We start from the raw sequence: 1,058,102 nt of genomic DNA on the forward strand, positions 1-1,058,102 counted from the left end.
CAAGACAAGTTGATAGAGTTGTGGTGTCTCAGTGCTTTGAACAAAGTTGGTGTGCAAATGAATGGTTTTGTAGAGTGCGGAATGAAAAAATTCCTGTGTTAGGGTCGATGCTAAAAGCTAAGGATTTGGAGGTAACAACAGAAATGGATGTTTCAAATTTCAAGGTATCGAACGAGTGGTTAGAGAAGTTTCGGATTAGACACAAAATTTCTTTCAAAGCGATTTGTAGAGAATCCGCAGATCTCAACATGCCCACAGTCATAGAACGGTTTGATAAATTACCTTCAATAGTTCGTAATTACATATCACCTTGTTTACTAATTTACGTAAGAAAATATCGAAACCTCTCTAAGACGGACACCTCTCTATAGCGGACATTTTTTGATTCCCCGCGGCTGTCCGCTTTAGAGAGGTTACACTGTTATATATATATATATATATATATATATATATATATATATATATATATATGATCTGAGCACTTATGGGTTAATTTTTAAATGTAAAATATGAAAGGAAATCACTTCAAATAAATCAAATTCAAATAAAAATTTAATCAAAATGACTTCCATTCACATTCTGCCTATAAAAATAAATGAAATGTGTAGCTTAAACCTTTGTATGCACTACCAAAAGTCCCAAAACGAAACAAAATTATATCACCTCTTCAAAGACACTTGCACATTTGCAACCAAAATTCTCGGAATTTAATGCATGTGAGCAATAGTGTGGTAGTTTTCGTTTCAAATGCTTACAAAAAGAAGAAGAAAAAAGTTTATTTAAACAAGTGTGTAGAATTGGCCATTCCGTTCCTTAAATAACGTATCTGCAGAATTACAATGAGTGAGTGTTATAGTTTTTGTGAATATCCTTTGTTTGAATATGGATTTAGTCGGGGGGAAATGTTAAAAACATACAACACATTGTATAACTATATTCAGAAGGCAAATACGGTAGAGAAAAAAGTCGTAACGCCGGCTGAGAGAATGCACCTAGTAATTCATGTTCACCTTGAAGTTGGAAGCACATGAATATAGGATGAAACAGAGGAAGGGGTAACTACAGTTTGCATGTTAAATAAAAACAATCAAGACCTCGCTACTCATCATACTGATTATTTGTTCACATGATTTATAAAGAAATATCCTCTCCACTGAAATTAAACACACGCATGGCCACGTAAGGAAATGAGTTAACTTTCAGCAACAAGTATACACGCTCCACAGCTACTATTTCCATAGTTAAATGGGGTAATTCGCTTGAGGTCGTAATTAAACCAATGGACAACAACTTGTTAGGAACAACTATTATATTTCTAATAAGAAAAATCGTATATTAACTTACCAACAATCGAGTCTACAAGCTGGTCTTTAATTTGGCAATACAACGAACTTTCTTACCTGAAATGGAGAAAGAAAACGTCTATAGCAGTTCAAAATACAGACTCATTTTTATAGTCAATAACAGACTTGTATCGTTACTTATCCGTGAGGGAGAAATAAATTCTGAACAACTTTACACTGATAAAATTCGATATTTCTTTCAGTAAATATTAGGTCTTCATAAAAGTGGACAGCATAGTTAATTTGCGCAAAATACTGCAAATATTCAAGAACATTAAAATTTAAATCAAATGAAATACCAATAACCGATTGATCACCGTTATCTCTACTGAATGAACTGAAAATAAATCTTTAATTTAATGTATCATAATTATGCCTCGTAGGTTAAAGGAGACGGGTGATTAATGAAACTGAATGATGATATAAGATGAAACGAAAGAATCTGAGAAAACCTACGGACACAATGTCCTCCACCACAAACTTGCGTAAACGGGGATTGAACCAAACCAAAGATACCTCACAGCAGAGATGAGCAACCTACCACTGAATCACCGGGTTCCCTATAATAGCCTATTAAATATAGTTCTTAGAAATATTATGAAGTCTTCCTATATTAAAAATTAATGCAATGAAATTGAACAAACATTACACAAAAACATTTAAGATCCGGTAACACTCTTCGGACTCATCGGTATCTCTCATATTTTGCTCAACTTTAACAGGCTCGCTCGATTAAATTTAGACGATTCCTCGTAAGAAAAACATTGTTTTCTTTTCTGTGATTTTCACGCGTTTAAACTCGGATAGATTTTATAGTTATATTTCAGTGCATTGCTTTGACACACACATACACGCACAGAAAAAAAAAAAGAACGAGAATTAACAGAGAGAGACTTAGGGCACATACAGAGAGAAGAATGAATCATGTTTGTTAGAACCACCTAGGTAAATTAGTAGCCTTATACATATTCTCCATGAACATGCCTTAATTTCCTCTGTTTATTTTAGAGGGTGTTTCAAAATGAATATCAGGGTTTTAAGTCTTTGATATTTATTACAATTAACTTATAAATAATACATCAATGAAAAAGCAACTCAGTTTTATACGCATGCATACTCATGCACTGTTTCCTCTGTCTGCCGTTAGAACCCACTAATAGCGAAAATGGCGACTAGTGAGCAGAAAGATGTTTATGTTTTAATTTTGCAAAGACTGAATCTATAGTTACAATACAACAGTCTGTGTGGAGAATTTTAAACTACGTCCTTATCGTTTGCAGTTGCTACAAGCTCTAAAGCCTATAGACTACAGTTAGGGATGTATTCGAGTCGAGTCGAGTCGAGATTTAAGCCTGTCTCGACTCGACTCGAGAAAATGTTGTCTCGACTCGTGTCTCGACTCGAAAATATGTTGCTGTCTCGACTCGTGTCTCGACTCGACAGTCTCTGTCTCGACTCGACTCGAATTCGAGTCGAGACAAAATATACGAGTTAAAATATACACACACATCAGCCAGACCATTATGACTACCTACCTAATTGTTAGTATATCCACCTTTTGGCATGAATAACAACGGCAGCGCGTCTTGGCACGGTCGCAATGTTCCTCGGTGGGTCGCTGGAGAGAGTTGGCACCACATATGCACACACAAGTCATCTAATTCCCGTAAATTCCGGGGAGGGGGTGATGCACCCTCACGTCACGTTCAATCACATCCCAGATGTGATCGATTGGGTTCAGATCCGGAGAGTTTGGGGGCCAGCACATCACTTGGAACTCGCTCCTGTGTTCCTCGAACCACTCCATCACACTCCTGGCCTTGCGACATGGTGCATTATCTTGTCGAAAAATGCCACTACCGATGGGAAACATGGCCGTCATGAAGGGGTGTACGTAGTCTGCAAGCAGCGTGCGATACCTCGGCCGTCATGGTGCCTTGCTCAAGCTCCACTAGACACATAGATGCTCACCTGAATGTTCCCCAGATAATAATTAAGCCGCAGCCAGTTTGTCTCCGTCCCGCAGTACAGATGTCAAGGAGCTGTTCCCTATGAACACTACGGATTCGCACCCTCACATCGTCATGATGAAGAAGATATCGGGATTCATCAGACAATGCAACGCTCTGCCATTGTGCCAAGGTCTAGTGGCGATGGTCACGTGTTCATTTTAGTTATAGTTACCGATGTCGTGGTGTTAACATTCGTCATCGTTAGGAGTGTGTGTTCAGACTAGTGTTGTGAAGGCCTGTGAAGAAAACGGAAATTTTGGGTTAAAAAACAGTTTTTTTACTGTTTTTCCGAGCTGGGGAAAAAACGGAAAATTTGGGTATTATCAGAATCATCATTTAATCACAGAATCATTTTAGTTAATATGTTAAATCAAACATATATTTCATAGAGATATCTTGATTGTTCTATGTAAAATTCCGGAAATTTTGAAACCATTAGAAAAAATAGTTTGTTCGGAAATATTGGCAAAAACAGGAAAATGTAATTTAAAAACTATTTGTTAGCCTGATGCTAGTAATCTTACTTGCTGTAACATGTCTGCAACATATACAGTGGGAAGTCGAAAATCCGAACTAATTGGGACCACAGGTATTCGGATTTTCAAATTGTTCGGATTTTCGAAAATGACCAAGAAAATGCCATTTAGGCTTACATACTGTACGGTATGTTCTTCTATCGATACAGTGGTTATTCTGTACATACAGTAATTACAATACCGTACGTAAGGCTACTTACATTTAATGTTTCTGAAGAACTTGCTTGTACTCTAAATAACACTGTTCTTGTAAGTCACACTTAAAACTTATAGGCCTAAGAAAAAATAAAAATAAAAATACATGACAAACAATTACATATAAATGAACTTTTGTAAAAACACTGACTTCACATAACGTCGATGGACACGCTATTGTTTGTTTATCGCTAGCGTTAAGACAAAATGTAAAAAGCTTCTAGGGACCGCTTTCGGATTTTTGACGTTAGGATTATCGACGTCCTACTGTATATACAATGTATTTCGCTAACGGAAAAATACTTAAAGCAACAGGTTTTAATTCTACTTTACACACATATACCGCACAAGTGAGTAAATTTGAGCAGCGAGAAATATATTAAATGAAACTTCCGTTAGTTATTATCACAGACTAGCAGAATATCCATTCTTCGCACGGGGAGAATACGTTTCATTTTGGACACAAAGGGCAACAAAACTGTCACTAATGAACTTGTGGAGCCCCAAAACTATGAATTTGACATTAATATCGATAATTTTCAATTATCTTTACATGTCACCATCCTCCTTAGAGTACTAATGCTCAAAAAAATTAGGGGTTCAGCTGAAATATCACACAAGACCTTAAGATAGTGTATGAATAAGCTTGTGTTTGACTCATATATATCATACAAGAAGGAATGCTTTAAGATACACTAGAAAAATGGGGCATATACTGGTGTTGGGGCACGGAAAACCTTGTTCACATGGCTCATGACACAAGACGGTCATGTGTGCATCTCTCGAACTGCCCATAAACAGGCAAAGCAACAACACTGATTGTTCCTTAATATGTCATATGATCACTTCGAATAGCCAACAGAGCCTCGCACCTGCGTGGCATGGATTCAATCAGATTATCGATGAGTTCTTGGGGGATGTTGTGCCACTCATCCAGAAGAGCGACTTCCAGCTCTGGAATGGTTGTTGGATTTACTGGCCTAGCGGCAATTCGTCTGCCAAGCATATCCCAGACATGCTCAACTGGAACGAGATCCGGAGAGCATGCTAGCCACTTCATCCGAGCGATACCCTCAGCATCTCATCCACTAACCGAGTTCTGTGAGGACAAGTATTGTCATCCATAAAAAGGAACGAATCACCAATGGCACCAACATAAGGAAGAACAAGAGTTTTCATGATCTCATCCCTATATCTGAGAGCCGTCAAAGAGCCATTTCGGATGATGTGGAGCTCAGTACGCTCACCAATGCTGATTCCTGCCTACACCATTAGTCCACCACTATGATACTGGGATCTTTCTCGCACAAACATGGAATTGTGTCGTGTTCCACACTCTCTCCAGATGAAAACACGTCGATTATTAGGCTCTACACTGAATCGAGACTCGTCAAAGAACAAAACATTGCCCCATTCATTGCGTCCCCACCCACGATGTTCCTCCGCCTACGCTCATCGATCAACACGGTGTCGTGCAGTTAATGGGACACACACCATAGGCCTACGTGCGTAGAGACCACCTTCTCGAAGGCGATTGCGGACCGTTTGAGTAGATATTATGCGTCCTGTTGTTGTTCGGAAGGCTCGCGGTAGCAGAGTTGTATTCTGGTTTCGACGGGCTGTTAACAACAGATAACGATCGTCTCTGGCTTTAGTTGCTAGTGGACGACCCTGTCCTTGTCTACTTCGAACACTTCCAGTTGTTTGAAATCGATTCCACAATCGGGAAATCACACTTTGTGCCACTCCTATGGCATGTGCCACCTCCCGCCATGACTGACCAGCTTCCAACCTCATTGGGGGCCGCGGTGGCCCAGTGGTAGAGCGTTCACCTCTGGTGTTTGGGGTCCCGGGTTCGATTCCAGCCCCTGCCAAGTGAACTTTGTAGTGTACAAACACCGTGTGCGTGGGTTTTCTCGGGGTCGTCCCGTTTCATCCCACTTTCTTCATTCCACCCTTTCAATCATCTCTCATCATCACCGTCTCCTTTAGCCTAACCGGCATAACCGTGGGACGTAGAAACTTAAAGATTTTTCCCGGTCCGCATACAATTATAGCTGAATTTGCATATCATCGCTAATGGAATTGTCACCATTGATTTCAGCGACTGCGAAAACTATGGATTTGACACTAATATCGGTCATTTTGGATTACTTTTACTTGTCTCGGTATCCGATCCCCCCGGTGACCCCCGGCACGAATAGGGTGAATTTGTAAGTTAATGGGTGATATCAATAAAAATAAGTAACTACTCCTGAGAAGTCCTGCTCGAGAATCGGAGTAACTACACCTGGAGTAATCTCCTCCCTCAATTTCGTATCAATAAAACAAGCCACTACTCACGTCTAGTCTGCTCCAGATTTATGAACGTTTACTCGCGCTTCCTCTGCACGTAGCACTGAGTCGTATCAATAAAAGAAGTGATTACTCATTTCTCCCATTCATCGCGCAGTCATTTCGTTGTTTTTAACCTATGGCGTAGTATCTTAAAAGCCATGAAACGGGCATGTAGCAACGATAGCTTCAATCAAAGTGCATTTGTGGATATTGTAAAAGAGTTTCCAGTGGTACTTTCAAAGTCACAGCTACCAGAAAGTAAACAAAGGAAAGCCGAAGCTTTGAAGGCAATTACAGTGAAATGCAACGAAATATCAAATACATCTACGACTGAGACACAAATCCAAAAGAGAATCTTTAATATCCGAGCGAGCATTAAAAAAAAAGAAAAGAAAAAAGAAAAAGAAAAAGAAAAAAAAGAAAACGGGAAACAAGAAAGTAGTACTGAAACCACGGGAACGAACCTCTTGGAACTGATGAATGTTGATTGTAATCCAGCAATATCAAGATTAGCACGACAAGTGCGTATCACGTGTTGTCCAAGGTCTTGTCCAAGATTGTTTGGCTTTAAGAACAGACACTTGGTCCCTTTGTTTCCTTTTTTAAATAGTACAGCCAGTCAAATCGTAAAGCACGTCCATCTGATTGCGCTTTCCACACCATACGTGTCCCCTTTCACCTTGGGATAAAAAAATATACATTCTCATGTATACACCCTTCCTATCAGCGTTGAGTTGAGTTGATTTTGAGTTTAATGTCCTTTTCAGTAGCGAGGCTATATGAGACGGGACCCACTGATTAACTTGGAATCCGAACCATATGAGCTCTCGCCGGGAATCGAACGCGGGTCTCTCATGCCAAAGGCATATACGCTATCCGCTTAGCCACGAAAGAGCTCTTTCTATTAGCGTATTCGTCTCCAAAATACTAGGTTTCTTTATTGCCACGTGTTTATAGTCAAGTGCTTCGATAGCACCCGGAAATGTATATTGTTCTTGCCACTCTGCCTTTGCTGTTTGAATATTACACACACCTCCGGAAACAATTTTCAGATTTCGCAATAATCGCATACATTACACTTGTAGTAGTCATAGACACAGTACTTTGAGCCACAACAGAATCCCCTGACATTCAGACCTGGAATCCCGGATCACTCACGTAAAGTAAGAAAACCCGCATCTTTTCATCATTACGTAGTGCATCACCCCAAATTTCCGTTGATTCACCTAAAAAATGTTGTGCTAACTATACATTTTCTTTCATAAACCTATGTTTTTTGTAATCTCCATTTGCAACATTTCTGTGCAGTTTATAAATTTTGCTACATACCAAAACAATCATATACTCTGCCATATTCCGCACGGAGTCACCTATTTAGCTTGCTCCACAAATTTGGAGAAGTTACTAGCATCACAGAAGAGTCTTTGATTTTTATTGATACCAAACGCGGAGTAGTTACTCGGCACGAGAATAGAGGTGTGGTTACTTTAAAAGGGCGGGGCTTCTTCGAGGTCAGCCGAGACGACTAGTGCTCAGTTCTCTTTTTATTGATACCAATGCGAGTAACTTCAAAATTGGGTGTAATGAGTAACTTCTCCGTTTTATTGATATCACCCAATGTGATCAGAGTTTTCAGCGACCGCGAAAACTACGAATTCGACAGTAATATCGGCCATTTTCTACCACTTTTACATGTCCCTGTAAGCGCCCCCTGAGACCTCCTGGTCCGAATTAAAAAAAAAAAAAGATTCGTCTTGATCTGGGGCCTGGGCCAGGGTACCCCTGACTAAAATTTGGTAACTCTTGGTCCACTCGTCTGGTCCCCAGGCCGCATACAAACAGACAAACACAAACAAACTATTTATTTTATATATATTAGACTAGATAGATTCTTGCAAATTATGCCAGATTTTCATATTATCTTTCCGAACTCATTTTAAAGACCCGCTCCTACTTATCTTTATATATATATATATATATATATATATATACGCAGTATCTCTATATTTATATCTATCTATATCTATATATGTATATAACAAACGTAGGAATTACATCCTCATTAACGCTCCTGGAAGACCCCTTTCTCAAAAAAAAAAAAAAATGCTGGGGAAACACTTGTAGAAACTTCATTTTTCGTGCCAGACGATTACCGAAACCTGGTGAACAAAAAAAAAAAAAAAAAAAAAAAAAAAAAAGCGTTCGAATTAAAAAAATAGTTCTCCATAATAGTATTCACTGAGAATATTGTTATAAAATTTAAATTTTATGGGTAAATCAGTAGACTTTGAATACATCCACATCGTATCCACTAAGTTGCGAAATTGTGTACCTCCAGACATGGGCGGCCGAAGAAAATTTTCTAGGGGTGCATCTTCAATGTTTGCTATATTAGTCTGGCATTTAATGTGCATGATTTGTTATATTACGTGTACATTTTCGTGAGCCAGGGAGGTTCATTCTTATCAAACACGGAGATTATGAAGGAGCAGATCTACTGCACAAAATATAATAAAAACATCTCTTTCTGATTTCTATCATCCCGCAGTCCAACCCCGAGACGGAAACATAAGAGATAGGCTTTTTGTTTTTAAACAAGATAACGTGCCTAGCGAATGATTTACATTGTGAAGATTATATTAGTGAAAATTAAACGAATATAATTTTACAACTTAATATACATATCACTAAATGTTGAGCTCCCCGTTGCTATGTGGTTAGCGTATGCGCCTTTCTCGAACGAGGTTTGATTCATGGTAGGAGCTCATGTGTTTCAAATTCGACTTACAACTGTACGTTCACGTCTTGTAAAGCTTTGCTCCTGAAAACGACGCTAAACTATAATCTAATTTAATATTACTAAATATTAAAAAATAATGACTTATCAAGGTGACGTCAATTTGGCAGTCATCAAATCCATTTTATACTTTCACTTAATCCAGTGGATATTAATATAACAATTACAAGACACACGTCATCATCTTCTCATGTATCTGCATTATTTGATTCATCCATAGATTTGTTATTTGTACGCATCATTCATTTTTGCATTTTCGGGAGGGTTCAGGGTTCTTTCTTCATTTAAAGAGTCGGTTCTCTGTATTGGAAAGAGAATCAGGGGAAGAAATATATACAAAACATGCCACTTCCGACGCAGCACTGAAGCATTTCTTTTAGCGGTCATACCCCCCTCTCCTCTCAAGTTGTAAAGTGAGAAGGGACAGAAACATCCCAGACACTCAGGGTTCAGTTGACAATAATAAAACTATGGGTAAGTAAACATCTTGTACAGAGTCACGTTTTGCTTATTTTTGAACATTTCTGTGATTTCAACAATACAACAGCGGAAATACTAACTGGTTTTATTACTCCAACCATCGCTTCAACTAAGGGTAATTCCCAACGCTCAGTGAGCCATCTAAATTTTCGTTCTTTTTCTGTTCTCCAGAGGAAAGAATGAGATTTTGCCAAGATGCTAAAGTCAAGATGCTAGATGCTAGATGGGAGTGAATTATGCTAGATCTAGCACCAAGATGCTAGATATGGCTTCACTGGCGGGCTTCGATATCTACAGAACTTTCTGCCAAAGCATACAAAAAAAAAAAAAAAACACACACACAAAGCACAATAGTTTCGATAACATCTGTGTGGTCCTTCGGTAGGCTACACATCCGGTAAGAAGCTCAATCCAAAGAGTAGTTTGCACTGCACCCGTAGCCGGCTAACAAAATATCGTAGCCGGCTTGTATAGATAATTGAGTTCAAATTTTCAAGTATCCATTTACTGAATGCCCATATCGTGTATGCATGCATTTGCATGCATTATTTAATAAGTAAATAAAGTACACACACAATTAATTATGTCAGTGATAAACGGTGTTTATTTAAAAAAAAAAAAACCTCTCCAAACAATGAAGATTAATCTTAGACTGGAGAAATGGTTATCCTTCGTTTTCATTATCATTTGGCCATGAAACAAACGCCTGACAGATATACAACCCCTATATACAACTATGTGATGTTGAAATATATAACTCGTAGGGTATGATGCTTTACTTTTTCAAAAATTGCAGTACTTCTAGTGAAATGAAATCTTTAGTTTTACGTCCTACGGTTATGCCGGTTAGGCTAAAGGAGACGGTGATGATGAGAAATGAATGAAATGGTGGAATGAAGAAAGTGGGAGGAAACGGGAGAACCCCGAGAAAACCCACGAGCATGGTGTTTGTCCACCACAAAGTCCACACGGCGCGATCTGGGATCAAACCAGGGACCCCATGCACCGGAGGTGAACGTCCTACCACTGAGCCACCGCGCCCCCACAGTACTTCTTGTGTACCCCTATAAATGCAATATGGCCATTTTTTTTTGTTTTTTTACAAAAATATTCAATTAGAACTGGACAATTTGCATAAAATTTGGAATCGATAAATGAAAAGGGCACGTTTCTAGCACTTGTGGGTTCGAGGTCTCATTGTTGAAAGGATTGGAGACAAACATATAAACTTTTCTGTGAGGAGAAACATATACGCGTAAATCTAGTATTTTAATATATAGATAATAATTGGAATAATTTTATTTTCGAGTGCTATTTTTTAATATTCGCAATATTGAAATTTTTGAACTTAAATTTTTCCCGTGTTTGAAAAAAAAATATCATTACTAGTAAAATTAACCTAATAGAAACATTTATTTTTTTCAATTTTTCCAGAAAATCGAAAAAAAACGTTTTTTAAAAAAACAGGTTCAAAATTTCCGGAAATTTGACAAAACTAGTTCAGATACACTTGTACTTTGCCCAGCATTAAACTCTGATCTTAGTTCCGACGCAGTTCGCCGCCTGTTCTGTTTTACCAATCTGCCCAGACTAGAACGTTCGACATCTGTAATGAGGTGGGGGCACCCAACCCCTCGACATTTGGACGTCTTTTCCCCTTGGTTTCGCCACTTGCTGAAGACAATCACCACAGCACTCCTCGAACACCTGACAAGTCCTGCAGTTTCCGAAAGTAGTCGTGCCGAGTGTTTCTGAGCGAGCACTTTCTTCAAAATAATATTAAAAATTATAGAAAAATTTTCGAGACATTCGAGTCGAGTCGAGATTTTTAGCAACTGTCTCGACTCGACTCGAGTCTCGACTCGAAAATTCGAGTCGAGAAATACGTTTGTCTCGACTCGTCTCGAATTTTACAAAGTGTGTCTCGACTCGAATCTCGACTCGAAGTCGAGTCGAGTCGAGTCGAGTCGAGATTCGAGACATGTCTCGACTCGTGCGCATCCCTAACTACAGTTTATGCCTCAACTTTGCATGTGAAATGTTACTGCATGACAATGATTTTCTGGATCGTGTCGTCTTTAGTGATAAATATACATTTCACCTGAATGGCGATGTGAACACTAATAATGTTCGCACCTGGGGTCACGAAATCCCCATGAGATGGTACTGTTGCAACGAGACTCTCCTAAAACTGAACGTGTTTTGTGCCATATTCCGGCAGAAAGTTTATAGGCCTTTCTCGCTTATCCCGGCGCTTTCTCGCGCCGATCAATCTGTGCCATGTGACGAATGGTGCTCACATTGAACATTTGTAGTAAATACTTTTTGAGTTGTTCTTTCGTTTGATGTATTATTTATAATTGTACGTTAAATGTAATAAATAATATAAAACCTTAAAACGCGCTATTCATTTTGAAACACCCTGTATTTAAAATACGAAAACATCGTAGTCTGTAACGCCTATATCCTGGAATGTTACAGAACCCTACTTAAGAAGTTTGTAATTTTGGTTGTAGAAGGGCAAGGGGCAAGAGGATGAGAAATCCTTATAATAAACATCAAGTATCAGTATTTTATGATAATTCCTAATAGTAAACAATTACGCTAATAGATGTCACTACGAGCGCTATCACTTGTCTACTTCACGCTAATGGATGTCGCTAGTTGCGGGATTGCTTTAATGGATCCTTGAATAATAACATAAAAAATATGATACGGAGTATTGGATACCTGCTGGACAAATTCAATAAATAAATAAATTTCTTACATGCAAAGAATCAGAGCATTTAATTATCTATAATTTTAGTTGATAGTGTACAGCGGCCGATACCAAGTCTTACCACATATGAGGCGTATAGTTTCTAAATCCGCCATCTCCTTCATAAACGGTTTCGAGATAAACAGGAAAAACTGATAACTCAGAGATTATGTGAGATAAAATTTTCTTTTTATAAATACTTTATTGCTTTCTGGGCATTCATTATAACTACCAAATGACAAAAATCACTCTCATTCCATTTCTCGGTTATTGCAGAAATCAGTTTGGAGATGGCGGATTTTGAAAACAATTTTTGGAGATGGAGGACTTTGAAACAAAAGTACTTAAGTTTTTTCGAGTTTATTTGCTTCCAAGTCATTACTATTATAATTTCTGATAACTATTTCAGAACAGAACAGTATATGGAGATAAACTAAATCTAAACAACGATATTAACTTATTGGGTGACATTATAATGTGCACAATCAAGGAAAAAAATAAAGCTCTAATCATAGTACGTTAGCTCCATTAACGGGTCAAGTTCCGAAGTTCCCAGCCCGTTTAGAAATATCGTCTCCTAACATAACATAAGCTAACTTAACCTCACCTCGCTAACCTAATCTAACCCATTGGGACCTAACCTAACCTAACATAGCCTGACATAACAGGATGGGAACTTCGGAATAAATGCCACCTTTACCAACAAGAAAAGGATTGAAAGTGATCTTTACACTGTTTTCAGATATAGTTCTCATCAGAATCATGTTCGAAACACTGGCATTCAGCCTAATCCTCATCTACACTTTCTTCTGTTGACGCAGTCAGTCTCTTTTCAGCATCAACATAAATGGCTAAGTTTGAATTAGCACGTCAATTCTTCCCGAAGTGTTTCGTTAGGAGTTGAACAACATCTTGCAACTTTTTTTCATTAACGTCAATCTTCAATTCATAGCATAGAATAGAATAGAATCGAGATGATGGGGTTTACAAACACACTGCTGAGTGGAGATGGCGGCTTTTGAAGAATACCCTGAACTTTAAAGCAGTAATTGAGGGTGGAGGTGGCGACATTTCAAACAACTCTATTCACTATCATGTAGGGCATGGAAAGAAATACCGGTAAGTCTAGTTACCTCATTTTTTTAAAAAATTGGAGATGGCGGATTTAGAAACTATACGCCTCATATGTATAGTCTACGGTCTCGTTACATTCAATGCCGCATAGTGGACACTCATCCGATTCTCCATGAACTCTTCGACCAGATCACGTTACACATATTCACCATGGATCACCTTGATATAAATGAACATGATCAGGGCACCGCTCACTATAACCCCCATCGTCATATATATATTGTTACCATCCATTCATCCATTGCACATAATTTTATCGACGGACTCCTTTGTTTTCTAACCAGAGTTGGCTGGTTTTAACCAAGGTGGTTTAAACCATGGTTTAAACCAAGGTTTAAACCAGCTGGTTTTTTTAAAAAAAAACAACTGGTTTAAAACAATCTTGATGAACACACATTTGTGGGTTATTACGTTTCACTCCCGTATATTATTCGTATTATATTCAGATCTAAATTCCCCATTCATTACTCAAAAAGATTACGGTATACTACAAAAGCAACTTTTTTTATATATATATAAGTTTATAAATGTTTATTTTGTGATTTTTTGTAGTTATTATTATGTAATTGCAATCGAAGAAAAATTCTAAATATTGTTTCGTTTCAATGTTTACTATTGATAAAATACATCGAAAATGCCGTACTTTTTGTATGTGTGTGTGTGGGGGGGGGCGGTCATACAAACCCCACGAGAGGCATTTAGTGAAATAAGTATCTTTGGTATCTATTTATGTATAAATGAGTCTGAGCCAAAGTGGACCCAAATAATTCGTATCTTTATTCACTTTTCTTATTGATATGCAGATTAAGTCGGTGTATTTCTTTAATTTGGACCAATAAAAGTCATTGTTAACTAACTTGAACTAAATTAGTTCTTCTGTACTCTGTAGTACTTTGAAATTGTCCATATGTAATTCTGTATAATAGTTTCACTTGTGCAACTGTTTATCTTTTTGTCCTTCTGAAATGACTCTTTGACAGTTATATTAAGAAGCATGTAAAGATCAGTACAACGTATTTTTATCAGGATTCCTTCGTGAGTGAGTCGGCAGACGTATCGCATTTGTGGCCAATTAGTTCTGGTTCCGAGTTCAAATGGAGGACAATTTCTCTCGGATGTAACTCGAGAAGCGGTTTTTATTCCGCTTTAAGCTTATGTGACCCCTTCCAGCATAACCCGGTTGTTGCATAATAACATCAAGGCGAAACAAACTTATTTCTGTCCATATATGATATGAATATATAGAGCAAATTATTTAAACTATAAAAACCTGGTTTAAACAACAAAAAACCGTTTTTTTTTAATAAAAACCATGGTTTTTGCCAACCCTGTTTCTAACAGAGCTCCAAGTATTTGAATCCGCTCTGAGTAGTCCCAGAGCAGAAGATTAACACCCTTGTCGCAATTAACATAATATATATATCCTTGTGTTCTGTTACAACACTTGGATTCATCATAGAAATTAAATACCATGCTCAGGTCAGCTTCGTCTGTATGCTTAACCCCAGATAAACGTATCAATCAATAAATAAATCCTGATACCTATCTCCCAATGAAACTATCAATAATGAATCTTCATGGCCCCAGAGAAGGTGTTACCTCCTACGTCCCGCCATCTTCCGATGGAAATGAAATTGCACATTTAAAAAAGGCCGAAAGCTTGTGTGCAATAACTATTGTAAGTGAAAATAAATGTGGTCACTTTTGTGATCGCATCACGGAAAAACGGCTCAACCGTTTGAGATGTATTTTTGAACATGTAATTAGCACACACACTCACTTACGTTTTTATCATTACACTAACTGAAATGCGTAAACTAAGAGCGACAACGCGTTTTACAATTTTCACGAAAAATAACGGTTGCATTGTTTGAAAAATACATTCTGAGCATAATTAGTATTTGGATCGTTTCATTCCAATTTAAATACGCAACCTAACGGGGAGCAGGAAGAGGGGTTTAAGTACATTTTTCAAACATATTACAAGTCAACTTCTACTTATTTTCAGTTTGACGTACACTCATGTCCAAAATTATTGTCGCATGTCTATAAATACGTTGTTTTAGGAATATAATTTGATAACGAAATCGCCCGGTATTTCTTATAATGTTTGTATGTGTATAATTGGCAAAGGGTGTCTTCCCGTTGTGCCTACTTCCCGTTATGCCTACAGGCCCTCCAGCACTTTGTAGAAAATATTTTTAATGATCTTATCTGTAGGCAGAACGGTAATTCCCGTTGTGCCTACTTCCCGTTCTGCCTACTCTTTCGAGACGGGGAATTCTGTGCAGGGAGGGATCTTTTCTAGGGATTTTTTCTTTAGTAATTCTAATAGATTCTGTAAGAAGAATAACTATTCCTTTAAATTTCATCATATATTTTAAATGTTATCTTACTTGCTCTTCTCAGAAAAAATAACTAGGTACAGTTTTGTTATTAGCAGCGTTATTCACGTCTACTTTAGTAGAGATGTGTTTTTTTAATACTTACAGAGAAATGGAAAATTAATTGATTCAGTTACAAGAAAATAAACTTATTTCGGTCTAATATCAAGTCATTTCACAACAAAATTTTATTCAGTTTTCCAGTAGTTCATCTCCAACATTCTAAGGCTCGCAGTACGTAATAGGTGCTACAGTTCACATCCTCAAAATATATTTGGCCATATATTAAACAAACAATGCAAGAAGATGCATAATTCGGTCTCTTTTCTTTTTCTAAAAAAAAGCCTTTGTCTTCTACATCACAAAGAGGGTGCTTTGTCCTCTATACATGATTCTGTATTACACGCAATATGTCGTACTTATATTGTAATTGATTCAGTTACAAGAAAATAAACTTATTTCGGTCTAATATCAAGTCATTTCACAACAAAATTTTATTCAGTTTTCCAGTATTTCATCTCCAACGTGCTACGACTCATAGTACGTAAAATGTGCCACAGTTCACATCCTTAAGACATGTTTGATGGCCATATATTAAACAAATAGGGCTAATGCAACAGGATGCATAAGGGGGCCCTTAAGAAAGGGTCTTAGTCTCCTACATTAAAATTACTTTTTCGGCATCACCTTATCAGCTGATTTGTCTTCTATACGTGATTCTATACTATATGCCATAATATCATACATACTTCTATTTTCATATTTATATTGTCAATGTAAATAGCAGGAATACAAAATACAAATATCATAATTGAATGTTTTTGTAGAGTTTCAACTCAAATCAAAAGGTCAGATAATCGGGGAGGGAAAGGGATTTATAAGATTTTGTTTCAGTTTGGTACTCTTGAAGGTGATTGGCTACTGTGTTCACCGGTAGCCAATCAGCGTTCAGAACACCTGACGGCTTCGAAAAGTGAAAGTTCTGAGATCGAGACAGTAATCTGTATAAAATTCAATTCAAATTTTTAATCTGTCACTTTATAAGTATCAATAGGAATAGTAAGCAGCACAGAATGGCAGAATTTGTCAGTTCGAAATACGGGGGGAAAGTGCTCGCGTACGAAGGGTTCTTATACCGGATTAATAGACGTAGTAAAGAAAAGACATATTGGAAATGTACACGTGGGTGCAAAGCGACAGTTGTTGTTTTGGGTGACGATGTTTTATCAAAGAGTGGAGTACACTCTCATGAAACAGAAAGGAGCAAAATTGAAGCAAGATGCTTAATAGACAGGATGAAGTGTAAAGTGTCCGAGAATCCTGTAGATGCAGTTCCAAAAGTTTACAGGTAAGACTAAATTTTCTTTTTAAATGAGTAGTTATTTTATTGGTTAGTTCTATCTTCTAGTTAAAAATTAACTACTTTTTTCTTTCGTTTTTTAACATTACGTTAAGAGACACCAAATAGTTGATCTGGGTAAACTGAAGTCAGTTTCTTGAAGGTAGCCTAGTATCTCGCTAGTCGTGTGATACAAGTTCAAGTTAGCAGTACAAATAATCTCAGTTTACAAGTTTTGACTTCAAGCTTATTGCACTAGTCAGATGAATGTATTTTGCAGGTAAATTTTAACGAAACTATTCATGTATTTTTTTTTATTTATTTCATTTGTTTCTATCTTCAGAGAAGTGATTGCAAAGGAAGGGATACAGGAAGAGGTTGCAGCCGCTTTGCCAACATTTGAGGGAATTAAACATACCCTGTATAACTGTAGAAGCGCAGAAAGGCCTGAACTTCCCACAACAAGAAATTGTATTAGGTTAGAGGGCAGGTGGAGACAGACATTAACAGGAGAGGAATTTCTCTTAATTGATGATGGTGTTGATTCTGATCGATTATTGGTAACTGAATTTATTATTATTCAATTTTAATTACAATAACTTTCGTAAAGTACTTAATGTTAGCAGTGTTAAGTTTACAGACATTAATTAATATCATCTAGTTTGAATTTACTTAATAGGATCCTCAAAGTTTAGTTTTGGAGCCAGAGGTGTACTAATACAATTAACTGATTCAAATAAGGGATTTCAATTGTATTATATTCTGGGCACGAGCTTTAGATAACTTTAACATTCAAGTATGCATCCTTAAATTTTTAGCTAGAATTAAGTATGCTGGTCATCACACTTCAAGCTTGCAGCATGTCTGAAAATTCAATATTAAATATATATTTTGTTTGAATTTAATAAGTTTGTTAATATGTTAATTAGCTAATACACTAATAATTATCAATATATTAGGGGAGCTAAATATTAATATTATATTCTGCAGGTCTTTGGGACAACCGGAAATTTACGGAAGCTTTCAACCACAAAGACAGTTTGGATGGATGGTACTTTTAAAGCAGCTCCCCGTATATATCAGCAGCTGTACACCATACATGGGACATATTTGGGGCAGACTTTTCCGTTTCTATTTTGTTTATTGCCTTCTAAGAAAGAGGAAGACTATCGTAGGATGCTGCTTCTCATTCAAGATGCGGCTTCTGCAAATGGTCTTTCCTTTAATCCTACTACAGTGATTATAGACTTTGAAAGAGCGGTAATCAATGCCGTTACTGGTGTTTTTCCGGATGCAGCCATTCGTGGGTGTTTCTTCCATTACACCCAATGTTTATGGAGGAAAGTTCAGTCATTGGGGTTGTCCACTTTTTATGAAGAAGACAAAGAGGTCAGGAAGTGGATAAGACGTGCTGCTGCACTACCACTTGTGCCAGTGGAGCAAGTGGGTGACATGTTCCTGCATCTCCAGGAAAATGCCCCGGAAGTACAAAACGCAGAGAAGTTTCATGACTATTTAGTCGAAACATGGCTGGACGATGCAGACGCCATTTTCACAAAGTAAGTACGATATAGTAGTTACCTTATTTTCTACGCTATTTCACTATCTGTTTTTCGTTTGATTTTTTTTTTTTTTTTCAAATATATGTGGTTTTCGTTTGGGAAACGAAATCTACGTTAGCAGTGATTAGTATTTCATATATAGGCCTACTCATTCGGTCATTTTAGTCCTTTATGTTTTTCCATTAGTTTCGTTTGTCATTGTTGTATTGCCTATGTGTTCTACAATTGTGAGCTCAGAAGTGTCTGGATATGAAATGGTGCATAGTGTCTTTAATGGAGTGTGGTAAGCGTAATTATTATTCTCATTCCATAAAAAATCATTTCTGAGATCTGCATGCCAATACGAAATTTTAATCTGCTCATACCAGAGATCTGAAATTAACTCTATACTAGTGTAATGATTACAAAACTGAATACTTATAAATTTACCGTGTTACTAACAACAAACAACAGACGTTATCCTTAACGTTATCTACGACAGACGTTAACATGCAACTTCCAATCGTTGTTGAATGTCTATTGTCAAGCTTTGATTTGTTTTATGTAATTAATGTTTCTCTCTTTTCCAGAGATATATGGAACCAATATGATAATGTTGAGGGAAGAACAAATAATGTTGTAGAGGGCTGGCACTCTAAACAGAAAACTGACAAGAGAACATCCAAATATTTTTACATTTGTACAGCTGTTGCAGCAAGAACAGAGTGAGAATGAAGCTTGTATGCTGATGTTGGAGGTAGGAAAAAAGCCGAAGGAACCAAAGCTGAAATATAAGCGAATTGAACAAAAAATAAAATCATTGAAGGCACGTCTGGAATCACATGTAATAGACTTGGTGGCTTACACAGATGCAGTTGCATACTGTTTGCATTTAGAACAGTGATGGTGAGATGTTTTAAATATATTGGCTATATTAACGATATATGGTATTAACATTGACGATATGTAGTATTTACATTGACAATATAAGTATATGTAACATTGCATGTAGTCTAGAATCGTGTTAGAAGACAAATTACCTGTTAAGGTAATGCCAAAGAAGGAGCAGTGATGTAAAAGACAAAGGCTCTTTTTTTTCAAAAGGGCCGCCTTATGCATCCTCTTGCGTTGTTTGTTTAATAGTTGGCCAGACATGTCTTGAGGATGTGAACTGTGGCATTTTTTAGTACTGCAAGTCTTAGCATGCTGGAGGTAAACTACTGGAAACCCAATAAAATTTTGTTCTGAAATTGCTTGATATTAGATCTTTTTTTTTTTTTTTTTTTTTTTTTTTAATGTTTGTTTCACATACAATGTCTAACATTCTTGCAACTGAGTCAACCAATTTTCCATGTATGATGAAACTTGTAGAGGTGGTGGTTGTTTTTACAGAAGCTTTTAGAAATACTAAAGAAATATTCCCTACAAGAATTCCTCCCTGCACATAATTCCCCGTCTCGAAAGAGTAGGCACAACGGGAATTACCGTTCTGCCTAGAGATAAGATAATTAAAAATATTTTCTTTAAAGTGCTGGAGGGTCTGTAGGCAGAACGGGAAGTAGGCACAACGGGAATGAACCTGGCAAAGACATGTATGTGGCAAATTTCATGTCAAAAGAGCAGTAAATAATAATAATAAAACGAAAATAACACTTTCTTCTCCATTTATCAAGATTTTGTTTTATTCATTCTAATTTTCGTATTTATAATCCTTTCCCTATGAAATTTACCACAAATATACATTTCCCGATTATACACATAGTATCAGTATTAAAAGTACCCTGAAAAATCTTTATCAAATTATATTCTTACAAGAAGACAGTTATACATATGCGACAATCATTTTGGACATGAGTGTACATACAGGCAAGGGCGCCCATGTTGTGATTTCCAAGGGGGAGGGGGCAAATATAAGCAACGTTTCAAATATAGTTTCAAATTTTGTTGTAACTAATGTAAAAATTCTATTGGGTTTTCGATATTCCCAAGTACAATTTCCTCTTAGAGGGGGGGGGGGCGAGCGCCCCACCTTGCCCCCCTGATGGATGCCCTTGCATACAGGTAGATTTCGATAGAACGTAGATTACAACATCAGACATAAACCTCTTCAATTTCAGGAAGGGTGATCTTTAGAAATACGAAGCTTTTTATCCGCTCGTTGATTAGGATTAAGAAACTAGAGTTTTGGGGTTTTGGTATCTATGACCATGTTAGCCCCTCATGTATGAGGGATGACATCCTTCGGCCATCACACTATCCGAGGAAAGGGAAGGAAGGAAGTGCCCTGGGACCTGTATGTTAAGGTACCATCCCGGCATTTGCCTGGTGTGAATGAGGATAACCAGGAAAACCTTACTCAGCCTTGATGGCCACGATGGCTGCCTTAAAAAGCTTTTAATTCTTTTCGACTGTGTCCTAACTGGGACTGCTCGCACCGAGGACGAGAGCGTTAGCGAATACGCTACGTGGGACCACTCAGTTCGTCGAATAACAATAAAAATAACGAAAAATAACTTTAAAAATGTCTAAATTTTCAAAATGTCAAAGGTTATTTTAAAAGTATATCTTGTTTTAAGACCAAAGAGTCATGACCAGAGTTTGTACGAAATTACACTAAAGATGCTTACATAACAGTAAAAAAGACGAAACAATCTGAGCCCTGGTAACAAGAAACTGAAACACGAAAATAAAGACCGATTTTGTTGACAATGAATTTTTCTTTGGAGTTCTCGTTCTTTTTTGCATTCCATTGCAAGTATGTTTTTACTTATTGCATGTTGTTGCTGTTATTCAGTACTGTAATGTTGTAGATTCGCCTACCTGGATTTTTCGTTGCGACGAAAAGTAAGCAAAACCTTTACGAACTTCAAAGCAACGTTTTCTAGTCGACGGCGTTCCAAAGAGAAATTTCATTTCGGTATATAAAATGGGGAATGCTACAGACATTAAACTGCTGGTCCTTTATAACTTACACAAAGCAATTTATTACATTATTAATGGACACTGCCTGTTCTGCGTGGTTCATTAGAACCCCTGCCTTGTCTTTTCCATTTTAACTTTTTTTAACATATCTTTCTTCGATGTTTTAAGATGAATTTGCCTATTTTGAAGTTCAAGAAGAAATCAAGTTATCTGGAACTTTGATAATTAGTTTAGCTTTCTGTATCGACCAACGTAGAGGCAAAGACAAGTGAACTTCTCTAAAACTACTTTTCCTAATTTTGCCATTCACCTTCTTTGGGTTACACAATCTGTCAAGGATTTCCATTGTCTCACTATTTTCTTTGTTGCTGAACTTCAAACTAAAAAGTGCAAAACAAAATTTCTCAGAAGTTCGTAGACACAAATCCACAAACTATTTCCACATAAAAGAAGAAAAATGCATTACGAGCATGACGGTGCTAGTTATTACATCTTGGCACATCAATTAAATTTGTATAATTAATTTAATTTCTAATTTGGTTTACCATTTTCACGTATGTGCGAATTACATAGAAATTACGCAATTTCTTCCACATTCTAGAAACCCGCAAACTTGAACCAAACTTCGGTAAATGTCGAACCTGTTCTTTTTTGTTTGTTTGTTTTTTGCGTATACGGTATAAATCAACTAGTAATTCAACTGTGGTACTATTACTGAGTTTTATTCGAACAGTACCATTTATAGTATATTTTATAGGGTACAAGGTGGGAATTAGGCGGAAAACTTTTTAAAAATGTATATTTTGCATTTCAGTATATTTTTATGAAATTTAATTACACTCAAATGTTGGATGAGTAGATATTGATCGGAAAAAAAACTTTGATAGATTTTCAGAGGGTTTAATAATGACCTCTCCCCTCCCCCCCCCCCCAAAAAAAAAAACTGATTTGATTAAGAAATGACATATTTGGAACCGAGTTTCAGGTTTGTGTGTGTTTTGGTTTGAGTGACAATAAATCGTGCATCTGTTAATGTTTTGATCCTGATTTTTTACTGTTGCTTAAAAAAAATCATAAGGATGGTGTCGTGAAGAGCAGCAATCTTAAATTCTCGCTGTGATGCAGTTACAATGTTGTTAAAATTTGTACCTCCCAATTACTCCCCAGGAGGTAATTGGGTGCATGATGTGGGGATAAATGGGTGAAATCTCTTAAGTGAACATTTTTTGGTTAAATTTATTTAAATACTATGGTATCTTTGCCTTTTGTAGTGTACACTTTTGTTTCATAGTGCATTGTGCTTATTAAGCTATTTTATTCAACTTAGGCCCCCAGTAGCTGTAGCGTATGCCAATAGTGCTAATGCTGTAAATAGGACCTGTTTATCAATCCAGAGTTCCAACGCATGTTCAATTGCAATAGTTTATAGTTATTTAGTGTTAGTCTTATCACCTTCTCCTATGATTGTTTGAATAACAAGGCCTGTTCTTTTTTTATTTCATTTTTTTACGTTTTCGGCGAAAGTTTTGACGGCTTATAGTTTTTTCCATATGTGATACACTTTGGATTACGTTCACAGGACAATATAATATACTACAAACAATAATTGGAAGGCTTGAAAAGGCATTCAAATACTTTGAGACAGAAATAACTTACTCCAAACTTAGGCCTCCAGTGGCCGTTTCGTACGCCAATAGTGTTGATGTTGTAAGTGGGACCTGTTTATCAATCCAGAGTTCCAATACATGTTCTATTGTAATAGTTTATAGTTATTTAGCGTTAGTCTTATTACCTTCTCCTATGTTTGTTTGAATATCAGGGCCTGTTCTCTTGGTTTTTCTATTTAAAAAAAAAAATATTTTCGGCTAAAGTTTTGACTGCTTATATATATTGATACATTTTGGATTAAGTTCACAGGACTATATATTATGCTATAAACAATAACCGGAAGGCTTCGAAAGGCATCCTTTGAGACTTAGAAATAAGTTACTCCTTATTTTGCGAGAACAAAAGTATATTTTATTTCTAGGTCACATAAAACTATTAGTTTTTAAGTGGAATACAAGTTATATACATCAAATGAAAGCTTATGTTTTCTTCATTGACACCTAATCACTCCCACGGGTTTATGTGCACCGGCAATGGTTTTAATCATTTTGCACCCAATTACCCACGAAGGAGCTCACAGATGAAAGAACATGTAAAAACTGAAATCGACCTCTTTTAACGGAATCCAGGGTGCTTCGTGTATTTGAAGTTCGCCAGTGTCGACGATGCAAAATTCTTTCTCGTCGACTGCAGATTCGAAGTGGTTGCACACGTGAAGGAGCAGGGACATCTCGTTTGTGTACAATCCCTAAATCCGCGCCAGAATGCGAATAAACTCGATTTCTCCAGTAATATTCAAATCCAAAAATAAAATATAAAAAATCAGTACGAAATGAATATCCGACGAATTAGGTTTTAAATATCTTATTTTGCTCCGCCAACTGTGGATCGTGCCGTCGCGGTATAAGTTATTTTACGAAAAAGAGATTCTTCTGTTTCACATACGAAACCACTTAAAAGACTAGAGTGGATAATGATTCAGATCAAAACTTTTGAACAATATTATCAGAAACAGCGATATGAGTGGGTACGCGACGGCATTTTTAAGAGGTGGTTACGGTCACCAACAACTAACTCCAGAAAAGCATGTCCGGTAAATCAATGCTACGGTGGCCAAAAGACGGACTTTCACTGTATTGCAATGTATGCAGGATTCATCATCAGTCACAAGGGTGTCTAGTAGCGTCTTCGAATCTCTTCTACATGATTGAATTTATATAGGCTACATGTTCGTTATTTCCCAAAACAGTTGACATATTTAATTGTTTATTTATAAAAAAAAGAAAACAACTGAATAAAATTACTTGTTTAGAAGACTGCATATAAACCTGACAATAAAAATTACAGAAAAAAATGCGGTACGTAACGAAGGCATAAACACCCCCTCCTTCCTTGTCACATTTCGTAATGCAAGGCCTAACCTCCTCCTTCCCCTTTTCCGCGTTACGTAATATGTTGACGACCCCTGATGAGATAATTCATTATTGCACATAGTTTCCTTTAAAGATCTATCGCTCATGCCAACAGTAAAAGTGCCTAAGCTGGGATCATTCCTAATTGAGCTTTCTATACTAATTTGAGGTCACCGAATCCAAAGGAGCATAAAGGATGGAATTTTAATACATGTCCATCCATAGTCACGAGAAAAATGACCTCGAAGTTGGGATATGAGTAAATATAAATTAGGTCATTTTCCTCGTGACTCCATGAATAGACAACCTATGATTTAAATTGTTTTACTGGATACTCCATCCTCAAATTAGTTTCAAAATCCCAATTGGAAATTTATTCAAGCGTGGGCATATTGGCATAAGTTCGACAAGGACGCTGTCTCTCGCCAACATTATTCAATACTTATCTAGAATACATGGTGAAACAGAAGACGGTATTTCGGTAAAAGGTAAAATGATTAGGTGTAGGCCTATACAGTTTACAGGTGATATGGCGCTAGTTGCCGGATCGGAAAAAGAAATCAATAAGATGTTTTTTAAAAAAGCTTGAGGAAGGACTGCAAGGAACATGGGATGAAAATAAATGTTAGAAAAGACAAAAGCCATGATGGTCCGAACGAAGCGGTCGGTCTCAACTATAGAAGTAGTTGGGGAGAAAATAAAACAGGTAACTAGCTTTCCATACCTGGGTGATATTAATAATAACATGAAGTGCAAACATGAAATAAAAGCAACGACAGGAATGGCTAAAGAAGCCTTTAGGAGGTAGAAAATACTATTTTATGGGACTTTGAATAAAGAGTTGAGAAAAAGACTCATAAAATACTTCCGTGTGCAGTATTGTACTGTATGGATCAGAAACATGGACACTACACAAAAGTGATGAAAAACGATTGGAAGTTTCGAAGTGTGGGTGTGAAGAAGAATGGAGAGAATTATCTGAGTCGAGCGAAAAAGCGAATGAAAGGGTGTTAGAAATGGTCAATTTCAGATATTATTAAGAGGAAGATAAACTGCTTGGGACACTGACAAAGAAGGAACTGTATCATAAAGAACGTGCTAGAGGTTACGGTGCCAGGAAAAAGAGTGAGGAGGCGAAGACGATTGATGGACGACATGACAACAGAAAAATCATACGTGGTTAGCGGAAGACCGTGGAGTATGAAGCTTCTCAGTTGCGGGAAGTGACCTGTCAGTAATGGCAGAATAATAATAATAATAATAATAATAATAATAATAATAATAATTATTATTATTATTATTATTATTATTATTATTATTATTATTATTATTATTATTATTATGGTACGCGACAATTATCTGACAAAAATTGTAATAAAATAAAATAAAGCAAATATCTGATTAGAATTTCCTTAAAAACATTTGCAAAATTTACATATTAATTATGTTATTCTTTGATTAACATGTGTGTCTATATTAATACATAATACTTATTAATACATAATACATAATTACTTATTTTGTTTCATTCTCAGTAAAATGTAGTCCAATGTCATGTTCCAACTTGACTACTTATACTGTACTGCAATTTCCTCCGAAGAGTTACTGACTCTTAAGCAATCGGTTACTCACGGGTATTTACTTCTTGGGTAAACATTTCTCATTTCACAAAAACAAACAATATAACTAACAAGCTGAAATTTACATCAGTTAGGAACCATAATTTGTAATTTTGCTTCTTTTGATTGAACATAGATAAGACGCTTGTTAAAATATTTTTTAAAAAGTATTTTTTTAAGGTAGAATATATTTAGTTGATGTGGAACATATTTAAATTGCACCTTGAGCAACACATCTGGGTTGTAAACATCACTTCCAATGTTCTGTAAAGCAGAAAGTATTGGCGCTCTTCCTTTTGACGCAGATATTTTAAGCTTTTTGTCGATTTTTTTTATCCGTGTATTTTTATCTGTTCTTGGAAATCATCTTTCGAGGTCAAGCCGAAAAACTGGTTTAATTATAATCTTCGAAACTCGTCGTCGTCTTTGTTGGGAGCACTCTTGGAATGGCCTGTTATTTCGCCATACGTCATCATAAGAAAAGCAGATAACATCGAAACGTTATCCATCAGCTGTGAATTAATATAAAATGTCTCGAAATTGCCACTAGAACTTCATAAGCTGCTACTGTTTTATACTTATGCGAACCAGTTCTTCAGCCACTGATTCACAAGGATTTTTGACAAGGCAGAGTATCGAGTTTTCGTATTTCTTAGGGAATAAGCACATCATACTGAGTTAAGTGATAGCTTGGGTTTGGCTACTCTATATGTAGTTCTCCAGGTATAAGGCGTACAAGAAAATTTATGATTGAAACATATTGGATCTATTTATGAATTTTTGAATTAAGGGCCACAAAATTTTTGAACGCCCCCTAAATCGAGTTTTCGTGTTTATTACGGAATAAGCACTTCATATTGAGTTAAGTGATAGTTTGGGTTCGGCTACACTATACGTAGTTCACCAGATATAAGGCGTACAAGAAAATTTTTGCCTGAAATATATTGGATCTTTTGATCCAAAATGTAGGTTACTTTTATTTTCACTTCAGAATTTTTTGCATTTCTATTTCTTAAACCTTTGTACAGCATTTCGTGACAATCGTCTCTAAAATAATTTTTAACGAAGTCTATTTGGTTAGATTGCATCCTCATAACCAAAGTTCGAGGAAATAATATGAGATTAACAAAAATAACACACGGAGGTAACTTATTCGATTTTTCACGCACTTCACTCCATCTCTTGAAGATTAAATACAAGCATATACATTTAACGATCGACGATTATGCTTTGTATGTAAAAGATACGGATGATTAATTGACGTGAAAGAAATGGGGCAAAGAAAATGAGGAAGGAAACGGGAGAACCCCGAGAAAACCCACAGACATGGTTCTTTTCGCACAAAATCACATATCCTCTAACAGAATTAGGGACCTTCGTACCAGAGATAAGATTTTTACCACTGAGCCACTATGTTCCCTCTTGATTTATGTATTGGATTATTGGTTAATCCCACACAGGAGTCATAGAGTGATTATATTAGTCGGTAGGTTGGTTTATGATTTAAGGTTCCTTCTGAGCACTCGGGTCATAGAACAAGTGGAACTACAGCTTAGCATGTAATCCGGATTACTTGAGTTCTCATCGATAACCGGATTCGGGTCTCCAGCACGGAAGGAAAGTATACTGACAATATAACCATGAGGAGAGTCTATGTATACCGCGAGGTGGTTGTAACGTGAATTTACTCATTACCTAGATCATTACAGATGAAATTATTATTATTAAGGGTATTCCCCAAACGACAATAGGCGTAGAAGATATAGGTTTGCAAATACTATTTCAAAGATAAAGGAAAAAGAAAAAGAAAAATAACAGATGAGAATAAGGAGACATAATGTGTGTGTTCATTAAACTATTGACTACAGTAAATAAAAGAATTTTGCAATATGTACAGTCATACAAAAAGAATACTTCTAGTATTATACTTTTACCATTTATACTTCAAATAAAGTTAATATCAAAGAGTGTTGCATTTTGCTACTATAATTGTAACTTCTTACTTATATTCCAGAAACTTCTTAATTATATTTACCCAAACTGTTAAATATAAACCTTTATATGTAATACCGTCAAGCAGTATTAATTTAAACTATTTCCTTAATTTTTGATACATATAGTTAAAATGGTAAGGAAAAAACAAGATTTGAGTTAGATTGTATCAATTCGTTACGTCTTTTACTAAGCCTTATTACGGGTGAAAAGGTTCACTAAAATAAAGAAACCTTAATTATTTTATTGGTAAGCCATTGAAATTGAAACTTGTAAAACGAAAACTATGGAATTTTAAGAGACCCAGTAATTTTTTTGTGGATGGCTTTCGAGAAGCTGTCACAGAAAGACTTTCTTCATCCTTATTATTAATAATAATAATACGTGATACGTGTGTTGGAACCCGTTGCTCAGCTATGACACGTGTTGGAACTGTAAGAAGATGAAGAATATGTCTAAGAGGATTCTGGAACTTGGGGCTTGTCACGTAGAACAATGCTGGTTAAAAGCGACCACCAGGTATGTTGGAAAGAGCTCGTTAGGTGGGAATCTTGCGAGGATTAGGCTGCAAACACCTTTCTTTACTTTATCATCTTGCTTCTGCGTCCAATTCTCTCTGGAAACTCTTTACAAAAATAAACTTTGCTAGTCTTACACTTTTCACACTGGAGACACAGAGTTCCAAAGTATTCGTTACTCAAACTGGAAGAAAGTTAACACAATATTCTTCCCAAACACATGCTTTACGAGGCCCCATCATGACGAAATTAAAATACAGCTAATTTTCCAGTAATTATATGATATTTTCAAATAGATAAAAAATAATCGAAAAATGAAACAAGACCTCGCTAGACAATATTATTTTACATGCGATACCATTATCACGACTTGCTTATCTGCTTTCGATTTCCAGCCATTCAGAAAATCGGCATTTATTTTCGCGTTCCTAAATGGATACAAACGGAAAACTACTAGGTGGCTCGTGATAACGGTACCTCATGGAAAATAATAATGTCTAGGGCGCTTCTCTTCCACATTTCGATTATCTTTTATCTATTTAAATATATCACATAATTGTTGTAAAATTAGCAGTATTTTAATTTCGCAGTGATTAGGTCTCTTAATACTGAATAACAGCTTCAACTTTCACGCATGGCACAAGTTGAAGATTTTCGAAAAAGATATTTTGAAGTTGCAGCTCCGGGAAATATAGTTTCTAGCTTGTGTCAATAAAATCATGTGAGAATTTAGCTCGACCTCTTCATACTATTCGGACTTCTGTAAAGATTGATCGACTGCTTGTAGTTTAATAAGAAAGTTAGTAGCGAGGCTTGTTATCCTAGTCACGATAAGCCCAACACATGCTGCACATTAAAACAATAATAATACTTACAAATCAAAACTTCTACCCCCCCCCAAAAAAAAAAGAAAAAAAGTACAGTTGAAAAGATAAATTTGAAATCTTTGAGTTTGAGGTCCTACGGTTATGTCATGTGGGCTAAAAAACATGGTGATGATGAGAAATGAACGAAACGGTGCAATGAAGAAAGTGGGAGGAAACGGAAGAACCCCGATAAAACAAGGCACACGGGTTTATCCACTAGAAAGCCTGCTTGGTACGAGCTGCGAGCTAGGATCGAACCAAGGACCCCACATACCAGAAGGAACGCTTTACCACTAAGCCACTGCGGTCTCTTTAAAGTACAGTTGAAATATAGCCTAAAGTTCGAAAAAATGAGATATTTTAAAACAATTAAATTGAAAGAAAACAGGTTGCGAAAAAAAAACAATAAATAAAACATAAATACACGTAATTTAAAAAAAATAACTCAAATAAAAGGTACGAGCCACTGCACTAAATATTCTCGCTCCAATTTCTTGAACTAAATCATGCCATACTACAGTTATTACCACAACATTTATTTGTGAAATACGAACCAAACCAAAAATATCTCAGGAAAATTTTGTTCGAAGAAAACACTTCTAAAAGTACAACTACCTTTTGTGAAATACAAAGAAATGACTTTTATGTCATATATTAGAGTTATTAATTATATATTTCTTTAAGAAATAACAATAAAATCGCATGTGTTGTACAGGGTGGCCCAAAAGTAGATATACAGTCCAGTAATGATCAGCTCACTGTATTTCATTGTTATCAAACAGGTAGACCTAGCTTTTTTATTATTTGTTCTTGATGTCTTTTTACTTATACCTTAAGCTCGGTACAGCAGAAGCAAATAAACCCATAAACTAGAATGATATGCTTGATCAACGCAGGGGTGTGTGCATACTTACATTTGAGCCACCCTGTGTTTGAGAAAAATGTAAATAATAATAAACGCTCACCCAAGAACATTTTTTGTGAATATTTTGATGAGAAGTTATTTACAGAATATTATGACATTAGTAATGAAACATTTATTTATGAAATAAGAAAATCACCTTAGTTTTTGAGGAAAGCGTACGGAGAAACACACCCCAAGAGTAAACTATTTTATTTTTTTTCTTAGACAATTCAGTAAGGATCGCACTATCATGATTTTAGTGAAACATTTATTTATGAAATATGAACAAAATTGCTGGAATCGTTCCTGAGAAAACTGTCCGAAAATAACTTGCCCCAAGAGTAAACTACCCTTTCTGGATTTTATTTATTTATTTAATCACCAGATACAACTCAGAGGCCATTTTATACTGGATATCTAACAACAACAACAACAACAACAACAATGGAAAGGATTTGGGAAGATATCGGTCAGGGCCTGTTTAGTAGGTACCATCTCGGTATTTGCCTGGTAGAACTGAGGACAACTCTGGAAAATCCCAATCAGGATGGCCGGCGAACCCGCGATCTCCCGAATGCGAAGCCAACGCTCTACCACTTGAGCTACTTCGCTCGGCTTACTTTTTCAGAGAAATGACATACCACAGTATCAAGTTTCTAATGAAATATATATGTATCAATTATAAATAAACTCGTTAGAGCTGCCTTCGAGAAAGCAGCATTTTATTTGTTTTATTTTCACTCTTCGGTGAACTTACTTTTTTTTTTTTTTTTTTTTTTTTTTTTTTTTTTTTTTTTTTTTTTTTTAGAGGAAGAAAATTCGAAAACTTCATGGAGAATCTTCGCTAAGCTTGCTCCACTTTTAAATTTTAGTGAATAACTTAAAGACAATGGGAATATCAAAAATGTAGGAAATAAGCTAATTATTAGTATATTTAATAGCGTTTTGTAGATTCTGACTGCCTCCAAATCTTTTCTTACAGACCAGATCTTTGGATGCCAGTTTACATAAGAATTATTAGGGTCTCAATACGAGAGGTCTTGAAAACAATTCTAAGCTTATATAAAAGTCTCCAACACATTACCTGGCTTCCTTTCTACATTCTACTGTCTTGTAGATACTATCTGGTTTACTTTCTATATTCTACCGTTTTGTAAATACTACCTACCTCGCTTTCTACATTCTGCCGTTTTGTAGCTACTACCTGGCTCACTTTCTACATTCTACCGTTTGGTAGACACTACCTGGCTCACTTTCTACATTCTACCGTTTGATAGACACTACCTGGCTCACTTTCTACATTCTACCGTTTGGTAGACACTACCTGGGTCACTTTCTACATTCTACCGTTTTCTAAGTTAAACGTGGCTCACTATCTGCATTCTACCGCTTTGTAGATACTAACTGGCTCACTTTCTACATTCTACCGTTTGATAGACACTACCTGGCTCACTTTCTACATTCTACCGTTTGGTAGACACTACCTGGCTCACTTTCTACATTCTACCGTTTGGTAGATACTACCTGGGTCACTTTCTACATTCTACCGTTTTCTAAGTTAAACGTGGCTCACTATCTGCATTTTACCGCTTTGTAGATACTACCTGGCTCACTTTCTACATTCTAGCGTTTTGTAGATACTACTTGGCTCTATTTCTACATTTTACCGTTTTGTAAGTACTACCTAGCTCACTTTCTACATTCTACCACTTTGCAAATACTACCTGGTTCACTTTCCACATTCTACCGTGTTGTAGATACTATTTTGCTCACTTTCCAGTTTTTTTTTTTTTTTTTTTCAAAAACTAATTTTTAGGCATGTAGGAGCCACGAAACGTGTAAATCAGTTGAAATCTGATCATACTTTCTTCTCGCTATCGTTGCTCCAAAATAAAAGTAGGAACAGCATGGTAACACGTAACAGGTAAAGTCTATAACGAAAAATCTTAGAAAACGTTAATTATTACAATTCATGAATAAAAGCGAGAACATGGATATTAAGAACCGTATTATCCCCCAAGATATAAGATTTTTAGACACTCATAAACGTTCTCTGAGGTTTGAGTATTTTGAACATTTTGCATAAATGTGTCGAATACTTAGTGCGACGATATAGTCTTTACAATACGGACTGTTAACACACGAACTAAATAGAAATATAAAAGATAGGTGGTCCGATACGTAAGCGAGTCGGGATCACTTCATCTCGGTGAGCAGTAAGAAGACGTCTGTTAGTTCTTCAAAATACCTAACTAGGATTAAGAGAATGGTACTTTATTTTTGTTTAGACGGTTCCAATTCATTTACCAGTGAGAGTGCATCAGTTGGGCGGAACAACACAGAGAACGGAGCAGGAGCACACAAGAGCAACATCTACCAAGGCGGAGACCTTGGCTACTGTACCGGGACACACAGTTCTCCAAATAACAACATTCCCTGCACTCTAGAATACTGCAGGGTCCAATTAGCAAATGGAAACAAGTTTTCTTTCATGCATCTTGTATTGCGCTCGATTTCGATATATTAAAATTTCACAAATGACATGCACACTTACGAAAAGAAAGGCACAATGTTAAAACAACATGCGTTGAAACGATCCCAACTTTAGAATACGTAGCAAACGTACAATAAATTATAAATCTTTCTGACAATTGGAATGTTTGTATCAAATGCAGCCCTCGTTAAAGGTTTTCAGACCATGAGAAATGAAGTTTCTGTGAATGTGTCTAGTACAGGAAAAAGTTCCTACGCAATTTATGGGGTGCAACAATCAGTATTGAGTTTTTCTCTATTATCAACAGATTATAGAGGAGTACTATGTAAGAAACCAGGCACGAATGTACAAGCCACTACATTAAGCAGAAAGTTCATAGTTATTGCTACAATCGATCTATCATTAATATAAACTCATACGGAACTTGAACTAGTAGTTTAATAATAATAGCAGGTCACGTGTACACCATGTGAAGAAGTTTTCTTATATTAACTGAATAGTATGCAACGAACTTGACTTTAGTTGAAGTTTGGTTGTATACTACAAAAGGGCATATTATAACCAGCAGAATACCAGTTCTTCGCACGGAGAGAATACGTTTCATTTTGGACATTTGGGCTGGGCTGGGCTGTTCATCTCAGCGACCCCGAAAATTATGGATGCGATATAATATAGGTCATTTTAAATCATTTTCAAATATCTCTCTCCCTTCCTCTACTCTAAGTTGCACCGTCAAAGTGAAACTATAAAAACGATCCCAAGGCCGAACATCATCTATGTTGAAAATTTGATCGAGGTCGGTCGGGTGGTTCAAGAGTTGAGTCACAAAGGTAGTCACTTTCATTTTCGATCATTTTTAAATACCTCTTTCCCCCTCTTCTAAGCGAAATGATGAAAGCCTTCTCAGGCCCAAACCTTATCCATATGGCACATTTGATCGAGTCGGTCTCGTAGTTCAAGAGTTATCAAGTCACAAACATAATAACTTAGATAGATAGATAGATAGATAGATGGATAGATGGATAGATAGATATGTGTATTAAAAGAAATATAACATATCCTTTAGTATAACATATCCTTCTATCTAGGGTTGATCTGACTCAGTTGTCCGATGTTGAACTAATAGTGTTTTCTGCCAATTGGACAAAAAAAAAAGTGCAGGCATGCCCTCCTGTATTATTTCCGCTTTCAGTTACCTACCAGAATACTTCATCACTGGCTTTCTATGTTGTTACTGATATCTTTCTCAGGTTAGTTATATTTTCTTTTATGTATTCTCTACAGTTCTGGATATGTAAGATACTTCAATATACTTGTGTGACTCTCATGATCTCATCTAATCTTGATTTACCATTTTCTCTGATTATTCACTATTACTTGATATATACGCATACCTTCCTAATGGTAATTTTATTTCACGCCCAATAAACATTTTGGAAATATATTTGAATAATTCTGAACCGCAGCGTTTGATGGTGTCTGGACATCTTAGTTCAAAGTATTCCAATAATCTTTTTATTCTACTCTTGAGTACAGCATTTGTACATTATAATATCTATTTCTAGGATAATTATGAAGGATACCTGCAGGAAAATTACAAATAATGTAAACGATGTTACTGATTTACCAAATATTTCATGCAATGCAGGACAAAACTATTCCACTTTAATTGGCATGAAATTATTTTATATAAGCATTTTTAATTGAGGTAAACACATGTAAATATGGCAAAATACGAGCTTTTGTAAAACAAATATAGTGAAAATGCCATTTTTCATTATTATTTTCATGCTCCTCGAAGCGTGCCGATCAGGGCAAATACCCTGTTCACCCGCTCTCTTCCTTCGCTTCGCTTCTGACAATGCACGTTAACAACATGAAAAAAGTGCTAGTGATAGGAACAGTTATAATTGATCTGTCAAGTGAAGTTATTTGTTCACACATCTTCGTGTTTCAAAAGGTGCAGAACATTGCACCAACTTCTTAAGGAAAAATATATTTATTAATCCTTCCAATTAAGCTGTTATCTGTTTATCTCAGCACGAAGAAATAACAAAAAAATTAACACGATAACAGAGGAAGAGATCTTAAGTATTTCATTATATTATCTACATTAAGTGACATTAATCTTCCACGTTTATTTCTTTCAAATGAGAAGGAAGAAAACTGAGATATTCCCATAATAAACTTCTCGCCTTTTGAGTGCATGATATAATCATCATTTGTACACTATCTCGCAAAATATTTTTTTTTTCCAAAGTTTCGAAATCTGTGAAAAATCTCCCTATACAACGAGCAATACTTATTTATATACATAAAAATGAAAGTGACTATGTTAGTAACTTAACTTTTGAACCACCACCCGACCGATCTCGATCAAATTTTCAATATAGATTAGGTTGGGGCCTGGGATGGATTTTATCAATTTACTTTGACATTGAAACTTTGGAGGGGGATATATATATATATATATATATATATATATATATATATATATATATATATATAAAGGGCCAAATTTAAAGAGTGCAAAAGTGCATGTGCACTCCCCCTTTCGTCGTAAATATATACTAAAGTGAGAAGGTAGCAGTGAATTTTGCAAAATTAATAGTTTCAGTCAATTTTCTGGAGGCTGAAGGAACATGATTCATCGAGAACAGACATTTAGCATTTCTAGGGCAATTTCTTATTCACACCACAGATGCCTCAAGGCATTTAAAAACCTCGAATTTAATTCAAATGTACTGGCAATTATTTGGTGCACCCCCTCAGAAAATCCTGGATACGACCCTATATTATATGTATGAGCATAACTACGTAAAATTCAATATGAAAATACTCTATTTAGTATGTATTTGACTTACTGGGAGGGATGAAAAAGAAATTGATTTCTGTTAAATAGTATTATTGCTGGGGATGTGTTAATATATACGTATATTGCAAAAGAAAATGCGTGTATGGTAATAATTTTATTCCTATATGGGAGGGGAAAGTGGGAGGGAAAGCGCTTTTAATTTCTTTCAAATTCTCAGGACCTTCTCAAAAGATGCGTTAGGAATCAACTAACCGGTTAAACTCATTAGCAAGTGTCCTCTGAAAATCCTCAGTACAGTTGCGGAAAAAAATATGTGTGTGTATGTTTGTGTACTGGCGGAATGGATGAAACATCAAGTTATTGTGATTACATATGTTTATTGATTCAGCCCCGATCACAAAGAATATCTTCTTAGAAAAAGTGAAAAAGGATGCCTGGAAAACTCCAACCTAGACTTGTTCCAGTATCATAAGTAAAAGAAAAATGTTACTTTTCAAAAGTACGAGTAAATATTGTTCGTTGAAAATGTTATTGTAAAGTAAACAGTGTTTGTTTTGTTATCTATGAAATTATCGGGAAAAATTCAAGGCCCAAAGGAAAAAGGACTAAAGTTTTTAGGGAAGGGAAGATCTTTTGTATAGAATTCTTGGCCAGGTGTCTTCCCACTTGCGACATTCCTATTAGCGACAGGAACTGTTAACTGTCCTATGAGCGACCGATTCGATCTGTTAACTGCTCTATGAGTCACCGATTCGTTCATTCTAAGATAATGGAAGAAGATAAGGTTCTTTCTTCTTCAACTTGTTTCATGCTAATGTGATTTAGAACCTAACAAAATGTACTATGAAAAATTTCGCTCTACCTGAATTTAATACGTGAGAATACTCTCATTACATTAACAATCTTTTATACGTTTTTCCTAATATTATATTTTTGAATTAATTTCTATGAATACATTGACTCTGTCAAGGAGAAAACTAACTAAATACATTTAGAGTAGCTCCGCCTTTGTCTATAATTCTAATATAATTAAAAATTTCATGTTAAAATGATACGGAGCATAAGTTTAGATTGAATATGTTTATGGCATAAGAAAGAAATCAGAAAGAGGTAGGGGAGCCCGAAGAAAATTTTCTATGGAGGGGCATCTCCATGGTTGCTGTATCACGTATGGTATATCTGGTATTTAATATACGTGATTTGCTATATTATGTATACATTTTTGTGAGTCAGGGGAACGACCCCTGTCTTCCCATCGGGTGCCCAAGGAAAAAAGGTGTTCACCACTTGAGGATATCAAAGAAATCTAAAATACGGTGTATTTGAAGAAATTATTACACAAGTTACAAATCTCTCGCAGGACTTAACAGTTCGTCTAGTTATAAGGGATTATTTCAGATTGCTACACGACAAGCTTTTATGTATAAGTCAAAACAGGGGAGGGAAGGCAAATTAAGCAATTAGTTTACGTTTTAGTAGCTTACAATGGGGGGGGGGGAAGGTAGTTTAAAGAGTTTGTTTACCTTTTGGATTGTTTAGAGTGAACTGTATTGTAATTGGTGGGATTGATTGAGAATAGCCAACAGATGTAAGGAATCTCAAAAGCTGTCTTTTATCATTGCCATTTTTTTTTATTTTATTCATAGAGTCTTAGGAAATCTAAAAAGTAGATAGTTGGCGAAACTGTTATCACGTTTAAGTTTTTCAAAATAAAATATATTACTGTGCTTAGTGTGTGATTAGATTTGAATCAAATTAAATACAGAAAACAGAGGTTTTGAAGAAAGGGGATATTACAACTGGATTTTCAATAATTACATAGGAATATACTTTTCATGGAAATATCCTTGCTGTCTCGTTAAGTTATTTGATATGTTTTATGTCAAATTTAACTCAAAATTAAAATAAGTTTTATTTGCACTCACAGTAGAGGAAAAATATATTTGACGAACAGTATCACTGGCACGTACATATTTCATACCAAGGTTGTTCGGGAGCTAATAACGCCAGAGGCAAACATATTTTACGAGATGGAATCATATCATCTTCCACCATCTCAGTATAAATGAATCGGTCGCTCATAGGACAGATAACAGTTCCTGTCGCTAATAGGACTGTCGCTTCTGGGAGTAATTCCTTGGCCATACGACTGACCCTACATGAGTGTTATTACTTATTGAAGGTTTTCTATGATTTCCACCAGAAAGTAGTTTATTGAGGGCAGAAAAAAATAATTTCAAGTTCAGCTTGAAGCTGTTCTGTTTGATGGTTCACCGTCTAGACTCATGATAGATACACCTGTGGGGAAAAGACTTTTCTGTCTACTGTAATATGTCGCAGAATCGAGAATAATTCCTGTCCGTTATGAAGAGGTTATTGAAACGTTTGGGGGGAAAAGGACTGTCCGCGTCCGTATCTGAGAGTGTCCGTTAAGGGATGTTTCACTGTATATATATATATATATATATATATATATATATATATATATATATATAGTAGGACGTCGATAATCCGAACGTGAAAAATACGAAGCGTCAAAAATTCGAACGAGGTCCATAGAAGCTTTTAACATTTTGCCCTAGCGCTAGCGATAAAAAAATAATAGGGCTATCCGTCGGCGCTGTGCGAAGTCAGTGTTTTTACAAAAGGCCATTCAAGTGTAACTGTTGGTCATACATATTTTTATTTGTATTTTCCCTTACGCCTATACAAGTTAAGTTTAAGCGTGAGTTACAAAAACAGTGTAATTTAGTGTACGAGCAGGTTCCTCAGAAACATTAAATGTAAGTAGCCTTACGTACGGTATTGTAATTACTGTATGTATTGTATAACCACTGTATCGATAAAAGAGCATACCGTAAGTACATTTATGCCTAAATGGCATTTTCGAAAATCTGAACAATTTGAAAATCCGAACTACCTGTGGTCCCAATTAGTTCGGATTTTCGACTTCCTACTATGTATATATATATATAAATGACCGAAAATGACCGATATTAGTGTCGAATCTATAGTCATCAGGGTCGCTGAGATGAACAGTGATACTTCCGATGCCCTTTGAATCCAAATTCAGCCCATAATAGTAATATGTAATTTTTATTTATATAGATTACTTATTATTTTCTGATTTTTCATTATATTTTCTTTGTTTCTATCGATTTGGGAGCGCTTCAGTAATAGTAAAAAGTGACTGACTAACGGAACGTATTACTAAATTTTCTTATTTTAATCCAGCGAAGTGGGTAATTGACGTTACTGAAATTATAATAAATTGCAATCAAGTAACATACAGAAAACAATAGTCTTCGTAAGGATAATGGAAACTAATGTTGCGACTTCAATTGTTTGAACATAATTCTACAATATTGTTAGCGTCTTATTTGTACAAAGATGATACATACCAACCGATAAATTACATTGAGCTCACCAAAATGATATGCATAACTAAATATAAATGTTCATGCGTAGTGTAAATCTTCATGAGCTGTAATATTTTTTTGTATGTTAATGTTATACAAGCTCGCCGGCATGTGTTCGAGCAAGCATTGAGCCTCATTTTTCAACTCGTCGTTGTTGATCAAAAGCGTTCCGGCCAAATGCTCTTTCAACTTAAGAAACAGGTGCTAGTCACTGGTTCAATTAACCTTCACGACTGTTTCGTCGGAAATTGACAGTCTTCTGCTCTTTTTTTTTTTTTCCGTCGTGAATTTCAGTTTAACCAGTTGCGAATTCCCTACACCAATTTTTGACATTCATGCACGACTCTGCATACATTTCTACCAATTGGCGATGAATTTCATTCGGTTTAAAGTTTTGCGTTCAAACACCGAATAACTGCGCGAACTTCACACTTGGCGGTAGCGCCGAGCGAGAGCTCAGTACTAACGGCTGCCACGCCAAGTCTGAGTGTCCCAGTGAGGTGCGCGCAATCTTGTTGGGAGGAAATAACAAGCACAATAGTGTTGGCAATAACCTCATGGACAATTTCCCTGAGTTTCCAGCGCTTTGGACACCTTACTTCCAGATTACTCTCGTACTAAAAGATTATTTATTTTACTAATACAGAATTTACGTTAACATTCTACGTGCGTGAATATAGTGGGAAGAAAACTTCTTTTTTTAAACTATCAGCTTATCTGGGAAGAATCACAGTGTTGCATACAAGATTCGTGCGATTTTTCGTCTCGTATTTCGAACTTAAAAACTTACTTCTGTCTTCGTTTTTCTGAACAATACCAATGGTATTCCTAATCCTAATTCTCAACTTATTTTCCAACTTCAGCTCATAATTACCAGTTTCCCGTAGCAGTCTATGGACCTTATGGGAAAGTAAGAGACCACCATATTTCTGCCCAATGGGTCTCATCTAGCAACGATAAATGGGCTAGAACTTGTCGTCGTACAGAACACTCAAACATAGACATGGACAACTTGTGAATGACCACCTCTGTTATCTGAAAGATTAGAAGGAAAATATGACAGGCTAGGTATTTAGTAGCAAACCAACATGTCAGAGAAATTGAGCATACGCGCAGCATTTGTACCAAGTTACATAGGACACATCCTGTTCCAGTTGCTCATTACACAATAATTATGTACATATAAAGCAACGCAGCGAACGAGAGATATAAAACGAAAATTACAACGGCGAAAGAAAAATAAAAAAAAAGTGACGATACTACGAAATATGACTTGTTCTCTTTATGTCAGATGCTTTCATTCGTTTGTGTGTCATGACAAAATTACCAAGAAAGCACATTGAAGAAAAACTTTTTCACTAACATATGAAAAAAGAAAAAGAAAACACGATTCATGGTATATTTTCAACAGATGGAAGATGAATGCTTAGTCCTTAGTAGAAAATTACCCTTCGTACAGACATAATTGCTCAAGCCTCAAGATCACCTGGCCGTCGACAAAAGATTGGCTTCCATTATTGTCGCTACTCAACTAGGCACTGTACACTGCAAAATTCAATACCTATACAGAACATGATTATATCTCTTCACAGTTATTTTGCTGCACAAGGTTTCGCTCGCTGACTTATACAGGCAGCTGCCCAATTCTGCAACATTAAGCAACGCAAAATTTCTCAATACTGTGTGTGTATATATTTTTCTGCATTTGTAATAGGGTATGAGGTTCAAGGAAATGCTAATTTCTCTCACATCCAGTGCACGTTTCACTGAAAAAAAAAAAAAAAATATTCAGTTCGAATTTAAATTATACTTTTGTGCTGCCCGCTACAGATGCAAAAGAGCCGGTTTTGGGAAATGGATTTTATTTACCTTTTTGGGAAAATAAGCGTTTATTTTCAGGGAGGATTATTGTGATTTCTCATTCAAAATGAAATGAAATGAAATCTTTGAGTTTTACGTCCCACGCTTATGCCGGTTAGGCTAAAGGAGACGGTGATAATGAGAGATGAGTGAAAATGGTGGAATGAAGAAAGTGGGAGGAAACGGGAGAACCCCGAGAAAACCCACGAGCACGGTGTTTGTCCACCACAAAGTTCACTTGGCGGGGGCTGGGATCGAACCCGGGACCCCTAGCACCAGAGGTGAACGCTCTACCACTGAGCCACCGCGCCCCCTTATTTCTCATTCAATAACAACCTTTGTTATTGTCCTTGATTTAAAAAATTATGACGACAGTATATAGTCAACATAACTCATCAAATCTTGATCGAACCTGCCATGCAGTTATGCTTAGTACACATGTGAAATATTTTTCTATGCAGACCTTCATACCTGAGTTATGGGTCAAAGAAATTCAGGTTTGAAATTAGTCAAATTTTTGCATATATATATATATATATATATATATATATATATATATATATATATATATATATATATATATATATATATATATATATATATTAAAAAATACGTGAAATTTTTATTTCAATGTTTCAAATATACTACACACAAAGCAAGCGATTTTTGCCTAGTTATTTTACATTTAAAATTTAACAATCAAATTTAACAATTAAGATTTATTTTTTTTTTTTTTTACAATTTAAATTGTTTATTATTTTTTACACACTAATAAAATCAATAATTATTTAAAAATTTAAAATTACAGAAACAAATAAATTATACATACATTATATTATACATACAATACAAAAATAAATTTAAAAAATATTTAAAACAAGAATTAAAGAAAAATACATAGAACAAAACTGCTAAACGTTAATTTGCGCCCCGGGACTCAAGCACCCACTAGAGGTATTTAATGGGTGCTGAGCCCCCACTGATTTTCTGAGTTCGAATTAATTTCGAAATTACACTTTCATGCGGTGAATAATAATAATAATAATAAACTATATTGCATGTGATCCCAGGTTAATTTTAGATAGGAATGCATATGTGTTGAATAACAATTTATCAATACCTATTTTAGACTCTTCAGGTTTACGGCATATCGAGCGAAGTAACATTACAACGATAAATCCGTGAGTATAATTTTGTACAATTATTTCTTTAAAGAATTTGGTGTTTGATGCTATTTAGCCTATAGTTTTAAAAAAGATGCTTTACACTGAGAAAAAAAATGTATGTGGCGTACGTAAAATCTTGTTACATTTGTAAATCCTGTAGTTTTTGGACTTAATGTACAGCAAACGTATAACTGAAAATGCGTTTTATAATATTTTTTGTATAACTGTTCCATCTGTACGTACTTCCCGTATGAAACAATATAGGGAGTCAGGATCTCATATACAAATGGACGTATATAACATATAGCTGACGAAGGTAACATACATATATGTATGTAATATAAGGAAGATTGTTAGATATCAGACATCCTGCAACGGAATGATGTGACATCTAAGGGCAGTGTGTATGTAGCATACGGATAACGTAGGTTCTGTACTGCTTTCTATAGTAAGCAAGAGGGCTCCGTATATTTGTACAATATACCGCTGTCCGGAGAACGGATTTTTCTCAGTGTACGTAAAGTACAAAATAGTTGAAAATCATTTTCTATTTTCACTCAAATTATCATCAAGTGTTCTAAAGGTTTATCTGTAATCATTATTATTTTAATAATTTTCTGTGTCGTTGCCCTATTTTCCCCAATATTGGTAAACATGTTTGAAATTCACGAAGAAAATCTTAATGTTTAGGAATTTTGTTGAAAATCGTGCTAAAATAAATTTAAATAAAAGTTAATAGCCTTTGCAATTTAAAAATAATTTAAGTGTTCATTTCATTTCAAGCAGGTCTTGATAGTCTTTCTCGACTCTTAGGAAAAATTTGGGAACCACTGGTCTATTAGATCTATCTATCTATCTATCTATATATATATATATATATATATATATATATATATATATATATATATATATATATATATATATATATATATATATAGGACATTAGTGCCGAAGCCTGAGAACCCACTGACAAAATTAAACTCGGCGCCTATGATTTTAGGTTAAACATTACGTAAATGCAATATGCACTTATAGCAAAAACCAGCTGAAATGCTCGTTCTTCGCACACGCAGAACACAAGTATGAAAAATATTATAATCTCCACTCCCCTTAGGACACACATTTCAATGAAATTGTAATCACAAAAAATCCGTAAGATATCTACTTTTGGCATAAATGTTGAACCACTCTACTTCGAAATACCCGAAAATAAACCATTTAATCAACGTACTATGATAAGAACCAAGTATAAGGTCCAGCCTATGTTCCAAAAGTCATTTCAAAAGAGTCAGTCGATTTCCCGTGAACCCGAAAAATTATACATTCGACACTGATCTCAGCCATTTTGGACATTTTATTTTTCACCCTTCCTTTTTCACACTTCATGCGGATTGGTGTTAAACTTCGACTAAAACCGCATTGGAAGTATCACTATACACCTCAGTGACTAAAAACTTATGGATTTAAATTTCACCTTCTTCCCACACTCGCCTCCAGGGGTACTAAGGATAAATTCCCCCCCACTGTACGCTAAACCTGGAATAAAGGGCATCGAGACTGCCACTATCCATCTCAGTGACCCGGAAAGTTACGATTCAATACTAACATCAGTCGTTTTCAAATACTTTTTATACATCATCCCTTCTCAGTCCCATCCGTAGGGTTACCGTACTTTCACTGGATATTAAACCTGGATTAAAGAGCATCGAGAGCGCCACTATTCATGTGACAACAACGAAAACTAAGAGATCGACACTAATTTCGGTATTTTCGATCATTTTTACATGTGATCCCTTTTCTCACTCCCTAGGAATGATAATAGTTTCTTACCCCCATAGTATTTTTTTACAGATTACACCAAATTTAGCTGAAACTTTATTAGGTGTTCCAGAGTAAAGTTGGGATATATAACATAAGATATATATAGATGATGGAAAATATCCCCCGTACCCGCCTTAAAACGAACATTTTCAGAAACTCTCTGATATGTTTCCTCTTACTTTTAGTGAGGAATTTGTATACCAAGTTTCATCTTTCTAACTTGACAAGCTCATAAGACACTAAATTTTTCGCATATATTATCTCTTAGGAATGTATTTTAAGCTCATGTACTAAAGTAATATTGATATAAGAGTCTAGGAAGAATAAGCCGCCAAACATTGTTGTTTTCATTTATATAGGTCCCTATATGAATACAAGTTTTCATAAAAAAAATAGGTAGTTATGCAACTAAATCGACACCGGTGATATCCTGAGTTGCATATCTTAACCATGTATGCAAAGAAAAAGTCAGGCGGGTTTGAAAACCAATCAAGATAGCCGGCCCTACACTGAACATAGCACTCGCAAGTTCAGTAATACTGTGTGCTGTAATAGTACTTTCTTAATTGTAGAATCTATTACAAGATTAGCTACCAGTTTCTTGATTGTGAGAAAACTCGTCCTTTATTCATTTTAGCAGTTCAACCTATCTCCTCCCTATCTATCTAAATGGCGACACGACAATATGCTTCAACTTTGGACAAATTGTTTTTTCTGTTAAACGCTAATAATTTTATGTAACTAGAGTAAAACACATTTTGCCGTAACATCAAAAACTTCTAAAAGTAGCACTTCTTACCAAAAATCCTCCACGGTCTTGAAACGAACAATTACAAATAATTAATAAAGAATACAACTGAACACTTTTTGTTCTATTACGAAGGTTATGCATTGTATAAAACTAAAATCTACTAGTGTTGTAATTTATTTTTGTGCCAATGCTGTTTATCATAGCAGAAGACCTTTATGTTGCCGCAAATACCACTTAACTCACGTTCCATACGGAACCGAGCGTTCCTTTATTGTTCCCTTAGCGAGTAACTTTGCAGCATTAATCTCTTTCGGTGACTTCTTTTAATGAGAGAAGAGCTCCTTCACAAGCAGTTACTGGTATTTAGAAAAATGTCTACCTGTCAACAACTGTTCCACCAACCTGAATTCCAGACGTCGTTAGCTCTTAGATGTAACCGTACATTTTGAACAAAAGAAAAGAAAAGAAAACAAACAAATGCCTATAATAAGTTTACATAATACTCCGCTATGGCAGCACAATTCAATTAAAATCGCATCGTATCCCAAGTTAACACGAGGGCACTTCTTCGGCAAGGGTGGTCCATACCAAGTATTCTTCGTAACGACTAGAACCAAAGTTTTTCACGGTACAGAAGTCTGCCCGCATGCTCGCTGGCTATAAAACCCAAGCGTTGCCCAGGCAGGTTTTCGAAGATACTCAGCCAGTAATGGTTCTGGCTATTAATTACACCCGTGTTAGACTTAGCGACAGGTAGGTTGTAAAAGTCAGGAGTCGGAGCTCGGCTCCCTCGATTTATTTACTCCAATTAAGTAAAAATCTTCCTCTCCTCGTGTCCTCCATTCCACTGCAGCAACACAGTGAAAAAGAAAACATCGATTGTATTTTAAAGGTTGCTTTTCAAAGCCAAGACGCATCTTTAGTGTACTTTATTTTGTGTGCGGAGCTTGTCTGCATTCGGAGGAGCATACCAACTTCCGAAGGACGAATAATAATAATAATAACAATAATAATAAAAAACGATACCCTACCAGTTGGAGCAAGTTACGATATTTGTCGCCCTATACGAACTCGATGAGTGTTTATATATGTTGACATGCTTATATATGGAACTTCATAATTTTGGAACCTGTTTTCAAGTTCGGCATTTACACACACACACACACTCACATGAGCACATACGTATACCAAGAATGGAGAGGACCGAAAGAAATCAGGAATACCAGAATGGCTTCAATGCATTCGCCATGGCCCATTATTTGTCGTTGATACAAGGTTCTCTTTATTACTAATCCATAACGTCATATCACAGATGGCCACTGGAAATGTTAGCAAAATACAATTTTAGGCTGAAATATTTTCCCTGAATAAACATAAATGTTCAGACTTACGCAATTGACATTCAGAACATTGCGTAAAGTTGTTTGTATTCAAAATAGTTGCAAATCTGTTTGAAATCTTGAATACAAAGAATACCTAGATATAAATAGTACGGAGCTGACAGAAGCTATGTCCCAAGAGAATAATACAAATATAAGACATTTTTGTTTCCATTCGAGGAATGAATTCTTATACCAGAACAAAAACATCAAAAACAACCACTACAACCAATAATAATAATAATGAAAATGATAATAAATATACGGTAGTTAATTATCTTCAGAACAGCAAGGAGAGCGAAACTACATTTCATTTACAAACAACATCTAGAACGAAAGTATAGTTCAACTTAAAGAAAACAAAATATGACCACAGCAAGTACTTAATATTACGATTACGCAAGTGAGACTTACGATACGGACACGGTAGTCTAACGGTTAGAGCATTGGATTCACGTCCGAGTGGTCCCGGGTTCGATTCCTGGCCAGTGTTACCAATTTTCGGCGTCTATGTCGTGAGGCCAATTGGGGAGCCACGTGAATAACAGATGTGACAGCCACTAGGTCTAGAAAGCAAGTAATATGCCTGTTAAGAGACAGGGCGACGCAGCACGCTGACCACATGTTAGAAGCTAGTTTGGACGTAGTTCAGACATTCACTAACAGATGGCGTTGGAGCGGATCAGGCCCACAAAATGGGCTGTTACGCCAAGTGTTTTTTGGAAGTGAGACTTATGATACTATAATGTTAGTATGTTCGTCCGTTACTCCACACAACTCTTGAAAGGGAATGTTTATTTATTTTATTTTATTTTATTTATTTTTTTTTTTTGCAACAGACAGCTAGTACGACTATCTTTGCGGGATTCGTTAATGGAGACAATCAGTTAACAACTTCACGCGTAACGGCGACTTGAATGATAGCTATCCATACCCCATTCATTCACTCATAAATGTACGATTCTAATATGCAACCCTCAAAACAATTAAGAGTTACGGGGTTGAAAAGCTAAGATACTCTAAATCCTTATTATAAACGCATGCGCATTTATTCGTAAATGTACGCTTCGTGTGATCCTCTTCATTGTCTTCGACAGGGCTTACTCTTAATCTGAGTTACAGTTTCGGCAATACATCATTGCTTTCGTCAGATACATTATGAAAGTAAAATCTAAGGTTGCAGTTTATGTTCAAGAAACGAGAGGAGTCCTTTCGAACAAGCAACAAGATTCTTACTTTTATTCTTATAATTCTAAAGTTCTAATTTCTAAATGTTTAACAGACATCAACTTCTAACTAGGTTCAAACTGAATACAAGAAATAGAAAATTAGGTAAGATTTCTTACCTTTCTTGTACAGGCCTACAAGAATTAGAATATTAGATAGGTTTTCTTCTCCTAACTTGTATTCAAAAACTACCTAGGCAGAATATTAGGTAACTTTTCTTCCCTTAGCTTCTATATAAGAATTAGAACATTACGTAAGAATTCTTCCCTTAGCTTCTATATAAGAATTAGAACATTACGTAAGAATTCTTCCCTAAGCTTCTATACAAGAATTAGAACATTACGTAAGAATTCTTCCCTAAGCTTCTATATAAGAATTAGAACATTACGTAAGAATTCTTCCCTAAGCTTCTATACAAGAATTAGAACATTAGGTAAGATTTCTTCTTCTTGCTTGCAGCGATATAATTGTAAGTTCTATCGATGTGAGTTTCCTCATGATCCGCCACTAATAGGCTGTATTTCGAAATGAAATTAAATCTTTAAGTTTTACGTCCCACGGTTATGCCGGTTAGGTTAAAGGAGACGGTGATAATGAGAAATGAGTGAAATGGTGGAATGGAGAAAGTGGGAGGAAACGGAAATCCCGAGAAAACCCACGAGCACGGTGTTTGTCCACCAAGCTGTATTTGGAAATTTATATTGGAATCAGTACCAATCAGAGAAACAAAATGGAACACCAATCAGAGAAACAAAATGGAATAAAGTCGACAAGTCGAAAAAAGTCGAAGCTCAATATACTCCTAGCGTAACCAAGGAAAAAACTTCGGAAAATGCCAATGAAGCACCGGATTCAAATCTGCAATCTTCGAATACGAAGCAAGAATGCTAGTCATTATTAACCTACTAATTAGCTCAGTGAAAGCAGTGAACTTTCCAATTAGTAATTTTCTATTATGTATTTAATTTGGAAAAATCTACTAATTTATTAGATTCTAACTTTTGCACAGCAAATAATAATTTCAAAGTCTCTGTCACTAGTACTTGTGTATTAGATTTATCTGTTCTTTTTAAATACTTAGATCTCTGATACTAATTTTAAGAACTTATAGCACCATTATATACTTTTTATCTTTTTAAAAATTTAAAATCAAATGCTGCAAAAGGTGTCTTGCCAATTACTGTATATTACCTTGGAACAATGAATAATGTTAACAAGTTGGAAGTACCTGAATACATATATCAGTAGGTTTTTTAACTGTTATTTTTCTTATTTTTAATTTTCCTTTTTGCATAGCAAACTGCGAAATAAACTTGAATCGCACAATTTATAAGTTTTATCGCCGTTTCAACAGCGAAAGAAAGCATTATTGTTGTTTTATTATTTTACAAAGACATGAAATAATAAACATTTTTGTGTAGCCTATTGCAAATCGGCATGAAAACAAAAACGCAAATTATGGAGGGAAGTAATAAGGATTATAATTTTAGACATTCTGCCGATAGCTGGTTTAGAATGTGTCCAAGTTTTCATTATTATAAAGTTCTGAATCCTTAAGGACATCAAGAAACACGAAATTGCAGTTACGCAGTCCACGAAATGAAGCTTCATTTTGACGATAACAAAGTAGCATAATTTTCGCAAAAATTCTCATTTCCTAACTTGATACTGGAATCCTATTATTATTATTATTATTATTATTATTATTATTATTATTATTATTATTATTATTATTATTATCTATTCAAGATAGGGATGCGCACGAGACAAGATTTGAGGCTGTCTCGACTCGAATTTTGTCAGGAAAATTCTGTCTCAACTCGACTCGTGCGCATCCCTAATTCAAGGGTGGATCAAATATAAACGGTATTTTATTTTTTATTTAAATTTATTTATTGAATACCACGAGGCACTTACAATTTATTTTTCCACAGTTTCCACCTTTGGAAATGCATCTATCCGAGTGTATGGGCAGCTTTTTGATGCCCTCACTGTAAAAAGAACAGGGTCGTGTCACCAGCCAGTTGCGCACGAACTCTTCCATACTCTCGTCATCTTCAAGTCGTTGCCCTCCTATAGCTTCTTTAAGCAGTCCGAAAAAATGGAAATTGCAGGGCGATAAGTCCGGGCTGTAAGGAGGATGTTCAAGTGTAGTCAGTGCATTTCCTGTAGCTTCGAGACAGTTTGAGTTGCAGTATGGGGTCGCGCATTGTCGTGCAGGAGGAGGACCTGTCGGATCCGTCTTTTGTGGCGATATGCAACTCTCGCCTTGTTCAACAGGTCGCAGTAGTATTTAGCATTTATTGTGCGTCACTCATGTAACAAGCCAATCAGCAAAATGCCTCTCCGATCGAAAGAAACGGTTAAGAGAATCTTGTCAGCTGACAGTCGAGTCTTGGCTTACACTGGTGCTGCCTCCCCTTTCCTCCGCCACTCCTTACTGGCTTGTTTGGATTCAGGAGTGTAGTGGTGAACCTATATTTCGTCGCAGGTAACGATCCGACTCAAAAATGCATCACCTTCTTCCGCAAACCTTGCTTTAAGCCTCTGACAGACCTCCAAACGTCTCAACTTCAGATTTTCGCTCAAAAGGTGAGGGATCCATCTGGAACACACTTTACGGAACTGTAGGTCGTTTCTGATGATTACTTGACAACTCCCATAGCTGATTCCGACTTGTTCTGCAATTTCTGTTACTGTTACTCGTCGATCGTCGTCAATAATTTCTTTAACCGCACGAATGTTTTCGTCCGTAATGCTGGTCCGAGGACGGCGATCATGTTGCTGATTTTCCACACGTTCTCGTCCTTCATTTCAACTTTTTATGCCAAGCATACACAGACGTCCTTGATGTTTGATTCCTGAACTGTGCAGTCAATCTCTGGCAAATTTTTGCCGCTGTAACTCCTTCACGAGCAAGAAATTTTATAATTATGCGTTGCGCAGTGGAGGGGTGCACCTGTTGCTCTTACATCATGAGCGGTCCTGACGAAATGGCAGGAAATATCTAACTGCACGCTCTCTCCACTCCCAGCGGTCCCGCCTAAACATAGCAGAAGCGCGCGGCCAGTCCTGCCAATTGTTGATGTTCAGGAACAAAAATTCCGTTTATATTTGATCCCCCCTTGTATCAATAGCCGTGTCTGTGAACAAAAACCTTGAGATTCAAATTGAAAGCGACTATGTTTGTGACCCTAAATCTCTTGAACCACCCAACCGATCTCGATCAAATTTTTGACGTAGATGCAGTTCTAGCCTGGAAGTGTTTTTAGCTATTCACTTTGACGGCAGAAGTTAGGAGAGGGGGAGGAGAGGGTATTATAAAAAATAAATAAAACTTAACTCTTGAACCAAACGACCAATCTCGATCAAATTTTCAACATTGCTGACATTCATGCCTGGGATGGATTTTACCATTTCACTTTGACGGGTGGGGAGGAGAGGGAGATATACAAAAATCAATAAATATAAAAATAAAAGTGACCATGTTCGTGAGTTAATAACTCTTGAACACCCGACCGATCTCGATCAAACTTTCAACATAGATAAGGTTCGGACCAGGGATGTTTTCATCATTTTACTTTGACGGCACAATGTAGGGAAGGGGAAGGGGGACACATAAGTAAAAAAAAATAAAATAAAAGTGACTGTGACTTCATCACGCTTAAACCACCGAACCGATCTTAATCAAAGTAAAAAATAAAATCTCAACCGATCTCGATCAAGTTTTCAACATACATGACATTCGAGCCCGGGATAATTTTTATCATGCCGTGCCCCGTAACATGAGGAGGGGAGAGGGATATATAAAAATCACCGAAAATGACCACTATCAAAGAGCGCTTTAGTAATAGTAAAAACGGAAAATATTACTATTTTTCTTTAATTCAACCCAGCAAAATCGGGATGAGTCTTAGATTCGAGGACGTCTTAAATTCGAGTAATTATTGAGAAATTGTTAATCATAGATATTATTAACGTGTTATTAAAACAACTTTGCTAGCTATAAATATTTTTAATTTTGTATCACATTCAATCATTCAGACAATAGTAATGTCCTGCGCTTGCGCAGTACGTGGGGGTTTGCTAGTTATTATTATTATTATTATTATTATTATTATTATTATTATTATTATTATTATTATTATTATTATTATTAAACATTTTAAACTGAACACTAAGTTCCTTTAGTCATTTCAATGGACAAAAAGACAGCCTAAGAAAACCAATCACATTTTAGGAACAAACCTATGAAAAATCTAGGATAAAAGAAAGTTTTATGTTTTAGCTACTAATCTAGTTCCGAAAAGTAAGCTTGGGTCTTGGATTTCGAGAGCCTATTGAGTCGCTTACTCTACAGATTGAATAAAGTGTCGAAGTGGATATGATCTTTGTCGTCAGCTGCACAGACAGTTTTTAATAATTTAGTACGCAGTTCGTAGTAGATTGTGTTCTTGAGAACCTGACAAAGAGAAATTTTCGAGGGGATGTCTTTGAGCTTTAAATATATCAAAAGATCAAAAGATAACCGTTCTTTCATCCAAAGGCAACAATGATTAACTATTATCTGACTTTTTTTTTAAAAAAAAAAAAAAAAAGGCTAAGTCACTTGCATTATAAACTATGGTCATAAATGCATCGCATTTTGGGATGCCATTTTTCCTTTGTATCACATTTCAAGAATTTTGTGTGGCAAACTGCGATGCAAAACCGCTTAAATAAAACGCTTATATATATAATCAACTCAGACGATTTTGTATACCCTCCTGAGATACAGATTAACTCATCAATACATCTAACGTTAAGAGGATAGGAACAAAGGTCTGCAACGCACGTATAAGTGACAGGTTCTTTCAATCACTTGTTACAATGTTATTGATATTAAGGGGAAAAAAATCAGACATCTAGGGATGCGCACGAGAAGAGTCAAGACAGGATTTTTCTGACAAAATTCGAGTCGAGACACGGCTCTTCCAATCGAGAAATATACATTTTTCGAGTCGAGACATCACTTTTACAGCACATTTTCGAGACGAGACAGCCACAAATCTTGCCTCGTACTCATCCCTACAGACATCATAGAGCAAAATACATCGGTATCAGTGCAGAAGATAAAATATTTCGAAGTTATAGACAGTTTCCTATTTCACGCCGGGATCGGAGATGTGATCTTGTAATGAGTTGAGAAATATCTTGTCTCCTCTCTAAATTACACGAGAATTGTTTTTGTTTCAATTTAAGGTGAAACGAGGAATTTCTCAAGTCCCGTGGGCAACACTAGTTTACCCAAGTCTTAGATCTTAAATATTGTTTTATTGTAAAGTGACACATAGACGATAAATTGATACGGTGATGTGTAGAACACTATAAATTGATAAAGTGATATACGGAACATAATGAAGATCTGTAAACGTTTAACGATATGCAAGTGAATATACAAAATACTCCAATAATTAACGTAGTTTGAATGTTATCACTAGAGAGCGGATTTTAAGGTGCAGCACCCTTTCTAAAAAAGATAGTTTTTATAACGACCAAAGTTCGAAATATGTATTTCTAGGCACAAAACAAAATGAAATGAACACACTTTGTTGAACTTTTTTAGTGAATGTTGCACCTTTTTTGCTGGATTCACAAAATTTCACTTTTTCTTATTTCTTTTAGCCTTCAGCAATTTTATTGTCGAATTTCTCTCTTTTTCTTTTAAAAAATGGACAGAACAATGTGTTTTATTTCCAATCTAGTTTACACATAAATTTAGACGCAATCTTGACAACTTTGTTGGGCCGCGGTGGCTCAGTGGTAGAGCGTTCACCTCTGGTGCTTGGGGTCTCGGGTTCGATCTCAGCCCCCGCCAAGTGAACTTTGTGGTGGACAAACACCGTGTGCGTGTGTTTTCTCGGTGTTCTCCCGTTTTCTCCCACTTTCTTCATTCCACCATTTCATTCATTACTCATCAACACCGTCTCTTTTAGCCTACCTGGCATAACCGTAAACGTAAAACCGGGTGTGACGTAAAACTTAAAGATCTTTGACAAATTTGTTAGGGATAAATTTGAACTGAATTTGCGAAACAATCCGGACACAGAAACATTTGCAACGTCAACTCAACTTCCTGCCCATGTGCTTACAAAGTATGTACCACTGGTTTCCGTTGATTTCGAGCGAAGTTTCTCCACATACGCGAGCATCTTTCGTACAAAGATCTCCTGAGCTCCAAGCGTCAGAAACTAACATTCGGAAATATAGAAATGTTATGCATAATCAAGTATAACCAGTTTCTGAAGACCCAGTAGTATGTGACAGTTTCTCAAGCCACAATATTGCTGAATTAAAGTTTTCTTGTTTAAAATACCGAGTTGGTTTTAAACCACAATTTTATTACAAGAGTGTTGAATGTTGTACAAGTTTGGGATTAAATAAACCAATTTTACAATTTATGTCCAATGTTTAATGCTAAGATTTTAAAAATATTTGCTGATGTAATGAATAAAGTATGTTCATGTAATTGTACACTATAGAACTTAATAAAGATATCCTATTAGCACCTTTTTGAATGATTTTTCAGCCCCTTTTATTCCCTTTTTCCTACCACATTTTTGCACCTTAAAATCCGGTCCCTAGTTATCACACCCTTCGTATATCTCTTGTCACGCAGAAAGATTCTGATAGCCTACAGAGAAAATTAAGTTTAAAAAATAGGGCAAAAAATCGCACATGAATTTAGAAAACGAGACGACAATAGCATTTCTAGAATTTAAATGAAATTTTTAAGTCCCACGGTTAGGTTAAAGAATACGGTGACGAGAGATTAATGAAAATGGTGGATTGAAGAAAGTGAGAGGAAACGGGAGAACCCTGAGAAAACGCACACACACGGTGTTTGACCACACAAAGTTCACTTGGCGGGAGCAATGTTTGAACCCGGGGCCCCAAGCACTAGAGGTGAACATTTCGAGAATTGAGACGAAATATAATTCTTCGATAACAGAGACAAGATTTCTACAAAATTTACGATACGATTCGGAGAAAAAAATCTTGTCTTGTAGGTCACACTAATATCTAAGGAAACAACATTTCTTAAGGTATCTGAGGCTATGAGGCTTATGTTCGAAAATCCTGCGACAGTCGATTACAAAAGCAAAATAAAATTTGTGCCAATTACCAAAGAAAAGTCTTAAATAATATGAACATTTAGATGCTAGGAATTAATTAAATATTCGCATTCATACTAGTAAGGCAATAAATACAAATTGTTTCAAGAAAAAACTCCGAGTTTAAAGAGAAAGAGAGAGAAAAGACGATGACGATATTTGAAGAACTTGCAATGCAATAAAAGCAGTAACATGTGCAGCCTTCGCAACAGTAAAGCTTCTAACGCCAACTAGCGGAGATTGGTCGAACTATGTGTTGCAACGCTGCGTGAAGCTGTAACCCTGCAAAAACGCTCAGCGCACACGAAGTTTAACTTCCCGTAAGCGGACAGCAATTTTCTTCTCCGGTTCCCTTTATTTCCTATAAAAATATTTCAACTGTATCGGCTATAAATTTTCAAATCACTGAAACAACAACATGGATAATTACTCTCGTAAACTTCAATTTATACTAAATAAACACACCGGAGATTTATTTTCTCCAAATAGACAGAATTTCTTTCGTTTTTTTTTCTATACTTACGGTATACACATAAGTCCTTTGGAAGTGTCATTCCAAAAAAGGAACACTTTCTTTCCCTTCTTAAAAAACAATGAAAATGTTTGCACTGACTTTCCCATCTGCCTTCGATAATGATTATAGTCAGCAATTAATTCAATTAATTCGACAAATTCGTTTTTCTTTTTGTTGTTTTAATTTTCGCTTTCTGAAAATCACGTTTTAATATATTACATACGACGTCTGTAGAAAAAACTTAATTTTAAAGAAAGAAACTACATTTTAAAGAAAGAAAATTCTACATTATGTATTAAAGTTAAATTTAATTATGCACAATCCTAGTGCACGCGTCTTTGATGCATGTGGTGCCTTGTTCGATACTCGATGGAAGAACCTTGAAATTTGAACGCATTACGGTGGTTTGAATTCTACTTTAAAATGTAGGTCCACGTCTCATATAGCTTCAGTGCCGAAATAGAACCTGAACTCCAATAAACAAACATACACCATCATAGACTATTACACCCTATTTAGTGAGAGAGCACTTACTGTGTTAGATGTAGATGTATATATCAATAAAATATACATTTTAAAATTTGATTACCAGTATCCTAATTGCATAATAAAATTATCAAAAATCAGATACTGAAGACTGTCATAATTAACCACAAACTTCATTTTTTTTTTTTCGCTTGTAGGCACCTCCGTGAAGACAGCGCCATTCTCATGAGTAGTCAAAAATTAGTGTTAAATTATAGCTGACAATACCGCATACAAAGAAGAAAAGTGGTCTTGGCAGAAACTCGAAAAATATCCGAAAATTCTCTATGGGGCGCGATTTTTTTTTTTTTTTTTTTTTAATGATACCTTATTCTCATGATGAGATAAACAGCATCAAATTTATTTCTGTTCGGAATCTTCAGTACTAATGTAGTACTAATTGTTGGCATAGTTTCCAAAATTAGTGCTCCATTATAAAAGTCGGTGGCCCCACCCATAAAGAATGTAGAATACTTTCTTTCTGCTAACAGCACTATTTTTCTTCCTTTGCGGTATCGTTAGCACTTTGATGATGTGTGTGCGATGTTTAGTGCTCATGTGGGGAGCGCTGTCTTCACGGACGTTTCACAGGTGGGTGTGTAAAATTATTTGAAAATTTCACTATTAGGCTTGAGCACAAGATATTCGTGGCGAAATTAGAGACGAGGCAGAGCTCTTTCAATACAAATAGATACATTTCTCAAAACGTCACTTTCACGATATACAAATGAAACGAGATATTCCCAATTCTTGTCTCCTGCGAATTCCTCTCCGCCACGCAGCAAATTATGAAGTTAACACTATATTATACATTATACATGTACGCAGTGGCGGCGGTTGGACGTTAAAAGTGGGAGGGGGGAAAGACATGATCTGAATATTTGATATCAATATTAGTTTCCTGGTTGCTTGTAACACTATGACGAAAGTTTGTATAACTATTAGGATACTGTTTTTTTCAGTTAAAATGCCGTATATCTTGTTTCATATTTATTAAGTAAATTGACAAGAGCAACGCAAGTAGATGTACTCTCTTGTACTCTTAAACAACTAAGGTGTGAGAAGAGATTTGATTCCTTGCTCATGAATATCTGTCTGGAAAATTGTGTGATCAGATTAGGGACCTATTTAATAACATATTTGCAAAACAAATAAACAGAAAGGATAATATTAATCAAATAATCATAGTAATGAATAATGAGGGTTGTTTTCCAAAAGTTATATTGAAACTGGAAATTAATGAACAACTTATATTTTTAATTCCAAGCATGCTATTATATGTGTTATTACTCTTAGAATGACAGTGAATACTACAAGCATATTCTACGAATTTAAAGAAATACTTTTGCAGCTTCCCGAAACATGTTCGCTGCCATTAAGTACAGTTTTCACTTTCTTGGAATATATCAAAACTCAGCAATACTTAGTCACTGCACATTTCAGTTATACAAAATAATCCTAAAACCTAGAATTATGTTGAATTTACTAAATTTAATTGTATATACAAAACTGTATATGTACACCCCTAAACTTGTAAATTACACTGCAAAATTATATATTCCTTAATGAGCTCCTTCGTGGCTAAGTGGTTAGGGTACGCACTATTCACGTGGGAGACGTGGGTTCAATTCCCGGAGGGAGCTCACGTAGTTCGGACTCTACGTTAATCATTAAGTCCACGTCTCATATAACTTCGCTGCTGAAGAGGATGTTAAACTGAAAAAAATCAAATCAAAATATTCCTTATTATTAGAAAGAACAAAATACATTTTAGGAACTGTCGATTCTTGTGCAATTAAAGAATAACTTGTGAATGACTTCTTTTCTTGCAAAATGTTATCTCAATTAGTTCCAGAGCGGTTGACTAATATATCGATCTCTTGCAAGAAGAAATGAAAGTACGCTCGAATTATGGCGCTCCAATAGGTTAATTTTTGGGCCATTTTTAGAGGCAATTCAAATGCAATTCCTGTAGCTTTCTTAATTCCACGGGAAGACAACCAATACATACTCATGGAACGACAAAATATTTTATGGCACCATTTTTATTCTATGAACCAATAAAACATACAAAACTTTATATTTCCAAATGAAACTATATACATTAATGGGTCATTTCAAAAAAGTGGGGGGGGGAAACTGCCCCCCTTTGCTCCCCCTAATCGCCGCCCATGCATGTACGCATAAAATCAAGCACAGAATAAGAAGAGGAACATATGGATGCTGGTAGAACAATAGTTTCCAATACTGTTTACCTGCTACTCTCTTTCGTAAACCCTGCGTGGCAAAGACAAAATGTCCAACATGCAGTGTATGTGAAGTTAGTTAAGCTAAATTGTAAATGATCATTACAAGTAGTGCTTTATGCATGATTTCACAGTTTATTTCTCTCAGTATCTTGCTGTTGTTGAGTTAGGTTGAGTTTAGTGTTCTTTTCAGCAGCGAGGCTATATGGATGTGAACTTATTGATTCACCGAGTGAAGTAGCTTAAGCGGTAGAGCGTTGGCTTCGCATTCGGGAGGTTGCGGGTTCGATTCCCGCTGCCGACCATCCTGACTGGGGTTTTCCTCAGTCCTACCAGGCAAATGCCGGGATGGTACCTACTAAACAGGCCCTGGCCGATACCTTCCCAAAATCCTTTCCATTGTTGTCGTTAGATATGCAGTGTAAAATGGCCTCTGAGCTGTATCTGGTGATTGTTAAATAAATAAATAAAATAACGTGGAATCCGAACCACATCAGCTTCCGGCAGGAATGTCAGTACTTTGCATCAGTGTCGTCACGCAACTAGGGTTGGGAATCACTGTTTTAGAAGAACAACAGTGTCTGTGTTTGAATGATTTCCTATGAGCTTAGCTTTTCATCTTTTCACGCTACACTAAATTTACATAGTGGTGAAATTTGAATCTATCGAATGAGAGAACTTTTACTTCCAAGATAATCCGACTAGGGGTAAAACAGCATTTAAGTGATAATGCACCTAAATTCTCTTCTGTATTATAGCACGGAATTGGACAATCTCAAAATTAAATTTAACATTTTAATTATCACACACACAAAAAAAAAATATTTATTTCAGGTGCATTGAAATAAAATCAGGCCCGGGCCTATAGGCGCAAGCTCCCAGGGGGCGCACGGCCGAGAGAAAAAAAAATTAAAAGATATCTAGAAATAAAAATAAATAGCCATAACTTAACATATTTTTTGAATTGATTTTAAAAATCAGGCTAATAAAGCATTCTGATTTTGAAGTTCATTGGGGCAAATAATAGTTGGTAAAGTTCACCAATCTTTTGTTAATACATTAACGGTACCGGTATTTTGTTAAGCCCAGAACCAAGTAAATTCCTCCAAAAACTTGCAATGATAAAATTGCATCGTGGAGTGGTGTTTAAGCAATTAACATGTAGGCCTGATATAATTTTTTAATAAAGGTTTTTAGGAAAGTAACTTTAACCAGACTAGGGGCGGAAAAAATTATTGGGCCTAGGGGTGACAAAATGTTAAATCCGGCTCTGAATAAAATAAATATTAAATGAAATATTTAAGTTTAACGTCCTACGATTATGCCCGTTAGGCTACGGGAGACGATGATTAACGTAAGTAAATGGTGATGGAAAAATTGGTGGAATGCCAAAGTGGGAAACGGAGTAACCCAAGAAAACCCACGGACATGATGTTGTCTACCACAATCTTTCTTGGTCGGAAATCGAACCAGGGACCCCATGCACCAAGGATAAGCGTTCTACAACTGAGCTACGATGCACCCATCAAATGCATTAAGAATGACACTAAGATTTCAATTGGTTCAAGGCCCAACTATGTGATTAGCAAGAGTGAAGCAATATTTTCTGATATTAGATCTAATGCCTGATTTAAGACATTTTCACTTTGCAATTAATACAATATATGTATACACAATCACACAATAATACCTTCAAACTTTAGTATTACCGTACGTACTATTAGAAAATAATGAGTGCCGAAAGATATTTGCAATTATCCACAACGTTTCTTTTTGTATACATAAAACCTGAATATTTATATGTAGTTCATTGGATGAACAAAAACAAATGCAATTTGTATTTCTATGAATTATATTAACCTGCAGCTGGTTTGCATGTTGAAAACAAATCTACTTTTATTATCAATTACAATATTATTAAAATACTAAGTATGAATTTTTAAATTATACACACATATAGATACAAATGTAATTTCAAATCACAATTTTATCTATATTTAATTTAATCTAATTAGGGAAACAAGAGAAAAAGTACAATTCAATTTTACAGTTAAGAGATGAGAAGAAAAAAGAAAACAATGCATTATAATTAAAAATAATTTCATTTTAATTAATAAGTTCACAGTTCACATGCTATACTTGTAATTATTTCATATTTTCATTTTGATCAAAAACTACACACACACACACACACACACACGCACACACATTCTCATTAAAAAAAATACATATGTCATACAATGCTTTGATTCCCGATTGACACATGAATTGAAACACGCTATTAAAAAACCATATATGTGTGTTTTGAAATGAGAATATGGTATGAAATACTTATTAAACAATAAACGAAAACACATCATTTGCTATAATAATAATACTATATTTTTCTGTCTCTGAGACTGAGTGTACACAATGGTTAAAGAAAAATTCTCGTACACCATTTCAAAGAAGATTATACTCGGATAAACAAGCCGAACAGTCTATACAAAGTGTTTCAAAACAACACCGACAACGTTTGAGAGGTGATTCTTCACACCAAGATAAGACAAAAAGTATACAGCAACATGGGTGCACAAATGCTTTCTTTCGGAGTTATAGGCTGCCAAAAACATGAAAAAATGAACTTTAAAGGATCATAGCTCCAAAACTATGGGACCTACCGTAGTCGGATCATCCAAATATCCAAGTTTCAAATTCCTGTTGCACTTCCGTGACAATTTTTATAGAAGTAGTTGGTAAGTATTTCAAATTATATGTCCCTACACAAAATTTCTCTATAAAAGTTGATGCATAACTACCTTAGGATAGTGAGACTTGGATATTTGGATAGGGTACACAGTCTTGACCTGACTACGGTAGGTTTCATAGTTTTGGAGCTATAGACTTTTAAAGTTCAAGTGCACCCAGATTGGTCTATACTTTTTCCTTTATCTTGGTGTGAGAAATGACCTCCCAAACGTTGTCAGTATTGTTTTGAAACACCCTGTATAAGTGGTTTCTAGTCATTTCTGGTTATGCCCCACCTAGGCCTAACTAAAATAATGATTTCTGGTTATTCCTCACTGTAAACTTTTTCTCTTGCTTGCACTACTCATTTTTATTCGAAGTGTTTGTGACTGAAATTAATTAATATAAGAAGAACTTAGTACAGTACATAAAATTTTTTTAAAATATGCTAAAATACACAATCAGAAATACGTCTAAATAGAAGGTGACTTAAATCTCTAGCAGATAACTCTGGCCTGTTCTATTAAAGAGAGAGAGAAAGAAGCAAGGACCAATGTATTATTGAAGTCACCAATATGGAGAATATGATCTTATAACAAAATATGTATCGAACACAAAGAAATTGGCATCTGTAATATGAACTATATGTTTAAGAAAACTATTGTAAATTTATTTTGTAATACACCAACACTATAATTGGGTTTATGTCTGTTATGTTGATGCCAAATAAATAAATAATTATAATATGCGTGTGTATAGCAAATACAGTTCAACACCTGTAAAACTGTTTCTACTCAACCCGATTTACGGTAACCACTAGCTCCCTCGAACTATAGCATAAAAAATAGATGAACAACACAACGAAGTGTTGAAAATTAAGCATAATAGAAGCTCATATTGTAACAGTGGCAATCTGTAGAATAAATTTTTCAGTGTTTGCTAAAAAATTTTGTAGGTTTGTTAGGATCATCAGTCTAAAGTTAATCGATTAATTATAGTTTGTCAAGCGTTTCAAATTTCCTTCAAAGAAAAAGAGAAAAATCGAACAAACGAAAGAAAGAAAGAAAAAAGTGATGACTTTCATTTCATAAAATACAAACGGCTGCTGAAACAATTTATTTGGGAAGTTGTTTGTGAAAAGAAAATTTGTGTGTGCACCTTGAAATGCGAAACGAAACGTGGGTGAAGGTGGCTAAGCCCACCCACAGAGCACAAAAGAACACAATAACTTCCCATCTTGGCTCCTCTAATAGCGCCCAACAACAGAGAGAGACACTCAGAAGCAGCGTCCGTGACGGTTGACGCTGATCGCTTCCCATTAGAGACGTTCCACTGCCAGAGACAAGATCCAGCAGCTTCTGCACACCACCAAAGTTCCACCATGCATCGCCGCCTGCTTAATGAAGTTTCAAAGCTAACATATCTCTTGGACAGAGTTGCCACCTAGGACCTAATAACCTTTCTACCTAGTATAGAAGTTTCTTTAAAACTCGTAGCCAGATATAATATTTAAGGAAAAAGTAGACAGAAGAACCACTAAACACTTTGGACAAAATTTACGCGAAACTGGGTCAATTTTTAAAACAGAGCTGTCTATTCCAATATTGATAGTACAGATCGGATGTTTAGGTACTACATGGTTTCTATAGATATATTAGTTTTAATTTCCCTGACTTTAATATAAGCCTAAATTTTCTTCACATTTTTTGTCGGCTTCTTTTCCCCTTTATAGCTGACCATACTTCGCCTTTATGCTTTATCTTTTCAGGTAATTTTTAATATTACGATTTCAAATGAAATTACAAAGAAAAAATAGATCTCTCAAATATTTATATCATATTTTTAACATTCTTGTTTTAATTTCACCTGTTTTATGGACTATTAACAGAATCACAATACAACGCTCAGTTACACATTAAAAACTGACTACTGGTTTCAGAGTTGTTCCTGGTACTAGTTTTTCAAGGCTAAGTCAACCTTCGGGTCCATCTCAATTTATCTAGCGATTTAAAAATATTTTTAAAATATAAATTTTCTATCTACTACCAGCCTGCTGTAGCCTATTTTAAGTTTCTTTATACGTAAGATGTACACTCACTGAGAAAAATTTAAAAATAAATAAATAAAAATTTGAAGCACCATGAAGAAATCGTCCAATTCAACTACAATTCGGTAGATGTGTGGTACTATGGAGATGGTCTAGGAATTAATTCGTGCGGGTGGACAAGAGATGGCGCAACGAACGAAGCGTCCCACAGTTCCGTGTATCCACACATGTGTTGCAAACCCCTGTCATCGCGTATCGTTCGTAGTATAGGGCAGTGGATTAAAGCGTCAACAACACCAGTTTGTAGTTAAGTGAACATGGCGCAATTTGTGCCTGATAAAGTGTTTTTGCGGGGTGTCCTGCTGCATTACTTTAACATGCAGAAAAGTGCGACTGAAAGTCATCGTATTTTGGTGGAAGTGTATGGTGACCATGCTCTAGCTGAGCGAACGTGTCAGAAGTGGTTTGCACGGTTTAGAAGTGGTGATTTCGGCTTGACAGACCAAGAGCGAGCTGGACAGCCAAAAAAATTTCAAGACGAAGAATTGACAGCATTGCTCGAGCAGGATTCGTGTCAAACGCAGGAACAACTTGCAGCAGCATTAGGCGTTGATCAAACAACAGTCTCCAAACGCTTGAAAGCCATGGGAATGATTCAAAAGATGTCACATTGGGTTCCACATGAATTGAAAGACAGAGACGTTGAAAGACGAAAAACCATTTGCGAATTGCTGCTTCAACGACAGAGCAGAAAGGGGTTTCTGCATCGAACTATTACGGGTGATGAGTAGTGGATCCATTACGAGAACCCTAAACGAAAAAAGGCCTGGGTGAAACCAGGTGAACCAGGTCCATCACAACCAAAACGAGATATTCACTGTGCAAAGGTTATGCTGTGCATATGGTGGGATATGAAAGGTGTGGTGTACTATGAGCTGCTGCAACCGGGTGAAACTATGAATGGACAACGTTATCGACGACAATTAATGCGTTTGAAGCAAGCTCTGGCCAGAACACGACCAGAATGGGAGAACAGACATGATAAACTTATTGTTCAACATGATAACGCTCGCCCACATGTCGCAAAACCGGTCAAAACCTATTTAGAAAATGTCGGATGGGAAGTTTTACCCCACCCGCCGTATTCACCAGACGTTGTTCCTTCGGACTACTACTTGTTCGATTGCATGAACAACGATTTGAGTGGACAGCGGTTTACTTCTTCAGAAGATATCGAAACATGGGTCTCTGACTGGATCGCTTCCAAGGATGAGGACTTCTTTCGCCACGGAATCCGTACATTGCCTGACAGATGGGCGAAAGTGGTGGCTAGCGATGGACAATATTTTTCTTAAGGTATTTATGTATTTTGTGTTTGTACTACAGCTTCAATGTGTGCGTACCAACCGCACGAATTAATTCCTAGACCAAATAGAACACCGCGATTGGCCACCATTAGGCAGTACTGGTCCGTCAATCAGTTGTGAATTTTGCACGAGTGAGTCGGCACAGAGCAAAAAGCTCACGAAGCATACACTCTGTCTTGTCGCTACTACATATTACCAACATTTGACGGAATTCAAAAGGGGCCGCATTATGAGGTTGCAAGAGACCGGCTGAGCATTTTATGACTGTCAGACATGTGCAAATTCTTATGTTACTTTGGCCGACGTTGGGGCCAGTGGATTGTAAAGAAATCAACACATGACGTGAAAGCTAACATACGATGTAAAGGTTCAAGTCGACCACAACATACACAACACGGAAGACCGTCGCAATGTGCTTAAAGCATTATGTAACCCTGTAACGTCTACGTCAGCCATCCGGACACAAGTAATGGACTCTCAGTCAGCAACGACTGGCATCGGCTGGATTGCGAATGCACCGTTTCCTGCGTAGTTTGCCATTAACACCCATGCATAAACGACAGTGTGTGGAGTGGTGTTTCACTCGGAAAGAATAGAATCCTCATGAATGGTAACGGGTCGTGATGAGTCTCAATTCTGCATTACGATAGATGACCATCGTGTGAGTGTGTGGTGGCGTCGGAGAGAGAGAGGTCATATCCAGCCAATATTGTGAAACGATATACTGGTGTTATTCCTGGTATCATGGTATGGGGAGCCATCGCGTATGACTTTCAGTCACCTCTCGTAGTAATTGGCGGAACCTTGATACTACAACGATACGTAAGATTTTGTGTCTGCACGTGTCGTGCGAGAGCACGCTGGTAATCTTTCAACAAGGCAACGCTTGGCCACACATGGCACGTATGGACTGTCTACGTCATGCTGAAGTTCTTCCCTAGCCAGCAAGGCCACCTGATCTCCCCCAACTGAATTCGTTTGGGACCAGTTCAGACGCCAACTCTGTCATTGCTTATGTGAAAGATTTCAAGGTTCAGTTACAACAGCTACGGACTAACTTGCCTGAGACAACAATACGACGACTCTATGACTGTATCCATGCCCGAGAGGGTGCTACAACCTACTGATATGCAACATGTATTACGCTCGTACAACCAAACGCACTGTCCGATTAGTATGATATTATAATCATTACACACACACACACAAAAAAAAAAAAAAAAAAAAAAAGTTGTATGACCTTGCAACCTTTAAAGTTTTCTTTTATTCCCTACACTGCTATTGGGTGCTTCATTTTTTGTCAGTGAGTGTATAATTAGTGAATTTCATTGATTATTTGTATGCTTCCCTGACTTTTGCAGACGAAATTTAGTTTCCCCTGACTCTCGTTGACTTTCCCTGACCAAATGTTTTCCTGACTCTCACTGACTTGCCAGGCCTGTAGAAATCCTGTACTAAAAAAATGGAAAACATGCACCTATAACTCAAAACAAATAAGTTAAATTTTACATTGTGTTACGTGGAAACTACGGTAGACTTTCCAACTATGGGAACTCAATATTGGAACCAGAAATTGTGGATCTATTACTTCTGGTTGCAAAGGGATATGGTCAAAGATGAAACCTGCTCTTGAGACGGCAGAATCAGCATGGAAAACAAAAATCTTGCTATTACCGATTCTGCTATAAAGAGATCAGAACTGAAACCGGAAATTGAATCAGATATCTAAAGTTTTCGCTTATCTAGAAAGATAGGAGCTAAAGTTTGTATTCTTGCAATACTGTTTCCACTACCATTTTTCTTCTTTGTTGACAATGATCAGCGGTAAATCGGAAATCTTAAATTTCTACCATTTCTGGTTTAAATATATGGAGGGGTGAAAGCGATAAATATCCTTGGGATGCAGAATCTATATCAAATAGTTTCGCGCCTTCTCTGACCATTTTTGCTGGTCTATGGGGATCAATACTGAAAATATAAGTGGTGGTTTCTACATCTTCCACTTCTTCCAGAAAAATAAGAGTAGACACGAAAACCATTCTTGGATCCATTCGCTGAATCCGTATCACAAAACCATTCGCTGAATCCGTATCACAAAACAGTTTCCTGCTATCTACTACTGTTTTAGTTCTACGGTATTTTTTAAAAAATAGTTTCTCGCTATCTCTAGTCTCTTCTATACCTATCAACAGACAGATGGACATCCCTTCTACAAGACTTCTCATTTATGCATTAGCATAGTTTCGAAGTATAAAACAGATATTGAAATAAAAGTCGCAATAATAACGATAAATATGCAGTGATATACAAAACTAAGATCAGATCAGAAATACTCTTCAAATAATCTAGGAATATGCCTGATGGTTATTTTCAGAGAAAATACAGTATTCAGTGATGCCAACGTAAAACATTATAAAATCCCATCTCAAGATACAAAAATTCCCATTCTGTATAAAAATTCCTACGTAACACTAATTACAAAAATTATGAAATGTTAGAAATGAAACTATTCAATTTTCCAATATCTGTATGAATTGTCCGTACATTTTGACTTTCCATTTTACAAAATAGTTTATAAATACGTGTTTTTCTTAATTAAGAACAAGTACATTATGTTGTCAGAAATGCACTGTCTTTGTGCTATCACCTTCTACTGTGCGCAACGATACTTGAAAATCTTTGTTTTCCATACATTTTTCGTAGAGTATTTCAGGAACTGATTGCTTCTTGTTTAATATTTTACTTTGTTTATTTCATTTATTAAATTAGTTTCTTTTTCTTTAAAAAAGGAGAGCACAATTCATGCTCTTTGGCTCTTGATTTTCGAGAATTACACATTATTAAGAACTCTCACTCACTCACTCTATGGTTTATTGAACCCGGAGATTTAATGCCGCGTTCACAAAAGCTCTCCACTGACTTCTATCCTTCGCCAACTGGATCCAGTTTCTAGTTTGTATTACTATTTCTGCGAGATCCATCTTAATATTGTCCTTCCATCTGCGCCTAGGTCTTCCTAATGGTCGTTTTCCGAATGGATTTCCACTCAAAACTTGGAAAGCGTTCCCACTTTCTTCCAGTCTGGCAACATGACCTACCCACCTAAGCCTCCTAGACTTAATAACCCTAACAATGCTTGGTAAACGGTATAAATTATGCAATTCCTCGTTATGAAGTTTCCGCCATTCTCCATTCCCGTTCTTCTTGAGCCCAAATATTCGTCTCAGGATCTTGTTCACAAATACTTTCAGACTATATTCTTCCCTCAGAGTAAGTGACTAGATTTCGCAACCATACAGAACAACAGGCATGATTATCGTTATATTTTAAGCTACAAATTCATCGACAGAATTTGCAACGACAGAAGTTTTTGAACAGAATAATAACACGAATTTTCTACTTTCAGTTGACATTTTGTTTCATTATTAAGTCACTCCACGAGCCATTTGCGCACTAATATGCACTTTCCGAGATAGTACATACATAAATTCGGGCAAGCCCCACGGAATGAGATTTCCCCCCCCACACACACGTTGGCATCATTGACAGTATTTTAAAGAAAGAAGCTCGAAATCTCTTTCATGTGTATCAAATAAATAATTTACAACACTTTACTACGGCGCAAAGTTTTTGAACACTTTACAAACAACATACTGAGGAAAGAATTTGCTGAACAGATGAATTATTAAATATATTAAATTCAATGCATTGTGGCAGGGAGTCACAAGGGTCATTAATTACGACTGTACAAGGTAATAAGGAATTTTGAAGCTGTCAAGTGATAAATTACGTCCTCGGTTATACAACATACGCAAAAATATATTGGTCAAATTCACTTGGTACCATTTCTTCCCATGTGATAAAGGGCATTTGAGTTAGTATTAGAAATAATGTAGAAAATTTCTCACTCCTGAAAATTTCATGTTCCTGAAAATGACAAAAATGAGGATGGAGAAAACTTACATTTGGCTATTTAAAAAAAAAAATGGCAGGCAGTAATCAAATTAACACATAAGCACTTAATAGTTTTTTTTTTTTTTTAAAAAAAAAGAGATATTAATTGCAAAATTGTTTAGACACATTTACGCTCTCTTCTTTAAGGAAATGAAATCTTCCTGTCCCTATACAATGCAGTTATGTAGTACCACTAATATTTATTTTCTCGACTTCATGCTAAAATGGTTTTTGTCTGTTCTTAAAACGATTCCTTTTAGAAGACAATAACTTTCTAAGCGAGGTTAACCTGAGTTTTCGTTTCCTATCCCGTAAAACGAAGATCGTAATTTTTGTAAAAGCTCAGAGCAGCAGGAGGCAGGGGACAACATCAGCCACGATGAAGTTTTACTGCTCACATGTATTTTTAAAAAACACAGAAATCTTCCTGTGTCATCTAGACAGTGACAAACGCCATCCACATAGAACGGAAACATGTCCACTACAACCACAATGTTTCACCTTCAACAACAGACAATGTCCACAGCGGCATGGGGTAAGCTACAGCTTCAGCTGCCCTCTCCTCCTACAATGTATCAGACAGATTAACAACTATAGTCCCCGGAATTTGTTCACAGTTTGTTCAACAGGGCAATATTTTCACCACAATGTCTGAACTGACGAGAGACACCTGTTTTCCACAAGACAAGCCTATTTGTAAAATGTAGTTCAAAAGTGCATTATAGAATGGTAATTGTGAAAAACGACATCTGGACTGTCACTTCAACTGAAATATTTGGTTTAGTCCAACAGTTCACCACTAGGATACTTCAAATAGTTTTCCCTACACTGTTTCTATTAAGTTCCTTTCAAGCATTTCTAAATATTGCAGAATAAATAGAAGAACCTCAAAAAATTTCGCGCCGTATTCTTCGAGGAGGCTCTTACACAATATTAGTCAATTAGACATTGTATGAACAGTAATATTCAAAAGACTATTATATTCTTTCATTTCAATCTTTGCAACTGGCTTGTAATCTTGTTTCAATATTTAAACATATAATTACAGTGTTGCTAAAATGTCTTGAGCCGTAGCAAAAATGCGAACTAAACTCACACCCTCGACACACCCACACGTTGAGCCAATAAGGGCTCAGCTGTTGCTAAGCGAGAAAGCCTTAGCGAAAGGGAGCGGAATTCCTTCAGCCGATAGCAGCGCTTAAAACGGAAGACTAGGTGTCAAGTCAATGTGGTATATTTATAGTACTATAATGGTAGATTTTTTTATAGGTATACGATCAACAGTTTTCAAAAAAACACAGCGTATACGCACCACGGTATACGGTCGTTCTTTCGTGAATTAAAGGTGAGTGTACGTTGGATTTGAAAAATATTCGGTTGGTATACGGATTACATCCCTGTATATGACCGAATACTTAACGACATAGCTTTTAGGTATAGTTCATTTCTTGAACCGAAGTGCAGTTCGTATATAAAGAATTCCATCTTCTACGTACGGTGGCTCATGTCATAAATAAATTATCGTCCGAGGGATCTTGCGGAAAATATTCCCATAACTAAATGTCCAACCAGAACCCTTATTTCAAATAACTGACAGTCGTTTGTCAACTCCACGTGCAGTCTTCGTTGCCATAGTTCCAAATGCTGTCGTCGATTTCCTGTTCTCAACGCCAGCTTCCTTGTACTTATATTTGCCTGACATCTGTTTCACATTAGCCATAGTATTGGAGTGGGTATTAAGACGTTGCAACCCCGCAAATGCAGTCAAAAGATGGATGGACGGAGGAAGGGACGCTCTTTTAAAAATTAGTATGGGCACTTGAAAGAAATTTGCCTAACTGCATTTCTGTTGAGTAAATGCATTATACGACATTATGGAATTCGGGTCAAACTGGAACTGCACCCAAGAAAATCTCGAATAGGTGATGGGACAGTTGAGTTGATTAACAGTTTAGCATTCCCTTCAGTAGTGAGACGTGAGCCTGACGTGACGTGACACGTACAGCTTAACGTGGGATCCGAACCACATGAGCTCCCAGCGGAACACTAAAGACGCGTACGCTAATCGTTTAGTCACGAGGGAATTTAGGTGGTGGCAGAGAGACGAGTGACACGGTTGACGCAGCCCTTGCACGATTTCGTTATTGGACTTTTCCACTGAAAAGGAGGTTACGGAAGTTACCTGTTTGTCTGTCTTTCTTTTGAGAAAGGACTTTTGATCTACCCTGTAAGACCAAAGCGTGTTTTTCTTCATGTACATTTAAAAGTAAAATAAAACTGATTTTTAAACAAACAAACAAACAAACAAACAAAAAAAAACAGTAAAAATAAATGCATATATTAATAGCTCTAATTACGTACAGTTTTGTTCCAGATATTTCGCATAAATAGTTAATTCAATATACTAACTTGTACAGAGATAGCGAACTACCTCAAATTACTCCTTCTGTTACTTTTAATATACGAACATGGCATTCAGGCGAAAAAAATATACGAGGTCTGTCGAGTTGTCCGACATGATAATGCACGTTTGCACACAATAAAGAAATAAAGATATTTTTGCAGCCATTTTGTCATTGGTAACATATACTAAATGCGGCATTATAAAACAGTAATGAAGGTGTTACATCACACTGGTCAGCGCGAAGATTTTTATTTACAACTACAAGGAAAGTGATACATACGAGTGTTAACGAGGATCTTTTTAGAAGGCCATATAGAGCATCAAGTTCTCTTGTGTGACGAAAAAGACAAAAAGAAGTTTTCTTCTTAAGCAATAGAGCCAGTTAGAAGATTTCACCACAAAATTCAACTACTGGAAACAAGATAGCGGACAATATGAAACTCGATCTTACGGCATTCCTAAGGCAAGGCTAGGTACAGGGACAAAAAAAGGAGTATCGGGGAAGAGGATGCTAAAATAAGAGTGTTGTCCATCGGCCATTTATTCTGGTGGAGAGACGCCTTTTTTTTTTTTCCCTAATGAATAGACAAGTGTGTCACCTGTCACGCTTATCTAGAATACACAACCTTTGGAGCGATTGCAGGGAATTTCTTATTACTTTGTATTGTCTTCTATATTACCTCTCGTCGCCTGTTATCACAACTTGGTCGGTTGGTTCTGTCCCTTGTCTTCTTGTTTAACAGTACGATTTATGCCTGTTCCTTCAAAGAACAGTGACGAGAATCTACAGTTCCAGCTCCACGTTAGAATTTCAGTCTTCACTCACACAATAACACAATTTGTTAAACAGGGGAAAAAATATAATTTAATTTTTTTTAAAAAATGGTAATAATAAATTTTATATATAAGGATCAACGTTTGTCTTTTATACAAATTCACAAACTATGGCTTGACACACTTCTTGGTAATCCTCGAGAAGGGGTCTGGCGACTTGCTACAGATTAACCCTTTTAGGATTCCCACTTTTTGAGGTAAATTTTAGACTTTCAGTCAAACAGCTCTGCATCCTTACTATTTACTGCATCGTAGGAGCATGGTTCATACCTCTCTCTCTCTCTTTTTTTTTTTTTCAGAATAGAGCATCCTTTCCAACGGTACCACTTGCTTGTCCATAACATACACCTGAACCGGAAAATTTGGGAAAACCGGAATTTTTTTCTCTCACCCCCTCGAAATAGTTGCGCCCCTTGGGCCCTAGCCCGGATTCACGTAGGGATCTCAAAAAAATTAAGAAATAATCAAAAGTGCACACAATCCGTATGCAAAATTTCAGTCTGATACAGTCTGATATCTTAGAAACTATGGAAAAAAAGTCACGCCCCTCCGTCCCCACTTGGCACCGCCAAGTTTACCATCCGGTTCCAAAACGCATCTGGGATGTTCTTTGGCACATGCTTGATTTGGCCAATTAAAAACAAAACAAAAAAAGGCTTAAATACCTGTTATAGAACCTACATAAGAAGTCAAAGACAATACTACGCCATGGTAACAGAAGTTACCATAAATTCTAAAAGGGTTAAGTATACCAATACAGAATCACTAGCAATATTTTGCATTTCGGTAAAGCCACTCTTTATATATAGTGTGTTCACTCAATAGGAGTACAATTCATCAAATTTCTTTCAAGTTACCACGCTCTTATTTTTACAACAGCATCCCTTTTTCCCTCAATCTCTCTTTTGACCGCATTTGCGGGGTTGCAACGTCCTAACACTCACTGTTCTATGGCTAATATGAAACAGATGGCAGTCAATGTAGCAGAAAGGAAACGGATTTTCGAAACAGGGAATCGAGCACTAACTTAAAAGACAGCATTTCGCACTGTGGCAACTAAGACTCCACATGGAATTGACAAGCGACTGTCAATGGTTTGAAATGAGGATTCTGGCTGGTCATTTAGTTGTCAGATGTGTCTTCCGCAAGATCCCTTCAACGATTACTTATTTATGGCACTAGCACCACACACAGAAGGCGGCATTCTTTATATACGAACTGCACTTCGGTTTTATAAACGAACTATACCTTCAAAAATAGTATTTTATAAACAACGTTGGATTTCTAGGTGCAGATTTACTTTAGAAGGATATAATTATTATAGCTATAAATACAGAGTTATTTTACTATTTAGAATTTTGCCAGGGCAACATCGAATACTTGAGTTGCTACTAATAACAGTAATAACAACAACAACAAAAATAACAATCGTAAAAGCACTTAGTTCACATATTGCTAATACAATTGAGTCAAATTTCAGTAAGCACTTAGTTCACATCTCAGCAAACACAATCCTCAGCAAGCACTTAGTTCACATACTGCTAATACTATTGAGTCAAATTTCCTGTGTTCAACTTAGGGAAATAATTTCAGTTTAGAATATAAATTTTAATTTCATGACAGCAAGTGATGAATGAAACTTACTTGGATTTAAAAGAAAACAAATAAGATGATAAAGAAAACACTACTTCAGGTACGTCTTCTTGAGCTAAGTGATCCAACTTTTTAACATTGAGGAAATATTAACTGAACCGGTTAATGTTATATATATATTCGATTTCAATATATATAACAAACAAAAAAAATACCAAGTTCCAATAGAACATTAACACGTGCAACTCGTTAAATCGCTCGCGTGTCAATTTCTGTGGGCTACTAACGAAGGTTTCTCAAAAATCACTTAAACAATCTTTTGCGAGGGGTTTGACAGGATTGTTCGTTTAGCAGTACAAACGCAACCAGTCCACGAGACTTTCTAAAATACCATTTGAACGAATTGTTTTGTGGATTTGGTACTTCTTTCTTCTATTTTGCAAGAAAAACTTAGTTGTACTATGATTATGAATTGATTTTCAGAAATGTCAAACAATACAAAATGCTTGTGTTCACCTGCACACGGCACAATAAGAACAGAACTAATAGCATTCTTACAGAATAAAACAATAAAACTAAGACAAGATGAGCTTTGCTCTTGTTCTACACAAACTAGTAAATGTTTACAGCCAATGATAAAATCTTTCTGCCTTGATTACTTTCATTGAGTTCAGAAATTACGGAGAGACTAATGACACATATTGTACAGGGTGTCCGAGAAGTCCTTCCCTGATTACAGAAATTGATAACTCAGGCTAGAAATAACATGTCTGTGTTAGGTTTGTTCTGTTTTACCAAGTCTCATTTTTTTTTTTTTGTTTTAGGTTTGTAGTACGTAAGTAAGAAGCCCAAGTAAGAGCCTATCTCGATAGGACATTTCCTGGGCGATGGATTGGTCGTGATGGACCAACAGCTTGGCCTCCACGCTCTCCTGACATAACCCCATTAGACTTCTTTTTATGAGGTTATGTCAAGGATGAGGTCTACCAAACACGTGTACCAGATCTTGAAACCCTGCAGCAACGAATAACCACAGTCGTTGCATCGATCCCTCCAGTGATGTTGGCTAATGTGTGGATGGAAATTGAATATCGCCTAGATGTGCTACGTGCTACCAAGGGTGCTCATGTGGAAGTGTACTGATGTGTAAAAGTTACAAAACTTTTATAGTTTGTAAACAATTCAACACCAGTTTCATATTTCTATCTTATTTCTAGCCTGAGTTATCAATTTCTGTAATCAGGGAAGGACTTCTCGGACACCCTGTATTTACTTTCCAACTGACCCTGAGTAAATGTTACGAAACCAAACCAGAGCACTTGGTGTAACGTGAGCCTACGCCTGCTCCAGCGCCATCTGCTAGCGACCGGCTGAACTATGTCCAGCCTAGCAGCGAGCACGTGGTCAACGCGCTGTGATGCCCTGTTCCTAACAGATGCATCAAGAGCTTTCAAGACCTAATGGTCGTCACGCCTTATTTTCACATTACTCCCCAGTTTGCCTCACGACGCTGAACAGACGCCAAAAATTGGGAAGCACCGGTCGCGAATCGAACCCGAGACTACGCGGACATGAGTTCCCGGAGTAAATGTTGAATTCACAAAATTTTAGAGTTCCATGGAATCCTTCATTTACATGATTCATATATATAAAATGAAAGTGGCTATGTTTGTGACTTCATATCTCTTGGACCATCCGACCGATCTCGATCAAATTTTCCACATAGATGAGGTTTGAGCCTGGGATGATTTTTATCATTTCACTTTGACGATGCAACTTAGGGAGGAGAAAGGAGGATATATAAATAATTGGTCGAAAATGACCGATATTAATGTCGAATATATTAGTTTTCGGGTCACCGAGAAGAACAGTGACACTTTCAGTGCAGTTTATGTCGATAATGCAACTTATTCTCTTCGTGCGAAAAACTGGTATTCTGCTAGTGTATGTATATTAGTGCTAGTGCTAGTGTATATTTGCACGACCTCAAGTTCTTTCTCTCCAGAGGTTTTCCTCGGTCTCACCAGGAAAATACTTCGTAAGCCCTGGTTTGAAAGTTGCTTTCCATCTCCTAATGTTAATGCTGTTCTAATAAGTTAAGGTCTTGTACCAATTGTACCTACAGCAACAACTTTGTTAATAAATAAACAAAATAAGGATAATTTATTAGCTTTATTTATTGTACGTGGCAAAACCTGGAACAGTGATCATATGATTCAACAACCTGGGAATCGTTCACCCGTGGTCCTGCTGCCTTCGGAACAGTTCCAAACCACTTGAGAACCTGTTCGGAAGAAGGAAGATTAGTATACTCATACTTTCTCCATTTTCCTCTTGTCACGGGGCATCCAAGTAAATCTTCCAAGCAACAAGGACGACCAAACCGGCCGGTGTGGACATTTAAGAGACTGATAAAACAGAAATGAAAAGGCAGTAAAAAGAACAAATCAGCCTCAAGAGAGAAAAAGAAGGAAAAGGGAAGAAAAAAAGAAAAATTATAGTCAGATATCACGAAACCTGTCAGCTTCATTTAAAGCTTAACATGACTCTCTCAAATTTTACAAAGTGATGTTGATAACAGAGGACGTTCAGCCACAATGCAAATTAAAAGGAAAATAATCCAAGATACAGACTTTGGATATGGAGAAACACCTCTAATGCTTTGCTTACACATACATTAAACCTTTTACGAATAATGATACCCTCCTTTTTTGAAACACTGAAACACCAATACAATTTTAAACTAAGTAACGAGTTTTTATGTCACATACCTACATAAGTTGTTACTAAGTTGGGAAAATAACTGTACAGTCAGTATGAATATAGTTATAAATGGAAATTTTGTTAACGCTGAATACTTTCAGGGTTGCCACAAATTTTCAGAAGTAATTTTCTCTTATTTACAGACTCTAATGAAAAAAAAAAAGCCCTGAATTAATGGATACCATTCGAATACTAAAATTACATAAAGATCGTTTTCGTTTGTGGATTTTTATAGCTGAATGACTTGCCTATATTCTTTGATTCAAACTTATTGTAAAGTTCAGATTCTACATTGATGAACAACCATAAATGAGAGCAATCATATTCTAGGACTCATATCGTGATACTCTGATCGAATACCTGAAGCGTGGCGGTTCCGTAACTGCCGATTGTTATTGTGCAACGTTGGCCAGGTTACATGAAGTCATAAGATGAAAACACCCTGGCATGTTGAGTGAAGATATAATCTTCCTGCATGACAATGCCAGGCCCAGTACTGCTCGCCAAACTCAAGCACTGCTACTACAGTTCAAGTGGAAAGTGTGAAGCCTTTTAGCCCAGATTTGGTCCCCAGTGATTCTTTTCTTTTCCTGCATTGAAGAAGAACCTCTCTGGAATAAGATTCGCATCAGGCTGTGACGTGAAAACAGCTGCTGAGAACTGGCTGAATGGATAGAGACGTAATTTCCACCAAGCCGGGTTAGAAAAGTTGGTCCTGCGTTCTGATAAATGCCTGAATCTATTTGGTGATTATGTGGAAAAGTGATCGGCACATGTACCGGGTTTTTTGTTTGTATTTTCTCTCCCTTTTGTTAATACATACTTTTCTTAGTTTTGTATACAAACATATATATAAACATAAGCTCTCAACCTCAACAAGAGACCAAAATTTTTTATCCTTTTCAGTGCATTTTATAGAAGCACCATTTTTATAAATCATTATTATTTACGGTTATGTATGTATATAATTAATTATAGATTCAATCAGTTCTTAATTGACGATGTTCTAGTAGGCACCCCCGCCCCTCGTATAAATATGTTAATTTATAAACCCTGGTTATCTGTTTCATAAACTTATGATTAGAAGAATGAATCTTGAAGAGCAGAAGTCTCTTCTTATTACGAAAAGAAAAAAATAAACTTGATGTATCTCTTGTAAATGCTCTAACTTGTTGATATAAGGTCAACAGAACCCCTAGTAATATGCAACCAACTAAACTTGGGTGAGATTTGGAGTGTATAATCAGGAGGCGCTCGACAATTATTTCTAAATAATTACTTTTATTAACTTTACACTAAAATGATAACCTAGAATAAAGACTGTGAAAATATTGTGTTGTCAAAGGATTTAGAAATAATCTACGTATTTGTAGAAACTTTCAGGGCTCTAGTTAGTGTGGAAGTGTGCGAAATTTAAGCTGTAAGATTGGGTCCTAATAAGCACAAACTAACCAAATAAAAGCATGGGAAAAATTGAATTTAAAAGGGAGTTCTGGTTTTAAAGACCCAAAGTGACTTCGATGTATTGATCATATCTCAAAAACGAAGTGTGTCTGGTAGGAACGGCGCAATTTTTTTAAATGTCTTTTTTTTATGAGAATATTGGTACCATTTTGTTCAGAGATTTCTCTAGGTCATCCCCATCTCACTTTGACCGTTCTGTCATATTTCTAAAATTCATCCATCAGTCTTTAATTCACCCATTAGACTGTGTTAGGTACTCTGTCATCCTAAAACTTCTAACATTTTGAAATGAATATTTTAGATAATTTATAACACAGATATGCATTTTTGAAACTATTTTACTATAATAAGGATATTAATCACGAACATACATATTTTTATGATTAACGTAATTGAACATAAATATAGACAATTGTCCACTGTAAATTTACATTCAGTTAATATTTGTCCGAGAGTACCATATACATGACTGCACGAACAAAGCGTTTATGCTCGTGTTATCTGTTCGTTTTGAAAACGACGCAGTATGTGCTTTTTTAAAATTCGAGACGAGACGTCACAATTCTAGTCTTCTTTTCGAGACGAAAATCGAGAAATTTATCGAGTCTCATGTATAACATTAGTTTACCCATGTCTTAGATCTCAAACAGTGTCTTAGTGTTAAATGAGTCATAGCATAAAAACTATAAGCTGATCAAGTTATTGCACGAACACAATGAGGAGCATTTATCAACGCTTACAGATACGCGAGTCATTATACAATACACTCCAATAATAAATAAGTTTCAATATTGGTATATCACACTCTTCCTGGGCCTCTCGTACCCGTGGGTTTTCTCGGAGATACTCCTGTTTCCTCCATTTTTTTTCATTCCACCAATTTTCTTTCATCATCATTCATTTGCTTCAATCATTGTCTCCCTTAGCTTAAAGGGCATAATCGTGGAACGTTGAACTCAAAGATTTCATTTCATTTTTTTTTTCTTTCTTCCTGGACCTATCAAAACGCGGAAGGATGTTGACTTCTAGAAGATTTTTTTTTAAAATCAAAGCATAAATTTTGTACATAAATTTACAAAACAAAACGAGGGAGATTTCTTTGAGAAGCGAGAGAAGATCACACATTATAACCAGGGTTCGCAAAATCGAAAATATCCCTACAGCAGTGCTTTCTACTAAGTCAAGAGATATCTCTATATAACACTAAAAACTTCTTTTAATGGTCTTTTTGAATATTTCGTGGTTGGTTATCTGATTCCCTTGTTGAAAACCTTCGATCTAAATAAAGAAGTCTTGTCCAAATATAACTTCTACAAATACCTAGGTTACACTGGTTACAAAGAGAGTAACCTCACATCGTCTGACTGCAATCTCAATCAGTGATGCCAACCTGCGGGAAAAATCCCATATCGTGGGTGGGAGTTTTTGACCTTATTTTCTCGGAAAGGGATAATAAGTAGGATATACTTGTATGGGATTTTTCGAGAAGATCGACATTTACGGCTTATTCATTTAGATGTTGTAAAAAGTGAGTAACACAAAGAATTTTTAATATTATAGCATAGTTTTAATTAGTACAACGTGAGAAATTCACACGTAAAACGGGATTTTTTGCCTCTCGATATGGGATTTCATATTGTTTGAGATTGGCATCACTGACCTCAATCACCATCTTCTTCGAAAGGACACAAAATTGAAAAGACAGAAAAAATTTCAGATTAAATGATAAAAAGTATTTCAAAATTAAATTTGAGTTTATGTAAAGGATCATGTAGTTCGAAAATGAAATGAGATCTTTGAGTTTAACGGCCCACTATTATGTCCTTTACGCTAAAAGAGGCGATAATTAAAGCAAGTGAATGATGATGGAAGAATTGGTGGAATGAGAAAGTAGGTGGAAACGGGAGTACCCCGAGAAAACTCACGGATACGATGATGCCCACCACAAACTTACTTGGCTGGGGATTGAACTAGCGACCCAACGCAACAGATGTAAGCGCTCTACCACTGAGCCACCGTGCTTCTTATAGTTTGAAAAAACACTAACTATATTAAGTCAGATAACCGACCCGAGGAGTAATATTCAAATAAAAACATTACCTTGTGATAAACGTTAAAACATAGCCTAATAGTTTCATCACCTGTCGAAGAAGTGTATTTTACATCATTTATAGCTTTCTCGGCGGCTGAACATCCGCCATCCACTACGAACCAAAATAAAAACAAAAACACAAATGACATTTAGTACACGATACAGACGTATGTGTAATTCTCACCTAGGAGAATTTAAACAACTCGGGTTCTGTGGAAGCTTTCGGAAAGGTCGCGTCGGTAAAGGGAAGAATGTATATTCGGTAACATCTCTTACTTTCGCGTGTACCAATAAAATTATTACTGGTGTTAATTTCCTGAACAACAACCATTACTTGAATTGATGACGAACATACTTTTATCTATTTATTAAAAAAAAAAAAGGATAACACTCAAATATTATAGATGCGCTAATGCAAACAAAATTGCATTTAGGAAAGAAACTGTATTCCTAGTATGAACAACCTCTTTCAGTGTAGGCCCTATGTGATTTAATCAACCAATACCTTGCACGTCCCCAGGATTTTCTCTAAGGGGTGAGCAAAAGACCGACACACAAGCACAGTTGCGAACACACATATAATTCGATGCACGCGTGCACATTACACATAACATAAAACAACAAGTATTGTTTACGCACACATTCTTAACAACTAAAGTAAGTAAACTGTAGTACTTAATATAAATATATTTAAATTGATTACACTATATAGTTTCCAAGAATTGAAAATCCTTCGAAGGTCCAGGGATGGGCAAATTCCCTCCTTGCTCTCGCTACGGGTGGCCATGGTAATTGGTGTACATTGTTTTGACAGGACTCAAACTAACGATGAGTACATAGTAGGGTGTTTAACAATCCCTAGAGTAACTGCGGGTCCCGGGTTCGATTCTCGGTGGGGACACTCGGTCGAAAAAGTGTAAAAGCTTTTTCAGGCTAGATATCCTGAGTGAGGTTTTCCTCATTCACACCAGGTAAATGCCGGGACGGTATCTAACATACAGGTCCCAGGCCGCTTCTTTCCTTTCCTTCCCTCGGATAGTGTGATCAAGGGACGTCATCCCTCATATGTGACGGATTAACATGGTTACAGATGCTAAAAGCTCAGAAATCTTAATTTCGAATCCTAGAGTAACTGCGGAGTACATCGTTGATCGCCCAGTCTTGGCACCAGATTGGTACACCCATCATGTCTGTGCTCAGTGGCGTATTTAGAATTTTGTTTCAGGGAGGGGCATGTTCACTCGTGTCCAAAATTATTGTCGTATGTCTATAAATATGTTGTTGTAGGAATATAATTTGATAACGAATTCGTCCGGTATTTCTTATAACGTTAGTATGTGTATAATCGGCAAAGACATGTATGTAGCAAATTTCATGTCAAAAGAGCAGTAAATAAGAACAATAAAACGAAAATAAAACTTTCTTGTCCATTTAGCAACATTTTGTTTTACTCACTCTAATTTTTGCATTTATAATTCTTTTCCTATGAAATTTACCACAAATATGCATTTCTCGATTATACTGTAACGTGAATAGAGACTAGAATGAAATTTTTTTATTGTTTATCAAAACAATTGATTGAAAATAGACCTAGAAAGAATTCACGGAAACAATCCTCTTTATTTGAACAAACATAGTGTAGTGAAAGGGAAAGCAAGAACTATTTCTGACAATAGAAAGGTAGACCTGTGACGAGATAAACAAGGACTTCCTGATTGACGTCACAGAGAAATAACAATTTTGTGGTTAAGAAAGTCCAGAAGTAGAGAACAGGAAGATAGAAGAGAAAAACAAACTGTGTATAAAAACACTAGTAAAAATTTACTAGGGGTTCAGTTCGTTCAGTTGGTCAGTAAATCATTATCGGACGAAACTATACGAGTCGCGGTATCCGTACGCTGTACACGCGTAGACTTTGTCCGTCTATCCTTTCAACTGTTGGATGTACTTGGAAACATGTAAGTTGGAGTTGTTCTCTATTTGTTTCTTTACATGCATAAGATAATACCAGAGGTAACATAGATCCTAAACTAATTCCTCAAGCACCTTAGGCCCATGTGCCAGGACTGTAATTTTAATTTAACATTGTTCTCTAACTAATTTTGCATATGAAATTAATCCAAGGTTTTGAATACTCATGTCCAAAACTATTTGACTTAATGGTTCAAACTAATGTTATTTATTTTAGATAATGGACTGGAGTAAAAGATATAATTTCATTGTAAATGATTGTCAATGTTTAATGAGCTTGTTGGTCCAAGGTCTTGTGCCGACATTCGTGTCGTGCTTTATGTAAAAATTGATTTTAGTTGTGAGGGCCAACTAAGCTCATCCTTTCAATTCAGATTCATTATAAATAAATGATGGACTAGATTCCTAGTATCTTTATTTAGCCATATTACATAAATATAAATACTATTACATGTATATAAATATACTTGTGATCACTACTAGTGAATAGATCACCATAATAAGTGAATTACCATGTCACGTGAGAGAGAGGGGATTTGCATTATTTACTACTGGTAAATAAAGATACTAGGAATCTAGTCCATCATTTATTTATAATGAATCTGAATTGAAAGGATGAGCTTAGTTGGCCCTCACAACTAAAATCAATTTTTACATAAAGCACGACACGAATGTCGGCACAAGACCTTGGACCAACAAGCTCATTAAACATTGACAATCATTTACAATGAAATTATATCTTTTACTCCAGTCCATTATCTAAAATAAATAACATTAGTTTGAACCATTAAGTCAAATAGTTTTGGACATGAGTATTCAAAACCTTGGATTAATTTCATATGCAAAATTAGTTAGAGAACAATGTTAAATTAAAATTACAGTCCTGGTACATGGGCCTAAGGTGCTTGAGGAATTAGTTTAGGATCTATGTTACCTCTGGTATTATCTTATGCATGTAAAGAAACAAATAGAGAACAACTCCAACTTACATGTTTCCAAGTACATCCAACAGTTGAAAGGATAGACGGACAAAGTCTACGCGTGTACAGCGTACGGATACCGCGACTCGTATAGTTTCGTCCGATAATGATTTACTGACCAACTGAACGAACTGAACCCCTAGTAAATTTTTACTAGTGTTTTTATACACAGTTTGTTTTTCTCTTCTATCTTCCTGTTCTCTACTTCTGGACTTTCTTAACCACAAAATTGTTATTTCTCTGTGACGTCAATCAGGAAGTCCTTGTTTATCTCGTCACAGGTCTACCTTTCTATTGTCAGAAATAGTTCTTGCTTTCCCTTTCACTACACTATGTTTGTTCAAATAAAGAGGGTTGTTTCCGTGAATTCTTTCTAGGTCTATTTTCAATCAATTGTTTTGATAAACAATAAAAAAATTTCATTCTAGTCTCTATTCACGTTACACTCCTCCACTTAAAAACATACTACTGAGTGATCCTGAAATGGACACCAATAATTAATTTCATTCTAGTCTCTATTCACGTTACAATACATATAGTATCAGTATTAAAAGTACCCTGCAAAATCACTGTCAAATTATATTCTTACAAGAAGACAGTTATAGATATGCGACAATCATTTTGAACATGAGTGTACATTCTCCTGAGTGGCTGTATATATGCTGGGTCTATATAGGTATACAATTATTATATATACTATATATAAATTTATCTATTTCGGGGGGGGGGGGTGCTATTTGCAACAAGTGATTATAACAGTTGTCCCTCAAAGGTGAAGCACTACTTCAATATTAGCACGGGTTTTGAGCAACTACAAATATATAAGCTCATTCAAGGTATTGGCCACATTGAACACACGTTTTAAATATTACTCTTTACGTATAGAACTTTGAATTTTGCCTCACCCTGTACTTTGAGCTCTTTAGTTGGCGTTATATTAGAATAAGAAACAGCATTTTAAAAGCAATACTGAAACTGAATTACTGTTTCCATAAAAGTTAATGAAGGAAGTTGTAGTTCATTTAATTATTAGAAACAAAGAAGAAAAAAAAGTGTAATATACATATTTCAGGTCATAACAGTTACTTTGTTTAAAAGACGAAATAATGGATAAAAGAAAGAAAGAAGTTACATAAAAACATATACAAAGCAAACAGAAAAAAAGAGCATTCTTTTGAAAACCAGTCATGTGGATAATTGGAAAGCATATCATAAAGACAACAAAGCGAAAAAGAGACTTACAAACAATTATTTTTATGAAAATATATATCCTGAAAGAAAAAAAAATAAATGTTTAAATAGAACTGAAGAAGAAGAAAGAAGGAAAATATTTTAGCGTGTACGAAAAAAAAAAACTTATTCCTTTGAATACAATAATTTACTGTCATGATTTTTATTAGCAATTGTTGATATACTGAGAAATGTATACTCTGACCATATTCCATCCTTGGTATCAATATTATATTTATGTTTCCTTCTTTATAAACTGTAAAATCTTTTATTGAAATTACAACGCGCCACTGCCAAATTATAACATCACTGTTACATTACAATAGAACGGTTAACACTGCAGTGGTCGCGCGTTCTACTATTGTAGAACAGGTGTTTTATTTTTAGAATCCTGAGCAATTGGCAACACGCTCGATCTTAAGCGGTTATGTACCTTCCTCCGAAAACCTACTGTACATTCGTGTCAATTTAAAGCACTTGTTCTTGCACCTGCTCCGATTTGTTAACATGATTCCAATAGTGTTCTACTATTGTAGATCGCGCGACTATTGGCGTACAACTTTGTTTCGTATTAGTGATTGATTTCGTTTTACATATTCCCGTTATTTTCATGGAATACGTGTTTGTAATATATGAAATGTCAGTGTATGAAAGAGAACAAGTGCGTCTTTAGTTAGTGGAGGCAGAAAGTGACTATGAAAGTGCATTTGGGATTGAAGACATGTAGGAGCTCGAGGAAGATTTTGATGAAAAAAAAGTTGAGTGCAGTGATACCAAAGATGTAAGAGGCAATAAACCGGAAGAAGAACAAGAAGAAAACACACCAGTATAAGCCAATGTTGAAATCACGGATCTTGTTGCACCACCTTCTCTCGATACACGTGCGTTTTATATCGGTAGAGAGAAGAACGTAGGACCTTCCCGCTGGTATGTAGATCAGAAAATGCCAAGAAACTCACGAACTCGCAATTTTCAATATAATACCAGCTTTTCATAGGCTTGGCCCACAAGGCATCTTTTTTATGCCTAATTGATGATGAATTGATAAAAAACGTAGCTGGTGTTAATGCTCTTAATATATTTGGAGAAAATAAGAATAATGAGAATGTCAGACGAAAGAATTTCCCCCATGATCTAGGCTTTGATCTAGGTTTATAAAACTAGCAATAAGCCAACATTTAGCCGTGGAATCCTTGCGAAACGAGCTTCAACGTAGAGAAGACTTCTGGTTGGCTTCAATGAAGGTGTTCCATTACCAGAAGACGGAGATTCTGGGTTTGGAAAATGTTCCCTTAGTTGCCATTCTCGCAACAAGTCAACAAGTAAAAACTTTTGGAAAATACCAGAGATTTGTGTGCCCAGACCAGCAGAAAAGCGTGTGAGGCGATTGCTTGGAGTAGGAAGTCATTCAAAAAGAGTACATCAAATCATTCTTCATGTACGATGTGTAATAAAAAAGATTTATGCTGTTATATGAACACTTATACCAAAACACTTACTCGATTTTCAGTTCAATATTGTCATATATTAAATACGATATAACAAATGTTTATTTCTGTCGGTATTCTTGTTTTAATCAAACAAAATAATTTTAAAATATTTTAAAACGTGTATAATACTATAACTAACATACCCACGACCGAATATCGCTAAAAACCATATCGCTATAGAAAAATACTGATGTTCTACAATAGTAGAACGCGCGACCACTGACGTAAAGGTGGAGGGCGCGACCAACGCAGAGTTAATGGTAACTGAACTGAAAATGTTTTGGGTACAGATCCCAGAGCCTAAATTAAACGTTTTAGTGTACGGTGATTCTTTGGCAGAGCACTCACCTCTTGCTGCATGGGGTCCTTGGTTCTATTTCCGGCCAAGTAAATTTGTGAAAAAAATTAAATGAAATCTTTCAGTTTAACGTCCCATGACTATGCCCTTTAGGCGAAGGGAGACGATGATTAAGGCAAATAAATGATGATGGAAGAATTGATGGAACAGGAAAGTAGAAGGAAACGAGTGTACCCCGAAAAAAACCATGGCCACGATGTTGTCCACCAGAAATTTAATTGGTCGGGGATCAAACCAGGTACCCACGCACCAGAGGTAAGAGCTGTACCACTAAACTACAATGCTCTCTCCACATTATTCACTTGCTTTAATCATCGTCTCTCTTGGCCTCAAGGGCATGGTCGTGGGACCTTAAACTGAAAGATTTCATTTCATTTAAACGTTTTAGTTTTGTGTGTTGCCGGGAAATAACTGAAATACATTTGTTCACAAAACCGAAAACCGTAATACGGTCTGTTTACAAAAGAGAACTGAGAAATACATTTCGACATCATTATTTCCAGACAATATTGAGCAATAACACGTAGGAACAATCTGCAATAGAAAGTCAAAAATTATCCAAAATTTTGACATAACTCCTCTTCTTACATTTTTCATACTGACCTCTGTCCTCCTTTATTTTGTTGTTATGCTGTTGTGGTCATGCTATTAGTTTGATTCTAATTCCTCCATTTGTCTCTTTTGTTGCAGATAGATCCTACGTGTCCACTGAAGTACCACTGAATTATACAATGTTTTCTGTTTCTGTTGCTAGGACTGGTAGCTTTTTCCTTAATATGTGGTAATTCAGTGGTATTTCACTGCAATTATACATGCTGGTTCTTAAAACAACTAGATTTTAATCATAAAAGAGGTTTAAAAATAGCAATACAATAACTCTCGACGCTAACGAAACTCTACTATCGAAGCAAAGACAATCAACGGAATTAAGAATGTCAGCAAAATGGAGTAAAACGGACGAGGCTTAGGAAGACGCATTTAACCATTAGGTTGCAATGACATTTCTTCCCCTCTCGAAACGCTGGCTCGCATCACGTTCCAGCCAATTTGAACTAATGATTGCTTGTGACGTAAGGTCTCCCATCTTGATCAAATCGTATTGCTTTGACTTTCTCGTCAATCTCCCACGCCATTTTCTCAAGCTTCATCTCCAACCCCCCTATCTTTGACAAAGAACCTTCGTTTAGATTAGATTTGCCATCAGCACACCTCTCGAAGGAAAAAAAGGAAAGGAAGTAATCGCAAAGTCAAAAGAGGGGAATCTGAATAGTCAATAGGAATATCCTCTCAATAGAAAGGAAAAAGAATGGCTGAAAACACAAAAGTGAAATCATAGGGATGGGCGTTGGCAAAGAAAGGGAAGGGAAGAGGATCGAAGGGATCAATCGACCCTCACACGTTTGGAAATTTTGTTTATCATTATTATTTATATTGGGATTGCAAATAGAGCACACAGAGATGTTGGAAACAAAGTATCTGCAATTAAATTTAAGCCTTTGAATAAAATACCTCAGGAGAAAATTAATTTACAAAACAACGTATTTCATAATACTAAGCTAGTACTTATTCTAGATATTGCAAAATCTTGTGTTTAGTTATTGCAAATCGAAATAATTAAATAGAAACTTACTCATACAACAGAAACACCCTTTTAATATATCTTTTTCAGAAAGTACGTAATCAAGAATAAAAGGCCAAATAAATATATATATTATCTCTTGTACACTGATTCACTCTACGATGTTCAATTTATCAATCAAACATAACAAAACTACCATCTTCAAAAACACACGGTGAATAATGAGCTCAAGAGTCTTGATCAAGCAGTTTGTGCAAGAGTCTTGCATGAAAGACCAAAACCAAGACTCTTGCACAAATGCTGGTACTACAGTACTTGATTTTTTTTCTTTATATAGAATGTAAAAAGGAAGGGGAAAAATCATTACATCTTTCACTCGAATTTCTTGGCTTCAGTAAAAATGCCGCTGAAGTGAATATGTTCTCAGTAGCCTATGCAATCCGTTTGAATCGTACTGCCCCTGTAGCATATAGCTACAGTATGTCGTTTTCTTAATTGATTGTTCGCGTTTTCTGTAGTTATTACTCCTTTTCAAGCCACACAGGTGTCATTCTAATCAAAGCCTGTTCCACACAAAGAAATGTGTCATTGGTGCTGGGTTACGATGCATTCTCGGGGTCCTTTCGTTTCCTCCCACTTCCTTCATTCCACCATTTCATTCCTCCCACTTCCTTCATTCCACCATTTCATTAATTTCACATCATCTCCGTCTCCCTTAGCCTCGGTCGGTGCATAATCGTGGGACGTCATTTCATTTCAAAACATATTAGCCGTGTTCTTCTTCCAAAACTAAAGAGAAATGTAGTATTGAACATCGGTAATTCCGTACACCATAGGTGCTGACTACATGGGTATGGCCTTTGCTCCGAGGCTCAAGCATCCGTTGGAAATTTTTAATGTGTGCTCATAAAATTAAAATCGAAATAACATTTTCATGACATTGACAAAAACTTAGTGCATGTGACTGCAAGTTTGATTTCATGGACGAATGCTAATACGTTGAATGATTGTTTATCAATGTAACTTTCAGCCTCCTTAGGTATACGGCACATCGAGGATTGAGTGATATAACATTATAAAATAAATACTCCATATTCATAAGTGACAGTGACTTTGTACAGTTATTTCAAATAAGTTGTAGTTTGGTGCCGTTGTTTTGTATTTCTAATATAGGTCAAAAATATTTATATAAATTGAGTTTACACAAAAGACAAGACAGTTGAGTCGTTTTCAATTTTCACTCAAATTATTCTAAAATATTAAGAGGTTTGATTATTATTATTATTATTATTATTATTATTATTATTATTATTATTATTATTATTTTGGCGAATACTGCTAAACATATTATTATCATAGCTATTCTGCCATTATTGGCAGGTCACTTGCTGCAACTGAGAAGCTTCGATGCATAATGGTCCTCAGCTAGTCTCTTCATCTTGACAATTGCAATTTTCTGTTTTAACACGTACGTTCCTTCAACTGCAGTCTCCTTCGCCCCTCCTTTTCTTTCCTTCCATCATACCTTCTAGCATATCTCCCATAATACAGTTCCTCTTCAGCCGATATCCCAACCAGTTTCTCTTGCTCTTAATTACATTTAAATTCTTTTCCCCCCTACTGCTACTATTTCTAACACCTCATTCGTTTTCCGTTCAACCCAGCTAATTCTATCCTTTTTTTTTTATACCCACGTTTCGAAAGCTTTCAATTTTTTCATCGCTTTTGCATAATGTTCATATTTCTGCTCCATAGAGTACATATTGGAATCAGTAAAACAAAATCTCAATATTTAATTGGAAGTTTGATTAATACAAGGATTAACTAATCGAGGTTGAAAAAAAATCTGACGTCTTTATAGTGTAAAAATAATTTTGTAATTCATGGTATTTCAGTAATCTGTGCCGTCTTTATTTTCTTTCACGCATCTTAGGGGGTAGCCTCCCCAGTTTGGGAACCAGTGGAGTATTGGATCTGTTAAAAATATAAAAAGATTACGAAACGTTGTGATTTATCTTATAAGTAGTAAAGCGTGGGCATCAATTTAAAAAAAAATAAAAGGTCGTCACCTATGTTGTACACTATCATCATACTTACATGAAGGTAAATTATATCACATTGAGAAACATACACTGCATTTCCATTACTATTGGCGCATTGTAGAATTTATTACCCCTTACATCCAGAGTTAAATTTACCTATGAAAAGCATAAGATTCCTTAAAAGCAAGACTTGCAAGACACTTGCAAGCACGACCAAGACCAAGACTGGATGTGCAAGACCAAGACCACCCGGGTCTTGCATTTGCTCATCACTACACACGGTAACTAACAAAATAAACAACTTATTTGCAAAACACAGTATGTAGAACATTCACTCAGGGACAGTGTCTATTCCCAAAAGCATTTTCCATCAACACAAATTAATATACAGTTTCCTTTTTCTTTTTTAAAAATCCTATCGACCTGCTTTTTTTCCCAAAAAGCTTTGTGCTTTTTTTCTATAAACAGAAATAAACAAATGTGATTCATCTTTAGCTGTTTAAGGGATTGGGAGAAACGTGTTAAGAGACGTACGTGGTGGCTGCACTGAAAAGCAACTTTAATGTAAGCCTTTATTTTGTATATATTCTTGCTATGTTGCGTATTACATTTTCTTCTACATAAATTATTGTATGTTACTTCTTGATCCATCTTCAATATCTATTTTGAACTACTTTTCGTTGCTTTGTACATAAAACATGTCTCATTCTTTGCGACTTACTGCCCATCAGTTGATGATGATAATAATGCCTTAGGACCGAAGAAATATGGAAAATAGAGCAAATCTGAAAACCCGAATAGAATCGAATAATTTTGAAATGGAGTCAAACGGTACGTAATTGAAAATAAATTTGAGTAGGCCATAAACAGCTTTATCGAATAACACCTATAACGTTTCCATTGTGTAAGCCTAATTCACCCTACTCAGGTTTAAAGATTGGGCATAGCTGCGTTTCCCTGAATGTTAAATACTTTTAAAAAATCTTACTGATCGCGCCCCCTAATTCGGGTTGTATTCATTTTTGAACGTGAATTTCATATAATGCCTATGTATTCGAGTTATACCTTAGGCCTATAGTATTTACGAACCTTTTGAATAACCATATTACTAAATTCTTTGGAAATTTAGACTTTAATCCCTGTCGATTTATAAGCCCAAAATGAAATCAAATTCTGTCACATACATGACAAAAACTGAAATCTTTCAGTTTAACGTCCCACGATTATGCCCTTTAGGTTAAGGAAGGAAGCCAGATGATTAATGCAAGTGAGTGATAATAGAAGAAATAGTGGAATGAGAGTATGGGAGGAAACACGAGTATCCCGAGAAAACCCATGGACACGCTGTTGCTCACCACAAACTAACTTCACTGAGAATCGAACCAGAGACCCCACGCATCAGAGGTAAGGGCTCTACCACTGATCCACCGTGAACACCTCACATACATGAGAGCAAAACATTTCGACTGTCCACGTTCAAACACACTTTCACTGACATAAAGCAAAATATTTATCTCTTATGCTGAATGAAGCCTAACTTCAAATTGAGATGTTCTACAGACATGAGACAGTTAAACTAACAAATACTAATTTTAAACAAAATTTAAAAATATTGTCAATAGAGCAGTAGGTTCAACAAAATGCATTCTGTTCACTCTATTGAAAAAGGGAAAACACCCTGAGGTATGTGTTAGTTGAGTTCACCTCTTTTATGGGAGACGATCCTTCTCTTCTTCATTCTTCGCAGATGATGTTTAATATCCGGACAACAAAGGGAGTGAAATGGGTGTAGCAAGAGCCCGCGAGGGGTGAGAAAGAATGGAAACCATTCAGGTGAAAATTCTCAAGAGCCACTTCTGCTTTCGATTTCACGGTCATCTAGTAAAGTGCGAATGCGGTTGCTCCCTCAATCAATCTTGAGGCTTTTTTCAAACCTCTTCTATATTCCATCTCTTGCGGAGTGGACCCAAAACTTCAAGAAAATATGGTTGGAGGTGTCAAATCATTACGCTGAATACAAAAGATTCTCTCACTTTGGTTAACTGCAGACATTTTTTTTCTATGCTCTTTTCCTTTCTGAATTAACTTACCACGAATAGGTACAAAAGGACACTGTGTAACGGTAACCATACCAAGTAATCTTTTAAACAAAGAACTCACTGGGACACTTCCTGGTCCGCGTAAACTTGGTTAAGAGTATAATGCAAATTCTTTCGCTTCATTTATTGGAAATTGCTATATAAATACGGTAATCTGTAAAATGAAAGCAGAAACCCAAAAACCTGGCATATATATATATATATTTTCAATCACGAATAATGCATCCAATAATAATAATAATAATAATTAAAAAAAGTTAAAGTAAACAAGGCACTAGCGTGATCCTAAAATCAACAAGAATCACGAAAAATTATTTTTATAGGACACATATATTTGAAGAGCATATAAACCCAGAATAATGGTGTGTATTGCAAACTTTAGACAAAGTTGACCTATAACCAAGAATTCACTTTGAATATTTTAGGCTTGCTAAAATTTAATATGTAACCAAACTTTGGAGGCTTTAGCGTAGTTTACTTAAAAAAAAAGTAACACAAATGAGTGAGCTAGGTTAATATAAATTTAAATTACTTTTGGTACTTTTTAGGTACGGAGAGTCATCAGTTTAAAGCTATATTGGATTCTACATTATTTTCATTCCAATAATGTACGAATTATTGTAAATTTTTAGCACAGAAAAAATAATGCAAGGCACTTATTTCTATAAACTATTGTTATTAACTTTAATACTACCTTACTATTACTATTACGTTTATGACAATTATTTACTAATAACTTCTTTTCTGACTACTGTTGGACTCTGTAGCTACACTTCATACTTCTAAAGTTATTTTATTCCTCGAAAACTATGCATGGGAATTCAACCTGTAACACATACTTTTGTTCAGTTTAGTGTCATCAATCGACTGACATATCAGGGCTCCCACTTACTGGGGGAGCACCAATTCCCTGACTTTTACACTTTTTTCAGGTCACGATTTACAAATTTCCAAGTCTATATGTAATGTAAAATAACAAGTAACTATTTTTTCCCCATTGGGAGTTTCTTACCTAATATGTATGTTTATGTATAAAGTGAGTGTGTAAGCAGAGACGTTTTGCAAAACAAACGAATTTATTTTATAAAATATCCCCTATAAAAAAGTCGGGTAAAGAAAAAAGAGAAAGGAGTTCCGAGAAGTAGAAATCCATACTTAAAATTCTCTGACTTTTCCAGGTTTTACAGCTTTCCTTGATATTCCATGACTTTTTCAGAACTTTTTACAAGTAAGTTGCAGTCCCTGACTTTTCCAGATTTTCACTAGCTTTTCATGAAATTTCAGCACTTTTTACAAGAAAGTAAAATTTCCTGACTTTTCCAGTTTTAAGGCCACGATTTACACATTTCCAAGTCTATATGTAATGTAAAAAAAAGTAACTAGGGATTACCTATCTAATGGTATGTTCATGTATATAGTACGGGTGTAGGCAGAAGTTACAAAACTTTTTTTTTTTTTAATAAAATATCCCCTAAAAATAGCCGGGCAGGGCAAAAAGAGAAATTAATTCTGAGAAGTAGAAATTCATACTTAAATTTCCTTGAGTTTTCCAGGTTTATTTCAGCTTTTCATGAAATTCCCTGACTTTTTCAGTATTTTTTCTCCCAGCTTTTCATAAAATTCCAGCACTATTTACAAGTTGAATTTCTTGACTTTTCCATGTTTTCCAGGTCACGATTTACAAATTTCATAGTCTATATGTAATGTAAAAGCAGTAACCAGTGGGTCTCTTTTCTAATATGTATGTTCATATATAGAGTGTGTAGACAGAGAAGTTTTGAATTAAAAAAAAAAAAACTATTTTATCAAATATATCCTACCAAATAACTGGGTAAGGCAAAAGATAAATGGGTTCTGAGAAGTAAAAATTCATAGTTAAAATTCCCTGACTTTTCCAGAGTTTTTCAGCTTTTCATAAAATTCCCTGATTTTACAAGTTGAATTCCCTGACTCTTCCAAGTTTTTTTCAGTCTTTTTATAAAATTCCAGGATTTTTTACAAGCAAGCTAAATTGACTGACTTTCTCCGGATTCCTATATCGGTGGCTGGGAACCACGTATGTGCACATAGATAGGACATTATATTAGTTAAACAGAAATTAAACTCTGAGAATTAATCATAATTTTGGGCTATATATCTCATTAATCATTAATACGTAATCTCACCTTGCTCGTATCATAATAATGATGAGCTTAATTACTGCATCTTAACAGGTAAGGTAGCTCTCGCACAACATCCATTTTTTAAGTTCATAAATAAATTAAGTTTTCCGTGATTTTCTCGAAAACCACGCACAAGCTTTTACATTATTTTGTTCCGCTCAATCACATCTATCAATTGGTATGTGTCTCATGTTGAGACATTTTTCTTTTCCTTCAACGCTAAGAGTATTGTAGAATTTTTAGGATAGCTGATTTTTTGTGTATTTGAGTCGTGTTTAGTTCGGTACCTTATGAAATGCTTCATATTACTGTAGAAATACTTTTATACTTAAAGTGTAACGTTTAAAAAACTAGAAAGAATGTTATGCATATCCTAAGTTATAATATATGGTTAAATAAACTCTTGAATATCTAAGAATTTACTTTGAATCTGTATAATTAAAATGAAAGTGGCTATGATTGTGACTACATGCAGCTGGAACTACGCTACTGACCTCGATTATATTTGCCACATAGATGAGGTTCGGGCCTGTGATGGATTTTACAATTCCATTTTGATAGTGCAACTTAAAAGAAGATGAGGGGGCAGGTATTTAAAACTAATCAAAAATGACAGATATTCGTGTCTAACCCATAGTTTTCAGGGTCGCTGACATGAACAGTGACACTTCCGATGCCGGTTAAATCCAAATTCAGACCTTTATGTCCAAAATGAAACGTGTTCTCCCCGTACGATGAATCAGTGTTCTGCTAGTACTTTATAATAATTACTTTTTTTCTTTGTAGCATGTTAGCTTAACTAAAGTCAGTCAAAACAAAGAACTCTTTAAATGAGCTTTCAAAATGAAGCGATAGAGCTTGCTTCATTAGTTTGATATCAGATATTAAAAGTACAAACTGACATTTTAGTTCGAAATAAGACTATCTCTGTAATATTTCGTAAATTTACTTTGGACACAACTAACGCACAGAGCCTTGCTCGCAGTTGATGAAAAATTACATCACCAGAAGAAACAACGATATCATATTTGCAAGAAATCGGGTTCGTAGAAGTGAGTAAAAAACTGATTCAAAATTTCACCTAGATAGAGAATGCAACTTCAATTCAACAAAATTTTGCACTAGTTATAAAAACAATGCAGTTTAACCTTATTTTTCATTTACATTTGAATCAACTATGGAGAACGAAAAACCACATTAAAATGGCCGCTTTGTTCTACCTTGAAAGTAAGAGCAAAGAAATAATATTCTTATTCATTCTCATTTTGCGATTGAAGATAAAAACAACACGCAAAGTGGTTTGGACCCTGTTGAGAGGTTGAACAGCACTCAAGTCGTCCATCCTAAACTCATCACCTACGTGTACTGCAATCGAGGGCGGAACAGGTGTGGCGTCCGATGTTGAATACCGATAGCTAAACACTGCGGGACCAACATGTCCACCACTCTCATTCGATCAACAATGATAACGTCAATTAACGAGAACTGTTGCACTCCATTACTAGACACCACAAAGTGTCAAGACTTAAACAACAGAAGTTAGTGCGTTAAGTGGGGTAAAGAATTTATAAGCAGAACAAGTGCACAAGTGGTCCACTGCAAGATCACATTAGACAGAAGATGCGGCGTGGCAACTGATTATCTTCTTTTATGTGATTCTTGGATGATGAGGCACGTTTTTTATCCATTTGGCCTCCAACTTAGCAGTGGCATGCAGTTTCATATTAGTTACTTCGTGTTTTGACAAGTGTCTTCGCGAAGACCGTAACAGCAAATGTTTGGCCACCACAGTGTTACAACAAGACATTAAAAGCGAGAAAAAAAAAACCGCAAGCATAACGGACGAAGCGGAAGCAAAATATTCGTCACCTTTATCAATATAAACAGATATTATTTCTTTTCACGACTCATTAGTTAGAATAAATAATAATATTGTTCATGCATTACTGTCGACTTGTAACGCTGTATTATCAATACATCGTTAGCTCTCTTGGCCTTTTACAGATTGTATATTTGTTCACGATGTTTATTATTCTTTGATACAAACTCAGTTCTGTACAGTGAATACGAGTACGAGCAGGATTTTTTTAATTAACTTGAATTACATGAGTCTACATGGATGGTGTTTTTTCCCGTTCGGTTCCCAATGGCAACAGGAAATTTCGCAATTCTCCAGGAATTATGACTTCACTCATATTCCTGCTTCTAAATATAGTAAAAACTATACTTGCTATATCTTGTACAGATTCACATTTTCTACAAAATATTACCAAAGATATACATATTCAGTATCCCTCCATACAACGTACAACAATATAGATAAGTGGTTCTCAACCTAATTTCTATCACGACCCACATTTTATCACATCCTCTTGCCAGCGACTCTCTTATAATTTCTGGTTTGTAATAAGCTTGTGTGGGGTGGGTGGGTGGGTGATTTAATATGCCTATTGCGGAGATCTCACGATATCCACCTATTTCTATAACAGTAGAGGAAAGTAGCCAAATCCGGCACCCCATTTTGTTTTTCAGTCATAAAATTGGCAGAATTAGAACTTGTCATTTTTAAATATTCGATACAAGAAGTTAAATAAATTTCTTATGTCCATTTGGCAGTGGAAAGTTGATAGACCTGACATAGTTGAAGCTGTGAATTTTTTTTTCGAAACCTATCAAATTCGTGAGTCTGAAAAAAGGTAGCCTCGTATATTACTAGCATTGAGTTATCTAAAAATTACCAAATAAACGAAAGAAAATTAAATATGGCCAGATAATTATTTACTATGACTATTTCACAAAATACGTGTAATTCACGCAAACAACTATGATAATTAATTCACCACGCTCAGCGGATGTCAATGACGTAATCTGTCGTTTGCCACGAAGGTCAGTCACTTGAAGAATTTTACTCTGGACGACTGTCATCCTATTCTCATCGACGTTATAAACTCGATCAGGCGGTTAATTATGCTTCCGAAATTCCTCTTCCAAAATATTGAAGAATTTGGCAACATTTTCAAGTGTTAAACCTACCGCCCTTGCAAATGATGTGCCTGTAGGTCTACGCACAAAGAGGATGTGCTTATGTCGTTCAAGAAACAGGCCACTTTTTCTCCTCCGCCCTTTCATTACGGAAAGGATGTTCTAGGTTGTTTCCCCTAGCTAACTGGAAAGTATTTCTTCTTAAATCTGTTCTATTTAACCCGAAAAAAAAAAAAAAAAACTAGCTTCCATTGTAAAGAGTATCGCAGCAGTTTCTACTCAAGCGCTTCATTAAAAACTGCAGGATGACCCTTTTTGTCTAAGCCACTGTCATTGGATCACCATACTTTTCTTTACATAACCTTCTAAGAGTAGTCTTTGGGACATTATACATTTTATATGCTTTAGTTTTTGGATCAGGGGCCGACAATTAGTTTTTGGATCAGGGGCCACAAAATTAGCCATCTAGGTAATTGTATGTAATACTTATCTAAACAGTTTATCGAAATAAAATCCTTTAAAGAAAGTCAAATTTTCAATTTCTTGTAACTTTATTTCAACTTGTTCGAAACACGTCATATGATGATCGCAGTATTCGACACTAAGATATTTTGAATGCATTACCCCGTTAGTCTCATTTGTATTATTACAGTTATAGAAGCTTCCAAAATTTGATTGTTTTTCGATGGTTGTGATACTGTGGCGTACTTAGTTTGCATTTACAACAATGATATATCCGCGGATATCCGAATCCGTGCAGACTTCTATTTTATATACAGCTTATAAAGGTGTGTCTGTATGTTTGGTATGTATTGGTAATTCTTTTTATCGAAGTAAGAGGCGCATCCAAGTTGAATTTTAGAGAATCATTTATCTAAATGTAAACTTGAATACGTCTTTTTCTTGGCTCCTTCATATACATAAAGAAGCGGAGTTCATTCGTTTCCCATTTAAAATTTTGAGTATAGAATTAAGTATTTAGCTATTTACCAAACTAAGGCACAAACGTACCACTACTTTAATAATATATATATATATATATATTAGTGGCGGATCCAAGGGGAGGGCTATAGCCCCCCCTCGACGCTCAGGTTTACACTGGATAAAATGGGTTTCAATCTTGGTTTACACTGGATAAAACGGCAAACTATCAAACTATGGTTTAGCCCCTCCCTTGATCATATCCTGGATCCGCCACTGTTTATATAAGTTTAGTCTCTTGGTACCAGAGATGTGCGTCTACGCGTAAAAAACGATAGTTTACGTTTACGTGTCAACTATGCGTAGGCAATGTAAACAACGTAGACTATGTAGAATATGTCAACAACACGTAATTTAATATGGCATCGTGGACAGTAAAGGAGCTTTATTTTGTCGTTACCTTGCGAAGTTGCGTACAAAATAAAATGCCTAGACCAGCGAATAGTAACTTTCGAATACTTAGTAGTTTCATCTTGATGAAGGAAAATGAAAAATATTATGCATTTTGTAAAATATGCAAGAAAAAATTGGCAAATACAGCAGATTCAAGACTGAAAGCTCACAAGTGAGAATTAGTTTTGTAAATTTCATTATAAAAGCAGTGCTCGAAGTGGTATGTACAGAGCAGAGTAAACATACAGATTAGATAATTTCCTCTACTTTTTATATGTTAGTCGTTTCTCTAATCTTTCGCTGCACCGAAGCAAAACAACTGAATGAGGAAATAGGAACAAACGAGCAACGAAATTGTTCTTTACATTTGATAGTGGTTGTCTACATAGTCTACACGGGAAAAGGTGTCATGTAGATTACGTATAGATTACAGTAGACAATCGCGTAGACGTAAAATTATAGTTTACGGCACATCACTGCTTGGTACAGTTTCTTTGGAAGGAGGCTAGTAGCCAGCCACGAACGTTTGAGTTTGGAGGAGTAACATATTTCTAAGTTAAGGGCCAAATGATTATATTTATTAAAATTCTATAATTTGTTTACTAGAACTCCTACAATAAAAAATACACAATAATTTTTTGACGAGTTAGCCTAACCTTCCCGGTTGCTCCAGAAAGGTCTTATTCTTAGCCATTACTAAATGTGTCGCTGACTGGCATGCAAATACTGCAGGTGCTAGTAATAAAAAGAACGTACTTCTTTTCTATACACAAACAGTGGCGGATCTATCTCGGGGCCGGAGGGGCTAGGATCCTCCAGTTCTTATAAGTGACGAAAATAATTTAAGCTATTATTTATATATTTAAAAAAAAAATATACGATATACCTATGATAGTATAGGTTCTGACTGCCCTCCCCAAATTTTTACTTTCAAGATCCGCCTCTGACCACAAATCTATCATCTTTAATAAAAACTACACAGGGAAATTATTGTTGGAATAAATATGCCTTATTAGGTTTTAAAGGGAACCGGTCAAAACCCCCACAGCCAAAACCCCCACACTCAAGAAATGTCAAAACGCCCACACAAACGGTCATAACCCCCACACAAATGGACAAATCTCCCAAACGCACGAACGGTCAAAACCCCCACAGCCAAAACCCCCACACTCAAGAAATGTCAAAACGCCCACACGATCGGTCATAACCCCCACACAAATGGACAAATCTCCCAAATACACGAACGGTCATAACCCCCACAGCCAAAACCCCCACACTGGTAGTCGGTCATAACCTCCAACGGTCATAACTCCCACACAAATGGACAAAACAGCCACACATAGCAACGGTCACAATCCCCACATAAATGGACAAAACCCCCACACAAATGGACAAAACTCCCACATGCAGAAATAGTCACAACTGCCACACAAATTGAAAAAAAACCCATACTCATGTATTGCCCTTGTACTTTTTAATAACATTTTTTATTCCACTTAAACTGATGTTGCAACTATTCTTCTTGGGCGTTATAAAGAGCCGCAACAAAGACGTGAAATGACGATCATTTCAGAGTGTGGGGGATTTGTCCGATTTTGTGGGAGTTTTGTCCGTTTATGTGGGGATTATGACCGTTGCTATGTGTGGCTGTTTTGTCCATTTGTGTGGGGGTTATGACCGATTGTGTGGGCGTTTTGACATTTCTTGAGTGAGGGGGTTTTGGCTGTGGGGGTTTTGACCGTTCGTGCGTTTGGGAGATTTGTCCATTTGTGTGGGGGTTATGACCGATCGTGTGGGCGTTTTGACATTTCTTGAGTGTGGGGGTTTTGGCTGTGGGGGTTTTGACCGTTCGTGCGTTTGGGAGATTTGTCCATTTGTGTGGGGGTTATGACCGTTTGTGTGGGTGTTTTGACATTTCTTGAGTGTGGGGGTTTTGGCTGTGGGGGTTTTGACCTAGACCCGTTTTAAAGAGGTATTTCAGCTTCCATTGTAAAAGTAATATTTTCCTACAAATCCTGCATCTTCCTCGGACACTGTTTCATGTTTCCTAACGTATTTCTAACTAAAATCTTGACTTTATTTTCTTACTGCCGTTATATACACAATATGAATTTTGAGACCTCTATCTACACTAGCGCCGCATAGTATCTCATATTTAAACTCTCACAATGAAACCACTTACAATTCTATCCGCTAAAGTAAAATGAAGAAATGCGACTAACGAGGAAAAAACAGGGCGCTCTAATTGGTTCGCTCGAACTAGTGATGGAAAAAGGAACCGGCTTAAAAGAAAACAAAAAAAAAAAAATAAAGTTTAGCTTTTTAATTTTTTTTTATCACTTTCTTGTTCAAGTACCACTTCTGTTCACCTGTAGTAGATTCTACGAATAGGAAAGAGCTTTAGAGAGTGCTATGTTCAATCCAAGACTGGCTGTTTTCACTTTTTTTTCAAACTGACATTGCAGTTGTTTCCTGGAAGTGCAAGTTATGCAACCCACATATCCCAAGTGTCGTTTTGGTTGTATAAACAGTTTCTCAAATACCTAAAATTATACATCTAGATATATGTGTGTTTCACTGGTTGTCTAAGTTCAATCTGACAGTCAAGGAGAAGTAGCACAAACCATGAAAGAGATACAAAACCATTTTTATTTTGATATAAAATCTTTACATCTCGTTCTCCGTTCGGGAAACATTTTATCCTAAGCTCCAGAATTCAGTTTACAAAATTAAAGCCGTATACCACTGGGTATGATGTTAATTTAACATCATTATTCACAGAATTCCTTCTTTTTTTATTGTTATATCATGTCATTAAAGTAAGAAGCTTGTGAGTTGCGTATTAAACTTTCTATCCCTCCCTGGCCTCAATAAATGCTCTATATAGTTACAATGAAAATTCAGCTTATTCATATATTTTAAATAGGGGACACCACAGTCTAGTAGTTACAGCGTTGGACTCATATCCGTGTGATCCCGGATTCGATTTCCGGCAAGTGCTTCACAACTTTCGGCGTCCACCCAGCGTCGTGAGGTAAACTGGGGAGTCACGTGAATGAAAAACGTGACGGCTACTAGGTCTAGAAAGTTCCTGATCGCCTGTCAGAGACAGAGCGACGCAGAACGCTGACTACGTGTTCGTCGCTATACTGGACGAAGTTCAGCCGATCGCTAACAGATGTCGTTGGAGCGGCTCAGGCCCTTAAGGACTGTCATGCCAGTGGTTAGTTTTTGTATATTTTAAATGATAATTTCGCTCCACGAAATATAGGCCTACTACATTTTCAGAACAGTTATTATTAACAAAAACGTTTTACTGAAACATTGATAGACGGAAATGAAATCATTGAGTTTACGTCCCACGGTTATGCCGGTTAGGCTAAAGGAGACGGTGATGATGAGTAATGAATGAAATGGTGGAATGAAGAAAGTGGGAGGAAACGGGAGAACCCCGAGAAAACCCACGCACACGTTGTTTGTCCACCACAAAGTTCACTTGGCGGGGGCTGGGATCGAACCCGGGACCCCAAGCACCAGAGGTGAACGCTCTACCACTGAGCCACCGCGGCCCCATTGATAGACGGAGTAGATACCGGATGAGGGGAAACCTTGTATACCAATACACGCTATCTCCTCATACCTATTTTGTCTATCAAAACAAAACTCGGTACAGTAATTTCTTATTTCCTATAGTATTTGTCGAGATACATTTGGATTATGTTTTTTTTTTTTTTACCCAGGGTCACTCCAGAGGGGTCCAAAGTTGATGGTAGAGATTTCTAGAGGGAATTTTCCTGAAATTCTCCCAATTTTCCCTGGGGCCGCGGTGACTCAGTGGTAGAGTGTTCACCTCCGGTGCTTGGGGTCCCGGATTCGATCCCAGCCCCCGCCAAGTGAACTTTGTGGTGGACAAACGCCGTGTGCTTGGGTTTCCTCGGGGTTCTTCCGTTTCCTCCCACTTTCTTCATTCCACCATTTTCATTCATTACTCATGATCACAGTCTCCTTTAGCCTAACCGGCATAAACGTGGGACGTAAAACTCAAAGATTTCATTTCATTTCCCAATTTTCCCTGTTCAAGTACGTTATGGGCCCCAATATATAGCACCTCTAGAAAGCTTGTTTCATGCAGAAGAGACTGAACTATAAACCATGACTTTCCAATGAACTGTGTTCATGCAATAGCTATTTCACTGCGAGTCTACTATTTTCCTTATAATAACAGGGTTAATGGGCCCCAGAGACTTACTCCGTTGTCCATGGCACCTAACTTTATGTGCATGAACATGTCTTTGTTATGTTCATCGAATGAACTAGGTTTGATTCGGATATCCCGACGAGATGTTCATGTCCGTTCCTTGTCAGTATGTCGCTATAGTGCTGCCAAAATGTCTTGAGTCGTGGCAAAAATGCGAACTATAACTCACACCCACGTGTTGAGCCAATAAGGGTTCATCTGTTGCTAAGCTAGACAGCCTTAGCGAAAGAGAGTGGAATTCCTTCAGCCGATAGCAGCGCCTGAAACGGAAGACTAGGTGTCAAGTCAATGTAGTATATTTATAGCTTCGAAACAGGTCCGACATATCCAGCGCGTCGCTAGTTTTATATGTATCGAAATATTGGAACTAAAAATGATAGACAAGATGTGGTTGATCGTCTGTACAGATAGCGCACACAGTGATATAATGTCACAATCAGACCAGATAAAAAATTAATAAATAGAAATAACATCTACAGTAACACCCCTATATACTTCAAGCTTGAAAGGTTAATAACATGAGTAATTTTACCAGGAGCGTCATTTCAGATTTTGCTTGGGGGGGGGAAGACCCCTTGATATTAGTAAAATTTCGCGTTTCTCACTGATTTACTACTATTCTATTGATAAAATCTATATACATCTCAAACTCAGGGGGGGCAAATACCCCTCCCTGTCCCCCCTAAATGACGCCCCTGAATTTTACATATAGTACCAGAATCGAAAAAGATTCGAAAATTGGCACAGAGGAAGAAAAAGTTATTTACGGGAAGATACAATGAATACTTTAAGACAACCACGTACACTTAAAAAATGAGGTGTTGAAACAACACAAAATGACTACCACTTTAGCGTGTTACTTGTGTGTTAATTCAGCGCAAAGACATCGCCTTCCAAGCATATCAAAAATAACTCGTTACTACCTGAGAGAATTTGCATTGGTATTGATCGTTTAATATAAGCAAAGCTTTGCGAAATATCTTTGGCACTTCTGCCAAGTAACGAATAATGTTCTATGTTTTCAGTAATCGGTCATAATAATATTGTTGTAAAACTATGAATCGTCTGACAACAATAACACAGGCACCAGTTCTGCCATCTTATGTTCATATATGCTAAGACACAAGAATAACAGATAAAGAAAACAGATGGAAGCACAGTTATCTGTGTAACTGTAATCAGTTGATTAACAGGTTTACAACAATATTATTGTGACCGATTACTGAAAACATAGAACATTAATCGTTACTTGGCAGAAGTACCAAAGATATTTCGCAAAGCTTTGCTCATATTAAACGATAAATACCAATGCAAGTTCTCTCAGATAGTGACTAGTTATTTTTGATATGCTCGGAAGGCGATGGCTTTGTGCTGAATTGACACACAAGTAACACGCTAAAGTGATAGTCATTTTGTGTTGTTTCAACACCTCATTTTTTGCTGTATACAAACAGAAAACTGGAAATAAAATCGAAGTAAATTTTGAAGCAGTGCAAAAACCTTTCAGTTTAACGTCCCACTATTACGCCCTTTAGGCTAAGGGAGATGGATGATTAAGGCAAATGAATGATGGAAGAATTGGTGGAATGAGAATGAGGGAGGAAACGGGAGTACTCCGATAAAAACCCACAGACCCAATGTTGTCCACTACAAAGATACTTGGCCGGGGATCGAATCACAGACCGCACACACCAGGGGTAAACGATCTCTCACTGATCCACCGATGAAGCGGTGGAACTCGTGTATTGTCTTTTTCCTTTTTCTCCACGAAATTTTAAAGATACGACGTATTATCTGGGTAAATGCGGTACCATAACCTTTCCCTCTGTGTAACTAAAGCTTCACGAACTTCTAGGTTCCATGAGGATTCTATACATACATTTCTGGGTATATTTGGCAAAGAAGTACTTAGCGTCTATTTGGAACAATTAATTGACAGAAACAATAACGAGACAGATGTTAAAAGTCTTCATTGCTGTAATTATTGAACTCGTTTATGCCTCCACTGTTCAAATAAGTTATATTTCATTACGACTCTTTCATATATAGAGTAATAACAATAATAAATGTGAACATACTCTATCATCTCCAAGACATCTGGCGATATCTCTTAACACCGTATGTGACGTTGTACATATTCAAAACTTCCAAACAAGAACGATTAAAAAAAAGTACGCACTGTAGTTGAGCGTGTGTATAGACGTTGCGGTTTATGTTTGAAACAACTGAACCGTTCAACCTTGGTCGAGATCAAAACTGACAACTCCTGGTGTTACCAGTTTTATTAATTGTGCGAGAACAGATCACAACGATAAATCATATCGCGTCTTGGCGACACTCCAACCACTGCTGACAGTTTCTCATCAATACCAATAGAAAGGATGGGAGAAATGCTTTGTCGAAAAAAAAAAAAAGATGTTTTAAAATAAAAGCAAAAGAAGATAAATATGTAGGTATTATAAAAATTAACAGTGAAAATTCAGCTTCGTAATTTATCGTCAAGTTTTCTTCCTATCGTCTGTATCTTGTTGCAGTAAATTAGGAAGATCTCTTTAGAAGAGACATATTTGGTAGACAGAATAACAAATATATGATGCTCATTTCTCCATACGAAAAAAAAAAGGAAGAATGAATTTAAAATAGAATCTTCTGCATAATTTTGGAACTAGAACTTAATGTAAGCTTATAGCGATGAGGAAACTAATAATAATAAAGCATCTTTTTTCACCTACAAAGGACACATATACACCTACTTACGAGTAGGAATGCTGATTTGTAAACAATAGAATGCAGAATTACAATTCTGATACTGGATACAGCATTTAGATAATACTAGGCTTTATTACCTCTATTTCTAAATGACTAGTAAAACATTTCCCGATCAGAGAAAAAAAAAAATGCTTCTTCATCCACTCTTCACGCAAATCTTCATTAAAATTATTTTGCAAACATCACTAAGCCCAAACACCAAATTTGCTAGTCCATAACTCGAGAACCAAAAGCAAGGACATAATATTTACAACAGGTTAATGTCTACTTAACATGTCAAGTTCATTTTTTAACACCATAACCAGACTTTATTATGCATCATTAACAGATAGGTTTAACACAGAGCTCAAGAAAAAATCCGTGGAAATTTGTTCCAAAAAGTTCTCTATTTTCATGACAATGCATTCCTTCACAAGAGCAATGTCTCAATAGGCAAACTGCATTAGAGTTTGAAACCTTGAATCATCCATTCTAATCACCTGACGTAACCATGAGTCGCGGTGGCTTAGTGCTACAGCGTTCATCTCTCATGCGTGAGGTCCTTGGTTCTATCCCCGCTTGCGCCAAGTGGGCTTTGTGGTGGACAAGCACCGTAGGTGTGGGTTTTCTCGGGATCCCCTCGTTTCCTCCCACTAATCTTCATTCTTCCATTTAATTCATTCTTAACATCACCGTTTCCTTTAGTCTACTCTGCATAACTATCAGACGTAAAACTGAAAGAGATACCTCACGTAACCATATCTGAACCCTATTCCCTATTTAAAAAAAAAAAAAAAAAAAAAAGCGAAGAGACAAAAATTCAACAACATTTCTGAAGCGATTGCAGCTGCAAATACGGTTTGACATACGATTTTCTTTTAAGGTTAGTTTAAAGGGATAAGTTTTGCCGATAGATGTCGCTACAGTCTTCGTATATTTTTTTTATTTTTTTATTTTTTTTTACCTTTCACGAAAATTCACGACTTCTCTTACAAATTTCAAACTAAAGATTTCAATTTTTTTCGAGAAGGAACTTCATAACCTATCGAAGACAGCAATCGGTGCCGATTTTTTATTTAGAATTTTCTTCATTGTTGAAATGGTTTGTTTGTTGAAAGGGATATTCAAACCTTTAACAATATAACTCTTTCAACAATGGAGAAAATTCAAAATAAGAAATCGGCACGGATTGTTGCCTTCGATAGATTATCAAGTTCTTTCTCCAAAAATTTCAAGTCTCTAGGTTGAAATTTGTAAGAGAAATTGTAAATTTTCGTGAAAGGTAAAAAATACATGAGAGAGATACGAAGAGTGTAGTGACATCTATTGGCAAAACTTGTCCCTTTACACCAACCTTAAGGGAGTAAACAAGTTACAGGATTGAAGCAAAAATGCATCGAATTGAAGAAGAAGTATGTCGAATAGATCCATCATAAAACTTTGACTTCTTTTGGTCAGGGAAATTGAAGACTTTTCTGCACCCTCTCGTAAGTATAGGCTAGATGTGTGTATGCAGATGATAAACAACAACAAACCTCGAAATATCCAAGATGCTCTTATCTACGCAATACACAAACAACCAGTACCATGAATAATCTGCACGTACCAATCAGGAATCGTTTAATCGCTAAACACAGCGGAAGGGTAAATTATTGAGTTTTCTTACCACACAGTACAAGACGAATACCTATATATAATAATCGAATGATACACGTCACAGAAGCATAAGCATTACTTGATTCACCGCACAAACGATGCCAGACGTGGAAACCATCAATCAATCAAGTTATGACGGATCAGACAGGATGGAAATAGCTTTTGCGCCAAACGATATTAGCAATTTTTCGCCCCTTTTAAAGAATATTTTACTTACTGAAAGAAAGCAAAATAATAAAAAAAGTTTCTATTTTTACATACAATCTTTCTTTGGCTACCTTGTAAATAGACTATTAAGTTCGGAAAGTAAACTAAAGAGCGGAGCTTTGCTGAAAACACAGCAGAAACTTCAATCTGTCAGAGGTGATGGAAGAAACGTTAACGGTAGCATTTGAATTAACTCCACGGAAAGACGAGGCTAAAAACGATAGAATAAAAGGCCGAGAATAAAATAAAATAAAATAAAATAAAACTATATAGACACTGGAAGACAATCGTGTTGGGTGGGGCGAAGCACTGCAATTTGTAGCAGAGAGGAATTTTCGTTTTATCTGTGGGTGGAAATCAGACGCTGACACAAGAAAAAGGAAGGTGAGATGGAGTTCGTAGGGACAATACCACAGAAAGACAGGCAGGCGTCCCTCAGACCAACTACAAAATAGCTGTTTTGAATTTCATGAGCAAAGAAGAAGGGGATGAAACGAATGGAAAGAAAAAGAAAAGAAAATAGTAGCCAGAAAGAGAAATAAAGATAAACCACTGCCACTAGCCGTCCAGGCAAATGAATATTAGAATGCTTTCTGCTGTAAATAAACTAAAAATGTTCCACTTCATAAACACTTACACGCCTGGCACGAAATACTTTGACACATTGTCGCTAACAGCTTCATCTGAATTCAAGTGAATACTACTAACACTCCAGTTTTCCTTTTCTCTGCCCTTTCCCTCGCATTCTACACTGCAACTTTCCTTTTCGATATACCGCGACGGTGCAATGGCAGTACCTGAATTAATACGAAATGGCAGTAATTTATGGTGTTCGCAGAAGTGTATCAGTATTAGCTACTGCTCGCTAAAGCAAGTTTCAAGCATTAAAACACGTTCACGCACACAAATAATTTGAATATCCTTTGTTAAACGAGACAACCTGCAGTGTATCCTACTTTATAATTTATCTTAGCTCATGCAAATACAAGTACTTCATTCTTTTATATATATATATCTCCTTCTTTAAATGGCAGGGGAAAAAAAGTACACTGCATTAGAATTAATTTTGAACAAGTATTCAGTGCAAGAGTAATAGCTTTAATTTTTCTTCTATATATAGATACCGTGAAGCCTCAATTTTTTTAACTGTTTTTATTTTACAATATTATGGACACACAATAGAGATTAAATTATTTGGGAAGTTAGCTAAACGTATTTTCTCTAAACCCTGAACCCATAGGCGGCGCCAGGAATTTGATAATGTGGGTGCAGGCTGGGAAGAGATAAGACATAATAAAAAATATTAACATGGTACGCAATAAAGACTATTATGGATTTATCAAAAAAATATTAGAATTTTTAAGTGTATAAGGGTACTTTTTTTTTTTTTTTTTTTTTTTTTTTTTTGCAATGCCATTAATTACAAGAGCTTTTATACGGACCTTTTTCTGTTGAATGGAACCATAGCTTTAAATTCTTCAGTGACATCTTCAATATCATCCACTGAAATCGACGTTTCAACAGAAAGCAACATTATGGAGTTGAGTCTGTTTAAGCATAGTCGATCTTAGTTTGGACTTCTCATAATTCATCTTGGAGAAACTTCGTTTGCATGAGCAACTAGTAACCTGAATCACTAAAAACTCAGTCATCAATCTGTAGAAATTCACATCCACCCTTTCACTCAAATATATCCGTCGTCACTCAAAAATATTCAAAACACAGAAAACAACAAATACACAAAATAGGAAGGATCATTGTAGGAAATCTGAAAATCTAAGTTAATGCGGGTGCAGCTGCACCCACTGCATCCACTGTGGCGCCGCCTATGGCCCGAACCTTTTTTTTTTTTTTTTCAAATAATGCAGTTACAAAATTTACTTTCTAAACCCAGCGCGTCACCTATATGAATGTAAGACATAGTGTAGAAGGTATCTAAACACGTCTTAGAACACGAAAATATAACATTTCCCTCTATTTATTACACTTCAGCATATGGCTAAGAAATCAAAACATTTATTATTTCAATCAGGAGTGCACCTAGCAATTTTTGTTGGGAGGAATCCAAACTTTGAGAGGGGTCCAATACTACACCACTACGTCTAGGTAGTATTACACTGCTATTATTCTGCACCCGGAAAAACGATAAGTGATTGTGCAATACCTCTAACTATATTTGCAGGGAAAAAAATGATAGAAATAGATTGTTTTTATAAGAGAGAAAGAGTACAGATGAAATGTAAGATCAAATGTTCATGCTACATTGATCATTTCCCTCTTAAACAAGTATAGTACAGTAAAACCTGCCTTCAACGACCCTTTATTAAACGGAAAACTGTCTTAAACGGAAATATTTCACGGTCACATGAATTTTGGAGTGCAAAACGTGTAAAAGTCCCTTCATTAAGCGGAAACTGTGTTATGCGGACAACGGAAAGCAAAATAAACCTTTAACGGAAAATTCAGAGTTCCAGACTACAGCGTTTAGAAAATGTTTTGACATTCTGTGAGAGGGTAAATAGATACATTACATGTCTGCGATAAATTGTTCGTTCTTTTGTTAAATTTTTCTGGGCATTGTTGACCTTCCCCAAGCACTATCCATATTCACCCCCACAATTTGTCCGTAGTCCCCTCACCTTAATCAAGAATGAAACGGAAAGTCGGAAGGAGAAGACGAGGTGGAAGAAGAAGAGGAATACGGTACAGAGTTCGAAAAAGAGTGTAGAATATCAAGATGATCTCAGAAGTTTAAAGGAACTGCAACAATTTGCCTTACGGAAAAATGACTCTGATTTACTCAGTGTAGTTTATCAGGCTAAAGTGTGTACGGAAAGTAGAACAGCTAAGCAGCAATGTATACAGAAAACTCTGCTTGACTACTGCAAAAATAAGGAAAGCATGTGCATAGCATATTTTGTATTAATTTTAAACTTTTTGTGTATTAATTCGTAGAAAAAAGAAGCATTTGTAATTGAAAAAGGTACGTACAACGTACGTACAATATTTTCTCAGTATGTCCGTTATAAGCATGTATTTAAAAAAGACAGCGCCTACCTCCATTAAGCGGAAACCTGACTTTAACGGAAATTTCTGCGAGTCCCGCTCGATTCCGCTAAAAAAAGGTTTCACTGTATTATTGAAAAAAATACACAAATGTATGCTGAGTTACGAAGTTTAGAAGTGGTCCTTGTACAGTGGGACCACGTGGGTGCGTCTCTGATTTGAATACATCTCGTCAGTTAGTAAAGAGTCAAATGATTTTTGCGTTTGAGTCGACAACGATAACTTTAGTCAAGAAACAAAGTGTGGGAGACTCGGGTTCGATTACCGGTGGGAGCTTGTGCGGTTCGGATGCCACATCTCATATAGTCTCGCTGCTGAAAGGGACGCTAAACTCAAAATAAAGCATACAAGCAAATACATTTAAAGCGTACTCGATGGTTTCTAGGTTTTCCTGGCATCTACTCGTGGATTCATGATTTGCGTTTAACTTTCAGCACCTGTTCCTGTAAGCCATCCTCACCCCTCCGTAAATTATTGGGTTTTCTTGGCTCAGATTTTAAAACCACGCTTCTCTATAGTTCTCAGATTTTAGGTCTTATGCCTTTCTGGCACGTTGTTTATTTTCCTCGTAAAACGATTTTATCTGCTTTTCAATAAACAAAAATGATAGTCCTGAACACCATTAAAATGTTTTTATAGGTTAATGGGACAAAAGAAAATCAGAGAAACTGAATTCTCACCCACTGTCAACAATGCAACTTAACGATGTAACTTGGTATTTAGAGAGAAAATGCAATAGGCTGCGTTTCCATCTATGTACTTGACACTCCAATCCTACATTTAAGAAAAAAAAAATTAGCATCTTAGCCTTCATCTGTGAACACAGTCTTGATTAAATCAGTTTCAATCAATCATGGTATGGTGCGGTAAGGACAGAAGCTACTGTGAATAATAAAAGCTGCTACTGTGAATAATAAAAAAAAACAGTTACTTTAAACAATAAACAGTCACTGTAAATAAAAAAAACAGTTACTGTGAATAATAAAAGCAGCTACTGTAAATAAAAACCGTTACTGTGAATAATAAAAGCAGCTACTGTGAATAACAAAGTGACTATTGTAAATAATAAAAGCAACTACTCTAAATAATAAAAGCAGCTACTATGAATACTAAAAACAGAAGTCCAAGTGATTATGAATTCGATATGTCCTGCAAGGATTCTTTGAACGAATAATAAAAACAAAAGACGTGGAACTGCTACTAGATACAAAGTCTTTTATTAAAAGACAACAAAGATTTGTGTAGTATATTTAGTTGCTTGAATTCGAATTTAGCGTGCTTTCATCACCGAGGCTATACGAGACGATGATCTACAACATAAGATGGGATCTGAACTACATGGAACATCCACCGGGAACAAAAACATACATATTGTGATTTGTGTGTTGCAATTATTTTTAATGAATCTTTCCCACTATTCGATTATGTTACTATGGAATTAGGACTATATTACTATGAGAGACCTATGTATTCGTTATATGAAATTCTTAGTATCACACTTATCTTCCTTTTCCCTCCTACAAAGTGTAAAAAAAAAAAAAAAAATCCTTTTTTCTCTGAAAAATCTGACAACTCTATACGTCAGTCAGTTCAAAATGACTATCCTAACGTCGCTATGCCTTGAAGTCAAATATTTTTCTGACATCACAACTACAGAACAAACACATTAGAATCATATTTCATGTTTTTCTTTTCTTTTAACAAGTCAATCTTTTGTTTCAGTTTGACGTCCATACTAAGGGAGACGATGATTAAAGCAAGTGAATGCTGGAAGAATTGCTGGAATGATAAAAGTGGAAGGAAACGGGAGTATCCCGAGAAAACCCACGGACACAATGTTGTTCATCACAAACTTACTGGGCCAGGGATCGATCCAGGGACTCACGCGCAAGAGATAAGCGATTTACCATTGAGCCACCGAGTCCCCTTTAACAAGTCAAGGCAATTTAAACAATTCGCCAATATTCTGTGGTCCTAATGAAAATTAAGCCTGAGATTACACGCGCCATCAATTCGGTCACAAGCAATAACATTTGCTCGATTATTGAAAGCCAGGGGAATAACTCATATACGTCAGAAAATCCTCAAGGTTATTAACAGATATTGTATGCAGTATAAAATATACCTTGCCGTTTTCAGGTGAATACAGAATTCTTTTACACGTAATTATGTGACGGATTTTATTTATTTTTTGACAGTTAAAATAGTTAATTAAACTCTGTACATATGTTTCACTTTCATGTTATTTTTGGTTGTTTTGAAACTGTAGGTCATCGTTCAATAGTTATTCGAGATTTTTTATTTTTTAATCGTAGTTGTATGTATTGCACCTTTTCGACAAAAGTGATACAAGCACAAAACTTATAGTCCAAGCTCGTATCTCTTACGAGAAAAGTGACATAACGCGAAATTTGTCATTTTTATTTTAATACACTCTGATTTTGGGATTATTTTAAAGCTATATTTACAACACTTTTACACATAAAAGAACAAACCACTGTAATTATAAAATAACTTTAAAACAAGTTACGAGTTATGTTGTCATATATATAAATCGAAGTTTGTACAACTACACAAGGCTTAAAATGTTAAGTATTCAATATTTGAGAAACTAATTATATATATATATATATATATATATATATATATATATATATATATATATATATATATATATATATATATATATATATGCTCCTCGCTATTTCTGAATTTATGTTTTCCAAGTAAGCTCTGTAATACAGAACGTCATTTATAATCAGACTGAAAATTCGATACCGGGCTGGGAATCAACCTTAGATCGCCGTCTTACCTTGTCGACATGCTAGCTACATAGCTAAAGATTACCTTCACGCGATTAAAAGAACAATGCCACTTAAAACAAAAGAACTTAGACAATTTCAAGATCACTTAATGTTGATTATACACAACTAAAGTGTATTACCCGTTTCCCTGCGTTGGAACAAAAGTTGTGCCCTGATTATTTTCTATTTATCAGCACTCCCTCTCCCCCCCAAAAAAATTAATAACGGGGACTGTAGTTGATTATGACAAAAAAAAAAGTGATATCAATACTAGATATTATTCAATTTAGGAACTTTTTATCGTTCTTTAAAAAATATGGTGTAATTCAAATTTAATAATACAATTTTCAATGAAAAGTTATGCTCACCTCTCAAAAAAAAATCTCATGGTCGCAACCTATGCCCTAAATTTCGCCTGTGAGCACTTCTGTGACTATTATCAAAACACAAAAAGACCATAAACTTGTTTTACCAGAATTTCTGTATTTCATCATACTCATATTAAGCAATTAAAACGAATTTTAAAAAAATAATATTTAAAAGAATTCCAGAATACTCCTCACCTCTTACAGACCACACGAAACTTGATCTTCAGTATTCGGATTCGATATGATCCTACATCATAAAATACCAAGTGAAAGAAGTACTAGGTATCTTACTTTCGTTTTAACATTTGGTTTTAAAATAAGATAAATTATCACCAACTTGGACGAAATCATATCTTTCAGTTATGTGATCATAATGTACTGAAAAAGACTGAACCTTACCCCTCTACGTACGGTAGCTTTTGAAAACATATGTTACTCTCTCCCGAAGGATAGCATGTCATGAAGAATGGGTGAAATCGTGTTTAGCGAGATTACCTGAGGACGCATGTTGGTTGAGTAACAGACAGTTTCTTATGGAATGCCCCAAAGGGATGGGGGAGGAACCAAACATCCATTTAAATGATTTGCCAGTTTTGTTGCGTGCAGAGTAATTGAATAGCTCGCCTGATAAAGGCACGCGGGCATCACAGAAACATCAACGCTGACTCTTATTCTGTACATTGTGGGCATTAAACGTTTAACACGAAAGCCTAATATCCATTCTGAAAAGCTGAAATAAATAACGAAATATAACTGCTAAAGTGTTCTGAAGTCAAGTTTCCCTTCGTATCATTCAACTCGATCGTTGCATGGCAAAAGAACGGCTAAAATTTCTTGCAAGATATTGATAGAAGCCAAAGCCTGACTATCAAGCCATGTAACTACGAGAGTACCTAACAAATGAACTGTCCAGTTTATTTATTTTCTTGTTTTAAGGCGAATCAATGGAATAATATAAATCCTACGTTAGCGGGATTTTCATTCAAATAAATATAAGATATTCACTGTACTGTACTAACTAAAAAGAGTCTCCGATAAAGAATGCTGGTTCGGTGAGGGTATTGCAAAACATATGGGTCACGGGAAGACATCAAAAAGGGCGGATTACGGGTAACAACGAACACTTTAGGTCTGTGAAATACGAGGTGTGTTCAAGAAATCCCGAATTTCTGAAATCGCGTGCCAACCGGTAGAGGAAGCGCGCTACGGTTACTGAGAGCAGCTAGCAGCAGGTTTAGACAAAACACTGGCATTTACTTAATTTCGCTATGACTGTTAGTCGCCGAGCTACAGCCGCTGAAATGAGGACAAGCACAAGCTGTTCGTCGGATTAACGATCCAATGTTGCCACACCTGGTACAATTGTACCAAATTTAGCCCTTTTTGTCATTCATCGGCCCATTGGTACTATGCAGGCATTTTCAGCCTTTTTTGTGTAAAAGTTGGTACAATTCTACCCAATTCAGCACCATTTAACAAATACTTGTCACATTTTCAAAAGTGTCATGTGAAAAAAAAAACTTTATATTTTAAGATTTTATTATAACACTGTTTACACACGAGCACGAATATAATTGATGTGTCTCCCGTTTTATGTATTTTTTTCATATATGGCCATAATACCGTTTTGGGTTATTGGTCACTTTGAAATAGAGGCGCGTTTGGTTTCCTTACAATACATACCGAAGACAACTATTTTCCCTTTTAATTTGCGGCCTCTGTCATAGTTTCCACGCTCGAGAAAAGTTTCGTCTACTTTCACGGTTGTTCGGGGTCCTCCTATTTGGATGTTTTCAAAAAGTATTATTATTTCTTTTTAAAGAGCACTTTCTTTATTTGCACTCCTGGAAGAGGAGGAGGAGTGTTCTAGAACTTTACCTCCTTTAGTTTCGTATTATAGAGCCATGAATTAACATGGTATAAAATAATGAATTCAGCCCTTTTTGTTTCAATTTGGTACTATTTTTCAGCCCAGTTCAGAGCCAGGACTGTGGTAACACTGAATAATACAGTAACAATGAAAGAGTTTGAAAAACAACATGTGTTGTGTGAAATTTTGGTGCAAACTTATCGAAACGTTTACAGAGACATTTCAATTGATTTTCAATTCATTCAGGGTCTCCTTGTCCCAAAAAAGCATGCATGAGTCGGTCAAAGAGGAAGGTAATATTAGTTGTCTTTTCTGATTGAAAAGGCGTTGTCCATCACGAATTTATCAGATGGTAAACGAACAGTTGTACTATGACATTTTAGTGTGGCTGAGGGATGTTGTGGGCAAGGAGAGAGAGAGATGAATAGTAGGAAAACCAAATTTGGATAGTGCACATCATCTAGGCGCATTAGCATAGTGCACCAGTGGCGTAACTAAAGGCTTGGGGGGCCTCCCCGCAGATAGCGTGGAATGGGGCCCTTCTCTACGTCCCACTTCACGATTTGGGGCCCCCTTAGGGCTTGAGGCCCCTTCGCAATGCGGGGTCTGCGGGGCCCTTATTTACGCCCCTGTACTGCACCATCCAAGTTTGGTTTCCCACCAAATTTAGAATTATGCGACCACGAAGCGAACCTTCATTTTTATGACAAAAACTAAAACTTAAAACACGTAAGTATTATTTCCCAAACTTTTATGATAGCTAATTTCTCCGCACATACAGATTGTTCTTTTAAAAGTGCTATACTACTTTTCTTTCGCCAGTTCAATGGAAAACAATAGAATACAACAACAATATTTATGGGTTTTTGCTATGAAATATAACTATGAAGATGTGTTATTTCCTTGTTTTGGTTGGTATTATCTGCTTAATATTTACCAGAGCCTGAATGAATGAAACAATAGTACAGAAAGAAACTACTGCTAAAATCCCTATTTTTGCTACTTATCTTGCATTTCAAAGTGTACTGTGACGCTTTACTCGTATCTCACGTTGTTTCGTGGTCGTCAATTTTACGGGTAATCTCCAGTAATAAATGGTGTGCGAGTGCGGCCCATAATGCATTGGCATGTATTATTGACAACCAAGGGAAATATCGGGTTTTTGAAAGGAGTCACGTTACAACTATAGGTGTGATCAAGAGAGAACCATTCTATTACTAGGGAAAGATATTATGCTGTTTTCAGAGGGAAAAAAGTATACTTAGACCATAAATTATTATTATAGATGCACTGCATTCTGTGATATATGATTTTTTGTTTGCATCGTAACTCCATGATTTTGTATGGCAGACTGTGATGCGATACCGCTTAAATAAAACGCTACTATATCTACTATATTATATATATATATATATATATATATATATATATATATATATATATATATTACAGGCGCGGATCCAAGGGGAGGGCTATAGCCCCCCCTTGACGCTCAGGTATACACTGGATAAAATGGGCTTCAATCCTACTTTCTTTATACTGGATAAAGCGGCAAAGGGCAAACTATGATATAGCCCCTCCCTTGATCATATCCTGGATCCGCGGTTGTATTATATTAGTTCTTTGCCCTCCCGAGCATTTATATTTTTAAAATATTCATTTTGTCACTTTACTTAGGAGGAATTAATTAAAATAAAATAAAGAAAGAAGAGAGAGAGAGAGAGAGGGAGAGAGAGAGAGAGAGAGAGAGAAGGTATCTTCAATGTTCGTTTTTGTAGTAACTGTCTAGTATTATAGGAAGTTTTCTAATTGATGTCCATGAAGCCAGAACCCATATAATGAATATTTTCAATTATCCAACAACAGAAAAAACAATTTCCTTCACAGAACTTCAAGGGAGAACCAAAAAATTCTGTTCCACTCGTATCAAATGGATCTAATCGATGCAAATAAAATACCTCCTTCTTTGAAGGACTGTTGAATTTTAATGATAGCATCTCGCATAGAAGTAGTTTTCCCTATGACACGACCACCTTCTGCGCTGTTAATATTTCAAATTGGTGAATTAATGCATTTGGTTTCAAACAAATTAGATAGTATTTCTTTTTTGTATTCCACCGTTTTCCTATTCTTTCTCGTGACATCGGGAACTGCAGTGGCGAGCTCTTCGAGAGCATTCCATTTACCTGCCAGGATATATAATATAGGAAAATGTGCATGTGGGAGGGGGAGAGGAGGAGGAAGAGGGCAGGGGTTCCATTTCCTTTTGGTCGATCCATTCAGAAGTGCTAAGTGGTTGGCGGACGGGGTTCGGATGACGTGAATGAGAACCACCATTGTTCACTGTCTCCATTATTACGGACAGCCTCACTTCAATGCCGGTGTCAAAACCACGTCATCAATGGAGTGGAGCCATCTACGGGAGCCAAGAGGTGTTCGTGAACAACTTTTCAAGCATTCACACACATACACTTTTTCCCCTAAGAATTTCGAATCCATTAACGATCATTTCACTTTGTTCTCCAACACTTTCAAACCATATATACCAATTTTGAAATGACTACGCGCATTTAACCGTATATTAGTTTTTTTAAACACATTGAAGTCTATGCACTGGGTCATTATGAACTATCTGGGAATACCAATTACGGAATTAATTTTCTGTACTATAGCTCACTAGCAGTACAGGCGACAACATGGAATACTTCAACTGGAAATGCAATGAAATTCGTAGTTTTACATCACACGATTATGCTCTTAAAGCTAAAGCAGTTTTCCGGAACGTTTTTCTACTCACAGCACAACATAAATTATCCATGACGAAACGCGACACACCAAAAGTTGATTCCTCTCAAAGGTACCATGTGACACTAAATGTGTATTGCAATTGTTGGGATATGAAAATGTACAAAATGCCTACGAATGTGACACTGACTGTTGCTACGGAAAATGGGAGTTAGTATGTGCAAATAGAATGCTTATAAGACGTAGTTTGGAGATTGATTGATATTCTGATTCAAAATGAAATAAAATCTTTAGTTTTACGTCCAACGATTATGTAGGTTAGGCTAAAGAAGACGGGGATGATGAGAAAATGATTGAAATAGTAGAATGAGGAAAGTGGGAGGAAACGGGAGAACCGCAAGAAAACCCACGAGCACGGTGTTTGTCTACCACAAAGTCCACACGGCGCGAGCTGGGATCGAACCAGTGACCCCAAACACTGGAAGTGAACGCTCTGCCACTGAGCCACCGCGCCCCTTTTAAGTCAAGTTTACGTGGAAGATTATAAATGTTAATGAACACGATTAAGATTGGAAGATATGTTAAGATTTAAGATAGCGAGTTTAAGAATGATATAGATTTAAAAGATTCGGGAGATAGTCAAAGCATAGATTAAGAATAAAGAGATGAAGCATATTGTGTTTCCTGGCTATAGAAAAATTTTGGTATTGTAGCAATAATCATATACTTTGTGTAACACAAAGGATTATAGAACAGATCCTCCTTTCTTTCTTTCTTTCTCTCTCTCTCTCTGACTTTTTTTTTGTTAGAATCAAATTGGTTAATCAATCTATTATTATTATTATTATTATTATTATTATTATTATTATTATTATTATTATTATTATTATTATTATTATTAAACAGAAATCATATTGTGCATTTATTAATAATTTATGAACATCAATTGCATTTCATTATGACACATAAACGTATTGTGGATTTGAGTTCCATATATGAAGTTATTCTTTTGTAGATACCAATAATACAATAAGATAAACTTTTCTGTTCCTTAAAAGTAAACAATTTTACTTACAGCTTCAAAATGACACTTGATGCCTGCTTAACTCTACACAGGCAGCTGATTCGTGGAGTAATCGTTGATAATGCAAATCTCATTTCTTTCGAAAGATTCGAATTTTTCCCTCTTTGATGTTTTAATTTCATCTAACGTCGACAATGTCCAGTTTACACAAGTACTAGTTGGAAATTAACTAGGCGACTAATTCTGTCGGTAGACACCTACGATTTTTTAAAATTTTATAAACAGTTTCTGAACAGGACTATTTACACAATTTCTTTACAAATTGGCATTAACAGCCTTTCAGCTATTGTGTGTGGTGTCTTGATATCTACGATAAGTTATGCCACATTATAAAGTGAAATTTCCAGTTATACTTCTTACAGTTATGCCCCTTAGGCTAAAGGAGACAAATGATTAATGGAAGTGAAATAATTGGCGGAATAAAATTAGAGGAGGAAACGAGAGACCCGGAGGAACTCCACAGACACGACGGTGTACATAACAAACACAGACGGGGATCAAACCAGAAATCCCTTACACCAGAAGTGAGCGCTCTATCACTGAACCACTATAGCTTCCAAGTACCTTGTATCTAATTTCGCGTACCTTTTCCCAAACACACTATTCAGCAGTCAAGGAATGGTAGTTATTATTTCACAAAAAAAAAAAAAAAAAAAAAAAAAAAGTGTTCAAACAACACAAAATGACTACCACTTTAGTGTCAATTCAACACCAGGCACATCGACTTCGGAGCATATCAGAACTACCTCGTTTCTGGCTATGAGTATTTGCATTGACTTTTATTTTTTGGTATGAGCAATTGCGCAATATATTTTGCATTCATGGCAAGTAACTAATAATATTCTTATTTCTGTAATCGGTCACAATAATATTATTGTAAACCTGTGAATCGTCTATCAACAGTTACACGGATAGCAGCGCTTCCATCTGTTTTCTTTATCTGTTATTCTTGTGTCTTAGCACTAAGAACAGAAGATGGCAGAACGGTTACCCATGTAATTGTTGTAAACGATTCATAGGTTTACAACAATATTATTGTGACCAGTTACAGAAAACATAGAATATTCTCCGTTACTTGGCATAAATGTCAAATATATTTCGCAAAGCTTTGCTCATACCAAAACAATAAATACCCATGCAAATTCTCTCAGGTAGTAACGAGTTGTTTCTGATATGCTCGGAAGACGATGTGCTTGGTGCTTAATTAACACACAAGTAACACGCTAAAGTGGTAGTCACTTTGTGTTGTTTCAACACCTCATTTATTATTATTATTATTATTATTATTATTATTATTATTATTATTACATTTTGAGAATACGGTACAAAGATACAAACCACAGTAACTAGGATAACATAATAATAATAATAATTCGACAATCAATTTCTCACAATAGGTAATAGCTCGCGTCACACCTCCGCGCCATACCAGATGTGAAGCACTGGGCTAGAGGATTAATTTAAGAGGCCTCATCCCGGCGAAATTAAAATACCTCTAATTTTAGAGTAATTATGTGATATCTTCAAATAAATAAAAGATAACTGAAATGTGGAACAAGAGAGCCCTTGACAATATTATTTCGCGTGAGGTACCGCTATCACAAGTCACCTAGTGGCTTTCCGTTTTCAGCCATTTAGAAACGCGAAAATAAATTCCGATTTTCAAAATGGCTCGAAATTGAAAGTAGATAAGTGAGCCGTGATAACGGTATCTCATTTAAAATGATATTGTCTAGGGCGCTCTTGTTCCACATTTCGATTATCTTTTATCTAGTTGAAAATATCACATAATTACTATAAAATTAGCGGTATTTTAATTTCGCCGGGATGAGGCCTCTTAAGTGAACAATTGTGAAATAATTAGCGGAATCAGAATGTGTGGAAACGGGAAAACTCACGGAGACTATACTGTCCATCACGAACTCATTTGGCTGGGGATTAAGTAAAGTATCCCTTCAACAGAAATGAGCGCCCATCCAATAAACCACCCGTGCTTCCGACACTTCAGCTGAGTAACATATAATCACAGCATCGGCACAGCCAAGTCATTACTGCTCGCTTTCTAAATCGAAGTTCACTACCTCTTATTTAAAACAACTTCTCCCAGTTCTCACGCTAATAAGTGAATGCCAAACATTTGCTGCTCCCACCGAAATCGAACCAAGAACCACAGGTTCAAAGGTTCGCACGCTGTTTATTCGGTTACTTGTAAGGATAATAATGATAGAAAGGTAAAACAGGGCGGGCTATTACACTTTAACAATTTCCGGGCCATGGCTCTCTTTCGAAAGGAATGTATGAAAAACAGCCATGGTCTAGTGAACCCTGTAACACCTGTGGACGTGGACGTGGAACAAACCAAAATTTGTGGCTAATACGAAACAATGGAAAATTTCAGAAAGGAAACAACATTTATACAAAAGAAAAAAAAAAGCGTCCTTACCTTCAGAGAGTAAAAGAGAGAGTTAGAAAAAACCGAAGACGTGTTGTGTCACAGTCTGTTGAGACAATTAGAATATAAAGGCTAACCAACAAAAAATGTATATATAGAAAAGAAACAATATCTAACCGATATACCTTGATACCTCTTTTCCTGTACAGAAATTAAGGCTAGAATTTGAAACATGACTAGAACAAAGAGAAGAACAAGTTTTACAATTAATTTCTTTCATTAAAAAGGAGGGAATGCATTTTCACATTTCAACAACAGCAACATAAAAATCATCATTGCGTATACAGGATACGATTGTTAGAGTTGAACTTTCGTTCATCACACATTTCGATTTATGAAATATAAATAACGAAGTTAAAGCAATTTTCGAAGAAAAAAAAAAAAAAAACAAGAAGTACGGGAAATGTACTACTTTTGGATTTTTCTAGCTGAAATGAATAATGTACTCTTGTTATAAACTGTCATGGAATGAAATATTGATGTAAAGTGAACAAAGATAAGCTTCCAAGAAAATTATTCGAAAAAATTGACACTCCCCTAAACCCTATGGTTGCCACCTATCTCGAATTCGGCGCAACATCCCTAACTTTAAGAAAACTTCCAAGGTTCCAAATTGTGCCTATGAGGGACGTATTACATTGCGGGACTCCAAATTATCCAAAGGATTAACAAAATATACGAGTCACACTTGTGAATCGAAATACAGTGAAACCTCTACTATCGGACACCTCTATAAAGCGGACACCTCCCGTAACGGACATATTTTGTAATCCCCAAACATCGTAATAGGAAAAAATATATTGGCAAACCTCTCTAAAGCGGACACTCTCTAGTACGGACACGGACAGTCTTTCTTGTCTTTTATAGGTATTATTTACCTCCTATTACGGACACTTATTCTAAAAACAAGTTGAAAAGTACAGTAAAAATACACTTTTAGTAATTCATACTATGTCACCAAGGAAGAACATGAGGGTGTGACAACGTTTTGCCTCTTCAACTGTCTGTTCAGCAACCCTGAGGAAGGGTCTCTGTTTCACAACACCCTTATGTCCTTTGCTTGCATTTCACTCCCATCCAACCTGTTTCAGAAACAAAAGTGATTGACAGTTTCCATCTGTTTGGGATGACACATCATTCTACTGTCCCACTGGAATCTCTAACCAAGCAGAAGACAAGTTTTGTATTTTTGACCACGGGTATGCATATTGTCTTTTTTAAAAAAAAGTCATTACTGGACTGCAATTAACTCACAAATTAAAGCAACAAACCGAAAACGTAGTAAGTAGCTATAAGTGTAAAGTACAGAGAACTATAACATCTTATTCCCATGTTCTGCCTCGAACATAGGGAATTGGATGACGCAAGATAATGCAGGTACAGTATCATTTTGGTAATATTCATAAATGCGTGATGCATGCAAAAACATTTTTTTCTTATTGCATATTACCTTGTTTATTAATTTACGTAAGAAAATATTGAAACCTCTGTAAGGCGGACACCTCTCTATAGCGGACAATTTTTGATTCCCCACGGCTGTCCGCTTTAGAGAGGTTTCACTGTACCACTACATGTAATCTATCGAAATATCAATTTTTTTTTTCCTGGCAACTATGAAATCACTGTCAATGATGTAATTCTTTGTTTGTACCGATTCTGTTCAACTGACCGCCAAGATAATGCTACGTTTGGTGATTTTGTTTTAAACTTTTATTCATGAATATACGTGTGTCTGTTTATATTAAATTATTTCATGTTCAAGTTTGGGTAGAGGAAGACAATCTTCACACCAATTTTGTGAAAAGTGTATCCTGCTTTAGACTTACAAAAGATGTCAAACCTATCCACCACTAACACACTCTTAGGCAGGGGCGGAGCGATGCCCCCTCCCCCCCGAAGAGGAAACTTTTTTCATTTTATATATAAATAAAACCCATCCCCGAGTTTGACGCTCTTAAAAGTAGTTCTAAGTACCAGTATTACAACTCACCGCCCCCCTCAGAAGTCCATCCTGGATTCGCCCCTGCTCTTAGGAATCCACTTCAAGCCTAATTCCCCTTTTGCAGGAAAAAGTACTTCATTGTTTTATTTTTTTAAGCATATTTTTATTAAAATTGTTTTCATATTTCGCTAAGTCCAAATCCCAAATTTAATTGCTCCTAATTCGGGAATCAAAAGCCTGCACATTGTATTATTTAATATGTTTGTACAGTAGGTCAAGGTACTACAATGTCAAGACTGATCCAGGTTGGATGAACTCTGTTCAAAATTCCTTCTCTGCACACGAATTAACAAAACACCTCGAAATCTCTATTTTTTTTTTTTTTTTTTCATGTAGAAGTCCTGACGTATCTGAATCCACTAAATCTATAGAATAGATATTTGTTCATCATTATTATATCAAATCCTTCTTCATTTGTATGGATGCTTGAAAATAAAAAGATAAAAGATTTGAGAAAATTAGTGTATATTGAATCTGCTGCAATTCAATCTTAATGCTGTGTTATCTTCGCTCTCTCTATTAAAAAAAAAAAAAAAAAAAACGTCAATAAATTTTTCATACTAATAAGTGTATGTTGGAGAAATGACATGATACAATTGTCAGTGTCTACATGCTCTTACTCCATACATTAAAAGTGATCTTCCAAGTTGTATATGATGGTGAAGGTATCATGTATTAACTGTTAATTGCTATAATGCAATTTGTCAATCCATTACCTCATAGTTGAGTTAATGTATGTATACAACTTTTTAAGCAATATTAAAAACACCAAAAGTGAACACAGTAACTGTTCGTAATATGTATTACATGAACTATCTTCAATCAAACGAACGCTTGAGTCAAGAATTTAAGGCAGGTAGTCAATTTACGTTCTGTTATTCAAATAAAAAATAAACCAGGTCAATATCTATAGCTTTTTTTTTCTTATTTCTAATCTCTTACAAGACTACTGAAACCATAGTTCAATACCCGTTCCGCTAGTTTTTATTTCTTAATAACGCTTTCTTTAAACAGTTACAACCGAAGTGAACATCAAATAAACCGCTTAAAACTAAAGCACTCACTCACACACATATATATACCGATAGAATAACGTTAGATGAAGTTTAAAAGCGATCACTGATTTTCGAACGTAAAGAATTGATGATTCAGCGAAGTTTTCATTGTAAAATTAGCCTCGGCACATTTTCCATTCTTTTTTTTTTTTTTTTTTTTCCCTGCTAAATAAGAATTACTGACTGCACGGAAGTTCCCCGAGATGCAAGTCTCGTTCAACCAACGAACACGCTAAATAACTCTTGGTTCCATCATTTACTCTATGCATCTATGTATGTAACCTATAAGAGTAAAAATCTCTCTCTATATAAACGGAAGTCATTATGTTTGTGACTTAATAATTCTTGGAATACCTCGACCGATCTCTATCAAATTTGCAACACAGATGAAGTTTGGGCGTGTGAGTGATGTTCGAAGTCGGGCGTCATTTTACTTTGACGGTGAAACAGGAAAGATATTTTAAAATGATCGAAAATGACCGATATTAGAGTTGAGTCCATAATTTTCGGGGTCGTTGAGATGAAAAGGGACACTTCCGATGCCGTTTAAATCCAAATTCTGCCTCCTAACTTGGGGGAGGGAAGGGGGAGACAGATATGATCGAAAATGATCAATATTAGTGTCGAATCCATAGTTTTCGGGGTCGTGGAAACGAACAGTGACATTTTTGATGTCGTTTAAATCCCAATTTAACCCCTATTAGTACTTTATGCCCAAAATGAAACATATTCTGCTCGTCCGAAGAACGGGTATTCTGCTAGTATATAATAGAACTGCAATGACAGAGGACATCACGGCTAAATTAGACTGTCGTGATTTTTCCTTACATCCTTATGCAAGAACAAGATTACAAAAGGCGAAGAATGATGTCTACTATTTTAAGTGAGATCCGAACTACTAATGGATCTAGAAGGACCTTATGGTGAAGGTGATCGTACGGAGTTTTACATCAAATCAGAACAAAGTACTGCAATAATACGAGGGCCGATCGAAAAAATGTTACAAAGCATGAAACTTTTGTATTATTCACTGTTAATTTAATGAACATTTATTTCTAAATTAATAACACTTTTTGTTGTTGTTGTTGTTTGTTGCAGATTTGAGACTTGGAATTCTGACCATGTACACTAGGGTGGGCCGAAAAAAATTTTTTTCAGATATTCAGGATTGAGTAGTTATCAAAAGTTGTGCATTGGTACGAAATGAAGCAATGTCAAATATGTTGATTTTAAAACAATATTTAACCGGGCCCCCGTGGCCCTAAAGTTTCCATTGTTCAAATAAAATGTTTTTAGGTAATAATAACATTTTACCAGACAATACTATTAATACATAAAACATTAAATACATTGTTTCAATATACGCAAATAACTATTAAGAGCTTAACTAACTTTCATAACTACCATATTAACACACGAAAAACATTTGTGTTGAGCCCAGCTCAGAACTCTCAAACTTTAAGAGAATATCACTTTTTCGCATCTGGATGCAAAATACCTAACACTGGCTTTCCGAAGGCGGCGCTTACATTGCTGAATTCAAATAAACTAGAAACAATATGGCTGCGAGCCTCTCTTCCTGTATTATCTTGCCTTCGAATTAAGCATATGATTTTGAATTACAACTCAAAATGCAAAACGATCATTAACCCCATTAATAAATGAGATATACCCCATTAAGAGCCAAATTAAAGAAATTTAAGAACGGTGCTCAGAAGTTATGTGATATTTTCTCTTGCAAATGCTGCGATAGATTAACTTGTAAGTGTGGTAAATCCAATTATATACCGCTTTTGGACTGGGAGCTCATATTAGATCAGAGAAATCAGAGACAAATGACGAGTTGCAATGTAGATGAAGCAGAAACCCATAGGCTCAAAAGAAAGCATGACACACAGATCGATTATGATGCTACGGTACCAATTACAAGAGGGTTACAATCGTTAGCCTCAATCCCGTACTTGGAACATACATTAAGCGCTTCCACCCCGAATTCAGACGATGAAGAGTTCGCATGGAGGAATCGTTTAGAGAATAAAATCTAAAGTAAACCTAAATAAACAATAGTGAGCCCTAAACAAATGAGTACCGCAAAAGATTTAACAGGTATATCGAATAGGTCGGCTGCTAAAATTGTATCCGCTGTTTTAGAAGATATGAATTAACTGAACAAAACTAACTAAGACAAGATAGTAGGTAAAAACAAAATCCGTAGGAAACTAGCAAAACAAGAAAGAGAAAAAGAAAAAAGAAACCGTCTACAGCAGCGTTTCCCAACCTTTTTCAACTTGCGGCACACTACGGGTGTTACTTGGATTCTCGCGGCACACGTACAGATATTATTTGTAAATATAAAACACAGTGGTAATTTTTCTGCGATTATTGATCTCCTTCTCACAGAGAAGAAAGCTCAATCACTGGTTTTCCCCGTGGTAAATCATTATGCTTATTTTTCATTCTAATTTAAAAATAGAAAACAATTGCAATGAAATATTGGACTCAGGTTTTTAAAATTACGCTGTCTTTTTAAAAACTGTATCCAACATTTTACTAAGAAGCAAGATCACTAAATAACGAACGAAAAAACAAATCTCTCTTACTTTTAAAACACAAATGTAGGTAATTTGTAAAAAGGATTGAATGATATTTTAAATTTTAAGTTACAAAATAGTTTGCAAGAATAAGGAAGCAATAATGGTCATAACAATGATAACCATTTTTTCAACATTATAAATGTACAGAACAGTAACACGGTATGAAACTTAAAATTGTAGATTCATAGTAGAGGGTCATAGTAATGTGAAATACAAATATACATTTTTCCCTACGTTTTGCAATTTGATTGCTATAAAATTAATAATTTTGTTTCGATTCCTCGTGGCACACCAGCGGCCCATTCACGGCACACCAGTGTGCCGCGGCACACCGGTTGGGAAACGCTGGTCTACAGTGTAAAGCTACTAATTTTAAGGGTCTCTATTTTGATGGCCGAAAATACCAAACTATAGTTCTAATTGACAATTGCAATAGACAAAGCACTGAAGAATATGCGGATTATATCGATTTGATCGATTGGTCAGAAGTAATAGTAACGAACCCTCCAATTTCGGCTAACATATCAACAGAAGAACTAACCGAAATGATTATGGAAAAGAGGAGGTTCCACAGTTTGTCACGTTCCCCTTCCACACACAGGCTTTGGAGAGGTGTGTAAAGGTAGTAATAGAATCTTCTTCAGAAGTATGCGGTAGTGTTGCACGAGACGGTTATATTCGCACAAAACTGGAAGCACGAAAGTATCTACCAAGCTTCGGACATAAATCTCAATATTTTGTTCCAAGATTCCGCTAAGGAGCTTTAAGTAAGAGGAGGGTGGGTGGGAGGAACTCGCTGTGTAGCCATCTCCACGTGGTGAGTTCTGTGCTGGTTTGGTGTTTGTTGGTCAATTTTTCAACCTTACCTTATGTATTTGTGTCCGTACTATTATATCTACTAAACACCAATTAGGCGAAGAGCTGCACATCAGATCAGAACATTTAAAATCCTGGGGTCAAGTTAAAGTATTAGGAATCTTAACCAATTTTCTATACATACTTAAAATAATGCAGGGGTGCCCACAAGGGGGGGCTATGACGCAAACTGCGTCATTGAAATATTTGGGGGGTAAAAATCTATATAAATATGTTTGAGGGGTGTAAAAATTAATCGAAAAGTTTTTTCATGGAAGAACACCTACGGATAGACAATTGAGGGGGGTGCGTCATGGACATGAGGGGGGTGGGCACCACTGAATAATGGTATATATATTTAAAAAAATAACACTTTTCGGACCCGCAGGGCCTGGTGAAATATTTTTATCTGCCTCTGTTTTGGGGAAGAAACATAGCATTATACAACTTTTGCACGGTACTCAAACTTAATTTTCTGAAAACAAATATTTCAATAATATTTTCACTATTCACAACTATTTTTTTTTCAAAATTAACGTTCTTTGGGGCCCCCGGGGCCCGGTTAAATATCTTTTAATCCGGCTGTTTTGGTGAGGAAACGTAATATAACATTATACAACTTTTGCACGGTACTCAATCTTAATTTTCTTTAAAAAAAAAAAAAAAAAAATCGGCCGTTTTCGGCCCACCCTAATGTACACCCAACAAGCGGACATTTAAAACCAAGGAACCAACAACATATTTTTGCACTAAAATGTAACTCTCCCTGCAAGTTACTAGTTACTACAAGCAATGCAAATTCTCCCTGTAAGTAACTAGTTATTTCTCATCCCCCCCCCCTCAAAAAGCTTCGGACTTCCCGAGATTAGTTCTTGAGTATGTCCCTGCTCCTAACCTACCAAAGGTAACTGCTCATCTACTAAGTCACCGTATCCACATTTTTTTTTTTTTTTTAAGATAAGTTTTGCTTCTAGTCATTTCATATAATCCAATTTACTGTTTAGCAAATGATAAACATTATTCTATCCCACATACTTAACATTCGTTACATGTCCATGTTATTTTTTCCACTGAGAACGAGATCAGAAGCTGTATACTACATTTTAAAACCAAATGAACTCTGAGAATTATTATTATATATACTTACCCTCCAATGAAATTGAAGTTAAAAGTCAACTTACCTGAAAAATAAAATAAAATTTAAAAATAACACCATGTAGAAACAAATATGTACGATAATTATGCCGAAAGTATTTCTTTTTTAATATAAGAACATAGCTTTTATAATTGGCAAAATATAATCACAACCAACCCTTCATACAACTTTTTTAACATACTATGGATTTTTTTGAAAACCTACTTCGAGAAGAAATATATAAACTTCTGTCTGATATAACCTCTTCAGTCCCCTTGTCGAGCCCGCTGAACAAATTTCAAGGTCACGTTGTATTATCGCAAACGGGGCAAATGCATTCAAGTTCCGTCATCGAGCTCGTTGAACATTGTACTTTATCTGTATGTATGAGTAGTGCGAGTGTCGCTTTTCTTTTGTTCGTTTTGTGTTTGAGAGTATGGCTGGACGTCCAGAGAAGCGGGAAGCTGCATCGTCCTTACACAAAGGTACGTCTATTCATTATAAAACCTATTTTAGGGAATACATTTCGCTTCTTTCTTATCAAGAAATGTCTGGTGTGTATTATTAGTAAGAAATTTCATTGATATGAACTAAAGTCTGTAAATATAAGACGTCATTGTTGGCGTGTTCAGCCGGCTGAACAATCGTACGCAACTGATAAAATTCTGGCTAATCCTTGTACTACTGCGTCGTATTTCATTTTTATTGTTACTTCCTAGAAACATTGAACAATTGTTTGTATAATTGTTTAGGCTTGTAGTCAGGGTTGGATGCTTAACTAGCTGGAATTGTTGCTGTACTTATTTAATGTTGTATAAATTATTTTAAATGTTAATTTGGCGTTTCTTTTCAACGAATTAACTCTAGAACTTGACGATTCTGCTTAATTAAAGAGAAAACTTGTTTCGATTTCTATTTCAGGTCGAGGCCTTGACCAAGATGATGTACTTCAAATGATTGATGAAAGCGATATTGACGCTTATGAAAGTGATGTATCGAGAATGAAAGAGTTAGAATTTAAGTATTAAGCTCTGAAGAGGAAGAGGAAAAAATAATGTTGCTCCACATTTTTTTTAATTTTTGAATTTAGGCTGCATTCATTGAGGGGATGAGTGTACCCACCTTATTAATATTTGTAATTTACCAGTTTAGTAATTTGTATGTATGACCGAGTTGGGGAGGGGGGCGTATGGGGACATCAACATTGAGGCCGTATGCCCATGTCACGATCGACACGGCTGCTCGCACAAGTACTGTATCTATAGAAGAGCAAAGGAAAGCTAAAACGAATATATCAAAAACAAAAAGTGCTGCAAAATTAAAAACAAAAAATAATGATAAAAGAATAAATATATGGAATAAAAATAGATAACAACAACAATAAATATAGAAAAAAATAAAAAGATAGAACAATAGCTAAAAGCGTAGCAGCAATTAAAAGAATAAAGAGACTAGAAAGCACAGAGAATGTAAGCAACCTCAGAAGCATGAAGAAAATGAAGTACCAAGCTAACAATACCATCATCATCCACCAAAGCGCGGGTAAAGGTACAAGGCAATCCGTGACGTTCTCTGAGGTCTGAATATTCAGGACATTCCACAAGAATGTGCTAAATACTCAGAGGGACAATACACTCGTCACAATATGGACGGCCCAAACCACGCAGCAAATACTCATGTGTCAGGTGAGAATGTCCGATACGAAAACACGTCAGAAGACACTTCATCTAGATGACTAGAGTGAGAAGATGTATGTCACTTTCCTAGGAGCGGCTTAACTGCGTACATTTTTATTAGGCTGGTCCCAAACTGCTTGCCATTGAGTGCGTATCAAGGTGGAAAAATTAGTAAAGATCGCAGTAAGGAAGAATATGCTCCAATGCAACTTCAGCCAAGGCGCTGTTCTTGGCGATTGTGGCAGCACGTTCGTTTCCCCGGATGCCAACATGACCCGGCACCCAAGAGACAAGGATGACACAGTCCTGGTGTTAGAGCTGATGGCTGGATCTCAGAAGAATGTCTTCAACGAAGGCGTGCTTAATGAAGACTTGTGGAGGCCCCTAATTATACTCTGAGAATCGATGCAAACCGGCTCACGACGGAACGAGAGCGTGAGATCATGTTCACGGGCAAGCATAATGGCAGTAAATTTAGCAGTATATACGGAACACATGCGATGTAAGCTATATTCTGAGTTGCTCTCATTAATGACAAAGGCACAGCCAACAGAATTTCCCTCTTTAAACAATCCGTATAGAACACATTAAAATTAAGGTACTGTTCTAAGAGTGTTTAAACTGTTGCTGTTACAGCTGGGAATTAGTATGCTGCTTGGAGTGTGAAGACAAGCGTAATTCAAACCGTGGTGATCGAAGCAGCCTTGTAGGAACAACAAAAAATTGAAAAAACGAAAGAGAGAGCCACACAAATTCGTCAAAAAGGAGACTATCACACACATGGATATACCATGGACGGACCATGTGTACAGCGACGACGTGCAGCATACAGGTCGTAAATCCGGCCATCACACAAGAAAATCTACAGAGGTGATTAGAAATACAGAGCACGTGTGCAGAATAATTAAAGAGAAGCCTCCTACGACGATATATCAATGAATGTTCGTTGGCTTCAACACAAGGGCTGGCAACATGACTAGTACGAAGCGCGCCAGTAGCTAGTCGAATGTCCAGGTAAAGAACTCTTTCTAGTTGTTTCACCAGATGTTTCAGAGAAGAGCGAGTGGACATATAAACAATAAACAAGGGTGTTCAAAATCAACAGGTCTCAAATGTATCTAGTGCAATATTATACTGCATTCAGGAAAACATGAACTATTTCTATGATTTCTATGGAAAGTGAACCGGATAATGGAGTGCAGAAAGGGAAATGAAATGGAATGAACTAATAGTTCACAAATTATCAATATAAACACATTATAAATATTGTACACATCAGGGGCGGATCCAGGGGGTCGATTGCCCCCCCAGAAGACGAAACTTTCTTTTATATATATAACCCATCCCAAAGTTCGGAGCACTTAAAAGTTGCGGTATGACCTCCCACCACCCCCTCAGAAGTAAGTCCTGGATCCGCCCCTGGTACACATTCTATATTAGTTTAACATAGTCAACATACATAACTGAATGTACGATAAATATAGGAATAAATTTACTCAAAATTTAAGAAGGTGAATCTCACTGTTCTTCCAAAAATAAGTATCCGATTATGGACAGAAATGTAGTGCCTTGTTACAAATGTTCAGCCGGCTGAACAGGCCCCCCACCCCACCCCGTCAACCCTACCCCAACGAAACTGTCATTTATGTGTTTCATAGCACCCCAATTTCATAATATATAAAACTCCTATCTCTGCGATTCCAACTAACAGCTTGGGACTGAAGAGGATAAAACTATTATGTAGGAATACAATATAAATATTGCTGTGGGCAATACTGTACAAATTTAATTGTGACGACAAAGAAAAAAAAAATGTTAAGTTCTTAATCTTTATTTTACAGGATAAGCAAGAGAAACTTCATTCTATCATGTCAGAGCCGATTGCTTTTACAATCAGTAGCGGATCTAGAAGGTAAAAATTGGGGAACACTCTGAACCCAGACTATGATAGGTATATCATGAGTTTACTATAACTTTCAAATATATAGGCTTATCATATAATAGCTTCAGTCACTTGAAAAACTGGAAGAGGGCCCCTCATCCTCGGCCTGGACCCGCTGCTGTTTCCAATTCTGGTGCGAATATATACGTATGTGTTCATATATACTGTGTATGTGAATGTATATAGGTATTATGTAAGTATAACTATTTAATAAGACTATCCATGGCTTTGGATTGATGATTTTAACAAAAGAAACACTGACCAAAGCTTAAAGCACACTTTATTTTAAATAAAGTGTGTAAGCTTTGGTCAGTGTTTCTTTTGTACAAATATAACTATTTGTACAATAAGAATATGAGTTTAGTCTATATTTCATAAAATGTATGCACTGATCTATGGAATGTCCACATACAAAGTTGTGTGTTGTATTTGCTTATTGCTAGTTTAATATTTTTACTATTTTCATTTATTAATTTTTGTTTTACTTCTTCTTCTTCTTCTTATATAATGTAACAAATTGTCTACACCTCATATAATTGGAGAGATTTCTCTGTTGGAGGAAATAAATAAATATGCCGAGCTTTATTTTCCCAATTTCGGAGATTCGTGAGACACAATATTTTTGCCTAAAATTAAGCTCTCTTTACATCCCCCTTAGAATACGCATATCCAAACACACACACACACACACACACACACATAGATATATATAGCTCCTGCTTTCGTAATTTTCTGTCTAAATTCCACGTGTTTATTTATAGTACAGGGTGCGGCACATAAAACCGGCCCGTAAAGTGAACACATAAAATGAAATGTAATGTATTGAATATGATTAACTACAACACATAAATGAAATGTAATGTATTGAATATGACTACTCACCTTCACAGCAGCCTTCACAGCAGGTGCTGAAAGTGTCCTCCGCCCACTTCAACACACATGTGAGCACGATTGAGGAGATTCATATATACCCTTGTCAGTTCTTGTGTTGTAATGCTATTGGTGACATCCTGGATCCTGGTCTTGAGTTCTTCAATTGTGTGTGGATTTGTTTCGTATACTCTTCCCTTTAACAGTCCCCATAAATAAAAGTCACACGTGTACTAGTCTGGTGACCGAGGAGGCCACAAGCCTTTGCTGATTGTCCTCTCTGGTGAAAACATCTCATGCACAAGGGACAATGATGCAGCTGATGTGTGGCATGTTGCACCGTCCTACTGAAAGTAACATAACTGACGCTCCTCTTCGGTCAAGTGTGTATAAAACTCCTCCAGGATTCCCATATACACGTCACTGTTCACTGTCGTCTCAAAGAATATGGGCCCAATAACGTGTGTGGCGGAAATGGCAGACCAAACACCAATCTTCTCATCATGCAAGGGTACCTGGTGGATTGCGTGTGGATTTTCTGTCGACCAAGACCGGTTGTTTTGGGAATTTACGTACCCAAACAGGTGGAACCACGCCTCGTCACTCATGATGAGCATTAGTGGATCCAAGAAACCACTGGCAACATTGCTCAATAGCCATGAACAGAAATGCACCCTCTTCTGCAGGTCAGGCTCCTTCAGTTCTTGCACAACACTTATCCGGTACGGTTTTAACTTCAGTCCCCTTAAAACACGTCTGCAACTTCTCTCACTCGCATGAACCTGTTGACTCAATCTCCTGGTTGACTTTCGAGGACTTCTTGTCATTATCTCCTCCACCTGCACCTTTAATTCAGGTGTGCAGACAGATGGTCGTCTGTTCCTGAGAGCATTTTGAACCGATCCTGTACGCCGCCATTTTTCAATCAATTCCTGAATGGTGCTTTTTGCTGGCACAGAACGTCCTGGAAATTTCTCCCGAAACAAATTCTTTGTTTTCACAAAAGATCCAGTGAGAATGAACCCTTCAACAATGGCAACATGCTCGGGTATCGAATACGGCATTATCACACACTGACACTCACCCGGCTTAACACAACGAGGCCTTTTTCTCAACTGGTTTCGACAAGTTTCACTGGCTGCGGCTGCACGTGACTGCTGCAGGTCACGTAAGTCGACCCGACTCGACACGCCATCTCTTGGTAGGAAGGTAGATTATTTAAGTGTTGCCAAAAACCAGTCTTGGGAAGTAACGTAACGCAAGTAACGCGTTACTTGTAACGCGTTACTTTTTAAGTAACGTTTCCTAGTAACGCGTTACATTTTTTCAAAGTAACTGTAACGGTAACGCGTTACAAATTTTTAAGTAACGTACCTAGTTTGCGTTACTTTTTTGCGTTACATTTCAGATGAGTAACTACAATATTTGTATATTTTTTTCGGAAACAAATGTTTCTTTCCTGTAAGTGAATTTCTCAGAATGGAAAAATGGAGCATGAACGATGTCAGTGACCGACAATTCCTGTACTGTTCGCCTTTTCCCGTTTCGCCTTATGACCTCTAGCAATGAAATTAGCATGTAAAACCTGTTATCACTTTTCATCTTAATGCAAGGCGGAACGGGAAATCTCGATGTGCATTTTCCCGTTTCTCCTTACGAACTTTACGTTGGTAGGCTTGCAAATACACTCATAGATACAATTTGATTTGTTTATTTACATAACAAAATATAGTGCCACTTGCTTCTTTTGAAAGATGAGGACAGCCTCAGGGAAATCACGTGTACTGATTGCAAGCACCTGGAAGATTTTGTCTTAGATTTTGACAGCTCCAAATCAATGCATTCAGTGAGTGAACTACGAGTGCAATGGTACTGGTAGTCTGTTTTACTTTGAATGGTGTTGTTTTTATAAAGATGGAGAACGAAAATATTTTAGCGTTCGAACATTTGAAAGAATACTTTTTCTTAAAAGCTGAAGATGATGGTGAACAGCAGTGGCGTATTTAGGGGTGGGGCTTCCGGGTTTAAGCCCCCTCACCCGAAATCTTACTTACTATAGTAAAGTATATAAAATATCTTGCAGAATTTTCACATTTTCAGGCAAAGCCCCACCGAAACAAAATCGTAAGTACGCCACTGCTGAACAGAATTTAAAAGTAAAGTGGTGCCCCGGCGGGAAATATTTATCAACAATTAGTGTGCCATAATGAACGACATTCAGTAAGGGTTTAATATGAATAAACGGTGTTCTGATGATCAGGCCTACCTTATTGATGTAATGTTGATGGTATGTAATATTAGGGTTCTTTTAGATCAGTTTGCATATCTTAAAGTCCCGTTGATTATAGAGTTTGGAACAACTAGCTTTAAAAAGCATGTATCGATTTTAGAGTTATTGGCAATTTTGATTCACCCCTAGTTTATGTGTTCTCATTTCGTCAGTTGTAGTGTAATGTTTCTCTATATTCTGTATTTTTAATTTTACATATCAACATTGTTATTATTATATAATTAGTTTAGCAGAATAATAATAAGCAACCATTTTTTCTAACGCATAGGGATGGGCACGAGTCAAGCTAAAACTCGACTCGAATCCAAGTCGAGTTTCGAGTCGAGTCAAAAGTAATATTCTCGAGTCGAGTTCCGAACCGATTCACTGTTTTTGGCGTCGAGTTTCGAGTCGAGTCGAGTTTGATAAGCGGCTCGCTCGTTTTAACTCGTTTTGAAATCATGGGCTGATTACACTGGAAAGCGAAAGCCATAAGAAATGTAAGCTAAGCAGTAATATGGAATACTTTTAGTGTTGCTCACGAGAGGCTCGGTTGGGATAAGCCATCTGCTCGGTTCGACTCAACTGAGCGAAGGGCTCTAGCCGACTCGGTTGGATGGGTTGTTGGCTCAGCTCACTTCTCGATTTGAGTCGATAGTGAATGAGCTGTGAGCCGATCTGCTCGAGTCGTTGACAATTCTAAACCCGGGCCGAGCAGTTTTGAAGATATTTGGCCAGTGCCCTATAACTTTTAACAACGTTTGGCTCGAGCCCGAATACTTAACCTAGACCCTCAACCCAAATTCAGAAGCTCGTGAACAATGTCCTTTACTCCTAGACTTCACGACTACCGAGGTTGGCAATCAACTACTTTTTTAGTATTCATATATAAACCGCCTATCTTTCATGTTTATACACAGTGTTATAATAATAATAATAATAATAATAATAATAATAATAATAATAATAATAATAATAATAATAATAATAATAATAATAATAATAATAATAAAAGAAGAAGAAGAAGTTGTAGTAGTAGTGCCATTGATAATAATTATATTGTCTATGTAAGATACTTGAAGAGAGTACTCGAAACTATACACCAGATTTGACTCGACTCGACTCGAAACTCGACCCGAATTCGAGTCGAGTTGGAGGAAATTTTTCAAGCCGAGTTCTGGCTCAAAGATGTCTGTTTCTAGTCGAATCGAGTTTCAAAGAAAACTGCTCGAATTCACTCGTGCCCATCCCTACGAGTAACGCAGTATGGCATTTTAGTCAATGTTACATTACATTAAAATGTTCATATAGTTGTCAAGTAAAAATTTGTCCTTGCATTTACATAAATCGATTCAGAACGTGTAATAATAATAATAATAATAATAATAATAATAATAATAATAATAATAATAATAATACGGTAGTAATAGCAGTACGGAAAACTGAAGTAATAAGATTTTTTCCCACATATTCAAAGTTTCGGACCTAAAAGTAACGCGTTAGTAACGCGTTACTTTCGAAGTAAAGTAACAGTTACTTTTTTGATGCAAGTAACGAGTTACTAACGCGTTACATTTTAAGAGAAAGTAAAGTAACTTGTAACGCGTTACATTTTTACAAGTAACTTACCCAACACTGCCAAAAACACAATATACCAGAATATTACGACGGGCCGGTTTTACGTGCCGCACCCTGTAGTATTAGCTCCGGGACGACTTAGTCGCCTCAGCTTTATATAAGGTACGTGTACGCAATTTCGCCATGTTTTCAATTCTGCCAGGTACCTGTATTTCCGAACACGTTGGCGTAAGTTGGTAGATGGGGCTAGTGTATAGGTAGATAGCGTAGGCTGAACGTGTTCTGTCCCATTTCGATAGGTAGGAGCTAGGCGTGGAAGACAGGCAGTTAGTATATGTGATAGATATAGCGCTGTTATAAGATCGAGAGCAAAAAAGTGCGGTCTATTATTCCAGAAGGAAGGTTCTGAGCTTTGTGGTAAGTATTGCATTGTGAAGACGAATGCTTTATGTCTACACTGATATGTGTGACGTTGTGTGTTGTACATTGGTAATAATATTGTCACCCCCATTTGTGTAGTCTTTGGAAGTGGTTGCAATTTCGCCATGCAGAACAAAGGGTGGCGAAATTGGAATCTATGTTAATGTGCATGATGTAATGGAGCAACGATAGTGATATCTCCTTTCGATTCTGTTGCAGATAATGGCAGACAGACAGAATAAACGGAAATACTGCAAGTGGTCATCGATTGATTTAAAGAACGATGTGACAAGCATTACCTAGCATCAACTATATGTCAAAGATGCAAGTAAACAATTCAACATACCACGTCGAACATTAGGTGCCTACGTATAAGCATGAAAGACAACGTACATCCCCTGAAACAAAACCTATGTTAAATGTAGCAGAGGAAGAAGTCTTAGTCCAGAGGATTGTGCGGCTAATGGGCGTAGGATTTCCTCTCACACCTCAACTGTTGAAAAAATATGTCTACGTTTTGTACAGAAAACAAAGTGCCCCACACTTTCAACAATATACAAGATGCAGCAGTTCAAACATGATTTTGTGAATATATGTTACGGCACCATGAAGTGACGAAAAGAAAACTTAAGAATTTAAATAAAGCCCAGAAGTTAAATAGATTCACTATGAAAGATTACTTTTAGAAACTACACGACGTTCTCGTTGACCTGGATCTGATACAGACCTGAGAGGTATTTAATATTGATGAAAAGAAATGTCGCTTAAGTTTATATCATCAGCCTGTTGTTTTGGCCAAAACTGGACCCAGACGTGTATGTCAACTACCGAGGAAAAGAGCATGGGGAGAATGTGAAAATCTTATACTGTGCAAATTCCGTAGGAACTGATAATCCGCCAATGATTCTGTTCGAAGGTCAACGCCTGAAAACAGAATGGATCAATAATAATCTGTCTAATGAGAGTGTTGTGAAGATAACTGCATAAGGTTCAATGACTACTGAAATGTTTATTCAATGGCTGGAGCATTCTGCTCCGTTCAAACCAACCGGAAAGTGCTTACCAGTGTTGGATAAAGCCAAGTTCCACTTGGATTCCACGAGTCTTGATGCTGCTGATAGATATGTCACTCTTCTTTGCTTACCGAGCAACACTACGCATGAGCTCCAGCCGTTGGACAAATCTGTTTTTCGATTGTTTGAGTCATATTGGGATGACGAACTTATGAACTACTGAGCACAAACGGAAACATCGCTTCGGTGTGATTTTCATGTGGGTTGTTTCTATGGAATTCTCTAGAATATCTGAGGAAGCTTTTGCACCGAGTGAAGTTACAGGCATGCCTATTATACTCGAGGAACAAAGAGATGTCGCAATTCCTGGTCCAAGAAATTTACACTAGCACTCTACAATTACGGCCACACATCATGTTCTTACCAACGAGACCTCCGATTCTAATAGCGATTCAGCTACACAGAGCAATAGTATCCAGGACAGACGCGCTTGCCAACATTCTGTCAACCCCAAGGAGAAAAACCTCTGTGAAGAAAACGCGCAAAGCCATCAGCAGTCGGGCTACCATTATTAACAGATCATTATTTCCAGAAGCAGACTTCAAGTCAAACGCATCAACGGGAACAGGATGTATAGTAGGACAAGGTCGACACAGCGTGGAATTGGTATTACAACCAAACATTCTAATAGTTGTAGAAGTTGGTTTTATTTTGTGTGTGCACAGGATGTTGCAAAAAGACATGACTTTGTGAAAGTTGTGCACGTTACATTCATGAAGAGTATCTTCGGTTGACGAAAGCAAACATGTAATTGTTTTTCTGTCCTGAATGCTCTCTATAACATTAACAAAGGTTCACTGTTGTGCAACATGTGTTATTTAATTTACTGTCACAATAATAATAAACATTTACTAATGATTATGAATTATGTTTATCATTATATTCATGGGGTGAAAATATGTACTTGAGTATTTGTTTTGTCGAGCGGTTTGACTTGACACCTTTGTTTACAGTAAGGGGGCAAAATTGTGAACAGGGTGTATGTAATTTCGCCAGTTGCACACTTTCTTCTTTTGTATTTGGGAATACTATACTATTAGCGTACGGATGTTATTTTTGTCCCACAGATAATTTAAACCGTATACTATCCATTTCCAGTACGGACGTACTCGCCATAACTTTCAGGAATTTGCAACAGTCGTGGAAAGCTTAAGGGGGCAGACTACTAAATATTTTTCAAAAGCTAACAATGTTTCTTTTGCCTGTTTTTCGTAAGTGAAAAGAGATAATGAAAGGTAACTTACCACAATAATAGATAATGTTATTCTACACCTGAAAATACGAATCGAAAGAATAATCAGTATTGCCAGCCATAGAAATGACAGTGGCGCCAAAATTTGAATTACCCAAAAATCTTGCTTAAGAGTAGTATAGCACGTAGATCTCACGAACTTGTTCCGAAAATCTCACGAAAATGGCCCTAAAATCCGCCATTTTGTACCAAAATTTACCCATGTTCCCAAAATCTCACGAAAATGGCCCTAAAATCCGCCATTTTCGACCAAAATTTATCCATGTTCCCAAAATCTCACGAAAATGAGGCTAAAATCCGCCATTTTGTACCAAAAATTTACCCATGTTCCCAAAATCTTACGAAAATGGATGCAAATTTCCTCTTGAATGTTTTATCATATATTTTAATACAATTTTATATTAATTTATACAATTTATGCTGATTACTTACCGTTTTTCCCCAAGCCTTTAAGAAACTTGTTTCTTCCTTGCTTATTCCTCCTTCAAATGCTGAAAATACCTAAAGAAACTTCAGAACATGTCCACACAAGTCTTTTTTGTTAATCTTGAACGCAGTTGGTCTTGGTATTCAAGAAACTAATTCTAAAGAAAGAAGGCACATATAATAAAACAATGGGATGTTCTAAGGTGACGTAACTAAAGGAGAAAGACGGAAAACAAAGGATAAAAAAGTAGTCGTATTGCTATATGTAAACATTCCTAAGCTACGTGATACCATTGTTTAATGAATAAGAAGCTTTTGTAAACGTAAGAGAAGCTCTTATGGAGCTGTCTCGTAATTTGAACCTTGTGTCAATTAAAGAAATAAGAAACTGTCAGTTGAAAGTGACATATAGATGTTGCACAATGCTTTAACTGTTGGAAGCCAGAGAGACATGTCAAATAACTTAGTTTCATGTATTTAGAAACATGGGAAAATGTCGATAAAGAACAAATGTTAAAAGACATTGCCTGTTTAAGATGGAAGGCGTAGGAGTGAGAGAGCCCTTTGATGCCTACTAAAGAAAGAAACATAGACACAGCTGTGCTGTAATTTTGGGTGGTCCAGGTTTTTTGAAGGTGGAGGGCGAAGTATACTGTCCTGGGGGAGTAAAAGACGTTGTTTAATTGATGCTGTAACTTGCAACCTAGAGAAAGATACCGCTCATTATTTTGAGGACAAAAATTTTAAGAAAGAGATAGTTAAATGTGACATGTTACTTTTAAAAGTTAATGTATTGCTCCCCATACTGAGAGACCGCACGTAGGATTGCATGAGGGGAACTGTGTTGTTATTTTGACCAAAGGGTTGGTTTTTAATTGTTACGCATTTTGTTAAGACCTTCCACATACGTAGAGGGGAGAGAAAGAGTGGGCCTTCCTACCTGAGTTCCAAAGAGGAAAAAAGACTGAATGAATTGTATACGTAAGGGAACTTTCACTTTTGTGCTTTTTGGAAGAAGTCTTCAAACAAGATTTTTTTAAGGTATTTCCGCATAAATGATTTTATCCTTTTAAAAAACTAGATTATTGAATTAATTATTTATGAATATTAATGAAATGATAATGAATATTAATGAGATGGTAATGAATATTAATGAGGGGGTATTTTATGTATTGATATTGTATTTTCAGTAGCTGAAATGTGATTTTAGCATAGAATATCATCTTTTGGATACTGTATGGGTCTAATGGTGTACGAAGCTTAGACGAATGACAAATTGCATGTATATGTGATTAGTTTGTAAGTGGGTACATGTATGTGTAGCTGATATGTGATTTTAACATAGAATATCATCTTTTGGATACTGTATGGGTCTAATGGTGTACGAAGCTTAGACGAATGACAAATTACATGTATATGTGATTAGTTTGTAAGTGGGTATATGTATGTGTAGCTGATATGTAATTTTAACATAGAATATCATGTTTTGGATACTGTATGGGTCTAATGGTGTACGAAGCTTAGACGAATGACAAATTGCATGTATATGTGATTAGTTTGTAAGTGGGTACATGTATGTGTAGCTGATATGTGATTTTAACATAGAATATCATGTTTTGGATACTGTATGGGTCTAATGGTGTACGAAGCTTAGACGAATGACAAATTGCATGTATATGTGATTAGTTTGTAAGTGGGTTCATGTATGTATGTATGTATATTGGTTTTGATATCGGGACAGGAATATATGTATCATATTGTAGACATATTATCTTTCGTTTGCATGTAAGTGTTTTAAGCATGTGTTGTTGGTTGCGTAGCTTTAGGGGTTATACTAGGCTGGATGCAAACACCTAAAGTGTTTCTATTGTATTAATATTGGATTGTAGCCTTATTTTATCGTATTGTAGAGTTATATATGTTGTTGTGGTGATATGCTATGTGATTGCAAACACATGAACTGATTATATTGTAGGCTTATATTCTGAATTCGTATGTATATAAGTGTTTTAGATTACCTTGAATACCATGTTAGAATGTATATATTGTGATTTTTTACGTATTTATTCTCTCGTAATATTCATTACGAGAGAATAAATACTTTCCGAAAAATGTGAGCATACCATAGATGACCTAGTGCTATTTGAAGCACAAAGGATATCACTGTGTTATAACCCATTTACATATAGATATCTTTTCACTACAGTATTCTAATGCCATATATTCGTACCTTTACTTACTTTTAAGATGCTTGTTCACCTTATAGAAGACATTGTGACATCAACATGGTTTTCAACTTGGGATAATTTATTGTAGGAACATAAAATACGTATAAATAACCTTATATGAAGCATACGTATTCTTCCTTTATCTTATATAGAATACAGATACTTCGTATTATATGAATATTTGTTTGGAGAAATAAAACATAATATCATAAATTGTAACGCTTTATTGTATTTATATAGTCTACAATATTGTATTTTCCAATATTGGCATATTGATATACATATATAGTTATATTTAAATAAGATATTTACTATACTTAGAATATTTTTAATAACTTATTGACATATTTACATTATATATACGTAGAAGTACCAACTGATAGGAAAACTTATGGAAATATTTGATGATATTATGACCTTGTTATGACATTATAGTACCTTTAGACAGTTTACTATTTACATATATACAGAATACCAATCATTTCACGCACTTAATACTTTGATAACCATATGGCAATGTTCTATAGTCAGTAATACTGTTATGATTTAATCGCCGTCTTTTATTTTGAACTTTCTGATGTGTTTTAGTTTCAGACTTGGATACAATGACAAACCCATGCTTACGAACAATTCTTCCTGGATTGTGTAAATGTTTTTTGTCAGCTTTATCCTGAACTAGTTGATAAAAATGATCAAAGTTAATTTCTTGTCGTGTACGATGATTTAAAGTTATTCCTCTAATTTTAAATACATAATCTACTTTCCCTGTTTGAACTTCTTTCATTATATAGGCATAATTTTTTGGCCCTAAGCCTATAAAGGCATCAATTTCCCAGCCATCAGGAACTTCATTAGTTAACTGACCTAAATAAGAACCCAAAGAAAGTGGAGGCTTTTCATTACGTTGCTGCACAAACATAATACTATCAGTGTCGCAGTACAATACACGGTCAGGATCTATAGCTGTTAGTAACTCGTAAAGTTTTAGACGCGCCCAAGAGGTGATGAAGGCTGCAAGGACAACATTGGAAAATTTCCATGGTTTGTTTTTGTTTTCAATGTTTTTATATGATAGAATGAGATGTTGCTCTCCAATAGGCAATACAGTTTGCACCTCATATTGCGGTGCCCATAGATAACTTAAAAATTTTTCTGGAGTATCTACAATTACAGATTGAGATAAATCTGTTCTTTGTCCCCATTTTCCATACAACGAATTGAGAAATATTTTGGAAATATATCTTAGACCAGGATTTGATTGAATGTTATTTTCCGTTAACTGAATGCATTCATGTTGATAATAGTCTGCAATATATTTCTCTTGATCTTGTTTAGTTTTGCACCAGCTAGGAAATCCTGAAGACTCCTGTTTCATTTTTAAGAAGGAATTGACATAATCTTTAAACAGATTATCTTCTGATCCAGATAATTTGAATTCCCAAATCTCAATAATTTGTAGAATTTTGTATCCGAGATTTAAAGCCACATGAAGTTCAGGAGTACAGTATGTACCAGTAAGGACACGCTCGGCATCATTGTGCATGCAATTGTTGTTACTTTGTTCCATACACGTACGACATAACCCAAACAAAAGGGGTTCATTACATGTATATGGTAAAATTGGAAAATATAAGTCTTTGGGAGGTACATTTAACTAATCCATGAATACTTTGCACTTGTGGAAAGTCAGACCCCTTGTATATTATAGGTTTACGTGCCATCACCCAGGGGTAAAGACTGGTAATATCATAATATGCCACAAACTCTTCGCTGGTACATTCGTACAAGGCATTAAAACATTCTGTACGCCCACCATGAAAACTATCTTTAGGTACCAAATGATCAACAAGATCATGACACTGTGTTTGAATAAACTGTTGTAATTTTTTATCATTTTTTACCATGTGGTCCCATTCACATTCCCACATTTCAATGACATTAAGATTTAATTTTTTAAGAAATGCTATTTTTGTAGTGGTGTTTTCATACCGATCTTGTAGCGATGTACATTGCTTAGAAGTAGAATCTAGGGACATGTGTCGTAGTGTAGGATAACAGTTTAAACACCCGTGATAGTAACATCCATGAAATTCGTAAACTGTATTTGTTTTAGTTTCAAATCCATCAACCTTACACCTCCCAAATCGTTTTTCCAAACCATTTCCAGAATGAAGAATTTTATTACCAGTAGTACGTTCTAAGTATCGCAGCCAGTACATTGCCTTTAGACTTTGACGATCACGATGGTCAAACCCATAAGGTGGAATAATTGGAATAATTTCTTTGGGTAAATATAAGGTACGATATGTTAGTATTGCCAAACTAGCAATAGTTGGTGCAGCGATAAAACATTGGATACCATTTGTTTTGTCTTCAATTAAGTTTGAAAATTTAATGACAGCCTCTACTAAACATTATGTAGTAGTATAGCACGTCATTATTTTAATAACATGAGTTTGCACCAGCTTTGGTGAGATTTGCGGACAAAGTTGGTGAGATCTACGTGCTATACTACTACATAATGTTTCGTATGTTTTATGTTTGTATTTTTATTTTCTTTCTGTATTTTCGATTGCAACATTGTTTTAATCTTATTTTGTATTTTTTGTTTTCAGTTTTGCATTTTTCTTAAATTTGTTTCCTCCTTGTTATTTTCATTTTGCAATTTAGATTGCAACATTGTGTACTTTAAATTTTTTTATTCCTACAGTTTTAGTTTTTCAGTTTGCATTTTTTATTTCTTCAGTTGTAATTTTTATTTTGTTTCGGAATTTGTAATGTAACATTGTGTTTTAAAGTTATACTTTTAATTTTCTTTTGCAATTTGGATTGCAACATTGTGTTTTAAGTTTTGTTTCTGTATTTTTTATTTTTTAGTTTGCATGTTTCAATTTTTTAAACTTGTACTTTTAATTTTTTCTTTTACAATTTGGATTGCAACATTGTGTTTTAAGTTTTGTTTCTGCACTTTACTTTTGGGAACTTGTACTTTAAATTTAGATTGTAGCGTTGTTTTAATTTTGTTTATGTATTTTCATGTCAGTTTCAATTTTTTAAACTTGTAGTATTAATTTTGCTTCTGCAATTTTATTTTCGGTTTCTACATTTTGTTTGTAAGTTGTATTTTTAATTTTCTTTCCAATTTAGATTGCAACATTGTGTTTTAAGTTTTGTTTCTACACTTTACTTTTCGGAACTTGTACTTTTACTGATAGTTTCTGTATTCAATTGCAACACTGACTTAAATTTTACTTCTCCATTTAACAATCAAAGAGCTTCATGTAATAAATTTTAAGTTTAATCATCTTGTGTCATGCTAAAATAACTTTCTTATGTTTATGTTTTGTTAATTTTAATATTTTCGGAATGTAATTCCTCTGAGCTGCTAATGAAGCGAACGAATAAAATATTTGTAACTATGTTACTTTGTGTTTCTATCGGAATTAATTCTAAGTTTACTTCATTTTTTTTAATATTTTCAAATTATCTTTGGTATGCTCACACGTAGTGTTCGAGTAATTTATTACGAAAGGTTAAATAAATAAGGAACTTGCACAGGAATTTTTATATTTTCACAATCAAAGATTGTTCAGAGCTTACGCTGGAAGCAAACAAATAAAAAATTAACAACGAAGTTCTTGCAGAACTGAATAATTGTATAACAAAAACAATAAACTAGTTTAAACCGGTTTAAACCAGTTTAAACACCTGTAGCAATGCAGACAAAACAAATTCTTAGCACTACTAACAAAGGAATTTTTTAGACCAATAACACAGTGGAAAAGCATACAAAACAAGTAGCTATAATTATTTGAAGTGTTGCAAACTTTAATAGTGCATTTACAAATTATATCACATTATGTAATATTACTGTTACTAATTTAAAATATGTTAAAGCACCTGTGTACGAGATTACAAAGCTAACTGCGTTTGGGTACGAGATTACAAAAACTAAGTGCGTTTGGGTACGAGATTAAATTTTAAACTATAAATCCCGCGCAGCAAGCCGCGCCGCGCACTATAGAATTACTACTGTTAAAGTAAAGCCAATCATTGGTATACTCTCTGTTGTTAAATCATTTAAAATACCGATTTTGTTACAAAGTTACATCTAATAATAAACTTTGAAATATATCTTTGCTGATCTTTAAAGTTACAAGACTTTTGCAAGTTACATTTACTAAACGTGTACAGGAATTGTTCATACATTCTTATGTCCATCTTCGGTTAAGTTCGGCAATTTTCGGAACCATTCGTGTGGTACATTAACCAACATGTACAGGAATTGTGGATAAACTCTCATGTTCATGTTCGGTTAGGTTCGGCAATGTTCGGAAAACTTCGGGAACCTTCGGCAATCTTTGGGAATCTTCGTGTGGAGTTCTTGGAATTTCCATTTATTAATGTTAATAATAAACAATCAATAAAAAGTAAACACACTTCCTGTTTGTACTTTGCGTGCTGTAATTAGTCTAAATCAATTTTATTACGGCAGTTTGTAAATTACAATTATCGGAAAGTGCTAAAGGATTAACCGATAAACTTAAAAGTATATCTTCGGTAAACTAAAATATACTTAGTGAGTGACAAGTGGCAGTGCATCGATACTAAACTGAAAAAAGTTACGGGAAGTTTTATCATTGTAGTTAACGGCCAGTGTTAGTGCAATTCCCAACAAGCTTTCAAGTGTGCTGTCGGTAAACTTACAACTAAATCTGTTGTGAACTAAAACAAGTTCGGGAAAGTTTTATTATTATATTTACTGATAAGTGTAAAAAATTCTTAAAAAGTGTATCTTTGGTCAACACATTGTGAATTATATCATAAAAGTCTACTTACGAAACCTTGTCATTTAAAAAACTGTGAAAAGAAATATCAAAGTTCTGTGTACATCATTGTGTAAAATATTTACTGTATAAGACAAAAATTCAAATTGCAATTACATATTTAGTGTGTCAATCACACAATGGAAGGACAGTCTGTCATCTGTACCATGTTGTCGGCACAAGAAGCACGTGGATATGAAAATCCAAACGAAGTTTTATTTACATGGGAAGTGATAACACAATGTCATGCTACGGGTGCAAGGGTAAGCAATGAAGCTTATTCCAAGTTATTGCAGGCGTTGTTTATGCATTTTGGTTGTGATCCTCATGTTGTTTTGAAAAATGTAAGTCTGCAAAAGATATTATTGATTTATATCATGTAGGCTTCTTTCGTCAAGATAATATAAAGAATTTAGCTCGTGAGAAGTTTATGGAACTTGTGTCTGAAGGAAAAGCTAATAGTTTAACTACAAATGATTTTAGCGTGTTCATGGAAAATTTTATAAACTTTCCAAGTCCTAATACTAATAATGTATCACAACCTACCATGTATGAGAGTGGTAAAACAAATGAATATTTCCGTATTGTTAATAATAGAACCAAACATTATACTTATTTTGGACTTACGGGAAAGGAAGTTACAATTGAACGTATGCACACTAGCGGAATAGATGATCCTGAAAAATATATTCAGTTGTTATTTGAATTTGTAAAGGATCATGTTTTAAATGATGCCGATGATGATATGTATGTTGGTATAACAATAGAAAGTTCTGCTTCCACAATTAATAAACCAATATACATTTCGTGGCGTCAAAAGTCAAATTTAAGCTCCGACATTTTATTTCGTAAAATTGAAAATGTTTTAAATAGTAATGAAAATTATTTATTAGGTGATAAAGTAAATTTCAAAATTCATATTGTTGACTTACGTAAAGGTAAAGGACGAACTATGGGTTCATCAAAATATGTTGATCTTGTAACACACATGCATCAATGTACTATTCCTGTACAAAAGGATGTGTATTGTCTTCCCAAGAGTATTATTCTTGGAATGGGTAGGGCTGATCATCGTTATAATTACATATATGAATTGAAAAATCATTCTGAACGATTGATGAAACAAGCAAAGGATTTGTGTGTCAGTGCTAAAGTTGACATTGAAATCAAGGGTGGATAACTTAACGAAATGTGCAATATTTACAATTTGTTATCTGTTACGGTTACTATTTTGTAACCCATTTCTGCACCTAGTTAATAACGTTATTGGTCAGTGTAACTTTTAAAATGGTACGCTCTGAATTATGTTACGCTGAGTAACGTTATTCACTGGAACATTCTGCATTTTGGTACTGTGGTTACAGTCACCAAGGGATTAGCGTTACTCGAAATACCCACGTATGTCGTACCTGCTTGAGATTGTTAAGATAAAACTGGTTCCACTGAATACCACTTCTGTCTCGAACCCAAAGGGTTTTGTTCCTTGATTTTAGCGATATGAAACGTATTGAAATTCTGCAGAACATTTTTGTGTAAGTAGACATATTTTTGTTATGATGAGTACCATTTCTATGTTTCTCTTTTCTTTATCGGTTACCTTTTGTATCTGTATTTCATCTTCTTCAATTCTGATGGTCTTGGAGTTACGCTTGAGTAACGTTTAAACATCCTTGGCGACAGGGAGTCTAAGGTTAGCTTTAAAAGAATCTCCATTATACTAGTAAATAAATTCCACGTTTTTCAGTCTGTTTTCTTTTTCCTCATACTTAAGATTCAGTAAACACCTTAGGCCCTCAGGCACATGTCCTTTGAGAATAGCATTACTTTGATTGTTCTGTATTTAAAAAGAGGAAAAAGAGAAACGATCAAAGAGTGAAGTTTTTAATGTAAGCTTATTGATAAGTTTTTTACTTCTTGTGATGACACTGCCGATAGTTGAGTTGATTTGGAGTTTAACGTCCTTTTCGGCAGCGAGGCTTTATGAGACGGGACCTACTGATTAACATGGACTCGAAACCACATGTGCTCACGCCGGGAATCGAACCCGGGTCTTCCAAGCGAAAGGCGCGTACGCTAAGCGCTTAGGCATGAAGGAGCTCACTGCCGGTAGTCACCATATATGTTTATTTTATAACAGTCTTGCACTGACCAATGTGGTTGAAGCTCGAGCTCACTTCCCAACAAGGATCGAACCCAGAGCTACATACACCAAAGTTACACATATACTGGCCCCCACGGAAGCAGGAAGGACATTTCATTTGCTTGCAAGCAATTTAGTTTATAAATCAAATACATATCAGACATCAGTGGCGTAGCGAGAAACTCATCAAGGGGGACCAACACACAAGATTTGGTAGAAACGATCTTCTGAGGGGTGCACCAATAACTACCAGTAGGCCTACATTTGAATTGAATTGGATTTTTTTAAATGCCTTTAGGCACCTGTGGTGTGAATGAGGAAATGCCGTGGGTATCCTAAGTATCTGTTCTCGGTGAATCCTTTTGTTGAACTTTTAGAAAATTGACATATCGACTATCGAACTATCGACTTTGCAAAACTTCCCTTTGATTTAAGCCCAAATCGAAACATGACAGAGGAAAATTTCGGAAAGTGTTGCTATTTTCACTCCTAGCTTCTCACTTTAGGTAGTGTATATTTACAAGGAAGGGGGTGCACGTGCACCTTTAAACATATTTCTATTTTATCTTATTTTTGTAAAAAAAAAAAATCTGCCAGAGAAAGAAAATTGTCAAAAAGTGCTACCCATTCAGAAGACTATTTTCTTCTCATGTGAATGTTTTGACTTCTCGTGGCAATGTGGTAATCTACAGTTTATTTTGTCTCTTTTTCTCCCTTTGATTTTTAATGTTCATTGTATTGTTTAAATGCTTATAAGTTAACTTGCGAGAAAGTGTCATAGTCGAAGGTTGTACTACTTGTAGAACTAATATTAAAATTAATATAAAAGAATTATCATGGAAACAAATTTTTCATGTTGTATTCAGAAAACAAACATAGGGTTCTTGCGGTTCTAAATTGCGGTTCTGAAATTAATATATCGCAGGCATTCGTTGATATAGTAGCCTACATGTTGGTTTTCACCAGGTACATTCGTGAAGTGTCCCCTCGAGATTCGTGTAAAATTGATTTAAATACAAAGTTCTCTGCTGTCTAATGTGTATTGTACTAAATTTAGCTGCCCATGCCGGTAATTGGCATATTTATGGGCCTTCATATATCCGGAATTCTATCATACACTACCATAACGCTCGGACACAAAATTCATTTTAGTTTCTTTAGATGTTACTCACTGGACATGAATATGGGCATATGAAAAACAAATTGGATCAAGTACTGCTTCTGACACATGTTACCCATCCCGACCGCCATCTTAGATCCGCCATATTAGATTTTACTTTTGGTTTTTCAAATGGAAATAGGTGCAAGTGTTACATCGGACATTTACGTTTACATTCACTGGTGTAATGTATTTTACCGTAGCTTGTACCATTTGGAAGGTATTACATGTTCATTCCCTCCAGCCACTTTGCGAATAGACATTGCAGGTTAATATCAGTTACGCTTACGTTTTTGATGTTGACAAATCAAAACAATTTCTAACTGGTAAACTCCTTACAACATAGGTGTCATGATCTTATTACATTTCCATGAGTGATTGTTATTACTTCCATGTTATACTATAATAAGGAAGTATTGTATTACTGTCAAAATGCCTAATGTAGATCCAGATACGGCCAGATTTGGGTGAAGACCTACCATTTCCGTATTGACATCTGTGTGTCTGCATGTATATAAGTTCAGAGAATATTTCATCAACGATAACACATAAAAGATTGCATATACACACGGGGCCCTGCACAACTTTCTACTTGGTTCAATATGAAGTGCTTGGCATTTAATGGTATATACAAGCTACGATAAAACTCAGTACACCAATGAAATTCCGAGAAAAGTTTACATTAATTTGATGTATCATTTGAACCTATTGCCATTTGAAAAACCGAAAGTTAAATCCAAGATGGCGGCCAAGGTGGGTAACATATGTCAGAGAAGGAGTACTTGATTCAATTTGTTCTGCATATGCCCATATTCATGTTCAGTGAAATCTAAAGAAACTAAAAACAACTTTGTGTCCGAGTGTTATAGTAGTGTATGATTGAATTCCGGATATATGAAGGCCCATAAATATGGAAATTACCGGTATGGGCCGCTTAAATTAGTACAATACACATTGGGCCACGGAGAACTTTGCACTTGAATCAATGTTACACGAATCCCGAGGGGACACTTCGCGAATGTATCATACCTTGTCAGTCTCCGTACAACTTGGAATCGCTTATTAGTTTTACGGAAAGAAAAAACGACATCATTTGGAACAACTTTCCAGTTTCGACCATCTGTATTTCCTCCTTATTTATTCGGTGTAAGGACCTCAAACTTATTTTGTTGGATCTTGCTTATCGAAAGGTTTTTAAAACTGCCTTACTGCCCCCAAAGTCTGAAATTCAGGGTGGGGTGGGGGCGGATGCCCTCCTGCCCCATTGACGGCCCTATCTAGCGGCTGTCATATGAAACTATCCCACGGCCTTTAACGTGGTTTTAGTTATACTTATTGCGGACTCTTGACTGCGAAAATATTACGTTTGGAAATAGAATTCATTTGCTGAGAAAACCTGAACCTTATTGAAAATGGACTTGGATCCATAGTGCTCTGAACGCCTCATATATTACTTTTCTTCAATGAATTATTGACTTAAAAAACAACCAATTACATAGGCTTCCAGAAAATATTCTAAAGTTAGCACAACATGAAGTGTGCTTCAAAATATCATTACTTTTCGAAAATTTATTATTTTAAGATAATTTTATTAGTATGAGTGTTCTGAAATAGTAATCAAATTTTTGCAATTAAAATTCACACCCGCCTCCATGAAACGCGATCTTAGCCCCTAAGAGCATAATTAGGAAATTTTCAGAAGCAGTAACTCCGAAATGACTTGTTTTAAGGCTAAAGTAACCGCACAAGCGTATTTCTGGTCAAGTTCTAGCCTTAAAACATGTAACATGACTCCATTTGTATTTGAAATTTTGAATTCCAATCAAAGATGCCAGCCATGATGCTTGATAGCACTATCTGATGTGTCAGACCACTTAAAAGTTTCATCATTCTCCCTCAACCCGTTCTCAACGCACAAGGGTGGTGAGGACTTTTGTTTCACCATGCATATTGATAGATTGTGTGAAATCTCCACAGTAGGTAGATTTTAAAATCTACCTAATAAGCTAATTACAACCAAGAAAGTACTTATGAGAATCACTGGCAAGAGGGTGTAATAAAAAGGGGTTGGAATATGAAATAAGTTGAGAATTACTAATCTATACTGAAATATTCTGTACCCAGCACAGTGTTATTAATCAGGATAAAATAAATGAAAAGGTCGGTTGCTAGTAAAGAGCAAAAAGTCCTAAGAAATAAGTTATTACATGATTTTGAAACGTTAAAAATCGTGTTTTAAAGTGTTCAAAATGTTTAAGACTTTTTTTCGTCTGTGTTTTAAAACATGTTTAAAACGTTTTGAATATCTTTTCTTTATGTTTTAAACACATGTTTTGTTCTTTTTTTTTAATAAAACTATTTTTTCCAACCCTTGTCTGGTGCCTAAGTAATATAAAACAAAACCATGTACCAAATTGGTCGCCAGGTTGGAATTTTCGATCGCCAATGATGACTGAATGTTTCAGTTTGGCGATAGACATTTGCATAAATTATATCTTTAAAAAAAAAGAAAGAAAGAAAGAAAGAAAGAAAAGAAAAGAAAAAAGAAAAGAACTAATGATCTTGTTGCTGGATTCAGACTTGAGGTTTCGTGGCGTGCCTGTAATATATAGCAAATCAATATATAGAAGTCATTACATATGCCGGCATGAAAAGGTAAAAAATATGGCGTTTGAAGCGAATAACTGACAATGTACAGGGCCAAATGAACACATTCTCACACCCAATATTATACTTCAGCCCCTTCACCTTCCGTCAAACAAAATATATTCGTAGTTCTTTTGTTGTTGTAAAGGCGAACCTGTCCTTTGCCCTGTCGCTTTGTAAAGTATAGCAATCTTTATTCTTTGGACAATGGGCTATCTGCGCACCATATTTCGATTATATTCAGCCAGTAGTTACGGAGAAATAAAATAGAACATACAAGGCAAGCCGAGCCGAGCCTATCGCCGGCCGAGCTCGGCCATCACATGTAGTGATCTTTATTCCTTAGATGATTGGGTATTTTCGCATCAAGTTTGGTTTAAATTTAGCTGATAGTTACCGAGGAATAAAGTACTACATACACACACACATAATTACAGTACATCTGGAGTAAAAGTACAACATTCGGTCAGCTTACGCCGGGAACTAAAAAGAAAAGTCCTAACATCAGGATCACAAATAGAACATACTATATGTAAGCGGAATCCACTTTCAACATCGCAATATTAATGGGGAGGGGGGCTTGAGCCGGGTGATCCTCCCTGACTACGCCACTGTCAGACATGACCTACAGCTAGGGGGTGTCTACCCATCATCAGAGGCTTCAGAATCTCCATAAGGTAACATGTAAAATTTAGTTCGTAAATATCTTACAAAATACTTCACTTAGAAACTTGCAATTTTCTATACGAATACCAAAGAGCAATACAAAGGAGATGGTTATCTCAATTTTAAACTTAATGACTTAGATTAATTGTAATAATTACTTCCGTAATGAGGTAATCACTACTGCAGGTAAAGGATCAAAAGACCACTTTCATACTTCACAAATTACTACAGGTGACATTCTTTGAAGAACACGTGCTGGGAAAGGATGCATTGTGGCAATTTGAACAGCGAAACTCATGTCTATCACCTCCATTTTCATAATCATTTACGCCTTGAGCAGTTTCCCTTACCACTCCCCGCCCCAGACGGCAACTACCTGAATTTGCCTTTTCGATGGAAACTGGAGTGACTCAAGTGTCAACAAAATACTTGGTAGAACAAAGATCTTTGAAACCTCACTATCGAAAATAATGTTTCCGATTGCTTTTCTACATCTTTTGTTTCTTGAAACGGATGAATTCTTCTTCCAAGCAGTAGCTTTCACCTCTCTGCCACTCAAAACTATACAACCAAGAGAAGTATGATTCTTAGTTAGCTATGTTTTTTTTTTTTCTGGAAGGATAGGTTTCATTTCATTTTATATTATTTATCATAGAAAACAGACAGTGCGACGTTTCTGTGGTTAGAACGGATTAATTGTATGCAGGGGTGGCAAAAGCCAAGTTTTCCTTGTTTAGTTTTTGAATAACTAGAATTTGGTTTACCTACTCCTTTATATATTTACCACCCGTGTGTGTACGTGTGTAAAAAAAAAAAAAAAAGTAAAAGAAAAAACTAAAGAGCTGCTTGATGTATCATCACCAAATTTGGTCAAAATATAGTCAAGAGTAATGAATTTTATTTGTCATTAAAACCACCTACCCAAACCGGAAGTGATTTAAATAAACCATTTCTGGTTTGACCTTTGATCACCATAGATCGAAAACGGCAATATGTAGTGAGATCCGGTTTTCTGCTTCGTAAGAACATATTTAATCTCTATTAACTCTACTAAAACCTACAATGGTTCAAATCAACTATAATTTCTGCTTTCAATAAATATTGATCTATATATAGCAAAAACGGTAAAAAAAATAGATGAAAACGGTTTCTTCCAATCGAGCAGCTCTAAAGCGTCTCAGGTGTACCTTTCATCTCCTCTTGTGATCTTCAATTGAAACCTCGGTTTCAATAGTGATCTCCATAGAACAGGAATGAAGCGGGTTTTTGGTTTTTATTCAGCTTTCTAAAAATAACTACTATATTCGGTCTTCCAAAAGATGTGGAAATCAACTACTTCCGATTTTAACTTTGATGGCTATAGAATAAAAACTGTAATAGATAAGAAGCGGTTTTCTTCAATTAATTAGGCGTCCCAAGAATATATTTCGTCTCTAATCTAATTTCTCTACTAAAACCGGAAGTGGTAGAAATCTACTACAATTTACAGTTTCAATATTAATTGTGAAAATATCGTACCACAGACACCAAACTCTTTTGCGTGATGTACATGTGGCACTGCTACTTGTTTTTGAACCATTTTCTTTATCTTGTGGATAATCGTGGCCTCTATTTTTTAAATAATAAAATAATTTAAACTCGAGGTCATATGTAAACTAGTTTTACAAATGATTTACCAGTAGAGCACAAATTATTTACTAGTCTGCCCATTCATTACTGTTCAAGATTGAATAAGCCAAACCGAGTAGCGTGTCTGAACAAAGGAGTGAGTTAGGGAAGCTAATACATGAGATTATTTGCATGAATAAAATCTACTTTAGATATGTAATAAGGGATAAGAAATCTTAAACATCTGAGAGATTATTTGGTTCACACAGTTACAGTTAAGAAATTGATAAGAGAATAAGATATATTGGGCTGGAGCCTAAGTTAGGATAAAGCGGGAAGTATAAAACACATTTTTGTAATGAAAGTCTTGATTCTGAGCGAAAACAGCTAGTTGACCTTTGACCTCGAGTTAGACCGGTTTGCGGTCACTTAAGATTGAGACCGAGATCAGTCGAATTAGTATCCTCAAGTTGCAGTTATTCATTAAAAAAAAGGGGGGGCATGGCTACAAAACTTTTACTTTATTTAGATTACATATGGATAGAAATAAGTTTTTTTAGGCCCATTCTTATGTAACAGGGGGTTATGAAGGACGGGACCTACAGTTTTAAGTGGGTTACAAACCATTACTCGGTTTGAATCGGAGAGAAATTGTCCTCTAGCTGGGCTCAAACCTGGGACCCCTGCTTGATTACAAAAGTGACAATTCTACAGACTCATCCACGGAGAACACCTGATAAAGATATATTGTACTGATCTTGCATGTACTGTACTTGTGAATATTTTAAGAATCACTTTACAAGAGGAGAAAAAAAAAATGCACAAGTGAAATCAGTACAAAGTACAGAAGATATACTTTATTCCTCCAAGTTAGTTCACAGAGTCAAAAATTTAGCGACTTAATTTAATTTGCATATAAATATAAGAAGTGAATAAAGATATGAATCATTTGAGTTCACTCTGGTTCTGAACCATTTATATTATTTTATTGGTTTCAATCAATTGTTTGTTTAACATACACATACAAATTCTAATTATATGTATTTATTTGAACTTCAATAGGAAAATAATTTTGGATCACACACAGCGGAACAGGGATGGGCACCAGTCGAGCTAAAACTCGACTCGACTCGAAACTCGAGTCAAGTTTAGAGTCGAGTCAAAGGTAATTTTCTCGAGTGGAGTTCCGAGCCGAGTCACTGTTTTTGACGTCGAGTTTCGAGTGAGTCGAGTTTGATAAATGGCTCGCTCGTTCAGCTCGTTTTAAGTCGTATTGAAATCATGGTCTGATTACACTGGAAAGCGAAAGCCATGAGAAATGTAAGCAGTAGTGTGGAATACTTTTAGTGTTGCTCAGGACAAGGAACACTACTCGCATCTCGTCTCGTCTCGATAACGAGACGACAATAATTTTTATAACGAGAGAGCCTCAAGTGTCATGAGCACCAATATAAGTATATACTGTAGCTCTTACTATCAAACCTGAGATCTGCACGTTCGAATTTTTGAGCTCAAGCAGAAGCCCAACCCGAGTGGTGATGTCAATCGGGTCGGCACTCGGTTCAACTGAGCGAACAACTCGAGCCGGCTTGGTTCAGATGAGCCATCGGCTCGGCTCAATTGAGCCAATGGCTTGAGCCATCTCGGTTGAGACGAGCCGTCGACTGGCACAATTGAGCTTTTGGCCCTAGCCTGCTCCGTTGAGATGAGCTACCGACTCGGCTCAGATGAGTCACCAAATCAGCTCAGATGAGCCATCGGCTCGAGCCAGCTCCGTTGAAACGAGTTCATCGCCTCGGTTCGACTCGGCTCAACTGAGCCGATTGCTCGAGTTGGCTAGGTTGGGTGAACTGTTGGCTTGGCTCACTTCTCGGTTCGGCTCGATAGTGAATGAGCTATGAACCAAGCCGCTCGAGCCACTGACAACCCTAAACCCGAGCCGAGCAGTTTTGAACATGTTTGACCGGCGCCCTATAACTTTTAACAATTTTTGGCTCGAGCCTGAATACTTGCTTCTCCGGAACTCAAACCCAGATCCTCGTGAACAATGTCCTTGCCTCCTGAAGACTTCTCGGCGACCGAGCTCGGAAGTCAACTAATTTTTAGTATACAGGTACACCCCGCCTACTTTCTTGGTTATACATGATATAATAAAATAATAATAATAATAATAATAATAATAATAATAATAATAATAATAAGTAGTAGTAGTAGTAGTAGTAGTATCATTGACCTATTATCTATGTTGGATACTTAAAAATAGTAATTGAAACTACACACGACTCGACTCGACTCGAAACTCGACCTGAATTCGGAGCTCCCTCGTGGCTAAGCGGTTAGCATACGCGCCTTTGGCGTGGGAGACCCGGGTTCAATTCCCGGCGGGAGCTCATGTGGTTCGGATTCCACGTTAATCAGTAGGTCCACGTCTCATATAGCCTCGCTGCTGAACGGGACGCTAAACTAAAATCACCTCACCTCGACCTGAATTCGAGTCGAGTTGGAGGAAATTTTTCGAGCCAAGAACTCGAGTCGAGCTCAAAGATGTCTGCTTCGAGTCGAGTCGAGTTTCAAAGAAAACTCACTCGTATCCATCCCTACAGTGGAATAGGTATGAAGTTCGTGACCCGAGGTCTCACTATGTATGTTCACAGGGTGTTCGAAAACGACATCAAATTACTTAAGGAAATTAATCCTTACACGAGAACATAAAATGAAAGTTACGGGTCACCTTTTTGAGTTAAATCATATTATGTTGCAGTCAAATACAACAAAACTTTAAGGCTTTTTCAGAAAACTCCAAAATATTGCTCGAGTTGTTGCTTTCTTGTACCGTTACGACCAATTTTCTGTGGACAATATATCTGAAATAACGGAACTGTGCACCAAGGTTGGTCTATAGGCTTTTTCATGTTTTCGTCCCAGAATTCACATCCCGAAGTTATTTCCTGACACCATGTGTATATATTATATTTGCTTATTTTCGAGTAACAAAATATAGAAATATTCGAGGTCCTAGTTCCACTTATATTTATTACCATAATGAAAACTTTAAAAAAACGTTCACGTAGTCTAAATTATAGTGACATTACTATGTCCGTTCTTCATTAGCTTAGTTGGTTTGGTGGGTTTAGAGTTTAGTGTCCCTTTCTGTACCGATGTTATAAGAGACGTGAGCCTTCAGTGGAATCCGAGTCCTTAGTGATCTGTTTATATTTCAAGGCTCTTCCGCCGGGTATCGAACCCGAGATCTGTGATCCAAAGGTGCGCGAGCTAGCCACTAGACAGACGAACGGGAAGGGCTATTGTATTTTTAGAATGTTACCTATGTATATTTATTCACGGGAAAGTTGGTTCATCGGGTTCAATCCATCGTTTCAATCTGTTGAATTTAGCATGAAGTAAAGTTGATTTTTTTTATTACATCCAGAAAAATATGTGTTGAATAGCTAATGTTGCCAGAAAGTAGAAGTAACTACCTGTCACGAATTTCAAATCCCAGTTACTAGAGGGAATTTTGTAGTTTGTATCCATGCAAACGTCTCATACAAACTTAGTGCTGCAAAGGAAGGCTAAATTTCAACCATGATCTGTATCAAATTGTTGATCCTCCTCTTTGGAACGTACTAATATGAAATTAGTGGTTAGCAATAATTATCTAACTAGAGTTACTAGTAATGAAGAAATTGGCGTTCTCTACCTGATCTTTGCTTTCGCAGTATACATCATACAGCATGAAATCGCAAGAAGCAAATATTTCAAATTGTCTTGGAAGCAAATATTCTTTCTTTGTGACATTTACAGAAAATGTATCCGCTCTGCAGAAACGAAGGGAAGAAACGGGATGAGGGTGGCACCCCGCGGCGTTCTACCACACTCATTGGAAAAGGACTTAAGAGGGGGAGGGAAATACCTGCCTGTCAGCACGACATCAGTTCGCGAAGATCACATTGGAACACACAACCTTTAATATATAGTCCATTACAATGTTACTTTAAAAAGTTCATTACTCTTGATCTACGTCATTAAGCGTGAAATTGAAACAACAATTCATTCCTATTGCTTTTCTGTATACATATGAAAAATTTTAAGTTGTTACGTACCGGTACCATATTTCGTTAGATATTCATGAATTACAATTTACATGTTATCTTATGGGGACTGAGAAACCAGTTGAAAAAGGTATAAGATCCCCTTAAGGGGATGTCTTCCCATCATCAGAGGCTTCAGAATCTTCATAAGATAACATGTAAAATTTAATTCATAAATATCTTAGAAAATACTGCATTTAGGAACTGGTAATTTTGTTGCCAAAGAGTAATACAATTCAGATGACTGTCACAATTTTGCACCTAATTACTTGGATTAATTGTAATGCATTCTTCCGTATTGAGTTACTGCAGGTAAAGAGTCAAAAGACCACTTGCAAACCTCATGAATTACTATGGATGACATTCTTTGAAGAACAAATGCTGAGGAGGGATGTATTATGACAATTTGAAAAGTGAAACCCGTGTCTACCCCTCCAGTTTCATAATCATTTATGCCTTGAGCAGTCTCCCTTTCCACTCCCACTTCCCACTGATTTCCCACAACTTTACGACATAACTATCTGAATGTGCTTTTTCGGCGTAAGTTGGTATGATTCACGTGTCAACAAAATACTTCGTAGAACAAAGATAATGATCTTTGAAACCTCAGTATGGAATGTCTTTCCAATTGCTTTTCTACATCTTTTGTTGGTTAAAACGGATGGATTCTCCTTCGAAGCAGTAGCTTTAATCTCTTCCACTCACAAATGTACAACCAAAAAAAGTCTAAATGTTTCTTATATATTTGCCTATTTCTTTTGTTTTCTGGAAGGATAGATTTCTTTTCATTTTATAATATTTATCACAAAAACGCACACAGTGCGATGTTTCTGTGGTTAGAACGGATTAATTGTGTGTAGGGATGGCAAAAATCAAGTTTTTTTTTTTAAGATAACTAGAGTTTGGTTTATCGAAACTCCATTATATATTTACCATATTCGCGTGTGTCAGTGTGTGACAAAAATAAATAAATAAATAAAGTATTTCATGGATCATCACCAAATTTGGTAAAAATGCAAAGAATCAAGAATTAGGAAGTGAGTTTGTTATTAAAATAGTCTTCTCAAACCGAAAGTGTTTTAAATAAACCATTTCCGGTTTGATCATTGATCATCATAGATCGAAAAACGTAATACGTATTAAGATCCGGGTTTCTGTTTCGTAAGAACATATTTAATCTCTATTATTAACTCTCTACTAAAACCGGAAGTGGTTCATTCAACTATAATTTCTCGTTTCTATAAATATTGGTCTACAGAGAGCAAGAGCGGTAGATGAAAGCAGTTTTCTCCATTCGGATAGCTCTCAAGTGTCTCAAAAGTGCAGTGGCGTAGTCAGGGGGGCTCACCCGCCTCAAGCTCTCCCCATTAGTGTTGTAATGTTGAAAGTGGATTCTGCTTACATAAAGTATGTTCCATTTATAATGTTAGAACTTTTCTTTTTAGTTTCCTTAGTAAGCATAAGGGAGCTTGTAGTTTTACTCCAGATGTAATTAAGTATGTGTGTATGTAGTACTTTATTCCTCGGTTTGCTGCAAATCATCAAGGAGGGATGGGAGATTTATGGGACTATGTTTACTGGTTTAAATTCATCCGAGGTAATATAGAGCAGGCCGCAAGAAAAACAGCAAATATTCGCCATTGTACGTTACAGTTCGAATGAGATATTGGATATTTGAAGCGAAATCACATGTTGAATAGAGATTTCTTGGGTGACTTAGAGTCGGTACCTGACATCCTTCACAACATCCGCCAGCGAAGTTCGATGCTTCCCTGTCTTCCTCAGAAGCGATCCTGTTTCCTGCAATTTATTCACTAACGACCATATTATGTTCCTGTCTGGGGCAGAACGTGAGGCAAAGTTGCGTGTAAATGCCCTTTGCGTAGCAACAACAGATCCCGTTCTCCAAAAACTTTTTAACGATAAAATCACGTTGCTCCAAAGAGTACATTATTGTAACCTTGTCCTGATCATATTGATACAGTAGCACAGCGAGATTGCCATCTAACAAAAAAACTCAAATCTCCACACCGCACCTCACCTAATTCCAATTCGATACAGTGGTGAATATTTGCTGTTTTTTTTTAGAGGCGTAGCCGATATTACACCAAATGAATTTAAACCAGTAAACATAGTTCCATAAATCTCCCATGTTCCTTGATCATTTGCCACAAACCGCATGAAAATTGGACTTCAGTTAGAAATTCTAGACCCAAATGAAATCCGTGAGTTTTAAAAGAATCACCTTGTATATGTTCTATGATGTATTATAGGAAAGGTGTTTTTAGTTGTTCCTATAACTATTCTCTGTACTTATAATTGTTTTATTTCTGATAAAAAGTGTCAGCTTCATTGTGTGATGAAAAGTAGTTTATAGTAAGACCCCGCGAAAGACATGCAAGAGGTAGTGGACTGAAGGCAAAAAAGTAAATTTGCTTTTCTTGAAATAGGAAATAACATTTTATTCATTACATTTTATGGTTTTCGTTTTCACAATATGAAATGTCGTAAATTATCGTAAGTAGTAATATTCAATATGTATTACACCGAATCTACCTTACACCTAAATTTCCCCACACCGAGTTTTCCGTACACCGAATTTTCCTACACCGAGTTTTCTTACACCGAAATTTCCTACACCGAATTTTCCTAGACCCGGCCTACATGTGTAAACTTTCAACATGAGATTGATTTTACTAACTCCCTTCCCCCTTTTATACTTGATGAATTGCAACCTCAAACAACAGCATTATTCCTTAAGTAAAAGGAAGGCACATAGCACGTAACCGGACTCCGCTAGTCTACCGTAAGCTTTTCCATTGTCTCAAGATACTGAATCAACGCCGGAAAAGTACTTTAGCTCCCACTGGAAATTGAAACCAAGGCCTATGTGGGGATCCACAGGATTCAGATTCCTCCCCACAAAACTTCGCAAGTCGACGAACATTTGTGAACTTTCTTACTATAAGTATACTTCTTTCTCATCGAAATGATTGACATAGCCTAAAAATTTTAATATCTTTAGCTCTATCATGTTTAATAAGAGGCACTAATTAACAATTACTTGTCGTCTTTTCGGGTGTTGAATAACACAGGTTAAATACTACACATACGTATTAGACCTGCAAAAATCTTTGGATCCCTCCAAACAAAAAAAATTCTGGGCGCGTGCCTGGCGTGCTCTAAACATTCATTTATTTATGTAAAATATTTCAAATGCAGCTTCTAAGGCCAATTTACAACAGAATATTTTAATATCAATAAGGGAAAAAGGAAAGGAGAAAATCAGGCAGGATTTATGCTTAAAGATAACATCCCGACATTCACTTTGTGGAACAACGAAAAAAGCTGGTAAAACCGGTCAGGGTAGCAGGCCACATGCTTTGAACCCAGGATCTCCCTTTTGCGAAAGAAGAACGCTAGCCACTAGGCTATGCTCGCTAGACATAATAATAATAATAATAATAATAATAATAATAATAATAATAATAATAATAATATAGTTTGATTCAATATAGTGAAAAAATTGGGGATGTGCCTGGATTAAGAATCAGCAAACAACGGTGAAATATTCCAAAAATAATGCAGATTGATAGCCAATGACGTGGCCATGCATCACACAATTTCCTAGCTATTTTGTGGGCTTTGTTTTAATAATAATAATAATATGATTTTCACAGGCTTGCGCCCACCATTCATGGAACAGTTCTTACATAAATTAATCCTACTCTTGTTGTGGACAGCGAAGAGCGCTATGAAAACAAAGCAAGATGAAGAATGAAAGAGATTGTCTATTTTCCCTCCCCTTTGCTACTTTTGTCTCACTCTGTGCTTCCCCCTGACCCTGCTGCCCCATTCCACCTGCCTTTTTCCTTGTATGTGACTGACTTCCTCCTATGATATTCACAGAAATCGATGTCTTTTTGCTCCCTGTCTCTACTTCATATTTGCAATAACAACATATGAAAGTGAAATATTCATTCTGCTTCACCACCTGAAGAACGAAATTCAATGTGACCCTCTGAAGAACAATACAATAGATACCATGTCCGAGGAACTCTCCAAAGATCTGATAAGATCTGTAACTGATGAACACAATACCTTTACCAAACCTGTCTGGTCAACTGTGTTACTCATGTGGCAAATAGTATTTGTAACGAAATAGCTTCTGTTCCACACATTTTCGTTCCATTAGATACCCGCAGAGGAAAGAATCTCATTCAGCTGGTACCAGTTGTTGATTTTCTCCCACCAAGCGTAAAAGGAATACCCGAAACAGATTTGTTCCTTCAATTAGTTACGGTACAATAACGTTACATGCTCGAATAACGTTACGGTGTCGTAACAAAAATTGGTGTTATACCTTGTACCTACCTACATTAAATAACCAATAATTTTGTTACAGAGAACTATTTTCGTTACGTTACAGTTACGTTAAGTTATCCACCCCTGATTGAAATCCATGATGGATGTACTATTGATGATGTAAAAAAGTTTCAAAATAAGCTAGCACCTCATTATCAAATTGTTGTTTACGAAAAAAATCGTTTAACTCGAAACTACAATGTAATTTATCCTGGAATATATGCATCAAAGAAAATTTTAATTTTGTATACTGAGGGACACTATGAATTAATTACTAGTATTACAACACTATTAAACAAGAAAAATTATTGTCAGTATTGTTTGGAAGGTTATCATCGTACAGAAAATCATAAGTGTAACTTCAAATGTCCAATGTGTGAAAAGTATCACAATGTTTGTAATAATGATAATAATATTAAACGCGAATGCATTGATTGTCATAGACTGTTTTCTTCAGAAGAATGTTTTGCTAATCATAAAACAATAAATGTTTCCGGAAAAGTTTATACGAAACAAAGAAAATTTGTGTCCAATGTGGTGATGTGATTGACATGCGTTCACGCAGGTCTCAACATGAATGTGGTGAACGTTATTGTAAAACATGTTACTCATATGTAAGAGATGAACTCATGTTACCCATATTTGTTTTGTTCAAACGGCTATGATGCAGCATGTAGATACCTTTTTGTACATTATCTTTGATGTAGAAACAATGTTGCTTCCTAAAAATGAACAAGGAGAACAAGAACATCGCGTAAATTTCGTAAATTGTATTCATGCTTGTTACAAGTGTAAGGACATGAAGCTTGATGATACATGCTTTGTATGCGGCGATAAAAATGGATTCCGTTCGTTTGATTTTCACAACATTGAAGAATTTGTTAATCATTTATTAATAACTCGACCAATGTTTAAAAAAATCATTGTGCTTTCCCATAATGGCAGTAATTATGATATGCAATTCTGTGCTAAAACTTTGATCATAAACCATCATTTTACACCTGAAGTAATAATGTCAGGGCAAAAAATTATTAAAATGCGTTTAGGACAAAAGATTTACTTTCGTGACACATATTTGTATATGGGAGTTAAATTATCTAAATTACCTAAGACGTTAGGTCTTTCTGCAAATTTACGAAAGGGAGATTTTCCGTACTTGTTTAATACATTAGAAAACCAAAATTATATAGGCAAAATTCCTGATCTAAAATATTTTGATGCTGATTCAAGAAGCACTGAAGATCGAGAGCAACTTATCGTATGGCACAAAGAACGTGTTGCAGGTAATGAGGAGTATAATCTCCAAAAGGAAATGATTGAATATTGTCGGAATGATGTTAAAATTTTAGCAGAGGCTGTCATTAAATTTTCAAACTTAATTGAAGACAAAACAAATGGTATCCAATGTTTTATCGCTGCACCAACTATTGCTAGTTTGGCAATACTAACATATCGTACCTTATATTTACCCAAAGAAATTATTCCAATTATTCCACCTTATGGGTTTGACCATCGTGATCGTCAAAGTCTAAAGGCAATGTACTGGCTGCGATACTTAGAACGTACTACTGGTAATAAAATTCTTCATTCTGGAAATGGTTTGGAAAAACGATTTGGGAGGTATAAGGTTGATGGATTTGAAACTAAAACAAATACAGTTTACGAATTTCATGGATGTTACTATCACGGGTGTTTAAACTGTTATCCTACACTACGACACGTGTCCCTAGATTCTACTTCTAAGCAATGTACATCGCTACAAGATCGGTATGAAAACACCACTACAAAAATAGCATTTCTTAAAAAATTAAATCTTAATGTCATTGAAATGTGGGAATGTGAATGGGACCACATGGTAAAAAATGATAAAAAATTACAACAGTTTATTCAAACACAGTGTCATGATCTTGTTGATCATTTGGTACCTAAAGATAGTTTTCATGGTGGGCGTACAGAATGTTTTAATGCCTTGTACGAATGTACCAGCGAAGAGTTTGTGGCATATTATGATATTACCAGTCTTTACCCCTGGATGATGGCACGTAAACCTATAATATACAAGGGGTCTGACTTTCCACAAGTGCAAAGTATTCATGGATTAGTTAAATGTACCTCCCAAAGACTTATATTTTCCAATTTTATCATATACATGTAATGAACCCCTTTTGTTTGGGTTATGTCGTACGTGTATGGAACAAAGTAACAACAATTGCATGCACAATGATGCCGAGCGTGTCCTTACTGGTACATACTGTACTCCTGAACTTCATGTGGCTTTAAATCTCGGATACAAAATTCTACAAATTATTGAGATTTGGGAATTCAAATTATCTGGATCAGAAGATAATCTGTTTAAAGATTATGTCAATTCCTTCTTAAAAATGAAACAGGAGTCTTCAGGATTTCCTAGCTGGTGCAAAACTAAACAAGATCAAGAGAAATATATTGCAGACTATTATCAACATGAATGCATTCAGTTAACGGAAAATAACATTCAATCAAATCCTGGTCTAAGATATATTTCCAAAATATTTCTCAATTCGTTGTATGGAAAATGGGGACAAAGAACAGATTTATCTCAATCTGTAATTGTAGATACTCCAGAAAAATTTTTAAGTTATCTATGGGCACCGCAATATGAGGTGCAAACTGTATTGCCTATTGGAGAGCAACATCTCATTCTATCATATAAAAACATTGAAAACAAAAACAAACCATGGAAATTTTCCAATGTTGTCCTTGCAGCCTTCATCACCTCTTGGGCGCGTCTAAAACTTTACGAGTTACTAACAGCTATAGATCCTGACCGTGTATTGTACTGCGACACTGATAGTATTATGTTTGTGCAGCAACGTAATGAAAAGCCTCCACTTTCTTTGGGTTCTTATTTAGGTCAGTTAACTAATGAAGTTCCTGATGGCTGGGAAATTGATGCCTTTATAGACTTAGGGCCAAAAAATTATGCCTATATAATGAAAGAAGTTCAAACAGGGAAAGTAGATTATGTATTTAAAATTAGAGGAATAACTTTAAATCATCGTACACGACAAGAAATTAACTTTGATCATTTTTATCAACTAGTTCAGGATAAAGCTGACAAAAAACAGTTACACAATCCAGGAAGAATTGTTCGTAAGCATGGGTTTGTCATCGTATCCAAGTCTGAAACTAAAACACATAAGAAAGTTCAAAATAAAAGACGGCGATTAAATCATAACAGTATTACTGACTATAGAACATTGCCATATGGTTATCAAAGTATTAAGTGCGTGAAATGATTGGTATTCTGTATATGTGTAAATAGTAAACTGTCTAAAGGTACTATAATGTAATAACATGGTCATAATATCATCAAATATGTCCATAAGTTTTCCTATCAGTTGGTACTTCTACGTATATATAATGTAAATATGTAAATAAGTTATTAAAAATATTCTAAGTATAGTAAATATCTTATTTAAATATAACTATATATGTATATCAATATGCCAATATTGGAAAATACAATATTGTAGACTATATAAATACAATAAAGCGTTACAATTTATGATATTATGTTTTATTTCTCCAAACAAATATTCATATAATACGAAGTATCTGTATTCTATATAAGATAAAGGAAGAATACGTATGCTTCATATAAGGTTATTTATACGTATTTTATGTTCCTACAATAAATTATCCCAAGTTGAAAACCATGTTGATGTCACAATGTCTTCTATAAGGTGAACAAGCATCTTAAAAGTAAGTAAAGGTACGAATATATGGCATTAGAATACTGTAGTGAAAAGATATCTATATGTAAATGGGTTATAACACAGTGATATCCTTTGTGCTTCAAATAGCACTAGGTCATCTATGGTATGCTCACATTTTTCGGAACATAGTTCCTCGGAGCTTGCTTAGCAAGCGATCCAATGAATATTACGAGAGAATAAATACGTAAAAAATCACAATATATACATTCTAACATGGTATTCAAGGTAATCTAAAACACTTATATACATACGAATTCAGAATATAAGCCTACAATATAATCAGTTCATGTGTTTGCAATCACATAGCATATCACCACAACAACATATATAACTCTACAATACGATAAAATAAGGCTACAATCCAATATTAATACAATAGAAACACTTTAGGTGTTTGCATCCAGCCTAGTATAACCCCTAAAGCTACGCAACCAACAACACATGCTTAAAACACTTACATGCAAACGAAAGATAATATGTCTACAATATGATACATATATTCCTGTCCCGATATCAAAACCAATATACATACATACATACATGAACCCACTTACAAACTAATCACATATACATGCAATTTGTCATTCGTCTAAGCTTCGTACACCATTAGACCCATACAGTATCCAAAACATGATATTCTATGTTAAAATCACATATCAGCTACACATACATGTACCCACTTACAAACTAATCACATATACATGCAATTTGTCATTCGTCTAAGCTTCGTACACCATTAGACCCATACAGTATCCAAAACATGATATTCTATGTTAAAATTACATATCAGCTACACATACATATACCCACTTACAAACTAATCACATATACATGTAATTTGTCATTCGTCTAAGCTTCGTACACCATTAGACCCATACAGTATCCAAAAGATGATATTCTATGTTAAAATCACATATCAGCTACACATACATGTACCCACTTACAAACTAATCACATATACATGCAATTTGTCATTCGTCTAAGCTTCGTACACCATTAGACCCATACAGTATCCAAAAGATGATATTCTATGCTAAAATCACATTTCAGCTACTGAAAATACAATATCAATACATAAAATACCCCCTCATTAATATTCATTACCATCTCATTAATATTCATTATCATTTCATTAATATTCATAAATAATTAATTCAATAATCTAGTTTTTTAAAAGGATAAAATCATTTATGCGGAAATACCTTAAAAAAATCTTGTTTGAAGACTTCTTCCAAAAAGCACAAAAGTGAAAGTTCCCTTACGTATACAATTCATTCAGTCTTTTTTCCTCTTTGGAACTCAGGTAGGAAGGCCCACTCTTTCTCTCCCCTCTACGTATGTGGAAGGTCTTAACAAAATGCGTAACAATTAAAAACCAACCCTTTGGTCAAAATAACAACACAGTTCCCCTCATGCAATCCTACGTGCGGTCTCTCAGTATGGGGAGCAATACATTAACTTTTAAAAGTAACATGTCACATTTAACTATCTCTTTCTTAAAATTTTTGTCCTCAAAATAATGAGCGGTATCTTTCTCTAGGTTGCAAGTTACAGCATCAATTAAACAACGTCTTTTACTCCCCCAGGACAGTATACTTCGCCCTCCACCTTCAAAAAACCTGGACCACCCAAAATTACAGCACAGCTGTGTCTATGTTTCTTTCTTTAGTAGGCATCAAAGGGCTCTCTCACTCCTACGCCTTCCATCTTAAACAGGCAATGTCTTTTAACATTTGTTCTTTATCGACATTTTCCCATGTTTCTAAATACATGAAACTAAGTTATTTGACATGTCTCTCTGGCTTCCAACAGTTAAAGCATTGTGCAACATCTATATGTCACTTTCAACTGACAGTTTCTTATTTCTTTAATTGACACAAGGTTCAAATTACGAGACAGCTCCATAAGAGCTTCTCTTACGTTTACAAAAGCTTCTTATTCATTAAACAATGGTATCACGTAGCTTAGGAATGTTTACATATAGCAATACGACTACTTTTTTATCCTTTGTTTTCCGTCTTTCTCCTTTAGTTACGTCACCTTAGAACATCCCATTGTTTTATTATATGTGCCTTCTTTCTTTAGAATTAGTTTCTTGAATACCAAGACCAACTGCGTTCAAGATTAACAAAAAAGACTTGTGTGGACATGTTCTGAAGTTTCTTTAGGTATTTTCAGCATTTGAAGGAGGAATAAGCAAGGAAGAAACAAGTTTCTTAAAGGCTTGGGGAAAAACGGTAAGTAATCAGCATAAATTGTATAAATTAATATAAAATTGTATTAAAATATATGATAAAACATTCAAGAGGAAATTTGCATCCATTTTCGTAAGATTTTGGGAACATGGGTAAATTTTTGGTACAACATGGCGGATTTTAGCCTCATTTTCGTGAGATTTTGGGAACATGGATAAATTTTGGTAGAAAATGGCGGATTTTAGGGCCATTTTCGTGAGATTTTGGGAACATGGGTAAATTTTGGTACAAAATGGCGGATTTTAGGGTCATTTTCGTGAGATTTTCGGAACAAGTTCGTGAGATCTACGTGCTATACTACTGTTAAGTCAGAGACTAGAAAAATGAACTCAACAGTAATCGATGACTTATCATGTTATCTGTGTTCCTTGTTAACTACTTTTTAAATAATAATTGTTATTTATTTTGTAATAAGTTTTTACAAAATAAGTTATTACAATACAAATAATTTGTAACTGTTAATAAATCTTTCTGTTTAAAATGAAACGAAAGGTCTAATTTTACAATTCAATAGCAAACCTTGTTTTCTTTGTTCTTTCCTTCAACTTTAAAGCTCAAAACACATCAGAAGATTAAAACACTCTTTCTATATGAGAAAGCAAACTAATTTACAATGTCGTATGTAAGAAGACAAAAACTTATTATTATTCCATTAAGAAAATTAAAGAACTAAAAATGAAAGAATTTACATCAGTTTAAATCTCGGAAACGAAAAATATATAAGGTAACTCAGATAAGAATTTAAAGAGTGTCTTGGAAGTTAAAAATCATTGGAGGCCCTAAAGCTGATAGAGGGAAGAGTTCTGCGGGATGGCTCAAAAGCCGGTTTAACCGCCACTACTCATACTAATTTCTAACATATTTTCTTGAACCTTATGATAGGCCCTGTAGTTTTAGAGCCACCTATGTGGCTTTAAAATTGATTTTTCCCTAGTTCTCGACAGCTTGTAACTTGGACGGGGGCAATTTCCTCCTGTGTTGATTACATTTACCGTTTTTGGATTCTTTCGTAGTTCACATCTCCATGAAGGATATATTATAGATACGTACACACACACACACACACACACATATATATATATATATATATATATATATATATATATATATATATATATATATATATATATATATATATATATATTCATACCGGTATATCTTTTTCTTTTTTTATTCATAGCCTGGTGTATAAAATCTGAAAGAATTACGGAAGCCGGATAGGAACCTGATCGCAAAAACGTATTACTAATAAAATAATTTAAATACATAAGTTAACAATTTTAATATGCACATAGCTCGATAACTTGCAGCAAGAAAGACCAAATGGCAGAAGAATGTATATTCATTATATACCACCAATATCTATCTACCTGTTCTATGTTTATATTTAACCGCATCGATATCTTATGCAAACTACTGACGTGTAACGTCCTGCGGAATATTTACTCTTGAAATATTGGAGGGTAATAAATTTTCTTTTTAGCAAAGTTCAATGACTCGGAAAGGATCTTGGGAGCACATTGAGAAACACTTTCTCGTTCCTCTTCCTTGGTGTGCCCTTCAGAAACCCCACGCGGACACATATCAAAAAGTGAGTGACTGAGTACCAGTTAAGAAAGAGCAGGCTTAACAAAACGAAACAAGAGACGCACTGATTATGTGAAACGCAGTATTCAAGATTCTTCTTTGAGACATCTGTCATGTAGTCAAAAACATTGAAACCAGAAGAATCACCGTGTCTTCTTCCTTCTGCAGGACGGACACGGACTGAGGAAGAACCATGCAACGCAGTGTTGTCAGGTAGGAGGAAAAATCCCGTAAAAAAGGGAAATTCTGAACACTGATAGAAATGCGAGAATTTTTCTTTAAAATAGACTGACAACGAAAAATGTTACCATTCTCAAGAATTTAATATTTTTTCTTTCAAAAAAGCCTTTTTTTTTTTTCATTCACTCCTCCTTGTGCACGCATACACTCTCATCCATCTCAAGGTTGACGGACTTTATACTAATATAGAACAGGCATTATCTGCAATCCCATAAAGGAACGGACACACCAAAATGAAAATGAAATGGAATCTTTGTTTTACGTCCTACACTTATACAGTGTAGGCTACAGGACACTCTGATTATGAGAATGAATGAAATGGTGGAAAGAAGAAGGAGGGAGAAATGGAAGGAGCGAGAAAATCCACACACATGGAGTTTGTCCACCACAAAACGCATTTGAGGCGGACAGGAGGAGATTAGATCGAAGACAAAAAGACAAGAAGGGACTGGTTCCATAAATTCCTCCTGGGGGCACGATGGTTCAGTGACCGAGCGTTCACCTCTGGTGCATGGGATCCCTAGTTCGATCCCAACTCGCGCCACGTGAGCTTCCCCCGTTTCCTTCCACTTTATTCTTTCTCCTATTTTATTCATTACTCATCATCACTGTCTCCTTTAGCCTAGCCAGCATAATCGTGGGACGTAAAACTGGAAGATTTTATTTCAAATTCCTCCTGAGAAAAGACATCGCGTAAACTGCAAATCTATTCGCTCTGCTACCTTCTGAAATGAAAATTTTAGTTTAATATCCCACAATTATGACCTGTAAAGCAAATGGACGATTTGATGAAAGTAAATTATTATGAATGAACCGATGGAAACATTTGGGAGAATTCTGAAAAAAAAAGAAAGAAAAAAAAGATAATAATTAAAATTAAACTCACGGACACGATACTGTCCACTCATGCGGTTACAACTTATTTGGTGAACATGTATTTCCTGATTTTTCCAAGTTTTCTAAGCCACGATTTACTAATTTCCAGATCTATATATAATGTAAAACAGCAAGTATATTCTTCCTGACCAGAAATTTTCTTATCTACTACACTTACACGGTCAGCGACAAAAGTTCTCTCCGTTCGGTAAAATTTCTTTTTGGGAATAATGGTGGTATGGTTCGAACGTACAGACATTTACATTCTTTTTAATTTACTAAAAAAAAAAAAAAAAAAAAAAAAAAAAAAAAAAACTGTACTCAAACTGTCCTTGCGTTCTGAAGTTATTTACGAAACTAATTCAACAAACCGAAATAACTTTTGTCTCTGAATGTACATACATATAGTGTGTATGCATGTAGAGAAGTTTTGCAAAACAAACTTATTTACTTCATAAAATATTCCCTACAAATGGTTGCATAAGGGGAAAGAGAAAGAGATTATGAGAAGTAAAAATCCCTTACTTTTTTTTAAGCTTTTTATAAAATTCCCTGACATTTGCAGAACTACTTTTATTCACAAGTAAGTTAAATTCCCTTACTTTCCCAGATTTTTTCCAACTTCTCATAGAATTCCCTAACATCTACAGAACTTTTTTGCTGACAAGTAAGCTGAATTCTCTCACTTTTTCAACTTTCCCAGACCGTTGGGAAGCCTGTCACACGATCTGGGATTGAACCAGGGGCTCTCGCACAACACGCGAGCGCTCTACCACTGAAGTACCCTGCTCCCCTCTGCTACCTTTTCTTCGCACTCGTAGGACGAGACAATCATTTCTGAAACAAGTGGGGAGATAAATCATATCGTCTTTTCGAATTTTGGCACGCTGCTATGCCACACTGGCCAGAAGAAATATCTACGTTTAGTTGGCGGGAAATTTTGCATCTAATCGGGAAATGTGCTGTTACGAAACTGACAACATTGCTGCAAGTTTTTAGCAATGCAGCCGGTCAAACAACAAACGAGGTAGCCCTGCTAGACAGACAGACATCTCCGTTTGTTCTTGTTCATATTATATATACATAAAGAGTATTTCTCATTTTTTTTCTTTTTTTAAACAGTCTTCACCTCTAAGCAGTTTACAATACTTGTCTTCTAAACAACAGCGAGTGGATTAGTTTTAGTTATGGTCCATCAACCAAATTACCTTGTATTGATTACTTTATCACAGACGCGTCACAAGTGACTAAAATGCGTCCTGATAAATAGTATCGATCGATAGATTTGCTAATCCAACATGTGACAAGCCGTAGAATTAAAAAAAAAAAAAAAATACAAACGGGATACGACAGTGACTTCTCCTATCCTAAACACCTTTTCTTACGTTCGTTTGTGTTTGCTCACAACATTCTTGTTTGCAATGTCCTTTTGCCTTGTCTATGCGCTTAAATTATCAATCAGAAAAAAAAAAGGCATCTAAAAGAATGGAATGCACAGACAGGACAAAAAGGAAACCAGAAGAAGAAACTGAATGCATTAGTACATATTATGACCAAATTAACATCACTGAAAGCCCCAAGTCAAGACTCTTCAGTCAGCCAAGTGTTGTATGAGCAATCGTTCGTGACTTAATGTCAAGCTTCGAATACAGACTGTGAAGGCATTTTAAATCGACGATTGTCACGTGCAGAGTGAACGGTCCATTGAACCCAATAAGCATGGATGTATGCAGAGAGGACATATCACGGTGATAAATACTCTCCCAAAACTTTAAGCTAGCGCTTTACAATGAGAACAAAAATGAATAAATGATGAGACACCGCTGCTACATTTATTTACGACAATACACATAATGAACCTCATTTAGATTTGGATTTACACATATTATGAGAAGACTTCGGTAACTTTTGGAATGTATAATTTGTGCTCATATTGACTTCATGTAGCATTGAATTCACGAAGTTATACTGACTTCACAGAAAAATATACATATATATAGGATGGCCCATAATTAAATTACGATGTTTCAAAGACGCAGTAAAGAAACTAGCAACATAATCTGAACATAAAATTGAACAACTCGCATACCTTTCCTTCCTTCCGTCTGTAATAGCTTTCCGAAATTCAGCCAAATTGCGCATGTGATATTGATACACTTTGTCCTTTAAAACACCTCATAAGAAAAAGCACTAGCGGATCCAGAAGAATCATTTGGAGGGGGCGGTTTGCTACCTGGAAGATGAGCATAGCCTCAAAGTAACCAGAATTTCAATTTGGAAAAATGGGACACTGATGAATCCGGGGCTGGAGGGGGGTGTAAACTTGATTACCAGATTATATTTTATGACCCAAATATATTTTATGACCCGAATTTGTAAGTTTTTAAAATGAAATTATATTCTTTCTCTAGATTTAAATTAAATACGCACTTCCGTTTCGGAGGCGTGGTGGTATCATAATTCACTTCACACTTAGTCACCGCGATTTATCAGATGCGCTGTATTGGACAGTACTTACACAAAAGAAAGTGCTATATTGACGATGGCATTTATCCTGTCGTCTGTTATCTGCCACGAAGCCTGTCCCATTTCTCCTCTGTGTATATAAATATAGCTTCCCTTTGTTTCACTAAAGTGATCGCAAGGAAACATGAAGCTTGACATAAAGCTATCAATTTCATTATCCAATAGAATGAGAGGGTATGTTCCGGTCATCGATCCGTATCCATGACTTTTTTTTCAGTGCCTCTCTGAGAGGGACATCATCTTTGATCTCTGGCGCTATGCGAATAACATTTCCTGAGGGCAAGGTGTTGAATTTCCGTTACGTTTCGTTTTTCACCATGATTTCAGTTTGTCAACATTGTTGACATTTTATTAAGTGCATGTTAAGATTGCGGCTATATAAATCGTACCAAAATTTTCTGATGTATCAAAGGTGAAGAAAACATTTCTATGATTGGTATAGAACCCAGGATCCACGAGGAGTTGGGGAGTCACTGACTGATAAACTTTGACACCCATGGAATTGTTCATTTCTCAAGAAAAGCTCCCAACTGTACTCAATTGATGTATTTAAAGATGAATGTGTAAGGAATTCAATTTCTGGTACATCCAGGAATTTTCCACTTAAACAAGAGAGAGCAAGAAGACAAATATAGGACATTATTGATTACAAAAGTATAGACCTCTGTACATAGGGTATTTTGATTTGTTGCTTGAAAAATGAAATGAAATCTTTAAGTTTAACGTCCCACGGTTATGCCGGTTAGGCTAAAGGAGACGGTGATAATGAGAAATGAGTGAAATGGTGGAATGAAGAAAGTGGGAGGAAACGGGAGAACCCCGAGAAAACCCACGAGCACGATGTTTGTCCACCACAAATTTGTTGCTTGAATTTAACGTTCCACGGTAATGACATGACGGCTAAAGAAGACATGCACTTACTGATTATAGTGGAAATCGAACCACCTTTTTCGTTAAAATGTACCCTTACCGGGAATCGAACCCGGGACCATGAGCACCGTATAGGGTATTTTGTCCGAATACTCTGCTTTTGCAGTGGTATAATTGAGTATGTAAAGAAAAAAACGCATTAGACCAGATTAGGAACAGAGGGTTGGAAATTGGCTCTATTAGGTAATTTCTTAAAACTAGCATTTAGAAACATGTATAATTATAGTTATGCTTACAACAACAATAAAAGTATATTATAGTAGCCTTCGCTTCGGTGAGATTTCGCTCCCAGACCCCCAATTTGTTCGGAATACGGCTTTGCACAATATAGCAAATGCTTCTACGTGGTACTGTGGCACAATATTTCGCGTTCTCCCTTCTGTGTCTTTCATATAGAATTGGATTGAGCTAAAACGCTGTCACGAAATTCAAACACCTTACAAACATTTTAGTGAACCCTCACCTCTGTTCTAGCCCTTCTACGTTAAGTGGAAAAAAATGCTCAAATCCATATTTCATTATTTTAAATGAATAATCAAACTAGCAACTTTCATATATCTAGCCGTAAGTAATCCCGAGATATAGGCATCTTATAATAATAAGAATAAGAATAAGAATAAGAATAAGAATAAGAATAAGAATAAGAATAAGAATACAAAAACGCTGAAATATGTATTGAATTGTTTTAAGTGAGAAGTCCATATACCAAATTCCATGTTTCTAACCTACAAAGATTCTTAGATATCTTATTATAATAATTGCAATGCCCGTTCCCTTTTCTTTCCACCTCTTTTCCCCATTTTACTAAAGTATCAAAAAATGTTAAAACGCGTGTCCAATTACTTTAAATGAGAAATCCAAATCCAAATTTCAAGTCTCTAACCTTAAGGGATTTGGAGAGATGACCATCTTATTAAAATAATTTCCTCCCCTTTTCCCCTTCCTTTTTTTGAATTTCCTTAGAGGTATCCTAGATCACAAATCCTATCTACTATCCGAACTTCAAGTTTCTAGTTTAAGTGGTTTGGCCTGTGCGAAGATCAGGACCACAACAGCTTGTAGCTTGTATTATTTCCCAAGAAAAGATGAAATGCCATTAAAAGTCACAATGAATGTTTCCGTGTTGAACCTCAAAAGTCACAGTTCTTTGTTGATGTATTATCTAGCGAGAGTACCTTTGATGCAATGAGGTTCTGTGGTTTGATACCCGGTGAGTGAACATCGAACGCACGCACTACAGTGGTTCAGATCCAACTTTAAACTCTGGTTCTTGTTCTGTAAATCATCACTTTTGATGAACGACGCAAATACATATCAATCAATCACCAACCTAAAAGTCTCATCTCAGATTTAGAGAGCTTTACAGTAAGGAGCGCTGAATATTCTATATTTCTCTTTATTTAAGGTAAAGGTAATTGAAGTTTCAGGTTTTGAATTCCATCCCCACATTTTTTTCTAGGACACAATTTTAAAATATAATTTTTAGTTCATAGAGTGAGCCGTCTTTCCTTATTCCTACAGCTGGTCGTTCAACGTATGAATCATTCTCTCTCGTGTGCGGCTTATGGTAACCGTCCCAAGGAACTAGGGACAGAAGTATTCACAATTCAAATATGTTTGTATTAAGTACCATTAAGTATCACACATTTTGATTATACTCTACTAGGCTTGTTACACAGATTGGATCGTCCGGGAAAAGGCAATATTTGTATTTCCGAACGATACATGCTGGAAGTAGAAGACCTTTGGGGGGGAGGGCGATCGCCCGCTCCGCCCCCCACGTGGATCCGCCAGTGAGAAAAAGTGAGGTGGTTAAATCGGAAGATCGAACTGGCCACTCCACAGACCCACGTCGACCGATTCAACGGTTCGGGAATGTTTTGTTCAGCCACTCTCGCACTGATATATGGCATAGTGTGACTGTTAAGTCCAGTGACCGTTATCCCCACTCTTGGGCTACACTGTATTGCCATATCGATTTTTTTTTTTTTTTTTTTTTTTGTCCAGAATTACAAATACTACAGTTAGTCAAATATTATATACTTAATTATGAACCACCATATAGATCATCATTTACCGTGAAACGCCCTTGTAACTTGTGAACTAATAGATTAGAAATTGTATAGCATATGAACACTGGCAGGGAGACATTGTTTGAAACAGGCTGCAATACCACCACATGCACAGTGTTGTCAATTCAACAAAGCTGTATTTTTTTTTTTCAAACGGCACTTCGTCAGGTTATTACAAATTTTAAATTTGCATATTAAACGAAAAGATATAATACCACACTTATTGTTCAGTGTGCCAAACTGAGGACGCTACGGTATCACAAACATCCACAAGCGTCTACGTTTTGCACTGCCTAGTTAGTCTCACTTGTGTTAATACTGTTGTACAGGCTTTCAAAAATTGTGATGCTGTAGTGTCCTTAGTTTGCAACACTGAACAATAAGTTTAGTATTGTATATTTTCGTTTAATATGTAAATTTAAAATTTGTAATAACCTGATGTAGTGCCATTTAAAAAAAAATACATCTTTATATTGAGTTGGCAACAGTGTTACTAACGTAGTATTGTAGTGTATACCCTATGTTTGTTTTTCCCTACCATTATTTGCATGGTGCAAAATTTTAGCGCTTTTTGCTCATTATTATAAAAGTTAGAAGGGCGTTTCAAGAGGTAAATGGTCCATTCTATATAAGTATGGATTCAACACTCGCTCAGTGGTGTAACCGGTTCATGAGAAGGAGCTATGCTTCGATCCTATGTTACATTATATTGTAGTCGACTAAATCATATTTGTACGAGGATCGGCCAATATGTTTTTGACCTCAAATACAAATATTGTGGTAAGCTAGATCAAGTTATGTACGAAATAACCCAATATCTCAAGAGACTAATTACGTAATTTTATGATTCTAGGTTAAGAACTGTTGAAAATATGGCGTCTGTAAATAGTGAAAGTATCGGAATAGTTTAAAGTGGAATATCGAGAAGTCATGAAGTTCCTACATCTTAAGGGGATGGAAGAAACTGAGATCTATCAAGAGATTAAAACTGTTTCTGGTGATATGTGCCCATTCTTAAGCACTATTAAAACATGGAAGGGAGTTGAAATGTGTGAGTTTGAAGAACGAACCAAGAGACAGCAGAGATTTTTCAATAATTTCTGGGATTTCAAGGGCGTTATTCTTACTAATTACCTAACCTATGGACAGTGTGATTGGTAAGTATTACACGGACCTATTAAAGAAAAGAAAAACTTCGTGATGCCTTGAAGAGAAAATATCTGGTACGCTTACCAAAAGGTGTTTGCCTCTGGTTAGTGGACAATGTTCCCTTCCACAAAGTCCAGAAAACCATGAATCTTGTGCAAAGCCTCAGCTACCAATTACTGTCCCATCCGCAATATTCTCCTGACCTTGCGCCATTTGACTACTGCGTGTCAACCTAAGTTAGCTAAGCCTCATTAACAATAGTGAGCACGAGCTCCACTGAGAAGTCTGAGCACGAGTCCTAGAGGTGAATAACGTGCCAGAACTGAAATCCGAGTGAGCAAGGGTCTCAACAAGGTTAGTGAACATAAGAACCCATGTGCGAACTCCATTGTAGATAACGAGACCGAGCTTGAGAGAGTGCGAGTTTGACTTACCTTGAGCCTCATTGTGCTTAGTGAAGTCGAACCCATTGACAATAGTCCGGGTTTGGATAAGCTCGAGTGAGTATTAAGTAGAACCGACATGGCAATACAACGTAATTCTTTGATTATAAATTCTTAAAAGGTTACACGTTAGATCAGTACACTCATTTGGTAAGGATAATTTATTTGATTTGCAGATAGTTTATTTAAGGGGTTTCCTTTCCATATTCCGTATACACTGATAATCTTACTTCAACTACTTTCGAAGTTAAAATATTTCTAAAAGAGACATTGCAGCAGGAATTGTTTTTCGTAATTCGGAGAAAGAGTTCTGAATATTCGATAATACAAATTTTTCGATGCCTTTTTACTATATTTTCCAGACTTTAGTTAACGGAAATATGCCCATTGCCAAAATAGGGGGGGGGGGGAATTTGATGTGGGAAGCCAGGTCAGTCCTATTATATACCTTCAGTGAAATTCAGCTATATTTCTCTGAAGAACTAAATAAAAAAAAGAAACACGAAATAAATTTACAACGAAAGAAGGAAATCCTCACCGAGAGTATTTCATTACAATAGTGCTACTTTCGAAGCTGATTAGAGGAAAATGCACAGAAAAAAATATCACTGACACACAAATTTCTCATAAACTACCTTGTTTCGGTCGGAGATCGGACTTCGAGCTGACAGGTTTGAAACGAAAGAGTTATCTTGATGTACACTTTGAATGCGAAGGAATTCGGTCGAAATAAGACACAGTCGGAGATTAGACGGTTGTTACTTAAACTAATTCCTGTGGAATTGGTCTTCTGCAATTCCTTCCCCCGCCCCCCGAAAAAAAAAAACCTGCAGCGTTCCTGGCCACTTAGCCCCTTCAACAATGAAATATGATCTACTTTTTTCTTTTAACCAATAAAAGAGTTTCTCCATTTTTTTGGTAATGGGAAAACTAAAGTTATGAGGAAAGAACTCCGGTCTAACAAGTGAAAACTAACGAAAACGGGAACCGATACGCTAACCATTCATTGTCGAACCCAGTCTTCTGCTGGGCTATAGCTCTCTCTGAGTTCTGAGAATAGAAATTTATGTTAATTTAGTCTATTGTGGCTTCAAGGTGATAAAAAGGAACTAAATATTAAACCTAATATTTTCTTTGAGTATTCTGGCGTTTATTTCCTTTGTAAAAATGAATATTTTAATTCCTCGAGGATTTTCGTGTTTGTGGCAGGTAAAGCTTTTGATTAGGACATCAATTTGACCTCAAGCTAAACCAACGTTAAAAAAAAAAAGTTAAAAATAGTAATAGAATAAATTAAAGAAAATAGACCCTTCGCAGAAACAGCTACCCAGAAATTAGTCGCTGGAGTTGTGTATAATCAGCCATTGTGCTCTCTCTGTTATGAGTTATTCACAGACATAACGACATACCTCCCACAAAGTGTAATTTTCCTACCATTCCCCAATTTCAGTCTCATGCATCTCGCAGGAGAAGGAGGAGGGATTGAGATGCATTAAATTATCGACTCGTAGGCTTAAGACAAATAAATTGCAAAAACTGACGAAAGTAACGTCAGATTTCAGAAATGAGCAAGATGCCTTAACTATGGCTTGCCACGGCAATGTTAGCCTGAACTTCGCCGCGTTAAATTGTACCTTGACGTACGTAAACAAGGCGTGCGTGACAGTTATCCGGTTTCAACGCGGTAATTTTTCAAAGAACTTTTTTCCATGTAAGTGCACCGAAGGGAGGGGGGCAGGATCAAGGGAAAGCCCTTCAATCGTTGGTTGGTTCGTTGGGTAACCAAGAAGATGCAACGACTTTCAAGGTTAGTGATGGAAGACTTCAGGAAAATGGGAGTCTAGTGGATGAAAATTCGGTGTTGCCAGAACAATCAATTAATCCTTAAAGTAGATATAAAAATCCATATCCATATGCTATATACCAGCGTTTCTCAAACTGTAGTCCACGCACTACAAGTGGACCTCGATGTTTGTTCTTAATCAGCACTGTAATCAAACAATCAGCAACGTAAAACATTTAATTGGGTACACGTAATTGAATATCACAAACCAAACCACCCGGCGTAACAGCCCTTCTGTGGGCCTGAGCCGTTCCAACCGGCTGAACTACGTCCAGCGTAGCAAAGAACAAGTGATCAGCACGCGCTGCGTCGCCTTATCTCTAATAGGCGTATAAGGAGCTTTCTGGGTCTAGTGGCCGTCACGTATTTTATTCGCACGACTCCCCAGTTTGCCTCACGACGCTGGGTGGATGCCGAAAATTAGGAAGCATGGGCCGGGAACTGAACCCGGGACCACGCGGATGTGAGTTCAACGCTCTACACTACGGTGTCCTCGAGAATAAAATATCGTAAAGGTAGATGGACAGAACTTATGGTCCCCGGGATACGAAATGCGTGTGTGGTGTGTAAATGGCTTTATTTTAAGGCACTAACAAGAAATGGAATTTATAATTTTACGTTCCACCATTTGGCACCGAGGCTAATGGACACGGCGATGGTGATGATGATAGAGAGTGAAATGGTAAAATGAAGATGGGAGAATCCAAAGAAAACTCACACACACGGCGTTTTCCCATCACAATGTCCACGCGATACGAGCTGTAGTCGAACCAGGGACCTCGGACACCAAAAATGAGCGCTGAGCCACTGAAGTCTCCTATCTCAGGGTATTAAATAATGGTACAAACCAGAGTGAAAATGGAAGAAAAACATAATGGCTCTTGGAGAACTTGAGAAAAACAATTCTGGATAGAGTGATTTTGCGTAGAACAGTGTTTTCAATAACAAGCATTTCTCTGGCCCTGAAACTTCAATTTTATTCTTATTATTTATTACTATTTTTCTTATACGTCTCGGATAGTTTTCTTTTTTTTTTTAATGCAGTGTTGCAGTTTTTAGTGTAGAGTCTCTCTTTCTTAACACTTCATTCAAAAACCCAAAAGGGGGGCGCGGTGGCTCAGTGGTAGAGCGTTCACCTCCGGTGCTTGGGGTTCCTGGTTCGATCCCAGCTCGCGCCGTGTGGACTTTGTGGTGGACAAACACCGTGCTCGTGGGTTGTATCGGGGTTCTCCCGTTTCCTCCCACTTTCTTCATTCCACCATTTAAATTCATTTCTCATAATCACCGTCTCCTTTAGCCTAACCGGCATAACCGTGGGACGTAAAACTAAAAGATTTCATTTTTTCAAAAACCAAAAAATGCAGTAAAACCTCGATTATCCGCCAATGGCACGAAAAGAAATTAACTCTGTGTCAGTCGCGCTCAATTACTTTTCGTAAGTATTTTTCACAATTATTATTTTTTTTTTTTTTTAAGTGTAGCTGAAAACTTTTTGTTTACAGTATAGTATTGCTTTCATTTACTGTAGAGCAAAGGTTTCTGCTGCACTGTACATATTTTAAAAGTTTTATGTTTTTGGTACAGTAATGCATGGTTATTATGCTGAAATATTATTTTTTCGTGTTTCCACCTCATTTTTAGTTTTTTTTTTTCGGGTTATCCTCGATTTTCGCTGTCCGCGGTGCCCCTGCCAGCCAATTCCGCAGATAATCGGTACTTTACTTTATCTTCCTAAAGGTCTTCTTCTCCATTCCAATACGGCACGTTAGTGGGTCTGGTAAGATTGTAATGCTAATACGTCCGTCAGATACTCCGTACGATATCCCTCGAACAAAAGCGAATTTTTGAATTGTTTCTTGTAACAGCAGCTAAATTCGTTAATAAAAGTCAATCCATTAATATTTTCGCGGATAACGGTGACTTTAATCGCGGGCTATTAATATCCTATATTTTTTCTACATGGAAATATCATAATGTGCTAAGGTTAGAATTTTTTATATTTTTTGAGGTTAAGAGGCCTCATCCTGGAGAAATTAAAATACCGCTAATTTCACAGTAACTATATGATATCTTCAAATAGATAAAAGATAATTGGAATGTGGAACAAGAGCGCCCTAGACAATATTATTTTGCGTGAGGTACCGTTATCACAAGTCACCTACTGCCTTTCCGTTTTCAGCCGTTTAGAAACGCGAAAATAAATGCCAATTTTCAAAATGGCTCGAAATCGAAAGCAGATAAGTGAGTCGTGATAACGGCATCTCATGTAAAATATTATCTAGGGCGGTCTTGTTCCACATTGCGATTATCTTTTATCTATTTGAAGATATCACATAATTACTGTAAAATTCGCGGTATTTTAATTTCGCCGGGATGAGGTCTCTTAAAGTAAGTTCTGTCGACGAGACGAGAAATAACATTTTCTCGTCTCGTTTGGTAAATTTTTGTAGAACTGTCTTGTCTCGATTTTCGCAGGATTGTTTATTGTCTTGTCTCAATTCTCGAAACCTTTTCTCGTCTCGTCTCGTTTTGCACATTTATCTTAAAAAAAAAGTATGGTCTGGTTTCTTCTTAATTTCGTCTAGAAATTAGGTCTATCAGAATATTTCCACGTCACGAGAGGTTCAGGTAGGTTATGATACAACAACATTTAAACCATATGTATTATTGGAGCATATTGTGAAATGACTTACATTGATTTAAAAAAAAAACTCTTCATTATGTTTGTACGATTACTTTATTAATTTTGTAGTTTTTATACTAGGAATCATGTAATACTGATATAATATTTGAGATATAAGACTTGGCTGAACTAGCGTCACCCACGAAACTTGAGAAATGTCTCGTCTCGAATTTGAAAGTACTTATCGTCTCTACTTTCCTCTCGTGAGCAAAACTGGTTATATTTATATTTATTGTAACAACAACACAACAGACGTTCTGTCCATTTACAGTGTTTGTTTACATATATGGTGAAATGTCATTTTTACAGAAGAAAAACATACAGAACTTTTTATTGTTTTATTAATTAACTCAGCTCATCATACTACAAAATGTATTCCTAAACACTTTTTCAGACACATTGAATACGTCTATCATTTCACACTTTTCTTCAATATTATTGTAGTAAGAGCTCATTCTCCATAAGGGGAATTTATATAGGATCTCAGTAAGTGCTTTCTTACAGTACATGGTACTACTATTGCTCAACCTCGTTCTAGACGTCGCAAGATGCAGAAATATATTAGAACTTAGTTTTTCTACATAAAATAATAAACTATAAAATTGATGGCATAGAACTAAATCATACGTTGTTCTAATGTCAGTATATTGAAATTGTTTGTTAGTTCTGGGTATGATATGTATGTATGTTAGGTACAATCCAGTTTTATATATATACGAGGGCTATCCAGAAAGTAGATTACGTTTTGGAATAAAATATCAACAAAGTATAGGAAACAAATTTTATTATATACAGATGAAAGCCACACACAAATACTACTTTTCGACATAGTCACCATTCAAATTAAGGCATTTATCGTAGCGATGTACGAGCTTGGAAATTCCTTCGTCGAAAAATTCGGCCGCCTGCGACTTCAACCACTTCGTTACCTCTTCTTGCAGCTGTTCGTCGTCATCAAAACGCTGCATAGCCAGCCACTTCTTCATTGCTGGGAATAGGTGGAAGTCGCTCGGTGCCAGGTCGGGACTGTACGGCGGATGAGGAAACAACTCCCACTGAAAAGATTCAAGAACTTCACGCGTGACATTTGCCGTGTGGGGCCGGGCGTTGTCGTGAATCAACAAGATCTTAGAACTCAACATTCCTCTGCGCTTGTTTTGAATTGCTCTTCTGAGGTTTTGCAGAGTTTGGCAATACCTTTGAGCGTTTATTGTAGTGCCTCTTTCCAGGAAGTCCACCAAAATCACACCTTTTCTGTCCCAAAAAACAGTCGCCATCATCTTCCTTGCCGACATTGTTTGCATGCATTTCTTGGGTTTTTGGGGAGAACCTGTGTGCCCCCACTGCATTGATTGCAATTTCGTTTCACAGTTCACGTGTTTCACCCATGTTTCGTCACCAGTAACGATGCGATCGAGTAAAGAGTCACCATCCTTATTGTAGGCGTCCAAAAAGTGCAACGCTGCAGCCATTCGCTGATTTTTGTGGTCCTCTGTCAAGATTTTTGGAATCCATCTTGCACAAAACTTGTGGTAACCAAGCTTTTCGCTGATGATTTCGTGCAACAAACTTCGCGAAATTTGTGGAAAACTCAAAGAAAGTTCCGTTATTGTGAACTTTCGATTTTCACGGACTTTAACATCGACTTTTTCGACAAGTTCGGCAGTCACTTTGCTGGGTCTCCCACTTCGATCTTCGTCGTGAACATTGGTTCGGCCATTTTTAAATCTTATAACCCACTGTCGCACTCCACCTTCAGTGATAATGTTGTCCCCATACACTTCACACAGCTGCCGATAGATTTCTATCGGTTTACAGTTTTTTGCTGTCAGAAACCTTATTACTGCACGCACCTCGCAGCTCGCGGGATTTTCAATTAACGCAGACATTTCAAACCGTCACAGTATCTTAACGGAGCACAGCACGAACCTCTCACTAGCACGGCTAGATGCCGACTGAGCTGCGCAACGCTCTGACCCCAAGATGGCCGCGCTAGCCCCGCCCCTAGCGGACACAGACGAAAACGTAATCTACTTTCTGGATAGCCCTCGTAGTTTGTTGTGTATATTATATATATATATATATATATATATATATATATATATATATATTAGTGATCTCAAAAACTTGCACTGTACTCTTTCAATCATTTGGATATATTTTTCATTGTGAGGAGTCCAAATAACAGAAGAATATTCCAGTTGGGGCCTGATATACGAATAATATAGTTTAAAAATTGTCATGTGGCTACGGAGTCTCTACTTACAGAACAAACAAATCCAAGACTCTTATAAGCATTATTTGCAATAGTCTTGATGTGATTTGCGAAAGTCAGTTTTGGGTCGAAGGTAACACCAAGGTCTTTAACAGTTTTCGGCCTACAAAGGTTTACACCGCCAATAATATAATCAGAATTTATGTACAGTAGAGCGTCGATTATCCGAAGTAATTGGGGGACATGGGTGTTCGGAAAACTGGTTTGTTCGGATAATCGAACTGTACATGTTTATTTGCCATGCGCGGAGCGGCACGCCTCAACTCTAAGCTGGCGCAGCTGTTGCTGTGAACAGCTTTGATACTGCCGCTACTTCTACAGCCAGTGCCAAACCGACAGAAGTGTGCTGATTGTTGAAACACAGCGACTGGCGGCTTGGCCGGTCAGCAGCGCCCTATGAAGGCCCCATTAGAAGCAATGTTCCGCCAGCGGTGGCTCAGTGCGGCGACTACTGTGGGAAACTTGGTTTGGGAGTGAGGGGGATAATAGACGGTAGGGTGGGAGAGTAACAGGTGCGAGCGAGTACACAGTTCGGTTAAGCGGTCGTTCGGTTGACCGACCTTCGGATAATCGACGCTCGGATAATCGACGCTCTACTGTATTTTCCTTTTCTAGTAAATGTAATAGCTTTACATTGAGTTATGTTTAGACTAAATTTATTCACGTGGCACCAGTGTTTTACATTTTCCAAGTCTTTCTGGAGGTTTTTACAGTCTTTAAGTGATTTAATTTGAGCATATAGTTTTAAGTCATCTGCAAAGAGTAAAGTATGCGATTTCTTGATGTGCTTACTTATGTCATTGATAGTGATGAGAAATAAAAGCATTTTTTTGAGGAAATATATATATATTGGTTAAACTTTAAAACAATATACTATCGGTGAAGTTTAAACCTCACATACTTTGATTATGGGAAGGTTGTATAATACTGACAACTATCAGCATAGATTAATTCATAAAACGTAAGTTTCTGTTTATTGTTTTTACCAAAGTTTATTTCACTTCTAATTTCATCTTCTTCTGCTTCTACATTTAATAAAGAAAACACTTCGTTCTAAACGCCATTATACAACCTTCTCGTACTTGTACTACCTCACCAATATACATTATTTTTAAGTTTAGCAAAAAAAAAAAAAAAAAAAATGCCTGATGTTGCTTACGAAACGAGAACTAGTTTCAAGTTCGAGACAAGGGGAGACATTTCTCGAGTCCCGTGGACGACGCTAGTTCACCCAAGTCTTAGATCTCAAACACACGTATGTATGCTTTAAGTTTTAAGTCCCACGGATATGCTAAAAGAGACGGTGATAATGAGAAATGAATGAAATGGTGAAATAAAGAAAGTGGGAGGAAATACGAGTACCCCGAGAAAACCCACGCTCACGGTGTTTGTCGCCGAGGATTAAGTAGTATTGCTGTAAAAGACTACAATGAATTGAAACCTGAGGTTCAGATTTTAGACTTCACACCAACAACCATGTTTTCTCTCAACTCCATTTGGCTTTCTGGAATCGACGTCCAACCAGGATGGAATGGTTTTATGCACATTATTAGTAGCAGAAAGGAGAAATGAGACTCAACATATGTCATGGCTTTTCCTTTTATTAACATGGATGCTTCTAATACATCCATAATTTTACAGCATTGTGTTTTGCTGCAGAACAGAGTAGAAAGCATAACCAGTCCTGCATAGTAACTTTTAACCAAGCTTTATTCTTGAACGGTTCAGAAATCGTAGCTTAGGCTGAAATTGGCAGTGAAATGGCAAAGATAGTATTAAAGCTAGGTGGCTTTCACCCTTTAATGTCATTTATGGGCTCCTTGGGTCTAATAATGGAAGATAGTAGACTTGAATGTGTATGGCTACTGTGTATGGTAAAAATACAGTGCAACACATGTTCAAAAGTCATTCATATGCAAGATGTATCCAAGCATACACATTTATAGCATCTGCAATCATAAATGTGTTGAAAGAATATTTCACTGTAAAAAATGAGGTGTTGAAACAACACAAAATGACTACCACTTTAGCGTGTTACTTGTGTGTTAATTCAGCACCAAGGCATCGCCTTCCGAGCATATCAGAAATAACGCGTTACCACCTAAGAGAATTTGCATTGGTATTTATCGTTTAATATGAGCAAAGCTTTGAGAAATATCTTTGGTACTTATGCCAAGTAGCGAATAATGTTCTATGTTTTCTGTAATCGGTCACAATACTATTGTTGTAAACCTGTAAATCGTCTGACATCAGTTACATATGAAACAGTTCTGCATCTGATGTTCATATATGCTAAGACACAAGAATAACAAATAAAGAAAACAAATGCGACCACAGCTATCTTTGTAACTGTCAGATGATTTACAGGTTTACAATAATATTATTGTGACCGATTACAAAAAACATAGAATGTTATTAGTTACTTGCCATAAATGCGAAATATATTTCGCTTTGCTCATACCAAACAATAGAAAACAATGCAAACACTTACAGTCAGTAACTAGGTATTTCTGATATGCTCTGAAGGCGATGTGGCTGGTGTTAAATTGACACACAAGTAACACGCTAAAGTGGTTGTCATTTTGTGTTATTTCAACACCTCATTTTTTACAGTGTACGAAGAGGTGAATGACAGCTTTGCACATTGGAGAAGTTTCACAAACTACTTACTAACCAAGAGATAAGTAAAGAAGATGTATTAAAGGAATCAGAGTTATTGAAGCTTGTGGTAAATTAGACAATAGTATGAAAAACTTGGAATCAACAAGTAGAACTGCAAAACTTTGGATAAATCTTCTGAAATGCATAGATCTTATTTTGCAATTTTATGCAGAACAGGAAACTAGGATATGCACTTGGCTACAGTAGTACAAATGCTTCTCTTTTTCTATGCTGCTGCGCATTTACCTTCTGCAAAGTCTGCTCTTCTATACGCTCAACAAATGGTGAATATCGACCCTAAACTGACTGAGAGCGAGCTAGAGCTGTTAACGAAGAAAAGAATGTTCTCAGTGAGACGGAGTAGTAAATTTTAGTCAGGTACATGGACAGATATGTTTATTGAGCAGTGTTTCGTGGGTACAATAAAATATGTTGGGAGGTTTGTTACACGGTAGACGCGTAACTGAAAACATGCTGTCCAAATGGGTGTTGAGAGCTTCTTATGTTTTAAAGGTTCGCGAAACCATTGAAGAGTTTGGAAACTGATATAACATTGACTGAACAACACGTGAAGATTAGAGAAACAAGAAGAAAGAGACTAGGCATATTTAGAAAAGTTCACTACATGTCTTATAGAACACAATCCGTTCACTAAGTTATCTGGAGAACTTCTCTTTATCATTTGGATGTGTATCTGATGATTCTGTCAACTGTGGTGAGGTTTATAAAATAAGAGTCGCAGCGATGGAAAAAGTGAAAGACAAAAATTTTAGTGATTTACAGCTTCATAGAAGGAACATGGTGAAAACTCAAGCTAAATCCTCCCCCCCCCCCCCGCCAAAAAGTTCAAGTTCGGTTAAAGAAAGTAACAGTCAATCCTCAGCAGCTTTCCAACAGAATATTGTGTGTTTGTGACAATGCAAACAAGTTAAAAGAATATATAACATATGAGCTAACATCTAAAGGCCGTCTTTTTTTGATGTGTCACTCCGTAAAGGCACGAAATCCTCATTGCTGAAGATATTCGAAGCTGGTTTGCAGGAAGATATTGATGTAAATGATGCAACATTTGTAGTCGATGGAGGGTTTCTGATTCATTATGTGAGATGGCCGAGTGATTTCACATATGGAGAAATAGTTAAAAACTATTGTGACTATCAAACTATGGAGGAAATGCTACTATAATTTTTTATGGATATCCGGAGAATTCGACTACTAAACACGAGGAAGAAAACAGCAGAGTTGCAAATAAAACTTCATGCAAAATAAACTTTGAGGATAATACAAAATGTTTAATAGCCAAAGAAAAAACTTTCTAGGAAATAGGGAAACAAGAAAAAATGTTGCAGGCAGTAGCATCAGAATTGGACAAAATGGGTTACATCAGTCTACACGGCAAAAGATGCTGATGTTCATATAGTGAAAGTTGCCATAGAAAAACTAAATCAGTGTTCCAAGATCGTTGTTGTAGGTTCCGATTAAGATTTATTAGTCCTTTTAGTCGCCCTTACTCCTGAGAAAGAAGAAAAATAGTATGTATTTTTGTAAACAAATAGGCGGTAAGGTTCGAACCAAAGCATTTTATAACATTCAAATGTTGGTTGAACAAAACAGAAATCAGAAGTCTTACTTACCAATGGAGTGACTGGTTACAACTCTACATCTTGCTTTTATGATTTAGGAAAGGTAAAAGCAGTTGAAGTGTTGAAATCCTCGTCTGACGCTAAGAAGCAATCTTTGATGTATATCGAGGACAATATTTCCAAAGAAGTATTGCTAAGAAGTGGAAAACGTTTAGTATGGACTGAACAGATACTCAAACTTGAATGAAGCCCGATACTTCAAAATTACTATGCTCACAAGCAGGACTGTAACTTGTGGGGGGCCATTTTAAGATAAAATTTTGTTACTCCATATACGATGAGAACATAGAATTATAAATAAAGCATCAAACAGATTCACTGCATTACATAAACAAAACAGCACACAGAAGGTAAATAAAACAAAAATGAGTCGTGGGCCCTAGTGTTGTAAATAGAAAAAAAACTGTTCGTATTTTTTCAGAAATGTACGTTTTTTTTAAAAAAAAAATTGCCTCTCGTTTTTTTTTCTAAATTTCGTTTTTTTTTTTCAAATTGTCATTTGTAATGCATCTTACGTCTATTTAAGTATGAAATATTTCTATGTAGGTGTAATCACCGTAAAATGTAACATAAATTAAACGCTAGATACTGATACGCTACAAATATTTTACAATTTACATGAATACCATACCTATTCACAATTCGGGTTTCAGCAGTTTTTATCAATATCAACTAAGAAATAAAAGTAGAAATGGAATTTTGTTTTTTCGTGAATGCAGGCCTTTAATAAGTACGAAAATAATGTCACGAACAGTATAAAATTCCAATAACTTGTCTAAAGGTAAAAACTAATGCTAATTTGCCTAATAGTATTTTTCTAAATGTCATATATAAATAATTTGTCGACTAGATATATATGATATGCAGAACCGGCTCTACCATATATGCAGTGGCGTATTTACGATTTTGTTTCGGGAGAGGCTTTGCTAACTTTCGAGGGCATTTGCCTGAAAATGTGAAAATTCTGCAAGATATTTCATATACTTTACTATAGTAAGTAAGATTTCGAGGGGGGGGGGGCTAAGCTCGGAAGCCTCCCTAAATACGCCACTGTATATATACAACACGTGCATTTGCGTGGAACGGCAAGCTTGGATGGTCCAGCAAAATCTGTCATAAGTATATTATTTAAATTAAATATTTCTTGTTGGAAACAGACTTCATGATGATGGTAGTTACATTTACTAAGCTAACCTTCTATTTGAATACTACATTCATAAATTATGTTTAGGTTACATTAGTTTAAGGCCACATGGACAATGCTAAAGCAAATGGTCGAATAAATCCGAGCACAAATTGCTTGATTGTTGTCAAATGCAAGAATTCAATTCTCGAATAGTAGTGAATATCTGTTCCATTTAGTAAGTTATCACAGTTTTTATATGAAAGTAGTCTTGTTTTTGTCAGAAGCAAGTTCCTTATCATTGAAGATAGAAAAAAGTTTTTTTTTAATGTTAGAAGATGTAGAAGAAAAATCAAGAAATAAAGATAAAAGAGCTAGTTGCACTGGAACTGCAAACTGATACATTGAGATTGAAGCTCGATAGTGAATTCTATAAAAAGGATTACCATCTTTCCTCTGCAGGTGTGTTTGCTTTATCTTTCACTATCATAATAGATTAACATTTAAAGAAAAGAAAAAGAGCACAACGGAATTGCATTTTTAGTAAGTATTTAAGCCTTTCTGAGTGCGACTGCACTTACCCTCACGTTTGATGTTCATGCTGGAGTAGCATACTTAAAATCATGACTTTTAAGATTTGTTCTTTCTGGAGAAAGGGGGAGGCGGCAAATTATGCCATTGCACGAGGCGACAAATTGACTAGGACCTGAATATAGGATGACACAGTTTGAAGTAATGCAGGGTGTTTCAAAATTAATTTTAGGGTTTTGAAACCTTGTAGTATCTATTACAATTAACTTACAATTATAAATATTATATCAAATGAAAGAGCAACTCAAACAGTTTTGTACGCACGCATGTACATGCATTGTTTCTTCTGTCTGCCTTTAGAAAGAGCAAGTAGCAAAGATGGAAACTAGAGTGCAGAAAGCTTTTTGTGTTTTAATAAAGACAGAACCTGTACAGTGCAACCGTCTGTGCGAAGAATATTAAGGAGACGCTTTCAACTACGTCTTTATTGTTTGCAGTTGCTACAGGTCTAAAGCCTACAGACTACGGTTTACGTGCCAATTTCGCAAGTGAAATATTCCTGCATAACAATGAAGATTTTCTGGATCGTGTCGTCTTCAGTGATAAATCGACATTTCACCTAAGAGCTAATGTGAATACTCATAATGTTTGTATCTGGCCGTCAGCAAATCCTCAGGAGATAATACAATTGAAACGAAACTCCCCTAAATTGAATGTGTTTTGTGCCATATGGTGGAAACTTTATGGGCCTTTCTCGCCTATCGACTAGATGTGTGCCGTGTGACGAATGAATCTCACATTGAACACTTGTAGCAAAGACTGTTTGAGGTGCTCTTTTACTTGATGCATTGCTTATAATTGTACGTAAAATGTAATAAGTACTACGAAGACTTAAAACCCCAAAATTTATTTTGAAACAGCCTACATTTCTCACCAACAGTGTTGGAACTAAGATGTAAAAAGGAGAGAAAATTTTCCTTATAAAGTTCTTGTTTACAACGATATTATTATTAGTCGAGACTATAACTACAACAACAACACGAGTTAGTAGTCAAAAAAGTGTAATCAAATGTATACTCGGTGGCCCAGGTGGCCAAATTGGCACACACAGGTGTGTCACTTGTTTAATCCGCTCCAGTGTGGACACTAATTAAGATATCGGGATATTATTCTTGCAAAATGTGGTTGGACTATAGTTTATCATATTAATTTCTTTTTCTTCTGGTGTCGAATTTCCTTCTCAAATTTCACCCCAGTCAAAAATTCGAGAATTTTCTAATTTCGAATTTCCTTTACTTTTTTTTCCCCTGTAGCTTCCTTCGTTGTACAATCCGCGGCAAAAAACCTGCAACATGAACATATAAGTGTATTGTAAAATGACGAAGTCTTTTGCTCTAAAATAAGTGTGCACGGGAGGAGGCCGAGGTTTATCCTGGCGTGATTCGTTCCACTTAGACGTTATGTTCATTTCTTGTGTTGCTGGGCATAGTTTCACAATAAACTTACATCCTCATGTTGCAGGTTTTTTGCCGCGGATTGTACAAAGACATCCTTAAGACTTGCCAGGTAGATACCTCGGATGGATACCTAACTGTTGACATCAATTGGACGGGCCTGCGTGCAGTGTTGCCATTTAGGGAAATTAAAATTCTCCTATATTTGGGCAAAAAATTAAAATTTTTGTTTATAAATCCGTACCTATACGTCAGAGTGCAAGTCAACTTACGCCAATCGAACATTTGTCCTTACTTAACAAACGAAAGTACAGATCGTTACAATGGGGTAATTAGGGGGCGCACGTAAAATTCGTATTTAGGTTCTAGCCCTTGATTTTAATAGTTTTCCCTTACTTTTCTGTTTACCGTAATATATTTTTGGTAATTAGAAGCCTTGTTCCTTAAATATAGCCATAATACTTGTAGGATATATTAGTGGTGTACCAATGTTTACTTTAAGATAGTTTGCGTCTGTTTGGTAGCAGTGTTGCCAGCTACAGAATATTTTAATTCCAGATTTTAGGGGGAAATTTTGGAAAAATTATATGTTTTGTCTCTATTATTTCCCTCTTGTTGGCTATATCGGAACAAACGTACGAGTATCTGGAAGTCTCGTCTTTGCTCTACACAACGCACTATAGAAAGTTTCAATAGGATAATTAGGGAAAGTACAGTTGAGGTTTACAGTGGACCTTGTTCTCTAATTGGAAAGATAACTGTGATTTTTTTAAAGGTAGAATGAGATATTTTTAATTGACATGCTTACTTTATTAGATATCGTCACAATACTTGTAGGATATATTAGAGGGATACCAAAGCTTATTTTAAGATAGTTTGTGTGTGTCTGATAGTAGTGTTGCTAGCTACAAAAAAAATTTTAATTCCAGATTTTAGGGGCAAATTTTGGGAAAAATTCCCTTTTTTATTTCTATTATTTCCTTCTTGTTGGCTACATTCGAACAAATGTACCAGTGTGTAACAGCCTCATCTTTAGCCTATACAGCGCACCATAAAAAGTTTTACTAGAATAATTAGGGGAAGTACAGTTGAGGTTTATAATAAACCATGTTCTGGAAATGGTAAGAAAATGGTGAATTTCTAAGGTAGAAAGAGATTTTTTTTTTTAATTTCATGCTTACTTTGTTATATATCGCCATGATACTTGTAGGATATATTCTTGGAACACTACGGTTTATTTTCAGATAGTTTTCGTCTGTCTGATGGCAGCGTTTCCAGCCAAAACAATTAATTCCCGCTATTAGGTGAAAAATTCGGAAAATTTCCTTTTCCCCTCTATTATTACCCTCTTACTGGCTACATTGAAACAAACGTACCACTACCTGAAAACTTTCTCTTTGCCCTATAGAACGCACCATAAAAAGTTTCAATAGGATAATTAGAGAAGCTGTACCCCGGCATATTTGATTTTTGCTTCTGAGGCGTAAACAGTGTCAAATTTTCATGTGTATGACAGAATTTTTTCTTTCCCTCTTTGAATGGAAGCCAGCGACTTCAGGATCTTACTGTACCTTGTCAACATACCAAAGATTTGTTTAGGTGACTTGAATCCATATAGCAGCAGTGGTGCTAGATACAAAAAAAAAAAAAAAAACTGAAATTCGGTTAGGGATTTTTTGTAAATTTACACCCCTACATTTCCCTCAATAATTTCCCACCCGTTGGCAACACTGCAATACAACTTACACCAAAAAATAGCCACATCCATTTTCTTAAAAACAAGCCTTAACCATATCAATCGAATGAATAGTTTTTGAGCAATAAGTCACTAACTGGAAATGTAGGAAAACGCCAAAAATGACCTGAGGCCGAAAGGAATAATCACACAATTTTGCTCGTATAGGTTCAAAGAAACAAACGATTTGTAAGTTACGAGGGCTTCGACTCAAGTTCTGTTGATTATTTCAATAATCTGCAACATAAATCAATAAATAATAGTTGCCAGAAAAAAAACAGACTTTTGAAAAAAAACATGAAAAAAACGGTTTTTTATCGAAAAAAAAACTTCACAAAAAAAAACAGTTTTTTTACAACACTAGTGGGCCCATTTCAGTATATAAAAAAAAGTCAACTATTAGGGGTCCTAGAAATAATATTTATTCGTGTGGCTTTGAGATTTGTCAATATTGTCCTCTTAATTAATTTACAATGTATGGAACGGGCCCGGGAACGTCAGAAGGGTCCACAGGCACGAGGACCCACAAAGAGTAAGAGAAGGATGGAAAGAATTTTTGGATTTTGAGAAGGATATTTTTGAATTTTGCGATAGGGTCCAAAACAACTTTTTCTAAGGGACCCAAATATTAATGCTTGCCCCCAGAAAAAAAAATTAAGTTACGGCGCTACTCACAAGGAAGTCAAATTTGAGATCGAATTTCGATTGGGCTAAACTACCTCAAACAAAAGAAGCATGTTAACAAGAGTTTATTTTTAAGTACATAGATGGTTGGGAGCCAATTCGTCAGCTACTGAATGGAAATGGAAGCCAGAGTCCGTAAGAGAAAATGGAGGAGGAAGAAAAGTACTTAGTTACCTCTTCAAAGCTTTTGCATCAGATGATTTATCGTGTTTAGTGTCGTGTTCTTGCAAAACTGATTGTGGGAATTATTGTAAGTGTCGGAAGTCAGATATGAATTGTTCAGCTATGTGCGAACATTGTATGTAATGGTCTCTCATGTCACAACGCAGCAACCATGGATAAAGACCAAGACGCAATTGATTATATGAATAATAGCATGTATATATTGTAAATAGTGTTAAGTGCCTTCAATATAGACAAGAATTGTATATACGAATTATGAATTATGTATGAATTATTGATACGATGATATGTCAACCAAAGTCAAGAAATTAATAATGAACATTACGTGTATAAGGGACACAAAAACTGTAACATTAGCTAGCGGTGGGTTGGAGATCTGTGATGCTGAGTGACAATGATTATATTTAATAGTATCAATTCCTTTACAGCTGCCGGATGTCAGTCCGGGACACGGTGGGTCCATAGGTGGTGGATAATGGAACTACCCTACCCATATTTGTTAGAGGGAAAAGCCTTCCGAACCAAACTGACAAAAAGAAACTAGAAATTGAAAAATATACCAGTAATATATTCTATAAAATCGGAAAATATTTATTTACGATCATCATTCATCAAGAACGATAGTGAGTGTGGCTAGAGGCAGGGACGGTGAGTGTCACGGCACAGGTTACCAACAAAGCCAGAAAAGAATGAAAGGGGCCCATTTTTGGATATTGCGTAGGGGTCCATGCGATCTTATGCTACGGCATTTGAGGTAAACGAGGCGAGCGAGGGCGCGGCAACTCAGAGAAGTTTGCAATAATGGTGAGCGCGCACTTTGCTCTTTTAATGTGACCCTTTACACGTTCCCATACCTCTAAGTATATTAATAGATGCACCGTTTTAAAGCTAAAGATGTCCTCTATAACTTTTATTTGAAACATTTCTTCAAATTATCGAATAGACAAAAGTTAAAATAGAAAAAAAAAAAAAACAGAAAAAGTAATCATAAAAATGTAAAATTTTACATATTTCTACGACCTATCTCGTAAAGTATTAGATCTAGCGAAAATGGTTAAGAATAACTTTTTTTAGATCGTGGTTCAAGGAAGAAATGAAGATCGGATTTAATAATAACGGAGATTATGAGCGATAATCGAAAACCTTGCAAATTGGATGTTAAAGAGGGGGTGGAGGGGAAAGCACAAGGGGGGGGGGGACTTATGGGAAACTACACCTCTAGTTGGGTCCTAACAACTGGCATAAATTCAGCTTGTCTCGAATTTTTCCCGACAAAACCCTTTTATTTCCTGCCTACAATGGAGAAGGTTTGTTTTTACAGTGACAAACCTTCGATTTCCTAGGCTACAGAGTTAGATCTGAATTTCCACAGTGTTTGGGATGATTAGAAAAAGAAAAAAGAAAGACGCTGTCATCCCCCCCCCCCAAAAAGGCCAAACAATCCCATATATATATATATCCATATCCAAATAATGTTAACAATACTACGATATAGTGGCTAAAATATTTGTTGGCGTCTGGCAACTCTGCTAAGGCGCATGCTATCCAACTGCCCAGACGGAGGCGTTCCTCTGAGAGGAGCGATTCAGAATGCATCTCAACACATACCACCTCTTTTTAACAATCAACATTTCCAATCACGAGCAACAAGCCATCAGCAGTACGCTATTTCCAATGGGGAATTACCACATCACTATTTTATTGCAATAGCATGCACTGTGAATAACCAATGTCAACAAGGCCCTTCCTCATTATTCGTTTGTTTGTCTGGAAAATATGTCATTGTTGCTTACAAAAAGTATACATTATGACGTTTCACAATAAGAATAATTCCAGTTTCCTTCTTACAATAACAAAAAGGGACAGCACGGCGGAACTAAGGTATCTTTAAAAACGTGTTTCGTCAACAAACGTTTTCAATTGAATTCATCATCTAAACAAGCTCAGAATAAACTGCCAGTTTAAAATGCAAACAAGAACGTTATTACAATTTCTACCTTCTGTGCGGGAAGTTGTATTATAGGTTTGCTGTATTGAAGGTTTGCTACAATACGAAAAGGACTCCCGTAAAGGGGAGATTTGTTATGTTCAATCTACGATGTCTTTGGTTTGTTTCCTCGTGAATTTAGAGCAGCTTCATTAGCACAGGTTAGAAGAGTGGGAGAAAGAGACATGAAAATTGGGTTTAACTCCTATAGAAGAAAATATGACCGAGATTTAGGAGAATTTTTCCCGTACCTTCCACGTCTACTTAAAAATAATAGCAATAAAAAAAAGCGATATCCTAAGGGGATTTTCCGTGTATCATCCACTGAACGTAGGCAAAGCTGATTTCCTAGGAGGATTTTCCAAGTACAATCCAAAGTATTCAAAGGACTTTCCGAGTACCACCCACTGGATATAACCAAATGTGATTTTTAGAAAGATTTTCCGAGTACCACCCACATATAGGAACTTGGGTACAACTCTTGCAACCGGCAATATAACCAAAGTTTAGAAGGATTACCCGAGTATCATATGTACGCAGAAGTAATATTTTACGGAGAATTTTCTAAGTACTATCCACTGAATGTAAACAAAGCTTTTGTTCTAGGAGGATTTTCCCAGAACCAACCACTGATCGTAGGCAAAGTTGGTTTCCTAGATTTTCCGAGTACAATCCAAAGAACGTAGGCAAAGGTGATTTCTAAAAGATTTTTTTAAGTACCGCCCACTCGGAAATTGGATTAACTTCTACGACAAGCAATATGACCAACATTTAAGAGCATTATTCGAGTATCATATAGGCAAAAATGGTAATGTGCTAGATGGAATTTTTGAGCATCACCCACTGAATGTAGGCAACAGTGATAGTCTAGGACTTCCTGAGTACGATCTACTGAATGCAGAAAATTGGGTTTAACTTTTACAACGGACAATATGACAGAGATTTAGAATGATTTTGCGAGTATTATCCCCTTAATGTAGCCGAAAATTATATTCCTTATATCTAACGTATTCAGCTGATTCCCTTTTTCTTTTAGGGTATGGGATAACTTGATCATCTGCCTAACTTGGTCTATCTGTTTTTCTAAACCTTCATTTACCAATTATCTCTTGTTATTCTATAAGTTAGATACTTGTCCATTTTGGCAGTTAATGCCATTAAAGCAATATTATTCCTATGAAGCTTATATTAAACTTACTTTTGTACAATGGACAAGTAACGTACTAACTGAACATCCGACTGTAAACATTATGTTTTCAAATCTTGAAGACCATAATAGAATATCTTTTTATTATTTTTATGTTTTAGAACGTCTGAAAACCAAAGCCAAAAGGGAGAAACATGTCAATTGAGAGTGATTTGTTCAAAAACACAAATAATAAATAAATAAATTCAACAAAATAACAAATTATGGTACTGTTTGTGTGTATTGTCGACAAATTTATCCTGCTATAAGAATCATACAGGAACAACTGTAACTCTTTTTCCGCAATATTCTTCAGTTCCTTAATCGAATTCTGAGTATTAGAAATATCAAAAGATCTTCTAGAGTAGTCTTTAATATCAGAGATGGAAGTCAGGTGAAGCAGCAGCCAAGAAAGAAAGAAAAAAAGAAAGAAAGAAAGAAAGAAAGAAAGAAAGAAAGAAAGAAAGAAACTCGAAATGAGTGTCCTATAGTTTCGTCAAGGCACAAGCTTCGCGTAACTCTTTCGATACCTAGTTCTTTACTTAAGATTTGCCTGAAACTTTGTCAATTTATTTGGAATTTATCAATCATCAATTACTCACTGAATTGTCTGTCTGATAGTTACAAATCTCGTATTATGTTAACTTCTGCACTTGTGTTTTCAACTCAGGGGCGTCAGTTAGGGGGGACAGGGAGGTACATTTGTTCCCCCCCCTGAGTTTGTGGTGTATATAGATTTTATCAATAGAATAGTAGTAAATCAGTGAAAAACGCGAAATTTTACTTATATTAAGGGGTCTTGTCTGGCCCCCAAGCAAAATCTGAAATGACGCTCCTGTTTCAATTGCCCACTCCAAGAATTGAAATGAAATGAAATATTTCAGTTTAACGTCCCACAATTACACTCCAAGAATTGTCACATTCCCTCGACTATCTTTGAATCTCTTATCGCTAATTACGAACTTGACTTTTTCAGAGCATCCATACAATATTTCGCTTTCAACAGGCGAAACGTTAGTTTTGCTGAGTGTCGTAAGTAATACAAACAACAATAACAAATAATATTGGTTTAAATATCCACGTGGAGCTTTATTGAGATTACAACAACCAATTAAGGAAATTTCTATATTAGTAAATGTGTGTGTACACGCTAGTTACTTATTTTTATTTTTTAAAATCTAATCCAACCAAATCCCTGCAGTTTTAAGGAATTACAACTATCTATAGGTATAATTTTAAAGCTGTTATCGAATGCCAATTATATGGTCTAAATTCACCCAAAATAATACTTTTTTTTAAAAAAAAAAAAATACTTTTTGTGCACGGTCAAAAGGACTTAAGTCAAAAATAACTGCTTTCTCAGATAAACCAAAACAAACTTCAAACTATGTCGACATAAGCTTCTAAAATTATTTAAAATTTATGCAATATGGCTTAAGGAACATTGGTTATTGGACCCGTAATATCAAACGGAAGATGGTGTTTTTCTGGTTAATAATGTATCACAAAGTGCAACGGCCAAAAAGTGACTTAAGCCCTTTTGACCGTTCACCAAAGATATATACATAGTATTATAAAATTCTAATAAGCTGAAAAAAAAACTTCACATTATATATAAAAGAGTGTCTGCACTTTTTTTTTATTGCGAGTAAACATTAAAATCCACAAAGACATCTCTAAATTGCTGATGAGCTTCTGCGTACTCGAGGCCACTTCCCTCCTTCTTTCACAAACATCTGTACAAAGGGGGAGAGTGTTTAATGGAAGATTTTTTTTTTCGTTTTGCCTTCTTCCAAATATATTTTTCATTAACACAGATTGTTTGCCATCAGTGCCTCGCCTCACATCAACTACCGAAGGCGCTTAAGAGTCAGAATCCTTTCTCTCTCTCCATCTCGTATTTCTTTGCCCATCTACACGTCTCATCTTCCCTGTCTCGTCGTCGTTAGTGGAAACACTAAAGAGCGAGAAAGCTTGAGAAGGATTACCGCGGTAGGAGAATGCAAACACGTAATCTGGGTTTGATTGAGTGACAAGCCCGAGACACCGGCGGTCAGAATACATATGAAGAAGGACTCCGCTACGGTCCCTGGAGGCTCTGAACAAACACACTAAACCAACAGCTTGTCTGTCAGAGAAGACCTGGGCGCGACGGACGAACGGAATTTCACATTTTCCTCCAGCACGTGAAGAATATCACACAGTGCCATTGCGATCTTCAGGTTACATTATGCAGCAAATTTAATATGCGTAGATTAAGTTGTGTTTGGAATTTTTTACAGCCAACTGACTGACTGTTGATGACAAGAAAATAAAATGTACGAATTGTCTGAGCATGGAGAAACTTAAAACACGGAGTACGTAAAATGAAATTTCACATGAAATCTTTGAATTCCAGAGACTGAACTCGCTTCAGAATAGTGGTTCCGAAAGCGGGGTTTAAATTACTGGAATATGGCTAAGGGAGTATGGGTTAAAAAGAACAAAAAATCAATCTATCCCAACTTTGGGGTTATACGCATAAAAATGAAAAAGGAAATTAAATTAAATCTTCAAGTTTAACGTCCCACGAATATGCCCGTTACGGTAAAGGAGACGATGAGTACAGCAGGTGAATGATGATGGAAGAATTGGTGGAATGTGAAAGTGAGAGAAAACGGGAATATCCCAAGAAAATCCACGAGTACGATGTTGTCCACCACAAGCTTATTTGACAGGGGATCGAACCAGGGACCCCACGCACCAAAGGTAAGCGCTCTACCAGTGAGCCACCATGTCCCTTGCATAAAAAGGAACTCTGCTACTAGATTAATAAGGGATGAGGAAGTTGGCAGGACTTACAAATGAACGTTTAGTCTCTACGTCTTGGAATAACATTAAAATGTATATTGTTTAAATACTGTTCCTGCGAGCTTTAGTACTACGTATAATAAAAATAAAATCTGGTCAAAGCAAACCAGGGTATCTACTAAAATTCCAACATGAAATTTCGTGACTTTTTCTTTACCAAATCATAAAATTTCCTAATATTTTCAAGAGCGAATTTGGGTGCGAATTAGGCCGAATTTTCATCCATGCGATAGAAACGTACTTTGCTTGCGATTTGGTAGCGTTTAAAGCCGACCATAGACATTTTTGTTTGTGAATTTTGAGGCCTTATAGAACAAAATTTTGCAATCTGTACTTACATTTGTACAGTTAAAAAAAAATCGTGATCCAAAAGCTAAATTTCGTGACTTTTTCGTGACTTTCATGACCGTTTTCTGATTTCGTGACTTTTTCGTGACATTCGTGACCGATAGACACCCTGGCAAACACATTAGTGGTAATTTGTGTTACATTTTTGGCAACGTATCATCGGCTTCTGATAATCTGATGAAGGCAATCATATATCGCTGAAACAGCAACAGATTGGTAATAATATTTTTAAAAATCCGAACATGAGACATCTACCAATCGATAGTTCTCCTTACACTGAACAAAATGACATGGGTGAGTATGGAAGTACATGCGTAGTTTTTAAGAGAAATGAATAAAAACGAATTTGTTAATAAGCGAAAAACCTGATGCTATACATACGAGAACCACGTTATCCACTCCCAAAAAGTTCGCAACTTGTCACACAATTGTACACATTCTTAACAACATTGTACTTGTTTAGCATGGAAATGATGGATGTAGCATAAAGATTTTACCCCATATATCATCTATACTCTTCTTATAAAGGCAATCTGGTATTATTATTTTCTCTGAGAATGTAAGTGTCAGTACTTAACAATCACTTATCGCCTTTCCGGGTGTAGAACAACATTGGTTGCATACTACATAATGTAGTATCTTATAGTATTGGGATCACCCAAATGTTGGACCCCTCCCAACAAAAATTTCTGGGTGTGCGCCTGTACTGAAGTGTACCCTCCTCAAGTTCTTTATTACTGTAATACTAGCAAGATGTTAGTCCATTATATGGTTGCTGAGTTATAGCCCAAAATTATCACTATCTCTTAACTTATACTTAACTAAAATAATGACCAAAGTTGATCTATAGGTCAGTCTATTACTCTATAGGACAGTCAGTCTATATATGACCTACAGTCATATCAGTCTATAGGTCTATCATCTATAGTGACTACATCAGTCTATATGTGACTGATATGATGGTTCAATCTATAGGTCTATACTCTATAGTGAATATATCAGCCTATAGTCTATAGAGACTATATCAGTCAATAGGTAACTGATATGACTATTCAGTCTATAGGTCTATCGTCTGTAGTCTATAGTGACTTCTATGTCAGTCTATAGGTGACTGATATGACTATATTAGTCTATAGTTCTATCGTCTATACCTCAGTCTATAGGCGACGTCAAGATGAACAAAATGACCTGTTTGAGGTTAAATTTCCGTGTAAAGTTTTCGAGAAAATCGAAAGAAACAACGAATTTCTATAGCGCTAAAAATTATGTCGTTCGTTGCCAATATTAACTAGTAGTTTTTATTCTGCTAAAAGTACTGTTCAATTATTTGTGTAATGCATATTTAAAAGAATAACAGACAATTAATTATCTATCTATTGTTGCTTGTGTTCTCCTAACGCTGACACTCATATATTCCTAACAGATACGTAAAAATACTACTTGTGTTTGCTCTCGTCAGTGTTTCATTTAAGTATATTATTAAAGGAAACTTCTGCTTTCTAGGTCTTATGTAGAACCCAACTGACTGTCATACAATTTGATGAACCAGGTGGCGAAAGGTTCGTCACAATACCAGGAGTACTTGCTCAGTATATGTCTGTTAATATATTATTTAGAGGTTGTTGAAGCATTATTTGAAACCTAAGGAAGCAAATGAACAGCCGAACTAGTACGACAGAGTTTACTACTTCTGCTTGATGAGCAAATATTATACCAGGAATCAAATGATTGTCTGTGCTCGAGTAGTGACATATTAAAAAATCCTGACTTCATGATCAACGCAAAGCCAAACCGCTTAAGCTAGCAACTTGAAATTTGGACAGTGCATAGGATATGTAGTGCACCAATAAGGTAGGATTTTTGGAAATTCGACAGGGGAGTGGGGAAAGGGGCAATTATTATAGAAAAATGTCCTTCTCTCCGAAACTCTAAAGGGTAGAGATACGAAATATGGTACCCATTTAAAATAATCAAGCACATGTTTTACCGTTTTTTGATATTTTTCCTAAAAGGGGAGAAAAAAGTGTGGGATTATAACTGTTTTAACAGAATGACCATATCTCGAAATCCTTTTAAGTTAGAGACATGAAATTTCGTACTTATATTTTTCAATTAAAATAATTAGACATATTTCAGCATTTTTTGATATCTTCCCTACAAGGAAAGAAAAAAGGCGGATAGATAAAAAAAAAAGTCTGAGGTTGCAATTTTCAAAATAGTATGATCATATCTGGAAATCCCTTAACATTAGATAGTACCGTATGTGTTAATTAAAGATGTGTTTCAGCGTTTTTTGATGTTGCCCTTAAACAGTAATAAAAAAAAGGCGGGGTTACAACTATTATAATAAGATGGCCATGAGGTGCAAGGCTGTAGGTCGACCAAATGCGGGAGTCTGGCAGCGATTCTCAAGTTAGTCGAAGTTTAGTCAATTATAAAATTCTACAGCAATGCTACAGCGGTTGTTTCTGGCTTAATAGGTCTGTTGGGGTTTGAAAATGAGATTCCTTTGTTTTGGAATTGCTGTTACAGAACTTATTATGAAGGGAGGGATATATTTCCCTCGCTTTTACAATATTTGTATCAAATGTGTTATGAAACACAGTGATACTGTTCACAATCACTTCACACACTTTCAGCATAAACAATTAGTCAATAAATTATTTTCCCTATTTCAATTATGCACTTCCACATGGCTGCAACAGCAATCTTGAAAGAATGGAATGAAAATAACTTGTATCAATGTAGCCAATATAAATTTAGAAACACCCATACTGACTAACAAGAATAATGGCCTGCATTGAGTATTGTTCGGAAACGTAATACCTCTCTAAATAACTCGATAGGTGGATAATTCTGTAAATTCCAATGAATACTTCAAGAAACAGATGAAGTTAAATATAAATTCCTTTGATGCTGCAGGTAAATAGCTACAGGTAAGTGGTTATCAATCTGAACGCAGATATTCACATGGTCAATATCTTGCAATGTTTGGTTTATGTTGAATTTTGAATCGCATTCCATTGAGTGCCCAAAACCCAAATTCGTGATGTTTTAGTACACATATGAGACTATAATCTGGACAATTTTGAACAAATTCACAGGGGCATTTCTGTGCAAAATTCAAATTTGAATTTGAATTTTTGAAGTGTTATTTTTTATTGTACAGCTTTTTTTTTTCAATATAGTACAACTTGTAGAGCAATCTTTAAACTTTCCAATGGTGTTTGTTCCACGTCTCTAGTGCATATATTAACCATTTTATGACAATTTTTAATAACCACTGTAACTGAAAAAATGCCTTTTTTCGCAATTTTTGAACACCCTGTACAATTTTGGGGACACTTTCAGGAGGAGAGAGGTAATATTTGGGATTTTTTCATCTCCCACTATAGTAAAGCTGTGCACCAATTTTTACAAAAATCTGAGATGGTCAGGTCAGATTTTGTCATTTTATTAGTTGATTTCACATGGAATGCCCATACAATATCAAGAAGCCAAAAAATTCGCGTATGATCATGTCCATCTTATTGTGTGCATACCTGTAGGTCTCTTATTTAAATATACAAGAGCTCGCAAAATAATCGCTTTTTTGAGAGAGACAAAAAGCCCCCTTTCCTGCGTTTTGGCTTGGAAAATTTTGAACTTTCTATTTTTAACACTATTATTAATGAAGAAATATGTTTTACCTTCCCTTTCCTTTTATGTTTATAATATGAAAAAACAATTAATGTATTCTAACAATCAAATGAAATTAAACAATACAAAAATTTGACGAATTAGGGAAAATCTATCATTCGGAAGCAAGGAGAAGGGCAAATCGATGGACACACTAGTCTTTCTAGTTCGTAGAGCTATTAAGAGTAATGTTCATAAAGCTATTCCTCGTACAATTATTGGAGTAATTTTCAATGATAAAAATATTTTGGTAATAGGCCTATATATATAGTTTCAGCAATAACTGCACTGAATAGTTACATTTTGTTCCCAGAAATAAACATTTACAACTTATCCATAAGCTAAAACTGCAGTAAGTAACATGTCTTTTCATGTAAAGATGTCTCTTTTCTTTTGCGGGAGCAATATACAGCATTTATTGAAGTCATTAAAATTCGAGAAGGATGAAGTTTATATTCGCAAGGTGTGAATTTCGATCAATTTCGATACAACATTAAGAAAATAAATTATGTGAATAATGGATTTTTACTACTGTGCAAAACTAATACTATATCCAAAATGGCTGTTCATGCTTTTGCAAACTGAGATCATATTAAGTTTTAATAGAATATCTGATACACAATAAAGCGTTTTCCGAACGAAACAAAATGTAAGCGTAATTTTATATCAAAACAAAAATGGTTTTAAATGATTCTTGCTTTACGGCAGTTTTCTCATTTGTCAGTTTAAATTAAGGCGGCCCGTAAGAAACATACGAACGAAATTACGAACTATATAACTTCCGGGACTATGACTTAGGCAACCACATCGACTCATGTGATAAGCGCGGTTGCATAACTAAAACTTCTAGACAAACAATGTAGTTTGAAAACGAAAGCTCAACATAGGACTCAGAAGCATATGTTGTAAAGGCATGTCTAATTTAGAATTAATTACAGGAAAGCGAAGATGGAAGTTAAATAAAGAAAATATAAGTTGAAAAATCTAAAATTACTGCCCCCCTTCTCTGAACGATTTTCTTGCATCTCTACTTCTACGCAGAATTCTAACAACTATATTCCTACAGAATTTCTAATACAAGTGAAGTGACCTGCCCATCTCGAACAACTTTGCTTTAAAACTCGAAAATCAGATGAGTTCACTGCATTTTATCTGGTGTTCAGCCTTGTACTAAATATCTTCCTCGGTATACCCGACATGTGTTTAATCGTATTGGTCTTTCACACCGAAGTGATTCCTTGAACACTCGACTTAGAATTAATTGTACTGCATAAGGTAGAAAATAAAATCTTTGAAGTCCAACAGGCTAAAAGAGACGGGTGATTAATGAAACTGAATTATAATCAAGAACTGATGGAATAAGAATCTGGGAGGAAACGGGAGAATCCCGAGAAGACAATGTCCATCATAAACCAGCTACCCTTCGCAAGGAGGTGAAATGGATGAATTCACCCTTTCTTGAAAAGAATGATGGCTTGAAAATAATTTTCCTAAAATGACTTTATCTTCGTCGATCACAGCATACATTTCCAGTACTTTGTCGTCTTAGAATTGTTCTAATTGTTTAGGGCTAAAACTGGTAAAGGATTAGGAAGGGAGATGGGAGTTCCCAAGTTAAATATCCTTCCCTCGCTTCTACCTTGCATGGCACTACTAGCACTACTTAAGTCAGGTATAGAGGTTGATTACTTTACTAATTTCAAATTACAATCATGTAACATATTTAACGTAGCTCTCTACATAATGAACTGTCAGCAAACAACTTTAGTTCTTCGAATACTTCGAAATACCACGCCACAGGTATGAAGCTGTACTTGTCCTGTGGTGAATATTATCTTCAGTAATTCTGAATGAAACAAGATGAACATCGGGTTATGAGTGATAAAAACCATGCTGAAGACATGGAATAAAAGGATGCAGTGACGGAAACACCCGAAATTCACCGGCAGCGCCCGAAGTGCGAAGAAAACTAGCAGGACCGGTTCCCGTGTATCAGAGCAGCCCATCAGCTCGTGACTGTACAGCCAGCATGCTGAAAGGGATGGTTCGTCTTCGGGAGGGGAAGACAAGAGACCTGTTTCCGTCAAGGCCTTGCTTTGCTTTGCTTGTACTTTTCGGTTGCTGCAACGCGTTGCCGTTGTCGGTGATAAAACCTGCAATATGATTGCAGCTGAAACAACGATGCAGTCAACGAACTGATACTTGCGATGGCATGGCACCCACATGAACATTCCATTTTGCTCCATTAGAATTCCTATCTACAGCATAAACAATCGATAGTAGCACTTGAATCAAACATCAACAGTAAATTACATTAATACAGCACAAAACAAGATTAGCGCTTACATTATTTACACAATCATATGTGCGTAACTTTCTTTTCAATGAAACAAATAAAGTGATTACATTTTAACTGATGGTCGTTCGTGATAGTTGACTTTTTAACTTTGGTGCAGAGAGATCTAGATTCGATTCTCAGAAACAACAATACTGCAGTTTGGACCAACATTAAGATATGAATCTCAGTGTGTTTTATAGTTTTGGTGCTAAAAGGTTAATTAAGGTTCATCATTATGTTTTGCGTAAATTACACAAAAAAATGGTTAGAAACGAATGGAAGCTTTCGAAATGTGGGTGTGGAGAAAAATGGAGAAAATTAGCGGAGTCCTGCGGAAAATGAATGAGTGTTAGAAATGATAGGGGAGAAAAGAACTATTTTAGATATTAAGAGAAAAAAATGTTTGGGAAATTGTATAAGAAAGAACTGTATCGTGAGGGACGTGCTAGAGGGCATGGTGGCAGGAAAGAGGGAGGGGCGAAGAAGACTACAGTTAATAGGCGATATCAAAACAGAAAAATCGGTGCATGGGGTCATTGGTTCGATCCCAGCTCACGCCAAGTGAACTTTGTGGTGGACAAACATCGTGTGCGTGGGGTTTCTCGAGATTCTCTCGTTTCCTCCCACTTTATCCATTACACCATTCCATTAATTTCTCATCATCGCAGTCTCCTTTAGTCAAGCCGGCAGAATTCTGGGACGTAAAACTCCAAGATTTCATTTTTTAAACAGAAAAATCGTACGTGAAAACAAGAGGTTAGCAGAAGACCGTGGAGCATGGAAGCTTCTCAGTCGCAGCAAGTGACCTGCCAATAATGGCAGAATACCTGATGATGTTTATTATGTTTCACAGTATATTTTTCTAAATCTTCATGAAAGATGGTATAGTAGTTAACCAGGTAACAATTTTTTAATAGCATTTGATACAACCAGTGCTATAGTTCTAAAATTTTCACAGGGCACACGGTGTTTCACGAACTTCTATGATTAACATAAAAGATATATGATAATACAAAAGCAGTAAAAAGAATGAACTATGTAAATCCCATGTACTCTATTAAAAATTCCATTAAACCATGAAAGCCTCTGATACTGTTTTATAATCTAAACGCGCTTTATGATACTCCTTAGATAAATAACTCCATTAATAATATGCATGGGTGTAGATATGTAGAAGCAACCAACCCAAGGTGAAAGAACAGAAAAATTAGCAGCCGAAAGTGAAGAGTAGGGAGGAAATACCAATCTTTCGTACTGGTATTACTCGCCAAAACAACACAAACTTGAACAAAAACAGAACTAACATAATATTTCCATGTTTTCTTTCTCTCCCTTCCTTCTTTTCTTTTGTGATTGAAGAGTAATGAAAACAAAAAACAAAAAAAAAAAAAAAAAAAATCGAATGATCAATATACTGAATAGTGAATAAGAATAGGTTAGAAAAGAAAGTGATATAGTCATTTTATCACTACCCGATAAAATAAATAAAACTAAACGTAAAAGTACTATACTCCTTAAAGCAGACGGCACCGGGCATGTTGCTATTCACCCACCTCCAGGGGCTTCGGTTAATAGCGACTGGACTTGAAATTAAATGCATCTGGAGTGTCACTCTTTATCCAAAGAACACCGAAAACTATGGATTCGATACTAATGTTGGTCTTCATAAAAATCATTTTTAATGTCCTTCCCTCCCACTCCGCCCTAGGAGTGATGAGGTGTCTTGCCGGTACTAAGAGCTGGACTTAAAGGGCACCAGACTGCCTCCAATTAGCTTATGAAAAACTAATGATTCGACATTAATATTATGTAATATTCACATTATGCAAACAAGGTACTGTGTGTTGATATTGAAATTCAGTATTTGTGAAACAATTGACGCATTTTGAAAACAAACAACAGCAACTTACTTTCGCCAGTTTACTTACTTACATACATACATACATACATTACATACATTACATTACATACATTACGTAGATATCGTAGACCAAAATGAGGGAATGCATACCCGGTATGTCATATTTTCCTTGAAAAACGGTTGAGTTGGGCACCAAACCATCCAAACCTTGGATCACGAAATATCCAAAATGCTGGGTGGACCGAATCGTTGGGTGGCGGAAGGAGTGGACCGAAGCGAATGAAATTGTGTTTAGATATTGGATATGCAAAATAAGGCCTTTCGTGTTTCGCCAGTGTCTCCATCAGATTTCTTCAAATTTGGCAGATCAACAGTAAGCACAAACAGTATAGCGTATTTTATAGTATTTCAGGAGGCGCCTTTAAGCCTTACAAAGATTTTCCACACAAACAAAAACACGTGTCGATTTATTTAGTGTTTACTGTTGATGTGCAATTTGAAGCAAATCGGATAGGGATACTTAAGAAACAAGAAAGACCTTATTTTAGATATGCAATATCTACACACAATTTTATTTGTTTCGGTCCACTCCTTCCTGCGCTACTCGTATTACGGTAATATTTACTTTTTTCGGAGGGAATGTTTTACCACACAAATTAAAACAAGTTTCGTTTATTATTTTGCAAATTGTCCCTATACGAAGTTTCGTTGGAATTCTCCATATACTTTAGGAACTTCTGACGTGTACTTATTTGCACTTTTGATATTTCGTAATCAACGGTATAGAGGTCAGTGCCCCACCCAACCGCTTTTATGCAGGAAAATACGAAACTCGTATTCCCTCATTTTACATCTACAATATCTGTGCACAATTTCATTCACTTCGGTTCACTTGTTTTTGCTTTTCGGGCGTCAACTTTCAAAATTTTGGGTGGGGGAAGTAGACCCTAAAACTGTTTCTACGCAGAAAATAAAAAACGTAATCGTTTATTTCATGTGTAGTATCTACCTGCCAAATTTTATGAAAATCAAAGTGTTACACTTGGGAAGTGTTACAGGTAAGAAATATTGATTATCTTTACGTTTATTGTATTAAAATAAGATGTAGTAATCAGACATTTTTAAAGCATCTTTATATATGTGTACGTAAGAACTTTTAGTTATAAGACTGCAGTAATATGTTACTGGGTATTATTATTTTTATTATCGTTAATAATAATAATAATAATAATAATAATAATAATAATAATAATAATAATAATAATAATAATAATAATAAATATCCTGAAAGATATGCAACTTTTTAACCATTACGAACCTGATGTACAGCATACCGGCATCTTTATTTTTAGAAATAAAACTCTGTAGTTTAATATTATATATATATATAGTGTGTGTGTGTGTGTGTGTGTGTGTGTGTGTGTGTGTGTGTGTGTGTGTTGTGTCTGAGATACAGGGTTGTCAGACTGAAAGCAAGTCTGAAGAGCAGCGGAATTTGTGTAACTGGAGGATAGAAACTTAGAGCTGAAGATTTTTTTACACGTTATTAACACAGTTACTTCTAACACTTATAACCATATACTAACTGCTAACATTAACACTACCGGTAAGCAAACGCATACTGTATGAAAGTACATGAAAATGAAACAAAAAATTAGTAATTATAAACGAGTACCTTATTGTTGTTATTTTTATCTATTTGCTGTGTGAAGAAGTTCTATATTGCAGAACGTTTTGTGGAAATTGTGACAGGTTATTTTCAAAATAAAGTGAAATGCTTTTATTTATTTATTTATTTATTTTTAGTTTAATGTCCCATGCAACGACATAAACAGAGAGTGGATACTGGAGTTTCGGATTCACCCCGAAATCCTGACTCTTTTTTTTTTTTCTTTTGTAAATTTAGTCTGATTTCAGGAATGATTTTACAAATTTTAATATAAATTATACTCATATTGCATTTGGACTCTCCACGAAAGCTTTGGATCCCTCCCGAAATTAATTTCTGTATATGTCCTTGGTCCCATGGTTGTGCTCTTTAGGCCAAAAGACACAGATGATTAACGAAATTGAGTAATAACCAAAAGAGTTGAGTTATTAAGTTGATTTTGAGTTTAACGTCCCTTTCAGCAGCGAGGCTATATGAGACGGGACCTACTGATTAACGTGGGATCCGAACCACATGAGCTTCCAACCGGGAATCGAACCCGGGTCCCCCACGTCAAAGGCGTGTACGCTAGCCGCTTAGCCACGGAGGAGCTCAATAACCAAAAGAATTAGTGGAATAAGAATGTGGGACGAAACGGGAGCAGTGTTTCTTTCAGAAACAATGTTCCGGGAGGCGGCACACTTAGTATTCCGGGAAGGCACTACTGATACTATTCTATTTAATATTATATTATAGACGTATTATTTTGGTCTGCTTCGGGGGGTATTTTCAGAGCTCCGGGAGGGGGCAGTGCCCCCCAAAACAGATCTGGAAGAAACACTGAACGGGAGAACCCCGAGAAAACCCACCGACAGGATGCTGTCCATTACAAACTCATTTAGCCTGGGAAGTCATTTACAAGTTGATTTGAACAAAAAAATTCGGCCACCCCCAGTTCTGTTTCTGTCATCTGACCGTAAAACTTTCACTATACTAAACTTTCATTCGATATCCTTTCTGACTAGCATACCGAGAATAATTTTAGGGATAATTTTCCAAATTTTAATGTAATTTACCCTCATATTGAACATGGACTCTCCAAAAGTTCTGAACCCTATCGAAATAAATTCCTGCGTACATGTCTGTTAAGCAGGCTTGGTGCATCTGCTTTCTCGAAACACACACTCCATATTTTAGAATTATTATAATCTTTCCTGTCAATATTATTACATATTTGAAAACAGAAAATTTACTGCACAGTTCTTTCCATCGAAACGGAATTTTTTAGTTTCATCCCTACTTGCAAATAATTAAAACGAAAAGAGTGCTTGTGTGGCGCTCTAATATGAACGCAACAATAATAAAAAGTAATAAATCTAATCATTTGTTACAATAAAAATTGTAATTCCCGATTCAATAACTAACTAACTAACTAACTAACTCTATGGCCTATGGAACCCGGAGGTTCAGTGCCGCGTTCACAAAAGCTCTCCACTGACTTCTATCCTTAGCTAATTGCATCCAGTTCCTACTTTGTATTCCTATCTCTGCGAGATCCATCTTAATATTATCCTCACATCTGCGCCTAGGTCTTCCTAATGGTCGTTTTCCTATGGGTCTACCAGTCAAGACTTTGAAAGCGTTTCTACTTTCTTCCATTCTAGCTACATAACCTGCCCACCTAAGCCTCCTAGACTTGACGACCCTAACAATGTTGGGTAAACCGTATAAACTATGTAGTTCCTCGTTATGAAGCTTCCGCCATTCCCCATTCTCGTTCCTATTGGGTCCGAATATTCTTCTCAGGATCCTGTTCTCAAATACTTTCAGTCTATGTTCTTCCCTCAGAGTAAGCGACCATGTTTCGCAACCATATAGAACAACAGGCATGATTATCGTTTTATATATTTTAAGCTTCAAACTCTTAAACGTAATTACAATTTTCGCTGTTAGTCATCAAGAAATGATAACCTTAAATGAGACGAAGTGAACTTGTCTACAAAGGCAAAAATAATGATATTGAGAGTATTATGCTTACAACATTTTCATCTAACTTAATATGGGTCATCTGGCAAACATCGTCTTTCAGGGTTGTAGCGCTAGGGTGACGTACGGAAGACAACTAAAGTTTTTTTCCAGCCTTAGAACAAAATAGACGTAAACAAAGCGAAACGTACTATTCCGTAGTTTACACGTGCTTCGGCAGCGAGAGACGTGAACAGCAAGATCGTCTGCTAGCTTACTGTCGTTGTATAATTTCCAAAGTTTAAGGATACGGTTGGTTGGTGAACAATTAACGCACTGACTACTGCTATTTGGAAATATGTATTTTCTTAAATCATTATATAAACGAGATTGCCTCTGTTCCTGTTGTCCTCTTTTGTGTTTTATAACACGAGATGAAGATGGATTATTCTCATTCATCGTCGCCATGAAACTCTGCATTCTACAATTTCAAATGAGCAGGGTCGGCGTGCTACTATGGTGTCCAAGCACGGGTGAAGTTGAAATAAAGCTACATCTGTTGTTAAATATTTAGGGGGATTTAGGATTTAGATTTCTGGGCTTTCGGCATCTAAGGCCATTTAGCCCGTCACGTTTGAGGGATGACGTCCCTCGGCGAGCACACTATCCGGGGAAAGGGAAGAAAAAAAAGTGTTTTAAACTTTTTCGACCGAGTGCCCCCCACTGGGAATGGAACCCGGGACCGCTCGCACCGAAGGCGAGAGCGTTAGCGACTACGCTACGCGGGGGCACTGTTAAATATTATATACATTTATATAATATTTCTTCTTTCTTATCACATTATATTGGGTTTCTTATCACAAAATGCAGGATAAATTCAAATATCTTTATTTGAAATTATTATTTTAGTAAAAATTATATTGCGGTAGGATACTAGTGCAATGAGACCAACAACCAATCACTGGTCATCGACCCATTGGTAGTCGGGTGAGTTTATTTACATCTACTTTCTTCTAAGAGATTAGTGAGAGAGTAATACCATGGACTTGTAAGTCATTTTAAGGTTAGTTAAATAAAATAAACACTTATTCTGTTTTGTCTGTGTTTCCCGACGAAAGTCCTTTTTTTAAGCCCGTGATTCCATTCATTAAAGGATAACTCCACATGACGAGACAGCAAAACTACTTCATATATTTGGATACGAAATTGTGGTTTAAAAAAATAAACACTCAGTTCAGATTCAGAAATATACGGTGGTATTCATATATACTAAAAGGAACATTTTTTCATATGCATCAATACGGCAACTAATTACGAATTCGTGAAGAGAAATAAATAACATGTGCGCTTCCTCCTTTGCTGTTAACAATCCCACCCTTGAAGTTATACAACCAAACATACATATGTATAAAATAGGTTGCATACGTTTCAGTTATTAATTAGCATTTACATTTAAAAGGATTTCAATATAATGTTCTAGTTTATTCAACTTAATCTGGGAGAAATAGTAACTGGTTCTTAGTCCTTTGAGGATTCAAAGTTTTAAAATGAAGTTGTAATACACGTTGCTCCTACCCTAATTACCAGGTTCTTACGATTCATACTTCCTAATCTTCAGCAATGAATAAACAATTGAGTGGCACAGTCAGCCACTGACATACGAGAGACGAGTTACAGGGGAAAAAATCCCTTGAGTACTTTTCATTTTTGTGAATTTGGGCACTCCTAATGAGTCTATCCGATATAAGAGATTAAAGGAAATATTTCGGGGTATCCTGAAGATTATTCAAAAATATGCATGTATTTAAAAAAAAATATGTAAGTACACGATTCAACATTTAAAAATGATCAGAATCGAAGAATCCATTACTGCAAAAAAGACACTTGTTTGCTTGGTTGATATACATTCAGTTTTCATGTGACAGGTTAAAACCCTCCTGCTTGCCACATCAAGTTCTGTACGTATGAAGCAAACAATAGTCGGCAGCCACATTAGTTCATGCTTTAATTACTTCACAATTTCTTGAAAGATAATAAAAACTAACTGACTGTTGACTTTTGTTTGCAAGAATACTATCACTAAAAATTGGGTTATCCTCCAAGATTTGATTAGATATTATTATTAGGTAATGCTACACTAAGGTTACTGAAGCTTACGTTTACCCGTTTTTTTTTTATATATAACTTTTTCTGGCACATTTTTACATTATACCTTTCTACTTTCCTCGTAAAACGATTTCTTCTCTCTTTTAGCATCCCTTTCAGCACCGAGGCTATATCAAACAAGAATCTATAGCTTAACATGGGATCCTAACCACATGAGCTTCCACCGTGAATTGTAAGTTTTTCTTTAAGTTTGCAATTGAAGGGTAAGGGAAAAAAAGAAGGAATGTCACAAAATTGCATTTTCGAGAAAACGGCGTTTTAATATGGAAAACAGCGTAAAAAGAATAGGGTTAGTCAAATTTTTTGCCCATTTTTACATGGATATTTCTACATCTACGCATGCATGGCAAATACAGTCAAATAGTACAAAGAGTCACCAACAGATAGGATAAAGCACCCGAAAAAGCACGCACATGGACATTCCTTGTTTTTTCCCCTTTCCCTTCAATTATGTTTAATGAGAGTGTCCCAGTTTCCAATTAAAATTATTGTACTTACTGTGAAGAACCTTGTGTGTTACTTACATGTAAATTCTAAATATTACAGACCTTCCTTCCCCCCTCCCCCTTTAAAAGTCGTAAAAAAATATTCCGTTTTCCTCTGAAAAATCTGTCAACCCTATCCTACACGTTCTCTGAGGTTTAGCATTCTGGACTTTTCAGGAATTACCGAATACTCAAGTGAAACAATACAGTCTAACGTGTTAAGAAACTATCTGAACTTTTCACACAATACAGACTGCCAAAAAATAATACAACAACTGAACGTAAAAATATTTTAGGAAACAATGTACCTGATTATTACAACCCGTATTTACATGCAAAATGCATGTTTGTAGTAACATGCAGAAACGTATGGAAATTATTTTTTTTCTTTCCGACGGACTTGTAAGGATTCGTTTGAGACGCATATGATAGCGCATATAAGTGCCTATTTTGAGTGAATTTCGATGTGCATGCATATTTCGTAAACTTTGCAGGATACTACATATTTCCGAATTTTATTGGTGCATATAGGTAATATTTAAAGTGAACTGAATCATTTTTAACGCAGATGTAGAAGAATAAAGTGTTGTATCCTAAGTTAGTTAGTCACCTGACGTTTCTTGGACACGGTTTTCATCGCGTAGCAGAAACGATCACATGCCAATATCCGGTAGCAGACGCGCTTGTATCAAATGTAAAGAAAGTATTTGTGAAATCTCCATTGCGCGTCCGTATCTTTCGTAAAGTTGTGAAAAATGTTCGGCTACCTCCACAACCAGTTTTAACCCGATGGGGCTCGTGGCTAAAGGCTGTGTCGTATTATGCAGATAACTTAAATAAAGTGTAGATACTTGTAGACTCACTAAATCCCGATGATGAATCCGCTATTTACGTGTCACAAAAATGTTTCTAAAAACAAAATTAAGTACATACACAACCGCTTCTCAAGAATACCTGAAATTATCAAACAGTCGGAATCCCGTAACAATGCTTTGCAGCATTCACTCTCCTTGTTGGGCGAATTATCGCAGATTTTCTCCAGTGCAACTCACTGTGGCAAGTATTAGGCAAATTCCTGGGCACAAAACAATCTGTGACATTGCAAATGTAGTTAATGGTGAAAGTATGGAATTGGAAGAGGACCTAACACAGAAAGAAGTTTGGTGTTTTTCACATGCACTAGTGACTTCTGATGATGTAGAAAGAAACTGTTCAATCTACAAAACGTTTCTCACTGATAAACGCAGAGGGTTTACAGAAGAAAACTTAAGCAAGACGTTCATAGCTTATTGCAACAAAAGTCATTAAGATAAGATATTTTTTGTAAGAAATTGACATTTTATTTTCTTAGTGTATATTTCAGCGCATATTTTTGATGTTTTTCGTGCATATTTGCATGCATATCTCGGGGCTTGTTTGTGTTCTATTGACTATGAAAAATGCAATAAAATATTCAAGTATAATATACAAATTTGTCCTTAACTTGAAGTATTTACATTTAAGAAAAAGTACAAATACAATTATTATTCTTTTTCAACTTTTAAACTACATTTTATTTTCAATCTTTATCAATTAAAAAAAGCCGTAGGAATTTATTAATAAACATACACTTCGATGTAGCAAGCAATACATTTCTAATCTTGCTCACTTAGAATGGACCGGGACAATTTTTTAACTAACGATTAATTGTTAAAATCTAAGGTGTCACATTAAATGAAAGATTTACATTTGAAAGAGAATGGGAACATTTTATTTTTTTTATTTTTACAAACATTAGAAAACTATAATAATGAATTCACACCACAAGGTCAAGTGTGTAGGTAGCAAAGAAAACCCAAGTTTTAACAATGACATGCATCTTGGCTTGCGTGATACCACGAGACACGCTCTTAACAAATTACGTCAATTCACACTTGGGAAACAAAACCTTTTGGCTGTTTCATTAAGTATACATTTTACAGGCGAGTTAAATACTCCCAACGGAATATCGGTACACAAAAACAAGACCAAGCCACACACTGAGAACGTATTTACTATTAGAATATTTTCAGCAACATATTAGTGCCAAGGCTGATTAAGTTACAGCCTCGGGCAGCATATTTATCTCCCTCTCTCCATCTTCATATATTTCAGAATAAATCAATTTACTGTAAGAAAAATTTCCCACGTGAGCGCGTCAGCACTACAGACTATGTTTTTAACTTTTTATAGCAATCCTGTCATATAAACGTGTATTGAACAATGACATTTTGTGCAGTGGCTGTCTACTGGTTGATTTACTCTCGACAAGAATTACATTGTAGTAACTTACAACAAAAGACTAAAAAGCTTGATCAAAATATACAATTTACTTCATGTATTAAAAAAGAATGGGCAACAGTAAGGACAGTACCATCAATATATTTCAAATTACATATTGCATTACTTTATTTGGGGAGTTGGGCGAGGTTCTGGAAGTATAGACTAAGGCCTACCGCTCACTGGCAACATTTTGTCGGGCAACTATCTTGTTGCTCTGGCTAAATGCATTGAGTCTTATGGGAGTCCGCTCACTGAGGCGACAGCGACAGAAAAGTTGCCGAGGTGTCGCCAAGCAAGGCGACAGCAGGGCAACAGCTCGGCGACGGAACAGTTGCGCAACATCTAAAAATGCATTGAGTCTTATGGGAGTCCGCTCACTGAGGCGACGGCGACAGAAAAGTTGCCGAGGTATCCTCCAAATAGAAAGGTAAAAAATACATGTTTTCTACAAGTTTTTTCACGTAACAGTTCGTACCGTGTGTAGCGCGTGAAAAGAAGTGTTCGCAATGGAAACTAATACATTCTTTGATTAGTCTAGCATGTCTTTAGTGATAAAGACTATGAAAAATTAATTGAGGATATAGAGAAACGCTCAGCGTTAAAGAAGAAATATATATAAAGAAGAAATTATGGAAGGAAGTGTGTTTCGCTGTTATAAGAAACCAGAATGAGCTTTCCAGCCAAGAAAAAACAACACAGGTAGGTACATTTTTCGATAATGACATATCGCTGTCATACTACACACTACTACTTTCATTAATTTCCCACAACTAGAAAAAAATACAGATAAAATTATCATTTTCAAGTTTCTTTCCATTTCAAATATAAAAAAGAAGAAAAAAAACTGTACTGTAATGGCCGATTTTAAAACGTGAAGAATACGCGGGAAGAACGAAGAAAGCCAATTTTTATTTTATGGCTATACGTAGAACATTGAGAGTACAGTTACTGTACAGTGTTGTCGTATTGCCGCTTTTGTTAGTTTCGTTCTGTTAGTTATTTCCAGTCGTTTTATATTTTCGTTGTTGTTGTTATCTTTTGATTCGAATAATTGTTCCCGTTCATATCAGCTTACACAATGCTGTTATTTTTGTCACTCATTGACGTTCAGGGACGTCATTTAGGGGGGAGCAGGAGGTGCAATTGCTCCCCAAGAGTTTGAGGAATATATATACTTTAATCAATTGTCTACTAATATACTAGTACAAAACGTGAAAATCTTATATCGGTGGTGCACTTGCCCCCTCAAGTGGTCTGAAATAACGCCCCTGTTGACGCTACCTTCGAAAGTTTATTTAAATTTATTTATTTAACCATTGGAATGGGCGGTAGTTTTTTTTTTTTTTTTTTTTTTTTATGTTCGAAACCAGCGATTATGCAAACTGTTCCGGTTGCCGATTATATAAATTGTGATATCAAATGCTCGGCAACTTTTCTGTTGCCGTCGCCAGTGAGCGAGGGTATGGCAACAAAACTGTTTTGTCTCCGTGAAGTTGCTGACTGCAGGCGACAGCGACGAGATAGTTGCGCAACTGTTTTGTCACCAGTGAGCGGTAGGCCTAAAGCAAGGCGAGGGCTACTCAACCTGGGATCGAGACCTCTAGGGAGTCGCGAAACAAAGTGAAAAAGATTAGAATCTACTAGAATCTATTAGCGGAAAATATTCGTTTAAATATTATTTTGATAGATATATTTTTACTTTCCTACTTCAGCAAAGAATATTAAAAATTTTAAACAAATAAAGATTTTTTTATAAAAAAAATAATTACAATAATAGAGAAAAACTATGAAGAGCAATAATCGTAAAGCTTATTGCAAACTTGAAATTAATGGCAACAGGGTGTGATGAAAGAGGATTGTGATATAAACTAGGCTGACAAATCCTGGCCTAGGGCACAGGAAGGTAGTAATCCGACCCTGATTACTTTCAATGCATAAGTATTTAGAGCTATAAGAGCTTTTACTGGGGGTATACTATAAATTATAACTGCAAAGTCTTAAGTCATATATATATATATATATATATATATATATATATATATATATATATATATATATATATATATATATATATATATAATGTCGTTTACACAGTATAGGGCTACACACCAAAACTATTTTAAAATTAAATTCATATAATGAGTTAATTACTCATATACCTAAGGCACAGCAAGAGTACTCTTTGGCCCAGTGAACAACATACTGCGAAGTGAGCTGCATAAAGATAAATGTAATTCGAGAAGATTTAAGCATGCTTCATGTCAGTGGTGGATCTAGCCCGGGGCCGGAAGAGCCTCGGCCTCCCTCCCCACTTTTTTGAATGACAAAAATAATTTACGCAATTATTTATATATTTCTGAAAGTTTATAGTAAACTCATGATACACCTATCATAGTTTTGGTTCTGGTTGGTCCAACCATATTTTATCTTCTAGATCCGTCGCTGCTTCAGCTACTTTGAAAGCAATAGTTTATTTAATCTATTATTTTACTATTTCCGCTAATGATTTAGGTGAAAGATAAATTCTGTTGTACGCAGTTGATATAAAGATGTCCTAACAACTAAAATGTAAAAATGATATCTTCTAGAAGAAAGTGGCCAAAATGTACTGTTAATGTCTTAATAAATAATAATAATAATAATAAACGTAAACATATACCATTCACAAGAACGACTCAGTCTTTTGTTACAGCGTAAATAAAATTATAATTGAGAATGTTGTAGAACATATGACGTTAGTATAATCTTTGAACAAAGCACAATGTATATGTTTATTCGCTATTACAAATCTATACCGTTGAACTGTTCGAAATGAATTTCTGAAAATAGTTACAGCCTGGGTTGATCTGATTTCATAACATTCCTTTGGTTAAAATGCGTACCCTAAAGGGAAAACGGATTTAGAAAACATGCCAAAAATAGTGCCTCATGAGTTCCTCACAATAAAACTCTGTATTTAAACTTATTATTATTATTATTATTATTATTATTATTATTATTATTATTATTATTATTATTATTATTATTATTATTATTATTTAAAAAACGTTTACATGTATCCTAATGTTCTCGAAAATTCCATTTCTAAAAGGAAGAAGAAGACAATTTCTATATTATTTTGATTTTCCATTTTGTATTTATAAGATAGCAAAAACAAAGGAACTGAGTCGACTTGCGCTTTTATCATAACATTTCGATTGAAATGTGCATTCTAAGGGAGGTAAGAAGTTTTTAATTTTTCGAAAAAGTACATAGGCGGCACAGTCTGAAATGCGTTCTTGAACAGTAATCTGTCGGTTTCGCTTGTCTGCAAATTGCCTGCACAACTCTTGGCGTCAGATAGGAAGCAGCGCACCTAGGGACAAGTGTTACTCACAGAGCCAGGCGTCTTGCTTTTATACTAGCTTTTGAACATTTATGCGGAATTTTTGGACACTTCATACAATGCTGTTTTCCAACACTGTAAATTACATTATTATTATTATTATTATTAGTATTATTATTATTATTATTATCAGTAGCGTAGCGTATTATTCCGAAATGGGGATGCCAAAGTTAGTCACTTGTGCGATACAATACTGTTTCAATCAGCAATACATAGCTATTACGACGGGAAATGTAGGGTTATAAAAAATTTAGGGGGCAGGCCCCCCCTAATTGGTGGCCTAATGCGTGGATTACGTTAGAAGCCAATAAGCAATTGTCTCAGCTCCTTCTTGCCACTACCGATGTGACGAGAAAATTGAATGAACACTGTTTTCAGTATAGTTCCCTTTATTTCTTTCTCGTGGGCAGCTTCTTTCTCCGCATACCATACTTCAATCTTTTTCTTTTTCTTTTTTCTTTTCTTTTTTTTTTAAAAAAAAAGATACGTCGCCCCTAGAAATTTGTCATCTTGGGTCCGGAACTCCGACGCCCGTTCGTGAATACGTATATCATTTGAAGATGCAAATAGAAAGCACCTAAAACAACTCAGGGGGCCAGTTTCTGTGTCTATTTCGTTGTCAGATATCCAGAGACTGAAGGGCTCAAAAAATCTTTGCGACGAGCAAGGAGTGCTGGCTCTCTTCGTCTATCAGAACGGTGACCGTGATTCTACATAATGCGTTATATTTATGCTTGTATGTGTAAGCTCCCTGAAAGAGTTTCTGGCTACACCACTGGGCATACTAGGTATTTATGATGAAGATTAATAGTTTGCCGTTAATTACAATTACAATTACGATGCATTTAATTACGATTAAAGCATAACTATTTTTATACTACTATTTAAATAACTGACATGCTTCAAAAAGGCATTGAACTAGCCATTTCTGTTTTGACGTTAGCGCACGTACGTTCTGTACAGAAACTATAGCTTAGTTCAAAATAGATAGAGTTGGAAATACTTGAGAATATGCCAGCGTATATCTAAAGCAAAATGTAGAGTTGCAAGGGATGAGGAGGAGTGAGCAAGCAAGTAGTTGCGCATGCGCATTCAACATAAAGCAGACGAAAACCCCGATGCTTGCAATAGGCCTGGAAGCCGAAGGAACATAGCACACGACAGGAGGAAAGACAGAAAATGTGAATGAGTGACGCGCATGAGTAGACAAGAGAGCGCATTCAGAAGATTGCAGTGGAAATATTTGTGATAATTACAGGCAAACAATTTATATATAATGAAATACGTAGTTTTTCTTATTAACAGGGGACGCCGGGCATATCGGCGTTCCCTTATGTTACGCCGCTGATTATTATTATTCACTATGGTTATTTAATTAATTTCTGAATATTTATCAAACATTTCAATAACTCGTTTGTTTACATGGTGTATCCGAAGTTAGGGCCATAGGTCAACTTCGTTGTAAGTATAGATACGAAAAAGTAGAAGGAAAAAAAATACTGATGGAAATGTGTGGCTTTCAGTCTAAACTGGTGGATTTTTTATTTTTTAATCACATCATTCATTTTAGGCTCCGAACTGGAAAGGTATTCAATGTTAAATGAAAAAGCAACGCTGATAATTTAGCAGACTGCTCCCATCGGCCCTCACCATACCAACAATACAACATTGTTGAGAAACGGATTCAAGCTGAAGTCAACTTTATGATAGAAATAAAGTATCTCGAGCCCCTCAACCACTTAAAATTATTTAAAAAGTACCTTGGTCGACCTCAGTTTTTATACTTTAATTGAAGTGTGTATCCTAGGAGAAAACGGTGTTTAAATTATTCACAAAGAATAATGACTGTACGGCTTGAAATGAATTTCTGCATAACAGTTGAGTTGATATTTTAATTTATTTATTTAATTTTGATCCAAATACATATTTTAACGGGGAAACGACACATTTCAAAATATAGACTTGCCAGACTCCCGGTTTGACCGGAACAGTCCCGGTTTTGAGGGGTTATCCCAGCGTCCCTGCCAGTTTCGTGTTTAGTTCCTGTCGGACGAAAAACTTCAGTTTCTCGTCGCAAAGTTATTTCACAACTTTTAGCGCTTTTTTCATTGTGGTCTAGTGATATTTTAGATCTACGATCTGGCAACATTTCTAAGTTCCTTTCTCCTCGTTTTGCAGATGTTAAACTAGTTAGTCTTAAATTTCGTCTTGCTATTTTATTTATTTTTGTATGTATTATATATCAGGCTTTCCAATGCAAATGAAAAGAAAAACTATAGAACATGACGACGAAAAAATGTAGGAGATTTCGTGAAGCTGTGAAAAAGGAACATTTTAATTATGAAATAGGTAGAAATAAAAAAAAATGTCACATGGAAATTACAACAATTGTTACATGAACATACACTCTATTCTAAATATAACTAAATGGGTAATTATCTCGTTGCAAAATTTTATACGAGTTTCTTAAGTGTTTTCGTACGTAGCTCACTAGTACTAAGCAACAACTACAAGGAAAGTGTAAAAAGGATCTGCATCAGAAAATCAGTGTTGGTAAATATACGTTTCTCATAAATTGTTTAATCCTTCTGTAACGATTATCTTCATGACATGGTTTATCTTGTGTTGGCCGATTCTCCGGAAAGTACTTACGTAGCCCTGGAAGTTGTTACGCGATGCGTTTGCACACAGGAGAAAGAAAAAAAGCGTTCTAAATCCAATACTGACTGGACAAGACCATAGTCCTCTCGTCGAGCCGCAGACATTCTGAACCACTGAAATACATCCACACACAAAAATCTTCAATATCCCAGAACAATGATTTTACTCCATCATGAAACATGTGTCCAAAGTACAAGAACCAATATCTCGAAACTTTGGTAACCCTTGATCTTGGCACCAATCATTTAACATTCGCCGAAGAGACACGTTCACATGAGGTCCATCACTTTTCAGCATGAGAAACTTGTCATGAGGCAGTTTAGATGTGTTAGTAGTTTTCGCAATAGCTTGAAAAAGATCTGAAGATGTAGCGTGCCTTAAAAAATGTCCAGGTAATGAGTAACAACACAATTGGTCGAACAAAAACATCGAATTTGAATATCAAAGTGTTTATCAGTTGCTACGTTTGTTGTTTCAACTACAGCAAGACTAAAGAATTTACCAGAAGTTTTAACATCGTACAACAATTTTTCATATAAATAGGGGCCAAGTCCATGCGATATTGAGTATGACAACTTAGTTTGTATATGAAGCTGAAAATCCTTATTTTCACAAGTGGAAGTAGCAATGATACAAAAATATAGGTGGTTTCGTTAAAATATAGGAAATATAGGAGTTTATAGGAAGAGACGCACATATATAGGAAAAATAGGAAAGATAGGAGCATTGCAAAGCCTGAAATATTTAAGCAGAAACGAGTCTTCAGAGAAATTGAACTGATTGCGAAGGTAAAACACCAAACTTGACCTACTGAACAGCAAATTTGAGACTAAAATACCTCAAAGTGATTTCTGCATCATCATCATTATTATTATTATTATTATTATTATTATTATTATTATTATTATTATTATTATTATTATTATTATTATTATTATTATTATTAGAAAACAAAATATTACCTTTGTATATACTAATATCCATGTAGTGTAAGTTTGTTTGAATTGTGAGAGGTGTGTAAAAATAATCTTAAATTGCAATTTTGTAAAAAGTGCAGTATAAATTTTCATTGTGTATGCGTCTTATTAAATTGAGAATTTTATTACGAGAATTTTTCATTAAAATATTGGCATTAACAAAGTCCCGATTTGGAGCTTCAGAAATCTGTCAAGTTTACCAAGAACGGACTCTCCTGCTAGTAGTCAATAAATCTTTTCTGTACGTTTATTTATTTATTTATTTATTAGCTTTTTATTTTACAGATGTTAAATCTACGGAACAATATTCTACTTTAGGTCGAAAAATTATTATCGATCTATATAAATAAAAATAAAAGTGACTATGTTTGTGACTTAACTCTTAAACCACCAGTGCTCTTCAGTGGCTATGCGGGTAGCATACATGCCTTTGGTGTGGGAGACCGGGTTCGATTCCCGGCGGGAGCTCATGCGGTTCGGATTCCACGTTAATCAGTAGGTCCCTTCTCATATAGCCTTGCCGTTGAAAGGGGCGTTAAACTCAAAATCAACTCAACTCTTGAACCACCCGATCGATCTCGATCAAATTTTCAACATAGATGAGGTTTGGGCCTGGAATGGCTCTTATCATTTCACTTTGACGGTAGAACTTAAGAGAGAGGGAAGGAAGGAGTTAGATATATAAAAATAAATTGGGGGTTAGATATAAAAATAAATCAAACTTAACAATTCTTCAACTACCCGACCGATCTCGATCAAATTTTCAACTTACATGAGGTTCGGGCCTAGGATGGATTTTATCTTTTCACTTTGATGGTACAACTTAGGTGGGGAGGGGGAAGATATTTTTTTTAAAAATCGAAAATGACCGACATTAGTACGAAATCTATAGTTTTCGGAGTCCTCGAGATGAACATGACACTTCCGCTGCCATTTAAATCCAAATTCAACTCCATAATTTGATATATATGATCAAAAATGCCCGATTTGAGAGAGAGCTTCAGTAATAGTAAAAAGTGACTGACGTAGAGACGTGCATGGGCCGGGCTTGGGCGGGCCGACACTGATTTCTCTTCAGGTCGGGCCGGGCTGGGCCGATTAATTGCAATTCTTTAATAATTATTGACTTTCGTTAAACGATAATTGGAATAAAGTCAAACGTTGAAGAAGTGTGTCCGTGAAAAATGTTACAAAGAATGTAATAGCTATTTACAGTTTTTGTTGCTTAGCGGCTCCACTTTCACTATAGAGGATTGCAGGCATTGCGCGGTAAATTGAGCTCTGATCTTGACCTTCACTGAACCCAAAATATGACAAGAAGGGGTGGGAAAGTTTTGCCTGTCGCTAAACAATATTGCAATCTTCACTTATGCTAAAAATCAATTAAGTTAGATTTTTCTTACAGGAAATTGAGATTTTGTTCTCTCGATGAAAGGCAAAGTTCTAGGAGGCAATGGTACTACTCGGTAGGCAAGCGTCAGGTTGTGAACCAGAGTTTAGAAAATGTTTGTGAGGGTTAGGTCAAATTAGTACTAAATGTTGAGAAAGATTGGGTCTCGAGCTCAATTTTTTAAAAATTTATCGGGCCGTGGCTGGGCTAAAAACTTTGAAATTTATCGGGCCCGGGCCGGGCTTGGTCCAAGAATTTTAAAAAACTTATCGGGCCGCGCCGGGCTCGGGCCGAAAATCTCCAAAACTTATCGGGCCCAGGCTGGGCCGGGCCTAGGTACATTCGGGCTGGATTAGCCTACGGCCGAAAAATCCGGCCCATGCAGGTCTCTAGACTGACGACTAACGGAACATACTACCATTTTTATTATTATTATTATTTTAACCCAGCGAAGCAAATAATTGATGCTCGTATACTATATCGTCCCTCTCGAGACAAAAGGGCGTATCTCATTTTCTTAACTTTTCCAGGAGACAAGTTTAAACCTTTCTCATTATTTATTCTACCGTCTTCTTTTAAATTTCAGTTTGATAGCCTATCCTTTGTGTCAGGCATTTAACTTACGACATCAAATTAAATTTTTACAGAACAAGATAAAAATAAACTCATGGTAACATCTTTAAACTCGTCTCCTGGAAAAGTTGAAAAAATCAGATACGCCCCTTTGTCTCGAGAGGGACGATATATTGTACGTAATTATTACATAGTGTATTACACCTTTTAAAAACATTAATCTCTGAAATACAGTCTATTACTATTAACATTGTTTAACTATGTATACCACATACATTTTGAAAGTTAGTTTGTTCCCGAATATTACGTACCGGTACTGCAATTTCAGATTCTGAACTCCAACAAATACGATATAACGTTTCAATTAGTTTATGCAGCTATTACAGATATAGATAAATCCAGAATGCAATTCACGCTGAAACTTGTTCAAGGCAAACCAATGTCTGTTTAACGTGTGAAAAGCTCATCCAGACCCCAGTCTTCTTCCCTGAGCAATCAGATCATGACAAATGGTTGTTCGCCCCAGGATTCGCGGGGGAAAGAAAAAATAAAAGAAGACCCGTACTCTTGTTTAGCAAATCGAATATTGTAAACTATGAAACCCATTATACTTTCAGTACTCAATTCATAATTTATTTGAAATATTGTGTACCTTCCCTCATTTGCCTTTTATCCTTAGCTGACACTCATGGACGTTACAAGGTTCAATACACAGACATATTTCTCTTGTTGCTTTCGTTCGTGTTTGGGGAAAATTTTCATTGCTAGATTGTCAAGTCATGTATTGCATGACGTATGGTTCCATTGTTTTCTCAGACGGTGCCGTGCTATGCAGCATTTGTCCAATAATATGCTACACAGAAATCGTCAATTTTTTCCCACCAGGAGTCTTGATGAAACTATTATATCATCAACTGAATGGGCAAAGAAGTTCGCATGCATGACAGCAATGCCTTTTGCTTCGTTCGAAAAAGATGTCTCGTTTCGGAACACTTCAAATGATTGGAATTCCTCAACTGACAAATTGGTTTCTGGCGGGTTTTGTACGGATGGGGTCAAATTTATTTTTTGCTCGTATTTTGCGGAATAAATTTGATAAGAAGTAACGAAAATACATAAACTAATTTTTCTCAGTGGTACGGTACGTGAGACTATGACAGCCAAACGACATTTAGCGGAGTCAGAATAACGTCTTCCATCTCAAATCTCGTTCAAACAGTAGGTTCCGTGTAATATAACCTTGGAGCTCTGACCTGACACGGATCAGTGCCTCCCTAGGTTGAGCAGGGTAGAACCGCTAGGATATGGGGTAGCATGCAGCCTAGCGGGGTATATTTGTTGGTGGTAGCGTGGGAGGCCCGGGTTCGATTCCCGGCGGGAGCTCATATGGTTCGGATTTCACGTTAATCACTAGGTGCACGTCTCAGCCTCGCTGCTGAACGGGACACGTCAAACTCAAAGTCAACTCAATTTGTCGGTGGCGTGTTGTTTGCCACGACTAGACTTTGGTGTTGTTTGACAGAGTTTAACCACAGTATGTGCATTTCGGTATTATCAGATCTCATTACCGTGAAGATTCACACACATTTGATGTAAAAGATAAGGGTTGGCAGGCACCTCTATTTGATTCCTTTTGAATAAGCAGAAGTGTTCTAGACTTTGAGGCAAGAAAGGTCTCAGATTGGTTGCCGAAAAAGAATATTAAGCTCAAACAAACGAACACAAAACATCATTACTATCACAAGAGCTTCATAAATTGATGCAATTGCCTTTTATCTTTTAACGCATTTGTTATTACCTCCTCTTATATAATGTTCTATTTTTTGTTATATTATGTGACTAAATAACTGTGTTTTATATACTTAAGAAAACTGAGGTTAAATATTTCAGTTTTACGTTCCAAGGTATGTCGTATAGGCTAAAAAAAACAGTGATAACGAGAATGAATGAAAAATGGTCGACTGAAAAAAAACGAAAAAACCACACGAAAACACACGGATACGGTGTTTCCTTGGTACAAAGTTCCCTTGGCGGGGATCGAACCAGAGACCCCACGCACCAGAGATGAACGTTCTACCACTAAGCCACCTTGACCCCAATGCAGTTGAGAATATATATCAACCGAATAAAATCATGTATCAACTTATTATATCCGCAATGATAACCTTGTTGACTTGATCATAGCTTTCTGAATACACCAAAAGCGGCTTCATACATTCTATTAAATTACTTAAACTTCAATAACATTAAACTACTTAAGGACTACTTTACCCAATCAGAATAAGACATTATTTTATATTAGAGCAACAGTTTGAGAAGCATTTCATCACAACTGTAACATGAACAAGTCAGGACGATATTATCACTTAGCTCATTTAATAAAATCGATTTTATAATTACCATTTTTGACATCAATCTCATAAGGAAGTGCAACGAAACATAAAACTAGAATTTTGTTAATCTGTATATTCAAATTAGAGTATTTACATAAATTCCGACGTTATAATTTAGTTTCAAAATATCCAAACATCGAAGGACGACTAACAAGGACTTTAGCCTGGTTATTTAGCATGACATTTTTTAAACAATAATGTACTAGTTCACAAATAATTACTAATATTAATTGGAAATCCAGGCTTAGATATGCTTGATAAAAATATAAGTTTAGCCTCAGTTCGCTGTATATTACTAGAATAAACTAATTATGTTATATTTAACGGAGTAATTTACTTTTACAAGAAATGCATTTGTAGCGAAGCTTTCTTACAAATATAAATATATATATATATATATATATATATATATATATATGTGTGTGTGTGTGTGTGTGTGTGTGTGTGTGTGTGTGTGTGTTTGTGTTCAGATATCTTTTGGCATGAAATTTTCTGTCCTAACATAAAACTTTATATTAATCAAATGGCACATTTACAATACATTTACAGTTATTATCAATAGATAAATCTAGAATAATGCGACAGTCCCATAATAGGAACGGAATTAAATTAACATGAGGAACAGAACATAACATTTCTGGTAGATGTCATGTTGTATTTTGATTAAAATAAATTACTTGAACTGCTTGTAACGATTACCAAACTGGTTCGTTACAACAAATGGTTCAGATTCAAATTCCAGCTCTAAAATAAGCAGCAATATCACGTATACACCACGTGAAGGAGTTTTATCATACTGAAAGTAACTGGGTGGTATGCAACCAACTTGACGTCCAGGTATAGTTGGGTTGCATACTACAAAGGGCACATGGGGAAACTGATTTTTGGTTGTCCACATCTTGGAATAAACTAGTCCCAACGAACTCGATTCCTAACTTTTGATTCCCTAGACCCTAGTCCAAATTGATGATGATCCATCATAAGTAGTTCTTGAGATTCTATGCCTCCCCTACGGACGGACAGAGAGTAAATATCTGAAGTTTTGGTAAACCAAACACCTTAAAAATTAAGTTTAGCGTACCAGATTTCAATCATTAAAACATTACATATTAAATTTCAACTAGTAAACCTAGACCCTAAATCTTTGTTACAGACAGTGTCGAGTTTGAACGAGTTGTGACATGTTAGTTGGCTTCCAGAAGCAGAATAATAAGGACGTGTTAAGAGTGTATGTCGCGTGCCAACATTAGGTTTTGTTCTAAACTCCAAAAAGAAAAAAGTGCTAAAGAAACTCACGAAATGTTAAAGTCAGTGTATGGCGAAGCAGCGATGGCACTGGACTGTTTTCAAGTGGTATGAGCGATTCAAAAGGGGTAACGAGTCGGTTCGAAACGAGCAACCATCGAGACGCCCTTCGACGTCAAAAACAGTTCAAAACGTGCAAAAAGTGGATAAATGACTTCTTCAAACAGACGAATGACTATTCGAGAGCTTTCCGAAGAATTAAACATCTCGTATGGGTCCGTGAAAAGCATTTTAACCGCTGATTAAATGACCAAATGGCTTGCTTCTTCACCACGAAAACGCGTCGTGTCACACAGCTTGCTTTTGATCCGCGAGTTTTTGGCAGAAAAACTATTTTTGTCTGTGTGCATTCGCTGTGCTCTCCAGATAAGCACCATGCGACTTCTGGCTCTTCCCAAAAACTAAAACCGTGATTTAAGATAAATGTTTTGACACTATTCTTGATATTAAAGAGAGCCATGACAAACCAGCTGAACGTTTTTTCAAAAGAAGCCTTCCAGAAATGCTTCCAGTCATGGATTCAACGTTGGAATAAGTGTATTGCTAGTCAAGGACAGTACCTTGAAGAAGATTACCAGTAAATCAAATTCCATGTAAGTTTATTACGTTTACTTTGTTTTTAATAAAATTATTCACAGTATTTTTGATTACATTTCGTATAATTAATATAATAACCACATAATTCTCAGTATCTTATTTCAGATTATACACGAGTAAGTTGATACTTGTAAAGGTCTGAGTGAAAGAAAACATTGATGCCCTAACTCAGTCATTTAAATACATGAAATTTCATCCAGAGTAGAGTAGGAATTTGCAGCTCAAAATATATAAAACGATAATAATCATACGTGTTGTGCTGTATCGCTGCGAAACGTGGTTGCTTACTCTGAAAGAAAAACGTAGACTGAAAATATAGAGAACAAAATCCTGAGACGAAATTGGACCCAAGAGGAACGTGAATGGAGAATGACGAAAACTTCATAGCGAGGAACTACATAATGTATACGGTTGATCAAACATTGTTAGGGCCATCAAATCTAAGAGGCTCAGGTGGGAAGGTCATGCAGCCAGGATGGAAGAAGGTAGGAACGCTTTCAAAGTTTTAACAGGAATCGGGAAATGACCAACAGGAAGACTACGCGCGCTCGGAGAAATAGGTGTACAAAGTAGAAACTGGATTGTTGGCCAAGGACAGAAGTCAATGAAGAGCTTTTGTGAACGCGGCATTGAATCTCCGGGATCCATAGGCAATAGAGTTAGTTCGTTAGTATAGTGTATAAGAACATTTCCTGGTAGTCAAACATGGAATCAAGAGTATCAAAACCAAGTGTGTAAATCATACGCCTGCCAAGAAGCCTAATAAAGTTTATTTTCGTACAGCAATAAAACAATATATTACAATGCAAGATTAGGAACATTTCAAATTAGAAAACTGACTTTAACCGAATTCTGCGTAAAATCTTAATTCAATTTTTGCGTTTCGATTCGATCCAACAAAGGTAGTCTGGTAATGACTGCAATGCCTCACCTTCATTATCATAAAAGTTACAATGTCTGAAGCTCATAACATTATGAAGTTATTGCGTTAAAAAGAACCTTTATCTCAATGTGAAGAATTGAATACATTCTGTGTAACATTCAGCCATTTTTGGAGTATTTCCCACGAAAACACATTTTAAGCTCTTAAAACTTTGTTCAATCTCCTTAAATCAAGTGAAAAAAAAAATCTTCCGAAAACAAAGAAATAAACAGAGTTTACGGATCACGAATTCGATAGATTTTGAAGCACGTCATTGAGGCATATATAGATTTCTTTTTCAACCAATTGCAGAAGTATCAATAGAAAAAATCGCGTTTTTCACGTCACGGTATGCTCATGAAATAGTGGTCTTTCTTTGTAATTTACCTTAAGGTACTTTTTTTCTCTTCATCAATCACGCTTTAAAGTAAGAGAAAAAGATCGAAAATGTAGCGAAGTAAGTCATTCGAAGAAAAACGCTCGAAATTAAGGTAGGAAGCGAAAAATTTTGTTTTCACTATGCGACCTTAATTGTAGTATTTATTTCAAGCAAATTAAGATGATAATGGGCTAAAATGCAGTGATCATACTGCAAGCTCAATTCAAGAAGAATTTTTGATACCCTTTTGTTCTTCCTGTCGGAACGGATAAGATCACAGCAAGGCCTGATACGATCATCTCCTTAGAGAGACGAAAAAACGTAAGCCGTAGCATCACAGTATGATATAGATACAAGCCAAAGTTATAATTTCACAATTTCCTCATCACTTAGAGCCGAGGCAAAAGAAACACTCCCAGAGGAAAATACCATTATCGTGCTCGGAAGACAACACAAAACCTTCCCCGGTTCCTTCCTCGACGAAATGCAAGAGTGGAAAGGATGGGCCTCACTGTCTGCACCTACACCCATACATCACGATCTTCAATGCTCGCGCAACTCCTCTTCGGAATTTTTTGACATGAATATTTGCCGCACCTCGTCATCACATTACAAACATGTTCGATGGACGAGGCGGCATAAATCTCCACAGATTGCCTCTGTCGTCGGTTGGTCATCAACCTCCAAACTTGGCTGCGCTTTTCAAGAGATTTACAAAATCAAGTCGATTTTTTTTCTACATCGTAAATAATAACACTGAAAAAAAAAAGCAAGTTACCTTTCAGCATCAATTGGGAAGATAAAGAGGGAGGGAGGGAGAGGATGCATGGGAGGTGAACTGAAGACATTGTTTCCTCTACAATTTGAAAGACTGACGAATAGCCAGTTTATATAAAGATGATAACGAAGGAACCAACATGACTTTACAACCAAGTTCAGAAATATGAACAAGAAACTCAGAAGTATCCATCTTATGATTTAACTTATCACCATCATATATTAGCAATTGTTGCTCCATCATTCCCTCAGTTTTGAGTTGAGTTCATTTTGAGTTTAAGACTTATACATTAATTCACAAAAGTACTACAGCAGTGATTTTCAACCTTTTCAGGACTGACATTTTTAAATAATATTAAGTTTAATGGGATCCAGAGGTTAAAAAGACGAATGGCTACGAAGTAAATTATTCGAATAATATTAGCAATTTATGTTATTTTAAAACTGTATTCAATATATACGGCTTTATGTTTTGTATTTTAAACATCAATCTTTCAATAATTCTATACATATTAACATCCTTCCTATAATCTTTACATAACTGTTCTTCAGAGAAGAATGCTATAACGTGTCTCTTGGTGTGATGAATTGCTTAGCAAGCTCATTTGATTACAATCAGCTTTCATTATTCGTGTTGTTCCAGATACTGCACAATAATCATTTTACGCTGAAACATATACAGACTGACCAGAGGTTCTGGATTTACCAGGACACACTCCACTTTTGATAGGTGTCCCAAGAACATTTTTCGAGATTTCTAGTTGCACAGGTATAAATTATAACAATGGTCATTGTGCTTACGCATGAAATATGCCAGAACATTCAGGATTGGAATGAAAGAAAATGATATGTTTCACAATGCATGTCACTCAGAATTTAGAGCCGCGGTGGCTCAATGGTAGAGCGTTCACCTCCGGTGCCTGGGATCCTTGGTTCGATCCCAGCTCGCGCCAAGTGAGCTTTGTGGTGGACAAACAACGTGCACGTGGGTTTTGTCGGGGTTCTCCCGTTTCCTCCCACCTTCTTCATTCCACCATTTCATTTCTCATCATCAGCGTCTCCTTTAGCCTAGCCGGCATAACCGTGGGGCGTAAAACTTAAATATTTCATTTCATTTTTTCCTACTCAGAATGTTATTACCTCATGTAAAACAAGAAGTTCCTACAAAAAATTAGTTCTTTGGTAAGTAGATTCAAACTTTACGGTAAAGTAAATATCCTGTATGTGACATTTATAATTTATTATATTGGCAATGAGGATATTGTTAAATGACATGATATACTTTACTTCGTTTGTATGTTACACTAATTAAATTCGTTCTTCTCGAAAGTCCAGCAGCTAGCACGATTCCTTTTAATATACGGAATCCTGAGTTCGATTCCGGTAGGAGATTGTTTGAAAAATTCGAATGCGTTACAGCCGTTCAGATTCTACCTTGAACGGTAGGTCCACGTCTCATATAAACTCGGTGCTCAAAAGAGATGCTAACTTTAATAATAATAATAATAAAAAAGAACTAATTAATTAAATTCCTGGATAAACTGTCCCAGCTTTTCACTTTGAGAATTTGGTCGGCTGAACATGTTGCTTTAGTAAAAGACAAAAAATTAAACAACAGAAAAAAATAAAAACTTGTACAAAACATTTACAAAACTATAAAACCAAGAAGAATATTTACATTGTCTTTTCAGGAAAAATGTAATCGAGAATACAAGAATACGACTGGTCGAAGAAGATGTGGTAATGACGAGAAAATGCAAGTACTTGGGATCAATACTAAAGGAAAATACAGGAATAGAAGATGTAAACAATAGAATTAGCAGGAGTTGGAGGAAATGGAGAGAAGTGGCAGGAGTGTTGTGTGACTGTAGGTACCAATACGCCTTAAAGGATAAGTTTACAAAACAATAGTGAAGACCTGCCGTATTATACGGAGCGGAATGTTGGACGACGAAGGAGAGAAAGAGGAACAGAAGCTGCATGTTGCAGAGAAGATGCTGGGGTGGACTGTGGAGTAACGAGGAAGGACAAAATTAAGAATGAAGTGAACCAGGGAAACAGTAAAGGTGAGACTAATAGTAGAAAAACTGCAAGAAAGTAGAGTGAGATGGTTTGGACATGTAGAAGAAGATCTTTGGAATATATAACACACCAAGTGGATGCTATAGAACTGAACTGGAAACGAACCCGAGGCCAGCCAAAGAAGTGGAGAATTGTGTTGAAATGAAATGAAATCTTTAAGTTTTACGTCCCACGGTTAAGCCGGCTAGGCTAAAGGAGACGGTGATTATGAGAAATGAATGAAATGGTGGAATGAAGAAAGTGCGAGGAAACGGGAGAACCCCGAAAAAACCCATGCACACCGTGATTGTCCACCACAAATTTCACTTGGCGTGGGCTGGGATCGAACCCAGGACCCTATGCACCAGAAGTGAACGCTCTACCACTGAGCCACAGCGGGCGGAGAGTTGTGTTAAGAACGATTTGGTGTGGTGTGGTGTCACAGCGGATATGGCATAAGACAGAAACAGATGAAGGACACGATCCAAAAGCCGACTCCAGCAACTGGGAAAAAAGCTTAGAAGAAGTTGATTTGCAGCTGCGTTTTGAAGGAACGCAAATCAGAAAACTCTTTCAGTGGTAAAGATGTATATGGTACAAGTGGAAGTAAGGTATATTGAATTAGGTAGGAAGCCTGCATACATGACCGACCGCTGGAAGACGGAACTGACTTACTAAGTGTGTGATGTGAATGGGTAGCATGAGGAACAGTGAAAGTATACGTTTGTCATTTACTGCTTTGTGAAGGAACTATTTTTTTTTCGAGTATTAGCTATAATGATGCTATATCCAGTGTTTGCATGATAATTTAATTACGTGGGTAAGAAACTGTGACGAAAGCGACAAGGTGTTGAAAACAGTGTCGAGCTTGGAAAGAGATATGAGACAGGTGATAAACCAAATTGGCGAACAGTATACTACGACATGATAAATCAAGACTTTCTAAATATTGAAATGAAAAATAAAAAGTAATATTACCCCATTACAGTGTTTACTTTTCATTACCTAATATAAATCACCATTTCACTTTTAAATGTCTTTAAAAAGAAAGGCAGAATTACCAACTTCATTCGTCTTTTTGCTGTCTGTTGCTATCACCTTCCGCCTAGGCGACTTCCTGTGCAGACCTGTGCATATGAAATATTTTCCTGTGCAGACCTTCGGCTCGCGAATTATGTGCCACAGAATTTGAAAGCCGGGCTTTACCCCAAATATCCCTCTCAAAAAATGTCGCTAAAAAGATCAAATATTTTTTTCATATTCTGGTTCACTACTACATAACGAAATAACTAATTACATATTGAAACTATTAGTTAAAAATTGCTAAGATTTACGACGGTCATTTGATGAACATGGCTGAAGGATTCTACAATTTCAGTTTAGAACTAAAAGGAACATTAAAAACATTTAAAAAAAAGAAACATGAAAGCATTCCTACTCGACATAAAGAACAAAGGAAACAAGGTTGAGAAAACGAGACTGACGTAATCCTAATGAACCTACTGCCATAAAGAACTTCATTCTAACTACCCCGCACGCTTTCTCATTCCACAGAGAGTAATAAAATTTAATCACGAAGAGGGTGCTTGCTCCTTACTCTTAGGCCTTGCATTCGTTATCTGCATGAGGACGAATATTAAAACTTAGAAGAAAGTGCATGTGGAAACCGAGAGAGAGAGAAAAAAATCTTTGCCAGGCCTACATCGAAGAAGGCCCACAGCAAAATTTATAAGGACGTAATAATATCGGTTAGACTTCAGGGATGCATTTATAGTACTACAATGTTCCACTTTAACGAGTCTGATAGCCTATCTCGTCCGCTGAAACAAAGATATCGGCTCTCGTACGCAGTCTTTCACAAACTCATTTATTTTTTTAGAAAGACTTTTACTTCCCCCCAAGAATAGCTACGCTGATGAATTTCGATTACCTATTACACAAACACATATACTGTAAAAAGAAAATTTCTTAGTTATAATGAGATTTCTTATTGTGTTCCAGCAGTGTATACAGAACTTCCTCAAGGGAGGTTCAAATGAAATGAAATCTTTTAAGTTTAACGTCCCACGGTTATGCCGGTTAGGCTAAAGAGACGGTGATAATGAGAAATGAGTGAAATGGTGGAATGAAGAAAGTGAGAGGAAACGGGAGAACCCCGAGAAAACCCACGAGCACGGTGTTTGTCCACCACAAAGTCCACATGGCGAGAGCTGGGATCGAACCAGGGACCCCAAGCATCGGAAGTGAACGCTCTACCACAGTCACTGCGCCCCCAAGGGACGTTCAAGTTTACAAGTTCATATTATTACCGATGTTATAAGGCACAATAATGTTTATTTTACACAATATCTTGCTCAAGAGAAGATTAAAACCAGAACCTCCCTTGCGAATACCATTCTTCAGACACAAGGGTGTACGTCGTTCTTAGTATATATTTTCAGCTCTTGAATGCTTTGGCAGATTGACTAGTACATATGCTTATGGCATATGCTTATATATAGCATTAGGCTTAATTTATATATCCGTTCAGGTAATATATTCTGATGAAGAATGGTCTAAAATCAAACACCCCCACTGCTTTGCTCTAAGCTAGACACGCTACGGTAACTATACTTATTTGCATTAAAAAAAAAAACAAAAAAAAACTTTTTTTAACTGGTAGCTACTACGCGGTGGATATGCTACTTACCTGAACGAATAATATAAATCAAGCCTTGGTGTTTTTAAAAATGCATGAAAAACTTCTACGATCCAAAATTCTAAAACAATTTTCGTAATTATCAGGGTCTCGACTTGAGACTTATTTTTAGGAATCGTGAAGAAGAAGAATACTTTTCTTTGTCACCGCCTTTTCCAATGTTTATATGGAGTCGTCGTCTGAACGATTCCTCACAATGACACAAGCGCACGCTATCCTTGCTGAACTGTCGCAATCGTCTATATTGACTATTTTTGTTCAGTCACTGCGAATCAAAACATTTAAACGATTCTCGTCAGCTGTTCTCCGCCAATGTTCCAACCAGTTTCTTTTCTTCTTTCTTCTAATTACATCTAAAATTGTTTTTTTCTCCCATACTGTTCCTAACACTTCTTCATTCATCTTCGGTTCGACCCAGCTACTTCTCTACAACCACATTTATAGAGCCTCCTGTCTTTTTTTTTTTTTTCATCGCCTTGTAAGGACATAGAAGAGAAGCTAAATTTAGAATCCAATGAAAAATGAAACTGCAAGAAAGTATGAAGATTATTATGATTGGGCAAGCAAGTTAATATAAAGATAAGCTTACATAAAGACGGGGTCAATTACTCCTATGTACTGCAACTAATTGTTGGACAAGAGATCTAATCACTAATGATACATATTACTTCTTTCACCCTTTTCCTTAAAAAGTTTTATTTATTACTGGTATATATGACAAGGTTTTAGATATGAGTGATGTCGGTGTACTTACTTGTTCATACACAGGAGAAGTGAATAATAACCTTTGATAATGGTATACAAGAAAAATAGCGCGAGCCAGACGAAAAGTTTTCTGTAGTTCCTTTATTTATTGCTTGATTTAAAAGGACGTTATTCCGGTTTTTGTTCACATTTCAAGGATTATGAAGTTAACTTCATACAATACTCTGTGACTTTATTTTCTATGTTTCTTCTTCCCTTTCTCTTTCCAGTCTTTAGATCTGCAGAGGAAGATAACGCGTAGTGTATTTTTCATGCGCAACAGATGACAGTGTTTCATGGCCAAGTCTTCCTCCCTGCCGCTCGGAAAACAAATGCATGGTGTGCAGCGTCACATATGAGAGATGCCTTCAGTCATGGTTCGTGATGTACATAATCACACCTGTTTCACCGGCAGAAATATGCACTCCCTGAAAAACTCTGTAATGTAACAGATGATGTTTGACAATTAAGAAATTTGCTTTCCGACATTCATACTTTTGTTTAACAGTTTAGGTTAGGAATTTTCTGACTGCACACACTTAGAAAATACCTCAAAATACCGATTTTTTTCTCCAGTAGGAAGAGTCCACTTTTATTAAATAAGAAGAATGTTCTTGTCCCTTACTTTTGTCCCCTTCGAAAGCAAATTTCTTCTTTCTTTTCTTTTTTCTTTCTTTCTTTACCATTTTTTTAAAGCATATGAGTAGTCCAGTCAGTGGCGTATTTACGATTTTGTTTCGGGAGGGGCTTTGCTAACTTTCGGAGGGGGCTTTGCCTGAAAATATGAAAATTCTGCAAGATATTTCATATACTTTACTATAGTAAGTAAGATTTCGGGGGGGCTTAAGCCCGGGATCCCCCCCCCTAAATACGCCACTGAGTCCAGTTCTAAAACGGCTCTTGTCCATTTACAAAAAAATCCCAGAAACCGAGAAAAACTAAAGAATCGATTAGTTTCGTAGAACTGAAAATATTTGAGGATGTTCAAGCTTTTCACATGAACACACCGAAGCATTCCCAGTTCTACAAAATATGCAGATCCTACATTTTTTCTACGTTTTCTGAAATTTGCTGTAAATGGACGAGAGTCATTTTGGAACTGGACGACTCATATATCAGTACTAGCAGCGTTCACCCCGCTTCGCTGCGGTCACCCCGGAACGCAATAAACCTTGTTAATTAGATAATTTTTACTTTTTCGCTTTCAAGTGATATGATAAAAACCATAGTAGATTCCAGTAAATGTTAACATTATATCGCCTGTCATTTATGTTAACCCGCCGAGTCACATGGTCATGCGGGTTGCATATAAATACGTTTATTTTTACCTATGATGAACTAATAACAAAGGATTTGTACGTATGGACACTTGAATGGTCAATTATCTCAAGACACTGGTAATTAAAAATTAAAGTGATATGATAAAAACCATCTAGGGTCCAAATCCTAATAACCCCCCAAAAATGAAAGAAATTGGTTCAGCCGTATTAGCGTGATGAGTTCACAAAGGATTTGTGCGTTCTCTTTTATATATATAGATAATTATATTTTAAAAATAGTACTAATTGCATTTCAATTAATTTTATATTGGTGCTAGTCTTCGGCTAGCTGAGAACTTCACCCCCAGACTTCTATTAACTTGACCTACAACCTTCCACCTCAGCCTTGCACTCTGCTTCCGTTCTTGGCACAGCAACAATACGTTGATGATAATTTTCTGAAAATTTTAAATTATTTTTTCCCTTAGAATACGCATTTCAATTAAAGTGGGATAATATAAATCCATGTCAGCCCAGTTACTAACTGTGCTCAAACATTTATTTCAAATAGTTCACGGGGGTTCACGGTAGCTCAGTGGTACAGAGTTCACCTCTGGTGCTTGGGGTCCCGGGTTCAATCCCCGATCCCGCCAAATTAACTTTGTGGTGGACAAACACCGTGTGCGTGGGTTTCTTCGGGTTTCTTCCGTTTCCTCCCACCTTCATAATTTCACCGTTTCATTCATTACTCATCTTTACCGTCTCCTTTAGCCTAGCCGGCATAACCGTGGGACGTAAAAAAAATAGTTCATCCGTTTTACCCTGACGATTAGATTGGCAACCTCGAAGTCGCTTTTATGGGAGAAAAAATAATAATAGAAATTTACTCCTTTCTTTCAATAAAAGAAAAATTTTCGAAGCGCTGTGGTAGAATTTAAAGAAACGCTCTTGTAATAAAGAGCATAACAAACCAAATTTCATATCCCTAACACAATGGTTCCCAACCAGTATGTCGCGAAATTTTAGAACTAACAATTCAGAAGCTATAAATAATTAGCTGAAATCAAGTTAGAGATAGACTGTACCAGCCAGCGGCAGCAACAATGCTTAGTACTACATAGACACACTGTCTGAAACTATTACAGAGGCCATTCCACGTATATGTGACCCAATTGTACTTATCAATTGTACCAATTGTATCAATTGACCCAATTGTACGAAATAGTTATCACAATTCATAGCGCTACGTGCTCCAGTATTCGGTATGTCTTCCCCCATTCCGAACTATGGTCTGGGAAAATATTGTAGTTTCCAGTGCAGGAGGCTCCGTTGGAGAACTACGAGACGGAACTTGTTCCCTTCGTCTTTTACAGCTTTCCTAACTCAATTCATACGGTCCACTCCCAGAGTAATCATACCTCTTGCTCAAAGCCCTTTTAAACAGTCTAAATCCACAAAAGTAAATTGGATTTGAATCTAGAAACTTCACAAGTGTCTCGTTAAAAAATATGGCCTGTATTCCAGTACATATTCTAGTACATTTTTTATACAACTATTATATATATACACCTTACTGAATTGTATAATCTATTATTTATATAATCCATACACCGTACTAATGTTCGATCTATGAGGCTCATAAGGGCAGGCGTCGATGAGTACCTGTAACCTACGAACTACAGTTTGAGAGTTGCTGCCTGTTTAAGTTGAATTACGCAAATGAATCGTCGAGTAGGCGTAGGTTCCTGTCCAGAGGTGGTCATCATGACGTTAGGTTTTACCCCCACTTTTCCCTCAGTCATACAGTCATATAAAGGGAAGCTTTTCAAAATATAGGGAGGGGGATTTCTTGAGGTCGCAAAGGGAGATGAAACACAAATATAATTAGGTCCTAATAGCAGGAAAAATATCTTTAAAGATTATTTTGAATATCTCATTTTGATAGATCTTTATATCCATTCTTATTGTCAAATACATCAAAACATATTAAAGAAATAGAGAACTGATTAAAAAACAATTGAAATAGAAGGGGAATGAAACTAGTGAGAAACTGCATATCGTAATATATGTTAAAGAAGCGGTACAGAGTTCTCTTTTTCCTCACCATTTATTATAAAAAGTTCTATATAAGTTTATGTACACAGTACTACAAAAAAGTAGATGTCTTTAGTAGTAATCTTTTCTCTATGGGTTTGCCTCTTGACATGCTCTCTTATGGGGGAATTTGAAGGCGGAGCCTGTGGAGGGGTTGTAGGGGGTCTCTTCGTGACTCTCCGTATCCTCCTCGTATTTCTTCGGAGAAGGCATTCGTCGGCTGCTTGGTGATTCTTATGGAGGAGCAAGTGATGCTTATTATTATGAGGGGATATTGCAATATTGAAATATAAGACAAGTACAAATACAATAAACAAAAATTGCAAAATAAATTTAAATTCGAAATAAGGAATATATACACATATGTGGGTCGCTGAGAAGAGGATCTCATAAAAGAGGTCATGATTATGATTGATATAGTTGAAAAAGACTGTAAACGTTGGGATGGCACTTATAGGCCCTGGACGACTTCTTTTTGTTTTTCTCCCACTATTGTTGATCGGTGAAAATTCCAATGTTAATATTTCAATCACAGCCCGTATTTGGAATATTGATCTATAAATAAATACAGTAAAATTTAAGATGGTCACTAAAATGAACAAGAATTTTACGAATGATAAAAAAAAAAAAAAAAATGGAACAAAAGATTGCGATCTTGGCCAATAATTAGCTTTTAGATCAGGTGCCACGAAATTTTCGAACGACCCCTAAATTGAGTTTTTGTATTTTCTACGGAATAAGCAAATCATACTGAGTTAAGTGATAGTTTGGGTTTGGCTACACTATATATAGTTCTCCAGATATAAGGCGTAAAAAAAAAAAAAATGATTGAAATATTCTATATTGGATCTTTCGATTCAAAAAGAAAACTGTCGCTTAGAGGAGTTAGTCTTCTTAATGCATTAACTGCCGGCTAAAATTTATTCTTTGGGTTCAAGACGTTGGTGGGGAAAGGGCTCTGAAATCAATATTAGTGTTGGTCCAATGGGACAACGTGGCGCAGTAGGGCGCATTGGAAAAGAGTTTAAGATAAAATGAAGTTGTAAGTTCAACATGCCACGGTTATGCGCCGGGGCTAAGACAGGCTGTAATGAATGAAACAAATACATTTTTATTTTATTGAAGAAAAAATTAAATCTTTTAATTTTACGTCACACAGTTAGGGCGTGTAAAATAGACCGTGACGATAAGAATGAATGGCATGGTAGAATGAAGAAAGTGGGAGGAAACGCAAGAATTCCGAAAGAAAACCCACGCACATGGTATTTATCCAGCACAAAGCCCACTTGGAGCGAGTTGCGATCCAACCAGGGATCTCAGCAACTCACCCACCAGAAGTGAAGTCTCTAACAGTGAACCATAGCAGCCCATGGGAATTTAAAGATTTTAAGTAAAACTTTTCCATAAAGGTAGCATAATTGAATTATAAGATTCATTATGCACTTTGGTGATTACGTGCTCTCAGTGCACTGCTTTCATAGTAATATCGAAACTTCTCAACTACTACGTTATGCATTGATACTCTCTTTTACTCTTCAGCTATTTTGAAAATTGTGGGACATCAAAATCACACATATATTCTCATAGGAAAAAATAAACTGTCAAAGTTCATCATTAATCTTAATTCTTGGCTCGTCACTGTTCAAACTAACTATTTGCTTTCAGTCCCTCTCACTATATAAGACTAATAAATAAAATATTAACACGGTAACACTAAACAAGAAGATATTTTTAATAAATATTTTCACGAATAGGGCAGAACAAAAATCATAGCTCTTACGGATTACAAGAAAGAAGTATTTAATTGAACTGCAGTAAATCATGCCAACATTATTCAAGGCAGCGAAAATTATTTATTTATTTTTTCTTTCTTTCTTTCTTCTCGAGCGGTACCTTCCAATATTTCGTCCGTTAAGTGAAAAACAAAGCATAAAAACAGATACCACAATTACTTTTGTTCCCATCGGTCGAACCTTCCGCAACGGCGGTCTGGTTGATTCTCCTTTGCGTGTGCTGGCAACACAGTTTGAATTACAAAGCTCAAGGTTCAAGCCGTGTTCTGCTGAGATGATTTATAAGAAGTCTGGTCCACCCCTCATTTCTTACACCGTAATCACATCTCTCGGCGTTGGCCGACAAGGATGCGCTGGATTAACTGCTTGATACTTAAAAAGACTTTCTTTTGCTGTTCCCAAGAAACAGTGTTGCTATCCGCACTTCGTAAGACCATCATAAATTCCTCCATGAGCAACCTCTTTACAGTAAAATCATCAGTTTTAGGGTCAAGGTCACTATTCAAAATAATGAAACGAGCTTTCATAGCTATATGGTTCTGTTTGCGTTTTTGATGGCTGAGAGAGATTCCACGTTAGAGTTCTGGTGGACACTCGAATATCGAATTCCACATAAAACCAGCGTTGCCCACGAGACGTGATTTGGGGGCATTCTTGTTTCGAAAAGAAGACGTCAAAATGCTTTCTCGTCTAGAAAAAAAGATATTGTTCAAAATGCTTTCTCGTTTTGAAAAGATGTCTCGAAAAAATCCCGTCAAAATGCTTTGTAGTCTCAAAAATTATACCTTCTACTGAAATACTTCTTTTTCGTCTCATCTCATCAAGAAAATGTAGTCTCCTCTCGTCGCGTTCCGCAAGTAATTCTAGTTAAAAGTTGAGAAATAAACGTGTGATGGAAAAGTTTTAAAGAATTAGGAAAATGCCACCGAAGAAAAATAAATATCACGATCCCTTTTATTTCATTTCAGCCTCTTGCGAAGAACACGTCATACAAATACATTCCCAAACGTCAATTCTGTTCTTTACACCGGATTTTTTTTTATCATTCCCCGAATAATTCGAATACTGAAAAATGAAATGAAATCTCTAAATTTAACGTCCCACGATTATGTCCTTTAATATAAGGGAAACGAATGATTAAGGTAAGTAATTGATGGAAGAATTGGTGGAATGAAAATTTGAAGGAAAGTGGAATACCCCCGAGAAAAACCATGGACACGATGTTGTCCACCACAAACTTCTGGGGATCGAGCTAGGGACTACACGCATCAAAGGTAAGCACTCTACTACTGAGGCACCGTGCTGTGGATCGTTAAACGTGAAGCATATCGCTGAACGTTAAACTAAAAACAATCTCTACGTGCTTCATCTTCCACTATATCTGTGTATGAGTGTTCTGTCCAAAGGCATGACCTAGCTCACTTCCTCAAAGGTAACTAGAAAAGGTCACTAAGGCAGCACAGCAGGGGTAGGATGGCCAGTTCATTTCCCCTGTAGTCATGGGCGGCGATTAGGGGGGGCAAAGGGGGGCAGTTGCCCCCCCACTTTTTTGAAGCAACCCATTAATGTATATACCGTAGTTTCATTTGGAAATATAAAGTTTATGTGTGTGCTACTGTTTCATAAGAAAAATGGTGCTATGTAACATTTGCCGTTGCGTGAGTACGTATTGGTTGTCTTCCCGTGAAGTTAAGAAAGCTACAAAAATTGCGTTTTAAGTGCGACGGAAATTAACCCAAAAATCAACCTATTGGAGCACAACAATTCGAGCATACTTTCAATCCAGAGATATCGAAGTCAAACCTGCTAAATCCATTTTCAGTTTTGTCAGGAAACGAAGAAGTGATGTCTTTATGTTTCAGAATTGTTTAACAATTTTCTTGTTTAGAGGTCCCTACTTAATACAAATGAGTGAAATCAACCATTAAACAAAAAATGTTGTTCAACAATTCTGAAAACACGAGGGCGTCACTTTTTCGTCGTTCCCAGACAAAATTCAAAAATGGTTTTAGCAGGTTTTGCTTCTATACCCCCTTCTTACAAGGGCTCGATATGTTAGTCAGCCGCTTTGAAACTAATTGAGAGAACATTTAGCAAAAAAAGAAGTATTTCACAAGTTATTCTTTAATTGCACAAAAATTGACAATTCCTAAAATGTCTTCTCTTCTTTCTAAAGTAAGGAATATTGATTAAAAAGAGCGTAATAAGAAACAACTTCTACCTTTTTCATTGTTTTGTAATGTAATATACGAGTGAAGTGGTGTGTGTTTAGGGGTGTAACTGTATATACAATTAAATTTAGTGAATTCAACATAATTCTAGGTTTTAGGATTATTTTGTATAGCTGGAGTGTAGAGTGATTCTAAGTATTGTTGTCTTTTGATGTGTTTCAAGAAAGTGAAAATTGCACCTAATGGCAACGAACATGTTTCGGGAAGCTGCAAAAGCAAATATTGCTTTAAATGTCGTAGCATATGCTTATTGTATTTAGTGTCTTTCATTTTCTAAGAGTAATAACACGCATTTAATAGCATATGTGGAATTAAAAATTAAGTTGTTCAATTATCCCCAGTTTCAGTATAGCATCTACAAAGCAAGACAATTTATTCATTACTATGATTAATATTATTATTTCTATTTATTTGGTTTTCAAATTTGTTATTAAATAATCTGATTACACAGTTTTCCAGACAGAATTTTAAGATGTTCGTGAGCAAGGAATCAAATCTCTTCTTACATTTTCGTTATTTCAGAGTATAAAGGTCTAGTACCTACTTGCGTTGGTTTTGTCAATTTACTTAATAAAATATGAAATACGATATATAGTATTTTGACTTAAAAATATAGTATCCTATTAGTTATACAACCTTTCGTGAAACAAAGTGTTAGAAACAACCAGGAAAACTAAGATTGATATACAAATATTCAGATCATGTCTTGCCCCCCCACTTTTAACGTCCAATCGCCGCCACTGCCTGTAGTCCATGAAAGTGGAAATTGGAAATTTTAAAGTGGAGATTTCCCTCAAAGTGGCAAAGTGGAAATTTTAAGAGTTAAAGTAAACAGATAGGTTGAGAATTAGGATTAGACGTACCACGTATACGAAAACTGCGCACTTATGATTTCATTACACAGGTAGTCAGTCATTTGCATTCGTGAATTGCTCCGATATAGAGCCCTCTGACTTCCTATAGTGCCAAAATGCCAGCACTTTTGCAGAAGGTTATCTACTAACACTGGAAATGAAATCTTTGAGTTTTACGTCCCACGGTTATGCCGGTTAGGCTAAAGGAGACGGTGAAGATGAGAAATGAATGAAATGGTGGAATGAAGAAAGTGGGAGGAAACGGGAGAACCCCGAGAAAACCCACGCACACGGTGTTTGTCCACCACAAAGTTCACTTGGCGGAGGCTGGGATTGAACCCGGGACCCCAAACACCAGAGGTGAACGCTCTACCACTGAGCCACCGCGGCCCCCTCTACTAACACTGGATATGTAGTCCTACAATAATTACATATTCTACAACCCTACAATTTCATTTAAGACAAATTTAGGTGTTCGCTTCAGCAAGCATTCCCTTGCGCATGAACTATCTAAATGTGTAAACTTCACTGCATAACATCTTGGTATGTTTTTGAGTGTCTAATTTTGACACCATTACAAGGTCATCTCGTTGTCGAAATTTGCTGGTTCTTGAACCAAACAAGACAGCGAAATTCCTTTGTTTTCTACTCGAGGCTTTGCTGCTCGTTAAAATTACATGCCATGTTGCATTATATGAAAACCTGCTGTGAAAGGAAGAGGAGCGGATGAGAGATTGCTGTCAAAAGCTCTGAAGAATCACCTACACAAACAACTTACACTAACCCAGGAGGTCTTTCTTTCCTCGCCTGCAACCACTATTTGCAATTCTTTTGCTATAGCCTTCATGCTAATTTCCGCCCAATTCTTTCGATGACACAACCAAAACAGAGTCCGACGGCATGGTGGTTCAATGGAAACACAGGCCAACGTCACAAAACAACGAGATTAATATCTGTTTCAGAAATTTGGGAGACTACCAACAGAGCACAAATCGTCTTCACAAGGAAAGGTACTCAATTTAGAAAGTGTTTATGTAGTTATTCTTTAGTGCGTGTGTCGACTGACAAGATGCTGGTAGTGTATGCATGCGTCATTTTTTATACGTATAAGTAATAATAATTTTTGGACGTTGAACTCATTTTTTTCAGCCAGTAGGCTAGTTAGTTGTACCTCAAAATGCTCTCTAATTGCTTTACAATGGTGTGTGTGGTAGTCTTAAAACTTTATGTCCCATCCGTATCGAACTTGGAACCATAAATACTAAAATTACGTGCGGATATCACTGTGACCGCACTCTGTTTCCACTAAGACACTTCTCAAATTATAATGCACACAAATCATTAAAGTATCCTAAAGCTCCATCCTGGCTGAGTACATGGTTAGTGTATAGCCCATCGCTTTGGAAGACCCGGGTTCGATTCACGGTGGGAGCTACTGTTTATCCAAGTAATATAATATATTACTTGGATATATATTATAGCCTTGATCCTAAAAGGAATGTAAAATTTCAAATCAATTAATCAAGGTACTGCATCCTAAACTAATAAATAAATAAGTTACATTCTCCAAGTAGCCAAGGATGACTGTCCTCCCACACAAATACTTTGTGAAAAATCATGGTTTAAACAAAAATGATCCGGAAAATACAATGAACTCGTAAGTTTATGTTCCTTACGTCTTGTAGGCTAAAGAAGAATATAATGGAAGTGAAGGACAATGGAAGAATTAGTGGAATAAGAATATGGGAAGAAACGGAAAAAATCAAGAAAAAACACGGAGACGAATTTGTCCAAAACAAAATCATACACCACGGACATCTCGCACCAGAGGTAAGAGTTCTTCCAATGAACTACCGTGACCCTAACACCAGTTACAACAGAAAAACAAAATATATATGTGGCATACGTAAAAACGTAGGTTTCATGCATAAATCCTGTAGTTTTTGGACTTAGGAGTCTTCATCCCGGCGAAATTAAAATACCGCTAATTTTACAGTAATTATGTGATATCCTCAAATTGATAAAAGATAATCGAAATGTGGAACAAGAGCGCCCTAGACAATATTATTTTACATAAGAAACCGTTATCACGTCTCACTTATCTGCTTTCGATTTCGATCCATTTTGAAAATCGGCATTTATTTTCGCGTTTCTAAACAGCTGAAAACGGAAAGCCACTAGGTGACTTGTGATAACGGTACCTCATGCAAAATAATATTGTCTAGGGCGCTTTTGTTTCATATTTCAATTATCTTTTATCTATTTCAAGATATCACATAAGTACTGTAAAATTAGCGGTATTTTAATTTCACCAGGATGAAGACTCTTAACATACGACTATGTTTAACATCCTGCAGCAAACGTATAAGTGAAAACGTATGTTTTATAATACTTTCCGTATAAGTATTCCATCTATACGTACTTTCCATATGAAAGAAAGAATTGTATGTAGGCAGTACGAATCTCACATACAGATGGAAGTATATAACATAGCTGGCGTATGGAATATAAGGAAGGCTGTTACAAGCCAGACATCCTGCAACCGCATGATGTAACAACAAAGCGGGAAAAGGAAGTACGTGTGTAGCATATGGATAACGTATGTTCCGTATAGATTTTCGTAGTAGACATGTGGATTCCGTATATTTGAACAATATCCCGCTGTCCGGATAATGGATTTTTCTCAATGTAACAGTGAGAGAATTTCTCTGCGATTAAGGGTAAAAATTCCGTGATCATATGATTACAAGAGGGTTCAAAAGTAGCGTAATTAATATTTTTTGACTGGACTTGAGAGGATTCAAGAGTAGCATAACTAATATTTTTTGACTGGATTTATCTTCTTTTAAAATGTAATGGGCAGAAAAGCATGACCTTTTCAGTGGACGAAGCTAGGGACATGTCCACTCAAATGGCAACACTATCGAAAATGACTGTCCGTGGTTTCCAAACGTAGGGATTTCTCACACGAGAAAAATTGAACGGAGTGTATCATCGCTGTAGAGCAACTTTTCCCAAAGAAGACTAAATCTCCTTCACGAGTTTTCCAGCGGTTGATTACAGTTTTTCCCTCTTTTTCTAACAGAACAATGTGGCAACTCTGTGCATATCTACGAGAAGTCTTTACGAAAAGATACACGTGTGGAATACCTAGGGCTACAATAAATTAGTTCCTGCAACTAAGTGCATCCGACAGCAATTTTCCAGTGTTCAACCAATCATCTGGATACAATACTCGGGAATAACGAGATGAGCTAACACAGCGGAAATTAAAGCTTCCCGCTAGGGAGTCAATTATTCACTGTTAAGAATTTAAGACAATTGGAAGTAACTTTATATGGTTATGTAAGTAAATAGCAGTTTTTATATTGCTATTATCATTAACATCATTCAGACTTTTAAAAAACCATATGAATTTCATGGATATACGCTAATCGGAGTGAAAGAGATTAATTTCCCTGGAGTTACAACTCGCGAAAGGTTATGACCGGACAGACTGCTTTATAGTTAAGTACTGTATCGTCAGAACATTAGATCCATTCATTGCTACTTCCAGTTACTTGCTTCCAATTCTCTCCTGATGCTGGATCAACACAAAACTCTGTAATCCACCATGAATTGAATCCGGAACCATATGCGCAAAAGGCATGAACAAATCATTAGTAACATAGAAATAGGAAGAAACATATGCATCATCATATTTTGTTATTAAAAGAAAACACTAGTTTGGACTACTAAAATAATGTTAGATACGTACGAGGGAGGACCAATGTTGTAACTTTCAATAAATGTTAATTGTACGTAATGTATCCGAGGGACTTGAAAAGCTCTTGAAGCGGTAGCAAGTAGCATTGCATTCTTAACGGCCTCTATGGCTACTGACATTTTGTTCAAATTTCAGGAGCATCTCATGCAATAGAAAAAGGACGCAGATATTTTATTTTCTATATGTTAATACTCATGTAGTATTTTTGATATATAATTATTAAAAATCACAAGGAAAGGGGGAAGCATATGTCGAAAGTGGTCCAAATGTGAGTGTCGAAAGTACCCCGAATGTATGTGTTGCATTTAACTATATTTTTTGCAAGTTATAAACAATGTACACTGATGAACCAACTACCTGTGATTGCACAACTTTCAACTGTATGTTGTCCCCCATGAGTGCTGAACAAGATAACTTTTACTTCTAAACAAGAGCTTAACAAAACATACTTAAATTTTACAGTGACCCTTCACTTCTCACATCTCTCTCACACCTTACCTCATAAACTTAACCTTTTTCGTCAAATTATTCTACTCATTTTTAAACTTTTACAGATATACATTCCATACATCCCACAGTTTCACTTAGTACTGATTACGCCAACTCCTTCACTTCCAGGTAGAATTGTCAGCACTTTAAGCTTAGAAGTGTCGGTATTCCCCAACTGCCGGTCATTCCCTCAAGACTATACCTGGTTTATGCGAACTATCAGCGCTGAGTAATATTGAGATTTCTCTGGTAATTTCTGATTATTTGACATTGGACATTCAGGAAATGATCTTTATTTTTACCTAGGGTCTTCACCAAATAATACTACTCACACATGAACACTCAAGGTTACCTTACATAACGTTTCAAATATTACTACTTGTGAGTAATATACACTGTACACTGGAAAACCATTACGATTTTTTTTCTTTATTATTACAGTATTGTTAAAAGGTAAAAATGAATTCAAAAGGTTAAATTCATGCCGGATACTAATTACCTGTATGAAAGAAATATTAAAAAGCCTATTTTACTCTATAATAGAACGAAATTTATCTCATAAAGCGGTCTTCTTTAGATCAACCTGACACCCCAACCAGCAGTGGTTTGAGTCTTGACAGTAGCATTCTCAAAAGAAAGAGAGAGAGAGAGTAAAAAGACCAGTATCGTTTTTATGAACCTTCTGCTTTTGTAATCGTAAGTAGCAGAACCGGAACTCCAGGGCGGGGTTTCTGTGTCAAGTGACAACTTCGTTACATTGTTGGGTTCCTTCGCATCTGTCTCAGCCCCGCAAAAATCTTTCATCCTCCACCAAGACGGGGAAGTCCACCACTGGAGATTATGCTAAGGCGATTTACAGAATATAAGAGCTCGGATAACAATGACAATAGAAGACGGCCTCACAAAGTACAGGCTCAGCAGAGGAAAAAAGAGCTCTTCTTAAATAGATTCTATTGCAAAAGCATAGCAGTTGCACACTGGAGGGCTTGTGGGCCAGGAATCAACCAGTTTGTGCACGTAATAGTGTACTGTTCTATATTCACGTGTTTCAAAGAAAGAATTGCTTCCCGTAGTTTGTGACTGAACCAACGAACAGCTTGACAGCCATTGCTAGCATTTACTCAAGTGGAAAATCACTAAATCGCTTTCTTGATCATAGTAGATTATATACATATGTATTTTCCTTTTGAGTCACTGAATGGGAACAGTATGTGCTCACTTTTGACACAGGATCCTCTCCTCTCTTTACATTATTGCACTGTCAAAGCTTAATTGGATTACTTTTCTCTTAGGTAACTAGTGTGAAATACATTTCATTTGTTTGATGAACTATGAAGCGGAAGAACCGAATCAATGAAACTTCTATTCACAGTCGCAATTGGAACACCTAAAAGCAATGACCAATTTAGAGCTTCAAGATACAATGAATACAGATTCCCAACACCAACACGACAAGCAATAAGGTATTGGAAGCTTACTATTGGCTGCAAGACAAATACGCACATGGAGTTTGTTTTTCCAAATAAACCTTTTTCACGCTCTTTTTCACTTCAATCAGAGCAAAAGCATAGCAGTACATTACTCGTCTTCTAATCCTACGTTACAAAAAAAAAAAAAAAAAAAAAAAAAAAAAAACACTTTTGATACAAGTGCTGAGCAATAGGGTTAAATAGACCCATAAATATTATTTTGAGAGTCCTAGCTGAATTCTTAGGTTAATTTAATTTTGAGGATCCATACACTAGTTTTAATGTTATATAGATATTCCTAGTGGATAAATAGTCGTCATTCGCGTTTCTCATGCAGGATACGCGAGTTCGACACGGTTTGGAATACAACAATAGCATGATTATTATGGTTATTATTGCCAGAAAAAAATACGAAGATAATCGGGATAAATATTAAACAATAAATGATCACAGCCAAGAAACTTTTCAAATATAATTATTAAATTTTACATATGAATTAAAACAAGACATGATTTGCCATCTTTTACCATGATCCGTCACGCAAGTTTCGGGATGTCTCTTTGAAACTCTAATTACCTATATGTATGTGTCGGAAATCTTATAGAACAGCTATGTCCGTCCGTCCGTCCATCTGACAAGTATCGAAGCAAAAATAGTAAAAGATATCAAGAATTTTTTTTTCAATCAATTCAATTTCTCAAGAATACAAGTTTCATTGCTTCCGTTAATGTATTAAACAGGAAGTGGTTTAAATTAGCCATTTCCGGTTTCGACGTTTTTCGATGTATAACAAAACCGGTGATGGTGACAAACTGATTTTTTAAATGGATTCAGTGCCCCAAGGGAGCATAGTCTATCGTCACCATTCGCAACTGTCTGCCAAAACCGGAAGTGGTTGAAATTTACTTGAATTCCGGTTTCAATACTGATTTCTATAGAGCAAAAAATGTTCAAAAATATGGAGAAACTATTTTTTGCAATCGATTCAGCGTTCTAAGAATAGGTCCCATATCCTAGACTACCTTGTATTCAAACCGGAAGTGGTAGAAATCAACAATTTCCAATTTCCAGAACATCGCCGTAGAAGAAAAATGGTAACAGACAGTGAAAAGTGGTTTTCTGTAATCAGCTACGAATCTCAAGAGAACAGGTCACCACTATCTTGAATACTCTACCGAGATCGGATGTAGTTGAAATTTACTAATACTTTTGGTTTGAACACTGATCTCCAAAGAGGAAAAAAGAGTGAATGATTTCGACAATCTATTTTCTGCAATCCAATCTCAGCGTTCCAAGAAGAGGTTTCGTATCGCAGTTTAATCCTCTATTCAAATGGAAGTGATACAAATAAACCATTTCCGGTTTTCACCTTTAACGTTGAAACGGTAATAGATAGAACTAAACTGAGAAGCAGTTACTGTTGAGATGTGTCGGATAAAAACGAAGCGCTGCAAGAAAGTTTACTTAGAAAGTGGGGGACTCGGACTAAACACAATTATGGTTTCATTATGGTAGTGGGCTACATCTTGCGATCGCCATAATTCGAATTTAGAGCGCAATAATTGCAATTTTTGTACCAAATTATAAATTGGGTTAATCACGGTGTTTATTTGTTTCAGAAACACCTTTCAGACCCAATGTCCATTCCAATGAACCTATGTAATTTATCACCATATTTATTTTTATAATGGAATGCTTTATAGTTGAGAGCAATTGGCATCTTGTGTGCATACTAGAATGAGTATTACAAATTGGATAACTTGCCCACTGACGATTTTCTTCTCGATTCTCCGAAATACAAAATCTCAGAGATTAAAATAAGATCAGATCTAAAAGGGATAAGCTATTGTGCTGAGATCTCTTAGGTGCTGAAAGGAATTAAGCTACCAATATAAATCTTACGAAGATCTGTGTCCCTACGGGACAAATGGATAACGCATGTGATCTCAGGTACGACATCCTGTGGAGAACTTGCTTCAAGATTCAGATTCTACTGAACATTGATTTAAAGCCACAGTGCTGAAAAGCAATGCTAAAATATAGTCAGTCAATAATTTATGAAGTCACGCTCTCATAATTAATAAACCGGAAACAAATAAGCCGAACACACCGTCTATTTGATATGAGTGGAAAACAGTGGTGTCATTTGGAAAAGGAACAGAATTACGTAGTTTTAAATCAACTTTATACTAATAATAACGTGAAACTCTTATGTCAGTATAGTCTCCCCCTTCCCCAATGACCCTAGTGATGGAAAAGGAGTTTGGTATTGTTGACGTGACATCTCCGGTGCCGGGTCTGGAACAGGAAATGAAATTACTTTAACGATCCACGACTATGCTGTAAGACTAAAGGAGACTGTGATGTTGATAATGAACGAAAAAGTGAAATGAAGAAAGTAGGAAAAAACGCGGAAACCTCCGAGAAAACTCACGCACACGAATTTGTCCACCACAAGTCACTTGGCACGAGCTCGGATCAAACCAGAAACCTACTCAACACAGATGAGCGCTCTATCACTGAGCCAACGCAGCCCCTTCCATGACGACTGGAAATATAAGCCTAGTGCCTTTTACAGGGCTACAATTAAGTTTATATCAATAAATAGTAAATGCATTTGACTGCGCAACAATTTTCACTTCGTTATGCATGCTGAGAAACCTTCGAAACGTAGGAAAAGATAAAGCTCAAATCGAAGGCTCTATGCATAGCACGCTATTTACAAATGCTTCTTTCACCGAATAACAAGAAAAATCTTGAAAGAAGAAAAATAGAAGTAAAAAAGTGTTGATAGGACAAAAACTTCCTCTTCATGGTACCCTTCCATTTAATTCCCGAAAGGATTTCAGCCACGGAATGGTATCAAGATGGATGAGAACTCTTGGGATAGCAAGTTCCGGGGAAAAAGTATAGTCTCATCATTGCTAAATAAAAGTTTTCTATTCTGCGCCCCCCGCCTCCTCTTTTCTTGCAAAATAAAGATCCGGAGACCACCGTCATTAGGGCATTTCAGGAAAAGGAAGTAGTCGATTGTATGAACTAAAAACCATTCATTTTGGAGGAAAAAAATCTCCCCTTCCCTCCACACTGAGTGAAAGGCGTTTGTAGGGAACCCAAGTTGCCGACAAAGGAACCGCTTTGGTGGCAGTAAGTATGTTGAAATGTAATCAGAAAAACGAAAGATGTATTATACCTTGACAATAAGGGGAGAGCCCGTATACTCTAGCATTTTAACACTATCAATCAATTTACTAAATAAGGGAGCGGAGAATGCAAGAAAAGAGATATTTGCATATTCCAAAAGAAGAATAAGGAAAGAAGGAGCGGAAGTTTAGTGATACAGATGTGACTTGTGGTTCAAAAAGTTGTACATTCGATTCCAGGCTACACTATAATCATTTCTACAAATTTTCGCACTTCCTTCTTTTACTACATAGAATAAAAAAATGTCCGCATTTGCCATATCTTCTTCAGCACCAGAGGATGGAGGTAGAAGGTTAAAGGCAAGCATTATATACCTAGGTAGTAAACTCCCGGTTATCAGCTGAACTGAGTGGCGAGGCAACTCCAGGTATAATGCGAATTCCGTGAATAATCCGCAATATGACCGAAAAAGGATAAAATTCAACACGAAAATTATTTTGAACTATTATTATTTACAGCAGGGAACAATAATACAATTATGACTTAGAAAATGAACATAGATGCTAGTACAGAAGGTTTCAATAATAAAACAAACAAAAAGACTGTAAACTTTTTTTTGGTGTATTACACTTTTTTATTTGTGGCTAAAGTTTTTAAACAACATTTTGTCAAAGTTTTTTTTTAAATAACATTTTCTTTTAATACCGTAATTTATCGTCACACACACACATACACAAAACAAACTCTGCAGATAAATCGCAAAAAACATAATCGAAATTTTACAGATTCAAAAACGGAATTAATATTATTCAACAGACGTATACAGTTCATTATTATTATTATTATTATTATTATTATTATTATTATTATTATTATTATTATTATTATTATTATTGTTACAGCGTTTCTAAATCTTTGCCAAGCAAGATACAATTTGTGCAAAAATGTTTTATTCAATTGCTATATTTTAAGATGAAAATGAGCTATTATTCACATAGCTATGAATATTACAATAATTATTGAGGTTTGTAAAGTCTTACGAATAGAAGAAAAATTTTGACCTCTATGCATGCAAAATGATAATAATAATAATAATAATAATAATAATAATAATGGATAATGTTTATATCAGTGAATACTGTTTACAAAACATGGGTTTTAAAGTACCAAATCATAGCATAAGAAATAACATGATTTTAGTTTCTCTGAATAGGAAAGTGAAATTTTAAAAAGATTGACACTCTTTACGTACATAAATTTAGACTTATTGTAGTAAGCAAGTGAAAATTTTATGAGATTGACTGGTAGTTCTTAAGCTGAAATGTAATGTTAAAACTGCTGTTCTTAGCGTTCCGTTGTTTTAAACAGACAGCTTAATTTTATTTCTGTTTAATTGATTTTTATCTACATCGTGTTTTATATTAGTTCTCCTCTTTTTACCGTTTTCTTATTTATTATTATTATTATTATTATTATTATTATTATTATTATTATTCTATCGTAATGTAGTGCTCTGATACCATACAATGTGCTGTAATTTTGCTAACAAGCTGTTCGCGGCACTGAAATAAAGATTATTATATTATAATTATCATCATTGTTACGAAAATCAAATCGCAGCACGTGTAATGGCAGCACGTTCTCCCTATCTTTTCCACGTATTTTGTAGTGAACTACAATATTCAATATAATTGAAAGATATTCAAGAAATGAATATTCAAATTTTTGTCCAAAGACAAATAAGTGAACAATTCGTGTAAATTTTAATTATTTTGTCTCATTTATTGTTGAGAGTATTTAATTTTATTCTTCAAAACCAGGTATATGCAAGTTGGAACAGAGGGTAGGCCAATCACGGAGTATCGTATTAGAATGTATAACATTTTCATAACAATTCAATGGCCATATTTTATGGAGAAACTCATTCAACGTACAGTCGTGGCCAAAATGATTGTTGCGTATCTATAACTGTCTTGTGAGAATATAATTTGATAATGATTTTGTAGGGTACTTTTAATACTGTTACTATGTGTATAATTGGGAAATGTATAGATATTTGTGGTAAATTTGATAGGAAAAGAATTATAAATACGAAAATTAGAATGAATAAAACAAAATGTTGGTAAATGGACAAGAAAGTTTATTTTTTCGTTATATTGTTCTTGTTTACTGCTCTTTTGATATGAAATTTACCCAATGCATGTCTTTGCCGATTATACACATACTAATATTGTAAGAAATACCGGGAGAAATCGTTCTGAAATTATATTCCTACAACAACATATTTATAGACATGCGATAAGCATTTTCGACATGACTGTACACTAACATCACAGGAACACAAAAAAATGTTATTACGGTAGCTAAAATATTTATTTACTAAAGAAAAGCAGAAAAATGTATTTATTTATCACTTTAATGGGGAATTTGATTAAGTTCTGAACTAGTCTTTCAATATTCCGTGGTACTCGATGTTCCAACGGGCATGATATTTTTCAAGGTGGACATCAGTTAACCAGAAAACATTTCCTATTCAGTTTAAGATTACGTAAGAAGTATATTTTCAATAATGGGACAGGCGGACCGAATGAAAGGATTCTGTGGGCCAAAACTGGCCCGAGGCCCAGCTGTTGCTCATAGATGTTCAGAATGATGCTCTCAATATTGAAACTCTCTCAACAATATAAGAAATAAGACATTTTAAAAATTGCGCGAATTATTAGTTGCTTATTGGAATTATTTTTTGGGACGAAGTTTCGGGATCTATCTCTTGATTTTGATTGAATTGTTGAAAATATTGTTTTCTACCAAAACACATCGGAAAATAGAGTAAACGTGGTATTATCTATTGATGATACGCGCTCCTTTAAATTCATCTTAAGAGTCTTCGCTATGTCCATTCCCACCTCTTCTATTCCTCTCCAGGCTTGCCAACTACACGATAATTTATGGTAATATACGATAATTTAAGCCTTAATGTTATATACGATAATGCCCTTTTAATAATATGTGAATATACGATAATTTCAGAACGCACTTTTTTTTTAAGTTTTTGAATGTGCAAATAAAATGTTGTTGTGCATTACACTAAGGTTTTTAACAGTCAATCTCGCTAAAAATAAATCAATAACGGTTTAAAAATTGGCAAAAGCAAACAATTACGTTTACTTGGGGATGGAAATATTGTTGCTCAGAGTAGGGTTAATAAGGATTAAAAAATTGTGAACACAGTGGAGTTCGAAACTAAAGATTAATAGATAAGTTTATTATATACTATTGTTATTATTAGTAGTATTATACTTGTTTCTACAATTATCACGTACATAACGAAATTATACGATAATTTTTGTAACATAAGACAATTTTACAGACGGAAGTCGGTAGTTTTGTTCTGAGGTTGGCAACTCTGGTTCTCTCCGCTGATCTAGTAGCTAGTGTGCGTGTCTTCGGAGCACATGGTCCCAGGTACGACTCCCGATGGGAGAACACTAAAATTTAAACATATTACAGTGGTTCGAAGTAGTCTCTGCTGTAGATTAGCATTTCATACAGCCTCGGAGGTGACATGGGTACTTAACTCCAATTCAGGATTTAGGATTTTAGATTTCTGGCCTTTCGGCATCTAAGACCATTAGCCCGTCACGTTTTGAGCAGGGTTGATATGTTTAAAACAAAATGTTTAAAACAAGTGTTTGAAACATGTTTAAAACGAGGGCTGTTGTTTTATTCAGTTTGTTTTAAACGTTTTAAACAAAATGTTTTAAATGTGTTTTTTTTCGATGGTGGTTGAACATGTTTAAAACAACTAAAATATCAGACTAAGTTAATTTAATTTTCTAAGAAACAACCCATCCTCCGCAGGATTTGTGCATGGAGTAAATTACAAGCAGAGTTATATTCTTATTATAACAGCAATTACTGAACGAAATTCTGCACATCAATGTGCGTATAACTAAACCAACAGAAATTCAAATGAAGTATTTCAACATTTCTTAATTTCCAAGAATAACGGAGGTTAAAAACACTATACACTATTCTAAGTTCCAAATTCACAAATTCGGAATTTTTTGATCACTATCATTTCCATAATAATGAAGAGTTCTCACATCATAAGCTAGAAGAAATGCTCTGACAAATACGATACAACTCATAGAAAAGAGCAGTGACTAGCCTACAAGGAGCAAATGACATATTTTAACTAAACAGTTTTCAAGATACATCTCTATCTGCAACATGGGTAGCTAATAATGAATAATGTCTACGGCATAACAACACAATTAGCTCTCGACGCCCGCCAGGATTTTAACAAAATGGTAGACTCTCATGTTCAGGGCTCTGGTGACCTCCCTAATTATCACAGAGTCATGAGTTATACACAATTGGAAAGCTTATAGACCACAAATTCCAATGAGGTAACATTCGTGAAATTCCCGCCGAATTCGTAGAAAAAGAACAGACATAAAAAAATCATTAAAAATATGAAAATATTGACTTTGCGGCCACCCTACGCTGACAATATTATGAATGTGTAGGCCACATACTTGTGACAATAATGTAAGAAATGGTAGCCATTGCTGCCATTGCGTAACGAAGTCGTTTTATGTACGAAATATTTTCAAAAAAAAAAAAAAAAAAAATGTGCAGAAAACATTCATTGAATTAGACATTCTCTCCCTTCCCCCACTAGTACCACGTCCATATGCAAATCATTTTTGCTGCACACATCATGTATACGAACAAGAATTATGCTTCTAGACCACTTCAGTGAAATATATCTTGGGTTATATGAAACCGTCCCGAAAATAAATGTAAATTAACCAAATTTGACCCCCTCTTCCTCTATCAACAACAAGTACATATACAGGTTACTATCATGTAGGGGACTACCTCATTGCTTCACATACCAATTTTTATGGATTTACCACAAAGGGGGGAAGGATACCCGCCAAAACCTGATGAAAAAAAAAATTTGATGACAAATTAAAAAACGAACTTCATCCTCCCTTTCTCGGCCGTACATACGTACCCCCTATATACATAAAATGCAACTGACGGAAAGCTTCATCCCTCAAAAATACTTTGGTACCAAATCATCTTTCTAGCTTAATTAGAGGCTGAGCTATTGATGTTTGTTGTAAAAATAAATGTAACGTCAAAAAACTTAAACTCCAAAAATTGGCTAACTTTGCTCCCTCCCTTCTACCCCATATAAGCAAGAAGTACAAATACACGATATTACCATGTAGTGGCCTACTTCATTGCTTCACGTAACAATTTTTATGAATCTATCCCCCAAGATGGGGAATGGTCCCCCAAAAAACTGTTAAAAAAACAAAACACACCATATTTACCCTCCTCCCATATGCATAAAATGCACACCAGCAAAGCTGCATCTTTCAAGAATAAATTGGTACCAAAACCATCTTCCAGCCTTAATTTGAGGTTTAAGACTGAGCCATTGAGGTTTAAAGCCCTGACACAGCAGTTACATCAATGGGCGTTTAAAGATTAAGAACGCACACAACCAATAGAACGTAACACAAAGAAACTAAACTACATATTCCGTGAACGGAGATTGAGAAAACCCCGATTTCTTTCTCCACAATTGAACATTTGGGCGGATCGAGATTAGGGAAGTTCCCGAAATTTGATCTAGCGGTTGAATATAGATGGCAAGCAATACCTAAGAATGTAAAAATGTAATATATATGCGTATTTAGATTATTGTTTTAAACAAAATAAAAATTTTAAACGTTTTTTTTTTGTTTAAAACAAAGTACTTTGTTTTAAACGTTTAAAACGTTTAAACAAAAAACATGTTTTAAATATAAAAACGTTCTTTTTGTTTGTTTTTTTTTTAAGTTTTTTTTTCAACCCTGGTTTTGAGGGATGACGTCCCTCGGCGAGCACACTATCTGGGGAAAGGTCAGGAAGAAAGAATTGGGGAAGGAAGGAAGCGGTATGGGAACTATAAGTTATGTACCAGCCCGGCATTTGCCTGGTGTGAATGAGGAAAACCCAGGAAAACTTCATTCAGGGTGGCTGGCCTGAAAAAGCGTTGTATACTTTTTCGACCAAGTGGCCGCACCGGGAATCGAGCCCGGGACCGCTCGCACCAAAGGCCAGAGCGTTAGCGACTACACTACGCGGGGCTACTTAACTCCAATCCAATGAATCAACCTACTGTTATTAATTTTAGTGAATAACTTAACAACGAAGAACATAAAAGGAAAGAAAGGGATCCAGATAGTACTGTGTTTGAAAAAATCGTAAGAACTCGAAAGGAGAATTGGACCGGCTGTGGCAGAGCGTTCACTTCTAGTGTGTGGGGTTACTGATACGACCCAGCTCGCGCCAAGTGGACTTTGTGATGGACAAACACTCTGTGAGTGGGTTTTCTCGGGATTCTAGCGTTTTCTCACACTTTATTCATTCCACCATTGCACTCATTTCTCATCATCACCGTCTACTTTGGCCTAGCCGGCATAATCGTCGGACGTAAAACTGAAACATTTCATTTTTTCGAGAGAAGAATTCGACGAGTAAAAAATAGTACTAAGATTTAACCTGCAATTCGATGTTGCCAAATACAGGCCTACGTAGCGCTGTCGCTAACATTCTTGCCTTTGGTGCAAGCGGCCCCGGGCTTGATTCCCGGTGGGGATACTCGGTCGAAACTGTGTAAAAGCTTTTTCAGGCTGTCAGCTCAGTCATCCTGAATGAGGTTTTCCCGAGTTTCTCATTCGCACCAAGTAAATGCCGGAATGGTACCTAACATATAGGTCCCAGGCAGCTTCCTTCCTTCCCTTTCCTCGGTTAGTGTGATCGCCGAGAGACATCATCCTTTATACTTGACGGTCTAACATGGCCATAGATGCTGAAAGCCCAGATATCTAATTCCTAATCCTAACCAATATCTCCAAAACAATGTCCTCAGCTGTGGAGATGTTTCCGGAACAACCAGGATTAGAACTCATTCTACCTTTCTGTTGCTTCGGAAGTCAATTTGCACAACTCTGAAGAGGGAATGAAGTGGATATTTGTGGGGTTTAGAAAGAACTTGAGTTACAATCGAAGGCAGAACAGTTGAAATACAACCTCTTAATAAACAATAGCATTACTGCTAAGCTACCACCAACGCAGCAACGAATGTGTTCTATGTTCAATGGAAGCAAGACTCGCCGGACGCTGAAAGGTCTTCAGTCTCTTTCCGCCGAATGCGTTTAATTAAACAATAAAGTGGTCTGCTACAGAGAAATGAGATTTTGCATTAAGAGTTCGTTCTGTGGCCACAGAGAAAGAGAAGGCTCACCACACTATGATTAAGCATGACAAGTTGCAAGTCAGTGTCTTATCAAAAAAAGGTCTTCCGCTCAAACAAACAGGAAAAGAAGTTTGAGTGAAGAAAGGAAATTACGAGAGCAAAACTAAACAGTTTCTTTCTAATAGGAATGCTAAAACACTCGCAACTGATACCCTATAAAGCTCATAATTTGTATTGAAAATGGTTCATACACCCGCATTTCACACCGGTCAACATTTTGCGCCTTCCGTACCCTGTGTCATTCATATTGAACTTGAGAATGTGAATGACATATTCTTATTCTCTGGAACAAAAAACAGCTCGGATACCAAATTTCCTACTGTTGCATACGGTGGTAGGTTTTATTTTCTAGATTTTGCTTTTTGTGTAGCAAACTGCTACACTTAAATTTTCATACAATTTAATTAGTATTCCTATATATTACTCCTTTACATGGAGATAAGTAATAAATAAAAAGATATTTCTCTATATTATAAACTTGCTATCTGGGACGTATCTTGACGAGAGACGCTTACTGTACCAAAGAGATCAGGTCAAGAATTGCCATAACTAAAGAAGCATTCAACAAGAAAAGATCACTCTTAACTAGCAGGCTTAATATTGGACTAAGGACGAAGGTGATCAAGTGCTATATATAGAGTATTGGACTGTATGGTTCAATTAAGGAAATTAGAGAAGAAATATTTAGAGAGCTTCGAAATTTTTTTCCCGAATTCCGGAGTTTTTCTGAAATTCGAAATTTTCCGAATTTTTCCGAATACTAACCAGACACGAGGGGGCTCTGGCCCTGGAAGTAAAGCTGCAACAAAATGTTTGCTTTCAATAAGGATACAGGCCATGTACTTACAGCGTAACGTGTGTTCCAAAGCACGTGTTCGCACCGGGAACTGAACACGGAACAAGTATCCTATCACATTTTCGCCTACAATAATAAAGAATCCATAAAGCACTGTTATGATTATCAGTTGCAGGTAAAGAATATCACCTCATCCATTTACTGACACACAGGATAACGCTGGACTTTTGTCTTGGAAGATTTAACAGCTTAACAAGTTTTAATACAACAGAAACACGGTATCTGTATAAGACGTTTTATTAAGGCATTTACGCTACCTTTGGCAGACATAATAAAAAGGTCAAGTTTTCAAATCTCTATAAGAAAGGAAGACTTTAATAGTTTTGTCATTCAAGTCTTCCGTCATCCATTCCATTACGTTTATGTCCACGAAATTAAAAAAAGGTGAAAAGAATTCTCGTACAATGCTCGAATTAAAAGACAATCTTCTCGGAGAAAATCACTTGTGAAAAGATACGTCATCTTGGTTTCCTCGTTAACAAACGTTAAGAACCCCAGCAGTCAGCTACGATCGGGAGTGCTACAGGGGGAAGCAAGTCAATAGCCTAGCGGTTCGCTGTCTCATCGATAATAGTGTCTGAACGAGTTTAATAGCAATCCATTTCAAGGCATGGATAAGAAGAGAGAGGTTACCCTCCGTACATGTGTTCCACAGTATCGATAGCGGTCGCCTGTGTATATGCCTGACGCTCCAACAAAAGAAGGTTGATTCCTCCAATTGAAAGCACACATTCTCATGTATGTATGTTGTCTTGTGACTTACAATCTTGCATCCACTTCCCGTTTTCGAAGACAATAGTAACACACAAGCCGGGATAATTTATCGATAACAAAAGACCTTTAAGATTCCGATCATCCTAACAACAATTGGTGCGTTCCTTATATTTCTTCTGCTTTCGAACAATTATTCAACCACAATCTTCAATCATATAACTACACATTATTATTATTATTATTATTATTATTATTATTATTATTATTATTATTATTATTATTATTATTATTATTATTATTATTATTAAAACAGTATTTTTTTTAAGAGTCAGTCTTTTAATAATGTTAACGTCACTTCCTTTAAAATAAATTAATAACAAAATAAAAAACTGAAGAGCATAGCAGAATAGGAAATACTATGAAATAGAATAATAATACAATGCAATTCCAAGCTGTATATAACATTTGTGGTTACGTAATAAATATTGAAAATTACAACTACTAGCGCCTATGACTACAACGGCATATATGTTATATCTTTTTCTGTATATATTTGAGATGGCTAAAATTTATTTATTTATTTATATATATATCTTAGTGGAAAAAATAATAGCAACTCCATGTAACTTTGTGTTTACCAGGTTATATATGCATGCATTCGATAGCATTAATAAAACCAAACCAAAGCACCAAATACATAGTAATAAGAACCCTTGTGGAAATGTAATCATGTGTGAGATAACGTGTCTGATGAAGGCGATATTACATTGCTGAAACTGTTGCATAAGAGTTATTAACCCTTCTACGCTCACCAGGCATTTGAACGAAATCGTAGACTCTCACGCCGGGGGCCCTGGTGATCCCCCTAATTATCACAGACAGGGTCATGATTAATACCTCGTTGGAAAGCTTACGGAACACAGAAGATTCCAACACTTATGCAATTCCCGCCCGATTCGCAGAAGAAACAACAAAAAAAAATGTTTAAAAATATGAAAAATACAAAATTTTTAGCTTAGCTTGTAGAAGAGAATGTAGGGATGAAAGATTTTACTTACTCTTTTCTTCTTACAAGAAATTACGGTAAATGTGTGTACCAGTGGCGGCGATTGGACGTTAAAAGTGGAGGGGCAAGACATGATCTGAATATTTGTATATCAATGTTAGTTTTCCTGGTTGTTTTTAACACTGTTTGACGAGAAGTTGTATAATTAATAGGATACTATATTTTTCAGTTAAAATACCGTATATTGCATTTTATATTTTATTAAGTAAATTGACAAGAGCAACGCAAGTAGTGGATTCTAGTCTTTTGTACTCTTAAACAACGAAAGTGTAAGAAGAGGCTTGATTCCTTGCTCATGAACATCTTAAAACTATGTCTGGAAAATTGTGTTACTAGATTATTTAATAACAAATTTGCCAAACAAATAAACAGCAAGGATAATATCAATCATAGTAATGAATAATGAGGCTTGTTTTGTATAAGTTATATTAAAACCAGGGGATTAATGAACAACTTTTATATCTATGAAATTGCACACATGCCATTAAAGGTATGTTATTACTCTTAGAAAATGAAAGACAGTAAATACTACTAGCACATCCTACTACATTAACAGAATTACGCAATTGCAATATTAATTGCTTTGAATTCCAATTAATACGTACTCACGCAACGGCAAATATTATGACACATTTTTTTTCTATGAACCAGTAATACATACAAAAACTTCACATTTCCAAATGAAACTATATACATTAAGAGGTCACATCAAAAAAGTGCGGAGGCAATTGGCCCCTCTTGCCCCCCCTAATCGCCGCCACTGGTGTGTACGTTAAATAAAACAGAATATTTGTGCTGTAAAAAGAGTGTAATGAATTCGTTCTGTATAGGATATACTCTAAAGAAAATATGTGTACAAGAAAATTAATTGAATTTGACATTCATCCCTCTCCTCGCCCCCGTACAGTTCCACGTTATAAGTAAATAATTTTGCTGCATGCATCATGTACAGCAACAAGGATTATGCTACTAGGTCAATTCAGTGAAAAAATATTTTGTCTTATATGGAACCATCCTGAAAAACTTCATTTACGTGTATATACATATATATGCATATATATAATGGCCAACTTTACCCCCTCCTTCCCCATATAAGTAATACGTACCCAAGGTATTAAAATGTAGTGGACAACTTTATTACTTCACTTACCAATTTTTATGAGTGTACCCCGGAAAACAACTAATGCAAAACAAAAAAACACGAACTTTACCCTTCCCCCTCAGACTTAGTAGCCCCCATACACATAAAATGCGTATCGGCGGAAAGCTTCATCCTTCAGGATCACATTGATGTCCTTCTACCTTAATTAGGGACTGAGCTATTTGAGGTTTAAGACCTTAACGCAGCAGTTGCGTCAATGAGCGTTCAAAGGTTTTTGTATTATATACATATAGTACCGCTCAAAAGTTTTCGAATACCCCGGATTTTTGTAAGCATCTACTGTGATCCTATTATTTGGCACGAGAACTTTACCGCCCTGCATGAGAGGTACTCCTGCCTATAGCATTAAATTTGACGACAGTTGAATCGAGGTCTAAGAGGTACTGCAGATGATATGTCAAATCATAATTATTAAAATTGAAACAAAAAATGACAATTTAATATATATATTGCATAGTATCAACAAAAGTGTGAAAGGTGAGTCAAGATATTAGTTTTGTTCGGAAACTGTAGACATAGAGGGTCAATGCAGACACAAAAATTTGAAAGAGAAAGTATCTTTCCAAATCTTGTAGTTCTTCATAATTTGTTAATATCATAACGTTTCAAACACCAAAAATACCATACTCTGAAAAGTGCTTACAACTGTTTCGTATGCTCCATTGCTGTTTGTTGAAATAGTAACGACGAGCATTACATAGAACCTATACGCTTCCACTTAGCGAAAAATTGATCAGAGAAGAGTGTATATTGACCGTGGTAAACATTTTTCAAATAATGGCGTTTTTAGCTCTTTTAAAGGCAGCATATCTATAAGGTATAGATAGACACTTTCCAAACAAAACTAATATCTTGCCTCACCTTGCGTACATGCAATGCTATGCAGTTGCTTGCTTTATACTATGCAATTTATATATCAAATGGTCTTTTTCGGTTTCAATTTTAAGAATTATGAATTGATGTATCATTTGCAGTACCTCTCAGACTTTAATTCAACTGTCATTGAATTCTATGCTTTACCAGGAATACATCTGATGCAAGGCGGTAAAGTTCTCGTGCCAAAATATTACGATCACAGTAAATTCTTACAAAAATCCGGGATGTTCGAAAACTTTTGGGCGATAGTGTATATATTTAGTGTTTTGGTCAATTTTGTTTTATTAATAGTACAGAATCTTTCTTTATAAGCTGTATATTTTTCATATAGAGTTTATACGGGAATGAATATTACTGCATGATGTTACATTTATAAAAAGAATGATAGATTTATGGAAAATATTTGAAAAGTATATTTAAACTCCCTCCTCCCCATCTCCCTAAGGATAAGTATAGTATTTCAATCAAAGTGAAAAAAAAAGCTCGATCCACCCAGTGTTAACTATGTTACCTTATCGTATTTGTGAATTGGTAATAACATCTAATTTATTATTCTCTTTCATACGTAGCAGTTTCTATTTGTAGGAAGTAATATTCTCCTCTCATATAAAATTAAATATTGATTACATTAATTTTGACTCTTGCTGTCACGAAAGTACTCCTTCATAAATAAAAAGGTCTGCAAAAATTAACATATTGATTTTCTTAAAGCTATTACTTCTGAATATTTCAGTAAATTAATAGTGACAGTATTAAAAATATTTTTTTCACGTGGAAATACATATTAATTAACAAGATACAGTATTTCGATAATGTAGCATTTGGTAACTGGAAATAGAAATGAAATTTTAAATATGGAAGAAAATATAAATGTGTTTAAATTTGTAAAATATAATGTTTTATTTAAAAAAATGATTTAGCCTTTTACAAGAAGTCTTTTTCAAAATCGATTGAGTTACATTGATATATGGTTGTTTTTAATTTCAAGCGACGATGAGAGAGAAGAATGCGGATTAAAAAAAAAAAATAGAATTCGAGTTTCATACGGATATTCCTGTGTTTCATGACCCCCACACGCCGAAAGAATGATTTTTGGGATCTGCCCATCTATTCGTTCCGTGTTCAATGAAACAACATCATATTTTTAATTTTTTAAACTAGAAATACAAATCACTGAGCACAGCAACATTTTAAAAATAATATATGTGTAACAGTTTCGCCAGCTAACTGATCATATTGGCTTCATCAGACACTATGAAACCAATCGCCAACTGACTGAACATATTGGCTTCATCAGACACTACGAAACCAATCTCCAACTGACTGAACATATTGGCTTCATCAGACACTGTTCAGTCTGTTCAGTCAGTTGGCGATTGGTTTCATAGTGTCTGATGAAGCCAATATGTTCAGTCAGTTGGAGATTGGTTTCGTAGTGTCTGATGAAGCCAATATGTTCAGTCAGTTGGAGATTGGTTTCGTAGTGTCTGATGAAGCCAATATGTTCAGTCAGTTGGAGATTGGTTTCGTAGTGTCTGATGAAGCCAATATGTTCAGTCAGTTGGAGATTGGTTTCGTAGTGTCTGATGAAGCCAATATGTTCAGTCAGTTGGAGATTGGTTTCGTAGTGTCTGATGAAGCCAATATGTTCAGTCAGTTGGCGATTGGCTTCATAGTGTCTGATGAAGCCAATATGTTCAGTTAGTTGGCGAAACTGTTACACATTTATTATTTTTAAAATGTTGCTTTGCTCAGTGATTTGTAGTTCTAGTTTAAGTTATTTAAGATAGCAAAGCTATACTAATACCACATTGACTTGATCCCTAGTCTTCCGTTGCAAGCGCTGCTATCGGCTGAAGGAATTCCACTCGCTTTCTCTCGCTTAGCAACAGCTGAACCCTTATTGGCTCAACACGTGGGTGTGTGAGGGAGTGAGCTTTAGTTCGCATTTTTGCCACGGCTCAAGACATTTTGGCAGCACAATAGTAGGAACTAGTTAGTTAATTTTCTAAATGTTCTTCGTATCCCCAAAAATAAGGCTAGTTCAGAAGGCTAGACTATAGAAAAATAAAAACAGTTATTTTCTCAAAAATGGCTTTAACCACTTTGTTCACATTCTATATCTAGATCAGCGCTGTCCAAATGGCGGCCCGCCAAACCATTTTCTGCGGCCCAAAAAGCTTTCACGATTTGTATTACTGATAGTATTTTCATTTATATTTATTCATTCGTTTAATGTTTCCACTATTCTTTCGAAATAACGCATCCATTTAGCGCTTCTGTACAACAAAAAGGCGCGTATATCTACGGCAGCACCTTTCCCTAAAAACTGAGTTTGGTCGGAAAAGAAAATGAAATGAAATCTTTGAGTTTTACGTCCCACGGTTATGCCGATTAGGCTAAAGGAGACGGTGATAATGAGAGATGAGTGAAATGGTGGAATGAAGAAAGTGGGAGGAAACGGGAGAACCCCGAGAAAACCCACGAGCACGGTGTTTGTCCACCACAAAGTTCACTTGGCGGGGGCTGGGATCGAACCCGGGACCCCAAGCACCAGAGGTGAACGCTCTACCACTGAGCCACCGCGCCCCCCTTGGTCGGAAAAGTGTGTCAATGTTTGATAGTACTTATTTGTGTGAAAGTGCATTTACCACCATGAAAATTGTGAAAAATCGCTTCAGAAACTGCTTGGAGATTCTTCTCTTTTACATCTCCTGTGGCTCACAACAACAGGAACGGATGTAGATATCCCAGCCCTTGTAAACGCTGCCAGTCACCCTCATTTGTCACAGATTGAATAAATAATATTTCAAATACCTTTTTTATATTTTTCTTTTGTGGCGTAATAATAATAATAATAATAATAATAATAATAATAATAATAATAATAATAATAATAATAATAATAATTATTATTATTATTATTATTATTATTATTATTATTATTATTATTATTATTATTATTATTATTATTATTATTTAGCTGCGGTCCTCCACTTTACTAGTAGAGACGGGTATGGCCCTAAGGCTCATTATAATTGGACACCACTGATCTAGATAATCCTATCATATAATACAGGCTTAACATATTTCTCTGAGGGAAATCCATCTTAACTTTTGGAAGTAAGTCTTTCTTTCTCGGACTTTTATTTATTTATTTTATAAAAGCGACTCAAAATTTTTTGCACATATTTTACAAATAAAGGTTTAATTAACAACAACCCTACCCTATGGCAGAAGTTATTCTTCATGGAAATGCCACAGCGGCAGTTTTACTTTTCAGTTCACTTTGGACGAAGTTTTCTCAAAGTGAAAAAAAAATTGTGCGGTTTCATGTACCTTTCATTACTGCTAGTTATGTAATATGTTTAATTTAAATATTGCCAAAATTGGTTTCAAAGCCGAATCGTTAATAGTCCTTATCTTCGGCGTTCATAACGATTGAAAATTTTGATGCTGTTTTGTAGTAGGTACTCTTGATTGGATATCAAAACCAAATATATGAAGTATATATATGGTCTTCGGTGGATCAAAAGATTCAAAATATTTTAATCAAAAAATTTCTTGTAAAACTTATATCTGGAGAACAACATACGGTGTAGCCAAACCCAAACTATCACTTAACTCAGTATGATGTGTTTATTCCGTAGAAAATACGAAAACTCGATTTAGAGGCTGTTCAAAAATTTTGTGGCCCCTGATTTAAAAACTAATTATTAAACAAGATCGTAATCTTTTGATGTATTTTTTCTGAATCGTTCCTAAAAATCTTGGCCGAGATCGTAATCTTTTGATACATTTTTTGGATCATTCCTAGAATTCCTGTTTTGATAGTTCTCTAAAATTTCCTTTAAAAATGTCTATTTTAAAAATTAACGTTCTTGCTTTTACTGCCATGATTCTTCCGCTTTTAAAAAAATCCCGACACCGTTTTTGTTGTTTTTCATTCCTGACACAAATATTGGTCATTATAATTTAAAATTTGTGTAATTTTCTCCAAATATATTTTAAAGGCATGAACATTCGAACAACTATATCTTTCTAAATCAACAGATAAGAAAAATTTCTTCAATTTTGACATCACTGCTATGAGCAGAGAACGCAGCGAAAAAGCGAAAAAAGGACAGGTAAAAAAAAAAAGTTAGAACCGCCCATAACAACATATTACGACAGGTTGACCTCAAAGATTCTCTCCCAAAACTACTTCGCTTCAATCCCTCATCCTATTTCTTCCTTTCTTCTTAAGTTGTTCACCTGTAAACAATGCATTGCAGGCCACGTCAGACAACGAACGCTCTTTAGAAACATTTCTTCAACTGACAAAAGAAACAACCCCCAAAGTAATAGTTTGTGGCCACAGGGAAGGGCAGAAGAAAACCGGTCACCACTCAATTGAGGGGAAAAAGCATCATTTTCCAAAACCAACACAGCGGAAAATACAATCCAAACCATAAAAAGAATTTTATATTCCCCCAAACGTTATGGCCTTCAAAATGAAAATTGGATCCGAAATAGATGTTTTAATGGTCTCGTTGATAGACATCAGCACATTTCATTTTGTCAGCCAAGTTCTTCATTTTATCAGGTTTAAACGTTATGAAACTCAGACATTTCGTATCATCTCAACTAAGAACTCCAAACAAGAGAAGGACACTGAAAAAGAGTACACAACTATTTTTTTTTTTTTCAACTTACGTTTACAATTTCTCAACACTTCTTCAGAATACTCCCACCCCCACCCTTTTTCAAAATGAATATAATAAACTTTATGGCATGCCTAATATACTGCAATCTTGTTTTAATCAAATAAGTTTTATTTCACATTGGGAAACGACGGTAACTTTCCAAACTATGCTAAGTAGTGCTACAGTATGCTTGCACAGTATGTCAGCAAAGTACATGCACGAGTTTGGTTTGAAATAATATGAAACTCTTCTCTCACCAACGGGACGCGATACTATTGGCTATTCGCTCGATCTGCATCCATTCTTCCAGAGGAATTAAGAAGAATCGTGTATACTATGATTAGTTCCAACGCTTACTTTGCCCATCCGGAAAACTTGTTGTTGGCAATGATCACCGATAGGAGCCAGGACATTCGAGTTTTAGGGTGAAGAAGAATAACAAAGTGTCGGCAGAGAAATACATCAAGTCTACGTGAATTTGTTGTTCCGAAAGTAAACTTACACGCAAGTAAATATTATGAGATGATTGATTGGTTCTCAACAAACGTCACTGAGCCACCATTAACAAGAGAACTTCCTTCGAGGGAGATAAAAGGAAATATTAGATCGACAGCAACAGCTTCTGAGGAGATTCGATGTTTTCCGTGCCATTCGCAAGAAGTGGAGAAGATGATAAAAGTAGTTACAGAAGTGTCAGAATGAGTGTGTAGAGCGGATGGAAGAGATGACTTTATCAGGGCAAAATTAGTCTCGAAAACAAACAAACAAACAAACAAACAAAAATGAAAACGTTTGACTTGAAGCAGGACTATCAAATGTAAATGAGCAAAAACAGCAAGTAGGTGGGCGAGTGGAACTCGATTTGCAGCTACTTCCTTGTAGTGGGTCCTGGGAAGTTTCGGACTGTATGTGTCGATACGAGCTAAGAGCTGCAAGGGAAGAATTGTCAACAATTTTTCATGACCTACTGTATAATTATGTTTTGAAGACATCAATACAATTTCTTCATCTAACTGATTATAATTTTAACGACATGGAACAATATTGCATCTCACTTTTCTGTTGTGTTTTATTTTCGACCTCGGAATGCTCCAGTGTGAAAAAGAACCAAAGGTTATAGTTATGCAGCACAATTTTCTTTGTTGTGTCCTGCGGCTTGCATACCCACAGCTATAAAAATATTCAAGTTCAATGAGGTAAAGGAAGGGTTGACTAAACAAATCCAAATTTTCTGCGTAGACTACCACTAACACGAGGCAAATTTTCTGCAACCCACCCAATTGAAATTAAAAAACTTTCGGCCCTCCCTACTATAGGTATATGGGACATTCCATGTCAAATCAACAAGTCATCAGACTTGACAATCTCAGATTTTTGTAAAAATTGGTGTACAGCTTTATTACAGTGGGAGATAAAAAAAAAAATCCCAAATATTACCTCTCCCCCCTGAAAGTGTCTCCATACAGGGTGTTCAAAAATGTCAAAAAATTGCATTTTTTCAGTTGCAGTGATTATTAAAAATTGTCATAAAATGGTTAATATGTGTACTACAGACGTGAAACAAACACCATTGGAAAGCTTAAAGATTGATCTACAAGTTGTACTATATTGAAACACTTGTAAAATAAAAAAAATAGCACTTCAAACATTCAAATTAAGGTTTGAATTTTGAACTTGGCATACAAATGTCCCTCTGAATTTGTTCAAAACGGTTCAGATCGTAGTCTCATATGTGTACTAAAACACCACAAAGTTGCATTTTGGACACTCAATGGGATCCGATTCAAAATTCAACATAAACCAAGCAGTGCAAGATATTGACCATGTGAATATCTGGGTTCAGATCGATAACCATTTGCCTGTAGCTATTTACCTGTAGCATCAAAGGAATTTATATTCAATTTCATTTGTTTCCTGATGTATTCATTTGAATTTACACAATTATCCACCTTTCGAGTTATTTAGAGAGGTATAACGTTTTCGAACAGTCCTCAATACAAGTAATTATTCTTGTTAGTCAGTATTGATGTTTCTAAATTTATATTGGCTACATCGATACATGTTATTTTCATTCCTTTGTTTCAGGATTGCTGTCACAATATGTGCAAGTGGATAATTGAAATAGGAAAAATAATTTATTGACTAATTGTTTGTGCTGAAAGTGCGTGAAGTGATTGTGAGCAGTGTCACTGTGTTTAATAACATATTTGATACAAATATTCTGAAAGGGAGGAAAATATATCCCTCCCTTTCATAATATGTTCTGTAATAGCAATCCTCGAAGAATCTCCCCTTTATGGTACCACTTTTCAATTTTTATCAAGACGTCCTTCACTTGTGTCTGTAAAGGACATGTACAGATGTGAAGAATAACAAGGATATTCATGCTCATACGTGAATGATGCGCTGTGTAGAGAGCACAGGTTCAGCTAGTAGTTATATACAATAATAATAATAATAATAATAATAATAATAATAATAATAATAATAATAATAATAATAATAATAATAATAATAATAATAATAATAATAATAATAATAATTTTCCTGAAGATCCGAGTCATTTTTACCCATCTTGGCATTTCAAGGGTTAAAAATAGACTATTTAAATTGGTCTGCTTCCAGAAAACGCAGATTTCCATTAATTTCCTTGTTTTTGACATATTCAAAAGGATTTCCAGCTATACATAACTTAAAACAAGACTATATTCCAACTGAAACTGTTGTAAGACCTGGAAAATAAAAACCACACAAATATTAGAAGAAAAAGGAAAGGGTAAAAAAAAAAAAAAAAAAGCTGTATAGAAGGGTGGGGCTACAAATGTTCCAGCAGTCTGTTTCATTGTAGTCTGTGGTCGCGCCTGAGTGACAGAGAGCCCTCTGTCTCATTAGCTGGTCTGTCCCATTCGATTTAGCTCAGGCGGAGCTCAAATAAGAGTTGACTGTCCCTCAGTCCTAGAAACTCATTAAAGGCAGAGAAGTAACGATGGATGAATTTGAGAGAGGACGGGGCGTCAGGGGAGGAAACACGCGACTAAATTAAATACGGCGACACGCTAGGGAAACTCGCTTCCAAACAACCAAAGTGCAGAAACGTGGTCCACATTCCAAACAACACAATTTGAGCCACAGTCCTCTCAATGCACGCTGCCAAGATAATTTAGCATAAAGAAGAAACTCATCACATCCGATTCGACTAATTTCAACATTCCTCTTTTTTTGCACACAATATTCCCTGATATATTTTTTTTCCTGCCAAAGAGCCTGAGTGAATTACCTAAAATGATGCTAATTGCAAGATATGAATTCATAACTGTCTGTTATATTCACTATTATAGTTTTAAAGGATCAGTTGTAATATCTACATTAGACGAATGTCGGAAATTCCATATTCTCTTGTTCATATTATTATTAGACCCTGACCCTATTAATATTGACTGGTATTTACGTTCTTTGTTAACAACGATGCTATATAGATCTACAATTTAAAGTGGAATCTGAACCATTGTAGTATGTTTCATTCTTTCCCACTAGGAATCAAAGTAGGGACCTCGTGCCTTGAAGACGCGCGAGCTACTCACTACATCAGTGGATCTAAAATCTTTCGATCCTAGTGCCCCCTTGGGTGAATGTTTTGTCCTCACCACCGTCATACATAGAGGGTGGTCCTCACATTTCAACTTCCGAGCTTTGCCTCGCCCCCCTAAAATGGTTCCATATCAGACCAAAGTAACTCATGATAAAAATTACTCTACTCTAACTCTAAAATTACTAACTCTACTGAATAATATTAAATGATGCTCCAAGCGACCTCAAGTTTTGTACCGGATCTTCTGAGATTCTCAGGGAGTGATATTGTCCAACCATGTTTTGAAAGCTCATACAATTGCAGGCAAGTATTTACGTACACTTTTGGATTTATTTATTTATTTATTTATTTTATTTTATTTTATTTTTTATTTTTATTTTATTTTATTTTTTTTTTGCCAAAATTGAGTAAGAAACTACCACAAATAACAATCATCTTCCATATGGATAATGCTAAATCATTTAGTCTACCCAACATAACCGGTGCGTAAAACTGAAATATTTCGTTTAATTTCGAATATTCAGAACGAATACTTAAATAATAACTGTAAAATTATTCGACAAATTATTCAAATAACAAATATTAAAATAATAAAGAAAGTGGAATGAAACTAGAAAACCAACGAGAAAACCCATGCACACAGTGTTTGTACACCACAAAGCCCACCTGACGCGAGGTTGGGTCGAACTGAAGATCCTACGCACCGGAAAGCTGAGTTTTCGAATAATGGATAACTTAGTACGAGTAGTAATAAGCAATTTTTTTTTTTTTACACGATTAAACAAAGCAACGGGAAAACTTAATACATGTGTTTGTTATAACACCCCCTCCCTCCTCGATCATGGAATTCATGCCATCAAATAGAGATCTATTTGCTTTGGCCATGTGTTTTCTCTTTCTGCGTCAACATCGCGTATCATACATTCGAAAGTGTAAAGAAATATTCTCCAAATGCGATGAAATCAATATCGTGGATTTTGTAATCTTTTTATTATTTAAGTAACCGTAGAAACTTTTAGTCTATTTGTTATGTAATATAACATCGTCACACTTTCAGACTGTGAATTTTAGTGAAGGGTTTAAAAAGAAGGAAAAAGAGTACCTACAACCAAGTAGCTGCATGAATACTTAAGACAATATTATCTAATTGAACGGTATTTGAATGGTGGTGAAGAGCAGTTGTTAACAAGAAACTTGAACACAGAATTTGCTGCATGCTAATGTTTTCAAGAAGTAGGTAAACAGTTTAAAGTAGCATGATGTGTTTTTCTACGTGTATACGTCCGAGTGCTTAGAGAAATCATTGAACTCCGGTGTTTGGGGATCAGCATTTGAAATCTCCAGCAGTATCGTAGGCGTGGGCTCCATTAAATCCTTCTAGATGTGAAGAGCAAGCAGCTATTTGTTCACGCTCCATTGCCAAGAGTTTCCTCTTGACAGCCTCGCTGCAATTAACTTAAAATTGATCTAGTTAGCCAGAAAAGTGGCCCCCATTATAACCCCTCTCGAAAAGATGTCGATTTCGATAATATAATCGACGCACTCACCACTGCTTCAAGAAGAGAGGAAGAACGAAAAGGATAGACGAAAAGCTATAATCGATTTCCCATTATGTCACCCTCATAGGTTTCTCTGCAAGACTTTTGATTCGGATTCACAACACTTTCCAAAGTTTATTCTGCAAAGAAAATTGAAGAAGAAAATCGTGACAAATGCTATGACGATGATTTCGTGAGATTTTAACCTTGGACACCTAAAACCTAATTAAATGAAATGAAATTTTTAAGTTTTACGTCCCACGGTTATGCCGGTTAGGCTAAAGGAGACTGTGATTATGAGAAATGAATGCAATATGGAATGAAGAAAGTGGGAGGAAACGGGAGTACCCCGAGAAAACCCATGAGCATGGTGTTTGTCTAGCACACGGCGCGAGCTGGGATCGAACCAGAGACCTAAGCACCGGAAGTGAACGCTCTACCACTGAGCCACCGCGCCTCCTAAAACCTAATTAAAACCTAAAGAAAATAAATGAAGAACCGAAAGAGAGAAGTTAGTTTGTAGCAGAGATAACAAGTTTGAAATCAGGGCTAACGAAGGCTCGTGTGTGGGGGCAGGGGGTGTCGGGGTTCATCAGTAGAGCGTTCATCTTTAATGCACAAGGATCCCGGTTCGATCCCCTCCACACAAGTTTGTGGTGAACATTGTGGACAGTGAGTTTCCTCGGGTTTCTCCATTTCTCCTATATTCTCATTCCACCAATTATTCTATAATCATTTACTATCAGTCAGCATTCATCCATCTTAGCCTTAAGCACTATGGTCGTCTTAAATTGAACCTTAGTGTTTTTTTTTTTTTTTTTTTGTATTTTTTTAATAGACAAAAACAAATTTTTGGTGAATTGTTTGAGTAAGATTGGATATGAGTTTAGCGTCTTCTTCAGCACCGAGATTATACAAAACGTGGATCTACAGTTTAACGTGGGATCTGAAGCACACGGGCTTCCGCCGGGAATCGAACCTATGTCTCCAGCGCTGCAGAGCGTACGCCAACTATATAATCACAATTGACTTCTCAAGTGAATTGTGTATCACAGACTACAATCTTAAATAGTTGAGAATCTCAAACTGTAAATATACTATAAATAACAGATCAGGTATTTCCAACTCGTCAATGTATGACGTAGGAGCAAATATCTAACAAGTAACACTTCACATCGTTGCTGCCGGTCTGACGCTAAACTATACATTTTCGGAAAGCACTAGTCCTAAATAGGATAACTACACAGTGCGACGGTCAGACGTTGCCGCGTTCAGGACTTATGGAGCGTCAAACATTAACATGGGGTTTATGAGAGTAACCATAGCAGTCGTATTATTTCATGCTAATTCGTCTTGCATTTGAACTCTGTGCTAACATTTGTGTTGTAGCAGTCGTATTATTTCATGCTAATTCGTCTTGCATTTGTACTCTGTGCTAACATTTGTGTTATTTTTGTGTTTTTTAGGTATGCGTTGTAAGATGGATCCGAAAGTGGTCGTTTGGGCTCTGGTGGCCGAGATCGGGACAAATGAGCGCAATCCAAATTTGGAAGAGCAAAGGATGGTGGCACACATCAAGTCTCTTTTGACCAGCGGGATGGAAGTCGTTGAAGAGATTCGTACGCTCGGCTTCGGTGACAGTGATGGTGACCAGGGGGACGGAGACATGGATTTTGGAGACGAGGAAGACCAAGAGCAGGAGGATGCAGAGATGCCTTCGTCATCGCAGCAGTCTCATACGTCTTCCGCATCTGGCTCATCAGCGTCAGAATACCTGCCCTCTCCTGTGAAGAAGCCGAAGTTCCAGGATCAGCCTCCAGAAGACTCCAAAATGACACCAGAGCAGTGGCGCGAGTACAAGGCAAAAGCCTATGCCTACTGGACGGTAAATCCAAAAACAGGTAGGCCTTGGAACACAAAGACCGGTCGTGCTACCCACTCGACTCTGCAGAATCAGTTCAGGTATATTCGGAACATTGGCGTGCTACGTCACTTTGGGGCAACACAAGGCAAAGATGACAAGAAGACGCTGATGGCAGAGATCAATGAGGCAGTTCGGGGCATGTTCGCGGAGAAACAGCACACTGCTATCATTCACGATCGAACGTTGCGAATTTGGGCTAGGCAAACAGCTAATGAACTGGACCCTAACAAGAGTCTCAAGTTCAAGGCATCACCGTCGTGGGTGTACAGATTCAAGAAGCGCAACAACATCGTGGACCGTGCAATCACCCACAGGGTCGGCAGGACCTGGCAACTGAAAGAGTTGGACTTGCAGCAGCAGGCTGATGCTTTCGTATTAGCGACTCGCGAGCTCATTGCAAGCGAAAGCATCCCACCAACGCAGGTTGCCAATGCAGATCAGAGTAGCTTCAAGAAGTTGTTGCAGAGTACTCGCACTCTCCGTACCAAAGGAACAACAGTCGTGCGAGCGGTTGTGGGATCCATGAGCGCAACAACCCACAGCTACATGATCATGCCCGTGATCACCATGGCCGGAGAGATTCTGCGGCCGATGTATGTACTGGTGTCGGAACCAAGTGGAAAGTTTCCGGGAAACAAGCCTGCAGATCCACCGAACATCAAATCATTTGCTGGCAAAACGTCCAACATGAACAGGGACGACCTTAAGGACTTCTACGAGCAAGTGTTCTGGCCAAGCATGCCTGATGATCGGAAGAAGATCGTTTTGCTATTGGACTCGTGGACTCTGAACAAGGACGACAATCTATCGAACGCACTGAAGCCTGCCGACGTTGCGTTGCACAAGAGACTGATTCCTGGTGGTTGCACTGGAAAGATTCAGCCTTTAGATGTGCATTTCTTCCGTCAGTACAAGTCCTTTGTACGCTTTGTGACCGACACACTGGCCATGGACAGTGTCATGGATATCTGGCATCGCGATCGATTCCTGGCACTACAGTCGTTTTCACTCTACCAGTTCAGCGCACCCCGATTCAAGAACCTGATCCGGTACGCTTTCCACAAGGCTGGCTATCTGGACGAGGAGCCGGGAATGTGGATCTCTCCGCACGAGTACTGCTTTGACTCCCTCGACGAAGGTGACGTGTGCTTCACGTGCGGCGAACTACCGTTCGTCAAGTGTGCACACTGTGAGCGCACTCTTTGCATCTCTCATGCTCTGTTCGACGATTTGCACATTGATTGTACCCTTTAACTTACGCAAACAAGTGCTCAATCAGACAACGTCGATTCAAACGTCACAAACCTTGTGTTCTTCTTCGTTTCCTGTAACTCTCATAAACCCCATGTTAATGTTTGACGCTCCATAAGTCCTGAACGCGGCAACGTCTGACCGTCGCACTGTGTAGTTATCCTATTTAGGACTAGTGCTTTCCGAAAATGTATAGTTTAGCGTCAGACCGGCAGCAACGATGTGAAGTGTTACTTGTAAGACCAGAGCGAGAAGAGAAAAAATAAGGTAAGCTAAAAGGGAAAGGAAATGAGGTAGGTGGAATGTAATGAAACAAGGTTAGCAGTGTTATTCATTAATCCATCAGTACAGTTTCTGAAAAATTATTGACCGTGACTTCCTTCCCTGTCACTACTGTTTTCTATAAATGCCAGGTTTGCTGCTGGCCTCTCCTTGCTCTATATAAGGGGATTACTGAAGATCTGAGAAGCAAAGTGTGACATCACACTTTGGAAATGTCCTTGATGGATTATATAGTTCAATAACGTAACGATTGCACGAAGTTAAAGCTTATATAAATGTATTATTGTAAAATATTATTGATAAACTTAAGCTGTTATATAACACTAATGTTTGTTTTGAATACCAATATAAAGTTAAGAGAATTATAGGCAGTAGACCTGCATATAACACTTTTTGGGTATTGCAGATCCCCACTTAATATCCGATCGTATTTATACACAAAATTACATGTTATCCTACGCCAGCTCCTTCTACATTAATTTCGAAATGAAATCACGACTATAATTTTATGTCTACATAGACCTATTACCGTCAACTAAACTTCAACTGGTCAAGAACTGAAGTAATTTAAGTTTAACAATATTATGTTAGTCTGAGCACCCTGAATCTCTAAAATTATCAATAATTTTTATTAAAAGGACCTAAATATAATTAATTGCTTATACTTCTACAATATACGATTACGAATTTAAGTATTTCCAGCTAAATCAGTAACGATTATATAGAAATTTAAAAATAACATGCTGTAAGAGAATCGTAATTAGCGGTTTGCGCGGATTGAGATATCAGGGTGTGTGTTCAAAACGTAAAGATGAAGGAATGGAAGAAAGAAAAAAAAAACTTGAGAAAGCAGAATAAGGTACCTCAAACTCGCATAAAATTATATTAGCGCCTTCTATTTATTGAAAGCAACGAAAGTGTGTGTTTGAGAGGGAGAAGGGGGGGGGGGATTCAACGGAACATGGCTTTGCACTGACGGATGTTTGTCCCAAAAGGGTCATCATATTTTAATACAAGACGACAATAATTAATAGTTCTCCGAAGAATGATAATGATTTTTTTTTTTCGAGAACATTCGTAATATTATCCAACATTCTCAAACAAAATATAACCAAATAAAAAGAAAAACAATATTAACGCAAAAATGATATTTAAAAAATAATTTATATTCGAACAAAAATAACTCATGATCAGTTCATATGCCAAAGACTTTGTCCTTCTACGTAATTAAACAGTAAAGTTCTGGGATGGAATATAGAAAACAGTAGTTAACACGCTTAAGTTTTTTTCTGTACACAGGGCTTGAGTTCGATACTCAGCAAGAGTATATGTGAATGTACACTCATGTCCAAAATGATTGTCGCATATCTATAACTATCTTCTTGTAAGAATATAATTTGATAATGATTTTGCAGGGTACTTTTAATACTGATACTATATGTATATGGGGAAATGTATAGATATTTGTGGTAAATTTCATAGAAAAAGAATTATAAATACGAAAATTAGAATGAGTAAAACAAAATGTTGCTAAATGGACAAGAAAGTTTTATTTTTGTTTTATTGTTCTTATTTACTGCTCTTTTGACATGAAATTTGCCACATACATGTCTTTGCCGATTACACATATACTTACATTATAAGAAATACCGGGCGAATTCTTTATCAAATTATATTCCTACAACAACATATTTATAGACATGCGACAATTTTGGACATGAGTGTACATCGTCGGCAACCACATAACACTAACACTTCAAATTTTATATATATATAATAAAATAAATACGCCTACCAAAATAATTTCATAATTTCACGTATGGTGTTACAAGTGCACAATATTAGAATTACAATTAACACTTGCTAAATGAAGCACATATCTGAAGTTTTGTGCATGTACAGTCGCTCACATTAATATTCGATTTTTATTAGGAATTGACAAAAACAGATTGGATTTGGATCATAAACGGTCAAGTAAACGTAATTTGTAAAGCAAAAGATACGTGGATACATATTGAACTCTGAAAGAAAAAAAAAAATGTGACACAAAATGCTAATCAATGCTTGGTAACAGGATGTGAAACAGATAATGGACCAAAAATACCTCCCATTAATATTCGGTTTCGATAACACCAACGGTGTTCACTCATTTCTGTACTATGTACAGGGCATGGTATGGTAACAAGACATGTACTGCAGATGACAGCAGAAGAGAGGTCATGGCAGAGGTGCGTAAGCAGTACTGAACGTTGTGAATCAAACAGGTTACATGGACTGTGGCGAATATGGGTAGAAAAGGTAAAAATGCAAGTCTCGAACAGTGACAATTGGTGATCTGTCATCATGCAAAAGGGCGTAAATATGCTAAAATAGCTGAAATATTACGTATCCCCAAGAGTACTGTTGGAGACATTATGGAGGATGTATAAAAATATTTCTCTGTCATCTGCATCTCTTCTGTTGTCATCTGCAGTACATGTTTTGTCACCATACCATGTCCTCCACATAGTACAGAAACGAGTAAACACTGTTGGTGTTATCGAAGCCGAATATTAATGGGAGGTATTTTTGGTACATTATCTGTTTCACATCCTGTTACCAAGCATTGATTAGCATTTTGTGTCACATTTTTTCTTTCAGCGTTCAATATATATCCACGTATCTTTTGCCTTACAAATTATGTTTACTTGACCTTTCATTATCCAAATCCAATCTGTTTTTGTCAATTCCTAATAAAAACCGAATATTAATGTGAGCTTACAATGAGACAAAAACAGCGTATAGCGAGAAGGTTTCAATCGAGTGTTTGATGATTTTTCACAGCAATAAAGGCGAGTTTTTGCGTCGATTCGATTTATAACCATGGATAAAACATGGGTTCATTACTTCACATCTGGGACGAAGGAACAGTTAAAACAATAGACTGAAAGGGAAGAATCGGCTCTAAAAAAGGCTAGGACAGTTCCATCTGTTGGCAAGATCATGGCGTCAGTTTTCTGGCAAACACGTCGGATAATTTTCATTGATTATCTTCGGAAAGGAAAAACAAACAACGAGAGTATTATACAAACTTGTTGCAGCATTTGAATGATGAAATCAAGAAACAAAGACCGCATTTGGCGAAAAAGAAAGTGTTGTTTCATGAAGACAAAGCATCAGTTATCGCGATGGCCAAAATAAATGAGTTAAAGTTCGAATTGCTTCCTCATGCACCCTACTCGCCAGACCTAGCTCCCTCGGATTATTTTCTCTTTCCAAATTTGAAAAAAAAAATTGGCTCGGTGGTAAAATATGTGCCAACAATGCAGAAGTGGAGTCTGTGGTTAAAGGCTATTTTGAAGACCTCCACAGTTCCTAGTATAAACAGGGCATCGAAGCTATTGAACATCGCTGAGAAAATTGTATCGAGCTAAAAGGAGACTGTGTTGAGAAATAAAGATATTTCTCCCCCTTTTTTCTTTGTTAGGTCGGGTACTTTTATGACTATCCTCGGATAGTACATACAGTACATATAATCTTCTGTGATAAAAATATTTTCACTTTGTCAATTGAAGTAAAAGCAACGATGGTTTCAGATTTTACATATCAAGAACAAAAAATTACTACATACAATGGAACTTAATCACTTTATCTGGAAGCCTTGTAAAATCCTTGGACAAATTCAATCTGGCTGATGTCTGAATTTCTAACTCAAGGTATCTCTAATGATAAAACAACTATGTGACAACTGAACCGTGCGTGAGTGTGTTTATTAGCGAATCGAGTTGTATTCAATTTTTTCTCATAATATGTTAAAGTACGAATGTCCCCACACTGCTCCCTTCCTAACAATCCTAGCTACGCTACTGTCCAACGAGCAAGCCCCCCTAGCCAACTAGGTTTTTCGTCGCAATGGCTCGTTACTTCGATGGCTTAATCCTTCTTCCTTTCCTCCTCCAAGGGTTTTGTAGGGTCAACATGAAATGTATTTGGTTATATTAACATATTAAAACGGATTTTCTATTGTGTATATTTCACAGCTTCTTGAACTATAGCATAATAAAAACAAAACTCTTGATAGTTGTTCCCATTGTGTAGCTCTTAGTGCACTGAAGAAAGATAAAAAGAAGTGTCGTACTTGTTACGAAGAGACGAGTATTTTGTCAGGTGTGGCTTGTCTTCTGCCCGTTTTCCTCCCACACTAATTTTCTCCCTATGCTCTCTTGCTTTCATCCTGACATCTCGGATGGTCGCTGTCGGTCGCTCCCTTTGGACTGAACAATGAACAAGGCAGCAGCACTTCCCAAACAATGGCAGCCACCGCACCACTTAGCCAACAAAGATTGACCACAAAAGGTGGGCGCACTCTCCACCGAACTTCAAAGGCTCCAAGTGCATTGCTCCACTTACATCGTGAGAGCTGGATTAATATGAGGAAAGAGACGACCTCAAATGGATCGAATCGATTAAAAAAAAAAAAAAAAAAAAAGTACATTAACACATTTCTCTTTCACATAAAAGATCATAGGAATTGGAGTACGGTATGTGTAATCAGATTAAGACTAAGCATACAATAAATTACACATTTAAAGTTTACAGAAAGATTGTATAGGCCTACGTGCAATTAATGCGCCGTGTACACGTAGTTCAGAGTTCAATTACCGGTACAGTAGAAGGCACATAACAACAGCATCATGGGACAATTAGGGAGTTGCATGTATTAAGTGAGAGAGAAGCTTGGGTGTCGTTTCGGGGAGGTCAGGGAGAATATTTGCCCCACTCAGTGAGATATACGAGGATAAATTTATAAGTACGTGTGTGTACTTTCGTTCTAATCGTCTAGGTTAGTTGTACGGTTTTCTGCGCTCGCAAGCTTATAGATGACGCTATTGTCTTTGCTTGTGGTAGGTTTCAACGTTATCAGTTCAGTTCATCTTGCACCGTTGCGAAGTAAGAATGGCTCCGCCGGTAATTGCTTGCTCCACAGAACATCAATGATTATCTGTTTCACAAAAGTTTCCCCTCTGTCAGCATTACTGTTTACTAGATGATAACAAATTGTCACACGATTGCGCTTGGGCTCTTCAGTGGATTGTTTCGAGACCTGTATCGTACAGACTCTGTGAAAGCTGCGCCTGTTAAGGATAATTTCTTATGAGGAAGCATTACTAATGTGCATGTGGCTTGGGCTGGCTTGCCACTAAAACACTGTCCCCGTATTATGCTGAAAGCCTTCTCTGCTATCGGCTCGAAAGAGTAGAAAGTCGTACAACCAACCTACAGATAACTACAATGGTGATACACTTCTCGACTTACCCGCGTATATTTTTAATTCTAATAGACTAACATACTAGAGAACCATAAAACTCTACATATATCGGGTTTAGAAAAATGAAATCTTTAAGTTTTAAGTCCCACGGTCATGCCGGTTAGGTTAAAGGAGACTGTGATCATGAGAAATGAATGAAATGGTGGAATGAAGAAAGTGGCTGGAAACGGGAGAACCCCGAGAAAACCCACGAGCACGGTGTTTGCCACCACAAAGTCCACACGGCGCGAGCTGGGATCGAACGAGGGACCCCAAGCACCGGAGGTGAACGCTCTACCACTGAGCCTCCGCGCCCCCTATATCGGGTTTAGAATCTTAAAACACTACTAACGTGAAGTTCAATCTAAAAAAGCCACAAACAATAGCTCTGGGATTCAACGCACTCGCCATATATTAGCTAGCTGGATATCCGTCATCTGGCAGTCATAACCCTTCGTGAGCTGTAATGACAAGAAATCCCGTGTAGTAGGGATATTTGCGATTCGATTATAATTCTGTCCTCATGGCAACGAATCGCACCCAGTGCAAAATATATGCAGGTTGGGTTCTGCAGTATCATCGTGCGCCGAATAAGTAAATCATTATTATAATAATAATATAAAATGCACAAGGAAAGAGAAAATATAATTTCTGTGATGAATGGAACTGAGGCTGCAAAAGCATTGGGAAGTCTAAGTGGTTCTAATAATCCATTAAAATTAGAGTTGTCACGACGAGACGAGCGATAGAGATTTCTTAGATTTTCTAGAAGTCTCATCTCGATTCTAGAAGAATTCTTTTTCCTCTCGTCTCCATTCTCGAAAACCTTTTCTCATCTCGCTTTATAATTTATGTATTTGATTAACTTTTGGAAGTAGCCTTGGTAGAATACTGCACTTAATAATAAGTTTTTGTACATGGTATTTTCATTTTTTCAAAATTTCTCGTCAATCTTTTTTTTTTTTTTTTTTTTTTTTTTTTAAGGCAAAAGAGGAAATATTCCCTTTTTATTAAAAAGGTGCTAGTATGTTGTACTGTTGCGTACCGCCAGAAGAAAACACTGTATAAAAGTATTGTTTCCGGTTATTACTTTCTTTTTTATTATAAGGCAGTTTTCAGATTCAATCAGTTCTTGTTGAAGTCTACTGTAGTTTCAGGAACTGAAGATATCCTGTATTGTATACCGTACATGCACACTCCTTAGCATTTCTGGTTGCATAACGAAAATAAGTAGTTAAAGAATTTTAGTTACATTTAATTAGCTCTTGAAGTCAATAGTTGTTTCACAATGTGAAAAAAACATTGAATACTACACACGCGAACTCTGGAGCAGAAGATTTTTGGTTTCATAACAGAAAAGGGTTGATGAAAAATAGTTAGCTATTTTTAATATTCTATAAAAGTTATAATATTACTGATTTAATGTTGAAACCAATGCAATAATATAAAGTATTTATAATCTGCTTCACTTAGTTCAATAGTTGACCGATGGAAGCAGCATATGCAATGTAAACAAAATGGTAGACCGTTTATATGTTTATAAGTGAGCTTCCTGGACGTTGGCTTGGACGGCGTGGACTTCATGAATGGCCATCAAGAAGTTCAAGATCTCACTTATATATATATATATATATATATATATATATATATATATATAGACACACTGAGGAGGAGTTGTACAAGTCCTAACCTCGCACAATGTAGGAATTGTAGGCACGGTATTCAAGAGGCTATTGACAACATTCCCAACTGACTTCCCGAAGAAAAGTATCATTTGAAGAAGCGGGTTAACAACACACGTGCCTATATTGAAATTTAAAATATATGTTCTTCGTTATATAACAGGGTTCCTACTGGTCTGGAGAAATCACTTTCCCTGACCTTTAGCAGGAAATTCCCTGACTTTCATGACAGGTGTCGGATGACGTTCATATATAAATAACGAATAAATAACAATGAATATTTATATATGAGAACATTTATTCTACAGAGACAACTCATACGTACATTCCACTTACCACCCGTAAAAATCTGAGCAACGTCCCATACTGTGATCATTAATGGTTGGCTAAGCTGAAATTGGTGTCCAATTAATGTTAGAAAAAATATATTTTATCAAATTTCCCTGACTTTCCCTGACTTCCAGTCTTTTTCCCTGAGTTCCCATGACCTGCATCATTTTCCCTGACTTCCCTGACCTGTAGGAACCCTGCATAATAAAACAACAGGGTATATGTTTTTCTACTAAATAAGAATCAATATTACAGAATTTGAGTTTTTTTTTTTTTTTAAATAGGTAGTTATTTTTAACCCCACCCAGTAGTTAGTGAAGAAAAATTAATTTAATTTTATGGTGAAAGATGCGCCACAGCGAAAATATTTTGTCACCGGATTTACGTTTTTATACCAAATTTCGGAGGTCCAAGTAATAAATTAACGCTGTTGTATACCTGTGCCATTCCAGCATTTAGCTCATTAATAGGTTGACTCTTCGAAATGAACGAGAATTTTAATGGCTTCGTTTTTACTTAAGAAGTAATATAGTATTAGACGTAGATAACAACAAGAACAATTTGCTACTTAAACGTTTGTTTTTTACATACAATATATAAATAAACAATATCTTCTACTAAAAATTAGGCAACGAATGACTACTTTCTATAGTGTATTAATTTTTTATTAATTTGCTCGAAAAGTACGCATGAGATTTTCTTCTCAAGCATGTCATTTTGTTAAGCGATTGGATAGTACAGAGTGGCTTAAAAGTAGGTATACAGTCACAGTACTCCCATAACTTGTTGTAAGATATCTTAATTCCTTGAGTGATGGCTGGTAACTTGAATGAAGAGCAAACAAGATGGGATTCTTAAAACCTACTGACAAAGTTACGTAAAATGTTGAACACGTTCGTACATTATGGAAACATGAATTTAATACTTCTGCACGTTTAGCAATTTTTTCGCGTTTGGAAAACATATGATAAAATGTTAGGGACAATATCTTCCCACAGCACTGTATTGGGTGATGAAGTAGCATTGAATGGCCGCCTCGTTACCCCGACCTTAACGCCAATGAACTTTTTCGTTTAGAGGGTAGTAAAGAACGAAGGTTATGAGAGGAAACCTCAAACAATGGACAATTTAAAAGGATTCATCTCCAAAGCATTCAATCTATTGATTCGGACAAAAGTTTGTATCGTAATCGTGCCATAGCCTTCTAAGAACGATCGAAGAATTTTGCAATGTTGATAGAGGACATTTCGAACACATTCATCAATAAAAATTGAGATTAAAATTTAGGTGCCACTCATAGGCGCCGACTTTTAAGATTCTCAATGGGTGCTCAGGCGTCGTGCTAATGTCAAATATTCTTTTTATTACGTTTTTTTAAAAAAAAAATAGATCCAATAGAGCAGTGGTTCCCAAATTCTTTCTGAGAGGCGAGAAAGAGTATCAAGAACTGCTGAAATAAAATCAACCGTTAAATTATTTTTTATGCAAAGGCTTTTTAAAAAAGCATGATTTCCTTAACTTTATATTGAACAAAATTCCTTAAGACTGAGTACTTTGTTTAAGAATTTCAAATGTTAAGTATTATTGGCCATAATAAGGAGATAGGAAGTTATTAAAATAATAACTATTACAGTCTAACTTTCAGAACATTTAAGGATAATTTGAGTGAAAATAGATTATTCAACTAGCTTATAATTTATGTAAAACATTTTATATCTTTAAAAAGATAAATTAAGATCAGACACCAATTTTTTAAAACAATAATTATACAAAATTACATCCACGAATCATTATTATCGCTGTAATGTTATATCGCTCGATCCTTGATACACCGTAAACCCGGAGTCTAAAATAGGTATTAATAAATGATTATTCAACACACATGCAGCCCTATCTAAAATTAACCTTGAATCACATGCACTATAGTTTCTTTCTATTATTCACCGCATGAAAGTTTAATTTCGAAGTAAATTCCAAGGCAAAAAATCCTATGGGTGCTAAGCATCCATTAAAGATCTCCAATAGATGCTTGAGCTCTAGAGCACCCACGCAGTTTTCGCCTATGATGCCACTGTATAACTACTCTTGGGTCACTATGTATTACAGTACAACCCCTCACATCCGAACCCCGGAAATCCGAAAACCCGGCAAATCCGAACACGTTCTCAGGAGAAAAAAATAACTACAGCTGGAAAATGAAAAAAAAAAAAATAGATTTAATCACACAAATTTAGATTTTTTAAAAAAGATTTTAACATTTTTAAACTTAATGCTTATTCAAAATCCTTATCTAATTATATCCTTACAAAAAGACAGTTATAGATATGCGACAATCATTTCGGACATGAGTGTACACCCACCAGTCAAGGTCACTGCCCTTTCGACCACTGGGCCACCCTGTCTAACCTCAGTCGTTGTTTTACCGCCAATTCAGTGACGAAATAAGTACGTAATATTATTTTTCCCGGGTAATCCGAATCCCCCCCCCCCCCGAAGTCCGAACAGGCTTCAGCCCCAATTAGTTCGGATTTGAGATGTTGTACTGTACAGGTAAACAAAAAATAAACTTTTAAAGCTAACTGTAATTTTGGGCTGTATTCATTAACCGAACTAGTGGAAAGCTCGGTGAGAGTATACTTCAATATTAATTTCTTCTTAATAGATAACGTGGTTATCGTCAGCATCAATGTTTAGATTTAGAAAAAAAATATATATATTTTCTCGAACTCGTCAAAATTACGTATGAAGATTTGCACTCAGCGTTTCATTTTGTTCAGTTTAACGAGATGTATCGATTGCGGTATGCACATCTTCGGACATTTTTTTTTTTTTTTTTTTTTATAGTTATACGTTAATAACTTTATTACGAGCTTTTGTTATATTTTTATGTTTATTAGACGAATCATTTGTAGAAAGTTGGAACATTTTTTACGAATATATTTCACCCATAACTTGAATTTGCTTGCTCGCAAGATGAGGCACTCGGAAGATTAGGTACCACCGTATCTTCAAGAATATGTAGATCTACGAGAAATGTTCAACAATTATCTATTGTTCCTAATACAGAAGGAGTTAAGGGGGCAGACTACTAAATATTTTTTAAAAACTAATAATTTTTCTTTTGCCCGTTTCTCGTAAGTGGAAAGAGGTAATAAAATGTAACTTACCACAATAATAGATAATGTTATTCTTCACCTAAAAATACGAATCGGAAGAATTTTCAGTGTTGCCATCCATAGAAATTACAGTGTGACCAGAATTTGAATTACTCAAAAATGTAGGTAAAGGCAGCGACTAGAAAAATGAACTCAACGGTAATTGATGACTTATAATGGTGTCTATCTTTCTTGTTTACCACTTTTTAAATAATATTTCTATTTATTTTATAATCCTTACATAAATTATTACAAAATAAATAGAAACATTATTTAAAAAGTACCAAACAAGGAACATAGACAACATGATAAGTCATCAATTACCGTTGAATTAATTTTCCTAGTTGCTTCCTTTACCTAGATTTTTGAGTAATTCAAATTCTGGTCACACTGTAATTTCTATGGATGGCAACACTGAAAATGCTTCCGATTCGTATTTCCAGGTGTAGAATAACATTATCTATTATTGTGGTAAGTTACATTTTATTACCTCTTTCCACTTACGAGAAACGGGCAAAAGAAAAATTATTAGTTTTTCAAAAATATTTAGTAGTCTGCAGCCTTAAACAAAACCAGTGTGCCTGTATTATATGTTGTACTCTGAAGCTTTAGAAGTATGTGTGCTACAGTACAAATACACATCATTGATACTGGTTGTGTTCTCTGTGTTTTGCAGGTAGTAAGTTCGTCCGGATTGTGAAAATGGAGAAAACTTAATTTCGTGCCGTGATCAAATACTTCCGAATGAAATATTCAACCCGGAAGATGAACGGCGATATGGTTAGTGACTTGGGTGATAGTGTCTTCTACTGCCAAGTGGTTAAAAAAAAAAATGGTTACGTCATTTCCGTTGTCGCAGGCAAAACTGTGCACGTGCTGACAAACTGCCATTTTTTCCCCCTTAAAAGGCCCTATCACAGCGAAATCAAAAGACCGCTAATTTTACAATAATTATGTGATATCTTCAAATAGATAAAAGGTAATCGAAAAGTGGAACAAGAGTTCGCTACTCGCTAGACAATATTATTTTACATGAGATACCGTTATGACGACTCATTTATCTGCTGTCAATTTTCAGCTGTTTAGAAAATCGGCATTTATTTCTGAGCTCCTAAACAGCTGCAAACAGAAAGCTCCTAGGTGACACGTGATAACGGTACTTCATGCAAAATAATATTGTGTAGCAAGCTTTTGTTCCACATTTCAATTATCTTTTATCTATTTGAAGATATCACATAATTACTGTAAAATTAGCGATATTTTAATTTCGTAGTGATTAAGTCTCGCAATTTTTAACAAGGTGTAACAGCTCTACAACATATGGACGAAGTACAATTCTGTAATGGGGAACTTTGTGCACAAGTACATTTCGTTCTATATCAGGAACAGTAATTGCTAATCACTTCTCGTATGTTCCTCTACTTCATGTAGTTCAAAAGTTAACAGCCTTCTATGTGAATTTACCTAATAAGGAACTAAATTTCATCAACGTTCAAGTAGCGGTGGATGGAATATTTTCTCGTAGAGTCCATCACATGTTTGCCCGTATTTCAAGACATTGCTGCTTCTCTCTCACTCCCCTCCCACAGCCCCTCTACTGTTGTTCACTGTGTACTTTAAGGGAGAGGCCTAGAGATGACGGGGAATTCGTTGTTGACATTAAGTCCACTTAACATGTAAGTATCAAAAGGACTTGGTGAGGACAGACCCTGTGATGCCATGCCACTTCAAATACACCACACACGCAGCTGCTCTTAAACAAGAAAATAATAATAAAAATAAAATTAAAAAAAAAAAGACATGTTGGATGTTACAAAGCAGGAACTATAGTTGAAGGTACGTAAATAGTACGTTTCACTCAGCTGAAAATAAGTCTAATTTTCTTGTGGCATGCATTTTCCGTCTAGTAAAGGTGAAGAACCACCTTTTATGTACAAAGGACTCCTCTAAAAATTACATCAGAACAGAGACTACCTTCTTCGCCTACTGTTGTTATGTTAAAAGGGTCAAAAGAATACTTCAACATAAAGTTCTTTTATTTTCTTCCGAATTTTATGGCATTCTAAGTAATTTCTCTCACGCTCGCATAATAAAGAAATTTTGCTAATAAAGCATCAGCCCACTTTAATACTACCGACAATTACTCTTTATTTACTTAAATAAATTTATGAACTTAATAGGAAAGGTGTTTTATACTCGTCTATTTTGTTGCTATACATGTAAGAATATTCCTGTAAATTCTTCAGTATTCGCATGCAAAACAGTTGATTTCGAATTGTTAATTTAATTTTAAAAATTACACTCTACACTGAAGTAACGTCTTACTCAGGTAACATTTTAATAAACATATTTATATATGCACATGTTTATGGGAAAATATTTTCCAATAAACTCAATTGTGTCAAACAGTGTTAAATTTTTCCTTAACTACATAAAACGAATACATTAAAAAATTGAAAAGAATGAATTTATTTGTATTCCCGATCACGATCCTGGAAAAGGTAACAGTAATCTTAGGTCCGGCACACACGTTACGATATACCTGTCAGGTAAATCACCGGTATCCTGGAAAGGTATACCTGTGCAGGCTAGAGCACACACACGCAACGGTAAACCTGACGATTTTAACTCAATCGAGAGATGGCGAGCAAACAAGAAGATGAAGATCGACTTTCCCTATTCAAGGAACTAGCCACAACTCACCTAAACACTGTACAGATGTGCCGGAGTGACTCACACACACGTTCAGGTCTACACGCCTGCGTAGGTAGTAAGAATTGAAAAATTTCGATTCTTCTCTGGTCGCCTGCGCAAGTTACTACGCCTCTGCTGTTTGGCCCGCTGCGGCTGGCACACACGATCCGGTTTATACAGGTAAACCTCACCGGTATACCGGAATGTGTGTGCTGGGCCTTACCGGAAATGAAGCACTATAAATGTACAAATCACACTCATTCATTGAATGATATACGGTCAACAATATGACTCTCTAAGTCATTGCTTCAGGCTTTCTAAACCAAAGTTTATTATTGCTTAACTCAAGTATGTAATTCCTCAATTGGCTCATATTACAGAGTTAAGATATATATATATATATATAAAGTACCCTACTAAATATTCAACACCACTTAAAATTAGTAACATACTTGCTACATTTCACAATTGTGTATGATTTGCAGATGGCACTAGTAAAATCAATGTAACGCCTCAAGGTAGCATGTTCAACTGCTGAGACACTTCCAGTAAAAATAAGTAGCCTATACGAATGACAGAAGATAAAAATAAAACAACATTTTAAAGTTTGTTTGCTTTTTAGGTCAAAATTGCTTTAAAATGCAATGTACGAAGACTATATATATATATATATATTTTTTTTTATTTTCTGGGGAGGACCTATGGATCCCCCGCATTACTGGAGGTATTCCATACAAACAGTCTCCCTGGTAGTTTGTTTCCCCCAAGCTATGTAAAGTATGCTGATGCCAATGGAAATCAGAGTGAACAGTGTTATTTCACTCCATTTTATGAAAGCATTTTAGCCAGAGCTTTCCTGAAAAAAACTATTTTCATGGAACATTACGTGTACATTTTTTTTTTAGCTGTCCTATCTAGGTTATTGGTTTCAGTTAACTTAGTTCAAGTTAACTTCAGTTAACTTAAGAAGCAAACTCATTTACTCCAATTTAAAATCATGTTCAGGGATAAGTTTTTTTAAAATATGGACCAAAGCGTGCATTTTCTTGGAAGCTTAAGAAATCGGTTGATTGGTGATAAAAAGACACCGCTTTCACAATGCACAGCAGCACTCGTAAATTCAAGGACAGATGATAATATAATAGTTATAGAATCTATGGAACTGTAGAAGTTAAATGTATCAGAAGAGGAAAACGTACAGATAATCAGAGAGAGACGTAGATATTGTAAAGGAAATAGAAATGCAACACACACCAGGAAGTAGTACTTTTTGGATAGCAGCCAACGTGGAGATTTCCGCAACTGGAGTCACATACACAAGAAGGAAGAGAGGCAAAAGTTAATCAGAGAGAGACCATGTAAAGACGAACTGCAAGTGACACACAGCCTCATTATTAATTCCCTAACATCTCCATTACGTGTAACGGACCAAATTTTAGATTTGTTTCATTACAGAAAAATAAACTCTGACATCTCTTTAAGTAGCTCCTTCCCGGAGAAGTAAGAAAAATGTTGAATTTAGTATTTCATGTCAGAGATTATTTATGCTAAGAAATATCATAAGATAACCTTTTGTTTAATGTAAAATTTTAAATATTCGTATCTTACTATATTTTATCTAAAAAAAATATAGAAGTTGTTTTCGGATATCGCGTTTCCTGGTTCGCTCTGGATTGGAACCCCTGAAGGCAATTATGGCGGTTTAACATATACAGCGTTTTTTTAAAGGAATAGATTGTCAATGACGTAAACTATATAGGAGTAGACTTGCAAAGACGAGTACATTCATCTTTAAAAACTATCTGTATATATATATGTAGTGGCGATCATTAAGATTAGGTCAACATTGTGATTACTATTATTCGGGATTCTAACACCAACTTCCATCTGATTCAGTTCGGCATACATTTGGCTCGAACTCAAAATAATCTTTATAGGTAGAATCCGTATATACAATCACTCGTCGACTCTATATTCATATCAGCCATCTCATACATATCAGACAATATACAAATATACGGTATACTACTTGAAGCCTCAACTAACAAAATAAAATACAGTTTTGACGTCATCACAAATAGATCATATTAGGCTATGTGCATTTTATTAACTTAATTGCATTTGTTGTTTAATTTACAGACGAACGCATGCATATATCAGTAAGTATTAGATGATCACATAGCACATCGTAAGGTGAGATGAAGTAGTTGAGGTGACCCGAAACTTATTTATTCAGACATAGCTTCCATCTTATTCATATCACAAGAAATACACAGGACACTGATCAATAATAACCATTAACAGGAATATACAAACTTTCTCAAAATTTATCAATCAGTGAACTACACAAATTTAACGTTTTTCACTATGTTCAGTTCGTCGTTGTATAATTAGATCTTTTAGATCATACACTTTCTTATCTTACAATTTTCAATCAACAACAGTATATATATTCTTTTCTTCTCTTCTAATATGTTGGATTATAAACCTAACATCATAAATATATTTACAACAGTCGAAAACGGACATAATTATATTGTAGAATATTACAATAATCAGATTTATATAGATATTCATAATTTTAAGGAAATAGATTAATAAGAAGTCTAATTTTAAATGTTAAAATAAACGAAATCTCTTCTAGAATGATATAGATTTATGGCCTTTCTGCACATAAAACATCTTTGGAAATAAACAATAATTCTCCAAGTTAAATTTTTCTTCTTATGTAAATAACTATTACGGGAGATGAAATGACACTGTTTAGTGAAGCGCTAAAATGTCTGTAACGGAGCGAGGCCAAAATTTGGTCCGTTACATACGTTTGTTTCTCGGAGTAACAAATTATGAATCGTAGTTGTAAGAATGTTCGATATATTCATAACAAAAATAACAGAAATATCGCACGTCCTGAAGCGATATGAGCTTGGGTGCTTGACCCCCCCCCCCCTTCACATAATTGACGTTTTGCTATGTCCCTGAATTCAATCATCACATGATCTCAATCTCCTCATCTAATGATCGGTGTTATTTTCGGTTAGTTAATTGGAAGTGATATTAGTTATATCATGGTGGACACAATTTTCCTTGGGTAGCCAGTCATCGCGTAAAATAGGAGAAGGAGGGATGTCATTTCTCATAACGCGGTACAGCATATCGAAAATGTTTTGAAAACACACAACTTTGAGTTGGCATTCAATATATTTTATTCTTTTTTTTTTTTTTTTTTTTTTTTTTTTTTTTTTTTTTTTTTTTTTTTTTTTTTTTTAATAACTCAGAGAGATGTTACCAACATATTCCGAAAAGTAATTATGTAAACCATACTTATGTAGTTTCAAACTTTCAACAATGTTTTTCCACAATATTTATTAAAGTATTCCAGTTTTCCCGATTTCCCCCTTAACTCCCGTAAGTTACAAAAGTTTGCTTTCGCATTATTATACACAGTATTTGGATTGCAATTTGGTCATTCCACCTCAAATCGACAAATTTTCAAAGGTTTTCCCGGTGACCATCATGGATTTTTTATGAAAAGTTGTACACATAAACTGGGTAGTATCAAGAGATAAAATACCAAGTTTAAAAGCATTACTGTAAATAAAACTAAAGTTATAATAAGGTATGTACTACACAGTGCGTATGCCCAATATTTGCCGAAATGAGCAATGTTGCCCGCGGCACGTTTTCAGAGTATATTAGTTTTGTTAGACCTTTGAAAACTGTTCTTGTTTTTTTTTTTTTTTTTAATCACAACATTGTCATCTTAGGCCCATACTATAATTATTCTTTAAGCATTTGTATGACTTAACCGAATCATCAACGTCAGCTTAAAGGTTACAATGCAATATAGTATATACCGACTTGTTCTGAATATAAAGTAAGGTATTTAAAAGAAGGCGCATCACCCGAATTTTCAGAATATCACTCAACAACGATATTAGGAGATTACATGTTGTTTTTTTAATGTTCATTTTGGTTTTAGAATTCACTTTTTAAAAATAGATTACAGTTTAAGAAAACTAAAATAATTTTAACGTTACAGAAGAATTATATTTGCCACTCACAATTTTCTACTCGCATATGTTCATGTGTAATCTATAAACCACTGTAACATCTTACAATGCAAATATTAGAAACATAATTGATTCTATTGTTTTAATAATGTGATGCACTATGTTAATGTGCTAAATTTTGCGAACAACTAATCCTCTGTATGTTGTCGTTCATGCCAGGTTCTATGGTTCGATACATGCTGGATCAGCGCAACTCTACATACATTCACTATTTTGTAGTGGGCCCCAGGGACCTTAAGAAAATGCACGAAGAATCATGTTCTGTTTTTTTGTGCGGAGCATCATTCATAGTATGCACAATATGTGCAATCTGATTCTATGTGAATAAGCTTAACAGCACAACGAAGAACACCAAAGTACATCAATAAAAAAATCTGTCCATGGAGTCATGAGAAACATTACCTTAAAGATATATTTACTTATATTACAAATTTAAAATGACTTTTTTAAGCTGTCCTCAGTGTCCTCAAATTAGAATAAGGAATGCAATTCGAAAATTGTCCAAATGTAGGCACTTTTACTACTGAAATAAGCAGTACTTCAAAGATTCTAACTTTGAGTTCATGTTCTAGTGACCCCTTGGATGAATATATTTAAAAGAGGTTTCAAAGAATTTAGTATCCTCATAGCAGTATAAAAAATACAACTAGAAGTGTATCGAAGTATGAGCACTTTCACTACTGCAATAAGAGGCACTTTACAAAGACTTCAACTTTGAAAGACACATGGTGGTTCAATGGTAAAGCGCGTCTCTCTGGTGCGTGGGTCCTTGATTCGATTTCCGGCGAAGTAAGTTTGTAGTAGACAATACTGTGTCAGTGAGTTTTCTCGGGGTACTTCCATTTCCCCGCACATTCTCATCCCATCGATTCTTCCATCATCATTCACTTGCATTATCATAGTCTCCCTTAGCCTAACGGGTATAATCGTAGGACGTTCAACAGAAAATTTTAATTTTATTTCACTTTCTGAACCTTGAGGTCATAGTTTCGTTACTCCATGAACGAGTATATTTTTAAGAAATGCTCTATTGGATATAACATCCTCAAAATAGTATAAAAAGAGCAATTAGAAATGTAGCCAAGGGTGAGCAATTTCTGCTAGTTGCATGATCGTTAATTCATTAATTAAAACAGTTGTGCACGAAATGCTGTAGGACACGCGCCATAGACCAGTTTACCATATGAAAACCAATGACAATGCTTAACCTTTAGAAAATACTATGGTCTAAGATAGGCAGAGACGATATGAATCAAATTCAAATAGTACAATAATATACATAGTCAAAAATATATTTGGTTCATTTTGGGGAGATTTATTTCGAAAAGATTTTTTTTTTTTTTTCACATTCATCTCTACGGTATTGCGTTACAAAATCAAACTTACCAGTAACATAAGAAGTGAATACTAAGAATTGTCCTACCTGCAAAAGAAAATATAGAAAGGAATCATTAGTTTACATTACACAAAATACAATTTTTCAATTACTTAAAACTATATATACTAACAGAGATTATTTATAAACATATTTCGAGTAACAATTACATAGCAATTATTTCTCCAATTGAAAATGCTAAAATATCCTCCACGTTTTACTCACGCAATATTTCGCGTTCCGCCTCCTACATCTTTCATATAGTATTCGTCTGAACTCGAAGTCTCGCACAAGATTCCAACACATAGTAAGAGCATCTTAGTGACCTACCCCACTCCTTTTTCCTTTTCTTCCAGGGCAAATAGGAAACGACGCTGAAATTCGTTGAATTATTTAAGAGTACAACGTTTAAATACTAAACTTCATGTTTCTAGCCAAAACAAATTCTGAGATATGCCTATCTCATTATAATAACTGAAACCCTCATTCCCCCTTTCACGTCCAATTAAAAAAAAAAAAAAAAAAAAAAAAAAGTTTAGTGGTTCATTACGTCACAATCCTATGTATCTCTACTCTTCAAATTTTAAGTTTCTAGCTTAAGCGGACTGACCGAGACGTTGATCAGACACTGAACTTTATTTCATACACAGAAGATTAGCAAAAACGAAACCGAACCACTTGGCGTAACAACCCTTTGTGGGCCCGATCCAATCCAACATCATATGTTAGCGACTGGCTGAATTACGTCCATTTAAGCGACAAACACGTGGTAAGCGAGATCCGCCGCCATGTCTCTAACAGGCGTATCAGGAATTTTCTAGCACTAAGTAGCCGTCACGTCTTCCATTCATGCGGCTCCCCAGTTTGTCTCACGACGCTGGGTAGACGTCGAAAATTGGGAAGCACCGGGCGGGGAATTGAATCCGGGATAATGGAGACGTGAGTTCGACGCTCTGACTACCGTGTCCCCAGAGAAGATTAATACTTCCTTATATTACCATAATGAGTTTGAGAAAATCAGCGCGACCAAAATGTGATGTGACGAAGAGGTAATGATGGAGTATTTTTTTCAGTGTCCAGAAAGGTTTTACGTTGTGACGTTAAGTTAAGGGATTACTGAAATCATCATTCCCCTTATCAGCATTATTTATATCAATCGTCCCCACAAAATATTCGATTGTTTATATTATTTGTTAAAACTTAGAGCTTCAACTTTGGTATAAAAAAAAAAAAAAAAACACGGAGAACAGTTATGAAGATATTTGACAATGAATAATGATAATTGAAGTTTCACTCTTTTAAGATGCTAACTCTAGCTTACTCATGTACTGTTTACGTATTTCCTGTAGATGTTTATTCAAAAATCCAAGCAACTTCTTTCTTTCACCTTCTTAGAAACATACTAATGAGTCTCAGAAACACTACCGATATTTTGCTGACGTTAGAATACAAGGTATTCCGCTTGCAGTGTGAATATAAAACAATGGGAGAGCATTCTCTACTAACTGTCAACCAAGTGCATAACAAAATTAACAGGTATCCGCCAATACTTAGCAAGTGAACAATGGTAATCAAAACGTAGTGGCTTGTCGTGTATGGCACATAGAAAATGTTTACGTTACTTTGAAATCTTAACCTGCAGTAAATTATCTCGTAAACAACACTGACTAATTAGAGGATAATCATGGAAACATCAGAATAAATACATGAAAATGGAATTCTTAAGGCACTTTTTTAAAGAATGGACTTTCCAAATCATTAAGGAAGCTTGTTTCTTAAATTTAACTTTACAATGAACACAGTAAGTATGCGAGTGTTCAGCAGAGAACATACATGTTTACAATTAATGTTGTTTAATCATGTTGTTTGTATGCATGTGGCTGTAGGTTCGATTCTCGGCTGCCGAAACGAGCCCAAGTAATAGTTTGAATTTCACTTTAAGCATTGGGTCTGTCTCACACAGTCTAGGTGCTGAAAAGAGATGTTAGTTCTACTCAGCCAGTTTCCTACGTGTTCAAAATATTGTGTTTACATGTACTGTCTTGATATTATTTAAAAAAAAAAGAAAAAAAAACTGACCACCGACTTCTGTTTGAATAGCCTTGTACTCGAACCTACAGTTGATATTAAATTAAACACATATGGAATTTCTTTATATTCGATTGAGGTCTTTACTTAGGGCCAAAGTATTAAAATTTTCCACATATGTTTATCAAAATATAATCTTTCAAAGCAAGGTGAACGGGCAAGATATTTTGAACAAGAATGTTATGTGTGTGTGTGTGTGTGTGAGAGAGAGAGAGAGAGAGAGAGAGAGAGAGAGAGAGAGAGAGAGAGAGAGGAGAGAGAGAGAGAGAGAGGGGGGGGATTATTCTCTTTATTTGGGAACATTGTTGAAAATCTCACTAACAAAACAATATGATTTCGATTGTGAGTAGAAAATCTCTAACAGAGAGATGGCTGCCTTTTTATTATTATTATTATATTATTTTAAAGCAAGACTGTACATTAGTAAGTAACAGAACATTATCCACATATGACACATTGGGTGCACTGGATAAAGCTTGAGCTTTGGACCTCTACCTTCTATCCTGTGTATTGAATTAGCATGGCGTGTACATCATATTTAACGTATCACGACTACGCAACTGTTTCTGTCGTCTGATTATTTAATTGAAGTCGTATGTTCCAGCACTGGAGTAAGTTGAAGCAGTCATCGGTCGGCAAAAAACATAGCTGCCGGGTAGGTATTGCCACTTCAACTCGTGTTGAACCGTAAATGAATATGAGTGAAACCACCAAAGCTGGCACAAAATTAGAAGCTCGAAGCAAACGTCTTTCTCGAGATTTACTTAACCAAATATTTAAAAAAAAATACTAGTTGGGTTAGGGTACAGCAAAGAGTGGCAACTGTGGTAGGTGACGATTACATACGACCGTGACACCTATCAACATTAACCAATAACACTTTATTAAAGAGGACAATTCTTACGCAAAAATGAGCAGATTACTATAGAAACAGAAGTGCTCAACTCTCAATTTCAAGTACATAATTTGCCGCTATTTCAAGAGTGACACAACTCAAAATTCCTAACTTTTCAGCAGAAGCATTTGAAGTTTTGAAACGCATTGAAAAAGACTTGGTGCAACAATTACATAAGTATTCTTTAACGCCCAGTCTTGGAAGAACATCTGTAAAGTTTCTAGCAGAGATAGACATCAAGATTAACTTTCATTTTCTGCCCTTAAGTCAATAAGGGCGATTTTTGAGTTATGTCACTCTTGAATTAAACAGGCAATGTATAAAAATGAAAGTGTAGACCTATATGTTTGACTTCCTAACTCTTGAACCACCTGACCGATCTCGACCAAATTTTCAGCATACATTAGGTTCGGTCCTGGGATGGTTTTATCAATTCACTTAGACAGTTCAACTTAGAGGAGGAGGAGATATTTAAAAATAATCGAAAATGACCGATATTAGTGTGAATCCATAGTTTTCAGGGTCACTGAGACGAACAGTGACATTCAGCCGTTTATGTCCAAAATAAAAACATTCTCCCCGTGCGAAGAACGGATATTCTGCTAGTATACTTAAAGATAAATATCCTAATACATATTTAAATTAGTGTGCTAATTTTCACTTTGTTCAGTGTTATTTTCTTTCTTTTATTACTTATGTCTATTTACTACACTCCTAAACTAATAATACTAGAAGAGTTAAAAACAACGACTAATGTGGAATAAGGATATGTAAATATTAGGTTGTGAATGTTCTCAGACACATGTGGCCGGAGAGTTTTCGTCGCATTTGCAATGCGCTTTAATGGACCACGACTCTTGAAATGACATTGAGAAGTCGCTGCCATTTGCACTGATGTCAGATACTCCATAAATAAAAACAAATAAATAAGGGAAAGAGTAAATAGGAGCACCAACACATACTAATCAAAAGCAACATCTTCCATAAAAGATGTTTGTCATTGACATATTCTTCCTTAACATCTGAGAGGTTTTCTAAACAAAAGAAAGTCAGTGCGGGTGTCAAAGGGAAAAAGAAAAAAAAAGAAGCCCTTGAAGAAACAGATATATGTTACACAAGATTTCTTTTAATATCACAATGGCATTGAGGAAGAAGACACATTTATTTCACGCCCAGTTCGACTTTAATTTCATGAAAAGTTTACGCGAGTGTACTGAAACGTCAGCTCATGTGTGGTCGTAATATAGGCCGACAAGATGCTTAATCGTGTAGAAATGCCATTGTGGCTTCCAGGGAGCAAGTGGGAGTTGCAGACTACCTACTAATATGGAATTCAACAAGTTAGTTGTGGATCAACCAGGGTCTAATGGGAAGGCGGACAAGCCAAGCTGACAAAACTACTCGCCTCTCTTGGGTCACAGTTACTACAAACATCATTCGATATTGCTTCGAATTTTTACATTCATACATCATTCCTGTCCAAGTTATCTTGAGATGGTGACAGGTTCCTCAGTTAATACCTCTTTTTCTACCTGCAGTTTTTATTATTTATTTTTTTTTTTTAAGGTCTAATATCCGTCACTGTGACAGTGTATCAGTAGTTAATTAAAACCTAATCAGGTTCGATTTTGTAACCAATCAATTACATTAAAGCAGTTTGATATCGCAAGACCTTAACCGTTTAATTGAATCTCATTCACTACACTTTATACATTACGGGTTATAGCTGCTAGTAAATAGTTTCTGAGTAAGCGTATATACTTATTTTATCACATTTCTTTTTCTCTTTCTTTCTTTGATACCATTAAAAAAAAAAAAAAAAACTAATAGTACGATGAAGAATTCCAATCTTTCGTACACCTATACAACTGTGCAATCTGATAGAATTCTTATTGATTGGTTAGTTGGATTAATTTAGCGAACCTTTCAGCAGCGAGGCTATAAGTTGTCCTCATCATTCTTGTTGAATGGATTGGAGTCTAGCATCCCTTTCAGCAGCAAGGCTACACGTCTCTTCATCGTTCATGTTGGTCGGATTGGAACTTAACGTCTCTTTCAGTAGCAAGGCCACAAGTCGCCTTCATCATTCTTGTTGGTTGGACTGGGAGTTCAGCGTTTCTTACAGCCTCGTCAGTTGGATTGGTCGGAAAGTCATCTTCATCGTTTTTATTGTTGGCTGGAGTGGAGCTTAGAGTTCCTTACAGTAGTAGGGTTATAAGTAATCTTCATCGCTTTTGTTGGTTAGTTGTTGGATTAGAGTCTCTTTCACAAGCGAGCATATAAGTCGTCTTCATTATGCTTATTTATTGGATTGGAATTTTGTGTAGCAAGGTTACAAGTCGTCTTCATCATGCTTATTTGTTGGATTGGAATTTTGTGTAACAAGTCGACTTCATCATTCTTGCTGGTTGGATTGGAGATTAGCGTCCCTTTTCAGGAGCAAGGCTACGACTGATATTCATCATTCTTAATAGTTTGATTCAGGTTTAGCATCCCTTTCAACAGCAAGGATACAAGTAGTCTTCACCATTCTTATAGGCTGGATTGGAATTTAGCGTCCCTTTCAGCAGAAACGCTGTAAGTCATATTCATTCTTGTTCGTTCGATTAGAGTTTAACGTCCATTTCAGTAGCAAGACTACAAGTCCTATTCATTCTTGTTAGTTAGACTGGAGTTTAGCGTCCCTTTCAGCAGCGAGGCTATAAGTCGTCATTATTTTTGTTGGTTAGATTGGAGGTTAGCATCCTTTTTAGCACCAATGCCGTATGAGACGTGGTCTACAGCTTAAAACTAAGTGATAATCACGTACATATACCGAGAGACAGAACTTCGGTAGACTGTGAATTACGTATGTGTGTACATTCAAAATTAATTTTATAGTTTTTTCGTACTTGTATGTAGTTAGTAATCTTCAATTGTTCCTTGAATTCCCAAATTTTGTTACTAGAGAATGCACAAATATTGCTTACTGTTCTATTGACATCTTTGAAAGCGAGCTGCATGTCGTTTTATGGCAAAAAGATTCATAATAATTTAAACATTAATCGCTATTTTAAACCGAAAACCATCCAAAATGGAAATTCTGGGAGATTTTTTTTTTTTTTTTTTGTAGCCTATTACAAAATATTTACAATTTATTCCATTACGTAAGTTGATTAATGCTAGTACTTTCTCCCAAAATATATATAATCTAAAAGTTGTTTGTTTTAAAACTAGTAATACACAGAAAATTGTACTTAAAAAGCATAATTTCAACTATATCTTTTTCTCAATTTTATTATATTTTTATTTTAATTTTATTATCAGCTTTGTTTGAAAATAGTAACTTTTCATATCCATACATTAATTTTTCTATGTCCTTAATTTTATCCATTAAATTTTACATCCGTTAATATTTAAACTCGAGACAATTATCATGGAAATAATGATATTTTTAAAAAATATTAATTTGATTATTTTTATTCTTAACTGCTACTTTTTACTGACAATGTTTTAATTTAAACACCTTTCTTCCTGAATCTTAATTTTAATTTTTCTCCGTTATGAATAAAATGTCCAACATTTCAATTATTTTCAAGTCGTCTTCTAATTCCTTAGTTTCACTTGAACAGCTTATTTTAAGAACCTTTTATATCCATACGAGGTTTTGCTAATAAGTAATGTGCTTTCAAACATTTCATGAATTTCCTTTAGTGCATGTGCACCCAATGGAGATTTTTCTAATTGATTTAACCGAATGATATACAGGGTGTTGTCACAATATTCTGGGAATATATTCCCCACACTAAAATAAGAAAAAATTCATGTAGGCCAGTGGTCGGAGTGCATAGTTTGATAGTTACAGGGCGCTAAAAACGTGAAATAATTAACTTCAAAAGGTCTAGTTCCACTACTGTGAAACCGATCACAGTCAGGTCAAGAAATCACTGATGAACTAGTATGTGAACTATCCAAATATCCATCTTGAACAATCATTTTTAGAGAGGTTGTCTTCAAGTACTTGATCACTCCCATCTACCTCTAAAAATTCCTCCCATCAAGTCTTAATTAACGTTCCGTTTTTTCAGTGAATATGTATAGGGATGGGCACGAGTCGAGTCAAGTTTCATAAATGGTTCGCTCGTTTTGAAATGAAATGAAATGAAATCTTTGAATTTTACGTCCCACGGTTATTGTTAGGCTAAAGGAGACGGTGATGATTAGTAATGAATGAAATGGTGGATTGAAGGAAGTGGGAGGAAACGGGAGAACCCCGAGAAAACCCACGCACACGGTGTTTGTCCACCACAAAGTTCACTTGGCGGGGGCTGGGATCGAACCCGGGACCCCTAGCACCAGAGGTGAACGCTCTACCACTGAGCCACCGCGGCCCCTCGCTCGTTTTGAAATCATGGCCTGCTTGACTGGAAAGCGAAAGCCATGAGAAATGTAAGCAGTAATGTGGAATACTTTTAGTGTTGCTCACGACAGGGGATACTACTCGCATCCCATCTCGTCTAGATAACGAGACGACAATAGATTTTTATAACGAGATAGCCTCAAATGTCATGAGCACCAATATAAGTATATACTGTACTTCTTACCATCAAGCCTGAGACCTGCATGGTCGAATTTTTAAGGCCAAGCAGAAGTCCAACCCGGGTAGTGATGTCAACCTACTCGGCTCGATTCAACTGAGCAAACAGCTCGAGCTGGCTCGGTTAAGATTAGCCATCAGCTCGACTCAATTAAGCCGATGGCTTGAGCCACCTCGGTTGAGATGAGCTACCGACTCGTTCCAGGTGACCCATCGGCTCGAGTAGCTCTGTTGGAATGATTCCACCGGCTCGGTTCGACTCGGCTCGACTGATCCGATGGTTCGAACCGCCTCGGTTGGGGTGAGCCATCAGATTGGTTTAGTTCGGGTCGGGTTATCCATTGGCTCGAGACGGTTCAGTTGGGTGAGCTGTTGGCTCGGCTCACTTCTTGGTTCGACTCGATAGTGAATGAGCTGTGATCCGAGCCGTTGCAACCCTAAACCCGAGCCAAGCAGTTCTGAACATGTTTGGCCGGCGCCCTATAACTTGTAACTAGTTTTGTTTGAGCCTGAATACTTGCTTTTTCGGAACTCGAACCCAGAACCTAGAGAATGATGTCCTTGCCTCCTTAAGACTTCTCGACGACTGAGTTTGGCAGTCAACTAGTTTTTAGTATTCAGACACAAACCGCTTATCTTTCATGGTTATACACGGTGTTGTTATAAGAAGTAGTTGTAGTAGTAGTAGTAGTAGTAGTAGTAGTAGTAGTATCATTGATGATTATATTGTCTATTTTGGATGCTTGAAGAAAATACTTGAAACTACGCACGGATTTAGTTCGATTTGGCTCGTTTTGACTCGACTCGACTCGAAATTTCACCTGAATTCGAGTCGAGTTGGAGGATTTTTTTCTAGAAGAGTTCTCGAGTCGAACTCATAAGTGTCTGTCTCGAGTAGAATAGACTTTCAAAGAAAACTCGCTTTGCCTATATATGTATATTAGACCACATTCACATGGGCAATAATAATTTAAAAAATGAGGCAGCAAAGTGTGTTGATCATAAACTGTGGCGACTATTGACGGAGTCACATCAGTAAAAATTAAAATTTTGTCCCTACAAATTAAGGGGGACAAACTTACCTAATGTCTTTATTGCTGTACACAAGCATTAGTGCATTAGTTAAGTTTCCTTTCCTAACTAAGCAGTGATAAAATGTTATTTTTACCAATCCCTCAAGAACCGCCACTGATCATAAAAGTATGAGCTTGTAATAAACTCAGGTAGACAGTAAAAAGGATCACTCGCTACAAGGTTCAATTCCAACCGGTAGATGTCAATTCGCTGGAAGACGTCTGGTGACATCTAACGGTATGATGTGTAACTTCTACTACCTTCGTTTCAACCGTACATAGAAAATGGAATGGGGATAATTACTGTTGAAGAAGTCAAGTTACCCGTCAAGCTGTTAATGGATTAAAGCCATTACCGTACTCGACAGAGAACCCCTTTAGCTACCCGTTATAAAAAGAGAAAACAATTTTAAAATGTGGTTTAATTGAAGAGTTGTGAAATTAAATCTGTCAGTTTAACGTCCCACGTTTTCTATGCCCTTTGGACTAATGGATACTGATGATTGAGGCAAGTGATTAATTATGGGATAACTGGTGGAATGAGAATGTGGGAGTAAACGGGAGTGCCCAAGAAAATCCATGGACACGATGTTGTCCACCACAAAATTACTTGGTTGGGGATCGATTTAGGATTTAGGATTCAGATTTCTGGGCATCTAAGGCCATTTAGCCCTTCACGATTTGAGGGATGACGTCCCTCGGCGAGCACACAATCCGGGGAAAAGGAAGGAAGAAAAGATTGGGGAAGGAAGGAAGCGGCCTGGGAACTATGTTAGGTACCACCTCGGCATTTACCTGGTGTAGATGAGGAAAACCCAGGAAAATCTCATTCAGGGTGGTTGGCCTGAAAAAGTGTGTTACACTTTTTCGATCGATTGACTCCACCGGGAATCAAATCCGGGACTGTTTGAGGATCGAACCAGAAACCCATACACCAAAGGTAGGCATTCTACCATTGAGTCACCGTGTCCCTCCAATTGAATTATCGTTCGGAATAACGGACGGATGTACTAATATTACGATCTTATAAGGCCCACTTGCGTGATTCTAATAATATAGTCGCCACTATATTTCCCTAAATCATCACGGAAACTAGATACCATGTCATTCTAGAACATACTAATACCACTTGCACCTGCTGCTCCAAAAACATCAATTAAATATACAACAACCCGTATAATCAACACAGCATAATTAATACGTTTATAATTAAATTTTCTTGCCTGCATGTATAGAAAAATTATGATAGGAAGCGAAGGACAAAAATGACGTCACAAGAAATTTACAGAATGAAATGGTTTCCCATATTCATAGTCGACGCAAAATTCATAGTCGTTTTCTTTTATTTTCCTGAAAACTGTTTCCTTAAATTTACATTTCAACTAATACTGAGTTTCCCGAATAAAACATCTACCTACCTACTTACCTAACAAGCAATAAATAACTAAATAGATTTTATTAAATCTTTATCGTAAATAAATACTGCATTTACTCGTTTACCTTACATTAACATTTAATATGTCTGTTCCATGCATTTTCACAGCCGCCCATCCAGGAATTTTTGATGGGAGGTTTCCAATACTATAACACGCTACGTCTATATAGTATTGAATCTGTGTTATTCTACACCCTTATTGCTAAGTATTGTACTACAACTTATATTCTTAGCAAAAGTGACAGAACTACATTAAATACACACACACACACACACTACAGATGAAGTCTTCCGGCTACATTAACAAGTTCTCTGGTACACAAGTATAGTTTTATTAGGGACAATGTACAAACATATCGAGTTAAGGGTTTTTATGGAGGGGGCGGAACCCGCTGGAGCTCCCGCGAGGATGCGCCTTTGCACTTTCCCTACATTATCTTCTAAATACGGTAGGCCTCTGATGTGTAGTGGTGGGCCTCTGATTCGATTCCAACTCACCAGTGGTGGACAAACATCGTTCCATGTGTTTTTTCGGGGTTCTCCCATTTCTTCTCACTCTCTTCATTCCACCATCACCATCAATTTCATCATCACCGTCTTCCACAGCTTCGGTGCATAATTGTGGAACGTTAAACTAAATATTATTATTATTATTATTATTATTATTATTATTATTATTATTATTATTATTATTATTATTATTATTATTATTATTATTATTATTATTATTATATTCCAATTGAAGACCTCGGTGCAAGAAGAGGACAGTTCCACTTTTTAAAATTTTTCACGAACCACCAAAAACGTTTTAAAAAAATAATTTTCGAAGATTTTGTCTTTATATTTAATATTGTTAGAATTCGCCTCTATGAAACCAATAATACCGAGTTGAGTTGATTTTGAGTTTAACGCCCTTTTCAGCAGCGAGGCTATATGAGACGTGGACCTACTGATTATCGTGGAATCCGAATCGCATGAGCTCCCGCCGGGTTCTATGCTCCAAATAATATTTGGTTCTAATAAGCACATAGCCTGTTACAGCTCATTTGCTTTAATATCTTATGGAATATTGGTTAGAGCTGTACCGTTCTTGTACGGAATGAGAGAGAATATTTTTTTTTTCATATATTTCAGTATAAAACACAAAATCAGAAGAAAGTGGAGCTGTCCTCTTCTTGCACCGAGGTCTTCAATTGTATATTGCTAAGATTTGAAGTGCATATCCCAAAGTTGATGTCTATAACTCCGTACAGGTAATATTTCACATGCGTGCGAAGCCAAGTCAAACTATACTTTCATAACAAATTTTAGACGAGATTGGATGAACTCCGTAGATCACATACAATATATAGGTTACTATCCTTGTTATTAATTAAAAAAAAATTGAAGGTTGAAAAATTTGCAAGAACAATTAACAAAAAGCTTATGAACAACTTAGTTGGAATTGACTTACTATCATGAGCTTTTTATTTACCACGTAGTGCCAATCCAACAACAACAAAAACACTAATATCACAAAGCCATAGTGATTGGAACGAAACGTTCGATATCAAATATAGAAGAAGGAGGGAAGAAAATAAAACCGGTGACTAGTTTCCGATACCTGGGTATTATTATTAGGGATGATATGAAGTGGGAAAGAGAAATAAAAGCAAGTATAGAAATGGCGAAATAAGTCTTATGGGGAAGGAAAATACTATTTTGTGGGCCTTGAATAAAGACTTAAAAGACTCATAAAGTGTTTCGTTTGGAGTATTGTACTGTATGGATCAGAAACATGGACATTACGCAAAAATGATTTAAAACGACTGGAAGCTGTCGAGATGTGAGTGTAGAGAAGAATGGAATTAGCTGAGTCGAGCAGAAAACGGATGAGAGAGTGTTAGAAATGATGAGGGGAAAAAGAACAATTTTAGATATTATTAAGAAGAGAAACTGGTTGCGACATTGGCTAAGAAGGAACTGTATCATAAAGAACGTGCTAGAGGGTGTGGTGGTAGGAAAGAGAGGGAGGGGAAGGAGGCTACAATTAATGGATGATATCAAAATAAAAAAAAATAAATAAAAATCGTATGTGAAGACGAAGAGGTTAGCGAAGACCGTGAAGCATGGAAGTTTCTCAGTTGTGGCAAGTGACCTGCCAATAACGACAGAATACTTTGATGATGATGATGATGATAAGCTGTCCAGTCGTTGAACTTCATCCACTTTACATCGGATGCACGTGGGCTTGACCACGGCTTTAATTCTTGCAGGATGCACAAATAAAAGAATATTAAATTCTAGTGCCACGAATATACCCTAGTAGGCTAAAGAAGATGGATGATTAATGAAATGAATGATTATGTGAAACAGGTAAAATGAGAATGTGAAAGGAACCAGGATGACCCCACGGCTTGGGATCGAACCGGGAACCCATCACACCAAAAGTACTGCCCTTGTACTGAGCCACTGTGCCTCCCCTTGCAAAAAGTACAAATTTCATCTGCCCCAAAATCAAACCAAACCATTTGGCGTAACAGACCTTTTGTGGACCTGATCCGCTCCAACGCTATCTGTTAGCGACCGGCTGAACTATGCCCAACCTAGCGACGAATGTGTAGTCGTCGCCCTACCTCTTACCAGGCGCATCAGAAACTTTCTAAACCTAAGAGCCGTCACGTCTTTTCTTTTATTCCCGTTTGTCTCACGACACTGGGTGGACGCAGAAAATTGGGAAGCACCGGCTGGGAGTCCAACGTTCTAACCACTAGACTATGGTGTCCCCAACTGTCACCAGGAGTAAAAGTACATCGTTACTCTACAACGGAATTTTTCAACCTGAGGGGTCGAGTCCTCTAAGATAGTCGCGAAGGGAGGTGAAATAGACCCAGTGGTGGATCCAATATATGATCAAGGGAGGGGCTAAACTGTAGTTTGCAGTTTTGTCCAGTGTAAAGTAGGATTGAAGCCCATTTTATCCAGTGTATACTTGAGTGTCAAGGGGGGCTATAGCCTCCCTTGGATCCGCCTCTGAATAGACCCCTATATAAAATAATTAGAATTTAGTAGCGGAAAAGTATAAGCTTTCAATATTATTTTGAGTAATATATTTTTATTTATTTTTAGACACAACAGGCTACATAACACAATTACAGTGTCCGTTACATATTTTAAAGCAACTATAACACACTCATACATTTATATTATAATATACTTACAATATGGTTGTAATATCATTAATGTTCTTTCACCTACAAATATATCTTATAACATTACAAGGAACTGCCTTGAATTGACTTACGCTGTTAATATCCAAATCTATTTTTATTTTGTTAAGCTATTGTGTGTCTGTCTTCGGATATACTTGTGTCTCCCTATATGTCAAGTACCTTAGATACTTATTCTGAACTTTTTCTATATTATTTATATTTGTTTTTGTGTGAGGGTTCCATACAGTGGCTGCGTATTAAAGTTTTGTACCAACGTATTACTAATTATCATCGTATTTATTTGTCTATTAATATATTTTGATACACATATTATTTTGACACTTATCAAATGCTGCTAAGAATATTAAACAAATAAAGTAGTAATAATCAAAAAGTTTATTGCAAACCGGAAATCACTTATTGGGAGGGGTTCGCTGACAAGAGGATGTGACAAAAGAGGGGTCGTGGTATGAAGTAGTTAGAGAAAGCGTGCTCTACAGGGGTCATATTTGCTTTCGCAATAGAAGTTGTTCGAAGCAAGTTGTATAACTCGTGATATTTCACATAATAATAATAATAATAATAATAATAATAATAATAATAATAATAATAATAATAATAATAATAATGAGTAAAAGAAAAGGCAATATAAATAGTTGGAGATCATAACATCCAAAGTATAGGAAAGTCATTATCGTCATTGATACACGCTTGGAGCTTCAATGTACTAGATTCCTACACACTTCCTTTCCCTCTTTTACCTTCTACATATTTTCTACCACATCGCTAATAAAGCTATTTCTCTGTCCTTACTTTCTTGAACTTAGGTCTATGACTCAAATAAAAAGTAGTGTAGGATTAACACCCCAAATTCCTGCACGACTCAGCCTTAAACCCTATACCTTTTCAACGTTGTAATTGATGTTATAACTCAAAATGTAAGGAATGAAGCCCTCTGGTATATGACGTTGCCGACGATGATGTACTATGAAATACAAAAAGGGAAGAAGTTAAAGGAAAAATAGAGAACTGGGGGAAATCTTTGGAGGATACACGTCTTAAAGAATGAAATATTTCAGTTTAACGTCCCCCAATTATGCCCTTTAGGATATCTAAGGGAGACATGATTAAGGCAAGTGAATGATGAAGAAATGAAATGAAATGAAATCTCCAAGTTTTACGTCCCACGGTTATACCGGTTAGGCTAAAGGAGAAATGGATGAAATGGTGGAATGAAGAAAATTGGAGGAAACGGAAGAACCCCGAGAAAACCTACGAGCACGGTGTTTGTCCACCATAAAGTCCACACCACGCGAGGTGGGATCGAACCATGGACCCCAAGCACCGGAGATGAGCGCTCTATCACTGATCAACCGTGCCCCCACAAGTGAATGATGATGGAAGAATTCGTGAAATGAGAAAGTGACAGAAAATGGGAATACCCCGAGAAAACCCATGAACACGATGTTGGCCACCACAAACTTACCTGGCTGGGGATCGAACCAGGTATTCCACGTACAAGAGATAAGCGCTCTACCACTGAGCCACCGTATTCCCGATAGAAGCCTAAAAATTGGTAGAAAGGAAACGAAATATTGTGTGGTACACTGGAATGAATAAATAAAACGACTCTGTGGTTCCATAATGAGCGGCACGTGTTTAACGGTGATATGTGGATAGTAATCCACAAAGCCATTATTTGAGGGACTCAAGAGTGCAGTTCACTACCTCCTAATCCAATCTCCTCCCTGATTGATTCAAAATATTCCGTTACCATTTAAAGAAGGAAGAAAAAATCCGCACCGACCAATAGATCCTGTAACAATGCCTACCAGTCGCACGTGCTAAATACGATTACACGAATCAGTCCAAAGCAACTTTTTAAAATCAGTTTGGTAATTCTGAACATATCATATCGACTGAGTTACCACTGTTACCAGCCACAAAAATAAAACAAGATAGGATGAAAAGCTGCGGAATTTGAAAAAGTAACTTCCTGGCTACAAAATATACATGTTAAGTATTCACCTACACCTCCACGTGTTTAAAAGTTAAATGAGAGAAAAAGAGTTATTTTATGCTAGCATTTTAATTTCCTTTTCATTCTATACGTTATCTTTCTATTTTTTCCGAGCCCCTCCTGCTTCCTCTGAAACTGGCTTAAATCACACGTCATCAAACGAACCAATTCCTTCCTGAATCAATTTCCTTTTAGCATAATAAAAGAGCTAAGGTATTTGGAACAGCATGCGGCCTTTGTGGATGTCAATCCTCACTACTAGATTCTTTCACAGGTCATTTGAGTTTTGAAGAGTGGAGTTATAAGAAGACAATTGGAGTTTATTCTTCTCTACAGCCTCGAACAAAACAACAAAGTGAACGTCAAAATCCCGTGACCTTTCTTCGTTCTTGCACTGGAGGAGTAGCGCCAAGCAGACGAACCATAGCGACGAAAGTGACACCTGGCCGCCAACCTCAGAAACCAGTCTCCAACCAGAGAAACCGGCCCAAGGGGTGACGTGAAATTGCCCTGCTTGTTAAAGAAACGCCGGCAAGGCCAGAACTAGTCTATACACAAGTGCTGTAAGATTCACACGCCCGCTGTTGTTCTCTACACCGCCATGCTGACAGTGTAGAGGAGGAGGAGCTCGACAACCACAACAAACAGTAAAACGCCAACTGTGGAAGTCGACGTCGCAGAAGTGGATGGACATTGTGCAGCATGGTTTAGTGGTGACCGTGATCAAGTCGTGTGTTCTCGGCGTGTGTCGGTCGAACCCAGAGCTATGGTAGTGTTAGTGGCTGCCTTGAGACCGCTGCCACGTTCATGTGGCCACCAAGCCTTCCGGGCGAAGATCCCTGCCTCCATGTTGTGAAGGACAAAGGAGGGAAGGAAAGACAACAACCCGGCATGTAATGATGCAGCTGTTCCCGAACGTCTCCGGACTGCCCATCGCCGCGATGTCATCATCATCCTCATCACCTCCATCACCATGCAACTAAGTCATATAGTGTTTACAGTGCTTGGCGCCATCCTCGGCGTCCTTTCAGCGTCTCTTAGCAAGGCGCTACGCTATCAAGCCCCGGATGAGTGCAAATGGGTGGTTCTTGACGCTCAAACAGAAGAAGTGGCCCTCCTATGTCGTTTACGTACCATTAATAGTGAGTTGGAAAATACAAATTTTAGTGTTATACAACCCCAACATACAGTGCACTTACGAATTGAGTGTAGTGATGTGTTGTTTTTCCAAAGTTCCCTCAGTACTGACAGTTTTCAAGCTTTGGTCGAACTTAAAGATTTGGCCATTGAATATTGTAAAATTGGTAACCTGACTGCGGGGACTTTCCACGGACTTCGGGAACTGCGAAATCTTACAATAAAAACTCATAATACTGACTGGTCTTCCATGACGCTTGAAATTTCCAGTGGTGCATTCCAAGAACTCGCCCTATTGGAAAGACTTGATCTTGCTGAAAATAATATTTGGGTGTTGCCAGAAGGTGTTTTTTGTCCCCTTCATGGCATGAAGTCATTAAATCTTACCCTTAACCGTCTTCGTGATGTGTCAAATTTCGGTTTCGGGACATCGGATCGTTGCGGTGCAAATCTTTTGTTCCTCTTATTAGCTAATAACAGCTTGGACTCTTTGCCCCCAGGTGCTTTTTCTGGACTTAATAGACTTCAAGAACTGCATTTACAAGGAAATGCAATTTCTTTCATAGCGGACCGTGCGCTGGAAGGTTTAAAATCTCTTGTCAAAATCAATCTTGCCAGTAACAAGCTAGTCAGCATCCCGCCAGAACTTTTTGCCGATACTCTTAATATAAAAGAAATTCATTTACAAAATAACTCAATCAACGTCCTTGCCCCTGGACTCTTTAATGAACTAAACCAGCTTCTAATTCTTGACCTTTCGCGCAATGAACTTTCTACCGAGTGGGTCAATGCTGCAACTTTCACAGGACTCATCCGCCTTGTTATTCTTGACATTTCCTACAACCACATTACTAGACTGGAGCCTTCCGTTTTCCGTGATCTCAGCAGCTTACAAATCCTTAGACTGGAACACAATAATATTGAATTTATTCCTGAAAACACGTTTGGTTCTCTATACAATTTACACACCTTAATCCTTTCCCATAACAAGCTTAGAACTGTTGAAAGTGCTACTTTTAATGGCCTATACGTTCTTAGCCTTTTATCTCTTGACAACAATGGAATAGAGAGAATTCATCCTAACGCCTTCAAAAACTGCTCAAGCCTTCAAGATTTACATTTAAATGCCAATAAGCTCATCCAAGTGCCCACAGCATTAAAAGACCTTGAACTTTTGAAAACACTGGATTTAGGGGAAAATCACATTACTTCCATTACTGATGCAAGTTTTAGTAATATGAAACATATCTACGGCCTCAGGCTGACTGACAATAATATTGGAAATATTACAAAGGGAACATTCGATCGAATGGAATCGTTGAAAATTCTGAATTTGTCGAAAAACAAAATCCAACGAGTGGAACCTGGTAGCTTTGACGAAAATACGAAGTTACAAGCCATCCGCCTTGACAGTAATTTTCTAGCTGACATCGGTGGTCTTTTTGCACGGTTGCCAAGTCTAATCTGGTTAAATATATCAGACAATAGACTCGAGTGGTTCGACTACGCTATGATACCAACAGGACTTAAGTGGCTTGACATTCACAGCAATCAAATAACAGAAATAGGAAATTATTTCGAAATCGAGAGTCAACTGCATTTGGGGACATTCGATATTAGCCATAATAAACTAACTGAAATTAGTGGAAGTGTGATACCTGATAGTGTTGAAGTGCTATTTTTAAATGACAATCTCATCACTAAAGTGCAACCATATTCTTTTTTCAAAAAGCCAAATTTAACACGTGTTGATTTATACGGAAACAAAATTGCCAATCTCACACAAAATGCCCTCCGAATTTCATCAGTTAAGCATACCAGAAATTTGCCTGAATTTTATATTGGTGGTAATCCTTTTAAGTGTGACTGTACAATGGAATGGCTTCAAAATATTAATAAACCGAATACATTGCGAAATCAACCACGAGTGATGGATTTGGATAGTATTTATTGCAGAGTTTTGTACAATCATGGACGACGATTTGTGCCCCTAACCGAAGCTACAACAAATCAGTTTTTGTGTAAATATGAATCCCATTGTTTTGCTCTCTGTCATTGTTGTGACTTTGATGCGTGTGACTGTGAAATGACGTGTCCTATTAACTGTACGTGTTATCATGATCAACCGTGGAATGCAAATGTGGTGGATTGTACTGAAGCTGGTTATACGACACTTCCCGATCAAATACCAATGGACGCTACAGAACTTTTTCTGGACGGTAATGAAATACGTATTGTGGGTAGTCATGCATTCATCGGCCGCAAGAAAATGTACAAGTTATTTCTAAATAATTCCAACATAGAAATAATTCATAATCGAACATTTAACGGTTTGAAGGCTCTCCAAATTCTCCGTCTGGAAAATAATAAAATAAGTGAACTGAAAGGCTATGAATTTGAAGGTCTTGAAAGCATTAGAGAACTGTATCTTCAAAACAATCAGATAACATCGATTCACAATGCGACATTCAGTTCTTTACGGACACTCCATCTTCTTTATTTACATAAAAATCGTATAATCGAATTTGCTGTATGGCAGTTTACTCTTAACCCTTTCCTTAATAACCTCACACTTGCCAATAATCCCTGGTCCTGTGAATGTGAATTTGCTGACAATTTTCGCAACTGGCTACAAGACAGTGTAGAAATTGTAAAAGACGCAAGTGATTTGCATTGTGTCTATAATGAAACTTACGAAGAAGGACCGTATTTCATTTATTACAATGCTTCTTCTCTCTGCAACAATTACACTTCAAAAACAATCATACAAGAAAAAATTCTTCAAGACTATTTACCGTTACTTATTAGTACTCTAACAGTGTTCCTAGTAATTATTATTGTCATGCTTCTTGTGTTCATTTTTCGACAAGAGATGCGAGTATGGTTCCATTCCCACTACGGTATCCGCATTTTCTACAAGTCAGATTTTGATGGTGACAAGGACAAATTATTTGACGCTTTCGTTAGCTACAGCTCCAAAGATGAGGCTTTTGTTGCAGAGGAACTGGCACCGAAACTTGAGCACGGAAATCCCTCCTACAAACTGTGTCTCCACTATAGAGATTTTCCTGTGGGGGCCTACATAGCAGATACCATCGTCCACGCAGTGGAATCCAGCAGAAGGACGATAATGGTGCTTTCCGAAAATTTCATTAAATCCGAGTGGTGCAGGTTCGAGTTCAAATCTGCCCACCATCAAGTGCTTAAAGACAGGAGACGAAGACTAATAGTGATTCTTCTAGGTGATGTTCCACAAAAAGACTTGGATCCAGATATTCGTTTGTACTTAAAAACAAACACATATTTACAATGGGGAGATAAATATTTTTGGCAAAAACTACGCTTCGCGCTGCCAGATGTGCCTAATAACCAACGGACTCAACACAATAACGCTAATGTGTCATCCAGAGCCGTTGCTATTCATATTTAACTTAAAAAAAAGAAAAAAGTGTTGTGTGTTTATTCTCAAAATATTTAAATCATACAAAATAATTGTGATATTACCTGCTAAATGCAGGTGTGATTTTCTTCCCATGTGTGTACAAAAGCAATGTGCAGTGCCTTATAGAAAAAAAAGTGTGTATTATTTTGTATATAGTGAAATTGTGTGTATGAGTGTTTGAAAGTATGATTGTCACTATATGCCATATACCTACTCTTTTCTGTGAATATTTGGAGACTGGGGCATATGTGAGTGTGTCCTGTGAGGTGAATGTGTTGTGCAATGAGAAAAAATTGAAAATCTATTTTATTTTTCTCTCACTGAGATGTTCAGAAATGAAATATAAAAAGACTGCAAAATCGTGTTCACGGAATGAAAGTTATAAAAAGAAGAACTATTTTGTGATTGGATAAAAATAAGAAACAGGTTGGTACTCTATATAATATATAACAAAAACAAACATGTGTGATACGTGAATGTGTGTACAAAAAATCTAGAACATAATTTATTGTGTGGGCTTCTTCATAATTTTTAAAAGAAAGAAAAACGTATCGAAATACAAAAAATAAATATCATTCTGTGATGGTGCTACATTAGCTTTCACTGCATGACGAAATATTTAAAAATAAGTTTTGACTGTTTTTTTTCTCTTTTTTTTTTAATACAAAAGATATTTTTCTTCTTATTTAATATTATTTCTTACAGTCAGCTGTTCTTTTTAACATTATTGGTCATGTGCATGTTTTTCATTATGTAATTACAAAATATTACCATACGCGCTTTAAACAATATATTTTATTTTTGCATTACAATGCGATATTTTGGTTAAAATACTTATTTTGCTATTAGAAGAAAAAAAAACAGTTTGGGTCTGTAATTTTGTACATTGCAGTGATTAGCGGAATTTCACAACCAATAAAACTCCCGGACATTTTTTTATAAAAGAAAATTGTTCTGTATTTTCTTTCTGGTTTAAATTAATTCCTAGTTCCTATCGAGTTTTCAGAAAGAAAATTCTTGACAAAGGATAGAAAAATAGTTTGGTTTAACAGTAAACAAAATGTTTTTCTGAACGTTACAGAAGAACGGAAACGGAAGCAACCCTGTTGGATCAAAATATCAAATCAGCTAGAATAAAAGTATGGCATGACAGTTATTGATAAACTATTATATATACGTGCAATGACAATTAATAATGGTACTGCATCTACATTCCATCATCACTGTGATAAATTTAAATCAATTTCAATATAATTCCTCCAGATTGTGTCCACAAAGAACGAAAGAAAAAAATATTTGCTTATAGTCACATTTTAGTGCAAGTTACAAATATTTTACGTTGATTTCATGTTTATATTTTAATCGTATTTAGCCTTCAATTTATTATGAAAGCAAACTATTAGAAAAAGTATTCGGAGACCAATTAGTTCCTTTTTTTTTTTTTTTTTTAGTATTTACTGAAATTTAATTAATTATATATAATACTGACATCAATTTTTACTTTGACTAATTTCCTCATAAATTCGTTTCCCTCTACATTTACACATATACACTTTCCATTCTTTATCCAATTACAAGTAGTATGTTATATACTCTCAGAAATAATAATTAACCATTTCATACCGAAAGGAAACAAAAATATTTATTTAGATATAAGCTTTTACAGAATACCGATAATCAGAACATTTTCGTTTTATTATTATTATTATTATTATTATTATTATTATTATTATTATTATTATTATTATTCGGACTCTCGTAAAAGCTACTTAAATAAAATATTATACGTTAAAATGTTACTAGTATATTTTATCCTATTGAATTACATGTTTTTAGTTATCTGAAATGAGATCAAGTTAGTAACACCAACGAACGAATACATAAAAACTAAATATGCGCCTTTTTTTTACTGTCTTAAAAGTGTGGATTACCGTGAACGGAACTTAACATGCTGGAAAATTCTACGTTCTATTGATAATTATGTACTTTGAAAACTGAATTATATTTCACAATATTTTTTTAAAGTTTAACGTTATAGTAGAATTAACATATACCCAAACTGGTGATTAAATATGGGACCATGCACACACAGAACATGAGTGCTCGCTACTCTGCAGCAAAGAAGCAACGATAAAGCTCGAATGTAATAATAATAATAATTTACACAGTACTCATGCTGTTTATTTCCTGTCACTTCACATTTGTTAGGATGATTATTCATCTCTTGCGTTATCGGTATGCAACATAAGGATACCAGCTGTGCGTTTAAGAAATAGTATACATTATGTCATCACCATTCAGTTCTTATTTTTAATTGCATTCATTCAATAAGAAGCTATGCACAATTTTACATCGAATTTTCTAATAATAATAATAATAATAATAATAATAATAATAATAATAATAATAATAATAATAATAATAATAATAATAATAATGTGGAGGTGTCTAGGCCCCATGTGACACATATGCGAAAGGGTGATACGTGGTCAATGCATCGGCAAACCACACAAATATTTCTAATTGCTTTATTTACAGTTCACTGCTCAACACAAGTAGCACGAGTTAGCAAAAGATAGCATAACCTCACTAAGAATCGAATCTAACAATACGAGCTAACCATTTCTTTTTTGTATGGTATCTTAAGTTTGACAATCACTATGTTAGGCAAAATCTAAATTAACTATCTGCTAACTTGACATCATCGAGTAGACCAAAAGTTAGCACGTTATGACTTTTAAATGTCAAAGGACAAAATCATAAAATACAAAATAATCTGAATAGCAAGATAGATGCTGTTAAAAATATTCTATGATGAAATTTTGCTAAACTGAGCTTTTTTTTTTTTTTTTTTTTTTAAACTAGATTTTACGCTTCAAAAAATACCTACCCAAAAATGAGAAGCTGGGATTAGAATCATGATCAAAATTAATTGTCATTTCCGCATTTGAAATTAGCTGATTCCTATTTCAAGGATCTACATATATTCTACTTGAGTTTGTTTAATTTTGCTGAAATATTTTACTTGTGTTTATTATTATTATTATTATTATTATTATTATTATTATTATTATTATTATTATCCTAACAAGTATTTCTAATACTGTATAGTCCACAGCAAAAATGGATACCGCCTATTTAACTTGGTCCGTCAATAGTTTCGAAAAGGAGGTAACTATCTGAAATGAAATAAACTAAAAATCTTTCAATTTAACGTCCTACGATTATGCTCATTAGACTAAGGAAGAAGGATGATTAAGGCAAGTGAATGATGATGGAAGAGTTGATTGAATGGGAATGAGGGAGAAAATGGGGGTACTCCGAAAAAAAAAAAAAAACGTCACGATGTTGTTCTCCACACACGTACTTGGCCAGGAATCGAACCCCGGACCCCACGCATGCACTGAACACTCTACCACTGAGCCCCAAAAATAATTACTTCAGTAGATATTTATGTAACTTCACAACAACAATAATAAAAAGAGACATGGTTTGTACAAATGACAGCAGAACCGTGTACAAAGCGGCTCGGTGCATTGTTTTACAATTTTGGAGAAATGAGGGATCCAGTTTTTTCTGGAGTCTGCACAAAATTTAGTAGAAATACACGAAATATACAACTAAAGTCCAGAATTCTTTTTCACTAGTACCGAAGAGCAATTTGAAGCGAGCGTTTGCCATTATCTTTCTCTGAAAAAGTTTCATTTAGGTATTTATTTGACAGTTACCACCACACGTTAATTTTACATCTAATAAAAGAAACATCTAAAATTGTATTTCCAGATCTATTTTACAGCACTGTTCTCAAAGAGAGATTTTTTTTAAAAAAATACACATTCTTCTTTTAGCTCTATAATCAGAAAAAAAAGAAAGTTTTGTCTTTTGTGTGTATGTGTGTGTTAGGAGATCTAAAATTGGGGCACGACATTCTAATAGACGTGAAAAGCTAGCAAACAGGGTGAATTACATATTTAAAAAGTTGTGTCGTACAGCCCAAATTTATGAGAAATGATTATTTAATGTACCGTGTGAGATAAAACTCATCAAAGCAATTAAGACATCAAGATTTAGATTAATGATTAAGAACATTGTAAGTTTTTTTTTTTTTTTTAAACTGCCCAATTTCTAAGAAGTTTTAAGTAAGATTAAGATTATACTTTTAAAAAAAAGGGGGGGGGAGAGGTAGACAAATGAACACTTTTAATATAATATATCAGGATCATAAGAAATTTATTCAAAAGCTTTGATAATTTCTAGGAATTCAAAGTTTAACAGCCATTTTTTAAAGCTTTTTTTAAAAATGCATTATCTAATGTTTGCATAGTAATAGTTTCTTATTTGAGCTAGTAATGTTTCTAAATAGAAAAATGTGAAACTCATGACAGCTGATTAAGGAATTTCTGCGGTTTGTGGTATGCTAGATGGATATAAATTTCTGGGTAATACTAGGTATAAATAAATGGCTTAAAAGAATCTCTAAGAATAACAGACCAAGTTAAACTCATTTAAGAGCACAATTGTGGCCAATGATTTTTACTCTTTTCTTTGATGCAGAAGACTCGGGTATCATCATTTATTGGTATGTTTCGAAAAACAGTAGGGCCTCATCTAGTAAAGAAAAGGGGCGTTAAACACTATTCACAAACGCGCATGGAAATATCCAATGATGGGCAAATTAGTACATTAATTCTAAGGAAAATATTTATTCACATTGTTACTGTACCGTCTTTTCCAAAATGTATGATAATACACAATTTTTAACGCAAAATAGACTGGACATCTTGCCAACACAATTTTTAAATCAAAATAGTCCAGACTTCTTGTCAAGTATGAATGTTTGAGGTGATATGCTCTACAAAATATTGAAATTAATAGTGAAACCAGCATCTCATTTACATGAATATCTTATGATAAAACTTAACAACAAATAAAATATTTAACAAAAAACATGCTAAAACGCAGCGAAAAATTCGGCCAAATAGCAGATAAGGGGATTGAAAATGAACGAATTCAGGAACTTTTACTATCCGTCTAGTTTCGGAGCTAAACTTAGAAAAATAAATAAATAAATAAAATTTAAAAAAAATAAAGAAAAGAAAGAAAAAAATATACGAAAATATTCCCATCTTAAGGCTTTTCACTAAGATCACACCACTTTCTTTTGAATTTCAGTCAATAACTCAAATAAATAAATAAATATTACAATAGGTTAGTAAATATTAAGAATGTACAAAGTGAGCCATACAATAGCTTCAAAATGCAATTATATGTACTAATAACTGTTTTCAACACATGCCGTATAATGCATAAATTTGGCTTTAATAATGATTAAAAGTCGAATGAAAGCAGGTAATTCGAGTTTTTATTCAGTTCACCTATATATTAGTGTGGAATGAAAAATAACTGAGGGAAATAACACAAGTCCGTTCTTTTTATTTATTTTTTTAATATTAGTAGATACGAAGGTTTTGTGAAACTATCTTCTAAATACTTCCGAATATTTCGGAAATAACTGAAGCAAAAAACACTCAATTTCTAACATGGAGCTGAACTATTATTATTATTATTATTATTATTATTATTATTATTATTATTATTATTATTATTATTATTGATAGCAATAAAACATTACCATCATGATATATACATATTTAACATGTATCAATTGATGATATAGTTAATCTATGAATTCATCCGTCACTTACATAATTACCACACATTTCCATAAATTTTTCCATTACCATGCTACAAAATAATAATTAATGATATTAATTCAGTGATAGCTGTGACTATGAATTAGGTCTGCATCTGAAGATATAAAATCTCAATTAAGGTAATGAAAGAAGTTAAATCTATAGATAAGAGGTCTACGTGGATGTAGATATTCAAATCAATGTAACTCTTTTGTTTTTCTAATTTTCTTTGCGGATTGCAGATAAAATTGTGGATGCTGAAGAATAGACAAGATTTTTTTTTTTTTTTTATAGTTATCCTTCGAAGCACAATTAACTACTTGCGATAAAGTGTTAAATGCTTTTAATATAAATAACTGCCAGATCGAAATATGTTGCACTGAATTCTTTCTCTGCTTGTAAAATCCTATAAAGTGCTACAATAATTTTAAGCGAGTTTACTTGAGATGTTTTTATTTTTATTATTTTCCTTTCGTCTTAACAACCTTTTATCTCCATTTCACCTTTGCGTTCTATACAAATTACCTCGTTGTATCATTCATGAGATAAAATTATGTGCTTTGAAATTATTTGACTGATTGATACGGTACTACCAACTTAGCAGCTAGTTACATATTTTCTTTCATTGATTTTGTACTTTGTGTTTGTATGGATCTTACTGCATTTTTACAGTACTTGAATTATAATCGGAAAGGAACATTGAGTACTTGCAGTAACTTCATTTTTTAAGCAATTTATTTATGTGATGAACAATGCCATAACTTGTGGGGGGACAGGAGTAACCATCCGCTATTCAATGAGGAGGGGGAACCAGTATAAAACTTTCTTATCCACATGAATGTATAAATGAAGAATGGAATACGTTTAGCACACAAAAAGAAATAAAGGAAATAATAAATGAAACGAAAATTTGATTTGGGTCCATTTCAGTAAAATGTCTACTTTTAGAGCCTCTTGATATATTTCTTAAGGCTTAAAGTTGCGTCACACATTGTCCTCTCACTTTAACTAGTGAAGCATGGAATGTGTCCACTATTCCATTTCCAAAAGAAATGAAAATAATGTAAGATGTTGCTGCTGATCATAATCTGAACAAAATACATTTTCCTAAGATAAAACATAAATGCAACCTGGGCTTTACCTCAGTAAATCAACAACTAGGATCCCTAGAACGATTTAAAAAAGGCTTGCTAAGGTTTTTAAATTCTTGAAAGAGATAAATTTCGTATTTTTCTACGGGGCCCAAATATTAATGCTTGCTTCCCCAGAAAAAAAGAATCCCAAGTTACGGCGCTGCTGATGAAGTCATTTTTCTCTTTTCTTTGATATGAACTTAAATTTTGTTGAATTAATCTTACTCACCTTTAATTCAAACCTATTTAAATGTACCTTCGTTTGTCAAAGTATCTTTGCCCAGGAAAGCACCTACCGGGGGATTCACCGGGTTCGGACTCCCTCAAAAATCTTTCTTACTCATCAACATACATCTGTAAAATTTCTCAATAGAACTATACTCGTTTAAGGGAAATGATTGATTTAACACGAAAATTTGATCTTGATCTGTATCCTTTCTCTTCTAAAAACAACCTAGTTCTATTTATTTTTTCTGAAAATATAGATGGAAGTGGTGCGTTTTCAGTACTAAACAGACGTTGCAACTTGCAGTCTTGCCCCTCCCCCTTAAGCCTGGATCCCCAAAGAAAAAAAAAAGATCTGGTTTGCATTATACATAAAATATTGCTTAAATTTGATTTATAAATATTAAAATTATTACTCCACAGAATTTTTCTCGTTTCACATAAAATTAAATATTTAAATTACACATCACAGAATTTAATTTTCGTAAACCAAAGGATATTTAAGAAGGATTGAAGATGAAATCAGTAAAATTTAATCATTAAAATTCCACCTCATTTCGAAGAAAACAAATAATAATTCACCTATAAATAAGCATAAAATAATGAAGACGGTATTTCGGTAGTGGACAAAATAATTAGGTGTATACAGTTTGCAGATGATATGGCACTTGTTGCGGAATCTAAAGAGAAAATCAATAAGATATTAGAAAACTTGAGGAAGGTCTGTGAAGAATATGGGATGAAAATAAACGGCAGAAAGATAAAAGCCATGGAGACTAGTACGAGGTAGTGGGTGTAAAATATAGAAATACGAAGGGAGAAAATAGAACAGGTGACTAGTTTTCGATACCTGGAAAATATTATTAGTGATGATATGAAATGTGAACATGAAATATAACGAAGAACAGGAATAGCGAAAAAAAGCTTTTAGAAGAAGAAAATTCTATTTTGTGGGGGCCCTGAGAGAAAAAGACCCATAAAATGCTTCGTGCGGAGTATTGTACTGTATTGGGCAGAAACATGGACATTATACGCAAAAATTATGAAAAACAACTGGAAGCTTTTGAAATGTGAGTGTAGGGAAGAATGGAGAGAAATAATTGGGTCGAGAAACGAATGAGAGGGTGTTAGAAATAGCACGAGAGAGAAGAACAATTTTAGATATTACTAAGAAGAGGTAGCGAAACTGGTTGGGACATTGTCTGAGAAGGGATTGCATTATGAGAAACGTGCTAGAGAGTATGATGGCAAGAAAGAGAGGGAGGGAACTAAGGAGGCTAGAGTTGATCTATCAAAACAGAAAAATCGTACATGAAGACAAAAAGGTTAGCTAAAGACCGTGGAGTTTGGAAACTTCTCAGTTGAGGAAAGTGATTTGCCAATAACGGAAGAATATCTATAGACCCTAATGATGACATAGATCAAGGGACTAAGAAACAAAGATGTCGCATGTATTCAACATGTTTAACTTAAATTTAACTTACATGAAGTTATAGGATTCAAAAAGAAGGTATATGCTATGTTTATGTTAAGAAACTATTTTTGAAATCGCAATTGTTATAGAAGAAACGAAGCTGTACGCTGTAGCATAAACGAATGCTATTTTTATATATCGACGCAGATCTTTATGTATAAATATATGCTGTTTTCTTCAAATTTTGTAAGAGCTCCTCCGTGGCTAAGCGGTTAGTGTACGCGCCTTTGGCGTGGGAGGCCCGGGTTCGATTCCCGGCGGGAGCTCATGTGGTTCGGATTCCACGTTAATCAGTAGGTCCACGTCTCATATAGCCTCGCTGCTGAAAGGGACGCTAAACTAAAATCAACTCAACTCAAATTTTGTAGATTTTCCAGTCAATTTCTATGACGGTTTCGCAAATTTTCTTGCAAAGTTTGAAGGAACTATGTAAAATTAATATGTCATTGCCTGATACACGTGTTGAATATTATGGTTGTCCACAAAAAAGGCAGACTTTTCGAGACGAGACCGAACTCTTCCGACAGAAACACACACACTTTTAAGACACTTCTTCGAGATGAGACTGCCTCAATTTTTTTTATCTCGCAAGCAAAGCAACGTAAGCTTTCGTGCAAAGTATTCACTTCTAGTTATGAATGAACTATAGCTGAACTTCACGCTAAAACATACATACCTCTATCTTAATTCCACCCATGATGTTGGCTTTCACGTTTTACTGTATTTCAGATTAGAATTTGTGTTAAGTTCTAACATATCCAACGAATATATATATATATATATATATATATATATATATATATATATATATTTCCAAGCCCCTCCTTAAGCCATGTTTATTTTTCCCTCTAGCGGTTAAAAAGAGACAAATACGGCCACAAAGTACTTCCTACAAGAATAAAATGTCTAGTGAATTTTAGCATAAGCTATTCTTATATTGAATCCATGTCTATAGTATGCATGTAAAAATGTAAAGTATCGCAACTGATACTTATGGAGAAAAACATGCTGTATAAAAGTAAATTTTCCCTGGGTTTCCAGACTATCCACATCGACTTAAAAACAACACTCAATACATTAAATTACACCAGGATCAATATTATACCTCTAATTTTCATATATATACCTCAAATTATTGCTGCAAGGACTTATATTCCTACAAGGATAAAATTCTAACATGACTATAGAGAGTGCCTTTTTAACAGCGCAGTTCCTCGTGGCTATACAATTAGCATACATGTTTTTGGTGTCTGGCGCGGGAGAGCTGGGTTCGAGTGTCGGTGGAGCTTATGTGGTTCGAATCTCACGTTAAGCTGTAGATTTACGTTTTGTATAGCCTCCGTGCACAAAGCAGCGCTACCCTCTAATCCAACTAATCATCTTTACGAGCGTAATGATAAAACAGGAATGTTCAAAGATGATATGCGTATTTCAGTGCTCTAATATGTAGCCTCATCAAGAATTCAGCTTTATTTAATTATGTATTGTATATTGAACACAACAGATGTATACCCAATGACAGTGTTCAGCAGTGTACATAAATGGTTACATTACATAATATTTGTTCTACATGCTAAACTATGTAGTTAAAGTATTTTTTATATGTATATCAAATATATCTATTGTAGGACATTTTATTTGAACACTATTATATATTGTGCACATTCTCCTTATAGGCGATATAATGCTTAATGTATCAATACGCTGTGGTAGTTCATGAAATTTTTGTAGCCGTGAGCGCATATTCCTGTTCGGAACATAAAGGGAATTTCAAACAATACTATTGGCGATTCTATCTCATTATGTATAAGTTTATGTTGTATATATATATATATATATATATATATATATATATATATATATATATATATATAAAAGAAAGAAAGAAAAATAAATTAGCTCCTCTTGTTTCAAGAGAATGCATTGAATAGCTTGGTAAGAGAGACATTTTTCATATGATCCCGTGTCTTCATACATTAAATAGCGTACAAACTTTGATTGAATTGGTTTTAATTGGCGTGTGTATTTTTGCGCACTAGGATTCCATATTATGGACCCGTATTCCAGTTTGATACATACATATGCAGTATATAGAATTTTAAGAACATTAGTGTTCTTGAATTCACTTCCAAGCCTCATTACAAATCCGAGATTTCTGTACTCCTCATTTATAATGAGATTTAGGTGAATATCAAACGAGAAATTTGATCTTATTGATACGCCAAGATAAGTTATTTGGTCAACTCTTTGCAGTGGTATGTCATTAATATGATACTCAAATTCCAAGTGATTTGCCAAATAGAAACAATTCTAGGCTGCATGAGGGTCATTTTTCATCTTTTATTTTACAATTGATGATACCAAATTATTATTATTATTATTATTATTATTATTATTATTATTATTATTATTATTATTATTATTATTATAAAACACTATCAAACTAAACCTGTTTTTTTCATATTCACATAGTAAGAACAAATTCTGATACATAATGCTTACCTGAGGATCTTTAAGCAAATTAGAAAAACATAATTTTTCGTATTATTATTATTATTATTATTACAGATATTTCTACTCAGATATTTGTGTACTGCTTAGTTTGATATTATATATATATATATATATATATATATATATATATATATATATATATATATATATATATACACTACGGATTGAAAGTGGGATTTCAAGTTCGTGTATATGAATTCAAGTCTCTCTGAAAAGATCTGGCAAAGCTACAGTTCAACTATACATAAACAAATATACAATAATAGTTTACGTTTGCCGTGACACATTGCCACTTGATTTCTCTTAACAGGTGTGCACATGTGATTGTGTGTAATAGTATGTGCATGTTTGCACGCCATTGCTCTACCTATCATGCCTCTTACGTTAGTCTTCCACATATTTCGTGAATATTATGACACGCTAAACACTATGAACAGTTTTTTCTCCCGGAATTCTGTATCAATCACGGAAAAGATAAATTGATTTTAAAAACGTAATTAAGTGTCAAACTTATTTATGACTTCCATGTCTGTCGTAAATGTCCAGATATAATTTTTAACCCATTTATCTAGATCCCTCGTGCTTCATTTGTTATCGTTTCCAAGACACTGGAATACGAAGTTTCTGTATTTTTAACTCAACTGAATGCACGCGAAGTAGCTGCTGGCAACTCGTTTCTCCTGCTAAACCGCAACAACGGCCTCGTACGTGGAAGGAACAAAAACCGCTCTTGCCACCTCCAGCCTTCGCCAATGACCCACGGCTATGTAGCTGGACAGCGACGCGAACCAAAGCAACCAAGAAAGAATCTTCGTTCCTTCGTTCGGAAGACAGACGGCAACTTGCCCAGACCGTCTCTGATGTAATGAAAGGTATTCGCTTCCGACGTGATTCTCTTACCATGCAATTGGGTGTCGACTCGACACTGAAGAATATTCTATAATTCAGCTGGAAAAACAGCTGTCTTTGGTAGTCCTCACGAAACAAAACATTCCGCTGCACTAACGTTTATTATACGATCCTACTTTTTTCACAAGTATTTCATAAATATCATTATATATTATATGCCGTTCATAGCGGACAGAATCTAACTGTAAACAGTTTACTTCTAAAATGTTTATATTTGATTTTCCCCCTTCTTCCAAAGGTTGTTACGAAGATGCATTCAAGAATGTGGTGTACATCACCTCATAACTAAAAATGCACTTGAACTTAGCCTTTATAAACTGCATGCCATTCATTTCTAGTTTTTTTTCTTTCTCAATTTAAGAAAATAGATCCTACTTAACTTTACTAGTTATAGTAATTAATTTCGTTAAGCACAATACTATGAATTCAATTGACAATATCTTAAATGCTACGGTATCTTCCTACGTTTTCTACTTATGAAATAATATTCTTATTTGCTCATTACTACAGACCAGAAATTCAGACACTAAAAACACTGAGAACAGGCAATCGAATTGAGCCTTATATTTAAAAGAAAGAAAGAAAAAGAAAAGAAAAGAAAAGAAAAGAAAAGAAAAAGAAAAAAGAATAGTAGTAACGTAAGTGCTAAGTTTTAACACGAAATACTGAAGACAAACATTCAATGATATACAAACAACTGAAATTAAACCGTACGTAATGTTTAAATAATCTACACAGAAGTAACAAGAATTTTAGGAATGGTAAATCAAAAGATTGAAATCTTCGCCAATAATTAGTATTTGCATCAGGGACCACAAATTTTTGAACGGCCACTAAATCGAGTTTCGTACTTTGTACGGAATACACACATCATACTGAATTAAATGAAAGTTTGGGTTTGGCTACACTATATGTAGCTCTCCAGGCGTACAAGAAAATTTTTGATTGAAATATATTGGATCTGTTCATCTAAAAAAATACCTGGCTGACTATAGTTTGTGTAGAGAACATCTTATTCTAAAGAAAGAAGTACCAAATTCACTCCATGTATATCTAACAAATAAATTATTTACAGCACTTTACCACTTCACACAATAGCACACCGATTTACAGAACTTTGCACACAACAGTCTGAAGAAAGAAATTATTAGTTTCGAATGAGTACGTAAATTCGTACGTAAAATAACTAGGTAAATCAGCAGTAAAATAACTAATTTTAATTTAGTACATTTTCGTAGTCTCTCACAAGAAATAAACTGAAATTCCATATCATAAAGGATTTCTTTTCAAATTTATCTATTCATAATTGTCCTTGATCATATAAAACAATAAAATATCTAAAACATTTATTTATCTATTTATTTTTACGGATGTAGCTGGGAACACGTGGATTGAAACATTTTTAATCTTTAACTCTGGTCCAACAAGCCTTCAGTCGCAATAACTAATTTCCTTACTTCTTACTTTCTAGAATTTTTACCATGTATTATCTTGACCTGGCCAAAGTTCATTTTTCTATTAAGTTTCTAGAAAACGTCAAAATCCTTTCTAAAAACAAGATATCTATGTATTTATCCCGATGAAATACCGATTCCGAAGGAAATGCACAGAACAGGCAATATTCGGAATTTAAGTAATATTATACGCAATACAGAGCGAAATAAGTAAAATAAATTTTGCTGGAATTGAAGCACAGAACAAATTTCCCTAAATGAACTTCAGTATTTTCATTTTTGGATCAACAGATTCAAATAGATCTATATTTCAACCAAAAATTTTCTTGTATGCCTTATACCTGGAGAACTGCATACAAAGTAACCAAACCCAAACTATCACTTCATTCAGTATGATGTGCTTATCCCGTAGAAAATATGAAAACTCGATTTAGGGTCCGTTAAAAAAAAAAAAAATGTAGCCCCTGATCCAAAAAGAAATTACTGGCCAAAATCGCAACCTTTTGATTTTTTAAATCATTCCTAAAATTCTTGTTGTGAGAGATTTCTTAACAATAACAAAAAGGCATTTTGACTAACATTCCGTCTTTATTCATTAACCAGAGAGAGATTTCACATTTCATTTGGGGACCGTAACAATATCATATAGTACATGGAGCTGAAAGTTTACAACTTATAGATCATATTTTTAAACCATATAAGAAGCCGAATTTTTATATAAGTAATATAATTATTATTTTTTAAAATACGCTCTCAAATAATGATTTTTGTTACGGAGGAAATATCTTGAGTACCCACCATAGATGGATATTCATTATCTCTCGGACTGGACGAGATAGCAATATAAACTGAGGACAATATTCGGCATTCTCGTACAATAAATAACAAATCACATCCTGCTGTAAGCAAGAAGTGACAATATTCTCTAACGTACTACGAAATATTAGAAAGAAGTAGATCGAAGATTTTATTGAAAAGTGCTCGAAGTAATCAGTTAACTTAATAGTCACAAATAGTGTAGAGAGAAAGAGCAACCGGAGATTCTCTAATTTTAATAAAACTTCACTAACAATAATGCGTAACTAATATATTTACTAAAGAGTATTATGTTACAAGACAGCTATTTAATATTTTATGTACAGTCATGTCCAAAATTATTGTCGTATGTCTATAAATATGTTATTGTAGGAATATAATTTGATAACGAATTCGTCCGGTATTTCTTATAACGTTAGTATGTGTATAATCAACAAAGATATGTATATGGCAAATCTCATGTCAAAAGAGCAGTAAATAAGAACAATAAAACGAAAATAAAACTTTCTTCTCCATTTAGCAACATTTTGTTTTACTCATTGTAATTGTTGTATTTGTAATTCTTTTCCTATGAAATTTACCACAAATATACATTTCCCGATTAAACATAGTATCAGTATTAAAAGTGCCCTACAAAAGCATTATCAAATTATACTTTTATAAGAAGACAATTATAGATATGCGACAATCATTTTGGACATGAGTGTACATGCACCAATTATATTATTATTTTCACTTGAGAGTTATTGAATTATCAGTTTCTATTTACTTTCAATCAAAAATTTTCTTCTGGCCTTTATCTCGAGAGCTACATACACTGTAGCCAGACCCAAACTATCACTTAACTCACAAAAGATGTGCTCATTCCGTATAGTTAGGTGCCGTTCAAAAATTTTATGACCCCTGATTAAATTGGCCCAAAAGATCCAATATATTTTAATCTTTTTTTTTTTTTTTGTAGGCCTTATATCTGGAGAACTACATATAGTGCAGCCAAATCTAAACTATCAGTTAACTCACTATGATGTGCTTATTCCGTACAAAGTACGAAACTCGACTTAGGGACCGTTCAAAACTTTTGTGGCCCCTGATCCAAAAAACTAATTATTGTCCAAGATCGCAAACTTTTGATCCATTCCCCCCATCTAAAATTCTTGTTCTGAAATTAGACAATGCAACAAACATAAAGCGTATTTTAAAACTACTGTAAAGGTATCTCAATATTGTTGTCGAGTTTAAATTTGTAACTAGGTTTAATTTCTCTTCATAGAATTTGATAATGCAACACATGCGTTAAAAAAGCCAATTTTTAAGCTACTGTAAAGCGCACCTTCGGGCCCTATGAGAACTAAAAGGTACAAGCCATAAATAGATACACTAGTTTCCTCCGGTTTCATTAAAAACATTCTCGATAGAATGTCTAGTTTTAATATTTTCAATATATTGACTAGGCCTTTATAAGTACACTTGTTTTGAAATTATGCAATGAAAAACATTATTAGAATTTTTACCATATATTTTTCCACTATTTAGAAATTATTATCATATAACTGACTGGTTTGGATACTATTGGTACACGTATTACTGAGCAATGCATTGCAAGTTACAACTCACTTGCAATTATCAGCAATATGACAATTTAAAAAACTAACACACTAAAAAAAGAATAGATTATTTTTGGTCACTCAGAGGTATAGGGTTTTCCCATAGTTCCTGGTTCGGTCTCAGGAATTTGTATTCATGTGTTCCTCCTCACACATACACTTTCATCTTAATTGATCTATATCAATTCTTCCTAATCATTTACATATATCCGTCTCCTTTAGCTTACAAAGCATAACCGCCGAATCATCTTAACGATTTAGCTTCGTTTAATAAAGGTTATTGAAATAATGACTATCGCAAAATAAAAATTATGATGATTGTACAATCCTACCATTATTGACAGGTCAAGTGTCACTACTGTAAAACTGCCATTCTATATGTTCCTCCGTTAATTCTTTAATTGTCAGGGGGGGGGGGGGTTGAATTGTCCACCAAGATCGCAAAATGTAAAAATTTCAAAGCATTTCGTTCGTTACGCATTATTTTGGAAATAAAACACGTTAAACAAGAACATCCACGTTATTTTATTTCCGCACTGTGTTGTAATCCACGTGACATTTTATTTATTTTACTTCAATTAAAATAACGTATAATTCGTATTTCATTCCTTTTCCAATAAATGTCTTGTAATATGGGCGTCACTGTTACGAGAAGACAAGAATAGATACAGTCCGCTATTAGCAATGTATCCTTACATTTACAGTAAATAAATAAATAAATAAATAAATAAATAAATAAACAATTTATTACCACAGGAAAACAACTACCAAATACTGTTAGCAATGAAATTATCACCAACTTTCAATGAATATTTTAGTGCCATAAGAAATCGATTTTCTTGAAACCTACGCAAGAAAACTTATCCTTAAGTTTTCACTTGTTCAGTTCAATGTGATTATCAATTGATAATATAACCTTCGGACAATATTAGAGTTAAATAAAAAATTAAAGTTTAAGTGATAATTATAATACTGGGCTTTATCCCATTAACTATACTTTCTGTTGTCTTGCTAGACATAATTAAAAAAAAAAAGACTTGATAAAAATATATTATAGAGTAAGCTTCATTTGAGTAGGTGAGTAGCGAGGCATGGTTGATTAGTGGTAGAGCGCTCACCTCTGGTGCGTGGCGTCCTTGGTTCGATTCTCTGCCAAGTAAGTTTGCGGTGGACAATATTATGTCCATAGAGTTCTCAGAATACTCCCATTTCCTTCCATATTCTCATTCTGCTAATTCTATCATCACCATTCACTTATCTTAACACTTTCAATCCTACTGTAGTTCCGGAACGGCAGGCTGTAAATTTACGTTAAATCCGAATGTTGTTTGGAAACGACACGGCCATTTAAAAATTAAAATACCAACCAAAAATGAATTTTGTATGCTCTTTTATTTGAAAAAAAGTAGTTTTGAGTGCTTTGTGAATTATCTACTGGCAAACCTGATCCAAAAATGCCATTCAATCATTGTAGAAAGAGAACTAAAGAAGGTGTATCATTATCATCCACAACACTCAAGCAATAGTTGCTAGAAATAAAGTTATTGTTTGTAATGATTATTCACATATGCCTCGTACGGAAAACCGGCATCTTCCAGTAGATTGATACTACACTTCTTTCATTTTTGAAAATTTCAACCGTTTTAGAGTAAAAACTTAGGAAGATATGAATTTTTACAATAATCCTTATTTTCTCCAGGGCACAGGACTTTGTCAATTTAAATACCCCTAGGATTGAAAGTGTTAATCATCCGTCTCCGTTATCCTGAAGGGCATAATCGAGGGACGTTAAACTGAAAGAGTTCGTTTTTCATTTCTTAGTAGGAGAGTAAAGTTGTTATCGTACAGCATCAACTTTTAAGTGTATATATATATATATATATATATATATATATATATATATATATATATATATATATATATATATATATATATAAACTCGAAAACCACACACGACATTTTACACTAATTTATACCATTTTGTTTAGCTAATCTATTTCGTTACACGCTAATAACATCAAACAATGAATCTCCTATCCTCTCCCGAGTTGAACAAATATGCAAACAATTTTTTAAAGTTGAATGGGTAAGCACTGATTTTAAAACTGAAAATGAGCGGTTGGACGAGAACTGAACTGAAAATAATTACACTAACACAGTAACCCGGGTCCGATTCTCGAGCTAGTCGTATATTTTTCAATCAAAACTTCATCGTTGTCTTTCTTACAGAAGATATTTGGAGAAAATTGGTTGTCCTCTAGTTATCAAATAATAAATTCCAAAAGTGCTTTATGAAAACATAAAGGTAACTTTATAAATTATCATAATTAAACAACAAAATTACTCATTTCCGTAGAACTCTTCAATAAGTGTTCAAATAATCTTTGACTCCTCTTATGACTTTGATATTCATTCATTCAGAACACGTTCGAATCATCCACGAACATTATATCAATTAAAACTGATAAAAAATACTATGTTTTATTCTATATTTTAAAAAATAAGCCAACTATAAATCACGCTGAATTATCACTAAGACCAGAGTTGGATAATCTTTTTTGGTTTAAAGGCCGTATTGATAATACTCATTTCCGAAGAAGGCCGCATATGATATGATAGGTTTGAATAGATCTAATTTTTGTTGTTATAAGTTACATTAATAATGCACATGAAAATGTATAAAATTATATAGTCCTATGTTATTTGACATACGTAACTTCAGAATTGTATTTCTCGTATATTTATTTCTTACATAATTTAGCATTTTCCACAACAAGCCCAGAAGGTCGCACTTTATGATTCGAAAGGCCGAAAGTTCTCCATCCCTACCCCTAGACTGTTTCTCGGACGACAAACAATCCATAACACACATATCAACTTGAGTTCATGCAAACCTAGAAAGACTGACAAAAGCTTCGAATGGTGCTCTGAAAGCACAGAAATTGATCACTTCAGCATTTTTTAAATTCTTTTCAATGGAAATCACTTTTATTAGTTAGTTTATTTTATGGACCCCCCTACAGAAGCAAAATTTTGCACTTAAAGAAAGAAAAAAACTTTTGAGCATATACAGTACCACATAGTTATATTTTAAAAACAGTGTTAAGCAAACTTTTATATTGTTATTATCAGAAGAAAACAAACAGCTTTATTAAAAAAAAAATCATTGAATCCTATGACGAATATTTTATAATAAATATTTTTATGTGAGTTATTAGAATCTGCATAATGTTTTTATCTTATTAAATTGTATAATACATTATTTGTATATTCTATATCTGTTTGAGATTCTTAACTCCAGTGTGTGATACATACTTCACTTGAATTTTATTTATTTCTGCTTCTTGGAGGAATGTTCAATCTACAAGAATCTCAGTTTATGAAACCTAGTCTTGAATAACAAAAACTAATAATGAAAATTCATGCAACTATCTAAAAGTTCAAGACACTATACCCGAATTATAGTAGTCCGTAATACGAATTATTAAATACTGGAAATTTGATCTAGCACTACATACAAGTCTTAAGCGAGTTCCTTTTAAAAATGTATTATCTTTACGCATATTTTTTAAATACACATAATCAATTTAATAATTATATTACTTCAGAACTGCACTTTGTACATGTAACCTGTGCTAAGCTGAACAATCCAAGCGAATAAATGCAATAATTTTCACGCATTCTCCCTCTAACACTGGGTTTGATATACATATTGATGAATATAAAAAACAATTTTATTAAAAGAACATTTAGTTTCCTTTGTTTATTTTGTTAAATGCAAATAGAATAATGCAGACTAATTTCTATATGAAAAGGCACAAAATGTATCCATTTGTTATGAAAATGCAGTGTTAATTTCATATATAATTAGAGTATACGACTCTGAACGAAACTTTGGATGGAAAATCACGAATAAAGTATTTTTTACTGATAAATATATATATTTCAACATATGGAAGTTATCAGAGCCGATCTGCCGAATATACCTGAACTAAGAAGTTATTTATTACTCACTGGATTGTTTTTTTCTGATCTGGTAAGCACGGAAAATTACTTGTTAGATTTTCTATAATTCGATTAAATTTGAAGAAATATATTAAATACTAGTCAGTCTGAGCAGACTCTACACTCTGTGAAGCTTTCTATGGGAAATGCGAGTAACGACTGTCAACGTATATTTTTTCTATAGTTTGACAGTAAGGCGTATATGTGAAATCCACAACTTTCCAGATAACTTGAGCAATTTTCTTAGTTACCGCTATGTTCAAAATTTCACATATCCCATACTCTGTTTCCTTCCTCTATAGAATTAATATGAATTACTTAGAAAAAATAGATACAGACATTATTACATAAATTATAGGAAATTGTCTCTTTTCTAAGTCAAGTACGCACATTAAGAATAAACTTCGTGTTCAGATTATATGCTCTTTTGATACTGAATTTGTATGTATTCAAATTTGATCCGATATCGAACTTCGGTTTATAAAGTTAAGAAATAGTGACAAAGGGAACGCATGTACTAACCACACATCGCTCAACTCGTCTGAGCTATAAACGCAATAGTGTTTACTTTTCTTTCTGTAATAAAATGCATAAGAAAACTAAAATTATGATTTTTTAATATTTTAGTTAATAATATTTAATACACATTAGATCTTTTTCACAGAGTTTAGTGGGTATTATCGATGTTTTTTTGATTGCTCGTATCTGGTACAAGAGGTTCCTGGGTTTGATCTCAGCCCATGTGAGTTTGTGATGGACAATATAGTGTCCGTAGGTTTCTTGTTTCCTCACACATTCTCATTCCACGAATTCTTTCTCAATAATCACTTACTTTTAGAGTCATTTAGCCTAAAAGGCATAATCGTGACACGTTATATATATAAGAAATGAACAAATACCATTAAATTATTACAGTAACTCATTATTAAGTTATTCAAGTTTGAAAAACTGCATGAATGAATATATTTTAAAGGATATGAAGCCACATTCAGTAACTTTCATAAACGTAGTTATTTTTCTTCTATATGTACATGGTTAAATTAATTAATTAATTAATGGTTTAAATTACCATCAAAGTATCAATTACTTTTGGGATTAATATTTTATGTATAATTAAATATATTGCTTCCTTCGGGAATAATGATTACTGTTAGGGCAGTACTCCCACAAGAAACTATTTTAAAAAGTTGCATCGATGTTAATGATGGCTGATATAGGGTATTCCAAATTTATGACATTCTCTTTAACAAACATATCTTCTACAAAGTATATTCTATAGAACTCAAATTTGCATTTCTAGTATTGCTGGTTAATTTCAGTCTTATTTTTCTGCAGCTAAGGACTATTTATAATTCAGTGTGATAGGAGAAAATTTCATCTTGACTACAGCTTTCACTAACTCGTTAAGAAAAGACACCATACCTCTATAAGGAAAACTCCTTAATGCTTAAAACAGACACTAGTGACACTTTTGCGAGATCTGGGCTTAATTTCTAATGAGAGTTCATGTAATCCGAATCTCATGTAGGTTACGTCTCATAATATTCCAGTGTTGAAAAGGAGCTAACTCCAAAAAGATGTTGGGAAACACGGTGACTTAGTAGTAGAACGCTTACCTCTGATGCGATCCCCGGCCAAGTAAGTTTGTGGTGGACAACATCGTATCTCGGGGTATTCCCGTTTCCTCCCACATTCTCATTCGACCGATTCTTTCATCATTCACTTGCCTCAATCAGTGTGGCACGTTAAACTGAATGACTTCATTTCATTTTTTCAAACAACATGTTACGATATATTTCGTTTTCTTTCTGTCCTGAAACTAATTTTCGTATATTTAATTTTTAATTTTGTACCGTGTTTAACTTCAAAATCAAACATAACTCTACGCAGAAACCGAAATACATTTTTGTTTGCTACAAGATGTAATAATCCGTTGTCTGTTCCAAACACTTTTATGTAAATAAACGGACCACAAATGAACATCTAAAAGGTAATGCAGATCTCAAACAAACATTGAAATCTTTTCACTTAAATATTGTACAGAACAAATCAACAAAAAAGGTGTAACGAATGATGTTTCATAGTAAATTAGTTAATTAATGCACTACCAAGATGAAGACACAAAACCATTGTTTGAGCTAAGAGCGAGTCCCCTTAGACTACATGGATAATCAGGAAACATCGAACTAGATGAATAAATTTATATAACAACGTAATTATGTATCCAATCGAAAAGTTGCCAACCCAAAGCCCTGGAAGAGATTAACCACACTGCTATTATAATCGATATTTTATCTTTATTTTCTTAATTACCCAGTGCTATTATATACCCTAAATAATTGAATGAACTGTTATAATGTAGAGCAAAAATATACTAAAATGTTTGTCAAAACGTCCTCATTTTTAATGAACTATTCTAAGATTATTACTAGCAAATGTATTGAAACATCAGCGTCAAAACACACATGTTTGTAACTATGAAATTGAGTCGAGAGTAATATATTATTAAGTAATAAGAAATATGTCTGAAAATTACCAAGTGTCTCTGAAATAACAAAGTAAGCTACTTTCCATGAGTATGTGAACATATAAATAAAATCGATCTAAGTTCACTTTCCTTGTTATTTATTGTACAAACAAAATTATTCAATTCTGATATATTTCTTTGTTTTACTTGTTCAAATTTAATTTAATTTTTGAACTTAATATTGTTCCTAAATGATTATGGAACATATCCATGTGAAATGCTGAAAACTGGAGTTCGATCAATCAAACCAACGATCAGTGCATGTTGAAAAAGAGATTTCCATGGTGCTACAAATGTAAAGGCGGCATCATTTATGATCCGTTAATATATATCTTTTCAAATTTCCATAATAATTAAAATCATAGGAACAGTTATTATACATAAAATTTATCTAAGAAATGATCACGCAGCTACTTTACGCTCTATGTGAAAATCATTATATACACCTCTGCAATATTTTCCAGCATGAACTGTTTACTTGTAACTGTGCTTATAAATAGACAAATCGGGAAAGAATATATATTTCATCAGTTACTACACGCTTAGAAAAAATCTAAGAAACTGAAGTAACATTAAAATCACTTTTACTAGGCTTTCATTATTAACTCGAATTCATAATCTTTATTTATTTATGATATTTTTTTTTTCGATCTTCCGTTCATATTCTATACATTATGGAACAATAAGAAATTCAGATTTCCCGTTGAACGATGTCAAAGGCCACACGCATTCCTGAAAAGCCACTGCTGTCTCACTTTTACATGGAGTTTCCGCCAGAAATTGAAAAATTGGTGATGGGTGTCCGTCTATTTCATGATAACTTCATAAAATTTACCTGATTTTAATGAAATTTGGTATGTCCTTTTCTCCAGGCTTAGGAAACGAAGTCCGTTACTTGGAGTTGATATCTGGAAAGTAAATGGGTAAAAATTCCTCCTAATTTCAAAAACTGCCGAACACATGATGTGATAAAATAACTTTCCACAATAATCAGCAGCTTCTATAAACGTTGAATCTGGAGGCAGTCCCCGCTACAACTTCAAATTACAATGGCAGAATATCTCGAAGAACTGTAGAACAACATACGGTATTACATCAATAACACTGATAACAATATAATATTTAAATTTCATGTCAGTCAATCCACTTAGAAAAAAAAATTAACATTATTACCAAAATTTCTCCTTCTCAGACATCTGAGGTTGAATTTTCAAAATTTGCGCAAGACAACTTTACAACTGTATCTTGTGTATCGAAAAGCCTCATGTTCGAAATTTAGTACTCCATGTCCGAGAATTCGGAAGAAACATTTAGTAATACCGGCAGTTATTTTTTCCTACTACTACAATTTCTAATTTACTACATTCGTACAGTGAGTTCGATATCGTAGTAACTGAGTTTTTCTCTCTTTTTAAATCAAACTAAACGTCGCTTACGTCGACTGATTCGCCACAACTACTCTGTCGTAACCATGTAGCGTCTCTTCTGGAAAATAATTTAGACAGCACATGATACAAAATACTCAATTTTGATACGATATTGACTTATGGTATATGGTTCAAGGATTTCCAATTATTCTCATTCCTTGGGTTAAAATCTGTAAAAGGTTAAAAGAGGCAAATTTAATTTGAGATTTTGCAAAAACATTCACTGTAGTATCAAAAATTTTCCAAGATAACTTTCGTAAAAGTTATTTTAATGCAATATATCAATATTTTATTTGAGGGTTTCTAATTGTCCATATTGCTTGGAGCTGAAATCAATCCAGAATAAAGATCAATTAACCCCATCTTAAAGTGTCTCACAATCAATCTCGTACAAAGTATCAGATTTTTCATTAAATATAGTTGTATTTTCTTTACAAAGAGATTTATCCTTACTGTTTAAGTTTGAAGTTTATTACAGAGAAGGAGATGAATCCGCTCCAACTTTAGAGTAACTTTCGTTAAAGTAATAGTAATTACTGAGTGAATTTAATCACTAAGGTGACTTGCGTTTATTATAAATACGAATACTTCTATCGCCTTATTCTGTTGGATTGGATTTCATTAACGCGAGGATTTTAAATATGTAAGGACTTTCATATTGCAGCAAATTATTCACCTACCTCGGGCATTCCCCTTCCGGCACAAACATACGCTTAAGTTCTACAAGGTCTTCACTTTTGTTGTATCAACGGTAAAAATTTACGAACTATTATAAATTTTATCAGTACTGGTGGGCACTTATCGTTCTCAGCGAACTGTTGGCTAATCCTATTACCTTACTAAATACAATTTTTGAATATACATATGTACAAAGATTAGGGCACTAATTAACCTACTAATCCCTAATATCTTTTTTAAGTTTTTTTTCTCTTTTTTAATATTCCAGATTTATCACCAATTAATGTATTCTTCTATCTTCAACGAGTGATTAGGACTACAATTCGAAGATAGAATACATTTTTTAAGGGTATTAGTAGGTTGATTAGTGCACTAATTTTTGTACATATATTCATTGTATTGTTCTACATAGAAGATAATAGAAATAGTCAACAGTTTACCCCCAATGGAAAGTGATCATCACTGCGGATAAAATTTACGTGATTATTCTCAAATTTCCAGTATTGGTACAAACAAATGTGAAAAAGGACTTAAGCTGTGTTTGTATCCGAGGAAGAGTGCCCCTGAGTGTAGTACCTGAAATAAAGGAAAATTGACTGCGGAAGAATAGTAGCTGAGTAATTCGTTGTGTTATAATGTACTCCATACGCTTAGCAATTATAATCCCATCTTGTTCGAAATTTTAGATGAAATATTGCTAAATTTTCAAAGGAAATTTAAGTAAGCTTGACATTAGGTAATGCGCCCCATTAATATATTACGTATATTTTATTTAACTTCTACAGAGTTTTAAAAATTCTTAAATTTATAAAGATGCGTACTGTATTATTCAAGTAAGTATATGTCTATATTTAGAAATTATTTAAGCGTCCATGGGAATTTTAAAATTCATATAACATATGTATTTTGCAAATATAGGAACAATTTTGTTAACTATTCAAGAGAAGTAGAGTATTTACATGTTCCATTTATCTATATTGTCAACTAATATTAATAAACGTTATTGTTAAGTCTAAATTTAATATTATTTTTATTGATTTCCACGAAGATTTTGAGAAGTCCGCAAATTCGAAAAAGCATCTAGTCTACTGCATGCAAATTTAGAGACATTTTTGTTGCATTTTATGGGAATTTAAAAGAATACTAATATAGTGGAGAGAGTTTTACTAAATACTCACGAGAAATTTAAAAAAAAAAATCTAAGAGATTCAGATGTATGGCATTACAATTAAATCGGAAGTCAATTTTCTCAAATTTAGAAGTAACATGAAAATGCACTTAGATCTATGTAGGTTTGACGACGTTTGTTAACACACTAACTGATATGTGAGTTGAACTAATTTTATCCCCGGCGTCACAGGGGTCGAAAATATAACAGACCTACTATTACCTTGCGAACCCTGGCGATTCATGCTACCATGCTGTAGCGTTTTTGTAATATGATAGATTTCTCCCTAGACAAAAAGTTGCGGTTCGTTCCTCCAAATCGTAATTTACTTAAGCTTTTATTGTTTCAGTAATTTCTTAATCTTTTTTCGTAATAAAAGACCGTGGGTTCCAGGAAAATATTTAGTTTTCTACTGTGGCTCAGTGTTAAAGACACACATACAAACTAACCAAATTATACAACTGTCTATCTTCAGAGTAATAAATCACTGTCTATATAGAATTACAAACATGCGGCCAAATTTACTAAACGGCAATGTTAAAATACGGCCAATTAAGAAATTTTACTGCATTTAGATTATGTACATTATTTCTTCCTATTAATACATAACGTTACGTTTACAGACCAACTTTCATTAACGTTCCACAATGATTTATCCTGGTGAGAGTAATGTGCGTCATATTAGGTCCGAACGTAATCTTACGTGTCTCACGACTTTTCGCACTTTTCGCATTGAGTGGACAATTTAGCATCCCGAGTACGCGTGCAGGATGCGCTAAAGATTTTTGCCATCTCATGAATGATACATCTATTTCACATCTTTTTAAATACAAATAATAATAATAAAAAAAAGTCTGGTTAACCCAAAGGCTCAGTACTCAACGGATTAAAATTTTAAAATGTATGAGATGTAATTACTGTTATATCGAAATTCATTTTCACATTAATTTTATTAAATATTCTGAAATATATTTTCGTTCGTATTGATTCGTCTTCTGCTGTAATGAGGTTTCGGAAATATATGACGTTGCGCTTTAATTTAGGATTTCGATTATAAAAGTTTGTTAATTCAAGAAAATTTAAGGAATTCGGTTTATGTCTATTATTACGACCTTTAGTAAATATTGGTATATTATGTCTAAATTTAGAGTCAAATCTCATTAAATGTTTATGTGATTTATTTTTAATAAAGATCATTAAATTTCATACAGACATATAGTTATATACCTGGTATTATAAACTAGTTCGTTAGGGTTTCGCGAGAATTGCAATGATTATCCAATTGCGTGAAGATAATTATTAAATTTCGTAAGGATTTACTGAACCTTTAAGACCGAGATGAATACTATTAGGTCTATAATATTAAGAATTCTGCTTTTTGGCAGGTCATGGGAATAATGAAGGTTTTTTCTTTTTGATTTTGAGTTTGGGCCTGAAAATGTTTCTTCCTCCATACTTCTCGATTTTCGGCTTCCTCTTTTAATTCCCAATATTTTCTTCTATTTTTCAAATCAACGATCACTTGTGTTTTTCTTCCTATTCTTTGCTTTTCCTTGCATCTTTCCTTCTATGGCGGTATGAACAAGACATTTTCTTCGCATTGGCCTTTCTACGAAGGATGGTGATTAGAAGCATCCTCTTCTCTTCTATCCGTTTTAAAATATCGTTTGTTACTCTTTCTGTCCATTTCTTCTCCATCTTCCTCTACCACCACATTTCGAAGCTCTCTAAATATTTCTTCTCTAACTTCCGTAATGTAAAAGTCTCTGAACCATAAAGTCCAATATTCAATATATAGCACTTGATCAATTTCTTTCTTAGTCCAATATTAAGGCTGCTAGTTAAAAGTGACCTTTCCTTGTTGAATACTTCTTTAACTATGGCAATTCTCGACCTGATCTCTTTCGTGCAATAGGTGTCTTTCGTCAAAATACCTCCCAGATATTTGAAATGACTGACCTCTTCAAGTACCCTTTGTTCTACTCTAACCTGTAAGGGCGCATTTCCACGGGATAGGTGTACACTAAGGGATATTTTATTTCAAGTATCATTGAGAATTTTTAAAAATCCATTATTTTGAAAGACAGATACTATTATTCCTCAATTTGGAAACAATTTTATTAAATTTTCAAGAAAAATTATAGATCTTCGATAGTCAAATTACGGTATAATTTAGGTTTATTAACGTAAAGTATACTGTGAATCCAAATAGGGACGAATTTCATCAAGTTTCATAAGACGACATATTGCATCCTAATTCCACGACAATGTTGTTCAATTTTAACGGAAACTAAGAACACTTTAATACAACGAATCGTGTAATGTCAAAGTGATGCAATTTTTTCTGTAATATATATAGGTGACGCAATTTCCGAAAAATCTCTAAATTTCTACCAGCACTTGGGGAATATCTACAATTAGATCAACATTGTTACGTCAACATTAATTACATGTACTTAATTCTTTTAATCTTAAAAAGGAGACACATATTACCAGAAGTGAACACTAAATAATATTCACGATATCAAAGCGGAGTATGCGTTATTACCTATTTTCCCGTTAACATCCTGAAAATAGAATACTCTTAATATTTACACTCACTCTTAACACGCAACAGTCAAATATTTAATATCGAAGACGAACTAAAACAAGTAAACGGGGTGGTTTTCTTATCCGGTGAACGAGGAAAACTAATTTACAGAAACACGCTATACCTCTTGATAATTAAAATCTAACAAGTAATAACGCAGATTTAAAAAAATGAATTAATAAAATAATGACAGTAAATAAAATTAAAACCAATATAATTTCATAAGAAAGAGTTCGTGCTAAGGAGATGGAATGCATAAAAACAGTATTTTTTTCCTTTAAATTTAATTGTGTTTTCTTTTTCTTTCTTGTTGAAAGATTAGTGAGTACCGAATAGCCTCACTATCGCTCAAAAGTTATCGAACACCCCGGACTTCTGTAAGCACTTATTGTGATTCTATTATTTTGGCACGATAATCTTACCGCCTTGCGTAAGATGTACTCCTGCCTTAATCAAAGAATTACCAATAGTTGAATTGAGGACTGAAAGGTACTGTGGATGATATGCCAAATTATAATTCTTAAAATTGAAACCAAAAAAGACAATTTGATGTAGATATTGCATAGTATAAACAACAGTGTGGAAGATAAGGCAAGATATTAGTTTTGTTTGGAAAGTGTAGACATAGAGGGTCAATGCAGTGACAAAAATTTTAAAAGAGAAAGTAGTTTTTCAAAATTTTTAGTTCTCTATACCTTATAGATATGCTGGCTTTAAAACAGCAAAAATCGCCATTCTTTGAAAAATGTTCAAGACCGCCAATATACATCCTTCTTCGCTCAACTGTCGCTCAGTGGAAGGGCGTATGTAATGCTAATCGTCAGTATTTCAACAAGCATAATGGAGCATACGAAACCATCGTAAACACATTTCCAACTATGGTATTTTGGCGTTTTAAATGTTGGCATATGAACAAGCTGTATAGAACTGCGAAATTGGAAAGCTACTTTCTCTTTCAAATTTTTGTTGTCACTACATTGACCCTCTATGTCTACACTTTCCAAACAAAACTAATATCTTGCCTCACCTTCCACACTTTTGTTTATACTATCCAGTATGTATATCAAATTGTCTTTTCTGGTTTCAATTTTATGAATTATAATTTGATATAGGCCCTGCATCATCTGCAGTGCCTCTCAGACCTCGATTCAACTGTTGTCAAATCTAATGTTATAGGCAGGAGTACCTGTGATGGAGGACGGTAAAATCCTCATACCAAAATAATAGGATCACTGTAGATACTTACAAAAATCCGGGGTGTTCGAAAACTTTTGAGCAGTACTGAACCCATATCTTCCCTAAAATCTACATTTCGGCGAACATGTGTGAAATTTAGTAATTTTCCCTGATCGAAATTCGTTAAGGAAGAATTACATTTACTTGGTCGAATTTCAGCATCATAGATTTCACCTAGTCTTATTGGTCCTTATGCAGAGTCATTCTGATACGTGATTAGTACCATACTAAAGAGTTCAACTAACATATTTTTCTTGCAGTAGTAGGACCTTTAGTATGACGCTAACCATACCTCAAAACGACTCTGCATAAGGTGGATTATGTTTAACAAGGAAATTCGATATGAAGCGCTGAATATATTGTTCACATCAGAAACGTACTTGAACATAGAATACTATTAGCTAAGAGAAAATACATCTTTAAAAAAATGCATTAATACAGTATGTTAACGAGGTTGAAATATTATCATTGTCCATAAGAATTAGATCAAAATAGTTCGTTTCAGGCATTTGCATGTGATCCTCAAGAAAACATGAGACAAGAGAAAGTTAAGTGATGGATGATTAAACGCACTGTTTCTCCGAACAGAGGCGGTAAGAGTACTTGCCTCGGTTACAAACTTAAGTAAGATTTCAATCCCATTTCAAACAGTAGAATCCACTTTATATGGGAAGTTTAGGGCAGAGGGAAATCCAGTCCACTTTTTTTCATTATTTGGACATTATTTGTCTTTTAAGATCTCTACCTGAAGTTCTTTTCAATGCTTAAAAGAATCGTGTCCAGTTACCGTAAATCTCTTGAGCACTGTAGATGTAAGAAACTGTCCTACTAGAAATCCACAAAATTTTAAACTATATACTTTTTAGACAAGGGATACGAAAAATACTCCTTAAAAACAAGCATCACATAAATTTCGTTTAGCTGACAAAAATATTTAATTCCGCCTTGTGCATAGTGTTATTCAGTCGATTCACATTGGTTCGACCGAACTAGTTGTTAAAACTCCGGTTCCCGGAACTTATTGTTAAAAGTTCTCTCCCCCCCCACTTCTAAATCCAGTGCTTGTGGCAAAGTAATACTCCAGCACTATTTTCGCAAATTTAGTATATATTCTTCCTCTCCAGCTTTTAAAGAGACATGCTACAACTGAGATATGACATTTCTATAGCATTTTATCAATGGAAATATAATTTTCCTGATGTGCAGACGTAATTTTCTTCCAGGTCGCCAAGGTAAAACGAAAAATAAATATCTTACTGACACGGAATGGAACTTAAAATTTCGTGAAATACATGTCACCATAAATATTCTGCCTTTGTCCGCAAGTCACTCGGCGGAAATTCATCGGCCGTGGTCCTATCAACTTTGTTGGAGGTGAGAGTGTGGTGGAGAATGGCCTATATTATGAGGGATTGATATTAAATGATGGTATGTGTACTTGCCAACTGCATATAATCGCGGTTCGGAGTCCACGTTCATGGTAAGCGTTGTAAAACGACATCTAGAACTTACCGTAAACTCAGGAGCTGGAGCTCCCATACAGTCAATCAATTTCAATATTGTTCTTTTCTTCCTCATATTCCTTCCACCACACTCTTCATCACGTCATCATCAACACAATTTCTTTACAATAACGCCCTAACATTGTACTGTTTTCTCTCTCTCTTTTTTTTTTTTTAATATTCCCAATCACATCCCTCGCACTATTCTTAAAATTTTACTTGTTTTCCGTTTGATCATGTACAATACTGCTACTGAGAAGTAAATATATTACACCAGGAATACATTTACGATAAGGGGAAAATCATCTTATTAATTTTCAATTGCTAACGAGACGGGGAATTTTCTCTAACAGTGAAGTTATTTCTATCATAGCAGGAGAAGCCCCTAGCGCATTATGGCTCTCGGAGGCTAGCATCAGTAAATACGTACACAAAGGAGCGAGGCAGGGGTGACCACAAATGGATTTTATAGAGCCCCTGAGATTATTTTGGGGTCTTTTTTTTTTTTTTTTTTTTTTTTTTTTTTTTTTTTTTTTTTTTTTTTTTTTTGAAAATGGTATGGAAAAATAAAAATGGGGAACAATAGTAAATATGAGGAAGAACGGTAATTTGGTAAGCTTGCACCTAAGCCCTTGGTTGGGATATGAACCTCTGGAGCGAAGCCCTGGCATCTAACTGCGACTCCCATTAGTAACTACCGATTCTCTGAAAATTCAATTATTCAATAAAAGCAAAACTACGAACGTAGCGGTTCAAACTGACACTCAATTTTCATTTGACTAAAATAGGAAATATCTGAGTGATGAATGTTGAAAACTAGTTTAATATTGTATTTTTTTTAAAAAAAATCGAATTGAATGTTTAAAACCAGTTTAATATTGTATTTTTGACAAATCGATCAGTTATTTAAACACAAATATGAAATTACACGTACACTAACACTTACAAAACGATAATCTATCGATTGCTAAGAATCGATGATAACATGCAGCGTAATTGAGCTCTGTGGCAACGATGAAATGGGTCACCTGAATCACGACATTTGTCCGGGTCATCGGGGTCTAGGTCTTGCTACTCAGACCCGGTCAGACCCTATGACCTGCACAGACCCGGAGACTCAAAAGCAGCTGAAATATCTGCTGAGTTCTGCAGCATTACTACGGAATTTTATAATTTATTAATGATGTATATGACAACTTATCTCGAATATTAATTTATTGATTTTCAGTATGACATTTCTTAGTCAAGATACCACATCTTGGATATTTCAAATATACTTTCATGTTTATTCGTTTTCCCATAGGTGATTTTTTATTATATCATATACAAAAGAAATAACAAGACACTGTTTGGGGTCAGCGGTACCTTCTACATTCTAAACGGCACGTTTTACAAAACGATTAAACTTTGACCATCCTTCATAAGAAAAACATGCAGTTTACCTTCTCTGTGATGGTGACACGTCTGAACTCTGATAAACTTTGTAGTTATCTTTCAGTGCAATATTTCACACGTGTACGTGCAAACAACAAAGGAGAAAGAAAATTACATTTTGTGAAAAAGCAATGAGAGAGGAGAGAACCATGTTTGTTAGAACTGCATTAGCAGCCCTACACATAATACTCATGTGTGTGACGTTTCGTCTCCGGGTCATAAGTCTGTCCAAGTCACTGGGTCTGGTGGGCCATGGGTCTGCCTGCTTCCGGGTCACGAAAGTCGTGATCGATTTCATCCTTTCTCTGCACATACTTGATGCTGCTTCGCAAGTAGTTACATGCTATTGATTCTGGGAACATGTTACTATTTGTGGCTCTGTTGCTGCAATATGAGAAGTACATGCGTAGTTGACGTCAACCATAGGTGCTTATTCGATTCTATACCAAACTACACGATCAAAACAATGAAATCTTTAGTGTAACCTCATACGATTATACCCTTTAGGCTAACGGAGTCGGATGAATAACGAAAGTGAACAACTATGAAAAAGTTGATTGCATACGAGAGAATCCCAAAAAATGAAATGAAATGTTCCACTTTTACGTCCCACGTTATGTCGGCCAAGCTATAAGACTGTGATGATGCGAAATGAATGCAATAAATAAAGTGAGAGGAAATAAGAGAAAACCCACGAACACTGTGTTTGCCCACCACAAAGCCCACTTGGCGCGAGCGAGCTAGGGACTCCACGCACCAGAGGTGAAAGCTTTACCACTGAGCAAGGTTGGCAAAAACCATGGTTTTTATTGAAAAAAAAATCCGTTTTTTTTTTTTTTGGTTTAAAAAAGTTTTTTTTTTTTTTTTTTTTTGTTTAAATAATTTACTCTGTGTATTTATATTAGATATGGACAGAAATTAGTTTGTTTCGCCTTGGTGTTATTATGCAACAACAAGGTTATGCTGGAAGGGGTCACATAAGCTTAAAGCGGAATCCAAATCGCTTCTCGGCTTCATCCAAGAAAAATTGCCCATTTCGTCACGAAACCGGGACTAATTGGTCACAAATGCGATTGCCGACTCACTCACGAAGGACTCCTGATAAAAATACGTTGTACTGATCTTTACATAGGACTAGTTTAATATAATTGTCAAGAGTCATTTCAGAAAGACAAAAAGATAAACAGTTACACAAGTAAAAACATTATACAATTATATATAAACCGGGAAACTCCCACCTTAGCCACTGGGAAAATCCTGTTATTACTTTAAATGCATTTGTATATAAAATTTTAAGGTCAACGTATTATAATCACTACGCTAAAACTGAGGTATTAAATTACAAATTTGATATGTAGATATCATTCAATAAAATTAAAACAAAGTCAAATCCAAGCTGATGTTGGAAGCTGCGTAGGCAGTTGATAAATTTTGCCAATTTCTATAAATATATTAAAAGCAACCTTGGCTTCTTCATAAAACAACAGGCATTCAGGCAAGTAGAAATATATAATTTGGTTTCGTTTCGTATGTTTAGGCTTAACATCCTTATGAAATACCAAGGTTATCACGGAGAAGACTTTCGCTTAGAGGGACACCTCGAATCGCTACTTGGTTTACAGTTGAAAGATGGGTTGTGGTTCGACCGAGAATTGAACACGGGACCCCTTGATTAAAAGGTGAAAAGTACATAAACGTAATGCAGATGGTTTCATATGTTGAGACGTCACCATGAAGTTCACACGATTTAAAGCATTTTTCGTTTGGTTTAAACCACCTTGGTTTAAACCAGCCAACCCTGCCACTGAGCCACCGTGATCTCTAGAGAAGAATTCCGAGAAAAAAAAAGAAAAAAAAAACATGGATACTCTAACCTTCGCTCTACTGAGACACTGTGCTTTCATCAAACGAGTCGGGAACAATTTTTCGCGAGGGGAGAATCACCCCTGGTTCTTCAGCAATTTGTACTTTAAAGTAATACCGGTATCAAGAAATAATGATACAATTCTAGCCTATAAATGTGTTCTTTATTGGATATATTCGTATGCATAACGGAAACATCATCTACAAATATGTATAAAGAAGAAAATCAACTCGAATTGGAATTAAATTGTTTTATCCATTCAGTCGATGTAATAAAGCCATTATAATTGATTGGTAACAAGAGAAATGAGAGAGGGTACGTTGTTATCAGCGTAGATTGTTATTCTATTAGTATCTCTAATCCACTTGAATATAAATTAGTTGTTCAAAACGCTATGTAGTTCAGTGCTGTGCCACACACGCAATAAATTCTCATATTGGAGTCAGCCGAACGTTAGAAAACTCCTAGTCCCATTTCCCATGAATAGCACACAGGAATCATCGGCTGATCTACCTCGGTTATTTATTAGTGCGCTAGGTGTGCTTGCATGCGTTCAAACTGCTATAATTAGCTTCATTATCTACTGTATGTTAGTTTGGTCACCGAAGTTCAGGGAATGATGAGAAGAGTGATTGCGTTAATTTCAAAACTAAAAAGGGTACAAAAAGAAGAAAGTGACACATGCACCATAACAAATACATTTCTCTTTTATCACATTAAGCCATTTTGTCTTCCCTCAAAACAGCAAATACTATAAAATAATTGAAATGAATAACAATGTCACAGCCAACAGTTTCATATAAATAAACGAAGTGGCAAATTTTGAAACATCTATTCATGAAATAGTAATTACAAATTTTAGTAACGACATAATAACTAAAAACTCTTATTTAGCTGAGATTAGAGTTAGGATTTTTAGGGACAGGTTTCAGAGGATAAAGGAAGGGAAAAGGTGCTAAACAGAAGGTGAAGAAAAAGGGAAAAAGTACTAATCCCACAACATTTTGACAACTACTCTTTTAGCTAACTGAAAACAATTTAATGTCACGAACTTTATTCAAATCAATTATTAAACTTTTGTCCGCGATTATATTTTTCTTTATTACTGTTCAAATGACTTACAAAAAAAAAAAAAAAAAAAAAAAAAAAACTTTGAATATTTCAAAACTCAATTGTAATTAATTAATGCATTCTTTATCTGTAAAAAAACTACTATGCAATTCTGTCTTTAAATTTGTTTCTAAGTACTGGAGTCATCTACCTTTCATCAGTCATCGTGTAAGCTGATGCAGTGACAAATATGATGAAACAAATATATTCATAAGTACACGAATTTACAATTCCATCACAAGTACAGTAAGTGCATAACCTCAGTACGAGTCCAAAAACAAAACTACTTTGCTTTGCTAAGTCGGTTGCAACAACAACAACAAAAAACTCAATAGCATTGTATCAACACTTGGAAACTAATCTCACCATTAGAAAAATACACAAGTATATCATCTATTTAACTATCATCTATAAGTATAAGGTATATACTTGTTTCATATTTGTCAGTGCCTAGTCATGAGTCAGTACTTGGGGAGTTTCAACAAACACAAATACACATATAATTTACACGCATTAAAATTATTCTCCCAAAACTCTATTCTTTCATTTCACCATAGACACAATGTTCATGAATATTGATGTACAAATTATCAATGTCTAGACTTCTTAAAGTATATTATATATATATATATATATATATATATATATATATATATATATATATATATATATATATATATATATATATATTATTGCTATGACTACGATGTCTCTTGCGTACGTCTTGGTCTATGTTGATCATAGATAACACATAACGTAATCGCATGGTGAAATCTTAAAATCTCCTAAATTTCTAACAAATTTAAAATCGCATTAATACAGACTATGAACATCTCTATAATATAATATATACTATCTACATAATGAATATATTACATATGTATATTAGTTGTCACCACATGCTGAAGAAAAGAATATAAAGCTATTGTCAGGTTTTGAAAAATCCACACGCCTACACTTGGTGAGTAAAGTCCGATCATTCAAAAACGTGTTTTATTCCACACAACATTATAAAACTGTAATATTGCAATGCACCACAATCGTAAACGATCTTTCTGTACGAAAAATGTATTAATATATTTACTATGTGACAAAGAGAATGTTGTTTATTGCTATAAACACTGTGACTGTAAAATGGTCTGGTATGTAGATTTTTTGGCTGGCTAGTACTTGCAAGCAAGATTTTTCAAGCCCTGGCTATTGTATTTGACAATATGAAACAATTCTAAGATGTTAACTTCCTGTTTCCAGTTGGAGAAAAATCGTCTCAAAATAGAACTGATACGCTGCAAATTTACTAACTATATGTGAGTACAGACTGCATTGCGATTTTAAAACAAAAGAAAAAGGAACTTGACCTTAGAATAAACAAACTGAAGCTGAAAATAGTAGTTATATTATTGTGTTGTACAGCTAGAATATTACAAAGTAAATTAACTAAAATGGAATAAGATTTTTTATTTAAAAAATATTGGAATAACATTCTAGGACGTAATAATTAAATGAAGAGGAAAACGGAGTTAGGGGCACATTAACTAACTAACTAACTAACTCTATGGCCTATGGAACCCGGAGGTTCAGTGCCGCGTTCACAAAAGCTCTCCACTGACTTCTATCCTTAGCTAATTGGATCCAGTTTCTACTTTGTATTCCTATCTCTGCGAGATCCATCTTAATATTATCCTCCCATCTGCGCCTAGGTCTTCCTAATGGTCGTTTTCCGATTGGTCTTCCAGTCAAGACTTTGAAAGTTTTTCTACTTTCTTCCATTCTAGCTACATGACCTGCCCACCTAAGCCTCCTAGACTTGACGACCCTAACAATGTTGGGTAAACCGTATAAACTATGTAGTTCCTCGTTATGAAGCTTCCGCCATTCCCCATTCTCGTTCCTCTTGGGTCCGAATATTCTTCTCAGGATCCTGTTCTCAAATACTTTCAGTCTATGTTCTTCCCTCAGAGTAAGCGACCATGTTTCGCAACCATACAGAACAACAGGCATGATTATCGTTTTATATATTTTAAGCTATGTTAGGGGCACATTAGGAGACAAAAAGACCAAGATTCCCTCCTCCCCTCATACACACAAAAGGGAAAACAGATGCTTGAACTCAAACTGAAATACTTTGAGGAAAACATGAAAGGAAAGAAACCCGTTCTCGGATATCGCAGTAGCACCACAATTTCCGGACTTAAGCAATTTAACTTCCACGACTTATTTCACTCAATAAACAACAGTTCTCAGTAATTTGAATTGAGGTCAATTGTGTCATAGTAAATAAGAAATAGTAACTGTTTCACCGTGATGAACAATATTTAGAAAATATTTGTAAATACTGTAACAATATTTGTAAATACTGAACTACTATCACATCAAGATTACATTTTTTCTGCTATTGTGAAAACGGAGAACTCAATGGATTTACAAGTTCCATACCCTCTACATGTCGAAAAAGGGTTTCTAGGATGTTTGTCCGTTCATTCGTCCCGACGCATGCACACAAAGCCGAGAGATCATGCCATTCATCATATCCAGACCTAATTTCAATGTTTCCACAATACATTTCTGAGCACGGGGAGGTTCGAATTTTCTTCCTACCCGCAGAATAAGAATCTTACAGCACAATATAAATGAAAATCTGTTATTTTCCCGAAAAATTTATGATGACTTTTTTATATTACATAAATGAATATTTCATTAATAACCTTATTAATAACTGTAGCAGGAAAGACAAAATTTTTAACACGAAACTAACGATTAAACAGGATATTTTCTACAAAAATGCTGCAGTAGAACAATATCTATTCACCATTCTACCAGACGAGACACAAACGATTTACGTCAAATTTTCGAAATATTTTGAGTAAATATGGGATTTTAACAGAACATGCTTACAAAGTCTCAAGGAAACAACATAGAAAAATAATGGATGTCCTATCTAATAGATACTAAATACATATCTACATTAAAATTTGTACACATTCTTTATTATTATATTGTTATCAATAAAAAGGAGTTGAATTCCGTGTTGAAAACACAAGTCATTTTTCTGGGAAGGATCCAGAAGAGAAAGTTTATTGAAATGAAATTACATCCCACGGTTATGCTGGCTAGGCTAAAAAGAGACTGTGATGATAAATGAAAATAGTGGAATGAAGAAAGTGGGAGGAAGCGGAAGAACCTGGAGAAAACTCACGCATATGATTTTTGTCCACTACAAAGCGCAAGCTGGGATCGAACCAAGTATCCCACGCACCAGAGGTAAACGCTCTACCTTTGAGCCACCGTGGCCCCTGGAAAAGTTTAAGGGAAGATTCTTTTTTGTTATTTCCTCCTTTTTTAAGAATCTGTTCAAAAATCGTTATTTTATTTATTTTTGTCAATATCGACAAACAAGAATTTCAGAAAATAAGCAACTTTCAAAATGTTTTTAAGTTATTCCTGAAAACGAAAGTTATTTACTAAAATAAAAATTACAAATAAGTGAATATCGTAGGAAAGAACTTAAGGTTCGTTCTTACGATTCTACTTTTCTATTTATTTATTTATTTTTAACGAGAGCAAGAATAGATAATACAATGATTTCGAAAAGTGGGCTCTTTGATACTCATAAAATGCTACTAATGTATTTTCATTAGCAGTGCAAAACTTTCAGCCCTTTATGAACAGTACCGCACAAAGTGTTTAATTTGAAAAATACTTTTGGGACACACACTGTTTGTCAAATGCATAATAATACCCAGAAGGAAAGGGAGAAGAAACCTCATCCGTTTAAAACAATTCATGAACCAAAACTAAAATGTCTTTAAATGCCTGTGTATGTAATAAATTAAAATTTTTGGAACAAGGATTATTCTTAATATAACTAGCTAATAGGCACGGAATTTATCACCACATTCCGTACAAAGGAACCTGGCAACCTTATCCTAAATATTTTATTAGCCTATTCTCTGTGAAATCTTAGTATCTCTACTCAGTGTTCATACTAAAAATTTACTCGCGCTGCTACTTATATTACTGAACACTCTCTGCTGTACTTTTTACAGAAAACTATCTACGTGTAATATTTCAAAAAGAAGCAAAATGTTTCCCCATCCCTTCGTAATTAAATTCTAAATTTTTAATTAAACAGTGACAAAGAAAACTAATTAAAAGTGAATAAAGCACAAGCATATAGACATTTAAGGTTTGAGTTGTAAATGTACTGTTCATTCGTTACATTCTCATGCTTTTCCCTTGCAACGAAATTATTTTTAGTGGTTACATCAAAGGGTAAACATTTTGTTTTACCACCATATGCGTCCATATGTAGTGGAGAACATTTTACAAGTTTTACAGAACACATTTAATACTTTTAAACAGTCTGTGATATATCATTTCTAACATTTTTTTTTTTTTTTAAATCTAGATGATGTAGAATATTTTATTGGGTCACTCCTTATATTCTGTAGTGTAACTTCAAAACCACCCCAAGCAAAACAGTTGCTGGGTATGAGGCGATCAAGTTGTGGCTGTTTAACATGCATTTTTCCATTCATAATCATCGTGTGAATAAATCACTGTAGATATCTATATATATAATTAAACAATTCAACTCCGTTGTTAAAACGGTGGAACGGCTGAAAAATATGATGAAAACAGTAATATCCCGTTTAAAACGGCACATATGTTCAGTCTATTTTCTCATCCGCTTCATTTTAAAACTTAGCTTTTCCTTTTTGCTACAATCTTCTTCATAGTGGTACAGAGGTTTAAGTCCAACTTGGACTCAGCTAGATCTATCTGTAGAGAAGAACCTTCAATCTGTATTGCAGTAGAACATTGATATGATGTAGCGAGTTCTTTTTCCTTACCCATATGGATATGGGTATCATATGGACATATGGATAACTGTTGAGTGGAGATTTAGACTGAGAATTCAGATCAGGAATACTATGTATACAAGCACCAAGTAATTATTGCTTCATAACATTTACAACATATTCACTCGCACACGTCAGTCAATATTTCTTCAATCTAAAGACACTCTAACTACCTATACTAGTAATATCAAGACCTATACGGTTTAGTGTTGCCCACACCACGAGAAGTTCATTTTCAAATCTGAGACGAGACAAGAGATTTCTACTGTTTTAGTGTTACATGATAAATAGTATAAAAATTATAAACTCATACATTGATCCTACGAACATGATGAAGGGCACCTGTCAACGTTTAAACATATACAAGTCATTACACAATATATTTCAATAATAAATACGGTTTAAATATTATTATTATTTCACATCTTTCGTGGCGCGGTTGAATTCTGATAATTTCAAGTTGAAACTAAGAAGAAAATCAGGGCATAAAGTTTGCAGATAAATTTATGAAACGATACGAAAATAAATTCTTAAAGAATTGAGACGAGAATTTTACAAAAATTTACGAAATTAAAAAAATCTTATTTCTAGTCTCATCTCGTCTCATGGTTAACACTAGTATTGTTTACAGATAACGCTGTTCCATCAATCTAACTGTGACTCTTTTCATATCAATGGGAGTGATGTCCTACTAGAAGTGTACTTAATGTGAGAATTAGCTTATATCTGTGCTATACAGTAAAATACGCATTTTGTGGTCCCTTAAGTTAGTGTAGTGAAAATTTGTTACACTGAAATAACTCAATTTTCAAGAAGCTCGTCTATTGTATTCACCAGTGCCGTACCGCGGGAGGGGGCGACAGCTTCGGGCGCGGAAGTAAAGGAGCGAAAAATTCGGGAGAAAAAAAGAAAAGAAAAAGAGAGGAAAATTACTTGGAATATTACTAGTATGAATTTAAATTCTCTTCCTGCTTTAGAAGTGGTCCTATAATGTTACCAAGATCTACATTATACCAATATTAATTTACAGAAGATGATTAATAATAATAATAATAATAATAATAATAATAATAATAATAATAATAATAATAATAATAATAATAATAATAATAATAAATGTTTATCAAATGGGAGGAAATCATGATAAATCTACACAAAGTATTTCCACTTCGTACTGTGGTGCAAAAAAGCGAGATACGACACGAATAAACGAAATGGTAAGGCAGAGATATGAAATTGTAACATTCACTGATTTTAAATGCTCCTACTTAGCCAATACTGTTCTTGCATTGGAAGATGCGTGAAGTCTATTTAATGGAATAACGTTCATTAGTTACATTCAAATCGCTATCCTCTTTGACCGATCAGGTACATGTATGAAAAATGGCTGCTATATCATCTAAATATAATAATACAAAAAGTATTTATGTTATAGAACAGGATGAATTTCAATTATTTTTAAGAAGTTAAATATAGGCAAAAGGCGAAATTTGCATTCGTTATACTGAAGGTTCGTTAAAATAGTATGTTTTTACACACATTTTGCGATCCCGGCTTTTTGGGCTATTTTTTAGACTTTCAGTCAAGCAGCTACTGCATCGTCACTATTTACGCTAGGATCATGGTTCATACCTCATTCTCTTCAGAATAGAGCTGGCTTTCAAATGGTACCACTTGCATGCTCATACCATATACCAGAAGCGGGAAAAAATGTCAAAGTGAAAATTTCGGAGGGAATTTTTTTTCTCGAACTTTGGCCCCCCTGTGTGAACGTAGCCATCTAAAAAAAAAATTGATAAATAGTACTTGGTATACTGAATTTGTGTGCCAAATTTCAAGTTTCTATCTTGAATAGTAAGGGCGGGAGAAATTTTATCAAAAATTCCCACAATACCCCAAATTACCACAAAACACTATGATCTCAGGGAAAAAAATTCCTGAGACACCTCTAATTACCCTAGGGTCATGTGTCGCCCATATTCTCTTCTGAATACAACTGCCTTTCAGGCGGTACCATTCATATGTCTCCATCATGTATCTAAGGCGGGAAATTCCGGAAAAAAGGGATTTTTTGTCTAATTTTTCCCTTTTTTCAACTTTTAGCCCCTCTGGACCCCCCTGTTTTAACGCATAAATCTGAAAAAAATCTGTTAAATACTACTCAGTGGACTGAATGTTTGTGCAAAATTTCAATCTTCTAGGTGCAAAAATAAGACCGCCAAAAAAAATTAAGAAAATGCCCCATGTTACCCTATACAGAAGTATATTTTGAAAAAAATTTACTGAGACGTCCCTGATTACCCTAGAATAATAATTCGACCGTCATTCTCTTCAGAATGGAACTGCCTTTCAGACGGTATGACTCACGTGTCTCCATCATGTATGTGAGGCGGGAAAATCGTGAGAAACGGGATTTTTTGAGTCTAAAAATCCCTTTTTTTCAATTTTTCCCCCTCTGGACCCCCCTGTTTTAATGCAGAGATCTGAAAAAAAATCTGATAAATACTACTAGGTGGGCTGAATGTTTCAATCTCAATCTTCAGACTGCATTCAGACGGTATGACTCACGTGTCCCCATCATGTATGTGAGGCGGGAAAATCTTGAAAAACGGGATTTTGGGGGTAAAAATATCCCTTTTTCACCCCTTTGCCCTTCTGGTTCCCCCCCTGTTTCAACTCACAAATCTGAAAAAAAATCTGGTAAATACTACTCGGTGGACTGAATGTTTGTGCAAAATTTCAATCTTCTACGTGGAAAAATAAGCCCGCCAAAAATATTGAACATAGGCTTAGTAAATGAAAAAATAGACTTTAGACTTATGACGTCATCACCTCCTATGTCTGGACGCAGGAAGGTCTGAAACCATACGTAATGTCTTCTACAATGCCTCTGGACTTGAAAAAAAAAAGGACGAAAAAGCTCAAATAGAAGAGAAATAACGCAATGTACCATGAAAAACGCGTATGGTACAAAATGTACCATACAAGATTCCCAAAGGGTTAAGCAAGGGAAAGACAAGTAGCCAGATAATAATTTCACGATTCTTAATATTTCATTGCACTGACGTTCGTTAGAGCGAGATTTCATTTCAGTATACAGCAGTTGTTGGTTCATTATCTCTAAATATTTTGAAATTAAAAACTAATTAGAAGTAGTATAAATGCACTACCTTCCGTGAAGGGCTTAACTTGTCTCTCCTATGAGGCTGATATCCTTGATTGTGGAGCCTGAAACGACCACCCCATTTATCGACCCACGCGACGGTCCTATTTACGAACATTTTCCTTGAACTGAATATTTCATTCAGCTAAGAGAACCGACTGCTCTTGAAACGAATGGGTATCGAATAGTTTGACACTACATGTATTACTAAACATTGCTAGGGTTATCAAGTCTAGGAAGCTTAGGTGGGCAGGTCATGTAGCCAGAAATTAAGAAAGTAGGAACGTTTTCAAAGTTTTAAGTGGATATCCAATCGAAATTGGATGCAGTCGGCTAAGGACAGAAGTCAATGGAGAGCTTTTGTGAACGTGGCACTGAACCTCCGGGTTCCACATGCCACATAGTTTATTATATATATATATATGCGCCAACTATATACGTATTTAATGCATCAAATATTCTCTGAATATCAGAGTGTGATTTCCAAATAGTATGTTCACAGTATACTGAATGCATCTTCTGTATGCGTATATGGATGAGTGTTTTAATCTAAGCCCTGCGGAATATTTGCATTACGTCGGACAAATCAAAACATTTCGTGATGTCATTACAGCCTGACTGTTTATGATTGTAATTTTAAATCATGTTAGGGAAGGTGGAGAGAGACGCTGTACAAATATTTACCCTCACGTCCATTTATTCACACAGCTATTTGCTTTTCTCTATATTAAGCCAAAATGAAGAGAAAGAAACGGAAACGTGATTTTAAAACTATTAGCTCCATAGAATGAATGTTGGGAATAATCTTGGGTTCATCATAACTGTGGGCTCATCGACTCAATCATACGAGACACATAGTTAACAGAATTATTATCTTTTCTTTATGAAATTTAAAATAATAAATATAAGTAATGGTTTATGTTCGCAGAAACGACACGTTCTTTTAAACCTTTACACGAGACTAACAAACATTTCTTTTCCCGTTTCAATCAAGGTGCATGTATTTACAAATTACTGGCGATGCACATTAAGCCTTTTGAAGTGCGTAGACTGGAAAAAAGATAGGACTTTGCAAAAGGAGAAAGCATATAATAAAAAGCTTTGTTTATATTTACTTTGAACTTCCTAGATTACAGAAAGAATAAGAGACACAGAAAAAACGTAGGTGGGGGGTCTATGTGGTGTCCGTAAAAACAGAGGTTACACGCATTAATTCTGTAGTTTTTGGACTTAAGAGTCTTCATCCCGGCGAAATTAAAATACCGCTAATTTTACAGTAATTATGTGATATCTTCAAATAGATAAAAGATAATCGAAATGTGGAACAAGAGCGCCCTAGACAATATTATTTTACATGAGATACCGTTATCACGACTCACTTATCTGCTTTCGATTTCGAGCCATTTTGAAAATCGGCATTTATTTTCGCGTTTCTAAACGGCTGAAAACGCAAAGCCACTAGGTGACTTGTGATAACGGTACTTCACGCAAAATAATATTGTCTAGGGCGCTCTTGTTCCATATTTCAATTATCTTTTATCTATTTGAAGATATCACATAAGTACTGTAAAATTAGCGGTATTTTAATTTCGCCGGGATGAAGACTCAACGTACAACCCTATGTAACGTCCTGCACCAAACGTATAACTGCTAACGTATGCATTATAATACCACATGAAACAAAGAAATATATATAGGCGGTCAGGATCTCACATATAGATGGACGTAAAGAACACATAGCTGATGTAAGTAAAGTACGTACACGTATGTAATATATGGGAGACTGTTCGATGTCAGACATCCTGCAGCAGCATGATATAACATATAAGAGGGAAAAAGACAGTACTATGTAGCATATGGATTAACGTATGTTCTGTACAGATTTTCATAGTAAACTTACGGATTCCGAATATTTGTACAATATACCGCTATCCGAATAACGGATTTTTTTTCAGTGGGACTGGTCCAACTTTACTCTTCACAAACAGTATTTGCATATTTTTATTATGCGCTAATAAATATTTAAATTCACTTTCACTGTATTCTGAGCATAATAATCTAAATTATTTAAGAACTTCTCAATTCTTAATGCTATGAGTCACACTAATAGGTGCTGCTGCCTACATGCCTAATGCCAACATATGTCGCTGGAGTGCAGACAATACGCGAATTTACGTCAAACTATTGTGACGATTTACGAGGCGTATCCGGAAAGTAAGTTGAAAAAAATACTAAAACAGGTTTGTTTAAGCTCAATTTATTTTTACATGAAAGAGCACACCTTAAACCAGTGTTTCTCAAAGTCTGGGTCGCGACCCATTGGTAGAGAAGTTTTTCCTTTTAATTGTGAAAATAATATTTTGATGTAGAAACATATGTTATAAAGTATGTACTATTCAGAAAATGAAACTTGAAAGCGTTTGTTAATGAGGTGAAAAGTAAGTGGTTACTCAGAGCCCTGCCCTGTTTTACAATCAGTAGAGATGCTGGGTTAAGATGGAAAGAGAATGGGTGAGTCAAAATCTGTCACGGGGTAGGACATACCGTTAGCTCTATGTTACCTTTATATGGAAAAATTAGAAATAGATTTACAAAATTTAATTGGTTTGAAATACCACCATTACGTAGAATGACAATGTGTATTTGAATAAAAGGTGGGCCACAAAGTACTTTTTAATATTTAATGTGGGTCGCGGTAACAACGAGTTTGAGAACCACTACCTTAAACTATTTTTCGATATAGTTTCCAACAATGTTCAAACAATTGTCATAGCAGGTGACCAATTTATCCAATCTTCCTCAAAGAAACACCCCGCCAATGAAGACAACCTAGAAGGAACACAGTTTGCGATAACCTAAGTAGTCGGTAACAATCTCAAGCAAAACAGTTCTTGAAACTTGAGAAAACTCATCTGAAAGCATTGTCAATATGCACCATCTATCCTCGTGAATTTTCTCATCTACTTTCCTCACCTACTCATCAGTCACAATAGAAGGCCGTCTACTTCATGGTTCGTCGTGGACATTTGTCTGCCTTCATTGAACTGTCTCACCCACTTTCGCACAACTGCATCACTCATTGAACTTTCACCATAACTCCCTAAAATCTGACGACGAATTTCGGCCGGCGTAACGTTCCTTAAATTCAAAAACCGGATAACAGAACCAATCTCATAGCCGGTGGGTTCAGCAATTGTTTTAAAGATTGTATACGACCACAAGACACAGTACACTCGCGAACCAGTGAAACTAGTGCGCTTGCACGGAGCGCCGACACTAGCGCTGCGGGGACGTTCAAACGAAACGGTACTTACATTCCGGACACGCCTCGTATTTTTTTTTTCAAAACAGGACTAGTGATGGGCAGTGGGAATATTCCCGGTGGGAAGGAATTTAAAAATGGGAATATTCCCGGGTTTTTTCCCTGGCCTATAAATTCCCGGGAAGGAATTTATTTCAATTTCTACTTTATCTTCCAAATTATAAGAACCATATGACTAATTACTTTATTTTAATATATTATGATTTACTTCTAGGTTTTAAAGAGTTTGGAGGTTAAAAAATTTAAAATTATTTGACGGTACTTTAAATAACTAATAATATAAAAAATTTAAAATTACTTGACGGTACTTTAAATAACTAATAATATGAGTTTTTAAGTTCCATTTCCATTTGCACTAAAAAGTAAGGTATTGGGAGGCCAAAACTAGCAAAACGTAGGATGATTTACGGAAGAAATGAGTTGATAGTGATGTAGTCAAGAAAGTATCGAACTCATTTTTTTTAGGGCAGTAGGGGATTTATACAAAACGGAAAGGTAAGTAGAAGTGATTTATGTGAGAAAAGAAAGTGAATTGTTGGTAACGAAGATAGAAAACAACGTGCCATGCGGGGCTCTAACCCGCCTTCATTCGCTAACACTCGCTCTGCAATGCTTTCTGAATTTAATGTTGGTAACGTAATTTATTGTATGAAACCATAAAACAACCGCATCGGAATAGAATATCGCAAAAAATAGATGCAAAAGCTGGACCCCAATGCTAAAGAACAGCCAAAATTAGCAAAGTTCTAATTTGCAAATGATGAAAAGGAACCATTTTGTAAAGTAATTTAGAATTATGTAGAAATAGAGATGAAGTACTATTAATAAACCCTGAACCACCATTAGTAATAGACGTCGGTCTGTCTCCTCTCTCTGACTAGAAATTCTGAAGAGGTACTCGGACTTCTTTTACATGTTAATTAACGTATGGGATTTCGAGAAATAGGTAGAATGAAAGGTCGTGTATGACAATGTTACGTGCTAAAATATAAAGATAAGTAAGTATCTTGCAAATTTTGTGAACATAAATCTGTATGCGAAAATGCTGATAAATTGGTGAGACATGTATCTTCTAACATTTACCCAATCTAATTGGTTTATAACATTTATAAATTTAACGTATTTATAATATCAGTAATAAAGTCAAGTTGATCAATTCCACTTACATATAAATTTAAACTGTTTAGTGGTTTAAAAGTATTAATTTTTTCACACATAATTAATTGATAGAACATATTGTAAATAAATATACATTTATGCGTACTCTCTAAATATAATAAAGTGTTAATAAAGTAACATAGTACCGTTCAGAATATATATTTTAAAGAATCCTCTGTGGACAACAGTAATAATATGCTGTGATATAAAAATTAATTCAACTTTGAAATCATAATATAGTAATAGAATGAAATTTTCTATCTGATTGTACATAAATTCCCGGATAAATTCCCATTTTGGGAATCTTCCGGGGAATATTCCCGGGAATTTACCCATCACTAAACAGGACACGGTTGAACCTATTTAGATTTGAGCATTAATATTTGTGTGTTTGTACAGTAATATATTGTGACGATTTAACTACAACTTACGCTGTATTGTTTAAATTTAACTACAGTAATTCAAAATTGATAGTAATGATACCAAACATGACCATGCTTTGGTGTTATTAGGATAAGGACCGTAATCATATTTAGATGTGGTTAAAATAACAAAAAATAGTAATATGTTCCTTTAGTTAGTGACTTTTTACTATTACGGAATCGCTCTCTGAGATTGGTCATTATTATTATTTTTTTAAAATTTCTTTTTAACAGCTAACATTTAAGTCGACCTGGACTTTTATCATGCTACTTTAATTAAAATGCGTGTCCCAAGGCGGCGGGGGGGGGGGTTAAAATATCCCAAAACTACAGAATCTTAGGAGACCCTCCAGTTAGACATACGAAACTCGGGACACAAAATCGTTATTAAAAATAAGTTGTGTCTTAACATTCCCCAAAATTTCGCTTCTAAACAGAAAAAAAGGGGTAATTTGTAGAATATTTTGATTTCCCATTTTGTATTCATAAAACGGCGGGAGTGAAGAAATGACTGAACTGTTTTAATGACCTTTTGAACGAAGTAATCTAGTACAGTTGGATTATTATAATTCCATTTACTCAGATGTGCATGCTAAAGGGTTGAAATGCACTTTCCAAATGTTTCCCATGAACCCGTGCGTAGAACAGATATTTTAGTTAATTGTGAACAACTTGCGAAAAGAGACACCAAGAATATCTTTTCATAGATCTGTTCTGGAGATAGATACATTAATCGGAAGTTAGTGTAAACACAAAATGTAGGAATTAAAAAGATTAATTTAAATAATAAATAGAAAGAAATAATAATACAAAAATTTTGAAAAGAAATAATATTGGTCAATTTAATATTACAACTGAGGTTTCAAAGGATGGATATGAAAATGGAACACACGTTTATGGATATAATAATAGTAACGATTCTCTAACCAAAGCATGTCGCTCTAAGGCTTAATTAGATAAATTAATTACTAATTAAGGGTATTAATTGAATACTAATGACTAATTAGCAAATTGATCTTCCGAGGCATATATTTGAAGTAGTGTAATTGGATTTCTATGGGAATTTAGCACTAAGGTACATATTGTCAATACACATGCAAACCAATAATTAAAATACAAACACACGCATATACGTAGATAAACAAGCGATTATGTAAGGGCTATTCAGGATGATGTCTCCGCAGTCAGTCGTGTACTTCTTTATCAATTACCAAGAAAGCATGAAAAACAATTAGTTGCCATCAACTCTATCAAAGGAAGTTTTCAATCCGCAGTGTACGTTATTGAAATTGAGCCGTACTGTACACATTCTACTAACTATTCAAGCATCAATCCCTAATTGAGCAACCAGTTATATTGTTTATTAAGTTAAAGCATATTACAGAATGCCATATAAGTCTGTCTACATCTGTGGAAGTTAAGTTAATTATGACTACTAATCTTCATATTTCAAACCTATGTATTGGAATAGTCTTAACGCGAAAAACGCAGAATAGTAAATGACGCTTAACACTGAATCTTACTTCTCTAACAAAACAATTATGAAACTACTGCTAATAAACACATTCGCAAATGAAGAACAAAATTACATATTTCTCCTAACGTACTATGATGTCAAGTAACGTTGATTATTTGATTACTAACAAAACTCCAACTAACTAAAGCAGTTTACAGGGTGTTAATGAACTATACCGACAAACTCTACGAGGTAATTCCTCACATCAAAATAAGAGAAAAAGTCCATATGGACCTGTGGCGAAAAGTGTATAGTTTTAAGAGCTAGGACTGTCCAAAATCGCGAAAAAGCTAAATTTCAATAGGTCCTATTTCGAATTCCAGAAACTGTGGATGGTGGTTCTTATCAGTGGAAAAGGAAGCCTTGCATATACATAATCCAAAAATGCATATTTCATCAATTGTCAATAGGTGTAGAGGATATTCCTTACACTGTGTAATTCTCAGATATGTTTTCAATAGAGTTTTCAGATATATTCTGATTTCAAGAAGGGTGCAAAGTAGGCAGGAGATAAACCTTGACAACAATGGACATCAAATGTTTCGGAGGGAAGGCGGAAGTGTTAGGAACAAGCAACTCAATGTTTCTTTGAGTTCGGAGTAACGTATGATGATATGTATTTCGTCACGGTATATTTCACGTTTTCTTCACTTATAAGCATGAAAGAAACCATGCGCCATGCGTTTTCCCGAGTATGAGAGACTTTGCTGCTGACGATCCTTAACACTTCCGACATCGCGCCAAAGGATTCCGTGTTCACTGCTATCAAGGCTTATCGTCTGCCTGCTTTGGATCAATCATAAAATCAGAGCATATCTCAAAATTCGGTTGATGGCATGTCTGGGAATTTCACCCGGCAGGGATTAATCTGTATACCCATTGAACATTAATGAAATATGGATTTTTGGATTGCGCAGCGCGAGTCTTGTTTTACGCTGAGACGGATCACCATCTACTGTCTCTCGAATTCGAAATAGGGCCTATCGAAATTAGGCTTTTTCGCGATTTTGGACAGCCCTAGCTCAAACTATGCACTTTTCACTATAGGTCCATACGAACTTTTTCTCTTATTTTGATGTGAGAAATCACCTCTTAAAGTTTGTCGGTATAGTTCATTAAAACCCTGTATATATTTTAAGATTTTATATATATATATATATATATATAATCTTAATCTTAAAATAATATAATCTTAAAAGATTACTAATAAGACTCCAACTGACCAAAGCAGTGTATATTATATATATATATATATATATATATATATATATATATATATATATATATATATATATATATATATATATATTACTGCTTTGGTCAGTTGGAGTTTTATTAGTAATCTTGAATTTTCCAAAGCTACATTGAATAAGAATAACGATGAAACAAGGAATTAGTGAAAGCTATATCTTCTAATAAGAGTGAAACATATACTCCTAAGTTACGTAGCTATAAAACTAGAGACGTACGCAGAGGATGGGTCTTGATGATAAGGACCCCTCGTTCCCCGAAGTCCCCTTTTTCTGTAAATTTAATCGTATTTTAGGGGTGATTTCACTAATTTTAATATAATTTATCCTCATATTGATTTTCACCCCCAAAAAACCTTTAGACCCCTCCCGAAATAAATAACTACGTCTTATTTGTTCCTATCAGTTGCACAAATACTAAACATCTCTTTTACGGGAGTTTCGAGCAAAACAGAAGCAAAAGGATATCACACAACCAGGGCCGGCCCATGCAATGGCATCATTTGCCGCCCTCCCCCTTCTCCATAAAAAAAAATCTTGAAAGCCACTATTTTAAGTATGCTACACCATCATGAACAACGAAGTACAAGGAAAGAGCATTCGCCCTCAGAAAAGACTAAACACTACAGACACAATTTTGTTGTGCCTGTTTATTTTTTTCTTTCTTTCTTTAAATAATAATCTATTATGCTACGTTAGTGAAAAATAATATACACACCTGCAGAGGAAAGATCGTAATCCTATTTATAGAATTCAATATCGAGTTTCAATCTCAAATATATCAGTTCGAAATTCCAGCGTAACTAGCTCTTTTACCTTTATTTCTTGATTTTCCTTCTACATCTGTTAATTTTTCTCTCTCCTTTTTAAAATTGTTTCCATCTTTAATGATAAAGAAGTTGTTTTCGACAAAGACACTACTAATTTTCATATCAAACCTGTGATAACTAACTAAATAGGACAAGTATTCGCTTCTGTTCGAGAATTAAGTGCTTGTACTAACATCAATCACGCAATCCATGCTAAGATTTATTTGACCATTTGCTTTAGCACTGTCCATGTGACCTTAAACTATTGCGACCTAAACATGATTTATGAGTGTAGTATTCAAATAGATCAGCTTAGTAAATTTAATTACCACTATCATAAATTCTGTTTTCAACAATAAATATTTATTATAATTATGACAGATTTTACCGCCCCTCAAAATTCGCAGCTCCGTGCAAGTACATGTGTTGCACATATGGTAGAGCCACCCTGCGTACAACCTGAACCAAATCCCAGAGATTAAAGCTAAGATTTCATGTACACTATGCTATGAAACCCCAATTAAAATATAAAAATAAATATAAGTTATGTTTATTTGTTTCTTTTACAAACTTCTAATGTAGAAGTACATATTTCACAATCTACCTCTCCCACAACTCTAAATTACTATGTGAAACAGTATACAAAATCGGAAAAAGACTGTGTTTTACTGAAAGAAAATTCATCCCGCCATGCGTCAAAATGGAGATCTAATGATAGTCTTCCAAGAAGATGATTGCGCCAAAGGTGGGTTGAAGAAAACATTTTTGTCTCCAGACAATGTCATCTTGTAGGGAAATCGATTTAGTAGTTCTCCATTCTACAACAGGAAAGGAGACAAAAATAAGCAAAATAGCATCCTGTCTTCCCTTTTGTAAATGTGAACAGAATAACAAAAGAAACGTAATTTATGAGTAGCAATTGCATATCCATCATTATTATTATCAAATTGACGTAGTTCCAACCAGTTGATTCTTCAAATGTGTTTCCCGCCCATAAAGAAACATTGCTCAAATTGCCCTCAATGGACGAAGTTTATGTGATCGTAAGTCGAAACAATCTTCAACTGCATGAAACCAGGAAACTAAATGAATTTAGAAACTACTTCGAAGCACACTGTTGACATAAGCCCTATCTCTAATTAACGTATCGTCATTTTCTTTACATTATGTGACTTTCATTAGCATGCATCACTGTAGGCCATTAAACTTATATCGTATTCAGGAAAGGCTTCTTAAATAAATTTTCTCTTATTCGTTTTGAGTTTAAAGTCCCTTATAGAGGTTATATAAGACTTGGGAATGTACAACTTAACATGGGATCTCAACCATAAGCTCCCACACGGAATCAAACTCGGGTCGCTTACCATTTAGCCGCGAGGGTTCTCAGAAAGAAGTTTAGTGTACTACTGGACTCACAAAGTGTACGAGGAAGCTCACAAAGTTTTGTGTATTATTGGAAAAATCTGCATAAATTATGTTACAGTGCACTATATCATTTAAGCCTTCTTGTCCTAGGGAGAGTAGTTCAATTACCACAATGTATGTTTTTTTTTTTTTTTTTTAATTTTAGCGAAAATACATTACAAGGAAAGTTGGTCTCTTTCTATATTTTATCATAATAAGAATCAACATCTTAGTATGTTTATTAATATAATAATTATTCTTTAACTTAATCCAGAAATAGTCCTGCACTATGGAGTAACGTATTTATCCCTGTTAATATATTATGGATTATTTTTGGATAATTATGACACATTGTTGGTAAAGTACGTATTATATACACAGAGTTAAGAAAAGCACTATAAAATGTGTTTCTTAAGAAAACAACTAAAATCAGTTTCAAAAATAAGAAGATAAATATTGAAACAACAGCTTGTTAGGATAGTCATGATAATTAAGGTTAGGTTGAATCAGGGGTGCCCATCCCCCCCAAAGCTGATGGCGCACTCCCCCCCAAAACCAATAGTATGGTTACCACTAGCTCACAATTATGTCAAACTACTTTATAATTTTCAACAGACAACATAGGCAAGTTTCAAATCTAAATTTGAAAGTGATTCCTTGAGTGTTTGTAACTGTTGTTCACCGGAACTTGGCGCTTATTTTTGTGATTTCACTTCTTTTTAAGGCCGCTCATCCTTTTTTTTTTTTTTTTTTTTTTATTACAGGAATGATTTTGTTGGATTAAATTATTACTGGTCGTGGTGGTGACATTAACCTACCCTTGATGTCCTTTATAGAGTAATATTTTTTTTTCTTTGCTCACTCGACAAAGCAAATTTGTCTATAATATCGCTGTTGGGAATAGATTCTAAAATGTCTTTTTCGGAAGAAAGGACAAGCATGTCGGAGAGCCATACATCTCCCATGCTGCTTCTTAGTCTATTTTTTACAATCTTTACTTTACTCATAATCCTCTCTGCTGAGCAACTCGTTGCTGGTAATGACAGAAGTATCTGGTATAATATTGTTAGGTATGGAAAACCAGACATATTCAACAAACACCTGTAAGGCCTAATGAATCCTTTCTTCACCCACTGGTCCAGACTGATCCAGATATATCCACAAAGCGATAAACCGACCAGTCCATCCTTTCATATAGCAACTTGCGCGGTACTTCATTCATAGAGTTTCTAAGCAGGGGGTAGGGGGATTCATTCTCGAGATTTAAAAAAAAAAAAAAAATCGCATCGTGTTCCAATGTTATTCTGACGACAGCAAAATTACTTATTCGACATTAGAGTAAAATTCTTCCCCAATTTTTTTATTCCCCCCATTTTTTTTTTCTTGATGGCACAAATTGCGCCATTCATCCCTCCTGTGGGCGGCCCTTCTCTCTTAAAACGAACCAACCTTTCCTTTCATACGGCTACTTGCGCGGTACTTCATTCATCGAGTATCGAAGCAGGGGGTTCGGGGGTTCACCCCGGAAAATTTTTGAAAATTAGCTTCTCAAAATCGTGTTTTAATGCTATTTCGACAGTAAAATTGCTAGTTCGAAAGTAGAGTAAAATCCCCCCCAAAATTTTTCTCAATGGCGCAGCTTGCGCCATACATCTCCCCTGTGGGCGGCCCTGGGTTAAATAACCTGATATGTAAAGTTCCCATTTCAATAAAATTACCCACTTTAGCCTTGTACGCTGTTGTAAATATGTTATATTTGTCTTTAATTAACCTTGTCTAGTAATGTATTTAATAAAATATATACCTAAGTATAATCTTCACCTAATATACTTTTATCCGAAGTCATTATAATTTGTAATTTTATTCTACTGTTTTATAATAATGTTATCTTCTTTGTAATGCTCATTCTTTTTTTTTAGAATATTTTTCATTAAAAGTTTTCACTGCTGAAGTGAGGAATTTACCGTACAAGGCTTTACAATGAATGCTGCTGTAGTAGTTACTAATTAATTTAATTGTTTTGTCTGATGGTTTTCATGACGAACTAATGGAATTAGTTGTTTGTCAATATTGACATATGGCACAGTGAAATTATGAGGCACCTGTTGATGAAATTGTAATTATTTTAATTATTGGCATTATTCAGTTTCTTTATTTTGTTCATCACACCACCTACACTTATTCACAATATTCTTTAAAATATATTACGATCCAAACATGAATATTCTATTACCAGTTAATTAGTAGCAATACAAACTGCTGATTGTAGGTACTAAATTGACATTTCTCTCTTCAAACGTGTGAAAAAAAAAAAAAGACAACCATTTCCCGTTACTGAAACAAAGCTTTAAATGGATTTAAATTTACTAGCTGGCTACCGTTAATTTTAGTTGCCATTTAATAACTGTGATTTTACGGTGCACGAGCGTTGGTCAAAAGTTTTGCAATTTAGTCTAACGAAGCCACAGAAAGTGCCTGAAAATCGCTTTGGACATCAGTCCTCTACACACTCCCCCCTCTAGACGATTACTTGTAGGCCACGGTGACTCAATGGTAGATCGCTCACCTTTCTTGTGTAGAATCTCTAGTTTGATCCTAGGTCCCGCCAAGTCGGCTTTATCGTGGACAAACTCCGTCTACGTGAGTTTTCTCGGGATTCTACCGTTTCCTCCCACTTTATTCATTCCACCATTATCATCCATTTCATTATTATCGTCTCCCTTAGGCTCTGTGCATAAACTAAAAGAAAAAAAAAGGATTCTTATCATTCCTTTGCATTTCTGGTGCGTTCAATGTCCCAAGGGGAGCAACCATGGGAGTGGTTCACCGGGTCCAGACCCACCCCGGAAACTTTGTTACTCGACAGACGTTTCTACACTATATTAAGAGAACTATTGTCGCTCTAGAAGAGAAATTATTGATGCCTTAAGGGGGCAGACTACTAAATATTTTCCAAAACCTCACAATTTTTCATTCGGCAGATTTTCGTAAATGAAAGGAGATAATGAAATGTAACTTACCTCAGTAATAGATAATGTTATTCTATACCCGAAAATATGAATCGGAATAATTTTCAGTGTTGCCATCCATAGATAATACAGTGTGACCAGAATTTGAATTACCCAAAAATCTAGGTTATGGCAGCGACTAGAAAAATGAACCCAACGGCGACTGATGATTTATTATGCTGTCTGTGTTCCTTGTTAACTACTTTTTAAATAATATTTGTATTTATTTTGTAATAAAGAGTACAAAATAAATAATTTTAATAAACAGTAGAATTAAAATACATATATTATTTAAAAAGTAATTAACAAGGAACACAGACACCATGATAAAACATCAATTGCCGTTGAGTTCATTTTTCTAGTCGCTGCCATAACCTAGATTTTTGGGTAATTCAAATTCTGGTCACACTGTAATTTCTATGGATGGCAACACTGAAAATTCTTCCGATTCGTATTTTCGAGTGTAGAATAACATTATATATTACTGAGGTAAGTTACATTTCATTATCTCTTATCATTTATGAAAATCTGCCCAAAGAAAAATTGTTAGCTTTTGAACAATATTTAGTAGTCTGACCCCTTAAAGATTTGATCTTACACTACATCTGTACTCTTTCTTTTCTTATAAAAAGAATTTAGTTTTCTTATTTTTTCCCCTGAGAATATAGGTAGCAGTATTTTAAATTTACTTATCGTTTTATCGAGTATAGAATACCAGTTACCAGTCAATATTACACAAAAGGTAGTAGTGGGGCCCCCAAACTACGGATCCTTCCCAACACAAATTTCTGGGTGCGCGCCTGCCCCAAATCTACAAATGAAGTAAGTAAGTCTAGGTCTTTGAAAAACGAAGTGATTTTTCCACGGGTTCATAATCTCATATGACGGGCAAATGTCCTTATGAACATCTCATTATAAATCTAACTTGAGGATTTATTCTGCATTTGCAGGAAATTAATTACACACAACAAGCCTCTGTTCTATCCCCGTCCTGTCCTAGTGGCTAGTGCGTGCGACTTTAGTCCCCAATGGGAAAGCATTGAAACATCTGAATGCATTACAGTGGTTTGGATCCTACCCTTAAATTTTAAGGAAACTTTCATATAGCTCTAGTGCTGAAAATAGACGCTAAATTCCAAAGAAACAAAATCATTCTCATCTGTGTAAACGATTTATAAATGTGCAACTTATACTGTACCTTATTAAAGAAAAATTAAATTATACACACTGATCTTGGATTCACTATTGCATGTATTTGGGTGCGTGTTGAGTGTCCACTACATTTAAATTAAGTGTTCAGTATGAACACAAACAAATGGGCATTATCAAATTATCAGATACTCAATTATGTCATTAATGTCACTATTACAAATATTCGTACTTTCTGAATCACGTATCTATTTTCAAGAGTAACTTGGCATAATTTAATTAACAACACTTATTTTTATTGGTGTTGTATTACACAACACAACGTAATTTTAAGTATTATTTGTACTGTATATTTTATACTGTTACTCGAATAGTCGAATACCTGTATAATCATTTCCAATATTCCAATTTTTTTTTTCGTTATTCGAATTGTCGGAATCATTTGTAATATGCATAATTATTGTTTATTAAGATAATTATTTATCTGACTAATTATTCACATAACAAAACAATATTCTCATTTTATTTGCATTTTATTCTAATTTCAACGGACATGCACTTTTAACAGAGAGATAGAATCAGGGCTTTCCGAACCAAAATTTTCGTCAATTTAGTCACAAAAAACCCTTACTATTACCACACAAATTATGCAGTCAAGTTCAACACAAACTTGGAACTTTTTCATTGACTGATACATTTAATATTTACAGAAGAATACTGTTTGTTTTGAAAATAAATGTTTTACGTACCTAATTTTTGTTAATTCAACTCCTACTGTGAGTTGATTCTGTGGTTGCCCATGTCATGTTTCCAATACATTTTAGAGGTAACATATTTACACACTGCAAAAGTATTCGCCTTTAAATCTTCACGCACGTGATAACCAGTGATATCTGATTTCCAAACGCGACTCTCCAGTGATTTACTCCTCTAGGTCACTTAATGCAATGGCTCCTAAACTTATGCTCTGAACAAACCTGTATCTTAATTAAAATGGTCTTTCCTTTACAACATACGTAGGTCTACCAGCTCACGACACAAGTGCAAATCAATCTATTTCTTCGTAAAATATATATCTTCTGCTTTAAAAAAAAATTAAATTCCTCTCTTAATTTTAACTGGCTAAGTAATTTTTATCGTATCTCTAGGAAGTTGTATGAGAGCACAGAAATTACATCCTGACAACTCTTTCGTGACAGGCTTACTTAACCGGAAACGATTTACATATTTAAATAAATACGCTGCTGCTGAAAATTACACATTGTGACAATTGTTAACTAAAATTTATGTGTAAATTTTCTGTCTAAATATTTTCATAAATTTGCATTTTTAGGCTTATGCGGTTAAGGCTAGCACAGCTGACGCGTATATGTCTCATAAATATATCAATGTATTTTAGTAGATTATGTCTACTATTGTATTTCTGTCATTTTTAGATGTCGATAACTACTTTGACTTTTATGATAATTATTATTAAAAAGACTGACTCTTATCGTAAACATCATGGTTGACAATGGACACCGAAATTTATACTAATAAGAAAGAAGAAAATTAGCCTCATTTCTCTACATAAAAGAACTCCTGACTGATTGACGCCTAGGCCAAAATGCTTCAGCTAGAAAGCTGAAATTTGGACACTACATAGGTCTGTGACGTACATGTAAGGAACCACCCAAGGAAAGATTTTTGGAAATTCGACATAGATGGACGAGGGGATAGGATTGCAATTATTATACAAGATGCCCATATCTGGGAATGAATTAAGGCTAGAGACATTAAATTCGGTATTTGAACTTTTCATTTAAAATAATTATTTTAGCTCTTTTAGGTATTTGTCCAAGAAAGGCTGAAAAGAAGTGAGAAGAAAGAAAAGGATGAAGTTTACTATGGAGGGATTAACGAAAGATGGCTTCTGGCAAATACGTACGCGTATTGTGAACAAAACGAAAGGAAAGTTATTCTACATCACTGGTCTACTCCTACACGATGTTTCTAGGCAACCAAGATTACTGACTACGTTGTTGCCGGTAGCTGAATCCTGAATATGCTGTCAAGTTTTCAAAGTACTATTATTTTTATTATTTGGAAACCATACGTTACAAATCGTTTTGTCATACTTTACGATTATACAATTATAACTTGTTCAACGTTCGAAATTTGTCGCCAGAGGTACTAGCTATATTGTTGTAGAACCATTAGCAAACACACCTTCAATGCACCACTTGTTTTGTGCGACTGTCAGATGCCAACTTTCTTTAACTGCACAATGTAATAAGATGTCCAAATATTGGAATTTCTTAAGGTTAGAAACATGAAATTTGGTATTTGGAAATGCATTTAAACTAAACACGTGTATAATTGAAATTGATAATATTCAATTTCAACTTTTTCTATTATTTTTTAATACATAAGGAAAATATTTGTTACATTTTTTCTAATGTATGTTATGTTAATGGTTATGAAATTAATAAAATGGCAGAAATAAAAACACACGAAAAAAATCTTACTAAATACGAGCTTACATCCAACAAGTGTAGTAGCATTTAAAAAAAATATATATATATATATTTTTTTTCCTTCTTGCATTCAAAGCACACTATATTGGGTCTAGGAATTAATTCGTGAGGGGGGACAAGAGATGGCGCAACGAACGGAGCGTCCCACAGTTCCGTGTATCCACACATGTGTTGCAAACCCCCGTCATCGCGTATCGTTCGTAGTATAGGGCAGTGGATTAAAGCGTCAACAACACCAGTTTGTAGTTAAGTGAACATGGCGCAATTTGTGCCTGATAAAGTGTTTTTGCGGGGTGTCCTGCTGCATTACTTTAACATGCAGAAAAGTGCGACTGAAAGTCATCGTATTTTGGTGGAAGTGTATGGTGACCATGCTCTAGCTGAGCGAACGTGTCAGAAGTGGTTTGCACGGTTTAGAAGTGGTGATTTCGGCTTGGCAGACCAAGAGCAAGCTGGACAGCCAAAAAAATTTCAAGACGAAGAATTGACAGCATTGCTCGAGCAGGATTCGTGTCAAACGCAGGAACAACTTGCAGCAGCATTAGGCGTTGATCAAACAACAGTCTCCAAACGCTTGAAAGCCATGGGAATGATTCAAAAGATGTCACATTGGGTTCCACATGAATTGAAAGACAGAGACGTTGAAAGACGAAAAACCATTTGCGAATTGCTGCTTCAACGACAGAGCAGAAAGGGGTTTCTGCATCGAATTATTACGGGTGATGAGAAGTGGATCCATTACGAGAACCCTAAACGAAAAAGGGCCTGGGTGAAACCAGGTGAACCAGGTCCATCACAACCAAAACGAGATATTCACTGTGCAAAGGTTATGCTGTGCATATGGTGGGATATGAAAGGTGTGGTGTACTATGAGCTGCTGCAACCGGGTGAAACTATGAATGGAGAACGTTATCGAATTCAATTAATGCGTTTGAAGCAAGCTCTGGCCAGAACACGACCAGAATGGGAGAACAGACATGATAAACTTATTGTTCAACATGATAACGCTCGCCCACATGTCGCAAAACCGGTCAAAACCTATTTAGAAAATGTCGGATGGGAAGTTTTACCCCACCCGCCGTATTCACCAGACGTTGCTCCTTCGGACTACTACTTGTTCGATTGCATGAACAACGATTTGATTGGACAGCGGTTTACTTCTTCAGAAGATATCGAAACATGGGTCTCTGACTGGATCGCTTCCAAGGATGAGGACTTCTTTCGCCACGGAATCCGTACATTGCCTGACAGATGGGCGAAAGTGGTGGCTAGCGATGGACAATATTTTTCTTAAGGTATTTATGTATTTTGTGTTTGTACTACAGCTTCAATGTGTGCGTACCAACCGCACGAATTAATTCCTAGACCAAATACGTATTGTGCAATAGTGTACAACTCATTAAAATAATTTTTACTCCAAAACTTATATTATAATGAGTCGAGAAAAAAATAGTTCTCCAAGTTTGGTGTTTCAATACTTTTTATAAAGTTGTTTTGTTATTGCAGGAAAAATGCATCCAATTGAGGTGGACTCATAATGAATTGAATTCAGTGACGTAACAATAGAGTAAGGGTAGGCATTGCCTACGAGCAGGGCGTTTTAATAAATTAGGGGGTGTCCCAGGTTTTTAATAATAAAGAAAAGAAGCAGATTATATAAATGAAGCCCCAAGTTTTCGTGGTCTTTGTTTGCGAACATGGTAAGAATAAAAATTCCTGCTCACTTCGCTTGCAGTTTATTACATTTGCGTATTATTGCCATTACTTTAAAATCGTCGAGGTTATAGCACTGTCTGATTAAGAAATTAATCCTCCTGTATTAATTCTGTATTACAGAAATTAATCCTCCTGTATTACGATATCAGTCCCATATTATATGTATTGAGCTTAGTAACTAATAAAAATTCCCTTCACAACAGGCTTTCAACAAGAATGACAAATTCTATAACCTGTAAGATCTGGATTAAAACGAGTTAAAAAGTGTTGCCATGAGGCACAGCACAATTGCCACGTATTGCAGCTACACAGAACCAAGCACAAGCAATAAGAGTCGGACAAACCTTGCAACTTCCCTGGGCGCCAACGTCAGGGGGCGTCCAAACGAGTACCCCAAAATAAATTTTCGAACGTATTTTCAAATACCACTGTAATAAAACGTAAAATATAGGCTAGGACTGAATGTGGGAGGCGCCAAAAGAACACTTTGCCTGGTGAAAATTTTGCTTTCGTCCGCTCTTGATACTAAAATGACGTAATGTTAAATGGATGAGGATACTGACCTATTTTGGGTCTAATCTCAACATTACCGGAGAGTAATAATTAGCTGATCTTTTTAAATAGTATTACTTTTGTAGATGTGATGACTTTTTTCTTTGCAATTAGCGAATTTTTAGCCCTGTTTTAGCGGAAAGAAAATCTCATGATGACAACATTGCCCAAAGCTACTCAAATGTGGGATGTCATGTGTGAATGGGGCGCGTACACATAAGTTACAGATGGTCATGCATTGGCCTATTCAATGGGTGGGGAAGCACCTCTAGGGATTTTGCCTAGGGGCGCCAAAGGCCACTGTTACGCCACTGATTGAATTCAACGTAAGAGTTCCGCATGGAAGCAAATGATGCGCAATTTTATGTATTTTTACATATAACCATCAATGGTCACAACTGACGCACTTGAACAGTAATTTTCTCCCTAACAGTGGCCGCAAATGACGGTGAATCCTTTTTAACAGTACACTTAAATGTTTGACCTTTTAAATTAATATGGAATTTCATGAACTTCATAAGATTCTTTTTAACAACAATTGATGTTAAACAACAGCTTTCATTAGTATTCTCGTCTGCTGATTTGGTATTTTTCAGCAACTGTCTATCCTGCAATAAGCAATTAAGTCGTCCAGTCCAAAAACGGCTCTTGCCCATTTACAGAAAATCCCAGGAAACTTTTAAAAAAATATAGGATCTGCATGTTTTGTACAACTGCGAATACTTCAGTGTGTTCATGGGTAAAACCTAAACATCCTCAAATATTCCCAGTTCTACAAAACGCATCGATCCTACAGTTTCTCTCGGTTTTCTGGGATTTTCTGTAAATGAAGACAAGAGTCGACTCAATTAGGAAATTCACACCAAGTGATGTTCAATTTCACTAAAGACTGCAACATGGATTTCATTGTTGTCAGATCATTCCGTTTCATTCCTTACTCCACTGTTTACTCATCAAGGGAAATATACGTTCTGCATTAGAATTATGTGGTCGAATGTTGAACTGGAATTTTGAGGATCTGTCCACCATTCATTTGCACGACCGAAAGAGCCGTTCAGGAGGTCCGAATCGTTCGCGAGTGACACATTACTATCAGCGAGTGTGACGTTACAGTTCTTTCATGAAGCCGTGACGTATAGTAAGAATACTCTTCTTTGTCGTGACTAAAAATATGAACTGCCGATACCAGTAAGCAAATATAGGACAAATGTGCATTCTATACAATCTTCATAAGGACAGCAAAATTGATCTTAAGATACAGGACAATTAGCACGTATACGTATAAACAGAATGTCTAACTACCCTAAATGGGACTATATTTCCTTGCACAAGGATTTTCACCAGGGGCGTCATTTAGGGGGGCAGGGAGGGGCAATTGCCCCCCTGAGTTTGAGATTTCTATAGATTTTATCAATTAAATAGTAGTAAATCAGTGAAATACGGGAAATTATACTTATTTCAAAGGGTCTTGCCCCCCCGAAGCAAAATCTGAAATGACGCTCCTGAATTTCACAGTATAGTTTTCAATTCGAATCATGGTTTGCTACCGGTTCGAATTCTAACATCCATTTTCATTGGATATCCTTCCATTGCATTCTGAATAATATCTAATTGTCCATTCAAATTACACTATTTCTTTTTGATATACGAGTATTTTTTTTCACATAATTTCAATGTTTCTGCAATAAGCATTTTATTTATAATGTATTGACTGCACTGCTACCTTGTTACTGCAAGTGGTATAGTAGTTTTTATTCTTAAATGGGATCTAAGTTTACGTCTCATCGAACTATAAATTCCCTCTAGTTCTGCTTGAGAAACAACAATGATCAAGAACTTTGATGACATGGCTACTAATTGTTGTAGCTAAAGAGTACACAGGAATTGGAATATAGCGACTTCCTGCTCCCATCATCAATTAGGAAGGACTCAACAACCCGAATTGATAAGCAAACAATATGGGAACGAACATACAGAGCAGTTCCAGTACAGTTAAAAACCTGTTTTCTCCTGTCCAAATGAAGTGCAATCAGCAACATAAAGGTTTCTCTCGTTCGATCAGGTTCTGCATCAGTGTTCCAAACCATGACGCACCGGCAAAGGCAAGCATATCCACGTTTCGGTCGAATAACCACGACGGCTAAAGCAAACGGACGATATTTGTAAAACCAAAATGAGCCTCTGTCTATACGTAGTAATTCAAGGAACAGTGAACAGATGACGATACATGTATGTGAGGGAGGTGCTTCAAAGAAATTTAAAAAAAAAAAAAAAAAAAAACCTAGAAACCGTAAGCTTCCTTTTTAATCGTAAAATACAATTTAGTTAAAAGCGAATAATCGTATTCGATCTAAATTGGTTTTTGCGACCTACGGTAACAGAACATACAATCGAAGGAAAAGAAAATAGACAAATAAAATATCCAGAATATTTTCTTTTTACCAGCAGAAAATTTGTAGTTTATTTATTTTTGTACTTTTAAAATGGAATGAAATATAAATTTTCCGTTCACAGTCCATCATCCACTGTAAAAAAATCAGGGATTTTTACATGAGATAAAACACACTCGAGAAGAAAACTACATTTTTTTTTTAATTATACACAGGTATAGTCGGATTGGAATGACTTGATTGCTGTAACACGCATTTGCTGAGATTATCATCTCTCTACATCACTTCATCTAGAAGAGTTACTTTTTCCATTCAAATCTACTATATCCTAAAATATATGATATATGGATCTGTAGTTTAAGATGGAATTACAAAATGAATTCCATGCTCTCCCACCGGGAATCGAACCCAGCATTCGTACATCAAACGCATGTGCGCTAGACACTATTTCAACGACTGGTTTGCATCATTTTTATATAGCAATGCAGTATCATCTCACAACAATAGTTTACGTAGAATAAAAGTTCTACCTACTGTCTTCTGCATTATTTTTATATTACATTACGTTATTATCCCTCTGCATCAGTTTACCTAGAGTGGTCCCGCGTAGCGTAGTCGCTAATGCTCTCGCCTTTGGTGCTCTTGCTAATGCTCTAATCCTCGCTAATGCTTTAGCGGTCCCAGGTTCGATTCCCGATGGGGACACTCGGTCGAAAAAGTATAAAAGCTTTTTTCAGGCCAGCAATCTTGTGTTTTCTGGAAAAAAACGAAATGAAATCTTTAAGTTTTACGTCCCACGGTTATACCGGTTATGCTAAAGAAGACAGTGATGAGTAATAAATGAAATGGTAGAATGAAGTGGGAGGAAACGGGAGAATCCCGAAAAACCCACGCATACGGTGTTTGTCCACCACAAAGTTCACGTGGTGGGGGCTGGGGTCAAACCCGGGACCCCAAGCACCAGAAGTGAACGCTCTACCACTGAGCCACCGCGGCCCCAGTGAGGTTTTCTGAGTTTTCCTCATTCCCACCAAGTAAATGCCCGGGATGATACCAAATATACAGGTCTCAAGCCACTTCCTTCCTTCCCCAGTCCTTTCTTCCTTCTCTTTCCCCGAATAGTGTGACCGCTGAGGGACATCATTCCTCATATGTGATGGGCTAACATGGTCATAGATGCCGAAAGCCCACAAATCTAATCCTAATCAGTTTACCTAGAATAAAGTTACTACCTACCATACCTCAAGTTCCTTCTAAATTATTTTCATATATCTAGCAATACGATAATCTCTCCGTACTAATTTATCTAGAATAAAGACTCATATCTACTGTCTTCCGCATTTATCAAAGTAACTGATATTTCAGATGATTTTAGCATTAGTTAGAAGTCTATAAACGATCCAAAACTTGCGATCGAGCTATGCGTACGTAACCACGTCCGCTTAAGTCAATGACTCATTCATATGAGTCCCGTTTCAGGTTTCATTGAAACTAATTCGATGCTATACTACTGTTTACAGTAGAATTTGAACTATTATTTTGTTCTGTATCCGAGGCTAGTAATTCAACGGAACCTATCGGCAATATTTATTCATTCATTACAGAGGGCGAAGTGTTGCAGATGAAATTGCAAAACAGTAATTACAGATTTTACTTGTTGCTTCAGATCACTAATACAACGGAAGAGTTATATTTCAATACATTGATTCATGATTTGTAAGTATCAATCTCAACCGTGTATCAGAGCTCACTTGTAACTGAATTACAATTTTCGCCTTTGATGTAGAGGATCAAGGTTCATTTCCCGATAAAAGCAACTATGGACTGGATCACGTTAAACTGTAAGTCCAGATGTAACACTATATGTTCAAAATGAAATGAAATCTTTAAGTTTTACGTCCCACGATTATGCCGGTTAGGCTAAAGGAGACGGGAATGATGAGAAATGAGTGAAATGGTGGAATGCAGAAAGTGGGAGGAAACGGGAGAACCCCGAGAAAACCCACGAGCACGGTGTTTGTCCACCACAAGGTCCACACGGCGCAAGCTGGGATCGAACCAAGGACCCCTAGCACTGGAGGTGAACGCTCTATCACTGAGCCACCGCCCCCCCCCCCACTATATGTTCAGTCAGAAGACGTTGAAGTTCAGTTCATAAATCGTTCTACCATACATACACCAATGGACTCGGCTTAACAGAGAAGTAAACCGCGGAGGCAAGATGTTGACATCCCTAAAATTAATCGAATTATTTAAAACACGAATTTCCAAATCGAAACTTAAAAACTTTTCAGAATACCATAACGGTTTCCATTTTAGTGTCATCCAATTGGTTGTAATTAATGGAGCACGCATTCAAGACTAAAGTCGTTTCAAACAATTCCTGGAATGCTCTCTGCTCATATGCTAATGGACCAACTAATTAAGTCATTACTGAGTGGCAGTTGAAGCAATTAGCCCACAACTCAACACTTACCTGACGTGTACTGAAACAGAAGAAAAGTTCCCCTTTCTACTTGCAATATATACTACTTCCAACACATAGGTAATTACTTTTTAGCACGATGATATAGTGGCTGATTTATATATAGACAACTGTAACCAAAAGTGCGAATGTTCGTTCGAATACACGGTAAGTATTCGCTAAGCGAGCAATAAAAAATTGAAATGACAAAAGCCTACTAAAGGAAGTGTTCCTGGAAAGTTAATAAAATAAGAAAAAGAAAATTGTTTCTCAGATGAGGTAATATAATAATGCTTGTCTAAGATGAAATGTATATTTTCTACATAGACTTTCAGCGACGTGAACCTAAATCTTACAGTGGCTGGTTGAGTTTAACGTCCCTTTTCAACACATAAGCTATATGAAACGAGAACCTACAGCTTACATTTGGAATTCGAACAATGTAACATGTACACATTTCACAGCTATTAAACCTACCGCCGAACAAGTGAGGCGTTCCAAGAGATAAGAGAGAACTCAACAAAGGCATATTTCGAAAATGGATTCTGAATGATCAAACCAATCGTCCATTTGTTTTAAAACTAGATTTTCTAAAGGGGAAAAAGACGAGCGATTTCCACAAACTGTACGTATATTCACATGAATTGGCTGTCACATAGCTATTTGGTATTAATACTCGAACATGTAAAATGTCATTCTCGAGCCTGATGGGAGTTTACACGTAACTTTCGTTGAGTTCATCCTTAGTACCCAAAACGCTCCATAACTCCCATCAGGAGTCATGCGTTTATTATATGATAAGGAACTTAAAATTGGTAGAGCACGTCTATTTAAAATACTGTAGAATACACCATAGTGTTTGCAACATGTTGCCTACTATCGTGTTTCGAATATGCAATTCGATTCCGAATTTCAACGCCTAGTTCAACTTTCAGTGTTATTATGGGATGTAGTGAAGAAATTACCTTACACAGGGTGTTTCAAAATTAATATCGGTGTTTTAAGGCTTTGTAAAGACATGCCACATTGACTTGATCCCTTGTCTTCCATTGCAAACGCTGCTATCGGCTGAAGGAATTCCACTCGCTTTCTCTCGCTTAGCAACAGCTGAATCCTTATTGGCTCAACGCGTGGGTGTGTGAGGGTGTGAGCTTTAGTTCGCATTTTTGCCACGGCTCAAGACATTCTGGCAGCACAATAGTATTTATTACAATTAAAAAATGAAATCTTTGAGTTTTACGTCCCACGTTTATGCCGGCTACGCTAAAGGACACGGTGACGATGAGAAAAGAATGAACTGGTGGAATGAAGAAAGTAGGATGAAACGGGAGAACCCCAAGAAAACTCAAGCAATCGGTGTTTGTCCACCACAAAGTTCACTTGGCGCGAGCTGAAATTGAACAAAGGACCCCATGCGCCAGAGGTGAACGCTCTACCACTGAGCTACCGAGGCCCAAGTGGTGGAATTAAAATGCGGGAGGAAAGGATAGTCTCAAGAAATAGACACGAAGTTGGCCATCAAAAACTCACATGACCTGGAAATCAAACCAGGGACTCATCACGCCAGGGTGAGCGTCCTACCATTAAGCCACCGACCGTGTCATCTCTTTCCCCCCAGAAAAGGCACTACGAAATTATAAGCCTATTATCATTTGATTCTGGCGTACCAAAAAAAAAAAAAAAAGAAAAAAGAAAAAAAACTGTAGGTTGTTCTAATTGTAAGTTATGAGGTGCTAGGTCCGTATGTAGATTATCTCTGTAGCAAAGATACGCAGAAAAACAATTTAAGAACACAGTCAATGGACAATACAACATACCACAGTTAATGTAAAAGCTTATATTTGTTGCTAGCAACGAAAATGAACTCTGCTATCTACCTACCCATTCTAGCATCATTAAACACTGGAAGTATAAACAAACAGTTTACAATGAACAATTCAATTTCACACTGCCAATATTGTCTTCCCGAATCCAAGTGAATAATACAGAGAACATTTCTGAGTATAGCAAATACAAATTAACAAGAGTAAAATCTATAAAATATGTACTAATTTTTTTCTATACAATCTCATTATCTCATAGTTTAATAATTACTTTATACAATTCCAAGGGCGCCGATTTCTCTGTAAATTTGGGGAAGCCCATTCAGATGCAGAAGGTATGTATATGAGATTTTTAAGACAAATTCCATTCAAATTATGCCAAATATTGTATGTTCATAAATACAATAGGGGGGCTCGGGATCCCCGCCCCCCAGGATCGGCGCCCTTGTACAATTCCTCGCATACATTTTTCAAGATTCCATTATCTTGTTTCTATTATACACCTCGGGAAACAATAGGCAAATGTCTAACTAAAGTTTTACATCACATTTGAGAAAGTATTACTGTAAATATAATATTTACAAATATAACAAAGTTTTTTAACTAACCAGGTAAAGTTTTTTTTTTCGACGCTACAACGGGTAAGAGTAATAGGCTAAATAACATTTTCAATTTTTCAAACTATGGAAAACTCAATGATATCAGTAAGAAGTCATAGAGTTATACAAGTAACCGTACTCCTCCATCTGTCATAGTAATTCCTTTTACAACAACTCTCGTTTTAGTCGACACCCTTCCAAATAGATGCCTGTTGACGCCACAAACAGAAGGTCAAAACACTGAACCGGCTGGAAACAATGTGTCCTTCCGGAAGTACTGAGTGTTAATCTTGGCACCTAATACTGCTTTCATGCAAGACTGAAACCTTTCTTCATTCGAGGGGCTTATATTTCTAATCAATTACCTATTTTTTGGCATTAATTGATTCCGTCTTATATATGAAGGTGATTTAAAAAAAAAGACTAAAACATACACCAAAATTCGGATATTTTTCCACACTGAGAGGACTGTGTGACACATTTCATTATCTCTCGACCTCAACCCCACATGGACTCCAACATATGAGGTATTTTCAAATCTGAAGTGTGTCGTACGGTTACTTCCAGACATAAGTGGAGGGTATCTCGTTTCCAAAAGGTATCGTCTCGATATTCAGTGAGAGAAAGTGAATCTATTTCTATTGCAAGAGCTATGTCTAGTATTGTATCACGTCTATTGTCTATCGTCTCGCATATGTAAGTTCTCCACTACATTTTGAAATTTGAATTAATGCCTTAAGATAAAAAAAGGAATATATATATAAACAGAAAATAAACCAGGCTGTATAATATGAAAGGTCTTGAAGCTACAAGATGATCATTTAAAATATTTTGTAGTAAGTATTAAATGGGAGATCTTCCAAAATCTAAGCTTGACTAATATACGTGACTACGTTTGTGACTTCAAACTCTTGAACCACCCAACCGATCTTGATCAAGTTTTCAACATAGATGAGGTTCAAACCTGGGATAGATTTTATCATTTCACTTGGATGGTGCAACTTATATATATATATATATATATATATATATATATATATATATATATATATATATATATATATATATATATATATATATATATATATATATATATAATGATCGAAAATATATATAATGACCGATATTAGTGTCGAATCCATAGTATTCGTGGTCGCTAAGATAAAGTGACACTTCTGATGCCGTTTAAATTCAAATTGAGCCCCGCAACTTGGAGGAGAGGAGATACAAAAATTATCGAAAATGGCCGATAATGGTGCCGAATTCATAGTTTTTGGGGTCTGTGACACGAGCAGTAACACTTCCGATGTCGTTTAAATCCAAATTCAACTCCTATTGCTTTTATGCCCAGAATGAAACGCATTTTCCTCGAGCGAAGAACGGGCAATCTGCTAGTTTTGAATGTTGCGAACAGCTTACAGACAAAAGTGCATCATTTGTAAAATATCAATAAAGAAACCAGTACATAACATAACAATGTTAACTTAATGAATGTTAAGAGAATTGTTAACTGAGCAGGGTAAGACCCTTATCAGAATATTATTCTCATATATTTATTTCTCAAATTCAAAATACGTTTAAAATCATAAAAATTAGTTATGTTCTAAACTCCATTTACAAACTAATGTAATTAAATTTTCATTTTTAAAAGAATAATTAAACTTCTTGAAACTTCACGTTCACTAAGCCAAAACACGTCACGCCGTTTACACACTAATTAAAATATATTGAAGACAGATATAACAATAAAGCAAAGATCAGAGAAGATAATTTCTGGTCATAAATTTAACATACATTTGTTAATCTATGTGGCTAAAACTTTTTTTCTTTGCATATGATCAGTTAAAATTCTATATTTCACTTTTTCTTAGTATTTCAGATTTCGAATGTAATGGAACAATAGTTGACTAATTCCGTATTCTATAGTTTCGTTGGGGCCGCGGTGGCTCAGTGGTAGAGCGTTCGCCTCTGGTGCTTGGGGTCCCGGGTTCGATCCCAGCCCCCAGCAAGTGAACTTTGTGGTGGACAAAGACCGTGTGCGTGGGTTTTCTCGGGATTCTCCCGTTTCCTCCCACTTTCTTCATTCCACCATTTCATTCATTCTTCATCATCATCACCGTCTCCTTTAGTCTAACCGGCATAATCGTGGGACGTAAAACTCAAAGATTTCATTTCATATAATTTCGTATACTCTTATACTTACATTTTCTAAATATATTCGCCACAGTATTTATTATCTTGCACAATCTAAATAATAATAATAATAATACAAAAGTAGACAAGTTATATAAACTCTAATATAACTCAGCTTCATTTATTTTATTCCCCAATAACGAGTTTTCAGATATTCAAGTAAAGCAAAAAATCAAAAGTAAATGGGTGAATAAGTTAAGTTCCAATGTAACCGAGAAAGCATGTGAATATTTCATGCATAACCGCGTGAAAAATAATAATAAAAATAATTAACAAAAAACACTCAACAGGATAGGAAAATTGGTGTAATTTCCTGCGCTACTGGAAGGCAACATCATCCATTCATTTTTTTAAAAGGAAGAAAATAACAGGAAAGTTTGTTTCTTTTTTTTTCTGTTAGTTGTTAGCCCTCAGTGGTAACATTGATACAAGAAACCAACATGTATATGCGTTAACTGTTTAAAAATAATTATAGTTTACCGTGATGCGTCATCTGCAAAGTTTACTGTTCATTAAATGGAAAAAGGAGCTGATACTTCCCCCCCCAAAAAAAAAGTCTTCTTAAACAGAACTTCAATGCGAACATGTTTAATTGATAAAACTTCTCATTACCCTTGCTAAATAAGGAAAATGTTGACAAAAGAGAAGCGAAGTTTTACTCCGATACATCTACAAAATTGTTGGTTTTAGTTATTTATATATGTTATTAACAAAATAGCATGAAATATGAGCAGAAACTAACAATTTTGCTAGATACACGCACACATGCGACTATGTATTTATTCCAGCTGCAAATGAAAATACGCCCACAAGTTCAATGAATATCTAGGAGGAAAAAAAGGTTTAACTATAAAGAGGGGAAAACCAATTACGTCATAATGCCATTTAAATAAATTATTGTCGACGCACTTAAAAAGAAATATGGAAAAATACAATAATAATCTTTATAATTTTCTTCCCTATTCAGGTTCTACAGAATAATCATTTTGGATCATTCATAGTTCTTGAACAATGTAGGCAATGATGACTTTGGTATACAGTAAATCATTGGTATACGAACTTAGTCCATTCCAGAGTCATATTCCAGTTCCAAAGAAAATTTTTCCTTTTAAAATAATAGAAACTGGATTAATCCGTTCCTGAATCCCACGAACTCGAATTTCCAAAAATGATTTTAATAATCAATACAATGGATTCTAAAATATTAATACATAATAATACTGGAACTAAAATTAACCTTTTAGAAACCCACGGTGAACACACTAAGTTCTTATTATATAAATAAAATAGCACGAAACAGATGGAAAAGCATAAAATTAGCAACGAAAATCACATGAGATGCTTTCACTACCGCTTTCCACAACGAACTGAACAACAGAGCGCATAGGTGGTTGAAGCGTAGAGGAAACGTACGCATAAACACATGATAAAAGTGTTCTACATTCGTATTCCGGGGCAAAATTTGCTCGAATTTTTCGTTCGTATTCCAAGCTGTTTGAGTTCTGGGATGTTCAGATTCCAGCGCCAATATTGTATCTTGTTTCATTTGCATTTACAGACACATGGTATCATAAAGCAAATAACAGTTATGATCAGGGCTAGAACGTTTGGTGGAAAACATAACTGAAATTGGTGGGTACAAAGGTGAGGGAAAAAAACACTTCTGGTGGAATAAAAACTATATTAATTAATAATTATCCTACATCGCAAACACAATTTTAGTATTTCTGTACCAAACTGTATACGGTAAATACGATATGGCGTGCTCAGCAGTAAAGCGAATAAAGTTCACTTTTAGTCATTTTGCATTATTTAATCCTTAAGACATCTACCTAAAGCTCTCTTTCAGAGCTTAAAAGATGCATGTCCAGACATTGTAAATATTTCATTTGTGTTAACATTTTTATGTACTGAAACCCACCGTCACAACTTTGGTAACTCCACTTGATTCCCTTGTGATCTGAATGCCCCATCTAATTATGTCAAATAAACGTAAATAATTCTACTCACAATACAACAAATGCTTCATTTACATGTATAACAATTGTCGGAGTAAGCTTTATATATGTGTTTCTATATGAATATGAACGTTTGAGTGGGAGCACGAATAAGCTCCAACAATTCTTTCAAGGGATGTAAAAGAAACGGAATTTTGTATATCTACGTTCTCTGTATCTTTCGGATCGATCTTCATGTGAATGCATTTTTATTATACTGGATCTCGAAGTGTAAATGAAGAATGTAAGGGATGTTAAAGAGTGTGTGTGTATGTAGGTAACTTACATGTAAGGAAAATATATAAACTAAACTTTAAGATGATAGCTTTCACCAATTTTTCTACGCTATAAAGCTATTTGCTCCCCATCGCAATATTTGCAATGGATAAGATTCTTTTTCTAACATTGAATCAAGCCATTTTATTTTGAGCAAAATTTGATAGTTTGAGTAAATTCTTACCTAGGTATATTGTCCCGTTAGTATTTACATTTTCTACAATCCGAGAGGTCGGGAACTTTTTCATTTCTTCACCTCATATCTTCCTGAGCGTATCAATACCTTTTCTACAAGGTTGAGACATTTTAAACAAAACAAACAAAAAAAAAGTGCATCGTTGTAGCTAATATAAGGACATAGCCTAATAAATCAACATTAATACGGACATGGAACGAAAATGAAATGAATTCGCTAAGTTTTTCGACCCACGCTTATGCCGGTTATGTTAAAGGTAGGGATGGTATCGAGACGAGACTTCATACAGTCTCGGTCTCGTCTCGGTTGATAAGTAGCGGTCTCGGTCTCGATCTCGTCTCGAGTCAAAAATTGCCGTCTCGGTCAACAGATGCCGATCTCGGTCTCGGTCTCGTCTCGTGTCTCGTCTCGAAGGTACAGTCTGACGTTTCCGCTTCTTATTTTTTGCCTTCATTCTTGACATAGAATTATGGTATGGTGTATCTCTTCGTAGCTAATTTGCTAGCGCTGATGCTTTCCATGTGTGTGTTCCAGGTTCAATCTTCAGTGGGTATAACATACCCGGGATAAAACCCTAATAGTAACTCATATTTCACTTTCAGCAATAGACTTTGTCTCAAATAGCTTCAGTACTGCCTATACAATTAAACTCTATTAAATTAACCCCAGTACTATACAGTAGTATATTTCCTTCCTTTGAATCAGAATTGTTCAATACCTCCTAACGAATAACGCAACACATAGCAGCACGAATGTATTTAATCGTACCGAAATTCAAATTTTACAATTTCTCAGTTATTATCCAATACATTCTGCTTTGACTGTCATATTCATTACCTTAACAAATAGAGTAAATTATTACTGCAATATATTTTGTTTCAAAATAATCAAATGATTTATTACCGTTTCACATCTCAGTGTTTAATTGACACTCTAAAACAGGAACTTCCTTAACCTTGTGGTGGGAGCTACGGCACTCATCTTTGCTATATGAGGTCTCGGGTAGAATCATCAAACAAGTTAGATTCAAAGTACGATGTTTCGTATAGTTCGCGTCTCACTTTAAGTACATTCCGTTTCTTAAACAAGTTCATAAGGTCGTAATGTATTACATAAGCATATATCCAATGCCGTAACATAGATTAAGCTTATTCCTGAGCTCTCAGCGGTGCATGTGAGCTTTATTCGAGAAAACTAATTGTGCGTTCATTATGTTGAAATTTTATATTGGATGATAATTACTTGCAAAACATGGACATACATATTATATAAGTATATAGGTAATTTGAGCTACATGTATCTATTTTCTCTGTCCCGGCAGCATGAGTGATTTTTAACTTTCTAGTTTTCTTTTCTATTAATTTTCGTAGTTTTGCTGCAATATGAAGAGTCAAAAATATTTTTTTTTCAGTACGAATTTCGTTAAATTTTGGGTCCGTTTTTACCCTACCTTACCCAGTAAAAGTTTTATATATATATATATATATATATATATATACTGTCAAAATTTATTTAACTATACTTTTTTAGACTGTTTTTTCTAGTGGTGTAATAATATAAGTCTAAAAATATCCTATTACTTTGTAACTACTTAGTACAGTTTGAAAAACAGTACTATAGGTCTTACTTAAGGAACCGGTTTTTCGCTTCTCCTGTAAAATTACGAAATTATAACTTGGTTTAGTTTCTCTCTGAGGTCCAGATATAACAAAACCATAACCATAATCATAATCAACCATTATCAATCCACTGCTGGATGAAGGTCTTTCCAAGTCTTCTCTATAACTAAGCTTGAGCAATTCTTTCTCAGGTTACTCCCCAGTTGTTCTTGATTTCGTCAAACCTTCTTGTACAAGAACGTTTTCTAGGCTGTTTTTATCTCGTGGTATCCTGTCTAGAATTGTTTTTGTTCATCGATCATAATTTCTTGCAATATGTCCAGCACATTTTCCAGTCCATATTAAAAAGCATTTCATTAGTACCAGTCATTAGTTGCCAAATAATTCATTTCTACTGTATATATTTGTCCTACAAATTGTTCAAATCCGCTACTTTTGGAGCACAGATACGCTAGTTTTTGATCTTCGAATCTGACAACACTGACTCAATGATTTAAATCAACGCAATGTGAGGACTCCATTTGGTCTAGTGGATAGCACGCTTGACTCGGTTCGAGTGGTCCCGAATTCGATTTCCGGTGGGAGTACAGTTGAACGACCGAAGTGGTTCGGATTCCATTATAATCATTAGCTCCACGTCTCCTTTAGATGCCCTAGCATCGTGGGACATTAAACTAAAACAAACCAAACCAAAAATGAACACAATGTGTATTACTAACTGTAAGTCCTTGAATAACTGCATACAGTTATGGTATCGATCGAGTTTGAGGTGGTCGGTGGTCAAACTAAAACAAGTGAAATGTAACTTGGGTGTAATTAGAACTTTTAATTAACCATGGGTTTATGTACATCACGATTAAGGCTTAAGGAAACAACTAGGGTTACTGAAAAGTTATCAGTTAAATTTAATTTCAGTTACAATTTGCATTTACATGTATTGCTGGAACCAAAGCTTTGACATTAACATTATAATGACTACGAAAAACATCGTCTTTTAAAAACATTCTTGCACCATAAAAGAAATTACGAATAATTTTAAAATATTTTGCAGTTTAGCTACGTTATTTGCACTATATTTAGAATAAAATTTACCAATTTATTTAAGTTGGCAACACTACTTAAAATAATGGAACTGTGACATGTAATTAAAACCACTAAAAAATATTGTTGTAATGTTATAGAATCAAACTAAAGTAACAATCATTATTAAAAATTTAACACAAATACGTTATTTTAAGCAGTACAACAATCACTATCCATGTGTTTGGTATCTCTGAAACGGTTTGAAATAACAATTGTTGTAAGTGACATTATGATCACTTAAGTCTTTTGGAAGCATCTACATGATGAGACGTGATATGTCAGCACGTTTTTGAAGTGAAGACTTTAGAAAAAGTTAAATTTTTCATTTCTTGTAACTTTGATCCTTCATTCATTCGAAATACATTATACCATGATTATAGTATTTGACGCTAAGATACAAATGATACGCATTGCACCGTATATGCCATTTGAGTTATTGGAGATCTCCAGAATGTTGATGTTTGTGATACTGTATTGTTCTTTGTTAGACTGAATAATGTATGTGGAATTTTGGTTTTATTTAATATCTCAATTAGAAATAGGTAATACCTTACATATTACAATTTGAGAAAATACAACTTTATTTTGCATTGGCAACACTGCTTGTATATATAATATATATATATATATATATATATATACAGAGAAAGAGAGAGAGGATTATATACAACAGCAGTGGATTTTGTTTCGGGAGAAGCTTAAGGAACGGGTAAGAAACATTTGTGTTGTACGTGCAATGCGAAAAAATGATCATAAATTTATTTCGGGATGAGCTTGAACCCGACACCTACCCCTAAATACGCCACTGTGCATCAGTCAACCGTTCCCATATTATCTCACACAGCAGCGAAACAAATTTTGAGTAAAGGCAAAATAGCTGTCAATATTCGAGACGAGACCGAGACTTTCGAGACTGACCAAGGTCTCGTCTCGATTTATAGAGGTCTTTCTCGGTCTCGTCTCGGTAAGTAAAAGTCCGTCTCGGTCTCGTCTCGGTATATAAAAGTCTGTCTCGGTCTCGGTACCATCCCTAGTTAAAGGAGACGGTGATGATGAGAAATGTATGAAATAGTGGAATGAAGAAAGTGGAAGGAAACGGGAGAACCCCGATAAAACCCACGAGCACGGTGCTTGTCCACCACAAAGTCCACACGGCGCGAGCTGGGATCGAACCCGGGAGCCCAAGCACCGGAGGTGAACGCTCTGCCACTGAGCCACCGCGTCCCCACTAGGCTGAACGAGACTGTGATGATGAGAATGAATGAAATGGTGGAATGAAGAAAGTGGGAAGAAACGGGAGAATCCCGATAAAACCCACGCACGCGGCGTTTGCCCACTACAAAGTTCACTTGGCGCGAGTTCGGATCGAACCTAGGACTCTATGCATAAGAGGTGAAATTCTACTACTGAGCCACCGCAGCTCCTTGACAGGAAATGAGAACTGATACCTACATCGATACAAAATTTGAGGATACCGAATGAAAACTTAAAATTTTTCGAGGATTTCTTGACTGGATGGAGAAGGTTCTTTTTCCTGGTATTAGATGGGCATTAACTTTGTGTTTGGAAGCTCTAAACTCATGTACTACCTTATAAACATTGTTTCAGCAACCCCCAACAAAATTCTATGGTTTGAGTGTAGAGCACCGTAATTATGACTAGTACTACTACTACCAAAAAAGTATAAGCCTAAAAAGGAGTATAATTGCACGCTGAATTTCGAAATGAATTTTCACACGGAGGGATTCTCATTATTCTGTCCCAAATTCTTCTGACATTATTCTGCTTTCAACTTGTAACTTCAATCTCCCCTACTGAATGGTCTTCATTTAAAATATGTTGTTCTAGAAAAAAAAGCTCTTTGTTGAGAGATGGTGTAGATACGATATCCTTCTAAGAAATTAACCAGAATGTACTGTAAAAAACCTCTAATCTATTTATGTAAACAATTACTGCTGATTTACAGTTTCTTCTGATGAGACTGTAATACCTTGAGCAACTAAAACTTCAATACAAGTACGAGCATGTGAGCTACTTTAGCACCCAATAGTTTACACCTACGTTACCTATAAAATGTTTTCGGTTGATAGTATTTAATATCAATACAATCTTAAAGAACAACTGCAATACAATCTCAAGGGAGAACTATCTCCATTACTACTACTATTATTATTATTATTATTATTATTATTATTATTAAGAAAACTGTATTGTTCATTTGCTTAAGTTCTATTTGCTTCATTTATTACGAAGAACGAACGCATTATAAACTCTTTATTTTTAATGTTTCTTTTTATGTAATCAATAAAACACAACTTGTTTTCATTTTCTATGTTTTGTTTCCAGCCAAAGTCTATAAGCCGATTATCATTTACCACCAGATTTACCAATTCAATCCTATTAACGAAAGCTAATTACGAAAGCCAATACCTCTTGTTACACGTTAACCGAGAGCAAAGAGAACATTGGAATGTAACAATTGGGTTTTAACACAGGAAGACAATGCATGTGCTAACTCTCACACTTTTAATGGACCAGCCGTATAAAACACAGGCAATACACTATTCTCATCACTTCGCAGAATACTGTCAACTGCTTTTAATCAATAAAAATACAGTACACGGCGTTTCAACTTATGAAGGACTATTGCCGGCCGGCCGGCTGGGTATAAGTTGCGTGATTTGTAGTTAGTATTCTAGCTTTCTAGAGGAGTGACTATAGAATTTATCATCTTTTCAATTCAAGAAGTTTCCCCGTCTCGCGATGCTTTAAAAAAAAAAAAAAAAAAAAAAACCTAGCGATGACCGATTCCGGAATTTCTACTTTCTGGAATCCGGATAGTAAAATCGGATAATTCCGGATTTCTGAAAACATTCGGAAGTCGGAAAAATCCCGGAATTTAGAAAATCTCATAATTAAAAAAATCAGCAATTTTAAAACTCCCGGAATTCAAATATCTGGAATATAGAAAATTCCGGAATTCAAAAAAATCCGGGAATTCAGAAAATTCGGATTTCGAAAAATTTTGGGTATTTAGAAAATTATTTAATCAGAAAAAAAAGGATTTCGGAAACATCCGGAATTTTCTCGAAATCCGAAAAATGAAACTTCCGATTACGCAAAATAAATTTTCCGGAACAGGGATTCCGGAAAATTTTGGCCATCCCTAATCCTACCGCATAGTGGCCCCGATTTTCCAAAACGAGGTCAATTTTACTTTCTGTTTATATTTAAGTTCTTATTTCCTGAACTAATCTTTCATAACGCGTCTGATGATGTTACATTGCCGAAACTGTTACACAAGTGTTAACTCTTCATATCGACATCTTGCTCAAAACGCAAATGAACATAGTACTTTCAATCGTGCTCCGCTTTCTTATGTTTGTAGTTATACTTTATTAATGAAAGTCAACGACTGGAAGTAAGTAAATTTTAACTGTGTACACTCATGTCCAAAATTATTGTCGCATGTCTATAAATATATTGTTGTAGGAATATAATTTGATAACGAATTCGCCCGGTATTTCTTATAATGTTAGTATGTGTATAATCGGCAAAGACACGTATCTGGCAAATTTCATGTCAAAAGAGCAGTAAATAACAACAATAAAACGAAAATAGAACTTTTTTTGTCCATTTAGCAACATTTTGTTTTACTCACTCTAATTTTCGAATTTATAATTATTTTCCTATGAAATTTACCACATATATACATTTCCCGATTATATACATAGTATCAGTATTAAAAGTATCCTGCAAAATCATTATCAAATTATATTCTTACAAGAAGACAGTTATAGATATGCGACAATCATTTTGGACATGAGTGTACATAAAATATAATGAAATTTGATTATTAAATTAGTAGAACACTAACAAAAATATACACAGATCTATAGAAATATAATAGTTTCCAAATTATATCGCAAAATTAAAATGCACGTAAGTCAACATTTGCATGATATCCCTCTATCAAACAATATGTCCGACTCTTGTAATCCTTTTTCATCAATATAGAATAAAAAGCAGCTGATCCGGCTTGTTCCATTCCGATTTTACCCAAATAAATTTGCATTTAAGCGCCCCTGATTGATGTAAAATGAAAATAATAATAATAATTATAATAATAAGTGTAAATATGCAATAGAAAGAAGTAATGAAATTGCATTGTCATTAATTTATTTAAAATTCAAAACAAGCATCCTCGGAAACCCTTCAATACATTTTCCCCCGTATTTGTAGGCTATTAATTTAATGTATACTAGCGTCTTTAACCCGCTTCGCTGAGTTAAAATATGAAAAATTAATATAATGTTCCGTTAGTCAGTCACTTTTTTACTATTACTGAAGCACTCTTTGATAGACAATGTTTTTTGTCTTGCATTCTTCAACCAGAACATGTAAATTTTCGAGACATGCAACTTGAGACATTGCCACATAAAGTTGGTCGTATGAGAAGAAAGGGGTTCTCTCCCCCTCCACCAAGTTGCGGAGCAGACTTTGGATTTAAACAGCATCGGAAGTGTCACTGTTCATCTCAGCGATCCCAAAAACTATGGATTCGACACTAATATCGGTCATTTTCGATCATCTTTTGTATATTTCCCCCTCTCCTTCTCCCAAGTTCCACCGTCAAAGTGAAATAATAAAGCCCATTCCGAGCCCGAACCTCATCTATATGTTGAAAATTTGATAGAGATCGGTCAGGTGTTTCAAGAATTAAGTCACAAACATAGTCACTTTCATTTATATACATTTAGATTTTAAGACCGTCATATTGGATCCACCATTTTATTCTTACTTCAGTGACTTCGGAACCCCACCCCCACCTGATACATTTTTATTGAAATCGAATTATTTTTTAAGTCCACCATATTGGATCATCCATTTTTAAAATATAACATTAAATTCTAAATCAGCGAGTCTAAAACTTTTTACTGAATTTTACAATCATTAAATTACTATTTCGACTTTAGGCCACGTTTTCGGCAATTGGGACCACTGTGCGCCAGACATCAAATCTGAGACCACATGTATCAAAGGCGCGCAAACATAAGCATATTTCTTTATCAAAATTGAAATGAGAGCTCTGCAGAAAGTAATTAATATCACACTTGACGAGACTTAGTTTCTATATATTAGATTTTCGTTAAACTAAAATGGTATTTGCAGAACCAATACAAGCTTATCTCCAATTTTCGCTTTCTTTAAAATCGTTCTTCTGCTGTATTTTATGATATTAAAATAGAATAGTGTATGGCAATAACATACTCAAGTTAATTCACATGCAACATCTCGCGACATTTTAACTGCTTTTGTCTTGGAAGAATTAACGATCGTGTAGCATCTGCTGTATGGTTTCAGAGAAGCAACGAATGCAAATAAGACTTAGGAACGTCTCGGAACTTAATTATTGCCTTATTATCACAATTAGTTTCCATTAGTTTACAGCCCATTCCTGATAGCTACTAATTCACATTTCAATGACAAATACAGGAAAAATACAGCCACGATACTCTCCTACATGAATTACCACTGCATTATAGAGGATCGCTTTCCTCAGCAAGGATGAAGTGTTGATTAACATGTCTGTCTACATTAGTCTCTTGTTGATTTCAACTTTGTGTATGGGATTTCTTCTATCTTACTATTCCCATACCCTTGTTTAAAGCAGAAAAGACTCAGTTAAAATACACACAAAACAAAAGCTTTATTGTCTCTACAAAATAATCGTTAAAAAAAAAAATATTTATTTAGCTAAAATTGACAATATACATAAGTACCGTAATTCCAGAAATCACTAGTAGTTTGAGGCCAAGAATAGAAGACCTAAGTAATTAGAGGAAACTGATTATATCACTGGCACTTTGAAGTCAACAATATAAATAATTATAGGAAACTGATTGCGCTACTAATAGTTTGAGGTCTAGAATATAAGTAACTGTAAGAAACTGGTTATATCACTGGTAGTTTAGGGTCAAGAATATAAGTAATTACATGAAACTGATTGTGCCACTGGTACTTTGAAGTCAAAAACATATGTAATTACAGGGAACTAAATATGTCACTGGTACTTTGAGGACAAACTAATAACAAGTAATTACAGGAGACCGATTACATCATTGATAATTTAAGGTCAAACAATAAGTAATTACATAAAACTGATTATATTACCGGTACTTCAATGACTGCACATACACTCAAGAAACAAGGTTTGAATTTTCTGAAAAGCTAGCGTTAATTTCTTCAGTGTCTCTAAAAAAATAAATTAAAAAACTGTTAACATTAAAAACACAATATCAAAGGATATCGGATTGACCCACATTCGTAGAATATGCAGCATAGTGATTCTCGACCTATGGGTCGCGATCGACTAGTGGAGCCTGAGAAAATGTTTGGTGAGTTCCAATATCCTTGTATCAGACTGACTGGCTACTTACGCGATGTCTATTCTGACATTTCAGAATTTTATTGTCATTGACATAAGTATTCCACAACTTGCTGAATCAGAACCCTCTAAGCTAAATAGAGAAGATAGCCAAAATTTAAATAGCAAATGGGATGTTTTGCATTTCACTTAAATCAAAACTTTATCCCCAGAAAAAGATAAACAAGAGTAGCGAGCACAGAAGAGGGACGAGGAATGTGAATGAAATAAAGTGTTGGCATTGTTCGAGCAGTGATCAATTTACGAGTAGCGTTATTTGCAAGACCATCGACGTTGTTTGCTTGATAGCACTACCTGTATCAACACCAGATTTCCTGTCTACTCCTTGTTCTCATATTGTGATTTGCTCAGAAAAGAAACAGCAATCTGCGCATTTGTAAACAAGGTTAGAAGTTTAGAGATGATCGCATCACACACTGAAACTAAGGCTAAAAGCCACGACTACACTCACCATTCTTATTCTCGTGAAAAATTCGTTCTTACATTAAAACTCTCCCCTACGTATTTATTTACTCTCATTATCATTACTGGTTACTTTTTTTTTTTTTTTTTTTTGCTTTAATGCTACGCTACGGTTTCTATTTGTCAGTATACTTTGTCTTCCATATTTACTTCTACAACGATTAAGAAGTAAATATCCATGCAATCGGGGATCACTCAGTCGCAGGATCACGATTACTATCTTAAATGAGGCTCGGGATCACTTAATATCAATTAGGCTCATGCTAACTCAGGCTCCAGTTCCCTATACTCAATGAGGTTTCGTATTCTCTGTGGGCTCGCATCAGCTACATGAGCGTCATTTCAGATTTTGCTTGGGGGGGGCAAGACCCCTGATATAAGTAAAATTCCAGTTTTTCACTGATTTACTACTATTTATAAAATGTATATAAATCTCAAACTCAGGGTGAGCAACTGCCCCCTGATCAGCTATCTTCGATGGCCCTCGGACCACTTGCGCTCGCAGTTATTAACCTCACTGGGATTCGTGGTGACGCTGATTTACTATCCCTTACAGGGATTGCGCTCTCACGGCTTCGTGATTTTGAACATCTCTGGAACAATTTGAAAATTGTATGTTTTGTATTACGAATCTTAGTGTGCTGATCTGTTTCTACTGTAAATGGTTCTCGAATAAATAAAACTGCGGGAAAAGTCTTAGTCTTTATCGATATTAATTTCAACTTACTTTTTGAATATCTTCTACAGCAGGAAAAGGCAGACTTTTACGTTTGGGGACTACCGTAAACTAGGTATACTTTGGCCTTTTTTTTTTTTTTTTTTAATTTTCAAAATTCTCATTCTAACATGTCCTAAGATTAGGGAGGTAATTTAGTGACATTTCTCCTTGTTAAAATGCAATCCTTTGGCTTTCTTTTGAAAGCAGTAAACACCCAGTGTGACCAAGAATGATGATTATAGTTTAAATTTTTTGATGCTATGCAAGATTTTTCATGATTGGGGTAACTTTAGCCCATTTAACAAAATGACTAATTAATACATGAAAGTATTATTGTAGCATTATATTTAAGAAGCAGAAGTGAAGAACAGGGTATTATATACACATTGGTGAAATCATCAATGTTTTAACTCAATTTCAATTGAACGAGAAATATCGTCTGATGAAAATATTTGTATTCTACTTGGGTGAATATGAAACATCTATAAAAGAGTACTACAAATTTCTGAATACTTAACTTAAAATACCGATATTACAAACATAGGGGTGAAATCACTTTGTTCAGTTTAGAGGCAAACAAAAATATCGTTCAATGAAAATCTCTCTAAGTGGATGAATACTTAACATCCGAAAATAAGAGCACCATATTCATTATGGTAGAGTACTTTACCGGTATCATACTGCTCAGTTTTAGGAAGAAAATTCTTGCAATTCAGGCACTGTATAATTTTTCTCTTTTAGAAGCTAGTGGGGGGGGGGTTAATCTTCCTCCTTACATAGCACCATTTGTACACTATTCCATCTTTAATATTGAACCATTACCAACACAGAAAATATGGACCAATGTTGCCCCAAAAATTGGACCAATGTTACCCCACGCAATTAAACACTTACTAGTTTGTGATGTTTTTATATTCTACTTACTTGTGCATTCAGGTTATGTCACTTCAATGCAATGAACAAAAGTTGTGGAACTTGAAATATGATAAATCTTTACTTGCTAACAATTGCTAGTATTTTGCTTCCCACGTTCTGGAAACATATCACTAGCGCCAATATTTGTGTGTTCTCAATGTTGTAATACTTGGATCCACAACTTTTCTTACTGATAGAAACCACAATAACCATGTAGAAAGAAATCTTTCTCTTCCTTTGGGCCAAAGTTGCCTTTTAAAGGGCCAAAGTATACCCGGTTTATAGTACTTTTCATTTCAGAATTCACTGGCGGTCTACTTATCGGTACACGCGTTGACCATTCGTTCTAGTCACCAGAAGAAACAAGAGAAAGTAAAAATGGGCAATACTAATACATATTTTCTAGTCGATAATATCAATGTGGATTGATAACTTTCTATTCAATTTTCTTTGATGTAGAGAGAATATAACATTTTGTACAGTATTGAAAACCAATTGAATTCGTGGATTTGCTCGAACGTTAATGGTAAGAAAGAAAACACATTTTTGTTGGTGACTGTACAAACAATGAAGGTACACTTTTTAAAAATGACTATATATTCTCTAAGTGTAGAAGGGAAGATGCTATGTCTTCAAGACAAGATGCGCTTGTTTATCTTCGGGTATTTCCATGAAAACAAACATTAAAGTAAGCATCACTTACTAACATACTATAACTAAACAAAATCAATTTATAGGCACTTTGCGGCTACGTAATCTGGTCATAAGAACCTCAACGAGGAGGTGATTCCTTCATACGTCTTGCTGAAGAAGAGTGAAAAGCAAGCAAGCACTCCTTGCGACGATTAAAGCTTCCACGACGTTTTGCGTTTTATGGGCGATCACCGCAACACCCGTGAAGTTCATAACCTCACACGCCCGGTAACAAGGCCATCCATCCGCACCACAGATGATCTTCGCTAACTATGCCGAATGAAGGATAACGAGCTCAAAACGCTTAACACTGTTCACTAAGTGATAGGAAATAATGGTTGCGTCAACTTACTCTGATGGAAAGGCAAAAAAAGAAAACATCACGAGTACGTTCTACAAGTTCATCGCAATCATATATGAAGAGCCTACAGCACAAGACACATCAGTGTAATTTTACCACCTCAACTGTTTTATATTACTATATTTTTACGCACATTTGTATTCAGTTAACAGAAACTATTTATATGATCACTCTGACTTTTTAAAGACGATGAATAAGATTTCGAAATTTAGAAAGTGAGCCAGACCATATCTGCAAAATACTATTACGAGGGAGCAAGAATAAACACAGCTGGTATGGATTTGGTATGGATTAAGTGCTTCAATTTATAACATTGGTCATAAACAATTTTAATAGCATTATCTCCGGTATATAAATTTCTTTTTTTAAAAAATGACGCAACAGTTCAACGTAAACAATACGTTCATTAATGCAGCTGTACCGATGGAAGCTATGTGTGCGTAATTGTAATTTATTATATTCGATTTCGTTATGCAGTTTTCGATTATCTATGTATATAAAAATTAAATGTAAACATGTCGGTGAATTCTTCCTATACCATTGGACCGATTATGAGAATATTTGGTACATGAATACTAGGCGTGCACCTAGAAGTTTTTGTTGGAGGGTCCAGGCTTTGGGGGGTTCGAATACTATAAAACGCTACATACATCTATATAGTATTGAACGGGTATTATTCTGTACCTGAAAAGACGATAAGTAATTGTAAAATACTTCCACCCACCTCTATTTTCAGCAGAAAATGATAAAATGTTTTTATAAGAGAAAGAGTACAGATGAAGTGTAAGATCAAATTTTCATCCTACATCAATCATTTCTTTGTTAAACAATTGTAGTTTTAATGAAGATGTGTACAAATGCACGGATTTTTTTAAAGGGGGTCCGGACCGGGTGCACCCTGCGTGAGTGAGCTTCTGATAAAAGCAGATCTGGCTCTAACTTAGGTTTTATCTCATTGCCTTGATTAAAGGGCGTATCTTAAGGGGTAAAGGGGATCAAAAATGTGCCAAAAAAAATATAACATTTCACGAGCTCGTTCAGTTAGAAAAATGACACTTGGTAAATAAATTCCTTATTAAAAACAAGGGAAGACATGCCCAAACGTTTTTGAAAATATCAGTTTTAGGGAGGCAGGGGCGTTTAATATATAATGAAAATGAATGTAACGATATTTGGCATTGCGGCCAACTCCTTTTAGGCTGCTGCACCAAACCTGATTCCTTTTGATACAAGACAGTACCAAGGCCTAGCCTAGGTTTTTATCACTTCATCGACATGGGGCTGAGAATAGGGTGGGAGTGGAAAGTTAGTGATATGTAGAAATAATCTAAAACAACCGTTAGTAGACTCTAATCCATAGTTTCTGGGGTTGCTGAGATGAATAGTAACACTCCTATGACGTAAGTTTAATCGGTATGGGAAAGGGATGGGTTGCTGTGACATGTAAAAAATAGTTGAAAACGACTGATTTCAGAATCCAATTAATAGTTTTCCGGGTCACAGAGATGAATAGTAACATTCTCGATCTCGTTTAAGTTCACATTCCATTCCCATCGGCATGCTATAGGGAGGAAAGCGGTGACGTAAAATACTATAAAACGACCGATATTTGTGTCTCGATCCAGTATCTTGATCCATAGTTTCCGGGCTTATTGAGATGAATAGTAGCATACCAGATACCATTTAAAGCCAAATTTATCCCCCATCGGCACTGTGCTGGAGTGGGAAGAGGGTAACATGTACAAATAACTTAAAACGGCCTATTTTAATGTCTAATCTATAGTTTTCGGGATTGCTGAGATGAATAGTGACACTGACAATGCAGTTAAGTCCAAGTTCGACCTCATCAGCATGGGGGTTGAGTAGTGGGATACGAAGGTATTGCATTACGAACTTTTATGATTGAAATTTCATTGAAATGAGAATTCTAAACAGGAAAAGGTCCCAATGTTTTGTATAAATTATTCTTCCCATGCGAAGAACGGGTATTTCAGCTAACTAACTAACTAACTCTATGGCCTATGGAACCCGGAGTTTCAATGCCGCGTTCACAAAAGCTCTCCATTGACTTCACTAGATTCAAATTCTTGAAAATGATTATTTTTTCTTTCTTTCTTTTTTAACTGACTTTTTGCATTTTTTTCTTCAATGCTAACTACACTTAATTACACGGAGCTGATAGTAAAGAACTGACAGCTTTTCACTTCTTCGAACTTCTTGAAAGGTAATTAGAGTTTTATTGCGCACAATATCATTATTGACACCAACCTATTGTTCATGTCCTGTACTTTATTTAGTGCTTTTACTAATAACTTCCGAAAATATTCAATATACAATGGGTTTAAACAGTATATTTTGATTAAAATTCAACAAATAGTACAACATATGCACTCATTTAATGATTTAAATATCCAATAAAGAAGGCGGGTTCTATGCTCTTTATTTACCGATGTTCGGATTAGAGAGGTCTTTTTGCAAATTATAACACTACTTAGCTGTAGCACAATTAAATAATACTAAATTGAAAATAATTACTATGTTCTAAGCAGAACTCAAGGTCTTGGCGACAAGACTTCAAAGTTTATGAAAGGGAGTGGCATTACACAAGTATACATGGTGTGTTGGAACATTAAAATACTACTTCAGCACATTCTTAAAACTGCTTCCAAGCAAACACACACGCATACACTACTAATGAGGTCAGTGAAGATTAAACGGAAGATCACGTACAGATGCACAAAGAAAAGCTAAACGATGCAACGGAAGCAGTTTGAGGAAAGCTGCGAACAGTCAGGCCCGTCCCTAAGATTATTCACTATGTGGTTGGTTCATCAGCTAGCAACTTCAGATCGAACTGTCTATTATACAAGAAAGAAAATGTTAAGTTTCTATCACAGGAATCAATTATTTTTTATTGATAACAGTAAAGGAAGGAAGGTTTACAAAGTGTTAGAGACATATACAGAGTGGACCACTTGTCTTGAAACACCTTTGTAACTTCTCATTCGACATACGTACTACGCAATACAAGATTATGTTGGATCTGCAGTATTGTTAAATTTGTCTTATTATTAATAGCACTCCGTTAATCATTACATGTTAACGAAAATTCCAAACTAAGAACGCTAGTGTGTGACGAACATAGAATTCGGAAATCTCTTAACAATTATAACGCAAGTGAAACGGACGGGGATGCACATCTGCAGTACTTAGTGTCGAATACTATGATCACCGTATAACATATTTCGAATAAATGCAAAGTATCATATCTAACGACTGAGATAGTTTTCAACAGAGATAAGGATCATAATGTCGTTTCGGAAGTTTCATATTTCAACCTCTTCTCGAGGTGTGAAAGACATGGGTAGATATTCTGTGCCTAAAATGTTCTATTTGTGGGACATTTTAAAAATGATTCTTTACTTCTATAACATTACAGCAGGGGTGCACCCACGGAGGGCCATCGAGTCCGGGCTCCTTCCTCCTCGCAAACTTCCTAACATACATTTGTACAGTCCGCAGCAAAAAAAAACCTGCAACATGAGCATGTAAGTTAATTGTCGCCTAACTACGCCTAACAGCTCAGGGAATCAACATAAAGTCTTATTGGCACGAATCACGCCAAGAACATCCTCGGCGTCCTACCCTGCACATTTACGTTGGAGCAAAAGACTTCGTCGTTTCACAATAAACTCACATGCTCACGTTGCAGGTTTTTTGCTGCGGACTGTACACTTTTTAACCCCTTTCTGCATGAGTTTTTTTTTTCTTTTAGCGAAAAAAAAATAATCAGTATTGGAAATCCTCATATGGGAACTTGAAAAATGAATTAAAACTTGAATTTTAGATTTTTCACTTAATTCAGACGAGAAATATGACACACAACTCAGAAAGAACATGCCAGATGACACCAAAATCTCTTATTCATACACGTCAATATCTCACACAGCAGACAAAACAGTCATTTGATGCCTTTGATAAATCACAAAATAGCTAAAGTGAAAAGAGGGTATGTGCCATATATGGCACGGCATGCGGTAAGGGGTTAAATAAAACTATACTTATTTAACAGGGAAATGATTGATGTGGTAGGAAAATGTGATTATATAAGAGAGAGAGAGAGAGAGGTGGAAATATTTTGTATTTACTTACGTCTTTTCGGCCGTTCAGAATAATAGGCCGTTCAATACTACATAAACGTAGTAATGTAGCTTGTAGTATTGAACAGCCCTAAAAGTTTGTACCCTCCCAACAAAAAATTCTGGGTGCACGCCTGCACTACAGCATATGGGAGCAAGGGCGCCGATCCTGGGGGGCCAAGGGGCCCGGGCCCCCGCAAAGCTCATGTGGGTCCCCGCATTGTATTTATGAATATACAATATTTGACATAATTTGAATGCAATTTGTCTTAAAATCCTCATATATATATATGCCTCATACATAAATGAATTTGTCTTAAAATTCTCATATATATGTAATAAGTTCTCGCAACAATAAAATATTGCAACAACAAAATATTAAGTAATGTTGCAAACTTTACCCATGTTCATATTGCAATATTTAAGCCTAAATGGCATTTTCTCGATCACTTTCGAAAATCCGAACAATTTGAAAATCCGAACTACCTGTGGTCCCAATTAGTTCGAATTGTTGACTTCCTACTGTATATAAAGACATGATAACCGTTAGCTATATAAAGATACTGGAAATCTACCTATTAGTTACATCATCGAGAAATAAGATAAAAGAAAATCAAGACTGAAGGGTATTTGAAAATTCTGAAGTAATATTGTTCCTTTTAATCACCTACAGTAAAACATACTGCTGTGCAATGAGAAGAAATCCTTCATTTAAACAACCACAAGAAGGAACAGTGAACGCCCGTATATTGTGATACGGCCCATACACAACAAAGCAATGTGTCACTGACATCTAAGATTAAGACTTGAAGAAATATCGTGTCTTCTTGTAAGAAGAAAATAACGATGCATTTTGTGCTCCTCCCTGAATTGCACAAACCCAATGTGCATTATATAAAGGTGATACCAGACACACACGTGTCATTTGTCCTACATGTCGGAGAACCAACTCAAGAACAATAGAAGTGTAGGATAATATATGCACATTCATCATAATAATCGTGTGGTAAGGCCTTAACATCTGGGAAACACCATATAATGATTTAATTCGAATCGCAGAATTGGAATATATACAAGCAAATCAAATGCAAACTGATGATTTGTACGTTAGTAGCAAAAACGATATCATTATACACATTCACTTAACTTCTTAGTAATAAAGTGCAACCTACTTTGATCCAACCTACTTTGTGGTTAACCATGCGAAATTTATTATAGAAGACTGGTCCGAAAAGTGAGGAAAGATACATGTTTTCTCTCTTAAATGCTACAAATTTGTGAAATTTATTATAGGCTTGTTATTAGTCTTGTGAAGTTTTATCATATATAAAACATACTAAAGATACCGTCATCTAAAGAACAAGAAAAGAAAGCAATTAGTTCACTTGCAAGGTGTTGCTTGCTAAATTATCTCACCACAATTTTTAATCATAAAGGAAATCAGTAACGTCAAGAGTAAAATTGGAGATCGCAAAAGTAGAAGTGTAATATTAACATGTGTAAGTTTATTTAAGAACAAAATAGACCTTTAGAGCCCAAGTATAGTATTCTGTATAGTATTCTACAGTGGTTCAACAGTTCAGTTCGGAAATCATTTACATACATACTACAGATATCTAAACTTTTACATACCTGGCTGTACCTGTTGTAAGAACCACATATTACCCAGATACGAGACTTCATTACTACATACGTCCTAGCTTTCTGACAAAAAAACCAGGTAGCTCGTCTTGATCTTAAGGTAGGAATCTGAAGTTTAATCTTATTTGCTAGTTCTGAACAGTCCATCTCGTTAACGATTTTGGATCAAAATAATACATCAAGAATATTTCTCCTTTGGTTAAGGGTTTTAAACTGAAAATTTTCTACTATGGTAACAGCTGATTCTAATTTGAGGTAGTTTATAAGCGAGATAAAGTAAGAATTTAGTCTATATCATTTCTGGACCATTTCTGACATGGGCTTGAAGTACTCTGACCTCAATCCCACTTATTCTCACTTTCAGTACGTGAGGATGAGTCAAAAAGTAATTTGAGGTTGACTATTTCGTGTGCTTGAAGTTCGCACGCTGACTACGAGGGACTCATGAAATTTAGGTGAAAGAGCAAAGAAATTGAAGTTTTATTAAGTGGAGTGAACCTGCAATTAGGGTATCAGTTGAATTGGTAAATGTTAGTAAGAGAATCCTGACTCCTGCCGAAATCAGTCTTCAATGTGTGAAATTGACATGAGAAGTACAATGTGGTTGAGCTATGACTCAACACTGAAATTTAAACTGACTGAATGAGTGTCCTGTTCGAAGGTAGGTTCTAGTCCATTTACCATAACGCAACTGAGGATAAAGAACTATTAGTGAACACTTATTCGCTTTTAGCTATTCTAGTCTTAACTGTTCGGATTGGAGATTATTACACCTGAAAACGTAGCTTACAGTAAACTGATGTTCATTAAAAGACGTTCTCATCAGAATGATACAACTATCATTCAACTGCAGTTACAAAACCTGAAAATAGGAATTGCCAACAATACTACATTGTCAACTACAAGTCAATGTGAACCTACTTCCAATCAAAGTCACCACCTCTTCAAGATAATGGCACCATCAGTAATTAAAGAAAAATCAAATTCATTTCCATGAATATGTTCGATTTCTTTCTCATCTCACACGTTAAAATGCGTAAGTTAAAATTCAGACCTAGAGAAACTGACCGACTGCAACTATTTATTCGCACAATTTTGCTCCACAGGCTAAGAAAATGGATAAATGCATAAGTGGATTTCCTAAATGATAATGACGAAAAGTAAATGATAATGGAATTATTAGAAAATGAAAGGAACACAAAACCTTTAACAAATTTATCAGCACGCTATTGTACACCAGAAGTTTACATAGTCCAAATTCGAACCAGAGGCAATTACCACGAAGTCATCATCTCTTGCATGTAAAGAAAGCTTCAAACTGTTCCGTATGTCCATGTTCACCCACAGTGTATCTTATATCTTACCATTCTAATTTCCCTACCACGTCCGTATGTTTGAATTTAATTTACATACAAATAAATCATTCATAGCAAATAACCTAACTGCACTGAATCACTTACGTATCTCCACCAAAAACCCTTCTTTTCTGTTATGCAAAATATGTTTCACTCACCTGCAAAGAAAGAAAAAAGTATAAGTTATTTTATACCGCAATTTGAACACTTGTCATATTGCCTTAAAAACTACGATTCAATCATCATCACAGGTATTCTGCCATTATTAGCAGATCACTTGCTGGTCAGAATTCTGTAATAGGATTCAATGACTTTCCTTAAAAATTCACTAACGTAGGTAAGTGAAGCCACTCTGCCTATTTAGGAAAGGCAAGGCAACCAATTTCTTTCCCTTACGGGTCAAACGTATATATGGAAAAGTCAAAATTAAGAAGTTAAGTAAATGGAAAGGATGGAAGTTTGAAACAGGAATAGAAATCTAAAGATACTAGAGCTAAATACCCTTCCGATTGGACTAGTGCAGTGGTTCTTAAGCTAATTGCTATTATGACCCCCATTTTGATCACATCCTCTAACCAGCAACCCCTTATAATTTATGATATGTAATAAGCTTGTGTGGGATTTTTAACATAGCTATTGCGGAGATCCCACGAAATCCATCTATTTCTATAAAAATAGAATCCGTTTCTTGTATATAGTATAGTAATTTCCCTAAAAGCAAATGGATGAAAACCAAATTTGGTCAGTTCATTCATATTACAAATATCAAATCTGATCCTGTTATGCTGTTTCAAAATGAAGGTCTTTTGAAAATTTTAAAACTTCGTAACTACCTTAATTTTGGATCATATAATAAAATATAAAGTTATTTCTAATTTTGGTTAAAAAAAAAAAAAACTTAGATAGTTGTTAAAAAAATATTGAGTTTCAATCACTTGATCATGTGCGTCACGAAGATTGAACCTGACATTGCCGCACTAGTGAAATCATACCATGATTAGGTATCTCATTAGCTTTCAACTTTAGTTGTATTTCAATATGCAGGTTTTGTTGCATTTGCATTTTTCTGATATTTCAACATGGAGTTCTCATTAGTTTCTTATCGTACCTCTTGCATTAAAATTGATTTTTAAACAACTCTTCACCTTTTAAAAATGTTTAGTAGAACAATTTTTTGTTGTTCTTAACAGTAAGTATAAAAATAAAAATATGCCTATCAGAACAAAATTTAAAATAATAGCCCTATTTAAAAATATTTTCCGGTATTACATTCAAATTATATTTATCTCTTCCACTTATCTTCGCGACCCCCATGAAACTCTCTCGCGACCCCCTAGGGGTCACCACGACACCCAGGTTGAGAAACCCTGGTCTAGTGGTTACCGTGCGTACCTTTGCTATAAAATTATGTAGTCTGAATTCAATTCCCGCGGAAGAGTGCTGACTTTTGAACGCATTACAGTGATTCGGATTCCACTTTAAGTCCATGTCCTATATAGCATTGAGTAATTCTAGTTTAATTACAAAGATATTAGCCTTCACATGTGAATTACCATTTATCCAATATACGATATTCTTGACTTGCTATTATGTCGAACATTGACAAGAACATGTTATTTTGGTTACATATAATCCTACAAATTACAATCCATTATATTGTATTGCTACACAGCGTGGTAGATACGGTATTTCAAAGGATACGAATTCACATATTTCAACATGTCATCGTGATGGTGTTTTCCGATTTAATGGTAGACTACACATAGTAAATGTATTAATTCTTATTTTCCCACTTTTTTAACACCTATTCAAGTTACAAAAATAGAACTTGAGATGACAAAAATATTTGAAGACTATGAATGAATGTAATTGGAAAATGTGAATTTCAATATTATATTATTACATATGCGACTCAATGCTTCGCGACTTGTTCATACGAATTAATTACAGAAGCAGGATACATAACACAGACCAAAATAAAAGAACGATTGAAGTGTATATGACGTGCAAAGTTAAAAATACTGGTGGAAACACAGATACTAGAACATAATTCTTAAATTAAACTTAACGCGACGATGCTTTGTGTTTATTCTTATTAAGATGGTAATTGAATTACCCTTTGTAATTTTGTTGCACTATATACATGAATAAGCTAGCAAAATGACTACGAAGAGGTATGCCAGAAAAAGATATGTATGGTACGTCCCACGGGCTTTGTAAACTGAATAGTACCTCTATATTAACGACAGGATGTAACATTTCCTACATATGAGGAAACCAAAAGAAAGAAGAAAAAAACAGTGAACATGTACCATATATAACAGATACATCCACTCAGCTATCATTTCCATAGCTTGAATTTTCAACCCACATACAAAGAGCAAAATCTCCAATGATTAAAAAAATAATAATAAAAATCCCAACAAGGATTAATCTCCGAAATGCTTGAGGACTGAAACTTGGCGCACGTACATCATATAGTCACGCACATCTGAGATTCCCACAAACGGTTTTAAACAAAAGAGGGGGATATCGTACCTTGAAATGCCTTCGAGAAGGAACTAATTGATTGTTCTCGACAAACAATACTCAACTAGTGCACGAGAAACATACTGCTTTAGGCAAATGCATACATACCACAGATATAAGATAACCGTTTTAAGCACGCATTTCAAAATACCACTCTGACTGTGGTTACGAGACTGTGGCAAATATCAATATAATATTAACGGAAAAACAAAAAGTTTTATGTTCTGACATCATACGCAGCCACAGTTTCGATCTTAGATTTGCACAGCTAGGCGTGTTTTTAGCTTAACGCTGGATTAGGATGATCAAGGAGAGGGCGTAATTTTGTACAATTCACTTGGACAAATGGTGAGATTCAATTGAGGAAATAAGTGTATTCATAGCGTGCGTCAAATACTACAATGCTATAAGTGAGTGAGAGGAATTTTGATAAACCCTACGGCCGGTTGTATATTGAACACGACAAGACAGCCGAGCCGAGGTTCAATACTATGAGCAATGCAACAAAGCCTTGTACCGCATATTAACTCCAACACATGCTAGACAAAGGGTTCGCCAACTTTCGCCAACTTGTGATTGGGACGCACGGTCAGTGCACTCACGACTCTTGTCAATATCCTCCCGGCTTAACTCATTTCTTTCCATCTCAATGCTTAATGACAGTACAGCTTACGTCTTCCATGATAAACTCCAGACGAACATACTCTGTAATAGATACATGACTCAAATAGGAAATGGGTCATAAATTTCACAACTCGTGGAACAGTCAGATTTGTGACAAATCAGGCCCAATAACCTGTAACCAAGAGATAACGAAATATAGTTATACATGTCGAGGATATAGCGTATATGGAGGCGGGGGTAGCTCAGTGATACAGCGTCACCTCTGCTGCGTGGGGGTCTGATTCGATCCCAGCTTGCGCTAAGTGGACTTTCTGGTGTACAAACACCGTGTGCGCGGGTTTCCTCGAGGTTCTCCCGTTTCCTCCCACTTTCTTCACTCCACCCTTTCGTTCATTTCACATCACCACCGTCTTTTTTAGCGTACACGGCATAACCATAGGACGTGAAACTGAAATATTTAATTTCATTTCAATATATCGTATGTGAGGCTGTTACTAATCAGTCTTTTTCTTCTCACTCAATCCGTAATATTCTTCCTCTCTGCTTACGTGTACCAAAGCATTGCACTGAAAAATAACTACAAGATTCTGGTATAACCGAAGGAGTTTCACGGGGAAAAAATTACGTGTTTTTTCTCTTTCTCATGAGGCGGCGTCAATGTTTCACCGAGCGAGCCTATAAAACTTGTCGGTGTAGAGTACAAGAGATACCTTCAAGTCATAAATATTGTTTCTGTTAAATCTTTTTGCAAAATCCATGTTCAAAAGCATTTATTTTTCAGTACAGAAAGACGAATAAACATAAAATTATATTTGAAATATTAAAGGCATATCTTGATTAATAAATGCCACATCGGGAGTTGAACTCGAATAGTCGGCATAAATTATCTACTATAGATGCAGTAATAATGTAGAGTTAATATCATTTCTGCTATTTCCAGATAAGTGGCATTAAGAAGTAACACCAAGGTCTGAGTGACTCGAACAAAAGTCGTGATCCAGGTGGCTTAAGCCTACACTGTATATGACTATCTGTACACTGCCAACACTCTTCTACACCAGCTCTCACTTTGTCCAACTTCTTCTTTGTTCTACCTGTCTCTTTGCCGCTGCTCTGACGACAAACAACGGCCAGTTGGAACTTACAGCCCCGAATGTTTGCGTTTTTGACATGTCCAGAAGTGCAAAGTGTTGGCAAACTTATGTATCTAGATATATTTGAATTGAATATATCTCTTAAAAATTAATGCTATTTGGCTACACGGTTAGTGTTTTACGGCAGGTGAAAATTAATAGTAGTAAAAAAGATTGAATTTTTATCTTAAATTAAAAATTTATGTAACATCTATCTAAGGAGTGGCAAGGAGACGTTAAAACTCGAAAACAGCAAATATTATGGAAACCCAGATAAATAATGGTTACTAGCTGAACTGCCCGTTCTTTGAGTGCGACGAATAAGGTTTATGGAAATTATTCGAAAGGTATCTTTGAGCCACCTTTCCTCATCTCATTATCATAAGTGTTCAGCCATTATTGACAGATCACTTGCCACAACTGAGAAGCTTCAATGCTCCACGGTCTTTCGCTACCCCTCCGTATCTATCCTGCCAACAACCCTCTAGCAAGTCCCTCGTGATACAATTCCTACAAGTTTCTCTTCCTTTGAGTTTTACGTCCCACGATTATGCCGGCTAGGCTAAAAAGAGACTGTGATGAGAAATGAATGAAATGATGGAATGAAGAAAGTAGGAGAACCTCGAGGAAACCCACGCACACGGTGTTTGTTCAACACAAAGTTCACTTGGCGGGGGCCGGGATCGAACCCGGTACCCCAAGCACCAGAGGTGAACGCTCTACTACTGAGCCACCGCGGCCCTGAGTTTCTCTTCCTGTTCTTAATATATAAAATCGTTCTTTTCTCCTTCGCTATTCCTAAGACTTTCTTATTCGTTTTTCACTCGACCCAGCTAATTCTCTTCATTCTTCTTCACACCCACATTTCGAAAGCTTTCTTCTTACCCATACAGTACAATATTCTCCACAAAACATCTAAGAATACATACATTAGTTAAAATGTCATAACATAAACCACGTCAAGTGCTAAGAATGTTGTATATATACAGAGGGAGAGAGAGAGAGAGAGATTGTTTAATAGCGTGGATCAAGAAATCAATCAGGATTTTCTTTTTCCCTGAAATAAAGGTAAGAATTTAACCCAAATTCAATACCCATATATAATAATAAGTCATCAGCACATGTCATGATCTAATTTTTTTTTCTTACATGGAAACGAAATTAATTTGGCATATAAAACAAAGTAGTACATTCATTATGTATAATATTAAATGCACATCAAATTGAAGTGAAGGAAGTGGAAAGTGTTGGCAAACTTACTATATTTAGATCTGCATTTGAATTGAATATCTTAAAAATGAATGCCATTCCATACGCATATACATATTCCAATTTCCATACACATAATCCTTTTTCTTTTTTATAATCAGGAACTATATTTACTTGTCAGCTTTAAGATTACTGAAAATGGAAAAGCAAAGAGGAAAGTGAAACATTGAAGTGAACGAACAAAAAATGATCAAAATATTCAGGAACTTGCGGGACCTACACCCTGCATTTACACAGGGAAATTGTTAAGATGAAAATTAAGAAACAAGGGTAGCTGTGACATTAATAAAGAATAGACTAAGCTTTGCACTTAGTTTGAGGGTCTGGGGATTTGACAGGGATCGAGGGTGAATACCATCTCATTCTGTTATTATTTGTTGTTGTTGTGGGGAAGGGAAAGTGGGGGTGAAATTTCTTGAATATGCAATGTGCTGTTGATAGTAAAGTTCTGGAACTTTCACACTCTCGTGGTCTCCAGAGGAATGACAAGTATTTTCCACTACAAAACCTTGAATTCCCGAATCGCCTATCTATGTTGTACTTCAACTGGAGTGTCCTATGGCTATTCATGTAGAAAGCCACCGCAGACCTTCAAGAGAAGTACCAAGTTTTAAGTACAAAACCTTGTACAACGAATCCCCGAAAGATGAATCAATTTTTCTGAAGACGAGAATAAGTACTGGACAAAGGGGAAACTTTGTACTGCTTCTCCATTGTTGTGCTATAAATGGATCATTTCTAAAATAATTGAGAATGATTTTTTAAAAAGGAAGGAGCTTATTTCACTCAGGAAATGCTATTAGCATCTCTTAGAAGACAACATAGCCACTACATTTTCCCAAATTTATTATGGCTAAATGTCTTGAGTTTTAACCTTTCGTGCAAGACACTCGATTCTACTCCTAGTAAGAAATCATACGTTTGGGATTATAAGTTTTAAATGGCTTTTTAATGTAAAACAACGTTACTGACTAATAAGCAAACAAATAATAATAATAATAATAATAATAATAATGAACTTGTAGCTATTTGCTTTATTACAAATCATTTATAATACGATTAATACTATCTTCTAATATAAATAAAATAAAGAGTTTGTTTGTGTGTTGTCTGTGTGCAGCCTGGGACCAGACGAGTGGACCAAGAGTTATCAAAATTTGGTCACGGGTACCTTAGTCCAAGCCCCAGATCCCTTGCGAAGCGGTTTTCTTTTTTCAAATTTTGAACCAGGGGGGTCTCAGGGGAACGTTTATTGAAACCGGCCTGGGGACCAAACAAGTTGACCGAAAGTTACCAAATTTTGGTCACCGATACCTTGTTCTAAGCCCCAGACTAAGGTGAAGTGTTTGTTTGTTTGTTTTTAACTCGAACCAGGGAGTGTCAGGGAGGCGTTTACCTGGACATGTAAAAGAAGTAGAAAATGACCGATATTAGTGTCGAATTCTTAGTTTCCGCGGTCGCTGAGATCAATGGTGAAACTTCGCATTAGCTTTCAAATTCACCCTGTTCCTCTGCGGGCCGGAGGAGGAGGATACCGAGACATGTAATACAAAATAACCGATATGAGTGTCATATTTATAGTTTTTGCGGTCGCTGAGATCAATGGTGACACTTCCATAAGCGATGACTTGCAAATTCAACTACCATTGTATACGGGCCGGGGGTCAGTGGGGAGGGGGAATACCGAGACATGTAAAAATAGCACAAAATTACCGATATTCGTGTCAAATCCGTAGTTTTCGCGGTCGCTGAAATGTATGGTGATACTCCCACAGGCGTTGACTTCAGAATACAACCCCTATTCGAAGAATGGTTATATTCAGCTAGTATTTAATACATTAACTCCTACGAGACGAGAAGTACCTTTTTTATATTCTCGTCTCCTTTCTGAGAAGCTATGAGATGAGAGAAGTCTTTCGAGAATCAACAGAAAGACTTGTACAAAATTTACGAACGAGAGAGAAAACCTTATTCAGAGTAAAAGCAAGACCAAGACCAAGGATTCCGGTGCAAGACCAAGACCAACCGGATCCATCTCGCCATCCCTACTTGATAATGCAGAAATCTTGATAAATATTGCTGGAAGGCTAGTAGGCGGAACAGAAATAAGCGAAACAGGAAGACACCGTTGAATCCCCCCCTTTTTTTTTCCTTTTTTTAATTATTGCTTCTGCCGAAGATCCGTATTTCTACTTGGTACTAGGGCATTTAGCAGTAAACACTTATTGAATGCTTTTCGATATTGTTGATTCAACACAAAATATGCTATCCTATTTTTCTCCATTTCTATCCTCAATTTTATTTGCCGTTTACATTACAGATCAACTTCACCAATAACGGATCTGAAGGGCCGTTCGGGAAGGATGGATTGCCTTCTAGATGATGAACAACGTAACCTTGAAATAGGTAGTACAAGTTTTACATCAAAATAACGTAGTGCAATCTCAATGGATGGACAGGTGTGTGTTTGTGTGTGTGTGTTTGTTCCAGCATAGCTCTAGAATGTCTAGAGCAATATTAAACGAACTTAAATTTTTATATATATGCGTTTTTTCGAGAAAAGATGGGCGACCGTTCGTACAGTGGAAACGGCGTTGGGACTGTGGTGTCCACCCAGCGTCGTGAGAACAATTACGGTGCTACTTGAAAGAAAGAAATAGCAAACTCAGGTCTAGAAAGCCATAATTAACGAATATTAACGCCAAGGGAAGCTATTTACTAACTATACATCACCTCAGAGGCACAAGTGAAACAAGACGGTTGGTAAGCCCAAGACCACCTAAGAGCTGTCATGCCATGAATTTATTTGTATTTTTATGATCTGCTGTATTTTTGTTGCTAGTTCATTACATATTATATACGTAATGATCCATATGTAATGTAATAAATGTATACGTATATAAGTTGGTGACGATCGAGCAAGTGTAATGTAAATTTCTTTCTCAATAACTGTATCATATGAAATTGTACGCCTACGCAAAGGAGGTTGAAGTGTTTGCATAGAAAGGTAACACAACTCCTGACGCAATGCCCTACCCCATGACAGATTTTGACTCATCCACAATCTGTCCATCCTAACCCAGCATATGTACTGACTGTAGAACAAAGCAAGGCTGTAGTAACCACTTACTCTTCATCTCATTAAGAAACGCTCTCAATTTTCATTTTCTGAATAGTACTTCACCACATATATATATTTCAGCATCAAAACAAAATTTTCATAATTAAAAGGGGGAGGGGGGACTTATCGTGACCCACCAAAAAACAGCCCGCGATCCACACTTTGAGAAGCACCGATATAGACCCTTCTGTACCACATTTATTTCACCTCCAAGAAAGTTGGATTACAGGACTACACCTCCGGATCCGGCACAACCACTTATTATTATTATTATTAATTTTGTAAGATAATTTATTATATTGTTTTCACTGTACCTATAATCATAATACGTATGTTTTTAAGAGCTGAATTTTAAAGATTGAATTTCATTTTTTCAAGTTTTCGGCAGCCCCTAACCCCGAAAGGAAGCATTTGTGCACGCACGTTGGTCTATACTTTTTGTCTTATCTTGGTGTCAGGAATCACCTCCCTAACAACGTTGTCGATGTTGTTTTGAAACACCCAAAATATGGAGGTTTGTGGCATTTCGTCAACAGACTACCTCAAGCAACGAAGGGTGAAAAACAAATTCCTCTTTTGTTATATTTAATCCAGGACGAACCAACAAACTTTACCAGCTCGAAAGTCAAAGGTCTAACAGTAAGTTTACCTTGACCCCAGATAACACACATCTGTAGAATAGTGTCTGATTTCCCGATAGGTAATCCTCATTGTTTAAAAACGCAGGAATGCATCGTAATCCAGCACCAATGACATTTCTTTGCGTGCAACAAGGTTTGATTAGAATGACACCTGTGTGGTTTGAAAACGAGTAATAACTACAGAAAACGCGAACAACCGATTCAGAAAACGACATATTGTAGCTATATATTACAGGTGCAGATCGGCTCTCACGGATTGCATAAACTATCGGGAACACATTCATTTCAGCGGCATTTTTATTGAAACGAAGAAACTCACGTGAAAGATGTAATGATTTTTCCTCTTCCTTTTTACATTCTATAAATAGAAATTCAAGTAGTACCGGTACCTGTACAAGACTCTTATGCAAGAGTCTTGGTCTTGGTCTTACATCGGGATTCCTAGTCTTGGTCTTGGTCTTGCATGCAAGACTCTTGCACAAACTGCAAGACTTAAAACTCTTGCGCTCATCACTACTCAAAATTAAAATATAAATTCAGTTTGAGCCGTTTCAAGTTCCTTCCTGCAGTTGTTAGGCCTCTTACAAAGAATGAATACTACAATCGCTACGTAGTAGAGCGCTTACTCAATAGTAGAGATCTTACCTCTAGTGCATGAGGTCCATGGTTCGATCTCAGACCAAATACGTTTGTAGTGGACATCATGTCCGTGAATTGTCTTAGGATACTCCCGTATCCTCCCACATTCTCATTCTACTAACCATTTTATCATTATTGCCTTGCTTTAGTCATTACTGTCCCTTAGCCTAAAGGGCATGAACTAGGACGTTAAGCTGAAAGTTTTTTTTTTACGGCCTAGGCACTTGTATTACCTATTTTCTAATTTCTACAGTTGACAATTGCACAATTTGTTTAGTTCCAATCTTTTTTTTTTTTTTTTTTTTTCGTGTTATTAATATCTAAACGCAGTCCTTTTCGGTAGTAACACTCCATGCAAACTGCACAAGCTGACAGTTAAATTTTACATTTAGAGACATTTCTGACACTTTTTGATTTCCATTGAGGCACCTCTTTCCCACCGTATCTCTCAAGTATTTGTATTTATTTATTTATTTTTCGTTTCACGATTATGCATACAGGCTAAGGGGAACGGTGATGATTAGATGTATGACAATGATGGAACAAAGTAAGTGAAGGAAAAAGGAAAATCCCGAGAAAATCCATGCACATTTTGTTTGCCCACCACGAAGACCACTTGGCGGGAGCTGGGATCGAACCACAGACTTCGCGGACCAGAGATGTGTGGCTCTGTTACAGGTACCGCAGCCTCAAGGGTTTGTAAATGTCTACAAGATGAATAAAGATAACTTTAAAAGAAAATTACAGCTGCTACAGACTTTTATTTAATTTTGTGCCTTCCTGATCTGCAAACAAATGTCTACAAATATCACCACACCCAGAATTCTGTTTCAGATCTGTATTTAAGATTCTTTAAAGGCGTGGTAATGCTCATTGTATTACTTAATAGTCTTCAACAATAGAACTATTTTCGGAATTTGATTAACAGCTCATTTTTATTGTCGTTGCCATTTGGAATTGTAACATATTTTTGTTAACATCGAGAAAGCAAATCAGTCAACGACCGTTTCGCCGAGAATGAGAGCGTAGGAGCTCCTCTGGGCTGTTGACCTTTTCGTGCAGTACCTGGTATAAACACCTGCTGCGTTTCCAATAGCGAGTTGACAGCTGATCAGTTTGCGAGGGCGATTCGAATTGAAGGATCTGTTAAAGTTAGAGATAAACATGGAGACATTCTACAATCAGCCAGTTGTTTCGTGTAGTGTACACTTGCAAACAGGAGGTGATCGAATATAAATATCGACTGACAGATTGCATTATAACGAAGAATTAGATGTTCTTCATGGGTAATAGTTTCATTATGTCACATTTACATTCATGAAAATAATACCACAGTAGTATTTATAACAATTATTAATTTTTCGTTATATTATGCACTCTCTTCCCTCTATTAATTTTACGTATCTTCTATTTAAAGGATTGAGTTCTCGGAAATGATATTACATATCACGATTTAACTCTCTAAGCTAAAGCTCTGTTTTTCACTTACTCGACATGGTGGTACGGCTAATCGACTTTCTGGAGTTGTTGATAAATCAAATCAACTAGGCTGAACCCGATTACTGAATTATATTCAATTATTTCAATCAAAATGGAATGCAGCTTGTCGATTTCTTCTCCTCTGGTTGATTCGAAATTGACTAGTTATTTCAAATATATATATATATATATATATATATATATATATATATATATATATATATATATATATATATATATATATATAAGGCTGTTGCACCAATATCTAGGCTATTATTATTATTATTATTATTATTAGCTGAACCTGTGCTATTTACACAGCGCACAGTTCTAATATCAGCGTGAAAATCTTTCTCACTATATCTGTGCAAGTGCTTTTACGAACACAAGTAAAGGATAGGAAGAATCTCAAAGAGAGTGGATTGCTATAGACAAATATACAAATGTAGTATTTTATTCTATAGAATGTTGGGGAGAGTTTGTGGCAAACTTGGATAAGTAATAGATGATATCAAATGCAAATATTTTTTCTTATAATTCCATATCCGAATACGCCTCACTGTGGCTCCACAAGCCTTCGAAGTTGCCAGCTTGCAATAGGTTTTGTCACTCAGATTAAAACAAAGCGCCTGAAATATCCATCAACCCGCTATACGTAGCTCCTCTACTGGTTGCCTTTCACAAGGGTATCAACCGAGTTGCAATATTAAATTAATAGGGCCAAAACGACACCTAAAATGTAAAATTAAAAAAAAAAAAAATCTGATTTAAGTGAGAACTGGGAAAACCTACACAAAATTTGGAATCGACCATTGAAAACAGCACGTTTCTAATACTTGTTTTCGAGATCTCATTGTCGAAAGGATTGGTCACAAACTTATAATTTTTTCTAGCATTTTAATATATAAATTATTATTATTTTAGTCCACACTTCGGCAATTGTCATTTTTAAGTTAATTTGATTTTATGATCCCTAATAGTACGGCTTGCTTCTCTGTTCTGGTGACAAACATTCTTTGTACTTCATAGAATTCACTCTTATACAATTCTACAAATACGAGTAATATCAAATTTTTATTCCCAAAATATCTGAGCGCCCTACTTTGCTGTCTACCACTGGATCTTTTCAGTGACAAGTGTTTTCATTTGATATATCTAGCTCAGTGGTTCCCAGCCTTTTCAATTGTGACGAGGACAAATGGAGTCTATGCTGACGTTCGTCCGCATCAAACTATAATAATTCATTCATTCAAACTTTTCGATTCTAGCGCCCCCTTCGGTGAACGCAATTGTCCTGAGCGCGTCCATCATTTTAAATCGATTCACCTACGCACAAGGCTGAAAATAAAACTTGGACGAAGCAGTATTAAAACCAGAAACAGGCTTCATGGGTCGAAGGTGAAGTCAGTTGAATTTAATTGACCACAAATCGACGAACTGGTTTTCCAACCCCTTCATGTCAATCTTACTTGTTGGCCGTATCAACTCACTACAAATCATGACAAGTAGTAGTGGCCTATCTAAGGTCAGTTGCATCCATACTAAAAATATATTTTCCAGATTTGAAAATGCTGTACAAGGACAGACACGAGTTGTAAACTTGAAAATACTATACTGGAAAACAGCTGCCGTGATTTCCTCCATGGTGTCCATCATGTTTGTTTTTTCTATAGAGCTGCCGTTATTCTCGTTTGCCTAGTGCGTTATCGTGATTACACATCCTATGCAGATTCATATTGAACGATCTTTCAAAAGTTCGTTACTGAATTCTGTATGTTTGTAGGTGTGTGTGTTATTTGCGAATTTTTCAATTTTGAGTCCTCCATTCGATACAGTATTAAAAACTCTCAAAGAAGTGGTGGAATTTTTCACGTCACTCTTACCCTTCCCGAGAAATTGGCCAAAATCTTCCGATTTCGGGAGATTAAGGAGCTATATCTCGGGAACTGTCATAGAGAGATCATAATGGTCTTGGTCAGTACCTAAGAGAATGGTGAACATTTTGGTGCCAAATAGTAACAGGTGGACACTGGCCAACTGGACATCGTTCCCAGATCTTGGCCAAAAAAGTTCAGATTTCGGGAGATTGAAGAAGCCATATCTCGGGAACCATAAGTCATAGAGTGGATATTTTACTTTATTATTATTATTATTATTATTATTATTATTATTATTATTATTATTATTGAGCATGTGTCTTCGTAAAACAACGTATCGTAGAACAGTTTTAACATAACTTCAACAAAACATATGGGGAAAAAATAGTACTCAAGAAAATTATAAATGGATAGATATATTACAAGAATTGTTTATTGAGTATAATAATAAAGTACATACAACAATTGGTATAAAGCCTGTAGAAGTTAATAAGACAAATTAATTCAAGTACGTTCTGGCAATGCTATTGGAGCATTCTCAACCTTTTCCCCCTCCATTTTCTCTCCATTTTCATCTGTGTATTTTTCTCACTATTGCAATTTTCATTCTATTCTACTGTTTTCGTATGTGTTGAGCAGAAAAAAAAATATGGCGGTCACAATGGCAACGAGCAGTCTCTGACATTACACTATCCCAGTCGCGCATCAACCTCATTATTGCCATCTACCTCACTTATCTTTTAATATCGTCATTCAAATGCCGACCCTCGTCCCCCACTTTTTCCTTCCACCGTACTTTCTAGCACGTCCCTCGAGGACTCAATAATTTCTATCGAATGCAACAATTAGGTATCCAGAACATGTCACCAGGTCAAGTAAGACCGCAGATCCGCAAATACTGTAGAAAAGTTTTAGTTCCGTTTCCAGCATACGCATTTTTAATTTTAAAACTCCAAATAGGCCTACCTTTACTATATTATCCATATTATTCAACAAAAGCCTTTGTAACATTCGGAAGAGAATGCTTTCACACACCATATCCAACACGCATACATATATACGTGTTTATTACTACAATAAACCAGAGAAAAGTGCACAGTTGAAAACAATAACCGATGCACATATTAGTTATGCATACAGCATATCAACACAACTAAGTACATCAACGTCAGCAAGATTCTTTTCTCAGGTAGATTTTCTTCCTGCGTACACATAGGGTCACTCGCACCTGCACCACAGTTTCAATGTCTCCTTTGATAAGGCGGAAACCCCTTAACTAAAGAAGTAAACAGAAATATGACACGTACATAAAAAGGGAAAAATCAACACCTGGCGGGATTGCCAAAAAAGAAACGCCGCTCCAGAAATAAGTTCTCTCAGGTGAGTGGAATATGTTAAGAACATTCCAACTCTTGTCGTGTAAGCAAAGAAAACGTGAATTTGATGGCACCAAGAGATGCATAATGAAGGAAGGTCAAACAATGTAAGAGCAAGCAGAAACTTAAAATGCTTGACATGAGGCCTCAAGAAGTTCAAATGTCAGATTTTTAAGTTACAAGATCGTATTTCACTATGCAATACAAGAATGATCTACTACTCGCGTGTTCATTCCTTCTTCTATTTCTCACAAACGTGGGTAAAAGAGACAAGTATTTATTTTAACAAACAAAAGGGTTCTCACACAATGATAGCGTGACGAAATCTAAATTTTAGAAAAACATTCACAATAAATTTAAAAAGAAATAAATTCTGTACACCTTTGGGACTCTTATTAATTTTTTAAAATAAATCTTATCTAATACAAAACAATGGACTCTACATTAGGCCCATACTTACTTTGCATCCAATTTTCATAAGCTCTGAAAATCTCACAAAATGTGCTAATTGTTCAATAAAGTTCAAATGCTTTTGTTTTTACGTAGCGCTTAAGATAAATTGTATTTCATGATAATGGTAATAATGCACTAGAAAATAGTGAACACAAATTAGCCACCTTAAAATTTATCTGGGCTCTCGTGTCTCTGTGTTCTAGTCAGGGGCATGCTCTACATGGATCAATGCAATGAATTGGAGATCTACACGAGTCAGATTTTTTAAGTCCAGTTCAGCCAAGAAACACGAATTAAGCCACCCGAGCGAATTGGTAATCAGGGAATTGATTTGGTAATCTTATTAATGAACTAGCTGGTACGCTATCCATATTCTGTTTATCTTCCGGTGGTTGTACTCTTTTGTCTTTCTATCTCGACAGTTCCCCCAAAGAGGGAAAGATGGACGTCTAGACGAGGCTAATTCGTACGGTGAGTTTTATATATTTGTGTCATAATAGGACAAGTTAGAATGGAATGATACAGGAAGGTGGAAGGGAGTGTTGAACAACCAAGAAAAGAAATGAAATAGGTCACTTTTACGTCCCACGGTTATACCCTTGAGGCTAAGGGAAACGATGATTAAGGCAAATGAATGATGACTGAAGATTTGGTGGAATGATCATGTGGAAGGAAACAGGAGTAGCCCGAGAAAACCTATGGACATGATGTTGTCTACTCCAAACTTATTTAGTCGGGGATCGAACTAAAGATCTCACGCACCAGAGTTAAGTGCTCTGCCACTGAGCCATCATGCTTTCTTACGACCGACCAAGAAAGGATTGGAGCAGTTTGTAAATCAGTCACTCAATCTACAGAGAACTCACACAAGCAGAAAATCTCAATTGTTTTAGTTCTTTAATTTACTTTATGTTAACATTTGGAGGATGGTTTTGAGAGGATAAGTGCTCCTCATAGAATGAAGAGTTAATGAGACGAATTGCGAATTTCAGAGTCAGTTGTTCTATATACTCTGGAAGTGGAGTTCGAAAGTAGTGAAGATATAGTATTCTAGTAATGTTCAGGATCCGTAATTCAAAGCCAGTATCTCTCAGTTTTGGTAAATCAGTCAACAATATTGCGAGTAAATAGTGAACCTCCACATGTTGAATTAGGTTGGATAATAGTTTTGTAAAGGCTGTTGATGACTGCAGAAGACATATCTCGATTCTTGACAAAACATTTGACAGGATACATAATGTTAAGTGATTGACGCTTGCGATATTGTGCATGGGATTTGAGATTAAGTCTAATGTCGAAGATAATTCTAAAGGTACGTTGCTTTTGATAATGGATTGATATACGTACTCGATACTTGGAGAGTAAGCAAATGTACTCAACATATATCTTTGCCTTTATTTAAAAAAAAAAAAAAAAAAAAATCAGAAATTGTGTTTTGTTTGCATTAATAGTAAGTTGCCAAGTCTTGTATCACTTCACAAATGTTTGTGCTTCCAGACGTTGAACGATGGTTTGACGTCCAATAGGCCGTATCATTAGCGAATAGTCGTTGGTATTTGGATGTAGTACCAAGCCTTCATTTAATACTTCAACCATTCACCTAATATTGCGTTCGCACATAGCTAAATAATTTGTTTTCACTTTCTGTTCTTTTCTCTAATCTTAAACTATACTGTCAGTCAAACAAAAACATAGATTATAGGCACTTAAAAAAATACCTGAGTTATTGAATGTGTTGGTGCTACAATTTTAATTATGATTAATCAAAGTATTCAAAGTGGGTCTTATAAACGTTGAAAGAGGACAGAAACAATCCCTATGGTCTTCCATAATAGTTCTTTAACGCTGTGTAAAGACAGGGAACCATCTTTATAGTTCCACCATCATCTAAAGAGTCATGTCTAAAGAAGTCGTCGGCTTACTAAATCGAGTCGATTGACAGAACTAATTCTTATTAATTGGCAATTATGAGAAAGACCAGAAGTAAAGCAAATGGTTCCACAAGAATATTCTATATATCCTGCCTGGGATTACTAACATTATTATCATCATCATCATTAGGTTAATTGTGAGGAAGTAAACAACTTTTCAACAAATCGACCTAGAAAATTAATTGCCATGGGCAAAACCGGCCTCCGGTTAAGACAGGTGGCGGATCTCGAAACTCATGTAAAAGACCACTAAATTCATCTTTTTTCCTATATTTTTTTTTATATACTGTCTCCGCCTCCCACAGGTTAAGCCGATGTTAGATGAAATAAACGAAAGCCATTTTCGTTGATTTGTTTGGAAACACTGAACTAACTAACGACTTCAAACCTGTTCCTTTACGAAACAAATGCGCGCTAACAGCAGCTTATAATGGGCAAACAAATGTGGGAATTCTTGTGGGACTGGTACTCTATATTCCCTTGTGCTTCGTTTATTAATAATACCTTACACAGTGGAAGAATTCTAATACAGAAGCTAAGTACTTTACAGAAACAAATGTATAAGTAACAGAGAACCGCCTATGCATGTTAATGCTACCGAATATTTATTTTTTTTTTTAACTACCAACCTTCACTGCAAGGGAGAGGGGAAGTATAAGAAGGAATGAAGTATTTGGTAGTAATTACTTTTCCCATAAGGAAATTCCTTTGTTATTGGCAATATCCTGAACAGAATGAGCTTTACTTTTCAAACAATAAATTCTCAAGAAGATATTGAGGACAGGATCTTTTTTACAATTCTGTGTTTTCCTAGTTTTGTAAATTATTCTCTGAACAGCGTTAGGGTATGGTTATGGTGAAACTTTCTTATGACATCCTTCACTTTTCAATTTTTCTAACTCGAATTAACTTTCATCCTTCACAGAGCAACGTATTTGTGATGAGTTTAGCAATCAATTTTCCTTACTCAGAGGCACATCAGAGTTGGCACTAAAAACGTTCAAAAGAGTTCATTGTGGTGCAGGTAAGAACAGAATATTTGCAGTAAAGAGAACACACGACACTCTGTTTCAAACGTCACTGAGCAAGCAGAATTGCTGTGTATATGTATGTGTGTGAGAGAGAGGCAGAGAGAAAGAGAGAAAGTAGGTAATTAATCAGTGCACTGTCCACTTGATCGTCCACTGCAAAAGAGAAACACGTTTGTTTCTTGAAAAAGGAAGAGAGATGAAACTTGATCTAGCATGATCATGGTATCACAAGATTAATTTTTTTTAAAAAAACGAGGCTGTTTTGCTCCTTCCGTCCCCTTGAAGCATGCAACAGGAAATTTTCTGTATAACCATACCTTAATTATTCTGCCACCATCACCAAATTAACTGACAAAAACTGAAAGAAAATCCACACACTATAAGCTTCTTGTTTAATCTCTTCCTTATTGCAAATATTGTGTTCTTTAACACTACTTATTAGTTATAATATCCTTTTCTTCGTTGTTTCCTTTACCATACTCTTTCTATTGTCCCCGATAGAAACATTTCGAAGACACTTACGCATCGGATGGGGAGGATTAGACATTTTAGAAAACATTTTTAGATTTCAAAAGAAAAACTATTATATGTATATATTACTCGACAAATCTCGTAATGGCACAGCAGTCCCGGTTCAATTCCCGGTGGGGACACTCGGTCGAAAAAGTGCAAAAGCTTTTTCAGGCCGGGCATTCTGAGTGAAGTTTTCCTCACTCACATCACGCATATCCCGGGATCGTATTTAACATAATGGTCCCAGACCGCTCCCTTCCTTTCTTCCGCCCTACTTCCTCCGATAATGTGCTCGCCGAAAGATCTTTTCTCATACGTGCCGACGGATTAGCCTTGGCCCTGGCTGCAGGAATCAAATCCTAATTCTCTTAATACCATAGCGAAAACATGTAATTTATACAACTGAGGTTTCACAATACCAGTTACGCAAAAATAGTATATCATCGGTTTAAGTAGAAACTCAAGTATCCGTCATGTTGGTTATCCGCAGCTATTGTTTTAGTGAAGCAGGTTTTGCTTGTGCGTTTTGACAATGACAAACTAATATCGAGCAACGCAATCAGGTGTTACTTCAGACTTGGACACAATACAACGGAAACTTTTGCAAAACTTCGTTAGGCCTAATCTGTTTCCAGCTTTAGAAAAAAGTAGATATAAACAAACCCACCTAACTACCAATGGATCGGTGACCAGTGATTGGTTATTGGTCTCACTGCACTAATATCCTACCGCTATATAATCCCTACTAAAATAATAATTTCAAATGAAAATATCCGAATTTATCCTGTATTTTGTGATAACAAACGCAATATATATAATATTTAACAACAGATGTAGCTTTATTTCAACCTCACCCGTCCTTGGTCATATAGTATTTACTGCGCATGCGTATGCGTTTGTGCGTCGACCCCACTCATTTGAAATTGTAGAATGTAGAGTGTTCCATGCCGAAAGAGTGTTACAATAATCCAACATCCTTTCGTGTTATAAAACACAAAAGAGAACAACAGGAACAGAGGCAATCTCGTTTACATAACGATTTAAGAAAATATGTATTTCCAACATAACAGTAGTTAGTGTCACTGCGTTAATTATATACCAACCAACAGAGCCTTACACTTTGGAAATTATGCGACGACAATAAACTAGCAGATCTTGCTGTTCACGTCTCTCGCTGCCGAAGCACGTGTGAGCAGCGGAGTAATACATTTCGCTTTGTTTACATCTACTTTGTTCTAAGGCTGGAAAGACTTTACGGACACGGTGTTTTGTCGAGGGCCCAGGCGTTTCTTTAGTTTAAAGCATTTGCAGAGGGGAAAGAGTCAATTAAAGATGAACCTCGCAGCGGAAGGCCTTTGCTTGCAAAACTTGATGCAGATGTCGAAAGTGTCTGGGTGCTTGTGCGTTTCGATCATCAGTTGAAAGTCAGAATGACCGGGACAGAGTTGAATTTAAGTCACACCACCGTCCATCAACTGGTGACCAATGAATCGAGGAAGTGAAAAATCCTCCAAACTTGTTCCGAGAATCCTCACGCAGGAACAAAAGGACATGCCGAGGCTCACATGCATTGATTTTTTGGATTCCATTGCAAATGATCCCCATTTTCTGGAATATGTCACTACGGGCGACGAGACTTGAATGTTCCAATACGACCCGGTAATCAAGGACCACAGAGCATGGAATGACACTATCTAAGCTTTTCAAGACCAAAAATAAGCCAGAACGACCAAGCCAAAGAGCAAAAGCATGCCGATTTGCTTCTTTAATAGCCACAGAATCTTTCAGAGTTGGTTCTTCTAACCAAAGAGTTAATCAATATTTACCGAGAGGTTCTGAAAAGACTGCGACAAATGCGAAAAATCTTAAAATGTTCATGTGTACGTGACAAATTTTAAAATAAAGTGAGTGTTACAACACGACAATGCGCCTTGTCATATAACAATTTCAGTAAACACTTTTTTGGTCAGTAAGAACACTCCTGTGGTACCTCGATCTCCTTATTCGTCCGATTTGAGTGCTTTTGACTTTTTCTAATCCCGAGATCCAAAACACACCTGAAGGCACATCGGGTTAAGGACGTGGGCAAATTCAAAAGGTTGTAACAGACCAGCTGAAGGCTATTCCAATATTCGCATTCCAGCACTATTCTGAGTAAAGGAAGAACTGCCTCCAGCGCTGCTTGGCTTCCAAAGGTAATTACTTTGAAGAAGATAATGTTGTATTGTAATGTTATTAATTTGCGTAACTTACATTTGAAAAAAAAATTACATTAAGCGAGGATGGCAAAGGATTTACTATAATTCGGGTCGAGTTTGAGAAAGTTATACAGGGTGTGACTGAAAAGTACCGGAACTTTTCCCGCCGCGCGGCTCCCTGGCGTTCGAAAAATGTGAGGGGGGGGAATGTGCGCGGGACCTTCCTCTTTCAAGCGGAACTTGGCCCAGTGCGCTGCGAGCAGCGGTTGAGAAAGCATCGCTGTCCGCGCGAACGTCATTTTGGTCGTCGGTCACGTTTTTTGAGCGCCGAAAATGGAGTTGAGTTGATTTTGAGTTTAACGTCCCGTTCAGCAGCGAGGCTATATGAGACGTGGACCTACTGATTAACGTGGAATCCGAACCACATGGACTCCCGCCGGGAATCGAACCCGGGCCTCCCACGCCAAAGGCGCGTACACTAACCGCTTAGCCACGGAGGAGCTCCGCCGAAAATGGAGTCAAAGATTGACCAACGCTCCTAGCACCAAGTTTCATTTTGGGGTCGTACTCGTAACACCATGTTTCATCACCACTGATCACACTGTCTAATAACTCTTCGTCGGCTTCCACACAATCCAGCACTTCACGACTCATTTTCACTCGCAGTTCTTTTCGCTCCTCGGTCAACACCTTGGGGACCAGTTTGGCGCACTCCTTCCGCATGTTCAATTCTTCAGTCACAATTTTTTGCACTGCATAGTATGTCAAATTAAGTTCTTCGCTGATCTCCCGGAAGGTTGTTCGACGGTCCAGGTTCAGGTATTCGCGAACTCGGTCGACGTTTTCATCGGTTTTCGACGTCGACGGCCTCCCAGAGTGTGGTTCGTCATCGGCGTCCTCCCGGCCTTTCCTGAAGGCCTTGTGCCACTCAAAGATCCGAGTACGGGACATCACATCTTCCCCAAAGGCTTCCTTGAGCAGGTCCTGGGTCTCGGTGAACGTCTTTTTTAGTTTGACACAAAACTTCATGGCGTAGCGTTGGTCAATCTTTGACTCCATTTTCAGCGCTCAAAAAACGTGACCGACGACCAAAACGACGTTCGCGCGGACAGCGATGCTTTCTCAACCGCTGCTCGCAGTGCACTGGGCCAAGTTCCGCTTGGAAGAGGAAGGTCCCGCGCACATTTTCTCCCACCCCTCACATTTTTCGAACGCCTGGGAGCCACGCGGCGGGAAAAGTTCCGGTACTTTTCAATCACACCCTGTATGTAACAGATAATATACCAATCGATTTCATTAAGAATATAGGGAAGAATAGATCGCATGTACCAAAAGTTGTGCTTCGAGTAGTGAACATGAGCACAAGGTTGCATGGAAGAACAGCTCAGGAAGCTGAGGAGAAACAGTTTGGATTTACGTACAAACGATAAAGATGCAAGAGATACTATTGTTTATTAGAGTAATTGGAGTAAGTAGTATAGAAAAAAAGATGCAGGTATATATTTTGTTTATTGATCTAGAAAAGGCTTTTGATCGGACTAAGTGGAAGCTGTTTCTGGGAGAGTTATTTTTTTTTTTTTTTATGGTACAAAAATTGAACATCCATATCAACTATAAATATGAACAAGAAGTAAGTATTAGAACAGAAGAAATGGCAGAGGAAGAGTGCATTTGGAAGGGAAGTATGCAGAAATTCTGCCTCTCTTCAACGTTATTTGACTCCTGTCTACAAGAGATAAAGAAGACTATGTGTAAGAAAATCGGTACTTCGATGCAAGATAGAAGGATTAGGTATATAAGGATTGCACAATATGGTGCTTGTTGCGAAATCAGAGAAGAAAATAATCAAGATGTTATAAAACTTGATGACAAGAGGCAGGAATATGGGTGAAAATAACCCTCATAAATACAAGAGCAATGGTGACTGGGACCAAGGCGTTTATATTAAATATAGTAGGTAACTTTGAATTGACAGGAACACATACCAATTATTAACTTATCAGTTTTGTCAATGTCATATTCCCTAATATAATTTTACTTTTTTAAATTTTTATTTCTATTTATTTATTTATTTTTATTCTTGTTGCCATTACTCACGGTGAACATAGCTACAGGTGTTTACACAATTGGGATCATTACATTCAACATGTCCCAGTATTATTCTGCGCTGTCCAGATTAATTTATTTTTGCAAGGTGTTTGTAGTGTCCATGAATATCCATATTCCATGCAATTTTAGATCTATCCACCTATATATATATATATATATATATATATATATATATATATATATATATATATATATATATATATATATATATATATATATATATATTATGTATAATATATAAACGCCTTTCGGCTTGAAATATATTGACTAATAGTGACTATAATTAAATAGATGCTAATAGTTACATTATTTTGCTTTTATAGACAATCGAATCTCCTGCTCTTACGTCTATAAAGTTTATTTACTTATTTATTTATTGAAGCAATAGGAGAATGATATAATTTGGACACGTATTACACCACTGTGGCGTGGTCTCACCACACACACAACTCAAGCAAAATCATGGGAAATAATATGACAGGAAAAACAATTCTTACAATTTACAAATAACTTTAAAATACTCCAAGTATTAAAACCGATTTAAAAAAAAAAAAACTCTCACTATGATATAGGGGTCTCCGTATGGTTAAAAATGCGGCGCAAAATATAATGTAAATATGTTCAAGGCTATTTTCTGCCTTTATATTTTTTATTTTATTATTTATATACAAGAAAAATGAACACTGATGCCCTCACGGCTTCAACATTATTCAAATCAGCAGTGCGTAACTGCATCTAAAGCATAAAGACAATAATGCAAAAAATGGAAAAATCAGGTTGAAAAATACATGAGAGTTCAAGGCACCTCAACATGAGGTGGAACTACACGTGATGTTAGTACTATAAGCATTATGACATTATTCTCTATCAGAATATGAGTTATATTGCTATCATACAAGTCTCAAGTGTTATTTCCCTCTTTTTTTTTTTATTTTCGTACAAATTACTTAAGGCAAACAATTCTTACTTAGATTAAAAACCTATCCTTTTTACCTATATTTACAAATCATTCGCTCCACAGGGATGCTCTGTATCTTCATATTTTAGTCAAGATAAATTCTATACTTTTTACCGAGCCGCAGTGGCTCAGTGGTAGAACGTTCACCCTTGGTGCGTGGGGTCCCTGGTTCGATTTCAGCCCGCGCCAAGTGAAGTTTGTGGTGGACAAACACTGCGTGGGTGGATTTTCTCGGGATTCTCCTGTTTCCTCCTATTTTATTATTCCACTATTCAATTCATTTCTCGAACTCATTCGTGGCTAAGCGGTTAGCATACGCGCCTTTGGTGTGGGAGATCCGGGTTCGATTCCCGGCGGAGCTCATGTGGTTCGGATCCTACGCTAATCAGTAGGTCCTGTCTAATATAGTCTCGCTACTGAAAAGGGCGTTAAACTTTAAATCAACTCAATTCATTTCTCAGTATCACCGTTTCCTTTAGCGTAGCTGGCACAACCGAGGGACGTAAAACTGAAAGATATCGTTTCATTTTCTATACTTTTTACCCTACTGCGGCGTAACTAAAAGACAAAACAATAAATTTTGATGCACAAGCCATTGATAAATTATTTGAAATCTCAGAAATGACAATACACACGGCCGGATGCAATTCAATATGGCATAGGCTAAACGCTACATTGTTAGAACGCAAATACCCACAAAGGACCTAAACGGACTTAACATAATTTGACGAACTATGTATTGTGTAGGTAACACATAGCACTCCCTAATTTGCATACCAATAGTTAAATGGAAGTAATAGGGTAATTTGCATACTAATATTTAAATGTGTTTTAATGTTTGTCGTTAATATTTTATTCTGATAAAATGAAAAGTACACTGGTCTATGGTTGCTTAATCTATCATGCTTTTAGAGCCGAAAATGTGTAATTTCTCATTTCGTAACGGTTTACATCATTTTACTTTCCGATATCAGGTCAAGTAGCTACAATTAATTATTGCATTATTTGTGTTGCGTTATGTTCCTTTTTCTTCTTCTTCAAAGGCGGGAACAGAATGACGCCTTTTGTCCCTAGGTTGACAGGGTACTTGACTGATCCATTAGAACTGGTAAATTGATCTATAGAGCAACCAACTTTATGCTTTATAGGTCTACACCTGTATATTATGCTTTATTTTTCCGTACATTATGCTTTTTCCTAAATTATGACTTAATATGCTGTTCCTTGAATTATACTTAATTTTTTATCCACTTCTATTACACGTTTGTTTTATTTTACTCGTTTTTATTACACAAGCATTAAAAATGTACATGAAACTATTCATTTTTACCACTAAAAATTACATCAATACAACATACTACCACAATCCTCAGCACAAGGTGCCCAGAGAAGAGGAACTTTCCATTGTTACGCGTAAAAGCAATTGGCAGCTGATTTCCATTGTTTGCGGCATTGATAACAGCCTTTGTTGATCATTTTTTCTTTCTTTGGCACAAAATATATTAAACATTTTTTTTTTACTGTACACATACACAGGGTTCTGGAATAAAAAGCATTAAGCATTATGCTTTATGCTTAATTTCTGTAAATTATGCTTTATTATGCTTATAAGATTAGCAAGTTTGGATATATGAAGTGGCCAAAATCACATATATGGTACCAACCATAGGTGAAAAATTCCATTATGCTTTTACTGCTTTTTGTGTTTTCTAGTTGCCCTATTGATCAAATAGTTTTGAGTTACTGTCAGTTTAATACTGAAACACCTCGATGATTAACGAACGAGGATAAAATCTTTAATATTGTGTTGTTCTCATCAAAATTTAGAAGAAACAGTATATACCAAACAACTTATCTCATTTCATAGCGATATGCAATAACTGTTATGATTCATTTGATATTTATGGAAAATGTCTTAATTTACTAATTACTGAAAAATAATTGAAGCTGATTTTCTTCCGTTATTTTGCTTTCAGTATACTTTCAAGCATAGGCGGCACCAATATTTTGATAATGTGGGTGCGGGCTGGGAAGGGATAAGACATAGTAAAAAATATTAACATGGTACGCAATAAAGACTATTATGTATATATTCAAAGAAAGTTCATACATGGATACACATGTATGTCTGTTACGGATTTATCAAAAAATATCAGAATTTTTAAGTGTACAAGAGTACTTTTCTTCGTAATGCCATCAAATTACAAGAGCTTTTATAAGGACATTTTTCTGTTGAATTTGAAACCACAGCTTTAAATTCTTCAGTGACATCTTCAATATCTATGCTCACTGAAAACAACTTTTCAACAGAGAGCAACTAACATTATGGAGTTGAGTCTCTGTTGAAGCATAGTCGATCTTAGTTTGGACTTCACATAATTCATCTTGGAAAAACTTTGTTTACATGAACAACTAGCCAACAAGACGCTCTGCCAACACATACTAACATTGTTGCCAGAACGCTCTGCACTATTGAGCTTTAAGATCTCAAAAATAATACCTGTATGATAGCAAGTAAATTATGAGAGACTTAAGTAATTTAAAAACATCCAAATAGGAAACAATAAATATACAAAATAGAAAGGGTTATTATAGGAAATCTGAAAATCGAAGTTAATGTGGGTGCAGCTGCTGTAGTGCTGCCTATGCTTTCAAGGGACACTAAATACTAACGATGAAAAATACTATCGCATATTCCCTAAAATCATGACATGTCTCACGGAGATATTTTGTCATTATTGTTCAAGTAATTTTTTAAGTAGCACTTTTTATAGTTATACTAGCTGAACGTGCGCTATTTATACAGCGCTCCGTTCTAAAATGAGCGTGAATCTCCTTCCCACTTCTCACTATATCTATGAAAGTCCCTTTACAAACACAAGTAAAGGACAGGAAGGCTCTCAAAGGGAGTGAATTGCTATAGACAAACACATAAATGTAGTATTTTAATATATAAAATACTGGGGTGAGTTTGTGAGAAGCTTGGATAAGTAATAGATGATACCAAATGCAAATATTTTTTCTTATAATTCCATATCCAAGTACACCTCATTGGGGGTCCACAAGCCTCCGAAGTTACCAGTTTGCAAAAGGTTTTGTCATTCAGACTAAAGCAAAGCGCCTGAAATGTCCATCAACGCTATACGTAGCTCCTCTACTAGCTGCCTTTTACAAGAGTATCAACCTAGTTGCAATATTAAACTAATAGGAACAAAACGACCCACAAAATGTGGAATAAAAAGTTTTTTTTATTATTTATTTGAATGAGAACTGGCAAATTTACACAAAATTTGGAATCAACCAGCGAAAACGGCACGTTTCTAGCATCTGTGGTTCTCGAGATCTCATTGTCGAAAGGATTGGCCAAAACTTTTCTAGCATTTTAATATATAGACTAGCTGAACCTGCGCTCTCTACACAGCGCATCATTCGCATATGAGTATAAATCTCCTTATCATTCCTTACAACATCTGTACATGTCCCTTTACAGACACAAGTGGAAGACGTATTGATTTAAAAAAAAAAAAAAAGCCAAGGGGTATCATAAAGGGGAGAATTTTTTCGATTATTTTTCTCAATATCTCGCACCGTTTGCAAGATTTGAGCCTGCTTCCGGTTGGAGTTTCTAATTCATGTATGACCAGTGTTTTCTTTCTTCTTGCATGCAGTATGTATAAGCAAATACATTACATACACAATTAATTATAATGTCAGTTATATATGGTGTTCATTGGGTAAAACACTCCCCCCCCAAAAAAAAAAAAAAAAAAAAGGTTCATCTTAGACTGGAGAAATGGTTATCCTTAGTTTTCCATTATCATTTGGCTATGAAACAAACGCCTGAGACATATACAACCCCTATATACAACATTGTGGTGTTGGAATGTATAATGCTTAGGATATGATGCTGTAGTTTTTATTTTATTATTTCAACACTTCCAATGTACCCGTAAAAATGTAATAAAGAAATAGTGGCCATGTTTTTTTTTAAATATTCAATTAGAACTGGACAATCTACATGAAATTTGCAATCGATCAGTGAAAACGTCAACTTTCTAGAGCCTCTAGTTTCCGAGATCTCATTGTCGAAAGGATTGGCCAGAAACATATAAATATAGTTTAAAAGAGCTCCAGAGATGGCAGCACAATTCATTTGCATTTATTTGGAGAAGGCTTATGAAAGGCAAAGGCCTTTGAACAATAATTTAAAAGGATAAACTTTAAATAAATTAATTAAATAAATATTTTTCAGAAAGTACACTCTTTTAAAAATATTTGTTATAAACGTGAAATCACAAATAACCGAAAATCAAAGGTTTGAAAGCTAAGGTTATAGGTTAGAGCTCGGTCGCTCTTAACTGGTACTGTAGCATTTTAATAGATAGATGTTGTTTCTTCTCCATCAAGAAAACATCTGTGTTGAGTTGCGAGATGCACACAATTTTCTCCCCCTTATTCTTCAGTAGTTTCAGACTCCACACTAATTTTACTTTTTCGGGTTTGTGTAGCTCTTTTCTCACATAGAAGTGAGTTCTCTTCTGTATCTATGCCGGAATTTGCAATTTTTTCCAAAAGTAAGAACAAAGGCAACCATGATTGCATGATATACACAGTGTAGTAATGAAGTACTGACATTAATCAGCCAATTCAGTCATACAGTAAAACCGACACACATTCATCCTGTTAATTATTGGAACCTATCCTCTCCGAGTATCGGAACAGCAAGTTTTCCTTCTGACACAGTCCACCATGTCAACTATAATTATGGAGGTGTATTCCAATATTGTTAAAATCGAATAAAGAATTTTTCGAATATTCGAACAATTATAAGGATAACAAATAATTATATAAATATAACAAGAATTTTAGGAATGATCAAAAAAATGGATCAAAAGATTGCGATCTTGGTGAATAATTAGTTTTTGGATCATGGGCCACAAAATTCGTAATTTCTACGGAATAAGCACACCATACTGAGTTAAGTGATAGTTTGGGTTTGGCTACACTATATGTAGCTCTCCAGATATAAGGCCTACTAGAAAATTTTTGATTGAAATATATTAGATCTTTTGATCCAAAAATGTATATATATATATATATATATATATATATATATATATATATATATATATATATATATATATATATACAGTACAAATAAAAATGAAAGTGACTATGTAATTTAATAACTCTTGAACCACCCGACCGATCTCGATCAAATTTTCAACATAGATCAGGTTCGGGCGTGGAATGTTTTTATCGTTTCATTTTGGCGATGCAACGTAGGAGAGGGCAAGGGATATATATATATATATATATATATATATATATATATATATATATATATATATATATATATATTGAAAATGACCCGATATTGGTGCTAAATTCATAGTTCTCGGGGTCGCTGATATGAACAGTGACTTCCGATACCGTTCAAATCCAAGTTCAGCCCCGCAACTTGAGGGAGAGGATATTATAAATATATGTATGTGTGTGTGTGTGAGAGAGAGAGAGAGAGAGAATCACCGATATCAGAGAGCGCTTCAATAATAGCCTAAGTAATAAGTGACTGACTTAAAGTTGGCGTAAAGGGACAAGTTTTGCCAATAGATGTCACTACAGTCTTCATATCTCTCTCTCGTGTATTTTTCACCTTTCACGAAAATTTACTCTCTCTCTTATAAATTTCACCTTAGAGACTTGAAATGTGTAGGAAAGGAACTTCATAACCTATCGAAGACAACAATCCGTGTCGATTTTTTATTTAGAATTTTCTTCATTGTTGAAAGTTATATTGTTAAAGGTTTGGATTATCATTTCAACAATGAAGAAAATTCTAAATAAAAAATCGGCACGGATTGTTGCCTTCGTTAGGTTATAAAGTTCCTTCTCTAAAAACTTCAAGTCTAGATTGAAATTTGTCAGAGAAATCGTGAATTTTCGTGCAAGGTATAAAAAAAAAAAAAAAAAAAAAAATACATGAGAGAGAGATGAAGACTGTATTGATATCTATCGGCAAAACTTGTCCTTTAAACCAACCTTAACGAATATATTACTATATTTTTCTTAAAATTTTAGCCCAGAGAAGCTGGTAATTGAAGTTAGTATTCGAATAATTTTAACAGCACTAATATATTCATAACACTCTACTTAACCCTGGCTCTCACAAATACTTTACAATTGAGCGTACACGAATAAGCCATTTGTAATAAAGTTAACAGGCTTAACTTCAGTTTTGAATTGATAACTCTTTAACTTTACCAGTCTCTACCATTATTTTTTATTTCGTTTCAATATATTTTAACGTAGTATTCCTAGGATTTATACTATAAATATTTTACTATCCGCATCCGACGGTCAATCTGATCATTAAAAAAGACTGTTCAAATTCATTACCAACAATAAACAGGCCCGTGTGCCTTATCACTGATCCAACGTTATAAAACGAGGCTTCAATATACTTACTACAACTGAGTAGCTATACTATTTTATAATAATAGCCTTTACATTTGTGATTTGAATCTACCTGACGTTTGCTACTCATCGAATTCACATCAATAAAGCAAGTTTGATAATGGACTATTAACGTAACGGCAATATGTAATACATTAAAAAAAAAATGTTAGAAATGATACCGTAAGTGTAAAAGGCGAATGGAGAAATCGCAGTCTTCTTCCCATCAAACCAGTGCTTGTACAAAACTTAAACCAGCATAATTCTTGTACCAGATAATACACCATTCACATATTGTAACAAGTATAGTTGAAAAAAAATGCGTCTATCCAAAATGCAACAACTGCTCTCCATCATAGAAAACCTGATGCCCCCTTCCTGGTTCAAACAACTTACGTTGAGCCTTGAGTTCAAAGCAACGCCGAACCCTGGTCTGTAAGTTGAATACGCCCAGCAACCGGACCTCGGAGCTGGAAGCGTGGGGCCAGGAAGCTTATCCATGCGGATCTCCAAAGAACACGTAGTGGTTGCTAACACGTATGAACCTTCTCATTACCCTGTCATGCACAAAACAGCAATGAGGTTAACAGAAAAAAAGACGAAAGGATGCCTACAAGAATGTAAGATAGAAAGACGAAACACAAAGAGAAGGAAAAGAAAAACAACCCAAAAAAGAAGTCCTCTAAACACATACATAATTCATCAGTGGATAAGCATGAGGTGAGATGGAACCTTATCCTGTTGTTTCATTCCACAGAGTAAGCCCAATTTCATATTGTAAATCACTACTGAGCGACAATCTCCCCCGCGGACATTCTTCTTCTTGTACCTCGTAAATCAGAATTAATATATTTCGACGTTCCAGCGTTACGTGTCTACACTGCATGTGTACAAAGGATCACAGGGAAAGAGAAATGGACGCTGCAAGGTTGCAGTATCCTTAAGACAACAACTAGAAGCTCATAGTTACAAATTGATTCAAGTAGCATTTTTGGAAGAAAACAACAGCTGTCTAGGACACTGAAGCGCCTCGCGTAGAGTTTCTGAGTGTCTGGACCCCCTGCAAGAATCTTGATCTTAGGCATTAACCTAAAACAGTCTTGTAGAGCAAGTACAGGAGCAAACTAGATGAAATGTCTTTCCTCCTCTCTCTCCCTCCATCCAATACCCGAAACCGCACATTTTACCTTTCTTCTTTTTATCATGAGACTTTATAACTCTAATCAAAGCTCGTAACTCAGACATAAAAATGTGTGACGACGAAGAGAGAAGGGTAGAACCAAAATGTTTTTATAGTGTAAGTATACAAATGCCGATTAATGGCAACGAAACTCAAGAAGATCCTACTCTGATCTCTTCTGGTTTTAAGTGGTACTGTTGGAATCATGTTTATTAATAAATACCAACCATTTAATTCTCCTTTCATGCACAACTTACCGACAAAAATCGGAAGTTTTAAGATGCTACTTGCATCCTGTGTGTATATATAATTCATCTAAGCTTTGAGTTAATTGACTTGAATGCAACTTCAGCGTTTAATAAAAGAAGCAAAATGACCACTAACCGGCTATCATCGCTCTCTATAGAAGTTGGGAACAGAATAAGTCTTCAGTTCATATTTACTTTACCATACGAAGTTGACTATCATTTTGTGAATGTTCAACCCTCTCGCTTTATATATAATCAAACACCTAGTGTTGCCCACGAGATGAGACGAGCTCGTCTCGTTTTGTAGATTTATTTAAAATTTTATGTTCCCATTGTTCAAGGAACTTAAAAAGTTCGTTACTGAATTCTATATATTTGATAGAGCATAAAAAACTATCTGAAAGAAGTGATAGAATATTTCGTGTTATTCTTACCGTTCCCGAGATGTAATCCAAAAAAGTTCGGATTTCGGGAAGATTTAAGGAGCCATATCTCGGGAACCGCAATAGATGATATTTTGCGTATTTTTCAATTTTGAACCCTCCATTTTGAGCACGTATCTTCATAAAACAACATATCGTAGAACGTTTCAACAGAACTCTTAAACAAAATATGTGGAAAAAATTTAGTACTCAAGGAAATTATGAAATTATAAAAACATAGATACAGTGGCGGATCCAGGATATGATCAAGGAAGGGGCTAAACCATAGTTTGCAGCTTTATCCAGTGTAAAGCAGGAATGAATCCCATTTTATCCAGTGTATACCTAAGCGTCAAGGGGGGTTATAGTCTCTTGACGCTTAGGTTCTGTTACAAGAATTGTTACAAAAATATATTACAAGAATTGTTTAATGAATATACAGGCACGCTCGGTAGTTCAACATTCGATGCTTCAACAAGCCCAGCCCCAACATTTTAAAGTATTTTCCTGGTGCTCAAGGTCCCTCTACAATTCACTGTTTTGCAACCACCATATTCGGTGGTTCAACAGTTGGGGGTTTAGGATTTAGGATTTTAATTTCTGGGCTTTCGGCATCTAAGGCCATTTAGCCCTTCACGTTTTGAGGGATGATGTCTCTCGGCGAGCACACAATCCGGGAAAAGGAAGGAAGAAAGGATGGGGGAAGGAAGGAAGCGGCCTGGGACCTATAAGTTAGGTACCACCCCGGCATTTGAATGGTATGAATGAGGAAAACCCAGGAAAACCTCATTCGGGGTGACTTTACACTTTTTCGACCGAGTGTCCCCACCGGGAATCAAACCCGGGACCGCTCAGCAAAATGGACAGCAAATTGCTCTTTACTTCAACGGTTTTGAGGTTCGGCTGCCAGTACTTTGAGGTGAGCCAGTACTTTGGTCACTTTGCGTAAGTTGGAGAAAAATGTAATGTGGAAGTTTTAAAGAAAAAAATCAAAAATAAATGATTTTGTCATTCAAGATAACACTACAGTAATTGTTTAAAAGTGTAGTACGTACTATACATGTACTGTCTGTACAGTATGTGATTTTGATTGAAAAATGTGACTACATTTCACTTAAATTTTTACCAGTAAATGCGTTTTCAAGTACAGTACATACAGTAATGCCGTTTTATTACGTAATTATACTCAATCACTCCCACGTTCTTTACAAATATATCCAGTAGTTCAACATTTCCGGTAATTTAACACCTTGCTGTCCTCATACTGCCAAGCGCGTCCTGTAATAATAAAGCACATAGAACAACTGGTATAAAGCCTGTACAAGTTAATAAGAAAAAATAATTATTTTTAAGTTCGTTCTGGCAATGCTCTTGTTTTTTTTTTTTTTTCTTAATTTTACCTAGAAGTTACCACAATCCTCCTGTGCTATTACCGGAGTATATTGTGTAATGACTTGTGTATATTTAAACACTGACATATTTTCTACATTATGTTCGTAAATCACTTTATCAACTTTTAGATTTTCATTTATACAGTAAAACCTGTCGTCTTTAGCGGAATCGAACGAGACTCGCATAAATTTCCGTTAAAGGTAAGATTCCAATTAACGAAGGTAGATCTATGCTTTAATAAAGGAGAAAACATGTACATGGATATAATGGATATACTAGATAAAATAAAATGCTGTATGTACCTTATTCAATTTGCAGGAAAGGGGCCATGGTGGCTCAGTGGAAGAGCGTTCACCTCTAGTGCTTGGAGTCCCTGGTTCGACCCCCGGCCAAGTAAGTTTGAGGTGGAGAACATCGTGCTGGTGGTTGATCTCAATGCAACAAAGAATACAAACGTTAAATCACGTCAATGGTGCACATACTCAATGGTAAAATTCACCTATTTGTATATGAATTTGTGAGTTAAGTGGATATGATCTACAGCACAAAATGTCTATTCCATTAATTTGCACACGGGTGTAATATGTGGTGTGGTTATCGTACCGTAGCAATTTTTACAGAAAAAAGAAGCAGTTCGTCTCAAATTTTCTCGAAAACTACACATAAGGATTTGCAGGAACCAGTATCATTTTCTTTCGCTAATAAAGGGTCTCCCATTAAAAGCGACACATTTAATATGCTTAATAAAGTACTGTGTATTTACAAAATAGTAATTCTTTTTACGACATTACAACAGATAAATATTCCGATTTCAGAATGAAAGATTACATCAGGAATGTCTTCCCCACGATTTGCTCTATACCACTTTACACTCTCCGGGGCCGCGCTGGCTCAGTGGTAGAGCTAGGGGCACATCTGGTGCTTGGGGTCCCGGGTTCGATCCCAGCCCCGCCAAGTGAACTTTGTGGTGGACAAACACCGTGTGCGTGGGTTTTCTCTGGTTTCTCCCGTTTCCTCCCACTTTCTTCATTCCACTATTTCATTCATTTCTCATCATCACCGTCTCCTTTAGCCTAACCGGCATAAACGAGGGACGTAAACCTGAAAGATTTCATTTTCTGAAAACCTATCGAGCATCCTTACGCGCAATGTTTATCGCAATGGACGGCAATTTGGGACGATTGCTGAGTTGAAAAACGCGATACGAGAATAGTGGTAAGTGATTCCACTGCAAAAACTAACAGATCTCATAAATAAAATGCCGAAGGGTATATTCCAACTTATTCAGAAGAAAGGAGTGTCAATCAAGTACTGAACATCTATTTTCCATTCTGTACTGTACATTGTACTTTTTTTAAATTTAATTTAATTTTATTTTATTTTATTTTTATTTTTTTATTTTTTATTTTTTTTTATTTTTTTTTATTTTTATTTTTTTTTTTGTCAAAGACAATGCGTGCCTTTATACAAATTTCCACCCGAAAATGGTCTAAGATCTCTTTTTGTGTAAATTACGGGAGCCAATGTCATATTAGGAAACGATATGCCTTTGATTTTGTACAGTATACAATGTTACTTTGTCAATATATCGTCTGTATCCATCCGCAGCATTCTTACCTCCTCCTGTTTTCAAATGTCCCTCTACCTTTACACCAATTTTCAGCACTGTATGTATGTATGTATGTATGCACGTATATATGTATGTATGTATGTATGTATTTATTTATTCTTTCTTTCTTTATATATATTTCGAAATTTCGTGCAAAAATTTCGAAAAAAAATATTCTCGAAAAATCTCCCGATTTTACCTGATATTCCCGTTTCTGGTGTATAATACGGACAAGTAAGTGGTACCATTGGAAAGTATTCTCTATCCTGAAAAAACGAGGTATAAACCATGATCCTACAATAAATAGTAAAGAAGCAGTACGTGTTTCAAGATGAAATTTTTGAGTTTTACGTTCAAGGGTTATGCCGGCTAGGCTAAAGGAGACGGTGATAATGAGAAAAGAATGAAATTGAAAGTGGGAGGAAACGGGAAAACCCCGAGGAAACCCACAAACACGGTGTTTGTCCACCACAAAGTTCACTTGACGGGAGAAGGGTTTGAACCTGGGACCCCGTGCACCAGGGACCCGTGCACCAGAGGTGAACGCTCTACCACGGTGCCACCGCGACCCCATGTACAAAGTTGGTTTTATATCCTCTTTTATTATGATTTTTATAACAGTTTTCCCGAGGCCCCTTACGAGTGGGGCACCCTGTATTAATATAACACTAGGCAGCCTATATTAATAGTATATTCTCTCTTAAATACGGCAGAGTGATAAAGTTCAGAAAACCTTATCTACGCTATTTAGAGGAAGATGCGAAGTATTCTTGCCAACGAAACGAGAGTCTGGAATGTGTAGTCTCGAAGAGATTGCGTATAATTGCTTTCTCGTCTCAAAAAGAATATAACTTTTTACCGGACAAGTTCTACCTCGTCACGAAAATGGTTTCATGGGCCAAATAAATCATTATCATTAGAATTCTGCCACTATTGGAAGCTCACTTGCCGCAACTAAGAAGATTCCATTCAGCATGATCTTCCGTTAGCCTTTTCGTCTTCATGTACAATTTTCCTGCTTTGTTATTGTCTATCAATTCTAGCCTCCTACGCCTCCTCCCTCTCTTTCCTGCCACATACCCTCTAGCAAGAATCTACAGTTCTTTCTAAGCCAGCATTTCCCAACCGGTGTGCCGTGAATGGAACCCTGGTGTGCCGCGAGGAATTGAAACAAAATTATTAATTTTATAGCAATCAAATTATAAAACGTAGGGAAAAATGTATATTTATATTTCACATTACTATTAACCTCTACTAAGAATCTACAATTTTAAGTTTCATGCCGGGGTACTGTTCTGTACATTTTTAATGTTGAAAAAAGTATTTGTTATCATTGTTATGACCATTAGTGCTTCTTTATTGTTGCAGACTATTTCGTAACTTGAAAATTTAAAGTATCATTCAATCCTTTCGACAAATTACCTACATTTGTGCTTCAAAAGTAGAAGAGATTTTTTCTTTCGTTTTTTGGTGATCTAAGATTGGATACAGTTTTTAAAAAGAAAGCGTATTTTTAAAAACCTGAGTTCAAAATTTCATTGCAATTGTTTTCTATTTTTTAATTAGAATGAAAAATAAGCAAAATGATTTACCACGGGGAAAAACAATGGTAGAGTTTTTTCCTCTGTGAGAAGGAGGTCAATAATCACAGAAAAAATACCACTGTATTTATATTTACAAATAATAATGTCTATAAGTGTGCCGCGAGAATCCAAGTAACACCCGTAGTGTGCCGCAAGTTGAAAAAGGTAGGGAAACGCTGTTCTAAGCAAATGTCCCAACCAGTTTCTCTTCCACTTCTCAATAATATCTAAAATTGTTCTTTTTTCTTCCGTCATTTCTAAGACCCTCTCATTCGTTTTCCGCTCGATCCAGCTAATTCTCTCCGATCTTCTCCGCACCCATATTTCAAAAGCTTCCTATTATTTTTCATTATTTTTGGATAATGTTCATGTTTCTTCCCCGTACAACATTCCACACGAAGCATTTATAAGTCTTTTTTCTTTCTTCCAGACTTTTCTTCCTTTTTCAGTCTCAGAGTAGTCTTCTTTCACTATTCCCACCATTGCTTTTATTTCACATTCGTTCTTCATATCATTTCTAATGATGATACCCAGGTATCGAAAACTAGCAACCAAGGTTGTTTGGTTTATAACAAATTTTGTATACGTTTTAAACATTCTGTTTTAAATGCGTGTATTTTTTAAGACTTGTTTTAAACATACGATTGTTTTTATTTTATTTTATTTTTGTGAAAAAAATACCAGAGAAAGAAAATTGTCAAAAGTGCTCCCCATTCAGAAGACTATTTTCCTTCCATGTTAATATTTTGATTTCTCGCGGCTACAGCATGTCAACGTGGTGATCTACAATTTATTTTGTCTTCCCCCCCCCCCCTTATTTTTAACGTATATTGTATTGTTTCAATGCTTCTCAGTTGACCTGCGAGAAAATGTCGTAGTCGAAGGTTGGACTACTTATAGAACTAACATTAAAAAATAAATAAAATAACTATTATGGAAACAAATTTTTATGTTATATTCAGAGAACAAACAAAAGGTTATTTGCTAAATTGAGGTCTGAAATTAAAATATCGCAGGTATTCGTTGATACAGTACATGTTGGTTCTCAGTCTCCGTACAACTTGAAATCGTTTAATATGAGTTTTACGGGAAGAAAGAAGTACACCATTTGGAGCAAATTTATTAAAGTAACTCAAACTCCGTGAGATAAGAAAACAAATAGTTGGTTTAGTTCAATAATGAGCAATCATTATGCCAAAATTGCAATGCTGTGAATAAACTGGAAACCCAGACAAATGGTAAAAGTGTTGATCCGAAAATTGCTTCTGATGATCCTAACGTCATCCAATGTGGTTGAGATGCAAGTGGAAAATTCAGGTAAGAATTAATTTTGTATCAACAAAATCTTTATATTATGAAAAGTATATTATGAAAGTATTATGAAAATTTTGTTTCGTCCCTCTTCCACACCTCAGTCCTGATTTTTTTTTTTTTTTTTTTTTTTTTTTTTTTTTAAACTTTACACCATGGCATAGCTTATATGAAGGGACCAGGTGAGAAAGCGCAAGGTATGACAGTCGCCCGCGTAACTAACCATTAAAGCATGATAACCGCACAACCGTATTTCTGATAAAATGTTAGCCTTCAAACATGTAGCATGACTCCTTTTGCATTTGAATTTCGAATACCAAGCAAACATGACCGCCATGATGCTTGGCAACACCATCTGATGTGTCAGACCATGTGAAATGGCGCAGCATGTCAGATTATGTGAGGGAAGTTTCATCATTCTCCCTCAACCCGTTCTCAATACACAAGGATGGTGAAGACCTTTGCCATGTATATTTATAGATTGTGTGAAATATCTATTGTAGTTAGATTTTAAAATCTACCTAAAAAGCTTATTACAACCAAGAAAGTACGAGAGTCACGGGAAAGAGGGTGTAATAAATGGGGGGGGGGTCGTGACATGAAATAAGTTGAGAATTACTAATCTATACTGAAATATTCTGTACTCAACACAGTGTAGTGTTAACGAGAATAAAATAAAAAGATCGGTTGCAACAGCAAAAAAGTCTTGATAAGTGTGTTATTACACGATTTTGAAATATGTTTAAAATCATGTTATAAACTGTTCAAAATGTTTAAAACAGTTTTTTTTTCGTCTGTGTTTTAAAACATGTTTAAAACATTTTGAACATCTTTCTCATGTTTTAAACACACGTTTTGTTCTTTTTTATACACTATTTTTTCCAACCCTGCTAGCAACCTATTCTATTTGCTTTTCCCCTATTGTGACACTGACCGCTTCGAAGCAGAACGAAAATGTGCGATTAAAAATAATAATAATAATAATAATAATAATTTAGTATCGGTATTTTTTTTATATATATAGTCTAACCAGATGTCAGTATAGATAACCAGTCAGTATAGATAACCTTAACACATCATCTGCCTTGAATTTAACATTCTCAACAATATTTACCGCAACCTCAAATAGTGAGAATGGAGCGTATGAGTATCTTTCACTAAATTCAATATATGCAAAGGATATCAAAGCAAAATCTAGTAGCCAGCGATTCACACCCTATGTTAATGAAACTTCATGTAACACACAACAACGGGATTTCATTTGGAAGAAAATATCAAAATTTCAGTCAAACATAAATCAAACTAACTAAACCAACGAATATATGTTTTAGAAAAATTCTATTTAAATCTATAGGTGTCGACAAGAAGATTATCAGTATTCACTCGCTGCGCCGTCGTGTTTGCCTCATCCCAATCTTCATTCTTGAAAAAAGATTTATGACCGTGTTCATCATCCACATCCAAACGAATTTCATATAAGGGATTGTCAATGAATGTCAATTAACATCCATAATTTACGGTTTCCAGAAACTTTTTGATGGTTAGAACACATGCTGTATGGGTGCGGTGTTCATCTCAAGCAAGTCGTAACTCGTGCAATCTAATTTAACTTAATTGCAGCCGTCATCCACGACCCAGAAAAGGGGAGGAACTACTCCCTTCCAAACGCACTATTTGGTCTTATCCACACAAAATACAAATTGCTTGCCGCACCGATATAGAAAAAAACTGGCTACTAAATGAACCGGTACCCTTCGAGCAGTTAATCCTAGAACGCCCACGATAATTTTGCACATAAGTCAAGCGAGCGAAAAATCGGCAAGGTGGAGGTGAAGAACTCTCTCCAACCTTCACTATCAAGTTTGCTTGTTCATTCCATGCGCACACATTATTCTTGTTGCAGCATAAACAAACAAATAAGAAAATGGAAATTTAGTATCAGATCATGAGCTTCTCGGTATTTGAAAAACTGATAACAAAAATTCGAACAGGCATATATACAGGGTACTCCAAAAATATATAATATTTAGTTTCTAAAACACTTCTCATGTGGGGTATAGATTCAAATTATTTGAGATTGCTCGGGCTGATTATTCTGTAGTTTGATTTAACTAGGATAACTTTCAGTAGCGCCACAGGCAAAAGCAGGTTCACTGTTGTAACTCCTTAAATATTGAAATTTTTGCTGAACCAGGTAGAAGGTAGAACAATTACACACGGGATTTTTTTACTACCAATTTTATTACAAAACTTTTAAGTACAACACACTATAATTTTATTAAAATAAATATAAAAGTTTTTTTTAATAATTAAAATAAAATCTCAAAACTAAATAGCCAAAAAAATATCTATCAAGTTTTGCTCAAACCTAAGTGAGGTAAAGCAAGATTTTTAACATTTTGCTACAGGGAAAAAAAAAGTTTAATGAAGTTTTACAAAAAACTAACCAAAAAAATCTACAAAGTTTTGCGGCAAGGTAACTAGTTTAGTGATATAAAATCTAGCTCAAAGCTCCATTACAAGCTATAAAAAGTAAGTTTTTAACAAAGCTTTGTTATAAGCTAAGTAGGCAAAAGCCCTTAAAACTTTACAGCAAGTTAGTGTAGGCTTTTTAAAGCTCTACTGCAAGCTAAAATAATAATAATTAGCCAAAACTAGTTAATGGCCGTTGCGATATTATTTATAATTTTATAGCTACTCTAGTGTTGTGTATTTTTATGTAATGAGTGGTGGCGCTAATGTTTTGTTGTTTGTTTTTTTGAAGTGGCTTATAATAAATCCATGTACGGTACTATTGTTTATAAATAAAATGTCTATATTAATATTTACGAATAAAACTATGTACAAAATATTACAATATTTTGTGGGAATCAAGATCCTACCTTCTACCTATACAACTAAGCGTATTATATAATGTGTAAAATTAAATGCAACCCTAAATTGTCAAGCAAAGATTATCAGAGAAAACGTGAATTTCTGCCTTCGTGTTACTATTAGTAGTTGTTAGTGTTTTTTTTTTTTTTTTTTGTCTCGCTTTCAGGTTCAAACCCCGCGACTAGTCATCCTGACCAAGGTTACCTAGCATTTTTCTTCAGTTCTACTAGTTAAATACAGGGACGGTTCCTTTAAATGCAGGTTCTAGCAGACTTAACAGGTTCCTTTCCCTTGCTTAATGTTGCAATTCATTGTTACTGGTTCGAGTGCAAACAGACCTTGCATGCTGTATCTGGAACTTTGTTCAACAAGTAACTAACATTTCGAACAATATCCCAAGAATGGGATGAAATTTAACAACAACAATATCATGATCATCATCAACAAAAACAAGTCCTATAACGTGCAAGTGCTGGGTATCTTTACAGCCAATGATATACTGTACAAATAAATACCAAATATCCAATATATATACAGTGATCTATGTTCTATCTTGAAACTTAAGTATGGGAATATTAAAAGGAAACTACATTTTCCCCTAACAGTCATGATTTTTTAAAGTGTGTATAAATAGGTGATAATACGCAATGTCTGAAACAATTTTACAGTATAATTCTCGTGTTTTGTTTGAATATACTTACAAATTTGTTTTCTTTAAAAAAAATAATCATCATCATAAAAGATGACAGCAGTGGTGAACGGATATTTTGTCCAAAATGGAAATTGGACGGGAGAAAGTAGAAGAGGTGGCTGACTAATTTTGAGTGCTTAAGTAGTGTCATTAATGAAGATCTGACATGTGAAACGGAAATAAAAGGAAGTACAGGAATAGCGAAAGAAATCATTTAGGAAGAAGGCGAATTTCATGGGGCGTTAAAAGCATTACGGAAAAGATTCATTAACTGTTTCGAGAAGCATGGTATTGAAAAGAGCAAGGAAGACCGACATATGGAAGAGAAATGAAAAACAACTCGAACAATTCCATAGTATAGTTTGTGGACAAGAAAGGAAAATCAGGTGGATGAAACGAAAATCGAATTAGGAAGTGTTGGAGAGTAATACTGAAAATCGTTTAAACAGAAGAAAAGAAACCAACTGGGGTATTATATTATTATTATTATTATTATTATTATTATTATTATTATTATTATTATTATTATTATTATTAATATTAAACTGTAATTGAAAGTGTGGTGTAAGGTAAGAAAAGAGGAGAGTAAGAAACCAACAACTGATGAACAATATTACATATTTCACTACATAGGTAAACTTTAGCCTGCGATACTATCCGCTTCCACTGCATCCTTTGAGTGCTTTCTTCCAATTTCTTATCTGTATTACATTCAAGTCATCTTGCACATCGTCTATCCACCTTATCTTTGATCTTCCTTTCCTCTTATTTGAATATACACCTCCCTTCGCGTCATTCTTCATGGCATTCGTCTTGTCCAGATAATTCTTCTTCATTTGACGAACTTAACTCCACTTTTCCCTTTCAGTATATAGTTTACCTCTTCATTCTTCAATATCCTCGATATCCTTTCCCTTCTTTTACTACTCCATATGAGTTATTTTCCTTTCAAACCTGTGTAGCATATTTATATCTTCTTCTTCGAAGTTCAAATCTCGGAACAATGCGTAACAACTGGCCTAATTAATATGTATCTGCACCTCTCCCGGCTGGTCTAATGGCTAACAGGTTAGCTAAGTATGCCTTTGGTGCACATGGTTTTGGATTCGATTTTCGGTGGGAGAGCACAAAAATTTAATTTTTTATGATGATTTACTTTCATTAATCATCTATTTTCTTTAGCCTCAAGGGCATAACTGTGGGATGTTCAAATAAAATATTTCATCTCACATACACCTGCATTTTGGTTCTTCTTGCAACCTTTCTGCTTTTTAATAATTTTTGGTTAGCATAATAGGCATTATCTCCCGCTCTTGTTTCGGGTATGTTGCTTTTATCATCTATTAATGGGTCTAAATATTGAAATCCATCTTACTTAACGGATGTTATTAAAGACAGAAATTAAAAAGACGTCAAACCAAAAACACCAACCGAGGAATACAGTGCACCGAAGCTGCTGAATTATGTAAGTGATCTACCAGTGACGGTAGAATACTCTTGATGGAAATATTAATATTTTGTTTCGAACGCTGCTATACGAATAGGAAACTAGACATTATTGGTAATAAATGTCTATGGAGCCTAAATTGTGATATTAAATATGGCCTATCATCACATTCACAAGTAGTACAGGTTGTATTCAAAACTTCGCTATCGACAATACAGTACGCCTACCTTAAAATTCCAGTCATGGATTTTGGAGTGCAATTTCAAATTAATTGTATTGGTACGCCACTGTCTTATTTAGTTGAATCATAAATTCTGTGGAATTGTTTTATTTATTTGCCTCTTTTTCATTCAGTGTTTAATTTTCCTTCTTTAAAAGGACTATACAGTAAGATTATATATAGTACTTTTAGATGTATGTATCACGCACATTGTACACTCATGTCCAAAATGATTGTCGCATATCTATAACTGTCTTCTTGTAAGAATATAATTTGATGATGATTTTGCAGGGTACTTTTAATACTGATACCATGTGTATAATCGGAAAATGTATATTTGTGGTAAATTTCACAGAAAAAGAGTTATAAATACGAAAATTACAGTAAGTAAAACAACATGTTGCTAACTGGACAAGAAAGTTTTACTTTCGTTTTATTGTTCTTATTTACTCCTCTTTTGACATGAATTTTTCCACATACATGTCTCTACCGATTATACTGTACATATACTAACATACTAAGAAATACTGGGCGAATTCGTTCTCAAATTATATTCCTACAACAACATATTTATAGACATGAGGCAATAATTTTGGACATGCATGTACTTGGTTTGAATCTATTGCCGAATATTGTTGATTACCTAGATGTCGGATGTTTCTCTCAAACATAGGCGGAATTAGGAATTGTCTGCTGGGGGACAGACCTTTTGTCTGTTGGGGGGGGGGCACGGTAAACAAGTGAGAATTGAAGGATCTTATAAATTGAATTTTTATTTTTTGTCAAAAAGTTGAGGGGGCAATGCCCCCCCATAATTCCGCCCATGCTCTCAAATAATATTTGAAATATTTCACAGAACAAACACACTGTGTGAAGACACTTCAGTTTACTGATAAACAGAAAGGTGTATAACTATTTTGGCAACGTACTACTTTAGATAATGATATGGACTTTGCTAATTGTCTTTTTGTTGTTGCTGCTGTTGTTATTGGCCACCTGCACGTACGCATACTAAATGATCTGTGCCATTAGATAAGAAAACGATAGATGGATTGAATTGATGGATAAGAGCATTGATTTGGATAACAGCGTGTGGTGACTCGCACAACGTCTGGACAACGGAATAACCCTGCTGAGAGGCTTTAGTTACCATCTGGGCTTGTTACAGCGGAGCCTCATTCAAATCGGAAACATTCAAAAGAACTTTTTTTTCTTTTTTTTAAGCAGATGAGTCAAACACCAGGTATAGTAACACATTCACAGTATTTTGTTGTTCCAATCTTTTTTCACTGCCTTTCGGTAGAGACACGTTTACGACTTATCGTGTTTAACAATAGATTTGTGTCTATTGAAGCTCCTCAATGCAAAGCACATTTTTATTAAGTACCAGAACACCAACATTGCTTACATACAAGAGGAACGAACATCTGTTACAGCATAATGCACATTATTTTAGATTTCAATTTTGTATCACTTGCTTTTATAGAAAAAGAATCGAAACCTACTGAATAGCAACGCATTGACGCACGTAATATGAAATGTAGTTATAATGTGTTGCCATAGCATTTGGAAGGTTTCATTCATCATGAATGAAGTCATTCGATTTGTATTCACGCCACAGTACGGGGTGAAAATATCAGTTAAACTTTTGAATACAAAAAAAGTCATAAATAAGCAAACTGTTCCTGTTCTCTGTTTTGTAATTCAGTATATTCTATTGTTAAGTTTGATAACTTTTAAATTTTTCAGGGATACTTAAATATCTCCAGGAGTGCTCAATTTATTAGTGTTGATGTTGTGAAACAACGAAACGTTTATCTCTACTCATCTATCTCTTACCGATTCGAGAACAGCTTAAGACAAACTTTGATTTCAGAAACAGGCAGCCAAGGCTCAGAGAAAGTAGAGAATTATATTTCCTCAGAGTGGTGGTAGTAGGTTAAATTTCAAAATCAGGAGGTCAAGGCTGAGAGACGGGTAGAGATATCGATTTCAGAATCAGGTAGCCAAGACTCACAGGTGAGCGATTTAGATTTCAAGTCAGACAGAAAAGGATCAAACGAAAATAGAGGGATGGCGTCCCGTAACAGTACAATTATCTCCAACAGTTTGTAGGTTCCAATAGTTACAATAATTTGCTGATAGTTTTCTTGTTAACAAGACCTCATACTTCGCAATGGGACAGTGGTTTTGAAAGTGTGATGCAGAAGATTAAGCCAAGGTATCTGCAAAATAATTTTAATTTAGGTGTTAATATAGAATTGTCTTCAAAATAAAGCATACATATACATAGCAATTGTACAGAAAGTAATTACTATCCTCTCGTTATTATTATAAATTGGTAGGCCACGTTTTTTTTAGGCAAAAACGGGACGTACATTCATACATTTTTTCTAAATTTATTTTATTTTTATTTTTATCGATGTTGACAGGCAGTTATTGGTGCGAAAAACTTTACCCGTGGTGCCAATGTGATAAGCAACAACCAAGACGAGCAAATGTTGCCAACATGTACGAGGGCAAGTCAAAAATTTGACATAACTCTTCTTACATTGTTCACATCTGTCCTCGTTTATTTTATTGTTATGCTGTTGTGATGATGCTATGAAAGTTTCATCCTAATTTCTCCATTTGTTTTCCTTTTGTTGCAGATAGATCATGGCCGCTCCATTAGAAGTTTGCACTAAAGAGGAGCAACGAGCAGTGATCCGGTTTTTGTGGTCGGAAGGTGTATCAGGGGCAGCAATCTATCAAAAACTTTCGGCACAATACGAGAACAGTGTCTTACCGCAACAGAATGTCTACGAATGGATTGAAAAATTCAAAAATGGTGGCATAAGTGTTACACACGAGGAAGGAGCTGAACGGCCATGAACAGCCACAAATGATGACAACATTGAACGTGCACGGAACATGATTCTGTTAGACAGACAAATGACTATCGATGAAGTGGCACATCGTCTGGAAATTAGTCATGGTTCCTGATACACCTTGCGACCACAAAAACTGGATCACTGCTCGTTTGGTCCTCTTTGGAGCAAACTTCTAATGGTGCGACAATGATCTATCTACAAAAAAACTAACACAAATGGAGAATTCGGATCAAACTTTCTTAACATGGTCACAACAGCATAACAATAAAAATACCCGAGGGCAGAAGTCACTATGAACAATATAAGAAGAGATGTCAAAATTGAGGATAATTTTTGACTTACACTCGCACTTTTCAACGACGGGACGACTGGGAAATAAGATGAGAACGGTACAGTTCCTTTCAAAACGATACGTAACATAAGCCTATCAAATGCTCTGTATATTGTTGGCCCCTCTCCTTTCAGGGAAACAAAACAAAAAATAATAATAATAATCATATGTGGCTTTTGGTTCACTGTATGTACGCTAGTATCGATAATTATTGTTGTGGAGTTTTCAAAATGCTGTATGTAGAAAATCAAAAGTTTAAATGAATCATAAAGAACCGTTCGCGTAGCAACACATTTGTCCACGAGCTTTCACGTCGAGAATAGCCAGAAACAAGGAGATGCCTTGTCACTATTGTCATTCACTTTTACTCAGGAATACGCTATTAGGAAAATCAAAGATAGCAACCAGGGCCTAGAGTTGAACGGCACTCACCAGGTTATGACTTATGCTGATTATGTAAATCTAATATGGAACGATACGAGAACAACAGATAGAAATAATATGATGAATTGAACAATATTCTCATCTTTAAAGCATTACGTGGTTTATTGAGTGGTATTTTGTACTTTCGAGAAAATTACATATTTGTAATGTAATTTTATTTCTATAATATTCTGAGAAGAGTGGAGACTGACTGTCGAATTCTGTAGAGTAAATTTTGCTTTACATAGTTTTGTAACAACAAGGTCATGAACGGCGGGATCGATTATTAATGAAATCCAAGGGTATATTAAAAATGGTAAAATGAAAATGAAATGAAATCTTTGAGTTTTACGTCCCACGGTTATGCCGGTTAGGCTAAAGGAGACGGTGATGATGAGTAATGAATGAAATGGTGGAATGAAGTGGGAGGAAACGGGAGAACCCCGAGAAAATCCACGCACACGGTGTTTGTCCACCACAAAGTTCACTTGGCGGGGGCTGGGATCGAACCCGGGACCCCAAGCACCAGTATTAAAAATGGTAGTCCAAGCACAGTTTCAAACTTCAACTTCTGCATAGAAAGCGAGTGCGTTATTCACAAAGCTTCAGAGGAAATCCAATGGTATGCATAGATAATTAAATTAAAAGGAAACAAAAATATTGACTTTGTGAAACTTCACGATGTTGTAGTACCAAAACAAATAAATGCAGATGTATTGAAATAGATTCAGATAAAATGTTCGTTGTACCTTTGATGGCAGAAGAAAGAGATTGTAAAAGAAGTGGGAGAATATACAATGAGATGAACATAATTGCAAAACCAACTTGCGTCAGAAGCGTAAGGTCAAAAGACATAATTAACTTTACTCAAGGTGATAAGAAAGAACAATTAACAGAAACAATCATGTTTAACTGTAAATGTCAATCTTGTGTCAGGTAGATGTTATTGCTTAACGATACCGCAAAGAACTTCTATATTAATCAAAACGCTCCAACGATCATCCTCACTCGCTCATAGTTGATTTACGAAACGATAACCCACTATGAAAACAGCACTTCCTTTAAATTACTAGGCATGATTGGGAATTACTTTCATTTCCAACTGTCGTCGAGTACGCTTCTCACTTTCCTCTTTTGATCAATGATTTATACGCCACCAATTCAACATTCGCTAACTATGATTTACAAAATAAGAAAGAAAAAAAAGTAGGGGGAAACTATTCCGCAGATTGGGTATCATTTGAGACTGAAGATGGTGTTGCTCCAAACTCGTTCCTGTGATAGAAATGAAGTCTTGGCAGCTGCAAATAGAGCAAAACATATAAAAAGAGTTCTTGAACACGTAGTATCTCTTCTTGTAATAGGATGTAAAAGCTATAGATGTTAGTTTCGTTGGAAACTCTGCAAAGAACTTCCTGCTTTCTCGTAATCAAACAAATAATTATGATCCATTGCCGGCTATTTACTGAATATTATCATATGGCATCTGCTTCTATGCCTACTCTAAACCCATAGATATTTGCTATGCCCTTTACTTAAATTTGCAAAAAGTGTAAAAATTCCATAAACCTTTGCAATGCTCTTTATTTAAATTTGTAAAAAATATCAAGTTGATTTGACATGTCGCCCTTAGCTGCAAGTAAGCAAGTAGTGTTTAACAATAATATAACACGGATCATGCATACAGAAACAACAGACTATGTTGCAGAAAATGTGATTCATGTGAGTTAGATTCATGTTCTCATAATAGGGAAACTATTTTATTCGTTTAGATTCAGAGATAGTACAGAAGTCATAGTGAGAAAGAAGTTTTAAAAGCAGGAGGATCAATTCAGATTGTACTTTGGATTCGAGGCGGGGAGAAAGAGATTCCACTGGTGTAAGCAGAGTTCCACATGTAATACATGACTGATCACATATTATATATATAAAATTCGGGAAGATTCCCCGTTGGCTCCTAAATTACATCCTTGTAAGGAGTAGTCTAACGTAAGATTAAACAAGTGATTTCGAAACTGATTTTAAGTAAAAGGAAAATTTATAAGAAATTTAACTGCTCATGAGAAAAAGTTCAAGCTGGTCTCGAAAAGATGTCGTGAAAGTAATGCCTCGTCTCGGAAACTACCTGTTCCTACACGAAGAACTCTGTCTCATCTCGAGAGTTCTGTCCTGTCTCGTCTCGCAAATATCCCTTAGAAGAAAATTGGAATTATTGAGTTCGTAAAATAAACTAACTATGGCCTATGGAACCCGGAGATTCAATGCCGTGTTCATAAAAGCTCTCCATCGATTTCTATCCTTTGTCAACTGGATCCAGTTTCTACCTTGTATTCGTGTTTCTGCAAGACCCACCTTAATATTGTCTTCCCATCTGCGCCTAGCCTTCTTAATGGTGGTTTTCCGATTGGTTTTCCAGTTAAGACCTTGAAAGCGTTTCTACTTTCTTCCATTCTGGCTACATGACCTACGCACCTGAGTCTCCTAGACTTGACAAACAACCTAACAATGTTTGGTAAACCGTAAAAATTATATAGTTCCTCGTTATGAAGTTCTGCCATTCTCGTTCCTCTTGGGTCCGAATATCTGCCTCAGGATCTTGTTCTCAAATACTTTCAATCTATGTTCTTCCCTCGCAGTTAGCGGCCATATTTCGCAACCATACAGAACAACAGGCATCATTATTGTTTTATATATTTTAAGCTTCAAATTCCCGACAGAATTCGCTACAAGAGATTTTCAACTGAATAACACGAATTCCCTGCTTTTAGTCGACATTTAATTTATTCGTGAATATCGTTTTCGTTTATTAATATTGATCCTAGATATTTGAAAGTATCCACTTTATCAAAAGTATTATAATCTGGTGAATATCATTCAACTCTAGACTTTGGTTGCTATCTTTGATTTTCCTTATAGTGTGTCCTAGGACAAAGTTGAATAACAATGACGACAACGCATCTCCTTGTTTCAGGCCATTCTCGACGCGAAAGCTCGTGGACAAAAATTTTCCTAACCGGATTTTACTTTGGGATGCATTTAAACATATTTTAATTAATCTAATTAGATTTTTTGGTATTTCAAATTTTGTGAGAATGTTGTACAATGTTTCTCTCCTAACCGAGTCGTAAGCCTTTTTAAAATCAAACAGTTGATGTACCGGGATATTGTATTCCCACTTCTTTTTGAGTATTTGGCGAATGATAAATATTTGGTCGATAGTTGATGGATTTCGTCTAAATTCGCACTGATAATCTCCAATAACTTCATCTGCGTATGGGGTCAATCTTGCTAACAGAATGTTTTAAGGATTTTATAGGATGTTGACAGAAGAGAAATGTCTCGATAGTTATTACAGCCAGTTTTGTCGCCTTTCTTGTGAATTGGAACACTGATTGATTCTTTCCACTCTTGTGGCAATTCTTCCTTGTTCCAGATAAGGAGAATGAGTTTGTGTATCTTGTTCCAGAATTTTTCGACTCCAGCTAAAATTAACTCAGTTGGAATTTCTTCTACACCCGGAGATTTATGTTTCTTTATTTTATTTGTGTTTATTTATTTTTAAATATCGATTTCTACTTCTATTCGGTTAGGTTCTGGAATATACGCTTCTGCGGTGAGTATTTTTCTTTCTGCATTCACATTAGTTTTTGGCTGCGTGTTAAGCAAATTGTCAAAGAAATCTTTCCATCTATTTAAGATGCTATCTGTATCAGTGAGAACTGTTCCGCCAGCTTTCCTCAATATATAAGAACGAGGAGTTCGTGAAATCGAAGGATGAAAGTGACACTTTTGGGTTAATTTAAGGGCCATATTACGAGTGACTTAATTATAACACTTTGCGGGCAGTTTTCATGTGGAGCCCCAGTCACAGCCTTTCCCCGATTAAATAATATAAGATTCTGACTCCTTACTCACATTCCAATCTTGATAATCGTGAGTACTCTGCATAATAAAAGCAGAATCTGTAAGAAATACGCTCGCGAATAGTTTTCAGTCCCATCTGCCTCCAACACTAACACAACGCCACCTTATACCGCAGTATTTCACTCAACTAGACAACAGATCCTTGATGGCTATATAGTAAGCGTGACTTTGGCGCGGGATCGATTAACTGTAGAGGCTAATGTGGTTTAGATTCTGCATTAAGCTGTGGGTCCACTTTTCATGTAGCCTCGGTTTTGAAAAGACGCTAAAGTAGAAATCAACCAACCAACCTACGGAGAAAACATCTCTGATCCCTCAGTGTCAGTTATTGAAAATGAAGTTGAGGACTTCACGAAAAGTCAACCTCATAAAACTTCCTACCTACGTTCTCTTGAACTTTTACAGTTTTAATAGTCGATACTACGTGCTGCTTTACTGACATTTCAAAACTCTAAACATGAAAAGCAGAACACACACAATAATTGTTCCTTATGCTCAAAGACCTATATAGGCATTTTACAACATAAATGTTCTGAACCTTTTACCCATTCATCAGATTTTTATGACTGTTTCTCATCGTGACCGAGTTGAGAAATCAATGCGCAGTTATGGCTCACAGCTATGACATGCAAAATGTGAAGAAAGAAATTTAATGATATTCATCCATAAAATGGTATGAACTTCGAAATATAACGTGATCAAGATGATAATAATACATCTAAAATTGATAGGCGTTCTACTACGCGTTGAAATCAATCTGTATCTGGAGTCTTAAAACACAAGAGTAAGGCAATCTTTGGGAAAATCGTCGGATACTTTTGCTTTATACAAAATTTTAAGATACAAGGAAAAATAAAAATTATCCGCACCATTATATTTGATAATGTATTACTACAGTTTAAGAATAATAGCATTTGTGTATATATGCTTGCTTTCCGATGCACTCGTTCCAGCAGCCCACAAGGTTGCATATTGCATTGCAGAAGGTTTTTGGCTGGTTACACAGCAATTTAGGAGGCATCATTCATAGGCGCCGACTCCATAGTTGCCTCGGGGCTCAAGTGCCCACTAGAGGTATTGAGTTCGGATTAACTTCGAAATTTCGCTTCCATGCGGTGAATAACAAAAAGAAAATATAGTGGATGTGATCCCACGTTAAATTTTAGACAGGGATGCATATGTGTTGAATAATAATTCATCAATACCTATTTTTGACTCTTCAGGTTTACGGCATATAGAGGATTGAGCGATATAACATTACAATGATGATAATTCGTGACTGTAATTTTGTATAATTATTTCGTTAAAGAGATTGATGTTTCATGTAATTAATTTTTGTTTTTAGAAATATAAAAATGCTTTAAGTAAATTACAAGACAGTAAAATCATTATCTATTTTCATTCAAATTACCCTCAAAAGTTCTACACTGTAATCATTATTACTTTAATAATTTTCTGCCTCCATATTCTGGCCAATATTGTTAACACATTTAAAATTCAGAATCAAAATCTTAATGTTTAGGAATTTTGTTCATATAAGCTTTAGGAAATCGTGCAAAAATTAATTAAAATATTTTTTTTTTAAAATCTATCTTTGCAATTTAAAAATAATTTCACGGTTTATTTCATTTCAGCAACTCTTGCGTCCTTTCTCACAAGGGAACTATTGGTTTATTGGATCTACTATATATATATATATATATATATATATATACAGTCTGTTACAAAATAACTGCACCACCTAAGAAAAATCGATACATTTTGCGAATTGTTATAATATTATGACAGATATTAATTGCAATTGTTTCAAATTATTTCTATACGTCGTTTGGTGTTTTATCTACTACATATGTAGAGACAAAAGATTCAAATACAATATATTATATAATAATAAGCTACAAATAGCCATTGTTACAAAAAGTATGAACATATTTGTTTTCATGCACTTTGTATGAACACATGTTAACATCTCATTAATGAACAAGAAATGGATGCGAGTTTTCTTGAACAGTATTGTTAAGTGTATAAAACCCTTCACTGTGTATATACCCCATTCAGTACTTTGTATGTTTCCCATGTACCGCTTTCAGTGCTGCCAACCTACTTGGCATGCTGTGTGCGAGAGACTGGCACAAGGATTCGTCTAACTCATGCGACCAAACTTGCACTACAGCTTCAATAAGCTCTTTCCTTGTTTGGAAGCACTTCCTTGAAAGCTTACGAGACATGATATGCCATAAATTTTCAATAGGATTCATGTCTGGAGAGTTAGGTGGCCACCACAACCTTTGGATATGCATGTCTGGAAACCACTTCTTAACAACAGCAGCTCTGTGACACGGCGCATTATCATCTTGAAATGTGAAGTAATATAAGTTTTTGCCTCAGAAATGATCCCTTGCTGTTACTAAAAGTTTACGTTTTAAAATGTCTATGTAATACTGTGCATTAACTGATCTGTTGCAAAATATCTAGTGTTCCGACACCTTTCGACGTGAAACAGCCCCACATCATTACACTCTCACCAAACTTCTCTGTCAGCGATATACAGTCGCTATTAAGTTCTTCCCCACTTCTCATCCATAGTCGGACGCCACTGTCATTTCCAAGCACCCTAAACTTTTTTTCAACGAAGAAAATCACCTGTTCTCATTCTTCAACACCCCACGCTTCGTACATGGTAAAAAAGTCTTTCCTGGCTTTTACGTAATTTGCGTTAAGTGTCGACTTGTTTCTAGGTCTTTTCTTCCGAATTTCTTGTTCCTTTAGCTGTCTAACAACTGTTACGTAGCTTAAACTAATACCAGTATCATCGGACACAGTTTGAGCAATTTGTCATGAAGATGATGCTGTGCTTGTCAGAGCTAGGGCCTCAATTTTTCTGTCTATCCGTGGTCTTGATTTTAGCTTTCGGCTACATTTGTCTCTCGAAGAGGACTTATTATACATTGTTTGCTTTTTAATAACTCTACCAACCGTTGTATGATGCAGTTAAAGTTGTTTTGCAATTTTGACATTGCAAAATGCCACGATAGTACAACGCCAGTATCTTCCCTTGTTTACGAGGGGATGTGTCGTTCAGTATTTTACCCATTTCTAGTACGTAATCACACTAACTATAGAGGATCAATCACACATATCATATACATATCATCAGTGTGCGAATTAGATAATCTATATTGGGGGGGATAAAATTAGGCCAAAGGACATAGTCTGAAGGTTCAAATTTCAAATGAGACAATAAATGCCTTACCCCCCATATATATATATATATATATATATATATATATATATATATATATATATATATATATATATATGTGTGTGTGTGTGTGTGTGTGTGTGTGACATCTGTAATAAATAAGAGATTTATTAATTTAATAAATCTACCGACAATAACTATGCACATATATATATTGTTTGACATACACACACCCCACTAAACCTTTCTGAACGTGTTTTAATGTTGTACTCACTATTGTCCCCGTAACTCTCTAAGGTTTATTTAGTTAATAATTCGGCTCGAGCGATAGCCATGATCACAAGCATTAATTTTTCCACTCATATTGAAAGCTTCCACTTTGTATTAATACATACAGGTTGCGAAAAGAAACCTACTTCAGTCTTGTGAAAACCACTAAAATTATCAGTTAAACCGGACTTTTTTTTTTTTTTTTTTTTTTTTTTTTTTTTTAGAAAATCTAGATATTCTAATTTCTATCAAATAAGAAATGGATTGTTGCTGGTCCCGATTTCCCACATCAAGGTCAAATCGAAGGCCAAATATTTAAAATCTCTCAATTCAAATTTCGAGCTTGTGCTTCTACTTCCCGCTAAAGCTGTGCTCATCACGACTTTTTTTCTCCAAATATCGATTCCGTGATGGGCACGGAAAGTCAACACTTAAAAATTACTTTACTGTTAGGTTGAAGATGAGTTGATTCACTATGGGCTACGTTATTCAAATAAAATAAAACATTACACTGAAGTTTTTCAGACAACATTAATTGCGTGGACAGCAAACTGTACAGCGAAAAGATGGAAAAATGAAGGGTTAACTTTAAAAAAAAAAAAAAAAAAAAAAAAAAACCGCTCCAGTTGAAATGCTTATACAGACACGGACAATGACACGGAGAACCAGTCGTATTAACAAATGCTGAAACAAATCTTGAATTATTCGCTTATTCACCTAAAAATCACCTTCATTAACATGTCTGCTCACTAGGAGCGTATCCCCCAGCGTGTACGTTAACATATACTTACGAGAGAATACCTATATCTCAGATTTTGAGTACAGTTTCAATTGTTCATTTCCGTAAACTGTAAAAGCAGTGATTACTATGCTAATTATCACAAATTAAATGCAACTTTTGAGTTGCATACACACAACCTACTAGGGAATGAAGACCATATGCTAACAAAGAGTATACTGGAAAATGAAATAACATGTTATAACAAAAATTAAAATAAGATGATAATCGATACAAATATAGAGGATGAATATGACATATCCGAACTTCGCCAAGTATGGTAGAAGAAGCTATTTGTTTACTTCTTCTTGGCCAACCGCTAAGAACATTTATAAATCTATATGTGGCTTTGTTATACGCAATTAGTACATTCAAATTCACAAACGATGACGAACTGAAGGGTACGAAGGTACAGTTGCAAGTAACAACCGTAGTCATAATAATATAGTTCTACTAAACAACGTTGAAAATAGTGGGTAATTAGGTGGTAAGTAGAAATGACCAAAACTGAACAGTTTACATCGATCATTTCGATATACAGCTAGAAGATTAAATTTACAAGAAATAACAAAAATCAGTGAAATTTGGAGTTATACTAAGCATAGTTTGAGGGGGAAAGCGAGCATCCCCGGTGGGGATACTTCAGCTGACTTCTTTGGGGGGGAACAAAATGTGATTGAGGGGGAAAATCCCCCTCATCCCCCCCGGTAATTCGCACCCTGCATATCATAAACAATAACTCACAAGCACAAAAGGTTACGTACGGAACAAATTTTCATCAACAACGATCAGCGGATCACCATTCACTTGTGCATACATGAGGCAGCCATTTGCACAGTAAATGCACCGCCATATGTTGAGCAAAGATCACACAAAATCTATGAGTTGCAATAAACAAAAACGTATCAAAATGCAATGGCGATCAATTGTATGATATGTTGAGCCCCTTTAGAGATGAAATTAATTAACAATTTTCTAAGGTAAATTAAAACTTTGACATTTTAGCAGGTGGTGCAGTTATTTTGTAACAGACTGTATATATATATATATATATATATATATATATATATATATATATATATATATATATATATATATATATATATATATAGGGTGGGTGCGCTATATATGGAATACGTTCCTAATTTGAAATACCAGACTATTTCGTCTACTATGTGCTGCCGCCGACAAGACTTTACGTAAACTTGTACACAGTAACACCCTCAGTCTGCGCATGAGTGGTTTGCTGCCGAACGATAACAAAACATTTTCTTTTGTTGCAGAATATTTTTCTGAAGAACTTGAGTTTTTCGGACGTACCCTTCCAAGCTGCTGAATGTACGCAAAAAGGCATGTTTTATCTTTGCGTTTGTGATGTTTAGATTACATATATAGTGTACCATAAGGGCATAAAGATTCAGTACACTGAGAATCATCTAAGCGTGTGTAGGAAGAGAACTATCCAAAATAGCGATTTTCCTAATATGGAATACTAGCAGAATCCTAATATGGAATATTCCTAAATAGGTTCATACGTATGTGAACTAGAAGTGAAGAAGAATAACTGAATTGTAAGTTATATTATCCGCATCACTAAAATTGGTGTATGGAGTCAACCAATAAACTTGCAGTGCGCCGTTGGCAAACCCTTAGTAAGGTTTCTAATCATTCGTAAATGACCATAAATATGAACAAAAGATTAAATTTCTTACTGAAGGTTTGGAATCAGCGCACTGTGAGCTTATTGGTTGACTCCATACGCCAATTCGAGTGACGCGGACTGACAGGCCTGACATATTATTTTAGACCGAGCGTTAGCCAACGTCTCCTAGTCGAGACGTTTGACATTTGTGTTGTCTGTCTGTGTGTCTCGCGATAACTCATGAACGCGTGAACCGATTTGAATGAAATTTTCAGATATTTATTGGTTCAAATGTCCCAAATGCCGTGCCGTCTACAGTGCAAAATGAAGAGAACAGCACAATAATACCGATTGAAGTAGTGAGACTGCTACCATAGCATTGCAGCATTGTGAGCCCACAACTACAGCCACAGCATTGCAACACACTTGGACCAACGCCAGGTGAGGCTAAAGTAGTTACGAGTTACTCTACACAAAAACAATTTAGAAGCTGCCTCCACCTCATCACAACGGGCCTTTATCTCATCACTGCAAGAAGTTAAAAAATGTTTAACTTTCCAAGCCCCTCCTAAAAAAAAATCCAATCGAAACAGCCAAAGACATCAAGTGGCTACAAGTTAGAAAGTTAATCTGAAGCGTCAATGAGTGATTTGAACGAAGATCGTGACAGTTTAAGTGATCCTGCTGATGATGACTATGATAAGGAATGTGGACATTGTGATAAATTGTGGTCGCTTAGTGCAGGGGAGGGAGATTGGTTAAAGTGGCCACTTTGTAAAAGATGGTCCCACGAAACGTGTCCCATGAAAGATGGAGAAAAATATGTTTGTGGCCAGTGTTTTGCAAAGCAAAACTGGAATTAAAAATTTGGGCGCCTTAAAACACACTAATCCAGTATGTTCGAACTTTTTCTTTATGTAAAGCATTTTTGTATACTTTATTTGTCGCACGTAGTTTGCTTCCCCGAATATTTCGTTTAACAAGCATTTTACAAACATAGGCCTCATAATGAATAAGTCCAGTCAAGTTCTTTCTTTGTACTACGTAGAATTCTGGTATTTCTGCTGTTTTATGTTTTAATTATCTTAAGAATGTTATGTAATTTTTGTTTACTTCTCTTATAGACCTATAGGCCGCAATGCCTGCGACGCGACATTTGGATAATTCGAGCATGGGCACGATCACAGCTCAGACCGCCCGTTCTGAGTGAGGTTTTCTCTTGTTTTCCTCAGTCCCATTAGGCGTATGAAGGGATGGTACTTTTCTGGAGCCCAGGACCGAGTCATTTTCAATTCGTAGACTTATATTAAGGGCCTATGTAATTTCGGAGTTCGAGGCTTGAACACTTCATATGCTTCTTTCCTTGAACTAATAAGTAAATTTATTCCTTAAATAAACAAATAAATTGCTCGAATGCATTGCCCTTGCTCGAGTTGTTCAAATATCGTATTGTAGGCAGACGCACACATTTGTTCTAGTATTCCACTTTAAGAACAGGTAGTGTTCCATATTAGGAGCGGGGTGTGCCTAATATGGGAAATTGAGTTTCAATTTTGTAATATTGTAAAAAATCGATAATGTGGAACACCTTTCATACCTGTATTTTGTTTTGCAAAGGTATCGCAAGTATTATGATGTGTAATATTTTTATTCTGGAATACGCATTTCTGAGAAATGAAGAAGAAACAAAAAGTATTCCATATTCGGTGCCTTTACCCTATATAAACATTAAAGCTGGAATATGGGACATTAGTGCCGAAGACTGAGCACTCATTGAGAAATTTAAAAGTCGATGTCTATAGCACCATTTATTTCACTTCAGCATCCGAAGCAAATAGGTAATCCCATAAAGTATCTTTGAATAGTCAGAGAGGCGGTACTTGGAAGCGGGAGAGGATGAACTGTATGTAGGGTGTTCCAGCACTTCAAAACCCAATTCATCAATGGTTTTGGGAACTGTATGTAGGCACGCTGTCTAACAACAACACTTTTGGCATTTAGCGTGAATAGGTGGTTTCAGTTTGTTTTCCAGTATATTTGGTTTTACCTCGTGTAAGGAGTTGTTAAAGAAATGCTTGCTTTAAGTATTATATTCTTAGAATGACTATACTAAGGCATAGAACAACGTTTCTCAAACTTCTCGTTAACGCAAACCTTGTATGAAAACTGTCTTTTGGAATACTTTAGCATACAGCTGAGATAACAAATACGTCGTGATTAAAATGATAATCTTCATCATCTGAAAGTCTTCGACAGTATGAACTGAACAAAGTGATATTCGCAACGTCATATTCTTACGTGACGTCATATTCTTCGGGAAAACCAACAAGAACTAATTTTCGTAGGACTAAAATATATGATAGACCATATTCGTGACCAACAATAAGAGGCTAAATAACATAAATTAGGTAAAATGATACTAAACCATACCCCATGTTACCTTTCCTTTCGCTATAATACTAACTAGAGGACAGCACACGCAATGGTTAAGGAAATACAGGCAAATACCTAAAACTATCATTAACTTTTAAATTTTACATATTTGCTAACTAACGTTTTCAGAGTTGTATATACTTATTTCTTGCAATTTACGGAAAAAAATAAATTTGAATTATTACTATAAATGAAAATGGAAATCAAGGATAAGGGATTTCAAACTAAACGTAAAAGTGAAACTCCAAACTTGACGTTTCTGGCGTATAGGCCCATAGATACAAAGCTGAAAATCCATAGCTGTAATTGAGCTCAAGAATTCCTGCTTGAATTAAGATTTCTCAGATTTTTTTTTTTTTTCAGACAAGTTGCATGTATTATTCATTAAATTATGAAGTACTGTAAATAATGCTTTCTGTTCTTTAAGTATCGGTTACTTACTTGGACTATGGAACCCGGAGTTTCAGTGCCGCGTTCACAAAAGCTCTCGATTGACTCCTGGTCTTAGCCAATTGGATTCAATTTCTAAAACGAGATCTTAATATTGTCCATCCATCTGCGTCTAGGTCTTCCTAATGGTATTTTCTCGATTGGATTTGTATCCAAAATTTTTCAAAGCGTTCAAATTTGAAATGAAAGGAAATCTTTCAGTTTAACGTATCATGATTATGCCCTTTGAATACGAATACGATGATTGAGGCAAGTGAATGATGAGCGAAGAATTGGTGGAGTGAGAATGTGGAAGGAAACGACAGTACCCGAAAAAGCCCATGGACACGAAAGTCGTGGTGTAGTTTTCGAAAACTCGCCATATAAATTCATCTATCCAAATCAGTGCCCAACATTTACATCCACACTATATAACAATTTGCCCCTTATGTTTTTTTTAAAGGAAAAAGATATACAATAAACGTTAGTCGTTTCTTATTTCACACAAAAAATAATAATAATATAAAGACATTACCTCGTACAATTTGATGGCCATTTTCATTTTCTTGTTCTGTTCCTGCTAAACTAATTGTTTGCGATTATCGTGTCGAAAGCCCTTCACCGTAAGCCGCCGAGCAGGCTTGGGCTTTGGTCTTAGTGTATATGGCAGGGATCAATGCCCGCTAACCTGAACGATGCAGTTGTTCTTTTTCGAACGACCGGCCACCACTCCTCCCCGTACATCCAGCTTCTTTGCAATCATTGTGCAATGCCGCTCATCTTTATCAAAGATGTGATTATTAACAACATCCCTCTCCACAAATCTTCCAACTACATGCTTAAGAGCAGGAAAGATGGAAGACATACACGCTAGGGCACCTACCCTATCCAGTACCTCTCATTAAGAAAACGACTTAAAGAATAATCTAGGTATTTAGCTACTTATGTTAAAAGTTCCGCCATTATTGCATTCAATTATCGCCGGTTTCATCATTTACTCCTCTAGTCAAGAATCTTCCAAACCTCTCAATTATACGAATGAGTTTCACGGCATGCTGAATGAAACTGGAAAGTGAATGCTCATCTTGTAAACGAACCAAGTGGGCAACAAGTTCTTTCGTACATTAGTTATTCCTTCTCAGCTTCAAGCAATCAGACACCGTTGACTGCTAACACGTTCTTCCTCAGCCAATATTGCTCTAGAATTCATCAACGTCAGCTACGACAGAAAGATTAAAATGGTCCACCTTTAAATAGTCTTTTTTACCGAAAGTGAATACAGGCTCTTCATGTAACACGTATTACCTTAAGCACGGTACTTTTTTATAACTATTATTCATGTAATATTATTCTTTATTCAAATAAATAACTGAGTTTATGTTTTCCAAGCCAATAGTGTCGGTGAACGCACCACCCCTGCGAGAAGATAGTCTACGCATAATCTATATAATCTACACCTATTTAGAGTTTTGCTTCAACATTACTATGTTGAGAAAAAAAAAACAAATTTAAAGCAACTGAGTTAGCTTTTACATTGTGAAACTACGGCAGACTCCAAAACGAACCGGAAGTAGTTCAGATCTGTAACTTCCGGTGCCAATAGAAAGATAAGATCAAAAAAGTCGCATGGTCTTCGGACGTTGAATCTGTATCAAAAAGTTTCATACTGAAATCAAAAGTTACACTACTTTTTACTAATTCCAGTTTCTCCACAACAGTGTTTCTCAACATCGGGGTCGCGACAGGGTTTCATAGGGGTCGCGAAGATAAACGGAAGTGATAAATATAATTAGAATCTAATACCGGAAAATATGTTTAAACATTACTTTGAACTTTGTTCTGATAGGCATATTTTTATTTATATACACACTGTTACGAACAACAAAAAATAGGTCTACTAAACATTTTTCAAACGTGCAGAATTGTTTAAAAATAAGAGAGGTACGATATGAAACTAATGAGAACTGCATATTGAAATACCAGAAAAATACGAATGCAACAAAATGCATAATGAAATACAATTACAGTTGAAATTTAATGAGATACGTATGTTTGTAAGCAGAGCTGGATCCATGATTTTCTGAGGGAGGGGCGTGCATCAATAACTACCAGTACTTTTGAATTAAATTTGAATTTTTTTAAATGCCTTTGAGCTTCTTTGGTGTGAATAAGGAATAGCCCTGGAAATGATAAGTATCTGCTCTCGGTGAATCCTTTTCCTTCAATCTTCAGAAAATTGACAAACTATAGATTTTGCTAAACTTCTCTTTCTTTTAAACCTAAACGGAAACATGACACCGAAATTTTCGGAAAGTGTTGCTATTTTCACTGCTAGTTTCTCACTTTAGGTAATGTATATTTACAATGAAGGGGGGTGCACGTGCACCTTTGCACCTACCCTAAATCCGGCCCTGTGTGCGAACGAATAGTCTTTTCTTCAGCAAGCTGGCCATAATGAAGGTAGATTTTGGTCTAGGATTTTATTTGTTCCCTAAATTTTAAATGTAAAAACTTGCTTTTAACAGTTTTTGGTGGTACTGAACACACATACAACAATGAACCAAATTTGCAACAATACCAAGTAACTCAAAGTGGCGGATTCTCGAAAATTAAAATATTCAATAACTTTTTAGACAACTGTCCAAGTTTTCTTTAAACTAAAATTAGATTTTTTTTTTATCACATGATCCAAAATTAAGGGAGTTATGAAGTTTTACAATGTTTAAACGAACTCCATTTTGAAAGAGAATGGCGGATCGGATTCGATATTTGTAATATGAATAAGCTGACCATATTTATTTTTAATCCATTTTAATTTTTAGGGAAGTTACTGTATCTGCTATATACAAAAAATGGATTCTACTATTATAGAAATCGATGGCTATTGTGAGATCTCCGCAATAGGTATATTAAAAGCTCCATACAAGCTTATTACAAACCAGAAATCATAAGGGGGTCGCTGGCAAGAAGATGTGATAAAACGGGGACAGAGTGAGACAGATCGAGATGAACTTAATTCTTAGCACATTGAATCCATATCACAAATCAATTTATCGTAATATCTCATAGTCTTTGTTCTTTGGAGACAAAACTGATACCGGAAAAGGATAACTATTAGTATACTTCCGGATTTGAAAGACACTGTGTTTTTTTTTTCTTTTTCGATCACTGAATTCATTGCGAAAAGCACGGAATTTTTCAGAACAAATGACTGATGCCATATTATTAGCTTATTAACGAAACACAAACTCATCTCCAAGAGTCAATTACCTCTTGTGAACTTTTAAAAGAGAAACCACTTACTCCACAGTGTAGCGTTATTGATAAAACATATACTGTATGAACAAAACTGACACAGATGTTATTGTGAAAATCGTCCAGCAAAACCCAAACACTCAAAGTAAAACTATTCCTCTTGGATTTTTTTTTTAGAAAGATATCTGATACCATATTATAGGACAGTTAATGAGACATAGATTTGTGAAATATGAACAAAATCGTTTGTGCCGTTTTCAAGAAAATTGCATTTCTTTTCACCCTTCAGTAAATTGCCCTTATCTTTGGGAGTAGGAAGAAAATTTGAAACAAGCCGCTAGAGAATCTATGTATTTTAAAAAGTTTTACATTTGGTCCCGATATATTGAATAGTATGGCCTTTAGGGGAGTGAACATATTTACATCGGGATAAATGGACGGATAGGGGATGATAAGAGAACAATAAAAAGAAATGCAGAGATCTTATTAAATGCTTTCAGGGACATGGCTTTAGAAGTACATGCAGAAAAAACTAAATACATTGAAATTCGTCGGGATCGTCAAATTATGAATTCGTCAAACTATGGATACCAATAATACTTTCGACAATGTGGATAGTTTCAAACATCTACGACCAATATTAACAGACCAAGATCATATTCACGAAGTAAAGAAATGTCGACTAAAAGCACGGAATTCGTGTTGTTATTGAGTTCAAAATCTTTTATCATCCCGAATTCGGTCAAGGAATATATAACAATAATCATGCCGCCTGTTCTGTATGATTTCGAAACATGGTCCCTTACTCTGAGGGAAGAACGCAGACTGAAGTTTTCAGAATAAAATCTTAAGACGAATATTCGGATCCAGGAGGAACGGAAATGAGGAATGACGGAAACTTCATAACGAGGAAATGCGTAATTTATATCGTTTACCAAATATTGTTAGGGTCATCAAATCTAAGAGGCTCAGGTGGGCAGGCCATGTGCCAGAACGGAAGAAACTAAGAACATTTTCAAAATTTTAACAGCAAACCTAATTGGGGAAAGACAATTAAGAAGATGGGGAAACAATATTAAGAAATACGGATACAAAGTAGAAGCTGGATCCAGTTGGCTGAGGATAGAAGTCAATAGAGAGATTATGAACGCGCCATCGAACCTCCGGGTCTCATAGAGCATAGAGTTAGTTCGTTTTTAGAGATCCAAACATCTGTTTTTCGGATATGAAACGTGTAAATCCACTGAAATCTCGGGTTAGATCTGCTTTCCCGCAATCATCGTACTTTGTTCTCTTATCATTGCTCGAAAATTAAAAACTGCGGGTAGAACAAAAAATCATCTTTTTAATGTCTACATAATATCCCACGGTTACACCCTTTCGGCTAAAAGAGACGGATGATTAATCAAAGTGAATAATTGTGGGAAAAACTTGTGCTCTCTCACCAGAAATCGAACCCGGGAACACTTGCACCAAAAGTACATGCATAAGTCACTAGAGCAGCGAGGAGGAAAATAAACTATAAATATCATATTAATAATAAGGGATGAAGAATTGAACGAAGTTCTAATTATTCCTTTAACAAGGAAAACATCTTTTGCTAGTTGATGACAATCAATGTACAGGGTTTGTCCGGGAAGTAATAGGACTGATTTTATTCCGCCATGACTGTACTTCGGAGCGTGCGCGCACCGACTGGATCCGGTAGAGGGCGTTCCTAGCTAACGAACGAGCGGATGGTCATTGGTCAGTTGTCTACGAGCACACGGAGAGTCAGGACAGGCTTTTTCGCGCGACGTGTTTCTGTAAGTGGTGCAAGCCGAAAATGCAGCGTTCGTTACAGCAGAGGTACGCGATTAAATTCTGTGTTAAACTCGGTAAATCTGCGACAGAGACGTTTGATATGATCAAGCAGGCTTACCCAGATGATGCTTTAGCAAGAAGTTGTGTGTTTCGGTGGCACAAGGCTTTTTCGGAGGGCCGGGAAGAGGTCGCCGATGAAGACCGTGCTCGAAGACCTTCGACTTCGACAAACACCGACAATGTGACTCGTGTGCGCGAAGTTTTGAATTCAGGCCGTCGACTAACTATTCGTTTAATTGCCCAGATGTTAAATTTACCAAAAACTGTGGTTCATGAAATTGTGACGGAGCATTTGAACATGCGCAAGGTGTGTGCGAAGATTGTCCCAAAAGTGCTCACTGACGACCAGAAATTGCGGTGAGAGGAATTGTGGCAAGAAAATTTGAACGTGTGAGAAAGTGACCCCCAATTTTTGAATAACGTAATCGCAGGTGACGAATCATGGATCTTTGAGAATGATCCCGAGACAAAGAGGCAATCTTCCGAGTGACACTCGCCGGCGTCTCCTCGCCCAAAAAAGGGAAGAATGAGCAAATCCAAAATGAAAACCATGCTCATTGTCTTTTTCGACATCAAAGGCATCGTCCACCACGAATTTGTTCCTCCTGGACAAACCGTCAACGCCAAGTTTTACGTGGAAGTGCTCAAGAGACTGAAAAGAAGGGTCAATCGGGTCCGACCAGACATCGGAGCCGACTGGAAGCTGCACCACGACAACGCCCCGGCTCACACCGCCTTTCTTGTGAACAGCTACCTGACCAAGGCCGGCATCCCAACGCTTCCGCAGCCGCCCTACAGCCCAGATGTGGCCCCCGGACTTCTTTTTGTTTCCTCGCCTGAAACGCCCGATGAAAGGCAAGCATTTTGAGACGACAGAGGGGATCCAAGCAGCTTGCACCGCGGCTCTCAAAGCTATTTCGGAAAATGATTTCCGTGACGCCTTCAATGCTTGGAAATCGCGCTGGTAGCGCTGCATCGACGCAGAAGGAGCCTATTTTGAAAGTTTTTAAAGAATTGTAACGAATGGCTCAATAATTTCTTTTAAATCAACTCAGTCCTATTACTTTCCGGACAAACCCTGTATTTGAAGAAAAGTACAGAAACATGGATTAAAGTACGGACTCAGAATGATGAATATAATGTGACTAATTATCCTAATTCTAGTCACTGGGATCCGCAAATATCCTGATCGACAAAGAAAAATAAATGAAATAAATGAAAGTTATATTTAAGAAACAAAAACTTATTGAAAGCGAACTGAATGTATTCGTACGTAAAAATATAATTTCTTTCAAATTCTTTTAAATGTCCTATTTAAAATTGATATGTTCGATACTAATTTTGACGTTTCTTTTTCTATTTCAGCCTCAATGTCAATTCCAGAAAAAGAAAAAGTGGCCTGTTAAGACGTGTTGACGATACACGAGTATGTGCAAGCAGATAAACCGTGATTTTTCCCTTTGGAAAGTACAGTACATTACAAGAGAAATAAATATAATGTGTAAGTGTTGTTGTATGTTGTGTATATCGTACGTTTGGGACAAACATATGTTTTTTACACTGTTCTTTAACTTACAATTGTTCCTCAATTCAGGCAACATTAACTCATTTCCAGACGTCAACCAATGATGAATTTTTGTACGACAGAAGCTGAGCGACAATGCAATATTTCAATATTACTTTTATATTATTTACTATTAATGTGTTTATTTATTTAACTGAGTAATTTTTAGCTGGATTCCATTAAAAATAAAATTTAAATAATAAATGTATGAAACAACAAAATGTGAACAGAAAATGTATTTATTTATAACTAAAAAGTAGAAAACGAAATTAAAAAATAGGTACAGTCCCGTACTGATCAGCTCACAGCGTTCTTATTGTTATACATTAGGTAGACTTAGTTTCTTTATTATTTATTCTTAAAACGTCCTTACTTATATCTTAAGCCCGGAACAGCCAAAACAAATAAACCCATAAGCTAGAATGTTATACTTGATCAATGCAGGGGTGTATACCTACTTTTGGGCCACCCTGTATTTATTTTGAGAACATGATTTCTTTAAAAATATAACAAATCGCACTAGGAAGTAAAATACACAACAAATTGTACTAAAAAGTACAAAATAATTCTGTTTTCAAGAAAATTACTTTAAAGAAAAAAAGTAATTATGTATTTAAGCATGACCAGAAAGAAACAAGTAATTGAAATATCGCCATGATATTTAAGCCATAATAATGGTACACCAATATTTATTATTGGTTATTATTAGTAATTATAGTATTAGTTGGGTTATTATTAGTAATTAATAGAAGACGAAAGAAATTGGTTAGGTAATTATTTGAAAACCAACTGTCATATTACCAAAGTGACAAAATGTTAAGAGAGGGAGAAGAAAGATAACATTACGAAAATAATTCTAACGTCGAAACTAAAGTATAAGCAAAGGACATAGTGCACGGAAACACACTTAATTTATGGCAAATAAACTGTCAGTAATGGCAGAATGACAAATCCTCATTTGAGCAGATGATCTAGTAATGTGCGAGCCATTAAAATACTGTTTCTCTGTTTCTTCATTCTAAGGCTCGCAAGAAATCCTTTACTATTCTGCAAGAGTGCAGTATTACGCTTTCTCGTACAATATTCATGTTATATTCTTCGATTAGCTGAAATGGCTGTTCATCATACGGGGAAAATAGCTTTATGCAAAAATTTGACCCTTCCTTTAAATATGAATTTCAAAGAAAGTGTAAGGATACAAACCTATAAGATACTTCATTCTTGGTATCGATTTTGAATCCGTTTATTCCCTCAGAATGCGCCCTTTAACCAAAGTGATATAGTAAAAACCCAGCTTGAAGTAGGTACTATGTTCCAAAATTCATTTCACACAATTCAGCCATTTTCTATTTCCCTGTGATAGGATCACAAACATCACACAAGCTCCCTCGTGGCTATGTGGATACCATACGCGACTTTGTCGCGTTGGATCCGGGTTCGATTCTCATCGGGAATTCATGTGGTTTGGATCCCACTTTAAGCTGTAGGACCACGTCTTATATAGCCTCGCTGCTGAATGGGATGCTAAACTCAAATCAAACCAAAACCAAACAAACATCAAACAAACTCTCTTCCAATGTGACGGAGAAATATATGCGTCGTTCAATATATGTTTCCCTAAGCTATAAATTATATATAATATACACAGAGGGTTGGTTAATTCGTGTGTCAATTTCATTTCTTTACTGTGCAAAAGTGGTATGAGGTAAAGCCCTGCAATTTGGTGTAAACTTAGACGAAGGACATAAGTTTTGTTTCGCATTAGAAGCATGTCACTTGTACTAAAGATTGAAGAGATATAGGGTCAAAGGTCAAATTTCGACTTTTTCCTTATGGGATTGCAATGGTAAATTCTGGAGGAGCCTTAAAAAACGTAAATCGAAGTGATAACAAAGAAAAAGCTGTATCGTATGATTCTATGTCGCAAACCAGCTAAATATGCGTCAATCAAGTGTTAAGGTCAGAGGGCACGGTCAGATCAAGGTCACAGGTCATCTTGAGAACCTATTTGAATACAGTGAAAACAATGCATTGTCCGTACCTCATCATGTCAAATGGGTTCTCAAGATGACCTGTGACCTTGATCTGACCGTGATCTCAGGACCATGACACTTGGTTGACGCATATTTGGTCGGCTTGCGACATAGAATCATACCATACAGCGTTTTCTTTCTTATCACTTCGATTAACGTTTTTTCAGGCTCTTCCAGAATTTACCCTTGCAATCCCATACGTAAAAAAAAAAAAAAAAAATCGAAATTTGACCTTTGACCCTATATCTCTTCACTCTTTAGCACTAGTGACATGTTTCTATGGCGAAACAAAACTTATGTCCTTCGTCTAAAGTTACACCAAATATCAGGGCTTTACCTCATATTACTTTTGCACAGTGAACAAAAGAAATTGACACACGAATTAATCAACCCTCTGTATATATATATATATATATATATATATATATATATATATATATATATATATATATATAAAGATACATTTGTAAACTATACATACATGTGTAGGTGGGTCCTTCCTCACCTCTCCACATAATACCCATTGAGTAGGGATGCGCACGAGACGAGTCGAGACAGGATTTTCCTGACAAAATTCGAGTCGAGACACCGCTCTTCCAATAGAGAAATATACATTTATTGAGTCGAGACATCACTTTTACAGCACATTTTCGAGACGAGACAGCCACAAATCTTGTCTCGTGCGCATCTCCACCATTGAGATTCAGACTTTTGCCTTACCGTTGCTTCAATTTGTCCAAACCCCTTGCAAAATATCAGGGCTTTGGATATTTCGCATTCTCCCAAATTTCGCTTCACTTTATCTGTTTTGAAACGTACACCTTGCAATGCAGACTTCAACAACAGAAAATGATTGAAGTAACTCGGCACTAAACTGAGACTGCATGGAGAGTTGGGCAGCCGTTTCCACCCTAATTTTTCAATTTTGTGTTCTTGTTTGCGTGCTGAGTAGAGGTGAGCGCTTGTCAAGAAGAGACCAGATCGCTTATGTCCAAAAAATACAAATACATACTTTTTACAGCATAGGGATATATTTTTATCCTCTTCGCCACCTTAAAACGGGGATTTACAAAAACGCTGGGACACGTGCCCGTTTATTCGTAACTTGACTGGCTCGTGGATAAACATAAATTATGCCCTCCTGCTCCCTCCTTTGGATACACCTTATAATCAAATTGATACGATAAGATCCCAGTTTGAGGCAGGTGATAACTATATTCCGAAATTAATTTCACATGGTTTAGGCGTTCTCTTCTGACTCAATCCCCCAGAAAGGGGTGACGGTGGCTCAATGTGGGGTCCTTGGTTCGATCCACGGTCAAATAAGTTTGTGGTATACAACATCGTGTTCGTAAGTTTTCTCGGGATACTCCGTTTCCTCCTACATTGTCATTCCACATATTATTCCATTATCATTTACTTGCCTTGATTATCCGTCTCCCTTAGCCTTAAAGGACATAATCGTGAGACATTAAACCGGAAGATTTTATTTCATGTCCTTTCGATCACCCGCAAGATAGGATTCACTTTTTATATATTAGACTGCCGGTAGGGTTGTTTCAAAACCCTTCCCGCTGGGTCTAGCAACTAAACTAAACACATTTGGTTCATGAAGATCCGGGATTCGATTCCCAGTGAATGACCAATGAACACATTAGGGTGGATCGGAATCTATAGGCGCCGACTTTGGGGGGCAGGACACTTTTGACCCCCCAATATTTAGAGGTGGGGTCCTCGCCTCCCAAATACAATCCAGTCGAGGAAGAATAACAAAGACGACCAAGAATTTCTGTCGTAAACTTCGTCGTGCTTTTCATCCGATATAGGAAGAGCCTTCTTATTCGATAGAAAACGCCATTTTCAAAACTATGTTTGATGGAGCACTGAAGCTTCAACCAACACTCTGGTAGCACTGATATGACACGTGAAGATAAATGTGGGCGCAAACTTGCAGTTAAGTTCCCAAATTTTGAACTTGAATTTGTTTTAAAGCCTTTAGGCAAATTTGTATTAGGTCGTGAATTTCGCAGCGGAGTGGATGCAGCTTACCGAGAACTGGGAGGGAAAGGGGCCTTCATCAAGCAGTTGATAGAAAATGGCTGAATATGATGATATATTTATTCACTGTTTTGGTCCCCCAATATTTTCTTCACGCCAGCGCCTATGTCGGAATCCACTTTAAACTGTAGGTCCACGCCTCAAGCCTCGGTGTTGAAAGGACCACGACTCCAGTCCAACCCAGGTTTGGTTTCAAATACCTACACCCACGTGTTGAAGACTACTCTGGTATATAATGTTACTATTGATTTTATTGTGGGGGCGCAGTATCTCAATGAAAGAGTGGTTAGTTCTATGTTAAGGGTCCTTGGTTTGATTTCAGGTAATGAGAGTTTGTGGTAGAGTTTCCCCACTCATGAGTTTTCTAAGGGTTCTCCCGTCTCCATCTCCTTCCATTATACTCATTCTCTCACCGTATTCTTTACCTTAAAAGAGAGGCGTCGAATGTTAAATTAAGTATTTCATTACATTACATCTGTATAATTTTCACTTTTTTCATTGCTCTCCTATGTTTTGGGTTAATTGTTAGTATTTCTCTGTTTTGTTTTCGAAGGTTTGTTCTATTTGGTATTGCAATACCTGTTTGGTATTATAATTATACTTATTATTACAGAGTAAAACTGTGTATCTTTTGAAATAACCGGATATAGATTGGATCAAGGTGTCTGCTGCACCTCGGAGGTGTCGAAAATATAAAATTTATAGTGTGCAGTGTGTAAGCCCGAATGCATGACGATACACCTAACGGCTTAGTCTACTGGATGGGAATTCTCAAACTGACCACGATGTAAGGGGTCGGGGTCAACTGGAGAGAAGAAACAACTTTGCCCTCGGCACCATGACGTAGCAGCAAATTAATCTGCGCTTGCGCGCCAACCTGCCGCCGCTGAACCAGACCGATTACGAACCAAAAGATGTTCAAACAATAACAAGGTGTTGATGTCCGCCTGCAACATCCAAGAAAGAGTTGGCTGCTTCAAAAAAGCTAGGGGAGTACAACAAACACACCATACCACCTAATAACCTTCATCCTGTTATTGCACAAGTGGAGAACATTTTATTTTCAACCATACACGCAATGTATTCAATATAAAAGCTTTCAAAACCATACACGCTATAAACCCACAATGCATCGTAAGTTCACTGAATACAAGGTATAGATAAAATAAATAAAGCACACTCGCCAATGTAAATACTCAATACAAGCAAGACATTGGAGTAAGGTAGTTTCGTGTCTGTCAAACATATTGTAATCAAAGGATTCTTTGGTAGTTATTCTCCATAGATATGGATTCCATTGACAACATACATACATCTGTGTTGATCACAATGACGGACACAGGGATTCCTACAAGATAAATTCGGGTCAGTTCGCGTCAGTCGCTTTTCTTCCACACCTACAAATGCAGTGCCAACTTCTGCAAATCGAATACTATATACAGGGTGTCTGCAAAGTTACGCAACCAGAAGGTTGGAGCATCAAAACTTTTGAACCATAAATACGAATGAAATTAAACTCCTACTCAGGGAAGAAGGCCTGTCTTTGTAGATTTTTTTTAAAAGATATAAACCGTGGAGGCGATGCTCATCCTTACGAATACCAGAAACAGACGGTGAAGAGTTTATTTTGTAAAAAACGTGAAAAATCATGAATTAAAGGGTAGACAAAAGGAGATGTTTATCGGTAGCCTGGGTAAGAATGTATTGTTCTGAGACAAGAACAAAACGTTGACACCAAGTATAAACATCCCACGGCCGTGATAATCGTGTATCAAAAAAAAAAAATCTAACATTATCTCGTAATATGAAAACACTGACACTACCAGATGGTGTCAACACATGTAGCTAGATAGTCAGACAGTTACTACTTACAAACAAACAAGAAACTTACAAAATATTAGGAAATAATGGCCAGGCGTAGATAGATGATGATGATGATTATTATTATTATTATTATTATTATTATTATTATTATTATTATTATTATTAAGTTTCCTCAATGATCCGAAAGTTTCTCTTTGTTTTCAACAGGTTATCTGCAAGGTAGTTCGTGGCCAGCAAGCCACATGTGTTGGTACCGCCAAAATGTCGGAAATTAGGTGCTTTTTATTATTATTATTTTACAAATCATTATCACGGCCGTGGAATGCCTATATTTGGTGTCAATGTGTCTCTCTTGTTTCAAAAAGACACATTCCTAATCAACCTACCTATTAACATATTCCCATTTGTCCACAAAAGATTCATAACTTTAATTCCTGATTTCTCACGTTTATTTTTTTCATTTTCGCCTGTTTTTGGCTTTTGTGAGGACAAACGTCGGAACCCCACCTCACAGTTTATATATAAAAAATACCTACAAAGAAAGGCCTTCATTTTGAGTTTCATTTCATTCGCACTTAGTTAAAAAATTCTGATTCTCCAAAGTCTGCGTTGCGCGACTTTACGGACATCCTGTATAAACCAGTAAAGCTTCAATTTTCTCAAGAATCTACTTCAACGAACGCAAGGCTACAAATCCTTCCGCTAAAATAGGCTATGCACTCGATTCGAACAGCTCCCAATTCTTAATAATAATAATAAATTATAATAAATACATTTTATAGAAAGAATATGCATACCATGGAGGTATTCCTTAAAGGTGGTTTCACTGTGATATATATATATATAGTACCTGACAAGTCCCCTGACATAGGGTAACTATTACCAGACTTACAACAAAATGTAAGAGGGGAGACCGTCTCCAAATATGTCCAAATATGATGTTTTCAATCCGAAGTGAAGGATTTTTTTTTAATCGGACGAGCCTTTGAGCTGTACACTCTTTATGAGCCAAATGTTAAATAAAAATGCACCGTTGCCATTAAACGGGAGGTGGATAAGCTCTGTAAGAGTATGGTGAATGGGAGCATGTTTGAAATTGGGGCTGGCCATCGACACGTTAGCGTAAAAGAACAGTAACTTTATTCACTTGTGTTGTGGATACAGGTAAATAGCAACGTTGCGTTTTCATTTCATATTGGGCGCATAAAGAGTGTACAACTCAAACGACTCGTCCGATTTAAAAAAATCCTTCATTTTAGATTGAAAACATCATATTTGGAGACGCTTTCCCATCTTACATTTTATTGTAATTCTGATAATAACAGAGTTACCCTATGTTAGGGGACTTCTGAGACACACTATATATATATATATATATATATATATATATATATATATATATATATATATATATATCAAGACCGTGTTCTTACAATACAACACCGACAGATGGTGTGAAAACTGCTACATGAAGCGTTCACAAACTCAAGGTAACTAAAGTAAATTAAGATTCAAATAAAAACTACAGATGATTGTTTAGTAAAACAAATCATTATTACAAATAATATCTTTCAAATGTGGTATGCATTATATAGTAGCTACATATGGTTTCTCAGCTTATATACTTTCATTGACTCATATCCAGTGAAAGGAAATGACATGAAAGAACTGGCATCCACTTCCTGCCAAGACAAAACACTATCAACTTCTTTTGTCGCTCTAAGATGTCATTATGGCAATTTTTTTATACAGAATTTCAAGAACCGCCTTCTGTATAGAATAGAATGGCGTTGTTGTGCTAAGTATCACAACCTCAAAAAAAAAAAAAAAGAGAACGGAAATAAGAAGAAATAACTCGGAAAAGAGAAACAATTGGCACTCCTTACAATCAGAAACAGGACGGACATGTCTTTAACCATGATCACATTTATACTTATTGCGAATATTTTATATCCGCATGGATTATTGTATGGAATGTCCAGACATATTCAAAACTATTACAATTCTAAAAGTACTTTCAAGAATCCTGGTACATAACACACTTTTATAGACTTAAATGCTATCCTGGCCCTGTAAAAACCATAGGACTAGACTTAGAACGAAAGTGCATGAACGAGCTCCGAAATTGATTCGAATCCCATTGACCGATTTCTTGGATTACGTATACCTCGTTGACCCAGTAAATGCTAGTGTATCTTCTCAAATAACATAGTTTCGTTTCTGAGAATATCACTTTATATTTTCAAATATACTGTACTATTCAATGACAACGCTTTTCCTTCCAAATTAGAAACAGGACATGTGTCGTGTATGCCGGCCAATACGATATTTACTTCTCCTGTGAAAGAACATTCAGCGTTGACGTAGATCATTTTCAACACAAGATATGTGGGGAAAATGTCGCCCGCCAGAGACGCCCTTGTACGATACTGACTACCGATATTTTCGAGCTAAACTAAGTTTTTTTTTTCTTAATAAATAAACTTCCGCCTAATAAGAACAATAACTCTGTGTCATATTTTGATTGACATTCCGTGCTAGGAGGTATTAGGCGAAGCTTGGAGCTCTGGACCAAACTTAGGGTTCCTAAGTCTGGGAAATAAAAATGATAATAATAAAAAGCACTCTCAAAATTCCCTATGATATAGGTCTAACAAGGCACATTCGCGAAGTGTCCCTCGGGATTCGTGTAAAATTTATTCAAATGTAAAGTTATCTGCGGCCCAATGTGTATTGTAGGTCTACTAATTGTAGAGGCCCATACCGATAATTTGCTTATTTATGGGCCTTCATATATGAAGGGTACGGGGAAAAAAAAGGGGGGGAATGTCCATGTATGTACTTTTTCGGGTGCTTTGTCCTATCTGTTGGTGACTCTTGGTACTATTTGACTGTCTATGGCATGCATACGTAGATGTAGAAATGTTCATGTAAAAAGTGGCAAAAGATTTCATTACCCTATTTTTTGTACGCAGTTTTCAATATTAAAACGCCGTTTTCTCGAAAATGCAGTTTTGTGACATTCCTTGTTTTTTCCCCTTACCCTTCATATCTGGAATTCAATCATGCAGTACTACAACGCTCGGACAAAATTGCTTTTAGTTTCTTTAGATGTAACTGGAGACGAATGTCAGCATATGCAAACAAATTGGATACAGTACTGCTTTTGTGAAACATGTTACTCACCCCGCCCGCTATTTTGGACCAACTTTCGGTTTTTCAAATGGAAACAAATGCAAGTGATACATCAAATTCATGTACATTTTTCTCCCAAATTCACTGGTGTAGTGAATTTTACCGTAGCTTGTACCGTTTGGAAGGTATTGCATGTTAAATCCCTCCGGCACTTCGCGGATAGACATTGCTGAGTAATATCAGTTACGCTTACATTTTTGATGTTGACAAATCAAAACAACTCCTAATTGGAAAAATACTGTAGGTATAAACAAACTATTTACAACATTGATGTGTCATAATCTTATTACATTTTTGTGAGTGATTGTTATTACTTCCATGTAATACTATAACAAGGAAGTATTGTATTATGGTCAAAACGCCTGATGTAAATCCAGATACGACCAGATGTGGATGAAGACCTACCATTTCCGTGTGTCTGAATGTATGTACGTTCAGAGAATATTTCGTCAACGATAAATCACGTAACAGATTACAAATATACACGGGGCCCTGCACAACTTTCTATTTAGTTCAATATTCGTAAAGTGCCTGACATTTAACATGCAATATTTGCAAATGGTATAAACTACGGTAAACTCACTACAGCAATGAATTTCCCAGAAAATTTTACATGAATTTGATGTATCACTTCCAAACATTTCCATTTGAAAAACTGAAAGTTGAATCCAATATGGCGGATACAAGATGGCAGCCGGGTAGGTAACACTTGTCAGAGAAGCAGTACTTGATCCAATTTGTTTTGCATATGCCCACATCCATGTCCAGTTACATCTAAAGAAACTACACGCAATTTTGTGTCCGAGCATTATAGTAGCGTATGATTGAATTCTGCATATATGAAGGCTCATAAATATGCAACTTACCAGTTTGGGCCGCTAAAATTAGCACAATACACATTGGGCCGCGGATGACTTTGTATTTGAATAAATTTTACACGAAACCCGAGGGAACAATTCGCGAATGTACCTTGTAAGTATGAAGTACCTCTGTCCGGATTCATCCATGGGAAGGAAAAAATGAAATCTTTAGTTTTACGTCCCACGGTTATGCCGGTTAGGCTAAAGGAGACGGTGATAATGAGAAATGAGTGAAATGGTGGAATTAAGAAAGTGGGAGGAAACGGCAGAACCAAGAGAAAACCCACGAACACGGTGTTTGTCCACCACAAAGTCCACACGGCGCGAGCTGGAATCGAACCAGGGACCTCAAGCACCGGAGGTGAACGCTCTAGCACTGAGCCACCGTGCCCCCTCCATGGGAAGGAAATGTACTATCATGAACAAAAGTGCATTAGCACCTTCACTTGTATTCTGCATATCCTTAGTGCATTCACTAATAAGCTTAATAGATACATTGCGCTATAAATGAGAAACTGAAATCGGTATTGATCATTTTATTTCATTACTAGTAACTGCCACTTCTTTAAAATTATCGAAACAGATGAACAAAAGTATATTAATCTTTACGTGACAATTTTGGATTTGGAAAATTAAATTTATTCTTTAAACTTATATTTCAACTACAGGAAATTGTTTTAAGAAGTTATTTTTCAATCTCAATAAATGTATAAAATTCCTTACAAGTAAATTTTCCCTGATACAGTCCTTGTCGTCTTTTTAAAATTACCTAAACAGATGAACAAAATATATTAATCGTTGATAGATGGGGAAAGGTGACAATTTTGGATTTACAGAATGAAAATTACTTTTTAAATCGAATACATTTTTAAAAATCATAAAAAAGTGAAAATCCGGCCACGGCAATGCTAACCGAACTAAATTTTATGCACGGTAACATATGGACTAATTTTCTATGTATCCTAAGTATCATATGTTGAAATAAAATAAAATTTCAAGACATCCTTATTTCGAGACACAATTGTAACAAACACACTGTATTTTCGTCGAAATCTTTTTTGGAAGCCTACATAAAAACAACATACAAGACCTTTCAAAACTAAATTGAGTATTTATTTTTTTTTTTTGTACATGTGTGTACATTTAGACTGCGGCAATCCTTCACTTTATGACAACATAAAATATGATTGTAACTTACACGTGCATGAGTGCTTTGTAATACTTCATTTTTATCTATTTAAAAAAAAAACATTAAAAAACAATTTTAATTACACTTCAAATGCTAAGGCTATTACGAACTTACTTATGTAAATTACAGCAGTTATTAATACGTGTTTATATGAAATTACGACAGGATCAATTTAAGCCAGACTTCTGAAATGAAAGAAGAGTGTCACATTCATTAGTAAAAATGGTTTGAGAGACATACTTCCTAACAATTATTTAAATTAAGTACAGTCTCATCTTTCTTCATTCCAAAAGTTTAATTTAAACTTTTACTGCCTTTAATTCATCTCTCCTCCCCCTCTCACTCTCTCTTTCTCTAACCAACATCCAGTTAACAAACTCTTCTTGCGCCAAGCGACCCTCGACCAGAATCAAAGGAAAGTTTTTTAATAATGAAACAAAGTTTCACTCCGGCAATGACACTGAACATCAATATGGTCATTTGTAGTAAGTGGATGCCTTCACAAAGAGTTTTTAAGTACTTGGGTTTATGTAACCAATAAATTCTTACAAATAATAACCCAAGTAGAAGTGATAAAACACTTCAATACATGAACGGTACAGAAAAAATAATTATGTTACCAATGTAATCCCATGTAACTTGTTTCAATAATGAAAATGCACAATATAAGGGGGCCATAATATATTTCGATTTTCTAAAGAAAATTGAACAAACAGTCATACAATAAAGATGGAATTGTAAGTTACAATCAGAGATCCTATGCGCTTCCGAGGGAAACTATATTCAACGTCTGGATATCTAAACCAATGCTACGCGTGATTCTTAAAACTACAATATATTATATATAGGGTGTATACACACAAAGGATATTTCCGCGACCTTCATAAGTATGGTGATGACTCTTACCAAAAGAAGTTTTAAAAAGGTATTAATAAATATAAGTCAGTTGAGTTGAGTTGATTTTAGTTTAGCGTCCCTTTCAGCAGCGAGGCTATATGAGACGTGGACCTACTGATTAACGTGGAATCCGAACCACATGAAAATATAAGTCAGATGTTGGTTACTTTAAGAGTTGAGGCTCCCGGAACCATAGAAAAATTAATTTCGGAGCTCATAACTTCAAAAGTGTTACATGTAAGGCTGAAGTGATATGGTATGATCAGCTCTACTAGTCCGGGAATTCCTTTAAAATTATCTGAAATGTATCCCTAAAATCTTATTCAAGTATCTATCTATTAAAATGCTACAATAGCAATTAAAAGCGCCTGAGCTCCAACCTATAACTTTGGCTTTCAAATCTTTCATTTACAGTTACGTGTAATTTCACGTTTAACACAAACAAATATTTTAAGTATGTGTACTTTAAATAAATTAATTAACTAGATCTTTTTCTAAAGTTTATGATTTAAATTATTGTTCAAAGCCTTTGTATTTTAATAAGCCTTCTATAAAACCAATGCACGTGAATTGTTCTTCCATCTTCCGAGTTCTTTTTGTTCTATATGTTGTGAACGTTTATATGTTTGTGGTCAATCTTTTCGACAATGAGATCTGGGAAACTACAGGCTCTAGAAAGTTGACGTTTTCACTGATCGATTGGAAATTTTGCGTAGATTGTCCAGTTCTATTCGAATATTTTTTTTAAAAAAACATGGCCATTATTTCTTTATTACATTTTTAGGGTACACTGGAAGCGTTGATGTTTTTTTTAAAAAAGCATATCCTACACGTTATACATTCCAACACCACACTGTTGTATGTAGGGGTTGCATATGTCTCAGGCGTTTGTTTCATGGCCAAATAGTAATGAAAAAGAAAGGATAACCATTTCTCCAGTCTAACAATAAGATGAATCTACTTTTGGAGTGTTTTGCCCAATGAACACCACCTATAACTACCATTATAATTAATTGTGTATGTAATGTATTTTTTATTACATACTGCATGCAAGAAGAAAGAAAACAGTGGTCATGCATGAATTAGAAACTCCAACCGGAAGTAGGCTCAAATCTTGCAAACGGTGCGAGATACTGAGAAAAAAATAATCGATAAAATCTCCCCTTTTGGTACGCCTTGGCGATTTTTTTCAAGACTTCTTTCACTTGTGTCTGTAAAGGGACATGTACAGATGATGTGAGGAATAAGGATATTTATGCTCATATGCGAATGATGCGCTGTGTAGAGAGCGCAGGTTCAGCTAGTATTACTTAAAACTAATTTGCCTAAGAGGACTGGTTTAAATGTCAGTCTTATAGTAATCTGGAAAACAAATAAACAACAACAAAAAATCAGTTTTCCTTTACACCAGTGGGATAGTTTAGTTGGTGGTTCATTATCAGTACACCAAGTAAAATTGCCACTTCTACTAGTCACACGCAACTCGCTACCTTCTAAGTCAAATAGTTTCCAGACTGACTTACCATGTGAGAAACCCATTAGTTACTTGTTCTACACTTTACGAAGCAATGTTCATCGGCGTAGTAACAAAATTTCGCAATCAGACCCAATACTATTCCACGGCAACCTAATCATAACTGTCAGTAATGTCGCCACTGTACGAAAAATTCATTATTCAGATAATTATTCGGATAACGACTAATATCAAATATTGAAAAGAACTATTCAAACGGTAGAAAAATTACTTAAGTCTGAGTTTTTCTGTTTTGTGTTCTTATGCAATACCACGGTTATGCAGGATAGGACGTACAAATAAAAAAAAAGAAATCCAGTTTAACGTCCCACGATTATGCCTGTTAAGCTAAGGAAGATTATGATTAAGGCAAGTAAATTATGGAAGAATTGGTGGAATGAGAAAGTAGAAGGAAACTGGGGTAACTCGAGAAAACACACGGAGACGATGTCCAGCACGAACTTTGGAAGGGGATCGAACCAGAGACCCCGCGTATCAGAGATAACCGTTCTATCACTGAAACACCGTGGTCCCCACGATCTACTATTAATGTGAATTCCAAACCTCGAGCGGAGCTTGAATCCAGTGCTTGTGGATGTACGACACCTACGCAATATCAAGTTTTACAGTATAGGCCGATTCCCACCACATTATCTCGTTTCCAAGAGAGATGAATCCATCAGTGCCGATGAATAATTCAACAGTACTAATTGTAACAACCATTTCATTTGGATCCTGCTTTACATAGACGTTTTCATTACTCTGTCTGAAAGTCTCTTCCTTAACAGTTGTATCAACCCACTAATCTTTACTATCATACGGACAATTAAATCAAGACATCAATGTGTTTGTATATATGACTGTTCTGCCTGAAGAAGGCAGGTTCTAGCTCGCTTACCCTAGCTAGGCAGGCCACTAAGCCAGTAAAGCAGGAGCAGGACGGCCGCACACTGACCAGAGGCAAGAGGATGTGGAGCCCTGAGAGCACGGACCATGTGTTTAAAAAAAAATGAAAAAATGAAATCTTTGAGTTTTACGTCCCACGGTTATGCCGGTTAGGCTAAAGGAGACGGTGATTATGAGAAATGAATTAAATGGTGGAATGAAGAAAGTGGGAGGAAACGGGAGAACCCCGGGAAAACCCACGCGCACGGTGTTTGTCCACCACAAAGTTCATTTGGCGGGAGCAGGGTTTGAACCCGGGACCCCATGCACCAGAGGTGAACGCTCTACCACTGAGCCACCGCGGCCCCCATGTGTTTCAATCATAACGTTGGAAAGTCTAACACATTCTTGAATGAATATGTGGTACAAATTTTTGTTGCTCTGCTTACAGTACTGTATCTGAGTTCCCTCATTGCTAAGTGGTTAGCGTACGCGCTTTTAAAGTGGGAGACTCGGTATCGATTCCCGGCGGTAGCTCATGACGTTCGGATCCCACGTTAAGCTGCAAGCCCACGTCTCATAGTCTTGCTGCTGAAAGGGATTGTAAACTCACAAATCAAATCAAATCAAATCAAACAGTACTGTATCTCGGCTCGGCTATCCTGTCCCCTTGTCAATGTGCAGCCGACCTTACCATGTGTTTAAAGGTGGACTAGTTAAAATGGAATTTTAAGATCTTGAGTGCACAAATAGATTGCGACTTAATACCTTCATTACACAGGAGGTCAGTTACTTCTGCACATCAACAGATATTTTTTCTAATATAAAGCGCTCTAACTTCCTTTAATGTCAAGCAGCCAATACCTTTATAGTGGGCATACTAGATAAGGAGCCGCACTGCACTTGGATGCCAGTAAAATAACTGAACAGTCTGAAAACAAAATTGTGTATGTTAAAAAAAAAAAAGCAAGTTGCAGTGTCATGTGTCCATCACATGAAGATATTTGGTTAGAATGCTGTTAAAATTAACTGAATGGTACGCAACCAACATAACATCTATGTATGGTCAAGTTGCATATAATCAAGGGGCAAATCATTTATAGTAGCCTCTATTAGCATACACGGGGGGACCATATCTTCAGATCAACTGGATGCTCAACGAACGATTCCTATTTTTCTTTTTTACTTATGAATATCCTGGTCAAAATCGATGGTGATCCATCAAGTAATTCTTGAAATCTTTTTGTCTGCCGGATGGACAGGCATACGGATAGATATAGTAAGTGCATAAAGAAGCTTTGGTAAACCAAACTCCTTTAACAATTTAACACTAATGTTACAAAAAAAAAAAAACTAAGTTAATTATATCTAGGTATACCACTCTACCAAACTGAATAAAAATATTTTAAAAAATGAAATTAAATATTTCGGTTTAACCTTAACGTCCCACGATTATGCCCTTTAGGCTAAAGGAAAAAAAATGAAAAATAAGATCTTTGAGTTTTACGTACCACGGTTATGTTGGTTAGGCTAAAGGAGACTGTGATTATGAGAAATGAATGAAATGGTGGAATGAAGAAAGTGGGAGGAAACTGGACAACCCCGAGAAAACCCACGCACACGGTGTTTGTCCACCACAGCAGGGTTTGAACCCGGGACCCCATGCACCAGAGGTGAACGCTCTACCACTGAGCCACCGCGGCCCCTTTAGGCTAAAGGAGACGATGATTAAGGCAAGTGAATGATGATGGAAGATTTGGTGGAATGAGAAAATGGACGGAAACGAAAGTACCCTGAAAAAACCACGGGCACGATGTTGTCCACCACAAACTTGGCCGGGGATCGAACCAGGGACCTCAGCATTAGAGGTAAACGCTCTACCACTGAGCTACCGTGCTCCCGAATCAAAATGTTAATTTCACGCAGAAACATTAGTTATGTGATCACCCACATTACTGAGGGCTTATTTCTATGACCTTGTAAAAAAAAAAAGATTAATTTAATTAATTAAAAGAAAACCTTTGCCTATTTAATCTAGATAAAGTTTAAAAACTAATTACTCAACACGCGATTTCACACCTACGGAATATTGAAAGATCGGAAATAGTTCCGCCATTAAGAGAAGAAGTAATCTAACACCATTGATCTCTGCGGAATTTGACTGGAAGCAAAAATAAGATAGCATCTTCTTATAGATGTGTTGGTCACATGAGACTCGAGAATCCAACCGAATTGACTTTAAGAGAAAGTTCCGCTTGAATGAACCACTCTCACTGATATCTCACAAATTTTCAGCAACAATAGAAAGAGCATTAGAAAGATCACCCATGGCAAATTCGATTTCGTTCAGGTACAAGATGAACTTTCTAGACTCGGAGAGGTCATTAACACTCTTTCAACATTTTTCCGAGTTCGCTTTCTTTACATCCTCCCAATTCCCTTTAAAAGAAAAGAGAACATGAATTTTTATTTAGAAAAACAATCAGCTGGTATAATAAGAATTACACGAATTTCCTCGGGAAACATTTGCTTCTGCTCGACAATCGAAGAACCTTTGATGTTCAAAACAAGCATCTGCAGTTGTTAACACAGTTGAGCTGAGATTCATGCCCTAACAATCATGGCAATTATATACAAACTATCTATAGGATTATTTTTTTTTAGCACTTCACTATGTTTTTTCATCATTTGATCAACTTGTTTTACCCCCCCTCAAAAAAAAAAAAAAAAAAAAAAAAACAGAAAATATGTGCTCCATCTGTATAGCTTTTTATTTTGCTTACATGGCTAACATATCGGTTCATTCCCATTCTGCCTAAAAGTCCTCCAGCACTTTGTGGAAACTATTTTCAATGATCTTATCTTTAGGCAGAACGGAAATTCCCGTTCTGCCTAATCTTTGAAGACAGGGAATTTTGTGCGTGGAGGGATCTTTTAGGGAAATGCAGCACCGAAATACTTGACTCCTAGTGTGTTTTTAAGTAGATCGGAACTCGGAACTCATTATATAATGGCTGTAATAACAAGGACGAGGACAAAATCTAAGCGGTCAGAATCCAACGAAAATTCTGACGAGACGGTTAAAATCCAAGGATGGAGTCATAGGAGTATATATTAGATGTATCAGTGCACACACTACATGATTATTTTTTTCCCTTCAATTGTCATATATTCTATAATATTATCTGTAATTTTTCAATGTACCCAAATAACTGGCTTTAATTAGTTTCACACATTTCCATATGAAAATATTGGGTACTCTTATTTATTATACATTTAAAATACGTTCAGCATATTACTGTAAGGCCATTCATTTTAATTACGAAAAATGTTGATTTTCAAAAATTTTCATCCTTATGAGGTAGCAAATAGCAGTTTCTTACTTTGAGTGTTGTATAAATATTTATTTAATTCTGAAATATTGATTTTTTTTTAAATAGCAAATATCAAAATGTGAAATTTTTTTGTACATACTTACTATAACAGTCTTACGTGTTTTATTGGGTTTTCAGTATTTAAAAAAAATGTTATTTTAATAAAGTGAAGAATTACAGATAATATTTTAGATGCATGACAGTTGAAGAAAAAAATCTCATTCATCCTTTTATTAGGCTGCGGCTATGATTCTGTCCCTTGAATTTGGTCCGTTTTGTCAGAATTTTCCTTATATTTTGTCTTGCATTACTAATAATCTGTTTAGGAATTATAACAGATTCTGTAAGAAGAATAACTTTATCTTAACGTTTCATTATAAATTTTAGATGTTATTCCACTTGTTCTTCTCGGAAAAATGACTAGGATACAGTTTTGTTACTAGCAGTATTATTCGCATCTATTTTAGTCCAGATGATTTTAAAAAAAAAATACCTGCAAGGAAATGGAAAATTGATTGACTCTGTTGTAAGAAAACCGTTTGACATTATAACTGAAACGAACACAAAACAAACTTACTTCGCTCTAATATCGAGTTATCGGACTTCTAGTAATTTACTTCCAATATACTAGAACTCGCAGTATTAAAAAGGTACTACACTTCACATCCTCAAGATATGTTTGATCATATATTAAACACACAATACAAGAGGATGTATAAGGCGGCTCTTAAGAAAGAGTCTTAGTCTTCTACATCACAACTCCTTTTTCGGCATCACCTTATCAGCTGATTTGTCTTCTGTAAACAGCAGCGATACAAAATATCAATATCATATATTGAAGTGTTTCAATCAATCAGATAATCGGGGAGGAAAGAGATTTATAAGATGTTTTAGTTTGCTACTTTTGAAGGTGATTGCCTACTATGTTCACCAGTAGTCGATCAGCGTTCAGAACATTAAGCTTCTATGTTAATGTTGGAAGTCGGAAAGTAGCCGAAGGAATCAAAGCGAGTTGAACAGAAAATCAAATCAATGGGAAGAAGGCTAGAATCACGTGTAATACACTTGGTGGCTTACGTAGATGCGATTGCATACTGTTTACATTTAGAACAGTGATGATGAGATCTTGTCTTAAATTGTATTGGCTATATTGACGATATGTGGATTTAGTATTGCTAGTATTTACATTGACAATATAAGTATATATGACATGTTGCATCTAGTATAGAATCATGTATAGAAGACAAATCACCTGATCAGGTGATGCCAAAAAGGGAGTTGATGTAGAAGAAAAAGGCTCTTTTTTAAGAGCTGTCTTATGCATTCTCTTGCATTTTTTGTTTAATATATATAGCCAAACATGTCTTGAGGATGTGTACTATGGGACGTTTAAATACTGTTGGAGATAAACTACTGAAAATCCGAATAAACTTTTGTTGTAAAACGACTTGATATAGATCGAAGTAAGTTTGTTTTATGATTCTTTCAATTCCAATGTCAAACAGCTTTATTGTAACTGGGTCAATCAATTTTCCATTTCTCTGCAGGCATCAGAAAAAAAAAAAACATTCATCTTTAGTAACGTAGATATGAATAACGCTGCTAATAACAGAGCAGTACCTAGTCATTTTTTCGAGAAAAGGAACATCTAAAATTTATGATGAAACTTTAGTTTTAGTTATTCTTATAGAATCTGTTAGAATTACTAAAGAAAAGTTCCCTAGAGAAAATCCACCTACATAGAATTTCCAACCTCGGAAGATTATGCAGAACAGGAATTATGCAGAACGGGAATTCCCGTTCTGCCTAAAGATAATTTAAACTATGTTCTACAAAGTGCTGAAGGATCTTTAGGCAGAACGGAAAGACATCAAAGTATCATATTATGTTCGTCATTCATTTGACTTTTCTAAAAATAAAGAGAGTTCTAAAGTTCTTGCGTAACCTATCAAAGGCGACTCTCACTCACTAAGTCACTATCCCTGAATCTTGTTTGAAGAAGGTGAGTTTTGCACCTAGTCATTTCATATAATCCAATTTACTGTTCACCAAATGAAAAACATTATTCTATCTCATATCTTTAACATTCGTTATATGTCCATGTTATTTTCTTCTACCGAGAACGAAATCAGAAGCTGCATATTACATTTTTAAACTATAAACTAAATGAACTCTGAGAATTAATACGTATTATATATACTTACAATTCAATGAAACTGAAGATAAAAGACAGCTTACCTGAAAAATAAGAGAAAATTTATAAATAACACCATATAATAACAAATATGTACGACGATTATATTTTATAATTGGTATAATATAATCACAATCAAAATTCAAACAACTTTTTATTTGATGATACTGTGGAATTTTTGAAACCTACTTATAGAAGAAATATATCAAATTTTGATCGATATAGAAAAAAATTAAATGAAATCTTTTAGTTTTACGCCCCACGGTTATGCCGGTTAGGTTAAAGGAGACGGCGATGAGTAATAAATGAAATAATGGAATGAAGAAAGTGGAAGGAAACGGGAGAAAACCTACGCACACGGTATTTGTCCACCATAAAGTTCACTTGGCGGGGGCTGAGATCGAACATTATTCGATATAGAAAATACAACTATTATGCAGCAGATGCAATATATATATAAATATTGCTGTAATACTGCACAAATTTAATTGTTATGACAACGAAGAAGTCCTACATTCTTAATCTTTATTTTACAGGATAAGCAACACAAACTTCACACTATCACGTTAATGTCGAATACTTGTAAATTCTGGATCATTGTGTCTCAGAAGTTAGAAAACTAAAAACTCATGGACACAAACATATAGGACATCATCATCATAGGTATTCTGCAATCATTGGCAGGTCACTTACAACTGAGAAGCTTCCATGCTCAACAGTCTTCCGCTAACCTCTTTGTCTTCAAGTACGATTCCTCTGTTTTGATATAATCTACTAATTGTAGTTTCTTTCGCCCTCTTCCTCTCTTTCCTGCCACCATACCTTCTAGCACGTCCCTCATGATACAGTATCCTCTTAGCCAATGGCCTAACAAGTTTCACTTCCTCTTCTTAATAATATCTAAAAGTGTTCTTTTCTCCGTTACCATTTCTAACATCCTCTCATTCGTTTTCCGCTCGACCCAACAACTAATTCTCTACATTCTTCTCCACACCCACATTTCGAACGTTTTCATTTATTTTCCATTTTTGCGTAACGTCCATGTCTGACTCATACAATACAGGCAGTAGATATTCTTAGAACACTAAATCGATCCAAAAAAAAAAAAAACAAAAAAAAAACGCTTCTTTCTCCATCTCATCGTTTTGTCTTTATTAGATCAATACAGAAATCGGAAGTTGTTCTGGATTTCTATCACTTCCGGTTTTAGAGATAAAATGTACTTTTGCGACGCTTCATCGATTGCAGGAAATTATTGCTCACTATCTATTACTGTTTATGCTCTACAATGATCATTAGCACCGGAAATGGTTGATTCTTATCACTTTCGGTTCTAATATAATTTCCATCAAGGGACTCGATTAGCCTTTGACACCTACTTCTTGGTCGAAACTGATTGTGTTATACAGAGTGTCTACTAAAATTCCAAACTGAAATTTCGTGACTTTTTCGTGACCTTTCCTTTACCAAAACATAAAATTTCGTAACATTCAAAAACTAATAACAATATCTATATTCTTCAGCACTTATCTTTACCTTATCTCTACTTTCAAAGGTTGTTCCCTGGGGCGATAAGAACTTGGTGTCTTGTCACAGTTGAATAAACTGGTTGGATGCATAGGTGGTTTCGGCGATGCGATGCGCATCGCCACTGCTCAATGATGCCAGCTGAAAACAGTCTTAAGAGCAAATTTGAATGTGAATTAGGCCGAATTTTCATGCACGAGATAGAAGCGTGCTTTGCTTGCGATTTGGTAGCGTCTAAAGCCGACAATAGACATTTTTGGTGCTGAATTTTGACGTTGCATACAATAAAATTTTCCAGTCTGTACTTATATTCGTACAGATAACAAAATCGTGACCATAAAGCTAAATTTCGTGACTTTTTCATGACATTCACGACCGTTTACTGATTTCCTGGCTTTTTCATGACTTTCGTGACCGATAGACACCCTGTTATATTAAGTCTCTCTTGAGATTTTTAGTTTCCCGGACGGAGGGGCGAACACACAGGTAAACCCGTTTGGTAGAAGTTTTGGTAAACCGAATTCCTTAAATAAAAATAATTAAAAATAATAAAGATAGCCTCGTGCATGATCTACAGAATACATCTCAAAGTTGGAGTGGCTGTAAACCTTGGGATTTGCTTAGTACATATGTAAAATATTCTACTAAGGTCTTTGATTTCCGAAATGAAATTTTTCAGTTTAAAGTTGCACAATTATGCCTGTTAGACTAAGGGAGACGATGATAAAAGGAAGTGAATGACGATGGAAGAATTGGTGGAATGAAATGTGGGAGGAAACGGGTGTACCCCAGAAAACTCACGGACACGATGTTGTCCACCAGACTTACATGACCGGGAATCGAACCAGTACCAGGGACAATATCCATCACAGATAAGCGCTCTACCACTGAGCCACCGTTCCCTGCCCGCCTGTTCCCTAAAACTGCTTTGAAAAAACCTATTAGACCTATCAATTACCATGTAGCATATATTCAACACTACACACAAAGCGACAATTTGTCATTGGCCAAGGACAGCGGACAAATGAAGAGCTCCATTATCTTCAATAGCTTAGGGTCTCGTCTGACAATTCCACCGAGAATACATCCACAACGAAGCCCAAACGGACTAATACCTATGCACAAAGACTGCAAAGATCAACCACCTCAGATACAAATCAAGACCCTGCTCCCAATGATGTCTTTAGTAGCATTAAAGAACTTATTCAATTATTCAAAGGACTGAATCTCGCTGCAATGATCCAAAAAGCGAAGAAAGGGCTTCAGAAACTTAAAACTGCCAAGGATGCTTTATCAAAATTTCAAATACTTATAGAATTGGTTGCTGATATTTTTGATGATGGCAGCGACTAAACCTAAAATCAACCGTCATATACATTTACTTTATTGGAACGCCAATGGAATTATAACCCAACAAACTGATCTATCCTACTTACTTCACGAACGAGATGTTGACATAGCACTCATCCAGGAAACTAAACTAAAACCTTCCAAAAACTTCAAACTCCAGAATTACAATGTTTTACGTCAAGATCGGCCCACACCAGGAGGTCGTCTTGCTGTGATCATCAAGAAATGTCTTCCGTATACACTACTAACACTACCACCACTCAAATCAATAGAAGCCATGGGAATTGCTCTCCACGCACCTCATGCCACTATTCATCTTATCTCTGCCTACAATAAACCTAGAAAGATCATAGATCCAGATGATCTCATCCTACTTCGCAGAATGAACTCCAAAATCATCATAGCAGGGGACTTGAATGCCAAACATGCACTATGGAATGCAAAGAAAAATAACCGTGTCGGCGAAGCTCTGGAAGCAGACTTACACCGTATTCAATTAATTCCACTCGCTCCAGAAGAACCTACTCATTATCCACACAATGGAGGTCCTCCGGATGTGCTGGACATGATCCTCTATCAGGACGTTCATTTCACCATCCTACCTGAATCAATAAACGCCTTAAATTCTGATCATAATCCAGTGTACATCGAGTTCAGACATGATCACGCAACCGAAAGCTCTATCCCTTGCATCACTTGGACCACTGACTGGGATGCCTACCGCAAAATCTTAACTAATATTCTTGATCTCCGTATAAAAATGGATACTCCACAAGCTCTTGACAAGGCAGTAGAAAATTTAACGGCGCAAATCAACAGCGCTTACCAGTTGACAACCACAAAACAAGAAGGTCTTCATCATCCGTCTCCGGCCGAAGCGTCACGTACAAGATTGTTAGTTCACCTAAAACGCTGGATTCGAAAACTCTGGCAAATTACCAGACATCCTACTTTCAAGGCTCTTTTCAACAAACTCACAACGATAGTCCGCAAACGCATTCTTCGCATCAAAATTCAACAATGGGATCACAAACTGGCATCACTCACTACTCCATCCTTTGAATTCTGGAATCTCGTGCGAACTATGAAGAACTCCAATACAACTTACCGGCCACCTCTCCAAGGTCCCCAAGGACTAGTGTACACTGATGAAGATAAAGCTGATGTCTTTGCCGACATGCTTGAGGATCAATTTCAAACAAATCCTGAACCCTTTGATGAGCAACATATTGAATATGTTCACCGCTTTCTTCAACATCAACGAGATCATCCTCAACACGAACCTCTCTCACCTGCACTGCTCACCTCACCAAGAGAAGTCGGAAAAATTCTTCAACATTTACATCCCAGAAAAGCATCCGGCCCAGATAAGATTCCTCCTCAAGCTCTCAAATACGCACCCAGAAAACTTGCTGTCTCTATCTGCAATATCTATCATGCCATGTTACGTCTCGGCCACTTCCCACAGCCATGGAAGGAAGCGTGCGTCATCTTACTCCCCAAACCTGGGAAGGACAAAAAATTTCCACAGAACTATCGGCCGATCAGCCTACTCAACCATATCAGCAAAGTCCTGGAACGAATTCTCCAAAGAAAGATGATACAGCATATAACTGCAAACAATATTCTTCCAGAACATCAATTCGCTTTCCGGTCAGACTTCTGTGCAGTCTCTCAACTTACCCGCCTTGTGGAACACATCACCTACGGCTTCAATGCAAAAGCTCACACTCTCGGAGTCTTCATCGACGTAGCCAAGGCCTTTGATCGGGTCTGGCACAATGGGCTTATTTACAAGTTACATCGCTACCTGTTTCCACAAGCAATAATCTCCATCATCGCTTCATATCTTCAAAATCGCTCTTTCAGGGTTAAAGTCAACAGAGCCACTACTCCACTCCGTCAAATTGCAGCAGGTGTTCCCCAAGGCTCCTGCCTATCTCCCATTCTCTATAACATCTATACTGCTGATATGCCAACCATGCCCCGTACAAAACTCGCCACCTTCGCTGATGACACTGCTCTCTTCTCACAAGATAAAAATCTTCGTTATGCTGCCACTGCACTTCAAAGACACATAGATGCCCTGGAATCCTGGTTAACCAAATGGCGTATTGCAACTAATGCACAGAAAACGATCCTCGTCCACTTCACCAGGAAACATCGCATCACTCATCCTCAGATTTTCTTGGATGGACACCAGCTTCAACCACAAGAAGGCGTTAAATATCTCGGCGTTTATCTAGACAAGAAACTCACATTCAAGACTCACATTCAGCGTCAAGCAGCAAAAGGGAAAAACACACTGCACCGCATTCACAGTCTCCTCCGATCTCGCTTCTTCTCACATACCTTACGCATCAGAATTTACAATATGATCATCCGCTCGCAGCTCCTCTACGCACACCCAGCATGGGAACATGCAGCACCATCCCATCAACTCCTTCTCCAACGAGTACAAAATGAAGCCGCACGCATCATCACAGGTCATTCCCGTGATACAAAAATATGTCAACTGCACGAAGATCTGGATATTCCATACATTCAAGACATCATGAGAGAGCATTCTCGCATTTTCTGGCAGCGCCTCGGAGCATCTCAACACACTATTCTCAACGAAGTAGGACATCTTCAACCACCTCGCCATACCTACAAAATGCAACGTCAACAGTACAAAAAAAAAAAAAAAAAAAAAAAAAAAAAAAAATCAAAGGACAGCGACAGTTGCGTCCGTGAAAAATCACACTCCGTAAAAAATCAGTCATGCACACATCATATAAGAGGCAAGAGTCTTCAGACTCGGAACTCAAAATTTAAAATTGTCACGATACACTTGGCACTTGGCACTTGCTGAAAATCTGAAGATGCGAGATGCGTATATGTCGTGTATGCTCGGTCATTATAAGAGTTTACTATTATTAGCAAACGATGTATACTTTTTTTTTTTTTTTTTACCGCAACATACTTTTACGGACTTCATATTCTGTAAAAATTTTCTAGACTTGTCCTGTCCTAGAAATCTGTCTGTTTGTCTGTCTGTCTGTCTCTCTCTCTCTCTCTCTCGACTTCAGAAATACTGCAAACAATAGCCTTGCCAAAATATTACATTTCGCAACAGAAGACAAAAATGCTATTTAAGGTGGGTAACTGTAGAATTATCATTAGTTTTTATATATAAATATAAAATAGGGTGTGACAAAAAGATACGGCAAAATTTCAAGGGCAGATTCCTTATGGATAGACGAGCAAAAAAGTTCATATGACCATATGTGCTGGGAAATGCAATGTTACAGAGTTATGGCCATTGAGCCGCCTGACAGTGTGAAATAGTCACATTTTGGTCGCTCGTCAATGTGATTCAATTTAAACCTCAATAACTCAGTCCCTAATTAAGCTAGGGAAATAATTTTGTTATCAATGTGTTTCTGAAGGACGAAGCTTTCCGCCGATATGCATTTAGTGTATGTGGGAGATTACCATGGCGGACGAGGGAGGATAAAGTACGTGCTTTTTCGTTTTCTCCATCAGGATTTTGATAGTGGCATTCCTTCCCCATTGGGGCACACTCATAAAAATTGGTAGTATATATCAAGCAATGAGATACTCCACTGTATGGTAATAGCCTGTATGTATATTTGTTGCTTATATGGGGGGAGAAGGGGGAGGGAAAATTTGGTCAATTTTTTTTAGTCTCAGTTTGAAAATTACATTTATTTTCAGGGCGGCTCCATATAAGACTTCTAAGCAACAAGTACACATACAGGGTAATACCATATAGTGGACTACTTCATTGCTTTACACACCAAATTTTATGAGTAGTGTACCCTCAAGGGAGAAGCAATGCCATCCCCAAAATTCTAAAAATCGAAAAAGTACGTACTTTTTCCTCCCCTAACCGCGTGGTACCCTCACATACATAAAATGCATATCGTCGGGAAGCTTCATCCTTCAGAAACACATTGATACCAAAATTATTATTCTACCTTAATTACTGGCTGAGTTACTGAGGTTTAAACTGAGTCACATTGAGGGGCGCCAAGATTTTGACTATTTCACACCGTTAGTGGCTCAATGGCCGCAAGAAAAGAATGGGAAAGGAATGAAGCGTCCTGGGATTATTATGTTAGGTACTATCCCGGCATTTACCTAGTGTGAATGAGGAAAACCCAGGAGAAGCTCAGCCTGAAAAAGCTGTTATATCTTTTCGACAAAGTGTCCCCACCTAGAATCAAACCTGGGACCGCTTACACTAGGGGCGAGAGCGTTAGTTAGTAAGCTATGTGGTGGCACATATGATCATTAGAAATTAGTGTTGACCACGAAGAGAGAATTGTTGGGTCTCGTTTCGATTTTCAAAATATAGTTCTCGTCCCGTATGTTAACCGTAGATTTTCGTGAAGAATAGTTGAAACATGATCCGAAGCGTTTGATCCGAAGTTTCGTGAATCCTTTGTTAATTTTTCTGCTTTCTTTACTACCTCCTAAGAGTGAGAGAACATTTTCAAAAGGGTTGTAAAGTTAACTAACATTATTCAATGTAGTGATCTTTGACTTAAATTCACCAAGTGTCTGGCGTATCTCCACCTTTTCTTTCCGATTAGCATGTACTTGTCATGACGGAGTTTGTTCTTCCAGGGTGTTTTCCGTCCTTACAACCCGACACTTCCAAGTTGTACAAGTGCTTCGTGCATGACGTGCATGAACTCAAATAAGACATGCAGATACAAAAAGGGCAGACGCTAACAAGAATTTTCTGCAAGGATAACACGCCCAGTGTGCCTGTAGTGTGCATTTCAACGAAGCGTCTTGCCCATGTTACTTGCTAATAAGTTATACGAATGGAGACATGTAGTAGGTACGTCTGGGATCCTTGAAGGTGTTACTTTGCAATTACGTAAGTAAGGTACTGCTCCAATGTGAAGGCCGTACACTTGAACTCTGGTTGAAGATCATACCACCTGCTTATAGTGGTATTTATATCCAATACATGGAAATATTCAAAAAAAATTCAAAAATGAATGTCTAAATAAACGCACTTGATAGGTAAAGAGTACACAGAGATTTCTTGCTCCCTCTTTTTTAAACATCGAATTATGAATCATTCAATTTGTAGAACTATTAATGAAATATGGATCAATGTTTCAACAACATCACTTCGACAGAACTCACCCCATCAGCAAACTGTTTAAAGATTTTTAAAAAGACTTAATTGGTTTATGCCATAGAGTAGAGCTGTTAATGAAATATTTACGAAATCTGAACAAAATCGTCATTTTCCACGAAATTGCTCAGCTTCTTACATTTTTCGTTACTTTTCACATGTATTATAAATACTTGAAGAAATATAGTCATTTAAAGTATATGCACATGGAGAGTGGAAAATAAACCTGCATATATGAACAGAACAAAATAAAGATTATGTGCATTGTTATTTCAGATATTAACTGATTTTATCTTGAGAAAAATGCTTCGATGCAAAATGACAATTGGCCTGTTTTTATTATCATTATTTTAAAAATTCTGGAAGTTCTTCATGACCGACCCATAGAAATCATGAATGATATTCTTCTGTAAGAATATCCTGTATTAAAATTACGACTTACAAATTGTAAAGGATTATAGACTTTGGATTATTATTTAATAGATTATAGAAACGACAAATGTATTTTTTTGTATTATATTTACATCTCTTAAATATTTACGTACCGGGTACAACACTTAAAAAAGAACGTTTCCGGAAATTCGTGCCGTGGAATGTCTCTGTATGGATCATGCTGCTAGTAATTTCAAGATAATCGGACAAAACAACGAGTGTTGTTGTGCATGCAAATCTATTGTGGTGTGTACTACAGTCTGTCTGCAACAGTGATGCCAGCGAATGATTGTTATGCAACTAAGTGACCGAGTATGCCCGTATGGTAGAGTTCGAAAAGTCGGGTGGTCATTCCGTAGAACTGCTTCTCTGTTATATCAGTAGTCCATCGGTGGTGTATGTAATAGAAGGGAAAGGGTTACTTCAGATGGGCATCTTCAGTATCCCGCCATGAACCAGGAAGTTACTGGATAAAAGGACTATTCAAGCCGACCTAACTGATAGGGTGCTGATCGCAAGTGCAACCAAAGCCACCATGACCCCACATGTGAGCGCATGGACATTACACCTATTCTTGCAGATAAGTTCACATTTCCGCGCTTCTTCCGCAGGATTATTCCTGGCACCTGCTCCTCGTCGAGAACGTAACGTCGGATGAGAATGCAGTGGCGAAGCTAATTCAAAGCAAAGCAATGGTACTCAATGATAGGGGTTAATGGACATTGAGCTGAAAGAAATCTAGTATGCGTTCGCACTCGCCTTACAAGATCCACATTTAGCATTCTAATTCTACGCTACACACACTCAGACATCCATATACACTACTTATAGGATTGGCTACCTGCTTGAGTATCTGCTCGTGTAACCTTTCGGGATGGTACACGTCATATTAAGAAAGTAATGTGTTACTTCAACATCCTGTATACCAACATTAATCGAACGTCCCATAAGCATCATAATTACTTCTGAGTGTCTTTAAATATGTCTCCACATTTGTATTTCCAGGTCATTAGTTCATACAGTTAGATTAAACTGATTCTTCTTTGAGCGCTCGATTTTATGACCAATTACATTGTAAAGCATGTTTTATTGTACTATTGGGTGAACTCAAAGATTTAATCTACTTTTATTATTTATATGATTAAGTGGTTGCAACACATTTCCCTAACAGCCATACAAACGACAATGATACACAGAAACACTCAGAAAATACGAACATAAAGAAATTCAATACATTTCTCTTCATACGAAAGAAAACTAGGAAGTACTTACCCTCACCACGATAAAGATGTGCTAGGAATGTAAAACTCTGCACAATGATAGGTTGGCATCTCATTACTAGTGTGTTAATTTGTGTCTTTTAATTCCTGTTAAACTGGTGTGAAAGCCGAAAAAAAAAAATGGTGGCAGCATGCTGGAGAAAACCAAATATAGGTACCTCCATCATTAAAGAAGATCCAAACAAATGACACATGAAGGGATAGTTGATGTGTATAGTGAGGAGTGCCATCTCATAACACAGTGAAACGCTAGAATACAGAATTCAAATGTGATAGCACAAGTCTACAGAATAACCAACAAAGGGGTCATTCCTCTAAGGATACAGATTCAAGCGTGATGGTTAAAGTTGAACACCTAGTGTTTCAAGATAGAGGGTGTGACTATTAATTGTTTAGCTATGGAATGAGCATTAAAAGGGGATCTGTTCAAACATATTACATGACATTCTGCATATGAGCGAAGTGGCAACAAGGTAGGCTACCTGCCCGTTGATACTCTTCCGAAAGCATCATTGTGTACAACGTGCTCAAAGCATTTTGAAACTACATTGCAAGGACGCGGATACTTTTGCAAACAGATCAGTGACTATGGACAAATGCCTGGTGTGTCCATTTGACTCGTGAAACCAAAAGTACAACTGTAACATAGAAACATCTAGTAAAATTCTAAACTGCACCATTCATCTAGCGAAATTATATTGTTTGCGATTTGGGACAATGAAAGTGTAATATTGACATATTACTTACAAAAAGGGCCACAATCGCAGAATAGATTACAGGAACCAGCTGTGAAAGTTATCACAGCGAAGGTACGGAGTTTGCACTCAAAAGATATGTGGCTGCAAACGGACAAAGCACAGGCTCAAAAACTAGTAGCAACTCACTTTTGTACGCCAATGTGGCAACGAATCTTTGCCCCATCCACCATAGTAACCTGATATGACTCCATCTGATTGCTTGCTCTTTCTAAATATGAAAACAAAAATGTGGGGGTAATCGTTTAGCGGATTAGGAGAAGATCATTAATACTGTGGAAATCTAGTTTGCCTCCAACTCGGCAGACTTATGTAGGTGTATTAACGAATTGACCCATAGTTACGAGAAACCTAAGCAATCTGAGGTGAATGTGTAGAAAAGATGAGTCAGTGGACCAAACAGCAAATTCCTAGCTCGTCATTATCATGGTGAGGGTAAAAAGTTTCTGGCCTCTCCTCGCACTTCGAAACGACTGACAAAATGTATTGTATTTTTTAGTTTAGAACATTTCAAAGCCTCGTAGGTGAAGAAAACCCTAATGAAAAGACCCTAGCTCACGTGTGTATAAAATGTGAATGACTCTGAAGTTCAGTTCCTTTCAACCTCAATCAGCAAAGATAACTTGTTCGCTTCTCTAAGAGTTTCCCTTCTTCGTTCTGTGACCTGCTCAGGTCAGCAACTTCTCCAAAGTACACTAACAAAAATGGACAGAAAGGGGGAAAAGGACTAGGAAGCAAGGTCAGCGATTTTATCCCCATCTCTCTAAAACGATTACAGTCAACGCCTACCTCAGCTTTAAAGGTATATTTTTTATTGAATAAATAATGTTGCCAGGACAAGAATATACAGAAGGTTGTGTTGAGAAACGAAGGGAGCACACAAAATGTAAACCGTTTTACAAACGAGAAGTAAAAGATATTTTCTAGAGACAACAGAAGTTTATGCATAATTAGGTCATAGTTACTAACATGTATTTCACTATACATACTTGTTTCACTGTTTTGAAAGATGCTTATATTTTGTCTTCACTGTACTGGATGAACTTACAAGAAAATGCAAGGAGTTCGGCCAGGATTTATACATTAAAGAAGCCATTCCAGTATTCACCTAGTTATGACTGAAGAAAAACTCCAGTCATTTTATGCAAATGACTGGCCGCAGAAATTCAATCCGGATCTTCGATTGGTAGGTAAGAACTTACTATTAATGCATACTGACTAGTTAGTCTACATTTAAGAAGCAAGTGATACAGAATATATAGAAGGTTGGTTAACTTTCAGTCGTAATTCTCCTGAGCAAATTAAAAGAAAAAAATGCTACATATGGATAGGAAACGGCTTTCTTTACGGGAAAGACGAGTATTTTTAAAAAGTGAAACTTTTGAAAAACTTCGGTGCCTTTTAAATAACAATACTATTGCAGTTTAATAACAAAAGAAATATAACACAGAATCGATTTATGATAAAATATTTATTTATTTATTTATTTAACAATCACCAGATACAGCTCAGAGGCCATTTTACACTGGATATCCAACAACAACAATAACAATGGAAAGGATTTGGGAAGGTATCGGCCAGGGCCTGTTTAGGAGGTACCATCCCGGCATTTGCCTGGTAGGACTGAGGGAAACCCTGGAAAACCTCAGTCAGGATGGTCGGCAGCGGGATTCGAACCTACGACCTCCCGAATGCGAAGCCAACGCTCTACCACTTGAGCTACTTCATAGATCACGCTTTGTATGCAATTTCTTAGTTTTTTATTATTATTATTATTATTAGTAGTAGTAGTATTAGTATATTATTATTATATTATTTTACGTCCACTACTTATTAAGTATTCAATATACTCGTATATTCATCGTACAATTCCCTTTGATCTTTAACCTCCAATATCCACTCGCTTTTCACTTGCTGTATTGACAGACGGAATAGGTATCAGGGAAAATCTTGTATACCAATACAGCTTTCCCGACATACCTATTCAGTATATCAATATAAAACTTGGTACATACATTTTTTACATACATACTTTATAGTATTTTTCGAGATTTATTTGGATTGTGTGCTTTTACCCGGGGCGACTCCAGAGAGGTCCAAAGTTGATAAGAGGGATTTCTGGAGGGAATTTTCCCGACATTCTCCCAGTTTTCCCTGCTCAAGTATGTTATGGGCCCCAATACACAGCACCTCTAAAAAGCTTGTTTCATGCTGAAGAGAATGAACTATAAACCATGACTTTCCAATGAACAGTGTTGATGCAATAGCTATTAAACTGCGAGTGTACGATTTTCTTCATAATAACACGGTTAATGGGCCTCAGGGACTTACTCCTTTGTCCATGGCACCTATTTTTTTGTGCATGAACATATCTTTGTTATGTTTATCGAATGGACTAGATTTGATTCGTATGTCCGGATGACACGTTCATGTCCGTTCCTTGTGAGAAGGAAACGTAGCATGGGGGACGTGATGGTAGGTACAAAAGTGACTATGTTTGTGATTTCATACCTCTTGAATTGCCGGACCGATCTCAATCAAATTTTCAACATAGATGAGGTTCGGAGCTGGAATGGATTTTATCATTTCACTTTAACGGTACAACTGGCGGGAGGGGGAGAAGATATTTAAAAATGATAGAAAATGACCTATATTAGTATCGAATCCATAGTTTTCGGGGTTGCTGAGATGAACAGTGACACTTCCGATGCTGTTTAAATACAAATTCAGCCCCGCAACTTGTGGAAGAAGATATATATATATATATATATATATATATATATATATATATATATATATATATATATATATATATATATATATATATATAAATGATTGAAAATACCGATATTAGTGTCAAATTCATAGTTTTTGGTGTCGCTGAGACGAAGAGCGATACTTTCGATGCCGTTTAAATCCAAATTCAGCCCCCATTAGTACTTTATATCCAAAATGAAGAATATTCTCACTGTGCGAAGAACGAGTATTCTGCTAGTAAATAAATAAAGGGAAGTGTGCGAAAGACTACAATTAATGAACCGTAATAAGATATAGCCTATAGAAAAATCCTTACATCAAGACGAAATGTTATGCCAATAATGGTAGAATACCTATTGTTGGGTTGTAATTCTTCGACTGCCGAGTATTACTTAATAAACTGATTTACTTAGACAAGCGACTACTACTGAATGTAAAAACCTTCATCCTCTTTCTATATTTAATACTTCAGCTATCTACCTGTATCCCATCTCAACACAAAGGTTCTGTAACGTATATTCTTCTACAAGCTCATTTTTTGTATCATATAAATCTACCATCTCCAATGTCAACTATATTTAACACCGCAGTTATTACTTTAACTTTAGCCACTTTTGGCTCTTATTCCTTTAATCACATCAGCCCCTTATGGCTCAAATTCTGTCATCCACTAGAGGTTCACAATCATCAACTTTATAAATTAGAATAAACGTAACATAGCAACGCTATTGACTTGTCACTCAATTTCTTAACACTTTGTCCGATTATTCTTAATTAGCACTTTGTCCGAACTTTTACAAACCCTAACACCTATGATGATTAACCCCTAACACTAACACCTCTTCCGGATTTTGTAACTGCTCAAACAAGATTGTTCGTAAGTTGCTGCACCTGTATATTCTCTCTCTTACCAATACAAGGGAGAACGATGGCTTAACGGTAGACGGCTCAATTCTAGTGCGACGGATTCCTGTTTCGATCCTCGCCTATGAGTTTGTCTGTAGACTTTCTCTGGGTTCTCCAATTTCCTCCCACATTGTCATTCCACCAACTGCTTCATAATCATTCGCCTTCAATCATCATCCGCCTAACTAGCCTAAAGGACATAGTCATCAGACATGACATAACAAAAATTTCATTTTAACACAACAATATGCCAATACAACAAACAACACGCAACAGCAACATTAAAACTTTATGATTTTGATTCTATCTAAACGTGAACGGTGAACTATTTTGAAGGGAAGTGCAGAACAAAAGACAGTTGTACATTTTCTTTTGCAACATTCACGAAAAGAAAGAGATTTCACAGAAGAATTTCCAACGTGACCCACGATGCTTCAAATCTTTTTGATTTCCACGAAGATCGGAGAAGCCAGTAAAGAAGAAGAGAGAGAGTAAGGATGACAGACAAGCTGTCCATTTGCAGACAGATGTTCTTGGCAGATTCTCATAAATCCTGCTGCGACTGTTACAATTGTACAAAAGAAACAGGAAGTGGACGGTTATCGTAACGCTTCTGATTCTGTGGTCATCATCATCGCACACAAAGTCACACAACACAACACAGGCTATGCGGAAGTTTCAACAGAAGACAAAACCTCCCTCAATTTGTTCTTTCAAAAAATAACTTTAGACAACAAAGAACATCAACAAAAACCCTATTCGTAGAAAACACTGTCAAGTTTACGTTCCTTCTTTTCCTACAAAAAAAAAAAAAAAAAAAATCAGTTTAATAACGTAACATAAATGATTGTTCACAGTCTTACACTCCAGAATATACATACATATGAACTTAAAAAATAATAAAAACTGCAATTCTGAAAGCATAAAATATATTCTCACTGATGTATCTCGTTATCAGTCTCATCTTCCTTGTCCATGGAACAAATAATATGAAGTACAAACAGGAATAGTAAAATCCATTCGTAAATAGTAGAGGTTACTTCTTAATGTATCGTGCATATATAACTGTAAAAACTTTGAATCTCACAAACCATACTTGTTTCGTGACATTTAGGCTCGCAGTAAAAACTTTAGGGATAATGGAATTATCCATGAGATTTATCTTGAATTTAATTTTGATTTTAATTTACTCTTGATTTGATTTTAGTTTACCGTCCCATTCAGCAGGGAGACTATATGGAAGTGTGCGACTACATAATAAGTGTCATGAAGAACAATGTTTACAATCTAATGATGAATTTGCTAGTATAACTCTTACTATTAATAAGAAAATGAATCTAAGGGTTCATAAAATTGTTGGGGAATATGTTATTTGTGCACCGTGCAGTGTAGCAATTAATCTAAAAACCTTAAACGGCAATAATTATAGTTGCTGCAGTGACGTGCGCTCGCGTATCTACATCCATCCCAACAGTAAAAATGTGGTGAGCTCATACAATGAATCCTAGCCTTCAATTGCTAGTACTATATAAATTATTCCTAATACACCAAAGTTTCCTTTTAACCTCTTTCTTGAGTTACAATGTGGAAAATTATTCCAAATAACTTTCACTATGAAATCCACATATACTACGAGATACAATCCACATCCAACCCGAATGATATTTTCTTTTTGCATATGAGATCTTCCATTCTATTTCCAACAAGACGTGGACCTGCAGCTTAACGTGAGATTCAAACCGCACGAGCTCCTGCCAGGAACTGAACCCAGGTCTCCCACGCCATTCAATGTGATGTACCTGTCACGTGACAATACTTGGATCTCAATATGTCGTCTTGTGACTATCCTGCACGGCACTCAGAAATGTTCCACAGGAAATCCACGAACGTCGAGAATTGGCAAAAATGGGGCGCATCACGAAGATCCCGCGATTTACATCCGTGGACGTCTAAGGTACAGTTTTGTTCAAAAAATCTTGGCCACTCTCCTCCCTTCTAAAGGCTAAATGGTACCGTAAGCAGGAAATCTTAATAGTTTAACCTGAAATAAAGATTTCGATTTAAAAAAAAAAAGTTTTGCATTTATTAGATTTAATTCCATCTATAGGTAAAGAAACAAAGCTTTTCAAAGACATGTGGGAGGTTATATTTTTTTTAACAAGACTGTACCAAATTTCACAAAATTAAATCCCCACGTTAAGCGGGTTTGCATATCCAGGCTCCTAACTATGAAAACATTTACGCTCAGTCCAACCTCAATCATTTCACGAATTCAACCTGTTTTACGTATGTTATTAGGACATAATATCGATTGTGATTTATTCTAAAAACACTTTTATACATTGCAAGAGCTGTAACGTCAAAATATTTACTGAGAACTCATAGTCGTATCGGAATAAACAAAAGCGAGTATGGAACAGTAAACTGATTTCACAAAAGGAAAAAGAATATGGGCAAAAGGCCTGCAAAACGGTCGAGTGGTTTGGGTCGATACACTATCAATCACATGTTTGTGAGTTCAAACCCTGTAGCAAGTTGTTTCTTTTTCTAAGTGTCTTCCTATTTTCACCCGGAGGCTGAAAATATTTCTTTGAGTAACTCATTGAAAACTTCTTTTGTTTCAAATTCAATTAGAACGGAACATTATATGAATTGCGAATCTTAAATCCATAGCTTAAAAAAAAAAAAAAAAAAAAAAAAAAAAAAAAAAGTATACTCACTACTCCATTATCCTCTGATTTGTAACGAAAAACTATTTATAAACAGTGGTGACTTCAGAAAATTATCCTCGGGGGAAATTTCAATATGCGGGTGGAGGGCAAACATTGGTAGTCCACATTGAGCGCGATCGAATATATAGTCCTGAAGGCGGAAATTTCTTAGCTCGAGAGGGGTCTCAAATTCTCCCTCAGATCACGTCCTGAAAACATCACTGCTTAAAAGCTTTTCGTAACAAATATAATATTACACTTGTTTCTCGTTCTACATTTAGAATTGGTAAAATCATAACTTATAGAGGATTATAATAAAAGCATAAAAATTACAATACCGATCATGTATAAATTATCCTGTAAGTTACCAACTTTGGGTCAGATTAAAACTCAAATATTTGTTTTCGGATTGCACTTAGAAGTAAGTCATCTCTATATAATCCTGATTGGAAAGCCATGTTTAACACTAATTAATTAATCAATATTTATACTAATATTTTTTTTTTATTTTACTCGTTTTACTATTCAGTATTATATACACTTCATTTCCAAAATCAAAATCTCGAAAATGTATATTGTACGAGTGCAGACTCATAAATAAATGATTATTTATCATATATATTGGTCTCTATTCGAAATTCTATTTAATCGAATCCGACAAGAACACAGACAGAAACATCGAGAACAGGTGAAAAAAAAGAGAGAGAAAGACGTTGTACCCGGCGGGGACTCGAAGTAAGTTCGAATGATTCTTTACAAGCCGAACGCCTTAGACTACTCGGCTATGGTAACAACTAGTGATTGTAGCAAAGGCTTCGAGTAGTAGTTTTTATTACAGAATAACATTTTCTATTGCCTAAAATTTAAACCTAATTTACTTTGATATAATATATCTATTAATTTGTTTCATGAACGTTTTCGTTACTTTGATGAATGATGTATGTTGTTGATATAGATTCTATTACTCATTCTTTCGTAAATATTATAGAAAGTATCAGGGTTATTTATGATCTTTTATGGAAATTGACTGGCGCATGCGCAGTACACAGACAGTTCAATTGGAAGGCGAGGAATGAAACGCTTACACACTGTTTCAATGTTTCTCTCGCAAGCAGTAGTTCCCAACCGAGGGACGGCGGGACGCACTTCCTCCTCCTGGGGTGGCGTGAAGGATTTACGAAGTCCCTTCGTTGTCTTATATTTCTTGAATAATTATACACAATATCCAGTCACATCTTCTACACATTTGGAAGTGATAAATCGTAGTATAAATAAACCGTCCTCTACATACAGTGATTGTTGCTTTTCCAAGATTATAAACTGAAACACTTTTTATTTCAATAGAATATAAAAGTTTCAATGGGAGGGGTTACAACCCCCTCAACCCCCTGGGTCTTCGATATGTCACCGCCTAAACTGTAACTTTCAAGTTAGAATCGAAAAATGGAGACATGTGACCTACTAAATATATTTTTAGTTAGTTATACATTTTCATAAATAAAATATCCACAATTACAATGACAGTAGATGCTAAGTAATTATTGTAAATCTTTGTACTTTCATTTTCCCCTCTTTTTTCTCAACTGAGCTTGAAAAATGTAAAAATGGGAGGTTAAGAACTTCAAATATTACGTATATTTTAGTGTATTACGAAATTATATTTAATAGAATCCGGTAGGATCACAAACAGAAACGTCAAGAAGAGGGAAAATGAAATTATACTGTGGTGGGATTCGAACTACTCTTGAATGATGCTTCAGAATCTCTAACCGAATGCCTTAGTCCACTCGGCTAATGTGACAAGTTGAAAATATAGTAAGCGTGTTTCATGTTCAATCTTTTGTTACAGTATGAAATTTATTTTGTATTCTCTGAAGTTTAAGCCTATTTTGCCCTGATTAATAGTCTGTTGAAATTGTTTTAAGTTTACGGTATTCTTTACTTTGACGAATGATGTTAATATAGGTTCTATTACGTATTCGTTCATAAATATTACAACAATTGTCAGGATTATTTATGATCTTTCATGAAAATTGACTGGTGCATGCGCAGTAGAAACAGAAAGATGCACTTTACCGACATTTGTCATACACGCCAGAACGCAAATTTCTAACAGGTTCTCAAAATGCCTCGCTCTAAAGGCTGTGGAGAACTGTCTGTTGCTCTGAGAGGAGAAATCATAGGCCGAGCAAAAATGGGACAAACTGTGCCTCAGATTGCTAGAGATCTGGGATGTGACAAGAAAATGGTGAAGAAATGGGTTCAGCGACATGAAGAAGGTGGTGAATGGTTCAGGTCTCGGTCAAGAAGTGGAAGGCCAAAAGTGACAACTTCAGCTCAAGATCAAGCTTTAGTTACAGAAGTAATCAACAGACCTCTATGCCACACGTCAGTCCTCTTGGACAAAGCCAGAGAATATAATTGTTCTCACGAAACAATAAGAAGAAGATTATTGGGGCTGGTCTACACTGTTCAAGACCCGCTAGGAAGACTCTCCTGACAGAAACTCACAAGGCCAGACGAATGGAATGGGCACAGAATAACATAACCCAACCTCAGTCATATTGGGACTTAGTCATCTGGACCGACGAGAAGGTTTTCAAGTCTAACCAACAAGGCAGAATTATATTGTATAGACCGCGCGGAACCAGGTATGCTGAACAAAATATTATCAGAACTTCTTGTTCAGGACGAATATCAGCACACTTTTGGGGATACATGACGGCTGCTGGTCCTGGAGATTTAGTTGCGGTGCCTGAGAGAATGAACAGCAATGTTTATATTAATATTCTCGAAAATACGTTGTTACCGTCCTTAGAAAGAAACTTCCCCGAACAGGAAGAATATATATTTATGCATGACAACAGTGCTGTTCACACTTCCCGGAAAACACGAGAGTGGCTAAATGAACATCCAGAGTTAATTTGTATTGAGTGGCCCCCTCTATCCCCAGATTTGAACCCAAATGAACATCTGTGGGCCTACATGGTGCAAGAATGGGAAGAGAGACGTGAAGACAGAGACCAAACGTTTCTTCAAAATCATGTTATGGAACTGTGGCAACATTTTCGTGACACACCGTCGTATTGCTCGAGACTTGTATCTAGTATCCCCTCCAGACTTCAAGAAGTTACTGACTCTGGAGGTGACTACACGAAGTTACTGACTCTGGAGGTGACTACACGAAGTACTAGTGTGTTATTTTTGTGTATACATTTATTTAAGTTTCATTTATTTATTATATTTTTTTCAAGAGCAATACTTTCGTTCTTCATTCTTTTCCTTTGCTTGTTTACTTATTAGTCCGTTAAAACGTAAAGGAAGAGTAGTATATCTTCAAAAAGTATTTGTGAATTTACTTTGAACGTTTCTAAGAATACATTTACTTTTTTTCCTTACTCTATATCATGCCAAATATTACTTTCATTTCAGTTAATTAATAACTTTATTTCACATCTCGGATAAAAGTATTATTGTCTTTTTAACGATATTTTTTTTTGATTGTGTAATTTCTAGTTTCATTGAATTATCTCAATTCTAATGAATAAATCACATTTTGTTTATTGTCCCTTCCTTAGCTAAGTTCGAATTCGAGAACAATTTGGTGTAATATACGTTCTTTATTCTTCATATTGTGCAGTAATGACAATATTAATTATTTTTCATGAGTCCAGTTGATTAGTGAGAACTTGGACAAACATTAACCTGGTGATTCTTTACGCAATGACAAGCGTAAAATACATTTTAGCTATTCTTTATACTTCATAGCGATGAAACATTCTAACAGTCTGTTAGCGTTTCCTTCCTCGCCTTCCAATTGAACTGTCTGTGTACTGCGCATGCGCCAATCAATTTCCATGAAAGATCATAAATAACCCTCATACTTACTATAATATTTACGAAAGAATGTGTATTAGAATCTATATCAACAACATACATCATTCATCAAAGTAACGAAAACGTGTTCATGTAACAAATTAATAGATATATTATATCAAAGTACATTAGGTTTAAATTTTAGGCAATAGAAAAATGTTATTCTGTAATAAAAACTACTACTTGAAGACTTTGCTACAATCACTAGTTGTTACCATAGCTGAGTGGTCTAAGGCGTTCGGCTTGTAAAGAACCATTCGAACTTATTCTTCGAATTCCCGCCGGGTACAACGTCTTTTTCTCTCTCCTTTTTCACCTGTTCTCGATGTTTCTGTCTGTGTTCCTGTCGGATTCGATTAAATAGAATTTCGAATAGAGACCAATATATATGATAAATAATCATTTATTTGCGAGTCTGCACTCGTACAATATACATTTTCGAGATTTTAATTTTGGAAATGAAGTGTATATAATACTGAATAGTAAAACGAGTAAAATAAAAAAAATATTATTATAAATATTGATTAATTGATTAGTGTTAAACATGGCTTTCCAATCAGGATTATATAGAGATGACTTACTTCTAAGTGCAATCCGAAAACAAATATTTGAGTTTTAATCTGACCCAAAGTTGGTAACTTACAGGATAATTTATACATGATCGGTATTGTAATTTTTATGCTTTTATTATAATCCTCTATAAGTTATGATTTTACCAATTCTAAATGTAGAACGAGAAACAAGTGTAATATTATATTTGTTACGAAAAGCTTTTAAGCAATGATGTTTTCAGGACGTGATCTGAGGGAGAATTTGAGACCCCTCTCGAGCTAAGAAATTTCCGCCTTCAGGACTATATATTCGATCGCGCTCAATGTGGACTACCAATGTTTGCCCTCCACCCGCATATTGAAATTTCCCCCGAGGATAATTTTCTGAAGTCACCACTGTTTATAAATAGTTTTTCGTTACAAATCAGAGGATAATGGAGTAGTGAGTATACTTCATTTTTTTAGCTATGGATTTAAGATTCGCAATTCATATAATGTTCCGTTCTAATTGAATTTGAAACAAAAGAAGTTTTCAATGAGTTACTCAAAGAAATATTTTCAGCCTCCGGGTGAAAATAGGAAGACACTTAGAAAAAGAAACAACTTGCTACAGGGTTTGAACTCACAAACATGTGATTGATAGTGTATCGACCCAAACCACTCGACCGTTTTGCAGGCCTTTTGCCCATATTCTTTTTCCTTTTGTGAAATCAGTTTACTGTTCCATACTCGCTTTTGTTTATTCCGATACGACTATGAGTTCTCAGTAAATATTTTGACGTTACAGCTCTTGCAATGTATAAAAGTGTTTTTAGAATAAATCACAATCGATATTATGTCCTAATAACATACGTAAAACAGGTTGAATTCGTGAAATGATTGAGGTTGGACTGAGCGTAAATGTTTTCATAGTTAGGAGCCTGGATATGCAAACCCGCTTAACGTGGGGATTTAATTTTGTGAAATTTGGTACATTTCTGTACTATGTGAGAATATTACATTCGTATTAATACGAGCAGAAGTGTTCGTTCTTTACACTGAAAAAATGAGGAGGAGGAATTATGTTACGAAAGGAAATCCTTGAAAGTAAAGAAATGATTAAATATATTTGCATATAACAAACAACGAACAATGCCAAAGGGATTGTCCCTATCGATCCTTGGGACAGCTGACATGTCCAATCTTCGTATGAGAGGTTATGCAACCTGAATGACAGGTAGAACGGTTGGGTTGCTTAGAGTACAGGCACTATGGTTTCACTGTATAATTTTTGCACATACATTCTGACGCCCCAGACTCGAAAATCGAAAGAGAAAAAAACGTACGCGGTTAGACCGGGTGAAGATCTATCAGTGTATAAAATTTGGTGGATCTAGGCAAGGACGTATGAGGGCGGGGTGGAGTCGAACCCTCCGAAATCAAAACTTTTCTGTAAATTTAGTGTAATTTATTCTTTGTTAATTTATTTTAGGAGTGGTTTTAGAAATGTTAATATACTTTATCCTCATACTCAATTTGGAACCCCCCGAAATAAATTCCTGCGTACGTACGTAGCTCTCGGTGACACTTTTCTATGTGAAAATCAGGAGCATGATGGTTCAGTGGTAGAGTGCTTATCTTTGGTACGTGGACTTCCTAGTTCGATCCCCCTCTTTAAAAAAAAAACTCCAACACTGGTAAATGTTACTTTCCTTCTTAATAAACCCACAATTTCTTCGACGAAGTTTCAACTCACAATGGAGATCTAGCGGAAGAATGGGGTACTAATTTACTAAGAGTGACAGGAAACAACACTTACTTCGCGATTATAAGAAACGTGAGTATCCGATATTAGGCTGGTATTCTATAACGGTCGGTTTATCATAGTTTTGAATGCTTAATTGCGCGAATTATCGACTAGCAATACGTGTTTTAATATTTTAGTTAGCAGCATCATGCTCACTACTGAAAGGGAGCCACTGAGAATTCAAGTTCTTGAGAAGGGGCTGGCCCGCCAGGCCTCCCTTTAACTCAACCACTACACTAAAATTTCCTTAGAGCGAGTATGATGTAACAGATGGGTGTACTGACCACGGATAGGCTTTAAATTCAGAAGATTTGCATTGATACAATCGTTCCACAGCAAAGTACTGCTCCACAATCTCGGAATCAATTTTACTTTCGATCACTCACTCATGTCTAACAGAACTTTCTTGAGTCATGATTAATCTGATTCTGGGGACGAGTCCTCCTTAGTAAATGCCAGTAACAAGAGTAAGTATTAGTCAAATATAATCGTCATGTATTTTTGGTCTTCCTTTGGAACTTGGCTGATTCACAGAGAATGAATTGGAATTGTGTGTAGAAGACGACAAAGGGCACAATCCTGTGAATTATTCCAAGATTTCAAGACTTCAAGGTCTCATTTATTTTGACCATCATTTGATTCATTTACGATAGCTCATGACTGGATTTTGTAAAATCCTACGAAGATAGTTGTGTGCCTAAAATAGCTGATAAACTAAAAGTAATCTAACAACATATGTTAGGGAAGTTCTTTTAAGACTAAAGCGAATTGTAGTATTGAATTTCGGTAATCTGAACACTATCAATACATAGTCACAAAGATGAATAACAGTACACTTTTAAAATATGATTCTGTTACCTTTAACGAATTAAGACAGACAGTGACACGCGTAGCTTTTATTACCCCTTATCTCCAGTGTAATATTTATCTATGAGTTTCCTTTACAAGACTATTGCAAGCAAGACCAACACCAAAACTAAGACTAGGTGTGCAAGACCAAGACTATCTGGGTCTTTGACCTGATCTTGTATTTGCTCATCACTAAAAAAATACAAGTATGTTGTGTATTAGAATATTGCAAAGCTTGCGAGTTGCATAATCTGTACATTACAGCAAGAATTTATACATGTTCGTCCAATGTATTCCTAAATAAATTACATTACATTTAGAATATACACTTGTAGTGATTATATACTGGAAGTGTCTCAGGGCCTATTTCTCAAACCTATTAGCTCAGCATATAACGTGATATTGGATAGATGTTCCGATCAATCACTGCACATAATCTTCGAATTCCAGTGCGGTCCGGTTTCCATTAGCCATCTATATCATAGGGCTACGTGTAACTAAAATCACATAGCGATACTGAATTTATTTTCTCCTGTGAATCTTACGAATACAAGAAAATATTAAAAATAATTCCTAAATATTACAATTACAAAGTTCCATGCTTCTATATATTGTTATGTGTTTTGACATGCAATGCCTTCATGGTGGGCACATCCATTATCTTGTCAGGAAAGCTGTTTTTCCGGCATCAAAGACCTCAGGGTTATTTGCAAATATTTGAAAGGCAGACACAAAATCATTCAGTCAGCTGCTTTAGTGACTTCTGTCAATTCACTAGTTTCGTATGTATACGTTAAGTTACAAGTTTTCACTCCTCTTCAGAAAGAAAAGACATGAGTGGGTGGTCCCAAGATCCATATTGTGTTCGTTCCATTAACCACCTGTTTGCCACCTTCTTCAGTTAGCTAACTTCTAGAGCTTCAGGCACTCGCGTGAGGCAGACGACGAAATTTGAGCCGAAAGAAAAGAAAAGACACGTCGCAGGTGTTCTCACATATCACGCAAACTTTTATTCTACTTGTATTTCCTATTTGAAGATGATGTGAAAGTACTCTCACAATCTGATAAAACACAAATTTCTCTGCAATTATGACTTTAAAAAAAGACCTTATTTGAACAACAATAAGCATTGAAGCATATAAGAATATGATCATCTTCCGTAGAAAAATGTTATACGTGCATGTCTCTGGGGCGCGTTGTCCCGGTATCATTCCGTTAAATTTTATTTTGAGTTTCCAAAATATGCTATACATACATATGGGAACTCTTACGGACTGGTTATAAAAATGAAAGATTTCAGTTTTATGTCCCGCGGTTATGCCGGGTAGGTTTCAGGAGGAGGGGAGGATGAGAAATGAAGGAAATGGTGGAGTGAAGAAAGTGGAAGGAAACGGAAGAACACCGAGAAAACCCACACAAACGGTGTTTGTCCACCACAAAGACCACTCCACTATATATGGAAGTATTTTACAATTACGTATTTCCCTTTCGGGTGCAGAATATATATGTTCAACACTACGTAGACGTAGTGACTTGTAGTATTGGAATTTATTTATTTATTTAATATACAACAGGCTTAATGCCTAATTACAGTGTTTTGTACAATCCGCGGCAAAAAACCTGCAACATGAGCATGTAAGTTTATTGTGAAATCACGAAGTCTTTTGCTCCAAAATAGTGTGCACGGGAGGAGGCCGAGGTTTATCCTGGCGTGATTCGTTCCACTTAGACGTTATGTTCATTCCCTGTGCTGTTAGGCGTGGTTTTACAATAAACTTACATCCTCATGTTGCAGGTTTTTTGCTGCGGATTGTACATACAGTAAATGTTACATATACAAATTTCTTGATTATTTCTACAGAAAATTTCTTGTTTCACGTAGGTCTATGACCTGAACCTGTTTTCTGATTAACTAAATACATCCACTTTATCAAGCTTATTTACAATGTCACTGGGTAGTGCACACAGCCTCAATATAGGGGATATAAATAATATATTACTTATGGTTTTGGCACAATAAAATGTCTCTGCATGTCTACTCTGGTTTTGCAAGTGGGAATCCGCCGTGATATTTTCGAGACCAACTCCATACAATCAATCTTATTATTTAATAACTTCTATAAGGGTAAGAAGTCCAACATCCATCTTCTTTTTTCTAGAGTTTGAAAATTAAAGTTGTTTACTAGATCAATTGTAAGAAAAATACTATTTGGGATAATAACTATCTTTTCTTTTTTTATCTAAGCATTCTCAAGAATTTCGTTTAGATGTTTTCTATCTCTTGGGAGTTCTTTATTATTATTATTATTATTATTATTATTATTATTATTATTATTATTGGGAGTCCATATAGTAGAACAATATTCTAATTTTGATCTAACATATGTAAAATAAAGTGTTGCAAACGACGTCTTACGGAAGAAGTCTTGTCCTATTCTATAAATTAAGCCTAAGTTTCTATATACGCTGTTTGTTATCGCATTTATGTTTTGGCTGAAATTTAGTTCAGGATCAAAAATAATGCCTAAATCTTTTACAGTACTTGGTTTAGACTGTTTAGTTCTTTTTAGTGTATAGTCAAAGGTGATGGGATTTACTTTTCTCGTAAAAGAACGGGATTTACACTTGGATACATTTATTACCAATTTGTTGTAATTACACCATGTTTGAACTCGCTGTAGATCTTGTAGTTGTATGCAGTCCAATTGGATTAATTCTAGAATATAATTTGAGATATCAGCGAATAAGAGAATCTCAGAGTTTTCAATAAAAAGCGGAATATCACTTATAAGTAGGAGAAATAGAAGACTCAGATGAGATCCTTGAACCCCAGACAAACAAACTTTTCACTGGTATGTCCCTTGTATAGAATAGATTGTTTCCGATTATACAAATACGACACAATATATTCTATTGCTGACTTTGTAAAGTTTAGGCTTCTTAATTTCGCCACTAGAACATCATGATCCACGACATCGAATGCCTTACTGAAGTCGATATAAATAATGTCTACCTGTCCGCTTTTGTCTAACTCCGTTGTTATAAAGTTTGTTAGAACGGTTAGATCTACTAGTTTGTTGCAGTAGATCAATCGCGTAAGAAACCATGTTGATATATTGATATAGCTGGCTTTACGTGATTCAGAATTCACGTATATAAAATACCCTCTCCCTCCCTCAAAGTTTGGACCCATCCCAACAAAAATTTCTCGGTGTGCGCCTGATGCTTAATTAACTGACGTTATCTGCCAATATACTTAACATAAATACATGTGTAACAATTAATTTTATAGTAAAACCATAAACTAGAGCAATAACTATGTGGAAATATTGTATTGTCATGGCGTTTACATCTCTATGCAGTAGTTGCAGTTAGTAGAGAAGTGTGACAAATTAGTGCAATTGCAAGATTTAAGTCAAACAAACCAATCCGAAAGTAATCTTTTAAAAAATATACCGTTAAAATGATTACAAAGCGTGGACTCGGTGTAGAAAAACTTAATTCTCTTTTTAACTATATAAGTCAACCTCAACAGTAGCTGGTAGGAGCAAAACTTATTACTAATTTCATCCAATTTCGTTTCTATGACCTATATTATTTAAACATTCCACCAACTGATCACTATTTCAGAATGACCTTCGGGGAAACAGGACAAGTTAAATGATATCGGCACTTAATTAATTTGATTTAGGATAAAGAAAAAATAAATAAACTGTTTCCATAATGAGAAGCTTGTAACGTATACGATTTAGGACGTCGTCCTTGAGGAACACAGAATTTCAATGACAAAGAGAAAACAATTGAAAACAATTTGTAAACCAGACTTGTTCCGCACGATCTCCGAGGTAAAATAGTGGAACCATTTAGAAGAATGTGTCATTAGGGCGTTGCATATTTTTTTCTTTGCTTCTAATATTTTATTACGAAGAGTTAACATTATATTCCCAACCTAAACACTGTTAAGTACCTAATTTAATCCACAAGAATGCTTTGTATACAGAATTGTTAATTGATCTGGAACAAGATAAAATACGATTGGCCTTGAATTTTGAACTTATAGGAAAAGTTTAACTGGCAGGACCACACGAATCAACAACAACATGAAAACTCTTTATGCTAATTACCCACACCTAGTCCATCACCTCTGTTCTGTGATGTTCACAAAATTCATTACGCAGAACCAACTTTTCCAACCAGTTCCTTCACCAATCTGGAAACTTCGGTGTTGCTTTTATCAACGTTTCCTACAAGAACGTAGATCTTTTTCCTCAACGCAGCTGAATCATGTTCCACATTCAAGTTCTCCTTCCATCTTAACTATTTATTCATTTATAATTCTTTTAAGCAGCTCGTAATATTACAATAAATACTTTATTTGCTGTATTCATATCAACATAAAAAAAGGTCGAATACAAGTAGCCTACGAAGATTCTTAGCTGGTTTGAGTTGGCGTCCCTTTTCACCACCGAACTTATGTGAGATGTGGACTTACAGTTTAAGAGGAATCCGAACCAACGTAACGCGTTTAAACTTCAAGCTCTCCCACCAGGAATCGAACTCAAGACTCCGAGCAACTAACGTATGCGCGTTAGCCACTAAACAAATGTGTGATGGGCTATATTAATAGCGTTCTCAAGTTGAAAATCCTGTGGAGCAGGTATTAATTCTCGCTTTGTAAGTCTTAAAGACTTTCATATATCTTCCTGCCTACGTAACTACATACAATACTACTTAGACAATCTTAAAGGTGTTGACTTGTTCTTTTAAGCCTACTAATTTACATGGAGAATTATTATTATTATTTCCTTCTTTGAGATAAACTGAAATTTTAGTGATTTGATTTTGATCATTTAGTCTTCAAGTCAATCTGAAAATGAGATCAAAATCCTAAGACGAATATTTGGACCCAAGAGGAACCGGAATGGGAAAATCGGAAACTTCAAAACGAGAAACTATATAATTTATACCATTTACCAAGCATTGTTAGGGTAGTTAAGGCTAGAAGGCTCAGGTGGACAGGTCGTGTAGCCAGAATGGAAGAAAACAAGAACGCTTTCGAAGTTTTAACTGGAAACCCAATCGGAAAACAATTATTAGGAAGACCTAGGCATAGAAAGGAGGAAAATATTAAGGTCGATCTCGCTGAAATAGGAATACAAAGTAGAAACTGGATACAGTTCGCTAAGGACAGAAGTCAATGGAGAGCTTTAGTGAACGTGGCATTGAACCTCCGGGTTCCATAGGCCATAGAGTTACTTAGTTAGCCTTGAAATCTATTTAAATGCCCTTACTTTATGAAAATTAAATTCTACTCTATATGGTTTTAATATTAAGGGTGTGAGGAGGCAGGGTGCCTCACTGCAAAAGCGCTTATCTCTGGTGTGTGAGATCCCTAGTTCGATTCAGGAGCAAGTAAGTTTGTGGTGTCCGTGGATTCTCTCTGGATACTCCCGTTTCCTCCCACATTCTCATTCTACTGATTCTTCAATCATTACTCACTTACCTTAATCATCCGTCCCCCTTAATCTAAGAAGTATAATCGTGGAAATACAACATATCTCTCTTCCATTTCTTCTTTAAATCTTTCAGCGATCAACCTTAATAATCAAATTACATCTCTTGTGCCTTTATATATCCTCAACCCAAATTGTTCTCCCAACTTTTCCAATAGTTCTTCCATACAGCCTTCTATCCAGCATTCAAAGTTTTTTTTTTTTTTTTTTTTTTTTTTTTTTTTTTTTTTTTTTTTTTTTTTACGCGATATGAGATTAATAGTTCTATACTCCTCGCATCTCTGTGGGTTCGATTTCTTAGCCATCGGTATCATGATAGTCTTCAGGAAGTCTTTTGGCCACTCTCCCGTTTCATTTCAATGCAGAGCTGGAATTTTTTTGGCCCTTTTCTCCCATATTCTTAATTAATTCAATTGGTATATTATCCATCGTTAAACTGAAAGATTTCCTTTATATACATTTCCGTATTATATATATATATATTAGGAGCATGCAAGTAGGGCTTAAAATTGTAATGTTACTACGTCCGTCCGTTACTCCTCACGATAAGTCTTGAAGTGAAAAGGAGTTTTTAAATTCTTTTTTAGCAATAGATAATAGCTAGAGCAATTATCTTAAGTGAGCTAGTTAACGGAGTCAATCTGTTAACATCTTAATATGTAACGGCGACTTACGTTTGTCCGTTAGTTCACACGATAGCTGTCGAGTGACAGTTAATTTTTGAATTAATTCTTTTTGCTTTCCTTAAAACTTGAAGTAACACATCTCGCCGTTACATAGCAACACACGTCTTCCAGTGGTTGATATCTACCGGACGAAACAAACTTCTAATGTGTTATTTTTATTGTCTACCAGTTTAGGTAATAAAGCTAACTCTATGGCCTATGAAACCCGGAGGTTCAATGCCGCGTTCACAGAAGCTCTCGTTTGACTTCTCTCAGCCAACTGGATCCAGTTTCTACTTTGTATTCCTACTTCTGCGAGAGTCATCTTAAGAGGCCTCATCCCGGCAAAATTAAAATACCGCTAATTTTATAGTAATTATGTGATATCTTCAAATAGATAAAAGATAATCGAAATGTGGAACAAGAGCGCGCTAGACAATATTATTTTACATGAGATGCTGTTATCACGACTCACTTATCTGCTTTCAATTTCGAGTCATTTTGAAAATCGGCATTTATTTTCGCGTTTCTAAACGGCTGAAAACGGAAAGCCATTAGGTGACTTGTAATAATGGTACCTCACGCAAAATATTATTATCTAGGGCGCTCTTGTTCCACATTTCAGTTATCTTTATTTATTTGAAGATATCACATAATTACTGTAAAATTAGCAGTATTTTAATTTCGCCGGGATCAGGCCTCTTAATATTGTCCTCCCATCTGCGCCTAGGTCTTCCTAATGACCACTTTCTGATTGGTCTTCCAGTTAAGACTTTGAAAGCGTTTATACTTTCTTCCATCGTTGCTACATGACCTGCCCACCTGAGTCTCCTCGATTTGATTGCCCTAAGAATGTTAGGTAAACGGTATAAATTATGCGGTTCCTTGTTATGAAGTTTCCGTCATTCTCTATTCCCATTCCTCTCGGGTCCGATTACTCCTCTCAGGATCTTGTTCTCAAATGCTTTCAGTCTGCGTTCTTCCCTCAGAGTAAGTGACCATGCTTCCCAACCGTACAGCACAACAAGCGTGATTATCGTTTTATATATTTTAAGCTCCAAATTCCTCGACAGAACTCACAAAGACAAAAAAGATTTTGAACTGAATAATAACACGAATTTCCTGCTTTCAGTCGACATTTGATTTCTTCGTGGATATAGTTGATTTAATAATTAAATTCATTTTTCATTCATATATAATGCAAATTAATTTTGAAGGAGCAATGAAGACTTGAAGTCAGGAAAAATAGCGTTATTAAACTTCCATTTCACTTCAAAGCGAATTTAAGCAAGTCAAAGCGTAAAGATCTGACACTAAGCAGAAGTATCCTAATGTGAAGGCATTGTACGAAAAACATACACCCTCCATTCCAAAAGAAACCGAACTTTTGAAAACAAATAGTACCACTAGTGCCATCTGTTGTAATATTTTACCGGTAGATGGTGTAGTCCCTCATTGACTACTGGTATAAATGTCATGACATTTGGATGCACGGCAACAAAGTTATTGCGTTTCAACTGTCAGTGTGTTGTGTACATCGGTCGGAAAATGAGTTTCAAACAACGAGCTGCAATTGAGTTTTGTGTTAAACTGGGTAAAACTTTTAGTGAAACGCACCAAATGCTACAAAATGCATATGGTGATGAGTGTCTATCCCGTACGCAAGTTTACGAGTGGTTCAGGCGATTCAAATCGGGTAGAGAGACGCTGGATGATGACGAAAGATCAGGCCGTCCCAGAACCGGATTATCGGAAGAAAACATCGAAAAAGTGCGTGAATTCATCAAACATAACAAAAAATCGTCGGTGAAAGTTATTGAAATGGAATTAGGCATTCCTCAAACAACCGCATATCGCATTTTGACCGAAGTTTTGGGCCTTAAGAAGGTTAATTCGCGGTTTGTACTACACAAACTCACCGAAGACCAAAAAGTTGATCGAATTGCGCATGGCAAAGACATCGTTAAAAGTGCTCGGCAGGATCGAAACTTCTTGAAATCGATTGTAACTGGTGACGAGACGTGGTGTTTTGAATATGAGCCCGAAACAAAGCGGCAAAGTGCTGAATGGAGAGCGCCGGATGAAGGAACACCCAAAAAAAAGTCGCTTGGTGAAGTCAAAAGTTAAGGTGATGCTGATTTGTTTTTACGATTCAAAAGGAATTATCCACAAAGAATTTGTTCAGCCCGGCCAGACAGTCACTGGAGAGTTTTACTTGGGCGTCATGAAGCGTTTGCTGGCAAGAATTCGTCGTATTCGGCCCGAATATCGCGAAATCGGCAGTTGGACTCTTTTGGACGATAATGCACCATCACATCGTTCGCGACTTGTAACTGAATTTTTGGTCAAAAATCACATTATTCGGTTGCATCATCCGCCCAATTCACCAGATCTCGCTCCGTGCGATTTCTATCTGTTCCCGAAACTGCATTTGGCGATGAAAGGAAAGTCGCACGCATCGATTGATGCCATTGAGAAGGCGACGACCGCCATCCTAAAGACCATTTCAATACAGGACATGGAGAAGTCGTTTGACAACTTGTTGGAGCGTGCAAATATGTGTATCGATGCAGAAGGGGAATACATTGATTAATAAAAATGATTTGTTCCAAAATGTACATTGCTTTTTTGTTTTTTTAAAACGTTCGGTTTCTTTTGGAATGGTGGGTGTATGTTCTCTGCAAGTGTAGAAGTAATATTTTCACTTTTAGATGTTTTTACGTAGCTCTGACTTAACACTTTCTGAGTGTTGCCCTTTGAGATGCAAGCTTTCCCAAAAATTGTATATTAAAAAAAAAATAATAATAATAATCAAATATCGAAATCTGAGACATGCACAAATTATGTATTATACTAAACTGTGAAGATTTACGTTTCCTCTTTAATTTGAAATAATCATACTTGGCTTTCCAATATTTAGACTATATGGAAGGTTCCTTAGGTTTTGTATAAAATTCACGAAAAGTTTTTTTTTTTTTTTTTAATTTTTATTTATTTATTTTTTTTTTTTTTTTTTAGTTCGAACATATACCAAGTATTGTACAGTACAGTACGCAAAAACCATTAGAAACAAGTGAAATCTCTATCAAAAAGATCAGTCATTTTTGCTGAATTCCTCTTCCAAACTGAAACATATATCATCCGCCAGAGTTTTACTCGCCATTTTTGCCATAAAACATGCACATTGCTTTCGAACAAAGACGCCAACACGCGAACAAGAAGCATTTGCGCATCATCTAGTGACAAAATTACGACATATGAAATCTAAGGAATAATTCGAAATTACTAACACCAGTGGTCGAAGTGAGACGGGATGCAGTGGTGTGCCATACCGCCTCTAGTTTTTCAATGATGAAGGCGCACGTAATCTCTGGTTTTCTAATTATTAAAACATACCATCACTGGAAAGTAAATGCTAAATACGTTTAATAAATCCATTTTTACACACAGTAATTAACGAATAACTATGCACGTAAAAGGTTTTATTTCTTATGTAGAAATAATGTCTCAGTTCACGACACCGACATTTTTTTTTTTTAACCTTTTTCCTACCTTTTATTTTTAAAATGAGGTGTCTGCGAAGTTCACCCAGTTTATATTTTGATGTGCCAAATTGAATTGTTTCTTTGTTAAGTATGTTTGTAAGTGTGTGTCTTCTTGCCTTAATGTATAAATGCCGTGTTTTGAACATGGGCGGGTTTAAGAGTTGTCTGCTGTGAGAGCGGACCTACTGAGTGTTTGAAATATCTTACAGTCGAATGGGGGATCGGGAGTTCTCCCGCAGGAAATTAATATCCTCATTGGGTTTTTGAGCATTTTTGTGTATAATTCTCTATAATACAACATAAGGGGATATTTTTTTTTTTCGGAAAGTTGGATGGGATCAAAGTATCTCCATGCCTCCCCTCCCCTGCGTTACTACAGAGAAGCTCTCCAATACTTTTCAGTCATTATGTAAATAGAAATGCTATCTATTAGGCAACATACCCTCACTACATTTCAACATTTAGGTAGCCGGTATGTCAAGCCAAAATCATAATGAAACATACGGTACCACCTTTTTTTTTTTTTTTTTTTTTTTTATAGCTTCAAACGCTAACTAACAGTACAAGTGGGATGGAAAACCGATAAAATAAAGTTCGTATGGCAACACGTACTTATAAGTGATTCGAAGTCTACAGAAGTTCGATCACTCAGTATACGTGAATACCGCTCGCAGTGTTACAAATATTTTTGAGACTGTTTTTGCTTATACGCATGTTTTCAAATTTTTAAAAATGTTTATTTAAGTCGATTATCGCAGAAAGGTCCTAAGTCACATTCTGTATGAAATTTACTTTATGAACTTTCCTATTTGTCTAGGGATATACTCAACTATGTGTATAGGAAAGGTAAGTAAGTGTGAAGGTATTACAACAGTGTAAACACAACACTGAACTATAGATCGAGCACGCTCTTCCTGGAATCACCGATTCATGTATTTTGTTTCAGAAATTGAAGACAAGAATTAAAAGTGATGCTTATTTTATCATATGTTGACTACCACCTTCTTTCCCCCTTGATCCGAATACGTTTTCTGTACATCTATCACTTCAGCATCTCTGACACTATTCTGAACAGCGGAAATCCTGCGAAATCGTAACAGTCAAACTGAGAAAAAGACAAGAGTAAAAATAAGAAAAAAAGCTTGTTTGAACATAGAATACATATTAACTACATATGAATTACGGTAATTACGTATTCTAACTTCTGAAGTTAGTGACACTTTATTCACCTTCAAAAGAAAGAAGAAAAAAAGTAGAGGCAGGCGCGCACCCAAAAATGTTTGTTGGGAGGAGTTCAATACTACAAGGCACTGTAACTATGTATTGTTGAACGGGTATTGTTCTGTACCCGAAAATATAATAAGTAATTGTTAATATTCCACCTATATTTTCAGGAAAAAAAAAGATAGAAATAAATTGTTTTTATAAGAGAAATTGCACAGTTAAAATGTAAGATCAAATGTTCATGCTACATCAATCATTTCCCTGTTAAACAAGTATAGTTTTATTAAGAAAGTGTACAAATGTATGTTGAGTTAGGAAGTTTTCTTTTTTTTCTTTTTTTTTTAGGGGGAGAGGTTCGGATCCGGTGGATACTCCCGTGAATGCGCCCCTGGTGGTGATGATGGGGAATTAACTGCGAAAAATATTAAATGGAGGAAACCCCAACCAGGATTTCACACCCTGATTTTGAAGCTTACATTCGCAGTACTACGCTCCTTGGGTTTAAGGTTATTCAGAACGTCCAAACAGTTTGTGTCTAAAACGATAGATGGCGCCACCGTCACCAATGTTAACATATCCAACTAATAAAATTAAAACAATCAAATATAAAATAAACAGTACAAAAATTAAGCAAAAACGGATATAATCTGGTTAATGGACGTTACAAAATCTAGGGAATGGTACGTGTCGATTTCAGATATTGTTATTAGTTTCATTGTTAGAGGCCACCATTGTTAAGTAAACAATCAACTTTATCTGCCATACTTTCTACCAGAAACTGACCAAACTTTGCACACCCATTTAAGATTGAAATATCTAGGGAATGGTACGTGTGGATTCCACATATTGTTGTTAGTTTCATTGTTAGAGGCCACCATTGTTAAATAAACAATCAACTTTATCTGCCACACTTTCTACCACAAACTGACCAAACTTGGCATACCCATCGGATTACAACTGAGATATCTACTGAATGGTACCAGTCGATTTCCCATATTGTTGTTAGTTTCATTGTTCGAGGCCGCCATTGTTAAATAAACAATCGTTGGATTTCTCCATTGTTAGATAAACAATCAACTTTATCTGCCATACTTTCTATCACAAACTAATTAAGCTTGGCACACTCATTTACGATTGAGATATCAATGGAATGGTACGTGTCGATTTCACTTATTGTTGTTACTTTCATTGTTAGAGGCCGCCATTGTTAAATGAACAATCAACTTTATCTGCCATACTTCCTACCAGAAACTGGCCAAACCTTGCACACACATTTAAGATTAAAATATCTAGGGAAAGATATGTGTCGTTTTCTCATATTGTTGTTAGTTTCATTGTTGAAGATCACCATTGTTAAATAAACATTCGTTGGATTTCTCTATTGTTAAATAAACGATTAACTTTATCTATCATAATTTCTACCACAAACTAAGCAAACTTTTCACACTTATGAACGATTGAGATATCTATGGAATGGTATGTGTCGATTTCACATATTGTTGTTCTTTCATTGTTGAAGGCCACCATTGTTAAATAAACAATCTTTGGATTTCTAAATTGTTACATAAACAATCAACTTTATCTTACACTCTTTCTACCAAAAACTAATCAAATTTGGCGTACTCATTTACCATTGAGATATCTATGAAACGGTACGTGTCGATTTCACTTATTTTTGTTAGTTTCATTGTTAGAGGCCACCATTGTTAAATAAAAAATCAACTTTATGTGCCACACTTTTTAACAGAAACTGACCAAACTTTGCACACCCATTTAAGATTGAAATATCTAGGGAATGGTATGTGTCGATTTCACATATTGTTGTTAGTTTCATTGTTGAAGGCCACCATTGTTAAAGGAACAATCAAGTTTTTCTGCCACACTTTCTACAACAACCTAAACAAAATTTGCAGACTCATTTAAGATTAAGATATCTATGGAACGATATGGGTCGATTTCACATATTGCTGATAGTTTCATTGTTAGAGGCCACCATTGTTAAATGAACAATCAACTTTATCTGCCATACTTTCTACCACAAACTGGCCAAACTTGGCACACCCATTTAAGATTGAAATATCTAGGCAATGGTACGTGTGGATTCCACATATTGTTGTTAGTTTCATTGTTGAAGACCACCATTGTTAAATACACAATCGTTGGATTTCTCCATTATTAAATATACAGTCAACTTTATCTGTCATATTTTCTGCCACAAACTAACCAAACTTGGCACACTCATTTACGATTAAGATATCAATGGAATGGTTCGTGCCGATTTCACACATTGTTGTTAGTTTCATTGTTAGAGGCCACCGTTGTTAAGTAAACAATCAACTTTATCTGCCGTACTTTCTACCAGAAAGTGAAGAAACTTTGCACACCCATTTAAGATTGAGATATCTAGGGAATGGTACGTGCGGATTCCACATAGTGTTGTTAGTTTCATTGTTGAAGGCCACCGTTGTTAAATATACAATCAACTTTATCTGCCACACTTTCTACCACCAACTGACCAAACTTGGCATACCCATCGGATTACAACTGAGATATCTAGGGAATGGTACTTGCCGATTTCACAAATTGTTGTTAGTTTCATTGTTATAGGCTACCATTGTTAAATAAACAATCAACTTTGTCATACGTTCTACCAGAAACTGACGAAATTTTGCACACAAATTTAAGTTTTAAATATCTAGGGAATGCTACGTGTCGATTTTATGTATTGTTGTTAGTTTCGTTGCTGAAGACCACCATTGTTAAATACACAATCGGTGGATTTCTAAATTGTTAAATAAACAAACAACTTTACCTGCCATACTTTCTACCACAAACTAACCAAACTTGGCACACTCATTTACGATTAAGATGTCTATGGAATGGTACGTGTCGATTTCACATATTGTTAGTTTTCTTGTTAGAGGAAACCATTATTAAATAAACAATCATCTTTATCAGCCATACATTTTAGCAGAAACTGGCCAAACTTTGCATACCCATTTAAGATTGAAATATCTATGGAATGGTATGTGTCGATTTCACATATTGTTTTTGTTTCATTGTTGAAGATCACCATTGTTAAATAAACAATCACTGGATTTCTTCTTTGTTAAATAAACAATCAACTTTATCTTACATACTTTCTACCACAAACTAACCAAACTTTGCACACCCTCCCATTTAAGATTGAAATATCTAGGAAATAGTACGTGTTGATTCCACATATTGTTGTTAGTTTCATTGTTGAAGGCCACCATCGTTAAACAAAGAATCAACTTTGCTATATTTTGTACCAGAAACTGACCAAACTTGGCACACCCATCGGATTACCACTGAGTTATCTATGAAATGGTACTTGTCGATTTCAGTTGTTGTTGTTAGTTTCATTGTTAGAGGCCACCATTGTTAAATAAACAATAAACTTTATCTGTCATACTTTCTACCAGAAACTAACGAAACTTTGCTTACCTATTTACGATTGAAATGTCTATGGAATGGTACATGCCGATTATCAAGGGCTAACAAGCCCTAGCCAAATTGTGTGTAATACGTCATTATGCTTGGGATCAAACGATAATTATTCGTGATCAAACGAGCTGGCCAAATTCCGATTGAATTTGTTTTCATGGTGGCTGTGGTGGAGGGGCTAACAAGTCATCGGTAAATGTTATTGTTCGGAAAATGGAATAGTGCAAAAAAAATAAACATATTTCATTCAGAACTTTGTTGTGCATGCTTTGTAACCAGTGTGAATTAGTTGTGTGCCGCCAGATTTCTTTTCATTTTTTTTTTTCTCAGGTGGAGCGGGATGGCCCCCTACAGCGTTCCTAGAATTACACTCTAAAAGCCCACAGTGTTCCTAGAGCTGCACTCTAAAATCCACTCCCATATAACTGACCTTTGTTTCACAGCAGACACCTCACATTTGAACTCTGTTGAGATTCTGTGTAAGTTTGTCGGTTGTACGCATAAATTGAGAGTATAAACATGTATTAGGGAATGAGAAGTTCTCGAAATAAATTTGCAAGCTGAATATTTTTTCGCGACATAAGTGAAGAGTAATTGTATATCCTTGAAGAGTACCCTGGAGAGTAAGAAAACTCTAAGCAAAATAATAATTGAATAAATAGCAATGTAATCACAGTAATGTACATATGGCATGTTGTATTTCTACCAGATTGTCAGAGCACTAATTCTCTCATTTTTTGATGTGAGCGGTCTCGCTATCGAATCTCCAGAAGAACATAAAAAAAAAAAAAAAAGATGTATTTAGGTCTATTCCATTTTAACGTTGCGTAAAAGAACTTTCCATGTTAAAATATTTGATGGGTAGAGTAGTTTGTGTGGGATTTGATTGTTATTGCATGTATCTATTGCATGCTGATTGGGTAGCTGGGAAGGCAGCCAAGATATTCATTCTGACGGTTGCAAGCCCGTGAAAATACAGAGCAACAGTTACTCCAAGGGAGTAGATAATATCAAGGATTTCAAATGATCCAAATGATTCAACGTTTCAAACCCTACAAAGAACAGGGAATACCTAAAGCACTTTTTAAAAATGATTCTTACAAACAGCTTTCACTTCCATTTTTCAATCGATTCAAGTTTAATTATTTTGTGATAGTGCTCCAGATTCAAATACAATGTAAAGCGTTCATTGAGATCAGTGTTTCAGAAGATTTTATTCCGGGGGCTGGTGGAGATATCTACGTATAAAAATCCTTTAATAGAAGTACAAGTATGCGTAGAAGTGGCAATTTTATCAGTAACTAACTATTGTTTCATGGTCTTTCTCGTTCCGAACCAAGACAGAAACGTGTCAGCCTTTCTCGACACTGAGTTTCGAAAAAGATTCTGATTTGACAATAAAATTTATCTTTTTTATCCTTTTATGCTGTTATTCGAAGATAAACCATTTTTTAAATGAGAAAGTTACATAGGCCTCCTTATTTGTTGAAGTGGCGCCAGGGGTTCTGAAAAAAGGATATCAGAATAAATGGGGAAATCTTGCCTTTCGTCTGTACTGACGGTATTGACAAATGTTCCTATCGAAGTAATTACGGGTTCAGTCGAAACTAAGCAGTCGTTGCTGGAGGAGTGCAGTCGTGTTTTGTGTTGTGCTCTGTTAACCAAACTAGGTTAAAAGTTATAATTTTAACCACTTGGTTTAACAGCTCTTTTGTGGGCCTCAGCCTTTCTGGTGTTGCCACGAGACGAGACAGAACCATTCGATACGAGACGAGACGGACACATCTTTTCTAGACGAGACGACACAGCCAGAAGTCTCGTCTTGTCTCGTTTCGTCTCGTGGCAACACTAGACTCTCTAGATATATCAGTGCAAGGTATGACAACGTTCCTCACGGAGCACATGTTAGCTCTCAGCCTCTTTCTTTCACTGATGTTTGTTTACGTAGTAGATGAATATATAGAGAGTAACAAAAGGATGAGATATGCAGATTCTCCTGAAACCACATTAAAATTGTAGCAGTATTTGGAGCTTGTTATAAATGGATTTAGCGGGGAACTAAAATAATTCTGGGAACTGATCATACAGTATTGATATAAATAAACATGGAAACAAGTAAATACAAAGAACTGAAATCGTGAATTGTTTTCAAAATACAGAAATCTCGAAGGAATATCTGTTTAGGCGGCTTTAATTGTAAAGAAATTTTGAATAAATTTGCATCCCCTGAATTCTTATACATAAAAAATAGAAATCTTTCTTTTAGCGTACGAATGAGATGCTTTAGGAAATTAGGTTAAGATAATTAAAATGATACTGTCCTTTGCAAAATTTAAGAGGAATACCATGATCGAAAAAGCATTAGTCAAACTATAAAGGTCAGTGGTAGCTTTTGCCATTTCTTACGACCACTATACGCACCTTATTGCGAAAAATTTATTCGTATTATAAAACCGATATCATTCAATAAATGTCAAATTTAACAGATCTTGAGAGATGAAATGACAAAAATTGTCATTACCTCTGTCGCATAAGATATTCTAGCTTTGTGACCCATGTTATTATATGACTTTCACGATAAGTGACAAGGAGAATATAAATCCCAAGTTCAAAACGTAAGGAAAGAAACCGGCTGTTCGCGCTTCAAATTATGAAAAATGTACCAAAATGGTTGAAATTATGATTTTGTATTTCTTTACGAGAAAGAAGAATAAAAATAAAAATTGGAGCAATTGTAATCATGTATGTATAAGTCCACTATCTTCTTCAAGTTACTAAACTAACTTCAAGTGTTTCAACCATTTTTGATACATAACTCGAAAACTTTTAGAGATGTTAGAGGCAAGAATACGTGGTTGATAATGAGCTTTTTAATTATGTCACAATACTTTTGAACTTTACCTTATGAGAAATGGCATATTCCAAAATTAATTCAGTACCACTCTAACCTGAATTTTACCAAATGATTAGCGAAAGTGATACGGTGTGCATCGTCCAGGGATTAATTCCCGGTGTGGCACTCAAACATTTCTGTGTTGACCAAATATCGAGAGAAAAGTTGGGAAACTAAAAGATAGCGGACTTCAATCTAGACAGCCGGCGACGTTGGGTGTGGTTGTGCTTACTACTAACATAAGCCCGCTGCAGGCTCAGATCACAAGGGACTGTTGCGCCAGGATTATCTATCTATCTATATATATATATATATATATTGGTGTTATTATTTTACCTTACATTCTCTCAGTAGCGTAAGTAAGGACGAATGGGCCTCCCCGCAAAAATGTTAAACGGACCCCCTCTTTCCACATTCATGAGTCATGTAAAATTTACAGACTTTCTATGTTCTATCTAGTGAGTCACAACTTGCTCATATGCAAAAAAATGCACATTATTATTATTATTATTATTATTATTATTATTATTATATTGTGCTATAGTTTTCGTCTATTCTGCTATATCAAATTCGAGAGTCTACGACATCCGACATTTTTAATGAGGTGTGGTAGTCCCACTTTTTGTTGTTTGGTTCGATGCTGGTTTCACTGTTCTTTTCCCATCTTTGAAATACATAAGCACGGCAGATCGCGAAAACTCGACAAGTCGCGTTGTTTCCGAAATGAAGCTCCCAACCACTTAGTCACCCTGATATATCGTCGTCCTTCCCCATTCAAGGCACAAGCATCACACTGACTAATCGAGTGAGATTCTTGTCGTGTTTGGCGCGCGGTTGTGTTATGCCTTGTAGCTCTTATCTCAGCCCGATGATTTCGTTCAAAAAGTAGCGAGTGGTCATAATGTTTTCGCTGGTCAGTAAAAGTTTTGTTGGCATTTAATTTACTAAATAATCGCTCAGGTGTTACCGTCTTCATAGGTAAAAATGAGATATAGTTGGAACATCACATAATTTTTAACATCTTAACATTATAAAGTTTAACTTCGAAACTGAAATGGGCCTCTTTCTGTTCTGGGCCTCTCAATGTTGCGGGCCCTGCAGGCCCTTTAGTTGCGCCACATCATTCTCTCTACTCAGAAGGATAGGGACAAATAGAAAAGTCAAAATTCATTTTGTCCATTTTTCATGCATCATACACTTCAGAAAAAAAAAAACATATAATACTGATATGTAAGAAAATATTAGTATTGTTTGTCTGTTTTCTGTATACAAAGAACCATTTAGGTTCTTTTTATCTCATATTCTGGTAATAATCAAAAAAAGAAAAGAGTTTCATGTGATAAACGTACAAAAGATAATTTGTCAACGCGATGTGAATGACGTTCTCTGCAACCTAATTCACGTTTTTCGTACAAAACTCTATTCCTACCTGCAAAAAGAAAAGATTTATGTTACTCATCAATGGTTGAGGTTTTGCCCTGCGGCTGAACAACACGGCTTGTATAAATAGACTCTGACTGACTGCAGGTGCACGAAAAAAAAAAAAAAAAAACTGTTGGATTCCTCTCCCCGCCCACTTCAAGTGTGGATACCCTGGACACATTCAAACTGAGCGGTACGATCTTTCAGTTCTTCCCAGTAGAGGTACCAGCAGTGATTGCTAAATGAAAAAGTGAGCATCTGGTGGCGAAAAGGCGAAGTGCTCGGACAAGGGGGAGTTCACAGGAACCTTAAGTCCTATCCGTAACTTCTCATTCGGTGTCTGTGTGTATTCTTCGCAATGAGTCATTTACCTCCACTTCAAACACATTTGCGCCTAATTTACGCGGAATTATTCCTTAGACAAACTTCACTACTTCTTTTATCATGAATATGCTGTTTTTTTTCTTTCTTTCCTTCTTCTGTGTTAATACGTACGCATTCACTTTGATCACTGGCCGTATCTGAACGTTTCCAAAAGAATTTCGTCTTCATTTGCTTCTCTAGACGATATAAAAAACCAAGTACGAGACAGAAATGCAAACATTTGTTCAGCAGAAGACCTACTGAACGTCTTAGTCTAAAAATATTAGTTTGTTTATATAAAAACACAATACTTCTGAAATAACCTTCAACTTTTTTTTTATTTATTAATTATTATAATATTACGCACTCGTAAATCGCAGACAGTTTTTCGCAATCAATGTTTGATTATTATTAATACATATTCAAGTAACCACGAAGCACAAATCAAAACAGTTAATATATATATATATATATATATATATATATATATATATATATATATATATATATATATATAAATCCCTGCCCTGCACTGATAACAAAAGAAACATTTTGTCCTTCAACATCGGCCATCCTGCTAGAACCTCAGTTCCGCCACGAGTTGATATCTTTAAATATACTGTTTGTGGCTGTAGCTTACTTTCTTTCAGGAGTATCTGGAACATTATCAGGATCACGCACGTAGGACTTTTAAGATTGCAATTTTAGCACGTCTGTGAGTTACTCTACACAATAACTCTTAAAGAGAATTCTTGGATCATGCTTTTTGTAATACCTGTGTGGAGTAACAAGCACACTAAGCATTACAATCTTAAAAGAATCCTAACATGATTCTAGTACTCACATGTAATTGACAGAATTGTTACAACACTTTTAAGTATAACACGTTAATACTATTGAATATAAGATACAATTTAGCAAATTTCTTAACTTTCGAAAATTATTTACAGTTTCAACTTTTGACAAGAAATAACGTTCACAAGAGCACAAGTGTTCATTTTCTAACTCACATTGCACAGCAAAACAAGGATTTATATCCATCCCCTGTTCCCATTTCATAAACCTTCTCAATCAAACACAATTTTTACTTTCCCCATTTCGATCGAAGGCAAAAGGTCGTAACTAAAATATTATTTATTGGCTAATACTGTCAAACAACTTCAACCCATCGCTTGAAACAGCTGCGAAGAAAGAAGACATAAAACGACTAATTAAAAAAATCCATTCCTTTTCTATTAATCAAGCTTCCGTTCTTGCACCTCGTAATACACGTAAGTAAAGGTCATTATGTGAGGGAAAATCAAGAGCATACGATTTTTTAAATATCATTTCTTCTACGTCCAGTCTCCGTAATACAATGTGTAGTTCACAGTGAATTGATGTTTCTGAGAACCAAACAGGCACGTAAAATGACAATGTCAGACTTTCTAAAGAACACTTCCCACTGAACTTGGACTATATGTGGGACAAAATAGAATCACTGTCATGGACCAAAGACAGTGCTATACTTCCTTCTTTTTTTAATCGAAAAAGATGGTTCGCTTCTGCTATAATAAGTGATCACAGGTCCACTGTATTTTGCTATCAATTTTTACTTTCATTTGTATTATGTGTACCAAACAACGGTCCGATACTGAAACGAAAGAACAAACCATTGATATATGTGTGGGTTGTGGGCACTGTCACCTGGTTTTGTTTTATCGTACTTTAAAAAGGTGATTTTTTTTTCTTCCGCCGTTGGAAATATCAAAACTTATCAATAACGCTATAATTCCGGCTATAACATGATTATTTTCAAGTATTTTCACGACACGGGATTTGATACAGTCTTGTTTCGAAAAGTGTCGTGTAAATGCTGTCTTGTCTCAAAAAGTCAAAAAATATTGGTTCTTGTATTGAAAGATCTTTCGTCCAAAACGACTAATTAAAAAAATTATTCCTTTTCTATTAATCAAGCTTCCGTTCTTGCACCTCGTAATACACGTAAGTAAAGGTCATTATGTGAGGGAAAATCAAGAGCATACGATTTTTTAAATATCATTTCTTCTACGTCCAGTCTCCGTAATACAATGTGTAGTTCACAGTGAATTGATGTTTCTGAGAACCAAACAGGCACGTAAAATGACAATGTCAGACTTTCTAAAGAACACTTCCCACTGAACTTGGACTATATGTGGGACAAAATAGAATCACTGTCATGGACCAAAGACAGTGCTATACTTCCTTCTTTTTTTAATCGAAAAAGATGGTTCGCTTCTGCTATAATAAGTGATCACAGGTCCACTGTATTTTGCTATCAATTTTTACTTTCATTTGTATTATGTGTACCAAACAACGGTCCGATACTGAAACGAAAGAACAAACCATTGATATATGTGTGGGTTGTGGGCACTGTCACCTGGTTTTGTTTTATCGTACTTTCAAAAGGTGATTTTTTTTTTCTTCCGCCGTTGGAAATATCAAAACTTATCAATAACGCTATAATTCCGGCTATAACATGATTATTTTCAAGTATTTTCACGACACGGGATTTGATACAGTCTTGTTTCGAAAAGTGTCGTGTAAATGCTGTCTTGTCTCAAAAAGTCAAAAAATATTGGTTCTTGTATTGAAAGATCTTTCGTCCAGGGGCGTCATTTCAGCCTTCGCTTGAGGGGGACAAAAGCAGGACCGAATAAGACTTTCACCTTTTGTACTAGTATATTAGTAGACAATCGATTAAAGTATATGTATTCCTCAACGCTTCGGGGGAAACAACTGCCTCCTCCTTCCCCCCTAAATGACGCCCCTGCTTTCGTCTTATTTCGTGCCTAGTCAAGAAAATTTGATCTCGTCTCGTCTCGTAGGTAATATTACCATTTTTACATTATATTAGTATTGTTAGCTATGTTGTGAAAAACAAAAAAGGCGATCACATCGTTCGCCGCCACCAAGGATAAGAGGTCACCAAATCTATTTTTCTCTTGCCTTAAATTCTATGAACATTACAGAGCAAGAAGTGAATACCACCTGCCATCCCAACTTGATAATTAATATTATTCTTTTCAAATGCAGCCAATGATGAGCATGGAATTCCCTCACGAAAGGTTGTATACCTCTTGTAATTTGTCATATGCTAACGAGACCAGCAATGTGTGTATATTTTCAGAATAAAACAATGTAGATGGTTGTTGGTGGTGCCTAACTCGGTGATCGTTTACCACAGTTTATATTACAATAATAATATGAAGAACTAAAGGTATTCAGATGTTCTTTCACGCTGTGAGGCGAACGCGGGTTTCGCCGCTCCACGCACGTGCGGCAGACAGCAAGCAATTACACGAAGTTTGCGTGCATTCTGTTTCTTTCGGCACGGAAGTAGTGTCGTGTGCGACACGATTCGCGTGTACTACCTCCAGACAAAAAGCAAGGTTTTGGTCTGAAAATTCCGAACCCGACAAGTAAAACTCCAGGACAAAATACTTATTCAAAAGCCAGCTGTTAATGATCAGTAATTCTTTGCTTTGGGTTATTTTTACAACATTGTGTGAACTTTTTCAAGCCTAAAGGTCTCAAAAGACTTGTGGAAATCAGGTGACATGACTATTACCAATATTCCCTCAGTCAAAAGACACGAAATACAAGCTTAGGCAATTCGCCTCATGGTTACTGTCTAATTTCACATTTAAAGTATTAATTACGAAAAGGGAAGCTGGAAAACGACACTTTATAAGCCAATTCTATGTATCCATGCTCACCTGCTTGTAGTAAAGAATACAGAAATTACGCGAATAATCACTTAGAGCAACTGTTAGCTGCAATATCGTCCAATTAACACATCTTTTGCGTGCATCGAAAAGAATCATGGAAACAAAGTTCGAGACGAGACGGACACATCTTTTCTAGACGAGACGACACAGCCAGAAGTCTCGTCTTGTCTCGTTTCGTCTCGTGGCAACACTAGACTCTCTAGATATATCAGTGCAAGGTATGACAACGTTCCTCACGGAGCACATGTTAGCTCTCAGCCTCTTTCTTTCACTGATGTTTGTTTACGTAGTAGATGAATATATAGAGAGTAACAAAAGGATGAGATATGCAGATTCTCCTGAAACCACATTAAAATTGTAGCAGTATTTGGAGCTTGTTATAAATGGATTTAGCGGGGAACTAAAATAATTCTGGGAACTGATCATACAGTATTGATATAAATAAACATGGAAACAAGTAAATACAAAGAACTGAAATCGTGAATTGTTTTCAAAATACAGAAATCTCGAAGGAATATCTGTTTAGGCGGCTTTAATTGTAAAGAAATTTTGAATAAATTTGCATCCCCTGAATTCTTATACATAAAAAATAGAAATCTTTCTTTTAGCGTACGAATGAGATGCTTTAGGAAATTAGGTTAAGATAATTAAAATGATACTGTCCTTTGCAAAATTTAAGAGGAATACCATGATCGAAAAAGCATTAGTCAAACTATAAAGGTCAGTGGTAGCTTTTGCCATTTCTTACGACCACTATACGCACCTTATTGCGAAAAATTTATTCGTATTATAAAACCGATATCATTCAATAAATGTCAAATTTAACAGATCTTGAGAGATGAAATGACAAAAATTGTCATTACCTCTGTCGCATAAGATATTCTAGCTTTGTGACCCATGTTATTATATGACTTTCACGATAAGTGACAAGGAGAATATAAATCCCAAGTTCAAAACGTAAGGAAAGAAACCGGCTGTTCGCGCTTCAAATTATGAAAAATGTACCAAAATGGTTGAAATTATGATTTTGTATTTCTTTACGAGAAAGAAGAATAAAAATAAAAATTGGAGCAATTGTAATCATGTATGTATAAGTCCACTATCTTCTTCAAGTTACTAAACTAACTTCAAGTGTTTCAACCATTTTTGATACATAACTCGAAAACTTTTAGAGATGTTAGAGGCAAGAATACGTGGTTGATAATGAGCTTTTTAATTATGTCACAATACTTTTGAACTTTACCTTATGAGAAATGGCATATTCCAAAATTAATTCAGTACCACTCTAACCTGAATTTTACCAAATGATTAGCGAAAGTGATACGGTGTGCATCGTCCAGGGATTAATTCCCGGTGTGGCACTCAAACATTTCTGTGTTGACCAAATATCGAGAGAAAAGTTGGGAAACTAAAAGATAGCGGACTTCAATCTAGACAGCCGGCGACGTTGGGTGTGGTTGTGCTTACTACTAACATAAGCCCGCTGCAGGCTCAGATCACAAGGGACTGTTGCGCCAGGATTATCTATCTATCTATATATATATATATATATTGGTGTTATTATTTTACCTTACATTCTCTCAGTAGCGTAAGTAAGGACGAATGGGCCTCCCCGCAAAAATGTTAAACGGACCCCCTCTTTCCACATTCATGAGTCATGTAAAATTTACAGACTTTCTATGTTCTATCTAGTGAGTCACAACTTGCTCATATGCAAAAAAATGCACATTATTATTATTATTATTATTATTATTATTATTATTATATTGTGCTATAGTTTTCGTCTATTCTGCTATATCAAATTCGAGAGTCTACGACATCCGACATTTTTAATGAGGTGTGGTAGTCCCACTTTTTGTTGTTTGGTTCGATGCTGGTTTCACTGTTCTTTTCCCATCTTTGAAATACATAAGCACGGCAGATCGCGAAAACTCGACAAGTCGCGTTGTTTCCGAAATGAAGCTCCCAACCACTTAGTCACCCTGATATATCGTCGTCCTTCCCCATTCAAGGCACAAGCATCACACTGACTAATCGAGTGAGATTCTTGTCGTGTTTGGCGCGCGGTTGTGTTATGCCTTGTAGCTCTTATCTCAGCCCGATGATTTCGTTCAAAAAGTAGCGAGTGGTCATAATGTTTTCGCTGGTCAGTAAAAGTTTTGTTGGCATTTAATTTACTAAATAATCGCTCAGGTGTTACCGTCTTCATAGGTAAAAATGAGATATAGTTGGAACATCACATAATTTTTAACATCTTAACATTATAAAGTTTAACTTCGAAACTGAAATGGGCCTCTTTCTGTTCTGGGCCTCTCAATGTTGCGGGCCCTGCAGGCCCTTTAGTTGCGCCACATCATTCTCTCTACTCAGAAGGATAGGGACAAATAGAAAAGTCAAAATTCATTTTGTCCATTTTTCATGCATCATACACTTCAGAAAAAAAAAAACATATAATACTGATATGTAAGAAAATATTAGTATTGTTTGTCTGTTTTCTGTATACAAAGAACCATTTAGGTTCTTTTTATCTCATATTCTGGTAATAATCAAAAAAAGAAAAGAGTTTCATGTGATAAACGTACAAAAGATAATTTGTCAACGCGATGTGAATGACGTTCTCTGCAACCTAATTCACGTTTTTCGTACAAAACTCTATTCCTACCTGCAAAAAGAAAAGATTTATGTTACTCATCAATGGTTGAGGTTTTGCCCTGCGGCTGAACAACACGGCTTGTATAAATAGACTCTGACTGACTGCAGGTGCACGAAAAAAAAAAAAAAAAAACTGTTGGATTCCTCTCCCCGCCCACTTCAAGTGTGGATACCCTGGACACATTCAAACTGAGCGGTACGATCTTTCAGTTCTTCCCAGTAGAGGTACCAGCAGTGATTGCTAAATGAAAAAGTGAGCATCTGGTGGCGAAAAGGCGAAGTGCTCGGACAAGGGGGAGTTCACAGGAACCTTAAGTCCTATCCGTAACTTCTCATTCGGTGTCTGTGTGTATTCTTCGCAATGAGTCATTTACCTCCACTTCAAACACATTTGCGCCTAATTTACGCGGAATTATTCCTTAGACAAACTTCACTACTTCTTTTATCATGAATATGCTGTTTTTTTTTCTTTCTTTCCTTCTTCTGTGTTAATACGTACGCATTCACTTTGATCACTGGCCGTATCTGAACGTTTCCAAAAGAATTTCGTCTTCATTTGCTTCTCTAGACGATATAAAAAACCAAGTACGAGACAGAAATGCAAACATTTGTTCAGCAGAAGACCTACTGAACGTCTTAGTCTAAAAATATTAGTTTGTTTATATAAAAACACAATACTTCTGAAATAACCTTCAACTTTTTTTTTATTTATTAATTATTATAATATTACGCACTCGTAAATCGCAGACAGTTTTTCGCAATCAATGTTTGATTATTATTAATACATATTCAAGTAACCACGAAGCACAAATCAAAACAGTTAATATATATATATATATATATATATATATATATATATATATATATATATATATATATATATATATATATAAATCCCTGCCCTGCACTGATAACAAAAGAAACATTTTGTCCTTCAACATCGGCCATCCTGCTAGAACCTCAGTTCCGCCACGAGTTGATATCTTTAAATATACTGTTTGTGGCTGTAGCTTACTTTCTTTCAGGAGTATCTGGAACATTATCAGGATCACGCACGTAGGACTTTTAAGATTGCAATTTTAGCACGTCTGTGAGTTACTCTACACAATAACTCTTAAAGAGAATTCTTGGATCATGCTTTTTGTAATACCTGTGTGGAGTAACAAGCACACTAAGCATTACAATCTTAAAAGAATCCTAACATGATTCTAGTACTCACATGTAATTGACAGAATTGTTACAACACTTTTAAGTATAACACGTTAATACTATTGAATATAAGATACAATTTAGCAAATTTCTTAACTTTCGAAAATTATTTACAGTTTCAACTTTTGACAAGAAATAACGTTCACAAGAGCACAAGTGTTCATTTTCTAACTCACATTGCACAGCAAAACAAGGATTTATATCCATCCCCTGTTCCCATTTCATAAACCTTCTCAATCAAACACAATTTTTACTTTCCCCATTTCGATCGAAGGCAAAAGGTCGTAACTAAAATATTATTTATTGGCTAATACTGTCAAACAACTTCAACCCATCGCTTGAAACAGCTGCGAAGAAAGAAGACATAAAACGACTAATTAAAAAAATCCATTCCTTTTCTATTAATCAAGCTTCCGTTCTTGCACCTCGTAATACACGTAAGTAAAGGTCATTATGTGAGGGAAAATCAAGAGCATACGATTTTTTAAATATCATTTCTTCTACGTCCAGTCTCCGTAATACAATGTGTAGTTCACAGTGAATTGATGTTTCTGAGAACCAAACAGGCACGTAAAATGACAATGTCAGACTTTCTAAAGAACACTTCCCACTGAACTTGGACTATATGTGGGACAAAATAGAATCACTGTCATGGACCAAAGACAGTGCTATACTTCCTTCTTTTTTTAATCGAAAAAGATGGTTCGCTTCTGCTATAATAAGTGATCACAGGTCCACTGTATTTTGCTATCAATTTTTACTTTCATTTGTATTATGTGTACCAAACAACGGTCCGATACTGAAACGAAAGAACAAACCATTGATATATGTGTGGGTTGTGGGCACTGTCACCTGGTTTTGTTTTATCGTACTTTAAAAAGGTGATTTTTTTTTCTTCCGCCGTTGGAAATATCAAAACTTATCAATAACGCTATAATTCCGGCTATAACATGATTATTTTCAAGTATTTTCACGACACGGGATTTGATACAGTCTTGTTTCGAAAAGTGTCGTGTAAATGCTGTCTTGTCTCAAAAAGTCAAAAAATATTGGTTCTTGTATTGAAAGATCTTTCGTCCAAAACGACTAATTAAAAAAATTATTCCTTTTCTATTAATCAAGCTTCCGTTCTTGCACCTCGTAATACACGTAAGTAAAGGTCATTATGTGAGGGAAAATCAAGAGCATACGATTTTTTAAATATCATTTCTTCTACGTCCAGTCTCCGTAATACAATGTGTAGTTCACAGTGAATTGATGTTTCTGAGAACCAAACAGGCACGTAAAATGACAATGTCAGACTTTCTAAAGAACACTTCCCACTGAACTTGGACTATATGTGGGACAAAATAGAATCACTGTCATGGACCAAAGACAGTGCTATACTTCCTTCTTTTTTTAATCGAAAAAGATGGTTCGCTTCTGCTATAATAAGTGATCACAGGTCCACTGTATTTTGCTATCAATTTTTACTTTCATTTGTATTATGTGTACCAAACAACGGTCCGATACTGAAACGAAAGAACAAACCATTGATATATGTGTGGGTTGTGGGCACTGTCACCTGGTTTTGTTTTATCGTACTTTCAAAAGGTGATTTTTTTTTTCTTCCGCCGTTGGAAATATCAAAACTTATCAATAACGCTATAATTCCGGCTATAACATGATTATTTTCAAGTATTTTCACGACACGGGATTTGATACAGTCTTGTTTCGAAAAGTGTCGTGTAAATGCTGTCTTGTCTCAAAAAGTCAAAAAATATTGGTTCTTGTATTGAAAGATCTTTCGTCCAGGGGCGTCATTTCAGCCTTCGCTTGAGGGGGACAAAAGCAGGACCGAATAAGACTTTCACCTTTTGTACTAGTATATTAGTAGACAATCGATTAAAGTATATGTATTCCTCAACGCTTCGGGGGAAACAACTGCCTCCTCCTTCCCCCCTAAATGACGCCCCTGCTTTCGTCTTATTTCGTGCCTAGTCAAGAAAATTTGATCTCGTCTCGTCTCGTAGGTAATATTACCATTTTTACATTATATTAGTATTGTTAGCTATGTTGTGAAAAACAAAAAAGGCGATCACATCGTTCGCCGCCACCAAGGATAAGAGGTCACCAAATCTATTTTTCTCTTGCCTTAAATTCTATGAACATTACAGAGCAAGAAGTGAATACCACCTGCCATCCCAACTTGATAATTAATATTATTCTTTTCAAATGCAGCCAATGATGAGCATGGAATTCCCTCACGAAAGGTTGTATACCTCTTGTAATTTGTCATATGCTAACGAGACCAGCAATGTGTGTATATTTTCAGAATAAAACAATGTAGATGGTTGTTGGTGGTGCCTAACTCGGTGATCGTTTACCACAGTTTATATTACAATAATAATATGAAGAACTAAAGGTATTCAGATGTTCTTTCACGCTGTGAGGCGAACGCGGGTTTCGCCGCTCCACGCACGTGCGGCAGACAGCAAGCAATTACACGAAGTTTGCGTGCATTCTGTTTCTTTCGGCACGGAAGTAGTGTCGTGTGCGACACGATTCGCGTGTACTACCTCCAGACAAAAAGCAAGGTTTTGGTCTGAAAATTCCGAACCCGACAAGTAAAACTCCAGGACAAAATACTTATTCAAAAGCCAGCTGTTAATGATCAGTAATTCTTTGCTTTGGGTTATTTTTACAACATTGTGTGAACTTTTTCAAGCCTAAAGGTCTCAAAAGACTTGTGGAAATCAGGTGACATGACTATTACCAATATTCCCTCAGTCAAAAGACACGAAATACAAGCTTAGGCAATTCGCCTCATGGTTACTGTCTAATTTCACATTTAAAGTATTAATTACGAAAAGGGAAGCTGGAAAACGACACTTTATAAGCCAATTCTATGTATCCATGCTCACCTGCTTGTAGTAAAGAATACAGAAATTACGCGAATAATCACTTAGAGCAACTGTTAGCTGCAATATCGTCCAATTAACACATCTTTTGCGTGCATCGAAAAGAATCATGGAAACAAAGTTCGTTATGCGTAGCAAAAGATTCAAGGTTAGGAAAAATGGAATCATATAGTAACTGTTTGCGTAGAATACTTCAACACAACTACTGTTAAATGCATATGAGGTAGTGACCTGAACGGACCTTCTCCCCCTACCTCTTTAGGCCAGGCCGTGCCCGGGACGATTAACTGCAGTTCTATAATCATTATTGACCATCGTTAAATGATAATTGAAATAAAGCCAATCGTTGAAATCTAAATGCACGCAGGTGGAATGGAAAGTCTTATAAACAATGCAACGTTTGCAATTAGTGCTACTTAGCGGTGACTTGCTTATCGAGCAGGGTAGCGCTCGGGTCAGGAATTTTTAATACCTATCCCCCCGGGCCAAAAACCTCCAAAACTTTCCGAACTCAGTCTGGGCTAAGCCTAGGTACATCTGGGCTGGACTGGATTTGGGCCGAAATATTCAGCCCGTGCAGGTCTCTAATATGAGGTGAAGTAATTTATTCATAAACGTTACAATCAAAAATTCAAGAATTAAAGCAAAAACAATAAAACTAGTTAATATGAAACTACCAAACACAAGCTGCCGCAGCTACGCTCAACTTATGGATCTCCACTTACTAGCAGATCCTGAGGAAATCTTTGGTGGCTCAGACAATTTTTGTATCAGACTTAATTGTCGCTAGGGTTGCCCACGAGGCGAGATAGAAATCTTGTGATGACATACGAGACGACACAGGGCTCTTCCAAGAAACATACGTTTTCCGAGATGATATATCAACTTTAATGATTCCTTTTCGGGATGAAATTTTTGTCTCGAAGCAACTCGAAACTCTCACATGCTGGCACTCCTGTGGATGTTAAGAATCTCAAAATGATGTCATTCACATTCGAACGGCGTGAATGTCTGCCGGCACTGCTTTTGCATGATAGACCATGTAAACCTCTTATCTACGAGAGCGATGCAACTTAGACAATAGTGTAACTCGCATATATTTGTTCCTAGACGAAGTTCGACGGATACTCGGAAGCTTTCGTTGTCTAACATGTAAGTGTAGACCGAGAGGTGACGGTAGAGCTTGAAGTCATGCGCCGTTTTCAGGTGAGATGACAGCAAAGAGCCTGACCTTATCTTCGATGTTATTAGAAATTTGCAATAATGAAGTTAAAACGGTAATTCACGATAGGCTTCTCCCAGACTGACTGTTTATTTCGACTTTCAGGAGCCGGGGGTCTGACCCAACTAAATTTGACCATTTAGCTATGCAGTCCAGCACATTGGGGTTGGTGACTTCTTCATCCTCTCTCCGAAGGATGGTTCCGATCAGTCGTCTTCAACTATAGAAAGAGGTTAGATAAGACGGGATAGCCCAGTCTGTAGTGCGAGGGATTCCTAGACCTCCGTTTCTGACTGGTAATGATGCTTGTAGCCATGCTTCATCACTGAGGGTACAATTTAGAATATTCTCCAATTCTGTTTTAAGACCGTTGTCGAATTTCTCCAGTAGATTATCGTCTCTCTAGGATGGAGAACACTTTAGAAAATACAACAATCTTGGGATCGGGAAAGATCCTGTGAGAAGATAAAATGCTGAATGTGCAGAGAGTCTGTTGAGAAACACGTGCATAAATTTTGCAAGAGCATCTATGGGCAGCTGTTTTTTGCGAATTCCGCTAGCTGATTGTATTGCGTGTGTCGTAAAATCAATACATCGATAGAATTATAAGGAATTCAGACCTGTTTTTCTGCATTTCTCTACTTTTTATTTATTTTTTTTTAATTTTTCGTTAATCTTTGATAATGTCAATTGTTTTCTTACCTTAAATCAGTTAAATGTTAATTCTACATAGCTTCATCTATTTTATCCATTTTGAAAATCCAAAAAATGTTGAAATTAACCGTTATGATACTTTAACCCTTTTAAATTCTTGCCTTTTTCGGCGTTTTTCTTGAGTCTCAGATAAGCAGCGACAGTGTCATCCCTATTTACCCTAGGATCATAGTTCATACCTCGTTTTTCTCAGAATGGAACAGCCTTTCAAACGGTACCACTTACATGTCCCTATGATGTATCAGAAGGGAATAATTTGAGGGAAAATCGGGATTTTTTGCCAAAAAAAAAACTTCTTCAAAGTTTGGGGCCCCCTGAAGCTCTACCGGGTCTGCGCACAAACCTCCAAAAATTTGGAAAAATACTACGTAGTGTACTAATTATTTGTGACAAATTCGAATTTCCTGTCTTGAATAGTAATGGCGGGAAAATTTTTTACCATGTTGAGAGAGCATAAAAAAACGCCCAAAAATTCCCTAAAATGCATCCTACAAATTTAAAAAAATTCTGACACGTCCCTAATGATCGTAAAATTATGGTTCATACGTCGTTTTGTTCAGAATGGAGTAGCCTTTCAGATGGTATCACCCGCATGTCCCTAGGACGTTCCTAAGGAGGTTACAAGTGGGGAAAATAGGGATTTTTACAAAAAATCCCTTTGTCCCCGTTTTGGGGCCTTCTGGCGCGGCCCTGGGTTAACATAGAGATCTGGAAATCACTTTAAAAAATATTAATTATGGTACTGATTACTTGTGCCAAATACCAATCTCCTATCTTCAATATTACGGTCGGGAAAAATATTTTCCTCTTCTGCGAATATTTCCGAAATTTCCCAAGGATACTATACAAACTTCAAAAATTTCCTGACACGTCCCTAATTATCGTAGGATGATGATTCATACGTCGTTCTTTTCAGAATCGAGCAGGCTTTCAGAAAGTATCACTCAAATGTCCCTATCATGTAGCCGAGCGGAGCAAGAATCGCGAAAGTGGGATTTTTGGTAAAAAAAAATCCCTTTTTTACCCTTTTGTCCCTCTGAACCCCCCTTCTATGTTGACAAAGAGATCCGAAAAAATTCTCATAAAAACTAATGGGTCCACTGATTGTTTATGGAAAATGTTAGGGTTCTAGGATTAAAGAGAAGCTCATCAAAAAATGTTGAAGTTAGACCTCAGTAAAAAAAAAAAGGGGGGGGATTTGTAAATTGATGACGTCATGCCCTCCTATCCTCTAACGCTCGGAAGCGTATAGACACTTCCAAGGCTTTCTTGAATGCCTCCTCTCTTGGAAAATATAAAAAAAGGAACTAAATACCATTCTTAGTTCTCTTTTAATCGAATGTTTAAGACACTACAATATCGGTCGAAAACGACCGAAAAAACTTTTTTTTTTTTTTTTCACGTTCACGTTTACTACATCCGAAACGTCAAACGGTTCAAATGACTGCTTGCTCCGCAGGTATAACAAAGGACCGGATGTGTTAATGAAATTTGATACATCAAACATTCTACTATACGATTCAAGACCTAAAAATTCTCAAATCGATTTTTATAAACTTTTGAACAGCATTTTTGGGATTTTAGCTCATTGTGCTCCGTTGGGAATCCAAAGTCGAGTATACATCTTGAGTATACAAGGTCCCTGAGACCCTGCTTTATATTTCCCCACTTTCTTTCCAGCCTACCCAAAGGTTACTTTCATCTAGCTGTCTCGCGATGACTGTATCTCGCGTGAATTACCCATACAAGTGATAGTCCTGCCCATTTCATACTTCGACACATTACATCCTTTATTTGATTCCCCATATTTCAGATTCCTATCCGCCGACCCTTCATCCGACGTTTCATCTGGAATTGACGCTTCCCTTGTGTTGAATATAAGTATGGTATTAGTTCTGTTTTCTCACAAATTAATAGATCTGTGATCGATGAATCACTTAGAAATGCTATAAAAGAATCCATGTTTAAGAGACTAACAAGGGAACATCTTACTGCCCAATCAAACAATGTGCAATCGATAGAGGAGTGAAGAAAAGTGAGAAATCCAAAGTTTTACGGGCCGACACCCAAAAACACATAAGATACAGAGGAAAGAAGAATCTAGAATCATGTAAAGATAGCAATGCAAAAGGTACACTGACATAGAAAGAACTTCAAAATGATTAAAGTAATCAATGGTATTTACACAACAGTATATAGTAAGCAAACATTGTACCCACAGACATGCTCAATAACATATGTAATGCAGTGTTGCCAACTGAGCACAAAACGAAGTTCGTTAAATGGCACGGAACACAAATTATAACATGTAGAAAACCTAATTATGATTAGAACCATGCCTGTGAAGTCATGATGCACAGTGTTGCCAACATTTGAAGATAGTCCTATTTGAATCTCGGATGTAGAAGAGTACATGCATTACCAACACACTGCGAATCGCTTTATCAACAGCAACACTGAAAAATTGACTACCAATAATGTGTGAGGTGATACAATATTACGTGCATCAGGAACGTAAACCTGCTAATCAATTGTCAATTCAAGAGCATGCATCATTTCAGTTTTGTGTGTTGTGTTTGATACTATTCTGATTTTCCACTTGGTCAAACCTGCTTCGACACTGTACTTCGTCCCTTATTTTCGTGCTTCACTGATTATATTATTGTTTGTGGTCTCATATTTTGATTTTAAGTAGTTTGAATCGTGTCCTGCATGTTCTCTTCTACATCCGATATTCATATAGGAATTCATATAAGCCTATCTTCTAACGTTGGCAACACGGTACATTATGACTTCAGAGGTATGGTTCTACTCATAATTAGATTTTCTACATGTTATAATTTGTGTTCCGTGCCATTTAACAAAACTTCATTTTGTGCTGTTGGCAACACTGCATTACATATGATGTTACTGAGGGGAGCAGGAAAATTCGGTGTAAGAAAACTCGGAGTACGAAAATTCGGTGTGGGGAATGTTAGGTGTAAAGAAAGATTCGTTGGAGGATGTCTCCTAGAATTTTCGAATTTTCTACTTTCAAAAAAAAAAAAAAAAAAAAAAAAAAAAAAAAAAAAAAAGTAGGTTACTGGACGGGTAAAGTTGAAAATTGTAGATTTTTCAAAAATATTCTGACGATTTTATGTCTATTTTATAAATAAATATTTAAATTTAAATTCTTGAAAAATGACAGTTTATTTATGTTACTCAAGGATGTAAAAATAAATGCCTCAACTAAAATATCTACGCATGATTGGAGGAGTCAATACGGCTGCAGTACTTGTTTACCTTAACTCAAGGCAAACATACTAAAGGTCTAATTGTAGGAGAAGTCAACTGTTTGTACAACTATTGTCTGATAAAACAATTCTGCTTTATATTGCCCTTTCCACTAAGACTTTTTTGATCAATATATTTTTGCATCTTACATATGTATATACAGTGATTCTTTCACAACTGACGGATTCCATTTGGCTCTAGAATTTCTAACTGAAGCCCGATTTTCATGCGGTTTGTTGCAAATCATCAAGGAAGAATGGGAGATTTATGGGACTATGTTTACTGGTTTAAATTCATCCGGAGCAATATCGAGCAGGCCGCAAGAAGAACAGCAAATATTCGCCATTGTACGTTACAGTTCGAATGAGATATTGGATATTTCAAGCGAAATTGAAGAATACAAATTAAGTGTTAGTGAGAATACAAATTAAGTGTTAGTGGTAACACACAAAAATCACATGCTGAATAGAGATTTCTTGGGTGACTTAGAGTCGGTAACTGACATCTTCCACAACATCCGCCAGGGGGTCCGATGCTTCCCTGTCTTACTCAGAAGCGATCCTGTTTCCTGCAATTTATTCACTAACTACCATATTATGGTCCTGTCTGGGGCAGAACGTGAGGCAAAGTTGCGTGTAAATGCCCTTTGCGTAGCAACAACAGATCTCGTTCTCCAAAAACTTTTTAACGATAGAATCACGTTGCTCCAAAGAGTACAGTATTGTAACTGTGTCCTGATCATATTGATACAGTAGCACAGTATAATTCTCAATACAACGGCCCAGTTTCCTGCTTCTTATTGGCCGTCGCGATGTTGCCATCTAACGAAGAACCTCTAATCTCCACACCGCACCTCACCTAATTCAAATTCGGTACAGTGGCGAATATTTGCTGTTTTTCTAGAGGCGTGGCCAATATTACTCCAAATAAATTTAAACCAGTAAACACAGTTCCATTTCCTTGATCATTTGCCACAAACCGCATGAAAATCGGACTTCACTTAGAAATTCTAGACCCAAATGAAATCCGTGAGTTTTAAAAGAATCACCTTGTATATGTTCTATGATGTACTATAGGAAAGGTGTTTCTAGTTGTTCCTATAACTATTCTCTGAACTTATAGTTGTAATTGTTTTATTTCTGACAAAAAGTGTCAGCTTCATTGTGTGATGAAAAGTAGTTTATAGTAATGCCCCGCAAAAGACATGAAAGAGGTATTGGACTCAAGGCAAAAAAAATAAATTTGCTTTTCTTGAAATAGGTAATAGACCCTAATATTTTATTCGCTACATTTTATGGTTTTCGTTTTCACAATATAAAGTGTCGTAAATTATCGTAAGTGATAATATTCAATATGTATTACACCGAATCTACCTTACACCTAAATTTCCCCACACCGAGTTTTCCGTGCACCGAATTTTCCTACACCGAATTTTCCTAGACCCGTTACTAAGTATGTCTGTGGATACAATGTTTGCTTATTATACTGTTCCGCAAATATTTTGATTGCTTTAATCATTTTGAAGTTCTTTCTGTGTCAATGTATCTTTTGCATAGCTATTTTCACATGATTCTAGATTCTTTTTCCCTCTGTATCTCCTGTGTTTCTGCGTGTCGGCCCGTAAAACTTTGGTTTCCTCACTTTTCTTCACTCCTCTATCGATTGCACATTGTTTGATTGGGCAACGCTACTATCAATATAAGATGTTCCCTTGTAAGAAGTCTGTAAATATACACTAAATAAAAATAAATGACGACCACTTTTTTTGCTGGCTGTTATTCCTTCTAATTTAAGGGGAAAAAACACACCCTCCCCACGCTTTCAGAAGGCCACCAATTAATCTATTTTTATGTTGGTGGACTCCACCCATTTGTCTGTTGGAATTGTCAAATCTCACGAATTAATTGGAAGATATGTTGTCACGTTGTCACTCAAGACTCCTTTCCAAATGTGAGAATGCTTCTCTTGCCAACGATTCCTGCATCCAAGAGAAAGCAATAAGTGTCCCTCGTGAGACACAACCTCCGTTATTTAGGAACGTTATTTCCGTCTTTCTCCGTGACAACTGGAAAATTTAAATACGACGTCCAAGCAGCCACTATATATACATACACACAATCGCACCACCAGGCGCCTAATGAGATCTTCTTTTCGAATCTGACACCTCTATTTGCCTCCTGGGACAGACAGAGCATAAAAGAAACCTGTAGATTGGTACATGTGCAAGCCGGAGCAGGAGGAGGAGGACTTGAAAAGAAAAAGAAAGAAAAAAAGAGAGAGGTGAGTGTCCTTCAGGAAAGTCTGTACTCAGAGGTCTTGATTCCATGCATATAACACTCTCCAATAAAAGTAAGGGAAATATGGCTTCCTTATTTATATACATGTTATAAAGTACATTAGGGCTATATTAACACTAGCAGTTTCAAAAGTGGGAGCTTACTAAGTAAGACAATCTGAATGTGATTTTGAACAGAAACTGTTCAACTGACTGGGGCGCGGTTAATAGGGACGTCCCGTTACATACAGACAAATAACCTAATATATGTGCAAAAAATTAAATATTTCAGTTTAACGTCCCACGCCCTTTAGGCTAAAGGAGACGATGATCAAGACAAGTGAATTATGATAGCATTCGTGGAATAAGAAAGTGGGAGGAAACGGTAGTACCCCGTGAAGATTCATAGACACAATGTTGCCCTCCACAAACGTACTTGGCCGGGAACGAACCAGGGACCCGACGCCCCAGAGATAAGTGCTCTACCATTGAGCCATCCTGCCCCCTTTGAAATTTCAGAGATACTAAGTCTATACTACTTAACCCTTAACGAGTTTTCGTTACCATATGGCTACACATGTTTTGATCTTTCCTATTGCGTTTGAAGACTATTATTTTTAGGTATTGTTACTTGTGGTTATTTGTGTACATGCTTTCCGCGATCCAGAGAATCTATTGCCTCCTTGTGACAACTCTGGTAAATTTTACGCGGAAGGTAGTCTCTGGATATATTATTTTGCAAGCAGTGCCGGAAACAGACAGAAAAGATAGTGAACCGTTAAGGGTTAAACACTACAATAATGATCGAGCGAAGTAGCTCAAGTAGTAGAAAACTGGATTCACATTGGGGGGCGGGCTCAGTGATAGAGCGTTCACCTCCGGTGTTTGGGCTCCCTGGTTCGATCCCAGCTTGTGCCGTGTGGACTTTGTGGTGGACAAACACCGTGCTCGTGGGGTTTCTCGAGGTTCTCCCGTTTCCTCCCACCTTCATCATTCCACCATTTCAGTCATCTCTCGTCATCACCTTCTCCTTTAGCCTAACTGGCATAACCGTGGGACGTAAAACTTAAAGATTTCATTTTTTTGGATTCACATAGGGAGATCGTGGGTTCGTTCCCGATGCCGACCATCCTGACAGGGGTTTTCTCAGTCCTACCAGGCAAATGCCGGGACGGTATCTACTAAAAAGTCCCTGGTCGATACCTTCCCAAATCCTTTCCATTGTCATTGTTGTTGTTGTTATTAGATATCCAGTATAAAATGACCTCTAAGCTGTATCTGGTGATTGGTAAATGAATAAAATAAATCAATATAATAATTGCAAAATAAACAAGAACTATTCGCTAAAAACTTGCATATCACGAAATTTCAGAAAAAAGATTGAAAAGTCATGCCCTATAGAAGTATTTTATGTTTACCTCCAATGTCATTTTCCAATAATACGTTTATCATTTTCTCCTTCTGTTACTCAACGCTTCATATATATTACGTGAAGTATAAAACGAAACAAAACATTTAAAAAAAAAAATCTTCGGCTTCTTACATAAATGTGCAATATAAGACCGATAAAATATCGTTGAAGTATTACGACTTTTAGAAAATTGTCATAAACAGTCAAAAAACTTGCTGGTCAATTCTCAGTTTTCTTCCTCGTCTGACTTTAAAAGAGATTACAAACCAGTAAACAGAAAAGAAAAGAAAAAATCGGCTCAGGATGTCAAACACAGCTTAAAAACCTGACACCGATAAAAATCGCATAACTACATCAAAGTATCCGTGGGTGTACATCTGCCATACGAAATTCATGCAGATTTTCTTAATCTCTTTATGTATAAACATGTACACAACTTTTTAAATAATATTTAAAGAACATAAGAGAGAGACAAAGAGAGAGAAAAAAATTCTCCTTGAGTCAAAAGTAGTGAAGGTATCTCTCCTTTCAGCTACCACTTGTCAAGCATCTTTTGTCCAGTTTTCAAACCGTTGAAAGAAAAACATTCGCAGCGACGATAGACATATAGTTATGTCGTCACCTACACGTCAAGACATGATGTTATCTCTTTTTTTATATATATATAAAAAAATAGCATTATGAGTTTAGGTTTATTTCAGTATAAACATTTCTTTTTACTTAAGAAGAAAAAGAAGAAGAAGAAATTACTCAACTATATTGTTTATTTGATTTTCTAATAATGATGCTCTTCCTTGAGAGATTGCGATAAAGTCAGCTCTCTCAGATCCGACCTAAATTTTACTTATTCCTTATGTCAGTAAATAAGGTTATGGAGCTAAGAGTTCTACTTTAGACCTAGCAAATACTTAGTTTTCACAGATATTAAGAAAGCCTTCGATAATCTGAAATTGGCACTTTTTCGTTAATACTATCCATGAGACGAGAAATAACTTCTCGTCTCTATTCTCGGAAAGCTCTCCTCATCCTGCTTTGTATATATATATATATATATATATATATATATATATATATATATATATATATATATATATATAAAAGAGTTTGTTTGTGTGTTTGTCTGTCTGTCTACGATCTGGGGACCAGACGAGTGAACCGGAAGTTACCAAATTTTGGTCACGGCAGGGGGCGGACGCAGGGGGAGGGGCGATTTCCTCCCCAGAAGAGAATACTTTTTTATTTTACATATAAATAAAATCCATCCCATAGATTGGACCTCTTAAAGTATAGTGGATTTTTTCTATACATGTTCAGTTTGTATATAAAAAATGTCGCCTTGTATGTGTGGGGGTTATAAATAAGTCATCGTCCGCGGGAACTTGTGGAAAACACCCCCGATAACTAAATGGCCAACTAGAATCCTAATTTCAAGCATTTGACAATCGCTCGTCAACTCCACGTGTAGTACTTAGTTGCCACAGTTCCAAACGTCCTTTCAGTCAGTGATTAGAATATTATTGTTCGACATTTATAGTTTTCTTATGCATATATATTATACTCGATTATAGTCAAATGTGGAGGCCTGATATCTGTTTCACATTAGCGATAGTATTGGGAGGGAGAATAAGAGACACGAGACACAGTGGGTGCTGCGACATTGCAACCCCGCAAATGCGGTCAAAAGGGAGATACGGGGAGGAAGAGATACTGTTATAAAATCCCCTAAAAGTAGACTACATTTACAAAAATAGTCGGGATTTCGGGGGGGTCCGGACTCCCCAGGACCTACCCCCTGCGTACGCCCCTGCCAGGGGAGTCTCAGGGAAGTCGTTCGCCGGGATATCTAAAAGTAGTAGAAAATGACCGATATTAGTGTCAAATTCATAGTTTTAGCGGTCACTGAGATCAATGGTGAAACTCCGATAGCAGTAACTTCCAAATTCACCCCATTCAGTTGCGGTCCGGGGGTTACTAATAACAGCCATTTGACGAAAGATAGCCCAAAACACTCCTTGACCTTTATGACTTGGATATTTAAGAGAGGATTCTGTGGGCGTCACGGCGGCATGACATAGATCGCTCCTTTAAGAGGGTATTCTTTCTGGTAATCAGTGGCGGCGGTTGGACGTCAAAAGTGGGGGGCAAGACATGATCTCAACATTTGTATATCAATGTTAGTTTTTTGGTTGCTTCTAACATTTTGTTTGACGAAAGGTTGTATAACTATTAGGATACTATATTTTGCAGTTAAAATACCGTATATCGTGTTTCATATTTTACTAAGTAAATTGACAAGAGCAACGCAAGTAGATACTAGCCGTTTGTACTCTTAAACAACGAAGGTGTAAGAAGAGATTTGATTCCTTGCTCATGAACATCTTAAAATTCTGTCTGGAAAATTGTGTGGTCGATTAGGGACGTATTTGATAAATTCGCAAAACAAACAGAAAGGATAATATTAATCGAACAGTACTGAAGAATGAGGCTTGTTTCGCAAAAGTTATATTGAAACTGGAAATTAATGAGCAACTTATATTTTTAGTTCCGTGCATGTATTACTCTTAGAAAAACAGTACATACTACAAGCATATGCTGCGACATTTAAAGAAATGCTTTTGCAGCTTCCCGAAAAATGTTGGTTGCCATTAGGTACAGTTTTCACTTTCTTGGAATACATCAGAACTCAACAATACTTAGAATCACTCAGACTCCGGTTATGCAAAATAATCCTAAAACTAGGGATGCGCACGGGACAAGATTTGAGGCTGTTTCGTCTCGAAAATGTGCTCTAAAAGTGATGTCTCGACTCGAAAAATGTAGAAAATATATTTTTCTATTGGAAGAGCCGTTTCTCGACTTGAATTTTGTCAGGAAAATTCTGTCTCGACTCGTCTCGTGCGCACCCCTACCTAAAATTTAGAAATATGTTGAATTCACTAAATTTAATTGTATACACAAAATTGTATACAGTATGTATACCCCTAAATTCATATATTACACTGCAAAATAATGCCGCGCCTTTGACGTGGGAGACCCGGGTTCGATTCCTGGCGGGAGCTCTGTTGTTTGTATTCCACGTTAATCAGTAGGTCCACGTCTCATATAACCTCACTGCTGAACGGGATGTTAAACTAAAAAAAATCAAATTAAAACATTCCTTACCATTAGAAAGAAGAAAAGACATTTTAGGAACTGTCAATTTTTGTGCAATTAAATAATAACTTGTGAACAGTGTTTCTTCAGACATGCTTTTGGGAAGCACTGCCCCCCGAAGCTCTGAGAGTATCCCACCCCCCAAACGAGACCAAAGTAATACGTCTATAATATAATAATAAATAGAATAGTACAAGCAGTGCTCCCCCCGGAATACTAAGTGTGCGCCCCGGAACATTGTTCCTGAAAGAAACACTGCTTGTGAAGAACTTTTTTTGCGAAATATTATCTCATTTAGTTCTAAAGCAACTGACTAACATATCGAGCCCTTGTAAGAAGAAATGAAAGTACACTCCCATTGTGGCACTCCAATAGGTTAATTTTTGGGCCATTTTTCGTGGCAATTAAAACGCAATTCATGTAGCTTTCTTCACTGAACGGGAAGACAATCAATACGTACTCACGGAACGGCAAATATTTTATGGCACCATTTTTATTCTGTGAACCATTAATACACACAAAAACTTTATATTTAAAAATGAAATTATATACATTGATGGGTCGTTTCAAAAAAGTGGGGGGGCAACTGCCCCCCTTTGCCCCCCCTAATCGCCGCCCATGCTGGTAATGACGATATATCAATCCATGATAACAGTAGAGAAAATGTGGAATGCAATTAAGAAAGTGATGTCTTATAGAAAAATGGTTGTTGTTATTTTCACAGCACGTGGTTAGGAAATGAAAGTTTCTGCAGACTTTATTATATTTCAATCGAGTTTACATAAGCTTAAGTTATGGAGGAAATGAAACCAAGCATATTCTGACAATCACAAAAAAGAGCTCCTCCGTGGCTAAGCGGTTAGCGTACGCGCCTTTGGCGTGGGAGACCCGGGTTCGATTCCCGGTGGGAGCTCATGTGGTTCGGATTCCACGTTAATCAGTAGGTCCACGTCTCATATAGCCTCGCTGCTGAACGGGACGTTAAACTACAAATCAACAACAATCAACAACAACAATCACAAAAAACAGAAGTAAATATGTTTATGACTGACTATCAAATACGACAAACAAAATGGATTGGTGTTGTGTTTGAAGGGAAAGTAGAACAGAAGGTGGGAGAAATCTTGATTAGAACAACTTAAACGGAAGGTTGAAATGGAGACCACTCAAATATACTGTAGCTCAAATGGAGATAATTTAGAACAATGATGTTGCCTCTAAAACAAAAGGTAGAGATACAAATATATGCTTCTCTATGTATAAAAATGGTTAACATTCTGTCCCCTCTGCACCCTTTCCTACTGCGTGTTAGCCACACTGAATTTATGGAAGTGAATCAAATATGAGCAGTGCAAACCTTGCTGTAATACCAATGTTGCATCTTTAGAATCAACGATTAAAAAGAAACGTGGAATAATATATATTTTTTTTAATTCCATGCTCCCCCTCCTAGGAACTAAGATTTAAAAAAAAATGAATATCAATTTCACTTTACATTGTCAAACTACGCTAAACTTCAAAACCTAATTGAAACCGGAAGTAATAGAACCATATCTTTGTGTTTTAATAGAAGTAAAACGGCCAGTAGAATATCCTTGGACCGCCGAATCAATATCCAAAACCGAAGTTCTCCTTCGTCACTTTTGCTCTTTGTGGGTTTAATAATGAAACCGAAAGTTGTTAACTCTACCACCTCGGACCCAACATATGAATAAGGGCGGAGAACGAGCACATTCCTGAGAGGTTGAATAATTTATAGCTTATATAAAGTGTCTTAAAAGTTCGGTGAATTGTTCCATATGTTAAAAATCTCGCTGATTAGGAAGAGGTGCCCACGAATACGCATTGAGATACAAGTCAACAATCAACCCTTATGGTGCAAACCACCGAAGTGAAGCAGTGGTGCACCTGCGACCAAGCTGACGGAGTCAATGTGAGAACTCGGGTCACTGAAAATGGGGCAATGCGTTAACATGAAGTTTTCTTTCAAGTAAGGGATAAATGGCGACGGAAACTCAAGGAATGTTGGTGCAAGTGTGAGGATAAGCCACATTCTGGTCGACCGTCAACAAGCACAATCCCAGACAACATCGAACGAGTGCAATGGATGATTGGGGATGATCGGCGACTGTCTTTGAGAACGATAGCAGAAGAGTTCAAGATAAGCAAAGACAGTGTAAGCACTATTGCTCATAAACATCGGAAAAAGCGGACCGCAGTGCTTCGAGCGATTCTACAAGAAGCGTTTCTTGACATTTTCCAACAGCTTTACGACCGATGTCAGAAGTGTTGTAGCTAATGGTGATTATTTTCAAGGGCAGTAAAGGTATTTTATTTGTAATTCTTGTTCCCTTTATTTTATGAGATTATTCACCGAACTTTTCAGACGCACCTTATATATATGTGTGTGGCTCAGCTTGGAAGGTTGAATTTCACTATGCCTTACACGAGGGTTACCTCAAAAGTTTTTTTAAAAACGAAAATGGGAATGGAGCAAGAAATTCTGAAATATGCAAATAGAAGGTTAACACATACGTAAACGTTACTTCTAGGTAGTTGGATGAACATACGCATAATATGAGAAAAATGACTACAACAAAACATTCGTTTCATACGTATTATAAAAAAATGAAATGAAATGAAGTCTTTGAGTTTTACGTCCCACGGTTATGCCGGTTAGGCTAAAGGAGACGGTGATTATGAGTAATGAATGAAATGGTGGAATGAAGAAAGTGGGAGGAAACGGGAGAACCCCGAGGAAACCCACGCACACGGTGTTTGTCCACCACAAAGTTCACTTGGCGGGGGCTGGGATCGAACCCGGGACCCCAAGCACCAGAGGTGAACGCTCTACCACTGAGCCACCGCGGCCCCACACGTATTATAAATCATACGGCTGTTTGTGTGCAGAATATTTTTGCGTGATGGGGATCGGAAGTACTCGAGCATCCACCACATTTACCATACTTATCACCTCTTAAAGCTGAAGAAACCATTGCATGGAATACAAGTGTGAAACAAACGATTCATTATACTGATTCTTCTCGAGCCATTCCTAATGAGGATATCTGTGTTCAGCCAACTCCCCACATGTAATGTTTGCTTACGTACTAATCTTCCATTTGCACAGCTCAGAATTTCTAGTTTCATTCCCATTTCCATCTTAAAAAAAAAAAGAAAATTAAAAAATGCCATGACTTTTGCGGTAACCCTTGTAGTATATGTTTTTATGCCTACAATAGACAACAGATAAAAATAACTGACCAAAATATCCAAGGCTGGCAAATAGAGCTGTGGCAAGCATGTAAAAAACATAGATGATGCAGTCGATGATCTTCCAAGTACCACTCGCCGTCCCAGAACTACTTGTACACTACGAACACTTCTTCATGTAGTTATTCCGCGTCAGCCTTTCCCTGTTGAGACTTTTCCAATACACTTGTGATTTTGTTCCAAGCGTAAAAGTGTGCTCCAACGACAAATATAGATAAATTCGAAAACAAAATGAATTGAAATGTTTCAGTTTAACGTCACACAGTTATGCCCTTCACGCTAAGGAAGATAGATGATTAAGGTGAATGATGATAGAATTGGTGGAATGAGAATGCAGGAGTACCTCGAGAAAACCTACAGACATGATCCACCACAAGCTTACTTGGATGTAGATCGAACGGACAGAGAAATTCCAAATTGTCGTCTCAAGTCGATTAGATATGATTATATGATACCTTTCTAAATATTTTCGGTTCAATGTTTTTTTTTTTTTTTTTTTGGTATGGATATCTGAAGTGACCAGTTGGGTGAAATATTTATTTCTTGTACACGATCAAATATATTTAAAAACAATCGTTACTCACTTGTAAATACAGTAAAACCTGCCTTCAACAGACCCTTTATTAAACGGAAAACTGTCTTAAACGGAAATATTTCATGGTCCCATTAATTTTGCAGTACAAAAAGTTAAAAATCCCTTCGTTAAGCGGAAACTGTGTTATGCGGACAACGGAAAGCAAAATAAACCCTTAACGGAAAATTTTGAGTTCCGGACTAGAAAATGTTAAAGATATTCTATGAGAGGGTAAACATATACATAACACTGTCTGCGATAAAATCTTAGTTATTTTGTTAAATCTTCCTGGACAGTGTTGACCTTTCCCAACCACTACTCATATTCATCGCCGACAATTTGTCTTTAATCCCGCCATCTTCATCAAGAATCATACGGAAAGTCGGAAAGGAGAAGACGAGGTGGAGGAAGAAGAGGAATACGTTACTGTGTTCCAAAAAGAGTGTACAATAAAGAAGTATGAAGATGCTCTCAGAAGTTTAAAAGAATTGCAACAATTTGCCTTACGGAAAAATAACTTTGATTTACTTGGTGTAGTGTCTCAGGCTAAAGTGTGAGCGGAAAGTCGAGCAGCCAAGCAGCAATGTATACAGAAAACCCTGCTTAACTATTGGAAAAAATAAAGAAAACGTGTGCATAGCATATTTTGTATTCATTTTATTTTTATTTTTTTTTTTTTTTTGTATATTAATTCGTACAGCGGGGGACACTTCTAAATTGTATAGCTATATGGAGATTTACGGCTAAGGTGTACCATTTAGAAGTGTCCGCCGCTTTACAAGAAAGAAGTATATAATTAAACAGGGTACGTACAGCAATATATTTTCTCAGTATGTGCGTTATAAGCATGTATTTTTTTTAACGGCAAGGTCTACCTCGATTAAGCGGAAACCTGACTTCAACGGAAATTTTTGCGAGTCCCACTCGATTCCGCTAAAGACAGGTTTCACTGTACTATGTTTTAATTCTTAAACATTGAGAGAAAACAAAACATTGCAAAAATGAAATGAAATTAAATCTTTTAGTTTTACGTCCCACGGTTATGCCGGTTAGGCTAAAGGAGATGGTGATGATGACAAATGAATGAAATAGTGGAATGAAGAAAGTGGAAGGAAACGGGAGAACCCCAAGAAAAACCCACGAGTACGGTGTTTGTCCACTACGAAGTCCACATGACGCGAGCTGGGATCGAACCAGGGACCCGAAGCACCGGCGGTGAACGCTCTACCACTGAGCCCCCACAGAACATTGCATCAAATGTATACACCCCAAAATTCGATGTGACATCGCACATAGGGTCTATACGTTAAACCTTAGTTTGAAGGAATCATTAATACAACACATATTGCAAAATGTGATCGCGTCTAAATAGTCTTAGAGGTTCAATTTTCGAATAATCGATATGTTAAAAATTTTCTAGAAATATATACCACCCTTTTCCTTACCTCTATTTAAACTGGAAGTGACAGAAATCAACCGCTTCCATTTTAATATTTATTACTATAAGGCAAAAATTATAAGTAACGACAAGCAGTTTTCTGTAATTACGAATTCCAAGAATATATATATTTCATCTCCGCTCTAATGCCTCTACTAAAACCGGAGGTGCTGGAAATCTACTTCCGGTTTCAATATTGAGAAAATATCACACTATGCAAAACAAACTCCTCTGCATGATGTACAAGTGATACCGCTACTTGTTTAACGCCCTACGATTATGTTCCGATGTTAAGGGAGATTGTGGTGAAAATAACGAATCAAAGGATGACCGAAGAAAGTGAAACGACTGCGAGAAAACACAGGCATATGGCGTTAGTTCACCGCCAAGTTCACTTAAGGTTAGTGTAAAGGGACAAGTTTTGCCGATAGATGTCGCTACAGTCTTCGTATCTCTCCCATGTATTTTTTACCTTTCACGAAAATTTACAATTTCTCTTACAAATTTCAACGTAGAGACTTCAATTTTTTAGAGAAGGAACTTCATAACCTATCCAAGACAACAATCCGTGCCGATTTTTTATTTAGAATTTTCTTCACAGTTAAAACAGTTCTATTGTTAAAGGTTTAGGTATCCATTTCAACAATCAAGCCATTTCAACAATGAAGAAAGTTCTAAACAAAAAAAAAAAAAATCGGCACGGATTGTTCTCTTTAATAGGTTATGAAATTCCTTCTCTAAAAATTTGAAGTCTCTAGGTTGAAATTTGTAAGATAAATTGTAAATTTTCGTGAAAGGTAAAAAATACATTCGAAAGATACGAAGACTGTAGTGCCATCTATCGAAAACAACTTGTCCCTTTAAACCAACCTTAAAGCGTGCTAGATAGAACCAGGAACTCTATCACTGTATGCTATCCTATGTTAATCCAACTCTCAGATACTGCCTTATCCTTCCACTTCCTCCTAGGCCTGCTCAGAAGTCCTTTTTCTTCCTATTGTTCTATTTTAATATATTAGTAGTCTACAATGAAAAACTCTAGACATGTGAAGATTAAAGTAGAACATACTTACGGACTTCCCACGTCATTAAGGGACTTGAATAACAAGTTGGGAAAAATATTCATTTAAAAGGCTTTGTTTGGGAGCATTGTATTGTATGAGGCAGATACATGGATGGAAAGTGATTGGCTTTTTAAATATGGGTGTAGAGAAGAATGGAGAGAATTGGCTCAGTCGGCCAAGAAACGAACGAAAAGGAGTCAGAAATTGTGGAGAAGAACAATTTTAGATATAACTGGAAAAAGGAAGAGAAACTGGTTCGGATGGGATATTGGCTGAAAGGAATTGTGTTATGAAGAAAGTTCAAAAGGGCATGGTAGCAGGAAGGAGAGGGAGAAGATGAAGGAGACTACAATTGATAGACGGTATCAAAACAGAAATATCGTACGCAAAGTCGAAGAAGTGAGCTGAAGACCGTGGAGTAAAAGATGATTCTCAGCTGCAGTAGGTGACCTGTCAATAATGACAGAATAACTGTAATGATGATGATGGTAAGTATCATCTTTGTACTTTTTTTTTTCGTTAAATGCTAAAAAATATTGTAGATTTTTATACAAGACCATACACGCTGACAATCAAGATTGTTTATGCAATCCTGCATCATACCGTGACCTCATTTGAACACATTACGATGAAGGACAAAGTAAATATCAGTTATCAAAACGCATACCAATCAATCTCAGTAACTAATGATTACATAAACACGTTAGGAAATAGTTACTCGAAAGTTAAAATTATTTGTGAATGAGTCCAAAATATTATCACCTTTACATCGAGATTAGTTCTTAAATGGCAGTCAGTACACACGCCAACTTCGTTATAATTTTCTTTTCAACTACACTGCGGTGCAGCTTTCACTCGAATTATTCCGTGTGGTCTTGATTGAATGACTATGTAACCTTTTAGTAGGTCATAAAATAGATCTCTATAGTTATGGCCACGGACAACGATTAGCAGATATCAAACAAACCACAGACGGTGAAAGGACTAAAGCAAACGCCACACACACACACACACACAAAAACACACCTCCGCTTCTGGCCATTCCGCCAACACACATCGCTCTATCTACAAACAACACTCCGAATTCAATGAACTCTTGCTTGCAAATACTATTAGATTCAATGATACGGTTGACGGATCCGATTTGTTGTCTGTGATAAAAAGTTTCAGGCGCTACAAAAGTTTCCGAGCTCACGTAATATTTCTTTCAGTGCACAACCACCAGAAGAAGAAGTATTAAGAACTTTCACACCCAGAAGTGATGTTTCCCACTATGATTTCGTGCTATGATTACCGCATGCCTTCAGAGACTCATTATCAGCAGGTTCCGTGTATAAACTTTCATTGGATTTTATCCTTCAAGCTTATCAAGTAGATGCTGGGATTGTCAAAAATGGTCAGGGCATGTTTTGCCTTCTCGTTTTTATTTCGAGGACAAAGCTTATGCAACAATTAGGAAATCTACCCACTGTCAACTACTGTCATAATAATAAATCAATATCAAATTAATTAAACGAGATTTTGATGAAGGGTTAGCAAAACAAGATCACCGTTTACTTGTAAGTAAATTGTTTATGTACGCAGTAATGAAGTACCAAAATGGATCACGGAAGAAAGTAAGCAAAACAATTTTAAGTAATATACGTACATATCGTAATATTATTGCTTCCTTATCTCAACATTTGGTTCAACATAATAGCGCTACTAATAATTAGTTACAAAGCATCAATTTTACGTCTAAAGACCAGGCAAACTACAAAATTGAAGAATGAGTATTTCTTTCTAAATTTAAAGAAGAATTATTATAAATTATTAAAAGAACAATTATTTCTGTATCAAAAGATCAATTATATTTGAATTAAAACATTTTCTTGTAGGCCTTATGTCTGGGCCAAACCCAAACTATCACTTTACTCAGTATGATGTGCTTATTCCGTAAAAAATAATAAAACTCGATTTAGAAGCCGTTCTAAAACTTTGTGGCCCCTGATCCAAAAACTAATTATTGGCTAAGATCGCAATCTTTTGATGCGTTTTTTTTTTTTGGGGGGGGGGGTTCATTCCTAAAATTTTTGGCCGAGATCGCAATATTTTGTTCCATTTTTTGATCATTCCTAAAATTCTTGTTAAATTATTCTGCAGCCGAAAGACGATAAACAATTGTAAAATATTTCCACCCAGGGCAAGATTTAGGGGAATGCAAAGGTACACGTGCACCCCCCCCCCCCCTTCGTTGTAAATATACACTATCTAAAATGAGAAGCTAGTAGTGAAAATAGCAACACATTCCGAAACTTTCTTCCATCATGTTTCCGTTTGGGGCTTAAAAGAAAGCAGAGCTTTGCAAAAGCAATTGTTTAAGCTGATTTTCTGAAGGTTGAAGGAAAAGGATTCACCTAGCAAATATTACAGTTGTCAAGTAAAGAACAAAACAGAAGGCAGGAGGAGAGAAGGACAATTTTTGTCCTGCATTCCACTTGCGACCCTCTTTAGAATACTTTCCTCTGTTCTATGCAACAGTGTTGTCAGGGGTAAAGAATATTGTCACACATCACTTTGAGGAGTTTCAGTATGGTTGGTTATTTTGGTAGTTATTGGTGCATCCCCCTTCTCAGACAATCCTGGATCCAGCCCTGTTTCCACCTATATTTCCAGAAAAAAAAAAATGATATAACTAAATTGTTTTTATAATACAGTTTGTAAAAAAATAACTGCATCACTTAGATTTATGGCAATAAATTTTCTTATTTGGGTCATATAAATTGTATGATACAGCATAACATATTTAAAATTTAACCAGCATGTTACTGGATGTTTATTGTAACTGCTAAATTAGTTCAAACACATTTTGTCTACCAATTATTCACAAAATTACCGTAAAATGAAGTGCCCCTAGAACACATAGCTATATTACAAAAATATTTTGCAAGAAACTAATTGAAAAAATTATCTTATAAAGGTAACATTTGGCAAGAAAAATATTTTTCTTGATTTCTAAGAGACTGAATAACACAATAACACCATTTCTAATACTGTCCTTCATTTAGTATTTTGTATGGCCTCCTTTAGCCTTCCTGACAGCCTGAATTCTTCTGGGCATACTGTGAACAAGATTATGGCATGTTAACATGTCTAAATCATGGTACCAAGTATGTGAAATTGCTGCCATTAGCTGGTTCCTATTTTCAAAACACCTTTTCCGCAGTTTCTTGTTCATAATATGCCACAGGTTTTCGATAGGATTTAAATCTGGTGAATTAGGAGGCCACCAGATTCTCTCTATATCCATCTCCTTAAACCAATTATTGACTGAACGAGATCGATGGCATGAGGCATTGTCATCCTGAAAGTAGAATTTGTTCAGATTTGCCCCTGTAAAATAAGTCCTAGCTGTTGGAATTAATTTATGATCAAGAATTTGTATGTACTTTTCGCTGTTAACTGAACCATTACAAATTTCAATTTTTCCAACTCCTCTCGATGTGAAGCAACCCCACAACATAACACTTGCTGAGAACTTCTGTGTCTCAGATATACAATTATCATTTAATTCCTCCCCCCTACGCATCCAAAGCTTCACTCCAGCGTCGTTTCCAACAATATTAAACTTCTTTTCGTCCAAAAAAATCACATGATCCCAGTCTTCCTCTGTCCATTCCCCATACCTTTGCACAAAAATTTTCCTTGCATCCTTATGTTTCTTTGTCAGTTGCGGTTTTCTTCGCGGCTTTTTCTTGTCAAATCCAAAAGATTTCAGTCTAGACACTACTGTTGAATGGCTTACTCTAATACCTAACTCCATTTCCATTTGTGCAGCCAGTTGACGTGAACTCATGCCTCTTTTCTGCAACGCTAGTGACTTCAGTTTTCGATCAACCCTCGCAGATGTTTTCTTCTTCCTTCCACACCTGTTTCTAAGCGAACAGTGTCCAAATTCTAGATGTTTCTTAATGATTCTTGACACTGTAGACTGATGAACGTTAACTTTTCTACCAATTTCTCTTTGACTTATTCCTTCCTTGTGTAGGGCCAATATTTGTCCTTGTTTGCGCGGTGAAGTGTCTCTCAAGCTCATGATTCGTCAAATTAATAACAATCTATTCGCATTAAATACACTGCTTATATATTTATAAACTTCAGAACACTATAAAAGGAAACACTGCAACACCAATCAGGCAAACAATCACGCGATAAGAACAATGTGCATTACTTTATCAATCTCCACTCGAGCTGCATATGCAGTTTTTCAACGACACTAGCCAACAACAGACCCACCTAGTGACAAAAAAGGGGAAACAAATAACAACAAAACAAAAGACTGTGTTAGAGAACCACACGTGATTTGTTTTTATGAAAATCTATGAATGCATATCACTACTAAAAGTAACACTGTTATTCTTTACATGTCCTGCCATATTTTTAGCAAGTGATGCAGTTATTTTTTTACAAACTGTAGTATGGGTTAAGTGTACGATCAAATTTTCATGCTACATCAATCATTTTCCTATTAAAACAAGTATAGTTTTATCGAGAAAATGTACAAACGTATGTTGAGTTACGAAGTATCAGGAAGAGTGGCCCGGACACGGTGGGTGCGCTCCTGAATATGGTTTAAATGTTAACTACATCACATTTGTAGACTTCTCGTGATGCAGGGGGATTTTGGTAGCTTTGAGATGAAATCAAGATGATCAGGCACAAATTTGTACATAAATTTACAAAGCGAGACGAGACAAGAATTTGGCAGAAATGTAGAAGATGTAAAATCATAAGTATTACAAAACGTAAAAAACCAGTGCTATTTAAATATTCAATTAATGAGACTCAACTACCCGTTGCAAGTACTGTCAATGATTTAGGAGTAATGTATGATCGAAATTTACATTTGAACCTCATATTGATAACATAATAAATGAAGCGAACAGAAATCTTGGGTTTATTCTAAGAATTAGTAGGGAAAAATGAAATGAATGAAATTTTTTGAGTTTTACGTCCCACGGTTATGCCGGTTAGGCTAAAGGAGGCGGTGATGATGAGTAATGAGTGAAATGGTGGAATGAAGAAAGTGGGTGGAAACGGGAGAACCCCGAGAAAACCCACGCACACGGTGTTTGTCCACCACAAAGAAGAATTAGTAGAGAGTTTCGTAAACCTGCCACACTTCATAAATTGTATCAAACTTACGTTCGATCCAAACTCGAATACGCGACGCTTGCATGGAACCCAGATACAAAAATTAACTCACTAAAAATAGAAAGAATCAAGTCCAAATTTCTTAGATATCTTGTATATAAGGAAACAAACATTTTCTCAAGAACTGACAACACTAATTCACTAAATAGGAATTTTGAAACTCTAACCCTCAAACAAAGAAGAACGTTATCTGACACGATATTTTGTACAAGGTACTTAATAATAAGCTAGACTGCAACGAATTGCTTTCGAGCTTTCAAATAAACACGTCCAGAAAACTATAACTTCTTTTATTGTGCAAAAGCAAGGACTAATGTCCTAAATAAGTCGCCAACATGGAGGATTAGTGCAACCTACACCAGACTTTTAAAAATGACAAATAATATAGATATTTACGCTGATTGCCTCACAAGTTTTAAAAGGGAAATTGTAAATATATTATTTCATGAAAGATGAACACTGTAACTGGGTATAATACCTGTTGTGTTGTTTCAATAAATAAATAAATAAATAAATAAATTTTAAAAAAGATGAGACGAGAAAACCTGACTTTTCGTCTCGTTTCGTGGACAAAACTAGAAGTCGTAAGACAATAGTTCATAAAATTTATTTTCTAACGGCCGAATTCAAGATTTTCTGACGGGGAGTGCACCAATAACTACCAGAATAACCAATCACAATGAAAGTCTTCAAAGTGATAGGAGTGATAATTCCTTACTCCTGACAACGCTGACGCATAGAACGGAAGGTATATTAAAGAGAGTCGCAAGTGGCATGAAGAAAAATTTTCTTCTCTTTTCCTGGCTTGTTTTCTTCCCTCCTAAAGAAATGTTATACCGTTTTGCTTGATGAATCCTTTTCCTCCAGCCTTCAGAAAAACTATTTAAACTGTTGCTTTTGCAAAAATGCTCTTTCTTTAAAGTCCCAAACGGGAACATGAGGGCAGAAAGTTTTAGAAAGTGTTGTTATTTCCACTGCGAGCCTCTTAATTTTAAATAGTGTATATTTACAACGAAAGGGGTTGCATATGCACACCCCTAAATCCGGCCCTGTTCTCTGATTATCTATTGAACTTATCCTTTTAATATTGACTCTATGCATCAATTGACCAATCGCCGAAACATGGTTCTGAGATATTGAAGGAAACAGAAACATGTTACCATTACGATCCACGCTTGGCGCTTGGTAAAATAGTTTTTCCTGAACGTTTAAGCAAATAGTAGGCTTTCAAACATTTTATTATTATTATTATTATTATTATTATTATTATTATTATTATTATTATTATTATTATTATTATTATTATTATTATCGTCTCCTACACACTGATGTAAAAATCTCGAAAATCGAAAAATGGCTCTTGGTCAATTGATGCATAACACCGTCCAATTTATCTTTGGACGAAAACTGAAAATTAATCTCTTGAATTTGATTGAATTATTGTGAACTCTCAAGATACACAGGAAAGGTACGAAAAAAGAAATTAAATCTTTCAATTTTACGTCCAACGTTTATGCCGTGTGCGCTACAAAAGATAGGAGAAACGCGCTGCCATCTATTGGCGATATTAGAAGCTTGAAATCACCTTAATAATTTCATTTTTAATTTCATGAAAGGTATACTCTAATATAAATTAGACAGAATCTTCGTCAATATAAATTCTTCTGATGAGGTACATGATATACGACGGGAAGACGCTTTAAAAAAAAAAAATACGCTCAAGACATCATAATAATAATTCTGCCTAAGCAAGCGCACACAAAAGGCAATTAGCAGCTCCTTCTCAAGACGCAATTGAATGCAGCTGGTTATCAGTCAAAACATCTTCATTGGGGAGACGTCATACGCTGTATTAATAAGTACCATTTATAAAGAAGGAATGAAAAGCATCCGAATGACCGACTGGAAGGAAGCTTAATTACTCCGACCCGTAATTGCTCTTTCCCTTTTCTCTTCCCACTCGACGCGTGAATATGTTTGAACAAGTAATTTGATCGAATGCTTCTGCAGAATGGATACAGCACACATATAAATCGTTTTCAAAGAGGTTCGTTTTGGAACACAGGGGCTTCCCGCACAGCACCTGACATCCCATAACGAGTAGCGAAAGCATAATAGGCCTCGGCTATACAGTTACGTGTTATTCTAGAGAGGGCGGAGTATTGCCCCGAGCATACTGTTAACGAGGTGAAACCAGCATATACAGCTGCTTGCGGAGAATGACAACAGCCGTCGTCCAGCAAGCGGCCGGCGAGGCGCTCGCTGGAATCCATCCGGGAGAGTCAGACACATACAAAATTGACACCTCCAAATCCTACGGGCATTGTATCTATTAGCACTGTGTTCACATCTTGAAATATTTATGTTTCACTGACAGGTTGAAAAGCATTCAGGTAAATAACCTAACTTATGAGCTGCCAATTAGAAGTCACTGATTGAAGACTCCCATGAGAACACAGCATTTTTGTGACACTACAAAGTAATTTGTCAAAAAAAAAAAAAAAAAAAAAAAAAAAGTGATTCATATTACTGTACTATTAAGAGTTATTTCCGAAAATGTTATAAATTCATATAGGCTTACATTATTTTTCATGTACTAAAAGTGAACCATCTTCAATTTGGTATAATCTCTCTCTCTGGTACAATCCGCGGCAAAAAACCTGCAACATGAGCGTATAAGTTTATTGTGAAATGAGGAAGTGTTTTGCTCCAAAATAAGTGTGCACAGGAGGAGGCCGAGGTTTATCCTGGCGTGATTCGTTCCACTTAGACGTTATGTTCATTCCCTGTGCTGTTAGGCGTAGTTTCATAATAAACTTACATCTTCATGTTGCAGGTTTTTTGCCGCTGATTGTACAAGAGCCAATATCAATTTTTGCAATGTCTTGCTCAAAGATGATTTAGCAAACCATTTAGGCTTTCCACAAGTATGCTGCTTCAGTTGATCAGACGTTATTAACATTAAAAGGAATCGGAATTTACTAATGGAAGGATACAGGCCATTTTCTCTGTTGCAGTTTCCTTCAGTCTCAAAAATTTGGTAGACACAACTTACAATCTCATTCTTTTGTATTGTTTCAATTGACCACCAGTACGTACATAGCATCTCTAGAACAAACATTATATCCAGGCTTCTATCTGGAAAACGATTTTATAATTAAAATAATAATAATTTCTGCCATATCATGATTACAATGGCCCAGCCCAGAGTTATCAAATCATTTTACAACCACGTAAAACATGTTTGAAGCTTGCAGTCGGTATTGCAATTTCAATCATTAAGCATTATTATTATTATTATTATTATTATTATTATTATTATTATTATTATTATTATTATTATTATTATTATTGAAAGTGTTAATGTTTTATGAATTAGTCCCAGAAGCGACAGTCCTATTAGCTACAGGAACTGTTATTTGTCCTATGTGCGACCGATTCATTTACATTGAGATGATGGAAGATGATATGATTCCTTCTTCTAACATATGTTTGCCTCTAGCGTTATTAGCGCCGGAACAACCTTGGTATGAAATATGTACGTGCCAGTGATACTGTTCGTCAAATATATTTTTCCTCTACTGTGAGTGCAAATAAAACTTATTTTAATTTTAAGTTAGATTTGACATAAAACATATTAAATAACTTAACGAGACAACAGGGATTTTCCATGAAAAGCATATTCCTATGTAATTATTGAAAATCCAGTTGTAATATCCCCTTTCTTCAAAAGCTCTGTTCTCTGTACTGAATTTGATTCAAATCTAATTACTCACTAAGCGCAGTAATATATTTTATTTTGAAAAACTTAAACGTGTAGCAGTTTCGCCAACTATCTACTTTTTAGACTCCCTAAGACTCTATGAATAAAATAAAAAAAGTCAACGATAGAAGACAGCTTTTGAGATCTTTACATCTAACTGGCTATTCTCAACCAATTCCACCAATTACAATGCAGTTCACTCTAAATAATCCAAAAGTAAACAAACTTGAAACGTAAACTAATTGCTTAATTTGCCTTCCTCCCTTGTTTTGACTTATACATAAAAGATTGTCGTGTAGCAATCTGAAATAATCCCTTATAACCAGACGAACTGTTAAGTCCTGCGAGAGATTTGCAACTTGCGTAATAATTTCTTCGAATACACCGTGTTTTTAGATTTCTTTAATATAATCAAATGGTGAACACCTTTTCTCCATAGGCGCCCGATGGGAAGGCAGGGATCGCCCTCCTGGCTCACAAAAATGTATACGTAATATAGCAAACCACGTATATTAAATGCAAGATATACCAGACGTGATCTGCAACCATTGAGATGCACCTCTCTAGAAAATTTTCTTCGGGCGCCCCTACCTCTTTCTGATTTCTTTCTTATGCCATAAACATATTCAATCTAAGCTTATGCTCCGTATCATTTTAATATGAAAATTTTAATTACGTATATTAGAATCATAGACATTACTCTAAATATTTAGTTTTCCCCTTGATAGTCAATGTATTCATAGAAATTAATTCAAAAAAAATAATAATTCAAAAATATAAAATAAAACGTATAAAAGATTTTTAATGTAATGAGAGCATTCTCACGTAGTATATTCATGTAAAGCGAAATTTTTCATAGTACATTTTGTTAGGTTCTAAATCACATTAGCACAAAACAAGTTAAAGAAGAGAGAACCTTATCTTCTTCCATTATCTTAGTATGAACGAATCGGTGACTCATAGGGTAGTTAACAGATCGAATCGGTCGCTCATAGGACAGTTAACAGTTCCTGTCGCTAATAGGAGTGTCGCAAGTGGGAAGACACCTGTTTTATATTAGTAAGATGAACGTGATGCCCAGAGGAATTTTTTTAAACTGAAGTTTTACATGGAGTTCTTTTTCCTGTTTTATTTTCAAGGCGATGGATCACAGACAGGATTTCAGCACACTCTCTTGTGAGACATCTATCGACAAAAAAAGAAGTTAGACTGCACATGGGACGCACCGCTACTGATGAAATGGGAAGGATGCGCGAGAAAAAACTAGTACCTCCTACCGCTGTTCCTCCCATGTCAGTGGCCTTCAGTTCATTATTGAAAGCACATTCGGAAGCAAAGAAAGGGAAGGGGGAGAAGGAAAAGGGAAGGAGAACACATAAGGTGCAACGGTGGAAAGGGACTTATTGCCTCGCCTTTGGGGGTTGTTTCTTTTTTTTCTTTTTTTACGTTTTTAGAAAGACACATCAGAAAACCTGTCTTCTGTTTCCCGTGAATACATTGCAGAATTTGGCTGTTTCTTTTTGTGTGTGCGTACATGTGTATTTTGCGTAATTATTTGGATGTAGATTAGTGCTTTGGGTTCAGGGCAGTGCTGGACTGGCCACGTTAGCTACTTTTCGATTACCAAGGGCCCAAGGGGTCCCGCAGGGATCACGAGGGGCTGGCCCTGTAGGTCTTGGAAGAATTTTCGCGATCACAAATGCTTTCTTTGAGTCAAAACTGTCAAAGTAACTGAAGTAACTTCACGATTACGTTTGATTGTATATTATCCACTTCATTGCCAAGCTTTCTCCCTCCTCTCATGTTCTCTCCTTTTTGTCACTTACGAATGGTTGAGCGTCAGTCAAAATGTCTGAAATACTTTTCGCATTACTCAGTGGCGGCGATTAGGGTGGGCATGGGGATAGTTGCGCCCCCACTTCTCACCGAAACAGAATAAAAGAGTGGTTCAACTTGGTTGCCGTGGTTTTTACAGATATTTGACCTCATGACCCTTACTAATGACAACCCCCTCCCCCAGTATTCACACTCAATCGCCGCTGCTGACCGTTTGGTTATGTTGGTTTCTCTGTTTCACTGACAATGTCGAATTCAGATATTTTTGTCCGGTTTCAGGATTGTTTAAAAAACAAGGTCCACGCCATTATTAACTGTGTGAGATTCCATATGCAATAGGCCCCTATATAAAATTTCCATTTTCTCAAGGAGACTGAAATTCTAATTAGATGGGGTATGCTTGAATATTGGATTTGGTGCGATGACTCGAGTTAGATTCCCAGTGGTAGTAAATCTCACCCTTGCTCAAAAACACCCTAGGCTTTTAAAAGACGGGATTTCGCGAAATTCAATCTCTAAGGGAAAAAGAAAACATTTTTGTTCTCCGAAATTATGTCAGGCATGGAACTTAAAATTTTGTATATGTTGTGAATGAACCTCCCTAGGTTTAGAAGACAAAGTTATCGAAATGCAACCCCTGTGGGGGGAAAACGCCATAGCACTTCTCTCGGCGTCAGATCCACGAAACAGTTCGGTTTAGTACAGATAATTGGTATAGATGTTGTCCTCAGATTCTAGACTAGACTTTGGGTAACTCCGAGTTTGCTGAATTTCAATACTTTAGAACAGGCCCAGTAACCAGCCACTAAAGTCTGGGGGGACATAAATATGCTAGGGGGGGCAATTGTAACAATTCTAGACCTCTTTGTATCAACATCATACGGATGCATTGTGGTTTGGGGGAGTCAAAAAATTTAGGGGGCTGGCCCCCCTAATTGCAGGCCTGCCTTAGCAAGATTATTTTGTACAATGTTCTCTGTGCAGACTAAGATGGAGTTTTGAGTAATCCCACTTCAACGGATACGTAGGTTGATTCAATGTTTTTCCATTGTTATTACCAACGTATTTATAAGCATTCAGCATACAGCCACGAAATTTGTATAATACAGACTTAAGCACACACAAATGGATATACAGAAGATTGTTCGCCTTACATCCGATCATTTTTGATTCGGTGATGTCACCTGGCGTATCATGCTAGAACTGTGGGTTTGCTGGCAGGAGCAGTGTTGTCTGACCTGGTAGATGCAAAGAAAGTGATTCTCCTAGCATATTTATAATTCTAAGAAAAGGACATATTTTTGAAGGGAGTTACACTAAGACATTTCCAGTTTCTACAAATGTTTCGTTATTTACATATAGAACATCCTTTTTATTTAAAGTTTGTTTGTTGAACCTATTTGTCTATTCTTCAGTAGCAATTTTCAACCCGCTCTAAGAAATGAACGATACAATTTTCAAAAGAAAAAACGTATTTTCCGTTATAAGCACCCTAGATGTAATTACAGTACTTTTCCATTTTTTCAATTGGGATTGATTTTCTTTCCCTCTTTTATATACCTCCTTTCTTGTAGAAGTTCAAAACTATTATTATAACCTTTTTATCCAAAATAGCGATAATGGAAATCACACATCACAAAAAGTATTGTACTCGAATTCATTACCAATTGATATCCAGTTTGTTTCTACACGTCAACCGTTCTTATACCTAAATATTTATAGACAAACATTATATAAAATACTGCATGTAAATCAGGAGCTATCAACAATTGGTATATTAGCGTACCAAAAATTTCTACTAACACTATATAGCACGATGTTCCCTACGAGACGAGACGAGACAGATTCTTCATTGCCATATTCTAGACGGACAAAATTCTTTCAATAGAAAAAGATAACTTTCCGAAACGAGACATCACTTTCACATCTTTTCGAGACGATACAACCCCAAATCATAAAACAAAATATACATAAAAGTTAATGAAATAAAAGATAAGAAATGAGTACCAGAAGTTCAAAATTCCTACTAAAATATTTTAGTCTTTAGAAAGTTGCAGATATCTTTAAACAATACTAACATTTCTACGTAATTACGACAGGAAACTTAATTCTAGACGTAAAACAAACACATTTTTCACGAATGCAACTTATACACAATGCAAAAAAAAAAAAAAAAAAAAAAAAAAAAAAAAAAAAAAAAAATCAATTTGCTATTCAGAAGAAATATCGTCCCTCATCGATTTTAACAGCTTCATTATAAGTAGGTACTGAAACAACAACATAATTTAACTAAGTCGAAATCTCAACTTCGGTGTAGAGACCTGCACGGGCCGGGCTTGGGCGGGCCGACTCTGCTATTTCTATGGGCCGGGCCGGGCTTGGGCGGGCCGACACTGTTATTTCTTTGGGCCGGGCCGGGCTTGGGCTGGCCGACACTGATTTCTCTTCAGGTCGGGCCGGGCTGGGGCCGATCAATTGCAATTCTTTAATAATTATTGACTTTGTTAAACGATAATTGGAATAAAGCCAAACGTTGAAGAAGTGTGTCCGTGAAAAATGTTACAAAGGATACAATAGCTATTTACAGTTTGTGTTGCTTAGCGGCTTCACTTTCACTATAGAGGATTGCAGGCATTATGCGGTAAATTGAGCTCTGACCTTGACCTTCACTGAACTCAAAATATAACAAGAAGGGGTGTGAATGTTTTGCCTGTCGCTAAACAATATTGCCATTTTCATTTTATGCTAAAAATCAATTAAGTTAGATTTTTGTTACAGGGTTTTTGTTCTCTCGATAACAGGCCAAGTTCTAGGAGGCAATGGTACCATTCGGGAGGCAAGCGTCAGGTTGTGAACCAGAGTTTAGAAAATGTTTCTGAGGGTTAGGTCAAATTTAGTACTAAATTTTGAGAAAGTTTGGGGCTCGAGCTAATTTTTTTTAAAAAATTATCGGGCCGGGGTCGGGCCAAAAACTTTTAAAATCTATCGGGCCCGGGCCGGGCTTGGGCCAAGAATTTTAAAAAACTTATCGGGCCGGGCCGGGCTCGGGCCGAAAATCTGATTAAAAAAAATAAATGAAGGACGAACAATAATAGTACATAAAATAACATTAAAACCTGACCACTATTTCTTACTTTACTAATATTTTCTGTTTGACATCAAAAAATGCAGTAACTTCAACAAATAATTTAGCATAAAGCATACTGAAATATAATAATTAACGCACTATAAAATTAAAAATAATCCAAGCATTGAATATAACTAACTCTATGGCCTATGGAACCCGAATGTTCAAAGCGAATCTACAGAAGCTCTCGCTTACAATTTCAAAATAAATACTTTATGAAGTCTTCATGTAAATATGTGAAGACAATACAAAAAGGTTTATTATAGATTATTCAAAATATACCTAGGGCCAAGGTGGCCCAGTAGTGGAGCGCTCACATCTAATGCGTGCATTCCCTACTTCAATCCCAGCTCTCGCCCAGTGGAGTTTATGGCGGACAAATACGGTAAATGTGGGTTTTCTCGGGGTTCTCCCGTCCTCGTCCCATTTTCTTCATTCCAAATACAGATGTACCGCAGCCTCCTTGCCAGGGAAATGTTGGGCTTTTTAAAAGTTAAATTTAATGAAGAAATAACAGTAAGATTCACCTTTCTGGAAGAAGAATGAAGGCATTCCGCTTTCATTTTCATTTCTTTTTCTGGTTGCAACAAAGCAAATACATCCAATACCTCGCGTAAATATCAAATAAATTATGTCAATGTTGGAAAGGTTTGTCCAACATCTGTGGGCAAGGGTCTAAGTTCGCAGAGAGCGAGAGCGCAGTGACGCCAACGCACTACTACAGGTCTTCACATGGAGAAAAGGAGATAACCAAAATGTCTGATTTTTAATAAAACTATATATTTACTATTTGGTATTCTTGAAGTTTCTCGTCAACCCCTTTTTAAGACAGACGAGGAAATATTCCGTTCCCAACAAAAAAGTGCCGGTACGTACTACCGTTGCGTACCGCCAAAAATAAAACTCTCTCTCTCTCTCTCTCTCTCTATATATATATATATATATATATATATATATATATATATATATATATATATATATATATATATATATATATATATATAGTGGCGGATCCAGGATATGATCAAGGGAGGGGTTAAACCATAGTTTGCAGCTTTATCCAGTGTAAAGCAGGATTGAATCCCAATTTATCTAGTGTATACCTGAGCGTGAAGGTGGGTGCTATAGCCTCCCTTGGATCCACCTCTCTGTATATATATATATATATAATTAAGAAGTGGGGAATGACGTAGAAACGAAGTGCCCAAGGTAGATGTTTGTGGAAGAAAGTTTGAGAGACCTTCATCCAGCAGTAGGTTGGTTGACAATGGCTGATAATCAGATGATATATATACATATATGCGAACCATTTATGAAATGAGGGTTAGAAAGTGATGATGGAAGAAATTACATAGAAATTTTCCGGAATTCCTCACATGAGGGTCTCTGCAACAGTCAGATTTCTAAAGAACTCTACCTACAATGGGGTGCGGATAACTACGTGAAAAGATTATGTTCTTGTCAGGGTTTGTGTTCCTTGAACCTGCCAGCTTTATCAGAGGGTGGACAGAGGGTGGCTTTGTTGGCAATTGCTCGGTGAAGTTTGAGAAGAAAGCGGGGAATGGAAAGAAAGATGACTGAGGACAATTTCTCTTCCGTTCTCTTTAGAAAGAGATGTCAAGGCCATTCACCTGCAATGAATGAAAGAACAATGTAAATGGATTCATATTGCTCTCGAAATCATCACATCGCCCTTTTTAATTGGGCGTTTGAAGCATAGCTCATTTTCTTTTTCCCTCTTTACCGCGGGGAAAAGGTTTTACAGAAAGAGATCTGTAATTTTATCCACCATTTGCAATAATAATAATAATATAAATAAATACAAATAAAATTATATCTGCGAAGACTGAATTGGTGTGGATAATCACGGTTATTCGAAAACAACCTATACAACCGCTTCGGGCAGATACCGGATACTGAGCACTCACAGGAGGTTCTTCGCGTAGAGGAAGAGAGATATTCCACACTAACTAACAAAATAACAATAATAATAACAATCAGCCCTTTTTCTGGCGGTTCGCAACGGTACGGCTTACTAGCACTTTTTGTCATTGAAACCTGCTTTAAAAAATTGAAAATATTAGAAATTAGTATGAGGGAATGGAAACAAATTATTCAAAGTGAAATATTAAGTCTGACACTTCGTACAGTGCGACCGTTCAATAAATCTAGTACAACTCAACATTTTATTGTTATCAACGTAGATTCTAAAGGTTTTAGGGACTCATCAGGGCAGTGTACAGCTTGATTCCTTTCGCAAAGGCGGCATTTTTTGGTTTCCCTCTTATTTATCCCCTTTATTTATTTTTTTTTTTTTTTTCATCTTTCGGAAGAAAATCAATTATAAAATCCGTATTTGTTTGTTTGTTTATCGAAAGTAAGTTCCTCAATCTAATAAGACTTTAAAGAACATGAAACATTACTCTAATTACATTCAAGTAATTTAAAATTTGATTGCGGAAAGCAATGAATTGTGATGGCATTCTCTCATTGATAAGGAAAGCAGAAACTGTGAACCTTAGTCACCTGTACAGGCAATAGCAACTCGGAAGGAAATAATAATTGGAAAGGTTACTTTCAAAAGGATACGTATCCAGTTTGGTCGTTCAGTGATTACATGCATTTTTTTTCTGGTTCATTTGTCAAATTCGACATATACAATCATGTCTTTGAAATGGATCTATTTGGGTTTGTAATAAGCCTAATTCAATGGGAATGTCATTGACAGTTGTCAAATCGATAGGCATCTGAGAAACGAACCAGAAAACAAAAAAATGTGCCCACTGAACGATCAAAATGGATATATTCCCTTTTGAAAGTTAACTCCTCAATTGTTGATATATTTTCCTTGTAAAAAATATTGCGTTCCAGAAAGAAAAACTGGGAGCTTATTGTAATATTACGATCTGATGACAGAATTACTATCACAAAATTATTAACATCTTTAGTTTCATAGCACATAGTTATGGCATTATATTCACGCTACTTTACACAGCATTCAATCATATACTACTACTACTACTACTAATAATAATAATAATAATAATAATAATAATAATAATAATAATAATAATAATAATAAGAAGAAGAAGAAGAAGAAGAAGATGGAATCGATTAACAGGCGCAAAGAAAGTAAAGGAACACGAAGGGCAGGACTATACTGATAGAGAATAACAAACCGGAAAAGCAACGAAAATGAAGAGATGGAGAATACGGCAGATTTACACTGGAAAAACGATACCTTTTAGCCAGGGGAAAGAGACACATGAGGGACATAAAGTATGGTAAATGGTAACTATTAGGCCCCAGATTCCGCTCTCACCCAACAAACGTACATATAAAATTTAATAAAAGAAATATCTAACATTTGTTCGTTAGCGGTAAAAATTGTCTACAAAGTTGAAAAAATATTTAGTCTATAATAAGAAAACAAAAAAGTATTATAGCCTTTTTTGCTTCTGTTCTTTATGCAATTTTCTCCTCTTCATTTTTTTCTTTTAGCAGACAAAAACAATCTTGATTTCTTCCTTTCTGGTGGCATGGTTTACGATTTACTCTTCCCAATCCTCGCTCTCAGCTCTCCACTCTCAAATCGAGTTTGGCGCCGACTGCCACTTTGCTCCACCCACCTGCATAAAGCGAAAGCAGACGACCTGCGCGAGATGATATATCCTTCCGCGAGAAATATGGCTTTCCCAATTTGGCCAACAGATGGCAGTATCGTACGCCGTTATATAAAAAGCCTGCAATTAGCTTCGAATTACTCTAATTACAGGCACAAATTTACAGTAACAATATAAATGGACTCATGTGTGTTATTGTTAAAGTGTATTCTTCACTTCTATCTTGGCACTTTATCATATTTACCTTCTAAACATTACGAAATCTCCTAAGAATATTAATATTTAATTTTAATAACTTTCTTGTTTATTACAAAGTAAATACAAATACTATTTTAAAAGTAGTAAACAAGAAAGCAAGACTGCATGATAAGTTATCAATTACCGTTGAGTTCATTTTCCTACTCGCTGTCTTAACCTAGATTTTTGAGTAATTCATATTCTGGCTATACTGTAATTTCTATGGATAGCAACACTGAAAATTCTTCTAATTCATATTTTCGGGTGTAGAATAACATTGCCTATTATTGTGGTAAGTTGCATTTCATTATCTCTTTTCACGTACGAAAAACGAGCAAAAGAAAAATGGTTAGCTTTTGTATCATTTTTAGTAGTCCGCCCCCTTAATATAATTATATTAATTAACATTATTAATATTATTGGTGTTTTAAAAAATAAAAAGGTAAGGACCACTGCACTAAACAGTCGATATTTTTTTTGAACTAAATAACGTTATGCTTAGTTATTACTGAAACATTTAGTTAACAAATATGAATAAAATTGTAAGATGTTCTTAGGAAACTTCCTTTGAAAAAGTCAACTACTCTTGTGAGTATTTTCATTAAAAAAATAATTTACGCAATATTATAAGTTATTAATAAAATATTTAGTTATAAAATATGAAAAGAATCGCCTAAGTCATTTTGGACAAAAATGTCCGAAAAAAAAACTAACTTTCAAGGGAAAACTACCCCGTGTGGATTTTTTCAGGACCAACGAACTATGCTATACTCTCGGTTTATTAATGGCATGTATAAAGTCGCTTGAGTCATTAAAACAAAAACACACACACACACACACTATATTATATATATACACAGTGGCGGATCCAGGACATGATCAAGGAAGGGGCTAAGCCATAGTTTGCCCGTTTTATCCAGTGTAAAGCAGGATTGAAGTTCATTTTATCCAGTGTAAAGCAGGATTGAAGTCCATTTTATCCAGTGTAAACCTGAGCGTCAAGGGGGGCTATAGCTCCTTAGCCCCCCCTTGGATCCACCCTTATAAATATATATATTCAAAAACTTATTCCCAAGAATAATCTACCCCTTGTGGATTTTTACAGGATAAATGAGTTATGTCGTATTGTTATGTTATTAATGAAAAATATTTATGAAATATGAAGCGTGATTGATGGGCTAAAGTGTCTTGGTTTTATAGTACAATTTATTTTAAATACTACTTCTATTTGCATTTAATTGGTACTCGTAGGCTCAATTAGATAAAACAGTAACAAAATGTAATAATCACATATAAGTCATAATGTCGTCTAAACAGATCGCACTACTGTATTTTATGTATTATTGATAAGCATTTACAAACAACTGCCACACTTTTAACTTATGCTTTAAGTATATGCGGTTAAATAATAATTGAATGTTATAACACACTACAAATCACTCACATACTAACTGTAATCACAGGCTAAATACTTTTCTTGCACCCTTCATTATATCTTCAACCCAACACAACATAGCGACGCAAACAACACAAAACAACACTCGGTACAAAATAGGGTGGTCCTCTTTCGAAAAACTATTCGTTTTCGAAAAAAAAAAAAAAAAAAATGTGACCATTTCTAGTACAAAAGTTCAGTCACATTTAGAAAATCAGTTTACGCTCAACAACAACTTTTGCTTTGTAGCAACTACTATTACTAGTTTTAATAATAATAATAATAATAATAATAATAATAATAATAATAATAATAATAATAATATACTGTCTTTCTAAGTGGGAATTAGATCCAAGGCTTGATTCCCAACTCAAAACCAGCATCCAAGACATTGAGAATACCATGATTGCAGTTGCAGTTCCCAAAACGGAAGAAAGAAAGGACAGGAGACATTTTCTCTTGAAAATTGAAGTAGTGATAACTGGAAACGTAGCTCGAGGGTCCACATGGTTGCAATCACCTCTTGAATGGAAGTCAACGAGGGAGTCATCTTAATTACCAGCCAACCATGAGAGGTTCGCCCACAGTCTACACAATGAAAGGATGCCACGAGTCACCCGTGAGCGGCAGGAGGGAAGGGCACCGACAAAGCCTCTGTGGCTGATAATGCTTACTACTTGTGCAGCACGAAAAGCCAACAAATTCTATCTTCATTATTCACGGCTACAAAGAGGAAACGGTTGTTGAGCAGCGAGAGCCCCTCCTCCGCGGACCCTGCTATCTGCTACAAGTTTTTTCTGCGTAAAAATAAAAAAATAAAAATAAACCAACAAACAAACAAAAACTTCTATTTCTTGACAATTTTTCAAAGACGTATTGTTTCTTGTACCGAATTAAAAAAAACCGCACGTCAAGGAATTTAAAACAAATATTTATTATTACTGGTAATACTAAAATAATAATACTAATACTTAAATTTCTTCAATATTTTAGTACTTGTATTTCTTATATCAGCGTTTCATATTTTATTATTTTTTTTTTTCAAAGTGGGGACCATTTCTATTAATCGGAATGTTTCACGGACTACCTCTAACTCTTGTTGATATCGAAAGGTCTTTCTTTTAAAGTATATTCGACTACACCAATATATTTTTTAATTATTTTTAAATTACTATTAATTCAAATTTTCTTAATTTTGTACTAACATTTATATTAATGGAACGAAATATATATATTACGTTTTTAAAAATATAATTGAAGGGCACAACGGAACATTTTATAATAATACATTTATATAAGCTACTGCTGAGTGTCCGAGAATTCCCCGTGCCCCCCGTTTGAGTATCACAGAAAGCAATTTCAGTGTCATTTCAGTTTGTTTATTTACTACATATTATAATCGAAAAATCCTGATACGAATATTCAAACGCAAGGGGAACGGGGAATGGCGGAACCTCATAACGAGGAACTGCATAATTTAATTTGTACCGTTTACCAAATATTGTTACGGTCATTAAGTCTAGGAAGCTCAGGTAGGCAGATCATGTAGCCAGAATGAAAGAAGTAGAACGCTTTCAAAGTTTTAACTGGAAATCCGATGAAGACCTAGGCACAAATGGGAGGACAATATTAAGATGGATCTCGTAGTAATAAGAATACAAGATAGGAAATGGATCAAGTTGGCTAAGCACAGAAGTGAATGGAGAGCTCTTGTGAACGTGACATTGAACCTCCGGGTTCCATAGGCCATAAAAATATTTCAAATATTTCAGGTTAACGTCCCATGCTTATATCCTTTAGGCTAAGGCATGAAAGGGAGACGATGATTAAGGCAAGTAAATAATTATGGAAGAGTAGGTGGAGAGAGAAAGTGGGAGGAAACGGGAGTACTCTGAGAAAACCCACGGACACGATGTTGTCCACCACACACTCCCTTGGCCGGGATCGAAGCCGGGACCCCAGCACCAGAGGTAAGCACTCTTATCACTGAGCCACTTGTTTTTGTATTTTAAACGAATTCTTTGTTGTTGATTTTCTGCAGCGATATGTATGAGGGTTAACATTCACGATTATTATTTTGTTCATCTCAGCGAGATCTATAGATTGGTATGGGTCTCACTTTTGGACAGTTTTGTTTTTGTTAAATGCTAATAACATTGTAGAATTGCGTTCAAAGGAGTCATGTAATTAGCAACACAAATTACATGGAAACAACTTTAAAAAATATTATTACCTACTGACAATATGTTGAACAGCAACACAAAAGGCTAGTGAAGAAGCAGACAATGCTTTTCTATTTATTATTATTATTATTATTATTATTATTATTATTATTATTTGTCTTTTGCTATTTACTAATAGATTTATCACCACGAAACAACAATTAGAGATGCACACGAGACAAGATTTGTGGGTCTCGTCTCGAAAATGTGCTGTAAAAGTGATGTCTCGACTCTAAAAATGTATATTTTCCTATTGGAAGAGCTGTGTCTCGACTCGAATTTTGTCAGGAAAATCCTGTCTCGACTCGTCTCGTGCGCATCCCTAACAATCATAAAGGTCAGTAGTAAAAAATCTTTTAAATTAACAAAATTGGATTATTTGCGGGAGCTCAATTGCGATTTACCTACCTGAAGTACTAATAAGGGAAAAATGTTTGAACGTACACAATTTTAATCTGCGAATTTACACATTTGAAGTACTTTTAATTAGTTTGTTGTCAATAAGTTAAGCTGGTTATGTTGGAGAGAGCTTCTCTATTATTATTATTATTATTATTATTATTATTATTATTATTATTATTATTATTATTTAGTAGTAGTAGTAATAGTAGTAGCATCAGTAAAGACGAGTGTTATAATAGGACGAATTGTTTTGATTATGATTTTATCTGAGTATGTTGTGTATTGGAATATTTCTTCCTTATGGTTATAGATGTTCTTCTTTAACTTTTATACACTTTTTTTAAAAAAAACATGATTTTGATTTTATAATTTTTCTCATGTTTTTATTTAAGGTTTTATTTAGCTATTTAAAGTTGCTGTCGAACTGCAAATTAGCTGTAACGTATTTTTTTTCTTTCTTTTAAATGTGGAAAGTGTTTTCTTTTTCTTTCTTGAATTTTAGCTGTGTTTCTTGTGTCATTTGGGTTGCTGATTATGAACTGATATTTTATGACACATAAAATCCATTTTTGAAGGAAGTACAGTGAAGTGAAATATCAAGATATTAAAAATAATATATTTATGTCTATTTATAGGACAAGTCAAAATGATGGACCCGATTTCAAAAATGTATTCTGTGAAATCTAATAAACATATGTTATTGTGAGTAAGGCGTTCATCAGAGGGGGCAAGATGGAACGCTCGCCCCCCCCCTCCTTTAGAGGAAATTGTGCTTCGGAAGATCGAAAACCCAATTGATATTTTAGAATAGTTGCCGCAAAATTTGAGACTACATTTGAAATGTCGCTTATACTTGCCCCCCCCCCCTTGGAAACCACAACATGGGCGCCCTTGATTGTGAGACATGCATTTCAAAAGGTTAACTTTCACAGTTTAGTTTACAGGCAGTGTTTTCACTTTCTACCGCTGTAGCGAGTCCATGATGTTGACTGGAGAACAGAAATCTTTGTGTACTTTCATATAAACAAGTCTGTAATTACTGTGCACATAACTCGACTATGTTATTTCTTCTTGTGGGGTTTTTATAAAGATTCATGTTCATGTACCACCACTTTCAACAACATTGGATGACCTGCGTGCCCTTATCACAGCAACCATTACTGATACTGACCGCATGCTACGAAAAGATTGGCAGGAGATAGACTATCAGCTTGATGTGTGCCATGTTACGCGAGGTGCTCACATTGAACTTTGAAGAAAACTTTGACAACTTACCTTTCTTAGAACATGTCTCACAATAATATAAGTTTATTAGATTTCACAGAATATATTTCTGCGATCAAGTCCATCATTTTGACTTGCCCTGTATTTGTAAAAATGATTTCTATCACATTTTCTGTAAATAAACTAACTTCCATATTTCTTCTTTGTATATTTTTACAATAAAAGAAACCCTAAATAAATTGATCCTTGCTGAACATACTTCCTCCCTTATCTTTGTCACCGCTGTTCAATAAGGATGTATCACTCACTCATTCGTCATCTACTGGAACATTCTGCAAGTACAGCAACAATATACTTCTTTAACAAGTCGGTGCACATGTATGTCTACTTTCTGTTGGATTCATGTTTTTATGGAAGGTGACAAAGAGCTCATCTACATGAAATATAGGACCTTCCTTCGTTGTTTAAAGCAATGTAATAATTCAGTGTATCCTACATCCACTCCCGACATACAAACCTCGAGACCTTGTCACACCTAACTCGTCTCAAACTGGAAAAATTACTGCTTCGCTAAACATGACGCCGATTCTTTGTTTGTTACTTTCGGAAGAGAAAGCATGGCTACTGCAATGCTACTTGGGAGGATATGACAAAGTATCTAACAATAAATGACGTCATCATTTTCATGTCCATATGTAAGAGCATAAAAAATTATTATGGAAGAATTCTTTGCTAAAAATGTTTTAAAAATTGTAGTAGATGAAGATGATATTCAAAGAAATATTTCCGGTTTTGAATTATAGAAAAATAAATCATATGTAATTCGTTTTCGTTTACATGCAAAAAGTATATATATTACCTTTTCGTATATTTTACTGAACAACTTCCACAACACACACAAATTACACATATGTTTATCTTACTTGTTGGATAAATTTTAATTCATTACAGTCCTGATATAATGTAAGATATATGTTGCTAAGTATTCGTGATCTCGAAGATATTGAGTTTCGTCACATTAGAAACGAATAAATATGAATCACTAGAAATAAATCAAACTAATAATTTGAATCTCTTTGCTAGTTTAAGAGTTGTTTACTTCTTTGTTATAGTTTCTCAACGCATTGATACTAAACTTTCCCATACTGCTATACTTGACACCACACACAGAAATGACTTTTGCCATATTGTACTCTTTTCAATGAAGCATTTACTATGAAATATGAATAAAATCACCTAACACGCGATGTACACGGTTCTGAACATGGAATCTGGGGTCAACCTATATATGTTCAGAAAGTACATGTCATGTAATGGAAGAACCCGCTTGCAAAAGTTTCATCGGGCCTAACACAGGCCCCCAAAATAGGGGGTTCGACACACACACAAAAAAGAGCTACCCTGTTGACCTATACAGCAAATTACTTGTAGCAACCTCTAGAATAATTTGGTATACGGACAAAATCTCGCGGCCGAAACGTCGCCGCCCAAAATCTCGCGGGGCCAAAACCTCGCCGCCCAAAACCTCGCGGGACAAAATCTCGCGTGGCCAAAACCTCGCCGCCTAAAACCTCGCGGGACAAAATCTCGCCGGGCCAAAACCTCGCCGCGAATGAAACTTTTCTTTAAAATTTACCCAATGTGTTTCCTAATATGCAATTCCACATTACAAATAATAATAATAATAATAATAATAATAATAATAATAATAATAATAATAATAATAATAATAAGATACAAAACATCGTGTGCGTGGGCTTTCTCGGGTTATTCCCGTTTCCTCCCACTTTCTTTATTTGATCATTTCCTTCATCCTGGTCATCTACGTCTCCTTTAACCTATAGGACATAATCAAGGGACGTCGTAAAAACTCATATATTGTTTCATATTTTCATAAATATTATTAGATTTTTGTTAAAATTTTAAGTTTCTGGATGTTCCAAAGTTCACGAAACTAACCTCATTAATTGTCATTACTTTCCTTATGCAGACTTTCTTTCCCTATAACCAGTTTAAAAACATCCTGTCGCCCTACCTTCACATTGAAATCCTCTAATACAGAAATAGAATTTTCATATGGTATCGCGGGACTTGGTCAAATACCCGTGATACTTCTTCTGAAACAGCGTCTTTTATACCGTCATCCTTATCATCTGTTGGAACATTTACATTTTGGTCAGGCGAGATTTTGGGTATGGCGATATTTTGGGGCGCGAGGTTTTGGCCCGGCGAGATTTTGGCCCGCGAGGTTTTGAGTTGCGAGGTTTTGGCCAGGCGAGGTTTTGGTCCCGCGAGATTTTGGCCCGCGACGTTTTGGGCGGCGAGGTTTTGGCCCGGCGAGATTTTGTCCCGCGAGGTTTTGGGCGGCGAGGTTTTGGTCCGCGAGGTTGTCGCCGCGAGGTTTTGTACCCAAACCATTGTTCCGATGCGTTTGACATGATTCTTATGGAACGACACAAATAATTAGTGTAAAAACATATTTCAGCCGTTTGGTCCTATATACCGAGACCTACAGGGACACCAACCATGAATCCGTGGCCTATTCTCCAAGATGAGTAGTGTGATATATCGCGTGCTTTACCCTGACAGACACCTCTATGACTTTTCATTAGCTCACTACAAGATATTACCATTTATGCAAAAAGTCTAAAAAGTTTTCGAAACTGCCATTGAATTCTAATGGAAAAGGCTAGGAAGTTCTAGACACTTCATTGGAATTCTACTGGAACACACTACAACTTTCTCGAACATTCTAGAACTGTCTCGACAAGTCCAGAACATTCTCAAACTTACTCGGAAATGCAACAACATTCTAGAACTTACTCGAAAGATCTAGAATATTTTCCAATATTTGAGAAGTTTCTAGAACTTTCGCGGAAAGTTTAGAACATTCTAGAGGTGTCCGTCTGGGTTTAGCATGCGACATATCACACTACTAGTCTTGGAGAGTAGGTCACGGATTACATGGTTGGTTTCACTATAGGTCTCGGTATATAGGACCAAATGGTTGAAATATGTTTTTATACTAATTATTTGTGTCGTCCCGTGAGAATCGTGTCAAACCCATCTGATCAATATTCCGTAAGTCGCTAAAAGTAATTTGCTCTATAGTTCAAAAAGGTAGCTCAATTTTGTAGGATCCTCCTATTTTGGGAGGCTGGTTTAGGCCCGACGGAACTTTTGCAAGCAGACTCTTTCATCACTTGATGTGTACTGTCTAAACATATGTAGGTTGACCCCAGATTTCATGTTCACAACCGTGTACATTCCGTGTAAGTACTTTTTTGAGAAAGCGCCCGAAAAACAATTCACAACAAATGATTCATTGATCAAATTTTCCCCAGAAAAATTATTTATACCTCACTGTAATGCAGCACGCCGTGCCCAGTAAAGGACTGCAAATGAAATTGAGTTACGAAATACGTATGAACAAAATCGTTTGAGCCGTTTACAAGTTCTCATTTTCAGCTTTTCATTTGAAATTTTTCTTGATTATTTATTTTTTTTTACAGAAAGAAAATTCAACCTCCACTGGATAATTGTATAAAAGCGTACTTTAAAATTTGGTCCAGACCCACATCGGGACGAACAAAAAAAAAAAAAAAAAAAAAAAAAAAAAAGTATGTAGGAGAATTAAAACATGTATATCCCTCGAAATATCGAATTCGATTTTACCTAGGTCACTATACTTTCTTTTCTCCTATCGACACTCGAAAGTAAAAATTAAACATAGCTATAATGCTCCTATTAGTCCAAATATGTAAAATTATATAAACATAATCAGTATATTCTTAATCAAGAGCGCACCTAGAAATATTTGTAGGGGAGAGTCCAAAGTCGAAAGAACGACAAACAAGTTGTTACGGAAAACCAAAGTTACGGAATTTGGGAGGTCCGAACCTCGTGGCTACCCTTGTTTTCAATCGCTCTTGATTTTCTCTCTGGCGTAAATGTTTTACATACAACTAAACCTTTAACGTTCCACTCGTATGCCCCTAGGCTAAAAGAGAGAGAGAATTAATGAAAGTAAAAGATTATGGTATATAAGGTGTTTCAAAACAACACCTACAACGTTTGAGAGATGATTCCTCACGCCAAGGTAAGACAAAAAGTATAGACCAACCTGCGTGCACAAATGCTTCCTTTCGGAGTTATAGGCTGCCGAAAACATGAAAAAATGAACTTTAAAAGTCCATAGCTCTAAAACTATGTGAACTACCGTAGTAGGGTCAAGACTTCAATTAGAAACTAATTTATGCACTATCAAAAAAAAAAAAAAATGTTTCAGAATCCTGCAGTACTCATACAACCATTTTTATAGAGGGAGTTAGGCTAGAGACGTATAATTTGAAGTACTCATCAACTACCTCTCTAAATATTGTTGCGGAAGTACTGCAGGATTCTGAAACTTCAATATTTGAATAGGGAACATACTAATTCCTATCTGAAGTCATGATCCAACAACGGTAGGTTCCATAGTTTTGGAGCTATGGACCTTTAAGGTTCATTTTTTCATGTTTTCGGCAGCCTGTAACTCCGAAAGGAAGCATTTGTGCACCCAGGTTGGTCTATACTTTTCGTCTTATCTTGGTGTCAGGAATCACCTCCCATACATAGTCGGTGTTGTTTTAAAACACCCTGTATAAGAAGTAGTGGTGCAAGAAAGTAGGAAGAAAATGGAGAACCCCGAAAAAACTCACGGACATGATATTGTCTACTACGAACTCAGATCAGACTGAGTTCAGACCAGGGATCCCTAACACCACAGCTGAGCTCTCACTACTGAGCAATGTGCTTAAACTGTTTGCAGAAACATCATGTGCCGTATAAAAGGACCGTAAAAATTTATTACCTGATTTTAGATTTGGGTAAAAGGTAAGTCTTTATTTTCATTGGTAGATAAAACGTATACAACTGATCTAAGTTTACTATCTACAAAGGACACTATTATTACAGTTTATAAAATACCAAGTACATGTACCAAACGTTAAAAAAAATCCTTAGATCATACTTATCGAGAGTTTATTGTTGTCGGTGTATTTATTCTTTTGTCACTCTTCATTGAAAAATAGAGGGGAAAAAATCATGTTCACGGCCTGAGGGTGGGTGTAACTAAGAAGCACAAAAGCAGATTATATAAAAGACAATCAATTTTTCTGAGACCTCAAGAATTAATTCTGAACACCGAGGCACGCACATTTATTATTGGCTCATCCAGCTGAATGGTCTTCTCGCTCCATAAACCAGTCCAAAAGCCGAAGGCATGATGCCTAAACAGTATATTCTAATTCGCACCACGTCTCAAAGGTCTGTTCCAAAAGCGAAGGAAGAGAAACGATGATATTCCGAGAATGATCATGGAAAGCGAAGACGGAACTGATCAATAAAAATAAATACATAGAAAGAAAACTCCTAAAAGAAAACAACCCGTTGTTAACTTTGGTGACAATGCCCATTTCCCACAGAAGTGGAGAGAAAAATCCACGCTGCTTCTTTACTCGCATTGGTCTCGATGAGAAATAAATTCAGTCCCGATGTCTCATAAAATAAGGTTAACGGAGCCACAATCATACACATGCTGCAGGAGAGGGCACGGCACCGCCACATACATACTTGGCGCGCCACACTCCTGAGTTCTTGATTCTGCGGCCGCCTCAACTGTCATTCTTAACGAGCTATAAATCCCGCACCTACAAACACAGAGAATCTCCAAGGATGTAAGAACTTCAAACGAAAACCGACGTGACCATAGCGGCGAGTTGAAATAAGATGCATGAACACACCACGTTGCCAGATTGGAGCTCATTTATGACTGCACCCTGCATCATGAACTGAAAGTACGTAAACATACACAGAAGATTAAACTCTCTCAACATCATAAAATGAAATACAACTCCAACATCTAATGGCGTATCTAATCCACTGAAGACTCCTTAAAGTTATATCAGAAACAATGTTTACAAATATTTGATACTTTGTTTTCTCGTGAGCATTCTCCGCTGGTAGCCACATTGTATTATCACCTGTCAATTTTGGCTCACTTGTAACAGCATGATTAAAAAGTTACCTAATGTATATATATATTTATATAAACGTTAATTTATATACATAGTTACTTCATATACACAAGGAATGGTGTCATATTGAAAAATTACGGGTGTATAATCTCATTGAGAGAAGCTGAAACTAAATACATTTCAGATAAGAAACCGTCAGATCTTTTCTCTTCAGATCTGCGTTTATTTTTTAATTTAGCGTGACAGGATTTATAAGACTGTAAATTAATCACGTATACGATTTCATTATTTTTATTGTATTGCAACTTCAATAAATCACACTTCAAACTGGTTTGTGCATCTGTTTAAACATATTGTACACAATATTCCCAAACTTTGATTACAATATTTCCCTTGAACTATAGAGATGAAATGAAATCTAAGTTTTCCGTCCCACGGTTGTGCTGGCTAGGCTAAAGGAGAGGATGATGATGAGAAATGAATGAAGAAAGTGGGAGGAAACGGACAGCAACAAGGAAACCCACGCACCTTCGACCATAGAAAATGACTGGTTGGTTGAATTCGAGTTTAATATTCCTTGTAGCATAAAGGCAACAGAGATGTGATCCAAACCTCTCCTCAGCTCCAAGCTTAAATCGAACCCGGATTTACCATGCCAAGTGCATGTACCCTAACCAAATAGCCATAAGGGAGCTATATCCAAGAAAATAGCATTCATAAGCAGAATTATACTATTAGCAATGCAGAATGAACATAATACAATATTAATTAAAGTATCTGACGAAAATGCTTAGTGACGACTAACGCGTGGAGTAATCGATGGCGTGAGGTTAGACAAATGAAACAAAATCTGTGACGCGAGGCTGCCGCGTAGTTCAAGGGCGCGGATAAGAAGAGGCACTAGAGAGAGCAAGCAGGTTACATTTGCATCTTGTTCTCTGCTTTAATGAGGCATGGCAACACCGCATCTCTCTCTCATTTGCTAACAAAGTTCAAAGGGATCTCGGAGCACCGCCTTTAAACGTCACAAATGCTGTCCCTTAATATATATATATATATATATATATATATATATATATATATATATATATATATATATATGAAAATGAAATCTTTGAGTTTTACGTCCCACGCTTATGCCGGTTAGACTAAAGGAGACGGTGAGGATGAGTGATGAAAGAAATGGTGGAATGAAGAAAGTGGGAGGAAACGGGAGAACTCCGAGAAAACCCACGCACACGGTGTTTGTCCACCACAAAGTTTACTTGGCGGGAGCAGGGTTTGAACCCGAGACCCCATGCACCAGAGGTGAACGCTCTACCACTGAGCCACCGCGGCCCCCAATATAACTCTATGGCCTATGGAACCCGGAAGTTCAATGCCGCGTTCACAAAAGCTCTCCACTGACTTCTATCCTTAGCTAACTGCATCCAGTTTCTACTCTGTATTCCAATCTCTGCGAGATCCATCTTAATATTGTCCTCCCATCTGCGCCTAGGTCTTCCTAATGGTCGTTTTCCTATGGGTCTTCCAGTCAAGACTTTGAAATCGTCTCCACTTTCTTCCATTCTAGCTACATGACCCGCCCATCTAAGCCTCCTAGACTTGACGACCCTAACAATGTTGGGTAAACCATATAAATTATGTAGTTCCTCGTTATGAAGTTTCCGCCGTTCCTCTTGGGTCCGAATATTTGTCTCAGGATCTTGTTCTCAAATACTTTCAGTCTATGTTCTTCCCTCAGAGTAAGTGACCATGTTTCGCAGCCATACAGAACTACAGGCATGATTATCGTTTTGTATATTTTAAGTTTCAAATTTCTCGACAAAATTCGCGACGACAAGAGATTTTGAACCGAATAGTAACACGAATTCCCTGCTTTTAGTCGACATTTAATTTCTCCGTGAATATGATTTTCCTCCGTTAATATTGATCCTATATCCAAATTATATATATATATAATTTAAAAAATTCAAGTAGCTTTCCTACTGTCACAAGATGGTGGGGCAGCAAATTAAACTGCGTGACCACACTGGCAACAATTTTATTAGCCACGTCGTAATATGTGTATAAACAATCCACTTAGAAGAATACATGTATATTATATTTTGCAATCACTGAGAGGTCACTTGTCGCAAATCCACAAGCAGCTTATCACTTTGTTCTGACGTAAGTTATCCTCTTTATTATTATCATTGGCCAACAATTATAACCTTCCCATTTCCTCCTTTACCTTCCACTGTAACTTCAGTCACACACACAATAAAACAATTCGCTCTCGAACACGTTAATTTGTTTCCCTCATATTACTACTAGTTGTTCCCCAAAGGTTTAAGCTCACTAAACACTAGTGTTGTCCACGAAACAAGGGAGAAATAAGGTTTTCTCGTCTCGTTCTGTGAATTCATAGCCTCCATTTTTCTTAATTTCATCTAGAAGTTATCAGAATCCTTCCGTGTCATGATAGGTCTACGAAGGGCGTGAATATACAACTTAAGTATTCCCTTGATAGCTGATATGTATTACAGTACAATGAAAACATGTTAAAAGTATAGCCCCTCATGTTGGACTACCTGCAGCCACCTTCCTATCAGTTCCTCAGTTCCACGTCGATACCACATCTTGTCCTTAGAGGCAAAGGAGTCACACACTACTGTTTCCACCTCCTGCTGGTTGGTGAAACATTGTGATTTCAGGAAGTGCGCCATAGATCGAAACGGGTAGTAATCAGAAGGAGCAAGGTCAGGACTATATGCTGAGCGTAATATCATTGCGATGTCATCAAGCTCCTGAATTAGTGCGTGGCTTTGAGTTATCCTGTTGCAGGTTTCGGCTAGCCAATGCAGAATATTTTTGACGTACTGAGCAAAGAACTAGTTGACCCTTCCTTAACCACTTTTTTACACATTCAGATTTTAGAAGAATACCCACTTCTTATCGCATGTGGCAAAACCGTTTCATGGAACACACATTACGCAGACCTTGCAGTTGTGGGCGGTACATATTTACTACCTTCTGTGGGCCAACTCATGTGGCACAATGCAGGAGTTCCTGATGGATTTCCCGAGTTCCTGAAGGTGACGCACTACAGTAGACTAGGAAACGACGAGTTGATTTGACAATCGTTGTGTGCTGATGAACGGATTTTCTTCAATGACGTGTGGTATGACCTAAGAATCTGTTACTCTGGAGGACGGATCTTGACTGATCTTGATTTTTTACAACCTGCACGGAATTTCTGATACTCAGGGCTCATAGTGGTCTGGTCTCTTGTAAATAGTTGAAAAGTGACCAAAAGCACACGAAAAAGTGACCAAAATCTCATCATGCCCCTTTTTTCCTTTGTCAATTTCTCCATCACCTCTCTCTTTGTTTGTTGTTTTGTTTCATTTTTTCTTCTTTTTGAGCTTCCTCCTTTCTTAGGTTTTCTAAGTATGCTTTTAGTTACGGTAGGCAGACTTAGCAGATGTAAGAAGCTTCTGAGTAAGTGGAACCAGTTCTGGCCTATTTCCGAATTTCTTCATCCCAGACATTATATTTAGCTTAGCACTGAGAGTTCTCAAAACCATGAAATATTCAAATTCATCACCTACTTTTAAGAAGAACACACAAGCACAACACAAGATGAACATGATGAACCACACAAACACACACACACAACGTTGAGCGGAGCGTTAACTATTACGAGAGACAACTAAAAGACTATTATGATAGAAGAAAGAATAGACACAGAAGGGTTCTCAATCCCACCTTGAGAGCTTAGGCATCCACCAACCATCCACTGTGCTTTAGAAAGAATAAAAGCTGATTGTTTCACGTGTGGCAGCAAGTACTGAAGCTTTCAGAAGAGTAATGAGTAACAAGTTTCTGCCTTTTTCCATTTATTTTTATGCACTTCTTAGAAAACTACCAATGCAAAACATAAATCACACGAAAAAGTCACTATACCTCCCAAAAAAGTAACTTTTAGTGACCAACTTGAACAAAAGTAACTTTTAGTTAGAAAAGTGACTCGCTATGAGCCCTGGATACTGTGCTGTGCTGTGGTTCACTCCATCTTCCCCTTTCGCTTAATAAATGTTTTGGGTTGCTGTCGCAGCGTTATGACCGAGTTTGAACTCATACACTAACAGTTCACATATCACACATTGTTGAGCATTCATCTTCGCGGCCATTAAAAACTCACTGAAAACACGGACGGAGTGCCGGCTTTCGTGTTAAATAGCCTGCCTGCCACACTACCCGTTCGGTCACTTTCGCTTTGTACTTACAGTCCATCATGGCGTATATACGCGCCTGCTGTTTGAATTGTGGAAATATTGCTAAATTTATGACTAATCTTCATATTTCAGATTTAATAATGGCGAGATATTCTCTTAATTATATTGAAATCGGAAGTGATAATAGATTTCTAGATAGATTTAGTTGAGAAATTAAAAGGTGAGGAGGAATATATTCTCAGAACGCTTAAGGGATTGTAGGAAACCATTTCTGCCTATCTAACATAACATTTCGTTTTATAGTAATAGACGTTAATATCGAAAATAGTTTATTTCTATTATTTCCAGTGAATGAATCACCCCCCATCAAGAAACACTATTCCTAACTTCTGACCTTCAACATCATGACTAAATTTGATGATGACCCAACAAGCAGTTTCTGACAAGTAAACCTTACGTTTGGGTGAATCGAGTTGCTGACTGAGACACATATAAGAAAGTAGTACTAAATGTAGTCAGTATTTCAGTGAAGTTATAGGTGCGAAGCTCCAGGGGTTTAGGAGATACAGCTACCAGAACACCACATGGAAGTACAGAATAGTCTTCATACAGTTGGAGGTAAAGGCCCTGTAAGACCTCTTGTAACGACAAAAGGTGAATAACAAATATATGGGTACATATTAGAACTAGGGGGAAGTTAATGATAATAATTAAATAAAAAGCAGGTGGATAAATATTAGGTCTATGGTAAGAGTTGCCTTGACGGCGGGAATGTTCAAATCCGCCATTTTGAATCAGACAAAAGTTTTAAACAAAACGCATAACAGTGACACCTTATTAATAGCAAATTTTACCATAAATCCAACGGTATAACCATTTTTGCTCATCAAACAACTAACATTGTAACGCCACTATTGTATTTCTGATTAACTTCTAGCCCGAAGTCATCTATTGCATTACTCTATTCCCATTTAATTTTGCGCTGGTTAATGATAAAGCAAAAATAGTTATACCGTTGGATTTATGGTAAAATTTGCTATTAATAAGGTGTCACTGTTATGCGTTTTGGTAAAAACTTTTGTCTGATTCAAAATGGCGGACTTGAACATTCCCGCCGTCAAGGCAACTCTTACCATAGACCTAATATTTATCCACCTGCTTTTTATTTAATTATTATCATTAACACAAAATTTACAAGGTGGGGTAAACGACTAACACATATGCTACAACAATATTTAATTTCCCTGTAACTTTTTACCAATTGCGCGTAAATCAAAATTAACGTCACCATTGTTCTTCTGATTAAATTTGCGCCTTAAATCATATATCACATGACCATATTCCTATTTTAAAAACTTAACCTTAATTCAAAATGGCGGATTTCAAGATGGCCGCCGTCAGGTATACCCTTACTATATGACTTCCCCCTAGTCCTAATATGTACCCATATATTTGTTATTCACCTTTTGTCGTTACAAGAGATCTTACAGAGCTTCTGCCTCCAACTGTATGAAGACTATTCTGTACTTCCATGTGATGTTCTGGTAGCTGTATCTCCTAAACCCCTGGAGCTTCGCACCTACAACTTCACTGAAATACTGACCACATTTAGTACTACTTTCCCATATGTGTCTCAGTCAGCAACTCGATTCACCCAAACGTAAGGTTTACTTGTGAGATTTTCTCTCATCCGTACGGACACACGGACAGACTGAGTAAATATATAAAGGAGTTTTAGGTAAACCAAACTCCTTTTAAAATACAGTGAAACCTCCCTTAACGGACACCTCTCAATAACGGACACTTCTATAATACGGACAGATTTTTTTGTCCGGACAAAAGTATATGTTCTCTTACGGAACAAATCCCTCCCTTTTACGGACACTCTCAGATACGGACGCGGACAGTCCGTTTCCCCCCAAACGTTACAATAACCTCTTCATAACGGACAGGAACTATTCTCGGTTCTGCGATATATTACAGTAGACAAAAAAGTCTTTTCCCCCACAAGTATCATGAGTCTAGACCGGTGAACCATAAAACAGAACAGCTTCCAGTTGAACTTGAAATTTCTATTTTTTCTGCCCGCAATAAACTGCTTTCTGGTGGAAATCCTAGAAAACCTTCAATAAGCAATAACACTCATGCAGGGTTAGTCATGTGGGCCAGAATTTAGGGCGAGAGATCTTCCCTTCCCTAACAGATTTTGTACCTCCCCCCACACACATATGTTTCTTCTGCAACCATACTGAGGATCCTCAGAGAACACTTGCTAATGAGTCTTATTACCCTTGTAGAGGAAAAAGCATGCCTTTTTAGGTAAACAAAAGAGTTTAGCCCGTTGCAGTATACGAATATATTAACACATCCCCAGCAATAACATTATTTAACAGAATTGAATTTCTCTTTCATCTCTCCCAGTAATTCAAATACGTACTACATAGAGTATTTTCATATTGAATTTTACATATTTACACTCATACATAAGGTATTTACTGTATATTACTGCATACAATTACTGTTGTGAGAAATTAAATTTCTGTAACCTCTCAGTAACGGACAAATATTCATGTCCCATTGGTGTCCGTTATTCAGAGGTTTCACTGTAGTTAAAATACCTAATTAGTTAAATGTTACACTGACTAAAGGGCGCTCAAACTAGAATTTAGAAATTTAATACAACGTACTTCAGATTTCAGATGACAATACAGTCTATAAATTTTATTTATGCCTAAGTATGAATATACATGCGTCGAATTTACCTAACATGGATCTACTTTATTTCTCTTCCCCATACTTAATTTTCCACCATATTTACTATTAATAACTGTAACAGAGACAATGTACGCCTCGTATGAGCACGATACAACGAAAAAAAAAAACGGATTTTTTTCTAATATGGGAATTCTCCACTTTCATACTGTTCTCCTTCCTTTCCATTCCGCCATTTAATATATATATATATATATATATATATATATATATATATATATATATATATATATATATATATATATATATATATATATATATATTGAAAACACAAATCGAATTCTCGTGCTGCAGGCTGACGACAGACCAACAGTTTTTTTTTCAATAGCACTGGAAGAAAAAATTGGCCTCAACTCCAAATAAATCTGTGATCGAGTTCTGCTGCTTCGCATTTTCAGAAAGTACTTCCACAAATGGGTTTTCAATGCTATCAAGTGATCTACGAAAACTGCCTTACAATAAGGAAAATCGAAATCTCCATTTCCTATAAAACTAATAATAGCTCTCAACTGTAAATGACTTTCATTCAATGCTTCTTGGAACATCAGCAAGTACTGGGCCTTTGAAACTCCGAAGCAAGACAAAACAACGGCGGAACACAAGACATCAAGTTCTCGCCTTCGATGCGAGAGGCCAGATTAGGTTCTTGATGAAAGCAAGATAGGCTCCCATAGGTGATGTTTTCGGCTTTTAAAACTTGGAGAGATAAAGTCTCAAACTAAAACACTTAAAAAAAGTTTAGATCAACGTGGATACACAAATCCATCATTTGAAAGTATCAGCCCGCCGAAAATTGGAAACAACGATACGAAAAGAATCATAACTTTATTGATTGTTCAAGTTTAGTGTCCCTTTACAGCATTTAGTCTCTATTGCTCCTGAATCTGCAGTTTGAGGTAGAATCCGAACTACTGTATCACCTTCAATTTTTTTAATGCACACCCATCGGGAACTGAATCTGGAAGCAGTGTACTAAAGGTGCACGCACTAGCCACTAGGCCAGAAGGTAGGGCGGTCATTTGATTTGATTTAGCTTCTCGTTCAATAGTGAGGCTACATAAGACGTGGACCTAGAGCTTAATATGGAATCCGAATCACACTGGTTCTCGCCTGGAATGGAATCCGAATCTCCCACGCCAAAGGCGCGTACGCTAACCGCTTATCGAGAACGAAGTTTCGGGTTAAGTTAGATTCTATTAAGTCTAATGTACTTCAGTATGTGGAATGTGTGCCAGGTTTCAAACCCTGATCTATCATTTTTCCTAAAAGATCACATTAGCTTCGTACCATAATCTGAGGCAAACCCTGTTCCCGCCACTGTTCTACATCCATTGATGTATTAAGAGAATCTAAGCTGAAAATAATCACTGTGTTCTTTTACTTGACCTTGATTCGATATTTCGTTCTCAAATTAAGATCCCTTATTTTATCGTTTTGACGAGCTATAGCTTCTAACGAAGCGAGCTATATATATAATTTCAAGCGGGCTATATATAATTTCCGGCGAGCTATAGCTCCTAACGAAGTATTTCTGACACAGGATTTCTTTCATGTTTCATGTTTTCGTGTGGTGATTAATTTTCCAAAGCTTTTCCGTGTTGTTTCCGAATACTCTGTACGAGTATAGATAGAGGTCTGCACCGATGCGGATATCCGCATCATTACCGCTTTTGTGGATATATTTGTAGTTCCTGTATGTTTGGCGGATATTCGTGAAAAGGTAAGAATTTTAATAATTGTTCTGAGCATTATTAATTATTTATATCTTGCAATAAAGTGTGATTACCCCTTCGAGACAAATAGACGAATAAATTGGAGTTCCGTTAATTATTTTATCTTTTCCGTGTCTCTCAACAATCTCTTTAATCAACATGAAATGTTAATCTGATTTTAAGGCAGTTTGTGTAAAGTGGCTTACTCTTCACTCTGGAGGGTATTTTATCTCAATTTTCCCTCTCGAAAAGACATTTACTGTGTAGCTTGTGAGTTAGGAAAAACAAAGCAAAAGGATTTCTCTAAAATTAATTCACAGATATTATCAGCTTGACAATTTGATGTCAGAAATCTGCATTTCAAACTATTTTAATTAAGTAGATATGTTTCCCATTAATTTTATATTTCTGTTTGGATGAATTTTATTTATCGAAGTTGATTTACAACAGGACGAGATGATATTGAATGTTTAACTTGAATTTTATTGATACTATATCAAAGAATTCACAAAATTGTAAAGAACGTAGGAAATATATATTAAATTGTAATTGTCAAAGAAGAAACAATATTGCAATGTTCTGTAGGTAGAGTCTAAATACAGGAGAATTTTAATCCTTCACCTATTATTATAAAAAAAAAATAAATAAATAAAAAATACAAATTTCTTGTAAGTCTTTTCTCTAAGTCTTTAAATGTTTCCAGTATAGAGAACTGAGACGAGACCTTTAAAAGATGAGACAAAATTGAGGAGGCAAGACGAGACGAGAAAACGATTTTACTTGTCTTGTCTCGTGGGTAACACTGTAATCGTCAATGTTTCACACATCACACCAGGTTTAATTTTACGTGCTTTTATTTATCACCATTTTGGGATAAATGGTTTCATGCAGCTTTGCACTTTCCTACCCCGAGCCAATTTTTATTTCTTTATACATCTTCTTTGCTATATTGCTCGTATTATTTGGTTCATCTCAATCGCGGCCTTGCTCTGAATGAATGAATCTATCTATCTATCTATATTTTATATATATATATATATATATATATATATATATATATATATATATATATATATATATATATATAAATGAAAGTCTCTAACTTAATAACTCTTGAACCACTCGACCGATCTCGATCTTTTCAAGGTAGATGAAGTTCGGGTCTGGGATGTTTTTTCTCATTTCACTTTGATGATGCAACTTAGGGGAGAGGGAGGTGCAGAGATATATAAAATTGATCCAAAATGACTGATATTAGTGTCGAATCCATAGTTTTCGGGATCGCTGAGACGAACAGTAACACTTTTAATGCTGCTTAAATCCAAATTCAGACTTTTAGGTCCAATATGAAACTATTCTTCCCGTGCGAAGAACGGGTATTTTGCTAGTATATATATATATATATATATATATATATATATATATATATATATATATATATATATATATATATTTGCCACATCCTTCATAGAAAATAGCGTGATTCATTTAGTCTCATATCTCCAATCACCCTATTTTTTATTCTTGAGTTGAGTTGAGTTGATTTTGAGTTTAACGTCCCGTTCAGCATCGAGGCTATATGAGACTTGGACCTACTGATTAACGTGGAATCCGAACCACATGAGCTCCCGCCGGATTTTTTATTCTTGACAGTGTTTCTTTAGTACACTATTTTTCTATCACTTCTAACGTTTTCTCGTTTGATATCATATCAATCTAACTAAAGTTCAACATTCTCCTGCAATATCACATTTCGAAGATATCTTCCGCTTCTTTTTCTTTCTTTCTTTCTTTCCTTTTATCCTACTCCACTCAGTTTTTTTCTTAATTCACTACAGAAACAATATTCTACAAAGAGTATTTTCAGTTGACCTTAATGAAAGATCCTGTGCAATTTGCACAATGTGTTTGCGTTATAGATGACTTAAATTTTGCATTAAGAACTAAACAATTTTCTATGCTACCATCACAGGTTCTAGAATGACAAATGCATGGCAATATAAAACACTAGTTTAGAAGTACAACTATAGAACTTCCCTTTTTGGTATGCGTAGGGAGCCGGAAGACCAAAATTTAACATACACCCTTCATCTCTCTCCTTTAACGACGAAGGAAAAAAAAAATAAAATAAAATAAAGCTCTTCTTGCTGAAAAATTATTTCTCGAGTTTTCAACAGTCGACCATACAACCATCCGCTTTGCTCATTAGACCATGTACCTGTCATCAAACGTCACTGTGAACCTATATTTCCCGACAGATTCTCGTATGGCTACTTTTCAAAACAAATGAAGCAAGTATTTCCACTTCGTTCATCAAAATCTCAACAAATAGACATCCGCACCATTACCACATCGTATTCCGCTAACATATTCGGAAAAAAACTGGTGCATGCATAACATTATACGAACAAGATTAAAAAGAAAAATAGAACTCTGTACATGAAATCAGTTAAGAAAAGAAAATAGCTTGGTTAAAGAAAAAAAAAACTAAATTCCTTACTTAATATGCGCTGTGTACTACAATGCTATTCTTTCATTAAAACATTACACTCCAGTTTAAACTGTAACAACAGCTATCATCGGACATTAATTATTTCGGATTCTAATGTTTCTTCTCAGTGTCGAGGTTAACTGAGACGTGGAACTAAAGCTTAACGTGGACTTCGAATGTCATGAATTGCCAATGGAAATTAAAGCCCGGTTACCGTACAGAAGGCAAAAACATAAAATAGCCCGTGATATAAATAGCGTTAATAAGTGAGTTTCATTTTACAGTGTGAAACTACAGTAAACATCCCAACCAGAGGTAAAAGTGTGGTGGAACGCAGGAGACGCCATCCCCCACCTCCAAAAAATATGTACGGCGTCCCCCCAGTTCCTAAGGAATTACAATGGGCAAATATAGGCAGAGGGACGGCGTGACGTCATGCTGCTACGTACCGTCCCCCTACCTTTTCGGATCCACTTTTACCCTTGTTCCCAACTATGCAAGTTCAATATTTAAACTTGAAGTAGAACACCTATAACTACAGGCTGCAATAGCAGGGTTCCTACTGATGTAGAGAAATGTATTTCCCTGACTTTCACTGATCTTTGGCAGGAAATTCCTAACACATAACAGGTTTCGGATGGTGTTGACATATAAACAAGAAATAAATAATGGTAAATATTTATATATGAGAATATTTATTCTAGAGACAATAGTAATCGATTGCCCATACATACATTCCACTTAACTCCCATAAAAATCTAACCAAATAGGTAGTATAATAGTTGGCTAAGCTGAAACTGGTGTACAATTATGTTAGAAAAAAATACATTTTATAAAATTTCCCTGACTTTCCCCGAGTTCCAGTCTTTTTCCCTGAACTATACCATTTTCCCTGACTTCTCTGACCAGTATGAACCCTGAATAGATTAATAAGATCAAAGATAAAACGTGTTTCTCGGGCGTTGAATCTATATCGAAAAGCAATTATTCACTATCCCTTACTGCTTTTGTTCTATAGCAATAAAGATTCAAATCCGAATGATTAATTCAAACCACTTCCGGTTTGAATAAAGCCTACTATTGAAACGCTGAATCAATTAAAAAAAACGTAATACGATATCTCTTACCGTTTATGCTTTATAGAAAACAATATTGAAATCAAATGTAATAGTAAATTTCAATCACTTTCGATTTTAAAAGAGTATTATGGTTGTGATGGTATGTTCTCTCGAGACCTTGAATCGATTGCAGAAAACCACTGTCGCTATAAAATACCAGTTTTGTTCTATGGCAATAAGAGGTGAGAACAACTTCCGATTTGAACAAAGGGTTAATGGAGAAAATCAACGTAGAAAGTTATGGCAACAGTGTTTTGTGGCGATTCTTGTTGATTTTCTCAACCATCATGCCAAAATTGACAGCGAAACCTATGTACCCATATTTAGGAAAGTTAACGAGGCAATAAGAAAGAAGAGATTACTAAAACACGTTCACTCCATCAAGCTCCATTACGAAAATGCACTCCCACATACGTTATTTTTCACAACTCAAACGATTGAAAAAAAAGAAAAAAGAAAAAGAAAGAAAAAGAAAAGAAAGAAAAATGTTGGGCAATAAAGCCTCATCCACCAGACAGTCCTCACTTGGCCCCCTTTTCACTTTTACCTGTTTGGACCTAAGAAAGTAAACCTACATGGTTTCAGGTTCAATGACTTGGATGAAGTTAAAAGAGCTTTAAAATCATGAGTGAAGAAGAAATCCCCTGATTTTTTTTCAAAATTATTTTAATAGTGGTTTCAACGATGGCGCAAAAGTTTTTAAAATCATGGATACTATGTTAAAATCATGGATGCTATGTTTCTGTAAAATATGGTTCAGGTTATGATCTGTAATACCTCTTGCTGTTATAATGTTCATTAATACATTTTTTTATGGCACAAGAGGAACTACTTTTGATCACTATTATAATATATATATATATATATATATATATATATATATATATATATATATATATATATATATATATATATATAGGCGCGAATCCAAGAGGGCTTTAGGGCTATAGCCCCCCTTGACGCTCAGGTATATACTGGATAAAGTGGGCTTCAATCTTGCTTTACACTGGATAAAGCGGCAAACTATGGTTTAGCCCCTCCCTTGATCATATCCTGGATCCGCCATATATATATATATATATATATATATATATATATATATATATATACAGGATGTCCGAGAAGTCCTTCCCTGCAAAACAAGAAAGCGAACGGGAATTTTTCAATTTTGGAAGTCAACTATTCAAACCGAAAATAACAGATATTCATTACAACTTCTGTTTCTAATATTAATCTTCATGAAAATCTGTAATATATATATCGATAAAAGGTAATGTACATTGATGACGAAAAATTGATAAAAAGTGTCCATATTATTACACTATGTTTTCGAAAGCTTGAAATTTCCCTGACTAGTAGCATAAATTGAGAATTCTTTACCTTTTCCAGAAATTTCAGATTCCCTGACTTTTTCAGGATATCCTGCTCATTCAGCACATGTACTGCAAATAATCCGGCTAATGCATTTCTCGTTAGGCTGGGCACATGCCGACAACGCTGCTCAAGTTTGTGTATCATTCGCTACTGCTTACATAACTTGTCATTTGGAACAGGTAGTAAAACAGACGTCAATAACTTTCTCATTCTGTCTCTAACAAATATTTACAAAAGCAACCTCCTTTTCCCTTTTCGTGCCATCCTCCTGTGAAAGGCGTAGGGTAGTGTGCAGACATCAGAGCCAAGCCAGTTAGACGTTCTTTCCCCATTCGGTTTCCTAGGTAAGTCTTTAATCTTTTCAAAGTTCAGAATGATCTCTTGTTTCACATGTCGACACTGGTAACGACGCCAGAACACAGTAAATAGCGCATGTCAGGGTAGAAGTTTTTGTCACATGCATCTCATCGGTAAAGCAGATTTCTCACGGAGTTTCATTTTTGGCACCATAACATATATTCTGTTTCAATGGTTGTTTAGAAACCCTGTCTTCAGAGTACGGTTTTAGCTTTGTGATTGTTTCTCCACGCTTGTTGTAGCTTTTTAACGCCGATTTTTCTTTCTTTTCTTTTTGCTTCATCCTTCCTTAATTATTTTTTCATTTCTGGTTTCGAAGTGGGGGGTCCGGACCGCCCGGACCCTCCTTGGCTACGTGCCTGCTCCGATTGATGAAACTGAGTACACCACTGACTATTAGATTTATATTATTTTAATAAAATATCGAACAGAAGTATCGTGATGTTAAAAAAAAAAAAAAGTTCGTAACCACTGATATCTAGATTTAAAAGTATCTGATATTCTGCTACACCAATGTTAGTGCCAATATTATTGAGTCTAGACCCGCTCTAAAATATTCAAGTTAAAAAATCTATGATTCAGATATATGCGGATGTCCTAAAACCAGGACTTATATCCCTACGAAAACCTTAAATCTAGGACTGATACCGTAAGTCTCGTGTATGGGAGTCTTAAATCTAGGATTAATAATTATGTGCAGCCAACTTATTCAACTTAAGGACGGATCAAATTAACAATTAATACATATCTAATTTTAAAAATACTTCCTACGAGAAACTATGAATTTCTTTTAATTTAAAAAGAAAGGAGTCTGAGAACATTAATCAATAACTAAGATTATTTCCTGAAATTTACCAAGGCAAGGTTTTTATGTACTTTTGGAAAGTATTAAAGTTAAGATAAACACACTTCTCACAAGTTTCTTCAATGTCTAAAAGTAAATAAAACAAAGCAACAAACTCTTTAATAGTTTTAAGGCAGGGAAAAATAAACTAAACTGCTGGATTAATACTTCTTAACACATACGTGTATGAATAGCTTCGTAAAAATAAATAAATAACATTGTTGAGCAATCATGATAAAACACACACAACATGAACCGTGAAACAAATTACACCGTAATATTGGTAAACAAAATGTTCTAACATACTGCGTTCAATTTTCGTATGTGCTTTTAGTTCATCTCACTTTTAAATTTTCTACTCATCTGATTATTTATGTTCCTTAACATTGGTTTCCTGACATTCATATGACGCCAAACACATAAATCGAAGTAGTCTCTCTCTCATATATATACTCATATATATATATATATTACGCAACTTTGTAGCAAAAAAAAAAAAAAAAAAAAAAAAAAGACTCTGAGAATCGTTTGAGTCTATTCCTTATGTTATAAATAAGCAACGAAAGGCAAATATTGGTCCCAAGATACCATTCGTGAATCGTAAAAGACCCAACATTGTGATCAAGAGCAGCATCATTTGCATGCAGCTGCAAAGGATATCGTATGTTATCACGGTCCCTCCCCTACCAAGTAATAGTTCTACTAGTTCTCGCAAGATGCATAACAATTCACTTTACATCAAACCACCTTGATTCTGTCAAACATTGTGGTTTGGCAACATAGGATTACAACTACGATGTCGACATTAAAACTGCCAGGAGCATGGCAAGCTATTTGAACCTGAGATCGCCTGTCCCCATCTCTAAGAAGATATACTGCCCTCATGAATCGTGAGACGCATTCAACTCCCCTCGAAAAGTACCGCCAACAAGCGTGTCCACCCAAAAGCCTCAAGACACTAAATCAACACTCATCGAAGTACAACTAAAGTCGCGGAATTAATTAAATTCAAGAACATCTTTCGACCATGTATACTTGATGTTCAAACTCAAATGACCTTCTGATCTTTTGGAAGTCAAGTCTAAGGGGTCGCGTTTCGGTCTGAATCTCGGCGTGACATTGACAGCGATTTTACGACTTCGCAAGAATACGAAATATCCTCTCTCTCACATAGCATGGAAGCGCTTAATATTTACAGTACTTCTTTATAGCGTATAATTTTTACCTTAATAGATCAAGCATCAAAACACTGGTGAACACAAGCCACAATTCCGGAGCATAATTACGACAGCTGATTGTCCGCACTTGGAGAAAAGTTAAGATCAAGAGTAAGGAGTAAGTTTTATATAAAGAAAGCAGATTCACCCTGAAATAGTTAACAAGTAGACCCTATAAACTTAACTGCACAGAGTAAAATGCCGTGAGCTGAAAACATTCTTAATACAGAGGTCCGTAAGGCATAGTTCGACTTTCCTGATGATTTCGAACCAACTAAGTCCTGACGTTACGACTACGGTTCGCCTTATATATATGCAACCCAAATTATTTAATGGTTTGTTGGGTTAACTCGATACTAGGTGCACAAGTACATAATGTTCATATTTTCAAGTACTTTTTTAATCCTTTTACATATATATATATATATATATATATATATATATATATATATATATGGGAAAGTCGGACAAAACAGGCGCCCAAAATGTTTTTGCTTGTTCCTCAGCATCTATGTTGATAGTATAGCTTGAATTAGTTTTCAAATGTTGAATAGATTTGTTATTGACACAAAAATGTTTATTTTAGTGGAAAAAGCTGGTGAATTTCGAGAGCAAAAACATTTTTAAAGGGTATGCAAAACCGGGTACATATAAAATAATTATATAAAAAAAAAAACTTTTTTCTTTTACAAGAAAAATATGTAACTACGCCAAGAACCAGTACAGTAAGAATCAATACAACTGAAAAAATATGTGAGTTTAAAAAGTACGGAAAATATAGAGGGCTAGACTATATTAGACCAATAACATAGAAAGAATAACTTTGGGTCAATATTTTGTTAAATCTAGGAAGGAAAATCATAAATAAAAGTTTCATCATATTCGTCCACATTGCTACAAGCTTTGTGTGCCCATCCTTTACAGTTAAGACACTGTATCTAACCCTCTTAGATTTACACTGTACTACCCGGTTCTGTCCGACTGTTGATGTCCCGGTTTTATCCTACTACGCCATTATTCAGAACTACAGTCCTAGCATGTCTCAAAGAGCACAAAAATCCTGATTCAAGACATGAAATAACAGCATGAAGATTTATTATTATATGTTGCATACTTACATAAGCCAATCTTCCAGTGGTTAGAAACAGCAGCATATTATCGATGGGAGACAAATCAAAACTTTTCTACACAAATTCTTCAACACATCGCCAACAACAAAGGAACCACTTACTCAGCATTCTCTTAAACTAAGAATGACATGGCGGCTGTTTGCAACTAATTCCATGCTTTGGCCGACAGACAGTGGCACTAATATAGCCAGAAAATCCATTTTACGGTTTTATCTATCTACCCGGTTTTATCCAACTTTCCCCTATAGATATATTGGGGGGGGGGGGGGGTGAAAGATTGAGATTGTGAACATCTTTTTTCTCAACAGTCAAGTCTGTGTATGTAAACAGAAGTCGTACGTTACAACTGGGCAATGTTTCGGCTAAAATCACGAACACAATCGTAAAAACATTATGGTCAGTTTAGTAGGGGAGCTTAAGGCAAAAAAATGGCCAAACCCTGCACTTTGTGTTAAAAAGGTGCCACTTGGATATGTTGTTCCCCTGATCCAACTAAGCAGGAATCGAAGTGGCCCCACTCCGACAGGTGTCCAGAATCCAATATGGCGGCTATCAAAGATGGCTGCCTCTGCGAATTCATAGTGTTGGTATTAGAGGCCTATAGCTCCTTAACTATTAGTCCAATCTTCACGATTCAAAAACTAAACGACGTAGAAGATAACAGGGTCTAACACATTAGCAAAAGATTTTACCTAACACTGAAACTAATACCTACAGAAATTATTTAATTTGGAACTTTACATTTTTTATGATGGAGTTTACTCATATTTTTAAAAATAACAAGTAAACGGATGGGATTATCGAAAAGGATGTCGTATAACTTTTTAAAGAGTGTTAAATTATCTTTCGTTTGGTGTATAGTTCATTCAGATTGGTTAATAAACGTCGAAGTTGTGACAATTTAAAGATTCACGTTGAGTCGATTGATTTTCCCAAATTTCGAACGAGAGTTCATTTACCGTAATAAAACATCACTGATGGATGCTGCATTGTACGAAACGGATCATTCTCTTGTGATGTGTTGTTCATAAGTCCCATTTTTACCAGAGCACAATACAACATGACCGAGCCCGTTTGTATGAATCCAATATGGCGGCCATTAATTATCATCCATAAAGATGTCTTTTTCGAAATATTTATTGCAGTATCTAGATTTATAAACAAGTACGACAAAGTAATAACAAACATTTTTCTCTCCCCCATCCTTCTGCCCCACAGAGTAAGTATGGGAAGGAACGAACTCCAAATCATGTTTCGAAATACGTCAAAAGAATCGGATAGAACTGAGTGGTTAAAAGACTTGGAACAATAACAACTGCACTATTCTCGAAGTATTTCCATTGAAATTAACAGTGGCGTACATCCCGTGTAATGTTTCGGTGGTAATAGTTCGGAAACACAAAAAAGGCAAAGTTTGAGGCGGCTACGCAATTCTTGTGTTACCAAGAAGTCGTCGATTCAAAATGATCGATCTTCTTAAATTGTACAAAACACGGTTAAGGACGATTAGGAAGAAATCTGAATCAGAAGAAATAGAAGTTCATAGTACAAGATTTCGTGAAAATGATAAAGAAACCACGGATTTACTAAACAAACACATAACATACATTAATAGCATACTAGCTTATAATAGCTGATGCTTTATAAGGAACACCGATAATGGTGAAGAAGAAAGAAGAGAACTTACAGACAAACTCAACAAAGAACAAGTAATGGATCAACATGCACTATTCGCCTTGGGGAAATGAATTCAATGGAATTGACCAGAGTTATATGGCGAAGATCATCAAATTCTGATACTGGGAGGATTACACGTCGAACAAGCCTTCTTGCATCTTATAGGCAAATGGTTAGATGGAAGTGGTTGGGTAGAAATTTTATACAAGTCAGATGTAGCAACACCAGGAACCGCTGACAATATATTGAAAGTAACTCACATTACAAAACCTCGCTTTGCTCATCAGATTACTTTGACAGTTTTACATCATTTGCCGTGTGATGCATATCAAAATTCTTCATGAGGGCAATTTTTCAATGACTGGTGCACTGAAAAGAAATCTTCGTGTCCAATGTTTAAGTTTTGGATAATAAATTACCGTCTCGTGATTTTACTCTTAATTTACATCAGAGCCATACGTCAAGGAAATTTTAAGCTCTACGCTGAAACACCAAAACTAATGGCAGAATTGTTTTTCGCAATGGACCACCTTAGTTATGCTCGTTGGCTTCCCGTTCGGATTTTAGATTTGAAGAAGTTGGAAGAAACATATCCTGAGATTATGAATGCTTTCGAAATGGGTTACTTTGTGATAAGAAAGACACCAAAGCCTTTCTTTGCAATAGTTATAGATCAAGCTCACGAACATAATAACAAAATTATAAAAGGGGATGGCGGGGCGATTGGTCTCTTACGCGAGGACAATGCTCTTGTCAAGTAGATGACAGCGGGACCAGAAATTAGTAGACTAATTAATGAATTCAAAATGTCATATAATGAATATGATCTTGATAATAAGCACCATGAAGATTATTCGTCGATGCAAGAAAGAGGATTTAAATGATCTGTTGAAAAGATGAAAGAAGTTTTCGTCGAATTGGGGAATCCGTTTGAAGAAAATAATGGACTTGTTAATGTTGCTTCCAGAATCATCTATAGCGGTGATATAATTGAATCCCTATATTTAGCAGAAGAAAAAGGTTCTGATATGTACAAGGAATTTGTGCAAGAAAGATTAGTAGAATGTACCAAGCCATTCTTTTCGCCCGTGAAAAAATCTTCTCTAGTGCTTCATTCTTCCCTTCAAAAGAATAAAACAAACAGAAATGAAATAAAATTACTTAAGATGGACGTTGAGCTATTCTCTCGCTTACTACGCGTCAGTCAAACAAGACGACTTGACTTGGGTGAATTCTTTCAGTACGAGAGTCAACCAATTCCACCGTCTCTCTGCCATAATTCACAACCCTTAAAATAGTCCGACTTAGTTATGCTTCTTGAGAGTGAAGCCAACATCAAAGAAGAACACTTTCCTAATTCTTGTGATGTTTTATTATTTGATGGAGCAGTTTTGGTTCACATTTTGCAACCAGCATCAGTAGAAATATTTTGTGATTATTTCCAGTGTAATTTCTTCGAATATGTTAAAAGAGAAGCAGACACATTCCATGCAAAGCGAGTGGATCTGATATGGGATAGATACTCTTCAAAGAGCATAAAATCTTCCACAAGAGAAAATAGGGGTGTAGGAATAAGGACAAAAGTAACACCAACTACACCAATTCCTAGGAAGTGGAACGATTTCCTTCGTAATGACGAAAATAAAGAACTGTTCCTTTTTCTTGGAAAGTCTATGTGTGAAAAGGAAGGAAGTAACTTTGAGGTAGCAACCAGTAATGGATATCACATAGAAACTTCAAAAAATCTTCCACCATTTTCAAACAAATCATCAGGAAATCATTTAGAAGAAGGTGATAGTAGGATCATGTTACATTGCTTTGATGCAGTATTAAATGGACACAAGAAGATATTTATCCGCACAGTAGACACAGATATTTAATACTTGCTGTATCGTTTTTCTATGACTTTGAGCGACACGGTTTAGAAGAATTATGGATATCTTTCAGCACCAAGAAACATCATTGATTTCTCCCAGTTCATCATATTTCAATAACATTAGGAAAAGAAAAATCAACTGCGTTACGAGGCCCCACGCGTTTACAGGATGTGATACAGTGTCATACTTTCTCGGACATGGAAAATTATAAGCATAGGAAACACGGCTTTTGTATCCAGAGGTGACCACAGTTTTTCTAACAATTTCACACCCTGTAATCAACATAGGCGAAGATTGTTTTAATTCACTACAACGATATGTCCTATTATATTGAAAAACAAATGATTCTTTTTGGAAAAGGGCAGACCTCTTACTGCACTTTGTCCAATTTGTGATGCCTTGCTTCTTCACACCAAGTGTGCAGCATACCAAGCTGGACAAATCTGGGGCCAGGCAATGAAGAAAACAGCACATATTCCTTCATCAGTAAACTGGGGATGGACTGACAATGGAAGTGAACTTTCTCTAACATGGACTTTCATTCCAGTTGTATACGAAGCATGTAGGAAACTCTTTTTGAAATGTGCCTGCAAGACATGTACCACAAGATATCGTTGTAGAAGTGCAAGCGTTTCGTGCTGCGTTTTTCTTCTCTGTGTTGGGGAACATATGGAAAGGTGATGGAAACTGAAAACGAAAATCTAGACCAATAAAACTTTCATGGAAGTAGCACTCATTATTTTTGAAAATTCAGTTGATCCACAGTAAATTTACACCACGTTGGAAACCTACCAATAAATAGATAAACTTAAATGTATGATTCTTTATAGAATAGCTTGTACACAAAGTAATATTAACTGTTCGTTGAAATCATAAAACTGTTTGTACACTTAAAAAATCCAAAAGATATCTTATGAATTTCAAATTATCGAACCAAGTATTTGCGTTGTGTTTCTGTTCTTACAATAAGAAAGAAATTATTTACGTTCTAATTTATAACAATATATTGCTTTATGTAATTTCCTTATAATATTGTAAAGGATATAAAGCCAATATCTATGGTTTAAAGACAGAACTTACTTCTTAGTCTTCCTGTGCAGTTCCTCTTTCAATTCAGAAGAAACCATAAAACTTTTCTATTGTGACGCTACGCACGTAATTTCTTAAGTTATTCTTAAACTTGATTCATGTGTAAAAGTGAATAGTAATAGAATAGGTGATATTACTTTGTCCGTATTCGTTTAAAAATCTAGATACTCCTGTAAATATTTCGAAAGAAACTAATTTTTATGAATCATAATTAATGACCGCCATATTGGATTCATAACCGGGCTTGATCAGCAGGCCCGTAGCCAGCCCAAAAATGTAGGGAGGGCAGGCTGAAGTTAGGGGGGGCCCGATCCAACCATATCATAGTTCGTCACCATATTATAGTTCATTTGCAAGCCTACCGTGAAAATTTTACGGGGTCAGCAAAAATTTAGGGGGAGCCGGCCCCCCTACACCCCCTGGATACGGGCCTGTTGGTCGGGCTACTTTGTGCTTCTGGTGAAAGTGGAACTTATGAAAAGAATGATTTGTTTCGTACAATGCAGCATCCATCAGTGATGTTTTATTACGGTAAATGAACTCTCGTTCGAAATTTGGGGAAATCAATCGACTCAACGCGAATTTTTAAATTGTCATAACTTCGTTGTTTATTAACCAATCTGAATGAACTATACACCAAACGAAAGATAATTTAACACTCTTTAAAAAGTTATACGACATCCTTTTCGATAATCCCAGCCGTTTACTTGTTATTTTTAAAAATATGAGTAAACTCCATCATAAGAAATGCAAAGTTCCAAATTAAATAATTTCTGTAGGTGTTAATTTCAGTGTTAGGTAAAACCTTTTGCTAATTTGTTAGTCCCTGTTATCTTCTACGTCGTTTAGTTTTTGAATCGTGAAGATTGGACTATTAGTTCAGGAGATATAGGCCTCTAATACCAACGCTATGAATTCGCAGAGGCGGCCATCTTTGATAGCCGCCATATTGGATTCTGGCCACCTGTCGGAGTGGGGCCACTTCGATTCCTGCTTAGTTGGATCAGGGAAAGAACATATCTGAGTGGCACCTTTTTAACACAAAGTGCATGATACTTCCCGTAAGCTCCCCTACTAGTTAAGGAGAATTTGTACCAGCGGGTAGCAGTGTCTTGAAAATTGTGCACACCTTCAACACCTGATCTGATTCCAACAAACGTTTAAACAAGCTAAATCAATTAAATGGGATGTAATGTGGGGCTTCGTACTTTGCCAGTGTTTACTTTAAGTTTCTGTCCTTTGTCGGTCCGCGAGTTCAAAAGGTTGAAAGCCACTACCTTAGAGAACAAGCCAATTTTCAGCAAATTACACTACACATTAAGCACATAAATGGACAACGTTGAACATAAAATTAAATAGGGTTTTAGAATCTATATCTATTAACACTGTGAATTTCATTCTCAGGAGGGGGCACAACTAATTAATGATGACAAAATGACTACGGAAATATTTGTAAAAAAAAAAAAAAAAAATTGTAAGTAGCAAATAATTGCATTTTGACATGTCACCAATACAGAGTGATGTAATGTCTCCCTTCAGACAATTATTCATAATCTATTGTTTATTTTAAACAATCGGGTCATGATGTCTCCGTAGTACAACGCTTACCTCTGACGATTAGGGTTTCTGGTTCGATCCCATCTCCCACCAACTGAGCTGTGCGGCGGACCAACACCGTATGTATGAGTTTTCTTTGGGTTCTTAGGTTTCCTCCCATTTTCGTTATTTCATTATTATCATCCACCTCATCATCACAGCGTCCCTTAGCATGTGTGAATAATCGAAAGACGCTGTGCATCAAATGAATTACCCTGGTACATATTTTTTCCTCATATTACCAGGGGGTCAGAAGAGTTTTTCCAGGGAGAATTCAATACATATGTGTTGAAAGAGCACTCGAAAATACTGATAACCACGTTGAGTAAGATTGGTGATATCACACAGGGGATCCCCCCTTTGGGGTCACTGCCCATCATTAGATCAGAAGAATTTTGAATGGAAATTTGTCTCGGGGAAAAGAGACAAACTTTTGTACGTTGTTCGATGCCATAAAAAAAGTAATATACTAATTTTCTCTGCTGTGAAAAAACAAATCATCCATCATTTACCTCAGCAGAACAGCTGAACAACTACCTTGTTGCGTACTTTCTTATGGTCCACATTAACACTATTCCATGCATTTCTCCTAATTCTTATTCTCAATGGCATTTATTTATTTATTTATTGCAAAACACTAACACCAAACCCCACTGTGATAGCCTAAAATTCTGGAAGCAAAGCTGTACTACCTCTGAGCACGTTTGCTCAAAATCAGATTAGTTCTGTAAATTGTGTACATCATATAACGCCCTCCCGATGAATTTGTATTACAAAAATTGAATTGAAGACAAATATAAAAATAAAATAAAATATTTTTAAAACACATGTCTTCTTTACAAAAAATAAAACTATCAAAAAGTAAAAAGAAAAAGAAAAATTTTAGTATGACTTAATTAGTTTTTTTTTAAAAAAAGAAAACATTTAATATATTTGTTTTAAATGTGTTACAAAAAATCCTGAAAGTCTGAAATTGTACTCTTAACTTCCGAATCTTAACCACTGTGGATTAGATAACCCTCATTTACTCAAAAGTAAAGCTGGCTGCATTGAAAAGACTAACATCGATCTTTAAAAATCAAGCAAGAGCTTTAACTACAAAAAAATAAAATATAACTAGATCTATACAGAAATATATTAAAGTAACAATAGATTATTGCATTATCGTCCGACTGAAGTCGCTGTTCAAGATTTTATCACTGCATGACGTTGGGAAATGAGTTACGTTAAGATTGCAACATATGAGGACTTAGTTGAACCATTGTAATTTAATGGAAAGCATGTAAAAACCGATAGATTAAAATAACGTCAATAAATATCAATTGCAAGATGTTCCAGTATATAGGGTAGTCCAAAGGTATGGAAACACCTTAAGTGGTAAACGCTGTAAATGTAACCAAAGTAACATTGTAAGTGGAGAATAATGAATGTGGGACATATCAGAATAACATCCGCTATCATGAATTTTACGCGAATTGTCTTAAATGGAACCATAGCATGTGATGCCCATGTCAATCAATTCAATAGCAAATTTTCGTAGTAACTGAATGGCACTGTTACTTTCGCTCTAGCACTAACCATTGCGAAGTTAATTGCTTCTATATTGTATTTGCTACAGAAAAGGTTAGTCATACGGCAAGACCACTCACTGTTACAGGACATATACAGAGAGTTCTTCATTCCAGTTAATTGCCAGATGCATTCTGAGTTCCCAGTAACGCAAAACTTTGCGCTAAGTGTCAGCTGTAGCGTTGGAACTTGCGTCCATAATTCGTTCCTTAAGATGTTGAACACTTCTAATTCACCGCATACACAACCGACTTCACAAGGTTCCACAGATGGTAATCCAACAGGGTCAGGCCAGGGAAACGAGACTGTCATTCTATTAGCATCTTACCGGCCAATCTACGCATTAGAAAAATGCTGATTGAAGTAATCACGGACAGGCACCGTAATGGGGTGGGGTGCCATCGTGCTGGAAAAACTTAATGACCAATCCCCCGACAATAGTGATGGTAAGACGTCTTTTAACATGCGCCGATAACTCACTGCCGTTACAGTCCGTCGATAAAGAATGGACTCAAAACGCGAGTTCCACACGCCACACCACGCTATCAGCTTCCGGTGAACACTAATAGATGCATCAAACCAATCCGACCAGTACCACAAGTTATATTTGTTAACCTAGCCCAACACGTAAAAGTAGGCCTTATTATAGTGCGTCCAGTAAGAGAACGTCTCTGACAGCTCGCAGTGACATTGTCACTACTCGCGTGTCAAGGTTTTTTTTTTTTTTCGGTACAACTCTAGTGGCAATTTAATTAATGGCATAAGACAGAGTGATCGTGGTTGGTAACACTGGTATCAAAGTAAGGGCTGCAATGTCCCACCGCATGTGGTAAGAAACGTCAGAGACCATCTCTTGTTGGCCGTGCTATAGTAGGGTTTAAATATTACATTAGAAGCAAACGTAGGGTATCGTCGTATCTGCTCTGTGGTACATTGAGCAAATTCTAAACGACGATCTAGATAATCTTCTGTCAGATGTTGGTGAAGTTGAAGCTTATAAGAGTGCCACTTATTTAACGACATAACGCGTACGATTGATGTGCGACTAACACTACTTTTACGGGCTACACTACGTATGATTTTCTTGGTACTTTTACTGAATTATACAAGCAATGCTACAGTTGTTGCCAATCTGTAGCTGTACGTAGTCTACTAGTCTTTGTTTTATCTGCCACAGATACGGTTTCTTGAAATTTCTCCAGAACTTTGAACACAGTACCACTCTTCGTGAGTGTCCTTTCTGGATAACGGCAGTTAAAATCGTCTGCAATCATCCTAGCGATTCATTCTCCAGGGATCAGCACGATCTCAATACGCTCTACATGCGTCAACGTCGTCTTTTCCTAGTGAATCACGTGCACGATAGAGTCGTAACTTCGTAATGGTTAGCGCCACAGCAAAAATAACAGTCATTCAATTTCTGAGAAAATCTGCTACTAAAATGATATATCACATGCTGTGGTTTTCAATTATAACAACTGAGTAAACTTTAAGATAGCAGACGTCATTGTGATGTTTCCTCAAACTTCTCCCCATTCCTATTTCCCACGTACATTGTTGCTTTGGTTATATTGCGCGGTGTTCCCACACTTTTGGACACTCTGTATATTACTTGAAAAACTAAATGTTTAAAAATATCATCCTTATTTCACAATTTGTAAACAACAACACCAGTTTCTAGTTCATGCCGAGACACACTACTTCCTAATATTATTCTTTAATTGCTTTGCGGAACTAACGTTTAAAAAATGCAATACTTTAAAAATGACCACCTACAGCAATCTTCCGCAACATGAGTTTTTGTTACCCACATTCTTTCATCTAAGGCAAATTGGAATTTCTCCATACCAGAAAGACCCAAATGCCCAATATAAAGAGTGCTGAGTTGTAATACTTGGAACGTCCTGCTACTGTATAACTGTTTATTTTTGTTCTTCGCTCTCCACCCACGATGACTACCAAAATCGTGCAAGAGCAAGAGCAGGAGCAAGTAGCGTGTTCTCACTTCTGTAGCTATTGTATGTCCACAATGGCACCACTATTCTCTCCAGCTCCTGCTGACGAAAACAACAACGAGGGACTACCTCACTGAAATCTCCTCTTCTACAGCAGCGTTTCTCAAACTTTTATTATTATTATTATTATTATTATTATTATTCAAATGGGAACAACTTTTATCAATCAAAATGTTCTATGGACCACCCTAGTTATATCCCTTTCCAAGTTCTGAAACGAAATGAAAATGAAATTAAATATTTCAGTTTTACGTCCAACGATTATGCCGGCTAGACTAAAGGAAATGGTAATGAAAATGAATGCAATGGTGGAATGAATAAAGTGGAAAGAAATGGGAGAACCCCGAGAAAACCCACGAACATGGTGTTTGTCCACCACAGAGCCCGCTTAGCGCGAGCTAGGATCGAGCTAGGAACCGCACGTAAACGCTCTACCACTAAGCCACCGTGCCCCCCTTCCTTCGAAGTTTTAAGACATTGTTTGAAATGCACACTTCTCCAAGATATAATTGCAAGCTCGAATTTTTCTAAGTCCCTTTAAATAGAAGGTTTGGCAACAACGCATTCGACGTAATGGTAGGGGAAGTCATAGGAAAAAAATAACGAGATTTCCGAACACAGATCACAGTTTGCTGTTTGAAATACTCAGTTCTCTTTTTGTAATTTAATGTAATGATACATTTAGAACATCATAGTACTTGGTAAATGCAGAAAACGGTTGTGGGTAACGCGCACACGCTTTTCGACCACAAAATTGAAAATTCGTTCTCTATTCATAAAATTGGAATGAAACATCGCAGTTGTTTCGATAGCCATGCGTGCTAAATTCTTACTTTCTATGTGGATTTAGTACTCTTGAACCTGGTTCGAATCCCACTCGATGCTCTTTTTTAATTTTGTAATTTTTCAGTTATTCTTGCCGTATTACACGGAAGTGATGAACAACTTTCTAATTTATCCAAAAATAAGAAGGTGCACAGGCGTAAAACCTTTTCTATATATCTCAATCGATTCCTCCTTAGTTCAAATCACTTCTTGCATCGATCCGTTAGATTTTCCTAGACCTGAAAATAAATCCGAAGTTCTAGTGTCCAGGAGATCACTATCACTCCTTATACCTCTTTCATCAGAATGCAGTTCATATTATTATTATTATTATTATTATTATTATTATTATTATTATTATTATTAATAATAATAATAATAATAAAATACGGAATAGAAAAACAGTTTGAGGGTACTAAATTTGGTGAGACAACATTTCGTTTCCTTCCACTTTGTTGTTACATTTATGGATTTTATGTTATCTTAGTGTATCAGAACCATATAGGTTTTCATGACGATCTTACACTTTTTCACTTAAACGTCTTAATAGCTGTCAATAGTATCACCGTTTGCTAGGGTCTATCTCACAAGAACGACCAGTTTCATGGAACATTGGCCATCACCTTACCCTGAACAATCTCACATGAGTATTTTGCAAATTGAGATGAGATGTGTTCTCTACTGCTTTCAAATCGGTTTTGTCTCAGGTTCGAAGTAGTAGTGTTGTTAACTGATCGAGCGGCTCGGCTCAGTCCCCACCGACCTGTACCGAAAAGTGAGCCGTGCCAACAGCTCATCCAACCGAGCCGGCTCGAGCCGATTGCTCACCTGAGCTGAGCCGAACCGAGCCGATGGTTCATTCCAACCAACCCGGCTCGAACCAATGGCTCATCGCAACCGAGCAGAGCAGATGGATCATCGCAAACGCGCCCACAGCTCATCTAAGCCGAGTCAAACCGAGCCGGTAGCTTATCGCAACCGAGTCGGCTAGAGCCGATGACTCACCTGAGCCGAACAATTGGCTCATTCCAATCGAGCCAGCTAAAGCTGTTGGTTCAGTTGAACCGAGCCGGGCCGGAGCTCATGCTGAGCCGGTGGCTCATGGCTCGAGCTGAGTCGGTTGACATCACTACAAAGTAGTGGATTTAAGCCATACATTGAATTACTTTATATATATATATATATATATATATATATATATATATATATATATATATATATATAAATTGGTTGTATCCTCTTTATCAAGATAAATGATGTGTTCAAAAGTGAGCATTCTTTCACGTTTTCTTATACAAAAGTGTGAGGAGAAACCGAAATAAGTTGTGGCCATACTGGGACACGATTTCAAATATCTTAGATCCTCCGCAGGGCGATGTTTCATCTTCAAGGGAAAGGTATACCTAGAAAGATCACTGAACTCGCTGCTGACTGTGCCCAGCATTCAGATTTGAGAACCTGTCTAGTCAATATTTTTCTCATGCTCTGCCACAATATTTGTATCTTCAAGACTTCACCAAAGGATGTTGTAACTTCTGATACAAAATACCTATAACTTCTATAGAACATCAAACGTTTTCATTCTGCAATACTGTGTCATGGATAACATCAATGTTTTCTGGCTCAGAATTATTGAAGATGCACCGCAAACGTCTGACCTTTAAGAAATCTGCAACTTAAGTCCTCACAGTAGCATTAAAAGTTGCACGGTTCATCAACGATTGACCCATAAAGATGGATTTTTGAGATGAATACCTAATACAGGTAATCAACAACAGCTCGGTTTTCTCCTCCACTCCTTGGACATCCCTATTCACAAGTCCATTTTGCCTGTGGTTTTCGGAGCAAAATTAAATTGTAGGGTTAATGATGTAGGTGAGAATTCTGTATTCATCATGATTATTTTTGTGCTACTTTTACAAATGGATAATAATAATAATAATAATAATAATAATAATAATAATAATAATAATAATAATAATATCCACTCAATAACACTACAATATAGTACTTGGTATATGTTCAACAGCAATCGTTTCCTTTTACATGGCAACAAATTAAAATTTGAATTAAAACAAACTTGATATGTGAACTCAGTAGGTCTATCGTAGAAATAAGTTCTATTTCCGTACCTACCTTTATAGAAAAACTGGAAGATGTAGAAATTTAGATAACTTCGGATTTCAATTGTGATCCTCTCGGATTATAAACTGTAATAGATTGAGAAAACTCCTTCGTATGAGTTCAGCGTGTGAAGAACAGGTTCTATCTTACAGCAGGAAAGCAGATTCTGGTAAATGAACTTTGGGCCCATCTTTCGCGAAGTAGTAGTGCACATTTCAAGTCTTAATATTACAAACTGGGGGAGCACAATAGCCAGAAATAGCGGAGAAAAAGCGTCTTAAAGTTTCCAACTCGCCTCACATATGATACCACGCGTCAATTTAGCAAGTGACGTCGTGGCAGAGAACTGCGGCTCACCTGCATAGGGTCCCGGGTTCAATTCCCGCTCGTATCAACATTTTCTTTTGCTTTAACTAAAAAGGTAGTCATTTGTAACTGCAAGCAAAATATTAATTTAAGATATGTTTATAATGCATAAAACAATAGAAATGTTCAAATCAGTTTGAAAACCTTTCAATGGTCCATGTTAACTAGCAACAAAAATGTAACCTACTCCGTAAATATATTGATATCACGAGTTATATCATGGTTACCACAGTTGTTGCGTTAAAAAATGCCTTTGATGCTTTGTGTCTATATGTGTAGACAGTGTGCGATTACAGGGGGGATGAAGGGAAAATCCCCTTTAGTTAAAGAATACATCCAGAATTACCAAAGGGGATTTTCCCCTTATCACCCTTGTAATTCGCACACTGTCCAGACAATTTAATTTTGCTCCGAACCCCACAGACAGAATGGACTTGTGAATAGGCATGACCAAAGAACAGGAGAAAATCAAGTGTAACAACAAACTGGGAGGAAATAAAATGTCTCATCAAAGGGCGTGGGTGGATAAGTATAGTGAAATTGCCCCAGATGAATTTTGGGACAAGTGGGTGGTGTGTAGGTACCACAAGGTACATTAATCCCTCAAGTTTCAAACCTCAACTTTCATTGGTTCATGAGAAATGGCGCAAAATCGGAAATGTGAGATTAATTTATTTCTCAAGAATGGCTCGATCGATTTTGTTCAAACTTAGATGTACGTATAGGTATATACAAGGGCTTTGTCTGAAAAAATTTAACAGCTCCCCCACCATTTTCCCCCTGAAAAAATTCAATTCAATATTTTGAGCCCCTTTTGCCCTATGATGGTCTACGAGCACAATTATGAAAAAATAAATTTAGATGTCGCTTTAACCTTACAATCACATTTTATTTTTTCAAAATTGTATCACGGGTACCCCATGGTCAAAATGGGCCAAAACCAACCATACCACACCTATAAGAGAGCAACTGCGAAAAGAACAGCTATTGATGTAGCTTTTGCACATCTGCTACGTGAATGAATGAGAAATCTCACTTAAAAAGCGTCAAATTCACTGAGGCCCCATTTGATGGCCTGTGGCGTCCCCGTACCCATTTTGAGACAAAGTGAAACTGTTGATATTGGTGTTTATTTCATATGAGTCAATCAGCCTGAGCATGAATATGAGGCTAAAATTATGTGATTGTAGAGTTAAAGCGACAACTAAAATTTATTTTCAAAATTGTGCTAGCAGACCACCGTAGGTCAAAAGGCGCTCAAAATATTGAATCAAATTTTTTCGCGGGGAAAATGGGCGGGGACCTGTTAATTTTTTTTCAGACAAAGTCCTTGTATACACCTTTACATACATCCAAGTTTGAACAAAATCGATCGAGCCATTCTTGAGAAATAAATTAATCTCACTTTTCCGATTTCTCATGAACCAATGAGATTGATTGATTTTTAGTTTAGCGTCCCTTTCAGCAGCGAGGCTATATGAGACGTGGACCTACTGATTAACGTGGAATCCGAACCACATGAGCTCTCGCCGGCAATCGAACCCGGGTATCCCACGCTAAAGGTGCGCACGCTAACCGCTTAACCACGAGGGAGTTCCATGAATCAATGTGAGTTGAGGTTTCAAACATGAGAGATTAATATATCTTGGGTGTACCTACATACCACCCACTTGTCGTCCCAAGATTCATCTGGGGCCATTTCACTATACTTATCCATCCATTACCTTTAGTACTATCAAACCATATTTCTATTTCCTACTTAATAATAATAATAATAATAATAATAATAATAATAATAATAATAATAATAATTTTGAATTTAGCGCCTCTTTCAGCAACAAGGCCATATGAGAAGTAAATCTACAGCTCCGCCGGGAATCAAACCCGAGTCTCCCACACCAAAGACACGTATAATAATAATAATAATAATAATAATAATAATAATAATAATAATAATAATAATAATAATAATAATAATATAAATTGCGTACTGGTAGTGCAGGTATCAGGTCTGATAGTTATTTCCTGCACACTAGAACTTAGGATTTATTTACAGGTTTACGGAATCTAGTGGATCGATGCAATAAGTGATTTGCACTAAGAAGGAATCACATTGGGATATACAGAAAATGTTTTACGTCTGTACACCTAAAGTTGTTCATCCTTTCCGTGTAATGCATATACTATAAAAGTGTACGACAAGAATAACCGAAAAATTACAAAATAAAAAAAAATAAAAGCATCGAGTGGGATTCGAACCAGGTTTAAAAGTATTGCATCAACACAGAAATAGATTATTTAACACGCATGGCTATCGCAGCAACGATTCTTCAGTTGTATTGTTAGAGAACGAACATCTTAACAACCCTTGTTTTCATTACGACCTTTTTTTTAGTCCAGAAGCCTGTGTGTTTTCTTTAAAAAGTTTTCTCCGTTAATGCTACGGTACTGTTTTGTACTAAAAGTATCATTATATAAAATAATAAAAGATACACTGAGAATTTCAAACAGCAAACTGTGAGCTGTGTTCGTAAGTCTTGTTTCATTTTACATTCCTTCCCTAGCTCTCACCCAGAATGTGTTGTTGTGAAAGTAACAATTTTAAGGGACTTGGAAATTTTAGTCGCGCAAATATAAATTGGAGAAGTGTACATCTGTATCTAATTCATGTTCCTTAACTTTACTTCAGGGAATTATTTACGAACTCGATTGGCTACAACAGCGAGCAAAGACTCCATCCCATCAATACCTGACTGACAGGTCATACTTCTCCAGAATTGTAGGGCCCATTATTTCTGATTCCGAACGTCTGCGAAGCAAATGCTTTCACACGTTCTTTTCTATTCCTACTATCTACTCCTACACCAAATTTGGTGCAATTATCTCTGAGTGACATCACGCTCTTTTCTTGTAAGTATTTTTGCCAATACAACATAGTATTAAAGAAGTATTGGAACTAACTATTGTTTATCACAAAAGTTTTTTTTTTCTATCATAGAACAAATTCTGCTTCTCAAAGGATCAATTACTACTCTTTCCGTAACTTTCGGGAATAATTTAACGTTCCACGCATATGGCTTTTATATTAAAGGAGACTGACGATTAATGAAAGTAAACAATTATGAAAGAACTGGTGGAATGAAAAAGTGTTGAAGACAGAACCACCTCCAGAAAACCCCACAAACACGATCTCGTACACTACAAACAGTCAAGATATGGAATCGAAGAAAGACATCTCGCATCACACACGAGCCCTCTCCACTAAGTCACCATGCACCGTTTATTTCTTTGGACCATAAGTGTCCAAATTTGCGAGCCCGAGTGAACCCGAGCCCCAATGAATAAGTGAGCGCGAGCCCAGATGAGTGAATTGAGCGCAAGCCCAGCTGAGAGAATTGAGCTCCAACCTAGTTGAGAGAATTGAGCTCGAGCCCAGATGAAAGAAGTGAGCGCAAGCCCAGTGCAAAATGGCCATCTATGAACATGACTGTACAACGCACAATTGAAAGAATCAAAAGAAACCCTCTTACGCGAAGAAACGTTAACATATGAACAAGAAAGCAGCAGCAGTGCTACTAAACTAACCCTCGCCACTGTGAAAAACAAGAGGCTCTTATGGAGAAAGACTCCTTCAGCAAGCGTCACGTCGTAACTTAACGCCGAATGCATTTCATTTGCAAGTTAAAAGCACCATGGTCCATTTAACACATCACAAACAGTCCACAAAATTTCGGCCTTCTTTCCTTCGTCTTCTTTTTATTACTGTGGGGGCTCCAGCTACTTAAAAGCTGCTTCAGGATACACAGTTAATTGCTACGGAACTCAGTATTCAGCGTGAAGAGAAAATGGCGAGCGTCGATCGCATTCCTTAGTCCGGGATAATAGAGTCGTCGAATGTGCGCTCTGCTTAGAAATGGTCTTCCAAAGGCAGTCAACTCCTTCTCCATTTAGAGACCGAATGACTGAGGCAATTTAAGCATTACATCAACAACATTTTAGGCTTTCCACGAAAACTAAAGACTGCATGAGAATGCTACGATTTTAATGTGAATGACTTTCTCTCTTTCTTAGATCAAACTGTTTTTCTACTTCATTCTCCAAAGTAGACGATGAAGTCTTCAAATGGGTTTTCTTTACAGTTGGGTTTAATGTGTTACGTCTGCGGGCACCAGCTTAAAGGCAGTGACTTATTTTTTCTCTCTCTTCATTCATTTTATAAACATTTCCAACTTCTAGGAGGGAAAAAAAAAGACATGTCTGATACAAAACGGAAATGTAATCTTTATTAGCTTTTAAATCTGCGGACTCGACAACCTTCAGGGCAATGACCATTCTTTTTTCTTCCAAACTAGAGAATTAGGAATTAGATTTCTGGGCTTTGTGTATCGATGGCCATGTTAGCCCATCATACATATGAGGGATGACATCCCTCGGCGACAACACTGCCCGGGAGAATTGGAGAGGAACAACAGAATGGAGAAGTAAGGAAGCGGCATGGGACCATTGTTGGGTGCCATCCCGGCATTTCCCTGTGTGGATGAGGAAAACCCAGAAAATAACGCCACTAAGGATGGCTAGGCCAAAAATGTTGTTAGAACTTTTCGATCGAGTGTCTCCACCGGGAATCGAACCGGGAGCGCTCTCACCAAAGAGTAGAGCGTTAGCGATATGCTACGCGAAGCCACTTTCAAACTTTAAGTGTGTAAAGTCGTAAAGAACAGTTATGTCCGCCCGCCCATTCTTCTACCATTTTTAGTTCCCATAGAGCAAAAGTAATAAGTGGAAGGGCAAATGATTATTTTTATATGAATTTAGTATCTCAAGATTCCATTTCAGACTCTTATTATTCCATTCAAGCCAGAGGGAGTAACAACTTTTAGTTTTCATATTAATTCGCATAAGGAAAAAACGTACCAAATAATGTGCAACCATATATTACTGGAGCGGTGAAATCTCAGGCCGACCACAGTTACTTTATATAAATCCTGAGTCTAAAATTCACACATAAATCCTCGAAATTTTATTCTGTGGAAGGTGATACATGTACATGGTTCTGACAGTTTCTCCATATGAAAAACACAATTAGCAATTTCGAAAAAATTCTACACTTTTCCAGTACTTCAAGAGATAAAAGTTGAAAAATATTATTTAAAAAAAGTATTACTAATGAACTGAGTCGTTTCTGAAAGAAAAAAAAAATGTTTGTTAAAATACAACTAAAAAGGATGACACGTCCTATTAAAATAAATTAAGCATTAAAGTAAGTGAATTAACATGTCGGATACATTAGTAAGAAAGTTTTATCATCGAAGGTTAAAATATCCTGAGAAAATTCAGTTTTTACGATATTTTGATTATTATTTTGAAATTTACTTTTCAGAGATATAGCAAACTTTGAACTAAAGGAAAAATGATCGGGAATAAAACACCTTCATAAAAAAAAATATTAAGATATTTTATTTAGATATATTTTATTATTCTCAACAATATTTAATAAACTGTTGGTACATGAGGACACAGATTTAGGAAGTGGTCCTGGATGTTCTCTAGAATTTACGGGTACATGAGATAATCCCGCATGGAGTCTAAAGCACCATACAATCAAATTATAGTCAATATTCAAAAGGCTACGTGGCTGAGAGCTAATATTTATCTCTGGTACGAAGGATCCCTAGTTCGATTCTAGTTCAATGCTACCGTCTGTCGAACAGCATTGACTGTGCTATTATTGTGCTAATGTTTGCTACGAGTTTAAAACCTCCATTTGGCGCTGAAACTATATACATCGTAGAGCTGTTGTTTAACAAGAAAATGGAAACATCTGTACCTCCACCGAGAAGTGAATCAGCTGTTGTCTGTAGATGAATGTCGAACCTTTTTGCCAAGTACTCGTACTTGATTTCATTTTGAGTTCAGCGTTCCTTCCAGCTGCGAGAGTATATGAGATGTGGACACAAAGCTCAATGCGGAACTCTCATGCGCTTCAGCCAAGAATTGAACCTAGGTCTCCCATGCCAAAGGTGCGTACGCTAACCGCTTAGCCACCAGGGATCTCATCATACATTTCGAAATCCATTAATTTAAAAATAGTATTACCTACGAGACGAGATGAATTTTTACACGTGACGAGAGGTCCAGGAAGGGAGTGATATAACAGTATTTAAACCATAATAATTATTGAAGTATATTGTGTAATTACTTGCGCATCTTCAAACGTTGATAAATGCTTTTCATTATGTTCGCACAATCACTTTGTTAAATTATAGTTTTTATACGTACTATAAATTATGTGACACTTGAAGTGTTCGAGATCAAAGACTTAGGATGAACGAATGTTGCCAATGAGACAAGAACTTTCTCGTCTCATGTTCAACACTTTTCGGAAATCATGCGTTACAAACCATCCTGTCACATTATTACGATTGTAGAATTATGGCTTTTCAAACATTTTAAGTTTGTAAACAGAGCTGTTGTCTCTATTGTTACAGGCTGTATCCAATTGCCAGACGCTAGTTTCCTTAACCGAATAATATATACACTATCTGATCAAAAGTATCCGGACCCCCCCCCCAAAAAAAACACACGTTTTTCATATTAGGTGCATTGTGCTGCCACCTACTGCCAGGTACTCATTATCAGCGACCTCAATAGTCATTAGACATCGTGAGAAAGCAGAATGAGGCGCTCCGCGGAACCCACGGACTTCGAACGTGGTCAGGTGATTGGGTGTCACTTGTGTCAGAAGTCTGTACGCGAGATTTCTACACTCCTAAACATCCCTATGCCCACTATGTCTGATGTGATAGTGAAGTGGAAACGTGAAGGGACACGTACAGCACAAAAGCGTACAGGCCGACCTCGTCTGTTGTCTGACAGAGACGGCCGACAGTTGAAGAGGGTCGTAAAGTGTAATAGGCAGACATCTATCCAGACCATCACACAGGAATTCCAAGCTGCATCAGGATCCACTCCAAGTACTATGAGAGTTAGGCGTGAGGTGAGAAAACTTGCATTTCATAGTCGAGCGGCTGCTCGTAAGCCACGCATCACGCAGGTAAATGCCAAACGACGCCTCGCTTGGTGTAAGGAGCCTGAACATTGGATGATTGAACAGTGGAAAAACGTTCTGTGAAGTGACGAATCACGGTACATAATGTGGCGATCCGATAGCAGGGTGTGAGTATGGCAAATGCCCGGTGAACGTCATCTGTCAGCGTGTGTAGTGCCAACAGTAAAATTCGGAGGTGGTGCTGTTATGGTGTGGTCGTGTTTCTGGGAGGGGGCTTGCACCCCTTGTTGTTTTGCGTGGCACTCTCACAGCGCCGGCCTACATTGATATTTTAAGCATCTTCTTGCTTGTGCTTCCCATTGTTCAAGAGCAATTCGGGGATGACGAATGCATCTTTCAACAAGACCGAACACCTGTTCATACTGCACGGCCTGTGGCGGAGTGGTTACACGACCATAACATCCCTGTAATGGACTGGACTGCACAGAGTCCTGACTTGAATCCTATAGAACACCTTTGGGATGATTTGGAACGCCGACTTCGTGCCAGGCCTCACCGAACTACATCGATACCTCTCCTTAGTTCAGCACTTTGTGAAGAATGGGTTGCCATTCCCCAAGAAACCTTCCAGCACCTGATTGAAAGTATCCCTGTGAGAGTGGAAGCTGTCATCAAGGCTAAGGATGGGCCAACACTGTACTGATTTCCATCAGTACCGATGGAGGGCGCCACGAACTTGTAAGTCATTTTCAGCAAGGTATCCAGATACTTTTGATCACATAGTGTATATACACACACAGCAGTTCATTAAAATTCGACCGTGCTACCATCTATTGACAGAAGAAGTATACAACAATACTGGCCGCTTTCATGGTCGTTAATGAACATTTTGAGTCGTCAGGTGAGAACCAGTAGCAAGAATACGTTTTAATTTTGTTTGTAGGTTCCAACGAGGAGGCCCCACCTTGCGTTAATGTGATGATAGCTCGACAACAAGGATAGTAGTTTCTTTTAGTACCGCGAGGAGGAAGACCAAGCGTCCAATTTTTCTTCAATCCTCCATCAGCTTTCCCCTCTCGTAGATGAGACTGAAGGGAATGTAGTAATACTGTCCTGTTTCAATTAACAAAATGTCAAGTAAGAGGCATACAACATAAACAAGAAACACGAAATGATGGTAATTACGAGGAAGAAAGACGAGGCTCCAGATATAAAATTATCTCAGCATAATTATATTTCGGAACGAAGAGCAAGTAATCTCGTTGTTATCAGTCTAAACAATAAGTGGGTCTTAAATGTAATTATTACTTATAATTTATGCTGAGCAACGAGGAAGACGCTTTCTTTCTTCATTCATAAAGTAAAAGGAACACAAGAGAAGTTGTACCTACTTCATTTCAAAAGTTCCTCAGAAAAAGCTCTTACGAGACAATCGTTAAAGGTCTCCACGATATTCGGGGCAAAGAACGAATTAAAAAATAACGAATTTCCATTAGAGCGTATTCCCAGATAGTTACAAGTAGTATCTGCGTTACTGTTAGAATTATGTGTGTCACTGTTAGAAATATCTGTGCCACTGTTAGGAGTATATACGTACGAGAACGAGTATCATTGTTAGGAATATGTGCATCAATCTTAGGAGTATACGTGTCACTGTTAGAAATTTCTGTATCACTGTTAGGAGTATATGCGTCATTGTTAGAAGTGTCACTGTTAGGAGAATGTGTGTCACTGTACGAGTATTGTGTCACTGTGTCATTGACGGAGTATGGCGTCACTATTAGGAGTATGAGCGCCGCTATTAGAAATGTGTATCATTGTTAGAAGTTTGTGTATCACTGTTAGGAGAATCTGCATTGTTATTAGGAGTGTCATTGTTAAGTGAATGTGTGTCACTATTAGGAGCGCGTGCGCCACTGTTAGGAATATGTGTGTCACTGTTAGGAATATGCATGTCACTGTTATGAAAATGTGAGTCACTGTTAGGACTATGTGTGTCACTATTAGGAGTGTGTGTATTACTGTTAGTAGTATGTGAGTCACTGTTAGGCTTTATTCATTCTTTATCTGCATCAATTATTATATTTTTTAAACATCCCACGATTGTACTCCTCGGTTAAGAGAAACGATAATGAATGAAATGGTAGAATGATGACAGTGAGGGGAAACAGACAGCGGCAAGAGGTTTTCTGCAATCGATTCAGTGTCTCAAGAAAGCATATCGTCACAACTCGCAACACTATGAAAACAGAAAGTGGTTGAAATTTATTACTACTTCCGGTTTCAATACTGATTTTCATAGAGCAAAAACGGTAAGAGATATCGAGATGCAGTTGTTTGCTATTGATTCAGCGTCCTAAGAATAGCTTCCCCATCTCTTCGCTTAATCCCCTATTCAAACCGGAAGTAGTTCAAAATTAACTACTTCTGGTTTAACGTTTATCGTCATAGAACAAAAACAGAACGGCATAGCGTGTAATGGCTTTTGATATGAATTTCGCATCTCAGGAACAGGTTCTCTTTAATCTCATTAATCCTCTGCAACCAGTAGTTCTATATGTACAGCTCACAGATGACGAGAAGAACCCTAAAACAGTGAAAGCGGGGAAAGATCAACGACACGGTCAAGTCCATTTTCGGTTTTTGAGGTGTGGTCTATACTTAGATGTCGTCTGCTACTCCGGGTAGTTATCTGTGTGCTATTCCGTGGTGTCTTTTGAAACCACCGTGCGAAAAGTGGGCGAGCCCATATCTACGTCACACTACTTCTGCTAGGGTTCTTCTCGTCATCTGTGAGCTGTACTCCTCCTAGTCTGAGTATTGAATTCCCATAGTCTGGAAGTCTACTGTTAGTTTGAAACTGTGAAACGAAAATCACTTGATAGATACGCTGTGATAGATGTTTAAACAAATATGGTCACTATGTAGAATAATAGCTTAATGTGTACAGAGGGAATAACCAAAAATGTATGGCACTATCTTTACTCGTTTTATTTCTATTGACAACTGGATCTTACTTAAAAAAAAAAAAAAATAGCCCTAGTATTTTGTACTTGAATAGTACGGTACTAAACGTGTTCCAGGTCATGTTTTAATGCGAACCTAGCTTTCCGTTCCCATATAAACTTTAGGCAAGACATCTTACAAAATGCTGGGACAAGCAAATATAATTCGTTCTTTTAAATGTTCAATATTCAATATCTTTACATCGCACACGAAAGTTATAATAATGTAGTTATAAAGAGGAAAAAATAATTACAGTAGTATCTTCATAAGACCACGAGCTACCAGAAAATAACATTATATTTTTTGATTCCTATTTACAAACTTTACCCGAATACAATAAAACGGCTTTCAACCATGGCTACCTACCGTTTAAATCTAGGTAAGTTTAAATGGCTCTTACCTGGGTGATATTTCATTATTATCGTTTTTAAGAGCAGATTTCGACACTTTATACTTCAAGAAAATCTCCATTGCCTTACGATGGTAGGATAACAGTCAAGGAATACTGCTGCTACAACGAAGATTACTGATGTTGATCAATATAGGACACAAACATCACAATTCTATTTAAAAGTACTCCGTGCAGCAAATTATATATGCAAAGTATTATTAATATCACAAAAATTTGGCCAATTCTTTTACGAATTTCAAAAACTGCGAAAAACAGCAAGAGGCGTTTCAAATGTGGATGTGGTGAAGAATGCTGAGAATTAGGTAATAAGGAAAAACTCCAGTCCAGTTATTATTATTATTTCTTTTTTAGGAAAGGGAAAATCTGCCTTCTTATCTCGGACTGATTTCAACTCAAACAAAATTAGTACGAATAATTCTTAATACACTGTTTCATTCACCCCAAGCTTTATTCATTGTACTGTATCGTGAAATATTTTCTAAGATGGAGTAAATTCAACTCGCAGCTGAAAAAATCCCATAATTCCTACGAATGTTACCATACAACATTCTTCTGTATACTTGTATTGCGTTTTACGTATATTTGAAAACTTTCAAGTTAGGAGCATTCTTACTTGACCTCCTTCCGCAATTATTTATTTTCTAAACCAAGTTTCATTAAAATCGAATAATTTTAGGGACCCTATTCCGGAACACACACAAACAAATGCACGTTGTGTCGAGTGGTAAAAACTCGCTTGAATAAATTACATTCCGTTGCTTGAGAATTTACGAGAATAGTTAACGCATTATGCTTGATTCTGCCTACTAACAGCCTTAAAAAGAAGAAAACAATGAGTCACATAATTAAGCATCTGCCACTAATAATTCATTATTGTCTCATTATAACAGTATTTCTCATAAAGCTTGTATGACATTTAATAGTCAGAATGTTTGTCATTTCTCTTCGCAGCCCTGTATAATTTCCAACGACGTGTCTTTCAATTGTTTTCAAACGATAATGTGATTATCCGTTCCCTGAACTCTCAGACACTCTTCTCTGCCATGCAAATAGTATCCCTTTATCCGTCATCCATCAAGAGGTTAATGGTTGTTTGTTTCTCAACACAAAGTGAACAGGACAAAAAAAAAAAAAAAAAAAAGTCCCCAAACGTATACTTTTTCAATGTTCAGTTATGCGAAAATGATTGGGTGTGTACATAAGGTGATGAGGTAGTGACGAATGAAACGATCGTAAAGAGAGGAAGAGAGAGAGAGAGAGAGAGAGAGAGAGAGAGAGAGAGAGAGAGAGAGAGAAAGAAAGAAAAAATGAAGATATGACTGTGTGTAGGGGGAAACAGATGAAGCTAGGGCGTGGTCGAATATTGAAAATGGTAGGAGTGAAACACAAGTACTGAACACATTCCAATTCACACAAAATGAAAAATTATGAACGTTCTTATTTATAAGCTATAATAATAATAATAATAATAATAATAATAATAATAATAATAATAATAATAATAATAACCTTTATTTTAGTGCTGCGAACAGTTTGTTGCCAAAAATGGGGCATATTGTGTGGTATCAGAGCACTACATTACGGTGAAATAATAATACTAATGATAATAATAGGAATAATATTAAATAAGAAAACTGTAAAAAGAGAAGCACTAATATAAAACACAATGTAGATAAAAATCAATTACGCAGAAATAATTCCTTGTCAACGCTGTAAAAATTGTCAAGCTCTCTTAGGCCTATTTATTTAAAACAGCGAAAAGCTACGAACAACAGTCTTAAAATTACATTTTAGCTTAATGTTTCTAAACGCCATTGCTTAAAAACTATCAGTCAGATCTCATAAAATTTTCACTTCCTTCATACAGTAAGTCTTAAAATTTATGTACGAAAAGAATCTATCAATCTTTTTAAAATTTCACATTTACAATTCAGAGGAATTAAAATAGTCCTATTTCTAATGCTATGATTGGGTACATTAAAACCTATGTTTCGTAAACAGTATTCACTGATATAAACATTATCTAGTATTTTTTGCATGAAAACTTTGTCAAAATATTTTCTCCTGTTCCTAAGACTCTCCAACAATAATAATTCTGTTGCTAATAATAGTAACAAAAACAGTATTTTACACAAAGCAATAGAAATTTCGTACTTTCAGCGAAGAAAAACAAATACTATCTTGAGGCTGGATATTTAACACTTATGTTACAATCCGTAAGACCTAAATTCAATCCCCGGTGGGAGTAATGTTACTGATACAACATTAAATTGCACATTACTGATGCAACATTAAATTCCTCTCCTTGTTTCAAGACTGTGTACAATACGACAAACTAACTCACTCACCCTATGGCCTACGGAACCCAGAGATTCAATGCCGCGTTCACGAAAGCTATCCATTGACTTCTGTTCTTAGTCAACTGGACCCAGTTTCTACTTTGTAGAAACCTGCGATCCTATTTCTGCGAGATCCATCTTACTATTGTCATTCCATCTGCGCCTTGGCCTTTCTAATGGTCGTTTTCCGATTGGATTTCCAGTTAAGACTTTGAAAGCGTTCCTACTTTGTTCCATTTTGGCTACATGACCTGCTCACCTTAGCCTCCTAGACTTGATGACCCTAACAGTGTTTGGTAAACCGTATAAATTATGCAGTTCCTCGGAATGAAGCTTACGACATTCCCATTCCTGTTCCTCTTGGGTCGGAATATTCATCTCAGGATTGAATATTGTTCTCAAATACTTTCAGTCTACGTTCTTCCCTCAAAGCAAGCGACCACGTTTCGCAATCATACAGGACAACAGGTACGATTATCGTTTTATATATTTAAAGCTTCAAATTCCTCGAGAGAATTCGCGACAACAAGAGATTTTGAACTCAATAATAGCATGAATTCCTTGATTTTAGTCGACATTTAATTTCTTCGCGAATATGGGTTTGGTCTGTTAATAATGATCTTAGATATTTGAAAATATCCACTTTGGCGAAAGTATTATTTGATATTTTTAATGCATCCATAATTTGAAGTGTTACGATGCCGACGAACTTCCGTGTATTTATTTTTCTCTACTTCTAAAGCCATGTTCCTGGAAACGTTGAATAGGACTTCTGCATTCTTTCTATTGTTATCCTATATCATCCCTTAGATTTACATCATCAGCATACGGTAGAGATAAATGAATGGTAAGAATTAACAGTCTCATGTGCATATGTATTATATCCATGCATCACTGAATTAGAACAGCCCTCAAAATAGTAGATCCGACTTTGTTCCCACGTGAGTTTCGTGATGATGCAGAGGGCACTCGGATAGTACATTGCTAAGAAACTTAGGTAATCAGTCAGTACTGAGAGTTCTAACACTCCATTTCTTGTTTTCTATTTCTTATTGGGTAAGCGTCGTTCGGTAATGTTTCATTTGGAAGATTCTCCACGACCAACTTGACACACTTCGTAAATAGCTAGGGACCGGATACCACTTAATCCAAGTATACAATTTTCTGCTATATCCTCTATTGTTTGTCAACAGTAAGTTGGTTTCTAAACTGTACACAAAATGGCAATAATGCTCATTAATTAAATTGGACTGAATATTCGCAATTGGTGAACGAAGTAACAGTTCCATACAATAATAAAACACCACTTGATCCAGATTAAGAATCTCCAAATTCGGGTAATCAGAGACGCAATCTTCAGAAAATAGATTCGTATTATACTACAGGTAATAAGAATATTAGATCCGCTCCAGCTACAGGTAAGTAACGTTACTATCGCAGTTGTTAAATAACTGTACGGATATTAATTATTAAATAATTAACAGTTAGGAAACAGTTATGATTAGCTCATTTTATTTCATTAGATAATTCAATTGGTTGCATACAGGGATACAAGCAGTAGGTTAGTAACGTCATATTGCTTTCCAGGACCAAGCGAGTTAAATAGTTATATCAGCGTTTCCCAACCGCTGTGCCGCGGCACACTGGTGTGCCGCGAATGGGCCGCTGGTGTGCCGCGAGGAAATCGAAACAAATTATTAATTCTATAGGAACCAAATTCTAAGATATAGGGGAAATGTATATTTGTATTTCACATTACTATGAACCTCTACTAAACTATAAATCTACAATTTTAAGTTTCATACTGCTTTTCTGTACATTTTTAATGTTGAAAAACGTATTTATCATTGTCATGACCATTATTGCTTCTTTATTGTTGCAGACTATTTCGTAACTTGAAATTTTAACATATCATTCAATAAATTCAACAAAGCAAACATGCATACAAATTACCTACCTTTGTGTTTTAAAAGTATAGGAGATTTGTTTATTTGTTCCTTATTTACTGATCTTCCCTTTTAGTGAAAGGTTAGATACAGTTTTCAAAAGAGAAAGTGGATTTTTAAAAACCCGAGTTTTATATTTCACTGCAGTTGTTTTCTATTTTAAAATTAGAATGAAAAATAAGCATAATGATTTACCACGGGGCAAAATCAGTGATCGAGCTTTTTACTCTGTAAGGAGGAGATCAGTAATCACATAAAAATACCACGGTATTTTATATTTACAAATAATAATAGTAATAATTATATATATATATATATATATATATATATATATATATATATATATATATATATATATATGGGTGTGCCGCGAGAATTCAAGTTACACCTGTAGTGTGCCGCAACTTGAAAAAGGTTGGGAAACGCTGAGTTATATTGACCAAACCTATCAAAACAACTGTACAGTCCGCAGCAAAAAACCTGCAACATGAGCATGTTAAGTTTATTGTGAAACGACGAAGTCTTTTGCTCCAAAATAAGTGTGAAGGGGAGGCCGCCGAGGTTTCTCTGGCGTGATTCGTGCCACTTAGACGTTATGTTGATTCCCTGCGCTGTTAGGCGTAGTTTCACAATAAACTTACATATTCATGTTGCAGATTTTTTGCTGCGGACTGTACAATACGGGAATAGCTACGGCAATCACATTCACATAAGCAGATAGCCAACGTCGAAATCTATCCAAAACAATGCGTACAACCAGGGTCAGATGTAGGGGGTGTATCAGTGCACGTACACCCCCCTTAGTTGTAAATATACACTATCTAAAATGAGAAGCTAGGAGTGAAAATAGCAACACTTCCCGAAACTTTCTAATATTATTTTTCCGTTTGGGGCTTAAGTGAAAGCAGAGCTTTGCAAAGACAATAGTTTAAGTCAATTTTCTTAACACTGAAGGAAAAGGATTCACCAAGCAAACCAGCATAACAATCGTCAAATAAGGAAAGAAAACAGAAGCGAGGAGGAAATAACATTTTTTCCTGCGTATCACTTGCGACTCTTTAAAATACTACTCACCCTAGTGTTGGAAAATTTCATGAAAATTTTAAACATGAAAAGTTCGCGCGAAAGTTCGGCTCATTTTTTTAAATTGTCCATTAAAAAATCCCTGTAAAATTACAAACATTTTGGTATATAACATGGCTACATTAAAAATCGAAGTAAATTTATTTTAGTTTCTTTTTTTCTCTTTCTAATAGTACATAATTTTCACATTTTTTTTTCAAAAGACATTACGGAGCGTTACAAGCATGTATTTCAAATTCCAAGCCTATATCATAAAACAGTATGTTTTCGGCAGAAACCTTCAATTTTACATGATGATGTCAACCGAAAACTTAAATTTGACTTGCACAAACAAGTTTATATCATAAACTCACGCATTACCAATACAAAATTAATCATTTTATTTTATATTTTTTCTTTGTGGAAAACACTGATTCAGTTACAATGATGTGTTTTACATGTTTATCCATATAATGTATAATGTCAATGTGTGTCAGTCCATCTTGTATCATTATGGTGCAAATAACTATACTGTATAACACATAGCTAGCTCAAAGTCATCACACAATGTTCAGAATAAGTTATTATAAAAATGAGTGTCGCTAATTAGTAAATAAATAAAAGCGAAAGTTCGGGAAAAGTTGCTTATGAAAAGTTCGGAAACGAACTTTCGAAAATGAAAGTTCGCCTGAAAAGTTCGCTCATTTACATCTCTAACTCACCCACCCCGTTCTATGTATCAGCGTTGTCAGGGATAAACAATATCGTCGCATGTCACTTTCGAGAGTTTCAGTGTGATTGACTATTTTGGTAGTTATTGGTGCACCTCCCCTTCTTTAGAAAATGCTGGGTCCGGCCTTGCGTACAACTATATTTAATCCAAGTACGAGAGTTTCTGCTTAGTAGTGTCCAAGTATACCCTTCTTGCTTATCAAGACTGGAGTTTGGTTTAGTAAGCTTAGGCATTCCCTTTTATAATCTACAGAACACATGTGATTGCGTAGCAGCCAAATACAGTAATGATTAACTAACATTTTCTCAACAATTCTTCCCATAGCATAAACAGTTGATCTATTGTATCTGTTATGCCTTCAGAGATCTCGGGGACATATAAAGTTAATTACTTACACATTATGGACATTCTCAAACTCTACGCATACAAAATCCACAAAGGGGGACGCAGTGGCTCAGTGCTTGGAGTCCCTGCTCGATCCTAGCTCGCGGCGTGTGGACTTTGTGGTGGACAAACACCGTGCTCGTAGGTTTTCTCAGAGTTCTCCCGTTTTCTTCCACTTTCTTCATTCCACCATTTCATTCATTTGTCATCATCCCCGTCTCCTTTAGCCTAACCGGCATAACCGTGGGACGTAAAAACTAAAGATTTCATTTCATTTTCAAAATCCACAAAATCGAACAATTAAACAAAAGTCTTTATGGTTTGGCAACCAGAACAGTTATATTACATTGTGAGCTTAACGAAATATTTATCTTGACAGATAAATATCACACTTTTAATCTACTAAATTGTAAATTTTTGTGTCACGAACAAGAAATTTAAAAAATCTTTATTTTCTCTTGTCATTCAATTCACTAATAAGGGTATTTGCAAAATGGTTTTCGCCCAAAATTTAAACTTAGCGAAGATTAAAGTCAACGCAATTAGAATCATAGTCAAAAGATATGTTTTAAATAAATTAGATGAAAAATTAATACTGACATATAGTGCGCGATCATTAATAATAACTAGAACGTTAACAAATTCTTGTAACGGTGGGACGTTACAGAGTTCGTGTGTAATGTGTAACCACCATGATTTATCAATGTTTGATAAATGCCAGATCGTGGTGCCTAAAATGAGTCAACAGGGGCAAGTGACGAACCGTAGATGGAACTCCGAAGAACAGCGTAAGCTTGATTACTGGAGTAAGAATCTTATTCAGCGATTGGTACAGGCACAGTCCGAACGAAGCTACTGACTATCCAATACCGAAAACATCCCAACTAACCCATCAATGAAAACCCCACAACTTCAATCCTCGGAAATAATTAAGAGTAAAACTGAATTTTACTCCAATGATGGACCACTACCAGGTTTTTTTTATTTATTTATTTATTTATTTTTATTATTTTTACAAAAGTCCCCAAAATATCCCCTGCAGCTTCCATCAGCTCCTCTTCAAAGGACCAAAATGCCAATATTTATGGAAGAGTCATAATCTCTGTTACTAACGATCGGATTAGGTTCAACTTTTTTTTTATTATTTGTTACTAAAAGGCTTAGAATATAAGTTCTCTTCATATTTACATTAAACCTAATAGTTTTTTATACATATAAATTTATTTACATTTATACATATACATTTATTTTTTTATACATTTATACAAGAAAATATGTGGAGAAAACAGTTTTATTTTTACTTTAAAACCCTCGATTTTTGCGCTATATCATATTATATAAAAACCCTCCCTATAAAAGTTATATCAGATTACACTACGAAAAACAAAAGACGTAAATATTGATTTTTTAAAAAATGTGAAAATAACATATCTGGCAATCGTAAAAGTGTTGTGTGTGTGTGTGGGGGGGGGGTGTGCTTGATACGACATTATTTGACAAGCAAGTTATTAGGAATATGATAAAAAGGTATGGTAGAAGGTAAAACGGGTTAAGAAAGAATATTATCACAAGAGAGCGATACATGCATTTGGTCATTTCTCAATTTGCATCAAAGTATCTACTAATAATGACAAACACCTATGACGACAAACATTTTCATTTTTAAAATAAAATAAAATTAAATAACAAAATCGTTTGTCTTAAACAGTTATTATTATACATTATTATCACAAAATTAGTTATATCCTTTGGCATCAGAACTAAACTGCTGATTATTTTTGTGTCTTTAACAAGTTCTATCCGGTCATATAAGTTACTGAAGACTCACGCTTGGCCTACAGCATCTTACTCGTCCATGCCATAATGGCAAATAGAACTTGTTATGTGCTACAAGAGTTATGAACGAATACGAGACCTCGCCCGTATCACCTTTAGGCTAAAGTCTAGTTGAAGATAAAAGCATGAAAGACACATATGTATATACAAAATGTTTACCCTTATTTTCTCAGTGAATTTTAATAATGTAATAGCTAAAAAAAAATGTATCTCTAATTTTGCAGAAAATCTACATTCCTCCCCACTGCCAATAGCTTTTTCGGCATTATCCGTTTTTCTGCATTATCCATGTAGCAAATCGTCTGTGGACAGGTGCTGCATCGTTAATCAACAAAAGTAATTTCTTTGATGGCATCGTGTTAGTTATGAGATGGCTTTTCAAACGAGCACGAAAACACTTTCATTTCAAATTTATTTCGCTGCTTCAAACGGACGAAAATAATTAAGGCTGTCATATGTAGCCATAACAATATACGATTGTGAATGGAAAACGCATATATGTGTACGCAATAAACAAACCTTTACGCAGTCTCTCTTAAAAAAAAAATAGAAATCTACTTAAGGACTGAAACAATCTTCCTCGCTAATTGAAGGACTGTCATATTTTTTAGCTAACACGTCGCCAAGAGCTTTGAGTTAACACGTCATTTTTATGCAGAAAAGCAGTCTTTCGCTTACACAAAGATTATTTTGCTTAAAATAGCTGACATATAAGATTGCCTCTAAAATTAACAACCTTACAAGTTTAGCATAAAGAACGATGTTCTATATTTGATTAGTAATTGTAGTACCAATTATCGGTAGTTACTAACAAGGCGTACCTAGAAAAAATTAGTAGGGTAGTACGAAAGAAACAAGAACTCTTTCAGAGGAATTTGAAAATTATTTTCAATATCTCAGTATATATGAGAATTTTGGCTGAAAGGTCCTGAGCCCCCAATATACCTCCCTGTTGCGACTTTGTATACAGGGTTGTTCATTATAAAGTAGATATAACAGCAAAACTGCAGTCGATTTGTTTTGAAAAGTAGAGGGCTGGAATTTTAGATTTGTTTGAGCCTGAGTCGGCAACAATGAAGCTCGAGGGACGTGATTTTTGTTACAATCATCTTTTACGATTTTAAGTACGGTTTAAGACAACATCAGTGCCGTGATCGTTTCGAAAAGTGTTTCGGGGACTTTTAACGGTATGCACTATGCAGTTCCTTGTTATGAAATTTCCGCCATTCTCCATTTCCGCTCCCCTTGGATCGGAATATTCGTCTCAGGATTCTGTTCTCAAGCACTTTCAGTCTGCGCTTTTCCCCTCAGAGTGAGCGACCACTTTTCGCAACCACACAGCACAGAAGGTATGATTATCATTTTATATATTTTAAGCTTCAAATTCTTCGATTCCTCAATTTAATTACCAAGAGCCTAACATACTAAAAATAGAGAATACAAAATTTACCATTTTTCTTTTGCTTGTTTTTCGTAAGTGAAAGGAGATAATGAAATGCAAATTATCACAACCATAGACAATGTTATTTTACAACAGAAAATATGAACTGAAGAATTTTTAGTGTTGCCAGAATATAATTTCCCTAAAAAATCTAAGTTAAGACAGCGACTAGAGGAACGAACTCAACTGCATTTGATTACGTATCATGTTGTCTTGGTATCATGTGAACTACTTTTTAAGTAACATTATTATTTAATTTTAATAAATGTATGCTAAAACTATTTTGTTTATTACAAACTAAATACAACTATTATTTAAAAAGTAGTTCACAGGATATGAAACAACATGATATGTAGTCAAATGCAGTTGAGTTCGTTCCTCTAGTTGTTGCCTTAACTTAGATTTTGGGGGAAATGTTATTCTGGCAACACGTAATTTCTATGGATGGCAACACTGAAATTTTTCAGGTTTATATTTTCTGTTGTAGAATAACATTATCTATGATTGTGGTAAGTTGCATTTCATTATCTCTTTTCACTTATGACAAACAAGCAAAAGAAAAGTGGTAAATTTTGTATTTTTTATTTATTTTTTTGTATTAAATCAGGCTCTTAAGGCCGGTACGATCAAGGCAAGCGACAATCTTAAAGCCCGATTTCTGCATTATTATATGTACAGTGACTATCAAATACATTACAAAAAATGCAGTTCAATGGTTTTTTTTCTGATAGTAATCTACTAGTACATCCTTAAAACTTAATGGAAATCATATAGGCCTAAATGCGTTGTTTATTATTTATCATTTACTGTTTCCCACTTACCTGGAACATTCCGAACAGTTCTTTCCAACTTACCTACAATGTACAGATCATGAAACTAAAGATCCTTCTCGACTTACCTGAAAAGAAAATATATAATTATATAAAAAATTGTCGGTACTGTTGGTCTTAGAAATTCCAAAACTACGTCAACTTTTAATGCAACTTTTAGATAGTGCAAATTAGTGATAACGGGACACGAAAGGTGCTTGCAAACAACATTCCATATTAAACAATGAATCGTCGAAGCACTTAAGAGAATATCTAACGCCGCGAGCACTCTGTCTCTCTATCTAAAGCCATACAAATTTAATCATGAATATTTCAGCAGAAACTATTGCACGTAGCATGTTGAAATTCTAAATAAATATTTCAAAGACCAATCTCAAGATGATTGTTTAGTATCACCGATATTCGGCTTTGTTTTCTAATTGACCACTGTCTATCAATGTCAATTAGTAAATTGACTTTTGAGTCTTTCCCAAAATTAATTGATCATAAATTAATTTTGCTTTCCCCGCTACATATTAAATTAGATATTATGAAATATTTGGTTAAAAGTATTAGCCGTGAGGGAGAGGTTTATATGTACATAAAACGAAAATTCATCGATTAAGCGATGCCAAAGTTAACAAAGGCATCTTCATAGGCCCATAGATTTCATAGCAATTCAGAGATTAACAGGTCGATGAAATACTAGGTGATGAGAATACTGTGTAGGAAAGCTTTAAGAGTGTTTGTTCACAGTTCTTGAGAAGAGAAAATGCTGAGCAACAAATTACAATTAATTTGTACCTAGGTTGATGTCATGCTACGAAAAACTAGATAGCAGTATGTCCCTAAAATTTCACTTTTCCATTTACGCGTGGAACAGTACGTGATGAACATGGCGAGCGTGTTCATTAAGATATTGCAGTCATAGACAGGGTATGAAGGAAAATGTGGTTCCAATCATGTTGGCCGACTACTGTTGGACTATTGCTAGAGATGGCCCACATGTAACCTATAAATGACAAGCTAAGCAAAAACCCTCCAAATAAAGCCAACAGCAATCTACCATGTACAAGGGATTTTAATTTTGTCTACATTGAAAAGCAGTTATTGACGTGAACTTCTAAATTCTATTGTACTTTTCACCCTGTCAAACTATACAGGTATTATTTCATGGTCATCATGTACGAGGTGTGTTAAAAAGTATCGAATCTTTAGTTGGTAAAAATATATTGATTGATTTGAAAATCCGAAACACTAATCCCCTTCAAAGAAGGTCTCCTTGGCAATGCACACACTTCTCTCAGCGCTCCTGCTATTGTTGGAAACATTTCTGGAACGTAATTTTGGAACGTTGAACAACCATGCCGTTGTCCGCATGTCGTCTTCTCTTGACTCAAATTGGGTTCCCTTTAGTGGCATTTTCAGCTTGGGAAATAAACAAAAGTCACACAGAGCCATGACGGGTGAGTAGGGAGCCTGACGACACACAGAAATGTTGTGATTGACGATGAAAGCCTGAATCAATTTTCCCTGGCACGCTCCTCATGCCCAAATTCTCCTTCAAAATTGAATGTACCGATTCGACTGAATAGCTTCCGCTTGGGTATCACCAAATTTTTGGCAAAATTTGATGCAACATCGTTGCTCAAGATGTTTAAGTCAAAATCGCCACTTACTAATAATTAAATGAAAAAATACTAATCCTTAGTACTACGTTAGTACTGGTTAGTACTCCAATCACAACGTTTGTACTCTTACCCCTGTAAAGTTATTAACGAATTAAAATGGCGATATTCACTTGACGTCAATCCAGAATCACCACTTTTGTAAATATTGTCCAAAGTATACAAAAGTGATGTCAATCGTTAGTACTACGTTAGTACTGGTTAGTACTGCAAGCACAACGTTAGTACTCTTACCCATGAAAAGTTATTAACGAATTAAAGTGGCGATATTCACTTGACGTCAAGCCAGAATCGCCACATTTGTAAATATTGTCCAAAGTATACAAAAGTGATGTCAATCGTTAGTACTACGTTAGTACTGGTTAGTACTAAAAGCACTACGTTAGTATTCTTACCCACGTAAAGTTATTAACGAATTATATGTCACGAAACTACCATAAAAAATACATAGAGAATTTTTCGTGGAATCAAATTCTTTCCAGATCCAAAACCACTAATGATCTCTACTAGTGCAATCGTTAGTGTTTGTAGAGCTCCAACTCCCTACTTTAATGCTTCAATAGTTTGGTCGCTACAACCAGAAACTCTCCTCCAGGAAGCACTAACAACTAATCCTACTGTAATCGATAGTTCACCGTTAGCGCTTCTAGCAAACACTAATAGTTTCGTTAGTGCTATATTACTAGTGTAGATATAGTCAATTATATGTTACGAAGCTTCTCTAAAAGTACATGGAAATTTTTCATTGGTATAAATTCTCCCCAAATTCGAAAGCAGTAATGATCTCTTCTAGTGCAATCGTTAGTGCTTCCTAGATCAACTAACAACGTTAGTGCGTCAATAGTTTGGATGTTAGAACCAAAAGATTTTTGGGGGATCTAACTTCAAGTTAGCTCCTTTGTAGAAAGCACTAAGGGTGAAGCCTAGTGCAATAGGTAGTTTGTAGCTAGTGCTTCTAGAAAACACTAATACTTTCGTTAGTGCTGTTAGTGAAGATATTTGCAATTATGTCATGAAACTCCCATAAGAAATACATTGGGTATTTTTCATTTTATAAAATTACCGCCAAATTTAAAATCACTAATAATCAATTATAGTGTAATTTATAGTGCTTCGTTAGTACTTGCTAGTGCATAGACTCCAAACATTAATGCCCATCGTGAATGTTTTTGTGGGAAAGGGCTATCGTGTAGTTAGCACCCTCTAAGTTTTATCTTCTAGCGTTTATACTGTTGAAAGTCTAATGTAGGAAGTTCTGCAATAAATCTCAGTAACAAAGTAGTAACCACTACACTATATGTGGCCATTAGTGCTTTTAAATTTGGAAGGAATTTTACAAAATGAAAAATTCCACGTGTCTAAAGTTAGCCCCATCCACATCTCAAATGTTACTAAATATTTTCACATGTCTAGTGCTGCGAGAGTACACTAAACACTCAAGTTCGTCTTGTAATAGTTTAGAAGTTATTAGAAAATAACTCGATTGGAAACAAATTTAAATTTATCGAAATTTACAATGATTATTCCACAAAGGTAGGATAAACGTCAGGTTTAATGCATCATTAGTGCTTCCTGAAACACCAAGCACTAAGTTAGTGCTATGATAGTTTAGGAATTACATGTGAATAACTGACTCGAGGTTAAATTTAAATTCGTCGAATTTTACAATAATTGTCCAACAAACGTAGAACAAACGCTAAAAATTAGTGCATCGTTAGTGCTTCATAAAACACAAAGCATTAACGCTACTGCTATCATAGTTTAAGAGTTATCAATGAATAATTCGACTATGACTGAATTTGAAATCATCGAATTTTACATTAAATTTCCACAAATATACGACAATGATTGAAGGTTAGTGCACCGGTACTGCTCCAAAAATACTACGCACTAACGTTAGTGTTATAATAGTTTAGAAGTTATTAGTGAATAACTTGGGTGGGGTTAACTTTAGATTTTTAAATTTTTACACAATATGTCACTAGTTGGCACAAAAACGAGACAAATATTAGTGGTTAGTGCATTGTTCGTGCTCCATAAAAATTAAGCACTATCGTTAGTGATATAGTGTAATGAATATTAGTGAATAACTTGCGCGGGGCTAAATTTAAATTTTTCAAATTTTACAATAATTGTCCCTCAAAGATTAGTGCAAACGCCAGAGATTAGCGCATCTTTAGTGCTCAAAAAGTACTAAGCACTAAAGGTAGTGTTATCTTAACTTAGGAGTTATTAATGAATAACTCGGACGGAACTGAATTTAAATTTATCGAATTTTACAATATTTGTTCTCTCAAAGATGGATCAGACATCACAATTAGTGCATCGTTATTGAGTCCCAATACACCAAGAAGTAACATCACTGCTTTCATAGATAATGGTCAGTGCAAAATTCGAAAAAAATTCGAAAAAATTAGTGTAAAATTCGATAAATTTAAATTCTATCATGCCTGAGTTATTCATTAATGACTCCTAAACTACGATAGCACTAACGTTAGTGCTTAGTGTTTTTGAGCACTAACGATGCATTAATCTTTGACGTTTATCCCAACTCTATGAGACGATTATTGTAAAATTCAATAAATTTAAATTTAGTCCCGAGTGAGTTATTCACATATAATACCTAAACCATGATAGTCCTAACTTTAGTACTTGGTGTTTCGGGAAGCACTAACGATGCACTAAAATCTGACGTTTATCTTACTATTATGGGATAGTTATTGCAAAATTCGATAAATATAAATTTAGCTCCAATCGAGTTATTCGCTAATAACTTCTGAACTATCATAGCAGTAACGTTCGTGCTTAGTGTATTGACGTAGCATTAACCATGTGAAAAGTTTTAGTAGTATTTGAGATGTGGATGGGGTTAACTTTAGACAGAACGGAATTTTTCATTTTGTAAAATTCCCGCCAAACTTAAAATCACAGTGACTACACATATTGTAATGGCTACTACTTCGTTACTTGGTTTTATTGCACAACTTCCAACATTAGTCCTTCAACAGTATGAACACTAAAAGACAAAATTTAGCGGGTGCACCTTGCGCCTTCCCACATAACCATCCACAATGAGAAGCACTAATGTTCGGAGTTGATGCACTAGCACGTACTAACAAAGCACTAACGATTACACTAGAATTAATTGACCATTAGTGTTTTCAAATTTGGCGAGAATTTTACAAAATGAAAACTTTCCTATGTATTTCTTATGAGAGTTTAGTGACATATAACTTGCCATATCTACACTAATAGAGAAGTACTAACGAAACTATTAATGTTGTCTAACGACGTACTATCGATTGCAGTAGGATTATCGTTGGTGTTTTTTGGGGAGAAGCTAACGTGAATTTGGACCCCAAAAGCTTTTTTCTTTAATTTGGCGACAATTTGACCCAGTAAAAAAATCCTCATGTATTTTATGGGAGTCTGTCATATACAATTGCCCACATCTACACAAGTAGAGAAGAATTAACGAAAATATTGGTGTTTCCTAGAAGCACTACCAACACACTATCGACTGCGCTAGATTTCGTCGTTAGTTCTTTCTGGGGAGGAGCTAACGTGAAGTTAGCTCCACCAAAGTTTTCTGGTTCTAGCATCCAAACTATTGAAGTACTAGTATTGTTAGTTCATGCTCTAAAAAGCACTAATGATTGCACTGCAAGAGATCATTAGTACTTATGAATTGTCAAAAATTTCACCCGATGAAAAATTCTAAATGTATTTCTTACGGGAGTTTCGTGAAATATAATTGACCATATCCACACTGATAGTGAAGCACTAACAAAATTTGTAGTGTTTATCTAGAAGCACTAACGATTGCACTAGAAGAGATCATTAGTACTCCTATGGAGACTACTTCACGGAGATTATTCTAACACCAATCCGCTAGAAGCATGTCCTTAGTTACGATTTTAGCATAACACTATTTCAATATCGTCACTTCATTTCGTTTAATGACTTCATTTCGGTGAGAATACTAACGTTTTACTTGAAGCACTAACAATTGACACTACTTCGGTATACTTTAGACAATATTATAAAAAGTGGAGGTACTGGCTTCACAAGTGAATATCGCCACTTTAATTCGCTAATAACTTTACATGGGTGAGAGTACTAACGTTGTGCTTGCAGTACTAACCACTACTAACGAAGCACTAACGTTTCACACCAAATTTGTATCCTTTGGATATTTACAAAAGTGGCGATTCTGGCTTGACGTCAAGTGAATATCGCCACTTTAATTCGCTAATAACTTTCCACGGGTGAGAGTACTAACGTTGTGCTTGCAGTACTAACCAGTACTAACGTAGTACTAACGAGTGACATCACTTCTGTATACTTTGGACAATATTTACAAAAGTGGCGATTCTGGTTTGACGTCAAGTGAATATCGCCACTTTAATTCGTTAATAATTTTTCATGGGTAAGAGTACTAACGTTGTGCTTGCAGTACTAACCAGTACTAACGAAGCACTAACGTTTCACACCACATTTGTATACTTTGGATATTTACAAAAGTGGAGATTCTGGCTTGACCTCAAGTGAATATCGCCAAGTTAATTCGCTAATAACTTTACAGGGGTAAGAGTACTAACTATTAGTATAGTTTTCATTTAATTATTACTAAGTGGCGATTTTGACTTGACAAACGTTTGCTCAAGTTTTTGTCATTTTACAAATAAACTGAAATTCGACAACCGCTCACTACACTTTTTTTTTTTTTTTTTTTTTTTTTTTTACTGATTGGCCAACTCCTAGCGACTGACGCTTTCTGCGGGCGGGAAAAAATTCACGACTGCGCATTAGTGTCTCCTTTACATCTACACTGAAGAAAGTCTTCAGTGCTTCATTGGTTTACACGGGAAAAGAATAAAGTTCCATACTTTCTAAATACACCTCGTACATATAAGCAAAAGCGTATTTGTACATATATATATATATATATATATATATATATATATATATATATATATATATATATATATAAATTTAAAGGTTAATACCAGGGTGGATTGATTTAAATCACCTGATTTTTTAAAAATAAAAATCGCTGATTTAAATCGAATTCCGAAATAAATTAATTTAAAGAAAATAAGTAAAATCCCGTTTCTGTTCTGTTATTTCGATTATGGAAGTCAATAATCATAATACAATGAGACTCAAATGTATAGTATAGTATGAAAACAAGTGTCATGGTAAGGATGATTAAGGAAAATCCAGTTTTGAACAGGTAACGGGGCAATCCTGTTTTCTTCTTTTCGTAACATTGAGTTTGGGTTTTAAAATCGTTAAAGCCGGGAAATCACCATCGACACTTAAGACGAAAATTCCTTTATTGTGCGTGTCTGTTTGTTTGTTCCCAGATAATATGGCGTATTGAGAGGGGGTCCTAATCCCTCTCCAAAAATTTTTTTGGTAATTTTATAATTAGGCGAAAGTTATGTATTTCATGCCGCAACCTAGTTTTGAGTTTTTAAAAATAGGCCCCTGCCAAATATCAGTAACTTTTGTCAAAAAAAAGTGTCATTTTGAAAAAACGTTGCTGTACTTTTTCCTTATGCTTAACCTTTTAAATTATATAACCTATTTTTAGGTGATAGGGTAGAATTTTCATTATTCGATTAAAAAAGTACCAAGAAAGCTTTTTACTTTGTTTTCTTCAAGACTGGAGGCATTTTAGAACATGTTACATATGCTTTCACGCCTTTCTGCGTTGAGGCATAGTGTGTGATGACGTCATAAATTTAATAAGATATTTTTTGTTATGCGTATTATTATTATTTTTTGGTGGGTTACATTTTCCATTCAGAAGACTGAAATTTTGCATACTCATTCAATGCACCCCTTAATAATTTGCAGATCTCTGCGTGGAAACAGCGGGGTCCAGAGGGGCAAAAATGTTTTTTTTAAAGAAAAGGACATTTTAACAAAAAATAGTTTTTTTCGTGATTTTCTTGCCTCAGATGGAGATATGTGAATGGTACCGTTTGAAAGGCTGTTTTATTCTGAAGAAAATGATGTACGTACTATGCTCCTACCATAAATAGGGATGTCTCAGGAAACTGTTATCTGAGATCCTGTTTTATACGGAAATCTGGGGTATTTGGGGAATATTATTTTTCGCGGGCTTACTTTTGCACCTACAAGATTGAAATTTTGCACATTTACTCAGTACACCCTCAGTATTTTTCACATTTATTTCAGATCTCTGCCTTAAAACAGGGGGATGGGTCCACAGAGGTAATTTTTTTTAAAAAAGAAGATATTTTTTAACAAAAAGTTCCTTTTTCGTGATTTCCCCCCCCCCCCATATACATGATGGAGTCATTTGAAGGCTACCGTTTGAAAATTTGTTTTATTCTGAAGAGAATAATGTACAAATCATGATCCTAGGATAAATAGGTATATCTGAGGAAATTTTTATATTACATCCGCGTCATCTGGGGCATTGTGGGAATGTTCTTAGCTCATTGTTAAATAGTTTCCTCACGCTTCTTACTCAAGATAGAAGCTTGAAATTTTGTACACACATTTAGTACACCCCTTAGTATTTCCCAGTTAATTTTGAGATCTGTGCGTTAACACAGGGGAATCCAGGGGATCAAAATTTTAAAAAAGTTTAAAAAATGCCGATTACTCTCAAAATTTCCCGCTTCAGGGACATGATAGGGAAATGTGAATGTAACCGTTTCAAAAGCTGTTCTATTCTAAAGAGAGTGATGTATGTACTATGATCCTAGGATAAATAGGGATGATGCTGTAGCTGCTTGACTGAAAGTCTAGAATTTACCTTTAAAAAGAGCCATAATTTAAAAGGGTTAAGAAACATTGTTTGGGATAGATATGGGTTAACGGTTGGGGATAATTCAAAATTCAACCCCAATACTTTCACTTAAATGGCATAATTAGCATTTAATACTAATTCCTAATGCTTTTTCTTCAGTTTGCGACTTGTATTATACGAGGAGAGAGGTTTGATTTAAATCAAAAAAATCTATTTAAATCAAAAAATCAACAAAAATGATCTTTTTTTAAAAAGAAAAAATCATGATTTTCTGCTACCCTGATTAATACTGACCTTACCATTACTGCACTTTTTAATATTTAACTTGTACATTATTGTTTAATTTTCTGTACTGTAACACTTCACAAATTTGTTCCACTACCACCATTGATACATATTACGTGATATTGATTTGCTCCTTTTAATATTAATGTATAAGGTTATAGAAATGTATATTCCTTCATTCTATCCAAAGCTTGTCACATTAATATTAAATGAATGTCAAGAACCTAATCATACATACATACAAGGATTTTGGTCCAGTGGTTTCAGAACTTTTTCTTTCTAATTACACTGGGAAACATCCATACTATTCTACCTGATTTCTTCTCCCCAAAACTAGAGATAAGCGCAGTATACACTTTTATTATCCAATCCTGTCATGCGATGCTCAAATGAATGTAAAAATCGGAAAATTAAATAATTTACACACCTTCCATCAAAATATTTGAACAGTGTTAATTAATAAGTCTGTGGTACAGTAGTACCATTTCAGAATTTGCTTGGGGGGAGGGGACAAGATTCACTAATGAAAGAGTGAAGTTTTTCAAGAGGAGCAATTGCCCACCTCCCTCCCCGAATGACGCCACTGCTGTGTCATCTTATACATATAAAAGGTTACATGAAATAGGTCACAGTGCAACCAAATGTATTCACGACGATATGTTTGTAACTATTTATTGATTTATTTGAAAGAAAATTAAACCTTTTGTTTCGATTATGTTAACAGAAATGAAATATTACGGATATGTATACTGGAGATTAGTATGCTGGAGGCGCTTCACCCCCCCCCCTCTACAATGCACTATTCTCTTCACTGAACGTGCAACTAGAACTTCTTTACCGTTTCTTTGACTTCCACGGGACAATTCACGATTTTAACAACTTTTTCATAGCTAATATATCAACATAATTCTTTCGGAAAAAGTCTCTTTATTGTGGGCGTAGCTTTGATGTCCAGTTTGACTAACATATTGCTAACTACTCTTATACAAAATTGTTTTTACGTATCTGTTTCTTTCTATTTCTTCCTTTCGGAGTAATTCTTCTATCTACTTCGGAGAGGAAAATTAACAGTAGGTCGTCCCTGTGAAGCACGCAATCTTGTTTAATCACTAAACTGGCGATGAAAAATTCGCCTGGCAGGTTATGGTGTTGCCAAGCTGAGAAAAGATCCCAAAGCGGCAACATAGTGCTGCTTCCCCAGCCTTGTCTTCCCATAACTCACAGCGGCCCACGCTCTTCTCAACAGGACAACTCATGTGATTCTAACAAGCAAAGAGAGAGGCCCCAGCTGCACGTCCAAGCCAACAGTCACGACAGCCGCACCGTGACGAGATTCTGATGAATTCGTGAAATCTTCAGTTAGGAAACACGAGTGCATTATAACACGAGCCGCCCACCAAAAACTTCCAGCAACGGGGAATCACCTTCTCAAAAGCAAGAGGTGTTCAAGAAGAAAGAGAACAAACAACAACAATAACAAAGGGAGACAAAAACAAGAAAAAAAGAAACAAAAAGAAACTTGGCAACCTCCTCAGAGAGCAAATGAGCATTGGTCTCCTCTTCGGAAGGTCTTCTCTTGAGAGCTACACTGCCAACACCCTTTGCTTACGGGTACATTATAAATTTCACGCGTTCACTGAAGATTCTAAGAGCCTCTCACTCAGGAGCCTTTCTGCTAATTCAAACATTTAGTGATAAATTAATTGCCTCATGTCCCAACATAAATCAACTTGGACGAGAAACGTCTCTCTGCTTAATTTACATTCTTCAGCTTCCTCGCGTGTTTCCACAATGATGAACTCTTTGCAGGGACTTTACTCAGTCGTAGTTCAGTCCAGAAAGATACATACCAGAGGAGTACGGACACCGTCAAATACATAATACATGAACAGGAAGATACTTCTTTATATTCTGTTAACTTTTATCGATAGGACTGATTATGTGGAAGAATATTAGTACCTGGAAGATATCAGGGCTTTTAAATGAATGTCAATTGTTCAAGCTTGACTAAACGGCAATCAACAATACATGTGTATCGAAGTGAAGAACCGCGTCTCTTCTCAGGACCTCAGGAAAAATGTATTATATTTCTGGGCAGTCGGCATGGCATCCCTCCGCGAACACGCCATCGAGAAAAGTGGGTAAGCGGTCTGAGATCTTTCTGTCAGATACCATCCCGGAAGTTACAGTGATAATTAAGAAAACCCAGAAAAAAACTCATTCAGGATGACTGACCTGAAAAAGCTTTTTTCACTTTTTCCACCGAGTGTTTCCACTAAGAATTGAACTCGGGACCGCTCGCAGCACAGACGAGAGCGTTAGCCTGAAATATCACAGTTTAATGCAGATAAATTATTGAGGGGTAGCTTTACAACTGCAACTTCTAATTTAATTCATGATTGACGTTTCCTAGAAACAAAATGAATAAGTAGCTTTTCAATTCATATATAATTACCAAAGAGACACTTTTTATTGTATGTACGTAGTATGAAGTGTTCATTTCAAGGACAAACTCATTTTATCACGAAATAGGACCGAGTCCCTTTTGAAAAGAGCCGATATAATTATCATACATTAAATTCGATAAGTACTTGGGGATGCATTTTTTTTTTATTATTTTGAAACAAATATTTTCCTTTTCCTGATTTCTTCTTCAAGTTCAGATTAGTGATCCTTGCCTTGTGAAAATGCATTTACTTTATAGCTAAATTCAGTATTATTTAAATTCCATTTATAAAATTAAAATTATACATTACAGAATTTAATTTTCATACAGCAAAGGATATTTAAACATATTTTTTTTTAAAAAAAAAATCGCTAAAATGAAACATTAAAATTGTACAGGGTACCCAAAAGTCCTCTGCACCTGCATTTATTTCTTCCCTACATTAATACTTACAGTTGTTCCAAGTTCTGCATAACGATTTCTGGTCGACTTGCACGGTGAACGCATCACTGACGCACTAACTTCTGTTCACGCTTTCTTTCGGGTTGATGGAAGACCAGAACAAGAAGTATCTCCCCTCCCCCTAAAAAAAAAACTTTCTTCTCCAACATTAGGGATGCGCACGAGACAAGATTTGAGGCTGTCTCGTCTCGAAAAATGTATTCTTCTCTATTGGAAGAGCTGTGTCTCGACTCGAATTTTGTCAGGAAAATTCTGTCTAGATTCGTCTCGTGCGCATCCCGCCAACAATGAATAAACAATAGTTTTCTTCTAAGTGTAATTGCGGAGTTATGTGAGAAAAAGTTGAAGTAACGTTTAAAGATTTCATAGTTGTAGGACGCACCCTGAATTAGAGCAGTGTAGTTTCAAAACGTACAAAAAGTGCACAAGAATTTCACACTATATTGTTATGTGTACCTCTTGAACTTGAGCACTTTCAGCGCTTTTGGTGGTATCTTTTATTTCCCTTTCTGTATATATGCACCTCTAAGGCGCACAGAATTGATTAAAAAAAAAACTCGAGTAAAGATATATGTCTACAGTACATTAAGTAGAAAGTTCATTAAACATGAAAAAAACTGGTTGCATAAAATATTAATAAATAGATCAAGATATATAGAATATTTAATGTATAGTAAATAATATACATTATATACGATTAATGTAAAACACTGATTGACATTAACAATAAAGCATAATCTGCAAAAAAATAAAGCATAATTAAACAAAAAAATAAAGCATAATGTGGGTTGCTCTAATGATAAACTTTCAAATATGTTTTCCTTTTTTCTTTTCATCACATGCACAAAGTACTGTATTAATAATTTTTGACATATTTCACTTTAAAACCTGATAAATTATTTGGAAGCACCCTGTAGATCATTTCAAACCAAAATCAAAGGAGAATATTTTTAACCGACCTGAAAAAAAAAGTTCTCAATCTCACCTTTATGTATGTATGTTTATAGGACTATTCGGGATAATATCGAAAACTGTTGGTCATATTTCGCTGTAGTTTCCACTGATTGAATACGCTAATCCCAAGGAAGGTTTATAGACCTACGTATATATATTTTTTCAAATAATAATTTTAGATCAAATAATTTCTGTGACTGAGAAACTTATCCTACATAGTGCTGCAACCAGATGTTTAACAAAGTAAGTTGGGTTGCATACAACCAAGGGGTTGAGAGCTTCTTTGTAGTCAAATTTCCTCCAACACTCGCCTGAAGATACGGAAAAAACTCATCTTCAAAGAGTTGATTTTGAGTTTTACGTCCCGTTCAGCAGCGAGGCTATATGAGACGTGGACCTACTGATTAACGTGGAATCCGAACCACATGAGCTCCCGCCGGGAATCGAACCCGGGCCTCCCACGCCAAAGGCGCGTACGCTAACCGCTTAGCCACGGAGGAGCTCTCATCTTCAAAGAAATGCTCAAAAGGTTTTTATGGTCTTAAATACTTTTGTTACATCTAAACGATAAACAATACTTTATTATCTTTAGTTTATCACAAATTATTAATATCTTTTGTTAAACATTAACTTATTTATTAATATTTTTGTTAAACAATAACTTATGTGAAGAATGTCACTGTCACATTCTTCTTCCCGAATAGATTTATTGGAAACATTTTGACCTCTTCGGCTTTCATTCTACAAAAGGAATGCCTACCTCAATGTTTCTAGATAAGCAATATTTTCTTACCAAGAATCCAAAATATTATTTAAAACAAAGCCTTGCAATGCAAGTCAATCACTTATATCGACCACAATTCTTTGTGGATACCCTGCATGTTCTTGGATTGTTCTTTGTATAAAGAAATTCTACATTTTGGAAAGAACGCAACTGATTCAGTTACTCCAGATATATTAACAGGTGATATCAAAGTACCAAACATGACACTTCTTTTCGCTGTTGACGACGACGGCCGCAATATACTTCCCACTCATGACCGATGGACTTCCAACGGAATAGGGATCATAGCTGCTCTCACCCAAGACAAGACAGAACGAGTCATTCCAAGAAAATATGCAACTAGTCAAAACGTGACAATGAAAAGTGAAATTCCAATCATAGAATATCGTTTTGCAAAACATGCCCATGACCAAGGGCGGATCCAAGAGGGGCTAAGGGGCTATAGCCCCCCCTTGACGCTCAGGTTTACACTGGATAAAATGGGCTTCAATTCTGCTTTACACTGGATAAAACGGCAAATTATGGTTTAGCACCTCCCTTGATCATATCCTGGATCCGCCACTGCTCATGACATCGTTGTCTTTGAAGTTCTTCCACCACTTGGCAACTATAATTGATGTACTTTGTAAGCTCTCGCCTAATTTCAAGCAAGAATTCCCTAGGTGGCAAGGAATGATGCACACTATTCACCAAAGATTAGAATATTGTGGTAAATCACTGTGTTTTTACCTATGATAGACTTGTACTCTGGAAAGAAATCCTTCATTTTATCTTCACTGGACTTCATTTGCAAAGGTGCTATGGATCACCATGCTCCACCTATTACAATGTTTGTCCAGTGTTTCTATTGGAAAACTGCAGAAATCATTACAGGTGCATCACAGATTAACAACTTAAGGTTGGTTTAAAGGGACAAGTTTTGCCGATAGATGGCAGTACAGTTTTCATATCTCTCCCATGTATTTTTTACCATTCACAAAAAATCACGATTTATCTTACAAATTTCAACTTAGAGACTTCATACTTTTAGAAAGGGAACTTCATAATCTATCAAAGGCAAATAATCCATGCCGATTTTTTATTTAGAATTTTCTTCATTGTTGTAATAGCTTGATTGTTGAAATGGATATCCAAACCTTCAACAATGAAACTGTTTCAACGATTAAGAAAATTGTAAATAAAAAATCGGCACGGATTGTTCCCTTTAATAGGTTATGAAGTTCCTTCTCTAAAAATTTAAAGTCTCTAGGTTGAAATTTGTAAGAGAAATTGTAAATTTTCGTGAAAGGTAAAAATATATGGGAGAGATACGAAAACTGTAGTGCCATCTATCGGCAAAACTTGTCCCTTTACACTAACCTTAAAAACATATTGATGGTTGGAAATATTCACACAATTATGAACCTGCTCCGTGTAATCGGTACTCTGATGGAATGGACAGCGGAACATCATGTAAGTAGTTTACGGTGAAAACATTGTCCAGCACATGATGACCGGAAAATCAATACAGAGAGCTTTCCGTAGACGTCTCCTGATAGATAGATGTCTCAACCACAACTATAATTGTCTCAAATCTCGAAAAGAATAGTACATAATTTGTGTCACTAGTGAATTCATCACTATTATTGAAACACTTCACAATCGAAAGTAGCATACGTTAGATACGCTGATCGCAATAAAGACAATTGACACAGAAAATACAGCACTTGGCCGCAAATCAAAAACAAGTCTGTTTTGAACAAACTATGAAAACAGAGCAGCGTGCCAGATCACTTATTATCAAAGCAGATCGCACAGGGCACTGGATCATGTACTTGCAAACGGTGTCAGATTCTGGCAATATTTGCTTCTGCTGGACATTGTAACTACCTAAAATCTGCATACCTCTACATGCAAGAAATAAATCAACTGCAGTAAGCACATACTAATTGATGTATAAACTGCACTTTCCAAGGGATTGCATGTCAATTCGCCGCAGTAATCAGTTTTGGGTAGACCTTAGTTCAGACCTACTAATAGAGCAGAAATTAATGAGATCTTTGAAGAGTAGTGGCGAATTGACCTCCGGAAATGGTATGGCTGAAGAAATATGTGCTTTATGGACAATTTTCACACCAAACACATTTCAATACCACGGTACCATACAGTAATTCAATGGCCTTACCTACACAGTCATCAGTATTGAGAAACACCACTGACAAGGATTAAGAGATTACAATGAGCTGAAGAAGATCGAGGGAAAACTTGTAAACTGTACGTCATTCTCTCCATACTTTCTTTGAGAAATATTTCTTTGGTGATAATTGATGAAGAGGATGTCAATGTGCAGATTTGGTTTGGAAAAAATATTGTACAAAATATGATCGGAAAATCGATTTCTTATGTATCATTTAAACGAAAAGAGCAAAAACCTTTGTGGATGAGTCCAGTAATAAAATTGACAAAAAGAAACCAATGATCCTACTACCTTCTACCAACGATTTTTGATTATGTGAAAAATTGGCGAACTTTCTCTTCAGTATGTACTAAGCTAACTCCATTCCCAGCAGCCTTGTTTGAAGTCAAAGAAACCTTTCATAAAAGTGGCAAATCTTAACTAGCTCATACGATTGAAGAGTATACTGTCAAAGCAATCCATAAAAGCTGTTATGGATTCGACTCCATCAAGTAAAGATTATAGTTAGAAGGTGGTTCACCTCTTTATCGCTTGCCTTGAAAAGGAACGACAGTTATTGTACCATTGCGCGCTCATATGTGAAATTTACTATAAAACATTATGGTAAAGGAACCTGTTACTTCTGAAGTTTAGAAAGCTGTTCCTTCTATCAACGATAACACGCACCATCGATGAGTTAAATCACCCACACCCATCAGCTTCAATGCAGTAAGAGAGATTGTAGGAAGAAAAAGTTCTATATCTAGCAACAAACAGGCACTTATTCATATGGTGGCAGAAGAACTGCGGAAAAGGGACTGCAGTGTTATCAATGCATCAGAGGATACACACTAGACAACGTCAAAGTAGCTGTCAAATCATCAGAACAACATTCAACAATATTGATTTGGGGAGATTTTACTAATTCTCTTGAATCAAACTGTGACGTCAAAAAGCATCAGTCGGAAATTACTATTTCATACCATGGAATGATAGAAGCAAGACGGTTTTACTCTCTCTCTTACCTTTGCAACGTTATCTATAATTTATAAAATATTGTCAATGCTTTATATACTTATATATTTCGACGTTACCATCACAGACCCAGGAGTTTTCGAGATTGAAGTTTCAAGATCTTTACACCCTACCTGGCAAAACTATGTTTAGCCACAAACATCATGACTGTTGGGAAAAAGTAAACAAAGTAGAAAGAATACTGACACTAGGTCTACGCTACCATCTTTCCATCCTCTAATTCAATCGGCTGCCTACAAGGAAACTGATTAACAGAGCAACTCTTGAATGACAATAAATTCACGGGACGATCGGACACGCTACGAATAAATTACCCGTTTGTCTTGAGCGATTTACACACCTTCTCATATTTTATTCTCTTCGCCTTCCTTTTATTCCTTCCCCCCACAATTACAATGCCATTACGTTCCCCTTCGCTTCCTCTTTCGCCCATTATTACTTCTCAGCTACTTTGGATTCAATAAGCTTTCTACAAAAAACAACATAAAAATAAATAACACAAAATAAATGATAGTAGAAGGTACCACACCACCTTCTTCACACGGAAATAGGATCATTAGTGCTTGTAAGTAAAAGCTCCCTGAAGCAGGAAATGATTACACCATTGAAAGCCATAATGGAACACATTTGATAAATATAATTTTTACCGTTACCAACTAGTCCACTAATAGTACGCCACTATGAAAGCATTTATTTTCCAATAAGCAGACCAATTATTCTTTCTGATAAAAACTTCATGTTCAGACAAGACTAGAACGATCGGAACTTCTATTTAAATCGCTAATTTGCTATTTGTTAATTTCACTTCAAATCTTTATAAAAAGAACAACGCCAAGAATCGAAGCAAGGAATTTCCAGATTTCGATCTGGATGAGTTACACACAGAACGAAAAATGATCAAACACAATTTGACTATATTTGGCTGGCTGGGGACTCCGTCCCCAGACCCCCGCGTTTGCTTGGCCTACGGTCTCGCACCTCGTAAACGAACAATTCTATCGAAGTTTCTTTTCCTATTTCAACTAACTACAGGATGCGGCACGTAAAACCGGCCCGTCGTAATATTCTGGTATATTGTGTTTTTGGCAACACTTAAATAATCTACCTTCCTACCAAGAGATGGCGTGTCGAGGTCGGGTCGACTTACGTGACCTGCAGCAGTCACGTGCAGCCGCAGCCAGTGAAACTTGTCGAAACCAGTTGAAAAAAATGCCTCGTTGTGTTAAGCTGGGTGAGTGTCAGTGTGTGATAATGCCGTATTCGATACCCGAGCGTGTTGCCATTGTTGAAGGGTTCATTCTCACTGGATCTTTTGTGAAAACAAAGTTTGTTTCGGGAGAAATTTCCAGGAGGTTCTGTGTCAGCAAAAAGCACCATTCAGGAATTGATTGAAAAATGGCAGCGTACAGGATCGGTTCAAAATGCTCCCAGGAACAGACGACCATCTGTCTGCACACCTGAATTAAAGATGCAGGTGGAGGAGATAATGACAAGAAGTCCTCGAAAGTCAACCAGGAGATTGAGTCAACAGGTTCATGCGAGTGAGAGACGTTGCAGACGTGTTTTTATGTGTTCACTTTACAGGCCGGTTTTACGTGCCGCACCCTGTAAAAGATACGGTTTTGTATCCCAAGAAAACACCTATTTAAATAACATGGAAATTTCTTCATTATCCATTTAGATCCCTTAAAAACTATTCACCTTTGGCCATTTTCCTATGGGTTAGTCCCGGAAGGCTACAATCATGCCAAATGTCATCATTTTATCCTGCTGAAAGTGCCTAAACATTTTGGGGTGTAGAAGATGTCCCATATAAATAACATGGGAAAGATTTTTCAGTTCCGCCTAAAACCACTCTAAAGTTGAAAATTTTAATTTTTGGTGATTTACTTATGTAACGCTAACGAAAACGTACAAGCATACCGAATTTCAACTTTTATACCAATTCCAAGTACCTAAAAATATGAGATAATGGGTCCAAAAAAGGCCCAATTAAATAAAATAGGGAATTTCATCTCTCCCTTTACACTCCTTAAAAATTAAAAAAAAAATCACTTTTGACATTTTCCTGTGGCTTAGCCTTAAAAAAGCCACAATCATGCTAAATTTCAACTTTCCACGTCAACTGGAAGTACCCGTTATTTTACATCAGTGAGTGAGTTCATGTAGTTTTGCGTATAGTTAGGATATCTTTTCATGAACCTCTTAATTAAATAAAAAAAATAAAATAAAAAATAAGCACATGTTTCTTTTACTTTAACCCAATTTCTCTCTTCTACACTACGACAAAACAGTCCTTCCCATTGGTCTAGTGGCTAATACGCATGACTGGTACATAGAGTCCCAGTTTCGATTCACAGTGAGAGAGCACTGAACACATTACAGCGTATCGGATTTCACCTTGAACTGTAGCTCCACGTCTGTACATATAGCTTTCGTTGTGAAACACGACTTCAACAAATAAGAATGGACAAACGATGCAGTCAAATGCGTCCAACATGTGAAACAGTAGATACACTAGTATCCGGTGCATATACCAGAACATGTATCAAACAACGCAGCTACAACGTACAAAGAACAGTGTGATACGACGTGAAGAATGAAGTGCATTTTTTGATAAGCCGGAATTCAAAGCTTAACGAGCATTAACTTCGACACATTTCAGCGCTCTGTCTCTTAAAATATTTTATCCCAGCAGGACTGTCGTCGCAGTCGAGAATAAATTACATTAAACATAATCGTCACGCACCCATATTTCACCTTGAACATCTTCAAAACATTAATTACAGCGAAAGGCTCACTTCTGTTTGTTATTATGTGGTGAAAAATACTACGGTACGGTGTACGCGTCATGCAAGATTTCTTGCAGGGCGCTTCACCAATAGGCACCCCAAGTTTTATTTTTAAAGGCGCCACAGAATTTTCAGTGTTGCCCAGGATTGTAAGGAAGTTCGAACGATACGAGAAGTAAAAAGTACATTCAGCTTCAGGACTAGAAATAACTGTCTACGCCACGCATGATTCGATTACATTGTTCCCCCGAAAATAATATCCGATTTTATATTATTTTTAGACACATTCGGGTTTATTTTCAGGATGTCTTTTTTTTCATACATAACAATAATCAATATTAATTAACTTCCTATCGTTACTAACGTGCTCTCTGTTAGTAATGCGCAAAATAAGTTTTATTAAGAAGTTTAGCGGTATAATAATGTTATTAATTTACCAAGTAGGTCATTTCAGGTTTTTCTTGGACATTTTCAGGATAGTCATTAGTAGAGAACGGATTTTATGACATTTCATATTCTTTATATTTTAACTAACAGTGAAAAAACTTGAGATCTACATGTTTCGATACGCATAGACTCAATTGCGCATAAGAAAAAAAATTACATATTTCATATTTTGACAAAAGCTTTATACTTTAGCAAATACTTAATATTTTGTTTATACAGGGTGTTTCAAAACAACACCGACAACGTTTGGGAGGTGATTCCTGGTACCAAGATAAGATCAAAAGTATAGACCAACTTGGGTGCGCAAATGCTTCTTTCGAAGTTAAAGGTTGCCGAAAACATGAAAAAATGAACTTTAAAGGTCCATAGCTCTGAAAGCATGTGACCTATTGTAGTCGGGTCAAGACTTCACTTACGTAGTAATATGAGCCCTATCCAAAAATACGTTTCATAATCCTAAGGTACTCACGCAACAATTCTTGCAGAGGGAATTTGGCTACGGGCATATAATTTGAAGTACTGACCAACTATCTCTATAAAAATTGTCGCAGGATTGTGAAACTTGGATATTTGCATAGGGCACATACTATTTCTTAAGTGAAGTCTTGATCCGACTACGGTAAGTCCCATAGTTTTTGAGCTATGAACCTTTAAAGTTCTTTTTTTATGTTTTCGGTAGCCTATAACTCCGAAAGGAAGCATTTGTGCACCCAGGTTGGTCTATACTTTTTGTCTCATCTTTGCGTTGGGAATCAGCTCTGAAACGTTGTCGCTGTTGTTTTGAAACACCCTGCATTTTAATGTTTTATGCTGAAGTTGTCTTAATTATAAAAATCTTCGAAAACGCTAACAATTATTTATTCATTTATTTATTAGTCTTTGGGTTTTTCTATGCATTTCTGGAGCAAATGCTGCGAAAGTATGTTGCTTTAGCCTACAAATGTATGCGATTGCTGAGGATGACTAGTTCTCAAACCCTTGGGAAACTTCGGGACTGTCCATCAGTTACTGTGCGTCATTGTTTGTTGGGTACTTGTGAGTGTAATAAGCAGGATGTGGAGAATTGTACACTAGAATTAAGTGATACGAAGATACCAAAAGCCAGAATTCGAGATTGCTGCTCTGAATTTAAATGTCACCGTATAGATGTGAAAACAGTTTTGTCCACCCACTGTACGAAAGAGGTATGTATATTTTTACTTTTTTGATACAAATGTTATGCTGCTATTCTAGTATATTACTTAGTTAATAATTTTAATACTTAAGAAAACATTCTGAAGTCTTGTCTGGAAGTCTGCTGAATGTCTTTTCTGGAAATTTCATTTATATAGTTTTGCAGCTACAGAAGCAAGTCACGAGATAACAATATTTTGAACAAGAATTTTTCAAATGGTAAATTACTTTTTTTTAAAAGAAAAAAACTGCTTACTATGTTAATTTCTATTTCTATGCCATATTGGCAACTGTGACTTACGCCAGACCTGGTTAGAATTTGCGACCCAACCACTTCTCCACGAAGCGGGGTATAACCTCCTGCCTTATTACCGGAAACGGATGATACTGACACTTGGATTTTTAAGTGTTAATACTTTCAACAGTTTATTTTCATTCCTTTAAAACTTTTATGATGAACTGAAATGAATGACATCTGACATACTAACTAAGCCTTCTGTGATGTCTATTAAAAGTAATGTAACTCAAATTAAACATCGATTATTTTTCATGTTGTAACTGCTGTAGCAGCATACTAAATTAGTGCTGCATGTAAACAATGATCAAATAATGAAATAATCTATTCCAGTACATAATTATGTACACAATCTAGCACGATACAAATATGCTCTTATCACTTAATGTAATGTGGAGTGAAACTACTACTCATGCAAAATTAACCTAATAGAGAGATTTAAACTGCTTCCGGACAACACAAAGAAACCTGTCGTTATTTACTGCAACAAACAGGAGTTGTGCATATGGCGATCAGTATAGCTATACTAAGAAAGTAGTTTTGTGACCAAAGTCATTTTCATATTTGAAACATAAAATGGAAAAATACATTTAAATAGTTTTCTTCGTATTTTGGTATTCTTAATTTCATATTTTCCTAAAATTTTCTTTATGAAAATTCGTTCTCTAGTCATTAATATACCTGCATTATTATGTTATTAATTTATAATATCGTATATATAAATATAATAAAACTCAGGGAGACAATAGCCCCTTCTGGCCAACTAAACCAAGGTTCTTCCTCCCTTCTAGCGATACAGGCACCAGTACTGCAAAAGCCTAGTGAGAAAGAAAACAGAATTTATCACAGATTTCCCCCGCACCGTCCTCCCAGGATCCGCTCCTGCAAGTTTTGCGTCAAACTGGGAAAATCAACGACCGAAACCAAGGACATGCTTACGCAGGCCTACAAGGAGGATACCATGAGCCGCACAATCACCCCGTAAAAAGAAGTCCAGAATGTCGAAATCGAAAGTGAAATCGATGTTTATTGCGTTTTTTTACCGTCGTGGCATTGCCCATACGGAGTTTGCACCACCTGGACACGGTGTAAATGCAAGATTTTACGTGGAAGTGCTCACACGGCTGCGAAATCGGATCACACGCGTGCGACCAGACCTGGTGGGGAAATGGAAGCTGGATTGTGAGGGATCTCCTGAGCAAATTCGGCGTTTCCACGTTGCCTCACCCCCCTACAGCCCTGATGTGGCACCGCCCGACTTCTTCCTGTTCCCCGTATCAAGAGGCAGCTCAGGGGGCATCGTTTCGACTCGGTGGAAGCGGTCCAAGCGGCGGCGATGACGAGGGCGCTGAACGGCATCCCGGAGGACGACTTCCAGAAGGCCTTCGCGACCTGGAAGGCTCGCTACCAGAAGTGTGTGAATGGCCAAGAGGCCTATTTTGAAGAGTATGAAGTCAATGTACCAAAATGTTCAATAATTAAAAAAAAAAAAAAAAAAAAAAAAAAAAAAAAAAAAAAAGATCAGTCCTACTACTTCTGGATACTACCCTGTATAAGGTAACATGTTTCAAGCCCTTGAGGCATATTATGGGGTAGGGCTTATTCTTATAGTAGGAGTAAATTGACAAAACCAAATATAAAATCCTGCATCTTAAAAAGGAATGATGAAAACGCATGTGGAAACTGGAGAAGAAGAAGAGATATCATTGCTTGCACGGCGAGTCACTTTCCACCATATTATTAAACAACTGCGTTTCTGGAGAAACATGCGCAAAAAACACACACGAACAATGCACTGTGGGTGCAGATTCCTAACCACTCGGGTTCTGCGACAAAATTAGCTCGAATTTTTTAAATTCCATGTTATTAGAATTCTGCTAGCGTTCGAAGTCCGTAGGTAACATATTTCTTCATTTACTCGCTTTCCCTGCGTAGGGATATCAATTACAGACACATACTTCCCAAGCAAAGATTCAAACTTAGGACTGCAAACTATGAAAGCCTCAATGCACATAAACTTTCTTCTCACCATATGTGTAAGGATATAATGATAATTACAAACCCGTTTTTATTTTTGTAATTGAAAATTCCTAACAACTTTCTCTTCTTTGTTTGTTTTTATCGATTCCTCTAACAATAATTGCTTTTCGAATCCGAACACTTTATGAAGTTTTACTATATATATATATATATATATATATATATATATATATATATATATAAATGCTCCTGCAACGCAATTCAAAAAACAATCTATATGTTGCCAACTGGTTAAGCCCGTTTTCCGCCTACTGTTCTTGTCACCACATATCACGATTTACGAGTACACTGTTCCTTGCAACTCAATAGCAATTCACACTTGTGAATCACCACCGAATCTCTTCATTCGAAGCCTTCGCAGCAGAAATTGTTGAGCGCTGGACAGGCCTGTCTCTACCACTTTCACACGAAGCAATAAAAATGTATGAGAATAATTAACGAGATGTTCAAACCCGAGTGGCAAAAGTAATCTATCAGCTAGTTTTTACATTCAACAGAATCAACATTCGACTGTCGACGAAGAGCTACGCGTCTCTTGCACAGACGTTGGCATAAATACTTTAATATTAATTACAAAGGCCAACATTAATAATGTATGTATTTTTGCGTTCCAACGGTTTATAACTATTAAAGCACGTTGATACAACTTCCTCCAAACAGGTTTACCATCGCATGGACAGTGTACGGAATGGAAATATGATTTATTTCATTTCCACGGATACTTCTGAAGAAAAATTTATTCCTTTAATGAAAGAAATTAAAACATATGTAAACACAATCTACTAGCTTTTGATGTTTCAAGTGTTTAATGTTCCCTTAACTGTAATACAGATTAAAAGTTTGAAATAGTCGAAGACCTTTTGAGATTATTGCGTGGGTTAAAATTATAGAATAGTCGGCCGCATGATGTATTTAATAAAAGAAAAATGTTAATAAGTTTTAACACTTTTTCCAGTCCAATTAATTCACAATTTGAGAAGTTTCCCATATTTACAGTTTGATACCTACTCTCGTGGGTACAGTCAGCGACAAAAGTACTTTCCGTTTGAGGAAATTAATTTCATAAAGAACTTCAGCACGAAAGGACAATTTGAGTACTGTTTTTAGTGAATTAAAAAGAATGTAATTTTCTGTACATTTCAGCCGTACCACTACAACGATATGTTGTATGTTGTTGTATATTTCATTATTTTGTTGTACTATTATCTATTTGTACTGGTCTTAGGAATAAGATCAGAGGTGCAATAACGGAGCACATTTTGTAAAGGAAGAAAAGGAAATTGTAATTTAAATAAATAGAGAAAGTTGATGGGTAGAAGATTGGGAAGTCATCACAACAATTGATGTTAAAGGAATTAAAAGTTTGTATCCTGAATACTAATCGAAGGTAAAAATAAATAATATTTCCGTTTTAATGTTCTTTTATATATATTGTGGCTCAAGTAATACTTGTTAAGAACCACGGGAAAGGAACGAAATTCTAGATTTTTGTTCCACCACTGTTACTCCCTATATAAAAAAAAAAAAAAAAAAAAAAAAAAAAAAACGAACTTTTGTCGCTGATTGCTTACCACTTGCTGAGCCACACCTAGAGCGGAGGGACTGAAAACCTAGCATAAAATCAGTAGCAGCTCAGAAAAGTATTCCGAAAGCTAGTTACATGAAAACATTACCTTTTCTTTATGAAGCGTTGTTAGCTAGAGAGTTGAGGAAGTTACTCGAAAAGGGCGACAGTAAACTATCACAAGACGATATTTCGCACGTGATGTCCCATGAATCAATGCAAATTAAGAACACTCTTCACGCACGGTGCATGTGCGTGAGAGTTTGCAAATTTTTTTAAAGATGCTGTACAAATGACAAGCAATTATGATTTTTTGGAAATTTCAACAAAATTTGTCTGCGACGGCGCTGCTGTATAAGATAGGCCAGATCAGTTTCGAGGGAGGGGGCAGTGCTCATAGCTGGTAGCGCCACTGATCTCGCAAATTATTTCTAAATAGACTGCATAATCCAACATTAATCATGCAATCACAGGAAAGAAAGAAAAAAAAGAACATGTATTACCTTTCGTGAGTATTAAAACTTACTCTTGACAGCTAATACTGTGTTCATGCAAGAACGAAACCTCTTTCACTCAAGGAACAGCCAATATTTCCAGTCAATTATAACTGTGTTAAGAGACTAATCCAAATGTTGCCTGTAGATTCCGTGAAAATAACCCCTTCGAGCCACGAGAGGCCCAAGAAGGGTTTGATATAACATCATTTAAGCCATATTTATTATTGGAGTATATTGCGTAATGACTTACGTATCTTTAAACGTTGATAAATGTTTTTTTGCCCACGAGAAATTCGAGAAATTCCTCGTTTTGTGTGGGTTCTCGTCTCTATTTTGAAAGACCACTTCTCATCTCGTTTTCGAAACGAGACAAACTCTAGTCTTGTTTCGAAAGGAGACAAACCAATTGACACTAAATGTATTACTAAATGTCACAATTCATCCAGTGACCTAATAATAAAAACAAGAATATTGTATTATAAATAACGAAATCTAGTAATCCCTCACTTATCAAGGGTAAGGTTTGTTGACTACTGCTCTCGAAAGAATGCGCCAAAGGCCTTGTGTTAAAAAGGTGTACAGTCAGCGACTGTAAAAAGTGGAGGTTGGATACATAAGAAATGATAGCTTTTTCCAGTAGCAGGATAGTTTCACTCTATGTCTGATAGTTGGACAACCAACATGACAGCAAATACATGCCCGAAAACATAACATGCCAGGATATTCCTCCATTTGGAGGAAAAAGTATTACTATCTGAGAGCATCACTTAGAGAAACAACCACGAGATAAATCTACAGAAATTCCATTTACCTTAAGATCAAAGAGATAGGAATTAATGCAAAGGAAACGAAAACAATAATACGCATCATGCAGAGACCGAAAAAGTATGGAAAGCTAAACAAAATGAGAAAAGAAGGAAAGGAAAGAGCAAAAGACATGGGAATAAATTAAATTTTAACACTTAAGGATAAACAGTGTCCGTCTTTCCCCCTGCCCCCATCGTGGGTTTTCTCCCTTCATAGGATAAATCTCTTTCAGTATCAAACGCGAACATCATTTATAGTGTTGGAAAAAATTTAACTCAGTCTAGGCCGAGACTCGAACCCCACACCCTTAGAATGACAGTCTCACGCGTTATCCACTTACCTACACAGGCTCTATCTATAAGTCAGCTATTACCCGCGCTGTTATCAAACGTGTTAACTCAGCCATTGTCGGTGAGCCACCCCAGTTCCATTTGAGGTTTCAATTTTATTTACCTCACTTAGCCATCTATGGGTAGCAGTCCCCTTGCTTTCATAAAAAAACATTTGTTCTGTAGATTAAAATCAAGAATGAATTAATCTGTACTCTTGGGAGCTTACTGGTGCACCAACATATCTATCTATCTATCTATCTATCTATCTATCTATATATATATATATATATATATATATATATATATATATATATATATATATATATATATATATATATATATATGTGTGTGTGTATGTGTGTGTGTGTCGAATTGATTTTGTATTAAAAGAGCGACTTCGTAAATTTACGGAACGCGTGTTAACACAACAGTAAGGACATCTCGTAACGTTGTTACGTAACACACGGAGTGTAAATAAACTTTCAAAACCAGAAGTCGGAAGATATGCCGTGGGTAAGTCGGTAAGACGTCTGCTTGCTGAGTGGAGAAAGCCGGGTTCAAATCTGGGCTGTTACGTTTTTTTTTTTTTTTTTGTTCCGTTGAAAATACATTTCTATATTTTTGCATTTGAAATTGCTTTCTTTCATTTTTTGTAGATTATCTTAAATTAGTGAAGGCCAAGTAAGATCAGATTACATATATGTCTGCTTTATCTGTGTGTACAGTCCAGATATGGAGTGGGTCAATTGTGTCAAGATTTGTGAGTAGGTCAGTGGATCGTGGGTCAACAGGACGTGACTCACTGTGACACACCACCCACCGTGACCTCTCTGACTCACGCTGACCCTACGTTTTAAATTTTAAGGTGTCCCTCTTTATTCGGCCTCCCTCCTTCAAGGTCTCCCTCCTTATTATTAAATTCAATGTATAGATAATTATTGAGTTGAATTGATTTTGAGTTTAGCGCCCTTTTCAGCAGCGAGGCTATATGAGACGGGACCTACTGATTAACATGTAATCCGAAACACATGAGCTCCCGTTGGAATCAAACCACGGTCTCCCACGCCACAGGTATATAATTGTGTCTTATATAGCAGTTAATATTCTTGCTATAAAGTATAAAGTTAAAGAAACTTGTAGCTTCACGAAAGGCATTTGTTGGTCCTTCAAGGTCAACACAAAAACAAAACAAAAAAAAAAAACTAATACTAGGTGTGTCTTTACAAGTGACTACTATGATAACAACAGAATGCTGCCTACGTTTAACATATTATGCCTCCGGGGGTTAGTAAAACGCTGAACTGTGTGAAAATCGCTGCACACAACAGGTCTTAGGAACACTCACAAATACGTAAAATTGAAAGAACAGAAAATAGTGCATTTTTGAAATGAGCATACAATTCACACTTCACGCAAAGTTCCAATATGGGAAATCAGTCAATATCTTCAGTTGGAATTACTGAAAAAGACAGAAACTGGCTATTTAAAATTCCAAGTGTAAACCTGCGCTTGGAGCGATTCTATTAGCTATATCACAACGCATTTTCGTGAGTTGCCTCTGTGGTCAAGCGTGCTTAATAGCGCTGTTAAATTTCTAGAACCGGAGGGCGGCGGTTCGAGCCTGAGTACAGTATTTTTTTTTTCAAAATAGGTTTGGCTTTTTAAAAGTATATATGAAGTTGTATTTTGAAGTGATTGTAAAACAAATTCAGATGAACTTTCACATTTCCAAGCTCACTCGTATTTATTCGCCATGTCCCAAATTTCACAGAAATAAATCCCTACGTTAAGCGGGTTTACATATCCAGACTCCTAACAAGGAAGGGTCACGCAGTGGCTCCGTTGAGATCCGAACGAGACAAATGTGTTTTCATTTGATATATTATAACTAGATAGATCCCAAAGTTATACGTGCCACCGAGCGGAATATCGTGAGTTACAATATATTTTGTAATGTAAGAACTACAAAGCTGGCAGAATATTTTGACCGAATCATTTGTTCGGAAACGGTTGGGTAAATGGAAAACTCGGATAATATGTATCCCGTCATTTTCAAGAACACACTTTTTCGGATAAAAAAGTTTGCCCAGGATCCTCGCAGGGTCCCACATGGGGTCCAACTCAAAATTTTCAAATGACAAGAGGGATTAAGTAGCACATCGTTTGAAAGCTGTTGCAAAATGAAAGAAGATGCAGCAAGTCTCGACTCTCTACGACAACCCTGTGCAAAATGGCGGAGGGTCAAAATGTAAACAGAAACTTAATTGAAAAGTCAATGGTCACCCCTATAAATCGGAAACGGTGAAAAATGTGAAAATAGGAAAGGAAGTGTGGCATTATTTTCAAAGTACAACAATTTAAGGTAAAACGTCTTGTCCCAGGGTCCCCACATGGTCCCAGGTGGGGTCCAACTAAAAAGTTTCAAATAGCAAGAGGGGTTAAGTAGCTCATCGTTTGCAAGATCTTCTTAAATGAAAGTAGATGGAGCAAGTCTCTACTCTCTACGACAACTCTGTCCAAAATTGCGGCGGGTCAAAAAGTAATCAAAAGCTTATTTGATAAACTATGGCCACCTCGAATCCAAGATGGCCGGTTAAAACTTATGTCGTTCATAACAGTACAAATTTAAATCTCTATTTTTCTCTATTATACATTTAGAAACAATAGGAAGATTAAAGAACAATTGAATTTCGATTCACCTCAACTATAATTTCATTCGGTAACAACACATATATGTTTTGTTTGGTTCCCTCGCCATCATTTACTTTAATATAACGAATATGCGATGAACACACAACTCTGACTTCCACTAATTTTGTCATACGTAGTTCATGCATAAAGGACTTGCTGCACCAGTAGGTGGGTGGCTCTATTGTAATTCGTAACTGCGTATTCGTGGCGGTTACATTTGTATGTCATTCGTTGGTTTGATCATAATACTCCAAGCAATACCAAATATACAAAAAAAAAAAAAAAAAAATCATTTGCAAGATTGGCGAGTAGTACCAAACCATGTGTAAGTCATTTCAGTACTTCGAGTTGCGCCAAACTTTGTTGGTTTAATTACAGTATTCCAAGAAATAACATATTTATATACAAACTCATTTTTCACGCTGGCAGCCATATTGGATTACCTCCAACACCAGTGGTTTGAGCTGGACATGCGTTCGATACATACTATGGCATTTTGAACTCAAGACGTTTCGTTTTTTGAACATTTCGCATCTTTTCGTCATCCACTGATCAACATTCATGCCAAATTTGGTTTTCCTAGCTTCAGCAGTTTGGTATGCCTATCCTTTCGATATAGGTTTTAAGCTGTCTCTTGGATTCAAGGTGGCCATAGATTTTCAATTAAGCTTTTGCTTATATTTTGACCCGCCGCAATTTTGGACAGGGTTGTCGAAGAAAGTCGAGATGTGCTCCATCTTCTTTCACTTAACAAGAGCTTTAAAACGATGTCCTACCTCTCTTGCCATTTGAAACTTTTTAGTTGAACTCCACCTGGGACCATGTGGGGACCCTGGGACAAGACATTTTCACGTTGTGCTTTGAAAATAATGCCACGCTTTCTTTCCTGTTTCCACATTTGTTTTACCGTTTCCGATTTATAGGGGTAGTCATGGACTTTCCAATTAAGATTTTATTTACACTTTGACCCGTCGCCCTTTTGCACACGGTTGTTGTAGAGAGTCGAGACTTGCTGCATTTTCTTTCATTTTACAACAGATTTCAAATGATGTGCCACTTAACCCCCCTTGCCATTTGAAAATTTTGAGTTGGACCCCATCTGGGACCCCGCGGGGGACCCTGGGGCATTTTTTCTTACCACAAAAAGTTTCTCGTTGAAAATGGTGGGATAAGTGTTGGCAGAGTTTTTCACTTACTCAACCATTTCCGAACAAATGACGGTTCAAACTATTCTGCCATGTAATTTTTTTGTAGTTCTTACATTACAAAATATGTTGTAACTCACGATATTCCCCCGGTGGCACGTATAACTTTGGGATCCATCTAGTTATAACATATAAAATGCAAACACAATGGTCTCGTTCCGATCTCTGCGGAGCCACTGCGTGACCCTTCCTTGTAAGTATGAAAACATTTACGTTCACTCCAACCTCAATCATTTCACGAATTCAACCTGATTTACATATGTTATTAGGACGTAAAATTGAATGTGATTTATTCTACAAACACTTTTATACATTGCAAGAGCTGTGACGTCTAAATATTCACTGAGAACTCATAGTCGTATCGCAATAAACAAAAGCGAGTATGGAACAGTAAACTGCTTTCACAAAGGTTAAAAGAAAGCCTGCAAAAGCATGCAAAATGGTCGAGTGGTTTAGGTCGATACTCTATCAATCATATGTTTGTGTGTTAAAACCCGATAATAAGTTTTTCTAAGTGTCTTCCTATTTTCATTTGGAGGCGGAAAACATTTCTTTGAATAACCCATTGGAAACTTCTTTTGTTTCAAATTCGGCTAAGACGGAACAAAATATCAATTGCAAATCTAAAATCCATTGCTGAAAACAAAATATAAAGTATGTTTTCCCATTATTATCCTCAGATTTGTAACGAGACCCGGGTTCGATTCCCGGAGGGAGTTCACGTGGTTCGGATTCCACCTTAATCAGTAGGTCCACGTCTCATATAGCCTCGCTGCTGAACGGGACGTAAAACTCAAAATCAATCAATCAATCTCCAAGAGAGAGAAATAAAAAAAACTTTGTTATGGTAAATTCTAGTTCAAAGTTCGAAGCACTTGCTTTTGCACGTGATTTTTTGTTTCTTTTTTCAGGGAACAGGAAAGTTCTGGCGCCTAAGAGATTATACCATATAATATTGCAAATTTGCAAGTGGATGTATTTACATTGCAATTTGTGGTAATAAAGATATTATGATTACAAAACAATACTGTAATAAGTAAGTTTAATTTCTTCATCCATCGCAAGTCTTAGGGGCCCCTTATACCTCGCCGCCCCCCGAATATCGATATCGAAAATTTCGAATGATATATTCATGTCCATATATTCGCGATATCGAATGTTGATATATGATAATATATATTTATATATCAACGATAGCGATTTATCTACATATCACAGGCCCAGGTCCGAGAAGTGATGCTTGAAATATACTGGAATCAACAATCAAATTCTAAATAAGTTCTCCATTTCCGTATTCAATGTTGAGGGGGAAGAATGTGAACCCGAATAGAAATTTTAAGAAAAACAAATGTTAAGATAAAAGTAGGTTTTCCGTGTCCCCTTGAATATAAAAATTAACAGAAAACTATTACTGCAATTTACCTTTTACTTCTGTTTCTGATTGTTATCACAAATCAGCGACAGTACACATACTTTACATAGTATACCAATACACTCTATAACTTTTCACAACCAAGCAAGCCGGAAGATGAATTTCCTGTAATATTAAAGTGGAATATTCTACAAAATAGTCATAATTCATTGGCTATATTTCTATCAGAACTTTGGTACGGACTAAGAGCTACAAGACTAACAGAACTAAAAATTAAAGATTTCATTCCTTTTTTCTCTCAGACTAAAAGACTTCTGCATTTTCCTAAGATTTTCATTTTCTTAATATAAGTCCCCTATCCTGGGCTAATTCTGGCTACCGCGGTTTCGAGGTAATCGGTAAACGAAAGAGCAAAGTTTTTCGACTCTCAACTCTCGACAGTTTGTAAGAAGATATTTCACAGTTCATGTTGTTATTTCTTCGTTACAAAAACACTTCTAGTTGACTCTATTCATGGTGAATTACTGAACTTATAAACATTGACAATTATTGAAAAATTAATAATTATTTTTAAACATAAAAGACATTACAGTTCACTAGAATGCAGTAGTAGAATGCAGAAGTGAAAGAAAATATTGTTGAGATGCGCAAACTGAATGTGAATAATAAGTGTTTCCCATTCTCTTGTCCAGAGGTGGATCTACGATGGACTTCTGGGGGCTCGGTGGTTGGTAATACTCCTATTTAGAGCTACTTTTAAGAGCTCCAAACTCTGGAATGGGTTTTATTTATATATAAAATAACAAATATTCCCTTTCTGGGAGGCTATCGCCATGATCGCCCACTGGATCCGCCCCCGCTCTTGTGTAGCAGACTTTGAAGATATTTAGCTCCTGCGATGGTGATTAAGGATTGTAACATCTGGATAATTTTTATACTGATATCGGATAGAAACTTATCCGGATTTGCAATATCCGGTTGACGGACAACAAAATGGATGACGGATAACGGATAATATCAGGATAATGGATGACTGATAATATCCGGATAGCGAATGACGGATAATATAGAGGTAACGGATACTATCCGCATGATGGATAACGGATGTCGGATAATATCCGGATAATGGATTTATCCGGATAATTTATAAAATTAAGATAACGGATAACATCTGGATAATAGAACATTCGGATAACTGATTACATCCGGATGACGAATAAAGGATAATATCCGGATAAAGTATGTGGTTTGAAAAAGACAATATAGGAGAGAGACTTATCAATGCTTTCTCCTCATGGAGTTATTAAAAGACGATCATTGGGCAGTGGTCTTTACCATTGAAAGATATTGCTTCTTAAAATGTTTCCTAGTAACTTCCAATTTTCTTGTTCTTGTTGAGCGCGGTGGCTAATGGTAGACCGCTTACTTTGGCGCGTGGGGTCCTTATTGTTTCGATCCCCGGCCAAATAAGTTTGCGGTGGACAAGATCGTATCCGTAGCTTCTCTCAGGGTACTCCCGCTTCTTGCCACTTTTCACTCCATCAATTCTTCTATTATCATTGACTTGCTTTAATCATTCGACACGGCAGCTCAATGGTAGAGCGCTTCCTCTTTTGCGTGGGGTCCTTATTGTTTTGATCACCACCCAAGGAAATTTGTAGTGGACAATATCATATCCGTGGTTTTTCTCAGGGTACTCCTACTTCTTCCTACTTTTCATTCCACAAATTCCTCTATTATTATTGACTGGCTTTAATCATTGCGCGCGGTGGCTCAGTAGTATAGCGCTTCCTCTGGTGGACCAATTAACATTGAGGTGGATGAGATCGAATCTGTGGGTTTTGTCAGGGTACTCCCGCTTCCTCCCACATTTCATTCCACTAATTCTTTATTATCATTGACTTGGTTCAATCATTGGGCGCAGTGGCTCAGTGGTAGAGCGCTTCCTCTGGTGGGCCAAGTAAGTTTGTAATGGACAAGATCGTATCCGTGGGTTTTCTCAGGGTACTCCCGATTCTTCCTACTCTTCATTCCACCAACTCCTGTATTATCATTTACTTGCTTTAATCATTGGGAGCGGTGGCTCAGTGGTAGAGCGCTTCCTCTGGTGCGTGGGGTCCTTATTGTTTCGATCTCCAGTCAAGTAAGTTTGTTGTTGACAAGATCGTCTTCGTGGTTTTTCTCAGGGTACTCCCGCTTCTTCACACTTTCCATTCCACCAACTTCTATATTAGCATTGACGCTTTAATCGTTGGGCGCGATAGCTCAGTGGTAGAGCTCTATCTCTGGTGCATGGGATCTTTGTTGTTTCGATTCCCGGTCTAGTAAGTTTGTGGTGGACAAGGTCGTATTCGTGAGTTTTTCCAGGTACTCTCGCTTCCTCCCACATTTCATTCAACCAATTCTTCTATCATCATTGACTTGCTTTAATCATTGGAGATGCCTTGGTCCCGTGAGGATTGCGGTGATGTCAGAAATCAGATTCGATCCCAAGCATTTGGGTTGTGATGTAAACTTTTGCTGTGGTTCAGTCTCAGTATTTTATTACGCGAGATAAAGCCATCCATACAGCTATAAATGTTGTTCTAACTTGCGCAAGCAGGTATTGATTTTGAGCCAATTCGGAACCACATTTTTGGCGCTTTGAGGCCAGAAACCGATTTCGGACATTACGCTGTCCTCAAACTACTAGGATCTTTTCAATGTTACCATCCGCGTCCAACAACCCCATGTTTAAAAGGGAAATAGAAAGGACTCGTGTCTAAAACTTCCGGACCCAGTTTCTTGAGGTTCAAGAGTAGGGATCGATTTCTGATATCACCATTGTGCTCAACGGATCAAAACCTTTGAAATGTCGCCAACGCCGTCCAACAACTTCATCTTTAATAGGTGAATAGAAGGGACCTGAGCCCATAACGCCAGGACCCCATTCCTTGAGCTTCGTGGTCTGAGCCTGATTTCTGACATTACTACTGCACTCAGGGGCAGTGGTTAGGGATGGGCACAAGCGAGTTCGAGTGAGTTGTTTTAAACTTCAACTCGAAACAGACATCTTTTAGCTCGACTCGGGAACTCGACTCGAAAAATTTCTTCCGACTCGACTCGAATTTGGATCGAGTTTCGAGTCGAGTCGAGCCAAATCGAGCCAAATCTTGTGTGTAGTTTCAAGTTCCTTTTTCACTTATTCTGCATAAACAATATAATTATTATCAATGTTGCTACTTCCACTACAACTTATTATTATTATTATTATTATTATTATTATTATTATTATTATTATTATTATTATTATTATTATTATTATTATTATTATTATTATTATTATTATTAAATTCTGTAATTAAGCTTGAAAGATAGACGGTTTCCATCTGAATAGTAAAAACTAGTTAACTGCCGATTTCGGTAGTCGTGAAATCTAGGACACAAGGACATCGTTCACGAGGTTCTAGGTTTGAGTTCCGGAGGATCAAGTATTCGTGCTTGGGCCAAAATTTGTTAAAAGTTATAGCGTGCCAGGCAAACATGTTTAAAACTGTTCTGCCTGGGTCTACGGTTGTCAACTACTTGTGCGGCTTGGCTCACAGCTTATTCAATATCGAACCGAACCGAGAACCGAACCGGATGTGCACGAGTCGAGACACAATTTGTAAAATTCGAGTCGAATCGAGACTGCTCGTAAAAATCTTGATTCGACTCGAATGTCTCAAAACTCTTCACATATTTTTAAAAATAGTTTTGAAGAAACTAATCACTCAGAAACAGTTATATATATATATATATATATATATATATATATATACATATATTATACAGGTGCGGATCCAAGGGGAGCTACAGCCCTCTTGACACTCAGGTATACACTGGATAAAATAGGCTTCAATCCTGCTTTACACTGGATAAAGCGGCAAACAGTGATTTAGTCGCTCCCTTGATCATATCCTGGATCCGGGGCTTTAAGGGTTCATAGCTGTAAAACTATGGGACCTATCGTTAGGGATGCGCACGAGACGAGTCGAGACAGAATTTTCCTGACAAATTTCGAGTCGAGACACAGCTCTTGCAATAAAAAAGAATACATTTTTCGAGTCGAGACATCACTTTTACAGTACATTTTCGAGACGAGAAAGCCTCAAATCTTGTCTCGTGCGCATCCCTACCTATCGTAGTCGGGTTAAGACTTCACTTAGAAACTAATATGTGCGCTATCCAAAAATACAATGTTTCAGAATCTAGAGTACACATGCGACAATTTTTATAGAGGAACTTTGGCTATGTGCATATAATTTGAAGTACTCACCAAATACCTGTATAAAAATTGTTGCAGAAGTATGTTAGAATTCTGAAACATGGATATTTGGATAGCGCACGTACTAGTTCCTAAATAAGGTCTTGACTCTACTACGGTAGGTCGCCTAGTTTTGTAGCTATGGACCTTTAAAGTTCATTTCTTCATGTTTTTGGCAGCCTATAACTCCGAAATTAAGCATTTGTGCGCCCAGGTTTGTTATTATCTTTTGTCTTATCTTGGTGTCAGGAACAGTATTTCTTCCAGATATGTTTTTGGGGCACTGCCCCCCTCCCGGAGCTCTGAGAGTGCCCCCCGGAGGAGACCCAAATATTACGTCTATAATACAATAATAAATAGAATAGTACCAGCAGTGCTCCCCTCACCCTGAACATTTTTTCTGAAAGAACAACTGGTCAGGAATCTCCTTGCATTTTTTAAATGGAGTATCGCATCGCAGTTTGCAGTGCAAATGGGAATGCAATGCAGCGCAAACATGGAAATGCAACATTGCATTTACATGTTTGCACTGCAAGTTGAAAAATGTATTGCAAATTGCGATACATCTTTGTGTCTTAAATTACTACATAAGCTAAAATAAGGAGCAAGTTAAAAATATATTACTATTATTTCAAGAAACTTCCCCCGACTTGAAGGGTCGGTTATTGCAAGAAAAAATGCCTCGACTTTGGATTACAATAGTTTTCCACTTTTGTATTTCCTTCCCTTTGTCAGTTTATTGTTACTGGGTCATTCTCCAGATCTTCTCAGGTTTCGGGTGATTATCCTTGTTTCTGAGCGTGTAATAATAATAATAAAAAAAAATGTTCCTTGAAGAAAAGGCGCATTGGCAGCAGATTGGACCTAGCCGATATATGGTATATATAGCATGATTGTGGGTTGGTTAGTAAAACGCAGAAGTGCGTACAGTAGATCAATAAAACAGTAACGGTATTCTTCAATGCCAAAAATACAGTATAGGAAATTACTCGTCTTTATCTCTCTTTTCTTTTTGCTTTTCATTTGAAGTACTGATATACCTGATACCCATTTACGTTCCTTGTTAAAAACAACATATGTTTTAGCAAGATTTCTTCTTGGGAGACGCCGCGAACCTCAAAAAACATCCCGAACAAATGGACTCTCTCTTTCTGTGTGTGTTTGAACCAATGAGTTGTTTTTCCAAAACCTAATTGTTGAATTTGCCGCTGCTGTAAAACTATTTCGCTCAATTTGACAAATAATATAATAAAATATAATACTTATCCAGCAATGAGCGTGGATTGCAAGGAAAAGCAGTGAACTCTAAAGTACCCCTGTAGCAGGGGCGGATCCAGAACGGACTTCTGGGGGGGGGAAGTGGATTGTAGTACTGCTACTTAGCTAGTTTTAAGAGCTCCAAATTTTGGGATGGGTTTTATTTATATATAAAATAAGAAAGCTTCCTCTTCCGTGGGAGGGGGGCAATTGCCCCGATCGCTCCCTGGATCCGTGTCTGCCCTATAGCCTCTCCTCGAAATTAAATGCATTGATCTATTATTTCCAATTCGAAGTCATTTTCGCTTCCATGTTAATAGTGACGGAGTTCTTGTTCTTTGTATCTCTGTACTCAAGAAAATAATAATAATAATAATAATAATAATAATAATAATAATAATAATAATAATAATCATAATAATAATAATAATAATAATAATGAAGCATCTGAATAATAATGATATTTTTAACCCTCTTCTTTAAACTTTCTGTGTATTTCTCTGAATCTGGATATGTTGTTTTATAGTGTATAATGCAAAAAGGCTTCAAACAGCAATCAGGCAAAAATTATTTGTGTAAAAGACACAAACGCCTTATCAGTGGCTCTGCAACTGACGTTGTTTCTGCTTGCCTTTAAACATAATGTTACGATTTACAAGGCACAGACAAAAGTAGAGAGCAACGTGAAATTTCGCCTAAGGGCACCTTCGTTGCTAAACTGAAGACTAGCACTCTGTCAACATATTGCATAGCTATCAATAAGTCACACTCAAAGGTTCTTTCCAAACGTTTTGGTATAACAGGTTAATCAAACTACGCTGTTGTAGGTAAGGGATGAGACTCTGAATGACCGATAAGTGTTGGAGTTCAGAGCCGTAGCTAGAAATTTCGTTGCCCGGGGCGAAGTAGAATTCGGCGTCCCCCGACACTCACCTTACCAAACTTTGACTTTTTCTTTCTGTGCTTTTATTTTTAACATATAAGAGAAACACCTTTTTGTTGTTATGCTACGCTGTTTTTTCTTTTTTATCAAGCCGCTTAGACAGACCATTGCAACAGCCAAAAGCGATCGTTATGTATTCTTTAACAAATAAGAGCCACTCTGAAGAGGCTTATTTTAGACCTGCTGCTAAACTTGCCAAACTACCTTGTATACAAATCCATTTGGAGAATAATTATGAAAAAAGCATGGAGTCGATCCTCCTACGTCAGGACGACCATGTTAGACATGGAGTTGCTGGACGCGAGTGGTAGCGTTGGAAAGGTCCGGGTCCCCTGAGTGCAGTAGTAATGTCAGAAGTCTGGCCCAGGCCACGCAACTCAAGGAATGGCGTCCTGACGTTATGGATTCGGGTCCCTTCTATTCACCTATTAAAGATGAAGTTGTTGGACGGCGTTGGCGGCATTTGAAAGGTTTTGATCCGTTGAGCACAATTGTGATGTCAGAAGTCGATCCCTAAACTTGAACGTCAAGAAACTGGGTCCGGAAGTTTTAGACACGGGTTCTTTCTATTCCCCTTTTAAACATGGGGTTGTTGGACGCGGATGGTAACATTGGAAAGATCCTAGTCGTTTGAAAACAGCGTAATGTTCGAAGTCAGTTCCTGGCCTCAAAGCGCCAAAAATGTGGTTCCGCATTGGCTCAATATCAATACCTGGTTGCGTAAGATAGAACAACATTTATAGCTGTATGGATGGTTTTACCTCGCGTAATAAAATACTGAGACTGAACCATAGCAAAGGTTTACATCACAACCCAAATGCTTGGGATCGAATCTGATTTCTTACATCACCGCAATGCTCAAGGGACCAAGACCTCTCCAATGTTTAAAGGAAGTCAATGATGATAGAAGAATTGGTTGAATGAAAAGTGGCAAAAAGCGGGAGTACCCTGAGAAAACCTACGGATACGATCTTGTCCAACGCAAACTTACTTGGCCGGGGATCGAAACAATGAAGACCACACGCACCAGGGTAAGCGGTTTACCATTGAGCCCCACAACAAGAACAAGAAAATTGGAAGTTACTTGGAAATATTTTAGAAGCAATATCTTTCAATGGTAAAGACCACTGCCCGATGATCCTGTTTTAATAACTCCATGAGCAGAAAGGACTGATATGTCCCTCTCCTATATGGTATTTTTCAAACCATATACTTTATCGGGAATATTATCCTTTATTCTTCAATTCATGAATTGTTTGAGGTTGAAGTGAGCGTAAATGTTTTCATACTTAGGAGTCTGGATATGCAAACCTGCTTACCGTGGGGATTTACTTCTGTGAAATTTGGTCCATGAAGTTATACAAAAACCGGTAAAATAAGGAACGTTAACATTCTTACAATGAGAACAGATTTCAATTCCCGGTGGGAGTTAGCGTACGCACGACTTTATCGTGGGAGACCCGGGTTCGATTCCCGGTGGGAGCTCATGTGTTTCGTATTCCATTTTAATCAGTAGGTCCACGTCTCCTATAGCCACGCTGCTGACCGGGCAGTTAAACTCAAAATCACAATCACCACCACACGGCGGGAGTTTACATGGTTCGGGTTTTACGTTAATCAATATGTCCACGTCATATGGTCTTGCTGTTGAAAGAGACGTTAAACTCCAAATCAATTCAACTCATTAAGATCAGAGTTCTGAGTTTAATACCAGCTTGAAACCATACGTTCAAAACAAAAATTGAAATAAAATGAAATCTTTATGTTTAACGTCCCATGGTTATGCCGGTTAGGCTAAAGGAGACGGTGATAATGAGAAAGGAGTGAAATGGTGGAATGAAGAAAGTGGGAGGAAACGGGAGAACCCCGAGAAAACCCACCAGCACGGCGTTTGTCCACCACAAAGTCCAAACGGCGCGAGCTGGGATCGAATTAGGGACCCGAAGCACCGGAGGTGAACGCTCTACCACTGAGCCACCGCACCCCCCAAAATGAAAATTATTCATGCTTCTGATACCTATATAAAAATGGAGAGAGAGAGAGAGAGAATAAATATGGTTGTATTTTTCATAGAGCCAAAGTGGCTTAGTGGTAGAGCGTTCACCTCTGGTGCATGGGGTCCTTGGTTCGATCCCAGCTTGCACAAAGTCAGATTTGTAGTGAAGAAACACCGTGTGCGTTCGTTTCCTCAGGATTCTCCTGTTTCCTCCTACCTACATCGTTGCACAATTTTCGTTCACTTCTCATCATCACCGTCTCCTTTACCTCGCCGACATAAGCATGGGACGTCAAACTTAATTTAATTTCATTTCATTGAAAAAATTACTATAATTCATAATCTGCATCTTTATAAAGCAACTTTAACAATCATATGGATGTATAATGCTTAAAATTGAATTAAATCGCAATTGCAGTAATCTGCAATATTTTAGGTTTCTCATTTATTTACATCAAATGTTTAGTTATTTGATACTTTATAGCAAAAATATTAACTGCTATATAAGACACTATTATATACCTGTGGCGTGGAAGACCCTGGTTCGATTCCCAACGGGAGCTCATGTTTTTCGGTTTCTATGTTAATCAGTAGGTCCCGTCTCATATAGACTCGCTGCTGAAAAGGGCGCTAAACTCAAAATCAACTCAACTGAATAATTATCTATACATTGAATTTAATAATAAGGAGGGAGGCCGAATAAAGAGGGAGACCTTAAAATTTAAAACGTAGGGTCAGTGTGAGTCAGAGAGGTCACGGTGGGTGGTGTGTCACAGTGAATCACGTCCTGTTGACCCACGATCCACTGACCTACTCACAAATCTTGACCCAATTGACTCACTCCATCTCTGGACTGTACACACAGATAAAGCAGACATATATGTAATCTGATCTTACTTGGCCTTCACTAATTTAAGATAATCTACAAAAAATGAAAGAAAGCAATTTCAAACGCAAAAATATAGAAATGTATTTTCAACGGAACAAAAAAAAAAAAAAAACGTAACAGCCCAGATTTGAACCCGGCTTTCTCCACTCAGCAAGCAGACGTCTTACCGACTTACCCACGGCATATCTTCCGACTTCTGGTTTTGAAACTTTATTTACATTGCGTGTGTTACGTAACAACGACGTTACGAGATGTCCTTACTGTCGTGTTAACACGCGTTCCGTAAATTTACGAAGTCGCTCTTTTAATCCAAAATCAATTCGACACACACGCACACACACATAGATGGCTAAGTGAGGTAAATAAAATTTAAACTTCAAATGGAACTGGGGTGGCTCACCAACAATGGCTGAGTTAACACGTTTGATAACAGCGCGGGTAATAGCTGACTTATAGATAGAGCCTGTGTAGGTAAGTGGATACCGCGTGAGACTGTCATTCTAAGGGGGTGGGGTTCGAGTCTCGGCCTAGACTGAGTTAAATTTTTTCCAACACTATAAATGATGTTCGCGTTTGATACTGAAAGAGATTTATCCTATGAAGGGAGAAAACCCACGATGGGGGCAGGGGGAAAGACGGACACTGTTTATCCTTAAGTGTTAAAATTTAATTTATTCCCATGTCTTTTGCTCTTTCCTTTCCTTCTTTTCTTATTTTGTTTAGCTTTCCATACTTTTTCGGTCTCTGCATGATGCGTATTATTGTTTTCGTTTCCTTTGCATTAATTTCTATCTGTTTGATCTTAAAGTGAATGGAATTTCTGCAGATTTATCTCGTGGTTGTTTCTCTAAGTGATGCTCTCAGATAGTAATACTTTTTCCTCCAAGTGGAGGAATATCCTGGCATGTTATGTTTTCGGGCACGTATTTGCTGTCATGTTGGTTGTCCAACTATCAGACATAGAGTGAAACTATCCTGCTACTGGAAAAAGCTATCATTTCTTATGTATCCAACCTCCACTTATTACAGTCGCTGACTGTACATTAGTCTCACCTCAACCCTCTCTTTTTCTCCTCACATTTTTCAAAACACTGCGGAAATTAAATAATAATAATAATAATAATAATAATAATAATAATAATAATAATAATAATACGGAGACAAAAGCTTTTGCTTCCACCATAGTCGGCAGAAACATACTGCTTCGCAAATTCAGTGACGTACACAGAACTTTATAAGCGGCGATGTTCTTCAAGGAATCAAACTCATATCCTTTCAGGTCAAGCGTGATTTTTGTATGTACATTATTATTATTATTATTATTATTATTATTATTATTATTATTATTATTATTATTATTATTATTATTATGTATTTTGCCTTTTGGGAGGTCTTTTTTTTTTTCCATGGGCCTGGAAATGTTTCTTCCGCGTTTCTCGATTTTCAGCTTCCTGTTTTAACTCACAATATTTTCTTCTATTTTTCAAATAATCAATCAGCTGTATTCTTCTTCGTACCCTCACTTTATTTCTGTCTTTCCTTCTATGGCGGTATGAAGAAGACAACTTGCTAGCAAGGTATGTCCAATCCAATTGACCTTCCTACGAATAATGCCTGCTAAAAGCCTACCTCTTCTCTCCTATATGTTTTTAAAACATCTTTGTTACTCTCTCTCTCTCTCTCTCTTTCTCTCTCTCTCTCTCTGTCCATTTTACCTTATCTATCCTCCAACACCATATTTCGGCGCTCTCCAAGTATTTCACTAACTTCCGTAATGTCCAATCTCTGAACCATACAGCCCAATACTCCATATATACCACTTGATTCAGTCAATATTAAGCCTGCTAGTTTAAGAGAAATGTCTCTAGTAAATGTTTAATATCTTGTCCAAGGAGGGTTTAAACCCTGAAACCCTCCTTGCGTACGTTAATGTGCCAATTAGTATATATATTTTATTAGTTTACAAATGCTTTTCTCTGAACTCTTTCTATACCCAGAGAGCTTTACAGATGAACTTTTAGAAGATGAAACCTGTTTGTGAAATCCCAATTATCACGCTTTGCGCGAATGGTTCACATGTTCAGCGTGGGGATTCCCACCAATCTATGTCCGGCAATTGATCAGCTTTTTCTGTGACAAGATCGAAAAACGTTCTGGAGCAAAACAAGTAGAATGAGTTCGGAAATATAAAACCACATTTACATCACGATGCCTGGATAATTAACCATTTTAACATCACTTTGAAAAGATAAGAAAATTCTACAACTTAATTGACAAGTTTGTTTTAGAGTTCTCATTGATTACATATTGAGGGTTGTTGCACAATACTACTAGCAATATTGAGCAAAAAGGTATAAATTACACATAATAACATTCTGCTGCACACGTGAACAGGAATTCCAGTAATAATCACGAAATAGTACAAACGGGAAATTAAAAAAAAAAAATCTCAATTGATCCAAATTATTCCAAATTTACTTCCCAGTATGATGAAAATTCAGCTAGTATAGAAGCAATTAGAAGAAGTGCAGGTAATTTGGGCCTCCACTTTTATTTTTAAACAGAAATTTGTCAATATACAAATATATTGTATAATATTAGAAGAAAACAATTCTTTGTTTATTTGTACAACGTTTGAACATAACAATTTCATTTACGTTGTGTAAAGTTTTCAGTTATTCCTTGTTAAATAAAAAATGGCGAGTTTTGCCAGTTTGCAAAATGGTCGGATCAAGTGGACCCCCGGATAACAAAAACATAAGTAATAAAAATAGATGGACTACGCGCTCTTCATTCACTTTTATGTCAGAACAATTAACAACTCAGAATTATTTGAGCACTACCTACCTATCCCGAGCTGAGTAATATGTTATCTATTCTTTACACAAACATAACGATCAACAATGTCTAATGCAGTGCATGTTTCATGCCACCACTCAAAACACTGTGCGCACTGCACCCATTTCTCACCAACAAAATCTTAGCTAAATTTTTACTATCATCGTATAGTGGTTAGTATCACTTACCACTATAATCACTAAATATTTTACTATGATGCATCACTTTTGTGTATAATAGGCTTATACTGATAACATAAATTTTACTTTATTCGTGTAATAAATAGTAACACAAACAATAACACACTACTGAAAAAGATCGGGCAAAGTGACCCTACCCAGTTTAGCCGCCATGTTGGAGTCAACTTTAGCCGCCAACAGTAACGTTACATGTTTCTTGAATAAATTACATGGTATTCATTTTAAGAAAACATCAAGGTAATGTAACATACGATATTTCATTCATGATACAACACTGTTTATATAATCCTGCATGTACAGATAAGAAAAAACCGTACACAAACATGGCTTGCCAAATGTTAGTATCATCACACATATTATATAATAATAACTCTTAACTCGACTTCAATGATTTCCTTACTGAAAGTTTACCAGGGTGTCTACTGAAATTCCAAAATGAAATTTCGTGAAATTACTGTATTAACGTTGTAAACTAATACTAGGCTTCCGTAGTGTTAGAAAGCAGGGCGTGGTAGATCGCCAAAGATTTCCAGTCTGAGGTAGGTCACAACTAAAAAATGGCAATCCTTGTTTTAGGCATTTGGATGAATAGTTATCTCCTTTTTACTTTGTTTTACGTCCCGCGCTTATGCCGGCTAGGCTAAAGGAGATGGTGATGATAAATGAATGCAACGGTGGAATGAAGAAAGTCGGAGGAAACGGAAGAACTCCCAGAAAACCCACGAACTGTTGGGAAATAAGTGCTGCAATAAGTACACACATGTCAAAGTGAAAATGTTTCAAAGGAGATAAAAATGAGACTGTATTATGTGGATTGTTTAGATACAGATTATATAGTTTTTGCTGAAACGTATTGAGTATTTGTTCATGATTCTATATTTTATAAATATGTTTTTGTTTATATCATCTTTTACTTGACACTATAGATTATATTAAAGTATATATTCATATTTACATTTTTGTGCTAATTGGTTATGGTGCAAAATTTATATGTCGTTCGGCATAATTAGTAAGCCTAACGTAATAAGTGAACGAGGTGACTAAAGTATATAATGCAGCACCCAACATAAACAATTATCGTAGTTGTAACACGAACATGGTGTTTATCCACCACAAAGCGCACGTGGCGCGAGCTGGGATCGAACCAGGGACCCACGCACCAGAAATGAACGCTTTGCCATTGAGCCACCGTGCTTCCTTTACTTTTTACTCCATACTGCACTACACACATAATGTGCTCGCTTATAATCTTTCGAGTGTATTTCTTATATCTCTTCGTAGAACTTAGGATAGAAGCCGCTGGACAAAGTGAAAGTATTCCGTAAGTAATACAATTTCTAAATCTAACACGTAAGAAACCAGAATCAATAGTTTATCACGAAATTGGCAAGTTCATCACCAGCAAGTTATTTCCAAACCAAAACAAGAACTACAAAAAGCGTATCAACGACGGAAGCTCGTTCCATCAACAACAGCATTCCACCTTTCGAAATCCTGGGAAATTAGCTGAGTCCATTTTAGATCAAATTCTTGATTGTTTCTCATTGTTCCGATCATTTGTCACACATTGTACATGCCAAGAATATCAACAATAAGAACACCACGACGCACTACTATTGAGATTCACTCATCCGGAACAGAACCTTCGTCCTCGACACTTGGATATCTACCACAATTGAATTCGACTGTTGGTATGTGTTGGCACATTGTCTCTAACAAGGGCGTTTTTTTTTTAATCTATTTTATTTTTCCACTCAAACTAAATAACAAAAGAAATCAAAGGTGTTTCTTCCACTCAAAGATGTCAGTACACAACGACCTTTCTTCTTTCTCATCTCAAGAAGAATAAGAAAATGAAGTCAGATAGAGGGAGGAAAGAAAGTACCTTTGAAGCAATTTCAAACACCGACACACCTACTTTGAGAGGGGAATTTCAAATATGTTCAGTTCTCATGTCCACAAAACTATTTCAAGAGCATTGTTTCTCCTGCTTTCAGCAATTAACTGAAACAAAAGTATAGCTATCAAGTTAAATTCTCTTCTCAACAGAACGAATTGTTTCTCACGAATTAAAACCAGTCTCGGAAATGCACTTTAGGAATTAAACAACTTGCGAAACGGCTGCAACTTTACAACTACACTTCCTGAAGAAAACTACAAACCACAAGGCTGAAACTGGACAGTCTGTTATTGACTCGAAGATTAAAACACATACACACACACACACACACACACAATGTTAGTTTTAATAATAATAATAATAATAATAATAATAATAATAATAATAATAATAATAATAATAATAATAATGGACGGACCGGAGAAAGAAACTAAATCAACCCAAAGGAAATACTCACGGGAAGAAAGAGTTAAGAGAAATATAGAGGAAATGAGAAGAGAATTAGGCAGAATAAACCAATACAAGAGGAGTAATAAAGGAAAACTCACTAACTAAAGCCAGGTTGTCATTTTACAAGAATCTTGTAGCTGTCATTAAAAATCTTGCAATCCGATCTTTCTATTTACTGTTTACATGTTACAACTTTCTGAAAGCAAGAAAGATATCTCCACCCATGCAACACTGCACTCTAGTGGACAAATAGTGAACCACCTCATTAAAAACGTCCCGTAAAACGGGGCTACTTTGACATGAGTGATTCTTCTTTTCTGTGAGCGTCGTTACATCTTGACGCATCTGCTCCAGCCTCTGGACGTGAGTGTGTATAGGAAACTAAAGAAGTGGAGAGCCGTACTGAGTTCATGGCGGAAGGAGACCCGACAAAGCGGATCGATTCCCAAGGAACAATTCCCTGGTCTACTGTCCCGACTCATGAATTCCCTGGCTCCCACCGTAGGCGAGAACCTGAAGGCAGGATTCCGCGCGAAAAATCTGGTTCCCCTAAATGTTGAAGCTCCCCTCTCAAAGTTACCCAAACAGCCCGACAGCACACAGGTCGAGAAAGACATAGATGCAAGTCTCCTGCAGTTTCTTCACGATTCCAGAGCGGGGCCAAGGCCCAGAGCGAGGACGAGCGGAGGGAAGCGAGGGAAAAAGATCTTGGTTTCTCCTGGAAAATAGTTGCTCCCATGGGAAGAAGAGCCGGAAACTGGAACCAGATATGAGAGTGGAAGAGGGAGACATCGGAGAAATATTGGTGATTGAAGAGGTGGTCATCGAGGAACCCCTGATAGAACTGGAAACCGGACAACCGTGAAAGCTCCAAAAGAAACCCTGCCACGGAAAGAAGGCAAAGAAAATAAAAGGTTATGACGAAAACACCTGTGCCATCTGTATGAGTGATTTTCGAAACTATACTGGCGGAAAAGAGTGGATTCAGTGTGTCAGGTGCGAAAAATGGGTGTGTTGGTTTTGCAATATTGGATCCGAAAATCCATAGTATGCTAGTTACGATTGTAATGTTGACGATTAACGTTTATATTTCGTTGTTAAATGTAAAGATGTGTTAAAAGTAAAGCTTTAAGAAAAAACTTGTATAATGGTGTATAATGATGTAAAACAATCAAGATTTCCTGGTTAAAAAGCACGCAGCATGCATTACGCATGACCAAAACAGTATTTTACACTGGATTTACATTAATTCCATGTTAAAGTAACCCCATACGTCAGGTAACTTTGACCTTATACAGCAAATACATAAGATGTCAAAGTAGCTCCACCTGGGGGTTACTTTGACAGGTAATTCTTTAATTTTTACCACCAAAACTTACTTGCAGAAATTTAAGGTTAGCAAGAAGAAAGAATAACAGACTATTTACGCTGAACGAGAAGTTTAACAAGAGAGTGACAACAAAGTAAAACTCTGAACAAATAGAACCACCACATCAAGAAGCAACAGAGAACTACTGGAAACAACTGTGGCAAACGGACCATACAATTAATACTGAAGCGAAATGGATAAAGGTGATCAGTAAAAGTCAAACAGGGAAAGCAATGGAAAACTACGAAATAATAGACTGAGAAGTTGGTGAAGTAATAACAAAAAAGCAGAACTGAAAGAATGAAAAATCCATAATTAGATACATTTTACTTTACAACTGCACACTACATCTGAAAATTCACAGCAAACCCCGCATAAATGCCGAAATTTCTCACAAGAGGAAGGACAAACCTAATCCAGAAGAAACAAAAAGACAACCGGCCCAACAATTACAGATCAATAACGTGCCGAAACATCATATTGTACCGTAAGTAAAAAAAAAAATAGAGATCGAATCAATTCTAATTATATCAATAACTAAAATGGAAACTATGAATGCATAAATCAAACTAAATTGTCAAATTAAGAGTGAAATTAAACGAAGGGTTGCAGTCTCTTATTGTCACAAATGACAATATTTTATTAATGAAACAACTGACTTACAATGGTAGGTAATGGATATTTTTGTAACAATATAATTATTTAACTGTGAACAATCAAGAGTATTGAGTTCAAAACCAGACATAGTAGGTTAGCTTAACTGTGTAACAAATAATTTCTAGATTCACTAAATGCTAAGCCAATTATGACAGAAATAAGCTGGGTACTTAATCATTCAGATATTTGCCTGTCACTTTCAGAGATCTCCTAATATGTTACATGCAAAATAGACAGTTAAAGTTCTCTGTAGTCATACTTTACCTTAGTGTATATTTCGTTTAGTTTTGACCAAACAATGGTCTCTCTTGCGGTATTTGTAATTTCGTATGGATCTTTCAATTTCGATGCTGGATTCAGGATCCAGAATGCAAAATGAGGAATGATCCTTTTTTAGTTGCAAACTTGGTCATTTTATATGAACTATTGTCCTTGTTTGTCTTAATTATTTTTCCTTTTTCCTTTGCCAAAAGCCAATACAAAAATTTACAAAATCTTAGGAAAGTCCTAATTACATTTTCTGAAAAATATTGTTGTTGTCTAATGATGTAAAAATATTTTTGAACCTTAATATACCTTGAGGTTTGCTTTCGTCTTTTTTGTGATTTTATCCAAATGTTAATTACTACTGAAAAACATTGCTATTTGACTACAGATGATTCTTGACTATTTTGCTTCTGCTTCCAACAACTTCTTGATTACAAATATTGTCTTTGTGATTTTTAAAAATAATGTTACGCACGTATCCAACAGTTAAGACATTACAAAAAACTTCGTTCCATTTTCACCTACCAAATTGCCATTTTTATGAATAAAAATGATGATTTTTTAATTCTTAGTTCATGGTTTCATTACAATATATAAAATAATGACAGTATGCGTAATGACAAAATAAGAAAATACTGCGAGGAGAACAATATAACAGCAGAACAGCAAAAAAGTTACAGACAATACTCACAAGCATGTAAAGAACAATTAATAATAGACGCAGTAATAACAAACCAGGCTTATGATATCAAAGTATACAACTCAATACCGCACTCTTGGATCTTATTGTTTGCAGATCTATGAAGAAAACGGGAAATTTATACATTTCGTACACAATAACACGAGTAGATGGAACACAACACTATATCTGAAAGATAGCCAAAAAGAACTAGAGATAGAAAAAATACGAATTAGGAGAGGAATCTTCCAAGAGATAGCTTAAGCCCGCTGCTATTCTGCTTATTGTCTCAACACACAGTCAGAATTACTGGACAACATGTAACTTCCACTTTTGTATACGTATTGATAATAATAACAAAATGTAATAATTTACGTAAATTGGGCCACCATTTTAGCAGCTGTTAGGTATATTCCAACAAATGCTAAAAACGAAATTGTACTTAAACATTAATCCAAGTTTGTCTTTGAAAACTTGAGAACCTTATAGCTATTGAACATTAAGAAGAAAAAAAAACTCATAATTGGAAGTGCACTGAAGAATTCTTACGAAATAATTTTCGAATATGTACCCATGTTTTGATCAGTTTTGTATCAATATTATCACACTGAAAGTGTAAGCCAAACTTCTCATTACCGAAATACATGAGTGAATCTCAATAGTAGTAAATTAATGCGTTCAACATTTTTTTTTTAAATATTAATTCGTTATCTTGGCAATTGGTAATAGTTTCTCACGTTCGGAAATACCAAATGAAATTACTTTTAAAAAAAGCAACTACATCAGTTAACTTTGTGAATATCGCCGACCAATTCCCAACTAAATCATCTCCACGTAGTAATATGCAAATCTTAGATCACTATTATGGACGAACTCAACAAATCAAGACAACTAAAGTACTCATTCCTGGTTATACTAGAAGCCCATAACAATGCAAAATGACTGTTTACTTTTTGTTTTATTATTTAAGTTGTAGTTGTTTTATTTACAAGATTACTCAAGAAGCTGTAGTTTTGTATTTAATGTGCATCTTTCTGATGCACTAAATTTTACAGCTTGGACAGACAATAAACCTCTCTGCCACCGATGTATATTCGCAAACAATACCTTATGCTACCCGCCATGAAAGCCAACTCACAAAAGAATTTAATGTAAAATACTTATTGAAGGACAAACTGCACTCATCACATACACAAAAAAATAATAATGATCTAGTTTCTGTTTCTTCCCCTCTCTACTCATCCGTTCCCATTAAACAGCAATAAAATCCACATCATTTTCGTAAGTGGCTTCAACAGCCTAGACAATGCTTATCAAGAACGAAACTGGAATACTTCGCCAGCATGCTTCAGCTATTATCTCCTTGGCGTGCAGGTCTTCTCCAGCAGTAGACCTATCATCTTCTGCAATTCAGGTGGAGATTACCGGATCGCAAAGTCAACTCTCACCGCAGGCACACTGCCGATCTCCACAAAACACAATCACATCAATCCCCTCCCCTGCTCCTCTTCCGTGGCATGCTTTTTTTTTGGTTAAAAGTCATGGGGTGTATTATACATATATAAGAATACTCAAGATGAACTCCTTAGACATCTGTAAAAGTCACGTAAACGCTATACACCATGAATAAAATAGTTTCGAACATCAGTGTCCTCTATTCAGGATGATATTACTGTATGAATCACCAACGGTGCCGCAATAGCTCAATGATAGAGCGCTCACTTTTACTGCGTGGGGTCCTTAGTTCAAGCCTACCTCTTGTCAAGTGCGCTTTGTGATAGAAAAAACACTGTTTACGTGAGTTTTCTCAGGGCTCTTCCGTTTCCTCTCATTTTTTTCAATCCTTCATTTCGTTCATAATCGTCGTCTTCCCATCCTCGAAGCATAATGGTGGAACGTTAAGCTTTTTAAAAAAAGAATAATCACCAACACTTACGATGTTTTTCTTACTAGAAATCAGATGCATGTATATTTTTAGCGTTTTATAATACACCAGTAAAGATTCTTATTTTCTAAAGCAGTAGTTCCCAACCGGAGGAACATGAAGAGGCAGCACGGGGGACACAAGTTACTGACAGAAATAAACTGGTGTAAATCACCATTTTAGCAAACATTTAGAATTTAGTTTTAGCAAGCTTCACAGACGCTACACATTTGAGATTTTGTCTTCCCTACTACTATTCGAAGACTTCTATGTTACTGAAAACTAAAAAATAATACCCAAATTAAAATTCTTTACAAAGTTATCACAAGTGAGTACAAAATGCAAAATACGGATTTAAATAACTTAAGGTTCCATTAAGAACAAAGTTGGTAAGAAATTATACTGCACTAGATAGTATGCAGAGGTGATAATGAAAATAAATATAAATTGGTGAGAATAAGGTTATATTATTATTATTATTAGGTATTCTGCCTCTTGGCAGATCCTGGGACACTTTTTTCTTCAATTTTAAGTTTGGGCCCGCAAATGTTTCTTCCACGTCTCCCGATATTCAGCTTCTTTTAACTTCCAATATTTTCTTCTATTTTCAAATAATCAATGAGTTGTGTTCTTCCTATTCCTCGTTTTCCTTCCATCTTTCCTTCTATGGTGGTATGAAGACAATTTCTTCGCAAAATATGTCCAATCCAATTGGCCTTCCTACGAAGGATGCTAGCTAGAAGCGTCCTCTTCTCTCCAATCTGTTTTAAAACATCCTCATTTGTTGCTCTGTCCATTTTATCTTCTCCATCTTCCTCCACCACCACATTTCGTAGCTCTCTAAATATTTCTTCTCTAACTTCCTTAATGTCTAAGTCTCTGAACAATACAGTCCAAATTTTAGAACTGCAGAAAGTTTTTTTGTACCGAATACTTATCAACTAGGAATACGAGGGTCGGCTGATAAGTTCTCGGCCCGACCCCCTTCCGAATGTACTACCCTGATCTAATTGATGTCATGTGAAATGTTGATCTTTTATATGTTTAAGTACCAAATTTTACGATTCTACCATGAACGGTTTTTATTTTACAGTTAATTGAATGGACCATGGGGAGACAGATGTCGAATTCACCAAAGAGGAGTTGCGAGGTGTAATGAAGTTCTACTTCCTGCAACAGAAGTCGCCCAAGGAAATCCATGGTTGCATGCTAGACACATTGGGTGGACAGTGCCCTTCATACTCAACTGTGAAGAAATGGTGTGCGAACTTCAAGCGTGGTGAATTTTCAACAGAGGATGGTGGCAGGTGTGGCAGGCCAGTGTCAGTGTCAACTCCGGAAAAAGTGGACCAGATTCATGACCTGATTTTGAGCAACAGACGGATTTCGCTTCAGGAGATAGCTGACAAAGTGCACATATCCAAAAAAAAACGTGTTGAGTCAATACTCCACGATCAGTTGGACATGCGCAAGCTTTCTGCGAAATGGATTCCGAAATGTTTGAACGCGGATCAGAAACGCGAACGTGTGAGATCATCGCAGGTGATTTTACGGTATTTTGCGGACTCCAAGGGCGATTTTTTGAATCGGCTTGTTAGCCAGGATGAAACGTGGTTGCATTACTTTGATCCGGAAACCAAACAGCAGTCATGCGAGTGGTGCCACTCAGGATCTCCAAGACCAAAAAAATTCAAAACACAAAAGTCCGCAGGGAAGGTGCTTGCCTCAATATTCTGGGATAAGGATGGTGTTCTGCTCTCAGACTACCTTCCAAAGGGCCAAATCATAACTGCAGAGTATTACTGGCTAAGGTAAAGGACGCTATTAAAGAAAAGCGCCGGGGAAAGTTGGCACGAGGTGTCTTGTTCTTGCAGGACATTGCTCCCGTTTACAAGGCTGGCAGAAAAATGGATTTTCTGAGGGACCTAGGGTTTCAGTGCATTGACCACTCACCTTACTCGCCAGATTATTATTTGTTTCCAAAACGCAAAACAGCACTGAAAGGACAGAAATTTCATAGTGGTGAAGAGGTGATAACAGCTGCGGAACAGTTTTTTTGCAGACCTTGAGATTTTTTTTTTTTTAAGGGGTTGGAGAAGTTTCAGCATCGAAGTGCCAAGTGTGTTGACCTTCGAGGGGACCATGTTAAATAGCCTCACACTTTCATGCCTGCAGCTCAAGTCCTTCTGGGTCGGGCCGAGAACTTATCAGCCCACCCTCGTAATTCATGTCCATTATGAGGTGGAAAATAAAATGTTGGGGGTAAAAGAAGATTGTCCGTATCGTATTTCAGTGTCCGCAAAAGGGAAGTGTTCTCTCCCATAATAATACATATATCTGCCAGAACAAAAGTGTTTATCCGTATTATGGAGGTGTCCGCTATTGAAAAGTATCCCTTAAGGAAGGTTACACTGTATTACACACATGACCATCCATTGTTGCAAGAATAAACAATAGCAGCTCTATCATAGAATCGGAAGCCGAGGCCAATCTAAAAAGGTCGAATTTGCCCAATCACACCATTCGTTTGGGCCCTACATTAGTACGGGTCCAATCTTATATGAAAGGGCAAAGTTTTCAGCTCAGCACACTGTTCAAACGGAACGTGAAGGCACACAAAAATGACTAAGGAATGTCTACATTGCTGTGTGGGGAAAACCTAGAATACCTTTTCCAAACAAAGCTGTATTGCTGATGTGGCCGGAGCCCAAGGGAACAGTAAGCTGAACTGCTAATGTTGCTTTTTCAATTAATACCAGCCTTACCAGTATGGAACTGAAACGGCTGGTGTGATTAGAAGAATTCCACCATTTTCGACTGCAAACTAACAACTTTCCACTTTTTTCGTACCTTTAATAATAACGCGGTTGCCATGTGGCCTCGGACTTTTGACACACCCGGTAAAATGAGAACTGTAACTTTGAACCATTGACTACACCGTACGGAGCAGCATTAAACTTCTGCTTTCAACGGAGTCGACGGTAATATTCTCACATTGCTTTGCTAATTTTATAGTACACAAATGTTACAAGGCTGCGACATTATTAATAAGAAATATTTTTCTTTTCCCCCTCATCAAAACCTAACTTCCTTACAATGTTACTAACTTAAAAAAACTAACTACTTATGGTATATGGAATCCGCAGGTTCACAAAAGCTCTCCACTGATTTCTATCCTTAGCCAATTGGATCCAGTTTCTACTTTGTATTTCTATTTCTGCGAGATCCATCTTAATAATGCCCTTTCATCTGCGCCTGGGCCTTCCTAATGGTCGTTTTCAGGTTGGTCTTCCCGTTAAGATTATGAAAGCGTTCCTACTTTATTCCATTCTGGCTACATGACCTGCCCTTTGAGCCTCCTAGACTTGATGACCCTAACAATGTTTGGTAAACCGTATAAATTATATAGTTCTTCGTTATGAAGTTTCCGCCATTCACGTTTCTATTGGGTTGTTGTCAAATACTTTCGATCCATGTTCTTCCTTCCGAGTAAGGGACCATGTTTCGCAACCATACAGAACAACAGGCATGATTATCGTTTTATATATTTTATACTTCAAATTCCTCGACAGAATTCGCGACAAGAAGAGATTTTGAACTGAATAATAACAGGAATTCCCTGCTTTCAGTCGACATTTAATTTCTTCGTGGATATGGTTTTCATCTGTTAATACTGATCCTAGATATTTGAAAGTATCCACTTTATCAAAAGTATTATTCGATATTTTAACGCATCCATAGTTTGCCATATCACGATCCCGACGAACTTCCATGTATTTAGTTTTCTCTACATTTATTTCTAAATCCATGTCTTTGCAAGCGTTTAATAAGACCTCTGCGTTTCTTTCTATTGTTCTCCTATCATCCCCTATTAAATTTACACCATCAGCATATGCCATAACCTGATGAACCCCATTCAACTCTAGGCCCTGATTGTTATCTTTGATTTCCCTTACTTACAATGTTACTAGCAGTGAAATTTACCGTCATACGCCATACCATTTTTAATACGAAATAAGGGTGAGCAGTACGGCACACGGTAGCGTCAGGGATATAATACGCAAGGGAACTAAGCCTCAACGACAACAGAATAATATTCTTTCCGAAAACGAGACGTGCCTTTTTATAATTAAAGGCCAGACGGGAAATTTCACGAGTCTCGTGGGCAACCAAGTTCACCCAAGTCTTAGTTTTTAATAGGGATGGGCAAAACCGGTTTTTATAAAAACTGAAAACCGGTTTCTATAAAAACCGAAACCCGAAAAACCGACATTTTGGTTTTCTCCAAAACCGGTTCGGTTTTCACCGAAACTGGTTTCGGTGCAAACTTTTCGAAAACACATAAAACTATTTCTGTGGAAATGGATTCGGTTTCCGCAGAACAACGAAATACCATTCTGGTCAGAAATAGAACAAATTTTGGAAAAAACCGGAATCGGTTTTGAAGAAAACCAAACCGGATCAGGTGAAAAACCGATCCGGTTTTGGAGAAAACCGATAACCGGTTTTGAAAACCGAAACCGGTTTCGGTGAAAACCCGTTTTGAAAATTTTCAAAAACCGGTTTCCGTTTTTCTAAAAACCGAAAAGCGAAAAACCGGTTTTTGTGCCCACCACTAGTTCTTAAACACTGTTTTAGTGTTACGTGGTTCATAGTATAAAACTATAAATTAATCAAGTGATTGTACGAGGACAATGAAGAGCATTTATCAAAGCTTAAAGATAAGTAAATCAATATATAATATACTCGAATAAAAATATGAGTTAATTAAATGTTGTTATATCACATTTTTCGTGAACCTCTAGTGGTGTGGAAGGACTCTGATCACTTCTACTCTCTAGATGATATTAAGAAAACGCCTCGACATAAATTTTACACATACGTTGACAAAACGAGACGAAATAAGCTCTTCTGACAATCGAGACGAGACAGAATTCTTTGAGAATCGTGACGAAAAATGATACTTCTACAAATTTATGAGACGAGGTATAATTTCCCGTTTCGTGGGCAACACCACAACAGAATACATGCCAGTTTTGGATATTAGGAAGATTATTAAAAATCTTAATTTATAACAATGCACTTTTGCTACTGCGAGAAAAACCAATTTCGCATTTATTGTAAGAACAGAATAATTGAAGCTGAAGCTGAGTGGTAAATGTAAATTACGCCACATGCACGGGGGTAAAAGTGGATCTGAAAAGGTATGGTGACGTGCCTATCTTTGCCCATTATTATTATTTTTAGGAAGTGGAGGGACGGCTGTATATTTTTGGAAGTGGGGGAACGACATCATCCCGCGTTCCCCCTCACTTTTCCCCTGGCATATACACCGAAATTCGAAGCATTGATAAGTCGCCTTTCAACTATCTGTACGATATTTGAATTTGTTCAGCTAGTTCCTCTCAATAAGTCATTAATTCGACTTGACTCTCTTTTTCCGAAGAAAAACAAAATAACATCGCTAGTTTGGACATGATCAGCTGGATACAGAATAACAATTAATTCGCTAGAACCGTGAATTACGGCATTTTTACTTTCACATAAAAATCTGAAACTTATAAAATCCAAAAGGAATCATATTGTAGCTCTGTTTATCCACTGACGAATGACTCCATATTTTTGTAACATATATTGAAGTCCGTTCAGGCGGAAATTATCATATGATTCACGGTGTGAGTCCTGGAACGTCTGCTATTAAAATCTTGTTGGAATCAAAACGACCTTTCCTGCCATTTTGCAAGCTCTTTCCGATACTTCCCTTGGTTAATGATTTCAATAAATATATTGCGTCTACAGACTCAGAGGTTCCCAAGCAAATACGTAATGCTAGTATGCATAAATCTGTGAGGGAAAAACCTACAGACTGGCATTTATGTGATGTTTATCATCTCCGAATGTCCAGAGAAACACATTTATGTGGGTTACAAATCATAAGAAGGTTATAATAAAAAAAAAAGATCGTTTAAAAATAACGAAGCACGACATTCCTATATTCGATATTTAAAACTTTTTTACATCCCCTCACAATGATCCGTAACTTCGCTATTATTAGTTTATAAAGGTTCTTCGAGTAAAGTATAAATGAAGGATTCATCTCTGAACTAGTTCATCAATTCACAGATAAAATGGAAATAAAAATTCTTTTGAGTTCCCAACAGATACAGACACACACACACAAATATCAACAACTACACACATACCTCCTCTTACATAAAATAAACGAGTTTTTCACTTAATTACATTTCTCTTTGTGCTGAACTTTATGGATAACTCACTTATAGAGTGCACAACACAACTATGTAACGCATTATTAGTACTGCATGTAGAATTATGTTCTTCCACATTTTTATGTATTAAAATGATTACATACTTCCCTGACTTAAAACAGTAATAATACAAAGAAAAGTAATCAGTCTAATATAAAAACACATCTCTGTTTACACTGACCTTTTAAATAAATTTATCTTTATACTGCTTACCACATAGGTCAAATAAACAACTATAAAAAAAATGAATATCTCTCAGATAACGTGGAGTGGGGCCCCTTCTCTATGTACTACTTCACGATTTGGGGGGCCCTTATTTACGCCCCTGTCTCAAGCTATTACTTATTCGTAAAAAGATATTTAAACATGAGATGAAATTTCTTGTTTAACGTCCCAGGATTATGCCCTTTAAGCTAAAAGAAGCGAATGATTATGATAATTCGTGAAATGAGAATGTGAGAGGAAAGCAAGAATCTTGAGTAGTGATTGACAGTAGAAATATTCCCGATGAGAAGGAAAATAAAAAAATGGGAATATTCCCGGTTTTTTCCCCTGGCATATAAATTCCCAAGAAGGAATTTATTTCCATTTCTTTACTTTATCTTCCAAATTATAAGAACCATATGACTAATTACTTTATTTTAATTTATTATGAGTTACTTCTAGGTTTTAAATAATTTGGAGGTTTAAAAAATTAAAATTCGTTGACTGTACTTTATATAACTAACTAGCAGCGTTCACCCCGCTTCGCTGCGGTCACCCCGGAACGCAATAAACTTTGTTACTTAGATAATTTTTACTTTTTCGCTTTCAAATTGCAGTAAATGTTAAAATTATAGCGCCTGTCATTTATGTTAACCCGCCGAGTCACATGGTCATGCGGGTTGCATATAAATACGTTTATTTTTACCTATGATGAACTAATAACAAAGGATTTGTACGTATGGACACTTGAATGGTCAATTATCTCAAGACACTGGTAATTAAAAATTAAAGTGATATGATAAAAACCATCTAGGGTCCAAATCCTAATAACCCCCCAAAAATGAAAGAAATTGGTTCAGCCGTATTAGCGTGATGAGTTCACAAAGGATTTGTGCGTTCTCTTTTATATATATAGATAGATAATAATATGATTTTTTAAAGTTCCATTCCCATTTGCACTAAAAAGTAGCAAAGTGCTAATTTACAAATGATGAAAAGGAACCAGTTTGTAAAGTAATGTAGAAATTATGCAGAAATAGAGATAGCGTACTATTACTAATGCCCCGAACCACGGTTAGTAATAGACGTCGGTCTGTCTCCTGTCTCTGACTCGAATTTCTGAAGAGGTACTCGGACTTCTCTTACATGTGAATTAACGCATAAAATTTCGAGAAATAGGTAGGAAGAAAGGTCGTGTGTGGTAATGTTACGTGAAAAATTATAAAGATAAGTCAGTATCTTGCAAATCTTGCAAGTATTGTGAACATAAATATGTATGCGCAAATGTTGATAAAATGGCAGTTACCCAACATGTGTCTTCTTGCAGTTACCCACCCTAATTTGTTTATAACATTTAAAAATTTAATGTTTATAACAGTAGTAGAGTCAAATTTAGAAAATAGTCTTACATATAAATTTAAACTGTTTAGCGGTGTAAAAATATGTGGACTTACTATACTATTTTTTCCACATATTTACTTACATACAACGTATTGTAAGTAAATATACATATTTGCGTACTCTCCAAATATAATAAAATAACATAATACCGTTCAGAACGTTCAGAATATACATTTTAAAGAATCTTCTGGAGACAACAGTAATAATATACTGTGATAAAAATTGAATTCAACTTTGAAATCATAATATAGTAACAGAATCCAATTTTCTTTGCCATTGTACATAAATTTCCGGAAAATTTCCACTTTTGGGAATCTTCCCGCGAATATTCTCAGGGAATATTCCCGAAATATATCTTCCTGGGAATTTGACCATCACTAATCTTGAGACAACAGAAACTATGTAGGCCACCACAAACTCACATGGCCTGCGGACGAACCAGAGACTCTCCGAACTACAGGTAAGCGCTCTATCATTGATCCACAGTGCCATCCTCTTGAAAAATTATCATTCGTGATAACTGAACGTAGATTAAGTATATCTTTAAGTAATCCTCGAGTTCTAATTTCTGTGGCAACATTGTACTTACAATTATCTTTGTTTTAAAATTACTTCAAGAGGTCCGCGCCTTCGACGTGGCAGATCCGGGTTCGATTCCCAGTGGGAGCTAATGTGGCCTGGATTCCAGTAGGTGCATATCTCATATAAACTCGCTGCTCAAAGGGACGCTAACTCAAAATACTACAGGTTTCTGAACAGGAACAGTACACCTCAAAAGCACTGCTATTGTACTAGATCAAGTCACGAGGCGTTGATGAACAGTTATCAATCTCGCTTCATAATTGTGATGCCTTGAGTTTAAATTTTGCATGTGAATGCTGGAATGGTAGGGTTGAAAACTTACTCGTCCTATCTAATTTGCTTTTAAAGATTCCTCCGTATTTTGTCTTTTCTTTTTAACAAAATATATATTGAACTTTTTCATTAAGAAAATTAATAATAATATGTACAATTTCAATATTATTATTCGATTTCGACAACGCTTTGAAAAATACATGGAAAGAGCTAGAACTAATCTTTTTACTCTTTTTTTAAGTCAATGAACTCCAATAATGAAACGGACCTTGATATGAGACCTTCCAGAATAGTAACGTGTGCCCCAATTGTTAATTTCAGATAGGAGACTTGAGCAGTACATAAAAACTCAATACTGCTTGTATTCGAATTGAATTTTTACTCGGATCCGCAATTTATAAACCAACAACACTCTCAGTGATTATAGAGAAAGATTCACGGAATATGCTCACACAAAAACGTAAAAATACTACATGTTTGTGAAAAACGACGGTGATATTCTGGATGCTTCATACCATTTGTTTCGATTTCGTTACGTAGCGTACTTCGAAAATACTTGACAGAGTTAAACGCACGTATTTCGGAGTGAAGTATTACAATAACAGAGTAGCCATATTGGTATGTGCTGTGTAGTACCCTTGCATATTTTAAATATGTATCGTAGATAATTGTGTAGTTGGTACACAAGATATCTACCTACCAAACCGGACTGCATAGGTTCGGTCTAGGTAGAGGTGAGATTTCTTATTTTACCTTCGTTCCAGTGCGGCTCAAGGGTTTAACATTCTGAAATGAGTAACTGGGGAAATCTGGAAGACAAAGGCGACCGAAAAGTGGCACTGATTACTACATATAAACAGATAATCACTCTACTTTGGCCTAGCCGGCATGACCATGGGACGTAAAAAGTTTCACATTTTGTAGCTCTTGTGGAAAAGAATTCCCTGACGAATTTTTTTTTTTATTCATAGATCACTATAAAAAATAAAACATTAATTACCCAAAAACAAAATGCACTAAATATTTCACTTGACACGGTCAATTTATAGAAATTATATTTTTTTCTATCAAACTGAAGGAAAATCAGTAACTAAACACTATGAGTAGAAAAATTTTATTCTCTGAAAACACATAGGCACAGGTTACATTTAAGTATTAAACATAAGCATGTTACATGTTTCCACATTTTCCTCCATTGTTGTACGTTTGTCACTTATCATCAACCCATACTTGAAAAAAAAAAAAAAAACTCTCACAATTGGCATTGCTTGTTGGAAGCCACACATATGTAAGTGCATTTACAACAAATTTCAAACAATCATCACTTCGAAACTCCCTATTCAGCTGCGATGGTGATAGCTAACGGGTAATATGTTCCCTATAGCCGTGTCCAAATCACCAAAATGCACAGTTCATGCCACGTTCTACCATTCCGTCAGCGCAAAACTAGCGCTGTTAAAGTAATGAAAACATATTTCTAAAATTTCGCGTTATATCGCGTAGTCAGAAATTTCGCGCAAAACTGTCAATTTCGCGTTTTATCGCGCAACAGAAAACAAAGAAAATACACATAGAGTATCATAAAACGTCCAGAAACTGAAAATTACTTAATTCTGACGTATTTCGTTTTATCGCACATTACGAAAAACTCGTGCCTCTAGTCATAGCAATTCGCGCTGATACGTGATCATGCTAACTACGTCATAGGGACTCCCGCTCGCCCTGGCTAGAGCATACTAATTTCAATGACGCTCACGCTTACTCACACTTGTACTTCATCAAGCATCAAGCACAGTCTCACTATCCTCAATAAGACTTGCGTTCATTAATCTCACTGATTCGCGCTGATTGTCCCCAACTGGATCTTCACTTGCATGTACTCATGCTAACTACGTCATTGGAACTCGCGCTCACTCTAGCTTAGGTACTGCACATTCAAATATACCAAGTGTGAGCAACATGATAACATGCAGTTGAATTAAAATAAAATGTCCCATCATCATCATCAATTACATCATTTACACTCATTTTATCAATTTATTTTTTATACCATGAATCACGTCACACTGAAACAGCGTTTCGAGATCTAAGACTTGCGTGAACTTGTGTGCCTCACGAAACTTGATAAATTTCTCATCTCGTCTCGAAATATGATCATATACTTCCCGACTCATGGGGAACAGTAATCAGTGATGGGCAATTTGTAGCAGTGGGAGCCAGAAATACTTTGCTCCACCCTCAGGCAATGATTTATTGAATGTGCGTAAGTCATACATTTTCTGAATCTGTCTTGTTCTGTGTATCGAGGGGCACGGTGATTCAGTAGTAGAACGCTTATCTCTGGTGCATGGGGTCTCTGATTCGATCCCCGACCGTGGATTCGTTTTTAGTACAACATCGTGTCAGTGGACATTCTCGGGGTAATTCCGTTTCCACTCAAATTCTCATTCCAGCAATTCTTCCATCATCATTCACTTGCTTTAATCATCCGTCTCTCCTAGCCTAACGGGCATAATTATAGAACATTAAAAGTGAAAGAAAAAAAGTTTTTCTACTGTGAGATTTAAGGTTTGAGAAATTTCCCGTCTCGAATTTGAAAACGTACTTTTCTCTCGACTCGCATCTCGTGTGCAACATTAAATACAAAGATGAAAGCAAAAGGAAATTTAGTTGAGTGTGCCTGAGCTAGTCGAACCAAACTCATAAGAACAGCAGATATATATTACACACCATAAATGAATCGTTGCACTTGTAGTTTCTGAACTTAAGCATATAGGAGGACATATGCCCCCCCTCCCCATATATATCATGGAGTCACTACCTTTCATCGTGGGGGGGCGCGCGATGGCTGTGGTAGAGCGTTCACCTCTGGTACTTGGGGTCCCGGGTTCGATCCCAGCCTACGCCAAGTGTACTTTGTGGTGGACAAACACCGTGCTCGTGGGTTTTCTCGGGGTTCTCGCGTTTCCTCCCACTTGCTTCATTCCACCATTTTCATTCATCTCTCATCATCACCGTCTCCTTTAGCCTAACCGGCATAACCGTGGGACGTAAAACTTAAAGATTTCATTTCATTTTTTTACCCTTCATCGTAATGCTTTTATTATTTTTATAGTGGTTTTCCACTTTTCGATGTATTATTTTTATTTGGCGTCGGCTATGCAACGTTACTCCGCGAAATTTCGTGCTCGTATGAATGGCTATGTTGAAGCTCGTGTAACACGAACCATAAGATAATTTATATTTTGAGTAAGTTGCTGAAAAAAAAAAAAAAGATAAAAATGAAAGAAAACAAAATTATACTGAAGGGTAATCGAAGACACGGGAAGGAAGGAAGGAAGGAAAGAATAAAACCATAAAAACAAGCAATGTTTAATTTGATGCATTCCAATCATCTTCTTGTGTTCCTGCTCAAACTCATCTACCAAAGACTATGAAAATTGCTTCAATGCTCAAAGCAGCCGTTGTCACGTGCGATCAGAAAGGGCGGAGTCACACAAAACGCTGGGCGGGTCTATCAGAACAGGATGCAGCCCATTTCAAGGTGGACAGTTGACCGATCCTGTCTGACCATCGCGTTCAAGTTCTCCTTTTTTCTTATACCAGTTTATTTTTATAAATATTTGTAAATCTGTCATATACAAATAATGATAACGTTTAAAATAAGATACAGAAGACAAGGTAGTTCATTTAAGCATAAAGATCAGTGACGGATTCTGAAGGGGGTGCCCCTGAAGTGATAATATAATTATTTTTGTGTTATTTCAACAAGACGAGACTTTTTTTTCTTTTTCAATATATTAGATCAACAATCTGTTCTCAATTTATTGTTACTACAATCTACCTAATATCCCAAAGTATTATAGCGGGTAATATTTGCGCAACCGTCCATGTTTTGGGCATGTATGAAAAAGAAGAAACCTTCCGAGGCCCGGTGGTAAATCTAGAAAGTGTTGCGCGCGCCCACTTCAAGGGAAAATATAGCCCATTTTGTGTTATTTCCACAGAGGACAAAAGATGTTTTTGTCGGTATATTAGACCTATAATATCTCTAAAGCTGTTCTATTTCAAGTGTGTCCCTACTTGCGCTGCTGTCGTTGTGTGTTTTTCCGTACCTTTCTCGAAACAGGGGGGACAAGTTGCAGCTGAGGAGATCTTTTCAATTGTTGGATGCGGAAGCGTTGCCACAATGAATTATTTCATGGACTTCGCTGTACTTTGTTCTGTAAGCCATTGCAAATAGCCTACGATCTTCACTCGTCAAGAACAAAGGACTGAATGACACATCGGTAAGACAGGTAAAGTCACTTCTTTCCCCAAAGCAAAAATAGGATTTCCTCCGTAAGAAGATTGACGGGGTGGGGGCCGAAGTATGTTTCTCATATTTTCCGAGAGTACACTTGAAGTAGAAAAGCTCTAGTACAAACTAAAAATATATCACATTGACATGACACCTAGTCTTCCGTTCCAAGCACTGCTATCGGCTAAAGGAATTCCACTCCCTTTCGCTAAGGCTCTCTCGTTTAGCAACAACTGAACCCTCATTGGCTCAACACGTGGGTGTGTCGAGGGTGTGAGCCTTAGTTCGCATTTTTGCCACGGCTCAAGACATTTTGGCAGCACTATAGTAGGTAACATTTTGAGCCCCCACTTAACCTACTATCCTTTTGCGCAAGAATGAAGACAGAAGAATCTTCTGTTGCCCAGCGGCGGATCTAGAAAGGGTCGCGCCAACCATTATAGCTAAATTATCTGAATAAGTATCCACTCCTGCAATCTTATCCATATTATTTAACAATTTTAAGCAGGGGTCGATACCAATGTCCCATAATAAGGGGCAATATACACATCTCGATACGCATCTTTCGGCTATTTTCTTACATAATTCTTTACATACTCATGTTATTGTTGCAGTCAAAATTAGCTCCTCATAATTTTCAAAAGTGATTTCGGAAAATTTAATCATACTGATTAATAGTGACGGCCACCCCATATTGTCAAAAGCTCCAGAAATATTTATGATTAATTAACCCAAATAATTACATTTCCATAAAATCAAATTAAATTTTACATTAACGTTCCCGATTATAACGTCACGCTAATGCAATTGATTAGTGTAAAGGCCGGGGGCTGGCGAAGTCCTGTAATCTCTCTATCTTGGAGGAGAGATATTGTGGTGGGAAATGGCATAGGCCCTATACTGTTAAAATTTATTTTGCATTATGGTCTGTATATTCGACAATTGCGCTGCGTTCAAGCGCTAAAACCTGTCTCTTTCATGTGTGCCTTCGTAAGATATGTGAAACATACTTCGGCCCCATCCCCGCCTGCCTCTGACGGATAAAACCCTCCCTTTGCTTACGGAAAAGATGCGAATAACCTTAACTGTGTTGCCAATTTGTCATTCAGTCGCTTGGTCTTGACGAGTGAAAATCGTAGGCTACTTAGAATGGCTTACAAGACAGAGCACAGCGAAGTCCGTGAAATAATTCATTGTAGCAACGCTTCCGCATCCAACAGTTGAAAAGACAGCTGTGCCAGAAGGGCATACTTGAAATAGAAAGACTCTAGTCGAGGTCAGTTGTAAACATTAATGGAATCCGTCCTTCATAGCTTCGGTGTTGCATAATGACATAGCACAGAAACTCAAACTCAATAAGTGTGATGACATCCTTGACAGGATGAACACAGATGACAAAGATGATGAAAAGAATTATAATTCATATAAAAATGACAATAAATAAAATTAAGAGTAGCTCATAAATTTATAAACATTGCTCAAATAGCTTCCATACGCCAAGAATGAGAATAATCATGTCATCTTCACTTTCTGCTGGTCTAGTAGCTAGCGTGTGTGCCAGGGAAGAGCGTCGGGTAATGAAAACTTGACCCGTGACCCACGACCCACCATGACTCACTCTGACCCACCACCCATTATAACTCATTCTGACCCAACACCCACCAAAACCCATCGTCATCAACTCTGACCCATTATCCACGCCCTCCTTTCCACTGACTAAACAGTTTACACTTGTAATGAAACAAGGCTGTAAAATCAGACACAAATCGGAGCTTGAATTTCTACGGTCAACCGTTCCGTTACAATACCGGTGGATTTTACCTTTACGATATAAAATGGTAAATTGTTCGTCATGGGCCATATTTCGATGAATTTCAATTTAATTATCATATACAATTATTTTCTTGTTGAAGTACAGATACCTTTCAATGGAAAACAGAATGAAATTTGAAAGTCTTTAAATCAAGGCAGTGGCGTAGGGAAGGGGGGGGGGCGGAGGGGCCGCCCCCCCAAAGAGGTCCGACAATGTACTTTGGTACTTTGATGTTTGTAATTTTTTATATATTTTTATGTTTATATATTTTTTGGTTTGTAATTTTTCTATATGTACCTATAACAGCACTTGCCCCCCCCCCCAAACACACATCCTGGCTACGCTACTGAATCAAGGTAATGTAGGCCAACGTAAAGAAAGAAAAACAGTATAAAATTCGACTGTGTAGTTTGAAAGTCAAGTTGTAAGTCCTATTGCTATTATTACAATTACAAATATCAACATCCAAAAGTACCTCAAGTTCCTTTTTTCACTTAGATATACTTACCTCAGGTAAGTAAATAGAAAGAAGTGAAAAAGGAAGAAAAAAATGGAGGCCCTGAAAGTAGAACATAGACAAATTCACCAGTGTTCAAAAGATGTTGTCTACAATGCACTGACCAGAGTGGGTTGTAGTGGATCGGTGGGTGGTAGGTCGCAGTGGGTCACGTCCTGTTGACCCACGATTCACTGGCGTGTCTCTTCGGTACACGTGGTTTCGGGATTAATCCTGATGGGAGAACATAAAAAAAGTTCAATTTCACAATCATTCATTTTCATTAACCATCCATCTCCTTTGGCACTAAGGGTATCACCATCTATCTATTAAAATACTACAATAGGAATTAAAAGCACCTGAGCTCCAACCTATAACTTTAGCTTTCAAATCTTGCATTTACGGTTATGTGTGATTTCACATTTAACAGAGACAAACATTTTGAGTATTTGTACTTTAAATAGTCTAAATTAGTTAACAATATCTTTTTCATAAAGTTTATGATATAAAATTATTGTTCAAAGCCTTTGTATTTTAATAAGCCTTCTCTAAAATCAATGCATGTGAGTTGTGCTTCCATCTTCCGAGTTCTTTTAAACAATGTTTATATGCTTCTGGCCAATCCTTTCGACAATGAGATCTCGGAAACTACAGGCTCTAGAAAGATGACGTTTTCACTGATCGATTGGAAATTTTCCGTAGATTGTCCAGTTTTAATTGAATATTTTAAAAAACATGCCCATTATTTCTTTATTACATTTTTAGGGTACACTGGAAGCGTTGAAATTAAAAAAAACTAAAGCATCATATCCTACGCATTATACATTCCAACACCACATTGTTGTCTATTGGGTTGTATATGTCTCAGGCGTTTGTTTCGTGGCCAAATAATAATGAAAAAGGAAGGATAACCATTTCTCCAGTCTAAGATAAATCTGTATTTTTTGATTGTTTTGCCCAATGAACAAAATATATAACTGACATTATAATTAATTGTATATGTAAAGTATTTGCTTATTACATACTGCATGCAAGAAGAAAGAAAACACTACTCATACATGAGTTAGAAACTCCAACCGGAAGTATGCTCAAATCTTGCAAACGGTGCGAGATATTGAGAAAAATAAAAAAAAAAAATCTCCCCTTTATGATTCCCATTTTCGATTTTTTTAAAATCAAGACTTCTTTCACTTGTGTCTGCAAAGGGACATGTACATATGTTGTGAGGAATAAGAAGGATATTTATGCTCATATATGAATGATGCCCTGTGTAGAGAGCACAGTTTCAGCTAGTCTATCTATTAAAATGCTAAGTTTATGTTTGTCTCCAATCCTTTCGACAATGAGATCTCGAATACCACAAGTGCTAGAAACGTGCCGTTTCCGCTGGTCGATTCAAAGTTTTGTATAGATTGTCCAGTTCTAATTGAATATTTTAAAAAAAGACGGGCTTTTATTTTTTATTACATTTTTAAGGAGTACACTGGAAGTGTTGAAAGCTTTTAAAAAGTGAAGCATCATATCCTAAGAATTATACATTCCAACACAACATAGTTGTATATTTATTTAACAATCACCAGATACAGCTCAGAGGCCATTTTATACTGGATATCTAACAACAACAACAACAACAACAATGGAAAGGATTTGGGAAGGTATCGGCCAGGGCCTGCTTAGTAGCCAGCATCCCCGCATTTGCCTGGTGTGACTGAGGAAATCCGTGGAAAACCCCAGTCAGGATGGTCGTCAACGGGAATCGAACCCGCGACCTCCCGAATGCGAAGCCAACGCTCTACCACCTGAGCTACTTTGCTCGGTATATATGGTTATATATCACTTAGGCGTTTGTTTCATGGCTAAATGATAATGAAAAACGAAAAATAACCATTTCTCCAGTCCAAGATGAATCTTTATTGTATGGAGTGTTTTGCCCAATGAACACTATATATCACTGAGATTATAACTAATAGTGTGTGTAATGTATTTGCTTATTACAATGATTAGAAATTCCAACCGGAAGTAGGTTCAAATCTTGCAAACGGTGCGATATTGAAAAAAAAATATATAAAAAATCTCTCCTTTATGACACCCCTTGCTGATTTTTATCAAAACGTCTTTCACTTGTGTCTGTCCCACGATTATGCCCTTTAGGCTAAGGGAGAAGATAATCAAAGCAAGTGAATGATGATGAAAAAATTAGAAATAAAGAGTACCCGAGAAAACCCAAGGACATGAAGTTGTCTACCACGAACATTCTTGGCAGGGTTCGAACCAGGAACCCAACGCACCAGAGGTAAGCACTTTACTACTGTGCCACCGTATACCCTGACGACGTTAGACTATCGCCAAAATCGAATGCATGATGTGATCTAGAATCGAGCTCATGATCCTGGTTTTCAGGTATGCACAAAGATTACTGTATCCATTTTTAAGAATACCAGCAACACTTTCCACACAGTTTTCACAATTCATTATGAATGAACTCAATGTTATTTTTAAAACTGCCAATACTCACAAAATCTGTCCTTTCCTCTGGTTTGGTGACTAGCGCGTGCACCTTTGATGCACATGGTGCTGGGATCGATTCCCGGTGGAACAGCATAAAAAAATAATTTCACAATCCTTCACGTTCATTAGCATAAAGGACAGCCGTGGGACGTTAAACTAAATTTTCATTTCATTTTGTCGATATCCATAAATTATTTCTTTGTGAAATCTTAATTGATCCTCAGAAGTAAAATAATCCAAAATTCCTTTATCTTTGAAGGCAGAAAAGAGTGAATACATGGAAGGAAAATAAGTGTCTATAAAATTTGCACTTTGTATACACGAACATTTCAACATAAACTTACGACCCCAAACATAATATAGCAAACTTAGATTTTTGTGCATACAAGATGTAACTACATTACATATGTATTCATTTTGCACATAAATCAGGAGTCTTCTCATTTATAGTCTTGCTTATATCACGACAATACTGCAGTTGAAACTGACGTGATTTCCATATACACTGTTCACCTCCGGTTGGGTTTCTACCTTCGTCACATGCATGACTGAATGTAATTAAATATACAACTCCAATATCTACATGCCTTTCAACGATTATTTCTACGAGAATGATTCAAAAAGTAATGCCTCCAAGGTGATACCTTTATTTGTGTTTGACAGATAGCACCGATACAGATATCAGTAGAAAGTTTGCAATGTCAGCTATAAATTGTGGCATCATTTTTCAACATACTCTCCATTACGGCCACCAACGCAAAACAAGTTTATTCACGCCGTCGGCGAAGAATTGTGTTGGCTGCTGGCGACACCACTGCCGAACTGCTGCTTCCACCCCCGCGTCATAATCTTTGCAGTGATCCTTAAGTTTGCGAAAGAGTCAAAAGTCACATCGCGCAAGATCTGGACTATAGACAGGACGAGGAAGAATGTCAACAACACTTTACTAAACTTTTTCCAGCCTTAGAACAAAGTAGACATAAACAAAGCGAAATATATTACTCCGCGGCTCACACGTGCTTCGGCAGCCAGAGACGTGAACAGCAAGATCGTCTGCTAGCTTACTCTCGTCGCATAATTTCCACAATGTTAAGGCTATAGTTGGTTAGTAAATAATTAACGCACTGACACTATATTGGAAATATGTATTTTCTTAAATCCTTATATAAACGAGCTTACCGCTGTTCCTGTCCTCTCTTGTGTTTTATAACACGAGACGAAAATGGATTATTGTCACATATCGTCGCCACGAAACTCTGCATTCTGCTATAATTTTAAATGAATAGGGTAGGGGCGCGAAACGCATACGCATGCGCAGTAAATACTATATGTCCAAATACGCGTAAGGTTGAAATAAAGCTACATCTGTTGTTATAATATTGCGTTTATTATCACAAAATGCAGGATAAATTCAGATATCTTTATTTGAAATTATTATTTTAGTAGGGATTATATTGCGGTAGGATACTAGTGCAGTGAGTCCAACAACCAATCACTGGTCATCGACCCACTGGTAGTCAGGTGGGTTTGTTTACATCTACTTTTTTCTAAGGCTGGAAAGAGTATAGCAGATGGGACAACTTTAAATTTATTTTGCGGAGGAGAGGACGTGCGGCGGTACTCCTTCGACTGAAGCTTCGTTTCCGAGTCGTAATGGTGTATTCCTCGACTCGTTGCCGGCGATAAATGTTGCTGGGCGCACTATCTTCCGCAGTAAGAAATTCAATGACAGCCCGCTGTTTCAACCGGACGTTACCACCGGATGTCATGGATTGTTCTATTACTCTGGAATGAGAAGAGATAGGAAGGTGAAACCAGATACACTCTATAGCTTAAACATTAGTGCATTAATGGTAAACAGTTCAGAATGTTTGCAGTACTATTGGCCAAATAGTGGACTTGGAGGCATTACTTTCTGAGTCAAGCAGGTCTTGATACATAGGACTACGAGAATTCAAAGATCACTCGGGCCTTGCCAAATCAAATGTACATGTAGCTGTTATGAGTTATTGTGTTTGCATATCATAAAGCTTTGTGGCATTGTCCATGGTACCAGAAAATCTAGCCTTCGTGCCTTTATGCATGTGCTGGTATCCGAACGTAAGTATGGCGTGAGTGACCTCCGAAATGAAGCCAGGATAGCAATAAAGTTCCAACCCATTTGGTACTGCTACCCTTCTTATTAACCATTAAGAAGTGGCCAGAGGAAATCAAGAGTAGTACAGAGGACGACCGTGGTTGCATCATCCGAAATCAATAATATAGACCGACACGTGGAACCATTTACAGCATAATTATGGAAGATATCGTACCTTTACTACAAAAGTGCCACAACTCAAAAAAGTTAGTTTTGAGTAGATCGCATTTGAAAGTGTTGGTAATACATTCACTTTAATGTTATTCACTAGTGAAACTAGCGCTCTCGTGCAGCTTCTAGTAAGACTAGGGCCATGATTCTTATATTGGCGGATAGACGGCAGGCTCACTAATTCGAATATATACATAACTTAAAATTGACAATTTTTGAGTTGTGTCATTTTTCTAGCAAGGGTGCATTATGCATGTGATTACCGAACATATTGAGAAACAACGCACATGAAAGTTGGCTTCGATTACTCTGTTTTACCTGATTTCCTACTTCCCGGCAATGCCCAAGCTTTCTACAAAATGGGTATCTCAAATGTGAAAGAAATTAGTACATAATTTATATTACATCTGATTATGCACTTGCAATCATCAAAAGATTTTTCCAAGTTAATTTCTTATAAAAAATTTTATCATTAATCTGAACCCAACTTCTTACTTGGTGTTTTAAAGCAGACTTCGCCACTGACCAAAGTCATCTCTAACTACACGTGCACAGGAGAAAAATGTTTTTTCTTCAATCTTACATAATTGGATAGAACATTCTTAAGAGGCATGGATGAGCACATTTTATCTTCTTTACAAATAAAAATTCTAAATGTTGCTCTTTTACTTATTTATTTATCCACCCTAGACACCACTAGAAAAATCCCATGCTCACAAGCAAGAAAAGAAACAAATTCTCTCCAGAAGCTGAAAATGGAACCTGGCGCAAGAAACTCCTGCGAGTGTCACAACAAAAGAAAAGAAAAGCCCCCAAGTTGGCGGCGAGAAAAGCAAATACCGCATCTTAATTTGCACAAAGTGCTGAGCCATGGAGCAATTTCCTTCCCAAGTCGACCATATACCATAAACACGCTTTTACTAGAAGGGAGAAAAGACAGGGCAACCCTTTGGACGTTTGTATAAGGCAACACCGGAGAATTAATGTGACCCGGACGTCGGAAAACACCAAAACTCATTTTCCTTCGCCTTAAATGCTCATCATTCAATGTAGAACCGTGTCCACCTAAATTGCTTCCGATGAGTTCACACAATTCAAAGAAAAAGTTACTTCTTTCCCCCGTGCCACGATGTTTTTCCTCCTCTATTTGGAAGAACAAAAGTGAGTTTTGTTTGTCCATTTACGAAATAAGGATTAACTAAAAAGAGAGAAAAAAACGCAAAAATATACGTTAACCTAAAAGACAGATTTGAAAAATAAGTAGGTAAGAAAAAAATTACATTCTTTGCGTATTTTAGAAAAACTATGTACTTTGTATTCCTGTCAGAAAGAAAATATAACGAGCATCATACTATTTGCAACTCAGCAAGCGAAACGCGGTTGGAAAGCAAACAATAGTTTTAAAGCGTGCCTTTATGTTTAGAAATCTACTCTGAAATCCTACATACTCATACAGAAGCAAAAGAAACATACACGGCTGTAATTTTTTCTTTTTTTTTTCTTTTTTTCTTTCTTGCAGTAGAAAAAGAAATGACAATTACTGTTTAGAGTTTCAAATTTTACTATCTTTCACAACACAATAAATCACATTTTAAAGAAATGACTACTGCAATTTAGATTTGCAAATTTTAGTATCACTCACAGCAGAACAAATCATATTTAACATGCGGTATGTAAGGCTTCGGAAAGGGAACTGTAAACTCTTAAAGATCTTTTATATTCCCGAGATTAGTCTTTGGTTTCTGCAATATTTTCTTCATCTACCTTTTCTGCTACCATACCCTCTAGCATGCTTTCTCAGTCAATGTCCCAACTAGTTTCTTTTCTTTTAAAGTACAGCTAAAATTGTTATTTTCTCCCCCACCATTTCAAACACCACCTTATTCGTTTTCCGCTTGACCCAGCTAATTCTCTCCATTCTTTTCCCCATTCACATTTCGCAAGCTTCCCGTCATTTTTCATCACTTTTGCGTAATGTCCATATTTCTGCCCCATACAGTATTCCACGTTTTAACTTTTGAAAGCTAAAATTAAGGAATTCGAAGATAATAGTAAAAATAAAAATATTCGGGACATGTATAAGGGGATCAGAGAATTTAAGAAAGGCTATCAACCTCGTGCTTATATATTAAAGAAAGCTGACGGAACAGTTCTCACTGATACGGATAGCATCTTAAATAGATGGAAAGATTTCTTTGACGATTTGCTGAACACGCAGCTAAAAATTAATGTGCGTGGAGAAAAGGAGATACACACCGCAGAACCGATATATTCCCGAATCCAACCGAATGGAAGTAGAAACCACTATAAAGAAATTAAAGAAACACAAATCTCCGGGTGTAGATGAAATTCAGGCCGAGTTAATTTTAGCTGGAGGTGAAAAAATGTGGAACAAGGAAGAATTGCCACAAGAGTGGAAAGAATCAATCATGGTTCCAACTTGACAAGAAAGGCGACAAAACTGACTGTAATAATTATCGAGGCATTTCTCTTCTGTCAACATCCTATAAAATCCTTTCATATATTCTATTAGAAAGGTTGACTCCATACGCAGATGAAATTATTGGAGATTATCAGTGCGGATTTAGACAAAATTGATCAACTGTAGACCAAATATTTACCATTCGAAAAATACTCGAAAAAAAGTGGGAATACAATACCCTGGTACATCAACTATTTATTGATTTTAGAAAGGCGTACCGAAAAAGCTACTTAGATTAATTAAGATATGAATCCCAAAGTAAAATCCGGGTACGAAAATTTTTGTCCACGAGCTTTAATCGAAAATGGCCTGAAACAAGGAGATGCGTTGTCGCCATTGCTATTCAACTTTGTTCTGGAATACGCTATAATCAAAGATAGCAACCAGGGCCTAGAGTTGAACGGTATTCACCAGGTTATGGCATATGCTGATGATGTTTAATTTAATAGGGGATGATAGAACAATAGAAAGAAATGCAAAGATCTTTTTAAAAGCTTGCAGGGACATGGGCTTAGAAGTAAATGCAGAGAAAACTAAATACATGGAAGTACGTCGGGACCGTAATACGGTAAATTATGGATGCGTTAAAATATTAAATAATACTTTTGATAAAGTGGATACTTTCAAATATTTAGGATCAATATTAACAGACGAAAATCATATTCACGAAGAAATTTAATGTCGACTAATAGCAGGGAAGTCGTGTTACTATTCGGTTCAAAATCTCTAGTCGTCGCGAATTCTGTAGAGGAATTTGAAGCTTAAAGTATATAAAACGACAATCATGCCTGTTGTTCTGTATGGTTACGAAACAGGGCCACTTACTCTGAGGGAAAACCGTAGACTGAAAGTATTTGAGAACAAAATCCTGAGACGAATATTCGGACCCAAGAGGAACGACAATGACGGAAACTTCATAACGAGGAACTACATAATTTATACGGTTTACCAAACATTGTTAAGGTCATCAAATCTAGGAGGCTCAGGTGGGCAGGTCATGCAGCCAGGATGAAAGAAAGTAGGAACGCTTTCAAAGTCTTAACTGGAAGACCAATCGGAAAACGACCAATAGGATAATCTAGGTACAGATGGGAGGACAATATTAAGATAGATCACTTAGAAATAGAAATACAAAGTAGAAACTAGACCCAGTTGGCTAAGGATAAAAGTCAGTGGAGAGCTTTTGTGAATGCGGCATTGAAATTTCGGGTTGCAATGGTTGCATAGGCCATAGAGTTAGTTACAATATTTCACATGAAGCATTTTATTAGACTTTTTCTCAACTCTTTCTTCAAAGACTTACAAAATTGACTTTTCTTCCTCCGAAATAGACCGAAACAGGGTGACGTCACATCCTTTTCGTTGCCCTGGTGATCATTTTATTTTCTATACAAACGCGAGCAAAGGCTGAAAAATAACGCAAAAATTGTGATGTGTTATGTACCTGATTCTAAACATCACAGCGAAAGGGACATTTGCAAATCTTTTAGAATTTCCACGAAAGAAGCATGAAAAAAGGAGATGAGAAAGACAATTAGGTAAGTAATATTTTGTTACTAAGGCAAAATAAAAGAGCAAGTGTGATTCGATCAGAACACACAATTGAAATATTACATGATACAGACAAATCAGCACGATGTTTACACAGGGTTTACTTCACTTCTGTGCAATATATCGAAGCGTTTATATTAACAAATAACGGATACAAATTTACCTCTTCTTCATATGTTTTGTTCTTCATGCTTGTCTCTAATCTGTCTCTTAAATATTTAAATTCACCATCATACATAACGGAAGACACGTAATTTGCTTCGAGAGCATTTTCGCCTTTTTCCACCAACTTTACTTCGTCCTCAATGTATATATATATATATATATATATATATATAACTAAAGAATTTCGCAGCCATTGTTTGTATGTATATGAAACTAACACAAAACCTCATTTAGTTCACACTCTCATTTGTATAGAAAACAAAATTGGGATCACCATGGTAACGGAGAGGAAATGACATCATCACTATTTCAGTCTATCTTGAATATCTCAAACATAGACGGAGCTATGGGGGGCACTGCCCCTTCCCCCCAACTTTTTGACAAAAAATAAAAATGCCACCTTTAAGATCCTTCAATTCTCATTTGTATTTACCGTGCCCCCCAACAGACAAAAGGTCTGCCCTTCCAGGAGACAATTCCTAACTCCGCCCATGATCTCAAATACCTTGAAAAAGATTACAAAAACAGAGATTAAGTCAGGAATGCACTCAGTAAGGGTCCACCGGGTCCGGAATCCATTTCAAAACTTCCTATCTAAACATACATTTGTACACTTTCTCTTTAAAACTATACCTGTTTAACATAAAAATTTGACCTTACACTTCATCTGTACTCTTTCTCACATAAAAACAATCTAGTTCTATCTCCTCCACCCCTGAAAATATATATAGAAATATTTACTTATTGTCTCACCGGATGCGGAATAATACTCGTTCAATACTACATAGACGTAGTGCTTTGTAGTATTGGACCTCCCCCAACAAAATTTCTGGGTGAGCGCTTGGACTGAGCTAATGAAACATTTTATGCCAAGGTTTCACATATCAAAAATTTCTGGGTGAGCGCTTGGACTGAGCTAATGAAACATTTTGTGCCAAGGTTTCAAATATCAAAAATTTCTAGGTGAGCGCCTGGATTGAGCTATTGAAACATTTTATGCCAAGGTTTCAAATATCAAAAATTTCTGTGTGAGCGCCTGGATTGAGCTAATGAAACATTTTATGCCAAGGTTTCAAAAATCAAAAATTTCTGGGTGAGCGCCTGGATTGAGCTAATGAAACATTTTATGCCAAGGTTTCAAATATCAAAAATTTCTGCGTGAGCGCCTGGATTCAGCTAATGAAACATTTTATGCCAAGGTTTCAAATATCAAATATTTCTGGGTGAGCGCCTGGACTGAGCTAATGAAACATTTTATGCCAAGGTTTCAAATATCAAAAATTTCTGCGTGAGCGCCTGGATTGAGCTAATGAAACATTTTATGCCAAGGTTTCAAATATCAAAAATTTCTGGGTGAGCGCCTGGATTCAGCTAATGAAATATTTTATGCCAAGGTTTCAAATATCAAAAATTTCTGCGTGAGCGCCTGGATTCAGCTAATGAAACATTTTATGCCAAGGTTTCAAATATCAAATATTTCTGGGTGAGCGCCTGGATTGAGCTAATGAAACATTTTATGCCAAGGTTTCAAATATCAAAAATTTCTGGGTGAGCGCCTGGATTGAGCTAATGAAACATTTTATGCCAAGATTTCAAATATCAAAAATTTTCTGGGTGAGCGCTGGATTGAGCTAATGAAACATTTTATGCCACGGTTTCAAATGTCAAAAATTTTCTGGGTGAGTGCCTGGATTGAGCTAATGAAACATTTTATGCCAAGGTTTCAAATATAACCTGTACTATCACACATGGGCTAATAGAATTATATGGTCTTATATATCCGTATCAAAAAACATTACATGCAGATATGTAACAAAAAAAAAAAAAAAGACTGAAATCATAATTCAACTTACCTGAAAATTCAAACACATTCCAATTTCCTTCGACCTACAACACTAAAGATCCCTTCTCAGTCTTACCTAAAATAAATCAATAAAAATAAAAATTAATTACATTCGGAAACATAACAACAATTAATTTATTAATAGTGATGCAAAATGGCACTGTGCGCTAGCAGAAAATTGAATTAAGAAGGAACAAACTCTAAAAAATGAAATGAAATCTTAGAGTTTTATGTCCCACGGTTATGCTGATTAGACTAAAGGAGACGGTGATGATGAGAAATGAATGAAATGGTGGAATGAAGAAAGTGGGAGGAAACGAAAGGAACAAACTCTAGTAAAATCGAGAAATATGAGATTCAATGTGCTGAGCAAACTAAAAGTGCCTTCTTTGGTTTAACCATAGCGCTTCTCAGGTAGTAACGCCAGGGAACAGACTCAACAAAAATCACTATATTTAAACATAAAAAAACTTCACCAAAAGCGCTAAAAAACTAGAAAATAATAAAAGTGCTAAAAAGCAGAAAATAACAGTAATAAGCGTGTAAAAGCTGAAAATACATTACTAGCATTATCTATATTATCTATACAAAAAAAAAAAAAAAAAGTTCTGAAGTCTGTGCCAAGCCAAATAAATTAATGCCTAATATAAAATCAGTTTGAATTGTAAATTTAGGGAGATAATTTATTTGACTTGGCACGGACTTCAAAGAAAATATATATATTGATAACGGTGATAAATTATTTTCAGTTTTTAAGCGCTTATTACTATTTTCTGCTTTTTGTATTAGGGCCAAAGTAATAATGTGTATTAGGGCCAAAGTAGCATTGACCTTTCTTGATCTAATATTGTTAATATTTTGACGCGACCAAAGTGAGAATTCGTGTTTTTTGATCTCGTGTTTTGGGAACTCTGTTGAGGTTTTGTGTTTAAACTTTGTACTTACAGTATTTGTTTGACTTGAAAGGCGGCGTCTTTTGTGTAACACCTAAAGGAAAATAAGGTAAATGTTGTGCTTTTGTGTCTGTGAGTGTAAATCCGACAACAATCTGGTTCATAGTGATTAATCATGGTGAAAAATGTATATTTTGTTAACACTGCAGGGGTGCCAATTCAGCCACTTTGTGGCTAGATCTGGGCATTTTGAGAACCTGGCTAGCCACAAATTTTCAAAAAAGCCACTAGTAGCTTTTCTAACCATGTGTTTTTTGCCATTTCTAGCCATTTTCTGAGTTCAATCACTTTTTGATATATTTATCGTTAACAAGTGTCAAGGGTTGTTTTGGGATTTGTAATACAATAAGGAAACACCTGTTAAAATTTCACTTATAAGCTTGATGTTTCACTTCAAGAAGAAGATTACCTAAATAATTTTCATGGCTATTGTATATTATAGCGAAATGTGTTATGCTCAAAGCATAATTTGTAGGCAAGATCAAAGTTTAAACTTTTAATAAAGGGCCAATGTCAAGAGATATATCACAGATAAGTTTAACATCGGGCGAATGACACCTCGTTCGATGGATTTCTAAAAACTAAAAAGCGATGTGGCAAAAGATTTTTCATATCGGTCACAGTATTCAATATGGCCGCCAAAATGTTACCTCTATCAGATAAACGTGCAGTAGCACTAATATGAAAACGGTTAAACATGAACCAAACCAAAACTCAAATAGAAAAACCATGGGGCAAATCGAATGTTGTTGTCGCGGTGACCCCAGGCCCAACTTAAAAATTTTAAACGAAAATATGGCTCAAGTGATACCCCATTCGATAGATCTTCATACACTAAACAGCCTTGTGGCAAAAGATTGTTCATATGGGTCACCGTTTTCAAAATGCCGCCAAGACATGGTGCCTGTATCAGATAAAACGTCCAGTACTACTAATATGAAAACGGTTGGAGATAAATGAGCAGGATAAAACTCGTAACGAGGAGCTCTCGAAAAGAACAGACTGTCCCGACTAAATCGGGACGCCTCACACTGGGCGAAATGCACAATCTAGCTGTGCAGAAGTCCAAAATCAAGTTGCTTGGAATTGCACTCATTGTATCCGTAATCAGTCACAAAGAAATCACAGATGACAGGAACAACAATAGAAAAATATGACGTTCTGCAGGAAAATGGGTTTGTACGTATAAAAGACGGGTTGTGATACATCAGCAGGTATTACTAATGTTGGTCAGATTTAGAGGGTCAAAGTTAACCCATTTTGCTCAACGCTTGCTGGAGTATTAGGAATCGAGAACTGCTGCATTTGATGCTGCAGGGATGTACTATGATTGTTACAAATTGACTGAAAAATTAAATGCGTTTAGCATAAGTAGCACGCGTACAACATCGGAAATTGCTGTTCGTACAAAAAGGTATGATATATTGCATTTTAAGAGAAAACAATGAAGATATCCATCCACCTATGTCAGCCTCGAAATTTGTTTATGTGCAATAAATGAATGTTCTCATATGCAATAATAGTAACATTAGCTGGAAAAAAAACTGCAACCTGATGATGTGTTTACACCCTCCATTCCAAAAGAAACCGAACTTTTGAAAACAAATAGTACCACTAGTGCCATCTGTTGTAATATTTTACCGGTAGATGGCGTAGTCCCTCATTGACAACTGGTATAAATGTCATGACATTTGGATGCACGGCAACAAAGTTATTGCGTTTCAACGTCGGTGTGTTGTGTACATCGGTCGGAAAATGAGTTTCAAACAACGAGCTGCAATTGAGTTTTGTGTTAAACTGGGTAAAACTTTTAGTGAAACGCACCAAATGCTACAAAATGCATATGGTGATGAGTGTCTATCCCGTACGCAAGTTTACGAGTGGTTCAGGCGATTCAAATCGGGTAGAGAGACGCTGGATGATGACGAAAGATCAGGCCGTCCCAGAACCGGATTATCGGAAGGAAACATCGAAAAAGTGCGTGAATTCATCAAACATAACAAAAAAATCGTCGGTGAAAGTTATTGAAATGGAATTAGGCATTCCTCAAACAACCGCATACCGCATTTTGACCGAAGTTTTGGGCCTTAAGGTTAATTCGCGGTTTGTACCACACAAACTCACCGAAGACCAAAAAGTTGATCGAATCGCGCATTGCAAAGACATCGTTAAAAGTGCTCGGCAGGATCGAAACTTCTTGAAATCGATTGTAACTGGTAACGAGACGTGGTGTTTTGAATATGATCCCGAAACAAAGCGGCAAAGTGCTGAATGGAGAGCGCCAGATGAAGGAACACCCAAAAAAGGTCGCATTGGTGAAGTCAAAAGTTAAGGTGATGCTGATTTGTTTTTACGATTGAAAAGGAATTATCCACAAAGAATTTGTTCAGCCCGGCCAGACAGTCACTGGAGAGTTTTACTTGGGCGTCATGAAGCGTTTGCTGGCAAGAATTCGTCGTATTCAGCCCGAATATCGCGAAATCGGCAGTTGGACTCTTTTGGACGATAATGCACCATCACATCGTTCGCGACTTGTAACTGAATTTTTGGTCAAAAATCACATTATTCGGTTGCATCATCCGCCCTATTCACCAGATCTCGCTCCGTGCGATTTCTATCTGTTCCCGAAACTGCATTTGGCGATGAAAGGAAAGTGGCACGCATCGATTGAGAAGGCGACGACCGCCGTCCTAAAGACCATTCCAATAAAGGACATGGAGAAGTCGTTTGACAACTTGTTGGAGCGTGCAAATATGTGTATCGATGCAGAAGGGGAATACATTGATTAATAAAAATGATTTGTTCCAAAATGTACATTGCTTTTTTGTTTTTTTAAAAACGTTCGGTTTCTTTTGGAATGGAGGGTGTAATTTCAGATACGATATATGTATCCCTGAGAGAGCTGTTTTGATATTTGGCGTGAGAAAAGAACCCTAACTGCCAAAAATGCTGCAGTTGCAACATATGTTTGGAGCAGACTGGGACTGGAGAAGACAAACACAGATGAGAACGAGTACATTCAGCAGCAAGTAAACAATTTTAATAGCAAAGTTTATCAAAAATGTCAGAAATCGAATCGTGTACTGAAGGCATTTTTATCGCGAGAGGGTAAGCGGATGGTTAACAATGTCCAAAATTTTAATGGCAAGTGGCAAAAAAAAAGCTTGGTGCGTGAGGTCTGTGAAACAACACTCCACAAGCGTGCAGCATCTCTTCTCTCAGACCAACGTAAACTATTTTGGGCGGCAAATGCTAATTCTTCTGTTCAGTGTGTTTTCACTAACGAGGAAACCTTTCTCTTCTTTGTTGATATGGAGAGTTGTTCAAATTCCTTCGGCGGCCTTCCAAGTGTGCTGCATGATGATGCCCATGGTTCTGGGTCATCTTGTTGCTGTTAAGGCACAAAGCTGACATTATTATCCAGCCACTTACCATCTCGTGATAAAAATGCCTTCAGTACACGATTCGATTTCTGACATTTTTGATACATTTTGCTATTAAAATTGTTTACTTGCTGCTGAATGTACTCGTTCTCATCTGTGTTTGTCTTCTCCAGTCCCAGTCTGCTCCAGACATATGTTGAAACTGCAGCATTTTTGGCAGTTAGGGTTCCTTTCTCAAACCAAATATCAAACAGCTCTCCGGAATACAGATATCGTATCTGAAATTATTAAACACATCATCAGGTTGCAGTTTTCTGCAGCTAATGTCACTATTATTGCATATGAGAACATTCATTTATTGCACATAAACAAATTTCGAGGCTGACATAGGTGGATGGATATCTTCATTGTTTTCTCTTAAAATGCAATATATCATACCTTTTTGTACGATCAGCAACTTCCGATGTTGTACGCGTGCTACTTATGGTAAACGCATTTAATTTTTCAGTCAATTTGTAACAATCATAGTACATCCCTGCAGCATCAAATGCAACAGTTCTCGATTCCTAATACTCCAGCAAGCGTTGAGCAAAATGGGTTAACTTTGACCCTCTAAATCTGACCAACATTAGTAATACCTGCTGATGTATCACAGCCCGTCTTTTATACGTACAAACCCATTTTCCTGCAGAACGTCGTATTTTTCTACTGTTGTTCCTATCATCTGTGATTTCTTTGTGACTCATTACGGGTACAATGGATGCAATTCCAATCAACTTGATTTTGGACTTTTGCACATCTAGATTGTGCATTTCGCCCAGGGTGCGTCTGTTAGCCTTAGGGATGTATCGACTGGGGCATAACTTGCCCTTAACCAAAGTTATTATAGAACGTGCCACATTACACAATATTTCATGATTTTAATTTCACAGCATTCCTGCATATAATTATTTTGCACCCATTCGGTTTCTTCTTACAGTTTATTCATACACGTGAAAAGTCAATTGCGTTCCAGGCCATTCGGATTGCCGCATACGCGATCGGGTGTTTGTTTGTTTCTTCAAGGATCATCTATTTTACTTACACACTAAATCATGTTTGAAGAAACGCTATTTCCTAGGTTTATATAGTCTATAATTATATTTTTATTTATTTACTTATTTATTTATTTTGTTTACAAGAGATGAAAGGTTTACATCAAAAGAATATTACACAGAAAGACTATCTGCAAGAATTCAGGTAGAAGAAAAATAACCATAGGGTAAAAGAATTTTATTTTATGAGTTTGTACTAAATCTACTACAGTGAATTATAAATGAAATAACTCATGAACACTACATATACAAGGAATAAACCTTTTAAAAAATATCGGGCCACAAGGTCGAGAAAAAATTGCCTACACATTCATTCTGCTATAGATGCTGACTCATGAAACATCACAGTTGTACGCGCACCGCAAAAGACCTTAAAGATGGTGGTCATTGTTGGGGACTAGTCCAAGCAGAAAGAAAGATCTACCTGCAAACAAAATTTCAATCCTCAACTCACGCCTCTGCTTGTGAACAAGAAGTCAGCAAATGACTTTTATAAGCACAAAACATTTCTTTCTCCATCTCCTCATATTATTCTGATTAATGTGTGTGCAGGGTCTTCCGCTAGGGTTGCCAGACATCTGGCTTTGGAGAGAACCTTCGTATACTTCCCCCATAAGTTGATTATCAAATACGAACATAAAGTACACTTATAACATTAAAGCAAAACAAGTGACTAAATGCAACTAACTTCAAGGTGTTACTGCTAAAACGAGTTTTGGACGTTCAAATATGTAATTAGTTGTACTACTCTGACCCTATTACTATTTCTGACTTTCTAGATCGGAACTATCGATCCTTGTTTTTAAGTATCTCCTACAATGCTTCATGTTGGTCTTTATCGAAAACAATTTGACTCCAGCCGAGAATCCAATCCACAATTATCAGCACCGAGATTGTCTTATTAGTCATCATATTACGGAGGGGGCCACGGTGGCTCAATGGAAGAGCGTTCACCTTTGGTGTGTGGAGTACTTGGTTCGATCAATTCGTGTCACGTGTGGTGGACAAACAGTTTTCTTGGGATTTTCCCGTTTTCTCCCACTTTCTTCATTCCACCATTTCATCTATTTCTCATCACCGTCGACTTTAGCGTACACGGCAAAATCATGGAACGATCACACTAATTATATATATAAGACAATTTAGTGACAAATAGCAGTATTCGCACTTGCAGAACATGAGATTGGGAATTCCTGGTATGATTTTTTTTTTTTTTTAATGAATCGGAAGAGCCGGTTCAAAATTTTGAAATTTCATTTCGCAATACATTATTATTGTATTTGAATCAGCTAGCAAATTAAAACTTTCTGGACAGCCAACGGACATATTCGTCGTATGATATTTAGATTAAACAATCGACTATATTCGGATTGTGTTTCTTGCGCTTAAAAGAATAAATAAAATGAAGTAAAAACACCAAATAAAACAAGAATATTAAAAAGCAGCCTACAGATTATGTTCAGACCAGCCTGGGATATATCAAAACATATCTAAGATTCTTTGTCAGAAGGCACGAAAACTAGACGGAATATTACATTACATATCACATTGCTAGACGGAACATTACATGCCCTGAGCTCCTTCGTGGCTAAACGGTTAGCGTATGCGCCTATAGCGTTGGAGATCTGGGTTCGATTCCCGGCGGGAGCTCATGTGGTTCGGATTCCACGTTAATCAGTACGTCCACGTATCATATAGCCTCGCTGCTGAACGGGACGTTAAACTCCAAACGAAATCAAATCAAATAACATGCTCTGTATGTTAAATGGGAGATGGATGGCAAATTTAGTTGTGGGTGGTGGAACCAGTGGATAGTGCGAGAAAACGAGTATAATATGTCGAGAAAGCCTACGGACATCCTTTTATTATGAGATGCGACACACTGGTACCAAATCACCGATGTAAAAATGAAATGAAATATTTCAGTTTAAAACCCTACGATTATGCCCTTTAGGTTATAGGAGACCATTATTAAAGTACGTGAATGATGATGGAAAAATTGGTGGGACGAGAAATGGGAAGAAACGGGAGTACACGAGAAAATCCAGGGACATGATATTGTCCACCACAAACTTACTTGGTCAGGATAGAACCACTGACCTCATGCACCAGAGGTAAGAGCTCTATCACTGCGCCACTGTGCCCCGAATCAGCGACGTTTCACACCAAAACTGAGTACTCTAAACCATGTCCCCTATCAAAGACTTATGCCTGAAACAAGGGCCTATACTGTTTCAAGAAGCCAGAAACTCGATCATGATTTTCACCTGATTTGCTTGCATTAAAATGCTAACCTGAGATGACTGGATTTCGCATACTCAGAATTAGAGATGCAAGGGTTCGGAAAAAAACCGGCTTTTTTGGAAAAAAACTCGGTTTTTTCTGCTTTGCTTTTTTGCTTCGGAAATTTTGGGCTTTTTTGAAAATACTGCTTTAAATTGATAAAACAGACTTTGTATCGCTTCTCTATAACACAAAAAATCATTTAATTAGTGGTTGATGCTGATAATAATATAAAACATCGAAAATAAACTATGAATTTCGAAAAAATATTTCAAACAATTTTTCTTCAACATACTTACATTATGAATTCCACAGGATTAACCAATGTATATAATAAGAATTTTTTAACCTCCTATATACAAAAGTAAGCAGAGTTGGCAAGAACCGTGGTTGTTTTTGAAAATGACAAAAACCCGTTTTTTGGGGGATGTTTAAACCAGGCTTTTTTGACTTAGATTTTTTGCTTTATGTATTTATATTACATATTCACAGAAATAGCCTAAGTTTGTTTCGCCTTGATGTTATTATGCAACAGCGGGGTTATGCCGGAAGAACTCCCATAAGCTTAAAGAAGTGCGGTCAGTAAATTTCTTAAGTTGAGAATCTCCCGCCCTAGCCATTGGGAAAATCCCGTCATTACTTGAAATGTAAGACAATAACGGGAAAATCCTGTTATTGCTTTGCATGTAAAATTTAAAGGTCAACGTACCATAATCAGTACGCTAAAACTGAGGTATTAAATTACAAATTTAGTACCGGTACGTAGATATCATTGAAAGTCCAATCCAAGCTAATGTTGGAAGCTACGTAGGCAATCGATAAATTTTGCCAATTTCTATCAATATATTTAAGCAATATTGGCTTCTTTATAAAACAACACGCATTTAGGCATGTAGAAATATACAATTTGGTTTGTTTCGTATATTTAGGCTTAACATCCTTACGAAATACCGAGGTTATCAAGGAGAAGACTTTCGCTTAAACTGACATCCGAACCGCTACTTGGGTTACGCATGAAAGAAGGATTGTGGTTCGACCGAGAATTGAATATGGGACACCTTGATTAAAAGGTGAAAGGGAAATAAAACTATTGCAGTGGTTTGATATCTGGAAACGTTACCATGAAGTTCACACGATTCGCATTTTTCATTCTTTTTATTTTTGTGGTTTAAACCAGTTATTAAAAAAAAAAAAAAGTTGGTGTAAATCAGCCAACCCTAAAAGTAAACACTTCTTTTTAAAGAATACACAAATAACTAGCAAAATAGTATGTAGTATTTTTACTTCAAAATATTCCATACCCTCTTTTTGAAACAAAATAAAATTAAAATAAAACATAAGAGAAATACTTAGATTTATATGATACACTTAAAGGCTGCACATCTAGAGCTTTTGGTTCTGTATATTCTTGAAATTCTACAGTTAAGTTTTATAGAACCACCATCACAGTTTACCCAATCCTCAAGTTTTCTGAATTTTTAACAAGAGGGATTCAACATATCATTACGGAACCCCCCCCCAAAAAAAAATACTACGGAATATATTTAAGTTAAGCTAAATACAACTGCACAACAAACATGACTGAGTGATTAGCTTTTGCACTTCTATCGGGAAGTCCGGGATTCAACCAGCATTCGACCATTCTGACAAAGCTTTTCTTCATTCCATCTGTGAATGTAGAAATAGTGCGTGTACTCTGAGTTGGGCGACTTCCTTTTTTATTGTTTTTAAATCGTTATTATTACTAATTACCAGCAGTGACGGTTTTGCGAAGGTTAGGGGGGCGGTCTTTCGGACTGAAGCCCGTTCCCCAAAGTTACGGAATGTCTGCAACAAACGAAATATCTATTATTTATGCCTTTACTCATAAACTTTAAGCTCCCGTCAAATAAAAATTACGAATGTTTAAAAAAACTAAACATTAGTAAGAAACCCTTCCCAAAATACTTTTCTAAATCCGCCACTGATTCTCAGTATAAAATGATTTTTAAAGTTGTATCCGGAAGATTATTGCTAAACATATAAACGGAACGAAATATTAGTTATGCCTGTACTCATAAACTTCAAGCACTTCCCAAATAAAATTAGGACTTTTTAGGAAACGAAACAATCAGAAAAAACCCTCTTAAAGTACTTTTCTAAATCCGCTACTGATTATTTGTATAAATTGGTATTCAAGGTTGTATCCGGAAAATTATTGCTAAATCATTTCACAGCTACAGTATAACAGAAATGTGGAAGTACGGTTTGACGGATATATTGAAAAACGTACGCTTTGACGGATAAATAGAAAAACGGGCAAGTTTAACTTTTGCGCTAGAAGCTAGAGTACTAAAAGCTCTTAGAAATGAAACATGGATGACAAACTAGAGAAGAAAAAAGATGTCGATAACTCAAAAGTTAAAATAAAGTTAAATAGCCTCTAAAAATTACCCTCAAATACTACATTCTTCATGTTAGCTTTAATTCGTAAAACATGTGCTCCATCCATCTTGATGGTGAATTTCAGAGCGAAATATCACATTCAGGTCATGGAATTCTTATCTAACTATAGAATATACTATAAGAAAGCTATTTAGATAGAAAAATCATGAAGTTGAAAAAAGCCAAAATTTCCAAAATTCTCGTTTTTTTCCCAAAAAAGCCGGCTTTTTATGTGAAAAAAACCATCGATTCAAAAAAGCCGGCTTTTTTGCATCTCTACTCAGAATAAGATGAACCTTCTTTACCCTAAACGAAACATCTACTGTACAGTTATCTCGATGCATTAAAAAAAATAAATAAATAAAAAATATGGAAATGCTAATGGAACAACAACGGTTCCATCTTAAGACAAAAGGTTAGTCAGATACCCATCTCATAATGACTACACTAGAGTTGCTATTTTCGTACAGATTAGAATCTCTTTCGCTACGGTAGCCAAGATTTCTTAGTTTAAAAAAAAAAAAATAAAAACTAATGTGAATCATTACATTAATCACTATTCCGTTACATTTTATGTTGGTAACATCCAAACACTTAACCTACTTGTTATCATGACCTTATAAAGTTTACAAAATATTCAATTTATGATGTTTATTTGTAGTATAACTTTTCCTCTCAGCTCCAAAGACACAAAAGTCGCGACCATATACATACACCCTTAACATGCAGTCCGACACTCAGGTACTCCCACAGGGAACCGAACCTGGGCTTCTCGTACCGAAGGTAGAAACAGGGTCAATTTCTTACTAATACTACGTTTGTAATTTTATTGTTACCGGAAGATAAAATTCTGATCCGAAATGGAAAGAAATCTTAATATTTCACGTTCATATTCTATCTATATGAATTCGATTCTCTAATACGAATCTGTCACGAACTATATATATAAAAGAGGTAATGAGCGAGTGACGTAGAAGATTCATCATCTTTTCTATTTAACGGATTTGCAAAACTAGTTTAAAGTATTTCTTGTGTTAATTTCAAAACAGCACATTCAACGTTTTAATTACAACCTTCCAAATTTTGCTGTGCAGTTTTATATTAAATAAGGCTTTGGTATTTCTTTCAAGTAACCTTGATCAAAAAATGATTATTTCATTAGATTGTATGTAAATTGCTATCAATGGTACGTTTAGCCAGTGTAAAAATTCAACTCTGTGAAATGGGGTGTACAGTAAATTCCTGTCAAATGGAGTATATTACTGCTTCAAACCCGGGCATTTTGTATTCTGAGAATGATGTCATATGACAGAATTTCATTAACTAACTTCCACACGAAATTCAAACTATCCTAGAATTCCATATACGAGGGATGATCAGAAAGTAAGGTTACAAAGCCTGTAGTGAAACGAGTTAGTATATACATTAAGCCTGTAGTGAAACGAGTTAGTATATACATTAGTCTTTTTTCTGACATAGTCTCTACATTAAGTTTGAGGCACTTGTCGCATCTCAAGATTACCTCCTGGTAAAAATCCTGTCCTTACGTGTTCAGCCACGTTGTCAACAAGTGTTTCACCTCCTTGTTTTAAGCGAGGTCCGAGCTGTAGAGAGGACGGTAGGATGGTCGATGATGTCCCAGCGAAACTGCTTCAACAACATGGTAGTCTTCTGGGGTATGCGGGCGCGCGTTGTCGTGAAGGAAGATGACGCCCTCAGAGAGAAATATTAGTAGAGGTCTCTGGGTAAACCTCTACCAGCTGCCGATGAAATTCAGCCTCAGTTACATGTTTCGTTTACAGAAACCGAATAACTGAGCGGACTCCTTCACGAAACTAGTCACCATTTGTGTGTACCTACAACTAGTGCCGTAGTGGCGGGTGGCTGAAACTCTCCACAGTTGCCAACTCCATGTATTACAATCACCGGAAACATTCCTCATTCCTCTATAACAGACGAAACTCCAGCAATATAGGCCTTATAACCTTAGTTTCTGATCTCTGAAACAAGTTCGGTAATAGTGTTATGAATGACAGCTAACATGTACCTCGTGAGTATATAGTACAGTCAGGGTAGTTGCTGATTTATTTATTTATTTCTGTGCATTACTGACATCTATGGCTGTAGGCCTGTTATGTATTAAGGGCAACATCCCTACGCGAGCACACTTTCCAAGGAAGAAAGGAAGCGGCCTGAGACCTATACGTTACGTACGATCTCGACATTTACTGGTATGAATGAAGAAAATTAAGGAAAAATCGTACTCCGGGTGGCTGGACTAAAAAATTGTTAAAACTTTTCAACCAAGTGTCCGTACAGGAAATCGAATCTGGAACCGCTCGCACCAAAGGCGAGAGCGTTAGCAATTATGCTACGCGAGGTCACGATTAATAGCTGTTAAAAGAACTGGTTCGATATTCGTCGATACAAGACAGAGGGAGATTTTTTTAGATAGTGAAATTGCCTTCTAACTTAGCTATTTTGTTCTCTTAAAATGAAATCAATGAGGACTAAAGAATACGAGGGACATGACAGTGCTTTGACAAACCCCACACACCCACGATCCATGAACTGAAACACGCGCCTTGATAAGATAGGGCCGCAAACGTATTGAAAACTATATCCGAAATTAAGTCAACCTTCACGGCAACAGATTTGTGATTGTCATTTGGCTAATACTAGATATTTTAATAAATGATAGCATGTGCAATGTGTATCCCGAGTTAATGCAGGCATCAAATTCCGATTAAATACTTTTGAGTTATCTCGCATCTGCGATAAGTTTTAGATGCTTTTTACTTTCGTTACTTTCTTTCTCTTTCTTTCTTATATATTAAAACAAAATATCCATGTAGTGTCTACAAGCTGTATATGCTATTTTTTCTCAATCCATATGATTAGAAGCATGGTAATAACGACAATGGCACTACTACATGTAGCACTTCCTATTTGCAAGGTAGAAATCTCCTACTTAATATTTCATATTTTTTAATAACAAATGAACACCGTATCTAGGTGGAAGGGATCACCAAATATTGCAAAGGATTGACACGAACAACCGCTATTGCTGCCGCAGCGGTAGCATCACCACAACCTACAGTCCATTTTATACAACTTGTCTTATCTGACAGTTGCTTTCCTCTGTTTTTTCTAGGGATGGCCAATTCCGGAATTTTTACTTTCCGGAATCCGGAAAGTAAAATCGGAAAATTCCGGATTTCGGAAAAATTCCGGAATTCGGAAAAAATCCGGAATTCGGAAAAATTCCGGATTTCGGAAAAATTCCGGAATTCAGAAAAATTCCGGAATTCGGAAAAATTCCGGATTTCGGAAAAAATCCGGAATTCGGAAAAATTCCGGATTTCGGAAAAATTCCGGAATTAAGAAAAATTCCGGATTTCGGAAAAATTCCGGAATTCGGAAAAAATATTTTTTTCTTTTTGTAATCCTAAGAATTTTGTTCAAATGCAAACGAACAAATTTCCTTTTTGTAATCCTAAGAATGTATGATGCAAGTTAAGCTGAAACTTACATCCTAAAGTATACACTACTCAATCTTCCCATGGTTAATGAGATGTAGTCCAAAAGTACGATGTACTCCTAATATTTAATTTTTGTTTTACTATGATATTGTCCAGAGGTAAGACATATATCACACTGAGATAAACAACTTGACATAATGAAGATGTTATCATATGTAGTTCTCCAGAAAACCGTGAGAAACGAATTTTTATGAAGTTAAAATATGCGTCGCTTGTTGCCAGTGTGATGCAATTGATAACTTTTATGCTGGAATAGTCTTATTATTATTATTATTATTATTATTATTATTATTATTATTATTATTATCAATCGTTGATGTACTGTAAAAGAAAAATATGAACCGTTAAGTGGTAGATTTTATCTGTTGTTTTTTGATATCTTCTAACAGTGATAACAAACTGCTTGTAAATACTGTACGCAATGATTATCAAGGACAATGGCATATTAATGTAAGGACTACTCTGCAGACTAGCAATAAATAACAGATAAACAATAGTTGCAAAAAAAAGTAACTAACTTGGGCACGTCAGGGGACATCCACATTGCGCATTATGTTCGCGTGGTGTTATCATGTTCATTTGGCTAATTTTAATAAGGTGAGCCTGATGTATAAAGTTGTTAAAGTCATATTATTACTCCAAGGGCCGTACGATGGAGGTATTAACGTTAATATTAATGGCACTAATGAGCACTTACTTACTCTAATGGTTAACCTTATTTTTGAGATGATTCTTAGAAGTGGGCGTGTTGGCATGCAGTTAGAAGACCTATATCCATGATTTAAAAAGCACACTTTATCTGTGGAGTACTAACAATTTGCGTCACTATCGAACACTAACGTAGCACTAGCGACGTTTAAAGTCGAAATTGGGGTCTGACATAAGTGGCTTGTCAACTTCACGGACATTATATTTTCCTTGAATGCGAGAATTTTGCGCCCGGGAAATTTGCGCCCTACCACAAAAATAGGGAAAAATGCGCCCGCAATATATTTGCTGTGGGATGTTTGCGTCCTACCCCAAAAAGAGGGGGAAATGCGCCGGCTATATATTTGCACTGGGATGTTTGCGCCCTACAATTCAACTTATTTCTGTATTGTGAAAAGTAACTTCCACTCACACTTGAATTAGGCTTGTCCCTCATCGTCTCAGTGAATTACTCCATCCGTTATAATATTCCGAACAAATCAAAAAAATACAATTTTAGTTCACTAAAGGGCAATCCATACAAATACAATTTTTCATTATACTACAAAATTTACAATAAAAGTATAAATGACTGATATATAATTATTTATTAATATAATCAAAGAGTATAATTTAATCTACAAAAGGCTGTTTGGCTCTACCCAGATATTTCTGTTCATAATTCTTGCGAGTTGTTTGGCTTTTCAGGACACAAAATATAGAAAAGAAAATGTAAAGTGAATGTAAAATCAGTTCAGTAATATTATCAAGAAAATTATGTACAATGTGTTTACTTGCTGGAATTACACTTCAAACACACAATTGCGTTCAGTCATTCTTTCAGAAAAAATGTTCCGGGGGGCACACTTAGTATTCCGGAGGGGGGTCAGTGCTGGTACTATTCTATTTATTATTATATTATAAACGTATTATTTTGGTCTCCTCTGAGGGGGCACTCTGAGAGCTCTGGGGAGGCCAGGGTTCCCCCAAAATCATCTCTGGAAGAAGCAGTGATTGCGTTGATCCGTTGTGTTATTTTCGCTTATATTGAAGTTTATTCTCCCCTTATATAGCCACAATGAAAATAAATCACAAATGGCATGGCTGTGGGGGGGGAGGATTGTTTATGCTGTAATGTCAGCCCCTCCGAGCAAATGCGTAAGCTCGAATAGGTTCTTTTATTTCGCAGGGCTCAAACTTCCCGGTGGAGGTACATCGCAGGCGCAATTTTCCCTGTTCTTGAGGTAGGGCGCAAATTTCCCAGGCGCAAAATTCTCGACACCGTTCGAATGACCTCGGAAGACTATATCTTTTTCAATACTTTTTTATATTCTTTTGCTCGAGATTTCTTCATAGCTTCTTATTAAAATACTTACTAACATATCCTCATTTTATTGTCCTAACCAATCAATATGGGTATGTTGTCAGTAAAATATTTAGATTGATCGAGCCCCTGGTGTGTAACCACAGTATTTCATATCATCCCCTCATTAGAAATCTTCTCTAAACGAGCCAATATATGTTGTCAATAAAATATTTTAGAATGATTGAGCCCCAGGTAATTAACCACAGTATTTCGTGACAGACCCCCCTTCGTATTACCATATTCTAGCTACGTGCCTGACTCAGCTAATTCTCTACATTCTTTACCAAGCACGCATTTTCTAAAGCGGAAAGTGTTCTGTAAATACCTAACATAAGCTCATTATTTTCAGCAGATGCACAAATTGGGTAACATTCTATCTACATGAATGTTATATATGTCGATTACTGGAAACCGCTTCTCGCTATCTATTACCATATTTACTATATAATGATTAACGTTAAAACAGGAAATGGTTGATTTGTACCGCTTCCGGTTTGAATATTACATTCTTCAGGGAACTCGATTCTTAACTATTGACTCTGTACATCGTGGGCAAAATTGATGGTAATCCATCAGATAGTTCTTGAGACTGTTTGTTTCACTGACGGACAGAATGAATATATGGCTATAGAGTTTCGATAAACTAAATTCTTTAATGAGTGATGATGGAACAAATACAAGAAAGGGAACCAAGAGTACCACCGGGAAAATTTTCGAACACAAAATTAGCCATCCAAAACCCACATGTCCTGGGTTAGAATACCATAGATGAAAACTCTACCACTGAGTCATCAATCACCCGCTTATTAGTTTTATTAATTATTATATTAATATAAATTAATGAATGTCTACTTATGTTAATTATTGAACAGTTACATTGTATACTTCGTAAAGTGAAAAATTATAAATTTGTATTTACTGTACATAGGTATGTTGACAATAAGCGAATGTTATTACAATATTTGTTGATATTTCTTTTCTTTCATTGCCTTTCGTCTGGTTAAAAAGTAGTTTGCAGTGCTTTGGAGCAGCTGCAGGTGGGAACGCGATAATGTTTCAGACATACCGGCGACTTTTTTGTGTGTGAAAATAAGACCTTCCTCATAAAGCAGTAAATAACTGCAGCAGCAATTGTCTACGTAAGTGATAAAGACATATCCAACTACAAGAAACTAATACAGTATATATATTCATTATTGTGTTTTTCTTTTAACAGCTACTAGCTAGGGATGGCCAATTCCAGAATTTTTATCCAGTAAAATCGGAAAAATTCCGGATTTTTTCCGAATGTCGGAATTTTTCCAAAATCCGGATATTTTCCGAAATCCGGAATTTTTCCGAAATCCGAATTTTTTCCGAATTCCGGAATTTTTCCGAATTCCGGAATTTTTCTGAATTCCGGATTTTTTCCGAATTCCGGATTTTTTCCGAATTCCGGAATTTTTCCGAATTCCGGAATTTTTCCGAAATCCGGAATTTTTCCGAAATCCGGAATTTTTCCGAATTCCGGAATTTTTTCGAATTCCGGAAAGTAAATTTTCCGATTCCGGAAAACAAAATTTCCGGATTCCGGAAAATTTTGGCCATCCCTAGTTTTTTCCTTTTTGCACGAGGTCACAACAATCAGGCAAGAAGAACTGTTTCTATGACAACAGCACCTTCAGCCAATTATAATGGTTCATTTCTCTCGCTCTGCAATGGTAAACATTTTACCCTTTCCGCACGTTGCCAATTTGAATATAAACAAATACACATTGTTTTAGTATGTCAACTTGAGTAGCGGACCTGCAGGTAATTAAGAGAATTCGTTTTAATTCTCTTTTGTGTCATTTAATTTTATAAAACTAAGATTTACTTGAAGTGAATAATTTCGTGTTTCAACATCAGACGCAAAAGCGGCAACACAGCATTGAGCACCACATGCGCGCAGCGAGCTGTCAGAAGCGACAAGTAGCATCAATTGCAGCATACACATATTACTCAGTCACTCACGCTAATTGTAAACAGCATAAGTCCGGTCATTCTGCCCGTCGGCAGCAACTCATAATGCACTATTCTCTTTTAATTCCACCAAACGCAGAGTTCAACCTTCTTGTGTGGGCATCAGTGTGGGTTTGCCACAAACTGCAGAGTTTCTTCTCGCTTCGGACCATGAACTTTTACGCACATTGTTGTAAGTTATCCACATTTATTACTCGTAGCCAACGACTTCAGAAATGGTTCGAGTTCGTTACGTTTCATTAGAGATTCGCAGACAGAAATTCGATCAAGTAGATGTTTTTGAGTCAGACCATGTGCCACCCAAACGTTGAGATTCTTTCTGTGGTAAGCTTTCTTCAAATTGTTTCAACAGTGTTTGGAACGCCATCTCGTGCACAAAAGGCTCAATAATTTTAAGACTACTAGATATAAGGGGTGAAAGCCATAACCATATAACTAACGTTTTGGTCAAAATTAAAGTAAGTTCATAAATGACAACTACATACAGACAGATGTATGCAAAATAATATTACTTGTCAAAGACAATGGCGTTCATGTTGTGGTTTCCAAACGGGGGCCAAGTATAGGCGACGTTTCAAAAATAGTTTCAAATTTTGCTGTAACTAATGTAAAAATTCTATTGGATTTTCGATATTCTGAAGTACAATTTCCTCTAGGGGGGCGAGCGCCCCACCTTGCTCCCCCTGATGGGCGCCCTTGGTCAAAGATACACAATTTTGTATATATAAAGAAAAACTTAAGGGACCAGTCAAATTTAAACTCCCAAGATTTATGCACATGGTTTTCAATGGTTTTCACTTATTCATACTATATAAGATTCTTAACTGCCTCACACAATTTTCACTTATTTCTCCTTACGCTCTGAAAAAGTGGTGAAGAGATAATTGGAATTTTGTGAGTAATTAAGATCGACAATAAAAAATGTGTGTTTTATTTAATCCGAAAAAAGTAGTCTTTACGAAAATGAGAAAAAAAGGTTAACTATGTTTACATTATTTTTAAAAAAATTGGTAATTCTCACTGAAAAACCCTCAAACTATGAAACAAACTTTATTAATCTATTAATTTGCTCAAATTACCAAAGAATAAACTTCTTCGAATTATATCTGTACGTTTTATCTGTATTCAGTCCGTAGTTATATTAGTTCGATATATGTATTGAGTTTCACTGCAAATAATTATATATACTCCTTAATTTACTCCATAATAACTTGTTTTTTTTTTTAATACTGAGTTATTGTTTGCATACTAAATAAAACAAATACGTGAACATTCCTTCTCTTTATCTCCTTTGACTGATGACTGTGAGGAGGGTAACCGATTATTCTTTAAGCAAGATTACACTGTTAGTTTAAGGTTGAACTGCCCTGTCTTTAAATATGAGAAACTAACTGTGGATAGCTAAGAACAACCGAACATTAGAATTATTCTGTCCGTTCACTACAACAGGAAAAACTACTAATATTCGTTTCATCTTCAGCTATTTCCCCCGTCCCCTCGCACCATCGAAGCCTGATTTCTCTGTGTGGGGTCGGTGCGTGTTGAAAAGATCAGAGTTTGCTTGCCGAGGCCGATGGAGCCAAATAAAATCGCCTCAGTTCTTCATACTGACAGGATAATAGCACCCTGTATGACATGGACAGACGACGGGCTCCCCCCTCCTACTTTAACAAGGAATATGGTTTGGAAACCGTTCCAAGAATGAACTAAAGATTGGTTAGTAGCTATCAAGAATCGAAATCACAGTTCGTACACATTTCGTAGATCTACATTGTCAAGAATTTCAATACGTATTAGTGCGGATCATGCTCATATGCGACTACAATCATAGCACTGATATTATAGTTCCTATCGATATGCATACTCCTCAAATTACCTGACAAATTGCTGCATCGTAATAAGCATACCACGTAAGTTCAAGCACCTATTTATACACGTTCAAGTTCAGTGAATTTGGAGAACGTTCCTGCAGTACACACAGGCCCTTCGGCTGGTTTGATCCACAACAAGATCCTCCTACTTGCAAACTCTATGGAACAAATCACGCTAAACGCTTTTGGGAATAGGCTGATCCGTTGTTTTCTTCTCTCCAATTTGCGCACTGACAGCCGAGTTTTTATTCTTTTTCCACTTTCATCATCTTGATCAACTTAAACGTATAAACAACACACACAGAGAGGAATAAGTTTTCGTCTCTATATATGTACAGTCTTGTTTCCAAAAATACGGTGGACATCTACTTCTCTTTAGAAGGTCGCATATTCATATCTCTAGTAGGGAATGTTAACACTCTGGCTTAAAATGCTAATCTCAAATAGCCACAGAAGATCTGAATTTGATCCAAGTTTTTGGTTCAAGTGGCGGTTTCCATTTGAATACAAGATCACTGTCCTGTTTCACTCCACCCTAGTGAAAAGTGACCTGAGCTACTTAATGCTTCTTCCGAAATTTCTTTTATAATTACACTATCCTGAAAAGGTTAAGCTAAGTCACAGACAATGGCTATATGTAAAATTTTAAAGCCTGTGACAAACATCTTGGCATTTCAACTGAACGAATAAAACGCAAGCTTTGGCGTGACGTTGCCAAGTGGTAAAGGGGTGTGGCTATGGCTAAACACACAAACTACAGCACAGGTGACAAGGGTTAGACGTGGATGCACACAAAATAAACGTAGCAATACCGCTGGCCTCTCATTTGCTAGCAGCATTTAAAGGGAACTTGGAGCGCCGCCTTCAAATGCCAAGATGTTTGTCACGCCGTTCAGTATTATACACTATTTTCGCGACCTACCAAACAATATCTTCAGAATTAGGCACGCACCAGGTGGGAGTCCAAAGCTTTTAGGCAGGTCTAAATATAATATGAGGTGGAGGTGAAAGTACATTAAAATTTGTAATACGAGGGGGCATTCGTAGTTGGAAGGAAGCAATTATTTTATGTTTGTATACATTAGCTACGTATACATTTGTATATTAGCTATATCCGCTGGTAGTCAATATAAAATTTCATATTCCTATTGTTTTAGGCGAGGAGTTTATTAGGCACTAAGTCGGCAGAAGTGACGGAAATGTGTGACATGAAGAAAAATCACCAGGACAACGCGCGCGTTCACACTGAGTTGAAACTGTTGCCCCACCCGCCTTATTTGCCAGATATGACCCCATCGGAATTTCACTTGTTTAGAAAACTGAAAAAGTTTTTTTTTTGAGGGGGGTCGGCGATTCCCCGGATGCAGAGGTGAAAAGTGCTTGTGCTCGGATATTTTGCAGGGCTCGAGGAATCATTTTTTAAAAGTGATATACAAGAGTTACAGGAGAGGTGACTTAAATGTATCTCGGTCGAGGGGGATTACGTGGAAAAATAACTTATCCAAATATTTTCTAATTTTGTAGGCCAGGCCACGAACTTTCCAATCCATCCTCGTATTACTCCTAACATTAGACTAAATTTACAGAAAAGTCAGGATTTCGGGGAGGAGGAGATCCGGATCCCCAGGACCCACCCCTGCATACGTACCTGCTTAGAACCTACCAGTGTCGTGAGCCAGAAATTGAGAATCGCTCTTTTTCGCTACATTCTGCCTTCAGTACATAAACGTAATGCAAACACGTATGATTAGAGAGTTTGCCTGATAGATTTAAGCACTAGTAATTTCAACAAAAATATTGGCTAATGTTTTGTCTGAGATATGTGTTTCTTTTCAGCATGTTAAGAAACTTTGAAAATGGACAATGAACGACTATGCATTAATTGAAACTGCATATACTACCAGTTATTTACACATATTATTACACTATTATAACTTGAAAATTCTTTCGCTTAATGGAAGAGAATAATAATTTAGGGTCTAGACCTGAGACGTCTCTTCCTCAATAAAGCATTTGGGGTCAAATGATACGAGGGGAAACACAATGAGATTGGAAATTAGTTCTTCTCTGGAATCGTAATCAGTCCCAACCTGCTCCGAAGTCACCCTCAGACTCATCACTCTTGTTAGCCGACTCTCCCCCAACGCCTTCTTTATCAAAGCTATCTTATTGCAAGTAACATTGCATGCAAGAGGATCCGCACCACCATTACAACAATTCTGGCTGAGATAATACGTACATGTTCAGCCTGTAGACTGCCGTCAAATTAACGGTTTGGCTGGAGACGAAGTAACGACCTCGGTGATCTTTTCAAAGGTTAATATTTGAAGAAAGAAAGAAGAAAAGAAAGAGTAATCACAGAATAACCAGCTATAGATACCTATGACGGATCCTTCGGCAATTTAGAAGTTCATGTTCTTCAGCAGATATTACAAACTAATGTCTGAGACAATCCTTTAAGTGGGAAAAACCCTTCAAGAAATAACACTGCCTAGAAGCTCTCGATCACGGTTCAGATCCAGCCAATCCTCGACATCCCGTCCAATAAAACAAGTCGATCAATTGCCTTTGCAACTCTACCTTCCACGGTCTCCTGCGTTTTGCAGCATGAACTGCAGCAGATATTAATACTCCTAAGCAGATATTTTCTCTCATGCGCGAAAATGGTAGTTTAATTATTTTAATACGAACACTCTTCTCTGCTAATATTGACTCACACTTCAATACTAGTATTATCTTTTCAAGATGGTACTTGACTCAAAGATGAACCTAACGTTTAAACTTATTTGTAATCTATACTTTTTTGTTTCTTTCTTTTCTTTTTAAATGGAGGTCGCATTTCTGAAAAGTTTCGCATCTCAACAAATCTAGTGCACAACCCTAAGCATATACGAGTATGCTTAGCACAAAATATTTAGTTGTATTATTGTCCACGAGATGAATAATTTCTCGTCTCGTGATGAGCACTGGCGCAAATCCCGGGGAATGAGGGGGACATGTCCCCTCCAATCTTGGAACTGGAGGGGGACTGTCACTCCCAATAATCCGATTTGAAATGTGTTTTTGGGGGGGAGGGGAAATGTGATGATTTGTGTCCAATTGCCACAAAGGAAAGTCAGATGAAATTGATCCTCCACAGGATTGTTTTACTAACTAACTAACTAACTAACTAACTAACTAACTAACTAACTAACTAACTTACTTACTTACTTACTTACTTACTTACTTACTTACTTACTTACTTACTTACTTACTTACTTACTTACTTACTTACTTACTTACTTACTTACTTACTTACTTACTTACTTACTTACTTACTTACTTACTTACTTACTTACTTACTTACTTACTTACTTACTTACTTACTTACTTACTTACTTACTTACTTACTTACTTACTTACTTACTTACTTACTTACTTACTTACTTACTTACTTACTTACTTACTTACTTACTTACTTACTTACTTACTTACTTACTTACTTACTTACTTACTTACTTACTTACTTACTTACTTACTTACTTACTTACTTACTTACTTACTTACTTACTTACTTACTTACTTACTTACTTACTTACTTACTTACTTACTTACTTACTTACTTACTTACTTACTTACTTACTTACTTACTTACTTACTTACTTACTTACTTACTTACTTACTTACTTACTTACTTACTTACTTACTTACTTATTTATTTACTGTTACTTTCTTTCACTCACTCACTCACTCACAGACACACACAAAATGGTCTTACTTGCTCCCCCCATGTTGAAGACAGATTTGCACCGCTGGTGATGAGAACGAGTCTAAAAATTCATTTTAAAATTTCAAGACGAAACTAGAAATTTATGAGTCTCGTAGGCTCGTCTTAGATCTCAAACATTGCTTTAGTGTTACATGATTCACAGTATAAAAACTACAAAGTGATTATACAAACATAATGAAGAGAATTTATCAACCTTTAAAGATTTGAAAAATCAGTACACAATATTCTCCAACAACAACTATGGTTTGAATGCTGTTATAAAACCCTTCGTAGACATCTCGTGACACGGAATGATCCTGATAACTTCTGGATAAAATTAGGAAAAACTCAGTGTTTAAATTTTGTACATAAATTTATAAAACGAGACGAGAAAAACATTCCGAGAATCTAAACGAGACGAGAAAATTTTATTTCTCGTCTTGTCAGCAACATTGAATATAATGTTTTAACTTATTTATAACAAAAACCAACTTTTTTGACAGTGATATAACCAGAAAAACACAAACACCATGGAGGTAGGGTGTAATTATAGTCATGTCGCAGAACCGCGAACGTACACATATACGTATATAACACAGGGTGTCCACATGAAACCTCCCTGATTACAAACATTAATTGCATGGAAACTATTAGTGCCAGAAAATAACGGTTTGCGGCATCTTGAAGAGCAACTCAAACATTTTTTTTATTATCATTGTTGTTATTTGTTGCAGGTGTTCATGAACAAAGCTGACAACAGCGCAAGAGAGAGCACAGTGTGTGGTGTGATTGGCTGAGACTAAATCACCAATTACCGTGCAGAGATACTTCAGACAGAAGTGCCAACGGGACCCACCAGATGTCAAGACTATAAAATAGGTTTGAGAAGTTTTTAGCCATGGGGAGTGCCAACCGATAACGTAGCTTGGGCAAAGCACGAAGATCTGAGGAAACTGTGGATGAGGTCAGGGAGGTCTTCAATAGAAGCCCAAGAAAGTCAATTCGTAGAGCGTCACGCGAGCTGAACATTCCACGTTCAATGGTCCATATAGTACTCCATAAAAGACTGTATTTGTATGCATATAGGATGCAAATCGTTTAGGCGCTACAGACCGATGACCTACAAAAACTAATCACGTTTGCAATGGAGATTCTGGAACGGATCGAGGATGATCCAGATTACTTGAGGAGGGCGATGTTCAGTGATGAGGCAACCTTCCACACATTTAGGCAAGGTGAATTGTCACAATGTGCGCATTTGGTATTCCGAATCGCCATACATTATTCGTGAATATGTCAGATAGCGAGAAAGTGAATGTGTGGTGTGCTTTGGGACACGACAGAATTATCGGACCATTTCTCTTCATGGAGCACTAATAACTGGTTCCGTTTATCTGGACATGCTTGAACATTTTGCTTTTCCACAGCTACTACTTTTGCAACCAAACATGCTATTCCAACAGGATGGTGCCCCACTGCACTGGTGTTTAGATGTTCGTAAGGCTTTAGGCCGAACGTTTCCACAGAGATGGATTAGACGCGATGGACCCACTCCTTGGCCACCACGATCCCCCGACATAACCCCTATGGATTTCTTTCTATGTGGCAATGTCAAAGATAGAGTCTACGCCACACCTGTACGTGATACTCCTGCTCTCCGTCACAAAATTGTACACGAGATCAACTCCATCATATCGGACATGCTACACAACACATGACGGGAGATTGAATACCGACTCACATTCTGAGAGCTACTAACAGGACCCATATAGAAGTGCATATATAGAAAAAAAAAAATAGTTGCTCTTCAAGATGCCGCAAACCATTATTCTCTGGCACTAATAGTTCCCATGCAATTAATATTTGTAATCAGGGAGGTTTCATGTAGACACCCCGTATATCAGTGCATACAGGACGGTAGCCACTACTAGCACCTTTTCTTAATGCGATTTCTCTTTCCATTGAAAAAAAAAATGTATTTGCGAATGAATAGTTCAACTTCTATCCTTTTGAAGACTGGAACAATGGCAACACATGCTAATTTCTTCAATGTGTTTAGATTTTATGCGTTCTGATTGGCTGTGAAGGAAAGCGTCAGATTTATGGTGAGTAGTATTTTTATTATATTATATATATATATATATATATATATATATATATATATATATATATATATATATATATATATATATATATATATATATATATATACACGAAAAGAATACCGCATACACATATAAGCATGATACATATGTAAATGTGCCTTTTACGCCGTAGATAGTAAATTTTGATGGATATGCTAACGAGAAACAGCTCAATAGATGAAATACAGTATATAACCAATTTGCTGAAGTTATATAGGGTCTCTATGAGAAGGAAAACGAAATCTTTGTTTTACGTCCCACGCTTCTGCTAGCTAGGCTAAAGGAGACAGTGATGATGAGAAATGAAATGAAGGGGAGGAAACGAGAAAACACCGAAAAAACCCATGCACACGGTATTTGTCCACCACAAAGTTCACTTGGCGTAAGCGGGGATCGAACCAGAAACCCACCGCATCTCTGTGTTTCTGGCTCCTTGACAGTAGAAGAATTAGAGTGATTTATTGAGTAGAGTTAATTCTGAGTTTAACGTCCTTTTCCAGCAGCTAGGTTATATGAGACGGGACCTATTTAAAGTGGAATCCGAACTACATGAGCTCCCCCGGAAATGGAACCTGGGTCTCCCACGCCAAAGAGACGTACGCTAACCGCTTAGCCACGAAGGAGCTCTAGAGTGCTTTATATTAGAGAAGTATTCATTGACGTGTAAAAGCGACTACCTGTGTAATGAACCCGTAATTACACAGTCCCTGTATATGTAATATTCCTAATCTTAATTTTCAACATGTTTCTCTACTTAGGTCTTCAAGTTTGTTACATCCATTTTTGAACCAAGGGAAAGTAAACTGACCATCCTATCTCCGTATAACTTTCTCAGTGGCCTTGGTCTCAACCTCGCTATGTAAAATAACTTCGGGAAAATTACTGAAACATTATACAGGGTTGACGATAGAGCTCCCATAACGTACGTTTTTGGATATGACAATTCTTGCTTCCTCTTGTTCTTGTTCTTGTTGTTGTTAAGCGTAAATCGAGGATCACAAATGTAACATATTCGAGAATCCAGTTTTGGTATCAGATTACTCTGTGCTTAAGTCGGGTAGGCTTCCTTGCCTAAATCACTGAACAATTCGATCCTATATGAAATTTAAAACGATTACAAACTAACCAACTTGAAGATTCATGACCACACTTATGCATAGCTATGCTTTAGTCGCTCTTTAAACAACGAAAGAAATACATGAATCTTTTATGAATATGCAAGTAGAAGATTTCTATGATAACGATACATTTGGAACTGACGCATACTGAGAATATGGGGAAATAGTGTTGGTGTGCACTCCACAGCCGTGAAGACACAGGCAGTGTGATATGACACACGGAAAAAGAAATGGATAGATATTTTCGCTGAAGCCCACAGGTCCCTCATTCTTTTCTCAGCAGGCGACAGGCTGTGATGCCAACTGGATTTGACAGATGATAAGGGAGCCCCACGGAAGTTATGATTTGACTTGCTCCATCAGGAGAAGTATCAGAGTTGTAATTAAAAAAGAACGAAAAAAATATTCATCGACAACTTTTCTTTCTCGAACTAACACTGCCGGAACTTAGTGAGGTAAAAACGTTATCAAATTACAATGCTGAGTGATTACGAAACGAGTTGTTCATAAGTCTTCTACCGTTGTTAGATTATAATTCGATAAAACGTTTTTACAACACCTGAAGTAGAACTCCCAAAATCAATATCACGTTCTAACTTGAAAATATGCGAGAAAAATGTCTTCTCGTTTTCCGCTCTTTAGGTTAAAGGAGACGAATGTATAAGGAAAGTGAATGATTGTAAAATTAATGAAATGATAATGTTGGGGGGAAAGAAAAACTACGGACAAGATGTTATTCACCTCAAACTCGGTTGGCTTCAAATCGAAATAAGGACTCCTTGCACCAGGACTGAGTTCTCTACAATTGATGTCACTTTAGAAAAAAGAAGAAAAATCCTACTCAAAAACCAATGGGGTATGATTAGAGATGCAAAAAAGCCGGCTTTTTTGAATCGATGGTTTTTTGCACATAAAAAGCCGGCTTTTTTGGGAAAAAAACGAGAATTTTGGAAATTTTGGCTTTTTTCATTTTCATGATTTTTCTATCTAAATAGCTTTCTTATAGTATATTCTATACTTAGATAAGAATTCCATGACCTAAATGCCATATTTCGCTCTAAAATTACCATCAAGATGGATGGAGCACATGTTTTACGAATTAAAGCTAACATGAAGAATGTAGTATTTGAGGGCAATTTTAGAGGCTATTTAACTTTATTTTAACTTTTGAGTTATCGATATTTTTTCTTCTCGATATCATTTCAGTTTGTCGTCTGTTTCATTTCTAAGAGCTTAGTACTCTAGCTTCTAACGCAGAAGTTAATCTTACGTTTTTCTATATATCCGTCAAAGCGTACGTTTTTCAATATATATGTCTAACCGTACTTCCACATTTCTGTTATACTGTAGCTGTGCAACGATTTAGCAATAATTTTCCGGATACAACCTTGAATACTAATTTATACAAATAATCAGTAGCGGATTTAGAAACGTACTTTGGGACGGGTTTCTCTTATTGTTTCATTTTCTAAAATCTCCTAATTTTATTTGGGAGGAGCTTGAAGTTTATGAGTACAGGCATAACTAATACTGTATTTCGTTTCTTTTATATATTTAGCGATAATCTTCCGGATACAACCTTGAAGATCATTTTATACTGAGAATCAGTGGCGGATTTAGAAAAGTATTTTGGGAGGGTTTTTTTCTTACTAATGTTTAGTTTTTCTAAACATTCGTAATTTTTATTTGACGGCAGCTTAAAGTTTATGAGTAATGCATAACTAATAGATATTTCGTTTGTATTAGACATTCCGTAATTTTGGGGAACAGGCTTCAGTCCGAAAGACCGCTCCCCCCCCCCCCTAAACCTTGCAAAACCGTCACTGCTGGTAATTAGTAATAATAACTATTTAAAAACAATAAGAAATGAAGTCAGCCAACTCACAGTACACGCTCTATTTCTACTTCATAGATGGAATGAAGAAAAGTTTTGTCAGAATGGTCGAATGCTGAGTTGAATTCCGGACTTCTCGATAGAAGCGCAAAAGCTCCAGTCAATCATGTTTGTTGTGCAGTTGTATTTATCTTAACTTAAATATATTCCGTAGTCCTTCTTTTTTTGTGTGTGTTGGTGGGGTGGGGAGAGTTCCATAATGATATGAAGGGTGTGAGCCAAGAACATTGTAACTAACAAATTTTCAATTGCTGAGTTACGCAGCATCAGATAGGCACCAACGCGTACCGCTTCGTTTAATCCCTCATGTATAGACTTATGTGAAAAATCAGCTTTCCGACTTTCAAAATGGATTGTGCAGCAGAAAATTTCTAATTTCTTAAAATAGTAAAATTATGGGTTACCATGTTCTTATCTCACACCCTTCATGTTCAATCCCTCTTGTTAAAAATACAGAAAACTTGAGGACTGAATAAACCGTGATGGCGCTTATATAAAACTGTAGAATTTCAAGAATATACAAAACCAAAAGCTCTAGGTGTGCAGCCTTTAAGTGTATCATATAAATCTAAGTATTTTTCTTATGTTTTATTTTAATTTTATTTTGTTCCAAAAAGAGGGTATGGAATATTTTGAAGTAAAAATACTACATAGAATTTGGCTACTTATTTGAGTATTTTTTTAAAAGAAGTATTTACTTTTAGGGTTGGCTGGTTTACACCAGCTGTTTTTCTTCTTTTTTTAAAATAAACAACTGGTTTAAACCGAAAAAAGAAAAAAGAAAAGGTACGAAAAATGCGAATCGTGTGAACTTCATGGTGATGTTTCCATACATCAAACCATCTGCATTAGTTTTATTTCCTTTTCACCTTTTAATCAAGGTGTCCCATGTTCAATTCTCGGTCGAACCACAACCCTTCTTTCATGCGTAAACAAAGTAGCGGTTCAGGTGTCACTTTAAGCGAAAGTCTTCTCCTTGATAACCTCGGTATTACGTAAGGATGTTAAGCCTGAACATACGAAACGAAACTAAATTGTATATTTCTGCATGCCTGAATGCCTGTTGTTTTATAAAGAAGCCAAGGTTGCTTAAATATACTGATATAGATTGACAAAATTTATCGATTGCCTACGTACCGTAGCTTCCAACATTACTTGGATTGTACTTTCAATGATATGTACGCACTAAATTTGTAATTTAATACCTCAGTTTTAGCGTACTGATTATGATACGTTGACCTGTAAATTTTACATGCAAAGTAATAACAGGATTTTTTCCGTTATTGTTTTACATTTAGAGTAATGACGGGATTTTCCCGATGGCTAGGGCGGGAGTTTCTCAATTTAAGAAATTTACTGACCGGACTTCTTTAAGCTTATGTGACCTCTTCCAGCATAACCCCGTTGTTGCGTAATAACACCAAGGCGAAACAAACTTATTTCTGTCAATATGTAATATAAATACATAAAGCAAAATATCTAAACCCAAAAAAAACATGGTTTAAACCAAAAAAGCCTAGTTTAAACTCCCCCCAGAAAACGGGTTTTTGGCATTTTCAAACACAACCATGGCTCTTGCCAACCCTGCTTACTTTTGTATGTAGGAGGTTAAAAAAAAATCTTATTATATACATTGGTTAATCCTTTGGAATTCATAATGTAAATATGTTGAGAAGTAAAACTGTTTGAATTATCTTTTCGAAATTCATGGTTTATTTTCGAGGTTTTATATTATTATCGGCATCAACCACTAATTAAATGACATTTTGTGTTGTAGAGAAGCGAAACAAAATCTGGTTTATCAATTTAAAGCAGAATTTTCAAAAAAGCCCAAAATTTCCCAAGCAAAAAAGCAAAGCAGAAAAAACCGAGTTTTTTTCCAAAAAAGCCGGTTTTTTTCCGAGCCCTTGCATCTCTAGGTATGATTAACCCAAAATATGAGTGGTCTGTGGGCGTATATTGAATTCCTGCCCAACAGCCATTAGGCCAGGGACTCCAACCCGGCTTGTTGAACCCATATCTTTGAAGTGATGTGCAGAGATGGAGTGGATCACTGGGTCGTGGGTCAGTAGGGTGTGACCCACTATGCTTAGTGTGTTGTAGACAGCATCTTCTTAACACTGGTGAATTTGTTTACGTTTACTTTCAAGACCTAGTTTATTTTCCTCTTCCATTTGTTTCTATTTACTTACCTGAGATGAGTACACCTAACATGTAAGTGAAAAAGAAACTTCAACCACTTTCGGATATTGATATTTGTAATTATAACTTACTGCTTGGCTTTTGTGGCACAGCCTGTGCGTTTTTAGAGGAGCTGACTATTGAATATATATGAATCTCCTTCGTGAATCTCCTTTAATATATGAATTATTATATAAAAATTGAATGTAACTGTATGTGCGTGATCATCACGGCCAAATGAAATGACTTCTGGTATAGAGTTAGGTTCCAATCCGAACTGGGATGTTCTCATAACGCTTTCATTAAAATAGACATCCTAAGGGGGAGTGTGGAATCTGAATTTTTACGAAAAATTGAGTATCTCACGAGCTGTTCAACTTTGGGAGCTGAAATTCAGTATATTTCACAGCCTTATTTTATTACAAGTGTAAACTTTTTAGTCACTGGAGAGGAGAGCGTGGATCATGGGTCAGAGTTGATGATGATGAGTTTTGGTGGGTGGTGGGTCAGTGCCATCTCTGGTGATGTAGGTCATCACATCGACTTCCCTTGCCATGAATACTGGCTTTCTAGACAGGAGTTCCCTACTTCCTTCTTTCAAGCAATTTCCAATTATTGTGATGATGCTGGGTGGACGCTGTAATGCCAACACCATCTGAGAGGGTGGGAACGGTCCTCCCCTTTTCATTGCTTCACTTCATTATTTCAGGAAACGCAGACTTTCAATTCGACTAGTGCGTTGGTGATGGGGCATAATTATTTTGTTTTTAAATAAGAGGTGTCGCTTACAGAGAGGATACAAAAATTTAGGTTTGTTACATCAAGCGATAATTCTATGTAGTATACATTAAATACATTACTTATGAATGTAAGTAAATATAGACTAGTTTCGAAACATTGTTCGAATTACAGGGAAGACGACGGGGGGAAGGAATACCCTGTAAAGAAACCGAAGTATTGCTGGCGGATGGACGCGTATTTATGTGGGGCAAGCACTGAAAAATATATACTTCCTATTAAGTATACGACATTGCCCTGCAAAAAGAATTTCAAATTTAGTTTGTAAATGTTCTGTATGATGGTTTAGCAGGTTATTGACTTATGACATGACAACTTGGAAAAAAAGTACTTTTCTTTGTGCACTGTACTACAAATTTATTTTCAATAATTTATTATTGTTATAAAGAAGTTACTAAAACTTTGTAAGGAAAGAAGACTGTCCGTTTCCACGGAGTCGTTCCAGGTAAAATCAAAACAATTTTAAAACAAAATTTACCTTACCATTTCAGATTTTAATGAAATTTGGTACATAGATGCCCTCTATATAGACTAAGAAAAATACCAAATTCCAACTTTATATATCAACCGATATTGAAGATAGGGCTATGTAAAGTTTTTTTTTGTTGTTGTTGTTGTTGTTTTTAATACTAAAATAGCATGTTCAATGAATTTTGAAGTTGGAATTGCACCTCTTCTAATTGAGCTAGAGAGCTGGATGAGATGTCATTTTACAGCATTTTTCATGCTTTTTGCTGCGGTGTACAACATCATTTAGGATAATACAGAATTGTTCTTTCAAAATCAAAATCAAAATTTTACTTCAAAATTTTTCAAAAAGTACATATTTTAAAATTTTGAAATTAATTCCATGAAATCTGGTATTTTTCTTAGTCTACATAGAGGGCATATATGTACCAAATTTCATTAAAATCTGAGATGGTGAGGTTAAGTCACTGTGTTGAACTGATATGAGATGACCCAACATACACTTACAGAAACAAAAACAAAATCTTTAATTTATTAATTATCCCATGGTTATGTCCTTTAGGGTAAAGAGACGGATAATTAATGAAAGAAAATGATCATGAAAGAACAGTGGAATGAAAATGTAAGAAACGGAAAAACTTCAGGAAAAACCCACTGACACGATGTTGATTCACCAAAAACTAACATGATCTGGCACCGAACCAAGAACTCCTCGTACCAGAGGTGAGCTCACTATCACTGAACCACAATGAATTTAGGAACTTGGTGCCTTCTGAATGTCCTAACGAGAACTGTCGATTCTATAAAATGCCTTGCACTTTCTTTTATGGTTCGAATGTGCAGAAATTCCTGTCGGGTTTGAAAAATAAATCCAACAATTGTTTAATTTTAACTCTATAGATATTGTTATATGGTACTTTTTAACCTTACGGCGTATGCATGAAAACCCAGGAAGTATGTAGAATGGGCACCGAGAACGCCTGATTTTAATCCCATAATATTGTCTTATGAGAATTTTGAAATATTGAGATCAGTGGCTTAACGATAACTATGTGGTCCACCCTGACGAAATAAATTTTGAGCCTCCTAAAATTATGTCAAAAACTTAGAGAAATTAAATGAGTTGCAATTAGTCGTGGTACACTCATGTCCAAAAAGATTGTCGCATATCTATAACTGTCTTCTTGTAAGAATATAATTTGATAATGATTGTGTAGGGTACTTTTAATACTGATACTATGGTATAATCGGGAAATGTATATACCCTCCATTCCAAAAGAAACCGAACTTTTGAAAACAAATAGTACCACTAGTGCCATCTGTTGTAATATTTTACCGGTAGATGGCGTAGTCCCTCATTGACAACTGGTATAAATGTCATGACATTTGGATGCACGGCAACAAAGTTATTGCGTTTCAACTGTCAGTGTGTTGTGTACATCGGTCGGAAAATGAGTTTCAAACAACGAGCTGCAATTGAGTTTTGTGTTAAACTGAAAAATGAGTTTTGTGTAAAACTTTTAGTGAAACGCACCAAATGCTACAAAATGCATATGGTGATGAGTGTCTATCCCGTACACAAGTTTACGAGTGGTTCAGGTGATTCAAATCGGGTAGAGAGACGCTGGATGATGACGAAAGATCAGGCCGTCCCAGAACCGGATTATCGGAAGAAAACATCGAAAAAGTGCGTGAATTCATCAAACATAACAAAAAATCGTCGGTGAAAGTTATTGAAATGGAATTAGGCATTCCTCAAACAACCGCATACCGCATTTTGACCGAAGTTTTGGGCCTTAAGAAGGTTAATTCGCGGTTTGTACCACACAAACTCACCGAAGACCAAAAAGTTGATCGAATTGCGCCTTGCAAAGACATCGTTAAAAGTGCTCGGCAGGATCAAAACTTCTTGAAATCGATTGTAACTGGTGACGAGACGTGGTGTTTTGAATATGAGCCCGAAACAAAGCGGCAAAGTGCTGAATGGAGAGCGCCGGATGAAGGAACACCCAAAAAAAGTCGCTTGGTGAAGTCAAAAGTTAAGGTGATGCTGATTTGTTTTTACGATTCAAAAGGAATTATCCACAAAGAATTTGTTCAGCCCGGCCAGACAGTCACTGGAGAGTTTTCCTTGGGCGTCATGAAGCGTTTGCTGGCAAGAATTCGTCGTATTCGGCCCGAATATCGCGAAATCGGCAGTTGGACTCTTTTGGACGATAATGCACCATCACATCGTTCGCGATTTGTAACTGAATTTTTGGTAAAAAAAAAATCACATTATTCGGTTGCATCATCCGCCCTATTCACCAGATCTCGCTCCGTGCGATTTCTATCTGTTCCCGAAACTGCATTTGGCGATGAAAGGAAAGTGGCACGCATCGATTGATGCCATTGAGAAGGCGACGACCGCCGTCCTAAAGACCATTCCAATAAAGGACATGGGGAAGTCGTTTGACAACTTGTTGGAGCGTGCAAATATGTGTATCGATGCAGAAGGGGAATACATTGATTAATAAAAATGATTTGTTCCAAAATGTACATTGCTTTTTTTTTTAACGTTCGGTTTCTTTTGGAATGGAGGGTGTATTTGTGATAAATTTCATACGAAAAGAATTATAAATACGAAAATTGGAATGAGTAAAACAAAATGTTGCTAAATAGACAAGAAAGTTTTATTGTTCTTATTTACTGCTTTTTTTTAAACATGAAATTTGCCACATACATGTCTTTGCCGATTATACACATTCTAACATTGTAAGAAATACCGGGCGAATCCGTTCCTACAACATCATATTTATAGACATGCGACAATAATTTTGGACATGAGTGTACATTGAAGCAGACAAAAATGCAGGTTAATGCATTGGTTAATATCACTAGGTAACATTATTTGTGGGAGTTCTTCAATTATCGAGCAAATAGGTTCCTACTACTTTAAAATTGACCAATTACAACTTCGTGCACGTGGATTTATATTAGTTTACTTCAGTTTTGTGTAACAGACAGATCTACAAATTTTCCATGTTAGAGTCTCACGGTTTCACGTCTGCTACATGTGGCAACATTGAGAAGTAGATCAGTCTGCGCGTGAGAGAGCAGTATATCAATGATATTCACCGATTTTTAAAACGATGAATATTCTTTACAACTGGAAATAGCTCAGCGCAAAACTAAAATACGCAATTATTGAGTTCCATACTGTTTATAATTTCTGTGTTCAACTCATAATGAACACTTAAGACCAATGTTGCTAGCAGGGATGACCTGGGGAAGAATTCCTTTCTTCCTGAAGCAACGAAAAAGTCCAGGACAAATCTCCAAGCTTGCACAACTAGGGTCACCAGTATTTTCGCTCTGCTACTTGCACCCTCCGTGTACTGAAACCACCCCCAGGATAAATATTTTGAAATCATCACTATTACGACTATAGTATAAAACGGCCGTAATACACGATCTGATCTTTCTAGTGCAGAAAAATGGGTGGTCTATGGTGTCCCAATCCACGCACTGCAGACTCAAACCATACGCCACTGATTGAGAGGTCTATTATGAAAATCCAGTATCTCGAACAGGTTGATGAGGATGCGCAGAAATATTGGAGAAAATGTTATGAACACGGTGAATAAAAAGTGGAGCATATATTGCATAAGGGAACGCGTTGTTGCTCTGTTCCTGCCTTCATAGTCACCACGCCAATCGAAGACACATTTAATAACTACTATTAAAATTCTTATGTCTCGACTAATGAAAAAGTAATTCCAACTTGTTCGTATTCCAGAAAAATTAGCAAGGTCAGCCAAACTAATGCCTTGGTTTCTTTATCATATTAGACATCAGAAAACTTGCAGAGAAAAAAGAAAAAAAAAATATGAGGTGGAAAAATATGGAGCCCACTTTTCATAGCCATCTTTCTCCACTACGGCAAAATGTAATTCGAAGAACGAACGATGAGGGAGCCATCTATTTCTACATCTGTTTTGTCGTCTCCATAAATCTTGGAAACCTCTGTCAAAAGGAGAGCTTTTACGTACATCACTGTATTCCCAGTGCCTCTGAACAATGATATATGGTCTTTTAGATTCTGCATTGCTACCCCTTCATGTTTCACAAAACCTTATCTTAGTTTCATAAATAACTGTAGTAAAACGCATTGCGAACTGTAAAATAGCCATCACTCTTATTCCCGACATTGGAGTCCACAGCCAACGAAATGTACAGACAGCTTCGAAACGATCGCTTGTAACGTATGCTAGTTACAAATATCCACATATATCATACCATTGCTCCCGTCCTGATAGAAAAATTCATACTTGTCAGTTTGGAAAATTACATTTTCTCATATAGTTTTCCTTCTTTCTTCTTTTTTAATTTCCTTCCCATGACTTCCAGAGTCAAAATGTGTTGGTGCCCAGAATAACTTAACACTTCCTACAAAATATCCTACATATATATATATAGATATAAATGTATCCATCTATTATCTTATTCCCCAAACTTATTTTATTAAATACTTGTCGTGCTTTCTATGATTTAGTACAGACGAAACGAGCAAAATGGTGGATTAAAAAGCTAATATATGTGAAGCTATTCTGTTACGAATTTTTTATAATTGGCTCAATTATCTTAAATGACGGCATTCTAGATGGCACAGTAAAAAAAACTAATTAAACTGAACTCTCTAAGTTGAAAGTTTTAATTTGCTCTAAGAGTAGTAGACTTTTATTATGCTAATATTTTGTCAGTTCTAACAGACTATATTATGCTGTTTATTACCACTTATTTAGCGAGTACGAGTTCCCTGACTTTTCCAGGTCAAGATATACAAATTTCCAGTTCTATATATAATGTGAAAGAGCACCTGTATTTTTCTCGACCTAATCTACTATACATGTAAAGGTATAGGCCTAGTGTGTCTGTATAGGTAGAGAAGTTTTGCAAAACAAGCTATTTTATAAAATATACCGTCCCAAACAGCCAGGTAAGGCAAAATAAAAATGGGTTCTCAGAAATAAAAATCCGTACTTAAAATTCTCTGGCTTTTACAAATTTTTCAACTTTTTATGGAATTCCCAAAATTTTCCAGGACTTTTTACGAGTAAGCTCAATTCCCTGACTTTTCCTTGTTTTTCAAGCGGTGGGAACCCTATATTATTATTTGCAAACTTGTACAAAAGAAAACAACAACAAAAAAAAAACTATACTTTCTTATGCTGAAAGGTAGAATTTACCACTGACACCAAGCTTTCCTGGCTCGATCCCAAGTTACAATTGATTTGATTTGATTTAATTTTGGGTTTCAGTGTTCGTTTCAGCTGAGAGGCCATATGAGACGTGGACCTACAGCTTAATGTGGGATCCGAACCACACGAGCTCCCATCGGGATTCGAACCCGGATCTCCCACGTCACTCCAGTTAGGTGCTCTTATAGTTGACATTATGTCAGTAGGCTTTGTCTGAGTTTCCCCTTTTATTTCCCAGCAGCTTTATTCTATCAACGTTTTCACCACTTACTCATCTCCGGACTCTTAGAAGTCTCGCAGGTTTAAATCCTATTGACAGTAAACTGCTTTATTTTTTTTCTTTAGATTTAAGTTTAGCGTCTTTTTCAACAGTGAGGCTCGTATAAGACGTGAACCAACAGCTTAACATGGGATGGAACCACACGAGCTACCGCCGGGAATCGAACCCATATCTCCTGTGCCAAACGCGTGTACGCTATCTACATAGCTAGGAGAAGCTCATTTTTTCTTTTTATTAAATAAAACTAAAATTTCTAATTTTAAGTATCATGTTGTTCCCTGTATGCTAAAGGAGCCGGATGATTAATGAAATGAATGATTTGGTAGAATAAGAATGTGGAATCTAACGGAAGAACACCAAGAATAGGATGATGCTGTGCACTACGAACTCACACGGCCTAAAATCGAACCTGGGACTCCTAGCACCAACAGTGACTACTCTGCCAATAACCATCCGTGCCCTAAAGAAAATAGAGGAAATATGTTATCATATAGTACCAAGTAGTGCTCTTGTGCCCTTACAAAATCCTTGAATCATCGTGAGAGTTGTGAACACCAGTTGTTATTTCTCTCATCTTACAACATACTATAGCACGGCCAACAAGAGATGGTCTCTGACGTTTCTTACCACATGCGGTGGGACATTGCAGCCCCTACTTTGATACCAGTGTTACAACCACAATCACTCTGTCTTATACCATTAATTAAATTGCCACTACAGTTGCACCGAAAAAAACCTTGACACGCGAGTAGTGGTAATGTCACTGCGAGTTGTCAGAGACGTTCTCTTACTGGACGCACTTTTTTATAACATTAAGTTACGTTAGACCCTTATATGTGAGCTACCGCACATAATTTTGTTCATGGAAACACACTCTCTCCCTTCATCACCTGCTGCAATTCACCAAAAGTCGTACTAGTTACAATAACTCTTGTCCTGGGTTTCAAAAAATTTTATATCTTCATACATACTTAAGAAGAATTAGTACGTGTGTAAATTAATGATAAATACATAGCGTAGGGCCTATAGTATTGTTAGGTAGTACCTCTTGTATAACGGATGGACCTTGCTGCCCCTACAGAAATTGACGAACGAATCGTGAACATAAAGTGACTAGCGTAAGAGTAAATTTCTACTATGTACTTAAATAAAGCTTGCATTTTAAGAGTTTACAGTTACACTAATTTGAACACCTTAACTGCCACCATATCTGTTGACCGTTATCACCTGTGCGCCACTGGTAACAGTTAGCCAGTAATATGTTGTTTTTACCTTTGTTTTAGGCGCATAAATGTATGATTTTCGATATGTATGGTTTTGCATATATGCGGCGTGGACATTAAATTCTGACTTCTACGTCTATGTATCTAACTCCATATATACCTATAAAACAAACGAGATAAAAGTGCAATATATTGTTTGTGTATGAAAACTCATACACGCGGTGTTGCACAGGAGAGCCCACGCACATGACAGTTTACAAGTTAAACAGTGGCTAGCGCATACAACTATTGTGCACGTTGTCCCGGGGTCGATTCCCGGTGAGAGAGGACAAAAATTAAGAATTTAAGTCTTGAGCATTACTAGTACTTATGGCGTAAATCTGTCACACATGAACGACGCCCCTCGGCAATGACATTACCTGAGAAAGTAGTGGCCTGAGATCTTTACGTTAGGTACCATTTCGACATTTGCTTCGTGTGAATGAGGAAAGCCCAGTAGAAACCTCACTACTCAGAATGACTGACCTTAAAAGTCTTTTACACCCATCTGATCGAATGTCCCACTGGGAATCGATCCCGGGACCGCTCGCATAAAAATTTGAACGCCCTTACGGTTGCTTGGATTCCATACACTGTAGGTCCACGTCTCATACAGCCTAGACGCTATTTAACTTCAACAATAACTTAAAATAATTTTACAATCTTCATTTCATCTTCAACGAAATTTTAAAAAATCATTAGTAAAGTGAGTGTGTGTGTGTGTGTGTGTGTGTGTGTGTGTGTGTGTGTGTGTGTGTGTGTGTGTGTGTGTGTGTGTGTGTGTGTGTGTGTGTGTGTATGTGTGTGTGAGAGAGAGAGAGAGAGAGAGATTTGCGATTTTTTTCAATTTTTGAGTCCTCCATTCGATGGAGTATCAAAAACTATCTGAAAGAACTGATGGAATTTTTCGCGTCACTCTTACCGTTCCCGATATATTTGCCAAAAACGTTCGGATTTCAGGAGATTTAAGGAGCCATATCTCGGGAACGGTAAGTCATTGTTTTTTATTTTACCATTTAATTAATTGCCTACAATTTGTATTATGATTTTCTAATTATTTTATTACAATTACATATAATGTATATCTACTGAATTTAAATCAAATAAATTTAATATACAATTATATATAAATTTCGAAAAAAAATATTTATAAAGTTCGTTCTTCGAGCATTCTCAATTGGTTTAATATTTGATCTTCTAGGCAGTGGCGTATTTAGGGGGGCTTCCGGGTTTAAGCCCCCCGAAATCTTACTATAGTAAAGTGTATGAAATAACTTGCAGAATTTTCACATTTTCAGGCAAAGCCCCCCTCCCCGAAAGTTAGCAAAGCCTCCCCCTAAAACAAAAACGTAAATACGCCACTACTTCTAGGTGTCAACATTATAATTGCGCATACATACATATGCAGTTAACAAAGCCTGCCTTGTGGTCCTGCAGCTATACAATAATCTAAATCTTCACATGGTTTTTGTTTTGGGACCTGAACTGAAACAAGAAAGACGACGTTTCAGTCGCCGGTTTCTCACCTACGTATAAGAGACGCATAAAAATTTTAAATCAACCATGGAGAGAACTATTGTATCGGAGATGAAAAGAAGCTGAGAAGGAGAGAAAACTGGGCCACCCTTTTGCATGGTATAGAATAGTGCGATTGAGAAACAAGAAAAAAAAAACTTTAGAAGAAAGGAATAATAAAGAGAGAGAAAAAAAGCTTCACACTCTTTAACGTACGTGACTTAATCTACATTCACAAGCCTGCATTTTTACGTACCACGGATTGTTATAACCAAGGATTTCTTGTGAAAGACTGTATCAAAGATAAAAGGAATGAAAGCAAAATGCACCTGGCATGCTACTGTTCAAGATCCATTCTAAGGTCTTTCTTTCCTTTTTTTTTCATAAAAATAAAAACACCTTCCGCTTTTCTACTTATTCAGAACAATCTAATATTATCTTTTACAATGAATGAAAAAGACGTTTACAATTAACTGACTTTTCAAAATTCTACAATATTATTCGTAAGAAAATTGTTCAAAGGTTATCAACCAACTGATAGATATGAGTCACCTCAACAAAACGATATAGATGAATAATCCTCATGCGTAGTTTTTGAAATAAAGAACCTGTTTTTATATAAACCTAAAAATTGATCCTTTATGACAGTGACGTAACTAAGCAGGGAAAACGGAGCTTGTGCCCCGAGCGCCGGATGGGAAGGGGGCGCAAAACTGGGCAAATATTTTGTTTTCACTATAAGGTAAGGAACGGGGTTTTAGCAAACTAAAGATCATTTAAAAACATTCCCTCAAAAACTTAACAGGACAACGACGACTCATCAATCTTAGGATCATATCCATAGAGCATAAGTTAGCTTCAAAGATATCTTTTGAGGACACTGTAAAAAAAAACCTCTGCAGCCAAAAGAGGCCGCAAAGTTAAATTTTAATTCCACATTTTCATGTTTTCATTTAACTTAGATCGATTTAAGAAATTTGTAAAATGTCCGAACATAATACTCGAGACAATTCGATTGTTTGTCATAATTAAATATTCTATTCTAAAGCAACAGACTGTTGGTTCATTCTACACATGTGTGCATCCCGATATAATTCCAAAAACATTGTGATTTGCAATTATGGTAAGACTATAAGGATATGTCAAGCATGCTAATCTCAGATTATTTGGCAATCAAATACTAATTAGTCCGGTGTTTTATTTTGTACTAAAATTTAAATTATGTACTGCAATTTTGAAATCAAGTTTTACTACTTGAAGAAAAAATGAAATAAAAGAACTACTGCGCAGACTAGATGCACTCCGGAGACTAGATCGAGGCAAAATCATACAACAGATCCCTGCAGAATATGGTATGAATTAAGTAACCGTAGGAAAGTGGTATCGAAACGCTTGAGTTGAGTTGATTTTGAGTTTAACGTCCCGTTCAGCAGCGAGGCTATATGAGACATGGACCTACTGATTAACGTGGATTCCGAACCATATAAGCTCCATCCGGGAATCGAACCCGGATCTCCCGCGCCAAAGGCGCGTATGCTAACCGCTTAGCCATGGAGCAGCTCTGGTACCGAAAAGGGAACAAAATAGAACAGTTCTGATCCGAGCAACTTCTGAAAGAATCAGAACAGAACTAAAAAATAGGTATAACGTTATTATAAATTAACTGTAATAATAAGTTTAGAAATAAATACAGTAGTTTACTTATACATAGCACGCCCAGAAAGTAAGTTCCGTTTCAATTTATCTCCGCTGCAGCGCTGCGATCGCAGTTCCGCACATGCGCGTTAGACGCTCTTTATCAAGGAGAAGAAACGTGCGCAATTTGGAGATCGCTGTCAGTCACATACGCTTTGTTGTGCTTGTTTACAATGTCGGTGTTGATTGAAAATCCCGCCGCTTGTGAAATCAGAGCGGTGATTCTGAATGCGAGGAAAGTGAAACCAAGTGAAATTTAGCGGCAAATTTGCGATGTTTACGGACAAAATGCGATGAGTGATTCAATGGTGAGAAGATGGGTCCGACAATTCAATGAAGGACGTAGTGACGTGCACGATGAAGAACGAAATGGGCGTCCATCTTTGGTTACAGAAGAACTGGTTCACGCGATTGATGACAAGATTCAGGAAAACCCCAGGTGCTCTCGGTATGGAATATGGTATGCTTGGCGGTCAACACTTCAACAATGACGACCAGCTGAAAGAAACTGTTTCCAACTGGTTGAAGACACAGGCGGCAAACTTCTATGAAGAAGGTATACAAAACCTTGTGCCACGCTATGACAAATGCCTGAACAATTTCGGCAGTTATGTGGAAAAGTAGTTTAAGAGTTGTAGAATTTTGTGCAATAAATAATTTTTCTGTATCTGTACACAATTTAATTTTATTACCAAACGGAACTTACTTTCTGGACGTGCCTCGTATCATAATGTAATTGTAGAAAACATGTAAAATTAAAAAAAAAAAAAAAAAAAAAACTAACTTTCCGTACAATCCAAGGTATCTCGATCATATGAAACTCGAATTCCCTTACTCTGATGCACACATTGTGTATCATGTTTAGGGGTAGCTCTTGAGAGAAGTCAGATCGGTAAGAATTTAATCTATCTCGGTACAAGCTAAAAGAACTTTTTTTTTAAAAAAAAAAATAACGTTCCACGATTATAATTACTAGTTGCTTTCCCCAAGCCTTCAAATCGCCTGGAAATTGCCTCCAACAGTGACACCTATTGGCGCCATGTAGGACGCAGCGCTGCTAGCGACAACTATTAGACGTTAAACTATTAAGACCGTGACTGATATACTAAGGCTGTTATGCTTTAAGCATAAAAGAGATTATGATGATGATGAATGATGGAATGAAGGAATTGGGAGAACCTCAAGAAAATCCAACGCACACCGCGTCTGTTCACCACAAAGCCCAGCTGCCCCAAGCTAGGAGCGCTATACCACGCGTGACCTCGCTGTATACAAGAATTACAGTGACTGCGTTGACTCGTGAAGCTTGGGCTCTATAGGAATCATAAAACTGCTTTCTCTCATGTGCATCGGAAGAATTCGGTACTATTCGTGGAGCTCCCTTCCGAACGCACACTTGAAAAACAGTAAAACAACAGAAGTGCACCGACAACGTCGCCAAACTTAGAGGACACGGCAAACAAGCGAAAAAATGCACAAATGCACTTAATGAACTATGACACGAACACTAACAATTATATGTATTAAATGGTTATAATAATAATAATAATAATAGCAAAATATAAAATAATACCAACAACAATAACAAAACGAACTTCGCGGAAATCAGACAACACTGTACTCTGAAATGTTCTCCACATAGTGCGAGAGACGACACTAGCGAAATTTCATGACGGAGTTAACAACCGGTTCACACCCTCACATTCTATTGGATGATGAAATTAGTAAATCTACGTCAAGCTTCACGACTCATCGCGATCACTATATTATAGGTAAGCTTTCTTTCTGTAGACTGTATCGATAAAATACTTTTTTTTTTTTTACCAATGTGGCTTCCTTCAAGATCCGCCACTACGTTACAGAGCCGCTCTTGATTGACTTGATTCATTAGTTGGAATCGAAGGTATATGAGACAGCACTAATTTTTATAGTGGAATCCGAACTATTACTTGGAATTTTATCCGAGACAAGCACAACACGGTTATTAAACGTGAAATTTCGAAGTTTCACGTAAGGACGTTAATAAATTGTTAAGTAGTCAATTTCTTGGATACACGAACATTCTCAATTTTGGAAAATTAAGATTCCCTCCATTTCATAAAATTCTTGTTAAGAAGTACTTCGAAGGTAATCAAAAATTTTCGACGTCTAGTTGTCCTATAATAATAATAATAATAATAATAATAATAATAATAATAATAATAATAATAATAATAATAATAATAATAATAATAATAATAATAATAAATCAAATTACATTCACAAGTAATATGTTTAAATGGCAACCCAACTAACTACCTCTATGGCCTATGGAACCCAGAGGTTCAATGCCGCGTTCACAAAAGCTCTGCATTGACTTCTCTCCTTAGATAACTGGATCCAGTTTCTACTTTGTATTCCTACTTCTGTGAGATCATCTTATTGTCCTACCATCCGCATCTAGGTCTTTCTAATTGTCGTTTTCCAATTGACTTTCCAGTTAAAACTTTGAAAGCGTTCCTATTTTCTTCCATTCTGGCTACATGACCTGCCTACCTGAGCCTTTGGTAAGCGGTATAAACTATACAGTTCCTCGTTATGAAGTTTCCGCCATTCTTCATTCCCGTTTCTCTTGGGTCCGAATATTCGTCTCAGGATTTATTCTCAAATACTTTGTCTACTTTTTTCCCCTCAGAGTAAGCGATCATGTTTCGCAACCATACAGGGCAACATATGATTATCGTTTTATATATTTTAAACTTCAAATTCTCGATAGAATTCATGACGACAAAAGGTTTTGAACTGAATATCAACACGAATTGCCTGCTTTTAGCCGACATTTAAATTCTTCTTGGATATAATTTTGGTCTGTTAACAGTGACCCTATATATTTGAAAGTACATGCATGTATCTATTCGTTGAAAGCATTATTGAATATTTTCACGTATCTATAATTTGAAGTATTACGATCCCGGTGGACTATTTGGGCGATTCTCTGGCAAGTGGTCTATTGTCAGTAAATTTTCAAAATTAATTTGAAACTATGATGTTTATGTTTTTCTATTAAGAAATAGTGTAACTATATACTGAGACATTTAAAATCTTTTTGTAAAATATATTTACAAGGTTTTGACCACATAAACTTTAACTGTTCTACACCATGCTCAATGCTGTTCATATATCCCAATTTTCAAATAATTTTCAAACTCAATTCTAAATATATAATTATATGAACAATAGCAGAGCTCAGACAAATACCCCAAAGACATGGTAATAACACTAAGCGAGTTGCCTAGTTGATACTTTGGAATGTAATTTAATTCATTCAAATTAAATTATAGATGCAAATTATTTATGCTTGTTAATGTCCACAGGTTAATCTTAAAATATCAATCTCTTTAGTAAGGATATTGCATAATAACAGTTTAGAACAACCAAACAATTGCATGGTTACTTTTCTGTCCCGTGCGTAACGGTGAGTCGAAAAAGAAAACAATGTGAAGCTAATTAAATTCTATTTTCCAATTTAAAAATATAATGCACAGTAAGGAGAATGAATGTAGGACGTAAGTGATGGCATAAAGAATGAAAATGCTGCCATAAATCGCAGAGAATATCCAATGAAATTGAGGTTGTCAAATGAGCTTTTTGTCTGAGTCCCGTGCGTAACGCTTAATTTTGCCTTATAACTCAAATTTGCATTTGTTTTGAGTGTTTAATTTTATTTAACTATGCACTAATAATTTCCCCCCTAATTTTGACATACTTTTTATTTTATTTGAAAATACATTTTTGTTTAAAAAAGCAGTTTTTGTGTACAAATGTCCCGTGCGTCAAGCTGAGAATCGCCCATTTAGTTTTCAACGCATTCACTTCTAAATACATGTCCTTGGAAGCGTTTAATAAGACCTTTGCATTTTTTTTTCTATTGTTTTCCTATCACCCCCTATTTATTTACATCGTCAGCATCCGCCAAACCTGGTAAATACCATTTAGCTCGCCTCTGATTGCTATCTTTTGATTTTTCATGTTCATGTAGTTTGCACAATAGTTACAGGAAAAAAACTTGTCAATTTATTATGAAAATAGGAGGGTAAATAATTTCGTACTCTGTCTATAACAGAAAAATTAATTTTATAAGTAGTACATTCAGTACGCGGAATTTATTTAACATATTTCAACCCCAAGCATTGGGGACGAGTTTTACGTTTGACTCTTGGTGAAACCCTATCTCCCTTCATTTACGAACAAAAACATGTAACAGAGAAAACTTCCTATCTTAAAAAAAAAATAAAAATAAAAATAAAAAAAAATAATAAACGTTTAAGTAACCTTTTAAGCCTTTATACATACAAACCCTAAGGTCGAAAAAAAACTTGAAATACGTATACTGTACTCCCTTTAGATAAAAACATTCCGAGAAACACAGTTAAAAGGCGGTGATTATTATACTCACCAAGTTTGAAAATGTCAGCGAACTTTTTCTATATGAAAGAACGGAAAGAATATGACATCTCCTTTGGTCTTGCATATAGGCACGAATAAAAGCGATACGAATCGCCTGGTATACAAATTCCTTTTCGTTTCTCTATAGAGGCGTGAGCTGGGATGGTCGGATTCCAAGAACTACTACAAAGATTCAGTGTTGCAGACTGCAGTACCACATTCAAGTTGCTTCTTTCAATTTATATTTTATATTTGTATTAAACTTATAAAGGATTGTACAGTACTATATACAGGAGAAACATGGACATTAATGAAAGAACCATTAGAAAGAAACGAAAGCGGATTGTGTGAAAAAGAATAGGAAAAATAGTTATGTGGTACGAAAAAGCAAAGAGGAAATATTAGAAAAAGCTGAACAGTAACAATATAGAAATAGAAATTAACTTTCGAGTTTATTTGTACGGATATAATGACAGAAAAAGACGAGGGAAGAAACACAACCGACGATAGTATTAAACGTGATAACCACTGCAAGACAAAAAACTTAGTTGAATCTTAATTTTTTAGATAAGATTTAGTTGAATCTTAATCTTCAGCAAGTGATTTGCCGGAGATGTCAGGACACATTATTATTATTGTTATTATTATTATTATTATTATTATTATTATTATTATTATTATTATTAAACAAGGTAGGAATTCTACCTTCAAATGAAACTGCCTGAAGAGTTACAAGGCCGTACATATTGAAGAAAATATGAAATAGAATGTATTCACGTGTTACAATAAAATATGGGAGTTTTGTACGCGTTTTTGACGTGGTAGACCTGGGTTTGATTCCCGGTGGAAGCCAAGGTGACCAGAATTTTCACTTGCGAAAACGGGACGCATACAAATCGGCTGGGGGGAAGGCATATCTGACTTGGGACTCAACAGTGTTCTCAATTTACAAAATACACAAGTAAGAGTGTAGCACACCGTTTCTAACTTTACGTGTACAACACAACAACACAACAAATAATGATTCCCGACTGCAAGTTCTACCCACCAATTCTTTTATCTAGTTGTGTTGAACACTCAGAATTCCCACTCAATTCCCACTTGAACCACGAACACTCAATTCCCATTTAAAAATTCAGAAGTTCTAGACACTGCCGAACCGTGGCAACGAATGTTGGTACGGAAGAGAGTAGAATTTGCATTTACGATTTATATTTTGAATAACAATTACGGGACAACTAGGTCATTTTTACTTAAAAACGGGACATTTAGGCGTCCCGTTCTAGAATCAGAAAAAAAACGGGACAACGGTTGGAAAAAAGGGACTGTCCCGGCTAAAACGAGACGTCTGGTCACCTTAGTGGAAGCTCATGTGGTTTGGATTTTACATTAAGCTGTAGCTCCATGTCTCATATAGCTTCGCTACTGAAAGGGAGGCTAATTTAAAAATCAAATAAAATTAAAATTGTTTCAGATTGCGAAATTACGATGGACTTCTTAACATTTCGAAAAAAAAAATGAAATATTTCAGTTTAATATCTCACTATTATGCCTTTTTAGGTTAAGGGAGACGATGATTATTCCTCCTATGGCTCTTCAAACATACACCACACGCCCGTCCTTGGGGTCTATTGACTCCAATTGTTTAATTTCTTATAAGGGCATGCAAACGTAAAAGATAGATTAAATACTAGTTAATTTTGTCTCTTGAGGTGGCTTAATAATAACAATAATAATAATAGCAGTAATAATAATTACGAATAATAGGAAAATTATAATATTAGACATTGGGGTCAATATGACTCCAAGGTCTGATGTGTTAGCTTTTTATTTAACATTATTTAAAATAATTAACTTTTAATTTTTGGATTATGTAAAGAACTAGACTAGGTCGAAGAATACTAAAATAATCAGTAACCGAAAACAAAATACAAAGAAATTATTTAAGAAATATGTGTCCCGTGGGGTCATATTGACCCCAAGGCCATAGGAGGGTTAAGGAAAGTGAATGATGATGGAAGAATTGGCGGAATAAGAAAGTGGGAGGGAACGACAGTACACCGAGAAAACCCACTGAAATAATGTTGTCCACCACAAACTTACTAACCGCGGATCGAATCAGAGACCCCACAGCAGCCGTCAGCATGCTAGATGTTATACTGTACCTGCCAACTCCAGAGTATTTTGGTTGCATAACAAAATAGGTTACAAAGTTGAGAACATATAAATGTGTAAAATATGTTCCTACATTTGAGTCTTTAAAAAAACACAGCAAAGCATTGTAATAATAAAAAGAAAAAAAAAGGTTAGGACATTGAGAAGAAACTGAATTTTGAGAAACATGATTGGAAATAGTGGTGTCATTCAGCCAGTTTAAACCGGTTCGCCCGAACTAGTTAAATTTTTTTCAGGTTTTCGGAACCACTTGTTAAAATTGTCTACGTGCTTACGAGACGAGAATATATATTACCTTTCCAGTTTCTAAAGAAGAAATTTAAATATGTTACAGTTGAGACCTAATATTTTAATTTTTTATAGCTTCTTACCAAAAGAAATGCAATTCTTTCGATTTGCAGATGCAGTTTATTGTTAAGAGAGTTTTAGTGCTGCATGCTTCTGAAGAATGGAGTATTCTGTACAATAAATAAAGCAAAATAATTTTAAAAATTTACAGATTATTCTCTAATTATTGATTTAATGTAATTGGACAAAGTTTAAACATTCATCTATTGAAATTACGAGGGAGGATCGGAAACTAAAGTTACAAGGCCTACATTTCTGGATTTCGTCTGTTATAGAGGAATGAGAAGTGTGCGATAATTTTAATACATGGAGTTGTCAACTGTGTACAGTTTCAACCATCCGCCACTTACGGCACTAGTTGTATGTAAACACAAATGGAGACTCGTTTGGAAAACTAGTTTCGCGAAAAGGTGTGCTCAGTTACTCGATTTCTGTGGGCGAAACATGTAACCGCGGCTGAAATTCACTGGAAGCTGGTAGAGGTTTACGAAGAGACTGTAGTGTCTCGTCAACATGCCGGAGAATTGTGTCAAAAGTTTGCGGCTGATAGAGGAAACGTCACCGACGAAGATCCCAGAAGACCACCACGCTGTTGATCCAGTTTCGCGGGACATTATCGATCACCCTTCCTACAACATGGACCTCTCTCCAAGCGATTTTAACCTGTTCCCGCACTTGAAGGAGCGCCTAAGAGGCCGTCGCTTCATTTTAAGCGAGGAGGTGAAACACCGTGACTAAACACCCAAGGAAAGGGTTTTTACCAGGAGAGAATCTTCAAACTAATCCCACGATGCGACAAGTACCTCAACCGAGATGGAGACTACGTTGAAAAATAACCTAATGTATGTGCTATCTGTTGGCTGTATTGGTTCATGAAATAATACACGTTTCACTGCAGGCTCTGTAACCTTACATTCTAATCACTCCTCGTTATTCAATTATTTTTAACATTTTCGCTCTCAACAAAATACAATGGAGAAAGATAGAGGATTGGAGGAGAGGATGCGATCTTTTGCCGAAAGTGTTTCCACCTTTTGCCTTTACACTTACCTTAAACTTTATTAAACCAATCAACGTATTCATATTCAGCAGTGGCTATTGAGAGAAGTCACACCCGTAAAAACTACCATTTTAACGCTACACGCTAAGGGAATTGGTGTACCTTTCACAGCTACACATAAGAATTAGTACATACAGGGTGTCCTATTCGTAAGGGACCCCAGGAAGTGTTATAAAAATTCTAGGAACAGGTTATGAAACCAAATTTGTACATCATGACATATCTTTATGGTTGAGAAATGATGGCACATTACAAGAAGTGTTGCAAATGACCACCTCCTCACCTGTATACACAGTTCAACACGGCGCTCCATGTTCGTGAATGTTCCTGCCAGAGTACTGGGTATGATTGCCTAGGTTTCACGGCGAATGTTTTTACGTAACTCGTCGACGTGACAGCATTGTAAATCTGTGAAATGTAGTAATAATGAGGTTCTGCGAGTTGTGTGGGGGTTTCGTGTTGAGTATAGCCTGGCTTCTCCGGAACTCCTTCATTTACAGAGGATGGGCGTGTTTTGTGCATTATCAGAGCAGCGCATCATCGGTCAATTTTTTTACACTACTATCAGCAATGAAGTGTACCAGGTATTGTTACATGAATTTGTGAACCAGCTGGATAACGAGGAACTGACACTTGGCTGATATCAGCACGATGGGGCAACATGCTACACATCTAAAGCAAGTATAGCTGCGGTGGAATCATTTTCCCTAATAGTTATTTTCAAAGCATTATGCTCCCAAAGTCACTTGACTTGACCCCTTGCGTTTTTTCGGTCACCTTAACAAACCACGCACAATCGACGAGTTACGCAAGAACATCCTCCGTGCAATCCAGGCAGTCACGCCTAATATTCATGAACTTGCAGCGCAGTATTGAACTGTACTACACAGGGTGGTCCGGAAGTGGGTGTACCCCTAATTGGTATTTCTGACGGTTTTAGGTTTTACCCACATTTGTTTGGTAACATTGCTTCGCATTGTCTGGCAACATTGATATCCATCAGCAAGTGAGCACCAGCGCACTTCGCGATTCACATACACAATTACCTGAATCAGACGTTTCCTGGCCGCTGAATTGGAAGAGGTTGTGCATCTTTACCAGCTCCTTTTGCCTGGCCTCCAAGGAGTCCCGATCTGACGACACCAGACAAAGCTCTCTAAGGTTTCCTAAAGCAACAAGTACTAAACACTCGATATCACTCAACGCGGGGAATTACGAGCAGGTGTGGAACACGCCTTCACCCCTCGTGACTCCGGAGTATCTCCGCAAAACATCTGCGAGAACTTGACACAGAATTCGGCCGTGTTACGACATGGATGGTGATCATACCGATGTTTATGACTCTTAAGTCTTCAAGGTAACTGTGTACACACATTATAACACTATACTGTTGAAACTAAAGGGGGGACGCCCACTTCCGGACCATCCTGTACAATCTTTGAAGCCTCATTAACATTTCTCTATACAGATATTTCTAGAAAGCCTTCAAAAGAAAGAAGGGTAGCATTAAAAAAAAACTACAAGTACAGATATTTAACATGCTGATTTAAAGAGCAATGCGTACATCAATTGAGGTGAAAACCTTTAATACATTGTGATAAAAAAAAAAAAAGATGACGTAGTTAACTTAGTGGATAACTAACTGAATTCACGAGTTCCACACGCTGAAGCAAAACCGACCTGAGTGAGAAAGCAGGAAAACTTTGGTCGCGTGGGGACAATCCAGCCCATTCATCATTACGTTGCGCGCTCGCTTTGCCCAGCACACGGACACAACTCCCCAATTAGAAGCCTTTTGTCTCTTTCAATTTAGATACGACAGCAACGAAGAGCAACAGCCCCTCCCACTTCTGCTTTTCATTAGAAATCCGATTTCGAAACTCAGAAACAATTCTGTCTTAACCTATTGTTAACATCATCACTACGATGCTTCTCTGATTGTTCTAATAATGAATTTAGTACCTGTATGTCACATTCATATTCCCATTGTCAAGTTTGCACTACCAACGAGCACAAAAAAATTTAGTATTCTCATAAAACCGCAAAAAATCATCAATATCAAATAAATATTTGGAATACCTCGAACATAGACGTACAGATCATAAAGTTCCAAACTTGCGAAAACTCCTTTATACGAGAAATGATCAGAAAATAAGTTTACAAAGCCTGCACTGAAACCTGTAAATATATTATTTCATACAACCAATATAGCCAACATATAATACATACCTACATTAAATTGTTTTTCTACAGTCTCCATGTCGGTTGAGGCATTTCTCGCATGTGGGATGAGTTCGAAAATTCCCTCCTGGTAAAAAAAAAAAAAAAAAAAAAAAAAAAAAAATCTTGTGCTTGCGTGTTCAGCCACGTTGTTACGAAGTATTTCACCTCCGCGTCTAAAACGAAGCGATGGCCTCCTATGTGCTCTTCAAGTGCAGATCAGGTGAAAGTCTCTTGGAGCGAGGTCCGGGTTGTAGTGAGGGTGGCTGATAATGTCCCAGCAAAACTGCTTCAACAACGTAGCAGTCTTCTGGGCTGTATGTGGTAACGTTTCTTCTACCAGCCGCAAACTTTCGACATCATTCTGCGACATGCTGATGAGACATTACACAGTCGCTCCGTAAACCTCTACCAGCTGCGGGTAAATTTCGAAGCGGTTACACGTTTTGCCCACAGAATGCGAATAACTGAGCGAACTTCTTCGCGAGACCAGTTTTTCAAACGAGTCTCCATTTGTGTTTACCTACAACTACAGTGCCGTAGGTGGCTAAAACTCTGCATGGTTACCAACTCCATGTATTAAAATTACCGTACACTCCTCATTCCTCTATAATACACGCAACTCCAGAAATATCGGCTTTGTGACCTTAGTTTCTGATCCTACCTCGTATATTTGACAGTTGGAGAGACAAAAAAAATAATCAAGAAATGCTTGGCGGTTATTTTAGACCAGAATGTAGGGTATCAAAAGTTAAGAACTGAGTTCGTATGAACGTGATCTATCCACTTGATCCCAAGATATGGGCTATAAAATATTGGTTCTCCAGGCATTATGTAAAAATGTCATCCTTGTAGTATACAATCCAACAGTACCTAAACGTCTGGTTGGTTGCATACCATTCAAACAAAATTATCACGTGTACACTGTGATGCTGCTACTTATTCAATAATATACCTGGCTACATTGTCGAGCAGTCAAAGGCATTAGGCTGGCAAGAGAAAATCCTCTTGGCCGTGGTCCGGAATCTCGCTTAGAGCACGTAACTCTTCTTCCACCATTTATTTCATTATTACTACATCTATTTTACCCTAAAGAACACAACTGCGGTACGTACAATGCAACTGAATTCAATACTCGTAAACTGAAAATCACAATAGACTTGAATAAATTACCTGTACAATTCACTGTTTGTATAGCCCTATAAATTTGAAGCTATGAATCTTCATTGCTCACTTCTGATTTGAGGTGTCCTGATTTGATCACAGGCCACAAGTTAGTGAAACATTGTCTTGCGCTTCTTGTCACACTCATTCCACTAATTCTTTCAGAATTATTCATTTTCATTAGTTATCTGTCTCCTTTGGTCTAAACAGCATAAATGTGGGACGTTAAATCTAAGATTTCATTTTTCTAAAATTTACTTTTTAAATTATAATTATTACTCTATCTTCTACGAAATAACACCATATACAGCTTACTGATCGTTCGAATTTTTAAAGATAATTTTATTTGCTTGAAACTTCTATGCTTAGGTATAATTTTATTTGATTGTTATGGCTTAGGTGCAATACATTAATCACTCCTTATAAATCGACACACTCCTAAATCGACCCTGTTCCAAAGACTTGTACTTATTATAATCAAGCTTCTATATAAAGGACTGGTCACTTGTTACCTTAAAATTCTGTATAAAGGACCGGTCACTTGCTACCACTTAGATTCTGAATAAAGGACTGGCTACTTTGTTATTACCTAGGTTTTGTATAAAGGACTAAATGGTTGATTGTGTCCTTGTTAAGGCTTGAATATTGTACTCTTATTTATTGGTCCAACTGATGGCCCCTCCAATATACTTCTGTGGCCTTTAAATCTCTTGGATATTTGTTATTACCCATCTTTTGCATAAAGGACTGGCTACTTGTTATCACCCACGTTCTGCAAAAAAGAACTGACTACTTGTTATTATCCACGTTCTGTATAAAGAATTTGATACTTGTTCTGCATAAAGGACTAGCTACTTGGTACCAGCCAGGTTCTGCAAAGAGGACTGGCTAAGTTTTATCACTCAAGTTCTGTATAAAGAACTGGCTACTTGTTATTACCTAGGATTTGTATAAATGACTCAATGGTTTATTCTGTCCTTGTACAGTGATTAAAACTTAATATTGTACTCTTATTTATTAGTTCAACTGATGGCCCCTCCAAAATACTTCTGTGGTCTTTAAATCTTTTTAAGTCAACCACTCACATTTTCTGTTAAAACTGATAGTTTAAAGAAGTTGTCTTCTTGAAGTGTTCAATAATTTCCCAAGAGATTTCAAATCAATAAAGTTGCAATTGAATTATAAAGTATGTTCTGCTTTCTGGAGCTTCTAGCTACATGAACTTCTCTACTGCAGTATAAGCTTACTATATACAATTTTTAAAAATCTGATTGCAAGTCAACTTGCATCCAGTTTATTGTAACGATGTACTGTACAATTATCAATTCATCAAGAAGGAAGGCAATTGTTTCCAAGCTTTTGAAGAACTTCGAAACATTCAAAGAAAAAATGAAATGAAATCTTTGAGTTTTACGTCCCACGGTTATGTCGGTGAGGCTAAAGGAGACAGTGATTATGAAAAATGAGTGAAATGGTAGAATGAAGAAAGTGGGAGGAAACGGGAGAACCCCGAGAAAACCCACGAGCACGGTGTTTGTCCACCACAAAGTCCACACGGCGCGAGCTGGGATCGAACCAGGGACCCCAAGCACCGGAGGTGAACGCTCTACCACTGAGCCCCCTGATTCCATTTAAGTAACGACTGGCCACAATGAGAGAGAGTAAGATTAAAGAAGTGATCGTTCAGATGTGTTTCACTGTACGTAATTTAATACTTCCATGGATTTCCTTTGAAGAAACCGATATATATATATATATATATATATATATATATATATATATATATATATATATATATATATATATATATATATATATATATATATATAACTCTGAAACGTGTCATTAATATTTTAAATGAGAAGTCTATATACTAAATTGATCTAACTTTCCGGAATTCTATGATATGGGCTTTTACTATAGTACTTGCCACCCCTATTTTCCCTTTTCCATGTTGAATTTCCAAAAATCATTTGTTATTGGTACATTACGTTACAAATCATATGTACAATCAAAATTTCAAGTTTCTAGCTTAAGCGCTTTGGCCTGGGCGTTGATCAGTTACTCATTCACTCAGGACTACTACTTTTATCTTCTTGTTTCAGTTATAGGCAGGTCATCGTATTAGCCGGGTTCGATTCCCGGTTGGAGAAGGGGATGCATTTCCCTTCAATACTAACCCGAGTATGATTTGGATTCCGCTTCAAACATTATGTCCAGTCTCATATAGCAGCCTCGATACTGAAATAGGAATTAAATTCCAATCAACCAAGAAACCTAAATACCATGTAGGGGAGTTTGGAAGCCATGGTTCCAACATAAGCTGTGTGACTCCTACATTTTCAAGTTATTTTTGGCATCTTTACAAGATAATAACTAAACATGAAACAGCGAGAGAGCTCCAAGTAGCTAAATAATACACGCGCTTTCGATGCGAACAACCCGAACTCGATTCCCAGTGGGAGTTCTTGTGGTTCGGATTCCAAGTTAAACTGTGGGTTCAGATCTCATATAGCCTCGAAGCTAAACTTCGAACTAGTCAATCAATCAAGGAAACAGTGAGAGAGCCAGCTTGCCTTCACCTCTGCTATTATTCGTTATCAAATCAACTACACTGCATTTGAGTGTCTCTCTTTTCCACTAAGAGAAAAGCAGACGATCTTCTTATTCAAGCACGCTACGAAAATTGTTAATCTTTTCAACAGAGGAAGCTCAAATGTCAGATGAGAAGACGGAACCGTGCATCACTAGTTAAATGAAACACAACACCAACCCGCAGGAAAAATAAGGATTAACAAGATACGAAGTCACAGAGAAAAATTGAACGAATGAATTCTGTACAAGCGTTTCTGGAATAACCAATGGTGTACACAGCCAACTACCAAAAAAGCCTTTGGCTAGTTTTACACTACGTCTTCCGAGTACATGTAACATCCTACAACATTTGTTCCAGTCACCAACACCACTGACAAGCCCTGTTAGAATCGGTGAGATTAAACACATCGTGGAAATAGCATTGGGAGGTTGCGCAAAGAATCAAAAAGGTTCCCCCTGGCTATGTTCAAGGGAGTGGTCTCGCACCTGATGATAATCAAAGAGCGCAGGCCAGACACTCATATATCATGGCATCAAGCAGCGGAAGAATCAAGGTCGGGTGCTAATTGAAGGGACACAGAACAGATGAAAGCTGCACGGGCAAACTGCCAGAATCTGTATCCTTTATCTTTGAGTCTTGTGGATCAAAATGATTGGCTGCAATTATTTTTTTCCTTCTCAGCCAACATGACAACTGGGATGTCATACGAATTTAACGCAATTCATGCAGTTGGCTTCCACCTTTTGTGCCTGTTACATCATACTCTGCAGGCATAATACCGTTTGCGTATCCGTAAACGTAGGATGAAGTTCGTTACAATAGTTGCGTGACATGATATTTAAACATTATTAAATGATTAGATCATTTCAGATAAATTGATTTACATGGATTGCAATGTAAAATGGATCAAGAATAAAAATAACAGCCAGGTAGGTAGAGAAGAATGTGATCATCATTATCCTGTTTCTCTCACGACGTAGGTCTACTAGTGATGTTATCAAATTATTCAAATATTAATTTTAAATGGTATATATATGAAGTGCCACGATTATTCACCGAGACTAAAGGAGCGTAATTGTGATAATGAACGAATGGTGGGATGAAGAAAGTGGAAGAAAACAGGAAAATGCCTTACGTGGTGTTTCTCCACCACAAAACTCACCTGACGCGAGCTAAGATCGAATCAGAGGCAACACGCACTAGAGGTGAGCATTCTAACATACCAACATTCGCGGCCATTTACAATACCGTGAATGAAATTCACGACTCAAAATAATTCAAACAAATCTTGTAATCATTTAGCTATGTGGCCGCTCACTAAACAGTCAGTTTTTTTTTTTTTTTTTTTTTTTTTTTTTTTTTTTTTTTTTTTACGTGGTTCAAACTCTGGAACAAAGACTGAACTACGATCTCTGAAGACGAAGACGAAAGTCTCATCTCTGAAAAAAAGATTACGAGTCGATCTACAAGACTACCACGCGAGTTTCATGCTAGAGCAAACACTGTGTTATCTTACTTCTTGGTATATTCTAGTTATCTTACAATATATGGTTCTACACGTTCTTGGTATAGTATGGCATTATATACTATTTAAGGTACATAGTAAACTATGTTGTACGAAAAGAAATGAACTCTCACCGGGAATGGAACCCGGGTCTCTTGCGCCCAAGACGCGTATACTAACTATACAGCCACGTGGGAGCTCAATTTTTAATTTATGTTTAAGTAAAATATTGGCCAATTATATCGGTTGATGCATCACACCGAGACATAACATGCCTGATGGCGGATTCTCATGTGTAGTTTTTGAGAAAATCAAAAAATAATAATTTTTAGGTTTTTTATTTTGCTGGTGGAATCGTTACTTATTTAAGCAAAATACACTGTTTACTAGAAGATTGTTGTTTGTTTTTTTTTTACTAACGCTGACATACATACTCTTTACGCAAATACTACTCGTAAAAATATACCAGTTGTACATACAAAGCGGTTTCGGAATTTAACCCCCTCCCCTTGAGCAAGATATAATGGATGTACTAAGGATGAGACCGAATGCTTGAAACAACCATCCCACCCTTACCTTCATGACCATAGCTGCTTAACATTTAAAACTCACGTAAAAAATGTAACTAATGAAGGAAATACAAACAAACTCAAGTTTGGTAGTAAGAATACGTACAAAACTAACACGTGTTCAAGACATTATACACATCTTTCGTGCGGTCGAATTTAGAATATGCCAGCCAAATATGGAACCCGAATCATGTTACCTACGCAAAACAGATAGAGATGATACTGACAAAGTTCTTAAGATATCTCATTTATAAACAGACAGGTCACTACCCCAAATGTGATCAGTACTACCCTAGTAGCAAATTTTCATTCAAAATCATTAACAATGAGATAGACTGCTCAGAACTAGCAATAAGATTAAACTTCAGATTCCTCAAGGGAGCAAACACTGATTGTTTTTCTGTAAGCAAACCAGGACGTACTAATGAAGTCTCCTATGTGACTTGTGGTTCTTATAACAAAGCAAGGTAAATAGAAGTTTAGATATCTGTAATATGTTTGTAAATGGTTTCCAAGCTGAACTGTTGAACCACTTTAGAATACTATACACAATACTGTAATTGGGCCCTAAAGGTCTGCTGTATTCTTAAATAAATAAATAAATAAATAAATGACATCCTATGTGCTCAACTGAAATAAACTTAATTTTCTTCATTTATTGAAAGACATGCCATACGAGACTTTATCCATTCGAACGCGGGAATAAAAATTAAATGAAAATAAAATGAAATTGTTAACTTTAACGTCCCACGGTCATGCCGGTTAGGCTAAAGGAGACGGTGATAATGAGAAATGAGTGAAATGGTGGAATGAAGAAAGTGGGAGGAAACGGGAGAACCCCGAGAAAACGCACGAGTATGGTGTTTGTCCACCACAAAGTCCACACGGCGCGAGCTGGGATCGAACCAGGGAGGTGAACGCTCTACCACTGAGCCACCGCGCCCCCGGGATAAAAATTAAATAGGGACATGAGCATTTTGGATAAGAATTGGAACAACATCACTTATATCTTCATCGTCATCACCAACCACTGGAGAAGAAGAAATATTTAATTGAGTTGATTTTCAGTTTAATGTCCCGTTCAGCAGCGAGGCTATAAGACGTGGACCTACTGATTACATGGAATCGGAGTCACATGAGCTCCTGCCAGGAATTAAACGCGCGTGTTCCACACCAAAGGCGCGTACGCTAACCGCCTAGCCACGAATGAGCTCGAACAAATATTTAAGATGGGTATTCTGGGGATCAGCAAAATGTTTTAATTTCATGGGAGTAAATACCTGAGCAACTCGGGGGAACATAATAGTAGGTCCCATTTTCAAACTTTAGAATAAACTGGAAAACATGGTTCAACGTTTCACACAATTCAATGCAATAACACATACCAAACAAGCTTCCTCTGCCATCTAAAGATACACGTCCAAACTTAAACTACCTACATACTATTCTGTGGTTCGATCCCAAACCATCCCACCCACTAACTCAATTTCATCGGAAGTGGCACTTAACATCATGTTTCTTCCGAGTCACTCATTTAATTTTCACATACCCTATCCTAACTACACACCTTTTCTTACTTAAGTCTTGACAATGTTGTCAGTTGTCAGCGAAAATTAGACGTTTAATATAAATTTTTACATAATCTGTGTTAATTTGCAGGAACAAGGAACACATTTTTTTTTTAAGTTTGTGTATTTTCAGTTTGGTTGTTCCTGTTTATTTGTTGACATATTAACGTTGTACTTATTATCATAATACTGACCTGAAAGTACTCCTGTAAGAAAAAAAAAATCAAAAGATAATCTACATTTCAAGCGAACTTACCATTGCTCTTCTACACGATGATAAAGCTTAAATCGTGTTACATAGCTGGCTATAATCACATACTGAATTATGGTACTTCAGTGGTAATAAATCAATCATAAGAGTATATGGACCCCAGTAATTAACTAAGTAATGGAAAACTCTCTACAGAGGATGTTTTATATACACTTATTTCAATCAAACTCCAGCTATTTTATAAATGACTTAACAGTGCATTATCTTAAGTCAATAATTATGTTCTATTTACAGATTAATGATACCAAACTTTATAAGCAATTTGTTGAAATTTCTTTCTTCGTCATCCACACAACCCAACAGAAAACTGCCAGCAAGCTATGTAAGATGTCGCATTGGAGAGTCACTGTTGCCTATACACATTTGTACCTAGAATTTTGTGATAATTTAAATTAACCAACTTCTTTGTATACAATCTAATAATATAGTTTGGTAGAATAAAAATTCTTTTAAAATTTATTTAGTATTCTAATTTTTGTTAATAAAATTAATGTTATCCCAGTCTTTGTCAAGATTTTCTTTCCTCGTATTAAGACTTGGGTTTTTGACTAAGATACAATGGGCCTTATGCAGAGTCATTTTGACGTATGATTAGCGCCATACTAAGAGTCTGACTAACGCATGGTTATCAGAAAAGGTATTCAGAATCTGTGACTGGCTTGTAGTAGTTAAGTTAATCACATGTGACTAATTTAGAGTAGACGATAACCTGGTTTAGCCACAGTAGTTATAATTATGAGAATACAAAGGCAATTAATTTTCTTTCTTTCTTCCCTTTCACTTCATCGAGTGAATTAACTATGAAGCAGTTTTTAAGCAGAGTACTCTACAACAGTAGAATTGTTTTTTTTAAAGTGGACAGTGAGAGATGAGTAGGAAATTTCTAGCTTTTTAAGGAATACTACAACTGATCGATAAATTATCTTCCCTCATAATTACAACATAATCCTTCTATTGTCAATAATATTAATTGAATTCTGCTTATTCCTGTTATAAATACATCCCTCAGAAATGAATAAGTTAATTATAATCAGATTTGGTGTTGTTGTAATGTTAATCTAGAAAGAAAACATTTCGAATTTCGTATTTCATATATTCTTATTTTTATAGATTATACATGAGAACGTCTAGATTTCCCTAGTTGCCACATTTATTTTTCTCACCCGGTGTTTTGGAATTATATTTGTTAATCATACCCAAATCAACTTATTAGCTGAGACTGAATATCAGAAGTACACTCTCCTTAGCACGGAGCCTAATAAGACACTAACTAATCACGCGACTAACGCTTGATTAACAAATTCTCTCTGAACTCGACCCAGTAGGTCTTACATGCATTTACTTCAATTTGAAAGATAGATTTCATTTAAATTTATTATACAGTAAAACCTCTGAATAACGGACACCAATGGGACAAATTTTTGTCCGTTACTGAAAGGTTACAGAAATTTGCTTCTCACAACGGTAATTATTTGCAATAATATATAATAAATACATTATGTATGGGCGTAAATTCTTTAAAATTCAATCTGAAAATACTCTATTTAGTACGTACAGTATTTTAATTACTGGGAGGGATGAAGGAGAAATTCATTTCTGTTAAATAATATTTTTGCTGGGGATGTATTAATATATTCATATATTGCAAAAGATAATGCGTGTATAATAATTTTTTTAAGTGCATGTCATCAGCCCGTAAGCCTTGTCAAAAGATACGTTAGGAACAAACTAACGGGTTAAACTCTTTTGTTTAGCGAAAACGGCATGCTTTTTCCTCTACAAGGGTAATAAAACTTATTTACAAAATGTCCTCAGAATCCTCAACACGGTTGCGGAAGAAACATGTGTGTGTGTTTCTGTACTGGAGCAGTGTCTTCGTTGGCGGAATGGATGAAAAGGAAAGTTATTGGGAGTGCATATGTTTATTGAACCAGGCACAATTACAAAGAATAACTTCTTAGAGAAAGTGAAAAAGAAAGCTGGGAAAACTCCAACCCAGACTTGTTCCAGTATCATAAGTAAAAAGAAAAATGTAGGTTTTCCAAAAAAGTGAGAGAGGAAACATTGCTTATTGAAAATGTTATTGTAAAACCAACAATGTTTGTTTTGTTATCTATGAAATTGTCTGGAAAGATGCAAGGCCCAGAGGAAAAAGGACTAAATTTGTTAGGAAAAGGAAGATCTTTCACATTGATTCCTTGGCCATACGACTGATCCTGCATGAGTGTTATTGCTTATTGGAGGTTTTCTATGATTTCCACCAGAAAGCAGTTTGTTGCGGGCAGAAGGAAAAGAAGAATTTCAAGTTTAGCTTGAAACTGTTCTGTTTGATGGTACACCACGTCTAGACTCATGACAGATACACTTTTTCTGTCTACTGTAGTGTAATATATCGCAGAACCGAGAATAATTCCTGTCCGTTATGAAGAGGTTATTGAAACGTTTGGGGAAAAACGGGACTGTCCGCGTCCGTTAAAGGGAGGGTTTTGTTCCGTAAGAGAACATATTTTTGCCGGGACAAAAAAAAAAATGTCCGTATTATAGAGGTGTCCGTTAAGGGAGGTTTCACTGTATTTCATTTCGATAATTTGAGATTATCGGTGCAGAACTAAAATAGTGAATTTTTCATTCACGATTAAGACATAAAAAGGAGGAAACGACCGTATGGTACGAAATTTCATGAAAACCTGTAGTGATTTATTGGGGTAATCGAAGGAATCCACGAATCAATCACATACTGATGATAATGACAAGCTCAATCAAAAATGCTTACCTGAGCTCAAATTATTGAAATAAAATATAACAGGTTTAGATTATGGTCGCAGAATTAAAATAGTAAGTTTCTCATCCATGAATTAGTTATGACGTAGAAAGGAGAAAAACGACTGTGTGACACGAAATTTCACCAACCATTTAAATGAATTTCACCAACCCACAACTAGAGATTAAAGAAGCATTCTTTATTCATAAATATAAATCGGCCTTTAAATCTCGATTTTGGCAACATTGATAGAACTGTTTACCTACCTTTGATGTATTATTTAGATCTGTCAATGCTGGCGTAACAAAGGCATCACGCTTTCTTAAACTCAGCTCATTCTTTCACACTGTGCTCTGCTCATAATTTTTTAGCATCTATGTCTTACGATACATTTATCTGGTGGTATGTATTCCTATCTCCACACCATTTTTCTCTCATCGATTTTTATCCTTGGTACCTTACGGAACTAGCCTGTTGTTCCGATACATTTGGAGAGTATTTAGTTTTCCTACGGGAGGATTTATTGGTAAGTAACCAATTTTTTTGTTAATTTGAATCATCATCTAGCGCCTACATCATTTTAACCCTTTAAGTGGTTTATTGGAGTATAAATTTAAGTTCTGTTTTGTTTTTAAGATTAATAGTTTTTTTTTTTCAAAGACTCAAAATATATCATTACGTGAGTCAACGAATCGATGTAAATATTCCTTTATTATCATATACTGATGATGATGATGATGATGATAAGCAATCATCGAAACGTATACAAATAAATTAATAATACGGATGCTTACATGAACTCCACGATTAGTATTCCATTTACTTATTTATTCATTTATTTATTTGAGGTTTACATCCCACGATTTTGCCTTTGATGTAAAGGAGACTATGAAAAATGAATAATAATAATAATAATAAAATGAAAGGAAGACAGTTAAATATATGAATAACATCAGTGCCCTGAAAGGAATACGAACACATGACAGACAGATCCCGCAATCGCCAGCACAGCACCTTAAGACACTGGACCATACAAGTCACAAAGAATTTTAGGAATAAAAAATTAAAAAAAAAATCAAAAGACTGCGATCTTGGTCAATAATTAATTTCTGGATCAGGGGCTACAATATTTTTGAACGGTCCCTAAGTTTTTTTTAACGGAATAAGCACACCATACTGAGTTAACTGATAGTTTGGGTTCAGCTACAATATATGTAGTTCTCCAAATATAATGCCTACAAGAAAATTTTTGACTGAAATATATTGGATCTTTTGGTCCAATAAAAAAAAGGTTATTTGTATATGGAAGTACTAGACAGCAAAATCGTAACTTCACATTTTCTAACATATCGTTTGCTCTTTACTCTCGACAAACACATCATAACAATGTGTTTAGTTTTCATTACCAGGATCGTTTTAAAAACTAATTTTGAACAACGAAGTCCCATTCTACCTGAGGCCCCTTCTTTGTTATAAGAAAGAAATGTTATGACAATTTCGAAACATGTTTACTTTGTACTCGCTTTCCCCCTAAAATAAACAGAAGACTAACAAAACTATACCACAGAGACAATACAGAACGCTTGACAAATATAATTAACAAACAACACTCTATCATACACGCTCCTTTCAGTGAGCATTCCGAACACCTTGTAATTCACATGCAAACTAGTTACTGGCTAATTTGATGCAGGTGTAAGCAAAACTGCCTCAAGTTCTGAATTACGAACAAGTATGATGCGAAATAATTATACCCCGCAGTTTCCCCCTCACGTCACATCCTCTCTTCCATACGTACGAACCTATCAATAAAGAATGGAAATAAATCTCCGGACAAAAGGCATGGTAGAAGCGGCTTAGCAAAGGACATCATTTTTCAATTACACAACTGTTTATCCGTAACAGTGTCTTTTCAATGTCAATTCCAATGGTTTTACCAACGCTTGATCATTATTCATTGTAACGCATGGCAAACAATAGACCCCCCCCCCTCAGAATTTAATCTGCATTAAGTTCTCATGAGCAACAAGCAAGAAAAAACACGACTTGTTAATTTTCTAATTTATCACGGATGGTAACATGAACACTGGAAGAAAAAGAAGAGACGATGGCACAGAGATTCGTAATTGGAAGGTCTCGTGATGTGTTCTCACTCTAAGTAAGACTAAAAGGCCGTGTTAGTTTTGATGGCGTGATGTGCTTAAAGGAAGAAGAAAACTTTTATGAAGTCAAATATGATTTTTTACACTTAAATATATATGAATTACTGCTGGCAGGTTCGCCTATCGTCAATACACATCTGACTTCACAAACTTATTCATAAGATTGGGACTAAAAGTATATTTACAACAAGAGAGAATTTAGAAAGTATCCATGGAACAATTTATGAAAAGCATTTGGAGTAATTTATACTGTATGTAACGTGAAAAAAAAATTAAAAACTAACAAGAATAAATTTTACAGGTGAAAGAATAAAATAAATAAATAAATAAATAAAAGACTGCCTACATGCATAACTTTCTAGAAAGTAGCACAACTGTTTTTATACATATACAGCAGGCAGTGGCGTATTTAGTATTTTGTTTCGGGGGCTATGCACAATATGGAGAAGTAGGGGGCAATTGCCCGAGTTTGAGAATGAAATATATTTTAATTTATGCATAAATTTAAGTTTTAATTGCAGACTGGCGAATCTTATGGGATATTGTAACGTTGATTATTTCGTCAACTACGTTACATTCCCTGATTCTAAATGTTTATACAGTTCCCAAGATTATCTAGAATAACACAACGCAGTTATACACTTTCCAATATATATCTTTCAACATAATTTCGTTTGTCACATTAAAATATTATACATTCAGAGTACACAAGATGGTTCTTCGTTACATCTATATTTTTCAGTTACCATAACAACGACATTACACGGATAAACAAATCGTCATAGCAACCAAATTAAGAAAATCTCTCGATAGGATGTAAATATTTAAATTAATTCTTTCTATTTTTCTTCTTCTTCTTCTTCTTAAGTGCTTGTGCCTTCAAAATAGCACTTTTGCCCGTAACTATAAACAATACTCAGAAAGTATTTACAAAAATAGACACTATCGTTGTAATATGATACACAAAAATTTAGCAGTGTTAATCTATTCACAGAAAAAAAAGAAGCATCCACTTGGCCTACCTAATTTCCCGGGCTACTTATTCCCCCCCCCCCTCCCTTGACTTTCTTTAATTCAAACATTTACCTTTCTTTATAACTAAACTACAATAACTAAGTCCCATTATGTTGATATCCGTGCAAGTTGGTGTGGAACAACAGTTTCACTTATCAGCTTCTCTTAGTTTTGGTGTTACTGACGACGGCCGACTTGGATCACAACAAACAACGTTCGAAAGCATGATAGGAGAAACGAAAGAAAGTAACAACTAAGAAAAAGAATCAGAAGAGTAGAATGATAAACTTAAAAAAATAATAATAATAATAATAACGCAGTTCTTACATGGCATGAAATTTGACAAATACAGTATTATTTCTGAACAAAGAGCGTAAGAAAACGTAAAGTCAATGAAATTCTTAGAAATGGTAATAAGGATTATTGTTGTGCGAGGAATGCGAAAAACTAACAAATTTATTTTGGGGTGAGGGTCTTGAGCCCGATAGCCCCCTAAATACGCCACTGACAGTATGTCAGTGAGCTAAAATTGGATTTTAAAAAGTAAATGCATTTATAAACTAAACTTCCAATTTCTAGGCATCGGGCAGCCACATTTCAGTATTTTCGGTGGAACTGATACATTCTGAAAATATCTCTAGAAAACACTAAGTACTCATATACGAAGAGTTTAGTTATAAATATTGTAAGATGTTTTAAAATGAGAATAGTCTTAGCTTAAAAAAAAAATACAACTCAACTTACACAAGCAATAAACAAGTTTTATATATATACATTATCAATTAAACATATATTCAATTTAATGTGACAACACAAAAGACTCAATAATCAACTCATATATTAAGAAAAATCAGGAAGTAGAGGGGCTCCATTTAGAGTGTTCACTTATAACACTAAGTGTCTGTAGTTCTATCCCAAGCGATGTGAGTTTATCGTTAGGTTTCCTTTTGCTATCTTCATTCCATTAATTCTTCTTATACTTATTATGTCCCCTTTACTCCAAAAATTCTTACCGCAGGGCATTCAAGATTTCATTTTGTCTCAATTTTCAGTTTAAGAATAGCTTTCGGCTCACCCTTGATCACAGAGGTTAAAATTGGAGAAAATGCCGTAGCAACATCAAGAAAATAAAAAGGAACGGGGCTCACTGGGTCAGAGTCGTACAGCAGCATCTTGTTGTTCGTATGTCCTGAATCATTCGTATTCAAATCATATCTATGTTCTGAATTACACTGATGTCCAAATCTTAATCATAATGATTGTTCGAGGACATAGGGCACGAATAATGTACATAAATCGCACCAAAGGGGCCATCACACTTACTCCACACGGAATATGCAATATTTGTACGAACCATGATAGCAGGGAGTCACACAACGCAAACGCAAAAAATGGACCACAACTCACGCCACAAAAGCACTGGAAACAGCATACGGGATACGGTCATCCTGAACAGCCAGACATGTCTGGCACCGAAAGTAGTTGAGCAGCTTTTGGAAAATCTGATTCCACTCTTCACGAAGACCAGTGCAGAGCTTCTGGTGTGTCCTGGGGACCGGATGGCGAGCTCCAACACGTCTCCCTAATGCGTTCCAAGTATGTTCAATCGGGTTTAAGTCTGAAGGTCGTGCTGGCCACTAGATACGTTGGATGTCTTCCGTCGCTAGATAGTAGTGCACCAGGTTGACTCAATTGGGACAGACATTGTCCTTGAGCAGAAAAAGTGGACAAACTGTGCTCCTGAAAAGCTGCATAAAGGCAACAGAACTTCGTGCATATAACTCTGGGCAGTAATGAATCGTGAATCGAAGGTGTGTGGAACTGTATGACCATTCACCATAATGTTTGTACAAATCAGAATGCCATTACCACCATATCGATCCCTTTCCACAATGTTTATGGGACGAAAGTGGGTTCTTTGTTCGTGCAAGATCAGTGTGTGATTGGAATCACCCTAGGAACAGTATTGGGATTCATCCGTGAACAGTACGCGGCTCCATTCATTGTAGTTCATTGATGGTGTTCTTGACTCCAATATAAACAGGCTCTTTTGTGCGCTGGAGTTAGTGGAACACATGTTGCTCGTCGGATATACAGACCACTGGGACCCAGTACTCGGTACACAGTTTGGCGCAACACTATCATCCCTGACGCACAGTTACAGTCATATACTGGTCCTGTTGTGGAATTGTCACACGTGGACAAGCTCCACGAGCCTGCGGCTGACATCTCTCGTGTCAATAAACTCTTTCCACAACCTGGACATGACACTTTGTGGCACAATGATGGCTCGTGCTACTTCTGTCTGTGTGTCACCTCGTTCCAAGCACCCGATGATGCGACTCATGTTAAAAGCTTTCAAATGACGTCTTTGTGCCATGCCACATTCAATTCCGCAGTACTCTCTGTTCAATACAACAGGCCTACACAAAGTACGCGCATTTCGGCACCAAGCATCAGTGTTCGATTTCTTCCCATAGGGGAGTCAGACTGACGCCATGGCTAGATCAATGCATCTCACAAGAGTGTCCGCCATATTTCTGTGCTTGCGACACTTTTCCCGACCCTTACATGTAACTTTGTGCATTACGTTTAAGTTTTAGACATCAGTTTATTAAGGCGCACCACTACTTCAATTACTGTATATGACTTTACAATGTTTCTAATATATTATTTTACTGGAACCAACAATATTCACTATAATTCATTAGAGGTCAAGAGATGAATGTCGAAACTTCTCTCAAAGACCATTTGAATCAATCAATAATAAAGAAAATCCTTGCATTTTTATTTATTCTGTTTTATTCATTGTTGAGAATGGTTTTATTTATACCACAACACACAGTGGGGAAAAGTTCCATTTTAGTGGCTGAAAATTCGAAAACAACCAACACCTATGCCTAAAATGGCAATACGTAATGAATCAGTTATAGTGAGTCCACGCAATGTCATTGAAAGCAATGTGCTAAGTATACTAATGAGGAGTGTACGAGTCATTAAATGTTGACCATATTTACATTTTTTGTTTGTGTCCAAATGAAGCTATAAACTTCCGTGTTTGCGAAAACATCTCTTCGCCAGTTCGGTTGAAACTTTGAATATTTCTGGGATGTATCAAACACTTGGTACTTAAGTAGTTCTTTACATATGGGTAGTCGTACTATTTTATACTTATAACTGTTTGAAATACGTCTTTAACTAAATAAAGCTCAAAAATGTGTTTTTATTTATTATATATAATGTGTGTAAACATCTAGTAACTGACGGAGGGAGATAGCGTCTTCATTTTTATTTTGTTTTGATTTACATACTATAAAAAGTTAATGGTGAAAAAACTAGCTGTCAAGATCTGCCTATTAATTTTATATTATTTTTTGCAGCAAATATAGCGATGAAACGTCGGGAGCTATTTCTAGTGTGGCGTAATGCAGACGTAGTTTCGAAGCGAAATACCGCAAAATGTCTAGCGAACAAACTTTAAGGTACCTGCTGCATACATTGTTGTATTCTTCAGATCCCGTAATTTCTTCAATCTCACAAACTACTATTATCTATAGCAGTCATACAGAGCCTCTTTCACTAGATGTAAGAACATTATTGTTAGATCCCTTGCTACCTGAGTTTGATGCAATAACTCAGGATTCAAGCTCCGAGAGCGAATAGATACGAGTGGTAATAAGTACTATCTATACGTATGTAATGCATAGATACGTATAACATGGCTGTAAGATATTGGATATAATTCTTGTGTATATAAAGGTGTAATTCTTCTTGAGTGTCCATCTATCTACATGTCACACTATATGTTTCTTCGTTAATTTCATAAAAGGATTCATACTACTAGAAAAAGTACATGTGAATACCAAACTGTTAGGTTACGTCCTTCTCTGAACAAAGTGGCTATGCATGGATCGCAAGAGTTACGTTTCCCTCGTTAACATTATACAAGGTTTATTATACTACAAAAACCAAACATTCTTTTTTCTGAAGTAAGTGGCTGTACATGTATAAAGATATTTCGTTAAGTTCATAAAAGATTCATACTACTACAAGAGAACATATGTATACCAAATTATGATAAATCCTTCTCTAAAACAACGTGGATATGCATGTACCAATATTTGTGATTCCTTAGTAAAATTCATTAAAGGTTCACACTACTACCTTATTTTTGTTTCAATATATGTGCTTACTTTTGTCTCTAGCATACGAGGATACACGTGCAGTAATATGGGTGTTTTATTTAGTAATTTCATAACAAATGTTCATGCTATTACAAAGAGTTCCATCCGTATAGCCAACTATAACGTTAACTCTTTCTCTGAAAGAAATAAATATACATGTAATAATTTATGTTTCCTTCGCTCATTTCATATCATGTTCATATTACTATTTAATATCGCCATGTTATGTTACTTTTTGCTGTAAAATCAACGTAATACTATTCGTTTTCTTCCTCACAAGGTTCATACTGTTCCAAAGACGTAAATAAATATGTTTGTTGCAAACTTTGCTACTAGCCTATTTCTCTCAAATAAATGTACATACTGGCATCAAAATGGGTGTTTAATTATTTGATTCGCTAACAACATCTTATAGCAATACAAAAAGTGCAAAATATATATATAAAAGCATGCTTTACTACAGCACAACGAATTTTTCGGTGCTAGAATTACAATTTTTCCCCATTGTGCGATAGTATGTTCTTATAACAAAAGTCTGCCAACAGTGGACGAACCAAAATATCATAGAAATGTACGGATTAATATATGTTAATCTAATAACTAACTGATTCATACTAGTTTTGCTATATTTAAAGCTTTATTGTATTCATTTTCGATAGTGTCTGAAGAAGAATATGTTAGATATCCGAAACTGTCACAATTATTATTTTATAATAAAACGTTGCTTTGCTCAGCATTTGTATTTTAGTGTAAGGTAAAATGTTAATCTAACTTGGCTTTGGTCAAAGTCTCAACGCCCATGCATTTCTTAAATTTACTGAACTATTTTGAATTTTGTTACTCAGTTACAATATATTAGCAGGATTGGAGAAACGTGCCGCTATCGACTGACGAAACTCTCCTCTTTATACTATCTTTACCAAGAGAACAGGTATGGGAAGGTATGAACTTTTGCTAACGACTGTACTAGAAAATTATGCTTCTTTGCAGTATCACGTATACGCAACCTCATCTCCCTCTCTCCATCAGAAGATAACTGCGAACTGGCCATACCCCTTTCTTTTTGAATTATCTCGTAAATTTAGGAGCATCCTATATATTGTCGAGAGAGGAAACGGGTAAAGAGAAGAGAATACGGGCAAATATAAAGAGTAGCTGCTGTATATAATTCTTACAAGACAGTGTGATCAGCCAAAAGACGCAATTTGAATTGAAAGTGCCTCATGCATCCCAAAGGAATAATACCTAACTTAAACCAGGGGTTTCCTCTTCACAAATTCTACATTGTGTCAAAGCAGCTACGGATAAAAGGAAAAACACACGGAACTGAAAACCAATTAAGAGCGCAAGAACATTTGAAGTACACTTGTTAACTTGCCACTTGCTCAATAAATTCAAGGACGCAGTGCTTAGGGGGCAGCAGTTCGACCCCTGGGTCTGTAAATCAACGTCAAGGAAGGAAGGGAACTTGCCTTTATAGTACTACACTGACAAGTTATATCGCAGCGGAAAATTTTCTTCCTGTCCCATAACTCACGCCCCCTTTCCCTTTCGTTGCATATTGGCTTCCATACCCAAATTCAATTGTATCCAACTCCATCTCTTCCCATTTTTTCACAATTTATGACCAACGTGTGCTCTTATTCATCCTAGTCCCCCGAGCTGTGTTCGGTTTGTCAATTTGTTGGCCACAGTTATGTTTTTCTCGTACAGCTTCATGTGGGTAACGAAACTATTTATTGCTATCGCCCACTAGTCGTGTCTTCTTTGCCATGCATTCTGTCCTCCAGCGTTCAATGGGTTCAACAACGTGTTGCTGTATTTGTACGAGAACGCCCTACCCAAACCGATGCGATTATTATGCTAGGACTCAAGGCTTTAATGATGTATGTGCTGTTCTTTCTCACTGCATATTTTAATGCGAGATCGCTAAAGGGAGTTTGTTCAGTTATACGTTGTACAGTTCATGTCACACATTTAACTGTTAAGAAGCTATCAAAATTTATCACAATTTGTATAAAATGTTTAACATATTATGTCATATTAAACACTTATCTTACTAAAAGAAGCAAGTCTTATTCCACATTCCAAGCACAGTAATCCAGCGCCGTAACTTGGAACTGTTTTTTTTTGGGGGGGGGAGGGGGGGCGGAATATTAATATTTGGGCCCCTAGAAAAATATGAAATTTGGTTCCACGAATTTAAAGCTTTTAACCAGTGGCGCTATTCAGCCGGTTCGCACCGGTTCGATAGAACCGGTTGTTAAAATATTTCGAGTTCGCAGAACCGTTTGTTATACCGACATAACAGTAAATTGTATCCAGTTATACTGTACCAAGGAACAGTAAATTTTAGTTTATCTTTTTTATATAGAAATTCTTAACTACAGCGTTAAACATGATCTCTAAGAACAAGGTATATTTCTTAATCTCAAATGCTCAGATATCAAGAATGAGAACTGGGATCACATGAATGTAGCGGTGAACGTTATTTGAAAGGAATACAGTATATACCATCATCAACAATTGTCGATACATTGTTGGATTAAACTTTTCCAATACTTTTTGACAACCATCTATCTTGGATAATTTGTTTCCAAGATATTCACAGTGGTACCTAGTTTCGTCTACCTTGCATTGGGATTCTGTGTAGGTCTCTACTTGTCACTTGTGGTATCTAGTAAAAAATCAGTTTTTGTCTATCTTGTAGGTTTGTTTCCTAAAAGAGTTATTATATTCATGGGCGGCGATTAGAGGGGCAAGAGGGGGCAGTTGCCCCCCCCCACTTTTTTGAAGTGACGCCCGTAAACAGGGTGTTCACACAATTTGGAGAAAGAAAAAAATCTGACTTTTCCCTGACTTTCCACGACGAAAGTTCCAGGTTTCCCTCACCCCTGAATAATATAAAAATACAGAAAAAAGAAAGAAACCCCAGCCTCTACACTCCCAATAGTTGGCCTTGTTCTCTTCCGCTTATGTTTCTTTTTTTTTCTTTTTTTTTTTAATTTTCTTTCCAAACGAATGTAAATTTACAAACATGTGCATTAGGCTGATATTCATTAGGCCTACATATTACACAAATTGTTACAAACGAAAGTGTGCAATATACAGAGTACTTAAGATATAGAAAAAATACACAATGTAATACCAATTACAATATTATAATATTGCCTATAGTAATAAACAGTTCATACGTGATTTTACTGATTATTAAAAATCACATACACACACATTATGTAACAGATACTTTTGCTGGTGCAGTTGTCAAATGGAACCCATTTAGAAATTTGTTTTCATCCTTTCTCGGATAGTTTTCTTCTCATTGATCTGAATATCCTTCTTGTTGTCTCTGCAGTTTAACTTTCTTTTCTTCTCCCTCCAACACCTTTATTTGTTGCTGAATCTTCCGTTTCTCCCTCCTCTTCTCGTCTCCAGTATTTATTTCTCTTTTCCAAATACACCTGATATTGTCTCATTGAACTTCTCACTGAATTTGTCATACCTCTTGTAATTATTAATCCTGATGGCCCACCCATTCTCATCACAGAATCATATATGATCCGTTGAGCCACCAGAGATTCTTCTTGTAAGTTCACAACAATGAGAATTTTATTTATTGTGAAACCATGGCCAAGTGCACTTTCAAAAAATGCGTTTCCGTGAAAGAAGATAAAACGCAATTTCATGACTGACCATAAGTCTTCTTCCCATTTCCTAAGACTAAGTAAAAAGCTCATCAAGTCCAATACAATCTCTGTCATTGGCTATGAATTCACTCGAGTGTTCCTTAAATTCTTCAGTCTGAGCTTTCACTGTGAGCTAGAGATACTATTTATTCGCGTTCTCAGCCACTTGTCCAGATATCCTCTTGGCACCATGCAATTCTTCTAGAACAGCGTCTACCCTTTTGAGCAAATATGCCAGGATGCAGTTAGATGTTTCTCGCAGAAAATTAGTTTCAACAACTATATCAGAGAACACTGACTCCGTCAATATCATCATTGAGAACACCACATTTTGCATCCATTAACAGTAAGGAAATCAACCCTATTTCATAAATTCAGTAATTGAACAATGGACCTAAATCGATTTTTCCCTGACTTTTCCTGACCAATCTGCCAGTTCCCTGACTTCACCTGATACATTTTCACTTCCTGACCTTTCCCTGACTTTCACTTATTTTCCAGAATGTGGACCCTGGTAAAGGTTTTGTATGTATTACTGTTTCCTAGAAGAAAATGGTGCCATATATTTAGCGTTGCGTGAGTACGTATTGGTTATTTGTCTTCGCGTGGAGTTAAGAAAACTACAGAAATTGCGTTTTAATTGCAATTTAAAGCAATTAATATTGCAATTGTATATTTCTTGAAATGTCGTAACATATGCTTGCAGTACTTACTGTATTTCATTTTCTAAGAGTAAAAACATTCATTTAATTGTATGTGTTGAATTAAAAGTATAAGTTGTTCATTAATTCCTAGTTTCAATGTAACTTCTGCAAAACAAGCGTCATTATTCATTACTATGATTAATATTGTCCCTTCTATTTATTTGTTTTGCAAATTTATTTAATAATCTAATCACACAATTTTCCGGACAGAATTTTAAGATATTCATGAGCAAGAACTCAAATCTCTTCTTACACTTTCGTTGTTTAAGAGTATAAATGGTTAATACCTACCTGTATTGCTCTTATGAATTTACTTAATAAAATAGAAATACGATATGCGGTAGTTTAAGTGAAAAAAGATAGTATCCTATTAGTTATACAACCTTTTATCAAACAGTGTTAGAAACACTCGGGAAATCTAACATTGATATACAATTGTTCAGATCATGTCTTGCCCCCCCACTTTTAACGTCCAACCGCCGCCACTGATTATATATATATATATATATATATATATATATATATAGAGAGAGAGAGAGAGAGAGAGAGAGAGAGAGAGTTACAAGAATGGGTCACAATATTTTGGGAACTGATTTCTCATAGGAAAATAAGAAAAAAAAAGTTCATATGGACCTTTACTCAAAAGTGGACAGTTTCGGAGTTACATGGTACCGAAAACATGAAACAAGTGCACATTCATAGCTCTACTGCTATGGACCTAAGTAGTCGGGTCAAGACATCACTTTGGAACTAGTATGTGAACTATCCAAATATTGTATGCTTAAGAACGCTCCAATACTTCCACAGTAATATTTAGAGAGTTATCCAGTACTCCGTAACAGCCTCTCTAAAAATGACTGTGTAAGCACCGGAGGTTCTAACAGATGGATATTTGGATAGTTCACATACTAGTCTCTCAGTGATGTCTTGACCCGACTACGATCGGTCCTATAATAATGGAACTATGGACCTTTGAACTTCATTTTTTCACGTTTTCGGCACCCTAAACTACGATACTATGCAATTCCGACCACAAGTCTATACGAACTTGTTTCTTATTTTGAGGTGAAAAATCTATTCCCAAAATACTGTGACAAATTTTTGTAACACCCTGTATATAGAGAGAACCGGTTGTTAAAAAATTAGAATAGCGCCACTGCTTTTAATACATCTGCATTCTCTACGTGTCGTTTTACTATAATGTAACTGAAGCTTAGATTACATTTATGCTTCAATTTAGAGAAATGGGGCAGCAACATCATCTTGAATTAGTTTCAGATTTTTTTGAAAATTGTATGGTGGGTTGACTCCATGCTTTACTAGTTAAAACTGAGGTGGACAACTTAAAGCCTTAAGAAATGTATATTATTTTTAGAGGCTCTAATAGTACAGATATTTTACTGAAATAAGTCCAGATCATGATTAAAAAAAAAAAAAAAACTATTTCAGGTTCCATTTATGTATTCATGTTCGTATCGTATCATACGGAAAAAATAAAATGATATATTTCAGTTTAACGTCGCATGATAATGCCCTTTAGGCTAAGGGAGATGATGATTAAGGCAAGTGAATGATGGAAGAATTGGTGGAATGAGAAAATGGGAGGAAACTACTCCGCGAGAACCCACAGACACGATGTTGTCCTCCACAAACTTATTTAGTGGAGTATCGAACCAGAGACCCCACACACCAGAGATAAGCGCTTTACTACTGAGCCACCTGGTGGACTAGGTACATTCCATCATGTTCCAATTTCTACTTCATGGCAATGGCATCTTGCAAGACGATAACATACATAATCAGCAATGCATGTCCTGAACGAGAATGGCTCGAGGAATATAGTGCGAACTTCAGAGTCCCCCAATTTCCGTTGCCCCCAAAGTCTCCAAATTTCAATATCATTAAGCACCTATGGACCGTCGTGCAACGATACACTGACAAGGGAACATCGTATATTGATAGTAGCATTGCCAAATCAAACAATGTGCAATCGATAGAGGAGTGAGGAAAAGTGAGAAATCCAAAGTTTTACGGGCCGACACCCAGAAACAGGAGATACAGAGAAAAGAACGATCTAGAATCATGTGAAAATAGCAATGCAAAAGATACATTGACACAGAAAGAACTTCAAAATGATCAATCAAAATGGCATTTACACAACATTATAGTAAGCAAACACTGTACCCCAAGACATGCTCAATAACATCATATGTAATGCAGTGTTGCTAACTGAGCACAAAATAAAGATTTGTTAAGTGGCATGGAACACAAATTATAGCATCCAGAAAATCTAATTATGAGCAGAACCCTACCTGTGACGTTTTGATGTACAGTGTTGTCAACGTTTGAAGATAGGCCTACAGGAATTTTTATATGAATCTTGAATATAGAAGAGTACATAAGGTACACGATTCGAACTAGTTGCAACCAAAATATGATACACAAACAAGAAGATAATCACTGAAGTACGAAAATAAAGGACGAAGCACAGTGTCGAAGCAGTTTTGCCGAAGTGAAAATCAGAATAATATTACAGACAACACAAAACTTTATATAGAAATTCATATAGGCCTATCTTCGAACGTTGACAACACTGTACATCAAGATGTCATAGGTATGGTTCTACTCATAATTAGATTTTCTAGAAGTTATAGTTTGTGTTCCGTGCCATTCAACAAAACTTCATTTTGTGCTCAGTTGGCAACACTGCATTACATATGATGTTATTGAGCATGTCTGTGGGTACAACGTTTGCTTACTATAATGTTGTGTAAATGTCATTTTGATTACTTTAATCATTTTGAAGTTATTTTTGTGTCAGTGTATATTTTGCATTGCTATTTTCACATGATTCTAGATCGTTCTTTCCTCTGTATCTCCTGTCTTTCTGGGTGTAAAACTTTGGATTTCTCACTTTTCTTCACTCCTCTATCGATTGCGCATTGTTTGATTGGGCAATGATAATATCAATATACGATGTTCCCTTGTTAGTCACTTAAGACACTCCACAACTAATCTCCGCGGAAGACAACATTACACGCAGTCTGGTTAGCGAAAAAAAAAATGAACGAATGCCGATATCTCATTGCACTCCTATTACGTCGGATCCTGCAGTACGAAAAGCGAAAAGTAGACCTACACACTATTCGATACGCATTATACTTCAGGAATCGGTTAGTGCATTGGCTGTGAAAAACGAAGTGAACTACACGGCCTCTGCAATGGTTATTCTCTTCCTTAGATGGCCCAGTGAGAATGTTAACCTCGACTGAGTACTGTCTACATTACATGTAAATTAATTCATTTTCATTCCTCACTTGTATTTAACTATCCCGTATTTCCACAGTGTCTATAGTTCAGATTTCGACATTACTAGTATTGATCAACAGAATCAGGTGAAACTGGAAAATCATCAATCGACTCTGTTTAAAGTGATATATGAACCATCATTTGGCTCTTTGGCCCGATGCTTAGCACCTTAAGCTGAGATCGAAGTCGAGACACGTGGAAGAAAGCAAGTGCATTGGCACTTGGACATGAAGATTATATATATATATATATATATATGCTTCGATCAGTTCCGTCTCAGGCTACAATGATGTGTTTTCGAACTCTCATTTTTGTACCTATTAGACGCATGAAATGGATTAGTTTTGTTTTACTCCACTGCACACTACATAATACGTCAGTTATTTCAACTATGCAAATTCCCCAAGCACGTACGGAAGCCACGAACATTCACTAGGAAAACCTAATTTCATCTCGACAATAATATATAATTACTAAGGTCATCAATCTCCTGAATTGGGCGGTTAATTACTATCAACAGAGAACTCGTTAACTATCAAATAATAATTAGTCAATGTATTGTAATCTATCATCCAACATCAACAACCCATTCAGAGTCTTAATACCTCACCAACAACTTAAAAGTTTTGCTGAAACCTACACGCAAGCTAAGATGTTTCTACTATCGCCAATCCATCAGGAAATTCATGTGTGAAAAGCAGACTTGCAATTTCTGCTTCCACCTACAGTTATCAGGAAAATGAATTTATATTGCAAACACTTAATGAATTAGAACACAGACAATCACATCTGTCTGAAATGAAGTAGCATTTTAAGATTACAGGCTATACATTTACTTGCATTTACTAAAAATGAGTATTTTTGTACTTACTAGAATTATACAAACAAACTTTTTTTTAAAAAAATATTAATTTTCTACATATTAAAAACAAGACTGAACAAATGGGGATAGAATCAACGAGCATTTTAAAAGAAATATTTTTTAGAACTCGTCAAATCTGCTACAACGTGACTCACTAAAAGCGAACGTGAATGTGTGTTATCTCACCACGCAATAATTACTAAGTCTATTAAAATTATACTTGGGATTATTAACCTTAGGCCTCCCAAGGATCTTTTGGTATTACATCGATAATTTTCGGCATGAAGATGGGTGGGAAGTGGTGACATGTTTAAATAATCAAACACGACTGATATTAGTGTTCAATCAATATTTTTTGGTGTAGCTGAGATGAATAATGAAACTCTTGATACCGTTTAAGTGTAACTTCAGCCCCCATTGACGTAGGGTGAAATTACGGATTTCTGCCATTACACTTTCATTGAAATGCGTATCCTAAGAGAAAAAGGTTCAAGTACTTTCCATAAACCTATTCTGTCCGTGCAAAGAAAGAGTATTTCACTAGCTCTAGTATAAAATTAGTGTACAGTATAGAATGATTTGAGTAACTTTTCGTTAGGAGCAAATGTATTATATATATATATATATATATATATATATATATATATATATATATATATATATATATATATATATATATTAGTATTGATTACCGCTTCGCTGAGTTAAAAAAAAGAAATGCACAAATCCTTATCTAATATGGCACAGATTTATTAAACGACATCGAAAGTATCACTATTCTTCTCAGCAACCCTGAAAACTATGGATTCAACACTAATATCGGTTATTTTCGATCATTTTTAGATATATCTTCCCCTCCCCCAAGTTGCGGGGTTGAATTTGGAATTAAATGGCATCAGAAGTATCACTGTTCATCTTAACAATCCCGAAAACCATGGATTCAACACTAATATCCGTCATTTTCGATCATTTTTAAATATCGCCCCATCCCGTAAGTTGCACCGTCAAGGTGATATGATAATAACCATGAAAATCTATGTTGAAAATTTGATTGGGATCGGTCGGGTGGTTCAACAGTTATTAAGTCACAAATATATAGTCATTTTCAATTTCATTATATATATATATATATATATATATATATATATATATATATATATATATATATATATATACTCCCTATACTTGATCAGAATTCATACTCCTGCTTGTTATTCACCTGAGAGATATCTTAATTATAAGTAACGAACCTAATACACTTAATATCCTTCTATTGTTTTCCATACGAGTTAAACTGTCAAGTTCTAGGGGGAAAAAATGAAGTGTGCACTATTGTTCACAATGGATCACTAGTCACATCACAGATGGAACAAACCTACGTATTATTCAGAGAAATAAAACTCTGACAAACGCACTGCAGTTCAAAATAGTGATGAGCAAATGCAAGACCAAGACCAAGACCGGGGTGGTCTTGGTCTTGGTCTTGCATTGGAACACTTGGTCTTGGTCCTGGTCTTGCTCGCAAGAGTCTTGCAAATCTTGCTTTTAGAAGATCTTATACTTTTCATGGGTAAATTTTACTCTGGACATAAGGGATAATAAATTTTACAATGTGCCAATAACAGAAATACAATGTATGTTTCTGAATGCAACATAGTTTACCTTCGTGTATGATAATAGTGTACAACATAGACGAAGGTTTTTATTTTTTAATAGGTGTTCACGCTTCACTACTTATAAGATTATTCACAACGTTTCGTAATCTTTTTATATTTTTTAACAGATCCAACACTCCACTGGTTCCCAAACTGGGGAGGCTATCCCTGAGACACATGAAAGAAAATCAAGACGGCACAGATTATTGAGATACCATGAACTGCACAATTATTTTTACACTCTAAAGGCGTCGAATTTTTCTTTTCAACCACGACTAGCTAATTCTCGTATTAAACAAACTTCCAATTAAATATTGAGATTTTGTTTTACTGATTCCAATATGTACTCTATGGGCAGAAACATGGAAATTACGCAAAAGCGATGGAATAATTGCAGACTTTTGAAACGTGAGCATTTTTAGAAAAAAAAAGAGAGAGAGAGAGAGAGAGAGAGAATTAGCTGTGTTGAACGGAAAACGAATGAGAAGGTGTTAGAAATATTAGCAATAGAGGGAAAAAGAAGAATTTTAGATATTGGTAAGAGGAGAAAGAGGAACTGGTTGGGATATTGACTGAGGAGGACTTGCTAGGAGAGTATGGTGAAAGGAAAGACAGGGAAGGAGCGAAGGAGACTGTAGTTGAAGGAAGGTATTAAAACAGAAAATTGCTACGTTAAGACGAAGAGACTAGCTGAGAACCACCGTACATCGAAGTTTCTCAGTTGTAGCAAGTAACCTGCCAACAATGGCAGAATAGCGATTACAAACTGTTTTCTATACCATTTTAGATTTTTGAATAAACAAATTTCTACCTGCAACCTTGTTTCATTAGTCTTTAAAATGTGGGGTTGTATTAAATCATCCTGTATATAAAGTCTGAATATCAAATATCTATTTTCCCCTAAAAATCGTAAAATCTTCCTTTTTTTCTGTTAAAAATCTGGCAGCCTGGAGACGTCGGAGTGTTGTCGAATCGCTTTCGAAACGCACCTTACACCATCACAATCGAACAGGTTTTACGAACTCAAGAACGCAGAGCGCCCTTAGCTGATGTATCGCAATTCCGATCGTAAACCAGCAACTAGGTGCTACGAGAAAGCTTCATATACAGAGCGTCTTGGTGGAAAATATTCAAAACTTAGAAATCTATTCTTTCAAATGGTCAGTGATTTATTCCGTGAAAACGTTTGAGAACTACGAATTAAAGTTTTAAAGTCAATTCATTCTTTTTGGATTGCCCTGTATTATGTATAATAATAATAAAAGTTCTTATACTACAGGAGTAGCAATGTTCAGGATTTTCTGTAGAGTGATGACATTCTTCATAAGATCTTCACGAAATATCGCAGCGTTATCTGTGTACCAGGTTATCATAAAATAAGTATCGCTGTTCAGAGAATTCTGGAGACGTAACCACTTGACAAAATGCAAACTTGGTAGGAGTGTGTTTGGGAACATGCAGAAGCGATTGGTGTAGAAAATAAAATTAGTTCAATTTTTCGCCACCAGAGGTACTTGTGGCGCTGTACAACACAAAAAGTTAGTGCAGCGTGGAAGAAAAATGACATTAGCGATGCTAAATGATAAGAAAGGCTGTATTTACCTCTCCTGTGGGTCTCGTGGCATTGATTACCATATCTATTAATACCCCGTAGTCAGTGGTGGATTTACGGGAGGAGGGGGCTTTTGAGCTGAATCGTCTCTTTAAAATTCTTGGATATCTTACAAAAACAAAGTTAAATGTTAGTCTTTCCTGTGCTCATAAAATGCAAGCTTCCTTCAAAATTCCAGTGTCAAATTAGTGTCAAATCTCTCCTCTAGAGGTTATTGTGTTTCTGTTCAGTGTTAAGTACGGTAAGTGTGGTATGGGAGACAAATGGCATTATTGATATTAAATTAAAGAAAGGTCGTAATTATGCCCCCGTGCGACGCATGGCATTGATTTGTACTCTTATTATTAACACCGCGCTGTAGTGATGTGTTACGGGCGATGATGGTGATGTGGGGTTCTGCCCAAAGGCAGGTCTTTGACGTGAAGGTCTCTGGGCAAGGAAAACCCATGGTGCGTAGTACAGTATGAGATAAGGTCCGCGGTGGCTCAGTGGCAGAGCTTTCACCTCTGGTGCTTGGGGCCAAGTGAACTTTGTGGTGGATAAACACCACCGTGTGCGTAGGTCTTCTCGGGGTTCTCCCGTTTCCTCCCACTTTCTCCATTCCACCAATTATTCATTTCTCAACATCACCGTCTCCTTTCGCCTAACCGGCATAACCGTGGGACGTAAAACTTAAAGATTTCATTTCCGTATGAGATGAAGATGACATTCTCAGGACGAGACCTACAGGTTAACATGGGATCCGACTCACGTGTGTCTTCACCAGAAATGAACCCGGGACTCCTCGATCACAAGATAAAGAGTGTGGAAAGAAAGAAGAAACAAACACCGGATTACCATCAATTCACTTCTGGCACATAGTGGTGCTCAAACCCGTATCACTGAAACACATGCAGGCGTGAGTAGGCACTTGGAGAAAGAATTATTACAGCCGTTCTTATCATTTTGCAGCACTAGTGTCGTTTCTCTTCCACGCTGCAGTTACTTGGCGTTGTACAGCGCCACAATTACCTCTGATGACGAAAATTGGAACTAATTTTGTTTTCTACTCGAATCGCTTCTGCATGTTTCCAAATATACTTCTACCAAGTTTAGTTGCATTTTGTCAAGTGATTACGTCTCCAGAGGTCTCTGAACAGCGATACTTATTTTATGATAACCTGCTGCTTTAATGCAACTTTATGAAGATGGAAACAATATAACATGCCAATACATGCTTACTACAGAAAATTATCAAGAGTTATGAGGCATCATCCAGATCATATTAAAAAAGAAAAGCTAGAAAAAACTAAGCTCCAGGCATGTTACACATCATGTAACTACGAGGAAAATTCCAGTTATTGCATATACATCATACAAGCTTTCCTGATTATAGTGTTTGCATCATTTGATGGTACGTCTATGTATCTGACGGTAGCTGACTCACAAGTTAAAGCCACGTGATTAGTAAAATACACATTAGAAGAAACGCATCACTCACAAAAAGCTTTCTCTGCCCAAAAGGCTTAATACGCAATCATGGGAGTCAACCAGGGTCATGGTTATAATATTTACTTTCATTTTTTTCTTTTGATCCACTGCCTCAACAAGCGCAACGATGAACGGAAGTTGATCATAATACTATACACAAAAATGAAGATAAGTATGTGACCATATATGGATCATAAACTGGTAAATGATTAGTCATTAAACAAAGCAACAAGAGCCACTGATATCCCCGCTTCTATTCCATTATTATTGATATATGTATTACTCAATACCGTTCTTATAGTTGGCGGCAATAGGTCAAAAGTTTGCATTTTACCATCCTGAGCTAGATGCAGTAAAATTACATTAACCGAGATTTCCTATTATTCAAGATGAACCTTAAAAGCACAGAACTGCGGTGGTGCAGTCATTACGGAATCTATTTACCGACCGGACCATCCGAGTTCGATAAAGTGGGCACGGTGGATCAGTGGTAGAGCACTTACTTTTGGTGCGTGGGGTCCGTAGTTAGAACCCTGGACAAGTAAGTTTATGGTTGAAAACCTTGTATCTGTGGGTTTTCTTGGAGTACTCCCGTTTCCTCCCATAATTTCATTCCATCATAATTCACTTATCTTAGTCATCTGTCCCCCTTAGCCTAAAGCGCATAAGAGTCGGACGTCAAACTGAAAGATTTTCTTCGTGTCAAACCAGCACACAGATTGCCATACGAAGAATGTTGAAATCGAAGCATTACACTTTGAAAACCCGAAATCTAGATCATCTAAAGTAGAAAATAAGCATTGTGACAGCTGCTTTGGCTTCTCATATTGCAAAGATTTCAAAGAAACACAAGGAAATATCTTTAACAAATGTATTGAGAATGGTGGCGGGCATGTGGAAACCTTTTTTAACTAGAGATTCAAGCCTATGCCATCATGCGTGATTGGCCAATGAAGTAAGACACGTATCGCGGTCAATTCCATGTGTGTGTTGTAATTTGAGGCAATATGGGCATACGGAAAAAATCCGCAGTAGGCCTACTATGTTAAATCAGTAATTAACATTTGTCAATATGATGAGTGTGGTATAGGAAAGTGCTTCACAGAAAAGCTGTTGCAAAGAAGTCAATTTTCATTACAAAGAAGCAGGTGTGTACATATATACAGGTGCGGATTCAAGGGGAGGGCTATACGGGTTAGTGCGTTTGCACACGGCAACGATAATATCGGTGGAACCACCGATAATGTCGGCGATGAAATCGACTTCAATGTATTCAAATCGTAGCTTGCACACGCCACCGATATTATCGGCCGATCCTCCGACACGCAGATGCTGTCGGCCAAGCCCCCGGTAATGTCGGCGGTACCGCCGACACCGATTTTGTCGGGGGCAATGTTTTCTTATGATTGGATGCACACGCCACCGATAATGTCGGCCGGTCAGCGGGTTAGATGAAGAGAGTGAGTGACAAGGCGCTGTGTATTTTTGTTTCGTTTCTTGTCTTTGGAATTTTGTTGTTTCAATTTTTTTTATATTACAATTGTATAATATTATTATTACTATCTTGTCCTATAAACAACTTCGGAACAGCTTATTGTTTTTTTACAGTCTCTGTTTTGGAGTAGCTAATTCCCTTTATTAAATAAATATAAAATGTGGGAAGTCTGAAGAGTACTGGTTTTCCTCTAAATAGCTATTACCAAATAGAATATAGGAAATTTAGATAACCAATTTCTTGATTATTTTCCACTCCTTTTTTATTTTTGTTCTTTCTCTCTCTCTCTCACACACACACACAGACACACTCTTTGGTGGTATATTTTTTAATCTATTAATGCTTTTAAATTTTAATACATTCTGGAAATTAATTTAAGCGTAATTTTCAAAGTTTGATACACTGTGAACATAAGCATATGGAAAAAATCCTGATTATTATTACTTTCTTTTATTTTCATCAGAATTGTGTGCAAATCGCTTTTCCCGGTTCCACTCAATAAGCAATGTTTGAATAGAATATTTTTTGACAAGTCAAAGTAGAATTATTATTATTTTGAAACGAAACCAGCACAATCAAACACTCTTTCCAAAGCTCCGAGGACAAGTTACTCATTTGGCATTTTCTTGATTGTGATCTCAACAATAGGGATGTGACTTCATGCTTCACTTGTTGCATATTTTTTCTCTCATTTCCAAAACTATCCCAAATCCCCCTTTTTAAAAATAATTTGTGGAATGGCAATTGAAAACAAAGACCAAAGCTATGTATCCAAGTTTTCCCTCTCCCCTTTGTACCGGGATCGACCCCCTGATAGAGTTCTGCAGTTTAGCTACAGTGACTGAATGAAAAGATTGTGTATTATTGCATTCGTATCTTTCTAGTTTTGCTTAGATTTTTAGAGATGGCAGGAATTTTTCCATTCGATATTTTAACCCTTATTGAACTTGTGGAATGTAGACCTTGCATATGGGATAAGATAACAGACTCTTTCAAGGACAGAATTGAAAAGCAAAAAGCATGGCGAAAAGTTTATGCAAGCGTTGCCCAGGATTTTGAGTTCATGGACAAAAAGAAACGAGAAACGACAGGTATGTATGCAACAGCGCAAATCTGTCTTCAACATTGGGGGTGGGGACGGGTAAGATCGTTCCTATATTATATATATAGCGATGTTCAAACTATTTGTGTAGTCGAGAAACAATGCTGTGGAGGATCAGGGAAGCAGATTTGTCTTCAACATTGGGAGGCGGACAGATTTGAGGCTTATTCTGAGTGGACATTAATTTCATCTCACTTTCCTTTCTGGTGATCGGACACAATCAAATTTCTCTCCCCAAAAACACATTTCAAATCGGATTATTGGGGGGGACAATCTCCCCAGTTCCAAGATTGGAGGGGACATGTCCCCTTCATCCCCCCGGGATTTGCGCCAGTGTATGTATGGAGCAATGTAAAACAGAATTACTAATTCGAATCTTATCATTTAATCTACTATGACATTAATGTTAATTGCATGGAAAACAAAATAATATACATACAATATGTAACAGTGTTCCAACAAAAATTAAAACTAATATAGTTTGCAATGTACAGCAGCATCAATTCTCATCGAAACGAAAATAATATGTTTACAGCATCTATTTAAAACGGCACTGTTGAATCTAAACATGTTTAGGTATAGGGCTATTTTTTCTAAGTTTTGTACCGTCCTCCACACCTCTTCAGAACAGTTTTTGTAGTCCTTGTTTTAAAAAATAATTTTCCCCCAAAATTTTTTTTTTATTTGTTTTCATATATGGAGAAGATTTTTTGTGTGTTGCTTACTTCGCTCATCACAGGCAACGATATTGTCGGGGCTTCCACCGATATTGTCGGCGACGTGTGCAAAGTACACCGACACCGATATTATCGGGGCTTCCACCGATATTATCGTTGCCGTGTGCAAACGCACTTATAGTCCCACTTGACGCTCAGGTATACACTGGATAAAACTGCCAACTATGGTTTAGCCTCTCCTTCCGTCATATCCTGGATCCGTGGCTATATAAGTTTTAATGTAATCTCAAGATATTGTAAAAATGATTACCAGAAGAAATATGCATAATTAAGAAAATCGAGATGTATGCATATCAAGTTCCAAGCTCGGTGTGTATGTGCTGCAATTCACATGGCATTAGTAAGATCATTGTGTTAGTATTGCCAAACAACATTTCTGTCTGTTTTGGGGTAAAATACGCACATCCATGTACGAGGAAGATATGCGCAAATTACGCCAAGAATATGATAGGAACGCCAAGATGGTGCTTTTAAAGCCCATCCCAACCGTGCTTGACTGATTCCAACACCTACTGTGGTGTTTACCATGTGTTAGAAGTGTGAAATGTTTCCCTTGGTACTACGAAGAATATGTTACAAGATCTGTGGAAAACAAGAATTGTTTTGTTTGTGACACATGTTAACTATGCCATACATAAGCGAACTACGAATACTGTGTCGACTTTGGATGCTATTAGTATATGTTTGTCAGCTTTACGCATAAAATAGTTTCTAATCTTGTAATCAGAAGCAAAACAAGTATGGAACGAACGACTAGTTGTACTCATTTTTCATTATATCCTGGTGTAGGTGTTATGTCCATTCAACTCCCTATATGAAACAATTACATATATACTAATCTTCTATATGCACATTTAAGAATGTCTTTCTTCGTCTCCACTTTCGTATTATAGTCACATTATTATTACATTTTATTATCATTAATATTAGTGTGCATAGGGTAAGATATTTTATATTTTCCATTTGTCCTATACCGTCTAGATATGTGTTTCCTATTGTACACATTAATACTTGATTGTAACGGCTTTTTATATAATTTCTTATTGTTATCCATCAGGTAGACTTACTTAGTTTCTTTATTATTTGTTTTTAATGTTTTTTTACTTGTATCTTAAGCTCGGAACAACAGAAGCAAATAAACCTATAACCTAAAACGTTATACTTGATCAATGCAGGGGTGTATACCTACTTTTGGGTCACTCTGTCGGAAGGTGTGCCTAGTTTGATTATTTACAAAATAGAGCTTGTTAGTTGAGCTATTCGTTTACACCTGTATATCAGTTGATTTATTAATATTCTGTTGTACAGATGCTTTTATTTCCCATGTATGTGCATATTGCTCCAATATTAGACTAAAATGCACACTTTGAGCTTCATTTAAAAACATTATTATTCACCCTACAGTACAGGTATTTTGAAACTGTGCATAGCTTATGATAAAGGAAGAACCAAACTATAACAGAAGTAATTTTCATATAAATTACTCTTCTCATCTTGCAGTTATACTAATCGATCCCCTAACATGCATGTATTGTCCCAAATTACCATATAAGAACGAATGTATGTCACCAACAAATAGCTCAGCAGTAGCTGTGGTGTACAAAAGGACGCGATTTATGCGTTTTAAGCACAAATGGCAAGGTTACTGGATACTGAGTCTAGGCCAGAATTTCTGTAGTTGTAAAATTTTGAAATGTTCACTATATATGTAGTGAAAATATATTGTGAGTGGACAAATGGAACACTTTCGACGGACAGAACGTCAAATTAGATGCTACGAAGCATTAATGGTGGAGTTGAGTGTTACCTCCAACCTATAGATATGCAATAGTGAAAGTTTTAAGACGAACAATCTGTTCTCAGGCAACCTTATGCTTCTGGAAAATTCCTATGACCGTTTTGCATTTACATGAGATTTTTTTAAATCTTAATTCGCTTCAAATTCGAAGAAAAAGTGTATTTTCGTTTAGGCATTCTTGTTAATATAAAACTGGAACACTTCACTTGTATCAAAAACAAGTCAGCTCATGCACTTAGCCAAAAATTGCAGATCCCTTGACTGCCAACGAACAACGAACTGCAACTCTGCGCTGCGAGTCTAGTCAATTGGTTTGCTCGCTATGAAATCGGAGAAAGTGGTGTTGTGATAATCTGCTCCAAGCTGTTTCATGTTACAACTTATTATTCATTCATTAGTCACAAGGTTCTTAGTCAATAAGCCGATACTGACAGTAGAAATAGGATGGGACTAAAATACGGGACATTTCCATGTTCCGACTAAATTTACAGGGACACGGGACACACAGGTCAAAAATCGGGACTGTTCTGTTTTCTGTGGGACGTATGCCAGGCTTAATGTTGCCAAGACAATAATTCAGACAAATTTCTTGTGTATGGGACTTCGCAGCCGACATCTAATACCAGCACCCATGTCATAAGAGTTCATCGACAAAATCGCTCCTATCTGCAGATCACCACTAAAACTGAACCTCTTCTGAATGGCAAAAGGTTGACTTCTTCGACAAATTCCGACTTCTGTTCCGCGGAATGGATGAAAGTGGCGTACTAGGCATACTGTCTCCTGATTCACGGAGTGGCATAACACAAGCGATTTTTCTCTTTATTATCTTACAAACTAGGTTCAGTAAATTACAAACTAGTGTAGGTTTCAAGCAGTAAATACTATTTCGACCCTTAAACTGCAATGAGTTAACAAACATACGTGCAGAGAAAGAGGTTTACACCTTTCCTGGCAGCTGTACAAGAATTAAATATATGTACTTACTCTATTTATGATAAAAACAACGTGAGATTGCAGTTTTTGAGAACTGCACTGCAATGCTACCCAGAGATCGAATCCAATACCAAGAACAGGGAATGCATACGCGCTAGCAAATTGGTTACAAACAAGTGTCATTATGATTAGAGTTAAAATTTGATACGAGTGTTTACTTTTATGCATTATTAATACATGGGTGCCTGTTTCTTGACAAATATGTGTAAAAATTAAACAATAAATGCATTTTTCGAAAAAAAAAAAAAAAAAAGTTGAAAGGACACCTACACTCTGAAAGTTTAAAAAGGCTGAGAAAAATAAAACCCAGAAGTCAGAGAACGTTAATTTCCATTCTAGCTAACTGTTGTCATATTTGACTAGAGAATACAAGCTAAATATGTGAAGCACGTAAAATCTATACATGGCAGGCGAAAAAGCGACAAGAAAAATGAACGATGATTACAAAGCATTTCTCGCTTCAACACATTCTTTAACCACAGCATTTTTCCGGAGCGTCGAATGTCATAGGGGGGTCTATCACCCCCGCCGGCAACCAATCTCTCTTCCGACCTTTGTCACCTTACGACCCAGCGGGTACCTTCCTCACATGCGACCTTTCCATTATAAAAACTGAATCCAAACGACGTTGCCACATGCGGAAACGATCAGGTTATTTCTCTCTCTGCTCTCAGGTTTTATCTCTCCACTTTCAGTCAGGAAGCAACGGGAAGTTTGGCAACTTATTATCACACACATATGTGAAGAGAATGAAAAACGGAACTCAATGAAAAGTAGGATGGTTCTGAATTCATTTTCCATAAGACTGTGGAGGGAAAGTGTAAATAATGAGTCTCTGCCCACCAAGCAGTCACCGTGCTGACAAGAGTAATTTCAGCTGCCAAACATTCGTATTAGTCTTTTTTCTTTATTTCTTTTGAAAGGCGAAAATGGATTTTAGAATTAGCTGTAGGCAAACAGTATATATTAAACTAGGGTTACAATATGCGGAGCATTCAGAAAATGCCGGACTTACTTACTTTCTTTTGTCCACTGAACGTTGATTAAAGTAAATACTCTTTCAGTCGCTGCATTATTGCTTGGAACTGGAAAATAAAATTGACAAATTTTAAGAAGTTCAATGACCGTTTCACTGATACTACACTTAACTAACGAACTCTATGGCCTGATTAATAAAAATGCTTAATTAAATAACTTGAGTTAGGTATGGCATATGATATGAGTTTATATTATTTGCCATTAACCAGTATTTTACGCTGTTGCTATTAGTGCATGAGAGGTAGGTTCTAATTTCTTTTTTGTAGAAGTAAAGTAAAAGAACCTAATTTACCTCATAATGCTTGGTTACAATTTTACTTATACCATGTAAAAAATGATGATAATGCGATTATTTGCACAATATCTGAGTTACTAGTTACTAAAACTGTTTTCGCTAGGCAACCAAACTACGATAGCTTAGATACCTTAAAAAAAAAAAAAAAAAAAAAACTAAGCTATCGTAGTTTGGTTGCCTAGCGAAAACCGTTTTGGTAACTAATAAACTCAGATATTGTGCAAATAATCGCATTATCATCATTTTGTACATGGTGTAAGTAAAATTGTAACTAAGCATTATGACGTAAATGAGTTCTTTTACTTTATTTCTACAAAAAAGAAATTAGAACCTACCTCTCATGCACTAATAGCAACAGCGTAAAATACGGGTTAATGGCAAATATAAACTAATATCATATACCATACCTAACTCAAGTTATTTAATTAAGCATTTTTATTGATCAGCCTATGGAACCCAAAGGTTCAATGATGCGTTCACAAAAGCTCTCCACTGACTTCTATTCTTAGCCAACTGGATTCAGTTTCTACTTTGTATTCCTATTTCTGCGAGATCCATCTTAATATTGTCCTTCCATCTGCGCCTAGGTCTTTCTAATGCTCGTTTACCTATTGGACTTCCAGTTAAAGAACTGAAAATGTTCCTACCTTCTTCCATTCTGGCTACATGACCTGTCCACCTGAGCCTCCTAAATGCGTGACAAACATCTTGGCATTTGGGCGGCGCTCTCAGTTCCCTTTAAATGCTGCTAGCGAATGAGAGGCGAGCGGTATTGCCACGTTTATTTTGTACACATTTACGTCCATCCTCTACCACCTGATCGCGCTATAGTTCGTCTGCTTAGCAATAGCCACACCCCTTAGCACTCGGCAACGTCGCGTCACAGCTTGCGTTTTATTCGTTTAGCTGAAATTCCAAGATGTTTGTCACAGGTTTTAGATTTGATGATCCTGACAATGTTTGGTAAACCGTATAAATTATGTAGTTCCTCGTTATGAAGTTTCCACCACTTCCCATTTCCGCGCCCCTTGGATATGAATATTCGTCTCAGGATCTTGTTCTCAAATGCTCTGGTCTATGTTCTTCCTTCCGAGTAAGCGACCATGTTTCGAAACCATACAAAACAACAGGCATGATTAACGTTTTATATATTTTAAGCTTCAAATTCCTCGACAGAATTCACGGCGACAAGATATTTTGAACTGAATAATAACACGAATTCCCTGCTTTCAGTCGACATTTAATTTCTTTGTGAATATGATTTTGGTCAGATATAATTGACTCTAGATATCTGAAAGTATCCACTTTACCAAAAGTAGTATTTGATATTTAACGCATCCATAATTTGCCGTATTACGATCCCGACGAACTAGCATGTATTTAGTTTTCTCTGCATTTACTTCTAAATTCATGTCCCTGCAAGCGTTTAATAAGACTTCTGCACTGGTTTCTATTGTTCTCCTATTAAATTTAGATCAGCAACACGCCATAACCTGGTGAATACCATTCAGCTCTAGGCATCTTTGAATTTCCTTATAACGTACTCCAGGACAAAGTTAAATAATAATAGCGACAACGTATCTTCTTGTTTCAGAGCATTCTCGAGTGGAGAAGAATTATCCTACCCAAACTTTACTCTGGGATTCATTTAAACATATCTTAATTAACCTAATTAGCTTTTTCGATATTTCAAATTCTGTAACAATGTTGTAAAATGTTTTTCTCCTAACCGGGTCGTAAGCCTTTCTAAAATCAATAATTGATGTACTAAGGCATTGTATTCCCACTTCTTTTTTAATACTTGTCGAATGGTAAATATCTCGTCGATAGTTGATCGATTTCTTCTAAACTGGTTTTACACTTAGCACTAGGTACTGTGAAATATAAAATGAACATTAGAAAACTGGTCAAAAAATTTTCGAGTCATCTATAGTCACGTCTTTACATTGAAGATGCTCCAAACAGATACTTTCACCAAACTTTATGTATAATATTTTGTAGTTTAATCCATTGGAAACACAGAAAATCTTTCAATGAAGTTACTTACTTTTGTAGGTAATGAACTGCATAGTTAATGGAAATCAACTAAATTTTCAGAAAATGCATTATTTCTTCTTTGCAATTAATTTTCCGGGAGTGATGTGAAAGACTTTCAATTTTGGGGGCATAAGTTTATTCTTAAATTCGTCTTTCAAACTATAGAATGCCACAACTAACAAATTGCTGACTTCTATAACAACGCTGTATTGTTTCTCCATGGTAGAACTCGTTATCAAAAACTACCTCTTGAAGGAACCACAGGTATATTTCTGCGAATTCATTCTTAAGGCTGTTGCTACCTCTTCGCTGAGTCGAGTTTTCCCCTATCTAATAACATTGGATCTTTTTTCGTGTTTTTCTCAGCAAGCAATGAACAAATCCTTACAAAAATTTGCACGCAGTCAGGTTGATAATAAAGGAATCATTGTATGAGCTTATAATTTTACTAAAAGCCTCCAATTAAGTTATTCATTCCCCCCTTTTTTTCATGTGAAGATTTGCAACAACGCATTGACGACACTGCGTTCTCTCTTCTAGCAGGTTGCGGCGAGTATCTGAGGGTTACTTTGAAGTTTCAACATTGTCCACAGCTGTGAGGGGACCCTTTTCAACAATGACATATTTATGGCATTTCAGTGAGGAGGCGTTGGAGTACGTTTTCTTTGCTGAAAGCAGAAAAAAATAAACACAGCGAGAACAGATCCATTCTTCTTTACATTAGCTTTTCCCCAGTCAAGTATAGACAGTTATAAGCAATTAGAAGCGAACTGTCTCTATTGAATAAAGATACTTTTAGTGTATACGAAAGCGAATGTCACTTTATTATTATTATTATTATTATTATTATTATTATTATTATTATTATTATTATTACATTTTTCAAAACATAAAGAGACATATCTTTCTTGACTCCAGTGCCCATTCTATATCTATATTTGAGGTACAGTATTTATAATAAATTTCTATACTGGTAAAAGAAAAACTACTTTTATAGTAACGTATCTTGCTAAGAGAACTACTTGTATTTTATTTATTATATTTCAATTTAAAATAAAGTGTATCGTTTGTAAGAACGAATAGTGCTCAAAATAGTACCTATTACCAGTCAACTATAGATTTAGATCAAACATAATAATGGACAACAACACCAATATATATTGTATACATTTAGACCCTATTGGATCAAAAGATCCAATATATTTCAGACAAAAATTTTCTTGTAGGCCTTGTATCTCGAGAACTACATATAACGTACCCAAACTATGACTTAACTTAGTATGATGTGCTTATTGCGTAAAAAATACAAAAACTCGATTTAGGAACCGTTCAAAAATTTTGTGGGCCCTGATCCACAAAATTCAATATGTTACATTCAATCAAAAATTTTTTTGTACGCCCCATATTTTGACAATTACAAAGTGTGTGGCCAAACCAAAACTAACAATTTACTCAGTATGATGTGCTTATTCCGTATACAAAAACCCGATTCAGCTGCCATTCAAAAAATTTGTGGGCCCTGATCCAAAAAAATCAATATATTTCACCCATTCGAACATTTTCTTGTACGTCCCATATTTTGAGAACTACATATAGTATAGCCAAACCAAAAAGTAACAATTTAGCCCGCATGATGTGCTTATTCCGTAAAAATACGAAAACTCGATTTAGGGCCCATTCAAGAATTTTGTGAGCCCTGATCCAAAAATCCAATACATTTCATACAATCAAACATGTTCTTGTACGCCTTATATCTGGAGAACTACAGGTAGTGTAGTCAAACCCAAACTAACAATTTACTCAGTATGATGTGCTTATTTCGTAGAAAATACGAAAATTCGATTTAGGAACCGTTGCTAACTTTTGTGGCCTCTGATCCAAAAACTAATTATTTGGCAAGATCGCAATCTTTTTATGCACTTTTTGGATCATTTTTAAAATTCTTAGCCAAGATCGCTATCTTTTGATCCATTTTTTGGATTATTCCTAAAACTCTTGTTTTTATATATTTTGTATATTTATATATAAGGTGATACAAAGAAAATTTAGGAAATCAATTGATCTGATTGAAGATTTGTTTAAATCTATTTTACAGAATCTTTTAGATCTGTTAACTATATTCCTGTTAACTGCAGATTTTTTAAAAAGATCTCTTTTTAATCTACATTTGTATTCTTTCTTTACTCACTCATGAAGTATGTCTATAACTTTTGTCAATTTTTTTTAAAGTTGTCTCTTAGATAAGTTTCGAGAGTTGTCCGCAAAATTTCGTTAACATCTTATTTGAACTACTTTTTCAAATGGAATGTGTACGTTTAGAGAACTTGTGGTTTGATCTTACAATGTACATAGTATAATATAACAAAAAAATAGTTTTTACGTACTAACATTGTAATCTCACTTTAATTTACCATAGTATATTTTTCTTCCTTTTTTTGCGTGAAAGTAACATTTGAAACCGAGTTATTTCTTTAAAATTTATACATGAAATGAAAATTGTTTTTTTTAAAAAAACTATGACACACTCATTGTATAAATAAATGTGAAATATTAGTGTTTGGTTTATTTGTATTGATTGAAGTCAATACTTCGAGTGTAACTTTGACCACTTATCAACAAAATTAAAAAGTCGTAGACCAGTATAATTTAAGCAAGTTACTTACTTGATTTGAGACATAATTTTGGAGGGGAAGAGTAGAAATTTTACTGATAACATTTTTTTTATTTAACTTTTCCTGTATTTATGTTTAGCGTGGCCTTGTGAATTTTGTTTACTTTTTTTTAAATGTAGAAACTTACCTAGGGATTTTGGAGTATGCTCATAGATATTTAAATTGTGAATAGTGCTTTGGTGATATTTAGCATTTTGATTATACTGCTTGTTTATTATTTTTTAATAACTTCATTTACATAATGTTGTGGCTTGATGTAACGAAGTATTCCATCACATATTTTTATACTCATACGGTAATGCTTTAGTTTAATATGTATGACAATGAGAAATTGGTGTACCTCAACAAAAAAGCCCTATATTCTAAAATGAACATGAAATAATAATGCATAAAATTAAAATTATTCTGTTAATATGTGTTGTACTTTTATATATATGTTGTAGCTATAGATGAAATTTCGCGTTCACCATCTGGAAAATAAATATTTCTTATTTAGATTGCGTAATTAACAAGGTTATTATTAGCAGGTAACACTAATAAGTTCCTATTCCCTGTTACCAAGAAATAAGTCCCTATTCATATTTCGAAAAGTAATAACCAAGAAAAGACGTTACCAAGAAAATGAAGTTTGTATCTACATTAACACTACATATTTCATTATGTATAGATGTTTTCTTGTGTAGTAAAAGAATCCCTGATATTACACTTCACTTTCTCCTACAAATGTGCTCTGTTAGGAGGGTAATGTGTGGTCAGTTCTTCAGTTTCCCAGTTGCCTCACGATACTGAAACAACACCGAAAAATCTGTCATCATTAGGAATAAAATTCGACAGCATTCACGCTAAGAACACATTTGTGTAACAAAAAAGTTTATTTCTAAATTTCCTTCGTATGTGGTAAAAAAGAAATTAGTATTATTTAGCATAAACATTCTATACTACTATTCACAGTTTCAAATACATATACACAGGCCGGTAGCCAGCCCAAAAATGTAGGGGGGCGGCTGAAGTTAAGGGAGCCCGATCCAACCATATCATAGTTTATTCCATATTATAGTTCATTTGCAAGCTTACCGTGAAAAGTTTAGGGGGGGCAAACCCCTAGATCCTCCTGGATACGGGTCTGCATATACATATATATAATTATTCCAAAATGCTATCTCCACTGGTTTACCTGTTTCCGTGAGGTTACAAAAGTCAAAGAGCGCTGGTGTTTTTAATGTGAAAACCCCACTGGTGTCGGCAGCGCGGCCAGTCTCTGGTCAAGGAAACACCGGCAAGGAGGAACCGATGTGGTGACCACAAATAACTAAATTACTAGTGCCAAGCCGCACTGATATTCCTTGCTCGTTACAATCTCTTGTGCCAAAAATTTCCTATTATTATTATTATTATTATTATTATTATTATTATTATTATTATTATTATTATTTCACACAGGAAATTTGAAAATAAAATGAAATCTGTAAGTTTTACGTCCCACAGTTATGGCGGTTAGGCTAAAGGAGACAGTGATGATAAGTAATGAATGAAATGGTGGAATGAAGAAAGTGGAAGAAAACAGGAAAACCCCGAGAAAACCCATGCACACGATGTTTGTCCACCACAAAGTTCACTTAGCGTGATCTGGGATCAAACCAAGGACCCCATGCAACTGAGATGAACGCTCTACCACTGAGCCACCGCGGCCCCCACACAGGAAATTTATCTGCTATCACAATCGTCTGCTAATTTATATTTGTATAACCAATCACCAGGTGTAAGAAGACTGAAATGCATGAGATGCAAGAAGCACCTTGCTATGTTTGAAAGTAACCACAAGAACTCCGAATGAGACTAGACGGATATACTAAAAGCAATAGGTTTAGCAAAGAAAATAAAGAGCGCCCCCTCCTTCTCAGTGCCATAAATCTGTCCTCGAAAAGGACGAGAGGGCTAGAAAATTTCATTCCACAGATGTGATATGGACAGAGTTTAAAAACCTGTTTTAAATGGCTAGCCCGAATTTCCCTCACGCTGCTAATACAAACAGGGAGAAGCAGAGATCGCACTGTTGCAAATCTTCACATGAAAAAAAAGGGGGGAATGAATAACTTAATTGGAGGCTTTTAGTAAAATTATAAGCTCATATAACAAATCCTTTATTATCGACCTGACTCTATGCAAATTTTTATAAGGATTTGTTCATTGCTTGCTGAGAAAAACACGAAAAAAGTTCCAATGTTATTAGATAGGGGAAAACTCAACTCAGCGAAGAGGTAGCAACAGCCTTAAAGAAAGACCTTAATAATCTGATGAAAACTGTTCTCGAATTCCTAACAATCCTTGTAATGTTTACAGACTAAATGGAAAACAAATATAAATAGCAGTGGCGGCTGGTACTATATGTTGCATGGTTGTGCAACCGGATATTTTTTTTTAATACTAAAAATATTTTTAAGTGTTAAAGTAGTGTATCAGTAAAAAATAAACCTTTGCTCTTGAGCGCAAAACAGTATTGATGCATTTCTGAAAAAAGTCAATTAAAAAAACGGAAAGAAAGAGAGAGAGATTTACCTTTCCAGTGGCAGCGAACGTTGCCACTGGAAGCAGTAACATTGAGCATATGGCAGCGAGCTCCTATCTCTTAACATGGGGAAGTGGATTTATTCTTGCAACGCTCCTATCTTCCCGTATTGGTCCCTTACGGTTGCAATTTCTGCCGCAACTGGTCAGCTTCTGTAATAGTTACGAATTCCTCCGCTTAGCAGCGCTTGACTCAATTGATAGGGTGAGGAAGATACAGACGCGTGGAAGAAAGAAGTTATTCACAAAACAAACTCGCAAAGAACAAATGTAAGTCTGGTGGTAGCAGGGACGGATCCAGGCTGAAAGTTTGGGGGGCGGTCGTTCGAAGTCAATAGATTTTATTTAACATTTATAATACAAAGGTGAAAATTCTTGGGATAAGATTTATTTTTTAAAAATCCTATTCTGGGGGGGGGGGGGTCAATCGAGTCTTCAAGAAGAAAATGTCTTACTACTGGTCTAATTCCTAGCTCTATGTCTTTCGTGCACATGATTCCGTGTTCGATTTCCGGCGGAGAGCATAAATTAATATAAAATCATTCACTTCCAATACTCATCTGTCTTCTTTAGCCTAATTTGCTGGAATGTTAATTTTTTTTTATTTTCAAAGGAAAACATCTTAGATTTCATGCTTCTTTACAGACAAAAAATACGTGGTTCCTGAAAATGGACTTTTTGTTCCGTATATTTATACAAAGAAATGCTAACAAAATGCATATTGTCGGAGGAGAGAGGTGTTTCTGGACCCTAAAGAAAATAAAGCGGAAAATATTTGCGGTAGCGATGTTTTCTATTCAGAGAAACTTGGCGAGCAGCATTTCAGATTTCAATAAGGTCATAGAAAAATTTGAAGCCCGAAAGATGGAAGAAAGACCTTCCATTCTAAAATAATGCATAGTTTATAGAATTAAATAATTTTGTTTAACTTCGTGCGTGCAATTTTCTTGCTTCTTTTCTTCTTTTCGGATTAACGCCATCATTCATGGCTTACAGCACACACTATATATTTGATTTATCTCGTGTTCAATAACATAAGTGTAGAAGTTTTGTATATAAATAGTGTATAAACATACATTGATAGTGGTTGTTTGAAAAAAAGGAAATAGCTTATATATTAAATTAATATTAGAGAAATGATTTAATCAATAATATACAAATAGAGCTTAAAAGACTTTCCTCTTCATATTTCCTGAATATTTCTTGGATAAGACTCAAGAATGCTGGGGGAGGGGAACACTTGCGCGTACCTACATACCTTTGATATTACAACATTGCAACCGGTGCTTGTACAGACTACGAGCCGCTACTGATAAATAGATTGAATCCTGTACAGTTCAAAAGTCTTCTGGACATGATAAAAAGTGATAAAATCGGACGTCGAGAAAACAGCAAGGAATTCAAATCGCTAACACAGGGTGTCTACCAAAAAATCCAAAATGAAATTTCGTGACTTTTTCGTGACCTTTTATTTACCAAACCATAAAATTTCGTAACATTCTCAAAAGGGATTTTAGGTGTGAATTAGGCCGAATTTTCATGCATGCGATAGAAGTGTGCTTTGCTAGCAATTTGGTAGCGTCTAAACCAACCACAGACATTTTTGGTGCTGAATTTTGATGTTTTATACAACAAAATTTTCCAATCTATACTTATATTTCTACAGGTTAAAAATATGGTGACCCAAAAACTAAATTTCGTGACTTTTTCTTGACTTTCATGACCGTTTTCTGATTTCCTGACTTATTCGTGACTTTCGTGACCGATAGACACCCTGTAACACTTTTCTATTATTATTATTATTATTATTATTATTATTATTATTATTATTATTATTATTATTAGATTAACCTGAGTCTCTATATAGCGTATCATTCACATATGAGCATGAATCTCCTTGTCATTCCTCACATCTCCACATGTCCCTTTACAGACACAAATGAAAGACGTCTTGATAAAAAAAAATCGGCAAAGGACACTATAAAGGGGAGATTTTCTCGATCATTTTTTAAATACCTCGCACCGTTTGCAAGATTTGTGTCTACTTCCGGTTGGAGTTTCTGATTCATGTATGATCAGTGTTTTCTCTTATTTTGCATGCATTATGTAATAAGCAAATACGTTACACACACAATTGACCATAATTGCAGTGATATATGGTGTTCATTGGGCAAAACACTCCAAACAATAAAGATTCATCTTAGATTGGAGAAATGGTTATCCTCTGTTTTTCATTATCATTTGGCCATGAAACAAATGCCTGAGAGGTATACTACTCCCTATACAATTATATGGTGTTGGAATGTAGAAGTTATAGGATATGATGCTTCACTTTTTTAAACTTTCAACACTTCCAGTGTTCCCCTAAAAAATTAATAAAGAAATAAAAGCTATGTTTTTAAAACATTCAATTAGAACTGGACAATCTACACAAAATTTGGAACCGACCAGCGAAAACTACACGTTTCTAGTACTTGTGGTTTTCGAGATCTCATTGTCGAAAGGATTGGAGACAAACATATGAACCTAGCATTTTTAATATATAAACTAGCTGAACCTGCGCTATCTACACAGCGCATCATTCACATACGAGCATGAATCTCCTTGCTATTCCTCACATTTGTACATGTCCCTTTACAAACACAACTGAAAGATGTCTTGATAAAAAATTGGCAAGAGACACCATAAAGGGGAGATTTTTTCGATTACTTTTTCAATATCTCGCACCGTTTGCAAGATTTGAGCCTACTTCCAGTTGGAGTTTTTAATTCATGTATGATCACTGTTTTCTTTCTTCTTGCATGCAGTATATAATAAACAAATATTACACATACAATTAATTATAATGTCAGTGATATATGGTGTTCATTGGGCAAAACACTCCAAAAATATAAAGATTCAACTTACTGTTAGAGTGGAGAAATGGTTATCCTTCGTTTTTCATTATCATTTGGCCATGAAACAAATGCCTGCGAGGTATGCAACCCCTAATACAATTATGTGGTGTTGGAATGTGTAATGCGTAGGATATGATGCTTTAAAAAAAAATTCAACACTTCCAGTACACCCGTAAAAATGTAATAAAGAAATAATGGCCATGTTTTTAACTATTCAATTAGAACTGGACAACCTACATAAAATTTGCAATCGATTAGTGAAAACGTCATCTTTCTAGAGCCTGTCAATTCAAAGATGGCAGCACAATTCAATTGCATTGATTTTGGAGAAGGCTTTGAACAATAATTTTAAAACTAAACTTTGTGAGAAAGATCTATTTAAATAATTTATTTAAAGTACACATATTTTAAAATATTTGTCTTTGTTAAATGTGAAATCACAAATAATCGTAAATCAAAGGTTTGAAATCCAAAGTTAGAGGTTGGAGCTTCGTTGTTATTATAGCATTTTAATAGATAATTATTATTGTTAATGAATTGCACAACGCCCTATGAAGTTATTGTTTTTTCATATTTAATTTGCGAGTTAACATTTGTGTTTAGTTCAAGCGTTGTCTATGACCCGGTCTCTGAGGTAACCACATATGGTTCGACCTTTACGTTAAATCTAAGCGTCAGCTTATACAACGTTGGTACTTAAAACGACGTCAACAATTTGCGTATATAAAATTAAATTCCTGAAAGGTTTTAACATAATTTATATGCTAGATAGACAAATTAACTTGACAGGACTTAAAAAAAAAAAAAAAAAAACTACCGTAAAATAAAATATTAAAGATCCGACGGTTAAGCTTCTAAACCAGAGTTTCTCGAACTTTTTGGAAGTTGAGGGACCACTTTTACTTAGCTGGTCGGTTGGAGCTAACGTCCCTTTTCAGTACCCAAGTTAAACTGTGTAGGTCCATGTCTCATATAAGGTGGATTCCAAACTTCTGCCATGCGTTCAAATTCAAAGGATCTTCCACCGGAATTCGAACCTGGGACAGCGTGGATCGAAGGCGCACGCACTAGCCACTGGACCAATGGGGAGAGCTGGAAACAATTTTTATTAGGCAGAATGCAGCAGCCTACTCTTCTTCGCTTCAAAGGCATTTTTCCCTTTTCTGTCCATTTTCTAAGCATATATTAATACCAGTGTACTTATTGCAATACACATTTTTTTTTTTTTAAATATTGAAAGTTAAAATGAAATGAAATGAAATCTTTGAGTTTTACCTCCCACGCTTATCCCTGCTAGGCTAAAAGGAGATAGTGATGAGAAATAAATGAAATGGTGGAATGAAGAAAGTGGAAGGAAACGGAAGAACCCAACGGAAACCCATATACACAGTGTTTGTCTACCACAAAGTTCACTTGACGCGAGCTGGGATCGAATCAGGGACCACATACACCAGAGGTGAACGCTCTACCACTGAGCCATCGCGGCCCCTTATTGAAAGTTACTACCAACATTTTATAACTATAGTCTATAATACGAAATTCATCTCAATTTTATTTTTTTCTGACTTCTTTGGCACGTGTTCAAATCACACGTGAGGATTCACTTCACTGTTCCGTGTAACACACTGACAATAGCAGCAATGTTCTGGATTGTTGTCCGACGATTCTCATACACAAGTTCCCGAATGGTTTCAACAGTTTCGGGTGTTGTGCTCATTGTAGGTCGTCCTTCAGTGATGTTCTTCCGCTCTTCAAGCCCGCGTGCCATTCAAAACACCTCGAACGACTCATTGCAGTACCACCGAATATTTTGCCATGTCAGTGTCAAGCATCTCTGTGGTGATTTGCCCAGATTCGCACAGAATCCGTCGTCCGCTAGTTGTTCCACAATAACTTGCTGTCCATGATGAAATCGCAGGCGTGGGAATAACACACGTGGTCAGTATAGCACAGGTGCACAGCTCTCGATGTACGCAGGACGATGTCTCTTGGGACACTGACTTATCAAGGTCGGTACTCCCTGCACCTGTGCGTACAGCGTTGCACTGTTGCAGAATTAATCTTGAAACTTTTTTATATACCACCTCGTATATTCTAATATTAAATATGGTTTAAATGTTGTTATAGCACATCCTTCGTGGACTTCTCGTGACGCGGAAGGGTTCTGTTAACCTTCACATGAAATTATGAAAAAAAAAAAAAAAAAAATAGGGCGTAAATTTTGTACACAAATTTATAAAACGAGACGGGCAAAATTTTCCAGACGAGACAACCTTTACAAGAAACTAGACGAGACGAAACTTCTATAAAATTTACAAGACGAGAAAACCTTATTTCTTGTCTCGTCTCGTGGGCACACTATGGATGTCACAACTGCTTTTCTGAACGTCACGTTTCTTGGCTCCTCCTCTCTATGGATGTTTCAGAAATGAGGAGCAGAAAACTGTTACGTCACAAAGCATTCATTTGGAATTACTATTCTAACTTGTACTGCACTAACTACACAGACCTGCTGCAAGGGAAGAACTTCTTCGTGAAAAAAAGTAATAAACGACCTTATTAAATAACTTTTTGCTATTTTAACTACCTAATACGAGTTATATGCGTGTATCATTTTTTCAATATAGTAACTTCTATTTTTAATGTGTAAGTCCATACAGTATAAAAATAAACTATATTACAAGTCCAGCATCTTTATTACAGTGGTATATGTATGATCCACACACAACTATGGTGGATGCCGAACTGCCGCTCGTTAACCCGTGGCAAGGCTAGTGTGCTCCATCGTCAAGAATGGTTAGCCGAACAAGATGAAAAGTGGAAGAGGCGGAGTGGTATTAATAACACTTGTATACAACTCCGCAGAAACCGCATCTCGTTTGTCATTTGTTGTTATCCAGCTTGACGACTCTTTTTCACGTAAGCACACACCACCAACACATACTCCAAGCGGTTTCTTCAGATACACTGTGTGCACTCGCAGGAGCTCAGAAAACAAATTGGAACGCATAACCATTTTCTGTTCATTTAGGCTGAATTATGACATATAGAGCACCATCGCCTCTGCAAGATGACTTTTGGTTGCAAAATCTTCGTCGCTACTAAACGGGAAAGATTAAACTCATCCATTTACAAGAACTTCCATTCCTATAATTCTTCGCTTGCTTTGTAAATATGTGTCATCGTTAGAACCGTGAACATTTCCTACAGATAAACTAGTATATACAAAAAAGAACCTTTGATGTAGCCGCTTTTTATGAACAACTGATGTTACGATCGCTTATATTTTGAATGCGCTAAAAGGAGTCAAATATCATAAAAAGCATTTGTTTCTAATTTTAATGGTAAAATATACAAAGTTCACAACTAAGGAACTTGAGTAAAACACTTATTAATCCTTTAGCTGCAACCCTCAGATCATTCACTGCCAAACTACAAAATTTTATTGTTTCTAAACACGATACAACCTCCCTATAAGTGTAAAAATTTATCCTGAGTTGAATCCTACTTCGGGGGCACGGTAGATCAAGAAGTGTGTTCACTTCTGGTGCGAGCAGTCCCTCGTTCGATCGTAGGCCATGTTGAGCTTGTGGTGGATAACGTGAATGTGCGATTTCTCTGGGTTCTCCCGCATTCTCATTCCATCAGTTCTGTCATAATCTTTCATTTTCATTAGTCAGTAACCCCCTTTAGCCTAAAAAGCATTATAGTGGGACGTTAAATTACAAATTTAATTTCATTCGATTTGAATTCTACTCTTGAAATTCAAAATTTACGTTAACTGGACCAATATAATTACTCGACTCCATCACAACGAAGTTTCTTAACATCTGCAGACACTACCTGCTACAAATGGGGACAACCCCCCCCCCCAAAAAAAAAGTCTGTATATTCAACCAGCAACAAAGAAGAAACATGGCCAACGCACATGATTTCTATGCGCGTGGTCACCGCTTCAATTTGGGATTAGGGTGCTCACCTTGGATCCAAATCAAGGAATTAAAAGAACTTGGCTCGGAGGTTTTAATGCATCCACAGTATAGCCCAGATCTGGCACAATCAGATTTTTTTTTTTTTAATCATTATCTCTGCAGAACTCCCTGAATGGTGTCAAGTTAGTTTCAGAAGAGGGTTATGAAACCCCATCTATTTCCTTTTTTTTTTTTTTTTTTAACGAGAAACCACGGAAGTAGGATCGGATTTATAGGTAGTGCAACGGTGCATGTGCATCCCCTTCCCCTTCGATGTAAAGTTCACACTATCTAAAGTGAGAATCTAGGAGTGAAAATAGCAACATTTCCGAGAATTTCTGCCATTATGTTTCCGTTTGGGGCTTAAAAGAAAGCGGCGATTTGCAAAAGCAAATGTTTAAGTCAATATTTTGAAGGTAGGAGGAATTCACCGAGAGCAAACACTTGGTATTTCCGGAGCAATTCTTCATTCACATCACAGATGCCTAAAGGCATTCAAAAAAAAATCAAATTTAATTCAAACGTACTGGCAATTATTAGTGCACTCCCTGTCAGAAAATCCTGAATCCGGCCCTTCACAGAAGTTCTATAGCTACAGGATTACGGTGTTCCCGGAAAAATGAAAGGTCATCGAACAAAATAGTGCTTATATGGTTTCAGAATGTTATTTCCAAATCACAATAAATGTATTCTCAATTTTAACCTCCAATACGTTCAGTGCTGTAGTCCTAAAATTTTCAGAGGGTATACGCTGTTTTGTGATAATCTATGATTGTCATAAAAGACATAGAAGGCATTTTTAATGAATATAAAACGTACGTATTAATTAATTTAAAACATAAATGATACTCTACTGTTTTATATTCTAAAAACATTTCATGCTATTTTCTTGATGACACTTCTTACCTAAATCACAGCATTAATAACATATATGGATGTAGGTATGAAGAAGGAACAATTCTCTCCGAGAAGGAACAGAAAAATTCGCGCCCGATGTTGCCAGAAATAAGAAAATTGCGCCCCAATTTAACTCTATTTTAGTTTAGGATATATATATATATATATATATATATATATATATATATATATATATATAAAAAACAGGGTACTCAGAAAAAAATATTTTTTTCTCATAAAACCCCTGCTAACCCTGAAATATCACGCAGGGATATTTGAACACCTACTAAGAATATAAGGTAAAAAAAGGCGACTTTATCACTAAAGTCATGGCCCGATTAAATACATAAATATAAATAAAACCAAAGTAGAAAGTACCATACGCCTTGAAGCAGAAGATACACTTTAATGACTAGGATTAAGCAGAGGGTATACGGCGTGTACCACCGTGTACCCTCAACTACAGCCCTGAATACGTTTTAGATAACCCGATACAAAATTCATTCCAGATTCGAAATGATACAAAATCGAAGTATGATAGTGAAGCCGTCCAGTACATATAAACAGAGACACTTCGTAATCGTGGTTCACCCGGGCTCATGCTCAATAATCTCAATAAAGCTCAGGCTAGTTCACATTCGCACTCACTCAGGTTTACTATCCTCAATGGGCACTGCACTTGTTTGTGCTTGTCATCATTAACCTCACTGGGACTCTCGCTCCATTGAACTTGGGCTATGGCCCGACATCGATCTGTAGCACTGTGCTGAGGACGATTAAGCCCGAGAGTTGGGCTTGTAAGTTTGGACATCTCTGGCTTCAGTGGTATATCGTTTTGATAAATGGGTGCACTGGGTACGGGTTTAATGTCCAAGCAAGGGGTGAGGGTGTTACATATGTACAGGGTGTTTCAAAATAACACTGGAAACGTTCGGAGAGGTGATTCCTGGCACTAAAATAAGACAAAAAGTATAGACCAATCTGGGTGCAGAAATCCGTCATTTCGGAGTTATTGGCTGCCGAAAACATAATTTTAAAAAATGGACTTAACTCCAACACTATGGGACATGCCTAGTCAAATCAAGATTTCACTTAGGAACTAAAGTGTGCGCTATCCAAATATCCATGTTTCAGAATCCTGAGGTAGTCACGCAACAATTTTTATAGAAGAACTTTTTCTACCAGCATATAATTTGAAGTATTCACTAACTCCCTCTATAAAAATTATTGTGCAAGTACCGCAGGATTCTGAAACATGGCTCTTTGGATAGGGCACATACTAATTCCTAAATCAAGTCTTGACTCGATTGCGGTAAGTCCTATACTACTGGAGCTATGGACCTTTGAAGTTTATTTTTTCATGTTTTTGGCAGCCTATAACTCCGAAATGACATATCTAGCCACCCAGGTTGGTCTATACTGTTTGTCTTATCTTGGTGTCAGAAATCACCTTCCAAATGTTGTCGTTGTTGTTTTGAAATACCCTGTATATGTAGTTTAATGTTCCATAACAGACACCAATGCTCAAGGGAAATATGATACTAACAATGAATGAAACGGCAGAATGAAGAGAGTAGTAAGAAACTTGAGATTCCTGATAAAATCCACGCGCATAATGTTTGTCCACCACAAAGTCCACTTGGTTCAAGCTGGAAGTGAACCAGGAACTCCACGCACCAGAGGTGAGCTCTACCACTGACCCGCCATGGCCCCATATAATTTTAATTAAAGAGAATGTAAGCGAGGCTTCTGGGGCATTCCATGTCAGATCAATCACCTGCTTGATCTCACAATTTATGATTTGCATAAAATTTTGTATGAATAACACATATGACAAGGTAAGTAAGTACAGTGAAACCTGTCTATGTTGGCCACCATCGGTTCCATCGAAAAGTGGACAACTTAGACAGGTGGCCAACTTACAGAAAATAAGTGTGATTTGTGTATTTTTAGAATAGGATTTCTAGTATTACTTGATTGTAAAATTTTAATAAGCAGTGGCACGACAACTAAAATAATGTATATAGAGTAATCATAAAAATATACAGTACTAGAAAATATTACTATAGTATGCAAGAGCGCTGATTTCTCTGTAAATTTGGGGGGGAGGGCATTCAGATGCAGAAGGTATATATATGAAGATTTTAAGACAACTTGCACTCAAATAATACCAAATATAGTACACTTATAAATAAAATAGGAGCCACATGAGCTTTAGGGGGCCCGTCCCCCCTCGGTCTCCCCATGATCGGCGCTCTTGATAGTATGTTTAATATATGTGCATACCTTTCTCTTCCTGAAAACTAGTCTGGTACATTGGATTATTCGGATTGAAAACACAATAACACAAACAACCATGAAATAGAAGTGTATGTACGCAGTTTATTGAAATTGATATTATAGCAACTGAGTTATTCAAATTGAAAACAAGATAAGCTAAGTTATAAATTGAGAAATTCAAATGCAATTTATGACTTCTTTTCAGTTGTTACTGAATGGTGGTTCATTCTAGACATATTTGCTTAATTCTTTTTGGCAGATATGCACATTCTAATATTGTAGTTAACTACCTCTTGTTAATGAGCTACAAGTGTTTCCCTCGGAACAAAAGATGTTTTGAGAAAATCTTGAGGGAATTCATATCTCAAAATCTCCGCTACCTTTTGACATGCAGTCAGGTGCCAATAAATGACAATTGAGCTTTAACCTTGAGAACTTTCCGGAATTACTAAAGCTTCCCACTGATGAAAGGAGCCCATATAGCTAATGGTTTTACCAAAACAGACAGGGTAAACAAATATGTACAACCATTTCCTGAATTCCTGTACGTGCTTTTTATTCACATCTTCCTTCACCACCCTTTTATGAGGGTAGTGTTCTGGCCATTAACCTCCAAGAACAAATCGTGCGAATCTATGCTTCTTTGTGTCCAGTCACATATACAGAACATCTGCCTCTCATATGGGAATTCTTAAGAGTTAAGAAAAATAACAAAACTGTATTTTTCGTGGCCAAGATACGCAGGTAAATTTATCATTATCATCATAGGGTAAACATTGCTTCAGTGTGGCCAACTTCCAAGATAGACAGGTGGCCAACTTATAGAGTAGTAAGTAACGAATATCTTATGGAAAAATGCAGGTTCAAGACGAACTAGGCCAAGATAAGCAGGTGGCCAACTTAGAGAGGTGGCCAAGTTGACAGGTTTCACTGTATGTCAATTGACAGAGTTTTATTTTGAAAATGTCCAATGTACTGTATAACCTTAAGGAAGATCAAAATTTTCGTAAAATAATAATAATAATAATAAAGTATAAAAAATAATGGTACGTGCGCATAATTACAAATGGTCATAATTTTTCGCTAATTGTAATATAACAAAAATTCGAACATCATTGAAGATTTTTTTCCCCACAATGGCCAGTAACATTTCTTTCTTTTTTTTTAAGAATAATGCAGAAAACTACAAAATAGTGCAAATTTCACTTCAAATGACTCTTTAAGAAGTGAAATCTACGACAAAAGCAATAAACAAAAGTACTTCAGGCCTACCTCAAACGATCAACAAAAAGGATTTAAGTAATTTTTTGGTTCATTAGCAAGAATATTCAAAACATTAGAAAATAGTAGACAAGACACTGATCTTAAAATATCGTTCCTGCTCAGTCACTACTACCGCAGACCGAATTTGTTGTCCTTCCAACAACGAATTGTGATCACTAATCCCTAACTTAATATTCTATCGAGGTATTTGAATGGCGGCAAATATGTCGTAGTTTCACGACACAACCGATCGCACGCTGCGAATATCATTAAGAAATGGAAACACAAGACTGTTCACAGAAATGAAAATGATGTAGGGACTACTATCTTACGAGGGCGTTGGCTACAGATATGTACAAAAGAACATACCTGGCAACATAATTTGTTTTCATTTGCATGTATGTAAATTTAAATGAAACATCATCCACGGAACGAGGTGGAATGGAAAGGGGAGGAAGTTATGGCTTATTTGTATGTACACATGTTCGTATATATTATTTATAGGATATATATATATATATATATATATATATATATATATATATATATATATATATATATATATATACATACACTACTGAAACAAAACAAATAAAAGGATTAAGGACTACCTACACCGTTCTCCAAACTCACTTATCCTGCGGCCTACGGTAGTCGTACATGATATACATAAATAATAGATTTAACTATTCCGGGTGGGCTCCAAATTATCTAAGGATTTCACATCTAACTCGAAAAAAAATGTACATTGTAGATTCACTGATACCCACATATAAATAAGGTACCGTATCCATTAATCCCTAGCGGATGTTTCCATCCATTATTTCCATAATTACTTCGTTATCACTCCTTTGTTTCCATTAACCTCCAGGATAAAGCGATATTTTAGGTACATTAAATATATTTTCATCATATGAGATGGAGATATCACTTATTTAATTGTTTTATTTTTTCAAGTCAGACGAGCAAATATTCTTATGTCTAGAAAATTAAGGAACTAGGGAAAGATGTTTATATAATTATTGTTGCTTTGGAGTTAATATCCTGTTCACCGCCAGATAATGGATGTTTATAAAAATCGCTTAAGAAACTTCTTCCTTCCTATTGTTGGAAACTATACTGCTGTAATTTGCGAGTCATTGCACTAAGTGAATTATCAATATCATGATCTATAAGAGTAGTTTTCTTTCCAAAGTATGAAGAAGGTTCATTATGAGTTCGTGTTGTGCAGTATGGTACCTCGTGATTGTGTGAATTTTCTCCTAGTGTATTCTGTTCTAGTAGCGGTACGTAAGCATCAATAGGACACGACAGCCTTCATTAAAAATATGAATTTTGCATAGCTCAGCACACAGCTGGGTGATCAGAATACAAGGGAGGACCTAAAAGAAACCGGACTTTCGTTCTAAAAATAATAATAATAATAATAATAATAATAATAATAATAATAATAATAATAATTTATTACATTTTTTACGAAATTCTTTTAGTCTCCTTCAAAGTACTCTCCATTAAATGCGATTCATTTTTCCCATCTTCTTTCCCACTGTTTGAAGCACCTCTGGAACTCTGGAACTTTTTTATCGTCCAATGCGCTCTGCAAAGATCTTTTTACAGCCTCTACACCATCAAAACATTTTCCTTTTAGATTTTGTTTAATTCTCGGAAAATGTCACCATGTTGGTCAAAAAGTTTGGATCACTTTCAGTCTGATTTTTCAAGTCCTGGCTCAAATTCAGACGAGTGATTTGATCCTGTGTGAGCAGGCGAGAAACAAACTTAGCGGCAACATGTCTCATTTGCAAAACCTCACGCTGGCACGAGCTTCAGCTCACTCCTGCCTGTTTTGAAATATCATCGATCATGAAATGACGATCCTCGCTGATTTTGGGGCAGTTTTGTTCGATGTTTTCGTCATTTCGAAATGATGAAGAGCACCCAGAACGAACATGATCTTCAACACTCATCTCACCACACTTAAAGCACCCAAACCACTCAAAAAATTGTGTGCTGTTCATAGTATCCTTCTTGAAAGCCTGTTGAAGCATTTGATAAGTTTTCGTTTCCGATTTTCCAAGTAGGAAGCAAACACACTCCTTGTATTTTTGAATCTGCCATAACGATTTCGCAGGTGGCAAACGAGAACAGTTGAGAAAAACAATAATACGATCAAACGTTAACCCCTTACGAAGACGCCGCTTGGCCAACTGATCTGGGAAGGTCTCTACTAGATCCACCTAGCAGGAGAACTCTCTACTACGCCTAGGAACGGCAGCACTCTTTCAATCAGGTTTCTTTTGGGTCCCCCCTCGTAAATGTTGGACACCCCAACTAGGTATGTCATGTTTGCGTAGAAGATTTGAGCAAATTGGAAAATGTATGACGAAAAGAATACATTCCAAGACGTGCTTTCCAAATTTTACGAAAGAAGAAAGACTACGTTTGCATTGTCTAAAATATGTTTTAAAATTTTGAAAAACTAGGACGCCGCACGAAGCTGAATTTCACTTTCTTAAATCACATTTGGATTTCTTCTCTGAAAATCTGAGACCAGTCATTACAAAGCATGGTGAACCTTTTCATTAAAATATCACGTGTAGAGTAGTGGAGAGAGCATATCAAGGGTGTTGGAATACTGCTATGATTGGTATTATTGCTGGTCACTGCGTCGAGAAAACCATGAATCATCTCACAAGAGGAAGCGTAACATACAATGTTTTACAAAGAAGGGCACGAGAAAATATGTTATGGGAGTGACTGATGATGTCAAATATATTCAGGTGAGTATTAAGTGTATAATACACACAACTTACCTGAGTGTTTTTCAACCAAGACTGTATCTATCTGTACCTATCCAGATTATGTATGACATTTAAAAAAAATAAATAAATAAATAAAACTGCGCGTGACAGAGAAAATCTGAAAACATTGTCAGATTGAGTATACTAACAATAAGAAGCACAAAATTAAACTGATCTAAAAAAAAAAAAAAAAAAAAAAGTACATTTTAGTATGCCTGTGTTATGATTCTGGAATGATGTGCTCTCGTAGATTTGGGGTTGTTGGTCATGGTATCATGAACAAATTAAACTATTTGGATATCCTGAAAAACAATGTTCAACAGAATGCAACGAAAATAAAGACGAATCCATTATCCGTAACGGTCATATTTCAACAAGATCATAACCCTAAACATACAAGGTATAGTCAAAAATTTACCAGAATTTTGTCGTAAGTTTTTATTACCACAATATAAGTACACCGCAGAAGTCGCCTTTAAAGGAGGCACCTTCGGAATACATGCGTACTTCTTTCAGTGATCCTGCGATTGTTGGAAACATACACGAAAGTCTTCTGTTGGTATCTTCCAGTTCAGGCGTCGCGTTGATTTTTATCACTTCTACGTTAGCGAAACGGAAAAGTCCCATTTTAGCTTTGGAAGGAGCCAAACATGCGTTAGTGCTAAACTGTTTTTAAGGCTCTATCAAAATCTCAGAGGAAGATTTTCTCCAATTTGTACATGAACTTTATGTTTGTGTGTTGGTCGATCTGTAAAATTGCACCAACTGATCACCACACACTCCTGCGTTCAGCTACACAACTCATACACTGCCTGTTATGACGTCTTCACGCATGTCAAATTCATAATTAGGAAACCCAAGGATTGTATTGCACAAAATTCATTGTGGTCGCATCACAAATACCAAAACTATAATAACATTCAGGAAACTTTCTCACTGCTCCTCGCACTTCTACCTGCAAACAGTGGCTTATATGGAACGCACCCAAGCAACAGCAATCTTCTACCCAATTTCCAGACTTACAACCTACTTGAACATTTATGAGTTTATTTTTTACTTCCACCATTAGAACATTTAAAATGTATTGTGATAGAAGAATGTGAATTGAGTTGATTTTGAGTTTAACGTACCGTTCAGCAGCGAGACTATGTGAGGCATGGACCTATGATTAACGTGGAATCCGAACATGACCTCCCGCCGGGAACTGAATCCGGGTCTCTCAAACCAAAGGCGCGTACCCTAACCGCTTAGCCACGAAGGAACTCCACGAGAATGTGAAAAACGCAATCTTAATGATATATGAAAAGCTCATGCAGTCAATGCTGTCACAATGCAATGCAGTTCTTAAGCCAAGGAAATGTTCATCCGGTTATTAGAAACATGTTGATCTTAACTAGTGAATCGTACAAACAATACTGATGCGCAACTAAATGTTATTTTTTGTTAAATTACTTGTATTTATGAGTAATTACAAAGTAAATTCATGTTGTTGATTTTCAAGTTATTTCAGAACTGTTTAATAAAATCCTAGTAAATAATATACACTGTTTAAAATTATAGTTTAAAATCCATGGTTAATGCAATGTATAAACATCAATGTAATGTAAGACCTTACAGAAGCATACTTTTTCTTACATTGTGTGGTGTTTCTAACAACAGCACAATTTAAATCATGGGCACACCACCACTTGGTACTTTCAGGTTTTTGTGTATGAGTACACTACACTCACCACTCGTTATGATTATTATGTACGTGCTTAACGCGTACCTTAAACCTGTTGAAAACGAACGATCATGCAGGAAGCCAACTATTACTCGTTAATCACAATGTACTTGATAGCTTCCTTCCACCCGAAACCAAACACTTATATATACACACAGAAAGCCACAAAGGAGCAGCCGAAATCGACGAGATGCGTTTAACAAGAATTACCTGTTTGGGTTGTTAACAATCTTTTATTGTCTTCCAAGAAGCATGTGCACTTCAGACAACTTGTGTACATTCTATTCTTCAAGTATTAATCTTAGATCAAATACATAAGCCACTTTAAAAATATTGTGAATAATATAGGCGTTTTTAATGAACAATAAAGAATGCATTGGACAAAGAATGCATTGGATAGAACGAGAAGTTATTCAGAGAAATTCTCTCAAAGAATTAAAGATCAGAAACAATAAAAGCGATACTCAGTAAATGTCACGATATTGAAGATAATGAGTTATCTAAAGACTTCTACATGGATTAAATTCTTTTGTATTTACATTCCGACTAGAAACACTACAATTACGTTCGATCAAAAATCTGCACAACATGGCGTCGTAATGAATATACTGCAAAATATGTCTCGAATGGGTATTCAAGTCATATCGTTGTTGGGATAACTAATAGCGGTATCCCAAAGTTACGATATTGAAGATAATGAGTTATCTAAAGACTTCTACATGAGTTAAATTAGTTTGTATTCACATTCCGAATAGAAATACTATAATATTATGTTCGACCAAAAATCCGGACACAACATGGTGTCATAATGAATGTATTGCAAAATATGTCTTGAATGCGAGTTCAAGTCATATCGATGTTGGGATAACCAATAGGGGTATCTCAAAACTTGCGATTTTCAGTTAATAGCGGTACCTTGAATAATATTACAAGATCTACAGATCACTCTAAAAATCATAAGCGACAGAGATAACTAGTTGATGAGACATTGGATTTCGAGGTGAAAGCAGATTTGGAATTTTGGATCTTAGCTTTTCGTTACTTTCCGGGGTCAAAGTAGAATCTTCGGGAAAATGGCATATCAATTATTCATGTACGTGTGAATACGAATACAACGATACCAATTTGGTCCCAGTCGTTCACTGGTTCGCATTGCCCAAATGGTCCCACCTCTTTATTTTTGACCCCTAATTTGACTCTGAAGCGCTCGGTTCCAGTAATCAAACGTGGTGCCATTGGACACAGCTCATCCAAATCTACATTTTAAACCCCCCAAAAAGGTTAAAAATACGGAATAACGGTAATTCTCGTTTAACCTGGTACACACTGGACTGTAAATAACGTCATTGTACTTATACATAAAATAGTATAAAACACATTCGCTGCAGGACCTTACATACGGATGGTTCGTACTGTAAATGTCCCATAAATGACGTCATAATTACACGAAGAACACGTATAAATCATACGTTTGCACCTATACGTTCACTGCAAGATGTTACATATGGATGGCCGTTAAGTCCAAAAATTACATAATTTATGCATCTAAGATACGCCTTTCCTCATGCCACGTTACATTTCTTTCAGTGTAGTGAGCAGGAGATCAAGCGAGCACGAGCCTCGATTAGGACCAAACACAAATAACTTCTAATATCATTGAGGATAACAAACCCTTAGTGACCACAACAGAGATGGAGTGGGTCAACAGGATATGACCCAGTACGATCCACTCTGCTCAGTGCATTGTAGACAGCATCGTCTGAACACTGAATTTGTCTACGTTTTACTTTCCAGACCTCCATTTTTCTTTCTTTTGCATTTGTTTCTGTTTACTTACCTGAGATGAGTATATCTAAGTGAAAAAGGAACTTCAAGCACTTTTGGATATTGCTATTTGTAATTGTAATAACAGCAATAAGACTTACTACTTGGTTTTCGAGACACCATTTTTATAGAGAAGCTGACTACTGGGAAAAAAAAAAACAACACATTTTTGAATCACTTCTAATATATGAATTATTATACCTAGGTGAATTATTACAGCTATGTGTGTGTGATCATTAAGAACAATGTCAAAGCCAAATGAAATTACTTTTGGTATATAGTTAGACCCTAATTCCAACGGATGTTATCATATTACTTTCATTATAATAGTATACATATCCTAAGGGGGGAATGGGGGTCCGAATTTTTGCGAGAAATTAAGTATCTGACGAGTGGGTCACGGTGGTGCTAGGTCAGTAGGACATGGGTCAAGTTTTCATTGGCCCACACCAAGCCGAATGGGGTTAATGAATTTTAAATTGAGCTGGTGCAAGCCTCAATGAGAATAGTGACCCCAAGGCCTTAATGAGTGCGACCCCAATGACGTTTGTTAATCGGCACAACATCAAGTTCGGACAAGTCTTATTGGAGATAGCGATCCTGAGCTCGAGTGGGTAAAGGTTTGACTAGCGTAAGCATCACTGAGGACAATACGTCTGTGCCCATGCGAGCTTGAGTACTCCTCGATTACAAAATGGACAATCTCTGGACTAGAGACATCGTATGAAAATTTCCTTTTGAGAAAAGATTTTCCTTAACCGTCAGACTGTATTTTTCGCTACAAACAAGGCTTTTTTTCTTTATCTAACCAAAAAAGAATCCTCTTGAAGTTGCAGAATGTAATGCATATCATTATTAGAATCTACGTCAAAAAGGTAAGAGTAATATTCAACTGGCAAAAGTCATTAAATCTTCAAGATGAACAGCTCCTCGTCTTTCTTCCTACGCTCTCGAGATCGTGACCAGGCCGGATAAGTTTATTTCTTTCTTTTCTTATTTTTATGACTAATCACAAACGTTACATACAAGTTCTTCTCCATGAACTTTGCATAAACAGTAAGCATTCTAGCCATACTATACCCGAGGTTAACAACTGAATTAAAGTTTTAACCATTCAAAGCGAAACACAAGAAATGAAACACGAACTGAGCAAAAACTTTGTGACAAACATTTTCTTTTCTCCAAGCGAATTTTTTATAAAACTGCATTGTCACACTTATTTATTTATTTTCTCTCTTTTTATTCTTTCCTTTTGGATACATAAACCAGCACGTACAAAATGCATATGCTAAGTCATTCAAAGCTGCAATCCTCAATAAAATTTAGGAACAAATGAACTTGTATGCGCTGAACGTGAGACAGACGAAGGCCAATTGGCAATCCGAGTTATGTTTCGCAAACAAAAGCTTGAATGCTAATAGTTATTCCCTCAGCTAAACCATTTCCATATATTTTGTAGTCTCTTTCGGATAACATATTACTTTACACAATGCCTTTTTTTTTTTTTTTTTCACCAAGGTTTTCGAAGATTTATTACGAAAACTTTTTTCACAATATCCTTAGAATGACTTAACGTAATTCAGCAACTAACTCTATGGTTTACCAGACCAGGAAGTTCACGCACATAATCCAAAGCCCATGATTGAATTTCGTCCTACACCAAGACAACCAATTCAAGATTGTTATTTCACACCTCTTTAAGTTCCCTCTTTACCCTCACCTCTTTTTCTTGACCTACCCAACGATCTTTTCTCCAAAGGCTTTCAAATAAAGAGTAGAGGGCAGAGTGCAAATTTTCTTGTTGCTCCACATTAAAGACTTACAAACTATGATAACATGGGAAGCCTTATACAGAGGTTGTTCAGTCTACATTTGGCCAATTTCGACTTACCTAAAAATTTAGAAGAATCCATGGCGCCAGGTCCGTAAGTGCTCGATGTGTTTCCCTTGGTTCCTAACAATAGCCCGACAGCGTAATTTCCACTCTAATAGGTTTCTCTGAAGAACTGGGAGGGGAATCCTGTCCCATTCCCTTTGCACAGCTTTCCAAAATCCTTCCCCAGTTGTCACACGCCGTTTTCCCAAAGCCCACTTCAGCAATCCAAATCCAAAATAGTCCATAGGACTTGCATCTGCAGATTTAACAGGTACCTCATTGAAAGGTATCACCTGTATACCACTTGCCTCCTCCATCTCCCTGTAGAATGCGGGGACGATCGTGAGGTATGTGATGAGACTTTGTACATGTGAATGCGCACCAGATTGCGTCATTCCCGTACATTGTTGGAATCTCATGCTCGTAGATCGGCCGCATGATCTGCTCCTGAAAATACTGCAAATTTATTTTGCAGTTCTTCGCCACCGTACGAATCTTCAGTTTAACTCGGTAACAGTAGCCAGTAACGGCCATGAACCCTTTTGGGAAGGATTCTTTACAGACACGGACCCATCTTCTGAAGTTCTTGGCGCCTTTCTCTCGGTACATGATGGTTCTCGGTTTGCCGCAGTCGGAAAGGTAAATCCATGCTTCATCGAGCATTACGACGTACATCCACCTTTGTTTTGCCAGATGCCGTTCGTACAGCTTCCGGGCGTTACAGTTTCGTCCCTTTTGGTGGACATCCGTGAGAAGATGGCCGCGAACTTTCATGACTTTTTCCAGCTTAAGTTGGTGTAACGTCAGGCTCAAAGTCCCCAAAGACTGTCAAGACGATTAGCCCTACACCTTTAGGTTGGCGGATTTTCTTGCATTACCATTTTGCGAAGTTTCCTCTGCATGGTGGAGGTGGCCTTTGTGCATTCCCGCTTCCTAGGCAACTTCGTTGGTGATCCAAATGGTGGAGCTTCGTTGCCCTTGTACTTTTTAATAACATTTTTTTATTCCACTTAAACTGGTGTTGCAACCATTCTTCTTGCACTGTTTTCTAATGACAGAAACACTAAAGTGGGCGACATAAAGAGCCGCAACATAGCCTTCCCAAAACCGGCTTAGTTTGGGCGGCATTTTGGTCACAGAGCGGAAACCTACACACTTGGAAACACACTTAACACAACACTCACAACAAGGGTCCTGTTTTGTGCGTTATTGTCGTCCGCGCGGAAAAACAACTCCGTTCCCAGAAAGCCACTGCACAACACTGCAGGACGCCACGAGCCAGATCGGCTGAGTCCATTCTGCCCGGGAGGGGGAAGAAACGAAATCGGGCAAACGTAGGCTGAACAACCTCTGTAGAACAAGTACATCCACCTTGAGAGTTTGTCTTTCATCTCTTCCACCGACTACCACCTCTTCTGGTATTTCTACCTCTTCTTGGCATGGAAGAATTTCCCTGATGGCCGCGCTGTGCAAAAAATTACGTGTTGTTTGCCACGACTCGATTTTTGTGTTGTTTGCCACGGTATTGTTCTGTCTGATTTATCTTATATCATAATCGTGAAGACTTATACAAAATCGACTCAGAAGCTGAGGGTTGCCAGATGACTATATTATAACAACTAGATCTATTATATTTACAAACATAATACATACAGATACAAACGGTTCCAAACACGATTACTGCTTCTATTCCGTAATACTAGTTTTGAGTATACATTAAACATTTCTCTCCAAAGGGATTTTAGGAGCGTTTTAGTTTATTCTCAAAATTTAAATTATATCTGAATGTTCCATTTCGTATCCTCTGACTGTCCGTTACCTGTTATAGTGGATTCATGTTTTTGCTCGTTTGGCATTAGTACTCAATTGCCTATTATGTTTTAATGAGTTTGTAGCCTTCGAAATGTGGATGTGGAGAAGAATGGAAAGAATTAGTTGGGTCGAGCGCAAAACGAAGAGTGTGTGTTAGAAATAGTGGGTGAGAAAAGAACACTTTTAGATATTATTAGGAAGAGGAAGAGAAACTGGTTGGGACATTGCCTAAGAAGAGATTGTATCATGAGGAACGTCCTAGAGGGTATGGTGTCGGGAAAGAGAGGGAGGGGGCGAAGGAGACTACAATTAATGGATGATATAAAAACAGAAAGATCATACGCGAAGACGAAGAAGTTAGCGAAGGACCGTGGAGCATGGAAGCTTCTCAGCTGCGGCAAGTGACCTGCCCATAAAGGCAGAATACCTATGATGATGATGATGATGTATAGGCCGATTCTATTGAGACGTATATTTACAAGATATTTAAGCATAGTTTGAAAAAAAAATCAGAAAGGTATTGATACACGTTTATAGTCATGCCAGGAAATATTATCTGCATTTCATCAGTTTGAAGTGTGATTGATCAGTTTGATCTTACGTTTGCATTTGTTTTTATCGAGGTTTTCTATATATATATATATATATATATATATATATATATATATATATATATATATATATATATATATATATATATTTGTTTGCTGTTGTTTCATACTATCAGGAAATATTTTAAAATATGGTGTCTATAAATCTAAGTGAAATAAGTGGTTTTCGTGAAATAAGAACTTTTTTTTTTTTTAATCTTTAGAAGTATAGTTTTGTTTTAATAATAGGCCTAACATTTTAAATATTTTATATACGTTCATGCATTGAAAACAATTGTTAGAAATAGTAATAGGAGTTTTAGTTTCCATGAAAAGTGTATTTATTATTATTATTATTATTATTATTATTATTATTATTATTATTATTATTATTATTATTATTATTAAACAAATGTGTGACGGGCTTCATTTCTTCTACTAGATGGCATATCGGAACAAAACTTTTGAGGCTACAAACTCTAAAAAAATCAAATACAGAACACAAGAGTAACTTTCCACACGGAGGAATAACTGTGGGACGTAAAACGGAAGTATTACATTTCATTTTTGATAAGTCTGTAAAATCAGTTCTTTAGTTGCGTAGCATAACGGAATACTGAGCATTATGTAACAGGTGATATTACTGATAAGAACTCCGTTAAAAGAGAAAATGCAAATAGGGTATATATCAATTTACTAAGCTACAGTGAATGATATTAATGATGTTTTGTGTTCATTTGTTTGCAGCTTAATGTTCTCTTTCAGCAACGAGTCTAATGAGTTCTCTTTTGTTCCAAAGGCGAGAACACTTACCACTTGTTCCAGGGAATCAAAAACAAAAGTGCCTGGCAACCTTTCCTTTTCCCTCAAGTGTGTGTGAATCTTCATGATAATCAGATCTGATAAGATCGGAATACAAAGACTTTGGCAAAATTGTGGTAAACAACACGAAAATCGAGTCTTGGCAAACAACACCGTGGCAAACAACACGCCACCATGCAAAATGCCGTGCTAAGGAAGGCCAATTCCGGAATTTTTACTTTCTGGAATCCGGAAAGTAAAATTTCCGATTCCGAAAATAAAGTTTCCGTAATCTGAATTCAGGAAAATTTTAGTCATCCCTAATTCCTTCACATTACAGATTCAAGACTTCGTTTCAGCTCCTTCGTGGTTAGCGTACGCGTTTTTGGCATGGAAGCTGGGCCGACAAAATCTGTCAAAACTATATTATTTAAAATAAACATTTCTTGTTGGAAACAGACTTCATGATGATGATAGTTAAATTTACTAAGCTCACCTAATGTAAACACTACATTCATAAATCATGTTTAGGTCGCAGTAGTTTAAGATCATATGGACAGTGCTAAAGCAAATGGTCAAACAAATCCCAGCATGAATTGCTTGATTGTTGTTAAATACAACTCAATTCTCAAACAGTAGCGAAAATGTGGTCTAATCTAGCTGGCTTATAGACTCAAAAATCATGTGTCTTCCGTCAACACGTGCAGGATACAGAAAACAATGGTTATGTACTTGAATAAAACATTGCTTGGCTGTGTATGGACATTACACCGTCCAGAAAATCAGAACCACAACACACATTTTCTAGGATTGCAGTTCTCCTGCAGTGGCAAGAGCAGCAGCGGCTATAGCCGGAATCTAGAAATTTTCCTTATAAATTCGCTGGATTTTTATCTCTGTACACTTTTTTCATCCATCTCATCATCACAGTCTCCCTTAGCATCGGAGAATAATCGTGCGACGTTGAAAAAAAAAAGGTAAGAAAAGTAAAATAAAAACACCTTTGTATATTGAAATAAAATACTAAATTACATAGCACACGCCCATCAAGGACTGTGGCCGGCCACACGGCGCAACTTTCAGCCGGTAACGTGTGATTAGTGGCTTCCAACAGGGCAACGACATATTTCCGACTTTATCAGGCTAATATGCATAATGCTACATAATGCCACTTAATTTATATATATATGGGGGGGGGGGGGAGGACGCAATTCTTCGAAATGGCAAATATTAGCCCCTTCCATGTTTCTTCTGGCTACGCTACTGCCTCGTACTACAATATTGTAAGAAAACATGCAACCATCTCAAAATAAAGAATTCATACAAAAATATTATCTGCATGTAGCCATTATATTCGTTCATACATGCCTCCGCACCTTAAAAAAGACACACACCTTATTACAATTATCGTATACGTCAAAGAATAATGTTTATTTCATGTCCTTCAGACACAACATCGCAGGACAACACGACTGCTTTGGTGCAGACAACGTAAATTTTGGTTTCAAGCCCTTTATATATGCTCAGGGACCAACCATGGATTAAAAATTAATACAGACACTATACCACGAAAAGGAAAGAGAGAAAAAGAGGAGGGTAAAAGAAAACCATACTTTTTAGAAAAATATATATAAACTATGTTCAGAGTTAGACAATAATTTTTACATATGAGAGAAGTGTACAAAGATTCCTACTGACTTCCATGCACTATGACCGGTTTCTTTCCCCCCATGTCGACAAGGTTTGTCACTGCAAGAAGTGAGACAAGATCAATATGAGACGTAGCCATTGGTCATGTCGGACAACTCGCCAACAGTGGAGAACCACAGCCGAATGAGATAGGAAAATAATTCCATCGAATGGAAGATAAGAGAGGAAAAGAGGGGGCAAAGACCTACGAACAGTGGGAACAAAAAGATAGTCACTAGGTTAAAAAAAAAAAAAAGCTATGAACATACTGGACAACTAACGAGTTACAGTTGGCCAAAGTTCCACGTTGTCTTCAGCAGCTTTCTTGATTTGCTGCTGCTTCTGCAACATGATTTATGTGATGGTGACAAGAAGTGACAGGGCTACATGGAAAATAATTACGTTTACAAGAGGCCAATTTTCAACTGCAACTATTCTTTCATCCCTTTACTGCCTTCCACGGCAGCGTTAAACAAGTGAGCCTATAGAAAACTCATTTGCATATTAGTTTAATTGACATGCTAGGTACAGCTAACAATGAAACTACGCTCCTAAACTCAAAAACTACCCAAACAATATTATCGTAACGAACTTATTCGTTCAATGCCATGTTGGAATTATAGCTTATTTTAAAAAAGAAAAAAAGTCAATGATTAAATGCTTGTTTTAAGATTCTTCGCTGAACTTAATATCTACAAAATGCTATCCAATAAATTAATAACGGTTTCCAAATAATTTCTTCTACTCCAAACATTTGGGTGCGCAGTTTATGTTATAATTCGTCGTTGAAGGGTCGTAGTGGGCAACTCGAAATCGTGATTTTAAGTTATGACCACTACCTATTCTTATTTAATCTGCTCTACAAACCACAAAAGGTTCACACCTAAATTGCTTATATTAGCGAAGAATATAGGGCCTAAACTTTTTGAGGATGGCGTATCTTGAAATGAGTAGCACGGTATAACGTTACACAAGGTACTTTGAATCGTTTTCCTGTAAACGTATAAAAATAAAGATACGCCACTACGTTCCTTTACCGACGAACTGTTAAGGCACTCAATTGTCTACACTGAACGGAAGCTCTTGAAAATAATGATTAATTCACGTGATGGCATTCTGCAGCTACTGGCTAACTTCTTATATTTTTTGTGTTCTTTACTTTGTCATTTAATAAAATCCAAAAAAAAAAATTGAAGGAAGAAGACTTTTTAGGTTAATGAAGTCTTAAGATTGTGCTTAATGTTTAAAATCCGGAGGGAAAAAAACAAAAAAAAAAAAATATGTTTCCTTTCAGAATTACCTAACTCGCGAGTCCGGCTACTGGACAGAGTCCGAGGGAGCGCAAACTCTGTTGAGGTTTGGAGTGGGAAAACAAGCGACTGCAAACGCCGCTGAGGATAGTAAGACTGTGTCCAGTTAAGTTAGTGATCGCGAGTGTTACCAAACATAGAGAGTCAGACGATTTATTTATACAAATTTCTGTACACTACCGGATACCGGCATCTGTGGCTTTAAGCCCGTCGCGTATGAGGTATGACGTCCCTCGGGGAAATACACGATCTAGGACCTGTTACGTTAGGTACCAGCCCGGCATTTGCCTGGTGTAAATGACAAAATTCCTAGGAAAACCTCACTCAGGAGGGCCGGCCTGAAAAAGTTGTTACATCTTTTCAACCAAGTGCACCGCCGGCAATCGACCCCGGGACCGCTCTCGCCTTTGGAAACTAGCTACGTGCAGTCACCCGAGCTTAAGCAACTGAGAGCCTGACAGCGTGAGCTCTAATTGCAAAATTGACATAATCTCTGGTCATTCTTATTGCGTAATTTTAACGACCGGTACACACTGTCAGTATGCTAGCGCATTCTGTTTTACTTCTACTAGAGTTACGCACTATACAAGAGGGGTGAGGATATTCGGCACTAGTCAGAGCTCTTCCAACAGAAAGAGACATTTTTCAAGACGAGGCCATTTCAAACCATTGTCTCATGTGCATCCCTACCTATACCATTGGTTAAGCACAAATGTTCTCATACAGGGTGCGAATTACCAGAAAGGAAAATTAGAGTGATCATATTTTGATCTCCCTCAACAAAACTGATGCACGAGAATGTTTCACCCCATTTAACCACGTTTAGTGATAGAAAATTTGAATATAATTCTAATGCTTTTTGTTCTTTCATGAAATGTTAACCTGCTAGCTGTATTCGAAAATGAAAGATGTATAGTAAACTACTCACTTCTGGCTTCTAATTTTACACTCATAATTACCACAATATACAACCCCCCCCCCCCTTTCGTCTGTTTTCACCATCGCCCAGTTTGATTATGTTAGGCGTATTGTGCATATAGTCGTCATTTGCAATCAGATCCTCAAACCCTTCAATTCATCGTCAGAGGTGAATTTGGATTATGACGTTGTACTATAATCCTATACTCAAACACATCCCGAAAGGTTAGCTGCGAGTGTATCAGAGACTGTATAGTTAATTTAATTATAATTGACATTGGTTGGTTCAATAAATTTCTTCTTTATGACTGTCGTCAAATAATCATACTTGGGTGTGGTGGGGAGAGCGTCATTGCCTCAGTTTGAATTATTACAGCTTCAGATCTCTGTATGCTGCTGGAATTCATTTTATCACCCCAACATCAATAACCTAATTCACACAAGGACAATCACCCCAACATCAATAACCTAATTCACACAAGGACAATGTGAAACACGGGTCTACATTTTAACGCCGGATTCGAATCACATGCACTTCAACTTAATTCCTGAAAATTCCGCGGAGGGGAAATGAGTTTAGATTTGTTGTTCAATCATATCCCAAAGATGTTCAATTGGGTTACGATCGGATAAGTTAGGGGACCATTGCAGCAACTGAAATTCACCACTGTGTTCTTCGAACCGCTGCAGCAAACGTTGACCTGCCAATTCCTGCTGAAAAATTCCATTAGTAGCTAGAAATATGACCGATATGAATGGGTGTAAACGATCAGTAGGGGCACGAGTTTTTCGCATTCGCGTTTCCTTTTTCACATTTCGCGCTTTGTCGCACTTTTCAAATAAAGTTTCGCATTTTGTATCTGTTGTGAAAAAGATATTCCCTGACATTTTTACAATTGTTCCTTTTATTTATAGATCACTGCAGGAACAAACCATCAATTACCTAAAAACAAAATAAACTGAATATTTCACTTATAGAAACTTATATTTTTTAAATCAAACTGAACGAAGATCAATAACATACTATGAGTAGGAAAGGTTTGCTGTCTTCTGAAAACACATAAGCATAGGTTACATTTAAGCATTAAATAGGCCTGTTACATGTTTCTATATTTTTCTCCTCCTATACTTGTACATTTGTCGCTTATCACAAGTCCATACTTAGAAAAAAAAAACTCTCACAATTGACATTGCTTGTTGGAAGCCACACATATGTAAGTGAATTCACAACAAACTTCAAACAATCATCACTTCGGAACTTCTATCCATTCAAAACATTCACTACACTGCACTTTGCAGATGAATCACTTGTCAAGAGTTCATAGGCCACTTGTAAAACTCCAAACACGGTACTTCATAATTAGATGCTTGCATTTCTTTTTATAAATGAAGGCAAAACTATTTGATACTTCCTGAATTCGAATCACATGCACTTCAACTTAATTCCTGAAAATTCCGCGGAGGGGAAATGAGTTTAGATTTGTTGTTCAATCATATCCCAAAGATGTTCAATTGGGTTACGATCGGATAAGTTAGGGGACCATTGCAGCAACTGAAATTCACCACTGTGTTCTTCGAACCGCTGCAGCAAACGTTGACCTGCCAATTCCTGCTGAAAAATTCCATTAGTAGCTAGAAATATGACCGATATGAATGGGTGTAAACGATCAGTAGGGGCACGAGTTTTTCGCATTCGCGTTTCCTTTTTCACATTTCGCGCTTTGTCGCACTTTTCAAATAAAGTTTCGCATTTTGTATCTGTTGTGAAAAAGATATTCCCTGACATTTTTACAATTGTTCCTTTTATTTATAGATCACTGCAGGAACAAACCATCAATTACCTAAAAACAAAATAAACTGAATATTTCACTTATAGAAACTTATATTTTTTAAATCAAACTGAACGAAGATCAATAACATACTATGAGTAGGAAAGGTTTGCTGTCTTCTGAAAACACATAAGCATAGGTTACATTTAAGCATTAAATAGGCCTGTTACATGTTTCTATATTTTTCTCCTCCTATACTTGTACATTTGTCGCTTATCACAAGTCCATACTTAGAAAAAAAAAACTCTCACAATTGACATTGCTTGTTGGAAGCCACACATATGTAAGTGAATTCACAACAAACTTCAAACAATCATCACTTCGGAACTTCTATCCATTCAAAACATTCACTACACTGCACTTTGCAGATGAATCACTTGTCAAGAGTTCATAGGCCACTTGTAAAACTCCAAACACGGTACTTCATAATTAGATGCTTGCATTTCTTTTTATAAATGAAGGCAAAACTATTTGATACTTCCTTAACGCAATAATGTCTGGTTCACTACTACATACAATTACAGAAGGATCAAATAGTTTTCCCAAAGCATAATATATTTCTGTAGTTTGAGAGTCTTTTCTTTGGGATGGAAGTTTCAAGAATGATCTTTCTGCACGTTTCTTAAAGTCACATTCAACACTAGCCCTTTTTTTACTTGATAACAAACATAGGAGTGCTTTAGTTTTCTCACCAAAGAGGCCCTGCCAAAAAAATGTTCAATCGAGTACTGAGTCTCTCAAGATGACTACTCAACAGATGTGCTGTCGGAGATTTACCCATCTCAATTGAGAGCTATAAAATCGACACGGTCACCACAATTATCACTAACAAAACTTAACCGAGCCTTCAAAATTAGTTTTTTGTCTTTCAAATAACATTTGAGCATTTTAGCTTGAGAATTTAGATCGTCGCATTTTGAAAGGAACTCATCTACTGTTTCTAAGTATTTGTCTTAAATACTGCACAGCATAGAACCAACTATTCCACCTAGTCAGAACAGGCTCGGGACACAACTTGGGTTCAACATCAGGATACTTCTCTTTAAGAAAACTCTGGTACTTGCTTTTGAGCTTCCTTGCGTACAAAAATGCATTTTTCACTTTGCACACAAAATTAATAAGTTCATTCAAAGTGTTCTGCCGAGATCTCCCATCAAGTTCACTTTGTGTGACCAACACTGCATATGAACCATATGTTCCAATTATCACAGACAACGTGTCGAAACACTTGCACAACGTGCAACATACAACGTGCACTGTCCGAAACAAACCGAAGAATCTTCTCATACTTAATGCTGTAGCGATGCAGTGTGTCTATTATCACTTGAGAACGTGTAGTTGTATTAACTGTATCCAGAAAAGTAACACTAAGCAAAAAACACACTTGCGTTTTTAAATTAATGAAAGTTTTTTTTTAATTTCGTGTTATATCGCGTATTGTTACAAATTTCGCGCAAAACTGCCAATTTCGCGTTTTATCGCGCAACGGAAACCAATGAAAATACACATAAAATGTCATAAAACGTCAAGAAACTGAAAATTACTTAATTCTGATGCATTTAGTTTCATCGCGCATTGCGAAAAACTCGTGCCTCTAACGATCAGCAATGAACTGCTGATAGCAAGAAGAGGCACCATGGTGTTCTTTACACGCACTACCGAGCCCATGGATGACCATATGAAGATTCCTAAAATCACAATGGAGCCACCACCGGCCTGTCTCGTTCTACTGTGCACGTCTCGAGCAGCTGTTCCTCTGGACACACGAATTCTGACCCGCCATCAATGCGATGAAGGCAATATCGTGACTTATCGAACCATTAAACATTATGCCACTGATTGGTGGTGCAATGACAATGGGGCATCTACCTATTGCAGTCGTAAATCAACGATGCCTTGCTGTTAACATTGTACACGTGTGGGATGTCGGTTGTGGAGGCTCATACTTAATAGTGAATGTACGGTGAACTGTGCGCTCAGATACACTCGTTCTTTGTCCACCGTTAACGTCTGCTGTTAATTATGCCGCAGTTTGCGCCCTAACCAGTTGTATCAACAGCGACATTCTACGACGTCCGACATCTTTAATGAGGTGTGGCCGCCCCTTGTCGTTTGGTGGTGGTTTCACCGACACTAACCATGATAGCTCGTGAACACCTGACAAATTGTACTTTTTCCGATAACCTCGTTCCCAACCATTACAATCTGGTTCCTATCAAATTCTGATATACCGGTAACGCCGTTCTTCTCCATTCTATGCACAAGCACCATATTGACTGATCGAGTGAGATATCTGTCACCGTCTGGCAAGCGGTTCTGCTGTGGCCCGTGACTTACATCAGCCCAACGAATTCGTTCAAAATATTAAAGGGTGGTTATAATGATTTGGTTCGTGAGTGTACATAAGGCTCGCTGAAATAATGGCATATTCTATTCCTAACTAGCATACGAAATGAATTAATGAAGTTATATGTAAGGATCATTAAAAAAAAAAAGAAAGAAAGAAAGAAAGATAAATTCACAAGCAACATCAAGAAATAAACTAATAAAATCGATCACGTAACGCACTGTAGAAAGAAGAACGTTTAAGAGACTGAACTTCAACAAAATTTAATGTTTGAAAGAGTCTATTACTGAACTGAGAACGAGCTAAGAGTTGCAAACAAACCCGGTTTAAAATCCATAGATGACGGTCAAATCTTATTGCCTTGAATCTGTTCATTAATATTTGCAAAAAGAAAAAGAAAAAACTCTTGACCTTTATAGAGGGCACTACCGGAGATGACTAGTGGAAGGAAGCAGAGTAGAAAAACATCTGTCCAGTCACGAAATCCATGCAAAAGGAGAATCTAGGTCCATCTTATGTGGGGTCAGTATTCTTTCACCTTCTCTCAATTCGTCTGATCTCTTTTCAAACCACACACACGACTGAAGCTAAGAATTACTTGTCAGATCGGTCTCAAACTATATTTTAGAGGTCAACACTGAACGTAAATTCACATCAAATAAGTTTGTTTTACTGCAGTTTTTTTTCCTTTTTAATTATTATTTCAAATGGATTTAAATCACTCACTGTCACGAGAAAGTAAAATGAAATTCATGTTCATAATACAATCGGGAATATACTACTTTCCATTAAACCTTCGAGTTAGTGATGTCAACTGGCTCGCCTAGGCTCGGTTTAACTGAGTCGACAGCTAGAGTCGGCTCGGCTCAATTGAGCCGATAGCTCGAGCCGGCTCAGTTGACATGAGCCATCGACTCGGTTTGCCCACCGGCTCGGTTGCGATGAGCAATCCACTCGGTTCGTCTCGGCTCACTTCTCGGTTCGGCTCGGTGGTGACATACTTGATGACAATCAGAGGTACATTTGTCAAAAGTGGCATATTGGAAAATACATGATTGAAGTCTGTAGTGAGAGCAGGATCTTAAAATATTAAGGTACCTAGACGGGAGTGTACTCTAGTGATGTCAACCGACTTGGCTCAAGCTCCGGCTCGGCTCACTTCTCGGTTCGTCTCGGTGGTGAACTGAGCGTGCCGTGAACCGGGCAGCTCGAGCCACTGACAACACTACTTCGAGTACTAAGATCAAAATATTACTTAAATGCCTAAGATAGGGTCATTTTGACACTTAAGTTTTTATAACGTTAGGGCAAGTAAATTGGTCAATGATAAAATTTTGATATAATACTGGCAATAAACACTTATTACAAAGGGCAAAACATAATTTTCACAACATTATGAATGTTTAAATTAGCACAAAACTTCAAGTGAAAAAGAATTACGAAAACATTAACATTTTATAAGAATAATTGGTATTCATCTAACTGGTGATCTACCGGGCTATATTTATAACAATAATCTAACTTAACCTAAACTAAACCAAGCTAACTTAACGACGATTACAATAATTGTAGCAGTGTATTGTAACTACCTTCAGTTTTATTCTCATCTCTTTGACAATAAAGACACATGAAGTTTTCACATAAACTTCCCGCATCTACTGCACTTCTGAGAATATCAAATTAGCACAAATAACACATGGAAAGCATTACGGTAGTAATAACTAACTAATTAACAAATAAATTAAAACCTAATAATTTGGTATACTTAGTAAGTTTCGTAGAAGTTCCTAAATCATTATAGAAGAATTCCTAGATCATTTTAGCATACATTTATTTAACGCACATAAACACTAGAAAATGTCTCTCCGGGGTCAAATTGACCCCCACTTTATTACTCCAAGGATACTTCTTCATAGGTTAACTCTTTTATGGTTGGCGGATTAGTTAAGCGTCCCTTTCAGCACAGAGGCTATATGAGACATGGACCTACAACTTAATATGGGACCCGAACAACACAAGCTTCCACCGGGATACCCTCTTCCGGTTTAAGTAATAAATGCACATACACATATTCATATTATGCACACCATGCTGAATATTTTTATTCATTGAATCTGTTACGTCTGACGACTTCTTGTTCCGTATTTTTGATCAGTGCTAAATAAATTAGTACCATATTACTTGCGAAATTTGTCTAAAAATGTTTATTGAAATAATTTTAGTTTAGAAAAAATGTTATTTTAACCTTTAACTACTCTGCTAGGGTCTCACAGACCCCAGCCGTCATATTTTCCTTTCTCTAAATTTAAAGGTGCTCAATAGATGACGATGGATTAGTCTCCCTTACAGTTTGGGGTGAACTGCCATTGCATAAATAGGAACAAACGCAAGTACTTAGCAATATGACTTGCTTGGGGTTTGGGATACCCCACTAAAATATAAATGTTAGTATTTCTTTTATTGATCGTCGTGAACGTAAACTCACATAAATAAATAAATGTATTATACACTGTATATAGCTTTCGCTTTTATAAATTTTGTGTTTTCTTCATAGAACTCTCAACGCGACACAACAAATGCCACCTTCTGCAGCTTGCCCATTTTCAAATGGAATAAAATTTCACCTTTTCATAAAATACGTAACACTGTGCAAATATCTGTTAGAGTGTATATTAGAGATGAAGATTTATTTGAAAACGCCAATTCAATGACTAAATATCAAGGAGAATGCTCAGAATCTTGAAAACAGCTGGAAGAGGAAACAACCGAAGAAATTGAAAGCAATGTAAGTGAAGATAAATTGGAAGAGTGATCATTGAATTGGTGAATCACTAGTGACGAATCTTGTCTTGAGAAAATAGAAGACATTAAGGATGTGAAACAGGACAGTTATCATCAGTGCAGCTTTACATAGCATACATGGAAATGAAAATAATGGGGGGGGGGATAAGAAAAAGAAAATATAAATCTTATCCAATCTCACATTTCTCAACGTGACACTAGTAACTTCTCTAATCGTTGAATGAGTTCTTACAACAGTTTTGCCTGTTAACAAAGATCTACTGTGCTAGCTGGGTGGAAGCAATGAACTGATAGGCAAAATTGTTTTCGGGAGGTCTGTTGCCAATGACTGATCTAGAAAATAAAAACAAGGACGGGGGAGGGGGGCAGCCAGTACCTAGACTAGGATAAGTATTATGTATTTACGCAAATCATTTTAATTTCAAATCCGTTTACGCACTTCGTTAGCAGGAACTAGGAATGTTTTGATTCAAAAATTTTCTAATAAAGAACAAAAAGGAAACCTTACTACTGTATAAACTTTCAAAAAGATATCAATAATACTTCAATCATTTTTGTCACTTAAAATATGGGGGGGGGGGGACAACGGCCGGACTAGATCCGCCAGTCTGTTGCTAGATAAGTAGTGATTACTTTTTTTTTCCAGCAAAGCATTCACGTTCTGCCCCTGGGCAACGTTATCTTCGTTTATCCTGATCCGAGATGTAATGGGGTGTGCAAATATTTTTATAGCCCAGCTTTAATCATCTTCAATTTACGGAAGAATGAGCATATGCGCGGAGGGGGGCGGGAATGAAAAGAAATCTTTTTAAGTTTTACGTTTCACGGCTATGCCGGCTAGGCTAAAGGAGACGGTGATGATGAGAAGTGAATGAAACGAAGAAATTGGGAGAAAATGGGAAAACCCACGCACACGGTATTTGTCCGCCACAAAGTTCAGTTGGCGCGAGCTGGGATCGAACCAAGGACCCCATGCACCAGAGATGAACGCTGTACCACTGAGCCACCGCGGCCTCGGGGAGACGGGGTATACGCTGTATTTCTGAAAACGGTCAGCGTATACGTACCAAAAATTATTGTATCACTTCACTGGACCTGAGTGACAAAGATAGTTGTAATGTCCAGTGCCGGATTTAGGTTTGACGGGCCCTAACAAGGATGTTATAAATAGAGGATCTGCCCATATGTATCTTCATCCTATTAAATCTATGAAGCCAAAAAATAACCGAGCATCGACTCATCTGATTGGCTACTCTCGTTTCTGCCATCGTCTGATTGGCTACTTTCGTTTCCGCCATGATTGTTGGCTCAAAACATTGCGATCCTATTGGGCGGAGTGGGCAGAGTAGGGGTGGCGAAACTGTGACGTATGGCTTCAAGATTTTGTTGTAAGGGCAGATCCTCTATTTTATAAGATCCTTGGGCCCTAAGCTATTGAATGGGGCCCTTTGTACGTCAAGCTTTCTTTCTCAGCGTCAAAATGTCGCCGCTTTTTAGGTTTGAATATATGCTATATGCTAATTTATGGATCTAATGGATATCTAAATGAAAACAAGGGCCCATTACAAGCGGGCTGGAAAAGGGGCTCCATTATAAGCGAGGCTGGATAACAGGGGTCTCATTACAAGTGGGGCTGATAAATAGAGCCCTATACTTGCTTCATAAAAACCTAGTACATAACAATACAAAATACCATTGTTTTATGTGCGTTTTATCTTATTTACCTTTCTTTTTTGTTATTTGAAATTACATTACAACGAAATTTCTTCCTTTACATTTTTTGGGCACCCAAACGAGTGGGACCCTAAGCTATAGCTTGTTTAGCTTATACATAAATCCGGCACTGGTCATGTCCTAAGTAAATATTGCTGATTTTCATGTTATATAATCCCCCCTTGTTTATCTATATTTTAAAATATAATTGTGTTCTTAAGTTATTTCTGAAGTTAAACTGCTATTATTCTCTTCGCAACAAAGCCATTTGTAGTTTAACAACACCAAGTTATCACACACACTATTAAAATCAAAACTGCAGCAAAGATACGTGTTGTAGTCAGAAATGCTCCCTTATCATTTACGAAATGTAGCAAGATAAAAGAATTATGGCTTTTCAAGGTTGTAAGCTTCTGAACATCTATAGGAACGCTACGGTTGCTGGAATGATAGCTAAATGTTATTTTAAGTTACTCAAAAAATAAAAAATAAAAACTATTCTCTCTACCTCTTTCCCCTTCATTCTTTGATGTTTACAGCTAACACTGCTTAAAAAACACTTCATGTCTAAGATTAAACAAGTACATACATGTTAAACCCTTTTTATATACAGAAAAGCAAACAAAAGTACTATATATATTTTTCTTATGAAGTACAACCAGGTGTTCACAATTCTCTTTTCGAAACGTGAATCCCGGTGCAATTTTCAATCTTGTGTCAGATCCGACATATTGCGCCGTAAATTATGGTCAACAAATACTTATTCACCGTGATTTCTGGATATTCCCAACTCAAGATGACTTTTACGATGAGTACGTACATTGCATACAACACGTCAACTACGCGAATACGAACACTGCTGGTGGGAAATGTCTGATACTCTTCGCTTCACTCTTAAAAACGCGCCTGACAAATGTACCTCAGGACCCCATACGAACTCTGGTACAAGCTGCAGTCCATTCCAAATATACTAGTCCTATAAATATTATGACAACATGGTTGAAGAAGAGAGGAAAGAAATCCTTGAACATGGACAACTGTGGCCAATCTCGCATGGACGTGCGCAAGAACAAGATCACCACGAGAAGGCTTCTATACTATGCCACCATTAATCAAAGCATGTTATCTTGCATGCATTGGGATTAATGAACAACTGCATACCATGCGGGGCTCTTTGCTTTGATTTTCACGGGTTGTTTTGAAAATACCCAATCCGCTCCAAGTGTTAGACGTGGTTCATCTGATACGGCCCTAGCTGCGGCTAGCGTGTATAATCTGAAAGGTCCACAGACACATATATACATACACTGCTGTGTAACACATATTGCTGCGATCGTATATTCCGTCCGCTTTCAGAAAACACCGTCACGCTCTTGCATGGTTACTAATAAGTTATTATGGCAGTATAGTGTACTACTTTAAATACGAAAGAAAGAAAGAAAAAAAACTCCTGTAAACTGAAACAGGTCTTGATTCTCGCGCTAGACGGTTCGGCTGCACAACACATTTTGATATATCGCGGAGCATGTGATATTCATGTTAATTAAGAGAATGAGCATAATGAATGACATATATTAGAAAAAGAACAACACAGCTGCATAAATTTGCATCTCGTAAGCACAAGATACGAAGAAAACATTAAAAAAAAAACGAAAGTATTAAAGATACGAAGATCATGAGAAATAAAAACGAGGATGACAAGACAAACATGAACGAAAGAGAATTGTATCATGTAAAGCAACCTGACAGAAATGGAGAGTTAAATTTAGAAGAAAGAAGAAAAAAGTACTAAAATTTGTAATGAGAAAATTTAAAATGCAAGCCAAGTCTTGGCTAAAAGAAAAAAAAAAATATCGATTTCATGATCAGACTGGACAACACAGTGATTGGGTTGGGCTGGTGTAGGATTACAGTTTATTTCAGAAGGCAGAAAATGGGCCTTCGATGATGTTCTAAAAAAAATAAATGAAATGCAACCTTTAAGTTTTACGTTCCACGGTTAGGTCAGCTAGATTAAAAAAGACGGTGATGATAACGAATGAAGTTGTGGAATGAATAAAGTGTGAGGAAACAGGAGAACCACGAGAAAATCCACGCACATTGTGCTTGTCCGTCACAAAGCTCATTCGGCTCGAGCTGGGACCGAACCAAGGATCCCATGCACCAGAGGTGAACGCTCTACCACTAAGCCACTGCAAAAATGAAATGAAATATTTGTTTTACCACGCTTATAGCGGTTAGGCTAAAGGAGACAGTGATGATGAGAAATGAATAAAATGGTGGAATGAGGAAAGTGGGAGGAAACGGGGGGATCCCGAGAAAACCCGCGCACACTGTTTGTCCACCACAAAGTTCACTTGGTGCAAGCTAGGATCGGACCAAGGACCCCATGCACCAGAGGTGGACGCTCTACCACTAAGCCACCGCGACCCCGACATGTTCTACTTTATATGCAGGGCGTCTCAAAAGTCCCCTGACAAAGGATAATTCTGTTATTATCAGAGATACAACACAATATAAGTGGGGAAACCGTCTCCAAATATGATGTTTCCAATCTAAAGTGAAGCAATTTTTTAAATCGGACGAGCCGTTTGGGCTGTACACTGTTTACGCATTCAATGTTAAATGAAAATGCAACGTTGCCATTTACCTGGACCGAGAACGTAAGTAAATGAAATTACTGTCTTTTATGCTAACGTGTCGATGGGCAGTCCCATTTTGAAACAGTAACTTCATTCATTTAAGTTGTGGGTCCAAGTAAATGGCAACGTTGCATTTTCATTTAACATTGGACGCATAAAGAGTAAAAATGAAACGAAATCTGAGTTTTACGTCCCACGGTCATGCCGGTTAGGCTAAAGGAGACGGTGATGATGAGTAATGAATGAAATGGTGGAATGAAGAAAGTGGGAGAACCCCGAGAAAACCCACGCATGCGGTGTTTGTCCACCACAAAGTTCACTTGGCGGGGGCTGGGATCGAACCCGGGACCCCAGGCACCAGAGCCCTCGCATAAAGAGTATACAGCCCAAAAAAATTCGTCCGATTTTAAAAAATTCTTTCACTTTAGATTGACAATAACGTATTTGGAGAGGGTTTTCCTCTCTTACATTTTTTTGTAAATCTGATAATAACAGAGTTACCCTATGTCAGGGGACTTTTGAGACATCTTGTATATGTATGTATACATGAGTTTATTACCATTTTTCTTTTTTGTATCGAATTATATAAATAAAAATGAAAGATGATGACGATTCTGATCGTATCACATGAAAACGGTTAAACTACCTGAAATTAATTTTTAATATAGTTACTACCTATCTCGAACTGAGCTACTATATAGCTTGATTATAAATGATTCATAATCGGCTTTTAGAGTCAAAAATGTCGAAAACTATTCACACAATACCTTTGTGACAGTTGCGTAAATGAAAAATATCTTTAAGCCAATACACTGCGTGTATACTGAGATGTCGTATTGTTGATTTAGCAATATGGGGGTCATAGGTTCGAAACCCAGCTATTAATCTGATTAAGGTTTTCTAGGGTCTGTTCAAGATTTCCACGTAAGACTTTTCTCTATGTACACTACCGCTTAAAGGTTTTTAAACACCCCAGATTTTTTTAAGCATATACTGTGATCCTATTATTTTGGCATGAGAAATTTACTGCCTTGCATCACATGTAGGCTACGCCTGCCTACAGCATCAAATTTGACGACATCTGAATCGGTCAAATTATAATTATTAACATTGAAACAAAAAAATGACAATATATATATATATTGCATAGTATAAACAAAAGTGTGAAAGGTGAGGCAAGATATTAGTTTTGTTCGGAAAGTGAAGACATAGAGGGTCAATGCAGTGACAAAAATTTGAACGAGAAAGTAGTTTTCCATATTCTGCAGTGCGTCCCCTTGGCAACTTAAGTTGCCACGACAATTTTTCGTCATATCGCAGTTCATGGATTGGCATTCTTGGTTTCAACCGTGAAGTACCTTTGGAGTCTGTTTCCTCATAGCTTCGTTGTATTTTCCTTGTATGATATATTGACGCGAGGTTAGCACTGTTTTTCGGATACAATATGTTTTGAGGAGAAAGACTCAACTGAATTGATTTGAAAGACTCCAGAAGGAAGGATTGAAGGTCTGTAAAGGAAGGATTTATTTGATTTCAATAGTTGTTTTTGCAGTGTATTTTCTCCCTCAAAATTGTAACTTTTTAAAATGTTCTCTTTTTTGAATATGTGCGTGCCTGTTGGCAACCCCAAGTTGCCGGGCTTTAAAAAAAAAAAAAAAAAAAAAAAAAAAAAAAATCTGATATCTATTTTAGAGTACTATTAGGACCAAATAGGCGAAAAAATACTTTTCAAAATATCAGTGGGGAATTCTGGGCACTAATAGGTTAAAACGCCAACAATTCCAAACTTTGAAAAGTGCTTACGATGGATTCGTATGCTCCACTGTTGCTAGTTGAAATAGTAACGACGAGAATTACATACACGCTTCCACTGAGCGACAACTGAGCAGAGAAGAATGTATATTGACCGTGATAAACATTTTTCAAAGAATGGCGTTTTTAGCTTTTTTAAAGCCAGCATATCTATAAGGTATAGATAACGGCAAAATTTGGAAAACTAATTTTCCTTTCAAATTTCTGTCCCTGCATTTCCTCACTGTATGTACATCGTTCAACAAAACTCAGTTTTAAGAATTATAAATCGGCATGTCATCTACAGTACCTCTCAGACCTCGATTCAACTGTCGTCAAATTCTATGCTTTAGGCAGAAGTACCTTTGACGCAGGGCGGTAACGTTCTCGTGCCAAAATAATAGAATCACACACAAAACTCTGGAGCGTTCGAAAACTTTTGAGCGGTAGTGTGCATCTAACAAGTCGAGGTAAACCGAATTCAGGACCAAAAGCTTCCTCGGTGTGCAAAGCTGTGAAAAGTCTCTAATGCCGAGCCAAGCCTGTCCGAGTTCGACCACGAAATATAGCGACCTTTATCTCTTATACGATGGGCTACTTTCCCACCACATATCGTTCAGATCCGGCCAATAGTTACCGAGAAATAAAGTATTATTACTACACATAAGTCAAGCAGAGCCGAACCGAACCGAACCTTTCTCTAGCAAAGTTCGTCTACCAAATACAGCGCACTTAATTTCTCAGACGATTAGCTACTTGCTCACAAATTTCGTTCAGATTCGGTCAATACTTACCGACATTGGTTGAAGTTAGACGGTACGCAGTAGTATGCCATATTGTCTCTGGTTTCTCAGTGATCAAGACATACCACTTCTGGTTTTTCAGTGATCAAGACATACTGTCACTGGAAAGTGGATGCTAATATACCTTTAATAAATCCATTTTTATACACAATAATAGACGAATTGATTTGTACGTCAAAGATTTTATTTCTATTTTTATGTAGAAATAATTTCTAAGTTCGCAACACCAACATTTTTGTTATATTTTCCTACTCTTGTTTTTAAAAACGAGGTGTCTAAAAAGTTCACCCCCTGCTCCTACGCAAAAACTCGCGTTGGTATTGCAGGTAAGAGTCACATGACGAAGAAATCAGTCATGGGTCCAATTCAAACAAAAGGCAGTGTATTGAGATGACTTGTTTAAATTGAAATTGGGAAGAACCGGTATTCTTACGCGTTCTCCGGAATTTTTTTGTGTCTACAATCATAAAGAAATACACAACTAGTCCGGTATATACGAGAGAAAAAATATACTCCAGGAATAAACAAAAAATCTGTTATTTTGCTTAAGTGTTCGGTTATTGTGTGGTGTCAAGCATATTAAATTGATGGAGCTTATACAGGGTGTTTCAAAACAACACCGACAACGCTTGGACTTGATTCCTGACACCAAGACAAAAAGTACAGACCAATCTGAATGCACAAATGCTTCCTTTCGGAGTTATAGGCTGCCGAAAATACGAAAAAATGAAGTTTAGAGGACAATAGCTATAAAACTACGGGATCTACCGTAGTCGGGCCAAGACATCACTTTAGGAACTAATCCAAGTTTCAGAATCCTGCAGTACTTCCGCAACAATTCTTATAGAGGTAGTTAGTGAGTAACTCAAATTATACGCCTGTAGCCAAACTCCCTCTATAAGAATTGTTGCGTGAGTACCTTAGGATTCTGAAACATGTATCTTTGGATAGGGCACATACTAGTTCCTAAGTGAAGTCTTGACCCGACCACAGTAGCTCCCACTGTTTTGGAGCTATGGACCTTTAAAGTTCATTTGTTTATGTTTTCGGCAGCCTATAAGTCCGAAAGGAAGCATTTGTACACCCAGGTTGGTCTATACTTTTTGTCTCATATTGGTGTCAGGAGTCACCTCCCAAACGTTGTCGGTGTTGTTTTGAAACACCCTGTATACTTTCATTAAAACCTATTTTCCAGTCTTTGTAATACTTGGATAACTTTCCGGGGGTCTGGAATACCGGGAGTTTACCCACAGGAAACTTTTTAAAAATTGTTAAAATCGGTTGTAGGGTATTTTCGTTATGATTCTCTATAATACAACACAAGGGGATATATTTTTATTATTATTATTCGCAGAAAGTTGGAGGCGGGGTAAAGCCTCTCCGAAACTACAAAAATCTTTCCCATGGTTTTGGTCATATTTTAAGATCTAGATAGCCGGTATGTCGAGTCAAAATCATAATAAAACATACTGCCTCTGTATTCTCTCCCCCCCCCCCCCATACACACACTTCGAATACTGGTTACCGAGAAATAAACCTGGAGTGAAACTGTAAATTCCTGTACGCAAAGTAAAGTTTAATTTATCATGAAATCTCATATAATGTGACAACTCTCACAAACACAATTATAATCAACATAAAAATATCCTAAACAAAATTATTCCTATTACATTATCATTGTTTTAGCAATACACCTAGGGCCAAATAAACACTAATTAAGCACTAAAACCTAACATTAAAAAATCCTCTTTCTAATCATAATAGTTGAACCAATTTTACATATATCCCAACCATAAATATACCCTTATTTCTTGAGTACTAATTCTAAGGCCGTAGTAAGATGAAAAGTTCTAAATAAACACTACATCCTGACAAAAAAAAATCATTTTTCGAACTGGCTGACCCAATGTTCTAAACATAAACATGCCCCTTATTTCTTTAGTTATTGAGCACTAATTGTGGGACAATATGGGATTGAAACCATTAATTCAACTCCTAACATTGAAAATTTTTGTTCGAAGTTGTTGGGCTACCTAAATATGTACCCCAAACATATGTTTTTCCTTATTCCCTTATTTATTGTGAGATTATGTGGAATTGAAAGCACTAATAACGCACTAAATCCGGACATTGAAAAAATTCATTTTTTTCGAAGTCCTTGGGCCAACTTCACATTTACCCCAAACATAAATTTTCCCCGTATGTCCTTACTTATTGAGCACTATTTCTGGGACAATGTAGCACTAACTAAGCACTAAATCCCTGTGAAGTTTAATTTTGATTTTGAGATCACTTTTAGAAAGACTTAAACTGGCACAACCATCTTATTAATCAATATATCTCTAGAGTAGTTTGAGCACTAATTCTATGGACTTTAACATTAATTAGCACTAAATCTTGACACAAAAGTTTTGTATTTCTGTAATGTAACTAAGACAACTTCACGTGACTCTTTTGAACAAAGCACTTGAAGCTGACCTATGTCTTCATTATTATTACACTTAGATTGAAATGAGCGTCCTACGGGAGAATTTCTTACAGAGACTAACAGCTGTACATATTGAAATGATTTTTTGAACACAGCTTGAAGTTTTTTTTTTATCATTTTATTCCAAATCAAATATACATCCTAAAGAAGGCAGAGGTGGTTCAAATATACCTTTTATAAACCAAATTTTCCCGTGCATAGAAGGGACGGGTATTTCAGCTAGTTATGGTAAATCAATTTAAGTCTGAGTAGCAATTTATAAAGTTTCTATAGCAGTTTCGGTAGCGAAGTTACAATAAAAATAATAACCAGGACTAGCAGCGTAATCCTGTGAACCAACTCTGTTGAAGATAAAATAATGTGGTGGGAAACAGCCTATACTTGCATCATGTTCTGTGCACCCGCCAACTGCATCAGATTCAACCCCCGGAAAAAAAAAAAAAAAAAAAACTTTTGGAGAATGAATTTCTTTTTCATAAAAAGCCGGTATTTTTTTTTAAAAAAAAAGCAAATTTTCGCTTTTTTGACTTACGATTTTCTTATTTAAGTTCCATCTTTGTCTTCCTGTAGTGCATTTTGAAATTAGAAAAGATGTATCTTCATAACATTAAGTACTTGTGAGTTCTATGTTTAGTTTGGGCTGGACATCTTGACTGGTTTCCGAACTGGTACTGAATCGGTTGCTAGGAAGTGGGAAGTCATGCAACTTAGCATGAGAACCGTTTTCGTGGCCTTATCAAATGTTGAAAGTTAAACATCGTGTCATGTGTGTTTTACGGATTGGCTAAATTAACTTGACAGGCAACCAAGAAATACTATAAACCAAAAAACAATTACTAAAATATTTTAGCTTTAATATAAAATTTCTTCTATCGTTCGGGAAATATTTTATTTTGAGTATCTGATATTCTATTAGAACCTAATATGAGTTCAGTTTACAAAATTAAAGTCATAAACTGCCATTCATTCAGCGTCTTTGAAATAAGAAACATGAGCATACTATTTTTAACTTCTTCCTCTCGAATTTTTAGGTTAATTTATTTGTTTGTTCCGTTGTTGAAAGTAAACTCAGGTACAACTTAAACCAGGAAAGACAATTTCACGTTAATTTTATCAAAAAGACGCAGAAGTTAATTTTTATGCTGCTTGTTCTTTACAGTAGTGTAAATGAATGGGTGAGTTGAAAAAGGAACATATTCCAAAAACCTCAACTTTCAAACGCTGGGTGGAAACATGAACAAATTCCAGTAATATCTTCGATTTTTCACACATACGTTCCCCTAGACTTCAGTAAAGATGACCTAAAATTAATGAATGCATTCCTTGTTCCTCTCAAGGTGGTGCAAGTACATATAAAATGAATATAACCATCCCAGTTTTGCTTGCCTATTTTCTGGAATGTGTACCTTTTTCAACTCACTCGTTCAAATATTTTCCTGTTCTTGAGGAGACTGATATTATATTAAAAAGTGAACTAGATTAAATACGTAAAATTATAATAAATTGTAGTTATATCTATGGAATCTGTTTTCGATATTCAAGATCAAGTCAGCTCATCTATAGTCCACGTTTCCTTTATCCAGATTTAGAGTCAGATCTTCAGCACTTACGAAAAACAATTCAAACATTCTTGTCAAAGATGGATGTACACGAATGTAAAACTTAAATGCTTTCAATTTGATGATTAGATTTCTGCAGCAAATGTTTTGATAGATCGGATGTTAGAGGGAGTCCCTGATTTTCGTCGTGATAGTAGTCTTTGCCATGCTTATACAGAAGGTCCGTTTCATCCTTATGGTAATAAAGCTCATCTTGCACTGACTGTAAAATTTGTTTCCTCCACCGAGCATGTGCAATATGATGGCCCTGGCAATGAACAATTGCACGGCATCGGAGCTTCCATTGAAGGAGGCTTCTCTTCAGCACAACCTGATCCATTTGATCTCACTTGTTCTTGAATACTTTCCACAGTTCCTCAAATATTGTGACTCGACATTTTGCGATGTTTTAATACACTGAAGGCACAAAAGTCCAAGAAAACGTCTCTATGAGCGCTACTTAGTGATTGATAAATAGCATTGTATCATCATCCTAGATTAGGCGTCTGTCTATTCAATCACGCCAAAGAAACTGCGTTCGATTTATTACCGTCCTATTGATGGAAAGGAGCACATACAATGGATATGCACGAGCAATGAAATTTTTCCCAAAGGGTTTATGGTAGTGACGGGTTTTTTGTACTAAAGGCAAGCTCCCTACATATTGAGTGGCATCTGATGTAAAAGTAAAAGTTGCTTACTACAGTGGAGTCTCGTTAATTCGAAATTGGATAATTCGAAATATTGGATAATTCGAACAGAAGTCCATTCCCCTTGAAAACTGTATTGAAAACAACAGTAAAAAACCGTGGATAAATCGAACTTTTGAACCTACGTTTTGTATAATTCAAAGTAACTACAGTTGAAAATTTTTATTGTTGGACAGATGTAAACAGAGAAATACAGTTTTAACGTGTTTTCAGTTATTCAGATGCAGCCATGGGGAAGAGTAATACAAAAGATAAATAGAAAATCTCTGTAATGATAAAAGTGAAGAAGAGTTGGGGAATAAGTAAAGATAGAGAACGTGTGCCAATCTCATCTTGTTTCAGAATTAGTTGAAAATTTAAGATGAATTATTGATAAAGTCAACCAAATGTTATTAATATCGTATTCCACGCAATACATGAAATTCAAGATTTATTGACCGTACAAAAACAATCAAATGTAAGCAAGTGAGCTTTACGACTTCTTAAAACTGAGAACAGAATATTCAAATTGTTACTGGTGTTTAATTGTTCGGACTATTCAATGTATGTTGTAGTGTTGTACGTAAATATATTTTCCATTGCACACGTAGTTTGAATTATGTGGAGTCAATGTTTATTAGTTTGCAGTATTCGATCACGCAAATAATAAGCTGCTTTAAAGGTAAAGTCTACATCATATGAATATGTTTTTGATGCACAGTACTTTGGTTTGTTTGTTGTTATATATGTGAAAATGAATGTTGTTGGATAATTCGAATTTTGGATAATTCGAAGTTTTTTTGTGTCCCCTAGGACTTCGAATTAAAAAGAGTCCACTGTATATATATCAGGGTGGATTGATTTAAATCAGTCTGATTTAAATCACGATTTTAATCAAGATTTAAATCACTTGATTTTTTTAATAAAAATCGTTGATTTAAATCAAATTCCGAAATGAATTAATTTAAAGTGAAAGTAAGTAAAATCCCGTTTCTCTTCTGTTATTCCGATTATGGAAGATAATAATCATAATACAGTGAGACTCAAATGTATGTAAGCACAGCATGAAACGAGTATCATGTGGGAACTATCAGGGAAAATCCCGTTTGAACGGGTTACGGGTGAACCCTGCTTTCTTCTCTTTGTAACACAGGGTTTTAAAATTTCTGTTCCAACGGGGAAATCACCATGGACATTTAAGATGAAAGCTCTTTTGTGTTCATGTCTATTTGTTTGTTTCCAGATAATAGGGGCGTATTTAGAGGGTTCGATCCCCTCTCCGAAACAAAAAAAAAAAAAAGATTTTAAAATTTTGGGCGAAATTTATGTATTAAATACATAGAAGTTCCTCGGGATCGTAATACGACAAATTTTGGATGCGTTAAAATATCGAATAATACTTTTGATAAAGTGGATACTTGACCCCATTGCAGAACATGCCGCGATCTGCGATGTGATCGCAGAAAATTTGCCGCGCCTGTGCAGGAAAAACTGTAAGAGGAAATAAAATAGCCAACAGAAAAGTATGAAAACGTGCCTGCTATGTATAGATGTCTTAAATGCACGGACAACTCGCATTTGAACTGTTTTTCACGTCACATAAAACATATTTTTAACAATCACAAGTGTTTCTTCTTCTGGAACTGATCATCTTGATTTTTTTATTTTGGAATTCCTGCAGGGAATTCGTGTTATTATTCAGTTCAGAATCTCTTATCATCGCGAATTGTGTCGAGGAATTTGAAGCTTTAAAATATATAAAACGATAATTATGCCTGTTGTGCTGTATGGTTGTAAAACATGGTCGCTTACGCTGAGGGAAGAACGCAGACTGAAAGTATTTGAGAATAAAATCCTGAAACGAATATTCGGAACCAAAAGGAACGGAAATGAGAAATGGCGAAAACTTCATGATGAAAAACTGCATAATTTATACCATTCACCAAACGTTGTTAGGGTCATCAAATCTTGGAGGTTCAGGTGGGCAGGACTGTAGCGAGAATGGAAGAAAGTAGGAACGCTTTCAAAGTTTTAACTGGAAGTTCAATCGGAAAACGACCATTAGGAAGACCTAGTCGCACATGGGAGGGCAATATTAAGATGGATCTCGCAGAAATAAGAATACAAAATAGAAACTGGATTCAGTTGACTAAGGATAGAAGTCAGGAGAGCTTTTGTGAACATGGCATTGAACCTCCGGGTTCCATAGGTCATAGAGTGAGTTAGTTAATTTTAGGCGAAATTTATGTACTTTATATGTATTTCGTGCCGCTAGCTAGTTCCAATTGTTTAAAAATATGCCCCTGCCAAATATCAGTAACTTTCGTGAAAAGAAAAGTGTCATGTTGATATACATTGCTGTACTTTTTCCTTAATGCTTAAGAAACATTGTTTGGGATTGAAATAGGTTAACGATTGGGATTTAATTCAAAATTAAAACCCAATACTTTCACTTAAATGACATAATTAACATTTAATACTAATTCCTAATGTTTTTTCTTCAGTTCGCGACTTGTATCATACGAAGAAAAAGGTTTGATTTAAATCAAAAAAATCGATTTAAATCAAAAAAATCAACAAAAATGATTTTTTTGAAAAAAATCATGATTTTTTTCCACCCTGATATATATATACCACATCTAGATCCTATACACCGTTAACACCCTCCTATTCTATATGGCAATAAGACCAGCAAATCCACACCAAGACAAAGCCATTGCCAAAACAATGGTGGCCTACATGGCTTGCAGGGAACAGGAGATAGGTATCACGAATATTCCATTTACACACATCCTTGTTAAGTTATCCATGGTCTTTTGTGCCTTTGGCCTACTGAAACGGAACAATAGAAAACGTCGAATCACAAGACTTGATGGACCTTGGAAAGTATACCTGGAGGAATAGGTTAAACTGAATCTGGCTGTGCTGAACAAAAGCTTTCTTGAATAAAAGCTCCAATGTCATGCAATTGTTTATTGTCAGGGCCACCATATTGGAACATTATTGGTGCTGGAAAAGGATTTTACAGCCTAGGGCAGACGGGTGCAATTCACTACCATAAGAATCAAACGATCTTTTGTATATGAAAGTTGACATGAGAAAGTCAAAGCCTAATCTACTTTGAAACTTATTTTTTTAAGCCGTTTAAAACATTCTGAAGTGGGGATTTCACTTACTTTTTCTCTCGTAAAGGGTTTCGCAGGAGACACATGTCCCCCGTTTAGCAGCGAGTAGAAGACACTGAAAAAGATGCGAGAGCATCAAAATAATTTCAAAGAATTTAAATGCCCAGATACAAGGTAAGAAGAGGTTATATCTAAGTTACAATCTTTCCAAACTATACTCTTTTTCACTACCGAAAAACAAGATTTAAATTTGAAAATCATGTATTAGCTATTGTTGTTCTCAAGCTTTTGGGTCTGAGCTTTTATTCTTTTTTACGTGTTTCACAAAGAAATTTTGCTGGAATAAGGTTAAAATGGTGAGCTGCCTATTACAGTTCTACGAATATGAGAATGGTATGGAATGAAATTGGTTAACTGGATGCTGAATCTTGCTATGGAAAGTCACCAAACATAAAAGTTAGCAATGCAGTTACCAACTAACTCTACAGACGCCTTACTTAAATCCAACGAACGGTATGTACTTCATTTCTTGTTTGGAAATGGGTAAGGAGTTAATACAGTCCCTGTCCATAAGACCCGTAGGAAAGTCATGTCTGACTTCTGTTCTCTTCAAATCCTGTTAGTACATGTCTAAACAAGTGTAAATCACAAGGGTAGACTTTTTGACTTATGGGCAGTTTTTTTCTACAGGGGCGTAATCCTAGGGGTACTGCGCCCCTTTTGAGTTGTTGCCGACTTTTCTTAAAATGATTGTAGCTGCCATTGAGATTGTAGCAGAACAATGAGTGAGGGTTGTTTTCTTTCTAAATAGTCCACGAAATAAACCTAGGTATAGATTTTTGGCGTAGCCGTACAAATAGAGGGGGTAAGACGGGGACAAAGTCTAATTTTGGTTAATTTTTTAAAAGTCTGTTTTTATTTTCTTTCCATAATGTCCGAACGGTGATATTTCGTGTGACAACGATTGTTTGGCCAAGACTTACAACAATCCTCTATACAAGGACGCAATTTTTGACAAAAATCTTCCAATAGTTATCTCCACAAAAAAATGTAATATAGTCAGATGCGCGCAATTTTTCGGGTCCTAAACTTCCGTGGTTTCGTGTTTGCTTCACTACACACGTTGCAATTCTAATAGAAGTAGAGAATTATTAACATTTCGTTGTATAAACAACACTGATAATGTTCTGTATAATATTCCTGCTCCAAAAAGTACATGATGTACAAGAAGATTTCTATTAAGTGGCTTTATTTGTGAAGCTTTTGCTATGGACAACTTTGTTTTCATTTGGTGAAGTAATAATGAGTTTCAATATAAAATGTTTCGAATTTTACCTCTAAAATAGAAATTTTGTCGTATATGAATTTTTCTAGGTTTTCTTTACAGCAGCTACTACAAAGGATGGAGACAAACATACTGATTTAGTGTGCCTTACTGCCTGGTATCTCCACTTAAAAAATTCTGAACTAGTTATCGCATCAAGTGTGAAAAGTTCTTTACGTGGAGTGAAATTAACACAAGGAACTAGTGGTGATTTTGACCTTACAAAAGGTGTGATTTCCCAAAAGATAGACAAAGATCACAAGACCACAACTTTAGTAATTTCTAGGAACAATATAAAAATGCTGCTGAAATCAGGCAAGATGAAGTATTGCAGAGACTTCATTCAATGGATTCTGAAGTGGAATTTGTGCATCATTGCACTAATACCTGCTACAACTCTTGCACACTGAAAAAAATCGATACTTAAATTACAAAGAGATAGTGCATGACTGTGAGGATGAAGAATCGGCAATTAAACAATCTACAAAAAAGCTACGTTCAGACACACTATCCCGTACAGAACCGTTATGTCAAAAAATCCAGTATGTAGTAACATGCGTAGTGTGTGTGGTCTCAATAAACACGCAGGTGTCAGGCAGAAGCACAGGATTTGTGAAAGTAACCGAGCTCTTGTCTTCCTCGAGGAAGCAGTGTTTTTTAAAGGCGATGTGTATACTGAACTTGTGATCTAGAAGATGAGTCGTCAGTTTGTAGAGCAGACTTATATTATCATAAAATATGCCTAGAAACATACCTTACTAAATTCAGAAGAAGTTCACAAGAAAACAAAAGCACTGAAAGAAAGTTACCTAAAGAAGAAATGAAAGAACTTTCACCTGTAATCAAAGAACTCCTGGAAGATGGCTGCGGTGTGACTTTGTCATAAATAGGAGATTACTTAAACAGTAAAGGGAAAGGAATCGTGAGAAGCAATAAAGAGGTCAAGCATTTTTTCTGAAGATTTTTGGAACTACGATTAAATTTTCTAAACCTACAAAAACCAATGTGTCTCTTACTGCCTATTCATCAAATTTGACTACCGAGAAACTAAGACAGATCGTCCGGAACCACAATGCTATAAGAGATGCCGGAAGATTAATAACAAACTCCTTCCAGTGTTTCACGTTTATGACAGAATCAATTACTTGAGGTGGGCATCCATGTATTTAGAGCAGATGCGAAACTTGGAATTTCAACATCCACAAGTTTTTGAAAAATTCATGAAAGGATCTTTGTAGTCCAAAGAACCACAGGAAAATTCAATGCGGTTGGCTTGGACATGGCACTGGAGCAGACGATAAATACATCCCAAAAATCACAAGGAGGAATAATTGGCTAAACAAAAGAAAAGAGTACGTTGTTGAATGGCAGTTAATCTACCACGAGATTCTTGAAATAAGAAATGCTTTTCGGTCATTAATAGGCGTTGCAGTGGATGACTACGATCTTCAGATACATTACGAATTAGTAGGGAAACAGAGTGAGGAGATTGAAGCAAACATCCAGATGATGTGCTCTTATATTCAGATACACAAAATCCTTGTGATACCACTGGAACGATGAAACTCCAAAATCTATCGACAAATGAACTTGTACCGCCACATAATGCAAAATCAATACTTTCCTTTGCTGCAAATGGGAATGCACTTTATCTTGAATTTAGGAATGAGAGGTTTGTTTCCAAATCAAAAGCACTATCTACCCCAATACAGCAAGTGAAGTTGCCATCTTTCAATTCTGTTGGTTCACAGGATGCAAAAAAATGATAGGTCTAATTCTGTTACAGATATCATCCATTCGCAAAGATTTGTTAATATTTGTAAGGAGAGAAGCATGTTATTGAGTGACATTTTAACTTATGACATTTTACCAGGTACAACATTGGTGGATAAAAACAGTGCAGCCATTAAACGGCAGAGATCGGATTTGCTGACTGCTTTGATAAGGAAATTATACGATTCCGAGTGCAGTTCTACTTTTGAAAAAATCTACCGACGTGTTTGATAGTGGATGTTATGAACCAAATCCACAGGATGCCTCTAAACGAATTTAATACTTTCGGTGAACTTTCAGCTGCCCTCGTTAAAAGCATGAGTTCCATTCATCAAGAACAATCACGAACGGATTTTGTCTTTAATAGCTACGTAACAAACTCAATTAAGGACGGAGAAAGGGAATGAAGAGCTGCGGTTCAACCAATAACTGTATCTAACAGCTTCTACTCGATTATCGGTTCAAATGAACAAATTTTGGGCGTCCATTTGGGCGTATGCTTCAGAGCGCTTTGCGATATTATCTACAAGAACATTTACTTCCTTTGCAAGGAACTACTGTTCTGAGTAATGAAGTACGTGATGGAGGACCAATTCAGTCTGTAACAATCAAATCTGGCAAGTGCAATGAAGTTTTGGATGACGATTTAATGAAACCTACTGAAGAAGCAGATTTGAGAATAATTCCACATATATATCACACACTTAAAGAAGGCTACCAGCAAGTAATCGTAGCATCAATTGATACAGATGTACTTGTCATTCTTCTTTACTTCTTGAAGTTCTTTCAAACGAAAGGTCTTCAGGCTCTTTGGCTGCGAAAATCTTCAAACGAATGCATACCAATTCACACGTTAGCACGAAAAATTGACACATTATATGACGTTATTCTATCATTTCCTCGCAGGTTTGGACGTCACTAGTAAAGTGGGGACCAAGTTTTCGGCCTTGAAAGCAAATCCTGAAAAGTACCTTCTATATTTTGGCTAGCAATTACCTGCAAATAAGGATACATTTCGACTAGCAGAAAACTATCTTGTACATGTGTTAAAGCCTGGGAGTCCCTCTGCAACGTTTGATCAGCTACGGCTCGAACTATTTTCATATCCAAAGACTACAAATCTGCTATCACTACCACTAAGAAGCTTTTCATTAAAGTACACATCTTCAGCGTAGCATTTTTATGGTTAACACTTGCTCTTCTGTATTGAGTTAAAACGCGTCACTGTTACCAGAACATTAGGTTGGTCAGTGGATGACAACTGTACGATAATTCCAGACTCTCATTTAAACTTCCTCCCAGAAGATCTCTTGGTTACTTATGGCTGTAAAATGAAATGTACAAAACGTTGTCGCAGTATCTCCAACTTTGTGTGTTGCATAGACTTCTGCAAGTGCTGTGAATTCTGTGAAAATCGAGAGAAGAATAACTTCTAACTAACGAATTTAAGAGAGGTGGGTGATTACGTAAACAAAAATATAAAATTTTAAATACTGAATATATATATATATATATATATATATATATATATATATATATATATATATATATATATATATAATATCCCCCTCGATTAATGTCTCCTTGATCCCAATAACATTATCAGTGCTGTTTATTCTAAGAATCGTGAATAATAATACAACGAAATGTTAATAATTTTCTACTTTTATTAGAATTGCAACGTGTGTAGTGAAGCAAACACGAAACCACGGAAGTTTACATTGTGAAAAATTTCGCGCATCTGACTATATTACATTTTTTTGTGGAGATAACTATTGGAAGATTTTTGTCAAAAATTGCGTCCTTGCATAGAGGATTGTTGTAAGTCTTGGCCAAAAAATCGTTGTCACACGAAATATCACCGTTCGGACATTATGGAAAGAAAATAAAAACAGACTTTTAAAAAATTAACCAAAATTAGACTTTGTCCCCGTCTTACCCCCTCTATTTGTACGGCTACGCCAAAAATCTATACCTAGGTTTATTTCGTGGACTATTTAGAAAGAAAACAACCCTCACTCATTGTTCTGCTACAATCTCAATGGCAGCTACAATCATTTTAAGAAAAGTCGGCAACAACTCAAGAGGGGCGCAGTACCCCTAGGATTACGCCCCTGTAGAAAAAAACTGCCCATAAGTCAAAAAGTCTACCCTTGTGATTTACACTTGTTTAGACATGTACTAACAGGATTTGAAGAGAACAGCCGTCAGACATGACTTTCCTACGGGTCTTATGGACAGGGACTAGACTAAGTGCTCAATGCGTACGTTGACTAAACGTTGAAGATATCTAAAGGTAGGACATATGATCACGAGTCCTATTTCCGATAAGGTCAAAGGAGTTTCAAAACTGACCAAGCACGTAAGGTAGTTGGGCAGTTGACTGAATTAAATGTTATCTCAACTCCAGTCTAAAAAGACAGTAGTAGTTCCAAAGAGTCTATCTGTTAGTTAGGCCAAAGCATCATTAATATAGAAAGCCAGGTGGTCAATTTGCCAATCCCCTTTAGAGGTTGTAGCGCCACGCAAGTTAACTGAAGAAGCTATTAAAATTACGTACTACCAACGTTTTGCAAGAAAACTGAAGTTTTAAAACTTCCAGGTTGCCCACCAACGTATGGTTGAGGTGAACAAGAAGACCAAAGTATTGGGAATGGCAAATCACGGTAAAATATTTCGTTTTACGTCAGTCTTGCTTAAAAAGTACGAAATGCATAAAAATAAATACACGGCAAATCTAAAACGGAACCATATCATAAATTGAAGGATACAGAGGAAAGACGATCATAGTCACACAACTGAAAAAGTGGCGAAACTTAGCTGACGAATACATTATATAAAACAGTTTGCCAGCGTGCTAATAGCACACGTGAAAACTGAACATAGTCTTCTGCATAAAAATATTATATGTCTAATAAATGCTCTGAGTCTTCAAACTTTAAAAACGCTCTCCTGCAAACTTTTTGTTTTTCCTCTGCTCTCTTCAATTGTGATTTTGAGTCAACAGGAAGTGTAATCTTTTGAATTTAATTTTTCTCTATATTTCACTGACATTGGTCATGGAAATGGCTGTACTTGGGGAATCCCTGTTATTTTTTCCTCTCAACAAGGAAATTGAGTAGAGAAATTAATTCAATCGAATCTAATTTTCTGTTAAAAGTGTGAAGTTGGTCCTTTTAGATTCAAGTCACAGAAACGTGACATTGTTTTCAATTTGCATTTCGTTCAAACCATTTTACGCGAATTATCACGGATTCTTACTGTTAGTATTTACAGTGCAACATTTCCAAATACTACATCGAAAAATATTAGCGCAAATATTAAGATAGAATTAAAAGTACTTACCTGGTGTTGATAGACAAAAGGAGTTAAACAAAATCGATGGAAAAAACAAAACTGATGTATCTAAAGTTCATTATTACTCACGTACATTAAAAATAGTCATTTAAAGAAAATCTTCATGTAATTTTTTTCCCTAAATACTATAAAACAAAACACAATAATACGATTTGGAGAGCACAGTGTCCTGGAATACGAAAAATGGTACAAAATAGGGTGACCACAGTTTGAACATGTTATTTTCAGCTGAAAATTATTGCGAGGTAATGTTCTGATATTTCTAAATTTTAATATTTATTTTCTTTTAAGATATTTTGAAAAAAAGGAACATAGACAGAATACTATTTCACACAGACACATTTTTTAAATCTAATACGTTTATATTTCTTTTAATTTGCTTGAATTTTCTTCTTGATTTTCTGAATTATTTCTTTTATTTATTAATAATCTACTGCTCTTTCAATCATTTATTCAAGTTTTCTCTCTCGCCGAGTCGAATTCTTTCTTTCTTTTCTTATTTTCAAGTAGAGTGCATAGTTATCATGCTAATATTTTGTAAACATTTCGCTAAGTTTCCGTGGGGAAATGACGAAATTGCCTACTTCTGCAATTTCAGTCAAGTCACCAACTTTAAAAAAAGAATCTAAGTTAAATGGTGAAAGCCTGTTAAATAAGAGGAATACACCGCCACAATCAAAACTAACTGCAACTACTCTCATATACTCTTGCAAAATTAACTTTCACATTACGCAAATGCAACAGAATTATATCAACAATGTCTTCCTTTCCTACTGCACATTTCCGTTTGTATGTGTATAGTTCTATATAGAGAACTAATTGGTGCCAAACAGATACTTTCCAATAATCACGTCGCATTACGTACTGTTGAAACGAAATAAAAGATGCAGATAATCGTAGATGATAGAATCTTAAAACCGCCAAATCTGATGGAAAACTGTTGACTTTAGAAACAAAGATGAATATAAGATATCCATGGAGGTTGACAATTTCTCATATTACTATAAGAATTCTAGAAAATTTCGTTTCCTGAACGAATAACACTAGAAAAAGAACGCAACGTTGTTATTTAAATGTGCAAAATCAAGAGTTCAAGTCCTATTTGCATACTGATTAGAGAATGCAAAGAATTTATAGAGCATGTTAATAATAATTTGAAACTTCACACTGCTATCAAAGATATAAATATAGTGTAGAATAATAAAGGCATTAGTTTTGTTGTGATGTTACGATTAATGTAAGGAAAGAAGTTAAGGTAAAATATCGTTTATTCACAGTAGCCAGCACGTCAGCTTTATTACTTAGTTAAGCCCTTCTTCATGTGGAGGAAAATGAGATCGCCAACCCTAATATCAAGGAGTCTATCAAGTCTTTTATTGACAATATATGTATACTGGTCAATCTTATCCCTAAAATCCACAATCCCAACGAGCTAGTATGACCTGCTATTTCCAATATTGGTCACTCCACCAAACACATCTTGTTATCCTCGACTGCTACCGCCAGCAACCAAGCGGTCCAGGTTCAGGATCTTCCATCATACCTCAAAGACACAATTCACATCCTATCCATTATCCACTTCATTACCTAACCTCTACCTCTCTGCCTCCGTAGATATAGCTTCACTATGTGCCAATAGTCTACTTACCCGCATAGGATGGTAATCGCAAGCCTTGTTTCTCGTTGGTTTAAATATCGTTCAAGGGATGGATAGTATGCACTATCCTTACATCACCGGTTTCATCGTTATTCATTTCTCATCGTATTCTTTAGTCTCAAGGACAAAACCGTGGACGTAAAACTCAAAAATACAAATAAAATTATCCACAACGACGTTGAAAAATTCTTCAACAAGCGACCCGAACCAGTTACTCCAACTTGCCAGCTTGTCCTAATCAGGAACAATTTCACATTTGAAAACAGACACTATCTTCAAATCGAGGGCACCATCGTTGGCCAGAGGTACGTGCTCAGAAATTTATTTCGAGAGGATCTCACATTCAATACGAGGATAAATAATATTAAAGTTTGTAAAATCTCTCTAAAATTAGACTAAATTTATAGAAAAGTCGGAATTTCGGAGGGGAAGGGTCCGGGCAACCAGGACCGACTCCCTGCATATGTCTTTAATTGGCTCCCTAATGTTAACTTATTTATAGGTACCTGGAACAATAAGTAGTCCGCTAAAGTATTACTATAATCCTTATTTCTGACGGACTTACGGACATTTTCCTAATATGGACGCAATGTCAACAAGTACTGGAACTTTCCTATAGTCGCTCATTCACTAGTCTAGTAACTAGTCTAGTCAAATTCACGTGGTTCTTTTCCAAATATATTGTTACCTTTGAGAATGATAATTTCGAGACATCAACAGAATGTAAAATCTCCATTTCAAAAGCTCTCTCACTCATTTTCTGAATATTACAAAATTTGAACGTAACACGGTAGCTCGGAAACCACCTTAAACTGTAGATCCATATTTTATATAGCCTCAGTGTTGAAAAGGGATGCTAAACTTCAGTAAACCAACATCTCACAGCTACATTTTTACCTTAGAAATAAACATAGTATATATAGCCGAGCGATCCGCTGAAGTGTATAAACATAAAATCTGAACGGGAAAGACGGATGTGGTTTACAAGCTTCATTTGTGATTAATTTGTCAAGTAAGTCATTCTATGTATTGCAATAGAATAAAATTCAATTTGAGATTTTTTTTAAACGAAGATTTAATTAAAATAGCCGCCCCTAAAGGGTTATTTTTTTATTTATTCCAATATTTTCCCCTCCCCATATGATGAGGAGTTTAGCGAAAGAATGTATATTGCAGCCATGTTCTGGCCCTCAGGCGCCCCAAGCCCACTGAGCCCTTTAACCCGGCCCGCCTGACTTCTTATTGAAAACTAATTTCTTACATAATCTCTTAAACTGAGCTGAAAGTCTCTCTTAGATAACTGGTGTCTATCTTAAGAATATCCTCCGTGTCGGAACATCCAGTGTAGAGTGTTCCAACATTGGCAGACCGGACTAAAATGGTAAATAAATAGATTTTTTACCGCTTTTCTTTAGTAAGTAAATGTTTTGGTTACCGTTGTAACAGTTGTTATGTTCCTGTGATATTAATGTAGTTCTCTATAAAGAGTAATATACAAATACTAAGAAATTTCGTGTAATTAAACGAATATCACCTCTGCTTTGGTGCTTATGGTTCAGGGTTCCGTTCCTGGTGGAGGCACAGAATTTTCTGGTGTTGAGCTAGCAACATGAGGTAACTGAACAGTTATTTTGATTCAAGATGTTGTAAACAGATGCAAGTGGCACAGTGGCAGATCACTCATGTCTGGTGTGAGAGGTTCCTGGTTAGAACTCAGGCCAGGACAAGATTGTGTCCGTGACCTTCCCCTCTACCCCCCCCCCCCCCCACACACACTCAAGCCGGCTTCTCTCATTGCACCAATTCTTTGATAAATCATTCATCTTCTTTAACATGGTTCAAGTTTGGTATTGATTTCCCTTTAGCCGTCCAACACTATTATTATTATTATTATTATCATAGCCTCACTTTCTTTACTGTAAACACTTATAAGTTCAACGTCCTGCCTTTGTAATATAATAAAACAGTAGTACCAAACAATAATTACGAGGGAGGATCAGGTTACAAGGCCGATATTTCTGGAGTTTCGTTTGTTATAGAGGAATGAGGAATGTGCGGTAATTTTAATACATGGAGTTGGCAACTGTGCAGTTTCAGCCATCCGCCAACTACGGCCCTAGTTGTAAGTAAACACAAATGGCGACTCGTTTGAAAAACTGGTCTCGCGAGGAAGTCAGCTCGGTTATTCGATTTCTGTGGACCAAACATGTAACCGCTGCTGAAATTCATTGGCAGCTGGTAGAGGTTTGCGGAGAGACTGTAATGTCTCGTCAGCATGTTGCAGAATGGTGTCGAAAGTTTGCGGCTGGTGGAGAAAACAACGCGCGCCCACATATAGCCCAGAAGACCGTCTTGCTGTTGAAGCAGTTTCGCTGGAACATCATCGACCACCCTTTCTACAGGCCAGACCTCGCTCAAGCGACTTTCACTTGTTCTCGCACTTATCTACTTATAAATCAAGACTGATTCAAGGGAAAGCTTAATCACATCCATTTGTGAATTTATGCACTTAATTATATCTGGGAAAGTGCCGACCATTTTACGATTTTTTTTGTGTGTGTGTGTGTGTGTGTGTGTGTGCTTCACTTATAGCACTGAAGAAGGAAAGCGGTGGAATTCGCCCAATAGCTGTTGGCAATGTTTGGAAACGCTTATCAGCAAAAATTATCTGCTTTCGAATTAATATACTATCACCACACCAACTAGGGGTCTGTATACCATTCGGAGCAGAATCAGCCGTACATGCTGCCAGAATGTACTACTCATCTTCCTATACTGAAGTGAAAGCATTTTTGAAAATTGACTTCCGCAACGCCTTTAATGAACTCAACCGCGACTCAATGTTACAATCTGTTAAAACTAACTTTCCAACTTACTATCCATACATCTACCAATGCTACTCCGAACCGAGCAATCTTTTTATAAGTGATAACATAATTCACTCACAACGTGGAGTACAGCAAGGCGACCCGCTTGGACCAGCACTGTTCGCCTTAACCATCCATCACATTATTAAGGATATTAACACAGATTTAAATATCTGGTACTTAGATGACGGTACCATAGCTGGAAATATCGACGTAGTACTACGCTTTTAATAAAATTCGTCTAGAAGCTTCATCTATTGGATTGTTTCTTAACTCTGCCAAATGTGAAGTGAGTTTTCTGAGCGCCAGAGTTGATGAAGTCCATGACCTTTATGAAAGGTTTAACGAAGTAGCACCTGGTATCAAACTCTTATCACCTACCAATGCGGAACTTTTAGGGGCTGCCATCTCTACCGAATCAAGGAGCAAAATTTTATTGGACAAGATATCAAAATTAGAATTCTTCTTTTCTCAATTATCAAAGCTTTCTGCACACTCCGCTTATTATTTACTACGAGCTTCACTCTCACTTCCAAGATTACTGTATTTCCTTCGTTGCTCCCCTTCTTGGCAGGATGATAAATTACTTGATAAATTCGACCACACTCTTAGAACAGGACTGGAATCCATTCTAAACTGTTCTTTGAAAGACAGTTCATGGTTACAAGCTTCCTTACCAGTGGAGAATGGAGACCTTGGGATTCGTCGAGCCATGGATATCACCATACCTTCTTTCCTCGAATCATTCTATGGCTCACGAGAACTAATTGGAGCTCTTCTTCAACAGGAGGTTGACTTAAACTCGATTCGAGATGTACAAGAATGCATCGATAAATAGACTAGTCTGGTTGGAATGGATCCCCCACCTACCGACAAAAGACATGTTCAGTCTGTTTGGGATGAACCTATAGTCAAGCTTCGTTTATCTTCACTCCTATCATCAACCAATAACCCAGATGACAAAGCCAGGCTGTTAGCTGTCTCCTCCTCCAAAAACGGAGCATGGCTTCAAGACCTACCTTCTCACACACTCGGCCTACACCTTTCTAATGAGAGCTTTCGTATTGCTACAGCTCTGCGCTTGGGTGCTAATATTTGTGAGCCTCACTTTTGTCCTGCATGGTCTTTCATGTAAAAAAAACAAAAGTGCGGGAAGACAATCTCGACATCATATTGTAAACGATATTATTTGTAGAGCCCTCGTTTCAGCGGGAGTTCCTTCAATAAAAGAACCAAATGGTTGTTGCCGCTCTGATGGTAAAAGGCCTGATGGCATGACCTTGGTACCGTGGAAAAATGGAAAAGCACTAGTCTGGGATTTCACATGTTCCGATACGTTTGCTCCTTCCAACTTATCCCATTCTTCAATTCAGGCAGGTCTCGTCGCCGCTCACAGAGAATCAGACAAAAGACTAAAATACTGAAACCTATTGGACAAATATTGGTTTGTAACAGTAGCAATAGAAACCAGTGGGTCTTGGGGTCACAAAGGATCTAATTTCATTAATGAAGTTAGTCATCGAATAGCAAATCAAAACTGGTGACCCCCGAGCTACTGCATTCCTTTTCCAACGTATCAGCATCGCCATCCAGCGCGGGAATGTGTCATCGATCTTAGGCACATTACCTCCTGGTAAAATACTGGACGAGATTTTTCTTCTATAACACACAATAAAACAGAAGTAGAGATATCCTAGGAGGCTGACAACCACTTTGACTATGTTCATGAAGAATGTTTTGAATCCAGTTTGGATAAATATAAATTCTTGGAAGTCATGGCTAATACCGGTAAATTTGGGAGTGGTAGCAACATTATCTACAGATTTTACTTTGTTGCTCAAAATCGTTAAAGACCCGAAATATATTGTTGTCAAGCTGTCCGATGTTTATTTGGAACAAATATGCTATAACTAATGTTGAAAAATGTATTTATCTCGCACTTGAAGAAGCACCTCGGAAGCCATCGCTTTGCTTCAGACGAGCAGGTGAAACACTATGTAACAATGGTTGAACACGCACGGACAGGATTTTTACCAGGAGAGAATCTTCAAACTCGTCCCGCGATGCGACACGTGCTTCAACTGATATAAAGACTATGTCGAAAAATAACCTTATGTATGTACTATCTGTTGGTTGTATGAAATAATATATACACATTTCACTGCAGGCTTCGTACCTTACTTTCTGACCACCTTTTGTAAACACTATCGATATCTTGGGCAGCGGTGGCTCAGTGGTGGAGCGTTCACCTCTGGTGCATGGGGTCCTTGGTTCGATCCCAGCTCGCGCAAAGTGAACTTTGTGGTGGACAAACACCGTGTGCGTGCGTTTTCGCGGGATTCTCTCGTTTCCTCCTACTTTCTTCATTCCACCATTTCATTTATTTCTCATCACCATCTCCTTCAGCCTAGCCGCATAACCGTGGGACTTAAGATTTCAAAACCATAGATAACTTTAATATCTCGGCAACCTGAATACACTCAAACATATGCACATCATTTTTAATTATCTACGGCCAACATACCTAACACATTTCTTCTTCTGAATTTGATTTCTTAATTATATTTGTTCTTCTTTCAAAGCTGAAGTTTTAACACCTTTCGGTGCTCCTCAAGTTTATTTATTTATCTCTTATCTTTATTTTCTAATCCTTTTTCATATTATCACCTTTCTAAAAGTATCTTGATACTATGAGGTGTTCTTCGCATCTTCTGAGGAAAAAAAAAAAAATTGTGGCTTTTCTGTGAAATTACAAATTTCCCTGACTTTCAAAGCCAGTATGAATCTTGTTTACTCTACACGGCATAACTGAACGACATAAAACTGGAAAATTTCAATTCATTTTTTCACTATGGCATGAAGCATATTTACTACACTAGAAGTCTTAAACATGTATGACCGGCGGTCTTTGTGCGCTGTTAGGATTAGGATTTAGATTTCTGGACTCTCGGCATCTATGGCCATGTTAATCCATCACTATGAGAGATGACATCCATCGGCGATCACACTATCCAAGGAAAGAGAAGGAAGGAAGGAAGGGACTGGGACCTGTATATTAGGTATCATCCCAGCATTTACTTGGTGTGAATGGGGAAAACCCAGGAAAACCTCACTCAACATGGCAGGCCTGAAAAAGCTTTTACACTTTTTCGACCGAGTGTCCCCACCGGGAATCGAACGCGGGACCGCTCGCATCAAAGACGAGAATATCAGTTCAAATAGATAATAATGATGTTCACGTAAGGTAACTACCATATCTACAAAAATATATCATTAGTTTAGTGACGATAAATGAGCAGCGTGGAAACTATGCGCGTGACATATAGTACAGACGGTACAGTAGGATGCATTTGATGCTACCAGTAGCATGCATGCAAAGGACTGGCCACTCCAGCCATATATATTCTATTGTCAATAATTTTGAAACGAATAGATCAACGATTACGGTTTTCGGTAAGAAGAAATGTACTCACAAAGAGATCTGTTTGTTATGCAGTTATTGAAAAAAAAAATTAAAATAAATAAATAAATAAATAATAACACGGATGCAATGCGTATAGTTTTCTTTGCGATGTACAATCAAATATTATCATTTCTTCCAATAATGACGAAAGCTTTGACTTTTGCAACACAACGATATAGCAATAAAATACAATATATAAAAATGCTTACCTGTTAGATGGCTTCCTGTGAACTCGAAGTCGTCGTCCTGGTCCCAATGTTTTAGCGAAAGGTTGCTCAATGGTGTTGCATTTGCGAATTCAAGATTTGCGAAGTGCCAATCCAAAATCTGACGGTCTCTTGACGATAAATACACATCACTGAAACAGGAAAAATGTAATAAATAGTGTATATACAACCTAGCAGAAAAAGAAAAATGAAACACTAGAAATCACACACATTATTATTATTATTGTATTTTAAGAAATTTATTTCGCTAAAAGTATTTACACACCTACAAAACAATTTCTTACACTTGCTTCTAAGATAATGTACAATTACCAGTAAAACGCATAGCCATCCCTGCACGTTTCTTCATTAATAAATTCAAAATTCTACATTATAGTTAGTGTTTAAACGGAAAACTTTTGTCGAAACATGAGATATATCAATCGACAGATCTTACTGACCTGAACAAAACGATATGCGTTGAGTACAAATGCGCATGCGTACACTTCAAGAAAATTAAGAAAGAAAAAATAATTTATTTGTAAACATAAAAACTGATAATGAAATGACAATTTTGTTCAGTTTAAAGCTCCTCGATTATGCCCTTTAGGCCAGTGGTTCTCAACCGATGTGCCCCTCTGTGATTTCCTATAGGAGTTTTATCCTGTTCATCCGTTGTTATCTTCAAAAGTTTCCATATTAGTGGTACTGGGTGTTTTATCTGATATAGACACCATGTCTTGACGGCCATTTTGAAAAAATTGATCCTTATTAACAATATTTTGCAACAACGCTGTTTAGTGTATGAAGATCTATCGAACGAGGTATCACTTGTCTCATAATTTCGTTTAAAATTTGTAAGTTGGGCCCCAAGCCCCCTTGAAGAGCGGCCCTGGCGGGCACCGCGACATCACCATTCGATTTGCCCCATGAGATTTCCTATTTGAGTTTTTGTTCAGTTAATTTATGTTTAACTGGTTTTGAGATATTTCCCGACAAACTGTAAGAGGTGATTCCTCACATCAAAATAAGAAAAAAAGTTCATATGAACCTATGGCGAAAAGTACATAGTTTCAAAGCTAGGGCTGTCCAAAATCGCAAAAAAGCTAAATTTTAACAGGTCCTATTTCGAATTCCAGAAATCTGTGGATGGTGGTCCTTATCAGCGTAAAGGAAGCCACGCATACACAATCCAAAAGTGCATATTTAATCAATTTTCAATAAGTGTAAAGGATATTCCCTACAAGGTGTAATTCTCAGATATCCTCTCAATAGAATTTTCAGGTATACTCTGATTTCAAAGAGGGCACAAAGTAGTCAGGAGGTACGCCTTGACAATGGACATCCAAAGCTTCGGAGAGAAGTCGGAAGTGTTAGGAACTGGCAGCTCCATGTTTTTTGTGTTCAGAATAACGTGTGATGTGATGTATTTCATCACGGTATATTTCACATTTTCTTCACTTATAAGCGTGAAAGAAAACATCGCAGCATACGTTTTCCTGAGTACGAGAGACCATGATGCTGACGATCCTTAACACTTCCGACATCGCACCAAAGGATTACGCGTTCACTGCTATAAAGACTTATCTTTTGCCTACTTTGGACCAATCATAAAGTCAGAGCATATCTCAAAATTCGGTTGATGGCATGTCTGGGAATTTCACCCTGCAGGAAATACTCTGTATACAAATTGAACATTAATGAAATGTGCATTTTTGGACTGCATATGCATGACTTCCTTTACGCTGATAAGAACCACCGTCCACAGTTTCTCGAATTCGAAATAGGGCCTCTTGAAATTTGGCTCTTTCACGATTTTGGACAACCCTAGATCTGAAACTATGCACTTTTTCCCACAGGTCCATATAAACTTTTTCTCTTATTTTGATGTGAGGAATCACCTCTTAGAGTTTGTCGGTTTAGTTCATTAACACCCTGCATATATATATATATATATATATATATATATATATATATATATATATATATATATATATATACACGTTTATGTGTGTGTGTGCGAGAGAGTGAGTGAGTGAGTGTAAATGCTGAGGGCAAAATGATATAATTATATAAGGACATATAAAAGATGAGAAGTCTCGAAATCAAAATCTAACAAGGAACGGACAGGAACGTCCGAATCAAATCTAGTCTATTCGATAAACATAACAAAGATACGTTTATGCACAAAAAATTAGGTGCCATGGACAACGGAGTAAATCCCTGGGGTCCATTAATCCTGTTATTACAAGGAAAATTGGAGACTCGCAGTGAAATAGATATTGCATCAGCACTGTTCACTGGAAAGTCATGGTTTATAGTTCATTCTCTTCAGCATGAAACAAACTTTCCAGAGGTGCTATGTATTGGGGGCGCATAACATACCTGAACATGGAAAATTAGGAAAATGTCGGATAAATTCCCTCCAGAAATCCCTCCCATCAACTTTGGACCCCACTGGAGTGGCCCTGGGTATAAATACACAATCCAAATGTATCTCGAAAAATATTATAGATGATAACAAATGTGTGTACCAACTTTTGTATAGATAGACAGAACAGAAATGAGGGTAAAACGTGTATTGATATACAAGTTTTTCTCTCATATCTATTCCGTCTATCAATACAAAAGTTGGTACACACATTTCTTATCCACTATAGTATTTTTCGAGATGTTAGGATTATATGCTTTTACCCGGGACCACTCCAGAGGGGTCCAAAATTGATGGGAGGGATTTCTGAAGGGAATTTTCCCAACATTCTCCCAATTTTCCATGTTCAAGTACGTTATGGGCCCCAATACATAGCACCTCTGGAAAGCTTATTTCATCCTGAAGAGAATGAACTATAAACCATGACTTTCCAATAAACAGTGTTGATTCAATAGTTATTTCACTCTGAGTCTACGATTTTCTTTATACTAACAGCGTTAATAGACCCCAGGAACTTACTCCGTTATCCATGGCACCTAATTTTTTGCGCATGTACATATTTTTGTTATGTTTATCGAATGGACTAGGTTTGATTCGGATGTCCCGCTGACAGGTTTATGTCCGTTCCTTGTAAGAATGTAAAACGAAGAAGTTAAATACTGTTATCTATTGATGATCAACCGATATTTTACTGAGGTATTACTAAGCAATATTACATGCTTATATATTTTAAGTACTCATAATGAATATCTTTTAAAAATCTTCGGGAAACTTTCTTCTCAACGAATTACGCAATATTTGGAAAAGAATGCGTTACTCTGAGTTATACAAGAGAGAGTAGCTGACATGTCATACTTTTGTCTTAGCCAAAATAAGATTTTCAACGCCTAAAAATTATTTTAAGTAAATTATGAAGTGCTAACGGAAGAAACTACTATCGCCAGTTTCTAGTGAAATAATAATAATAATTTAAAAAAAAAAAAAACTGTAATACTTTCATTTTTGTTTAAATGTTTAAACTTTCGCATAAGCTATCCGTGTTTCATCGTTCTCGCGCGTCGCGTAAGTAAGAGCAAAAGACTACACTTTAAAATAATATTAAGAAGTGTGTGAAGGTGTTTTACATTTCTATATAGTAAATAAGTAAGTTAATTAAATGATATGTGTATAACGCACTTCTACTAGCTTGTAAAGCACATTGAGGTAAGATTGTGCAACTTTACGTTGAACTATCGTGACTCCGTAGTATAACATTACATAGTGGTACGATATCCTCTCTACCTCTGGTAAGAATATGCTGGCAAGTTGTGACATGTATAAATGAACCTTATGAGTGTTTCCACTTCTACATTTTACCGTTCGCTACAAATACAGTAATACACCTTCTATTAATTGGCGGGCATGGGCAGACAGAAGCTGCTGGGACCTGTTAGATCAACATTCAGTACTAGGCTCTATGGCTGATTGTCTATGGAAACGAGATGAATAAATAATTTTCTCCAACCAATTCTCTCAGACAACTTTGGTAAATGACATCGGGAAAAGACACTATCGTGAACCAACTACGAGCATTTTAAGAGCCTGACATACTAAAAATAATACAAAATTTACCATTTTTCTTTTGCTTGTTTTTCGCAAGTGAAAGATGATTATGAATGCAACTTACCACAATCATAGATAACGTTATTCTACAACAGAAAATATGAATCTAAAGAATTTTCAGTATTGCCATCCATAGTAATGATAGAGTTGCCAGAATAACAATTCCCCAAAATTTAAGTTAAGGCAGCGACTAGAGGAACAAATTCAACTGCATTTGATCACGTATCAAGTTGTCTTGGAATTCTGTGAACTACTTTTTTTTTTAATAATAGTTGTATGTAGTTTGTAATAAACAAAATAGTTTTAACATACAGTTATTTAAATTAAATGATAATGTTATTTAAAAAGTAGTTCACAGGATACCAAAACATAATACGTAAACAAATGCAGTTGAGTTCCTTACTCTAGTCGCTGCCTTAACTTAGATTTTGGAGGAAATGTTACTCTGGCAATACTGTCATTTCTATGTATGGCAATATTGAAAATTCTTCAGATTCATATTTTCTGTTGTACAATAACATTATCTATAATTGCGGTAAGTTGCATTTTATTATCTCCTTTCACATATGAAAAACAAGCAAAAGCAAATGGTAATTTTTGTATTATTTTTAGTATGTCAGGCTCTTAATAAACAAGATTATTTATTACAAGTAATCTTCTAAATGAACTTGGGCAAGTACTGAACAGAATCAATCGCGTGTTTAATCGACTAGTAGTTTCGTTGCGGCATTGATCACATAAGAATTATCAGTGCAACGAAAACGAATGTAAATCCTACACTTTGTCTACCAAATACCCTGCATATTAGTTTAAGGCCATAATACGTACCTAGGAGGTGACGCCTCCAATTCTTGTAATTTATCTTCAATTTCCTTTTGTTGCTCCAGCAACTGATCCCACTCCTTCAAAAAAAAAGAATCACATGAATTACATGATTATTCACAATAAATCAAACTAGTTTAAACAAATCTTCAATTTTATATTAAAATATTAAACTCGTGTAAACACCCATATTTTTAAGTCGTCTGCACACGTTTCAACTACGGTTTATAGTCATCTTTAGTACGAATCTATTACGGAAGTACAAGTTGTAGTTAAAAAGTGTACGGACAAGTTAGAAGATAGATGCTTAGATGACCCTAATGTTTATAATATTCCATATGCATCCTATTGAGCCATTAGGTCACATGTTCCATTTATTAAATGCTGAAAATGACATGAAATCTTTAAGTTTTACGTCCCACTGTTATGCCGGTTAGGCTAAAGGAGACTGTGAAGATGAGAAATGAATGAAATGTTGGAATGAAGAAAGTGGGAGGAAACGAGAGAACCCCGAGAAAACCCACGAGCACAATGTTTGTCCACCACAAAGTCCACACGGCGCGAGCTGGGATCGAACCAGGGACCCCAAAGCACCGGAGGCGAACGCTCTACCACTGAGCCACCAAGGGTAATGCTCCGAAACAGTACACCGGATAACTGAAGATAGGGAAAGTTTTTTTCTGAGTCTAACATTCTACGAGTATGGTCCGAGAGGTGGAGGAGATGATGATGATGATTATGGTGATGAAGAAGAAGAAGGAAATTCTAGAATGAAGAAAGAAGAAACGAAAGCCCGCCGAGAAAACCTACGCACACGGTGTTTATGCTGCACAGAGACTCCGCCGATGCGCGCTCTACCACTCTACCATGGAATCACTTGTAAACTTAATCATGTTATGATACTAAGAAAAAAAGTTTATATATGGAGGTTTTTTTTTTTTTTTTACACACATCTGAAGACACTAGAGGGAGGAAGCAAATCTAATAGTGATTCGACCTTTTAATGCATTTAAAATCGTCTTCACTTGTAAGAGGAGAGTGGATTAAAGATTTCCTGAAGAAGATCATGATACCGATGGTGAAAAAAATCAAGCCCAGAGAGATGTAAGGAATATACAATTATTAGTCTCATATGTAGCAAAAAGTATGCTTCGAATAATAATCACGATATTGTACGGAAGAACAAATGAAGCAGTTGAGGAGAAACAGTTCGGGTTTAAGGACACAAGAGATGCAATTAGCTTATTACGGATAATCGGTGAAAAGTTTATGGAAAAAGGGATAGACGTGTATGTTGTATTTATTGATTTACAAAAAACTTTTCATCGGGAACTGGAAATTGTTGTTGGAGTTCTAAAGGAGGTTGCGTTCGAATGGAAAGATCGAAGACTCACAATATATATGTATGTATAAAAACAAACTAGTAAGTGTCAGGATAGGAGTAATAGAGGGGAGTGCAATTGGAAGAGGATTTGACAATGATGCCCCTCTCACTGACGTTATTTAACATCTATAGAAGAAATAGTGAAGACGAGCCTACATACAAGACGGTACTGCGGTAAAAAGAAGAACGTTTCGGTATATACAGTGCGAATATAGTGCTTGTTGCGGAATCTTAAAAGAAAATTAATAAGATGTTTGAAAAGCTGACTCTTTCAATGCTCCATGGTTTTGGATCGCTCTCAAGCCTCTGTGGCTTTAAGATAAAATCGGGGCATCAAATCATGTAAAAATAACAATCTACTATATATGGATCATTTAAAACTACACGTCAACTTTCCAAGCCAACTACACAGATTACTAGAAACAGTAATAGCTTTCAGCCATGACATCTGCATGGAATTAAAAATAAACAAATGAAAGTTGAAAATGAAATGAAATGAAATTTTTGAGTTTTACGTCCCACGGTTATGCCGGTTAGGCTAAAGGAGACGGTGATAATGAGAAATGAATGAAATGGTGGAATGAAGAAAGTGGGAGGAAACGGGAGAACCCCGGACCCCAAGCACCAGAGGTGAACGCTCTACCACTGAGCCACCGCGGCCCCACACATGAAAGTTACGTAATACATCTGTAAAGAGGGAAAATTATAAACTGAGAAGGATTTCCAATTGAAGAACACCACAAAAAAAAAAAAAAAAAAAAAAAAGACTCAAAAGAAGAAGAACAGTACAAATATCTAGGAATATTGTAGATTCGAGGCACTGAACGGAACAAAATGAAACGCACACTGCAGGAAGATTTCCAGGTAAGAATTATGATGATACTCGAAAATCAATTTACCAACGTTAACAAAGTTAAGAGCCATCAAGACATTTACAGTTCTTCTCATTACATATTAATTTGACTTATGAAATGGACAGAGACTGATTTACTGACTTAAATAATCTAACACTAACGATCCGAACATTACTGACAGAATTCAGAACGAAACACGCAAAAGCAGCAAGCGAGTGACCTCCCTACAGAAAAAGGAGGCACTGGTATCGCACTGGAGGCACTGGTGATATACCAAAACTCCAGCAAGAATAGATTAAAGAACTTCGCCAATATTCAACCAAAGAAAAGAAACCAAACACATATTTCATGTAATACGCGATGCAGATACAAAACTACACCACTCCATCTGATCATGACAGAGCTCACCAATCAGATGAACACGTAACACCAAATGAAGAACAAAAGAACTTCACGAAACCTTTAATACAGACAAACCACAGTAATACAGATAAACGACAATCAAATGCATGGCTCAAGAAAACTGGAATTATTTCCAAAATAGTAGAATTTATGATGGCCATACAGGGAAGTGATACAAACTCGAAACTGTTACAAATACATATTGAACAAGAAACACTGGATGAAAAATACAGAAAGCGTGGGGACATAGAAACAACTTAACACAACGCAGGTCCATGTTGCATGCAGGCTCTCACAGGATTACTTGGTAAAAGACAATAATGTTGGAAAAAAACATTAACCTGTTTCTAGCACATAAGATGCAATTAGTCACCGATACCAAGCCAAACTACAAGTGAGTCAAATTCAGGCTTGAAAGCGATAAGTGCAAACTATACTATGGTCGAGAAACCACAACGGATGTAAAGGTACCTGCGAATAGATCCGACATCACTATCTTCAATACAACGAATCAACAAATAACTCTCACAGATGTAGCAGTGCCATTAACTCACAATATATGTACAACATTCAGTACAAAAATTAGCAAATATAAAGATATGGCAGACGAAATCAAAAAGATATGAAAATGGCAAAGTTACAGTAAGACCACTCATTATCTCAGCTACAGGTATTGCCCTTAAAAGTACTGTCACACAATCGGGACAGACAGACGCAAAAAGTCTTTTAACAAACTTACAAAAATCAGTAATTTTACACATCTGTCGCATAGTCAAGAAGTTCTTTGAAGAAGAAGAAATCTTACAATAATCTGCATTTTCCAAAGACGGCCGTCAGATTATTAAGATGAAAGAGGTTTAAATCGAGATAATAATAATAATAATAATAATAATAATAATAATAATAATAATAATAATAATAATAATAATAATAATAATAATAATAATAATAATAATAATAATAATAATAAAGTTTAAAAACAATGTTCACATAGAGTGCATTAAAAGATTTTATCTACGAAGGTAGGAGGTAAAATAAAGAAATGAAAGTACGTTTTAAAATATTAGACGCGCTTCCTAAGTTAACGCTAAAGTTTTTATGTATATTAGGAAGTGGTTCGCTCGCGACCAATGTTTTTAGAAACAAGTTTACACAACAATAATCTACATGGGTACCAAGCTGGATTCTTGTTCATGTAAATTGAATAAAATCTCAATTTTCATACACAGGATACTTACTCGGCAAGCATTGCTGAGATCTCTTAACTTAGACCGCAACACAAATTCTTGTGTGATGTCTCGTGGTCCTTTACTTTCGCATTGTTCTTTGTACTGTTTGTTTAGCTCTTCTATTTTCTCCTTCATTGCAATCATCTACAAGAAAAAGAAAAATAAATTTGTGTAAAGAATACATGTATATTACTAACCAAATTAGGACTTTGTACGAGGGAGGATCACATGAAAACCTTTAAAATGCAATCAAATGCCGTAAAGTTGGACGATTGCTTCGATACGCGGCAGTAATATGACTTGAGTTGCACTTAATGAACGACAGTTGGCAGTGTTGCTGGAAGAAAGACGAACCGACAGCGTCAGTATCAAGATGGCCGCCCTACTGTCCACGCGCACCGCGTTAGAACGGAGTTTGGTGATCCGGTTGAGCAGTGAAGGCGTCAAACCAATTGAAATTCACCACAGGATGGCAGCAAAGTATGGTGATTCGTGTTTGTCCTTGCAGCAATTATACGAGTGGTGTACGAAGTTTAAAAGTGACATAACTCTGTGGAAGATGCTCCTCGACCGGGACAGGTTTACCACGTAGTGACCGACGAAAACATTGTGTTAGTGGAACAGCTTGTAAAGGAAAACAGGCGTATTACGCTGAAAGAAATCGCCATAATCATGAATATTAGCTTTGGTTCAGCTCAACATATTCTGCATTTCAATAAAGTGTCTGCAAGATGAATCCCACGTCAGTTGACTGCTGAGTAGAAAGATCGTCGCGTCAACGCATGTGAAGAACTTTTGCATCGTTTCAACGCCGAGGTTGATGCTCCCGGTGATGTCACCAGACCTCGCACCCAGTGACTTTCATGTGTTTGGATCACTCAAAGAATCGATAGGAGGCAAGCATTTCAATAGTGCTAAAAAAGGTGAAAAATGCAAGAACAAGTGACCACAATCTCCACCAAAAGAATTCTTCCAATGTGGTATCCATGCATTTTCGAAACAGTGAAATATTTGCATTCCACGTCAGGGGGACTACGTTGAAAAATAAGAGGTAAGATTTCCTTTTAATTGTTACATTCTAAAATGTATTGAACTTTTAAGGTTTTCATTTGATCCTCCCTCGTACCTTACACTTAAAGTAAACACATCATTCCAAACTTCGTCTGACTTCTTCCTCTACCCACGCTTCACTGGAAATACACCGTCCGACAATTAAGTAATGAGTGACTTTATTGTGACCAAATAAACAAAGATAATGTAATAATACCTGTTTAGTGTTCGAAGTATCCCTGTTGCGTTAATGCAGCGAGGCAGGGCTCATAGTGGTCTGGTCTCTTGTAAATAGTTGAAAAGAGACCAAAAGTACACGAAAAAGTAACCAAAAATGACCAAAAGCTCATCATGCCCCTTTTTTCCTTTGTCAATTTCTCCATCACCTCTCTCTTTGTTTGTTGTTTTGTTTCATTTTTTCTTCTTTTTGAGCTTCCTCCTTTCTTAGGTTTTCTAAGTATGCTTTTAGTTACGGTAGGCAGACTTAGCAGATGTAAGAAGCTTCTGAGTAAGTGGAACCAGTTCTGGCCTATTTCCGAATTTCTTCATCCCAGACATTATATTTAGCTTAGCACTGAGAGTTCTCAAAACCATGAAATATTCAAATTCATCACCTACTCTTAAGAAGAACACACAAGCACAACACAAGATGAACACGATGAACCACACAAACACGCACACACACACACACAACGTTGAGCGGAGCGTTAACTATTACGAGAGACAACTAAAAGACTATTATGATAGAAGAAAGAATAGGCACAGAAGGGTTCTCAATCCCACCTTGAGAGCTTAAGCATCCACTGTGCTTTAGAAAGAACAAAAGCTGAAGTGAATAAAGCTGTTTCACATGTGGCAGCAAGTACTGAAGCTTTCAGAAGTGTAATGAGTAACAAGTTTCTGCCTTTTTCTATTTATTTTTATAATATTTTTCTTAGAAACTGCCAATGCAAAACATTAATCACACGAAAGTCACTTTACCTCCCCCCCCCCCAAAAAAAAAACTTTTAGTGACAAATTTAAAAAAAAAAAAAAGTAGCTTTTAGTGGCCAGCTTGAAAAAAAAAAAAGTAACTTTTAGTTTTTAAAAAAAGTGACTCGCTATGAGCCCTGCGAGTGGTACGATTACGCAAGAAGTAGAAGGACCTCTCAGTTTAGGGAACAGAAAATAGTCGCCAGGAGACATATCTGGAGAATAGGGGGGTGCTGCAGCACACTCGCTTGTTTTTTGGCCAAATATTCCTGAACAAGTATTGCCCGATGAACGGTTGCTTTGTTATGGATAAGGGACCAACTACATAGGGCTGAGTATTCAGGCCGAACACGACGAATGCTCTTCATGAAACGCTCCAAAAACACTTAAATAAAACTGGATATTCACTGTGTGACCTTCTGGTACAAATTCATGATCAACAATACCCTTACTGTCATAGAAACACAGGAAAATTGTCTTCACTTTTGACTTCTGAAGTCGGTCGAAGTTTCTCCGTATCCCCATACACTCTCTGCATCAAATCAACTGTCTCTGTGGCACTTTTACCCAGTTTAACAGAGAATTTGATATTTGCTCTTTGCTACATGCTGCTAGCGTGACGAGGGCTTCTCTAACTGCTGATAATAGCGTCGTTATTTCCGGCCATGTGTCGCGCGCGACAATGCAATGTTGCCAGATTGTAGTTATTCTGCGAGAATTTAATGAATGATCTATAAGAATTTAGAGAAGCAAAAGAGACCACCTTGAGTTTATTGGAAGATAAAATTACTTTAGAGAATTACGATAAAAAAGGAAGAAGTAGTAGTACAAGAAATCCAAATGATATATGTATGTAAAAGCGAGGTCATGAAGGACATGAAAGCACTGCAATAGCTCTGATTGATACTCAAGGAGTTATAATTTAAGCTAAGAACCTAAAAACCGAAGGCAACGGTTCGTCCCATAAGAATAAAGGGAAACCGAATAATATTCAAAGAAAAAGGAAAAGATATTCTTAAAAAAACAGAAATAAACAAACAAAACTGACTTGTTGAAACTGAGTACATGCATACCTTGACAGATCGTAATATAAGTGTCTGCGAAAACTTCTAGATCGTTGTATTGCAAGCTGAGAACTGACTATGTATGGTTACTTCCAAACCTTTTCACCTTGACTCGAGAAATGTCTTCCTTAATATTGTTAATATACATTTTGATATTTTTCTTTGCTTTATTTTTCTTTCCTCTACATCTTTTAAACATGTCTTGTAATAAAATGTTTTTTTCAAATATGTAATAATCATCTTCTGAACTATCTCTAATATTGTACTTCTTTCCTAATCAACATACGTAATACTTTCCCGCTTCTTCCAGGTAATATTCTCAATTTTTACGTCTCACGTTTTTCGGGACATACGGTAGCTCAGTGATAGAGCACTCATCTCTGGTGCGCGGAGTCCCTGGTTCGATCCCAGCTCGTGCCAAGTCAGGGTGTCTACTAAAATTCCAAAATGAAATTTCGTGACCTTTTCTTTTCCAAACCATAAAATTTAGAAATAGTCTTTAGAGCGAATTTGGTTGCGAATTGGGCCGAATTTTCATGTATGCGATAGAAGCGCGCTTTGCTTGTAATTTGGTACCGTCTAAAGCCGACCATAGACATTTTTGGTGGTGAATTTTGACGTTTTATAGAACAAAATTTTCCAGTCTATACTTATGTTTGTAGAGATAAAAAAAAAAAAAAATCGTGACCCAAAAGCTAAATTTCGTGACTTTTTCATGACTTTCGTGACCGATAGACACCCTGCAAGTGGGCTTTGTGGTAGACAAACACCGTATTCCTGGTTTTCTCAGGGTTCTCCCATTTCCTCCCACTTTATTCATTCCACCATTGCATTGCTTACTCTTCATCAATGTTTCCTTTAACCATAATCGTGGCACGTAAAACTGACAGATTTCATTTCATTTTCCCTCATGTTTAAAAAGAAAAAAAAAGTATTTTGTACACTGTCCATGCTTCTGCGTCGTAGAATAAAATATTCCACATAAAACAATTGGTCAGTCTACGTATTTCCTTACATTTTATCCACAGAATCACAAAATATTTTCCGTAAGATTTTTCTTGTTTCTATCCTTATGATTTATTCCTATTTTATTCTATGCTTAAGAAAATAATGAAATAAAATTTCTAGTTTTGAGAAGGTATCGTGTCTTACACGATGTCTGTGATAACATCAATAACAAATGTTGGATTTATTATGCTTCGAACTGAAATTCTATGAAAACTATGAACATTATTTACTTGAAATCATGAACACTGAATTCTCATCATCAGATAAAGGTCAAAGTTATGTTTTATTTTCTATTTTTGTTTTCCAGCGCAATTAACAGTTCATTCTTATTCAATAAACTTGCAGGTTGTCTCCTTTGTCCACGTTCCAACAATCATCTTATTTGGACGTTCATCTATACACCTTGCGTTTACATCATCCATTCCAGTAAATAACTGAACTGAAGCAGCGGCGGTTGCTGAGGGGGAGCCAATATGTCATGGCACTACCACAAATAATACAAAAAATAATATCTATATATATAAAAGAGAACGCACAAAATCCTTTGTCCGCTCATCACGCTAATACGGCTGAACCGATTTCTTTCATTTTTGGGGGGTTGTTAGGATTTGGACCCTAGATGGTTTTTATCATATCACTTTAATTTTCAATTACCAGTGTCTTGAGATAATTGACCAATCAGGTGTGAATACGTACAAAAAATCCTTTGTCCGCTCATCACGCTAATACGGCTGAACCGATTTCTTTCATTTTTGGGGGGTTGTTAGGATGTGGACCCTAGATGGTTTTTATCATATCACTTTAATTTTCAATTACCAGTGTCTTGAGATAATTGACCATTCAGGTGTCCATACGTACAAATCCTTTGTTATTAGTTCATCATAGGTATAAAAATAAACGTATTTATATGCAACCCGCATGACCCTGTGACTCGGCGGGTTAACATAACTGACAGGCGCTATAAATCACTTGAAAGCGAAAAAGTAAAAATTATCTAAGTAACAAAGTTTATTGCGTTCCGGGATGACCGCAGCGAAGCGGGGTGAACGCTGCTAGTAAATAATATTTGCATCTTACTAAATAACAAACTTTTTAATTTTATGCACAATACTTTCCTTGCAACGTCATCATTGCTCACGAGAAGCTGGTTTGAGTCGCGCTCAGTGATTGAGTGCGCTCAGAATTACTCGCGCGCTAGCAGTACATAGGCCTACATGTATCTCTACTCTGTTCGTGCCAAGTTCTCCCGTGCTCTCCCGACTGTTCTAAAAATGGTTTGCGCGCATGCTCGTTAGTTGGAAATGAAATGAAATGAAATCTTTGAGTTTTACGTCCCACGGTTATGCCGGTTAGGCTAAAGGAGACGGTGATAATGAGTAATGGATGAAATGGTGGAATGAAGAAAGTGGGAGGAAACGGGAGAACCCCGAGAAAACCCACGCACACCGTGTTTGTCCACTACAAAGTTCACTTGGCGGGGGCTGAGATCGAACCCGAGACCCCAAGCACCAGAGGTGAACGCTCTACCACTGAGTCGTTAGTTGGAGACCAGGAGGAAAGTACGGAGAAATAACTAGCGTTTTGTGCCACGATCGAAGGTGGCTCGAAGCGGGAGATTTGTTTGGTCTTATATTTTGATGCTCTAGGAAAGGGGGCTTTGGTTTGGAGTTAAAGTCGCCTGGGATTCTAACACGTGACTCCTGATTCACTTGTTCCCATTGCAGTGTTTCCAAACTAGTTACTTATTACATATAAATATGTACCATCTAGATTTGACCCTCCCAAAAATAGATTTGGAGTTTATTTCATTATTGTGTTGTCAATGCAGGTATGATTCCCACCCTGATTGAAACATAAACACATTGTGCACCTGAGTGTTTGTGGTGTTGAATGTGGTGGGTTTATGTAACTTGTCAATTATATATTTGTGCGAAGTTTTGATGCTCTGTATTTAAGTGTAGTGCTGTTTTCTTCTTTCTCTATATTTGTAACTACTTTCCATGAAACCAGGACAATACATTACGATGAATGCAGCAAGGAATTTACTGAAATATCCGTTTTCGTCCCTATCATATGACGACAAACTAACTGTTAAAAATTTAGGAAAGTCAATGCCTAATTTAAAATTGTGTGTTAAGCAAGTGATCCATAAGAAGGAAGATTTCATCAATTTAACATGAACGTATATTTGAAAAACATTTTGAATTTGTGGCTGTGATGTAGCCAATGCTTTATTTTGTTTCCCGTGTGTGTTGTTTGGGGGGAGGGGGGACGCAAACTGGACAAAATGTGCTTTATGTTTATAATAAGTTTACTGTAGGCACAAACAACTTCATTCTAAGTAACTATATTGTAAAGTACTCAAAATCCTTAGATGTATTTTTTAACTAATGTTATTTACTATAAAACAAGGAAGTAATATTGAAGCTGTTTAGAAAAAAAAAAAAAAATAAAAAAAAAAAAAAAAAACAGATAACGTCGGCATCACACCACAATTATAGGAAGGATTAAGCTTCTGTACCATTACAATGTAGTAGAATTTCTATAATTAAGACCATTTCGAGTCCTGATAGCTTGTGGTGTGATGTTGAAAATATCCAAAAGTAATTAATCATTTCATTTCTTACCCTTAGATGACTAGTTAAATTCATCCTTGAGTTGTCTAAATACACGGTGTTACAAATTTGAAATGAGCTACGCTCTACCCCCAAATATAAAAGTTTCTTAAATACTAATTCATTCCAGTTAGAAATTTGTAGCACACGTTAATATATGTATGTGTGTTACTGTAATAAAATAATGTTATTTGTGCCTTTACATGCACTTTTTTCTTAAGGATATGCGCTTTTTTATTGTGCACGTTTTGGCACTACCATATCATATACTTATGAGCCGCCACTGAACTGCAGTGACAATGACCGAAGCCGCAGGACAAAAAACGATGGACTGGTAAAGATGAGGAGAGTTGGAGACAAGAGAGACTACGACAAACATGTAGACGCGCGGATTACGATTCTTGTTTTTAAAGTCTTAAGTTTTACCCACGCACAATAAGTGTAACATTTATATTTTCTTTCCTTGATGTCTGAAGAGAATGACACAACTATTTAGGAGAGTGTCCATACTTTGGTTACGTTCATCGCTGTTGAAACAAGTTTTTCTTTGCATCCGCATCGGACTTCTATTTTTACCATCTGACCACCAATTCCATGGAGAACATGTACAGTCCGCAGCAAAAAACCTGCAACATGAGCATGTAAGTTTATTGTGAAACTACGCCTAACAGTCAAGGGAATCAACATTACGTCTAAGTGGTACGAATCACGCCAGGAGAAACCTCGGCGTCCTCCCTGCACACTTATTTTGGAACAAAAGACTTTTCGTTTCACAATAAACTTAGTTTCTTTTTTTTTCTGCGGACTGTACCTGAAGAAGGACACCAAAGAAATCATAGTTGAAGAGTCGCTGAAAGTATTCTATTTCATTTATTACGCAGACCACGTTACACATCCCTTATCTTTGCTCTATCAAATTCTTAATTTCAAAATCCTGAGGTGGCTTGTCAGTTCTGGATTCCCTGTATCTTAATTTTGTTGCTGTTGTTTTTGAGATACGAGAACTGGCAAGAGCACGCTGCACAGTTTAACATTCCAAGTTTACGCCTTTTAGGCTAACAAGGACGTATGATTAATGAGAATAAGAGAAGAAACGGGAGAATCGTAGATAACCCACGGATACGATGTCCACCACAGATTCATATAGCTGGAATTAAACCAAAGGAGCTCTCACACTATACCACTGAATCACCACGCCCCTTTTATGTTAAGCAGGAGTATCGACGAAAGATACGGAGCATAGTTCAACACGAAGCATAGTTCTAATCTCCCTAATCCTCAGATGAAGGCCATAGAGCAATAAAATACCTGCCAATAAGGGAAGATAAAAGTTAAAAGAAAACATCCATTTCTAGTTTTAAGGGTGTTCATCAGTCTCACTACGCTTTTTTTTTTCCCCTCCCCATTTTTCAAAACATTACGGAGATCAGACATTAACATCAAATTTTCTCTATATAATTATTTAGAATTTAGTGAAATAGCTGTGTTATCCATACCTTTTTACATTGTAAAAGAATGTGTTCAATCTAGGCTTAGATGACGAATTAACCAAGAATGAGAGTTCTCAAAAAGCATCAACTAGCTTAGTCAAAGTATTTTGTATTTATAAGAAAATTATGCAAGGAAATTACTATACTACTCTGAGTTTTGTAGTATTTTTTTAAAAAAGAAAAATGAACATGAAACTGATGAGCAATTTAAAGACACATATTTCACTCCCAGGGGCTACAGGTCACGAAGCAACGAAAATAAATATATGTAATATGACTAATAAATATGAGTAACTCATTCCTCTAATAGGAAATACACGTGAAGCGTAAAAGTTCCAGTTGGAAAAGATTTTTAAACAGGTGACCAGAAAAAAAATAATATTACATGGATCTTGGAAGTGTGTAATATTAATCCTAAGTACTCAGCGGAGATATAATCCATTATGGGTTCCTTAAACATGGAGTTAAGATAATGTAATGGGTTTATTTGTATACAAATAAGACTTCGAAAAGCAAAGTCGACAACAACTACTTTTGCAGTAAGGAATCGGAATTGTCCTTCAATATTTTACATTAAAAAAAAAAAAAAAAAATCAGTTACACACAGATAAAGTAAATTGTATTTATTCATGTGGGAATGCAATGATATATTATAAATGTGACTTTAGGCAAAACTATACGTTGTGATTAAGGGAGTTGTATTGACATCTCAGTGGAAAAATAAAATATTATAAGCTGGTTCAGTCCTGTTAGGCTTAATGATTTTGACTTAGAGCCAAAGCTTTGATATTAAGTAACGTACTATTTTCCTACTGGTTTGGATTAATTCAAAAGCCTTTGATTTAGTAGTAGATCTATCTTTCTTGAATACCCAATAATTAATAAGCTTTTGGAATTAAAGAATAATAGAACATATTTACGTCTGGAAGTGAGAAAGTGTAGTTGTTTTAAAGACTAATGTAATATTTATTTCTAGAGAAAGCAAGAAAAATTTGAACTGGGCCAAAATATAAGCGAATATTCAACTCATTATTCCAAAGAGAACGAATTATTAAAATGAATCAATACACGGAAACATCGGTACTTCATCCCGAGTAAAATACTCTATTTGCTTGAAACAAATTTAGGCTAGGAAACACGTTGTTCATCTTAAAGAATAGTTCCTTTTGAAATCATTATAAGTAAAAATGAGAGCTAATTGGAACGAACTCATTTTTAACATAACGGAGAAATATCTCACCTCTACACAGCGAGTACTTGAGATTTTCGCAAAATTAGGACATATTCTTGGACATATGAGGTTTCAGTATGTAATGAATTTTGCAGAACATAAATCAACAAATTAATTATCCCAATTTCAGTCTTGAATGAAAATTATCACTTTAGCTCTGAAATTATTCACATTTGATAAAGAAATTACTAATTTTAATGAGTTGTAGTGTGTGTTTCTCACGTTCCATGAGCAATTATATTCACACTTTGCTCATCTTCTACGAACTTGTCGATTTACAAAAATAAGTATTTTAAAAATCAGACAATGAAGGTATTTTTTAATTTTTTCTTACTTTAATACCAATTACTTTTCATATACAATATACTTACTCTTTCCTGGTTAGTTTTCAATTTCTCTTGAAGGGAAATTACAGCTTTCCAGTGTTGTACCTGCTTTTCTTTTACGTTCTTCTCCTGCAACCTACAAACAAAAAAGAATACACGTAAACCACACTTATAGAAAATAACTTCTTACAATAACCTTCCAATAGTAAAATCAAGTTTATTAATTTTCTATAAAATTGCACACAGAGTCATTTATTTAAGCCTTGCAACTCTCACTTTACATAGTTCCTAGTACGTAAATTTATCTGTTTTATTAATCTATTCAAAACATGATTAGGGAATTAATATAAAACAACTATTTTGGTAATCATCTATAAGGTTTGAGCTCTTTAAATTAATAGGTATTTTCTTATGGAAGAGAGCTAGATTGCTTGCAGGGAAGATACATCATTCCCTTGTAGAAATCTTATTGGCTTCGCCTTACCTACATTAAGGCATGGAGATTTCTCTTGGGGAACCACTTTCATAGAAATCCCCAGAAGCTCGAAGTTTGAGAGTCTCTGAATGGAAGATATATAAATTTCGAAGATTTTAGAAGGAATGTTCTTGAGGTAAGGAGTGAGGAACTTGTTTTAACAGAATAATTGAAAGTTCCAGGAGTTCTGAATGCAGAACCAAACAATAGTTATGTAGTGTAATGAAATTTATTAGGAAGATTTGGCTATAGTGAAATCTCTATTCAATTACATTTCTACGGGCAGATTGAAGGTGAGGGTTGGAATCCATGTGGAAATCTATCCAGTACTATTCTGCAGAGAACATCCTTCTTAATGATAGAATTTCATTTTAATCTTAGAACCGAATATCTCTAGCTAGATCACTTGTCAAAAATTCAGACTTGAATGCAACAAAACCTTTACCTTTATATTATTTTTATTTGAAAAGAAAATAGCAGTCAGAATTAGTCTAATCTGGTTCAGAAAAACTATGAAAAGTACCACATACTTTCTATGCACAATCAATGAGACTGGAGGATTACGAACTACTGTGGGGAATCGAAGTGATCCAAAACAAACAAAACAAATGTCCATTTTTCCCCTTATCTTTGAATTTTATTTAAATAAAAAAAATGAATTTCCACTTTTACTGAAGTAATTCTGATCTCTGGGTTTTATTCTACTAAGGAAATAGTGAATTTATAAAGGTCAAGTCCATATCTGCCTTCTCCGTTAGTCTAATGGCTAGCGTGCGAGTCTTTGGCGCACAGGGTCTCGGATTCAGTACCTAGTGAGAAAGCATTGAACGTATTAGATGGTAGATGGTTCAGATTCTGCCTTAAGCCGTAGGCTTACGTCTCATATTACCACGATACTGAAAAAGAGACGTTAAATTTCAACAAACAACAAGGCAAGCTCATACTCTATAAGCTGATGATATTTTCTTGAGATTTCGTATATTAGGATGTTAAGGAAAAACTTAACAATTTTTTTCAACATTCTTAAAAGCACAGGGATTGTAGCATCCTTCCTAACTTTGAGATTTACAAGAAAATTATGAGGAGCAATGGAAAAGTCCTCGGAATTCCCCGTTTTAACTATTCATTATCACAATATAGATACAAATTCACTTAATCGCTTTCAAAATAGGCTCTTTGAGAACATACCCTTGTTCCACCGCTCCTGCCATTGCCGGAAACTACACTGAAAGTCCTGTTTTGGTGTCTTTCGAAGATCAGCCGTCGCGTTGGTTAGGATGTCTTCTACGGTGGCAAAACGGCTACCTTTGAGGATCTTTTTTGATTTTGAAAAAGAGCCAGAAATTCACTGGTGCTTCCTGGTCTGCTGGAGCCAGGCTCCTCGTGTTTCCCAAGAGCAAAAAGATCATCAAAGGTAGCCGTTCTACCACCGTAGAAGACACCCAAACCAACACGACGACTGAACTTAGCAAGATACCAAAACAGGACTTTCAATGTGGTTTCCGGCAATGGCACGAACGGTGGAACAAGTGTGTGTGTTTTCAAGAAGCCAAGTTCGAAGCTGATTAAGTGAATGTAACTATATTGAAAAAATGAAATGAAATCTTTCAGTTTTACGTCCCACGGTTATGCCGGTTACGCTAAAGGAGACCATGATGATGATGAGAGATGAGTGAAATGGTGGAATGAAGAAAGTAGGAGGAAACGGGAGAACCCCGGGAAAACCCACGAGCACGGTGTTTGTCCACCACAAAGTCCACACGGTGCGAGCTGGGATCGAACCAGGGACCCCAAACACCGGAGGTGAACGCTCTACCACTGAGCCACCGCGCCCCCAATGTACCTATATTGTGATAATAAATAGTTAATAATGAAATTCCGGGAACTTTTTGACTGTCCTTTGTAATTTGGAGTGGTATACGGCGCCGCAACCCGTACGATGAATATTCGTCGAAACATCACACAAATATGGAAATTACGATGAATTGTGCCCGGTCAACTATTGTCCAGCATTTGCATTGCATGGGTAATGTTCGATAACAGCAGTGTCATGCGTACACCGCGTGAAGGACTTTGGTTTGTATGTTGTGACATTATCAATAATAAAGAAAAGGAAGTGGTAGTATATTTCTACCAATTCCGCTTTCAATAGAGAGGTTGGAATGGAGATGGAAAATCCTCTTAGGATGCTTAATTGGTTGCAGAATACCACTTTTATATACATTGTAGTAAATAATTAGGTGCTATTACTAGTCCACAGTAATGCCTACCTGCAGAAAAATCAGTTCATGCACATTCCAATGTAAAGTACAAATAAAACATGTCTCGGGGATTTATTTTTTTGATACGGTATTTAGTAAGACGATTGAGGCATTCAGAGCACAAGGGAATCAAATCACATTACCTAAGTTTCGAGAAAAATAGACAACGTTTATAAGGAACGTTTGATTATATGAAATATTTTACACTGTTCTTTCTTTCGCCTTATAAGAGTTATTTACAATATCAGAACATTAATCTTTTAACCCTTTGACTACCAATTTTTTTTAATATGAACATTCTTTTGTATGTACGAGTCCTTTAATCTGGAATATTCCTGACATCTGTATACAGTTTTGGAAACTAAACACAGTCTCCTGGTTACATCTCACCCGATGGGAGAACAACACTTTTTTTTAAAAAGAATTTTCTAAAAACAAATTCCCAACGGAGTTTGAATTATTCGCATGGGACACATGTGTCCCGTAGCTGTGAAAGGAGATTCAAGTAGAGATCTCAAAGGTGAAATATGTCCGAAATACCAAAAGTGGGACTTTATTCCCTTGTATATAAAATGCGTCAATTTTCATTTGCTTCCATCACCAATCAAAACTGCATAATCGAAAGTTTGTTTGTAGTGAGTGACACGTGATAAATCCAACTTATCTAAAGATATTCACTTATACTTGATTTGTGTGGTGTTATTGCCATATCAACTAAGACTACAGCGCTAAGCAAACTGTAGAACACAACCTAGAACTGGCCAGAGGGTGTCACGCAGAAACGCCTTGTCATAGTAGTGGTAGACGGAGAATTACCACAAATAAGCCTGGACTCTTTGAATAAACCAGAGATCCATCACATTCAAATTCGTGCCAACTGCAACAAGCCACTTGTATACATATGACAGCATATGATCCCATATAGCACAATCGCAACAACTTGATTGAGACGATAAAATTATTGGCACTTTAGTTTTCCTACGTTTATGTTCTTAAAGTTACAGGAGATGGATAATTAATGGAAGTAAATGAAGAAGAAATTTTTGTGCTCTCCCACTGGGAATCGAACCCGGAACCACATGCACCAAAGTGCATGCAATACTCATTAGACCGACGGAAAGGACTTTGAAGTTAATAGTTTTTGAGAATATAATTGTATTCACATTTATCTGCAACAGTTTACTTAGAGCAAATAACTTACCTACTCTATTTGTTTATCTATATAACAGCTCCCAACAGTATTTTCGAACTTCAGTTTCGTACTCAATTAGCTATTAAGTTACGGTGATTGTATTATACATGATCTGTATTTTATTTATTGATTTATTAAATAGATTCCAGATGAAGCGAAAAGGATATTTTACATTAAAACATTAATAACAAAAAAACAAAATTCTAAAGAAACTTTGCCAAGGTACCTTGCATTTGCTTGATAGAAACAGAAAATCACCATTGCTTAGGCTAACCACTAACCTACGTTCACTCGATAATCGATAAAATGTTAATAATGAACGCTTTTACAAAAATTATTTAACATTTTAAAAGACATAATTATGAATTACTTGCAAATATTTTTTTAAAAAAAATAGAATGAAGCGGATAAGAAACATTTCTGGAACAAAAGATGATGAAATGACAGAGAAAAGTTAAAATACCATGGGGTTTCAACTGATGTCATGGAAAACATTAAACACACAGAGGATACAGGTTAACCAACTACTCTACGAAAGCAAGTTAGAAGTTCCCAACTTGGTAAACGAATCTAAACAAATCACTCACATAAAATTCTTGATTGATTCGTATATTTTGCGGCTTATTCTATTTATTCCTTTGTTTACATGTAAAATATTTAATACCTATACATATTAGAACTGTGTCATATGTATAGTAACTAACACTATGAGTTTACATTGTATTTGTAATCAAGTTTAAAATTCCCCTCTTTCCTTGTAAATTTTGCTGTGTGTTTGCAACGTTTATGAAATGGAACTTGGAATTTTGCGATAAAAGTTTTGGAGATCTCTATTTTTTTAATTATAAAGCTTTTTTCTAAAAGAAAAAAAAAATATCTTTTTGGAAATATGTTTTCTTATTCTCGATATTTCCAAGAAGACATATGAAATTTCTCTCATAAGATATTTATAATTTGTAAAAATATGTGACACATTTTTGACATGTGGATACTATTTCGCCATTAGCCTGATATGAATGAAAAAAAAAAAAAAGAAAGAAAGAAAGAAAGAAAGAAAAGAAACTCAGGATGGCTCGCCTGAAAAAGCTGTTACGCCTTTTCGACCGAGTGTCCCCACCGAAAAAGGAAGGCAGGTAAAAAATTCGGTATGTACTAACCGTTTCGCCACTTATTCACTTTTAAATTGGAAATGATTTAATGTCTCAAAACAGTCTACTGATATGACAATTCCAAAAATTTTTAGACAATGTTGAAGAAGTGAACTGCATGGTTACCGAAAGAAATTAGTTAACTGAAAGAGAACTTACTTGATGACCCATTCCAAAGCTTGGCCTAGAGACACTGGCTTTCCACTGACGTAATTAAAATCGAGCTGATGAGACAAATAACTTGTGGCTTCCAGCAGACGATTAAATTCTCTTTCAACCATTTCGTCCTTATCCTTTGGCACCTTCAACAGAAGTATAATAGATAATAATTAGTATCATTTTCAATAAGAAGAACAGATCATTACTAAACAACGCTAAACATTTCATATATTTTTTACCTAACTGCTAAATTAAAAACTGTTTAAATTTTTTGTGACATTAGCCTCTCCGCTAAAGTCAACAACTATCATCATACGAAAATAGTAATAAAAAAATAAATATAAGCATCATTATCATGTCCTCTTTCCCTACTACTCTATCTCGGTTTAAACCGGTTTTACTTTAATAATCTGATTGGAAGTTTTTTTCTTTCTTTCTTTCTTTTCTTTCCTACAGAACTACCTTACCAAATAGGAGGTGTCCAGAATTACTTCTGTACGTTTATTAAAAGCTATTTTGCCTTTATCTGTTCCGATTAAGTCACAGTGCTTTTAGGAACAACAATTGTAGATGAGATAATCATTAGTGTTACTGTAGCTTTGATATTTCCATGTCTTTTTGATTTCGTTTCCCAGGTCTTCATATCTGCTTATTTTTTGTCCTAAATGTTGTACCTATATTGTGAGTCACTAGCACTGTTACATCTCGGTCACTTCTTGGTTCATTTTATTAATGATAGTAATGTCGGATATTTTGCAGGTACCGTTTCTCGATCCCAGTAGTTTGTATTTATCCAAGTACCAGTTTTGAATTATACAGGGTGCCCAATATACAATGCAACCCGGAGTTTGGGATAGTAGAACTTACTGCTACTACCACGCAGTGAGGTATCAGTTCTACAACAGATGCTGTAAGTGTCTCCTGTTTTGATTCAAACACTGGTTTACACGTTTCACCAGGTTGGCAGCAACTTTACGAAGAGTAGGAGTGTTAATGCTCTTAATGGCGTATAGTTCGAGAATTGTTCTTGTATACCTTTTGTTTTAAGTAGCCCCATAGAAATGAATAGTTGTGTTGCCGGGTGCATGAACTAAAAGTTTTATCTACATGATCTGTATGTTCTCCCGCGTGGCATTTCAAAGTTTCTTTTTCGTTGTTTTCAGGAATTGCATAATGTAGACAGATCCTTAACACACCTTTTGATGCACTGAAACATCAGCAACGTTGCCAATTCAGAGTGTTAATTTATGAGAACTACGATTCCCCTAGTCCCCGAGCTCGTTGAAGATCTTGGGAAGTTCGTGAAGGGGGTACAAGACTTGCAATGCGTCGCTCTAGAGCATCCTACATGCGTTCGATCGAATTAAGGTCCGGGGACCTCGATGGTCACGCCATTCGTTGAATATTGTGTTGCTCCAAGCACTGATCGACCAGTTATGCTGCATGGGGACGAACATTATCATTCTGTAAAATAAATCCTTGACCTCTAGCACGTGCGAAGGGTACAACATGACGATCCAGAACATCATCCTATAGCGCTGAACTGTCGTTGTGCCACGCGGGAGAACATACAGATCATTATGTCCTTCAAGCGAGATGCCATCCTACACAGGAACACCTGCACCACCATATTTATTCCTTTCAAGAATATTGAATAGATGGTAACGGGTTCCTGTTTCTCGCAAGACCAATCTGCGTCGAGAATCATTGTCCAGAGAAAATCTACTCATCAGTAAAAAGAACTGACTGCCATTGCTCCTGGGTCCAATTCACATGCACTCTTGCCCAATTTAACCGCCGCCCCTTGTGACACCAGGTAAGGGGCACATACACACATCACTGGACTTTTGGCACACAATCCACCTTCGTGAAGTTGTCTGCGCAATATACTCGTTGATAGAGGACACCCAGTGGTAGCAACAGCCTCCACACGCACTTCAGTTGCTGTAGCAGACCTATTTCTTCGACTTGTCAAACGGATATATCGATCTTCACTGGCCGATGTCATACACGGTCGACACCCACTGTAACTTTTCGAAGCATTTTGCGTTCTCTGGAACTTCCTCCATAACCTGCTTACCACTGCTCGATCGACATTGAGCCACCGGGCCACGTCGGCCTGACGCTGCCTTGCTTCCAGTCTACCGATGACACACCAGCGTAATTCATCCGGTAAATGATGCCCTGTTGCAATATTCGCCTGCTTCACTCTACACACACACACACACTGTCAGCCAACAATTCCGTGAGCTCATATACCCCTCGCCCGTACTTAGTACTTTAACAAGTCGTGTGAGGGCGGCATAATCGCAAGTTCTTCCGCACAATCTTTCTCCGATCATTCGTCAATGCTCGTTGTATTATGACATCCATTTTCTCTGCATTTCACCACCCCCTTCCCCGTCGTTTCTTTTTTATTGTACATTTTGTGTTTGTTGCTTAATTTATGACGGTCAGTGTACTTTTCGGAAGAAATCATCTTCCGCTCGTTAGAGATGTCTCTTGGGATTTGAAGAATATGGTTATAACACCTGGCGATGGTGCTGTAGTGTTGTGAATTTTTTGTTCCAAAAATTCTAAATATGATCAGACCTGGGGATTTCTAGTTTGCAAATTTTCCAATTGCATGTTTGATGTCTGTCTCTGTTACGTAAAAAGATTCCATTACTTCAATAGAATGAAAACTGATTGTTTCGTTTTTTAAGAATACAGCTTTTGGTTTCATGTGTTCGGGTTTGTTCCCCGATCTGAGACCAGTAAGCAATAATTTCATTGCCTGCTGGCCATTCTGTTTGATGATTCTTGTTGTCCGTAAGTTTCCGATAAAACTGTTTCGGATTTTGTTGGAAATTATTATTTTATTTATTGCGAGTAGTCGTCTCCTTGTATCTATGGAGTCTTCCTGCACACAGTTGTGTGAATTTATACAGAATTTCTGTGATGATCAGTTATGTTTTCTAGTTTTAATGGTTAATTATGTGTAACTTCTTTTCTTGTAACATTTATATTACTAACTTCAACTATTCTGGATAGTTAGTTATATATTTGCCCAAAGTTTGTCAAAATAGAATTATTGAACTGCTTAAGACGTAATATACTCCACGAATGTTCAATGATAACTCACAGAATAAAATAGATTTAAACTTAGGTATTTTCGAATAGTTTTCGACATTTACCTTATATTTTCACAACATTTCTTTATAAATTGAATCTAGATCCATTTATAACGGCGTCCTTACGTATTATATCTTAACTGCATAAAAAAAAAATCTGTCTGGCTACAAAACTTAACAACGTAAATGTACAGGTCTGTCCATAAAAGAAAGTATCTTCGGTACCAGACCACTGTCCATAACAACATTTACATATTTATACAGATTACTGTCACATTCTTCAAATTGGTTAATTCCCCCCTCCTGTGAAGTTTTTCTGTATTTTCACATTCACTGGTGTAATTCTGTATTATCTGAGTTTAGGCAGTTTATTATTATTATTGTGCTGAGCATACTTTACTAAAGTACGCTGATAAATAACTGAATTAATGGGTTTTCCGACATCTTTTCTACCAAAACATTACAGTTTGTCCAAGACAATTCAGTTACGAAAAACTATCGTCTTACCAAAGCACAAGGATACTTGAAATAATTTACAATATATGATGAGTATCATCTGAAAAGTGAATATTTACTTACTGTTGTACCATTAGATTCATACAAAGGACATTTTTGCCGTATTTTATGTAACTCCATATTAATCTGCTTCGACAGAACGGTCACAGGATTCCCTCCAAGACCAGTCACAACCATAGCACCAAGATCAGCAATGTAGGATCCTTTGCGGAACGTCGCGATGCGTCCACCAACTCTGTCCTATAAAACAAACACAAATATCAAAAACATCCTCAGCTAACAATTATTCAATTACACTAGAGAATAAAATAATTGAAAATAGTAGCAAAACTAAATATAAAACAAGTGTAGTAAGAACTAAAGTGTTTAGAATAAATTTAGCGTTATGTATATAAATGGTAACACCCCTATGTGAAAACTGTTGTTTAGTCTCAGGGTCGTAGTCGTAGATCCAGTTTTTGTTCTCGTAAGACCTGCGACATGAAAGTTTGGTTTGATTATCCAACATGTGCTACGAATAATCAGAGAGCCGGACACGGTCTGACTTCTGTTCTAATCTGAATACAGACTTTGAATCAATGTAGTACATGTCCAAAATAGATGCGAAGATTGCCAGCACTGTTTCGTATGACATATTGATGCAATGTCCTGAGACAAGTTCTTAATAATTCTCATGCACAAGTTCACTAATTTTGCAACATTTTCAGGAAATGTAATCACGGAAAACTGCCCATTTCCTACTGAATTTCAACAATAAAATCGAGGTTCTGCAGCATTTGAAGTACGAGTATCACAAAACCCATTGCTTTATAGTCATACGCCTCCCACACCATTCGAAAGGATTACATTTGCCTAAATTAACGAAAAATTTGATGGCAGCTCACTGATCTAGCTTGCAATCGATATTGGAATCGGAAATGTTTGCACGTTGTCATGAATATGCACACGTCTGTCCAGTGGCAAAGATAGCTAAGAGAAAGGAAAGACAAGACGTTGTAGACTGATAGGTTACAATACCTTTTATTCAAAATACTTCGTGAATTAGTACATGCACTGAAGCTGTTGCTGAACTTGGGGACGCAGTCTTCATACTCTTATTTCGGAATTGCCCCCAAAATCGCAATAGAAGCCTTTTGGATGTCTGGAATGGTGTCGAAAAGTCTTCCTTTCAGCGCCAATTTCAGTTTCGGAAATCGCATGAACCCAAATCTGGAGAATATGAGAGTGATCGAGCTCCACGATCCTCTTTTTGGCTGAAAACTGGGGTACCATCATGCTCTTGTGCAGGGGTGCATTGTCGTGTAACAGACCATGAGCCTTGTTGCCGATATTGGGGTCGAACTTACGAATCCTGCAAAACAACCATGTAGTACTCGGCCTTCACAGTGTGGTCCTATGGAGTGAATTCCTTGTGGATGCTTTTACAATCAAAGAAAATTGTGGACAAAGTTTTGACTCAGCTCTTCTGCATGCGCAGTTTCTTCGGTTTTGGGGCCCTTGAAACTTCTATTTTGAGCTCTAGGTAGTTCGTACTAAAAGTACTGTGTTTCCTTACTGTTACCATGCTTATGAATCCCAAATCTACGTAAGTCTCCACAGTCTTATATTTCATATCTCTACAGTGTTCCATTCTGCAACGTTTTTGTTCGTCACTGTGTGTTGTAGAGGGGGGACACTTCTAAATGGTACACCTTAGCCGTAAATCTCCATATGGCTGTACCATTTAGGAGTGTCCCCCGCTGTACAAACCGCGTACAGAGCATTCGTTTGTAGAAAATTTTCGGCTAGAACGAGATGGACAGTACACTTCGGAATTCCAGTGAGACCTTAGATGAGCCTTGCAGATGCACAATGGTCCTTGTGTACAATACCAGCCACTGTTCGGAAGTTTTCGTCAGTTTGCACAGTTACTGGAATTCCAGTGAGATCTTAGATGAACCTTGCAGATGCACAACGGTCCTTGCGTACAATACCCGCCACTGTTCGGAAGTTTTCGTCAGTTCGCACAGTTACTGGTGGTCCTGGTCGTGAACAGTCTTCAATGCTCTCCCGATCATCACAAAAGTTTGGTTCAATTCGACTAACACCTCACTACTATAAATGGTTTGAATGGTTTAAAAAACATCTCTTTTGCACTTCTACCAAATTTGAAACAGAATTTAATGTTCACACGTTATTCCACTGTTCTCTTCCGACCAACGTTCAGCATGTATTATAAGTCGCAAGGTCCGAACATATCGACTGTCGCTGCTAGCGCTTTGCAACTTTGACGGAAGATAGTATAGATATGTCGCTACGTAGTACATATACTTCATAGATGGCGCTGGTGGTTTCGTGGCAAAAGATCAATCACCTTTCCCACTGGATTTACTGCATTATTATTATTATTATTATTATTACTTCTTTAATGTCCCATGATCATGCACAGAGGCTAAGGGAGACAGTGATAATGATAAACAATTAAATGGTGGAATGAAGGAAGTGGAAGGAAACGGGAGAACTCTGAGAAAACCAACACACATGGTGTTTGTCCACCACAAAGCCCACTTGGCGCGAGCTGGCATTAAACCAGGGACTTTCCTCAGAAGAAATGAGCACTCTACCGTGAAAGAAATTTGACTTTAAAATTATTAAGTTTTTCGAAGACATACCTTTAGAATCTATACCTTCCGATTTTCGAAGAAAAATTTGGCAGAAAGAATTTTCAAATCTAGTTATATTTAATCACATCCGGAAAAAAAAAAGAAAAAAAAAAACTTCTAGCCATAGTTCTTGTACAGCAAAAACCCTGTGGTTTCAAGTACTTTTGATTCTTACCGGCTTTCAAAATTGATAAAACTCGTAATTTTGATGGCTACATTTGAGATCTTTAGAACTGCATTTCCTGCATGTATATACATCTTCTCAAAGGCCAGGATCTCTGCTTTAAGTTAGTAAACCCATATCTTCCTATCTTTTATAGTAACCACGCAGCAACCTGTTCCCTGCACTATTGTGAACCCTTGTTTTCGTTTGCCACAGAGGCAAAATATATCTAAATCCAAGATTGCGGAAGATGGACAGAAAGTAACAATAATGTTGAACAGGTCACTACTAAGGTAAACTTTGGTGAAAATACAAAAATTTTACTTGACGGTCGAGTAACTATTTTATCTGGAGTGGTTCGACTGACAATCGAGTTCATGCTAACGTGTGTTCATTTATTTACTTACTGAAATAGAACAGGTTTCATACTCAATTACAGTGCTGATCTTTCAGTGTGTTTTCATGGGAGTTCAAAAAGCTCATTTACCACTCCTCTACTGGCACTAACGAGCAAAAACTAGTGAAATATTTTTGTCAATGTGTACCATGTGCTCACAATGACGATAATCACAGAGCATTTAAAAGGTGGGCGTTTCGCTTCTGGAAACGAAAGATAAGGCTTTATGTGGCTTATTATTGACTCCTGATAAGAAATTGATCTCTTGTGATAATCCATAAACATGGGACGGTTGATTATTACTCACGAAGGTGGAAAAGAAGTGATATTTAAGCTGATTAAGCTGATAGCTGATTCAAAAGCGAAGGTTCTTATCTAAACTATTTAGAATATGAGTATTGTATACTTAGGAAAGATAGATGTACCAAAGTAACAGGTAAATCAAAGGGAGGTGGTGTAATTTTCTTAATTAAAAAGAATATAAGATTTGAGGTACTGAATCTAACTCCCCACAATCTCGATGTCATATGCGTCAAACTCAAATCACACTGCAAAGACTTAATAATATGTCTACACTATATCTCACCAAACACTAGTATCGATGATTTTACTAATTATATAAATACTCTTATAATGAATATACATGTATTTAACAGTGAAACAGTCTTGTTAGGTGATTTTAATGTTCCTAGTGTGAACTGGAATACGAACGAAATTTGCGCTTCGCATCATTATATTAAACAAAGGGCTGAAAAATTTATTGAATTCTGTAATATGCTAGATTGTAAGCAATGAAGAAATAGCGTTATTTAACAATTCTCCATCTCTAGTAAGGATAGATAAATACCACCCACCATTTACAGTTGAAATTACTAATAACGTAATGGCTTGTAACATAACAAGAAACAAGATTTTAAATTGTGACTACAAGAAAGCCAATTTTATAGTAATTTATAATAATCTATCCCACTTTACAATTGAAAGCTCATGTAATGATGTTAATAGACTAATTAGCCAAGTATATACTAAAATTAAGAGTAACTTTGACAACAATATTCCAAAGAAAAATACGAATAAAGGTTCAACCCAATGCCCCTGGGTAAACAGAGTTGAAAAATTTAAGAAATAGAAAAAGAAGGTTCCACACACTGTACAGGAGAACAAATATCCCAAAATGATATATAAAATTTTCAGAATGTAGAAAAATGGTAAAGAAATTACATAAGCAATTAAAATATAACTATTTTTTACAACTTGAAACCAGCTTGTTTACAAATCAACAGATGTTTTGGAAAAAAATTTCAAGAACAAAAACTTTATCACAGTGTATGTAATGGATTATGAAGGAAAGATATATCAAGATGTATGCGGTGTATCTAATTTATTTCTGTGCTATTTTCAAAAAAATAAATAAATAAATAAAAATAAAAAATAAAAATAAATAAATTAGTAATTGCACGAATATTAAAATCGAAAATATACATGAAAATGCTAATAATAGTATTATTGGCATTCCTTCTATATCTGAGGCTGATGTTCTTACAGTAATTAAGCGTTTGAAACCTTGTACATCAATAGGCCAGGATCAAGTTCCCAATTATGTAATCAAAGTATGTGCCAACAACCTTGCACCACTCCTTGCTGACATATATATAATATTTCTTTATGGCAGCTATTTTTCCAGATCAACGGAAGAAGTCCATCCAATATTCAAAGGGGGAGACAAACGAAATCCGAGTAATTATTGACCAATAACTATTCTAAATGCCTTTGGGAAAATATTCGAAACGTTGATCTATGAATATTTGTTCTTCCAATTGAAATCACTTGTAATAGAACAACTAAATGGTTTCGTAAAAAACAGATCGATAATGACAAACTTAATAGAAATTATTGATTATATATCGGAATCATTATCTGCAAAAAAGTTGTAATATATATATATAGATCTCTCAAAAGCATTTGACATGGTACTACATTCGTCGTTATTACAAAAGCTAGCATGCTTAGGTTGTCACCATTATTTATAGAATGGTTCAAAAGCTTTCTTAGCAATAGAATTTTTAAGGTTAAAGCTAATAATGTGTTATGAGATGAAGGAGAAATTTTAAAGGGTATTCCTCAAGGGTCAGCCCTAGGACCTTACTGGTTACAGATTTTATTAAGGTCAGTTTAAAGACAAGTTTTGTCGATAGATGTCACTACAGTCTTCGTATCTCTCTAGTGTATTTTTTACCTTTTACGAAAATTCACGATTTCTCTTACAAATTTCAACCTACAGACCTTAAATTTTTAGAGAAGGAATTTCATAATCTATCAAAGGCAATCCGTGCCGACTTTTTATTTAGAATTTTCTTCATTGTTGGAATGAATATCCAAACCTTTAACAATGGAATGGATTCAACAATTAAGAAAATTCTAAAAAAAAAAAATAGGCAGGGATTGTTGCCTCCGATAGGTTATGAAGTTCCTTCTCTAAAAGTTTGAAGTCTGTAGGTTGAAATTTGTAAGAGAAATTGTAAATTTTCTTGAAAAGTAAAAAATACATTAGAGAGATACGAAGACTGTAGTGACATCTATCGCAAAAACTTGTCACTTTAAATCACCCTTAATGATATAATGTACAATCTTGAGAATGTAAAGGTTTCATTATATGCTGATGATGTAAAACTTTTTAAAACGGTGACTACTGTAAAGGACAAAACAGGCGTTCAAAAGGTATTAAATAGTATTTATAAATAGGCGTGTGATAACGGTATGAGAAGAGAACAACAAGCGTTAAGATTTTTAGAGTCCATTCTAGAAAATAAGTTATTCAGTCAGTGCCTTATAAATAATATATCATACAAAGTACCAACCCACAGAGTAAGGAAAGCAGATTTATTGTGTAAGAACGGTACAAAGAATTCTACATTCAATACCTTACTATGTTTAATAACAGACGACTGGACTCGTAGAAATCAGGCTTGTATTAGGTTTTTAGTACTTTTTTAATGTTTTACCCTGTTATAACAATTCAGATATGATTCTCTTTTATAAATATTTATATTTTATTATTAGACAATCTAATCATTAAGATTACGGCTATTTTAGTGGTTTTACTTCGTTATATTTTACTTTATATGACTCAGTTTTAAACTATAAAATATTATAATTGTACTCTTATATGGTATAACTTTGAATTTTACGCCTTTAAATTGTATTATGCAAAAATATTCAATTATCTTGAACAGTGCTATACTTAGCTAGCACTGTTATTAGCACTTTAAATATGTTATTAAATTAAATTAAATTAAATTATTATTATTATTATTATTATTATTATTATTATTATTATTATTATTATTATTATTATTATTAAATAGGTTTCCGAATAAAGCAAGATACAGGCCTTCGTTATCCGTTGATGGAAGTATATTGATGCCTTGAAATAATTCTCATTGATCAAGTCAGTATTGACTATATCCAGATTATTACATACGGATGTCTTGTTTATACTTGCCAGAAGAAGAGTTCCGCAAGAACTTGAACGACAGTGTTGGATATTTTACATATACAAATGTTAAGTACTTTTATTCTTATCACAATACTTTTATTCTTATTGGGTAAATATTGTCTACTTTATGCTCTTTTATGTAGCGTCTTGTATAATAGTATATATTAAAAGAAAGAAAAAGAAGATAAAAAAAACTCTTACCTACACTTGAAAACAAAATATTTTAAAACACAGAACTTGTTTCAATATTGTGATGAAAATAATCTTTATTTTCAGAAAAATGAACCAAGTCTAAGGCTTACCCGAGCTTCAAGAACGATAACATCCATCCCGAACTGTTGCATTTGTTGTGCTGCAGCTAGCCCTGCAATACCAGCTCCTATCACGATCACTTTACCATGCTTCTTTTGTGGTGGGTTCTGTCAGGAAAGAGACATAGTAAATTAACAATGCGTTTCTGTAAAAGTTAATGCACTCGGGAACGCTAATTTGAAACTAGAATCCTAAACCTTGCAATATTTCCTAAATTTGCAACCGCACTCATTAGAAAAAGAAAAAAAAGTTTACGCACTTTAAAAACATATTAATACATGCAATATGCTTGAATTCAGATTGGCTTCAGGTTTAACATGTAACACTATCCTTCAGCAACAGTAACTGATGCAAAGCAATCAGTTAAAAAAGTGCAGCGATGGAGAAAATACGGTTGACCTTTGAGCAGCGAAAACATTCTTAAAATAGTATTGGAAGTTCGAGAACGTCTGTGAAGTACAACAACAATAGAGGCAGGAATATGGAATTGAACCGCCAACACGCCTACACATTGCCCGCTTGTGCGATAAATTTGAAAGAGGAGGAGCAGTGAAGGATATGCATAAGGGAAAATCACACCGGCTTCGCACAGTCATAAGTTGTCTGTTCAGGTGTTAGATGGATTTACACGCTCAACATAGAATTCAATACAACAACGTTTACGTGAAACTGGAGTGAGTATGACAAGTTGTATTCTGCACATAGGAAAAATATAAAACTTGCATTCCATAGATGTTGCATCCATTGAATAAAGGCGACATAGACAGAAAAAATCGTTTTGTGAATAGTTCCTTGACAAGTGCAAGATGATGCTATTTTTGTTTGCAGGGTTTGCAAAAAATCCACATGTTCATGTCGAGCAAGGGGTCAATTTTCCAGGACTCAATGTCTGATGTGGGCTATTAAGGAGACTAACTAGACCGCTCTTTTTTAAAAGTACGGTTACTGGTCAGGTTTAATAAAAGTAGATGCTCGACACATTAATTTTAGCATCTATTAGGACTCTGAGGATGATGATCCATTTCTTATTCAACAAGATTATTATCAACACACTTAAGAGGCATCCAAGCATAAAATAAAACCAGCATTTTTAACAAATCTTCCTCGACTACAGAAAGACAAACTTATAATCCTTCTACATCAGGACTAAAAACCCAAAATTAAATGTGGATAAATGTAGATTAGGCAAGCAATGAGACATCATTAATTACAATAAACAAAAATCCTATATTTTCCAATATTGCACAGAAATTTTCATAGCAGTCGAATTAACGAACACCTCTATCTAGTTTAATGTTACTGGATATGGAAACACTATTAGTTTGATAAAAAAATAGTAACCACCTCATATTAAAGGAATGGCAAACAGTAGTAGAAAATTACCGATCTGGAACAGAATAGACCATATTAGGCCAATCCAGGTCCCGCCTGATAGCAACGACTCGATATTCCAGTGTCGCACGATCTTCCATGTAACACGTATCGCCCAGCTATGAAAAATCGAACACCCTGAAAACTCGTTCTTTTACGACCTCTTTTTAGAGGTGTATTCGTTCCCTTTTATGAGCACTTTCTTCAACCCCCAATTAACATAGCAGGGGTGTACTCGTTCTCTTTTTCAACCCTATATAACATAGCAGAAATTACATAAGACTATGAACAGAGCGACTACGAACATCTATTTTCGCAACCCCTAAATAAGAAAGGCTACGACCACCTTTTTAACCCTTATGTAACAGCGTATGGATGTACTCGTTCTCTTTTACGACCACTTTTTTCAACCCCTATGTAACATAAACGAGTATGGCTTTTTTCAACCCCTATATAACATACCACAGATTACAACCCCTATTTAACATAGCACATATTACATAAGACTATGAACATATATTACAACCCCTATGTAACAGCAAAGCTGACCACTTTTTTTAACCCTTATGTAACATAGTAAAAGGGTGTACTTGTTCTCTTTTTCAACCCCATGTAACAGCAGAGCTGATAAAAGAGTATGGCTTACTTTTCCACCACTATTTAACACAGCAGAGACTATGAACATATATTACAATCCCTATGTAACATAGCAGAGCTGATAAAAGAGTATGATATATTTTTCAACCCCTATTTAACACAGCAAAAGACTATGAACCAATAGCAGGGGTGTACTCGTTCCCTATTATCAACCTCTATGTAACATAGCATTGAATACATAAGACTATGAACACATAGCAGAGAATAATTGGGGTGTATTCGTTCTCTTTTACGACTACTTTTTTAACATAGCAGAGAATAATTGGGGTGTATTCGTTCTCTTTTACGACTACTTTTTTAACATAGCAGAGACTACGAACGCAACACCCCTATGTAACATAGCAGTGCTGATAAGAGTATGGCTTATTTTTAACCACTATTTAACATAGCACAGATTACATAAGACTATGAACTTATATTACAACCCCTATTTAATACAGAAGAGAATACATACGACCATCAACTAGTAGCAGGAGTGTACTCATTATCTTGTATAAACCCCTACGGAACATAGCAGAAATTACACAAGCATTCATTAAGTACTACATGTCCCAAAAGTTCTGACCATCGTGGTCAGGTCAAATATTTAACCCAAGAGTACTGACCATCGATGTCAAAGGTCAAATATTTAAACCCAGATAACTCGTAAACGGAGCCACATATTAAGATACTGCTTCCACATTTAGTAATAGCTCATCAACTACTACATATCCCAAAAGTACTGACCATCGAGGTCAAATATTTAAACCCGAATAACTCGTAAACGGAGCCACATATTGAGGTGCTGTTTCCACATTTAGTAATAGGTCATCAACTACTACATGTCCCAAAAGTACTGACCATCGAGGTCAAAGGTCAAATATTTAAACCCGAATAACTTGTAAACGGAGCGACAGATAAATTTGTGTGACCTATTCAATTTTGTACCAAGCAGAAAAAAGTGAAGGAATAAATTTGTGTGGCTTATTTACTTTTGTAGCAACCAGAAAAAAGCGAAGAAATGCTATTTTAACTAAAAATTTTGTACCTTTTGTACTATTTAAATAAACGAAAGAATAAATTTTAGTGGCTTATTTACTTCTGTATTAACGAGAAAAAAAGCTAAGAAACGCTATTTTAACAAGTTCAGTGTTTTATACCTTTTTGGGCTATTCAAATAAACGAAAAAATAAATTTGTACTAACAAGAAAAAAAGGAAAGATATACCATTTTAACTAGCTGAAAGTTTTATATCATCTTCTACTATTCAAATAAAGGAAGGGATAAATTTGAGTGAGTGGAATGGAATTTGTACCAACGAGAAATGCCATTTTAACTAGCTCAGAATTTCTGTACCTTTTTGTGCTATTCAAATAAACCAAGGAATAACTTTGAGTGGGCTATTTAATTTTGTACCAACCAGAAAAAAGCGAAGGGCCATTTTAAATAACTCAGAATTTTACATCATTTTGTACTACTCTAATAAACGAAGGAATAAATTTAAGTGGGCTATTTAATTTTGTAACAACCAGAAAAAACTGAAGTACCATTTTAACTAGCTGAGTATTTTATACTATTTTGTACTATTTAAATAAACAAAGGAATAAATTTGTACTAACCAGAAAAGGCGAAAGAGGACCATTTTAACTAGCTTAGTATTTTATACCATTTTGTACTATTTAAATAAACAAAGGAATACATTTGAAATAACCAGAAAAAGCGAAAAAGGATCATTTTAACTAGCTCAGAATTTATGTACCTTTTATACTACTCCAAAAGACGAAAGGATAAATTTAAGTGTTCTACTTTTTATACGAGTTATGATGTTAAGACTTAAAACGAAGGATCTAATGGTGATATAGACATGCACCGACGACTTCGCATGCAACTGAAGAAGTAGACGAAAATTATGAGAAAATAGAAGAAATTATAGATAGGGAGAAGAGGGGTGCATCCATAATTGTAATGGGAGATTTCAATGCAGTTGTGGGAGAAAAACAGGAAGGTAGTATCGTAGGCAAATATGGTTTAGGTAAAAAAAAATGAAAGGAGAAAGGGACTAGTGAATTTCTGTAGACTGAATTCACTAGTAATTGGGGACACTTGGTTCAATCAGCACAAGAGAAGATATACATGGAAATCACCAATAGACGGTGGAAGATATCAAATAGACTATGTTATGATTCAGGACTGGTACCGGAATATCTTAAAAAACGCGAAGACCCTTCCCGGGGCTGATATTTTCTCTGATCATAATCTTGTACTGGCCGAAGTAGATATTCAACTGAAAAATGTAGACAGAAGAAAAGTAGGTAACGAAGTGTTGAATACTGAAAAGTTGAAAAACGAGAAAATAAGAAAACTTTTCTTTGAAAAATTCAAAGAAAAATATTCAAACCAGAAAAGAATAGGCGCAGATAGTAACGCACAGCGGGAATACATTAAACTTTGCTTACAGCAGGCTGCAGAAGAATCAGTAGGTTACCGCGAACACAAAACTGCTAAGAAACCATGGGTTACAGAGCAGATGTTGCAGAAAATGAGGGAAAGGAAGACGTGGAAACAGGTTGATACAGAAGAGGACAGAAAGATGAATAATGAGTTACGGAGAGAAACAGACAGAGCGAGGGAAGAGTTTTACAAAAGAAAATGCGAGGATATAGAAGAATTAGAAAGAGCTGGGAAATATGTGGAAATGTATAAGGAGGTGAAATTGTGGAATTTCGGAGGAAACAAGGGTGTATTACGATGGCAGTAGAAAATAAAAATGGGAAGGTAGTCAGCAACAGAAATGAGGTCATAGAAAGATGGAAAGAATACGTGGAAGACTTATATGAGAGTAGGGAGAGACCGTTTAGCATAAATGTTGAAGTAGAAAATGAAGTAGGTAAGGATGATAAAGGGTTTAGTATTCTTCGGGATGAGTTTGAAAAGGCTATATCCGAGATTAGGAATGGAAAGGCAACCGGGATAGATGATATAATAATCGAATTCATTAAAAATATAGGAGACAAGGGAAAGAAAGAATTGTTCCGACTATGCAATGAAATACATGAGACAGGGGAGTGGCCAAAGCACTTCCTGAAGACGATCATGATACCGATGGCTAAGAAATCGAACCCAAAGAGATGTGAGGATTATAGAACTATTAGTCTCATATCTCATGCAGCTAAAATTTTGCTCCAAATACTGAACAGAATGTTATATGGAAGAACAAATGAAGAAGTTGAGGAGGAGCAGTTCCGATTCAGAAGAAGTAAGGGCACAAGAGATGCTATTGGATTATTAAGGGCGATCGGTGAAAGATTTAGAAAAAGGGAAAGAGGTGTATGTTGTATTTATCGATCTAGAAAAGGCTTTTGACCGCGTGAATTGGAAATTGTTGGGAGTTCTAAAGAAGATAGGGTTGGAATGGAAAGATCGAAGACTCATAAAAAACTTATACATCAACCAACAAGTAAGTGTTAGGATAGGAGAAGAACTGACGGAAGAGAGTGCAATTGGAAGGGGAGTTCGACAAGGATGGTGCCTCTCGCCAACACTATTTAATGTCTATCCAGAATAGATAGTTAAAAAAAAAAGTTTACATGATGATGACGGCACTTCGGTAGGAGGTAGAATGATTAGATGCATCAGATTTGCACACGATATGGCGCTTGTTGCAGAATCTGAAAAGGAAATGAATAAAATGTTAGAAAATCTGAGGATGGGCTTTGAAGAATATGGGATGAAAATAAATGTTAGAAAGACAAAAAACACGGTGATTGGAACGAAGAGGTCTGTGTCAAATATAAAAGTGGGAAGGGAGCAAATAGAACAAGTGAATAGTTTTCCATATCTGGGTAGTATTCTTAGTAATGACATGAAGTGCGAACGTGAAATAAAAGCAAGGATAGGAATGGCGAAAGAAGCCTTTAGGAGGAAGAAAAGTCTGTTTGGTGGGACCTTGAAGAGAGAGTTGAGAAAGAGACTCATAAAATGCTTTGTGTAGAGTGTCGTACTGTATGAGGCGGAAACGTGGACATTACGTAAAAGTGATGGAAAACAACTGGAAGCATTCGAAATGTGGGTGTGGAGAAGGATGGAAAGAATTAGTTGGGTAGAGCGGAAAACGAATGAGAGTGTGTTAGAAATGGTGGGGAAAAAAGAACACTTTTAGATATTGTTAAGAAGAGGAAAAGAAACTGGTTGGGACATTGCCTAAGAAGAAATTGTATCACGAGGGACGTCATAGAGGGTATGGTGGCGGGAAAGAGAGGCGGAGGGCGAAGGAGACTACAATTAATGAATGATATAAAAACAGAAAGATCATACGCGAAGACGAAGAGGTTAGCGGAGGACGTGGTGCATGGAAGCTTCTCAGCTGCTGCAAGTGACTTGCCAGTAAGGGCAGAATACCTATGATGATGATGACTTTTTATACCAACCAGATAAAGTGAAGAAGAGCCATTTTAAGTAGATCAGAATTTTATACCTTTTGTACTATTTAAACAAAGGGATATATTTGAGTGGCCTATTTTTTTGTCAACCTGAAGAAATGAAAGCCCATTTTAACTAGCTGAGTATTTTATATCATCTTGTACTATTTAAACCAACGAAGGGATAAATTTGAGTCACTTTTTACACCAACGAAGAAAAGTGAAGGGCCATTATAGCTTTTAGATTATTCAAATAAATGAAGGGATAAATTTGTGACCAAGCTGAAAAAAATGACGGGTCATTTTAACTAACTCATCATTTTATACCTTTCTGGGGGATTCAAATAAACGAAGGAATAAATTTGAGTGGCCTATTTTTAGTTGTGGTGCTATATTTTGTACTACTTTGTATATTTTTGTGTCTCCCAGATAAAGGGCCATTTTAAAGTTTTGCAGTCCAATTTTTGTGATGCGAATTTGTAATTCAACATTTTTAGTATGTTTGTACAAGGAGGGCCATATTACTATGTTTGTGCACTTTTTGTATACCATTCAAAATAAACGAAGAAGGGATATTAAGTTATGGTACTACATTTTTAAATTCGAATCTTTTGTGCCAACAGAAAGAAAAAAAATCCATTTAAATAAGCAACAAGCAACATATTGTTGTGGTAAAACTCTAGGGTCATAGACCAAAATGCTAAACAAGTCGCATTGTTAAATAAATTTTAATTGCTCTCTCGTGATGTAAAAGAAATGCACCATATAAGCAGCTTTTGCCTAATGAAATTATAGTAAAAAATAATGTTAATAACCGTTTGCCTTCCACACTAGTAAGATGCCCTATGTTATGTAAAAACGAATTTGCGCTCAATTGACTGTACCTTAGGACCCTCACTATACTAACAATACAAATGTTAGGGAACGCATTCGTAACGTTCCTTTTTATTTTATTTAAAGTGCATTAATATTGAGAAGCTTAAATATCTGCAGCAATTGAATTTTTAATATACACAAAATAACAAAGAATAATAGTTTTGAGAGTAGAATAAAACTGTTCACAGCTAAGAATTCAGCACTTTCTATAGATGGTGGGCAACACGGAACTTTGAAAACTTTTCTCTTCCTTGGTGAGCTGATTTTTACTTTGATATGATCGCTTCTTCGTACCTGCTTCTAATTATTCTATCCTGGTTTCCTTCTCCCTTTTCCTCTATCAGTACGATGATCCAATTGAAGTGCTCAATAAAATGGCCAAGCATACTGTTTCTTCTTTTTTCTATTATTATCATAATTCGTCGTCCTTCATTAGTTTTCTTTAGTACATCTTAATCCCTTAGTAACGCTAATTGCTATGGAGTCTGTTCTACAGAATTAAGTTAATATTGAATATATGACTCTCTTCTACTTGGATATTTTTTCGTCTGTAACCAACGCCAGCCCATGAAGGTTAAATCTTACATTCGAATATTTAGTTAGTGGCCGAGAAATTTTGGACTTTAGCGTCCCCGTTAGTATTTTGTCAACATATAACTAAACGTAAGATATTATCCGCTAAACGCAGCCCATTAACCATATAACTATGAGCCTTACTTAGTGACGATAGGGGCAATTAAATTTATTTAGCAATGCAACGTGTTTAGCATTTTGGTCTATGACCCTAGAGTTTTACCACACACGAAGTATTACAACAATGTGTTGCTTATTTAAACGGATTTTTTGTTGTTGTTGTTGGTACAAAAGATTCGAATTTAAAAATGTATTACCATAACTTAATGGCCCTTCTTCGTTTATTCTGAATGGCATACAAAAAAATGACCAAACATAGTAATATGGTTCTCCTTGTACAAACATACTATAAAATGTTGAATTACAAATTTGCATTACAAAAATTGGACTGCGAAACTTTAAAATGGCCCTTTATCTGGGAGACACAAAAATATACAAAATAGTACAAAATCTAGCACCACAACTAAATAGGCCATACTCAAATTTATTCCTTCGATTATTTGAATCCCCCAGAAAGGTATAAAATGATGAGTTAGTTAAAATGGTCCTTTTTCTGGTTGACACAAAAAATAGGCCACTCAAATTTATCCCTTCGTTTGTTTAAATAGTACAAAAGGTATAAAATTCTCACTTAGTTAAAATGATATTTCTTTGCTTTTTATGCTTGGTACAAAGCTGAATAGGTCACACAAATTTATCCCTTCGTTTATTTGAATATCACAAAAGGTACAAAATTCTAAGCTAGTTAAAATGGGACGTTCATTTTTTCGTAAATAGATGTTCGTAGTCTCTGTGTTCATAGTCTTATGTAATTTCTGCTATGACATATTCTGGTTGGAAAAGAGAACGAGTACAACTTTGCAATTGTTCATTCTCTGTTATGTTAATTAGGGGTTGCAAAAAGTGCTCATTAAAGGGAACGAGTACAACTCTAGGCTGTGTTACACAGAAGTGCTGCTAAAATAGATGTTTGTAGCCTCTATGTTCATAGTCTTATGTCATTTTTGCTACGTTATATAGGGTTGAAAAGGAGAATGAGTACACCCCTGCTATGTTAATTAGGGGTTGAAAAAAAGCGCTTATAAAAGGGAACTAATACATCCCTAAAAAGAGGTCGTAAAAGAGAACGAGTTTTCAAGGTGTTCGATTTTCCATAGCTGGGCGATACGTGTGACATGGAAGATCGTACAACACTGGAATATCGAGTCGTTGCTATCAGGGGGGAGCTGGATTGGCCTAATATGGTCTATTATGTTCTATTCTGTTCCAGATCGGTAATTTTTTCTACTACTACTGCAAACATACTTAGGTTTGAGAGCTACTGATCATTTCAGAAATCACTGTCGGTCCCCTTATCTGTTCACTAGCTCGCTATAGAGTTAAAAATATACCGACAGTATAACAGACATCACCGCGGGCTACCTTCCACGACTTGCCGGTCGAGTAATAGATCACAGTAGACACATTGCCCAATCTTGACAGAAATGGTCAACCTTTTCAGGTTTGAGGGTTACATTTCATTTCAGAAATCACTGGCGGTCTCCTTATCCGTTCACTACCCCGCCAGAGTAATCATACAACAATACTAGTAATCGATATAGACAATATGATGCAGACCACCGCGGGCCACCTCTCACGACTTCCGATCAATGCGTTGGCCAGCCCTGTTATATTCAGTATACGGTGTTCTATAATTTAAGTTATTCCATTTCAGAAGCGGAGAACCTTACGGACAGCTCGTTAAAAGCTATTAATTTTTACCAAGAGATGAAGGTATCTTTTTATTACATACCAGAATAACAACTATGGAATAAGCAGAGTTCAAGAAATTATCCGTAAGTAATAACATGTACGTCAAAATTGACAGAAATAATAAAGGAAATGAAATATTGCAGCTTTTGCAAATGCCACGTTGCACCACTCAGGCAAAGAAACTTGGTTAGTGTAAAACTAAACTCTTAAGGTTAGTGTAAAGGGACAAGTTTTGCCGATAGATGTCACTACAGTCTTCGTATCTTTCCCGTGTATTTTTTACCTTTTACGAAAATTTACTTTTTTTTTTTTTAATACAAATTTCAACCTAGAGACTTCAAATTTTTAGAAAAGGAACTTCGTAACCTATTAAAGGGAACAATCCGTGCCGATTTTTTATTTAGAATTTTCTTCATTGTTGAAACAGTTCGATTGTTAAAGGTTTGGATATCCATTTCAACAAGCAAGTCACTTCAACAATGAAGAAAATTCTAAATAAAATATCGGCACGGATTATTGCCTTCGATAGATTATGAAGTTCCTTTTCTGAAAATTTGAAGTCTGTAGGTTGAAATTTGTTAGAGAAATCGTGAATTTTCGTGAAAAATAAAAAATACATGGGAGAGATACAAAGACTGTAGTGCCATCTATCGGCAAAACTTGTCCCTTTAAACCAACCACAATAGCAAACAGTGCGTTGAAACTGCATACCTTGATGTATTATCGGGTTGTGTTTAGTTTAGAGGAAACTACTGAAACCTCTATATATTCTGAAATAGCGTGGATTCATCTATCCGATGTGTTAAAACTCGCACCGTAACTTACACTTCGACCGGCCATTCGAATTGTAAGTTACGTTGCGAGTTTTGTAAGACAATTTTCGCGAAAAGGTATGTGGCTGTCGTGGAATACTACTATAGTGGAAGATCCACTATTTGTCAGGAATCTAAAAACTATAAAAATCAACTCTCTAAATCATCAGTAACACATTCTGACATCAATTTATACAGAAAACCTTCGGTTGTGCGGAAATGTCATAAATCAAATTCGTTTGCATCAAGATAAGGCTTCGTCACATACATCTCATAGTACGGACAGATTTCTGCAACTCCGTGCGGACTAGCCACGTTGGCTGCTTGGCAATCGTCAAGAGCTCGAGGGGATCACGAGGCGCAGGAATTGTAGGCCTTGGTCGAATTCTTGGGATGTTTTCTTGAGTCTTCCTACCAAAAAGGTTGCGGAAGCCTAATTTCATCTTTCCGAAAGAAGTCTTCTCGGGCCCCCCTTGCTCATATCGGGAGTCCCTCTAGGATTTAATCTAGGTCTCCTGTTGTTTCTTCTTGTTATTAATGATAATCCTCTGTGTATTAAAACTTCTCAAGAAGTTCTTTTTGCCGACGATCTCAAATTATAGTCCGAAGTAAGTTCAATTGATGACTGCGGGAAACTTCAACAGGATCTAGAGTTTAAATATGGTGTGATAAGAATAAATTAGTTCTGAATGTGTCCAAATGTAAATCTGTATCTTTCATAAGGAAAGAAAATTCAATTAACTTTACCTATAAAATAAGTGGTAACTCCTTGTCAACCCCAAATACTATCAAAGATCTAGGAGTTATATTTGATAGCAAACTAACCTTTGCTCAATACATTGACGCGATAACGAGTAATGTATATGGAAACCTAGGTTTAATTTATAGGATAAGACAGGATTTCTACAAAGAATCAACATTTATAAGGTTATATTTTTCGTATGTGAGGTCAAAATTAGAATACTGTTCTACTGTTTGGACACCAAATGTCACTAAATACTCTGATACAATAAAAATATACAGTATTATAATAGTGTATATTAAACAATTATGTATACAACACTATAACTGGTCATTAAGCCTGTTGTGTTGTCTTTATGAAATAAATAAATATCAGTACGACCCCGTGAGCCAATAAAACTTTGTACTTAGCAAAGGACCCTGTAGTCCGTAACGGTCCCGTGTTAAGTTTTATATATATATATATGGGGGCCTTTAAGGACCTTCACCAAGGGCCCTCAACTTGGCCAGTCCGACACTGTCTGCAACAAATGAAGACAACCACAAGCATCAAACTATTCTATTTGAGGACATATAAATGGTCACTAAATGCCATAATTTCTGCGGGTTTGGGTTTCGTCTCCTAAAGAGAGAATTTACCCCGCGTCGTGTCACCATTCCCCAGTGCCTGTGGAAAGCCTGTAAAGAAGAATGGCATAAGATTCTCCTTTCTGTACTCTGTAGAAGCCTTTTAGAATGGAAATTGCGGTGCAGAGTTATTGTTAAAATACACTGAGGCCAACAGATGGTGGCACCGTAGCTTTACCTAAGAAAATTTCAAGGTTAAATTTGGACATATATACGCATTTAATATAATGTATGTAAGCAACATTCTTTTTCATGTATATTTAACGGGCCAACTTTCGAAGTTTACTCCAAACTAACCCTCCTTTTACGGCCATACTAATTAATAATAATTCATGCTGTAGGAAAATGATACAAAAAACAAAATCCTTGTGGAAAGTATGTTTTTGATTCTCAAGAAAAACAAAAGCAAAAATCTGTGTAACAAAAATAAACAAATGTATATAGCCAACCATGGTACCGGTATATCCCCAATTATCATACCTTACTTCTTTTGAAGATTCCAAAATTTATAAAACCGTGTCTTTCTAGAAAGGCATGAATTCTCATAACTAAAGGACCATCACTATTATATGGAGAGTCCACTTGAACCAAGGCATTCTCAAATAAAAGCTGTTGCTTCGGGTTTTCCAGCCACAACTGCAACTGAAAAAGAAAGAAAGATTAATATTTGCAGTAGCAGTAGACAACGTTGAAAAATCAAGTAGCCACCCAGGTCCCTTACATGTAAGCAATATAAGTATAATATTAAGAATGAGTTTTTTTTTTTTTTTTTTTTTTTTTAAACGATGTACGAACTTCGTTCAAGCCTACTATTCAACTAATATACATACAAATTAGAACCTAAAATCTTCTTCGATTGAAAACTATTACATACTGTGAAATATATATATATATATATATATATATATATATATATATATATAAGGGGCGATCAACCGAAACCTGTTCGTTCCATGTATTATTGGTATAGTGTGTAGGACGATATTGTTTGTTTAATAGTGTATAATGACTAATGTCCCTGTGTGTTGGGTGTAGGAGTGTTGTTGATACGTGTTTCCGTTTTGCAGATATAACGAGTGAAAGATGGCGTTCAAGATCCCGCAAGGACCAGCGTGCCATCATCCAGTTTCTGAGTGCCAAAAGTTGTCACCCAGCTCAAGTGTTCCGGCATATGAAAGACGTGTATGGTGATGCATGCATCTCTAAAACAACAATTGTGGACTGGGCCAGAATGTTTCGGAAGGGGCGTGAACAAACCACTGATTATCCCCGTCCTGGTCAAGCCCATGTTGTTGCCACAGAAGACGCGCGTGAAAAGGTGAATGCGGCTATAGCTGCGTACAGACGCATTAGTATTCAATCCATAGCGAACGGGTTAAACATGAGTTATGGTACTAATCAGAAAACTGTGAAAGATCTGGGGTATCATAAAGTGTGTGCGCAGTGGATCCACAAGATATTGAGGGAAGACCAAAAGTTGGAGCGTATGGATTGCGCCATTAAACCTTTGTCACGTTACCATTTGGAAGATAACGACTTCTTTCTGGGGATGAAACTTGGTGCCATCATTTTGAACCGAGTTCAAAGTCTTCCAGTATGCAGTGGAAACACCCCTCATCTCCCCGTCCCAAAAAGTCCAAGACGCAACCGTCTGCGGGGAAAGTTATGGTGTCTGTTCTTTGATTGTCATGGACCAGTATTGCTCGACTTCAAGGAACTAGGACAGTCCATCAACGCCACACGCTACTGGCAGACCTTGACACAGTTACGAAAAGCCATCAAAAACAAAAGGCCTGGTTTATTGACCACTGGAGTCATTGTGTTGCATAACAACGCGGGTCCACACGTTGCAAACCAAGTGCAGGATTTTATTGAACGATTTAAGTGGGAAATGTTGACACCCGCCCTACAGCCCTGACCTTTCACCTTGTGACTTGAAAGTCACAAGGGCCTCTAAAGAAAGCATTAAAAGATCAGAGATTCCAGTCTGACGCTGAGGTTCAGGACGCTGTGCGTGATTGGTTTGATAGTCAGCCGTCCAAAGTTTAGATGGACGGCATTTGTAAGTTAGTGACATAGTGGGACAAGTGTCTCAACGCTCATGGTGACTTCTCCTGAACAATAGTTTTACTGCAAGCTAACCATAGACGCTAGTGCGAGTGTGTGTAAGGTGTGCCGGGAATAAACCGACGCACTTCTCATACGTGTTTAGGACCTCAATACACGACAATAGTTTATCTACAACTTTAGTCAGAAACGCCGAGACGGAAATGCCTAATTACGCAGATGGGGCCAATTTACGGTAATTGGTGGAAGCGGTCAGAGTGGCTACACTGAATAAACAACCCACGAACTTCGCATGCGTGTTAAAGACCTCAATGCAAGAAAAAGGTTAATCTGCGACATTCGTCGGAAACTTCGAATTGCTGAGATGGATCTAATTGAAGGTAATTAGTGTAACTGGTCGTAGCGTAGCTACACTGTATAAAATATCCTACAAACTTCACATACGCGTTGAAGATTTCAATACAAGGAAACAAGTTTATCTGCGACTTTGGTTGGAAACTCCCAAGTACGGAGATGGGGCCAATTTACAGACAACCCTACGATCAATTGCACTCACTCCCTTCAATTGAGCCCATCTCTGTAATTAGAAGTTTCCGACCAAAGTCAAAATTTTTATTTCTTTCTGTATTTCGTTCTTCTATTTTGAACCTCTTCTTTGCTGCATATATTTTTCACAATTCTACGATCGTAAATCGTGCTCCTACGACACAAACTGGCCAGCTAGAACATAACTGTCTTAGATAAATTAGAACTTGTGATCTGACATTCCAAAACCCTACTGCAAAATTACCGTGACTTGCTTCTAAGTTCTGTAACCTTAATCTTTCTAATTGATCCTAAACAATTCATATGGAACATAAGCGTCCTGCTATTTCTCTCCTTGACGTTGTACTTTAAACTCTTATCAAAACATCATATAAGAATACTATTCCTTTTGGAACGGAAATAACCTCCACCTGATCTACTTACCAATCTGTTCCTAACGTGTAAAAATACTTTCTGGGATTGTGGTGGTCCTTGTGCAATATCGGGAAAGCATGCAGCTTCTGTAGCAGTCATTTTGTCAAATGGTAGGCGACTTTGGAATGCAGCTCCTTCTAAACCTAGTTTTAATACAAATAACAAAGAATTACAAACTTCACGAATAGAAATCAGTTCAAAATAAAATTAGTCAAACTTTGTTGAACAATTATATATTCAATATGTTAGAAAACTACTATTGTATTGTATTTTGAGGTTTATCTTTTAGGCTAAAGAGACGATAATTAATGAATAATAAAAATAGGATATGACTGATAAAAGAACAACACACAACACTCATGTACTGGGCAGGGTTCAATAGGTCTCGCGATCCCAGCCTCATGCCTTAGACGGCTCTACCAAGCCTTCTAGCTAGAAAACTAACATGTAAACCAATTAACATATATATTCTTCTTTCCTTTGTAGGGGTAAGTAAAGCTAGGTAGAGTAATTTAGAGTCCAGAATCTATTCCCACCACTGGTTTATTATAAAATCTTCTAATAAAAATACAACAGTATTTACAGAAATACTTCAATATAACTTTCTCTAATATGAGGTTGAGAAAAGGTGACCGAAGACAGTGCAGTCTTAGGGCAGGATCTCTACAGAGCTCCGAACCAAGCAGTGAGAGTGTTAAGAGCCACAGAGCCCCGAAGCAGACTAAGCGACTGAGGTTGAGATGCCGACAGAGCTCCGAGCAAGCTAACCCAGGTAGAAGGGAAGCCAAGATTCCCGCAGCAAACTAAAGGCTTTGAGGTTGGATTTCTCCTTGTGTTCCAAGCAAGCAGAGAAGGGGAGACCAATCGAAGACTGGTGACTGTGACTGATTTGATTGACGTGAGGCACATTTCTTTTCAGCATGGCACTTAATATTTAAAACCACGCCCTTTTATTTCTCTTTCTCTCTCTCTCTCTCTCTCTCTCTCTCTCTTTTTTTTGTTTTTTTTTTGTTTGTTTTATTTTCCTTTATTTATCCTTTTACAGGCAGAAAATAACCTGAAAGAAAATACATAATATAAATGATTGGGAAGGAGCTCATTCACCACCCTGAAAAGTAAAAAAATTAAAAAAGAAAATAAACAAAACACAGTGTAAAAAAACATCATCTTCTCATTTGGTGTTACCTGTCTTGTAGTTTCTTCTTTATTCCATGAATCTGTATGCTTTTATCTCACTGTTTCTCATACGTGTTTATTACACTAACACTCACAACGCTGACACACACAATGTTAATAGAGGTTATAGAAAGAAGAACGACATAAATAAATAAATAAAAAGAAACGTAAGTTTGTACTATAGTTCTGAGTGTTTGTCAGAACTTTAAAATTGTTTCTATTAGAATTTGATTTTTTTTTTTTTTTTTATTTATTTATTTGTGTCTTTTCAAAGTGCTATTTGTTCAATTACCTTCTTCGTTTGTTTCGTTCATTCCATACGTTTCTCACTACATGCTCTGTTATTTTTTGAAAGTTATCGAATTTTGTTCTATCCCGACGTAAGCTAGTCCAATCTTCATCACTAAGTTCATCTCTTTAATTCCTTATTTCTTCACTAGTTACGTAATTTTCACAATTCCATATTACGTGTTCAGGTGTTTGGATTTCTCCACATGAACACATTTCGTCATTTTCAATATTTAATCTTTTCAAATGTGTTTTGAAGGCTCCATGTCCCGACAGCGCTTCCATAGTTTCCTTCTTTATTTCACCAATTTCTTTCCTTACTTTGATAGTTGGTATGTATTCTTTAAACTTTTCTCCTTTTGTTGTGATGTACCATTCCTCCTGCCATTTTCTTTCTATCAACATATTTAGTTCAAATTCGTTGTTAGGATTTGTACCTAGAATCTCTATTATTTTTTATAGTTTCTCTTAGTATTTGGTAGTGGATTGGTTCTCTAGTGCAAGCACCTGTAAGGATTCTATCGGTAGTGTTTTGATTATTTTTATTGTTTTAAATAAAACTTCTCTCTGAACTCTATTTATTTGTTCCCTTAATTTTTTATTTGCAAATATTCTGTGAGCCCAGATGCTGGCACAGTATTTTACTGTTGGCAATATTACAGCATTGTTGTACGTTTGTAGGGTCTTTTTGGGTATCTTATAGTCTTTTCTTGCAATTGTGAGTATTTTATGTGCTACTTTCTTTCCTTTGTCAGTTACGTTTTCGACATGTTTAGCATAGTTCAATTTATCGTCAATCCATACTTCCAAATACTTGAATTCTTTCACTCGTCCAATTTTTTGGTTGTTAATCTTTAATATTAGACCTCTTTGCATAGATTGCCCGAATATCGTGTATTTAGTTTTATTTCCTGATAGTTTCAGTTTATTTATTTCGCACCATTTTTGAAGCGTGTGTAAGATTTGATTCCCTTTCCTCTCAATTTCGTCTCTTGATCGTGCTGATACGACTATTGCGATATCGTCTGCATAGCCAACTACTCCTTTCTGTCTTCCGTAATTTCCAGTGTTTTTAGGCAGGGTTCGATAACGATGTCCCACATCGTTGGGCCGCATATGGATCCCTGTGGTTATCCCTTTGTTGTAAATGTGGTAATGTTATTATTTGGTACCTTGTAAGTGACCTGTCTTTCTCTGCAGTATTCTAACATTAGTTGGTAGTGATTTAGGTACTTTCATTTTTTTTTAATTGTTTGAAGAGTGATGGCTAGCACAAATTGTCAAAAGCTCCACTGATATCAACATAGATTACTATCTGGTACTTAGATACATAGATTACTATCTATTTTTCCATTTTCTATTAATTCTAAAAGCCTCCTTATAGCTGTCTCCGTGCTTTTCTTCTTCCTAAAGCCATGCAGTAGCTTATCTCTTTCTATCTTTCGATATTTGCTTAATCTGTTAGTGATTACTCTTTCGAATATTTTTCCTATTATATTTAAGAGACAGGTCGGTCTATACGCCTTAGGGTCATCATTTCTTTTATTTTCGCTCTTTTTTATTATTACTAAGTTTGAGTGTTTCCATATTTTAGGAATTCTTTTCGTCTTGAGGCATAAATTGTAGTCTTGATAAATATGGTGACCATGTATCTGAATTTTCCAGGAAAATTTCTGATTTTATCATGTCTGGACTTGTTGCTTTCTTCTTTTTTTAACATTTTTATGTACTTACTTATTTCTTGATTGGTTGTTTCTTCCATAATTTCGTCGTTTATTGGTAAAATTTTCATTTCTTCCCTCATGTTTGTGCACCTCGTCATCGTTTTTTTTTTTTTTTTTTCCCTTAGGTAAAAGTTTTTCCATTAAAAATTTTATGGTGCTTTCCCATCCTTCAGTAAAACTTCCAACATCTTTTCTTAAGGCTGAGAGAGTTGTTGGCTTCTTTATTTTCTGACTAATTATTTTATAGGGTTCACTCCAAATGTCTAGGTTAGTATTTTCTTTAAGGTAGTTCTTCCAACTATTTACTTCCATTTCTTTTATTTTGTTTTCATATATTTCTTTTTGCTCCCTGTATTTTCTTAGTCGTATTTGTTTCAATTCTATTTCCCACGTCTCTTGATATAATCTCCTAGCTCTTCTCGTTTTTAGTTTTAAGTCTTTTAGTTCATTATTCCAAAAGGAGTTGTTTTTATTTGATTTTCCATTTAATGTTCGTGTTTTAGTTGAACTTTTAATTGCTTTAATTATTTCAGTTTCCAATGTTTCAGCTATTTCATCAACATCGCTATCGTCTTCAATTTGTGGCAATTTAATTGTCTCCCAAAATTTAGTCCAATTTATTCTTTTTGTGTTATATATTACAGTTTTATCGTTTTCATTTAGATTGTTAGAATTTGCTTTGCTGTTTATCTCGAATAGCATTACGTTATGATCACTTAGGCTAGGCGCGTCTAGTACCCTCCAATTTGTTATTCTGTCGCTGAGTTGCAATGTTGTTAATGTTATGTCTATGTTTGATTCACCCCCTTGTCTACTCCTGCATGTGGGCGGATGACCTTCCTCATTTATTACTACCAGATCATTTTCTGCTATCATTTCTTCTACTTACTGTCCTCTGTCATCTGTATATCTACTCTGCCAAATTGGAGATTTAGCATTCACGTCGGCGCATATAAGTATGTCTTTGTGTTTGTAAGTGACACAGAATTTGGTCATGGTATTTAAAAAAGGTTCTATATCTAGACAATACTGACAGTAACAGTTTAATATCATAATATCTCCATTTTGTGATTTAAGTTCTATACAATTTGTCCATGGGTCACTAAACTGGGTTAGATTTAGAATTTTGTAGTTTTTGTTTCTGTTTACTATCACTGCCATAGGTTTCTCTCCAATGTGGTCTGAGTTTGGTTTCCCTCCTCGTGTGTTTTATTTTTTCACCTGTGTTGTTTATAGGTTTCTCTCCTGCGTACACTACTTCCGTTTTTCCCATTACTGTTAGTTCTTTGTTTATAGTATAGGGTTCTTGTATTAAAATGATGTCTACATCTTTCTTCTCAGCGAGTTCTTTTATCTCGTTCATTACTGTAATTGATCCACCTGCGTTTATCTGCATAATTTTTATTCTTTCATCCTTTCTCGGTTCATCCATGCTGATGGTCAAGGGATTTTAACGTGGGTGTGTGGCCACTCCACTCCGTGGTCAAATACAATTTGGCAAATTCCCTATACACTTTCTCCAAGTCGAGGGTCTCCTTTCTTCTTTTGTAAACCGATTTCACGTGTTCAAGCAGTTGTTCTGAGTCTGAGGTTATCCCGTTCGTTTCAAGTTCGATTTCGTCTACGTCTTCGAGTTGTGGGAAGTATATCGTTTTTCCTTTCTCAGTATGGTGCCTAACCAACAGTCTTAGAGTCGTTGTTAATAACTTGGTCTCCTCTAATCTTCCTAGGATCATTTGGGTTTCTATGCTATTGTATAAATTTTTAGGGTCCTGTGAGTCTGTATTTTCACTTTTTCTTTCTCTTGTTAGTAGTCTATCCATTTTGTCAGTTTCTCTCCACTCTATTCTCTTCTCCATCTCTTTGATATTATCTTTCTTAATTTTGGTTTGTGGATGCTCTAAATCCTTCTGTTCTTTCCTTCTTTCTCCATAAGCTACCGTTTCACTACTTTCTTTCTCATGGTATTCTAACGTTAATTTGGCTGTATTGAAGAGTTGTTTATCTGGTATGTTCATTTTTAAGGTTAGTGTCTTGGAATTTCTTATTACTTTATATATTGTTTTTATGCTTGCGGTATTCTTTTTATGAAGAAGACTGGTGACTGTCCGTTGAATCTTCATTATATAGGTGCTCCGGGGAGCGGTGGCGCTGCTGGTCCTCGTCTGCTTCTTGTAGTAATCCAACGTAAGGTGTAATACTCCATCGTAAAATGCATGTGGTTGTTGTTTACAAACAGGAGCACGTGTGGTGTTTATAAACACAAGCATGTGGTACGTTACAATATACAGAATGAGTGCAAACTGTAACTTATATGTAATTTTTCGATAATAGTAACGATTTTCCCTGTTGCGGAAAAATATCATCGTCCACTGATTTTAGCGAATCTTTATTATAAGCACACACTGCATTTACTTGATGTTTAACCGCCAATTAACACGTTAATGTTAATATCAAATTAACATTTAATAATTATTACGGGAGTACGGACAACATTGTACGAGGTGTGATTAAAAAATACGATGAATAATTTTACCAGAAACAAAGTAATATGTTTACAAGGAATTTGATTTAATTTCCCACAAAGTACTGTCCTTGACTAGCAATGCACTTATCCCAACGTTCAATTCATGACAGGAAGCATTTCTGGAAGGCTTCTGTGGAAGGGCGTTCAGCTTCTCTGAAGTGGCCCTCTCAGTGTCAGGAATGATATCAAAACGATTTCCATTAAGCACAGTATTAATTTGTGGGAAAAGCCAGAAGTCGCATGGTGATATATCTGGAGGACACAGCGAATGTAGATAGACAAGAATATTTTTTTCGGTCAAAAACTCACGGATCAAAAGCCAGGTGTGGCACGGCGCGCTTTCGTGGTGAAGAAGGAAGCCATGTCCCATTTAATCAGCGGTCAAAATGCTTTTCATGGACACACATAAGATGTTTAGTTCTTCGGAAAGCTGTCGAATAGTGATTCGCCTGTTTGAACAAATCATTTGCGCCACTTTTTGCACGATTTCATATGTTTTGACATCGAAAGACGTCTTGATCATTGTTCATTTTCAACCGACTCCTTGCTGCTTTCGAATCGCTCATACCACTTGTAAATAGTCTTCAATGCCACCGTTTCATCACCATACACCGATTTTGACATTTCGTGAGCTTCTTTGGCACTTTTTTGCAGCGCAGAACTAAACTTAATGTGGGCGCAAAACACACTCTCAACACGTCCTTCCTCTTCTGCCTCTGGAAGCCAACTAACATGTCACAGCTCGTTCAAACTCGACACTGACTGTACCAAAGGTTTAGGCTACCAGGCTTACTAGTTGAAATGCATACAACATCGACAGATGGCACTGTGCAATTATATTCACCGTTCTTCTCGATCACGCTTTCTAACACCTCAAACTACTCATCTAGAAATGTTCTTCAGTCAATCTTTCCTCCAATGCTTCGAATGCTATACTCGGACACTCACTCTCAGGGGGCCACAATGGTTTAAGTCCTCCACAGTTCTATCTTCACATTGATTTTTTGTGTCTTAACAACAGTAACCAATTTGATCGACTTTTATGATCACCTACCTTTCCCAATGTGATATGAATTACTCTTATTATTTTACTATATTAACAAAATGTAGCCCTAAGGTTAGGATTTAGATTTCTGGGCTTTCGGTACCTAAGGCCATTTAGCCCTTCACGATTGGAGGGATGACGTCCCTCGGCGAGCACACAATCCGGGGAAAGGGGAGGAAGAAAAGATTGGGGAAGGAAGGAAGCGGCCTGGGACTTATAAGTTAGGTACCACCCCGGCATTTGCCTGGTGTGAATGAGGAAAACCCAGGGAACCTCATTCAGGGTGGCTGGCCTGAAAAAGAGTGTTACACTTTTTCGACCGAGTGACCCCACCGCAAATCGAACCCGGGACCGCTCGCACCGAAGGCGAGAGCGTTAGCGACTACGCTACAACAATAAGGTTAGTGCAGTAACTTAATTTACTAATAACTTCCTTTTATATTGGTGTTTTAAGGTTTCTTTTCGATGGATTCTTCTTAATTGGAACATCGCCCTAATCACTCAACAGACAATTAATAGTCCGATTTGGCTACATTGTGCACATAGCGACTTAAACTACTTCTCTGTTTAGTGATTAGGATGAGGTTCTGATTAAGAAAAATTCATCGGAAAGAAAATTTAATACCAATAAAAAAGGTTATTGGCTAATTGAATTAGTAAAATATTTAAAAAATGCAAAAGCATGACATTGAAGATAAAACTGAATTCTTTAAAGTGCAACTGAAGGCAACTTAAATTTTTTGGTGTTGTTAAATTTTTGGGCTCGAAATGAAAACATGAAGCCCCATTTAAACTACAATTTATTATAATTGAATTTACAAGAATATGAAAATATATCTTTAAAACTGAAATGTACAGTGTGTCGCTTGTCACAGGGGACTTATACTCACAATGATGAATGACTTTTTTCATCTTTAAAACTGAAATGTGCAGTGGGTCGCTTGTCACAGGAGACTTATACCTACAAAGATGAATGACTTTTTTCTTTTATGCATGCTAGATGGCCGAGTTTTACTGAAGATTCTCCCCAAAGTGGAGGAGGGATACCATAGGAAAAGAGAGGGTACTTACAAGGTAAGCGTTTTAAACTTTATTGTAGTTACTGGTGATTTGATTTAAAGCGTATGTTTTGTTGATGTAAATTGTCTTTCTCCATGTTTCTTGCCCGTGCTTTTTATATTTTTTAATTTCGTGACGTATCACGCAGAAAAATAAAAAAAATTGGTTTTTTAATAAGTGTGCTGCTATTTTTTTTTTGGGGGGGGGGAGTCCATACGTCCGTCACTTTTTTTTTTTTTTTTCAAACAGTAGATCACATTACAGATGCACATATCGAGATCAGCTACGTGTTATGTTACAGCTTATTGTGGGAAAGTTTATTTTTCAATTTACACAACCTTGGCCTCATGTTATTCTTATATTTGGATGCTTTGATTATTTTCTCACCTTCCGCGTACAAAATATTCACAATGAAAAATATTATTTTAATTGGCCATTCTGTTCCATGTTAATAAAAAAAAAAAAAACTTTATGCACTACTAAATAATAATTCACTTATTATATAATATTAGTGCACTAACATTTGAGCTACATACACATTTTTTTCTATAATCAAATAACAAGGAGTAATCAATAACATTGAAAAAAGGTAGGTGTCCATAAATATCGATGAAGTTTACACAATATTAATTAATTATCGATGTTAACAAATACCTACACACACACACACAAAAAGATAGTATTGTGGAAAAGATTTAAAGTCATTATGTGCCCCTGAGGATGAGTATGTGAATATAACATTCGAAATATCGGAAGAAAGATTGACTGAAGAACAGTCTAGGTGAGTAATTTGAGATATATCACTGAACAAATTGTCCCACGCATTTTCCCCTAGTTCTTGTTCTAAACAACAAAACCACATTCTCGCAAAAAAATTTACCGAGTGCAAACCACAACTCTTGACAGCTCATAGCTCGGAAACTAGAAGTCAGCACGGAAAATTATTTTACCTGCATACTAAGCAAGTCAAATTCTACTTCTATGCCAAGGTTGGTCAAAATCGGATGTGTTTGTTTAAGTTTTGTGCCCCTTTTTAGCATCAAGCAAAGTGTGGACCTATAGCTTAACATACTAAAAATACAAAATTTACCATTTTTCTTTTGCGTGTTTTTCATAAGTGAAACGAGATAATAAAATGTAACTTACCACAATAATGTTATTCAACAACAGAAAACATGAACCTAAAGAATTTTCAGTGTTGCCACCCATAGAAATTACAGTGTTGTCAGACTACTTTTTAAATAATATTACTATTTACGGAAATTTTAATAACTGTATGTTAAAACTATTTTGTTTATTACAAACTAAATACAACTATTATTTAAAAAGAAGTTCACAAGACTTCAATACAACATAATATGTAATCAATTGCAGTTGAGTTCGTTTTTCTAGTCGCTGCCTTAACTTAGATTTTGGAGGAAACGTTATTCTTGTAACACTGTAATTTCTATGGATGGCAACACTGAAAGTTCTTCAGGTTCATATTTTCTGTTGTTGAATAACATATAACATTATATATGATTGTAGTAAGTTGCATTTCATTATCTCCTTTCACTTATGAAACCCAAGCAAAAGAAAAATGGTAAATTTGTATCCTTTTTTGTATGTCAGGTTCTTAAGGTGGATTCCGAGCCACTGTGATGCGCTTACTGCTCTCTACAGGAATCAAACCCGAGTCCCCACGCACAAAAAGTGGGAGCGCTACTTACTAGACCAGTGGAGTAGGCAATATCGGAAGAGTTCTGTATAAACCAATATTCGAAAAATTTTGTTCTGAGTTAGGTGCCATAATATAAGCTTACATGTTGAGGTCTTAAATGAGCTAGGCGTCACACTTGTGTATTTCCAGTCGCCATGGCAACCTAGTGCTCGGGATTTTTCGAGACCTAAGTAAAAACTGTACATGTTATTTCTTTAATGGAATGAAGGACGATAAAAATGAAATGTAATAGTACAATTGAAAGCTAGTAAGAGTTGAAACAATCAATGTTTAAATTTAACTGTATACGAAGAAAAAAACTCAAAAAATTAGTTAATAAAATATCGACACGAGGTGTAGCTAGTCAACAGAAGAAAGGTAGATGCAACACGAACTGGGTTCCTGCCACCCTACTGATTGTTTTCTTTCACTGCTTCTCTCTACCACAATACTTGTCATGTTCTTCGAATTTCAATACTGCATTTGCTTTTACGGTTATTTTAAAAGCAGGAAAATGTTAAGTACGGTGGTCCGTGACTTTTATTATTATATTCCCCTTATTGTTAAGACGTGTTAAACCTCAATAAATAAATAAATACCTAGTTTTTTCATAAATACTGCCAGAGATTTGGAAATTAAACAAACACAGTGATGACGATATGTCGATATCTTTTGCAAGACGATACATGGAAGTGTTAAGCATGTAGAGCACCAATCAGTTTTCAAAATATCTACCTTGAGCCTGGATGAAATCTGAAGTCTGGTGGGCCACTCGTCAATGGAATTACGAACAGTGTCGATGAGGAAATGGCGGGCTGGCTTGATTAGGGTACGCTTCAGGGAGTTCACATTAGGGTATCTCTCCTTCCAGGCCATTGATTGAAGCACTTACCATAGTTTGTAGTCGACTGGGTTCAAATCCGGGCTGCTAGAGGGTCAGTCTGATGTGGATATGAAGTCTGGGACGTTGGCCCGTGGTCACTCCTGTTGGTTGAGGAACATGGTGGTGCTCCCTGGTTTCATCATAAGCTCCAACACTGTGGTTCAGCACATGGTAGCCGATGTCTTCATCCTTCGTTCACACAAATTGAGCCGTCTTGCATCGTTGAAGCTTACACATCACGACTGATCCTGGATGATAGGACCTTTGCACCCTAGAAGCTTTTTCAGCAGCTAGCACTGATGATGATGCGCACACACAGTCATTTTGATCGACTGCTCAACTGTGAATAGCTTCTCACTAAAAAAGAGAATTGTTCTGTGACCATTTCCTGCATGACACTTGAGGAGACGCTTGACTTTCACCACTCTTTGGTGGCGTAACGCATCAGTCCGGAAGTTACCTGTACGTTGTTTGTAGACTTTGAACCCGAAATCTTGAATGAGCACTCGTGACATGGTTTGTCTCGAAATGGATATCTCTCGGGACATCACTAATCAAGTCCCAACAGGATTACGCTGAATCCTTGTAGCTATGGTTTTAACTGCCTATGGTATCCTCACTGTGCGCTGTCTGCCACTACCCTGGTCATTCACAATTCCCGTTTCATTGTAACGCTAGATGGTGTGGTAGAAAATCGTTCACTGGTTTGCAGGGGTTTCAAGGTGGCGAAGATCCATGGTGGTGGCATGCCCATCACGTGTAGCGCTACGACTACAACACAATTCTCGTACTCGCCCGACTCCATCGTTACACGTTCCCACTGCTACGCGCCTCACCGTGGAATGAACAGCCCAGGAACCTAGCTCGCCCACGATACCCAGACGGCAGCATTCGTTCATACGCAGTATAGTTAAACGGCAGTCAAAATCTCTGACAATATTCATAAAATAACTAGGTAAAAATAACGAAAACACGCTACAACCTAATGTGTAGCGATGAGGAAAACATACCTGTAGGGTCATCTTGTTCTGAATCCTGTTCTACTTCATCTTCTTTTTCTACCTTCGGAGGAGGAGGGGCAGGTTCTGCAGCAGGTGGCGCCTCTTTCTTTGGCTCAGTTGCCGGAGGGATCTTCTTTTCAGGAGTCGAAACCCCAGCCTTATTCTTGTCAGATGCATCAGACGCGTCTTCTTCTTCTAAAAGCTGATTATATTTCTCTTCCATCTCACGATATTCAACCTGAAAATTACATAAAATCTTTGATCAACACATCAAAATCACATTTAATTTTCACACCGGGAATATATGAAAAAAGTTAAATAGGAGGTTAGTGCACTAGTTTTAGGATATATACGAGGAGTGATCAGAAAGTAAGGTTACAAAATTTCCAGGCCGTCGCTGCGCCTCGAAGAACCGCTATGTGACATTTTTGTCGAAAATGAGTTATGTCCTGCAAATAATCCAGAACGCTATCAGGCAGCGTCCCTTATTATGTCATGAGTTAATATTCAATTGTTTCGCCACAGCAGTGAAAAATTATAGATTAAAATTAAACGCTTCTCGTTCACATCACGTACGCATTGATTAATGTATACAGATCCTCTGTGTGCTTATAAAGGTGCAAAAGGTGCTGCGTAAACACAAAAATAGTAATTATAATACTGTTGAAGCAATCTACTACAATTTCCAGTGCATAATATACACAGAACAAATTTAATTATATGTTTCAAGTGTTTCCGTGTATTTACCAACATTTTAAGAGCTTGAATGTTTTTTGCTCCTCCTGAAAAGTTGTGGTTTTAACACATTGCGATTCTTCGAGGCGCAGCGACGATATATTATTTCACAGCCAACAAACAGTACATACATAAGGTTATTTTTCGACAGTCTCCATATCGATTAAGACAATTATCGCATCGTGAGATGAGTTGGAAGATTTCCTCCTGATAAAAATCCTGTCCTGGCATATTCAGCCACGTTGTCACGAAATGCTTCATATCCTCGCCTGAAGCGAAGCGACAGCCTCGTAGGTGTTCCTTCAAATGCAGGAACAGGTGAAAATAGCTTAGAGTGAGGTCTGGGCTGTAGGGAGGGTGGTCGGGTGGCTAGCTGTGTTCACATCTGTTGATGCTGTGCTCGGTCGGCAACTGCGCTTCTCGTCGGTGGCGTTTGCTCTACCAGCTGCAAACCTTAGACAGCATTCTGCAACATGCTGACGAGAAATTATAGTGTCTTTGTAAACCTCTACCAACTTCCCACGAATTTCAGCCGCTGTTACATGTTTCGCCCACAGAAATCGAATAACCGAGAGGACTTCGTCGTGAGACCAGCCTTCCAAGCGAGTCGCTACTTGTGTAGCACCGTAGGTGACGGGTGGCTGAAACTGCACAGTTGCCAACTCCATGTAGTGAAATTATCGCACACTTCTCATTCCTCTATAACAAACGAAACTCCAGAAATATAGGCCATGTAACCTTAGTTTCTGATTCTCCCTCATAGTAAATTAATAGGAGTAACACTACAATATACTGGGAACGGCAAGTGCATCAGTACCGATTAAAAAAAAAAAAAAAAAAAACTGTCAAAGTTTTTAAATTGACACAGAAGTTAGGTGAAGATCTTTTAGTAAAATAAAGTTTAAGCCATTATGTGTTCCTGAGGAAGAACGTCCAAGTTTGGGACTCGAAATAAAAATAGAAAAACTGTCTGAGGAACATTAGCAGATGAGTAATCCGTTATATAACAGACCTCGTGCTCCAACTCGGACAATTAAGAAACTAGATAAAACACTAAATTGAAATCCTTTACAGAAAATAGCTATAAAAAGAAAGAAAAAAATACTTCATATACGTGATTCTGACTTCAGGGAGTTCAAAATGTCACGTATTTTTGAAGTATTAGGATTCAATCGGTAACACCAGTTAATAAATTTAAACTTTTTGGCTGCTACATGACATGGACGGGTTTAGAATTGGGTAGGCTTGCTCCCTCGTTTATGGATACATATACACATTTGATTGATTAATGACAGTACGAAATTACTTTTACAGTAGTGGTTGATGCTATTTGTTAAATAATTATCCACCATATATATAAATAGTGGAAAATATATTTACTCTGTATTGTATCTTTTAGCGTTTATATATTTTCAAAATTTTTGAGTAGGTCCGTGCCTACCCGCTAAAGCCGCTACTGCTACATGGACGAAAGTGGCCACATGTTAGTAAACCGCCCCTCCCAAACAAACAAACAAACAAAAAATGATATTTAAAAATTCCTAACATGTAATGTTATTGTGTGACAGAAGCGAGTTGAATTCTGCCGAAAACTAAAAATTAATATATTTGTTGATATGCAGTTCTACTTACGTCATTAATATTCTCATTTTGCTACGTAATATGATTAGAAAATTAATTTTGCGAGTACACGTTAACACAGAATGTAATAAATTAATGTTGGTGTTGCAAAATTAATTGGACTTGAAAACAACTCAATAAATGTCTTAATTTTTGACAGCTACCTGAACTTGCATTAATATACTAAATAAAATTCTGAAATATCATTCCAAATTGAATTTTGATCAATATTTCACTTTTTATTTAGTATATTAAGAGAAGTTTATTTGAAGAATCATATATTTTTTTAATAATTATAAATTCAGAAGTAATGCTTATAATATCTGTAGTGGTACTGAACCAAAATATGCAGCTAATATAATGAGAACTCTTGTAACAAAATATTGACCGATTTTACTGCACTTACTGAATTGTTCCATGGTCTAGGTTTTTTTTTTTTTCTTTCTTCAGTAATGACCTTTCGTGTTCTAAATGATGAACAAGTAGTCTCTCATTGTGTGGATCATGATTTTGTATCCCAGAATCAAGTCAATTATAGAGGTTGGTGTTCGTTTTAGTCCTTTTAAGAAACCACGGTCAGCGAACTCAATTTGTAAGCTTTATGCATCAAGAAAGCACAGTGAAATTTAATGCACCTGTGGATTTGTATCCTCGTCGCCATAAGTGCCTTTACATCGCAGTGACGGGTATGTGACCGCGCAGTACTCCAAGGAAGGGATGGTTGTATAAGAATTTGTGATTAATTTTGAAGAGTTTTTATTTTGACTAGGGAATTAACATAGGTGAAGGGAGTAAAGACACAGATTTGAAGCATCAGTTCACTGCTATTGAAGCATCAGTGCACGAAAAGATTCGTATTCTCAGTTTTTCTATTTATTGTTTTATATGTTAAGTTAAACACCACAATATGTATCACTGATATCGCAGATCGTATTATTTTTTAAAATCGTGTTTGTAACCTATTGTCAAAACATTCACCTCCAGACATGATGTAGAGAGAAGAGAAAGAGATACGACATCTGTAATATATGTATATGTGATTCACTAAGTAACTGTAGAAATTAGTTAAAGGACAGATAAGAGAGCGAAAAGGAGCTCTAGAAGTCTGAACTTTTTAGAAACGTCCTAGATAGGTGAAAATATAGTTAAAAATTGCCAAAGGTATCATGTAAATTACCTCTCTTTTCTTATATTCTAGTATACTTTTCCTTTCACATCCAAACATCTCTATTCAGAATTACGAGATAAAGGTGGAGAGAGAAACATTCCCATTTCAAGAATTATATTAGGAAAAAAATCTTTTGACTTAGACTAGATTCGAACTCGCAACCCTTGCATCCATGGCTCAGCGCTCTACCGATTGAGCTAACAACTACTGTTGGAAAAGCCACATTTCTACAACTACCGGTTGCTGAATGGTGTGTATTAACCAAGTTTGCCGAGATAATTGCTTCATAGAGCTATAATAATTATAATAATAATAATAATAATAATAATAATAATAATAATAATAATAATAATAATAATAATAATAATAAAGCAGAAGAAGAACAGAATCTAAAAAGTCACATATGTTAAAAGTTTGACGTGCAGAGTAAGTCCTAATATGAGATTTTATTAATTATATATAATAAATGTAAGCGTGGTTTATTCGTGTGTGCTACTCAAACTGCGCAACTCACTACCTAGTCCCATAAGGGTTGTACGCTTATGGTACAGTAGCCTTGCGTCCTCCAACCGTGAAGAATGTTTCTGTTTGAACCTATGCGTGCCCAAAGAGGAAGGAGATTGAAAGAAAGAAAAGTGGTTTAGAAGCGTGTCTTTCAGCTACTACTCTATACAAGACGTGCATCTACGACTTAACGTGGAACCCGAACCACACGACTCCTGACGGGAATCGAAACCCATATTACCTCTAGTTCTATCATGGGGGACACAGGAACATGTAAAAATAATCGAAAATTTCTTCTATCTTTCTGATAAAGAAAACAAAGTTGATACCAGATATAAATAACGAAAAAACATATGAATTTAAATGTAAAATTTGAGTCCAAAATACCCACTTATAAACAACTGCTGAATTTTAGAAAATAAAGACATGTAAATAGAAGTTAAGTGATTAACTTGGAGCTTCAAAAACCAACACCCAGAAACCGCCGTGTAAAGTCTAACTGATGCAAATTTTTTTATTGCATAACTTGCTTTCGTCTAGGCGGGAGTCCGCCCCCAGACGCTTGCATTTGCTCTTTCTCCGACCTCTCACTTCTCATATCCCTAAGACCTCTGATCTTAAGTGGTTTCGAGATATGACTATCTTATTGTAACAATTTCAACTCCCAACTTTGACTTCCTGCTGTTTTTCTTCTAACCGTAATATATATACTCTTAAGGGATTTTGGAATATGGCCAATCTATTTTACCAATTACAATTTAAACCTTTTTTTTCTAAGGAAAAATGAAAAAACGCAGAAACATGTCTTTAATTGTTTTACTTGCAAAACCTAAACACCAATTTTCATTCCCGGCGGGAGCTCATGTATTTCGAATTCCACGTTAATCAGTAGGTTAACGTTTCATATAGCTTCGCTACTGAATGGACGTTAAACTCAAAATCAACTCAACCAATTTTCATGTCAATAACCTTAACGATTTTCGAGTTATGACCATCCAATTATAACAATTGTAACTTTACCCTATTTTCTTCCTTTCTAGGGCAAATATCATAAAAACGCTTACATACATATCTAATTATTTTAAATGAGAAGTCCATATACCAAATTTCATGTCGTTAACACTCAAAGATTCCAAGGTATGGGCATTTTAAGATAATTGCCACTCCTCTTTCTCCCTTTTCCCTTCAAATTTCCAACTATTCTTCTTTTAGTGGAACCTTACATTACAAATCATATGCCCTTTCTAAACTTCAAGTTTCTAGCTTAAGCGGTTTGGCCTAGCGTTGATCAATCAGCCAGACAGAACTTGTTATTTTATATAGAAAGATACATAATAAAGCAAATTAATGACAAAAATATTACTACAAAAGCAATATAGCAAAGAACTCATATACTGTGTTAAAATATGTAGATATTCATTCATTTGGTAAATTTCATAAAACTAAGGGCACAAGCTTAGCGTACGTGCGTTTGGCGTGGGAGACCCAGGTTCGATTCCCGGTGGGAGCTCATGTGATTCTGATTCCACGTTAATCAGTAGGTCTACATATCATATAGCCTCGCTGCTGAACGGGATTTTAAACTCAAAATCAGCTCAGCTCTGCTAAGGGCATAAGCAGCGTGGACCTACGGCTTTTTGGGTCCAACCACAGATGACAAAATTACACTCCTATTGCTTTACAATTGCTGTAAATTTCCCTGCTTTGGAAATGAACGGAACTTGACATTCGCTTCACCAACTTTTCTATTTTGTGTGTTCATTTTAAAGCCGTACACAGCGCATGAGGGCATTGCTAAAGTTTTCAAAGTCAATGTAAGAAATACAGATGAGTTCTATTTACACAATGTGTACAGTAGAAAATATTCAATAATATTCCACATAGAAAATATCATACACAACAGTGTGTAAGAAATTCATCAAATGTTTAAAAATCAAAGAAAACGTACTTCAACACAAATGCAATTAAAACCTGACTCTGAGAGCGCAATAATGTTATCTTGTTCGAAGGGTCAGTGATTTTGTGCCGAACAGGCTGAGCGTGGGCTTACCCTGCCTTATGTTTCGCAAAATTGCTCTTGGTCAGGTGGTTTATTGCTTGTGCCTTTAGGTATTTGCCCTAAAGCTATACAGCGAGTTGTGTGCGTTCTTCCTTCCCTGCCCCTCGCTGGCGAAAATATTATTTGCTTTTCATGCATTAGGATAAGGGGCAAGACAGCTTGCGTCCTTGGAAGGGAGCTTCAAGCAACCTTGGGAAGGGAGTAACATATAAAATGATCGAAAACGACAACCGGTGTTCATGTAGAGTTCATAGTTTCGAGGTCGCTGAGATGGTTAGGCGTAAAGCTATCAGCTATTTTCTGTTAGTGATTTCTTCATATAACCAAGTTAACGAATCAGTGATAGAACGTTCACCTCTGGTGCTTGGGGTCATGGGTTCGATCCCAGTCCCCGCCAATGAACTTTGTGGTGGATAAACACAGTGTGCATGGGTTTTCTCGGAGTTCTCCCGTTTCCTCCCACTTTCTTCATCCCACCATTTCATTCATTATTCATCATCACCGTCTCCTTTAGCCTAACCGGCATAACCGCGGGACGTAAAACTCAAAGATTTCATTTCATTTCATTTTCAAGTTAACGAACCTTGACTTACCTGCGTACAGTGATTGGTTAGTGTGTCCTCGATGGCTATTTTTACTTTTTCCATGATCATCCCATACCACACAGTATTTTTTATGTTTTGAAAAAGCTTGATTCTATCAATTCGTTAAACAACAATGTTTCTTTTTTTTCTAATCATGTTTCTTACTATTATCCTCTTCATTCTAACTAATTTAAATATTTTCAATAATTCAGAATTTAGACTAAAAAATGTTACAATGATCAAGAATTGTATAAGAAGAGGACTCTTCATTTCTAATCATTGTCATAACAGGAAGGGAAAGCTTTAAAAAAATTGAAATAACTTAGCAGACGTAGAAAATCGACGGAAATAATAAACATCAACTATTAGTTGACTCTTAGAAGTATAGTATATAGTTCTCAACCCAAGTAGAAGATGCACTCTTTGCTTCATGAAAATAATAAACATTTTCCAAAAATGATTACAGAAAAGTAATTTCATGACATTTACTGAGCGAACGTAGGTTACTGGTTAGCGTTGACCTTTGTAATTGGGAGTCTCCAGGTTCAAATTTCGATACGAGGCATCCTGACTAGTGATTTTGCAGTACCACTGGGCGAATACCGGGATACTTTTAATACATAAGCTTTGGGAAATTTTCTTGAAAACTTTGTTCTTATGTTGTTAATGTTTCAGTGTGAAATGGCATTTTGCTGCATGGAAAATATTTTTAGTAAACAAAATATAGTAGATGAATGGTTAGTATAAGGGACTTCTACTTGTTTTCTTTAGGTTCAAATCCCGACTGTTCTTATTGATTTTTTCTTTTAGTTACGCTCATATGTTGCGCTCCAGAAGTTCAATTTTGAATTAAATGTAGTCGCAGCTAGTTTAAACTGAAATTATTTTCAAAACTTTTTGCTATTATATGTTTTTGTTTTACTTGCGATGTTTCAACTTTGATATTATATCTTAGACCTTAATGTAACTCATTTTCCTACGTCATATTATGATGAATGTTTTCACAACAACGATAGTCGGGCGGTAATACAGAATTCCATTGTTACTGCAGGGCCGGATCTTGAATCCTGCGAACTACGCGTCCGCAGGAGGCGCCAGGTGAACAGGGCACCAAATTAGAAAAATGAATTTTGTTTTAAATGTAAATATTCATTTTAAAAATGTTATGATGAAAAATTTTCCTCATATAGCTTCGAATAAATATTGTACAGACTGAGATACAGATAAAATACATCAAAAGGACAATAAAGTCGAATCTTCGCTTGGTTGGCTGTAAAACACCCCTTTACAAATGAAATGGACTCGCACATCAATTTCTTGCTGTATTGTACTGTGGAGTTACAACCACAGTTATTTGCTCAATTATCAGTTCTTTACTGAAAGAATGTGGGGATAGCACTTTGCATGGCAAGAGAGAAAGTACGTGGGGATCTGAGCAGTACAGCGCTGAAGTAATTAATTGGGGATGAATGAAATGAAATGCATGTTTTCTAATAGAAGAAATCACAGAGACACAAAGGTTAGGAAAGGAAAGGGTTTTACTGTACCTCAGCCATTTCGATATGATGAGCCTCTTCAAATATCGGGTGAAGCCTTATCCTCCAATTCGTTGAGTGTTTCCGTCTGGTATCGATCCCGGACCTCACGTTCGAGAGTGAAGAAACTCTCGACTTCAGGGCAACAGCTCCCAGATGTCCTGGCCTCTTCAGAATGACACCTCTGTCATGCAATGGTTGGTGAGGGCCCAGGCGTGCCGACCATCTTTCAATTGCTGCTACGACGACTCTTCTGAATAGGGGTCCAAAGTGTGTTTCTGGCGGCTTCTGTCACACTTCTCACCTCGAGGGTCCCGTGTCCCCTGGTTTTGTTCTACTTCTTTGCTTTCGCTTCTTCCTGGTGCTCCGCACGTGGGTGACCAGCTCATCACAATTATCTTGGTCAATAGGGAAGTTTGTTAATTGCTGAAACGGCGTGGCTGAGCTTGTTTTGATGAAGTTACGGAAACTAGGAAGAGAATGGTAAGCATGAATTTGTATTGGGATGAGGTGACAACATAGGGAAGTCTCTTCTTTATTATTTAATAATTACAATTTCTTGTTTGAAGAACAATAACAACATACAGGGAGAATTCAAAATAGGCGCTAAGCCTGATATCCTCTAGAAATTGATGCCAATGCCACACTCACAAGAGATGCTAGTTTGAGGAAAATTTCCATGGCACAGGATAGATCTTTTAAAGAGGGAAAAGGGATATTTTACGAATATGAGATAAAATCAATGTAAATTTAGCTTTCCAATAGATGTTGTATTAAGCACTATGACCGTAGAGCTAAAGACTGGTATTCTTTCCCCAATCCCACCATATGCACAAAATACAAATATAACAGACTCTTCATTCCTTTCTCAACAGTTAAGGGTTGAGAAAGATCACCGTAAATGAAATGCACATTACCAAAGTTGAAGCAAGCATGGGCACCCAAAAGGGGACGAAAGGGCCAGGCCCCACCTGGCTTACGATAAGTATAATGTATATGTATAATTTCTTAAGATTTTCTTAATACAAATAAAAATACCAAACGTAATATAGTAACGAGGGAGATGACCCCCCTAAAAACATTCTTCGGGCCCCCATGCAAGCAAGTAGGCTTTCTTGTCCATTCGTCCAGGGAGTGGAGCGAATACTAAGAAAAGACGGGCGGTACAAATGGGTTCTTTAAAAATCATTTCTGAGGGAAATTTTAACTTAAGTTCCTAATGACTCACAATCGCTGTCCAGTGCTTAATGCTCACTTTGTTAATATCTATTAGTCATTTGTCATTCGTCAACATTTTCATTTCTATCCTAAGTCATTTTGCTTTTGTTTATATTTTTAATTTATAATGATGTGTGCTTTCACTTTTTAATAGTACTTTGTTTTTCATGTAATAATAATGACCAACAATATAAAACCAAGTGAGCATTTTATCGGAAAAGAAAGCTACAAAACGTGAAAGAAGATAAGAGGCAACCGAAGGCTTTAAAAAAGTTTCTTTCGAGTGCTGGACAAAATTAGACAAATATTGAGGTGGGGAGTTGTCAATATCAGTCACTGTTAACGAAGCATTTGCAGGTCGACATTCTTTTGAAGCTGACAAATTTATTATAACCTGATTGCAGTAATTTAATTGTTGAATTAAAATGGAACGATAAGGTCATTTCGGTTACGGGTCTGAATTAAATTTCATGTATTTCAAAATTTGTTTGAATACAATTAGTTTTCACGTGGCATATAAGTATAGAACTTGAAAGGATAAAATCGAAAGCGACGAAAGGTAATTTGGATGACAAGTATTATTTTCAGTACACTCACTTTCAATCACAGCAGCGTATACAGATGCTCGTTTTATTATGACAGATAACAATAATTATTAATCCATTCTCTGCTAATAAATTTAGATGGAGCGATATTTTAAATTAGTAATAATTCTAATGCAAAGTAGAGTTTTGATTATTAGTTACTTGTGTTCAGGGATGTAACGACATAGGTGCTACGGATGCGCAAGGGGCCAGGTCGAGACAGAAATTTCCAGACAAAATTCGAGTCGAGACACGGCTCTTCCAATAGAGAAATATACATTTTTCGAGTCGAGCCATCACTTTTACAGCACATTTTCGAGACGAGACAGCCACAAATCTTGTATCGTGCGCATCCCTAATAGGTGCAGTTTTCTATTCACAAAACATCTTCCGGAGGGCACACTTAGTAGGGCCACTGCTGGTACTCTTTTATTTATTATTATATTATAGACGTATTATTTTGATCTCCTCCCGGGGGGAGTGGCCCCCTAAAATATGTGTGGACGAAACACTGAACAGGCAGTCTGAGAGTCTGGATCCCCCAATTAGCATAATTTCAGGGGGCAAATACACAAAATTATTTGCATTTTGTAGGCTATTCCAAAAAAATCTTCGGACCTCAATGGGTGCATCATTACTTGTGTTTACATTGTGTTACTGCCTGATTTCGAACGTCTATGTTGGAAAGAAACATGAAAGAATTGAATTGTTCTATAGGCATAAGGGGTCCTGAAAAGAATTTTTGCGGAGAAACATGATTTTAAAGTTCTGCCACTGATCGGGGACAAATTACATATAAATTAAGACACGCTTTTGTCATTTGTTGTGTATTGAACTAGTTTAACTAAAATTAATAAAGAATTATTTGAAATCAAGTATATCTCAAGAACGATTAAATGCACTAGCTTTGATGGCCATTGAAGATGACATTCTGAATGAAATTGATATGGATGCAATAATAAGAGATTTTGCCAAATTGAAAAGCAGAAAAGTGTCTTTATAACATGAACTTTACAGCAACAAAGAAAACGAGAAATTAAGCTAATTACCATATTTGTATCACTAGAAAACACTATTTAAATATGCTTTTAATGAAGTGTAAGAGCATATCTCTTTGTCAAAATCAAACCTGTGATAATGTTAGACTTGAAGCTTAGTTTTATGAATTTTACCAAATGAATGAATATCTACATATTTTAACACAGTATATGAGTTCTTTGCTATATTGCTTTTGTAGTAATATTTTTGTCATTAATTTGCTTTATTATGTATCTTTCTATATAAAATAACAAGTTCTGTCTGGCTGATTGATCAACGCTAGGCCAAACCGCTTAAGCTAGAAACTTGAAGTTTAGAAAGGGCATATGATTTGTAATGTAAGGTTCCACTAAAAGAAGAATAGTTGGAAATTTGAAGGGAAAAGGGAGAAAGAGGAGTGGCAATTATCTTAAAATGCCCATACCTTGGAATCTTTGAGTGTTAACGACATGAAATTTGGTATATGGACTTCTCATTTAAAATAATTAGATATGTATGTAAGCGTTTTTATGATATTTGCCCTAGAAAGGAAGAAAATAGGGTAAAGTTACAATTGTTATAATTGGATGGTCATAACTCGAAAATCGTTAAGGTTATTGACATGAAAATTGGTTGAGTTGATTTTGAGTTTAACGTCCCATTCAGTAGCGAAGCTATATGAAACGTTAACCTACTGATTAACGTGGAATTCGAAATACATGAGCTCCCGCCGGGAATGAAAATTGGTGTTTAGGTTTTGCAAGTAAAACAATTAAAGACATGTTTCTGCGTTTTTTCATTTTTCCTTAGAAAAAAAAGGTTTAAATTGTAATTGGTAAAATAGATTGGCCATATTCCAAAATCCCTTAAGAGTATATATATTACGGTTAGAAGAAAAACAGCAGGAAGTCAAAGTTGGGAGTTGAAATTGTTACAATAAGATAGCCATATCTCGAAACCACTTAAGATCAGAGGTCTTAGGGATATGAGAAGTGAGAGGTCGGAGAAAGAGCAAATGCAAGCGTCTGGGGGCGGACTCCCGCCTAGACGAAAGCAAGTTATGCAATAAAAAAATTTGCATCAGTTAGACTTTACACGGCGGTTTCTGGGTGTTGGTTTTTGAAGCTCCAAGTTAATCACATAACTTCAATTTACATGTCTTTATTTTCTAAAATTCAGCAGTTGTTTATAAGTGGGTATTTTGGACTCAAATTTTACATTTAAATTCATATGTTTTTTTCGTTATTTATATCTGGTATCAACTTTGTTTTCTTTATCAGAAAGATAGAAGAAATTTTCGATTATTTTTACATGTTCCTGTGTCTCCCATGATAGAACTAGAGGTAATATGGGTTTCGATTCCCGTCAGGAGTCGTGTGGTTCGGGTTCCACGTTAAGTCGTAGATGCACGTCTTGTATAGAGTAGTAGCTGAAAGACACGCTTCTAAACCACTTTTCTTTCTTTCAATCTCCTCCCTCTTTGGGCACGCATAGGTTCAAACAGAAACATTCTTCACGGTTGGAGGACGCAAGGCTACTGTACCATAAGCGTACAACCCTTATGGGACTAGGTAGTGAGTTGCGCAGTTTGAGTAGCACACACGAATAAACCATGCTTACATTTATTATATATAATTAATAAAATCTCATATTAGGACTTACTCTGCACGTCAAACTTTTAAAATATGTGACTTTTTAGATTCTGTTCTTCTTCTGCTTTATTATTATTATTATAGCTCTATGAAGCAATTATCTCGGCAAACTTGGTTAATACACACCATTCAGCAACCGGTAGTTGTAGAAATGTGGCTTTTCCAACAGTAGTTGTTAGCTCAATCGGTAGAGCGCTGAGCCATGGATGCAAGGGTTGCGAGTTCGAATCTAGTCTAAGTCAAAAGATTTTTTTCCTAATATAATTCTTGAAATGGGAATGTTTCTCTCTCCACCTTTATCTCGTAATTCTGAATAGAGATGTTTGGATGTGAAAGGAAAAGTATACTAGAATATAAGAAAAGAGAGGTAATTTACATGATACCTTTGGCAATTTTTAACTATATTTTCACCTATCTAGGACGTTTCTAAAAAGTTCAGACTTCTAGAGCTCCTTTTCGCTCTCTTATCTGTCCTTTAACTAATTTCTACAGTTACTTAGTGAATCACATATACATATATTACAGATGTCGTATCTCTTTCTCTTCTCTCTACATCATGTCTGGAGGTGAATGTTTTGACAATAGGTTACAAACACGATTTTAAAAAATAATACGATCTGCGATATCAGTGATACATATTGTGGTGTTTAACTTAACATATAAAACAATAAATAGAAAAACTGAGAATACGAATCTTTTCGTGCACTGATGCTTCAATAGCAGTGAACTGATGCTTCAAATCTGTGTTTTTACTCCCTTCACCTATGTTAATTCCCTAGTCAAAATAAAAACTCTTCAAAATTAATCACAAATTCTTATACAACCATCCCTTCCTTGGAGTACTGCGCGGTCACATACCCGTCACTGCGATGTAAAGGCACTTATGGCGACGAGGATACATCAAATCAAAACTGACCAAACTCTTCAAAATAGAAATCCCATCTTTTGAACAAAATGAACCAAAAGAAGCTTGTACAGCTGGTCTGGAATTTATATTAAACATCAATTTTGTGCTGGATCATGTGAGTTCTACAATGAAAAGGTGCAAGTTCTAACAATTACCCTTTTCAAAAATACAAATTTTGCCCCACAATCTGTAATGCGCCGCTAATCTGTACCTGTACCTCAGCGGATTACTTCATATTTGGACAAGAGGCGATTCGGATATTGGTCTGTACCCTCGGATATTAAAATTAAAACCTAACAAAACTTTTTTGAATCGATAATAGAATATAACCGGATTGATTATAAATATGTGAACTTGTTATTTTGTAATCGGTAATTTTATTTTAAAATATGTGGCTGTAATCATATCAAACCTCAGATCAACATATCTAATGCTAGTTCCGACTATTTTAGTATTTATAAATGGATAACTGTGTTTGAATTAACTGACCAGATGAATATTTAAATATTAAGAAACTACTGCAAACTTTGTTTCAAAGAATGGACAAGTTACAGGCGTATGGATTGAGAATCAATTATGATTTGTAATGATGACTATGTCAGACATGTAATACTAAATTTGAAACTGCTTCGACAAAATATAATGTAAAATAGTTAATATCATGTGATATGAAGAATTTAAAGTAATGAAGAATATGATGTATGATGAATATTGAAGGATATGAATATTAATAATCTTTAACGAATATTTGAAATGTAAAGATACTATTTAGTAAAGGCAGTCAGGAAGTTAGAAGAAACATAATAACAGTCAGATAAACATTCATATGCTGCCTTCCTGTGTTCTGTGTGTACTTGTCTGCGTAATATGAATGAAAACTTATATGATTTTATGTACAGTTTAACGACCTAATCACCAGTTATTCATATATATGTCAACAACGTTACAATGTTGGACTTCGCTGTAGGAGATTCTCTCATTTGTACACCGAACCTCAAATCGATTTATAATTGGAACACGTACCCGTGGGAGTAGGAGCAGTTCAAGTCCATCGGCAACAAAATACATGGTGGACAAAAGAAATGTGAGATCTGCAAAAGGAGTGTTCGAAAAACCGGATCCCTATTATGGTCATCCTGTGAATGAAGCACATGTTCAAATTGTAAGACCATTTTATCTGGAATATGAATGGGACTGTTTACGCCAAAGCGCCACCAGAAAAGACACTAACACTACAATACTGCAGGAGAAAAGGTGGTGAAAGTGAACAGATATATGACCGACAGTAATAAAGAAACTTTCGCCACATGTAATATGGAACATTCAGTATTTCACAATTGAAGATCAAAATTTTATGCACAAGGACCTCAGTGGATGGTTCCACATCTACGTAGAGATCTCCATTTTATGTGTATATTGTGCCACTTTTGAACTTTGCATGGTAACTTTGAAGAACTTGTTTGAAAGCGTGACATATGACACCTTAGTTGGACGTGTGAAGTCGTTAATTGTATGTGATGTACACTTTTTTTCAGGAATGTGGTGACTGCCCTGGAAAGGGAAGGGCACGGCTTACTGACATTTGGGCTGGAAAATGTAGCAGATGACACTTCTAAGGTTACATATGCAACATGGAGAAAAATACTGTCCTTAACTACTGTCATTCATACCTTCATTGATGAACTTGCAAAATCGACACTGAAAGCAGTAACACACTAACATCGGAGGAAATTGCAACAACACATTGTAGAAGTGAAGCGAAGTGTAGACGCTGAAAAACTATGTTTAGTGCTTCACTGTGATTCTATCTCAAGAGTAAAAGGGGTATCACTGGAGTAATAACCAAGTTTCAGTTTTTTACAGGAGTCATATCCTATTTCCGAAACGAGACGACAAGTTTTGCAATTTTAAGTGATGGCAGAGGATATAACTCAACACATGCATTGTGGACAACAACAGGGTGTCTACTATAATTCCAAAATGAAATTTCGTGACTTTTCATGACCTTTTCTTTACCAAACAATAAAATTTCACAACATTCTCAAGAGGAAATTGCGAAATTTGGGTGCGAATTAGGCCGTATTTTCATGCATGCGATAGAAGCGTGCTTTGCTTGCGATTTGGTTAGCGTCTAAAGCTGACCATACACATCTTTGGTGATGAATTTTGACGTTTTATAGAAAAAAAAAATTCCAGTCTATACTTATATTTGTACAGATTTAAAAAATCGTGACCCAAAAACTAAATTTCTTGACTTTCATGACCGTTTTCTGATTTCATAACTTTCGTGACCGATAGATATCCTGAATAAGCAAAATTCTTCAACAGCTGCAAACACAGGAGAAAAGATCATTATTTCTGATGGTGCCCCTAGCCACTTCAAAAATCGTTACTAGCTGTTTGAATTGACGAGTCGTTTGTGCCAACGAAGTGGATAAACAGTGCTGCTGGTCATGGGAAACAACTATGTGAATGATGCAGGAAGCTTGTTGAAGTATCCCACTACAAAACAATATTTTCAGCCCAAGTGCAGCAGCAATTCAGAATGCCAAGGATTTTACATGAGTGATGAAATCGTCCACATCAATAGCCCTTATCCTGTTGCTCAAAGAGAAAGTTGAAGAATTCTGCCAGCACAAAATAGAAGAATGGTCCAACCAAACTACTCCTGTGAAAGGAATTCAGAAGTCACATTTCTGGACTCACAATGATGGCAACAAAGTTGTATTTTTTTATATTGCACTGCGTCAGGTTATTATACATTTCAAATATACATGCTAAACGAAAATTTACAATGTTCAGTTTTCATTCAGTGTTGAAAACTAAGGACGCTACAATATTACAAACAATCCAATTTTTGTCGCCTCTACATTAGTAATAACACAAGTGAGGCAAAACGGGGCAATGCACATCTAAACTACTTTAATATCTAATATTACGAACACGATACGACGGATTTCGAATCAATATGAACAAAGTTAGAAGGAAGTAAAAATTTTGACTTTTTTCAAAAGCCTTTATTTCGAAAAACTGCTCAGATATGTAACTAATCCAATTTCATATGAGTTTCAATAGATGTATAGATCACAAATGTCGTTTATAGCAATTCGATATCTCCACCCGTTCTGGAGATATGGTAAAAACTGTTAATTTCCAACACTGTTTAAATTTATGTAATTCCGAGAACTTTTTTGTAAATACATCTACCGAAAAGAATTGTTGGGATATTATAGAATCAAAGTAAATCAAAAACTGTTTTAAAAAGTTCCCACAAATACGCCATTTTAAGCAATATATCAAATTTTACCATTTTTCGTATCTCCCGAATAGTTTGAGATATTACATTTGCTCTAGAAACAACATTATAATCCAATAATATTAGGGTGACTAGATTCAGACAAGCGAAAAGTAGGACACAAGTATAATAGTATATGATAGTTTGCTGCGTCGGAAATACGCATGTTCTTATTTCATTTAACGTTAAGTTAAACATTCATTAAAAAAAAGAAAGAAAAGAAAACAAAAGAAAAAAAAACAAAGAAAAGCACTGAGCAAAAGTATTCCAGGAATTCAATACACCTCCAAATTCTTTGATGAGTGATAAAGTGGTTTATTTTTATGAACGTACAGTGAAACTTCGTATTGGGCTAAAGATTTCTTTCTTAATCGATTTTCGGAGCATGATGTTAAGTATTGAGAGAAAATTTAGACCGGTATGAGGGAATTTCTACTTAACTTGGTTAGCATCACTGTCATAATTTGAAACTTTCCCCACCTTACCGGTATCTCAACAAGCCCTTCTCAGTAAAAATAATGTATTGTAAAACAATGGTTTATTGATCACTCTCCATCCCTAATCTTTTGAGGAGTGTTAAGAAACACAACGGTTCATCATTCAGGAAAAGAGTGGCTGTGATTCAAAATGTTGTGAATAAAGAATGAAATATTAAGATACTGGAAATCGAGTTAACTCAGGACATTTCTCGATTTTCTAGGCGTCTTCGCAACACGCAGGACAGCTCTTTGAAAAACTACTGTACTGCGAAAATAAGTACGTCTGGTCACCCCAAATTAGATGAATATTGAAAATCATGTACGTAGTTGGATGAAAAACTTATATAAACCCTTTTTCGAAATAAAGAAGTCTTTTGAATAAAATTCAATCCCTTGTAACTTGTTCTACATAAATATGTCATATGATGATTATAATGACATCACGGTCCTCTGAATGTGCATTGCCCTGTCCGTCTCGCTTGCGTTATTACTGTTGTAGATCCCCCCAATTTTTTCTCAATGTTTGTGATTTATATTGCAACACCATGTAATAAATGTGGTATTGTAAGTTTTCACTTTATATAAAATTGAAATATATATATATATATATATATATATAACAACCTGACACATTGCCATTTGAAATATATATAACTTTATGCTTGGTTAGCGGCATCACAAGGTATATCGAACACTGTGCCCCTACCAACATTTGTATGGTATAAAATTTCAGTTTATCTTTGTCATTAGTTAAAAAATTACAAGGCTTATCGAGACTCTCACTCTCTCAGGAGAGGTAATTCATAACATCAAAAGCAAACAAAAAAGTCTTTTTGCATATTATGGAATTCCGCGTCGTGTAAGAGTGATGGGGGTGCCAACTTATAATCGAAACTCGAATCGTGACAATTAGAACGGAACAAAAAGATGTGCAAGAGGACATTTTGTCTTCTCTTGATGTCACGAATCACTTTTCGAAGTATGTGCACACAATTGGGTACACATAAGTAATGTATATGCATAATTTGGGACATCGACTGTGTCCTGAATGTCACAATTCCTTATCAGTGAACTTATTGTACAATGATTGGTCTATGTTTCAAAACACTGTATAAGTCCATACAAGAAATTACTAATATAATACGTACCTAAGAGCCACAAACAGTGCGCTTTTCTTCTCTTATAAATTAAAAAAAAAGAAAAAAAATTGTCCTGCTACATCTGTTGCCCTACGCTACACACATGACTAACAACTCTAAATGAACAAATTAAACAAGTAATTAAATTCTTAAAAGTATAAATTATCTATACACACTATTCCAATGTTCAAGCTCGTTGTAAAGTTGGTGCAGAAGAGATGCTTTGTGCTGTAAAGTAGGTCTAACACGTTAAGGTTTACGATAGCTTAGAGAATGTTAGTTTAGTTTCGGTTATTTCATATTACTAGACATACTCTGCGATACTTAACTCCAAAATATAAAATATCGCGGTACTGATTAAGAATAGACAGTCATAAAAATGGTAATTTTTACGGTTAAAATGAGTGAGTGCATATGAAAGAGAATTGTGTAGGATATTAAATTCCATTGGCGGAGGAATTTTTTTATAATGCAGAAAAAGTTACAAGTGTCAAACCACTACAAGGGTTATACTAGGATTAAAATAAACGAGTGTATATCAAAGACTACTATGTAACATACTAATTTCCACCGGCGAAGCATTACTGCAGGATGTAGGAAAAGTATATTTTATGTTCACAAATACATAGTTACAAATGTGAAACCATTACAAGTTCTGTAACCTATGTGATTTTATGCAATATCAAGTGATTTTTGGGCTTTCCTCATTTTAGTGCACGTGACGAATTTTTGAACTATTCCATCGCTGACGCGCCTGCTCCCTGTAGACGCATCCTCCGCGCGATCCCCCTCCCCCTAACTCGCTGCGCTCCTGTTGATTCAGTTGGATAGCATTCTCGCTTAGTAGCCACCTGCCAAAAGTTGGTTTTTGTTTTTTCAAATTCGTTATTATGGCATGCGTTCGAACATGTATTAATATCTGAAAGGGATCGTGAATCTGCACATAAGAATTAACTCTTACAGTAAGAAATCATCTAGGTCACTGCGAGTGATGAAAGAATTGCATATAATAGGACAGCACCGTGACATTTCCAATGCACATCAGTTTGCACGCATATTCTCAATCTATACAGAATTACATGGGCATGTGCCAAGATAACACTTCAGAATGCTTCAGAATCATTTAAAGCAAATTAAACATACTTTATTAATTTGACGGACTATTCTTAATTTGCACCAATATGGTAGGGTTAAGTTCCAAAGTTGGGCGTCCGTTTCCAACAAAATTTTAAAAATTTACAGGATAGATATGGATAATTTGATCGTTTGTGTGCTTGATAATACATAAGAGTCTCGAAAAATCTGTTTATTTGTTATATATAAGCGGTTATAAACATGGGACTATACGGCGAGCGGAGGGAACTACTTGGCGCAAGGTAATCGAACAGTTGCATTGTGGGAAAGAAACTAGCATTTATGTTATCAACATGGCGAATGTACAAGGGCAATGAACTAACAGTTTTAAAATTTGTGAAGCAATACGTTGATAACAAGCAAAATCTTTTAAAAGTTTGTGAAGAGCACGGATTAATGAACCTAATAACAAATTGCAGAAAGTGTGTAAAGGAGATAGCGAAAAACCGTGCGAAAGCGGACGCCCAACTTCGGAATAAATACCATATGGTATCCCAGTGTATCGTTTTGTAGACCTAATAGTGAAACAAAATTTCACCGTCCAAGGAACTGTTTAAGATATACATGAATACCTTCCCTAACAGATAACGATACACTACTAATCTTAATGACTCCAACCACATAAGAGCAGAAGTTACCAATATAAACATTAAAAATTCGTGTTTAAGTTTAGAGATGCCCCTCCGCTTTTTTAAAAAAATAAAAATTAGGAAAATTTACAGGAGAAATGAGGAAAGAAAAGATCTGGAGTTCTTATGTGATGTTTAGGTGTATAAGTTTGGCAGGAAAGTTATTGGGTTATGTTTAGCAGAAGGGGTCTAGAAGTACGTAAAAAACATAACATTTACAGGAAAAATGGATTATGCAAGTACTCAGACCTAACATAACGTAACTAAACCTAACCTAAGCTAACCTCAACTAACCTATATTAACCTAGTATTAGTAGAAATAAGCGAAATCCTATAATATTTTGAAAAATTATGGTGGACTCCTACACTAACATAATGTAACACAAACTAACCTAACCTAAACTAATCTAACCTAATGTAAACAGAAATTACCGAAATTGTAACATTTTTTAGAAACAACGGCTGAACCCCTTCTGCTAAACATTAGCCAAGTTATGTTTAATACGAGAAAAGACGTGTAGAAGTGGGTACGATTTGCAAGACTCGAAAGATTTCGATGATCCAGCAGTACAGTAGTCGTATAGAATAGCGAATCGGTGCCTTGAATGTGATATTTCCGCATTCGAGTTTTACAGAATTATATAGAAATAATAAAAGAATCTACCGAATCGGTTATAGTTAAGGAGCCGTACTTCCCATTTAGGGAAGGACGAGAAACGCCATACTTGCAGGAATTATTCATTGACTGACTAAGATGTTAAAAAGTAGGTAATAGACTGAGTTCTTGCCCTTGTACTTAGGGTGTTTAGGTAGTGCAACAGTAAGATGTATCCTCGTGCACGGGAGATGAGAAGTAGCTGTTCTTAACTATTACCAAAGAATCTATCAAATTTTTGTGAGAACCACGGATTAGTACTGAATTTAATTGAAGCTTCTATGTGAATCGGTTCCAGTCACTGTTCTAGTCGAACTAAAGTTTACCAGGTAACCTAATGTAACATTAACCTAGCCTAAGTTTTAAGGTTTTAACTGCTTTTCTGTAGGTTTGAAACTGGAGGCACCTCTAAACTAAAAAAATTATAATGCTTCTGAAGGTCACCAAATTACCCTTGCACTAACCATACAATGTAATTAAAATTCATTGTAACATCTTTTCGTATGTTTGGTGAGTAATAAACAATACGTTACGATCAATATTCACTTGTAATCAATGAGCTTTTGATACATCAGAAAGATAAAATTTTAATTGACAAACTGAAATGTTTGAGAACACATATTTATAGAATATTTATTTAAACATCAGTCTCTATAAAAGTCTATATAAAGTAAGCATTCTCTCTTCTAAAGTTATTTGGGGTTTGTGAAGTAACTCAGAGCTGGTACTAATGCAATGAGATAGGATTCAAAAAACGCCGGTTCTGGGTTTGACGTTGTTTCGATGCTCAGTCGCTACTTCCGTTTTAAGGCGCTACATATATCCGCAACTTCATAACGTTTCTACCATGTATTAACCAAAATATGTGTCAATGTTAAAGTATTTTATTTTATAAATTCGAAATTAGTATTCCCAAATCAAGACTTCGCCAAATTATTATCACAAACCTTTGCTTTCTTTCTCCTGCTCATCCTTCTACCTTCGTCTTGCGCTTCTCCACTATCACTGGCAGCACCTTCTACCGCAGAGGTGTATGGTCTCTTGCGATCGAATTCGGAACCAGACCCGGGATCCGTTTCTTTCTTGTCTTGTTTGGTTGTGTTAGAGCTCATTTGATTCTGAAATATGAAAACGTAAAGAAATAGACAAAGTTTATGTTACCGAATTGTCATCAATTTCCGGATTATGGAAAAGTTAGCAAAAATCAAACAATGCAATATTCAACTTTAAAAGCCCTCTACTGGAAACTACAAATTTTCTCTATTAAAATGCCATCTAGTGGAAGCTGATGAAACATGAGAAATGTGCTAAGCAATATGCGTTGACAAAACACTGAAAAACATCTTTTATTAATTACATATAAATAATAACGTCAAAATAAATCAGAAATGAATGTATCGCTGCGAGAATCAAATGATGATTAAATAACAGAAATGATAACGAGATTATTATCACTCAATCTTTCTATCTTAAATGGGGATTTCCACCGAAATAAATTTAAAATTTACATATAAAAATGAACTTACAGCGTTGATATAAAATGCCCCTTAAAATATTTATTCAAACATTTTTCAATATTTTGAAATATCAAGGACAGAAGTACCGTCAGATTTTTTTTTTTTTTTTTTTTGCGAAGAAACGCAATTTTATTGGTCCACGTCACAGGAGTCAAACGCAGAAGTCATGCCTTTGTCCGCCATATATATGTTATTATCAGTGGCGCAACTACCGGTAACTATTGAGCTCGAGGGGAACAAAACTCCTCCAAAACTAACCTGACCTATATTATACAACAGTGCTACAAATTTAGTGGAAGCAGACAAATTTAGATGAATTTTCCAAACAATCATTATTACTTGTAATTTGTCCAGTTGTCCAGTGTCCAGTAAAATATGCAAACACACACCGTGCATGAAGAGTGCTCTTAATCTGCGTTGAGACATGAGACATCACGTGCGAAATATCGTCTTAATAATTGTGAATTTGAATTTTTATTTTAAGTTTTTTTAACATGTTAATGATAGGGATAACTACACTGAATGCTCACTGAATTGCGACCATCCCTCCATACCACAAAATGTGGCCAGAAGCCGAGCTGATTACATTACCATCCCGACTAGGAGTATTGCAGAGAATGAATACACTCGAGGCTATCAGCAGACTGTTATAATGACAGGTGGGCAGGATTTATCCGCATTTTAATAGGGTATGACTCTGAGAACCCGAACATCAGGTGCATGAGTAACCCAGACAGCAATACTTGTCGGATGCGCGCGCCCGTTCCTGTGTAGTGAAGGTGTACAAGGAGTGGGAAGAAAATGGGGTAAACATCTCCAAAAGAAGAAACTACAGGGTCATACAAAGTTCAAAACGTGAGGCAAGCGTCGCGTCAAACAGCTCGTGACAGCCATATGAACCATCACTGTCCGAGAATTACGCTACCAATACAATGGTAAATGTACAAGACTCATATCTCAGCGCACGTTGGCATGCATGCAGTTCGACAGCAGACGACGCACTCATCACCCACTTATTATGACTCGTCATTGACGACTTTACACGGACACGGTAATTGAACCACGGATGATTGGGAAAGGGTTAGTCCGATGAATCACGGTTTGCGCTATCCTCTCGGACGTGTGTGTCCGAGGACGTCGCTATTCCTCCATAGCCGCCCCCGCCAACAGCACGAAGCTATGGATCCCTCGTGCATGGTACGTTGCGTATTACACACGTAGACGGGGGCGGCTATGGTTTGGGGATGCTTCTGTTTCCATGGACTGGGGCCGTTGGTGTGTATGGACTACAGCAAGATATCCGTTGTATTCCTGCAGATGTTAGAGAATCACGTACAGCCTACAATGAAACACTTCTACCCACGCGAAGACGGCATTTTCCAAGACGACAATGCAGGTACCACGAAGCCTGGACTCTGCTTGCTTGCTGCTTAAGGAACATTCCACGGAGCTGCAGCGTATGAATTGGCCTCCTAAGTCACCGGATCTTAATCCTATAGAAGTTTTATGGGATTTGCGGAAATAGCTCTTCGCACCGTGAATCCTGCACCAACATCTGTGGTCTCATTGTGGGATGCCATCAGGAATTTATGGTATCAGATCCCCGTGGAAACATATCAGCAACTACCAGGATCCATGCCACATTGTGTCCAGATCATCTTCTGAGCACAAGTGGGCCAACAAAGTATTAAGCAAATGATCGCAATTCAGAGAGCGCAGGTGCTGAGGCACGTCATTTGCAGACTACTGTACTAGGTAGTCTTGGCCCCTCCCGAAATAAAATTCTGGTTGCGCCACTGGTTATTTTGCAACGGGATAAAGTTACTGGTGTATGTGATTCAAAACCTGGATACACAGAGAGAAAGACGAATGTCTTGAGTGCAATGTCTGAGTATTTATCCTCTGTCGTTATATAAATCCGCAGAACACATAAGTAATGTGCATGGGCGTTCCTGGCCTACAAAAGGTGAGGGGGGACAACTACAACAAAGAACACTTGTTGATCCCAACTAAATTTACATCAAAAATCGTGAGGCAAATGGGAAGTTGTTTGAGCTAGCGGGATCGAGTTCCTACCTATACCAGTACAATTAATGGTAATAAATTATTCCATCATTGGTAGTTCATTTGTTACATATTTGTTACATATTTACATATTATAACTATTATCATTAGGACATTACGTCACTCGACATTTCTTTTCCAACAATTTCCTAATGTTCTTAGTTATTTCACATTGTTCTTTCACCACTATTATTTTTAATGTCCCTCATTGGTTTATTGTTCCAATCAGTTAAGTTTTCCATTCTCCTCTAGAGATTTATCTGTCCATTTCCATTTCGGCATCCGTAAATACCGTGTTCATAGGCCCAAACTTAGGTTCAAATAGCCTGTTCCCTGTTACTGTCCAAAAGTAAAGTTGATTTATTAATAATAAAAAATTGATATAAGTTAATCACTGGGAATTAAATCTATTAACTTTGTTTTGAACGTAATTGTTATTCGTATCCTTATAAACATGTTGATACGAGGATATTATAGTGGCAATAGTCAATTCCCAGTCATTCCAGAAATTTGTTAGATTGGTTAAACGTATCTCCATGCAGAAGTTAATTTATCTGTCTTGTGTTCTCTTGGGATGAATATTTTTTATATATAAGTCGCGGCTTAAGCAGCCTAGCCGACTATAACGCTAAGTTTGTTAAAAGTTAATATTGGTTTTATAAAATGGCCCTTCCAAGATGGAGAATGATCCATTATAAGTAAATTTGTTTCTCACTATATTTACAGACATGTTCAAATTATTAGACTCACGCTCGAAAAATGCAAAGTTGATGTTGCAGTCCTAATTTCGGAGTTCTAGAACATGTAATTTAATGGTTAAACTACCAATATAGGATCCTTCATTTGTTTACTGTGATATCACCGTTGAGCAGCAGATGGCATTAGTGGAGGGGAGGGACTTCTGAAAGTGGTATTTCAGTAGTAGATAGCTATTGTTTTTTCTATCAACAAGTTACAATCTGAAGTATTATGGTTGCAGTCCTAAGCAGTTGCGACATTCAAAGCGTTCAATAGTTCGAATGAATCCGTTTAAAGTAATCTTGACGTGTGTTGTGTGTATTAATCTTTTAATCTGTGAAGTCCTGTAATCACGGCACAATGGACCTTTCTCTGCGTAAAGTGGAAGTTGTGAAAACACTTCTGGCGGAAGGAAGATATACACAACGACAAACTGCTGGTGAGTTGGCGTAGGACAAAAATCTCTGAGTAAAATCTCCGTTGCAATGAGCTAGAAGCAAATGTATCAGCAAAAGTTGGTATAGGGTTGGGAAGAGTGGGCGAAGACCAAAGCTATCGCTAAGAAGTATCAGAAAACTAAAACGATTGGCTCTGGGAAACAGAAACACAACTTCTAGAGACTTAGGCATAAAGATGGCTGAGTATGGTGCAGACATTTCGCCTGAAAGTGTTCGAAGGATTCTTTGTGCTGAGGGAATAAAAGCACGTAGGCCAAGAAAGAAAACAAAAATTACTCCAATCATGGCAAAGAAGAGCCTCGAATGGGCACGAGGACTAGATCATCGACCTGCTGATGATTTGCAAATAGTGTGTTTCAGTGATGAATCATGTGTCTTCATGTCTGATAAATGTTCACAACATGTGCGACGTCGACCTGGGGAGGAATTCAAGTTGGGATGTCTCCAACAAACCGTGAAGCATCCTATTTTAGTCATGGTCTGGGGTGCGATGCCTGTCTTCTAGCCTGGGAAACTGTATATAGAATAGGGAACAATGAAGAACGACCAACACCTACAAGTTCTTCAAGAAGAACTGCTTCCCCAGACTGCAGTCAGGTTTGATGACGCACACTTCATCTTTATGCATGATTGAGTTCCATGCCACCGGGGCAAAACTGTGACAAAATTCTTCGAGAACAACGAAATTAGTGTTCTTCCTTGACCGTGCAATAGTCCTGATATGAACCCGATTGAAAACCCTTGGAGCTCCATGAAGGAAAAGCTAAAGAAGAAGTATATTACAACCAAACATCAACTGATCGAGGGGATCAACAATTTGTAGTATCATGATGCTGAATTGAAGTCAAAATGTGCTAAACGCGTACATAGCATGCTACAAACGATAGAAGACTTAATAAAGAATAAGAGATTTCATACGAAATATTAATCTTTGCGTGAGAGATAACACATTGTATAGTAATTATATTTGAACGTCAGGTACGCATTTGTTTTATTGGAATTGAAAACCATGTGCCATGACCAGAATAAATTAGAACAGAGTTACAGAGCAGTAATTTGGACTAAATTCAAACGCGTTTTCTGACCTAATATTGTAAGAACAGTAAAATATTTAGAAGCTGAATGTTTAGTTTAATAATTTGAACACGTATGTATTGTATCTAAGGAGGAGAAGCGGCGCCAAACATATTTAAATTGTAATGAATATTTTTAAAGATTGCATTAAACTAAAATTCTCGAAAGTAAGAAGTGTTTAAAGTTTAAAAAAAATGATTTATAAAAATGAGAACAAAGCTCCCTTGCATTGATCTACTTGGACGCCATCTTCTTCCTCCATATAGATTTCGAAGAACTCAAGTATAATACTTTTTGTCGTCTTTTCGTTAAGTCCATATTTCCGCTGTGCACAATTAATATTTAACATTTAACTCTTTTAACTCTTCATTCAGTAACTCACACAGTATGTTTCTCATTATCATCACCACAATCAGCTTTAAAATTTCACAATTTCTCAGGTTGATTTTTATTGATAGTTTTAATTTCATGTCTTTGTTAATACTGAAACCTAACTATTGAAAACTAGCTATCTATTCGTGTTTTGACCAGACTTTTACAACTGTCATCACAGCCTCAATCATCAGCTACTATTGCTTAAATCATTTGCTTATTCATTCAGGCACGTAGCCAAGGGGTGGATCCGGGGGTCCGGATCCCCCCTCTTCGGAACCAAAAATGAAAAATAAAAAGGAAGGATAAAACAAAAAGAATAAGCAGCGTTAAAATACAAATCTACAGCAAGCGTTCTTCTGAGGAGCTTTGTGTGGAGGAAACGAGAGGAGGGGTCAAGTTGAAAATGGATATTATTGTAACGGAACATTCCAAATTCCATCTAGCTCCATGTTAATCCTATGGACTATAAATGATGATCGATAAACCGGTTCTATCAGATAGACTCTCAGGTAGAACTTAAGAAATACCCACAATCACCAATAATATGAGCCTGGCAACATAGATTCTAATTAACACTTTTTAAAGAAATTTTCAATTTCGCGGCAACACTAATCCATTTTATAGGATATCTTTACTGCGCGGAAGAGATCTCGTTACTATCCTTGATGGCATTAAACGAAGATAAGAAAAAAAAGAAGAAAGAATACAAGAACTGAGTTCGAATGACCTCGTAAGACTATCGTTTTCAAAGGTTTTTAATATTCTTTACTCGAGATTTCTTCATAATTTGTTATTAAAATACTTACTAACATATCCTCAGTTTATTGTCCTAACAAATCAATATTTGTATAAATATGTTCGCAGTAAAATATTTAGATTGATCAAGCCCCTGGTGTGTAACCACAATATTTAATGTCAAGACCCTCCATTACGAAATCTTGGCTAAACGAACCAATATATGTTGACAGTAAAATAGCATAGACTGATCAAGCCCCTGGTATGATAACCACAGTATTTCGTCACGGCCCCCCATATTACGAAATCCTGGCTACGTGCCTGATTCATTTTAATCTCAAACTTTTTCACAGTATTTCTTTATCTTCCCTATTATTTCATGTCATTTCTTGACTCAGATTCCGCAACAGTAGCTATATAGTCTGAAAATCAAATATACTAGTCTTTCTAGTTCTTACAAAATTAATATGTTTCCTAATCAAGTTTTTCTTTTCTTTACTAGTTTTTAAATAATAAAATAATGTCACCGAAAGGCCTTTTTTTTTCTAGTTTGCTGCGGAACTAGGCTTCCCTTCCTCCCGCCTTAGCTTGTACGGAGTAGGGATGGCCAGAACCGGTTCCTGTTGGAACCGGTTTTCGGGTCTGAACGTATCCGGTTTCGGAACCGGTTTTTCGGATCTAGGTCTGGAACCGGTTCTGAAATCCGGATCTTCAAGAACCGGTTTCTCTGGAACCGAAACTTTGTGACGATCCCTACGCTAAACCCGAGCTTCTGGAAGGCTGTGAACAGTGTGCTAGATAAAATGGTGGAAGCAACAGGCAGGCGCCAAGGCGGCGGCAACTTGTCTCATTTAGCTAAATAAACTGGGTAACTGGCAAACTCAATGGTTAAACAGGGAAACTGGCCAACTCATTTGGCTAAACACCCACTGGTGGACCAAAATAAAAACAAAAAACAACCCAAATTTTTTTTCTGGGGGCACAAGCTTGTCTGGGCGGGGAGGGCACAAGCGCATGGTCCTCTTTGCAGTGTTTTGAAGGTGAAATTTGTGTCTCCTTTACAGGTCTTTGGTGGCTTTCGGATCCAGGTCTGGAACCGGTTCCTGAGATTCGGTTCTGGAACCGGGTTTTCGGATCCAGGTCCGAAACCGGTTCTGAAAACCGGATCTCAGAGAACCGGTTCCGCCGGAACCGGAACTTTGTGGCCATCGCTAGTACGGAGCTCTGTCGGGATCCCAACCTCACTTACTTAGCCTGCTTCGGGGCTTTGTGACTCTTAAAAGCCTGCTTGCTTCGGAGCATTGAGGTTTTCTACATCACTATGTTTAGTTTGTTCGAAGCTCATAGAGATTCTGCCCTAAGGCTTCACGATTCTTGGGCTACGTTTTCTCTACTTGCACTAGAAGAAAGTTACATTGTAGTAAATATTGTTGGATTTTATTAGAAGATTTTTATAATAAAAATCGGTAGTGGGAGTCGATTCCGGACTCTAATTTACTCTACATAGCTCCACCTACCCCTACAGAGGGATGAATTTTACAATATGTATACGAGTCAAAGAAAACAACGTTCTCCACTCCATTAGTACCATTCCTTACAATAATTTTACTTGAAAAATGTTGGTGGTTTCGCAGCTTTGCAATACTAACATTAGCCATCACTCATGAAGAGGGTGAATGAGCGTTTATTATACCAAAGATCGTTTAGGCGAAAGAAATGAAGAAGAGAGAGAGAGAGAGAACATATGTTATTTACAATTATATTCTTACACAACACCTGTGTGAAATGTGTTCCTTTTTACTATCAATGATGAGTCTGTAATTTTTTCTTTTCTTTTCGAAGTAAATTATATTTGAGAATTTCTTTTTAAGATTGCATTACTGTGTTTGTGTGTTTTTCGAATGAATAATCTTGCATATCTACGCAAATGTGAAATTGAAGTGTTTGTCAGTGAACACCTTAATTATCAAGAAGTGTTAAAAGTGTCGTTTGAAAAGGTAAAAAGTGTTTCACTAAAAAGAAAAAAGAAAAAGCAACTAATAAGATTTTAAACTTGAGTCCGAAACTTTGTAACTAATACGTACGGTAGGCAGTTTTGCCGATCCCAAACGTTTCAGCATTCTTGCCAATTTGATGTCGAGAACATAAGCCAAACAACCCCTGCGGGGCTTCTAACCCGTTCCTACTACTACTACTACAACTACTACTACATTAGCTGTGGATCTATATAGTACAAGGGCAAACGTACTACTACTACTACTACTACATTTGCTGTGGATCTATATAGTACAAGGGCAAACTTATTTTAATGAAAATTTTAAAACAATGATCGTTAAAACACTTTTTGAATATTATTTTTAATCTTATTTTAACGAAAGAAGTGTTATAAACATTTTTAAAAGTAGTAAAAAAAAACTGTCCGTAGGCAGGATTCGAACCCTCGCCAAAAACATTATCGTTAGTAGCATGTTACGCTAGATCACTCGGCTACCAGAGCCAACAACAATTCTCGTTTACTTTGTGCTATATGTAGATCATGTCTTGTAATATCGCATCTATATCGACCAGTCAGATCAGAGGATATGCTGAAACGTTTGGGATCCGCAAATATGCGTACGGTAGGCTATAATGTTTAAGAGAATTTTCTTTTTCTGTTCTATTAAAGAGAGTGGTGTTTTTGAATACAACAAGATGCATGTCCAAAATTACAGGTACCGGTATATATCAATAGTTAGGTTAATCTATCTTTGCATCCCAGAAAGTTTTGCGCTGTATTTTTCTAAAAATAAATAAATAAATAAATAAATCTTTTATAATAAGACATCCAGGGATGTAGCCACACGGGCCCATCGGGGCCAGGCCCCCCAGATGATTCCTGCCCCCCAAATGGCCAGCTTTTAAAACATCATTGTAAGATTACCTTGCTTCAGTTACTTAAAAATAACAAAGTTTACATATAATTAATAATTTACGGTAAAACAGTATGGAAAAATACCAATCGAAAAATAGTATGGTATCTCCTCGTTATACCAATCGGAAAGCAGTATGGTTTGATTGTTTTTACAGCATTACACAATTTACTGCGATTTATATTTGACAAACGTAGACAAACGTTTCAAGAAGGTACTGTAAATACTACCATAAAACAATGGTACTAAACTGGTTTGTAAGTAGGCCTACATTACATTTTTTATATGCTGTAACTAGTATTAAAAAAAAACATACTTATATCAGATGGAAAATTTGGTGAAAAATGTTTTTCAGTGTAGATTTCAATTAACGGTAATTTTCAATTATTTTTACTAGGGATGGCCATTTCCGGAAAAAGAGTTTTCCGGTTTCCGGAAATCACATTTTTCGTTTTCCGTTTTTCCGGAAAATTTTCCGTCTTCCGATTTTCCGGAAAATTTTCCGTTTTCCGATTTCCCGGAAAATTTTCCGTCTTCCGATTTTCCGGAAAATTTTCCGTTTCCGTTTTTCCGGAAAATTTTCCGTCTTCCGATTTTCCGGAAAATTTTCCGTTTCCGTTTTTCCGGAAAATTTTCCGTCTTTCTAATTTTCCAGTTTCCGGAAGAATTATATTCCGTTTTCCGTTTTCCCTGAAAATGTAGTCATCCCTAGTCTGTAGGAAGTTTAACCTTTTAAAGAGTTCTGGTATATTTATATAGTACCATGGTGTACTATCGTCTTTGACCGCTTATTTAGGTTCTATAACAGGTATTTAAGCCGGGATTTTTTTTTATTTTTCAAGTCAAGGATGGACCAAAGAACACCGCAGATGCGTTTTGGAACCGGATAGTCAACTTGGCGGCGCCAAGTGGTGCGAAGGGACGTGACTTTTTTCTTAAGGCAAATTTCAAAACTTTTTCACGCCTTTAGTTTTCAAGATATCAGATTGAAACTTGCATAAGGATTATGTGTAGACCTACCTTTGGGTATTTATCAATTTTTTTTAGATCCCTACGTGAAACCGGGGACGGGCCCGAGGGGCGCAAGTGTTACGAAGGGGTGATTTTTTTCAGAAAAATTCCGTTTTTTTTTCGATTTTCCGGTTAAGGTTTATGATACCGACACGTGGTACCGTTGGTAAGTATGCTCTATCGTGAGAAAAACGAGATATGAACCATGATCCTACGATAAATAGTAAGGAAGCAGTAGCTGTTTGAGTGAAAGTCTAAAATTTTGGACATCCTTAAAGGGTTAAATTTCTTGCAGTCTGACGTCTTTGTTACATTTCTATCTGATAATTCATTGTTAAGAGCTCTTCTTTGTTCTGTCAATCTCTCAAGCATTTCATGTATGCTGTTCCACCGAGTTTTAACTTGCTGTATAAGGAAATGTACTTCCAATCCTAATAACCTTTACTGTTTTTCCAGTTCTGACGTTGCCAACGTACTATATTTAAAGTGGGAAACAATCCGACTAACAACACTTAACATTTTCTCGATTTTCTCTATTGCAAGTCCCTTCATTATAGAGAGTTTAGGGTCTGAGCAAAACAACATATGCTTGTATACGGAAGTTCTCGTACCACACTTGTGATATTACTAGCATTATCATAGACAATAGCATGTATTTTATCTAAAATATTCCACTACTCTGCAACATGGGCTAAGTGCTGAGTTAGGTTTACCCTTGTGTGCCTCACTTCTATTTCAATTATTTGAAGGACTGAACTTATTGAACTTAGATGGAAGCATATAGTGGGTTGTGATTGTAATATAACTTTCCGTAGCCTGCGACGCCCAGCTATCTGTTGTCAAATCAATCGATTCCGCAGCCACACTTCTCCTTAGAAAACAAGGCCTCAATACGGCGAGTTACAGTTTGCCTGGATGGTGAGTGGTAACTTGGTTCTACTTCATTCATAAATTCAAGAAACCGAATTGCTTCAACGAAAGACAAAGGAAGAAGAATCATTTGGTACCGTATTACTTATTTTACTATCAAGCACCTCTGCTCTTGCGGAAGAACAAGGTTTAGGGTCTCTGAGATCAGACAGAATTCTTTTCTGTTTCTTACGTACTACAGTGAAACCTCCCTTAACGGACACCTCTCAATAACGGACACCTCTATAATACGGACAGAGTTTTTTGTCCCGGCAAAATTATATGTTCTCTTACGGAACAAAACCCTCTCTTTAACGGACACTCTCAGATACGGACGCGGACAGTCCTTTTTCCCCCCAAACGTTTCAATAACCTCTTCATAACGGACAAGAATTTTTCTCGGTTCTGCAATATATTACAGGAGACAGAAAAGTCTTCTCCCCACAAGTGTATCTATCATGAGTCTAGACATGGTGAATCATCAAACAGAACTGCTTCAAGCTGAATTTGAAATTCTTCTTTGTTTATGCCCGCAATAAACTGTTTTCTGATGGAAATTCTAGGAAAACTTCAATAAGTAATAACACTCATGCAGGGTCAGTCGTAAGGCCAAGAATTCCATGCAAAAGAACTTCCCTTCCCTAACAAATTTAGTCCTTTTTCATCTGGGCCTTGCATCTTTCCCGACAATTTCTTAAATAACAAAATATTGTATGTTTTACAATAATATTTTCAACGAACAATGTCTCCTCTCTTACTTTTTTGGAAAAGCAAAATTTTTCTTTTACGTATGATACTGGAACAAGTCTGGGTTTGGGGTTTTCCCGGCTTCCTTTTCACTTTTACTAAGAGGATATTCTTTGTGATTGGAACTGGGTCAATAAACATATGCGCTTCCAATAACTTGCCTTTTCATCCATTCCGCCAAAGAACGAATATATTAACACATTCTCCAGTAATAATAATATTTAACAGAAAAGAATTTCTCCTTCATCCCCCCAGTAATTCAAATACGTACTAAATAGAGTATTTTCATATTGAATTATCCCTATCTACGCTCATACATAATGCATTTACTATATATTACTGCATACAATTACCATTGTGAGAAATTAAATTTCTGTAACCTCTCTGTAACGGACACCTCTCAATAGCGGACAAAAATTCATGTCCCGTTGATGTCCGTTATTCAGAGGTTTCACTGTACTATGTTCCCTTATTTGTAAAACATTTTTTCTGGGATCTTTCTGTTACTTTAGATGCATTTGAGCGTGCGCCAGGTGAAGCGAAATCTGAGATATAGAAGTAGCAGCACCTAGATTATCATCTACGTTAATGAAATAATAATAATAATAATAATAATAATAATAATAATAATAATAATAATAATAATAATAATAATAATAATAAAACACTTTGATTGCATTAGGAGTTCACAATTTAGTAACAAAACATGAATGTAGAATAATAAGTAGAGCAACCCACATTAAGCTTTATTTTTTTCCAAATTATGCTTTATTATGCTTTATTATTAATTTCAATCATTGTTTTACATCAATCGTGTATAACGTATAATATTTACTATACATTAAATATTCTAAATATCTTGATCTATTTATTAATATTTTATGCAACCAGTTTCTTTCATATTTAATGAACTTTCTACCTAATGCACTGTAAAGAGAGGCTTTACTCGAGTCAGTTTTTTTTTAATCACTTGTGTGCGCCTTAGAGGTGCATATATACAGAAAGGGAAAGTAAAAGATGCCACCAATAAGTACAGAAAGTGCTCAACTTCAAGAGGTACACATAACATTATAGTGTGGAGTTCTTGTGTACTATTCATTGTTGGTGGAAGTTTTCTTCTTTTTGTCCTTTATTCTTTTCTCCACGTCAAAAGATTAGACCAAAAAGTTTACAAAAATAAAAATAAGCTTTTCATTGTTGCATTGTTATGTTCTCAATGATTTTGCACTGTAAATATTGTTTATTAAAAATATTAATACAATATGTTAAACTTGAAGTTAAAGAGATTTTTTAAAGAATTGTGCTATATCTTTTAAATTATGTTTTATGCTTTATTTTCTAAAATTATGCTTTTAAAATTAGTTTCTTCTGGACCCTTAGACAGCCACAACCATGTTCAAGGTACCAACCATATGTGTAAATAGCTATTATGCTTTTTATGCTTTTGTATGCTTTTGGGTTGCTCTAATAATAAGTAAAACTTTCAAATGCATACAGAATCATAGATAATAAGTCAGCATTGAGAACTGAATTGATGTATCGATAACTAGGTGGAATCGTCCTTCAGTGTAAGAGAAAGTAGCGGAAAAAGAGAATTATGTGGAATAGATCATTATATGAATAGCTGGCGCTAGTTTCAAGTAGTGCTACATACTATGGTATTTATCTCAATAGTACCGGTATTTGGAATTTGTGATGCTTATAGTTGCAAGATGGTAACACTAGGGTAAAGTGTAAAATTGAATTACATCAGTAGAATTGAATTTATCTTAGGGTTAAAAAGTCTATGGCACAGGTCGGATGTAACTGAGTAATAAACTTACAGAAAAAAAAAACATCGGGACGATGGGGTGCTCGAATCGAACATCGGCCCTCTGAATGTTAATCCGATGTTCTAACGCTTGAGCTCAGTTGGAATACGTAGTGTACTCCCGTCAATACTACTGCGTGTGGATTCTATAGAATCAATCTAGGGCGCCAATTTCTCTGTAACTTTGGGGATCCATTCAGATGCAGAAGGTATATATGAGGGTTTTAAGACAAACTGAATTCAAATTGTGCAAAATATTGTATATTTATAAATAGAATGCGGGGTCCACATAAACTTTGAGGGGGCTGCCCCCGGCCCCCCAGAATCTGTGACCTTGACAGATCACCGTGATCACGATAAGCAATGAAGAAATGGTTGGAATATAAACATACCAGTTGTATTAATAACACACTGCCAGCTCTACTGCCAGAGTTTTGCCCTCAGGTACACGCATAATCGGGGATTCCCCGAAACACACGCATGATGGGAATTTCCCGGTGCAAACGCATGATCTGCAAGCCCTCACACAAACAAACAAAAAAAAGTACATGATTAAGCAAGTGTACAAATAGATGTAGGAGGAAGGAATGTTTCGTCGCCCTTTTCGACCTTTTCTCTCCTGTCCAGTGTAAAGTTTGAGTTGCGTTTCTTTAGCACTAGATGGTGAAGAGCATTGCCTCATTTACAGGTTGTTTTCGCGTAGCATTTTTCGTTATATTTCTTAAAGTAAGACGACCAATGTCACTATTCCAACTGAACATTTTCATTTTCCGGAAAATTTTCCGTCTTCCGGAAAATTTCCGTTTCCGTTTTTCCGGAAAATTTTCCGCCTTCCGATTTTCCGGAAAATTTTCCGTTTCCGTTTTTCCGGAAAATTTTCCGTTTCCCTTTTTCCGGAAAATTTTCCGTTTCCGTTTTTCTGGAAAATTTTCCGCCTTTCGATTTTCCGGAAAATTTTCCGTTTCCGATTTTCCGGAAAATTTTCCGTTTCCGATTTTCCGGAAAATTTTCCGCCTTCCGATTTTCCGGAAAATTTTCCGTTTCCGATTTTCCGGAAAATTTTCCGTTTTCCGATTTTCCGGAAAATTTTCCGTTTTCAATTTTCCGGTTTCCGGAAAAAAATATTTTCCGTTTTCCGTTTTTCCGGAAAATGTGGCCATCCCTAATTTTTACATGTCACCATCCCCCTTAGGAGTGCTAATGGGGACTGAATTTGGATTTAAACGGCATCGGAAGTGGCACTGTTCATATCAGCCACTCCGAAAACTATGATTCGACATTAATATTGGTCATTTTCGATCATTTTTGTATATCTTCCCCTTCTCTTCAAAGTGCACCTTCAAAGTGAAGCTATAAAAAACATTTCAGGCCCGGACCTCACCTACGTTGAAAATTTAATCGAAATCAGTCGGGTGGCTGATATATACAGGGTGAACGGTAACTACGTGGACAAAAATTTGGGCGCGTGATAGTACATCTAACAAGAAGCAAAAAAAAAAAAAAAAAGTCGTAGTGAACATGGGGGAAATTCCGTCCCGTTTAGGAGTGACAGAGTGCCGAAAGCGTGAGAACATGAACTTCAGAGGCCAACAGCTTAAAAACAATGCATCATAGAGAGTGCGGTTAAAAACGTCACTTAGAAAGTCATACCTACTATGTTGAAAAATGCATGTTTGGAAACGCAGCTATGTGTGCGCACGGGATTCCCCAAAGGAATGTAGGGATTCCCGGAGATGCTTTAAAGGAAAGAAGTGTCACACGTTATTAATCCCGTGCGCACACATAGCTGCGTTTTCAAATATGCATTTTTCAGTAGAGTAGGTATGACTTTCTAAGTGAGGTTTTTAACCGCACTCTCCACGATGTATTGTTTTTAAGCTTCTGGCCTCTGAAGTTCATGTTCCCACGCTTTCAACACTCTGTCATTCCTAAACGGGACGGAATTTCCCCCATGTTCACTGGGACTTTTTTGCTTTTTTAAAAATACTATCACCCTTCCAAGTTAGCCCACGTAGTTACCGTTCACCCTGTATATATAGATAGATAAATAAATAATTACATTATTTTGGAAAGTTGCGAACTATAGCCTAGGCCTATATAAATGGAATCATACAGAAGTTATTCGAAGACGCACTTGACACCAGCATGACTGGTGAAGAACCCTGTGTGTATTGCAATAAAATAAAACTCCGTTTTGCTGGGGGGCGCGGTGGCTCAGTGGCAGAGCGATCACCTTCAGTGCTTGGGGTCTCTGGTTCGATCCTAGCTTGCGCCGTGTGGACTTTGTGGTGGACAAACACAGTGCTCGTAGGTTTTCTCGGGGTTCTCCCGTTTCCTCCCACTTTCTTCATTCCACCATTTTCACTCATTTCTCATTATCACCGTCTCCTTTAGCCTAACCGGCATAATCGTGGGACGCTAAACTTAAAGATTTAATTTCATTTCATTTTTCCGTTTTGCGGCTATCGCAACATTGCATATACGACACACGCTTTTCTGGAGTTAGTTGTTAGTGATCGTAACCACCGCTTTAAAATTCCTTCGCGTTCCCACTTGTATCGCTGTTTCTGAAAATATTATTTAAAACTTCTGATTCCAATCATTACCCACTCTTTTCTTCGAAGAAGTTTCGCATGTGAAAGAGAAGAAACTTTTTTTCGTGAAATATTTTCCGCGACGGAACAATGCACGATTTGCAGACCTGAAGATATTAAAAACCTATTTCGTCGGATATTAATATCGTACTACTTTTTTTATTATTATTTTTGGATTTGAATATTTCTGAAGAAATCAAGTTTATTCGCATTCTCGCACTGATTTAGGAAAAAAAGAATTTGTAAAATGGTAAACTGAAGTCCAAAGTCCAAAGAAGATGCTTGAAAGCTTGTTTACAAACGAGATGTCCCTGCTCTTTGACGTGTGCAGCCACTTCGTATCTGTGGTCGACGAGGAACAGAGCTCTGCATCGTTAACACTGGCGAACTTCAAATGCACGAAGCATCCCGGATCTCGGAAGGAGAGGTCGTTGTTATTTCTTTAAATCCTGTTTCCGCAGTACTTTCTCCTTGCCAATCACCAGTGATCTAAAATTATGGGTGCGATCTCCTTGGGGAAAGAATTACGATTGGTTAATTAAACAACCTTATGGGGATAAAAGATTATTACGAGTCTACCATTTTCTAATATTTTGATTTGTTGGCGAAAAACGCTACAAATATATTCACAATAATATAAGCATTTTGTAATAAAAAGTTCTACCATTAAAAATAGTTTTTTTTATTGTAATAATCCCTAAAATACTCAAAATAATGAAAAAACAAAGATCAAAAAGTGTTACGTAACAAAGGGGAGAGGTTCGGCCTTGCGTTACGAAGTGTGACAAGCAGGAGGGAGGGGGTAAAAATTGGTCAAAAATAGCGTTACGTAATATGTGGACGGCCCCTAGAACAGGAAATGAGACATAGATTTTAATAAAATAATTGTTTTTTTTTTAGTCACGAATAATAAATAATTTTTTGTCAGGAAATCTTAAAGATATTAATTAAGTGCAATTTCAATGAAAATCAGTCTTATGTAGAGAGGTTCTGTGTACAAGGGCTTACACTAAAATAGTTATGCACAAAGGTATAACGTATGGGGACAAAAAGCAAATAATAATAATAATAATAATAATATTAATAATAATAATAATAATAATAATAATAATAATAATAATAATAATAATAATAATAATAATCTAGAAACCAGTGTTTTTTAGTTTCCCGGAAGGAAACCAAAATTTGCCGTTTTTTTTTTTTTTTTAGGCCTCAAAAACACTAGCTGCAACATAATTTCTTTTGATTTTGTAGCTGCCCCCCTCAAAAACGACGGGCCCCTCCTACATAAATCTGCTGGCTACACCCCTGAAGACATCCCTGATTACATAGAGGAAGAGAACACTTTTGATATTAATACCTCCATTTTGATTTTTGTGTTATAAAGCCGTGACAAAATTATATGGAAATAATGACTTTTATGCAACCGTATGAGCTGTGTCGCTGTATAAAATAAAATACGTATTACCTGTGTCGCTGACTCGGATTAACATAGTCTAGTTTTGGAAGGAATAAAGAGGGCTGTTCAAGAAGATATGAGACAAGTATTTTTTTTCCCAACACTAAGGTCGCCCATGTTGTGGTTTCCAAGGGAGCAAGTATACGCGACGTTTCAAATATAGTTTCAAATTTTGCTGTAACTAATGTAAAAATTCTATTGTGTTTTCGATATTCTGAAGTACAATTTCTTCTAGGGGGACGAGCGCTCCACCTTGCCCCCTGATGGGCACCCTTGCACAACACGTAATTCGTAATAAGTATTTTTTTAACTGATTCTATGTTAACGTGGTAGTGTTCGAAATACTCCTCACCCATTACACTTATTACAACGTTCTGCTAGGTCTCAAACACGTAGCGTAAGCAGGTAACTACAGCGTGAGCTGGTAGGTAGATGACAAACACTTCTTGTACTCTGCCAATACTGCAGCCCTGTTATTTGCTAACAGCATTTAAAGGGAATTTGGATACCCACTTTCAACGCCATAAACACCGTCCCTTAACATAGTAACCAATATTGCAATAAAGAATGTGAATGTAAGGTCCCATTCGGAACAGACCTAGGTTACGTACTCATGAGCGATTCGGAGGTACTTCATACTTCCATGATCTCGGCATCTACGGTCAGCACCACGCTTCAGCAGCATTTATTTCCAAGTTTTCTCAGGTACTAATTTTACAGCTAGTAAATTAAGGTAGGTCACTACCCGGAAGTCAGTACATATTTTAGCTCATTCCCTTAACTACTGCGCAATGAAACGTTACATATTATAAATATAACTATCTTATATTATATATAAGATAGTTATGTTTCAGCTACAACACGAGACACTGATTCATTTGGTTGTCTTCTGATATCGAAAAAGGTGACAAATAAAAGAAAATATTTGATTCGTTTTACAATGAGCATGCAAGATGGCATTTGCTCTTCGATCTTACTAGAAGTGCTCACCTTTATGAAATATATATTTGAATGTGTAAAGTACTTTAAATTAACGATCTTATTGCAAAATAGATACATTGTTGGGCCGTTTTTTGTGTTATGTTTCACATTTCATTTAATTATTAATTTACATTTAAGGAAATAGATTTTGAGCAGAAACTTGCGCAGAACGCCATAATGCGTTGTTGCTAAATTTGTATGTTTAATTCGTGGATTCTAGCATTGTAGTTCGAGAAGCGGAACTTAGCTGTGAATTGCAGTAAAGGTCGAAAACTAATTTCTCCAGTAAGTATCTAAGCAGAATTCCATGATTACTTCCTCTATTATCTGGCACCAGTAAACACTCGACACTACCTGGCAACACCGCACTATTCAAGCAGTGTTTATCATAGCACCGAGAACACCTAGTGATCCACCTTAACCTCTGAGCTGTTTGGACAGGGATAATACCATTCTGCTACGGGGTGTGCCGGGTATGCCCGTGCACACCCTAATAAAAGACTTTCATTCCTTTTTCTTTCTTCCTTTCGTCAATTGTCATGAATTCCAAAATTTTGTTCTCTGTAATTCTACAGTTCTTTGAAGTATTTTTTATCTGATTTTTATTACACTTATGAGTACGAGAGAATGCTGTAGTGAGAGGGTAAGTGAACTTTAATTACCATTGTTCATACCCATATGAAAAGTTATGTTTTAATTATCTTTATGCATATTTTTATATTTTGAAAAGAGAAGCGTCAATGTACCTACGCCTTGTGAAAGATGATTGGCTCTTCTACTCATTCATATAAGCATATAATTCTACATATAAAATCTCATCAAAAAGGACTTAATAGATCAAAAACATCCGAAGTTTGAATTTTAGGCAATTTTTTTTTTACCCATAAAAGGGTATAACTATTTTTTACTAAATTTACTGAAGTATATATTTGGATACTAGAGAATTTTACCAGATTTTACTTTTGTGTCAATTTCCAAATTTAGGGGGTGTTCCTATATACCCCTTCCAAAATTTAAGGTGGGAGCATCAACGTTCCCATGTCCATTAAAACGTAATGGGCTCCCATCCTAAACCATATAACAAAATAAGGTAATAAGCTTCATCAATGAGGATAAAATAGAATACAATCGAAATTTATGCTTTTGGCAACCTTTACCCATGAAGGGAATGAGATGGATCATGCAAACTTGCAAATGTGATCCTATACCCCAGTCTTATACTACTATACCAAATTTTTAGTTTTGACAATTTCTAAAATTTAAAGACGTCCTATGCATTCGTCCCAAAATATAGGGATTGGCCAAGCTACTCATCTCAAAGTTTAGAAGGAGCGGTCTTATGTACCCCTAGATCATTAACCCTGGGTCATGGTACTCCATTTTTTTCCTGACTTGGCTAGCATTGCACCGGTCCATACTACTACAGCGACGCCAGCAAGGGGGAAGGCAAAAGACTGACCACTAGGGTGCATCAAATTTCCACTTTAAAAAAAAAAATCAGCTTACTCTTAGCGATTTTTTTTTTTTTTTTTTTTTTTTTTTTTTGCGAAATGGTCTGTATATGTCATATAGAAAATCGCACGCCGATTAGTTAATTTCTTTAGATGCCACTAACGGCTTAAAGTTTCAAAAATTTGTTAAGAAATACATTTTTTAAAAACAAATTATACATATTTACTTTTTAAAACATTTTTCTGACCAGAACAAATTGAATTATTTAATAACTATACGAGTTTTGTTACAGTTTCAAGGACCTAACGTCCTCTTCATCAGACATTGAGAAAAGACAGATGGCAGCAAATCTTATTATCTTTCTCAGCCGTTAGTTAGCATTTTCATTTATATAATTTTAATTGTTGTTTTTATATATATAAATTTTTTAAAATTTTATTGTTATTGTGATTTAAATTTAAAATGTTATTGTGATTAGCCAGAACTATGGAGTATATTTATTATATTTACTTTTACAAAAACATTTTACCCTTAGTAGTTATTTTTGTCAGAAATGTACATTTTTACGTGAAAAAAAAAAATCACCTTGATCGGTCAAGTCCTTCAGGTGTGACCAGCGTCTTAAAATTTGGACAAAACGTGCAAAAACATATTTTTTTCAGTTTTGTAAAAAAAAAAATCGAGTTTTAGTCTTTTATAAACAGCTAATTAGGTAAGAAATGGGGCAATCAAGGTAAAAAAAGAAAAATAGACTTTATAGCAGAATGAATGTTATCAAATAAGACACATACCGGTAGTTGTCCAGCTTATGTTCGTAGCGCAAAAAAATAACAAGGGGTTATTTTTGTAGATTAAACTTCTTTCGATAAAACACCTGCACTGCATAGAATGAAGTCGCCCAAAAGCGAGTTTGTCGTAAAATTAAAAGTGGAGTAGCATCGAGAGAAAAGAAAAAAAAGTCACTCATTGTTAGTGTGTCTGCAGATGAGATTAGGAGTAATTCTGCGTTGCTTTCTAGACAGAAAAAATGGTGTTTGATGTGGAAACTGTTTACGTTGCTGATTGTGATTAAGTGAAAATACATGTGCATTTGTGTGCGTTTTTGAAGGATTGTGTCCTACTTGTGCTCGTCGGCAGTCATTGAATGTGTCAGTTCGTCATTCCAATGGTGCGGCAAGTTTGTTGTCTTGCGTTGACGAAAGTATGTAACTGTTCAAAATTGGTTTCGGTGAATAAACTATCAAGTGTCCGTGTCACCTAAAAAGAAACCAAGTTGAATGTAAGGAACTTTGTCCATATTGTCATTGGATCCCCTGCGAAATTCACTTTTAGTCAGCTTCCAACAATCGCTGATGTTCTTAAGCAATTCTTGTGGAAAAGAGAGAAGACGAAATGGGAAGCAGCATCTCAGAAGGATCCCTCTGCTAAAGTGTTAGCTCATTCAGTGGCAAGGAAAGTAATTCAAATTTGGGAAAAGTCATCAATCAGCGGTGCAACTATTTTGAGCGAGCAACGAGTTGTAGCGTTGATTTTACATTATCACAAAAAGGCCAGTCAGCTGCAAAAGTTCAAGGACAAACCCGTTTCCTTTGCTTCCAAAGTTGCAGAATTCCAGGTGTTCGCCAGCAAAACTTGGTTTGATATCACTTCTTGTAAATACATCTACCCGGTTGGTTCCACTTGTGCGAGAGAGAAGAAAAAGCCTAAATTGGATGTGTCATTTTTAGTTGACCAGAGAACCATCCGACAGATGGGTATGGCAGAACTTGATAGAAAGGAGACACAGAAACGTGTCAAACATTTATTGCGAAAAAAATCGAGGTCAAAAAATCAACCAAAGCCCAATGAAATTAGTAGCTCCGGAAGCCAAAACGATAGCGTCTCTTTACAAAATGAATCAGGAGAAGAGTCAGATTCGAGTGTCGAGTTTCTTCCCGCACTTAAAAGAGAGAAGACTAGCCCTTCTAAACAAATGAGAGTTAGGTTGCCGACATTCTCCAGTGCAGTATGTAGATTTAATATGTCAGACCACAAGGCCGCAATTATCTCTTCGTCGCTTTTAGCAGATATCGGACTGGTTACCCCAGTTCATAAGCAGAAGGTGATCGACAAAAGCAAGATTCGGAGAGAGAAGAAATCCGTAGGAAACGCCATCGTTGAAGAGGCGAGTGCATCGCTTGAATCAACCGAATTAAAAGCGTTATACTTCGACGGAAGAAAGAATCAGACTCTCACCCTTGAGACTAAAGACGGTATCAACCACCGAATAATGAAAAAAGAAGATCACTACGTACTGCTACAGGAGCCAGGATCGAATTATCTTGGCCACGTCTCTCCTTCATCTGGAAGAGGAGAGAGCATACGGGCTGCCATCACAAAGTTCTTTGTTGATCAAGATATCATCCTGTTAGATCTGGTTGTTTTGGGTTGCGACAGTACTGCTACCAACACGGGTCGGAAGAATGGTGCGATAGCACATATTGAAGTCTTCCTGAACAAACCCCTTGAGAGAATCGTCTGTATGATACATACGAAAGAGCTTTCATTTCGACATTTGATTGAATTTACATACAGCAAGTCTACTGGACCAAATACATTAAGAGGACCAATAGGATCAGCACTTCCAACCTGCGAAGAGTTGCCACTCCAGAGTTTTCAGCCCGTTCCAGTAGACTGGGACCTCAACTTCACTGAGGATTCATTAAGCACGAATTAAAAATATTTGCTGAATATCTGTCAAGCGGTTTCTTCAGGAGAATGCCCCGTTGGGTTAGCTCACATGAAGCCTGGTAAAATTCATCAAGCCAGATGGCTAACTATAGCAAATAGAGTCTTACGTTTGTACATAGGAACAAAAGAACCCACGAATGAACTTAAAACCATCGTCCAGTACATCATGATGGTATACGCGCCACTCTGGTTTGCTGTGATCCGTAATCCATCGTGTGCAGAAGAAGCTCGTCATTTGTGGCAACTCATCACGACTTCTCGCCACATGGAAGCGAAATACAGAAAAATAATTGATCCAGTGATCCGTAGAAATGCGTGGTACGGCCATCCTGAGAAAATACTTCTATCAATGTTGACTGACGAAGATGCTAAAGCACGAGAGATTGGCTGGAGGCGAGTCCTAAAAGCAAGACAAACGACCCAATCGCGTACCGGTACGAGAATTCGTCGTCCCTGAAATCAACTAAGAAGCGACAAAATTATGTTGATAAGATTAATTGGTCAACATGCAAGCTGACGGAGCCACCACTGACAAAACACTTGAGCCTGCAGAAGCTAAGAGAAAATGTAAAGACGGCTCCAATGGCTGATGACTCTATTACACCCTTACCCTGTCACACTCGCGTTGTAGAAAGAATGGTGAAGTTGGTGACAGAAGCGGCATCAGCGGTATGTGGGCAAGAAGCACGACATAGATTTGTCCTAGCAACACTACAATCAAAAAAAAAACATACCAGAATTTAATAAAAAAAACAATTTGAGGTAAGAGAGTAACGATATGAACTTGCACTACCATATGCAACATAAGTATATACGGGTGGGCGGAACTCGAACTGCAGCCACCTCCTCGTGGTGAGTTCTGGATTATTTCCATCATTAATGTTTGGAAATAAGCAAAGAGCTGCAGATGTAAAACAAAATCTTTCTTATCTAATTAACGATCCAGATGAATTACAAAGAATGCAACTTAATTTTAAGAAATGAAAAAAATAGAGACATTTGTCCATATTTTAAGCCACTGGTGGCACCTGAATGATTTGACTCATCAAGCTGATTTTTTTTTTCACGTAGAATATAGACTTTTTACAGAAACAAAACCACATAGGATAACCATATTTCATAAAAGTAATATTTTACATTTTTTAAAATAACATTTATTTTTTAACAAAATTTAAAAATTTTTCGGCTGTTGGTGGCACCTAAAGATATTGACCAATCGATTTGCAATTTTTTACACGTTATATGGAGCCCATTTCGCAAAGAAAAAAATCTCTAAGGGTAAGCTGAATTTTAAAAAAAGTGGAAATTCGATGCACCCTACTGACCACATGCGAAGTTGCGAATACATACCAGTACACTTTAATGCACACGTGCATATACTGCATCATAAAATAGTAACTATTAACACAAATATCCTTATTAACTCTACTAGATGAACTAAAGTACTATAGTATTTAATATAAATATAGTAACTACTAAAATACATGAGCAACCAAATTATTATGTCAACTATTTCCAAGAGCTAAACACCCTTCGAAATTCTAGGGGGGGAAGGGCAACTGCCCATCTTACCCCCGTTGTGGGTGTTCATGCTATTGGAAATTCATAAAGATTCAACATTAACATGATCAATGGACGAAATCTATTTATGTGGATGCCTGAGCAAGGGCTTCTCGGATGTCTAATAAGTACCCAAAGACAGGGCCGTGCTGGGATACTAGCGAGGGCGGTGGACAAGTCTACCAAAAGGGCGCCCATACAAACGTGAATATATAAGTGTGTGCATGTTATAACTTAATTAATTTCTTAAACATTTGGAGGTGTTTCCTGTCCCCGAGATAAAACGGAAAGTATAGACCAACCTGGGTGTAGAGATGCATCGGAGCTATGAACACCCGAAAATTTTCGGAAAGATGCAAAAACAGCCATACTCGAGAACAAAATGTCGGATTGAAATCGGGCAAAAGAGAATGTCCATTATATTTAATTGTAGATTCCATTAATGTAGAATCGGGTATAGTGCAATGGCGGTGCAAGGGAGACTCCCAAAGAAACTGGAGTATACCTTCGAGTATTTTAACAAACGTTGAATGAGGAAAATGTACAACAATCAAGTTCAAGATTTCAACAATCAAAAGTAATAATACAGAGTTCAAATTATAACACTTAGAATTCGAAAGAGAAATACGCATTTATTTTGTCTCAGCACAAAATAAACTCTCGGAAGAATAGTTTAAATGAAAAGAAGTCTTTAACGCATCGCAGTTAAATCTTCTAGGCTAATGGCAACGGATGACAAATTAACTGGTTCCTGTCCAAAGTAAGAGTGTGAAAATAGAAAAAATAACTTTGATCCAGATTAGGTTTATAACGACTGTGCATAAGACAGTCAGGCAGCAAAGATCATGTATGATGAACGAGAACACAAGGGATTCTTCACATCACAACAGTGATTGTCACAAATTATGTCAACACAATTTGGGCGAAAGTAAGCTGTATTAAAAGATTTCCTCCTTGTGATACGTAATTCTGTAAAAGATAATAACTCCAAGCACAGAAGCAATGAAACTCGACGAAACACAAGCTGTTGCGTGTGTTGCACAATGATACAAAGAAATACAGTTTCACACTACCGATTTTTTATGTTTCGTACAAAGTAGGATAACTATGAAATAATCATAGGTACCTTGTACAGTATTTGTGCAATACAGTGTGTGTACACGAGACAGATGTGAAATAAGAGTTCACAGTCTGATATTGTGGACCATTGACCGTATTACAAAGATGATATCGGCGAGAAAATTTTTCCGCATGCGGTGAAACACACCTGAAATTTCGGAGATGACTGCAGCAGCTATATTGATTCGAACAACAAGTTCTTCGGCTGTCGTAGCTGGTGTTGCATACAAAACACGTTTCAATCACCCCTTTAAAAAGGAATCAAAGGGGCGTGAGGTAGGGTGAACGAGGTCGTCATAACACAGGTTCTTCTCCTCAGTCCAAAGATCTGGAATGTTTCATTTAGGTAGGTCTGCATATTTTTGTTAAAATGTGCAGGTGCTCTGTTATGCTGGGATCACATCTGCTGTCTTATGTTCAAGGGCATATGTTCTAACAATTACGGGAGAACATTACGTAAAAATAATAAAAAAAAAATACGTCCTCCCACACAGGCGAGTCCGTAATAAATAAGGTCCTACCACAAAATTATCCACCATGCTGCACAGCACGCTCGCATTAAATCTCTGCTGCTGATCCTTCACTACTGTGTATTTCAGATGTAAAGCATCACGGGCAATAGCCAATGGTGCACGATATTCCGCGCGGTGTTGCCGGATCATGGACTCCCCTTTCCCTTCTCGCTCTTCCTCCAGTTGAGATTATGACACATATATTTGCAACATTATTCGCAATGTAAATATACTATTCCAGCAAACTCAAGAATTTTGACTGTGCATCCTAGAAGTATATATAGCAATTAAATTACTTACCTATTAACTTTTCCAGTGGATATGCTAAACATTCGTCTTCAACACTACTTTCACTATCGTCTATGTCAGTTAATATTTCATCATTGTCTGAATCTGAGTCTTGTAAATTTATTATCATGGGCTAAAATAAAATGTAAACACAAAAAATAATTCTTCGAGACTGATTTCGTAGCACTTTATTTTTTATTTTTATTTTTATTTTTTTATTTTTATTTTTTAAGAAGGCTCTGCACTTGTACTCGGTTTGCTTAAAGACATTGTCAATTATAGTTTTGGAGAAGAAACGAACTACCACGAAAGAAAGTAACCCAGACACTGATGAATTCTGTTTATGCTAGAAGAGAAGTTACGTTCCGACACAACTAGCACCTGTTTCCTTCTCAGTTTTCATAACAAATAACTTTCTTGGGCTTGGTCTAGGTCACACAAAAACAATCCGTCTGATTCCTTAGCAAGTCCATATGATCGAGTTTGTTTTGGGTTACGATAATTTACGACACCATTCAGACGCCTGGTGCTTTTGAATCCCTGCTGGAGGAGGAAAGAGGGAATAAGTGGTCGCATATATGCAAGGTAGTGAAACGTGAATAAAAAAAAAAAAACATACTGCATGTTTTCTGTCGAGTAAGGAAGAATTTATCCCGAAGTAAATTTCAAAACAATATTACGAACTTCCCATACTTTGTTCTTACGATGTTAGGCATATTATATATATATATATATATATATATATATATATATATATATATATATATATATATATATATATATATATATATATATATATATATATATGAATCAGATTCCAAAGACGTGTAGCCACAGGGGAAAAGGGGGCCCTGTCTTTCCAAAATGAGGTTCGTGGTATGTGTTTAATAAACTTATTTAATAGTTAATGCAAATGAGGGACGTTTATAATAAAATATGAAAATTAAAAAAAAAATCAAACATCATCAATACGGTTTCTGTACCTAATTAAAACAACTAAAATTAACCATATGCTTCATATTCTCATTTCCCTAACTGGGAGCACACCATATGAGCTCTCTACTAGATTATTGCATAATAATATCTGAGTTGATATTTTTTCGAGTTTTTTTTTTCCTTTACTGTTTTAACCCATATAAATACAAAGTCAGATAAACAGACTGCTATAAACAGCATTTGTTTTCTTATGAATAGGTTATTGATTCATCTACAATCCGGTTTTCAACTCAGTACTGTCAACATCCGTCTTTTGATAAGGTAGCATCGTAAAAATATAACATGTGTATAGTATGTATGGTGAGTTAAAATGTTTTCATATTCTGAAAGAGATCATTTGTTCTCTTTTAAATGTGGGAAAAGCTTTCCTCCCCCTGAAAGTAATGTTCCCCTAGAACAACCTGCTGGTTACACCCATGATTATTCTATAATAAAAGTTGAGTTCTATTTCCAAATTGAAGAAAAATCCACTGGAAATTAGACGCGGGACTCATCGCTCGTTTTACTAATTGTTTTATATGGAAACCTTTAAAAGCGTGTATCATAACAACCAGTTGACATAAAAAGATGTAGTTTTCACGTATGTGCTCGTAATTCTTTTCTCTACTTTGTAAAGTGAGCAGTTAATGTACTAATACAATATTTCTAATAAGCGCCTCTGGTATTGCGAAGATTCGCAGTAGCGCTAGAAGTCAACGTGCAGGACTGCTTGTCGCGAATTGTCAACACCGCTCAAAGCCAATTGGACGCCGCGTGAAGCCAACTCAAGGCCATGCCGCTTATCATTTGAAATCTGTTATAGTCTGTTACACAGCAATTCCATCGGACTATGTATATCACTCAAGTTGAGTAGATGCCTACTATAACACAGCCACGCTAACTGACGCTGTTTCACAACAAAACTGGAACAGAATCTTCTGCGAGCCACTCGCAATTGACACACAAGGGACGATAGTTCCGTAGTGTTTGACCAAAGCATCATGCCCTTACTAAAAGTACTATAAGCTATGTATGTACTCCTACATGTACGGAAAAGTGCCATATTCTCTTTCTTCCATGTAGGTATTCCAACGATCTAAAATGTATATTAGAACGGAGAAAAAAGATTTTCGTTCATTTCTGGATGTAATTCCAACGAGCTTTCTTCTAGAAATTTTCTACAGCAGTGACAAAATCAAAATGTAAGTGAGCTACACTAGGCCGCGATTTTAGTATATTCTCAATAGTAATGTAGTTTTTCGTAGCTCATGGGTAAGGGACGGTTTGCCAACTCCAAGGGAGGGGAAAAACCCCTCGAAAGTATCCCTGGAACAATATTCACCTAACGGATAAATCAAGTATATTGTCCCAGTGCATTTCTTCGTATCGATATGTAACGTGTACAACACCTCGTGTTTCGTCTATTTTTGTTGCTTCTGTACACAGAAATAATATATACCACGGAATTACATATTACGAGGAGGAAACCCTTTAATTCAGCTTACTTTGACAAATATATATTCAGGAAATATTTGGGAATCCTTGTGTTATGTGGAGAATACATTGTATATACATTCGTTCATCGCTTATGATCTTTGCATTTTTGGATACTACATGTTGTATTTATTTAAATGCCACCTGACTGTCCTATGCACAGTCGTTTTAAACCTAATATTAATCAAAGTTATTTATTTATTTATTTATTTTCATTTTCACACACTCATAACTTGGACAGGAACTTGGACTTCATTTATCATCCGTCACCATTAGCCTAGAAGACATAATTGTGGTACGTTAAAGATTTCGTTTCATTTAAATTTTTCTTCCGAGAGTTTGTTTTGTGCTGAGACAAAATACATCAATTACACATGTCTATCTCTCTTCCTTTCGAATTATAAGTATTCTTTTAATTTGAACGATATACTATTATTTCGGCTGCAATGAAATTGAGCACACTTTTCCGGCTTTTATCAGTTTTATCTTATAAGCCGTTGACAAGGTGTCATAATGTACACGATTGAGCACAAAAATATTAAGCGATGTTGTCAGATGGACAATATTTTATCTTTTGTCATGTTTGTATATGTGTATAACTTTATTGACAAGTGTAATTTTGAAAATACAGAGGAATTAACACATAAGCATATGAAAAAGTGCAGAGAAGTGATGTACTGTATTAAAAAAAAAAAAACCAACTCACACCAGTTCGTTCGAGAAATATTACAGAGGCTGTTAAGCAAAAGGTTGAAAGAGAAGATCTGTTAAGTCATGACAGAGAAAAAGTTTCTATTTGCAAATGAAGATGCTAAGATTATCGACCTTGGCTAGTAGTGGGAAGTATGCCGTCAATATTATTATTAATAATAACTTTGAGAATGTCATCGTAATGGTTTGCTTCGTTTTATTTAGGTTTCCACTTAATATATGGGCAGGGGTGTAGCCAAGGGGGGCCCATTGGGGCCAGGCCCCCCAAATGGTTTCTTGGCCCCCCCAAATGACCAGCTTTTATAACATCATAGAAAAATTATCTCGCTTCATTCATTTAAAAGTAACAAAGTTTATTGATAATTAATAATTTATGGTAAAATACTATGGAGAAATATTATTTTTCCATACCGATCGAAAAATAGTATAGTATCTCTTCCTTATACCGATCGAAAAATAGGATACTTTTTTGTGACAGCAGATTACACAATTTACTGCGATTTATATTTGACAGTTTGAAGACAAACGTTTTAACAAGGTACTACAAATACAGCCATAAAACAAAGGTACTAAACTGATTTGTAAGTACAGTATATTTTTATATATAAGTGTTTTAAAAGACATAGAGGATGGAAAATTTGGTGAGAAACAATGCTTTTATTCAATTTGGATTTCATTCGCTCTCTCTTTTATTTCTACTCAGTGTAATAAAATAATTAGTTTTTTTTTTTTAGCCACAAATAATAAATAAATATTTCTGTCAGGAAACCGTAAAGAAATTAAGTGAAATTTCAAAGAAAATCAATCTTGTGTAGATAGGTTCTGTATACAAGGTCTTAAATTTAAGTATAAAGGTAACGAAGAAAAGTTTTGTTGCTTTTTCACCCACCACCTTCGAACATCGATATGTCACCTAACCTGGAAGATCAAAAATAGTCCCCATCAGCATCGACGACCTTCGTTCTGGAAGGCCATGGAATCCATCGCGGTAGAACTTGGTGGGCCGTGAAACGAAAAAGGTATCAGATGCATTTTGGACTTTTACTAGGGATTTGAACTGGTGTCCTCTAAGGTCATTGTCCAAAGAATGGAACAGGTGATAATCGGACGGTGCAATACCCGGGCAATATAGTGGTTGCAATAGTTTCCCATCCAAGGCGGAGAATGGTGTCCTGAGTCATCCTAGCCACGTGGGACTTAGCGTTGTCCCGTAAACGAGGACCCATTTGCAATTCAGAAGTGATGGCTCCAGAGTTTTGAGTTTTTGTTGAGCACATCTCAACTGCTGACATTACACAGTTGCATTGATACTCTGACCAGCTGGTAGCAGTTCCCGATGCACGATGCACCAAACACACAGAAGACCCTTCTTCTGGTACAGTGCTGGTTTCGGCTGTTTTGAAATCAGTTCATGGGATGCTAACCAATGATGACGGCGCCGTGGAGCTTCGTATAGGACACACTTTTTATCACATGTCAACGCCCTGTTCAGAAATGGCTCCGAAACAGTAAATAAACATAGGCGACTGCCGCGTTGCCTTCTGACCTGGAGTCAAAATATGTTAGACACATCGACCCAACTTGTAGTGCTTCCCAAGTTGATGGATGTGCTGCCAAATGGTTTCTCCACACACTGAATTGTAGTCCCGGTTCCTCTTTGTACATGTGTTGGTATTCTGGCACGTGGTGTTTTCGGGTGTTTCGTCATTGTCCTTAAACTTGTTAAACCATTGCTGCAATGTCCGCGTCGTTACAACACCCTCACAAAAGGCCTGGCATATCTTCTGTCTCGCTACAGCGGCGTTTGATCTCCATTTGAACTCGTTCAGCATACATGCTCTTATGACGCTCTGTGGATGTCCCATGTTCCCTCTGTCTTGACGCAAATTCACGGTGTGTCTGAATTGCCACAACCAAGTAGTGTGTTGGATATACCCACACCAACAACTGACGTTCGCCTTATCTCCACTCGCATTCAACTCACCGTGTGAGGTCCAATTGAACATAGACCTTCACGAAAAGGGACAGAACCTTCTTGGTTACCTTTATAGTTATGCACAAAAGTATAGCGTTTGGTCCCGGGCAGTAGTTCTTGATTAAGCATAATAAAAACTATATTGAATATAATTTATGGATAATAATAATAATAATAATAATAATAATAATAATAATAATAATAATAATAATAATAATAATAATAATAATAATAATCTAAAATAGTGGTTTTAGTTTTCCAGACGGAAACCAAAATTTTCCTTTCTTTCAGACCTCAAAACCACTAGCAGCAACACATTTTTTGGCTTTGTACATTGTTGTATTGTATTGTATTTATTTCTTTTGTATGAACTTACAAGTACGAGGAATGTCCTCAAGTAAGTGTAACATGCGTCATATGTACAAAAAATTTACATGAGTAAAATAAAGTAATATTACCTTGTCATGATATTTACGTACTCCTCAATCGTATAACAAGAATTTTCTAATAGAAATAATTTTAACTTTTGTCTGAACCTTTTCATATTTGCTTCATACTTTATATCAATAGGCAACATGTTGTACAACTTAACACCACCATAACTTACACTTTTTTGATACATTGCTGACCGGTGATTACACAAATGAAAATCATTCTTATTTCGCGTATTATGATTATGTACATCCTTATTTGTTACGAATGCCGATGAGTGTTCTTTCAAATACAAAAAGAGACGATACAAATATAAACTATCCAGAGGTAGTATATTGACCTCCTTAAACAAATGTCTACAAGAAAAATTCGGCTTCTTATCACAAAGTATTCTTATGGCTTTCTTCTGAATTTTGAAAACATTAAATATCTGACTTGAATTTCCCCAGAACATGATACCATCTTGCAAGATAGAGTTAAAACACGAATGGTACAAGGTTTTAGCTAATTTTAAATTTACCTTCTTTCTAATAATCCTTAGTGCATAACATATTCTATTTAATTTATTAATAACTGACTCTATATGAAATTCCCATGTCAGGTTATGATCTATAGTAAGACCTAAAAACGAACAGTGTGTTGTATAGTTAATTTTATTTTGGTTCAGATATAGGTTAGGGTATATTGGTTTACTGCACTTGTTATGAAAATTTATAGCAATGGATTTTTCAACATTAACAAAAAGATTATTGTTCTTCATCCAAAGAGATACTTCATTTAATGTTTGCCTAGCATTCTGTTCCAATAATTTTTCATTTTTTCCACTCACTAGCAGAGTGGTATCGTCAGCGAAAAGGGTAACATCTGCCGAAGATATGCTTTTCTCAAAATCATTAATATATAAAAGGAAGAGCAATGGCCCTAGAATAGATCCTTGTGGAATTCCGTGTTTTATATATAATTCATCTGATAAATAGCTTTCTACAATGTTATTATTCTTATGCGTTATTTCTACGACCTGCCTACGATTTTTTAAGTACGAACCAAACCAGTCCCTTGCTTTACCACGTATTCCACAGTTCTCCAGTTTGTTCAAAAGTAAACTGTGTTGTACTGTATCGAAAGCTTTAGACAAATCAAGAAAGATTCCTATACAGTTTTCTTTCTTATCTACAATATTTCTTACTTTCTCAATGAAATTAAATATTGCCGTATTTGCAGATCGACCTTTAAGGAAGCCATGTTGTTTTGTTGAAATAACATTTTCTTTCAATAAAAAATTAATTACCCTGTTATACATAATTTTTTCCAAAACTTTTCCAACGACAGGTAAGAGAGATATTGGTCTGTAGTTATTTATGTTTTGCTTTTCACCTTTTTTAAACAAGGGCTTAACTTTCGCAATTTTTAACTTTTCTGGATACTCGCCATTTGTAAGTGATATATTTGCTAAATGACAAAGTGGCTTTGTCACCTGATTGAAACATCTTTTCAATAAATTATCTGAGATTTCATCAATTCCAGCTGTATTTTTGTTTTTGAGAGATTTTATTATATTTGCTATTTCATCTTCTGATACTGGCTGTAGAAAGATTGTTTTTTCACATTTATATGAACTTTGTTTAAAAATTATTTACAGTAACTACTTTGTGGCCATTCTGTTTACATTTATTTACTTTATCATCATCCATAATTTTTGCGACAACATTTATAAAAAAATTATTAAATATTTCTGCTTTTTCCCTTGGGTCTGATACACTGTTCCCTTCATGTATTATTGTATCCACATATGGTGTCTCTTTGCCACCATTTAGTTCTTTATTTATAATGTTCCACATGGTTTTAGTTTTATTCGATGCATAAGCAAGTTTAAGTTGGTAGTAATTCCTTTTAGTCGTTCTAATTAGTTCCTTGTACCTTTTTTTATATTGTTTATAGTAGGACTTTGCACAACCTGTTTTAAAAACCTTACTAAGTTTATGTAAATTTATGTTTGTAGCACTTGCTTTTAGTACTTCAGGAGTAACCCATTGTCCCTTCTTCTGGGATTTTAACACGAGTTTCATTTTAGGAAAAGCTATATCAAAATAGTAAGCAAAAATTTTTATGAATTCATTATATATATCATTTGCGTTGTTTAATGAAAGTACACCTTCCCATGTTTCGTGACTAAGTAAATAATTGAAATAATTGATATTCTGATTACTGAATACCCTTGTAACTTTGAAAGTTCTTACACTATATTTCTTACACTTTTGAGTTACAGAGAAGCGTTTATCACATATTTCAGCAATCTGAGCTTCATGATCAGAAAATCCGGTACTAATCACTTGCGCCCTTGAGCTCAAGTGGTCACATTTTAGAATAATCTGATCTAGTGCTGATATACTGGTTGGAGTTATCCTAGTAGGTTTATTTATTAAATGTTTTAAATTAAACGTACCCAATAATGTTTTTATCTTTACATCAATATCTTTCAAAAAATCCATATTTAGATCTCCTACTACTACTGGGCTGTATTTAGTACCACTATAATGTGAAAGTATTACTTCTAAGTTACGCACGAAAATTTCAACTTCACTATCCGGTGTCCTATATATACAGATCATTACAATTTTTTCCACTGGGAGCTCCAAAATACAACATTCAAAATTTCTTTCATTGTTTATATGTTTAAACTTAGTGCATTCTTTAAATTTTAAACTATGTTTTACAAAAATGCTTGAACCACCCCTTGTTTTCTTTTCTCGACAGAAACTACTTGCTAGCTTGAAATTTGGTAAATTTATAGTTTCTATATTGTTTTGTGCACACCAATGTTCGGTTATACAAATAATATCTACATCTTTCAGAATTTCCGTCAACAAAATTTCCATAGTTAATTGTTTCCCAATGGAAAACCCTTGTACGTTTTGGTGAAAGATACGTAAGCCTACTCGCTGTGTTAAATTTACCCTTGAACTAAAAAAGAAGTGCCCTCATCCACATTCTTCTTACTTTGAGTTACTTCCCAAGGTATTGGCAACGCTGCTTGAGACCTAGATTTATTACTCATATCACTGTTAATTACATCACAAATTTCATTGCTTAAAAATTCTTTTCCCCTTTTATTTAAGTGCAAACCATGCCTTGTGAACATTTCTCTACCAAATTTACTTACATCTACCATTTTCACATTTCTGAAGTGTTTACACAAAGATTGCAGCTTCATGTTAGTGACCTTAGTAGCTTGATTTACACATGAGTCTTCCATAAGGTCATACCTATTTGGAATATTTACCACCACTACTTTACAGTAATTTAGCTCAGTAAGCTTACCTCTAATTTTCTTAATAACTTCATTTCCTTGGTTACAAGCCACATCATTTGTACCGGTTAACATTACAACATAGTTTTTCTCCTTATTTGCAATTTTAGAGTTAATTCCACTTAATACCTCTGCACTTTTTGCTCCAGGCTTAATGGTTCCTTGTGCCTTTAACTTGACACAATTATATCTGACCCCCCTCAAAAATGACGCCCCCCCTACACAAACGTGCTGGCTACACCCCTGTATATGGGCTTCAGAACCCTCAGTAGCTCTTCGATCGACGAATGGGGCCGAAGCATTTCATAAGCATTACAATGAACAAGTCTATTCACCGGGTCCAAATATTTAAGTGATTTCATCTTTGGTGAAGATACAATCGGAAACAAAATTGAAATTAAGATCATTTACGAAAGGACATACCAATACACAAAGAAAGGAAGATTTGAGGAGACATAACTTAATATTGAAACTGTATCAGATACTTAAAGATAGAGATGCAAGGGCTCGGAAAAAAAAACGGCTTTTTGGGAAAAAAAACTCGGTTTTTTCTGCTTTGCTTTTTTGCTTGGGAAATTTTGGGCTTTTTTCAAAATTCTGCTTTAAATCGATAAAGCAGACTTTGTTTCGCTTCTCTATAACACAGAAAGTCATTTAATTAGTGGTTGATGCCGATAATAATATAAAACCTCGAAAGTAAACCATGATTTTCGAAAAGATATTTTAAACAATTTTACTTCAACATTTTTACATTATGAATTCCAAAGGATTAACCAATGTATATAATAAACACATTTTAACCTCCTATATACAAAAGTAAGCAGAGTTGGCAAGAACCATGGTTGTTTCTGAAAATGCCAAAAACCCGTTTTGGGGGGGCAGTTTAAACCAGGCTTTTTGGGGGTTTAAACCAGGTTTTTTGATTTAGATATTTTGCTTTATGTATTTATATTACATATTCACAGAAATAAGTTTGTTTCGCCTTGGTGTTATTATTCAACAACGGGGTTATGCTGGAAGAGGTCCCATAAGCTTAAAGAAGTTGGTCAGTAAATTTCTTAAATTGAGAAACTCCCGCCCTAGCCATCGGGAAAATCCCGTCATTCTTTTAAATGTAAAACAATAACGGGAAAATCCTGTAAAATTTAATTTGCATGTAAAATTTAAAGGTCAACGTATTATAATCAGTACGCTAAAACTGAGTGACACACAATCATAGTCAACGTCTTACGAATAAAATCAGAAAAATAAACACACTGCTGAACAAGACTGCACTTATTTAATATAAAAACACATTTACACGTGACGTTTCGATCTTCTATCCAAGATCCTCATCAGACGTACACTCACGTCTGATGAGGATCTTGGATAGAAGATCGAAACGTCACGTGTAAATGTGTTTTTATATTAAATAAGTGCAGTCTTGTTCAGCAGTGTGTTTATTTTTCTAAAACTGAGGTATTAAATTACAAATTTAGTATGTAGGTATCATTGAAAGTCCAATCCAAGCTAATGTTGGAAGCTAAGTAGGCAATCGATAAATTTTACCAATTTTAATCAATATATTTAAGCAACCTTCGCTTCTTTATAAAACAACAGGCATGCAGAAATATATAATTTGGTTTCGTTTTGTATGTTTAGGCTTAACATCCTTACGTAATACCGAGGTTATCAAGGAGAAGACTTTCGCTTAAAGTGACATCCGAAAGAGTACTTGGTTTACACATGAAAGAAGGGTTGTGGTTCGACCGAGAATTGAACATGGGACACCTTGATTAAAAGGTGAAAAGGAAATAAGACTAATGCAGATGGTTTGACATGTGAAACGTCACCATGAAGTTCACACGATTCGCATTTTTGTTCTTTTAATTTTTTTAGTTTAAACCAGTTATTTAATAAAAAACAGCTGGTGTAAACGAGCCAACCCTAAGAGTAAAAACTTCTTTCAAAAAATACACAAATAACTAGCAAAATTGTATGTAGTATTTTTACTTCAAAATATTCCATACCCTCTTTTTGAAACAAAATAAAATTAAAATAAAACATAAGAGAAATACTTAGATTTGTATGATACAATTAAAGGCTGCACATGGTTCTGTATACTCTTGAAATTCTACAGTCAAGTTTTTTATAACCACCATCAAAGGCGCCCATCAGGGGGGTTAAGGGGGCGCTTGCCCCCCCCCCCTAGAGGAAAATGTACTTCAGAATATTGAAAATCCAATAGGATTTTTACATTAGTTACAGCAAAATTTGAAACTATTTTTGAAACGTCGCTTATACTTGCCCCTCCTTGGAAACCACAACATGGGCGCCCTTGACCACCATCACGGTTTACCCAGTCCTCAAGTTTTCTGAATTTTTAACAAGAGGGATTCAACATATCATTACGGAACAAAAAAAAAAAAAAAAAAAAGACTACGGAATATATTTAAGTTAAGCTAAATACAACTGCACAACAAACGTGACTGAGTGGTTGGCTTTTGCGCTTCTATCGGGAAGTCCGGGATTCAACCCAGCATTCGACCATTCTGACAAAGCCTTCCTTCATTCCATCTGAGAATGTAGAAATAGTGCGTGTACTGGCCGACTAGGAGTGTAGGAGTTGGCCGACTTCCTTTCTTATTGTTTTTAAATCGTTATTATTACTAATTACCAGCACTGACGGTTTTGCGAAGGTTAGAGGATCGGTCTTTCGGACTAAAGCCTGTTCTCCAAAGTTGTGGAATGTCTAAAACGAACGAAATATCTATTAGTTATGCCTTTACTCATAAACTTTAAGCTTCCGTCAAATAAAAATTACGAATGTTTAGAAAAACTAAACATTAGTAGTAAGAAAACCCCTCCCAAAACACTTTTTTAAATTCGCCACTGATTCTCAGTATAAAATGATCTTCAAGGTTGTATCCGGAAGATTATTGCTAAACATATAAACGAAACGAAATATTAGTTATGCCTGTACTCATAAACTTCAAGCTGCTCCCAAATAAAATTAGGACTTTTTAGAAAACGAAACAATCAGAGAAACCCCTCCCAAAGTACTTTTTTAAATCCGCTATTGATTATTTGTATAAATTGGTATTCAAGGTTGTATCTGGAAAATTATTGCTAAATCATTGCACAACTACAGTATAACAGAAATGTGGAAATACGGTTTGACGGACATATTGAAAAACGTATGCTTTGACGGATATATAGAAAAACGTAAGTTTAACTTTCGTGCTAGAAGCTGGAGTACTAAGCTCTTAGAAATGAAACACGGATGACAAACTAAAATGACCTAGAGAAGGAAAAAATGTCGATAGCTCAAAAGTTAAAATAAAGTTAAATAACCTGTAAAATTGCCCTCAAATACTACATTCTTCATGTTAGCTTTAATTCGTAAAATATGTGCTCCATCCATCTTGATGGTGAATTACAGAGCTAAATATGGCATTCAGGTCGTGGAAATCTTATCTAAATATAGAATATACTATAAGAAAGCTATTTGGATAGAAAAATCATGAAAATGAAAAAAGCCAAAATTTCCAAAATTCTCGGTTTTTTTCCAAAAAAGCCGGCTTTTTATGTGAAAAAAACTATCGATTCAAAAAAGCCGGCTTTTTTGCATCTCTACTTAAAGATGATACATATTCAGAGTATCACACAAGGAGAATTAAATTTCTAAAAATTGTAGACTTAAAATTGCAAGCAGGAAAATTTTAGCATGTGGATTATAAATATGCAAACTTGGTTTTGGAGATACAGTACCTTGACTTGTATTTACTGATCAAATTATATTTAATTAAGCCTCAATATAATTTGCATTTTATTTCTAATTTTTGTTTCTATCCAAGTCTGAAGGAAAACCCTGTTTGCGCACAGACTTTAAAGCTATCATTGTGGCAATGTTGGACAAAAATCTGTGTTCAAAAAGGCCAACAGAGATTTGTGTGCAATCTGTGGATATAGTATACGTAAAGCCGCGTCAGTTCCCGAAGGAGCTGGACGCTCATACTTTTAGGGATTATTCATTGAGTATCTACAAACTTAACGAGGGGGTAACAAAGCGACTTTTATTTCCTTATCGACTGATACGAAAATAAAAAAGAACGTACCTGTACTTTATATCTGCATGTGTAGTGCCCTTGTACTTTATCTATGACTATGTATGTGTGTGGGGAGGGGGGAATTTAACGCATACCGCATGTCTTGTGCACATGGATAATTCTTACTATTGCACTACGTAGAAAATTTATGGTATTTCATGTAGAAGTGGTAATAGAACACAGAAGAAACGCACATCAGGGGGTTCTCATGTATACTATTACCCAATCTGGGATCTGAGTGTGCGTAATCCAGTTGCTCCCTATTATTTCTGATTAGTGAAATCTTGAATTTGATTTTTCGTTCATTTCCCTCACTCAACGTTTGATAAAATACTCAAAGGAATGCTGCACTTTCTTTGGGGTCACCCTTGCGCTCCATTGCACTATATCCCATTGCACACTAACTGAATCTAAAATTAATGGACATTCTCTTTTATATGACTTTTTGTCTGATCCGACGTTTTGTTCTTGAGTTATGGCTGTTTTTACATTTTCGACAAATTTTTGGGTGATCAAGGTGCCGAAAGGAGGCATTTTTACACCCGGTTTGGTTCATATGTTTCGTTTTATTTCGGTGTCAAAAATCATCGCCCAAGGTTTGTTATAATAATTAAGTTACACCCTGTGTATATAGGGCTCCATTTTATGTATTACTTATAAATTCACCCAATTTATTTAGTAACATAAATAGCTAAACTGTGAAAACGTCTTTATTCGAGAAACATTATTATATCTTCTAATAAATTTTTGTTCAACAAAATGAAGCTAAATATAAACTAATAAATGAATATAGTTATATTTTAGAAATACAATAGGCACTGATTGTTTTAACACTGCTCTAAAACACACAGGAACATTCAAATTTGTAAATGAAGAGCTTAAAATAAACTTGAATTCTTTAAACTGCGCCATATCGATTACGCTTAACTTCTGAAACTTTTTTTTTTTTTTTTTGCCAATAAATGACGCAGCACGAAAAACTCCTACATTATCTTATCAAATAGACCTGCATGTTAATTGCTTTACTGGCTTTATACATAATTTGAAAAGTGATTGTGCTCTTTACCTGTTCTCTCTCAATAGTAACTGTATGAATGCATAATATAAAACTAGTACACAGAAGAATTTTTTAAAAAATATTTGTAATATGATATTTCCTAGGCCGTCTTTTATAAGGGCAAACTATACCCTTCGCAGGTTCTCTACCAACAGTCACTATATGAATTTACTATACTGAAATGGTATGCTACAGAGCAACTAAAGCCACTAATATATAAAGTGATATTTCGCAGGACGCACTGTGCCCTTCAAATGAGTCTTAATCAACAGTAAAAGTATGTATTCATTGTACAGAACTGTGCCATACAGAAGAATAAATAAAACCGTTTATATTTGATGTGGTTTCGCAAGGGCGCCTTACATAAAGGGCGCAGTGTACCCTTCACATGTTCTTTACCAACAGTAAAAGTATGTATTCATTGTATAGAATGTGCCATACAGAAGAATAAAGAAAACCGTTTATACTTTATGTAGTTTTGCAAGGGCGCCTTATGTAAAGGGTGCAGTGTACTTATCACAGGTTCTTTATTGGGGGGTAAAAATCTATATAAATATGTTTGAGGGGGTGTAAAAATTAATCGAAAAGATTTTTTTCGTGGAAGAACACCTATTGATAGACAATTGCGGGGGGGGGGGTGCGTCATGGGTGGGTGGGCACCACTGTTATATTTGATGTGGTTTCGCAAGGGCACCTTACATAAAGGGCGCAGTGTACCCTTCTCAGATTCTTTACCAAGTATGTATTCATTGTACAGAACTGTACCATACATAAGAATAAATAAAACCGTTTATCTTTGATGTGGCTTCGCAAGGGAGCCTTATATAAAGGGTGCAGTGTACTTATCACAGGTTCTTTACCAATAACAACTCTAAGAATTTATTATACAAAAAAAAAAAAAAACGTACCTTTATTAATAATGTGATGTTTCGGAGGGCACACCGGGACATGTCCCGGTGTCCCGGTGGGCCAGCACGGGCCTGCCCAAAGACGATCGAATTATAGCTCGTATATTGTCATTTACTATTGAACTGGCTGTATACTTCTTGAGGACGATATGGACATCCAATGATGAACATTATTTACGCAACAGACTGGTCCTATCTGATATATAGTATTCATGTTCACTTATACATTAAATTGTAAGCAACTATCTCCTCGACTGCACCCTTGACTAGCATTGGGAATAGGTATTGAGCATCAAATAAATCTACAGTGAGCCACATTTTATATACCATATCGTTTATATATGGACTGCCATCTATTCTCATTGGAAATCAGTTTGCAAAAAAATATATATATAAATAACTTGACAGCTTGCCACATGCTGTTGCTGCAGGCATTGACACATAAAAAGGCCCCATGCAAAGAACGAGCCAATGGTATGCAAGGAGGAAAGAAAAGCAAATGCGAGGTCATGTCTTCGTCTTCTCCTTCGCTTTCACAGCTCAGATTTTTTTATTCATCATTCTCAATTCTCTGCATCAAAACAAGTTCAAACAACGTAGCGAGTAAGTGTTTCTTGCAATTGCCGGTGTTCTCGTGTGGTTTCATTTGTGACGATTGCGGAACTGGAAGAATTTATTAATCTTTACTTGCCGGTAAGTGATTGTTCAATATTACAATAGCTCTTCAATGTTTTCAGTTTTAGATTTAATATCTTTCTCCGCGTACTGATCATTGTACGTTTGTTTAGTTGATTGAGGCTATATAAAGATGAAAAACTACAACCATAGGGAAATCTCCCACAAACGCCAATGTGGTATCCAAACCCACAAGCGTGCAGCGGGATTCGAATGCGGAACTCCAAAAACACAAGACAGGAGGGCTAAACGTTTATTTTCAACGAACATAAAAAGTTCGTTATTGAATTCTCTATGTCTCTCTACGTGTGTGTGTCTGTTATTTGCGAATTTTTCAATTTTGAGCCGTCCATTTAATAGAGCATGAAAAACTATCTGAAAGACATGGAATTTTTCGCGTCACCGTTACCGTTCCCAAAATATTGGCCAAAAAGAGTTCCAATTTCGGGAGATTTAAAGAGCCATATCTCAGGAGCCGAAAGTCATAAATAGATCATATTGGTGTTGATCAATACCTAAGAGGATGGTGAACATTTTGGTATCAAATAGTAACAGTGAGTGGCGACTGTCCAAATGGTTTCCCCATATATTGGCCAAAAAAGGTTCGGATTTCGGGAGATTTAAGGCGCCATGTCTCGGGAATCGTAAGTCATAGAGAGATGATATTCTGCGAATTTTTCAATTTTGAGCCCTCCATTTTGAGCACGTGTTTTCGTAAAACAACATATCGTAGAACGTTTTAATAGAACTCTGAAACAAAAAATGTGGGGAAAAAAAATTAGTACTCAAGGAAATTATAAATGGATAGATATATTACAAGAATTGTTTAATAAGTATAATAATGAAGTACACAGAACAATTGGTATAAGGCCTGAAGAAGTTAATAAGAAAAATTAATTCTTTTTAAGTTCGTTCTGACAATGCTCTTGGAGCATTCTCAACTGATTTTAATATCTTTTAAAGTTGTACGTCCCTCATTATGACCTTAGAAGACTGTAAAGGAAACGAATAATATATGAAAACGAATCACTACTAAAAGAATCGATAGAATGATAATGTAGGAGGAAACGGAAGAATCTCTAGAAAACCTAAGGACACTATGTTGTGCATAGTATCCGTCTGCTACTATGATAATAACATTTGCCAACAACATAAAAAATGATTTGTACGGGCTTATGACGTATTAAAAAAAATCACTCCTGGTTGAGCTATGGATTCTAATATCATAGGTGTTGATATGAACTTTGATGGTTTCTAATAGCCTATTATTCTGTAAAATAATGATAATGATAATAATAATAATAATAATAATAATAATAATAATAATAATAATAATAATAATAATAATAATAATAATAATAATGTTATCAAACAAACAAAAATTAAAAAAAAAACAATTAGCAACAGGATTATTTCTAAAGTGTTTGATACATTTCTCCTGACTTTTCTTAGTAGTTCATGCGTCAAAGAATTCATCTGTGAGCTTCTTCTTCTTCTTCTCCTCTCTCTCTCTCTCTCCTTTTTTTTTTTTCGATACACTTAAATTACAAGGTTTTTCAACTTTGAGTTTGGGGATCAATTTATTCTTGACAGCTTTAATCTGAGATGCTTGAACTAAGCGTTGTAAGAATGGATCCCCTTCAAAAGCACTTAACGAATAAATCAACTTAAGTTGAACTAGAAGTACAATTATGTTCTACACAAACGAAACCGATTTTTCCATCTTTTTTCTTGGTATAAAATAAACTATCTATTGTCGAACTACGGAGGTAAAACTACTTTTTGAAGTATCTTCTAACGAGTGTGTCAATAGAAGCCAAGTATGTGTACAATAGAAAAGTGCTAGTTTATATATAATTTTTTTTTTTTTTAAATGGATTGCTAGTTTGGTATTGTACACATTCTTGGCTTCTATTGACGCACTCGTTAGAAGATACCTCAAAAAGTAGTTTCACCTCCATACTTCGACAATAGATAGTTTATTTTATACCAAGAAAAAAGATGGAATCCTCAGTTTCGTTGTATACAGTACATTTAAAGAGATTTGTAGTAATGCAGTTATTATTATTTTTTTTTCTAAGTTGCAAGTACGTAATTTGTCCACCACTTCCAGCATTCTACCCAACTTGCCAACATGACGTTTATTTTCTGTTTCCTTGAAAAGGGTAGATTTATAACTCAGGTATTCGAAATTTTCATCTACCTCCAGATGTTTTTAATTTTATTACCTTGCCAAAAAAAAAAAAAAAACTTATTGTTCTTACTCTTCACAATCAACCACACACTTATCTATCGAAATTTTACATACTCAAGGTTTCTACCACAGAATTTGCCATTGAAACAATATCGTCTGCACAAGCTAATGCAGATGTTTTAACGGTACCAAGGTTATTATTATTATTATTATTATTATTATTATTATTATTATTATTATTATTATTATTATTATTATTATTATTATTATTATTATAAGTATTCTATCTTTTGGCAGGGCCTGAAACTAATGTGGCTTTTATTTATTTATTTATTTATTTATTTATTTGTTTATTTAGATTTGGCCCTAGAAATGTTTCTTCCACGTTTCTCTATCTTCAGCTTCTTTTAACACCAACATTTTCTTATATTGTTCAAATCATCGATCAGTTTTTTTCTTCTTCCTATTCCTCGTCTTCCTTCCATCTTTCCTTTCTATAGCGGTATGAAGAAGAAAATTTCTTTGCAAGATGTGTTCAATTCAATTGGCCTTTCTACGAAAGACGCTGGCTAAAAGTGCCCTCTTCTCTCCTATCCGTTTTAAAACTTCTTCGTATGGTGCTCTCTCTCTTTCTCTCTATCTCTCTCTCTCTCACTCTCTGTCCATTTTATCTTCTCCGTCTTTCTCCAACACCACATTCCGAAGGTCTCTAACTTCCCTAATGCCCAAGTCTCTGAATCATACAGTCCAATTCTCCATATAATTATAGCACTTGACCAACTTCTTTCTTGGTCCACTAGTAAGCTTGCTTGTTAAGAGTGATCTTACCCCTCATTATTCCTACATTAGAGTTTTATTAAGTTGTTCATAAGTAAATTAAAGGGGAGGGAATTCAAAACATTCCCTTGCCTAACCCGTCTCTTAGTTTGGTCTTAACTCCAGATTTATTAAATTCTGCGCAGTTATTCTCATACAGATTACTAATTATAGCAACAGAATTATTAGATGTACCAATATTTTTTTTTTCAGTGATTCAACAACAGTACTACGTGCCTTCAGGCACGTACGCAGGCATTTATTCGAGGGGTCCAAATTCAATGTGATGATAAATTATACTAAAATTTGTAAATTCACTCCTAAAATTAGATGAAATTGACAAAAAAAAAAAAAAAAAAAGTCAGAATTTCAGGGGAAGGGCTCCGGACCTTGAGGATCCACTTTCTGCATACATCCCTCTGTGGCACCATATTAAACGTCTTGGAATCTATTGCACAATTAAATGTTGTTTTTTCGTTCTTACCTTGTTTGATTTAATGTAAAACAATTCATGAAGGTGGTACTGCCAGGAATGAAACCTTTCTGAGTTATACTTAACTCTCTGTGAGTCACTATGGCTCAGTGATAGAATGCTTACCTTTGGTGCTCTGGTTCGATCTTCGGCCAAGTAAGTTTGTGGTGGACAACATTCTGTCTGTGGGTTTTCTCGAGCTTTCCTCCCGCATTCTCATTCCACTAATTCTCCCATAATCATTCCCTTACCTTCATCATCCGTCTCCCTTAGCCTAAAGGGCATAACGTGGGATGTTAAACCGAAAGATTTCATTTCTATAACTTTTCTTAACCTTGCATCTAGTACACCGATAAATATTCTGTACAGTAGAGATGGGACGCCAGTTTTTTTTGCCCAGTTTTGAGATCACATGATCAAGATTTGGGGGGGGGGGCTATTATGGTTATTAATACATTGAGTTGTGTGTGGATAAAATTGTATATGTCAACGTCCGGATTCTCGATCCAATATGTTGGCATATGTTACTATTATTATACCACATTGACTTGATCCCTAGTCTTCCATTGCAAGCGCTGCTACCGTCTGAAGGAATTCCACTCGCTTTCTCTCATTTAGCGACAACTGAACCCTTATTGGCTCAACGCGAGGATGTGTGAGGGTGTGAGCTTTAGTTCGCATTTTTCCACGGCTCAAGACATTTTGGCAGCACAATACAAACCACTACGTCTACGTAATATTAAACTGCTATTATTCTGCACCCAGAAAGACGATAAGTAATTGTGCAATACCTGTACCTATATTTGCAGAAAAAATGATAGAAATAGATTGTTTTTATAAAAGACAGAGTACAGATGAAATGTAAGATCAAATGCTCATGCCACATGGATCATTTCCCTGTTAAACAAATGTGGTTTTATTGAGACAGGGTACAAATGTATGTTGAGTTAAGAACTTTAAGGGGGTCCGGACCCAGTGGATTCTGCCGTGTGTGTGCCCCTGCCATGGGCGCCGATCCTGGGGGGCCGAGGGAGCCCGGACCCCCCTAAAGCTCATGTGGGTCCCCTTTATTGTATTTAAGAATATACAATATTTGGCATAATTTGAAAGCAATTTGTCTTAAAATTAGGGATGCGCACGAGACGAGTTGAGACAGGATTTTCCTGACAAAATTCGAGTAGAGACACGGCTCTTCCAATAGAGAAATATACATTTTTCGAGTCGAGACATCACTTTTACAGCACATTTTCGAGACGAGACAGCCACAAATCTTGTCTCGTGCGCATCCCTACTTAAAATCCTCATATATGCCTTCTGCATCTGATTGGGCCCCCCTAAATTTACAGAGAAATCGGCGCCCTTGGCCTCTGCTTTACTGTAATTACCTACCAGTCTAGTCAATAACATTTATCCAACTATTGCAAATTGCTATAGATTTTTTTTTTCTCACATTTTCTGTGACTTTTAATATTATTCATCATTTTTGTGTTACTTTATGAATCATACTTTCCCACCAAAAATTTATTATACAAAGCTTAAAGACCATCTAAAGTAGCGGTATGTAAAACACACAATACAAAGTGTAATCAAAAATGTTTACTTAATAACAGACCGCGGAATCTCTGCTGTAAAACTGAAGGGGAAAAATGACATTTCTTAAGATTAACCAAAGATGGGAAATCATTGAATAAATACGAGGAATATCGTTAAAAAAAAGAAAATGTCCAGTTATGCCATTTAGATTAGAGGAGATGGATGTTAATCAGTGGCGGATCTAGTCCCGGGCAGGGGGTCCTAGACCTAACCAGTTTTTGAGCGACAAAAATAATTGAAACTATTATTTAAATATCATTGAATGTTTGTAGTAAGCATTGCCTTTTATTCTTTATTGGAAAATTTCTGAAAGATTAGATATAGTGCCAGTCAGGGGCGGATCCAGGAGGACTTCTTGGGGGTGGCGGTGGGTTGTAATACTGCTACTTAGAGCTACTTTTAAGAGCTCCAAACTCTGGGATGGGTTTTATTTATTTATAAAGTAAGAAAGTTTTCTCTTCTGGAGGGGGACGATCGCCCCCACCTGGATCCGCCCCTGGTTCCAGTAGCGATTTTTCCGTTGTGCAATGTGTAAAACAATACTTGAGATCAAGGGCGCCAATATTGTGGTTTCCAAGGGGAGGCAAGTATAAGCGACATTTCAAATGTAGTTTCAAATTTTGCTGTAACTATTCTAAAAATTCAATTGAGTTTTCGATATTCCGGAGTACAATTTCTTCAAGAGGGGGCGAGCGCCCCACAATGCCCTCCCTAATGGGCGCCCTTGCTTGAGATCCACAATGTCAACGTCCAACCTAGCCATTATATCCATCGGGAAAGAGTTACGTTGGAAACTTCTGCAAGACCCATGGAAAGTTGTAAACTCATGATATACCCATAATAGTCTGAAGCGTTCACCTCTGATGTTTGGGGTCCCGGGTTCGATCCGAGAACCCGGCAAGTGAACTTTGTAGTGAACAAACACCGTGTGCGTGAGTTTTCTCGGGGTTCTCCCGTTTCCTCCCACTTTCTTCATTCCACCATTTCATTCATTACTTATCAACACCGTCTCCTTTAGCCTAACCGGCATAACCGTGGGACGTAAAACTCAAACATTTCATTTCATTTCCATAATAGTCTAAGTTCTGCTGTCTCCCCCCCCCCAATTTTTACCTTCCAAATCCGCCACTGGTGTCAATGAAAGTGAATGATTAAGAAAGAATAAGTGAAATTGGAATGTGGAAGGAAACGGAAGAACTACGGACACGATGTTGTCTATCACAAAGTGGCATGACTTGGGTTAAAACCAGGGATTAGTTGCACTAGAAGTGAATGCTATACCATTGAATCACTGTGCTCCGTTATTAAAAATAATAATAATAATAACATACGGAGTGTTGCATTCTACGAAAGAAATATGTACACTACGCAAAAAAACGACTAAAAACGAGGCTTTAGGAATGTGTATGTAGAGAAGAATGAAGAAATTAAAATAAATTGAACAACTGACAAGACACCCTCAAAATGGTTAATAAACACTGGATAAATGTCAAAGTTTTGATTCGAGGTTACTTACGTATTTGACAAGCTTTCAAAACGAATTTTAATTTTTTTTAAAAAAGTAAATTGTTACAAATTAGAAAACCAAAGTTCTGATTCGACTGTCATTTACGAATTATGGTATCTCATCATCAGTAGACGTAAGTATGGATGAATGTCATTGTTAAGTAACATACATTAGAACAGTGTAATTGGAGCACAGCCCAATATCACACCAAGGTTGCTGTAACAACGTTATTGGGTTCTGCCGTCACCTTGACATGTAGAAACAACTGTCCGTGTCATGAATGCGAAATTAATCTGAAGACACTAACACTAATAGGAGTTGCCAGTACTAGTTTCTTTATGATACTATTTTGATAGTGCACAGCGTCAACTAATCTGCCTTTTAAAAAAAGAGGAAGGAGAGGAAGAAGAGTTAGGCTATTGTAGGCTACTCCTCAGTTGCAGTTCGTAATTTAGATGCAATTAATTGGAAATTCAAAAATATAAATAGCATCAAACCAATAGCGGCCCAAGGAGCCATTCACATTTTACGTAATGCTATTTTTGACGAAGTTTAATCCCCTCCCTCCTTCTATCACACTTCGTAACGTAATGCCGAATCCCTCCCTCCCCGTTTTGTGACGTAATGCTTTTTGCTTTTTGTTTTTCCCACCAATTTGGTTTACTTTGGGGCTTATTACATTAAAAGCTAATTTTAATAGCAGAAGTTTGTATTACGAAATATATCCGAATAAATTTGTAGTGTATTTTTCGCCAACAAATCAATTTAGGGCCTATTAAAAAATGGTAGCACCCAGTGGCCAAACGAAAGGCTTGGAGGCCCCTCCGCATACAACGTGGAGTGGGGCCCCTTCTCTACTTCACACGTTACGATATGAGACCCCCTGACGGTTTGGGGCCTCCTGCAATGCGGGATCTGCGCTGCCCTTATTTACGCCCCTGGTACTGCCGTAATAATATTTGAACTCCATAAGGTTGCTTAATTAATCAGAAGATCACACCTATTCTTTTAGGGCATCTATGATTGGCAAGGATGATGTGCTGCAGGAAGATACAGGTGAAACAGGATCCAGAGAACTCAGTGGTGGATCTATAAATTAAAAACTAAGGGGGGGGGGCAACTAGAACCAAGACTATGATAGCTATGTCATGAGTTTACTATAAAATATATAAGTAATACCTTGAATTATTATTGTCACTCAAAAAACTGGGGGGGGGGGTATCTAGGCCCCAAGCTGGATCTGCCTCTGAAAGAACTGACATCGACCTCTTCCGAGATCCAAGATAATTCCTGTATCTGAAGTTCGCCAGTGCCGATGATGCAAAGATCTCGTCGAGCACAGATTCGACGTGGCTGCACATGTGGAGGAGCAGCGGCATCTCGTTTGTGAACAAGTTTTCGAGTATCTTCTTTGGATTTTGGACTTCAGTTCACTCCTTTTCAAATTCTTCTTGCCCTAAATCAGTCAGAATGCGAATATACTCAATTTCTCCAGGAAAATTCAAATCCAAAGAGCAATAAAGTTCAGTACGAGATTAATATCCGCCTAATGCGGTTTTTAATATATTATTTTGCTCTGCAGATCGTGGATCGTTCCGTCGCAGAAAATATTACTATGTGACGAAAAAGATTTTCTTATATTTTATCCACATTAAGAAGAGTGTGTGGTAATGATTCAAATTAGAAGTTTTGAATCATATTCTCAGAAATAGCGATTGGATGGGAACGCGAGGGCAGGGCCTCGCGTGGATTGTAAGCGCCCGGGGTGAGAATTCCAAACCTTACCCCCCCGTGTGTTTTGAGAAACAACCAGAGTTATTCTGTACTCCGAGTTAAATGTGAAATGTAAGATCATAATGTAAGATAAAAGAAGTTAGTATTATGTCAATCGTTTAAAGTAAATGGCTTTTGTAAGTTAAAACATAGAAGTTAATGAAAACATAGTTTTGAATTATAGAAATTGGTTGTTATTCTTGTTTATTTTGAACTTAATACACATCAACATATTAATAGCATACAATATACAAATATTAAATTCCAATATTAAAAAAAAAAAAATCGTAGAGGGCTGGAGGAAGTTCCAGTTGAATAATCCTAGACGATGTTTTACATTATCTGTAATTTTCAAGTTTCATTTTTCATTTTTCCGACAATCTCAAATTACACTCCAAAGTAAGTTCAATTGATGACTGCGTCAAACTTCAATAGGATCTACGAAGAGTTCAAATATGGTGTGATAAGAATAAATTAGTCCTAAATGTGTCCAAATGTAAATCTGTATCATTCACGAGGAAATAAAATCCAATTAACTTTACCTATACAATAAGTGGCACTTTCTTGTCTATCCCAAATATTATCAAAGATCTAGGAATTATATCTGATAGTAAATTAATCTTTGCTCAACATGTTGATGCATTAACGAATAGTGTATATAGAAACCTGCGTTTAATTTATACAATAGGGCAGGATTTCTAAAAAGAATCAACATTTATAAGGTTGTATTTCTCGTATGTGAGGTCAAAATTCCACTGTTGTACTGTTTGGACACCAAATGTTACTGAGCGCTATATAGTTTAATTTTTTAAAAAATGATTGCATACAAGAAAACCGGTTTCTACCCAAAGTATGTCCCATATGAAGACTTAGTAACGAATTTTAATTTTCAGACATTAAAAAAAAAAAAAAAGGAGATGGGCGTTTGATTTGTTGTTCTTACATAAATTATAAAACGGTAAAATTGACTGTCCAGAATTAGTTTCAGAAGTATTATTACGTGTCCCAACAGGTAAGACTAAAACGGCAAACACTGGGACCAATAACGTACGCAGGAATTTATTTTGGGAGGGGTCCAAACTTAATATGAGGGTATTTTATATTAAAATTCCTAAAATTGTCCCTAAAATTAGGCTAAATTACGCACAAGTCGAAATTTCGGGGAGAGGGTCCGGACCCCCAGGAACCACCCCCTGTGTACGTCCCTGACTGGGACATTCTATTGAAGAAAAGCAATAACTAACATATTACGTAAGTCTCCTCTGTAAAGAATGTGTGCTTCATATAACGAAGTGATTAGATTTCATGTAGCTAGTATTAGATTTAATATGTCCGAAAACAAATTCAAAAGAATTGTCAGGCAATAACTTCTGCATAATTAGACGACGTATATTTGTGTATGTATAATAGTGTATGTTAGATAATTATATACATGACACTGTAACTGGGCATTAAGCCTGTTGTGTTGTCCTTATGAAATAAATAAATAAATTTTACTTAGCCGTGGCCTGAACATTATTAATTTATCGGAATTAATATTATTTTAAAAAAATCATTTACCAACATAATCTGAATTCCTAGAATTTTGTTGATTTGTCGCCCCGGCACCGTCGACGGCCCTGCGCGAGGGCATTTTTAAGTGGTGGTTACGATCGCAAACAATTAACACCTGAAAAGCTTCGTGTGCAATAAATGCAATGAGGTGATAGCTACAAAACGGAGTTTTATTGTATTGTAATACACGTAGGGCTCGTCACCAGTCATACTGGTGTCTAGTAGCGTCTTCGAATCCTCTCTGCATGATCCATTTTATATAGGGCATATATTCGCAATTTTTCAGAACAATAGAAATATTTATTTACTTATAAAAAAAGAACTGAATAAAATTATCTAAAATATTGCATATAAACGTGAGAATAATAATAAAAAATACAGCAAAAAATAATGAGTTACGTAATGAAGACGTAAACTTCCTCCTCCCTCTTGTCACACTTCGTAACGCAAGGCCGAACCCCTCCTTTTCCCCGTGCCGCATTACGTAATATGTGAACAACCCCCAAGCATTAAATAATTCCGCTGCAAAGTTAGTTGCTGAATAGCCCATAAATAGCCAGCTGTTCATATCCAGGGCCGTGCCGTGGGGGGGGGGGCGATCGGGCCGACGGCCCCGGGCGCCGAAGGAAGGGGGCGAAAAAATCGAGAGAAAAAAGGAAAAAAGATAGGAAAAATTGCTTGGAATATATTAATGGGGGTGCCGTCGTATACTCTCGCCCCGGGCGCTATACGGCACGGCCCTATTCATATCACCAAGTTAGCCAGTAATTTAAAGATCTGTTGCCAATAATAAAATCTGTGGAGGCTAGATAACGCTTACAGGAACAGATGGCAATAAAAGTAAAAGAAAAAAGTAAAAAAATAATAGCGAGTACAGCATAGTCATGGATTACAGCAGAATTTATGGTTTTCTAAAGCTTTTTTAGAACCGTAAGTGCGAGAAGCTGTCAGTAGGTTATAATTTTAGGAAAGCAGATTTTGAAAAACTTTACCGAAATCTATTAGCTACGGACTGGGGGATTTTGCAGAATATTAAAGATGTCAATCAAGCTGTGGATCTATTTTATGAATTACTGTAACAAATATTCGATGATTGCATTCCCCGTAAAAGAGCAACTTATCAAATCTACCCTACATGGTTTACCCCGAATATTATTAATAGAATTACACGTAAAAGGTATCGTTAAAAAAAAAAAAAAAAAAAAAAAGTCGTCTCAGTGAACAATTCCGTCAACTGCGTAGGGAAATTAAAGCAGAAATAACTGTTGCTTATAAAGAGTTTTTAAGCAATACAGAAGATTATTATTATTATTATTATTATTATTATTATTATTATTATTATTATTATTATTATTATTATTATTATTATTATTATTATTATTATTACGTATTCTGCCTTTCGGCAGGTCCTGGGACTAACGGGGATTTTCTTTTCAATTTTAGATTTTGGCCTGGAAATGTTCTTCCACTTTTGTCGATCTTCAGCTTCCTCTTTTAACTCCCAATATTTTCTCCTATCTTTCAAATAATCGATCAGCTGTGTTCTTCTTCTACTCTTCGCTTCCCTTCCATCTTTCCTTCTATGGCGGTGTGAACAAGACAATTTCTTCGCAAGATGTGTCCAATCCAATTGGCCTTTCTACGAATAATGGTGGCTAGAAGTGTCCTCTTTTTCTTCTATCCGTTTTAAAACATCTTCGTTTGTTGCTCTCTCTGTCCATTTTATCTTCTCCATCTTCCTCCAACACCACATTTCCAAATATTTCCTATCTAACTTCCGTAATGTCCAAGTCTCTGAATGCTCCATATATAGCACTTGACCAACTTTTTCTTAAGTCCAATATTGAGCCTGCTAGGTGAGAGTGATCTTTTCTTGTTGAATGTTTCTTTAGCTATGGCAGTTCTTGACCTGATCTCTTTGGTGCAGTAAGCGTCTCTCGTCAAAATACTTCCCAGATACTTGAAATGATCGACTTCTTCAAGTTCTCTTTGTTCTACTCTGATCCGTAAGGGCGCGTTTCCACGGGACATTCTCATGACTTTCGACCTTTCGATGTTAATTTCCATTCCATACAGTTTTCCAGTGTCAACTATTTTGTCAATCATCTCCTGTAGTCCTCCTTCGGTTTTAGCTATTATAACCGTATCATTTGCATACCTGATCTTGTTAATGATCTGCCCTCCAGTCTTACGGCCTCTAATTCCCATTAATGCTTCCTTCAATATACGTTCATTGTAAATAATTGGGGTGACATGCTACATCCTTGCCTGACTCCTCTTCCAATCTCCAAACTATTGGTTTCTCCTTCATTCAAGCGCAGCTTCACTCGTTGTCCTATGTACAGGTTTTGAATGAGTCGTCGATCTCTCCAGTTGACACCGATTTCTTTAAGTATTTTCAGAAGTTTCGTCCAATTGACTCGATGATCCGAAATTATTATGGTTCTTCATTAAAAATAAATCGCGCCACTTGTCTTCTAATCGCATACAGTCACGGCCTTATTGATGATAGGGACATAGCTAAAGCATTCGGGTAACATTTTAGTTCAGTCTATGGCTCCTTAAAAGCGGACTATGACGTATCGAGCATGTCTCTAAATGATCGTTCCAGTGCTCTTCTTGATATATTTTCACTGCCTCTCATATCCGAAAAAGAAATAAAAGAAGCAATAAAGAAGTTGAAATCGAAAACAGTAAGTGGCCCAGATAGGATCCCAACGTACATTGTGAAAGACTGTTCAGATATATTTATACAACCTCCGAATATTATATTTAATTTATCTATAATGGAAGGAGTAAGTTGTGTGTCCTATACCCAAAATTATGTCCTATATATATAACCTACGTTTGCAGTATAGACCAACCTGGGTGCACAAGTGCTTCCCTTCGGAGTTATAGGCTGCCGAAAACATGAAAGAATAAAGTTTAAATGTCCATAGTTCCAATACTATGGGACCTAGCGTATTCGGGTTAAGATTTTTATTTAGGAACTAATATGTGCTTTATCCAAATATCCATGTTTCAGAATCCTGTGGTACTTCCGCAACAATTTTTATAAGGGTAGTAAGAGAGTACTTCAAATTATATGTCCGTAGCTAAACCGCCTTCCGTAAAAATCGTTGCGTGAGTACCTTAGGATTCTGAAATGTGTATTTTTAGATAGGGCACATATTTGTTTCTATGTGAAGTCTTGACCTGACTACGGTAGATCCCATAATTTTGGAGCTATGAACCTTTAAAATTCATTTTTTCATGTTTTCAGCAGCTTATAACTCTTTTCCAGTGTTGAATTCAGACATTTTCACCCGGAGGTGAATATGAACTCCTCGGGGGCAAGGACTTTGGGTGAAGTAATTTCTACATTTTGTGATTGAAATTTTGACAGTTTCTCCGGGAGGGAACAAATTTTCTTCGGGGGAGAAATTCCCCCCCGGGCTACCCCCTGAATTCATCCCTGCTCTTTTCGGTGTCAGGAATCACCTCCCAAACGTTCTCGCTGTTGTTTTGAAACACCCTATATATATATATATATATATATATATACATATATATATATATATATATATATATATATATATATATATATATATATATATATATATATATATATATATATATATATATATATACAGAGAGAGAGAGAGAGAGAGAGAGAGAGAGAGAGAGAAAGATTGTAGATAGATAGGTAGATAACTAGTTATAACTCTCTTAGGAAACAAACCATACAATGTAGATAAAAGCAATTTTTAGTGGATACTACAAGAGAAAGAAGTAGAGACCTACACAGCATTCTAATACAAGGTGGTGTGATGAAATTAGATAGCACTGCGAATATCCTGGAAACGAATTATCCAAGATATTTGCAAAAAGTATTGGAAAGACCTTAATCCAGCAAGAGATCAACATTGTTGATAATGGTAGGGGAAAGTCGGATAAAACCGGGACCTGGATTTTCTGGCTTATATTAGTGCCACTATCTGTCAGCCAACGCATGAAATTAGTTGCAAACAGCCGCCATGTCATTCTTAGTTTAAGAGAAAGCTGAGTAAGTGACTTCTTTGTCGTTGGCGATGTGTTGAAGAATTTCTGTAGAAAAGTTTTGATTTTTCTCCCATCGATAATATGCTGTTGTTCCTAACCACTGGAAGATTTACTTATGTAAGTATACAACATATAATAATAACTCCTCCTGCTGTTATTTCGTGTCTTGAATCAGGACTTTTGTGTTCTTTGAGAGGTGCTAGTCCTGTAGTTCTGAATAATGGCGTAGTAGGATAAAACCGGGACATCAAAGTCGGACAGAACCGGGTAATACAGTGTAAATCTGTGAAGGTTAGATACAGTGTTTTAACTGTAAAGGATGGGCACACGAAGCTTGTAGCAATGTGGACGAATATGATGAAACTTTTATTTGTGATTTTTCTTCTTAGAATTAACAACAAAATTGTGACCTAAATTTATTTTTTCTATGTTATTGGTCTAATGTAGTCTAGCCCTCTACATTTTTCATACTTTTTAAACTCTCATATTTTTTAAGTTGTATTGATTCTTACTGTACTAGTCCTTGGAGTAATTACATATTTTTCTTGTAACAGAAAAGTTTTTTATACTTATTTTATATGTACCTGGTCGGACAAAACCGGGTTTTTGCATACCATTTAAAAACTGTTTTTGCTCTCGAAATTTGCCAGCTTTTTCCACTAAAATTAAACATTTTTGTGTCAATAACAAATTTCAAAACTAATTCAAGCTATACTATCCGTATAGATGCTGAGGAACAGGGTCCGGTTTTGTCCGACTGTCCCCTATATATGCATTTCAAATATCAATAACCCTCATCACTACACCCATGTGATACCAGTTCTCATTCTTGATATGTGAGCATCTCAGATTAAGAAATAAACGCTTATCAGGGGTGCCCACAAAGGGGGGCTATGACGCAAACTGCGTCATTGAAAAATTTGGGGGGGGGGGGTTAAAAATCTATATAAATATGTTTGAGGGGATGTAAAAATTAATCGAAAAGATTTTTTTTTCATGGAACAACACCTACGGATAGACAATTGAGGGGGGTGCGTCATGGACATGAGGGGGTGGGCACCACTGCGCTTATACTTTATTTTGAGAGATAATAAACCCTGTAGCTGTAAGAATTTCTAAGAACAAAGATAATGAAACTAAAATTTACTGTTCCTGGGTATAACTGCGTAAAATTTACTGTTATGTCTGGCTATAACAATAGAATTATGCGAATTCGAAATATTTTAAGCACCACTTCTACGTAACCGGTGCGAACCGACTGAATAGCACCACTGTGTGCATGTTTCAAGATGTTTGTTATTGTTTTGTACATAGATTTTTTGACCTACTGGAAATTGACAAAAAAAAAAAATAAAAATAAAAATAATAAATAATAAGTAATAAATAAATAAATAAACTAGAAAAATTAACAAAAACTTAGCAATCTTTGCTAAGCTCTCTGCAGTCACGTAAATTAGAGATCGAATCGTAGTCCTCCCCGCAGGTCTAGTGGGTAGCACGTCCTTCTTTTGTGTGTGGGATCTCAGGTTCGATTCCGGGTGGGAGAGCCTTTGAAATTTTAACTATCCTGGATACGTATGTGTTCGTCTTCCTGTCGAATTTAGTAAAGGCCAGAGAGGCCTTCTATACGAGGAAACTCGGGTTGCTCAGGAAACAGGTATGATCGGTTGATCTTTAAAAAAGATGGTGGTAACACTATAATTACGCACAGGAACGTTAGGTAGTATAGCAGCAAACTATGCTTTATGCAGAAGATTCGTAAAAAGCGTTTCTACATTGTGACCGCGATGATGAGCAAAAGCAATAGTTGAAACTTGGATACTTTTTGCTGTTTCAAAGAGAATTTTCCTTCTATTCCGCGAGCAGGAATAGTATTTCAATCTATTTATTTCCTGATCTACATTCACAATTGTAAGAGGAACCTGTAACTTTTGACAAATTCCTTTTTAAAAAGAACTCCTAATACCAGGTAATAAAACCATAGATATAACGCAATTATGAAGCAAAATATTTGAGATATTCTTTAATTTACTTTTCATTACGAAAGTAACAAATATTAGCATTACACAAATCGAACTTATAATATTGTAACGTCAGCATGTCCGTCCGTCTGTCTGTACGTTACTCCATACGATAACTCTTGAACGGTTATCATTAATGGACTCAATCCGTTAGCATTTTAACGAGTAACGGCGACTTACGTCCATCCCGCTGGTCTACACGATAACGTTCGAATTTTTAAATTCTTTGTTTGTAATAGAGACCAAGTTTGTTAATAGAATCAATCCGTTATCATCTTAACGAGTAACGGTGACTTATGTTCATCCGTTAATAAACGCGATAACTTTTGAACGAAATCGAATTTTTGAATTCTGATTTTTTTGTAGTAGATAGCTAAAGTGATTATCTCAGCCGAGTTCGTTAATGGAGTCAATTTGTTTACATACTAACGGATAACGGTGCCTTTAACAATATTTATCTATATCGGCTTTTGAACTTTTGAAACAAAGGCAGTGGAAATTGTACATCTTGCCATTAGATTGCAGCAAACATCCTGCAATGGTTGACATCTATCGGACGATTTCGGGTTTAGAAATTAGCTTTCTGGGCATTCGGCATCTATGGCCATGTTAGCCCGTCACTAGGATTAGGATAAGGAATTAGATTTCTGGGCTTTCGGCATTTATGGCCATGTTAGCCCGTCACTAGGATTAGGAATTCGATTTCTGGGCTTTCGGCACTTATGGCCATGTTAGCCCGTCATTAGGATTAGGAATTAGATTTCTGGGCTTTCAGCATCTATGCCCATGTTAGCCCGTCACTAGGATTAGGATTAGGCATTAGATTTCTGGGCTTTCGGCATCTATGGCCATGTTAGCCCGTCACTAGGATTAGGATTAGGAATTAGATTTCTGGGCTTTCGGTATCTATGGCCATGTTAGCCCGTCACTAGGATTAAGATTAGAAATTAGATTTCTGGGCTTTCGGCATCTAAGGCCATGTTAGCCCGTCACTAGAATTAGGATTAGGAATTAGATTTCTAGGCTTTCGGTATCTATGGTCATGTTAGCCCGTAACTAGGATTAAGATTAGGAATTAGATTTCTGGGCTTTCGGTATCTATGGCCATGTTAGCCCGTCACTAGGATTAGGATTAGGAATCAGCTTTCTAGGCTTTCGGCATCTATGGCCATGTTAGCCCGTCACGTATGAGGGATAACATCCGTTTGCGATCACACTATCCGAGCAAAGGGAAGGAAGGAAGCGGCCTGGTTGTGAATGATCTATATGTTAGGTATCATCCCGGTATTTGCCTGGTGTGAATGAGGAAAACCGTATTCAGGATGGGTGGCCTGAAAAGCTTTTACATTTTTCGACCGAGAATCGAACCAGGGACCGCTCGTACTAAAGACGAGAGCGTTACCGACTATGTTATACGCGGCCAAAATCTACTGGACGAAATTGAAACTTCTACGTATTTCTTTTTACTATTTACCAGAGTCCATTATTAACTAGATCTAATACTCTAATTAGATCAATATTAATTAGATCTATTTATTCAATCACAACAATCGCTTAAATTGATCACTTTAGAAACAGAGTTTTCTTATTAGATATTATCCTGTGCATTGTGCCCAACTTGTCCAATCAGGAGCCTATCTTTCTGCTGTAGTTGTTAGGAAACGTGCCTTTGGTGCTCGAGGTCCGGCGTCCGATTCCCGTTGGAAGACCTTCTATCTAGTTGCCAAAGGACTAATAGAAATATACAGAGCGTTCAAAAAGTCTCTATACACCTGAATTGTCACATATTCAAAGCAACGAGAAAATTATTTTACTCAAAATTGATGATATTTTATGGCATAAAAGCACTATGTACAGGGCGTAGCATATACACACACATTTTCACAACAAATGTTGGAAATGTCCCCCCATGAGCCTCCAAACATGCTTGCACACGTTTCTTCTTGTTCTCAAATACTCTCACAAGTTGTTCATGTGGAATGCTGCGAGCAAAATCTCGAATAGCTGTTTCGAGTTCTTGTAGCATGTGGGGGTTCCCTTTATAAACAGAATTCTTTGCATAACCCCAGAAGTAAAAATCCGGAGGAAGCAAGTCAGGAGACCGAGGTAAACCGTGTAAACCATTCACAATACTGCACTCGTTTTACACTGTCGGGAGGAAGTAACTGCTGCACCGCTCTCACCTTATACGGGATAAGACGCAGTTTCTTACGAACCGCCTTTTGTGCCGTACCAACACTTATTGCTTCTTCCTGGGCAAGTTTTCGAAGTGGTTTATGGGGGCTACGTTGCATTGCATCCGATATGTGTAGCATTTTTTCTTCATCGAGCACTGACGGTCTACCACTTCGATCAGAGTCCATTACCGTTCCAATGTCTCTAAATTTATCGATCAGTGCCCTTACAGTGTGACGATTCGGAACAGGTTAGTGGCAAAGTGACGTTGAAGTGATTGTTTCAGAGACCGCTAACTAGATGCAACAATCACTTCAACGTCACTTTGCCAACTGAAATCTAAGAAAGGAATTTCACGCAAGGCGATAATATAGCAGTGTTGCAAACCTTCGCATAAAATTTTATTTCATGTGACTTTGAATGCGACTTTGACTTGCCACGATTCAGGTGTATAGAGACTTTTTGAACGCTCTGTATAATAGAAATCAATCAGTTTATGCGGTCAGCGTCATTGTTACTCACCTCATTTAGGCCTATCTTTATATAATAGAGTATCTTCATACTGGGTGTTTCAAAACAACATCAACAACATTTGGGAGGTGATGCCTGTCACCAAGATAAGACAAAAAGTATAGACCAATCTACCAACCTGGGTGCACAAATTCTCCCTTTCGGAGTTATAGGTTGCTTAAAACATGAAAAAATGAACTTAGCTATGAGAATGAAAGTCCATAGCTCCAAAACTATGGGACCTACTGTAGTCGGGTCAAGACTTCACTTGGGAACTAGTATGTACCCTATCCAAATATCCATGTTTCAGAATCCTGCTTCCGCAACAATTTTTGTAGAGATAGTTAGTAAGTACTTCAAATTATATGTCCGTAGTCAAACTTCCTCTTTAAAAATTGTTGTGTGAGTACCTTAGAATTCTGAAACGTATTTTCGGATAGGACGCATACTAGTTCCTAAGTGAAGTCTTGATCTGACTAGGGAAGATTCCTTAGTTTTAGAGCTATGGGCCTTTAAAGTTCACTTTTTCAAGGTTTCGGCAGCCTATAACTCCGAAAGGAAGCATTTGTGCATCCAGGCTGACCTATACTTTTAGTCTTATCTTGGTGTCAGCAAATCGCCTCCCAAACGTTCTCGGTGTTGTTTTGAAACACCCTGTATAGTATATTAGTTGATCTAGGGCTACATTAAAATGTAATATGTTTGGGGGTTAAAAGGGGAGCAAGGTTAGCCTCCAAGGGCGGTCTCCCTCTTGCCCCCTGACATCATCAGTTTATCTTTTTTTCTGTCATAAAAGTATGAAATCTGATTGTAATTATCCGCTGACTAGTCACTGCGTAGAAGTTTCGGGTTCTGGCCGTGAGATGGCAGGACTACACTGAATGACCTCGGAGTCTCATGAACGTACTAGACGGTACGCCACCTGTTGAGCTTTAAAGAAAAATCATTACAATTTTATTACGTAGTAACAAGGTAAGCTATCCAACTCCTCGACGAGTATCGCATTGAAACTTGCACAAGTGGAAGGACATATTGAAAGATGGAAATATGCTTACTCTTACGATTCGCAACATCGTCGAACCAGAAGTAGAATGATCGTTCCCATTAGCCCCTGAAAGTTATGTACTCTGGTCATACATGCTAGAATGTGATACACTGGAACTTGTTTTCGCAGGAAGACAAATGTCGCAAATTCAAGATGATGATAGTCGATGGTGATTGTGATCTCCAGTACGTCATTGATGCGAATCGATGCCAAATGGAACACGAAACACGATCGTAAGTTCCAAACGAACACGTTAACGCGGTGGAGAAAAGGAACACACTGAAACTAGGGATGCGCACGAGGCGAGTCGAGACAGGATTTTCCTGACAAAATTCGAGTCGAGACACGGCTTCTCCAATAGAGAAATATACATTTTTCAAGTCGAGACATCACTTTTACAGCACATTTGCGAAACGAGACAGCCACAAATCTTGTCTCGTGCGCATCCCTAGCTGAAACCACAACTCAAAAATGGTTTTATATTATTATTATTATTATTATTATTATTATTATTATTATTATTATTATTATTATTATTATTATTATTATTATTATTATTATTATTATTATTATTATAGCCGACTAGGAGTGGTCCTCCAGCTTGGGGTTTGGGTAGGGCTAACAACCTCATCCTGTAAAAAAAAGCACTTGTTCAGAAATATTCACAAAAGCCTCGGACAAGAACTGATAACTTGGCACGACCTCAGCAAAAGAAAATGGACATGAGATTTGGAACATGGAATATTAGGAGTCTTTATAGGGCAGGCGCGTTAAAATCCGTAACGAGTGAGTTAGAGAAATACAGGATGGACGTAGTAGGAGTTCAGGAAGTTAGGTGGGAAGGAAATGGATATGAGAATTCCGGAAATTTTACGTTCTTTTACGCGGAAGGAAACAAAAATCACCAGTTAGGAACAGGGTTTTTCGTTCATAAACGTACAGGGTTTGTATGATAAGTAATGAGACCAGGTCTGGAAACATTGTTTTATTGATCTGATCTGTACAGGGACTTAAAAGCTTTCGAAGTACTCTCCTCTTGCGTCGATGCACTTCTGCAATCGATGTTTCCACGCTGCAAACGCCCCCTGGAAGTCAGCAGCCGGCATGTCCTTTAGAAATGTGGTCACGGCTGCTTGGATGGCTGTGACGTCTGCAAAACGGGTTCCTTTCAAGCGTGGCTTCAGCTTCGGGAAGAGGAAGAAGTCGGCCGGGCTCACATCTGGGCTGTAGGGTGGTTGTGGAAGGACTTCCACCCCAATCCGGGTCAAAAAGGAGGTCACTAAGAAGGCGGTGTGGGCAGGGACATTGTCGTGATGCAACTTCCACCGGCTAGCGATCGCCGGTCTTTTCCGCTTGACGCTCCTGTGCAGTCTCTCAAGGACTTGTTTGTAGAAGGCGGCGTTGACGGCTTGTCCTTGGGGTACAAACTCCTTGTGGACCACCCCCACATTGTCAAAAAAAACAATCAACATTGTTTTCACCTTTGACTTCGACATTCTGGCCTTCTTGGGGCGCGGGGACGCAGGAGTGTGCCACTCCGCGCTTTGACGTTTCGTTTCAGGGTCGTACTGGAACACCCACGACTCGTCACCTGTTATGACGTCATCTTCAAAGTTAGGGTCACTGTTCATGAGGTTCAACAGTTCCTGACAACAATCAACACGTCGTTGCTTTTGTTCGTCAGTCAACACTCGCGGCACCAGTTTCGCACAGATTTTTCTCATTCCCAATTGTTCCGTCACAATCTTGTGCACTGTTGTGTGGTTCATATCGAGTTCATCAGCAATCAATCTCAACGATAATCGACGGTCTGAGTTCAGGAGATCCCTCACTTTTGCCACAGTTTCGTCCGTAGTCACTGTTGTCGGGCGTCCAGCCCTCTCCAGATCCTCAACGCTTTCCCGGCCGTTCCGGAACGCACTGTGCCAACGAAACACCTGGGCTTTGGATAGGGCTTCCTCTTTGTAGGCCTCCGTGATGAGAGAAAGCGTCTGAGTAGCCGTTTTCCCCAGGCGAACGCAAAATTTGATCGCATAACGCTGTTCGATGGAACCCTCCATGTTTGTTGATTTTCCGCCGTGACAAGAATGTTCACAAGGGCTTTGTCCAAGGCTTGTCCGCGCTCCACTAAGGCTCGGAGCCAACTGACGCGCGGTGCGTTGCTTTGCTCGGACCCCCCCTACATCCTCCATCACCGACAAACCCGCTCCAGCGACACGCGCGCCGCGGCGCGGCGAGTCTCATTACTTATCATACAGACCTTGTATATTACCAGCAATTAAACGGGTTGAATTTGTCACTGACAGACTTCCTTTTATTACTCTTAAGGGACGGTGGTGTGATATTATTGTTTTAAATGTATATGCCCCAAGTGAAGATAAGAATGACGATATAAAAGACAGTTTTTACGAAGAAGTGGAACGGATATTTGACCAACTCCCGCGATACCATATGAAAATTCTATTAGGGGATTTCAATGCGAAGGTAGGACGAGAGGATATTTTCAAACCGATTATAGGGAACGAAAGTCTGCATAAGGAAAGTAATGACAACGGTGTTAGACTCGTGAATTTTGCAACATCTAAAAACCTAATCGTAAAGAGTACAAAATTCCCACATCGCGACATTCATAAATACACTTGGACATCACCAGACGGGAAAACACATAATCAAATTGATCACGTTTTAGTAGATAGAAGAAGGCAATCTAGCATAATTGATGTACGGTCGTTTAGAGGGGCTGATTGTGACACCGATCACTACCTGCTAGCAGCGATAATACGAGAGAGGTTATCGTTGAATAAAGGTAATATTCATTGTCCGAAAACGGAGAGATTCAATTTAAAGAAATTAGAAGAGAGCCAGGTAAGAGAGAAATATCAGATTGAAGTTTCGAATAGATTCTCGGCTTTAGAAGATTCGGAGTGCACTAGTGTTGAGGATACCTGGATTGAAATTAGAGATAGCATTAAAATTTCAGGAAAAGAAAAATTGGGACACGCGGAAATACGTAGGAACAAACCATGATTCGACCAGGAATGCATAAAACTAGCAGAGAAGAGAAAACAGGCAAAATTACGGTGGCTACAAAATCCGAATGAAATAACTACACAAAATTTCGCAGATATCAGGCGGGAAACTTCCAAAACTTTTAGAACAAAGAAACGCGAATTTCTGAAAGCTAAAATTAAGGAACTTGAAGCTAATAGTAAAAATAAAAACATCCGGGACATGTATAAGGGAATCAACGAATTTAAGAAAGGCTATCAACCTCGTGCTTATATATTAAAGAAATCTGACGGTACAGTTCTCACTGACACGGATAGCATCTTAAATAAATGGAAAGATTTCTTTGACGATTTGCTTAACACGCAACCGAAAACTAGTGTGCGTGGAGAAAAGGAGATACGCACCGCAGAACCGTATATTCCAGAACCCAACCGAATAGAAGTAGAAACTGCTATAAAGAAATTAAAGAAACACAAATCTCCGGGTGTAGATGAAATTCCGACTGAGTTAATTTTAGCTGGAGGCGAAAAATTGTGGAGCAAGATACACAAACTCATTCTCCTTATCTACAACTAGGAAGAATTGCCACAAGAGTGGAAAGAATCAATCATTGTTCCAATTCACAAGAAAGGCGACAAAACTGACTGTAATAATTATCGAGGCATTTCTCTTCTGTCAACATCCTATAAAATCCTTTCAAATATTCTATTAGCAAGACTGACCCGGAGATGACTATGAAATTATTGGAGATTATCAATGCGGATTTAGACGGAATCGATCAACTATCGACCAAATATTTACCATTCGCCAAATACTCGAAAAAAAGTGGGAATACAATACCCCGGTACATCAACTATTTATTGATTTTAGAAAGGCGTACAACTCGGTTAGGAGAGAAACATTATACAACGTTCTTACAGAACTTGGAATACCGAGAAAGCTAATTAGATTAATTAAGATATGTTTAAATGAATCCCAAAGTAAAGTCCTGGTAGGAAAATTTTTGTCCACGAGCTTTCACGTCGAAAATGGCCTGAAACAAGGAGATGCGTTGTCGCCATTATTATTTAACTTTGTTCTGGAATACGCTATAAGGAGAATCAAAGATAGCAACCAGGGCCTAGAGTTGAACGGTATTCACCAGGTTATGGCATATGCTGATGATGTAAATTTAATAGGGGATGATAGGAGAACAATAGAAAGAAATGCAGAGATCTTATTAAACGCTTGCAGGGACATGGGTTTAGAAATAAATGCAGATAAAACTAAATACATGGAAGTGCGTCGGGACCGGAATACAGCAAATTATGGATGCGTTAAAATATTAAATAATACTTTTGATAAAGTGGATAGTTTCAAATACCTAGGATCAATATTAACAGAGGAAAATCATATTCACGGAGAAATTAAATGTCGACTAAAAGCAGGGAATTCGTGTTACTATTCGGTTCAAAATCTCTTGTCGTCGCGAATTCTGTCGAGAAATTTGAATCTTAAAATATACAAAACGGTAATCATGCCTGTTGTTCTGCATGGTCACTTACTCTGAGGGAAGAACATAGACTGAAAGTATTTGAGAACAAGATCCTGAGACGAATATTCGGACCCAAGAGGAACGGGAATGGGGAAAGGCGGAAACTTCATAACGAGGAACTACATAATTTATATAGTTTACCCAACATTGTTAGGGTCGTGAAGTCTAGGAGGCTTAGGTGGGCGGGTCATGTAGCTAGAATGGAAGAAAGTAGAAACGCGTTCAAAGTCTTGACAGGAAGACCAATCGGAAAACGACCATTAGGAAGACCTAGGCGGAGATGGGAGGACAATATTAAGATGGATCTCGCAGAGATTGGAATACAAAGTAGAAACTGGATGCAGTTAGCTAAGGATAGAAGTCAGTGGAGAGCTTTTGTGAACGCGGCATTGAACCTCCGGGTTCCATAGGCCATAGAGTTAGTTATTATTATTATTATTATTATTATTATTATTATTATTATTATTGATAGTAGTATGATTAGTATTATTAATATGAACAGTATGAATAATAATAATAATAATAATAATGAGAAGAAGATAACAAATGTATTGTTGGGCTCGTTAAATAAGAAGCACTTCGGCCTGTCTTGAGTGTCCTCTAGCGCTGCTATAAAGGTTAGAAAATAGACAAACAACCATACCCCAGCCGGAGTCGATGGCTTGACGCCTCAACCAACACGAACATGAGGTCGGTAATAAGACGAAGAAGACGACAAAGAAATAATAATAATAATAATAATAATAATAATAATAATAATAATAATAAACTTATACCAGTGGTTCTCAACCTAATTCTGATCATGACCCCCATATTATCACATCCTATTGCCAGCGCCCCCATATAATTTCTGGCTTGTAATAAGCTTGTGTCGGATTTTTAATATATTTATTGAGGAGATCTCACTATGTACATTTATTTCTATAATAGTAGAATCCATTTCTTGTATATAGTGGATACAGTAACTTTCGAATGGATTAAAAGCAAATTTGGTCCGTTCATTCATATTACAAGTATCGAATCCGATCCGTCACACTGTTTTAAAATGGAGGCAGTTTGAAATTTTTAAAATTTCATAACTCCATTAATTTTGGGTCACATTGTGCAGTCGCCTCTTGTCAGTCTGAGAACTCAGATAATGCGCTTATAGATAGCGTAATTGGTGATGTCAGAACTGACAAGTTGCGCCCAGGATTTTGTATACATAGAATTTGGAAGAACGCAAGGTACGGGATCTGACTTGGGTTGCATGTAAATAAAATCAAACATATGCAAAAAGCGACAGATCGTGATGTCAAACGGGGTTGAAAGGGGATGAGAAGGGAGCAACTTTTAGGACCGGTTAATCTACTTGCACTTACTTGTGAATCTTGGTGTTGCCTTCTTGATGATCCTTCCAGTGGATTGATGTCCGTCCATCCTTCTATCTGGTCGGCTGGCCATTCAAGTAGTTGAGAGTTAAGGGTTAGCGAAACCCGGACAGGAGAACCAACGTTGCGAATACAGTAAATCTAATCAAGGTCGAAATCACTCTTTAACGGATTTTCCATCGCAACTGATAGTTACAACGCTAAGGCGAAGTGCTCTCTAAATTAGAGCAAGGTAAAACTTCTAGTAAAAACGAAATCGTGGTTCGTGCTCCTACATGTTGATCCGTTACTCTTGCAATCCAGAGTACCTCTCTCAAAAGTGTCCCAAAGGTTTTTTGTTCGATGTTCCTTCCGGGTTGATATTCTCGGTCGTTAACTATGTCTTCTGTCTAGATGAAAAAGTGCGTGCTCATAGATTAACCAAGGTGAGGTGATGATAGGAATGCGGACGGGGAAGCAATCTGTTGTTTTTATTAATTAAGAAATTACAAGTGTAAGAAAGAAATGACAGACAGCAAGAAAACTTCCTAGTAGGAAAAGCAAATGAACTTAGAAAAAAAATCGAAAAGTGATTCAACATTAAATGAACGATTATGCTTTTCACTGTAATGAGTTTTAAAATAAAATGTCCCATAGTTCGAAATGAAATGTTTCGTTATGAGTCCAAATACACATATCTTCACAATATGATAAAAATAAATAAATAAATAAATAAATAAATAAATAAAATAAAGTGCATTTGCATTATTCTGGTATTTCAATATGCAGTTCTCATTAATTTCATATCGTACCTCTTTCGTTTACATTTATTTTTAACCAACTCTGCACCTGTTGAAAATGTTTAGTATTTTTTTTTTTTTTTTTTTTTTGTTCTTGACAGTATGTATACAAATATGTAAAAATTGTCTATTAGAACAAAATTCAAAATAATAATTATTTAAAAATATTTTCCGGTATTAGATTCTAATTATATTTCTTTCTTTTGCTTATCTTCGTGACCCCCAGGTTGAGAAACCCTGTCCTATACTATTTCTTCTTGCATACCTAGTGTTCATGTGGGTTGAGGCGTCAAGCCAGCGATTCAAGGGTCCCGAATTCCAATCCCGGCTGGAGTATGGTTGTTTGTGGATTTTCAAACCTTTCACAGCAGTGCTAGAGGACACTCAAGACGGGCCGAAGTCCTTCGTTACTTAACGGGCCCAACAATACATTTGCTATCTTCTTCTTCTCATTATTATTATTATTATTACTCATCATACTGCTCATATTAATACTAATCATACTACTACTACCAATAATAATAATAATAATAATAATAATAATAATAATAATAATAATAATAATAATAATAATAATAATAATAATAATAATAATAATAATAATCAGCATCGTAGAAAGCCATTTTTGCGTTGTGGTTTCAGCGTGTTCCTTTACTCCACCGGGTTAACGTGTTCATTTGAAACTTACATCGTGTATCGTGTTGCATTTGACATCGATTCACATCAATGAGGTACTAGAGATCGAAATTACCACCGGCTGTTATCATCTTGAGTTTGCAATATTTGTCTTTGTGAGAAAACGGGTTCCTGTGTATAATATTCTGGCATGTATGACCAGAGTACATAACTTTCAGGGGCTAATGGAAACCATCATTCTAATTCCGGTTCGACAATGTTGCGAATTGTAAGAGTAAGCATGTTTCCATCTTTCAATATGTCCTTCCATTTGTGCAAGTTTCAATGCGATACTCATCGAGGAGTTGGATAGTTTTAATTGTAAGTAAATTACAGTGTATTCATGAGTTAAAACTTATGCGTGCAGGTCCACGTCTCATATAGCCTCGCTGCTGAAAGGGTCGCTAAACTTAAATCAAAGTAAACGACAACCTTTAGAGCAACGGATACAATATGGCGTTCGTGGGTTTCCTTGGGGTTTTCCCGTTTCATCATATTTTTATTCCTCCATTAATTTTATAATCATCACTTTTGTTAATCACCCGTCTTCTTTAGTTTAAGGGGCATAGCCAGGGGCGTACGCAGGGTTCCGTACCCCCAGAAATCCCGACTTTTTTGTAAATGTAGTCTACTTTTAGGGACAATTATAGAAATTTTCATATAATTTAGCCTCAAATTGTATTTGGACCCCTCGAAACGCTTTAGACCCCTCCCGAAATAAATTCCTGCGTACGTCTCTGCCTTGAGCTCTGACAGTGCCCCCTGGAGGAAATAAGGTTAATACGTACTAGAAAAGTACCGGAAGTATGAGGTAAATAGTTTCAGAATTAAAAAGTTAAATAAACATTTTAATGTTGCTACTTTACAAGTGTTCTCAAGCTCTTACTGTAGCTACTTATATAGATAGATAGATAGATAGATAGATAGATAGATAGATAGATTAGGTGATACCTTGTGTCTGTAGCTGCCAATCTTGAGCAGATATGACAATTGAACGTCTTGTTGAGTGTACTTCAGTAAAATGTAAGACAAGTAAGTAGATACATACCTTGTTAATACGTAGTTGCACAGTGTCCCCCGGTACATGTTTTCTGGAATAAATAAAGATCGTGAATGAGTTTTTTTCGGTTTTCTTCCTTCTCACCAGGCAAATGCTGGGATAGTACCTAACATAATGGTTTCAGGCTTTTTCCTTTCTTCTCCTCCCTTTCTTTCTCCCCAAATTTCCCTGGTAGTGTGATCTCCGAGGGAGTCATCTCTTATTGCCACGTTAAATGAATCTTGTAGCTGTCATAAAAAAAAAAAACTTGTACCCGATCTTTCTATTTACTCTTTACATGTTACAACTTCTTGAAAGCAAGAAAGGTTTCTCCATACATGCAGCACTGCACTCTAGTGAACAAACAGTGAACCTCCTCACTAAAAACGTGTATTTTGGCGCACTTCCCCTTCCTGTCCAAAAGAAACGGTTGTTTTGGGGAAGCGGCGAAACTGGTTTTTCTTTTATATCAGTGGGAGGGCGATAGCAGGTAACAAGCAAGACGTCCCAGAAAGTTGCGCATCGTTTAACTCCTTGCAAGATGAAAAAAAAAAAAAAAAAAGTTTCATGACCCTTTCAAGACTATGTGTACATGGTGAAATATGGTAGGGTTTCAAGATTTTATTTTTTATTTTTATGAGAGCTACAAGTTCTTCTAACGTGGCAATGTGGCTAGTGACAGTGTAACATAGCTATAGATGTCGAAAGTGAAGAAATCTAATTGCTAGTCTCTAATCCTTATCGTTTTGGAGGTGATACTTGTCGACAGATGGACGGACGAACAAAGTCACTTCATAAAACTGTTCATGTTTATGTGCATAGCATAGTTTGGAAGTTTAGAACATAGATTCTTTGGAAATATGATTTTTTTTCTTTGTTTCTTTTCTTTTTTGAAAAAAAAATTCCTTATAGGTTATATGGTATCTTGCCATCGGGAAAGTCTTTCGGTTTGACGACACGAAGCAGGAAAAACCACAAAAGAAATTTTTAAAAAGTATTTTATGAGTTTTTAGTCCTTTCCTTTATTTAAATCGTTTGATTTTAAGGTAACTGACTAAATAAGTACCTAGTTTATACTTTCGAGGGAGGGGTTAGAGGAGAAAAAACTAATGAAATGAAAGTAACTACGTGACATAATAACTCTTGAATCATCTGATCGATCTCGATCAAATTTTCAACATAGATGAGGTTTGGACCTGGGATGTTTTCACTTTTATCATTTCACTTTGACGGTGCAACTTAGGAGAATGGGAGGGTTGGTAGATGCATATAGATGATCGAAAATTACCGATAATACTAATAGTGTCAAATCTATAGTTTTCGGGGTCGCTGAAATGAACAAGTATGACACTTTCGATGCCATTTAAATCAAAATCCAGCACTGTAACTTGGGGGAGGGAGAGGGAGGGGATATATGAACATGATGGAAAATGACCTATATCAGAGAGCACTTTAGTAATAGTAAAAAGTGAGTGACAAATAGTACATAGTAATTTTTTCTAATTTAAATCCTGCGAAGCGGCTAATTGGCGCTAGTACATTACATATAATAGTGAAAATTTTGAGACTGCTGGGAAAAGTGACCATAGCATTCAACTATAGTAATTTATTAAAACACGGTAATTATCTTTAGGAAAATTATGTTAGTTGATAAGCTTACGTTAGTTAATTTTTACTCGTCGCTAGTGAAATACAACGCAACATGAAAGCAAATTTATATAATCTTATCACTGTGAAGTAAAAATTGTAGACTAACTTTCACTTTATATGGAAGGTGAAGCAAAAAAAAACCTTCCTTAGTACCTTTAAGTTATCATCTCACTGTTTATATGGGTCAGTAAGTCATTAAAATGCATAGTGATAGTTGACATTTTTCTGGTTTTCACCAGATTTTTATTTACAAGGAACATCAACCTGTGGCGTAGCCCGTATGATATATTTATTTGCGGTCCGCTGCAATATTTATTTTTGTAATATTGTAATATTTATTTGTTTCTTTCCTCAATGAAATCTTTCAGTTTAACGTCTCACGTTATGCCCTTTAGGTTGAAGGAGTGGGATGTTTAAGGCAAGCGAATAATGATGAAGCATTGTTGGAATGAGTGTGGGAGGAAACGGGAGTACAACTAGAAAACCCATGGACAGGATGTTGTCCACCAGAAACTTTCTTAGTAAGGAATCGAACCAAAGACTTGACGCAGCAGATGTAAGCATTCTACCATTGAAACTCCATGTCCCCAAATATCGTAATTTACATAGTTAATATTTGTTTCATATTAATTCTATTTTGTATCAATAGAGCAGGCATTTTCAACTGAATGCACTGTGGCGTCACAGCCCGATTCTTCTCTTTTCAGTAATCCGCACGGAGAGGGGAAGGAGCCGCAGGTAACCTGTCATTAATTAAAGCTAGTGATGGATGGCAAACAAGAACATTTATAGCGCAATTGATGGTTTTGCAGGCAAATTATTCATTGATTCATAATGGAAGACATGCAATTAGTCTTAAAGTACCAATAAAAGCAGTAATCTTGCATGATAACTTCAATTACGCAATTACGTTTATTACGGAGATTCACAAAGTTTATGTATTTAGAGTACTTAAAAAACGTTTATTACAAACTAATTGCGCCATAAAAGAACATTTATTCAGTGATGCCAACCTGATGTATTACAAAATCACATTTCGAGTGGCAGAAATTGCTCTTATATTTCGCACACTGTACTAACTTAATTACAAAACTACAAAACTTATAAAAAGTTAAACTCCTGTATCACTCTCTTCAATATATGAGTGAATTATCCGTAAATTCCGATCTTTTACGTTTATCAAATAGTTTGAGAGTATTATAATCTTTAACTGAAAGAAATAATTGAAGGTGAATTTAATTACATTTTTTTGCCAGAGCATCATATTTTAAGCACGCTTTTGTACTGTAATATTCTACAGAACGTAAATAAAACTAGACAATCTTCACTCTCGAGTCGTTACATATCAAGTGTTTTGGAAGTTGGTTGTTTCTCGTTTGGTACTTCACCTTCTTTCTTTCTTTCTCTTTCTTTAAATATATGATTACAATCTATTCCTTGGCACTTGTTTCCTGAGATTATCAAGCTACTGTGTAAATCATTTCCATACTAACATGCGTTTTACAATAAAATTATTCACATTTGGTCCATTGAAGAAACATTAGTCTACTTCCCGCCCATCAGGCCCGTATCCAGGGGGGTCTAGGGGAGCCCAAATTTTTACTGGCCCCATCTAAAATTTTCACGGTAGGCTTGCAAATGAACTATAATATGGTGATGAACTATAATATTTTTGGATCGGCCCCCCCTAACTTCCACCGGCCCCCCCTACATTTTCGGGCTGGCTACGGGCCTGCCGCCCATTAAGAACATTTGTGGACGTTAATGAAGTAAATATATGAAAAATCCCTTACACCCTGCCAATCTTTACGACAATTCGCTTTATCCCTATTTGAGAAATTAATGTCCACAAAATCTCACAAAATGGGATTTTCCCCACGGATTGTCATCATTGCATTCATTATTTCAACTGCGCGACGTATAATAATACTTGGGAGAAAAGGTGACGTATGCATAGTATTCTAGTATCAGTGACTACATGCACAGTGCCAACGCATTTCATTTTCTTACCTCATTCCCTTCCCTTTTTTCCTCTTTGGGTTTCTCTCTGCTTTTCTCCAATAAAATAATAGCTCTTTTCTCCGTTGACTAGTTGCAAGTGATTGTTTTAGATTAAAATAAATCATTTCGACTTCTATACGTACAGTAAAGCTACGATTATCCACAGTTTAAAAAAAAAAAAAAAAAAAATGGTGCAGTCGCGCTCAATTATATTTCGTAAGTAGTTGGGCTTGCGAAGTGACATTCCACATGCAAACAAGTACTGAATGTTCTAAAACATAAAAATAAATTGCATTGTAAAAATTAGTATTTCCAAAGTGCAATTCTACTCTGATAAGAAGACCGATTGTTGTAAGATATGAAAAACGGGAATTTGGAAGAGTGGTTTGTGTGGTAGTAAATTAGATGCATTGTTCACTACAGAGAGTCTGCGGGCGACCACTGGAGGATTAATTACGAACATATTAATAATAATAATAATATGAAATGAAATGAAATCTTTAAGTTTTACGTCCCACGATTATGCCGGTTAGACTAATGGAGACGGTGATGATGAGAGATGAGTGAAATGGTGGAATGAAGAAAGTGGGAGGAAACGGGAGAACTCCGAGAAAACCCACGAGCACGGTGTTTGTCCACCACAAAGTCCACACGGCGCGAGCCGGGATCGAACCCGGGACCCCAAGCACAGGAGGTGAACGCTCTACCACTGAGCCACCGCGCCCCCTAATAATAATAATAATAATAATAATAATAATAATAATAATAATAATAATAATAATAATAATAATAATAATAATAATAATAATAATAATAATAATAATAATAATAATAATAATAATAATGCAACTCGGAAAATACAATAGGTCCTACAATGCGAAGGTCGAAAATTACTGAGAGGCTTATTGTGCATCGTAATCCTATAGGCCTTATTTGAAATACTGTATTTTTTTTGTTTGCTCTTCATTTTTAGACTTTTTTTTGGTGGGGAGGGATATTCGCGGTGTCCTTGCCACTAAATTTTGCGAATAATCGTGGGTTTTACTGTATAAATGTTTTGACATCCTCTTTGCACCGGAAAGAGAAAAGTTTTTGAATGAAGGGGGAAAATTTTTCAGATCATCATTCATTCTGATAACGTTTAACTCTGGCTTACTTAACCCGAAGCGTCAATGTCGCATTCACGAAAACTCGCCATTTACTTCTGTCCTTAGCCAGCTGGATTCAGTTTCTATTTTACATTCCTATTTCTGCGAGATCCTCTGCACCTTCATTCCTGCATTGTCATTTCATCTGCACCTTTGTATTTCTAATGACCTACATCGAATTGGATTTTCAGTTAAAATTTTGAAAGCGTCCCTACATTCTTCCTTTCTGGCTACATGTCCTTTCTGTCCACCTGAGCTTTCTAGGCTAAATGGCCCTGAAGAATGTGAGGTAAACAATATAAATTTATTCAGGTTCTCATTATGAAGTTCCGACATTCCTCATTCTCGTCCCCCTTGGATGCAAACATTCACCTCAGGATCTTATTCTCAAATACTTTCAGTCTGCGATATTCTCTCAAAGTAAGCTGCAGTGTTTCGCAACCATCCAGCACAACAGGCATAATTATTGTTCTATATTTTTAAGCATCAACTTCTTCGACAGAATTCGAAAAAAAAAAAAAAGAGTATGAAGTGAATAATAACACGAATTTCCTGTTTTCCGTCGACAATTAATTTTTTCGTGAATATGATTTTGGTTTGACAATTTTGATCATACAGGGTGTCTATCGGTCACGAAAGTCACAAAAGTCATGAAAAAGTCACGAAATCAGAAAACGGTCATGAAGGTCAAGAAAAAGTCACGAAATTTAACTTTTAGGTCACGATTATTTTTTTTTTTTATCTGGGGAAATATGGTTTAGGCTGGAGAATTTTGTTCTATAAAACTTCAAAATTCACCACCGAGAATGTCTATTTTCAGCTTTAGACCCTACCAAATCGCAAACAAAACACGTTTCTATCGCATGTATGAAAATTTGGCCAGATTCGAACCCAAATCCACTCTTCAGAATGTTACTAAAATTTATGGTTTGGGAAAGAAAAGGTCACGAAAAAGTCACGAAATTTCATTTTGGAATTGGAGTAGACACCCTGTCATAGATGTTTGAAAGTGTCCACTTTGTCTAAAATATTACTTGATATTTTAAGGTATCCATAATTTTGGTTTATTATGTTCACGGCTAATTTCCATGTGTTTAGTTTTCTCTGCATTTACTTCTAAACCCATGTTCTTGCACGCATTTAATAAAACCTTTTCATTTCTTTCTATTGTATTCATATAATCTCCTTTCACGTTGACGTCATCACCATAACCTAGTGAGTCTCCTTCAGCTCTAGGCTCTGGTTATTATGTTATTTTTTTCTTATAGCGTATTCCACTTCAAAATTGAATAATAATGGCGACAACACATCTTGTTTCAGGCATAGTAGAAATAGATAAATGTCTTATTTTTTATTTATTTATTTATTTATTTATTTATTTATTTTTTTGGCATGGTTTCAAGCCGTTATAATTTTCTTACCAAAGCAGACCCGTGCCGTGGAAAATCAGCGCCCGGGACGAGAGTATACGACGGCGCCCCCATACATATATTCCAAGCAATTTTTCCTATCTTTTTTCCTTTTCTCGCATGAATTTTTCGCCGCCTTATTTCGGCGCCCGGGGCCGTTACCCGCTCGCTTTCCCCCCTACGGCACGGCCCTTTACCAAATTATTAAGATTTGGCGAACCCATCCGTAACCGGTCTCAGGATGTCGGCAAGATGACTGTTGAAATAAAGTTTCTGATTTATAAGAAGACAATAGCTTATTTTTTTCTTTCTTGCATTCAATGATTGTGTGTGACGAGGAAAAAAAAAGTGTAGGAAAATGTCTTACGTAAGACTGTTGCTTATGTTCACATAGAGTTGTAAACCTCTGCGATTCTCTGCATTAAAAAAAAAAAAAAAAAGATTCATTTATTTCAATCGAATATAGCATTTGCTTTTCACCTTTCGCCAGGTGCACTCCATATTTTTTTCTTGGGAGGGGCCCAGTTTTCTTTTTTCTTTATTTTCTTTCTTTGGGGGGGAGGGTCCAATATTACAAGACAGTACTCATATTATGTAATATTGAACGGGTATTATTCTGTACCTATTGTTAAGTAGTGTCATCCATATTCTATGAAAAATATATATATAGAACTAAATTGTTTTTATAGGGGAAAGAAAAAGTATAGATGAAGAATAAGATCAAATTTTGATGCTACATCAATCATTTCTCTGCTAAAGAAAATAAAGTTATATCAAGTTACGAAGTTTTGGGGGCTCCGAACCCGGCCCTCATATATATTTTTTTATTGAAACCGGTAAAAATCTACTACAAATTCCGACTTCAATATGATTGATTCCAATAGATCAAAACTGTAAATGATAGAGACAAATTATTTTTGACATGGGTAAGAACGGTTCCATTTCTGATTTTAACCCTCTATTGCAACCAGAAGTGAGATCTGCTACTTCCGGTTTCCATATCGGGAACTTATTCTTGAAACTCATGAAGGTGTACCCATGGAGGAAGTCCACGGGGTTCGAACTTAGCCCGCAAAACTTCGTGGCATTTTTAATACTTACCTACATTCTGTTCTGCCTGTATTAGAGATGCACTCAAAGGGCGTCCATCCGGTCCAGACCCCACTAAATCTTAGAAACTAGACAGACGTTTGTACACTTGCTTAATAAAAGTATACTTACTTTAACAGAGAAATGATTTATGGAGTTTAAAGAGTTGATCTCATGCTTCAATAGACGTAGCGCCTTGTATTATTGCCCTCCCCCGCCAATAAAAATGTCTGGGTGCGCTCTAGTGCTGTCGAAATCGGTTTTTGAAAAAACCGAAAACGGTTTTTGAAAAAAGTGAAATTTCATAAAACCGAAATGTCGGTTTTGAAAACCGCATTTGCGGTTTCGGTTTTGAAAACCGCATTTGCGATTTCGGTTTTCAAAACCGCATTTGCGGTTTCGGTTTTCAAAACCGCATTTGCGGTTTCGGTTTTCAAAACCGCATTTGCGGTTTCGGTTTCGAAAACCGCTTTTGCGGTTTCGGTTTTAAAAACCGCATTTGCGGTTTCGGTTTTGAAAACCGCTTTTGCGGTTTCGGTTTTGAAAACCGCTTTTGCGGTTTCGGTTTTGAAAACCGCATTTGCGGTTTCGGTTTTGAAAACCGGTTTTCTCAAAAACCGAAAACCGTAAATGTCACAAAAATTCAACAGCACTAGTGCGCACCTGCTTGGGACATTGAATCCATACCAAAAGCCGTTTCTCGTTATTGGATTGGATTTAAGTTTAGCGTTCCATACAGCAGCAAGGCTATATGAGACGTGGACCTACAGCTTAACGTGGAATCCGAACCACATGAACTCCCGCCGGGAATTGAACCTGGGTTGTCTCCCACATCAATGGGACTTACGCAATCCATACAATATTGAAATTGGAAGAGCAGTGGATTTGAAACCACTTACGGTTTTAATAGAAAGAATAAGAAATGGGTGAAGATTATTGTATTCTTGGGACCTTGAGTCGATTCCGCAAATCCGTTTTGTCGCTATATCTGCTTCCTATTAACAGACAGACAGACAAACAAATCCATTCTACAAGACCTCGGATACCTTTGCTCAGCATATGACGAGCACTTAAATGGAAACCGGATACCCTCCACAAAACACATTCCTCGCAAAAGTTGGCAACAGTGCTGTTACTTCTCGATACTGCCATCTCTTGGGAGGAGAAATGCGTAGTGACAGGTCACAGGTACACACAGTTGTTCGTTTATTGCTCTGTAGATGGGCGTAGTGAAGAGTGTGTTTGTCCAGCATTAGAAATGGAGGCAGGCAAAGAAGAGCAGAGAGGTGTCGCTAGTTTATTGAGTGAGAGTGTTTTAACGTGCGCCAAAGAAATCCAAAGCCGTTCACATAAGTTTCGGTAAAGTTATGATGCCTTTCTTCTTCTATTGTAGAGGCCATCTGCTTATTGACTTCCTCGAGCGTAGGGCCACAATAAATGCGAAGCACTATGAAGATTCTTTGCAGGAACTGAGACGCGCCATAAAGTTAAAGCACCCTCGAATTCTGTCGGACGGAATCATCCTTTTGCATGATAATACCTCTTCCCACAGTCAATCTGGTATGGTTTCAGAGCTTTGGCTGAGAAACACTTCAAAACACCCTCCGTTCAGCCCAGATCTTGTGATTTTCACGTTTCTAGCGATCTGAAGAGAGACATTCATAGGCGTCGGTTTTAGTCGAACAAGGAAGATCAAGAGTGGTGGAGTTGTGGATCCGTCAGCGACCTAACTCCTTCTACAAGACTGGAATTGATCGTCTCGTCTCCTAGTGAAATAAAAAAAAAGTATTAACGCTTCTGGCAATTACTTTTGAATAAAAAACATTCCGTTGGTATTTTTTCGCGTGTGTTCGGTTTTCACTTGACTGCCCCTCATAGATTGAAAGCCTAAAAATAAATAAATAGAAAACACATAAATTGCGTAATATTATCTCTTATCATGTTCAAAGAAACTGTTCGACTTGGGAGATCCCCTGGAAGAGTGAATCTACTTACACCGTCGATAGCTCGGGTAGTACCGGTAGCAATTCTAGATATGTAAGTTACCTTGGTCTAACTTTACGAATAAACCTTGAAATACTCATTAGTTTTTAAAGCAAGAATCTTATAATAATAATAATAATAATAATAATAATAATAATAATAATAATAATAATAATAATAATAATAATAATAATAATAATAATAATAATAAACGTATATTAACCTACTGCAAAAATTGAAAAGGAAGTGCATATCTTAATACTTGAAGGTCATTCATTTGCTTACGCGATTTTTTTTTTCTAGCCGTATATATTGCCAGCATACAATGTGTCAGTAGGGAAAAGAAACTTATTTAAATAATATAAACACAGAGCTACTATCTAACCACGATTAATTATGAGTTGCTCCGATGGTAAAGTAACCCTTCTCACAAGTTAACATCCGCCTTCTTCCTTCATATTTACGCATGCGCAATCACGCGAGAGTTTCTCCGTTCCCTCATAACATAGCCTTCTGCTTTAACGCGAGTGTTAACTTCTCCAAGTGTCTCTCTCAAGAAACAAGCAAAAGCTTTGGTGAAATAACTATTTTTTTCTTTCTAAACTTCTAAATACCATTAGTTATTGGATAATTGGCTACGAATTGATACAAAGGTACGAATTGTTGCTATACTATTAGAAAAATATTTATTCTGTTGTGTTATTTATATAATATAAAGAAACAAATCATTTAAAATTAGTGGCTTCAAATACTGAATTGGTTAGCGCGTGTGGTTCTGGCTTTGGTTTTCGGCAATAATGATTTTTTTTTAAAAAAAGATAGAATTTTGAGCTATGACAAAATATGTGTAATTTGGCAGTTACATGAATTTAAGGATACTCTTACTTTATTTTAATTTTTGCAAATAGCCCAATTACAACAAAGAACATACAGTAAGTTTTTTGTTAACCGATCCCCACGGGTCTCGGGCCCCAGTATGATAACGAAAAGGACCGACAAAGGTGAAAATCATTTGATAGCGGGGGGCCACGGTGGCTCAGTGGTAGAGCGTTCACCTCCAGTGCTTGGAGTTCCTGGTTCGATCCCAGCTTGCGCCGTGTGGACTTTGTGGTGGACAAACACCGTGTTCGGGGGTTTTCTCGGGGTTCTCCCACTCTTCGTTCCACCATTTCATTCATTTTTCATAATACCGTTTCCTTTAGCCTAACCGGCATAAGCGTGGGACGTAAAACTTACAGATTTTCATTTCATTTTCAGAAGTTTTGTCCACAAGCTGCTCCAATGACATTTAGTTGAACGAACTTTAGTATATTGACTAAAACATACTACACTATCACACATTTATGGTGTCAAAACAAAATAATATCGAAACAAAAACATAGACTCCAAGCAATTAGTTAATTTTTTTAAAAAAATTATGTCACATTGTTGTAGAGCACCGAGTGCGGCTGACAACGAAGATGTCATATTTCTTGGAAGAAGGCCAGTTAAGCCGACGGACGGTTAAAGAGAGGGCGGTTAAAAGAGAATCCAATATAACAATTTTTGGAGTTACTTGAATTAACAGTTCCCCTCATGGGCGCCCAAAGGTATGGACAGGATGGACCCGGGCCCCCAGATCACGAAAATGTATACGTAATATACCAACCAAATCACATATATTAAACACCAAAAACACCACACATAATATAGCAACCATGGAGATGCCCCCCTCTCAAAAAATTTCTTCGGGCACCCCTGGTTCCCGTACTTCTTTTCAAAAATATTTTTAATTGGATTTTTCTCTTGTATATTTTCTCATGCAGAGCATATACTGCTACCTGTTTTGAGATTTTTTTTTTTAAGAGGCTATACAGAATTCTTTAGGGATCTGTTTCTGACATGGTGTACAGATTGCCTTCACGATTGCATCTATAGCAGATAGGTTTCTTGTGCAATTTGTAATATGATGGTCATATTATCTGACCACTAACTGGTGTATGGTAGTTAGTGTTGTAAAAAAACGGTATTTTCTGTTTTTTTTCAATAAAAAACATCGTTCTTTTTCATGTTTTTTTTCAAATGTCTGTTTTTTTTTCTGACAACTATTATTTATTGATTTATGTTGCAGATTATTGAAATAATCAACAGAACTTGAGTCGAAGCTCTCGTAACTTTCAAATCGTTTGTTTCTTTGTATCTATATCAGCGTTTCCCAACCTTTTTTCAACTTGCGGCACACTACGGGTGTTACTTGGATTCTCGCGGCACACTGTAAATATAAAACACAGTGGTATTTTTTCTGTGATTATTGATCTCCTTCTCACAGAGAAAAAATCTCTATCACTGGTTTTTCCCCGTGGTAAATCATTATGCTTATTTTTCATTCTAATTTAAAAATAGAAAACAATTGCAATGAAATATTGGACTCAGGTTTTTTTTTAAAAAATACGCTTTCTCTTTAAAAACTGTATGCAACCTTTCACTAAGAAGTAAGATCACTACATAATGATCGAACAAACACATCTCTTCTACTTTTAAAACACAAATGTAGGTAATTTTTCGAAAGGATTGGATGATATTTTAAATTTTCAAGTTACGAAATAGTCTGCAGCAGTAAAGAAGCAATAATGGTCATAACAATGATAAATACTTTTTTCAACATTAGAAATGTACAGAACAGTAACCCCGTATGAAACTTAAAATTATAGATTCATAGTAGAGGTTCACAGTAATGTGAAAATACAAATATAAATTTTCCCCTACATTTGCAATTTGATTGCTATAAAATTTTGTTTCGATTCCTCGCGGCACACCAGCGCCCCATTCACGGCACACCGGTTGGGAAACGCTGATCTATATGAGCAAAATTGTGTGATTATTCCATTCGGACCCAGGCCATTTTTGGCGTTTTCCTACATTTTCAGTTAGTGACTTATTGCTCAAAAACCATTCATTCGATTGATATGGTTAAGGCCTTGTTTTTTTAGAAAATGGATGTGGCTATTTTTTGGTGTAAGTTGCATTGCAGTGTTGCCAATGGGTGGGAAGTTATTGAGGAAAATGTAGGGGTGAAAATTTACCCGAATTTCAAATTTTTTTGTATCTAGCACCACTGCTGTTATATGGGTTCAAGTCACCTAAAAAATTCTTTGGTGTCTTGACAAGGTACAGTGAAATCCTGAAGTCGCTGGCTTCCATTCAAAGAGAGAAAGAAAAATTCTCTGTCGTCATACACAAGAAATTTTGACACTTTTTACGCCTTAGAAGCAAAAATCAACAGATATGCCGGGGCTAAAGATTCTCTAATTATCCTATTGAAACTTTTTATGATGCGTTCTGTATTGCAAAGACGAAGCTTTCAGGTAGTGGTACGTTTGTTTCAATGTAGCCTGCAAGAGGGTAATAATAGAGGGGAAAAGGGAAATTTTCCGAATTTTTCACCTAAAACCAGGAATTAATTGTTTTGGCTGGAAAATCTGCCATTAGACAGACAAAATCTATCTGAAAATAAACCTTAGTACTCCAAGAATATGTCCTACAAGTATCATGGCGATGTCTAACAAAGTAAGCATGAAATTAAAAAAAATATATCTCATTCTACCTCAGAAATTCACAATTTCTTTACAATTTCCAGAACAGGGTTTATTATAAACCAACTGCACTGAGAAAAAAAATGTAGGTGGCATACTTAAAAACGTAGGTTACATTCGTAATTCCTGTAGTTTCTGGACTTAACGTACAACCGTATATAACATCCTGCAGCAAACGCATAGCTGAAAAAGTATGTATTATACGTACTGTCTGCACAAGTGCAATGACGTCATTCGTGTGACGTTATCTGCAGTAACAAGTATATACGGAGGTAATATCTAGCTTTGTGACGTCAGGGTCGTATGTAGCATGTGGGTTAATAATGACGACATACACTGACTATCAGGACGGAGCATGATTTCAAGAAGTATGCAATATACGTTCTGTACGTATGTTTCTTGCGTTCAACCCCGAGACAGCATCTATATTGTACTTGTGCCCCATACGTACGACTAGATACAGTATACGTATTGTACGTATGTATTATACAGATTTTCCTTATGTCGCACACAGCTTGTCCAGATACAGCATACAGAATATCCGTATGCACCATACAGAGTGCATATATGTAGCTTACAGACTGTCTGCATGCAGCATATAGATTATACGTATGTCGCGTACAGGTTGGCCATATGTAATGTATAGATTGGATGTATATGGCTAATAGGTTGTCCATATGAAATATACAGATTTTACCTGTATCGAATACGTATTGCCTTCTTGTAATGTATGGATCGGACATATGCAGGATCTAGAGTGTACGTATAGTGCACCATTATTAAAGTGCTGCAACATACTGCAAAGTGCATGATACATTCTTACTGTAATGTTGTCAAATATTGTTTTACTCTGTATGAAAACAAAAATAGCTTAAAATATGGTTGATCTCCTTTGTGCCAATAATAATAAAATTAACAATACTACACTTTTCAACACTTTCTTTAGCTTTGGAGCAGTGAAACTGTCCAAAGAAATGTATTTACCTGCAGGG

The 1,058,102-nt window shown here is 36.2% G+C and overlaps 2 protein-coding genes and 1 pseudogene across 4 annotated transcripts in view; 2 read left to right on the plus strand and 1 right to left on the minus strand.

The window, feature by feature from the left end:
- Positions 1-298,757: 298,757 nt before the first annotated feature.
- LOC145664273 (lysine-specific histone demethylase 1A-like) lies at positions 298,758-974,751 on the minus strand. 3 transcript variants are annotated; one of them, XM_081730812.1, is made up of 12 exons: positions 974,435-974,751; positions 952,583-952,811; positions 941,181-941,314; positions 938,625-938,786; positions 926,269-926,385; positions 919,332-919,508; positions 915,640-915,782; positions 910,450-910,540; positions 900,658-900,792; positions 896,786-896,859; positions 891,928-892,076; positions 298,758-301,050 (listed from the first exon to the last, which is right to left on the minus strand). In XM_081730812.1, exons 1-12 carry the CDS (start codon positions 974,597-974,599, stop codon positions 301,010-301,012), a joined length of 1,617 nt encoding a protein of 538 aa, XP_081586938.1. In that variant the 5' UTR covers positions 974,600-974,751; the 3' UTR covers positions 298,758-301,009. The 3 variants fall into 3 exon arrangements, with proteins under 3 accessions (XP_081586938.1, XP_081586929.1, XP_081586945.1); XM_081730803.1 differs by having other exon boundaries at positions 915,640-915,785; XM_081730819.1 differs by lacking the exon at positions 298,758-301,050 and adding an exon at positions 492,043-492,086 and having other exon boundaries at positions 915,640-915,785.
- LOC145664268 (toll-like receptor Tollo pseudogene) lies at positions 316,719-321,645 on the plus strand (annotated as a pseudogene).
- Positions 974,752-1,016,029: 41,278 nt separating the features above from the next.
- Positions 1,016,030-1,058,102, plus strand: part of LOC145664290 (organic cation transporter protein-like) — a 284,988-nt gene continuing 242,915 nt past the window's right edge. The window contains exon 1 of the mRNA XM_081730831.1: positions 1,016,030-1,016,169. The gene's annotated coding sequence lies outside the window, so the exon portion shown is untranslated. The remainder of the gene's footprint in view (positions 1,016,170-1,058,102) is intronic.

The sequence above is a fragment of the Thermobia domestica genome, chromosome 1 (assembly GCF_964235325.1).
Source record: "Thermobia domestica chromosome 1, izTheDome1.hap1.1, whole genome shotgun sequence".
In the NCBI taxonomy this organism is placed as follows: domain Eukaryota; kingdom Metazoa; phylum Arthropoda; class Insecta; order Zygentoma; family Lepismatidae; genus Thermobia; species Thermobia domestica.

What these genes read in the sequence shown, in the direction of transcription:
- LOC145664273 (XM_081730803.1), bottom strand. Translation starts at nt 974,599, where the DNA reads ATGAGCTCTAACACAACCAAACAAGACAAGAAAGAAACGGATCCCGGG. An exon ending in GCAGGAGAAAGAAAGCAAAG is followed by an intron (nt 952,812 to 974,434) that starts GTTTGTGATAAT and finishes TGTAATTTTCAG; the next exon opens with GTTGAATATCGTGAGATGGA. An exon ending in TTGGAGGCGTCACCTCCTAG is followed by an intron (nt 892,077 to 896,785) that starts GTACGTATTATG and finishes TTCCTGTTTCAG; the next exon opens with TGATGTGTATTTATCGTCAA.